Raw genomic sequence first — 1,112,251 nt, forward strand, 5'->3', positions numbered from 1 at the left:
GCAGCCAGTTTTTCTAGGGGGATGCCATGGGAGATGGTGTCAAAACTTCACTGAAAACTGGATAGACCACATCTGCAGACTTTCCCTCATCCTGTAATTGGGTTCCTTTATCATAGAAGGACATCAGATTAGTCAAGCAGGAACTACCTTTTGTAAATCCATGCTGGCTGGGTTTGATCCGCTAGTTGTCCTACATGTGCTGTTTATTGGCACTCAGAATTATTTCTTCCATAACCTTGTGTGCAGGTTTACAGGTAAACTGGCTGGAGAAACGAACCCAACACAAAACAAATTATATATCAGAGTTACAATTTAATAACATTATAATAAATGCAATGGCACAGAGGGAAATTGGTTTCAACCCACAAACCCCAGAAGTATAATCCAGCACCCTTGGTCACAATCACAATGGTGTTTGTTAGCCCCTGTGCTGAGATCCATGTGGTTCTCTTGAGTCCAAAGTAAAAGGAAGTGGAAAACCTGTTGGTGCAGATGACTGTCACAGTCTGGTCGAGAGTGGTGGCATCCTCCTGTTGAGGTTCTGGTCCTTCTCTGGATCTGACAAGTGGTACCCAAAGTCCCAAGCCCCCGAGACTACATACCCTCCGGTTCAGGTGGGAACACCCAGTACCTCCCCCAGTGTGGGGAGTTCCACAATGCGTGATCTGACTGTGAGTGATGGGGTATTTTTGGAATTGTTGATGGCCCATTAGGATACATGTCTCTTCAGGCTGGGTGTGAAGGTGCTAATAATTCCTGGAGGGGAGTTATCACAGCTCTTATTTCACAGGCTTCTTTAACATCCAGCTTACAGACTGAGGGGTTGGGTGTGCCCTGGACAGATGCTCCAAATGGTCCATTGTTAACAGTTCACAGGAAATGACATAGAGGGGTTTAGAATACACAGCTTTGGTCACACCCACACAGTGATAAACTGGTCCTGGCTTGCTGAACTAGGACTCCTTGCCTGCAACTGAGGTTAGGCTGGCCAGTCTATAGTTTTCTGAATCATCCTTGTCACCCTTCTTGTAGATGGGCATACAGTTGCTAGTTTCCAGTCATCTGGAACTTCTTCAGTTAACCAGGACTGCTGGTAGATGATTGAGAGTCGTTTGGCAAGTTCTTTCACCAGTTCCCTCATTACTCTGGGGTGGATCCCATCAGAGCCCATAGCAGGTCAGTAACTCTCTTGGATTATGGAAGCTTCACTCTTATCCCTATAACCAACATGCAGCTCAGGCAGCTGGGTATCCTAAGGATGACTGGTCTTGATATTGAGGACTGAGACAGAGTAGGCATTAAGTACCCCTGTCTTTTCCTCATTCTCTGTCACTACACTACCCTCTGCATTCAACCAATGATGACCCTCCTTTTGGTGCTAATGTATTTATAGAAACTTTTTTTGTTGTCTTTAACTTTAGGGGCAAAATCAAGTTCTAATTGGGCTTTGGTCCTTTTAATCTTCTCCCTGCATTACCTCGCTGCATCCTTGCAGTCCTCCAAAGTTACCTGACCCTCCCTCAGAGATGATAAATTCTCTTTTTCTCCCCCTAAGTTCCAGTTCTCTGTTTCACCAGGCTGGTCTTTGTCTCTGATGACTTGTCTTTCTACACATGGGAACAGCCTGCTCCTGGCTCCTAAATATTTAACAACTTGTTTTTAAAGAACATCCAGCCTTTCTGAACTCCTCTGCCCTTCAGGACTGACTCCCAAGGGACTCTGTCAATCAGTGTCCTAAAGTGGCTAAAATCTGCTGGAAGCCCAAGGTTGAAGTTCTGCTGGTGCCCTTCTTTACTTCACTCAGTATAGAAAAGGCTAATATTTCATGGTCATTATGCCCAAGAGGGCTACCGATCACCACATCAACTCACTAGTCCTTTGTTCCCAATCAACAGGTCTAGCAGTGCACCTGCTCTGGGAGGCTCATTTACTAGTTGTGTTAGAAAGTTGTCTTCCAGACACTCTAGGGACCTCCTGAACTGCTTTCTCTCTGCTGTGTTGCATTTCCAGCAGACAGGTGGCAGGTTGAAGGGCTGGTGATCGTGAGACTTCTGCCAGCCACTTGCAGAATGCCTCATCAGCCTGTTCGTCCTGTTTGGGTGGTATATGACAGATTCTTACCATAATGTCTGCCCTACTGACCTTTCCCCTGATCTTTACCCATAGGCATTCAACTTTGTAATCTTTGCCATCGTAAAATAACAGTTTAAAGTAATGTTATGTTTACTGCTGGAGATAACTATGACTTCTGTGTAGTCTTTGAATGAAGCCAGATAAAAGAGCAAATTAGACAAGTGTAAGTGTAACCTTTCACACTGGCAATGTTACAAATGCACATCGACATGGCTCATTTTACTGTTGCACAGTTTTTATTAATGGAAACTGTCTTTCAGAACTTTCTCTTTGCTTTTGACCCAGAAAGTATTCCTGACCCAGGAATGACCTGCTTCCCTTGAATTTACTTCATGTACTAGAAAACGTCTTCAAACTTGGAGAGTGATGCAGAGCTCCTGGGAACAATAGAAGGAGTTTGATTGTCCTCTACTTGTTCTGTGGCTTACTTCCAGCTCTCAGTAAAGCTAGGTATCATTCTCAGTGTGGTATAGCTGTTACGTACCAAATTGCACTCTCACACTCTTGAAGTAAGAATGTACATTCTGCATGTGTTATCCAAATCCTGTACCTCAAATCTCCAAGTAGATTACATATACTTGAATTCTTCACACAGCGTGATATTGAGCAGTTCATCATAAGGCAAAGGAAATTTGGGGAAAGATTCTGAAAGGAATATCATGTAGACCTCCTTCTATCTGTACAGCTGGACTTAGTCCCATCACTTTCCAGGGTGGTTGACTTCTCAGCAGCTGTTTCAGCTTGTTCCTTGCCCATCTGTAAGACTGTTGTTGAATTATGTGGAACCTCTTCCTTCCTGTGCCTTGAAAAGAGGGCAGAGGGCACAAATAGGATTGGATGGAGCATTAGTTCATCTTGCATAGGGATGGACTGGAGACCAGAACTATCCCTTGGCCATACATATATACTGTCTTGATTAGAGAACTCAAAGACTGGATGTTGCTGATCTGTCCTCATTGGAAATTAAGGCACTGGTGGCCCTGTGTGGAACAGTCAGGAAGGCCTGGTACTGTGGGAAACTGGGGATGTCAGCGTAGCCTCCCTGAAGTCCTTCAGAATGCTGGCCATGGGACCCCTGTTTGATCCCCAGGAAGATTGCCTTTTCCCTTTCCTTACCTAGGTTGCACTCTCTTCTGCCAGAAGAACAACTTATTCTGGCTACCCATGGTTTTTGTCCACATGCCCTGAAGAATTAGTTTAATAAAGGGGTGTATGTGTCTGCTTGCTGATATATGTGGCAAGCCCCTGCTTTCAAGGGTATAAAACCCTCAAATCCTTGATAATTCTGTGTATATTGTCATCTTATATGTTACATTTTACTGGATTCATAAATGGCATCACCCCACGCCAAAACCAAAAAGTTTCTGTACTCATATGACTATCCTTAAGGGCCTTCTGAATTTTTTCTTCTTCTCTCCATTAGCTTTGCAGCATTTTTTGCTAACATAATTCAGAATTATAAAGTATTGGGTTTTGCATGAATATATGTATCTTTCTTACATAGGTATTTCAATTTTTTTAATATACATACAATGTAAATAGAAAATAACAGCAGCTGATACTCAATATAAAATATGCTGTTCAGATTAGCCATGCAAAGTATGTAGAAATAGTTAACTTTATGGCCACTAGATGTGACTGTTGCTCTATGCATACATGGCTGAAGCATCATTCATTGCTCTAAGTTGTAGTCCCTTAAAAAAAAGCAGTATGATAACTCTATAGCTTTCTATTGGCATTGTCCTTGATGCTATACATTAAATATTCAGTATTTCTGTTAAAAAATATACCTTAGAATTTGTAAAGACATAAAAATATATTATTTAAATATTCTGTATATGTATATTATTACGTATACAATATAAGAATTAGATCATTATATTAGAAGAAAACATTATTTCTAGAAAAATAAATTAGCAATAGAAAAACAAATTAGTAGATCTTTGTGTGGAAGATCTGCTGCATGTTCTTTCATTCTTTGATTTGATTAGATGCTCAAAATATTTTACGGTTCAGATAGAATGAGGCATGAGCATTACATACCAATTTTTAAGTCAGTGCAGACAGTCCATAGATTTAAAAATATTTCTTGTTACCAGAAAAGGTGAAACTTCAGAGATTAAATTTATGCCTTTTGTCTCTTATCCTTACACTGTACACCACATTTGAGAGTCTGACTCCTATTTCCTCAACCTCCCCGTAGGCACTGGGGTAGCTCTGTGGTGTTCCCAAAGCCATCTCTGTCCCAGGCTGGACAAGCCCTCTGCCCCAGGCTCTCCTCAGGGGCACAGTTCCAACCTGGAGCATCGCTGAACTTGCTGCACTTTATTGATGTCTTTCCCGTATTGGGAAACAATAGATATGGTTTAGTGAGTGCTGAGCAGAAGGGGATAACCAATCAGGGATCAGGAATAACCTCCCTGATCTCCTGGCTCTGCTCCTGTGTTGCAGCCCCATATGCCTTTGGCAGGCTCTGCTGTCAGGGGTTGCTGGTGGTTTATGTTTAAGTAGTTGTTTGGAATGAGAAACACAGTATAGAACTAAGTTCTCAGCTTTTTAGATGGGAGAAATTCATAAGTGAGTTCTGCATGGGTGTGTCATAGGACATATACATGCTCTTGGAGAAGGAAAGCAGCAAAGTAATAGGTTTCAGTAATACTAAATCATTCAGCAAAATGAGTGCAAAGAAAGAGTGTATCACATATAAACCCCATAATTATACATATATGTATGTGTATCTACTCAGAAGCACCATTTCGAATTTTTCTGGATGCTTCGATGAAAACATCAAATTGGTGCCAGAGAGAGGTCAAAAAATCTTAAGTTTTTAGGGGAAGGTACAGAGAGTAAGATGGAATGTCATTATACCATAGCTGTATGGTTCATTATATACAGTTCTGTTTGCTTCTTCTCAAAAGGGGAAGAATAAAATGTCCAGGCAGGAGGAATAAGAAGACAGAACTGGAAAAAGCTTCGGAGCCACGAAGAGGAGCAAATTTATGGATTTCTTACTGAACTGGGATGCTGGAAATAGTCTGCAAGAGAGAAATAAGGGGCATACATCAGAAATCTGTATACAGATGAGTAGTGTGATGAAGGTGAACAGGAGTAAGTTCCTCTCTGCATCCTCCAGTTCAAAACCTGGCATGCACCAAATAAAACTGGACGTGTATCTTTGTGCACAGTACACATTGAGCTGCAGGATCCATTTTCATGGGATGCTGTGGCTACTAAAAATTTATGGGATCAGAGACCTCAAGGTTCGTAGTCAAGTAGCAGTTATTAAATGCTCATAAACCACTAAGTGTACAGGCCACATAAATTCAGAGGAGTATATTGTACAGGAGAAACATCCTACATGTTTGTCCTGTTCTTCCATACTCCCTTGAGCGTCATCCCCAAGGACAGGGTACTGGGCTAAAGTGACCTCCAGTCTAAGCCAGTGTGGCCATTCTTATTTCATCATTTTAACCAAAATTGGTAATATGAAGTAATGATGAGAGACCTTGGTAAAGACTACTTCAGGCAAATTCAGAATTTCATCTGTTTTTCAAAATTTGATATGGCAGGTCACCAGGTGTCTTGTTCAAGCCTGGTGCTATTTCAAAGGAGCCATGACTTTTGGAAAGACTGAGCATTAATAAAGCAGCAGACTGCTATAAGAAAGTGCTTTTTCCCTGGCCTCAAGTTCTGTTTCCTCAAACTTATGTAGCCCAGCTTAGCTTAACTGGGGAGAAAAAATATTGGGAATATATCTATCCAGAGGTCTTCCAGATTCTTTCCTTAAGTGAGATGCAGTGCATTCCTGAGTTTATTCATATAACTCAGGGTGATGGAAGTTATAAAAAAGACATCAAAAGAATCACAGAGTTCTCATCACTACCAGTCCTGTGTTCGTGGATAGGTGAGAAATAAGATCCAACTGGAAAGTTCAGCTCTGCAGGAGCCCCAGAAGAAGAGCTGTTTTCTTCAGGTTAGAAATATGTGAGCTGTTTTGTGTATAACATCAAAGAGTCAACATGAAAATAGGCATATACAGAAAGTCCAGAATTTGTGATTCTCTATATGAAAAGGAACAGTGAAGGAAAGAGGAAGCCGATGGTTGTTCCTTTCAAATAGGAACTGGTAACTACTAATGCTGTGCTTTAGAGATTTCTGTTTCAGAACCTTTAGTAAGGGAGAATTATATCTATGTTGATATAACATTATATCTGTGAACCATTTCAGTGACTTCTGGTTTAACATGGCTAGCATGGCCAGCTCCTCACTTTGCTATTCAATTATCTCAGGTGTTAGGAATACATCTCTGAAACCCTCTTCTCCACACCAGTTCCTCTTTTCTCTAAGCCAGCCTAGCACCACTGCTTGCTTGATGCTGTTGGAGTCTAAACTTCTTTGGGATCATGGTTAATAGTACTGGGGTACTCACACAGCACTTGAATATCCAAAGTGCTTTACAAATATTCTCCAATTAACTTTGAAGTGTTTCCTGGCAGCATCATAGAGAGTAGAGATGGAAAATTCTCAGAGATAGAAAAATGCTCCACTCATAACAATTTTCAAAACACTCAAAGACAGGGTCATCAATCACCTCCTTTGGAGACTATGGGACAAAGTTATTGCCAACACCTATTACCATTCTCCCTTCTTTTACTCCCTACCCCTACTCTGCAAAAATTTCACAGGATTTTGCAAGATGTCTAATTAGATATTGGAGGTGCCTGGACCAGCCTCTAATCCCTCTTCTTCCTTCTGGCTGATGGCATGACATCTGCGCTGTCATTTGACTAACTGATAGTATTCTGTCTGATTATAAGGCATTAGAAAAAAGGATTAGTGGGAAGAGGACGGTGAGCAAAGCAATGCTGAGACATCTCTTGAAATGTTTCTAGAGGAGTTGTGGGTACAGTGAAAATTCATCGAGTAAAATTATGTCTTCTAGCTGATAACCAGGACTGATAAAGCCATTTTTCAAAGGCAAAACTGAGAGTTAAAATCATCTATTTTGAAGAAATGCGGTTTAGGGTGTGTTCCTCATGTGGACAGGGTGAGGCTCCAACAAAGGAATGGTAAACACACTTCACCTTGAGCAATCTCAATAAGCATCTCTCTGCAATTAGTTTTTTAGATGGTTACAATGAGTTGTTGATTAAATTGTCTGGATTTCAACTGGATATTAAAGCCACGGGGCTAGAAGCTACTCACTATCTACTGTCATAACTTGGTTTTCACAGGATGGGGTGAACAGATTTAAAATCCACCACTGCTGACTGAGAGGACTTGCTTCCTTTTCAGTCTGTCTTGCTGCCTTCTCTAGAATGCATGGTAGTCCTGCTGAGCTTTTGGAAACAAATTCATTTTGCTACCACAGCACAAAACAAACAAGATTTTTTTTTGCTTGTTTGCTTATTTGTTAGTTTTTGGTGTGTTTGGTTTGTTTGGTTTGGTTTGTTATGGGAGGAGAGCTGGACAGAGCTGCAAGTCCTTTCCTTTTTGGTGGTGACAAGCCATTAATCAGGGCAGCTGTCTGTGAGGTCACAGCCCAACACAGGGGATGAACTCTCAAAATCCAGTAAGACATAGTTGTTGCTGAGATGTCCAGTGTGTTTAAATGACAGGTTCTGAGAGGCAGCACCAAGAGCTACAACTCCCAATACCTCACAAAGAGGAAAAAGAGAGTTTATGTCATGTTATGTGCCATACAATGATGGCATTTCCAGAGATTCCTCAGAAAAGTTTGCCTCTGTGATTGCCAAAGTTAATTAAAAACTTTGTTTAAACTTTTCAAATGGAATAAAATCCTTATGTCATACCAGTCAAAAAAATTAAGTTGACACTGGGGTTCAGCATGGGCTCATATTGTTTTGGACACAACCCTGTCTTGCACCTGCACCAACCCAACATGACTTGAAGGCTCAGGGTTTTGAGGAGCTTTGGGGGATAATACAGGGGAAAGCCCAGGCCTCTGCGGCATCTCAGCATGAGCTTTGCCTTTCTTGCAGCATAAAAGGAATGGGCTTGGTGGACAGTTGGATCTGCTGTTCACCCCACCTGCCTTGGAGGAAAGTTCACACTTGGGCACAGGACCCAGGTTATCCCTGGGCCTTCTTGGTGAATAGCTCAGGGGAACCTCTGTCTTGTGGCACCATGTATTTGTTTTGGCTGGGATAGAGATAATATTCTTCACAGTAGCTCCTCTTTCCTCTTGGGGAGAGTAAGCAGCAGTTATATGGGGCTGAGCTGCTGGATAGGGTTAAACCATGACAGACTGGAATGAAAAGTGAGCCAAGATGCACTGTGCTCAGACTAAACCAAAGAGGAGTCAACAGAGCAGCAATCTGGTCTGCCAGCATTGGAAGAGAGTGACTGCTTTTCAGACCTCTTCAGGTTCACAGGGAAATAGCAAAGACCCTTTTATTACCCTAACCCTTTTCCTGGACATTTACAGAGCATTAATTAAGTATGCCTTGTAGCACCAACAGTGCTTGCTGAACTTTTTCCTCATACACTCTCATCAGCCGCATCCTTGTGCCCCAGCAGGTCTCCATCATCTGGACCAGGCACCTACAGAGTAATAATGTCCCTGTGTTTCTGGACCTCAATAAGTTGCTACTATCTAACTCAAAGCTGACTTAGGCTCCAGGTCTGTGACAGGTGAGAAAAACCTAGAGTACTTTATAAGGGCTAAATACAGAACAACTTTAAATTATTAAACTCTTACATGCTATTAATGAGTCAATCTAAAAGACGTGGCAAGAACAGATGAATAAAACTAAAGTTTTAGCATCAGTTTTTAGTACCTGCTAACAGAGGGATGTTCTTGCTTAACCAAGCATGGCTGTATAGCCAAACTTACATTTATCCAATGCAGATGCTGAACTCATTTCAGATCCCTGCTCCTCAGAAGGAGTGAACCTGAGCTTCAGGGAATGTGGTGCATGCCATCTCTGAACTGCAGTTAAAGGAATTCTTGTTTTATAGTGTGCTTCTGCTGAAGCCAGGAGCAAAATAAATGACTGAATGAATAAAGTCTCTTTATGCCAGTGGAGACCAAATTATGTAACAAGTTAACAATAAATACCTTGCTAAATTAAATCTTGTTTTCTTCAAATAGCCACAAGGAGTGTGAACATTCAGCAGAAAGCTGATTGCATAAAAACAAAGACATCTTAGGCAAACGCCAAATATTACAAACAAGGTTTTGTTTAGCATCTTGATACTCAGATAAGAGCATATGAATGTTATTCAGACTTTACATAAGCATTCCCTTTTCTCTTTAAAGGAAATCAAAGGAAAGACTCAAAGCAAAACAACACTTCAAGTCAAAATTATTATACTATTAAAATGGGATTTTATAATAAAAGATGCTTGTGTCTTTCTATATAATACCTGCTTCTTTTCAGCGAGATATAACTTATTCCTTACAATATTACACTGTCCATAGATATTTTCTCTTCTCCCCTGTGTATACACCTACACACGTATGCATGCATTCCTGGTTTAACACAGAGACATTCTCACAAAGCACTTTCACACAACCTCAAGGGCTTTTTCAACTAATGGAGCACTCTAGCATCCTGAGGCTGAGATGAAATATTCAACACCTTACAGAGGTTATGCAATCTTTTTTATATGTAATTGAACTACTCTGGTTTACATGGATTAAAATATTAATAAACACTTCACTCAGTTAAAGCTTTTACTAGTACAATGGAGTTACTCCCTGCAAATATTCTGTACAATTTCCTTGTGGTGGCAAGGAGCAAGTTTTCTCCTTTTCTCCAGAAACATGAAGAGACTGATCCAAAAACTGTGATCTTTTATACTTTCCCCCCCTTATTTTGGAAGTAACAGTGTCTGAAGCAGGTTTTTGTTAAACAGAAATCCAACTGATTTACTGTATCCCTTATCCTCTCATCTGCTTTCCCCTCACATATGCCTTGGCTCTCACTCCCCAGCCCTCGATGCTCATTTGCCAGAGGCAGCACTACTGTAGCTCTTTATGTGCAGGCTGACTCCCAAACTATCACCAAACAGTGTGTTGCAGCTGACTTTTCCCAGATCTTTTCTGAGTGAGAACATTAATATAATCCCCCTTCCAGAACCACCACTTTCCACATGGTTTACCAGATTTCTCTTATTGTTTCAAGTTTTACTAAAATTGGCCCATGGGTTCAATGGTTTTTGGGAGGTGTGAGACACATCTGTGTGCATAAGCAGGTAGGCAGAGAACTTTTGAAATTTTTTCTGCCTTTAGAAAGCCAGCCTAGTAAAGAGAAGGGATATAAAATCATGTTCAGGCCAAATTACACCTGTTAACTCAGAGGTCATGGGAATAGGGGTCCCACTATGGACAGGCAATTTTGTACTCATACACATACTTCTCTTGTTTCAGTTACTACTGCAAACAGTATATAGGTTAAATGATTTTATGGCCTGATCAAAAAGAATATCCCTTATACAACACTAAGATTTGGAACAAAAAAAGAGGAAAGAGCAAATAGTACTCTGAGCAGCAGTACCGCTGGGTTCTGGTTTGCCTGGTGACTGATATATTTAAGATCTCAACTAGTGCATGATAATGGATTGAAATTGACTGGTATCTTCAAAAATTATTAGAGAATGAACAGAGAGGTGAGCACAGAGGTGGAAAGGCAAGACAAAAATACTTCTCCTCTCCAATCTACACCTAATCAAAGTTTAATTAAAGTTTCTCATGAAAGTCACCTGCAGGAGAATCCTGATTTATGCTCCCATGATTTAATCATATCATCATCTGACTTTCTGTCTGAGAAATCTGACTGTTACTCTAAGCATAGAGAGACCCTATTAAGTTTCTTGCCTAGGAATCGAAGTCCTCAGACACTGGTTTTCCAAGCTCAGAGTAATAATTTATCAGTAAATATGCCATGGATTTTATTTCCTCCCCAATGACAATTTGCCTCACATTACTAAGCTATGCGAATGAAAACAGCTTTTTACAGGGAGTGACCACAGAAAACAATACATAATTCAGAGACAGGTCCTGAATTAATTTAGCAGAAACTGCCTCACTTTTCTTTTTCTTTCAACTTTCCCTCTTTATTTATATTTTCAAATCAGAATAGTGCTTGTTAAAGATCGTTAGTGACTTTGCATAATGTGAGAGTGGTAAGAGTGATGGAGACGTTGTCCTGTGGGAGGGAGAGAGAGAGGATGTCTGTATAGGGCTCTTTCTGGAGCTCCATAAAAAAGGCCTGGCAACAAAAGCTGTAATATTATATAGTTGTTTTAATAAGACAGAATAGGACAAGAAATATAGATAGTGAGTGAATGTTATGTTCTTTCAGATGCAGGACACACATGTTTATGCAGCATAGGAGCTAGACCGAATGGACTTTCCCCATCGTGCTGTGCAGAGCAGATCATGTCTATGGAGGGAAGGTCTCCCTTTTGTCCATTTGAGCTATTGTATAGTATAATAATTGTACTGTATACGAGAAAACTGCTGTATTCCTACAGGGTGCTCACACATTAACTTCTTGCTACCCTGGCAGGTACCAAGGCCAGGCAGGTGCCATGATGATCAGTGTTGGGTGGGAGCTGCCTGCAGGCTCCCCAGGTACCATGAGCTGGGGGAGATCATCCTGTGGCAAAACGACACGGATAGCACAACAGGGCCTGAAGGCCACACTGGACATGAAGGCCAGTACAGGGCTGGCCTCTGCCTGCTCAGGTTACCTGTGGTGTGGTTCACTCTCTCCTCAATGGGCAGTGCTCTCCTAGTCAGGATAAATACATATCACCCCTTGATTCATGTAGGGTTTACCTTTCTCAGAGCCATATTATAAGTTTCATAATTATTAACATAGGAGCTTCTCAAGTCCTAAGTATGAGCCCTATCAGCGCAGATATGACCTGTCTAAGATCACACACTGTACAGATGTGTGTCTTTTAAGATTTTCCTCTGCATCCTCCATTTAAAAATAATTTGGTACATATGAAGTGTGTATGAATCATTTAAAATATCACCAGAGAGTTACATTAAAGGGTAATGCAATACTCTGTGGAAATGAGAAATAAATCCCTTAGTGCAAAAAACTGCTGTACTGCAGAACAGCAATTACAAGCAAACAAAAAGAAACAACAAGATTCCTGAATATTCTGGCTGTATCTCTGAACCTAATTAGTTCAGCCTCCAACAACATCAAAGAGTGCTTCATTAATGAACCTCTGAATCATCTGTACTCCTCTGTGACTGATAACCATGACTCAGTTTTACCAGTAACAAGGATGAGATGGTTTGGTAATAAAGACATTAAATTGCTGACTGTCTCCAAGTTCTGCCATGAACTTGCATGGGCAGACTGCCATTTCTGCTCCTCAGTTCTTCAGTGAAAGGCAATGCTCCTCAACACCCTGACATTTATATTACTTGTAGAATGGATCATGAATTGCCATGAGCCTTGAGCCCAGGAGAGTTTTCTATGTAGTCCTGAAGTGCTTGAGAATGAAGAGAAAGCATTCACAGATCGAGGCCCGCAAGTACAGAATGACCCAGTGTTCCAGATGTGTTATAAGGGAAATATTCTAGAAACATCTAGGTTGTAGTAGTTGGAAAAGCAGGAGCATGGTTTTAAGGAAGCAGTAATTAAGAGTTAATAGGAGAAAAGTGGATAAAGGAAAGGAGAAGAAATAGTGAGCAGAGCTAAGTTTAAATGAACAGAGAAATGACTGGGATAACTCAGGGAAAGAAAATGAAGTTTCTCTCAGATTATGTGGTGGGAGATTAGTGAGAAAAATGTAGAGAGTTATTTTGATAGAGAAACCAGAGAAACCTGTTTAATGAATAGAGGAAAGAACAATCTCAAGATGGCTAATTAAAACAGACCTGCTCTTGTAAGATACTAGGTAAAACTAGTAACCACAGATACCATTATATTCAGATTGATCCCGATGACAAAGGTACATTTTAGCTTCTTCCTTTCTTGCAGAGACACATCAATAATGCATATCTTAATTACATTCAACTACAGAACCTATGTATTAGAGTGGTGACACTTTGGTGATGAATAGAGATGTCTACCAATTTGTCATCTTGCAAAGTACAGTACTGGGACAAGTCAAGTTTGTCCATGTAAAGCTATAAGAGCCAGTCTGTAAGGGCACACTGGGATATATGTTTTAAAAAATACATTCTATTGAATAGTAGTAAGCTCAGATATATTGTTAAATGTAGCTGAAGTACAAAAAGTCCAAGAAGTGACAACAAAATAGAAAAAAAAAAGTTGAGGCTTCTATGACACAAAACACTGCAAAATCAAAAATCTGCTAACATAAAAATCAGCAAAAATAATGAAAATAAACCATTTCCAGAAAAAGTTATAGTTTCAGGAATTTAGGTACTCTAAGCAAGCAGGTTTATCTGATTTTTCTAATATTCTTTTAAGTCCATCAAGCGAAGCTGAAGCTATTTTTACATCACCTGTTTTCAAGTAGCATAAAAAATTCTGAACAGGTTTTGTTGCACATTGACTTATACCACTTACAGTGCTCTACTGCTAACATACTTTTCACAATACAAGAATGGTAAGATTGCCTCTCAGAGAAGCTGTCAGGCAAAATCCTGTTTACTCTAGCATGTCATAAAATCCAAGTCTAACAAACTTTTCTGTCAATTTTAGGTTTTGAATATAGCTTGATCTGACATCAGTTCCCTATATAACAAATTTTGACTGTCAGTTTAGATATTTTAAAACTTACTTGTTCTGAAATTAAATTTAGGTAGAAATCTTGGCTTTTAATTTCTTTTAATTGTAAAGTCTAAGGTTAAAACTTCTTTAACCACAAATACTCTAAGTGGAGAGCAGTACCTGATTGTTGGTTGACACCTATGTGGCAGGAACTGAAGTTTCTTATTGCTTTCCTTTCCCCCCCCCTTTTTTTTTATATTTGCTTGACTGAATGAAAAGACATGCTTTTTTTCAGAGAAAGTGTACTCTCTTCCTCAGAGAGCATCTTCTCCTAAAAATTGTTCTGTAATTATGGAAAAAGCATTCAGATCATTGGCAAGGCATCAAAATTCAAAATATTTAGTTCATACCAGATTTTAATTCTGGTGAGAAAGAAATTTATTTAAATATGAGATATTGGAGATAGACTGCATGGGCTATGTCTGTGATATCTTGTAGGAGAATTTCCAAGATCATCTTCAGAACATGATGACATGCAGCTTGTGTTGGCCTAGAGACGGTCTTGTGGGGAGGTGAGAGTGTTGACGAGTGAGTGACTGCTTTTGTGCAGTTGAGAGCCTGGTCTCTGGCCCTCCCTCAAGTCCTCTCAACAACCTCCTATCATGGAGCTACCCACACCCACTGGGTTTCCTCATGTCCCTTTGGGGTCTGATGAAACTCAGGGCCCACAACATCATGCACAACATCCTTTTAAAAGAGCCAAAGTCCAAGGTGCAGCTTTTCCATTTCTGGGTGCTAGGAATGCTAATCAGAAGGTAAACTGTCAGGAGGTATTCCTGTCCTTCCCTGCTGCACAGAAATTTTGATGCCAGACAACCCAGACCTCTACAGCAGTCAGAGCCTCACTCATGACAAACATTACCAAGTATGTCAGAAACACTGTTCAGAGAAGACTGCTTGACATAGAATGGCCCCATGAAAGACTGTCGGCATATGACACTTTCAGACCCCCTCTTTCGGCCATGCCCTACTTCTTGGCAGCCCCCATTACTCCCAGATTTCTGCCAGACCCTTCTAATCCCACAGCCCAACTTCCATATGTGCCTCAATCCCTGCAAGGCTTCTCTTCATGTGGAGACAACTCCTTGGGAGTTCTTAATATGGGATCAGAGAGATCCCATGACAGAATGGCAGTATAAAGCAGTGTCCTTAATTACTGATTACCAAAGGTTTTCCCACCCACCTTCCGGGATCTATTCCAAGCCTCTCTCACCTCCTAGCTCACAGCTGAGTGAAACCTTTCTAGGCTTGTGGAGTCATGCATGGTCCTGATGGAGCTTGTATTGCCATTTGTGCAAGGAAGGTTCTCCTATCAAAGGCGTGTTCAGATGCTTTTGTATCTATGTGTTTAGAGCCTGTGCCAAATTCTGGTTCCTTTGAGCCACATGCAAACTGCAACATCTGGGAAACTTCTGTTCAAAGAGATGCTTGGAGAAGGAACTATTTCTGAGTGTTAGCTCTCAGGCAGCTTTTGGGGGTACATAGTTTTCTGGCTTCTTTACCATACTCCCCACCTTCATTGTTGCATTTCTGAGAGCTACCTTTAGGCTATCACCAAAAGCCAGTATGGGAACACTGCAGAAAACAGCCAGATTTGCTGATTGTGCCCCTTCTACTATTGAGAGCTCCCAGACCAACTGGAGAAGTGGAAGGAGCCATGGTAGACATTATAACTCCTAGGCTCAGTTACTTGCCTGTAAGGTCAAGACCTTTGACACTAGCTTTAGACAGGGGTGCCATAAACCCAGTGGAGCAAACACAGAAAATCTCTAGTGATAGCTATCCATGTAAAGGAAACTTTCAGTGCTGAGTATATCTTAAGGAAGCTGGCTTGTTTCAGTCCTGTTAGACTCTTTTCCACAGAACTGGATATCTAGTATTTAGTTTTACTCTACCTCACTTCTCAGATAAAACTATTGTATAGTCAGGTTTCTTCCACTTTCATTCTCAGGCTGCAAGGACCACTGATCAGACACAAATTTGACTTTCTCCCATTTCAGAGCATTGTAGCATCTTATTTCCAATTTCCGCTCTCATCTTTCTTTGAAAGCCCATTCGTGCTGGCTCTTGTTTTTGTTGCACATCCTTAACCTCTCCTTTCTACAAGTCTGAGCTCAGAGCACTTGAAGCATTTATCTTCATGTGGGATTGCATTGGAGTGATGTGAGGTGTTACCACTGAATAATTTTTCACTCTAAGTAATCCATCATAGGAAGTCAGACAGAGCAAGCACTACAAGTTTTGTATGAAGGAAATAAAACTCTGCAGTGGCAGAGGAATAACCTAAAAAGATTGTATAGTAAGCCTTCACATTTTTATTCATCCTTAACCTTGAATATAAATTCTGGATGGACCAGTCTTTCCATGTTGAGCTTGTAGTAGTGTCAGTGAAGAGGTGACTTTTGTGAATAAAAAGGAAGATGCAGGTAACTAAAGTCTTTTATAGTTTTTTCCTGTCAGTAGTATTCCAGACAGAAAACAAGTTCAACAAGGCCAGAATTTTTAGTCAGTGAGATATGGAAGAAGCATGGAAGTGCAGTGAATTTTTTTGAGAAAATGACTGATCAGCTCAAGCTATTTCACGTAGAGTGGAAGTCCACAAGAACAAACACATGCTAGAATGTATGGGTCTCTTCTGTCCTGTGTGACCCTCTCCTGGGAAATAAAAGCATAATTAGGACAAAAAGTGCTGTTCATATGCAGATAGAATAATTATCCAGTGTTCAAGTGAGCAGGACAAAAATCTTGTTTTTAAAAGATTGTTTCATTCTCTGCAGCTCTTGTGCTGCAGAATCTCTCATTAACATTTGCTCTGTCATTCAAATCTAAGACAAATATTTTAACAGAAATATTATTCTCAGTGCAGGTTAAACACAGAACCAAAGAAAGTTAAAAACCATCTCATGACATGAATGCTTTGATATTAAAAATAAATCTCACTTCTAGAAGTAAAAGCCATGTGAAAAATACAATTTTAAGCAAACACCTGAGAACGTCTTGCACGAGTGATGGAATTACCTTAAATTGCTCTCCACAGCAATCTAACCTGATAATACTTTTGCCCCTATCCACTAGGCATTGACCCAGGGAATCATTGATGGATCGGAAAGCCGGAGTTATAGGAAAATATATTCCTTAAAGCACTGCAAGAATATCACTAAGCAAAGGGAAAAGTATAGAAGATAACACAGTTGGTGGCTGGCCCAGCAGAGGCTTGCTGCCTTTGCTGCTTCCATAGTCAATGGAGAGAGGAAGAGGGTCCTGTCAGGCCAGCTGAGAACATGAACTTGCCATCATGTATGCTGCATTCTCCACACCTCCACCACCTTGAGCTAGAGCTGCTTGAAAAATCTCCAAAAGGGGAAGAGAAGGCAAAGAAAGGAAAGTAGGAAAATGGATGGAGAACAACAGATAGGGAGTACAAGGCAGAAGGGGACTTCAATGAGAAGATCCAGAGTTACACAGTAACTTAGAGTGGCTTCTCTCAACAGGAGAGAGCAGAGTTAATGCTTTACCTTGGAAGACATAAGGACTCAATCGAGAATTTCGGAACTCATGCCAATTGTATTTTAGAGCAGAATTGAATTAAAGTATCAAGCTGAACAATTTTAAGAAGAAAACGTTCAGTGAGAGCGACTGGAGACTGTAACCTTGGAAAAAACTAAAAGAAGAAAAAATTATATGAAGTTTTGCTGGTGGAGATGTAAAGAAAAGGATGGATTTTGAAGAATGTTGGAAAAGTAGAGCTGCCCATGAGAAGCCTAAGACAGGTCAGAGAACTGCACAGCTGGAAATCTGAATTACTGAAAGTACATCTGAAATGTCAATGACAATTACATAAAAGAGGGATAGGAAGAAAGAAAATTCAATTTTAGTCATCTTAAGCTAAGGAAATACAAGCCTAAACAATATCCCATGTCTCCATCCAGAGAGTCACAGAACATGACACACATCCTCCCTAATGTAGACTTTTAACTTGCACTACAAATTTAGGCAGATAGGGTCTCCTCCTGAAGGCTTTCTAAAAGTACACTCTTCAGTCCATTAGATGTACAAGAGACATGCAATTTACGAGAACTGGTGAACTTGGAATAGCAAACTGAGGCACAAGTCTGGTTTCTGAGTTATTCAGTCTAGATCTGTGCTCTGCCCTCACCCCTTCCCACCCAATACTTGGTCAGAGGAGTAGAAATATATTTATGAAGCAGGATTCTATCAGCGGATTGTAAATAGCCCACCGATACGGTGGAGAGGTTTCCGCCTCCAGGAGCCAGGCTAGGAAAGCGACAAACAGGGCTCCCTAGGATCAGGCTCCTTAGAAGCGAGGGTCGGCTCCTCCCGCCCTCGGCCCGGCGACCGTCCCGAACGGAACAAGCCCGCACTAGCCAGGAGTCCACGAGGAAAAGCCAAGTTTATTGCCGCGCGCTGGCTTTTGAGGAGAGCATGGGAATTCCCCGGATGTAGGCAGGGAAGAGGGGCGGAGACGGGGCGGAGTAACACAGTTCATTGGGTACATGCAAACGAAGGGAAGGAGGGAGGGGAGGAGCGGCACAAGGACCAATGGGAGAATGAGATGGACGGGGAAAGTCTACCGTAGGGCTTCAGGCACTTCGAGGCAGGGATAGCTCCGGCCCGGGCTCCAGCAGCGCCTCGTGGGCGGCCCCGCCGGCAACCACCCCCATGGCCGGGTCGGGCCAGGACAGGGGGCTGCGACCCGGAGAGTTTTGTGGGAAGAGGGAACTTGGATAAGGAACGACTAAGGGAAAGTGACTAGGGTAGACATATTGGGGTGTATAACATTCAAACTGGGGAAACATCAATATAGGGTGTGAACATTAGAGTCCTTATAAATCTCTCGCAGAGCTTCCATATTCGGGGAGCCGGGTTCCTGGACTTCGGTGTCCTCGTCTATCCATCTCTTGTAGTATTTTTGCCACTGTATAAACCCTGGGTCTCCTCCGACAGGATTCCACAGAAGTAGGAAAAAATAAAAAATACATTCCAGCAATATGCTGAGTGAGGAATGGAAAGACTGCAGAGCAGACAGGATATGTATTGAGGAGTGGTGAACCAAGGAGGAGATTATGAAAAGAGTCAGTGACAGGAGCAGAAGAGATACAATTGTACCTCAGTGACTCAGAAACACAATTCCTTCAAAAACAAGTCAACACTGGACTACAGTAGAGTTTCGCAGAGGATCTCAAGTTGCTGTGCCCTGGCTATGTCAATTAAGCAAGAAATGCTTGTAAGTTCAATTTCAACTGTTAAAGACAGGTTTGAGTAACATAAACTCAGCCCTGGCTCTAAATTTCCCTTCCCAATTTGAAGGGTTTTTCCATTTGGATTTGATTCAGTACCATTATTACTTTCAGTAGAACTTCAGTGCATATTGAGATCTGGATATGTTTCTAATTTTCAATGGCATTTTGATTCAAATTTAACACTTATTAAAGAAGGAAATGTATAGACTTTATTTGAATTGGAACTTACTTTGTCAATGTAAGCTATGGCACAGTAAAATTAGATTACGTTGTACATACATTTGTCAATACTACAAAGACAAATGAAAGCTGATCAGATAGATCAGAGAGTAAAATTTGGCCAAAATTCTGTAGACAAAGCTATCCCTTTGCAAAGCATTAGAGACAACTTCTGTAAGAACTGTTTTCCAAAGAAATCAAAATTTTTTACTCCCACAACCACTCTGTTAGAAGTCGCATGCTCCAGAGGTGATTCCTGTGGAAATTCAGTTTGCCTAAAATCTGTTTAGAAACCCAGTCAACCATATTGTTGCAGCAGTCACTTACTATTCACTGCTGTTATGGTGAACTGCAAAGTAGCAGTGCATAAGCACATTCTGATCTGACGTAAAAATGCGATATTTTTTATTTTAAATAGCAGTTCTCACATTGCCTTCTCACCAACAGAATATTTTAGGCAGTACTGCATACCATGATGCTCCGTGCTGTGATCTGTAATACTAAAATTCAAAGGGAAAGAAAAGCCAATTGATTCACATGTCCCAACTATGAAGTACAGATTCTGTTACTGATTATCTTACTCTAAAATCTTGACCTCTGTAGGAATACTGTCATAGGAAATTACATGTCATAGAAATTGTATTTTACCCTTTTAGATTCAACCTGAAGAAAATACATGACGTGAACAGATCTTTGGAAAAAGCTCCGGTTTATCCCATTTGTGTTCACTTAAAATCAGTGGGAAGAAGCTAGATGACACATCAATTTTTAATCAAAAATATTTTAGCTAAATATATTTGTTTGGGAAGCTACAACAAAATGAATTATACAGTTCTTTCACAACACAACTCAAAAGAGAATACTTAATAACACCATAGAGCACAAATTGTGCTTGGATAGTGATTTTCACAGGGTGTCTTAAGGAAAATTACACATAAAGAGTACAAACCCACAAATTTAGTTCATTCAGTGAAAGCTAAGGAGAACAAATAAAATTTAGGGGTGGATTTGTAATCAGAAATTGAATCAATAATACAAACCTCAGGAGGCAATATGTTCCAGATGTGAGAAATAGTACCTCAGCAAATCTCTAGCTTCCAACAAATTTTAGCATACCATTAAAACAGCTGAAAAAAATAGCACAGTTATTACCATAGTGACATTCTCCGACATACGTGAACAAAAGGCAGTGGGTTGTGCAATGTTAAAATAGAACAAGAGATTAAAAGTAATATAGTGCTTTTCATAACTACTGGCTAAAAAATGGAATGATAAGCAAGAAGATACTAAACCATGGTATTTGCTGTTGATTAACATATGTGTTGAGACACTCAGACCAAAAATTGACTAATAATGGTAATCCAGAAATGAGTAGTTTCTGGATCTATTGGTGCTTATATATCAAATGGTTACGCAAAGCTGAGTTTTAATCTCAGCAAGCCTCTTAGATAGTGACCAAGTGGATCCATGATTTTCTAGCTAACTTATTGTAGTAGTTTTGGCTTTAGTCAGCATAGGTCCCCATTTAGGCCTCAGTTTTTAGCAGGCCTCAAAGGTTGTGACACAGATTAGAGGGGACAGGTATCATCTGATTTAAGCAGCCATAGAGGTATTTCATATCATCTGACATCATCAGGAAGTGTCAGGGAGTATAACAAGCAAGGTGGGAGGAGTCTCTGCTCTCTTCGGTCCATGCTTCTGACCAGGACGGTTCCCGCTCCCTGACTGCTGATATCAGGCCCTCCTGCCGGTCGGCACGTCTGCTTAGCTGGGGACGTGAGCACATTCCTGTTAATTCCTCTTTCCCTCTTGCTGGGAGGTTTCCTCTGGGGAGGGGGTTTGGTTGGTTTGGAGTTTCACCTGTTAGCTGGGGCGACCTCGGTGAGCCTGTTGTTGTTTCCTGTCACTATGTGCTATTTCATATTCTGTGTTAAGCTCTCCTCTTCTTTGTATAAATATAAAAACCTCACTGTGTTTAAAGCCTCGTTTCTGCTGTTTTCCCTCACTCTCCTGCTCTGGGAGTGGACTTTTTGACTGGGTACCAGGCAGTTGGCATTTTGCCAGCTCAAACTATAACACTTATATACTGGCATCATATAAATTTAATATTTTCACTAACTGATAACTGAGCAGTCTGCCATAAGTAATAGAATTGCCTCCCAGAAAATTCTGAATGCTCTCAGTGCTCATAAATTTACATAAAAGTACTTAATTAAAACTTTTAAGCCTGTAACACAGTTGGGAAGGTATGCCTCAGAAGCCAAATGTGGTATGACAAATGCCTGTAACAACATTCCAATCACATTGTGACTATGACAAAATATTCTCTCTTCCTTTGCCAGCAACCTGTAGCACTTTCTTCACTACTTTCTGCACTAGGCTCAGATACATGACCAGATTGCTGCAGGGTAAAATGTTAGTGCGGGTCTGCTGAGAAGCGAGAGCTACTGGTGAGCACATTCCTAGACCATGACAAATGTGCAGGAAGGAACTTGCCGCTATCCTTCTTCACAGTGGGCTAAGTTAAGTCATATTGCATCACATTTGTCTTGAGCTGGGGCACATTTGTCAACAGTGACCGTGGCTTAACTATCAGGCAGTTACAGTGGCTGTGTGAGCCTGAGCCTGGAGACGGAAGGAAGCTTCCTTGCCTGCTCCTAATCTGAGCTGATGTAGGATCAGCTTCCCAATTAATGTCACAAAGCAGTCAGAACTACAGTCATTGTATCTTATGCCTTCTCTTGCCTAGTCAAAAAAATCACAGATATTAAAGTTGAGGAAACTAATCAACAAACTAGTCCATTGCTCTCCAAATTCCAAGAGTTGCTACTAGGGGAAAAATAGCCCCACCAAACCCACAAAACTGTAGAAACATCTATAGAAGGAAAAAAAAAGGAGCATAAAACTTATTTTCCTTTGAGGCTGAATGAGACTGGAAAGCTGAAGGGACAGGAGTTATGTAGTATTCTATTATTAATTTGGCATGCCATGCTTTTGCTTTCTTACAGGCTGGTAGGTGATGTTATATGGTTAAGGTAGGATGGAATCACATGAAAAATAGGGAATTCTTTTTGCCACTCATTAACTCTGATATGTTTTCCTTTGGAAAAGTGGCTTGCACAAAATCATGGAATATCAGGAGAAACAATTTAAGATCTGTTGAGTTGAAGTTATTTTTTGTCATGGTTAAACAGAATATCAAAATATAATGGCACTTGGTTTATTAAAAGATGAAGGAACATGTAAAATAACATATTAAAAGTTACATTAAAGTGTCAATAAATCAGAGAAGGATGGTGAAAAACTTCATGTCTATCAGAAAAAAATCAAAAGTAATCACTTTTTTTTTTTTGCATGCTGTAATACTTACACAAGCCTACATTAATTCAAACACAAAATCCTACTGTCTGGGGAGATACAGCTTGTTTCAAATAATCCCAATCTGCCTTGCTGTCTACAATGTGTGATAATGCACAGGTAATATGTGGTTCCTTAGGAAATACAGGATATGAATTGATCCATCCCCCAGGGCTGACAATTTAGCAGATGATGAAATGTACATTAATTAATCACCATTAACTTTTGTGGTTTTTAAATGGGTGAACATTGGAAGGCTTACCATGGCTATGCCCACATCTTGTATAAGTACAAATGAATCAAGCAACTGTACGTTGATAGAATCAGTTGCAGATTTTGTTTATTTTTTTTCCTCTATTTCAAATGTGAATACTGGTTGTTTTTTTTTTCTTTTCAGAATTAGGAAGAAGAGCTGCAGGTTTCCTTACTGATTCACTGTATTACTTGGACAATTCACCTATAGCTGGATACACAAACATAGTATTATGAAATGTCGCTGACAAATAACAGCCAATTTACTGAAGAGTTAACCAGTCAAAGGCATTCTTACACTATGATAATTTATTAAATTACTAGAAGATTGATTGCAAAAAGAAGAGTAGTACAGCATACTGATAATTAGCGGTTTGGGACAAACCAAAGCATTAAGATGTTTGTGTCTTGTGAAATATCTTTCTTGATTTACTTGTGGAGTTATAAAGAGCACAGTAATGATGCTTAAGAAATCTGTTTCATTCTTTCATTGAAGGATGAATATTTAATTTTTAGAGAAGAGCACTGAGAGACGAAAGGCCTGGGTATTTGGGGAAATTTCTTCATATGTCAAAGTCCTGATGCCACCCATTTCCTCAGTAATCTTTGGAAAGTGCCAACTACATGAAATTAAACACTGACAAAAATACTGTTCTTAAAAAAAATTCCTTATGTCTGATACTGATATAGTCGGTTCACCATTAGCTGGGGATTAAAAAGCTGAATGGCTTTTTGCTGCATGAATTTTCTTCCAGACTTCCTCTTTTTCCTCAGACATTTAACAAATGTTACACTAGCAGGATTTATAAGTTCATTAACAGCGGGCTTAATTGTGCCTTTATTATAAATAGCAAGAGAAACTTGTGGAAAAGTTGGGCCCAACAGTAGCTTAGTATAACTTTGTAGTTACTGTATTAAGACCATAAGTAATGAGCTTTAACAATCAAATAAATATTATAAATATTACTAATATCAAAACTGAAACCTGAGTCAATATCCATTCCTTTCTAGATGGGGTCCTTAATCCTCAGATCCCTCCCAAAACAAGAATTTTAGGTCTTAATTATCTCACTGGAGTGTTACAAGTCTCCAGTATTTTGAAAAATGCTTTGGAAATATCCAAATTTTAATGCTAGATTAATGATAACAGTCCTTATTACAATAATTATTAACTGTTTACAGTTGTAATCAGGTTGCTAAATGCCCTGCTCATTGCAAAGAGGCCGGAAAAAGTTCAATTTGTTGCATAATCAGCTCTCTGCTCTTCAGTACACAAGTTAAATATAGTAGAAGATGTCAGCTACTAAATATGTAAGACTTGACGAAACAGCTCCTCTCTAACCTCAATTCTTCCAAACAAGTGCTATCAAATTCTGCAGAATTTTAACTTTATTTAAATATCAGTATGGAAATAAACAAGCTTGAGCCTCTGCGGTTTAGAAGAAAACCCTCTGAACATGAAGCAGAAATGACCACAGCAATGCTGTCTTCCTTAAGGTTGCAGGCACACAGCTGCCAGTGCTTCTGCTACTGCTTCCAGCTTTCCCAAGTGTTATGGTTGGATGAAGTCCTTGACACTTTAATCTGCCCTAGATGTCTATTTTAAAATAAGATGAATTGGTACTGCTGGTATTGCAGTGGACAGTGGTAATGCTGGGATCCCTGGGGGCGACTGAGCAACTGAGAAAACTGGGGGCAGACTCATCCCATGCAAGTTTGGAGAAGCTTTGAACAAGAGCCACACTGATAGTCTGAAACTATTTACAGCAGCAGGAAATACAAAATAGGATGAGAAGAGAAAGACAAGCTGTGGCTTCCTGCTGAACAATAAATAGTTTTACATTTCCAAAACCAAAGGCGGGAGAAGCAGAAAGAGAACACTCCATCTGGCTTGAAGCAGTTGGAAGAGCTGATGGGAAAGAAGGACTCTCTGTTATTTATCAGGCTCTTACTGAAGAATGCAAATGAAGGGCTCCTCCAGCAGTGGCAAAAGCCAACAATTAGTAGGAATCCATTTTAAGAAAGGGAGATTTGATATTCCCTCAGACTCATAACGGCTTTTGTTTTGAATCGGTTTTCTACAAAGTGATAAAAGTGAGAAAATCTTAGGCTGAACTAGAGGGAAATCATAACCTTAACTTTTGAAGAGGATTCTAAACAAAAAATTGGCTGTGTTATGATTAAAGATGGCTTATAGATCTTCCTTTTTATCGTTACCACCTTGGATGGCAGCATAGTTTTTAGTCTTGGTTAGTCCTCAGAGTTAGCAGATGTGACTGTACTATTGACCTTCTGTTCATTTGTTTACATAGATTTGGATGTGCCTACTTTGAATTCAGATTCAGGATAGTATCCTTGTTACTTTTGAAGAATGATGTTAAAATGTCAGGCGACATCTGCAAATGAAGGTGAAAATTTTTGGAATTCTCACGTTTCTTTACCCCTCATCTGATAGTGAGGAGGGTAATAGTGAATAACTCCAATTGGGATGGGATTAATTTTGTCTAACTTCAAACACTTAAAACCTAATTTGGTGCAGAAGGGTCACTCAGGTCATGATAAAAGGTCTCAATCACATTTCCTTCTGGATATAGTACAAGACATATATGTTATCTGCATGTCCCAAGATGACAGAAACAAAGACTTGGCTGTGCCTAGACCTTACAGGCAACACTAGAAAAAGATGTAACTTGAGGTAAAACTTAACTGTGAAGAAAGCTAATCTTGTGAGAAAAGATAGGTATGATTAACAGCAGTAACAGTGATCTAATGGACAATTATCAGGCTTAAATAAGGAAAACTATTAGGAAGGTGCAGTGCTCATACTAATTGTGTTTTAAGATTTTTATATAGGAATATCTCCGATGGGACATGACTATAAGAAATCGTAGGCATAGCTGACAGCCCCTCCTACAGTTCCATTTTACTGACACATTCCTTTAGAAGACTCTGTTTCCAGTTATTTAAAATATTGCTGAAGATTAAGCAAAATTTGTGACAAATTTTTTTCCAGGCTGGGAATTCATAGTTTCTTACAAGATTTTAGGTAAGAATGAGACTGGGGACAAGCTCTTTGTCTTTCTGCTATTAAAAGCATATTTGTGAAGAGCATTAATGCTCCCACACTATAAAGAAGAACCTTCAAGTTTGTTGGCAGAGTGTGTTTTCTCTCCCATAAGGATCTGCACATATTTAAACAATTTAGAAAATTACTAAGCATGCTCAGTTTGACAGTCAGGGAATAAATAGAGCTTAATCATTGCAGTGGCTGAAGATGTTATTCGTACAAAGCACTGGATAGATAGAACTTCAGGTTCTCTGCACCCCCCAAAATGAGTATGGTGGTTTCATTTAAGACACAGTTAGGTGCTGGATTGTGAACCTAAAACAAGTACTGTGATAATTTTATGAAAAGTACTCCCTGGCTAGCATTCCAAACTCATTCCAATAGCCTCTCACATCAACGTTTATGAAATTGGCCCCCATATCTGTGTGTCACATGCTGCAGAACTGCAACAACTTTAAAATACTAGAAACTGATTGTCTCAGACCGAGCAACAAAATCAGCAGGCACTTATACCACTTTACTCCTTGATATCTATGCTTAAACAATAAAGGTCAAAGTTATCTTTCAGCTTCAGGTGGCAGGTCCTTATCCAGCCATGTCTGGAGGTCACATTAAGATAAGAGCTCTGGCAGTGTTTTCTCCATTCCTTGCCCACAGGGTCATTTCCATTGGAAGAAAAGGCAGGGTTGGAAGCACAGGATGCCACAGTAGCTTGGTATGTTGACTGGGGAGAAAAACTGTAAGCTTCTCTGAATCATCATCTGCTTCTTGTCCCTGAATGCACAAATAGACTCTTCCACCTTCTCTTCTCACCTCCCTTGGGTTTGACTGCCAATGCTCAAGCCAGCTCTGGTATGGCCCAGCTCTGTCACAGGCTGAGAAGACGATAGGTCAAAGAGACTGGTCCTACTCATGCCTTAACTTGGTATCTGATTTTAAGCCCAGGTTTAAGCTGTAAGCCTCACCTCCTGTCCCTGCTTGAGCTACACAACAGAAAAGGCCGTGCTCAGTCTTGCTGTGCTGACTTGTCTTCCCAGCTTGACTTTGACCCTGCCTTGTTGCAGTGAACTGCTCTGGCCATCTGAACACTTTTCTGATCTGGGAGATGCCACTGGACCTGCTCTGCCTCTGCCCCTTTTTAAGTGCTGTGGGTCTGTGACAGGTAGGTCAGGGTCTTGCCCCATTGCCACCTTCTGCCCTGGCTTCTCTGCCTGAGAGGGCAGCACCTGTCCTGCTTGTTTCCTGGCACAGATCCTGCTCTGGTGTATGTAGTAGCACATACTATTAGTACCTAAACTCTTCCACCCACATTGAGAAGGTTGATTGGCAGCCATAATTATATTTAAACATAACCTTGCTTTTAGACATATAAAATTATATTAAAAACAAGAGAATTTGGTACTGAACATGTCCAAATATGCAGACAAGTATCCAGGGAAACTTATTACTACTAGATGGCCTTGCAGTTCATTGCTGTTCCTCCCAGCAGTGTGCAGTATAATAGAGTCAAGAAGGATGAGGTTTTTCCACTCAAGGTCTGAGTAATAAAAGTGCTGTGGTGAAACTGGTCACCTTGCATGGGATCTTCATAGGTCGGAAACTAAATCTAGAGATCACTTACACCTTATGCACACAGAACATGGGTTTTATGAGTGAAGCAAGATGAAAGAAAAATAAAGCAGAGGCAGTTTTGCCAACCAGCACTTACCTTTTAAAGTTAAATATGGAAACGCATTATTGTAAGGACTTAAATAGCACAGTTGCCTGTCTCAAATACTGCTAAGGCCACAGAAGGACTTTGCCGTGAGATAAGCACAGAAGGCAGCTGACAGGATGACTCTAACCCTCAGTCTGGCAGAGGAGAGATCTGGTTAGCTCATTCTGGTTAACACATCCAGACAAAAATTCCCACTGTGGCTAACAGTGTAAAGAAGCAACTGCTTACATGCATATTACCAGTGAAACAAAGATTACCCCAAGTTGTGGGGACAGATGGCATCTGCAATCACTGACAACCACCAAAGCCACCCAGAATATGCCTCTGTAGATACCTGGAACTTGAACAATAAGATAAAGCATCACAGCACCAACTTGAGATAAGATAAACGTGGCACTATTATTTGGGAGTTATGTCAAACCAACAGGCAGGTTAACAAAGCTTGAGGGGAAGAATGTATCATTGATAAACAATACAAAGAATGCAGAATTTACCGTCTGTAAGAAAAGCCAACTCAGCAACTGTGCTGAAATCAGCTCTGACCGGGTAAATGGTAATTTTGACAGGGGAATTGTGGTGACTGATTCATGGCCCACCAACCCCAGAAACCCACTGACTCAAGAGAAAGACTGGATGAGGGAAGCATTTGAAGTGAGGGAAAAATTTAACCAATAGAATTTAACTCAATAGAATAAGAGAACTGTGAAGCCAATGAGCATTAATTCCTTTGTTTGCTAAAATGTATAAATAGTGAAAAGTTTTCAGTTGCCCTGGGACTCACATCCTCGAGGGTCCCAGGGTGAAGAAGGACCAATGGGATGCTCCTGGGTCCATGGATGGTGACTATCTTCTGTTTGATTTCTCTCTCTTTCTGTCCTCCCTCTCTTTTCTATTTCTTCCTATCTCTCTACTTCACATTTATTGTTAAATATAATCCATATTATTGACTTTGGAATATGGTCTTGTTTGTACCTTAAGTCAGGCAAAGGCATCTCTCGCTAGCCATTTCTTAATAATTATGTCTACCTTGTTTGCAAATACACATTACCAGGGACACCACATGCAATCAGGACAAAGCAGTAGTGGGCAATGATAATCATTCTGTTATTGTGGTTACCCTCACATAGCTTTGCAAATATGACTTAGCATATCAGAACAAAGCTAGATGCTACAAATTTCCAAAATTCAGCTGACCAGGTGTGCAGATGTACTCACTACTCAATGGAGACACATCATCCATTTGCCAGGAGTTCCTGCTAGCAGGTTGTATTGTTAGAACCAGCCCAAGATCATTGCCTACTGAGTTGAAAAGTATAAATATAGAAGTACAGAAGAAGAAAAACAAAAAGGAGGATTTGACAAACAATTTGAATGTCTAAAAAAAATGGTTAGGAGATTGATATATTTTTTCCAGACACATGAATTTCACAAAACAAAAAGTGTTGACAAATACACCTGTTACATTTATCACAGGTTTCAGCTTTTAACCATGAGATGCTTTTTAGAAACTCCAAATTCTATGTGCTATCAGTGGAGGGGCCATTCTTGCACTGAAATCAGGCTGTGCCTCTGCAATAAATTGTTCTGACACCTGTATATTCCTGAGCTGTGAATTGCACTTGAGAGTGACTGAACTTTGTCTGCCTGATAACCTCTGCACAATGTGAAAAATGAGACAAGTGGAAATTTTATGGAGCTACTTATAAGCTTATCTCCTCCAAAAGGCTTCACTTTTGAAGTCAGTCAGTAGCAGAAGTCAATCCAAACCTGTGTATGACACTATTCTCACAGAAAAGTGCACACTAATGCATCTGGAAGCAAAGAGAAAGTAATGTCAAACTACGGTATGTGCTAGAAAAACGAAATCCAAACAAGAAAAGAAGATGCTGGTAGTTTTGTTTTTACTTTAAATTCTTCAATTTATTTTGCTAAAGCATGGAGCTACAACTGGAAAATCAGAGTAAGCTCTCATCCTCTCTCCTCCAAGACAAAGGGTAATCCTGACTATGTCGCACAACATGACAGTTTGAAGAAAAGCCAACCCACATTTCATTGAGCACAGTGTTTAAAACCCACAGATCTATCACCATCTCTTAGTGCTTTCTCCCTTTCCTCACCTTAGCTGATACCTGACCCTTGTTTTGAACTGTGGAACTCCACACTTGAGGCCAAACTAGAGCTGTATTTTACTCCTTCATGCCTGCTATTCCTTCCTCTCTCTCACTAGACTTCTCAAATAAGCTCTTTACTAACATTTCCTTCTTTATCTTTCTTAGACTTGGTACTTTGTATCTGTCTGCAGTTCCAATTTTTTTTCAGTCTTCTGACTTTCCTCTCTTGCTGCACTACCTCTGCCTTTTATGTTGTGAGTCTGTGTCCCATCCCTACTTCCACTCCATCTCTCATCTACCCATTGAGTTTGTTTCTGGACCTTATCTCTATTTGCCTGTATGGTATGGGTTTTTTTTAAATCAAAATCATATTTTCCTCTCTATCATAATATCTACCTAAGCCCTTCTTTTGCAGTCAGTCTTTTCAAATTTGGGATAGAAAATAATACCCCCAAATACTCTTTCTCCCATCTGTTACTTTCACCTAATTGAACCTGAGATAACAGTTCAAAATTTTAAGTACAGTAGGTTCCTACAAGTGTTACATGGAAGGTGGGCAAACAACAAATCTATGTGTAAAAAAGAGAGTTTGTTTCTTCAGGATCCAAGTGCTAAATTACATAAATTCTCACATAGGAGATCCACTGGCCATTTTTAAGGAAATTTTAACTCCTGCTGTTGGATTTGAAAGCTAAACAAGCCCGAGAAACTAAAAGAAGGCTTGAGTAGAAGTTTAGAATAAGGAAATGTAAATGTCTGTAGCACCCTTCTGTTGTTTCACTGTGCTGAAGTTTTAGGAAGAAGGAAGACATAAATTCTCATAAAAAAGATCACAAATTGATAAAAAATAAGTATAAATATATAATAAACAGCTTTACATTAATTACATAATTAAAGATACAAAAAATAAAGTATTTTAGTTGTAGTAATGCAGTACTATCCCTTAAATCTCCCAGTTCAAGAGAGAAGAATTGTCTTATTTTTTCTCATGGCAGTTTTACACTAAAATAACTTATCCCACTTTATACTTGCACAGTACCTCATGCAATAGAACTCTGTTCTGCCTTGACAGTAAAATAAGACATAAAATGATTATGCATCCATAATTCCACAAAGAATAAAAATTAAAATCACTAATTCACACTACTGCATTTATAATTTCTTCCTGCCTTAAATCCCTATTGGCAGTGAAAATAGTGAGAATGAAATGGGAACTCTGGTCCTCAAAGAACAGCACTGCCATTCTTCATTCGAAAGCTTTATGAGAGGTGGAAAGGGAGCAGGCTCAATTGAATAAGAGTTTTCATCACCATGCTGCTTCACCAAACAGGCTTTTGACATAGTCATATTTTGTGTTCCCTGAAATAGCACTTCGACATGCTTCAGTTTCTGAACTTGTTTTTTTTTTAACTCCTTTGAATTTAATTAGGCTATTCATCAGCTTGGTAAATGCAAAGAACCTTTTAAAAGGGGAACAGTGATTGATTTTTAAAGTGCTATAATCACTCCACCTAGCTGTAAAAAAAAATACTTTCCAGTATAGGTATTTCAAAGAATATTAATATTCTCTTTTTAAAATAAAAGGTTCTCTGGCCTTAGTTTAATATAGGCCAAGCAGCTGCCGTAATATCACCAGATGAGGATCTTTACCCATCAAAGCTCCTGAATAAAGATCCCATTAACATCCATCATTTGTATGAATCTTGCTGACACAGGAGGAAATTTTGGGAGTCAATTGAATTTGTCCTATAGAGAGTCTGTATCTGTATCTGCACAGACTCACATGCAAACTAAAGGTATATGACCATATTAGGACATCACCCACTAGCATAAACTACCATTTTCTGCTCTCAAATAACAGTCTGAGAGGAGTCTTAAGCATACGTGTGAGTCATTGCACTGGGCAACGTTGAAAAAGTGCAGAAAAGGGAAATGCAGATTTGACTCATTTGCCAGCAACTATAAGGAATCAGGTGCAATTCAAGTCCTTTATTTTGCATAGTCTTCCATGACATTACTTCAGAATAGTACTTCATCTTTTGTAACTTAAACAGTCAGTTCCAGGGAGGAAATTCATCTCAGAAATACCTGTATTCTAAGTGTCTTCAGTCACAGATGGTGTCACAGACACGTCCCTGCTGCAGAAACTGAGATTATTCCCTATATGACAGAGTTACTCCTCAGACAATCAATGTCATGGTTTGCAACTTCCACGTTCTTAGTAGGGACCAAAAGGAACAGCTCAACTTTCAGAAGCATCGCCTGTGTGACAGGGCTGACTGACCCCTGGGTCTGTTGTCACCACCACAAATTTGGCTGCTGAGAACTCTAACAAATACAATGAATAATGTTCTGCTGTTTGAAACGCCTGCAGCTCTGCCTGGGGCTGGCCAGCTCTGGAGTGAGGACTACTGCTTGCACTCTCTGTGAGCTGCTCCTCTGCGATCAGCAAGTGCTGTCATGCAATCAAAGGAAAGGCAGCAGGACACTTCCAGCCTCTCATTTCCATACAGCACATGCTTCACAACACTCCCTCAGCCCTTCTCTGCACCAACCCAAGTAGTTTACTTCACTGTCTCTCACTTCATCTGTCTGTCCTCCTCATTTATCCCTCTGCACAGGATCAGCTCTTTTCCATTTATCAAAAGAGTATCATCCTGCACATTTTCTAAGTATTTTTCTCTTGCTTTGTCATTAACAACATTTCTTTTTCAAATGTTGCTTCACATTTCTTACCTTACCTTACCTTACCTTACCTTACCTTACCTTACCTTACCTTACCTTACCTTACCTTACCTTACTGTAACAGTTCATTTTGGATACATGTCCAGAATAAAGCTAATCACAGGCATAAAATACCACAAACATCATTTATTGCAATAACAACTAGCAAAAAAGAATTAAAAAGATAAAATACTTAATACAAAAGAGAATAATGAGAATAAAATACTTAAAACAATTAAAGGATACAAAAGGATACAATATAGTTGAAATATAGTTGATGCTGCAGCCGTTGCTTCCTATCTCTGATGCTCACCTGAGCAGACAGGCCAGGACTACCAGGCTGGCAGCAGCTGGACGGCATCCATGCTTAGTGAGCATCCCCGTGGAGCTAACATGAGCTTGGTGGAAGGATGGGTGTTGCTCAGCTCCCCCCACTCCTGGTGTTCCTATTTATCAGCTATCCATTATACTACATGGGCCAGGACGTAGTATAAGTTGATGCCTGAGAGGCAGCCAATTACATAAAGTGGCAACAGTCTGCGCATGCTCACCTGTTGGGTAGTGGTTGTATGACCCCTGCCCACCTATTCTTCCTCTCATCATTCGCTTCTTCACCTCCCTGTACAATTTTCACCATTGTGTTCCCATGCGTGCAGCCAAGTCAGAGAGGAACATGGCCTTGATAATGGAGAACATTTAGTGTTATACAGTTACTTTGTATACTACTCTGCTTAGTTTCCCAGCACGTACTTTCTAGTTTTTCAGCACATACTTCTCACCCTTATTGCTCCATTGATAATCTAAATTAAAAGTACTCCCCTTACACGTACCTTACCTTACCTTACCTTACCTTACCTTACCTTACCTTACCTTACCTTACCTTATCTTACCTTACCTTACCTTACCTTTCTTCTGTGTTGGCTTGAGCAACACACAGGCAGACTTGATCCCATTCCAGCCACAGCCCACAGCCCACTGAAATCCTGCATAAGCCATGAGGAAAGTGCAGCGACATGGTGTACATGGGCAATCTGCCATACCTTTAGCAAACAAGAATATATTCTGCTCAGCCTGTGGATATTAAAAATTACAAAATGTGTGTGGGAGTGTAATTGCCATTCCTTTCATTTTATTGTTGGGTTTGAAGCATGTTAAATTGACCATTGGAAAAAATATTTCAATTATGCCATTAAGAGCACAGAGAAAACCAGCCATGAGTCACACCAGTAAATTTTGGGGAAGACATACTCATGCTGTGTGCACACAGACCTCTTCTATTGATATAATACTCGGTAATCCTGAAGTGCCTGACTCAGTGCTGCATATAGGGAGCTCAGCCTTCTGCTGCTCAGGGGTACTCTCACAGCTCCTCTGACCACAAGCTGGGCCCCAGCAAGGAGCCTGGAAAGAGCAGAGCACTAGGCAAATGCCCTTCTTGCATGCCAGGGAGGAGGAGAAGGTGGCACCAGCCTATGTACAGTGTTTTGGAAGAGGATCACTGGCTGCATGGATTTTGGCCTTGAGAAAAGAAGCAGACTTGTAAAGCAGGGAACTGTAGCCCAAACATTTTTGTTTTAGAAGAAAGCAGTGTGCAAATGGGGATGTAACTGCAGCTTTTACTGAGCTTTACACTCTTCTGTCATATAGCTGCAAAAGAACTGCACTTTCATTTTGGATGGGAGTTTCAACTCCCTTCAACGGAAAGCAGTGAACAGCTCTTCACTCTACTACTCCATTTTATCAAACAGATTTAAATAATTCATGTAATAGGTGCAAAAAAATCCCAGAAAGCAAAAGTGGTTTAGAATTTGCTTTCATTTGTGTACTTCAGGTTTCAGTGAAACAGCTTAAAAAACCATAGGCTCATTCAAGTTGAAACAGCAGAATTTAGGGGGTTATTGCACAAAATGCTTTAACAATCACAGCAGTCTGTTGTGAGTGATCCTTTTCTTCTATTTTGTCACTACAAATAGCAAACTCTCCTTCCTCCAAGCTGCATCACCTTGAGACAATGAATGCTGCTTACAGGATTCAGAACACTCTATGTGCCATCAAAATATTACAATGCATTTAAAGTCTGGACACACCACCATAGAAATATGCCCCAAGAATGCCAGAGGTAATGAAAGGCTGATGAATAGAACATGAGATGGAGAAGGCCTGCATTTTTTTTCTTCCCTGGCAAAGCTGATATATATATTGTTTTTCCCCAAAGAATAGGTTATTTTATTTTATTACAGTTCAGTCCCTCTGTTATGCATACCCTATCCATAATGGCTACAGGATCTATGAGTGCTTAAAATGATTTCTCATAGCAAAGTTAATTCCTGCTTTTATTCAGATTACAGGAAGTTTTTCATAAATAATTGATGCAGATGTCTTGATTAGTTTTTTAAAAATCATTGATTCTGTTCTTGCATAATAAAAACAAATTTTAGAATGTGTTTATTTTTTAAACTAGAAACAATTTTCATATATTTAATAAATTAGTCATTAATGAGCTCAATATACTTGTAACACAAGAAATAAAAGGGAGGATTGTATCAGGTCAGAGCAGTTTACTTGTGCATCCATTTTAGGTGTCTAACAAAGCAATCCTTCTCAAGTGAGGGCCAAATTTTCCTATATAGACAATTAAGGTGCATCACTGACTTAGATGATTTGCAGAGGAAGAGAGATGCTGTCTCTCAAAGCTGAATGGCTTGGACCCTGAGTGATAAGAAGCAAGAAGAGACTCCTATTGTATGAGATCCTATTAAACTGAAACATTTCTGTTTGCAATTTCAACTAGATAATCACCTCTCATTTAGAAGATTTTAAAAAGCAGTACGTTAGAAAGCTCTGGAGTTCTTTATGCTCTCACACACGCTCCCAGTTTGTTGCTTTTAGAAACTGGAGAGTTAAGGCCCTCTTTCATCATGCTACACTTTGCAGGGAAGTATTGACAGTCAAGGACTCATCCCTGACATCCTACGTTGTGCTTCATGACATCCATTTATACTAGGCTTGTTGTATTCCATCCCATGACCTGGGATAATGAAGTATATGGCTGGTGTGCCAGGATTTGATGTGTTGCAACATGGCATTATCTACCTTGGGAAATGTGAAAATGAAGGCATTGTCTGCAAAAATATAATTAAGGAAAAGGTTTCTTAGCCCTTAATAGCAGAGCCTGAACATTACCAAGGTTGCTGCTCTTCTTTGAAAAGAAATAGAATAACTAATGCCAAATGGAAAGGTTTTTATTCTTTCATTGAAGGAATCATTTTGGGAAATACAGAGCATCAAGGAATATGGAATGAGCTGAAGAAACTGAAATCAAGATTATATAGTGCTCTTGAAAATCTAACTGAGGCTTTGTGTTTGAATAATGTATTAGTATATTTTCCCATCACCTGCAACCCAGTAAAAGGAGTTATTCCTTGAAAATAAGTGTTCAGAGAATTCATATCCTCACAAAAGAATCATGTCATGAGAATCAAAATCAAAAGATTTGCTGGATGATCAGGACTCGGGGGTGAATCTGTATTGCACTACCTGCTCATGAAATCAGCCTACACGGGTGCTGAAATCACAGAGTTTTTTTCATAGAAAACCCACTATTGTATAGTTGATAGTTATACAAACAAAAATGCAATACTAATCATACGTTCTTATGACTATTGCTACTGTTGTTATTGTATGTAATGCAGTAGCACATATGAGTAGGGCTAGTATGGCTTTGACATCCATTGCTCTTGGCATCCTGGAATCAGGTATTAGACAAGTGAAAAAGACAGCAGAATGTGCTTGGAAGAGTTACATTCTAATTTTGTATAACTAATCTACAAATTTCATCAGTACCAAATGGGAAGGAACATGGAAAGAACAAAATATAGAGAATAAGACCATACACTTATAAAAGTGAGTAGGAACACTAGTTACTTTTCTCTCTCAAGGACTTTTGAGAAAGACAAAGCTAAATGCGTGTCAAGGCTCAGTGTATGTGAGGATGTGACAGCTGGGCAGCCCCAAAAACAGGTCCTGGTAGGGATGTTGCATTTCCCAAGAGAGATCAATATGTGCCAAAATTCTAAGAAGCTAGTTTGTAAAATGAGAAATACAAGTGGAAAAAATGAAGTAGAACATCCCAAACAAGAAAATATCTACAGGATCAGGACCTTAGTTTTCATCCTCTACAGAGTCCTTTATATTGAGTTCAATGATTTAAAACCCATCCTTTCCCTTTACTCATGGGGTGAAGCTGTGTAGAGATGATGAGGCTAGTCATGTAAGTGAGGCAAACATTATTTGGCCTCATTGGCCCATCAGGACAAGGATCTGAAAATTCCATTTTCATGGTATGACATAGTGAAAATAATACTAAGTGTGACTTTTCCTTCATCAAGCTCTAAAGTCTGTATTAACAGCTAGGTCAGTGTGAGTGAACTCAATTGTAAATGAGAATTAGACCGTAAGCATCTACATTCTTCTGCAGTATTTCTCTCAAAAGGATGAAGCAGACACATGCCTCTGCCAGAATGCCTTTAGGCCACACATTTCAAGAAGACTAGCTGGCCCACTGCTGCTTGATATGGTCAGAAACAGCTTCTTGAAGTAGCAGAAATAAATGGAGTTAACCTGCTCTAATTAGGGTAATGCCCTCTGCCAAGAGGGCATTGATAAAACCTTAGCAGGTTCCTCGTGTTGGCTCTGTATGTCTTTAGTCTTCTAGGTTTTAAATGTTCAGTTCTGGCTTTATGAAGGTATCAAAACACAAGAAGCAAGGAAATCCCAATGTCCCATACTTGAAGTGCTGAATATTGATGATAGTGCAATTGAAAGAAGCGCAGCAGTTCTAATTTTATCCTGTCTTTGTCCTGCATGTGTCATATAACCCATGATTGTCATAGCAGTCCAGTGACAGATTCTAGTAAAGCAGAATTGCTTTTTCAACTCCTACAAAATAACAATCACCAGGCTTTGGGTAAAATTGCTGAAAATGGTGACATAAATATTGCACACTCAGCACATGCTCCAAAACGGTCACTGATATGTTAAAAAAATGATTACTAAAGGTGCTAGTCTTTGTTACTTGCCAGCATGCACGGAAGATACCTGTGTCCAATACAGCAAATATTGAATAAATTTGCTTTTCTGCAGAATGTAATTATTTATGTTCATAATGTAATGTCATGAAAGACATTCCAGGCTCCTTCTGAGATATTTACATCTGTTGAATTTGCATTTTTTAATTTATATATGGAAATTTAATCAAAAACATTGAATTTATACAGAACTCCTTCCTCTCACAGATGGGGTCTTTTACATGAAGAAGAGATGCAAATTTAGAAGTAAGTTTTCAAGGCTTTCATGATATACGGTTGTATCACTGTATAATTATTTTGTTAGCAGAAATTGAGCAATAGCATTCAAACTCACACCTGCGATAGTGGAGTCTGTATTTAAGTGTTAAGCAAAGATTCAGTTCACACTTTGGTAGTGTAGAAGTCCTCAGAGCTGACCTTGCAAGAATGTGGGTGTGCCCAGAAGAGAGGATGCAAGTGTACCCCTTAGCTCAGGGGTCCTCCTGGCCTCCTCCCTGCCCTTGTGACATTCAATCATCTGCCCTCATGCCTCAGATGAGCTCTGCATGCCCATCCCAAGGACGCTCCCTCTCTTCATGCTGCACGAATCCTGTGACTTAAAGCTTTGAACTTTCTGTCATTTAGACTTATGTTCAAGTGGAATGGTCATTTAATTACCTCACTGGGAATTTCACTCATCCATTTTTGGTGTTAGACTATTGTTAGAAATGCCGTGTTGGTTCTGGTAGTTCCATATATATATATATATGTATATATATATATATATATTCACCTCAGCCTGCAGAGGTGAGCTGCAGGTATTTCCATTACAATGTACTGGATTTATCCAGAGGAAACAGCAAGAACAAAGAGCCACATTTATCTTTCAGCTTGGCATGTACACATATATTTCACGCTAGACCCTGCATAAAAAGCTCCAGAGGACAAGCAGGAACAGATAGAAGGAGACTGACTGAAAATATTCCCTCCACAATTTTCACAGGAAATCACAGAATATGTATAAGATATTTTTAAAAGTATTTTTACCACTTCCATTCTTTTTGGTGTGGTTCACTTTTCAGCTGACAAAGTGATTTATTAACTGTCTTTAAAAAGTTCCATTTTGCTGAACAAATGATAAATATCAAAACCCAAAGCCTGACCCAACATCAATATCAAACTGGCTCAAACATTTGCAGGCTTGGTTTATTTTTCAAAGAATAAACAAAAGGAGAATGAATGAATACTCACTATAAGAACATATTAGAAAAGGATTGTTGTTAGCCACAGTAGTTGGAAGACCCAACTCACTGTGTTAATTCCACTAGAGATAGAAGATAATCACATTCAAAAATTGCAAATTTCCCCTCCTCCCCTGGATAAAGGATGTCCATGAAGAAGAAAATAGTAAGTTTTAATAAGAAAACTGAAGCAAAACACTAAACCGTGTCCTTCTACTTTGCCTTCTCCTACCCACCATCCACCTTTCAAAGGTCATGTACCAATTGGCGTTCTCACTTCTGTTAAAGTCATGGCAAGGCATGATTTGGTACTCCTGCAAGTAACCACAACAGGTAAGATAGTCTCATTCCCATAACACACTCATACACACACATTGAGTGCAAAGGCAAAAAGTATGAAGAAGTCAAAATTCATTCATTCATAACAAGATGTGATTTGCATGAATGCCATTAGTTTCACAAAAGCATGGTTTCATTTAAGCCATTTATAACTCCTCCATTGTATTTTCTTTAAGCTGCAGGCTCCTTAAATTGATTTTTTTTCATTTCAGATACTCTTTAAATATAGAAAGACATGTAACTATGAAAATGTTCACCATTTCACATCTTGTCAATACATGTTGAACTGGCTGTCAGAGTAGTTAACAATGGAAAGGGTCAAATGATGCCCAGCTGTAGTGACACCTGGCCATTCCCTACACCTACCTGTCTCAGTCAACTCAAGCCAAGTAAAATGGAAAATCCACATGATCAAGAGAGACTTCTTACAACAGCACCATCACCTCATTATATCAACATCAATTTTCCCTCATTCCTTGGAAACTGGTGAAGGGGTGAAGAGGTTTAAAACCTCCCAGAATACACTCAAAAGTTCTGTAGCCTGTAGTTTTTAAAATTTTATTTCAGCAGCAGTAGCAGAGGGGCAAATTGTGCATGAGTTTCATCTTTTGGGGCTGTACATACTGTTTTCCCCAAGCAAATCCTAGACACCACCAGCAGATGATTTACTAGCATAAGCCAGAATACCTTTAGGCTCTTAGAAACAGAGCTACTCTGCATTTCCTGGTGTCCATATGGCACAGCAGCATGTATCAGAAACAAATTCAGTTTTCGGAAAGAATCTGGAAAACTGTTCGAGGAAAAAGATTTTTTGAGTAGAGGCAGAGTGTCAGGAGTGGATATCCTGCAGTGAAAGAAGCAAGAAGCTGAAGGCAGTCCGGGCAGATTCCTCGACTGAAATACACACTTTCTCAGTGGAAAGATAATCCTTTAAAAAGACCAGAGGGAAGGTAGGTTTGAACTAGAACTAAGTGCTGAGGGCTTTTTGGTTTTCTCTCTGAGCTCAACATTTTCTAAAGGAACATTGCACAGAAATATATATTTTAATTATTTAAAAATTAAAAGTTGATTCTAGTTCTTGTGATTTCCAGAAAGATGAACAAGAGAAAATTTTTGCAGCTCGGGGAATACTGAAGATACTTATTTTTAGTTGCTCTTGCACAGGTCCCCACTGTGCCAGAACCAGCTGAGATACAGAGAAGCCCCTGCACTAAAGCAAGGAGACGATAGAGAAGAATGGCATTCATCAGTGAGACAATAATAGAGCATAGACAGAAAACAGTGGAATTTGTGACCTGTCTTTTCTTCTGTAAGATGCCAGATTGGTAAACAGTAAGTGTAGCTTGTCTCCCTGGCACTAGCTGAAGGCCAAAGACAGCACACTCAACTTCTCCAGGGTCTGCTGGGACTGGAGTAACCTTCAGGGTCAGGCTTATCAGATTTGCTGATATCACTGGAGATTGTTTCCATGGCTAAAACACAGGCTGCTGTCATACATCTTTTTGCTGCCTATCCAAGTGACCATGAAGAAAAAAAAAATCAATTTAGTTTCTCTGAAGCAGAACTGCACAAAATTAATGTGGCTGGAAAAATGTGGGCCTAAATGGTGGTATGATTTGTCCTAAGAGTAAATATATTTAATTATACAGTACAGTTCTCCACCAGTTTTTAGATTCCTATATAAAAATGAGAAAATTTATGTGAATGGTTACAGTGTCAGGGGGTTGACAGAGTCTGTGACAGGTGTTTCTGGAGGGTGCAAATGAGAAAGAATCAAGAATAATAGTGCTAAACAGACTGGAAACTTTCTAAGGTAACTCTTTTACTTTAGAGGAGCATATTCAATAAGCTCAGAACACTGAAGTCACAGTGGGAAGAGCTGTGTTTCTGAACAATCCCATGTGTCTTCCAGGACTAGCTTAATCACAACCAACTCACATTAGTGTTTCAACTCTCAGCATCCACTTCTCGATACCTTCTCCACTTTATTAATTACATGGGTTAGTTTATTCCCTAGACTTTCCCAGAGAAGGTGTGAGTGTCCCATCCCTGAAAGTGTTTGAGGCTAGGCTGGACTGGGCTTTGAGCATTGGATCTAGTTGAAGGTGTCCCTGACCACGGCAGTAGAGTGACTTAATGGTCTTTAAGTGTGCTCTTTCCAACCCAAACCATTCTACTATTCTGTAATTCTGTGACTTCTGATTTTATGTCCTCAAACAAAGTCAGAATACACTTATAACACATCAACTTTGAATATAAATTGTAGAGGCAATTCTATCATTTTGGCTTGTCTTTCTTTTAGTTGGTTTCAGAGATCAGATCCTTTCAACATGCTAAGTTTGCATTGTGAGAGCTTCCTGGTAGGGATCCGTCCTTTAAGACTGAAAACATCATCAGGAATGCAAAAACCTGGAGAGCTACACTCCTCGCTGATAACTTAATAGAAAGAATACTTATTCTTCTAAAAGAAAAGAAAACAATGAAACAATGATGGGCGGTATTGGCAGATGATTGAATGAAAGATTTTTAAGTGTGCAAAACCCAGTTAAAGATCTAATTTCCATAGGTATATGGTAGAAATCTTGTCTCTAACTTGAATTTGTATATTATGAAACTTTCCTCTTCAGTGAATATTCAGTTATTCAATTTACCAGCATAAATGAACAATTTTCCTGATCTACTTAGGCCAACATATTATACTGCAGCCTGAAATGTTTGTAAACTATTTATAAGGCTGTTTTACTGTCCACATAATACACTTCTTTAAATCTGAAAATAGTCCTTTCACGTAGCTGTTGCTGATCATTAAAGGAGAGTAATGTATTCTTTACATTTCATATAGGTGTTCATTAAGTGATGATAAATATGTTATGAAACATGTATCATAAATGGTTGTCTTTGAATTCTTTTTTACCCTTTTTGGAGTAACAATGTCCATTTAGTGTTTTCCCTGAAGGTAAAATATATTCATTTTATCACATAGCTCCAAATAAGCTTACTTTGGTTACTACACGCATTTAAAAATATTTTATTCTGATAGAAGTGTTACTAATAAAACTGTGCTTTCAAAAATTATCTTGAGAAGTATCTCTAGCAACATAAATCTGTTTTTCTTCAAACCATATTGAAGTGCTATGTTTCAGACACATCAGAACTTTTTTGAACCCTGCATCTAAATTTGAAGTTACTTACTTCATCAGGGAGTTAAACATTTTTCTCTGCAAGTAGGTGCACTTTACAGGTTTCAAATGTGTTTTCAGAACTACCTCTGGTGAAATCTTTGCTACCAAATGTGGCATGTATTCAGCTTTTTTGTTCCTTTGGATCTGAGCCTCACTCTAAGAAGAGCAAGGCAGTCAGAATATTTCTTCTCTGTTTGATGTTCTCCTTGTCCTGTCCTTGAATCTTAAAATATTGTAATTTCTTTTGAGAGAAGTTGTAATAGGTCCACAATGACATGTAGCAGTCAAGTAGTTCAATCCTGTTTCTTTTTAAAATATAATATACAAACAACCTGGATCTACACTTTTATAATAATTGTAAGTGGAATTTCTCCCCTCCTGCCCCAAATATTTTCAAGAAATCCTTTTTCCAGAACTCAGAAACTATATTTTTTTCTTCCTTAATGGCCACCTTAATCACCTTCCTGTCAGCTTTTAGTGTTATACTGTCCTTAGAGATACCAGCATCACCTTTGATCAAGGCAATACTCCTGCTTGATCAAGGAAAAGAGAGGGAGTATCAAAGTGATGGGGAAAAATTCAATATTGCCTTTGCACATAGGAGCAACACAGCACTGCAATAGTTCTACTTCTGCAATAGCTGTACTTCTGTGCTGCAGTAATGTGCTCTGCTACTGTGATGTGCTGGACTACTATAGCAGCTTTGCTATCCTCACTTCCAGAGGAAGAGTCATAAAACGAAATTGTTAAAAATAACTCTTAAGATGAGAAGCTGGTCTTATCTAGCTTATAAAAAGGAGGCTGAGATAAGATCTACTCATATATGTAGAGGGAAAAAGGATCTTTACAAGTGTGTAGTTCTGGCTTTTAGGAAAGAAAGTAAAACTGGAAGCCTTTTCAGTCTTACATAACATGAGACAACCAGATCCAATGAGCAGAAGTCAGGCAAATTCACCTTGACATATGATGCAGTTTTCTAACAGGGAAGATGACAAATTAACACTGATTTTGGAGGGCAGTGCAGTCACTATAATTGGAAGGTGACGTTAGTTGCCATACTAAAGATAGGATTTGATCCAGCTTCTGAGAGCTTCAATACTGCACAGGCAGGTACCTAAGTAAGCCTAAGTAGTTGTGGTCCTTCTTGCCTTGGATCTTATGTCTCTAAATACCACTCTGCCATCCACTTTCAGGCACTCAACCCTAGGGTGAGTAAGATACAACAGTGTTGTCTGTGCAGAGCTGCCAAACTGCCAGCTCTGCAATAAACGACTGTAATCTGCTACCAAGGCTCCTGATTTCAGTAAGAACAATTGGCCAAATTATTTTTTCTCAATTTTTTTCCTTCATTGTAAGACATCAGACTTTGACAGTAGCTGGATGCAGGACAGCAGATGGACTTTTCCTCTGAAATGCACCTGTCAATATACTGATGATTGACATTTACTTAAAGTACAATTGAGCAACAAATTTAGAATGATAAATGTTTCTAGAAAAAAATGTATGCATACTGGAAGGACTTATGACACTTTTTGCAATTTAAGTAAAAGAAAAACAGGTCCTTTCTGTTGTAATAAATTCTAAATTCCCTTAACTGTAGACTGATGCCTCAGTCTTGTCTGTTCCCACTCTGCGGTATAACAGGGTTTACTTGCTTGAGGATTGAAACATTTAAGTCTAATTAAAGTAATTGTGTTCGGTACAGGAATGAGTGGGTGACATTTACAAGTCTTTATTACATGAGAAGTCAGTTTAAGTAATTTAGCAGTCATCTCTGGCCTCTGAATATGACATACTCCATGGAACAATGAAATCACTACTTCTCTTAATTGATCTCCCTCATGAATACAGCATCACATCCAGCCATCAAGTGTCGTTTTTTAACCCAAAGCTTTTTGCTTACTGAGGGTCTTTTGGACCCTTCTTACATCCATCTCCTTCCAGTTTCAGCGATTATGTGTGCACCATGCAGCATGGACAGGCAGCCCACCTCTGCCTACCCTGCTTCCTCTCTGCTTCCTCATGGGGGAATCTGTGGGTCTCACCCAGGAGCAAGAAACTGCTGCACCAAACCACAGACAACTTCCACATGAGCACAGGAGACCCTAGAGTCATCCTCCAGAACTGTGAGCTGGTGCCTGCACCAGGAGCCAAGGGGTTTAGAGTTGTAGCTATCACCAGCAGAAAGCTGTCACATCTTATGGGACTTACTAAGTTGCTTATCCTACTAAACAGGGAGAAGCTGTTGACTCTCTCTAAGGCAGAGAGGCCCTGCAGAAAGACCTAGACCTGCAGAGAGGGCTGGGCAATCATCTATCTTACAAAGTTCAAAAAATCAAGTGCCACCTGGGATGGGGCAACCCTGGATGTATGTACATATCAGACATTGTCCAAAGGAGGACTATGAAGGTTATGAAGAGCCTTGAGGGTAAGCTGTATGAGTAGAGGCTTAAGTCTCTTGTCTTGTTTAGTCTGGAGGAGACTGAGGGGAAATCTCACTGCAGTCTACGATGTCCTTGTGAGGGGAAGAGGAGGGGCAGGCACTGATCTCTTATCTGTGGTGACCAGTGACAGGACTCAAGGGATTGACATGGAGCTGTGTCAGGGGAAGTTTAGTTTGGATATTAGGAAAAGTTCTTCACCTAGAGGGTGGTTGGGCTCTGGAAGAGGCTGCCCGGGGAAGTGGTCACAGCACCAAGCCTGCCAGAGTTCAAGAAGCATTTGGATGATACTTACAGGCACAAGGAGTGACTCTTGGGGCTGTCCTGTGCAGGGCCAGAGTTGGACTTAAATAATCCTTGTGAGTCCCTTCCAACTCAGAATATTCTATGATTCTATGAAAAGGAGGAAGAGCCCAGTAGCTAAAGGATCTGAGTGCCTGTCCACATAGCTCCAAGGTGAGGAGCTTCCAGAAGCTACAAATACATCCAGAAGGCAAAGATAAATGGAGAAGATACAAGCAAACAAAGGAACAGTCACTCTCACACAGGGAACAGGTGTCCAGCACCTTTAGCATGTCTGCAACAGAAAATGAAACAATCTGTGATGAGGTCTGCTTTACCCCTTCTCCCCAGAACTACTACAGCTGCCCAATACCTCACATTCACTTCTCTCAGGACCTGTTCTACCTGGATGATCCACATCCTCACCTTGGGGCATTTCTTCTTCCAGGAGACCAAAATCTCACTGGCTTTTGGTCATGTCTTCAAAATCTCTTACTAAATTCCTCTTGAAATAGACTTTGCAGAAGGAAAAAAACCCATGACATCGTAAGATTGAAAAAAAACCAAAAACCAAACATCCCTCATACATAATCCCACTAGTCATAGCATCCCAAAACTCCACTCCCTGCCCAAGACTCCTTTGAGCCAGACCAGGTAAAACACAGAATATAATACTGCCATGTCACAGGCACTTAAAATTTTTTGAGTATTAGTTTAAAAAAGCCAGGAAGTCTGGTAGATAGTATTTTTTATCCACTTTGTGCTGTATAAACAAACCAAAGGAAGTACAAGTAATGGACAGTCAGGTTGGTTCCTTGATCCCTTGGAAGTGAACTGATCATTTCACTATATCCTCAAAGTACCAAACATACATACTGTGTGATGTGACAAGAAGTTGTTTTACAATGGGAGTTTTGAATTACTTTTTATAATAAGTGGTGTGGAAAGGGAATTTGTGCAAGCAAAACACAGCGTGTCTAACTAATGTGGAAAAAAATCTGCAGAAATCTGAGGTATTTGGCCCGGCAGGAGAAAACATAGTGCTTACATTTCCTTTAGAGCTAATGGAGTAGGGTAGCTGTCTCTGAAGACAGTGGAAGGGAGATGCAGCCTCACTAAGTCAGATCTTTATCTTTCTTCATTAATTGCATGGAGACGTTAAGTGTTAGATTACTCTGTCTATTCAGAATCCACTCCACATAGTCTTCTTTGAAGATGTCAACCTAATGAAGCATGACCAGCTCTTTTAAAAACATTAAATGATAATAGCCATGGTGTCCCACTTTCCCTTCATGTAGATACTAAAAGAGTAACTGCGTGCTCCAGAGTGGGACAGCTTTGCTTGCATGCCCTCATAGACCCATGGAAGTTTATCTCTATCTTCCACACAAAATCTCCTAGCAGGTTCTGCTGTACTGAGTAGGGGAGAAAATGTCCACACTTTTTTCTAAGGTGAAAAGGTTATAGGCTACTGTTATGATTGAATTATTAAAATTATTAGAAATGCCTCTGCCAAAACTAATGTGCAAATGAGACCAAATGCCAAAGTCAATAGTATGGAGTTTATTTAACGGTAAATATGAGGCAGAGAAAGAGAGATAGAAGAAATAGGAAAAGGAGCAGAAGAGGAAGAAAGAAAGTGACAGAGAGAGATTAAAATAGACAATGTATCATCATTCCATGTAACCCAGTGACATCCTGTCAGTCCAGTTCTTCTGGTCTTCTTGGTGGTGAGGGTCCCACAAAACATAGAGTCCAGTGGATTAATATACATTCAGGAGATGCCGGGCACCTCACCTGAGTTGGGGGGAGCTTTGCAGTCTCTTGTGACAGACTCTGGATTGTTACCTCACTCTGATCACATGCAGTCCTCTGGTAGGAGAAGGAATGAGTCTGCAGGGCACTTTGGGGGTCTTTAGTAGTTTATGACCCCTTCTCAGCTGCCTCTCATGTGAATGTCCTGTGTGTATGTGGCCTTCCTGGAGGAGGAACTGGTTTGGTGTGGAGACATTTTGGCATCACACACTCAAACCCCTTCTCCACCACCTGCTGAGCTCAGCTAGGGCAAATTCTTAACACAGATATATTCTTCTTTCCTGAGCCTTGTTTACTTCTCCGCAGACTTGAGATGATTAGACACAATAGTCTTATGTCAAGTACCCCTTCACAGTCCTAATTCCAGTCAAGCTTTGGTGCTTTAAGACAGTCAGTTGCTTCCTTGCACTTTGACAGAAAGTCTTTCTATGATTTTGACAATGTTTAAGACATTACTGACATTTCAGTCCATCACAACAACTTGGTGAAAAAGGACAGGCATGGAGTTTCTTACCTTGAACACTGTCATCCAGGGATTTCTGACTGTGAATTCTATCATTTTTGATACACTTTAACACCACTTTTCCTGGAAATAAAGCAGATACATCAGGTGATCTAGACTTATCCCTTTCCAAGTTGCAAGAAATAGCTTAACAGCTGTTTATGTGGTCAGCCACATCAAGAAGTTGACAATACCTATGAAGGGATTGTGACACTGGGGTGGAGGAGGCCATAATACATGTAATATATATAGTAAAAGCTTCAACACGACCCCTGAGTTTTGGCTACTAATAGAGGTAGATAACTTCCCCATAGGACTGCTGTTCTTCACTTTGTAGTGATGCACTATCATCAAGTTTATCAGCTGGCTTTCTACAAGTCTTTCTGACTATTAGGAATATAAGAACATATCTGTCATAATGATCTAAGGCTTTTATAAAAATATATTTTCCACAACAATTCAGTGATGAACAAGATCAAGCAAAAAACCAGAGCAAAAGTATGTTTGCAAGGGAGAAAAATACAACCATTACTTTAAGATTTTAGTTTAGGGGGGTCCTTCCTCCCTTCCTTCTCCTCCTGTTAAAAATAAAAGCCAGTTTTTCATTAAATCCTGCTGTGTGTGCATTTGCCTGAATGGGCTCTATAGGCACACATGGATGAGTTACTGAAAACAACCTTCCATAGATAGGTGATGGAGTTGAGAGAGAGCACGTGAGAGTCTCCCAAGAGTTGATATGCTGACCATCTCATCCAAGCCCACGAGAATGGATAAACAACCCAAGTCAGTCGAATTTGAGAATGGTTGTCCATGAACACTGGCCTCAGCAGTTGGTGAGGTGTGTCAAAGGAGGCAGCTGACACCCTGAAAAGGCTGTGATCAGGCATACACCTCCCCCATGCGGCTGGGACAGAGGGTGACAAACCAGGGCTGAACCTGCAGCCCGCAGCCCTCAGCCCTCAGAGGGAGCGTGTGGCTGAGGTGATTGATGGATAATTGTAACAGCATGCCTCTATTAAGCTAATGGTTTCAGTAATAAAAGGTCTCCTAGCAGATATTGGCTGTGGTGTGTGTCTTGCCTGATTTCACAGTAGAGGAAAGGGAATTTTCAAAATTTCACAGCCTAATTGTAGTAGAAATCATCTTTTTTTTCCCCCTGAAAATTGCAATATTTTTTTTCTTAGCCTTTAATTTTTAATACCGTCTTGACTACTGTTTGGGGTTTCCAGTTATCTGTGATTATTCTTATCTCTTTTTTGTTTACTTCACTGGTAAATCTGTAGATGCAGGGAAGAGAATGCTTCTTGCCAAAGCATTAAATGCTCATTTTTTTCAGGGATAAATTAAAAAAAATTACTTTAATTTAAACAGAGAGCATATCTGAAGAAGAACCAAAACTTGTCAGTTATCTCTGGTAGGAAATAACTGAGATACCTCCTTGAGCAGACAATGATATGAACAAATTGATACAGCTGTGGAACTACCCACACGTTATGGGTAGAAGAGTGCAGCAAATCTAAGAGCTAAAGTCTTCTTCACTCAAGATTCACAAGCACTTTCTGCCTGGAAATAATCTCAGGTTCGTTCCTCTATTAGGAAATGAATAAATAGTAAGATCACTTCAGAGGCTTTTTGTAAAATTGAGTCTTCAGCAATCCTAAATATAAATCCCCATTGCTTGGTACCAATCTTGTCCTGCTCTATCTATGGTTAGACTTTGTCTGTATATGGGAATTTAGCTTCAAGATAAAATAGTCCTTTATATAAATATCTTATGAGTCAGTCCCAGCTGTAGCTCCAAAGTGGTGAAGTCGTTAAGTAAATGCTGTTAAGAGAAATGTAAAATGAGCTATGATTTCTTCACAAGAAAATGCTTTTGTGGTATTTAATAAAAAAAAGGGTTTTAAAGAGGCAGCATTGAACCCCATGTCCTGCTGTACAAATGACTATTTAAAAAGTAATAGAGCTAAAATAAGATAGAGATCCGAATCAACATGTATGGTATAGCTACCTTGATAGGTTTGCATCAGCTACACTGGGGTATCCTATGATGCTTCAGTAGATCAAATCTTACAATCTTTTCATATAAGAGGAATGGATCATCTATGAATATGAGGAATAATGTACCCTGTGCATAATGTGTTTCTGTCTGTAGATAAATCTTTGTACTATTAGCTCATCAAACCTAGTCTGTTATTCTATTATTAAAATTGGTTAAATTATTAACATAACTTTTAATCATTTGAATTAATGTTTATAATGACAGCTTGTGATAACTTTTATTTCTACTTCTTCCCACTATGAATTTTTTAAAAAAATATGATTAAATGACACACCATATTTCTAAATTTCTTTTTTAATATGTGGCATTTTTTGGAAATATAAGCTATGGGGTTTTTTGTTTTGTTTTGTTTTGTTGGGTTTTTTGTTTTTGGTCACAAAATAGTTAATTCCCTTGTAGCGTCATCAAAACTGGATTGCCTGGGGAGCAAGCCAATTTCATCAGTAATTAAAAAGGTCATTTTTTTGACTTTAAAATACACGGAGTAACAATTTTTACAGGCCATATGTTAAAATAGAACCATGTTCTGATAATTGATTATCATGTACACTGGCTGAATGGGATTCTAATTTTTATTGTTCTTCAATGGTTTTATTCCACATGTTTTGCTTTATAACCAAGGGGTGTTTGCCAGACATACAAATGTAAGTGGGAGAGCATATGCTGTGTTTCTTAGGTATATGGAGCTGACTTGGAGAACAGGCACCATCACCAACAAATTTTGCTTCAGTTTCCATAACTTTTTTAGGCATTCCTGGCTGTTGTCATTGAATTGTCTTCTAAAGTACCTAAAACTGGTAACAGAGCCTTGTTCTTCTGTGGTCACATCTGGCCTGCATTGCTAACATCAGCAGAAAGCTTATAAGCATTCTCTTTCGATCTGATGGCTTTTCATAACTGTCTTGGTTTCAGTGGTTAAACCACAAGGATAACTAAATTGGCACTGAGAACAAATCTGTGGCCAGTGGAGCTCCTGCTGTTACTGTGCTGGAAGCAGATTAAGCTCACACTTTAAAGTCAGGAAGCATTGTACAAAGGAAAGATTTGTCCATGCAAACCATGCTTATCAGAGTCTCAGAATCTTCCTAAGCTGCCAGCACCACAGTGGTGTGGACTAGTGGACATTCAATCAGAAGGAGGTGGGGTGAAGGAAAGGGTGACATTAATAGAAAGGAAAGGAATTAAGAAGCTTAAATATTCATCCTTATTTTGGGGGAAAGGCAGAAAACCTGAAGTCCTACTATATTTTCCAGGATACAAAATGAGGACCAGACCAAATTTAACACAATGTTCCCTTGTTTAGAAATGGAAACTGGACAGAAAGTCAGGCAGAAAAGAGAAATGACTGCAAAACCCAAGACTCTAGACCAGATGTAAAGGCAACTGAAACAGCAAAGAGGTGTGAGCACAGGCAACACCCATGAAAACTGGCCTGTGTCCTAGGGTGGTGAGAAGATGAGTGTTCTGTGAGGGTCAGCACATGTCCTGCTCAGTGCACCTGAATGTGAAAATGGCATCAAATGTTTCAGGAGAGAGGTGAGGAGGAGTGGTGTAGCCTACTTAGGCTAGCTGACAACCCTCAGGCCTCAGGGAAGAGATAAGGACTGTGAAGCAGTAGGAAATAGGAAGTGTGGCTATCTGAGTCATGGTGTGGACCACTGTGGGCCACTTTCAAAAGTCTTTGCACTTTATAGCTATGACATAAAATCCTTGACATAGGAAATTATGTCAAAAGAGTAGTTAGCTTCTTTGATGAGTTTTAGACCTGGAGACAAGAACGGCTACCACAACAGGCACCGGCTTTCTGCAGAGTGCTGCCCATGCTCTTTGAAATGCTACTTTTGGAAAATGTGACTTGTGTTCCCAGAACTGTTCAGTTGGAGAGAAATAATTTCCAATTTCTTTCTTGCATATGAAATGACTGGCTCTTTGGTCAGAGTCATGACCTAGTCTAAGGGATGAGAAATGATAATTCAATAGTTATAGTTCTTCTAGGATGAAAACCTAGACCTTGTAAATATGGCTGCTTAAATGTAAAGCATCTGAGCTTTAAGTTGCAGAGCTCAGCTAGCTGATAGGAAAATGTTATTTACTAGGATTAGTTAATCTGTAAATGTTTTCTGAGTGTTCGGGAAATATGTAGGTCCATGCAGCAGCTGATGAGTAGTACTATATCTCTCATCTGAATCTCTGCAGATGCTAGGGAAAGGATTTTTTATCTAAGAAGTGCTCCCTGTCTCAGAAGCACATGGTCAGACTTTGTGATGCCCTAAGAAATAAGCAGAAACAGAAGATATCACACTAGAGAAGTCACTATTCCAAATGGATGTGAGGAAGGGCTTTCCCTTTCTACCTACTCAAAAGACATAAAGGGAACACAGAATAATGCCGAGCTGCCAGGGAAAATTAACTTTATTTGGTGTGCTAGGTTCTGAATGACATAGGTCTGGGAAGAAGGTATTTAGTGTTTTCTTGGGACAGCTCTGATTTAAAAAACTACAACTGCCACATAATACAAATAATGGATTCTTTATGGAGATCTGAGGGCCTTGAAAACTTAATGACATCAATGAGAATAAAAGCAATGAAGATCCCAAGGAAAATTAACTTAGATCTTGTAAAGAAGAAGGTAATTGAGGAGATCTCTGTATGGGATCCAAATAATTATCATGTTGAGCAGAAACATGCCTGAAGCTGAGCTACTCAGTGCAGGGTTGTGAGGCGAGAGTCAAGATGGGAATGTATGCCCAAGTGCATCTTTGGTCTCAGTCCTGACACAGATATTTTACCCTTTTGCCTTTTCTCCTCACAGGACGATGTCCTTCAGGACCTCTGCTTCAGGGGTTTCAAACTTCTGTTATACATCCTAACCCATGCAGAAACTAAGCAAAAAAATGTAAGAATTATAGTATCAGATATGTTTTCCCAGTTTTCCTCATTCGGCTTGAAGCTAAGGAAGAGGAGAAACAATGAACAGGTGAGTGCATAAAACTCTCACAGTGACATGCTTTATGCATATGAGATTTTTGGTCCTACTTTCAGGCATTCTGAGAGGAATCTTTGCAAACTGCTTGCATGTATGTAAAGGAAAGAAATGGTCCCACAGCAGCACACAATGGAAAAGTAATAAAAAAATTAAATTAGATAAAATTAGTTTAAATAATGAGAAAGAATACAGAGGAGATGATCACAGAGCAGGTGGCCTTTTGAGAAAGTAGCTTTATTAGATTTTGATTTAATTTATTAGTTAGGCTGACGGTGTCCTTTTTTAATGCTGTGTGGAACATTATCTCTTACTCCTGTTAGTGGACAATGACAAAAACCAGTGCATCTAGAACTTAGTGTGGCAGGAGGGAGAAACATAAAATTTTGTGCTGTTTTTCATCTCCTTTCCGTATTTTAGCCCTATTTGGCAGTTGCTGCTTGATAATTAGGCTTACTGGAGAAAAACACCAGTCTTCCAATTTTGTAATACATTGTGGCAGCTAACTTGGATGTAACCTCAATAACACAATGAGATGTAGGTTTGGTACTTAAATAGTTAAAAAAAATAATTTTAGTATCTATTTTAGTTAAAGATTTTCAGGTGTTTCCAGTTGGCTAACATATGTTTTAAATTCTTCTCTCTTTCAAATGAAATCCAAGGAGACATTATTGGTTCTTTCTATGCCAAGATCAAGGACAGTTTAAGCATTCTTATTATCAAACCATATTTCTTATGCTTGTTTAACTCAGCTTCCTTACAAAGCATGTCTTAAGAAGGAAGAAATAAGGCCCTTGTTCCTAAACCAAACCTCCCATGCTTACAAATAGCAATGTGCCTATACCAGCTTTGGGCTTACTTTTAGGAGGGGCTCTGCCAGTTTTTTCTCCTTGGTCTCTCATCAGTTCTAATGTAATTTTATTTCTTTTTAATAAAGAATTTATGAAGATACTTGTAAATGAAGCAAACTTCAATTTTCTCATATGTGTAGAGCTTTCTACATCTCTCTGATTCCATGAGAGTTTCTGAATGATGTAAGGAGAGATGAGCATACACCAGATTAGGAAACTATTGAATCACTCTGTGAAGACTATTTACTTTCCTCTGCATGATTCCAATGCATTCCAGGGATAGTTAGATCTTAGATGTCTAGATAACCAGACAAGCCTTTTTCTTCCTATGGTCTCCTTCTCAGAAGATGGTCCTCCACCCTCTACCTCTGCGGAATGCAAAGTACAGAAAATGTTCTTTCCTGCCCAGATCCAGCCAGTCCTGAGAGGGAATTCAGAATGTATGAAGAATATATTAAAAAAAGGGACCTTTGGTTATTTATTACAGAGCACAATAGTTTTCTGCCTTGTCTAGTTTTCCACAGCAGTATTTTCATCCTTGCCAGCTGTCACCTGAGTTGAATTCTTTCTAGAACTCCATTGAAACCTAATACATTTTGGAGGCAGGATTAATAAATATAATCAGTAACTTATTCACTCTTAAATGACTTCTGCAAGCCTTATCTTGCCATCATTCAATGCAAAAATGAGTCTTAGTTGAAGAACTAATGGCAGAATTTCTGCAGCTGCTGCAACATCTGAACGTATACTAATTTTGATTAGGCTGATTTCCGTGTTTCTTGATTTTTCTGCTCTAGAGCTGACTTCAGATGGGTAAATGGGGTTGAAGGAAATGGCTTTGATTCTGTTTTTTAATGCTTTGTTGCTTTATCTTTTAAATGAAACCAACACGCCAATGCCTCTGAGTAGTATATTTTTTATTTAAAAAATGGTAGCAAAATGGCTCAGATCTCTCCACAGAGGATGATTGGAACATTACTCTAAGCCATCTTCTGCCTTTAGCTTGTGTCCCTAGTAAAGAACAGCAACTCCAGTGATTTGACAGTGATTCCAGATTATCAGGAATGCATATGGGAAACAAACTTGGGTTTTGTTTTCCAATAGCACTCACATTTTAACATACCTCATTTTAATGTACCTTGTTCTACAGTTCTGTGACAGAAACCACAGAGCAGTAATTTAGTGTAATAAAAATGCAAGATCTAAGATGTGTGGTAGATACATTGTCAGTTTCTCTAGTAATTTATTATTTACAATATGTTCTCATTCGTTTGCAGTACAAAAGTATACCACTATGTGTTTTAATTTTTTAAAGAGTAGATTGTTACCTCTAAGGCCCATGCTCCAAGTACAAAGTAAAGCTTTTAACTGAAAAACTTTAGGTGATCTCTGTGCAAACTCTGTGCAGTACAACAAATGGCTACTCAAAAATTAGCATGTTAATATAGCTGAAAACCTGGTGAGTTCCCCAGATCAGACCTGAAACTAAGTAATTAGTCTGAGGAAAAAAATACAAGAAAGATGTGAACAACTCAGAGTAAATATTTTTCCTTTGGGGAGAAAAAAACACAAAAAAAAAGTTCTTTAGAAAGATGTTCTAGATTAACAGCTTGTTCAGCACTAACATCTAGAGAAAGACATGAAGAAAGAGGTTATATATGGGGTTTTTTGCATCTTCCATTCTAAGGCAAAATTTAGTTTATTTTGTCTTCATCAGCTTTTTTGGAGTTGCTAATTTTTATGTTGGAATAGCAAAACTAAAATCCATTACGGGCTCTCCCATCCCCCTACCCCTCTAAAAAATAAAAAGAACTTGAGACATAACTTTCAGTCATAGATAGGCCTTGCTGCATGATTCTAAAACATTAAATTCCTTCCAGATTAAAATCTTTCATACTCTAGAGTGGTAAGTGAGAGGGACTGAACATAAATGAGGGTAGATAGAAAATGCCTTTGGGAAAACCTCAATTCCCATTGCTCTGTGGTCACTTATTTACACCACTTGTAGAGTCACTTACACCTAAGTAGAATAAATGTAACATAATGATGAATCAGAGGTCTGGATTTTTCTGATCATTTAAAACTCTGTAAGTGATGGCACAAGGAAGAAAGAAAGGGAGGACATGAGTTCTGTGTGGTACAAATCTCTGCTTTCAATAATGACACTATTGAGAAAAGATCTGGAAATGCCAAAAGTGTCACAGAGGGACCATCATTGATATTATTCAGAAGAACACAATGACGAACCTGTAGGGGAAAAATCCCAACAAATTAAAAAAAATAGCAAAGAGGAAGAAGATGTTGACTGGAAGAACAAGGAATAATAATCATAGGATCTGCTTTCTTTCCTCATTGATGAAGCTGTGGCCAACATTTTCAAGCTGGATATTTAAATCAACATTGTCACATAGCAATCTAAATAAATGTCCCAATTTTCAGATTTGATGTGCTGTTGTAGCTTTTCTTGGCTCCAGAAAGCATGGATTCTCAGCACCTCAGAAGATCAAGCTGTTTATGTGGGTGGTGATCATAGTAGAAAGTGAAACCGATGTAGCTTAACTTGCACGTGCAGAAACCAGCAAGTCCACACAGAGCGTATTTTTCATGAGTGGATGTCTGACCTAAGTGCTCTTTTATTTACTTTATGCCCAGTATGCTAATTTTTGAAATTAACCCAGCTTGTTTTCACTTTCATTGGCATATCACCTGTATGTGAAAAAGAAATGGATTCAACTTGCAGATTAATCGCTATTATGGAAAACTAGTTAGTAGAGTCAGTGAAATCAACAGTGGTTTCCAGCTGATGCAGTGCAAAGCTGACCTGATGTCTATTTTCAGGGGAGCAGAAAAATGCTAGACTACAGTTATTCTAAATTCTTGAGAGTCCATTCACTGTGCTGAGGAAATCTCATTGACTACCTTAGGAAGAGATATAGCTATCTCAGCTATCTCACACATGGACATATGTAGACTACGTGTAAATACATTTAGGTATTTTAAACTGGGAGCTGAAATCCACTTGCTAGGATTACCATCAGGCATAAAAATTTTAATTCAGTCTTGAGTAGTCTCTGTATACATCCATTGCAGAATAATTGCATTCCTAGATGTAAAAAAATTGTCTGTCTTCAGCAGTGCTCACACGTTGATGAGCTCTCAGAACCAGAGCATACAGAAAACTTACACAGTGAAAAGTGTAGCTTTGGAGCCAAAGAATAGATAGTTTTCCTGTTGTAGGCTTTACCAAGAAAACACTTTTCTTTATTTAGGCAGGAAGAAAAAGCAAAATTGGATCACCTGGAGGGACAAATTTCCAAGTCTCTGGTGTGTCTCAATGGTACAGCAAAATTGCCTATCAAGCTACTCAAGGTAAATGTGAATTAGTTCTGTCTTGAGCAAGCCTTGGCTCCTTTTATGGTCAGGGATAAAAAAAAAAAAGGGGAAATAAGTATCTTTGTTCTTCTTGATCACTTCGGCTCTAGAAATGGTTAGTAATAATAAAATCTGTCATGTAGAGAGCTCTCACTTAAAAAGAACCAAACAACAACTCTTGACACTGTCTCTGTTTGTCTCTGGCTCCTTAATTCCTTTAACTGTTTTGGGTGGGTATTTTTTGTCTTATTTATCTGGGTTGTTCACAAATTGTTGTTTCCTAGCATCTGATATAATATAGAACAAAGAAAAAGCTCCAGTGAAGGACCTTGGATCAGGTCCTCAAAGTATTGCATATATATAATGGTAGAGCTGCAGCCCCTAACATTAGGCATGAAAAGAGCAGTGAAGAATAGTGTCAATAACTCCTTCCAGAGAGCAGTTTAGTGCATGGTTGTTTTACTTTTTGTCCTAAAATCCATGAAAACATATGCATAAAAATTTCTAGTCTTTCTTTATTCTGATTATGCCAGTAAGGTCAGTGTCAGAGACTGTGCTCAGAATGGGACAAAAAGAACTCCATTTTTTTTTTTTACAATAAAAAAATTTTTTGGAACATTCACAATTTCTGTGATTCCCTCTCCTAAACAAGAGAGCTGCAGCAGCTCTCCGGGACAGTTCTGCATTTGTAAATGGTGTTGGCTGAAGGCATTAGTCTTTGTCATGACCTGAGAAATGAAAGGGAAGGCTCCTTACCTCCTTCCTCAGTTATATTTAATCCCATTTTATCCTTTGTCTATTGATATTTTGCCCATCTACCCATGTTTCTCACAAGTTGCCCTTCCCTCAAATCTGTAGGCACAGTCCTGTTGTGACCGCCTCCCTTTAAGGTTCATACTGAGAAATTCAGGCGTATGATTCTCCATCAGACTACTGAAACATGCCTCTCATTTGTATTCAGCTTAGGACAACCTACATGTTCCTGCAGTGTGCCAGGAATTAAAAAAAACCCAACCCACAACCAAAACTAGAACTAGAAATCTGCCCCAGATCTCTCCTGAGCTTGACATGTTTGTGGATATGTCCAAGAAGAGAATGCCTGAATCTACTATAGGGTTCAAAAAACATGAGATAGATGAAGAAATGTAATGCCTGGCCCATGTATGCTTCGCTATATAAGACTGTTATAGATGTTGTTATAGCAATGATAGGATACAGTGTTTAGAGAATCACCCTCTTTATGCTGAAGAGAGTCCCTCAATTCCAGGTCTATAGCTTTGACTGATGATTAATTTTGTGGGTAGACTGGATTCAGTTCTCTGCATAGTCAATGGAAGATAAAGATACTCAGGCAGGGCAGACTGGATTTTCCCTGTTGTCTCTCATGGCTGTGTCAGCCAGCTATACAAGTGAGTCAACTTCTATCTCCTACTATTTCTTCCTTATGTATTTGAAGGGTACTGTTTGTCTTATGACAGTTTGATATCACTGGCTGAGTTCAATTCACTGCATAATCAAGTCATGTCTGGAAAATAATTTATTCTAAGGGAAAACACATGTACTCGATTTAGGATTTCAATAGTTGGGATTTTTTTCCTTTAGGTGACTCTGATTTCCTCCTGTGGATGATGATTATTGTTTCACTTTAGGAAAAAAGCCCTCCGTGTCCAGTAGGTACATGTTTGAAAATTCCCCTGCTCTGCTTTGATGGCAAACAGATTTATTCTGTTCTTTGGTGATCCATTTTCATATTCACATTGTCCACACATTTCACTGGGATTTGTTTAAATTGTTTGGCAGCCCACTGTACCACCTTTTATGCCCACCTCTTTAATTGGTTCAGCTGCTGCCTTAGGGTGCTCTGCTAAACGGTGCCAAGGCAGATATAAACAGTCCGCAAACGTGTTCAGCTTGTCACTCCTGTGCTCCTCTCTATCTCATCAGGAACTGAGTCTGCTTTCTGTAACAATTACACTCTCATTTAGATCAACATGTACTTTATGCTTCCTTGTTGGATCACAGCATGAAGATGAAGGTGTCATGCTTTCCTTACGCTTTCATCAGTGTTTGCTGTTTATCTGTTCTAAGAATCTTTCAGAGACTTTGTCAGTTCCATTGCTCAGGTAAATAAAAAACCCACTACAGTATCTCCTCCTTTCCCTAATAGTTTGATTTCTTCACATCTTTCAAATACAACAAACTGAGACAAAATAGCTCTGCTGAAGCAGAATTATTTTCTTCCACTTAACCACTTAAATCATTTTACTGCTCTTTGCTGACATAGTTTTTAATTTAGCCACAGAGCTGTAACACAAATGTTTTGCCCTTTAAGAACTAAAAAAGGTTCACTAGTCACTCTTCATAGTAATTACACGTATCTGAAATTATATCAAGCAACTGCAGACACAAACCATTTTATCACCTAAACAACCTAGACTAAGCTATTTTAACTCTTTCCTCTGTCCTAAAATGTACAATATTTGTTTTGTTTCACAGGTAATTGATTCTTCATTGCCATTGCCCTTAAATCCATTAGACATTTCTTACAGTGCATTTGCTTTATCTTAACTGTACCTGCTTCTACAATGTTTTTATATTTCTCAAATTAATACCCTCTGCCCCCTACTACATGCTCTTGCACTTTATGAAATTTCTGTTCTTGAAGGAAAAGAATCTCAATCTGCCCTTGAAAGCAGAGCCTGGACCAGGTTTGTTTAAAAATTAATTCCTTCTGCTCTACTACCCATAGCTATATTTCATTTGTATGACCACAACAATCTCAGATTTCCTACAGTTTGTGGTCTCTCAATGACACATTTGTGTTTCTGCAGCACAAACCACTGAAGTATTAGCCTCACCATTTAAACAGGCATGCTGCCCAGCCTTCAGCTGCCTAAACTGCTCATAGGTCACAGAGTCGCCAGGGTTCTGCTCTCCAAAATTTCAATCCATTAAGGAGGCTCTGTGCTGAAGTCAGTTGGAGTTTGTGCCAGGGCAACCTCCAGCAGAACAGCCAGGACACATCTGCAGGCTGAAAACCTCAATCTATAAATCCCTCACCTGTCCCTAACCTTAAAGGTAGCTACTGCCATCTGGATCCTGCAGGTTAGGCAGAGGTAAGTTTGGCCAGCACAACCTGCTCAGACATATCTGCTCCAAGTCTGATGGAAGGCATTTTACTAGGCTTCCTGAAGACAAATCCTACTTGCAAACCTACATGGGTCCCTCCTGCATCACATGTGGCTCCATTTGCTGACTCTGTGCTCTGCCAAATCATTGGATTTAGGCTCTCCCTTGGGGAAAGCGGGGATGATACACACCCAAATGGATCAACACATGTTTATGGCCACTGGACCTGACATTTACTAGGGAATATGTTCATACAGTTAAAGCATGCAGGAGCATTTCCATGTTTCTATGAACTGGTTTAAGTTTTTTACAGACTGATGGAAGGATTAAATTTTGGCTAGTGTGAGACAATATCTATGCTGTCTCAATCCAGCTGATACTTCCAAGTTAGGACTTTTATTCTTTCCTGCAAGGATAGATTTAGTCCAGACACAGTCTTTATGTGGTACTAGGCATAGCATGCCAAGGTTTTGACCCTTAACTAAAGCTCCTTTCCAGCACTGCTACCTTGAACACAACAATTTGCACCTCTTTGTAAAGGTTCTCATTGTACTTTCAGTCCAAAACAGGGTAACAGGCCAGGGTTTCTAATCTGAGTTACTGAATGTCAGACCTTTCTATGTATCACAAGACCTACATCACACTCATATCCCATCCAGTAATGCTCTCATATAAACTTACTATATCCTGTGGAGACAGTAGTATTTCTCCCAGAATTGCTCCTGCTGTACATCCTTAGACCTCAGACCTCTACTGAGCAGGCAGCTCAAGGTCCTCTTTCTCTTTTTTAGTTAGCTTTTTCTTTCCTACACAAGGAATGCTGTCATGAGATACCAGGCTGGTTGAACAGACAACAGAGGACAGCACTCATGCACATGAAAATATCCACTTGGCTTAGTAGCCTAAAACAATCCCAGGACCTCACTGTATGTTCACATTTACCCACAATACCCAACCAGGCATCACCTGTACAGGGCACCAGTGCATCGCCGTTTTAGGGCACTGTTCACCTGACTTGCCCTAGGAACACCCTGCAGCTCTTTCATCACCTTGAAACAACAGAGAAATTTGATATTTGGTAACTTCTTTTTGTACGTATGTAGGTATGGATTTGGCTAATATCTCCTTGTGAGAATACAGTCTATTCCCCATTGTCTCCCTTCCTTTTTCAGATAAGAAATGTCTTCCTTCTAGTCCTACAGAAATTGGCTCTGGGCTGGAACTGGTGCATCAGCATGTTCAAATCTGTAGGATCATCCTGTGTTCAAACTCACTCTCTTCATTCACTCAGAGTGAGTGCACCTGTGTGCTGAATCAAGGCAGAATGACAATCCATTCTTCTTCCATTTCCCACCAGGAGCAAGACGATACTTCCAAAAAGGCTCAATCCCCTTTTTCACCATTGTTCTTGGTACTTGGGAATTTCTTTCTGATGTTCTCTTTGTGAAATAGTTGAAAAAAATCTGCCATGAAGAATAATGAAAAGTTCAGCCTCATCTACGGCTCTGGACACTACCACCAGCATGCAAGAGGAAGAGGGTTTCAGAACTAGCCGTCTCCAGGAATAGCAAGGGTCTACAGGCATAAACTTTTAGGTTGTGATACAGCTTGTAGACAAGATGCCTAAATTGAACTGTCTGTATCTGTGTAAAGCCATGAGCTGAGTATCTAAGTTCCAGTGCCATCAATAGGGATTTAGAATTTTGGGATACTCTAGGATGCATCATATGGTCTCCACCTGCAGCTCCATAAAGGCCTGGGTCTCCCATGGATCCAGAATCGTAACTTCCACCCAGGACTATCTCAGATGGCTTTCGATGTCTAAATTTCAGCAGCTAAATCAAGTTCCAGACCTTGATGGACCATAATGGATATAACCATCTAGTTGGCAACTAGAAATCTAGAGTTCTTGTTCTGCAGGCTCAGTCACACTAAAGTCAGCTACTGTCTTTGTATTTTCAAGACTACATGGGAGCTATGTAGGCTCTTTGTTTTAGAAGACAGAGCATTTTATGGTTGATGTGTAAACAGCTAATCTTGTTTAATTTACTTCCGCAATCAATGTGAACCAAAAGTTTGGGCTGAGGGGCGTCTACTCAACTTTTATGTGTATATCCCTCTTCAAGTAAAGTTGTCTTTCTCCATGGTCATAAAACATATAAGAGCCCTTAAGGGAATGTTTTCACCTTTTTTTTATTTGATCGCTTTCACATTGTACACAGTAAAGCATGACATATATTTTTGTTCATGAATCTTCCCATTGTGATAAAATGCTTACACCCAATTTAGTGTTAGTTAATGATAGGCCATTTGTAAATTAATAAAGGTGTTGGAAATGTTAATTCATACTTTGGCTAAATAGGTCCAAATATATGTTTTAGACTGTTAAATGTTGTTATACATATTTCACCTGAGAAGAAAAGGCTTCTGCTGTTGTTTTTTGTTTTGTTGGTTGGTTGGTTGGGGGTTTTTTTGTTGTTGTTGTTGAGTTTCTTGTTTGTTTTTTCCACATTGCATCAACTCTTCTTTCAAAATGCTAACCTTTCCATGGCTTTGACTTTGCACAAAGACGAATTCTGAACAAATTCTTGTTCTTGCTCAGGTATTTCTTTTCAGGCCTGCCAGGTTTTGGGGACCTCTTCGAGGTCATTAGGTTACCAGACAGGCAAGGTGTATATTTGTTTTCTCTGTTGAGATACAAAGTTTCTGCTTCTGTTATAATTCTGGTAAACCTTAAATCATATTATTACCTTCAGAACCAGCCCCCTTGGGTTCTGCAGCCTCAAGTCCTGACAACTGAGTGATGGTGAGATGCTAAAGAGAAGTTTTACTTTCATTTAGAGAGTAGAGAGTTCTGTGCTAGCCTGAGGGAGGTACATAAACCAATTGCTTGGGTGGGAAGCTTGTAAATTACCTTTTGTTTTCTACAGATCACAGACTGCCAGCTATATATTGTTGGCTCTTGTGGTCAACATAAGATACACACAGACCACAGATATTTTGGGAATACTCTAGATCAATTTTATGTTTGTAGGGAGTCGTGACATATGAGCTACAATGAATAGTGCTAGAGCTGTTGTGAACTCCCAGCCAGCTGGCTGCAAGGTAGCTGAGCCAGCTCATCTTTCCGGAAGCCTGTGGAACATCTGCACGCCAGGAAAGACAGTGTGTTAGCTCAACAGGTAGCACAGCTAAGGGGATGGAAGAGAAGACCAGCCACTTCTTAGCATGAACAAGTATCACCTCTGCAACCTTTGCCCCACTCTTTCTAACTTTTCTTATATTCTATCTATGAAGTTTGGCTTCTTTCTATTTTTACACACTTGGGTGCTCAGAGGTAGGAACTCTCCAAAGTTCTGCAAACTCCATGGGCCACTTCTTAGAATACAGCACTTCATTCCTGTGTGTCATTCTGTAAAACAGGGTAATGATGTCTAGATATCATGCAGATGAGGATCTGGTAACCAAGCAGCTCATCTATATGTCTAAATCCAGAATCTTGCTGAAATTAAAACTATTGGAAAAGTTCTGTTTCCCAGTGGGGTTTTTTTTGCTGTGCTGATCACACATTTACTGTAAGAGTTTCCAAAAAATTGATAAGCAGAGATCCTGACAGAGAAGAAAAAGTACACACAACAAGCTTCTGGTTTTTTTTAATATTTTAGTCTTACACTTCCTTGAGCAACAGTAGCTTCCACAACTTCAGGAGAAAATACCAACAACTAACGATGCCTAAAAGAATGTGAATTTCAATAGAAATGCCATAAATAAAAACAGTGTTCTGGTACTTCCAGTTTGTACTCTGATAATGGAAAAAGTTAATGGTTAAAGAGTGAACTTTTATTCAAAGAGGTAAAGGTGATTGTGAAGGTGAATATAGCTTACTTTGGCCATGAGAGATGGAGGAGGAGAGGAGAGCAGAGCAGAGCGAAGCAAAGAAGAGAGGAGAGGAGAGCAAGCTGTTCACTGTCGCATTTTTATATCCTGTTTTCTTTCACCTTCTCGGAAGCTTCTATTACTACCTCATCATATTTTCCCTCATTTATTCTGCTCTTGTCCTATTTTCCAACATCTTCCAGTATCCAATCAGCCCACAGAGAATCTAGAGGGGAGAGGGAGAACATGGGCATAAGCTTCCAGCTCTTCCAGTGCTACCACTGCCGTGTGTGGGTGCATCTGCTCTGGGCAGCTCTCAGGCAGAGGCCAGGAGGACTGGTGAAAGGGGTCCCTGGGTGGGCCTATGGAGAGCAATGACTGGCACTGTTCAGGAGGTGGTCCATCTGCCTGTGGACCTGCCAGCTTGGCTGTGCAGCAGGTGCTTTGTGGGGCCATGTTAGCATTACTTTGGGTATTTGTGGTGCTTGGGAACCTCAGTCCCGGCCCAGGACTCCACCGTTCATGGCATTATCCCAGTATGACACAGACGGTGCTTGCCTCTGCTGGGACAACCTGCAAACCTCACCAGAACACTCTTTAGATCTGATGCCAGCAGGGACAGCATTCAGAAACAAACACCCCTCTCAGGCTGATTTATTCAGCTCGCAGCTGCGTTGGTCATTAGTGTCCATTGAGACCATGGCATGGTCAAGACCGACAAGAGCCAGACTTGGGGGAGGGACAGATTTCCTCGGCCAGGGCACCTCGGGGGCGGGCGACAGGGCTTCGGTGCACCGTGCCCGTCCTGCCCGCGGGCGGTGCCGGGCCGGGCCGCACGTGGGTACGTGACGGCGATCGGGGCCGGCGGGGCTCGGCGGCTCCTCCTCCCCCGGCGCCCGCCGGCGACTGGGCGCCGAGGCTGCGGCGGGCGGCGCGGGGCGGGGGTGCTGCCTCCTGCGCGGCGGTGCGGGGCGCAGCGGCAGCCGGGGCCGGGAGCCGAGCGGCCCGCGCGGGCGAGGGCGGGCGGCGTCGCGGGGCGGCGGCGGGGGCTGCGGGGCATCGGCGGGGGCTGCGGGCGGGGTCCGCGCCCGCGGCCGGCAGCGCTCTCTGCGCCTCAGCCGGGCTTCGCCGGGTGGCTGGCGGTGCGCTCTCCCGCCGCGGGGCTGCACAATGGCAGTCGTTCAGTAGGATGGATCCTGCCGTGGCTTTTGTTCTGCAGATCCACCCATCCTCCTAGCAGTCAAGTACCAGGCTATGGTTTTCTCTCTGGGGATCTTTCTTCCGCGTTTTGTCGGTGTCTCCGATGAGGTTTTGGCCTCGGCTGGGATTTCACTACATTACTTTTCGTTTGGCTTCATGCTGAAAAAAGGGATTTCTTATATTTGTTCTCCACGCTTTGGGTTATAATCCAGTGTCGGTCTAGGGGGAATAATCATTCAGCCTGGCTGAAAAAAAAGCATCCATTGAAAAGTCTCAAAGAAATAGACCACGTGAGGAAAAAAAACTGGGAGAAGAACGGAATATAATCGTTTTTTCTATGATAAAACTGGTACCCCTCTTCAGGAGAACTGGTCTCAATTTATTATTATGCAACCACAAGGATCTCTTCTTTCTCAAGGTGTATAAGCTGCTGGATTGCTTTTCGCCCAAATCAATGTGGTTTCTTTGGAACATTTTCAGCAAAGGATCGCATATGCTGCAGTGTCTTTGTGGCAAGAGTCTTAAGAAAAACAAGAACCCAACTGGTAAGCAATCCATTGCAATGCGTTGTTTTTATTCTATGCTACCCTGTCTGTTGCTCGCCGAGGTAGATCTGCAATCCCGATGAGGAGAGAAGGGGGGATATATAGAAGCCAGCATGGACATGCATGTGCGTACGTGTATGAATAAGCAAGGAGCAGTTTGGATTAGCTACAGCCACTGTCACCACCGAAAAGGGGAGAACAAAAAATAGTCAAAGGCGAGTCTTGCCTAGCCAGCATCTCCTAGTTCCTGTGTGCTATTTCCATGGAGGAAACTTTTATATCAGTACCCTTATTGAAGGAAAAGCGATAGAGCCCCCCATTCCCAAGGCCGGTGCAAGACCCCCAATCAGTTTTGGAAAGAGGCTTCCCTGTGCTGGTGTTAGCTGGCCCTGCCTGCGGTGGGTGAGTGTGCCGGGGCTCGGGTCCTGCACAGCACTTTCTGAATAGCTTGCAGTATGTCACCACACACGCACGCACACACACCCACCCACCGCCTCGCTCGGCTCTCTGAAGTCAAGCCTGACACCCCCCGCCCCCGGCTTGGGGGCTCCACCTTATCACTCGCTCCCCGGCACTCTAGGCCAGGAGGGTGGAGGGGGGTGAGAGAAGGGGGTGGACACCTTCTTGGGGCTTGTGCCATAGGTGGCAACTCAGCCAGCTATGCCGAGCGGGAGCAGCAAAACCGGCGGGTTGGCTCCTCCGCCTCTCCCTGCCGGGATGACCCCTCTGTGCACACGCTGGTGTCTCTGCGTCCGTCTCCATGTCTGCCTGGCAGTCGGAATCATGCGCTTCGGTTCAGCCCGGCTCCGAGGGGGAAACTTGCAGTACATTACATAAGAAATGCAAATGCAGGTGCTCTGGGCCGCCTGGTCCCCGAGGGTCACGCTGCTGCTGTTGCATCCCTCTTGCTCGGGGCGTCCGTGCGGCCAAGTCCGGGGCTTAGCGAGCAAGGTGGGCGAGGAGGGATGCTTGGCGGGCAGGGGAGTCGTGAGCTTTTCAGGGGAAATACAAGCCCTCCCCGCCGGCCTCTGGTCCTCCTCGCTACCGTGCCCGGTCCCCCAGGCCGGCAGGTTGTCTGCAAGCACTTGTGTGCCTGGGGAGGCGAGTGCCGCCGGAGCTCAGGCTGTGAGGGGAGGGATGCCGTGTGTGCGCGCTGCTGTGTGTGTGTGTGTGCCGGCTGCCCTGCAGTGGCAGCTCCCGAGCAGGAGGCTCCTGACGCTGGCACTGCAGTGTAGTAGATCATAGGCTCTCGTTGCCTCTCTGACACCCCAACATCAACAAGCAGCAGCCCTGGCAGCTCGCACCCCTTTCCTCCCCGGCAGCCGGGGTGCCGGCTCCTGCTTTGCACAGCCCAGGTCCGGTGCAGAGTCGAGGTGGGCACCCCGGCGGATTTACCCCTCCCCGCCCCCGGCTTTCGTTTGCCAGCTCGTCTCGCCCCTTTCCCCCCCCGCCGCTGCCGCAGCAGCGAAAAGCAGCCACTTCTTAGCATACCAAAGAGGCCGAAATGCCCCGCCGGAGGCTGCGCTCAGCCTCCCGCAAAGTGCCCTTTGCTTCACTCGTCCCTTGGCTCTGCGGCCAGCCGGGGGCCACTTCCCTGCCGTGTGTCCCCCCTGCAGGCGGGATGGGGCAGACGGGGGCAAGGCAGGGCAGCCGGCCGCTCTTTCTTACAGCTCATGGGATCGCCTCTCTCCCCCTGCCCGCGCCACACACGCAGGGCCGTGACCTCGGGGAAAGAGCAGAGCCACGGCATGGCCCTGCCTGCCCAGCCCACTGCCGCCGCCCCTCAGCCCTGAAGGGGCGGACACCAGCGCCGAGGTGTTCTGGGCAAGAGGCGATGCTCCGGAGGAAGAGATTGTGGAGTGTGTGTGTGGGCTAATGGTTTCTAGACCTTTCAATTTGCATACCGGTGGGAGAGGCGTATACCCCCCTGACCCTCCCGCACTTCTCCGAGGACCCGTGTCCTTTCCTTGCGGAGGGGATGCTGTCAAGGCATCGGCCCCTGAAGCCGAGTCGTGTACCTCGGAGTGCCAGGGCTCCGCAGCACAGCTTTCCACCTCCCCGGGGACTTCGCCGCACTTACTCCCTGTACACGGGATGAGTGGATTTGGGTGGCAGGAGTGTACTGCACCCCGCCGCCACCCTGATTGCGGAGGGCTGAACGGGCCTGAGGAGGGCTGACCCCCTTTTCTGATGGAGCAGGGGGAGCATGCCTAAGCAAGCAATGTAGACAGGGCGAGGAGGATGGGGACGCGGACTGGGGGTCTGGCGGGTGCTAACCCCGCTGGCCAGGTCCGCGGACTCACTCTTTGCCCGCACAGTCTGTGCTGCTCTGCTCCGGTCCGACATGATCCCGGCGGAGCAGCCGGGAAACCGACCCCAGAGGAGCCGTTCCGGGGGGCGCCGAACTGCGTCTGTCTGTCTGAGGAGGCTAATAATCCGCTTGGCCGGATTAGCTGGTAGCTCCGTCACAGACGCTGTTGCTCTGACGCCAGAGCATCTCTTCCCAGGCTGGGGCAGCCCGCGGCAGCGCGGAGAGCCGGTGCCGTGATGCCCGACCTCCCCGGTGTCCCCGCTCTCCGGGCGGTGGGGCTTCCCCTCTGCGGGCACCTCGGCCCGCGGGACCCAGAGATCCCCATCCCCCCTGCGGCACGAGGCTTCGCCGACCGGCTCCCTTTGCCGGCCAAACTTTTCAGGAGCCGCTGGGCTTTTTAGTCTGAAAAGGTATCACATGAGCGAGCAGCTGCCGCGGATCCAACCGTGCGGAAAATCCAGCAGGTTAAGCAGCTAACGCTGGCTGTAATTGCAGTTTATTTAGCTATTTTCGGACTGCTACACTTTTTTTAGCCCTTTCAAGGGCTGGTCTATTTCCAGAAACGGGACTGGATGGCTTCTTTCCAAATTTCTCTGCTTTGGGTTTCCTCCCCACCGCTGGCTGCAGCCCTCCCTACATGTGATGACCCTCTCCCGGGCTCCCCTGGCATCCCCGGAGACCTCACCTGGCCCTGCTGGGATTACCGGCACGGATTGGAACTCTGGAGTGGAGTGGCGAGTGGGGCAGGGAGGAATAAGGTGTCCAACGGGCTGTGTGCAGGGTTGCATCCGGAGGCTTTGTTTTATCCGTCATAGAAATGCAGCCGGTTGAAACCCCTTGATTTCAAATTTCATATCCTGGATAGAGGGGCTGCCTTTGATTGCTACAATGATTTACCCCGTTACATTTCTTCATAAGGGCAAAAACTTTGAGAATCAATTGCTGTAGCTGTGCTTTCAGCTACTGATTTTTTTGAGTGTTCCTGAGTTTAATAGTAACAAAATTAATGAAGCCCCACATATCTGCAGTGTCCTGTCCAGCATGAAAATATATGCAGTGTGTCAAGTTGCCTGGGCCTCAATTGCATTTGTAACTATTTCTAACTCTACCCTTCCTGCTTCTTATACACTCAGAAAGGACTTCACAAAGTGTGAGACAAAATAGACTTTTTCTCACAAAGATTTAAAAGTTGCCCCAAATCATAAGCCCTGAGTGAGGGCTTGTAATAACAAGATGCCATCCTGCTGGCTTTCCCACCACCACCTTCAGGCTCTAAACTGGGTATATTCAGTTAGGGAATGGCTAAGTCATGGGGAAGATTTGGGGCACGAGGGGAAATGGGGAAGGAGACAATCTCTGGGTGCTTTTTTGAAGCAAGTCCAAGTGAATAGATTTTTTTGCCCAGACGACAGCTATTTGGGTGCCTATAGGAGATTTGTTAGTTGGCTAGAGTGCTAGATGCCCCCATGGCAGGAATTGCTATCACATTTCACTCCTCGTGGCAACCCAAGAGACAGAGGATGGATCGGGTTTCCTCTCATTTACCTTCAAGGAGAGGCATCTCTCCAACCCAGTCAGGGTTATTGACAGGAGAGTAGATGGAAATTGGCATTACTATGAATATGTTGGTCATAGAGGAATTTAGTTTTGGAAATAAATATTAATCCCATATCAATCTCAAATACAAAACCTATGTAAAAAGGAATATATCTGAAATACAGGCTGTGGCTGAACTGGAATTTCTGTATAGTTCCTTGTTAATTTCCTTCTCCATAAAATAGACCATTACTTCAGGATTGCTAATAATTTTGAAAAAGTTTCTAAGCACAGCCATGCAAGGATCTGTTTGAAACAGAGGCTTAGGTCTGGTCCATAAAATGAATAGTTGTGTCTTTATCTGAATTTAAAAAAAAAAATTGGCCTGCCCACTGCTTTTCTTACTCATAGAAAACAAATGTCCCACCAAAAGACAACGGGTATTTTGCCTCAGTAAGACTTGTGGGATTGGGTCCTTGAATTTTCTTTCATATAGGTCCGAAAAGCAGCCCTGAATGCTTAAATACTGTAATTCCTATAATGGTAATTGAGCTGTGGTCTGTTTCTCTTGCTCAAATGTAAAATTGCCTATTTACATGTATTTCACCTTCTGAAGTTTTGTGCTCTATGGAATACATTTCCTGGATTTATACAAATTTAATTATTCTTGATCAAATTAAATTGCATATTCTTCTTATTAAGGGGTGAAATTTATGCCTGCTCATGCATCTCCCTACTGTGATAAAATGTTCGCACCTACTTCAATGTCTGCTAAGCATGCCATTTAAAAATTAATTACAATATAAAAATGATGATTGAGGCTTAAGGAAAATACAAAAAATGTATTTACAGATATCATTGGTTTAAATATTTATGTGTATGTATTTTTCACTCAAGTTTGATGTTTATTCTATGTAACCTTCTTGGATTATGTCAAATGCCTATTGACTTCAAGTCAAGATAAGGAGTGATTTAGATATTCAGAATTTGTCTCTTTGTAAAGGTTTTCTGTCCAGTAAATACCTGTAAAAATATGATATGGGGAAGAGAGAGTTGCTTGAAACTTGAAACCAGTTTTTCAAGAGGACTTCATAAATTTAATGAAATAGAAAACAGGGCATTACACTGACTCTGAGGTAGCATTTTGTAACTGGTGGGGTCACTACTGAAGTTTTCATAGAAAACATGTAGGATGAGACACTGTGAGTCTGGAATGTGGTTGGATAAATGAAGTGGCTGAGTGCAAATTAATTGCTGCTGAATATTTACAGATGTTTGCCAAATGTGCCTGTGAGCAGCGAGTCCCGCTGAAGCATGTTTCATTCAGTCAAGGATGATCTTGTTACTTTGGTAGTAGTGATTTGCTTCTGTACCTAATTCAGGTGGCTTTTGTGATTTTGAACACACTGTTACTTTCCTATGCCTTGCTTTCCTGCTTGTTAGAAATCGCAGGCAATGTCTGAACATTGCACAAGTGTGCTGTTGGACCTTTTCTTTGTTTTTCACATTTCAGTGAATGATAGCTTTTCAAAGATAAATTGCTAGTTCACTGAACAACTTGCTGAGTAACAAAACATTGAATGATCTTAAAGTTTTACAATCTCTGTGGTGAAAAAAAATTGGTGAGGCATAGCATGAGACTTGATGTGCAGTTAATGTACCTGAGAGCTATTTGCCACTGTACAGAAAGAGTGTATATGTGTAGAAAAACAGTGTACCTGGAAATAAACTTTCCAGGGCTGTAACCAAGTTTAGTTCAGAAAGAGCCTGGCTCTTGCACAGGGTGTGCTTCTACTCTCATAACAAATGAAACAACTGGAAAGAAAATGGGTTTTTTTTGAAGATCATATAATAAAGAGCTCAAAAGAGTATATTCATCTTTAACTATTAAAAAAGTGTTTATTGTGTTCTTGAAGTGGATCCTTAGAGGTTCTGAGCCACCTAGGGGTACTGAAAATAATAATTGCAAAGGGAACTGAATTTGTTTGGCACCATGATGGACTGAATGCACAGCAAGCAAAATTTGAGTAATGTATTCTTTTTAATATACTCTGCAGCAAAGGTAAATAGTCTGCGAATAGCTAACAAATTTGTTATTTGAAACAGGAACACACTAACTCTGAAGAAGAACTTTTTGAGGGCAAAACCTCAACAGTCGTTAAGTGAAAGGCTTTTAATGGATACGTGGAATGCAGGTTTGGTGTATCCGTAGCACACTGTGTTGGAAGCACTCACATTAAATAGTAGCAAGGAAAGTAAATAGTTGCTCATGAAACAGAATTGAGAAGTCAGAATAATAATATCTATAGTAATATTCAGTACACAATTCAGATTAATAACACCTTCTGCAGTAAAATTCAGTGCACTAGTTTAGGTAACATACTGTGGTGAACATAATATTTTAATAGTTTGTGAGTTAATATTGAATGGTTTTGTGGGTCAAATGACAGTAGATCACATGCAGTTGCTAGCAGAAATTGATAGTCTAATGTCTGTATTTTGTGTTTTTGCTCTGACACCTGCTTATTTTACTTTTATCTGGAAACAGCATGAGGAATTGCACTGAAGAAATTTAATGTTTGCATACAGAAGGCAGTATCTTTGAAATTACTTGTCTTAATCTTTTTATGGCACTAAAACGTACCTGGTCACATCAGAGAGTAAACTCAAACCAAGATTAACCATTTTAATGTAATTAGAATTATTTTGACTTTTGCTCACAGATAATGATACAAATAAACTGTAATCCTCTATGAAAAATATTATTCTAAGGAGGTTCCCAAAAAGCCTATATTTTACTGAACTGATAGAGAAATAGACTCTGCTGTTCACTGAAAATTCATCAAGTCATCAATTTTTTTGTGTATGCCTTTGTCATCTGGAAAGATAAGAATATAGTGGGGATACGGAGTGTGCAGGACTTGTGCCTTAGCCCTTGAACATATCCTGTTGCCATCTCTGGGCATTAAATGGTGTAAAAAAAAATACAAAATGTGGGCTAAATCTAGGTTTAATCCTTCCCCTAATCTGTCCCCTCAGTCTTCAATTGTTGCTTGACTGCCTGAAGTCAGAGTTTGTATTCAAACACTGCATGTTGCAGCCTCTGAAAGACCTACAGAATTTATCGAACAGCATTTCTATTTTGGGGCATCCAAAAAACTGTGTGGCAGTGAGGTCCACATAACCATGTGCTGTGTGGAAAGGATGTGGAGAGGTTTGCACTTTCTATGAGTACTCCTTGGTTCTTCTCCTGTTGAAAAACAGAGGCTAATACTGCTATTCCTGCCCTGTGTTTGTGATTACCAGTTACAGGGAGGTTTTCAGGTGAAAAGTACTTCTTTCATGGTCTCTTCTTCCTTGAACTTTAGTGTGACTGAAAACTAGAATTTTGTACCATTGATGAATGATTTGAACAAGAGAGAGCTTGCATATAAAAGCAAAGAGTTCTGTTTACATATGAATCTCTTGGTTCTCACCACTGCTAGCAAAGGAAATACACAGGAATTTCATTGACCTTTAATGAAGTTTGAACCAAAAATGTTAATTTAAAGAAGGCAAGTTTGACAGACTTCTTACTCTTTCAGTAAATGTATTTCTAAGCATGTCCTGCTACATTCAAACAAAATGTCCAGATTAAACAGTTCCCAGTTCATGCCTCTTATTAGGGAAATGCATTACTTAGCATTACCATTGCTCAGTAGTTTCTACACGTATCACTCACTGACTGTATAAGTACATTTACTGTCCTTAAATTGAGATGAAGAGGAAATACCAGTGCAAAGCATAGTGAAAAATATAGAAAAAGATGTAGAGAAATTATAGAACAGGGACACGCTTAAAAAAAAATCCGTTAAATCATCAGTACAGTAGTATCTTATAGAATATCCTATCAGGATTATCTTAGTAAGGTTTAAATGAATAGTAGTCCCTATTAATTCATAGTGCTCATGACACAAAAAGCCACTTTACTGTTCTGATTTTCTTCCAACTGAAAATTGCAAGTCAAACCCAGAATGCTAATAGTTCTGAGAAACTGAACCTAAATGTGATTTAGGCAGATTATCCCACTAGGAGATCAACCCAAGATCTCAGATGTGAACTAACTTCTGCATGTCTAAAATCCAGCTGCAATTTTGTGGCTTGGGTTCTTTCAACTTTCACTAAAATCCATGTTTCAAAGTAGCATTAACAAGTGGATTAAAGTTTGTAAAGCTTTGCACCCCTGAGAGATTTTTTCCTAGTCCCTTGCTGTTATAAATCTACGTTTGTCCCCATGTGAAGGACACTTTCTGCCTCAAAAATATGGTTATACCGAGTTTCAGTTTCAACATTTCCAAGTCTCCTGGCTTTACACAGATGTTTATTATCTTTATGAATATGTCCTTGATCCATCCCAAACACTGTCACCACCATTATAGCCTCACACATCTCTTTCAGTTCTCTGACCTTCTCCTTGTGCAAGCATCTCCCTTTGGATAGGGCCTCCGAGGGAAATTAGCCCTTAATTCTATTTCTTTCAGATATTTTTAAGTTCTCTCCACCACTTTGAATAATTAGGTAGTGACCATGAGCAGAACAACTGCACAAGTGTATTTTATTAGTGAATGTAATAGGCGTTTAGGGTGAAGGAAGGCTAGGCTGATGGACTAGCCTTTGTTTTCTTGGACACAGGCTGTACGAGTGACCGTTATCCCACTTTCTGATAAAGTAACAGAACAGTAGCCTAAGTACAGAAATGCAGAGGCAGCAAAGCAACTGTGATTGATTAGGAAAAGACAGTAAAATCAGCAAGAGGGTTTAGAAGACCTAAAAACAAATACTATGCTTTTCACTTGTTTTGAGGATCATTTGGGTATAATACTTGCTTGAGGATAAAATACTTTGTGTGAGATTCTGCTGTTAAAGCAGGACTCTTAAGCTTCTAGGGAAATTTTCTGGATATTGCTGAGCAATTTGTACTTACCTCTGTAGGGAATTGGTTCCAGGACCTGGCTTTGCGTGTTCATGTGTGTGCTACGGGTCCTATTGAAGCTTGTGGTTGTGATACCTTGCTGAAGAATTCCCAGAGAACTGCGAAATCCGTGTGGATGCAAGGGACGTCCCACATATCTATAATCTCAGCAGGGTACATACAGAGAAACTTGTGGTTTGGATCTTGCTCACCTTTGATTCACTTTGTTCACCTTTGAGTTCACTTTTGATAGGCTAGTTTTGAGACATTGTTGTATGAGAGGGTTTTAACATGCCACTTCAGTAACTGGGGTTTCTGCTGACCAGGGACAAGAGTAGCACAGCCAGGCACTCTATGTGTTATTAAACATTGTGTTCTGAAGTGTTGAGTTGTGATTACATGCACGAAGTTTTGAAATATGGGAGAAATTAATTCTCTTACTTTTGAAACTTGTAGCATGAACTCTTCTTCCATTTGTTTAACAACAAAGAAGTCATTATATTGTGCTTCTACTGAAGACCCACATTTTTGGATGGAAGCCTTATTTTGTTTTCATACTGGACTTTAAACTCTAATAATCTTTGTGGAGTTGTGAAAATGTAAGAGAAAGAAAGTTAAGCTGTTGTAGTTTCTTATGTAATACATATACGTGTCACTAAATCACTTTATTTATGGCAGGAGGAATTTTCATCAAAGTAGTAGGGATGGAGTGATGATTTTTTGTTCTAGTGTCTTTCCTCATTTCAATTTGTCTTTGCAGTTCATTAGAAATGTTGTATCTGAAGCATTCCTGACATGGAGATGAGTCCAGTAATTTGTGTTCCACAGAAGATATTTTCTCCTCACTGAAGGTTTTCAATGAAAGTATGTCTTAGAATACATAGGCTTTCTTGGTACTTCAACATCATGCATATTGATTTTGACAATTGCTGGGCACCATTAATGAAAACACAGTCTAGGGGACTCCTCAAGAAGCTTAAATCAATATGGTGGTCTCATTAAAAGGGAAGAAAAAAAAGAAAATAGAAAAAAGAGTCTTTAATTGAACCTAAGAATATGAAGATGAATTTTATGATATTTTGACTGTAGGGCTACTTAGTTTCATGTCAGGCCTACTAAGTTTCTCTTAGATGCTGGATGAAAATGTGCCAGTTGTGTCAGCTGTCATGTAAGTGAAAGTGGAGGTAGCAGTTTAGGACCTTATAATCCATGGATGTCTGGAGTAACTATGATCTCAGTTGTCTGCCAAAAAGAACAAACAGATTTAAGATAGAAGATGAAAAGGTAAATACTAAGCCCTTGGAGTCTCGTATGTAGGTTAAGAATTTGGAGGTGGAACTTGCTGAAGTTTGAACAAAAGTAAGTCAGAACGCGATGTTAGTACATTAGGTGAGATTTTTTCAGGGGCTATGTGGATGATACATGAATAGTGTGGGATGCTTTCTCTCCCACTTATTCTCAGAGGGAGATGAAAAACCAGAGTGACAATAGAAATTATAAAGTAAATAATAAAGGCTTTAAAGGAATCTGTAGTCATTTAGACAGGTTAGTGATAGAGAGTCCTACAGGCAAGCAGAATTTAGAAATTGTTTGCGCTACTTATCAATTGAAGAGCAAATACATCTGAAATTTAAGGACATTTTCATGGAAAACATCTATTTCTAGAAGTATTTCTTTTCCAAGGACATACCAGGCAGTTATGTTAGAGAGTCTGTCTTCTCTCAATTTATTCCATTTATAGCTATCTTGCTAAAGGTGAAATATCCTTGTAAACGTTGCTTTGCTATTATAAATGAAGGTGCTCCCACACTCTCATGAGTGTACCAGCTGTCACTGCACAGCTCTGAAGAAGTGACCCTCCAGGGTGACCCTAGGCTGTGTCCAGTGCTTCCTGCCTGCCTGCTGTCACATGAATGCCCTGCAGGCTGCCTGCCTGGCAGCCCTTGATGCTTTGGACCTACATGGGTGTGTGAAGTCCTATGTTTACTCCAGCTGCCTGGGCTAACACCTGCCAGCTCACCTGCAGGAGATATGGCATGTGAGTTGGCTCATGAGGGTGACCCTCAAGCTAAACTGAAGCAGCCAACATAGTTGCCTCACTAACTGCTGAGGAGAGGAAATGTATTATCCCACTCCAAACTGATTTACAGCACAGATTTTAAAACACAGAATATGTGCTTCTGTGGATCTTAAGCTTTGTAAATCTTTGTATCAGACACCATGCACTGGGTGGTACAAACTATAGAAAGAGGGTACTATAGGTTCAATATTAATTTGCCTTTTTCTTCCAATACCTTATTAAGTTCACAGTCAAACAGGCCAAGAATGTTAGGTGTCATTCAGACCTTGTAGATGACCATAAATTTGCATCAAGAAGCCTATACAGAAGATATTCAAGTAACTTCAAAGAGGGAGCCTTCTTTTCTTCTCATTGACAGATGGCAAGTCAGAATTATGAGCAAGAACTGTCCACTTTCAGTTTGGCATTGATATCCTTCTCCCACCTTAAACTCCTTCTAGTTGTTCAGGAACATAAGACTGAATTTATATTGCTTAATTATAAAGGGCAAGAGATTGATCCAAGTCCAAATGGCTCAGACTGTCTCATGTCCACACTACTTAGAGTTACCACCCTCCTTAGCAGATTTGTCTTGGAGAGAGCTTGCTGAAGTGCTGCAAAACCACTTGGGACTTAAGGAAGGATATGGGTGACCAGAGGTCTAGCATTTCTTTAATTTAGCAGTCTAAACATAGCCAAAGAGGACCAGAAAAACCCTTTCTGTCCCACTAAGGGAAGTTAAGGGACACTCTGCTTGTAGGGTGATTTACTTGTGCCACCAGCCAGAGAGTGGGACTGTACCTGGATTAATAACATCATAACACCATCCTGTCAGGGCTAATGGGATATTAGAACTTCAGAAAAGAGGATGAATCCCAGCCTCATCCTTTGAGGAAGGAGCACCTAGAAAGGGGCACTTCTTAGGGGCTCTGGTTAACCTTGTGAAAAACTGGTGGAGGAAGGAGACCAGAGTACACCCACTTCAGAGTGAGTCTGGCAGCTGAGCAGCAGAGACCAGAGTATACAGGGAATGAATCATAATGAATTTCTGAGGGGGGTGAACCAGACAGGAAGGAAGGCTCAGTCTTGCTGGTGAAAGGAACATATTTTCTCTTTTTCCTCTCTTCGACAAGAAGGGTAAGTAAGAGATGAAGAGATGAAGGAAGAGATGTCTCTTAATAAAACCTTTTTTCTTCTCCTTCACTGACTTGTTCTTGCTTTCCTTCTCACTGACCTTGGGGGGATCACCTCTTCATTTTTGTGAGAATGTACAACAAACTGTCAGTACTATTGGTCATCTGATTAACCTGTTGTTTTGCTGCACACCCACCTTATATTTGCTGAGCTGCTGGGACATTGACCTGCACTACTGCTGCACATGCTTTCTCATCTTCTTGTAATTCAAGGGTATATATTTCTTTCCACGTGACCATCAGTCCCTCTCTTCCCTTATATAGTTGTGAAGAGCATGAGTAAAGGAACATTTTTTTCTGATTATTGTTGCTTTAAATATGTAGGCAGGCTAAGTCTGGTCATAGTCTGTGAGTTTAAAGGGTCTGGTTTATAGTCTGACAGTATGGTCAAATATATTTGTATATTTTTTTATAAATTAATGAAAATTAGCATAAAGCAGTTTTCATTTGGGTTTTTTTTGTTTGTTTTTGGGTTTTTTTTTAATAGTTTTAGGAAAAATCAGTTTGTAGCACTTGGAATCCCTTGATTCTTTTCTCTGATGATACAAAGGGTATGTTTACTCTTATATTTCATGCTAAATATGAAAAGGTTGAATTTAAGCAGTGAATTCTCCTCTTTAGTTCCTTGAGAACTCCTTAAGGTGACTGTTCCTTTAAAAATTCAGTATCTGAAGAAACCCAAGTATCACTGCTTGATCTCGGGCTAAGAAGGATGTTGCATTTAACAGGAGCAGAGATTTTTATATTTCATTGCTTACAGTAAAAGAAATTTGGAAAAGGTCTGATGATGTGACACAGTTATGTTTTGCCTTAAAATAAAGCACAGTGGGGGGCTCTGTTCAGGCTGTGAGCTTCTTAGAAAAAGCCGGGATTTATGAAACTCCTGTAAACACCTGTAAATTTGGAAGTCAAGTCAAATCTGCAAGTCAAGTCAAATTTGGAAGTCAAGTCTTTTAGCAATAGAGAAATAAAAAACTTCAGTATAAATACATCTCGTATATTAGGTATTACACATTAGGTATCTTGGAAACGGTTTCTTCTGTTAGCAGCACATTAATGTAACATGTCTAGGGCTTTTCATATGGCTTGGCAATTAACATAACTTGAGCCAGGCTAACTCCATTGAGGTTCTTTCCAGGAGTGAAAATCTTTCCTCCTTCCAGCCCAAGGCAATGATATTTTTTGGTGTTTTGTCATTCAGAGTGTTTTTCATTTTGGCATGCAAACTGAAAGGACCATATTTAATCCTTCTTCTGGAATTTTCTTGCTATTTGCTTTCTGATGCAGTGTTCCATTGTCATATTCAGTCATAAAGACCTCCAAAGAAGTGTTTTCCAAGAGGATAAAGGGAGCATTCTCTCCATGGGACCATTCTTGTGATGGAAAGGGATCTTTGCTCTCAGAGGAAAAAAAAGGGAGAGGTTTTTAGCTCCTGGCACACTGCTTTGGGTTTTTAAAATACTCAAATCCTTTCTTGCTAATCCACCACTCCACGGTCTCTGTAAGCAAAGGTTCCCGTTTCTGTGGAAAACAATTATTTTCTTGTATAGATTTAACAGTTCTCTGCTTAATCTACTATTACTTGAATAATTCTTACAAAATCAACCTCAGTCTGCTTCATCTTCTATTTTAACTTACAGTGACTAATTTGCAGAACAAGCATGCATGCACCAGTTTGCATTCAAGGGCATTAACTAATCTAGTTACCAAACTAATCTAGGTTTACAGAAACCAAAGAGAACAAGCAGCAAAGGAGCAGTTGAGACTGAACAATTTCCCCCTATGTGGACACAGTTCTCTTGTGTTTTCCTTTACAGAGAATTGAGCTTTTTCTCAGACTCACAAAGTTCTTGGTTTTGTCACTGCTGGGTAACATACACGCAACAGTGAAAAACAGAACAAGCTGGAGCTTACGCAAAAGGATTTCAGAAGTCTCAACGGGTCTACAATGAAGGACCTCAAAACAAATTTATAAAATGAAAGGCTGACTTGGCAGGAAATTCTAATACTTTTGAAAAATATTTCTATAAAAAGGAATATCAGAGAATGAAAGTTCAAACTGCCTACATTGCAGTATGCAAATTAGTAAGCAGGTCACCTGGTAGTGTCCTTGTCCCTGGTACATGGCACTAATGTTTTCTCCCTCAGGGCTATGTTCAGTATCCTAAGTCCCTGGCAGGGTGATACCCTTTTTTTTTAAAGTTGTTCTTTTTTTTTTTTTTTTAATCTGGCTAGTATAGAAATATGTGGCATCAGTAGATCTTAGCAGTACTTTTTGAAGAACAGTGCTAAAAATATTTATTTTGTTAAGGTTGGATAAAATGGTGAGTTTATAAAGCTTCTGAATGAACACTGATGGAATGCCCAGTGTGTAAAATGCTTCCCACTGGACTGCAGTACTCAGTAATTATGAAATAAAGGTCCATCACTGAAACAAAATGTAAAAATGCTTCCTTTAAGTTCAGAGACATTTGACTTGGGAAGGCATTTAAGACAAAAAACTCCATGATACTGAAGCCATTGTTCATGGAATCTTCTGTGAGTGCCTCCTAAGCCTTTTGAACTGAGAATACGAGACAGGCAGCCAAGGTAGTGAAATGGTGTTTTCTGGAGTGCTTATAGGAACCGATCATATGCAATTTGTTTAAATTTGTGGTGAGCAGTTTAACAATTGTCTTAGCGCTAGTAAGTAGGAGTATCTAGTAAGTAGGAGTGTCTTTGTATACTCAACTCATATCTGTGCTTCAAGAGAAGCCAGATCTTTAAACACATCCAATGCTTTCATAGCAAAAAGATGGAGCTGAAGCTTTTCTGCTTAGATATTTTTACAAGTTTTTCTCTTTCCTTTGTTTGTTTTTTTCTGGTTGTGTTTTTTTCTGGTTGTGTTTTTTTTTGTTTGTTTGGTTTTGGTTTTGGTTTTTTTTAGAACTGGGCAAATTGTTACCACTCTTTGTTGAAGGTAATAAATTAGCTGTTGCTCCTACATTTTCTGTAATAACCCTGTTAAAAGGGACCATTCCATCAGAATATCCCACGTCTGATGACTGGGGGGATTGCTCTTGCCTCTACATGCAGTTACTTAAATAGAGATTCTTCTGTTACAGAACTCTTTAACCTGTATTTCGTCTTCTTAGCCCAAAGATGACATGGAATCATAATGGTTATGGTTGGAAGGGACCTCTGGAGATCATCTGTTCTAACTCCCCAACTATAGCAGGGTCACCTAGGGTGGATTGCACAGGATCACATACAATCAGGTTTGGAATACGTCCAGAGGTGGAGACATAAGCATGGGAAAATTACTTTTGCCAGTGCTATAACCTCTACTACAGTCCCTCTACTTACGCTCCTTCTTCCTCTTTCATCTCTTTCCCCATCTTCATCTCAGATAAATTTATTTGGGAAAGATTGAAAGTCCTGCTTTACAGCCCCCAGTGGGGAAATTTTTCCACATGGGCATGGGTTTTGGAACAAAGCTTCCTGACTACTCTCTCTGCTTCTGTGGGTAAAATACAAAGCTCTTGTCAGTTCACATCCTCTGCTGTAGTGTGGCGTGTCAGCAGCACTATGTTTTTCTGTGTATTTAAAATCCTGGTGGATTTTAAAAAACCTGATTGCTAGGACACCTCTGCTGTGCTCCATAAGAGATCTCATGGTCTTGCTTCTATACTTCTTTTCAGTGATGAGAAGAAGCAAATGTTGACAACACCATGGCTTTCAACACCATAGTGGTAAGACCATCATCTTTCAAGCACAGCGTGTGGTTCTGTCACCTGATGAGTTTCAGCATGGTGATGTTTCCTAACAGGAGAAACCTTTCCTTTAGGAGTGAAGAGATTTTGAACTTCGAGTTTATGGTACTGGGGGAAAATGCTGCCTTTCTGAGAACAAAATCCACTCTCAGCAAATTAGGGTGGATTTGAATAGCAGATGGGAAGGTACAAGGCTTTGGAAATTTCTCTACAGAGAGACCACAAGATCTGCTGACTATAGCATCCAACCTGTGTGCAGAGGAATTTGTGGGAGTGGAGTAGAGAGAGAAAGAACAAAGCTGGTAAATCTGCTTGGTGCCCAGATATCCAGAAAAGGAGCTTTGCATTTTGTGGGTGGTAATCAAAATGTTTGGGTCTTATTGATGAAAGTTCTTCTCTTCTACAAAGCAGAGTTAGTTTTAGTTTCCTTATGAAGAGCCTTTCTGCACTTCCATGTACTATACTGACAGTATTCACTGTGTACTCCTCTCCCTGCTCTTCTAGGCTCATGCATACTATGATTACTAATACTTAAAAAATGACCTGTGTTTTGATTCTTCTTCATCATGCAGCAGCCATTTCAGTTGTGTCCACTTGACTTCACTCCACTTTTGGCAATACTGTAATGATTTAAGAAGATAGTGTCTAAACAGAGGTCAAATAGTAATATTTATAATGGATGTACAAGGACCAGAAAGAACACTTACAGGACAGTTTTAGTATTACTGCCCTGATATTTCATAGTTTGGCATGTACAAAGAAACATGAAAGATTTTTCAGTGGGTGCTAGTTCAATCAGATTTTGGTTTTTTCAGGCAATTTTTACTTCAAAAATTCTAGTGATAATTTGAGAGAGAAATAGGTTAATACATTATACAAATTTCCATTCTACTTTAACAGATCTCAAAATGTTCTTAAAGTGTAATGCTAACACTGGGATCAGGCTTATGGCTTGGAATACCTGCTGTGTTACAAAAAAATTCCTTTTGTTTAGATCATACAACTCCAGACCAACGGTCTTTTCAATAAGTGGGAACATTGCCCTTGGGTTGGATGAGTGGTGGGGAAAAAAATTCCCTATGATTATTTCATAAATGGGATCTCTTCAGTTAGCAACAATATGAAATGGATGGTGCCACTTGCCTGTTTGGTTTTTACAGTTAATATTAACATTCAGTTTCTTAACCAGCCTTTCCCAGCTGTGTAGTTTACCATTGCATTTCGGGATGTTGATAGGTTTAATGAAGAGCTCAATCATTCAAAAATCATATTAATTCACTAATAGCAGGCTCAAGGCCCTGTCTGTGTCTCAGTCTTTACCCAATGAAGATACTAACTGCAAATTTGCTGTCTTTAAGATTTATTCACAGAAACACAGTATCACAGAATATGCTGAGTTGGAAGTGAGTCACAAGTATCATCGAATCCAACTCCTGGCTCTGCGCAGGGCCATCCCCAAGAGTCACACTATGTGCCCAAGAGTATCATCCAAATGCTTCTTGAACTCTGTCAGGCTTGGTGCTGTGACCTCTTCCCTGGGGAGCCTGTTCCAGTGCCGAACCACCCTCTGAGTGAAGAACCTTTTTCTAATAACCAACCTAAACCTCCGCTGACACAACTTGAGGCCATTCCCTCTCGTCCTGTCACTGGTCACCACAGAGAAGAGATCAGTTCCTGCCCCTCCTCTTCCTTGCATATAACTGCAATGAGTTCTCCCCTTAGTCTCATCTTCTCCAGGCTGAACAGACCAAGTGACCTCAGGCACTCCTCATACAGCTTCCCCTCAAGGCCCTTCCCTATCTTTGCTGTCTTCATTTGGATGCTCTCTAAGAGCTTGGTATCTTTCCTATATTGCAGCTTCGAAAACTGTGCACAATATCCAAGGTGAGGCTGCCCCAGTGCAGAGCAGAGCGGGACAATCCCCTCCCTTGACCGGCTGGAGATGCTGTGCCTGATGCCCCCCAAGACAGAGTTGGCCCTCCTGGCTGCCAGGGCACTGCTGACTCACATTCAGCTGGTCATCGAGCAGGACTCCCAGGTCCCTTCCCACAGCACTGCTTTCCAGCATCTCATTCCCCAGTCTGTACGTACATCCAGGATTGTCCCATCCCAGATGCAGAATCTGGCAATTCCCCTTGTAGAATTCCTTATGGTTGGTGATTGCCCAGGCCTGTAATTTGTCCAGGTCTCTTTGCAGGACCTCCCTGCCTTCATAGAAGTCAACAGCTCCTCCCTGTTTTCTATGATCTGCAAACTTGCTTAGTATCCCAGTCGTGTGTCCAGATGTTCCTGCACGTAATCCAGTTGTTTGATTTGTCCTTCAGAAAGTAAGAAATTATTATATTATTTCTATATTATTTTTGAGATTTTTTTTCCTCTGCTCTTGGATACTGGAACAAAAATCTTGCAAATTGCCTTTTCTCCCTCTCCACAGGTTTGGACTCTTTCTAGCTGTTACTATACCACAAGAGGCTTAAGTAAGGACTGATTTTACTGTATCAACTGACTCACAATAAAATATGTTCATATCAAGCTGCACACTGCGTGACCTGTGCCACCTTATCCAGTCTAAGGCTGCAGTTCTGTAGAACTGTAGATGCAAAGATGACAATTCCTACAATACACAAGCTCATGTCTGAACTGATATTTTTCATTCACATGCCATAGTATAAATACTGCCAAAAAATATTGCAAGTCTGAGGATACACAAGAACCACTGAGACTGCTGGGCCATAGTTGTCACTCATGTAAATAGATGAAGCAGCATTGACTTGTTAAGGATTTTCTCTTTATAAACTGGTATTAAATGCTGTATATTTTTTTCCTGGAATACTTGGTTAGGAAGTGGCCTAATGTAATACATAATTTAATAATGAAATGTGGCCATATAAAGGCAGCAAACATATATGTGTCAAGGAAAGGACAAGCCACTTAAGAAGTAAAATTAAATATTTTAGAGTATTTTTATTACCCAAGCTAAGAAAAATGTACACATCTAATAAGCAGCATGAAAGTACATAAAAAGTGAATTCTATTAAATTTCTTTCTTTTATTGCTATTTTAACCTAAGATTTTGCTTATATAAATGGAAGAATACTTCAGTAGCCATCGTACTGTAAGTAGGAAAAAAGCAATATATTCCATCTTAGCAATGTCTTTGAAATGCTAGAAATTACTCACTGTTTACTCTAGCTAAACTTGATCCTAAATAAATTTCTACGTTATTGTTTATTGGTCTTTGAATTTGTTCCAGAGGTAATAGGAAAGGAACACTTCATTTGTCTTATCAGTGGCTTCTTCTCTCTTATTAAATAAATAAATAGGTCACAGTACCTATAGGAGTGGAGACACTGAAGTCATGGTCATATCCATCTTCACATTTAGAACCAAGACTGGAAACCTGTCTTGCTTGAAATATTTTTTCAGGGACAAAAAGAATTAAGAAAAATGCCATCATACAGTTAAAACAGAGTTTCAGATGGTCATTGTTCTTTATTCCAAGACTCCACAGTACTGACTGCTTTCTGTCCAAATTCAACTTCTCGCTGGACAAAGGAGGTTTTACTATCTAGTGCCTCTGCTTTATGGCATAGTATTGCCATGGTCATGAAAAAAGCAGTAAAAATACGCGCCGACTCTATGAAATACATCTGAAGAAAATACCCATACAGTAATGTGCACTCATTTAAATGGTGCTAGTCATATGGTAAGGGTGAGATTATACCTTAGTTCTGCACTTGGCATACAAAGGACAAAGTAGTGCTTAGCTGATCCTGTCCATTGTCTTCCTATAGATTGGCTGGCACAAACTTATTTCTTCTATTCTGTGCACAGAGGAATGTCCAGGAGGTTGATTCTTGACAAGGTGGGACAAACCAACCTGCATCAGCCAAAAGGCTAAAGGCAGAGCTGTGGGCTGCAGGAAGTGGAACAATTCCCCATTTCTTCCAGTTACAACAAACCCATCTCTAGCGTCACATGGAGTGTTGAAATTCTGCTTATTAAAAAGGCACCTGATTCACAGATCCGTATGGAACGTGGGACACAACTGCAAAGCCAGTACTCTACTTTATACAGATAGCAATTAAAATTGACAACTCTACCTCATTTGTTTTGGTAATATTTTTTTGGATGTTACATTCTTACTGCTCCTCATTCATTGGTCACTATGATGTATCAGGAGTTCTTCCTAAAGATTCCTGCTTTCCTCATTTCGTCCACTCATTTGACAATGTACACTACTGTCCAGTGTTGCAGAAATTAAAATAACAAGTTACAGGATGTTATTTCAAATGTTTGACAAAGAGTGACTTTTGACTTCAAATGGCCACTACTTGTAGTTGTAAGCAGGTAGATGAACAGTGAAGGCTTTTAGCATTTGTTCTCACAATTTGATCTGTAACATGCATAAAGTTGCTAATATACAATATTAACACAAGTGGAAGTACTATTACCTGTTCTACTGCACTTTGAGCATCTGTTAAAACTGGATTTGGTTGATATCTGGATGACTTGAATACAGCACATGCAATGTATGCAGAAAGACTGGGATGTACTTTCAGCTGCTGTTGCTTGAATGAAGGCAACTTTGGCAATCAGCAAGGTAGGGGAACAAAGAACCACCTCACTCCTGTTGCAGAATTGAGATAACTCCTTTTTCCAGTATTTCTGTTTATTTATTTTAAGATCAGTTCCTTGACTATGCCTATGGCATGAAGCTAATGCATGGGCATGTGATGTAAATAAACATCTTCACTGCAGACATGCATTCCTTGTCTGGCTGTCTAGTTTCCTGATTCAGGTTAAAAATGTTGTTCAACATTGACCCCAGGGGGCTGAGATGACAGTGGGAGAACAAAGAAAAGAAGTCATGTCCCAGTACCTTTCGCTACAACCTTCCCTCTATGAGCACGTGAAAGAAAATTGCCCAGGAGTCATAAGAATCTTTCTATCTGATGTGGGGATAATGTTGACAATTCTCCCATGTTTAAACTATTGCATCTGCAGCAAGGTACCAACAGCCTCAGGAGAAAAATGAGCCAAATCCTCACCACAGAAAGTGTCTCAGCTGATGAAAACTGAAAAGGTTTCTTTCACATCAGTGATGCTGTGGAGATTTGCTTCTGTCACAACAACACTTACTTCCTAGAAGGACTGCCACATAATATAATATCTGAAAAAAGTGCATTACCTTTTTTTTTTCTGTATGAATAGAAGTAATCAAAAGTGCTCCACAATATAACTGTAGTGATTTTAAGGAGACAGAAGTAGAGGTTTTTGGCTGGTTTCATTGAGAATTCCAAACATTTGAATATTTTTGAGGGGGAAAAAGATTATAAAGATAATTAATGCTATGGAAACAATCAGATGTGCTGAAGTTTTAATTATTTTTTCCTTTAAAATTAGCTCCATTTAAATGCTTTCAGTCATATGCTGAAGGCTCTAAGAGAACAGGGCATAACCAGGAGCTTTGTATTCCTGTGCTTACCACACGGTATATAGAAATTCCAGTTTGCAAATGCAGGGTTTTTTTAGTTACATGATAGAAAATATAGCCAGTAAAAATAATAGTTTTAATTTATTGTATCTACCCCGATCATAAATTATTATGCCGGTGTTAGTTAGTATTTCCAAAATTTCTATGGGCTAAAGGAGTCTTACTAACCTCTGTTTGGAAATAAGAAAAGGAGGACTAGAAAAACAATGATTGAACATCTTTGCATAATGCTACTTCTAAGAACACAAATTTATTTTTCAATGCCATGACCTTAAAACCATTTATTGCTCACTAGTCTTCATACTCTGGCATCCAGATTTCTGAAAAAAATAAATAGCTCCCAGGGAAGTGAGGCGTGTTAAACCTGGTGCATGTAATCACAGTGCTTGTTTTCAGCTTGTTTTTGTTGCTGCTTCACAATATTTGTCAATACATCATTAAAAGAAACAAAAAATTAAAATTCATTAAAAGGAGCTGCAAAATCAAGCATACAAATATTAGGTCTAATTGACTTTAGAAAGCTGTAATGCTTTAACTACTGTAGCAGGATTAAATCCTGGTTTATAGGGTGTTGTACCAAGAAGGAATAAGCAGCCTGGGTATAAAGCAACCTCTGGTTGGTAGAGCAGTTACCTTTCTTTTTAACTGACCTTCATTATTTGTATTATTTTTTTTCAGCTAGGGCTTTAATTACTTGATTGCCTATTGGTTTTTATTCTTCGTCTTCACTGTCTGAGCACTGGAGCTGCACAATAGGGAGCACCTCACAGGCAGCTTGGGAAAGGGGTTAGGAGCAACCAGAGAGAAAATCCTCCTTGCTCACCAATCAAAATCCTGGACTGAAGCATGGACAGCACAACCAGAGATTTTAGCTGCTGAATTCTAGTAAGTCTATTATAAAAACACAGCCTGAGGTTTTCTGTGGTGCTTTTACAGATGTCTGCTCTACTTAACGGATGCACTAGACCTTTTCAGAGGAATGACTGAGAGTTTTTTTTAAATATGGGCAAGACATTTCCAGACAGCTCAAACTGACAGTAATAAGTCTCAGGAGGACTTATTAGCTCAGGTGTGATTAGAAATCAAGCTGTCTGTGTGTACTTGTGCTGCACCATGGCCAAGTGAATAATGTTTCCTATTACGTGGTGTACTGAAGAACGCAATATATAAACATCCAAGTAGCTCCAACCAAAACTGTCTAGACCCATCTGAAACTGGTGCTCGCCTGGAGCTAAAAAATCCCTGATGAATGCAAACTGATGCCAAGTACTTCATGCCATCTTTTTGCTGGTGTGAGTGTAACTTGGGACAGGACATGTCCCCTCCATGTGGAGAAAGTAGTTAACACATGTTCAAGTTAGCATGAGTTGAGTGTCCAAAGCTCTCTCAGGGTTGAGCACTGACACCTGGTGAACTCCAGAGGCTCCAAGAACTTTGACAAGAGACATGATTGAAGTTGCTGGTTGAGTTTACAGCTACTGTTTGTAAACTGAAAAAAGTATGCAGGATTCATAGTTCTTTGGTTTCCAGATTTTCTTTATTTTTCCAGTTTCCTGCTTTATCACTTATATGTTAACATGACCAGGCACTGACAAGAATTTTCTTTGTGGCAAAACTTTATGCTCTCTTTTTATGAACTACAAAGTAAGTGAACTATGGTGTGTTATTTAAAGCTGTAAGAGGGTAATAAAATATGAAAGGTGGTGTTTCACTGTAGAAGTAGATGGATTTTGTTTATGGCACTGGGAATAGCTTATTACTTTGGGCTTTCTACTCCCAAATAGAAAGTCTTTATGGAAGGCTTATTTTTGTCATAGAATCATAAAATCATAGAATACGTTGAGTTGGAGGTGACCCATCAGGATCCTAAAGTCCAGCTCCTGGCCCTGCACAGGACAGCCCCATGTGTCACATGATGTGCCTGTGAGCATTGTCCAAATGTTTTTTGAATGGTCTTGGTGCTGTGACCACTTCCCCGAGGAGCCTGTTCCAGTGCCCAACCTTCCTCTTGGTGAAGAACCTTTTTCTAATATCCCACCTAAACCTCCCCTGACATAACTTCATGCCATTCCTTTGGGTCCTGTCACTGGTCAGCACAGAGAAGAGATCAGTGCCTGCCCCTTCTCTTGGCCTCACAAGGAAGTTGCAGACTGCAATGAGGTCTTCCCTCAGTCTCCTCCAGGCAGAACAGACGAAGTGACCTCAGCTGCTCCTCATATGACTTCCCCTCCAGACCCTTCATCATCTTGTGGCCCTCCTTTGGACACTCTCTAAGAGCTTAATTACTAATTCCTTAATGTTTATCAAATGTATGTAAGCACATCTGTATTGAAGTACTGCAACAAAATCAGTGAAGCCACTACAAATTTTTCCCTTTTTGAACTTTCTGAAATGAAGCCTGAGTTTTCCACTGTTGTTCATTTCAGAAGGTATTATACAAACACACCAAGGGCATTGTATGGAAGTCCTGAAATAAGGTTTAATTTTTTAAAAAACTATTGTTTTTAAATAATAGCTTCAGTGGTCAGATATTCACACTAAGCAAAGTACAGCATTCAAAATTCTACCTGAATATTGTAAAGAAAATTTAACCAATTTAATGCAGCTTTTCTCATAGTAGCATTTGGCAGCTTACATTAATTAATATTTATGGCATAAAGAATATATATCTTTGGCACCATAAGAGAAGGGAAAGGAGAACTTTTACTTTTAGTTCATACACACAGATGTGCAGAGTTTCTTTTGTGTTGATTGCCTGTTGGTTTTTATTCTTTGTCTTCACTGTCTGAGAACTGAGCTTTGCCTGAGCTCTGGAGCTGTGCAGCATGGACATGTGCTGGAGAGTCTGCTCATTAAGCCATGGGTACTAGGGAGGCACTGAGGAAGGTGGACTGAAGGTGAGACAAAGGCAGGTTGTTGTGTCTTACTGGAAGTTTTTGATTGTTTTGAGGGCTCAGTGGTTGGGAAGATGGCTCCAGGGGTCTTATTCATGCTTGACTGAGAAGAAATTTCTGAGGCAGATTGATTGGGGGCTAGGTTTGAAAGGTATTGTCACGTGCAGTAACTTGGCATGTAAATATGCAGTCTGGGTCCTTCATCCTGAGATAATAGTGTTTGTTCTTCCTTCCTTTGACTTCACTGGGAAAATAGGATGGGTTGGGAAGTCCTACATGAGCACTGGATGCGAGGGCCCAACTTGTGAGATGAGACTGCCACATGAAATGGACGTTTGGCAGCCCTGGACACAGTCCGAAATACAGCATTTGTCATTCAAGCCTTGACAGGTAAAGGTGAAACCGCAAATTCTTCTTCAGAGTCAGAAAGGTGACCTCTAACTCTCCTACCTCAATCTTCGTGCAATGCCCTGATTTCTGGTCTCAGAAAGCATAGCCCAGTCACTCTGGCAAACATGAAAATCTTACATTCTAGCCTGGATGGCAATTATGTTTTTGGCCTTCTGACACCAGTTGTGTAGGTGAGCCAGAGCAGGTCTCGCATTTATGCCTAGATCTCTAACACCTTGGCTTGTTTCCTGTATTGTGATCCTAGTACTTTGAACTTAGGCTAAGGGCATGTAGAGGATATATAAAAATGCCCCTGAGGTTGATTACCATAAGCTTTGATTAACCAACGTGGAGCCTTCTCTTCTAGATATTTTCTGGGGAAGTAGGTGGAAGAAGAGGAATAACTGTAGGGAAGTGTTCTATTTCATTCTCTGGCTGTTTAAATAAAGATGAAACTGGCAAATTCCTTTTTCACTCCTGTTACTGTTTTTCTCTTTTTGCTCATAACTCCCAAGCAATGTGAAATAAAATGTTACAGTTTCAAAGGAAAATTGGATTATACTCACTTGGAGGGAGGGAAGGAAGAAGAAAACAGGCTTTATATTTTGACAGAATTCAATCCAGACTTTAAAAAAATTAAAATGAATAATTTTGCAATATTTTGTAAGACTGTGTTTTCTAAAGACACAGCTAATCAGATATGCATGCAAATTTAACATGAGTTGCCAACTCTCATGATTTTTTTTCTTTTTTTGCTACAATTATGCGGCGTAAAAATTGGCCTCTTGTGAGAAGTTGCTGACAGCTCAGCAGTTCTGCTTCAGTGCTGGCTGCAGAGGGTGGGATGGCTGCCAGTGCAGGAGAATGGAAGATGGCTTTGGACTGGCATGCAGAATGCTGCCAGCTGAGGCAGGTGTTGCACAGGCTGCACCAGTTTCTGCTGTCCCAGGAGTGACAACCTGTGTGGCAAACCAAGAAGCCTGCTGCATCTCCTCATCCGCCCTTTCCCTTTACATAGGGTGAAGTGGGAGAAAGAAAAGCAAAGAAGAATGTGTAGCAGATGCCCAGCATATCTGTATTTCCCTGGTTTGCTTCCTGTTTGCATGTAATCCAATCCCAAAGGAAAAAAGGTTAGGTGTGGAATGGGGTATGTACATTTTGGAAATAATATCCATGGAGCAAGAAAGCTGGTCATCTGGTCCTTGAATTGAGTACACTGTGTGGAGGAAAAGGAAGGCAGAATTTCTAGAGATGGGAAGCTGGGCAAAAGCAGTGCCCAGTGATAGAGTTCATCTCTATCATGGCCTTGGAGGGCAACAGGCAGCAGAACATGCAGAAGGGAGGCAGAGAAAGTTTCTCTGCCTTTTCACAGCAGAAATATGGAGACCTCAATGGAAGGCTTTCCCCAAACCCTTCAAAACAAAAAGAGATTTCCCTTCCAAAGAATGGCTAAAGCCAAGATAAGGCTACACTATTTATTGTTGTGACTGATTTTACTTGTGGGTTATAATCTTGTGAGATTGGCAATACTATGTGTGTATATATATATATATATATATATATATATATATATATATATACACACCCCTGTATAATTTGAGGAAAATTTGCTAATTGAAAGAAAATGGGAGGCAATAAAGCATTTTAGAGTATTTCTCCATTGCTGTGATATTTAAGTGCTGAAGGGGTAGTTGTATCTTTATTAATTTGATCCCTTATTTATTAGGATTTCTTACAAAATACCTAATTACCCCTTCTGGATATTAGTCTCTATTAACAATCCTATGCACAACTTTATTGCCTTTAGGAGACATATATGGTATAGCTCATTTTCCTGTTATATTCATTATTCTGTTACATATATATATATATATATTTCAAGACAAGAGCAAAGCCTAGTTAGCAAGTATTATTACCTTCAGTAAGTTCTGATGAATGACTATGCAAGCCTATATGGTCTGTACAGACACTTGGTTTTGTGCCAAAGAAGACAGACCTTCACAGCCTCTCTTGTCTCATTACAGGGTCCCACTTGGTTCAGTGGCCAGACTGGAAAATTCAAACCATGCTAGACAGCCAGTAGAACCAGCTGAAATGAAGAACACTTGTCATTTTTAGCAGACTGCAAATATGTGGGAGTGAGAGCTAGATGGTAAACAACTTGGAGTAATGCTAGGCTGACTTCTTTGCTGCTGTGCACCAGCATGAGATCTGCATTTGTGCAAAGCACAAACCCCAAATGTGGTCTGTCTGCTTATTGCACTTTCATTTTGTGTGTTTGTGAACTGTGCGATTTATGGGATGAGGACTGGCGACTGAAACAGTGTACAGGCTGGAGATGAGCTACAAAGACCCAAAGCAGACTCACTTCATTGCTGTGTGATACTGTCATCTTCAACCTGCCACTGATCCCCCAAGGCCATGGGATGGAGGCTGGATGTGTAGTATGGCATCTGAGGCACCATGCTCCTGCTTCAGGCTCAGAGCCCACGTTATGCCCCACCTGGACCTGTTATGCCCCCTGAGTCTCTACCTAATAGGGAACATCCCATTACGTTAGCTTTTTGGGTGTTGCAGAGGAGCATTGTCACATGTTGCAACTGAAATGGTGAGAATTGTTGCTTGAGCTATAATTCCCAAAGTGTGAATGTTTTCAAGTGCTAATTTTAAAGACCAAGGATTTGAAGACTATTTTTAACTAAAAGACTTGATTCTCTGTGCTAGGAAACTAAAGATGGATACAGTCAAAGGATGTTATAAATACAGTGTGCCTATTCTAACGCCTTACTTTCTATTCTGATCATGTAGTGAGTGTTCAACCTGAGTGATTGGTATTGTAAGGGAATGCTGACTTTTTTGCAAGTTATAATTTAAATAAAAAAGAGAGATGTAAAGCCTCAACTTTGTAGTAGGTGTGCGGTTATATTATGGCTTGAAAAAAGAAATGGTCCAGAAACTCTTGACTGGTACTGCAGCATTTGTACGTATTTTAAAAGGGTCTTTGAGGACAGATGGCATGTAAAAGCTGATAAATACAAAATGGATCACTTATGTATTTGCTATGAAATTATTAATGTTTGACACTAAATGTGTGTCATGGCAAAGACAGTAGCTCATAGTTTTTATTTACAAAAACAGAAGAGAAGCAGAATTATCTTAATTTCATATCAAATACACTGGATTTTTCTTTAGAACTTTATAGTCAGATTTCAAGTATATATAGCTACTTGAATTTGTGCTCAAAGACAGAACAGTGGTTGATGAAGCTGTTTCATTCTTATTTCCTGATGTAGGTAGCTTGAATCTGTTCAGGAGAACATGGTTGCTCATAGAAGTAGTTAGAAAAAAATTTTTAATATTTACTGTAGAATATTAATGAAAAGTAAATATGGAATTCAGACTCATGAATGGACATACTGCAGATCAGATGAGCTATGCTTGTGTAATCAGCAAAAGACACATTCAGCTTAAGATCTGTTGCATTTACTTTAATTTTGAGCAGCTTATTAAATGTCTGTAGGAGAGGACTCAGATGCATAAAACATGCTCAAAAGAATTTTGAACAATGAATGCATTTATGGAAAACATGTTCTGTTCCTAGGCAATTCTTGTTGAGTAATAAGTGCTAAATCTGACTTAATTGCTGGCTATTATTATTCCTTACTGTTTCAGTAAAACCATTGAAAATGACCCAATTCTGTGAATTGAGGATTAAATGAAAAGAAAGTGAAATAGCAAGGATGATTTGTTTCATTTTGTATTGAGAAAAGCTTTCTAATCCGCAGTGTAAAATTAAGGTGAGTTCAAAATATCTTGATAAACCTGCTCTGAAAAACAGAGACTTTAATATATTTTAGTGGCATGAGATCAGATGGAGCAGTGCAGTCAGTATGTGCAATAAGCAGTGAGAGTGTGATTCTTGCTCTGAGTTTGTACCCAAGATCCCTTATTTGGCCCAGTTCTAGCTGGGCAGTGGATCACTAGATCTTGGGAAACAGGAGATGCAGGTGCTATAGGATCTCTCTTGGCCACAGAAACCAGTATGTCTCAACTAAGATTAGCCATCTTTGACTGACATGGTAAAAAATTTAGGCTGTATTTAGGTAGTTTATACATCCCTAACTGATTTACTAGGTCTTTGGTCTGTGGACACAGGCACACATGGATGGGCACGTACAAGATACAGGAAAGCTGTAGTTGTATACAAAACCTGTAGCTAATTTACCATGTTCTTCCCATGGGAAAACAATATTTATCGCTTATTCTACCTGAGTATAGAAGAAGTTTCTTTTTTCATAGATTTTCTTTTCAGAAATACATTCGATAATGTTGATGTTTAGTATGAAAATAAATAACAATATAATTAATACAATATAATAATAAATACATTATGATATTAACCATTTTATCTTTTCTCTAAGTTAAGAATTGTATGTTGTCAAATTAACTGTTCTGACTTCTCAAAAAGAGGCATATGGGTTGTGAGGGAAGATTCAAAGAAATGCATTTTATTCAAAGACTTACATTTGAAGTAGAAGGGGAGCCCCATCTCTGCTGTTGATGCAATTTACTGAGAAAAACTTTACTCTAGAAAGTTCCATTCTACCACAAGGGTGAAATTATTTGCCACATCCTCACTGCTTTTGAACTACTAGGTATCTTGATGCTCAGCCATTGAGATCATTAAAAATAGGGATTAGGGCCTTGGACCTGATATTGCATGGAAGATACATGAAAAAAACTAAATCTGATAATCAAAATGGATATGGAGGTGTGCTCTGTTATGATGTGTCACTTGGTATCAACTCTTCTGTACAGATTAAGTTTCTGATCCGCAGCTGAGTGGTGATGAAAGTGCATACATCATAGGGAAGTGCAGGACTCACCAGCAAAGAGATAACTGAAACACAGTTTCAGTTTAGTAAGGAAAATCAAGTAAACTCTATTGCCATAATTTCTCTAGACAAACCAATATCCACCAGTCTTTTGTCCTGTTGGTCTCTGTATGTATACAGCCATGCACACATATGTGTATGTATACGCATCATCTCTTCAAATCCAGTTGGGAAGGCAATACAAAGAATTTAATGTGATTTTATATGCTGTCAGCTGTGTGTATGTAGAGCTATATGGCAGAAGGTAGTCTTTATGGTTCTATGCAGCCTAATTACACACTACTGCCTTTGAACACAATAACTGTACATGGTTTGACATGTCAAGATTGCAATTAAAAGTTGAGTTTTCAGATTAGTTATTCCTATCTTGTAAGAATTGAAAAAGGAGGATGAGCCTTATAGAATTTAAATTTATAAGTGTGTACGACTGCAGATTTGATAGAAATGAGTGTAGCCATAATTCATGCAGTCTTTCTATAACATTTTCTCTTAATGCAATTAGAAGAAGGGTAACCTCTGCACGAGTCCTTCAAGAATATCTTCCTTAGGGAGAAACTGAAATCCCTATTTTAATTCCCAGGCTTAATTACTGTTGCGTGTAGCCTACATGGCAAACCTCTCCTTTTTGTCTGCATATGCTTTTGCATTAATTGTTAGAAATGATATCTTCTTTATATAGCTAGGTGAAAAGTTGTAGAACAGAGCAGCATCCATCCATCACTGAGACAACTCTGGAAAACAAATGAATGGGCTTAAAATAAGCAGTCATCAAGAAGGCTGAAGCTCTAATTTTGAGTTGCAAAAGCCTGCATTTTTCTTAAGTGCAGGGATCTTGTTGGGCAGTGTGCCAAGATTTTGAGTTTCATTTAATATAATCTGGAATAACTAGTCTAAATCAGAGGGAAGTCATGACTGTTATAAATAACATGCAGCTGACATGAGCAAAAAGACCTTTCAGACTGTGCGTGGGAACCCTTAACCAAAGACAAAATGATTTCTCTGTTAGGGCCTTAACCTTATGTCCTTTATGTGACTGGTGTATAAAAACTAGTAGCATACTAATATTTTAGATGCGTTATGAAAATAATATTGTATTTTTCCTTTGCTGTATTCTTTAGAAGACACTGTTATGTAGGCAAGTTAAGTTCACTCGTCTTGTTTTCTTTTGTGTTAACTAAAGCCTTTATGGATTATTTAATAAACAAGGACCTGATTCTCTTTTTCATTTTCTACCTGAAGGGAAGTTATAGCCAGGTGGGGGCTGGTCTCTTCTCCCAGGCACTCAGCAATAGAACAAGGGGGCATGGGCTTAAGCTCTGCCAGGGGAAATTTAAGTTGGATATCAGAAAAAAATTTTTTACAGAGAGAGTAATCAGGCATTGGAATGGGCTGCCCAGAGAGGTGGTGTATTCACCATCCCTAGAGATCTTTAAATGCAGATTGGACGTGGCGCTGGGTGCCATGATCTAGTAAATGAGCTAGAGTTGGACCAAGGGTTGGACTCGATGATCTTGGAGGTCTTTTCCAACCCAATCGATTCTATGATTCTATGATTCTATGATTCTATGATTCTCTTGGTGATTTAATTCTCTAAGAGACAGTGCAAATAACAAGTTCCTGAGAGTGATACCAAAAGAGTCACACCTGGATACATGAAATCATCCATGGAAGCTGTTCCCTAGAGGACAGACTCCAAAGACATGATTAATATTGATTTTAAATTTTTTTCTTTTTTAGTATATGAACATATAACTCAGGTGAGTTCAAGATTTCCCTGTTTCCCGAAGTTACAGTTAATAAGGTACTTCTGTTAGAAGGCAGTTTTGGTGCTGCAGCAGAGCTGCATTTACTATATCTGAGGGGGAGTTGGGATTAATACACTGTGATTCATCCAGAACACAGTGTATACATCTCCATTACTGACTGCTGCAGCACAGAGGAGGAAGAACAAGGCCAATCCAATCTTTTGTTTTTTTGAGGGCTCAAAGTGCGTGTGATGTGTATGTAGGCAATGAAGTTCAGGCCAGTTGCCAACTGTAAGCACCCACGGTGTGCCTAAACTCACAGGCTACCTCAGGAGGTTATGCAGGCTCCATCCTTGAAGGTATTCCAGAGATAACTCAGCAACCTGGCATTATCTTGGAGCTGACCCTGGTTTGTGTGGGAGATTGGACTAGAAACCTTCTGAGGTCCCTTCCAGTCCAGATTACACTGTAATACTAATCAGTGAACAGCAGCTGATTGCTGTTCCCGTTGTCCGGTGGGTGGTAGCACAATCTCCTACCTGTAGGTGGCACCAGCTGTTGGAGGACCCTCTGTCCACCCACAGCAAGAGGAGTTCTCCAGTGGTACCCTGGCACACAACTTGGGTCATGGAACTACTGGGAGTGTGGAGCACACTAGCACTGTTATGCAAATTTCAACTTAAATACAGCCTCTTTTTTATAGTAAATGGGTGGTGGTGGCACTATGCTGCTGAGGGATGAACTGGATCTTTGCACGACTTGGAAAAATCTCAGGGTTTTTCAAAATGCCGTCAGACTGTCATAAATCTGACAGGTCGCTTCTGCCAACAGACTGTGGCAGAATATTATTTCTTACTTTTTATTTTTTGTCCCATTCTTAGTAATTGGAAGCAGTAGGACACAATTTGTTCTGTAGTTCAGCTAGAAAGCTCTCACACATTGGCAATAACTGCATCAGGTTAGCCAAAACTAACTAGTTGCACTTAGAACTAATTTTTAAAAAATTATTTTTAATTATCAGGCATAGATGTTATTCTCCATACAGTTCATTTAAATTGTATTTTATTTGAAATAAGTAGTCAAGAGTGGTTTTTCCATTTGGCTTGCAGATGTATATAAATGTGGTTCTGCTGAAAAGTGGTCTTTGCTTTAGCCCTTTTTTTTGTAATATTATGCTTCCAATATAAATAATTCACCAAGTAGGCATATCAGTAAATGATGACAGCTTTGGCCATCAGGCACAAAGAAAATAAAATCAATTCTTTTATAAACAATACATTTATAAACCTGAGGATTTTTTTGGTAATAAGTTTGTGTGTCAAGTGTCATTCTGGTGTTAGGATTCTATTCCTTATAAGCATCCAGTGAAATTTCCTTTTTCCACTTTACACAGAGTTCTTAAGTTCAGTTAAATTACAAAAGAAGTACTTTGCCTTAACTTGCTTAAAAACATAATACATAAGAGTCCATGAAATGCCTACATCTCCATTATAGCTGATTTATATATTTTTCTGAATAACATATGATGATGTGATTGATTGAAAGCATTACTTACATGCACCTGAATGCCAGAATTTTGTATAAAAGCCTTTCTTTTTTTTATTACACAATAGTATTCCTCCGTGTTTAAATTTTTATAAATATTATTTTCCTTTTTATTTCTCAGCAGAGTTGCTTATCTTGAATAAGTGAGGTATGCAGCATTATATAGGCTTGGTTCAAAACACAGCAGTAAGCAGAAATTTTCTAGGCTAGTGTTAATATTGATGCAGATAGCAACAGTTTAAGCGATGGTGTGCTCACTGGAAAATGAGATATATTTGAAAATACGACATTAAATTGTTTTTAAGTATTGGGAAGTATAAATAACTGTACATTTGCATCTAAAGGCTTTTCAGTATAGCTTAAGTATAAGAGCAGAGATCATACAGGATAAGCACTACTGCAAACTTGCAGATGTCTGCACATCAAACGAGGGTGATCTGAAAAAGGTTCATGCTGTGCAGCACCTCATACAAATTCTGCTAAAGTTCATAAGAGGTTCTTAAAGTTTCTGTGAATTTAACTTCAAGCTTGTGAACCATAAGAAAGAAATCTTGGGGTTTGCATGCTGAATTGCAGATCTGTAAAATACTAATAGCTTTCACTTTATGGTTGGCAGAAATATTTACAGAAATTGCCAATGTCTGATAGAAGACTTTGATACTTTGCCATGGAAATACATTTAATCATGTTAGACTTTTTTTTTTTGTTTTCATGGTTTATTTGTTCACAGAGGATAGGGAATATCATCCCAGTTTTGTAAGAAACTGAACTCTTACTGGCATTCATAGGAGTAAAAGTCACACAGTACTTTATAACACTCAGTATCTTGCAATATCGCAGTTTATGTGTTAGAATAAAATATGATAGGATAAATTGAAAGGGATTTAAACACTCAGTGCCATTACCAGTTCTTGTGTCGGAAAGAGGAGTGGTGAGCAAAGCTTAATGCAATGAAGCCAAAGCTTGGTTTCAAGAACAGCTATTTGTAGTTCTGATGATAAAGCTGATGATAAAGGCAATTCTCACTAGCAAATACATGTCTGCTTATCAGAGACTTACTGAGCAACTGAGTAAGTTATCTAGAAGTCTTCATGATCAGGCTGAAAACTTTTAGACTCTTGATTTCAGGATAATAGCTGCATATGAATCAAGTTTGTTTCCCTTACAGATTCAAGGATTGGAATTTAAAGTACTAGTATGATATTGTCATAGAAGTTAAGAAGAGAAAGTCAGGGCTGGGAATACAGTATGCAAGGAGAAGTCTATAGTTTTGATTATGTATAATTGCAATGTGATGTACTGTGTACTACAATTGTATTACTTAGTTTAGATGTAGGCAATATTTACAGTATCCTTTTGGGATGCTTATTTACTGTCTCTTTGAAGCTTGTGGGTACTTCCCAATGTAAGTATTCTGTAATGTTATAATAAAATACTTCTTTAACATGTTAACTAATAGGACTTTGATTTTATTTTTAAAAATAGCACTGTAGATATTTTATACCATAATTTTGTAAATGCCTTTATCTATCTGAATTGTGGGAGAAAATGTACCAGGTCAAACACTAGAATACATCACATTGCAGAGTGGGGTATTTTGGATTTTGGAACTTGTGAAGTTTTTTTATCATATTGGATTATAGGTTTGAATCACAATAACGTAAAAAAATAAATTCAAACCACAACCTGCCCCCAAAAAACTACTTTGATTACTCTGAGACCTAACCTGCATGTACAGGCATAAAATAATGCAGAGTTCTGGGGAGCACAGCCTCTTCTGTGTCTCAAGTATATAAATCCAGCTGTTCAGAAAATCGTTGGGAGAAAAGCACACAAAACGGTGAATTAACACAATCACAGAATATGCTGAGTTGGAAGGGACCCACAAGGATCATCGAGTCCAACTCTAAACCCTGCATAAGACCACCCCCAACAGTCACGCCATGTGCTTAGACACTCCTTGAACTCTGTCAGGCTTGGTGCTGTGACCACTTCCCTGAGGAGCCTCTCCCTGTGCCCAATCACCCTCTGGGTGAAGAATCTTTCTTTAATACTTAACCTAAACCTTCCCTGACACAACTTGAGGCCATTCCCTCTGGTCCTGTCACTGGTCACACAGAGAACAGATCAGTGTCTGCTCTTCCTCTTCCCCTCATGAGCTCAGTGGTATTGAAACAATACATATATGTTGGATGATGTGTTCAGAAGTGAGGCAATATTTTGCTGTATTTATGCAATGACTTTTGCAAAGCCATTTGTTTTTGATTTGAGTAGGATAATGCCATTCTAATACAGATGAATGCCAGTACTTTATTAAAGTACATGGCTTTGAATAGTTTTTTGAGGATTTAAGCTTCTTGCCTTCACACCACAGTGTGCATATTCTTTTTTTAAATTTATTTCATTTTGCTATAGCTATGAAATAACTTGTGGCTGGGAGCCACTTTCATTGCTTGAGAACGAGGAACAATGTCTCAGGGGTTTCTGTGCATCACTTGCATGTTTTGTGAAATCTGTTTGTGGAAAGGCTGCAATGCTGTATTTCTATGACTAAAGAAAAGTACAAAGAAAACATGAGCACTGCTATTGGAAACCCCTTGGAGTGTAAAGGATCAGTGTATTGTATGGATATTCATATACCAATATCATGTTATGAGTTATGGATCTCATTTTGGAGTAGAATGTGCCTATGCGGGTCATTTAGCAACCTTAATCTCATTTTATAAGAGAGTAATTTATAAATGTCATGATCTCTGAAGAAATGAAATTACTTTGTATACACTTTGTTTATCCAGACTACACTCAGAGCCAAAGCATTGCATGTATTGTAATTTATTAATATTATGCCCATCATTCTCTCTAATTTAAAGGGCATAAGTGAGCATTACCAACAGTCTTTACAGAGTTAAGAAGAAAAGTCTGAAAAATGGTACTTATATATATATATCTTTTTTTGAGTACTGTCTTTCCGTGATTTCAGACTCTGAATGTCTCTGTTTCTTTTCAAAGCTCATGCAATCTTACAATTTATGAACAGGTAAGCAGCTTTCAGGTGCATTGCAAGTCATTTGCCTGCATTGCCCTCAGCTCCTGCAACACTGGAAAAGTCAGATTTAATTTCATTACATACATACCCCTTATGTTTTAAATATCCATAGCAGTTTAGTATAAGGGCAATAGCCAAATGTTTATGATTCCAAGTGTGTAATTCGTCTTTAGCATTTTATGGCATACTCAAAACTCGTGGAGGGGATATAATACACCGTTATATGAAAGTGGCATAATTCTTATTACACCATTCTTATAAAACATTGTTTCCACACCTCTGCCTTCCCCCAATTATTTGAAGGCTTCCACCATTAAATGTATTTCCTCTTATTGTTTAGCAAACCTATGTGTTCAGTAACCAACACTTTGCAATTAGTATGAGTTTTTTTCTTTCTTACTGCCATATATATATATATATATATATATATATATATATCTAAACACTCATAAAATTTGAATTCTTAATGTTAGTTTATTCCTTTCAATTGCATTGTTAACATTTGAAATACTGCAAAGTATTATATTCTTACATAGAGTTGAACAATGTCAAAGCAACTCTCTAAGTCACCAATTTCATGTTGCTGAAGCACTGTCTTACACAGCAGGCCACTAAGCAAAGCATGTGTATTATTCTGCTTAATTTCCGTTCTGGAAAATGATGTATTTCTGATTTTTCATATCTCCTATTGCTGTAGATGCCGCTGTTTCTTTTTTAATATTACAATTTTTATTTTATGGTCTGGTTAAAATCAGGCTTTGTTGCTAGCAACTTTTTGCACCTGTATACTTACATAGTATCCCTCAGTCACTTGTTTTTTTATTATTCATGAAATACTGAAACCTCTTTTCTTTATCCACTTGCAAGCTGCTGTGTCTATCATTCATCCCTATTCTTTTGAAAAAGGCTGAAGACTAGATGTGTTTCCATCTTTTCCAGTGACTGGAGAGGAATATCAAACAAGTAGCTGCTATTGAGTGAATGCTGCTTGCTTTTGAGGAAATGACCAGCAATTAGCCAGGCACATGAGCAGTGATTTTGACAAGGAGTGTTTGAAAACATGCAGGTAGCGTAATACCTGGTTTATGAGACAGCCTTTAAGTCGCCTTCTCTGTTCCCATATAGTTTTCCACGCTCAGGCTTTTTTTTTATACTTCCCTTAGAGAGGAGGTAAATATATCCAGTAAACGAAAAAATGTGTTTGTGTCCATGTGGGTGTATATTAAATCTTTAATCTGTCATTGGTTTCCAAAGACAAGAATTTTCCATAGAAACCTTGATGGTAACAAGACTGAAGACTGTGATTTCTGCACAGAAATTTACAGAACTCTGAAGGCATAAATCTGTGTTAAAGTTTAAAAAGAATGTTTTTGTGTCAGCAACTGCAATAGCAGTGGTTGCTTTGGATCACAAAAATTCTGTATTAAGGGAGCTTTTGAGTGACTTTGAGGAAAATTTGCTTTTGTGTGTAACAGTTCCATTCCTATAGGTGTAATTTCTGAAAAAAAAAAGTAAAATTGTAACTGTTTGCCTAGTTCAGGCTCTGACAAGAAATATGATGACAGATATGTTTTGTACTTTTGCACAGAAGGGAAAAGAGAGACAAAGAAATCACAGAAGTGTCTTCAGCTAACTAACTGGCTTTGGCTTGGCTATGTCCATTGGTGAGGATCAATAATGCCAACAGAATTATTTTCTGTCTTCCTGCTTTCTGCCCATCTCAGCATTCATAACCATCACTTTATGTGTTTCCCTCTTCATTTGTAGGTAATCAGATCAAGTAACATAATAATGCTTTGATTTGTAGAGCTAAAGCTCTCCACAAAGAAGAGGGAAGGTGGATTTTTCTCTGCTTGTGACTTAATTTCCATATTACTCAGGTACATCACAAAACCTAAAAAGTGCATGCCAGTGACAGTTACTCTCTTGTTTCTACTTTCAAAATAGTAACAGATCTATATTATTCTTTTGATTTCCTCAAGGATGGTAGCTTTTACAATTTTCTGTGATGGTTGATAATTTTTCTCTTCTAAAAGTTAGTTCTAGCTCTGAATGTGATGTCAAGAAAAAGTTTTAGTGCTTTTATGGATGTCACTGTTGAAAATGGCAGTCCTATTGCTGTAGTGAGGTATAGGTGTCTGGAGGTTCACATGAAGCTGAGTATATGAGAATCAGCTTCTAAAGAGATCTTGGTACTATTGAATTTGACTCATCATTTAACAGGGCAGGCAAGTGGTGATGCGCTTAATCACATGCTATTGATTTCTCTGTTCTGACTGAATTAGTTCCTTTAAAGATTAGAAGTGTCATAAAGAGAAAGGTAGACTGTAAAAGCTACTCAAAGCTACAGCTATGTAAATAATAGGGAGGCTTTACGTTTGAGAGCAATAAAGTTCAGCTTTCATTTGACAAGATGAAGTCCAACTTTCTTTAAACCCAGGAAAGTGGAAGGTGTTTTTATTGCAGTGACTCCAGTTAGATATTCAGAAAGAGTCATAAATTCAGGTGAATAGCCTAGTGACTGAAGGTCTTCATGGCCTCAGGGCAGACATTCATCATGGAGAGTGCTATTGTGGAAGAATTTTTGTATTTCCATCTGCTTTTCTCCTTGCTGCCATGATTTTAGTCTTCCTAATATTCAGATCTTTGGGAGACTGGACCAGCAATGCAAAGTATATTGATGAGGAATTAGTTATTGTAGGTTTCTCTGGACCATGCTATGCTTTATTCATGTGTTTGTTGGACACTGACTGTTTCATATCTTCAAGAAAGCTGGTTGGCTCAGCCTGGCAAATGCAAGAGTTTCTGGTAGGCACGGGAACATCATAATCATGGACAATTCTGCAGTGCTGCATCCTCTTTCTAGTAGTTCATGTAGATGAGCTGAAAGAGGAAAATAATACTGCATTAGGAGGCTTATATTTATTGCATTATTCTTGACAGGAGAATGAATTTTAGTTTAGGGAGGGAGCTGAAGGGACTTTTGCCTCCCTCACTCAATGATAGCCCCTGAACTGTAAACAGTGTTTACTGTAGATCTTTTACTACTGCAAACTCCTGGCATGCCACTGAAGGGTCCACAAGCAGTGCAGAAGCTATTTGCACCAACTACGTGGTTACTGTTCAAATCCCCTGTTAAATGTTGCTCGATTCCTTCTGCCTACTGCCAAAGGGGCGTGAAAGTCTTGAACGCAAAGTGAAGAATTTAAGCAATGCTGTGGATAGGTTTCATATGCACTGAGGGCATACGTGAAATGATCATAAGTATGACAAGGTTGTCTGAATTAAGAATTCTGAATTAAATTATCATCTGTCTGATTCCTCTTACAGTCTTGAAATGTTTGTTTTATCACAGCAAATAACTGTAGCTGCTACAGCCTTACTGTTATATTTTCTATCTGTGGTGGTTAGTCAGAAAATAAAATCATTGCATTCTTCCCCTCTTCTTGATTATGTCTATGCTGTTGGCTCAGAGAGAATGTTTCAACAAAGACCTCTACTGAGTCACAGCAACACAATAGTTACTTGATGACAATGTGATGCAACATTTTGTAAACAGGGCAGGTGCTATGGCACTTTCCTATTTTGGAATGCAAGTTGGTTAAAAATTAATTCCTAATATTTTGCTTAATACAATCCAGTGTTTCACACTGGAATAAAAGCAAAGCGTGACCTAATAATATGGAAAATGTCCAAGCAGTCACCATCAACAAAGCAGGAGAAAAAACACAGGCTAATCTGGGAAAGCAATGAGTTAAACTCAAGGAGCCAGTCAAAAACATGCACACATTGCCTATGATTCAAAATTTGTCCTTATTCTATATCATAGTTTGTACAGGTTTTGTGTCTCCTTTTTATTTCCTAAGATTTAAAAAAAATGTGGTAGAGATTTGACAGGCTCTGGCTGGTTGTGAATCTATTGATATATGTCTCTGCTTCTCACAGTGCTCTGCTCTGCTTCCCTGTCCCTCTGCTCCCAAAATTCCTATTGGCATATGATGGAGATGTGGATGGCTTGAACAAATGTCAGAAACCCTGACTTCTGTCTTGGACACACAAAGCTTTGTGATTTTACTGTTCTAAAGGCACCCTCTGGCAATGGCTTTGCTCCTAGAAAAAATGTCTATTATCTACTCATTTAACCAGGAAGTGTACACGTGCATTTAAAAAAAAACCAAGAAAAAACCCTCCTGCTTGCCAAGGCACATTAAGTACTCCTGTAATAGGGGATTCAAATGGCACTCATAATAGGTTTAATGAAATTAACTCTTTTTCTGAGAACAAGTAATCTGTGCTAGGATTTTGACTTGCTATTATCGTTAAGAATGTGTCAGAATTTTCACTGCAGAGACATTTCTTGCTTTGATGGAAAATAATTTTCATCAATCTGAAATTTGGTGTGCTAGCTCAGCCCTTATTTAGGCATCTAAATAAATGGATGGGTTTTATCAAAGTATTAATCATACTAAATTCAACACACTAGGGAAGTAAAAAGCATTGCAACAGGACTTATTGGTGTTCAGCACTTTTGGAAATATGGTACTTACATTTGATTTAGGAAGCTGACTCTGGACAATCATACTTAAATACTGAGGTTTAGTGCATAATAATATGTAGTGCAGAGTTTCTGTATCAAAAAGACACCACCTTAAAATAATCTACCAGCCAACATATCTTTTTCTATGTCCTTTTCCTTATCATGATGCCCTGTGTTTTTGGTTTGTTTTGGGTTTTGTTTTTTTTTTTCAATGAAACTAAAAAACTGGTTGTTCTTGTATTGGAAGTAGATTTTTTTTTACTTCTTTCTAAGCTACGTCAAATGTTCTACATTACAGCCTGCAGTGTCAAAACATCATCAGTGTCTTGACACAGTTTTGAAGTGGGAAGTCTCAGCAGCTGAATGCAGATTGGCAATAGAAGTAATGCTATCTGGGGACAAAGAAGTTAGGGAGAGGTTGAGGAATTTAAGTAACATAATTCTGAGTTGGGTTCAAGGAAAAAGTGAGGAAGTTTATTCATTGATTTTCTAGGTGCTAATTGATATGTGCTGGTTGGCTTAGATACAGGAGTCTTGGAATTGTTGTCAGCAGATCTCAGGAAGTCTTTGAGGCTAGAGAAAGTAGTACAAAACTGTCCCATGGAAGCAAACATCTGGCAGTCTTTGCTGACACCTCCAGTGGTTCTAATATAGCACAATAGAGACATTAGGCCTTAAAGAGTATCTCAGAGCCTCAAATTTTGTCACACTAATGTGCCAAAATGGGTGTAACGATGAGTTTTGTAGACCTTTAATACTATGCTGTGAAAGTTACTGCCTTTTGTGTTTCACCTAGAACAGAACAAAAAGAGATATCAAGGGAAGAAAAGTCAAATGAATTAGTCACAGATAAGAAACTTCAAATGACTTTTTGCCTTCCCAAATCTCATGGACTACCAAACAAGACCATCGTTTAGGGAACCACAAGCTATGAAAATCAGGTTTAAGCTTAGACTGAATCTTGTTGAAACAGAGTGATATTCTAATTGTAACAACTTATCATGGTTATACTAAAACAGCTTAATTTCAGTGATTAGGTGATAGAAGATGGTCTTTGCCCTGGAGCAGTGTTCCTCTGACAGTGACTCATATTGATCATCAGTTTCCAGCTGCAAGCACAAAGGGACACCCTCTTCATCCTGGAAGTGGTATCTTTAGATAAGCTAAGGGAATATTTAGCAAAAAAGGGCTGACCACTTGCTAAAGTTTATTTCAGCTTGAATAAATCTTACCTTTTGCTATGTTAATAAATTTCCATATCTCATGCCTTTCTTTCCTCCAATGATTATATTACATGACTTTGGTTTATTTGCCCTGTTCTGCAATTAATATTTTCTGTCATGATCTTCTAGGATAACTCACATGGATTACTTTATTTCATTTCAGAACTCCTTTGGTGAATACTTTTGCTTCCCTTCTCATTCAGAACTCATCACTTCTGCCTTTTAACTCAATGTGTCCCCTGTGACACACTGTTTAGTGGCTCAGTATGTAGTGGTTCAGAAGAAATGTCAAGGTTTGACAGCAATCTTTTGGTCAAGATTGGTTGGGAATGCTTGTTAGACTTAAATGTTTTTTCATAGCCTTCTTAAACTACTTCTCACCAAGTGGTAGCTATGTAGGTTTCTAGTGCTGAAGCAGGTCAAAGTGCTGTGTCAAGTATATGTAGGAAGGTGTGGGAACATTGCTTTAGAAATATTGAGTCGGACAGAGTAGTGAAAGCTGACAGCTTATGCTAGAAGTAAAGGCAAGGTAACCCAACACAAACAATACATCTGCTTAACATGATTGCAGACTGTTGGCTTTGGTTTGATGTTGCTGAGGAAATTAGCCTAACAAGCACATCAGTGGTGACGTCAATGTGCTTAAGAGAAGGACATGATATGATTAATTTCTGTCAGAAATAGTCTGTAGCTTCAAAGTCTTTGATTATTACTACTTAAAGTAAAAATTAGAGTCATCCAGTACGATAATTTTGAAGAAGTAAAGGAAACAAGAGGGGTGTGCTTAGGTTTATTCAAATTTTAAAAAAGGGACACCGGCCCATATGTAAGGAGTTGTATGTGTAAGGGCTTGACCTGCCACGTAAGATGCCATGGAGAGTTCTTGTTCAACTTGCCTTTAATGCCTGTCAGCTTATCATTCCTTCTGTGAAAAAGTAATCTCCTTAAACTCTAAGAAAGATTTCTCATTAATCATCAAGACCACTACGTTGATCATGAAGCAGGGGACAAAATGTGTGTACGTGTAACAACTACAACCTGTTCTCCTCTCTGGGCTATGGTACAGCATGGAAGGAAACAATGGGGACCAGTGCTTTTCTGAAGAGGAACTGCTCCCCACTGAAATGGTTCCTAGCACACTGCTGCCCCATGAACAGCCATTGCTGTGTTATGTGTGCTGTGCTGGAGCTGGAGTAAAGGCTCTGGCACCTGTGGTATCACGACCCTTGAAAGTGTTTGCAGATGAGACCCCATTCACCATGTGCTTTCCACTGGGGAAAAAAAGAAAAGGCTGAGAGGCTAGAAACCTGCTGGAGGAATATGTGCCATTGCTCTTGAATGACGTGCCTGGATGGAGCAGGAACTCCTGCAGGGCTCTAGGCAGTCAGTTCTTGGAGAAAAAGCTAGCTGCTGTAGTTGCTATTAATGTTGCCTTTTGCTTTTCAAACAGATGACCAAAATCAAGTCAGTCAAATGGAATTATGTCGAATATGTTGGTTTTCCTACCCTTTTCATAAGGAAGAAAAGATAAATTCTTGGATATTTTCCTTGCTTTATCATTTTAGCAGCTGTGATTGCTTAATCACACACCCATACTTTACCCAAGTCTCCATATGGCATATGAATTTAGGAAAAGCAAACTATGCATCACATGCTTTCTCCTCTGTAATTTATAGAACAGAATATAACAAACAGGGTCAAAAGGATACAATAGAACAGATTATTTCAGTTGGAAGGGACCTACAACGATCATCTAGTCCCACTGGCTGACCAATTCAGGGCTGATCAAGAGCTAAAGCATGGTTGTCAAATGCATTGTCCAATGTGTCTTAAACACTGACAGTCTTGAGGCATCGACCACCTCTCTAGGAAGCCTGTTCTGGTATTTGAGCATCCTCTTGGTAAAGAAATGCTTCCCAGTGTGCAGTCTAAACTCCTCCACGTGCAACTCTGAACTATTCCCACACGCCCCACATCACTGGGTACCAGGAGGAAGAGATCAGCATCTCCCTCTCCACTTCCCTTCCTCAGAAAGCTGTAGAGAGGAACAAAGTCTTCTCTCAGCCTTCTTTTCTCCAAACTAGACCAGCCTATGAGGGCCTCAGCTGCCCCTCATAGGACATGCCTTCCAACCCTGTCATCAGCTTTGGTGTCCTCCTCTGGAAACATTCAATGGCCTTCACATCCTTCTTAAACTGTGGGGCCCAGAACTGCACAGAGCACTCCAGGTGAGGCCACCCCAGTGCTGAATACAGCAGGATAATAACCTCTTTTCACGGAATCACAGAATATTCTGAGTTGGAAGGGTCACACAAGGATCATCAAGTTCAACCCTTAGCCCTGCAAGGACTATGCCCCAAGAGTTACACCATGTGCCAGAGAGCACAGTCCAAACACTTTTTGAACTCTGTCAGGCTTGATGCTGTGACCTCTTCTCTGCGGAGCCTGTTCACCCTCTGGGTGAAGAACCTTTTGACTAATTGGTGATGCTCTGTTTGATGCACCAAGAGAGTCAACAGCACTGCCCAGTTTGGTATCATCAGCGAAGATGCTAATAGTGCATTCAACTCCTGGATCCAGATTGTTGATAAATATGCTGAACAGAACTGGCCCTAGGAATGTCTTTGGTGTATGTAGCCCCATTCACTACACCCCTTGGAGCTCTGCCCTTCAGCCAGTTCTTCATACATGTTTACGATATTGATAAATCGCTGCTTTTCTGTCCTGAGGCATACTAATAATTCTGTGCTTGGTGCATGAGGCAACAAAATCATCAGTTTGATGCATAAGACCACAGGTATCTGCTACCAGCTGACTACTGAGTGGAGATGGGGGAAGCAGAAGATCCAGGGCTTTTCATGCGCTCTGCTAAATCAGGCAGCGTTGAAAAACCCTGACTTTTGGCACACAGGTGTCTGCCAGGGAATGGTATACTTTAGTTGAAGGAAAAGTGACCTTCCACAGGGATGTATTTTTCTCCTGTGTAACTGCCAGTGGCTTGCAGCGTTGTTTGTCATCATACAGATTGCATATTAGCTGATGAAAATAAGGTTATGGAGTTTAAAGGAGTATTAATGGAAATACTGTTGACCTGAAGAGCTCACAGTGACCTTTGGTGGTCCCTAGAACATCCTTTCCCAGATGCATACAGTAGTAAAAATATTTGATCATAATTAATTTACTCTCTTCATGCCAAACAGCAATGTTTTTCTTAGATGTAATTGTGCAGATGCGCATATCAGATCAGCCATGTCTCTGTACACAGAGTGCCAGCACTGTGCACATAAGCAACTGGGCAGGACAGATGCATTCAAACAAATCATTGTTTCTGATCTATAGCCAGCACTGCTCTGGAGCTGTTGTCTTCATGATGCAGCATGGCTCACTCTGTCACCTCACAATAATTTTCTGCTGAATATTGAATAGAATTGTTAGGAAAATTTGTATGTGTAATGTGGAGGAAAAATCAGTCTAATGACTCAAAAAGGCAAAGGGACAAACATAAGAACTCTACAACTGCGGGAGGAAAGAAAGTATTAAAGAAAACCATTATTTTATTGTAATACCTCTTATTCTTATTCAGAAATACCTTTATGGTTGTGCATACTATATTTATCTTTATTAGGAGGATGCTGATGAGGATGTCCATGATAGCATGCTGAAAAGAAGAGGATTTGAAAAAGGATCCTAGGCTTGTCTTTTATTTCTTCTCTTTTTCCAAAGGTTACATCTTTCATCTCCTTTTTTCATCACTTTCTCTTCACTCTCTTGTTCTCTGCTTCTTCTAACCTTTTATTGTATAGACATGGCCACACTTACTTTTACACAGCAGCTGTTGATCTAATGGTGTTACTGGAAGTTGAGAAGGTGAAACAATGAGCAGTGCGTCACTGGTAGGCTTGACCTCATTTCTTTTTAATTCCTTTCTTATAGTGTGAGTAGAAATCACTCAGAAGAGTTTGAAGAGGGCACACCTGTGCACTTGCAGAACCTATTTGTGCATCTGAAGGCAGCTGAGGAGATCTCTGGACTTGGCTTTCTGTTCCCATCTTCCCACCTCAACTCTGCAACTTTGTGATTGTACTGGTACGAGTGGTCTGTGCATCCATTTTGCACACCAGGACTGGGAAATAATCTGAGTTAATGATAATTTTTCAGAAAAGGTGCACAACTGATGCATTGGAGAGGTGTGGCAGATGCATAGCGACCCAAAGCCAAAGGAGGAGTTTCTTAAAATAACTTTGCCTCTGAGAACGAGTATTTTTGGAGCTACATCCCAACACAGAAAAACATACACACACAAGCACATAGAGATATTCCTCATGCAGTTATGTGGGGACTGTGCAGGGACTGTCCTTCCACTACACTCCACAAAGCAGGTGTTTGGCAGGCAAGATGAGCCCTTCTGGTTTGCACTTCTGAACTGCAGTCAACTGAGCAGCATGGTCTGGCAGCAGGGAATGGCAGCTGGAAGGAGGGGCCATGATAGGGAGCTGCCCATGGGGCCCCCCAAGGCTTGGGATGCCTACCAGGGGGCTGTTGGCAGGGGACACTTCTTTTCCCACATATCCTGCTTTCAGGCTTTCTCTTTTCTAATTTGGAAAACAGCGTTTTTAAAGAGACTGTAGAGTGATAAGAAGTAGCAGGACTTAATGTGGCTACCAGAGGAAAAAAAATCTTTAGCAAAACATTCCTAGTATTTTTTTTCGTAAGACTGTAAAGAATTTGTTTTATAAGAACTATTTTGATATACGATAATTGTTTTTTTTTTTTCTGTGTGGACTTGCTTTTCAGTGGCAAGTGCTTTTCCTTGAGACCTTTTCATTCATTGTTTCCTTTAAACTAGTACTGTATGTTCTAAAACTACTAACGTCAAAATAGGTCAAAATAATGTTTATCATCTTGCTAGATACTGTTGCAGTGAGATATATACAGTTTTGTAAGAATAGTTCCCTGCATGGAGGTAGAAGAGCTGAGATGACCTTTTCTATTATTGCTGTTTGTTTGGTTGTTTTTTCCCTGGTAATTGTTGAATATTTGTACACTTAGCAGGGTTGTCTGGTTTTAAAAGTAGTTAATGTATAGCATTAAACCTGTTTTTCCTTTTATTTTTTTAAGGAGAATTAGTAGAACATCTCATAAATTAAGACCAAATTAAATTATATTTGTGGCAGAGTCACTAGTGATAGGAACACAGTGTCTGCCTTCCACCATGGAAAAGAGGAGAGCTGCAAAGACACTCAGCTTGCAGACGCTGTCATCTGCCCTGTATTGTCAGATCAGATTCAGGCTCATAGCAGTCTTCTGTGCACATTGATGGCAAGAGGTAACTAGGCAGAAGTAATAAATCACCTTCATATTTTGGTTTGGTCTCCTGAAGCATGTGTTGATAGAAGCAACTGTAAAACATATTCCCCTTTGTGGTTTTTCTCTCCTTCCATTCTCTTTTCATCAGCTTCAGTCATAGAAAATCATGTCTCATTTGAAATCATCACAGTTACTGAAAACTGCCTGCTGATTTTGTTAATATAAAAGAAATATCCATCTTAGCTATTGACAATGTGGATTTTAAAAGTATTTTTCACGGTGATATCTAGATGCTGAACCTTGATTAGTAAAATAACCAATATTCCTTGGCTTCTGGAAAGTGACAATGAAGGTTCTGAATACTGCGAGATAGAATGATTTCATGAGTTTTACAGAGAATCACAAATGTTAGTCACTTAAAAACAATTTAGAAAGGAGTTATTTCTAAGCATTTGATATCAAGTTATTCATGTTTGTACAAATTTTACTGATTAGCATATGAAATACTGAAGATGTGATATTTTTTGGTTATAACAGTAAACAAGGAAGTTATGAGAAAAATCCAAAGTGAAAGTAGTACTATGTAATTTTCACTGTTAGCTGCTTTCTCTACTCTGTACTAAGTCTGTGCAATTAAAGATTAGCTGTGGGTTTCAGAACAGCAGGACCTCCCTGGCACTTTAGAGGAAGTCCTTCAGTTATGTTGCAGAAACAGAGACTGAAATCTGTCCTGAGATGGACCTAGTCAGTTGATGGAACATGTTCACACATAGGATACACTGCAAAGCCCTTACCCTGCTGAAGTCACCATCAGAAAAATCCTGATGGATGTCAGGGGGCATTTGGGTTAAAAACTGACTGAAATAACTGGCAAAGGCATTGAATCCCAATGCTGGCTGGCCACAGTGGATATTATTGGTAACCTTGATTAATTACAAGTAATGCTTGTCTTTTTAGGAAGGAAAAAGAGATCTGATAAGTTTGAAGGGCTAACACAAACTTCTTTGCTCTTCAACAGAGAAAGAGGAAACACTACATAAAATATTTAATATTACTTTCTTCTGCTTAGCATTGAAAATTTAAGAAATTTCCTTGTAATGATTAATTAAGTTTAAATATGCTTTGGGTTTTGAGAGAATATTCTGTTTCCTGTATCTATCAATTTTCAGACCAGGTAAACATTTTTAAGATCAGATAGGATAGACATAAAGCTGTACTTTAAGTATGGAGTTTCATTAATACTCGCTCCAGAGCTTGAGTTTCCCTTTCTTATTTTCAATTTCAAAGACACATTTGAATATAGTTACTAGAGATAGAAATGACTGTGTATAGTGCACTCCCAAGCACATGTATTTAAACCTCTGTGCAAGTAGTTTAAGAGAACAGATCTCCTGTTATTTTCTCTTATGTGTGGCTCTGTCTTTACATCACTGATAGATAGTCTGATTTTGTTAGACATGAGTAAGTTTACAAGGAATGGTTAATTCCAGAAGAGAGTCTCAAAAGAAGTGTTTTTAGTAGATTTATTCCACTGTGTATTGTGTGCTTTTTAGGTTTCAAAGGGAGATTCATCATGTTAAAATGCAGTGATTGTGTTCATGTGTCTTTGGAAATGAGACACCTTAGGGGATAGGAGCTAAGCAGATGACAGAAAAGGGAGCTGTCAATAGGAAAAGATTTTCCAGAATAAAAAATTAAACTTTGTTCATCCTGAATTAGTACATTGTCTATTAGTACAAAAATTCATAAGGTACCTTGATTTGTTTGGTATAGTTGAGAATTGGGGTTTTTTTCCCCCTCAAAAAATGCCGTCAATCTGACTATGTGAGCAACTTCACAGTCAAGAAATGACTGGACTCAATGCCTTGTGACATGTTTGTTTTATCTAAATATGTTTTATAACTTCTGCACTTTTTGAAATAAAGCTCCAATTTTATTTTCAGTCCATTTATATATAGTTGGGTTTTTTTCCCCTTCCCAGGTTTTCTTTGGTCCTGCTGAGGGCTTGACATTTCATACCAAGATCCAGGAGAGGTCAATCTTGTTTTATTTGACTATTATATCTCTGAGTTCTCATGAGTTATGTCTATATTTTTGCTTCTCTTAGTTTAAATAGGAGTCAAAATGGGACTAATTTATTCAAGGTTTTAATCATTGGGAAATATGCATATTTGAGTATCATCTTGCTGCTTTTTTTTTTTTTTGTTTTGGTTTTTTTAGAGGTGTAGGCAATAACAATAAAATTTCAGTTATGGGCATTTTCTATAATTTCTATAATTATAATTTGTAATTTGTTTTGGTTTGAATATTTTGGCAAAATGCCAAGTATAAACCAAAGGACAAATCTCCCTCCTCCCTGCTGAGAAAAGGGGGAAAAACCCCCTGGACACTTGAACTTAACTAGTTATATATTTACACAAAAAAAGGAAAATTAAAAGTAGACTACAATATAGCACACTCCTAGACAAGTTAGATATAACAACAATCCTCTACCTCCCAGTGAAAACAGATCTCATTACTCAGGATCCGTAAAGCACCCCAAAAGACACCCAGCAAAGGAGGAGAAAAAACGAATACTAAGATGTTTACTTCCCTGAACTAAAACAAAATGCAAAGTAATGACAGGACAGCAACAAGGGCCACCTCAGCAGGACAGCAGCAGCATGTCCTGTCTCTACCTCAGCCATGATGGGAACTGAGAGAACTCCTCCTATTCTACTGTATTTACATCTCAGTTTGCATCATCTGGTATGAAATATTTCTTTGGTTGCTTAAGTCAGGTGACACCTGTCCCTTCTAATCTTTGTAACATTATCAGGGCCTACTAAAATTAAGGCCTAAACTACCACAGGTAGAGAAATTGATATGATGTTACATATCAATGCTGGAAGGAGCTTCATAAAGTTTACTGGAAGTAATTAAAAGTTAATTCTCTAAGCAATAAAATGTTTATCCTCAAACTGGTTTGCAATGAAGTCTAAATTTAATAGTAAGAAAATAAAATAATTTGCCACATTCTTGATTATTTTCCAATGCCCTTATCTGAAAATAATGGGGAGAGAGACTTTTTAGTTTTTTTCCAATAAGTTATGTGAAGAAATGTTCCTACACAATTACAGAATTCCATATAGAAATTCCATACCAGAATTTCTATTCCTTAAAACATAAATGAAAGAAACAGGACATTAGAGTTTGGCATGGTTATTCCAGGCATTTTCTTAAAGACTGTCTAATGCCTGTAATTCTTTCTCTCCAGGAATTAGCTCCCACATCCCACTTTCGACCCAGGTGGAATGAAGATTCTTCCTTCATTAGGAGACGATTGTTGACTGTCAGCACTGTCATTACCTGCAGATATTGAGGACCATTAAAAGCAAACAATGCCAAATCGTGGCTGCCATCCCTTGGTTAGACTAATACTGTTTTTCTGCAAGTAATAAAGCAAAGAAATTTTTCTTCGAAAATGAAAGAGGCAATGCATTTATAAATTAGTTTAGAGTTCAGTAGTGGTGCAAGAAAGTCTGTTCTTAATGTTCAAAATTTGAAAGTAGTTTAAAAATTAATCTAGTGTTAAAACGAAGCGGTTGAATAGATGATTTTTTGAGTGCCCACCTGTGAACAAAAGAAGCAGCCAGCCATTGTTCTTTTGGCAAAGACATTGGAGGTGTGCTGAAATGAAAATAAGAAAAGGATTTTTAATGGCATTTGCTAAGTTTTGCTTTCAAACAGCGAGGTGAAGGGAAAACAGCTGTTAACTGGTGAAAAGCAAAGGCCACTGGGGATAGGGCAGGCCATGCAGTACAGTAATATTTGGGAAGCGAGAACAGGAGTTTGAGGCATTGACGTGGTTGAGCATGGTAGATTTCCCAGTTCAGTTTTTCACCCCCCATATTTTTACCAGCAGCCATCTGTTGACTACCTGATGATGAGTGATCTCTAGGCCTGTAGGATAGGAGACCTAGAGCAAATTTGTGCTTTCTCAGTTTTGCTTGCAAAGAGTGGTGTGACACTGGGGCCAGAAAGCAGAATTTCCATAGCTATCTGGCCCATCTGCCAAAAACGTCACAGGCTTCCAGTAACTATCTGAAGGACTGTGAATTACTAATGAGGCCAAAAATGTCACAGGTTCCCAGTAACCATCAGAAGGGCTGTGAATTACTAATGAGGCTTATCCAGATCCTCTGCCCTCCTTTTTTGTATTGCTTCAGGAGATACATGACAAACATGGAGGAAAGAGAAGGGTTTTCCCTGTAGTAAGGGAGGATTTCCTGGTATAAGCTGTAAAACAATGAGTGAACAAAAAGGGAAGCTGGTCTTTCCTCAAAGGATTGAGGCTGAGCCACCAGCACAGCACTGCAGATTGGCCTTGTGGTCATTCAGCAAATTCTGCTTTCACTGTAGTTTTCTATAATCTGTTGCAATGCTGCAGCTTTTTTTCCATTTTTTCTTTTTTTTTTTTTTTTTAATGGAGACATGGGAAGGGCAGAATAAGTTGGATTGTATCTCTTCTGACTTCATGTCTGATAATAACATCATTCTATAGGAAGTCCTAAGAATAATCAGATTAAATGTTTTAGAAGTGTAAATGTAATTTATATCAGCCAAGCGAAGGGACATTTAGAATAGGATAGGATAGGATGGGATAGGATAGAATAGAATAGAATAGAATAGAAATTTCAGTTGTAAGGGACTGACAACAGTGTAGTCCAACTGCCTGACCGATTTGGAGATGACCAAAAATTAAAGTGCATTGTTAAGAGCATTGCCCAAAAGCCTCTAACACACTGACAGACTACAAGCATCAACCACCTCTCTAGGAACCTGTTCCAGTGTTTGACCACCCTCTCAGTAAAGCAATGCTTCTTAATATCAAGTCTAATTTTGACAATTGAACTGTGGTGCTGGGCTTTCATGAGCGATGGGCTGGTACACCAGCAACATATGTAGTTCTGAGGTAGATCCTCAGTTCAGAGTTGAGATGTCTTACCCTGCACCTATGAAAAAGTATTGGAGCTCAGGCCTTGATTCAAGAGGCTCTTGGCTCCATGAGCTGACTCATCTGAGGACACACACTGCTTGAATGCTAAGTGAAGTAACAGGAAGGAGTCCCCTTTCAAAAAGCTGTAGATTGTTAAAAAAATATTTTGTAGAAGCTGACTTCAAAGTAACTGAAATGAGACGTCTTTGTATATCATCAGATGACAGAGAAAGGACTAAATAAAAGCAGTGCGCATTTCCTTAGGAAAATTATGCATCAGGGTGTGGGCATAAGAAAGTACAATCCAATCTTGATATTTGTTTTGAAAAATTTCAGAGGTTTTAGATATAAGATTTTAATTCAACTCGGACATACTACAAAGGTCTGCAGGGAGGAAGCAGATGGATATCCAGTGTGTTCCTTTTCCCATTCCCTTGTTGAGCTTGAACCAATTTTATGACAATTAGCATGTACCCAGAATAACAAGCCCTAAAAAGTTGGAGGGAAAGAAGCGTAAGCCTATGTTAGAGTATTCTGCATAGGCATATAGAAATGAGAAGGAGAGGTTTGCTCTTATGTTGCTCTAGGCAGAATAAGATTTATTCTTTAAATCTGATCTGGTAATTCTAACTTAGTTTCATAGGTGATGAAGAAAAATGGGCAATTGCAGAGAGTGCTTCATTTGACCATTTTTAGACACATTGTTTGGGCTGAGCTGGATCACTCTACTACCATTGAACACAGTATGCTCAGGCTGATTTTCTCAGACCTGATGTCTGACGTTATATTCCCAGGTATGAATTTCATCTGGATTCTAGGAGGCAGGAAATGTTGATCCAGACTTGATCAAGAAGTATGTTTTATCATGATAATTTCATTCCAGTCTATCTCTTGTCAATATTTACCTGCCTCATTTTCAAAGTCAGACTGTTTCCTCACAGAAGAGGAAAAAAAAAAAGCAGCTTTGAAGAACAGAGTGAGGGTCAGTCACTAAGAAGGAAACATAATTTTTCCATTTAGTCCATCAGAAAATGTGTAGAGAAAATGTTCTGTAATGATCAAGTAGGCCGTTTTAGGCTGTTTCATGACACCTCATTATCTAAAGTGATTATTTCTCAAGAGATCCTCATTAATGAATCGAGGCAGAATAACACCAACTTACTGAGCTATTATAGTCCACATGCAGCACTGTGACAGGGTATTGGAGGCTGATCAGAATTTTGCAGTGCCACAATCCCCCTCTTACCTCTTTCCTCAAGGCTGCTTTATGCCACATTTTGTGGCACTATGGGTTATTTTTCTGAACAGTAATTAAATTCATAGCTGGAGTCTCAGCCCCTGGGAAGCAGATTTTCATGAGAAACTAAGGTATCTAACGCAGAGGGGCCTCCAAGGAATATTACACGGTGTTCAATGTTGCATCTGCACCAAAACTTAAATCCTTACGTTGTGGATGTAGCAGAAGTCTCCTTTGCCACATATATATAATGTAGTTCTCAAATTCTAGCATTTACTAGAAATGTTAAGATTTTTCTTCTGATATTTAAACATGTTTAATGAATTGTATATAGAGGTTATATTGCCCTACCCCACAAGATTATGTTTCCTGATTGTATATTGCAAATATTGGGGCACAATATAATCTTGATGATCCTGCCAGTTTGTCTCCTTCTCATTCACCTGTACTTGTAGTGCCCTCTGGGCAACATGGGGGAAGAGGAGAGGTAGGCCTTGCAGAGTACAATATTTCCATGTACACATTTCTCTGGCACAACGTTATTTTTCTAAACCCTTACTTTGACTGTATTCCTGGACTCTCCACCTCTCCCTGGCACTGCTTATCTTCCCTTTCAAGGCCCTCTATTACTTTTCCTAATGACATTATGTCATTTATCATTTAGTCCCAGTCGGCCCAGGATGCTCAAGTATATATTCAATTTTTTAATTATCAAACAAGCATTTTTGGCTTTGCCATTTAAGCTAGGAAGGCTACTACCCAAACTTTTAAAAAAACTTCTTGTGTACAATGAAAATATTAACTAAAAAGTGTTTTTTCTTTGTGAACTATAAATTTTTGCCTCTACAACAGAAAAGCAAACTTTAGGGGTTTGTTCAAAATTTAATTCAAAGCTTTCTCATGCATTTCTCCTTTTTTTTTTAATTTCTGTAGGGTTTTTTTTTGTATGGTCTTTTTATGGCTCTATAGGCTAGGGGTGGAAGAAGTTATCTGCAGTCTCTGTAGCTCTCCTTCACTTTCAGAGAACAAAACACAGCATTCCAATTAAGGCTATACTGATTCATGGACAAGCCTTATAATCAGTCCAAAATTACATTTTGTTCAGTATCTTATAAATCTCAGCTTTGTTTGTTTTATTGATTTGCAGGGTGAGCAGGTGTCTTCACTGAATGCTTCTGCAGGGTGCCATGATCATCTCTCATGAAACATTTTATTTGCAATAATTTCTTCCAACTTGAATACTTATTTCTAAAATTAATTACCTGTTTTCTGAAGCATAGAAGTACTCACCTCTTTCCCATTATTTTCTTCCTCCTTCTATACTATTTAAAGATATAAGCATTGTTTTTTTACCACTTAACCTGTTTTAAAATTTTGAGTTTTCTCTATACTGTGGTTAAAATGTTTAGTCAGCTCACTCTCTATTTCTGTGGGGTTTTGATTAATTTCTTCACTTTTGCTTTTGAAAAGTAGTCCACTCAGAAGACTGGTGTGACAGTGTCATGTCATGCTATGATTACTCCATAGAGGAAGTTGAACTTAATTGTTTTGTGTCACTGTTGATTAGTGGCTTGGCTGTAGTTACTCCTGATTCCAACCTGTTTTAGAAAAACCTGAGAATAGCTTTGAGTCCTGCATACTTTAAAAGAAATTGCACTAAGAAGCCATATTTTTAGGGATTATGCATCTGTAACTTATTTTGCATGAGTAGTTGAAATATAATCACTTAAACATTTGGAGCTCTTTATTTTATCTCCGTTTATGAAAAAAACTTCCTTTTCTTTGTCAACTGGCTTTTTAAATACCAGCACTATACTACATATTTATAACTCAAGATTTGTGTCCATTCGTAGTCTATTCAAGATATCTCTTCACTGATTTCTTATCTTGTTTTTCAGATATAATGCTACTTTCTTGCTCTACAAAAATTTTGTCTTTCCTGTGTGATTTAGGGTCAGGATTTATATTTATCTCCACATATAGTGTTTTTCTGTGCTTCTGTGGTGTCTTATATCATGACCAGGCAGAGTAAATCAGCCAGTTTCATTTCTCAGATTTCTCCCATTGTTTGCTGACATATATATATATATATATATATATATATATATATATATATATATATATAAATGAATGCTGCAACTTTTTGAATAAAATCCCTGCTGTTTCAAAGTGTGTTTTCAGGTTTTATGTCAGATGATCTGCTGCTATGTTTTCGATATGTTACAATTGCTTGCCTGTCCCATTCCAGATACAAAGTTGTGTGTAACATGAGGATAAAATACTGAATTTGAATGGTGTATGCTCAGTTTCACACAACAAATAATAAAACATTAATGTTCTTGAAACAAATAGAAAGTATTGTCTGAGCTGGAGAATATTGCCTCTGGAACAAGGTAAATCACAATAGAATCATAGAGTCATTTAGGTTGGAAAAGGCCTTTAAGATCATCAAGTCCAACCATAAACCTAACTCTGGCAAGTCCATTATTAAAAAAAGTCCCTCAGTAACCCAGCTTTTAAATACTTCCAGTGATGGTGACACAACCACTTCCCTGGGCAGCCTGTTCCAATGCTTGACAACCCATTCCATGAATAAATGTTTCCTATTATCCAATCTAAACCTCCCCGCTACAAATTCTGGCCATTTTCTCTCATCTTATTAATTGACACCAGGGAGAAAAGGCTGACCCCCACCTCAGTACAGCCTCCTTTCAGGTAGTTCTAGAGAGTTATAAGCCTCCTTTTCTCTAGGCTAAACAATCCCAGGTCCCTTGGCCACTCCTCATAAACAGAGCAGCTTCACATATAGATGCTTCACGAGCTCTGTTGCCCTTCTCTGGAGGTGCTCCAGCCTCTCAATGTCTTTCTTGTCATGAGGAACCAAAAACTGGATGCAGCACTTGCAGTGCAGCCTCAGTTCTGAGTACAGGGGGATGATCACTGCCACCATCCTGCTGGCCACACTATTTCCAGTATAGGCCAGGATGCCACTGGCGTTCTTGGTCACCTGGGCACACTGCTGGATTAGGTTGTTATGACCCAAGGGCAGGCCTGGGCACTTTTTTTTTTTTGAACCTCAGACCATTGACCTCAGCCCATTGATCCAGCCTGTCCAGGTCCCTCTGCAGGGCCTTCTTATTCATCATATCAACACTCCTGCCCAGTTTGGTGTTGTCTGCAAACTGACTCGGCAAACTCAATCCCCTCATCCAGATCATTGATAAAGATATTAAACAGGACTGGCCCCAATACTGAGCCCTGGAGCTCATCACTGGTGCCTGGCCACCAGCTGGAAGTAGCTCCATTCCCCACCATTCTCTGGGCCTGGCCATCCAGAGAGGAGAACACCTGTTCGCACAGTTTCTCCAGGAGAATGTGGCAAATGGTTTCAAAGGCTTTACTTAAGGCCAGGCAGACAATATGCACAACATTTCTGTCATCCGCTAAGTGGGTCACCTCATCTCAGAAGATCAGATTGTTCAGGCAGGACCCGCCTTTCCTAAACCCATCCTGACTGAGCCTGATCCCCTGGCTGTCCTACACATGCTGTAGGATGGCTTTGAAGATGACATGCTCCATGACTTTCCCCAGCACCAAGGTCAGGCTGACAGGCCTGTAGTTCCCTCGATTTTCCTACTGTCCCTTCCTGTAGATGGATGCCCCATTGACAGGGGGCACCTGGGCTCACCCCAGTGAGCCAGGGCCGCTGGTAAATGATGGAAATTTTGGCTCAGTGAGCCCTGCCACTGAACTCCCTCAGTACCCTGTGGGAGATCTCATCCGGCCCCATAAAGTTGTTTGTGTCTAAGTGGTGGGACATTTTTTTCAATTTAATAGATTAAGAGCAAAATAAATGTTGGCAAAGGTGTCAGTCCAATATAGAATGAAAAATATAAAACTGTTAACATGATTCAAGAATAAGAAGACTGTTCAAGAAATATTTCTTTCTGTATTTGGAAAAAAATTCGGATGCTGTATCCTTATTACATGAAAATAATTTAGACATTCTAGTTGATAAAAAATTAGGATGGTAAACAACATCTGACAGTGAAAAGCAGTTTTAAAACAGTAGAACTTGTAAGTAGTTGATTGGGAAGTTATCTGTCACCCTGGTGTTAACTTTTAATACTTATCAGAAAAATATCACAATTGAGAGAGCTATCACAGGGAAACATTCCTTCTGCATTAGTGAAAGGTAGTTTGTCTGACATGAGTAACCATGAATGGATGTCAGCTCTCAGGAAAATAATTAAGAAGTTCATACTGGATTAATACTGGGTTATTATTAATATCTTAAAAGATAGGAAGTAATACCAGTCAACATGGTTTTATGGAAAACAAGTCTCATCAAACAGTCTTTTTTTCATTTTGGACAGATTATAAATTGCATTGAAAAACTAAAAGAAGACTGTGTAGGTAAAATCCAATTTCATAATGCTGATGATTTAGTTCTGCATGTCTACTATAACAAAGTGTCAACAATAAAGTTGCTTTTCACTTTAGGTAGTGAATGATGAGAGTCTTACGTGGTTTAACTAGACCAAGTACAAGGTGCTGCACCTGGGTTGGGGCAGCCCTTGGTATCAATACAGGCTGGGGTATGAACAGATCAAGAGCAGCATTGTCAAGAAGGACTTGGGGGTGCTGGTGGACAAGAGGCTGGACCAGAGCCATGATGTGAGCTCATAGCCCAGAAAACCAATTGTATTTTGTGCTACACCAAAAGCAGAGTGTCCAGCAGCTCGAGGGAGGTGATTCTGCCCCTTTGCTCTAGTGAGACCCCACATGGAGTGCTGCATCCAGCTCACGCAGGAAGGACATGGACCTGTTGGACAGCGTCCAGGGGAGGGCCAACAAGTTAATTAGAGGGATGAAGCACCTCTCCTATGAGGAAAGACTGAGAGAATTGGGATTTTTCAGCCTGGAAAAGAGAAGGCTTCAGGGTGACCTAATTGTGGCCTTCCAGTACCTGAAAGGAGCCTACAAGAAAGATGGAGAGAGACTGTTTACAAGAGCACATAGTGACAGGAAAAGGGGAATGTCTTCAAACTGTAAGAGACTAGGTTTAGATTAGATATTAGGAAGAAAGTCTTTATTGTGAGGGTAGTAAGGCACTGAAACAGGTTACCCAGTGCATTTGTGGCTGCTCCATCCCTGGAAGTGTTTAAGGCCAGGTTGGGTGGGGTTTTTAGCGACCTGGTCTAGTGGAACGTGTCCCTGTCCATTCAGGGTGTTGAAACTCGATGATCTTCAAGGTCCTTTCCAACTTAAACCATTCTATGATTCTAAGGCATAGGAGAAACTAATGTCTGATAGCTGAAACTGGACAAAGTCAAATTAAAAAATAGGCATAATTTTTGTAATGATCAAAGCGACTGATAAATGGGACAAATTATCAAGAGCTATGTTTTCTGTCTCCTTATGTCTTCAGATCTAGACAGAGTACCTTTCTGGAAAACATGCCTAAGTTAAAACCAAATTATTTAATTTCCAAATTGGAATTCTTGAGTCACCAGACAGTGCTTAAGGCACAGGAAGGAATTGCTTTATCTTTGTCCAGACCAAGGGTCTGCATGCTGTCTTTACAGGTAATGCTGTGAATAACGTCTCTCTAAGTAAATTTTCCTTTTTTTTTTTTTTTAACTAGGCCAGTACCCTATCATAAAAATTGATGCACTGCCATAGTTTTAAAGTCCTTGAAAGTAAGGAATTGATACAAGTATCATAGCCATTTCCCTCTTATATGGCCTGGCTTCCTTTGTGTAATTCCCCTATTCCTTTTGGACATCACTAACATGAGACTTTACTGCACATTCTGCTTTGAGAATGCAGATTTTCCAGGAGATATTCAACACAACCCCCTTTTACTTTGTTTAAATCCAAGTCTTTGCTTCAAATTAGAGTTTTGAATTAGAAGCTAGGAGAGAATTTTTAAGAACATTCTAAGTGATTTATTTTTCTTCATTTTTTTCATTTTTTTTCCCAAAGCACTGATTTGGCTGATATGTCTGCCTGCACAGATAACAGAAAACCCAGCCAAGAAGTCAAAGTAGGCTTTTTGGCCTGAAAGAAACAAACTTTACTAGGTTAAGCACATTCATTGCCTTTCATCTTGTTTAATGTATCTTATGTGCTACAGGGTTTTTAGAGTGACATTTTCATATGAGCTCTTTGACAGTCTATCACATTTCTTCTGACCTTGCTTCCTAGAACATATCCTTATTTAATAAGGGATCTTTGAGATTTCCTCTCTTAGAAAACTGATAAAAGACTTATCAGTAAACAATTTTTTGCAGTAATTTCTAGGGAAAAGTATCCCATCTAGCCTCCTTTCATGTTTATCAGCTAGGTAAATGAACCTGTTCATCACTTTGGACTACAACACATATCCAGGAAGCTCTTTGTCTTAATCATTCAAATAGTTTTTGACTATGTTATCACATTTAATTAAAACCACAACATTTAATTTGTGCTAACAGAGGTGTGTGCACACATCCACTTTATTTTTACGGGTTTTAAAGCATTAGAGTGTTGGATAAAGGATATACCTGTACTTTAGTTTTTTTTTTGTTGGATTATCTGTTATATAAGTATTTTTCCTAGTTTTAACCAACTGCTAGAAGGAAACAAATGCCTTAGTAGGCAACTTCTATTTTCTTCTCCCCCAAATGCTTTCATTTTAGCAGGGAGGAACCATCTGCACAGTACTCTAATTTCTTCCCACTAACGTACACTCTGACGAGAAACTCTGAGGAGAAAATCAGTCCTTGTTATAGACAGATTTAGGGGGTGGTATTTGCTTGGCTAAAAGGCCTCCTGACTCCCCCTTTTTTAAGCTCTATAGTATTAGCATTTGCTATAGGTGTAATCTGTGTCTAAGTGGCCTTGCCACTTGCATGAAAAGTGATTAATGACAACTATTTTCATTTTGCGTTGCGCACAGGCTCATGTTGGAACTGCTTTAGTAGAAACATTCTGGCTGTAACCAATGAATGTTTAGACATGTCTGGTCACATTAAAGTCTAGACATGTTATTTGATGCCTTCATTTCTTGAAGTTTGAATCTTGGCATTGTATTTTAGATTTTTCTTTGAAGTTCGTGATTCTGAATTAGCCTTATTTAGACTTACATTTAAAATACAGCCTTGCTTTCTACTGTGAATGAATACCAGACCTTTCCTTCTTTCAAGTAATCTTTCAGCCATTAGAGATTTTTAATCTTTTTTGTCTCTATACTGAAAACATGACCCAGTTTAATAAATGCTTTTGTGAGCTCAGTCTCTGTTAAGTTGACATAACATGAAAGATGGTCAGATAGTTAGATAATTACAATGGGAAATTCAAAAGAAACTCCTATAGGTAATAAGAAGATGTTATTATGAAATTTAAGCAAGAATGTGATTGTCAAAATCTGAAAACAAGGAGTGATTTTTCAAGAGCATATGTCATTATGTTGTAGTAAATTTGTACATCTGCTGTTTTCCCGTGAGCAAGGGGTATATTCAGGAAACAAAACCCCCATGCACTTCAATATTTCCTTCTCACAGTAGCCTTGATTGGTCTATGGACCTTGTGTCTTTGATCTAAGGACATCTATCTCTTTTATAAGTACTCTGTGTAGATCATTCATACTTGCTTCCTTATAGGAAGAATGCCTGAGATTGGCTTGTTTAAAAACCAGCCTTGCCTTTCAATACATCCAAAATGACACATTCAAGATAAGTGTTACAGAATCCTGGTGTAATTCAGGTTGGAAGGGACCTCTGGACTTCATCTGATTCAATTCCTGCTCTGTGTGGGCTCAAACAAATAAGCTTGCTCAGGGTCAAGTATTAAATATTTCGAAGGATTCCAAAATACCTATCTGGGCAACCTGGTTTAACATTTCAACTCCTTATGTATATTAGCAGACAAATGCAGACATTTAATTATAAAGCTCTTCTTTTACATAGGCTGGCATTATAGAGCCTCTTTTTCTAAGGTACTATGTCTTCACCCTCAGTGAATGGTAGGAAATCAAGGAGTTTACCATCTTGCTTTTCCACTATCAAAGCAATGTGATCCTGTTTGCTCATGGATAAGAGTAACACAAGAGTGGCAGAGATATAGGTGATGCTTCACTTTACCTCCTTCCTGTCAGTTGAGTTATCTGCACACAGACAGACCAGACTCATATAGTTTTGTCTGTCATTTTGTAAGGCACAGTTTTGTATGTTGTCTCTGATCATCTGGAAAGATTTTTAGCTGTCCTATGTTTAGTTTGGAAGACATCTGATCGAAGGAGACAGGGTTAAGGTTGATGCAGGAGAAACACTATTTAAGTGAAATTCCATAATTACTCAGGAGATCATAATTTTAGAAAAATTTTAGACTAGAAAGAAAAATGAAGTGTACTTGACGAATCAAAGAGTTTTAAAATATTTGGTGCAACAGCAGCATGGCCACACATATTTTTAATCATGCCCTGGAAAAACTAAGGGGGAATTATACAGGTACAAGATTCAATTATAGAGATAGAAGTCACCTTCTTCAATAAAGTGAGGAAGGAAGGAGAGGAAGGAAAGGAAAAAAAGGAGGAAGGGAAGGTTTGGGAAGGGAAGGTTTGGGAAAGTTTGAGGAGGGGAGGGGAGGGGAGGAAGGAATTCGGAAGGAAGGAAGGAATTCGGAAGGAAGGAATTCGGAAGGAAGGAAGGAATTCAGAAGGAAGGAAGGAATTCGGAAGGAATTCGGAAGGAAGGAATTCGGAAGGAAGGAATTCGGAAGGAAGGAATTCGGAATTTGGAAGGAAGGAAGGAAGGAAGGAAGGAAGGAAGGAAGGAAGGAAGGAAGGAAGGAAGGAAGGAAGGAAGGAAGGAAGGAAGGAAGGAAGGAAGGAAGGAAGGAAGGAAGGAAGGGAGGGAGGGAGGGAGGGAGGGAGGAAGGAAGGAAGGAAGGAAGGAAGGAAGGAAGGAAGGAAGGAAGGAAGGAAGGAAGGAAGGAAGGAAGGAAGGAAGGAAGGAAGGAAGGAAGGAAGGAAGGAAGGAAGGAAGGAAGGAAGGAAGGAAGGAAGGAAGGAAGGAAGGAAGGAAGGAAGGAAGGGAGGGAGGGAGGGAGGGAGGGAGGGAGGGAGGGAGGGAGGGAGGGAGGGAGGGAGGGAGGAAGGGAGAATCTTTTCTTTCAGTGTGCTATGCTGAGGAAGTGACAGCATGTTGTTTTTTTATCAATAACAACAGAAAGGTCAAATATGTTCCTTCTGCTAACAGCATTATGTTCTGTCTGCTGCTGTCCTTAGAAACTTCCTAGGACCTACATTAAGGGAATGAAGGTCATTTTGTAGGTTCACATCAAAAAGATAATGCTGTCTGCTTCAAGGTGTTACCTAGGAAGTAGTAGGCAGAATTGAGTACATCTTATAATTTGATTACTGATGATGTGTTGTGGATCACAGCATCAAAGTCATTGGAGTGTATTTGTTCTAACTTTAACACACTTTGCTGGTATTTTTATTTTAGCATTTATGAGTAAAATGCAAACCCTGCAGTTTGTGTAGAGTGAGTACAACAAAGCTGGAACTTGCTTTTCAGACACCTGGTGCCACACAATGGACTACAAAGGTCCTGTACTTCCTCTGTGGCAGCACTCCTGTTTCAGTGCCAACTTCCTTATGTGGAGCCTGAAAGAGGAGGTACACGGAACCTTGTTGCATGTAAGGCAAATCTATCATGCCTTTTTTTTTGCTGGGAACAATCTAGGGGATTCTGTGCTCTGTGTTGATTAATGTTCTACTGATGGTGAGGTTTTGGTGTTTTGGTTTTTTTTTTAAACTGTTAAAATATGACTGCAGATCAGTGATGAGAGTGGCTTTTTAAACAGACTGGAAAAACAAAATGAGAAAAATTATTTGAAAGACTGTGACCACTCAGTTCAGGAAGGATATGTATAGTAAAGAGTGAGAATGGATGAAAAAGGTAAATTTAAACCTCTGAGTACTCAGAGATGCAGGAGCAAACAAAGCTAGAAGAAAGTGAAATTCAGTATTTGTACTGCAAGGAACTCCTGTAGATCGACAATGCAAATGGATATCAGTAAAGAAAAGAGTTAGAGTTAAAATGTTTATACAGAGTATAAAGCAATGAGACATAGAGCAGGGATTAGAAAGGAACACCAGTAACAGGACTGGTAACTCAACCCTGGCCTTCAGTGCTCTGAGAGTAGCCTACATGCTGAGGATCCACTTGTGTGACTCTGGAAAACTCAGTATCTCAACACTTTAAGGCATAACCCAAACTTTAATTATTACTAAGGAATGAGAAAGTTTTTTTTTCCCCCAAAAGAGCAATGTAACAATTGCTTACTTCCTGATTTCTTTTGTCTTCAACTGAAGAGCTCCAAGGGTGCTGCTGTAGGAGACATTGCTGAACTAGTCAAGCCACCAACCAAGCCTAGTTTGCTGTTTCTGGTCTATGCTGGAGCATGAGCTATGTGTGTTTAAAATGGAGCTCGAGCCTAGTAGTGCAGTGTGATAATTACAGTGTCACCACGATGCTCCTGAAATAGGATTTTAAATTCTGCAAACTCTCACAGCAGCTTTCATAGGACCAGATGCTTCAGCTCAGTCTGTGTTGACTCAGCTCAAGTGAAAACTGAAGTTTTTGCATTTGAGGGAGAAGTTGCTGTCTCGAGGAAAAGAAGGTTTATTTTTAACCTTCTTTTACAGATTTAAGAAATTGAAATTTTATTTTATGAAAAATCTTTTTTTTTAAAGATTACTCATTCTTTGCAGTTATGTAAATATTTATCAAAAACACTTTGACCAGATTTCAACTGCAGAATCATCAAAAACAGGTGAAAGACCTCTTTTCGTTTCCAGATCTGTCAGGAAGCTCAGTATGTGTCTTCCTCATCCATGGAGTTCCTTTGAGATAGAGTGTAGCTTATCAGAAAAAAGAAAAAATATTTTAATAATCATATATTACAGAATCACAGAATATGTATGCTGAATTGAAAGGGACCCACAAGGATCATTGAGTCCAACTCCTGGCCCTGCACAGGACCATCCCTAAGAGTTACACCATGTCCTTGAGAGTATCAAAACACTTCTTGAACCCTGGCAGGCTTGGTGCTGTGACCATTTCCCTGGGGTACCTCTTCTGGTGCTCAACCACCCTCTGGGTGAAAAACCTTTTTCCTAATACCCAATCTAAACCTCCCCTGACACAACTTGAAGCCATTCCCTCTGGTCCTGTCACTGGTCAGCACAGAGAAGAGAGATCAGTGCCTGTCCCTCCTCTTGCCCTTATGAGAAAGTTGTAAACTGTGGTAATGATTCAGGCTTTATATAATTTCATGGTGGATGACATTATTTGAGTGTAAAATGTAAAAAGATATTTATTACTGTATATTCATTTGTGTTAAAAAAAGTTATTAATACTTTGAGAATTTCATACAGTCCTTTTTGGGGGTGTGGGGAGACTTGCTTGAAAGAAGGAATCATGACTTCACTGTCAAGTATTGTTAAGAAGTAAATCATTGATTCCTTAGAAAGAACAAACAAGATTTAGTCAGAGATGATTCACTCTGAACTATATATGACCAATGTTCTTGAAAGGCTTATCTTTTTCCCTTTTTGCTACTGTTTTGAGTTGGTAAAAATGGGAATAATTTTTATACAATAAGTCATTGCAGCTTCCTGACAGTTCAGATAATTTTTGTAGTGTTCTGTCATCCGAATGGCTTGATGCATTTGGTATGAATAGAGATGGGAACATTTTGTAAGTTATAACTGCAAGATAATTTATTCATACAGAGAAAGCATTGTGTTTGATAACTGATAAATTTCATTCTGTTTTCATGATAAAAGCAAAATGGGTGTGTGGATTGCAGCTGCTTGCTTAATAGTGTTACTGATGACTAAGGAGTCAAGGAATGGATCTTTCTGTGGGTTATATAATCAGTTTAAAAGCACTCTACATTCTGCCTGTGACAGTTTATAAAAAAAATAAAACAAGAACCGATGACATAGAGATCTTTTTATTTTTGAAACACTTATCTGTTGTAGATGAATGTAACAGCCAGATAAAGATCAAGTATAAGTATTTGAACAGTAGCTCTTGGAATAATTTTTAAAGTAAGCACTGAATCTCATCTGTATTTAAATGAATCTAAATATTATGTTTATTTAGGCTAAGAGATTCTCATTTAGGAGTCTATGAAGGGGAGGGTTGAGCATGTAGCTCACACTAATTGGGAACTTGCTTGGAATTATAATAATTATTAAAAACTAAAGGAAGTAGCAAGTAAAACCTCTTTTCTCCATACATCAGGGAGCTCTGGCTGAAACAATGATAGCCTAAGTAAACACACAGTCCACAGGGCATTTAAGCTGCTTTTTAGCCTGAGACTGATCATTGGCTCAGCAAAATTCCAAGTGTATTCTTATCTTCTATCTCACTGACAGTCTCTTATATACATAACATTTACACCTACCTAGATTCTCTTTAAATGGAGCAGCAGAAAAAGTTCAAAAATAAGAAAAGAGTAGTCCCACTAAGATAACCTTCCCAAACCTCCCCAAACGCCACCCACCCCCCACCACCCAGAAAAAGGAGATATTTCAAAAAATATGGGCTTGAGTGATTTGGGGTTGTTCTTTTGGTGGTTTTGTTTTTGTTTTTTTTTTTGAGCAAATACAATCTTAGAGTAGAAGAAAAATCTTTTATCACCTCAGCTGAGAGATTCCTTATCATCTCCAGGAAGGATGAGGGTGTGTTTACATCACTGATTTTCTTCTCTAGACCCTAAAGAAGGTAAACATAAGGAGCAGACATTGGCATTAAGGTGGTAATGGCAAATTTCTGCTTTTATTCCCTTGCGTGGGAACAGAGTATCTCACAAGTTGACCCAAATCCAGAAAAAAAATTACAAAGAAAACAAAATAACTCATTGATTATGATGGAGAACAACTTGAGACAGGTGGAAGAATCCCATCACAACTGAAGTAGCCTCTGGCTTTTCTCTGACCTTGACCTTCATCCTGTGATCAGGCACTATAGTGCCACAGACAGCCTGTATTTCTTCTACTACCCACATTTTTCTTCACTCTTTGTTTTACCGTAAGTAAAGCACATGATATTTTGAGACCCTGGCTACCTTAGAGGTAGGATGGAGGAATTACTGCCAACATTTGGTAAAGCACATTGGCTGGTTAAGTAGAAAGTGTCAGAACTGTATTGTTGAACACCTCTGTTGGGCTATTTTCTACAAGGCATTTTATTTTTCTCTGCATTTTCTAAACTGAATTTTACCTTCCTTCTTCACAGGATATTTTAGACTCTTAAGATCCTTTTGAATTTTTCATAATACATGAACGACTTCACAATTTTACAAAAATAATATTTCTTTGATGTTAAAAATATATGTTGAACAAACCAAATGTTAAATACAATGGGAATTGCTAGCTTTTCAAAGATCAGGCTTGGAGGATAATCAGTGCAAGTTGGCTGAGCTGTACAGGTCTATATAGGTAAGATGGTGATGCGTATATGGCAGGGAGAAAGGAGAGAAACAAGGGATTTATAATCATAATTTTGTGACAGTTTGACAGGAGGTATTAAATAGAGTGGAAAACCCCATCAGTAATGTGAAAGCGGTTCTGTCCATTTCCAAATCCTTTGCTCTCATTTGTTTTCCTCATATTTGATACTGGAAGCATCCACTTATCCCTGTAAAAAATGGGCATGTATACCAAATCTGGAAGCGGTTCCAAGCAGTCTGAAAATAAATTGATTCTGAGAAAACACCTACCTGTATACTCAGTATTTCTCAATTTGTTTTTTCACATGATTTTCATCATCTCAAAAGATATTTTAAAGGATTCAAAATCTGGTGATGAAACAAGGGTGGTAGGAGTAGTGACAGCGATCAACAGGGTAATTCTGCGACAGTGGAGAGCCTCAAATACTCCTGGAGGGATATCTTAGGAAAACATTACTAGAAACCACAGAGCATGGTGAAAGTTCAGCACTACCATCAAGTTCAGCAAGCAAGTTGTTGCAGCAAAAACCCCCAGAAGTCCTAGAGCAGTGCACTTACAAGCTTAGTTTCTTCTAGGTTTTGTATCCTGAGCACAGGGAAAGTCCTGCTGGGTTGGTGACTTCAGTGCTTGGCACATCTGCTCCACCTGACCATGTGTGGTGAGTGCAACAACCAAGGTCTCACTTCTGTTTTGTTGGAGAGCAGCTCACACATTTGTTCATGCACTCCAAAGCACGATGACAGAACAGCACAATCCTTTTCAGCAACTGACTTCTACATAAATAAATGAGTATAGCAGGTAAAAGTGATGGCTACACAATTACCTAACACAAAGTTGAATGGGTTTCATTTTCTAATTAAGTACATTGAGCTGCATGGTCTTTACCAAAACACTTTGGACATACAGGAAAAGAAGAAACAGAGGAGATAACATTTCACTGGCCTTTACTCCTTCTGTGGTGTGCAGATAAGACTATGACTACAGTGGTGAACAGAACCGCTTTTCAGAAATACTAAAATTTGTCACATTAATCTCAACTGTTGAAACTGTTAAGAGCTTAGTGTTTTTGTCAAGTAAATTCTCAAATGGCTACCACATAATTTATCATCTTCTGAGATAGCTGGGACATACATAGAAAGTTTGAAGGAGTTGTTCAGGTATTGCAATTTTGGCTGACAGGAGATTAAAGAGAAATAACAGTCTTGATCACTCATTTGACTGCCTTCCATGCCTTACAGTTATGGAAGACTATCTAGGCCACCTGTGCAATGATAATTGCGTTGTTTAATAGAAAGATTGCAAAGAAGCATGTTTAGCTCATGATATGAGCATTAAGGAAGAGCATTACCTGCCATGATGTGAACCTTGTGCTGTGTTGATGTGCAAGCCAGAGCAAAGCTGCTCCTTACAAAAGCAGTGTGTTTAGATATCCCCAAGTGGGTCTGGTGTAGAAGGAAGCAGTAAACACTGTCATTTTGGGCATCAGTATTGCTAAAAGAAGTGTAAAGGTGAGAAAAGTATGATCCACACCAATCTCTGGTATTCTACCTTTTTCGAACCGCATTGGTAGAAGAAGATGGTCCCACCTCACAAAACAAAATTCTACTGTAACTGCAAGGATAGGAGGTTCTGTCATGTTTGTCTACTGGAAACACAAGGTCATTTCCTGTATTTCCATCAGAAATTACTGTATTATTACTAACTAATACTGACTTCTATTTTCAACCCCCCAGAAAATGCAATTTTTATCTTTTCTCTTGCCAGATTACTCTGCAGATGAATGCATTGTGCTTTTATTGGAAAGATGCATATATGCACTTCTTCCTGATTTAATCCTAACATTTAACTTATTTTTTTCTCATTGTGTGTTAAATTAACTCTTTTCCCAAAAATGGCTATAGTAGTCTCCAGATACTTGTAGGACACTGCATTACTCCCCAAAAGAAGCAGCTATTTTGTAGTAAATGTATCTAATTCTTTTTCATGCTAAACCACTTTGTGCTCCCTCTTACTCTCTTGATCTGATTTAGCATTGCCCTTTAGGTAACAGGGTGCCATTAATTGAATCTAATGATTCAAAGCTAGTTGCACTCAAGTGCTAAGGAAAGGCACTCACCACTTGCTAAAGAAGTTGTTGTGAAAAGGTAGGAAGGGATTCAGTCATTAAAAAACCTGAAAGAAATCATCTTTGACTTCAGTAACTTGGAGTTCAATATCAGCAAACACCTTTATTACATAGAAGAGTGCAAATCCACTGAAACAAATACATCCATCTTGTCTGCAGTCTCAATAGTAGCTCTCACTTGCAAATCTTTTCAGTTTTATTTTTGTAGCAGTTCACTGTCAAGTATATTTAAGCTGTCCAGGACCTATGTAGCTGATGTTCAAACATGGATTCTGTACTTCATGTTAATACTATCAAGATTTGAAGACTCTGATAATTGTTAATTTATTCAAGATGTATTTTTTGATTTTTTCAATTTTTTTATTTTCTTTGAAATTCAGGAGTGGCTGGGTTGAAAGTTAAGTACACCATCTTTTTCTTCAGTAAGAAGTTAGCTTACAACTCCTTTTAATATCCTTACTAAAAATTCAAACACTATGGAATAATTTTTTTTTCCTGTAGGTAATCTGTAGATTTGTTTTCATGGAGTGTTGCTCTTTGATGATGGACAACAACCCAAGAGATATGGCACTTTCCAAATTGTTTTTTATTTTTTTATTATTACCTTAACAGAATCTTTTTCTTTTGGAATAAATAGTTTCTTGCTTTTTTCTACTAATTCACAAGCTTCCTTGTACAGCACGTCTTATACAAATCTGCAATGTTTCTATTTTTTTCCTTTATCTGATACTTCATGTGGAATAATGTAGTTAAAATTACAAAATATGTATTTGGGAGCTGAATCTTTAAGGAGAGCTTTTTACCTTGTGCCTTCACCAGTTCCACTGCAGATTTTATCACTGGAACAAGATTGCAAAGGGGACGGGATGAAGATCCTAGAGAAAAAACACCATGATCCGTTAGTCTCCTTCCTGGATTGAAAGGATGAGATCCGTAGCATTTAAAAGCAGCATAAGTTATCCTGTAACTTAAAACAGCATAAAATTATGTTGAGGTGCATTTTAGCACTTCAGACAACTGAAAATATACAGGTGCCATGAATTCAAGAACATATGCTAGTCCTTTGCAGAATGAGTCTGTTTGATCTGGGATAACGGTGACTCTGTAAGTGCCATTTAGTTGATCTGGGCATGAGCAGAATGTCTGATACACAAAAAAATTCATCAATTTTACCACAGCCAAATGCACACAGCCTGTTCAGAGCATAGGCAATGCATCCCAGGAAGGGAAGAATATGCTTCTGTACTTTGGATTTGATACATATTTATGTAATGGACATTTGCCTGTGGTTTTCTGAACATGTGGCAATGTGGGCAGGGCTCCTGCTTCTGTACCAACCAACATGGTAAACACTCAGACTCCTCTCACAAACTCCTCTGGGTGTTACATTAGTATAATGTCCAGGTGGAAAGAGGTGTGTGCAAAGCAGATGTACTCTGTGACATGTGTCTTGTGTTTTGCAGGATAGTGCTTGACACGTTGAGCCAGACAGAAAATTGTCTGTTTTGCACAGGATCTGGATAGACAGCAACAGCACTGAAACAGTCATTCATATGGTGGGGCAGAAAGTGAATATTTTCTTGGAAATAAATGGAAGATTTTAGACTTGGATACAGATCTGTTTTGATGATAACAAACTTTGGACATTCACACTGAAAATATGTTTTCAAGAACTTCTTTGCAGCAGAGTTTCATTTCCCTTCATTAGTCATTCCAGAATTTTTAACTTCAGACTACAATTAGTATGCCTTCACTACAGATGTATAAAGCTATGTTTTTACTGTCAAATGCTCGGGTCAAGGATAATGCTGATGTGGTCAATGTGTTAATTTTTGTTCTGAGAAGTATTTTATCTGAGACATTGCTGAGATGGATTATCAGTGTTTGTGGGGAGGTTTTCGCGTGCCTCCCTCTAATGTATCACCTACACCGATGGTTCTTGCTGTAGTTGACAGAATCACCATCACTTTCTCAGACAAGAATTTGGTTTTGCTTAAGAATTTTTTCTCCCCTAAAATGACAAATAATCATTATTCTGGTCTAGCTCTAAGAAATATTTTCAGCTGTAGTTTTATTAGTTATCGAAAGCTTGATGTCTGTGTTCAGTTGCAAATAGGTATGCTGGGGCCAGTTCCTAATTTTTTCATGGCCTTGGTTCCCAGTTGAGCTAGGTACTTTAGATTCATATGTATTATAGAATTTGAGTAAACATATGTGTAACAGTTTTGCTATCATGGGATATAAAATATTTTTTTATTTGCTTTGTGTGATTTCAAAATCTGAAAACTTAGCAACAATATCAGAATATTTTCAAGAAATTACTTAAAACAAGCCAATGTGGATTGTCAAAATGAAACATATCAGATGTTTCATAAAAAACAAACTCCATGGAACTTGGGCTTTTCCTCTTATTTTATTAAAAAACTGAGAAAAATGAGTGTTTATTGGTTTCCTGAAGAAGCTAATCCCCAGATGGATATCATTCAAAATAGGTAAAAAAGAAATGCAAGCTGAGTGCTCATGTGTATAATATTATTAAAGGAGCCCCTTGAGACATTTATTTTGGTCTTGTGCGTTGTAATACCCTAAATTCCAATGTAGAAAAGCTGAAATCTTGATGAAACAAAGGAAATATTTTGCTGTGTGGGTTTGCTCTACAGCTTCAAGAAAACATAAAACCTATGAGTAGAACCAATTTTGTTGAACTTTCGGCATCTGGAAAACTACTGAATGTGAACTATTTCTCCTAAGCCCTTGTGCTGGTTTAAAGGTGAACCAGCAGGGAAAATGAACTCACCACAAGAGAGATTATAAGTCAGAGCTAAAATTTAATAATAATATTACAATAAATACACTGACACAAAAGGGAAATTGCTTTCAACTCACAAAAACCCAGCAGTATAACCCAGTATCCTGGGGCACAAACCCAAGGGGGTTTGTTAGCCCTTGTGCTGAGACCCCTGTGGCTCCCTCAAGTCCAGAGCAAAAGGAAGTGAAAAACCTGTTGGTGCAAGCGAGGGCTGTGGTCTGGGTGAGAGCAGTGATCTCCTCCTGTCAATGTCCTGCTGCTCCTCTGGATCCAATGAGAAGTTCCCGAGGTCTTCTTACCCACCACTTATGTACCCTCAGGGAGCACCCAGTCCCTCCCCCTGGGCGGGGACTCACACAATGGGTGATTAACTCTGGGAGCCAGGGGGTATTGTTGAACTGTTGATGGCCCATTAGCAGCTCCGCCCCCTCAGACTGGGTGTGAAGGTGATAATGGCTCCCTGGGCAAATTTCAGATCTTTTCTTAGAGTTGGATATACTTATTTAGCCAGAATTTTATGAAGTGTTAATGCCTGGCATGTGGATAAAGGAAATTATTTTTTAGTATTCTTTTAAAATTTCCATGAGAGTGTTTGGGCATTTGATTATCTCCTATTTTCTCGCAAAACTGAAGTCAAAATGTTAAAATATTTTTAACTCATGCCAATTATTAATATGAATGAAAAAACAGAGCTTATAAATAGACTTAGATGTTGATAAAAATAGAGAAAAATCTTATTTTCCAGGTTACGCAGTCCTCAGCAAGTTCAGGGTGCATACTGCAGCTCTTGGCGGTGCAGGTCTGACTTGCTTTGCAAAGCCAGAGAGAAAGAAGTGTACATCTAAGAAAGGAAATTGTGGTAGAGTAAAAAGAAATTAGAACAAATCTAAATAATCCATTTATTACTACTGGAATATAAGTCAGCATTTGATCTGAAGCTCTTTATTCATCACCAGTGTGTCTGTGTCCCTAGAGCAGGCTGTGCTTTGTCTGATCCTGTACTGTTACCGGCTCTTCTGCCTCTTAGTTGCGCAGGAGAACTGGAGAGGTCAGTGCAAAAGATTGCTGATTTGGGGAGACCTGAGCTGGGAACAAACCAGTCCTACTCAGAATTTAAAATAGTGCCAAGACAGGAGTAGGGAGTGGAAAAGAAAAAGACATATGGACAGCAAGAGGAGGAGAAGGCAGCAGCAGTACCTTCCCCATACAGTTCTGTAAGCAAGACTGTGTTTATCTGGTTGCACACCCTACAATATTTGCTGCCCGTTTTCTGTCCCTTTGGGCCAGCACATAATTGAGTCTACTGCAGGAAGGGTTCTGAAGTGGTCTGCCTGCCAGAGCCTAGGGGACATGGCTGGGAGCACCTTTTGAATCAGATAAGACAGCAAACAGAAGCAGCTGGGAAGTGTCTCTGCAGTTTAAGAGCTTCAGTATGTAATCACAGTACAAATGAATTACCTAGTCAGTACAATGAGATTACTGGTTTGCATTGTGCTACCTGATTTTTTTTTTTTAATACATTTACTTACCTGGACTGCAAGAGAACATTGCTTTTAAGAGAGCAGCTGACCACAGATTTTAAAGGACAGTGTGCCCTGTCTATTGCTTTTAAGATATATTTTATAAGAAAAGCCTTTTTAAAAATAAGTAATACAGTGAGAATTCTGTTAGTCTGTGTATTACGGTTTCTGAAGAGAGTGAATTCTGGTCATACTAATAGGGGTGATTTTAGCTGGCATCTGAACATGATAAGAATGAAGTTGCTCCAAAGGAAACCAGGAGGGATCAGTCAGTCTTTATGACAGGTTAACTTTTTCCTGCCTTATAGTCAGAATAACTCAACTGTCTTCCCGTTGCTTCAGCTGCTCTGTAGTGTTAAGTTGTCCCAAGGCTTGGTTTATTTAAGCGTATGCTGCATGACACTGGACATCTGATGTGACTCCTCAGCACTGTGGACTTTCACCCTGCAGGCAGGATTCAGAGAGGATTGCAAATAGAGTTGTATGCAATGTTATCTTCAAAAGAAAAATGCTCCAAACTTTCTGTCTTCTAATGAACAAGTGGTTTTGAAGAATATGTAGTTATTTGCTGATAATGTTTTTGTGCCAGTGAAAATATCTAAGTTTCCTTCCTGGTTTGTCTGCAGAAATGTTAACTCTATTTTATGAGATAATTTTGAGCTTTGAGTTGGGTTGGAATGGGCTGCTATCATGGGTAAAACTGTATTGCATTTCTTCATCCTTTCCAGGAGCCTGATATGTATGATTCCATACCATTGCATGGCTTTGAATGGTTTTAATCCCCTTCTCACATTTTCAGAAATCCAAACAAATTTTGCTCTGGCATTCAAACAAATTTTAGATTAAGGTAAGAGACTAAGGAGAAGAAATGTTTCATCAATCTATGCCATTTGGATATACATATATAGACAAGATAAATTCAAGTGAATAAGGTAGTAGGTGAGATAATCAAACATTTAATCAGTAGCCTTGAGGTGGTCATTTGTCTCTGAACTAATATCAGATGGTCATGACTCCCAAGAAAGCCAAAAGGTGGCATTTCTGACATTTATCCCTTTCTCTCTTATCTTTCTGTACTTCATGTGTTGAGTTTCTTCTCTTTTCCTACATTTTTTCTCTCTTCTCCCCACCCCCTCCCCATTATAGAGGAAAAATTTCCTTTTAATACAGTTCATTTTTCCTACTATAAAGTAAAAAGTTCTAAAACTTTAATCCAAACACAAGCAGCAGTCACAAGAACTATTTACGTAGAAGTTAGGAGAGTGGCATGCGAGCATCCAGCACATATGGAGCTGATAATCATAATGCAGCATTCAGAAGAAGTAGATAAATTATACTTAAACACCATTGAATGTTCACCAATATGTCCCTGTCAGGGACATCAATATTCTAAACCCCTCAGCGTCTTCAGGTGGCTGACTTTGAATAAATATGCACTGCTACAAATAATTTGATTGCTTCTGGCAATTTATTGTACTCTGTCCCCTTCAATACAAAATTTGCAGACACTCACTACATTTTCAAATGATGTGAAAATTAGGTGAGTGAGAGTAAAAAGTTTTGTGTCCCATGTTCCTGAAAGTTTTTCACTGCAGTAAAGGTTTTGCTTGCAATTCTGAAAGGTCTTAGACATATGCATATCAAACAGTATGTAATTAGATAATTAGATATCTACTATAAGAGAGATAGTACACTTAAAAGCTGTGATATTTTCATATGTGAATGAGTTCTTCCATGCATAAATATATAGATCACCAAAAAAAAAAAAAAAAAAGAAAAAAGGCTAAGTCTCAGTGTTAAGCATTTGAACTGATTTTGTCTGAATGATCTTCTTTTAAAAAAACAGGTCCTAAACATATTTTGTATATTTAGAAATGCTTACAAAATCATTTCTGGAATGAGTTAAATGTTTGCAGGATCAGAATTTGATCCCTATGCAAGCATGAGGCTCACAGATATAAACAGTGAATCCACCTGCTTTGACTGAATACATTGAGAACAGATAAGATACTTTAAGAAACAGATCTTCTCTAATCTAGTCTACTCTGTGTATAAATTGATTTTATTCAGACTGAGAGGAAAAGTGATTTCTTGTTTTGACATCTTTACAGAAGCCAGATCATCAGCCTTTCCATCTTTAATGCTATATATTTTAATTAGTTTAATAGCCTGAAGGCTGCGAATGTAAGTGCCTTGATGTGAAAGATGAGGAATCAGGCAAAGGAGATGTCACAAAAAATGTCCATACGTAGCCTACAGGGTAGTAGTCACCAACTTCTGAGGATCCCGTTGGGAATTAAGGGTTTTACAGATACTCAGGCTCATCAAGACTATTGTAGCATATTTAGGCCCTCGAGCGGCTGACTCAGCAGGACCCCAAAATAATTTCTGTCCTGGCCTGCTCAGCTTGGTTACAAAGTCCATCAAATAAGCAAAATGAGAACTAAGCAAAGAAAAACCTTTACAAGAAAATATCATCTTTTCCCCAGACAAATCTGTTTGCCTACAACTTTCTCAATCCTCCTACATAATTTGGCAGCAGAATTAGAATTTGGATTCATTTTTTGTGTTGCAGAGTTGTTCCGAATCTTATTACCAAGGTGGCCCCTTTATTATGGGATAAAACCTGTACTCCTTTTCTGGTTTTCCTTCTGCAGCAAAGGTCTGCATCCTGAAAGCACTGATTCCAAGGCTTTTATATGCTTTTTTAGTCATTAAGGCTCTATCTACTGCTAAATAAAAGGAAACCAAGGATCTTGTTAACCATTTTCCCATGATTATCTTCTCCAGAACTGTCTGGCCGTCTGGAAACAGCATGGTACCTGGGTTTGGTTCTTCTCTGGGCCCTGCATGGGGAATGCATGTCTACCTTTCAGAGCAGCACTTTGATGTGTGGTACTGAGACTGCTGCAATATCTGCCTAAGGGATACGTGCTTAATACTGCAGAATTGGGACATAGTTGGAGCACATCATGTGGATGTTGGTTGTACTGCCTTTTGGCACAGTCTGCCCTTTAGGAAGCGTCCACAGAAAAGTGACTAGGACCTTTTTAGAGAGGATAGTAAATGCAGGATTCAGCTGTGTGATGAAATATCAAATAAGCAGTGGGAAAGTTTTTGTGATTTAGCAGCGTAGGTGTACTTTAAGAATCTGGCAAGTTGTGGTGTAATATTCAAAGACTGCCTTTGAGCTGTGTGGTTGAAGTGACAATGTGGGCACTTGAGATTTTTAATTATTCTGCAAGAAAGATAACTGGGAGGAGTTAACATCATCATGACTGCACTGCTTCTGATATCAGAATGGTGCCACACAGACATGGCTGCTTTTTTACTATTTCTAGGCTAATCTTTGCCTTATAGTTCTTGTATGAGGTTAGTCAAGGCACCAAGGCCCCTTCCTGCTGCCTTAAACACCAGCATATTCTCCTATAGGTCACAACCTATAACATTTATGGCTGGATCTCACTTTGACTCTTTAAGACAGATTTTCCCCTCTAGGATTTTCATCTACCCTTTTAAACATTTTCTATATGTCTCCTGTGTATGTTGCATCTCCACTTGGGAAGACCCAATAAATGTGTAATATGTTCTTTCTACTGTTCACCCTATGTCTGTAACCTTTCTCATTGTTGATGCAAGCCTCCAAATTTTGTTGTGATGAGAAAAAAAGAGATAAATCAAGAAGTCCACACAATTTGAAAAAGTTTAATTTTGTCTTTCACTTATCTGTTTGGATTTTGAGTCCTTTGAAAACTTCCTCTTGATACTAATAAGTAGAAGATACATAGTTTTTACAGCCAAGAGCTTTCCAGCCATGTATACTGATTTCTGATGTCTAAAACTCCTACAGTAAGGTTTGAGCCTTGTTACACTACAATCTCTGACTCCCACTGACCTTTAAGAGATGCTTCTAAAACAGGCATTACGATTTTTCTGCTGGGACAGATTTTCTTTTCCTTTCTGCTATAATACAGAGATTTTTGAAATGGAAAAACAAAGCTGTGTTTATTGAAAAGCTGCTATCCCTCAGAAGGTATTTGATATATTATCTTATGACTGAGTAAAATTTCAAAGTTGTGTTATTCAGCTTCTCACTATTACCACTATTTCCCTGCTAGGATTTAGTGTGGACCATCACTGGGGTCTTTGTATGGCAAAATCTGCAAGTGGATGGATCTCTGTGTTCCTGTAGTGTACTGAGGGAATACAGAAGGTTATGTCTTCATGTGTATTATTTAACAGTGCTGATAACAGTTACAGTCCTGTTCAGAAATAGTCAATATGAATCTCTGATTTAACTATTTGATGTGATCAGGTCAACTGATTTATTTCTGAAAAATTCTGGACTTAATACCTTAAGAGGTATCATGTTCTTAACAGACATTCTTTCTTCTTTTCTTCTGAGGGTAGAAGATGATTTCTCAGGGTTCTTGATGTCTTTATCTTATTTCCCATTCTAAGCTGCTAGAATTGATAGTGGGCGAAATGCAGACATTTATTTTGGTTGTAGATTAAAAAAACACTAAGGCTGTAACCCTTTCAAAGGAACCTGAGTACCCAACAGTGAAGAGTGATTCTCTTGGTCCCAGTCACAAAGGCATCTGAAATGTATCTAAAAGGCATCTTAAAGAAGAGGTTCCAGTTGACATGTAACCACTTTGCCCAGTATTTCTTTGCTCCCTAAGATGCATCAAATCCTGTAGTATGAGCAATAATTTTTTAAAATTATAGTTGAGCAACTTCTTGTTTTGTCTGAAAGGAATGGTTCAGTGGAGGAATAAAGATTGGTTATTACATACCTTGTAATATAAAATATAAAGATTCAATAAATGCTTGTTTGCTTTTAACATTTTTCAAGCCCACAAATCACCCCTTTTTCTCCACCAGAATTTCTTTTCCTCTGATAACCTCAAACCTGCCAGACTGTTTGTGACTAAACTACCTCTCGCTATAATCTAAACTGAGAATACAGGATTTTCTAAGCTGCTTTCCCTCTAAAGGCAGTTTTTCTCATGCAATTTTGCCATCTCTGCCTTTCTTTCTTTATCTCCTAAAAATTAGCAGGTGGATTTTAGTAGCTAGATCTACTCCTTGACCTGGACAAGCTCAAGAATGGGCCCATTGGAATCTCATGATGTTTAAAAACTAAGTGCAAGATGCTGCACCTGTATCAGGGCAACCCCTGGTATCAATACAGGTTGGAGGATGAAAAGATTGAGAGCAGCTCTGCTGAGAAGGACTTGGGAGTGCTGGTGGTAAGAGGTTGGACATGAACCACCAAAGTTCACTCACAGCCCACATATCCAATTGTATCCTGCGCTGTGTCAAAAGAAGAGTGGCCAGAAGGTTGAGGGAGATGACTGACCCTCTATCTGCTCTCGTGAGGCCCCACCTGGAGTGCTGCATCCAGCTCTGTAGACCCCAGCACAGGAAGAACATACACCTGTTGAAGCAAGTCCAGAGGAGGTCACTAAGATGATTAGAGGAATTGAGCATCTCTCCTGTGAGGAAAAGCTAAGAGAACTGGGATTGTTCAGCCTGGAAAAGAGAAGGCTTCAGGGTGACCTAACTGTGGCCTTCCAGTACCTGATGGGAGCTTGCAATAAAGACGGAGAGAAACTGTTTACAAGAGCATGTAGTGACAGGAAAAGGGGAATAGCTTCAAACTGAGAGTAGGTTTAGATTAGATATTAGGAATAAATTCTTTGCTGAGGCACTGAAACAGGTTACCCAGTGCATTTGTGGCTGCTCCATCCCTGGAAATGTTTAAGGCCAGATTGAATGGGGCTTTGTGCAACTTGGTGTTGTGCCTCAGAGTCTATGATTTCAGAAACTCCCTCCATCCAGGGCTGATGCAGCTGAACAGCTACCGCTCCCTGCTTCTTCTGTCCACCAGCTCAATAGTCACCAGTGAGTCTTTACAGATGCCTCTGTTCCCTTACGTGACTCTGTCTGCTCTTCCAGCTTGGAAGTATGGCCCCTAGGTGGATAGTTTTGCTCAGAGGTTTGGATTTTAGGGCTCAAATATTTTTCAGGATTATCTTCCTTTCAGAGTCAATGGTCCAGCTGATATGAAAGGGTGCCCTTCAAATTCTCCTGGAAAATATCTCTGCCATCACTCAGTTAAATGACTGCTTTAAATACACATTTGAGTTCTTCAGCCAAGTCCTGTTAGATAATGAGGAAACTATGGTTCCCTCATTCATCCTAGGGTGATGAGGGAGCTGGCCAAAGAGCTTGCCAAGCTGCTCTCCATCATCTTCCAAAAGTCCTGGCCCTCTGGGGAGGTCCCATATGACTGTAAATGGGTGAATGTCACCCCAGTCCACAAAAAGGGCTTCAAGGCTGACCCTGCCAACTATAGGCCTGTCAGTCTGGCCTCAGTGCCTGTCAGGGTTATGGAGCAGATCATCCTGAGTGCAATCACACAGCACCTTCAGGATGGACAAGAGATTAGACCCAGCCAGCATGGGTTTAGGAGGGGCAGGTCCTGTCTGACCAACCTGATCTCTTTTTACGATCAGGTGACCCACCTGGTGGATGAGGGTAAGACTGTGGATGTGGTCTATCTGGACTTCAGCAAGGCCTTTGACACTGTCTCCCATAATATACTCCTGGAAAAGCTGGTAGCCCATGGCTTGGACAAGTGTACCCTCTCCTGGATTAAGAGCTGGCTGGAGGGTTGGGCCCAGAGAGTGCTGGTGAATGGAGCTGCATCCAGCTGGCGGCTGGTCACTAGTGGTGTTCCCCAGGGGTCTGTGTTGAGTCCAGTCCTTTTGAACATTTTATTGATGATTTAGATGTAGGGTTTGAGACCATCTCAGCAAATTTGCTGATGACACCAAGTTGGGAGGGAGTGTTGATCTGCTGGAAGACAGGAGGGCTCTGCAGAGGGATCTGGATAGACTTGAGAGATGGGCTGATTCCAATGGAATGAAGTTGAATAAGGCCAAGTACCGTTTCCTGCACTTTGGCCAAAAAAACCCCCTGCAGTGCTACAGGCTGGGGACAGAGTGACTGGAGAGCAGCCAGGCAGAAAGGGACCTGGGGGTATTAATTGACAGGAAGCTCAACATGAGCCAACAGTGTGCCCAGGTGGCCAAGAAGGCCAATGGGATCTTGTCCTGTATCAAAAATAGCGTGGCCATCAGGACCAGGGCAGTGATCCTTCCCCTGTACTCTGCGTTGGTGTGGCCACACCTTGAGTATTGTGTTCAGTTCTGGGCCTCTCAGTTCAGGAAAGATATTGAGGTGCTGGAGCGGGTCCAGAGAAGAGCAACAAGGCTGGTGAAGGGACTGGAGAGTAAATCCTATGGAGAGAGGTGAAGGGAGCAGGGGTTGTTTAGTCTGGAGAAGAGGAGGCTTAGAGGTGACTTCATCACTGTCTAGAACTACCTGAAGGGAAGTTCTAGCCAGATGGGGGTTGATCTCTTCTCCCAGGCACTCAGCAATAGGACAAGGGGGCACGGGCTTAAGCTCTGCCAGGGGAAATTTAAGTCAGATATCAGAAAAAAATTCTTTCCAGATAGAGTAATCAGGCATTGGAATGGGCTGCCCAGAGAGGTGGTGGATTCACCATTCCTGGAGGTTTTTGAACTGAGATTGGATGTGGCACTGAGTGCCATGATCTAGTAAATGGACTGGAGTTGGACCAAGGATTGGACTTGATGATCTCGGAGCTCTTTTCCAACCCAATCAATTCTATGATTCCATGATTCTATGAACAGTGAATTCACCTCTTAGCATACCCAGGTGTTTTTTGTGTTCCTTGTGGAAATTACAGAACAGGCACTAAATGACTATTACATCATCTAATATGCCCTTTTTCTTTTGACATAAATTATTCCATCCACATTGGCAAACTCGACATCCAAGGCAGGGTGAGGAAGAGGAGACGGCCACAATACAGATGTCAGTTATCAATTTATATACATTTAGTATTTCATTCACCAGAGCTCAAGCCTTTCTAATGTGTTGGTTCTCACTTTGATCGTGAATAAGATTGTGCTTGCCAGCTGCCTGCCCAGATGAGAACTGTGCATTCAATCAACAACAGAACCTTTACAAATAGTAGAATAGAACAAAAGGTAAATAGACAGAGATGAGATACTGACATATCTGGATGATCTGCATAGTTGTGTTCTCCTTTCCTGATATTATGCTGACACTGTATCAAGTATCTGCCCTAAATGCATAGAAGAATTGGGAGAAAATATTACATAAATGGAATATTAGAACTTGCTATTGCCTTTGAGAAAATAATGAGTTTGTCTTGGTCATTGCAAGCATAATTTATTGAGATTAGATGATTCATTGCTTAGTCTATGGTTTTTTGCTGGAATTTCTATTGGCCCTTTCACTGTGGATCTCTTTTTTTTGTTTGTTTAAATGCTTGATTCAGTGAAAAGACAAATTGGTTCTCTGCTGCAAGTTTCATAACTCAAATGATGCAGGATGTGCTAAGACATGTGGAATATATATACTTTTTGATGCTAGGAATATCAGAGTTTATACACATGATTTACAATAGGTACTTACAGCTGGAATTTCTAGACCTAAGAGAGGAGATAAGGATGACAGATATGCTGAATAATAAAATGTATTTCATTTCAAAAGAATACAAAAGTAACAATTACTCATGTATCTTATTTTCTTGTGTGTAGTTTGTGGCAATCTCTCAGTGAAGAGCTAGATAAAAATAAATAAATGAACAGGACATATTCTGCAGCTGATGTTGGGGCATTGTGTTACAAATCAACATCCATCAGTACCAAAAGAGAATACATATTACATTGCACCCCTTCACAGCACATCCTAGTTAACTTAGTGATCAGAAGGGGTATTCTGAAGGGATGTTTTCTTGTCATATGACACTGTGCAAAGGAAATCACACTTTCCTTAAGCTTTCTTTGGTTTGAGTACACTTCAGTCCTGGCCTCTTTCTTGCTTTCTCTTTGATCAAAAAAAGGGTTTGTGCTCTCTTAATTACTTCAGCGTGACACTGTAGTTTCAGCTGTGTGATGAGCAGGATGGGCTGAGGTCCTTTAAGTGCACTGTTGGAACAAAGTTGCACTCAGTTTTTCCTGTGGCTTCCACAGACACTGGAGACACCCAGCACCCACTTTGTAGGAAGTCCAAGTTTCCACTTACTACAAGAAACTATAGATGCAGGATCTGGTTTACAGCTGCCTATGCTGAAATCCCCTCCTTTCTCTCACCTAGAGATCAAGGATCACTTATCTTAAAAATAATCAACTTTATTTTCTAGTTTGGTTTGGTGGGTGACAGTGTGTGTGTATCTCCTAAACTCTGAGGTAATTGATGAATGTATCCTTAAGGACCAGAGAGCCATCTGTAGAATGTGTGATACCTTGTAACCAGGAGAATATTTCCATGTATGTTAGGTGAACTAACTAACCAATAGCGTGCTGCCATGTAATATACAAAAGTAGATAAAAGTGAAGCTGTAACTAAAAATATAGTCCTTTGTCTTCGGTGTAGCCTTCTGATCAGACTGCAGCCTGAGTTGTCTCTGCCTCCTTTGACTGCTGCAAATCTACTTTACTCCAACAGTTTGGTTCACTGGGGGATCCTGATAACTAGAATCATGTTCCTTGTCTAGTAATGGTATTGTTTTATTTTTAACCTGTCTAGCTTCACTTTCCTGACCATCTTCTTGGGTGATGTTCTCATTAAAGGGAAGATTTTCAAGATTCACGAATATCCATTAGTTAGTGATCCCAGCACTGCCTTAGATGTGATGTAGAACTGGAAGTAAAAATAATAGACATGTCAGGTTATTCTCAAAATTAAAATATAAGCTGTCATTTTACAAAGGTATACACAGGGAGTTCATAAAATCAGACTGGTTTCCCCACTTTCATAATATAATATTCATATGACCCCACAGTAATTATTTTTTATGAACTCCTCATATCAAACTGTGCACATGTCTTAAATTTCTGCATATTCTATTACCACCTGCAGTTTTTCAAACAGAGAAGCCTAATAAATTATCATCAGAGGGATTCAGGCAGTAATAGAAGGAGAGAAACTGTGGAATTCACATCTTTCATTACAACAGTACAAAAAAATCTAGTAAAATGATTTTACCAATAATGTATGGTGGAGCTGGGAATTTCTTGGTGTTCAGCCATTTCCCAGCAACTGGTTACTGGGGTCAATGACCAGTCCATTGACATGCCTGAACTGGGCAAAATTAATGTGCTTTCAATCCCTGGATACAGCTGAAATTCATATAGAAGCTTCCTGTGCCTCAGGCACTTTCATGTGTAGCAGTCTGGTTCTGTCTTCTTAAATGCTTTATGAGGATGATATGTAGGCTCCAAAATTACCTTGACTGTCACTGAAAGTATTGCTCTTTGCTTCCAGTGACCTTTTTCAGCTGTAAGTAATCATGAATTTTCGACTTCTATTGTTTATTTTTTTGCCAGTCTGAGCCCTTGTGTTGCCTGCACCAGAGTAACCATTGGACGGACAGACAGAGCAACTACATGCTTTGCTAGGACTGACTTTGCTTTCAGTAGAAATCACTTCTATTAATTCAAGTATTGTCTTTTCTTGTCAACACCAGAGGATGTGTTGTTGAAGCTGAAACAACAGCAGATTATAGTTAGCTGTACTGAGGCAAAATCCAGTGCCAGGCAGAGTGGCAGAGTGATGCCTGAATCACCTGTTTTAAGCCTCTTTCATTCTATATACATGTCTGCACAAGTACATACACAGATATGGAAAATTTCATCAAAAACACTCAAAAAATAGCCAGAATCAATTAAAGTTAAAATGTATTGTCAGTGGTGTATCATAATTTTAAGTTAAATTTTAGTTATTTGGAGCTACAATTTTCTGTAAAAGTACTTTTTAATAGAACATGATAATAAAGGTTCTTGTATAAAGATAAAATATAAACTAGCAAAACCAAGTTAATGTAGACAATATGTTTATTATTCCACTGTCTGCCTTCAAAAAAAAAATTAGGGAGGATGAGAAAGAACACTGAGAAATGAGAAAGAAGTTATAAATGCATTATGCCTACTGCAGGCTTCTTCTTGTCTTTCTGTCTTTCCTGTAGATGCTATAGACATAAATTAAAGTTTTTTTGGGGGGTTACAAATTATTTTATAGTCTTCTGAAAAAAAGTCCCAGACACTGCAGGAACACTATTCATTTATCAGTGTGGAGCAATAAACATTTTTCCTCACGATGTAACCCATGCATTCTGCTTTGAGCATCTGATTCAGGATCACAGAATGCTGATGTTAAGGAGGTCATTTAATCACAAACAAACTGGAAGGAAAATGAATCTTTATCCCTATATGCTGTTAATTACAAATATCTTGATTTCAATTTATGTTTGCATCACATTTTATTTGTTGGCAAACAATATTTAGAAATTCATGTTTAGGAGTCAATAGTTGGCCAGAAAAAGGTATTCAATTTGCTCATGTAAGAAGGGACAAATCTGGCCTCTCTCAGAGCCTTTCAAAGCCACTTATTCCATTGATCGTATCACCAGTGCTTTAAAATATGTATGTGAGTTTAGAGAGACTGGATTCCTGCCACCTGCTTGCTTTTCATAACATGCATATAGCTTTGGTTATTTTTCATTGCAGATGAAAGATATGATCAGAGCAGGTACAGATATCCCCAACCTAGCCTTCACCTAAATCTGACAAGGGGATGCAGAAGCACAGATACAGAGCTTCGATCTTGTTACCTACAGCAGTCTTGTTACTGTACTTCAGCATTAAGGGCATCTGAGCTGTGCTTCTGCCTGCAACGTACAGATTTGACCAGGGAAAGCACAGTATACAAATACTTAAACTGTCTCTGAAAACAGCCATTATTGGCTGAACAAATTAGCACCATTTGTGCTGTTGGTTCTCATTAGTCACAATGCGAAGATGCAGATCTCTCTATTCAGGCTTGGCAGTCCCTCTGTCTCCTGTGTGGGAATTTTCATGCTATTCTCAGCAAAAGCAGTGCATTGATTTCCCAGTCTCTTCAGAAGAAACTTCAACATATACATTAGAGACATGAGAAGATGATGGGACTACACCACTATTGGTATTTTTTTTAATTATTTCCCCCCCCTTTTCTTGTCTCCAGCCTTTTACATCTCCTCTATAAAATCCCTGCTTTAGGGAGTTCAAAAGTCATAAAACAATAATCATCCCATACCTACTCTTCACAACTACTCTGTCAGGAGTAGTGTTTTGTATCCATCCATTTGGAAATGTGTTTTGTACCCATCATTCCATCTCACTTTTAGGCAGAGCAGATGTCCTTTGCAATCACATATATGGAAAGCAAAATTGCTTTATGCAATTAAGTATAGTGATTACAAAAAATGTACTATTTTTACTGGTTGTGTAATTGTTATAGGCTGAATAATTCGATTTCTCCTACTGTGAAGTAAGTTGTATTAAAAGCAGGTGTTAAAGCTGTCATCTCTTGTGGCTTTTTGGCACAACCCCCCCCAGGATTAGTCCTCTAGGGAAGTTGTTGCTCAGTATTACTCTGTCCTTTGTTATCTATCTGTATAGCATGCAGATGTATCATTGTAAGATCTGATGTAGACATTTGTTCTGTATCTTACAAGTCTGAGTAAAGTCAGATGGCTACTGTGTAGAGGATATGATCTGATTATAGTTTCATCATTTGGTCTGTTGTGGTGTGCCCTGAGAGCTTAAGAACTTCATAATAGGAATATTTGAATCAAATGTGATAAGAGAGGGTCCTGGGCTCTTAATGTTGAATTTGATGCTGCTGCGGTAATAAAAAATAGTAATACATAGCAGAACATCAATATTAAATATTTTTACATATTAGCACATAGCATTATCTGCAGTGGAAAACCACCTTGCCCTTTGGCTTGTCATTTAACAAGGACCTGCTTCTTGCTGAGGACTTGGCTAGTTTAAAATTTATGTTTCTCCTGGTTCTCCTGTTTCTCTTGGCATCAGTCTTCAGGAGATGCTGAAAATAGGAGGTATAATACAGAACTATGGGTAATTCTCACAGCTGTCTGCAGCTTCAAAGTGAATCCACTCTCCAGCCCCTTTGAACAGAATTTTCTGAGGTAGAACACAGAGCTTGTCATACAAAACAGATATAGAAAGAGTATGACTACATATATAGGTAGAGGGGGTAATAATAACTATTTACCTTGTATTTTCTGTTTCATATTTAGGGCAATTTGCCATTCAAAAAACCTTTAGCTCAGATATTTCTGATTTCCTCCCATTCCTTTTGAATAGGTACAAAATTTCAGTGTTGTAACAAGCTTCTTATTTCTGCTGCACTCCCAAGACACTGATATTTTTAGCCCAAATTAGTAGTGTGATGCCTTAAACATTTGTGCTAAAACAGCACTAGGGTCTGAACTATGTATGGGAGATATGCACTGATGCTTGGTAATATGTATGTGGCATTGGCTTTTAGTCCTTTATGTATCTGCCTCAAAAGTGGCTGATTATAGTGGAATTGGGGGCTCTGTCATTTCAAGGAACAAAAATCCTGAAAACAAAAGAAAGTCTTGTGTTTGATTTGCCTTGGCACCTTAGAAGATTATGCCAGTAACCTTGATGGGACATTTCATGACACTATTTCACATTCAAAAATAGTCTGGTATGTTTTTTGACTCCTTGTCAGAGCACTTTGAGCAGGACACATTTGGGCAGACTTTGAGCTTCACAATCAAGTGTAAGTATCCCATTAGTGCTCATTGTTCTCTGAGAAGATTGATAGTGCTCGCTGACCTGACCACCCATTTTACAATTAGGAGAATGTTTTAATGACTGGCCTCCATGAGATGATGTGACAGGTTCCTTGTAGCCTGTCAGGGTTGCCTTGCTTTGGAAAAGGGTTGAGCATGAATTGTTTTCTCTGTGAGCCTATTGCTTCTGGCAGTGCATACTGCAACATAATTCTTTGAAAAGAATAAGCTATACAAGAGCCTGTAAGAATTTCTTTTTAGCCTCTATTTCCAAATAAAACTCCCCTTCTTTCAAGATTCTTTTTAATCCTGTGCACTGTTTTGGTCTTACCCTATTGCGCTATGCGTCACTGCGTCGTCATAGGTAGCAACCTCCTGTTACTGTCTCAGCCTCTGTAACCTGACAGTCTGCTGCATGTCTCTCCCATGTTATTGCAAACAAGAAAGCCAAGCTTGTTCTGGCATCTCGGCTAGAGTGAGGAGTGTATAACAGTATTATATCTGGCAAGTCATATGGATGCCTTGTTTGATCACATCAGTCATTGGCTTTGTGGCTGAGACTTTTTAATGATAGTACCAAACACATTCAGGAATATGACTGAAACAGAAAAGGCTGGACTCAAAAGGAAATCAAAATTTAAGTGTGTCTCAAGCAGAATTCAGAAGTCAGAGCACAAAGTTGTGATGTGGAAACTGCTGTTCATCTGCTCCCTACCCTTGGAAGGGCAATATGAGTGCTGCTCTCTTTGACTGCAAAATTTTATGGGCACCTGAAATCTGACTTCTGTGAATGTACAGACTTTATGGTTCTTGATGTAGTCAAATAGCTTGCACTTAAGCTCCCTTTGGATACAAAGGCATCTTCTTTACCCTCCGGAGCACTGCTGATACTAACTGAACACACTGTTCATGCCGACTGCTGCTGTTCAAAACAGCATTGGAGGTGTTCGAGACAAAATACTGGTTTTTTGATGCCTCCAGAACAAAAGCCCCAAACTCCTTATGGTTAGAGAATACTGGAACTAGATATGGGGAGGGTTAGGGTTAGGGTTCAAAAAGTGAATCCAAGATGCCAAACTCTTCCTAGTGCTAGCATAGCCCAGAAGTGATCACAAAGAAAGAGAAAGAGGAAACTAGCAATCTGGTATAGGACAGACAACATGAAAGTGTGTGGAGAAGGTTAAGGACCATGCCAAGAGGTCCAGGAAGAAAAAGGCAGCTGGTGGTAGTGGGAGGGTGTTGGAGACATAAGGAGAATACTTTGCAGTGAGTCTTGACAGGTGAAACATTCAGGTAGCAAGTAGCAAATGTTGGCTCAGTTTCCTAATGAGCCAAACCTTCCAGCTTCCAGGAAATCACCTAGTACCACTTGATAGGCATGGTTCAGTAAGCAGGAGGAAAACTTCTCTGCTTTTTTACTTTCTATATCCATGTAAAGCAAGCTCACTACCATATGAGAAGGAACTACTGTGGTCTCTGACTGAGCCAAGAAATGTCCATCTAATGTCATTAAAATGAATCTTTGGAGCAGGAACTGGCATTTGTACTCTCTCAGGTGTGTACTGCTGCTACAAAATACAGCATTTCTAGGGTTTAAGTGACATTTCCTGGTATGAGGTGAAGTAACTGCCACAGATGAAAAAATGGATTGAACTGTGAATCCCATGATGTGGCAGATAAGTGGATGCATGCTTTTGTGCAGGTGAGTGTCCCAAGTTGAGCTGCTGAACTCTTAAGCAGAAGCCTGCTACCTTCTAGCTGCAACCAGTGCAAGTTGCTTGTAAACTTTGATAATGTCTGGACTAAACAAAAATGAAATGTCCTCAGTTCTCCACCTAAGAGAGACATGAGGCAGAAACAGCAATTGGGTGTCTGATCACACACTGTGTTTCTGCATGTAGACAATTTAGATCAGGAAAGCTGAGTGCTTGGGGTGCTGGAAAGAAGAGCTGATGTCACTAAGAAGGGTTTCTGAAAAGAGGAAACAGTCTCTGAATTAAAAAGAAGGGAGCCTGGAAAGATGAAGGTGAAAAATTTGGTAGGAAGAAAGATCCTAGAATTGATCTGGAGACCAAAGATCTCACCAAGACACAAGTGGAGATGAATTCCAGGGGTCACCAAGGGACCTTGGCTTGTAACAACCAACATGGGTCATGGTGAGCGGTGACATGGTAGGAACTAAACTTGACTTTCTGATGAATTGTCCTGAGCAAGAAGTGACATTCCTGCTGGAAAGGGATGGCAAGATCTAGTAACTATCGCACTGGGGACAGTGGAAGTGTGTCTCATGATCAAGTAGAGTAAAACTCTTGGCTCACCGCTTGATAAGTACACCCCAGTACAAAAATCCTCTGGAGGACGTTGATCACTCTGTCTTTGCCTGTGGCACTTTGAATCATGGATGCTGTGGTTATTGGGGTCCCAGCAACTTGGTGCAGCCTTACAACTACAAATCTACCTTCCCTTAGGTAGCAGAAATTTCTGAAGCTGGAAGGATTTTCTACCACATCCATTTTGCCTCTGTCATGCATCAGCAAATCCTACAGCTTTTTCAGGCCAGAAACTCATATCAAGTTAGCATTTTCTACTAAAACTGGGTCTTTGGAAGGGCTTATAATTATCTAACTGAATGATGAGACCTGAACTTTTGTAAGACAGATGGTTTTAAATATAAAAATACCCTTCCTGTAGATACATAATATATTTTTGACTTATTTCTCCTCTCCTCTCTCAAGTGAGTGACAGTATTTAAGACTGATGGCTACCTCAGTACAATTACAGTATGGCATTCTCATTTTCTTCACATGTTTTTCCTTGCACCTTAGAGTTTATCTTACCTTTCTCTGGTTTATCATCTCCCCTACTCTTTTTCACAGTTGTACAGTCTGGTCAGGTCTTTCCTTTCCATAACCACACAGAAGCCTTTTATGAGTACAAGTTCATTGCCATGGAAGAGTCTGTGAAATAATTCCAGTGTCCATGTACACTCAAAGATTTATAAGCAGAAAAATTCAGTGTACCATCAAAGGAGGAAAGTCATAAAATTTCTTTAGTTATAGAAAATGTCTAGCAACAAATTTGGCTAAGATATTATAATGTCATTGCTGTTTTGTGGGTTATTCCATTTGATTTGACATTTAAATTTCTTGACAGAGATACATCTGGTAGAAGTCACAGAACCAGTAAAACCACTGGATTGATGATGGGGTATAGGTAATGAGCAGTGGTTTTGTATCAAATTGAAAACAGAAATAGGCCATATGGGACACTGCTAGTAACACCACTGGAGGTACTTCTAGCATGAGAAGTGTACATGTGCTAGAATTAGGTCATGCTCCTTGTCCAGTTTCTAGCACAAAATTGTCTGACTCTGGCACTTGCCCCAGTGCCCCTGAGGGAGAGCGATCTGGCCTGGCATCTGTCATCAGTTTTAAATCTTAAAATGGAGTTTTATGATAGTCTGTGGAAAAATCAGTGCCTCAAGCAGATCTGCTGTGGCCTGCATTACCTTCCCTGAGAGTGTCTGTGATTCTTGACAGAGTCTTAGTCATTAGTAAGAAAAAACAGGAAATGGGAGGGGTTTTATTTGAAAGAAAAATAAGTCTTCTTACAGGGTTACCCTAAGCCTAACATTATGAGAAAATATGTCTCTATAGAGACAGAGGGTGCACAAGTTTCATATCTCAGCTCTGAAAGGCACAGACCTTGGGATTTTTTTCACTTTTTTTCAGCAGCATAGGCTACAGATCAACAGCTGAAATCATCTTGGTTCTACTAACTGACTGGCTACTTGCCATTGCAAAAGTCTTAGATTTGGTCTACATGTCAAACTCTTCTGTTCTCTACATGTAACAAGTGACTTCTCAGTCTCTTTGTAGGCTGAATTGCTTATGTTTTTACTAGTAAATAAAATGAGCCAGAAGATGGCCTCTGGCCCTGAAGCCAGCTCATACAGCTTGCCTTGCATCCTTTGGGTGATGCTTTTCTGTTTTAAAACAAGACTACACAGACCTGACTAAAACCTTATAAGAAAGAGCTGTAACATTTTAATACTCTGAAGGAAAGTTTCACAATGCCATGTATATTTGTGCCCAACAGGAAGATGTTAATCTAAGCAAAGTCTCTGGGTCTTTTCTAGAGGTAATTTTTAGCCAGCTAATGCATCAAATCTGACTGATGAGCTGTGCTTGTCCTGTATTAAGGATATGGAGGATGCCAGTAAAATCTAAACATAAGGGTAAATGGGCAGATCCAATCTGTAATAACCCACAGGTGCAGTGTAGGGTGTATGTGTGGCATGGGGCCTGCTTGTTATCTTGCATCCTCTGCCACTTTGTTGGATTGGGATTTGAATATTAGATGCTAGGATTACCATGGTTGATAAAATTTGTGCTGGTGGAGCTGGTAAATATGGTGTGTTTTTTTTCTGAGAAGAGGCTTCTCTTTGAGTTCTGTTACTAGTACTCTCCTCTAGAATGAATCAGATTTTAATGTTTTAACTGCACAAAAGTTGATACATGCATTATAAATATTTCAACACTTTTTTCTTTTGTTTCTGCAGTATAACATGACATTTATACTATTTATTGCCCAACTGATCCTTATGCCTTGTAAAACTGCATGATCCTCTATAATAGAAAGTCCTTGTAGGCCTAATGTCAATGATGCAGATGAAGAAATACTGTCTTTTTGTGAAGAAAAGGAAGCTTCTGTGCAGTGGAAAACCACAATTATTTTTGGTCTTAGTTTTATGGATCACATAATGTTGGATATATAACAATGAATGGATAACACAGCAAAATATTTCACCCTTTTAAGATGATTAAATGGATGCCTTTTCTGACTGATGAACAGCTTAATGCTAGAAATAACTTAGGAGGCTTTTTTATGTCAGCCTGCTTGTAGAGAGAGTGTGGCGGTGTTTTAAGTAGTGCAGTATGTTCTGTGAGTTTGGTGCAGTGCAGCAAGCTTGTATAATATTAGCATCATCTTGATGTTACATTTGGATCTCAACTTAGAGAAATGGAAAGCATCCAGTGTTTTGCCTTTATTTTCTGTGTCTCTACTCCTTTTCTTCTTTTCTTAAAAATAAAATTGTAGCTCAACAAATGACTTCCAGTACAGCATTGCTACCAGCAAGCCCACCATTTGCCATGGCATGATTTTTGTCTAGATTGTTAGACTCTTGATCAAACTTTGTGCTAGCCCTGGAAAGTCATGAGTCTGAGGTATTTTTTAGCCCCATGTAAGTAGGGAATAGACAGTAGGATGCTTCTATGCTTTTCTCAGTTCTATGTACTTAAAAAACAGTTTTAGGGTTGGATACATTCATTGTTGAGTATTATCAAAAGCACCAGAGCTGGTAGTTCTTGCAGTACTAGTATTTTATGCTTTCCTTTCTCTGAAATCTTTGGGAACATGCAACATATTTTCCTTTTGGTAGCAGGTTTTCTATTTCCTCATGTGCATTTGTTTCAATGTACTAGGTCTCCACAACCAGATTCTTGAATTACAGAATGGAAAACTCTCTTAAAAGAACAGAAGTCTTTAACTGCTGTCTTTAAGATTTTTTTTCTGCAGTAAAGGTGTGTTTTTGCAGGCCTTTTTCTGTAGATCTGCTTAGTCTCATAGTAATCTTTTCTGCTTACTCATAAAGGGGCAATCTAATTTAGAAGGCTGCTTCTCCTGAAAGATAATATTTTATCTGCCAATTTTACCCTAATTTCTTTGGAATGAAGTCATCTTTTTCACAACTGAGGACTAAAAATGATAAATGATTTAATTTATTTGTCTAAGCAGAATAAAGCACTTTTCTGGTATCAGGCTTATTTCAGAATTAATGCACTTAAACCATAGTCAGCAGTCACCTTTCCTATTTTTCTCAGTTCCTCACCGTGATCATTAATTAAACTGTATCTTTTAAATGTAAATATATTGCAACAAAGTAAAAGTGTTTTATGGCCATAACTCTCATGGGTGTTGTTGCTGGGCTGTTTATGTACACTGTGGTTATTCTACAGCTCTTAGGAAGGGTAACAGTGATGTAGTAATTCACAATTTCATGACACATCATTTACCAATCATAAGATTCAAATACATTTCAATAATAAAATCTTAGGGATTTTTTGGCAATTTATCTCTCCCTTAATCTTTCCCAGTGCCAAAAGAACAGCAGAAAAAAGAGAAATGGGTCAGGTAGGATCTTTCTGGTATTTTGAATCCATTTCTCGATGGTACTTTTTATATGCCGTTACATATTTTCAATCACTCTGTCAGCGTCCTCTCTCCTTTTTCTTCTATTTTCTCTTTCTCTTTTTGAAAATTTATTTTATTATTTTAAATTCTAACCTCTTTCTTTCAATTTCCTGAATCTTACTACTACCTGCAAATTAACAATTTCTTATTCACTTCCTTGTTACATAGTTTCTGCTAATGGAACTTCGTTTCTAAATGATTCCTATAAATTAGCTTTCCAACAGAAAATGGTTCTTGGTGTTGGATGCTGCAGCAAAATTTGATGATGCAAAGACATCTGGGCTAAGGCAGAAAGGAGATTTAAATCTAACTTTTTTCTACTGAACTCATTCTGCTCTCCCACACACATACATGCACAATTTCTCTCCTCTGCCTCCTAGTACATTTGCAACACCCTTTCTTTCTTACTCCTTTTTTTTTTCCTTCTCCCTCAATAAATGTCTGAGAACTGGAATTAGAGGCCGGTTATATTCATGTTGCATTCATTGTAAAGGGAAGCTCAGACTGCCCAGAGAGCACAGATCAGCATTTCTCAAAGGACATGGCATGCAGTGCTAAGGAAGAAAAAATAGATTGAAATTCCACTCAAGTCTCTGCTCTCTATTTTTGATGCCTTTGTGTTCTCAAAGTTTTAATTTAAACTTTTTCTTTCTCTCTCTCTCTCTCTTTTTTTTTTTTTTTTTTTTTTTTTAATACAGAAATGCCTCATTCTCCTAGTATTTTTAACACTAAGTGTAAAGGAGGATGAATTTAAGGACAGCTGCTGCCCAGATGGTCTCTTAGCTTTGTTAACAAAGACACTTTTTTCTCAACTGTGCCTGGGCATGTTCACCACAGGATGAAAGTTGCACACTTTCTTTAACTGAGATAATGCAAGACCACAGTGAACATAAGGGAGTTTTATATCTCCCAGACAGAATAACATATCAAAGAATGGATTAGGGTGGAGTCTGGAAGTCCTAAAATATTTTTATAACTACCAGAGCCTAGTCTTCATGAGGGCCTCATCCTAAAGGTAGTTACTACAAAAATAGAATGTGTTTGTGCTGTGTGAAAGAAATGGGATCTGTCATATTCAGAAAACTAAAATATTAGCAGCCTTGAATACAAAGGCTTGGGTAGAGAAGGTCACCATTCTAATAGCTTCTTCCTCAGAATGCCACTTTTGAAGATATAATCCATGTTGGTTTCAAAGGCAGATAAGTACAACTTTCATCGCAGTGCTGTTCAGAAAGATGATGACACTAGAGTTTTAGAAAGAGAATTTTAAAAATGAAAGTAAGATCTCTTCCTTATTAATTGTAATTTTCAGAAGTTGAATTCTCCTGTTTCTCTACCTTCATATTTCCAGTAGCAGTATTATATTTTTTTCCCCTCAAGGTCTTAAGAAATTTCACCATCTGAAGGAATAGCATATTTTTTTCTCTGTTACTTAAAGGAATGAGCTTTAGGAAGACTTCTACATTACTAAATATCTTCTTTGTTCCCTTTTACCTTTGGTGTTTTCAAGGTTTAAATTGCTTTGCCTCTGTTGCCTGTTTTTTGTGGTTATCTCTCTGTCATACACAGAAAAAACCTAAATAGTCCATTATAGCTAGATCATGGCAGACAGAGCAAGATGATTGCTAAGGAAAAAAAAATCTTTACTATGACCTAACACATCAAGATGTGTGACAGAAAAACTAGATGACTGCTTGATGCTATTATCATTACTCTCCTCCACATTCTCCTCTGGATCAAACATATTAATAGTATTTTGTTGCAAATATGGCTTCAGGTCTCTGAAACACAGTTCATCTTTGCTCTTTTTCAGTGGTAAACTATACATGGCTAGAGGTTTGGGAACTTTGAGAGATTATACCTCCAATATTTTATGATATCCATTCTTCAATTTCTTTCTGAGAGAAAAGTGCTTCTCCAATTATAAGGGACACAGATTTTCTCATTCATTTATCCTATGACCAATTGGAAGGCTTAATCTATCAAACCTTTGCAGAACAAAATGAAGCAATTTAAGCACTGAATAAACCTCCTCCTTAGGATAAAATGCAGCCTGAGAAGAATGTTTTGGATAAAAATCAGCTACGAAGCTTTAGTGAAGAGGGGCTCTCTTCACTAATTTTGCTTTGAAATGTGACAGTACTGCACAACAAAGGGAAAGAACAACTCTATCTACTAAAATCTGGATTTTTCTTCCTTCATTAGCATCTAGTGCAGGCCATGTGCAGGAGTATGGGGAGATAATTTGTCCTCTGGTGCAGATTTGTTCTGAGTCACTAAGATGCTGGAATGAAAGTGCCAAATCAGGAAGCAAAACAGCCATCCTGAAGGGTATGGACTGAATGTAAGTTTTATAGGAGAACTGAGGTGAAAGACTACTAAAAATCTCACTCATTACCAAAACTGGGACTACAGTTTGGAGGCTGGATGACTTCAATGAAACAAAAAAGATCTAGTACATTCTGAAGAAATGACAAATGTTTGTGCCCCAAATTTGAATTCTGATTTATATTTCTAATTTGGCTGGCATTTCTTGCTCTTCCTTTGAAGTTGAACAGTTCCTATTTTATTTGGAGCAAATATGGTATTAGGTATTGTATAATTAGATCTATGCAGTAATTTAAGAATACTGTAAAACAGCCCAAATTTCTTCTTCAAATTTATGAAGATTATTTAAATTTGAAATGAAAAATAAATTTTTTTTAAAATCCTAGGTTAACTGTAACCAGATTATGTAGGTGAATACAACATTTATAGAGTGCAGAATACTAGGTCTGTTGTACATGAAGGATGAAAGAAAGAACATCTAAAATTATTGAAGTCTACATTTTGATATTTTAAAAATAGTCTTAGTCAATCTGTTCACATTTGTATTCAGTGCTACTGTGGTGGTAACATCACAGTGGTGAGTCAAAGTACAAAAAGGGAAGCTTTACTTTTTCAAAAGTGAGTAGGAGAGCAGTTTTCTTGCATCTGCAGAGATAGCAGCAAGACTTGCTGGAGTTTGTGCAGAAGAGATTTCTCAATTGCTTAGAAATGACTGTCAGATGTAGGCCAGCATGCAAATCGAGCAGCTCACAAATGCAACCCTAGCATAGCTCAAGAGCAGAATTCTCGAAACTTTTGCAGTACTAACATTATGAAATAAGAAAGTACATGATAAAGAAGATTTTGGAGAAAGTATGTTGCTTACTACACATTATGCATAGTTATTCATACTGATCACTTAACTATGGTGAAAAATTAAGTATGGCTGTTTGCCACACAGTAGGATAGAAACTTTATGCATACTCAATCATTTACCAGTTCTTAAATTTAACGACTCTTTTGAAAGGATGCATTTTTCTCTGTGGCCACTGATTCCTCAAACCAAGGAAACATCAAAATGCTTCTAAAGGAATCATTTGTTATCACAGAATGTCAGTAAAAATAGTCGGTTGTTTCTTTGATTATATTCTTAAAGAATTATGAATATTTTAAAATATAAAAATGCAAAAACCAAGTGCTTTTTGTTTTGACAGCATATCTTCATCTGCAGCTAAGAATGCTACTAGATGTAGGTACTATTTGCAGCCACCATCTTGTCTAGATATAAATGAAATTTAGGATGAGTGTTTATTTCCAGGTATTTACCACCTCTTGTGCTGCAGTGTTCAGCTAAGATAAACATCATCATTTAAAAGCTATGTAGTACAATTTTTTATTTCCTTCTTGTATCGACTCCAAAAGGTTTAGAACTGTTTGTATTCAATGAAATTTCCTCCGACCTCTGGCACTCTCTTAAGCCTACAGTCATAAGTGCATAAATATATTTTCCAAATGGTTTGAGTTACTTTCTACTTTGTATGAAGACAGCAATTTTAAAGTCCTTTTATGGAAGACAAAGATGAAGAGATGCTGTCAATGACATAATACTAATTTCTATTTCTGTTACAGATTTTATGAAGGAATTTGAAGGCTAGAAAAAATATTTTATACATGACAAAATTTATGACATAATATAGTCGCTTGAAAGCTTAATAATTGTAAGTCATTCCTGAAAAATAATTCTGATAAAGAATTATTTATTTGTAGAAACATATCATGAAGAAAGACACAGAGACTTTAATTCTGCACTGTATTAGCATGTAAATGTCTGCCCTCAAACTGTTCAACATGAAAATTTAGCCTAACTTGATTTAGCCATTTGCTTTTCTCTCTATTTCTTAATCATTCTGAAATCATGATGTTCATTTCTGCCTCAACCACAGAAGTGGAAAGACCATGTTGTCTAAAGAGATGTGGACAGATTGCAGAATATGCTGCGTATTGATTCTACTAAGCCTGAGCTCCCAGTTAAAGTTCAGTTTTTCATGTCCAGATTCTATGAATGAAGAAAGATGCGATCAAATCAATTAAAACTGATAAGTGCTAGTTTGAATAATAAATTTGTTTATTATTAATGATCAAACAATGCATTTGGAGGCTGTAGAAGTGTACATTTCAGAAAAAATATGTGTTATAGGGTATTTTTTTGAAAGATCCTCTTTTCTGTCATTGTCTTTTTTCCATCCAAGAAATATTTTGCCTCCAGTTTGACCTTGTTATTGAAATAAAAATTAGTGATAAATTATTATGCTGAGTAAAATCCTATAATCAATAGGTAAATCTTCCTCAGGCTTGAACAGCTCCAATAAACATCTACTGCAAATGACAGAAACTGATGTTTTAAAGCAAAACACATCAACTAATTTTTTTTCTCCAGTACAAATAAAACTAGACCCTGAACTAAGGGAACACATCAGATATATATAGCTTGTTGTTGATAGCAAAAGGAAACAAATAATCTGTTTTTATTGACAAATCCTAATTTGTTTCATAGCAATTTAAAATCAGAGAACATAAATGTTGATTTTGGAAGTAAAAGTCTTCTTTCAAAGGGTGTGTCTTTGGGATGACATCATGCTGAAATGCATCTCTTTTTTTCGTAAGCTGATTCATTAGACTTTTCTGATTTTATTAACTGATTAATTATTTCTCTATGCAATTTTCTTCTAAAGAGGTTTGGTGCTAATTTGTTTCTTGTAGCATTACTGTTTAATTAGGCAATCAACTTTGTGTCTACCTGCTGGTAGAAAAAAAAAGAAGCAACAGCCTTACACAATGTGTTCATTTAAAACTGCAAAATGTAAGCTTAAACTGAAAAAACAAAATGGACTTAAAATACATCTGAGGCTTGTTAACAGTGAGAATCTTGATATTAGCACAACCCCACTGTTGAGGTATAATCCACATTTTCCTGTGAAGAATATAACAGAAATTTTCCAAATAAAGCATTATTTGACTTGGTAATCCTTCTAAGGCCTATAAACTCCTTGAAAGCCTAATATTTAAGTTTGACAGGATTTTTCTTCCTTTACTCAAGTCGATTAATGTCTCCTATCCTTTAAAATTCTTACTGTAATCCCTGAGATCACTTGCAGGATAAAGCGGTGCTTATTCTCCCAAGAATGTGAGATTTCTCAACATAATGTCATTTAGAAGGTGTAGCATGTAAAATCAGCAAATTTCTTTGAAAGAAAAGAACTGTAAACTTGTCTGCAGCATACTTCAACAATTTAAGGATTTCTGGGACAACATATGGAGTCAATTCCAAAAACTCTTCTAAAAGAATAAGTCCTGGTAACATTTTTTCTGTGTTGAGAAATCTGCAGAAACATCAGTGAGAGAAATAACATTCAAAATTTCAATATACAGTCCAGAGTATCTCATTTTGGTTACCCAGTGTGGAAGAAATCAAAGCTATCGAACATTTCCAAGCCCTGCGTCTCAAGTAATTTTATGCCTGTTTCTCCATCTGCAAATTAAGGAGAATCATAACTATACAATGTTTAAAAACTTGAAACTTTATAAGCAATGAAAAAACACCCAAACCCTCTTTTATATACTTCATTAAAAATATAGACTATGTCTCAAGCATATGCAATTTTTTGCGGGGAAAATAATATGATTTTTTGTAACTTCTCTATGCCCCTCTTTTTCATGTGAGATTTTCAAGAGTTTCATCATGAAGAATGCACATTATTATTAATTTTTTAAATAAAACCTCTAATTTTAATGAACTATCCTGGTTTAAAAATGTAATGGAAAAAAGCTCCAAATTACTGAAAGACTTTGTATAAGGTAAGGAGCAATTGTGCTACTTTATTACCGATTTGCTGTGGTACTTCTGACTTCAGGAACTGACACTGTTTGTAGCAATAGAGGAGCAAAATGCTTCTCTGTTCTTGCATTTAACTTATTTTTTCAATTAAAGATTAAAAAAAATTCACAAGAGTTTAAAAATAAATTGTTCATACAATTAATCATCCCATTGAAATGTGTTCTTCCCTTCTTGTTTTGTTTGATACTTAAGTAATCTTTGTCAGCTTTGCAAAGCTTAAATCTCCTCACAATATGTTTCAGTTATTGGTCTAATTAACATGTACAGCTTTACGTGATTGAGTGATCAGTGCAAATTAGATACCAACAGGGGCCATTGACCTAATGTGCAGACAATACCCAAAACTAGATCTCCAAAGTTTTTTAATGAATTCAGAGTGTGGAATTAGCACCACATAACACTGTGTGGCTGAGCCCTGGGATTAAAAATAGTTCTGCAGTTAAGAAGTGTAGAAAGGACTTGAGCGTGCCAGAATACTTCATGGTGCCCCACTCCTATCCATGAATGGATCAGCAGAAGGAAGATGAAAAATGACCTCAATCACTGTTGTTACATCATTACAAAAGTCAAAATGACACTTTGAATTGAACCAACCCTTTCTTTGGGAAATTCAGTTTCTGTGTGATACTCATTTTACTGGAAAGGGGAAATAACATTGAGTTTGCATATTTGTAACAAATGAAAACATGTATATTTCTGATGGAAAAAAATCTGCATTTCTGTAATTATTTGGTGGAAAATTACCTTAAAAATGCAAGTGTTGATGGCTAGTACTCTTCAGGGGGCAGAACCAAGGGGCTTTGCAAAGCCAAAGCCCAGTGTATCCTCTGACTCTGCTTAGCTCCTTTCTATGACTTATTTTCAGAAATACAAGGCCTGATATCATTGGATTAAGGTCAGAAGCATGTCTGTTGCTAAAGTTTAGGGATAAGGGCTATGAAAACACTCTTCAAAATGCATGCAAGAATGCCAGTTTGGGTTTTCTCTGCTACATCTGCCTGTGATGATATATTTTTAGAATAGCTAGTCTGTGTGGCATTTAACACTGTGGTTTGCCGTGTTAGTAACTTTATAATTTAAGCACATGTTTGAGCTGCTTATTTTACAACCTTATGATAGTTTTGCAGAAACTCCTCCCTTGATTTCCTAGTTTATTCCATTATAACCCAGAGCTGACACCCACAGGTAAAACATGACACAAGTTAACAAGCCCACTCGTACTCAGTCAATACCTGGACCACCAAGTTTTTGCAGGTGTCTGAAAACACGAATGACACCAGTGTTTTTTTTCTCTGATATTAGATGACAGGTGTAATCAAGTTCCATTTGTTGGAAGGTCTTCTTGGCATCTGAAGTCAAAATATTCTTTTTACCACTTCAGAGTGAACAAGTGTGCATTTCAAAGCACAGACACAGGGTTGCTAGCTGTTTTTCATTTTTGCCCCTGTACACAGCTTCACAAAGTGGAACAAAGGGGGCTGTATTGGAAGAGGCTTCTCATGATTTCAATTTATTTATTTATTCATTTCTTTCTGCATTCATTCACATATTTTTAAAAGATGCTATTCATTTCATTTGTGCATATCAGATAAAATTAATTGCTCTACTGCAGATAATAGCACAAAAGGTCATCCTCTGAATTGTGTTTCACTTTGGTATCTTTTTCATGCTTTGAACATAATGGTTTGATGCTGTTTGTACACTGTGGAGTGCACTTTTATCCCTTGGGAAGCGTACTGAGAAAAAAAATAATAGTAACAAAATGGTACAGCATAGCTGTTCTGCAGTGTTTGCTGCTGCTTTAAACGTCTCGTGTGTTTAAAGCAGTGACTGACGACAGTGAAGAGGTTCCTCAGTCCATAACATGAGGGCATCTATCTGAAGACACTGAAGTAGATGCATCTGTGTGTGAGAAAAGGGATGTGTTGGGCTGTAGATTATTAAATTATTCCAAATGGTTTGTTGCTATGGTCCATTTCTGCAACATCCTTCCTGCACCTCCCCTCACACCCAGTGCTGGCTTAGGAAAGTAAGTTTAAAATAGGTCTAGGATCATAAAAAAGTTTACTGAATATCAAATATTTTTCTCCATAAGTAATAGTGCAGGAGTATACATGAGGCTGCTTGGGAGAAATGTGTTAGATTTCACCAGTACTCACGTAGAATTGTTTTCTGTGGACCTGTGCTATGGGTTTACTAATGGCCACAGAGCATATGGGTCAGCTTCTCTGCCTTGAACTGGGTGACAAACATGCTGCATCATCAATGAAGATGCAGACAGCAAGCAGGGCCTACTTTGGCAAAGATTTCATCATGTTGTTGTTGTTGTTGGGGGTTTTTTTGTTGTTGTTTTTGGGTTTTTTTAATATCTATGTGCAGGGACAGGTTTAATTGTCACGTGATGGGGTTAGCTGGAACACATCACCATGGTTGGTCACGCTGTGGGTTCATGTGGGTCATATGCTGGAGGCAGCCTGATATGACAAACCTTCTGGGCCAAGGAGGTGTGAACATGTGCCCATTTACACACTTGGCTGTGGTGTGGATCTGCTGCTTCTCCCTGTTGCCTGCAAAGCAGCTAGGAAGTGGTGAGTTGCCAGGACTGTGGCAGTGAAGGGAGGAGTGATATAGGGAAGTCAGGGGTTGGAGATTGATAATGGCTTATGCTCCCTTTCCTCCTCTTCTGGAAACTAGCTTCCTGAAATTTGTTAGAGGGAAGGGATGTTGCTGCTAAGAGATGATTGTATGAGTTAGACAAGCATTATTTGGGTTGATGCAAAGAGGTTGAAAGAGAGGAAGGTGGTCTCATTACAGCTTATTTTCTCACAGTAAGCAGTCTGTAGAGTTAAAGTAATTCCTGATCTGTGAAATAGCAAAAAATCTTAAAGATACTGTTTTTCAAATAAAATCAAGAGTATACATTTTAAGTTATCTGGGATACTTGGTAATTTAGTATGGTAATAGTGTTTGAAAATTTCTCCTTGTAGATAATGCTTAATTCAGTCTGTTTAATGCTGTCCAAAAATGTAAGGAATTTATCCAATATCTTATTGGTACTGCATTGGTTCACATACTGATTTCACTAGAAAGATGCCTACCTAATTTTTCATTAATTAACAATTAATGTTCTAAGTATAGCGTAGAGAAAGAACCAGAGTCCTAACAGTAGTCATGACTACCACATGTTGGTGGACTACTGTGAAAGGCATCTGTTTATTGCCATGCAGCTATGGAGAATATGACAATCTTTTTCTCAAGTGCACAGTCATCTCTCAGATAAACAGATAACTTTTATCAACCCAGCATTCAAATAATGTGGCTTGCAAACAAGTTTGCTGTATGGAAATGTAAAGAGAAGAAAACACCATTTACTGCTCTAACTGCTCTGTTGTTGGTAATGGGATAGGTTCTTTCTAGGAATAAATAAGCTGGTTTAAGCCCAGCTGGCAACTAAGCACCATGCAGTCATTCACTCAACCTACCTCTCTCCATCCCCTACCCCTGTGGAATGGGCATGAGAATCAAAAATAAAACTTGTTTGAGATAAGATATAACAGTTTAATAATTGAATACAAAGTAAAATACAATAATAATAGTAAATAATTATAATAATGATAATAAAAAGGGAAAGGAATAAAACCCAAACAAGTGCTGCACAATACAATTGCTCACCAACCACTGACTGTTGCCAGACCCTATTTCTGAACCCAGACTGGCTCCCTTTCTGGATAACTCCCCCAGTTTACATAGTGGGATTGATGTTCTGTGATGTGGAATATTCCTTTGACCAGTCCGGGTCCTGTCACAGCTATGTTCACTCCTAGTTGTTTTTTTTTTTCTTTTTTGTAGCTCCTCACTGGCAGAGCAGAAAACACACACCAGAAAGGAGTCCTTGACCTAGGATAAATATGACCTAGCAATAGCCAAACCATGAGTCTGTTATCAACATTATTCTCATTCTGAATCCAAAACATAGCACTGTACCAGCTACTGTGAATACATTAACTCCATACCAACTGAAACCAGGACAGTTATAAAAAAGGGATATCCTACTTTGCATTATGAACAAGTCTTGTGTAGGTCAGAGGTGTTAAATTTTAAGCAGTTTAGAGCACATCTGGGTCATCTGCAACCAGGAAAGGATGCAGCATATCAAAAGTACTTGTAATAAGCTACAAAATACTTTGAATTACCTCTGATGCCTTTGATAATTACAATGTGATCCTTGGCTATTGATAGAAGTGCTTCAAAGGAGACCTAGCGCTGAGTCTCGAGGACATTGTTAGTGCTGATGAGATCACTCGTAATCAGTAAGTGGCTCATCATGCTCTTAAAAGCCAGTTGAGAAAGCCAGTAATAGAGAAAAAAGCCTCAAAGGAATGATGCCACTGTGTCCAACTCATATTTTTAGATGGATACTCATAGTAGCTTTTTTGTCTGGAATTCATGACAAGCAATATTTGTGTCATTAAATGTGTGTGCTATGCAATAGCACCCAGGCCTGAAGAGTTTAAGTGAAAAATTGGTGAGATATTTTTAGCTCAGAGTCAGGATTCTACCTTTTTCAGTAAGAAGCCAATAAGTATAAAATAAGCATGCAATTAGAAAAAAAATAAGAAAAAAAATTCCAAGAGTAAACTGCTTTGTTTTTAAGTTGCTACAGTTATTTAAAATGGAGTCAGTGTATTTTGACAGTGGTTGCCCTGCCAGTAGATTACAGCTGTCAAAAAGGGAAAAGTATATATGTTCTAAGTGCTCCTTCAGTTTTGGGAAGTAGCTCTTTTCACACTAGTTACTAAACCGAAAGGTAATAAAAGCCACTGTGTTATTTTGACATTCTGCCAAAGATTTTTAGGAGATCCAAAACTAGCTGGGGTTATCTGAGATGACTGTTCTTCTGAAGTAATGAAAACAACTTAGCCCTTCAATTTTATTTGGGCTGTTGTTCTTTCTCCTGTAAACGGTTATACATCATGGTTCTGTTAGGGCATGTTTATACTCAGTAGCTGCTTGGTGACTGTAGGTTGCTTTCTTCTTCAAATGACTCCATGCATTTCTTAAAAGGAAATCATCTAATCAAAGACAGTGCTAAAAAGGCATTCTTTATAAATTCAGAATAACTTTAAAATAATCAGTGATCGGCCGATTTTTATTTTTGTTTCCCAGTCACAGGCTGCACCCCAAAAAAGGCTGGTTTTGAGTGGAGGCCCTCCATTGACACTTGCCTGAGAGGATATGAGCCTTGTTGTGGAGAGGCAGAAAAGGATAAAACCTTTAAAAGTAGTGTCTTTCAGTCACACTGTGCATCTCTTGAGGGTGTGCCAGAGTCTGTTAACTTATTTAGCTAAATTATTTAATCTGTTTTTTTCTTATGATAATGGATAAAGTGCACTTCCTCCTGCAGATCTGTGCAGCAGAGCTCATTTGGGCAAAATTTCATTCTTCCATACACAATAATTCTCAAGTCTAAAGAGAGACAGTAGGAACACAGTAGGTTCAGACCTATTCAACAACGCAGGAAGCTGAACTGCTTCCAGAGATCTTGCTTTTGTCTGCTGGCAGACTCCCCGAGACAGGATATTATAGGAAGACGCCTCTCTCCCTCCTCCACCGCTCATCTCCAACCCTTTTATGTAAGAGATTCTGCACTCTCTTGTTTTTGCAGCAAAGAGGTGGCTCTGCAGAGCCACTGGGTGGTGGGCCAGCAGGCCTACATTCATGGCTTTGTTCCCCAGAAGAGTGTGCAGGAGGTGTGAGTATTAAACACAAGATGACTCATAGGATTGCCCAGAGCAGGGGCTCCTGGGACTTTCATGGATGGCCTGTAACTCTTCATTTGGCTGAGAGCAAAACTCCCCTGCACAACACCACCACAGGGCTCAGCTAGCCCCTTATGGGTGGTCTCCGGAGGGGCAACGTGCAGCAATGTGCCCATCCTTCCAGCCCTTGTGACTGGCGTTAGGTCTCCTTGTGGCAAATCACAGAATGAAACACTGGACTGCTTTCTCCAGGGCAAGCACAGGCAACATAAGCTTTTTATGTGCTTGCTGCTGAACCAGGTGGCAGGCCTTCTCATCATCTTGCTTGATCCACGCATTGCAAAAAAAGCCTAAGGGTAATCATCTGGGTCAAGGCTGGGAGTATTTTCTTTGCATCAGCACAGAATGGGCAGCTGTGGTAGTAGGGGAAAATTGTGTGAAGCATACGTTATCTATCCTAGTCACACGTATCTGCTGATGCCTTAGAAAGGCATCTGGCTTTTAGATACCAAATCACTTTATCCAGCATCCTGGACAATATAAGTCTCACTGCTCTGAGCTCTGAACTGCCACCAGAGCACAAGAAGTGCTAAAATCCAGGTGCTGAAGCAGTCAGCCTGTTCCTGAGGTGACCACAAATAGAAGTGAGCCTCTTTATGTTATTTCCAGCCACCCACAATTTGAGTCAGAACTCTTTTCAGTCTGACCTGGAATAACAGTATCAGTTTGTATCCTCAGTACTGTCTTTCCTTGTTCCTGAAAGTGGCAGTCACTTCCACTCCTCATGAGGTGCAAGGGAGCACATCTACACCCCAACGTGCTATGGTAAGAGCAGAGGACTCGTAAATTCCTAATTTCCTATAGGGCTCATAAGGCTGATGATAAGCCTTTCTCCAAATTCATGAGACAATATCACCTAATCTAGCACAACATCTTTTTTCACTACCATAACATCAACTAACTCCAGACTTCATCTTCAGTTTTAATCTTGGAAGATTTACATCTCGGTGAAGCTTTGGATGTGCCAGTTTTCTTCCTAAAAGCTTTTGTCTCTGCTAGATGAAGCAGTGCTGAATATTTTAGATCCTGGGAGGCTTTTGTGGCTTCATAGCTAGGTTGGTCCTAAAAGCTGATGAATTTGGCCTGATAGTTGGGTTTAAGAATTTATTCTGCCTTCTCCAGTAAAATCATTACAGCTGTGCTACCACAGATCGGTTGCCACAAGCATGGGAGGCCTTGCCTTGAAGAATGCTCTAAAATGGCTACTATTGCTGTATCCGAAAATTTTTTGTGCTTAGATTTGGACTGCTTCTGATTTTTGAGATCTGCAGAGCCAGCATTTGGAGCCGAGCTCAGGGCTCACCCTTACGAGGCAAGTTCAGATCCTTTGTCCAGATTTGGTCAGTTAGTAGTCTCTTTTTAATTAGGCCTCTTCTTTTCAAAATCTTGGGAGATAGGGGGAGTTCTTTGGTAAGCACCCTAAAATAGGAACAGAAGTACTTTGAGAAAAAAAATTAGAGTTACTTAATGGTACCTAGATTGATGGAAACACTCACCCTTCATCCCTACTCTTATTCCTATTTTCATGCTAAAGTCTCCTTTTGCTTTGCAAATAGCACGATTATAGAAAATCTGCCTATTATGGACTTTTAGATTTATGACTGGGTGTGTTGCAGTGAGTTTTTAGAGGTTTCCATTAGCACAACTCTTCTGTTATACTGCAGGTGTTTGCTAGAAGGGATGCCAGTGGCCCTCCTGTTTGATACCGCAATCTGCAATTGCAGTGAATTGCTGGATGCCTGGCAATGCCACACAGCTGTTTCTGCCTGTTTACACTGTGGAACCAACACTGATTGCAACATTTCCTTCCAAATGCTGTCATGATCAATCCTTCTCTCTTTAACCTTGAAAAGTCAGGATCACACAGAGCAGTACATTGAACTGCATAACCCATAGAGAAATCTAAGAAAAACAGCAGCACTTTTTTCACTTTTTTCTCTCTCTTTTTTTTTTCCACTGGAGTATTTCACAAGAAGACTTGTTTCCTCATAAAACTCACGGTGAGCTTAACAGCAAAGTGATATCAAACTGGACATGTACTTCAGATAAGTTTGAAGGGAGCCATTTAAATTTAGTGATGGAAGAAATCTCAACTTAATAAATACCTGTAATGGACTTTACATTTTTTGCTGTTGGAGTGCTTAGTGATTATTAGATAGCTGTAAGGGAAAGAATTAAGGCTCAAGGTAGATTTGAATGTATTTAGATAGACAGAGGCCATGCAGTTTTTGTGCAACACAGTAACATTTATAAGCTGATTCAAGCGGTTCATGCTGGCATGCTCTCCAAATTTTATTACAATTATGCATAATAACAATATAGTTATATATGATAATGCTTAGGTAGTCACAGTACAAGGAGCATTTGCACTTTATTCTGAAGAGCAGAGAAGTGGAAAAGTGCTGGGCCTGGGGAAAGGAAGTTGATATATGCCCTTGCAGAACACTCGTCTTCCACAGGCTTTGCATATAGCTCCTTGTACCTCTTCTGCCTCTCAGTTATGTTTCTGTTCAATTCAGCAGAACTATCTTTGCGTGATATTGGGTAACAGGTCAGAACTTTGATTAATTAGTTTTGGTTGTTCTTGTGGGAGAATGTGCATAAGCATACAATAGTTTTCTCTGGTTGCCTCACTTTCTTCAAATTCAGGTAGTACTTAGCATTGGTCTGAGTGGTAGGAAGTTCCACAAGGTGCAAAGTGACAGACATGCCATCTGTAAACGTGCTGGTGTCCAGACAAATCATAGTTTCTGTAGTGGCTATGCTCATGCTGAAGATCTCTTCTGTGGCCCTGGGTATGAGGAAGTTTGCCCTCGACACAACTGCTTTTGTCTGTTCTCTGCAAAAGACACTAAGCAAAAGTTTCCCATTGAGTACCTGGTAGCTCTGCACTACAAAGCACACACAGCAGTAAGCATGCTCACTTAAGTTTCAAGACTGCCTTTTAATCTACATGACTTTTACAGGCTTCTCTTCTAACCTTTTACATTGCCCAAGTATGCTCTAGATGCTGAGTAAAGGGACATTACCCGGTGATCAAAAGTTCTGTCTAACCATTCAAATACTTCCTGAGAAGATAGTGAAACCCAAAATACATCTTGTTGACTCCTCAATGGCTACATCCTATCTGGACTTCCTTTTCTTCTATCTAGTGAAGTCCTCCTTCAGTGAAATCAGACTCGAAGCACATGTTCATTTAGGCACTAGCTCCTCTTCCTTGAGTAACTGTTGAGTGGTGGATGCAGAGGTAAGGATGCCTCATCTTCTCCTTACAAAGAAGCTGTTCAGATTTCCAAAAATATTTGAAAAATGTTGCTCCTATAGTATTTAACCTCTCAAAACATGTCATTTTTCACCTGGCTAATAGCGAACTCCTATGCTGTCCTGCTACTGCATTTAACATAAACTACAGCATCGTGCTGAACTGTATGTTTCATTATTGACTCTTGACTAGTTTACACTGTTTTTTGAGACTTTATGTACCTTAGCAGATGGTGCTAAAATTTCTGTGAATACTTTAATTTAATTTCTTCCCACTTTCTTAGCATTGCCCTTTGCTTTCATTATTTGCATGCAAACTAGCTGGTACAAACTAGCTGAACACACTTATGACAATGGATTGTAGTTAAAATATAAAATTTAAGATGCTAAAATTTAAGTAATTAACTGTTTTTAAAGGAAAACTTTTCAAGAATGTGTCAACCTCTTTATTGCAGGTTATTATATAAAATAATAATAATAAAAAATGTGTTCTACTTTCATGTGCTATTCCTAAAATTTAGATATCATCTTGGACAAATTTGGGCTCTAGTCATAGTCACACTGAAAAGGAGAAACACCAGGATAAACCTTATCATGCTCCAGTTCTGCAAAAACTGTCTTTTTGTGTAGGATTCACAGAGAGTTGGGGCCTTTGTCAACAAAAATGCTAGGAAAAGATTTTTATCCAGAGTTTTGTCATAACCTCATTTTAAGACATCAAAATATATAGTATTTTCACAGGTATACAGTATGTGCTATTAATATGGTTCAGAAATGTCTGTAGGCATTTCATTCTGAAAATTAAATATTTCAGGCAGGAAAAATATAGGTGTGAATTGCCATTTAGAATACTCCTAAAAGAAGACTTTTAGGAGAGTCTCTGGAGAGGTAGCTAAGGTTAGACAAAACACCTCATGGTGCTCAAAACACCTCATAGTGCTCAAAGTTATACCATGTGTCTCAGACAGTGAACTCAGAATTTAGCACCAACACGGAGCTTCTAAAGATCCACCACCTTTGAAGTCATGTACATATCAAAGGTTATACATTGCATCCAATAATATTCAGGTGTTTAATTTCAGGCAGTCAAAAATAACAATAGTTTTGCTACATGCGAAATTACTGGCGAAACAAATATTCCAAAATAGTGAAACTTTTCGTAGTTATGCATTCCAAAAACAGTATCCTTGCTGTCCTATCTGTTATTAATAGCCATCTCCACACCTTACAATCTTGTATTTTCTGCATCATTTGCTGCAGTATTTTGAATGTCATGCTATTAACTAACTGCATCTGTCAATGTATGGAATAGTTTTACAAGGTTTTGTTGATGACAGTGGTATGTGAGTTAAAAAAAATAAAAAAATAAGAAGCTTAAGAACATTAAGATTCAGGTGATTTTTTTGTTTAATTTATCTGGAATCCAAACCTAAATCAAACCGAATTTTAATAAAATAAATAAATGAAAAGAAATGCATGCATTCCAACTGATGACAAGAAGTTATTGCTTCTCTCATGACTGCAAAATATCCTATTTTTTTCTCTGTTTTTAGAATTTTCTGTGCCTTTGAGCTACTTTTCGCACTCTTGGAACCCTTGACTTTTCAATCTCCTTCTCCACAACCATTACATTATCCCACTCCTCAGCTCTGTTAAAAAGCATCTTTCTAACTCAGCAGTGAAGCATTAATTTCTTTCACCTGGTCACCAGCATCATTTGCCATCAAATAAAAAAACAGTCTGACTACTTTGGTAGAGTTGCATGCGTTTATGGTTTGATTTTATTATTAAAAAAAAAAAAGAAAAAGCTATATTTAGCTAGAAGTACATTTACTGAACTACAGCCTGAAGCTGAAACTAGTTTTCATTTTGAAGTTCTGCTTTTCCCCAGCTATAGTGCTGGCTTGAAATACTGTCTCTACATAAAAAAAATAAAAAAAAAGATAAAAAAAGACCACAATCATGCTGGAAGCAGAAATGAGTGTCTTCTGAAAATTTCAAAGTGAAAAGAAACATCTTTGCGTCAAGCTTCTCTAAAGTTCTGACTTTAACCTGTCCATCTCCACTGCTCAAAACAGCCCCTTATTGACATGCCAAAGTCAATCTCCTGCACACCTGCATGGTAACTACACCATAGGAACATAAGTTGTATTAGAGCCAAGCTGTAAGGGGTTCTGCAGTTTACAGTGTGGGTTTCAGTTCTAACCTCACTGGGCGGAGTTTTTTTTCCTGCTGCAGAAGCAAGAGAACATTATTCTAAGTGCATCCATGGAAATATGCAGGGAAAGATATAAATACAGGCATATTAATTGAATACTTATTTGCTGCTCCAGCTGCATCCCTACAACTTTATGTGGCCTGATGGGATTAATCTGAGAATTCTCAAAGAGCTAGCTGATGTAGTTGCAAAACCTCTCTCAATGATTTTTGAGGGATCTTGGGAATCCTCAGAGGTCCCAGTTGATTGGAAGCTGGCAAATGTTGTCCCAATTTTCAAGAAGGGCAAGAAGGAGGATCCCAGAAACTACAGGCCTGTCAGTCTCACTTGGGTGCCTGGTAAAGTTATGGAAACAGTTATTCTGGGAATTATTGAAAAACACCTGAAAGACAAGGTGGTGATTGGTCACAGCCAGCACAGCTTCATTAAAATCCTGCTTATCCAACCTATTTTCCCTCTATGACAATGTAACCCACAGCTGATCAAGGGAAGCCACTTGATGTAATCTTTCTGGATTTCAGCAAAGCTTTTAATACTGTCTCTCAGAGGTTCCTTCTGGACATGATATCCAGCACACAGCTGGATAAACACATCATGTAGTGACTGGTGGGTGACCTGTCACTATTGGAGTTCAACAGGGCTCCATCTTGGGCCCTGTGCTCTTCAACATCTTCATAAATGACTTAGGACTGGAAGGGATATTAAACTCCTTATGATGATACAAAACTCAGAGGAGCTATTGACTCCTGGAAAAGCAGGAAGACCCTGCAGAGAGACCTTCACAAATTGGAGGGCTGGACAATCAGCAGTCATACAAAGTTCAACAAGGGGAAGTGTTGGATTCTGTGCCTGGGATGGGGCAATCCTGGATGTATGTACAGACTGGGGAATGAAGTGCTGGAAATCAGTGCCACAGAAAGGGTCCTGGGGGTCCTGGTTGATGGCAAGTTGAATATGAGTCAGCAGTGCCCTGGCAGCCAGGAGGGCCAACTGTGTCCTGGGGGGCATCAGGCACAGCATCGCCAGCTGGTCAAGGGAGGGGATTGTCCTGCTCTGCTCTGCGCTGAAGCAGCCTCACCTTGTGCAGTTTTGGGAGCACAGTATAAGAAAGACATTAAGCATTTAGAGGATGTCCAAAGGAGGGCCATGAGGAGTGGCTGAGGGCACTTGGTCTGTGCTGCCTGGAGGAGACTGAAGGGAGACCTCATTGCAGTAACAACTTCTTTGTGAAGGAAAGAGGATGGGCAGGAACTGATCTCTTCTCTTTGGTGACCAGTGACGGGACCTCAGGAAATGGCATGAAGTTGTGTCAGGAGAAGTTTAGGTTGGATATTAGAAAACAGGTTCTTAACCCAGAGGGTGGTTGGGCACTGGAACAGGATCCCCAGGGAAGTGGTCACAGCACCAAGCCTGCCAGAGTTCAAGAAGTGTTTGGATGATACTCTTGGGCACATGGTGTGACTCTTGGGGATGGTCCTGTGCAGGGCCAGGAATTGGACTTGATGATCCTTGTGGGTCCCTTCCAACTCAGCATAATCTGTGGTTCTGTGATTCTGTGATTTAAAGATGTTCAGTAATATTCAAAGCTAATATGGCTGTGAACAACCGGGTCTAATGTTAATTCTTCCCTTCATTTTATAAGGTATGTTGCTAATCCCTTTTAAACATTGATTTTTCCTTACAGTTGCCCTGATAGGTAAATTAAAACCCTTTTTGATCTCTTTCTGTATAGTTTTATAGATGTAAGATGGTTTTTGTGATGGTGTTTGGACTGCTGCAGTATTCTTTTTCCAATGAATTTTGCCTGGAAAAGAAATAGGGCTTTTCTTATGTCATCGGGAACGTAAAATTTTAGTAGCATCTTCTCATTTAAAGAACTTCAGATGTCTTTTCCATGAACAGGGTCTATATAAAAAATCAAAATATAGTTAAATAGAAAAAAAGTTTTAAAAAAGAACAAATTACAAAGCTCAAATACATAATAACATCCTCTGTATTATCTAGGAAATGCATGCGGTGGAAACATTCAGTTGCAGAATCTCGTGGGCATTGGCGTTTTTAAAATTTTAATAAAATGTTTGTGGGACATTACCTGCATTTTTATACCCACATGTACATTTTACTGGTGCTGCTGTACCTGTTTTGCCCTTTTTACTTGGTCTAATAAAAGACCATGAGTAGTTACAATGAATAATTTATTTGAAAATGTTGTCTTTCTTTTCCCTTTCTGAGCCAGTACCATGTTGTTCTAGTTTTCAGCACTTAATGCTATGGCTTTTCCAATACATCAATATGATAGGCTTCACCCAAAATAGCGTGTATTCTTTCATCTTCATTTTTCCCTAGGTTATATTACAGTGTCTTCACTGCTTTCTCTTTATTCAGACTTTGTTTATCTTCCTAAAGTCACATTTGAAAAGGGATTTGAGTATAACAATCATTACTGAAATCACTAATTTAGTATCTCTTTTCATTTACTAATATGCTCTCTTTTTCTTGTAGTTCTTGGGTTTGATGTTTATAAAAGCTTCTACTCCTCTTAACCTCTGTGAAATAACAAGAAAATCTAAGAACATACACTATCAATCATGTCTTTTTTCTGTCTTTCTCTTTTAATCTGCTGACTTTCACTCAGATTTACTGATCCATTCCCATGAGACTCGTCACCAGGTTTCTCATGAATACCAGTATACCTCTTTCTAAATTTTCCTGCTCAACTGTACATCCATAACTTAATGCAATAAGATCACTTAAGGGAATACATATTAAATTAATAGTGATATATATCTGATTGAGGGATCAGAATCGGTTGCAAGTTAATTTTTTTGGCAAATAGAGCTTAATAATGAGGACCTTTACCAAACATGGGCTTCAATTTTAGTCTACTGTGTCACTTAAATTAATTTAGTCTTCTAAACTATTTTCATAGAAGTATAGGTGGAAAAAGTTAGATACCTCAGAGGTGTCCAAAGATAGAGCCAAACTGATTGAATATACATATTCAAGTTAGATGGACATGTAATTCCTCTACAGGAATTTCCCCTTCTCCATTTGCAATATGAGTAACTTAGTTATTTCCTTAGATTATGACCACCTAAAATTAGAGTGGAAATTAGCTGCTAGAGTTGTCAGAGTGTGCTGATAAGGCTCAGCACAGTCATAAAATCTTGCTTAAGAGAAGCATAATTTGCATCGCAAAATGAACACATAAGGTGTTCTGTAGATTCAGAGATTCGTGCTCAGCTCCTGGGCAACCCATCGTGTACTGGCTCATATGTGTTTTAGAAATTGTAAATGGCTCAAGCACTTCTGTTAAAACAGCTAAGCAGGCTACCCTTTTTATGAAGTCAGTGGGAAAGGATTTAAATTTCCTTGTCAAAGAGTGATTAGGACTTTCTATTTTCATTTGAGCTTCAGAGCCCCTTTCTTTATGGCTTGCCTAAGCATATTTAAAGAATGGTACAAGGGATAATATTTTAGTGTGGAAAACTGCAAAGAAAATTTGAACAAGTCTTTCAGTTAAGCTTGAAAATGGTTTTCTGGCATGTATCCAAACAAGAAAGGCACACAGAAGTGCCTACAATTTTGTATCCAATCCATTATTTTTGGAATAACAAACTGAAGGAATACAACTCTAACTGAAGATGCAAATGCATGTGCTTTCACATGTGCTCACAGTAGCAAGCACATCTTTTAATTCTTCGCAACAGTCTATCTCTAATATTTGTCAACTCTGTATTGACATGCTGGCCAGAAGTTTTGCTTAAATCAGAAATGTGAATTATTGTCGCAAATAGTTACCATCAGAAAATAGCACCACTGATTCTGAGCAGCTGTACCATGATCAACAAAAATTTGCTTTGCAGAGATTATTTTCATTGCAGATTAAGCTTAATGAAGTTTTTGTTTAATGATCTATTTGAGTAAATAGCAAATACAAAGACTGTAGATTCAGGATACACTGGAAAAGAACTTTTCTAGATAGATAGGAAAGGAATACATTGCTCACAGGCATTGAATGTAGCTGATTAGGAAAATTTGATAAGGTTCTAGTTCTTGAAGCAATATAAATATTAGAAATCTCAGTGTTTTTAATATGTTCTTAGCTCTAGGGCCTGCAAGAGAAAAGTCAGGAAATGATTCAAAAGCTCTGTTTAAATGTTCAAAAACCAGAAAGCACACAAATTGCCAAATTGTGTAGTCTTCTCTCACCTAAATTCTGCCTAAATATTAGTGGGGGCCTGGTTCAAGAATTGTGGAACCAGCAATAATGAAGGCTGTGACAAGTACTTGGGCTTTCACACACTCCTCCCCTGCCTGTGCCACCCCCTTCTCCCCTCTCCTCCCCAAAAAATGTATTGATAAATTTCCTGTTCAGAAATCCACAAAAGTGTATCGCAGGAGTGGGAAGCTGCTGATACTGAGTAGGCTGTAATGTTACAGAAACAATGAGAAAACTGTTCTGCTTGCTCAATGGCATAAAACAAAGAAGGGGAAAGAGAAACAATTATTTCTGAAGGAAATATCACTAGTCTTAGGACTTTCTGCAGAGTGGTCTCATATTGGAATTGAAGAGGTATGTGTGGGCCAGAAATCTTGGGTACCTGCCGCAATTCCCAACGCCATATGTAATCAATATGAAGAAATACAAATAATTATTAATTGTTGAATGTTTCTACTATGGTCTTGCTGGTTGTGATTTTATGCACTGAATTTTTCATGCCCTTAGTTTAGCATATAGTATATGGGGAGATGAAACACAGAAATAGTTATTTAAATTATTTGATTTTGTTGTTGCTTGAGCATGTATGCAAATAGACTTGAGGAACTCATGGAGAAATCAGAGTCAGGTTTTAATTCACAGCAATTTATACAGTAACAATGGTATGGTTTTAGTCCTGACATTTAAGAACAAAAAATATTAACCAAAAGCACTGGCTAAAGCAGCTAAACAAAGATATCTTGATTTCTTTTGCAAGATGCTGGTAGTACCAAGATAGTACTTAAAAAGACAATTGAAATAGACACAGAAAATCATTGTTGTTATTCCTTCTGGACAAATGTTATGCAACTAAGCTCCACACAGCTGCTCACTCACTGTCCCTGCATCAGGATGGGGGAGAGAATTGGAAGAATAAAAGTGAGAAAACCTCACAGGGTGAGATAAGGGCAGTTCAGCAGGGAAAACAAAAGCCAAGCAGAGAGGCAAAGCAAAGCAAAAAATTCATTCACTGCTTCCTGTGGACAGGCATCATGTTTGGAAAGCTGGGCTCCATCATGCATAATGGTGACTTGGAAAGACAAACACCATCATTCCAAACCTTTCCCCTTTCTCCTTCTTCCTCCAGCTTTATACACTGAACGTAATGTAGGTATGGGACAACTCTTTGGTCATTTGGGGTCAGCTGTCATGGCTCCCAAATCCTTGTGCACTCCCAGCCTGCTCCCTGGTCAGATAAGAGACAGAAAAGGCCTTGACTCTCTACAAGCTCTGCTCAACAATAAGGAAAACATTCTATGTCATCAGCACTGTTTCCAGAACAAATACAAAACACAGCCCCATATCAGCTACCGTGAAGAAAATTACCTGTCCCACAGTGAAAATAAGGACAGCACACAACTTTAACAGATAGCTCACTACTCCAGAAACAGGGTAACAGTATTGCCACATGGCCATTGGAGGGCACTTAACAGTATCAGTTTGCTGCAAGTCCAGTCAGATGTATGCTGATACACAGACACTGTTAGTTACATTTCCCAAGAATGCATTTGACCAACCTAAATCAACTGCAATCTAATCTGCTTTCTATGGTGGCTGCACAAGCCATAAATAAATTTTATTGTTGTAAATGTCAATCTCCCTAACAAATCTCATCTAAGCAATCTCTTGCAAAGTAATATCCTTCCAGTCCATTCTTTTGTTCAATTTCCCACTTAAGAAAACATGAAGTTGTCCTGGAAACTCAGAAATCTGGCAGAAATGAATTATCTCCTCAGAACTTTTGGACAAATTGAACCTTTTCTTTCCTCATGGCTTATTGAACTGATCTACAGACCAGTTCTATTCCACCACACTGCAAAAGAAGGTGCTGACTGTGACACATATTAATGGTATTTTGGCATGAACAATACTAGGTACTTCTCCTGATGAATAAACTTGGTTTATATAAGATGTCTGTTGTAATTTTTTTTTCAATATGAGTTAAGAGACCCTGAGGTACACTGGTTTAAAAATGTCCTAACAGTCAGGCTTTGTGGACTGGTATGAAGTTGAGTTTCACTTTATTTGTTCTAGAGGAAGTTGCTGTATGAAAGGTAAAACTAGTACCTAGTACCTACCCATTAAGTGCAGGAAGTTAAAAACAGACTTTATCTCTGTTTTGCTTACCTAAACAAGGGAAAATTACTTGAAGAGGAAAAGATGGTGTATGTGCTGTGTCCAAAGCAAGGACACAGTGTCTAATGTACTTGAATAAGCCATAACTTCAGTAACTGTTTCAACTGAACAAACTCCTTGCAGATGTCAGTTTTTGGAGAAGAATTGTGGAACAAATAGCATATGAGAATTGTGCACTCCCAGGCTACAACAGCTTGTATGGAATTAACATGGTAATTTTCATGCTCATTTTCTAAAATGTTTCTCTTTTGTGAAATGATAAAGTAGAATGTGATAGCCCTACTTGAAACCTACAGAAAAGTACCAGGCACACTGTACCAGCCTTTCCTGGTACTCGCATCCCTCCCTATGGCTTCAGAGACACCTGCACCATGATATCTTTGTATGTGGTGACTTGTGCAATACAAAAGCAGTTACAAAGGAGAATAGGCTGAAAAAGCCGTGTACAAATGCCTAAGGACATAGCAACACCAAGGGTTGCCTCCACAGGTATCACAGCAGGATTGAGACAGCAGATATACATCTGTGGACATCAGGAGTTTTGCTCACCTTCACTATGATTAGTTTTCAAGCATGTGTAACTGCACAACTTAAAGAAGAGAGTGTCATCTCGCACCTTCCTCCATGTTAGTACAGACCTTTAGCAAATGCCAGTAATGTTTTAATTACAAATATCCTGTCATGGAAAATAGGGGCAAACCACATGAAGTAATTTTTAAAAATTGAGGTATTTGTGTATGTGTCTTATTTTCAAGTGAATAACACAAGGCAAGTGAATAACAAAAATCTGCCCTTCCTCAAGCCTCACATCTAATAATAAATCTACCTTAAAACTTAGAATGACAGAAAACTTTCTACTATAAAGCGTAGAACAAAATTTACATATTTTTTTCTTAAGGGCAAATACTGAATGCACTGTAGTAAAGTGGAGCTTTTATTGCAGCAGCTCGGTTGTAGGGAACAGGCTGGTGCTTCTAGGGTCACTACCATTTCCCACAGCACATCTTCAGCATGTATGGGCATGACAGTTCCTGCATATTCACTGGAGCTCACCTTGCCAGGTCACAGCCCCAGTATGGCAATTACAGGCTTTTAACAGTCATATGTTTGTTTGGGGCACATTATTTTTTCAATTGATCATTCAAATGACTGGCAGCACTCATGCTCCTTGGCCATGACTAGTAAAACTATGTAGAGACGGTTAAATTAAAAAAAGTAGTTTCACCATGAAGCCATGCTCAAGCATAGTTACCCTATTGAAATTATTGTTCCACTCATGTATCTGAGACTTTCTTGTCCCTCTTCAAGAGGAGAAAAGAATGTTGAATCCAAGTGGTGATAACTTTTGGTACCCAATACTCATACTTGCATACTTACTTTGAACAGAACAAAACAAGAAAAAAATTATAGATGTGAAAAATTCATTGGAAGTTTTGAAGTATACTTAGTCATGAAATAAACTGTAATCCTACAAGGATGCACCTAGCTGAATGTAAATGAATAGTTCCATTTTGTTCAGTAATACTTTTCATACACATACAATAACATCTTTCATCGAATTATACAATCACAGAATGGTTTGGGTTGGAAGGGACCTTAAAGATCACCTCGTTCCAATCCCCTTTCCATGGGCAGGGATACCTTTCACTAGACCAGGTTTCCCAAAGCCCCATTCAATCTGTCATTTAATATTTACAGAGTGCTTCCACTTCTGCTGTTTAAATTTAACACTACACTATGCTCTTGTTTTCTTCACGTCTGGATGACTTGATGATATGAGATTGGAAAAAAATGGCTTAAAAACAAGAAAACCCCCATATATTACAGAGACAAAACTTATTCTGTTTATTATATGCTTTTTACTCTTTTATATGGTAGCTAACATTTAGAAACCAGGAAAACTTCACAGACACTGAGATTTCTTACAGCATTTTTAATATTTATAGTTTTATTTTTACCTTCATTTCTTGTTCTTTCAACTACACACAGTGATGCTTAAAAGGTCTATTTTCAGATCAAAAGGAAAGTTATTAGATACACTTCCTTTCCCCAAATTGCTTTGTTCTTCAGAACAGTTTATTCCTTAACAAATTGTAGGAGTGTATTCAACTCTTAATTAATTAAGAATTCATGAGACACTGTCTTTTTCTCCTTTTTTTGGAGTTGTCTGTGCTGCTGCTGCTGCTGTTTTGTATTGGTGCATGGTATCTAACTTGTGTGAGACACACACAGTTGACATTGTTTTCCCTGAATTTTATATAGTTCCCTTTAAAAGGAAAAAAAAATGCAGTTTTTTCATTCATGCAACTTGCTTCTGTATATTTGCATGTTTCCTTTTTATTATAGTACTATGCTTCTGCAATATTTCTGGTACTACAGCAGGGTTTTTGAATACTGCAGAATACTTTTTGAGTGAAGAAAACAATTTTTTTCTTATTTCAAAAGAACTAGAAGACATAAGTTTTTATGTTGTTTTATTACTTCTCCAGAGTGTTTCCTTCAAGTGCAATAAGCTAACATGCATACATGCTTTCCAGTGTGCACCATATGGATAAGTGCTAATAAAAGTATCTGAAGTTGTGTGCAGGGTAAAGTTTACAAGTTCTTTCAAGCAGAGAAATGGTTAATGCAGGCACTGGCAAGACAGCAGATGGGATGATGAAATGCAGCTGCAAGGGATAAATGCACTTTGGAGAAGGCTGCAGAGGAGGGGAAGTGCCTAAGGAAGTAGGGAAAGCACTTAGACTAGCGCTGGTAGAAGGACATGCTGTGAGGCTCAAGGTGACATGAGCCTCTGAAAGAAGGGAATAGGAAAACAGCTCCTATGTGAAAGGGAAAAGATAAAGATGCACTTTTGGGAATGGGTTTGAGGATGAGTAAAGAGTCTTTTTTCCTAGCAAGGCTGCTTCTAGCAAGGTTGAGCCAGGGTACTCAAGCCATTTGTAAGGGCATAGGTGGGGTTCAGCTCCCCAAACTTCAGAAGTCCTTCACGTGACAGAAGTTTGTATTTCAGCTTGTTGGTGTTGGCCCATTCACTGTCAATGGAAAGAAACAGATGCTTTTAGGGCATGATTCATCTGGCCTATTTTGAACACCTGCCTTAAGAAGAGTTGAATCATGGCCTAGAACTGTTTCTTTCCTTCTACTGACTATAAAGAGAGCCCAGGGCAACTAGCTCAGATTTAAATACCTATAAAATAGCTCTTTTGGCTTGGCCAGATATAAATGGTCCCCAAAAATACCATATAAGTGCTGAAGTTAATGTTTCAACATCATTGTGACAGCTCTAGAGCATGATCACTGCAGAAGTTTTTCTCTTTTTAACTTTTGCTTGACGGCTTTGTTTCCATACAGGATACAGTCAATGGGAAGTGGCGGTCTAAGTACACCCACCCCATGCCACTGATTGTCTTCTGAGGTCTGATGGCTGCCACAGAAACCTTTAGCTCTTCCAATCATCCCACAGCTCTGTTGGTTCTTAGGATTTTCTTCCCTTTGATCTTCAGGGGAAATATTCACAAAGGAAAAAGGGAAAAAAAGGGAAAAAAAGTAAAACACCTCAGGTCCTTCCTAAGAATGAAATTGGGCAAGCCTACTAAGTTTCTCTATGTGCTAAACTGTATCACAACCCCATTTTTAAAGGAGAACTTCAGCGATTAGGAGGAAGATGGAGAAATTTTGCTCTGTGAGGGATAAGGCTATCTTGATGTGAGATTTATCCATGGTAAAGATAAGGTTATCTTCACATCAGCCATTTTTCCCGTGGAAATATGCTCAGTTCTCTCTGAATTGTTAGCCTCAGTGTACTTCAGTACACTAAGTTTGACTTGGTATTTGTGGACACATCGCATATGACATCACTGTGTCACAACTTCCTAGTTGTGAAATCAGAATTGCTTATACAAGCCTCACCTGCAAAGGAGATGAATTGTCCTGAGGCTTTTGTCATGCATAAATGATGGCAGCCTTTAAAAAATCCATGAGGAAATTAATGATTGTTCTTTCAAACTAGGGTTTGAATCATTTGTAGTAAATAAGATATTGGGCTAAGCATCCAACAATAATGAAATGTTAAATAAATGTTCATCAAATAAGCACTGTGAAGCTGATGTAATTATAAAGGCATTGAGGAAAAACATCTTAAAGAATTGGGCCCTCCTAATTCTGGCATTTCCTAAAGGCTAAGTATGAGCAAATGACTTCTGCAACCATAATAACATTCTTTGATGAAACAGCTACCTGGATGGATCAGGGGAGAGCAATGGATATTGTCTACCTTGACTTCAGCAAGGCTTTTGACACTGTCTCTCACAACATCCTCATAAACTGACTCAGGAAGTGCAGGCTGGATGAGGACAGTGAGGTGGATTGAGAACTTGCTGAACAGCAGATCCCAGAGGGTCATGATCAGTGGCACAGGGTCTAGTTGGAGGCCTGTCACTAGTGGTGTCCCTCAAGGTTCAATACCAGGCCCGGTACTGTTTAACTTATTCCTCAATTACTTGGATGAAGGGGCAGAGAAGTTGTTGTCAGCAAGTTCACTGACAACACAAAGCTGGGAGGAGTGGTGGATACCCCAGAGGGCTGTGCAGCCCTTCAGAAGGACCTCAACAGGTTGGAGAGGTGCACAGAGAGGAGCCATATGAAATTCAACAAAGGCAAGTATAGGGTCCTGCACCTAGGCAAGAATAATTCCAGGAACCAGTGCAGGCTGAGGGTCGACCTGCTGGGAAGCAGCTCTGAGGAGAAGGATCTGTGGGTCCTGGTGAATAACAAACTGTCCATGAGCCAGCTGTGTGCCCTTCTGGCCAAGGGCGGTGGTATCCTGGATGCCTTAGGAACAACATTGCCAGGAGGTCAAGGGAGGTGATCCTGTCCCTCTGGTCAGCCTTGGTGAGGCAAATATGGAATGCTGTGTCCAGTTCTGGGTTCCTCAGTGCAAGAGAGACTTGGAGCCCCTGGAGGAGGTCCAGCAGAAGGCGACAAAGATGATTAAGGGATTGGAGCATTTCCCTTATGAGGAACAGCTAAAATAACTGGGCTTGTTCAGACTGGAGAAGAGATGACTGAGAGGGGACCTCATCAGTCTGTATAAGTACCTGAAAGAAGGGTGTCAAGAGGATAGCACCAGGCACTTCTTGGTGGTGCCAAGCAACAGGATAAGAGGCAATGAACAGAAACTGATGCACGTGAAATTCCATTGGAATATGAGGAAGAACTTCTTTACTGTGCAGGTGACGATGCACTGGAACAGATTGTCCAGACAAGTTGTGGAGTCTCCCTCACTAAAGACATCCAAGAACTGTCTGGATGCATTTCTGTGCCATGTGCTCTAGGATGACCCTGCTTGAGCAGAGAGCTTGGACCAGATGACCCACTGTGACCCCTTCCAACCTGACCCATTCTAGGATTCTTTAAATTAAAAATTTGTGTGCGATATCACAATATTTTTAAAATAAGGTTTTTAAGGTTCATTGGAATCATAAGTGTGTATAGTCCCTATTCCATTTATAATATTTGTACTAAGAAGTGAAATATCTTATTATTGAACACAAGCTTAAAATCATTGTAATATCTCTATAAGCTCATCATGTGCCAAGTTTAAGATATCTTCTTTTCTACATTAGGAACTTGGATATTTGTCAACACAACAGACTTGGCTAAAGGAATTAAATTTAGCTTAGAATACAGATCTATATTCTATATTTATTCTTTACATTTACAGTAAGATGATATCATCAATGACTTTTTAAAGATGGCAATATCTGAATTTAAAATTAATAGAATTATAATTCTTTTATAGTCTCAAAAATTTCTGCCTACTTTCATATTAATTATCTGGTAATTTCATAATCAAAATACAGAAAAGATAATTTTTTAATATCACCATTTTCTGTTAAATCTCCCCTTTAACAAACCAAAGCATAAAGTCCTTCACCATTAGGATATTTTTTTATTTTCAGTCTGTGTCTTTCATAGTTTCAGATACTGTGCTTTCCTTTCACAGGCAATTCAAATGACTTAAGGAGAATTAAGTCTTTGTCTAATGACTAGTAAAAAAATCATGTTTGCAGAATTTACCCTAAGAAGTGAATTCAAATCGAGAAATATTTTTATCAAAAAACTATGCATTCACCTGGAATTTAAAAGAAAATTGTACTTAATGGCAGATTGAAATTATTATCTTACTTACATCTTTTTGTATATATTTTTTATTTTGTCTCAGTGCTTGAAGTTTAATGGAATGATCTTTAATGATCCTTTTAATCCTGTGTTTTATGATACTCCCACATAAGGGGAGAAGAGATTGAAGTGGCACAGAGAAGCTCTGCTCTCTTACTGTGCTTGTATGGATACTGAGGCCTTCTTATAGCTAAAAGAGAACACATCCATCTTCCTATTCTAGTTACAGGATTAGGGGAAAACCTCATTAGGAGAAAACTTCAGGATGATCTGGAAGCGTATTTCTTGTGTCTTCTATTTGCCATGTATGCCAAGTTCTCTTTAGGTTCCAATCTTCAGTGAAGGAACCTGAGACTTGGATTTAAAGCTAATGACTATTTAACTGATATCATGTAATTATTAGAAATAAAATACAAAACCTGTCAAATTACAAGGCATGCCTCATTACAGAAATCTGATAAAACAGATGAGGTCATTTGATGAAAGGGTTAGTGAAAAGGGAAACTCTCCTATGCAGTTAACCAAGCAGTTTAACAAGGCTGCTGAGCTCCAGTTAAAAGTGTCTTAGAGTAGTTTAATTTACTTTCCTTTTGCATGAAAAAAGGCAAAGCCAGGAGTGCTGCCAAGAAAGCTAAAATGCCTTTTATCTGCTCTGGTCTGTTAATTGCATTTCATACTTTGGTTTAAAATTATTATTTGAAAGTAGGCTTAAAAGAAGAATATCAGAGATATGTGGATGAGCCTTTTTGAAGGAAAGACTATGAATTTCTTTGCTGATAGAAGTTTCTGAGTCTGTGTATCTGTGCACACTGTAATTGTGCATTTTTACTGTTACTGAATACTACTTGTCAATAAGACATAATACTGTTTCTGACCTCTGACTAAATTAAGGAAATTTCTGAGGTATACTAATTTATTACTTTTATCACTGTAAAATGTGATTTCAGTATATGAGATAAATAAGGAAAATTACAATTTCCCATGCATGTGTTTAAGCAAATAGTTGTAATTCAGTATCAGTGAACTCCTCTGCATTAAAAAAAACATGTGGATATAAATAAACCTTGTATTTGGGATCTTAAATATTTGTACATATTTACATACATACATATTTTTTTCACATGAAAGTTGTGGTCACTCTTAAAACTTCTTTCATTTTCAATATCAAATTTATCTTTCCTTTTGCTGGGATTTTTCAATATTGTATCTGAAAAGGATCTTCATCTTTGGTATGTAGTGGACTTAGTCCACACAGATTGACTTCTTGCAATTGCTAAATAACTTTTTTCCAGAATAAAGGAGTAGAATAAGTCTGCCCTGTGTTAGATAAACAAGTCTGACACACACTCTAAAGACTCACTCAAGAGATATATTCTGAGTGTTTTGTGATAACAACAACAGAAGTCACATAAGGCTTACTAGGCTGAGAGAGCAGAAAAACTCCAAGGAAAGAAGAAAAATTGAAGTAATAACTAAAACTTTGGAAGATTTGGAGCTAAGTCTCAATAATTTGTATTCTGGGAGGCACGTGGCCCGTCTGCCAAAACCTTTATAAACTCTCCTATGACTTTTTTAAAATGGCAATTTTTATATCACTAAGAACAGGCAAAAGAGGAAAAGTCAGTCTCTGTTCACCTGGGTGTTCACCTGAAGAAGTCCAATCACAACTGATTTTTTAGTGATTTCATGGTCAATTGAATATACGATATGGGAGCATTTTTGTATCTGTATATTGTAAACATTCACCCCCTCTCCACAATTCCAGCCAGATAAATACATAATTTTGATACTTAGCAGTACTTGAGGTGCTGAAGAACAAACATGCTTGCAAGCTCAGTATGGTGAGTAGGAAGACTATTCAGGGCTTAACTCTCTCTGGAAGCCAGCAGCTGTGTGCATCACTTGTCCTTGTGACCCAGGCACTCAGAAGGAGTGTCTGTGAAAATAAATACTAGTGATTATGCAGACTTAAGTCACTGCTCTGACTTGGCATTGATAGGTGGCCAGTCCTCTTTTTCCATTGTGGTGCAAGTGGTGAAATTGAGAGCTCATTTAATAAAACATCATTAACTTCAGCAAAAAGATGCCCAAGTTTTAAATGCCTTTTTTGTGATGTGTTAGGGGAGTTTCCTTTTTTTTTCCCCCATTGGTCATAAGTGTTTCCCTATTTGGTTATGACAGCAATCACTATGATCATGGTAGTGCAATGGGAGCATGATAATATTTTTATAGGTATACAAGTCAAAATACTATTAATGCTGAGAGATATTGTTTTGCTAACAGGATCTTGTGTGGAATAACCTAATTTTTAATAATATAATTTGCTTAATGTTATGCATTAAATTTCCCATGTGTTTTATTTTTTGAACAGAAGTGCTTTTGCCTGTCAGGTGCAAAAGAACATTAGTTAAATTAAAATTGCACCTAGCCTGAGATCGTTCACAACACTTAATGGAGTTTTTGCAGTTTGCTTCCAAGTACTTGCCTACTAACAAGATTACAGGCCTATTAAGACAAGTGTATTTATGGGGGGAAATGGTGTGCTTAAAAATAAAGCCACTTTCATCTTCATGTCTTGAGCTATAAATTTATCACAGAGAAAGTGTAGCAAGGGAAGCTTATGTCCTGCCATCGCTGCTGCAGGCTGGCAAGGCACAGCTATAGCAGAGAGGAAGTAAGATGGGTGACTGCCCCGGGCACCCTGAAAGAAAGAGCTTAATTAGCAGGGAAGTGTGAGCCCTGCTGACCAGCACTGTCTTGCAAGAAGGGTTGTGTGTCATTGGTGGCAAGCTTGTAATGGGCAGTAGCTGTAAACATCTGGGAGGGGAAACGTGGATCATCACTCTCAGGAGAAATCAGCTTCCCTCTTTCCCACCATGTCTTTATGCCACAATATTTTCTTACAGTTCTTCAATAACCTTCATTTAACTGAGAGCTTTGTTAGTCACTTATAGTCTTGTGCAATTCTGTAACTCCTCCAGACGGTAGAGTAACTTTCCACAAGACAAGTGTATTATTTCTGAAAATTGTCAGGGTCTCAGGAGACTTCATCAGTATTTATACAATTTCTTTAGATGTTTCCATGAGAGGTGTTTTATACTGTGATAGCTGTTGTGCAACAGGCCCTTCTCCATCCCTCCCGCCTTTCTTCCTTCCTCTCTCCATCCCTTCCTCTATCTCATACCCCAGACAAATTTCTCTATAGTGGTAATGAGAAAATTCTATAGCACTAAGACAATTTTTTCCTCAAAGGGTTGTGCCACATTTTGTGGGATTTTTCATGTCAGTATTCAAGGCTCACAGAGGTAGCATGGCAGAGCTAAACAGATCATTATTACTGAACTGTGCCTGAACCAAAAATACCAGATTGACTCTAAGTCACACAGGCTTTTCCCCCCGCTCTTTAGCCTCATCCCAAATAGAACTTCTCTCTGTTACTTCTGGTACACTGTACTAGCAGAGAGGACGTGAAAGGAGCAGTTTGAATCACTGCTTCACCCATGAGACTGTGTCAGTGATCCTCACCTGCAAATTTGGCTGAGCATCTGGCTGGTTTTGTGTGTTTTTTCTTATAATTTCTGTGACAGCCTTTGCTATGACACCCATTCCTTGTTTCAGCCAAGCAGCAACCAGATTCATTATCTTCTGTTTGTTCTAATTGTCTTGTTCTCAATGGGTCACTGAATCATTTTCCAAATTACATCTCATGTTGCCTGCATTGCATGAAAACAATGTTTGGGGCTGTGAAGAACAGGGAACTGGTAACTCTAGCTGGTTTTTAGGGTTTGCATCTTTCAAAGAGAAAGATTTAAGATTGCACTTTTAGCTTCAGCATGGAACTAAATAAGCACTTTCTAAAAATGCCATTTTAGGTTAAAATCAATGGAAGCAACACAGAGGCACATAATGAGAGTACAAATGACCCAAATCCAAATTAGAAATCCCACTCTGAACTTTCAAAATTCAAAGGTGAAAAGAAAGATTTTAGTTCTGCATCTTTGATCTCAAACTAGTATAACAATAATATTGTAAAAAAAAAAATTTCCACTCTTCCACTTATTGCCAAAACATTCTTAAATGGGGGAACTTCACTAGTTTGCATTTACTCCTACAAAATATGTCTCATTTTTTACTTTCTGTCATTCTTTGAAATATACAGGTTTAAGTATGCTACTAGCCAGATTTTTGAAGATGTCAGAACTTTTAATTATTAACATCAGAAAGCAGTCTTTTTTTTTATTAAGGAACAGAGGGAGTTATATTTCCATCTTTAATAATTGGAGGCCTAAACCTTGTCTTTTTAAAGCCTGCAGAGAATAATCCCACATACAGGAGCTAATTGATATATTTCAAAAGTGACCAACCTTGATTTGTTTGTTAGCTTTTAAAAAAATAACTGTGTGCATTATTGTGTCTGTAGCCTGTACCTGTAGGACAGTATTTGCACAGTTTGCAGCATTCAGTGAATAACAACCATAGAGAAAATAATAGCAAAGATATTGCCAGCTGCAAGAAATCTGAAAATCTTCCTGTTTGGGGCAGATTAGCCTTTACTTGTCCAATTAGGACAAGCTGTGGAACAGATTAACTGCTAGAGCTGCATGATTCAGATATGCCTGTGCAGCATCATCATCAAAGGTACCTTAGGCAGTGCAGGTCATCCCTGAATATTGGTTCCAGGAAATAGAAGCAGTACTGTTATTAACAGGTACTGTAAAGCAGTGCCAAAATGAAAGATCTTGAGCACTTAAAAAGTAATAATATTGTACTGTTGAAAAAAAAATGTCATTAAGACTCAGGAATAATGTTACTTCAGTGGAAGACCCATATGTCCTCCAATAAAATTAAAAGAGTCATAAGCATTCATTTTAGTAAAAGATTCATAACTCATTACTGTTGGAGTAAGACTGAACCATAAATTCCAGAGGAAACTGAGTTACTAGGTGGCAGGATTTTTTTTCCCTGTGCATACAGATTGAATTATAAATCTGGTCTCACAACATTAAACTTGATGGTCAGGTTTTTATTTTTAAATTTCTGCTTGTTTTGATGATTCAGGGTTTTTTCTTTCTAAGCTACATTTTAGAATATTTCTTCTGAATCAGCAAAAGTGATTTCTTGTCCTTGATGATGTATCATACCTGTGGCTTGCAGCATTCATTATGAGGGAAGTTCAGAACCATCTTTTCACATTTTATTTTTAGAACAGAATGGTATTCTTGGGGAAAGATCAATTTAGTAACAAAAGAAATCCATACAATGTGTCACCAAGCATTGTATCAAGTCTCTAATAGTCAGCTGTAGAAGTTGCTGAAGACATAATGTGAATCTTCTTTTCACTATTTATCCAAAATTTTGGAGGCTTTCCTTTCATGTTTCTAAGGGAACAAAACAATTGCTAAGGGTCAGAAGGGAATACATCCTGAAAATTTGAATTTAAATAGATTTTTTTCCCTGGGTAACATCAGCTGTTTCTGGACATTCCTAACTTTTTAACACCTAGGAATAAACAATCCTGGAAAGTAGTGTTATACCAGCATTTATGGGTTGTTATGATATTTAATGACTTAAAAAATAGAGCTTATTGTTTCTGGAATTCTTTTCCTAAAATGATAAATAGACCATTTTTCTTATGTCTCAGAAAAATTAGAACGAGGTATGATTTTCAATTTCACTGCTGTATTCTCAGGGCTGTTTGTCTGCATATGTTGTTTTCATTTGATAAATTATGTTTCCTCTGTCTTGTTATTTTAAGACCTATATGTAACACATAATGGCTTTTTTTGCCTCATATGTAATTAATTTCTTCCATACAAATGTAAATTTTAAGGTATTTTCCAAAATCAGTGAGAGCAAACATGCATGAACTAGGAAGTTAATGCACAAAGGCAGCAGGCTTTTTCTTTAATTTCCGGGTAGCTTCATATGTGGTCTTCAAAGCTCAAGGCAAGATGAAAACAGCCACTGAGGTCAATTAGTAGTACCTGAAGGTAAACTTGTCTATTTTGAAAGGGAATGTTTTCATATAAAGACATCAAGACAGCCTCTGGTTTGCTTGCAGAACAGGTTTTTACTTAATAGCAGATAAGTACTCTGAAAGAGCTACGTTTCACAGAGCTGTTTCACCTTTCTTCAATAGTGCCATCATGAGAGTAAGAAGGGGACAGTTTTGGGTGGATTTAAAAGGAAGGCTAAGTGGTTGTTCACCTCTGCTTGCCCTGTGCACATCCTGATCTCTGGATGCTTGGGAGGGAGACTGTCCTAATTTATCCCTTTTCCCTGAAGCAGTTGTTGCACTTTTCCTAACTTACTTTTCAGACCACATTCAGATATGACTCTGGTAAAGATAGGGCTCATTCCCAGGAGGGAGCATCCTATGGCTCTTTTCATGTTAAAGCCATCTTGCTCCTTATTTTTGATAAAAACAACAAAGATTTTTGCCTATCCCTTCAAGTATCAGCAATAGCTTATGTTTACATGAGTAATAGTGTGGCCAGCAGGATTGGGTCAGTGATCTACTGGCCCCCTCTACTCAGCACTAGTGAGCACACACTTTGAATCCTGTGTTCAGTTTTGGGTCCTTCGTGACAAGACACCGAGGTGCTGGAGTGTGTTCAGAGAAGAACAACAAAGTTGGTGAAGGGGCTGGAGCACAAAACTTATAAGAAGAGGCTGAGGAAGCTGAGGTTGTTTGGCCTGGAGAAAAGGAGGCTGATGGGGAAACCTTATCGCTCTCTACAACTACCTGAATGGTGGTTGTAGAGTGCAGGGATTGGGGGTGGTCTCTTCTTCTAAGCAACAAGAAATGGCCTCAAGTTGCACCAGGGCAAGTTTACATTGGGTGTAAGGAAGAAATTCTTCACAGTAAGGTCTGTCAAACATTGAAACAGGCTGCCCAGGGAAGTAGTGGAGTCACCATCACTGGCGGTATTGAAAAGAAATGTAGAAGTGGCACGTGGGGACATGGTTTAGTGGTGGACTTGGCAGTGTTGGATTAACAGTGGGACTTGATGACTGTAAAGGTCTTTTCCCACCTAAACAACTCTGTGGCTCTATCATTCTATTATACTATATAGTTTTTATTTGTACTTTTATTATGCACCACTGACCTATATAGTTACTCTTCACATTTTGCTAATGGAGTTAAAAGACACAGGAAAATTACAAAGGTTTTTCATCCTGACAGGAGTGCTTCAAGTGCAGGCTCATAGCCTTTACCTGAAGAACACATTTCTCCTTCAAATTTATTTGTAGAGAAGTCAGATCCAAGTTCCAAGTATTTTGGTGCACATGCATGTGATTTTTTACATGATTAATTTCCATATTTGTATATGACAAGTAAAGATACAGATTGTAATTGATAACATAAGTAATATCCTTTCTAAATTTAAACTGAATTTAAAAATGCCATTTAGTTTTGGAAAATCAGACATAATCGTGATCACTGTAGAAAGTTTAAGACACAAACATAATAATTAGCATAGTGTAAAAGCTGAGAAGAATATTTGCATAATACAAGATGGAAAAAACAGGGCTACTATAAACAAAACAAAACAAAAAAAACCCTGTGAGTAGAGCATTTGACAGCTTGTCCTTTTCAAATGTCATGCTTACCTGAACCTTTTCTTGTAAATTCTTAGAGGATAATTGGTATGAAAGCTGGTGTAGTTCTCACACAAATGTATGCTGCTGATTATTCCAATATATTTTAATTTATTGCAGTGCTAAAAAAAGTATAGCCTAAGATTGTGCTTTTGCTATAGTGCTGAAGTAAGAGCTGAAATAAGTACCAGAAAAATAAAATATATTAGTTATTAGATATATATCACTTTTATAACCTAATAATGCATGTAATAGTTTTTAATGTGTTGGAGTAGAAAGAAAGGTAATGAAAATTCTCAAGTTAATTTTAATTGAGTGGATCCTACTGAAAGAAAATTTAGAGACTGACTGCAAACTTTGCACTGAGGGGGGGGGGGAGGGGGGCAGGGGGGTTAGGGGGGAGGAAGTTTGGTGGGAAATGACATGATCAGCTGGCATTTCACCAACTAATGAGAACCCAGTCTGTCTTCAGAGGATAGGTGTTCCAGCCCTTCAGTCAACTTCATGGTCCTTTCTCCTCTGGAGTCACTCCAACAGGTTCATGGTCCTTCTTATGCTGGGGACGCCAGAGCTGGTTGCAATACTTCAGCAGGCGTGTCATGAGAGCAGAGAGGCAGAATCACCTCCCTCGACCTGCTGGCTACCCCTTGAATACAGTTCTCTTTCTGGGCTACAAGAGCACATTGCCAGCTTATGTTGAGCTCCTCATCATCCACGACCCCCAGGTCTTTCTCATCAGGGCTGCAGTCAAGTAGTATTAGCTGGAGTTGTAGGGGACCCAGCTTTCTGCTAACGTGTTTCTTTTCCAATGAGACTAGGCTTAGGGCTGAAGGAGAGGGGTGACAGCTCCACCATGAATTAGTTTAAACTGTCATCAAATCACACCTTGAGTCAATTAACTTATCCTTCCTGGTAACTCTCTCTGGTTTTGTCTGGACTTGAATTTGCTACCTCTCTTCTTGTCTTGAAAAGGTACCCATATAGAGACACCTATTCTCAGGTTTGGGCAAGCTGCACCAAGCATGTAACATGAAGAGGTTACCAGGAAGTATGTTAAAATACAGTCAGATGTAATTCCACATGTAGTTTGCATAAATGACACTGCTACTAAAGGAGGTGTGTTGACATGACTACCCAGCCTGCTGGCAACCCCTAACCCAGCCATGCAACCTGCACCTTCTTAGACAGAAAACGTTGTGGCCCAGTGAGGCGACCTCACTCATCCAGCTGAAAACACTTAGCAGAATGGGGATGGAGCCAAGGTTCTGGTGGCTGTGTTGCCTCTTGGATGCAGCTGCACCAGGCCTTCCTGGCAACTGATCCTAGTTAGATGTGTCTCGAGGTGGCTGCATTTACTGTGTCTTCAGGATGTGGGTGTTTTAGTTGCCTTGAAGTATCTGGGAAGCTGTAAATTCAGCCTCTTCAGCTGCCTTTTGTAGACAAGCCTTCAAGCTTGTTATAGCACCTTTTTTTTTTTGTGAGTGGGGAGAACAATGTGTGCTTTAAGGATGTTTTGTAAGTTTGCATCTGAAAAGACTTTTGAATCCTGGATGAAAAGTAAATATTAAATCCACAATAATCTTATTAATTATAAAAGTGAGGATTTGGGAAAGGTGGGAATTGGTGCGAGAAATGTTATTCTAATTGGAGTCATTACAACCTACAGATTTTTAATGGTTAGGAAGTAAAGTCCTTGTTAATATTTATGTTATTTGTAAAGAGTAATGCCATAATTCCCCTGGAGAACTGACTTCATTAGGTGTACATGATCTTTAAATTGACAGGCAGGTGAGGTGAATGTGAGCTGTAGCGATAAATTGCTTGTTTGGTGGGCCTACTCTAGTGCTCTTTCTTTCAAATCTCAGGCTTTGTCAATGTTTCTTCCACAGTGTTTAATATTTTAAAAAGGTGCAGTTGCAACAATATGTGAAGGGAGCTGACATTAATAAAATGAAAATGCTGTCCTTTTCTTTTTGTGAACCTGTGGGTGTTAACTGGATATGGAGAAGCACAATTCAAGGCTCTTTGTTAGGATGAGGCATAAAGCTGTATGGAATCATGCCACCTGGGAGTATCTGTTTTGCTTAGGATTGCTGCAGGCTGACGTTTTTCACATACTCTGCATCTAGTAATTCCATTAAACACATTACTCCTTGCCTTCTCCTTTAACTGTTTTCTTCTTTTCCGAGTCTGTATTTTTAATATTTTTTTCTGCTAATTTGATATTTGTATCAAAAGTTTCAGGTTTTTTGGTTGTAGATGAACACGGTACAAAGCAATAGATTTTTCCTGATTGATTTCATCTGACATAGTATATATACTTAAATTTTGTTCATATGGATAAGACGACAGCTTAGTAAGTTTTTTGTGTAATCAATCTTTTTTTTTACCCAGGTGAAAATCTGAAAAGGGAACTTTTCTGGATTCATAAGTACAGTGAGTGCTGATGAACACACGTAAAGACACAATAAATTTGAAAAAAACCCATGTGAAAAAGAATAGATGAAAGATGAAACCCTTCATGAAAAACCATTTCCTAAGATTTTTTTCCCCTTCCAGTGTTTTTTATAGTATCAAAATGGATAAACTTTTTGTTTTAGTATTCTGTGGGGTTGCCAAAATAGGAAATTAATATAAAATAAGGTGTTAAATATTTTGGGGGCAAAAAAATAATAATAAAGTTTAAAAAGAGAAACCCACTGATTTTTAATTCTACTTTATTTTCATTTTAGATAGAAATTTCAAGAAAGGGATTCCAAGTCTGCTATTCTCTTTTATTCTTTTTTCTTTTTTTTTACAGGATAAGCCATGTTGAGAAGGAGGGTTGATTGCTTTCAGTGTGGTGTTGCATGATGCTTTCTCAATAGATTTTCAAACAAAAAATCAGAAGATAATTCTTGTTATTATGAAATGTGTTTAGATGATGCTATGACTCTTAACTGGATATTTAAGACCAAAGGAAAAGGCTCCAGTTGGAAAAGCATGCCAAATGCATGGCTGGGGCTTTACTCAAGCTTGTCCATGTGGTGGCTAGGATGAGCACACTGGTGAGATTCAGACACAAAAATGAACCCCAAACACTCCATCTTTGCTAGCCAGGAATAGCTGGTGGGTCACCCACGACTGTACCTTGGCAGGGAGGATCAGACAGCAGCTGCATCCAGGAGTGGCAGGGAACAAGGGGTAGCTGCTGTGGTCATGAAGGGGTGACATCAATAACCTTAGGGGTAGGAAGATGCTGGATGTAGGTCAAGAGAACTGAGAGTCGACTGTCCATGAAACAGAGACAAGGCCAGGAGAAATGTGTTTTTATCCTGTTTGTCTGATAACTGGGCTGTCACTGCTGAGTTGTTTCCTGTGCCTGGTAGTGTGTTTTCCCTAAAAATACTGAGTCATGTACAGTAAGTTGCTAAGACATAAAGGATGCACCTCCAGAAGATCTGTGGGCTTTAACTAATGACACCTCTATTAGAAGGGCAAGTTGAAAGGAAGCCTTGAAGGTCTGAGGTATTACCTCTCAGTTCCTTTAGCAGGAGAGTGAATGCCCTAAGAAAGGAATGAATTTTAGTTGCTGTGGTGGGTTGACTTTGGCCGAATGCCCACCCAACCTCTTTATCACTCCCCTTCCTAGCTATAAAGGAGAGAGAGAATAAAGTGGGACAAGGCAGTTTATTAAGGCAAAAGCAAAGTAAAAGTTTGTGTGCACAAAAGCAAAGTGAAAAATAACTTTTATTCTGTTTGCCATCAGCAGTGATGTCCAGTCACTTCTTGTGATCAGTACACGTAATTGTTTCTTAGCAGGCAGCCATTGTAAACAACAAATGGCCCCCTTCCTGCTCCTTTCCTCCATTTTTATATGTGAGCTGACATCATGGGGCATGGAATATCCATTTATTAGTTTGGGTCAGCTGGCCTACTTGTGTCCCCTCCCAGGATCTTGCCCTTGAATGGGGAAGGAATGTTACAGTACTGATGCTGTGCTCAGCAGGAGCCAAAACACTGGTGTGTTATCAACACCCTTCTAGCTACCAATGCAAAGCAGAGCACTGTGAGGACTGCCATGAGGAAATTATCTCCATCTCAGTCAGACCCAATACAGCTGCCAAATAATATTTTCATATTAGGCCAAGCTGAGGAAATTATTCAATTGATATATTGAATAATAATGCTTCAGATCTTAGTTGTGAGTGAAACGTGAAATGAAGTTGTTATAGTATAGATTCCCTAGAGGGAAAAAAGGACAGAATTTTTATCCTGATATAAACTTTTTGACAGGTTGGTAGGATATTAATGTTTTAGTGAATTGAGTTTTAGGATGATGCTATACTTTCCAAATCTGCCCCAAATAACTGAGATGGTATAGCCTTGTAAAATATGCACTTCTTAATTTTGCTAGCACTGACTTCATTAGATATGTGTTGGTTTAATTATTTCTGGAATGAACATGAAGTGGATGAAGACATGTACCTTCCTTTTTCAGCCATTCTTCAATACCTGGAATTTAGATAAGAAAATCCTCATGATTTACCACATTCTATCATTCCTGAATGTGTCCATTTTTGAGAAAAGCTCCACAGTTAAATAATTTTAATTTGGTGAAAGAATAATTTCCTCAGCTTCAGGTAGAAAAAAAACTATTGCAGTGACTAACAGTGGAAGAATTTCAAGGCACTAAAAGTACCAGGGCACTGGAGTGATCCTGTTTTGAATTACTGGGCACTTGAATAGATATAAAAATTTGTATTTTTTAAACTGTGGCTTAAGGAAATGCTTCAGTCACAGCACTCTGTGAGAAGTTAAATTCACTGATGTCTTTTGAAATTTTTCAGGAAGAGGATTTTGAGGCTTAATCTCTCCTTAATGAATTTCTGTGCTTCTAGCTAGCACTGGTGAAATTGTAATTGTGAATAAATAAGTGAACCGAAAGAGTGTATTTTGTGCTGGTTTGATTTTCTATGAAAATTAATTTCACAACCAGGCCTAACACTGGCTTCTGCTTTATTTCTGCTTTATTTCCTTTACACAACTATAGTTACAAAGGTTTTAGCACTTTTAAGTCTGAGGTTTGTATTAATTTTGCTCTTCATGTTTCAGATTCCACGATGCATTCAGGTATTTGTAGGCTATTCGAGCTACCTCAAAGAATTAAAACCCTTTGTTGGAAACAAATTTTGTATTTAACATGGTGTAGGTTAATTGTGAAAATGCTTTGTTTTGTTTAAAATCAAGGGAATTGTTTGGTTGGTTGGTTGTTTTTTGGTTTTGGGGTTTTTTTCAAGTAGCATGAGTGGAATCCACTGCAGTTATCATACTGATGGTTGATGGAGGCTGAGATCTTGTTCAGATATATATGGTACGCTGCTGCAATACTTGGGGTCCTTTTATTTGGATGTTCAGCCAGAAAAAGATGAGGAAACCTGTAATGGAAAAATCACATACGTGGATGGAAATTTGTGAGATGCAAATAAGATGAATTGTTGAAATAAAGGTAGAGAAATGGTCCTAAGAAAGGAGTGAAGCAAAGGTCACTGTGAGACTGAAAGTAAGCAAACCATGGCCAGGAGCACAAGACTCTTAGATTTGCAGCACTGCGAAAAGCTGTGCCCAAGCAAGGGGAGGGTGCATACCTTTTTAAGATTCTGTGTTGATGTGGACTTTGATACTTAGAAACAGATTTTTTCCTTATGTTTTACTGAATTCCCAGAGCATCCAAATCATATAGGTGCAATTAACTTCTGTGATGGACAAGGAAGAAGGCTACTTGGGGTGCTGGCGTTTCTCATACTTACATTGAATCCCTGCCTCAGTGCTGAAGAGTGTAGAATTACTCAGAGGCAGCAACATGTGTTCTTCCACCAACACAACCCCACCTTCCCTTCTGCCATGGGCCAAAGTGCATTTGTGCTTGAAATCCATGCTGGAACAGCTGTTTTGCACTTTGTGTAAAACAGGTGTACTGATAATAATTATATGGAAAGCACTGTCTTCAGGAACAGGAGCAGAGGTGTCAGAGATCTGGTCTGTGACTCTTCTGTGCCTACCAAGTGTGAACAGATAAAGAGGTTGTTGAAAATTCAGTCTGAGTGACATTTTTGTAAAACTCTGTTTTGTATTTCCTTCCACAAGTTACTTAGGGGTTTTGCCTATTTTGGCCGTTTTTTTGTTTAGATACTTTCTTCTTGCTATTAGTCAATAAAATATTAAATTGGTTAGGTCAAGATTTCAACACATCTAAACCTGTAGTTTTTCTTATAGCACTTTATATATGAGTTGAGTTCACAACACAAAGTAGTAATAATAATAAAAGCCTAAGAGCCAAGAATTTCTTAATGTAATGGTGACCAGGAAAGCACAAATCCAGTTATTCTGACATCATGTCTCTGTGTGAACATGCACCCCTTAGGTTTCTTTCCTTACCCATCTAAATAAGAGAAGCCAACAGGTCTTCAGGGCATTAACTGGTATTAGGACTTGGATCAGGGCTACTCTGCTGGTGGAGGGAGGTCTCTTCGAGTGCTTCACTCACTGCTTTTCTAAGGTCTGCATACCTAAGTAAGGTTGACTCAAGACTGGTCCTTGTGTTAATGTGGTTATTAATTGTCCAAGCATTTCTATACTGACAGCTGTGCCAGTACTGTATTTGAATGGACTGGGTAGACATTTGCAAGGTGGAGTTCTGAGACTACTTCTTACCAAGCTACAAGTTGTCCTGGAATGAGTAAGTTTCACATGTCATAGAAATTCAGCTACAGCCATGTACGTGAGTCACCTCTGAGAAGGTTCCTCATTGTTTAGAAGAAGAAACTAGCTGTATTTGAAGATGAAACTCAGATGTGACTGATTCATCTGACCTGACATTCAGGCAGGTGTTTACAAAGCACATGATTGATCAGAGTATTACTCAGCTGTAAAAAAACATTATTCCATACTTGTCCCATTTTTTTTTGTAAATTCTGAGCCAAAGATTGATTTATTTTTTAATTAATGTGCACCAAGCTTTGTTTGTTTGAAATTATATTTTTTACTATTCACACTCTTTTACCAACTGTTTTGCTTGAATCAATATTTACCACATTTATTCTCCAAGGTGCAGTTACCCCGTGACATCCTCAAATCTTAAAAGTGCTTCTGACATTCATGTCTGTTTACAGTACTGAGTATTTTGCAGCATTGAACTCTGATTACCCTTTTACTATCTTCTTTGATCTCTGAATCGGAGTCTTTCTGCTTGAGGAATCTCTCATTTCTTAACATTATTCTTTTCAGCTTGTGTACTGTTGTTTAGTGAAAGTTTAAAGTGCATATACAAAGGATTATTCTGTTGATAGCATTATGTTCCTTTCACAGCCTTCAGCAGAGTTGCCTGCACTGTTCCTGTCTATGAACTCCTTTTCCCTGAGGGACAAATGAGAAAAAAGTTGTACCGTACTCCTCTTTTGCTATACACTTGTTTATTGATTGCACTGGAGATTGACATATGCAAAATAAACATTTGTTCTAACACAGCAGTTGGATTCAATTTATTCTAGTTACCTTTGCATTCACACACAGTATGGGCATATAAGAAAAGAAAGCATTAACTTGAAACTTAATTTCTTGACTTGACTTACACACTTCCCCAGTTCTTTGCTTATTGTTAAAGGCTACATATAGAAAATAAATAAATAAAAACTGACACATAGAGTCTCTCTTTTATTTTAAAATAAAACCTCAGAGCCCTTAGACTTTGAACAAAATTCCTCAGCTGCCAGTCATTTCCCAAATTGTAATACATCATTTGCAGATAGGAAAAACACTGCTTTAGGCATTTGGACCTTGGTTACCAAATTGGCCCAAAGGAAGCTAAAACTACACTTCATTTTTGCTGTGCAGTATTTCTGGCTTGAAATAGTTATACCATCCTGCTCCTCCATGCTCTTACGGACATCGAGAGAGGCATATAGGTTGAGCTTTATCACTCTGGGACTAGCAAGAAAACAAATAACTTAAATAATGAATATACTGAAGAAAAACTATTTCTAAGCACCATTTGGAAAGATTTGCATAAATTAAAGGAGAGCTCTCTTTGAGAAAGTAATGATGCTTCTATAGATTCAAGTACACATCTGTGTGGAATTTTTATTTTAGTGTGAAAATGGCCTAACAACATGTGATGTAGGATGAAAAACAGAGGTAAAAATTGCAAGATTGATGTATACTCAAAAGATACTGAACTGTCATCCTGAAATTAAAAAAAATAAAAAAAGTCAGAGAAATGTAAAAGAATTTACCTGATTTTCTTCAAAATTTTTCCAAGGAAAAATTGTTTCCATTATAAAATGCATTGCTGGAAAAACAATGTTAGGCTACAAGTAATGCAAGAGGCTTGGAACCATCACACAGATGCTGGATGTCTTGGGTTGAGCTGGCAAAATGCCAACTGCCCGATATCAACTCAAAGCCTCCCTCCCTCTCCCACCAAGAAAAGGGAGAAAGGAAAAAAAAACCAACTGGAAACAGGCTTAAACTTAAACTAACTATATATATTTATACAGAAAAGAGAAAATTAAAAGAGAACTACAGTATTATACACACACAAGTTAGATATAACAACAATTTTCTACTTCTCACCAAAACCAATTTTATTACTTTAGATACATAAAATACTCTAAAAGACACCCAGCAAGGCAAAAGAGAGAGCATAACAATAAAATGTTTCTACTTCCTTGAAACTAAAACAAAACACAATGTAGTGGTGACAGGAGCAAGGCCCAGCACAGCAGGACAGCTGTAGCATGTCCTGCCTCTTCTGCAGACATGATAGCAACTGAGAAACTCCCCCTACCTATCTCAGGTTTGTGTCATCTGGTATGAAATATTTCTTTGGTTGCTTAAGTCAGGTGACACCTGTCTCTCCTAATCTAGCTAAAACTACCACACTGGACTGGCCGACCAGATGTGATGTTGTCCTGGATCTGTTATGCAAAACAAGAAAGTATTTTGTTCAATTGGATGTGATAATTACTCTGTGACAGCCTTAACTGTAGGGACCACTAAATACTGCAGTTCAAAATCTGAGGGCAGTGAAGAAGGCAGGTAGCAGAGCACAGAACTGGGCTTTAGAAGAAAGAAAACTTTGGCTTCTGCAGGGAACTGGCCAGGGAGATGCCAAAGGAGGCATCCCTGAGGGGCAGAGGAGCTTTACAGAGGTAGGAAGGTCTTTAATGACAACACCTAAAGGTCACTAAGGAAAGCATTCTCCAAGAAAAAATAATTCTCCATCCTGACAATCAGGAAAGCTAGAAACTGTACCAGGAGACCACCTTGGCTAAAAAGGAAGGTTGTAAGTGAGCTGTGGCACACAAAGAATTTACAGAGCATATGGGAGAAAGGATGGGTTACAAATGAGAAATATAGAGATGCTGCCCAGCCTTGTATGCATCGTGTTGGAAAAGCCAAAGCTCAAACTGAGTTGAAAGTTTGGAAGAGACATACAGAGGAAGAAAAATTTCCAGTGCTACATTAATGGTAAAAGGCTAAACATGAAAAACTGTGAGCACTTTGGTGAGTAGGGACAGGTTGCCCATGGACATTGTGCAGTCATCATTCTTGCAGGGTTCCAAAATGCAACAGGGTAAAGCCCTGAGCAATCTGGTCTTATCTTGACACTCCTATGAGTAGGAGTCAGACTGCAAACCTTCTGATGTCCCTTCCGACCTGAGTGATTCTGGGATTGCCCAGAAATAAAACTACAATTAGTTTTCACAGAATGTCAGGTAATATATCATTTTTTGTGTGTTCAGAGAAGATTTTTAAATTGGAAAGTGAGGGGTTGAGCTGTCTTAATCTGTAATGTGTTCTTTCCAGAGTTTGAGCATCAGTATTGATAAGTACTGGGTATGCAGAGGTAGAATAGATGAAAAAAGGGAGATTTATCTTGTGAATTTGTGGTGTCTTCACTTGGTTTCAATCAAAAGAAAGTATTTCACATAACAGCTGGAGCCCATACACTTCAATTTCTTGGAGATAACCCGATTTCTGTGTGATTATTTACTGGATGTATTCCATCAAGTATAGTGTTTATTTATTCTCTGACTTATTGTTTTGACAGTAATTCCTTATGAACTCACATAAAAATAAAAAAGGAGGGACAGAGCTTGACTTAGCAGCCTTACAAACAACAAAATCATAAATCCACAACTCAGTTGCTTTTACTTCTCTTAAGCCTGACATTGTTTTCTTTTGAGTGAATTTGTATCTTCTGAGGGGTGAAGGAAAAAAAATTGCAACTGTGTTTTGCAAATACAAGAATCTGTGAAACAGAATAAGTTGCCAAGCATTGGCTTGATTCTGAAATGGTTGGTTAGTTGTACAAATATTCCTCAAGTAAGCCAGCATCTTATTCTCAGGAGACAGGTTTTTATAACTGGCTGTGATGTGATGAATGACTTAAGATATTTCAAGTTGCTGTGAATATTAGAGTTGCAATTATACCTAAGCTGGCTGTGTGGTTCCAATCTACATTTATTTGTTTTGAAAGCACAGATTGTTCTTCACGTAGGAAAGGTATATGCTACCAAAATGGAGCATATAAGGTATCATGATGAATGTTCCCCTTTTCCCTATTCCCCATTAAAATAGACAAAATCTAAAAAGGCCAAGGGCCTAATCTGGTGTGTTTATTACTGCCTTAGATCTGCCCACAGCTCTCGCTTGAGGCATGCAGAAAGATTTGATAAGCAAACCTGCCAGATGGTAAATGCTTGAAGGGAAAGTTTTTCTACAAACATTGCAAAGCACAAAAATGTTAAGGTGTAGCAGCATTCTACAGGCGTAGGACTGCACTGTACTTCGAAGAACATGCTGATGTAGTTCATCTTCTGGAGTGGGGTCAGGGGGCTGAATTGGCTTTTCAAATGCCCTCAGCACAGCTGACATGAGCATGCGCATTTTCGGTGTTGACTGAATTAAAAGGTGAGCACACTGTAGGGAATTAAGGTACCTCTAATCTGCAGGTTCCTCAACATACTACAATTCTATGAGGGTCTGGAAAGAGAGGAAGAAGGCATAAAGAGGGAAGGAAAAAAATCTGACAAAGCTGTTATATCCCTGAGTTGACACTGTGTTGCACACACTGTGAGTGAGGACAGGAGCTTGCTCAAGGCAAATGCCGGCTGGTGGCAGTATGCTCTGCCTTCTCTGTCCCTGCCCCTGCCCTTTTAGGTAAGCAAAGCCAGTACCACAGTAATTAAGCCAGCTGATACAGTCCTGTAAGAGTGTGATGATTACAAGAAATGGTATTTAATGCGTTAGTTATTGTGCATGTGTCATCAAAATAAACTTTTTGTCATACTAAGGCTGTCTCCAGGGAGGAGTGTCACACCCTGTGAAATAACTGTGCTTGGACAAGCACTTAATGTTTCACCTGTACAGATGAATGTGGAGAATAGATTCAGGACAGTATTGTGTATTTGTAATTTCTTCTTTTAGAAATGGTGTTTGGGAATGAACTGGAAAATGGAGTATATATATGTATATATATGTGTGTGTGTGTATATATATACGTGCATATATAAACAGCTATCTATTATTAATTTCTATACCCTATAATACAAATTCTCTTAGATTTTGGACATTTGTGGGGAAATGAGCCTGATTTAAAAATGTAAAGACCAAGTCCTTAGTTATAACTCCAGAATATGATCCAGAAGTGTAGAAGTTTAGAAGTGTATGCAACTGGTACATCCATCTATGTTTTACATCCCCAAGGTCCAGCATCACATTCAGCATGGATTTTGAGAAGGTGAAGGGAATAAAAGGATTCCTAGAAATACTCAGGCCCACGGTTCTTGGGGAACTCTACTCAACTGTAGTATAACATTGTGGTCTGAGGTGATGTTGGCATTCCTCCCAGATTTGCTCTTCTCTCCTTATATTTGCTTAAAATTAAAGTCTTAACTACAGAATTACTACAGACAACACCATACAAATCTTAGACAGCTGAATGGATTCAGTAATCTTGGAGGTCTTTTCCAACCTAATAATTCTATGATTCTATGATTGTAAGTTTTGCATCCTTTTCTGAGCATGAGAGGTAACAGTGAAAACTGAGCTGTTGTTTTATACAAGTTGTCAGCTAAAAGTTCTCTTTTCTTTGTGTAATAAATTGACTAACCTTGAGCTGTTGGAAATGAAGTAAAATACCAAGGTAAAGCAATAATTCTGGATGGCTGTGTTATTAGAAAGCATAACTGCTTCCTAAATAATTGTGAAAATTTTGCTTTTCAGACTTAATGTAAGATCATAGGTCTGCTGGAAAAAGAAACCTTAGTAAACTGTAGAGCAGTTCTACTATAGAAACCCATGGAATGTCTCTTCCCTTGTTCATAATTCTTGAGAAGTCTAAAACTTGTTTTCTTCAACCTATGAAAGTGATTAGATTAGCCATTTATAGAACACAAGTGTTTTTCATCACCTTTGAACAGCAGCACGTTTGGATCTGTAAATGGATGTTGTCAGAAGATACAAGGCAGTTTTACTTGTTGGTTGTGAATCACACTTGAAATGAGTGAGTAATCATTGCTAATTTGACAGGCAAGCACCATTCAGTTACAGAATAATGTGCCTGAAGTTATTGCAATATTAAAATGTTTGTAAAATGAAATTCCAAACATATTCCCCTAAATGCTTAAACAAATTTCCTGCTACACTTGAAAAAGCAATGAACATCTCTGTTCACATGAAAATATATATTTTTTAATAAGAAGTAAAATCTATGAGGATCACATGTGGCATGTTTCAAATTTTAGAAGTTATTCATGTAGTCTTTCCTTAAGCAATAAAAATAAGATAGAAATATCAACCTAGGTACATTATTTTTTGCTCTTTGACTTTTAAAGGCAAGGAAAAATATATTGTAAGAGTACATACAGAGCTACCAATTAGTGCCTGGTAAAGCACTGCAGAGTGGAAATTACTTGCAGGATGAGGGAGCCAAATACTGGTACAGATCATATTGATAAATAATGTGCCTCAGCAGCTTCCTGTGGTGTTTAATCTTAACTGTTTGAAAATGTTTTCCATAACTGTGTGAATAAACTACTTATTATACACAGTAAAGAGTATTTTATTATTTTCTCCCCTGCATTTATTATGACGATTCATGTAGCACACCTCACCTTTATAGAAATGGAAATCCAGCAATGCATGTCAATCATTTTTCTTTCAGAGGTGGAAGGCTAAGTTTAAGTAGTACAAGCTTAAACAACACTGTAAATTTCTTATGGAATCAGGAATGGACTGGACCAGTGAGATTTCTATACCTCCATGCAGAGAGTGCTTGTGTATTTCAAAGGGAGCCTCAGCTAAGGTCACAGGGAGACACCCAGAGCCCCACAGACATCATTTAAGACCTTGAAGTGTGTGCACTGGCATCAGAAGTGTTTCAGGTGGAATCTTTCTACACAAGGCAGTCAGGCACTTGCAAAAGGTTATTTAAATGGAAAGCACAGAACCATTGAATGGCTTGAAGGGACTTTAAAGATCATCTAGTTTCAACCCCCCTGCCATGGTCAGGAACACCTTCTGCTACACCTGATTGCTTAGAACTCCATCTAACCTGCCTTGAACAGTTCCAGGGATGGGACATTCGTAATTTCTCTGACAACCTATTTGAGTGCTTCACCACCCTTATAGTAAAAGAATTTCTTCATAATAGCCAATCTAAACCTACTCTCTTTCAGTTTAAAGCCATTCCCCCTTGTCCTGTCACTATATGTTTCTGTAAATAGTCTGTCTCCATCTTTCTTGTGGGTGGAGCATTACAAGACACACTTCATTTTATTTTTTTCTTGAATCAGTTAGGATGCCTTGTACCATCTAAATTATAATTTCTATTTTTTTAAAGAAATTAAGTAAGGACTGTTTTGTTTGCTTTGTTTTGCTTTATTTTTGTATTGGAAAGTGCTATTTTTACTGGTTTACAATTTTGCCAAGGTTAAACAAGAAGTGAAACTATTGATGCTGAGTGTTTGCCTCAGAATATCTTTGGTTTGTTTATTTTTTTTTAAAGCCTCAAAGGAAATACATTGAAGGGAAACAAAAGTCATGCAATTCTGAGGAATTTCAAATTTTATGTACTCTTTCAGGTCTTTGATGATCCATAGCTGAATGTGAGTCATCTTAGATCTGAAATGGTGTCATGTTTTAACCCATCAGGTCGCTAAACACCACACAGCTGCTCTCTCACTCATCACCCCCATGGGATGAGTGAATTGTGGAAAAAAAAATCAAGGTAAAAATTCTTGGGCTTATATAAAGACAGTTTAATGGGAGAGAAATGCCTGTTGTGCACCCCCAGCCTGCTCCCTGGTGAGGGGGGCTGAGAGGCAGAAAAGGCCTTGACTTTGTGTAAACACATCTTAGCAACAACAGTGTATCAGTGTGTTATCAACATTATTCTAAATCTAAAACACATCACTGTACCAGCTACTAGGAAAAAAATTATTTCAGCTGAAATGAGGACAATATTCACCCCTTATTCTATACCATTTCCATCAGGGCAAGGTCCCAGTTTTTCCATTATTTCCTCTCTTTTGATATATGCATACAGATGTAATTCCCTTAGTCTATGAGATGTTCCTCTAAAATGTCCATTGAGATAATTTAGTCCATGACTTTGGGCTCCATCCACCATAGTAGTCCTTCACGGCAGGAAATTATTTGTGGTGTTGGATTATTACATGCTGAAGCAGGTTCTTGTTCTGTTGTTGCTGTGCTTCTCCAGGTCTATCATTGCTGCACTTGATCCAGATTCATCAAAATTCATTCTTCATTAATATGGGCAATTTTTCCTATCATGTGACTGATAAGGCATATAGCAACTGTGCTAGTGATGACATACAGTATTATACAGCAATTAACATCATACATTTCAAATCGTTGGCTATTCTGACCTGAAATCAAATCCCTTTGAGACACACATCAGACTTCCCCATCCTTCCTCATTACCTACCAAGTGCACCCATATCCTTGAGCAAAAGCAGTCCCACAAATGTATTTGCCACTGCCTTAAGCAGAATAACCTAGACTGTCTTCCCCAGAATATTTTCAAATGCACAACAGTGACTTTATCCCATTCCATAGGACATAAAAGTTTTGACTGGGCAACTTAGTTGGCAGATCCGCTAGACTTGACTAAGGGGATCTAACCAGATGGCTTTTGCTAAATATGTTTCCCAGTGTTTGAAAGTCCTGCCACCCATTTCTCAATGTAGTCTTTAAAGTCCATTGCATCATCTGATTTTCCTGGAGGCTGGTGCACGATAGAGGATGTGATACACCCACCCACTCAATGCCATGCTCTTTGGACCAGGTGTCTATGAGATTGTTTTGGAAATGAGTCCCATTGTCTGAATCAATTCTTCCTGTCGTGCCCTGTCACTATGAAACTTGGTTTTCGAGGCCTGAGGTAGTATTCTTGGTGTGGAAGCATGGGATATGTGGTTGCTTCCATCATTATAAGCACATGGTGCTTGCCTTGGTGGGTTTGAGGAGGTGTGATATAGTCAATGTGCCAGACATCCCCATGTTTTTATTTCAGCCATCGTCCTCCATACCAGAGAGGTTTTACTGTTTGGCCTGCTTGATTGTAGCGCATGTTTCACATTGAGGAATAACCTATGCAACAGTGTCCATGGCTTAGTCCACCCCTTGATCATGATCCCATCTATATGTTGCAACTCTTCCTTGATGTCTGAGGTGTCATGAGTCCATTGGGCTCCAAATAATTCACTCCTGTTGCTAGTTCAGATTTACCTGGACCATTTCAATCTTAGCAACCTGATCCTCCTGCTGATTTGTTTTTGTGTTTTTCGGTGGGTACATGAGCATCTACATGGCAGTACTTTTACAACCGGCAGCAATATCTTGCCATAATTCAGCTGCCCAGATGGGTCTGCCTCTTCACTGTCAGTTGCTCTGCTTCCATTGCTGTAGCCACTCCACAGGGCATTTGCCATCATTCATGAGTCAGGATAAAGTATTGGCCATATTTCTCATTCAGCACTATCTAAAGCCATTTAGATAGCTTTCACCTCTACAAATTGACTCAATTCACCTTGTCCTTCAGCAGGTTCTATGACTTGTCGTATGGAACTCCACACAACAGCGCTCCATCTTTGATGTTTTCCTATAATGTGACAGGAGCCATCAGCGAATAGGGCATATTTCTTTTCATTTCGTGGTACTTCATTTTGCAGCGGTGCCCCTTCAGTGCATCCTCCAAAAACCCACAACACCTAACAAAGCTTGTGTTTCCTTTTTGTTTCTTGGTGGAGATGTTGCTGTTGTCTTGTTAATCACATTCATTGGGATCTGACTCTGCTGCCAAAGGGATGGAGAAAAACTCATTAAGTTTGGTTTCCTTAACTTTTAATTCCAGGATACTGACCCCATCGTCCCAACAGCAGAGTATCCAGGTGATAATGTGCTCACCTGGACAACATTGCAATCCTTTCACCTATCTCACAGCTCACACAGGAATAGGAACTGGGTAGTTACTACCTTATGAGTTCTACCCCTTGCTTCTTCCCAAGCAGTGTCTGCCTGTCTTCCTTATCCTGTTCTCATGATGGCCTTATGTGAGAACAGCAAAGGGTGGGGATTTTTCCCGCCTTTTTTTTTTTAATAATTTTGCTAATAGTAAGCAGCTATTCATATGTAGGGAAATTAAAGTGCAATTAGTGACTGATAGATTTTACCTGCATGGGAAAGACTGAATCACAATTTTATACGTTTCCTTACGTTTCCTTTTTGAATACTCTCAAACATTTTTTTGTGATTTTAGCATATTCTGATATGATTTGCAGTGCTAATTTTATGTAAAGGATTTAGGTTGATCTTTGGATTATCCCTGTAAGTTGGTCACAAGTGTATAGTGCAGATTGAAAGAGCATAAAACAAGATCTCCCTCTAGAGAGAGCTTTTTTTCTTATTCCCTTCTTCAATTTTAAGCAAAACAGCATGAAGACCTGGAGAAAAACCTAACTTCTTTCAGTAAGAACAATTTCATGCCAGTGATGGCAATCTTGGAGACAGGCAATTTGGAAGAGCTCCATCTATGTAAGGAATAGTCAAGAACATTTTGTTTAACCCAGCTGCCCCTTTCTTCCTTCTCCTAAATATTTTTTTGAAAGTAAAAATTTGTTTTAACTTTTGCCCTTTTCTCATGAATGTTAATGTTGACTTGGAAGCCTGAATCTTCAATACCACTTGAGTAAGAAGGTCCAAAACAAGCAAGGTATGGCTGTTTGGAAAGGCATGCTGGTCGAAATAACTGGCTTTGCCTGCTACAAAGTGCCTGTCAACACAGAAACCTTAGTTAGATTTCCTCTTCAGTGATTTCTGTATATATTAAAAAATGTGATTTTTTTGAAATGTGTGAATATTTTGGAAAGCACCTAAGGAGAACTGAAGGAAAAGTATGCATCCAGCAAACACAGAAGTGAAATATTGATCCAGAAAACCATTGTAGTCAAAGGTATCTCAAACAGGAAGCTGCAGTGAGATTCCAACCCCCACACCAACAAAACAGTCAAAGTGTGAGCTTTTGCTAAGCTGAAGTAGCTTAGTATCAGTGTCTTCTCTGAATTCACTGTAAGGGTGGGAAGGCTTATGTAGTGTCATAAATGTTAATTCACTACCTTGGCAATTTCACCTGCTAGAACAGGTAATTCTGAAATCCATATAATGTTTGTCTGGTGTTACTAACATCAGTGTAACAGTCTTCTACACAGAGGAAAAAGCAGAGTTACATTGTGGATCTATAAATAGACATAAGAGAATTAAAGGTGTTTAATGTGTCTTTTTAACTTTAGGTAATGAATTCAGAAATCTTTGCAGTCTTGAGTAACCAGGAGTGCACGTATATCAGATTTTAGTGGATGTCAGGTCCCTAGAACCAGCTTCTTTGTTCTATAGATCTGTTCCTATTACTACATGCTAATAGAGATGCCAGTAGGTACTGTGGGCTTGATTGTTCATGTTACACATCTTTATCTGTGCAGGATGGATAAGAGAGAGGAGAACAGGTAAATGCAAGCAATGGGAACATTAAACAGGAACTGAGACTTTCATTTTTGCCTTTTTGTTTTGCTTTTTAAGCTTCATTTTCTTTCTAGAAAGTATGTGTGTTTTGTTTTGTTTCATTCTGGTTTTGGTTTTTATTTGGGGTTTTTGTTTGTTTTTTTAATGTGGAAAAGTCCTGCTTGAGTACCTTTTACTATATTTAGAACTAATGACCATTCTCTTAGGTATTGGGAAAAGGATGGAGAAGAAGTTGTTTGAGATGGACTGCTGCTTTAAAGGGTTTTTTCTTAAGACAAAATGTACTAGAAAAAAGCAGTAAAAATAGAAAAAGCCATTCTTGTCTCAGGTGCTGGAAAGACGTAGGCAGAACACATGGTCTCATCAGCTGCTCTGTGATGTGGTGAACCTGTAGCAGGATGGGGCTGTTTAGGCTATTATTGAGTTACCTCACTTGTCACAAGTTCATAGAAATGTTGCCCTGTGAAAAAGATGGCGTTGCATGTCAAAATAAGACTCTCAGAGAGAAGAGAAATAGGGAGCAGTACAAAACAGGTATCTCCCAGGACTTGCTCCAGATTTGGCCAGAGGTCATGGGGAAGGTAGTAATCTGCATTCACCTCTCTGTCAGGTCTTACTGGGACAGCATTCAAAAAGTAGGAGATTCCTCACTGTCCAAATGTGTCTGTGACTCTGGGGAATGGTGAAAGAGGTAGCAGCAAAGTTTATTTATCCTCTGAGTCCATTTACTTCCATTGTTTTTCTTCCCATCTAAAGTTTTCTTCCACTTCTCCTCTCATCCCCAAAACAGAGCTAAATTAGTCTAAAATAAGATACAATTTATTTCTTATTCCTCTGGATTCTTTATTGTTGTTCCGTTGTTCACCTGTCATAATTTTTGTTCCTTCTGTAAAGATCCTAAATCTTTTTTTTTCAGACTAGATCTGCGATCTTACTCCTTTTTTTTTTTCCATAATCCAGTAACATCAGGATGTTGGGATGCATTGTGAATCTTGACACAGTTTTCAACAGTGCAATCTGAATAATACATACTCTTATATAATGTGGTGATGCTTACATTAACTAGGTGTGTCATGAAGTTCTAGTGGTCAGTCCTCTGAAATCGTGTTTTTAATTTTAAGATTGTGAATATCTCAGCTAGGGTAGCCAGGTCACCTAGTTACAGGTATTTGACAGGGGGATACAATCTGGCCTTCAAGAGAGATGATCAAGAGAGTTGAACTCTGAATTTGGAGGATTTCTGAATTATCCTAGAATCCATAAAAAGCCTAAGAGAATGGTATTCCCAAATGACATATTCATAAAGCACTTAAACCCACAAAGCTAGTTGGCATGAACATTTCTTTCCAAACTCTGGCCTGTGAACAACTCTCACACCTGCCTCTCACCTCAGGGAGAATTTATCCATTAGTATTGCCATGATTTTAACATGAAGCTTGCACTACCTTCATGAGCTACATTTTTTTCCCCCACTTGCTCTGTCCTCCTCCTCTTTTGTTCTTTTGTCCCACTGCGTTCTTTCTGTTACTTTATCTGACATGATATTATAATAAAGAATGGGCTCTGGAAAGAAAGTTCTGGGCAATAAAGCCTCTTTTCAAAAAACCATGTGCATAAAATAAAAATAATAAAAACTGTCAAAAGAAGTTGTTAGTGTGAATGTATTTATTTTATCTTTGGTGGGAAAGCTTGACTCAGCTCCAGGACTTCAGGACTACAATAGTCAGTAATTTCTATATGAGTAGAACATCTATTTATCTTTTAAAATATGGGACAATCTGAACCCCAGGTTGTCAGCTGCTTTTACATGAGTTTGGGGAGGGAAAAAAAAAGAAGAAAAGAAAAAGATAGAGCAGCTATTTTTGAACCATTTTTCAGTCAATAATCCAAGTCACTTGCAGGAATGGGCTTAAAGTATACTGCAGCTAAGTGAATACAGTGAAAACTGCTACTGCTTCTGGGTACCAGAACAGACTGAGTTAGAAACTTTGACTTAGAGCCATATTCCTGAAGGTAAGAGGAGTAGTGGGGTCATTTCACAAGTAAGGAGAGACAGTGTGGGAGGGAAAGGGACTTTTCAGCTGGTACTGTGGTAGATCTTGTCAGTTTATGACTTCCCACTGCCAGGAACTGGGCTCTCCTGGCATGCTGGATACCAAGCAGCCCTACTGCCTTGCTGTACCCACCCAGCCAGTGCTGAGCTGAGCAAACACCACAGTTGGACGCCCACATCTACTGGGGAGGGAGAATCACTCACATGACTGAAATCAGGAGCTGATCAGTACAGATCAGGAGCTGATCTGTGGGCTGGTTCTCCTGTTTGGAGACTGTGGCTGGGAGAGGAGATGCTACGGAGATGTGATTCATTCCTGATAATGAGTGGGTGAAAGTCAGGCAGGCAGAAAAGCTGTGGTTCAATGAACATCCTGAACAAAGAGAGGACAGGAAGAGAGCAACTCTCAAGGGCGCTTTGAGAATGAGTTTGTGTACCATTTTAAAACTATCCCAACATGTCCCCTTGAAATCTGTTTTTTGGAGGCACTCACAGTTCTTTATAACAAAACACCCAAATGTTTAATAAAAATCTGTTCCTTAGTGCACTAAGACATTTCTCTCTGTAATTTCCTTTATTTGCTAGGTAATGGATTGATTCAAACATCATAAGAAAAACTATAGACTAATAAAAAATAAATCACTTTATTGAAAAGTATATTGAAATATTTTTCAAAATTTGATCAGGAGGATATTTTCTGTGGTGCAATAAATTCACTATTTGCAAGCCTGCAGTACTACAGTAAGAAATTAACAGAGAGAAAGTATATAGCATGCTGCCAAATTCAGAGATGCTGGGTGGGATAAATTAGGTTAGGAAACAAAACCCAGAGCTGCTAAATGTGAATAATAAATAAATAATGAAAATCTAAACACAAATTTGTTTACTTGCATTCTTCCCACTCTACTACTTTTTATCTTTTTATCTGGACTTTTACTTTTTTATCTGTACCATTTCTTTTAAAAGAAGAGGCAGAGTCTTTCTCAATTTTATGAGCAGAGAGAATAGATTATGTGAAGTTTATGGTTATTTCAGGGTTTGGCATGGACTGAGGAGCTGCACTTACGAATGTCAGTGCAGCATCAAATTGCCAGAGGGTGTGCTCTCCAGGGCAGAAATTATTAGCCCTTCCTTTGTGCTTTGCTGAGCCTGTTTTAGATATCATCCCTCGACAGACAAGGGATGCATTCTGCAGTGGCAAGGCCCCGGTTGAGAGGGTGATGACACTGCAGCACCACTTCATCATTAGCCTTGTGGCACTGACAGATTCCAAGGAGTGCTGATAAGAGTCAAGCATGGACTTCATTTCCTCGACTTTGGAGAATGATGTGGGTCAAAAGAGGTTTGTCAGGCATTTTCACTAACTGTGTTTCTAGCCCTCACCTAATAGCACTATACATGTTCTCTTTCAGAAATGTGAATTCATTTGTTTCTAACTATGTTTTCATTTCAAGATAACAAATACATTTTAAGACAGTAATTTAAGAGGTATCTGTACAGATCTCATATGAGGAAATCAAGATTAATATTAACATGTTCATGCATAATATTGCTTTATATTTGAACAAAATAACTAGGCATTTTTTAAAGAACTAAATGCATAAAAAATATTTATTAATTTACTTGGTACTAGACAAAAGGTGTCCTGAATTTCCTCCAAGTTCTCTGAATGCAGTAATGATAGAAAGTACACATCATGAAAGAAACTTGAGAAGTCAGATGAAACAGTAAAATATTACCTTGTCAGCAGTATCCCACTATTCACAGGCACAGTTGTTAACTAGAGGAAGAAATTTCCCACATATACTTCAGTATAAACTAAGTAGATGAAGCAGGTTGTTTATTGTCATAGGTCAAGTTCTAGGATGTGCAAATACATTGGGAATTTGGAAGACTTCTGCTTTCTCATATTTATGAGAACAGGTTACTCTCATCTAGCAGTATTGTTCAGCAAAACTACTGTTTTCATGAATTTATTTAAAAGTTTCTTCCAGTTTTGTAGGAATCTTCTTAACTGATATAATATATATTATATCTTAATTGAGAAGTTTGTTTGGAGAGTTCATGCAAAACACTATAGAAATCACAATGGACTATAAAAATCTACAAAGTGGACAGGGTGAAAGTTTATAGGTGTTCTAAGTAAACTGAGAAAATGCCAAGTAAAAAGGTCAAGGTTTGTAATCATGAAAGATTTTATTTATGAAACAGTTGCTATTAAAATGCTTAATTTTCATTTGAAAATAAAGCATTTTAATAGCTAATTATAACATCTAGTTCCACTAGATCTGTCCTGCTTAGTATTAGTTTATAGGTTTAGAAATTCTTTGAATGAGGTTTCTGAGCATGTAAGCCCAAGATGAGAATTTAACTTCCTGTGAGGATTTTGGAAGAAAGCTTTCTTTAAAAAATGTTGAGAAGCACACTCATATGGCAACAAGAGTATTGGTTTTAGCATCTGTACTGTAAATGTAAATGATGAACTATAATGATGTAATGTACTGTAAATGATGACCCATTTGTAAAATCCTTCTGAGCCTAGCAATCTGTACTTCTTGACCTTTTTTGTCTGCATTCAGTAATGCTTTCTATTTTAAACAAAACAGTTATGGTGGCAGACTCCACACTTGGGCTTGGGATGTGGAGTTGTTTTGTCAAGGCATCCTGTTCTCACATCCAAAGTAGAAACTCAGTGCAAGCATTGCTAAAAACCCATGAGGAAGCTGATTTGGGTATTCTCTATTCAGGGCATGAAAGTGATGGAAAGAAGTTTCTTTAGAGCACAAAAAAATAAAGTCTGTGACAAAGGTTCAAAGGGAAAAATTATGAGGAGCAACCAGGAGTGAAGGTTGCTTGGTGTCTGTTTTCATGGCAAATTTCTGAGTACTCAGGCCAGGGTGTTGTGAGTCAGTGCTTCCCCAGGAACACACAGTTCATGTGGGAAGGACCCCAGGGGAGGGTGACAAAATCTCTGATTAGACTGGTAGTCGGATTGTGGGCAGCCATCATTCCTGGCACACAGGATGTCCCCAGATTGCTGTTCTAAGAAGGCTTGGATTTCTTCTTACTAAAGTTAGTAACTGTAGGTAGGGTTGAACATCAGTTTAGTTGACCACTGGTGCAGATACAGTAATCCCACTGCAGTGTTGGGTGGTGTACACTTCTGACAAGCCACATGCAAATTGTGGAGACCAACATGGAAGGTCACAGTAGAATTTAACTGAAGTAGTGTTTGAGGGAAAGTTGAAGGCAGAAATGTCTACGTTCCCACTGACTTTTCCTTTGCCAGCTGCATTCCAGTCTTTGATTATTCATCTAAGTACATCCACAGAGCTAGTAATGACACTGAGTTTTGAATATAAGCATTGCATGACTATAATAACTTTTTATTGTAAACTGTAAGAAAAAAAGAAGCGGCACACTTCAAAACAGTATGTAAGAGGAAAGACAAGGATTTTGCCTCATTTTTCTTTTTTCTTGAAATTAATTTTTAAGATGACTTCTTACATTTCTAAGAGGTGTATTTTGTTCCTATACCAATTGGTTGTTCTGCTTTTTCTTCATTTTATTGATTTGCTCACAATTCTCCTAAACCTAGACTCTGTTTTATTGGCTTAAGTGAGGGCTGGCTCTATTTTCAGACCTGGAAACCAAATTCAGGTTTCCTGGTCCTTGCAGTTCCTTTTGGGCTCCACTGTGTTACCTCTGACTGTGGGAGGCTAAATGTATGAGTTGCTTGCTCCCTCTGGACTGTCTTAAGGAACCCAATATTTGACATCTTGCCCAGGTCCAAGCTTTGTGGCTTGAGCAAATCTCCAGCTTCAGGAATGAGTCTGGCTTCCCCCAGTTGCTTATAAAAGAGCAGAACTCATTCTGCTTTAATGTCTTGGCTTTGTTAGCTTATTTTAGAACTTCCCATAAGTGTGCTGTTCTGCTGCTGTTTATAGAAATAAATCTACTTATGCTTTTGTATTTTCTCTGTGGTATCTGATTCCTGTTTTCAGGGAGAGTAGGGGTCTCACAGGGTAATCCAATCCTGAAGCAAAAACCAGCTACTGCTGCCAACATGAATTCATGCTACAGAAGGCAAGTAGAGCAGTGTTTGAGGGAAGTGCAGAGAAGGCATTTTTTCATTTGTAAAGCACAGAAACTAATGAGTCATTTCTTTGAAATAAGAGGCTTTCCCCAAAGGAAACTACTAGGACAACTAGCTGGTGTTTGTAATTTTGTACACCTCATTTAAAGTAATCTTTATCTCGATTTTGAAAAGACCAGAGGAAGAGAAGAAAATGGTGCTGGTTGAAAGCAAAGTTTGGGGTTTGACATTTTTTTTCCTTTTGCCTTGCCCATAGTGATCCTGTTCAAATTTCACAGGCAGTCTTTGTCTTTCTGCAAAGGGGTATTGCAAAACACCTGTCTTCAAATATATCAACAACATAAATGGAGAGATCCAGTAAAACACAATTCTAAGAACAAGAGTGAATTTTTCATCTTGTTGAGGAAGGGAATTGCCAATGAAGAATTGGAGAAAAAAAAAGGTATTGATAACTTTGAACATCATCCTTTAGTAGTCAATTCCTAGAAAATTAATTATGAAAAGATGAGTCACTTTAATAAGTATCTTGACATATTATTTTGGAAAAAAGTTTTTGATAAGTCACATAGAAACCAGTCAATTTAGAGAAAGTAAGAGTTAACAGGAAAATTCAAATAAAAAATGGATTAGAGATATGGAGGCCAGTTGGGAGTAAGTAGAATGCTACTAATAGTTGCTGAACTGCATGCATAAATATGCAGGTGAATACAAGCTTAGATTAAAAGACAGAAATATATTCATCGCCATAATAGTTTCAAATTGGAGGGAATCTAGAATAGGTAAGTCATGAAAACACTGAGATTTTTCCCCTCGCCTTTTGGCAAACTTCTCAGAAAATTCTTGTCCTTTATCATATTAATTAATTTTAAAATTTACTTTAAGTAAAAAAAAGGTGTCTAAAAGGTCATGAAAGTCTGAAACTTTCTTTGTTTCTGCAGACAGTATTACCTCATCTTGTTATCAGCTTGTTTGTCTTATTTTTTTCTCTTCTACAGTGCATATAACAGGCTGCATTGTCTTTCTCTTGTTTCCACCACAAATTAATCTTTACTTTTTAGTCAATTGATTTGTTACTGAGATTTGCTTTCAAATATAACACTATTTGTGTAATTTATCCCTTTCTACTGCAAAATCAAAAATAAAGAAGCAAATGGATTAGCAATTCTCTCTCCTTAAATGGAATAAGGAATATTATTAAAAAGGCATTATCATATCCATATGAGCCTTCTAGAGCTATCAAAACCCAGTATTTCATGCTAGATATTAGAACATGCATACTGCAGAGTACATGCATGCTTTCACAATTGAAGGGATGTTAAATGTATGAATGTCATTTTCACTCTTTAAGTAGATACCTCTGGATTTAACCCTAAAATTCATTCTTTTCCTCATGGGGATATCTGCATTCTGGTTTTTTTCTTTTCCAGTTCAGGGGTCAGAAGGGATGGTAAAACACATATTTGAGTGCATCACTAATCAGATGAACATTGTGTCTTTTGGTGAGACAGTAATATGCTCAATTTTATGTCATGTGTCTTTTATACAGCTGATGCTTGCTTCCAAGTAATTTTTTAAACACTTTTTCTGTCTTGACAGGGTTGGAGTTTTCTCATTTTTCAAGCTAAAATGAATTGATCAAGCTTTGATTTTATTTTGGAAAAAAATTATTCAAAATTCTGAAGAGATATTTGCTAACGTTTTTCAATAGTCATTTAGCTGAAGTCCAAAGGAAAGAATGAAATAAAAGTGATGGAAGGCTCATATTAAAAGAAAAAGAAACAAATGTCTTTGTAAGGGGTGTAAAAGAACAAAACATTACCTCAGTGTGTTCGGTTGAACATGGTTTGACTTGCTTTTACTTTGTCCTTTTCCTTCTCAACTAAGTATCTCTGTCTTACCTGATGCAATTAATTCTTCCATCTGCAACATTACTACTCAATGCTTAAGGATTACAGATCAACACAAACCCTAGTGGAATGAATGAACTGAAGAATAATCTCTTCAATATCATTTCTCTCACTGAAAATATCTGAGGGTGTTTTTAGCTGATGAATTGTAGGTTTGCTGAAAGTAGGCATTGATTCAATGTGGAGTAACTCTCTGATGTGAACATTTCTAAACTTTGCAGGATTCTGAAAATATTTCTAGTACATCTTGTCTAAGGCTGAATTATAGCGAGCTCCAGGCAAGGCATAGGTAATATTTTAATGGCCTCTGGAGCAGCCCAAAAATGAAATCAACTCTCAGGTCTAAAGACTTGTGCCAGGTTTCTGGCTATTATATTGTAATGGTGGAGGTATGCTCTCTCCAATCATCCATCTATTCCAGCGCTTGAACAATTTTTCTTAACTTACTGAAAGCCAATTCTGAAAGATAATCCCATAGCCTGTATAATTCACTATGAAAGACTTCCTGCCTAAACTGTATAACTTCATGTTTTTGCATAGCTCTTCTCCCTGCCAAAACCTCCTGAATATGCCCTTTTTGTGGATTTTTTTCTTTCCATTTGCATCACTGACTGCATCATTCACCTGTGTTATTTAGTGAAAGAAGTAAGTATTTAAATCTTTCTATTAGGTAATTTTCAAATCACATGCAGAAATCATGTATTATTGCAACATGTTAACTTTTGACACAGCTCCTCTAAAAATTAAAATTCAGAAGCAGGAAAGGATACTTTGTGACAGATTAATTTTTGAATTTTCTTCAAGTGTGAAGCATGGATTGCTCATCAATTTTATGGGGTAATGTATCATGCCACTTATAAATATCTCATTATCTTCTCTGTGCAAACACATGTATCAGAAATACAACAGTGAAATGCATGTGGGATTTATATTTCCCTAGAGAAAAGTAAAACTTCAGACTCATTATAGCATCTCTAGATCCGGTTGGTTGGCATTCCAAGCGTCACCTTGCTTGCTGAGAGGTTCTTCTAGGTTTAGGGTGGCTGTAAATGTACCCTAATCAGGGTCTTGGGCAAGTGTTAGCTTCGTCACAGGCAAATGAATGGTTTTTCCCATTCTTTGTGAGAATTTTTCCCTTTGCTCCATTTTACTGTGTGAGATAAAAGATTACTTAATACATGAGGAAAAAGTAATGCTTTCCTTGTAGGACCTGTTTACACAAGAACCATGTGAATTACTTCAACACTCGCTATTTTCATCTTTTTGCTACTACTGATTTTCGTCCCAAATAGTCAGCAAATATATGTTTAATCAAAACCAGAGGTATAGTAAATTAGAGAATGGGAGACTTCAACAAAGACTGGGAAAAAAGTATCTTTTTTTTTAAACATTGTTGATTATGAAAGTTACTTTTATGGAACTACCATCTCAGTAACGACCAGAGAGTATCAAGTAGTAGGAATTTATCAGAAAATAACAGAAAACTATAGAGAGTGTATATTTGTAAGTTTGTGGTTTACCCATATTTTGAACACCGTATCATTCACATTCCGTCTTATGAAAAAGATAATCCTGAGGAAATGGAAATATTCAGGAAAAAACAGTGAACAGTCAAAGGCAGGGAACAGCTTCCACACACGCTGTGGCTTGATGGCCTGGCCATATATATTTGGTTTACATGGCAAGGTTTTGGTAGCAGAGTGGACTGCAGAGATTGCTTCTGTGAGAGGATGCCAGAAGATTCCCCTGTGTCTGATAGAGCCAATGCCAGCTGGCTCCCAGATAGATCTGCCACTGGAGGCCGAGCCCATTTGTGACAGTAGTAGCAACTCTGGGATAAGGTATTTCAGAAAGGGTGAAAACTGCTGGGCAACAGCATCTGGGAGAGATGCTGTTTTGCAGACACCAAGGTCAGTGAAGAAGGAGGAATTGGAGGTGCTCTTGGTACCAGAGCAGAGATTCCACTGCAGCCTGTGGTGCAGACCATGGTGAGGCAGCTACTCCCCTGCAGCCCATGGAGTACCATGGTGGAGAAGAGATCCACCTGCAGTCCCTGGAGGACGCCATGGCAGAGCAGGTGGAATACCTAAAGTAGGCTGTGATTCCATCGGAAGACCATGCTGGAGCAGGGTCCTGGCAGGATCAGTGGACTCATGGAGAGAGGAGCCCATGGTCAAGGAGGTTTTCTGACAGGACTTGTAACCCTAACAGGGACCCTCACTGAAGCAGTCTGTTCTTGAAGGACTGCACCCCGTGGAAGGGACCTACGCTGGAGCAGTTCATTAAGAACTGCAGCCCATGGGAAGGAGTTCATGAGGGACTGGGTCCTGTGGGAGTTACTCCATGCTTGAAGAGTGAGGAGGAAGAAGCAGCAGAGACAATGCATAACAAACTGCCTTCAACGCCCATTCCCCATCCCCCTGCTCTGCACATGGGGGGAGGTCTTGGGTTGAGCTGGCAAAACACTAACTGTCCAAGACAGATTGAAAAGGGAAGAAGAGGGAGAGGAAAAAAACTTCAAACTAGGTTTATGCTGAAACTAACTATATGTATTTATACAGAAAAGAGAAAATTAAGAAAAAACTACAATATAACACACACACAAGTTATATATAACAAGAAATAACCTCCCACTCCCCAGTTAATACAAAGTTTATTACTCTAGATCTCTAAGTACTCTAAAAGACACCTAGCAAGAAACAGAAAGAGTAACAACAAAATGTTTCTACTTCCCTGAATTCAAACAAAAGACAAGTAGCAGTAACAGGAGCAGGGACCTAGCAACAGTAGAAGAGCTGTAGCACATTATTCTTCTACTTCAGCCATGAAGGAACTGACTAATCCACTCCCACACACTGGATTTTACACCTTTTGAGATGATGTAGTATGGTATGGAATACAATATTATTGGCTAGAAGAAGTCAGCTGTTAGCTAGTCCAGCCCAGCTCAAGTCAGCTGACAATTTCAGGCCTAGTCTGAACTTTAAAACCTAAATTTAGGCCCACCTGGCTAAACCAATAACAGGGGAGAAGGTAGAGAAGTCTGAGAGAAGTTGAGCCTAGGAAGAAAGGAAGACTGGGAGGAGGTTTTAGATTTTATCTTATTTCTCACTATCTTACTCTGTTCAATTGGCAATAAATTAAATAAATTTCTCTAAATCAAGTCAAGTTTTGCCCATGAAAATAATTGAAATGTGATCTCTCCCTTTCGTTATCTCTACCCAAAAACTTTTAAAAAATTTTCTCCCCTGTCCTTTTTAAGGGGAGGGGAATGATAAAACAGCTTGGCGAGCACCCAACAGTCAGCCAAGGTCAACCCAAAATGGAGGACACAAATAGTTGACAGGGAGATGGGGAACATGGAGGAGACAGTGGTGTAATAGTTCATCATGAATGCCATGGCAAAAGGAGACTGTTTTTACTGCCTCTTCAAATACAAGAACTAGGGACATGAAATTCATCTGTGACAAGCCCATTACAAAATAGACAAAAGAGAAAGTCCTTCATGTGATAAACAATGTTGTGAATGATTAAAGGTTACATCGTCTCAGGGAAAAAAATGGACAAGTACTTGGAAGAATCTGTTGGGGCATAGTAAACAGAGAAATCACATCAGTCCCTGGAAACTGGCTGAGTGGAAAACCTCTGCAAGCCAGGAAAGTACTCAGGGGAAGTACTGTGTTTAGGTGAGATTCTGAATACGGTCTGAGCAGCTTGATCTAGTGAAAGCTGTGCCTATCTATGGCAGGGTTGCATTAAATGGTCTTTAGAGGTCCCTTCCAACTCAAATCATTCTATGATTCTCTGTGGTTGTCCCTAGTTTTGCTGTCATCAAGCAGATGGCTACAGCCATCTGATTGATGTAAACAATACCAAATCAGATAAATCCTTGGACTTGCCCAATGCTGGTAGTTTTTAAGAGGAAGTATAGGAATGTAACCTGTAGATAACTAGAGTCAGACAAGATGGATCTCACTCAAATTTCTGAGAGGTAGGAAAAAAGTTCAACATGCATATTTCAGGGGAAAGAAAGGGCATGAATGTTCCTCTTGGAAGATGTATCAGCTCTAACACCCCCTTTGTCCATAGAAGCAGACATTTGGGTACAAATGGTGAGCAATATAATCACTTTGAAAGCACTCCTCTGAAAAGAGTGTATAAACATTGAGAAATACAACCTTCAGCATATTGGGAACAAAAGCAAAGAACAACACAAAGTAAAGTTATCTCTTTGGTAAGTCATTTATAGTAAATTTTCTTCAAATTTCAAGCCATTTAGGTAAACCTGCATGAATGAAAGGAACAAACAGCTTAGAGGCAGACACTTCGATACATAACAGTGTCCCTATCAGAGCCAGTTACCTCAAATCCTGTTTATCAGGCTGGTATTTGGGAGTTGTTTATCACAGTATTTAATTTTGTGTTTTTGAATGATAACATATTTTAGCTTGGAAAATAGTAATCCAAACCAAAATGAATCTTTCCTTTTTTTTTTCTTTTCTTTTCCTTTTTTTTTTTTAACCTTTTATATCCAATCTCCCATTGAATTAGTAACCCAAAATTAGTGTCTGAAGGAGGGTATGCTGTGAGGAAAGTAGGGACTGAAATTCTTACATCACAGCCTAAACTATTATTTCAGTTATTGACAAATAGATTAGTCCTCTTATTGTTGATGAAGATAAAACTATATCGAAATTTTTTAAAATATAAGGGTCCTTGCATCAACCTTTATGAATTTTTCTTATCTAGAATCATAGAATAATTTAGGTTGGAAAAGACTCTTAAGATCATCCAGTCCAATCATAAATCTAACCCATAAATCTAAGTTCACCATTAAACCATGTCCCCAACTTCAACATCTACATCTTCTAAATACCTCCAGGGATGATGACTCAGCCACTTCCTTGGGAAGCCTGTTCCAATGCTTGACAACCCTTTCAGTGAAGACATTTCTCCTAACATCCAATTTAAACTTTCTCTGGCCCAATCTGAGGCCATTTCCTCTTGTTCTGTCACTTGTTACAATGGAGAAGAGACTGACCTCCAGCTGTCTGCAATCTCCTTTCAGGTAGTTGTAGAGAATAAGGTCCCATCCTGAGCCTCCTTTTTTTTTTCCAGGCTAAACAACCCCTGCTCCTTCAGCTGCTTCTCATAAGACTTGTCCACTAGACCCTTATGCATCTCCGTTGTTTTTCTTGGACATGCATACTTATCATCTAATGTATATACTTATCTTCTAACCAGTTCTGGAAAACTCAACTTGCATTTACCACTTTCAAGTATTTTCACAGCTTTATGTGGAAAGGTTACTCACCACTGCTGGTAAATGCCAGTTTCATCCCTGAGTTGTCTTAGAACTGCTTACTGTGTCCTAAAGGGTTTTTGTAGTTTGTTACCAGCTGTTTTTAATTAACTGAAAAATATGACACAGAAGTCAGAGATCTCCTTTACTAAGTCCTCCCAAAATAAGAATTTCAGTATGGAAATCTGACCAGTCATTTTTTATAGTGAACCCTAACACAGAGAATTGGCTTTATTCTTTGCAATCCTGTCCTCTCTCAGGCTTCTCTTGAGTACTTTGATCAACTTTGGCCTTACAGACTGCTAAACTTCTTGCTACTGTACTGTATTTAGTTTAATTCCCCTTGACAGTTTGTCTTCAAACCCTCTTTTGGGCCCTACTGGTTATGTTTTTATATTTAATCTGCTAGAGTTCATGGTAATTTATTTTTCTTAGATTTGACAGAGTTTTAGCCTTCTGAGAGATGCCTTCTTGTTTCGAACAACCTCCCTTACCTGCTGTTCAGTTCTCCTGACTTTTCCACTCTTTCTAAAAATACTTTAAAAAAATCCTTGGTACGCATTCATCAGTGCTGCTCCTTAATAATCTCCACACTATCTGTCAGGTTTTAATTCTCTTAGCTGCTCATTTTAAACAAGTTTTTTCGTCGTATGGTTCTGCTTCTTGAAATGGAGCAAAACTGTAGTGTATCTTTGGATTTTGTTGCTCCTGTAGAGATAAAGAGTTTTTCTAGAGTCACATGGGCAGTTTTGAGCCACATGTGATAGTCAGGGCAAGGCTGAGGGAGGTGTCCCAGTTTTTGGGCAACCTCCATAGCTTCTTCAGGATGTACTTATCAATGGCCTCATAAAAATTAGATATTTTTGTTATGTACCAATGCATATCTTCCTAGTGGTAATTACTATTCTCGTTTTTCCTGCCCTTTCTGCCTTTAATCTGTCATGACATAGCAGTCAGTACTATCATCCTATTTGGGTGGTCAGTGGTGTCTTAAGTTCTTCTTATTTAGGCCTTGAATTTTGGTCCCTAAGGACATTAGGGCACTTGATCAGGTAGGTAGTTTGTCAGTTTTCATTCTTATCAAATTGGACTTCTCCAATCCAGTGACTGTTCAGAGGATGAGTATAGACATGAGAACATGAGATGGGAAGACAGCAGCAACAGAGTTCAGGAAAGGGCTCTTGCTCCAGGGATACACCCAGATTTTCTCCAAGGTCAGAGAACCAAGACAAGCTCTTCTAAAGAACATTTCATCTACCTTCTTTAGAATCAGACTAGCCATTTTATTCTTAAATGGAGATTGGCTGCTTCTTAGTTATTTTTCCAATTACAAAATATATATTTGAGATCTTCCTAATGAGGGATTTAAATGCCTAAAATATGTCTTCAGGGAAAAAGCAGTCTGTGATGTACACTGATTGGTTTGCCCTCCTTCCTCCTGCTGAAATTGGTCCAATTAAATCTTTAAAATGTTGAGGACAGAGGTCCGTGGCTGGTAGGGCTCACAAAGGGAGGGTAACAGAAATGGTTCTTGTGCTTGGCCCAAGGACCTATTTTTATATGAAATAGTTAATTAATAAGTGAAATCCTCAGAGACTGTCTGCCAGTAAAGTAACTTTACTCTTCAGCTCTCTCAGTCTTGGGCCAGTACTGCTTAACCATGGAAGCACAGTTTCAGGTGCCTGAAGAAGTCCAGATTTGGAGAGCTAAAACTTTTATTCTTTGAAGGGAGACCAGATGACTTCTCTACACAGAGATGGATACATGAAGATGGTGAAAAAGTATGAGTTGTATTTTTACGCCTAATGCTTATAAAATAAGTTAATCCTTGTTAAGTAGCTCAGAAGAGATATATTACTAATTTAAAAAATACATACCAGTTATATTGGTTCAGCAATAGAAATAACTGGTTTTGTGTAACATATAAAGCTTAATAGTAAGTGATTAATCTGAGACTATTTCTATGAGACAATAAGCTTCATATGGCATTTGGAAAGGTGCAGGCACTAAACCATCTCCGATTTGAGTGTGCGGAAGACTTTGGCAGCCCATGACAACTGGTGATCAGCCTATAGGTACATAAAAGACAGTTTCAGCATTTACTGTGACTTAGCAAATTTAAAATCAAATTTCTTATTCACTGAAAGATAAAAATAAGAATTTTTGGTTAATGTCCAAAATAATTAATGACTTTGCAAGTTTTGATCTACTTCAAATTTAGTAGGTATTTGACAGAGTAGTTTAGTTACTGCCTGAATTCTTTTATGCCAGGCTGGAAGCAGCTCCTTGAGGGCTTCCTAAGCACAGAGTGGGCTGTTTTGTTTTGGATCTTTTTTACGACCATACTCAGAGGTAGTATTTAATAAGTGGCAATTCACAAATTTGAAGTCACTTTTCCGTGTATATGACTCTCTGGACTATATTTCACAAGCAACATCATAGGGTTTTAAATTGTTACCTTGAAAATAAACCAAACAAATCAAACTAAGCAAAAATAGTAGAAACTTTCATAGTACTTTTACTTTGCAAAAATTTTAAGCTTCCACTGGTAGCTGTGTTCCTGTTCAACAACTCAGTGAAGCTGTTTAAGCTGACAACTCCCACTACAGCCAGAGTTATTCCTTATCTGCAGTCACACAGATCAAAGCATTTATATTCTTTTGTTCCGTTCCATATCATGTAAATTTTCATTCTGAAGTGCCTGAGCAGCTTTCTGGAGAGCAGAAAGTATTGTAACTAGCATCCATCATATCTATTGTTGCATTTATTCCTTATGGGAGAAATGGAAATTGTGAAGACGCTTTGAGTTTATAAATGAAGTCAAAGCTGAAAATAACTTTTGCACATAGATGCCCTTTGGTTATTCAGGAAATAAATTCCAAACACTTAGCCCTGGAGAAAATGATGTCTCTAGTGCAGATGAGCTTCACCCTCAATGGAGAAAATTTCAGCATGTCAGAGAAACACTGCTGTTGGCAGTATTGCTTGTGTTGACCTTTCAGTTATCCTTGCTTGAATCAATGAGGTACTAGAAGACAATAACTGAGTCCTTGGGCAAGAATAAATACTGTACAGAGAGCCAGTTCAGGAAACAAAGACAGTTGTGCTACCCAAACAGTAGAGAACATTGTTTGAAGGAGGTGCTACAGCATTTTGAACTTCTTAGTGTTTTCTGAGTGCTGAGGGCTACAAAAAAATATGCTGCATTACCTTGCTCAGCTCTGAATACCTCATGAGATAATATAACCACTGCCCATTGGCGTGAAATGGAAGACTTCATGTCAGTGAAGAAAAGCAATGTGACTGACAGGCTGATGTCACTAGTTGTGGGTGCCACTAGCAAAAAGATTATTTCAGGCTGACTTTTAGGCCTACCCTGATAGAAAAAGAGCTCTAATGACATGCTTTGATTAAATAGAAATACCAGCCAGATAAGAAACAAGAACTAGCTTTTTTCCAGCTAGAAGGATCATTTTTTCTCATATGGGTAACTCTCAGCAGCCTAGCCATTAAAGCTAGGCTAGAATTAGTCTGTCACCTTCCCATATCCTGCAGTTGACATAAATAAGCAAATAAATATCATCCCTCCAAATATCCAAGAAATGATCTCTCCATGCTAAATTTCGCTTCTAAACTGTGTATGTTAGTTTTAACCCCATGGGAGTTGCTTTCCTACAACCCCATCTGGAATTTGGCCCTTAATAGTGACTGAGTCTTCACTTTTTGTAATGTAGGTCAAGAGAAGATATTAAATGATGACACAGTACTTGCTTACTGTGTCATCCCCCAGGAGTTGGTGTGGTCCCTACTGATTGCCTTGATCATTAATAAGAGGGTAACTGCATTGCACAGCCCACAATATATTCTCAGCAGGCACATGCATTGATGATGCTGCACCATGAAAAAGACTTAATTGCATTGACAGTACATTTTTTTCGCAGCTTAGTGTGTTTATCAAAATTGTGCTTGTAGCATCTAAAAATACTGTAATTAATGCAGCTTTTGGCCTCTTCGCACACTGTTTTCTTTTTAGTTTCTTCTGTTAAAGAAGACAGCTGTTTGCTAGGAAAACAAATTCATCTCTTTTCCTTCTCTCTCTCGCCTCCTGTTTTGTATTTGAGTGCATCAGTAGGAGGCTCACAGTTTGTTGTAAATGTTCATTCACAGTTTCTGCAGATTCCTACATTCATATTCACAAAGGCAGAATATTTCAAGATGTCCTTCATATCATGTTACTGCTACTTCACATCAGACGTGAGGAATACAAAATAAAGTCTTTGCTTCAAAATGCAAGACTTTGTAAACAAACAAACAAAAAAAGTGTAAAATTCACTGTCCTTGAGGACAGTGTGACAATTTGGATCAGCCATTTCTTAATTTGTAAACTGTTCCCTTTTCTTGCTGATATAAGGGTGGCTTGTGGTTTTTAACATGAAGAGTATGAAGGAAAGCAGACCTTCTTTGATAAGACAAAGCATCTGCAAGAGAAGGTGAGGGAGATGCTGATGAGTCAGCTTGTGACACCACTAGGAAGCTGTTTCTTGGCTTCTGGGCAGGCCAGGACAGTGTTTTCCTTTTTCCACTTAAATATTCAGGCTGTGAGAAAATGAAAGGACACAAAAGTACAACACAGTTTAGTCCAACACCATAGCTGTTGCTCCTGTGGTAGGCAGCAGCTGTGCATGTGGGGACCTACAAACCCTTGAGAAACCCAACCTGCTTAGTGGTTGGCAGGCTGTGAGTAAGAAAGGGAGATCCATCCTCCTGTGCAGAGAGCAAACAGAGCAAAGGGAATTTATACTGGAAAGAGATTTGACTTGGATTAAAGACACTGGGAAAAAATATCTGTTTGAGCATTAAGAAAAAGGAGACATCCTTTTTCTCACATCTCTACATAAATATAGTGTATCTTGACTCATGTTTGTAATCCTTCCACTACCATTAAGTACTGTAAAGTACTCTATTACTTCAAACATCCTCATCAGGTTTTAAAATGTTCCAGTTCCTACATATTGCCTTGTAAATTTCATATTACAGTGAAGAAGACTGAGTATGTAGTGGAGATTTGCAAGGCTGCACTTTCACTGAAATGACTATTATTACTTTACAGACTGCAGTAGTAAAATGGTGCAGTATATGAAATACTAAGGTTAAATAATAGATTTTGCCATAGCATTCCACTGGACTTTTATACCTCTGCTGCTGCTGTAGGACTTGAAGCTCTATTAAAACAGGAGCCGATTGAAAATATTTATCATTTTCTGGCATAAAAACCTGCACTGTGTACATACACAATGTGAAGGCTCAAGATCAAAGTGGAAGTATCTGGAGTTCATCAAATCCGTTCTACTGTGAATAAAGACAACTCCACCTGAACTGCCCTTACATTGCTAGTTGGTGGTGCATATGAGAAGGGGATCCACCAGAGTTAAAAGTCTCAGATCTGGAATCAGGAAAGATACTGGTCCTACGGTGAAGCCTGCACCCACTTAAGCCTATAACCACCATAAGATGAATTAAATAAAGAGTAAAAAATCGTCATAGTTAATGGATAAAATTAATGAAAGTCAAATATATTCTAAATAATTGAGATTTTAATGAAGATGCATTTAAACCATTCTTTCTCTGTCATGATATTAAAGTGGTATTTTATGTGGGATGGAACATCTTGAAAAATTCTGTATGGTAGTCTTCAAGGAAATGTATTGAGAAGACAGATTATTTATGCTTTTGGTTGCTATAATCTTCCAGAATAATTTGAGCTTAGTGGATTTGGAGGTAAAGATGCCACTTTCTTTTCCAGTACAAACTTTGCTTTTGGAATTGCTGTTTTACAGACTAGATTAAATTTAATGTATTTAACATTTGGGTTTTATAACCACTGCAGTAAAATGATGTCTCTAGAATAGAAGGTGCAGGTAGTGGTGGCAGTTCTTTTCATTTCACTCATTACCAAGGCAGCATTAATTTGCAGTGGCTTTGTCATTGCTATTAAAATTACATCAGGACTATTTGAGAGGGGTAAAGAAACACAGACCCAACATTCTTCACCTGAGCCCTGATCAACTGTTGAAATCAACAGCGGCCTTTGCATTGGAAGATGTTTTTTCTTGTGTAATGTGGAGAACAGTGTGTATAGCTTATAAATTTTCTTTTGTCTGTGATGCAGAAAACTATTGAAAATAAAATATTTAATAACTGAAAACTATTTTCTGCTCTCACAAAGCATGATATTATAAGGAGTCGGATGAATAGGAAAGAACCCACACTTTGCAACAGCTGCTGAGGCTTTTCCAGCCTTTCAAAGAGGCTGTCATTATGGATGAGAATACTGACATTTGAAAGCCTTCTTACCTGCTGATGCTGGGAAGTACAGAGAATGGCTTCTCTCTTCCCAGACATGACCAGCTTCCTTCACTTCTTAGCAGAGGCACCCTTTGTCCTCCAGCTTAGCAGAGAAAGAAAAATGGCAGAAAGAAACATTGGTCATTAAAGTTTAACCTAAATATGTATGTGAATTTTTAAATAAGTGAAGTAGCAGCTTTTTAGCCAGTTGTCTGTTAGCCTTCGGTTTCACTGGCTTCCCTAGACAGGGGTCAGTGAGGCAAGCCCAATGAGACAAGTCATGGATGGCTTCAGAAAGCCGTCCACAGCCCATTAGGATGTACTTTGCTGAGCGCAAATGCTCTGCTTGTAGCCCAGCACCCAGCGGTCTGCAAATGCCCTGACCCACAGTGTGAACACTCCTCTCTCTCCTCCTTTCCTCAACCTATATGTGGTAAACTTCTTCCATGATGCAGCCTCAGGGATGCTGTAACGCCATGTCAGTGCAACAATGTATTCCTGACACTGTTCTTGCTCTCTTACAGAAGCAAGTGTCAAAGACATCAGAAAAGAAGCAGTGAGTGATGGGTTGGGATCAGCTTGAAAGAGAAACTGCAGATGGCAGTTTATTGGCTATTGTTTGCCCAACACAGGATCACCTTCACACAGGCAGACTTGGCTTTACACTGCTGTCCATGCCTCTTCTGTGATCCAGCAATTTACAGAGCCTTTGAGAAAGATTATCAACTTTAATAAAAACACAAAAGCAAACCAGCAATTTGAGTTCAACTGTCACTCTAATATTACTACTAGCCTGCTTCATTTATGCAGGCTTTTATTCTGTGCTATTTTAAAAACTCTTAGTAACGTCAAATGCTAAAATACAGGTGCTGTTACTGATTTTTAAGCAGTTCAGTTACACTAACATTACAATTCTTAAAATATTCATGTTTAATTTTACTGTTGAGAGGAATTTTGAGTTGTAGCTCCACAGGAATCACTTCTGAAAAAGCAAAAGCCAAAATAGGTTGCAAGGGGTTCCTATCAAGCAGCCATTTAGATAACTGCAACACCAATCTTGTTCCAAAAAGGCAAATTGTTATTTTCAAGAACTGACTCTTTCACAGTACATTTGATGGTATCAACATCTAGTGACAAAAAGTGATCTAAGGCTGATGTCTCTTATACTGAAAAAATATCTGGAAAAACTGATTTTTTTTTCATGGTGTGTATACTTTAGAAAAAGGAGTTTAAAACAATTTACTGTATAAATTCTTAGTCTATTTCTGCTCTTAAACACTGAAGAGTAATTTTGAGCAATACTTCAGTTGTTGGTAGATTTCAAATTTTGTTAAGATTTTTATTCCTTGTACAAATCATACACTAGACTCCTTTAGCAGTCACAGGAGTTATGAATGATCTATCTCTTGTTCCTTACTAGTCTAACACATAATTTTGTGTGTATGAATGCTATATGACCATCTTTAGTTATAAAACATGTAATTTTTTTCAACGAAACCAACAGACATTTACTGCAGCATTTATGATGTTTTATTTTTCCTTCACTCATGGATTAATTTATCACACATTCAGGTCATGTGTGCTTGGCAGACTGAAGGACAATTGTGAGACTTGAGGAATTCATGTGAAGTCATATCACTTCCCTTGAAATGTAGAAATAAACTTATACCATCAGTCCTTTCTAGGGGAAAGGAAAGAAACCAGACTCAACAAAAGACCAAGGGGGAAAAAAGATTAATTTCTATGTCCATGACTGAAAATTGCTTTTTTCCTTGTATTTCTGTGGCCATGAATTTTGGCAGTTTAATAGCACTAGGTGATGTTTGTGGAGTGACAGTGTTTACTGCCCTGCAATCCAAACTCCAGATCCTTTCATCACTCTTTGACACACTGGTTGATTATATAAACTAGATCATTGAACTAGTACTCCTATAATCACTGGGCTAAAAATAGTGAGTCACAATCCTTCCTCAGCCTCACTTGGACAGTCACATGGTTTCTGTGGTTTTGGATCCTAACATAAGTGTAATTAATCCTTCTACACTAACTTATCTTGAGCATACTTGTACAAACTTCTCTTGCTACTCATCACTGCAAGTGTTTCAAGTGTTTCTGGGGCTTCACTGCCACTTCCATTGTGTAACCATGATTACTACTGTTGCTGCATTACCCCCAAACAAACAGAATGAGACCATTTTCTAATCAGAGACTGTTGCCTAAAATGTCATTTTTCTCCTGTCCTGCTGAAGACAATGCTGTCACATCTCCCCACAGACTTGCCATGGTATGCTGTGTCTCTCAGGCACCCAGTGTGTTTCAAGACACCAAAAACAGCACCAAACTTTCTTAACAAGCTAGGGCCACTCTACGTCTGCAGTAGGATTTGTACTATGAGGCTGTCCTGGCCAATTATACCTTTATCTACTGTGTCCCAAAGGGTCGAGGAAGTGGTCCTGCCCAGTCTTAAAATCTGAATATTCCTCAGCTTGTGGAGCTGACAATGTTGCTTCCACATTGCTGGAAATCACCTGCTCTTGGTTTCAACCCTTGAGAACTTTTCTTTCATTTCTAGCATCCAATTTTGCCAACCTATGCATGAAGATGGTTAGTGGTTTCTTATTCTATTTGGCTATATTTTCTTCTGGACATCTCATTTTTAATTGAAAACTCAATTATTCTAATTCCAATGCCATCTTCAAGACTTACACAGCATTCTGAGAAAAATAAAAACAAAATTAACGAAACCTTCTGTGCCATTCTGCAGTCACACCACATCCACAGACCTACAGGGGTCCATCTTGTCCTCACTTTCCAGGGGCCTTGCTTGTTTGCCCTCAATGCTTGTACTATCAAGGACTATACCTACTTGTATCTTTTATTTTTGTATATAATGGTGTTCTTTTTTTGTTAGCTTCCTTGTTCTCTCCTCCTTCCTGGAGAGTCTTTGCAGCCATGCCAACCTGCCATTCTGTGTCCAGCCTGTTTATGGTAGCAGGATTTGGAGGACCCATCTTCATGTGCAGTGGATGAGTGAATCCCCCAGTACTGAAATTTTGAATGTTAGCCCACCAGAATTAAACTGCACCTCCTTCCAGCACCAGTCTAATAACTCCAGACAGTAGTTGGTTTTAACAATAGGGGACTCCTTACCAATTTGGCTTTTGTTCTTCCAAACAAAGATCTACACACACCACTTCCAGCTGCTTTAACATATCTCCACTCTGGCTGTGTCCAGAGTTCATTTCCCATGATAGGATGTTTCTTGTGCATTGCACATGACCCACTTGGTGGCTGCACAGGCTGTTTCAGCAGGTGATCAGCATTGGTCAACTGGGCATGATTTGCTTCACAAGAAGCAGTACCAGGTAGACTGGGATCATTCCAAACCCTTCTGTGCCTGTCATCAGGACACTGCTTTGATAGCTGTTTCCTGGTTTGTACTGCTCTACCCATTTTACCTGCCATTTCTGTTTAGGCTTCTCAGTTGTCTTCATGTAAGAGTTGTGATGCTCACATCTCTTGCCTTTTCTCCGGCACCAGTGTAACAGCTGCATTAGTGTGAGCCAACTCAGTTTTCTTTTTTTTCCCCTCACATTATGTGATATCTGAAACTTCTTTCTTTGGTCTTTCCTCCTACTCTTTCCATCCTCTCCTAGCAGAGGCTGTTTTTAGCCCTTCCACAGCAAAGGTACATTCTCTGGCCTTGTACTCCCCAGTGTGATCCCCAAAGCATTTGTTTTCCTCCCATAATGCCTTGCTCTTATCTTCACTGTGCTTTCACTAGCTGCCCAAAATTCCTCCAGCCCAGGCCACCCTCCCTTTTAACTCCTCCTTTCCCATAAACAATTCACTCTTCCCAAAGCCCTCAAAAACCTACATAACTTTACTTAAAAGAACTCTTAAAAGCCTCAGATATCCAGGGATGAGAATACAAATGTTTTGCCCATTCTTCTGCCATAGAAGCCATAGAAGTCTCTCTCCTTCAAAGGCCATGACTGGATTTGAAAACTCCTCCACCACCCTGCTTTGGCATACATGACATGGGTTATGACCTTTTTACCAGCTTGGTATTTGAGCGTTCTTGCTCCCTGTGTGTGACTATGATACAATTTCTATTTCTGCTCCACTCAGGCTCTCACATTCTTGCTCTTATAGCCTTGGTTGTTGAGTTCTTTGCATTCTCCATCAGCCTGTTACAAGAAAAAAAGGTGCCTTTTGCTGTTTGCAGGACTGACCTGGTGCAGAGGGCGTGAAAGACAACAGGACTGATTTTTTACTTCCTTTACTAAACAAAATTGAAAGATACAGATAATTGCTAGCATTTCTGTTGTGCTAGGCATTTTTTGGGATCACCTTCATGTGTTTCAATATATGCAATGTCTCAGGTAGGAGACGACCAAAGAGGAAACAATTGTCAACTGCAACCTCACATGGTAGGTGAACTCTTCTGTATGGTGTTCATTGCTGTGTCCGTGTACTATTTTACCTTCATGTTGTACTTCATATAGTGCTGTTTCACAGGAAAACACTTTTTATGCAGTTTGATCAGGTTGAGGTTTTTGTAGAATTCATTTTTCATGTAGTTTTGCGTATGCAGCTGCATTATGTATCAGTGAAATGTTGGTTTGTGAGGTGGTCTAAGTTTTGCAGCAACTTTCCAACCTACTCATAAAAGCATTTAGTTCCACTGGTTGGCTAAGATGCTGAGTTGATCCACATAAGTTACATTCTGCAGTGCAAAAAATCATGGTCAGCACAAGTGACCAGAATTTCCCATGCTGGCCATTGTCCACTTATGGCAAAAATGAAGCAGAACTAAAGTGGTTTGTGGGCTCTTTTAGCTGTATCACAAGAATTACAACTGTATATCTCATTTAAAGCTTTTGAATATCAACAAATCTGTCAAGACATTAAAATTATTAGGCAGTTTCATTCACTCTTTCTTTAGGAGGGAAAAGTTTGGGATGGAAACTTTAATAAAATGGCTATGAAGTAAGAAGAAAAGAGTTTGGCTTCAAGTTTGGCAGTGAGGTTTGCTTCAGGGAATCTGAAGCAGGCGGGGTGGAGGGTGTGTGTGGGTGTTTCTATTAGTTATTAGTTTTATAATCACCCCTACAGGGTGCCTGGATGTGAGTGTTGGCTACACAGAAGTAAATTTCATGTTTTTATCTTGTCCATGTACAGTTTCCCATTCAGTTTTATCAAGATTGAGCAAATCTATGGAATTAGTGAGTTGAAAATAATTTCCCATGTATGGAAGCAGTGACAGTTTTTTATTACTTGCCATGACAATCATCTTTGGCTTACTCGTAGCAAATATCTTCTTCAATGTGCTGGTTTTCAGCTGTTTCTAATAGAATTAAAATTGTTAAGGCAGTGTATTCTGTACTCTTGTCACAGTTGCCAGTTTTCACAAGGAATATATCCTGGATTTATTTTTGTATTTTACACATGCTTTGGTCAGCTAAACTGATTTTATCTCTCCTGTTTTTTTCTATTGTTGAAAAATGTGTAATCTGGAAGCCTGAATCTATTCCACACCCTCCACCCTTGCAACTGAAACACTGTGTATTACTCACCAGAGATTATTCATTCCAGGTGTCTTACTGGCATTTGTGGGAGGAAGAAACTGCAACACGTGCTCCAGTTTACCACAATCTTCTGATTTATGGTGGCTAAAGTTTAACAGTTAACCCAACTTGATTTAGGAATTCCAAAGAAATAGGGAAGTTGCTACAAATCAGATGCCTCGGTCATCTTAACCAGCTACAGATTTGTTAAAAATTATTAGAATAAAAAAGATCTTAATGACAATGGTAATTTAAAAATACCACATATTGAAATTATTATAGTTTACTCTTTTATTGTTTAGTACTGGCTAATCTTTGAGGCTGGACATTTACAATTCTGGGATCAGACATGATGTAGCACAAACGATCGAGAAGGCTGTTAACCTGAATGGTCAGCGGAAGGTCTCTGACCTCCCTTGCATTTTGGTGGATTCACCTGGAATCTCCTTCTTTGTATTGAGAGAAAAGAGAAAGACAAGAACTAGAAAATACTCACATAGCTCATTACTTGTGAATTCCCTATTCTCCTTTCCTTTCTATCCCTGCTCAAGACACAATGCCTCTTCCTACTGAGCCTTTCTTATGAAGGTTAATGTCACAAGGTTAAAAGGACCCTTGTGAGTGGGCACAAAGATGCCACAAGAACTGCGAAAATTTGTATTTTCATTCCGCCACTAAGGTGTTTTTTTTTTTCAGAAGAGATCCACATGTGGGTTGCATGGTTTAGCATTCACAAATTTTATTTGAAGGTGGCTTGGAATTCTTGGGGGGATTTATTATATGCATAATTACACAGGTATCTAACAATATGTCTGGAATCTGTTTCACTCTCCCTATGCATTTTAGACACGATACACAAATGAGTATTGACACTGAGAGCCAAGACTGAATTAGTTTGCACCTTGTAGTCCTGTTTAATTTTGAATAACATTCTGAGAACAAAATGTATCCTTTCATTATACATCTGCCTAAAACTGAAATTCCTCAACAGGTGCCAGCAGGGACTTTGTCCTGAAAACTAAAGCTTGGGTTTTTTCCAAACATGTTAAAAACGTTCCCACACATTAAAAAAAAAAAAAAAAAAAAAAAAAAAAAAAAAAAAAAAGGAACAAAGAAGGCAGAATACAGGCAATCATTACCAGAAGTGTCTGAATTTCAGATAGGATTTACACTACTATACATCCAATAGATGCACTGTGAACTTCTGCTCTTTGAGTATGCTGCCATCATTAGCTTAACTCATTTGATTTCAGGTTTTTTTAATAGCCTTAAACCCCACAATCTCTCTTTTGTATTTGTTTTGGTTCAGTTTTTTAGTTAGTTTGTTTCTTCTTTTGCATCTGCAAAGAGCCTCAGTGTTTCCTTGAACTGACTGTAAAGTTTTGTTATTGGTCAATCAGGGCTTTTACATGGTACCATAAAGGTGCCAGGGGCTAACCTTAAAAAAAAAGGACTTTCAAGAAACTACTTTAGTGTACTTCATTAGAGATGTAAGAATAAGTTCTGATTACAGATAGAAACTCTGCCAGAATATTTGTTTTCCATCCAAGCCCTTGATATTTTCTCATACCATGCAGACTGCTCTTCAACTCCAAGAACTATTTAATTTTATTTAATTCTATTTAAAGGAATTAGCTATTACCCTCATTCTACACATTTCATCTACATGTTGTCTAGATAATGTATAACATGTCTCACAAATGAAGAAACCAAGAAACTGAGGAAAAGAAAGGGCAGCTTAATATTTTTGGGGAAGGAATGTTTGATTCCACACCAGTTAAGTCTTAATACCAAAAATCCCCAAAACACTTAAAACCCAAAGGTTGTGTTTAGAACATGTATAGCTGTAACTGAACCTTTAGATGTAATTCTTTTTTAGGTTGGGCAGGTGGATGGTACCCCCACTAGACCCTCAAAAAGGTAGCCTGTTTCAAGTAGCCCACTTAATTCAATCAAATTTTAGAATTAATTTCTCTGGGCTCCCACTCAAAGTATTTTCTTTTTATTAAAATTTACCTTATTTAATTTACCTGTCTCTGTCCTTCCGTATGCCTTCTCCACTCTAGGGTCCCTCATTTCATATTCACACTTCTACCATTTTGTTAAACCTAATAAATTTATCTGTAGGGGTGATAATATTAAACCTCTTTTTTGAGTCTCACTTCTGTTCTCCATAATCAGAAGTCCTCTCCCTTTGGATGTGAGGTCATCACAGCTTTGTGTCTTTCAGCATAATTTTTCCTCTGGCTTTAATTTCAAGTCAGAAATTCCCCTACAAAGCTTCACGTATGATATTTTCTGCTTTTAAACTCTGATTGCCTTTACTGCATTCCAGTTGAACTTGTTCTTACCAGAATGGTTTAGAAATGAGATTTTGTACTTGCAGAGGAGTTGAAATAAACTATTATATATTATTCTCTCATACCTAGACAGGTACTTTAAATAGTAAACTAAATACACACACACACACACACACACTCTCAAATATATATATATATATATATATATATATATATATATATATATATATATGAATGAAAGCAAAAAAGAAAGAAAGAGTATGTGGGAACAAATTTTAGTCTTTCCAAGGTACCTTCTGAAAAACCTTTGGCAATAAGGCTAGCAGCCCCCTGGCTGGACAACAGTCTGATCCTGTGTCTGCACTTTAGTCTTCCCAGCCAGCCTCAGCCTGCAGCAGCTTACAACCTACATGGCATATTGGACTGAGGCGGGCTGGGGTTTTTTATAATTTTAATATATAGTGCAGCTCTTCCCCACAGAGACTGCAGCAGTGTCCATCTCTGCATCCGAGCACTCACGCTCTTGGAACATGTGTATATAGTTGCTTTGCAAGTCAATGCTGTATCTCCCCAAATCTCTACTGTCTCAAAATTCAACTTCAATACTGAAAGTAACCTTTTTTCCACTTTCTTTTGGCCTTGGGAAGAATTTTACTTCTCCTTGTTAATGTATGATCACTGTGAAGATATAATTTTGAGTTATTTTCCAAAGTATTTCCTATTTCCTCCTGGTTTCAGAGAGGGAGAAATCTGTAATGGGACTTGGTAGAAAATTTGATTCATTGCTGTGTTACTCTGCCTAAAAGCACTCTAACTCTATCCACCAAAACTGAATTGGACTGATTGCTGGGAAAATTGCTTGTATAAGAGTCTTGTGAAACTAGGGTAGTGCGGTGATACGTCAGAACTATTCCTTTTTTAGTTGTTTGCCTGCATTGCTGTTGATATTTGTACTGCTTCTAGAGGTGTGCTTAGTAACTACTGCCATTATGAATGCTATCTTTGTAGGTTTTCTGGATGCCTACATGAGCCTTTGAACAGTCATCTGGTAAAATGCCCTATGGTTTGTTATTTACATGGCATTTAACTACGCCTCCATCAGCTTCAGCAATATAGTGGGGACCAACATTTTCTATTGAGCAACACACTGAAACCAAGTTGTATCATATGCTGTATCCAACTGCTAAAGAAAAGGCATTGATATTTAACTGTAGGGGACTTCCACTAGAAAATAAGAAAGCTATTTTTTAACTTTTTGCTTTGCGTGTTTCTTGTTTGTTTGTTGGGGGTTTTTTTAAGAAGCACAGTCAATCTCAGTAGTTTCCATGGGCAGTACCATCAACTTGGAACTTTTTGCCTTAATTCTCTTCCTGTTTCTGGTTTGGATAATGTGTCTTTAGCAACATTCGATTTTGTGAGGTCTTTTTACGAACAAATTACAGAAATAGAAGTCCTGGGAATGGAGTCATATTGACATGTTCCCCAACATAACATACAAAGGATTAAGGCAAAGCTGTTAATTTTCTCTGCTTCCATTGATGTAATTTGGAATCATCATGACTCTGGCAAAGGAGACTATTTAATGACATTGTTCTGTTGCTATTTATAAATGGTATCTGATTTAAATTTAGAACACAAAACCTTCCTGGGTGGAAAACTGCCATCTTGTGCATCTGCACACAGTGCAGTGCAAGGGATCCAATCTGATCACTGTCAATATCACTGCTGCAGTATAGACAGCAATAATGACAACAGCAGTGGGTGCCAAACTGCACACAATATCCAAGGTGAAGCCACACCAATGCAGAGCAGAGCGGGGCAATCCCCTCCCTTGACCAGCTGGTGATGCTGTGCCTGATGCCCCCCAGGACAGGGTTGGACCTCCTGGCTGCCAGGGCACTGCTGACTCATATTCAACTTGCCATAGACCAGGACCCCCAGGTTCTGGCACTCCTTTACAGCATCTCATTTCCCAGTCTGTACATAGATCCAGGGCTGCACCATCCCAAGTATAGAATCTGGCACTTCCCCTTGTTGAACTTTATATGGTTGGTGATTACCCAACCCTCTAATTTGTCAAGATCTCTCTGCAGGACCTCCATGCTTTTGAGGCAGTCAACAGCTCCTCTGAGTTATATCATCTGCAAACTTGCTTGGTGTCCCTTCCACTCCTGGGTTCAACTCATAAAATAAAAGTGTTGAAGAGCACAGGGCTAAGATGGAACCCTGTAGAACTCCACTAGTGACAGGTTACCAGTCCGATGCCACCCTATTCACTACTAGTCTCTGTGTTTAACCCATGAGCCAATTGCTCACCCACCACATGATGTGTTTATCCAGCTGTGGGATGGACATTTTTCCCAGAAGGATCTTGTGTGAGACAATATCAAAAAGCTTTACTGAAATCCCAAAAGATTTATCAAATGGCTTCTCTTGATCAACTAGGTGGGTTGCCTTCTCAGAGAAGGACATCAGGTTGAATAAGCAGGACTTTCCTCTCATGAAACTGTGCTGGCTGTGACTGATGACTGCATTGCCTTTCAGGTGTTCAATACCTTTCAGAATGATCTTTTCCATAACTTTACCAGGTGCTGAAGTGAGACTGACAGGCCACTAGTTTCTGAGGTACTCCTTCTTGCCCTTCTTGAAAACAGGGACATTTGCCAGCTTCCAGTCAGCTCGGATCTCTCTTGGTTCCCAAGAGAATGCTCAAAAATCATTGAGGGAGATTTAGCGATGACATCAGGTAGCTCCTAGAGGATTTTTGAGTGAATCACATCAAGCCCCATAGATTTATAGGGATCCAGCTAGAGCAGCAGATCCTGCACAATTTCAGGGTCCATTGGGAGTTGATCACTCTTGCAGTCATGGTCCTCCTCACTGAGACCCCCTTGGTCCATCATCTCTATTGAAGACAGAGGCAGAGAAAGTGTTAAACACCTCTGCCTTGTCTCTGATTGGGAGCTGACCAGCAAGCTGATATTTCTATAATGCCTATTGCCATTAATATATTTGAAAACACTCTTTTTATTGTCCCTCACATACTACTTACTTTGAACTATTTTCTTTTTGAAGGGAGCTTGCTACAATTTAAATGATATACCATAAAAGTCTAAACTGGTTAAGCCGCAGGATCTGTCCACACCCATGCAGTTTGATGATGTGTGCCCTTCATTACAAGGTCCATCTTTTCAAGCACAGATGTGGAGATGAGAATAGATGAGATGTGATGTTCAGCACAGCTTTAGTCACACTTCAGCAGTGTCTCCTCATACTGCAGTCTGCTCAGATTTCAATAATTGGAAACAGGACTTTATTATTCCAAACTGTAGTGAACCTTGTTCCTGAAAATCCCTGACAAGGCACAGAAAAGTCTTCCTGGGCTTGCACAGCCTCCTCTGGGATCTTCTTCCACCCTGTCTATGGCTCATCACAGGGCCATCAATCTCTCCCCCAGCGATGCCTTAGAAGTCCTACAGGTCTCCATATAAGAGCCATAATTTTGGGTGTTTGGTCAAGTTTTGGTCAAGTTATTTAGCTTCAGTAACAGTATATTTGCTTTACACCATTACTGAAATACTTATGGCAGGGTGGCTTTGCCTAAGTTGCTAGGAATTTGTCTCTGAGCTGCTGTACCCTCAGTGCTCTCTATTGGAGGTGGCAGCATTTCCAAAGGAAATCAATATATGCAAGTATACATTTGTAAAAACATTTTTGTGGTACTTTCCATGCACCTTCTGGAGATTGACCACCTTCATGCTGCTGGGGAAGAAACAGCAGGTTCAGGAAAGAGGCCAGGGGCTAAAAATAGAATACACACATGCTGAGAGAGTGACATGACATTGGAAAAGCAGCATGCTTATCCTGGCTGGTCATGTTGAATGGGACATAGATCTCCTGATTGTTCAGAAATGCAACGGACACTGAGATAGCTGCCCTCCAGAAGAAACCCAATGAGATGCATCTCAGAGTCCTGAGTGAATTGGTTGAGGTAGTTGCCAAGCTCCATGGTACTTGAAAAGTCACAGCAATCAGGAAAAGACCAAGGTGACTGGAAAAAGGGAAATATTATACCTATCTTTAAAAAGGCTAGAAAGGAGGACCGTGGAAACAACCAATCTGTCAGCCTCATCTCTGTGCCTGTGTAGGTCACGGAACAGATCCCTCTGAGAAGCTATGCTAGGGCATATGGAGAATAGGGAGGTGATTTGGGACAGCCATCACAGCTTCACCAAGGGCAAGTGCTGCCTGATCAACCTACTGGCCTTCTGTGATGGAGGGACTACCTCAGTGGACAAGGAAGGGCTACTGAGGTCATTTATCTGGACTTCTGTGAAGCCTTTGACACAGTCCCCACGACATTCTTCTCTAAATTGGAGAGACATGGGTTCCATGGGTGGACTGTTAGGTGGATAAGGAGTTGGTTGGATGGTGGCATTCAGAGGGCATCCAGGAATTTCATCCTTTTTACAGTTAAGTTACTGAACTGTTATGTTGAGAGATGTGGTGTGGGCAAAAATGCTGGGTTTCCCAAGAACAAATGGGCTCTCAATGGGCACCAACATAAGCCAAGCTTGCATGTCCACTGCTCATCTTGCCATTCAGTCAGGCTCCCATGGACCTGCCTGAATTCTGGTTTAAGTGAAACAGAGGATGTCAGAAGAGCAAACTTTTGCAGAGGACCATTCTTTCCAGTGAGACCCAGTAGTGGGATTTATTTCACCGATCTGAAAATTAAACAGTAGCACCATATATTTCTAAAGTGTGATGAGTCTAGTCTCTCTCAGTACATCTGTTCCAAAGTGAACCAATAAACCTTGCCTTGTGGTGCTGAGAAGAAAGGCATGCACCCTTGGGAGACAGGTCATCCTATTTGTTCTATACCTGCTTTGAAAAGGATGAACTTTTTTTGAGAGGTGTTTATTTTTGTCTCTGACCTTAGAAAAGAAGCCTGAAATACAGACAATGATGAGGGATGTGGTTCAGGTCCAAAATGAGACATGACATCCAAGAAGATGCCAACTGGAACAAGTGCCCAGACACCTCTCAGAATCAATGGAGATGCAGTAAATATGCCCCGTGGGGCAGAGACCATGGTTCAGATGACTAGAACTGATGGTTGCTTAGGGTGAGACGACCTTCCTTCTGTCCTCATTGAAGACACTGACTAGATCTCTAATGATTACAAAGGGTCTACAGGAATGCAAACTTAGGTGTCTGAATAAAGAACTACAATCGAGCATAGATGCCTAACTCCTAAATTACTGAAGCCAATTTAAGCAAATTTAGCCATAGAACAATAAAAGCCTGTCTTTCTCTTTATTCCTGGCTTAGGATTGTGCTCCTCCAAGATTTAGCTCTTCTCATTTTTCTGCTTTTACCATAACATTTGTCTTTAACATTTCTCTGTATTTCCATTCAATTAAAAATGTGCCTATAACTACAAACAGAAAAAAATTGTAACAGAATGAAGTCTGTATTTTCAGATGTTGAGGTGAAAACATCAATTACCTTAAAATAGACAAGCATTATTTTCCATATTCATTTTTAATTCTTCCACAGACTCACAACTTATCAATCTTTACCCAGAATACATCTTCCCTTGAATGGTTTGCCTAGATGCTCTGCTAAAGTGGAGGGGTTTTCCTTCTTTTCTCCTTAGCCTGCATTCTGATAACTGAATGAGTGATATAGGCAATTGGCAGATTTTCCCCTCTACTTAAATATTGACTTATTACTTGAATTTGGAGCTTGATTTGAGAATTGGGCTTTATTCTTACAAAAGATGTATGTGTATTCTCTACATTTAATGACATGAATAGTTCCACTGAGATCTGGGAGAGTATTACAGCATAAAAATTAAAGAGCTATAAATCTTTGCAAGATGAGGCTTTTTCAAGAAAAAATTAACTAAACTATAATAGTAGATCAAATGTAGATGTAAGTTAGGTTGCTAAATCTGTAAGAACTGTCTGATATATTGATATTCTTATATTAAGGAATTTAATTTGCTTGAATTAATGAACCATCATGTTCTATCATTTGATTAATATAAACAATTTGGGGTTTTTTTCCTCCTTTCTTTTAAGAAATCCATTTGTCAGTAATCAAGCCTTTAAGAAAGTGAATGAACAGTGTTGATTTTAAAAAGTTATAATTTATTATGCATTCAGTTACTTTGCTTAAGTTCTCACATAGATGAAATGCATTTGTGTGTGTACAAAAATTATTTTTTAAAAAGTTTGAGAACTCTCCTTGCTTACCTATGCATCAGTGCTTCTATTCCCAATTTGGTTTTATTTCTGTTTGTGTCTTTGCAGGAAACATTGAAATTGCCAACCTTTTTACAAGGTTGCTGTCAGGTTAAATTTACATTTGAAAAGTTGCTGGGATTTTGTTGGCTTTTTTAATTATTATTTTTTAATGCTTGTTAGGGGTACCTGCTCTACTGGATGTCAAAAGTGTTACTTGAAAAAGCTGTTAAAATGTCCAGCCATGTGTAATATTTGAAGTGACTGGTGTGTCCCACAGTTTCACTTCTGATGATGCACAAAAACTAAAAAGCTTAATTTTTGATGGTGGTATACTAACTTTGGAGCTTTTCTTCAGTCTGTATACACTTAATTACAAGTGTTTTAGTTCATCTTTTTCTAACTTAACTCTCTGGGCTTTGAAGCATTCCCCTTGCCCACTTCTGTAAACAGTCATGGACAGGGAAAACCAAGAAAGAAATTCTGTAACTTGAAAATGCTTTGTGTACAGATATCTGTCAACATTTCATGCAAAGCAGAGTATTGATAGATGTAGGAAAAAGAAAAGAGAATCCATTCCAAAAAAATAATCTGAAAGAGCTTTACTACCTGTATACTCCTGTCAGGGGATGCTACTGTAGGGATAGACACCGATTGCTTTTGCAGTCACTGCTGCTCCCATCAGCTGTTGGTACAGACATTTGTTATACTTCTACCTTGTCTCTAAGTCAGCAGCATGCATTCTACTTAAATATATGATGTTTTTAACATCAGTTTGCTAGCAAACTCTTTGGCCTTCAGTTCTTTTGTTTTCTTTGACTTTTTTACTATAGGCTTTTATTAAGATAATAAGGCGAAAGAAAAATCAAATTTCGAGCTATTCAGAGTCAGGACACTGAAAGACCTGATTCTTCTAATGAATTGTTACCCCTAACACATAAAAACATGTTTTGTTGTTCAATCGCTGTCATGAAGATCTTATGGTTTGGAAATTATATCTCAGCAGAAATCAGAAGAGAAGTATGATATCATACAAGCTATAAAATGGGGGGGAGGAGGAGGGTGTTGTTTGAGTTTTTTTGTTTGGTTAGTTGTTCTTTTTCATTTGTATCCCCGGTTCAATGTTTTGCTATAACATAAAGTTTAATAGAAGGTGCACACTGTAAGACCCCAAATCTCAAGCTATGAGCTCACCAAGGGAGTTTGACTTTAAAAACGTACAAGGCTCCAACAATATCCACTCTCTAGACATATTAGAAGAGCCTTCAGTACCTTTAACACCGTAAGAGAAAATGCATAGAAGAAAAATTGCACATATTTTCTCAGAGGGTACCTTTATAGTAACTTTTAGAAAAAATGAGAGTACTTGGCAAAAGTTTAAAGTGTAACACACAACCAAACCAAGACATTCCTCAAAGCATTCACTTAGCACATGCTAACCCATACAATGTAACAAAATCCAACCCATTCAGTCTGAAGGCACACAAAATATTAGGAAAGGAAACTAAAATAAAAACAAAGAAAGAGAGAGAAAAAGAGAAAATTACACAGCTACCTTCAGAGTCCTGTGAGCGTCCAGCCTCCATGTGGCCAGGTAGTAGGTCTGGAGGAGCACTGGCAGCATATGTCGCTGCTTTTATAGCTCAGGCCCCATGGCCATGCCTCCTGGGTGGGGTAGGGGTGGGGCCTTGCCATGCTGGCCAATCAGAGGCCAGGCCAGGGGCTCAGGGGGCAGGACATGGTCCCAGACTACCTTTTACTGATGGCGGCTCTAGGAGCCTGGCAGGGACTGGCAGGTGGGAGAGGGCATCGCCTCACCTCACCTCACCTCCATGAGATCTGACCTGTCCCTTCCACACATACACACTTGAGTTGGCCTGACCAAATAATTAATGAAGTAATCCACTCTCTCACACATATCTTAAGGTGTAAAGAAACATACTCAAGTGTATCATATAATTGAAGGCTCATCTATCTTTTTTCACATGATCAGAACACACAAAGATAAATTAAATACATAACAAAACTGCATTTATGCATACTTGAAGATATGTTTTAACTTCAGTTTTAATTTAGAAAGTCTGTCATTGGTTAGCAAGTTATCACTTTAGATTAACATGAGAACAAACTATTTTCCCTGTGGAACCAGCATGTGCTAAGGAAGTAGTAATGTTGTTTTCTTCACAGGCATTTTAAAATTGTTTGATAGCCTTTTATTCAGTACAAGGACTCAGAGCCTTCCCTCAGGTTTTAACAGGAAGATCCCCCACCCAGGTCTAACTACCTCCCATTCAACCATCCAGCATCACATTTCAGCTTTTACTTCCACGATAAAGTTAGTCATCAATCCCTTGGATAATGTACTGGAATTTGAGATAAAATGGTAACTGTCCCTCAGTAATTTTCTTCAATTTAAGCCTCTCTTTTGTGATGTCTGGAGCCCTGGAGGAAGAGGCAAGCCCATGAGGATGGCACTCTACTGCAGCTGTAATTACTAATAAGGATGCCTGTGTTCCCCTTTGCAGTTAGTCATTCTTTGAGATGTGTCCTTTTTAGTGAAGAAGAGGGGATGTGCATGTAGACGGAGCCTATAAATATTCTTTAATAGATATAGTACTGAAGAATTGGAGTTCTTCAGTAATTTGTCAAAACACACCTAATGAGGCAATGGATGAGATCATACTTTTGCTGAAGCAGTGACTTATTTGCTCTGGGAATGAAGCTGGGTGGCTTTGGACAGAGTTGTATCTCCCTCTTTGCTGTATTATTCATATATATAAAACTAAGAAAAGCTGATTTTAATTAGTTGTATCTTGGCTATAGCAATTATGTTAGCTGTGCTAGTGAAATACAGCTTCCACAAGCCACTTGGTTTACCAGTACCTGTAAAAAGGATACTTTCATCCCCTTTATTTTTTCCCCTGTGTAACATTTTCAGCCTTTTTCAGTGCCACTTAATACATTAGCAACTTTTAGAAAGACATGTTAGCTTCTGATACTCTATTGCTTAGGTTCTCAGAAGACTGCCTTTTTCCTTGAGGTATTATGGATTATGCAGAAGTTCTTTATGAAGAATGGATGTTGCATCATTAAGTACAGATAATTCCTCCTTCTCTAGTGTCCTGTGAAATAGTTTGATTCCTTTTTCAGCCAAATCTGAGGGGAAAAAAGTCTTGTTCCTTTTTCATGTGCATATTGATTGTTTCTCAACACAATGCTCATCAAAATTCCCTCTGTCCAACCACTTTTCTAAACCAAACATGCCTTATGAAAGAACTGAAGAGGTCTCACTTCCAATATGGCAAAATATAGCCCCTGTTCCCAGATCCTGTTGCCTGTCTGATCATCTAGTATTCCAGCACTGCAGCTTCAGGTCCCTTAATGGTCTGTCCTCACACAGAGTTACTGGCAGACACTGAACAACTCCTGCTTTTGCAGTAGTTTGGCTATGGGAATACAGTCCCTCAATGATTTGTTATTGGAAACATAAGGTATACAGGAACACCACTGTTCTCTTGTAAAACCTAAGAACTGTTATCACACAAAATGTGTGCAACAAGCTATGGGCTTTTTATAGTTCTTCCAAACACTTGGTAAGGAGTTCTAAAAGAAAAAAAAAACAACAGAAGTGGATAGATATATTTGCAAACATATTTTTATAGATTGACTGTGAATATTGTTTGATCATTGCACTAATGAGATAATATAAGCAGTAAGGGAAATAATATGAATATTAAATAATATTCCTTAAACTACCAAATATGAAAGAGACCATTCTTTTTCTTGACAGAAATTTCACTAGATTTGGTACTTAATTTTTTTTCCCATGAGGCTGTTTTGTGGACTTTGTGTTTGAGATTGTTGGAACTGAGAAGTAAAGAAGGACCTGAGTTGAATGGATCTCTTGAAAGTTCTTGCTTCTTCTAATTCAGTCCTTATGCAGTGTATGGTGATTTTAAACTGCTTTTATTAACTTGATATTGGCTGAAATTCAGTTTTTGAAAAGAATCATTAAGTGAACAATGTTTAGATTTTTAATGAAAGCTAACTGGTCTTGGAAAGAACTGTGAGTTTTCCACCTTCCTCAGGTTCAGCAGCAACTCTGCTGAATGGACATACTCCTTTATGAAGTCTTAAAATATATGATGTGGAATTGTTTTAGATCTCTGTTTTCACTGAATGTCTCTACTCTGTGGGATTATTTTTGTAACAGATTTACTGAGTCATGTATTATTTTCTTTCTTTGTGAGAAGTGAGAATACTTGTATTATTGTCACAGATAAATTGCTATCAAAATAATCTTACACTTAGGCAGAATTGGCAAGGGGAGTTTTGGAAGGGTAAGCGTTTGGAATTGAAACTGTTATTTGCTGACAGGTTCATCATTACACCAGAATCACACTTTTAAGGGTTTTTTTGTGTGTGCATGTGTACATAGTTTCAAGTAACATGACGTGTTAAATCTGTAGTGTGTGTCTCCTGACAGCTACTGTAAAAATGTAGCCCAGAGGCACTGCCCTCATCTCAGCCAGTCTGTCAGTGGAGTTCAGCAATCTCATAGGATGAGCACTAGCAACCTGTTTGGAGGGTGTCTTGTAATTTGTTACAGCTCAATAAATCTCTGCATGAGCAGTAAAATCTGTGCTGTAAATTCATCCATGGAATCAACTAAGCCTTGTAGTTAGAGCAAAGGATAGTACAGGACTTTGCAGTGTGTCTGTGTATGCAGGGCTGGTTGGATCTTCCTGCTTTCTTTCCCAGTGGGTAGGTTTCGGTCTCTGCACCACAGCCTCTTAGGTCCTGTCATCTATCTGTTTACCTATAAAGAGCACAGATCCTGTAAGCAAGGGAATTAACTCAGCCTAATATTCTTGTACATGTTACTAATAAAGTTTTCAAGAATTCTAACTGATGAAAAAACATTGTCTAAAGTGAAGCTCTTTTAGGTGAAGACCTAGGTGAAATTGGTAGTGTGTATTGGGTTTCTGTGGCCAGGTTTTGGTAGCAGGGTGGACTACAGAGATGGCTTCTTTGAGAAGCTTCCAGAAGATCCCCCCATGTCTGGTAGAGCCAATGCCAGCCAGCTCCAGGATGGACCTGCCACTGGCCATGGCCAAGTCCATCAGGAATGATGGCAATGCCTCTGTGATAACACGTTTAAGAAGGCAAAAATAAGTTGTTGATCAGATTAAATTGTATCCAGAGAAGAGCACAGTGAGAACATATCAACAATGCAGACACCAAGGTCAGTCCAGAAGGAGTGGAAGGAAGTGTTCCAGGCACTGAAGCTGAGATTGCCCTGCAATACGCGGTGCAGACTATGTTGGAGCAGCTGTGCCCCTGCAGCCCACGAAGGATCACAGGGATGCAGAAATCAACCTGCATCCTCTGGAGAAGACTCACACCAGAGCAGATGGATGCCCAAAGAAGACTGTGACCCCACGGGAAGCCCATGCTGAAGCAGAGTCCTGGCAGGGACCTGCTGACCCATAGAGAGAGGCGCCCACACTGGAGCAGATTTTGCTGGTAGGACTTGTGGCCCTTTAGAGGACCCATGATTGAGCACCCTGTGCCTGAAGGACTGGACCCCATGGAAAGGGACTGACATTGGAGAAGTTAATGGAGAACTGTTGCCCATAGTATGGGCTCACATTGGAGAAGTTTGCAGAGGACTGTCTCCTGTGGGAGGAAGCCCACAGGGAGCAGGGAAAGGACTCCTCTTCCTGGGCAGCAGCACCAATGACTTGTGATGAACTGACCATAACCCCCATTCCCTATGTCCCTGCACTGCTGGAGGGAGGAGGTAGGTAAAAGGTGTTTTAAGATTTATTTCACTTCTTATTACCCTGCTCTGATTTTGTTAGTAATAAATTTAATTAATATCCCCCCTTTGAGTCTGTTTTGCCCATGTGTCAAAAAATCAGTGAGTGATTTTCCTGGTCCTGTCTGAACCCTTATCAGAACCCCAGGCCTCTGAACTCATGAACCCTTAGTTATGTTTTTCTCCTCTGTCCAGATGGAGAGGGGAGTGAGAGAGTGGCTGTGGGGGTATCTGGTGTCCAGCCAGTCAATACACTGGGAATTCTTCAGTTTTCTGCCTTTTGTAATGCTATTGAAAAATAATAAAGAAAATTAACGATTGCAAAGCCTAACAATGCTTGAATTTAAATACTTCTCATGAAAAAGTATTTCTTCCTGTGAGATCTGTGCCTGCTGTGAACACATCTAGAAGGACCATATGAAAAGGAGTGAACTCTAAAGATTGACCTTGTTCATATGATAGACTTTACCGTTTCAGTAGCAAATAATGAACACATCTGAAGGTAACGTAGAAGAATTTGTAAAATTGTCTTATCCACAGAAAAGCCTTATGCTTACAATACCCAACGGAAGTGTAATCTTCTTTCTAAGATCTCACTGTCATTGTGCCTGTAATATTCCTTTCTGTAGAGAGAGTGTTGAAATGATAAAGCTTTCACACTGTCAGGGGATAGTATCTCTCCCCAAAACCATCCCCCAAAACTGGACTTTCTGTTTCAAAGGGATGCTGTTAATGTTTTGAACTCCTAAATTTGCATCTCCTGTGAAAATAGATTTAAAAGACAATGAGAACCTGCTCTAGGATTAGAAAAGACATTTCTCTTTTTCTTGCTCTGCTGGATTCAGGAGTACAAGAAACTAGTTAGCTCTTGGGTAGAGTGAAAGCAAGCAAAGCTAAATGAATTTAGAAATTAGCTTTCCTAAGGAAAGGTGAGGAAGGTCAGTAGGGAATTTAAAAGAATAATTAATATCAGAGTATCACAAAGTGCAATGAAAGGTAAAGCCATGTATTTTCCTAAGATCTGATTTAAGAGTCAGCACCTTTTTTTTTTTTTGTCTAGGAGGGAAGAACCAACCAATTTGTGCTGAGAAAAAGAAAATAACAAGACCAGAATGTGAACTAATTTCCTAATTATTCTAACAAAACTGAAATTCTTCTGAGACCCATGTAAATTTTGAGCCTGGGGATTCAGCAGAGTAGTGTTCTTGCAAATATAAACACGTATTTGCAGATAGAATGGAGGATCTTTAAGAAAATTAGTGAAGATCCACATTTAAACTCAAAGTGGATGCCCAACTGAGTGCCATAGTATGCAATTTTTTTCCACTGCTAAACGGTATTTGATATTTAAATGAGTAACTGTTTCACACATGTAAGTTAGAGCCTTTTTTGTCAGAAGACTGTTGCAATACAAACAGCATATGGCTTGTGCCCTTTGTCGTCCTTATTCTGGAAGTGACTGTTTGACACCAACAGTTACAGTGACCAAGGGAAATAAAATCTCTCAAAGTCTGTCACCTTGCATTAAACTGAGGTTCCAGTCACTCTGGAGAGTTCTGCAAGCTCTCCTGCTTGGGCAAGTGTAAGGGAAAATAAGCTTTATTCTGAACTGACATTTCTGGAATCTTTAGTTCTCTGAAACAATAATTAAATGACGGTTTTAGGAAGAAATTTATATGTTGGCATTAATTAGTGAGGCAAAAAACATTCAAGCACTTTGGTTTCTAGGCTCATTCTTGTAGAACAGGTGGTCAGTGCACAATCTGAGCAGAGTTTTAGACCGCACTGGATTTTATCTATTTTTGCAGTACATCTTTAAACAATCTCAGAACATTGTTCATATGAATTTTACATTTACTAGAATTTAAAGCCAAAACTCCTCCTCAGTCATTTATTGTACTACGCTTGATGTTCTGACCTAGCTTCTTCACAACCTCCTCTCTGTTTAGCAATTTATGATGTGATTTCTCTAAACTTTTTACTTAGGAAGAGTCTTAGTTTGAGGGAAACCAAAATGTTTACCAATACCAGAGGAGAGGATTCCTCCTTAATAACCACATCACTCCTTATTACATTTAAAAAAAACCCTTTTAATTAGAAAATGTATATAAGAAGGATAACTGTTCTTAACTACTATATATATATGTGTCTGTATACGTGTGTGGCTCAGCTTCGCGAACGAAGATTTGGGCAGGGCTGTCCCCACGTGGGTGTGCCCTTCCAGCCTGCGCAGTGGATTTTAGGTGAGGCTCAGCGTGCGCAGAACTGGCCCCCACCGTTTAAGTCCTGAGGTTCATCTGCCACGGCCGAGCGAGCTTGGACAGTGCCAGTGAAGTCCTCAGAACTAGAACCTACAGCACTCAGCATTTCCCAGGAGGTCTCCCATCCAAGTACTAATCCAGGGCTGACCCTGCTTAGCTTCCGAGATCTGACGGGATGGGATATCAGGGAGGCATTTAACCGCCTTATGTGTGTATATATATATGTAACTATAAACAGACCAGAGCAAACTACTCCCCTAGCACCAAAAAACCCCAATCCTCAAAAACTGTCGGTTCCTCCTGGAGCAGTTATATTTATGGACAGTGTCAGTGTCACACTTCGGCTGGCTGTGAGGTGAATTCTCAGTCTTTTCCCAGTGAGTGAGAGACAAGGAGGGGTGTACGACTCACATGGAGCAGGATGGAGCCTTTCCCGTGGGGGAAGAGGAAACTCTCTCTCTCTTTGTCCTTTGTTCAAAAGAAGGAAATGCTGGGAGTTGAGGAGTGGTGGTAGTTCCAAGCAGTCTCCTTGCAGTCTAAGTTGTTCCCCAGGAAAAAGATCTGCAGTGTGTCCCAAAGCAGCTGTGACCCTCCTCTGTCTCTTCTCTCTTTCTCTGGAGCTCAGGGTGCCCAGAGATGGAAGAGGCGGGGGGGAGACAAAGAGCTGAGCTAGAAGGAGCTCTCACCAGCTTAGCAAACAGTGGCTCTCCCCCAGCAGCTGCCCCAAACAAAGTGAAGGCAGCACACAGCAAAAACCTCTCCCCCTCCCAGGTGCATTGAGTCTGTTTTCTCACCTCTACCCCACCATTCAGTTGGAATCTGGAGTCACCAACCATTCCTTTGTTCTCAGTCCCCGCACTTCAGCTAGTAGGGTGAGAAAAATTCCCTGAAGGAACCCTTTGACAGGAACACAATAGGAAAGTAACCCCTAGGACTTAACTCCAAACTTTGCACCTTTCAGTAGATAAAGCCAAACTTGAAAGACACAACATAACAGAAGTAGGAGAGTCACTTGCTGAGCAATACCTGTTTGTTTCCTGCTTTATCCTGTGGCCATTTTTCATCTGTTCTATCCCAATTTTAGCATAAACAAGGTAAGATGATGAGGAGGTTCATGGCATTCCCTGCTGTGGTATCTATCTAGCAGACATGCAGCAGACAAGGTTGCATTTGTCTTCCCCTGTTCTGCTTGGGGTTTTCTGTGACAACCTCACCACTGGATGTGCTCTGGCAAGTGAGGCAGTCAGGAGAAAGGAGTTTCTCCAACTGTTCTCCTTGAAGTTTGAGTGTCTTCTGTGTGACCTTGACTTCTGTCAGGAATTCCCAGATTTGGCTTTTATTGTAACTTTTATTGTGTGCGTCAAAAACAAAATTATGCCCTTCCTTGAAGTAAGGTGGGACTTAGGTGTAGGTTGTTTAAAATAAATGTTTCTTTTTAATTGTTAATTATTTTATGCTTTCTGGAGTCCTTTGAAAGGGATATTTTAATGTAGTTAATCTAAATTGAAACCATTGCTTCTTGGGTGAGACACAACACATATGAAAGTGTCATGGTTTTCTTAATTTTTTTTTCTTTTAGAAGTACACAAAAGGGTTTCTTCTCTGCCCCTCAGATGTTCATGTTTTCCATTTGGTTGTTTTTTCTTTACAAAAGGAGGAAGAGAAAAAAACCTGCTGAACATATGCTGTAAAACCTCTGCCAGATGCATGAAATAGTCAAGACTGGGAATAAGGGCAAAAGAAGGAATTTTTTTTAACTATTGAAACTGCTAAATCTATCCTTGAAGAGATTTCTCACAGTGTGACTACTGGCTTTTGCTTGAACACCTTAATCTCAAGGTAGTGCTGGCTGTAAATCAGTTTGGAAGGGGTCTAGTAAAGGTGTCAACATTTTGCACTTGTTTTAGGATCTGGAACATGTGTTGAGCTGGATGATATGAGAAAATCCATTCTTTAGGTTCTGATTTTTCATTTTACAAAATATTTTTCTTTCAATTATGCTTGTTTGTTTTTTACTGTAGCTCTACTGTCAGCACCAATAAAAATAAAATTTGCCCATTTTACATGATGGCTATTTCTTGGAAATTGTAGCAATAGTTTCAGGAAACGGGACCCAGAACTCAGTCTTTGGGATATCCAGCTGTTAGGCAGCTACATCAGGGTCTGGCTCTGGCAGTGCTGCCTGCAGGCCTTCAGGAGACACAGGTTGCATGGTGCAGCCCATTCCCAGCCTGTGACTCTGATCCTTGATCTATGGAGTGCACTGAGGCAAGCACCAGCCCTCCAGGGAAAGTACATGAATTCTGGAGTTGAAGGAAACAACATGCCTCCAGCTCGTTTCTTAGAAAGAGGAGTTGTGGGCACTGCTTGGCACACCAAAATTGGGGCTGCAGATTCCAAGCTGTCTCAAGACTCAGAAGCTCCAAGGAAGATGAGCTAACATCTCTTGTTAATGATATTTTCCACTGCTTAGTTTTTGATGATCTGCCGTTTGGAGCATGAATCTCTTGCTTTATGTCTAGTTCTCCTTGGGCATTTTATGTTTGCTCTGTGTCTAGCTCTGAATTTTTGATTCTGCTTTTTGAACAAGATTAAAAAAATTAGACATTATTTAGACATCACCATTTAGATATGCCTAATTTAAGACAGCTGTTTCCTTCACTGGATTATATTATAAGTCCTTTTACGGATTGAGGCTCAGACATTTTAAGTTTTGGTCTTCTGATGTTTGGTGCTAGACTACTCTCTGTCACTCTATAAATTTAGTAGCAATGTATTATCTTGATAGGTTTATGGGTGAGCAAAAAATTAAGCCTGCATCCAAGGCTAGGACTTTAATCAAGTCTTCTTTCTTGTGGCATATGTTTTATTGTGTTGCTCTGCTTGTTTGACTGATGGCTGTGAGTGCACTACTTTGCAATTAAGCATGATTCTTCTCATTTCATTTTTGAAACTAGAACTGGATATCTTTTCAGCCAAGCTGGCTCCATCAGTAGTCTGACTATTAGGACAAATTATAAATCACTACAGTTACATGACAAGATCACCCAAATTCTTTTCATTATTTTCATGACCAACCAGCACCCTGGTGAGTTGTTTTCAACTCTGCTGGGGTGTAGGTTTTTTTTTTACAGCTGACCAAAGCTAACTGGGCCGGGGGGGTATGTCTATCCCCACCTTGACCCTCAGGGACTTGCAGCTTCAGTCCTGTTTGCATCTGTGCAGCATGCAATTGAGTCACATTAATTTCTCTTGGATCCAGGGTTTCATTGGATCACCAAACTTATCCCATTTGCCTTTGATCCACGTGTTCATGAGATCTGGCAGCAGGCAGAATAGAAATGTGTTTTTGGCAGAAGCATGTGATTGGACATGTAGGTGTAACATATTACACCTTCTGCTAGAGAAGGCACTGATTTAATGTTTGTGTTGTGAGGTAGTATTAAGTGATGTTGTTATTTTTAGGGTAATATTGAGTAAAACTAGATAATATTGTTGGAATAGCATTTTAAGATCTCACTTATAAACTAATACTGCACCAGGCTGAGCATAGTACAAACTCATAAGGAAAGGATGATCTGTGCAGCAGAGCAGTGTTTTGATCCTAAGTATAGCTTATAATGCTTGCTAAAAATGTTTGGGAGGAAACCAGGAAGAAGATTCATCAGTAGTGAATATAAAAGTCTTTAATTCACTATTGATAACTGCATGAGCTCTCTCTTAAGGTCAGATTACTGAAAGAAAATAGAATAACACCTGAATAACTAGCTTAATTGAAGCTTTAGCCTGACTTGTCTAAGATTTTATAAACTTCAGGTAATTTTTGTAATTATTTTGGACTTTTTTTTTTTGGTGGCATTATTTTTCCATATATTCTTGGCATTTTTTTCATTTGAGTACTATTTGTGACCAATGGTGTCTGGTAGACTTTCCTGACTAGCCCAGTTCTTTGCAGACTTGTCTGTTGTAATATACTACCTTGTTTTGGAAGGAGGACATAGTAAGAAATTAGAGAAAGATCCTAAATAATTTTGAACTTATTTTTATGGTAGCTGTTGAAGGATGGCCACTTATTTCTAACTAAATAAGAAAACAAAATGCATTGGTTTATCCATTTAAACTTAGGGCAACTTTTGTGGACCAGTGGCATCTTTATTTGCTAATGATTGGCATTGAGAGATGCAAAGAACAGTGAAAATTATGAAGACTTTTATTGCTAAACTGATCTTTAACTCCTTGCTGAATGCCACTGTTATCAACAGTGGTCTGAGAGAGACCCAACTGCCTTATCTCCTGGTATTTGTAATTGTAACATTTCAAATTAGTTCTTGCTATGAAGTAGATAACCCTGAAAATTTGTTGGGACTTATACAAGACATTATTTTTAATCTCAAGATAGAGGCTGATATTTTCATTTATATTCTTACATAGGAGAGGTAAAAAAAACCCTCCTCTTGAATCAAAATAAATATTTTCTTTCAAATTCTTTGAAGCATTACTACTCTAAAAATTGGCTGCTGCAGCTCTAGAAAATAAGGCTTTTTATTTTTTTTTTTACTCCTTGATGACATTTTTAGCAAAAAGTCTGCTTAGAAACTGTGTCATCTTGAGTAATTTATGGCAAAGCCTGTACTTAATGAACCAAAACTACTGGGAAACAACATTTACTTGATCAAGTATCTAGCATACATTCTGTACATGTTTGAATATTTGGACATCAGTCAAAGCTGAAGGTAAGTCTCAGGGATAAAATCAGAGATCTGTAGCATCTGGTATAGTATGGAATGTAAGCTACGAAAGAAACTACAAAAGGAATCAAGTTGCAGTTACCTGGACTTTTCTCTTGGAAAAATAAACACATCCTCAAATAACCATTGTTTTCTACTAGAAGCTACTTTTCTTTTTTTGGGTTTTCCTAAAATGTCTGACATTAGTTTCTAAACATGCGCAATGGATATATGTATATTTTTATTTTTTTTACAAATAACAGTGGAGATTTTAAAAACCTGTCAGAGTTTTTGAAGTCTCCATAACCTTGAGTTGAGCTTCTTCATACCATCCTTTAAGCAAAACTTTTCCTTGAGCTCTTTGAGAAACACAGCATGCAACTTTCCTACCTTGTGTCCAAGTGTGGCTTTCTTATTTTATTTCCTCTTCTTGGCTTTTATTCATACCATGAGATAGTAATGTAAAATTGAGCTTCTCCTAATTTACACCAGCTATGTTGTCTTCAGTATTTGGTAAGTTTGCAATGGGATGTTTTGTTTCTCTTTTTGCTTCCAGTTAAGTAATTTGAAAACATGTAATTTGCTTAATTCTATCATTATTATTATTATTATACAATAAAAATTAAAATACATTTAAATGCAAGATGCAGTTACTTCAGCAAATGGGCCATACAGATAATTTTCTTGCATGTTGCAGTTACTTCCAGAAGTTACAACATGTCCTTTAGACTTAATGAGTATTTTAAGTGCATTCATTTTTATGAGAATTTAACTACAAAACACAGTGTTGCTGGATAGTACAGGTAAAACATTATGCTACAGGAAAAACCTTATGCAACAGGAAAACTAGAAACAACCAAAGAACTTTCACTGGCAGATTATTCAGGGTCTGTCAGGCTGGGTACCTCAGCTGAACAACTGCATGTCTGAATGATGTACAGAATTAGCATGAATTTATTTTTTTTAATTTCAGAAGAATGTTTTATGTAATTTGCAAAATGAATAATATTTAGTATTAATGTTGAGACCATAAGCCTAAATTCAAGTGTGTTGCTACTTCATATTCATAGTCTTAGCTTTCTAAGAAGGTTTGACCTCATGCTTCTGTGAATATTAACGAGTGTCCTATCACAAATGCATCTTTAATGTTAACACTTTGAAGCTGTTTAAGAACAGTGTATTTGTAGCAACTATTCGAACTTTCTAATCAATAGGCTTTTTACTTTAGGCTTTCCCTCTCCCAGACAGTATCTTTAAAATACTGGGAAGAATGTATATTAAATGGATTACAGTTTCGACCTGAGAAAATGTAATTGATTCTGATAAAGGTGTTTTAAGGCCAACTAAATGAACAAGGAAAAAGGTGTTAATGAATAATTAGGCATATTTTACTGTATCACAAAGTAGTTAAGTTCCTTCATAGCAGTGGGAAGGAAGCTGCTTCTTGTTAGGAGCATTGGAGATAAACTTTATTCCGGATGTGAACTAAAAGTTGAGCTGTAAGTCAGACAGTCAGACATCTTAACCATGTGGGTACTGAACTGAAACTGTTCTCTCTGAGGTGTGAAGACCAGAGGCTTTTTCTAATAATATCAGAAAGAAACCTGGCTATTCACAGCTTCCATTAAAAATGCCTTTATTTGTTTATTTGCTGTTTTTTTAAGCATTGTGAACTTTCTATTCCACTTTTGTTCAATCCATAAAGGGAATAGGTCCTTATTTTGCTTTCACTTGTGTTAATGCAAATGTTTTAATCTAAATAGTCTATCTACATGTAAGCAAATACTTCTTATTCTTAGTAAGTGTGTACATGTGATGTTGAAGGTATGTAGTAAAATATCTATTCTATCCATAATACAATGAGAAGATCTAGTTATTTATATGGTAGATGGACTGCCACTCTGAGAACAAAGCTAAAAATGCTTTGTCCCTGTATTTGTTTTTCCTTCTTTGTTACAGAGAAGGGAATATTAGTTAGCATTGTCATTATCTTATGTTTTATAACGGATTTGCTTTTAGCTTGTTTTTCTAAAATCTAATATTCAAGGGATAGTGACTGGAGAGTAGCATATTGTGAAATTAAAGAAATTAGTAGTATGATTAAAAGTTCAGTCTCTTATACAACTTTGGGACTTTTTTTTTTCCTGAGTCAGACTCAGCTGATAGTGAAAAATGTTTTTCTAAATGATTTCTTGCATTACTGATGGAATGAAATGTGCTTTGATTGCATGACTGTTGGGAAGTGACATGATCATAGATAAGTACCAAAATAAAGGAAAAACCAGGGGTCAGGCTGTGGAGAGGTAACGGAAGGGCTGCCTTTCAGATTCCAGTACTGCATGGTTCTTTGAACAGCAACTCTTTAGAGCTAATACTTAACACCCTTGGGTAACCTGCGTGTATTTGGAACTTTAAATCTTACAAAACACAGTGAATATGCATGATATTTGGAAGAAACAGTGATTTTATATCTTGGCCTAGGCTATATTGACTATATTGGAAGTGATGAAAAATATTTGAAATAATTTAATATGAGCTCTACTTCTAAAAGAAAAGTCCAGTGCATCATTCACCCCTTGCCCCGTGTTCCTACAACTGCCAGCCAGGACCTTGGACTGGCACAAACGCTTAAGGAGTGCACAGAGCTGGAGAGTTTTTTCAGGTTACAAACAGCGTAATGGGACTGTTTCTTTCAGTGACAGTTGCAGCTTAAACTGGTGTAAGGTGTTCTCTGCTACAACAAATTCATCAAAGTGCTAACAGTCAAGAAAAATATAAGCAAGAATGCCATTGATACACAAGTCCTACAATAAGTCCTAGTTTGCAAAAGTCTTTTTACAAAGATCCTGACGGGAATTTGTCTTCACTGATTTGCTACATGATCAGTGTGAAAATGAAGCCTTTCCCCAGCCACTGTAAAGTGTCAGGAATGCATTGGCAGGTACAGCAAACAGCTGAAGCACTCTTCTTTCTCTCAGCAGGTTGCCAGCATTGAGGACTGTTGGGGAGGTAGTTTCTCTAGGTAGTAATAAATATAATAATAAAGTTCCTGGTGGCTGCCCTCTCTGACACAGAACTATTGCTCTTTGCTCTGTTTTGGTGACTGAAATAAAAAGAAAGGGAAGCATTCTAGTAATCCTTTTCCTGAAAAAGTCACCTCCTAGTTCATAATGTGGGACCAGTTATCACTGTGTGTGGGTGAGGAAAGTTGTGTATTCTACCCCCTCTATTCATTTCCCAAAACCAATGGACCATTTGCAGCAGCTGCCTAGGGAGTCATTAGCACCTTCCCACCCAGCCTGGGGGGGTGTAGCTGCTAATGGGCCATCTACAGTTCAGGGATACCCCATGACTCCCAGAGTTAATTACCCATTGTGTGAGTCCCCGCCCTGGGGGAGGGACTGGGTGCTCCCTGAGGGTACATAAGTGGTGGGTAAGGAAGCAGGGATTTTACATAGCATCCAGCTGTTTTTCTTCTTGCTTGTTAAACTTTGGAGAAATATTCAAACTTTTTTTTTTTCCCCTGAGAGTTTTCTAGTTCTCTCCTTGGTTATGGATTCATTTGGGTCTGTGTAATGACATTTAACCTTCTTCCAGATGTCAGCAATAAAAGTAACTAGGTTCAGGCTTGCTAGGGCTCTTCTGAACTTAAATCCAGATGGATTTTCTCAAAATTGTCTGCTTGTTTTTGGTACTGAGGAACTAAAACACCACCTTTTTGAATGTATTTTTGGTCTCACTTTCATTTGAACTTAAAAAAGATATTCATGGTCAGAAAATGGAGAAACTTCATTTGAGAGGAGAATGTAAGAGAAAAAGAAATATGAGGGAACATCAACCAAATATATAATTAAAAAAGCCAAATTTCACTTACATTCAGGAGTCTAGCTTACTTCATAGATACAACAACTAAATTCTTTGTTTTCATTGAATCATAAAATAAATAAATCTCCTTGGCAAGTTCTTGGCAATTAAAGGCATCGTCCCACACTTTCCTTCCCACTCTTTGTGCTCTTGCACCACAAATCACCACTGAAGGTACAAAAGGCGTTTGTGAATTTTTGCAGCATTTGTGAATTTTTTCAGCATTCCTAATCAGGCTCCCACTCCCACAGGCTTATTGCAGAAATTATATTAAAATAACTAGGTAGAAACAAAAGAAATCTTTTATTTGTCCTCTGGACAAAATCTCTAGTCAGTGCCCTTTGATGCAGGGGCAGATCCCTCATGAGCTTGAATCGGACGCTATTTTGGCAGTCTAGCTTGTTCTGCAGAATGCCTCCCACCAGCTGATTGTTTTGTGCAGTAAATTCTCTTTTATGATGTTCTTACATGATCTTACTGCTTGAACTTGGTCAGCAACAGAGTAGACCCATCATCCTTTTATTTTTTTTCCTTTGATTACTGATAAACACAGAACAAATTGTGTCAGGTCAAGGTGACCCACTTGCCTATTCATGTCGTGTTGCAGCAGCTCTGCAATATTGCACATACAGAGTTTGAATTCCTAGTAGTACTACAGAATGTCATGTGTGAAGCTGTGGGTTAGCCTTAGTCACATCAGAATTAGTGCAGTGAGATGGGGTAAGCTAATTTCTTCTTCTTAGAGAGGGAGTTTCAGTCCCCCTAAACTTTGGACCACCAGACCCCACATAGATGAGGAATGATCCCTATGCTGATCTATAAACAGGACTGGATATCCAGGCATTTCTCTGAGGCTATTTTGAAGGATTCTTGAAGTTTCCCTAAAAATACCCTTGAGACTAAAGGGCAAAAGTTTTCCTTTAATGTTTTCCTTCCTGCTTCAAGGACCTGTGGTGAGTGTTCTGTGAAAGCAAATATTTTCTCCTAATCAAGTTCTAAAAGAAAATGGTGCAGAAAATAGTCTGTAAACTACAGTGTGTTTTTAGTCTATAACTAAGACTTCATGGGAGAAAGAGGAAAATACAGAGGAAAATAAGTTCAGGGTCTTGATTGCTGAATAAAAAAAAAATGGAAGTGGGTAGAAAACCTTCCCTGACTTAACTGGGGGTCAGATCTTTTTGTGAATTTGGAGGATTGCTTCCTGGCCTACTACTGCTTCTGTAATTCACATAATTTACTTCAACAAAGGTAACTTCTCCTCCTGGATGGAGTCTCATTTCTTGCACAGTTCCTTTTTCTTAACAGTTTAATCAAACTAATTGTGACAAGCAGTGTATTTGTATAAATATTTAAATGTGAAGCATGAGGACTGAATTATTTATTCTGCAAATCTAAGCTTAATGTAACTATCTTTGGAAACAATCTCATTCTCATATGGTTGTGCAATTTGGTCGTGCATGCTGTCTGCTCAATTCCATGTTTAATGTTGCAAGTGGCTCAAATAAATTATATTATTTGCATAAGAGCTAAACAAAACACAGGAGATAATCTTGTTTTAGCACATAGAAAAACTAGTTGTCTTTCTAAATTCAACCACCAAAAGACCTCAGATTCCTTAAAATGGGTTAACAAACATACAGATGATGTCATTCATTGTCCATCTTGTCTTGTGTATGAAGAGGGATATGTTCTGATCTAGAAAGAAAAATATTCTATTGATGGCAGATGCCAAGCTGCACAGGGAGATGCCAAATCTGAAACTCAGAACCAGATTTTCGTCTTGCATGATTTTGTGACTTGCAGTATTCCTCCACCTTCCCTCTTTGGATAGGATGCAGAGCTGTATGTAATAGTGCATCCCACTGTGTGGATCAGTTAGTTCACTTCAGGGGAAAAAAAACAACATTAAACATGAAAAAGATGACATGCCAAAAAACATACTGTATCCCAGTAAGTGGGTGACTGGTAGAGTCTCTAGCTTGACTGCATGCATTAAAGGGTGGCTTAACAGTGCAGAAAGACTTCTTCCTCGCTTTCCGTATCAAGGCTCAGATCAGCCAGCCCCATCTGCTGCTATCCCAGCAGCGGAGGTTACACTCCAGCTGCTACTGCTCCCCCGAGCTTCAGCCACTGAGCAGAGAGCTGTTTCAGCAGCCATGCTTCAGAGGTGAGGCAAGGAGGAGGAGACCAGAGAGGAAATGTGAGATGGGGAATAGGGTTGGAGACATCCATGTGAATCAGTATTTGGCATGCTTATTTTCATTTTCATTAGGCACTGCAGCAATAGAGTCAGTGTCACTAGACTGTACCTTGTGCCTCCTTACGCTGTACTTCTCATTTAATGCGATCAGGGCAGAAAACCTCAAGGATATTAGTCAGTGAGCTGAAATTAGTTAATGATAGTAAACTCCAACTCAGCAAGAGCAGTAGAGGCAGTTTCCCATCCCTGCCTCACCAACTCCTCATGTATTCTTCCTTTAAAAAAGTGTATGAGCATTTTCTGAGGGGAGAACTCAGTTATTCACCTCCCACTGACAGCCCCCAGGGCTGATATCACCTACAGCATGTTTGGAGAATGCTTTTATTTCATGACTTCATAGCTGTACAGCAGAGCTGCAGCAAAATAATTTTCTCCTGGTTTTGAAAACACCTTATCATGAAGAATTTCTTGTTTAAATAATTCAGTATGGCAGCACTACTTGAGACAGGATTACTGTTTGAATTGTTAACATTGGGAGCCTTCAGTCAGGTGGAGGTGAAGTATAATCTCAAGGGATATTGCTGGAGAAACCAGAGCGTAGACACCAACACCTTCTGAGTTGATTTTTTTTGCCTTTTTATACTTTCTGAATAAAATTTGCACTGATTCTCCTCTGTTTTGATCAGAGACCTAGAGAAGGCAGTTTGCCTGAGCAGTTTGTTGTGGGACTGCAATTTTGTTTACAAGCAGCCAAGTTTTGCCACATTCTTGCTGTTAAACCCCTGAAATTTGTCCTAGTGCTTGCATTCAGACCAAGTATTCAAAGTAGGGATTATTTCTAACTAGCTCTTGCTCCAGTATCTCACTTGCCTCTGACAAAAAACATCCAATTTTATCAAACTCAAGCATGTCTTCAAATGTTACTTTGACAGGGCCTTCTAGGATCTAATTTCTGTTTTCAAATGAGACAGATCTGTCTCTGCATAAGTGGTATTTCAGAGTTTAGGTTATTTGAAATGTGAGAAACATAGGCACATGTGTCTGTGTTAGGTATACACTGGTGTAGTGCCTTTCTGGCTCATGTGCTTTTGGTAGAGAGGACATTGAGGCAGTTGTTTCTTTTTCACAAGATGTTAAAACTCTAAAAAGTTGAAGGAAAAAACTTTCACAGCATTTTTGTGAATTTTGTTATTTTTCATCCAGCTCTGTCTGTGTCCTACAGATGATTTCATTCTCTGAAAAGAAATTGTGTGAGTATTTCTAGAGTTGCTTCTGGGCTTGATGACATCACTTACTAAGTTTAGCAGAACTGCAGAAGTCTAAATTAACAAACCACCGTGTTCTGGTGCTAGAGTTAAATCAATGAAAACTGTTTTCAGTAAAGCATTTTTTCCCCCCAAGCTTTCTTTCACTGCCATGGCCTCAGCAGGGGAAAGAAAGATAGATAAGGAACAATCAGAGCACAGCTAAAATTTTACCACATCACAGTTTTGGAGGGCCATTATTTCTGTCTGCCATGAATGCTGATCAGTTCAGTGAGAATAGCATCACTGAATTTCCTACAAAGATGCTAGTTTTGTGACTTTATCACATGTAGACAAATCCAACTTGGTCTTGGCAATTAACCTCTATCAGAGGAAATACCTGTTTCGGTCAAATTTGTTGTCAGAAGATGCTTTACTACACCTCACAGAGGCATTTTGGGGATGTTGAGAGCATGAGCATGTACTGAGCATCCCATGCAGAAGGTGCAGCAAGAAGAGTTGGTTCCACCTGGGCAAAGCTTTCTGCAGCCCTGTTGTTTTTTCTTTTCTCATTAGGGCCAAAATCAAACACCTCCTGACTTGTGAAGAACAGAAAAACTCTATGCTACCTCCCTTACTTTTTCCTGCTCTTTGGCAAGTGTAACCCAGCCAAACAGCCTCCTTGGGATCTTTTACTGAGCAATTAAAAATCTCTGCACTTGATTCTTATATCACTGGAAAGTATTTTCAGTGAGAATGTATAGAAATTGGAGATTTGTCTAGCATGATGGGACAAGGAAAGCACTGCCAAACTCTTCAACCCAAAGCTATGTAGTGAAGTGGAAAGTATTCTGCTGGATCCTGTGCCATTTCAAGTGACAGCAAAATTTTGTTGTAATAATTATCTCCGATAAGATTTTTTTGTGGGGGTCTTACTGAGGAATTGTATTTGAATATTCATTTTGCCTTACTGAAGACAGCAAAATCAATTTGTTAATCTTCTATGTTTTGGATTGGGTTTCTCTTTCCCTTTTTCCCTTTTCGTTTTTTTTAGAAGTATATTCTCTGCACATTAAAATTATAATGTGAAGTGCTGCAATAGTTTGGCCATAATGTTGAAGTAGTAGAACTAAGTTGAAGTTCTCAGTTACTTAAAAGGAAAAAAAAAAGGCTTATCTTTCTACTTAACTTATGCCAAAATTTTAGATACCCAATAAAGAAATAATTCCAAAGTAAGCCAGTATTACTCTTCTTTTAAAGACCTGTACCATTAAATAATAGATGTGAAGGTACAAAAAGGTCATTTTGATGGCTTTCAGAGGAAGACTTTGCCTAACCAAATTAACCTGTTTATGGAGCATCTTTCTCCTCTGGGCTGCAGCTTGTCTCAAACCACTTACAGATTATGGCTCCAGCAGCAGTCTGTGGGTTTTCTCACTTCTTTTATCTCACTTCTTGAAATCGGGGAACTGCTAACTTCAGCTGGGTCTGAATATGCATGAATGATGATTGGCACACATTTTTCAATGGGAAGGAGGAGGTTAGGAAAATATGACACAAGCTTTGGAGGGCGTAGCTCTTGTGGGCTGTGAGCTGCTACCATTCTTGGCTGCTTTTAGCTAAGTTCAGTGGCAATCCCTTGAGGGAAGTAAGCTTCTTATTTTTACCACTTTTAAGTTTGTTTTTATAATTTTTCAAACTTTCTTTATTCTTATATTTTCATATTTTCCTTTAATGTTGTATATTTATTTAATCTCTTGACCAAAAAAAAAGTAATCCTTCCCTGTTAAGAGCTCAACTGGTAGTTTAGCTACAGCATTTCAATATAGGTTCTACTTTAAAACAAATAATTCCATAATACAACAACATGCTCTATAATATCAAAGGAGAATTGGTGATTTATCAGGTTACCAGAAATTAAATCCAGTGTGAAGGTGCAAAGGAAAATGTGTTTGCTTTTGTAATGGCTACAGATTATATGCCATTATATGCCATGGCATTGTATGGCTGGTGAAAGTAAATGAAATTATAATAATGGAGCAATGTTGCAGGAAACCTTGAAAACGGGGAAGATTTTTGGAGGTGGATAAGTGAAACAGGAAAATAAACTAAGCCTGTGTCTGGGATTGTTGGCAAACAAAAGTTTTCTTACTCAAATATTAATATTTTATTATTTCTTCATGCCAAGAATACATCACCTTTATTTGAAGCAGTGTTGGGACCCTTCCCTGTCTTGCATGGCAGCTTGCAAAATTGTGAGATTGAGTTATTTATGGTATGTTGATATACTATGTGACTGTTTCTCAAATGATAAAATTGAGAGACAGAAATTAGTGTCTCATTCAGACTATTTATTTATCTTACATGTGTTAAACCAGCATATACCTGTCAAATCTTCCAGAGTATTTAAGGTTCAGATTTTTAAAAAATCATAACTGCACTGAAGTGCTGAAAGCCTGGGGTTTTTTTCCTACAAGTAGAGGGAAAATACCAAAGTTCTGAAATTTAAAGTGCTTATTTATATTCAATGTTTCTAGTATACATTCCATTAATTTAGTGGAATATATTCTATGTACAAGTGATAGCTGATGTGACTGACATTACCCAGACTCTTAAGGAATATTAAATCATGAGAGTATATTAATTTAGCATGGAAAGAGTCAGTGACTGAAGCAGTTAGACACTGTTAGACACTTCAGTAAAGATTATCTGCATAGCAAGTAGTTCAGTTAACATCTGAGCTCTGAAATATCAGAATTTCTGCACTAGAATCAATTTGAATTACAAAGTTATCAAGGATGATGAAGAAAAGACAGAATAATGAATTGTTTTTGTTAAAGGAAAGCTGGGGAAATGTCAGCGCTCTAGTGACACATTACCTATTTAAGAAGAAATCAGAAGGGAAATTAAATGTCAGCTAAAACCTAAAGAATATTTTTCTAACTGCAGATTTCGAAATTTATACTAAAGATGTTTGGAAGCATTGACCACAATTTTCTGAGTCAGTGACAACATCCAACAAATCTGATGCTAATGATGCATTTAAGAGGGCTGGAAAATGCAATGGGTCAGTATTTTTTGCTTACTTTAACTGCTAGTACAGATTGATAGAGAACACTGCAACCAGGTTAGCTTATTGTCAGAGCTTCAAGACACCACAGCAGATGCAGTGAGTAAGATAACAGAGAGTGAACATTTACTTGAGTCAGTGAGTATAATTTTATGAAGAATGGGACCTGTCACAAAAACATCAGTGATACCCTGTCATGCAGAAATGACAACTTTGCCTGCTGACTGCATTTCTGAATTTCTGTAAGGCCCTTAATTCAGTATCACCTGTGTTTGGATTTTAATGAGTCTCATGCTGCAACAGTTTTGTCCTCTAATTAAAAACTTGTAATTTAATGGACCTTCTTAAAAATACAATGGGTATTTTCTATATTGCTTAAACTCATTATTATAACTTCAGCTAGTTTTTTTTTAATAGCAGATTTTAATATCAAGATCCCTGAGGTAGAGACACAGAAGTTTCAAAAGCTTGTAGTCTTTGTGCATTTAATCAACATTTTTAAATGCCTGAAGCTGAATTATATTTGACATCAATTTGTAATTAAAAATTAAAGGAAAAAAAATTGATGTTTTGCAACATTTCAAGACTATGCTAGATAATATTGATATTTTCAAACTGGTAATAGCTATTAGAGATTTTATAGAAATCAGTTCTTAATTTCAGTTTTACATTCTAGTCAACATTTCCTATTAGGTATGAAATCAACCGGATATCTTAAGTGAAAACTTATTCAAGACTTTCTTCTTTTTACTAAAATATCTGTTATATTGACTTAGCTTTCATTGCAAACTGCAAGAATTGACACTTGGATGTGCTTTTTCAAATGAACACTCTTAACATTCTTGGTGTGTTGGCACAAATGGTTTGAGTGTGAATGGAGGAAAAGCAGTACAGAGAATGTCCTTCAGTTATTTAGAAGCAAATGCAGAGGCCAGTAAGTGCTTGGATCTTGGTGTTTTCCCACACACTGAACCACTGCATGGGAACCTGGATGGTGAACTGTTCACAAAAGCTTTACAAGTTTCCTGGTGTAAGATTGAAAGTGAGGCAGTAAAACTGAAACTTACTTTATATGACTTATTAACAAGTTGAGTCCCATTCATTTATAGGATACTGCTCTGTAAGTTTTACTGAAAAAAACTTAAATTAATGTAGAAAAACCAATTTTTTCTGAGCATTTTCTACTAAGTAGTAGCCTTTTGCATTCCTTTTCCCCATGCATCAAGCATGTTAGAATATTTTTATTTAATAACCATGCTATATATGTTTAGATACTTCATAACAAGTGATTAGTATAGACTCTTGTTTATAGTACACCAGCTGGGAGGATTCATAAAGGTCTGTCTGATCTGTGTTGATTTGTAAAACAGTGACTTTACTCTGTCATGCTGCTTAGGCTTCAAGGTGTTACTGTCATATGTTAAAGGAAAAAATAGATTTCAGGATAGTGACGTGCTCGTGTGTTATGTCTGTTATTTAAATGTTTGGTATTCTAAATAGCCTTTTTATTGACAATTTTCAAGGGTTAATTCAGAAACTCCCTGTGGACCACCACAAATTCTTAAAAGGCAAACATCTGAAATGATTTTGATAAAATCACAGATGAGTTGGGAAATGTCATCTTGGCCACTCTGAAGTGTGTGTCTTGCAACCTGGAGCTCCTTGAGTGAGTCTGTGCACTGAAAGAGGCAGGAAAATATCCCAAGCAGGCCCAGCCTGCCCCAGCTGCTCCCAGCGTGACAAAGTGTCTTTTGTTAGCTGCCTACCTATCTCTGTCATGCTTTTTTTCAAATGCTTGAGTCAAGCTGAGGGTGCAAGTAAGAAGTGACTCATGAACTTCACCCTCAAGCACAGCCCTTTTGAGAGGTTAGGGCATCCTGGTGTCATTCACAGCCCCTGAGGGGCTGTTTGTCTCTCTTCCCCAAACATTCATGTCCTCAGACTTGCAAAGATTTCTCAGGAGATGATACTAGAAGCTATACAGTCAGTAGGCTCAGATGCTGTATGAACATGCATATAATTATCAATTTAGAATGTAGTATAACAATTTAATTCCAGAATGCAGTTCTGTTTTGAAATACTAGAGTCAAATCCAGAATTTCTTTGGAATATATATATTATTCATATGGATTTTAAAACTTCTAGTTTGTAAGGATTTTTTTTGAATGCTATTAACACAGAAGACAAAAGAGCAATATATGTATAAATAAAACAACCCAAGTCTGTTAAAATGTGTGTCTTTAAAATATTTCTAGGAAGTCTTAGCAGTGAATGTACTCCTGGAATTTAGTAGTAGTCATTAAGTTAGGAAAAATTACATGTCAGAGACCTGTAACTAGAGATAGCTTCTTTGTAACACCTGTTTGGCAAAAGAGGCTAGCACAGTACAGTTCCCTCAGAGTATAATATGCATTTAGAAGCCTGAAGGGCTTTTTACTTTGGAATAAGACTGTGAGAAGGATGCTCTGTTTCAACAAGTCTACAACTTGTTTGTACTCACTTGATCAAAAAATCTAATCAATAGTTTGCCTCTGATTCCTACACTTAAAGGGATTGAAATGAGTTATAGTTTACCTTAAAAATCACCAGAATAACTCTCCAAATAATACCCATTATTTCTGAGTAAAAACAATGGGACCATGTACTTAGGGCTTGTGCTCCATCCAGTCCAAACTTCATTACTATCACAAGGCTCTCCACCTGTTTTCTTGGGTGATTGATTTACTATGTCTTTACCATAAAAGTTCATAGAATCTTATTTCCACTTCTGACATTTTTGGCAGAGAAAACTCACCTGCTTCAAAACTGTGAATTCATGCTTTGCACCTGTATTTAAGGGATTTAATGGCTGCAAGATGGAAAGCCAATATTAGCTTGGTTACTGTGGTAACAGACTCATTTTCAGCAGCCTGTAATGATTGTTGCAAGAAACAGGGCTGCTATTCTTGAATTTTATTTACGTAAATGTGTTTTAAACACCTTTCTCCCAGATCATATCGCCTGCTAATAATCTCCAGGTATGAAGATACTGGTATTTGAGGCTTTCTCGTGAAGTTCAACTTTCAGGTGATGGTCCATTTGGATAAAGTTAAAGTAAACTCAGATGCTTTTGCAGAACTCTGGCCTATCACCTCAGTTAGTACAGTACCAAATTGGCTGCCTCATTGAACCTCTGGTCTGCTTCTCTGTTTTACAATAACTTGTAGATTAAAAGACCTTATGGACTCTTTGTTTTAACACACTTTTTTTTGAGAGACAGAAGGGAAGGAGCCTGGTCATCGATGCCTATGAAACTGGGTATATATCTCAGTGTAATAATTATGTTGTTAGAAATGAGAGCATTGTTCCCTGGATTTCTGGTAAATGAATAAGAACTCTTTAAATCAAACCATAAAAAAAATTAAAATGATTGTTCATTGTTTATAAAGCTGCCAATACCTTTATGGGATGCTTTTGTTTTCACTCTCAGAGCTTGGCTCTATTTGGAATTAAGTTTTCACAAATATATGATTTCTGCACATTTTACCATTTTGCAAATGTAGTATACTAAGGCTTGGCCTAGTCTTCCTTATTCTGCCCCTCACCCTGTCTGCTTTTGTTCCATTACCCTGTCTGCTTCTGTTCCACTAAGGTGAAATGGTCTTACTATTTCCCTCTCCTTCCTGTATGAGGTCATTGGAATATTTTTAAATTTATTTATTCCAAAACCTAGAGACAAAATTCTCTAGGCACAATCATTTTGAAACCAAATATGTTAATAATGAAGGAAAAAAATAGTATAGAACTTAAAACACTGGTGAAAAAAAAATCATATTTGCTGACCACTCTTTCTTACTGAGACTAACTTATTTACACTACAGAACCGCTGAATAAGACAAATATAATCAGCATAATTTTCAGTGTCATAGTTACTTTCCAGTATAAAACCAATCCTTAAGGGAACTTATAGAAACATTACAGAAAGTTAATGAAAAGCACAAGATGGAGGAATGAAATACAGATATCTACATTAAAGTACATCTTTGCTCAGAAGAGCTTCTGAGGATGTTCCCTAACCCGTGACCAGTAGCTAACCCATGAACTCAGAATTACATGAGACTGCACCTCAGAGGAGGGAGGATGGGGCTAATACAGCAGTTCACTATAATTTCTCAAATAAATTAAATAACAAACCTACCAGCAGTGCTAGTCGCACCCCGATGTTTTTCCCTGCCTGTTGTGAAGAGTTGTTTCTTTAACTTGGAATGATGTCCCTATCATTCAAATATTTGTCCCTGGTATAATTGTAGTCTCTTCTGACTGCACCTGAAAACAAGCAATGAGAATGTATATAAAAATTATATGTATGACTTTGAGCACAGTGGTCTCCAGGGTCATCCCCAACTCACTTTCTTTCTTTCACAGTGCAGTACTTCTCCCAGAGTTTGTAAGTCCAGTAGGTGGGAGGGACCAAAGCAGCAATGGCTGTATCACAGCATTTTTTAGCACCACAGTATGACACTAACTAAATTCAGGTTTTCTATTCAGTACAGGGATGTTTTTGTTTCATTCTCTTGCTTCTCTCTTGGAAACCTCTTGAAATCTTTCTTCCCTCTTTCTACTTGACTTAAGAGTTAATAATATATTAGCTTTACCAGAAACATGCAGTTGATTTAAACAAAATTGAGTACCTGGTTTTTATTTTGCAATCATTGCCTATATTTTAAAATGCTGCTAAGTATTTGTTAGAAACAAGTATCAAAGATCTTATTCTCTAACAGCATCTCATTACCTGTCCTCTGAAATTCATGTTTTGAATTTTCTAGCTGAAAGGCAAATATACCTATCAAATAGTGCTTTTCTTAGATAGTAGGACTTTTAGCTAATTCTAGAGCAACCAATTGTCAACAGTTCCCCAGATAATTTTATGTTGAGCTGCAGCATGTGCAGATTACAAATGCTAAACTTCTGTGTTGTTCAGCTTTCTTCCAGAAGGTGATGCTTCCTAGGACAAGCACATAAGTTCAGTGATTTGGCACGACTGGCACTGCAGCATACAGAGTTTGTCATAAGGAGAATAATCTGCGGTAACTCCTGTGACCCTACAGTAGTGCTCATACACTTGCTCTGCAAAATGCCTTTGCCTGCTGGTTCAAACAACTTTTAAAATTCAGCATATAGTCTGTGGTGTTCTGTTCTTTTACTTACAGATGAGGAATGGTGGATATCAGCCTTAGAGGACCAGCAAAGCTATGTGATAAATCACTGGAGAGGGGAGAGGGCTAACAGGTGTTTCATGTACATATGGAGAGCAGCAGAAGAAAACGCATCAGCAGTACTTTCTCTTGGAGGGATCAATGAAATTACAGGGTGAACAGATGTCTCTGGCTTCTGTAGGATTTGCTAAGTTCTTTAATAGGACTGTTCAGGACTAAATCTGCTCACGGACGTTGGCACAAATCAGACTGTGCCATAGCAAGCCTTTGCTCTTCTGCTCGTGCTTCTTGACCAGGAGCTACAGCTTCTGTCTTTCTGCCATTCCATTTCATTTTTGTCCTGCTGATGATGCTGTTGTCCTACACAGATGACACAGACTGTGTAAAGCTGTGATTGAATTGTGGGAGTTTGTTTCTTATGCCCAGAACTAGAGGGGTTGGAGCAGGGCAGGCTTCAGGCCTGTATTGCTGCTTCTTTATTGCAGTTAGTTTTGGTTTACTTTCAGAATTTTAAATTTTACTAGGAGACAGAACACAGTCTAATCTTGTTCCATTGTTTCCATCACCTTGCCAGATTGCACCATATTACATATAAAAAACTAAAAACCTACATTTGACATGTGATTCCCCAGACAAGCTATCAGAAAACACACTCTTGCTACTATCAGAGTTGAATAGATGGTAAGGTTCATGCTGTAAATTATGCTGCTGTTTTATTCAAAACAGAGATTTCTATCAGGATATGAAGGAAACAGGGAGCAGTTTAAATATTCTGAAATATTTTAAATTCGTAACAATCTCTAAAATGCTGTGCTTTAATGAGTATAAATATCTGGAGGGGGTAATAAAATGTTGGTGGTAAACGTGTTTGAAATTTATAAATTTGAGTACAGTTTTGTGAGTAATCATTGGAGGTTACCATGTGATTAATGTGATCTTGAAATGAAATTGGGATGGGGAAAGAAAATGATGATGCTTCTCCTTACCTGTGTCCATTAATAGAATACTTATTTATTCTTAGGAGGTTATTTTTATTTCCCTCCTGCCATGCACAAGAAAGTGCTTCAGAGAACAATTAAAAGCATTTGACTTCTCTTCATGTATTGTTTTGCAATGAATTAACCAATTTTTTCAACACCTGTGTCAGCTAACTATTTTAAGTTCAAAGGTGAAGCACAGTCAAAGCATCTTTGAGAGGAGAATAAGAGAAGAGTCTGTTTCCTTGTTAATAAATTAAAACTATATTGTGCTTGGTTTTCCCTTTCAAATCCCTGAATCACTGCTGGGAATGAAATAATTTGATAGTACTTGTAGTGCTATGCTTTTATTGAGTAACAAAAAAAATGATAGTTTTGCAGTAGTTTCTCTGGGCCATTGATAACAAGGAGGTATGGTGTCTGATATTTTCATGCTTGTTTGTTTATTTGCTGTTTTGTTTCTTCTTGCTTGATTTTAACTAGTATTGGTAGAATCTTCTCGGCACTGAAATCCATTTTTGCTGCTGCTGGTAGTGTCAGGATGACCCCAATCAGGATTGGCCTGTAAAAATCTGTGTCTATTACAGTCATGTCTCAAATTGCATACTGCAAATCCACATCCATGTAGACCTCCTTCTGCTTTAGTATGTCTCATTGACACGATTTATTTCTAAGCACCCTTGCTTTAAGAAAGTTGTCTTGGGTGACCACTGATCACCACTCCTACCAAAAAGAAGCACCAACAGTAAATCCTGCTGGACTACCTAGTTGGTAGTAATTTGTGAGGCACTGTGTCACAAAAGCCAATTCTAGAGTTTCACTACAAGATTATGAGGCACCAGGGCATGCTCACAGCTTCTAGACAGAGAACAAGAAGTAGGAGTAGCCAGAGTTACTAATGACTTATTGCAAAACCAGCACAGTGTGAAAGCTTACAATTATTTCTGTGCACTGGTAAGAAACGTGAAGGAGCATATTCTCCCTGAAACATTCAAGACCCTCTGTCTCCAGTGGTGTATCTGTGTGCTCTGCTGTCCTGACTGCCACGGGTCACATGAAGCTTCCACTAAAGGACACCAAAGCATTTCACTGTCCCAACAGAATTAATTGTGCAAGCAGCAGTTTTCTCATGAAACCTTATTGTGTTACAGAAGGCAGTGAGCATAACTAATACCAGCCTACTGCAGGTTTGCAGTAGCACCTGAAATACTTAAATTTGAGTAGTACTTGATGTCAAATTTTCAAGGTAACAAAAAAAGTTGCCAGCTTTCAATATCACCAATTTACTATATTTTTCTCTTTTCCTCATGAACAGTTCCATCACAGTGACACAAAATAGTCATGCTTTTTTTTTGAAAAAAAATGAGAGGATATATTTGTAAGCAATGAGATAAATGTGTGTCAGTAGTAAGACCTCCATTGCAAAAACTGACCACTAAAAAAAAGGGAAATTGTATTTTTATATGGAAAAGCCTTTTTTTGCCCCAGTTCTAGGTTTTCTGGTGAAAAAAGCAGCATTTAGTAACCCCCTACTTAATGGCAGGATGTACTTGAAGGAAAGGATAATTTAATATTAATACATTTTCTAACAAGCTGTTTGCCACAGGGAAACTGAGCATAGAAATGGGATGGTTGATAAAAGACACAGAAAAAAAAGACACAAAAATGGGAGTGGTTTAAAAATAGAATGCATTTGCTTCCTCCCTCTGCTGTTTATTTTATTTTAGGATGTGTTCCACAGTTTGCACCCTCACCTTCTGGAATTTGTACATTTCCTTAAAGCAAATTATTGTAAAGCATATTTAGTGTTCGAGTATTAACACCAAACTACATTAATCATTGAAATTTCTACCAGCATGAAGTAAACTATACAAAGAAATGCTAAATTAAATAAAATGGCTCATTTAAAAATAGCATATTTCAAGGGCCTCATCTTGTAGCATTTTGACCAGGTTTTTTCATCTTAGTATGGTTTATTAGGGATATTTTGTTCATTGGCTTGTGTTTTGAGAGAAGGGAAACATCTGCGGCTGGTCAAACAGGGCGAACCGCAAAGCTCTCCATATGCAGACCTTGCTCTAAAGCCCATTTCACTCTGTTTGTATCCTTCCAGGACCGGTTTTGGTTCACTGTGTTGGCCAATGGGATGTACAAAGGGCAGTGGGCAACCCATGCTTTCATGGTGTTTCTTGTATTCTTTGTCACACATTATTTTGTATTTGATTATTTCTATTGAGCTGACTCAGTTTGATTGCTAAAAGCAGCACTGACTTTTGCTATTCTAAAGCAAATACCTCTTGTGAACATTTTCATGATGGACCTTAAAATATACAATATACTGGCAGGATGCTCATTGCTGGCATACTGTCGGGAGCATGATTGCCCTTCATGTGTGCTCTGCATACTTCCTGGTTCAGCCTTGTGCTGTGAGGAGGAGGGAGAGGCAGGCTGAGGTCCTCTCTGCTTCCCCAGTGCCGCATGTCACACCCAGTCTCAGGTCATGTAGCACAGAGATGGGTTCTTCTCAAACCAGAGCGGTGCTGGCTTTTTTTCCTAGATGGTATACTGGGCATTTGCTGTTTGGTATTGATTATGGTCATCTAAAGGCAAGTATGTAGGCAGTAGTATGTAGGATGTTAAAATTAATCTACGTGTTCAAACCAAAGGTCTGTCTAGCTCTGTTTGCCATCACTCAATAAGAGGTATTTGGGAAACAATAAGAACAGGGTGGGCAGGTGGTGATTCTTTTCCAGAAAGTAGTTTTCCAGTGACAGGCAGTCTAAGACCTTCCTGAGTCAGAGGGAGTATATTTTATTTAATTTGGTTTGACTCAGAAATGTTATTGAGAACTGGTCAAAACAATTTTCAAGGCTGTTTACACCTTGATTCATCTACAGTATTCAGTGACAAAGAGCTTGACCACTGAATTTTGTTTCTTTCATACCTGCCATCTCCCAGCTTCATCTGGTGTCATGGCTCTCATGCAATTGCTTTCTTTTATATGTTCTCTGTGGCACTACTCTTATGATCCCCAGCCATAGCAGTATTGATCTCAACACTGTTCCTACTTCACATAATACTTCTAAGTAAAACTTGATTAAATGCAGATTTTTTTCTAGAGTTTTCCAGTATTTTCCAACAGAATCTAATCTGAATTTTCTCTTAAAATCCAAAATGTTTTATAGGAATGAAAGCAATCCATGGCTGAGCTTGGGGTTTTTTTTCCCTTTTTCTGTATCAACTGTTTGCTGGACCTGAATAATGGTGTTCTGCATTTTCCTTAAAGAAAAATCACAAACACTATCCAATTCCACTAACCCCACACTCACCCTCCCCTCCCCCCACAAAAAAATCCCAGGGAAAACTAACTATCTGTCCTAAGAAAATCTTCTTACATTTAATTTTCCCTGCATATGGCCTAGACTTTTGGACTCATCATTAGGAAACATTGGAATACTACTTTTAAGAGTGTACATGTATGAATGAGTGTGCACGTACAATAATAATAATAATTAATAAATAATAATAATAATTTTAGCAGTTGCTATGGAAAGCAGTATTATGCTGTGAATCATACTTCAACTTTTTTGAGCAATGTCATTCTATTTTATAGTAATTTTAACTACAAGTATTTGTTGAAAATTAAAATGTTAAGTGGGATGTATGTTTAAGTGAGTATACTTTAAAGATGATGCTTTTTTGTAGTTTACTGGATGATGTGTGGCATTTTTAATGTCATTTTGTAAAAGAAAAGATGTCATAGCATCGTTGAACAGCAGGTTGAAAGGGACCTTATGGATCACTGCATCCAAATTTCTTGGTGAAAGCATGGTCTAGGCAAGGTGGCCCAGCGCCTTGTGCAGGCAAATCTTAAAAGTGTTCAAAGGTGGGGAATCCACCACTTCCATGGGGAGTTTGTTCCAATGTCTGATTTTTCTCACTGTGAAAAATTTTCCTCTTGTGTCTGGCTGGATTCTTCCCAGGGGTAACATGTATCCATTCCCTCATATCTTTTCCATTTGACTCCTTGTGAAAAGGGAGTCTCCATCTTCCTTCCAGTCACCCTTTTACTGGAACATGGTAATGAGGTCTCCCTTCATTACCAAACCCAGTTCTCAGCCTTTCCTGATATGGCAGGCTTCCCAGTGCTCTGATCATCTTTGGTACAAAATCCTTCGTAGTATAAGTGGTATCTAGGAAGAATTGGGAGTGGTGATTTCCCTGTCCATAGGACATGTCAAAATTTAAATGTATTCTGTTCTTCAGCAGGACTGAATAACTGGAAATGAGCTAATGGGCATGTGCATATGTCATAGAATAGCTAGTCATCAAATTAAGTTATAACAGCAATTTGTTTGCCATTTTACTGTGTTTAGTCATTGGACCAGGCAAAGTCTGATAATCAAAATTCACTGGGTATGGAGACCAAGATTAAAAATTAGTTCTTGTTAAGTTTTGCAAAAAGTGAATCTAAACCGACGTCTCCATATACCAAGTGCTGCACTTTCTGGAGATGTCATTTAAATATTACTTCTCTAGGCCACCTTTTTGTTCCATTTTTTCTTTCCTCTTCCTACTTAAAAAAAATAAAATTCATTCTTGTGAAAAGTAAAAAATGTGTTCCAGCCAAATGTTTGGATCTGGCAAATGATTATTTTGATGACTTTTCATGTCTGCTCCATCTCTCTCTCTCTCTCTTTCTTTTTTAATTTCTTTTAAAGAAAACAGTATCACCCTGCACTGCATGAAGAAATTGCTGATAAACTGCTTTTAGACCATTAAGTAAAATAAGCAGGTAGTGTGAGAAAGCTCCTGATTTCAATTAACATTTCTGTACAGGAGCTAAAATAGTTTGAATAAAACAATAATAAAGCATGGTCAAGGCAGACTAATATTTTGCAAGTCAGTTTATGATAATTAAACATCTAAGTCTTCATCAATTATCATTTTCATTCTCCATCAACTTCCTTTAATGATCTTCTCATGAAATCTGATACATATAGCCTTTATAAAAAAGGACAAACCAAAGCCAGAATCTGATATAGCCATTTTTTTAAATTTTCCTCAGTGTGCTTTTCCAAATTTCAATTACATGAAAAAAGAAGATAACAAAAAACTCCCAACAACAACAACGAGAAAGCTGCCTCCAGTATTTACCACTTGTCTGTGGTCTAAACATATTTGTCTTCACCTAGATTTTCTCTATAAAGCTGCAGGCTTCTTGTCTCACTCATCCCAAACCTATCAAGCCTTTCCTTTATGAGTCCTAAAAATGACACAAAATATATAAGGAATGGCAAACAGAGTCTGGAACTATGAGGCTTATGCCTTCTAATTTCATGTCCACTGTGTTTGTCATGTTTCTCTTCTTTTAGACACTTCTCCCCATCTGATTTATTTTTCTCTTGTTAGAAGGAGGAAATCTTTTTGCAACAATTAGTGATGCTTGTTTAAAGTCTTCAAATAGGATATATCTCAGTGGTCTAAAAGCAATTGGATTTCTTCTCTTAGTATATTGCACTATTATGCTAATTGCTTGTTTCAGCTAAAGCTGAAGTGAAAAAAAATTAAATTAAATTAAAAAAATGAAGTGTTATGGAAATAAACAACTGTGATGTCCTGAATATACCTTGAAAACTTGTGAAATTAAGCAGATACAATCCAAGTTACTCCAATGATGCATGAGCCATATTAAGAGAATTTGTATTAATTAATTTTAGATTAAAAAATTTGTATTAATTAATCTGCATATAGGAAGAAATCAGAAGTTTATAAAAAGTAAATTCCAATCTATTCCATTTTGCTTTTATATGTTTTAGTTTTTTCTTTTTTTTATAGGTTTTAAAGGCCTTTGTTTTATGTGCACTGTCTAACCAATAATGTTGTTTTATATTTCTAAATTATTCAACAGTAAGTATTATATAGTACTTAATAACCTGAAAATTGCTGATCTTACAATTTACTGAATTTTATGAATGTATGGTTAGGTTCTTGTTTTTATTTCCAAATTAAATTTCTTCAGCTGTCAGTAAAGAAAAAGAAGTACTTGTGAGATTTATTTCTTTTTTAACAGCCCTGGTATGTATTGATCAGTATTGTTTCAGCTTTATGGTACTATCAAGTCCCAGGTTATTGAATCTTCCTCAGAGCTGTCTTGTGTGTTATAAGATTTTGTAAATGTAATTACAAAGGTGCAGCCATTCTCTACCTTAGGGTATTTTGTGGGCTTGTTACTTTACTAGTGCATTTAGGAAAAAAACCAAAACAAACAACAAAACAAAACAGAATGGCTTGTTGGACAACTCCTTTAGTTTTACTTATGCTTCTTATTCAACATTATCTAGAATAATTTAAAACTTTGGTTGTAGAAATAAAACTATATACCACCATCGGAGCAAATTCAGAGGAATATAACAAAGCGTGGAAAATAACAAAAAGATGGTGAAGTAACATAGAGAAGATGGATTGTGGGTATTTTGCTTCACTGTTTTTGTGGGAGGCTTTCCCCAGCACACACCTCACCGGAATCATAGTGGTTTAGTGGAGATGAGGTATTGAAGAAAGCTGTAACCACGTTCAGTGGAATATGGTTCTAATTTTATCATTCACATTATTTCAGGATTTCTTCATGGGAAAAAGTGCCAAACCACTGGATATTGCAGATAATTGTTCTTATGAGCCAACAGCTGACAGAAAAGTTTGTAATTTCCAAAGGCACATCCGGAAACTAGCTAAAAAAATATTTTTTAAGTTTAAATTCTGAATGCCTCTATATTATGTATAAGCCATTTGACAAGCAAAACAGATTCAGGGTAGGGTTACTAGTTCACAGTGCTTTTGCACAAACAGAGCATCTGGAACTTGGCTGGTTGTTTTGTTCCTTTGTGCAAATGCTTGTCTTCAGTAGTGTTCTTTGCTTTGTCCATGTCATCTTAAAGAATTAATACCAAAGGGGTTGTTTTTCCAGAAATCTGATTCTTGTATGGGTATAAGCATGTGAGTTCATAGAATCTTTGGGTTTGAAGGGGCCTTAAAGATCTAGTTCCAAGCCATCTGTGACAGGCAGGGACACCTTTCACTAGACCAGGTTACTCAAACCTATATGAATTTAAAAAAACCCAAAACATTAGAGCCTAACATTCTCAAATACTTTAACTTTCTAATAATATGATAGATAGAAAACTACATATATATTTATATACCGCAAATAAAAAATTACTGGTTTCTAAGTAGCCAAGACACTTTCTCAGGGTCCACCTGGTAGTTGTGGCTACATTTTGCTAAACCTCAACAAGTCTCTATCTGTCGAACTTGTCAAAAGACAAGGGATTTAACCAGGATGTCTCTCCTTTGTAGTACCTTCTCCTGTGAGCCAATTGTCTACTGCATCCATCCAACCTTGTGTAAAGATTTTAAAAGTCTGAAAAAAATTTAGGATTAAATTAATGTTTATTTGAAGTCCTTTTTTCCTCTTACTTTGCCAAAAAGCCTTTGGGGCACAATAAAAGAAAAGTTAGGAGTTAGAGGCATTTTTAGTGCAAGCATCCATATACTTTTTTGAGAGCATGGGCTTCCAGAACAGCATGAATTTTTCAGAAGTTAAAAGGCCATTTTATTTTGGATAGATTAAGTGCATAAAGGACAATGTGCTTTCCCTTATATGCACACTCAGACCTGCCAGTAAAAATCTTCTTTTTTTTCAATTGTAAAATATTAATTGTAAAATATTAATTTGTAAGTACCATTTTTTTTAAGAGACAAAAAGCTATGAAACTTCAGAAAACATAGGAACAACCTGATTTTGAGGACTGCTCCCATGATGGTATTTATAAATATTAATATTTTAGGACACATAAAATATTTATAAATATTTATAGAAAAATATAAAAATAATATTACATTAACACAAGTTTTTTTAAAAAAAAAACCCAAGAATAAAATCAGGTGGTTGTGTTTTGTTTTGGTTTTTGTTTGTTTGTTTTTTTTTAATTCTAATTATGTGCTTTCTGGGATTTTTGGCCTTTACCATTCTTTCCTACCATTTGACCCCTTCCTTTCTCCATTTTTTTATTGCTAAAAATATATTTTTTTCCAGATAAAACTGAACAGAATTGTTTTATATTCAGCACTGTGTTTTTATTCAAGTAATCTGACTTTATTCCAAAGATCAATCAACAAAGCATTTTCTGCAGCTTCTCACAGTAGCTGCATGACCTATAGGAGACTGGCCTCTAATTTTTCATTTCCTTCTGCTTATGTCACATATTATTGTATATAGATGAGTACCTGCAATTTTGACTTACGATAAATTTTCTTCATTCATAAATGGGCAAAGATGCCAGGTGAGGGGACATACAAATCTGGGTAGATGCAGTCAACCAGGACATTGAAGAGAGCACGGAACCACCTCCACACTTTGCAAAGCCCATTGTCATTTCTATTCTCTTGAATTTATCACTGGCACTCCCCCATCCAGATAAGAGTAATTTATTTCAAAGTCTGTTATCAATGGAGTTTTTATTTTAGTGTTTCCAAGTTTATTTGATATCAGTAATAGTATCTCTACTTATCAAAGGGACAAAAACGTCAGTTAATGTGAAAATGTAAGCATCACGCTGGCAGTGCTGAATTTATGATATTGCTTGCAGTGTTCTTCTGAATGATGTTACAAACCCCCTCACAAATGGTATATAAACGACGCAGTTACTGTGGGAGACAAACAGTGATTTACTGCTGCGTGTGATGGTGCTTTCACTCATTGTGGGGGGTAGCTGGGTGGTGGTGGGGTTTTTTGAAGTGCTGAAATGCATTTGAAATGTTTTAGACTTTCATTCTAAAAGGAATAATAATATTGAGTCACAAAACTGAAGGTGGGGAAACTTAGAAATATAGCTAAAATTTCACACAGGAATTGCTAATATTATCTAGGCTTTGAGATTTTGTTTAAAATATGGTATGTATCGCTTTCTGCATAGACATTGCAGTTAATATCTATTTCTGGACAGATGGTTGCAATAAATAATGGTTGCAGTTCCAGAGAACCTGTTCTACTTACCAAAGGTGTTCACATGAGAACATTATTTACAGAGTATAATTAACCTCCTGCCTTTTCAGGTTCCTGCTGCATATGAGTAATTGGAACAAATAGATCTGCTATAATTCTCTTCCTGTACTTTCTTCTCTCTCATTCATCTTAAAAAAATTATCACATTCACTTTTTAATGTTTCCTATATTATTTGCAAAATTCTAATTTTATGTTGACTTTACTCAAATCAAGAAGAATCATTTTGTTTGGAAATAGTTGTCAGGAATTGGAGAATACAATGACTGAAAGACTTTTACAGTTTTACCCTCATATTATTGCAGGCAGCATAGCTATCCATTTTTAATTGTTCCATGTCAGAAATTGATATTTTGTTCTTCTTCCTCACTATTTTTTTGAGTAAGATGCTCTACAATATCACTAGCCTTATTATTAAAATGTTGGGTTTTTTCCTCCACAATTCATTTTCTCCTCCATATTTTACATTCATATATTTTTCAGCCAATTCTGTTATAATTTTATCCTGAAGGAAATTTTAAAACATCAAATACTTTTGAAATGTCAATTTCTTTCATAAAAATCAAATCCTTGTTTACTAAAAGAGTAACTAAACTCTTCACTGATTTGAATTTCAAAATAAAGCCTTGAATTATTTTTTTTATTTTGTTTTTAATTCAGGCTTCCCACCCAATGGGTCCAATTCATGATGCAACACAGAGTTACAGCCCAAAATAGGGAGCATGTTTGCTGTCTCTGCAATTATATATATCTTAAATATTTTCCTTGAACATGAGTGTCCTCTATGAAGTCTTTTGGTGGGCCTAAGTTGTCAAGTTGACAAATCTTCAGATTTCTCTTTCTGGCTCTGGTTTCCAGGAGAGATTTAAAGGCTGATAAAAATCACATCTGTGGGAGGGGAGAAAGGGGAATATGAAATAAGCTGATGAGCTTAAGCAAGAAGATGGAAAAGCTATGAAAGGATGTAAGGATTAAAACAAAGGGATTTATGAAGAAACCAAAAAGGGCAACAGTCATACCCTCTCCTCATCACAAAAAAAAAAAAAAAAAAAAAAAAAAAAATTCCAGTGAAAAGTGAATAAAAGGGCTTTAATATGTAATTTATCTTGTACCATGTGTCAACAATCAAGAAATACTTGTTAACTAAGATATTATTCCTGCATCTCTGTTAAGTCTCCGTCATTGCAGAGGGGGGAAATCCTGATAGTGATGTGCATAAAAGCTGTGGCAAGGACCTCAGATTGTGCTGATACTGATGGGTCTGATTTCTGTTGACCTAGTGCCTCTTGCTAGTTCTTTGCCTGACCATAAGTAGTAACATGGCAAATTGCAGGGTAAGCCAAACTGCTGGTCTGTCAGGAGTATGAGGAGACATGGGCAAAGAATCACCAAAGCTCTGGAGGGTGAAGGAGAACTCAGATGCCTTTTGCTGTGAAGGTTGTTCTTAGGCTGTGGTAACCCCAGCTGCAAGGCAGTGGGTTCATACTAGATTTTGGAGGCAAAGTTTTAAAGGAATTTAAAGGGATGAAAATTTACCCTGATCAGTAGTGATTAATGATTTTGTATCCCAGAAGATGATCAGGAGTGCTGCTTGTTGCTGCTGCTGCACAGAAATGTATCTGACTTACTGTTACCCTTGAACTCTTATCTCCTCATAATTTCAGACATGATAACTATGTCTTTTCCCCAAAATGACTTTGGATGGTGAACACTTAATGAATTTGATCAGTAGTATGTCTTTATAGCAGATAAAGTAAATGTTCTATGAGAGCTAAAGTTTTAATTTCTTCTATTTTCTCCTGGTTTTCATGAGTGGGGTTAGCATTATTGTTGACAAAACTTGTTTTTATCATATGTTTGGACCAAAATGAATAACTAAATACTTGTGTTCTCTTTCTTCTGATAATAGTTAATTATATCACCTGGGTAACTTTCACTCTGTAGTAAATTGATTCCCACTATATTTAAATTACATATCTTTTGAAGCTTCATTAAACACATTGTATTTTTGCTTTATATAGAAAGAAGTACTCTTTAGACCTCAATCAATGGGAATAATTTTTCAGATAATAAAGTCTCTTGGATTTTGTTTAGTTGGGATTTTTGGGAAGTGGGATTGAGACGTTCTTTACATGTAAATATAAACAGGTATCACTTCCAGTCTTCATTAGGGGTATATTTTGTTAAAAAAAAGTCCAATTAATGAAGAGAGCAGCTATGAATGCTGAAGGTGTATGTGCAGAAGAAAACCTTTTGTGAATAGTCTTTGCCATTGAACTGTAAACCATTCTTAGCATAGTGAGAAACACAACCAATAGTCAAATTCTTCAAATACAGCATGTTCTTCTGATTGATATTAATTTAAAAAAATTGACTGGCAAGCTGCTGAAGTCCTACTGGCTTCAGAAATCCCATATAAGAGGCTTTATGAGACTGAAGGAATTGTATTCACATGCTTCAAGTGACTTAATATGTGGTAGGTTCACAGTGGGCTGAATTTGTCCCATATGAGGACACTGTGTCCAGAAGGTTCAGTATTCTTGCACATACAGTCTCTTTGAAGTGTGGCATCATCATCCCTTTATGTCAATAACAGCTGATTTCCTCTTGTTCCTCGGGAACAGCTTATTTGTCACACCTCCTGCTGCCAGCTAAGAGGGACATTTTCTCTGTGAAGAGGAAGAACTTATCCCTTTTTTATTTTGTTCCTTTTTTTTTGTAAACCTCTTTAATATCATCAAAGAATTTCCTAGCAGTATGAGAAAATTTCAGTAAGATTTGGAAATCTTAATTTCATGTAGAACTTAGTGAAAAATTATTAACTGGGTAGAATTTGGAAGCTTTCTTTTAACCAGAGCCAAAGACAGTAGTTTACTAGAGAATAATTTAACTATATTTGACACTGCATTATTACAAGTGCTTAAATCAAGAGAACGTCCCGAAGCTGTGGCTTGTTGTGCAAGCTATTGATTAAGCTGAAATATTTGTTGGAAAAAAACCTAGTTCATTTATCATCTTAAATTTGCTGTTGAATATGATAATTAAATCAGTAAAATCTAGAGGCAATATTTTCAAAATTGCCTGGTCTGCTCTCTTTTGATTTTCTTTATAGTGATGTGTTAACTGTGATGACACATACTGAATATCCATCCAGGATTTGTAATGTGAAAATTCAGCAATCTATACCCTGCATCTGTATAAGTACAGAAGAGGTTTCTTTGAATCAGCAAGGGGTGGTAGTGGTGGTGAGATTTAGAAGTTAAGGTGGTAGCTAAAATTTTCAGCTGTACTTCAGTGACAATATTACTCTTCTCCTAAGCTGAAGTTGGATAGAGTGTGTTTTCATGTTACAAAAATAAGTTCCTCATTCTTATGGATATCTATGTAATTGATTGACTACAATCAGATTACTCAAAGAAGAGAAGTGTTCATCTGTATTTATTTGAACAATATTTCTTTTTTGTGGCTTTAATCACCTATCAAGTGGGAGATATTTTACTTATGATTTTTAGTTAGAATATTCCAGTTCATGTGACTGAGATGTTGATGTTATTAAATTAGGGATTTTCTTTTTTGGATGGTATAATTTTTTTTCCCAAGTTATCTTTTAAGATGCAAATGGGAAAACAGAACAAGTGTTATTTTCTAAACCATTTAAGACTCTCAGAGGCTTCTTTAAAGTGAATTCCAACAACTCATGTTATCTTGAGAAGTGATAAGAGCCCTACAGATATTGCAAAGAGCTCTTGAATTTGCAGGACCGACTTCTTCAGCTACAAAACACATGTCCTCTTTCAGGCAGTACCCATAGCTGCTTCATTTGAACTGCTTTGTTCAGGGATTAATTTTCCTCTCTGGAGATCACATAATGCTAGATTAAATCCAACTTTGAGTACTTGACAGGGTCAGAATATTCCATAATGTTCTTCAGAAATCTGCACATTTGAGCAGAATAATGGATTTTTTTCCCTGGCAATTGAATATCGGTCTCCTGCAGAAATTTGAAGGAGGCTGTGTACAGTGTAGCCTAGGATTTGCCTGGCTGTCAGCTGTTAGAGAGGTCTAGAATGGAGATTGCTGTCATCCTTAAAAATGTCTGTCCTCTGCTCCTCTGAGGAACCTTCACAAATAGATTGTGAGGAGACACTGTTGGCTTCAGAAACTCATGATGAGCAGTGACAGGTCCCATTTTCTGTACTGTTACACATCATCTGGCGGTTTGTTCATGTTCCCTGGTATATAAACAGTGTTCATACATGAGAAGTAAGAGGGAAAGCACACACTGCACACACATAGGGGCACTGAATTATGCAATTTCCAAGTGTTTACAGGTGTCATCCATCACCCAGTGATGGGCAGGAGCAGTATTACAGATCTGGGAGGATCACATGCATCTTGGGGCTCATCTAGGGGAATATCAATAGCTTCCCTTTGGGCAGCTTTGCTGCAGCAAGGTTATCACATTTATGATTACTATGCTGGCTGATGTGAAATCCAATTCTGTTGCGTTTGCTTTACTTGTTAAGAAATTTTGGGACTCCTTGAGGTGGAAACAAATTCATATTTTTTCTGTGAAATATTCGATAGTGGGATGTGAAGCCAGATTAAATAATACTCTTTTGAGGGACAGCTGGTTAGGAAATTAAAGTCTTAAATCAGACAATAGTAATGAAGTATTTAACCCAGATGACTTTTGTTTTACATATTAGGAACTATCAGGGTTTATACCCTTGGTAAAATACACTTTCTATTTCAGAAGCTCTAAGTACATTTAAACTACCAGATTCTTGCTTTGCATCTTAATTTTTATGTATGTCTTATACTGTCCTTTATTATTTCTGAAAAGTTAAGTGTATAGCAGACTATATCTCTTTTCCACTTGCTATGCTTGCAGAGCTGGACATAATACTGCAAATATATTTCAGGTTCAAGTAAACTCCAGTATCATAAAGGTAATTTCCACTTGGTGTCAATGTAAGAAGACTAGTTTAGGTTTCCTAAACTAGATTTTTCTTTTTCTAAAACATCGGCAAGGTACTCCAATCTTATCTAGTTATCAAAATAAGACATCAGCTTTTTTTTTTTTTTTAATGCTAAATATGTCAGTTGCTAAGCATTTTGGAAAATCTTTTTCTGGTACCTCAGTGGAAGCCGGGAAATTAGGAAAAATATCCACAAAGCATTTCTTAATGGCTTTTATTCCTCAGAATAGCATGTGGAGGAGATAGGTCAGTGTTCATTTATTCAGCCATTAGAGAACTATAGCAGGACCAAGTGAATGTGCACAAATACAGTCTGTAATAATTAGTCTTACATGGCAAGTTAAAACAACTTACAAATGGGGAGTCATATTTACTGTAAAAAGGGTTTAAAATGTACAAAAGGCAGGTAAGTGCTTAATTTTCTATGGAGTGTATAATTTTTTTTTTCCTTTTGATCTTATTCTTGTGACCTTTTTAGTAGAAGGTTGAACAATGAGGTTTTTTTTTTTAAATAAATTAGGAAATAAGTAATTTGTCATTCTGCATAATATGCTGGACCCCTAATAATTGCTGATGCAGGTTAGGTACCACTCAACAGCTGTCTGAGATGCAGACTGGACAAAATGCTAGCTCTGAATTCAAGCTGTTACAAACAATGCTTTCTTATTACTTCAGCACATAATACACTTTAACGAAAAAGAGAAAAATGCACTGAGGAGTTATAATCAACACTTCTAAAACTGATGTTAGTCAACTCAACTCCTATTCTAGTACTTGAGAGGACTTACTAGTTTAAAAACAACCTGGTTCTTATATGTTAGAATGAATTATCATAGCATACAGAAAGACCTCAGTATTCAAATGCAGTTCTGCAACCTTAGGCATTAAATTGGTGTGTCTAAACACATATATATATTGTATAATTTTTATAGGCTCTGAAAACTGTTTTAAGCAGTCAGAGTAGTGTGCTGTTGAGACCTACAGAAAACGGGGATTTTTAGAAAGATGTTGATGTACCATTTAGTTACCTGCATTTTAGTTATTGTGTGGAAGTTTCTTCCATGTATTTCTTCAAGTCTAATTATAGTATCTTAAAATCTGTTTTCAGCTCTTTTGAATGCCTGCTTCCCTCATGCATTGTCTTCTATTTTATTTTCTTTTTATGTTAGTCTCCCTTTCTCTCTCTCTCTCTCTCTCTCTCTCTCTCTCTCTCTCTCACACACACACACACACACACACACACACACACACACACACTTTCACACTTTCTCTTATTCTGTTGTCTCAAACGCTTTTCTCCCCTCCAAGTCTGCTTCCTTACTCCATTAATATGAGGGTTCAACTTGTACAGTTGGGAATAACATTTAGGTGTCTTTATGAGGGTTCAACTTGTACAGTTGGGAATAACATTTAGGTATCTTGTCATCAGTCTTCTTGACTTTCATGTAAAACCTGCATGTAACTCTTTCTTTTCTCATCACATGTTCCTGCTCTTCTCTTTTATAAAACCTTTCACATCTGTTGCTAGGGGATTTTTTCTTGTCTTTTGTGATGGCCATTGTGTGATGTTGACTGCAATTTGAGGATACTATTGTAATTATTTTATCAGATTCACACATAGATTACTGCTTTACATTAAAAAGGGTATAATTCATTATGTATTTTCAAACACACAAAACAAGTATGTTTATATGGCTGGAAAGTCAAAATATTACAAATAAATGTCTCTATCTTGTCCTGGAATTAAAGAATCAAATAGTCTTTTCAAATAAATGAATGACAGCCACTACTGAATAGCTTTGCACAAAGGTTGTATAGTTAGACATGTTACTTATAATGAAGTAGTGTTACAGATGCCTGGTTCTAGTCCATAAATCCACTGTGTACTGTAAAAGCTGAGAGTAAGCAAAGTGGATTGTCATGCTCCAGCTTTCATACAAGTGAGGATTGACATCCTGTCTTGAAGCAGCATCTCTTAAATGTGTGAGTGCAGGAACTATAATGGAAGGTAGATGTCACATGTAGTTATTCTAATATTTCTTGGATGAGCCTGGTAATTTTGTTTTCTTTTCTGAGTTTCTGGTTTTCCTTCAGTCCCCATAATCATATCCCATAAGACCGGCACTTAACTACAATTCTTATATCCTACAGAATTCATGCTATCTTCTTTTCTTCCTCAAGACAACTTGGATTCATTGTCTTCTTGTAAAAATGGCTTAAAACAATAAACATAGTATTATCAAACTGTAATTGTTTATGAAGCTAATTTGGCATTGCAAAAGTTGCTCATTTATAAATAAAATTAACTCAATTATATGGCTGCAGTTTTACAGCTGGTATTTTGTTGACACATCGCCTATCTGCAGTCCAGTGAGGGATTAACTGTTGTGACTCGATAATAATTATATTGCAATTTTTGAGCTGTTACATGTAGATATGATAACTTTGGTTGCGCTATGAAGGCTGTTGGGTCAGAGGAGGTTTGTTACTTTTCAAAACAATTACAAAATGCCCACAGTGCACTGTGTGCTCCAACCTGTGTGCATTTGTAGTAGCTATCTCGTACGTAAGCCTAACTGACCCAAATGATAAATCCCCAGTCTAGAATATATTCACCATTATTTTCTTTTTACGGATAACAATTAAAAAGTGAAAATACTCTAGAGAAAAAAAATTGTGCAGTCTTGTGAAGTTGTTTACATGCCCATCTGAAATGTGTGAAAAATGTCAGTCTCCTTCACTTAATAACTGCTACCATTATTGTAGATTTGTATTTTTTAACTTTTTTCTTTTTTTTTTTTTGAGCAGTATTGTTATAGGAGTAAGGCCTGAAAACTGAACTCTTATTTAGTAGGTAGTTTGTTATTTTCCATCCTTTCTTATACCTCCAACATCAAAGATGCTGCTGTTTTGTGGCAATTGCAATACTGCTCTTTATGCTCATCTTTCAGAGAAAGCTGAACATCGTCCAAAACAATTTTCTGTTTTTTTCACTCTTCATCTTAATTTTATTTTCATATGTTGCTTCTTATCTTAGCCCACAAAATAAATTTCCATACAGCAAGAAATATAGCTCCACCAATTTGAAATGAGGAAACAGAAAGAAAATCTAATAGTGGAAGCTATAAAGAATTCTGTTGTATGCTACCTTAGCTCACTAGCTTGTGCTTCTGAGTCCAAGGGTTTGCTTTCCAAGGGACAATTGAGTGCTCAAGAATGAGGCATATCTATTTTTGTACATGCCTTAAAGATATCCAAGGGAAAAAATAATATTTATACTTTTCTTAACTTTATTGGCCCATGTGTCACAGGTTGCCTGCCTCTTGGAGAAGTGTGAAAATTACATTGTACTACTCTCAGCACTGCATGTTGTCACAGTGATATCCAATATCACTGACTTCCTGGCAGAGCACAGTTGATTCATTTGTAACCTTCTATTTTCCTCATTCTACATCTCAGTGTTCCAGGGTCCATTGGTTGGGTTTTGGTAGTTTTTGCCTTTTTTTTTTTCTATTTTTAAAAATCTTTTCCCCTTCTTTGCCAAACAGACTTTCAAGGAAACAAGAAGTTCTAGTATTTGAATGTGTATCTTCTGTTTGAGCTCAAAATCCAGGCGGCAGATTCAGCTGGGCATAGTGTCTTTTCAGATTTTGGGGGAAATTTCCATTTCTTCCATTCTGGTTGGGTTTTTTGTTGTTTTTGTTTGTTTGTTTTGTGAAATCAGTAAATGGTCGCTCAGCATGGTGTTTTTGTCCTTGTATGATCCTTGGCTTTTTCCCTTTGTATTTCCCCTGTATTTCCTCCTCCCGCCTGCCCCCCTCCCCGCCCAAGTATTCTGTCAGCTGATGCGTTCTTCACAATCGATAAAACTGTCCTTCATCTCCAATGCCCAAAAGGTGGTCTTTTTGTAACTGTTCTTATTATTTAGTCATTCTCCTTTTTTAAATAGGCATTCAGTTCATACTCTTTATTCTGTGCACATTCAACACCTGCTAAACAGAGCATGTCCCAGCTAGAAAATGCTGTCCCTTCTGCAGAAATAGCTTCTTTACTCTTTGTTCTGTACTGCCTGCTTCTCATACTGCACTATGTCTGGCTGCTACTGGGACCAGCAGGACCTGTTGTTCAAATAATGATATTTATACACATACAAAACTTTACCAAAGGAACAATTACATTGCAGGCTGGTAGGACAACTTTCAAATGGGAGAGTTTTGTTCTGAGGAAAAAAAATCTTTCCAGAGATTTTTAGGTGAATTTTCAGAAACCTTTAGGGTATGATTTTATGACCACAAAAAAAAAAGGTCAAGTCAGATTTTGATTGACTACAGTGTTTCAACAGGTATTTCCAACGTTTTACATCTTTTGTACGAGGAAAGCACCTCAACCCATGAACGTTCTGCAACTTCAGTAGAGCTGGTTAAAATCAAACATTTTTTTTCTGAAGGAGAAAGAATGATAAAAAATTATGTATTTCATGTCAGTCAAATGTGTTTAATTAAAATCAATATTTTGATGATTTTTGCTAAAGAACAATTTGTGCACTGCAGGAATTGCTTATAATTTTTTTTAAAACTTTGCATTCCAAAAGATCTTCCAAAGGTGAATGATATCTCTTATTGTGGTCTCTGATTTTCATGGCCATCTACCTGTTTCTGGTGAGAAAATCATATGTATTACTTGGAATGCATATGACTAAGTGCAGAGTTTACAGGCCTAAGAGCATTATGCTCATATTACCGGAACTGTGCAATGAGATCTGGGCCTCCTTGAGTATTCTGTACTACGTACTATGTGCAGGCTTTTCTCCAGTTAATCTGGGCAAGCAGTGTGTATCTGACAGCAAACTGCATTTAACGATGATGTAATCTGACTGCTGGGTCTGTTGGGATATTGCTGCTGAAGAAAAAGTGTTTGAAGCAGAGTTTAAACTCCTATGGGAAATCCAAGCCTGCTGTCCCCTGTCTTTGGTGGCTGATGTGTATAAGCAGGACTTGACTGGAACTCAAGGAGCCTATAGGGTAAAACTGGCCTCCACAGCCAAAAAGTCAGAAGTGCATCCCCATGCTTGAGTTTCCTTCCAACTCCTCGTTGGGATTTCTGTCTTTCTTTCCTGGAAAACATTTTTGTAGGTATGACAGCAGAGGTGTTGTATCCTCTGGATCTATGTAGCAAGATTATAATAGAATCATAGAGCAGTTTGGATTGAAAAATAGATTAAAGATTCTCTAGTTCCAATCCCCCTGCCATAGGCAGGGACACCTTCCACTAGACCAGGTTGCTCAAAGCCTCATCCAACCTGGCCTTGAACAATTTCAGGAATGAGGCAAACAACTTCTTTGAGTAATCCATTCCATTGCCTCACGACACTCACAGCAAATAATTTCTTCCTAATACCCAATCTAAACCTTCTGTCCTTCAGTTTAAAGCCATTCTCCCTTGTCCTATCACTGAATGCCCTTGTAAAAAGATCCTTTGAGCCTGGTTGAAGGTTCTGGTTCAGGTAATGCAGATATGAATGGAATATTTGGGAAGCCAAAAGTTCCTGAGTATTAGAATAGCTGTATCACTTGCCTGTGTGCCATAGCTATGGGACTCAGTTTACCTTGTCTTCCCTAATCTGGTGGGTCATCTGGTGGTGCTACATTGTCTTGTTCTCTTGTGACCTGTGGCTTTGCAGTTTCATTGAGTGTCATTGACAGTTATCTTCTCTTTTCTGTCTGAAAATTGAAGTTTATAAATTATTTTGTAGCTACAACAAGGTAAATAGCTAATTTATTTTGCTTTTGATCTATTTTAATTATTCTGTTCCCCAGGACCAACGGTGCATTTCTGTTTTCTTGTAGTTTCTCTGAGTTTTTGTTTGTTTGTTTTAAATTGGTTTATTTAATCTTCAACCTGCCATCAAACTTTACTTCTGTTGGGTTTACTATTGAAGAAAAAAACCACAAAACCTATTTTGTCTTCTCTTGGATTTTACTTCTTTCATCATATTGCTGTTCCCTCTTGCTCTGTCTACACTCGATGACTTAATTACATTGTCCTAAAGGAAAGTTCAAAAAGGGATCACTCTCTAAAGTTTGCAAGCTTCCCAGTGGTATAATAATTATTTCAAAATGTACAGCTTAATTATATTCCAATTTCTATAGCTTAGTAAATAAACTGCAACTCCTGTGTGAAGTGATATAGAAGAATGGTTTATGATTTTCTCAAAGCCAGTTCATTTAGAACTAGCAGTTAAAAGACACATGTATTTAAGCTGTCAGGAAACTTAGTTTTTAAAGCTTGTCCTGGTGTAATATTTGACCCGTTGTTGCATGAGTATCTAACTCCCCTTTATTTCGCCTTTGGATTAGTTCCCCACTTAAATGTGTGTAAAAGCAGTGCAATAACGTGCTGGGGCAATGCATGTATTTTAACAAATATTCTTTCACTCTTCTTGAATTTGCCTACAATCTACCTCACTCTGGTAGTAATTGCATCATATTTGTCTTACAGTTACAACATCTGTTTCTCTTCATGTTTTTAAGCACTGGAGCTGTTTTACATCTGTGGAGGTCTCTTATTTTAGGATAGTTTTGTTGTCAAGTGATCTCTGAAGTTATTGGATATACATTTCTCTTTCCAGAAAGATCATCAAAAAACACTTCCTAGTCCTCAAGAAGTTTCTGTACCTAGCATATTCAAGATACAACCTGTCAGACAGTAAGGAAAAGATATTCCTTTTTCAAAACTTGGATAGTCCAAAATTTTCACTGTGGTTCTTTAAGCCCTGTAATTTACTTCTACACAACAGCCATTGGAGTCAGAATTAATTATTTTTCTGAACTGACTACTTCCAGATTAAGTTGTTTGTGCAGTATGTGTTTTTCTCCTTCAGCAATTCATGTATAATGCTGGTTTTCTTAAGAGCCATCAGATGAACTTGCATCTTCCCTGACCTAGACCACACTCATATCAAGAAGATGTCTGGTTTATTCTATGAGAGGGGAAGTTTTTAGTAATAGCGGAAATAAGCAGTGCTATGAAGATACTCAGTGGGGTACAGATAAACCTTACATGTGTATCTGTTCATGAGCAGCCCATTGGAAGCATTTTTATCTTCCAGACCAAAGGACTGAGGCAGCATTACCTGCTATATACAAAGCTGAGATTTGATCCTTGATACCATTCTTGCCACTACTGTTATCAAGACTTACTGCTTAAACTGGATGATTTGATTGAAGAGTCTTCACACTGGCAATTAAGAGGATCACTTCTCCCAATTTCATTTCTTACCACTTCTGCTTGTTGTATGGAATCTTGTTTTGTAGGATGGGAGGAGACAGGAATTACAAAGTTCTAAATTACATACTAGTGATTGTCTTTGTCATAGTCTTTTATCCTGCTATCCTATCTTCCTCCCTCTTTCACCTTTTTACATTATACAGACTTTCTCCATAATAGCATATTTCCTAATTCTACAAATTTTCTCTCTTTTTTTTTTTTGTTAACTGCAAGGGGGAGAAAGGGTGGAAGTTTACTGTATGTAATACCCCTGTGATTGACAGTCTTTTTGCCTCCTGCTTCCTAGTAGGTAGATAACGCTTGCTATATGGGATCTTGTTTTGTAGGGTGAAAGAAGAGGGAGGACTACAACAAACACAAATAGTGGTATGTAATTTTCCCTTTCTCCTTTGTCTCTCCCTACCTACCAATCTTAACACAGAATTTGCTCAATCATATGGTGATGCCTTGTACTGCTGTTTGCTGCCTTTTATAAAAACACATCTTCACAGGTTTTGTTAGTCAAATGCCTGACACATTTTAAGAAAGAATACAAATGAAGATTAGATACAACACATAGATACTGGATCAGGCTGTGCTGACTCTTGGGCACAACGTGACTGAACTTAAACTGACCAGGTTCTCTATCCCACTGTGACATCTGAAGTTCTCCAGTCATCCATTATCTTTAAAATTATTTAACAAGCTACTGCATGTGGGATTTTGGAGAAAACATCTGCAATGGGGAAAGAGTAATCATCCTACTTAAAGCAAAATCAATTACATGCACAGAGTGTGATATCTTTTTGAAAAGCTAATGCTTTAGAGCTGATAAAGAACTTCCTGGGTTTTTTGGGCCAAGTTTCATCAAAATATAGTAAACTTAAATTTTAGTTGCACAATCTTAATTAGTTTGAATGACATAGGGAGATGGTACCCAGCTGTGCATAACACAAATTACTCAGAGTTTAGAGGGATTTTTCTTATAAAGAGGAAGGCTGCCATTAGATATAAAAGTTGTATTATTTCTAAGGATAGGACAGCACTTTAAAAAGTACCATGTTTTGTACTGTTTGATTATTTTTCTAAAATTCACACAAGTTATTCAAAAGTCATTGTCACCCAGTTTGGGCTTTGGGGTTTTTTTGGTTGGTTGGTGGGTTGGATTTTTCTGTTATAAAACTCTTACTTCTGCCCTTTTGTTAAAATGACAATAAAATTGACAGTTTGTCAGAGAGATACAGTAAAACAGCTGTAGCACAAAAAATAATAGGAAAAATGCTTTATTGAATCAAGTTATTAAGAGGAATAGAGAAAAGCAAATAATGTGTCAAAAACTTGTTTCGAGAGAGATACCATCTTCACTAGACCAATTTACTTTGGGTTGTTGTGGGTTGTTGGTTCAGTATTGACTGAGAAGGAACAAGTCTTCCCAGTGAATCATTCCTAGTTTCTATGACACCCCTAAGATCTGCACAGTACAGCTAACAGCAAAAACAAGTCATATTTTCAAGGTCTGAATAGCTGTGATAATTAGGAAAAAAAAGCTGCATTTGTGTTTGCTATGATGATGGGAAAGCTTTCCCATTTCGTCTGAAAACAAGAACAAAACACAGTAAATTCTCAACAGAGTACTGAAGCTGCACTCCTCTTGGTAACAGCACTTGAGGGATCAGATCCTGTACATTAACTGATTTGCACAGATTGTGTGTCAAAAAAAGTAAATGAAAAAGGTAGAATAAATTTCATCTGTTTGATACTCAGTAAAATATAATGTTATTCTTTTTACTGTGAGAAAAACATGTTGTAATGGATTACTTTAATCCTCAGTATGGTGTTGTTTATGGGCTGACATGATGCCTATGAACAAGATAATTCTCTTTCTATTGTGAGACTAGAAACAAAGGAATTTTGTATGATCTGTCTGTGTTTGGTCCATTTAAAAGGAATGTAGTGGGTTGACCCTGGCTGGATGTCAGGCACCCACCAAAGCTGCTCTATCACTCTCCTCCACAACTGGACAGGGAGGAGAAAATACAACAAAAGGTTCATGGGTTGAGCAGGAGAGATCACTCACCGGATACTGTCACAGGCAAAACAGACTCAGTTTGGGGATATTAATTATATTTATTACTAACCAAATCAGAGCAGGAGAACGAGAGGAGAATGAGAAGTAAAATAAACCTTAAAAACAACTTTCTCTCCCCTTCCTCCTTCCCTCTCTCTACCTCCTCCCCCGCCAGTGGTGCATTGAGATGGAGAATATGTCAGTTCATCACAGGTTGTTCCTGCTGCCTGCCACTCAGGGAAAGGAGGACTTCCCCTGTTCTATCATGGGGTCCCTGCCATGAGAGACAATCTTCACCGCACTGCTCCAACGCAGGTCACTTTTCCATGGAGTGCAGTCCTTCAAGCACAGGCTGCACCACAGTGGGGCCCCCCAGATTCGTAACTCCTACCAGGAAAACGTGTTCTGGCTTGGGCTCCTCTTGTCATCAGTTTGCAGGGCTCTGACAGGACCCCGCTTCAGCATGGGCTTCCCACAGGTTCACAGCCTCCTTTCAGGGATCCACCTGCTCTGTTGTGGGTCTTCATGGGCTGCAAGTGGATCTCTGCTCTCCTATTAACGTCCATGGGCTTAAGGGTGACAGCCTGGTCTTCACCATGGGCTGCAGGGATGTTTCAGCTCCCACGCCTAGGGCACCTCCTCCCTCTCCTTCTCCACTGACTTTGGTGTCTACATAGTTGATCCTTTCACATGTTCTCCCTCCGCCCTTCTCTGGTCCCAATACATCTGTGCAATAACTTTTATGCCTTCTTAAATACATTATTGCAGAGGTGTTCCCACCATTTCTAATTAGTCTAACCTCAGCCTTGGCCAGCAGTGGGTCTATGCTGGAACTGGCTGGCATTGGTTCTGTTGGACATGGAGGAAGCTTCTAGTAGCTTCTCACAGAAGCTACCCCTGTAGCTTCCCTGCTACTAAAACACAGCCACGCAAGCCAAATACAAGGAAATACAGTCTTTTGGTGAGGAGATTCTTCCCAGACTATGGTAAAACCTAAATTCACTTTGTCAACATGGAGCAAAACTACTCCATCATGATGGAAAATGAGTCCCCAAAGTGTGTTTTATTTAATTAATAACTGCATGTTGTGTCAAAATATTAAGATGATAGAGAACTAATTAAGATGTAGAGGTTTTGTACTGTTGGCATTGGGGGGGAAAAAAGTTAATTGCTTTTATTCTGAGGTTCATAACATTACCATTAATTTTCATGATAACTTTATTGCATAGACATGACACATTGAATAGAGCTGTCTGACAGAAAGTGCATGGGCTACTAAGATGTCAAGAAAAATGGCACTTCAAAAGTTTCAAAAGGATGAATAATTTCTGTGGATTAAATTCTATCTGAGCTGGGAGCAGAGGGGTTTGGCTTTTTTCCTTTTGTTTTTTAAATACGATTGTGATTCATCTGCATAATCATCAAAAACCCTTCTCTCCATGCAGCCTAGCAGGCTGACCATTTTAGTTTCAAGAATTGTTCCAGTCCTATAGTGTGGGGGCCACCACCTCCAGGTTATGCAGATACATTATATCTTTATCTTGGTACTGTGGATGAAAGATCTTTTAATAGGAACGTGTGTGGAGTAGTGCTTCTTTTACCACTTGGAGTGGAGAGCAACAGTGGCACCTGGGGACTTCTAGAGGGTCCATAGTATCTCTGCAGCACCTAGAAATCCTCTTTACCAGTGTAGCCCCCAGTATCCATTTTGGCAGAATTGTGGATGAAAAATGTATATTGCAGCATGTTAGTCTTGTATTTGCTGTTTTCTGAAAAAAAAAAAGCTTGCAACAACCCTCCTAATGTGATGAAGTAGTTACATAACTTGCTAAGAATAGAAAACTTTTTAAAGCTTTCCTATGGGCATAAATAAATACTTATTAGCAGGTTTGTGGGTGTACTTTCTGGCATTTGCTAGATTTTCGTAATTTTTCTGTTATAAATAATGAAATAGAACATTAAGAATACTGAAGGATAGGTTTTGAAAATGGATATTAAGAGTATGCAGTTCCATATATTAAAAAAAATTCTTGTTCTTCATTCATATTGAATTTTGACAATGTTAATTAAAAGAATGTCAAGGTTTGAATTGTTTCCATACCTGAAAACTGCTATTCAGGGTTAACAAACCAGATTAATAGTAGTTCTGGGTTATGTCTGTTTCAATCTAAGAACTTAATGCCAATCTAATTCTGCTAAAAACATTTAAAACATTTTTCTTTAAAAAATGGTGTTCATGCCATTGCTTCCTTCACGTAACAGCACTGCTGCCTTTTGTGAAGCTGTGTCTGACTGGCCCAGCAGCCCTGGAGATGAGTGACAAGCTGGGTGATGATTCAGCCCACCTCCCTTCAGCCTCACTAAGATACAGGGCTACTTAATCATGCTCAATAGAGACACTGGCCCTACCAGAATCTGATCTTTTCTAACCATCTGAGCATAGTTAGATGTCTGTCTTAGCACCATGTTTGGTAAACTATCATTTTCACATGTCCAGTCAAGAAATTTGTAGCTCTGAGAATTCTGCTAGTTTTGTTCATGTGACTTTTAGATAATTTCTTCTGCATTTTGAACATGTGTATTAAATTCTCCTTGTAAAAGGGACTGGAGGAAGCAATGTTTCTCTTTTCAACAGATCACCCTTTCCCCAAAGAAAAGAACTATGCACTTTATAGTGGTATGTAACACAAAGAGGGATTAATGATGTTCAATAAAACTAGATTTCTTTCCTTTATAAAGAAGAAAATAGAAACAGTGGGCTTTATCCTTTTCCTTAAGAAACTCCATGCTATAATTTTGTTTTCTGGTCAGGCAATTGGTCTTCCTCAAAAACTATAACATTTGAAAAGTTATCTTATACTTGCTAACCTTTGAAAAGTGAAACTAGGTATTTGATAGTGACTTTTCTCCTCAGTCTTTTTTTGAAAAACAGTTTATCTTATGTTTAATAAATTCTCAACATGTTTCTTCAATAATATAAAATAAAACCCCCAAAGAACAGTCCATTGTGAAGGGGAGAAGCCTGCAGTAATGTAAAAAAAAACTGACCAAACCCCCAAGATTTTGTAAAATTGCTGTTTGGAAGTTGTATTGAGACCCCAATCTTGAGAGATGTTGAATCTTCAAAGATAAGCAGACATTTAGTCATTTCTCTAAGGTAACTTAGAGTTCTCACTGAGAAATATGAGTTATTTGATGGTGTGCAACATAAGACTCAATATTTTGAGGTTATTTTTCATATTCTTCCTCCAAACTTCACATTAAATATTATCAGTTTAAAACATATCTGTTCTACAAAGCATTCAAACCTTGCAAAACTGACCTAGAATTTAAAAGTCATTGCATCCTCTCAACTCTCCTGTTGTGACCATCAATGCATTTCTTCCATCAGTATGTTTCTTATCAAGCTACATGCTGCTTTCTCCACTGTTTTGAAGTGCCAGGCTGAGATGCTACTGTCAATTCCTTTTTTTTTTTTCCCTGATGACATTTACTGTCAGGGACAAAAACCCCATCATTGAGGCAGAGGTTTGTCTATGTATGAATATACCTGGCAAGCAGTTTTTCATACAAAGGAACCTGTTTTATATGCTCACTGCAGAAAGAACAGAACTCATGTTCTGTACTTGGAAGGGAGAAGTGAACAGTGTGACATGCTTGGATGAGTGATCTGAAAAAAAAAAAGTCCCATGTTACACTTTACATTCACACCAAAGACTTAAATATGTAACTCTAAAATGCTTCCAAAGCACTATCATCAGTTTGGTGCTTACAGGTATTCCCCCCAAACCCACAAAGATTATTTGGCTGGTTTCATGCAGTCTTGAAGAATACATCTAATAAATGAATTATTTATCAACCAACTGATTTATAATAACCAGATACATAAAATACAAGCATGGCCAACTGAAAAATAATGGTTACTTTATATTTGTGATGAAATTATACTTTTTTCTGCTTTAGAGTAGAAAGCAGAAGAGTTATTGAAATGTCAAAATGTAGACATGAGGGAGGCCTTTGACCGAAAGAACTCTTGCTTCTGTATCTGTCCAACCTGCCTCATTGCCAGTACATACCTGTTTCTTGCTATTCCTTTGCATTCTTTCCTTATTTATTTGGTCTAATAATTGTGATTATAAAATTTACACTTGACCCACAGAATATGGAGTGTTAAACGTGTTCATTAAGTGTATTAAGAGTCAAATGATTTACCATGGAAACCAAAGGTTTCCCAGTCTTCATATGCAATATTCTTGGAATGCATCTTACTAATAAGGGAGTTCATTTTGCCATCTGCTTAATACCAGTGCTTCTCAGTGAAGCAAAGGAGGTAGGATGGGGTATGTGGTTTTTGAAATATCATTTATTGAAGAAGTTTGAAAAAGTAATCTTCTTATGAAAGGCAAAAGGACAACTGGTTAGCTTTTTAACTCAATTATTTTTCACCCTGTTGCTTATCCCCTTATTAAGACATCAAAATCACATGACTGAATTTACAAAGGTTCTGACTGGGACTCTGCAAGTCAGTAGGAGGTGGGGCAGTCAGCTTTCTAAAAATAAGTGGCCTGATTTTTATACTCTAGGGGAATTTTCACTCAAGCAAAAAATTGTCACTGCCAGATGGAAGCATTACTACAGCAAGGGGATGTTAACAAAGATGCACTCAGCAAGGCAAATTGTTACCATAGTAACAAGATGCTAAGCATTTTCAAATAAATAAATAAAATTAGACAGTATTATTTAGAGGACTCAATTGCAAAAAGAAATAATTTTGGAAGATTTTTTTTTATTGGAAATGTATGTGATTTTTTCTACATTCTGCTTAAAACTTTCTTACAACTTTCTGTTGCTGACTAGGTGCATTGCTTTCAACTTAAATACCCTTATCAGCTCTATTCATTTTTATTTCAGAACAAATCCTCTCCATTATTCCAGCATATTTTTACAACTAAACACTCTTTAGTCTTTGATAGCAGCTTTGACTAACAGCAAACTTAATATTGGTATTGTAACAGCTTCTCAGAGTCCCCACCCAGAGACTGGCCTCCCACTGTGTTTGTTACCACCCAGGGGGTCTTTCATAGTAATGTAGCTACATTAAAGGGTGTAAAATTTGATGCCTGATTTAGCTGCCAAAATGAAGGGCCAAATTAAACCTTGTAGTGAAGAGTTTGCATTATGCAAGAATGTTAAAGCAAGCGTACTTTAAAAAAGGAAGAAATAGTAATGTCTTTGTTAGCCACATGGCCAAAGATAACACCTTTACTGTTGGAGAGGTGGACTGTGGAGGTTGTATTTTCTTCTCAACATCTTGTAAAAGTTGTTTGAGCCCCACTGAAATTTGCAGAACACTTACAAACCAATGTATTTACACCAAGCAGGCAAGGGGGGGGGGGGGGGGGGGGAAGAGAGCAAAGGGAGAGCATGCATCTCTTCTTCTCTTCTTAATCATCAGATACAACTTCTTCAAACAAAAATTTCAGCCTCCTAAATCAAGAACACAACAGACTAAGGCTAATTTGGCAGGATTTAAGAGGTGAGAGAATTCTCATCTTTAGAAATGAAAGAAAATGGAGACTTTATTGGCTTTTAGTGTATTTGAAAATACTGTCCTGACAAAAGCATGAACATGTAGAGATTTGGCACAGGGTGGTTTTTGAACTTTTTTCAGAACTTGTTGGCTTATGTAGGAATTGTGGCAATTCTGTTGCCATTGGGACCAAATAATTTTCTGTTTAATGTGTTCACCACCAACCTGAACATATGGAATATTGGTGTTGCTCCCATAGCTGGGCTCTCTTTCCTGCAGGATCACACCGCGTGTTGTGTTGGCACCATCTGTCGCTATTTTAAATATTTAGATTAATGGTCTAACACTAATCCAATGTCTTAAACTATTAATTGCTCTAGATCTGTTGAAAGAGAGACAAAGGGAAAATTATTTCCTGCAGGAAAAGTTGCTCTAATTTGATTTTTCACTTAAAATATTTCATAGATCAGGGCCAAATACTCTAATGCATTTCAAGCAAGTGAAGTGTTCAGTTGTGAATAATCCATGAATATACATAATAAATCATACTTAATTACATTTTGATGTCTGGATAGAATCCAGTATGTTTTGTCAAGTCTCATAGGGAAACCGCACAGGCTATTTATGCATCATTTCATAAATTGTTTCACCACCATGCTTCATTGTGCTCTTCAGGCATGTTTTGAAGTTGACATCACTTGTTAAGACCAGCATTATATTTAAGAGGCAGCAAACTTTCGGTATAAAAGTACCAACGAATATTCCAGTGAAACTTTTTCACTCGTTATATCTGAAAATTTTTCCCCTCTTCTTGGATATGTCTTTTCCTTCAATCCAATAAATTTCATCAATTAAGAGCCTGTTGATATTTAATTTGTTATATTTGGTAGTCTTAGATACCATTAGCCTTCTTTATGGAAGTCCAGGTATTAAATTTACTAATAATTTTGCATCTGTGGAATATCAGCATCATATCTTGAGTAAATGTGGTACCGGCCTGTTATAATTGTGTTAGCATTTAATAATCAGAATGCATAGTTGTCCTGATTTTGCTGCATAGTCATCCTGATTTGTCATCTGTCTGCAGTATGCACCAACGTACACATCTTTTAAAATGCGTCATGCATTTCCTAAATGATATACAAACCTATTCCTGCTTTTTTGCTTACTCCTCTCATTATTTGGTATGCAGTCTTCAAAAATTTTACATTTAATTACTTTGTTACTTGTCTTCATTACAATTGTAAGGACCTCCTTTTCTGTGCTTGCGTAATTAGACAAAGTCAGAGATTTCAAGTCAGAGATTTCTTGCTAGGGCAAGAGCAAAATCCAGAGGAACCAAAGAAATTAAATTATTTTAAAGGCATACAAATCATGATAGATTATCAGCCTTGCTACTTTAGCTATTTACTAAATGCATTTATGTGATGTAGAAATACATCAGCATGTATGTGTCTTAGCATAAAAATCATTCTTTTCAGATATTAATTTGCATGACTATTTGGTTTATTATGATACGCATACTTATTCTTGCTAAGATACTGCTTTGGTTCTGTAAAAAAACTATTCCTTTTTTACACATGTAGCTTACTTCACTTATACAAAAGACAACAAATTATTTCAGCTGTATTTTTCATGTAGGCCTGCAAACCCAAACAAATTAAATAAAGCAAATATGACTGAACCAGTATCAGGAGGGATTTGGACATGAATGTTAGATAGAACATGACTTTTTTTTTTCCTTTTGATCATTGGTCATGAATCTGTGTTAGGTAAATATTGCTGCTAAGTTAAAACTGTGTGAAATCTTGAAGTAAAGGGTATGTCTCCTCTGAAGTATTTGAACATCCATGTCTTAAGTAGTGGTATCTCTTGAGCCAATTACTTTCTTTCCATGGGTTCCTAATCTCCAGAAATATATGGTTTCTTGGCCGAGTTAAAGTGGCCCTTCTACCTTGAGGCTCCCCTCCTTTTGCTGTTTACATCAGCAGAGCATTGCTGCAAAACTCAACTATTTATGACACTTTCCCGCTGTCAGTGTTTTTGTGTTGATCATTAAATTAATTATTTCTCACATAGCTGGATATGAAATGTATGACTTCTTATTTTTAAACCTACTTGGAGGAAGTTTCTTTATTTGCGCTGTGATGGAAACTGACCTTGTTTTGGTGTTTTACACATGGTATAGATGACTTTCTATTTGGTCTCATGTACATGATTAAAATAGTTTGCAATGAAAATGAAGTCTCATCCATCACAAATTGTCCGTTGTATTGTGTTATCTAAAAGTATTACTTAAAATACCCACTTTTCCACTTTGGAGTATAGAAAATTTGAAACTGGAAGATTGATTGGTAATACACACCTATATCTGAGGGCCCTAAAAAGTATATGATCGGCAGAACATTTGTATCAATAACATCTTTGGGGTTCATGGTTCCTTTGGTGGCAGTAAGGACAATGGTGGAGGAAGAAGCAAGGTAAGAGAAGAGGCTTATCTTTCTTTTTTTTTTATCCTGGAACTTAGACTCTTAAATAATATGGGTACACACCATCAGAATAATTTTTATAGATATTTTTAGCTTTGGCTATAGATTTTAATTTGTGTTCTACCAGACAGTAGTCTCTTCGTTTGTTTGATAAATACCAACTGTTTAATCTTCATTTGCATGAAAGATTCAGTGAAACTTAATGGTTTATATAAAATCCACTACTTTTGTGGAAGGAATATAGATCAAATTCATACTGAGTTGTTTCTATTGCAAAACAACTATGAAAGAAAATATATTTTCGTTAAATTTTGAAATTTTTATGACTACTTGGGATTTTTTTAATTCCCCATTCTTTTGCTATTGTGAAAACAAGGCATTGCATTGTTATTTTTATAGTTCTTTTTTAACTGGAACTGCTCAAACTTAATATCATCAAAATCTTATCTTACTACGCGTTAGAGGTTTAGTGTGCACTTGCTCTCAAAACATGATAGCCTGGCTGCCTTGAGTTGAAAGAAAAATTATATTTGCCTCACTGTGACATTGTTGTCTTTATTTTGTATCATCGAGCTCATTATAGGTACTTATGCTTTCAAAATGTTGGAAAAGTGCATTCTCACTCACTGAGGAGCAATGCATAGAGAAGCACATCATAAGGAATGACACCTTGGAAACCAGGTCCAAATTGTAGTTCAAAGAAGCTCTTCTTAGGTTTCACCTAACATTGAGGAGACTTAAATTCTATGGGGACAAATTCTTACCCCAGATCTTATTTCAGTGCATATCATGAAGCACTTTCTTGTCAACAGTTTGAGGGAATCTGGTAACAAGTTCATGACTGGGGGTGAGTGGGATACGGCATGGCAGCACCTCCTGCACAAGAGCCTCAGAGTGCAGGACTCACAAAGAAAGAGATACTGTCCAAAATGCACCTAAAGCTTTCTCTTGAAAAAGGAGGAAGAGACAACAGCCAGACTGAGCTCTGTGAATTGCGTAATATGGTTCAAACCATTTTAATACACTTGTGAAGACCTGAGCTCCAAATCCACTGGGACTGATTCTGAGTCACTTGCAGCTGAGTTCTGCAACGTCAAAGTTCTGTTACCTGTGGAAGAGAAAAAGGGGTAGTTTAGAATAGTTAACTAAAAAGATGGGCTAGTTGTCTGCTTTGGGGACAGAGGCTTTGGAACTTTGAGGAGATTTTTGGTAATCATTGGATTCCCTGAAGTGTCTTGCAGTGTCCTGGAAGTAGGCAACTCCATCACCATCATCATGCTTCTGGTTCCTCATCTGTCTTGGGATCCTGGGGACCAGTTTGGGCTTAGACATCTCTACCAGTGTTGCTGTGAATAAAGAAGTTACTGAGCAAACCAATGCATTGCTTTGGCCCTACTAGTAGATGTCTTTGACCTAGAATTTGAGTTCACTAGCTTTTGTGTTTAGGCAGTGTAAAGATGGATGGAAAAGTCAGCCTGATATCCCAGGTTTCAAAAGTGAATCCCACTGTGAATCCCTCTGTTTGCCAAGCAGACTTTGTTTACATTTATATTTGATAGGTTTAAATGTGGGGTAAGATCCAAACATTTAAGCATGTTATAATTCCATGTCAGAGAGCCTGCAGAAAATGGATTAATTGAAATTTTAATAGCTTAAGTTTTGAACCTGTTGTCTAGTGCTTCATGAAGGATGACAAAGATCTTGTAACTGAGTCAAATATTTCCATTTGTCTTCTCTGTATGAAGTTCTTCAGTACAGTGTATTTCTGCTTACATAGTTTCATTAAAGTAAGGCAGTAATAACTCAAGATTTCAAACTGTTTCAAACTGTTGGGTGTCATGAGTTTTAAAATCCCAGAGACTGTAGCTATTTTGTTTTTATTTTCCTTTTTTTTTCTTACTCCATATTTTTGGAAAGTTTTTTTCTTTGTCATTAAGAACTTTACTCAGAGGAAGACAAATACAAGACTTCACTCTTCTGCATGCCTCATACCACCTTTCAGACAACAGTGTGCATTTTTTCTCATCAGTCTTTCTAGAAAAATGCCTTACATTTCCATTATTTCATATCTTAGACTGTAAAATATTTATATCAAGGCAAAGTCCAAACTCTGCTCAAAACTTTTAAATAAAGATCCTATTCATTTATTACTGAGTCAGCTAAATAAAAAAAGTACTTCACTATCAGACAAAGAGTTTGATGCTGAGTATTCTTTACAACCACCTCATTTACATCATTAACTAAATGTGGCCTTTTCCCTGCTTAATTCAATTGAGTATTTGGAGGTGAAATGATATATCTAATGGAAAAATCAAGGTAGCTGTCTTTCAAAATACCTTTCATACTAGTAAAGTAGAAGTAAGACCAAAAAAATCCTAAGCTTATTTCTAATTTTAAAGCTATATTTAGCAATTTAGAAAAGAAAAAAAAGACTATTTAAACTTCAAATAATACTAAGCATATAATGTACTTTACTATTTGAAAATAAGCACAGGAATGCTCTAAATTTATATTTACTTAATGCAATTAAAAAGCAGAGCTACCTGAGAATATCAGTTCTCCTGCAAAATTATCCAGTGAAGTTTGATAACCGTAGAGGAAAAAGTCTGAGCTAGTACTTTTGCTTCTCTTGCTGCACAGTTATACCTCAGATTGTTCCCTAATTCAATTACACTGGGCAGCAAATTTAACCTTTCATTGGTGATCTTATTTGGTTATATAAATTTTGATTTTAAGCAATTTGCTTTGCATGTCTATTTGCATGTGCATATAATACAAAATTTATAGGGAAAAAATATTTTTTCCCTAAATAAGGGTATTTATAAACAAAATATAAAACTCTTCAATTGGGAGTTACTGTCCTGTAATTTGAAACGTCAGTGATCACATTTTTGGTGTGTCTTTTGAAACTATTTCTCTTTAAAAGTATCTACATTTAGCCTGTCCAAGGTTTTATTTTTGCTTATAGTGCCCTCACCTGTAATTTAGGGCCAATTGCAGAACTTTAACAGTAAAAGTAGCAATTTTTTTCTTTGAATCTTAACTGGCAAAATACTTCTTTATATGTCTTGTTTTGTCAGCCAGAACGAGATAGCATGTCCAGCTGACTTGTATTAGTCTGCTAGGTTATACTTGAAACATGACTGTGTTTTTAGTCACTTTTATGTCAAACCTTAATTGTGTACTTTTACTCTAGAACAGAACCTGAAAACAGTAATGAAGCAATTCATTCACATTTCAATTTCGTGTGCTGTCCTTAATTTAACCATTTATCAAGTTGTAGAACAACAGATCAAAATAGAAAGCAATTGGGATGGGAATAAAAATAAAGTCAGTAAAGCTGCATTTTTTGCTGCTTCTTTATTTTTCCTTTTCTCACTTCTGTCACCTTTGCAAGTAAAATCTCCCTCTGAAATTCACAAGAATGATAAGCACATCTATCAGTAACAGACTTTGTAAGGAAACTTTTCAGAAAAAAGAAAGCTGGGAAAGGTAACCAATTTAATCTGAATGGTTTTATTTCTTTTCTGGGTTTTTTTAGGATCACAGAAAACAATTCTCCAAATAGTCATCATTTACATCTGAACCCAAACCTAAGTGGATAAACCTATAGGATGCAAAGCAGTCACTCTCAGGTTATCTTGTTTTGGTATACAGACATATACATTATGGGCCACTTCAGTTTACCCTTCAACTCCCAGTTTAGTACACAGATACAAGGTGACAGCTGATAGAGTACAAATATTTCTCTAATTCCACAGCTGGTGAATGGGTTGCCATAGCCTCTCTTTGACAGGAAAATTTGAATCTGGAAGGATCTTGCATCTGGGATTTCCTTTCTTTGGGAACCTTTGTGCCTACAGTGTTTTCCCAAGCTATGGTTCTCCAGCACCCATGTTGGCAAGCAGGCTTAGAGAAGCAATTGAGATCACAGTTGGAGAGCGTCATGAGAATAGAAAAATCTTGCTTCATTCTTTTTTAAATGGAGAGTTCATCCTATGAAAATTCAAGATTTTGGTCCAATGAGAAATGATGCAGGGTGAGAAGAGGTGTAGTGAAGATAGAGCCGACAGATCAATCACTAAAATGTTCAGATTTCTTTACAATTGGCCCACAGATTTGCTTGAGTAGGCTTTTTCTGCCGGGTGCTGACTAATTTAGGGATTCTCTTGACTAATTGTTTCTAAGAAGCTGAAACCTACATCCTGTATATCAAGACTTGCTCCCTTGCATACCTGGATGTTCTCTTTCCCTCACCCCTTTCTCTATAAAACCCCACTTCCTTTCATTTAATTCATAGTAACTTTCATATTTCTGTTACAAATTTCTACCCTGTCAACAGTGGAGTGTATAAGCTGTGCTTGTGTCCTGTTAGACTAGGCTGGGATTAAGGACAATTATCCGATCTGAGGCAAATGAAGATGAGGGAGAATGAATATTTGAAATTTTATACACATTGCTTCCTGTCTGCTTTATATATGTGTGGGAATACTTACGCATGGTTACTCTTCTCATCTAATTCCAAGGTGGCTTGGGCCAGGACCCCACTGTGCTGAGGCTGTTCCAGACTGTCTTTCTGTGTTTGAAAGCCAAAATTAATGGGATCACAGCCAATCTAAATTTAGTTTTCACCATATGTATTCCACTGCCACAAAAAATAATTTAATTTTCCACCTTTTCCCTTTTTTATTTATTTAATTTTATTTTTGTTCATTTCCCAGTTCTAAAATATTAGCATTATGGTACAACAACTGGACAATGAAAAAGTGAGGACATATTTCTTTAAAATAGCTTTTTTCTAGAAATATTTATTTCATGACATTTTTCTTGAACTTAGGTTATTCAAAAGACTTCTATACATCTTCCTTTTGAGCTCCTTGACATAGGCAACTGTTCTTTTCAATGTCAGCTGTTATGGTTATCTTCCTCAAAGCTCATTCCAATATACATGTTTGAGCTTTTTTTTTTTTTTCCCCAAAACATGAGGTTATTTTAGCAATTTTGTATAAGCTGCTGACTGCTAGCTTATGTATGAATTTTTGTAATAAACAATGGGAATTTATGTGGGTACAACAGATGGAAAAGGGTTGTCCTTTAGCATGTCTGACATTATAACCTTGGGCAAGGATTTTTGGTCGGCCTTCCAAAAATGGAGATTATCAGCCATTGCACGTGTTTGAGGTGGGTAGGTCATAATCCTAAAAGCATTGCTTCAGGAGTTAGGAGACTGCCTCTGAAAGTGTTGGCCCAGGTTGAGAGGCTGAAAATTGGGGTGATAAACACATAAATACTTGCTATCAAAGTGAACTTCTTTTTGATATGATGGAAGAGTGGAAGGGTTGCTTTGGAAATCTCCTTTAGAAACTGTTGACCAGAGCAAACTGAGTATGATTTCTGTTCAGAAGACTATTTTAGAAAGGAAGATAATTTGCAAGCATCCAGTTTAAGAACAAGGCATTTCTTATAGCAGAACAGGGAAAAAATCATATTGCTTTGGATTTAAATGTAAAATAACAGTGGGTTTTTATGCTCATGTGTGTCTGCCATGGTAGCTACAGCTTCCATGATGCATCATTGACTGGAGCCCTCAATTTTGATTGTGTCTGAGCTGCAGCAATTTTTTTTCTTTTAATAGGAATTGTTACAACTAGCCTAATGATAACCTCCTGTAGAATATTCCTTTAAGGGCATGGCTCCTGCTGTGGTGAGTCTCAAACAAATAGTAACTTTATTTGAAAAGTGTCAAAAAATTTAAAAGTCTGATACTGGAAACATGACAGAAACTTTTTCATTGTGATAAATCAAAATTAATAAGTTTTTAATTTTCAAACTTTCCATTAATTTAACCCTTAATTCAAACATTTTTAATGACTGAAACAAATTCATGCATTTAGAGAAGGTCTAGCAAAGGATTCTGACATTGAAAACACATCAGACATAATAACTGCTTTCATAGTTCTCTTGGTATATCAAAATAATGCATTTCAGCAAGACACAGGACTAGTTAATAACATTCTTTAAAATATAATGTAATCTGATTTTCACCTCTCTTCCTGAATAAAAAAAAATGGATTTCACCTACTTCTGTTTCTGATTTCTTTGACTGTTCATCCTTGAAAGTGGTGCTATGTGAGGACAAAATATATTAGCAGACTAACTTTTGCCAAGGACATGCATGGATTTTCTGCCTACTTTTTAGGACTTTAATTACATTTGCTTTTAAATTCCAGGAGAATTTAGTTTTCCAGCATACTTATTTACTGTATATTAAGTGAAGCTGACCTTCTGAAAATAACAACATATTCCTCCTTTTTGCCCTCTCTTAGAAGTGTTCAATGAGCAATTTCGTATGCAATACAGGACATTGTATTTTTGCTATGTATTGTTTGAAGTTAAATGTACCATGAACTGTTCTCAGCTATAGCTTCTTACAGAAGGGAATACTTTTTCCTGAGTATAATTTTCAACTTTTATTTGAATGGAGTATGCTTAATGCAATAAAGTCTCATATCTGACTTACATAAACACAGTTATTTTTAATGTAATCCTTGACAGAAACTATTCATTAATAATAAGCCCAAACTATCAGATACTAAAAAACATACCAAACCCATCTATTATAAAATTTTAAACCTGCATATTAAATGTCCAATGATTTGGGGAAAAAAAAACAACCAACAAAAACAAAACAAAACAAAAAACCCCAGAAAACAGCCAAATAGGTAAAATAAGAAACAGTTCTGGCTGATTGCTTATTCACTAATGCAAAACTTTTGAGCCAAATGTTTAGAACACCAACTTGTGTTTCGCACTATCTCAATTTCCCATGTAAAACTGTGAGTCTATTACTGTCTGCTTCACTGTGGAGATAAAAAGGGCTCACTTAATAGTTAACCCCTCTATCATCTGGATGTTTGAATCCATTATTTATTTTCAAGTTCTCTGCATACAGGTTTAAAGAAAATCTTTCTGATATACTTTGTTTCATGCTACATTCAATAACTTTAAAACCATGAGTTCTTGATCTGTGTGTATACTTATATTTTGTGCAATATCAGATCTCAGTGTAACTGTCTAATGAAAGTCTCTGGCATTTCTTTCAGTTCATAGTATAAGATACTGAGAGTGAGCTCAAAGACAAGATATTCTCACACAGTCACCAGTATGTGTGAAATCATCAATTAAGTGCAAATTATCTTAGTTCAGAAGCATGCATAATTCAGATTCATCTTTCTGAATTTCTACCATAATAAAACTTCTTCCTAGAGCTATTTTTGGTCTAATTTTGATTATTTTGAGGAAATATCCCTCAAATGAAATTTAGTTTGCTTCTCAAACTCTTAAAATAAGATGTAAGCAGAGCTTTTTAAACACTAGTTTTAATTCCCATGTGCTGACTCCTCTCATTCATTTTATGTAAATTGAACTTGAGCTGATTTTAGAAAGTCCAAACCCTTTAAACTATGCTTCAGCCTGAGTGGAAAGGTCTTACTCAATATTTGGACTCAAACTATTTAAAAAAACCATCAAATATCTTACAAAGGAAAATATGTTTTTATATATAAAGACTATAGCAATTAAGAATCTGTGGCATTATTTGAAAGTGATAACAGAATAAGCAACCTTCTTCTTGAGGATGATACCTTAAAAACAATTTTGCTAGCTTATATTTGCAAACCTCCTTTCTGAGTTATTCTATATACATACTTTACCTCACTGGAAAATCATTTTCTTCATGGTTTTGAGTAGCTGTTACTTACATCTTCTTTCTCTCTTAGGTTTTCCCCACTACCTTCCCCTTTTTCCTTCCTTGTAATTATATTACTTAAGACAAATTCAGCATTATTACTTCATACCAGGCTGGATTTGGAGGTCCAGGGATTTAAATACGCACTCGCTTGTGGAGGAAGATGGCACAATTTTTTACTTCATCATTGAAGCCATTTATTAACAGGGCAGTTGTTTCAGCATGGGTAACTTTTGGACACAAGTTTTGAATGGTTTGTGTTAAACTAACTACACAATGTGCTCTGACCCATCCCAACAGAAAAGTGGAAACTATGTATAATACAGTATTTATTTATGCTTTTCTCATATTTCTTGTTACACAAATAAATGTTCAAGCTGAAATAACAAGCATCTCTTTCTCCACTGCCTCAGTGGAGATAAATATTTTTAAACACATTGAAAACAAATTTGGAGTACAGTAATTGGCAGCTATTTTGGGTTTGATCTATCAAAATCATTGACTTTTTGCCATTGATTCCATGAAAAGTCACTTCACCAGTGCTATCGCTGTAATAAAAATAAGTGCTTGTTATAAAGTGGGCTGGCATGAAAGAGGTTTTAGCATCATAACAAATATAAATATGTGGTTTCTATGTGTCTCACACAACCCAATCATTGAATCTGGGTGTTTGAAATAATTGGGGAAACAGGTCAGTGAACAACTCAGTACAATCATAGAATCATAAAGGTTGGAAAAGACCTACAAGATCATTGAGTCCAATCTTTGACCTAACACCACATTGTCAACCAAACCACAGCACTAAGTGCCATGTCCAGTCATTTTTTGAACACTTCCAGGGATGGTGATTCCACCAGCTCCCAGGGAAGCCCATTCCAGTGTTAAGCCACCCTTTCAGTGAAGAAATTCTTCCTAATTACCAACCTGAAACTCCCTTGGTGCAGCTTCAGGATATGTCCTCTTGTCCTGTTACTGGTTGGCTGGGACTCCCCCCTTGCTACAACCTCCTTTCAGGTAGTTGTAGAAAGCGATAAGATTTCTCCCCACTGAGCCCCCTTTGAGGAGAGAAAGGCTGTGGATGCAGTCTACCTGGCCTTCACTAAAGCCTTTGATACTGTCTCCCACAGCACTCTCCTGGAGAAGCTGGCAGCCCATAGTTGGGTAGATGCACTCTTTGTTGGGTTAAAAGCTGACTCAGTGGCCAGGACCAGAAACTGGTGGCAAGTGGTGCTACATCCGGTTGGCAGTTGGTCACTGGTCCCCAAGGCTCAGTACTGAAGCCAGACATATTTAATATCTTTATCAATGATCTGGACGTGGGAATTGAATGCACCCTCAGTCAGTTTGCAGATGACACTAAGCTGGGGAGACATGTGCAAACATTCTTTTTCCTTTATAGCCAAGGCTTTCTTCTATAGGTTGTTTAGAGGGATTCACTGAACCTGTCATGCATACTTACTTGTCCAATAACATCTTGTTTGAAAACAGAGTGGACAGATAAGTAGATCTGATTATTGCTCCAGTTTGTAAGACTAATCAGCTCCCAATTACATTGTGGCTTTTTTCTAGATATTTTCCTTTAACAATGGGAGAGGGCCTTCATGCTAATGAGAACTAGAGGTCACCAGCCCCTACAGTTCTTCACTGCTCTTTTTTCCTTTGTGGGACTTCTGAGTAGGTCTTTGGGACTGTGAGTAGGTCTTCACAGGTGCCTCCTGCCAGAAGTCATGTATAATCTGAAAAGAAGTATTATAGAGGAAACTGTAAATTTTCTTAATGCATTTCTAGCTTATTAAAGTCAGTCAGTCTGTACACAGGAGAACCAAGATAGGACTACAGAATCACAGATGTTCACAGGACTTGTCATGTGGAATGATAACAGTTCTAACACCAAGTATCAGTGAACTCCAGTGCAGAGCTCATACTATTGCATGCCTTGTACTTCAGAAGTCATGACTGAAACTTGGGTCAGAATAGTCTATATCCTCTCAAAAAGCTGAGAGCACATACAAGGTAAATCAAGATCATTTGCTTTAACATTTATTTTTCAGGTTTCTTTCTAATGGAAGCTTAGTAGCTGATCTAGTTATGCACACAGTCTTGAACTACAGAACATCTGTGAACAGGTACAATAGTCTGAAAATTCTGTGAATCCATGGTATTCGACGCTGGGGGAAGAAATGGTTTCCGCCAGTCCTCTGGAGCCAGGGACCTCTGAGACAGAGATCTTTTCAGTCTGCAAGACGAGTGGCAAAAACCCATTTATTGCACAATCACGAGGCTTTTAAAGGGTTCTGAGGGGAAAGTGCTGGAACTGGGAAAGGATTGGGCAGGGGGTCTGGAAGGGGAAGTGACTTCCATGCTCAGCTAGCAAATGGGGAAAATGGAGGGACTAGACCCGATAGAAAACCAGGGACTGGGGATAGATGGGGGAGGTAACCAATAGGGTTAGGACAGAGCAGAGACCAACATGAGTGGCGGCCACACCACAGCAGGCTGCACCAGTGACAGAGGCAGAGCGGTCTCAAGGATGATACCACCTCAGTTCATCCCAGATTGGTAGGGACAAACTCAGGCAAGTTCTGGCTGCTGCCAGTGCTGCAGTGTAGGGGGGGGAACACCCCTGGGCAGGGCTATCCTGGCCCAGGGAGAGACAATGTCTAATCAGCATGGTGAGTCACCCACCTGTGAACAAAGACTCAGGGGAAGACAAGGGAGGGGTGGCGCCCTGCTGGGGGGACACAGAAACTTTCTGCACTGAACACTATACAGAGAAAATGCATAACTTTCGAACTCCCACAACAAGTCTCTTATGTATGCAGATGGTCAGGTTCAGGCTGCTTCCCAGCGCTGTCCTTCTCCAAGGCCCATTTCAACATTTTTCCACACCATAGCATGTGCTTTCTCTCAATACAAAAAGTTTAAATTATCCTCTCTCCCTGGAAGTGCCTTTGAAATAGCCGCATTATTTGCATATGATAGTGCCTTTTCACAAAGATGCTCTGAAAATTTCTTAAAGTAGGTTTCCATTGATTTTCAAAAATGTAGCTCAGTTATTTACAAAGTTTGTGAAGTTCTTGTGAGAAAACATTACAGTGATAGACTTCCAGTAGCAATAACATCTGTGCTAACACTTCCCAGACTGACATGCAAAGTTCAAGTATGTAAGGCAGCTACGTCTTACAGAGCACTAGACATTTTAATAAAATATACCAGCCTTTTATAAAGCCATCCATCTGGAAGGACTTATGTTTTTTGTGGCCTCACATTCCTCTTCACTGCTCTCCAGCACTGCTACTACAGGGCAAGCTGGACCAGCATGATGATCCAGCAGATTAACCTGCTAAAACTAACATTGTTTTTTCTATCAGCTCAGTGAGCTGCTCTTACTTCCACTAAAGCTGTTGGAAGTGGAAGAGGGAAGCAGTGCTCAGCTAAGGGAGATGGAAACTAGTGGTTAGATCAATGTAAAATGAAACTGCATCTTGGTAGGAACTGAATACCTATCTAAACAGACAGAGAGAAAAGGCAAAGAGAAATGAGCTCTTGGCTAAGATCTTTTGTCTCTACAGAATGATCATATCTACTGTGACTAGCAAATTGCATTTCTATACCTCTAATAACTTTCAAAACAAGAGATGGATTCCTAATCTTGGCTCTTTATTGCTGGGCTATATTTATTGCTCCTTCCAGAATTTTGAAAATTGAGAATAAGTTACATAAGATGGGAGAAATTGTCTGCCCATACAGAGTGTCTTGGTGGGACCATTCACTGACTAATCATTGGCATTTCTTTTGTGTGTCTTCCTGACTTTAACATGGCAATTAATTTTGCTTCTACTGCACCATTATATACAAGAATTAAGGGATAGCTAGGCATTCCCAAACTCCCTGTCAACTTTTAATTTGTAGCTCTAGGGTTTTTTTATGGTTAAGACACATGCTGTGAGTTTTTCTCATTAAAATGGCTTCTAACAAAGGCAGCTGACAGTATTACTTGAATTTCCACCTTTCATTTCAAGGCTTTGTCATAAAAAAAGAGAAAGATTTGCTTGTTTTCTGCTAACTAAAATATAAGCCTTTTGTATGCTAACATCTTAAGCTCTACATTCAGATAAAATTTTATGTGAACCCAAGAAACATCATCTTTCAGCAACAAAAGGAGAATAATGTTGAAAGTCAAATTCCTTCTGTGGCCAAAAATGTTGTTGATATTTATTTAATGATATTGAAAATAATGCCTGATATTATTAACTTTTTATGGGCAGCCTGGACTGTTGGGCTTTTCCTAAATGAACAGCAAAAGGGATACATTTAATTTTGTGTAGCTAATTTAAAATTAGTTTTAAAGGAGTGTTGACTCCACTTAAAATAGTTGCAGGCAGTGTTGTCACTCCTGAGTAGTAGTTTCTTTTAATAATTTTTTCTTTTAATATCTATTTAACTAAAATGAAAATATTCATTTTTTCACCTGACTTCAATACATGATATTTTACTGTTATTTCGATGCAAAGAGTTTCCCTGTCAAGCAAAATCATTATTTTGGGAATAAAACTGCTTTCAGCTGCAGTTCCTGGTCTGTACTAAAAAAAAAAAAAAAAAATAAAAAAAATAGTTCTTTTCAGCAATAGTGATATAAACTATTCTGAATTTTTTTGTAATTTTCCACCTGTTGTTTACAGCGAAAGCCTTGTCTGGAGGCTGCACTCAGTACCTTATTTGTTACTTTAAATATTACAGCTTTGTTAATTTTTCCTGTCATAATACACAGCTGGCACAGAATAAAATGATGCTCATTTCTAATATAGTCTCTGCAGTTGCAGACCTACTCGCTTTGAACTATAGACATAATGAGAGATTTTTAGCTATGTATTCTTTGCAGGCAGGAGGGCTTTGCAAATTGCAGCCTACAGACCAAACAATGACAAGGGACATTCTGTTTCTTTTGTTCAGTCTGTAGCCCTGTGCAGCAAATACCTTATAAGAGAGGAGAGTAATGGGTAAGTTGGTAGCCTTGTAACAAGAGAGGTTTCCTAGCTTTCCATTCCTATTGCTAGGGCAGTTCTTTACCCTGCCCAGTGAGTGGGTCATCCTCAGAGGATGACTGAATAATTTACAGGATTTAGAATGCTTAAGTGAAAGGCAAGGCTTGTAGGCAGAGGGAAAAAACAAGAGAGAGCAAAAATTTGGAGGCAGAAGGTAGTGAGGTAGAAAATACATAAATAATTTCTGCTACTGGAAGCATGTCTGATGGCAGGTGATTCACAAAGATTAATAACTCAGGAGATTAATAAAATATTTCCTAATTAAACAAGATCACAATAATCCTCAAAGACTGTATATTGTTCTTAATGCTCAGGATAGTAAAAATAAAATAAAAATAAATCATTAGTATTGTTCCTTAATCTCTAAAATCTCCTTACAATGAATCTAGCATCTCCAGATGTTCTATTGAAAATGACTCTTGCAAGATTTGAATGGAACTATTGCCACAGCAAATTATTTAGCTAAAATAGATGTAGCTAATGAATTTTAATTTCTCTCTGCACTTTTCGCTTGAGTATCTACAGAAAGTTAGGACATTTATGACCATTTAAACACAAAGAGAATTTGACTGTGCTAAACAAACCAAGGTTCCTTCTCTTGTTTCATACTAAATTGATGATCTTAAAGGTCTTTTCCAGCCTAAACAATTCTATGTTTCAACACAAAAATGGCACCATGCAAACTGCAGTTTAGCACATGAGCCCTCAGAGCTTGCTTCATGGCTTCTCTGACTGTTGTCTGAACTTGACCTTCAGCAGAGCAAGAACAGCTTCTGCAGTACCTCTCTCACACCCAGGGGGAAAAAGACAGAGATGCATAAAAGTGAAGGAATAGTTAGCGAAATACAGAATAGAAAGGATGAAGGTAACCTCTCTTCAGGTTGGAATATGAAAAAGACACTGCTATTAAACATAAACTGGGCAGAGATCAGAGAACTCCATGTTCATAGCTGCATGCAAAAAGTTCCTGTTGTACCAGAGCTATTGAATGCTTCCCTCATGTTTCAAATAATTCCTAGGAGCACTGATTTATTTATAATCTGTAGAGGGTGATAAGCATTTTCCAAAGGCTGAGTGGGTGTTTGTCTCCTTTGGACAGGAGCCTAAATTCCAAACTCCTAGTGATGAAATTTAGGCGAGTTCAATCTTGTTCTTTGCATCTTTTGTTGTTATAAATCTGTATCAACCACAAATCTGAGTCCTCAAAGAGCTCTTACTGCTTGTATATATTATATATACAATCTCCCACCCCATATTCACACAGTGAGTGTTTTGTTAGTAATGTTTCTTTTATTAGTTAAAGATTTCTTAATGGGTCATAATAAACAAGGGAAATTTTTCAAAAATTAGAGCAATATTAGCATTTGTGTAGACCTTGTGTCAAATCAGTAGTACACAAATCATAAAAGAATTATCTTTAATCCTGTTGTGAAGAATCTGTAGTATATAATAATGTATTTTGGATGAGGTTAAGCATTATTATTGCTATTTGTGTCACCTGCTGGTTAAAATGCAAGGACGGGGAATAGGGTAACATTTCACTCCCTCTAATGGTCAGCTTCTGAATGAGATTGTATTTCGTTGGCTTTTGTGTTTAAAGTTTGACATAAAATAACAAGTAGTTTCAATTGGAAAGTAATCAGTTAAGGCAACTTTACAAGAGAATTAGGCTGTTCTGAGCCTCTGTGATCTTGGCTTTTTAGGACTACATACTGATTTCTTGGTTTGTTGTTTGTTTGTTTTTTTTTTTACTCATAAAATTTTATTTTTCTAAATATCTGTGATATGGGGGGAGGGTAAGCAAAGAAGTTACAATAATATTGAGTGTGTCAGAGAGAAAACTGGTTTTGTCTCTTGAAATCTACCTACTGTTCTTCAGATTTAATTTCCTTTCCTCTACTAGTAATTGTAATTACCACAAAACTAAGACTAGATAGACACTAGTGAAAATATGGCCCTATTTAGACTAAATTTAGCTACTCTATACAGACTAACATGTTAAAGGAACCATAGCTTTGTGCAATACATCAACAATTTACAAATGCTCTGATGCTGGCAACTGCACTGGTTTCCTCCTAATGTTTTGTATTATGGGTGTCATGAAAAAGGGAGGAGAGACAGAAATGCAAAGATTTCTATTCTTACCTGCAGTAAGTAAAAGTTATTAGCTATAAGCGTCCTTGGGATAATCAAAGCTTTATGGACCCAGCACTGCCTGCCAAACTCTGGACAGAATACATGATGGAAAGATTTTTTACTCCCCTATGAGGACCACACTTAAGCCAAGGAGAAATTATTAGCATTAAGCGCCTCCAGAAAATTAGATCCATATGTTTCCCAACACTGCCTACCGAACTAGGATAGCACACAGTTGGAAGGTTTTCTAACCTCTGCTATGAGGACCACACTTAATCTAGGGAGAACTTATTAGCTATATAAGTGCCTCCAGAAAATTAGAGCCTTATGTTTCCCAATACTGCCTATCGACTATGGACAGCACACAGGTTGGAAGGATTTCTAGCCTCTGCTATGAGACCACACAATAGCAAGAAAAGAACTTTCCCCACAACAGCTCCCAAAATAACATTTATTAATACAAGTATGTGACAGTTATTGTGGGTTTTGCGTTGCCGGTGATAACATTTAGCTGCAAGACTGTATTTAATTGATAATATAAAACACCAAAAGAAACTAGCACAAAACACATTTTACAGAGACAAGCACACCAAACTTATCCCATTCTCATGACAGACAGAAACTAGCAACAAAAAGCTACTAACTAGAAACACAGCCACCTAAAACACTTATCTAGACACTCTTTCAATAACATAGGGCAATAAAATAGCTTGCACACCATTCTTTCTGTAACACAAAACAAAAGGAAAGAACAGAGCTGCTTCTTACCAACACATATATTGAAAAAGAAACTGCGCACAGAAGGAAGCAAAGTGTAAAGCAAGTTACTGTTATTAGTATTAGAGCAGCAAAACACAGTAAAGAAGGTGCTTACAGAGTAAGAATCAAAGTAGTTGTTAGCATAAGATGTAAGATAGAATGTATAAAGGAATAAGCTTTTGTAAGAAAGTAAAGTGTAAGATATAGAGTATAGAAAGCACATGGTTTCCTCACACTTACATTGTTCCAGGAGGTGGGAGGAGGCAGGAAAAGCTGCTAGAAGTTATCCCAGCAGAGTCTTTTTATACCTTTTTTTTCCTTCAGGTGGTTTCGTGTGACTATAGTCAATGTTCTGGGGGTGATACAGATGCTTGAAGGGGTGGGCTCCTTGAGTCTGCAGGGTGCCACAGGGTGCGGCAAAGAAAGGCTATGCTAATTTTATAACATTCCATTCTTTGGTAACACTCATCACTTATCCTCTGCTGGGAGCATCCCTCCAGGGGACTGAGGTGTTTCCCTCAACTCATCAAGTCTTATCAGGCAATCATGCCACAGTGGGAGAAAGCCATTAGCAGGATGGATAGGTGATGAAAATGGAAATGTTTATCAAATGGAGATCACCAGTGGGCTGGAGGTTTTGTCTTGTCATAGCTGTCACTGAGGTTCAGCCCTTGCACCAGACACCACATATACAGAGCAGTGCAAGAGCCTCCCCCAAAGTGACACGGATGACAGTCATCAGTTACAGCACTATGTGGGGAACTTCAGTGATGTCCAAAGGAAAGCTCTGCCAAAAAAGAGTGTAGGATTTGATTATAAGGGACCCAAAACAAATTCATTAATAATTCAAAAATAACACAGACTGAATCTTGACAGTGTACAAAGATTGGAGTTTTTTGGTAGCATGACAAAGTTAACAAAGCCAAAGGAATTGAACAGGGTAACAGGAGCATTAATGGTTCTGTGCACCAAATAGAGAAAAGGGACAGAGAAAATACATTTTAAAAGAAGTCATTTTGTTGTCATTAATTTGCATTTGAAAACTGAGTAGTCACAAGGAAATCTTGGAAAAACAGAGGGACTTCTTGTTTACACTTCTGTTTTCATCTGGAGCAGAGTAACCTGGACCAGGGCAGTATCTCTAGCTTGCCTTTAAAGTCAAATGCAGTTAAAATTCATTTTCCCAAGGCAATATCAACATGGTCTGATGGTTAGAAGGAATGAACAGAAAATCTCACTTCATGTGAATCACATAAGAAACATTCAAGGTTTAAGTTGTCAACAGCTCCAAATGTTTAAATGTGCTGACTTCTAATGATAAATAATTTCAGAAATAAATCATGCTCAGAGAGCTTATCAGATAAATATTTTTTAATTATTTTTGCATACATTTTTATTAAATTATCCTGTTGGAAAACAGAAGTGATTTTCTGTTTTGGGAAAAAGAAAACCATCAGATTTAAAAATATCTATATGCGATTCAGATCCAGGTCTGCTAGTTTGGGTAGGCTTGTTTCTTCTTTTTTTGTTTAGTTAGGAAATTAACAATGATAAAAAATGATTCAATACAAAGTTGATCTTCCTATATCCAAGGTTTTAGAAGTCAATTTAAAAAATATAAATAACAAAATACTACACAATTCCAACCAAAATCACCAAACACTTCCTCATATAAGTGATACTTACAGTACAGTTTACTACCCTATTCCACACATGTGTCTCAGTTTGAGACAACTTGGAGGTGCAGAGACCTCAGACAAAAGTCTCCTCCCTCACATTCAATACCTCTGGTTTCTCCAATAGAGGGAGACCAAATACACCCATATATAAGTGAAAAAAATAACTCTTTACCAAGAGGAATGCTGATAGCAGTGCTGATAAAACTGGATTAAGCCAAGCAGTGAGGAGAAACTTCCCAAGTCCCACCCCATCAAACCAGATTGTGGTGGTGGCCTGGCCTCCCCCAACCCAGAAAAAACACACATGGCCACAGGACAGAGATAAGATGACCACCCTTCCACATGGTTCACCTCCTCCATGCCTGGAAAAGCTGGCAGCAACAGTTAGAGAGTCAGCACTGGCAGAAAACAGTGGATAGCTGAAATTTGATACCAGATGGCTGGTGCTGGAGTGAGGCTGGGATGCTGGTACAGGGAGTTGGAGCAGAGCTCCAGATGCCCCTAGCAACTGGAGAGACCCATAGGACACCCATTAGATCCAGAGATGAGACTTGGTTGTTGCAATTTCAGTGTCTGTTGGTCAACGTGGTGATGAAAGCCCCAGCTGGTTTAGAAGCCCTAAAACTCAGGGTTATGTATGCTCAGATTCAGGTGGAAACACCTCCAGTACTTCCCCTGGGGTGGGGAGTTTTACCTTGGGTGATGTAAAACTGTGAGTCACAGGAATCTTTGACACCTTCTAAGATGTTACAGCTGTCTCTTAAATCAGTGCAGCTGAGTCCATTACAGCCCATTATGGCTCATCAACAAGACATGAATACCTTCAGGCAAGGTGTGAATGTTCCGAGACTTATCACAGCTGAGTCGCCTGTGTAAGGAAAAAGAAACACTACCCCATCTTGCTGGGTTTGTCTCTTTCCTCATCTTGTTAAACACCCAGCTTATAGCCTGAGGTGTTGGATGTGCAGGCCTTCAGCCTCTGGCCTGGATGACCATTCTGCACATTGTTAGTCATACTGTGAGAGACCCCAGCAAAGCAGGACTCTAAGCCAAGTTAGAATCATAGAATCATAGAATCATAGAATCATAGAATCGATTGGGTTGGAAAAGACCTCCAAGATCATCGAGTCCAACCCTTGGTCCTACTCTAGTTCATTTACTAGATCATGGCACCCAGCGCCACGTCCAATCTGTGTTTAAAAATCTCTAGGGATGGTGAATCCACCACCTCTCTGGGCAGCCCATTCCAATGCCTGATTACTCTCTCTGTAAAAAATTTTTTTCTGATATCCAACTTAAATTTCCCCTGGCAGAGCTTAAGCCCGTGCCCCCTTGTCCTATTGCTGAGTGCATGGGAGAAGAGACCAGCCCCCACCTGGCTAGAACTTCCCTTCAGGTAGTTCTAGACAGTGATGAGGTCACCTCTGAGCCTCCTCTTCTCCAGGCTAAACAACCCCAGCTCCCTCAGCCTCTCCCCATAGGACTTGCGCTCCAGTCCCTTCACCAGCCTTGTTGCTCTTCTCTGGACCCGCTCCAGCATCTCAATATCCTTTCTGAACTGAGGGGCCCAGAACTGAACACAGTACTCAAGGTGTGGCCTCACCAATGCAGAGTCCAGGGGAAGGATCACTTCCCTGGTCCTGCTGGTCACGCTATTTTTGATACAGGACAGGATCCCATTGGCCTTCTTGGCCACCTGGGCACACTGTTGGCTCATGTTGAGCTTCCTGTCAATTAGTACTCCAAGGTCCCTTTCTGCCTGGCTGCTCTCCAGCCACTCTGTGCCCAGCCTGTAGCGCTGCAGGGGGTTGTTGTGGCCAAAGTGCAGGACCCGGCACTTGACCTTATTGAACTTCATCCCATTGGAATCAGCCCATCTCTCAAGTCTATCCAGATCCCTCTGCAGAGCCCTCCTGCCTTCCAGCAGGTCAACACTCCCTCCCAACTTGGTGTCATCATCAAATTTGCTGATGATGGACTCAATCCCCTCATCTAAATCATCAATAAAGATGTTAAACAGGACTGGACCCAACACAGACCCCTGGGGAACACCACTGGTGACTGGCCGCCAGCTGGATGCAGCTCCGTTCACCAGCACTCTCTGGGCCCGACCCTCCAGCCAGCTCTTAATCCAGGAGAGGGTACACTTGTCCAGGCCATGGGCTACCAGCTTTTTCAGGAGTATATTATGGGAGACAGTATCAAAGGCCTTGCTGAAGTCCAGATAGACCACATCCACAGCCTTCCCTTGGTGTGGGATAAGATAAAAAGTGAAAGTCCTGAAATATCAGGCCTAGGACCCACAGGAATATATATTGACGCGTGCACTGAACACTGATTTCTACAGTTATATAATAATATGGTCAACCCAATCCCCAGTTCACACATCTCTCAGTCCAGCTCCAGCTACTGATGTGTGGCATAGGTTGGCATGTAAAACACATTGAACTTAAGCTGTTGGAAATATTAATACACTAAATTTACATTTGACTACAGTTACAAGTACTTCTAAAATCTATAAAAATGAAAAAATAAAAAAAATCAAAAACCCTTCCTGCATCATTAGCAAAGCACTCTGCTGATTGAGCCATGAGCACCAATAGTCCAGTCTCTTACAGCACCTGGGTGGTCACTGCAGGTGGTCAAATGTTTGAGTCATTAATCACTAGCAGTTTAGTCTCTTTAAAAAGGGCAAAACACCAAAAAGTCATAAAGGTATATTTGAAGAAAAGGAAAGTGAGTGCCAGAAATTTTGTGTAACCCAGGAGAATGTGTAAAACTGAAATGATAATATTAAACTCTTTTTTTAATTCATAATAAATTATGATATGTAGATTGTTTATCTTTGAGCTTTAAGGCCCAGAAAGGATTGCTTTGTCTTGAGAGAGAGAATATAAATCATGGAGCTAAGGTTCATAGCAATTTGGCTGCCAGATTGTTCCACTTCTAATGACTTCTGTTCTTCGTTATCAGTCTAACATAGCCAGAACCACTCACTTATTATTTACAGAGCACAGTTTGAATTGCATCAAAGAGAGCTTCCACTCATCAAGCTGTTTCCTGGTATTAATTTAGCTCTTCCTTCCTGCATCTGTAGCTAAAGCAAGTTTCCATAGTGCTTAAACTAAGGCTGGAAATAAATAAAAAACTCTGAGACTTGGTGATAAATTTCTATTTAATTTTATCTATATAAATGCAAAATGTACCTGACCATGGAAGGGCAATGCAAGGAACGCTTAGGGATTTCTGGTAATAAATGCATCCCAAAGGATGAGGAACCTTGTATACAGTAGAAAGATCAGTTTTAAGGTGGACAGTTTGAGAAAAGTGGTTTTGAGAAGGGACAGTGTTCTGACTACTGGCATTCAAGACTGAGCAGGTTTAAGAGCTGATATGACTGGAAGGAAATTTCAGCAGTCTCTCAGTCTAGTCCAAGTATTCAGTTTTGACTAGATTTGTGTGTTGACTGATTGCTTCTAAGTGACATTTATCTACATAATAAAAGGCTGTGAACAAGTGGACTGACCTAATGGATACTCCAGGTTCTCAAAGATTGAAATATAGCCAGCTGGAAGCTAGATCTCTGATCTTTCTCAACTTTCCAACTTTCTGGGAGGCAATTTCACAATATTCTTAGGCAGATCTGAGATGATCCTATCAATAATTACAAGTGACTTTTCATATGACAAAATGTATAGTACATGGTACACTTTCTGTGTGTCCTGTGTACACATACTGGCAGCCAAATATTGGGCCCTATTTTTTTTAAGTTTTCAGCTACATTAGGAAGACAGTAAGCATTATGCTATTAAGATAAAGGACATTTTAGGGGGAGCTTAATGTGTCATTTGAATATTAAAAATTAGCACGTGATTGCTGTAAGTCTTGTAACTATGCCTAGGATAATATTTATTATCTGTGATTAAACCTGTGTATTTTTTTAAAATGCTTAGATTTGCTAGTTATAAGATGAATGAAAACTCTCTTTCGACTAGCTAGACTGATTTCTAGCTTTAAAGTTACTTTAAAATAACAGGCTTTTGAAAGAAAGGTGTACAGTCTGCTATTAAACAGCCGTTGAAAATATTCCTAGCACTCAATTTTTACTCAGCTTTTGTCTGGTACAAATAAATCAAATTTCTTAGAGAAGTGCAAGTAATAAAAGAAAAAATTACCAGTAAGTGTTGCAATAAATTCCTCAGTCAATATATCCGTGAATAACTAGACAAACAGTGTCCACTGCTGGCAAATCAGATAATTGCACTGCACATTGGAGAGAGATGCTGTTCAAAGGTTTCAATGAGTTAAGTCTTAACTGACAGATATTTTGCAATTTCAGTTTGTGGCACTGTGTTGTAAAATCGGGTTGCTATGTTAGAAGTAGTCATCCTATAGCCACTAATAATAAATGCTATGGTGTTTGAACTAGTAACTGGGAATATCACCACAGTAATGTGAGCAAGTATTGCAATTTTTTTACAGGACTTAAAAATAATTGTAGTAGTCATTACATTATATCAGTAATGTCTTCAAAATAAAAAAGAAAGATATCAAAGTCTATTAACTTTGTCTTGATGTTCTAAATCATATAAGTAACAAGATAGGCAAGCAGAAGTTCTTAAATTTTTTTCTTTAAGTCTCAAGTCTCTTTTTTGTGCTAATAGAAACTATATTAGCGTGTCAGATACTTCTAAAAATCTAGATTAACTAAAAAAAAAGCTAGGCATAGTTATTTTCTGAGATTTATATTTGTCATTCATTTACTCCATTCAATAAAAATAGTAGACAATGCACAGAATTTTCTGTTGGGAAAGGAAAACAGAGTATATGATTTTTTTTTTCTCGAATATTGGTTGTGTCTGAACCCCAAAGGAAGGAATGTGTCTGTGTGAATAGATCTCAGGTGAGATCAAGACTTACCCTATGGATGAATGTGGCATTAGACAGAATTGTTCTATATCTACATTTTCTATCTTCAGAAACTTACTTTCTCTATTAGCAGTACTCAGAGAAATACTGTATTACCAGCCTTCTAGAACAAGAAAAGAACAAAATGTCTTAAAAATAGTATAAAAGTGATTGCAAAATAAAAGGCATTTGAAAATAAATGGTAGAAGAATTAAAAGTAAAGACAGATGACTATCAGAAAGTTCTTTTGCCAAATTACTTAACACTCAATTTTAGGTCACAGAGCAGAAAATAAGACTATTTTTTCCTAAATTGTTTGTCAGGGAGTCTCTTTTGTACTTTCTTCCAAGAAACAAAACGGTGTTGTGGGTGTGTTTGTATGTATGTGCATGTACATGTGTGCATGCAAGTGCATAGGCAGACATTCTCCAGTTCTTCCTGTCACTGGTAAAAATCACATTTTATATTTCCCAGATTATTGGATGTCATTGGAGGGGAATCATCCTTCTCCTACTCAAGATAGTTATTTATGTATGTCTGTGCTCATACTATCTTTTCTGTTCAGGATTTTATTGTAATGGATATTATGTGCTTTTTCTTCTGGGTCTTTGATATGGTCAAAATCCAACACCTTCCTTATTCTTAAGGTTCAGAAATATTGCATTTTTTTCTCATATTGTTGTGCATTCTTGTGTCTGTTCTAAGGAGAGCAAGAAACCCACTTGTAAAGATGTTCTAGGAGTAGGAAATGCTCACTGGAGAGTATTCTCAAACAGGTATAACAGCTTACATGCTCTGCCAGCTCTACTAACTCCAGAGGAAATTCACTGTAGAGACCAAATTTCTCAACAACAGTGTTCCTTTTGTTTCTGTAGAACAAAATTAAACACTTACCTTAGAGGGACTTTCAGTTACTCAAGAGAATAATAGCAAAGTCTGTTGCATGTTTCAGAAGTCGTGCAGAACAGACAAGTCCTGCTGTGCCTAGATAAGTAAATGCAACAGATGTTGGCTTAAGCTGTGCATATTAATGAAGAAGCTCTCCATGCTGTATTTAGGCCTCTAAATCTTAAACTGCTCCCTGCAGCTGTGTGGACTAGAGAAGGGGGTGGAGGGTGGGGGGGTGGGGTGTTTCTGTTTGCTTTTCTTTGGTGAAAGTCCTTGTTCTGGCTTGTGCCATGACAGCCTTGTCTGAAGCACTCTGGTGGCAGATCTGCTATTAACTGCATTGGGAACAAAATTAATGGCAATGTGTTTCTGTTGTTAGTTATTAATTACCTCTGTCTAAGGGGACTATTTATTTTTTAAAGGTAAAATCTTATACATGTCACAGCAGAAACCACAATTATTTCATTTTGAATTATTTTTATGGATTTTTTTCCTGAAAATGATCTTGATTTTTTAATTATTATTAATTTTTTTCTGTCCACTGTCATTGTTAACTGTTGTTTAAAAGAGATTTGTGGAAGTTAAGTTTTGGGCCTGGGTGTGCTGTCCTAGAGACTCTTATATGATCTGAGTGCTGATCAGAGTCTCCTGTCAATCCAGCTGATTCCTTTTGTCCATCTCATCTCTAAAGAAGTGCTATCAGAAATAGAGGACAAATAGAGAGAAAACCAGGAAGAGTCATGAGAGATGTCACAGGAGCTGTGCTAAAGGTTAGCAGCTGTAATGATGCATCTTATCTTGCAGAAAGATCAATTGTAAAAAATAAGAATCTCTATCCACCTCTTTTTCCCCTGTGGAAGAATGAAGAGTTATCCAATGGAATAAAAAAATGAAACTCTGAAGTAATTAAAGCAGGTATTTTACTTGACACATCACTATTTGTAAGACTCATTACCACAGGATAAAAGGTACAATTTAGCATAGGGAAGGGAGAAAGCAAACTAAAAAAAATAAAAAATAAAAAAATAGCAAAACCAAAGCAATCTGAGAATTATGTAATGTCTAAAGAGTAAGCCAATATCTAGTGTGGCGGTATTCAGCCCTTTGAGTTACAGATGTATCCCAAGTAAAATGTGAAGGAAATATCACTGGTCAATGCAGAACAAACATTGCACCAGCTAAGTCATTGGCTCTGAGCTGCTATAATAGGCAGCACCCTAGCTATTATGTGTATTGGTGGTTATATTTTGATAGTTCTCTACGTAACCAATCGTGTAATGTAGGAATTCCTTGCATGGTGTATAAATTTATTCTTGCATATGCACTAATTATGTTTTAACAGTTCTTCTTACAACTTTGATACATAAGGTCAGGTAAGTTCAAAACCTGTGAAGAAGCTGGCTAAAATATGTGCAGTTCTTTGAACAAGTTGGGAGCTTACTTTTTTCTTATTTAAAGGGATTCACCTGATATGTTTGAACAAATGATTCTGTAAGAACTTCTGTGTATTCAGTGACTTTTAATAGGTATGACTTTGTCTCCTTAACTCCATTGTGAATGTTGAGACTGAAGCTGAGTGCTTTTGATACAGAGAAGCATTAAAGCGTAAAATCCAAATTCTTTGAAGTATATCATCATGTTTAATAAACTTTGTTTTTAATGCTCTTCAAAGTCTAATCAATGAGCAACAAGCATTCAGGGTGTTAAAGATTTAAAATTCAGTGCTTCACAGCACATTGTCTTTTGCAAAGTTAACAATAACTTATAAGCAGAATTATATCCAGATTAATTACAAGAATAAGTAAAGTTGACCTAAATTAAACTGTTTTAAGCTTATTGCACAACCATGCTAGTCTTATTATAAGCATGGAATGCACATAAACTACCTGAAAAGAGATTTCTTATCTATGTATGTACTTTTTATCTGTGTATGACATATATGACCTTTCATGTTGACATGTTTTCTAATGCTTTAAGTTTTTAAAAATTAAACACTAACCTACAAAATAAGCCATAGATTATATGTTTCATCTTGTTCAAGTCATTAAATTATTTCTCTTGCTCTGTCTTTGTCCCCCAAAAAATTAAATGAAGAATTTAAAGTTACTATTGCTTACCAACACCCACTCTCCCTCACACATACACATTGTGTGCCTTGGGAAGATATGAGTTTGCAATTACATGAATAATCCTATTTGTAGGACTGTATCATATTTTCTTATGATATCATCTTGTGAGAGTTCAGGTGTCTAAGTATGTACATTGAATTCAGACACTTCAATTATGGTCTAGCAAAACTACCATCAACCTTCAAGACATTTTTTTATCAGAAAAAACATTCAGAATCCCAGTTTTAACTGGAAACAGCACCCTGATAATCAGTTTGCTGTCTTATCAAAAGCATCACAAGGCTGATTAAATGAATCCATCACAATGTAGAAACAAGTATTTTTTCCACTCCTGAGAGGTCACTTCCTGGAATGATATTAATTTTTTCCAGTGGTCTAGATATGCCTTTATGCAAGTGTTGCAATTGTTAGGCCTAAATTGGTATTTTTATCCCCACGGCATCCTTCCTGGTTTGAATGGAAGTGTAAGGAGTGAGGTTATTAATCTTTTTTGCAACTAGAGCACACATCTTTCAAAGAAAATAAAAACAAGCAACATTTTCAGAGACATGAAACAACCTTCTACACTGTAGAGTCTGGAAGAACATCTAGATTCACAATACTTTACTAATGTTTTCTAGAATACAAGATAAATTGACTTCCCTCATCATATTCCAGTGTATTTAACTACATAAGTGAGCTGTACAGGCCTTCTGTTGGCAAACAGGTGCTATAGAAACTTTGCTAGAGCTCATGAAACTTAAACATGTTTTGTAGCAATGTAAGAATCTAACATGTTACACTCCTATAAAATATGTATTTTAAGAACTTTGGGGTTTATTTGATTTATTTTGGTTTGGTTTTGATATCAAGAATAGTTTCAGAATATAGAAGGAGAAAATTTGGGTAGAGTGTGCGTATGTGGGAAAATACCTGTAGAAAAACAATTTTGTTTGTATTGAAATGGTTTATGAATGAAAGAACTCTGTGCAGTTTTCATGTCTGCATTGACCAAAAATTACTCTGCAGCTTGAAACTTCATCCAGTGTAGTAGAAAACATACTAGTGGGGGGCAGGGGAGGGGTGCAGAAAAGAAGAAGAAAAAACAGCATAGGTCCTAATGTGAAAGGATGACATTTTAAGTTCTGTAATTTTTGGAGCCTATGAATCTAGGTTGGACTAGACTATAAAGGATTAAATCCTATTTTTCCTAATGGAAATCCTTATAAAAGCATTTTATGTATCACTAATACATGCATACACACAAATATTAATTAATGGTGTATATTTAAATACTGAACTCTGATGCCTAAAAATACCACATTGTAATTTACATGTTAAATTAGCTGAAATGGAATATGATTTGTTCCCAGTAATATAGCAAAAATAAATGCAAGGAATGATAATATTTCTTATATAGGTATTATATATGCTAGTATCTAATAAAGCAAGTATTTTATAGACACTTTATATATGTTGAATTTTTTACTCTAAAATTCATCCAAGCAAGCAATTTTATAGATTCTAAAATGTTTTAGTTTTAGAAAACTCCTGAAATCCATAATAAATTACCAGTTAGAAATGAAGAGATGAAAATGAAATGAAGCCCTCTTTGGCTTTTAATTGTTTGTTTCATATCCAGAGTTTTGTTAATCAGAAATAAAACCTGGTTTTAATGTTAAAAATATCATAAGTAAGATATTTCCATTTGTCCTAAATGCATAATCTTACACAGTTACTAGTGTTTAAGGTACCCGATCGATTCCTACTTCTACAATCCATCTGCTAACAAAACCTTTGCTTTGAGTAGAATTGCAGACATTTTATCACAGGTTAAGACACCAGATGGCTCTCTTGAGTTTTCTTTGCAAAACCTCAAGCTGTAAACAAGTGCTCTGCATTTCTGAGATGCGAGTACAAAGCTATTGTTTTTGATCTCTGGAGTAAGAAACACATTTTCTCTTTGTCTATAGGCATACCACTCGTTTTCACCTTCTTTCTTTCTTTGCAATCACCCCAAGCATCATGTCGTTGAGAAATGTCAATGTGTTTTGGCAAAGGCCCAATATTTGAAGGAAACTATGCAAAAGGAGCAATAGTAGTAGCTACTATAATAGCATAGTGTCTTTGGATAATATTAAGAGGTCCCTCCAGCAAAAGGGAACGTGGAACTTCCGTATTTTTGGAGAGTTTCTCATTAGAATGTTAGGGCTGTATGTATGTATTTCACTCCTAAATTCCTGTGAAAATGAAAGATAGCGGTGGCTGGCTTTTGTTTGCCCTACTCCCTCTCATTCATTCCTTTGTTTGGAGCCAGCTGCCAAGTCGAGTTGACTTGCGGTGGCACGGGATAGCCTGTGCCACTCAGGACTGCTCTCTGCTCCGCTGTCCATGGTACTGAAGGCAGAAACGGACAGGAGCGGGGAATGCTGCCGTGGATGGGACCAGGGCCGGGGCTGGGGGAGGCCCACTGGGACGACTCTTGGAGGAGCGCTTGCCTCTTGAGGGATCTTACGGAAGGCAACACTGTGTCTTGTCCACTTCTGAGAAGGAAGGAAAAAGAAAGCAGTATGAAAAAATTCTACAGTGAAGTTTAAATTTAAAAAATAACCACCTCTCTGTCTAATTGCATTAGTTAAGGCAATTGTAACCGTTGTAAGGAAATTGCTGCTCTGTAAAAATTGCCAGATAGAAAATCCAATGAGTCTTAGCTGAATCTCTTTAGAGACACTTTTAAATAGAATTAAAATGTATTATCCAGATCCGATTGTGCATGTTCTGTTCCTAGTTGGTCTAGTATTAATACAAAATCCCTGTATACTGGAGTTCCCACCATACACTTTTGCCCTCTGTATAAAAATAGCGCTTTGTAGATTAAAGGATTTAGGGAAAAAAATGGTCAATATCAGAGATGCTGAAGCCTCTGCTGAAACAAGAACATACTCTTACATACTGGGTTCTGTATTGCAAACAATTATTCTGGATTGGCATGTACACCTTCAAGCCTGTTCAAAACAAACAAATAAACAAACCTGACAACAAAAAAACCCTTGCAAACCCATCTAATAAGAAATTAGAGTACTTTGAAAGTAGTATAAAAATAGATATTTATTACACAATAATCCCCCGTGCAAACTGTCCTTCTTTATAGGATAACTGTAATTTTTTTTCTGTATAGCTGCTTGCTTCCTTTCTTCTAGTTCCCTCTGGCTATTTACAACTTCAGGAAGTTTAACCATTAGGCTTGCAGAAAGTAAATCCGAAAAACTTTGAGCCTTTATCTGAAAAGGGAGAAGAGCCAAGAGAAAAAGATGAAAGGAAACAAGTGAGATGTCATATTTTACATGGTAGTTTCTTGTGAACTCTTCAGGGCAGATCCTCCTTAGGCGTTCTGTGTCTACTGAATTTGGCTGGTGCTTCTTCAAGTCCTCGAAGACAGCCTGGAATTTTACATGGTGCTGGTCATCAATAAATTTACCTGCTGTGTCTGTTTGTGGGTGACTTGTGTATTACCTTCGGTATTTGGGTGCAAGGTCCTCTCCCCCTCGTAGATGTGATTCTTCCTCATAGCTCTAAAACCTTTCCGTGCGGCGGAAACCCCACTCCCGCCAGACTACACCCCAAGCCCCGTCCATTCCCGGATTGTGGGGCGCGGAAGGGCGGACGGGCGTCGGCAGAGGGGCTGCCGCGGAGCGGGGTGCCCTTGGAGGAACGCGGTCCCACCTCACCCGCCTGCCGCGCCCCCACTGTTTGCCCGGCCTGGGGCCGGGGACAGGTGCCTCCGACACCGCTGGGGGCGGCAGGGACGGCCGGCAGGGAGTCGGTGCTGGGGAGCTGGGGAGAGGGTGTCTGCGAGGGTGCCTTGGTGTGCCGGGGCGGGCGGAGGAGAACGGCGAGGGCCATACGCCCCTCCGGCAGCGCGCAGCGCCCTCCTCCCCCCCCCGGGGAGGGAGCCCCTTACGAAGCCATCCGGAAACCTAACGGGGGGGAGGGGGGGCAGAGGCAGCTGGAGGCGGATGCACCGGGAACCCCTTGGTTCCCACCAGAAAACCGCATCAGCAACACCCCGTTTCTCCGCCTCTCTCCCCGCTTTGCTTTATTCTTCTGTCTTTCCCCCATTCCTTCTCCACCCTCCGTACCCTCGCCGCCCCTCGCCTTGGGGAGGACAAAAAAAAAGCTCCAGCGGTGCGTGCCTCTGTGTGTGTGTGTGTGTGTGTGTATGTGTGTGCGTGTGTGCGCGCGTATGTGTAGGGGAGGCTGGAGCGGGGTGGGACCGAGGAGCCGTGATTACAGCTCTCCCCGGAGAAGAAGATTGCTCTCTCCAGATGCTGATTTCTGAAGCACTTGGCAATCATCAGGCGGGAGCCGGGAAGAGGCGGCGGTAGCCGCCCCGGCCGCGGCGATGGCAGCGGCGGGCGAGCGGGCGGCGGCGGCACGGGGCTGAAGGGCAGACCCGGGAGGCAGAGCTGCCGGCCAGACCCGACCCGACCCGACCCGATCCGGCACGACCCGGCCGGGCGCGGCTCTGCCCCGAGTCCTGCTCGCTCCGCGCCGCTGCACCAGCCCGCCCGCCGACACCCGCCCGAACAGGTGCCCGTGCACCGGGACACGGCTAGGGTGACGGCGGGGCACCCATGCAGTGACCCCCGGCGGCGGCAGCTGTCGCCGGCTGCAGGGTGGAGGTGCCCCTCCGCAGCCGCCCCTCGGGCCGGAGGGAGCTCCCGCTCGCCCGCGCCTCCGGGGATGGGTCCCCGCCGGGGCTGAGCGCCCCGCCGCCTGCCTCCCCTCTGCCCGGCGTGGGCGATCCGGCCAGCAGCCATGGCAGCGGCCATCGCCAGTGGCTTGATCCGCCAGAAGCGGCAGGCGAGGGAGCAGCACTGGGACCGGCCGTCGGCCAGCAGGAGGCGGAACAGCCCCAGCAAGAACCGCGGGCTCTGCAACGGCAACCTAGTGGACATCTTCTCCAAGGTCCGCATCTTCGGACTCAAGAAGCGGCGGTTGCGGCGCCAAGGTGCGTCCTTGTGTCCGGGCCCGCCCGCGGGCTCCCGGGGGGACGGGCGGGAGGGGGCAACCTGTGGCGAGAAACTTCCCGGGCTGGGCGCCGCCCCCGCTCCTGCCAGCCGGTGGCTCCGGCTGCCCGAGGAGCCGCGGCCGGCGAGCCCAGCCGGTCTGGAACTCCAGTGCTGCTCACTACAGTGTGCCGCGGGCAGGAAGCCCCTTGGGGGAGGCAGCCGGCGCAGCGAGAGCCCTGCCCGCCCCTCCGCTTGTCCCCGTCTCGCCCGTGTTTCTCTTTGAAGGACAAAGAGCGCACAGCGCGGAAAGCTCTTGGGGTGTCCGGTGTTTGGGGGCCGTCGTTCACCAGTCCCTTCCTTGAGCCACCCACCTGGCTTTGGCGAGTGCAGCCTGGCCGTAGTGGAGGGTCCCTCTCTGCGCTGTCCGGTGACTTCCCAGTCAGTACAGAGGTGATGCACAGCCAACAGCTGTGAGAGAGCTTCTCTACATCCCTTCGGGTGCTCAGGTGCAGGTCCACTTGCCTGTTGCCCATCTCCAGCCAGGGCCTCTCCATGCAGACCAACAGGTTTTGCTGGCAGTTCTTCCAGGTAGATGACTAGTAGTCAGCGGAGACAAACTGGTACCATGGTGATTGCATTCTATTCAGTACTTTGTGTTAGAACCCTAGAAATAAAAGGACTCAAAAGATATTGCAATGACTTCTCTATTTTAAAAAATTCTGTGCTATTTAACAGCATTCAGAAATGGTGATGACTTACTTTGCAATTGTCCTTAGGAAACAAGTAGTTTTAGAAAAAAAGAATTATATCGTGAAGAGTGAAAATGTTAAGTATCACTTGAAATATGGCTAATACCTACTGTCATTTATAAAGTATCAACCACCCTCTATTACATTAGAGAATGCCACCATGTGTTGTGGTTTGGTATGTATACTACAGCTCCTCTTTAGGTTGGGTCAGAAGATAATTTTAAGAAGCATAATCAGGGAATTGTCCTGATTGATGCTTTCTGCCTCTTTTCCATGCCTCATACTTGAAAAAGCATAAATCAACAAAATCCATGCAACTTTATTTTCACATGGCTTTCTTACAGTGAAATTATTTATTGTAACTCCAAATGCAAGCAATGTCTTGCCATTTTTAGGTAGTACAATGATATAGGGAAGATGAGCAAGAGCGTGTCAGTGGGAAAATCTATGGTGGCTTTTTTTAAGCAGCCTGTGCGTGTGCTTAAACAAACTAGAGTATTTGCTTTATGATGGTGGACTTTTATAAGTGAGATTGATTCATGAAGACAAGTTCATGGGGATTTGCTAACTGAACAATTGTGCTAGACCACCTGTGCAGTCCTATTTTGGGGGAAACTCTGTATTTGACTTTATTACTGTTTGAGGACGAGATGACTATGTCACAACACTGAATTGCCAGACATTCCCTTAGGTAAGAAGGGGCTTTAAAGAGACTTGTGAATTCATCCTTTTTCTTTTATTCATTTTTTATGAGGCACTTTGTGATGTTCTGGATTAGAATATAACTGCTGTTAACCTGTACTACTGATACAGAAGACTTCAGTATGAATAAGCCGAACAAGGGCTATTCACCAGTGAAGTCTACAGTATCAAGAGTTTATTTTCTCTAAGAACCCTTCATACTGAGACATGGCAATATTTAGCTATTGATTTACGTTAAGTTCTCAATTACTGTTCATCCATAAGAATTGCTTCTGAAAAAACTAGTATCATGTCTTTTACTATGTGTGTTCTAGATGCACAAAGTGATACATGGAGTACCTGTGGATTCAAAGTTGCATGCTGTTTAAGAAGGAAACTGGAGAAATATTCAACCCAGAGTCATTACTTAAACATTTTATGCATAATAATTTCGAATGACTGATCATTTTGGGAAAAAAACCCAACCTAACAAACCACATTTTCTAGGGCTGATTGCTTCAAAATACATTATAAGAGTTAAAAAATGAATGTTTATCAGAGTGCCTTGTTTTATGAAAATTTTTCAATGTCTTTTAAATAACATTTAATAACAGTCATCTGATAAATGAACATTTATCAAAATGTCTTTTTAGTTTTCCTAAACTTAGTTAAATGGCCAGTGAATTCTTCACTGAAATCATACTGTCAAATCCATTAAAATAAATCTTTGCCGAGCAAAATAGGATGAATTTCAAAACATCTGTTGTCAGAAACATGCTATGGGATATTGACAAATAAACCTTGTGTAAATGATATAGTGTCACAAGAGCATTGTGAAAAATGAGCTAATTGAGATGTTGCAAGCCATCTGTAGCATTCTCATACAATTCAAAGGAAGAGTAGAAGTATATTTAAAGTATTTGCTATATAGAATGGTAAAAGCTAGACTGTGTTTTCCATGGAATATAAACAACTGTTTTGCTTTATACTTACATATGAAAAATAACTGTCTTCCCATTTTTTTAAATAGACAATGAAAACTAGTGATGCTGCTTTTTCAATTAAAAACACACATTTACTCTTGTACATACATGTGTATGTGACTTAAGTAAATAGATATACACAATAAATGCACACATACCAATATGGTAGCCAATTTAATAAAAAATATTCTTCATTTTTACACTCTTCCCTAAAAAATGTCTGTTAGTACTGTTCTTGTTCAGTGGGATTTATTTGAGAACAAATGAAGTTATTATGAATACATAAAATGTTACAATCATGTATGCCCTGAAGAGGATTTTTCTGTCATTGTGACAAATTTTCTGTTGATGGTCCTTCCTTTAGGGGCATACTAAAATATCAACAGAAGTGTGCTTTGGAGACTAACATTTAGGAAGGGTAGCATTAAAGATACCTCCAAGAGCTCATTTAGGGTAAAGAGTAATATTTGTATTTACTTATATATTTGCTCTAATGATAGATACCATGATAGTTTTAAACAGCTTTACTAAAATGTTGATTAATGAATTAAGCTAGAAAAATGTTTTCTCTGGGAGACTTGCCTGATAACCTACTGAGTGGACATCTTTTCTGGACATCTTTGATTCATATTGTTTAGTATTATGATATTTCAAATTTATCTCATTTTTATTTTATTCTGCCTGTCATCTGATGAAGAAATCACTGTCATTAAGGTCCAGATAGCCATAAAGCCAAGATCTTGCCTGATCAGATGCAGACATCAATCAATTATGAATCATCCTCTCCTGGATTAGAGGTTGTTTAGTTATAATGGTTTAATTTATGTTAATATAATCACAAATAGGAGAGTTCAGAGACAAGATTCTGGCTTCATGTGAAATAAACTTACCTAATCTGTGGTAATGCTACTTCTTCACCTCATGCATCTACGGAGAGCAGAGATTAAAACATATGCTTCTCACTAGTGCAAAATTCAGACATTTTAACCTATACTTTCTTCTACATATCTAGCTTCTTTGCTAATCTGAAAAATCTTCATTTGGTTAATTAGGTCCCTTGAGAGTATTCTACCAAAAAATACTCAACATTTAAATGTATTAATGTGTGGTGTTTACTGTTTCTATGTGCTAATATGACATTAAGCCTTCCAAATATGTATGTAGAGTGTATGAATTTTGGAATGACTTGGCCTCTGATTTTGTACATTAATATTTACAAGAAAGAGAGACCTAGGGAACATGCTCAGAAAATGCACTGATTAGATTTTACTGCATCTACAAAGGTAATTTAATTCTCCAAAGGAAGCATTTTCTGAAAATTCCACAGTAGATCGGCTAATGTTTTTCAGCAGACGTGGGAGTGGCCCACAATCTCAGACATAAGATAATTCCCAACATACATAGTGCCCTAGGTACTTTCTAGTTCTCCTACTTGTGGCATGAAGTGTAACTGAAATGGAGATCTGTGCATGTATGTGCAAATGACTGGTTTCCCAAAGCCTAAGAACCCACATCAAACCCCCACCATTTAGCTCCAGCACTGGATGATCTGGCTTGGTCAAAGTTTCAGCAGAACAAAACCTGTAGTTGTGCTTTCCTGTGTGACTGTCCTTAGCATTAATTCTGCTTGGCAGTTCACTAAAGCCCAGTGCTCCTGCATTGCCTGGATGCAAGACTGTCTATTTCTCTGGGTGTTGAACTGATGCTGCTTATTTTTCATTTCTTTTCTTCAAATGAGATTGATTAACCCACAATCCTTTTGGAACTATAAACACAGTCTTCACAGTCTATATAAGGAATTATTGGGTTTTTTTTCCTTCATTGCTGTTAGCCTGTTCAAAAACTGCATGATCATCACTAACTGGAACTGTGTAGCTCATGTGAAATATTCCAAGCATATTTAAAAAAATATTTTTGGAAACATGATTTGCTAGACCCAGTGTCAAGCTTGCTTTCCCATGCATTCAGTATTTCACATAAGTCCTGTGCTTACTAAGGGAAGTTTTTAAAAGAAATGCAGTAATGGCTGGAATGTAGTTTTTATTCTAAACTGGTCTTGGTGGCTCTAAAAGTGATGAATGAGTGGTTTTGAGAGAAAATGGGGAAAAATATTTTGAAAATGGTAACATAATTTTAGGGACTATTGATTTTAGAAATATCTCAAACAGGAATGATAGAATAGTGGGCATTTAATGCTCTATCACTATTATCTCAGAATACCTCTGATTTTAATGTAAGGAAAGTAGAAAAACTTAACTATTGTTTATCTTAAAATGGTCTGCTAAAAGTAGAAATCAGATAACTTCAGAGAGCAGTATTTTAACTTATTTCTAAATATTCTAAGTTTGGTGTTAGTTGCAAATTAAGATTTTAAAATTTCTCAAAGGCTTCACAGCTATTATTTGGTTTGTTTGGTGTTATTGGTTTTGGGGTTTGTTTTTTTTGTTTGGTTGGGGGTTTTTTATTTGGTGGGCGGGTGTTTTTTTGTTTTGTTTTCTTTTTTTTTTTTGGTCAGTTCTCTCTTCCTGATCAGTATTGCTTTGCATTTATTTACCTCAAGAAGTTTGTATATCTGAAGGTTGTGTGAAATCAGAGGAACACAAATTTCACTTTTGCTATATACAAACATTGCTTTTCAATATCTTTACTTAGTAATTGGAGATTTAACTCTTTAAAAAAGGAACTCTTCAATCTTGAATGATCTTCTGGATCTCTAAAGTTCAGGCAGTTTCTATCCACATATAGTCTTTTCTCATGTGAGGAATACCCATTATTGTGTTATTAAATATATTGTAAAACTAAATTATCTGATTAATGGAGATATTAAGGGATATTGCAGTACAGGTGGTTTCTGATTCATGGTAATCGAGTTACAGGTGAGGTCAGGCTTCTATACTGTATTTACAGACAATTCTGTCTTCTAACAATATATAATCTGTTAGCGGATGTGATTTTTTTGATGTTTCAAGGTCTAATTTGAACTAAAAAATTCAGGGCTTAAAACTTGTTTTGAATGATTAGTTTTCAAGTCAGTAGTTTATAAACAGAAGTAATTAATTTTAATATAGATCTAACAGTCAAAAAGTTTGCTACAGAAAATTTTCTGTTGAAGCTTTTTGATTTAGATTATAAGGATAGTTTTGAAGAAACACAACTGTGTATCCCCATTTTCATGAGTAAACAGAGGTCTCTCTTGTTTGGTCATATGTTAAGGTCCTTTCTACCTTAGGCAAATATTACAGTTAGTGATAGACAGGAAGATGTACTCCAGTGGCACGTACTCTTACTCTGCTTTTTCTGAAACCCTTGGAAACTGGTGCATTCTTGTTTTCAGGAGTTATTAACTTAGATCTTATGCTCTGCCATGCACTGAATGGTGTGAAAATAGAAAGAATATGTCATACTACATTCCCTGTTAGAAAAGGATTAGGAAATTAATAAAGCTCTGAGTTTCCTTTATTATGATTAAAAATCAGCAACCTACTTCCATTTTATTGTAGACGATAACATTTCTATGCATTAGGGTTTTAGTGTTTTATTGCAATTATAGAAATACAAAAAACCTGCTGAGATCAAGTGTAGATATTACAAATCATTTCCCTATGGGACTGAAAATGAGGAAACATATGCTTTCCTGGTGCCAAGGAAGAAACTAACTGCTTTTAATGCCAGGATTTAGGAGTATATATTTACATCAAGTTAAAGATTGGCAGGAGTAGAATCCAGAACTCTCAAGTTCTGATTCTATGTTATAAACTATAGGTGATTTCAGCAACAGGTGACATTACTTAAATTTGTATTTCTATAAATAAATATATAACCAAAACAGATGGAGAATTTTTGTATTTCAAAGGAAACCTAGTATAAGATTGGAAAAAGTAAATGATAAAAGCTCTGCATAAAATTTAAATACATGTTGAAAAAAATGCAGAAACCTTGTTCCCTCAAGGTTTTCAGGATCTCAGGGTGTTACGGTTGCCATTTTGTAGAAGCTAATAAACATGATATTGTTTTTTCTGTATTTCAGATTTTCATAAATGAACCTAGAGAAAGTTGACTGAAATAAGAATGTAAATATCCTTTTTCAAGGATATAAAATATAATCCCCAAGTTTTAACTAAATTAAACAATTTAATTACATCTTTGGTCTTGGTTGTAATCCCTTGCACAGGTGTAGAATTTTTGAAAGGCATTGGAGTTACTGTGCTATAGAACTGCTCCAAATTGTACCAAGATTGGACAGTTGATTGGCAGTATTCAGCAAAAAGGATGGAACTCAACATTTATTTAAAATACTATAACAAACATTTTGTTCCATGTAAGAATAATTCAGTTTTGTGAAACACAACCACACAGCCTGTTCTCTCTGAAGTTAATTTAAAAAACCTGTAAAAATAAAAAGTCACTCACAATTAACTATCATTTCCATTGTAAAGCCTGCCCTTTTGGCTTTATTTTGCAAACTCCAAGATGTAACTAAGACACAAAGTGTAGCTTCTGGTGCTTCACCTTTAGTACTGTGAAGGTTGGCTCCTGGAAGCATCTAGCTTTCGTTGTTAGTCTAATTCCAGTGTTATTTTAAGAAATGCAAATGGAAGGAAGGAAGAAAGGAGAGAAAGAAAGAGAGAGAAAGAAAGAGAGAGAGAAAGAAAGAAAGAAAGAAAGAAAGAAAGAAAGAAAGAAAGAAAGAAAGAAAGAAAGAGAGAAAGAGAGAAAGAGAGAAAGAGAAAGAAAGAAAGAAAGAAAGAAAGAAAGAAAGAAAGAAAGAAAGAAAGAAAGAAAGAAAGAAAGAAAGAAAGAAAGAAAGAAAGAAAGAAAGAAAGAAAGAAAGAAAAAGAAAGAAAGAAAAAGAAAGAACTGATTTTTTTAAAATTAGTCTGCATTTTCTAATGGTTCATTGTACAGGTAAACATGAGTAGAATTTCATGTCCTAATGAAATAGGACTTTTCAAGCCTCAAGGCATTTTTGCTACTGAATTTCAAAGTCACTCAGCACAGAGCAGATATGTCAGGCTTAAGAAAAGGTGAGCAGGTTTCTTTGCAGTGAAGATTCTTGTGGAACTATGAGCCTAGAAGTGGGAGCTGGTACCATGGTCTCCCTTAATGCAATAATGCATTAAAGGTATTTCTAGTTTGGTTTTGATAAGAATTTGCGCTTCCTGAGTGTTAGGCAGAGGCTCACTTCCCTATTTACCATTTAAAACTAGAGCAAGGGTGGGGTGCAGTGTAGTAAAGTTACTATGCTTCTATTGTAATATTTTTTGTAGTGTGAAGGAGGGATATCTTTGAAAAGTAACTGTTAACTTCAGTCTTCTGTGATCATATAAGTACTAAATTTATGGCTTATATATACCTACTTAAGTTAAAACATTGCATATCTATAATGCTAAGATTATGTTAGTGTTCTTCTTTTAAAAGTATGTTCTATAATGAGACAGTGAAGTCTATTTCAGTATGAGTCTTACATTGTCTTTCCAAATCTGAAACAGATTTCTTCATATAGCAGTGGACTTAATTTTTGTGATCAAAACAGTGTGTGTAAAGTTTATTGTTAATTCATAAAGAATAGTGTTTGCTAGAATACAAAGAATATAGATATTTGCATTTGTTTTTGTTTTAATCCATGATTGTTTTTTCTTCATTTGTTTTTAGGAACAATCTTATAACAAATTCATTTGTTCATACATGTGGTGGAGAACAAACGTGTTCCAATCATTCTTCCTTGCAGCCTAAACTCTCTAGTTCATGGATTATAGTTTGTTCCAAAATCTTTCAGCATTTACTGAGTGTTCAGTTTTTCACACACTGCTTTATGCACTGTGAGTATTCCAGAGTAAGATATTCCTCTTATTTTCATCTATGTAGTTTATGTATAGCAGACTTGAATTCCTCTACCTTAATTAGTGGTGTGTATCTCTACATATGAAATTCTGATGAGTTGAAAAAATTTGCCACTGTAATCTGTATACCAGCGACTATTGAATAAATGAGCTCTTAAACTTCATTCTGCTATATTCTCTTTTCACTTTTCTCGCTGTGCAATCAGTACAGTTCCATCTTTGTAATCAGAACAAAGACACACGAAATGTGTAATATTTTGTTCCAAACACCTTTTTAAACTGTGTTATTTAAACCAACAAAAATAAGATTCCATCAACTATTGACTCCTTCTGTGAACCTAGAAAGAAATTTGCGTGGTAGGAAGGTCTTTGCTGCAGCCTTTTGGAATGTAACAAATCTCCCCTTGTGTTCACTGCAAGTCTTGTCTTATCAGAGGTCTGGTCAGGCTTGTACCTGGAGGTGCAGTTGTGGCACCAGTCCTGAAGATTACCCATGCTTGCCCTTAAGCAAGCAGAGGTATGATTACAGGATGAAGACCTAAGTATGGTTATGTACCCCTTTTCTTGTGTAAGGACACACTATAAATTAATAAAGGATTCCTCCTGCTAGTAGTACCTTTTCATTATCTTATCAATTGTCTGGGATCATGACTGTGCCAAGAGGTGGGTATAATTATAAAATAGTACAGGATACTTTAGAATTTTTTAATAGAAAACTATGCCTGGGGCTAAAAAGTTGGGGGATTGATCTCAGCTGAGTGCTATTGAACTTAGCTTGTGTGTGTTTTAAGGACTTAAAAATTATATGTTTATCCTAAGGTACTCATTAGAAAATTGATATTGAAAAATATATATCATCAGTTTTCACTACTAAGCAAGTTATTTTTTTATCTAAGTTACCTTTATTTCGGTAATCAAATTTAGTATTTATCACAAACTCCAAACAGAGTCTGGTGCATGTATTACTTATATCTTTTTCACAAAAATGAGAAAATGAGGACAGTACTTTTAAATTCCTTATTAGAATAGTTTTCGCTTACTTAAAATAACAGTCTGGATTCTGAGAACCTATTATGTTTACATATCTTTTATTTTTCCCCCTGAAGATGGTTTTGTGCAGAGATTAGTGTATGGCTGAACTCTTCCAGGCATTAGATTGATAAACCCCACTTCATTATTGCTTGCATTTATATTTTAGTTTTCTGACAAAGTAGAAATAGCTGTCATTCTGTTTCTGTGTCCACAGGCTTTTGCTAAAACAAATTAAAGACCTGGTTCCATAGAGCCTCAGTAATGATTTTTTGAGGAAATATTTAAGGAAAAGGAGATAAATTTTTTTTAATTCCAACTCTTAAGGTCAGATGTCCCCAAATTGACAATTTGGATACAACTAAGAAATGTAGTATTTTAGCACTTCTGGAGGTTTAAATTCATTAATTAAATTCTGTTGTCTAAGTAGCATATATGTGCCAAATAACCACAACGTTCTAATGTTTCTACCCTAAAACCAGACCTTTTGATGTTATACACAATGATTTTGGGAATCTTTGTAAAATTTATGTATACTGCTCTGTACAAAAATATTCTATTCTAATTTCTATGTAAAGTCAGCAAAAGAAAATATGGTTGTAAATAAATCAAAATGAGTTGATGGCTCAGATTTATATAAATTATGACACTGATGGCTGCTAACTAGTAACATTCAGGTATGAATATTTATCTGTATCTAATGGTTATGATGACAGTGGCTCGATCAAGCCAATAGTCATCTCAGGGCCACTTATCATATTTGGTGTAATTCAATCAATCAGTCAGTCAATCCATCATCACCCTGTTTACCAGTGGTTTATGTTGCAAACATAATAACTGAAATTAACTGTTGTCATAAGTAAACATTTCTGTTGAGTTTTTGGGATAGGTTTCTAGGTCATTGGATATCAGTAAGCAAGTTGCATTCAAAGTTTGTCTTAGATACACAGTCAACTATTCAGGATCTGATGTACTAAAACTCTCAACTTTCAGAGTTCAAATAATAGTAGCCAAAAATGGTTTAAGCAGCCTGAGTGGCAAAAGTATGAGGAACATAGTGAACTTCATCTTAAAAAATGTTTATGCTTAGAGGTTCTTAAGGATAATTTTGTCAGTTTGTTACCAATGTTACACAATATTATTATTTTTATTTTCCCAGTTGAAATTTTTTTTAACTACAGGGAGAGATATAAGGAAAATTAGCCTGTTTTCTAGTCTTTGCTAACAAGTGTTCAGGTATAAGTAGTACAGGGTTGAGTATAAGTAGTTGTGGCGAATGCATTAGTAGTAAATTGATGATGATGTTTTCCCAAAAGCATTCACTGCAAATTTTGGCTAAACTTTCAGAAATTTCAGCCATGTTAAGGTATGGAAAGGATAAGCTGAATGCACCTGAGCAACCTGACTATACTTTTAGGTTAAACAGAATTGTAAAGACAATGTGATTTTAGGATTTTTAGTTATTAGCATCCATCCAGGACGTAACAGGAGTTGTTTGAAGTAGTATCTTTGGATTTTAAATATAAGTAGTATGATTAACTTCAGAACTGTAGTTCCTCATTAGAGTAGAGAAGCCATCTACATTTGGAGCCTGAAGCAGCAAAAAATTTTTGTTTCTTTTTAGATATTTAGATATTGTATCAAGGATGACCCAAACCACAACAAACAAGACCTGATGTAGAAACAGTCTTTAACTATTTACTACTTACTTTTATTCTACCTGTTTATATTTTGCTTGTGTATGAGTTTATATGGTATTTGTTCCAATTGATTTTCAGATTACATAGGAACAATTTGGGTGTTTGCAGTTTATTTTCCAGAGCTGTTCGGATGTGACACCAGAGGACTAATGGTGCAACTCACATCCTGAGTCCGATAGATTATGGCATACTGAGTTCTTTTTAGAGATATGTCATAGCTGTGTAGGAGGTGAAAAAAATGTTTCTTCACTTCTGCCATAGTATCAGCAATGTCTTGCACAGTGGCTTTAATATGTTGACAGCTCGGAGAGTCCTGAGTGCCTCCATTTGGTTATTAGGTTGAATTTTTATCCCTGTGAAGGCTTTTTTCCTTTCTTCCTTTTTTTTTTTTTTTGGTTGTTGTTTTGGTTTGGTTTGGGTTTTTTTTTTTTTTGTTTTTTTTTGTTTTTCCTTCCTAAGTAACATGATAATTATACAGTTTTGGATTTCTATAGCTCTGAAATCCCTTTCCCATCCCCTTTGCCTGTAAACTTCAGCAGAAATGCTTTTGAAAGGGAACAGGATTGTTTTCCAACCATCTCAACTTGCAGTTGCTCAGTCCTGCCATTTGGAATCACAGGGGTTTGTGCTGCCATCCTTCATCATTGTGAATATAAGGCTGAAATAAAACCTATGAGGCTGTAGCTCAGTCATTACAGTAAGATCAGCTGGCACTGGATCTCACCTCTTGCTTCACTGGGAGCATTGAAACATATCATAGTGCTTATATATCACTTGGGTTACTATGTGTCTGCAAATTAAATTAGAAAAAGGTGGTAGAAGGGAAGAAGAAATTCTTTTGACTATCCTAGCAACAAGATGAAGTTGTAGATGCATATCACATGTAAATCAGTTATGATATTAAATGTTAAGGTTGCTCCAAGTATTTGTATGCATGCTGAGCACTGGGACTCTTGAGAAGAATATGACTCTGTAATGTAGACAAGGCCATAGTTATCCTTATCTGTGCTGTGATGAAGCTCAGACTACTGGAAGGCATGATGTCTTAGGCCTGCACCTTGAGACTGCTCAAAACCCCAAAATAGAGAAAGCAGTAGTCGTTTGTTGTCTGCTCCCTAAGCAGCTCTTAACAGAAGGACAAAGCAGGGCATTGGAAACTGCTCTGGCTGCTTAAAAGCTTCAGCTTGAAAATCAGAGTAATAGTAATACCAACAACTTATTAAACAAATCTGTGCAGAAAATGACTGTACTGTCATCTGGGAAAACAAACCAACATTTAGGTTTGTGGAGTTTTTCACTGTGAAGCATGCCATATTTTCTATTTTGTGAGAACAGCATTTCCAGTCAAAGCCTATTTTGACAGACACATCCTGATTTACCATATTGGTAAAACACCTGATTACCCAAGGAGGGAGATGGAAGGGGGGGAAACTCAAACAAATGAGCTATACATATCTTGTTCCATCTAAAAATTTATAGTGGGTATACCAGACTTATTCAAAGAGTACTGTTATGTGAATTATTCAGACTTTAACTTTTATTTAGTTGTTCCTGTAATGCCTTATATCTGCCACAATCCCGCAGTTTCACACATTAAAACACAACTAAGGGGAGTAACAGTTGGTTTGTGACAACCAACTACCTGACAGCAATTATGTCATTTCAGTCAGTGGAGTGAAACTGTCAACAAAGTCACGCTGTACTGTGGGTGAACTTCAGGCCTATCCCTGAATCCCCAGTATATTTCACTGAACTTATTTTTCTTAAATCTTTCTACTACTAAAATAGTAGGCAGATAGTTGGAATTAGTTTCAATTCTGTAAAGAGAAAATAAAATATAGCCTGTTGGTTCTGGGCCTGCAAGTTTGAAACCTGTTAGTGATCATAACCAATTTATGTACAGATTTTGGTAAAGATAATCAGAGATTTTTGATTCCATTTTGCTAATTTTTGTATGTGCAGAAGTTACAAAAACCTCTCAAGACTGAGTTTTTCATTTTAGCAAATGAAGCTGCAGAACTTGGTCCTCATTCTGAGTCCTCCACTGGAACTAGCGAGACTGACCAGACAATAAGCCTAGGAGAAGTAGCCCCATAGAAGATATATGAATCAAAAATATATCTGCCTTAATTTCCTCTACACTTCGAGTATAAGAAATGATACCTGTGGATTTGTTAAAGTGCTGTGGCCTATTAGTAATAAATGCTGGAAGGTTTCATTTGAATGGGAACTTTAAAAAAAAACACTGAAAAACCCAGACACCCACCCCAACAAAACCCACAATAAGGATCAAACTATTATTTATCTCATAAAGAATCAGAATTTATTTAAAATATAACTAAAATCATTCTGTTGGTAAAAGTTTTACTGGGTACCTACAAAAATAAGTGATGTTTGGTATCCAGATAGGTTTCAGTACATGGCCTTGGTCTTTTAGCTTGCATTCTTTGAGGAGTTGCACTATTACATGTAAGCAAACCTGCCATGCTTCAGATATGGAAGCACAGCAAAGCATGAGGTTTAACAGCAAGAGCTGTGTAGGTTACAAAGTTTCAGTCATTGTTCTAAGCAAGCAGAGATAAGTGGGGTACCTGGTTTAGCAAAGTGAGTTGTTTTAAGAAATTAGCTTTATTTAAGGGTTTATTTTTTGCAGCTGAACATAAGCTTTGTAGGGGTTTGTTCTTTCACATAATGACAAAGGACTAATGACAGTGGTAAGTCACCTGTGCACACCTGTGTGTGTGCTAATATTGAGATTGTCTATTGCTGTTGTAGCAGTAATGAAACTCTTCCCTAATGAATAAGAGATCTGGATAATTATTTTGTGACCTGTTCAAGTGACCTTCTGTTGTGCTATGTTCAGTTGCATTTTTCTTTGTTTTCATGCTTGTAACTTTAATTGCATTGAAGCAGTTCTTTGGGACTCTATATCATCATCAGGGAAAGGAGAAAAGAATTAATCAAATATTCTGTGGTGAGCAAGAGTAAAGTGAAATATTCACATGTGATCCTTCTCCCCAGACAGATGAACTACATTTTTTTTCTGACCTTCTGGTAGAGGTGTTCGTCTGATATTTTGATTTTGCCTGAAACTGTTTCCTTGGTCTGTCAGGTTTGGCCAAATGCCAAGCTGCAATCAAAACATAATAGTTTTGTTAAAATTTCTGCTGGAAAAGTGTTCTAAGGCTGAAGAATTTTTTTTATTATTATTATTCTTAAAGCCCAGGGTATAAAAAGCAGTTCTGTGGCTTGAGTACTTTCCAACTGTGTGGACATTTCGAGTCTTGATTTCCTACTTGCTTTGATGCAGACAAAAAGCCTTTAACCTGAATCTGCATTTATTGCCAGGTTACTAGTTACTCCTGTGTGAGTGAGTAACCCTGGTAATATTTTTCCTTTCTTTTTAATTTTTCTTGAAGAAACCTTTGTTCTGGGTTTTATCCTGAAAAAAATATTTCACAATGGGAACATTATTTTCTGTGTAGTTCCATCTGGAAAGCTCTTTCAAAATACACTGTCGTTGTCAGATAGGAGGTGACAGTTGTTTATTACCAATGCCAGGACTTTATCAGGGAGGAGTTGGAGGTGTGGACTGATGGTCTTTGCAGGATAGTTGCAGAGCTGGAGGTTCATTCTTGGTGGATGAGGTGAAAAGATGTTTACTGCACAGCAGAGGAGAATCTGTTTCATCCTCTGGTTTTGAATATTTGCTAGACAGATCATCAAAGCAAAAAAGAATCTCTTCACTCTCTTAGAAGCATTTTTTGTTAAACAAAGACATAAACTCTATCCCATTGAGGTTGACTTTATCCATTTTGTCACATCCACATGCTGATTTTAGACACCAATTGACTAGTTTAATATCTGTGGCAGCTGTACACTATTGTTACCTGCACACATTGTTTGGGAGCTAGATCTTTGTGCAGTATGCTTTTTGCTGTTAAAGAATCTCATAAACTTGCTTCTTCAAGGGACTGCAGAAGACAGATATCAACAGGGAAGTAATTTATCTTCTGGAATGCTGTAGTTGAGTGTCACAAAGGCAGAGGGTTTGCTCCCCTTCAGATGTGTTCTGCAGGGAAGGTTTAAGTATTACCATGTGTTTCTGTAGACTTCTGATTTTAAGGTTGTCATTTTAAGTTCTTTGGAGAGAAAAAGAGTTACTGAGAACATTTTCTTGTTGTCCCTAGTAGGAAAAAATTTCTGTTAAGTCCAATTTTTAAAAAGTTCTGCCTTCAGGATGGTCTTTCAGAGGATTTCAATGTTGGCCATATCCAGGCTACTCACAACATTTCTCAGAGAAGTTTCATTGCAATCATCTGTTAAATCACTGATTGTTTGTTGTGGACATTTACCTTTGAATCAAAATGTTTTTCTGGGATATTTTGATTCCACTGAAGTTCCAGGAAAAACAAAATATGTTTTCCAACCAATGAATAGGTGCCATGAAGGTGCTCTAGACCCTTGGGATGAGATTCACCTGACTAAATGAAAATTCTTGCTATGCAAATACCAAAACTTGGACAACTTGTATGTTCATATTTTGATTGACATACGATTAATGAAAAATATTTATTTCTGGGGAATAATCCATGGCATCCTGAAATAGATGGGACCACTAGCTGTGAGGGGAACCAAGGAGGATTACTTCAGATGCATGCCCTAGAAGTCTTAATGACCCCAGTTATAGAGTCTGCTCTAGAAGTAAGTTGCTTCTAGGTCTTGAGATGCTGAATGGTGGCTCTGGGGATAGCTTAGACCCACAGTAGTACTGTGGACTCCAAAGCAAACCTCTCTGCCTCTTGAAAGCCTCTCGGTTTCCAGTGCCTGGACAGGCAGCAGGCTGCCTGATGGAGCTGTGGGCCTGAACCTTTGTGAGCCTCAGATCATAGTGTGACCTCATGGGGGAGATAAATCTCAACACCCTTGTACTGTAGTAGCAGCTCAGCTTCCCAGAGTCTCCTGCTCTAAGCAGAGTTGAGGAGAAAATTGGATTCTTCTCTTAGAGAGAAGTCAGATTTCTAAAGAACAAGAGGGCATGGGCTTAAGCTCGGCCAGGGGAAGTTTGGATTGAATATTAGAAAGAAATTCTTTACAGAGAGAGTAATTAGGCATTGGAATGGCCTGCCCAGAGAGGTGGTGGATTCTCCATCCCTGGAGGTTTTTAAGATGAGACTGGATGTGGCATTTAGTGCCATGACCTAGTAGTCACAGTGGTGTTGGATCAAGGGTTGGACTTGATGATCTTGGATGTCTCTTCCAACCCGGTTCATTCTATGATTTTAAGGTTCAATAAATATATTCTGAAGTCTAAAATTTCCTACCATTTACCTGCAGTTGACCCAAAACATTCTGATTTTCTTGATTTATAGCTCTCATCACTAACATTTACCATCTTTTATCATGCATGGAGTATAGACATTTCTGTGAAAGAAACCTGAAGCGTTTGGTAATGTTTGGTTATTTAGGAAGTTTTGAGAACTTCAGCATTTTAGATTTTTGCTGGCGTCTCAACAATATGTAAAGTAATTTCCATAGTAATTACTGGTTTAGTTGGCTTTAAATTTACATTGCCCAGAGAAGTTGTGGATGCCCCATCCGCAGAAGTGTTCAAGGCCACTTTGAACACTTTGAGCAACCTGGCTTTGAGCAACCTGGTCTAGTGGAAGGTGTCCCTGCCTGTGTCAGGGGGGATTGAAACTACATGATGTTTAAGGTCCATTCTAACCCAAGACATTCTATGATTCTATGAAATGTCTCAGGACTTTAAGAAAAGTCTTAGAGCTATTTACAGTTTACAAACACCGCCATTAAAATCCCTTGTGACTTTTCAAAGGAAGTGATTCCAGTGGGAAATTATTTATTCTGAACAATACATATCCAGTAATTAACATGGCTGGACCAAAATATGATTTTAAAAGCAGATTATTTTATTTGGAATTATTTGGAAACTGTCAGCAAGGGTTTCTTCCCCCCCCCCCCCGCCCCTTCCAGCTGCATTCATGAGTAGATGACATTCTGCAACACAGATAGGAGACTTCTAATAAGGGATGTCTATTTGCACTGACATCTTTTTATTTTATTAACAGTGGCAGGCCTTTTCCCCTTCACTTCCCCTACTTTAAATTCCGGTATTAAAATCCTTCCATTTGCCTTAGCAGTGGGATTAATACTCTCTTACAGAAACAAACATACTCAATTAATGTATAACTCAAGGCCTCTGACATGCTTGTAAATAGTGGTTTCTTCTATCCAGTTATTAACTGTGTCTTTTCCAGCCATATTAAGTCCTTTTGTATAGCCTGGCAGGGGCATCTACATCTGGGACTAGGATGCAGAAAATCAAATTTTTATTGCTGCTTTGGACAAACTGTCCATCCTTCTAGTGCTTCTAGTATGCTATCTAAAGTGAGGGTGATGCTGATCTCGTGTTTCAGTTCAGTCTGAAAATCTGATGGCAGCAGGGTCTTTTTACTGTGACTTTAAAATATGAGGCCAATGCTTATCCTCCTCCAGAAACATTCCCCAGTACTCTGGACCCACCCAGTAACCTCCAAAGTGGAGTCTGACCCACACTCCTCTCCTGCTGAGACCTTTGTGCTTTGCCCACAGGGCCATTCCTCCTTCTTCACACTGTATACTGTCCCAGTATAACATATTTACTGGAGTCTACAGAATGTTGTAATCAATAGGTCACATAAAAATTTTTGTATACATTACAGGTTTTTTAGCCTAAATATGATGGAAGCACCTTGTCCTTGCTTTGAACTAAAATTGTAATTTTAAGGAATGACTGGATAGATTTTAAAATATGTATTTCAAAATATTCAAAGCTAAACATCTTCTAAAATTAAAGAATACAAAGTAGAAATACAGAGTCAACTTGTGACACCATTTGTGGCAGAAATTAACAACTAGCTTTGGTTTTCTTTTCATTAGAGCTGGACATCTGAAGATTTCAGGAGGCAGCCAGGGAAATTCAATGGAAGACACTTGTCCTTTCTCAATGCATGACACTTTCCCAAAGAGAGGGTATAGATTCTGCTCTTCTGAGGTTTGAATCTGGTAGTGATTCCTTCATGTCTCTGTTTCCAAATAAGGCATATGTCTATGAGAAGTTCTCTAGATTTTGGGTCCTTTTATACATATCAGAACTCATCTGGAACCAGAAGCCTCAGAATCTGTCCCATTAGCTCAGGTGGAAAGGCTTTATGTACTTCTTCTTTAGATACTTACTTGGTAGACAGGACTATGTTTAAAAGTATTTTTCCTTCCAAATGTCTTGATTGTAAATGTAGAACTTAAAGCAACAGAAGAGCCTTCACAGACATGTTAGTTTAACCATGTTGCTCCTTGTAGGGGAGAGGTATGAACCTGGAAGCAGTCTGGAGTAAGCCTTTTATTTTCAGACAGGCATTTAAGAATTTTGAAAAATTTGTTTCCAGTTTTGAAGCAGGTCTTTATTTCAAGTTGTCATCAGTTTAATTTTAAAATTATAAAATTTCATTCATCTTTGAAATGAAATGTTTACTCTTTGACTGAATTAAGTATTTAATTTTTTAGGAAATGTAGGATTTAAACACTGAGTCATTGATGATTTTGTTAGTTTTGGTATGACCAGGTGTTTTTTCAACTTCCATCGCTCAATTTGGCCTATTAGAATAGAACAGAAAAGCTTTAAATCCACTCAGTTTTGCTTTTCATCTCAAGGTTTCCTTTTCTTTTGGTAAACTACAAAAGAATGATATTCATCCTTCTTCTAAGAGCAAAGATCAGCCATCCTACTTCCAGGCAATTGCTGATGCTACAGAGATCAGATCCAAGTCCTTTTTCATTTGCAAACATCCCGGGTGACACCATGGTTTCTTTGTTCACATCATTCAACTTCCAACTTTCGTCTTCAGGATTGGGTGCCCTGAGTAGTTTATGACCCTTCAGAGTGCAAGTCGGGGAGCTCATCTTAGAAACTTCAAGTTACATGGTGTAAATAATTTCTGAGCTGTTGTGTCAGTCCTTCTCAGTAAGGTCAAAAACTGAAAGGGGAAATTTAGGTTAGATGTATGGAAGTTTTTTACTGTAAGGTTGGTGAAGCACTGTGAGGTGGGAACAGGTTGTCCAGAGACTCTGTAAATGACCCATCCTTGGAAATGTTCAAGGCCAGATTGGATAGGGAATTGGATGGAGCAACCTAATCTAGTGGGAGGTGTCACTCAAGAAAGGGTTGGCCTATCATCTTCAGGCCTTGTACTGAAAACAAAGTTGTTGCTAACTATTGTTTAATGTAACGTCTTACACTTGCTTTGCTGTCTTGTTAGGTTCCCAAGAAACAGCTGACATGATACTTTGATTGCAAAGCGATAGATTCCTGTTTTTTCTGGACAATACACAGTAAAAAATATGGCCAGTGGGGTTTGTGGCAGCACACAGCTGTGACAGTGCATTAGTCAGGGGGATGGGAGCTTTTACCTTCTCTTTCGCCTTCTCCTCCTCTTCCTTCTCAGGTAAACCCATACTGCACAGAGCTAGAAATAATTTCTTAGAAACATCAAGTGTCACCCCCTTATAAGGCTGCTGCCACAGATTTTAGTGAAGAACCTAAAAAAGCAAAATCAAGGCAAACCCTCTGTGTTTAGAGAAGGAAATTTGGCTTGTGTGTCAAATCTGAACAAGATTCATGTAGGAGACTTCTGCTGTAGTTGGGTGTAGAAATAGAGAACTGTATCAAAGGCCTCTGAAAACAAACAGGACTTCTGCTACATTGTCAGCTTTGTTGAAAAGGAAGTCGATTAATTTAGGATAGCTTTGGAGCTAGAGAAGCTTGAATTTATGTCCTGATAAAAAGTACAAGTACTAGGTGTTTCAGCTATGCTATGATGTTTTTGAAGTGTATGCAAATCTGCACTGGGGATGTGTTATGATACTAAGGCACACAGCATTTCACCTGCAGTGTTACGAGTGCGACACCATCAACACCTCTGGGTACAGTACAGAGGAGTAACCCTCAAACTTCTCATCAGACAGCCTGAGTGATAGCACATGAGGGTTAGAAAATGGAAGCAGGACATGCAGCTCAGGCCCTGGGTTAGGAAGCTAAAGAAACACAAAACATTCAGTTGAAGGCTGTCATCAGGATATAATTACAGAGTGAAATTTGTGCCAGTTGTTGCAACTGCTCAGTGCTCTGGGCTGATGGCACTGCTGTCACTGCAGCGTCACCGCACAGAGTCAGAAGTTGCTGTGGAAATCACAGGGAAAAATTTCCTGCTTTTCAGTCTCTGTAATCTTTCAACTTCTAATAACGTTCAAGCTTTTGGTATAATAAATGTGTGGGAAATGTAAGAGATTTAGAGAGGGTTTAATATTAATACAGAGAAAATGCTGTAATTTTCTTTAGGAACATACCTGTTGGCTCTTCTGAATAATGGACCACATACTACCACCTCAGTCTTCACTGGGTCTCAGAAGTTACTGCTTCAATATAAGCCAATGGATTCTGGAGAATGAAATTGCTTTTGATTTCTGTTTAAAACATACTAGTTGAACTTGTATGTTCTGTAAAGCGGTTTTCAGGACAAGCTTCAAAGTGAAGAGTGGAGTGGAAAGCCTGGTGTGAGAAAAATCAGTTGAGGATGTTAAGCAAGCTAGTTTAAATTTAGTTGTGCCCATATGGTTGCATTTTTGTAGTATAGGTAGGTCTCCTAACACAGCATAAGAGAATAAGTGGCTGTCTGGGTAAGGCCATAATTCTAGTCCAGCCAGAATAGTCTGATGGGCTGGAGTTGGGTCCTGGCGGGAATGACTTGTCCAAAGGGTTAAGAGCATTAGTGTCTCCAGAGTGGGAACAGGTCTGAAGAGCACATAGATGTTTGGGTGGGATATTTCGGATGGATAAGTCAGCTATCTTAGTGCAGTTAATTCAGTGCATTTTTGGCATGATCTTCAGAATGAGCTACCTGTTTCTCCCCACTCCTTCTTGAATGAGTTAAAGATCATTAGCTTAGAGGAAAATGTACATACCTGGTCAGAGGAATGACACCTATTACATTATTGGCAAGTCTGGAATTTGCCTTGTTTAGTATCTTCACACATGTAATTAAGCATCTGTAATAAATTAAAAGTTCTCTGCTGAGAGGTGAAATATAGGAAGATTACTTGGAGACATAATGTGCCAGGACAAGAAAGAGTTTGTGTCTTTTGAAGGGACAGGGAAGGCACATCCTATTCATCTGATATTCCCCAGGCCTGCAGCTTTCTCTCTTGGGTGAAAGGAGGAACTATCACTGTGGAAGTGTTGTGGCTCAGCAGGCTTGGGGAGCATGTTTTGGTTTGGATTTGCTTTGTCAGTTTTATATTACACATCTTGAGAGAAAATACACATTTGGAACTGCCATGGTTCTTCAGTCTGACTCACTACTCTGCAAAATGCATGTGATGGCTGGATGGCTGATGAAGTTGCTGGTGGCTTTGGCTCTATGTGCTGATATACCTCTGTGTAAACAATCTGAAATTATAGACTACACTGTTTTTTTCTGGTAGCTACAAGGTGGTGTGTTTATCTTCTGTTAACTTCACAGTTAGCCTGAAGAGAATCTGAGTGTTTCTGTAAATTTGTAAAGAAGGACATATGGGACTGGTGGCATATTTGTTTAAATTTACAAGCCTGTACTAAAGTAAAAATGTGATTGGGCCAGGGAAGAGTGTTGTCTTCTTATGTCCTTGAATGCTCATCATTGTTGAAGGTGCACTGCTAGGAAACAATAGTAAAATGAGAGTACAGCTGGTAAGGAGTGAAAGATGTAAGAAACAGGGGAAGGAAGGCCTGTAATCTGAAAACATTAAAAAGTACAGGTAGTAGATATATAGTCTGTTCTCCATACTGAGAGATCTGGACTAGAGCAAAGGAGGATGAAAAACCAAATCATGAAATCACTGCATAAATGTACTAGATGGGATAGGAGATTCCTTATAAAGATCTTACATTATTATTGTTATTATTATTATCATAATCATCATCACCATCATCATCATCATCATTTATTATTATTATTACTTCGCTTTTAGGTTATATATTTAAAAGCTATTTTTTCTGGTCTGTGTTCTAATAAAATTTAAATTTAGAGATTGAAAGCTGCCTTAATGTTTTTGAGGTATTTTGGGGCAGGTCATTGTCAAAGGATGAAACATGTCCTCCGAAAGCTAGCAGACATATGCAATCTTGTAAGACTTTATGGAATACGTTCATTTTTCTGTAGGAGAAAAGTAGGTTTAGTTAATGGTTGCAGTGAGAGATTGGGTAGTTTCTGCTGATTATCTCTACTATATCATCAAAAGACTCAGAACTGGAAGATTTACTCTTCATTAGTGAATAACCAAGTTAACCTGAACTGATTCTGCTCATTTTTTCATAGATGCTATGAGTATAGTTCTGCTTATTTTCTGGTTAGTAGCTAAACATGTGTGCTAATAGACTTTCCAAGAGAGTCAGAATAATCTAAGTAGGATAAATGGTATGGGGGTTTTTTGTGATTTTTTTGTGTTTGGGGTTTTTTTCCCTCTCGGAACATTAGGTGACATAAAAGGAGTCTGCCACTTATAGCTATTTTTTTTTTCTTAGTAGAGTCAGTCTTGAAGCAAGAGCAGTTCCAGAGAAGCAAGGCTGTTCGTGCTGAAGTCCCTCAAAAAGGATTTAGTTCAGTGACTGCCTGTCTTAATTTTCTGTGAATGTCCTGTATTATTGGTGTCAAATTCTACTGGTTTCCTTAAAGCCAGGGGTTGTGTAACTTCATAAGAGTTTGTTTGCTTTCTGTGTATTCCAAGTTTTCTTGGATAGCAGTGATGGGGTGAAGATGAAAAACCCTTGAGGGTGTGGCCCAAAGTAACCTCAAACTCAAAAAAAAAAATGAGAGAGCAGTTTCTGTAGAGGCATGGCTTTCTTATACCAATGATAGAAGAAAATACTCTCTTAGTTGGAATTAGAAATGGTTCAGACTATGTTCTTCAAACTCAGGGGATTATTTTCTCATCTAACTGTTTGAAAATCAGTTTTCCAAGCTGCTACTCTTAAGATTTCGAAACTGTGTTTAATACCACAGATTATAAGGTCTTGCAATCTAAAGGCTGAACAGAAATCTTGTCTTTCTCACAGGGAGAATTTGGGGAAAGTGGGATCTCAGCAAACCAAAGTAGCCAAGCATTCCTTCTCTTTCTGTCTCTCCATCTCATTGTATTTATACAAAAAAAAAACAAACAAAAAATAAAAACAACCCACAAAAACCAAACAAAAAACCCCAAAACACAAGTGCTTGTGTATAGGAAAAAGCCTCCTATTTCTTCCCCGGTTAAAGGGCATCCCCACTTAACACTTAGTTACACTGCAAAAAGAAAATAACAACTTAGTATTTAGTATGACTTGCTATTTTCTGGTTCAAGTATTTCCTACTAAACTGCTTCCCATAATTCATGACATTTCCTGGGTACATAATTAAAAAAAAAGGCAGTAGATCCTTAATTATACTATTTTTGGTGATACTACCTTGCTTTCATTTTTTTTTACTATAAGTGATTGAGATTATCCATTCCCCAATTAATTTTCCTTTGGAGTCCTGTATCTCCAGTAATCTTGCTTGTTTGTGAAGAGAACTGAGACGTAATTTGCACTTTAGAGTTCTCATTTCTTGTGTTTGTAAACTAATGTGTTCAGACAGTGTTAGTGAATGACATAGTTTGGCAATGAGAATTTATGTTTAAACATAAGGATTAAATAAAACTATGTAAAGACACATAATGTAAGGAAAATGTTTACTTTTCTACTTTTTTAAAGGTTGGAAATCAGTTAATTGATCCAAATTTTGCATAGTAAATGTTTTCCTGTCAGATATAACCAAAAGAAGGAAACCTTTTGTTTCGTACATCATTGAACACTAAAATGAAATGCAATTATTTTATCAACATCTTTATTTCCTTTTGAGTGATTTTTTTAAAATATGAAACAGATTTATTTCTCTTTGCTTACTACTTAATCCTCTTATTATTAATCAGGAGTTTCCATTGCAGTAAGTGGTTAGTACTGACAAAAAAGATCAATTCCTGTTTCTCTTGGCTTTCTGATTTATATGTTTAAACCTCACCAAATCTCAGCTCAGTTTACTCAAGAAACTGTCATGTGAAAATTACAGTTTGTGATTTTTGTAATCTTATAAAATGTAGTAATGTATCATTTATGGTGGTGGCAGTGAAAAATGAGACTGCCACATTAGGAGATATTTGGAATTTGCTGCATCTGAAATGAGGAAAGCTTTATCTGTTGTTCAGCTATCAAAATAAAACTGAGTCTGGTCTGCACTGTGTCTCTGACACATCATATAAAAACAAATCTTATGGGGAGTGGCTGAGGGAGCTGGGAAAGTTTGGCCTGAAGAAGAGGAGGCTCAAGGGAGACCTTAATGTTCTCTATAACTGTGTGAAAGGAGGTGGTTGATAGGTGGGGATTAGTGTCTTCTCACAGGCAGTAAGAAATAGGACAAGAGGAAATGACCTCAGATTCTGACAGGGAAGGTTTAAATTGGATATTAGGAAAGCTTTATTTGTTGAAAGGATTCAAGAATTGTAATAGACTGCCCAGGGAAGTCATGGAGTCACCATCCCTGCAGGTATTTAAGACATATAGACATGGCACTAAAGCACGTGGTTTAGTGGTAGAACTCGCAGTGCTGGGTTAACAGTTGGACTTAATCAGCTCTTTCCAAACTATGTGGTTTTTCCAAACTATCAGGTCTTTCCAAACTATGTGATTCTATGATTCTATATACTGCATTTCCTAATCATCACTTCCTTACTAGGATAAATCTCCTTTGTCCCAGTTCATTGGAAGTGCAATTTCTGCTTGCCTCCATTTTTGAGACTAATCAGTAACTGAACATTTCTTGAAAGTAATGTGAACGGCTTCTTTCAGTATTTGATGCTGTTGGCAAGAAAGGAGAAGTAAATTTAATACACTATGTTCTTGAGGAGGATATTTCAGAAGTGATGGGTTTGGATATCTAAGCAGAGAGAATATACTCCTTCATTTGTGGACTTTTATGTATTCTGAAAAGAATTAAATAAAGTTAATAACAAATTAAGGATTCCTGCCACTTGGTGTTATGGAAGCTTCCTCAATGTAACAATAGGAAATGGAGTGTGGTTTAGGATTTGATACTTAGTGTTCCAGATTATCCTGCTATCCTTTCTCCATTGACCACTACCATAATGGTTTAGAGTACTTTTAAAACACATTGGTTAGGTGCTGTAGAATTTAGTTCTAAGTCAGTTAGTGAAAGAAATAGAAGCTAACATCAGGTACTTCATTGCTTTGTGATGCAGCATGCAAGGAGATAAATAGTAAAGTTTGTAAAAATAATTGTATTCTTTAAACACTGAGTTCTAAAAATAGAAATTATCTAGGAAAGGAAGTATTGAATTCATTCTTTGCTAAGTTAGGTGTTTGCTAAGTTAGGTGTTATGTGAAATATATTCAGTTACATTTGAAAAGGTCATCTATGTCCATCTTATTGTGCTTTCAGCATTCAGTGACATCTTCAGAGCAATCTCATTCTTAAAACCCATTTATTTACTGATTCAAAGGGCAATGCATTAGTCAAATTTATTCGTGAATTAAACAGTAATAGAATCTGTCGTGTTGTGGTGCCTTGGTATTTTTTGAGTGTGACTAAAATTAAGTTTGGTCTTTCAAAAGGCCTTTTTATGGATGTAAAAATGAAGATATAGAAGTTACTTAATTCTGGAATCTAGTGCTTGATGCTTTTTTCTTAAGGCAAACATTAAGCAATACTTTATATAATGCTAATGTTTTACTGTCAGAATTCAGGATCAAGAATATATCAGGTAGAACTAGGGTGTTAAGGTATAGGAAGGCGTCCTAAACATTATACCAGAAACTTATTTTGTCTAAGTCAATAAGGTTCAGTAAGATAGGGTGTATTTTAGGCTTATGTAAAATAAAAAGAACAAATAAAAATTGTAATAGCAAGACTTTTCTAATATGAAATTTAGATAGTAGACTTTTTAGTATTTTTGAGTAAACAAAGAAAGTGGATATAGTTGTAAAGTTTTTTTTTCATCAATGGATGATGCTTTTTCAGTGATAGTTTAATGTATTTAACTGTGACCCGTGCTATCTAAGTAAGCTTGGAAGTAGGGGCCAGCTTCTTCTCAATATTCCTGTGCACAACATAAGCTATTTTAGATATTGAGAAACTAGAGATCATTGAATTTTAATGTATTAGATTAAACACTGGTCAGCAGTGGAAAGCCATATTTAGGCAGAAATCTCCCAAGAAATCCATGTGTTGCAAGATCAGAACCATCAGAGTTGTACAATATAATCCAGTAGAAGAGAAGTCCAGATTATTAAATGAATTTATTACAGTTGAAATACAGTACCTGTGTAAAATTTTGTCTTTGGAACAATGTATATTCTGAAAAACCTAAACTTCTCCCCTTTTCAACAGATCCACTCCAAAAATAATATTTCTAGTAAAGAAGGCTGTTAATGATTGTGCTGTAGACAAGTCTATTAAATTCAATAATCTTGTAAATCCGAACAGATATAAATTTTCCCAGCTAGAAGACAAGTTGCTGTAAGTCTACTGATGATCAAATTTGTTCAGGGAAAACCATGCAGCAAGAAACAAACCTAATGTAGTTCAAAATGTACTGTGGGACCTAGAGACAAAATGTCAGTGCCCACAAATGGAAGGGAGTACACTTTGCAGTTAACATAAAAACATTTGCAATACAAAGGCAAGGACTCCAGCACAAAGGGTGTGATGCTGTGCTTTTGAGAAAAGCAACCATTTTGCAGTACTCCAGCCCACTTTCATAGTTTACCAGGAAATTTCATAAACGCTGTGGAAGTGCCAATGACAATGACAGCGCAGGAACGTAGGAGGACTCTCTGTCTTTTATATGTGCTCCCAGAGCGAGGTTCTGCGGGAGATGAGCCTGTGATGTGAGGGATAAATGGACAAAAAGTAGAGTTAAAAATAAACACCAAAGTTGAGTGCCCTGTAATCATCATGAGAACGGAAAAATAAGTGAGCAAAAAGAAAGCCACCACATTTCAGAACGAGTACTATTATTACTTATGGGAACAGGGAATAATGGAAGCTATTGCTTTTCTGAGTTCACATTATATCCTTTTTCCTTCTGTCCTGAATAAAGCGAAATCTTATTTTAAAAGTATTTTTCCTTAAAGTTTTTAATTAAATTTTAGTTTTCTAATGCTTGCTATGAGACATTGAAAACATTATTATTAAAACCAGAGAGCTGTAGCATATAAATGTTCATATTTTATCCTTTCCTATTAACAATGAGATAAAGTAAAAACAACATGATCAGAAACTTGGAGACATTGAGACACCAGGTGATAGGACAGTCTATTAAAGAAGTTAGGAGTTCGAGAATCTTTTGAATGCAAGTGCTGTGTCACAGGAACAGCAAAAGACTTTAATAAGGAAGGAACATTATGGCTTTAGATGCCTATTTAGGATTTTATCACCTTTAAATGAAGTACAAAGTTCTGCATTTTGAATTCCCCATTGGCAATGTACTTGCTTCAGCAAGCTTGCCTTTGTGGTTGTGTAACACACATATCAGAGGACCACTGGAGTGACAATGCAAGACTTGCCAAAAACAAGGCAAAAGAAGTGTAATGTGGCCATCTGAACTGACTGTACCTGTTTGATTGCTGTTGCAATTAAATAAAAACAGTACACTTGAGAAGAAGATGACTTTTGGAAACTGGGGAAAGCATTATAGCAGGAACTGAACTACTTGAAATGAGAATCCAAAAAAAAAAAAGTATCATTTTTTCATGGAATTTGGTCCCTGTTTCTGGAGCTGAATTGTTTAGTGGAAAATGTTTCTAAAATACTAAGTAGTACAGAAACATGTTTATAGTATTAAAAAGTATCCAGACATTAATCTGAAGCAACAATAGCTTTCTGTGCAGAAGTTGGTGACAGGCTGGAGATTGTCTTGAGCTGTGGTATAGTGGATTGGTCAAATCCTGCCTGCCCAGGGCTACTTAGTTTTTGTACAAAGCAGAGACACTTCAGCAAGAGAGATGACAAGGACCTCAGTTCAACACACCCCCACACACATTGCTTTGGGGTACTCTTGTGTGAGAAGTCAGGAAAAGGGGCTTTTTACATATCCCAGGCCTAACAAACTAATGGGGAGATGTCTGGAGTGGATGACCCTCTGGACTTTGGGTGGGTATTTTACTTCCCAACTTCAAAAGAAATCTGGGGATTGCAACATTTTGGAGGGTTGACTTTTTTGACTTAATAGAGACGATAAATGTTTCTTGTATTTCAAATAAAGTTTAATAGATGAAGAACATTCCTAAAAAATGCTGTCCATAACATCAATAAGCAAGAAATGACAGCTAAATCACAGTGACTATTGGAGTACCATAAGCCTTAAAATAGAAAGATGCCTTGTTGGTTTTTTTTGTTTTTGTTTTTTTACCAAACACAAGTGGTACTTTTAGTACTGAAGTATCCAGAACTTACAACTGCAGGAGGGAAATGCAAAGAATAAAGCACAAGTAAAACATGAAGGACCTGGAGTTACCAGCTGTTACCATGAGTACTACGCTATCTGAGCAGAATGGCACCTCTGAATACTGACTTTCACTTGGATCACTGAGCAACTCATTTTTTGACAGACTGGTAACTGACTGGACAGTTTATTCTCCATAAAAATGTAAATTGATATGAGACTAACCCACCATTAAGTATTTGCTTGTCAACTCAAACAGGCTTTTATTTAGTAACTTTACACAGAAGAAAGAGTAAATGAATAATGACAGGCAAAAAAAAGCCCTCCTCTGGTAAAAAATGAAAAAGTAAAACTCCAGTGGACACCAAGGGAATAATTTTTTATGGTGTTAATATACAATGGTCAATATGCCTATTATTATTCTAGTATTGTAAATTCATCAATGTCTTAATATCATATTTAATGAGTTTGTCTCCCAGTTTATTTTAAATCTACAAAATTTCTAAATAGATCTGTCCTGGCAATATGTCACATGGGGAAGGAGATGCTAAAACCAATTTTTTATGTGAACAGAAAATATTCACAGTTCAAAATATAGCATCATAATTTTTCTAGAGTGAGAGCTACACTCAGATTGTCTTAACACAAAGCCTTTTTGTAGCCACTCTGAGAGAGAAGACATCTTAATTAAACTCCGCCTTTGTTGAAGACATCAGACAAGCTACTGGCAGAGTGTGCATGGTAACTGCAATCATGCATCCTGCCATCACCACTGACAAGGAAAAACCACAATAAAAGTGGGCTACAAGTGGCTGCTGTCACACAGATTGCTTCGTCCAGTCAGTACATCTTTGAATTTTAAGCAACAGTGTCTAATAATCACAGGCCAGATTAATTTTTTTCCACAGTAGGGCATTGCTGACATGTCACACTAAACTGTTCAACTTCAGAAGTCAAGATACAAAATAAGATCAGTGAAAATCAAAAGATGTTGAACTGTTCTTTGATTTTTGATCCATGATGAAGTTTGTTTCCTTTGTTTCTTTTCCCCTGGAGTTGAGGTATTTATAATTATATAGAAATGGTATTCACAAAATCACCTCACTGTGACAGCTAGGACTTTAAGAGAACTAGTAGCAAAAGATCTATAATAAAATCATGAGAGTTGGGAACTCTTTGATGAGGTTGTCTACCCTCATCATGTTCGTTTGTGATTTATTATTTTGTTGTATTTTCTTGCCATTCTCTTTCTCTTACATGTGGGAAGATAAAGGCATGAGTGGGGTTTAAAGGGCAAGAATAAATGCTGGTCTGTCTGTCTGTGTCACTGCAGTTAGAGTTAAAAAAGGTAATATACCAAGTACACTTGTGGGCAGGCAGCATCAGTCTTCTGCCATTGTTTCTGGGCATTACAGCTTGTTCCTGCTGTCTAGCAGAGAGTTAAAAAAAAAAAAAAAAGAAAAGTAAAAGATATGTGGTCAAGAATAATCTGAGAAAGTCATTTGTAAAGCATCTGAAGCTGAGACTCTTCCTGTAGTATTATTAAGAGACAATGGGTGCCTAAAATGCTATAGAAATACAGGGACTAGCAGATTTCTCTTCTCTGCTTGTTGCTCAGTTGTTTCAAAAAGGACTTGAAAGAGTAATTTATTGTTCTGCAAGGAGAAGAGATAAATTCCTTGCCTGACACGATTATCGGCTTCATCTTGAAGGTATTTACTTTGAAGCTGTATGGAGCAGTCTTTGTGACTATTGCTTATTATGACTCACATCGAGATGGATGTGTCATTTCATACAACTCAATCACTAAATCTGGGTTACTTTTTGGATAAGATTAAAGACATATCATGTGTAATTTTCAGTTTCCCCAGTTTTCAGAGCAGTGCTCGGCTAAAACATTTAGATGTTATTTACCTTGATTCTGTGATCTGATGCACTGTGATATATGTTTACTAAATATCGCAATCAAGAACTAGTAAAAAATGCATGTTTAAATTACTTGTCAAGAATAAAAATTTTAATCTTGCTAAGAACAGGGTGGGCCTTAAGGTAGAAAATATAATGCCCAGGTGAAAAAAAAAACAAACAAAGTAAGAAGAAAGTTTTAGTTGATACATGACTATAGTTAATATTTTCCTATATTTGGATTTGAGTGAGCAAATAAATGGGGGATTTATACCCTGCGTCATCATACATAGCTGGAAAAACTAGCTGAAACCGATAGCCATCCACTGAGGTACTTTCATTCAGGTATAGTTTTGGATGGTTGGTAAAGCAGGGTTAACTTCAAATGATGCTTTTGATAAAAAGATATGTTATGGCTATTAGGAAGTAGATTAATTTGTCTACTTAGAAAAATGAATAGAGTAAGTATAAAGAACAACTTTGAAAGTCACTGCTAAGTTTGACATTTTTCCCTTCAAGCTGTTGATGTAATCAGCTGGTGACAGAGTTGACTGTGCATTGCCTTCCTATGAAACTTCTTACCACTAGAAAGTGTTGATAAAGAATCATTTATTCATGATTCTTTAGGTATAGAAAGTGTTTTTCAAAATGCTGATACTTTTCCTGTGAATAATTTTTAAAGATCTAGTTTTAATATTATTTTAAAAATAATTTCATTTAGTCTTTAAAGATGCCATTTTGATATGTCCTGAGTGAGTATGTCTAAGATTGTCAATTTGGAAGTACACATTTAAAGTATACATTGATAGGAATAGCGCTTGTTTCCTTTTTAAATTATGAAAATACTTTCGAGTTGCCTGATGAAGTTGATGGAGACAGTACATTCAAAGAAAATACACTTTAGCACATTTATAAATTTTTAAAATATTTGTTTCTGAATGTTCATATATAAAGACAGAAAAACTTTTGCTAATGTAAAAATTCACATAAAGTAAAATTTGCAGTTACAATAAATTTTTAAAAAATTGTAATGTGCTTACATGTTAATAATGAAATGCTTGTTATTTATTTCCATGCCTTAGAAGTCTTACAGTGTTACTATTTATAGTAACAGTTTTATTATACTTACAGTTTAACCTTGTATTTTTAATTTAGATGGGTGTCCTGTTTAATATGACTATGTAATTTGGATATTTAATAAAAAATTAATATTTTCAGAATAATTTCATAGAACTGAGCCTCTATAGAAAATTTCAGAACATACCACTTAGAGCCAGTTTTGTTTATTAATGTTTATTTTCATCTCCTTTTAGGATACTGTAAGTAACGAACATGATTAACTGTGAGAGCCATTATAGATAAATTCAAGGAGGATTTTATATTCTGGCCACAGTGTTGCATGGAAATACTTTCTGTCTTAGAGTTCACCTCTTTATTTTATTACATTTCTGTATCAAAGTCTTTATTAATTTAGTTCACTGTTGTGGAGCTAAGCATGATATGACAGAGATGCTTTTAATGCCAATGTTCTCACAAGTTTAAGCTGCCTGGAAGTGGGCCTAATAGTTAATGTTTAACAAGATTAATACCAATATCACACACCGGTAGTGCTGTTGATTTCTTTTTTTTTTTTAATATTTGATGTCTTCTTTCTCTGAACGAGTTTTGCAACAGCTCAGTTCTAGTTTGGTAAGGCAACATCCATGCTATGAATGAAAAAGTTTGCAACTTGGCAGTCCCTTCCCAATTCTTGGAAATTTTCATAAATGCAGAGCATTAAACAGAGTACCTTCATTGTTCAGCTACCTGAATTTGCCATAGCTTTAGCTTACTGAGGTTTTTCCCTCTGTTGAAGAAGGGTTATGTCTTGCCCTTATTGTGGGTGTTGCTCTCTGGGGTGTGTGAGAGGGCGGGTGAGTTGAATCCACTTCTAAATTGGTAAAGTATTTTGGGAACTCTTCAGATGGTACTGTTACAGATTATACCAGATAACTTTATCACTTTTGATACGAAAGGAAACAGACCTTTTCCTCACAGTTTCCTCAAAGTTTATGTGCAGTATATTAAGTTGTTAACATGTATGAAACAAGTAGTTTTCCAAATGTCTTGTTTTCTGTAAGGGGCTATACTTGTTGCTGAAGTCTAAAGCTTTTTGCAGGGCTTAATCCGTTTTAAACTTTTGACTGTGGGTATTTGGGATGTTCCTTTTTCTCTGTTTTACCTGTGTTAATGATAATGAAGGATGTTGGAGGCAGAGAACAGGACACACAACTGACCTAACACTCTGTGGCGAGATTTTTCTCCATCAGCACACATCCCGTTGTAGTACTTACTTTTAAGACAGCAATGCTGCTTCACCAAACTTCCTCCTACAGTGAGAGAAGCAGGGATAACTCTTGGAAAAAGTTTTGAGGCTAGTGACAAAATATGTTTGTCTTTCAGATCCCCAGCTCAAGGGTATAGTGACCAGGTTATATTGCAGGCAAGGCTACTACTTGCAAATGCACCCCGATGGAAGTCTCGATGGAACCAAGGATGACAGCAGTAATTCTAGTAAGTGACTGCCCCAGGGGAATGTCTTAATCACATACACAGATCACATCGCTCGAATGTGTATGCACAGACACAGTGTTAATGCCTTTGAAGGGTTTTTGAATGTGTTTTGTTCAAAGGAGAAGGTTCTGTCCATTCAAAGCCTGATGACCGCTAGCATGGCTCGTGCAGGACATTGGCCTATATGTGTTCCCTCTGAAGGGGAAGGCATAAGTGCCCATGGACCTTAGAAGTGAGATATTTAGGCCAATGATTGTCTTCTGGTAATTTTATAAGAATGACAACATTATATTAACATAATTTTTAATAAAAATTATACATTTCACATAAATTTGTTATCTTCCAAAAAATAACAAACTAAAAAAAGGTGGAAACTAAATTTCCAGAAAAATCTAACTATATAGGCCCTGATTCAGCAAAGCAAATAAAAGTACATTTAACAATCAAAATCCTGCTTGAATCACATGCTGAAGTACCTTGCTGAATTTGGACCAAAAAATCCAGTCCCTATAATAGAAACAGTTCCAATGACTTTAAGAGAATATCTGCCACTGTAGGGGATGCAACAGTGGCAGTTTTCAAAAATATTCCAAACAAAAGCGGTCTTGAAAGGCCATTTGGGTCACTGCTTTGATGCACTTTTCCTATGATACAGCCACATATTTTCATTCAATTATCATATACGTGTTTAAAAACTTCAGCTGCAAATGCTGATTGAAAAACCCTATTCTTAATCTAAAAACAGTTGATTGTATTTTGTTTATTTTAATCATAATGGCATATTTAAATAACATTTCTGTGTGATCACGAGTTCTATTTTAAGCACTTTTAATACAAAAGATTTATCTTTTTGTTATGCTAACATAAATAAGGCTTTAGTTTCCTCAAAAATCTTGGAATTATGCTATAGAAATTAAGAGTTTTGAAGTTTCTGCTTTACATTGATAAAGTCCCTATTTTATCTGTTAATGCACAGCTATCATTTATAACACTTTTCATCAACAGATAACATGATCACCTTTTATTATTCTATTTTTTTAAGTGTGAAAAGCTGATTAATCTATTTTGAGGTCTATTTCTTTCTTTGTTTTCCAAGTGTTTTTTTCCCCCCATACCTTCCCTCCCCACCCCATTCCTTGTTTATTCTCTTCTCTTAGTGTGTCCATGTCTACTTCTGTACTGGATTAGACCCTAAGACCTTAGACAGACAAGACTATTATTGCTTTTTATAGGGAGAAATGTGTTTTAGACCACAAGAGTGTATCTCTCTCTGCCCATCTCTCTTATTTTCAGCTTCAACAAGGAGGTGTGTATGACTAGAACAATTTTGTAAAGTCTTTTTTTTTCCTGAGGGTATTTTTAAATCTTAGAACTCTATGAATTGGCAGTCTTTTCAAATCTAGAACGTAGTGCCTTGTTTTTCTCTTTTTGCTGTTGTGAGCTTCACAAACATTCTATTTTTTTCACTTGCTGTCTAATTTACCTTTTTCTCTCTTCTTCCATGCCTTTGTTTTTCCATCTGTCTATCCATCTCTTTTATTCTTGTTTTTCCAAAACAGAGACTGAGTTATAATAGTATAAGTATTATATATTAAATATATTATTATATTTAATATTATAAATATTCTGAAATATGGAACTTCTCCAAACTCAACCAAATAACAGATAGAAGTATTGTATAAATATTGTTGGATAATATTGTGGTTTATTTCAAAATTATTTTAGGCTAATTTTTTTTCATAAGAGTATTTTAGTCTTTCTTTAACTGTTGTGATTCTCTATTTTTTTTATTCACTAGTCCAATTTTGTCATATTTTCCAGTAAAGACCGTTTAGAACAGAATGCAAAATAACATGTTTGCCAGGAAGACCTACAATCTCCAGCTGAAATTTTGCTGCTGTATATATATCAACACTATATTAAGAACCAAAAAGATTGATCCACTTGGTATATTCATTAATATATAAATATGTGTCTGTTTGGTTTGTGCTGTCAGTTCTTCTTCTCCTTTTTTTCCCTTTCCACTCTATTTCCTTCCATTTTCTGTTGAACTTTCTTCCTATTGCTTTTGTTTATTGCAGCATATTTTTTTTCCTTCTCTCTTTTATTTTAAAACAATTATTTTCTCATGGATAGAATTCTTAGTTGGTTGGTTGGGGTTTTTTTGAGCTTTTTAGTGTAATGGTTTCTTCAACTTTTGGCAGCAGCCCCAAGGAGAAAATCCTGCTTCTGCCCCTGGTGTTTGCAGGCTGCCTATTTAATGTGCCCAGCGGGACAAGGGATGGATGTATATTAGCTGTCAGTAGGACAGATAGTATGCTTGCCTTGGTAGTGAGGATGAATTCCATTCCAAGTGTGTTTCATAAAATAAGGAAATACAGACTGCCAAAGGGTGTGCATCTCTGCCAGCCTTCCACCTGTCCTCTGCACTATTCACTATCCCTCACCGCAGTGCACTGGCCATCTGAGTAAATGGGTATCAGAGAAGCGAGGAGCAAGGGACAGAAAAGAGGTACAGTTTCTTTTTTGTCTCCAGCAAGAAAAGTGAAGCTTAGTCATGCTGCTACTTTGTGTATTCTTGCAATGTATTCTGTGTCAAGGAATTAGAGGAGTGCTTGAAGTTAAAACTCCCTCAAGTGCCTGTATCATTTTGTACTAATTTTATATTTATGTCACTAAACACAAGTTACACAGTATTGGAGCCACAGCGTTACAGATAGGTAGTGCAAACTAAGATTAAGATGTCTTTGAAGCTTCTCTGTAGTCTCTTTTATGTGACATTTAACTTCTAACTGAAGTCAAAATGAGTTGTATCAGTGGTTTTAATCAGTTGCTCTACTGCTAGGCATTGTCCCAGCTTGCCTTGAGTAAAGGCTAGAGTCTGCAGAGAGATGACAAGATTTTTAGTGCATTGTTGCCCATGAACCCTTCCATGAAAAAGGAAGAAAGATGTGACTGCTTGTCATTGCATCTCTGAATATACATTTGTCTGCTCATGTTGATGGCCATGATATTAGAATTCAACCCAAATAGACTAAGGTTCAGTTCATTGTGTAATTTCTTATTATAACTTTTCCAAGTTAATAATGTTTTGTGAAAGAATGTGAATAATTTTACCTATTCAATGTTACTGAATTTCCTTAGATCACATCACCAGATCAAGGCTGTTATCTTAAACCATCTTGAGTGGTTTTTTGTATTTTTTGCCACACTCTCACTGATATGTGAAAAGAGGATTTAATACATTGCTTTTCTTGTTTTAGCTAATTTCCTCTTTTTTGTTTCTCTAATGCCTTACAGTTTCTGGTTTGCTTTTGCAGCTTGCTTGTAGCAAAGGCAGGAGTTACTGTGGTTAAAGCTGTAGAGTTGATTACTGAGGTCCTACTCAGTGTAGCTGTCCCTATCTAGTTCTAATTTTCCTGAATTTTACAAGTGCAAATGCAACTTGCTTCAGTGTTGTCCAAATGCCTCATCATTAATTAATGATTAAGGAAAAACAAGCTACTACACAGAAATAACAAAGGAATAGAAGAGATTTGAATATGTGCTTTTGGTAACAAGCATTACATTCTCCTCCTGTCCTCCCCACCTAAACCAGCTCATTTTTAGGTTTAGGTCCATCTACAAAGCTTTTTCCCATGAATGAAGGGTAGATTCCATAGGAAGACTAATTAATTTGAGAAACAGGCAATTCTGGTACTTTAATTTCTGAGACTGAAACCCTTAATCTTTTAGCTCTATGGCTTGTTTTGATTCACCTTAAGAGTGTATCTCAGCCAACAACCACTGAAAACATTCAACATACCTTATTGTAACACTCAGATGTTGCTATTTGTGTCCCTTATGAATTACAGTCATGTTTATAATGTGTTTATAATATGATGTAATTAAAAGAGCATTACTCATTAGTAGTTAACCTTATTTCATAAACCGATAAATGACAAAGTTAACATTATTCAAACAATTTTGATTTGGCTTTGCTGTGCACATCTCTTCCTTTATTACATTGCAACATCCTTTACCACCTTTGTGGTGCTTGGTGCCTGCTAGAATTGCTTTTCAAGAAATCCTGCAATAATTTAATATTCCTTTAATTTCATCTTTTAATGCATTCTCCTAATATTCTGTTTATATCTTCCAAATTGAATATGGAAGTATTAACTTTTTAATGTCTTTCTAAAGTACCTTACACTATTACATTTTGGTTTGAAGATACTAATAAAATAATCTTTACAGCACCCTTGTAAGTTAAAGGAGATAATTAGACAGACATAAAGCACATGAAGATTAAAAAACAACACCTGCAGTGCTGTTAAATTTGGACTAATGAATGTTAAATTTGGATTAATCCAGTGAAATATCTGCAGCCTGATTTTCAGGCTGTTTTTCACTGAAGTGTGTCTTCAAAGAAGTCTAGAGGCATTTACTCATCTATTTACACCCCTCTGGGAATTAGGTAAGCCTGTTTCTCCCACTGGGATAATCTCAGTCTAACAGTGTCAGTGGAGGCCATATTCAGTCATACTAAAAGGCATGTTTTAATTATGTCTTGTGTAATGTCAGGCAGGTCAAATGGGTTTGCTCTGTAAGAAATGTGTTGACAGACCTCTAAATACCAACCTCCCTGCGCTCATTGCCAGTCTAAGGGATGTTCTGATGGACTTGTCATTTTTGCCTATGGTCCCGCAGATGAAAATAAATTAAAGAAATAGTTGCCTTGGTCTGATTAGAGATTTGGTGTTAAGGATAGTTTTGTTAACTGACACAAGGGCCTTGTGCATGTAGAAGAGACAGCAAGCTTATAACCCTTAAGGAACTGGTTTTAACAAGCTTCTTGAGAAAAACAGCAATTTTTTAATAGCAATTTTCTTGGAGCTACAAGTTGGTTGTACCTAAATAGACTCTCACAAATATATGGAAATATCTGATTTGAGACATTTCAGATTTTTAATAGACTGTGATGGAATTGCATAAAAGAAGGAAAAAGTTACGTAGTAGTTTTGTGTTTTGCTCAAGAACGAAATAATTTCTTATTAAAAAAAAGTGGATTTAAACTTTGGCTAAAACTTTGTGAGGATTAGAATCCAACTCAAATTTGTTGTTCCTGCTAACTGTCCCCCACCTGCATTTTCTGATCTTGTATGTGGTGGGAGTAGGCTTGAAAGCTTAGGAAAAAGAGAAACTGTAGGCTTTAGGATCATGGTTTAGACGAAATATAAAGCAAAGCTAAGGGAATGTGCATAGACTCAGTGCTGACAAGCAGAAAAGGTTTTATTCACACCATTTTTGCTGATCAGTTCCTTTGTTTTCCTTGATGTTCCCACATCTTATTCACACTTGGATTTACCAGGCTTTCTACTTGAGCATGCAGCAAAGGAGCATTGAGCACCAGGCAGAGTTATATTTCCTTGTCTGAAAGAGGGTGCCCCCACTTTCAGGTCATCTGTGGACTCATTGAACTGGGTTTAGGTACATAAAGATGTTCAGAGGCCTCCTTCCCCACTTAGTTTTGGTTTTGGATCATTGTCTTAAAGATAGAAGGAAGCTGAGGAAATGGTTCTTTTTCACAATCCTCTCAGGTAAGACCATAGCTTTGGCTGTGCAGAACTGAAATGCCTGCAGACTCTGGAAGGCTTTCTACTTTCCTCAAAGCAGGTTCTTGTAAGAGTAGGGGATAGCGCAGGTGAATCCTAGGAAGGTTTGAAATGTGTAATTGGTCATGAAAGTCTTGTTCAGTGAAGAATACTGCACAGTCAGGTTCTGGAGGAAATTTAATTTCCTTTGGCCAGCTTCAAAGCACCTAAAAACCACAAGCTGTGCCAAAACGTGCTAAAACTGCATGTTTTGCTGACCCCAATAGGAAGCACATTGCTGAACATTTGTCAATCAATAACTGAAGGTAGACTGGCCTCCCTCGTTTCACCCAAGTCTGAAAGATTTTGTGAAAGTTACTGAATATTCTTCATTTGCAGAATTGCAGCATTTCAGATCACACTCTAAAATGTTATGGTCTTGGGCTAATTATAGGAGCTTTGAAAATCTCCAATTAAAATTTGGTGGCAGTAAAAGGTACATTATATGCCATCTTCAGTGCTTTCGAAATTCACCAGCAAATATAAGCCACTCTAGTAGTTTTATAGGTTGCATAAAACACTGCTGTGTTACAAGCCTGTAATTCTTCTTCAGTGGTGGTTGGTTTTTAGGTTGTTTTTGGTGGGTTTTTTTATTTTTTAGCTTTGCTGCTTTATTTTTATTGGTAATACAGGAAATAACATCTATGTTCCAGAAGTTTTTTGACTGAACCACTATGATTTAGAGTTATTTTTCATTAGCACTTTTCATGGCTAACTTGTCTTTTGTGTTCACCTCTTTTCTTTATACAAATATTGTTTGTTTTTTTCCTTCCTGGTGTCTCCTCAGTTGTTGCTGACCTCCCTCTAGCATGGTGTTCATGTGCAGGTTTCCTCCTCCCCCACATTTCTTTTTGTCTAGTTAAAAACCAAACTCAATTGCTATCTGAAACATAGTTTTACTGTGATAGACTCCCCCTCCACCATCCAGAACAGTGATTTTGCTGGTTTTGACATTGTTTCATTTGGGGGTAATGACTTTATAACTAATTTTTAATTTCCAAACTATATTGAACATTTGAAAGCCCTCAAGTCATGCAGTGTTTAGCCTATATACTCTTAGGATATCTTGTTTGTGAGTGCCATATTTCACTGTTTTATCTTACATAGATTAGAGGGAATCTTGTCTGTACCCAGCAGTTGTCTAGAGAACAGCCCTGTAAGATCCTAGCATAATGGAGACCTTTGGAAATGACAGAAATTAAAATGCTAATTACTTGTGTTATTTCTTGTCATCTCTCCTATTCTTCTTTGTAAGCCCCCCAGAAATTGTCCTCTGTTCTTCTAGAACTTGAATATATTTTCCTTTCTACAGCTTTAGGAAGTGCTCTGCTACAATTCATAACTTTCAACTGACTTTGTGTATTCCTAAAAAGGTTGAATGTTATATATTCTTTTTCTGCATGACAATGTTGAAGGCAAAGTATCTTTTTTTTTCCCATCCAGTTCTATCTTAAAATTCTAGTAGTCAACCTGTGCGGTTTTTTTTTCCAGTTCTAATGACTTGATCAGCTTCATCATAAACAAACTGTGGATTTGTGTCCTTTGACCAAACAGGAGTTTTCACATCTTGAGAAATGTACTTATCCACTGCAATTACATGACCCTTTTTCTCTTGATTTGGGCCTTAGCTCTGGCATTCTATTACAGATAGCTTCATAAAGTACACTTTCTATTCACACCTATGGATGTCCTTCCTAAATTATGAGGAACTCATTGTAGTTGTTACTGTGTTCCTGAGACCTGACTTGGTAGAACTATAGCCCTTGCTTCATATGTTGAACACACCGGTTGTACTTTTGGGTTTCATCTGAGGATTTGCGAGTCCTTGAATCACCCACACTGGAAAAACATTTATCATGAACTGTCTCATACAGGTCTTTTCTTCCAAGTCTGATGTGTGCTTTGCATCTGATTTTCTAGTCTGAGTCAGTAAATGTAGTATAGGTGTGTGCTGGCATAATTTTTAGAAGAATTGGTCCAAGTCTCCTACTCGTATAACTTTTCCTTGTGTTTTTCTGTGGTGAGGCTGGTAAACTCCCACTCTTCACACTGGTCTTTTTTGAACAGTAATCAAGGTTGTACCTGTTTTTGTTACTATAGAGATATGTACCATTCCTAAGCTATTTACTATTAGGTGGTTTTTCTAATTATTTCCTAATTATTCCCTTCTCTCACCAAGTTTTTGAGCATGTTCTATATTTAGCTTAATAACATTTATGCACATTTAAAGTCAAACATATATTTCAGGGCTTTTATGAACTATGATAAGCCTCTGCCATTACCTCACATGTGTGCATTGCTTGCCAGCACTAGAGAGATATGTTTTCTGCAGGGTATGTCACAAGTACTGTGCTTATGATCAGTCTACATTGGTGAAAGAACTTGGGCTCTTTGACTCTTTTCAGATTGCCTGAGATAGTCATGTTTGCAGTGCTGCATAAATTATTACAGTCCAGTTTGCTGTGATTTTTATTTACTAGTTAGCAGTTGGACTAGATACTGAACTGTTGCAGAATGTATTGCTAGATAGATACTTACGCTTTACAAGGAGTGAGATTTTCTGAATTAGTTTAATTTTATATCAGGAAAAGAATTACACAGTGACTAATTTTCTTTCTTTTTTAAGTATTATTTATTAGAATATTGTATTAGTCATAGTATGTTCATATCTGGTCATGTTTTTTCTTCACAGCTTTATTCAACCTCATACCAGTGGGACTTCGAGTTGTTGCTATCCAGGGTGTAAAGACTGGGTTGTATATAGCCCTAAATGGAGAAGGTTTCCTGTATACATCAGTAAGTACCTTACTGAACTCTGTTTAAGAGGTACAGCTGAAATTGAAATCTACACAAGGATGAGACGTGTTCACTTTTAACAAGTTCTGTAATGTCTGTATATGTAAATACATAGAGTAGACACACCCTGTATGTACACAGAATTATTTATAAATGGGATACAGTAGAAATTACTGTGTATGAAAATCTGCATGTTTACAGTCAAAAAAAGACATACTGTAGAGCTCTTTTTCTGGTAGGCTGTGTTGGTTGTGTGCCATATGCCACAAAGATAATAATTTTCAATTCAGTTCTACAAATTTTTTGAATAAAGACCTGCAATTATTTTCTTAGTGACTTGTTGATCAGAATCCAAGAGCTGCTCCAACAGTTACTTTTATCGATAAGATTTACAAGTGCAACTTCCATCTAAAAAGTCATCAACATCCTTACAGTTTATCACCATAATCTTGTAATTGCATGCATAGCATTATTTTAATATCAGATATAAGGAAAATAAAGAGTTCTGTGAGGCACTACATCTTTGCAGAATGATCAAAGTTTAAAAAAAAATCCTTTGAGTCGCGAAGAAGACTGCTGGATAAAGTGCCTGGAAAGACCTCGGATTGTTTATGATATCATTGTTTATTATACTTCAAATGATTTAATGCTAATTACTTAGTTTGTTGTTGTCAATATAAAATTCCTACTTTGTATAAATTTCGTATCTTAACCTCCTTTGAAAGGCAAACAGACTTTAATGTGAACAGGCAGTTCTGTCAGGTATTAACAAGGTGACTTAAAGGACTTTTCATTGCTATATTTTTATTCACATCTATGTTGAATATATTTAAATAGTGCTTTTTCCATTTTTTACATCACATTGTTCTTAATTCCCCTCTGAATTACAATACGCTGCTTTGTTTTCAATATCCGTTGAAAGGTAATTGGAAAGATTAAGTTCCTGATGCCCTGAAGGAAAGTATTCTGTTTGTTTCAAATATACAATTGTTTTGGAAAGCTAATTAGGAAGAAAAAATGGAACTAATCTTGAATGTCAGTGTCAAGACAAAGAGAAGATTCCTCCATATAAAATCTCTGCTGGAAACTCCAGCAGTATGATCTACAACAGTTTTTTGCTTCTCTTCAAAATACCAATTCTATCAAAGGAAAACATGCAATATTTCCTATCAGAAGGACTAAAACTAGAAGAAAAAAACTGGAATTATTAGATAAAATGAATTACTGACTTTCCAGTTCCATCACTTCATGTGGGGAGTTCATTTCTATACCATGCCATGAACAGGTTTTTTTAATGTGTCAGCACAGTAAAGAGTATATTCTTATCCAGCACTGTTTCTAAAGTGAGTTCTCAGTCATTCATAAATAAAAAGAAATTTCAGAAAATCTGCAGTTTAGTGATGGATAATACTACAGAGAGAGGGACCTTACATGAACAAATTCTCACAGCCACTTTGTTTATGCATACTGGAAATAGTTCAAGTTAAATGAAGTTAAGTGAGACAATGAAATGAGTGTTTTTATAATATAATGCTTACTCTTACTTCTGCAGAGTATGAAAGATGGGTGGCCCATTAAATTAAAAAGAGATTTGACACATTAAAAAACATGGTGAAAGACCTTTTGTTTTGGTGCGTCTACAAAATGATTTTCAGCTTAAACTTTCGTAAAATAGAAAAAGTAATAATTTGATCTAATGCAGATTTAAAGATGGTGGTTTCAAAAGATCAGTGCTGTAATACATGTTTGATTGTTTCTTATTAAGGTACTGAAAGTATTGATAATACATTTTTGTCTCAGCAATTGCCTGCTTTCAGCTTAATGATGAATGCATTTGAAAATAAGATGACAAAGCATCAGAGAGAAGTCTGTCTTCTCCTCAGGATCAAGATGAAGAAATATTGCATGCAGAATTAAATGCCATCATTTGTGGAAAAATATTTTTAAAAAAATCCATTTCTATTACTGTCTTGTGGATTTTTGACTTTTTTTCACATTTGTGTATCTGTTGCATCTAACTGCAGAAGTTCTGCATTAAATGCCACATGTTTTTCCCCTGGTTATTTAGGGGGGTATGGGATAAAAAAGGTTTCTAAGTTTTGTGTGCCAACCGTCATGATTGGAAAAAAGTGCTGCATAATTGGAATGATAGTTAAAATTTACATATATTTGTATTTATTACCAATTTCTTATAAGGAGTTAAAAAAAAGAAGCATGCATTGTAGACTAAGTAGCATTTATAGTCTATGTTGAGACAGAAGTTCTGTGTTGTCCTTCTCCTCAGAATACCTCAGTGTTCCTTTTTCCATTGACAGTGTGTGAAACCCATGTCTTGTAAGAATAGCCTATGTGTTGATGCCTTTCTTCAGAGACAGAAGGCCCGAACTCAATTATCTTTATTATAAGGTTCATATCCTGTTGGCTAATTCAGAAACAGCACTGGCAGGAAAGGTATTGTGTGTGAACCTGTTTTCTCTGATATGAAGTGTTCAGTAAAAAGGAAGTGAAGGTACCGTGACAGACCAGTTTACCAAAAGGAAACTTACATTGTTTCTTGCCTGTTTTAAAATAGTTTGGGTTTTTTTCTCAATGGTTGATTGTGTCAGTTTGAGGGTCTACTCCCCACCCCTCCCTTACTTTATTCTGCCATAATTAAGATTTTTTCCAACTGTTTCTCAGAATCAAAAATAGAAAAATTTGCAGAAATGTCATAGAAGAGTCTTATGGCAGCATTTCTTCAAACAGAAACAGGAGGACAGCAAATTGTGTAGGAAGGTCAGTCTCAAGAGCTTTTCATAACTATTTTGCCTTCTGTAGCTGTTGAGATTTCTATTCTGTCCTTTGGGGGTTGATCAAGCCAGGGTCTCTATCATACACCATTAAAGTCTTGCCAAATAAAGAACAAGCAAAATCTTTGGAGTCTGATAGAAGTTTGCAGAATTCCTGAAAGAAATTACTTTTCCAAAATCATAGCCCTCTTTTATGCATTTAAAGTAATTATTGTAATACCATAATTCACTATTTTCTGTCAGATGAAATATGAGAATAAGAGGCTTTTCATGTTCTTTCTTTCTTTGCACTTTTAAGGGTTAGCCCACCTAAAGACTATCCAGTAAGCTCACCTATTCTGAAGTTTTGCATTACTGCATTCAACTTTATTTCTCTGTGTGTGTATATATATATACATGTATATGTGTATTGATATATATCTACTCATAATTAGGATATATTTATCTAACAACCACTTTGAAATTCTACATGTATATTACTGAGAAATGAGAATTATAAAAGTGAGTTGAAATTTATTTTGACTGGTTTAATGAACTGTGAATAATTCCATATTTATGACTGATTTAATAACTGTGAAAGCTAGTTGAAGAATCTGGATTTTTCCAAAAAGAACCATCTGAGTTACTAGCAAGATTTTTGACACAATAGTATAGACTTCATGTGTTAAAGTAAAAAATTATGCTTCACTCCTGTCTTGCCTTTGTAAAGGGTGAGCAAGATGAGGTTTCATTTCCAAGTTTTACCTTGTCATAATCAAAAGGAGCAAAACTGGCTGCATACATTGAAAAAGGGAGCACAGCTGGAGGGGTTCTCCATAGGGAACAGGTATTGCCTGCAGCAGAAAGATGGCAGTGCAGTACATAGCAGAATCCTTTGTTGAGTTTGATGCTAATTTTGCTCAACTCCCTCTGCAAGCGGTTCATTAGTTCAATTTTCAGGGGGCTACATCTTCTTGTTTTGCTTCTAGGATTTTCCGCTATCTTAACAGGATGAACTCAGAGGTAAAATTTGTGTTAGTCCATTTTATGATCCTTTTTTTTTTTTCCTGTGATGAGGATATAAGAGTCTTCTGAGTTTATATAAATGAATTTTTCTCAATAATTATCTGATATATCTGAGAGGGTTTGGAATGGCTACTGGTTTTCTTTTTCATCGTAGGAGCAGGGTATTACCAACATCTTGGGGCTATCAGAGTAAAAGAAAAGAGAAAATCTAAAATGTAGAAAAGGAAAAATCCCAACTCTATAACACCTTCACTTGCTTGTGCTTTCTTCTTCATGTTTCCTTTTTTACCATTTCTTCTGCCAATTTTCTGAGAACAGAGATGTGGACAAAGCCAGAGAGGGAAGATTACACCTGTGATACTGTCATCAGGAGATATTAAAGATGTAGGAATCCATTGCATGGTTTCTTAGTAAGAGTGATGCTTTGAAAGATGACTGAGCCTGCAGGGCCCAATCTCACCTGCCTCGTCGCCTCATCCAGTATTGTGTGCCACGGCTCCAGAGGTCCTCTTCTGTGCACAGGGCAGTGGGAACCTCACTGTGAGGATGAAGAGACACAATTGCATTTCTGGGAGGTTTTACCAAATTTTTATAAAGTGTTTCTGATTTAGGAATGTAACACTACTCCCTTAACAGAAAAATCTTGTGGGATGGAGGTTTATATTTTTGATCTGACACAGTATGTAGTGTTGAAGGTGTTGGAAGGGCGTTGGTTGGGGTGATGTTTCTTCTGCAGTAAGGTGTCAGCCTGTGTCACAGCCTTCATGAAAAAGAGAAAACATCAATATCTGTTACTGGGAATTGCATTTGTTATATCGCTCTGGCAACTCTCACCTAAAAGGAAAGCCTGTGAGGATTTCTCCTGACATTTCAGCAGCTTTCCAATGCCTATATTTCCACCACTTCTTTAAGGCCGCATAATTGACCTCACTGAGGAGAACAAAATTCAGCCTCAAGGAAGAAGATAGGAGTACAGACAGTGAAACCTGCAAAAGATTAAGAACTGAAGTAGTCTGTATTTCTAATATCTAAATCAAAGTCAAATGAAAAATAAGTTTCTTGTAGCTTTTCACAGAGCCTCACTTTATGCTTTGAAATAGCAATGTTTAGTGTGTGCAGTACTTTGAAGGTTCAAATGTGCATAAAACCTTATAATAAGTAGAGCAGAAAGAAGCTGAAACTAGACAAAACCGAAGAGGAGATGTGATGTTTTAAAATTTGTAATTTTTTACAAGAGTAATCAGAAAGGGTTAATGCTGACATCAAGGCAGCATTTTCTGTTATAACAGTAGTTGACCTAGGTTTCGGCAAAGATCATTCCCCATCCTGCAAGACATTGTAGAAATAGTCAGGAATATATCTGTTTAGGGAGAAGTAGACAAATAGAGCTCACTCTATGATTTAAAAGATACGGGCTTCTATTTCTTGTGGTTAGAAGTGTACTGAATATTAGAAAAGAGTAAGTCTTGTTGCTCTTAAGATATCTGTGGTTTTGTAAATTCAAGTACATCAGAGTGGAGTGTCTCCTTTCATAATATTGTAACCAATAGAAAACATTAAATTCTTTCTGATGTCAGATTTATGCTTTAGGGTCTCAACCTGCTCCCATGCATTTATCTCCCAGCATAGACTTTATTAGGACAGGGGTAGGACCTTATGTCACTTGTCATTATCTGTGTCTTGGAAGTATTCTGGTTCTCTTTGGAGAGAGGCAAATGGGTGGATTTAATTATTTGAAAATCACACCTTCTGGTAAAGACTTTTGAAAACTAAATATGTGATATTTTTAAGGGGGTATATGGGACCTTATGCAAGCTCCCTAATTTTAAGGGCTTACCACTAAAGTGCTTCCTTATGTATGAGTACCATTTTTGTATTTTCTGTTATCTTTTATTCAATTTGGGATTGGTTACAATGTGACTTACATTTGCTTCATATGAAAAAAGTTTGTTTGAGAGAGGAGTATACAGCTAGTTTTGGGGCTTTGTTCATCTGTAGGTTGGGCTGCATTACTCAAAAGGTAAACAAGTTCAGCATGTTCCAGCAGTTGAAATATACTGACAGGGAGAAGGAAAACATCTGCATGGTTTATGCTTATTTATATCTGTGTTTGAAGGTAGATAATTTGTCTCTCAATTTGCCTACCAAAAATAAATACAGAAAATTGCTAATGTATTTATTTATTCCATGGTGACACTTAAGGAACAACTGACAACATAGCCCTGCTGCATTGTACAAAATAGTTCCAGATGTCCCTGATACAGACTATAGTAGAAAAGGGATATAAAATACATAGTAGGTTCCATGACCTTTTTCAGTGGTTTAGGCTTTTTCATTGAATGTGCGTAAACCAGTGCTTTCACACACAAGAAAAGGTAAAAAGTAGACATGCACAGACACATGAGAGTTTGATAAAGCAAGAGAGAAGTGAGAAATGAAGAGATAAAAGGAATGAGGCAGGCATGAGGAGGCTGTGATAAGAAAAGTTTTAAGAAAGTCGGGAAATATTACAGTTGAGCAGAACAGTATTGTAGAAAACCCTAGGATGGTATCATCATTGTAGAAATGTTTAGGATGATATCACCATTTTTTTGAGATTCATGCTTACAGTTGTTACTTCCTTTCTGAGTTTTTCACATGCAGAAGTGTCTACTATTTGAACTGCATCTCATAAACAATATCTCTTAAAGAAATATGCTTCTTTACATATATAAAAAGATAATTAGTACTATAAAGAGATAGTATTTTAGTGTGGTTTCTTACTCTGTGGAAGCTATTTCATTCTCCCAGAATTTAAATGCTGCACTGGAGGTAGTTACAGAATTTGCCTCAAAACTTACAGCAATGTTTCTTGCCACTTAAACCAAATATGTATGTCCTGTTTGATTCTTTAATGTCCACAGTATCCTCTACAGGATCTACCTGAAATTTTTAACTATAAGAAGTGGTTTCATATTTGCTTAAAATATTTATTTTCCTTTCTCATGTATACCTCTCGTACCCACCTGCAAAAAATCTCTTGCTATAAGTTTCTCTCTCCATGAGATTACAGAAAGGTACATAAATGCCTCAAGATTAAAAACTGCTCTTCCAAACTTACCAAAGCATGGATGATCTCAGAGTCAGCAGCTGCAGCTGGATATTTTTCAATAATTGTGTGATAAGGAATAGTAACTATAGGTAGGTATGCTAAAATGAGGTAATCTAATCTCATGCTTCAGGAAGTAGGATGGTTGCCACAGGGAATCATCAGAGGAAAGCTTTCCTCAATGCATGGCATCATTTACTGTAGTTACACTGAAGGTGGTTTGGCTCTGGACTATTGTGCAATGGTCACAGCCAAAGGCTGAGCACAGGCTTGATGGACCAGCAGCTTGATCAAGCCTGTCAAATTTCTGCTTCTGGCAATTCTGTCTCTCATGGTAACCTTCTTGTATTTTTGGCCAATGTTTGTTTTGTTGTATAAATGCAACTACACTTTTCTGGATGTTTCTTTATTCTCTGTGTTGTTTTTCTTAGACATTCAGGACTGTAATCCTAAATGCTGAATGCGTCTCACTTTTTATTGTATATCCCTCTTGCCTTCTGTTCCCTTACTTGTATTTGTCACTGCACAAGCAAAAAGAATCATGCAAGAATTTTCTAATTTCCTATTCATTACTGTTTAATGTTAATCATTCATTGCATCTAAGTAAGAAAAGTGGCTACCAAAGATTTAAAATCTCTCAAATTTTAGACAATTTTCAACATGTTTCAAAACAAACTCCTATTACTTTTTTTTCCATTATTGGTTAATGAATATTCAAAATAGTGAAGACAATTGTTGATGGATTTTATGGTAAGTTTAAATTCATTTCATAATAAATATGGTTCTGAAGTGTGAAGATGGCTTCTCATTGCATCATCTTGATGTTTGGTAAGAAAAAAAAGTTGACTTTGTGTGAAGAGGAACAACAATTAGACACGTGTGGTGCGGTCTATCATTACTGTAACTGCATAGTTAATGCACCTTCTGTTTTTTATGACTACTTCCAAAAGACATATGAGTGGATTATAAGATAGATAAACAGAAATGAACTATGAGCAGTAAATATAAAGTCTATTTTAAATATATATATATATATATTTCTGGTTGGCTGAAGAATGGCTTCAATGAGGCAAAAATGTGCTTTCATTATGCAAGGAAAGTTCTATATAACCTTTCAGAAATGAAACAATCATATGCATATTTTGTGATTTTTAAAAATTTCTCCAAAACTTTTAAGTATGTATATCAGAATATTCAATTTATATCTGATAATATTAAGATAAAAGAGGAAAATGCTGCATTTTGCTAGGTAATTAAAGAAAATTATGCAAGCTTCCTATAACTTTGGGGAACTTGGTAAGGCACACTACATATCCTGTTATGACATGGTATGAGCCCAAGATGTGAGTATTAAATTAAATTATGTTAGTGACACAATTCTGTATCATATATGGTCTTTAGGATTAGGCTTCAAAAAAAGTACGGTATTTTTAAAATATTATTGTACTGTGCAAACTTGTATGACAGGGCTTTGTATAAATATCAAATGTTGAAAAAAGCCATAGCTGTCTTCTGTATTAGTATTATATATGTAAATGACTGATTTATACACAATATCCATTATATTTTTGGAGCAGGTTTCCCACTATTTTTGATTTTTGGGGGATCTCATTTTAGATTGCTATTATACACATTTATTTTCTTGCTGTAGAATATTCATTTTTTCACTTGAATAGGCAAGTGTGTGTCTAAGCTTAGTAAATGATGGTCAGTATAAATTTATATCCCCTGTAATTTTCCCATATGCCGTGTCCCTGTGGAAAAATTCTATTTCTAAGGCAGCTTTAGCCGTGGGCTGGATCCTGTATGGAAACTTGACCATCTGGGTAGACCATAGAAATGCTGATTCTGCATGTTCTGACTAATGACCCCTTACCTCGGCCCCTCACGTGTTGGCAGAGCTTGTTGACTTGGGACCTGTCCCAGGGTGCTCATGGCCCCCTCTCACATCTGCATGCCGCAGGGAATGGGGGCTGCCTCCACCAGCTTTCCCTTGCTGGATTTTCTGAGGCCAGGGACTAGATCTGATGTGCATCTTGGCAGAGTAGTGGCAGCCTGTAGGCAAATATATCCACAAAAAGGACTGGGATCATATCTGAAGCCTTCTCATTCCCATGGGATTAAACCTCTTAAAGGATGAGTTAAGGCTATGTTTTTTAGCTAAATTTGTAGCTGTTTGCTAATTCAAGTTCACTTACAAGCTAAATAAGTGTGTTAACACTGGTTTTTATGTATCTATACAAAACTGATTAGGAAAGCAAGCATCCAGCAACTTGTATGTAGTTAGCTAACATCTAATCTTCATCTCGCTCTTGGTTTGTCAAATTCCTCAATCCTCCACTTTCTCTGGCTGGCAAATTCACTAACAGTGATCCTTGGTGCATTCCCATGAATAGTCTTGATTGTATATGCTCATTTAGACAAATATCATAGACTTTGGTCCTGTGCAGGGTCGAAGCTGGACTGCCTTGATCCTTGTAGGTCCCTTTCAAATCAGGATGTTCTGTGATTCAGTGATTCTTATATTGTATTTTAGACATTTTTCTTTGTAGAGTGTGACTCTGTCCTGCCTTCCCATCTTTCCCTCATTGGGACACCAGTCAGTCAGAGAAAGTTTTAAGTGGAAACAGACCTCTGGAAGGAATGTATGAGGTTCATCTGTTTTGTTGCCTGACCAAGCTTTAGCTGTGACACGGCATCAGAACACCTAGTAGTGGTGGGGCCTTTTCTGCCCACAGCTTAGTGTAATTAAAAGTTCCAATTTTAAATTTGTGAAATACTGTTTGGGTGTTGAAGGGCTCTGAATCTTTTAGAAGTGCCAAGCACTGGCTTAGTTTTGGTGCTAATTGCAATTGCTGATCTCATAATCATCAGGACTGGCATAACAGAGCATTTTCAAAAATCCTTCTTGGAAGGGTTAAACTGGTAAGGTTTATTTTCCAATGTTTACTCAACATACTCCATTCACTGTCAGATGAGAAACTCTTGACTAATTCCTGTTGATTTGACAAGGATTCTTGATTTTTAGCAAAGTACAAATACAGCCTTGGGGATATATTTTCTCTCCCCGAGGGTGTCTCATAAATCTGTAGAAAGTCAGCAGTTAAACCCGAGTCCTGCACTTAAAGCACTGGAGTAGGGGTGAGTAGATGACTCACCCCATTGTGTTTGAATTCAGATGTGACTGTTCTCTGCCTTCTGCTTTCCTGATATATTTGTCACCAAACATTTTGTAATAAAAAGTGACATGATGCCACTACCTGGAAAACCATGAACACCTGGACTTAACATGCAGGATTTTCAGGAAAACTTTTGTCTCGGTTTGAGGGGAAAAACCAAAATGTTTTACCCACAAGCAGGGGAGGGGCCTCCTCCACAATAATCACACCACTCTTTATCAAATTTAAGAAAAGGAATTTTAATACAAGAAGGATAACTGCTATATATATATATATATATATGTAAACAGACTAGTGCAACCCACTTCCCCAACACCATAAGAGAAAAAAAAAAAAACAACAACAAAACCCAGCAGGTTTTCCTCCGGGAGAAAAGGTTATACTTAAGTGTCCTTGTCACAGCCTGGCTGGCTGCAGAGTGAGTTTCAGTCCCTCTCCAGCGAAACAGACGAGCAGTGGGCTTTCAGATGGACTCAGTCTCTTCCCCCTGTGTTCCCCGTCCAAGAAGCAGAAAGGTACGAGCAACCAGCAGCAAATCCAAGGCAGGCAGCAGCACGGCAGGAAAAGGTGGTCCGAAGTAGGCAGCGGCAAGACAGCCAGGGAAAAACCCCAGCAGTAACCAGCAGGGCAGCCTGCCTCCTTGGAGTCCCCACTCCCCCCCTTCCGCCGAGCCAAGACTGAGGAGAATATCCAAAAAAAAAACCAAAAGAGACAAACCTGCCCCCACCCCAGCGATCACAGTTAACTGCTTCTTTTGTTAACCGCTGGCCTGGGCAGTTAAGTGGCAGGGGAGAGAATTTACATAATAATCCCAAACTACAACATTATCCACCCCTAAATTCTCTTCCATGCCGATACTCTACATTAAACTTAAATTTTCTTTCAAATAATTAAGTGTTTACAAATACAGTAATATGAGTCGTTTACCCAGAGATAAGTTCCCCTTGAGGTATACATCGTGTCTCTCCATCTTCCTGCATCACCCACCAGGTGGAACCAGATCCTTGAGCAAAGACAACCCCACGAATGGGTTTGCCTTTGCCTGAGGCAGGGTTGATCCAGACTGTTTTCCCTAGCATACCTCTCAGGTGTATTACAGGGACTTTGTCTCCATCTACAGTGTGAAGGGGTTCTGATTGGGCAGGGCCGGCTCGATTGACAGAGCCTCTAGTGTTGACTAGCCATGTAGCCTTTGCTAAGTGTTGATCCCAGTGTTTGAAAGTCCCTCCACCCAACGCCTTCAAAGTGGTTTTCAACAGTCCATTACACCGCTCAACTTTCCCGGCAGCTGGTGCATGGTAGGGGATATGATACACCCACTCAATGCCATGTTCTCTCGCCCAGGTAGCAACTAAGCTGTTTTTGAAATGAGTTCCATTATCTGACTCAATTCGTTCTGGGGTGCCATGTCGCCACAGCACTTGTTTTTCCAGGCCTAGGATGGTGTTCCGAGCAGTGGCGTGAGGCACTGGGTGTGTCTCCAGCCATCCTGTGGTTGCTTCCACCATGGTGAGCACATAGCGCTTGCCTTGGCGGGTCTGTGGCAGTGTGATGTAGTCAACCTGCCAGGCCTCCCCGTACTTATACTTATCCCAGAGCCCACCATACCACAGGGGCTTCACTCTCTTAGCCTGCTTAATGGCAGCACATGTCTCGCAGTCGTGGATAACCTGAGAGATAATGTCCATGGTTAAATCCACCCCTCGGTCTCGTGCCCATTTATAAGTGGCATCTCTGCCCTGATGGCCCGAGGCATCATGGGCCCATCGAGCCAAGAACAGCTCTCCCTTGTGCTGCCAGTCCAGATCTGTCTGTGATACTTTCACTTGCGCAGCTCGGTCTGCCTGTTGGTTGTTGAGATGTTCCTCATTGGCCCGATTTTTGGGCACATGTGCGTCTACGTGGCGGACTCTCACAATCAGCTTCTCTACTCGGGTGGCAATATCTTGCCATATATCGGCAGCCCAGATGGGTTTCCCTCTGCGTTTCCAATTGGTTTTCTTCCATCGGTCTAACCATCCCCAGAGAGCATTGGCCACCATCCATGAGCCGGTGTAGAGGTAAAGCTTTGGCCATTTCTCTCGTTCAGCAATGTCCAGGGCCAACTGCACGGCTTTAAGCTCTGCAAACTGACTCGACCCACCTTCTCCTTCAGTAGCTTCTGCAACTTGTCGTGTGGGACTCCATACAGCTGCTTTCCATTTGCGATTAGTCCCTACAATGCGACAGGAGCCATCGGTGAAGAGGGCGTAGCGTATTTCCTCTTTTGGCAATTGATTGTATGGTGGAGCTTCTTCCGCACGTGTCATCTGCTCTTCCTCTTCATCTGCTAGACCAAAATTTTCACCTTCAGGCCAGTTTGTGATGATTTCCAGGATCCCAGGGCGATTTGATTTTCCTATACGGGCGCGCTGCGTAATCAGGGCAATCCACTTGCTCCAGGTAGCATCAGTGGCGTGATGTGTAGAGGCAGCCTGTCCTGACAACATCCACTTCAGCACTGGTAGTCGAGGTGCCAGAAGCAGCTGTGCTTCTGTGCCAATCACCTCTGAGGCGGCTTGAACTCCTTCATAGGCGGCTAGGATCTCTTTCTCTGTGGGGGTATAGTTGGCTTCAGATCCTCTGTAGCCTCGGCTCCAGAATCCAAGTGGTCGGCCTCGAGTCTCACCAGGCACCTTCTGCCAAAGGCTCCAAGACAGGCCATTATTCCCGGCAGCGGAGTAGAGCATGTTCTGTATGTCTGGTCCTGTCCTGACTGGTCCAAGAGCTACAGCCTGAGCAATCTCATGCTTAATCTGGTCAAAGGCTTGCTGCTGCTCAGGGCCCCAGTGGAAATCATTCTTCTTACGGGTTACCAAGTAGAGAGGGCTTACGATCTGACTGTATGCTGGGATATGCATCCTCCAGAACCCTATGGCACCCAGGAAGGCTTGTGTTTCCTTTTTGCTGGTGGGTGGAGACATTGCTGTGATCTTATTGATGACTTCTGTTGGAATCTGACGGCGTCCATCCTGCCACTTCACTCCCAGGAACTGGATCTCTTGGGCTGGTCCCTTAACCTTACTCCGTTTGATGGCAAAGCCAGCTCCCAAAAGGATCTGGATGATTTTCTCTCCTTTCTGAAAAACCTCTTCTGCTGTGTCCCCCCACACAATGATGTCATCAATGTATTGCAGGTGTTCTGGAGCCTCACCCTTCTCCAGTGCAGTCTGGATCAGTCCATGACAGATGGTGGGACTGTGTTTCCACCCCTGGGGTAGTCGGTTCCAGGTGTACTGCACGCCCCTCCAGGTAAAAGCAAACTGTGGCCTGCACTCTGGTGCCAGAGGAATGGAGAAGAACGCATTAGCAATGTCAATAGTGGCATACCACTTTGCTGCCCTGGACTCCAGTTCATACTGGAGCTCCAGCATGTCCGGCACAGCGGCACTCAGCGGTGGGGTAACTTCATTCAAGCCACGATAGTCCACAGTCAATCTCCATTCTCCATCAGACTTATGCACAGGCCAGATGGGGCTGTTGAAGGGTGAGTGGGTTTTGCTGACCACCCCTTGGCTCTCCAGTTCACGGATCATCTTATGGATGGGGATCACAGCATCACGGTTCGTTCGGTATTGCCGACGGTGCACTGTCGTGGTGGCAATTGGCACTTGCTGTTCCTCAACTTTCAACAGTCCAACAGCAGAAGGACTTTCTGAGAGACCTGGCAATGAGTTCAATTGTTCAATCCCTTCTGTCTGTACAGTGGCTATTCCAAAAGCCCATCTATGCCCCTTTGGGTCCTTAAAATATCCATTCCTGAGGTAGTCAATGCCCAGGATACATGGGGCGGCTGGACCAGTCACAATGGGGTGTTTCTGCCAATCTCTCCCTGTCAAGCTCACTTCAGCTTCTAGCACAGTCAACTCTTGAGATCCCCCTGTCACCCCAGAAATAGAAATAGTTTCTGAGCCCACATGTCCTGATGGCATTAATGTGCATTGAGCGCCAGTATCAACCAAAGCCTTATACTTTTGTGGGTCTGATGTACCAGGCCATCGAATCCACACAGTCCAATAGACACGGTTGTCCCGTGCCTCTACCTGGCTAGAGGCAGGGCCCCTCTAACACTGATCCTGGTCATAGCGGTCAGAACCTTTTCTCGATGAGTACACCTGGGAGGTGCCCTCCTGTGGGTCAGATTCTTGCCCGTGGGAAACTGGGACTGCACTTACTCTCACTGACCTTCTTCCATTCTCCTTCAGTTCTTGTACTCGGGCTGCAAGGGCACGGGTGGGTTTCCCATCCCACCGTCCCATGTCTTCTCCATGTTTGGCCAGGAAGTACCACATCTCAGTTCGTGAGGTCTGTCCACTTCCTCTGGCTGGGGGGCGTCTGGCTCTGACTTCAGAGGTTCTCATTCGCACTGGTGCCACTTGGAGACTTTCCCTAATTTCCTCTCTGATCGCTTTTACCTCTGCAGGTAGCGTCTTGAGACTCTCAACCAATGTCTCTACAGCAGAAATACGGGCCTGCATTGGGCTGTGGGTCATGCTTTCATATATCCAGAGCTTATTTGCTACTGCGCCCACTGTTTCATGGTTCTCTTCCCTATACATGGATGCCAGGAAATCGGTGTATTCAGCTGGCCCCGAGCGTGAAAGGTCCCACCACATATGTGGTGTGCATCTGACCTTGTCAGGGTCATTATTGGCTTGCCCACCTCTTCCAAAAAGCACGTCCATCATTGCCATCTCCCTCAGACGTAAAATTCCTTCTTCCATCGTCTTCCAAGTCTTCCTAATATGATGTTCCTGCAGGATTTCTCTATAAACAAACTTCTCTCTTACACTCGTTAGAAGTCGTGCCCAGAGTGAAAGGGGCTTTGATTCCCTCACGAACACCTGTTCAATAGCCACATCCTGGGCCAGAGCCCCCAAAAACCTGGCTTCAGCACCATCCAGTTGTAAGGTTTCACCCATAAGGTCCCAAACTCGGATCAACCAAGTCAGGATGGGCTCACCCGGGTGTCGAGCAATGTCTTTCCGCAAACTACGGAGATTATCAAATGACAATGACTCAGTGATGATCTCAGGCTCTGGGTCTGCTTGCTGTGGAGGTGCAGCAGCCCCCTCATCGTCTGCTGGATGGTCTAATTTGGTCTTATATTTCCTTTTCTGAATAGGGGCAACTTCCATAGGCTTGGCCTGTCCTCCTGGTTTAGCCTCATCCTTTTCTCCCTTCACTGTGGCATCAGGGGTTTTATTCTCTCGCTTTTCCCCCTTCACTGGGCTAGGTTTCTGAATGCATTCTGGAAAAACCCTGGCCCTACCTTCAAACATTCTGTAAGCTGCAGGGATACAACCCTGCAGAAAAACCATAAAGAGCAAGATATCTCTGGCATCCAGGGAGAATTTAAACATCTCAAAAGCTGTTGTAGCAGACTTGAATGGGGAATGGACAAAGGGTTGGGAGAAGAGATTCCCCTTTGTTCCTTCCCAATGGTCCGTACTATTATCACTGAATCCCCAGAGGTAGCAGCTTAGGTTGCGGCAGGAAAACAGCCTGGAGAGCACCACCCACATGACATCCAAAGGCATCGAATTCATGGCACCATAAATCCAGAGTAAGAACTCAATAATAATTGCGGCTATTTGAGTTTTGCTCATTGATTTGTTGATAAGACTTAAACCTGCCGCTCCTTTTGGCATGAATTTGTACCAACAAAAAGCCAATATATTATACAGGATGGTCCTGATGAACCCTAAGCTCAAGACCCACATGGTGCCACAAAATAGCAGTTATCCTTCTTTGTTTACAAGCCCCACACGTTGGGCGCCAAGAAATGTCTCGGTTTGAGGGGAAAAACCAAAATGTTTTACCCACAAGCAGGGGAGGGGCCTCCTCCTCAATAATCACACCACTCTTTATCAAATTTAAGAAAAGGAATTTTAATACAAGAAGGATAACTGCTATATATATATATATATATGTAAACAGACTAGTGCAACCCACTTCCCCAACACCATAAGAGAAAAAAAAAAAAACAACAACAAAACCCAGCAGGTTTTCCTCCGGGAGAAAAGGTTATACTTAAGTGTCCTTGTCACAGCCTGGCTGGCTGCAGAGTGAGTTTCAGTCCCTCTCCAGCGAAACAGACGAGCAGTGGGCTTTCAGATGGACTCAGTCTCTTCCCCCTGTGTTCCCCGTCCAAGAAGCAGAAAGGTACGAGCAACCAGCAGCAAATCCAAGGCAGGCAGCAGCACGGCAGGAAAAGGTGGTCCGAAGTAGGCAGCGGCAAGACAGCCAGGGAAAAACCCCAGCAGTAACCAGCAGGGCAGCCTGCCTCCTTGGAGTCCCCACTCCCCCCCTTCCGCCGAGCCAAGACTGAGGAGAATATCCAAAAAAAAACCAAAAGAGACAAACCTGCCCCCACCCCAGCGATCACAGTTAACTGCTTCTTTTGTTAACCGCTGGCCTGGGCAGTTAAGTGGCAGGGGAGAGAATTTACATAATAATCCCAAACTACAACAACTTTGTACTTTGAGTACGTGAAACAAAAAAACTGAAGACTTAATTTCTTCTGCACACCTGTGGATTTCTTTTTCCAATAGCACATCACTTTATGGATGGCTTTGGCTTATTAACAGGCTGATAAGATTTTTTAGCATTACCAGACATTTACATTGTATTACTTAATCTTTAGTGTGACTGTGGCTGCAAAGCTAAAAACACAGTTTCAATGTGAAAATTAAATTCCAGCACTTTGTGACTCTGCAGATGTACACAGCTAATGACCTAAAGTTTTCCACAAAAGAGATGCGATTGCCTAATTCACCACGGAATTGTTTACTTATTACAGAATTGCCTTACAGTCAATTTTAAAAAGCTAGAGAAAGGGTTTTATACCACAGGCACAAAACAAAATATAACCAACATTTCAAAAGCATAATATGTTCTCTTTTTCATGTCCCTCTTGGTCAGCATGTGACTTCCATGTTGTGACTGATGTGCCCTAAGCAGTACACCCTGTCACACTGCTATTCAGGCTACAGGCCAAAACTAAGCACAGCCCTGATCAACAGGAAAGAGAATAATGTTATGAAAAGATTCACTCTTAGAAGTAGCTTAGAAGATAATAATTAGAAGTGTAATTTTTTTTAATCTATTTTCCAAGTATTGCTACTATTTCTCCCACATTATTTTGTGGTATTCTCTGAGTATGGCTTTATTTAAAATAAACCATAAAGTTTTATTTTTATAAAATTTTAATTAAAAGTAGACCTGCTTGAGATTAACCACATTCCACAATTCTTGTTGGCATTTTTTCTTTACTGTAGAATGGGTTTCGATGTTCCATGCAAAGAGAAGAGCAAAAGACATGTTACTGTGATAACATAAGAATTCAGTGGTTAAACAAAACAATAAAGTGTAATTAAAATAAAATAATCTGGAATCACTGTCTCTGTAAATGATTGATATTATCGCACTGAAAAATGTGTTCTCTCAGTTGCAGCTGTAATTTCATATTTTCACAAGAATTGCTTTTCTTTTTACAATGACATAGAATGATTTTTAGGTTTTATTAGAATTTTTCCATTTGTTCTACTGGGATCTGAAGCTGTTGGTCCATACTTCAGTAGGCAGTAGAAGGATTTGAATAAGTATAAGCACCATTCTCATTCAGCCTCTTCTTGAATGGAATATATCAGGGTGAATTCCTCTGCTCAGTTCAGCATCTAAGTGCTCTTAGTAAAAATGCATGTTTAATTTCTACTTGTGTACCTTGTGCTTTCCTGTTCCTCTTTCTCTTTTCTTCCCCCAACCCACTTTCTTTTACTGGAGAACTATTAAGGCTTAAGGTAAGATAGGAGGAGGCAGCATTTAATATTCTTTTTCAACATTTAGTTATTCATTAGGGGGACTGAGTTGACTATTTTCTTCTTGACATTTGAAGATGAGGAGTGTGCCCTTGTCTCTTCATTTTCAAGCATCTATTGGCACCGGCAGCAAAGGAGATGAAGGAACTGGCCTTTTAGGCATTGGAAGTGACAACTTCAGGAAGCATCAGCTGAGGCAATTCTGCCAACCATTTAGCATTCATTTGAGCATTGAAGGTGGCCGAAGAATAGCATTTCAAAACAGAAAAAGAGATAAAATTGGTATTTTCCCTTAATACTTACAGAAATTTCACTGCATCTTTGCCAAGTGTCGGCATCTGCCCCTGTGCTGTCCTACTAGGAATTATGAATGTCACTTTTTTTCAACTGGCACGATTAGAGTAGTAGGTAGGTCAATTAATTTTTGATTTTCAAGGATTACTCCTTGGAGGTTACTGCTCTATAGATGACATGTGACGAGTAGTGAGATAGTGTCTAAACTACTGCATCCAACTCTTGGCTTTGGATGTGCAAATATGGCACTGAGAAAGAAGGAGGGAGAGGCAAGGATTAGGATTAGATGACCGACAGGTAGTTCAAACTCTGCCGATTATATGAAAGTAGTCTTACTATATGAAAAGTCTCACTAGTAAATTTTGTCAGAAACTACCCAAGATCAAAATAGCCTCACTTGAAATTGTTGAAATTACTCTGATAGGGGCACTGGCTATGTCAGAGACAGACAAGATGCCAAATTGGCACTAAATGACATTTTATTCTTGCAGATCACAGGGGTTTTTAGCTGTGAAGGGGCATGTTAGGTTTCATTCATTTTTCCATACATCAAATTGAGAAATACATCATGGAGTTATGCAGTCTTGGCTTGAAAAATAAATACACTATAACCTTGTTATTCTCATGACTTCATTAGACATATTTTTGTATGAGTAGTATATCTACAATGGTAGAAGCTTCTTGTGCAGATTTGAGAAATAAAACCTTAGTCATGAAAATGTAAAGGAAATGTTGATGGGTTGTTTGACTGAAAAGTTACAAAATAATTCCAGTACTATATCACTTAACTTAGATATTACTGAACAAAGGAATGCTGAATAACTTGTTTGTTTGATAATAAAGTAAATAATTCAGAAATCCAAAAAGAATAGCTCAACCAAATTTTTAAGATCTTGAATTGTGTTCTTTTTAGGCATGGGGGCAACCTGAAATCTTCCCATAATTTTTAGTCAAAGTTCTAGATAATTGAAAGAAAATGACAACATAAATATTAATTCATTTAAAAAAATACTCCTATTATTTTTATGTGTAAAGGCGTATCTTAGTAAATATACTCCCATGCATGACTAATATTAGTGCAAATTATACATAAAGCTGTAATTTATTCACAGGCATTATAGTTATAAAAAAACCCTAACCCAAACAAAAAAGCAAACACAAATGCCACAAAACTATTTTGAGAATGAACCTATAATAATCCAGATTATTATCCATTTTTACAAGAACTGAACCTGTATTTTGCAGACTCAGAGATTTCTTTTGTATTTCCATCAATAAATGGAAAGTGTTGACAATAAAATCAGGGAGCATTGAAGTCAAGGGTATGTAAAAGCAACTTTGTAAGAAATCAGAGAAAACTAGACAATTGTTTTACCTTTTTAAATTATTATCATCTGTGGGTAATTTCTAATCAGACTAGGGGTATTTTTGTGACAAAGATGGGCTGCAAAATTCCTGTAATAGGGGGGTTTGCATATGATTTCTGTTTTCTTCAAAAAGTTGAAAAAGCATCTTTTTCTTCACATTCTTCCCTTTGTCAAAACAAGAAATATCGAAGAATGCATTTATTTTCTCTATTTTTTGTCAAATTCTATTTGTTAAGTAGTGCTGTACTCTGTTCCTCTATCTCTGGATGGAAAAGGGAATTTTATTTGGCATTTCATGGCCTGCTGCTTTTTCTAAATGTTTCCAACTCAGTTCCCCTCACTGGTAGACAGCAGGAGGTTCTCTAGCTATGCTTAAGATTGTTAGGAGTATCTTTCTTTTAATGTCAACTTGATATTGCTCTGTGATTGGAGTGACCTGGAAAGCAAGCTCTGCTGCATACGCCCTTATTAAGGTGATACAGTGTTTGTTTATTTGTATAAATATCTACTTCCAACTTTAAAATTACCATCAAACTGATAAATAGGCTCATTTATTTATTCTATAGTACAAATAGGTAAAATAAGTAAATATTTTTATTAACATATTTTTCTTTGCCATTTGTCTTCTAAACATCTGTATTGAAAGATTGATAGGAGGGCAGGCTTTTGTAGAACAGGTTGTTAAAATTATAATCTTTTATGATGCTGATAAAGGAATATGCCAAGGATTTCTCATACACATCAGCAGTTTCATACTTTTGAGTAGCCTCAGTGAGGGGAAAACTCTGCTGCTTCCATGAAAAGAGGCTTTGTGAAAGCAGAGCCTGAGGAGTGCCAGCAAATACCCTTAATATCCCAGTGACAGAAACTTATTTTGTTAACAGCTTCCACCTGGGGACCCAAATTTGACAGGTAGGAATGAAGGTAGCTTTGTTACTCCAGTGTTACTCCTGTGTAAGAATGAGAATAAGCTTTCTTGTCTCCTTTTTAAAAGATTTTTAAAAAAAATAAATAATTCAGAAACTGATTGAGAAGAGTTTAATTGACCATGGTAACAGAAGTATATGTTAAGTGTTAATTATAAAGCAGAGATTTGAGATACATGAATATGTAACAATAGAAGCTAGTCTGCAAAGAGCCCCTAGTTCTTTCTCTGAACTGTTTTAATTCAAGCTCTGACATGGTTAGGAAGCAGGTGTGTGAATTTCTCATTTCTTTTTTGAATTTAAGTCATAATAAATTTGTCATATTACCACAGCATGTGGTTTGAATGTAGTCCCAAAAATCTTTTCTCACCTGGAAAATATCTAATAAAATTATTGTCATAGATTCAAATGATTTGAGCTAACTTTCTGGTAGAATGAATTTAACAAAACTGTGAAGGTCTTTGTGCAGGAAGCATGTATTTAGATTGTGGTATGGAGTATCCTAATTTCTGCCACTGAACATGACAAAATTGAATTTTTCATTCTGTCTCCAGAAATGTGAAAGTCCTATCTTTTATCATTTTAACAAAATGTTGAACATGGTGGCAGAACAGTGAGAAAACATGTTTTTTTATACAGTTTGCTGTAAGCTAAACTCTCATGTTCAAAGTAGCTGTTTAAAATGGCTTTTTGTTTTTCTTTTTTTCCTTCCTATTTCTGATGACTGTTTCTTCCCTTAAGCCTGTTTTGTTAGCTAACTGGATTACCTGAACACTGGGACTAAGATGTAATTTCTCCCAGGAGAATTTTATGTAGAGCCACCGTATCGCTATGCATAGAAAACTTTACTTTCATAACCTGATCTGGCATGTTTGGTCCTGACCATGGAAATCTCCTTGCAATTCTATAGAGTAAGACAAAGCAGCAGTACCAGGAACCAGGTACAGCTTTTAGTATGTTTTACTGTTTCTTGGAAAATTTTGTGAAATAACAATCTGTTGTCTGCTATGTGTAACTTCTGCAGTAGAGAATAGTAAAAGAAATATTGAACAGATCAAACAAAACTAGTCATTTCAGATGTCAGTTTTAGCACAAAAATTGAACAATCCATAATAATTTCAAAATCACATCATTTAATATTATAAAATCCATATTTTGTGGGTAACAATTAAGTGAAATGCAGTGAAATGAAAAGCATTTCAGGCAACATTCTGTTAATGTTTCTATTAGACTGGGCCCTTAGTTCTGAATAGTATCATACGTGGTTTGAAATGTAATCAACACTTAGAACAATAGCTATACTTTTATACAGCTCTCTTAATTAAACGATATCATTTACAAAGTTTTTATGTTTGAATGATGTTATGTCAATAAAAGTGAATAAGGTTCTTTCTTTTCCATAAGATGTATTCAGTAGTTTTGCTTTTGTCTTAAAAGTAATGCAATTGTGAAAGATTTAAGGTTGAAACTGAAGGTACTCCTTTGTTTGCATTTCTTTGTGTTAAAATGGCTTTATATATTTTTTGTAAAGTAAAGCTAATATAATACAAAAATATTACCTTAGCCTTAAACCACTCTTTTTTGGTAAGATGCTGGAAAAAATAAGTAACATCTACGGCTAGTTGTTCATGTGGCATCTTGAGAGACCTGTCTTCTCTCTTGTCAGGACTTCTGGCCCTGGGGAGCTTAATACAACTCATTGACTTCTTTTCCTAAGTGTATCTCACTGTGTATAGAGGGTATTATATGAAAGCATTTGTTTTGGGCTTCAAGGATGCTTCTCAGCATTACTTATCTGAATCCCTGTATAATCTAGGTAATTTTTTCCACTTTCTCTATTTTCAAATGATGCATGTCAGGGAATAAAATACATGAAAATATTTTTGTATCTGTCAATCCCTTTACTTCAAAGAAGAGCCTCACATGTTTTGTGAAATTTATATTGAAAATTAGTAGTCTAGAAGGCACTAAAATGTCCTAAAAATTGCCTGGTAGTCATAGTAGTATTAAGAAGTGTTAAAAGGAAGACTTTTATACCAGTGATGAGGGAAAAGAAAAAGTCTTTCCAGAAAGAATGCATAAGAATATACTGTACAGCCTAGCCCATAGTGAGTGCACAGTATGAGTGCTGGCTAACTTCTTTAAAAAATTACTGTAATAAATATGTCCAGATAACTTGGAAATGTAAGATGGTAATATGAATGCGTTCATATGAATGCTTTTTTTTAACACACAACTCTGAGTGGATCAACAGGACAATTACCAGGAGGAGGTGGGAAGCAGACAAGTGGACCTGAAACCCCATATATACAAACCACAAATTTCTGCAGAGGTTTTTTTTAAATGAGATAGACCCATATGAGTAAAGAAAGCTTTAGCAAGTTTTAGAGACGAATGATGTGAAAACCTTTGAATATATACCATATTTTTTCCTGTTGCGATCTGAAAGGTAATTTGTGACTTTAAACCACAGAGTAGTTTGTTTTGTAGACTTAAATGCTATCTATAGCATAAATAGAAGTTTTATTAGTCTGCAATGAAGCTTTTTCTTTGTTTCTCCCTTTCTCTTTATGTCCTATTTCTATGACTTACTACATTCAGGACATCATGTTACTTCTCCATTAGCAAAAGGGGGAAAGATTTTTGGAGGACCTTTTGTTGATGTGAAGTTTTGAAATTAATGTTTTTGTGACTTTATTGTACTGTTTATTTTTTTTGTTTTGGCATTTTTTATATGGGAAAATGTGCTATTTGGTCTCCCATTAGTCCCTAGCTAAGAATTATGTGATGCATTGACACAACAGTTGCCATTTGTGTTGTTCTTGTCTGCTGTCAATTCTTCTAAAACATCTTTTCCATGGTATTGCTTACTTAGGTGTGCTTCCAGCATAACTTTTTTAAACGTACAAATGAATCAGTGAAAGAAAATGTTTTCTTAATGTAAACCCATAGAAAAAAGTTTTCTCATATATTCATGGTGTTTGAATGTCTGCTTACAAGAATTAAAGAAACTTAGTAGAATATTTTAAGAATTTCTGGTAGCGGAAAGTTTGGGTAGATTTCTTGTAGTACTTCAATTTTCATGTGACGTATGCTAATAAGTTAAGTAAGGAACTTCAGTAACTTTTAATTCTGTCACAGGGCAAGACTGTAAAATTCCAAATAATGGGATTTTTTTCTTTAATATTTTTTCATCACAAACGTTCCTTAACAAAGATAAAATTACTAACTACATTGTATCTCTCTCTTTTAAAATTATGGTCATTTACAAGATAGAAATTTTAAGTTAAATGGAAAGAAACAAGTGTTTTCAAACAATACAGTTGATTTTTTTTTCAGAGAGTAACATTTAAAATACAAATTAATCTTCTGCATGTTTTGTTAATTCAGTGACTGCTTATTGATCATATGCTACACATGGTAGAGCATATTATTCTCCCCTGAAGTGAAAATTGCACCGTGTGCCTGATATTGGAACACTCATTTTGCATTTCTTCCTTCCTTGCTTCCTTCCTTCCTAATTCCTTCCAAATTCCTTCCAAATTCCTTCCAAATTCCTTCCTTTCAAATTCCTTCCTTTCTCCAAAGCAGTCATCTTCCATCAAGTTTTTAGACAGACTAGTAAATGCTCGCCGACCAGAGGGGATGGCTCCCCAGCACACACTCCACAGTCAGAGAGGGTGAACAAAGATGCAATTTATTAAAGAAAGAGCTGACCTATAAAGGATCACTCAGGGAAGGTATTCGAAATTGGGTGTAATCTTAAAGGGGATTGGGTGAGAGTCAGTCAGCAACCACTAAACATCCAGTAAGAACAGAATCTTGGAAAGAGGAGGGAGGTCTGAGGGGAAGGATTTGGAACTTGGACATAATTGGGTGAGGGCAGGAGCAGAGTGGACAACTGACAACCAGATAGCCAATGGGGAAACACTCATCAAATGACAGGAGAACTAACCAATAGAAACCTAGGGATTGGGGCAGAGCAGCCAGAAAGGGCAGGTGCATTGCTGGTGCTTTACAAGCAGGTTAGTGGCTCATTTGGAGAACAAAAGCCCCGGGGAACACAGGGGAAGACAAGGTGGGAGGTGGCAACCCAGAAGGAAGGTGATAACGAGCAGGAAGAGGTGATACAGAAAACTTTCTTAACTAAAAACCATACAAATAAAATGCATCATTTTAAAACTTCAGCAACAAATCTGTCATGCATGCAGCTGGTCAGGTCTGCTTTGTTTCCCAGTGCTGTCCTCCTCAGGGGTGCATTTTAGCGTTTTCCCACAATGGATCTCTAGAGATGTTCTACCGTATCTCAGGCAGAACCACACTAATTTCAGTGGAGCTCTGTCTGGAACCACACATCAACACAAATTTGCAAAGTGGTAAGAATGTGCCCAACCATGTCATTTTTCCAGATAGATACCCTGAAGTTTTTCAGGTCTGTTCTTTGAATGCACAAATTGAAATTGTTTATTGACAGAATTAGGTAAAACCTCAGTTTGAAGGCTGCTTTCAGGGAATGCTGGTCACAAAAGATAGAGTGAAAACCAGTGGGCTGTCACATTCAGGAAAGCTGAGAGTATTAAAAGAGACAAGATTGAAAAACAAAGCAAAACAAAAAATATCATAAAACTAAAGATAGTAAAAAACTGCTTTGACTATTAGTCATGCAAATTGAGGAACAAATGGAAATAAGGATATGGGACTAAGGATGGGGGTGGAAGAATAACTGAAGCACATAATCTGGAAAAGATAAAGCTCTAAAAGTAGTAAGAAACATAAAAGGTAGCAAGGGAAGCTTAAATAAATATAACAGTAAGAGAAGGAAAAGTGAACTGTTAGGTCCATCTTTAACAGGATGAAAAGCAGTGTGTGCAATTGAGAAGGCCCAAGTGGTCCAGAACCGATCTGAACCTAACTGGACCCACTGGAGAGCGAGTCAAAACATAACTCACTCAGAACTAGAGGATTTGTAGAGTAAGTAGATGTAAGTGATTAGAAATTGTCCTGCTGTGCCTCATCTCTAATGTACCAAAGGAATTTGAAGCTGTAAGTGGTAGAGTAGGACCCAAAAAGCCAAAGCAAGGCAAACATTGTATCTGCCTTTGAAGCATGGGATGGAGTGCAAGAAGGAAGAGGTAGAATCTAGCAAAGAGTATATTTGAATATATAATACATAAATTTTGTAGACAAATATTAAGTTTATAAATACACTGATGCCAAAGGGGTTTTTGTTGTGATTTTCACATTTTGTAGATTTTAGGAACACAGTAGTTGTAGATTTTTAGAGGGTTAATATTTCTAACAGTTTAAGTTTAATGCCTTTCTATCACTACCCCTGTCCCAGAACAGGGAGCTCAAATTCCTTTAGTTAATTAATCTTGTTTAGACTCCTTTCCAAGGTAAAGAGCTGAAGGATATCAGAAGGCCTACAGAATGAAACATAAACATAGGTCAGAGTGACCCAAAAGCCAGAATTGGATGAACTCCAAGAGACCTTTGTGTGCCTGAGGAAGAAGAGTTGATGAAGACAGAGGGTCTTGACGACCCCAGACCCAATTCCAGGGGATTGGTCCAGGGGTGGGACTGGGGCTGAACTGAGAAATGTGTAAAGCAATGATTGGAGGAATCTTACTATAAAAGTCAGGGAAACAAGAACTGAGGCACATGCATGTCATCCTGTATTCCTGTGGGCTGTAGGCCCTGTGTTATTAAAGGACCTTTACTTTTTATCTTACCCTACACTAACGTGGCTCAAAGTCCTGTTTTTGGGGGAAAGGGTCATTCACGGCATCAATACAAATATTATTATAGCATGAAGAAGCCCATATTAATTGATCAGGAAGTGACAGTGTGAAATCGATTTCATTGCTTTCTTTGATAGTGATGCTCAACTAGTGTTATGAAGAAAGTTACATACACCTTCTCTTGAATTTAGTAAGGTTTTGCAGTTAATACACCTGTATTACATTAATCTGTACTGTAGAGGGGCAAAAAAAGAAATAATTTTTATTTTCGTCTAGGATAGGACAAGATATAATTAGTAATTTTTAGTGAAGACAATGACAGAAAAAATCTGTAACTACATGATGTTCTGGGAAAAGCTGAAAACCTGTGCGTGATCTCACTGGAGGTTTCTGTGAATGAGGCAGACTTGTCAGCATGATCTAGACTGACCTGCTTCTGATTCTGGCAAGCATCTTCATCAAGGTCTATAACCTCTGTAACCAAAAACCCTTTTCTAGTTCAGTGTTTGCATGATTATTCTGATTTACATAGTCTGTGACTCTTGGCCATTGAGCGATAATGCAATCAAATAATTGCTCACTGCGTTACTTTGGATTTGTTGAGATTTGGACTGGAACACTTTATCATGCTGTCAGCATTAAAAAAGAAGCATTTAGGGGTCTGTCCTCTTCAGTTAGTCTGGTAATAATTAAAGATTTAAAGTTGAGTTTTTCCTTCTAGTAAACATTGTTGCTTCTAAGTGTAAGAAATGTATTGCCTTCAGGAAAAGTAGCAGCCTTTACTGCTACTAAGAGGTATATGCTTCTGAATCTTAGGTCTAATTTCATCAGCTTGATGAATTTCAGTCAGTGTTTGGTATATTTTTCTGAGATTTCTGTAGGTGGTGTGCCTGCTCAGAGAAGTTCAATACGGTTGATATAGGTTCTGAATCTTTATTTTTGGATACTTCCCTCTTGGAAATATAAAGAAATAGCAATCTCCATATATCCTTTGATTTCTTACTTTACAATAAATTCAGCCCAATAAACTGAGGACTGTGACAGCCCCACTGAATTCAGACTGAGAAGAATGAAATTTAGAATTGCCCAGTTTTTCTAGTGAGGAGTACTTTTCCATGGTCAGTAACATGTTGCAGGGCTTTGTGAATTTCTTTTTGCTTAAGAATTTCCCATGTATGTCATATTTGTCCTAGGAGGCTTAAATACCAGTGAGCTTGGTAACTGGGGATGGTTCCGAAGCTGAGATGTTTTTTGAGGCTGCTTTGTTCCATTTTTGTGACTTTCTAGACAGCGTTTAAGGGAAAATTTATTTATATCTTCTTGTAAAGAAGTAACATTTCAATTGCATAGCATTGGCTTGTACAGGGTAATAGCAGATTGCTGTCAATTTTGTGTATAATTCAGTTTTCTCTCTTTTATATGCTAAGCTATGAGGAGCTGCTGAAGTCACTTGGGTTTTTCTGCATGAAGATGAAGAGACAAGGGAGACCGCAGAGCAGTCTACAGCTTCCTCATGAGATGAAGCAATAGAGCAGGCACCAATCTTTTCTCTCTAGTGACAAACGACAGCAACTGAGGGAACAGCATGAAACTGTGTCAGGACAGGTTTAGGTTGGATATTAGCAAAAGATTCTTCACCCAGAGGGTGGCTAGGCATTGGAACAGGGTCCCCAGGGAAGTGGTCACTGCACCAAGACTGATAGAGTTCAAGAAGTGTTTGGCCGATACTGCTGGGCCCATGGTGTGTTTCTTGTGGCTGTCCTGTGCAGAGCCAGGAGTTGGAGTAATGATCCTCGTGGGTCTCTTCCAACTCAGGATATTCTGCGATTCTATGCTTCTGTATGTTGGCTAATGGGTAAACTGATCGGTCAGAAAGGATAGGTAACTCATGCTCTAAAATGTAGTGCACATTTCCATTTTACTCCTTTTGGCCTCCTGATCTACAAGGCTCATCTCCCCTGTGCCTTTCCTCCTTTCCTCCTTCCCACTCTATCCCCCAATTTTATCATCATTAGATATGGTCATAACAATCTGGTTTTGTTTCATCTTGTGATTCCCTAAGGTTTTATAATTATATCCTACATACAAGCATCTTGCTTTATTCCATTTCAAAATCTTTATTCTGTACTGAGGGAATCAGCTAACTGGTAGATCAAGGACAGCAGTGCCCCTGGTCTCCCTTGTTAGGATATTCGTAATGTTCCAGCGTCAACTGGCAAAAAAAGGAGGTACATGGTGGTGTTGCCATTGTTTATCATGGAGGTAAGGCTGTCTTCCTGGAATTCATCTTCTGCTTGTGTTTGTCTTGTGTAACATGAAACAGTTTTATATTAAACATTATAAAATGAGAAGTAAAAGTGTTTTTCCTCAGTTCTGAGAGCTGTGTATTAAAATGTTCTCTCCTGCATTTGGGTTTTAGACCAACTTTAGGGATTACTGTTCATATCTGATTGTAAGGCTAAACTTACTCTAAGGTAGTAAGGTGTCATTACTTGTTTTGTGTGATATTATTTCAGGGCAAAAATCACTGTAATTGGTTGCCATCAGATTATACAAATGAATTTAACATATATAGCTTAAAGGTAATATTTATTCACTCTTTTTTAAAAGGAGTCATTTGCTACATGAAGGGGAAGCTGTTGAATTCATTTGATGAACAAAACCTACTGCTCTGGAGATCTGCAGAGAGGTAGTTACAGCACTAGTCTCAATTCCCAGATTTCTTACCCTGATCCTTACAAAACATAGCATAGACGTTTAATTTTGGATCATCACACAGTAAAAGAATATAGGATGAGAATTAGGAAAGATTCAAAATGAAAATTCAATCTAGTTAGCAGCACAGAGCATAGAAAAATCCTTCCAATATTTTGCTCACTTCCTTTCTCTTTTTTTTTCCTTTTCTCAGTGGTTTCTACCATATATTTTGTTAGTTTCTTGTCCAGTGTTAGAGTCATAGTAGATCTTAATTTTTATTCGAGTGTGCAAAGATGAAAATGAGCACAGAAAATCTTTACTCTCAAATGTTTCAAACAGTTTTTAAACAGTCTTCAATGCTGTCCTTTTGTACATGGGAGTCTAGATATTAACTTTTATCCTTGAGGGAACAAAATGAAACAAAAAAGATCTAGTCTAAATTGTTTGTCAGAAAACAATGCATTCAATGGTGTCCATTTGATATCCAACAGAGCTCAGAGAACAGGTGATGTGTGGCCTCTGGCCCTGGCTGAAATCTCATGGAACAGCAGCACAGTATTGTAGCTATAATGTAGGTAGCACCTAACCTCCTTGAGCAGCTTCAATGGCCCAAATATAAATATGTTCCTTTTAGCATAAAAGTCTTCCCACTAAATTCAACTAGAGCAAAAAACTGATAAGAGTGAATATTTTTGAAAACTCCACTTGCATTTTCATTAAACAGAATGCCTATTAAACAGCTGCCTATCTCTGGTATAATGAGGTTATCACAGAAAATGAGGTACCATGTAAAAGGACTAGCAAGTAGCTGACCTGCTAACACGTCACAAAAATGCATTTGTTGCTGTGATTTACAGCTCAGATTTCCTGGCATTAGTTTGATTGTGAGGTTTGAGCAGCTTTGATATATTCTTGAGAGGTAATGATTTTATGACGTGAGAGATAATAATAGCAACTTTTGATTACTGTAGCAAGTTGTTTAAGAATAATTTATATTTTAATCTACCCTCCTGTGTTTAGGGATAGTTAATATTTTGTTCAAGATTTCCAGTAGCTTTGCTCTATACTGGGCTGTGTGCATTTCAGTTTGAGTTGCTTTTCACTGTAAAGAGGAAATAATGTTTAGAAAGGGAATGGATGGTGACCAGATCACATTTCAGAAATGTCATAATAATACTACACTAGTATGATATTTCATGCTATGAAAGGGGAAAAAAAGTTAGGAAACCACAGCAAAACAATTTTGATGGGCTGTGTCAAGAGTAGAGCAATATTTCATTTAAGTCACGGATGAAGTTTAAATGCTGCATACCCTATCATTTTTTCACCTCTTCAAAAAAAGTAACCATTAATTGTCAATAAAAGAAATTTTATCACAAGTAAGAAGTAAACTAACTTCCAAGAGATTCCATTAGTATACTATGTAATAGTAATAACTGAAGTTTATATTCCTTGAGGAAATTATTCTGTAAACTTTCATGTGACTTGTTATTATGTTCTAAAATGTGCCTTCTTAAGAGGCCTTGGTTTAATCTTGTATTTTGCACCATTTTTCATTCCCCTCTTACTTATTTTCTAGCAAAAGCTGGAAATAGGTTTAATGCCTATAAATTCTCCTGAAGCAGTTTAATATGACATCAATGTGCAGTAGGGCATAACCTTTGAGCTTGCTGTGAAGGTAAAGTATACTTTAGAAATATTACAGAGATTTAGGAAGCAATCAGACAGATGGTTATGACTTCAAGACTTAAAAAAGCCTCCTCAATACAACAAATAAAAGCATGACAGTTCAACATTTTTTAAGTTGGCTAAAATGTTTCAGAACAAAATAGTCTTGTGTCAAGGAGCTGCTTGAATTTTGGATGTATGCAATAAAAGATAAATAGCAAAACTTCACATTCAGTCAAAAGTTTTGGAGCCACATAAACCTTCTCCACCAATTTTCTCCCATTACCATGAATGGGTTAGGAAATACTTGAGGTAATCCATTTTACTGCTATGAGTTCTCTTGATTTTTTAGATTCCTTAGGTAGCGTGTAAGTATAAAAGGTTCAAGAAGTTAAATTATGTAGGCATTGGTGTAGAATATAGCAATTACCATCGGAAGACAAGTCTGCATCCTCCTTTAACTAATAGAGATTGACAACGAAGACACTCATCTTTAACCTTACTTCCTTTGAAATACAAGAATGATTTTCAGCAGTTTTCATGGACCAGGTCTAAGAATTTATGACTGAAAGAGTATAAATGAGTGTGAAGGCTTCTCTGCAACTTAATTGTAGAGTTTAAGGTTACCTTGATTTGATTTGCCTTAAGGAAATGTCCTAAACCTCAGTATTTTGGGGGTGTAGAATTACTACTGACCTGGTCATTCTCTGATACAGGCATAGATTAGGAGATATGTTGCTGAAGATAACTAAGCTGAATTAGTGCTTAATTAGTCAGAGGCTATTGTCTACCTAATTAAACTCTCTTTGAAATACGCTAAATTTGAATGAAGTATCCTGGGGCAAATAGTTCTTTCTACACTGTGAGTCTTTTCTTGAGTGATAAATCTGGTGTCACTTTGTTTACATTTGGAATCCAAATTTCTTATATGCTAGAATGTGTTTCTTGTCACACAAAATTAGTCAGTGTAATAGTGGCATTGCTTTCTTGATAGGCTTGTAAAGTCAGTTCATAAAGACAGCATGTTCAGTGTGTTAAGTGATGAACATAAAGTTTTAAATAAGCCATAAAGTACTAAATGTTTTGAAGGTTTGGGTTTGGTTTTTTTTTTTTTGATGGAGCACTGTGTTGTAATAGAGTCATCATGAAAGAAAAATTGTATAGAGTTTGTAGCTGTGTATGTAGTTCAGCATGCTAAATACTCAAATCTCTTTTTCTATTGGTGTATGGCAAATTGACTTAAACATTTAATTGAAAACATGAAAAATCCATGATTAAAAGTCCAAAACTAAATTAGAATACCTCTGTATCCTCTGTCCAGAACTACTTTATGCCAGTCACAAATAAAGATGGGGCCCAATATCTTCTAAGACATTTGTGAAGAAATGTATTCATGTTCAAACATTATCCGTCTTCACTGAAAGAGGTCCTCCTCCATCCTACTTCAACTCCCTTGTACTACATGAACATGTTGTCATTGCTTTTATGTGACAGGAGGGGATGCAATGGGCACCAAGCAGCTTTCATTTTAAATAGGCCACCATGATGCTTAGTGACATACTTGAACATGACTTACAGGTTTGGGCTATTTTCCCCTCTCCTTTAAGGAAAGTAGTCATTCTGAATCTCTATGTACCATATGTTTTCTGTGTTGTCTTTGGGGTTTTTTATTCTTTCTATTCTTGACTGCTGCCCTGTGTTACATGGCTAGATGGACTTTGTTCTGATAAGACCCTTCTCTATGGAACCTTATATTCAATGGGATCATGAGGCAGGTTTCTACTGCTGCACTTCTGTTGTGTGCTTGGCTATTTGTAACTATACAGCATGGAGCAGGTACAGTAAAGACAATACTTAAGGATTTTTGGAGACTTTATCCACACCTGCTGTACCTCTCTTGTGTTCCCTGTGACTTGTGTCCAAGAGTATAATTTTTTGTTTCCTAGTTTTATGTTCCTCTAAATCATATACTTGTTAATCTCAGCAAAAGCAGTATTCTGGATATTTGGTAACAGCCAGAAGCTGGCATCATGCTACACATTACTTCTTGATGGTGCAAAGATATTTATCATACTTTATAGGTACAGAATTCAATATGAAGACAGAAATTGTAATTTCAAGAGGAGGGATTCTAGAAATTCAGTTTCTTAACTGAGCAACAGCTGCTTTTGGAAGGAAATATCAATCACTGCTGTTATTTATATATTTTATGGTAATTAGCTGAGAGCTGTAGTGGTGTATAATGTCAGATCTCCTGTGTCAAGATCATAGAATCATAGAATCGATTGTGTTGAAAAAGACCTCCGAGATCATCAAGTCCAACCCTTGGTCCCACTCCAGTCCATATACTAGATCATGGCACTCAGCGCCACGTCCAATCTGTGTGTAAAAATCTCCAGGAATGGTGAATCCACCACCTCTCTGGGCAGCCCATTCCAATGCCTGATTACTCTCTCTGGAAAGAATTTTTTTCTGATCTCCAACTTCAATTTCCCCTGGCAGAGCTTAAGTCTGTGCCCCCTTGTCCTATTGCTGAGTGCCTGGGAGAAGAGACCAACCCCCACCTGGCTAGAACTTCCCTTCAGGTAGTTCTAGACAGTGATGAGGTCACCTCTGAGCCTCCTCTTCTCCAGGCTAAACAATCCCAGCTCCCTCAGCCTCTCCCCATAGGACCTATGCTCCAGTCCCTTCACCAGCCTTGTTGCTCTTCTCTGGACCTGCTCCAGCACCTCAATATCCTTTCTGAACTGAGGGGCCCAGAACTGAACACAATACTCAAGGTGTGGCCTCACCAATGCAGAGTGCAGGGGAAGGATCACTTCCCTGGTCCTGATGGCCACGCTATTTTTGATACAGGACAGGATCCCATTGGCCTTCTTGGCCACCTGGGCACACTGTTGGCTCATGTTGAGCTTCCTGTCAATTAGTACCCCAAGGTCCCTTTCTGCCTGGCTGCTCTCCAGCCACTCTGTGCCCAGCCTGTAGCACTGCAGGGGGTTGTTGTGGCCAAAGTGCAGGACCTGGCACTTGGCCTTATTGAACTTCATCCCGTTGGAATCAGCCAATCTCTCAAGTCTATCCATATCCCTCTGCAGAGCCCTCCTGCCTTCCAGCAGATCGACACTCCCTCCCAGCTTGGTGTCATCAGCAAATTTGCTGATGATGGACTCAATCCCCTCATCTAAATCATCAATAAAGATGTTAAACAGGACTGGACCCAACACAGACCCCTGGGGAACACCACTGGTGACAGGCCACCAGCTGGATGCAGCTCCATTCCCCAGCACTCTCTGGGCCCGACCCTCCAGCCAGCTCCTAATCCAGGAGAGGCTACACTTGTCCAAGCCATGGGCTACCAGCTTTTCCAGGAGTATATTATGGGAGACAGTGTCAAAGGCCTTGCTGAAGTGCAGATAGACCACATCCACAGCCTTCCCCTCATCCACCAGGTGGGTCACCTGATCGTAAAAAGAGATCAGGTTGGTCAGACAGGACCTGCCCCTCCTAAACCCATGCTGGCTTGATCTAATCCCTTGTGCACCCTGAAGGTGCTGTGTGATTGCACTCAGGATGAACTGCTCCGTAACCCTGCCAGGCACGGAGGTCAGGCTGACAGGCCTGTAGTTGCCAGGGTCCTGCTTGCAGCCCTTTTTGTGGATTGGGGTGACTTTCTCCAACCTCCAATCATCTGGGACCTCCCCAGAGAGCCAAGACTGTTGGAAGATGATGGAGAGCGGTTTGGCAAGCTCTTCTGCCAGCTCCCTCATCACCCTGGGATGGATCCCATCTGGTCCCATAGACTTGTTAGGATCCAGCTGGCTCAGTAAGTCAGTAACTATAATCTCCTGAATACAGGAGGGCTATTCAGCTCCCTCTCTCTGTCTACCAGCTCCAGAGGGCCACCTGTCTTACTGCTAAAAACTGCGGCAAAGTAGATGTTAAGTACCTCAGCCTTCTCCTCATCTTTGTTAACTATATTTCCCTCCAAGTCCAACAGAGAATGGAGGTTTCTCTTGCCGTCTTGGTTTCCTGAGCTCTGATCATGGCGATGCTTCTAGTCAGACCAGATCCAGGAGACAGGGCTGAATGCCTTGAAGATTTCTGCCTCTTACTAGGGTGTGCCAGTATTAATTCTTATTGTAAAACAGAATCAATATGTGAGGCCCTAGCTGTGGACACAGGGGTAACATAATCAACCTATAAAGAAACTGTGATCACTTTTGCAGAGCACCTGTTTTGCTGAGACCTTCAGCCAGGAAGGTATTACAAGACAGGAGTAACAGGGGGATATGCAGAGAGGTTGCTGCAGCCTCTGTACTGTTTAGTGGGCTACTTGCTGTTAGTTCATTTGTAGGCCTTGAGGCCACAGGTCTGTGGATCCTTATTGCTAAACCTGTTTCTGAGAGGACAGGTGCACAATTACTGCTGTCCATAATGAGCAAAAGAGGGCTGCAAGCAGCTCATTTTGCTTGTTACTTTTCTTACTGAGGAGTCATTACACTGCTGCCAGGGTGACAGTGCTACATTAAGACAGGTGGCTCATGTCAGATACTTAGTTATAGTTCTCTGCACTAGTTCTAGGAAATTCTACTGGTAGTTTCAAATTTTGTGTGTATGATTTATTTAGCATCATTTTAAGAGTGACACACCTCATTGTTAAAGGTTCAAACAAGAAAAAAAAAAGGTGTGGGTGAGGGAGGGGTCTTTCAGGGAATTTTTTCTCTCTCTACCAACACAAAGATTTTGGGAGTTGAAGTGCCAGGACTGAGAACAAAGGTGTGGTTGATGACTCTAGAGTCCAATTTAATGGTGGGGTGGAGGTGAGAAACAGACCCCCAACACCTGAGAGAGGGAGAAGCTTTTTCTGTGTCCTGGCTTCACTTTGTTTTGGACAGCTGCTGTGACTAGAGGTCATTGTCTGCTGAGTGGTGAGAGCTCCTTCTTGCTCTGCTCCTTCCCCCTCCATCTCTGGGCACCCCAAGCTTCAGAGAAAGAGAGAGAGATTGTGATTGTAGTTTAATTTCTTTTTAAGTAAACCTACTTTTTAAAACTCTGACCATAAAGGAGATTAGACACATGGGAAATATGTATTGTTAAGCTTTGTTTGGTTCTTATTCGTATAATTCTTTCTGATGTAGGTTTTGGCGAAAAACATAAAACAGGGATAAAAGATTTGAGGTGGAACTATCGTTATATTTTTTTTTCAAATACAGAAATAGAAACAAAAGCTGTGCAGTAAAATATGCAATCCTAAAATGTATTCTCCTTATTGCTATGAAATATTCTCTCTTATACTGGCAAGAACAATTGGTGTTTATAACACAGAACAATTTGTGAAGATATGACTGAAGTGATAAAGAAAAAGGAAGTTATTAGCTCTCAGAACAGGCAAGAGCACAGTTATTATTATGGATCTAATAAAAATCATGTTTGCTTTTCATACATATGAAAAATTGATTTTTGCATTTAGTACACACAGAAATCAATGTAGTATCATGAGTCCTTTGCAAAAAAAAAAAGTGATTCTGCCTCTGAGTTTAACAACTAAGTTTAAAGGGACTCAGGATACTTCATTGGTGATAAAAAGACATTTATTTTATAGAATCTGGGACAGTTTTCTAATTTGCTTGTGGTTTAATGAGGGTGCTGTGTTGGTAAAGGAAACCATTGTTACTGGTAGCAGTCACATTTGTTTCAAAGCACTGAAGCAACACAATTCAGTGAGCAAAATTTGCAAATCAATGTTATAAAAATGATTTGTTTTGCTGGAGTTTAACAGCTGATGTGTCTGTTGCGTATAAAACAGAGATATAGCACACAGCGCAATGATGTGTAAGTGGATATATAGTAAGTATACTAGTAATTATATTTTTCCTTTGCCTATATTTCTTTTCAACACCTATCATGAATGCATCTGCATTTTATGAAATAAAGGCAATGCTTTTAAGAAATAGTTTTTATTAATGATTTAATATTTCAGACAGAACAGGGTTAACTCAAGCTAAAGCAACGGATTAATGTGACATTTCAATAACTATTAGTGTTAGATAGTAGTGACATAACTGATTTTACATGTTTTAGAAGTAAACTTAGGTGTAAAATTAATACCCTGATTTATTTTGTGTGGTTGAGGACACCGAACTCAATTGTTTTGTGTTATGTCCACACCTTGCCTTGACTTTTGATTTAAATCTCCTGTTTTCACATATGGTAGAGTTAGGTACCCTTTCTCTTTTCCTCTTTTTCTCTTGAGTTTTCACTGCAATGAATAACCAAGAGCCTTTTCAGAGGCAAGACTGGCTGGTCTGATAAAATTTTATCTTTCATTTAGAAGGCTCTGTGATGGTTCAGATTTGACTGGACTAAGCTGTCAGGGAGGATCTTTTTCACTTTTGCCTATACAGGAGAAAGTTTCAGTGTTTGCTTTTATTCTGAAAAAGCATCTGTCTGTCCCATAACTGACATTTAAATCAAACTCCATTTGGAATGGTTTGTTTATCTGTTTTATGAACTACTAAATTTAAAGGTATGAAGAAGCAAGAAGGAAAAAATGAAAAAAACCTGCAAAGCAACCCTGTTCAAAGCAGTTATTTTCTTTCTACTTATTTAGATCTCTAAAAATCTGTGGATTTGTGGGTTTTAAAAATGTCTGGTTTTGTCATCAACTATGGCTTTTAGTGAACTGGATATCCTTCAGAATTCAAAACAAAACTATGACTTTCCCTCACCTGTGTGCTTTGCAAACATGAACACTGGTAAAATGGTAGCCAGTTCTGCATTGGTATTGCCACCTTCATAGTTTATTAGTGCTGTAAATACTATCCATGTTGTTTGAGAATCCAGATCTGCTTAGATTTCAGGGTTTTCACAGTGGAGCTGCTGGAGAAGAGGTAGGTCTCCACAGAGCCCCAGGTCTTGTGATGTGGGTGCATTCAGGTCTTCTATATTGCACAGCTGTACAAGCTTCTTCCAAAAACTCAGTTTGAACAAAATATTCCATTAGTCCTTGTGAACAGACTACAAAATAAAATCTGGGATATGATACTAGTCTGAAGAAGAAAGGATGTTGGTTCTCATGATCAAAGTTGATCCAAATTTAAGTAATTTGCAATACTGTTGACATTGTGGCATTTGACCTCCATGTGTCTCTGCCTTTGTGGTGTTACATTTTTTGCCTCTGACTTCCTGTTTGATCGTAATGCCCTTCTTGGCAAAACAGAACAGATGCAATTTCTCTTATGGTTTTTACTTCCTTCTGTATTCCAGTTAAAATATAATTCAAGCCCAACCTTATTTCCCAGGTTTTATCTAGCACTAAAAATGGTTACTTGTTTTAATTAAGAACTGCAAATAGAGGAAAGAAAAAATGGTTCCACAAGTGTGTTTCTTAATAGTTGTTATAGTTTTGGTCATAGCTACACTGATGTACATACTTACATTGATATACTATGTATCCTTCTGCATGAGGCTTTTCTATAAAATAGGAATTGTATGGGTTTTGATTCCACATACAGCACCTTGGATGAGGAAACAAGACAGAACTTTATTGACTTAATGGTGTGCAAAACTCTATAGTATACTTAAGTTTATAATTTATGAGAAAATTTCAGTCTTTCTGTTCTCAAATGTTGAAATTAGTAAAAAGCCCCCCAGTTAGGTTCTTTCATGTAAAATTTCATATTCTAGCTTAAAAACACCTTGTAAAAAGTCCTTAAACCACTATTAATCTCTATATCAAGAAAAACATTATCGAGAACTCCTGTGTTTTGTAGGGGATCTAATATGCTGAGACTTCATAGTTGCATCCTAGAGATGTCTGTGGAAACATCCACGGAATTTCACATTCACATTTTTGTGCATGATAAGTATTTCAAATCTAAGTTAAACATTCTTCTTTGTAGCTCTTAGGGAGACATGCTGCCTCAGGTGCTTTAATTCAGCACCAAGATTTTTAGTCACCAAATCTGTAGTCTAGTGGTCACTTTTAGAACTGAACTAAGTGCTTAGGACTGTACCAAGCCTGGATATAGACAAATTTGAGTTTGTCTCTTTGTTAATGGAATTAATTTCGTTGCATATTTTTTTGAAAGATTGACTATGAATAGAGAAACGTGAATAGAAAAAAAAATTCCAAGTGATCAGTTAAATTACAATTTTGTGCCTTAAATTTCTGTTTGTTTAATAACATGCACTTAACAACACTGGAGCTGCAATGAGCAGATTTAACTTTTAAAGCCTAGGCCAGTAGGCTTCTCCAAGTCGTTGCTCAGTCAGAACAAATGGTACCAAACATCAACTTACAACAAGACCCTTGGCAATCTTCCCTCCCTGGGTCACACTTATCATTCTCTCATAGTACCCTTTTGTAAGAAAATGCTAAAATGAAACTCCAAGGAGAACAGAGCTGGGAAAGCACCCTGAACTCAAGAAGCTGCATACATATGAGAGACTTGTGAAGTTATAAAATTACGTGGTTATACCTGTACTGGGTTTTTAGTTATAAAGTTTCTGTATCCCCTCTCCCTGCTCGTTATCACTTTCCTGCTGGGTTGCCAGCCCCCACCCTATACTGTATCCACCCATCCCTGTTCTTCCCTGTGTTCTCCGGAGGCTTTTTGTTCTCCAAGTGAGTCATCGCCAGGAGCTCATTAAGTAAAGCATTGTTTCTTCCCAGGCTGTGACCCCTGTCCTAATCCTATTGGCTACCGCCCCCATCTGTCTCCAAACCACGGATTTCTATTGGGTGTTAGTTCCTCTGTTTTCCTATTCGCTAGCTAAGCACCTAAGCCACTTCCCCATCTGGAGTTCTTACCCAATCCAGCCCCAGCTCTAGCACCTTCCTCCCTGGGATCTCATAAAAGCCTCATGTGTTTGACAATAAAGGTTTGTTGCCTCTTGTCCTCTGGACTGCAGGCATGTCTTTCTCAGTGTTTTCTCGCCTCTGGAGGCAGGCAGGAACCATTTTCCCTTCCCCCCAGTGCTGTATATCCTTGCTTCTGTTTCATGTTCAGCTAAACTTACATTTTTTGTATTCCCTTCAGCTGTGTTCAAACCTGGTCCATAAGTCATGTCCTAGGACTTTCCCATAAAACAAAATGTTTAAAATTGTGACAATTTCAAACTGTGGAAATGAGGTGACACCAAATCATTTTCTGTCCAGAACCTGATGCATTTATATATTTTTGCCATGTGTTCAGAGTCTTCCGTGCCATACTGTATTGCACATGTCAAAACACAGCTTGCTTCAGAAGATGTAGCAAACTGCTAAAAATCAATAAATCTTTTTACAGTTTGCCACTAGGGAACATTATACTGTGTTTATTAGTTGTCTTTTTTACCCTTCAGATGTAAGAAATAACAAATCTGTTGAGTCTTAGTGTGTCAGACGACTCTGCTGCCTGACTGTGCAACACTGCTGGGAAATACCAGCATGGCTGGCATGAGAAGCAGCAGTCTAGCGGGGAGTTGTCTGCAGTCACATTGGTGTGGCATGGAGCCTCTTTTCACAGAACGTTTTTTGTAGCCCTTTTTTTTCAACTTTCCTACTTCCTCAACCAGACCCTCAGTGATTTGGTGCTAGGTAGTACACCACCTGCCATTGTAGAAGAATAGATATTTAGAGTTTGAGAGGTATCAACAGGCACATTTACTGCACATGGCTGCAAGGGTTGCGTGCCTCCTCCCCTTCCTCGTGGCTGGGACTTTGAGGAGCCCCCAGACATATTTTAATCTTGGCATTTCTCAGGTCCCCCATCTTTCTCAACACCCTTCCTGAGGTGCTCCTCCCTATAGCTATATCTGGTGGTCAGTGGACCCAGTTCCAACCCATATGTCTGATTATATTATTTTCTTATCATCAGACAGATTAATGAAAAACATCACCATAAGAAGTTCTGAGATACGAAAGCATAAGCTACTTTTCTAATAAATTTTTCTTCCCTTTTTTAATATTTCCCTAAGTTCTCTGTTTCGGCTTTCATGTTGTTTTTTTAATTCCAGTTTTACAGGTCATTGGTAACTGACACAGATTAAATAAATCATCTTTGGATCTTTTATGAATAGAGAAAACTGACAATTTCTTAGTTTAAAATAGTAGTCACTAAAAAGTGTTTTGCTTAGCAATTCATGCAAACAGCGTAAATGTGAAGGAGATAACATTTTATTCATGCTGGTGAAAAAGGAGGTAATTTATTCCCTGAGCCTGGAGGAGTCCAAAATACATTTTGTCCTAACAACAAAAAATGTATCATGAAAGAAAACTGGTTACATATCTGTACCTTTAAATGGCTTTTTAAAAGTTCTTTTACATTTGTGGTAATTTCCAGTATGATTATTTTTATAGGCTTGGGAAATGGTGGGCTGGAAGCTGTTATCAAACTCAGTAATGAAGAGTAGAGGCAAAATCTACAGCAAAGTAGGCAAGTGAGCAAAATCAAAACAGAAGTTAAAAATGGTCGTTGTTTCAGCTATTCCCTGTGCACTGAAAAGGCTTAAAATAGATTTTTTTCTTTTGAGATCTAGGCCAAAATAGACAATCTGAAGTTGAGTTTGTCACCACTAACCCACACTTTTCCTTCGTATTACAGGTGATATTTTACAGTCTTAAAGTTGTTTAAACATGTCTGTCTTCTGTATAGATTTTTAAATGTGAAGGAGAAATTGGTGCAGAAGACAAAGCTTCAATAGTGCCTTATTATCCACAAACAGAACTGTGCTTTCACATAAATATCTCTAAAATTATGTGATTTTTTTCTTTTTTTTTTTTTGTGACTGTGTGGTTTTAAGCATCAGAAACATTAGGTTGCCTGATATATTGTTGCTATTTTCTTTCTGACGTATTATCCCATAAGGCAAATGAACAATCTGTACTGGCATATTCCCTGGTGGGTTTGTACCAGCACAATTAATTCACAACTCAAATCCCTTCCCATGCTGTTCTGTAGAGAAGTGGTTAGATGGAGCAGGTGTGCCAAAGGGCTAAATGAAGTCCTGAGGGCAAAATAATAAGTGAAAAGGTTAAGGTACAAGAAGTAACTTTGTTTCCAATTGCTGCTAATTGCAGGCATAGCTATCAGGAACAGGCCGTGCCCTGAAGTAAGGGGCAGTCAAGCAGACCCAGCAAGTCCCTGAAAACTGCAGGAACAAACCTCTACAGTTAACTGGAAAAATCCTGAGGGCTCTTCTTTAACTGTTACCTTCACAGATGACTAGTATTTGTGGGACTGGATCCCAAGGGAGAGAAGGAATACTCCCTAGGATGTGCTGTGGCATCCTAGTCCAGATTAGAGACACCTTTAACACCTCTTATGCATCAAACTCCACTGCTTTCTCTGCTATTTTATAGATGTAATATAGAACAAAATCTAGGCTGTTCATGTGCCTGGCAATATAAAAGAAAGGAGGGGAAAACAAAAGGTTAATAGTTCAACACATTTACTTGAAATACTCCATACCACCTTCTGCTCTTTATTCCATGACCAGCCTGTGTGTGTTGCTTTTTCTATTTTGCACCAACAGCACTATTGCAGCACTGCCTGTCAGTGCTTTGGAATTTCCTTGCCTCCTGGTTCTACTCACCCTAAGCAGAGCTATATCTGTTCAGTGACAGTTTACATGCAGATACTGGCTATGGCAATGCTTTCTGCAAATGCACATTGGAATTCTCAACTGTGGAGCTCCATCCAAATAATTCTTTGGCAGTTCCCTGATGCCTGTCTTTTCATAATTAAGCCATCACACTCTGTTATGTATTGTCTCCAATACAGCAGTACAGAAATTCTATCTCTAGAAAGTCAGTTTGGGCTTGTAAAGGAGTTAGAATTTTTAGATTGCTTTGGAGAAGAATTAACACACATAAATCTATCTGGATTTGTGTGTGGTTGCCTAGTCTTGATGAATTTTTGTTACATAACTTTTCTGATATACAGATCTCTGGCATGAAAGCCCTCTGAAATGAGCTCTCTAAGAAGATAGCATAGGTACTAAAGCTATATAGAGGATGATGATTAATAAAGTCTCCTCCTCTCTTTCCTCCCTCCATCCATCTGGAACAAAACTGTGGCAGACTGGAGAGATACACATTACTTATTTTCTATCATTATGATCTGGTGGATTTAGTCAGAATCCATTGAGAGGATGCAGAACAAGGACACTTTGATTTTGCTTTTTGATTCTGCCAGAGAAACATTTTCTGCTCATATCCCAAAATATGGATTTAGGTTTGCCTGAACCCTAGGGCAATCAGTAATCACTTTAGGGTCAATAGCAGGTTTTCTGTGTGTTAAAATGTCATCACTTCTAAATATTGTATCTTACTACTTTTGCGAAGTGGGATTGGAGGGTTTCCAGATTCTCATGGGATCACAGCACTGAATTAAGCTCCTAAAGGCATTCAGTGTCATGATGTTTTGAAAAGCAAAGTGTTGGGGTTCCTCCTTAACTTTTTACTGCTGTTAATTTTGACATCTTTCAGAAGGAGGAGAAGACTTCTAATACTGTCATTTTACAGTCCCTAGTGCATTCATGACATATTCTTCCTCACAACAAAATTTATGTGTGCCAGCTCCCACAACCATAAGGTATAAATATTTTGATTAATACTTGTATAATGTAACATATATAGCCAGCATTTGTTCATCAGTTCTGAATTTGATATGAATATGTGACTAAACTCTAGTGATCATTGAATTTTAATTTTTTTTCCCCTCATGGTTTTCTATCCTTCCATTCTTAGAGGAGTAGCGTTGAATTCTGCCCAAGACAATAAGAAGGTTAATGAAACATAAAAGCAGCATATTCTCCATCAGTAAACTATCCATGAACCATGAAGCAATGAGCCAGATATTTGTATTACAGCTTAATATAGTGCTATTTGTTCTATATATGTTTATAAAAGGAGCCTTGTAACCCTGGGGAGCTCTTCATGCACAAAATAACTGTGTAAAAGCTGTGATCAGGAATTATTTTTCAATGACTTTAAATCTGGGGACTGAACAGTCTCTTGAGTGACAAGTGCAAGAATGTGCTTTGAAAGTGCCATTGCAGATGTAGGAATTACCTTCATATGTTACTTACACTGTGATATCCCAATACACTTAGTAGAGTATATCATAGTATTCCCTGGTAATTATGGTCTATTAAAGTCTTGATTCATATTCCTGAATAGTCAATAGGTCAATAGACTTTTAAATCAATAGGAGTGAAACATGCTAGTGTACCTTTTAACAGTATTTTATTTCATGATAAGCATCTTTGTGGTACTTTAAGTTATTTATTGCATCTTGTTACATAATAAGAGGATAGCTCACATTTATTCTTCTAGGATTTCAAAAGATTTGACTTGTATTATTTATTTTTTTAATTCGGTGTAGATGCAGAGTCCAAGTGCTGCCATCTGCAAGTATTCATCAGTGCACTACAACATTTCATTAGGGAAAAATCTGGTAGTGCACAACTTCTAATTTTGTTATGGTTATGCATTTCTTTCATATTTTAATCTTTTTCTAAAGCAACCCTTTCTCACACCAATGTTTTGCAGTGGCAGAAATTGTTGCATTATGTAGGAATCCTACTATCCCAATATTATTTTCAAGCATGCAGCATTGTGTGATGCTGTAAAGGAGTTGTTCTCAGGATATGGTGGGTGATGAGGATCAAATTCCCTAAAATTTCATTTTTTCACCTCCATTATGTGTGGGGGTTTTTAAGCAAACAGCCATTATCTACAACTTGTTTCCTGACCACTGTTTCTTGAACTGGTTTTTAGTCTCCTGACAACTTCCTTATTAGATGTTTCTGTTTCTGCGAAATGAGCTAGAATACTTTATTTAGAGTATCTGTAAACAATCCTTTAATTTTTTTCATTCAAAGCAACTACCAGAGCTGTCAATTTTGCTATGATAGAAATTAGATCATTTGAAAAATGCATGATTAAAATAATAAATGAAAGTCACCAGATGATACAGGCATTTACACATCAGATGCTTACAGTGAAGTAGCAGTTGTGAGCCCTTAAATATTGAGTGTCAAGTGTGGGACAGCACAGGTACTTGTTGGTTGTTGCAGAACTCTCATATGGGGAAATAGGACTCGATGATATCAGAGGTCTTTTCCAACCTAGCTGATTCTGTGTTTCTGGGAATATCACCCCTGAAATTCTGCATTGTGCTCTTCCTATCCACAAAATGCTGTCAGCTGTGAGACAAGGGAAAAAACCCTAATTCAGAGCATACCCTGGGAAACAACCCTTAAAGGCAAGGTGGTCAGAAGTATCATAGAACTAAGCCAGATCCTAACTGAACAAATATTGCTGCCATTGTTGCAAGCAATCTGAGAACTATCAATGTCCACATGTACTACTCACTTCTCAGTGTTGACCTGTTGGAGCACAGCAGCAAAGAAAGGCAGATAGATACTGACTGTAGCACCCATCTTTCCTCACTGGAGCACAAGCACATTGCATGGCACAAAATTTTGGGGCAGAACCTACTCCACCGCCATCTGAACAAGAGGAAAGTGTTTACTTTGCTTCCTTCCCATATTATGACAAAATTTATTTTCTTTTTTGAAAAATTTGAGGGAAAAAAAACCCCAGTCGTTATTCCAGGAAAATTTAAATAACTGAACTGATATAAAAAAGCTAAAATAAATCTCAGAGGAAATGCTGTTGCTGCTGTTTTGTTCTTAGAACATTCAATAATTTCTGTCTGATTATTGAACCAAGGTGCAACATGCAAGCAGTTTCCTTTGTACTTGAACTTTTGATTTGGAGTACAAAAAAAAATGGTTTTTTAGATAGAAACATCACTTTTAAAGGAGTCTTTATTAGTAATGTTCCATATACATTTTTGATTGTTTCCTTCATGATCATTTTTACTTTTGACTACATTAGAATCCTTTGGTAAATGTTTTCTTTGTGAATTCAGGCTTCTGTTAGTTGACTTTATCACTTCTTTAAAAAATAAAAATATGAAAAGAAAGCCATAGCCTACAACAATCATCACCACACAGTACATTTCAGGATCAAATTTGCTGAGGACACGGTATTTTTGGCATAGTCCTCTGATTGATTGAAAAATTGTCACCCTGTGTACCTTTTTTTACCACATACATGCCCTAGAAACAAACTGGCTGCTTTGAAATAGAGTCTTTGTTCCCTGACAATTGCAATGGGGAGAGAAGTGTTTGGAGATGGTAATGGGGCACTGGGAATCAAATGCTGAAGCAATAAAGAATTATGCTTTTTCTTATTTTATTTTTTAATGCTCTGTGGTACAGAGAGTTGTAAACCATGTTTACCTTCTGTTTAATGAGCAATCTCATTATGAAGGCTGAAGAAAATGCAGCTTTACACACTGCTTTTGTTACAGTTCATCAAAGAAAATGCCCTTGCAATGTCAGAGCTGCTCCTTTTCCAGCTTTCTCCATAGCTTTGTTGAGTCTGAAAGAACTTCTGAGCCTTTATGGGCTATGCATCTTCTGTATTTCCTTTCCCTATGAACTCTTTTTTGCCTTTTGGTACTGGGGAGCCTTCCTTTGGGCACTGCAAGAGTATTCTACATTCTTGAAATAATATTGATCCCTGTACAAAATGGTATTAAGCCCTACACAGTATTAACATGTGGCAGCACTGTCTTTTGCTTATGTCCTCTGTCTTCTCAATTCAGATCTCTGAATTCCTAATGTGGTGAAGAGCATCTTTCATTAATTTTGTGTCTTTTTTAAAATGTCCAAAGGAACATCTACCTCTGATTTATGGCAGCAGAATTTCTGTATCGTTTTATTATACTCTCAGACTGAAAAATATCCAGGATACCTTTGCTTATCTAGGGCAGTAGCAGCCACCTAAGCTGATAACCCAGGCAAAAACTGGGTATTTCCAAGCCAAGTGACATCTGAAAACTTATGAATGCATAGGCATGTAATCCTCAAGTAGCAGAGTTAGAAAATCTGGCCAGAAGAGCCTGTGTTGTGGAGACAATGGCACTGTCACATTTTATGCTGGCAGACACCTATACAGACTGTCACAATGGAGAAATGCCAATCAAAGGTTCACATAACTCCAAGGATTGCTATTACTTCACTTGCAGAAGGTCAGAGATCAGCTGTCAGGACTGAAAGTAGACTAGAGTGTGTGCAGGCCCTGGACCATATTGATAGAAGATACTTTATAGCATAAACCATATCTGATATATTTTCTGGAAGAAATGTCTCTCAAGATAATTCCTCAAATAGTTCTCAGCCTAGATTTCTCTTTAGATGCCCTTGGTTGCTTCATAATCTTTCTTTTTGGGGACCGTTTGATACCAGCCCCCAGGCTGCTTGTGTTCTTATTCCACTGGTGGCAGCTCTTCAAAGGACATTTGGAGCAGCTATTTAATTCTATGTGGGGAGCAGAAGCCTTTGAAATGAATGCAGTTGTGGTGAACTGTCAGAAAAGAGCATTAAATAAACACTTTTCCTGTATTTAGAATATTGTTAGCACTTTACATAATTTAAACATGTGGGTAGTCATGTTTTACTTACTTGAGTGCTGCTTACTGTGACATGTCTTGCAGTAGAGTTTTGAAGGGAGTGACAATATTTCAAAATAACCCAGTTTACTTGGGCAATATCAAATTCTGCAAAAAGGAGTTGGTCTGAGAGGATTCTTTTGTGCTCATACATCCCTAAATGTATTAGAGAAGAGCAGCAAGCAGAAATGCCAGTTTAAGAAGGGTGTCCTTTTCCCCTCCTCCTTCTTTCTCTGCTATTTCTGTTAGACAAGTCTGTCCTCACACCACTGAGAGGGAAGCAGAGGTGCTCATGGTTCAGAGGATATTCAGTATTTTTGAAAACTGTGGGTGAAATTAGGAAGAAGAAAGAAGTCCAAGGAATTTTGGATGATTTTGCTAGAATTAAGAGTAAACATAACTGATTGCAAAAGGGTTAGACAGTTTCATAAATGTAGCTGCATATTCTGCATGGTCTGTCTAGGAGTATTCAGAATCTGACATCCTGTGGTCTCAGCTACTTTTTGTGAATGAGCAAGCTGAAGGTATCTGTATATGGACTGATCACAAACTCTTACCCTTTTACTGCCTAATATAATTTTCTAATAATGAAAAAATGTCAAAAATCACAACTGTTACGGGTTCACCTAGGTGGGCCTAAGTTTGGGCTCTGAAGTCTGGACTAGGCCGAAGCTGTCAGCTGACTTGAGCTGGGCTGAGCTAACAGCTGACCTCTTCTAGCCAGTAGTTTTGTATTCCATACCACATTATGACATCATCTCCAGGGAAGTAGGAACCAGTGTGGGAGTGGTTAAGTCAGTCGCTTCTCAGCCCTCCTCTTGGGAGGATGCACGATGCTGTCCCAGGGGGGATGGAGAGGACCAGGCCCACCACTGGCTCACAGGGTATCTCAGGAAAGTAAAATGTGTTGTTCTGGGTCTCTCCTTTCTGCTTGGGTTTGTCTCCCTGGGAAATAAGCTTCTTCTTAAGTAATGTGTAGTTAGGACAGTAGAATTTGTGTGTTCGTTAAGAGGTTGAGGTGGGGAACTTGTTGTTGCAGACTTGTGTGAGTGTATATTTGTACTCTCTTCTAATTGTCTCTTTCTTTCTGTGAAATATATGTAGATTTAGTATAAATGCAGTTTGAAGTGTTTTTTTTCTTTCCCCTCTCTTTTCCTCCCTTTCCCTGGTGTTAGGAGGGAGGCTTTTCTCTCTGTGCTTGGGGGGGTTGGCAGTGCTTATCTCAAACCAAGACAACAACCCTCCCATTTTTTGATTCATTACCAATGCTGCAGATAAATTTAGGGAATCTATTCCTTGGTTTCTGGTTGTCCGTTTTTGTGCTTCTTGGAAAACTTTGACTCTCAGAAGAAACCAGTGACTGATTCTGTTGTTCTCTCAGAGAGAGCTTTGGTCCAGGCTTCTTGTTCAGAGGTTTTTGACGGATTACTTGGATGTGGAGTAATGGATGGACAATGGTTTTAAATAGAAAACCTGAAGCATTTCCACAAGCGTGTGAACTAAGGAAGGACCAGCAGCTGTGTTTAACTTCACTATAGTGTAAAAGCCATAGAGGGCGAATACCAATCATCTATGTCTCCTCATCCATTTATTTGCTAAGACATTAAAGCAGGGCACTGCCGGCACAAGAACAACACAGGAAAACCTTATGTATGGAAACTGGACAGGAGGGGTTAGTTATGTGACAGTACCCTGTAGATCATCATCTGAACTCAAATCTGCCATCCCACTTGTCTTGGTACCATCATGTCTGATTTTGGTGTTATTTTTTTCCCCTGTGCTTATGCAAAACATGGTGTCATGACGTATACACCAAGAAACAGCTGAGATAAATCCTTGGTTTACCCCAGACTTCAGATATCTAATTGGCATGCTTAACTCATGAGTTCAGTCCTCCTATCACCCCCATGTAGACAGTAAGAGGATAGAGGAGTCACCAGAAAGTCACTTGATTAGGCTGAATTTGTTTTCTGAAGACCCTTGTCTCTATTGACACAGCTTCAAACTACAAGTCCAACTTGGATGTCATTGGTAGGGTCAATTCTGGCATAATCAAGCTTTTTACTAGGGCAAGACATCAGTGCTGAGATGTTAAATATTTTCCCTTTTTCACTATTCATTTAAATAATAATACTTTTGAAATGGTTGTTGATTCTTTTATCAATTGTAAATTAAAACTGTTATTTATTTAACCCAAACTAAACATTTTATTTTTGAGAGAAATCCACTTCTTCTACCAAAGATTTAGCATTAATTATATTCAATTTCCAAGAATAATTTTAAGAAATCACCTTAAGTTTCAAAAAGGAATTTTCTTTTCTTCAGTTTCAGTAAGTTACATGTACAAAAGATATATACTCTTGGCTTCTAGTGCTTCACCTTTGACACTCTTGTTCCTCTTCGTGTACTGGAAAAAAAATGCATTGTGTGCCACTTGTTTTGACAGGGTCAAAAGCTTCTGAATAGCTGAAGCCATAGGTTGCCATCCCTCTATTACCTCCCTTCATAGTGGCACCAACCGGGTGACTATGCAGTCCCTCAGGAGTGAGTGCTGCTCAATCACTCAGATATTGATGCTCAGTCTTTCTCCACTTGTTCAGACTATCTCAATATTTATTTTTTAAAAAATGTGTTTGTCAAGAAATGAATTGTTTTAGCAAAGTAACACATCCCTACCTACAGAGAACTGAGTTCCAGGCAAGGATGTGTGCTTATTCCCTGTATTTTGTACTCGTTTTAGAATGGATCACATGACAACATGGCACAGTTTAGTATAGGAAGGCACTGAAGTCAACACTGTCCTTAGCACTGAGAAAGGTCTAGCTATGTCTGTCTCTGCCTGGCCAATGGTGGGTATACATGAGCCTGCTTTCTTTCCCACTCTCCTCAGGTGTTATTCCCCAAGTGATCATAGCAATAAATGCTACACATTCATATGTGATTTTTCTGGAACAGTCCCATTGACTCTAGAGGTACTTTATGTTGTTTTACTGTGATCAAGTGTTGTTCTTTGGTAAAATGAAGAGTGAGACTATTATATTGTTGGAGTTTTTTTGTTTAATTTTGAATACAGCTCAGTATCAGCACTGAAGTTTTAATGTAAGTGTGATACTGAAGTTATGATAAGATACTGGCAATGGCAAAACTGTCATTATGCAAGTCATCAGGCAGAATGCATGAAGTAATTAAAAAATATAACAAAATGTATTAACAACATAACAAGATTCAATAAGGAGAAGTGCACTTCATCACAGCAACCTCATACAGTGCTAAAGGCTTGGGGAGGAGTGGCTTGAGAGCAGTTTGACAGAAAGGGACTTTGGGGTGCTGGTTGACAACCAGCTCAATATGAGCCAGCAGTGTGACCAGGTGGCCAAGAATGCCAATGACATCTTGGCCTTTATCATAAATAGCATGGTCAGCACAACTAAGGAAGTAATTATGCCCCTGTACTCTGCATTGGTGAGGCTACACCTTGAGTACTGCCTTCACTTCTGGGACCTTCAATTTAAAAGGGACCCTGAGGTGGTGAAGCATGTCAATCAAAGGACAACAAGGCTTGTGAAAGGTCTAGAAAACATATCTTAAGAGAAACAGCCAAGGGAGCTGAGTTTGTTTAGTCTAGAGAAGAGGAGTCTCAGTGGGTACCTCATTTCTCTCTACAACTGCCTGAAGGGGTTGTAGTGAGGTGGAGGCTGATCCCTTCCACCATGCCTGCAGTGAGAGGACTAGAGGAAATGGCCCTAAGATGAGATGGGAGATTCAGATTACATTTTAGAAGAATTTTTTTCACTGTTAGGGTGGTCAGGCATTGGATTAGGCTGTGCAGAGAGGTGGTGAAGTCACCATTGCTGGAAGTGTTTAAGAGATGTCTGGATCTGGTGCTGGGTAATGTGGTTTAGGGGTTTAAGGGTTACAGTGATAGTGCTGTTGACAGTTGGACTTAAAGCTGTCTTCTAGCCTTGATTATTCTATGATTCTAATTCATGCTCATGATAAATAGGAACTTTATAAGAAAAATTATGCCAAAATAGCAAGACCTACATTGTCTTCTAGCTTATTGTCATAGTCCCATTTCAAAATACCTCCTTATAATAACAACTCAGTCTTGCCATAATTCCAATGCTTTCTTGATATAAACATTTAAGCATCTAGTGAAATATGGGACAAATTCAAAACTTAGTCCTTTAAAGCCCTTTAAAGGATAAATTCTTTTAAAATGGATTTAAGATAATCTCAGTGTGATAGATACTTGTGATATAAAATATCTATCCCACCTGCTTTTTCCTTTGGCAAAGTAGGATTCTTCTTTGTTATTTGATAATACTTTATTAAGTGTATTGTGTTTATTTATATACTTAAACTCAGTTTTCTTTCCCAGAGTCCTTTCCTTTATTTTTTTGTGTTTGGCAGAAATGAATGCAACAAATATATTTAGTATACAAATTTTAAATAAAATAGGGATGGCAGCTGTCCAATACAACTGTGTAGCTTAGCATAATGAACACTAATAAAGAAGATAACAAGTCTATTAGCTAATATTAATTCTTAGACAATGTGTGCAATTAAATGTAGCACAATAAAGAGGAATTTAATGGTTGGAAAAGCATTAGACTGGCTAGTTTATTAATATCTGATTTTACTTTTAGAACTGTGAAACTTGTTATTTTTAATCATGCCTGTTTCTGTCACCCTTGATCACCCTCTTTTCTATATGCACATTTGGATGTGGAATTTTTGATTTTGTCTTCTCATCAACTTTTTTTAAATTTTTTTTTAAAGTATGAATGAATGAACCATTTCAACTACTTCTGTGCATTTCTTCCAAAATTGCTCCCTTTTAGCAGCATGGAGTAACTTCAAGCTGCATATGATATGCCAAGTGTATAATCAGAAAAGTCATATGGATTAAGAAATCATTCTATGGGTGTCTTAGTTTAAGGGAAACCAAAATGTTTACCAAAACCAGAGGAGATGATTCCTCCTCAATAACCACATCACTCATTACATTTAAGAAAAAGGAACTTTAATTAGAAAATGGATATAAGGATAACTGTTCTTAACTAATCTATCTATCTATCTATCTATCTATCTATCTATCTAACTATAAACAGACCAGAACAAACTACTCCCCCAGCACCAAAAAAAAAAAAAAAGGGGAACAACCCCCAAAAAACACGGTAGGTTCCTCCTGGTGCAGTTATAATTATGGACAGTGTCAGTGTCACACCTCGGCTGGCTGCAAGGTGAATTCTGTCTTTTTTCAGCGAGGCAGAGACAAGGGGATGGACCACTCACGTGGTACAGGATGGAGTCTTTTTCATGGGAGAAAAGAAGACTCTCTCTCTCTCGCTCCTTGTCCTTTGTTCAAAAAGAAGGAAAAGCTAGGAGTGAAGGAGTAGTGATAATTCTTAGGAATCTCCTTGCAGTCCAAGTCAGTCCCCAGGAAGAAAAAGGTCTGCAGTGTGTCCTGAAGCAGCTGTGACTCTGTCTTCTCTCTCTCTCTGAAGCTCAGGGTGCCCAGAGATGGAGGGGGGAAGGCAAGGAACAGAGCCAGAAAAGAGCTCTCACCAGCTCAGCAAGCAATGGCTCCTTTTCCACAGCCGCCCAAAGCCAAAAGTCAAACCAGCACACAGGGAAAAACCTCTCCCACCCCAGGTGCTGGGGTTCTGTTTTCTCACCTCCACCCCACTATTCAGCTGGAATCTGAAAGTCATCAGCCATCCTTTGTCCTCAGTCCTGGCACTCCAGTGCCCAAACCTTTGTGTTGGTAAGGTGGGAAAAATTCTCTGAGGGACTCCTCCCAACACCACCTTCCTTTGTTTGAGCCTTTAGCAATGGGTATGGCAACATAAAAACCTCAATTTCTTAATAAAAAGTCTTACTACCCATGCTTCTCTAAGGCATACTTTCCAATATTCCAAGTCTCTTTGGTCAAGTCTCTTTGCTGTCAAAGTCTCCTACTCTGTGTGTTCCGAGATGCTTTCTTCAAAACTCATGGTTTTATTTCATATTTACTCTGTGTGTTATTACTAGTACTTTTTCTATGAGAGTGAGCATATTTTAGTAAAATATAATAGGTGATACTGAGAACTTAAAATCTTAACATTTGATTAGCTGTTAATAGAGGATACCAATATAGGACAATCCTCAGTTCTGGGGGGGAGTTCCTCTTAATACGTTATTGTTCCTTTGTATTATATCCCTTATCCCATGAATGCTTACAGAAACTTCCAATTTAGTATTAACTGTGAATTTAATTAGTGTTGTTATCCCATTAGATGACTTATGACATTGCTAATTAAAATTGGAATTAGCACTGTTGTCAATACTTCCCTACTGAAAAACTAATGCTAACTAGGAATGTAAAAGAGCACTAAAAATGAATACATAATTATTTTTTTATTGTGATATATGACCTGTTTGAATGACCTAAACTACTAATTTTTCTTTTAAAACTTTTTGAACAATGATATGTGAAGTATTTTTTTACATTTTTTCTTACTTTGTGGTGATACAAAAGAGACCTTGGGGGATATTTTCAGTGTAAAAGCAGACTTAAGGTGATAAAAATTCTGAAATACTACAAAATTCATGAAAAAGTTATAGAAAAATGTAAAGGAGATAAATCCAAATGATAAGGACATTGTAAGATTTGATGAGATTGAGGGTTACTTTAGGATGGAAGCAAACTGGGGAGCGTGAGTTATTACTTTGTGAGGTTTCGGCTGTGTTTTCCCCTGAATTCAGAATATTTCAGACATGATCTGCAGTTGGTTCCTTCTTTTCACTCTTCAGGCTTCTGTATCCTCTGGAGTATAAAGTCTATCTCAAAAAGCTTCTCTATGTTAGACAGAATGCAGCAGTTATATCCCAGTTGTGGTTTGCTCTTTCCTCTCATAAGATAACCAGAAATAATAGCCAATTTCTGGTGGTTTAGCAACCTTTCAGGGTTTAGTCAAATTGAAGCATTTTGTAGAATTTTTGCAGAGGTATATTTTTATAGGATGCTCTGTTGTATCAGGTTATTTCTTGCAGAGCTATGATATGGACTGTTTTCCTGGTTGAGCAGATACTGCATGCTTGCTTGAACAGTTTTGTTCAGAGAGTATTTCTCTGTGGGCATGCAGTAAATGTAGAAACCTTTTCTGATTTCATGGTGTGACTTATGATGATAAGTCATGTTAATATAACTCGCAAAAATATATTTTTCACGTCTAAATGATTTACACTCTTATCCTGGAAGCCAAAGGTTAGCATTCATGGTTTCATGACCATACATTAGTGATTTTACAACAATGGAATAAAAATTTATTTTTAATATTCAGATCTTGTATAAAATAACATAAATAAGGAAGAATTGATTTTAAAGTAATTCAGTGATTTTGCTAGGAGTACTTCTTTACCTAGCCACAACAGCAAATTACTTTCTGTATAGCTTTCTTTGAAAAATGAGATATGCTTACCAAAAGATGCAATAATTGAATTCGAAGCTCTTCTATTCAATGAGTATTAGTTCTATCTTGGTATGGAATACTAAATAAAGAACACCTCTCACTACCGCTGCTATGCTATGCATTTGTTATAAATTGGATTGTGAGTAGTCAAACTTAACCTGAAACATGACAAGTTAGATTATATGCTCTACCTATTTGAAAATTCATATATCTGCATTAGTACAATGATGCATGTAGTGAAAGGATAGGTGTTCTTTTATATCAAATTTCACTTTGAGGAGATTAGAACTTAATTAAATGCTCATTAAGGACACTTTTTGCCTAAGAAGAAACCTTTTTTCCAAAGATAGGGAAGATATTCTTTCCCTCTTACATTCAAGGGAAAAGCTGCCCCTTTGGGCAGGTCCCTGGAATGTGGTGAGAGAAACCCTCACAGTAGCCATGCTGGCAGTGAGCCTGTGGGAAGGGAGGCCGGAGAAGACAAAAAGGCCTGGAGGACATCAGGAGGCTGGAGGAGATCAGGAGGCTGCCTTTCTTGGGCCCCAGTGCTGTGAAGCACTGCCAGTTTTCTTTGTAAGCTTTAGTATTCTCAGCTTCAAAATAAACCTTTTTGGATTCTTTCCACTGCCTTGCCATTTTTGGGGGACACCTGCCTGTATCTTACTGTACTTTTTACAGTCAATATACTGTTTCTCAACAAAACATTGGGCCTGAGCTCAAAACCGTCATGTTACAGAGCATATAGACTGGAGCTGCCTTTTGATCTAGAGCACAAGGCAAAACTTGCTCAAAATTATTCAGACTGTCATGTAGGCATCCCCTCGCCATTCACCAGTTACCTTCTTTAATTCTGTGTTAGTTCGTCCTCTTTCTAATAGGGTGATAACACCATGGATATTAGGGGAGGGCAAAGTAACATTTCCTCTAAGTGTAGGGCACAGCCTGTGGATGCATAATACAAACCTATTCAGAGAGCTAAGCTTGTTGCAAAGGAGCTGGCCCTAGCACAGCTAGCAGCATTGTACCATTCTAATTAATTTCTCATGAGAGCAATTAATATGGGTGCAGAAGTATGACCAGGATGCTAGAAGTTACCTTGGCTATGTCTCTATGTTCCCAAGTGTCCCAAAGCAAGGCATTTTGGTATGGCTCATTTCAATATATATTGTGCTGGTGTATTATTCATGCAAACTACATTCTGATGCACCTAAGTTTTCATTCCAGTTTCCCTTGGAAACCCTCCTGTAAATTTACATGATTGACAGCATACACTGGGAGATTATTTCAGGAGTCTTTTTTTTTCTGAGGCAGCCCAGTAGCCACTAAAATATAAACGTTCTAAGACAGTTATGGTTGAAACAAATCTTAATTTTTCTCAGTCAAAATTCCGTTAAGTTTTAAGTAAGATGCATTTACCAGTTGAAATACAGTATGTATAAGCACAATTTCCTTAGTCTTTTCCTTTGTCAACTACCAAATTTAACGTAATGAATAAGCAGGTGTTTCTCTGAAAAATACCCACATTTTGCATAGTATCATGTTGAATTGCCAAATTAAATGCCTAAGTTTTAATGAACAACTAACTAAATCAAATTTTCTTTTTCTGATTAGTTATTTTGTTGTCTGTTGATTGGTGCACGTGTTGATTGAATCTGTGTTAACTGACATGCAGTCAGTCCATTTTCCCTTTTCAAATATTGGCACAGCATTAGAATGAGAATTTCCCCACTAATTCCTATTTGCATTAAAAATGAGCATGGTTGCTGGAGATTCTTCTTAAGCAGTTCTTTCACTTTGGAGAAAAATTATGTATGTTCAATTACTTTCTGCAATAGTAAAAAAATTGTCGGCTGTCTGTAGAGATTTTTGTGATGATTTGATACTGTAAAAGGGTGCAAAATGTGCTTCTTCCCTCAAAGATTTTACTATATACATTACTTGTCAGTCATGCATATTCACACATCTAGAAACTCATCCTTTCTTCTCCATGGCGAGTAATAGTGATGTTTCACTGTCTCACAAGAGATAAAAAAGGGGCTGATGACGGAAATCTCCTATCCATGAAGTAAACTGCATGGTAAGCACTATTTTAGCAAATCTAGAATGATCCCCATGTTCTAGTACCCTAAGAAAATTGTCTGTTTTTTCAGTGTTTTGTAGTTTACAGGCTATCTTAGTTTTCAGAGTTGTTAACTGGTTTCTGTATCACTGGAGTCAGGACTTCAATGGACCCACACTTGCTCCCTAGCTGCAAGTCAACAGAGACTCAGAAGCCCATTGGGAGCATGTATATTTTATGCCTAGATGAAAGCAGGCTTCTTATACATTTATTTTGTACTTCATTCGGTGTGACAGGTTGCATTCATTTTGCAATTGGTATTTTTGAGAGAAAGAGGACTTTCAGTAATTGCCAGAAAGCTTTACATTTCTGTGGTACCATGTGGAGTTTGGTACAGGTAGTCCATTCAAGAATTGGTCTGCCTTTACATACATTACAGAAATCAATGGAAAATTTGGATCCAAAGTGAATCCAATGTACCAATATATTGCGTCTAATGTAAGAGCAGAATTAAATATCCAAAAAGCAATAGGGAAGGATAATTAGCTTTCCAGGTGGAGAACTATTAAGAAATCCAATATTGCATACAATCTTCAAAGTAGTTCTAATTTAATTGATAAAATGAAAGTTTCTTAAAATAAATGGACACAAACCCGTTAACTAAATACAGTATGCATAATAATTTATATTGTAATTATTCATTCATTCATTTCATGGCTAGGCTTCGCAAACAAAGATTTGAGAAGGGCACTACCCACGCTTGCTGCAAGCGTGCTGGTGGCTAAAAAGGCCGATACGGGATAGGCAGGTCCGGTCACAAAAGGCACAGCGGAACATCTCCCTAGGTGACATTGGCAAGGAACGGTTCTTTCTGCGTTGTCTTTTCTCCTCAAGACTGACTCTCCGTGCATTCTCAAAGGGAGCAGCAGCGTCGTGAATGGTGTGTCTCCATGAATCCCGATTGGAGGCCAGAGTGGACCATTGGTGGCAGTCAATATGGCCAAGACTGAGGTGTTGTTTCAGGGAGTCCTTGTATCTCTTCTTTGGGGCTCCTCTCTTGCGGCAGCCAGTGGCGAGTTCACCACAGAGCACAATCTTCGGAAGGCGGTGATCCTCCATCCTGGTGACGTGCCCTGCCCATCGCAGCTGCGTTCTCATCAGCATGGCCTCAATAGTGCTGACCCCTGCCTGTTCAAGAACAGACACATTGGTCACGTAATCAGACCAGTGGATGTTTAGGATTGAACAGAGGCAGCGCTGATGGAAGCGTTCGAGAAGCCGCAGGTGGTGGTGGTAGATGACCCAGCATTCAGACCCATATAAAAGAGTAGACAGTACAATGGCTCTGTAGACACTGATCTTTGTACTTTTCTTCAGGTGTTTATTGGACCAGACTCTTTTATGGAGTTTTCCGAAGGCTTTGTATGCCTTTGCTAGCCTGTTGTCTATCTCTTTGTCAATCTTACCGTCTGAGGAAATGATACTTCCCAGATAGGTGAACTGCTGGACTGACTTAAGCTCTGAATTGCCTATGGTGATGTGAGGATGATGAAAGACTTCCTGAGGTGCAGGTTGGTAGAGAACTTCCGTTTTCTTCAGGCTGACTTCCAGCCCAAAAAGCTCAGCAGCCTCTGCAAAGCAGGATGTTAAGCGCTGCAGAGCTGCTTCTGTGTGAGCAACGAGGGTGGCATCATCAGCAAAAAGCAGCTCATGGACAACCTGATTCAGGGTCTTGGTGTGGGCCTTCAGTCGCCTTAGGTTGAATAGGCTTCCATCGGTACGATATCGGATGTAGATGCTGTTTTCTTCATCGAGGTCTGCTGTGGCTCTTTGGAGCATCATGCTGAAGAAGATTGTGAATAGAGCTGGTGCAAGAACGCAACCTTGTTTCACGCCTTTGGCTATTGGAAAGGGCTCAGAGAGTGCATCACCATATCTGACTTGTCCACGCTGATCCTCATGTAGCAGGATGATCTTTTTGAGGAACTTAGGAGGACATCCTAAATGTTCCAAGATCTGCCACAGGCCTTTTCTGCTCACAGTGTCGAAAGCTTTGGTGAGGTCAACGAAGGTTACATAGAGACCTTTGTTCTGTTCCCTACACTTCTCTTGCAGTTGTCTGAGAACAAACACCATGTCTGTGGTGCTCCTATTAGCTCTGAAACCACACTGGCTTTCAGGTAGAAGATCTTCTGCAATACTGGATACTAATCTGTTCAGAAGTATTCTTGCAAGGATTTTACCAGCAATGGAGAGCAAAGTAATACCTCGGTAATTTGAGCAGTCTGATTTTCCTCCTTTCTTCTTGTACAGGGTGATAATGACTGCATCACGGAGATCTGGTGGTAGTTCCCCTTGTTCCCAGCAATGCACAACAAGCTCGTGGAATTTGACATGGAGTGCTTGACCTCCATGCTTCCAGATTTCAGGTGGAATTCCATCAACCCCAGCTGCCTTGCCAGTTTTCACCTGTTGTAAGGCCTTGAGTATCTCTCCCATAGTAGGGGCTGCATCCAATTCATGTTTCACTGGTTGTTGTGTAATGTGCTGAATTGCTGAGCCTTGGACTACACGGTTGGCACTGAAGAGAGTCTGAAAGTGCTCAGACCATCGGTTCAGGATGGAGGTTTTATCTGTTAGAAGCAGTTGACCATCTGCACTGAGTAGGGGGCTTTGAACCTGGTGTGTGGGTCCGTACACTGCTTTCAGGGCCTCATAGAATCTTCTTTGGTCACCCAAATCTGCACATAGTTGTGTCTTTTCTGCTAGGTAGACCCACCATTTGTTCTGGATGTCTCGAAGTTTCTGTTGGAGCTTACTCCATGCAAGACGAAAGGTGGCTATTTTTATATGGCAAGATGGCTGAGCAAGGTGTGCTTGGTGAGCAGTTCTCTTCTTCTTCAGCAGTTCCTGGATCTCTTGATTGTTCTCATCAAACCAGTCTTTGTTTTTCTTGGAGGAGAACCCTAGGGACTCTTCAGAGACTGCAGGATGCAACTTTTAATATGTTGCCAAAGCGCTTCAGGAGAGGGATCTATGGGATTATCTTTAAGTCTCGTTTGAAGGTTTCCCTGGAAGCTGTCTCTCACTGTGGCTGTTTGAAGATTGCTGACTTGGAGCCTCCTCCTTGGAATGCCGCCTCTCTTAGGTTTGGGCTTGAAGTGGAGGTTAAGTTTGCAACTCACGAGGCGGTGGTCTGTTTGACATTCTGCACTCGGCATCACTCGAGTATGACGGACATCACTGACATTTCTCTGTTGTACTAAGATATAGTCAATGAGGTGCCAGTGCTTGGATCGAGGATGCATCCAGGTTGTCTTCAGGCTGTCTTTCTGTTGAAAGATAGTGTTGGTGATGGTGAGCTGCTGTTCTGCGCAAAACTCTAGCAGGAGGTGTCCGTTGTCGTTGCAGTTTCCAACGCCATGCTTGCCCAGGACTCCTTTCCAGGCTTCAGAATTCTTACCCACTCTGGCGTTGAAGTCACCAAGGATTATGATCTTATCACCTGCAGGAACATTTTGGGTGAGGCGGCGCAGGTCTGTGTAGAATTTGTCTTTTTCCGCTGGGTCAGCTTGGAGAGTTGGGGCATATACGCTCAAAAGAACAACATGTTGCTTGTTGTGTAGAGGGAGGCATAAGGACATAATGCGATCGGAACGACCTGTCGGCAGATTTTCAAGTTTGGAGGCAATGGAGCTTTTAATCATAAAGCCAACTCCTGAAAGGTGTCTTTCGTTTTTGGGTTTGCCTGACCAGTAGAGTGTGTAGCCAGCACCATGTTCTTTAAGGCTGCCTTCCTCATGAAGATGAACTTCACTGAGAGCAGCAATGTCAATGTTGAGCCGTGACAGTTCGTGGGCAATTAGAGCAGAACGACGCTCAGGACGTCCACTATCCCCAGTATCAAGCATGGTTCTGATGCTCCAACATGCGAGTGTTAGTTTGAGCACACCTTTGCAGGCAGGTGTATGCCTTTGAAATCTCTTTGGTTTTGTTTGACCGCATGGAAGATGCCAGTTGGCCGCGGTTATCCAACCGGGTGTGGAGATGAGCTTTGTTTAGGCCACCTTTGCTAGGCCCCTCTCCATGTGGAGCAAGCAGTGCTGTCCCTAGAAAAGGCTGCTTGGTCATTCAGGATGCTGCCGCAAGAGACTGTCATCTCCGGGGTCAAGTCTCTAATGACCCATATCCTGAACCGCCTGCATGCAGGGTTGGGTCTGCGGCTTCCAGCTGCTTCCTATCACCTGCCATTTTCGACCCTCACCTGTCACTACAGGGCTTTGCAATGTGGGTGAACCCTTCAAGCCTGCGCAATGGATTTTTTAGGTGAGGCACAGTGTGCGCAGAACTGGCCCCACCCTTTACTCCTAAGGTTCATCTGCCACGGCCTAGCGAGCTTGGATGGTGACAGCGAATACCTCAGGACGTAGGTTTGGTTAGAGTATCCTTCTCTTAGATGGATGGCCTTACAGGGCTAAGTGAGCTCCATCTGCCCAGGTTTGGGGTTGGAGTTGCCCATCTCCTAGGATGGTTGCCAGACGGCTAGCGAGCCCATCCTGCCCGTGGACACACTTTGTCTGACCCTTCAGCTGAGACCTGTCTGGCACAGGAGACCCTACCGGCGGCACAAACCACCTCCAGCATAGCTCTCAACCTCATGAGGGCACGCAAGCTTCTCCCCGGCGACAAGGGGGTGTCCCCGGAGAAGATTGCAATTAATCAGAACAATATCACATGGTGAATTTTAAGGGATGCTTTAGTAATGGAACTGGACTCAGAAAGTCTTTGAGGTCATCTTTATTTGCATTTTTTTCTAGGACCTATGAAAACAAATCGGATGTAACACCTTAACTATCTCTCTCAGCTTTGGTGTGCTTAGTTACTTTGAAAGTTCTGTAAGCTTTGCAGAAACCCTGGCACAGGGGGAAGGTGGTGCATGGGCAGGGTGTATGAAACAGTGTCATGTTGAGACAGTGATATGAATTTTGAGGTCTTTAGTCTTTGGATGCTTGGGTCTGTGTAAAATGGAAGTTGAGGGACATATATTGATGAGACCATCAACATATTTAAAGTCTGTGCAGATTGCAAATAAAAAAAAAAAAAAGAAGAACCTTTAAAAAAATAAATCTTGTTCGCAAATCGTAGTTTACTATTTTAGAACCATATAAAAGTAGAGTTTCCTGATGGTCCAAAAATAAAATTCTGGATGGTCTCTATATCCACATTTATGTCAATCTTTATTCTATTTTGGCACTTAGATTGTATCTTTACATAAGTTTCTCCTTGTCTGTCTGAAGAAGCAAATCATTTCTTGTTGAAGTTCAAAGAAAATGCCTGGTATGTTATGCCACAAACTGCACGTCTAATCCTTAAAAAAAGAACAGTGTGGGCAGATATTTCACCTAAATAAAAGGGTTTTTTGGGAAGTCAGGGGACTCCTGTGGGTGTAATGATCTACATTTATGCACCTGTGGACCTCAAGACTCAGGCAATTTAAGGCATTAGAAGCTTTATTTGCTTGAGTACTTCCATTAATTTTAGTAAGAATATTCATGGTAATAAGCACCAAGCTCAGAAGCAAATCAAGATCAGCCCCTACAGTATTTAAATGATTGTGTAGTTCTGGCACCTTCTCCACTGAACTTTCCCTTTTATTCTTCTGTGAACAAAGGATGCAGCTGCAAGTGAGTCTGAAAGCAGCAGTCATCTCTGCAGGATCAACATTTGTTGAATGTACAGTACCATAAATACTGTGCATGGTTCTGTCATTGGCCAGTTTTCTCCCCCAATGACAGTGACAGTGATACCTGTTGGTAAACAGATGATCTCCAAATGCTGACAGCTGTACTGTGAAGTCCCTATTATGGATAGCATTGCTGTGCTATTTGTCTTTGCAAGGAGTGACTGTCCTTTTCTAAATTGAATGATTGGGTGGAAATTTTCATTCCTAATATGTTTACCTTCCATTTAATGAGCAATTCCATTACGAAGGCTGAAGACAATGCAGCCCTGCACACAGGTTTTGTTACAGTTCATCAAAGAAAATACCCTTGCAATGTCAGAGCTGCTCTGCGGCAGACGGCACCAGGAGCTTCTAACTACCCACTGGGAAAGAGGGAATCATTTAAAGTCAGTGCAAAAAGATTAAAGAGAGAAAATTTCAAACTACAACTTATCTAAATCCAGGAATTGCCTCAAGGTACTTTCCATGTAGTTTCAGTATTTTGCACTGTCTGGTAATATAGTGTATGAGGTCTTCCAGTAATCAGGATTTCTCCTCCCTCACTACCTTCACACCCCTGTTCCTATTGCCTGGGCTTTGTCATCATAAAAAGTCTAAAGACAATAGAAAGACATTTTCACAGATTTTTTTTTTGCTTTCATGAATCTTCTTTAACTAATTTCTACCTTTCTATTGAAGTTAAAAGCTCAATTGGTGGCAGAATTTGTATTGCTGACTGTGGTTTTGAATGACCCACATATTCGGCTAGTCAGTAAGTGCAAAGACAAGCCAAACAAGTGTAAACTGTAGGCAAAAATCTATTTTGTATCCAGGATACGTATACTGTGCTATATCGTTGCCCACCTTTTATGATCCATTATTTCAGTGAATGATTTCCATCAATACAATTGCTTACACAAAATTCAATTTTCCTACTAAACTACAGTCAGTATCACGGTCACAAAAGTGGGTGGGCAGTGTCTGTGACCATCATATGTAGGGCTCCATGTATGTATTGTGAAATGCTGGGTACATGTGACCTGCCAGTTTCAAGGGCAAGCCAAGTTTGATGTGCCATTCAGCAAAGGTACTCTCTGTGATTATTTTTCATCTTCTCTCATCTGGAGTGAGCAAGATGGTTAAAAAGCTATATTTGATTGAAATGTCTTCACTGTGACTGTTTATTTCCTGCATCTTGGACTTTCAAAGAATTTCCATGACCGTTCAATGTTGTTTAAGTACTGATCTACACTTTTTTGTTTGTTTGTTTTTCTGTCATGTAAAAATATCTAATCAGTGTGGCACTTTATAGTGTAAAAGTTGTACAGATTCTGCTTTTCTAGTTATCTGTAAATCCTTGATTTCCATCATTAAGATGACATTTTCCACTGTATTTTAATAAATGGGCATATCATTTTTGGGGCTTTCAATATGGTTTTTCTGTCTTTGAGTCACAGATAGTCTCATCTTCCTGATTGTACAGATTATATGTTGCTATGCTTTTCTTTAGCCTTAAAGTTTAATTAGAAGCATAACAAATTATAGTACATGAGCAGTGTCCTAGTTCAGCAGGTGGGACCTGTTAACACTGTGTGGGGGTGATGAAAGCTGTGTATTCTGCCCCCTCTATTCATTTCCCAAGAACAATGGACCATTAGCAGCAGCTGCCCAGGGAGTCATTAGCATCTTCCCACCCAGCCTGGGGGGCGCATGGCTGCTAATGGGCCAGCAACAGTTCAGGGATACCCCATGACTCCCAGACTTAATCACCCATTGTGTAAGTCCCTGCCCTGGGGGAGGGACTGGGTGCTCCCTGGGGGTACATAAGTGGTGAGTAAGACCTCGGAACCTACTTGTCAGATCCAGAGGAGCAGCAGGACCTTGACAGGAGGAGATCACCACTCTTGAGCAGACTACAGCTGTCACCTGCACCAACAGGTTTTTTCACTTCCTTTTGCTTTGGACTTGGGGGAACCACACGGGTCTCAGCATAAGGGCAAACAAACCCCTTTGGGTTTGTGCCCCAAGACACTGGGTTATACTGCTGGGTTTTGTGAGTTGAAAGCAATTTCTCTCTGTGTCAGTGTATTTATAGTAATATCTTTCATTAAATTGTAACTCTGACTTATAATCTCTCTTGTGGTGGGTCCTTTTCTCCTGCTGGTTCACCTTTAAACCAGCACAAGCAGCAACACCATAAAATCATATGAGATCTGTCCATAACAACAGATTCAAATATTGACTAGAAATACAGGCAATGTGTTAAGTTTGAATTTGTATCTCAATGGAGTTATAGTTTCCCTGTAGTTAATCTTGATAACATAGGGATCTTATTTTTAACAAGGATAAACAAATTCGGTAATATTGTAGGCATTTAGCTGCAAAGGAAAATTGAAAAGTGTATAGATGACTTTTAAAAAAATTCTCTTTTTGCTGTGTTATCACATACACAAGGTGAAGTTAGACAGTATACCTAGGGACAGTCTTTCCTTATTTATGATTGTATATTTAAGACACCTTTTGAACTCTCATTATGAACTTCTTATTTTATTTTCATTCTTAACACTTTCTTTTGAGAGATGAAAATGTCTCAGAAATATCATCAGATGAAGTTTCTAATGGCAGTTGAAATTATTCTAAAAAAGTCATATGAACCTATTAAGAATAAATCATAACCCCTTACAAATGAGGACTAGTTTTGTTTTTAAAGGATAGACTTCACATTTACTAGGATCATACTCTTTGGTTAAGCCCAATTAGTTACACATGAAATCAAAATAATGTCATTTTAGATTCTAGGGACTCAGATTCATGTTGCTTCTTAGAGGTGATGGAAATTGCAAGCTGAGTTATTTCTGTATTTTCAAGGGCTACTAGAAATACTCGAGACAGCCAGGTGAAAAGGTTAAAATAAAGATAAAATAATTGCTTGGAGAAACATAATACACAAAAAAAAAATAGAAAGAGGTTTTTGCCTTAGCCAGTAGATTGAAGAAGTTTCATGTTCAAGGCTGGCACAAAGAAAATCACTTGGCATCAAGAAGGGATTTTTTGCATTCTAGGGAGAAGATTAGCATACCTTTTTTCTTTCTTTCTTATAAGAGTATTGGAATTTCCATTTAGAATGCAATGTGAAGCAGCTTACAACTTTTTACACCAGAAAAACAATTTGCTTATGGGAAAACTGAGCGAATGGAAAGCTATTCTCTGTTAGGACACCTAGCTAAGGACTGATAGGAATTTTTTGAGCATGTGTATGTATGTCTTGGTGGTTCTACCTAAATAAGTCATGTCTGTCAGTCATTTTCCAACACGAGAAGTACCTGCAGGAAAATGGCTATATGTAATAGGAAGCAACTGCAAACAGTCTGAAATTCCAGAGGCCAGAAATGCAAAGAGCTTGAAGAAGAAACTGTTCTTCCATTCTGAAGCAAAAGTAAACTTCTTCCTTAGTTTCTTTCAAAGCCAAAATTTGGCACAGTAACATAAGCCACTGTTGACCACCCTTTGCACTGCAGACTCCTGAAGACTTTGATTTCCAAACATGGTTTTCTCTTGAACTAGTAAACTCGAAATTCACTGTATATTTTCAAAAGGCTTTTGTGGTTTATTTGTTTGTTTGGGTTTGTTTGTTTTGGTTTTATTTTGTTTTGGGTTGTTTGGGGGGGGGGTTGGGGTTTTTTTTTTAAGCAGTTAACAGTAGACAGCTCTCTATGGTGGTGGTAATCTCATGGTGTATTGCTTACTTCATGTGGAGTAACAGTGACATCCAGTGGTTGGCTATTTCAGCCAGATGTATAAATCATTATTTCCAGGCAGTATTTCAGTTAGCATACTCCTGACAATGCTTCCCTTTCCAAGGTTCCCCTGGCTAGGAGGTGAGGGGAAACAGAAATAAGCTTTATAGTGAAAAAGATTTGCTCTGGGCGTTCCAGAAAGTATTGTGCTGAAGTGGGAGAAAAGTATTTATGACTTTAAATTCAAAAAGCTTTTTTTTAAAAAAATCATTTCTGTGGTTTCAAATCTGTTCACACAGCAGTAGAAGGTTGCTTCATGACTTTTTGAATTTTACTTTGTGTTTGAATTTCATAGAATCATAGAACAGCTCTAACACACAACTATGCAGCTGTGCACATAAAAGAAGACATTTTCCTTTGCCATCTGCAATTAATAATCTTCTAGTTGAATAGGGGAGAGAGAGAGAAAAGATAATGGGAAGAATTTTTCATGTCTTCTCGTTGTGGTATGGCATATGTTTATTTTAAGGACTTTTTAAACTAAAGGGTCTGTTATTATATATATTTTAAAAAGCATCTCAGTAACTGTCTTCATTCTATACAGTGCGACTTGTACAATTTTTTGGTTGTCAGAGCTTGAATGAAGCTCTTAAAAATGAAAAGAAACTTTTATTATTGTTCATCTGAGTCAATCATGTTGAAAGGCATCACAGACACAAATTCTTCCCAAGGTGTTACCATGCAATTTTTCTTGTAGGCTTTATTCACTTCCATTTTCAACAGATGATCTGTCAACTAACAGTGTAAACCTAAATATATTTTATCATATCTGTATACATATATATATATATCTATGTATCTATATATTTTCACTCTTCTCACATTCTATAATAGTCTCTCTATAAGGTCTCAGTAGTAATTATTTCCTTGGTCAGTAAGGAGAAAGAACAGTGGTGGTACCTCTACACCTCCCTTGCTGCATGATAAAGATTTTATGGTCCACCCAGTAAAGTAATCTTCATTCCAAACTGCAAAGGCATTTGAGATAGTGTCTAAGCTTTGAAAAGGTCAAAGTGCTGGTTCATGGCTTCTGAGTTATGGCAGTTATCATTCCTGAAATAGCATTCAAAGTGATAAAGATAAGATAGATGCAGTGCCTACAGAGTAATATAGAGAAGTGTTTCTTTATGGTCCCCCTTGGTGGTGTAACTGAAGAAGTCAACATGTTGCAAATCAAAACAGGCAATGTACCCATAATTTCAAGCCAAATGCTGTGAAGCCTATGAATTTTATTACCAGTTAAGTAAATAAGAAACATTGATTTAATTTGGAGAAAGTAGCAGTATGTTTCTGTTCTCTCATTTGTGAGTATTTTCCTGTTTCTTTATGTGCTCTGGTGCCAGTAGTTCTTAATGAAATTTCTCCTTAAAGGTTAGGAAAGAAAGCATTGAACATAGAATGTTTTTGTTGACCTTTCAAAATCTGGTGATTTGTCAACAATCTCTTTCAGGGTTCATATGAACAATGCCTTTCAGTTAAAGGCTTGAGAACTGTAAGATTTACTTTGAAGTCCCCCCAGGCTGGAAATACTGGTTTCAGCTGTGTATGCAGTGAAACATTTATTGTGGAAGTGTCTGAGAAGATATGTCACCTGTTGTTTTGGAGAAAATCTTATGTCTGTTCAAGCCTTTGTACATGTGCAAGCTGATTAAAATAAAACAATATTTTAGCCCTCAGATTTGTGCAGTTTGATAGTTTAATTTTATAGATACCTTTCAATTCAAAATTTAAGGGAAAAACTGATGGTTGCTGTTCTTGTCTTCAATTATTATTAGGATGTAAGTCCTTCAGTGCAGTCAGCTAAGTGAGTTTCTGGGCAGACGCACTTCAGGGCTGAATGCTGATGTGTGAAAAAGAAGAGAGGTGGTTGGCTTGCTCCAGACCTTTGGCTGTAGATGGTGACATCTGTCTAATGAAATTCTTTTAACATGAAGTGTATGTTTCTTTAAAAACTCCTTCACAGCATATCATGCATAGGAGGTATTTGCTGGAAAAAATCAGTTTTCTCAATTACAGTGAAATTAATACTTGGAATAAGAGGTTTTCCATTTGCATTTCATCTATTGCTGGTTAAAGTTGTTGTCTGCTCCAAATGCTATCTTATCTTCTGATTTGGAAACCAGTTGCAGCACTCCAATGCAAATATTTTCTTCAAATGAATTTAATTTAGATGATGTTGAATGAAGACCCTTCTTGATAGATAAAAACAAATTGTGCCATGTGTTTATTGACAAAATAAAACAGATGTACAAGATAAAACCTGACTGAAGGTAATGTAGTTTCTGATAGCATTACTCTAACAGTTACAATCGCACCATTCCTTCAAATCTGTAAAATAAATCTTTTGTATTTTGAAGCACAGGAGTCTTAGAGTTTTTATGTGAACAATTTGCTAACAAAAGACTAGAATGGTTCTAACCTCACAAAAGCTGAACTGTGATCTATGCATGGGGAACAGCGGCAAAAGTTACTGTACAGGCAAGTAATTTCATCCATTTCTTGCATGATATCATTTTAGGTGTGCTTGTACAAAATGGCTTATTGTATTGCTTGCTCTTGGAACCAACAAATCACACTGAGCAGCCCAATGTAACATTTCTGAAATGTACATCCTTAGCACCCCTAAAAGCTGTTCTTCTCCAGGAACTACAGGAGGCATTGGTTTCCCTGGTGGAGTCAGCAATAGACCTTAGAGGGGGTATTCTGGGCTACTGTGGGTAGAGGGAAAACTGCGGGGCTTTGGTTGACCTAACCTAGGGATTTTATGTATTTGGTTTTGTTTTGTTCTGTGTTTTTCTTAATGCAGTTGGACATTTCAACCAATTCTTTTCAATACTTGTTTAGTAAAAAGTGAAAGCAGTGAAATGCAAAAGGCTGTACCAAGAACACATCTGGTGAATTGTTATTACTTAAAAATTCCTCTAAAAAGTGTCACTAGATTTTATTGTATTTATACAATTTTGATTTTATAAGTGGGAGCTATTGCTAGGTTGATTCATAATAAACCTCTCTTGTCCAAATCTACAGCAGATTAAACCAGCATTCCTAGTAGAGGCTTAATAAACATGTTTGGTGGTAAGAGCATTTTTCTGAGGCTTTTTTGGGGATTTTTTCGGTCATCTGAAAAACTTCAGATATGTTTCTTTCTTATTTTAACCTTGAGCTTTAGTGACAGTTCAGATTTAAATTCACTTCCTACTGTATCACATCAGTAGGATGATTGAAGGAAACTGGAACCCAAGCTGTTTACTCCCTTGGCTGTCAGAAAGTTTCCCTTCAAGGGAAGCATTTCAATTAATGTTATACAAACCACAATGGCAGTGGAGACCAGCCTGAAGCCATATATATGGGTGTCAGTTAAATTCATAAGTCAAACATAGCTTTTAATTGCATACCTACAAGTGTAAATCGGTGGTGTTTGAAGCATGCTGGTGATTTCAGCTTCACCTTTTTAACCCATGATGTCTCAAGTGAAGTGAGAGCCTACAGGTCAAGGTGTGCTTGCAGGCTCCATGTGTGAATACAAAAGGTTTGCTTGCCATCAACCAGAAAGTCCAGTGAATAAGTAGAGTTCTGTTCCCTTCACTATATCTTCAAATGATGGAAATGGCATTATGAAGAGGGTAAACACAGGGTAAAGATGCCTTAGAGGTCTTCCAGCTCCTCCAGCTGTAAGCTCTGTGTATCCTGCTTGAGACCACAAGTTCACCCTTTAGGCAGCCCTTTTTGGAGTGCATGTTAATGTTTTGAGTGTATAGTTTCTTTTTTTCTTTTTTTTTTTTTCAGTGCCATCTATAAAGTCCCTCAATTTATCAAGATAAATGTTTCTCAGATTTCTTAGAATATTTTGAGGCACTTTTAAATCAGTGTTGAAAAAAAATGAGGACCATCATGATTTCCAGATGATGGGGAAAAATTTGTCAAGTTGGCTTTGATATGGTATTGCAGAATCCTTCAAATTTAATTATTTAGATAATTTGAATAAAAAAATATCATTTCACCATTTGATACAGTTGGAGATAACATTATTATTCTAGGTAGAAAAAAGTATCTTTGCTTTCTTGCTTATTGAGTGTTCTGTTCACTCTTCATGTTAGCAAGCATCAGAGTAGCACACCACTCTGTTAGCTTAGTGGTATATGCTTTCTGTAAGAATATTATCAGTACTTGAGAGTTTTTACTTTGAAAAAACAGAAGAAAAGTTTTTATTCATCAGCAGAAATTTATTGATGGAAATATGTAATTTCCAGTTGCAGGCAATTTTCAATTTTTTTTATGAGAGCCAAGAGGTAGTTATGTAGTTTACATGGTCCAGATTTGTCCCTTGCACTTGACCAAGACTGGGTTTTTTTAAATTGGAATTCTTGATGCAGTTCTAGGATCACAACAGCAATGCACCTGAAATACTTAAATCCACCATTGCTGAAGCAAAACTGGCTGAAAGCACAAGAATAAAATTAGCCTGACATGGTACCCTGAAATGTTTAAAAATATAGAATATTCTTTAATACAGAGTAGCCCCTATTTTTCTGTTTGTGTAGAGATGGGCATATGTACTTACATCAATGTTTCTTGTCAGTGTATGTAACTGCATGTATCTGAAGAGAAATAATCTTTCAAAACCGTCAGTCATTTCCCACTAATTATATAAAAATACTTTGGACTATTTGACTTTCTCATTACACACAGCTGAACATGTTTTTTCAGTTCCTTTTCAGAACTCATTACAAGAAGGTGCTGATAAGGGTTTGATAAAGTGTTAATTGGGTTATATTGTATTTGTGAGAGACTTGAAGAAGGAAGACAAAGTTCTTGTTCTGAAAAGAAAGTGGAACTGACTGCATGTCCCAGACTTCTCACTGCTATGATAATGTAATTTAGTGCAAATAATTACAGGCATTCCACTTATAGGAAATGTATTATTGGTTTCTACTCAAGCTCTTTTGCCCTGCTGTAATGACAGCGTCTGCAAATTAAGTTTTTCCATATTTAACTGGGAGTTTGTCCATTTAAGAGCAACCCTTACATCGTGCTGGGATTCAGCTGGGCCATAGTGACATCCTGTGAGCTCAAGAGCTGCTGCAATATTTAGGTTAGTTCAAGCTAAACTGTTCTTTAGAAAGTCTCCAAATAGACACCTAAAGTCCTCATTCATGTCTTCTGTTGAGTGCAGGGTTTGTAGTGGCAGGGAAGGTGTAAGATTTTTCTGCCCGTCTTCTGGATTGCTACTGAGCTATGGGGATTGATTGATTGGAGATGTTAACTTATCAAACTCTTTTAAATAAATAACTTACTTTGCCAGTGCTGTACTGAAGTGAAAATTAATGCAAGTAAACACTCTGAAGTAGCAAATCTTTCAGCTATAGAAAATCTCATATGCCAAATCTGTAAGTTATTTAAATAAAAATAAATAGCTTTATAATTTGGTGCTGCACTGCTGTAGGCATTATTATCCCCTGTTTGTCAGTATTCATGGACAGTATATGTGGGAGCATCCAGAGCAAATGTGATTTATCTGGTATCAATGCATATGCATTGATCCAGGTCACTGGGGCATTCTTTGCACCTGAGCACATGCTCTTTAAATTTTCAGGAGTGCAGTTTTCAACTAAACCCATGGTAAGATTAGTGTAGAATTTGTTGTGTGAGCTATGACAGTTTTGCACCATGACTAGGAAGGCTTTTATATTAGGCTGCCCTGATCTGGGCTACTCTGTGGTCTGAGTACCTGGTTCAAGAGTCAGACACTTTTCTATAGGTTTGGGTTAAAAATCTTTATCTAAACTCATCCCTCTTTAAGGAAAAGCTAAGGTGAGCAGGAATTTTTTTTCAAATATAAGTAATCAGTTGAAGTGGGCTTTTTGATTGCTGCTTCAGTCTACTCCCACCAGACTACTTCTTATGCTTGCTATGAACTTTATAATATTTTCACATTTATGCATAACACTTAGGAAAAGATTGGTCATAATGATAATTAGTGTGTGGTGATAACTGCCTGCCCAAAAAGATTAAAAGGGTAAATGAATACTGACTGAGTGACCAACATTAGCAAAATACCACAACAAATTTAGGACCAGTCTGAATAGGGGAAATAATGATAATCAGAAGTTCCTCAAGTGTTTGGCTTTGAAAACTACAAGACAGGAAAGGAAAAGGATTTGCTAGTAATGAAAGCAATGAAATAAGGCTACTGATGACAAGTGTCAGTAGAAATTCTGTTTGCAGGAAGACTGTGGTTGATGAGTTGCAGTTTGAGGAAAAATCAGCAGTTGTTTCTGCTTATGCCAGCTCAGATGTTACCAGCACCAGTCAGTGACACAACCTATAGGACCTGTCCTTCCCAAACATGTATGACTTGTCTTTGAGTATATTTCCCTTTCTCTCTGTATTTTACTGCAGGAAGTCTATGCTTAAGTGCAATATTCTGCCTAAAGTTTCATTGGTAGCACTGGTTTCCAAGTTAGGTGGCTCTGAGCCAGGAATAAGGTGGAGATGAAGAGCATGCATTTTTTGAGAAAATGCATAAGCCCCCAGGCAAGGCACAGAGAACTGTTAGTGAAGGGGGACCAATGAGGAGGAGGGAGTTCCTACAAACTTGGATTTTTTGAAATCTAGAAAACTACAAGTATTTTAAAAATAAATTTATGAGTATTATGTTATTCAACCCACTAGAAGATAAACTCTCTGTTCAGACAGAATCTCTATCTTCCAGTTAAATCACAGTATCTTATGGCTTTCTCGACACACTTGCCTGTTTGTGTTGGTTTCTGAAATACCAAGCTGTGTGCAGTGATGATTAACAGGATGTTTTGTTCCATTAGTATGATTTTTTGCAGGGCTAGTTCTAGTTGTGATTAAAGCCAGTGACACATTAGAGTAGTCTTCAGCTCCCAGAGCAGAAACATGGGTGTCAGCTCCTGTTTGACTGCCACACATGGGAAGAATTAGTGATGCTGTGCAGTTGTGAAGCAAGCTTTTGTTTACATAAATTAATAGTTTCTTTAAATAACCTGTGTTAGGACAGACCTCATCCAGTCTATGTGCTGCTGTGTGTCCTGCTGGGAGCAGATGCTGTCTGGTTCCCCCATCATCTGCAAGCAATGACCAGATTGCTGCCCAGGCCTTCTTATTTGCCCTGGACTAACTCACAGGTTTCCAGTCCCTCTGGACAGGGCATGTTCTTCTTCTCTACCTTCCTAAAACTGCATGCATGTGATGTGCTATTGAATAACAATCTTAACCATGTGTAAATGTACCCAGGAAATAAATTGTGATAACTATCATGTTTGGGCTGTTGGGGTACTTGGTGTGCTCCATCTAACTCCTTTATAAAAAACCCCAGGGATACAGTTTTATATCTTCTGGAAAATTAATTGTTCTTAAGAGTCTTGGAAACAACTCCCAGGCTGCAGTTGCTATGGTGATAGATATATTATGGAGCTGGAAAATATTGCCTAAGCAATACTAGCCAATCTTCTTTAAACTTCCCTTTTCACAACCCGAACAACTGTCATTTATTGGCAATTTTTTCCCTTTCCTTTCCTCTTTTACCAACTATATTATCCCTGATCCTATAATTGAAGCCTTTTGGGCTGTATTTGTGAGGCTTGAGTGCAAATCCTACAGCCATGGACCCTGTGGTCTCTCTATATGAATACTACTTGATCATGAGCTGATGATTGATAAATAGTTAAATATACTTTAAAACTGGTTACATATACTTTTTTGATAGTTTATTCTAACATGTAGGAATATTTCTGTGTTTTCTTCTGTTAAAGTGTGTACTTGGTGAAGCTGCATAGTAAATACCAGCACCACTTCAAAGCTTGAGATTCCTCCATGCCAATTGTTTCGACTGCTCACCCAGGATTTTTATTTATAGACAGGTATCTGTGCTAGGTACTGATAGGTTGCTGGCAGTATAGATCTCTCTGGTACTATACACAAAATAGGAGAAATCATACATTTATAAGTTATTGAAAGACATGCTGCTCACAGTTATAACACTTGGTTACATATTTACTATTCAGGGGTTTTTTCCACACCCAAAGGCTTTGGAGTTTTTTTTTTCTGAACTTCAGCATGCACCATGAGATGATTGCCCTACCTGTTCTTCATGACCAGTATAAGAGAATTAATCTTACTAAACCTTATTTGTTTTCAACATCACAGGTTGCCAGAGGTCTTTCTCTGAAGGTACATCTGTCTCTCAACTAGCTACATAAGATAGCTACAGTTATGCAAAAGAGATCCTTTATACTCTTTGCTATTGAATATATATACCCTTGTTTAGAGTTTATTTCCTATATTCCAGGAGGGTGTAGTCATACCCTAAACAGGCCAGGTCATGTCCTAGAATCATAGGATGGTTTGGGTTGGAAGGGACCTTAAAGATCACCTAGTTCCAACCCCTCTGCCATGGGCAAGGTACCTCCCACTAGCCCAGGTTGCTCACAGGCCCATCCAGACTGCCTTGAACACTTCCAATGTTCACAATGTCTCTGGGCAACCAGTTCTGGTGCTTCACCACCCGCACAGAAAAGAATTCTCCTAAATCTACCCCATTTCAGTTTAGGTTCACCTCCCCTTGCCCTATTTTTACATGCCCTTGTAAAAAGCTGCTCTCCAGCTATCTTGTAGCTCCATTTAGGTACTGGAAGGCTGCTAGGAGGTCTTCCTGGAGCCTTCACTTCTCCAGGCTGAACAGCCCCAACTTTCTTGGCCTGTCTTCACAGGGAAGGTGCTTCAAGCCTCTGTTCATCTTCATGGACATCCTCTGGACTTGCTTCCACAGGTCCATATCCTTCTTATGCTGAGGATGCCAAAGCAGAACACAGGACTCAGGTGGGGTCTCATGAGAGTGGAGTGGAAGAAAAGGATCACTTCTCTCGATGCAGTTATTGTATACACTCTTAGTCACTCGGTATTTTGTCTCTCTGGCATGAGCAGAGTTGTTTTCAGTGACAACCAGTATAAAGTAATTAAATCCTTTCTGAATAGTTCCTGTGGACTTTTTTTTTAAACATGGAAGGTTTGTGAGAGACTTTGCATGAGAAACAAGAGTCAGAGTAGTAGCACAGCAGTGGGGGTGACAGAGACAGCACTGACAGGTGCTTCTCATGGCTGCAGCAGCCAGCCTGAGCTAATGTTGGTCATTGCCTAGGATGAAACTCTTCCTCAGGGCATCTGTGGAAAAAAATGACAAGCAAGAAAATTTGGCTGATGCAGACGTAGTCTAAGGAAATAGGACATTTACAACCACTGTTTGGGAACAGCACCATCCAAAGCCACCCAACAGCTGTTTAATATTCAGGTATAAGCAGAATTCTCAGTGAATAAATATCCTGAAATGATTGTAGTTAGCGGAATATGAATAAATATCCTCCAAAGGATGTAGATAGCAGCACATAGAGGCAAAAAAAATTGTCTGGAGCAAGGACCTGTGGCGAAAGCTGTGTGGTCATAATATGTTTTTAATGTATTTGCTGCCAATATTTTCAGACAGCTGGATAATGACTCATCAGAAAGCCTCTTGGAGTGACTGCACATTCCTGTGACCCCCCCAGATTTGGGCTTTTTTTTTTCCCCCCTAAAAATGCCATCAGCTATTTAGCTTCACGCTGGTTGGCCAAGCAGCATGGATTAGCATGGAGAAAAGTCAAACAATGAGATAGTTTTGTTACTGCTCTTGAGATTATAGGGCAGCTTGCAAAATGTATCAGAGTGTGATGCTTTGCTGCAGGAGTTTCACAAAAGTATTGCTTAGCAAACAGCCACACAGGCACTCAGCGCAGCATCTCATCTGAGGGCTGGATTCTGTGATGGAGGTTTCAGGGAGAAGATGCTGATCTTTACCAAAGTTGGGATTTTGAATTTGTGTAATTGTTTAATTAAGACCAGCAGGAAACCTGCTGGGTAGTACAGCAGTTAGTTTGCCGCTCTTAAGGTGTGAGCAGTAATTTTCGTTTCACTTATTTACCCTGGTTTGCCAAGAGTGAGATTTAAATGATCTTTAGTGCAGTGAAGGAGGCACAGGATTGTTATTCTTGCAAAATGCACTTTGCCACTGTCCAATAGACCCAGAAAGTCCAATTTTTTTTACTTCTTTGAGTTAGCAGCATATTACCTGCTTACACTCATTATAGGTTAGGGCAGGAGAGCTCAGAAATTTGCAGCATGAAAACCTCACTGTGCTGCATATATCCTTTTTCTAAGAGTGGCTCAATTTTTGCAATAGCCCACTGTTCTTTTATTTCCTCAACTGTACATTGTATACACCTGCACCCAGATTTGCTTCTGATCTGAGAATTTGATCCTTATGTCCTCCACAAAAATATGTTTATTTGTCCCTCCCACATTTCCAGAATAATAACTCTGCCAATTTGTCCTGGTTTTTGTGGGTTTTTTGTTAGCTGTCAGGCATTATGCAGTGATTCTTTACAAAATAGTAAATTTTTTTCACTGAAAAATTATAATAAAGATTGGCAACACTTCTAGTCTCTTGACTGTAAGTCATTACAAAGCTTATTTCTTTATGTACTACTGCACATATGATGCAAAATCCTTGACAGGCTTCATATTCCAGGCACAAAAATTATCACTGTAAACATTTAGTTTTTCTTCTGTGAAAGAGATGTCAGGAAGTTTCCTCCACTTTTCTATCCTATTGTTTCCATGTCTTTGCTGCTTTCTGGAGAACGTGATGGATAGGCGAGAAGTCTCTGTTTTCATATCTGTTTCGTCATTGAGTATTGCTGTGGGTAAAAAGCTGGTATTTAATAATAAGACAATTTTTCTGAACACTTTGGTATCAGATTTTCACGTAACCAATGCATCCAGGGCCCAGGAGTCACAAATGCTTTCGGAGGCTTTGTGTCTCCCCTTAGCTCCAGGCCCCGCTAACGTCCTCAGCCAGACCTGGAGAAGTGCAGGTGACTGGAAGTGACATTAAGGCATTTGTTGAGCACGGGTGCCCAGGTGCAGCGGGCACTTAAAAGAAACAAGAGTAGTACAGAAAAAAAGAGTAAATAAAAGAAGGTAAGCAGAGAATGTTAGGCAGGCCTTTATCTGAGTGGGTATTTTGAAAGATGCAAATATACCTTTGCTTTTGCTTGTCACAGGGTTATTAATCTTGGGATCTGCCTTTGCTTGTGTTCCAGGAGGAAGATGGCAATAGCAGTGTTTGCTCAGTTCTGTGAAGTAGCTATTAGCATGTAACACAAAAACCTTCCTTGGTGTTACTAATTTTTAATTGAAATACATCAGAGTCCTATCAATATATTTAAGTGTAATCTTAATAGAATTTATGGAAAGATTAATTTGATATAAAATTTTGCTAAACAAACAGAATTCTCAAAGATGTATTCAACCTCAGGCACATGTTGCTTTAAAAGTGGTAAGCTATCAGAAGTGGAACAGTAGGTTACCTTTGTCTCTATCTTTTATAGTACTATAAAGGTTAGTAGCAGTATGGTGAATAGGTCTTAAGGCTGATAAAGGATCTCAGGTATTGTCCTAGTTCGGAAAGCTGGGACAAGTTTATCACTATGTGGTTGTGACCAAAACTGTGTATTCTAAACCCTCTATGCCATTTCTCAAGAACTGTTAACAGTGGACCATTTCCAGCAGCTGTCCAGGGCACACCTGACCCTCAGGGTGTGAGCTAGGTGTGAAAGACACTTGTGAGATAAGAGCTGTGATAACTCCTTTCCAGGAAGTTGTTAACACCTTCACACCCAGACGGATGTATCATGTCTGCTAATGGGCCATCAGTGTTTCCAAAATACCCTATGACTCACAGAGTGAGATCGCTCATTGTGTAATTCCCTGCCCTGGGGGAGGTACTGGCCAGTCCCACCTGGACCTGAGGGGATATAATCTTGGGGGGTTTGGGACTCGAGGAAGCACTTCATAGGAGGGCCAGAACCTTGAGGAGACCACCACCCTTGACCAGACTGGGACCATCATCTGCATCAACAGGTTTTTCACTTCCTTTCCTTTGGACTCAGAGGAACCACATGGGGCTCAGCACAGGGGCTAACAAACACCATTGTGTTTGTGCCCCAGTGTGCTGGGTTACACTTCTGGGTTTAGCACGTTAAAACCATTTTGTCTTTGTGCTATTGCATTTATTGTAATATTCTTTATTAAATTGTAACTCTGATTTATAATCTCTTTTTGTTGGGTTTATTTCTCCTGCCAGTTTACCTTTAAACCAGCACAAGTATTCTGATATCTTTAATGCTGTACGATGCTCATCTAGGGGCAGAGATCACTGGGGGCTCACATTTGGAAGAAAGGGCACCAAGTAACAACATGGTGCTTCTAGTTTGTTCAGTGAAAACCTGACTTAACTCTGACAGTTGAGTGTTATGTTCTGGTATAGAAGTAGTAGCCCCTCTTTCTCCCATTAGTCAGTTATCTCTGACTGATTTTTTTATATTGCTGATGTATTTAAGCCCTGAGGCATTCAAAATACAAACAGAGCATTGCTAAGAGGATCTAAAACACTTAGTGCTACAATAGAAAATAGTTCTGTGAATTGGGTGGGTTAGTTTACTGCCTGTTCCACTTCAGTAAGTTCTTGTAAATCAGTTTAATGAACTGAAACTTTAAATCAGTTATTTCTTAAGTTTACTGCCTCGTACGCTCTAGATTTGGTTTCATGAAGTATCTCATACATTTAGATTTGTATCATGATAAGCTGTGTCCTGATCCAAATACCTCTCAATGGGTTTGTACAGAGGTACACAAGAAGCAAGATACATACACAGAAGTTGTATATGTGCAAGATACATACACATCTTATTTAATTTAGTTTTCAGATGAGCTCAGAAAGATAGTTCAGTGATGTCTAACCTGGAATCAGCAATATTTAGAGAAGAGAGAGGCAGTGGAATGGAATGTTTATGCAAGGAATTGTATTTCAGGAGGTATGTAACTTTTAGAATGAAAAGAGGGCTCATTAGTTTGCTGGAACAGACATTTGAATGTATGGACTTACAGAATCAAATAATAACACTTTCTCTGCAATAAATCAAGTGTGATTTTTTTCTGACATTGAGAAAATGGCACGCTGGCCTTTTACAAGAAAAAAATTGGATCACCTTGTAGTATGGAGAAAGCAGAAACACAGGAAAAAAAGGACAAGTTTAATGGAACAAAAGAAAGGGAATTTGAAAATTCAGGACCTTTTTTAAATTTTATTGTTTGTATTCTAGTCTTAAATTAGCAGCTGTATTCTCCTTTTTTTTTCTTTTTGTTTTACCAGCACAGCTGACCTAGTTCCCTTCACTGTCTTTCACATCATGTACAGCTAACTTACTCATGCAGAATAGTATTTTATGAAAGCAGTTTTCAGTTTAGAATAAATATCTCTATTATGAAAGTATAGGATGGAAATTTATCCCAATTCTGGCATTTTGCCTTAGATTAGGTTCCAAATGTCACAGTTTCCAACTGTGACTTACTCAGTGGGAGACATAGGTGAGGCCATCTGCATATCTGCTTAGAGGAACCAGCATTGATAAATACCTGAAACACTTCACAGAGTACCTACCTTAAGAGAATGATGGGTCTTATGTATTTTATTTTATATATGTGTGTGTCCTCCTAACATCAGGTATATTAATGAAGGTTATTTATATTTATAAATGTCTGCAGATTGGGGCTTTGTTATGCAAGGCAATGGAGAGTTTATAAGGCTGCTGTTTTAATCCATGAAAACCAAACATAATAAACACTCTCTTGAGTGTTGTAGGGCCTCTCTATTCTTCATGAAGAGCAGTTGTTCTGTCAGTAATGTACCTGCAGCTTCTGAGCTTGAGAAAGAATCAGAGTACCCAACGACAGGGAATTCAATTCAGACAAGATTATCCATACCAGTAATTGAATGTTCCTGATTTTCATTTAAATAAAATAAATTATAGCTCATAACATTTTATGTTTCATTAAGTCATTTCATAAATAAGAGTCATAAATATTACATTTAGACAAATAAAACATTAATGATTATAAATTATGCAAAGATACTTTTACTCAGCTGTGTCTATTTGCCACTCTGCTTATTGGCCTGGAGGATTGACTCCCAGTAAAAGTTTCAGCAAATCAGAGAAGCATCCAGGTTATTAAAATAGATTCAGCTAATATTATAATTTTTGCACAGTGTTTAGCTTTGCTTTTAAAAAGATGTAAACCACGATATTATTAAAGAATTATTTCCCCTTTTTTTTCTTTTACTATTACTGTTTTCCTTTTGAAGCAGTGAATTACAAGGAAAGAAGAATATGTTTCATGAAATACAAGTGGTAATTTATTTACTTTTAAGTGTGGTGATATCTAAAGAAGACCTTTATCCTGAGAACTAAACAAGGAGTGACATAGAAGCAAAAATACTCACCATAATTTAAAAAGATGTAACACTTAACTTGCTTGAGGATATGATTTTAGAAGTGAAATCTAATAAAAGCATAATAGACAGGTAGCTAAGATAATGAAAGTCTGGTATCTGCTCAGTTTCAGTGAACGAAGAGAGCCTATTTAAATATTCATAGATTGAGTCATGGCCCAAAGAGGAACAGGTTCCTTCTCGTGCCCACTATGACTGGTGGGCTTTCCTGGAAGAATCCATAAAGAAATTATGTTGAACATCCATCATGGCTCAGTTCTTTCTCTGGGAGGCACAGGTCCCAGTTAACCACTGCCATCCCCTGTGGCCAATTACAAGCAGACCCCAAAATCTGTGGTCTGGCTATGCACCTGCTGGGCAGGTGCCAGGGAAAGAGTCTGCTCTCTGCCCCAGTACCAGCTCCCTGCTTCCTGCATGCCAGGCACATGTAACCCCAGCAGGAAGGAGCCAGTCTGGTCCTGAAGAAATTGCCTCTAATAAGATCCCAATAGTGTCCTCATGGTGTGATCTGTTTATCCTAAACTCAAGGCTTTAGTTAAGGGCCCTTGAAGCTCACTCTACATGTTGGCCATCTCTTTTAGGTGATGGTGGGCATGGAATGGAACTGATGTGAACACCCAGAGAGAAATGTTTTGTATTTACTGGTTGATACTTGGTGAAATCTCCGACCAGATGTAGCTGTGTAAATCTTCCTTTAATCTCAGTGTGAAATTTAGCATTTAACCAAAGAGGATAACTCACCTTTATTTCTAAAAGCAACTATACTTTTAAGAGACACTCAAGCAATTAAACTGCTAATTCTTATCTCCCAGTGAGGACCCCACCTATTTTTATATCAGTTTTCTACGAGTGTAGTATTTCAGAATTTCAGATGAGATTTGAGTCTGTTATGTCTAATAGATGCATAAGCTGAGGTACCAAATAACTTTTTGGTAAAAGGTATGCAAACTGCATATGTTATAAGAAGTCGTGAGCCTGAATAGTGTCAGCCAAGAAACGGATAGTGTGTGGGTAGAGAACGGAGAATTATTTTTTGAAAATATTGCAACACTGTTATTATTGATAAGGGCAAATAGTGAAATACCTACAATAGCATTCTGGAGACAGTGACAGGTTAGAAAATAAAGCCGAGAGGTTTTTTTCCCCCCTTTTCTTTGTAAGCATGACTCCATTTACTTCAGTTTCTAAGAAAGCTTTGCTAACACGAATTGATTGGCTGAGGCAGAGCATGGATGATATCCCCTGGATATCACCATGAGCAAACACCCTGCTCACTTCAGAGCTCTGATAAAGTGGTTTATACAGAATTCTACCTCCATTTACAGTGTCAGGCTGCAACCTGTGGCAACTTAGATGCCCAATAAGCCTACCCTTTCACTTCCCAGATCCAGATAAGTATCCTGCATAGATCTAAAGGTCTACAGCTTGGGAAGAGGGCTGGGAAAGCAGGGAGATTTATGTTATCTGCTTGTGAGCATGCAGGGTGAGTGATTTTTAAAATGGGAGGAGTGGCAGGAAGATTTGGCACCTAAAGTGTTCCACTCCTACTGAGGAAATGAGGTACAGCCTCAGCATATCTAGGCTTGAGTATCAGGGTGTTCTCACGCCCACCTGTCCTATATGTTTAGCTGATCCCAGGTACTTTTTTAATGATGAAAAATGCTTTTCTCCAGTGAAAAATTTTACAAGAAGCTTTGCAGACAAACCCTAGCACTTCACTGGAAATATGGGGGGAGAGGTTTCTACAAGCAATATTTTTGTGCCTGTGCATTTACCCATAGTGTCTCAGTCCATATGAACTTTGCTTCCAATTTATGTGACTGAACCCCTGAACTTCTGTACTGCTTTTTCTCTTATTATACAACTTTGTCCCATGTCCACTCCTTCTATTTGTCCAGGTCTTCCCAAACTAACTTCAGACAATTTCTATTTGTCTTTTCTAATTTTCTATATGTTCTCCTGGCTTCTTTTTTTTCCTTCAAACTCATTTAGTGGATTTTATTTTTCTTAAACACAGTGATGAAACACCAACAGAAAATCTATTCACTCCCACACTGAATAGATCTGAGGATTGATTTTGCAACCACAGCACTGTGTTGCATTTGATGTGCATATGTGTTTATATGTGGGTTAGAAAGATATCTAATTCTCTGTTGAGTGTGGGGCAGCAAGTATAGGCAGGACAGCATAGGGATAACAGTGACAACCTGTGGTGAAAAGACCCCTGCCTACTCCTGGACTTCCAGAAGAGGCCTAACATTGGCAAGCAGAGCATTTTAGCTGGATTGAAAAATGGGACTGATTTTGTGAATTTAAGGAAACTTGTTGATGAGTAGATCTCCACAGTTGTATATTTGGGGAACCAGAATTCCTGGCCTGATTTTCAGAAGGACCGGAGCTGCTGAGCATGGAGGAGAGGCTGCCCAGCACTGCACAGCTGAACATCTGACCTCCAGGAATTGCTGCTAAAACAATAACTCAAAATCAGAGACAACTTTTGAGACTGTTGGCTATAATCTTAATTTGCCAGGCTTTCTTAGATGTACTCCAAAGGCTTTTTTCCAACATATTTATTTGAACTGAAAGAGGGATATATTTAGATCAGATATTCAGATGAAATTCTTTATTGTGAAGGTGGTGAGGTGCTGAAAAATATTGCCTAGAGAAGTTGTGGATGCCCCATTCCTGGATGTGTTCAAGACCAGGTTGCATGGGGCTTTGAGAAAACTGGTCTAATGGAAGGTTCCTTGCCTGTGAGGGTGGGAATGGGAACTACATGTTCTGTAAGGTCCCTTCCAACCCAAACCATTCTATGGGTCTGTTTTCTGTTTGCTGGCAATGGTGGGTGGAATTACTAGTACAGACCTTTGAAGACATAAAACTTGACAGAAATGAAAAAGAAAAAAGTTTTGAAATACCGGTTTTGTTATTGATGTAAATCACACAGAATGTAAACAGCATGTTCTTGTTGCTGCGGGGGACTGAGTGCCTCAGCAGAAACTGTGAATGCTATTCATGGTGGCTCCCTCTTTCCTGATTACTGAACTAGTGCAAGTAGATGAGTTTATTCACTGAAATTAGTGTCAGGTGTAGGCAGGTATATTCAATGCCTCAGATTTTATGTTTAGTGGCAGCATTGTATTATTTGTTGCTTTTTTCCATGGAAGAGTTCAGTTCCCAGGCTGATGGCTTTCCAGAAGCAGCAGAGGTGACACATCTGTAAGCACGACTGCAGAGGCAGCTGCCAGCAGCAGCACTCATCTCTTAATCTCTGACAGAGCATCATATCAGTGCACATCCTCAAGCAGAGGGTTTCTTCTTTTTCTTAGCAGTCTCATTTGGAAGTCGCAGCCTGTTACTGGCAGCCTGTTTCACATCTGGAGATTTCCCAAATGCCTTGGTGCTTTCCACTGACACCCTGAATGACTGGTGAAATACTGAATATGCAAGGTGATGTATCACTAAAGATGACCAGGTCTTAAATGCTGAAGAGGTGTTTACATTGTCAGGGACCCAGACAAAGAGAACCACAAACCAATCTCTATTTAAATATGGATTTAAAAAAAAAACGTTTATTTTTTACTCAATATTAAGACTGTGTGATTGGAATAAAACCAACACAATTTCTGCTCTCATTTTGTTTTAAGCACTAGTAGGCCTCATGGATGATTGTTATTTGGTTAACATCTAAAAAATATCTTTTTTTACAGCTGGTTAACCCTGGATTATCAAAGTGATATATCTATACTAAAATGTTGTAAATTACACAATAGAAAGTCACTCACGTTTCCAAAATATCTATATGTTTGGGTTTGGTGTTTTGTTTGAGTTTTTCCTTCTTTGCTTTTAGTTAGATCAAAAGTAAAATTAAAAAAAAACTGGCAGGCACAGTAAGGAGTCATAAGAAGAGGAGGTGCCACCTGCTATAAATTTTAGACAATCAATTGCATGTTCTGTTGGCTGATTTCTCCTATGATGCCTCCGTAATCTCAGCTTTGATACATGAAATACAAGAGGTTCAACCCTCTATGAGCAGACTTGGTCTCCTTAGTGTTATTTTCCCACATTCTACACTCTATCCATAATAGAAAACAGGTATTTGAACAGAATAGTAGTAGGTAATTGTCCTTAAATTCAGTGGGGTTTTTTTCAGTAGCTGTCCAAAGCCTTTCCAAAGGAATGGAAGTGGTATGAACAAAGTCCTGAGGGATTGTCACTGGTGGTAGATTAAAGTCACAGCTAAAAACACCAAAAATGAAGAGAAAATAAGGCAGAATAGTACAGAATATAGTTGGGGAAGTCTTTCTCTTTTTTGCAGTCAAAGCTCCATTTCTATGTCCACTTTTTCATTTGTTCTTCCACAAGTCATTGTTTTTATGCATTTTAAAAAGTGTCTGTGTTCCATCCTCACCCTGACCCTTGTAGATCATGGACACAGAAAGTGTGTTGCTCATTTACACGTTATTGTTATAGTGGCTGAAGAAAGAGCCACTTCTCCAGGCTTGCCCCTTGTTGTAAGGGGTGTGCCGGTGCAGCAGAGGGCATGGTTAGAGATGGGGCAGCCCGGCAGTCCCTCTGGGCCCCTGCGAGTTAGCACTAGTGAGATCGGCCCTGACATGCGTCGAGTCAAACCAAATGCTCAAGTCCCAGTCAAAAGGTCATATTCTCTTGCCTCTTCAGTGAACCTCATATATCTAAAAAATCATTTTTGTAAGGAATTAGGAGCATCAAGAAAAAAAAAATCTGTTGGGAATTTTCAGGGGAAAAAGAACATACCCATCTCTCATTCTATATTTATACAAGCATGAGGACCAAATTCCATTGAGATGAGTCAAGTATTGAAAAACAGGCTCTTATACACAGGCTTACATGGGACTGCTTGTATCTATCTGGACCAATGTAAAAGATAGAAGTTAAGAGAAATGTAAACAAATAGAACAGGAGTTTAAATCTAAACACTGGCCCTTCACCTGCATTTTTGCTTAATTTTAAGAAGTTAGTGAAGTAACTCAATAGGAATGAGAATAGAACACGTATGTAATTTTGATAGATTTGTATGAATGAATGTCATGCAATGCCTTTGGGACACGATGGGAGAAACTGGAAATCCAGATAAAGCTGAGGATAAGCCAATTGTGTGTTTATTGCTCAAAAGATTAAAGTATACACAGGAAGTAAAAACTTTGCCCTATTTGATGTCAGTTTGAGGTCAAGGTAAACACTTAAATTTCTCAGCATATGTGAGTATGTGAGCATATGCGAGTATGGAAATGGGTGTGCAACCACTGTGACATTCTCAGGACAAAGGAGTTCATATGGCCTGTAGCAACATTTTAATATGCTGATAGTTTCATTATTGTGGGAGAAAGAAAGAAAGAAAGAAAGAAAAAAAGAATATAGTTCAAAAGGTTCTTGAAAGACTTGAGGAAAATGGGCAAGAAAATGGAATGTAGATCAACAAATGCTAAAAGGCAATCCCCCGCCACAATCTTGTATGAAAGGAGGCTCAATCTTACAAAAGTGTGGCCAGTTCTTGACTATGTGACAGCAGTCAATGAATTTGTTTGCATTTTTAGGAAAAGTGAATACAAGGAACTTTGCTATAGAGGAATTAAGGCGTGGTCTAGTGGTGGGACACATTTTTCTTTACCTTTGTTATATTTTTTCTGCTCCAAGCTTCTCTCAAAATAACAAACTTGCTATGTCTTTTATTATTATTCTCTTTTTCTGTTTTGTTTTGCTTTGTTTTGGTGAGTTTTCTTAATGTCTATGAGACCTGGACATGTACAGAAAAAAACCAGCCATGTAGAATGCATATTAACAAAAAACTCCCCAGAATACAAAAGAACCAGTGGGGAGAAATAATAGGATATCATCTGAAAAGCAAGTACAGAAATTTTGGTGAAATTCTTCCATGGGGCTATAATCTTGCGAGATATCTCCATTGCCTTTCACCACAAGACTGAAGTTTAGAATTAATTTTGTAGTGTGAGAGGATGTGAGTATAAGTGTGTGCATCCTCTTGCCTGAACTTCCCTGCTAGGGGAAATGCCTTTGGCCAAAGCTGGAGCCAGCAGGTGAGCATGAAGCATGAGGAGGACATTCGGGTCTCAAGAAGTAACACCTCAGCATAGGCACAGTCTTGAGCATAGGGTCACCACCATGGCTAAGGAGAAAGCAGGCATTTTAATGTAGTGACAACCCCAAAACTCTTCATGTTAATTACAAGCAATGAAAAAAAGGTGCAATAGAAAAGTTATGTGAGTTATCAAGGATCATCAGGGTCTACAGAGCCAGGTGATAAATTAGTGCTCGTAACTCAAAGTAAAGTAATTGCAAAGTAAAAGGCAACTGAGATCAGGGTAACTTCAGAGGCATCACCAGGCATCAGCTGAGAATAACCAACTCACTGGCTGAAGTTCATCCTGTTTCCAGCTGTTCCAGCCTTGAATTTCAGCATTTGTGTGCTTGATGCACACCTGTTGTGTGAAAGGACGATATAAAAAACTGTTCTGAGCTTTGGTGAACCCAATTAGCCACTCAAATCTATAGATAATGCATTTTTATTGCCATGTTGACAAAGAGGAAGATCCTTCATTTTTCAGGAACGTAGTTGTAAATTCCCTTCCAAACAGCCATAAAAGCAACCATAATCTTAAGTAAAACCTCAATGCCTTCTTGGAAACCTACTCACAACATCTGAGCCTCTGCAAAAAACACATTTTACAGTCTGCATTCCTCAGGTGAAGATTAGAAGGGTTAAAAGTTGGAAATTTTCATCTCATTATTCTTCAGGACTGTTCATGAATAGATTGAAGCTCAATATGTTGAGCCTAAAACAACAACGACACTAAGCTTTGACTTTCTCAGGATACTTATAGGAATAACCTATAATAGATGAGTTAAGTAGAGGCTTGCTGATTTTGTTGAAAATTTTCAGACTTCTAGCACCTTGTGCAAGTAGTAGCATTGATTGTAACTCAGTTTCCAGTAGTCTGGACAAAAATCTTACTTTTTAATTGTTGTTATAAACACTATTTGGTAAAACTACTTCCTACTACTTCTACAATGCTGATTGTAACACTGAGACAAATGAAAAGCCTTAATCCTTTGCTACCATTCTGATACCTTTAAGAGTTTTACAACGCATCTATATTTACCATGTTCATAATCAACTCTTATAAGTTTGATGCTAAAAGAGGACTTTTATCTGAGCATCAGGATGTAGCTATAACCATCTTGCTGTTACATGTCCATAACAAAAACAAGCATCACTGCTGAGTGGGTTAAGGGTTGCATGTAATCATCTCCTTTTTAGTGGGATATATTAAATTTCTAGGGGTTTAACACATAAAGATTTGCACAAAAGTGTCCGACTTTTTTCCTTTCACCATTTCTGACTGATTAATAGTGTGATGGCTTTACAAAAAAAATACCTTTTAGTGGCTGAGATTTTATTTCTCATTAATTGTTTAGTTAAAACAGGAGACAGTGGATTTTCTTTTTGTCTTTTACATTGATTGACTATACAGCTTTTTAATGTCTGGGTGTGAATCTCTGTACTTTAAATTTCTTCTGAGAATGGATGCTTGAAGTAATGGCTATGTAGATGTAAGAAAATTAAATAATAACAAAAACATATTTTTATATCTCTGCATGAACTGAAATATTTTAAGAGAAAATATGCCTTTTTGGGGGGGATTTTTGCCTACATTTATTAATTGCAGGACAGACAAATGTGCTCTTGTGTTATCTTTTCTGGACAGATATTATATGGCACACAGCACTCTGTTGGATGTCCTGTACTGTGTACACTGACTTTTTATGTTTAAGTGAAACAGTGCTGTAGGCATCCATTTCTATGAAAGAATGAAAATGCATAAACCAGGGAACAATACAGAATATTTAAGAGCCTGTCAGCTTGTCAGGTTTTGGCTGTCTTTCAGATTTGATATTCATCATTGTCAGCCTTCTCATTGAAAACAAGAGAAGGAAGCAAAACACAGAATAGATCTAGAGCCTTTTGTCCTCATATGTGAAAGCTGCTTTGGAAGGAAATGGGGAAAGCCTATGGAATATTTACAGCTGTGCTTCCACAGTGGAAGGACAAAGATGGAGAAGAAGATGCACAGTGAAAGAAGCAAGAAATTGCTGTTTCTCCTAAAATGCATACTTGCTGTATAAAAAGAGTGAAGTAACAAACATTTCAAAATGGTTTCTGTTCCCTTTGCTTCCCATCCTCCATTGGTCAGCTGCAGCTTATATTGAGTCATAAAACTAAGAGGACGCTTAGCTAATGCATTTTCTCAGAGAACTGGTTACATTCATCACAGAATAGATTTGTCTTACACAAGTCTCCTAAGAGTGAGGTTCCTCTGAACACAACTTTCATGTTCTTCTTATGAACACCCAGTGTAAAACAGCAAAAGGTTGAGAAAGATACATTAGCTAGAAGTTCATAAAATTGGCATACCCTTCTGACTTATATTTATTCCAGCACCTGTCTTTTATAATAGTTGATTTTTAGACAATATAATTCATGCACTGACAGGTCATAAAAGCAAGACCTCTTTTTAGCAGAAAAACAAACTCATAACTCTAAAGAATAAAGAAGTAGAAAAGAGTACACTAAAGTAGGCCACTTCTTATAACTTGGATGTTTTTGCAACTTTTTCTAGCTTCTCAGCTTGTAAGTAACACCCATTTAAAACCCATAAATTCACACATCTTTTAGAGGGAACATGTAGAACTGAAAGAGCCTGAAGTATACCTTACAAAAAACCTTTGAATTTGCATCTATTTATGTTTACTTTTGCATTTGTACATAGTTATGGATATGTCATACTATCATACTCAGGGATGTCTGCAAAAGCACCATATATATGAAAATATACCCTCCCATCTGACTTCAAACAGTAGTGGCAAAAAAAGTAATCAGTTTTCTTTATCCAATATTTCAAAGCATGGGAGAGGAACAGAAATTTCATTAGTGGTAAACAATTAGAAAAAGCCATCCTCCTTGGTTCTTTTTGGATACTTGGCCATTTAAATAACTACTTTGCTCTTTTTTTATAGTTTGCTTTATTTGAGGTATTTTGATTGCAGAAGGTTTTCTACAGTAATGACTGTAAGCATCTGGATAAACTTCTTTCAAAAAATTCTACGGTCATTTGGAAAGGTTTGGTCTATGACTGTGTACTCTGTATACCTCCTGCATTATTCATCCATAGACTGAGTGGTGGATTGATGGGCAACCACATGAGAATTTCTTCCCCAGCCCATAATGGTTTCTTTCAACAGCTATGTTGTTAAATCGTTCCTTTCAGTCTCTTAGTTTAGTGTGGTCCCATTTTTCCCTTGGCATTAACCTTTTCTAGCTGAGAACCTGGTGCTGTCTACAAGCTGATGAATTATGGCTGTTCTGAGTGGAAATGACCATCAGAGACAGGCTGGTTTACTCATTCTCTTCTCCAAAACCTCTCATAACAGTATGGAAGAAAATATTCCCTACAGAGCATGCAATTTCTCTTACTTATGCCTTGGGGCATCTTCCTTTCTTATTGATACTGGTTTTCTTTAATCAGATGCTGTATAGGAGATAAAAGATGCCTTTCTGTCTTGATACAGTAAGAGGTTATAGTTGGTGTTTAAGCTGAAGCCTTAAAGCAGATTTTTACTGCAAATTAGAATCTTAAGGAAGGCTAGATGCTGAGGATTAGGTGGGGAGGAGATCATGCTCTTGGAGAATGAATCTCTCATTTTAGTTATACAAGGATTCTGCCTATATTTCCTTTAAAGCCAAAGATGTACTCAAGCCAAAAATTACACATTTCTGTGAAAGTTCAGAGTTGAACTGAAGCAGAAATTTGCTTCACTACACTTTTATATGTCTGTGAGGATACCATACTTGACCATATGTTATAATGTGTGATGGCTGTTGGTGTGCTGAAGCCCATGGCTAAAAATCTGGCTTCTCAATAAAATTTCTAAAATTAATTTTCATTCTTTTATTTAAGCAAGACAACATTTTTTAGTGGTTCTTCTCCTGAGCACTGGGTGAAGTATTCTAGTTTTGACACACGTGCCATAAAGACAGTTTTGAAAATTAGTAAACTTTTCTAGGCTTCTGCCCTAAACCTTCCCTTAAATTTAAACAACCTCTACTCACTGACTCCTAATGTGAGGGTTACATTTCAGATATTCATGATGGGTTGCATTTCACAGACATTAGTTAATTGTTTTTTGAGTCAAATTGTACAACTTTAAATAACATAGATCATGAATACTTATATCAGGGAAAATTTGTTCTATTTCAGCCATATCCTACTGAGCTGATGACTCTGAATTGTAGGTAGTGAACAAAAGAAGATAAATACCTGGACACTGCTTGTAGCATAATATTAGCTTTTATGTAGTAGAAGGAGAGAGAATATGTAAGACTTTTCCTGGCTAGTGCATATAATTAGCAATTTGGGATCATTCTTTAAGTTGTTATTTAAAATATACTTTTATCTGATGTCATTGTTTAGTCTTGCAAATGGTAAGTTTATGCAAGTGATGAGCATGTGTTCTGCCTTCCACACATTGTGTTTCATACATTGTAGTACAATATGGCCATATCCTCTACTTGTAAGCAAATCAATGTTTCTGTTATGAAACAAGGAGATTTTTGTAATCCAAACTCCTTTATGTTCTGATTTGGCCTTATTACTCTCTACAACTACCTCTTCTCCCAGGCAACCAGGGACAGGACAAGGGGAAATGGCCTCAAGCTGTGCCAGGTGAGGTTCATATTGGACATCAGGATAAATTTCTTCATGGAAAGGTTAAGCACTGGAATGGGCTGCCCAGGGAAGTGGTGGAATTACCATTCCTGGAGTCACCACCCCTGTTCAGGAAACAACTTGATGTGGTACTCAGTGCTATGGTTTAGTTGGCAGATGGGACTTGAGGACCTTGGAGGCCTTTTCCAACTTTAATGATTCTATAATTCCAGTCTGGACATAAAATTAAGCCAAATTCGGGCTATATTTAGTACTGGGTGTTGGATTAGATGATCTCCAGAGATCCCCTCCAACAGTAATTATTCTGTCATTCTGTGATCCTCTTAAACACACAGGTATCTGTTCAAGCTAATTTTTGTTAGTTCATCTTTATATATGCTATGTGGCTTTTATTCATGACCTTATTTTAGGTGCTTATGAATGTAAATGATTAAAAGAAAGGATACATGATCAACATGACCATCCATATACTCTTTAATTAGAATCCCAGTAAAGTAAGTGGTAATATTTGCAATAATTTTCATAGAATTTTTCTTAAATTTAGTCTAAAGTTGTGTTTTGTTTCTTTACAAGCAGTGATATTCACATGTTCAAATCTTTTAAGAAGTTAAAAATGAGAGACAGGATATGTAGCTAAAAAGTTTTGCTTTTACATGCTGACATCTTTACTGCACTCTCAGTGATTCTGTAATCAGCAAGAATCATCACTGGTTTTTACCTACATGATATCAAGTCCTATTTTTTTTTAAGTCCACATGTTTAGCAAACTTCCAGTGGACAGAAATAACATTAGCTTAGAAGAGCCAATAATGGTATACTATCAATGTTGTAATCTTTAAGGAAATTTTCTGTCAGAAGATGGTGGAAAGTATGTGAAAGGAGTTCTGAGTGTTTGCTGCTTTGATGGGGCATTTGCAGGATTGCAGCTATTACTGCCATTTATTTTGAAGCTTTATTAGTAAAGTGACTGCAAAGCTTGTAGTCATAGCTAAAGTCTTGTGCTCCTCAGTATCTTAGGTGACCAGTTTCCATACAGAAAATTCTGCTAACTTTGCTTGTTCTTATATTTTAAAATTATGTTTTTATTATGAGGCTTTTAGGCACAGATCCAGTAAATGTCTTCTGAACATACAAGAAATATAAATTTCTTGTTAATCTGTAAGGTACATAACCATGTGTTGCTGTGTTTTCTGTCATTTGAAGAGAAACTCATGCACAAGATTATTTTGAACTGCAGACTTATGGCCAGCTTAAGTGTTGGAATAATTTGGTGCTATGGATGGGAAACCTTAAGTAAATTTTTTGGTTTCTTACATCAGTATTTTTCAGTTAGGTATACTGTAAGAAGGTAGTCTAGCTAACCTAATTCAATGTGCAGCGAGTCAGAGAGTGTATTGCAGGTCTCATGTGCAGGAGAAGCCTCAAGATCTTACAGATTTTGCTGCATAAATATGTCTTTGACAAAGCCTTTTGCCCTCCCATTGCACTATAGCTGTTTTCTGGGATCTCGTAATTTCACACCTCGGTTACTGCAGCATCCTCCCCTCCTGCACTGAGAAATACAGTGCTACGCCCACAGTTTCCATTCAGAAGTCTGCCAATAAATTCATTTCCCAACTTCATTATTTTAACTGTATTACTCTTCTCTTTTGAGTGCCTTTTCCTCATCAACAAACTATGTCTTTTCAATTTTAAGTCCCTTCTGCATGAGTAATTTCCAACTTCTCTATCCATTATTAAAATGTCACTTCATTCTTTTTATTCCTGTGTTGCTAGTCTCTAATCCTCAAAACACTGTTGTGCTGACTCTATGCTGCTTTTCTCCTTCTGCAGAAATTTCCCATAAGCCTCCACAAACCTAATGTTGCCCTTTCTCCAGTCTTTCCTTAAGAATCCTTTGTCATCATTTCTACAAAAAAAAGTTTGATAACCAGCTACTATCACTGATTGGATGTTTTGGATTTTTGAATTGTGAGGTGCTCATATCAGGCAGATTCCACTCTGTCAGTGCTTCAAAAGCATTGTGGTTCTGGTCCATAACCTGGACTTCTCAGTGCAAATAAATAGTATCAGGGTTTTTTTACAGTGCTTTATTAGCCTGGCTTTTCCTTGCCTGGCAATGTCTTTGAGTTTGTATTGTGATTTTGTTTTCCACATGGCACCAAGGAGAAACTGCAGCTAGTTCAGCCTGCAGCCAACCTTTTACTGCCTAATGTGATGAACAAGTCTTCTTGTGCCCATCTCCAGGGGCGTCTTCTGCCTCCTTGCTTGTTGCTGGCAACAATTCAAGAGGATGTCTGCTAGCTCTGTCATTTCTGTGTGCTGTATCTAGAATGACACCCTTCTTTCCTATATTTCAGAATAAACCAGAAATCTAAAGAGGCTTAAATGTTCAGGACTAGAAGGTAGGAAACTTTTGTGGAAGTTCTTGATGTTGGAACAACTGACCATTATAGGACATGGTCTTACATGTTCTCCCATGGCTAGTTGTGTTGTCATGCTAGCTTTTACTTCGTAACTCTGTGATTCACAGCATATTTCTTCTTTCTGAGAGCTGTAGTAGGTAAATGCTGTGCTTTGTGAGGCTTATTTTAATCGAAAGACCATGGATGCAAATGGATATGTGCACCTTCACTAAAGGTAGTTAAATGGAACAGACTCAATTATGAAGTTCCAGCAGTTAGAAGTTACACTGATAATGCATCCCTGTATTTTCAATTGCTCAATGAATTGTGGGACAATAAAGTTTGCTGCACTTTGATTTTGAACTATACTTTTTACTATTATTGATTGTCATTGAGGCCTCGCTTCATCATGTTAGGCTTCAACCTTTGGTTGACCGAAAGACATTGCTTGCTAGGGAATTTGTCTTAACTGGCATCTGAATTGCTTTCCAACAATCCTTATATCTCCATGTTGACACCACAAGTAACCTGAGCTTTGTTGTACCACATGATTCCTTGAGCTAAGCCCCCATCATTATGAAGTAATACTATAATGCTGAGATTTGGAGACAGTGGTGGAGGCCACAAAACTAAGACCTCCACAATTACACAACTTCTGATCCCACAAGTTTGAACTCACAATCTGTGTGTTGCGATAATATTAATGCTACTACAACCAGAAGAATTAAAATATCTCCCACTAGGACTCACATCAAGCAAAAATTTGATGAAAATATAGCAAAATTATCCAAGTGAAAATCCCTCTCAGCAAGATGCAGTTTCATATATGCATTCTTCACTTCTCCAGGACCCAGGAAGCTGTATCAGAGTGCAGTTCACTGCCAAAACCTGCTCCTGGTGTTTTGGAAATTGGCAGCTAGCATACACTTTATTTTTCTAATGTTGCTTTGACAGGATAAACCCACTTTTTATATAAAACTACAATTTAAATCTGAGCATTGACCTTGAAATATAAATCCTGAGCACAAGTTCTTGTTTGCAGATCATGTTACTTCCTAATACAGAATGTCCTGGGATCAAACCACAAAAAGTCATTCTTGTAGGGAAGATCTAAATTATTCATGTCAGCCAGATGCAGATTTGGATTCCTTCAGATTGGATACAGCTGGGCATATAGCCTAGGGGAGTGCCCTCACCATTAAATTTCTTGTTAAAAATGCCATTGTACTGCCTTTCTCTCCAGCAACATATTTGAATAAAGTCACCTGTGGATGTTTTTTAAGTTGGTGCTGTTAGCACATCAGTAATTTTCTGAGTGTTCTTACCAGGTTGAGTCTTAGGTATACAGATCTAGATTTTCTTAGGTATGTGTAAAACCAGCATCTTAGGTGTTATGGCTACTTTACTGAAGAAAGTGTAGATGCTTATAGCTTTTCAGCCAGCTGAGATGGTGTCGGAGGCAAGACTTTTAGGCATCAATCTTAACTTAGAAATATTTGATTTCTACCTGATCCCCAGGGAAAGTGGCCATTCCAGAAGTCTCCTTCTGACTCTTTCCTCAGAGAAACTGATGGCTGCAGTTCAGTATAATAATTGTCAAGTACCTAATTTTCATTCATGAATACTCCCCGCATCAGTGGAATTATTAGTCTACTTTAAAGTAACATATATTTAAGTGACTTTTTGACTGAGAGTTTACCCCAGGCAGAATTGCATCCTAATATACTGGATGAATGCAAACCCTGTCCAAAGCTGTTACATGACCCAGACATCTGGAGTTGGATAGCTGCATTATTTTTAGGCAGAGTACAATATTCAGGTTTGATCCTTCCTTGTAGGTTAAAAAAAAAAAAACCAACAAAAAAACCAACCAAAACAAACAAACAAAAAAAAAACCAAAAAAAAACCCCAACACCTTCCACCCCACCCCCCCCCCCAAAAAAAAACCCCCACAAAACCTACATACATTATCAGACTATGTTTTTTATAACTACATAATAGTAATGATGCCAGTTTGTCCAGGAGTAGCCAAGTATTTGTGTTGACATAATCCATGTTTTTTTCACTTGGCAAAGCAAATACCTACCACTTAATATGCTGTGCACTGTCAGAAACATACAGTACATGGCAAAGAAGTGAGAGAGGAAAGAGCAGGGTTTGATTCAGATAAAGGATATGATTTGAAGGAATGCCCTTTAAATGTGGTAATGGATATTGTTGGGGAAAACACACAAGTAACATTTAGAGGCAGCCAACTATCTCTACGGAGGAACATAGAATGACAAACAGCTTTTGTTTATAGCAAGAGAAAATGTGAGTATTGGCTAAGAAGTAGTGTTTATGGTAATTGAGCTTTACAAGGAAGTAAAACTTCGTGGGGAACACAGAGGGTAGAATTTTCAGTGAAGTAGGTAATGAGGAGAGCTGTGTAGGCATTTCCTGATTAGCATCTGCTGTTTCAACAGCTGAGAAACATGACTCGATTGTAAATGCTTGTGCTAGGTTTTACCAGGCATTCCCTCCAGCATGCCACCCTGCCTTCTGATTTTATTTTCAGTCTCCTTGAGCCCTACTGTGATTTGAAATCAGTGGAGGAGAAAGGAGACTAACACAAACAACAGATGTCTTAAAGTCTTGGAACAGAGACAGAAAAAGCCCTGTGGCAAAGAAGGTGCAGTTAAGGTGTTTCCTGTCATTTGTATTCAGTATTTCTTTTACAGACTGTATTTGCATTTGCGTTACGGTCAATAAGATACGGACTCCATCCCAAGGAAGAACGAAGACATTTATTGTAAAAAATTTAGGTCTAATATGGGGCTAGCAAGATTGAGTATGCTAAACATAGGAGGGTTTGTGTAAACTAAGGGCTATCCTATATTAATCATGGGGAGAGCAGGTAACTAGAGCTAATCCATTCATGAACACAACGAAAGGGGAACAATAGATGTTGCAAAACAGGTTTTAGAGAGAGCAGGGAAAACACAGAAACTGCAGATCTTGTCAAATGCAAAGTGTCTGCAGACTGGCTTAGGTCTCATCGGCCTGGGGAGGCTTTCTGCAGTTTTGTATTCCCATACATTTATGTGCGTGCGTGCTTGTGTGTGTGTGTATGCAGTTGTGCACATAGAGGGTAAAGAAGTGGTAGTGCACATATCAGAGAATATTTGTAAATGAGTGTGACCTATAGACACTAAGCATACTGGTTCACACAGCCAAAGCAACCTGTTTTAAGACAAGCTCACAAATTATTCTCCAGCTGCTCCAGCAACTGCTTTTAGACTGTTGCTGCATAAAATACATTAATTCTTTTTATCTGACGTTCAAAGATGCTCCATAATTGAGAATGTGAAGAGGATGCCTGGTGTTCATCAAGACAGCTTTGCTTACAGGTGGTAACTTAAGGCATGGCAATACAAATATTATGTACCCCAACACATTAGAAGAACTTGGTTGTGTACTGACATCTATTGCAGATTCAGAGGTCTTTCATCTTGCTTTTTGGTATGGGGAGCTGTGTCTTTAAGGACTTTGATTTCCAGAAAGTAAATCTGTGACAGAAATAGCTGTGAAATTCTTACAATATATAGGCAGGGGATGGCATAGAGACCTTGAAAACACATTGCGTGCTGGGTGTTAACTCAATACTGCATGGGGCCAGGAGCAAAAAGAAACGGATAAAAAATACTGTAAATGGAGAAGTGAAAAGATAGGATGTTTCCAGATTTTTTTACTGCTTGAGAAAGATAAAGAAATAAAAAAAGTGTATTCAGGGCTGAGAACTTTGAGCTCTGAAAGCTTAGTAAGCTTCCACATCTACCTCCTCCTTTTATGTCTCATTTCTTCTACAGGCTTCAGCAGATGGGTCCACAGACTGAAAACCACATCACGCAGAATCCTATTTTCTTGTGATATTTTAAATGGATTTTCTTTTCCTTACTAACTTGCTGATTTTTTTCAAAGAATTTTGGTAATCTTTATCTCAATGTATACTCATATTGTTTATTTTGTTAGTTATTTGTGTTATTAAAATATATATCTATACTTAAATTATTATTATTTGGCTGCTGGTCTGCAGAAATTTGTGCTTAGATTAACCTCTATAAAGAGTTTAGGACAACTGCTGTTACTGAATGTGATTTCTCAAAACCTGCCAGTTTTGGAATCAATGCTGAGGATGTCAGTAAGAATTATTTTTCTTTGTCCAGAAATTTGTCTTTTCCTGTGGTGTTTTGGGCCATGTGGATTCCAGGAAATGATATATATTTTGATACATTGGTAGCTGCATTTTGAGCATCAGATATTACTTTTTGTAAACCAGAGGGAGTTTGCTGCATTCAGTATGTTAGAACTATTATCTCATTAATGCTATTTTAGCATAGACATTCTTAATCTTTATAAGGGTATGCTATCAGAAAAAATAAGCACTATAATAATTATACCTGGTTTTTTTAAAAAAAGTGTTTTTATGCCTGTGTAGCTTCCTTTCTACTTTGACAATATACTGTCCCTGTTGCACAGATGGGAAAACTGAGGCATCCATGGGAAGTGAAATAAATTCACCTGGAGGTCTTCCAGAGGAAGACAAAACCCCTGTTCTTGAAGCAGAACCTTATTATAAGTCAAATAATAAACTTATCAAGAGGTATTTGTAAGTTAACAAAACAGAAACCGCATTTCAGAGATACCATTTAACATTTACTTTTCCCCCCACAGGAACTTTTTACACCAGAGTGCAAATTCAAGGAGTCTGTTTTTGAAAATTATTATGTAATCTACTCATCCATGCTCTACAGACAACAGGAGTCCGGAAGGGCCTGGTTCTTGGGGCTGAACAAAGAAGGGCAGGTCATGAAAGGAAACAGAGTGAAGAAAACAAAACCAGCAGCTCATTTTCTACCCAAGCCATTGGAAGGTGAGGCTCCATACAGTGCTGGCAGACCCACCTATAAATCTCACAAGAAGAGAGAATGGTTCTAAAACGCCCTTTCTGAATATGGGCCATTCCCAACAACAGTTCCAAAGATTCACAGAGTAGTTTTGTGCTTTAGCATAGTAATAATAGAAGGAGCATACGTGAAAACATTTTTCTAGGGATTAAGAGGTCATTCTACAAGAAAAGAAATCTTTTGTAGAAGTGCACTGTGCTGCTTCTAAAATATTCTGTTAGTAGAGCAAAAGCTGTTGTAAGCCTTGCACTAAGAAAATAGTCCTTTCATCAGGCAGAATGAAATAATGGATATTGTAGGATAATTGGGAGTTAAATAGGGAATAGATGAAATGTCACCATTTCAAAGTAAAAGCTTTCTAATACAAAACAGGAAGGTCTCTTTATAAAATAGATCATGCTGTATGACTTTGCCAGTTGGTGTAATGTACAAAATTTGTGTAAGTTGGCCTTTAAACCAAGATAGAAGCAAATAACAGAAATAGTAACCTTACAAATTAAAATGATGTCACACCTTCTCTGCAAAATGCATCCATTTATATCTTAGAGCTTTTGTCTTACTCTGTGTATTCTGCAGGTCTTCATAAACCTATGCTGCCTTTCACTTCTTGTCCTGATGGCACTCCAAATTATTGCTACACAAATCCTCAGTCATTCTGAAAGTTATCTGTTACTTAACATCTAAAAACACATATCTGAGTAATGCTTTAGTTAGCAGTCCAATTTCTTTTGATATTTTAACTAACATTTTTAGTTAAAGGATCAGTATGTTAAATATTTAATTTCATCATAAAAAAGAATCAGAATAAGCTAATATTTTAATTTCATATTTGAACTCAGGCTGATGCTTTCTTACCCTCCTTGTCTTGAGAAAGCTTACAGTAGTTCTATGAGCTCTCAACAGTATTAATACTTTACGTCTCAATCTCTTAATATTATATTGTAAGAACTGTAGGGAGGGAAAACCCCTGCACTTTTAAAAGCAATGCAAATTAATATGGATTAGGAAAGAAGTTACTATTTTTCAATAATGTTTGGATGATCAGACTATAAAAATAGCTTAGACAATGCTTAGCAGTAACTTGAATTATATTGCCTATGAGAATCATCAGATATGATATCTCTGCTACATAATTCCTTACTTTATAGTTCCATCTCCTGTTGTTCAAGTTACAATTTTGTAGGTCACAGTGTTATTTCATCAAGCTCTTTTAATTAATCAGCAAAGTGCCCTAAACACAGCTATGGGACACTCTGAAGACATAGATCATAACCAGCCTTATGTACTCTAAAGAAGACGTTTAATTTCAGTCTTTCAGAAGCCATAAAAGGATGTAGATTATGTCACTAGAAATGTTAGAACAAGTATTTGATTAGTTAATGATGCTGTGGGGCCCTTTATATTTATTATGAAACTTCACACCATTGAAGATCAAGGTCAGTACTTTGATGCTCCAACCTCCTACTCTCATTAGCCAAGGGATGAAGGGATTGTGCTCTCTATAGCAACACATAGCCAGGCCCAAAATCACAGTGTGATGATTAATTCCTTTGACTGCATTGACATCTCTTTTAACATTGCTCTGATATAAATAAATGCTACTGCAGTTAGGTATAAGTGGAAATATTACCTGATTCAGTGACATGGAAAATGAAATTGAATTATCCAAGAGCATTAATCATTAAGGCAGCTTAATGCTGGAACTGTGTAATTGAATACATGTATTTTCATGAAAGAATTTCAGGTGGTTAGATAGGAACTGAAGGCCAGGGGCAAACTTTTAATTCCTCTAAGAATTCAGTTAATAGTTTAATCTGGAGTTTTCTGCACTTCTACATTCAGTGGAGATCAGTGGCTACTGCATATGTTTTTGAAAAGGAGGAAAAAACCCCCCCAAACCTCTGGTGTATTCTCTACATCTCCTGGATATTTCTTCAGGGCGCACCTGAAGCGATCATGGCCAACTTCCTCAGATTTGAGAGACTGATGTACACATATCTTTGTAGAATTGGGCCCTAGCCTAGTCCTCCAAAATATGACTAAAAAGGAACAGAAATCTAGATGACTGTATTTTCTAAATAGTCTGTCTTATCATATTTTACTTCTAAAAGCTTGCATGGTAATTTAATATTTATTTAAGGAATACATATATACACACACACACACACACACACACATATATATATATATACACATGTGTATATACATTTACATTTTTATGTTTTTGCCTTATGCAAAGACCAAACATTAGTCTTTAATTTTCAAGAATCTAGTGTCCATCAAACAAGTAAGTATGTAATTTCCTGCTGTTTTTAAGTGAGATGTGGAAGAAGTGAGAATTTTGGAGGGTCAATCAAATCTATCAGTGATGCAAAACAAGTGTCTGTCAAAATAAATAGTTTGCCTGGTATGCAAAAGGAACATATTACAATATCAGTTATTGCAGATAATTAATCCTATTTGAGATGAACTCTTACATGTGATGCATTCTTAAAATGCTTCTCCCTTTCTCTTCTCTCCCCTCAGTTGCCATGTATCGAGAACCATCTTTGCATGATATTGGAGAAACAGTGCCAAAGGCTGGGGTAACTCCAAGTAAAAGCACAAGTGCATCTGCAATAATGAATGGTGGCAAACCAGTTAACAAGAGCAAGACGACATAGCCAGATCCTCACAGGTGTTGTGACTTACTGAGTCCTGAGTACAGTTGAGCGATTTATCCTTGCCAGACTTCCTCTCGGCAGTGTCTGTGGATCAGCTTGCGACAAGTCACTGACTTGCCCGTTGCTGTTTCTGAACTGAGTTGTTGCAAGTAGATAAATCTCAACATGTAGCTCCACCCACAACAAGAAGACACCTGGACGAACCAGCTAAACTCAGACCATGGAATGCCCTACCAGATATTGGAATGCCTTTTTAATATCTTTTCTGTGACTGTGACACTTCATGTGAATGACATACTTCACAAGTACACTTGATACCTTGCCTGCTGACAATTGCCCATAATCCCTTTTTGAGTCCACTTTCAGCAAAATCCATGTGTTTAAGTTCTATTTTGTAGCACACAAATAATCAAGTAATTTCTAGTTAGATGCTGTAAACCTGTGCTATTATGGATTTCTCTTCTTCCCTTTTTTATAAGGCTGCTCGCTCCACTGTTTGTGACCTTTTGCAGGGATTGTGTTTCTCTATAACTTAAGTGTTGCCGGTGGCTTGGTTTTGAAAGCAATCAGGGAATCAGGAAGCCTTCAAAAATCTATTATTACAAATTATATCTATAAAGAATAGGATCGTTGTCTCTGGCTTACAATATTGATTAAATGTGAATACTCTTTAGTAAAAGATACTGTGCTTCTGAGGTTGGTATTATAGTGGAGGGAAAAGTGTCAAACACAACCAACGGGGAGTTTTATGAAATGCGTGTTTGGCATCCCCCTATAGTTTCTTTTTGTGTGTGTGTTTTATACATATCACAGGCTTACTGGTAATGGTAACATTTGCCTTGCCCAGCGAGCAAGACCCACTAATTTTTGGGAAAGTGGGTCCAAAGAATTTTGTAGGCCTTGTAGGCCTGAATTAAGGCTCATTTTTCATCTACTAAATCTTCATTGTTTGAAAAACAACCACCACCAATTAAAAAAATAAGTAAGATTAATCAGAATTGCGCTACCTAAATCCATTTCAAATATAATCCTTTCCTGTTTTTAAGGAACTGAACTTAATGCCATTGTTATTTTTGGCTGAATTCCACATCTACTTAGCAAAGCATGGGCAAGGATGTTGTTGTGTTCTTTTTTGCAGCACCAATGCAAAGGGTAGTTACAAATTATAGTTTAATACTTCTGGTATTTAAAAAGAAAAGGTTTTAAAACTTGACATATTACAAAACCTTATTTTTACTTTTAGCTAAGCATGCGAAGTCCGGTCCTATGTATTTCACTGATATCCCAGTATGTACCTCCACCCAGCTTCCAAGAGTAACATGCCCACCAAATTGCTAGATTGAAGGTGCCTTGCCTTGATCTCTATATACTGTACTTTCTCCTACATAAATCTAGAAGAAATCAAAAATATTATAAAATTAAAGCCTTGGATCATATTACCAGAAATAACATCAACCCTTCTGAGTTTGTCACTTGTGAACAATTAAGCCAATGATGCGAAGGATGGAGCAGGGTGAGGTAGGCATGGGGGGAGAAGATTTAGAGAATGCCACAGAGGTGCCACTGAAGTTTTTGCACACTTTTTCACAGGCTTTCAGAAGGTTAAAAATATGGGCACCCTCTGTATGTTTAAGAGGAATTTATTTCTCAGAAATGGCAGCAAAGATCAAACTGTATCTCAGTCTGGAAAACTGTGTGGCAAGACTCTCTTGGCCTCTTGCTATTAACTTGATATTTAAAGACAAAGAGAGGAAACAATCCATTCCCTTTTTAGCACTGTATTTCTGGCAATTTGTTTGATCACATCTTTGTGCTGATGTCCCTAAGAGAGGCTACTGGTTATTTCAAACTTCATATCTGCTCAGCTGAACCACTGTTTCAGTCTGAATGAACTCTTCATATAGTTTTCAAATGTGTTCTGTTTTTTATAGGAAACATTTAGTGCACTCTTCAAGGAGGCTACTGTAAAGCTACTAAAGTCTAGATAAACTTTTTTTTCTATAGGTCAGACTTCCTTTTGGTATATGTGCTATGAGAACAGCAAGCTAATGCTTGATGTTGGGTCTTTCTAGGGAGGGAATGAGTTAAGCATAAAACCCTCTATCCAGGCAGAGGGAAAAAAAAACCAAAAAACCAAACCAAACCTAGTCTAAAACTGTGATAAAAATGCAAAGAAATTTTGACTTAGACTGTGCCCTTGTCTGCTAGCAATAAATATGTGTGCATGGAGAAAACAACACTATTAAAAACTTTGGTGTGCCCTTCCCATCCCATCGGGTCTAGTGGGATTTGTGCACCATCCCTGAGAAAACAAAACAAAACCAAAGCAATTCACATGGTTATCTGAGGGCAGCCCCAGGCCTTCCTACAATTATAAGAGGAGCATTTCACAGTATTTCAAGTGAGACAATAGAGCTGAAGGCTACATTTTCTCTCACCTTCTTCATGAGGACAGAATAGGTGAGTTCACGTCCCATCCAGCTGTCTTTTTACTCACCCAGTGTAAAGAGCCTGAGGAGAGACAGGGCTGGAGACCTGGATGAGCCATGTAAGGAGTTTCTGGTTCATGGTCTGATCCTATATTTTTTTCCACATTAACCTTTTTATCCTGAGTAGCTATGATCTGTGAACCAGTCTGGGAGACTAATTAAGGACAGATTTAGTTTCTGTAAGTAGTGAAAAACGGAAATACAGCATTTCTTTCAATTGTTGTTTTCTGGTTTTGTTGGTGTGGGCTAAATTCATATGTATGTTTAATCCAACAAATAGAGGTCCTAAATTTTTTTCTACATTCTGTTTAAACATAACAAAGGTGTCTTTGTGCTTTGTTTCTTCAATTTAGTTTTGTCTTGTCTCATCTGTTGCATGGGAAGAGGATGGCAAGGATGAACTGCATGTTGTAGGTTGTGTCTGTCAAAGAACTGTTGGTCAGTATTACTAAATTTACATACATATATGCAAAGAGTTTGTCTGCATTGTATAGTTTGTTTATTCTTATTTGTTGTATACACAGAGTCAACATGATGAATAAAACATTTATATGAAGGCATATCAGAAACCAACAAAAAGGTTTATGTAAGAAGTAGACTGTGCAAAACATCACTGCACTGGCCACAGGATGGTGAATCTTCATGTAAATAGGCTGGCAAACTCAGTTCTCCCCCTTTACCATGCCAAAGAAAAAAATAGCTCCTTAATATAATACCTCTCTTGCTGTTCTCTAGGATGAGACTTCACCATTTCTTTCCCTCTAAAATTAATTTTGCTTTTAAGTGAAAGCTGTTTTCAACTATCTGTTACTACTAAAGTACTGTATAGTAAACCTGATGGAATCAATTTGTATTTAGAGACTGGGGGTTTTGTACTTACATGTGCAGCTGTCTGTGAAACTGCAATGTTCCAGGTCTTTTGCATGCTTGCTTTGTTCTTCTGGGTTTTCTCTAATCTCTGAGAGACTGTTAGCACAGCAGTCTAACCTCATTTTACCATTTTATATGTTAACACTGCACATAGTTATTATCTCTTTCCTCTTCTTTTCTTTTAATCTGTATTTCAGCTACAATTCTATTTGGCAAAATCAGTCACACCTGCACAGTTTTAGAAATCCAGTTTTAAGTAGATATGAACTACTTCAAAAAAGCACCATTTTGTTGTACTTCAAAAATTTTATAAATACACAAGAATCCTTATGAGATTGCTCACATGATAGAACCTATAGGAAGGGCTCCAGCCCCATTAAATTGCTTTGTGGTTCACATAACACAGCATTTGCTTAATTTGCTGGGGGTATTTAGCCATTCTCAAGTGATTTTTTTAATCTACTGTCATTTTCATAAACTTTAACTTATGTAGTCAGGTTGGTTCTTAATAAACCTCTCCCCTTCCCTCCCTTTCTCCATAAAGCAAAGCTATTCACTTTGACTATGGCATGTACCTGAAAGAATACTAAGAACTCTGGCATTATATATATAGTTGTAGGGAAACTTTTTCTCTTGATTTAAAACTAGTTTAAGCAATGAGATATGAAATCAGGCAGTTTGGTCCATGCAGTTAAAGTGTGTCATGCTGATCCTTATGTTTATTGGCATAAAGAAGAAATTGTTCAGCTCTATTCAAATGGGAATGCAAGCAAAATTACACTAAATGAGAAGGTTCTCTTTCTTTTAAATGACCCTTTAGATAAATTCATATTCTGTGCAAGCATTTTAAAATGTTTAATAACAGGGTTGTTTTTGGTGATGACTAATGCAAATGCTATCACTTATTTTTAAAGATGTAATAAAATTTTTGTTCTATTAACTAGTCACAGGAATGTTCAACTTAGCTTTCTCCATTCCAGTGTCATGTAGCTGTGTCATTTAGCTACAAAGTGAGATGTCATTCTGCAAAGAAGCAAGGGCAAAGCATCAGAAAAATGAGAGCAGGTACATGAGTAAATGTTCATCTACATGTTTCTGAAAGAGAGTATGGCCAGTGGGAAAAAAAAGGATCACAAGCAGGTTAATAATTTGTAGAAGTAAATCAATCCACAGGTGTTTTGTAGCTGATATTACAGATATGTTATATACAACAGGCATAATCCTGCAAGTCTCTTATAGAAGCATTCAGCACACTTCTGGACTGTGTTTTTCTCTCCTAAGAAAGCAAGGCTGTAGTATCTTTTTGTTTATAAGGTTTATCTTTCTAATCAGTACAAAATCCTCATTTATCCAATTTGGGTTTGCCTTTTGCCATAGGCCTAGGAGCAAGTTTTTACAGTCAGCAGTTATAAAGAATCAAGCAGTAAGTTTCACTTCCTTACACCTCTTCCTGCTTTTCCAGTTTCTGTATCTGGAATTCCCATCATAGGGAATGAGGTACAAAATAACAATTTGTTACTACAGTATTATATTCACATATGTGTAATAATAATCTTATTCCTTCCAATCTCATTTTTCTAATGAGGAAATTAGCCACAAAACAGATCTTTTGGGTGTCACACCACCAGTTACCTCAGCATGAAGAGCAGGGGAAATGCTGGAGCAACATTATAAGAAACCGAATAAAAATTGGAAAAAAAATAATGTGTACATTACATTTTTAGTAGTCTTGGTTAATACTTTATGGTTTATAATAATAGCACCACTTTGTTTGATAATTGCATTTTAATGAAACACTGAGAGTAACTGTCATAGATATTCTATTTTTTTTCCATATGTAACTTAAAAAACAATTTGGATAACAGTTTTTGAAATGCTATGGCTGTGTATCCATCCAGTAGTCAAAATGTTGGAGTCGATTATTTTTCTTTAAAAAAAAAACCAACAAACTAGAAATAGGAAATACCTTACACTCTTTAAGTATATAAATTTAAAATTAAAGCAAATTACAAAGTGAAATGCATCAAATATGACACTGCAACCATCTAAAGAATTCTTCTTTTATATATGAATGAGTACCTGAAATGCCACAGCTGATCTACAGTATATATAAATCTGCTTATGTTGCCATAAAACAAATCAAGAGCATCTACTGACATCGTATAAGAGTTTTAATTATCTAGTATTTTCTTATTACAGCACTAAATACAAATGGAAGGAAATAAACGAAAACTTTGTATCCTTCACTGTTTACACTCTGATTCCACAGATGAATGTATATGCAAAAATCCCACTGATTATAAGATTATTCAGGTCAGGGGTATTCATAAATATAAATAAAAGCAACAATCTGTGCTCTCCAGACATTAGGGTTGGCAAAATGCATATATGCTAAAACTTAAGAAAATATTTCTTCTGAGTTCCATGGGGGTTAAGGGTTATAAGTATAAAATATAATCTAAAATTTCAAGATTAATTTTACTTTGAAGATGCTTTATACCATATCAATATGCTTTAGAACTCTGCCTGATATTTTGGGTATCTAATAAGGGAGCAGCTAACAGCTTTCAGATGTATGTCTCATTATTTATCTGCATAACTATATAAGTTGGATGTTTGGTGGTTATACTCCCTGAGAACATAAGTTTCACAGGCTTCATTTTTAGAAAGAAAGAATACAGACTAACTAAACAAAATGGTAAGTGAAAGAGAAAGCTACATGGGAATGGGGAATAATAACGCATTTAAATAAATTATTTTGAAATTTTGCATTCTATTACATGTTCTGTACCATTGTATTTTCCTATTTTGAAACTGTTATTTACAAAAGAAAACTAATTTCTAGACTAATAATTGATTGATACGTAGTTCCATTATTTCTGAATCCTGTACCTCTTCAAAAATCAGGACCTTGGCACCTAAACTCCAGTGTTGAAATTTGGTATCTAAAATAATTATTTTTCATCCATTTAATCAATCTTTCTCTCAATCATGGTTTCACAAAATGTAAACACTTTTGAAACTAAAATGTATATTTCTTTTTTTGCTCTAAAGAATTCAAGGGCTGCCAAATCTACATGTACAAAAAAAAAAAACAAACCAAGACTCATATGTAAATAAATTAGGGAAGTCCCAATAGATGTGCATCGTTCATAACTCAATGTGAATTTCACACTGAGCAGCATTTCACCATTGGAAAATAAAAATAAAATTTTTGTTCATACCACTGCTTTGTTTGTATTTACTGTATTAAAACTTTAATTACTTTGTTGACATTGTCTGAACATCTTTGGCTGAGACCAAGCTACTACATAGCATAGATGATTTTTCAAGTCAGTTGACCTTCAGGTTTCCCACTTCTATAAAAGCAGTTAAATTCAATTAATACCATGTGTGACAGTGCAAGCTGTTATAAACAGTGATTTCTAATATTCAACAGAAGTTTCATCCTAAAAGTTATTAATAAAAAAAAATTCTTTTACTTTACTTCTAAGAGGCAACTGTACCTACATAGAACAGTATGATAGAAGTACCTATGACTTGCAGAATACATATTCAGAATAGGTAATCATACATTTATACCTTTATTAGTTTCATTCCTTATGATTCTATAAATGTATTTGAAAGCATTGTAGTATGTAGATTAGATAACCAACTTACTGACACATCAATCACAGAAACTAAGAAGTTTTCTTGTGCAAAAGTGTCTCTTCAAAGATTTTGGAGTTTCAGTTTATGGTTGTCATGTAATTGGACCTCAGTTAGACAATTATTTGACCAAATAAAAAAAAAATCCATATTTTTATAGGTTTCTTTACAGATTCTCTCAATTTATGAGCTGGTGCACAATCAGGACTGTTAGAAAGAAGAAAAAGGGTTAAATAATGTATTTTCCAACACCATAAAATTAACCAAACTAGCCACTTGACAAATATTCAGCTAGTGCTACTCTTCTACAGGGGTATTGTTGTATACTGATAAGGAGAGGTGATGACCAAGCAAAGAATGTTAAAAAAAGGCTTTCTTAAACCTTTTCCAAACATCGCTTAAAGAAACAGGCATTATAGCTACAATCTCAGTTCCTCTGAATTTACAAAAAACTCTAGAGAAGTTCTACAGGGTCAATCTTTTATGACTTCACCTTCTAGAGCTGGGGTTGTCCTGCTCCCTTTTTTAGTTTTTTGATGCATTTCTTTAAGGAGCAGGTCCTCAAATGTGTTCTAAGGTACTTCAACCATGTATGTGTCCATACATGCACACCCACACACTGAGCACTTCTAAAATTAAATGTTCTAGCAGCCTAAAGAAAAACCAACAAAAACCTTCTCAGTCTTTGACATCCTTCATTAAGGGTATTCTCTCCCCAGCCAGATTTCACAAGCATTTCCATTCCATCCTTCCCAGCATTCACAGTTTCCACAGCTACAAACACCGTTGCCTAGAATAGAATGAATAAAGCGCAATTATCATAATTGAAATGTACTACATTAAAATGGGGTTTATGGGATGTAAAAAGCCATGGTAAAGTAGTTGCATTATTCCTTTATTGTTCCCCCACCCCTTTTTCTTTTTTTTTTCTTTTAACTTTGGAAGGAAGCAATTAGTGTACCATTGCATTAAGAAGCCACCACAAGCATACAGTTAGAAAGCATTAATAGGATTTTCTCAATAATTCCATCAGCCATATTGCAAATATTGTAACTGTGTATTCTGTGGTGCAATTGTGTGCATCAGTATTTGCAGCCAGGCAGTGAGGGTCAGTGTTCACACTGTGACTTCAGTACAAGGAAGAACAGTATTAATTTTAATTATGCAGCAGGAAAATCATTAAAAGTTACCAACACAATAGCAATAAAAACCATCGCTTTGAACATGTAAAACTTTACACCTAAATTCTCAGAAGAGGTATACAAATAAATCATATCTCAAACTCTCTGTTAAGTGAAAAATGGGTTGGCCCTATTCTTCCTCAGGGAAACATTAAGTACTGACACTCATATATTCTTTTTATTTAAATACTTCTTATGATTTGAATGCTCAACATGAGACATCTAAAGCCTGGGTTTCCAATGTGAGCTGCTTTTCTTACTCTCTTTATGAAGATCCATGAACAGCCATTACAGCTGAAGATAAAGCTCCTGTTGCCGCTGCACTCGCTGCTTGGCTCCAGAAAAGGATGCTTACTAATAGGGCTAGCTGGAAGACACTATTTAATAGTGTCAACCCTCCTGCTCTCACTCTAATCGACTTGCAGATTTCTTCCACATCTAATAATGGCTAGCAAAGCTTTTCTAAAATTAAGATTTCTAACAGGAAGCAGCAAATTAGTTAATTTAGCAATTCCTGGTTTGCTTCTTGTCACTCTGTTTATCATGAGGCTCTGTTGGCACCCTGACAATTTCTACCCAGTCTGACACCTGAACTCTCAAACAATGTTACAGTGAATCTGTTTTAATCATTAATTTAACCATTAGCCATCACGTCATAAGAAAAGCTATCACATATTTCAGGCTGCCACAGACAATTTTCTGATTGCCAGGAAGCTCTGTTAACGACACAGCTGGGCCTCTAACCCACCAAACATCATCAGACAAGTGAATTTTGTCTGTAACTTAAATGTATTGCAGACATAGACTGTCCAGTAAAAGAACAAAGGCTAAGGAAACCTCATGATCACAATGTTGACACTATGTTCTTTGCCAAAAAGCAGTAACTTCTAGTCTGTTACGGTGAGAATTGTTGATGATTTTTTTTCCTTATTTAAATTCATACTCAGGCTTTCCACTGTTGTTTTGAAACCTTAAGTTGATTATCACACTGCATGAAGAAACAATTATAGCATATTTGAATAACCAGCAAATGCACTTCCTCTGTCAGTGGGGAAAGAAGAAGCTAGGCTTTGTCTAACATAATTCCCATCAACACAGTTTGTTTCCTGAAGCTGTTAAGTGTTAGTCTGTACTGCACCTGTGCAAATGAGACCGTCATGTTTGTCACAGTCTCTGTCATCGCATTCACAGAAGTCGCCTGAAATGTACCATTCCTGGGGTGAACAGATGCACTTTCCACAGTGGCAGGAACCTGAAATCACAAAAATTATTACTTGCAGTCAAAGAGCACTGGCATTTTCAGACTAGAAAACAACAACCCAAGACACACACATGCACATGTGCATATGCACAAAATTGCTGCCTAAGAGGTTATTACATGAAAGAAAATAACCAAGCTAAAAACCTTTTGAAAAATAGGATTCTTTTGGCTTGAGCTACAGTATGGTGGGATGTTACTACTAATGCTTTGATCCTGCTATTTCACTCAATCAGGACTCACATTTTGTAACTTTCTTTTGGTTTCAGAGGCCTGCAATCAGGTCTTCTCTTCCCAGTAACTGTTCTTTTCTTTAACTAGAAAAACTCAAATTTTCCCCAACCCACTGTAACTGAAGGCAATGAAATCACACCCAGGAAGAAAATGGTCCTCCTCATCTAAATTTAGGGGTGAGTCCACCGAAGACCAGCAGTGCGTAAGATTAACATTTAGACCTCTAAAATCCTTATCACCATAAATTAAGCTTCTCCACCTCCCATGTAAATACTAGTTATTTGCTCTAGATCAGAAAGAGTTCGTGCACATAATGGTAGTTCAGCACTTGGCTCGTTCCTGCAGTGAACCCTAAGACCCCTTGCTGGCACAAGATGCTCTCCTTCTCCACCAGGATGTCAGGTCACACCCACAAAGGGAAAGGAGAGACTCTAAGGTGATGTTCAGGTGATGCCATAACCCATGGAGCACCAGACACCTCCCTTTAAGAGAGGACTCAGAGACATCCTTACCTTCAGGAGAAGGTTTGTGGCTCTGAATCATGGAATGTGACAAGTGCCCCCAAACAATCACGTGTCAGAAAGCCTGTAGGCTGAGAGGAGTGTAAGACAGGCTTTTCTGCAACTAGAAATGCCACTAGGAGATGGTAGTTCCTCCTGGATGATTCCAACACTTGGCTGAAAAGACTTCACTTTTATAGATCCCATCTTCAGCAGCCTGACCCTATACAGATTTTAGTATAACACTGCTGAGGTGGGGCTGAGGAGGGGTTCTTAGTAACTGCTGAGCAAAGCTCCTTTTGTGGACCTAACCCTAGCAGAGGTTGCATCAGAAATCAATATTAAAAAAAATAAATTAAAAAGTTATAGCAAAGAATACACACATAGTTTTCAATTATCAGAGGCAGAGTTTAAAAAAAGTCATCAAAGAAGGTGTTCACTTTTAACAGAACGCACTTATAAATTAGTTAAATGCAGTTGAAAATCCTAGCCTCCTGCAATATTTCCAGAATGATTCCAGTAAAAAAATCACCAATGTTTTAATGAAGTCGTAAGGGAAAAATATATAGAGGAAGCTCGGTTATGTCACAATATAACCTAAAGAGAATTCATGGGTTACTTAAGAAGGCCTGAGCCAAAGCCTATAAAATTATGCTTTTCCATCTTTCCATTTCTTTCATCGATCTCTGAAAAATGTCCGTAGTAATAATCCTAATACACTTTTTTTTAAAATGTTCATCTCTTGATATCAAACAATTTTCCACAGGTTTTTCCCATAAATACTGAACTGCCTCTTATCACTGAAACCTAATGTTTGAAAAATTCAGAAAAGCGTCAGGAGGGTATCTAATTTTGAATTAAATAGGTAAGTAATCTAATGTTTATTTTAAATTCACAAAAATTAACTCATTACCTAATTTTAGGGAAATGTTTTACTTGTAACATATGGAACATGCAAATATATCCAGGAAGAACTAGTGATTTGAACATTTGGGGATGGCAGTATTTGATTAAGCATCTGATTTTTCTATGAGTTCTGAGTATTGCTTACTGAGCCACCAGAGCAGAAAATGTTGACATTTCATATGAGGATAAAAAATGCCATTGTATAAGGAGTGGAGGATAGCATACATATTGCATGGTTGCTGCATAAGAGATACACTAAGACATACTTGAGGGTAATTTAAACCAAGTGTCTCTATTTATACAAACTACAAGGTACTGACAGCTGAAAATAATGAGAAATAGTATGATACTTCTAATGAGATTAAAGCAGTTAATAGGAGTATTACATTGTAAGAAACTTGAAGTTATTCTGCATAAGCAAGCCTTGATGCTGCTACTGAGGGATGCCCACGATATTTAAAACTATTTTGCAGAGGATACAGCAAATTTAACACCAATTCAACCAAGGAAGATCAGGCTCCGTAACACAAAATCTGTTAGGGAAATGAATCAAGTCTTTTCCCTGAACAGAGCATGCTGCTCTGGGAGGCTCCTCAGTTTAATTAAAATGAGTCTGATGAGTTGTAGGGTGTTTCCTGGGATCCCAGCCAGATCCTCTCAGATGGGATTTGGCTCATTACCTTGCCCACATCCTGCAGCTACAGTTGCCATATGCAGCCCTATATTTACTGGCGGGGAGGCAGCAGCCTAGTGGGTGTTGCTGTTTTCCTTGGGAAGAGCTTTTACTACAGGTGGCACGGTCAGCGAGCCAAGATTCTGCAAACAGCCTAGGAATGTGGATGTCCAACTTTGCTTATATTAACAGAGTGCAATTTTCTGTTAGTGTTCAGCAGTTATCTGCTGAAAAACCAGAACTCCTTACAGTCCTACACAAGAAACTCAAGCTCCCTTCAGTCCATTAAAGGACTTGCAGGTCCTGGTTAAGTTTCCATCAAAATTCCCTTTTATTTAACAAGTAATTTTTTTTTCTCACTGTAATGAATAAGAAAGAACAATTTGCCATTAGAATAATGCTTCACTAGCTATGAACAGTGTTTTAAAGTATGAGTATCCAGTAGGATGTGATTTACAGATACATGTCTTAGCATAAAAAATAGATATGCCTAAAGAAAAAAAAAAAAAGAAATACTGGTTAAAACCTAGAGCCACTTTCAGGCTGCCCCATATTACATCAATGACCAGATCCCAAATGATCCCCTGGGCAGCATAGACAGCAGAGGGAAAAAGCCCCTTGAGGTCTCTGCAAATTCCTGCCAGGTTTTCTGCTTCCAAAGCTTCAGAGTATATGGTAGCCTTGATAAATATGCTCAAAGTTAATTGTTCTCAGAGTAAGACCCATAGGTTGGAATAAATAGCTCTCAGCCATCCTAACAAAAAGGTAGCAGATAATACAAATATTTTAAAAATCAACATAATTTTGATGATTATGTTTATTTAGACTCTTTGATTGTGCATTTTACTGATATTAAGTAAATATCCTCACCTTCATGGTATGTATAAAAAAATCACACAAAGACCAAGAGAAGAAAAGTTAACTTCTACAATAAAACAGAGTAATTTCACTTCTCAGGTCACTCACCATCCTCATACACATACTCATTTAAAGAAAGACACATATGGAAAATAGAGAAACAGTTCAACTTGCTCATTTTCTATGACATTGCATCAACTGGGAGCAAAACAAACCCAAAATAAAATGAAACAGTGCAGTGGGCGAGAATTCTAATTGATAATACAGATGGATGAAGGCCAAGCCAGAAACCCCATTTAAATTTCCTTTGCACTGAAATAAAAGTTACCAAAGGGACCACTCGAAATCTGCCTCATGTAAAGGCTCCTAACTGTTTTTTTCCAGCTGTCAGGTTTCTTCCCTGCCTATGCAAGGGACATACAAATAGAGAAAATGGCACATAAAATCTGGAGTGAATGCATTCTAGCCTCCAGCCAGTCCCACCACTCAATTTTTGTCTATTCTCTTTCAGATATATTATATACAAAAATAGGCAATTTGCACTATGGGGGAGCTAAAAAGCCCTGTTTCCATTAATGCAATTTCCTAGCCTGAAAGACTGCAAGGTAAGAACCTCAGAGAACAATTTCAGATAATTATCAGGATTTTCTAACTTTTATTCTTCCCTGTGGAAATTTTTTATAGTTGAACTGAATCTGATGCAACTACCCGAATTAAAATCAGTAAGTGAGAAAGTTTTTGGGATTCATTTGCGGGGGCTACAGACATCTACTTCTCCTTTGCTGCTCTATTGGGGACCAGAGTGATTAAGTATACCAAATGTTGCTGTTAAACAGTCTCCTCCACTTACTGTTGCCCAATATATCACTTTGCCATCTTGCCCACTGCAGTGTTACTGCAGGTAGTGCCCTGTTCTCTCAAACTGAATGGAGCACTAGCAGTTAGTTTATAGTGTACTGCTCTTCCATGCGTGTGTGTGGCTCGGCTTCGAGAACGAAGATTTGGGCAGGGCTGTCCCCACGTGGGTGTGCCCTTCCAGCGTGCACAGTGGATTTTAGGTGAGGCTTAGCATGCGCAGAACTGGCCCCACCGTTTAAGTCCTGAGGTTCATCTGCCACGGCCGAGCGAGCTTGGACAGTGCCAGTGAAGTCCTCAGGACTAGAACCTACAGCACCCAGCATTTCCCAGGAGGTCTCCCATCCAAGTACTTATCCTGGGCTGACCCTGCTTAGCTTCCGAGATCTGATGGGATCAGATGTCAGGGAGGCATTTAACTGCCTTGCTCCATGCAGACCATCAGCAAAACACATACAGGAAATTATATGCTACTAACAAAACTGCATAGGAAAGTGACACTGCTGAGCATGTATGGCTGTGGTGGGTGTTTGACAAAATGGATGTAAGCATATTATGGAGCCAAATATAACACCTTTTTAATAATGGGTGCCTTTGAAAAGAAAGGGTAACTAAACAACCCACTGCCATGTACATTAGTCTTCCAGAACTTGACCGTTTTCTGGCACGGCACTGACATGAGGCAGCTCAGCTGCCTGTTCTTACCCTTCCCCGAGCATAATATGCCATCCGCTGACTCGCAGAGACTTCTGCTCTCCTCCTCCGTCATGCTGCAATTCCTTGAGTGCTGGCACCAGTTTCCAAACCACCCATCCTGGCAAATGCATCGGCCACAGGAGCAGATACCATGGCCTGTAACAACAACAAGGCTGGTTATAACCAAGAAAAGCAGAAACCAGTGACTGCGGCCACAGCTGAGATCATCTTGAGAGCTCTGCAGTGTGAAGTGTGCGTTAATAGGATAGACAGATGGATGGACAGCACAGCTTCTCAGCAGCATAGCCTTCTCTGGTTCTCACTCTTATGGTAAACAGGGTGCCCTAGTGATGTGCAGAAAACAAGTGAGAAAAAGGTCAAAGAAACCCTAGAACACAGCTCAAAGATAGACCCTAGGAGCTATATTTTATACTTTAAAGACAGGGGGAAAGATAATTTTTTTTTGAGAATTATTGAATTATTCGTACAAAAACTAATTAAAAAGGAAAAAATGTTTAAGAGTAAATTGAGCAGAAAATCTGGCCAGGAAAAAGGGAAAAGTAACAACAATTGCAGACAAGAGCACGGGAATGGGGAATGAAAAAAGGAGAGAGAAATATCTCTCAGCCAGAATTTCATTTTTCAGCTTTGAATAATATGTCTGCAGCAGAGACAAAATTATACATACCAGTGACTTTTTTCCTATTCTACCTGCTATGTAGGGCAAGGGAGTAGAATAGACTGAGATAATTTGTGAGCATGGGCTGGGAAGAAGGAACAAGCAGTAGGAGGATCTGGCAAAGCATGGAGCTGTAGGATACAGGGAAGCAAATCAGCAACTTTGTTTTTCTGATTTGTGGACTTCTCATGAGCCAACTGCAAAACCTGATATTGTAAACTGGGAGACAGCACTGGTAGAAGTCCAGAGGAGAGGCAAACCTTAGAGTTTGTTGTAAGTGGAATTCCTCCAACGTTTACTGATGGCCAAATACTTTACTAATTTAAACTAGAAAAATACTGGGAGCTCCAGTCTTGGAGCTGTCATTTACAGCATTTACAGGTTCAAAACAATTTTTGTATCCCAGACTCTGTATTGATCTTAGTTTATTTTTTTATCATACTGTCTAGACAACTTTAAATGATCACTAACAATGATGCCATCTTATTATGACAATATTACTACTCACTTATAAAAATTGATAACTAGCAACAATAGAAGCTTGATGCTCCTTGAATCTCTGTGTTAGACTGGGATAAAAGGACAAGTATATGACAAATCAAAATACAAGAGCTAGAAAACAAACATATATACTTTCCCATATGCCTCTTCCAGATAGATGTCATGCATTTCTATAGTAACTTCTTATAATTAATCTTCCGTCAGAGTATTTTTATCCACCTTATTTATTTTTAATTGTATGTATGGCCAAACTTCATGAACAAAGATTTGGGAAGGGCTCTCCCCAGGTGGGAGTGTGCCCTTCAGGCCAGCGCAGTGGATTTTTTAGGTGAGGCACAGTGTGCGCAGAACTGGCCCCACCGTTTAAGTCCCAAGGTCCATCTGCCACGGCCGAGCGAGCTTGGACAGTGACAGTGAAGTCCTCAGGACTGTCACAGCACCCGGTACTAACTGGGGCTGACCCTGCTGAGCATCCGAGATGTGATGGGATGGGACAGCAGGGAGGCATTGAACTGCACGGTACAGTCTCCACTGAGACTCGAACTCACGACCTTGTGATCAGAGTCCGGAGTGCTCACCATTACACCACGGGAATTAGTAACATATAGATTAGAATTGAGAGTAGCTCAACCTATTAAGAGCAAAATACACAACTGGATGTTGGAAAGTTACGTCTGAACATTCAAATACCTGTACAGATTTTAGCAGTGAATAGGACAAAATCCATGGTAATTTCACTGAGAAAATAATTTTGCTGCATTTTTCTTGTATAGTCATTATGTTACTGAATGCTGAGACTGATCATGTCTGTAAAGCGTTTACACAAGTCAAATAAAAAGGTTATGAATAATCTATAAATTTGCAGCAGAATGTAAAGTTTACCATACAAAATTTGGCTTGCATTTTTTTGCAATGACCATTCCTCTCCTCCTTTATGCCATCTAAATCCTCAAATCATAAAGGATTCTTTTGTCTCAAGTAATCCATTTTATAAAAATAATTTTTATTCCTAGCTGACACCAGCTTGGGCAGCTGCACCTCTTTGGATGCCTCATCCATTGGGGTGTCTAGTATAAAAGTGCTTAGCCCAGTGCTTGTTAACTCCTACTACCTTGTGTGTGTGTGTGGTAGCCCGAGAAGAAGTGCTTTACATGGTTTAGTTGTGTATATCCTCCTTGCAAATCAGAGAGCAAAGGTAATCTGAATATGTAAATCAGTATTTTATCATGTTAAGCAATTTGTTTGGGCTGGATTTCTTCAGTTAGAGGTTTTTCTTTCAGAAACCGTTCAGATTAAGATTTACTGGAAAGCATTGGTCTATCATCAGATTTAACATAAAATGGTTAAAAACACAAAAAATTGCATTGCACTACAATGGCTCTGAGACTACAGATCTTCATTCATAAAAATCTATATTAATGAACTACTAAATATTTAACAAAATTTTAAACAATAACCTCCAATCAAGAACAAAGATTTTTATGGCGAAGAGGCAAAGGAGATAAAAATATGATGTTGAAGATACTGTCATTTGGTTTAGGATTATAACTCAAATAACCACAAGACTTAAATGTAAAATACGAATGCAGCAACAAGGCAAGGTGTGACAGATTACTTTTAAGGGGTCCATTATAGCCCAAATCATCATGAACCAAACAAGGCACCAGGATTAATTATTTGTTACCATGCCTAGAAACAAAATTATGTGGTTGTGGCAAACATTAGAACTACTCATGAAGCTGTTGCCAGAGTTCCCCAAAAAACTGTGCAATCATTTTGTAATACAAGAAGCACAACTACATGGGAAAATCAGCATGATGAAATCAGTGAAGTAAGCTTTACAGAGGAAGGTGGTTCTTATTTCTAGACTGTTTATCAACAGACGATGTTCCTGAAGGGCAAACTAAGGCCAGACCCAAGCAAAATGTACCTCAGGAACATAAGTTTCTCAATCTAGTATAATATAATACAATGTATTATTACTGTATGAAAAATGAGAAGTTTTAAAAGTGTACTAAGAATATGAAAAATCACATCATAATGTAAAAAGCCTGATATAGAACACTCCAGTAAGTGAAACAAATATTTCTCTTCATATTTAAATAGAACCAGGATTTCCTTTTTTTTTTTTTTCATTTTTTAAAATTGCAGGACTTTCCATTATATTATTAACAGAAGGGAATATTAAACATTTATCTGGGAGAAATATTTCTAAGAAATCAGGCTGCATTACCCTGCCAAAATATGCTAAACCAGCTGGCAAAAACATCACTGGAGCACTAATTTTATTTTTTTAGTTTTTGCTGAATAAAAGAAGGTTGCCATAAAACTGGAACAGTTATGACAACTGCAGTTAGACAAGCCTAATAAAATGTGAAATAAAATACGGATTCTCTCTTATATTTTAAAGGAGTCCAGTTAGCATTGTCTAAGTCTCATAAAGGCAGACTGTGGCTCTCATTTCAGCAACACAACAGCTGGACAGTTCATTAACTTCAAGGAAACACTGCAGTCAAAAGGGCTAATGCCATCCTCATATGCATATCACAGGAGAAGAGTAAGTAGGAACAGAATTAGAGCATTGATGAGATGAATATTGTAGTCCTGCAACCCTGTGATATCCATGTTTGAAGAGGTTTTGCAAAACTTGGAAGAGTACTAAAAGGTTCCAAATAATTGAAAGGGTACCAGAATGGGGATTCTCAAACTACCGGAGAAAGACAAAGCAAGAGAGAAAAGCAGATACTGATAAAATCATTTAAGAAATGAATCCACATTTCAAACAAGGGTGATGACTATTGTAACAAACTTTCAAGCACTGTTGCAGTGGACTACACATCTTAAGAGTCTTCAGAGCTTGGCCTGCTCAGAGTCAGTTTTGTTGCACGAAAGGGCACACTTCAATACAGGGGAAGCCTGGGTATAGTGTAATGGCTATTTATAACCTAACATATGAGGTTCAAGAAAAAATGCCCCATTTGGATTTCAAAATTAATATCTACTAATCAATTTAAATGTTGGTGCATTAGCAATTTCTTTACTGCTCATTTGATCAGAAAGATTGAATTAAAATGCTTTTTACAAATCTAAATGTACACTATCTGAAAAGCTAAAGAAACTATATTCTCTTTGCAGCTAGGTAAAGTCTTGACTTTTCATACACCCATACAAATCTTAGGTGACCGGGGCAGAAACCTGTAGGACATTCAAAAGAAAAATTAGAAAATTAAAATTAGCTCAGTAAAACCACATTAATTTAATACAAACCATATGATGCCATTAATACCTATACCGGCTACAATAGTCACTCTCACATCTAATACGTACTGATCCTTTTGAATTTATCTGTTGTTGCCCCTGGATGTGCCTCAGAGCTAGGATGAAGCAGTTAAGCACAAGGACACAGGCACTGAATCATTAATTTTCTATGTAACGTTGTCAAAATAAAACCCTAAATCACACTAGTTTTATGCCAATTAGACATTGACTTCTCCATTACCTAGTACAGTCATTTTCACTTTTGTTAGCACCAGTTTTACTCAGTAAACATGTGTATGAACTGTTGGTTTCTTTTTTAGTTGTTGTTCTGTTTGTTTGTTTTTCCCAAGGAGAATAAACTACATCTTTCAATACCAAATACCATAATAGAATTTCTTTATTAAATAGTATACAAAATGTGTAGTGAATTCTGTAACTGTTATATGTTCTCCAGATTCCTCAGTCAAAAGATTATGGTTTCTGCACTAAAGACTTTTCAATAGAACAGATGAAAAACCTATTGGGTAGAAAATACACTCTTATTTTAACATAGCAGGAACCACAAAGAAATTACAGGTTCAATTCAGATGTCAAGTGCCACTGGACCTTCCCTAAGGCATCCAGGACATCCTCATGATGTCACCAGCTATGCAGGCACTCTGTGTCCTCATGGAGCCAAGCTGGGACAGGTAAGGGGAGCCTTGGCTATCAGAAATGATAAAGGTGCTTTACTTAAGGTGTCTGAAGACTCTGAATTTATGTCCCATGTAGTCTGAGAAGCCATGGTGGAGTCAGGAGTTGAATTCATATTTCTGAATTTTCAGACCAATCAGTGCCAGACCTGTCTTTGTCTGCGAGAGAGACAGGTATTTTTTTCACTCCTAATTTGGATTTTAGGTGTACTAGAGAGTTCCATAAATGTCCTATATACTTCGGTTTCTGTGGAGCAACGTCAGTGCAAGGAATGAGGTAATTGTCTGGCAGCAACTGTACCATAATATTAATACTTAGTTTTGCTTAATGAAGTATATAATTGATAATAACTCTCATTTTCATGGTTATGGTCTTACAGGTCCTCATAAGTACATGATAACTGAAAATATTAGGCTTCTGCTTCACTGAACAGATGACAAAGATAAATGTCATTCATGATTTCTGAAGTATAGACCTAGAACTTTAACCAAAAAAAAAAAAAAAAACAAAAAACCCTTACATTTTCTGTTGTACATCTCATATTAAAGAAAAAAGGCCAAACCAAAAACTCCAAACAAACACAAACTTAATCCAATTATTTAGCCTGGCTGAATAGTAAAGAAAATTTTATATTGAAAGGAACATGGCTGTTAGGGGCAACTTATGTCAGTCTTTTGAGAGGAAGACTTACAAGTGTACATTCTGGTGATGACTGTGCAATCCTAGAATCCATCACTAATTATAAGAATGTGACAAAGAAGCTTCTGTCCCTGTTTTAAAAGCTTAAATCATCAGAAATCTGGGAACTGGGGATTAAAGTATATGTATGCCTTATAAAACCCAGATTTTCCCTTGTTCTCTGATGATACAAAGAGACTTACACTGGAAATCTTAAGACTGATGTGAGTGATATGTGGATGGAAATCTGTAAGTAAGCATCAGAAGAAACACTGGAATGAGGTCAGAAACAGTACCTACATTGATAACCAACAACACATTCACAGAAGTAAACTAGGGAATGTACTAATTTGTCAAAATCAGAAGGTCTGCCCTCTCATAAAACAATTACATGATGACTTTCACAATGACCTGTCAGAACACTGTGTGCTCAACAACAAAAATATCAATGGAGACACAGCACATAATTTGTGCCATTCATTTCCTCATAACCCCAGCAAGAACAGCATTGTTCTAAGAATGTCAAAAATCAGGAAGCACAGAAAGCAGGCACCAGGCTTGCCTGAAGCTTACAGAGATGAAAGTAAGAAAAACTGTTAGTCAAAAGGATCATCCTAACTTTTGAGTTCTAAATGATGTAAAAGATATATTTAAAGAGTGGTTTGTTGTTGTCAGTCAGGACAAAACAAAAAGATGTATTGACAAAGCTGAGTAAGGAGAGAAATATAAACTACCTCAGCATTTGCTCCAAATATAAGTCATCTTCTTCACCTTTTATAAGCCTTTATATTAAAACGAGAATTTAAAACTAGTGAGAATCTTTTACCAAAAGGCATTAGTATAAACAAAAAAACTCTTTGATGTGACATTGCATTACACAACTGGATTTCCTACAGTGTTAGGATTATGTTTTGATGGATTGTATTTTGATGTGCTGTGGCCAAAATTAATAGTTAAAAAAGTCATCGAATTGGATTTGCTCACTTGAAAATAAAGAAATCAGACTTCTCTATGTACTCTATTGTCATCTGTCAAGGAACTGGTTTACTGGGATGATCAGAGTCTTAGTTATTTCTCAGTGTTAAGGATAGTGCAAATATCTAGAAATAAACATTAAAGGGTCGCACCAGAGCTGATTTTTTAATTAGTGGTGCACTATTTGAAGCATAGAATGTTATACTGATGAAATATAAAGCTGAAGCATCCCTAGAAATATGTAAGAGCCTTGTTATGAGTTACCTGTTATGAATTTAAACCTTTGCTAGTGATCCTAGTGATGCATTTGTGTGGAGCTTCAGCCAATTTTTTATTTTTTTTGTTGGCTTTGGTTTTATTGTAGAGTTTTTAATCAGCATAATCCTACAGGCGGTTTTAGCATCCAGAAAACCCAAAAGGGCTTTTGTTTTTCCCCTTCAATGTTTGCTACTTATCTGTGACAAGTACTCACAGTTAGGCCAATAATTGCCCAAAGAACAAATCAAAGTTAATGGAGTTAAGAGCATTATTAAATCAATTTCAAATTAATCTTTACTGTTGTTCTGAGTTCTTGTTGTCTGCCTGTCCTCAGTCCTGAAAGAGAGCAGAACATAATGGACAACAGTCAACACAGTGAGGCAAACCAGCCAATGATGATATCACTGGAAAGCATAACTGGACACAGTAGGGGAATAAGTAACATTTGAAATCTCAGGACACATCTGCAGTGAACAGCATAGCCATAACCTCAGAGGGCAAAGAGAAGCACTTCTCACCAGAATACAGGACAAGTAAATATCAAGCCTAGTGTCCATCAGGGAAATAGCCTTGCCAAGAAGGAACTTACATTGGAAAACCTGCCACTCTATGGTCATGCGTGTGCACCAAAACCATTTAACTTGCACATAAAAGATTCAAAGAACCAAGTAAAGCCAAAGAAAACATAATGTTAAGTATTTCTGTTGATCAGCACTGCAATATATCTGAGAAAATCTTACATAATTGAGAAAAAGTGAACTGTAGGGGTAATGGTTTTAAACTGAAAGATAGTAGATTTAGCTTGGACATAAAGATTTTTTTTTTATGATTAGGGTGTTGAGATACACTGGAATGGGTTGCTGAGAGATATGGATTTCCCATCCTGAAAAGTGTTCAAATCCAGGGTGGATGGAGCTCTGAGTAGCCTGGTCTAGTGAGAAGTTCTCTGACCATTTCAGCGAGGGTTGGACTAGGTGATATTTAAAGGTCCTTCCAACCCAAATCATTCTATAATTCCAGAACTCTATTAATGAATTTCTAATAGCAGAGTGCTAGAGTGAAATTTATGCCGAGTCCTCCTGTAACCTCTGTCTTTCTGGAGACACAGTGTCTCTATTCCTGGTACTGCACTGATGGAGAGCTGAATTTTTAAGCGAATGACTCACTACAATCATGCAGAAACATGGCAATGGGGTCTCACTTGGTTGTACCCTAATTTATCATATCTTTTGCCTCATGTCTTTCTATCGTTGCATGGACAGCTGGTCTGGAAAGTAAGCCATTAATCAATCTCTGCTGGTCAGAGGAGACCAGTAACAATTCGTATTAAAATAATTTAGATTGTCATTCACATTTCTCATTTCAGCATGCATTCAATCTGAAAACACTGATCCTCCTTCTTTGTGCTTTCTGGCACTCTGTGCTCACTGTCAGCCCCTGCACATTCACAGAGTCCAGTTTACAATTCTCCAAAGACAGATTTACTAGCAAGGGCTTATGTCCTGACAGTGATTGCCCAGGTAGTAACAGTGGCAAAAAAATAGTACTGAAAAGAAGACAAGGAGAGAAAGGAATAAACAGTTTAGCAAGAAGCGTCAAGAAGTTCAGGCTGAGATGGAAGCATGGACAAACCCAAAAGGAGGAGAGAGATGTGTGTGCTGTTAGTGCAAAATTACTGAGAGAAGTTCTGTGAATAGATAAGATGCAAAAGAGGGGAGGGGGGGGAGCGAGGGGAGAAGGTTTAAATTGGTAGACTATCCTAAAAGAAGAGATAAGGAAAATATTGTATATCAAAGGAAATGTTCAAAATGTTATCAGGAAAGAAAGTGATAGCCAAGCAAAACATCTGACTGTTACTAAAGAGTAGAGTAAAAGCTATCAGTAACATCAGAGGTTCTTGTGGATCTTAAAAGGAAACAGTGACTAAATACCTACATTTGCTCAGAAACTGTGTGTAGAGACATTTCAATGAAGCTGCAGGGAAAAAAGTCACAGAAAATACGTAACGATTAAATGGCTCACATTATGAGTTTGAAGATGAGGGAAGGTGAGGGGGCTTCACTTGTTAAATGGTGAGTGAACAGAAAGTTGCGGCTGATAGGGACCCTCTGAAGACCTTCTGTATTTCGTACTTACACCTAAATAGGTGCTCCCCCAAGTTATTGGGGTGCAGGGTGGCCTCCGAAGTCAGGTGGATCAGAAGAAAAGACAGACACTGGATGGTCAAAAAATAATGCTTCATAATCTGACAGTAGTAAAAAACCCAAATAAACAAGGAGGGAAAAAGTAGAAAGAATAAAAAAGAATTAAAAAAGGTAAGGAAAGACTGAGAGAAAGAGAGTGAGAGAGAGAGAAAGAGAAAGAGAGAGAGAGAGAGAGAGAGAGAGAGCAGAAATAAAGGAAGAAGCCATTTCAGAGCTCCAGCAGCCAAGAAAAGAAAAATGATGTATGGAAGAGAACCACATGATTAATAAGGCATTTGTTTGCCAATTTCAATCTCAGTGCACTTCACATGGAAGAACCAAAAAAGTGTGAACAAAGAAACATTTCAGTGGCATGAGAACAGAACCAGAGGAAGTGGAAACCAGTCCTTGTCTGCAAAAGAACAAAAGTGAATGGCATAATTCAATAATAATAACATTGGAATATACTTCAGGCAGTAAACTGCAACCAATTCTAAAATAAACTGAAAAGATCTCAAATCATATTTAGAAATATAATAGGCAGAACTAGACATTGAATACCAAGATTACAAAACAAATAATCTGCCAATTACGACTCACATCCCAACAGATCTACTGAATAAATCATAGAGTTTTTAAAGGATGGTATCAGCAGTAGCATGACTTCCAAGTGGGAAGATTGGGACACTAGATACCAGCTTCATCTCACCAAATTCAGACAGCCATGACTGAGCAAAGATGCTCTAGTCTCCCTTGAAGCACATCAGAGGTCAGCTCAGATCTCAGTGAGTTTAATCACCACCTTAAGCCATGCTTCCTCCTCTCCTGTTATTTACAAGAAAGTCCAGGACTACAGGATTCCTGATTTGGTGCTTTTTCTATGATTTTGGAGAAAGAATTAGGAATTAGCTCAGCTCCTTGAAACAGGAAAAAATCACAGTGTGGGCCTTGTGAAGTCCTGTCAGATGCTGTGCAGTGCAATTTCAAACAGGACGTAGTCACTTGAATAGCATTTTACCATATAATTCTTTCACCTGGAGATAATCGTTAGTAACTAAACTATCACCTTAAACTGAAGTGGAAAAATTGAACTTGAAACTACAAATGACTCATAAGTTAATGACCTGTCTCTCATTTGTGTTTGTTGCTTCAAAATTAGGAAAATAAGCTTAAAGTATATGGATTTTAAATTAACAAATGAATGAATTTCTGCCATTCTCTTTGAACAAAGCAATTTGTACTAAAGGGGAGACTATTCGGGTTAAAAATGAGATCTAGACTGTCTCCTACACAGTAGAAAATTGGACACTGGCTCAGGTGTTGAGGTAATGATTCATTTAAGTGTGAAGTGCTCTAGGCAGACTCGAAAATTAAAATTATCCCTGTATCCTTCCTTAAGGAATAATGGAATTCTTGTCTATATTTTCCAAATGTGCATCATTAGCAATACTAATATTGAAGCACTGTTGTTGAATAATGTGAAGTATGAATGATATAAACAGAAGAGATATTTCTAAGCATGGATGATCATGAATTTTGGTTCCCAACTACTTAATTTATAATAAATATGACACAGCTTTTCAGTGTTTTTATGTTCTGTACACAAAATTAATTTTCAAATTATTCTTTTTCTAGACATTCATATTATTGAATTACTCTGAATGTTATAAACTATTATTATGTCTGTTTAGATGTTCAAACCACATTTTCTGTATATGTCTACATTCTGCATGGCAGATACTTTGAAGAAATACTCCCTGTAGTCAGAATTTTTTACGTACATGAGGATTATGAAGCAATATATTTTTTTCTTATGTAGAAATAAGGAATGTAATGCAATGTGCCATTGTTCATACCAACTACTTTGTTAATATTTAGAATGAAAGAGTAATTTTAAAAATAAATCCAGGAAGATCTAGAAAGAGAGCATTTGGGATAAATACTAACCTCCTTTTGAAATACCATATGGTATGCATGCATTTACATATCCAAAACTACCATGATATACTGCTAAACACCACCATACATCACTCAAAAATTACAAAGTGAAGTTTTCACAGTCAACATTAAAATAAGCTACCTGCATCTACAATTACTATGACACTGTGTCTCAAGTACTGTAGACTCTTTCATTATATAATTTACTACTTTTTTAGAAAATAGGAATACCACTGTTAGTGAATACGAAATATTTAGAAGTTTGGTTGGTCATTAGTACCTTTAGGTATGTTACAACATCCTCAATGAAACATCAGTTGTACTAAACACTAACTAAAATTGCCTAATGTTTCAGGTTTTCATTTAAGTGTCTGTATTCTTCTCTAATGAACATTGATGGAATTTGGGATATACTACAGCACTCAAATTTATGCTACTAGATGTATTTGATTTCAGTGTCCGTGTTTCTGAAGCCTTAAAATAAATATTCAATAATGTACTCAATATTTCTAGAGACTACTTCTTTAAAAAATCTGCAATTTCTTATTATTAATCAATGATATCAGTAGTCTAGAGTGATATTATGATGTTATAAAATCAGGGGAATGGAAAATTAGAAACTGTCAAGATTTATTTGTGTTATGCTGTTATTTTATGTTCTGTTACGTTACGTTGTTCTATCAGTTGAGCACATACCCCCACAGACATCGCCTTCTGCATTTTCACACTGTCGATCATCACATTCACAGTTTTTACCGTGAACTCTGTTGTCTCCTGGAGGGAAACAAGTGCATTGGCCACATTCACATCTCCCTGTAAGAATAAACAATTGATAGAGTCATGATTTAAGTGAAGTAAAGTAAATTAAATAAAAACCTGAATTTATTCTATACCCTACCCTCCAAAGACATACTACAAGTCACTGTATTAATTAAAGTATGCACATAAACATGACAAAAAAAAAAACCAAAAAAAAACCAAAACAAAAAAAAACCACCAAAACCGTAGCAAACCCAAACTATTCCTCCTCCATGGCAACCAGAAGGACAGTATATCATGGTTATATCTTAGTGGAAACGGCAATAATAAGCAATCATTGGCATTGCATGTTTTTCATGTCTGAACTTAGCATAACTGAGCTATGACACATGCTTATCTGCATAATTAACCTCTATAATTGATCTCAAATATTTAGCACATACCTCAGAAACTTCAGAATTAATGTGATTAGAATTAAATAGTCTATGCATAGGGTTATCTAAGATACTCTCTATTCAAGTGAAAACATAATTCATCAAATCCTCTGTCAAGCTCTTTGAAAGCAAAAATCCCTATAATTGTTCTTTTCTAGATCTGAGGAAACAGAATTCACAAGTGCAAACTCTGTCAGAGTCCCCCCTTCCATAAATCTACTTACAGGAGAGCAGCTCATAGAGATCTTCCACTCCAAAACCCTTAGAGCATTGACTGCTAAATAGTCAGGTGTGAAAAAAAATAATACCAATGACAGTCTTACATTACATAAATCTGAGACAAGCTCATTTCAGGCAACATGGGCCCTAACTTCTAAGAGTTTGCCTTTATACACTTTTAAACTGTTTTAATGCAATGCAGATGTGAGTACATTCTAAATAAGACACAAATCATGGACCAAAGGAATGCATTTGATAGGACCACGAGAGACCACACATTAGGATGAAGAAAAGCCTACTCCTCTTGATTTAACTTAATCACAGCATCAGTGAGACTCAGTCTCAGCCTGGCCACTGCTCTACTGACTACAGAACCCAAATTTACAACAGGAGCAAATATTGCTAGAAACTAAAAAAAACTCCAAGTGCAGATTTTTATTATGTAACTAGACAGTTAACAACATACTGCACTTTTTCAGCATTTGCTAAAATATTTTACTGAATGGGAAAGAACTGTTAATTAAAACCTTAGTGGGGAGTCTTCTAAACTATAGGGTTTGGGACAAACCCTTTTAGCTTAATCTACTAGCAGATAACTATTAACATTTTTTTCCTCAACCTATATTTCTCATATTTGTTCAGGTTTTTTAGTTTGCTTTGCTTTTACTTGGGTGTTTGTTTGGTTTTAGTCTAATTAGGTTGGAGTAATGGGGGATCTTATTATTATGGAAAAAAAATCCAGAATGGCCTGAAAACCCAGTGCCTGGTCACTTACACTACAATGGGAACTGGTTCCTCCCAGTCCCTTTTGCAAGTAATATTCATTCATTTTATTTAATGTGCAACAGTTTCACCAGCAGAAAAATGGAAGGAAGCTCATCCCTAAGCAGATAGGGCACATTTTTGTCGTGTAAGAGATACAAACTGACAGGGAATTTAAGCCCTACTTTCTCAATCTTCTCATCTCAGCTAATGAATAAAGCACGAACATATACATTCCAAAAGTCCAAATTCTTTGTTGATATCTGTCAGGTCTTTTTAATTTTCCTAGCTCCCACTAAGTTCAGGGTATGGTTTAGATCATCTGACTGCAGGCCTCAGTAGAATGAAAGGGTCTTGAAAATAGACAGAAACCTCAGTCAGAAAGTGCTCTAGAAGAGGATTTCTCTGAGCTATTTCTTGACTTTAAAATATTCAAAATACAGTTATAGTAGCTGCTGAAATTGATACATAAGTTATTAGTTCATCATTCCTTTACTTTTACAAATGTTGCAAGATCAGCACTAGAATCATGAGAAATTAATTTAGGGGTGGCCCTATATATTTGAAACTTTGTACTGGCTTCAAAAGCATATTTTGCCTCCAAAAGAACTGAGAATTTGTTTAGATTATGTGGGCTCACTCTGAGGAGATAATTTAACTGAGAAATAAAGCCCTATTGCTTCTGAACCACCAGCTATATAGGATGTATCTGATATTGAAATATCAGAAGCCACACCTTATTCTGTGACCTTCTTCTCTTAGTTATGGTGATAAAATACTTACCAAACAAATTGAAACATTCAAAAGTAATTTGAAGTTCATATTATACTGAAAAAATCAGCACTTTACTAAACATACTCTTTCTTTGTGTAGAATAATAGGTTTACCATAGCAACCTGATTATTCAGGAAAAGCTACTGCCAAATACATCCTAAATTCTCTTTAAATTCCAGGGCATACAGAAACAATTAAACACAGGATTACTATAATAGTCTGCACCTTCTCAACCATTTGTGCAATTTTTACTTTATGAGTAAAAAGAAACCGGTTGACCTCAGACATTTTATAGCAAATGGCTTCCAGTCCTCGTAGTTAAACAGGAAGAGTAAATATCATAATCTGATGGCTTCAGTGAAGGAAGGTTTATGATGGAGGTTGTAGTAGCTATTAGCATTGAACAGCTTAACCTACTTATTGCAATGCAAGATTCTAGGAAAAGAATAATTATACAAGACATTTATTTGCCTACAGTCTTAGTAATTCCACACACTACCTCCCCCCATTGATGTCAATAGGAGTATTAACTTATTACTAATAATTGTTAGTACTTGGAGGCAGAAAAAGAGATCAGCTTAAGGTGGGGTTTTGTGTTTTTAAAGGGAATTAAGGTGCCACATCTTATCAAAACACATTAATTTGCTAGATAACTGACTTTAGAATTCTTTAAAAAATGCCTTAAGCATTTAGATTTTGATTTTATTCACCATTTACCATAGCATTTTTTCATTCCTCATGTCCAACATTTATAAAAGCATAATTAAACAGTGCCTAGATTTACATTAAACCTGCTCCCATGCAAATTGCTGTGACCATTAGCTTCATGCATTCAAACAAATTTTCAGTTGCCTACATAGAATGACTAAGAGTCTCCTTTGTACAGATAATTTTGATTTTAAAACACTGTACTTGAAGTAGATAATTTGTATAATAAAACATTTTTACCCTGTCGTTGCCAGCACAAATATCAGGGAGAAATAGCAATAACTTTCAGTGCAAAAATAAACACTGAATATAATAAGATGTACTTCAGTGCCTTTTCCTGTCTATAACTCTTCAACATAGAGGATTCTTCTGTGTAGAATGCTGAATTTTTTATCTTTTAAATGAAAAAAAAATAAATAAACTGCCTTTGGGGTTTTTTTTTCTTTTTTTAATTTTTTTTAATGCATAAGGAATACCGTGCCAAATTGCACCGAAGCTGTGGTAAAAGCAAACCACGTTCATTGGCATCTTGGAAAGATGGTGTTCCTGCCTAGTGATAAACAGAAGGGAATATGCCTTTAGGAAGGCCCTTTCTGCCCATGGCTGTCCCAGGCTTAACATTTGAAAGCATTGCCTATCAGAAATTGCAATTTTTCTGTTATCAAGTAATCGCAGGCAACCTGATTCCATTCAGTAAACCTGCTGTGTCTTTCTGCCAGCAGAACTCATTTCATGCTGGATGTGAACAAGATGATCTAAAATAATGTTCAGAAATGGCAAACCAGAGAAGGGGGATGGGAAGATTTGTACAGGAGATCACAAAGCTTCAGTGAACACACTGGGTGAGGGAAAGCAGATTTGGCTGAAGGAAGGAACACCATGTAGCAGCTTCTGGTAAGGTAAAAGAAAACACACTGATTTAATGTGGAGGGCAAAAAGACCAGTAAAGGGAATAAATAGTCGCACAGAGTGAGCAAACAAAATGCAACCCTTGCCAAAAATAGGGTGGACAATATCATTATGCCTTGCTCAGTTGGAGGTGTTAAGAGCAGTACACTCCAGCTGAGCTTGATCAATGTGGAGAAATTTAGAGACTCAAACAGAAAACAACTACAGACTTCTCAGTGGCTATGCATCTTGTATTTTGAATGTCCTATTCTCCAAATGTTCTGGAATTAATTCCCACACCTAGAATGGCTTTAAAAAATAATATAAAAATATTGTACTAACTAAACAAACATTTCTGCCTTTTGGTAGAGGAATCCCTGGCTTCTGAAATGGTGGAAGTTCTTAGATCTGTTTGGTTCAATGGTTTATGAGTTGCCAGATAAAGGGAAACTTTGGAAACATTTTAAGTATTTGCAAAAGTATCCTTAAAACCTCTTTAAACACATGAATATCTGAAGATCTCACACAAGTAATAAAAATCTGGTAATTAGTTTCTTTAAGGGATTTTAGGCAAGCAAGATATGAATAATGTTACCTGTAGCCTCTATTTATGCTGGGAAAAAGTTTCCTCTTCTAAAAAAGCTTTATAAACTTATATCAGTACAAGTCACAAAAACTAAAAAGGATTTCCTTTCTTAGTCTGCACAGGATTTCTCTTTTAGGTTGTTGCAGGGTTGGGGTAGATGGGTTAATTTTGCTGAGGTCTTTTGAAAACTGGGTGAAAAATGGATTTTCCACAAAATGTTCAAGCAACAAGGGTTTTTTTATTCCTGCAGTACATTATGAAAAATAAATTTGTGCATTTATCTCCTCATACATAAGAAAAAATACTCTGCAACTATTATAAGAACAACTACTTGTTTGGATTTGTATTGGGAACTAACTTGCTGTTTCTTGATCAGTATACAGAAAGCAAACAAGCCTTGAATCCACTCATAAAAAGAGATTATTTGCAGCATGACTGACCCAAGACCTAAGCTAAAGATATAAAAACTCCAGAGAAGAGCTTAGCTGAATTACACAGACATAAAATGAAATGAAAATTGCTTAAATAAATCTAAAGCGATTTCCAAACTTCAGATTTTCATATTACTTTTTTCAAGAATTTTATACACTGAAGCAACTCTTAGTAACAAGTTCTGAGATTTTTATTTAAGTAACATCAACAGTAGCGAAACCATCTAGTTGGGTTAAATATTTGTATTTTTCTTAGTCTTATTATTCACCTCTCAACTGCAATAGCAGCATCATTTACTACATTCAGCACCACCAACAGGGCTGAAATAACTGTAATCAGCTAACTATTATCATGTAACTATATCATACACTTCAAAGACTTGTAGCTATAAATAGTAACTTTTTGTTCCAGGTTGCATTATCTCACATTAGGCCCATTGAATTTGACTTCAATGGTGAGAATATTTTCACGAAATCCTTTTGCTGTCACACCTGTTTTTATTTTAATTTCCACATCACGATTGGAAAAGTTCCTCCAAATGTGTGTTAAGCTCCCAGTGACTTGGAGATGTCCAGTGTTACATGGAACATCATAGTCCCATGTGAAAGGGCTGGGAACAGTCTCAAAGGCTTCACAGGTGTCTGCAATGTGTGATGTCATGGTGGCTCTGGAGACTTCATGTAGACCTTATCTTATCCTTCTTTTTTAGAAGAGGGTACTTAAACTCCCATATCTGCTTATCACCTACACTCAGTGTCTTGTCAAGGCTCTTGGTATAAATATTTGGTCTAAGAAAAACAGCAGAAATTCACAAATTAGGAAATTCTTTTGTTAAAGCTGTCTGAGACTTTCCACTATGGTATGTATGTTTTATGAAGCTGTTCACTAGTACAAAATGCCAAGCTCCTCATGTCCCTCATATAATAAGGTGTATGGGTATTTTCTCCAATAGGAAAGGTGTCTTTCTTTTAATCTTTTATAGATTTATTGCTTTATGATGTGAAAGAGCACTAAAAAGGGTCTGACAATTTAGTCTTCTCTTAAGAGTGAAAAAAAATCCCAAACCACAAAAACCAAATAACCTTAAGACAAAAAAAACTCAGTAAATAAACGTATATTTTCCTAAACAACAAAACTCTCACAACAGTGCAAGCAACTGAATATCCAGTATTGTAAAGGCAAATGTTATGTAAGAGCAATTGCAAATGTCTGAGACTTGTCCCCCAGCTTCAGAACACACACCATGTAAGACTGGGAGCCTGATTGCACAGTTGGCATATGGCATCTGAAGTAAATGTTTTTTCTTTGTGACAGCCTAGTAGTGAAATACTTCTTTAGATAATTCCACTAAACAGCAGCACTTTACAGATTAACATCAGATAGTCATTTAAAGCTCTTACCGATCAGCACTACTGATCTGTATCTCCTTTTTCTTCTTTTCCATACTGCCTTTCTTTTTAGTTTTTCTTTATTTCTTTTTCTTCTCCCTCTCTTTGAACATTTGAGTAAGTAGCAGTGTTTCGCTCCTAGTATCCTTTTCAGATTGTTAACTTGATATCTGTGATCATCATCAAGCTGACATGTCTCCTCCATCTGCCTGGTCTCAGGTGCTTTGAGGATACACTCCTTGAAGGCTGCTATTGTGTTTCCGCACAGCCAACAGGGAATTTCTAGAGGAGTTCCAGCAGAGAAGTCATGGAGAATGCCCCTGCCCACTTTGCAGGAGCAGGATTTTAGAACTATGTTTCACTTTTCCTGGTGACATCTTCCTCAGGTTCTCCCATTGGGGGCGTGTCCCCGACAATTCACTCACTATATTAAGGAGACAAGTAGGACTATGAAGGCAATTACTTCTCTGTTCGAAAGAAAGGTGATAGTCAATGTCACCACACAGAGGAGAGATGTGTGAAGAAGATGAGAAAGAAGGTGGGAAAACACTTTCTAAAGAAATGTGTTATTAAGGCAGAGAACAGTGGAAGTTGAAGACGAGGAGAAGAACACATGGGGGGAAAAGAGAAAAACTAGACAGCATGGCAAATGTCACACTGAAGATGTACAGATCCTAGAATTCAGCAAGCCATCATCTGATTTTTTAAAATCTCCTTCCTCTTTTCATCTCATTTTCATTTTTTGCTCTCCAAAATGCTTTCAATAACTCAGACTATCAGAAAAAAATACTGTAAAGAGATGTCAATAAATCAAGCAAAGGATAAACAGCATTCTACTAAAACTAACATCTTCTCCATAGAATATGAAAAATGAAGTTATGTTTGATTTAAAGGATCTGTCCTGAGAATGCTTCCTTTCACCTTGACAACTATCATGAAAAATAAATCTCATTACCCTTTCAGCCTGTTCAACTCTCCAATGATTAGCATAACCTGCTAAAAAAAAGTATTTTCTAGTAAAGCCAAACCTAATAAAGACCCATAATCCAGCAGTGAAAGATATATGAAACACAAGGCCATTGTTCAAGAAGTCATGATGGTTTTTGAGACATTGTGAGCTTTATACATTTGATTGCCTTATCATCCGGAGGATTGACTGCATGCTCCTTTTCTTATTGCATGATCTGCCATGTAATGAGTCATAGCACCAATTCCACAGAGATATTTAATTTGCAGATTAATTTACTAGAAAATGTCAACTGCTTTGTGGAAATTTAATCATCAAAATGTTAACTTTGTTCACTTCCTGCTGATGCCTGTTGTTTATTACGTAGTAAAATTCATGATATTTTAGGGTTGTAATACAAGCCTACCTATTAAAACATTTAAACTCTTAAGTGCTCTGCTCTTTGAAGATTTAGCTAAGATTGAAGAACTTTATAATGGCAAACCAACAATATGAAAATATTCAACTGCATAGCAACCATCAATATTATTTGCAGATAACAGACTGCTAAATTCAGAAACCATGGCAACAAATGACATCATTCTGTATCTACCTTATTGATTAGCTTTCACCTCAAGACTTTTTCTAGAAACTAAAGACATTACCTAGCAACTGCATCATCTACTGAGTTGTTCCAAGTTCAAATGCCCTTGCCTTTCACTCTTAAGGAAAACTTTCCTTTTTTGTTGCCACCTGGCCAGATTGTGCACTAGTCTCTCATTACAAGGATCTCTATTTAATCTGTCATAAAGACACTGCCTTACAGCTCTTAAAATCTTTTCCCAAAATGTAATGGCAACTGAGAAATAATAATTCTTCCTGGCACCCTAAAAGGCAGGCTCTAAGGAAAAGTATGTATTACGGAATAAAGAAATAACACCTTTTGAAGTAGTTTGAATGAAAGAATAACAGACTATCTTTAGAAAAAAAAGACTTTATATTGAGGAAACGACACAGTCCTTGATTTCCCCATGCTATGATTTCAAGTATTAGTAGTAAATTCTTCATTGCAGGTAACCCCAAGGTTACAGATTTCAAGAAGAGTGAATAGTAATGGGAAACCAGTGACACAAAAATTATCAACAAACTAGTCAGGCTCATTATGTATCACTCTACAGGTGTGTACTTGTTTAAAGTTCTCAAATGCAACACCCTCCTTGTTCATCTGTCTTGATAGAACTCCATGAGCAGGCAAGGACACTGGTAAGATCGAATTAGAAAGAACAGGTATAATTAGGAGCTGCAGGTATTTATAGGCAGCCTTCTGTTTGGATGACCTGAATAAAACCTGGCAACTAGTGACAGTAGTTTTCAAGCTAGTTGAAAAATGTAAAACAAGTCATCAAAGCCTACCACTGAGGGCTCCCCTGTTTCTGTCACAGAAAAGATGGATTTGAGATCAGTCTTCAAACTTTCCTGAAAAACAGAACAGTGCTCTGAAGCACTAAAATAAGGCATTTTATTTTACTTCATTAACTCAAGCAAACACTATGAGGAATAATTGCTTATACCTTCATATTCTTGCTAATTCTGAGAGCAAGAAACCAGGTTTATAGTGTGAATTACCCCCAAAACTTCTGGAAGAATCATTGCAAAGTAAGACATGTGCTTCTTCCAAGATTTCTTCTTTGGCCAGAACTGACCTTCATTTAGCCAGTCAATCACAATCAACAGACCTACCTGTGTGCTTAAGTTGTAGATGCAAAATGCAGCAGTCTCGTGCAGCCACTCTCCTCTTTTCTACCTCCTGTTTTCAGTCCTGACTCAAGTTGCCACCAGCTACTCTGTGCCTGTTCTCAGTGGGGCAGTCCACTGAAAACGGTGATTTGTCTGGAAGAGCCTCAGCCCTTGGTCAGTGTCACTCACCGGACAAGATAGGAGGAAACATCACGAATGGACAAAAGGGGTGCTTGAAACTGAATGGAAACCAGGGATCAAGTATGTTTTACATTAGTGCAGGGACAGTTAAACTGCCACACAAGATGAACTTCTGTGAGTGCCAGGGACATTTTTTATTGATGCCTTAAATCTAGGTTATAGAGATTTTAAGTATAACTCTTTTAGGACTTTCTGTAGCACCTTAGCTAAGTACCTTTGTATTAGATTCCTGAAATGTTGTTTAATATTTCTTGTCAAGAATTCCAATGGACAAAGATTGTAGCAAGGTAAAGAATATTTTATCTGTATAAAATGTTCTTAGAATGAGACACAACCTTGACATAAGAGAGTCTAAACTGAAATAGTGTAATAGTTTGACCCATGGCTTCCTCAGTAACCATTGTATCTGAGGAAGTTACAAGTATTCCACACATGTCTTCCACGTAGCAGGGAGGGGAGTGGTATTGCTCTCTTCTCTCTTGGCCGGGGAGCTGGTGGGAGGTGGTTGCAGCCTGATCCCTCCGGTTGTTGTTGGTTCTCCTGTCCTGGGTGAGATTGTTTCATTCTTGTTCCCCTTCCTTGAGGTTTTTAATTGTGTTTGTTTTGATTCATTCGGTTTCTTTAGGTTGGGTTGGTGTCTTCCCTGTTTTCTGGCTAATCAGTCCCCATTTTTCCCTTCCCCTTCCCCTGGGGGTGGGATCCTATGTGTTGTGTATACAGTGTGGTTTGTGAATGTTAGAAAATATAATTTATTCTTTTTATTCAGTTCAGTTTCTCTAGAGTGCGTTTCTTTTCAGTGTTTTTTTTTTCCCCTTTCCTTTGCTGGGAAAGTTCTGGGAGGGGAAAGGGGGGCCAGTCCAGGGTTGGCAACAGCTAGGCCAAACCTGCGACAAATAGAAGGCCCTGAATCCTTGAAAATGATCCAAGCAGAACACAGAGAGTTGATGAAGACTTTCATGGGAGGAACATAACGAGGTCTTGGGACCATCAAGTCAAATCTGGGAGGTGTGCCTGTGGGAGGACCTGGGGGATGGACAATTTTTGGGCTGGGTGTATCCCCATGAGGTAATAGCTAGATAATATAATTAGCTGATACTGTAAGTTTGTAAAACCTGCGTGCATGGGTGTGCATATGCCATTTTCGTGCACCCAAGACACCTTATTAAAGCACTGGATTTCTTTACCTTTCAATACTAACATTGTCCAGAGAATTATTTGTTTGATTTTAGGCAACAATATAACTTGCAGTTCTTCCCATAATTCTTATAAGAGAGAAGGAGAGAGAAGAAAGAGTCCTTAGTGTTCCCCAGAAAATATTAAAAGCTCTCCAGCAGCTGGAGATTTCAAAACACATGACCAGTCATTAGTCCCATGAAAACTCCAGTCAATAAGACTTTGAGGAAAACTTCAGTAATATGCTTAATATTAAATACTGTATCTCTTTTGTTTCAAGGATATTTCTGATCTTTCCTGTCTTTAAAACTCACTGTTTAAAAAGTGATCATGTTATCAACATTGATCCATGGAAAAATTAAAGATGAAAATAAGATTAATAAAATGTCGAATTTTTTACAGCATTGGAAACATTTTGCAGTCAAATGAAACAAAAATAGAAAAGCTAAGGTCTATTATATAAATCAGAGAGTAAGAGGATCTTTTGCAACTGATTAAAAATGTTAAGACTGTAAAGCCTGATAAGTACTGTAGGAAATTCTACTCAAAATTGAAAACATCTATCCTCTTCTGTTTTGGAAATAAGTATAGATAATACAGGAAGTAGTGCTATGTCAATCTCCTCAGTCTTCACGTAAGAATACAAAGACAATGCAAATAGTGCTTTCTACAGAAAAATTGCTTTATTAAATATTTAAAACTTCATCAGAAATGAGGTTGCTAGCTAAAAAAAACAAAGTATTCTTTTCAAGGAAAAAGAAATATTCACTGCAACAGTTTCTAGCAAATAAAAATCTACTAAGCAAAAGAACAACTGATAGGTGAAATCTGGGCCTCTTGAGTGACCCCTGAGTGGTTTTCTCTTTCTGGGTAGAGAAAGAGAAAGGATGTATCAAAGTCACTTGCTGTAGCAATTTGTGCGCCTTTTCTCCTACAAAGTACTTTTTCAAAGCAGGTCCCCTAAATTGCAAACTAAAACTGCCTATTTCCCACTAAAGAATGCATGGAGAACATAGTGTTTCCAGAGACAGTAGTCACTATTACAGAAATCTAAACGTAGATGCAACTCCCTCCTCACTCCAGCTATTCAGGAACAGTTCTTTGCAACTTTAGAGCAAGGTTACTCCAGCAGAGAGGAAAGAAAGAACTCAAGCCTTCACATAAGCCAGGTTTGTTAAATAAACCCCATAAAAAGTTAATTTCAGTACTTCTTTAGCCTTATAAAAAAGCTCACTGGTAAAATAGGGAAAGTCAACAAATCAGAAACACAGTGGAAATTTCATGTGAATTTAAAGGTGTGAAAGGTTTCTGGGAGCTTTTTCTCTTCTTTTAGCATTTTTGCATTTAAAGGTAGGATCAGGAAAAATTATCAAATGGTTGCCAAGGCAGCAGAAGACGAGACATGATGAGAAGACCATTACAACAACTAATTACACTATGGTAAGCATTCTATGGACTATGTATGTGTAAGAAATGTAATCTTACAGGTTTCACCAAAGAAAATATCCTAAGACTAAAGGCACAGATGAGAATGAAGGTAAAATTTGTGTGGGTAATGAAATGATATGAGAGAAGAGCTAGGGCTGGATATACTGAAAACTTGTAAATGGAGGGGGGTGAGGGTGGTGGTGGTAGATTTTGACAGCACATTCCAAATGAGAAGAATGGAAAACCAGTCATGGACATGAATAAAGAATAAGTTTGAAGTGCTCCAAACACCTGGAATCCAAACACCTTGAGAAACAAAAATGTGAAATGGAAGAAAAGGCAAACATGCCTGCAAATCACTGAATCACAGAATCATTCAGGTTGGAAAAGACCCCTAAGAACATTGAGTCCAGCTGTTAAAGTTAGCACTTCCATGTCCACCACTAAAACATGTCCCAAAGTGCAACATTTATAGTCTTTTAAATACCTCCAGGGATGGTGACTCAACTACTACCTTGGGCAGCCTTTTCCACTGCCTGCCAACCCTTTTAGTGAAAAACTTTTCCTAATAACAAATCTAAACCATTCTCTATTACAAATTGAGGGCATTTCCTCTCATCCCATTGCTTGTTACTTGGGAGAAGAAAGCAACTCCCATCTCGCTACAACCTCCTTTCAGGTAGATGTAGAGAGCAATGAGGTCTGCTCTTATCACTGAGCAACACACAAAGAAGGCAGGTAAGTATCAGAGCTCACAGAATAATAAGTGGGTGATGGTGAGAAAACAGAATGTGAAATGATCGGCCAAATGACAGAACAAAGTAAGAAGGAGAACCTGTCACTTCCACTCAGCAAAATGAGGCAAATTAATCTCAAAAATACAAAGGTATGCTTAAGGGGTGAGGATGAGTAATCCTGAAGAATAAGATCCAGCTAAAGGAAATTCAGATGTTCTCAGGAAATTTTTTGCAATTTGAAGAAAAGTGTCATTAAAAGAAAATTAAATGTAACAGCTAGGTCAATTAATTGTCCTCTAAAAGCCAAAGAACTTCTGTCCCTGTCAAGATTACTATATCTATGGAAAGAGCCAATATATTTTCCAAAACAATAAATAATCAGACCCCTTGTCCATAGGAAGAGAGCTCAGACTAAACAAGGCCTTCACCTTGTTGAACTATGAAGCAATGTATCACTTAACAGACTATTTAGTCTACAGAATGAAACAACATTTCCTGCATTACCATAGTTTAAAATTTTGCCAGCAGTTTTTTCATGTCTAAGAACAATTTTTCTGTCACTGCTATGGCCATCTTGGCTTTCATATGCTGGCACCAAACCACCTCTGAACCACCATGGCTCATAAGGATTAAGAAGTGGCCATAACATATGGGTGGTAGAGTCAGAGAGCCACACCAACCTGGAGCAAAACAGCATTCCCACTTGGCTGTTTAATCAAGCTAGATCTTCCTTTCAGTAAAACCTACTGTTACTACTTTCTTACTGGTTATAGAGAGACATTCAGGATCACAGTGCAGGTTCACATCTGCTGAGTTTCACCCCAGACCTCAATTTAGGCAATCATTATCAATCTTCCTACTTGTCTACAAGAAAGAAGCAGGATTACAGCACCTGAGAAGAAGAGCACTAGCAAGCACTGTATTAAAAGCAGTCAGCATGCAACCTGGTGTTAAAAACTCCACAATCCTCCATGACTTACAAGAAGGAGAAGGTGATTGTCTCTGGAGACAAACTCAGCTGTTAAGCTTGGACCTGGCCCTGTATATCTGCAACAAGCACTGGAGATGAACCAGGAATCTTTGAACAAATCCCAGTGGTCAGAAACATTGTTGCAGTGCTAGGATGTCAACTCTGATTTTGGCATGTCATAAATTAATGCTAACATCAGGTTTGTTCTTATGGATTTTTACAGACTATCAAAAATTCATCCCAGCCCTTTTCCAGGAAATGTCAGAAATCTGTTCAGCAAATAAGAAAAACACCAAACATCCCCTCCCCATCCACCCACTCCCCCCAGAAAAGTACTGCTGACCAGATTGAACACAGTCAGACAATCTCTGTCATACCTGATTTCAGCAGGAAATGAGGCCTAGATGGAGCATTCCACTCTTCCCATAAACATTTTATCAGGAAAACAAACCAGGTCTATTTAAATTTGTCAAAATTCCTTTTAATACAGTATGAACATGGGATCTACTTTTATTTCTGTTATACAGAAAAGTACCCTAAATTACTCAGTAACATAAAAGAAACAGTTTAATGCTATGCTTAAAAGCAATTAATTCTACAAATCTATTGTTTAAGCTAATAAAAGTTTCTATTTTATTTTGCTTTGGTTTTTTATAGCAGCAAGCAATAACGATCTAAATAGCATTTATTTCATAAAAGAAGGTGGTTTGGCTCCTCTTTGCTAATATAGTCATAAGAAAATTTTATTTAAGCCTCCTCTCAGTAGCTCCATGCAACTGAAAAACTGGTGTGCTATTAAATTCTTGTGCAGGAAAATGTAAGGTTGTAGCAACTGCTTGGATTTTAACCCTTCTCCTCAGAAACTTGAGTTATGGCAGAACACTGACAGCAGCAAATAAGAGTCTGCCACAGAAGAATTACTAATTTTGTTGCTATTTTCATTTCCGCCTCCTGGAGTTGAGAGGCTAGTGAGGCTTGCAGCTGAGGGAGTGGGAAAAAGTAGGGAAAATAATCACTGGGGCTCATTATTTTCCTGGGAGAAATAGTGGGAGGCATAAGTTACAGGGGGTGGAAATTGTAGATCAGACAAGGGCAGAAAGTGATACTCAGTTGTGAGACAAAAAAGAGCAGTGGAGACATCAGCTGAAAACAAGCGGCAACCACATGTACTGTAACATCAGTAGCATGCAAAACACATCAAAACTCTTGCAGTGCACACACAAATACTTACAGAAATAAAGCATTTACATTAAAAAGTCAGTCACTCTACTTCCTTCGCAAGAGCAGCAGCCCTGTCTTCTCCCCAGCAGTGAGGCTGCATGCATTTCAATATCACTGCCAGAGACGTCACGACTGTCCACTTTGCACAGTAATGGTGTGGCTTTCAGAATTTTTGATGGTAAAAGGGGTCAACAGGCAAGGCAGCAGCAGGCAATTGCCAGAGTAGGATGTGTTGCAGTAGACCTGGACAGTCTGGGATTGTCGCTTTCAGAATCTGGTGTCTGAGCACAGGCAGATCACAGTGACAGAATTTAATATCTTCCTTGAAGCCTTCATTATCAGCACTACTACATAAATGAATGACTCATTCATCCATCCTGTCTCAAAGATCACAACAGGAAACATTACAGCCATCTCTGTCTGTTTCTCCACTACTTCATTTTATAGCTGCAATTAATGAAAAAAGAACTATATTTTCCCAAGAAATTTCATGACACAAGCGGAAAATATCCATAAATTAAATAGTTTATACAGTATAAGAAATACATATAAAACCACACACCCAACCCTGACTCACTTTTAGTATCTAATTAAAACACAACTCAGGCTTATCCTAAAAAAGCCACCACTGCTGAGCAGAAGTTCAATGTACAGTAGACCAGTAAAATCCTCATACAAAACTAAACAAGCCCCACCCCTAATGTCAAGAGACAAGCCAAATGCAATGTTTTGATAGGAGAGGGTGTAATGGTTTTAAACTAAAAGAGGGTAGATTAAGACCAGGTATAAGGAAGAGGGGGTTTATTATGAGAGTGGTGAAACATTGGAACAGGTTGAAGATGACCCTGCTCACTGGAAGGGGTTGGCCTTTAGAGGTCCCTTCCAACTCAAAGTAGTATATGATTTCATTCTTCTGATTCTATACTGCAAATGTAATTATTTTCATAAGCATTTTCCTCCCAAATACCTTGTTCTGAAAAGCTGTAGTACAGATGCATACAGGTATTTTCTATACATAAAACCCATGCAGGACCACACACATCAAGTGTTTCTTAAAGGCAAAAGTAACAGATGCTGCGGTTTCAGAGCAAGCTGTATCAAAATTAAATAATCACATGACTTATGGCACTGAAGATCAGAATAATTCTAGGGAGAATAAATAACCTCCTCAGCACCTAAAAGGGTCAAATTTAAATAATTTCCAAATGGAGGAAAATTTGGAATGGCAGATAGTGTATGCACAGAGATCTACAACATCATTAAATTCTCTCACAAGTCAAACTGTGCAATTCCATGTTTGATAGAATCACAATATGTTTTTGGCTGGAAAGGACCTTAAGGATCATCTAGTTCTAACTCTCTTGCCATAGGCAGGGACACCTTCCACTATACCAGGTTGCTCAAAGTCCCACCCAGCCTGGCCTTGAACACTTCCAAGGACGGGTCACCCACGTCTGATTTAAATCCACTATCTTTCAGTTTAAAGCCATTCCCCTCTGTCTCACTATCTGCCCTTTTTAAAAGTTCCACACAGAGCAAGCTCCTGGTTGTAGCTACATAAAAAGGGCACAAAATTACATTTCAGCCTTCACCCCATCCTTCTGCTTCTGCTAAGAAGGAGATAAAACCTTTAAGGATTGATCTGCGCAGTATTTCCAAACAAAGCTGGATCCAAAGCTGTTATCAGCAGGAATACAGATGCTTATCAGAGTTTAACTACTCAAGCATGCTGCTACACTAATGTGGTTTCAACTCTGCAGTTAGATCTTGCATGGCATGGCTAACACTGGGAAACACAAACTCAGGATTTTCTGTAGAAGACCCTATAGACAAACTCCTAGCAATGTTGAAGAGTTTTGTGCTCATTTATGACCTATATTCCTCATGAAATTATGTATTTGACTGAAGAATCATACTAACTCCTTGACAGCTGTACATGCAATATAAAGACCTTGACTTAATGCAACCCATGGTAACTGGAGAGGTGTCTGGAACTCAAGCTGTGTGGAAGCTCATATTTTTGTCTTGTGCATATAGATTGTTAATGAAAATAAACTCAAATTCAAGAATGCCTGTGGCTCCAAATATCTCAGCAAAGGAGAGCCCCACTAGGCAGCACAGTCTAAAGTGAACCGTAAACTAGCCAATGAGGGATGTATCCTTCCGAAACCTGAAAAACAGAAGAAGCAGCTCTCCAAACTCCTTGCTTTTGCTCTCCTCTTTCTGTCAGTGCTCTCTTCCCAGGTAAGGCCAGGCAGTCACAGTGAGTGCCTGCTGCAAGGAAACGAGTTCCTGACAAGTAAGGTGATGGGAGACCACCCAATTTTCATGTACTATTTTTTAATAATAGGTTGTGCTTTTTCCAAATACATAAGTTAGGACCAGACTCAATATAGCAACATATTTTAATTACTTCTAAATACCACTGAAATGAATTCTTAAAATGTTGGGTTTGCCAGCTACTTTTAAAGCAGTAATAGATTTCTGATTTCTATAAAGGATGCACTTCAAGTAACTCAATTTACTTGCCCCACTGGGTGCAGGATCCTCAGGAAAAAAGCCCAGAGGTAGAAATGAGGTGACCTCCACCAAATCAGAAAGAACTACTCTGCTTTTCAGTCTTAGACTATCAAAATTGGACTTCAAACATATTGCAAATGTATTTCCTAGGAAAGATGAGAGTTTGTAGGACATCCTATCAGAAATAAGCTAATTTTAAGAATGAAACTATGACATCACTTATCTTCTTAAATGTTCTATCAAGAAACTTCAACTTATTTTTTAGTTTTCTTTGATTAAAAAATCAAACCTCTTGTGGAAAAAAAACATTCAGGGTTCTTATCTTTCAATCAGTCAGAAGCACTGGCAATAACACTTGATGATTTGTCTTAAGCTCTAGCACAAGATCTACTGTAAAATCTCAAATCCAGATTAGGCACAAAGCTATTTTACATTCAAAATAAAACAAAAAAATAAATCTTATCTATGCGGTAGTGAAAGATTCTCAGGAGAAGGTCTGCAATTTTAAAACAATGAAGACTGCCACAAACATCACGATTCTCTGCCGGGAGGACAAGGTGTAGTTGTTTTGCAACATCTCTTAACATAAATCATCAATTCAACACCTCAAATCAAAACACTTCCTTCGGAAAAGGGTGAGAAAAAGAATGAGTCTCGAGAGGTAGCACTCTTCCTCTTAGCAGGCAACTGAAAGGCATTTGGATATTGTGAGGTTGTTGTATAAAAGCATACATAGGTTAGAACACACTCCAAACACCATAAAAGGCTGTTCAAAGAAATTGAGGAGGACAAACAGCCTTGTGGTGCTTAATAATGTCAGGCAGCAAGCAGATCAACAACTTGAATGCAAAGTTAAGCCTATACTTTAATAGCGGAATTCTAACCGAAATGGGCTTAAATAGGGAGAGCTGCAAGGAAAATGCATTTAACTGAATCAAGTGACATAGATTAGGCATTTGTGAAACAACTTCAAGCTGTTGAGATTTCTGGAGTTTGAAAAATAGATTGCTCTATACCTTTTAAACAATACATTTTTCTGTGCTTTGTAGAGAGTAACTCTGATGTATAAAAATTTTTTCAGAATGAGACTTCAAGTCTGCAACTGAGCAAATACAGAAAATCAGTATAAGTTTATGACGGATATCTGGTTTAGCAACAACACCAGTTCACGGAATCACAAAATCATCAAGGTTGGAAGAGACCTTCAAGATTATCTAATCCAACTGTCAATTTAGCACAATTATAATCACCACTAAACCATATCACCAAGTGCCACATACAGACCTCTTAAACTCATTCAGAGATGTTGAGTCCACCCTGGTCAAATTATTCTAATGCCTAACCACTTTCCAGTGAAAATTTTTCTTCTATTATCTGATCTGAACTTCTCCTGGTGCAACTTAAGGCCATTTTCTCTCATCCTTTCACTGTAGCAATGGCAGAAAAGACCAATCCTGACCCCCACCTCACTACAACTTTCTTTCAGGTAGTTGTACAGAGCAATGAGATATCCCTTAAGCCTGAATATTTACCTTCTCCAGACTAAACAAACCCAGTGCTCTCAGCCACTACTCATAGCACATGTTTTCTAGACCCTTCACCAGCTCTGTTCCCCTTCTCTGGTCACACTCCAGCACCTCAATGTCCTTTTTGAAATGAGGGGAGACAATCACTGCCCTGTCTGGCTGGCCACACTATTTTTGACACAGGCCAGGATGCCATTGGTCTTCCTGGCCACCTGAGCACACTGCTGGCTCATGTGCTTCCTGCTGAGCAGCTTTCAAGCCATTCTTCCCCCAGCCTGTAGCATTGCACAGGGTTCTGTGACCCAAATGCAGGACCCAGCATTTTGCGTTGTTGCTCCTCATACCTCTGGCCTCGGCCCATTGATCCAGCATGTCCAGATCCCTCTGCAGAGCCTTCCTACCCCCCAGCAGATCAACACTCCTGCCCAACTCAGTGTCATCTGCAAAGTGACTGAGGATGCATTCAATCCACTTATCCAGCTCATCAATAAAGATATTAAACAGGACTGGCCCCAGTACTGAACTCCAGGAACACCACTGGATGTAAATCCACCAACTGGATGTAAATCCACTCACTGCTTCTCTCTAGGCCTGATCATCTAGGCAGTTTTTCACCCCGTAAAGAGTATATGCTACCAAACCATGAACAGCCAGTTTCTTTAGAATGGTGTGGATTTCAAAGCACACCAATGCACATCTCAAAGAATTAAACAATAAAATAAAATGAATGAAAGAAAACCAGAAAAGGTAAAATAAAATAATAAAATACAATAAATATAAATGTATTCTAGGACATATCAATACAATTTCTGGCAAAAGAATCATGACAGTAGAATAAAGCCTCTGAAGTACAAAAGCTTGGCAATTCCAGATAACCAAATCCAAATCCCCTTATCAAGGGTTTGTATAGAAAGGTATATAGCTGAATCTACAGCAAATTATGCAAGGGTGCAAAATTGTCATTGCTACTGTGTTTGTTCACTTACATATATGTATGTAGATAACTGTAACTGTTTTGTTTTTATCATATGCAATACATAGAAAAAGCTAAAATTACTACAAACAGAATATTTATATTCTTGAAACAAAGAGCTCTAGTCTAGAGAGTTTGTAACGAGACTGCAGGTTAAAGACAACAGCCATCTCTCATTTTGCACTACATTCATTTCATATCCTGTCCAAGTTATTGGACTAAAAATTGCTGTGGGAAGTGTCAAATTCAAATATCACTTGAATAAAAAGGATTGCTTAGCGTGTCTCCATTTTTTAATCTGCAAAAGATTATTCAAGAGCATGGGTTAACTCCTGCCCAGAGTTGTTTCTGTGTTTTAGTGTGTAGGTAAAAGGGCAAAAGAAGTGATCTTTTTCTCTCTTTAACAAATTTTTTTCCAACAATTATTCCAGTATAATACCATGATGAATTATAGGTGCTAACAAAAAAAATACTAATAGTCTAAGAATGAGTGGAGGGGCTTCCACAGTAGAGCCAGTTTAATTACTTTGAATTAGTAGTATGAGTCATCAACAGCCATGAACTAATTAGGGTACTATCTTAGTGCTGTTTGATGTACTGAGATGGGGGTATTTATTCTCTAAGTCAAATAATAAGGCAATGAAGAGGGCAGAAGTATGTAGTAGAAGTCCACCGTTCATGCTGCATGGTCTGTGCAATGCAATTGACTGGTGGCAGTTGGATGGTTTCATCTTCTTTTACGGAAGAACAGAATTTATCAAAATGTAGAAAGTTGTAGTCGTAGGCCTGCTGACTCCTTGCTGCATACTAAGAAATACAACTGACAAAAGAATCTCATTACAGCGTCTGTAATAGGTGCTAGTCAGACATTGCCCAAGCCCATTAATGAGTCCAACGAACAGCTGCATTTCCTACTGCTTCCTTCTTTCTTGGTTAGGGATTTTTCGTACTGTAGATGTTCTAGCCCAGGACATAGATAAGGGACAGAGAAGGAAGGGCAGGAAATTATCTGTTGTTATTCAAACTTTGGGATCTTTGCCCTTGAACTTCATATTTTCTTCAAATCAAAGTATTTCTGTGTGTTGTCTTTCATGAAGTTATGGTCTTCCTGATATCTGACTCAATAATTAATGTGTAAAGTTATTGCTTGCATGCATAATCTTTCTCTCTCATGAATATGTGAAGGAGGAAAGATTATAAGTTGTCAACTGCTTCCAGAGCCTCTCTCCATGACAGAATGATAGATCCCAATGCTGTATTTAAAACACAGCTGAAGAGATAAAAATAGTGTTTAACTTTTATAGTCATTATGAACCACAGTAATTTATTGAACCCTTCAATCAGCTGAGGAAACAAAAGATTGGGAATGGGTGAATGACTCATTTCTTTTCATGCCGTGTGCACTGATGCTCCAGTAACTTGATGCTCTAAAGGCTAAATAAGACGCACAAATGTATCACTGAAATGAAACAAACAAAGCACATCATAAACAAAAACAAATCAGTGGAAACCACTGAGGGAAACTCCAGCTAGCGGTTGGCTCTTAATTAGCTGTATCTGCAGGATGTGTCTCAAATAGTTGGGAAGACAAATGTCGATTTCACAGTGATTCAGGAAAAAAAAAGTAATCACAATAGGAATAAAAAGTTTAAGTAGATAGGCTCAGATATTTCTGCACCCGACAACTTGACTAAGGCATGCATGTTTTGCACCGTTTTCTTTTCCTAGACGTTAGAATCTATCCATGGAAGGAATTTGGACACAACGTTAACATTAGTTAGTTTGATTGTAACCTCATAATGTACGTTGACAGAAGACATCATCTATTTATATTTATAGATGACAGTGAAAACAGTTTCTTACTACCCTGTTTATAAATTGGAAGCTAAGTCGCACCACCTGTCATGGAATATTTTTTAAGCTGGTTATATGAATAAATCAACAAAAACACACAGAGATCCTGATTCACTATAGACAAAAGACAACAATGCAGGAATTGCTGTACTGAAGGAAAGCATTAGTATACCTGATTCTGTAACCCTTTACTAACCATGAAAATCTTTGGAAGATTCAGAAGAACTCAGTTTGATGTGGTAAACTCTGTGTTACAAGCTCAGCTCCCTACTATGCATCTTTCACAGAAGAGCAGAGACTCCTTCAAGATTGCCTATGGATCCAGAAGTAGACATAATAATCTATAAAAAGTCAGATGAGAAAAGGCATATAAAATTCATGAATTAAAAGCAACTATTCTGGCTTGACTTGAGAGTACAATCTCTCTCTCTTTTTTTTTTTCCAGATATAAAGTGGAAAACTTTCAGGAAGGGAAAAGAAAAGGGGACAGGAAGGGTGAGGAGAGGAAATCACTCCTTGTCTTGATCTATTCGCAAAATATTTTCACTCTCTTCCACCCCCCAAAAGAATTTAAATAGCAATCAGAAAGGTTATTTCAGCACCTTCAGACACTGGTCAAAACTTTGAAAGTCTTATAGACAGTTCTTATTGACTACTAAGAAGGAAAACACACACATCAATATGGGCAGTGTTCTGAATGCAGCTATTAAAATTTAGTATTTTATGTGGCTTTGCATACACTGATGTTGTGGGTTAAATCATAAATGTCATTGCCACTGATGAATTTGCACTTTGCACTTACGAAATTAAGATAATCCTTTCAATCGCTACCAAGCAGCACTTAAAAAACTATTCTGCAAGACTTTTCATTTTATTTTGAAATTTTTTCTATTCATTATGGTATCCCAAAGTCCTCTTTGAATCAGCTGGCAAAAGCTTCTAAGGCATGAATTAAAAAATCAAGTAGATAATCATGTTGAAATTTCTCATCCAGGTAAAATATATGTGCTAGATACTAGAACTCCCAGTGTTTCTCTTTGTCAAAAAACTTCATAACACCAAATACAAACCCAAATTATACTAAATAAGAAGCAGGGCAAAGAAATCCTGACAGAGTAAATAGGAAGATAACAATAAATGTATGATGAAATCTAATTAATCTGTGTTCTTTTGAAATATTAATTACTGTAAATACCCCTCATGGATCCATTAAGGTTGTAGGCAATTAGGAAGGTTCTTGAACTCCATTATGGGGAGTGAAAGAAGCTGTTACTCAGTATTTCAAAATATTCCATCATGCTGTTTTTAAGTATCTAGTTACATATTTCTTACAAGGGAATATCAGACTTCAAAATAAAACATATAGTTCGTTGGACCTCAGAGCAGAGAAAGATACATTATAACTGATAACATGAAAGACAAGAGAACAATTAAAATCTCAGTTAACGCTAAGCCTGAGAAGGCAATGTTCCCTTCATCTCCCATGGACATTATTTATTGTCAGTGGAACAGAACAGTTCCTGCTTAAAGAGGAAATCTCTTCAGAGAAGTCATCACTTGTTGCCACATAGGCATACAGTGCTTAAAGAAATACTGCTTCCAACTCAAATGGAAAGGAGAGGCACTAAGAGAACACAAATTATAACAGAGTAATTGAAATGAAGCCTGAGATAGCTGGTGACTAAATGCAGAGCCCAAACATACACCTCAGTTTTGTTTATTGAACATATAGACACAGTAGAATCATTAGCTTTCCATTACACATCTACTCGAGCACAAATAGTGCCATTTAAAAGACTCACCATGCAGTATTTTATCCTTCCTTAATACTAATATGGTGTCTCTGAAAGCAAATATTGAGTGATCTGCGCTCTCTCAGACTGAAGCAAGAGGTTACCTTGAAGCTACCTGCAAAACTACAAACCCATCCTGTGATGTATTTCTCTGTGAAATTCACAGCACTCTACATAGCTGCAAGAAATGTAAAAATTGCACAACAAACTTTTCTACAGGCCTAGTTAGAAATACCATTATTTGGGACCTTTTGGAATGGAGAACAGGTTCCACTCACCATGTCACTATGTTGTAGTTTTGGGGATGTTAAAGGAAAAATTCTCTAACTCCCCATGCCGTTAGTTAACAAAAGAAGTAGTTAACTGCTACAATTCCTTCTTGATTGTTTGGGTGGGGGGCAGACTGAGGGAAGGTGTGGCAAAGAACGGGTTTGCTCTCTCTCTTTTGGTTTTGGGGACATTCCATTTCAGCTCAGGCTGAACGCGGCAGCTGTGTGCGTGCTGCTGTGGTAGAGAAGCCGTTTCTCCTGCTCCTCACTGCTGCTGCTTTTTAGTGAGCTGGTTCTTTTTTCTTGCCACGGCTGTTCTCCTGCTTCAGCACTGGGGCCCTGGTTGCCACTCCCGTTTCGCCATCGCCCACAGTGTTGTGGCCCACCTGTCCCTGCCGTGGCAGCGACCAGAGAGAGGAGTCACAGCTGTTTTCCTGGGAACTATCATCATCCTTCTACTTCCAGCTTTCCTTCTTTGTTTGGGACAAAAGACAGAGGGAGATAGAGAGAATTCATCTGAATGCTCACCACTTGTCTCTGCCTCTCTGGGAAAAGACTGAGAATTCATCTCTCACCCTTTTGAGGTGGGACACTGACACTGTCCATAAATATAACTGCTTCAGCAAGAATCTACCATTTTGGAGGCTGTTCTCTTTTGTTTTCAGTTGTGGTGTTGGGGTAGTAGTTTGCTCTGATCTGTTTACAGCTATATCTACATCTACATATATATATGTATATATATAGTGGTTAAGAACAGTTATCCTTCTTATATCCATTTTCTAATTAAAGTTCCTTTTCTTTAATAAAGAGTGACATGATTTTTGAGGAGGAATCCTCTCCTCTGCTTTTGGTAAACATTTTGGTTTGGGTTTTTTTGCCTCAAACCAAGACACACTACCATCCAGAATATCAGCCCTGCATTTTGGTGGTTTATTAATGAAATAGATGGACGAGGGGGGAGGAGGGGATGGGGGACAGGGTGGGGAAGGAAATAAAACCAGACAGGTTTTGAAGTCCCAATCATTCAACTTTTTCTCCATTAATAACTTAGTGCTTGACCTTAAGAGATCTGCTGTTACATCTATCCTTAGATGCTTTGTCTTAGGATACTGACCTGGTTTGAGCCAAGGACACGGCTAATTTTTCACAGTAGCTGTGTGGAGGTGGGGCTTGGCACTGTGTAGGAGTGGCTCTTACCATAACTGCTGGGGCGGGGGGGGAGAGGGGAAGGGGAAGAGGAAGGGGAAGGGGAAGGGGAAGGGGAAGGGGAAGGGGAAGGGGAAGGGGAAGGGGAAGACATTCCAAATGTGATACTATTTGACCTCATTTAAAACATACGACTATGCAAAAACAAGTACAGTGAAATAGCTACATTTCTTGAATGATGATTTTTGAATTGATTATTTGGACTACCCAGATACCTCTTTTAGTGTGACACCAAGTTAAGACCTAATAATACCATGTGTAACTTAGTTGTAATGAAATTCTGGGAAAGTAATACAGCTTCTGCTCGTACCCACTTGTATCATTCATATGAAGTATTAGCAGTCAATAGTCAGTCTTAGTCCACCACTGCCATCACCATCATTACCCAAAATTTCATGTAATGATTTTTAGTCTTGATTTCATCTTGACTAAGGATAACTATCATTTGACAAATGAATCATTAATGCAGCATTGATTTGTGGGAATGAGGAACCTCTTTTTCTCTTTCCTAGCAGGCCACCCCCAGAATTCTAGGGTTTTTTTTTAATTCTTGTAGGAATTAGAGAAGACCATATCAATGACTTGTTGGATATATATATATTGTAAATTGTTATATGAAGGAAATACGTTAATCATCAAAATGCAGTCAGAGAAAGTGCTGTGTTCACTGTCCAAATCAGAGTCATAGGTCTTTCTTGAAGGTATGGCTTCATTCATAAATAAACCAGAAACTTATGACCTCAGTGAGTGTCTATATGGAATCTAAACCTCTGAATTATGAGCTGCTTTTTTTCAATGTTAAATTAAGTGGGGAAAACAGACAAAACTTGGAGAGAATGAATTTTAATTATAATAACAATATAAATATTTAACTATTAGTAATGAATATTTAATAGCTGGTACTATTAAATAGATACTTAATTACTAATTTGGGTACTGGGACACAAAAAGAAAACCTTAAAACTAAACATCTCCTACCCTTTTCCCATGTTAATCCTCACTACTGCACTCCTGAATCCTGTCCTACCCTCCCACAAGAGGCACAGGGAGAGTGGGCAATGGAAGTTCTGGTCAGGCCATCACATCTCCTCTCTGCCACTCCTTCCTCCTCACACTTCTCTCCTGCTCCCATGTGGGTCCTCCACAGGCTGTAGTGGATGTCTGTGCTGTTGTGAGCACCTCCTTCTCCTCCTACTCTCTCTGTCCTCAGTGTTCATACTGCTGATTCTTACTTTGTTTCCCTCCTCCCTGTCTCTCATTTTCTGATCTTTCTTAAATACGCTTGTCCAGAGGCACCATGACCATTGTGGCTGAGGTGCTCAGCTGTGCGCTGTGGTGGGTTGGCTGGGGTTGTCTGGAACTGGCTATGCCTGGTGTGGGACAGCCCAGCAGCCCTTCACAGACACTATCCCTGCAACCCTCACCACCATCTTGACACCTGCACCCAGTGCAGGAGGAAAAGAGAATGGATTTTTTTCCCAGTATTTTTGCATTTCAATTTAAAGGTCCATTTTACATTATTCCAAGTTTATCCTATTTTTATCTTTCTTTACTGCTTTACTGCTGAGCTGACATAGATATTCAGATACAGCAGGAACACTTCACTTTGCCATAAATGTTTCTACATTCAGCCCCCTCTGTCTCCAAAGGAGTTTTAAAAAGATTTACATTTTACATTGATTATGTGATTTTTTGCTATTGATGATAGTGTCTTAAACTGAAACATTTTTGCCACTATTAGGCAAATCATATCCTATAAATATACCCTTAATAGGAAAATTCATCAAAACCATCTTGAAGAAATATAGAGTTAATTATTTCCTCGCAAGTATTTATTACATCAAATGAAGAAACCCCTAAAGGTCTCTTACATGTAAAATTCTATAGACAATATTCAGCAGAACTCAAGGACATTAACCACACTGAAATCTCAGTCTTGCAAGGGTTTCAGCACAAGGCACAAGGTATTTGGGATTCTGACAAAAGTGTTTAGAAACTGTAACATATTATCTGTAAAATAATGCAGAATGTAATTCATTTAGCACGGCACTGTCCTTACAGACATGAAGTAATTCCATGTAAAGATTATAATCAGGTCCATGACTGGGTTATTTACTTGACTCTGGAAGGAGACTGAAAAATTCTGTTGGTTTGCTGAGCTAAGATTTGCCCTAAGTTTTAAATAATAGAAGAGCAGCAATGAGTGCAAATCTTTAGGTTTCTGGACTTGAGATTCAATTTCTGTGAGTACTTGTGTAAGTAAATCCCACTCAACTGCTCACAGTTATGAAAGAGGCACAGCAAGATAAATGAAAATTAAGTTTCACATTTGAAAATACGGTGCCTATACTCATCCACCTTAACTATGACTAAATAGTCCACCCTTGGAAATCTAGGCATGTTAATCCCCCAAAAAAATCTGCTGCTATGAGAGGTGAAATAGCCTTTTTCTAGCTCACAAAAGATAGCTGTCAAGAAGTCACCGTCACCCCTCTGTGAGGACAGAAATTTCCCTTTTACAAGATTTTAAGCAGAATATATCATTATAACACTCCATTATCTAAATGATCTATTGCTCCACAATCCTTTTAAATTAATCTAGATGAGATTATGTCACCTTGCTGATTCAGTTCAGTCAATGTGTAACACTCTCGAGAGTATAAAACTAAGCTACGTGGACAAGATGGAATGAGACTTGAAAATGTCACAATATCAAATTTGTGATGGTGTGAGTCATTCCCATTGAGAAAGAAACACATTTAGCACCTCAGAAAGAGCACTTCAGAAATGCAGATACACTTGTCATATGACAAAACGATAGTTAATACATAACTCCGTAACAGTGAGCACTACTTATAAGGTCATGCATTTAGTGTAAGTTATCATTTACACCTAAAGGAGCCTCAGATTTTATTTGAGATATTATTTACTACTGGCTATGCATGTATGTCCTATTTTTGTTGCAGCTAAGTCTAGATGACCCAAACCCATCATGTAAAGTTTCATAACTGTTTGCTATAAAGAAAATAAACTCTAATCTTAACAATTTAAACTTAAACATAGGAGCAAGAAAAACTGCTGAACAGGAGGACAAACTCTTCTAGATTACTTTCTATGGAGTATCTGCTTATTAGATCATCCCTGAAAGTTTTTTATCTGATAAAATATGTACCTAATCTCAATAGAAACTGATAAAACTTGCAAATTTACAGATGAGAAAGCTTCCTACCCAAAAGAATTATGACCTCTTCAAGATGCTCATAAGCTTGACAATACTTAAGATCACAAGTGAGAGATTTTCTCTGAAATTCCTATGACCTACTGTTAATATATTCACTAAGATGATCCAAGAATGGAACTGTAATTAATGTCTGAAGTTTGGCATGTGAGATAATTTTATAGGTGACAGATTTTTGCACATCTTGCTTTGATTTAGGTATGGCTGCTTATCATAATGCATTTCATTTCAGACCTTTGGAAAACTTGTATTAGTGTTAATTAATACATTTGTATTTATATTTATAATGCCTTTCCTTTTGTCTCTTCAGAGCTTTTTTTTCCCCTGCTTTTTACTTGGTTACTGTTGCCACCAAAGAACTCTTACAGCATAGGAAATGACAGAGCCTTATTTACACATCTTAAAATTTACCTCTGTTCATCATTCTCCTTTCCTTTTTTGCTGTGTTAATTACTCAAAATGCTTATAAAGCTATCATTGAATGTTTATTATTCAATTACTATTCCTCTGTATCCCCAGAAAAACTGGACAAATACCTTCTTGACTGTAAGGTTACCATGACATCTTCAGTCAAAAATTGACCACCTATGATTAATCAATGTAAGACAGCAATAACAACATTCAATATATCATACATAGGAAACCAAGAGACCCCTGAGTGTATTATTTCTTGTAAATGTATGTATTATGTGATAATCAACGATGCATCATGTTCCAATTGCCAACAGATCAGTAGCAAACGTCACACAGAGGCTTCTAGACATATCTTTGAATCTGTGATATGGAAAAAAATGATAGCTAATGCAAAATAAAGTTCAGGCTATTCAGACTAACTACCCTCTTCTTTCTACATCCAGAAGTGGGAAAAAAGATCAGCATATTTCTTGGTTATAGTAACAGCTTTTAAGTACTAAAACATACTGAAACTAATGAAACAAAATTATTACTCATTTGGGTACAAGCCCAAAAAATGTTTCTAGAGGTAAAAACTTGAATTAAAAGATCCAGAATTCATAATATTTGGATGCCAGCTCAAATTAATCATCATTACAAAAATTATAAAGCAGATTAGTAGCCTGTGCTTCTTGGTAAAGGCATGGATTACAATACTGAATCAAATTTACTCAATAAATATTAATTTGGACCTCTAATTTAACAGATAAGCAGAAAACAGAATTCTAATATGATATTACATATATAAAACCATGTCTGCATATGTTTGTGATATTTCTTGTTAATAATAAATTCTTTTTAGCTTCAGAGTTCATTTAAAGCTTACATGAAACTTTAAAGGGTGGGAGACACTTTGAGCTTATCTTGAATTATGCTCCAGTGCATGTTCTGCATAAAAATCGGAACCTTTGTGCAGTAAGGAAAAAATATCTGACTTCTCAAGCTACCTGAAATTAATGTGACTCCTTATGTGTTGTGGTGGTATTTGGTACAAATTCATGTGGCAGCATTTTCCCTAAGTAAGCAGCATTTTTGAAGGACATTTCCAATGAAGACCAGGTAAATGGAATAACCTCTAGGTAGCAGAGCATTACTGATAACCTGAATATACTTTCCATCGGCATTTTGTCCATAATCATAAACAGAATTAAAATATCTTTGTTCTTTCCCAGCTCTTAGCTTGGTCCCCTAACTACAGTGTCATGACAAGACTCACCACTGCAACCAGGTCACAAACACAGGACATCTGATAGTCCTGGGAATAAAAGATTTTCTTACCATTAAGCACAAATGTGCAGTAAGATAAAAACCTACTTTTTTTCTTCAGTATTAGAGGATGTAAGCCTATCTAGGTCAATTGACCTACTGGGACTGAAGGTCTTTCAACTTAGTTCTTCAGTCTGACATAGCTGTACACTAAAACAGACTGAAAGTCACTGCCATTCAAAGGTTATGTTTAGAAACTAAGCCATTGCTGATATGAATTCATTATTTCATAGATACATACTCATCATCACCAATAGTTTCTAACTGGAAAGTGTTCCACTTTTGGCACTACCTCCTCCAACCAGAGAAGGCTCATTTGCCCAGAGTTTGAGAGGTTGCTGCCCACACTCACCTCAAGCTCACATCTGGATACCGTATAGGCATAAAATGATGAAATGAGTTTGCATGTGGTAGCAAACTGAACTAAGTGTACTGTATTCCAGTATCTCATCTGGGAAAATAAGACTTCTACTCAACACGTCCTCAGGAATGTCTGCCTCCTATCTACTTGTAGGTGCCTGTGAAATAAACATTCAGCACATGCAAAAGCCACAAGGATCAATAGCTGCATTATGCACTGGAGTATGCAAGACATGTTGAAATTTAATGCATCTTGAAATATCTTCTACACTTCACTTGCACATTTGTCATTGCAAAGGTCATGGGTTCCAGTATGATTAATGCAGGAAAAATCTTCTGGTTATCTCCCATTAACATACCTTGCTTTGAGAACAGCCCTCTTAAATTTGATATGCATTAAAAAAAGGTAAAAATTTCTGATGTCAATATACATCTCCTTGCTAACTTTAGTGGGCTTTGGATTAAGCATTCAAATAGAGAAAGAAAACCAACCACTAAACAGCTGGAGAGCTATAAACCACAGCTGGACTCATGTCCCTGGGTTATTCCCTCAATTCTGCCCCAGGTCATTACAGATATAGTACAGAAAAAAAATGTCTGTCTCTATAGTGTATAGGTATTGCAGACACTAAGCAATAGGGCCAAAAAAAAATTCTTTAAAGTTTTCTAGAAAGAAAACAACAATATTAAATTCCAACTCTCCATTAAATATTTTAGTTTATTTTCCAGAAGAAGAAAATAAACCACTTTTTCTCTTTCTCACCTGAAACAATACTAAAAATCAGTTGAATTGTAACATTACAAGATTCTGAAATCACTTTCATTTTGGAAGGAAAAAGAAAAAGTAGAGCACTTTGTTGAATTGAAGTGATTTTGTCAAACATTTCAAAATAGCAGTTGTGTATCATTTCCATGAACACCCTGGAAAGCAAATGTCTATCATCCACCCTGACAAAAACTTTCAAATTGGTATTTATTTAGTTAATATAAAGAATGCCATCTACTGGCAATAACAATAAGTAGCAGTGTTTGTAAGTTGCTTGGTGGGGTAAGGTTGTCACTTTCAGACACTACAAATAAGTTTAAATGTCATTTATTTAGAAAGAACTCTCTAAATTTGAAAGAAAGTGTTATGTTCCAGGTTTCTCTTCAGTGTCTATTCTTAATCCTTGCCTTATGTTTGGAAACAAGTCCCTAGTAGGAAATAACAAGCTGAGTTGACAACCCACACAGAAGGAGATTTTCTGTGTGTATGTTCCACAGCCTTATAAACATACAGAGTACTGGTATAGTTACTAAATGGACACTTCTCTCAGTGAGAAGAAAGGCATTTATAGCAAGCAAAGGATAGTACAAATGAACTCCAAACACAGAGTTCCAATGCCAGCCTCCATAAATGAGGAAGGTAATGTTCTTAAAAGATTCTTGAGTAAATTGATAAAAAGGACCTAACCAAACACACAGTCTCATATCCAACTTTCTGTAAGACAATTTTCCAAAAACATTAATTGTTAAAGTGCTGTCATTTTCATACAGGTATTTACACAATGACTGATTTATAATAAGTGAGTAAAGCAGACAGCAATTATTTGTTATAGAACATATGAGAAAGAGTGTACATATTGCACTGTATAAAAAATTAGGAACAGCAAGTCTTCAGATACTTTAGCTTTAAAACCATTGTTATGACCCATGAGAGGAAAAAAACCCACAAACAAATCAATCCAAAACAACTAAGAAATACAAAGGTTCAAATAACAAAACTAATGTTTGTTATCTGATCTGCAAGCCCTTCTCTTCCTCTGTGTCCCAGAGGGACCAGATTAAGAAAGTATTGATGTTTTTATGACAGCAGTTTCTTGAATCTGGTATTTATCTGTCTTTCTGAAAAGCTTTATAATGTAAGACAGTTGTTTTGCTTGGTTTTACCCACCATTATGCTTTCAATTTTAGAACTGGAGGGCTGAGGTAACTGTAAATTTCACAGAAAGTATGATTTAATCATAGGCACTTGTTTTTTTGGGTCATGTCTTCCTTTATTGGCTTTCTGAAGTGTGATTTAGACTAAAACTAAAGGGAACACAGACACAGACAAATATCTGACTTCAAGTGTGCCATAAAATAATTTTCCTAACAGAACTGACAAAGCTGTCTCCTAAAAGAATACTGAGCACTGGACAAATGAAGATGTCCATAGATAGGGCAGAACACTTGAACCCATGGGCCTATTACTTAGAAAAACTGCAGCAGTTCCAGTAAAAGAAGTGCATTAGTGGCATTCAGGAAAAAAAATGACATAATGTATTACTGCAATTTCTAGGTCCTCTTTGTGAAATGCTGTCTCAGAAAGAGAATCACAACTTCTGGGACAAAGATTTTGATTGGGAAGAAGACTTTTTTTAGGAATTTCTCAGTACTGAGACGGATTTCAGCCTGACTTTTCTTGACTTTGAACTCTCACTGAACTTTGAAAAGGTTTTCTCCAAACATAAATTGCAGAAAACACCTTTATATTAGAGTTATTGTCCAAGGTTTAATATCAATATTTAGCCTTCTATCTAGTAAATATTTTAGAAAGTGTTTAGGCTTGTAGTTTCTAACTATACTTCCCACTTTCCACTGATAACTGCAAAAACTCAAAATGAGAGATCAGAAGCCAAGATACTTCCCCTCTGTCTCACTTCTCTTAACCTTCCTTGCTTCCATTTAAAATATTTAGTCTGGTCTGTACTCAGGTCTCATAACACACCAATATCTCTAGAAGCATCTAAAAGTAGGGAAACAATTTCATTTCTCTTTCAGGGTGCTCATGCTGTCATTTCAGTTTTCCCATGCAAAGCAAGGACACAACTGTTTATTTTAAAACTCTAAAGAACTTGTTTTCTAAAGAACATTATTTTACAGCATCTTTTCTTACTTAACAGCAGCTCACAACATTTCCTTTTTAGTTTAATCAGAAAAAAAATTTCAGTGCTACATGTTTTTGCAAGATACTGTGGCTTTTTCCTTATAAATCATATATTGATCCCTATGCATGTTCACACCAAAGAAGCAACCTCAAAAGCAGTACAGTAAAACTTCAGTTAAAATGTCAAGGTCATGTTGATTTAAAATCAGCATTTTCTGAATGTATTAACTTCTTTAAGTTTGTTAAAAAATGATGGACATTTGTTCTGGACAGGAAAGCCTACACACTTTGGAAATGAGATTTGCTGACTTAATAAATTACCTGTATAGTGTTCTGACTCTTAGAAATACCTGCATCTCTAATACGCCAGTCAGTGTTTTTTGCAAAGCTGGCAAAAAACATTTTAGAATCTAATAAAAGCCTAACACAACTATTGATCTAAACATGCAAGATTATTTTTAGCTCCCAGAAAAATAAAGTTTGTTTCACTTTTAAATAGCTTTCTTCTTTTCAGAATTTAAAGAAATTTTTAATCCTTGTGCCTATATGCTTCAAATACATTACTGATACACAGCTACGATGGGAAAAGAATAACTGCTTTTGTACCATAAGCTTGACATAGAAAAATACTTGCAGAGAAATAAGGAACTCCTCAAACAAGAAACTAGGAGACAGATAAGTAAGTAAGCATTGATAAGGCTAGAACCCGGTCAGGTCTAAATCCAGTTAAGAAAAAGGGTGTGGTATAATTTTTACAATGGAAAGTTGGACTTCTAAAACCATTACATCAAGTCCAGGCTTTCTTTCCAGAAAACAGATCGTGGAAAAAAACATCTCATGATATTCACCAAAAACCTGAATACTTTTAATTCTTAACAGTTTTCAGCTTAAAAATTCACTTTACTTGAATTTTTCGGGTCTTTCAGATATTATTTTCATAAAAGAAGCACTAAAGAGGGAAGAAAAACTAATCAATCATCCTGGAAACCTCTTAATCATCTGTCACACTAGACAAAATCAATTTTGAGACAGCATTGATACATTTATTTTACACAAGTGACTGTCTTGACCAAGGCACAGAGCAGGTAACAGCTTCAAAGTAAGCAATGGGCCCTTGTCATGGTGTGCTGGAAACTCTTGTCTTTCATCTTTTCCTGGAGTCTACCTAGATACCATACCAACACAGTGCAGAAAGAAAGTCAGTCTTCATTACAATAACAACATTTGGTAGATGTCTCTTTACCAGTCCATTAAATGGGATTGGGACGGTTCCTTGGCACTGAGGCCAAATGGCATAGAAGAATTGGCATCCATACTATCAAGCTGCCTTCCATGAAGGTGGCTTCATCCAGACTGCCTAGTGGGACCAGTCACTAGCCCACACTAATTCTTGAACTATAAGCAGGAATTGTTTGGAAACAATACTAGCTGGCACAGCACAAAACTGGGCCAATGACTGTTCTAGCAATCTGACATTACAGGCAAGCAAGCTGCAGTGCCTGGGGCTGCTCATAGAAGTGTTTAATTTACTAGCCTACATGTCACTGCTAAGGCATCTGAAAACACTCCATAAACTACAAGATAGTCAGAAAAGGGACTCACATCTGCATATCAGCAGCAGAGGTTCTTTGCTCCAGACCATGTGGACTTCATTTTATTTGTACTGTAGTAAAACATTACAATTGGGGTAAATAATTTCATAAACTGGTGGGATTCATAGAACCTAGATGCAGACATCTAAAGGTTAGCCCAATAGTAATTCTTCTAAGGACAGTAGGGTAAAGTATGAATTATGAAAATTTATCTTATAGTAACACGGAAATATAGAAGAAATGGATAAATTGCCTCTGATTTAGAAGTACTATCATTCCACCAAAACCAAACGCTGAAGTATCTCATATTTTGATGTCTAGATAAATTTGAGATGAACTTCACCCAGAATATTCCTCTGTGTTTACAATAGATAGCATCTATTTAACACGATGACTTGACTTCATTGTACATACACAAATCACTTCTGCGTTTCCAAAAGATTCATGTACTAATCTTTAATATACATGCATTTATTATGGGGATGAGTAAAAATTTTGGACAATACAGGCTTTCATCTCAGTTTTTGCTGCAATGTACAGCTCCATGACTTTACAGCAGATCTTCGTTCTAGTCAACAAGCTGTGAAATCTAATCAGCTCTCCCACATAAACATGTACACACATCTCAGTTGCTTCTTTTTTTCCCAATAGAGATTCTTTTGGAATGTCTCCTGGTACTGTGATAGAACTAAAAATACTTGATTTACCAAACTTAAGAGAAAGAAAATACTTAAAGGTACTTTCATTTTAAATAGCTGTGTTGCTTCCACAAATGAAAAATGAACTTGCATCTATCTCTCATGTTGTATACATTAAATAAAAATTCCTTCTTCCATTATCCTTGCACATTTCAATTAATAATTTTTTCTGCACTGTAAATCAGTCCCATATCTCCCATGTATTCAAGACATCAGAAATCCTGAGTTCAGGTCAGACATAATTTTCTAAGTGAACCAAAATAGGAGCAGCAAAAATCTAATGTACTTCAAAAACTATTACTAATTTCAATTGGTTATATCTCTCTGACTGCAATGCATAGCTTACATTCTACCACCTTACGAATTAGTTTGTTATATCAAAAGCAAGTATATTTAATGTTTGTTAGCCATCCTTCAGCAGAAACTAAAGAAATTTCACTGCAAACGTCTGGCTATCAGAATTTATGGCTTGAGAGCATGCAGTTTCCCTGTCCAGCATTGACAACAATATATTTGCTTTCTAGGCTCCACAAGCATATGCCATCCATCAAAGGCCTCGATGTATTGCAGGTCTATCTGCAGCTCACTCTCTAATCAAATGAAAGCAAAAACCAGACAAAAGATTTAAAGGAAGTCTACCACAAATGAGTATCAGTCCATTCTTTGATTAGGTAATGGCAATTATTGTAATTACTGCAATCCACTACAGAAAAATGTTTCAAAATTGCCAGCCAGTTGCAAAGTGTAGCACTTGCAAGTATCCACTTATGCAAAGCTTTGCCTGAACTTTTTGAATATTAACCATGTTCTTTCAGTTGTAAACAGCATAATTTGGCCTGATAACTTGACTATGATCTATTACATGCTATTAGTATATAGAGTCATCATCTACAGATAGAAATCTCACTGAAATGGAAAGAGAACAGGCATTATTGAAAGTTTCACTCAAATTCACATAGAACATTAAGCAAAACTATTATTTCTCACATATGACTTCAATGCTGAGATTTTTGTATTTTATATAAGGTATTTTTTTGGTTTGCCTTCCATGTTATGTTCCCTGCTTTGCTGAAGAAGTCAAGCTCAAACAATTTGACAAAAACAGGGGTACCCTAAAAAAAGGCCAACTATGCAAAAAGATAGACTAAACATCTCCAAATACTGACATTCAGAGAAACAACAAAGAGAGTCAGACCAACTGAAAATGGGAAGATATAGGCTAAGAAAATTAAGCAAGACTGGGATACAGAAGAGACTATGTACTGATGATAACTAGCTTTCAGAAGGTCAAAATACTGGCCTTCAAAGTCTTTCACTGATGCCTCAGGAGTTTTTGATTTTTGATTTTTTTGGTTTTTATAGATTTTAGAAGTACTTGTAACTGCAGTAAAATGCAGATTTAGTGTGCTAATATTTCTAACAACTAAATTTCAATGTTATATATTCTAAGCCCTATCCCATATCAATGCCTAAAATTCCATTAGTTATTTAGACTTCAAGGTAGAAGGCAGAATATTATCTTAAGGCCTCTGCTATGACACAGAAGCATAGACCAAGAACCTCAAAGCCAGAACACTGGAAGACCTCCAAGTATTCCTGCATGCTACAAGGAAGAGAAAGATGATGAAGAAGGGATCCCAACGTCCCTCAGACTCAAATCCTGATGGGGTTTGGGGCCAGGATGGGGCTGGACAGGAGATATGCGTGAACTGGGGATTGGGTGGACAATCTTATAAAAACCATAGAAATCAGTTTAAAAAGGCATGTCATCATGTATTCCTGAAGACCCTAAGCCTGGACATTAAAGAATCTACTCTTTTATCTTAGCCCACACTAACTTGGCTCGTAATCCAGTTTTCTGCTGTCTTTCTTAAGGCATCTCACAGATACCTTTCACAGATGAAAGAGGTCTTTGTCTGCTACAGCAAGAATTACAATCAAGGGAACAAGAACAAGGAAGACCACATCTTACACAAAAGGAAATTTGTGAAGTGTTCAGAGATGGTAGCATTTCAGAAGCACTGACTGGGAAAATAAGAGGGATATTTCATGTGATCAGTGCTTACAGCCATCAGAAAAACCCATTCCTTCCTGAGCTGTGAAATTAGTAATGCCAATATTTTACTGATTTGTGCCTTTGGTACCCTAAACATTCTCATCCATCAGATTAAGTTTATCTAAACCAGTGCCTCCAAACACCTTCAATAGGCATATGAGTCATTAGAAACAAAACCATGTAAGCTGGCTGGCTAGTGGACTTGTACAAATTGGCCTACAGAGTGAAAAACAAAATGCATTAGTGCAGTTTATCTCCCCTTTAACCAGGGGAGGCTCAAACCTAGAATCTTATCTCTTGACAGCTGCCAGCAGCCAGTAAAGGCATTGCACACTGATTTCTTTTCTTCTGTAGAGCTCAGAGAGAAAAGCTAAAGCTGAGCTTTACATCAAGAAAATAAATAAATAAATGACAAGCAAGGAAACACACACCTTTATTTTTCTAACCAGAAAGAATGCAAAGCCGAACTAGATTTTAAAATTTTGAAACAAAATGGCTGGCACTAATCTGTGCATAGATCACTTATTTTGCTGTTATTTCTTGAAAAGCAAATCTACATGCTCTGATTAAGTAGACATTAATATTATGAAGGGGACTGACATATGACAAAGCCAGCTGGTTGCTTTTCAAATTTGGCAGCTGTAGGTGTTCCCTGGTCATAGTAGACGTTCCAGCTATTCTACGGAATTGTTTGTACTATCTGAATTAAAATCAGCAAATACGTATAATAAGAAATAATGCATTTTTTAGAATAAACTGTTGCACAGTTATAACCCAACGTCTGCCAATTTGCATAAGAAATAAAAGCCGATTGAATACAAGATATCTTGTACACACATTGTATCACAGACTTATGGAGTCAGGTATGCAGGAAGGGCCTCCAGAGGTCAACTAGCTCAAAGTCCACCCAGTGCAGTTGTTGAGGGCTGTGATCCCACAGAGTTTTGAAAATCGCTAAGGACAGAGATATACTTTTTTATTTTGTCCCCAAGTCCTTCTCCACAGGGTTGTTTTGAAACTATTCATCCTCTGTGCCTGTTGATGTTGGGTATTTCCCTAAGGCTGGTGCAGGACCTGCCTGTTCCCTCAGGACTCTGGAACGCACCTCATTAAGTCCCATGGACTTATGTATGTTCAGGTTCCTCAAATGATCTCAAACACAACCTTTTCCTACAATGTTCTTCCAGCAGATACCAAGGCGACTAAAGCTGACTGTGATTAGCAAAACCCCCAATTTCGAGGTTTCCTTCAGCTGTAAGAAGACTTTATTTACATCCTTTCTTGATCAGGCAGTCTTTAGCAGACACTCACCTCACTCATAATAAATAATTACCTATTAAGATAACTGTGGTAGTTTTGGCTTTAGTTTTAGCTAGGCCTCAATTTAGCAGGCTCAGGGAATCTACGTAGATTAGGAGAGACAAGTATCACCTGACTTAAGTAACCAAAGAAATATTTCATACCAGATAATGCAAACCTGAGATATAACTATAGTAGAGTAGGAGTGTTTTTCTCAATTGGCATCATGGTTGCAGTAGAGACAGGACATCCTGCAGCTGTCCTGCTGTCCCGGTTCTTGCTACTTCACGTTTTGTTTTAGTTCAGGGAAGTAGAAACATTTTATTGTTACTCTTTCTTTCTGTTCCTTCCTGGGTGTCTTTTAAAGTGCTTTATGAATCTCAAGTAATGAAATGTGGTTTTGGTGGGAAGTAGAAAATTGTTGTTACATCTAACTTGTGTAAGTGTGCGTTAAATTGGAATTTTGTTTTCATATTCTCTTTTATGCATAAATATATATAGTTAGTTTAAGTTTAAACCTCTTTTGAGATTTTTTTCTTTCCTCCCTTTTTCTCAGTGTGGGGGGGGGGAAAGGGAGGCTGACACTGTGTTGGGCAGCTGGCATTTTGCCAGCTCAACATAAGACAGTAACATATAAGAATAATCACTTAAATATATAATATGTAAATAATTATGTTGGCCTCTTCTGAATTCATTTAAACATCATAATTTGTTTTGTCCTATACTGCCTTTTTTACTGGTGAGAATAAAATTAAATATATTCGAACCAAAGCATGCTATATTGAAAAAGAGAACAAATTATTCTCATCGTAAGATGGCATCATAGAATCATAGAATCATAGAATTGATTGGGTTGGAAAAGACCTCCAAGATCATCAAGTCCAACCCTTTGTCCAACTCCAGTCCATTTACTAGATCATGGCACTCAGTGCCACATCCAATCTCAGTTTAAAAACCTCCAAGGATGGTGAATCCACCCCCTCTCTGGGCAGGCCATTCCAATGCCTGATTACTCTCTCTGGAAAGAATTTTTTTCTGATATCCAACTTACATTTCTCCTGGCAGAGCTTAAGCCCGTGCCCCCTTGTCCTATTGCTGAGTGCCTGGAAGAAGAGACCAACCCCCACCTGGCTAGAACTTCCCTTCAGGTAGTTCTAGACAGTGATGAGGTCACCTCTGAGCCTCCTCTTCTCCAGGCTAAACAACCCCAGCTCCCTCAGCCTCTCCCCATAGGACTTATGCTCCAGTCCCTTCACCAGCCTTGTTGCTCTTCTCTGGACCCACTCCAGCACCTCAATATCCTTTCTGAACTAAGGGGCCCAGAACTGAACACAATACTCAAGGTGTGGCCTCACCAACGCAGAGTACAGGGGAAGGATCACTTCCCTGGTCCTGATGGCCACGCTATTTTTGATACAGGACAGGATCCCATTAGCCTTCTTGGCCCCCTGGGCATACTGTCGGCTCATGTTGAGCTTCCTGTCAATTAGTACTCCAAGGTCCCTTTCTGCCTGGCTGCTCTCCAGCCACTCTGTGCCCAGCCTGTAGCGCTGCAGGGGGTTGTTGTGGCCAAAGTGCAGGACCCGGCACTTGGCCTTATTGAACTTCATCCCACTGGAATCAGCCCATCTCTCAAGTCTATCCAGATCCCTCTGCAGAGCCCTCCTGCCTTCCAGCAGGTCGACACTCCCTCCCAACTTGGTGTCATCAGCAAATTTGCTGATGGTGGACTCAATCCCCTCATCTAAATCATCAATAAAGATGTTAAACAGGACTGGACCCAACACAGACCCCTGGGGAACACCACTGGTGACTGGCCGCCAGCTGGATGCAGCTCCGTTCACCAGCACTCTCTGGGCCCGACCCTCCAGCCAGCCCCTAATCCAGGAGAGGGTACACTTGTCCAAGCCATGGGCTACCAGCTTTTCCAGTATATAATCCATGCCTGCTACTCCACCAACCATTGATACCATGGTTTAAAGATTCCTTTGTTATACAGGTCTTCTATCTGGCAGGCCTAATTCCTAAGTATCATCCTAAAACAAATATATTAATTTCCTCTATTCTTTACTACTCTTCAAATTTCTCAATGTGAAAACAAGTGAGAAACTTCAGAACATTAATAAATTCTATTCTAGAACTACCTCACTCTCAGAATATAATCAACGTCTCAGAAAGAGACAACTTCCAACACACCCTGCTTCTACCAGAAAACATAAAAAAGCAGTTATGCAAAAACAAAGTGCTTCATGAACCATTTTTGTATTATTTTGTATTACCATTTTGTAGTACCTTACTGCAAGCAAGAGTTCACTGCAGAAATGAAATGTTCTTTTGGTTTACAGTTTTTCCCTACTTGATGTATCCCAAAAACACAACTTGTAAAGGTAAAAACAATAGTCAGGAGTGCTGTAGTTGGGCCATGGGCATATAAGTAGCTTTCTCTATAGAGAAGTGTTGAGCTCCTGAACATTTTCTGATTAAAAACCAAAACAAACAAAAACAACAACAAAAAACAAATACATTTAAAAATTTGGAAGTCGGAAAAGGTGAAATATTCTCAACAGCTCCAAATTGGCTTTCCTAACAATGGGCAGCTTTCAGAGGATCCTGCTTCAATTAAGAGAGAGTGAAAGGCTCAAGTAGAGCTTGATTCAGAGAAGCATCTTAAAATCAATGACCCATACTATTGATAAAAAATCTAAGAGGAGTGTGATGCAACTATTTATCTCTGTTTTTTTCTTAGACGTCAACAGACTACAAGTGGAGGTCAGAGTGCCAGTCTGGCATATAAGGTTATACCAAATTGTGCACAAAATATTGTTGTGCCAGCTCATTCAGCATTAAAGTACTAGCATAGCAAGAGTGCATCTCTGCTTGAAGCACACAGATGTATAACAGAGCTCAATCTCAAAGCTGATGAGATGAAAGCTAGAGACGTGACACATGACTTGAATTTATGTTCTGTTCTTGTTACACCAGCTAATAATGCTACTTGCTGCCAGGCTGTCTATGATAGTGCTTTAATTAAGACCTCCTTCAGAATGCAGGGGTCATGGAAAATGAATGAAAACAGCATGCCAAATTCAGAGATGATGTACATTAGAGTAATTTACACTTCAATTAAACAGCACAATTTGCATAATAAGAGTCTGCAGTAAAGAGCTGGTAGGAGGGGTAGTAACCTAGATTTTACCTTAGGAGTGTTTGCACTTTTCTGCTCTGCCTCCATCCTGTCATGGTTGAAGTATAGTGAATTATTGAAATAGCAACTTCTATTATTATCTTCCTTTACTAAGTCAAGAAGCCTTAGGCCTTAGAAACAATGGTTTTATATATGTGTCTGAGAAAAACAGGATTTTTTTTTTGCCACTATCATACTGAGGGACCCCAAAGTCCTTAACTAATAATTGCACTTAAACAACCAAACCAGAACTGTGAGGACATAAAACTATAGTAAATGAGGCACCAATGGTAATAGCATGGAATTAGTACTCGTGACCTGGCACATGCCATCAGTTTCCCTTTTGCCCTTTGAAGATATTGTAGCTGTCCGTGGAGACATAAAGATGGAGAGATTAACAGATCGGCATTACTATATTACAGATTGTATAGATTCAAAAACCTTGAAGATATGCTTAATGATTTAATCCAAAGGTTTATGTGAAACTATAGTAGTTGATGATCCAACCCCCAAAATTATTTACAACCTGAATATTTTATGTCATATTTACCATTAGTCATGTAAGACTTCACAAAGGCCAAAAGAGAGTTGCAGGCAGCTATTTAGTGCATCATTTTTACCGATTTTCTATCCATTCTTATAACTACACAGATATGATTATCTCATGTGCCTTTCTCTTTCCTTCTGCATATCAGGGTGTGTTGTATCAGCCAGAATTGGCAGCATTTTCTGTAGCAGCCAAGGCTTTGAAGAGATGTTTCAGAGCAGTATAGAATGTATATCATACAAAAGTACAGTCAAGAAATCTCAAAAAAGTATTAAGAATTTACAGCACAGGTCAACAGCACTATTCTTTGGGGTTACCATTGACCTTTTACCTAAGCTTTGTTTTCAGACTTCAGGAGATGGTATCTTGCCAGACTGGCAATATGCGTTTCAGAACACAAGGGATTGATTCACTGTCTTAGTTCACCACAAGGAATATTAAATAATGCATTGACCACTCTTGCTATTCCACTAAGTCAATCAACATCTAATAATTTTAAAAAAAGAAGAAACAGCAAAGTTACTGCAAAGTAACTCTGTCAATAAACTTTCAAAATGCCATACGATTTTTCAACTATTTAATTTAATATTTTGAAAATGGGATTTAGGGCTTTTTCAGAAACAACAGAAATCTATTTTCAGCACAGAACAAAAAAATTCCTTCATATTTCAGATAGTCAATGCTAGAGCATGAGTGTAAGGAGGAACTTCACTAATAAAGAAACAGTTTAACTATCTCCATATGGCAAATAAATAAAAGTAACTATAGAAAAGATATTTAAATGGTAAAATACAGTACTAATAGGAAGATTTGTCATTCATCTGTCTTTGTAAATCTGCCATGGAATGGCTGCCTTCACTAAGGGTAAGTGATGAAAACAAGACTATTTTTAAAAAAAAGCTCTCATTTATTATTCTCAAACCCCACTTTTTTTAACAGTTCTCTTCCTGAAAGCTTTTTTAATTAAAACTATTTTGAAATCTTGTCAGAATAAAAGCATAGACGGATTTTTTTACTTTATATGAATAAAGCTGGCTAGAATCTCTCCTCATGCTCAACAGACTTTTGTAGGGGAAGTAACTTTTGGAAATTACTTAATGTATTTAATTCCCCAAATTTTCACGTGATCCTTCTCTCATGTTATATATAACATCAACCACTAATGGTATAGACAGATTGATTGATGCACCTGAGAGGATTTATGTGAGAAATAAAAAGAGAGGGTTCATTGTGGGAGGTGTAGAAGGAAGGGGTTTTGGTTGATTTGAACAGTTGAATTAAAAGGTTCTGTGTTAATTGCTTTTTGGAAAAGTGGAATGGCCCTTTAAGGGGGGGATTTCTCCGCATGCAGGTTAGACAGGTGAATTTGGGGGGCAGTCTGTGAGGCAGCAGCCTCAGCAAGGGGGGCTGTTGTCAGGGCCTGCAGACGGTGGTAGGGCCTGATAGGGCGACTGGATGGGCCAATCAGCAAGAAATTACCCAAAGAAGGCAGTGAAGAAGTGAAGTGATGGAGTAACCTCGAATCAGCGTGCACGGGACCACACATGGACTACGGAGGGATGGACTCCTGCAGGCGAGGGAAGAGGGCGTGGCGTGAAGGAAATAAATGGGGGTGACCTCCCCCTCCCCGTTGTGCTCCCCGGCGACTTCGCTGTGGCGAGGCACCCTGTGCGTGCAGTTTGGCCATTAAACCCTGTTTTGCTTTGCTCCTTCAACTCGTCTCTCTAAAAATTCTTCGAGACGAGATTTTTCTCACATTTATAATTCCTCTGCCTTTATAGGATGATTTTAGCATGTAGACATTGTCATTTGTAGCACGTCAATATAAAGCCTCTTCTCTCCTTCACCTATTGAAGAAGCCAAGAAATATAAGACCATGGTGTAATATATTTTTGGCAGCCTCTCTGCTCTCCCTGCATGCTGACCAGAACCCATGAAACAGCTCGTTGTTCCTGTGAGTGACTAGAGAAAATCAGGAAGGGAATTACAGCCTGAAATGAAAGTTCACTGTTTCATCTGCTTTTAGGAGAGCAAAATGCAGACTGAGAAGTTGTAATCTATTGCATTTTATAGATAGCAATTACCTAATTAAGGTCCGTTCCTCATAACATCCTTTTAGTTTTCTAATGATAGAACTTTTATATACCCCTGACACATTTATCATAAGAAAAGATTTCTTTCATTGTTTTCCCATACCTTTGTTATGTCACTGAAGTTACATGACTAACAGTTAAGAGAAGTTAGGATCCTCAAAATCTGGGTGGCATGTGACAGTTCTCTTAGTTTCCATTGTTGATACTTCCTCTATTTCTGTCTATGTAGTAGCATAATTTTTCTTAGAGGTAGGTAATAAAAATTTGTGCAAATTTATATAAAAACTTCAGAATGCAAGGGTCATGGAAAATTAATGAAAACAGCATGCCAAATTATTATTACAAATTGTCTAATTGGATCATAAAAAAAATTAAAAATTGAGTAAGATTAGGATAACATTCATTTTTCCATTTATTATCACCTCTAAAACAAAATATAGAGTATAAAATAAGAACCTTATCAAAATTAAGTTCAAAGATGGAAACATTGAATCCCTCAGACTGATGGAAAATTTTTGAAAGGTATCACTGTGCCATGATTTTTGTGCTAATTTTATACAATTCTTTGAAAAGATTTTTTTTCTTTTTTTAATAAGCCCACACGATTCCAAGTCTCTGACAGAAATCCATCCAAATCCCAAGCTATTTTTTGCTATGAGGAATTTAAATTATTTGGTGCTTGGTTTGGGGGTTTATATTACTCTTTTTATGGTTCACTTCCTGTAATTATTACTGGAATTTTAAAAGACTGAAGTTAAATTATTGAGAGTTTTACAGCCTTCCTTATCAGAAAGTTTTGGAAAATGCACAAAAAGCTAAAATTGGCCAACCACAGCTTTAAAGGACTATTTATTTGTTTATTCAATTTTTCCTAGGGCAGCATGGATTTTTCTTTAATACTGCTTAAGTGCAGGATTGTAATTTGGAAGTACCATAACTGAAGTTTGAAACTCCTCCACCTGGAAATCTGAGTATATGTCAGATTTTAGACAGAGCCTGTAGAATAGTACTATGAATTTTAACAGTTCCATCTTTTTCTGTCTGCACAGCTTGGCTATCTATATGGTATCAAAAAAGTTCTAAAAATGCTTTGCCCTTCAATGTCTTTATTCAAGACCATAAAAGTGATCGCAAAATAGTGCACTAGCTGTCACAACTGCTGTTGACTAATCTAGAAACAAAAGGCACAGATGAACAGAAAATATTCTTCAAGGAAACACAATACATGGCAAAAACATAAAGTCATGCACCTGCATCTCTGGGCATTATGTTCTGTATCATATTTGATACATGAACTGCCTTACTAAAAGATTCCATTAAACAGGACCATTAAGTACTCAACTCCTTTGGCAGTACAGTGGATTCCTGACCTGTACAAGAACTTACTGTTCTTGTCCCATAACAAGAGAAAAATATTACAAGGTGGTTGCCAGAACAATAATGTTCAACTACAAAAGGTAACATTTCCACTTCCTTTTGGAACCTTCCTTTCTTGTCGCACAATCCTCTCTATGGACAACAGAAAAATTGAAGCTGGTGTTACAAGTACGTGGCCTTTCCCACCCCTGAAGGCTTGAAAGAGGTTGTGTTTGATTGAAAATCTTTATTTTGTTTAATTTTCTTGTGTCACACTTCTGCCCATGACAAGCTATGATAAGTAGTAGGATTTTCAAATGGGACCAAGGAATTTAACTGTGCAAGTCCGTGACAGTTTTTATAGGACCTAAACATCTATATCCCTTCAGCAGTGTAGGAACTTTTTAACATTTTTTTATTATACCCAAAATATTATGGAGGAAAGGGAAATCCAGTCCGAAGTAAAAAAAAACATACACTGTCCAGTAAAACATCAGTGAGTAGACTAAAATATCTCTTCTCTTTTTCTTTCCTAAATTCCAAAACAAAATTGTTCATAAAACTAAAGCAAGATATTACCTTCCATTTTAAAATGACAGTTGTCATGGAAATCCCTTTTCAAGCATGGAATGCAGAATCTCTCATTCCTTCATTATAGCAGCTATGTCCTAGATCCACATCTGTGCCTTTTGCACTCCTTAAAAATCTTGGTGATCTCTTTGTGTTTGGAAGTCAAAGTTCAGTAAAAGTCACTGACAATTAAGCCTTTTGTTCCAAAAGATGCTGCTTGTACTTTATTTCAAAATTTTGACTGACAGATCACTCAGTCAAATGAACTCACCTGAAAGGGACTTATTTCACTGCTAGTATCTCAACAGAAGAACACTGCCAGCATTAATAAGTGTTTTCTTCAAAAAGCCAAGAGGATAGAACTATTGTCATTAATATAATAATCTGAATCTTACTCTTCTCATTATACTTAACAAAAAACCCTTAAAATTTAAAATATAAATATTTAAAATATAAAAATAGAACATATATGCTCCACAACCTAAGACTATATTTTTACTCAAATCAAACTTCTTTTTATGACTGTCATTTTTCCACTGTCATTTGACTCTTATAGTACACAATGTAATTAAATCTTAGAGCTGACTCCACGTTCTCAACACACACAATTCCTAGTGAAGCAGATGAAGGAAGAGATATTCAGCATCCAGTGAGAACAGGTAAAAAAGTGAGCCAATAAAAAAACCCGCCATAAAAATAAAGTAAATTAAAAGTCAAATCCCGTTTTTGTTAGTTTTCATTCCTGCAATTATGAACAATAAAATGCAGTTAATTCGCTACAGATGCTCATTTTTCACCTAACTCATAGCCAAAGATTCTGTTGAAAATTTTTAGCAAGCAAAAAAGAGATTTCACTGATAAACTGTAGCTTGAAATAAAACCAAGAAAAACCCAACAAAACAAAACTAAGCCAAACAAGCAACAGTCTGTTAATGCATAGTTCTTTTAAGGTAGTGGTAATGATGCATTTGCTAAGTTATGAGCTGCTACACATTTACTGGGGGAGAAAAGTACAATGATCACAGAGCTAACCTGGGTGGACAGCCTACAATTTTTGTGTATGTGTTAATGAAAGAAGCAATTGCAAATGAACTGACATTTAGGGTAAAATTCAATAAACCAATAGTAGCTTTAGACCTTTCCTTGCAAATACTTAAGTGCTTAGAATTCATAACAACTTCAATTACCAGTTCTACCAATATATTTACTTTTCTTTCTTCTGTCTACAGAAAACCACATTTCACATAGGGACAGATAAAAATGAGCAAGTTCTTTTCCTTCTGAGAAAAATTTCCTTTTGCTTGCAATGTGTATTTCAAGTGTAAGTATGAAATAGTATACTTTTTTAGTCAAAATTTTGGAAAAGGCTACAGTGTCACAAAGAAGTGTCACGTGTCACATTTCACAGCTGAAAAGCCAGTGGCCAACCAGCAAACTGCAATGAAGCACAGCTGTGTTTTATAGAGTCAGGCCTGTACTCAATTAGGCATTTTCTTTGGCAGACTAAATCCAGCCTTTATCACAATAGTGCCATGACATTTTACACAGGCTGAAAATCTCATACTGCTCTTGCCAAAGAATGCATAGAACAAATTCATATTTTTAATGCGTCTTTCGTTAAGACTTAACTGTAGCAATTTTCAAAGTATCCTTCAAAACCTCCAAAACAAATGTTAAGATATGTAAAATAAAACACAAAGCAGAAGATGACAGGAAAAATAGATGACCTTTGTAATTCTTCTCCTCCCTTCTCCTAACTTACAAGTTATGCTTGTGTGATTCATGCACAGTAAGCCAAGAAGGTACATATTTTTCAGTACTAGCAGTGCTGGACATCTGTAAAAATTCTTCTAATGGAAGTACATTTAAAGGGCATGAAAATTCTTTCAGAAATATGCTTACCTCTACCAGAACAAGGTAAATTGGAATTTCCTTGGCATTTCTTAGTGCTTTCCTCAACTGACAATGGACAAGAATGTGGATGCTCACACTTTTTCCCAGTCCATCCTTCTTTACAGTCACATCTTCCACAGTTACACTGTCCATGACCTTTACAATTAATAAAATCAAGATTATCCTCCTGTCTTATGAGGTAGTAATTATTACTTGCAATTAGATGAACTTTATCAAAGTTGTGGCTTCATTCAATAATTAGACTGGCAAAAATATACAATTATTTCACTATATCTACATTTTTTGCCCCCTGAAAATAGCACTGGTCTACCACTCCATTTGAGGCATATTTCCTTTTTTTTTTCTTAAAGGATTTTTTGCTACTTGATACATGATCTACATGCAAAATGGTGGAATAGAGATTACAAATACACATTTCACCACTGTTAGGAAAAGTAGGGAGTCAAAGAGCAATATTTCATTTACCTTTATGGTTTTTTTCTACCATAGTTGAGGCATATCCTCTAAGAAATATATCAATACCATCTTTTATCTACTTTCAATCAATGTGATCTCCTAGCAACAAACAATGTCACATCAATTCCAAGTCTCAAACCAGTGCCTCCTATTAAACAGTGATATATAAATAATAAAATACTGGACATAATTCTAACTTCAGTAGGGCAGTTGGATATGCTTTTTGATATCTCATTGGTTAACTTGACTCTTCCCGACCATGTCTATTTCCTCTATATGAATGCTAACATATCCAGACAAATAAAAAACAAGATAATTGCTCTTCTCCCTCTTTACTCTCTTTGCAGTGAGACTTTGGAAATACAAAATATTCCTTGAACACTGAGGAAATCTTGAGAATCAGCAAAAACATTCCTTGCCACTAAATCAAATATTTATTTTCATGAGCTCTGACAGCAGGTTAGATCCTTCACAATTTTCTCATAGCCATCATTCACTGGACATAAGGATCAAAGCATTGCTTCAATGTCCACTTCTCTATGCATGTTAATGAAAACCATAGCAACACAGCTTTTATACTCCTTTCTAACCATATTTGCATTTTAAGACCAGCCTATGTGAATTTATCAATTCAAAAGGGAAAAATGGAAGGAAGCAAGTCATCAGAGTAATTCTCAGACGTCTTAATGTCACATAATTTTCTTTACATTAGTTGTGTGTTTTCCTTGAAAAGCTTTAGAAGCTTCCTCTTTTTTAGTGGGTAGTTTATATTAGGAACAAATTCTTTGCTAGGGATGTGGTGAGGAACTGGAACAGGTTGACCAGAGAAGCTACGGATGACCTATTCCTGAAAATGTTAAGAGGAAGGCCTGACCATGATCCCTGACCATGGCCAGGGTTGGAACTAAATGATTTTTTAGGTTCCCTTCCAACCCAAACCATTCTGTGATTTCATGATTCTGCTGTCATGTGCACATCCTGACAGGTTGCAAATTGGACATATGTTCCCCAGTCCAGATAGATACTTATGAGAGGATTATGTTCTTTCTTTTCTAGAGTCACAGCAAAGGAGGTAAAGAGATGTGTGAATGTATGAATTTCCTTGTGGAAGCTTTTTTTCTTTCTGTGTCAAGTCACTAAATGCATTATCTCTTTAAATGAGGAGTATCAATTTAATGTTGAGAATGCTTCTGAAAGGAAATAATTCATTAACATACTGAATAGCACTTCAGGTGTTAAAAAACTGAATCTAGTTGCCAGTATGATGTACTGTGAATTGACAGTCACCTCAAGTCATATGAAGCTTCTGGAGGAAGCTGCTCTTGTGTAATGTTAAATCCTCACAGCAGGGCTGTCAATCCCTGTCATTTGTAGTTTATGAAATAAACATAGCATTTCATTCAGTTACAGTAAAACTCTTTACAGGAAAACCTGATTTTCTATCATTTCAATAAGCTACTCAGGACAATGTGATTTCCTGTCTCTCTTTATTAGACAGGCAGAACAAGACAAGAAAATTTTGTATCATGTCTGTTTGATGAAGGTTTTAAGAAAGATGGATTATTTTTTCCTAATCTCACTAATCCCTCTTGGATTCATCCCAAATCAATTTAACAAATAATTGTGAGAAAAAATGAGGATGTTTTGCAGGCACACTTAATGCATGCACACTATGTGCAGAAAGTAAATTTATTTCATATAAAGAAATAAAAAAGGCCAATTACAATTCCACTATTAAATCTTTGTTTTAATTGCAGATTCTGCCTGTCTACCACATTAAACTGAAACTAATACTTATGCGTCTCATTTCTTTCTGAAATAGGACTAAGCAGTTCACATTGCTACATGTGAAAATTGACTTTTTTCCACAATATATATTTGGATGGTCAGCTAACATTAAATTAGGCATTTCTGAAATATAATGGAAAGGGAATGGATAAAAATAATTAGCACTAAAATTTTTGAGGACTAGATGGAAAAATTAAGCTATACTTCAAGATGAGATTTAGTTATACCAAGCGAACCATATGAGTCCCTCCTTTTTCTATATATTCTGAGTTTTGTTCATTTACAGTTATGTCAGTGTAATAAAGAACACTGTACCACTAGTTAATCCAATGTCAAAAGACAGTATCTTCCCCCCAACTCCTTTGCAGCTGTCTGTACTTACCCAGTACTTTCTTACAACCATTACTGTTCTGGGCAGCAGAATAACACTGAGGAAAGGGGGAGTTCAACTATCAGCGTTTCAGTTATGCAGCATTGGCTGCAGATGCCACAGATTTGCTTCAATCTAATTAGATTTGAAACTCTTGTGTTCACCCTTAACTACAGGACACATTTGCCAGATTGATTTGTAGCTTTGTATTCCTTAGCAGATGCTGATGTTTTGATCAGTCCCCAACTACTAAAAACACTGACACCAACACAATGATACTTTCAAAAACTGACAGTATCCCACGGTCAATCTTCCTGCTGCTCTTATGACTGCAGTTCTACATCATTCCAGCTCATTCATTAAATAAATCTATATAACATTTGCAAGTGGCTGAAAGTGTAACTAGTAAATTAATTCCTGAAGGTTTTCAGAAAAGCTTATTTCTTTTTTCCCCTCATTAGCTAGCAATTCATCAATATTTATTTTAAAAATAAACAGTTGAGAAACCTGCACTTTTATAATAGGCAAAGAAAAAGCTGAAAATTTCATACATCATGTTGGTTTCAGCTTTCTCTATTACAGACAACTCCTGTGATCTTTCTATGAGGAATCCCTCATTCAAGCAATAAGTGAAGAATATACCACATCATTATTTTCCTTGATGTATCTGCATTCTTTCTATTTTTAGTTAGGCCAAATGAAATTTTTACAGAATGCATTTGCGCTGACAACCTCTAATCTCTCAAGCCCCTTTGAAACCACTGATTTGTTTTTGCAGAGTTCCTGTGTGTACAAATTGCATGCTGTGTGTTGATCAAAGTCCTTTTCCTGCCTACTATTAGCAACTTTATCAGTAACTATACAAAAATGTATGCAAGACCTTGCTCAGAATCTCAGCTTTCATTAGTTGGTACATGGAGCATCCATATAAATACACTGAAAACCTTGGATGGATGGATGGATGGATGGATGGATGGATGGATGGATGGATGGATGGATGGATGGATGGATGGATGTTAATGGATTTCAACATAATGCTCTGAAGTACATGTAGAAATAAAAGGAAGGTGGAAGTGTCTATGATGTACAGTCAGTGGTGGGCAGCTGGGCCACACATTCCTATTTTCCATTTATTGATGCTCCACTTGTTGTCATGCCAATTTGTATTCTTAGGGTCTTGTTTTTTGTTAACTCATTTACTTATTTTTCCTTGAATTTACTCCCTTTGATTATCCTCTCCCTGCTATACAACATGAAATAACAAATACAATTTGATCTAACAGACTTTCAAATTCAAATTTCCCTAAGAAAGGATATATGTATATTTAAAAGTTTCAACCATTACCCAATTTATATTCCATTATAGTGAATATAAGAGTATTAGAAGAAAGACAGGCACCTAAAATTATTTAATATTTACAGAATTTTGTTAAATGGCATAGAAAATAATTACAGAATTACATCTTTTAATTTAAAGACTCCACTGCAAACTCCTTCCTCCTCCACCTCCCTCCTCCCCCAAAAAAACCAAACCAAAACAAACAAACAAACAAAAAAAAACAAGAAAAAAGAGGTAAAGCTTGGTATTTTTTTTAAGACAAGAAAATGAGAACCAGAGCACTAGGGAAGAGGCAGATCAAACCAGCTGGATGCTTTTTTTTATAAAACAACATATAAGTCCCTTTTATATACAATCCTTACCTGAACAGAAGTCATCAGAATATCTATCATACACTGCTTTGCAGTTTCTTTCATCACACTCACAAGTATCTCCATGAATATCTCCCCAGTCACCAGTTGGGTCTACATCATGGCATGTGCATTCCCCACATACACATGTGCCTAAGTGGAAAAAAAAAAGACTGAGCAATTTAGAGTAAAAGTGGTTTGATTACAGTAATTTACACTTGTGAATTTTCAGCTCTCAGAGGAGAAGTTTCAAAGCTGCAAGTATGAACCATGAGTGTGTGCTCATCTTCTATGATTTGAAACCTTCTATGACCATTTAGTAGCAATACTTTAGACAAAAAATTGTTCAAGTTTCTTTTTGCTGTTTGAACCTTGTTAGCAATCAACAGAAAAATGTAGTGCACAGAGCAGTCATATACCTTTGACATCAACGATAATTTGCCCTGACAGTAACGACAATAAAAATCAATTCTGTTTAAATTACTTGGGCTTGGGCACAATGGATAATTAATGGTTGTAAAAACAAATATTTAGACTACTAGGGAATCCAAAATCTAATCCAACTGAACACATCTAGGAGGCCATTCTTTACCTAAGAACAGCAGCACAGATCTACCTGAAAAGGATATTTTTCAACTTTTCCCAAATCAATATTCAGGGCCACACCCTGTTGTTTAAATGAAGAAGAAACGTGAAATATGACAGATATATAAATTTGGCAAAATCTTACTAATATACTGAGAACACTTGCTTAGAAAAATCAGAATAAAAACAAAAACCAAAATAGTTTCCTTAGAAATATAAATATGCTTCAGGACCACAGACTCACTGTTTTTTCTGAGGTGCCAACAGGTCCATAAAAGCAGCCTGACCTTACTGATGTGTGCAGTTCTTTACTTGCAAAGGAGATTCACCTTCTGCTACTTCACCAATGCCTTTCTCACATTCAGATTACTCTAAACAATACAATGCAACTGAGGATAACAGGAGAAGGTGACGGAAATGAAGAGTGCTTTCTCCAAAAAGAAGTGTACCCAATTGTGCATGCGTGACAGTTACATGCAGCAGGAAGAGCTAAAGCCACCAAACTGCCCTCAGGAAATTTGCACTCCATTTTTTATAACTCCACAATTCAGTGACATTACTAACAAATTAAAAAAAAGCCAACAAAACAACCAAACAAACAAAAACAGAAACAAAAACAAACAACAACAACAACAAAACAAAACCCAAAAACAAAACAGAGGAAAAGAGAAAATGCCTCTGGAGAGTGATTAATGCCCCCAGAAACAACTTCAGAGTGAATTAGGATCAGCTGTCCTGGACATCAGAATACCACCTTTCCAAAGTTTAAAAGTCTAAAGGTTCACATACAGTCTTGGCTGATTGACTAGACAGTTGTGGGGAGAAGATACAGACAATTATCCAACTTAGCACTGAAAAAGCGTAGAGCACAAGGACAGGCCCAATATGTGGTTTCTAGAAGGCTCAAGATCTACAAAATGAACTGCACTTATAAGACAAGATGTATAAACACCGAAAACTGGGTAAGTAGGACTAAATGGAGCAGAAACACTGTGCTGGAAAGAAACTTCATCTCACAGAAAGCCTACAAAATTTTTATGAAAATAAAATCACAATTTCCCAAAAAGTTAAATATATGTGTCCTACAAATGTACCTTTGTATAAGAGGTTGTAACTATTCAGAATATCAGCTATACTACTCCATTCCTCCAATTGTTACATTAGTTGAAAAAAGTAAACACATATTACAATTTCAAATCTGAACAAAAACTTACTTTGACAAGAAGTATCTGATCTGAAGTCATTTGGATTATTATTTCCAGAGCTACACAAACATTTTATGCTAAAGTCCCAAGACTAAACGGGCCTACATAATCTCTGCATTTGAGCCAATCTTTCAATTTCCTCATAATTATAAAAAGAGAGTTTTCTAAATGCTCTTGGGACAAGTAATGTTCAAATACAACAGGTTTTGTCAGTAGAGATGTTTTTAAGAGAGGTATCTGTTTGATGTTAGTTCATGTTCTACTGTAATAATTCTGGACTGTTCCCAAAAAACCCTCATAATTTTAATTCTTTGTCCAATGAAGCCAAGCACAATAACTAGTAAAAACCAACCTTATTTTGTACCTTTTTTTTTTTCAAAATGGCAAAATTAGACAGAAGTATAAGGTAAAATTCAAGTTCCAGAACTTTGTGCAAATAAAACACCATGTAGTTAGAAACATTTTGTGAAGTCTACCTTGCACACCATCGTTACTGAATACTTTACAGGTGTTTTTTTCAGTTTGCAGTGGAAATTAAATGCTTCGTGTTTTAATTTTCCCCACTCGATTGTGGGTCTTAGGTTATCTTTAAGAGTGGATTGACATACAGTCCTGTGACCTTACAGCATCCATCCATTCAAAGCCAAAAATCTGCTAATATTTTATTTTGCAAGGTAAGTCTCTCACCAAAACATATGTACCAACAAATTATCCTGCTCAATCTTACTACAAAAATAAATGATGAGACCAACTTATGTTGGTCCAACCCAAGAAATGGGTGTGTATTTGTTTAAGTTTATACCTAAACACAGGTATCTACCCACTCACTTGGAAATGTACATCCAGACCTGAAACACTATGTCCTACTGTAGAAAATGCATAGAGTAAAATAAAAGCAAGGTATATAAATATACGTAGAAGGACCATGCAAATGACACACCTCTGTTGCTGCAGATTTTGCCATCTGGAGATGTGCATCTTTTCTTGATTTCCCAGGGGGTGATGTCACACTGGAATTCACATTTATCTCCATGCCAACCAGCCTCACAGTAACAGTTTCCACAGTAACACTTTCCATGGCCTTAAGCCAAAACAAATTTTATACAGTGAGAAAGAGGCAAGTTTATAAAAGACTTTAACAATTTAACTGTTTTGATCTTTTATTTTACAAACATCTAGTGATAGACTGAGAATAAAGATACTTTACAGACTATATATGACTACACAAAACAAGACAAAGGATATCTGAATTACACTTTTCCCACTATTTTAGGATAGGTTTTCATTTAATCACAGATTAAATCTAATCAATAGACACTAATTAAAATCAATATTTCTATATTTTTAAGCTCAGTTTTTGAAACTTTATAGGTAAATTTGGAAGATGGTAAGTGTAACAGTAAGCACAGCTTGACATATTGACGTAGGACACATGTGCCCACCATAGTCAGCATGACTAAGAAAGCATGGTATGTTCTTGACTTCTCAGATAATTCCAGCTAAGGGACTTTGACTTATTACACACTGCCTGCGTTCTATATGGCTTCTCTTCTTACCTACTAAGAAGATTTTAGAACACGGATAAACCAGTTCATTAAAGATATTTATTAGCAAAGCAAATCTTGCAGTTGTCCATTAATAAACCATACATATCCCAAAAAGGTACTTGTGTCAACTGAGGCTTGATGAAACCAGCTATTGAATATTTTGATCTGCTAAGGTACTTGTGCCATGGGCTTCAATGGCCCAAAGGATTCAAATTAAGTAGCTGCAACTCTTATTAATCTTAAAGCCATAAGTTAATTCTTTACTAGAAGGATCAAGTCAGCATCTTGTTCTTCCTTCCCTTAAGCTCAGTAAACCTTGTCATCTCTATCACAATCCAGTCAATATATATTATTAACTATCAAGACTGCAAATTGCTCAATACAATTTTCTCCTGTTTTTGCAACTACACGTAGAATTTTCATTGCAATTGTTTGGTTACATGTCAGAAACCAATTAATTTAATTAGATAATTAAACAACAAAGGCAATCTAAAATAATTCTTATTACTCAAAGGTTGTTCTTGAACAGTGGACAAGAAATAAAAGAGTAAATGGTGAAGGAGTGAATTCATTTAACCTGGCAGTTTTCACAGATTAAAACATCAGTACTTCATAGTTCACTCACACTTTTATACTCCTCAAATAAATATGAATTAAATGATACAATTTGGCACTGCTACTTGCTCTTCATGGAAGAAAAAAATCACTCAGAGCAAAACAACCTTGGGGGGAAAAAAAAAAAGATGGAGATCAGAATTCAAATTGCTAGAAACCATAATACTAGACTAAAAATAAGCTGCAACTTGATTCCAAAGTTTATGTAATCTCAAATAAAAAGTGATACAGACAACTGAATGATAAAAATCCAACTGATCCTGGAAACTCCTAACTCATCTTTAAAATTTTGCCCTACCTAAGAACTGATTTGCTTAAAAAATGCAGTGCCCTTGTGCAAAAATAAAAATGCATGTTATCTATATTTCAGCATGGCATTATATACTTTTCCAGGATAAAATCCTCAGTCATAGTTGATGAAATTATGTACCTTTGACCTTCACTTCACAGGCTGTTCGTTTTTTCTGCACAAAGCCTAGTTCAACATATGGTTTTGTATTTTAGAGTTTTGTTAGAAAGCAAAACAAAGTATAACACTCATAGCCTATGTGCATGAACTTTTCAGCTTGCAATAACCTAACCAAGTCAAGCAACCTGTATAGTTTATATCTTATACTTTACTTTAAAAGGCTCCAAACCTTAAATGAGGTGTCATGGCTTTTATACTGACCGATCACTTGCTTTAGAGACTTGAATCTATCAACAGTTTATGTCCTTTTATATCAGCATACTTTGATTTCTTCGTACACATAAAACTAGTTTTTCACAAAGATGCATCTGGTCTTTTCTGGAATATGGTATAATTGGAAACAAAAGCTAAGAAAAACCTGACTATACAAATCAGCAGCAAAACAGGTGGAGTTGAAAACAGACAGAAACACCAGAAGGAGAATTTACAGGAACTAAATAAGTGGTATTTTTTATCATATTCAGTACCATATGTAGTGGTTACAAGCAAATATAAGTGGAATCACTGGCTCATAAAAGTTGTTGCCCTCTACTCATTGTATTTTAGGCAATTACTGTAAATATTGTACTCTGCTATTTTACACGAGTACTCCCTGTCTTTATATGCATCATTAGACATGAATAGTCTAAGAGCAGATCAGAAGACTCTTGTATGCATAGAGACATAGTATGTGTATGTATAGCTTGAATAACATTTTTAGTACCTTCCAGCTCAAGTTCAAGCCTTCCTAGCAGTATAGGCAACAGCATTTATAATGCCAAAAATGGTGTGTATTGCACAATATTTAATTGCCTAGTTCCTACCTGAAATGAAATTAAATGAAAGTACAGTTTGAATTTTTGTTGCTTTTCTATCAGCAGAGTTTATTTCATCTTATTTTCTTGCTTTTCCTACTGCAGAGGAATTTTTTCATTCATTCATTCATTCATTCATTCATTCATTCATTCATTCATTCATTCATTCATTCATTCCTTTCTCTTCTTATCTCCTGAATTGCTTTTGAGTTCTCATCTTACATTTATTCTTGCTGGTTTTTAATTTTTGCTTCCTTGACAAAATTCTCAAAAAATCTGGTTTTTGTTTTGTTTTGTTTTTTCCTGTCTTCTGTCCTGCTCTCATCTGTACCATGAAGCATTCACATTTCTTATACTGAACTAAAGGCAGACACACTGAGCTATGAATTACCTTAGTGAATTATTTTATACAATCTTCTTTGCAGTTCCTCAAAAACGGGGAGGGTGTCACAGGATTTATTCATTCTTTAACCTTCTGCATAGCTCATTTTTGCATCTTAAATTTCCACTTACAATTTGCAAACTAAATTCTTGTACATACAGTTGCTTTTATTGTAATTCATACATTCAGTAAAGATATTGTGTAGGACCAGACAATTAAATGATAACAGCCTGTATTAATTTTAACTATTTTTTGCACTCATTAGAATACATACCTGTACAAATCTCTCCTGTTTCATCATCTATGCATTCTCTGTCATCACATTCACAGAATTTGCCATACACCAGTCCATTTCCTTCTGAGTTTGCACATTTACACCTGCCACACTGACATGTGCCTGTGAACATTTAAGACAGTACTCACTGCCTGCAGTATATAGGAAGAGTTTAATTAGTCTGTCAGAGATGGTACATATTGTATTTCTGAGAAGGCTGAAATCTGAAGATCATCCAATCAAATACAGACATAGAAACATTCCATATCAACAAAAAGCCTAATCTTATCCATAAAGAGATACAACATTCATGTCCTTTGTAAGTGTAGAGCTGGTTTTTCCCACAACATAAGCCACAAATAAAACCTTCAGACTAAATGAAAAGCCAGAGCACTCAGACAACCCAAAGGAGGCAAAAGTGTTTTTAAACAGATCTCTCTTATTTCACCTCTTATGATCACACAGTTGCTTCTTGGTCTTTTGAACAGGGTTGTTCCCTCACCTCAGTTGCTGCCTCTCTCCATGACCCACCCCCCCCAGACAGGAAAAGTTTGTTTGGTTGCTTCAAGGGAAAGTAGAACCCCTCTTTTTCCCTCAAAGGGTTTATCCAACCTGAGCTCATAAATAAATATTTTAATGAGTTATACATTTTTTAAAAAAGGCAAAAATAGACTAAAATTACATTAGAAACCAAAGGCTTACCATGCTGGTCATATAAGACATTCATTTTCTCTACATCTATCACCTTTATTAAAACTGCAGGGGTAGGAGTTTTGTGCAATACTTGTTGCTGGGGGCTCTGTGGTCAATGGGTTTGCATAAGTTGTTTTAGCAGTCAATGGCATCACAATGTCAGCAAGTATGAATTAAAAAAAAAAATCACAGGAATCCTACTTCTCATGTTACACCCAGACATATTATAGAAAACATGGTTATTGAAATGAAATGATTCCTCCAAAATAAAATTTTTATGCTGATCTTGAACATCTAGTTTGCAGAAATCTGTTTATGTTTTGCCCCTACAAGTGCAGCCCAACTTTTACTAAGCATCTTACTAAAGAACAGAAGTACTGGGCTCTGAGACACACATTCTAAAAAAGTAAACTTGAAAATCTTTGCAAGAGCTAATGTAATAAGATAACATTAATACAACTGATAATACAACATAAGTAACTTACAGAACTAGAATTATTTGCTATAATTACTTGGAAAACAAACACAAATGAAAATGTTGAAAAAAATGTCATAGTTACAGATAATTCCCAAACAGGAAAAGAGATAAAATGAAAAATTGATTCCTAAATTGGTTATCTAAACAGGTCAGAGAGACTGTATATAATAAAAGTGTCTATTCCATCCATTGACAAGAAGTAGAAATGGCTCACATAGAGAATTTCAGTTTAGGTAGGATGCTGTAGTCACTCTGAGAAATGATTAGGAACAGTTGAGTGAGGAAAGTGAAATTTTAGGTGAATAGTGATTGATTAATGAAAAGTATTACAATAAATAACTATTGTTGTGACAGCAGAAGACTGTTCTTGTGAAACCTCATGTCATCCCTTCCCATCTGTTATTGGCAATTAAAAAACAGCACTCAGACCCTAAAGACAATGTTAGTCATAGCTCAAAAGGCAATCCCGCCAAGACAAAATGCATATGGTTACAGCCAAAGTAACCCCAAACTTCTTTGCCAGTCTCATGAGCATTCCTGCCCTGCTTAATATCAGCAAAGAAAAAGCATTATTCTTCTCTGATGTCACAAACATGCCCCTACTTAAAGCAGTTGTTAAGCTACGTTGCTTTTTCTGTGAATACTGAGACCATGTCTAGCCAAGGAAAGAAAGAGGTTTTTTTCTAAGAACTTTGAATAATTACAATGAACTATACCTATTTTTGAGTGTCACTTTCTCATTTAGCTGCCTCTCATCTGGCTCTCAGTTGTGAGTTTCATATACTCATGATTATTGTCATAAAAGTAATGTATCATTTACTCACCATGCTGCATGCTAAAAGTTTTATCTCAAACTGGTTCCATATCCTGTTGTGAGCACTAACTTCTCTGTGACTAGTCCCACAAATCCTTTAGGTTCTTTGCTCATGTCAGCAGCTAACTTGTGAGAAGTTCAGTTGTATGAAAATGTATGGGTCCAAAGAGAAACTAAAAGCCAGGAACAGTGAGTTGCAGTGTGGTTCTTGAAACATTCTTTCACTCAGAGATCAATGTAACGGAAAAACCGAAAGGCAATTTCTGATCTCACATCTTGACTGGTAGCAAATGGTCTCCAAAATTCTACCATTCTGCATTTAAGTCCTCTAAAAAGCTATTTGCTTTATCTCTTTATCTCTCTCTCTCTCTCTCTTTTTTTTTTTTTTTTTAGGAAAGGACTTTATTTAAGTTAGGAGGGTTATAAAATTAAACTATTAGAGAAATGACTGTTACCAAATCATAAAAGTGAAGACAGAAATACCCCTTTAAAAAGATTAATCATGTCTTCTACAATCAATTTGTGCAACTTATAAATGCCCTGAGAAAATATTTGCAAATGCCATTTTTGCATCCTTCAAACACAAATGCAAACAAGAAATTACATCACTTCCTGTGGTAATGCCATTTCCACAATATTTTGATGAGCAAAATACATGACACAGCTGCAGTTTCATCAACATAAAACAGCTGTGGATTCACTAGAGTACCAAAGTAGGTATTCTGAGTCAGTCTGCTTTATTATACACAGAAATAGGCCTATAGGAAGATGAAACATTTTAGTATACATACAGTTATTTCTCAGTCTTTTGAAACACACTCTACAAAATTGCTAGTTAGAAATTACAGTGATTCTCAAGATAACACTGGGAGAGCATCAAGCCATCAAAATCAACAAAAGACATCTTACCTGCTCCAGAACAGATGATATCTTGAGAATTCTTGCACATTTCAATGCTTTTCCTCCGTGTAAGGTTGCAAGTAGTTGGAAACTGACAAGCTTCACCATTCCAGCCTTCATCACATTTGCACTTCCCACAGTCACACTTTCCATGGCCTAGCAAAGAAAGGAAAGACTGTGTCAAGTCCTTTTTTTTTTTCTTCATTCAGAAAGTGATATTTTCTTATGAAGCTTTTAAAATAGATTCAATCAATTACACTTTTAAATGATCATGACTAACAGATTAACATAGTTCATATGCAATTAAAACCAGAAGAGAGATGAAGCAAGACAGCCAGCACGGCTCCACCAAGAACAAGTGCTGCTTTACCAACCTACTAGCATTCTACAATGGAGCGACTACATCAGTGGACAAGTGAAGGGCTGAAGATGTCATTTATCTGGACTTCCGTAAAATGTTTGACATGGCCCATCCTAATATCCTTCTCCCTAAATCAAAGAGAGATTGAGTGGGTGGACTGTTAGGTGGATAAGTAATTGTCTGGACGATTGCATGCAGAGGTTACTGGTCAATGGCTCAGAGTCCTGATGGACATCAGTGACAAGTGGTGTCCTTCAGGGATCCCCACTGGGGCCAGTGTTACTTAACTGGGATCAAGTGTACCCTCAGCAAATTTGCAGATGACACCAAGCTGAGCAGTGTGATTGACAAACCTGAAGGATGGGATGCCATCCAAGGGGTCATGGGCAAGCTTGAGAAGGGGCACCATGAGAATCTCAGGATGTTTAACCAGACCAAGCAATATCTGCACCTGGGTTGGGACAATTCCCAGTGTCAACACAGGCCAGGGATGAACAGAACCTGTTGCAGCAAGACCAGAAACCCCAAAAAGTAGGATATAAAACACAGAATAAAAATCTACTCTTGTGATTACTCTGCTTCACTGACAGGAGACAGCACAAGCCATTCCAGAAAAAGGTGATAAATCCTAGGGTAGCTTACAAAAAACTAAAGAGAATATATAACCTTTTTCCTTCCTTTTAAGGATTACTTATCACAATGACTTTTCATTCTCTATGTTAGGCACTCTTGTGATTTAACAGTTTTATGTCTGCTGGTGAAGAAAAGATATTCTAATAAAAGGAGGACTCATTTTCCCATTTCCATGCCTAAATGACAGAGTAAGGCAGAAGCCACTGCTTATCAGTTAGCAGTGCTTGGCATAACCTCTCTCAGTTAAGAGATGCAGTAATATAATACATGATGCATAAAAGAAAAAAAAATCATTTCATTTCAAATGCACAGTCTGTTTAAAGAAAATGAATAAAAGACCTCCATAAACGTAGTTATACAGAACAGTTTCTTGGCTTTATTTAACAAGTAAATACAAAGAAATTAAATTAATTAAACTAAGAGATGTAGTGGAGAAATCCTTGCATGCAACTGAAAGAAACTATCAGGAATTTAACTAATATGAATTTGTAAGATCGCATGTGTGATTTTCACCACCTCTTAAAATATCCTAATTTTGCCTTTAGGATTTTTTTCTTTTTTAATTTTAAAGTAATGGCAATATTTTGACTGAAAATTTGGATGAGACAACTAAATTGAAGTGTAGAAGGCCATAAAATTGCCTGCAATAGTTTGAATAGCTCACTACATCTTCCCTGTCACATAGATTCTTTTCATATAGGTTTTGGTATATGTTTCTGCAGTATTTAGTAAGTAAATAATTATGAAATAGCAAAAAAGGAGTTAATATCATTATGAAAAATATAAGGTGAGATTGCAATCTCCCAGAAAATAAATTCCACCAATAAGGGGTAGATCCAGATATGTGAGGATATGAAACATAACATGAGAAAAGTGAGGTACAAGACCTTACTAAAGAGTTGGTCAAGAAAACTATATCTCAGTGTGAAGACACATTCATTCAATTTTTTAAAGGGCTGTAACACAAATAAATGCTAAACATAAATAAATCAGAACTACACTTTTTTTAAAAAATCAGAATATAAGGAAACAATGAAGACTGAAGAAAATGCAATAATTTCTTTAAGAAAAAGACTGCGGACTGTGAAAAACTTACAGCTTCAAACACGTGGAATAACCTTTTATAACAAAGTGCTCCATTTCTAACTACATGAGCAGTCACCTCAGAGAGTATATCTGGACTATGCAGAAAGCTTGTAGGGTGGAACATAAAACTAATATGCAAGGAAAACTGTGAGATCTCAGAAAATATATGAGGAAAGTGAGAACAGAAAATGCTAGGCAGGGTCAGATCTTGCAAAATTGCAAGTACTAAAATGTACTTTCATCATCCAAATAAAAAGAAAATGAGAAAATAGTTGCTTCACCAAGCAGCAAAAAACAAGTTAAGATTAAAGAAAATTTACAGGCAGTCCAAAACAAAATTAATATGAGGATGTTGACTACTAGTAGTAAATGCAGTGTGGCTAATGATATGTTCTGTGGAAATGAAAACTACTCATGAGATGAGAAGAAAACAAAGACATAAAACTGTTTGTAAGGAAGTGTCTAGACCAAGAGAGCAAGATCCCATAATCTCCATTCCAGAGTACTTAAAATACTTGTACATGAAAGGACAGTTTAACAACAAAGACTTAATGAATCTATCAGGCTGGCAATCAAATTATCTGAAAAATGAAACTTAGCTTTCTTTCCTTTTAAGAAAAAGGCACCACAAAAACAAGTGGTTGTTACATGAGCTGTGCAAGGATTTGAAACCAATTATGAAGCATGACATAGCTAGAGACACTGAGATAATGAGAAAGGAATATATTGAATAACAGCATTTTCCCAAAATTGATTATCATTATGCCAAATTAACCTGACATCTCTTTATAAGATAACCAATATTTTAAGAAAAGGAATGTGGGAAATCTCACTGATACAATATATATATTGGGTACAATATCACTCAAGGAAAAAAAAATATTGTGAATAAGGTGCTCTAGAAATGTAAAGAATCACAGCATAGTTTAAAGGAAGAAAACAATATTTAGGAACAAAACAGAAATCACTGAGATAGAAGAAGGTTACTGGAAATGTTTCAATTTATATTTTTGGAACTATATGTGTTTTACTGATACTGATACAAAAATTTAGAGTATGTCAAGATTTGCCAAAGACATGAACCTGTAAGCTCTCAGTAGAAAGATGAAGATGGAAGATCATACAAAATTAACTGGACTGACAATCCGAAGGACTGAAGTAGGAAAAGGACTGAAACTAGAAATACAAAGAACAGGATCACAGAGTAGGGGCAATGAAATTATGCCATAGGCTAATATGTCCCCAGTAGGAAATATCAAGAAGAGTCTGAGTGTATACTCACATCAGCTCTGGAAAGAGTCTGAGATGTACCCATTGGAAATATATCATTAGGGACAGGAAACAGTAACAAATCTGCATTTGAAATGATAAACGCAATCTCTGTAACACAGTAATGGGCCCAGTAATGCTGGAAAATTGCCATTAGGCCTCTAAAACTCAGGTAAGTTTTCCAGGGAAAACACTAGTAAAATTTTAGCCACTTGCAAAGTTGCAATAGGTTGGGAATTAAAGCATCTTAGCTGAAAGATGATAATTTAAACTACAACCATTTGGCTCTGATAACATACATTTCTCCTTAAACTCTCAACTTCACCCTAAGTGCATTCTAAAAGTATTTTTCTACTACATATTTGAATACCTATATGTCCAAGAGCAAAGACACAAAGATAAAACCTCTGACAAAAAGTTCTGAATCTATATCTGAATTATATATTCAGGGCATCAGTTTGAAAGCCTGCACTTGCTAGGATCTGTCTGTAATCTATCATGAGAGACAGGCACTTCTGCAGTGTGACTCAGGTCCTGTGTGGGCTGAACAGTCCTCAGAGGTTGGCTGTCTTTTTTCTTTAAATTACTGGGAAGATGGGACTCCGGAGTTTGTTGCACCACTAGACTTGTTTGCATGCAAATAGAGATTAATTAATTTCATTAATTCATTAATTTATTTTCTTTTGCTTCACTTATCGATATAATGATCTAAGTCAGGTTTTAAATACTCTGACACATTTTGAATAAAAAAGAAGGGTATCAGGTATAGGTTGAACTCCATCAGTTTATCAAAACAATTATATTACATAATTATTGGATAAACCAGAAGGTAAATTAGAACATTGCTTCCATTTCTATGTGTATAGACAAAGTAGAGCATTCAGCAATGCTATTGTTATTTCTGTGCTTCTCACTAGAAAGGATTCTCTCCAGCTTTGTACCAGCTTTGGTTAATTTTTTATTAATTACTAATGTTGACTATGACTGAAAGCTCTGCTACATCCTTGTGGTTAAACTTCCCACAGGCAATGAAAAGAGTCAAAACAAATTACTTGTTTCATTAGCTCCCATGGTCTTGCTAAGAGCATGTGTGAATGTATCCATGTCTACATGTCATGACTATCTTTCCTATCAAGCAATGGTGGGGCACAAAAATACTGACTCCTTAGGAACATTTCTGGATAACCTCTAGCACAGGACAACATAACAAGGAGTCCAAGAGATGAACTCATAATCTCTTCTTTTCTGTTCTTCATTAAGAAAGTATTGATAATTAACTTTGTCATAGAAATTTTGGTAAGGACAAATTTCTCAGTGTTTAAGAGATGTTACGTATGACTAGAGTTAGCTAGTATAAAAACAAACAAACAAATAAAAAGCCTAATGAGGCAACATATTATCTTCGAAATTACAGTTACCATTTTTCTCAGTAAGATGAAAAGAGCGCTCCCTTTATAGGGGGAACTAAAACTATGATCATATGCTTGTTAACTGCCAAAGCTCTTAAACAAATCCTTGGTTTATTAAGTCAAGACACTTGCAGATACTGCCTTTGGAATAATAGATATTTATGTAGTTGTGCCACATTAGTTATAGCACGGTAACTTTCACTGCAAAAGATGCGTCTTACTTGAGTGCACAGATCCAGGCTGCTTGACCAGATATTAAGGTATACTCAGATATCCTCACTGTCATTTATTTTTGGTAACTAAAGCCCAATTCTTCTATGTGAGAACACAACTGAGGGCAGATCTCATTTTAAAATTGTAATGGAATCAATAATCTACAGGCAAGTCAGATGCTTATGCTAATGTAGGGATTCCTCTCTATAGCATGAAGTCAGTCATCAGAAGGAAATCAACAGCTGGCATGATAAGCTGACTGGGCACATTACTACTCACTTTTAGCAACACCTTAGTGATTAATGAAGTGCTTTACAAATCTACAAATCCAATTCCTGAAATAGGTGAAGAAATATGAAGAACTTTTTGTTACAGATACATGCTTTAGATTGAAATGTTAGATAGGAACAATGATTGAGTTGTAAGAGTTGAAACTTCAACTTCAACTTAGACCAGCACAGCGAAAATGTTTTTAATAGCTGGGTGGCTCTCTCTCCTGTAGTTACTGAAGATTCTACTACTTTACATCAATGTAAATCTAGTGAAAATATTTCAGATTACATTAGCATAAGATTTACAAAATGGATTAGTCTGTTTAGCTGTATTTGAGATTGTCTGAATCTCCTTTCCAGAATTTTTAGAGTTGCAGTTTCTGAAGATTAAAAAAAAAAAAAAGAAAAAGAAAAAGAAAAAGAAAAGAAAAAAAAGGAGTTAGGTTTGGGGTTTTTTATCCATCTCAATATGTTTGAAATTAATCTCTCTTCAGGGGTTTGGGTCTTGGTTGTCTTTATTGTACTACCTCTGCTGAAACCAGGTGTCTTCTAGACCTTTGCAGTACGCTCTAGGGATTCTGCCTCTACTAAAAGTAGGTTTGGCAATGCTGGAGTTTCCACAAGAGTACTGGCTCCTCCTTCACAGTACAACCACTTGTTACTCATCCTGTGCTGATAGTATGAGGTTAAACTATAGCTTGGTCAAGAGCATTGGTTTGAATTTAGAAACAACACTCAACAAAGCCAGGGAGAAATTTTAATGAAAAAGCTGCCTAATGATTGTAGAACATTTCAAGACAATTTTGTCACTGAAGCTCCTTTATCAGCAAGCAACAGTCCTGTCAAGAATTGCATCAGAGATTTTAAAAGCAAAACAGTAAGCCCAGAGACCTTTAAGGATGAAAAGAAATTTAACCTTATTTATTTCTCAAAAGGCTATTAAAAATGAAAAGAAAAAAAGAACTTTGAACTTACATGTTCTTACATTAACCCAATTTATCTCTGTTTCTTTAGGGTGTTCAGACCTTGAAGTAGCCCAGAGTAAAAGACAAAAATATTCAGCACTGGCCTTTGGGCAGCCTAAGAGACTGAGTGAGTCACTGTGACAGGAGCACACAGGGTCTGTGACAGAGTTTGCCTCTCAGTGCTCTTTAGTTATTGAATTTGCCTCACACATTTAATTTTATCTGAAATGGATTTTCAGAGTTAAAACGAAAACTGGTGACAAAACAGCTCAATTTAGTTATTACTGGAAACACTTTAACAATAAATACTTCATAAATGTTGTTAAATCATAACTTCAACAGTGGTATGGATAAAACCAAACCAAACCACTGTATATACAATAACGAGCAAGAACAAAAAAATCCTATTGCACTTGTAGTGTTATGTGTTGCTGGGATTGCTTAGAAAAATGCTTTAGTAAGCAAATATTACATAGTATCTAAAATGAGAAAATCAAAGAGAACAGACGTTAACAAATAAAAATATTACCAGAGATAGATGTGAAGGCACGACTGCTGATCCTATTTAATTTTCAGGCTATAAATCAACTAAACATAATGGATATTTCTATTATACACACTCTGCAATATTATTCATAGCAATAACCTCTTTGTTTTCATGTTGGCTTGAGTCAATGTGACTACAGAAGTTTTTAAATCTTCTAATCATCTCCCAATACATGTTGTGCAAATAAGCTGACTTTAAAGTACTATTGCTAAATTTGGAGATGAAAAGTATTAGCATTTGTAGAAGAATATTTTAAGAAAACATTTAAAACTTGTGTCAGTAGCATACACATTATGTAAGAAATGTCCTCTCATTAGATAAAAACCTACTTATTACACAAATAGAAATAAACTATGGATCAGATAAAACAATATTTTAAAATCATTATCTTTAGAAATGGAAATAGACTAGAAAATGAAACTGAAATTTAAAAAAAATAATTAAAAAGTTGGCCCCTGGAAGGTATGAATATTTTTCATTACTGAGACTACAGCTGTCTTTCTCTCTCCAAAGAGGTCTTCATAAATGATTTTACTTAGTCTTGAGATTTAAAACTATACTTACTGGCAATTGCAATCCCACTGACAAGATTGAAGTTAAATTATAGTAATGTTTATAAAAGACTTCTATTGCACATGCTGGTTGTAAGGTTTTTTAATACATACTACTCTAATCCTCCATTTCAGAATTTTACAAGAACAATTTCTGAAAGATGTCAGAGATTTTCACCCTTGCTAGGTCTACTACTTGGTTTCTTTTTCTTTTTTTTTTTTTCCCCCCTCACAGATTGGTCTCAACAAGAAACAGATACAGGTGATATTGTCTCCTGCATTCTTAAAATTTCTCTGCACAGAACTCTGTGTGTCAGGTTATACACTCATGTAGCCCTTTCTGCATCTTTATCCTGCTTCTGTTTAAACCTTTGACAAGGCATTAAAAACCAAGGTTTTCAGCAAATAAATATATAAAAAAAGAATAATATGGAATATATATTTTTAATATGGAAGAGTTTTCAAATGACAAAAAAAAATTTTTGGAAGTTCATTTCATGGCAAATTCTAAAATAATGTTTGGTAACTGTGTAAAAAATAATGACCAAGACAGAAAAATTTCCAAAATGTTGCTACTTCAATTTCATTGTTCCCAATTGCCACACCTGGCAGGGGTGTTATATTTTAGCACTTTTAAGTACTGGACAGTGCTCTGAGATGAAATTATCTTTCATACCTTGACTCTTTTACTTGAAGAGTATACAAACTCCACAGCTACATATGTAAAAACCTGTTTTATTATTACACATGTATCAGTGGTATTAATAAGTTTGTGTCTATGTATACATGCACATATCTCAAAAATCAAAGACAATACACATTTTTCATCTACCTGTACTTACAGGGTCCAAAATACACGAAAAAAAATTATACTGCTGAGCAGTGACACCTCCTTTTGTCTCTTGGCTATGCATTTAAATTCCCCCTAAAGTGAACAGACTCAATTTTAATAAAAATCAACCGGATGTTGTGAATTATTAAAATGAAGGAAAGCAACATTCAGTTGAATCAGCTCCAGTTTGTTACCCTGGAGGTGGTACAAGTTGATATCATTTTAAATATGATTCACACTGTTTAGACAGATGATATAAATATCTCAGGAAGACAGAGACAAATTGGTTTTATCCATCACAACAGTCTAGAGTCAAGGTTTCCGTTAATAATTCAATTTTTCTGTGAAAAATTTCTTACTTATATTTAACCAAATCATTTCTCTTTTTTTTTTTTTTTTTTTAAGAACAAAAATAATCAACTTTTAAGTAAGATCTTTAAATAGGCAGAGCAAGTATTCTTTGGCTTCTCTAGAAGACTGCTTTTCCATTGTTACTTTCCCAGTGTAGACTTTTGTACAGATACTGCACATATCAAATAAAATTATATCTGAGAGATAAACAATTCCTTTCTATGAGAAAACTTGCAGAGAAGTTATCCTTGGTGGGATGGGGGAGAGAATCAGAATGCTAAAAGTGAGAAAAACTTATGGGTTGAGATAAAGACAGTTTAATAGATAAAGCAAAAGCTGTGCACACAAGCAAAGCAAAATAAGGAATTCCTTCACTTCATCCCATGGGCAGACAGGTGTTCAGCCATGCCCAGGAAGACAGGTGTCCATCACACATGATGGTGACTTGGGAAGAGAAACGCCATCACGACAAATATTCCCTCTTCCTCCCTCTTCCCCCAGCTTTATATGACAAGCATGATGCTATATGGAATATCCCTCTGATCAGTTGGGATCAGCTGTTCCAGCTGTGTCCCTTCCCAACTCCTTGAGCACCCCCAGTCTGCTCCCTGGTGGGGCAGTGTGAAAAGCAGAAAAGGCCTTGACTCTGTCCAATAACTGCTCAGCAACTGCTAAAACATCCCTGTGTTATCAACACTGTTTCCAACACAAATACAAAGCACAGCCCCATACCAACTACAGTGAAGGAAATCATCCCAAAACAAAGCCAGCACAACACCATTTCTTGAGTTTAGCCAGTTTGATGTGTGCTTTAAGTTGGTTAACAAATGTTGTCTCAGATAGCCTTCACTGGCTCCTTCTGTGATCTGTGGCTACACATGACCTTTTGGGCTCCATAATGTAAAAGCAATGAACCAAATCTGACAGAAGGAGAATTCTTGATTTGCTGTGAGATTAAACAGTTGGTGTTTGGCTTCATCACAACTACTCCTTTAAAAAAACCCCACAGATGCTGCAGGGTTTTTATTTTCAAAAAAAAAAAAAAAGAGGCACATAAATTTATTAACAACTGTGCTTTCAAATGCCTGTCCAGCAGCTACTTGATTCAAGCCAAACTACCAAAGGGCTTCCAGACTTCCATGATTATGAGAAAAGAACTGGTGGACACCTGAAGGTCTTCACAGTCACATCTTAGGCTATCTGGAAACCTTGGAAGCCATGTTTTTATAGAAGCTCTCAAGGCTTCCAGCTGTGGCTTTAGTCACAGAGATGGACAAAAGACTCAAAATGCTTAGATAACTGTAGTAGCAACCTGAAAAATCTAACAATCAGTGGATATCATTTCAGAAAAGCTCTTTTGAAAAGCTCTTTGAAAAGCAATTTGAGGAAAGTTATTTTCCTTATGGGTTCAACAAATGTGAAATTTCCAGAAAAATCCTGTTTAATTCAAAAATTCCCTGCTATTTCTGCTGCCAGACGCATCATGACTCTGGTCTACAGAGCTCCAGCAAGGTGGTGGTGTCACAAATGCTGCCTTTCTTCACGCAGCCAAACACTATGCCTCCCACTCTGATATCCACTGGAGCTTTGAGAGTCCACTGTGATCAAACACTAGTGACCATGCAGACAGTAAAAACCTCTGGGCTACCCTTCCCTGCAATGCTTTTCTGTTCTTCAGCACTTTTGTGAGTCTGTCAGGGCCCTGAGAGTACCACCAGCCCTCCCTATCCACAAGCAGACTCCCAGGGCTGCCTTCACCCTGCCCATGGCCCAGGTCCCCATGTCAGCCTCTGGGGCTGTTATCCCTTGCCCTCCCTATACCACTGGAGGTTTTCCAGCTGCCCATGGCCCAACTATGCTTCCACTGTGTTGGACCCACCTTGTAAGCTCACATCCCAGCACACCTTTGGGCTGGGGAGGTGCCCAAATGTTTGAACTTCCCCAGTGCTCCCATCTGCTCTGATCCTGGATGTTCTTAAAGACTGAGAAACAGAGTGTGTGAACTGCCTGCAGCAGAAATCAGGGAAGTAACATCAGCAAGCACTCAGTGTAGTGAAGTTCGGGTTTCTAAACCCTGTACGCTCAAAGAAATTTTGTTTTACTGGAAGAGCTTCTTTCAGTTTGTCACTGGGCTCCTGAAGGAAGGGCAGTATTAATGGGGCATTTGTACTGAAGAGGTAGCTAAAGATAGTAAGGCTAAAATATACCGAGCTAAGTACAATCCAAATGTTACCAGTGTATCAGATTACTGGGGTAAAAAGAAAAAAAAAATTGTATGATGCACATTGCACCTTCAAAATGAATGCAGCTGGCACTGCAGCTTATGTAGACCACAGGTGAACACCAGGAACTTTAAGGACTGTGTGAGTTCAGATTAGTTGAAATAACATTTTGATGCCATGAATGACCCTTCCCCCCAAAAACAGGACTTTGAGCCACGTTAGTGTAGGGTAAGATAAAAAGTAAAGGTCCTTTAATAACACAGGGCCTACAGCCCACAGGAATACAGGATGACATGCATGTGTCTCAGTTCTTGTTTCCATGGCTTTTATAATAAGATCTCTCCAATCATTGCTTTACACATTTCTCAGTCCAGCCCCAGTCCCACCTCTGGTCCAACCTTCTGGAATTGGGTCTGGGGTCGTCAGGACCCTCTGTCTTCATCAGCTCTTCTTCCTCAGGCACACAAAGGTCTCTTGGAGTTCATCCAATTCTGGCTTTTGGGTCACTCTGACCTATGTTTATGTTTCATTCTGTGGGCCTTCTGATATCCTTCAGCTCTTTACCTTGGAAAGGAGTCTAAACAAGATTAATTAACTAAAGGAATTTGAGCTCCCTGTTCTGGGACAGGGGTAGTGATAGAAAGGCATTAAACTTAAACTGTTAGAAATATTAACCCTCTAAAAATCTACAACTACTGTGTTCCTAAAATCTACAAAATGTAAAAATCAGAACAAAAACTCTTTCGGCATCATTTGATTTGCTATATATTAAATAAGTGGCTATCTGTGTGTTTTCTTCTCTGTCTTAAAGTTCTCATGTAAACATTCTTTTGCTTGACAGTCAAGATGAGCCATAATTGCTACTTCCAATAAAATCCTGTAAGAGGTTTGAAGGTCATCACAGTAGTGAACCTCAGCACAGACTGGATTCAGGCAGCCTGACATGCCTTGATTAGAAGTTCATCTGATGCTGCACAACATAAGGTTACCAGCAGCTGAGGAGATGGGAGACTATCTATGTTATCTCCAATAAAAGGTATTTTAAACAATACCTGAATGAGGTCCGAATGCCTTTCTCACTAGGATCCCCCAAAAACTCCAGCACAAATGTGTTACAATTCTCTTTAGCATTCTTCAAAGAAAACCCAGATCTTCCACAGTTGGCTAGTTACCACTTGGTCAAATAAGCCCATGTTAAACATGCCAGTTACAAAAATATTACATGGAACCAGTCAGGTGGGTAAGAACCATAGAGTACAAAATGAGTCTTAAATCTTATTCCCAGCATGCCAAAAGGCAAAAATTACAAGCCTTGTACAATATGTACATGAGCTGCACATGGGAGCATCTATGCCTAATTAAAGCCAACTCATTGCACAAGGCCAGTTTGATGACTGCATAGTCACCACTAAGTCAAAAGCTAATAACTTTATGCCACATCTCCTTTGTGTAGTGAGCTGGAGGGGAGAAAAGGGGACATAGCCTCATAAAACAACTAAAAGCCTCCCACAATGACTACCTTTAAGTGAAATTCATCTGTATCATGAGAAGTTATCATTTGGTAATTACACTTAGGGAAGGCTGACTGGTGATCCAGGGACTTTTTTTTTTACAAACCAAGGATCTCCTAGATGCTGTGCTTTCTCATCTGAAATAATTACATTTAATGCTATCTATTAATAATAGATTCATTTTTAATATTTTATCAAACTTATGTATATGCTTTGCAAATCTTAGTTTGTCCATAATTTCACTATAATTATAGCTAGTTAATTGGAAGCAATAACAATTCTATTTAACGTTTTCTTTACACATGTAGCAAATTAAGGGATGTGCTTGCACATTCTTCCTACAGCTTTTGTTGAAAAGCTTAGTTTAAAATAAATTCTTTGTGGGTGTGCTTTGCACAGCAGCATCTCAGCAAGAAAGCATAAGCAAAGTTAATGAGTTTCCTCAGATTTAAGTCAAAAGCATATTTTTCAGTCTTTTGGTTAAACAGAAAATTTCTCTGGTACAATAAGAACCCCTAAGTCAAGATCATAAATATAATTAACCACATCATTTAGATTTGTGTCTGGTAGGAAATCTGGTTCCTCTCTGTTCAAAACAGTGCAGATACACATTGGCATGGAAAACAGAAATGGGAAACAGCAGCTTGTCGTAGAGTTAAATTGTTAAATACCAGCTAGTATTCCCTGAAATTGAGTCACTAATGTCTCTAAAACTTTTGTTAGCATATGGAGAAAACTCATTACAAAAATAAGAGGTGTATAAAACTGGAGCATTCAAGTATGTGCTAGCTTGCAGTAATGTTTAAAAATAAACTGAGCATTGCATATAGTTTCAATAGACTATTATTAGTGGAAAAAACATGAGTGCATCAAAATCTAATTTTAGAAAGTTTTAAACATACCTGACCATGCAGGGCACATAAGAGGGGTATATCTCAACATTCCAATGAAGAGCATGAATCAAAAATGAAATAGAATTCTGAGCATATAAAGTTGTGCCTACATTTATCCACTGCCAAATGTTAAACAAATGCTTCTCAATATTTGTTTTGGCTATACTCTTCCCCCGCTGTACTGGTAGGTATTAGGTTTTTCTTCCCTTCCTTTTTGAATATTAATCATCTCTTAACACTGCTTCATTTTTTTCCCCTATGCTTTTAGAAAAGATAAACATTCATGAACTTTTAACCTGTTCAGAGATTTTGGTGGTTTTTTTATAAGCTTAAAGAAGAAGCTAAAGTTCAGCAAAATAGAGGTGGATCTTGTTTCCTAGAACATGCCTCAGGTTGACAGTTTCTTCTACAGTCCAGCCAAACCTCCTGCAGCAATTCCTGTTGTTATCACATTCTACAAAGTACAGACTTGCCATTTTATCAAGGTGTGCACTGGCTTCTCTGTGAAATTAAAAAAGACTTCACTTTCCAGGACATGCTATATGGTATTTGGGAAATTTTATCCCTAAGCTAACACAGGCTAAAAAACATTGCAATTGCAGTCAGCCCTCAATAAAAGGTCAGGTCTGAATTGGCAGCATCCTGACTTCTGAAAATGTTCTAAATCCAGAGACTTGATTTAATCAGAAGGAAGGCTCGGCAAATGGAATATGTGGAAGATTGGTGAAGAAATAAGGTATTCAAAATAGTATTCTTAAAGAAATCATTGCACCTTCTTTGCAAATAGGAAGACTGGCAGAGAGAAAGAGGTGAAAAAAAAATTTTGACTTTTTCCAGATATATCATAGAGTCATAGAATATTCTGAGTATAAAGGGACCTGCAAGAGTCATTGAAGTCCAGTTCCTGGCCCTACACAGGACACCACCAAGAATTGCACCATTTGCCTGAGAGTGTTGTCCAAACATTTCTTGAACTCTGTAAGGTTTGTTGTAGTGACCACTTCCCTGGGCAGCCTGTTCCAGTGCCCAACCACCCTCTGGGTGTACAACCTTTTTGTAATATCCAGCCTAAACCTCCCCTGACACAGCTTCATGCCATCCCTCAGGTCCTGTCACTGGTCAGCAGAAAAGAGATTAGTGCCTGCCATTCCTCTTCCCCTTGAGAGGAAGCTGTAGCCCACGAAGTCTCCCCTCAGTCTCCTCTTCTCTGGGCTAAACAAACAAAATTACCCCAGCTGATCCTCATAAAGCTTCCCCTCCAGGCCTTTCACCATCTTTGCGGCCCTCCTTTTCACACTTGCTAATAGCTTTATATAAATAAACTATATAAATTAATATATAAAGGAACATATATATATTTATTTTGAGGCAATTATGAAAGCACTCTAGATTAGACTGGTATCTGAGTATTATTAATTCTTACAAGACCCCTCATCATTCCCATGAAAAAGAATGCACTTGAGTTCCTTTTTTAAGTTAGAAGTTGGATCACTCTAAGCTTGTCTCTACTCTAAGGGAGAGAGTTAGGTAGCTCAGCAAGCAGCTTGGTTTCATTCAGAGCTTAAGCTTGGAGAGAAGTTTACCAGGATAAAATATTATTCTTGCTTTATAGACCTCTAGACATTTCCCAGATAATCTGTTATCCTTTCTAGAAAACTAATATATTTTGTCAAATACATATTAGAACCTGATTTCTTCAGTTGACTTTTGTGAAAAATTTATACATAGTTCATGGCACCTCACAGATCTGCACAGCACAGTCTGAAAGCCAAGGTAGACATTTTAACAAGGTTCCTAATTATGTGCCTCGGGTACATCACCAAAATTGGATGGGTGAAAATGCTCAGACCTTTCTATGAAAGGTCAGACAACTTAGGAAGAGACTTTTGCAGAGTAGGAACTATTGTACTACTTGTTCTTTGCATCAAATTACTTAAAGAGCAAAATAAAAAAACCTAGTTGCTTAGAGAAACAGTGAGAAAATAGCTGGCAGGTGGGAACAGAGCTCCAACTGTGATAACATGCACAGATTACCATTCATTTTAAACAAAGAGTAATCAGCACAGTATTATATGTTTTTAAAATACCAGAGACTGCAACTCATGGCAAAATGAAATTAAGTCTATTTTTATTTCTTGATTTGAAATAAAGCAGGAAAATCTTGTAAAAGAAAAGAACATAATGGATAGAAGGTGAACAGCTTGTTTTATTCGCCTTTAAAACACTGTTTCAGATTCTTAGTATAAAAAAGATTATTTCTATGTGTGGGTGTTATAATTGAACTTCTCAGTCTCTTCATGTTGCTATTCTCCTTGATGCGCATTTAAATGCAGAGCTAATAAGTAATAAATCTAGAAAAAAAATCCAAACAATTGAATGACATTTTCAATTCCTTACAAAGTTTGAAACACGTGGTAAAATATATCCCAAAGTTTTGAAGTAATTTCAGGTGAAGTCCTGAATACTGAAATTATCCATCCTTTACATGTTGCCGTAAAAGTCTGTAAAAAAGACTCTGAGCCAAGTTTTGTAGGAGATAAGATAAAAGGTAGTCACTTTAATGAGCAACCCCGCTCATCCAGGAATACATTGACGCGCGCGTGTGCAAGCTGTAATTTCTATAGCTTTTATAATATAATCTATCCAATCACTACTGTCCACATGTCCAGTTCCACTTCTGTCCCCTCCCAGTTCCCACCGCCTGTTGAATTGGGGCTGGGGTCGTTGGGACCCTTTTTCTTCATCCACCTCCTCTTCTTCAGCACATAAAGGTCCTTTGGGTGCTCTCCAGTGCTTCGGGTCACTCTGCTCTATGTTTATGTTTCCCTCTGATATCCTCCAATCTTTTACCTTGAGAAAGAGACTAAACAGCTGGCAGATGTTGGCTGCCTGTTCTGGAGCAGGGGTAGAGATAGAAGGACCTTATACTATAAGCTGCTAAATATTAACCCACTAAAATCTACAGTTACATTTACTGTGTTCCTAAAATCTACAAAATATGAAAATTGGAGAATCAAAAACCTCTCCGGCACCAACATATAGAGAATAAAACATACTGGATGACAAGTAAAACAGGTGAGTTTATCTAATATTTACAAAGTATTCATATAGCAGAGTCAGACAGGCTCTATCTTCATACTCAGATCACGTAAGCCAGTGGTCTCATCCCTACACTTTGCACTATGCCCTTCCTTCTTAGATTAGGTGACCAGGAAGGAATAGAACATACAGAGTACTGTAAGCAGAGAAGGAAACAGAGGAAACCGGTCTGCTGAAGTCAATTGCAAAACTCATATTGATTTTCTCATGTCTGGTTTCAATCTGAAGTTTAATCATTCTTGCTCATGATATGGATGTCCTCTCATCTAATGAAATCATGTGGGGATCCTTGAAAGATCAATCATGGCAGCATAAAAGGAAAGCTGCTCTAACAAAGGATGCTAGGTAGCTTAAGATAACAAACCTCTCACATACACAGACAAAAAGGAATACTCTGTCAGTTTCAAAAGAGAAAATTCCTAAGGTCTTTGGTGGCAATAAATAAAAATGGAAGAATAAAAAAAACCCCCTCTGTTAAATTACAGATTCAGTAAACAAGACTCTCATTGTTCTTCCAAGTTTGAGATGAAGAGTAGGAACCTTTTAAAGGACACAAAAGAAAAAGGAGTCAAACAGTTAAGGAACTTTCACTAAGATGGCTTGCTAATAGAAGAGTACTTTTTTTTCCCCTAGTACTTCTACACTTTTGCAATATTTTGAGGGGAAAGGTGGGAGTGGAAGTTCTAGAAGCCCCAAAAGGAGCCCATAACGACAGTTCAGAAATCAAGAAATAAAACATTTCTGCCTCTGACTGAGACACACTAATAGGAACATAACATGTATTGCACTCATAATTTTTCTATCCATGCTGGTTATTCATGCCTTTGCAAGTGTGACATAGTCACAAACCCATCAAGTTACAGCAAGACCTTGGCTAGTCAAAGTATTAAATGGAATAATACAACTAATAATTGCTAAAATAATGCCTTGAAAGACAAGAACAACTCTGAGTTCCCCTCTTCCCTTTTTGGGTAGCATTTCTTCGTTTGACAAAGCTTTCTCAATGTGCACCCTTGGCTAGCCTCCATACTCTGTGGAAAATCAATTATCCCAGAAATTAATAATGTCTGTTTATTATGGATATGTTAGTTGTTCTAAGAAGCAGATCAGTTTGAAAGATAGATTTGACAAGGATAACAGACTCATGCCAACACTTTGAAACTTATGAATATGGACAAGTTAAGACTGACTATGATGGCTTAGGCAAAAAAGTTTAAGTGATTGCAAGATCAACATAACTACTTTGCAAATGGTACTTAAAATATTAAGATCTAAGAGAATCATATTCCTCTTTAAGTAAATATTCTCAGTCAATGCTTCCTATAGGGGAAAAAAAAAGACAAAAGTGCAGGTCAAAAGGAAAACATACAGTATTGGAGAGGGGATGAAAGGAGAGGAACTGGGTGAAAATGTAATTTGTTTTAAGTCAATAGGGGTAGAGGACAATATTAAATAGACCACATGTAAGGAACCTAGAAGCAAATGCAGAAGAAATTGCAGGGTCTGAGGGAGCAGAGAAAGCAACTAAGGAAAGAAAAAGAGGAAGCAGCAATGAGTATAAAGAAAACTGGGATATAATGTGGACAACAAAGAACAAATCCCCAGGACTAAAGAGAGGATTCAGAAGAAACAAAAGACAGAAAATGAAAAGGGAAGGTGATAAAATACAGACAACTGTAAAAACATACACTCAAAATGGAGAAAGAATTGAAAGAAGGAAAAAAGCCATGACATGGAAAATGCAAAATACATTTTTAAAAAAGCATTAAAAAAAAGCTTGGTAGTAAGAGTCAGCCTTGTCAAGGATGAGATGTGATCACATCAAGAATCAAATCAGTCTATTTTATAGAAGATATTCCCAAATAGAATGCAATTTCCCTAAAGGAAATGTCTTTATAATAAGAAGAATTAACAAATCAATAGAAGAATTGTTTAATTTTCTTGCCATTAGTTCAAATTCATGTTCTCTGCAAAGATTGTCTGAATGACAATCATTGAGCAAAGCAGAATCTCATTCATATTACAGTTGCCAATCAAAGCTACAAAGCTAGAATATGTATTCAACTGGAGTGTTTGGTAGATACCTACAATATAGAGGTCCACAACAGAAAATCAAGTTAGATGATAGTGAAAAAAAGGAGGTTTTATTTTTTACTTAAATATAAATTAGTCAAATTTTCTGTGTAACAAGTATTTTAAAATAAATATATGTGTAATAAAGTGCAATGTTCTTGAAAAAGGTGTATCTTCATGAATTCATTGTGAACACTGTTTGGTTTAATCCAAGTTAGACAATGACATTTTTTAAATCTTAGAAAGACTTTAAGATCAGAAAAACAGATATAATCATCCTAATGTGTTTCTAATTTTTCTACATGGCCCACCAAAATGCACATATAATACTTAAACACTGTTTTCTCTCATCTAGAATGACTGGTTGTTCCCAATATGCTTGTATTGTATCAAGAATACCCTGAAGGATGTCTGTCTGTAACCTTTCCAGTTCTTGAAATGCATAATCCTTTCCCTTTAACTTCATTGTCCATGGCATGGAACAGAGATGAAGCAAACACTGAACCTACTGAAAGCACTAGCTAAATTGCATTCCTATTTTCACATCTCTAACAGTGGACATGGTTCTGATTTTCAAGAGCCTAATTACATGCATTACAAAGCAATTGTGAGTTTAGTTAATTCCCACTGAAATCAGTACTCTTGAGGGGTGCTTAGTACATCTCAGAAAAAAAGGCCCCCTCAAAATAATGGGGATTTTACCCACATGGGGCTCTCAGCCTACACAGGCAGTGGGGGTTACATTTTGTGGGCATAAATTATTGGTTAGGAAAAAAGTTTGCATTCACTTTAGAAAGACATCACAGGCAAACTACATTAGAAGCAATTTAGCACTGCTACTAGTTAAACTGCCAGATTACTTTTAAGTGCTACGTTGGTAAGTATACTGCCTAGCAACAAGTGCCAAATGTCATTTCATTTCCTGCACACACCAGAGAGGTCCATAAATTGCAGGCTTTAAGCATTCAGGAATTATAGCTGTTGCTCAGAATGTAGTCACAAAATATCTGGCACACAGATACCATATATAATCTCTTTACAGAGATGAACATGTCTAAAGATAAACATCTGAGGGGCTACTGGTTTGGCTTTTTCTCCAAATGCTTGCAGTTTTCCCAAGAAAATATTACATTACTTAGGGACTTTTTACAAGGGCATATAGTGATAGGACAAGGGGAAATGGCTTTAAACTAAAAGAGAATAGATTAAATATTAGGAAAAAATTCTTTACTGTGAGGGTGGTCAGGCACTGGAGCAGGTTGCCCAGAGAAGTCGTGGATGCTCCATCCCTGAAACTGTCCAAGGTCAAGCTGGATGGGACTTTAAGTAACCTCATCTAGTGGAACATGCCGTGGTCTAGTGGAAGGCATTCCTGTCCATGGCAGGGGAGTTGGAACTAGGGAATATTTTGGGTCCCTTCCAACACAGGCCATTCTGTGATATCAGCAAAAATACTTTTATAAACACATATTTAGAATGAGAAGCAAATATATTAATTTACCTAGATTCCAAGGAGACTGCAACAAGTAGAAAATTGATTAAAAAGTTAGAATGTAAAGTAAAAAATTAATAATAAATAAATATTACAGGGAGCTAACCAAGTACAAATATTTATTGGCAGACTAAAAGTTAGAAGATAAATCTAGGTGAAAAACAGTGCTGCTAGGTGAAACAAACAAAAAAATATGAAAACCGTTGAGATAGAAAGCACCAGCTGAAAGAGTATTCATAAATAAGACAGGTCTTTAATAAGAACATAAAAGCAGAATGTGAAAATATTTTAGGATGTCTATTCTGCATGAAAGTAGATATTTTTAAAGAATAGAGATCTGGAAAATACTTGTAATCAAATGAAACAATAGTTAGAAAATACCATCTAGGTGGATCATGTGGTCTGGATATTAACCTGTGCACTAGGTAGGTGGGTATTTAGCTGTTTGGTGATAGGAATGCAAGATCACAGTGGAAAGGATACCATGATATTTGTGTGAAGTGAAAAGGAAGTTGGAAGAGATAGTGCAGAATAAGGCTGCGATAAGACTTAGAAAAAGAAGTAAGTTCAAAACAGAAGACTTTTGCAGAAGTGAGCTCCTTCCTGTTACTAAGTTAGCAAAAAAATATTGTAATTTCACCTTCCAAACATAACTTTTTATCAGGAATATCATGTAAAGCAAAGATAGTAAAACATATGTCCTAAAAGGATTTAAATTCGTCTTACTACTTCAGATAATGCTGTAGAATTTCTCTTGCATTTAAGAGAGAATACCTCCAATGGACCTACAATAGAATAAGATCAATATTTTGAACAGAGTATTTCCAGGTCTATTAGGATGGAATTTCCTCTCACCAGACAAATTATTTTATTATTCTGAAGTTAAAAGTATTCCAAGGCAACAAATACACTACATTCCTCCAGTTCCCACCAATATTTAGCATTAACTTAAGTGTTTATTAATCTTAAGGTAATATCTGTTTAATGAGAATTTTTTTATAACAGAAATAAAAATAAGAGCTTGTAATATTACTAAAATAATGTAAATAAAGATAAGCCCTAGATGGCAGAATACACAATTTCCCACTTAGCACTTTGTCAGTGTATCTGCTGCTAAATTTCTCCATGAATGTCTAAAAGAAAGAATAGTATAGAAAAAATTTAAAGACAGAGATAAATATTATATACTGTTTTTCTGGCAGTAAACAATCCAGAAATGTTACCTGAAAGTTTTCCCAATATATTCACCCACATACAAATATAAGAATTAAAAAAAATAGGCGCATATATACCTATAAAAGTAAATATACTTTAATTAGCACAAAAAAGGTATACAACATATGGGGAGCACAATGCAAGAGGGATAAAAAATAACTAAAATGGAAGATAAAGAGGGACTTATTGTTGTACATGCTGCCATAAAATGTCAAAATAATATTTTTAAAGGTCACTAAAAATATATTAGGAAAATACACCTCAACCACACATGAATAATCAGTAAAGCAGGAAAATGTAGTAGGTATATTTAAAATTGTTCTGCAATAGAAAGGGAGCATTTTTTCAGTACAAAGCACCAAGAGATTTCCAGGAAAGCAATTACAACAAATTGAGTTTGGTTCTTTTGTTTGCACACTCTCTTTTTCCAATCTTTCACTTTTGCAATGATTTTTCTTAAACTAGGTTTTCTTCTGAAGGAAACTAAGAGATTAAATTCTAATGGCAACAGACTCTTATCATGCATAGTTTTTTATTTATTAATTGAATATAGAAAGTATCCTCTTACCCTTTTTCACACATATTGTTCTTTTAAAACAGCAATAAAATTCTTTAACTTGCACTTTATAGCAATTTTTGTGCTTCTATACCTTCAAAAGAGAGCTCCTTCAAAAGTTCCAGAATTTCTGATCCTCTAGTTACTCCTCAGAGTTAGCAGGACTCTATGCTTCAAGGAGAATTGCTTGACCTAGAAAGGATCCCTGTGTTTCGGGGACATACATACAACACAGATGTGAAAGGGGGAAAAATTTCCAGCTAGCCCTTGTGCCAGTTTTGGCTGAGGATCATACAACAATATTATTTGGTACAAGAGGGGAAAAGAAAGCTAAAGGAAAAGGCCAACTGGAAAGTGATGTGTGTTCCCAGGAATGTAACACTGCAGGTTGGAACAGAATTTACGCTATTGTTTTCCAAAAATTCTCTTTAGTCTTCTGTAAATCATATACATTTTTTCCAAGTGTAAGGACTTAGAGTTGCCTGTCTCAAACACTGTCAAGACCACAGAAGGAATTTGCCATAAGATAAGCCACCACAATGAGAACTTGAGATAAGCACTGAATCTGCGACAGGAAGGCGCAGATTCCAAGCTTGGCAGAGGTGAGTTCTGGTTAGCACATCCTGGCTAATGCATCTGGACAAAAATTCCCACCGTGTCAAACTGTAGAAAAGGAAACAGCTGTCCATACGTTTGGGAGAAGGCACATCGGATGACAAAGAGAGGACACAAAACAACCTGAGAGACTATCACAGAATCACAGACTATTCTGAGTTGGAAGCGACCCACAAGGATCGAATCCAACTCTTAAGTCAAAGGCCCACACAGGGGATTGAACCCATGACCTTGGCATTATTAAACCAAGTTCTAACCAACAGAGCTAATCTCAATTGAACTGTTAAGACTTTTACAACTGAAGTTTGGTTCAAGTTCATTGTGTTTATTATTGTATGGTTTTCAGTTTTTACAGTTTTGATGTTCTGTTAGCCCCCTCCATGATTTTCAAAATGGTTTCCCTGTTGTTTTTCCCTTAGTCATTCCCTCCATATTGTCTTCTTCCCCCTATACCCTTTTCCTGCCTTTGCCCTGATCCCTAGAATCCTACTGGTTAGCTTTCCCACCTTTGCCCAAGACTCTGTTTTCCCATTGGCCTTTGGCAACCATTGTCCCATTGGTTATCCGGTTTCCCTAGTTACACACTCTGCCCCTGCTTTTACCCAATGCCATCCACATTCCAGAACCTTCTCCTCAGAACCCTTTATAAACCCTCTGAGTTTCCCTTAATAAATTGCTTTTACTGCCTTTGCAGGCAGAGTGTGCTGAAGTCTTTTTGTTCTTGTTTCTCCCTCACTTAACAGCCATCACATACACATATCACTGGTCAAAGATCATCCCATGTTTAGGGACAGAAGACATCTGTGACCACCAATGATCACTGAAACACGCCCATACTCATTTGTGGGGCCTTCCACCAGAGGACTGCACATGCTCCACAGTGTTGCATCAGACACTGTAAAACTCCCTACCACTCGGGGAAGCTACTTGGGTGTTTCCACCTGAACTTGAGCATATATTAACCCATGGAACTTTTCGTTTCATGGGCTTCAAGCACTGCTGAATGATCAAGACTGTGACCATCACTTCAAACAATGGACATCTAAAATTGCAACAATCAAGTCTCATTGCTGAATCCATGGGTGGAGAGGTCTTTCCACTGTCTACTCTTGTCCTTTCTTTTTCTTTCATTTTTTTCCTTACATATTAAGTGACATCTTTATAACTTTATATTGCTACATTTCTATAGATAATAACCAAAGTGGCTACATAACTACTTTCCATTGCAACCGGACTGTTTTAAAATAAATCTGCCATATATATATAAATACCAGTCATTCAGTGTCATTTCACTCTAATCTGACCCAAGAGGTCTATTCACAGGAACCTCAGTTACCCCATCTCTGCAGGGGGTCATAACAACTAGTTCTTCCAGTTTCCATCTGTCCTTCTCAAACACAGTCTGCTCCCAACGGCATTTGTCAAATTTGCTACTTTTGAATAAGAGTACACAGGTAACTCAAGGGACAATTCAATACTTTTATTTTGAGTAAAGAAATGACACAAAATTCATAAAACTCTATACTACCTTTATTGCTCTATGAACCACATTGGGGCAGTTGCCCCTCAAAAGAAATGAAGTGTATGTCTATGAAGATGACATCTCTCTAATGCTCAACTGATAAACAAATGCAAATTATACGATAAATTTCATCTTCACATGCCTGGTGTTATTATATTCATGTTACAAAACATATGAATAGAACGAGTATTTAATTTCAGTGTCTACCAATATCTATTTACTTCAACAGGATTTGGACCAAGTCCTAAACAGCCGCTAAACTCACAGAATCATAGAATAATTTAGGTTGGTAAACACCCTTAAGGTCATTGAGTCCAACCATTAACCTAACACTGCCAAGTCCACCACTAAACCAAGTCCCCAAGCACCACAAATACATGTATTTTAAATACCTCCAGGGATGGTGATTCAACCATTTCCATGGTCAGTCTGTTCCAATGCTTGACAACCCTTTCAGTAAATAATTTCTTCCTGATGTCCAACCTGAACATCCCCTGGGAAACTTGTGTCCTGTTGCCAGTTGCTTGGGAGAAGAGCCTGACACTCATCTTGCTACAACATCCCTTCAGGTAGTTATAGAGAGTGATAATGTCTCCCCTGAGTCCCCTTCTCTTCTAGTTAAACACTCTCAGCTCTCTCAGCCACTCCTGGTAAAACTTGTGCTCCAGACCCTTCACCAACTTCTATGCCCTTCTCTGGACACAGTCCAGCATCTCAATGTCCTTCTTGTGAGGGGCCCAGAACTGGATAAAGCACTTGAGCTGTAGCCTCACCAGTGTCGCATACAGATGATCACTGCCCTGGTCTTGCTGGTCACACTGTTTCTGATACAAGCCGGGATGCCATTGGCTTTCTTGGCCACTTGGGCACACTGCTGGCTCATGGTAAGCAACTGTCAACCAGCACCCTCAGGTCCTTTTCTTCCAGGCAGCTTTCCAGTGAGTCTTCCCAAAGTCTGCAGTGCTGCATGGGGCTGTTCTAGCCCAAGTGCAGCACCCAGAACTGTCTTGTTCAACAATCCTTCCCAGCTTGGCAAGTTGTCTGTAAACTCACTGAGGGTGCATTTGATCGTCTTGTCCAGATCATTGGTAAAGATACGAAACAGGATAGACCCCAGTACTGAGCCTTGGGGAAAACAGCTATTGGTTGGCCATCAAGTGGGTGTAACTCCATCCACCACCACTCTCTGGGATTGACCATCCAGACATTTTTTTATGCAGTGAACAGTGCACCCACCCAAGCCAGGAGCAGCCAATTCCTACAGGAGAATGCTGTGAGAAACAGTGTCAAAGACTTTACTAAATTCCAGACAGACAACATTCACAGCCTTTCCCTCATCCACTCAGAGGGTTACCTTGCTATAGAAGCAAATTAGGCTGGTCAAGCAGGACCTGTCTTTCATAAACTGTCCTGCATATGCTCATGATGGCACTCAAGATGATCTGTTCCATAACCTGCCCCAGGGCCAGACTGACAGGCCTCTAGTTCCCTGGATCCTCTTTCCAGCCCTTCTTGTAGATAGGCATCACCTTTGCTGACTTTTAGTCAACTGGGACTTCTCCAGTTAGCCTCCACTGCTGGTAAATGATAGAAAGTGGCTTGGTAAGCAACTCTTACGTTCTTTGCCTCTGTGGAAGTGCTTTTCCTCTATGTTAGTATGAACAGTCCTGAAAAATACCTCCAGATCTTCCAGCAATAATATATAACAGATCAAGATATTTTAGGCTGGATTACACAAGGGAGTGCATATAGAAGTAATACATTACTTTTTTCTTTTTTTTTTTCCCCAGACTGTAAACTGCAGAGTGCTGAAAGCACAGATCTGGATACTCAGTTTGTTTTGAATTGGGTTCAAGGTGAAACTGAGATGCAATAACCAAATACTTCCCAGAAGAGCCACACACTACATTTGTGGCAGCTAATTGAGACTCAGTTCTTAATAAAGGATTTTTTTCATGCTTTAAGGTGCCTCAGTAAGCATTTTCACCTCCCATACTGCACAGGTAGAATCTCTCCCTTTCACTATTTCTGTTAAAAATACATCAATGAGAAAATTCTTCTAAACATATTACCCACTTTGTAGGAAGGGAACACCAAGACTTGAATAAAGCTGAAATGCTAGATTTCCGCATGATCTTGAGCTGACCTGAACACAGGAGTCCTCCCACAGGCTATTAAGCTACAAAGCCAAGGTGAAGTCATACTTCCAATACTGTGGCTTTCATTTGCAGTGAAAACTCTCAAAATAAAAAATAGTCTTGATGAAACCAGATTTCATTCCCAAGAACCTATGTCACCCACGTCCTAGCACATTCTGTCCTGGTACTCTATCTCAGTCTCTCTGAAGCAGACAGAAAGGAAAAAGCACCAGGGAACAAAAATCATGCTATTTTCAGTAGCAGTTTCCACCCTAATTTCACCAGTGAAGGTTAGCAACATCTCACACAATACTAGCTTCCCACTTCCGCTTCAAGAATTTACTTATCTGATGATCTGAGAAACTGCCATGAGTGTCAATTAATGCATAGTAACTTTACAGGCTTCTGTAAGAAAGAGAGGACAGGACATTCTGCAGAGCCTCTTCCTCTGCAGAAGCTAAGAAATTTTTGTTTCAAATGAAAACCTGAGGGATCATTGTGATCTTACATTGGTAAGAAAAACTAGAGGGGTTGCACATACTGCTTTAACCCATAATCTGCATTTGTGACATCCTACAAATTATTTGGTTTTTAAGTTAGGTATTTATTGTATGGATCAGTCATGGATTCTTGTACAAAAAGCTGTAGCCACATATCATTTTCAGGCCTTGCAAACTCTAGCAGCCACACATATGAATCTAGGGCTTGCTATGACATTTCAGTGGTTTTTCTCATCTTTCAAGAATAGATTTGCAATTTTAGAGAAGGTTTAATTTTCCATGTATCGATTAAGTAAAATAATTCCATTGTAACATGCCATGGAAACCAGGTAAATACATTATGTGTATGTTTTAGAGACAACGATTGCTCCAGTAAGGTGAGTTTCAATTTACATGTAGTTGTTTTCTATATGACTTTGTTAAATTTCCAGTTGTTTATGTTTGTTTTTATTGGTTTCATCATCTTTTGGACTTTGTTTTTCTCTACTATACTTTTCATGTAAAGGTTCCTTACAGTATTATTATTTTTAGATAACTGACTTAAAATATACATTATTTATTTACTCAGTTTTTGGAACCATCTGAATGTTCCTGTTGCCATACTGATATCCTTTGCAATTGGCTTTGTGGAAAACACCCAAGCAATTTTGGTGACATATTCACTGCTAGCCCCTGCTCAAACTCTCATTAACTCCAATTGGACTAGGGTTTCACACATAAATTACCAGTATTTCCTCTACGAGAGGTAGAAAACAAAGTATTTCACAGTTCTTAAACGTTATAGTCAGTTTTAAGTGAAAGTATTTGGATTCAACAAAGATACTCCTATCAAATATAAGTCAAGATGTAAACAAATGCTCACTGATGGAGCCCAACAACACTGCCAGTGAGTCCTGAGGAAGTAGCTGCTGGAAAATGGAAAAGTGTGTAACAACAAGCTCATTTAGACGGACATTTGCCAGCAGTTTATGACACAGGTGCATCTTTCTGAATGTATAAACTACACAGCTGAATTGCATTACTGCATTTGTTTTACTACTAGTAAACATGCTGATAAAATAGGAGTTTGAGAAGAGTGGCTTCAAACTCTATTGCCCAACTATGAGAGACTTGAGGGCTAATAGAACCCATAACATTCAGCTAATTCATCAAGCTATCCATGAATTATGATGCTAGATCTTATATGAATGTTATCAAAATGAATATGAGAAATTGCCTAAGGCAAAATAAACATCATAACCAACAGTGTCTGGCATTCAATGGATCTAGAAATTTTCTTCCTGTAGGTAACAGACTCTGCCAATTATCCTAAATAGTAGCACAGCAAAACAGAAAAACAAAGTCTCTCTCACACCTCCACATCTAAACAACTAACACTGGAATTTTCTAAAACTGAGTATATCACCATTAATAAAGATAGGAGGGGAGAGTCATTAAAAGAGAGTTTAGAAGGCACTAAAATCAAAATGCTATGAGAAGGAAGGCAGTGTTATGCCCCTGTTTTTCTGGAAGCAGAATGCCTGACTGAACATCACAGAGCAAGTCGCTGGCCAAAAGCTGGTCAAGTCCCAGCTGTCTGCCCCCTAAGCATTGTCTGCTGTCTGGGTCTCTGACTCTAGCTAAAAACAGCCCTCATTGTGAGTTTCTTATGTCCACAGAATTTCAGAGTCTCCTCTGCTGACTGGATTGAACAATAAGGAAATTAAACTGAAAATCCAGTCCTTGGCATTTCCCGTCAGAGGGAATGCCTGCTTACATATTTTTACTAGCCTTTGAGTGATGGAGTTGTCCAGGTGTTATAATTTTAAGATGATCCCAGTGATATTATAACAAGAAAAGGCTAAAAAGAGAAAAATTTCTAATGCTGGATACGCAAAAATGCACTAATACAAATGTCCTCCTTAAAAAACAATACAACTCCGACATTCATAAAAACTTTCCTTGTTTGCTTTACTTTTTAATTTTTGTCTCAGGTAAGGCTTTCTATATAACTGTGCTTTGCTGGTTTTCCTCGAGAGGCTAAAACAAATCTCCTAGATTTCTGTAGAACTGCACTGTATCATTTCTTGTTGACACTGAATTGAAACATACAGTATTCTTCTCTACATCTCCAAGCTATAATAATCTACCATGGCATGCCCTCATCTTAGCAGTCTAATATCAGCGGATATTTCTTTAATAGCCTAAAAATTAGCATTTTAAATGTTAATTGCTTCCTGACTAATGATGAAAATTATGAGGAAAACGTGCAAGAATTATTTATAAAGTGCATGGCACACTAACTTTCTCTTCATCTTATAAAAATACAGCAGCCGATGAGAAATTTCAGAGCAATTAGTAAAGTATACTACACAAGCCTGTGCAAATCTAGCTTTTGTAGTTTTTATTCCATGTTTTTTTGGTCCCTAAGGGTAAAGGGTGTCAAATTTCTTCACCTAAGATCTGTTCTTGTGCTTGACTCATCTTATCTGAAGTGCAAATATTTCTCAGACAGAACACCTTATACCTATCAGTTAAATTCTGCTGCCACAGTAGTCAGTGTGTAAGTTCTGCATTAAATGCAGCAGAGGGATCATTACAGCTTAAAGCAGTTATTCGCAGTAGGATAAAAATCTTCAAGCACATAGTTTCTCCCTAAAACAGGCTTGAGCACCTGACCAGAAAAAAAACCCTGCTAGATAAATTCACTTTTTTTTTTAAACTGCCAAACTGGATAATTTGCATCTGTAAGGACTCAGTGAGGAAAAACACAATAGTTACAGTGGCATACATTGACATTACCACAAACTTTGCACAATTTTGCAATACAGACTTTTTTTTTTTCCATTGGTTCTAATTTTTAGAATTTTCTTAGGTTCACACATTGTAAGAAGATGATTGAAGCCCTTAAATTTCAGGTTAGGCAAGACAGTTCCTACAGGTTAAAATATACACATACATACATACTATTACTGCATGGTACCTTTTCTACTCAACAAAGTGACAGACTGAATTTATAAGGAGTCCCTTAAAATGGATTCTTTGGATTTTCAAAATATTTCTACTGCAAGCTCCACAGCTGTGGTTCTGGCTCCCTTTAAATTGCTTTTAAAGCCATAATATTTGATTCTTTTCTCCAACTTCTAGTCTGAGACTCCATCCAAGAAATACCTGCAGAACTGCCCTACCAGAAATGAACTCTGAGTGCTCATACTTCAATATCTTTCAAAATCCAGAATGAATTCTTTCCAATTCCTCTATTTACAAAGCCACAAAGGAAAGCCATTGTCTGATTGTTAGGTTTCCCTGGATTTATGTGGTGGCCTGTTGAAAGAAAGAAATATGTCCAAAAACGTAACAATTCCTTCCAAACAGTAACAAAGACAACCTAAGCATGATAGTCTTCTCCCACATGTCTGCACTGGCTTAGCTTTGGGGGGAGGGAGGAGGAAAAAGAAATCCCACCCACAGTTATGGGCATCCCTCCAGCTACAGCACAAGAGGCCTCCACTGAAATTCTAATAAGGTAAGAAAAAAATCACAGCTGACCCAACATAGGAGACAGAAAAAACCCACAATTTATTTCAAAAGAAGAAAAGTAAATAAAAATCCACACTTTAAACAGTGATATTAAGGTTATAAAATAAGATAATTATGGAAAGCACATAAACAAGCTAGTGATACATAATTGGGAGATAAAAGTAGAATGTTACAGTGACATTTTGCAGGCAGTTTTAAAAAGCTAGATTCATTTCTAGTGTCATACTCCAGTTTTGTACCTCTGCTGGCCTCAAGTCATCACTTTGGCAAGAAACTGGAGCTTTGTACCTTAACCTACTTATAGCCTATGCAGACATAGCGTAGACTGAATTAATTCATCATCAGTATTCATTTATACTGAAGTGCCTTGTCTAGAAGTAGAACATCTATTTTTTTAAAAAAAAGAAAGGAAATAGTTGGGGGAGGGGACAAAAAAAGATAAATGTTTTTTGTGTATACTGTTTTAAAAGTAAATTGAATCTGCATTTGCTTGTTTGTCCATCACTTTTGCAGAGTTATGCTACAGGCAGAGCTATTTTCATAGCACCACAGGGAACATATTTTCACATGGGTGATGTATTTTAGAATAATTGCTCCAGTGTATTAGAAATTAAAGCATTCAAAAGTGGCTACAAGTGGCTACATAGAGTTCCTTTTGTCTTTTCTATACCTGAATATATCAGACCCTGCTTCAACACTGCTTTTCTATCCATTGATAATTCACTAAAGATCACAGCATAGCACATGTTTTTGTACAAACGAAATGGGAGGGCTGCCAAGTTATAGAATCACAGAATCTTAGCATCATTATGGTTGGAAAATGCCTCTAAGATCACTGAGCCCAAACATGATACCATTCACACAATTTGAATTATTAATCTGGATCCATTTTGAAGCCTGATCAACCTCAAAACTGAGTTTCATTTTAAAAAGCTGGAACAAGTCTGTAGGTCCTCACAAAATCTTTTCCAACTTTCCTGCTTTTTCACTATGTATCATTTACATAAATCTTCAGTTATCACAGTTTATAAATTGTCTTCTACTCAACAGTTTACTGCACAAGCTAACCATGATTTGGAGACCTTGGATGAAGCATGCAGGCAGCCTGTGCACCACTCGGCTCTAATACACACAGGGACTCTGCATGCACTACACTGCAAAATTAGAGAGAAATACCAGGTGGAGTCAGGAAGACTGATGATCAGCAGATGTAACCAGATGAATGGTCTGGCTCTAATAAAACAGGCTAAAGAACTACATGCTGAATAAACTGCCTAAACCCTTTATGATCCCATTCATACTGAGCCTTGCTACCTGGTCTTGACATTTGAAACAGAATTTGCATTAGAAGAGATTAACATTGCCTCTGGGACTAGTCAAATTTATTCTAGCAAACTAATGTGAAGCAAATAACCCTCCCTAATAGCATTTTTAGGAATGAGACAAAAGAGATCAAAATTTTAATATCCAACAGGATTATGTTACTCATCTATTGTAAAGGGAAAGAAGAACTCACTATAGAAAACATAATAATAAAAAATGAAAGTAAGCACAACCTAAAATGTCATAATCATCTCTCACTATAAACAGACCTTATTTGTAAAAGCAAATGTGGGTATAAAACATCCAACTCCCTATTCTTTTCCAAGAACAGCTCCCTATGTTTTTTCCAAGAACAGACATGTAACAGAACAGTGTAGGTGTACAGAACAAAATTATTCAGAGCATTCTGTGAATAGGTAAATGATCTATTGATAGGGCAGCTCGTTGGAAAATTTATTAAATTTTAACCATCTGTGATGCTGAAAATCTGTGAACATATCCATTATTCCTTGTCAGTGTGCACAGAGATGATGTTATTGAGAGTTTGGTATGTTTCATATTATCATGGTGCTTCTTCTTGATCAGCCTTATTCAAATAATTACTATCATAACTTACCCATATCCAGTCATTTATTTTTCCTGAAAAGCTATATTACTTTTCCAGCATTCAGGATACATTGAGAAATGCTGCCAGATATCCTGGGGCTTTCTCATGGATCTTGGTGACTGCAATTGCAAAAATTTACAAGACGAGATATATTTTGTGCAAATACTATCAGAACAGAATGTTATCCACGACAGTAGGTATAATGGCTGTTAGTGTTTGAACAGCACACGTCATTGTCCTGGTTGAGATTTTCAGCTATTTTATATGTTACATGAAAACACAAAGAAGTTATTTTATTTTTAATTTACATGATTAATTTATATTACCTCCAAACTTTTCTTTCTAGGCACCTACGCTCTATCAGTGAATACCAAGAAGAACTTCCAGTATAAACATTCACTAAAAATATTTGAAATATTGCCTTTATTAAAAAAAATCAGAAAAAAATGGCTATAAGGAATTTGAGTTAATCTGCCAAGAAAAGCCAAATCATAAGGCAAATGCAGAGAAAGCTCTGAAGCTGGCAACACATTTGTCTGCAGATTCTGCCAAATAATCAGATGTCTCTGCTACACAAGTGCGCCCAAAGCTCAGCATAGGAATACTACCAGAATTAACTACAGTACAAAATTAGTGACCAACACTTAATCTACAGAAAATGTTAATTTCAGACCATGCTTTCACCAATTTTTGTCTAGAAAGTTTAGAATAAGCACAAGAGAAAGTTACCAAAACACTAATTGAAAAATTGCATCTCTAATTCACTATAACTACTGTCACACTGTAACAAGTAATCGAAATAGAAATCCATTTCTTCAACATTTAAAAAAAATATATTTGAGATCAACCATAAAAATAACTAAACTAAGTTCACTTTTGTTTCTGTAGATCAACAAGATGTCTGAATAAACTCTAGATACCAATATTTGCAAATGAAAGTAGAAAAGCAATTAAGAGACTGATGACAGAGTATGATTTTACAGCCTTTACAAAACCACAGCATTTAGTGATATCAACAGCAATTCTTTTTCTGACAAAATTGTAACACATGCTCCTACAGCCACTCCAGTGGAGCAAAATTAGAAGCACTGCCCTGCTTCATTCTTCCTTTTCTCTGCAATGAAAGAGTACGGGCATTAAAAATAGAAACTTCTAGTGGTCATTGATGTGACCCTTTGCACTCTGCAGCAGTACACGCTGAATCTTTTGTTGACAAAATATAACAACACTAAGACAGCCTAGAGCCCAACTTAAGTTCCTATGCCTCTAATTATCAAACATCAGCTAAGTTCTTTTCTTTCTTTAATGTTTGCAGCAGTTACTGTTTTCCATGGGAAAAGAGACAAATCTTATAATAGTAGCAAGTACAACATAAGTGAGTTCAAATAAATATAAACTTTCATTTGGATTCCCAAGGACCATAACAAAATTCAAAATCAAACCCTTGGCATAAACTCTGAAGGCCTGTCTATGTGGATAATGTCCTGGTACTCGAAGGAAAAGAAGTATGGGTTTTCAAAATTCACAGACCAGGACATTAAGCTTTTTTAGGAGTGCAGTACTTTCGCAAGTGTGATGTACACATTAAATTTAACAGATATTTAAAACTTACTAGAGTTTATTCGGTTTACAAGGATTTTACCAGTTACAAAAATATTCCCCAAGATTGAAGGTTGTGATTCAAATGAAAACAAATAAAAGAATTACTGAAGGATGTTTCCCTATCTTCTTGAGAACTGAACTGGAATATTACTAAGGCTCATACTATTTCAAAATGTTAACTCTTCTAATGGAGTGTGTTTTGTTTTCAAATGCAGTTTTAGGCATTTTACTTCCTTCATTTCTAAAGAGGTTCAGGAAAACTAGAGGAATAACTGGATCTGTCTTTAAAATTAATATAGATGTTTGTTTAAATGTAAAAGCTATTCCTCCTGCATCAGTACGATCTGGACTGCCAAAGTCTTGTCCCTCACCCCAGAGCCAGGTAGTCACACTTCATGTGCTGTGTGTCTCTCCTGTCTGTATCACTTGGAAGAGCAGCAGAGTTAATAACCTGAGGACTGGACAAGCCCAACAGTCTCTCCTCTTCTCAGGTCCATAACTCTGACCAGCAACAAACAATCCTTGACAGCAGATTAGGACACCAGACTTTGATCTCCATTTTCCCACTGCAGCAATCTCTTGCTGCTTCCTCCTGGTGCTGCTGTGTGGCTCAGGATCAGCTAGCTCTGGCTCAGTTTGGCACTGAAGGTGTCTCCCAGCCTCTCATCTAGTATCAGGGCACTGATCCTCTTCTGTGAGTACCAGAAGTCATAAGCTTCTGGGCTTTGTTATTATTTTTCAGCCTGAAAGACACAGGCTCTGCCTGCCTCTCCTTTAGTACAGCTGTGCACTCCAGCTCCTGTAGCTGCATGGTGTGGGAGAATATCTAGTCAACCTCTCCTTAATCATGTCTGATGTTTTCCAGCTGCTGACTTCCTTCTGCAGCTCTTTTACCTGGCACTATCTCCCCAACCCCTGCCTTTAGTGAGAGGCTCTGGGCACCCAGTCTGTCCCCAGACCTGGAGATCTGCATCTCCTCTGGGGAGCATTGTCTGAGCTGAGGTTTCTGATGTTCCAGAAGTAGTTGCTCCAGTTGGTGCATTGCCACCAGGGCTCAGTACATGGTTTTATTGCCATTTGCTGATGGGTCATTATGATGAACAAGGTGTGCTCACCCCTCTCTGTAAGCTTGCTGCAAAAGTGATCCTATTACCATCATTCACCTGTGCATTGATAGCGAATCGATAAATTCATGATTTGCATTTTAAACACTGAGCATGTCCTGTATATTCATTAGTAGAAAGGCTGTGAGCACCTTGAAGAAAGTCACAATTCTTCGCTTGTTCTTTCAAATGGTGTCCCTAGTTCATTACACAGTCTCATAGCCATCAGCCTGCCATGACAGCACCTACCACTTCAGTGTCTTACCAGCTTACGTGAAGAGTTTATTTTCATATCCATTTTCATGTAAGTTCTAACTAAAAATAACATTGATCTACTGAAAGGCTGGTGGTGCAAAGAGTATCCCTGGTAAACATAAAAATATCCACAGCACCCAAAGTCAGAAGTTTTTTTGTGAAAACCTTCTTTCCTATTTGGCTTGTGACTTCCCCAAGTTTGCATCTACTGATGTTATCAATTTGTTCAAATTACAGAGATACTAAATTGTGCATTGAGAGACAGTATGAAGACACACATTCTTTCATTAAGTAACTTAAAAGCTTTTTCGTGTTCCAGCACTCACACTGACATGCTCTCAGGTAACAGTATTTCAACAATGCCCATTGGGAGAAATTTTAGGCAAATCCAAAAAGTCTGCAGAACTGTTAGTGGTGCAATCCCTTCAGAGGACTCAGGGGTGCTTCCTCCCCACCATCCTCCAGAACACATCCTTCCTTCTGCCTGCATGAGGTAGAGGACTATTGCCAAGCTTAGGCTCAAAAAGAGAAAAAAAACAACAAACATGATTAACATCTCTGAACTCTGGACAGGCCACTGAGCAAAATTCATTCTTCATCCAACTGCACTGGAAATACTCTTTCTCACAACAGGAAAAAAGATCCAGTTAAGTAGAAGCTGAATTTCTCTGCTTATCTGCATGCACTTGAGTATAATAATCATCTCTTCAGTCCCATGGATCAGACTTTGTTCAGATCTGAAGTCCAGCAGCCAGTTACCATCTGGCTAAATCATTATTCCCATGTATTGTTTAAATAGTTACTCCTTTGCAGTAGCAGCTTTTAGCTTCCCTTCTGTGGCTTCTCTCCTCACATTAGCATCAAAGATCTTCTGTTTGAACTGCCTCAAAAGGCAGTCTCAAGCTATTTTCCAGCTGGAACGATATATAGACAATCATACTAAAAGCCTCCCACAGCGACCACCTTGTTGCCTCTTGCCTTTTCATGCCTCCCAAAAGTTCAGAAGGGTCAGTTTCCTCTCGGTGCTTGGAATCAACAGCGCTTGCCCAGTACTGCTCAGGACTCTACCTCTCAATCCTCATTTGAAAAATGCTGACAAAAGGCCTGAGCATTGCCATGGAAACACTTTACCTAATGCTCTTGTAAATCTATTTGCCAAGGGAGGCATAGGTATGCAAAGCACTAAGAAATTCACCTCCTAAATAACCTGCACATACTTTCCTCACACAGAACACTTTTGCCACTGTTTTAAAGCCAATGCCACAAGCTTTTTCTTTTTTCCTTAGGAACTGCAAGTGCTGCTTGGACCCAGCAATTCTAATTTGCACAAATAGGATTTAATAACCTTCTCACCTTCTCAGTCAGAAAGTCCAAAATGGCCCTGACACAAGGCTAGAACACCACTTATTGGTGAAAAGGTCACTGGTTGAGACCTTTACTGTACACTTCCTTTTGTTACTGCAGAGGACAAACCTCTAGGATCATCTGAGCTGAAACATGGGAGAAATTGAGATGATGCTGATGATACAGTGAACTTTCTCAGCAGCCTAAAACACCTTGTCTGTGGTAGGCCTACCAGCCATCCTTGGTTGGAAAGGGAAGCAATGGCTTTCTACCACAGATTATCTTCCCAGGTTGTGTTTTCTACTACCTCTCTTTCCACTACTCCCATTAACTGCATTTACAACTTAGTGATTTGTTTCTGTAGTACATCACTTGCATTCTCCCTCCTGGCCTGTGCTCTGAAACAAGCTATGTACAAGCAGATACCACTGCATTTTACTCTGTACCCTTATAGGTTTTTTTCACATTTAATCAATTGAATAACATTTGCCATTTATTAATCCATCAATTGAATTTATCTGACTCCTTCTCTAATCTGTCAGATTGCTTGGTTTTTCACTGTATGCTACTTAATCTAATTGAACAGTATCTCAAAAATTTGGAATTTTACGCTTTAGCCTTGTTAAACTACCAAAAGTGCATAACAAAACCACAAAGGGATAAAAAATACTCTTGTTCATACATAATAAATCCTATTACCTCAGTATTGGTTTTTTTTCTCAATTCAGACATTGAATTTAAGGTCAATTTTTGTTAATTTTTATTTAGTGATATATTCATTTTCAATTTTCATATCCAGTAGTTCATTATATCCATAAATGATTTGCAGTATGCAACCTTTCTAGATATACACACAGAGTTCACTGTGAATGGTCAGTGCCTATGTCAAGCAGTATTTTCTTCTCTGTTCATACAACCAAGTAACTTACTCAAAGAATCCATACACATCACTTAGTGGGATGCAATCATCTCTTCCTGTAATTACTGTTGTAAATACTACTTTTTCAGGGATATTTTTATGAGTTAATCAAAGTAACATCCATACATTTGCCACTTTTCACAAGAGTCTTGCAAGATACAGTCTTTATGTATATCTCTGAAAAGAGAAGTCTCAATGTTAAAAACTGGACATTCGTCATTCCCTAGTCCAAATCAATATCAACTATGTAGTGATAAAAGGAAATTCTGGTCTTTTTGGGACTTCTTTTATTTTCCTTGAGCTTTCCTGGCCTTTGGACTTATTTCCCATAATAATCAAACACCAGATCACATTGGCATCCCTGGGATCTGTTAGACCTGTTACTGTTCTAGTGTTATATGCCCTGATCATCCTAATTTTGACTCACAAAACTTAGGCACACCTGGAGAGCAAATAAAGCATAAAGAACCTTGGCTATCTCCTGGCTAGTGCTGTAAAGGTTCTTTTTCCTAATGAAAGGAGTACATTTAATAGACTCACAGATTTACAGTGGAGATTTTTCAGCCTGAACAGCAGAGGTCAGATGTACTTGACCACGCACACAAGGACCTATCCTTGACTGAAGAGTCATTTCACCTGAGCCAGAATAATTTCTCAAGCTACAGTGTGTAAGGCACACCCACACTAATGGCTCAAACTCATGGTTCTGGGTTGGTAAAACTCTGTCCACTACTCCCCCAAAAATACCTCTGCTAAAGACAGAGAAAACCAAAAATCCCCGTAATTCCCACAGGTGGCTTCCTTCAGTTGCTATGCTGTGTGATGTGAGCCTTCGAGCCTGACTGCACGTAGAATGATGCTTCCCATAACACAAAGGTAAGGAAAGAGGAACTTCTTATGTCATATATTTCAGACGCAATACTGAAAAGGCAAAGACAGCAACTGCAAATAATTAATCTATCTACAGGTAAACAAACAGTGAAGGCACAATCTGGAATTGTGAACTTTTATCCCAGGTCGCTCCATACTCATTTCCAGATGCTGCTCTAAATGCCAAGTCAGTCCTGGTGTTTATGACTAAAGGCTATTTAACCCAGAAAAGTGGTGCTCTAAACAAGAAGAAAACCCACTCAGTTCTTCAAAGGGCAGGTAACTTTTGAGCAGTGAGAAACCATCACATGTATTTATTTTTCAGTATGCAACTGTGGTCATCTCTCCTCTGTATGGGAAACATGGTTTTAAAAAGGTATGAATACACTTTAACAAAACTAAGTCACATCTTGTTAATTTTACTGAATTCAGCTTTCTCCTGGGAATCAGTCTTTATCCCCCACCATGTTCACCTCTCTTGGTCCTTCTACACAGGCTCTCCTTTACTACACAAGAAAAGTTCTTTTCAACTTGTGAACTCCTATGGTTTTTGATTTTTTTTTGCTTTCCTGATGATATATTAATAGTAATGTTAAAAAGTATCTTTATCAACTATTCTGCCAGTCTCTCTGTCTTGTAAATTGTAATCAATGTCCAATGCCTCTTTAAATCAGCAGGTCTCTATGGGAAAATAAATTGAACAGTGACCGTTATTAGAAATTCACTAAGTGATAGAAGCTCATAAAAATATTTTCAAACCCATAAAAACATTTAAATACATTAATAAAATGTGAATCTATCAAAAAAAAAAAAAGTACCTGGTTCTGAGACTGGCTAACACACGCATTAATGATGGTAAAAATGTCTAAATTGGAAGACTTTCAGTAACAAAACAATACCACAAAAATGCAGTGTCCCAGCTAAGTAACTATTTTGAACAACCAAATTTGTAATCTCTATGAAGAACGAATTCAAAGTAATTTTAATAAAATTATTTAAAAAAAATAATTTCCATAAAACCAGGTGGACTATTATATTCTTATTCATTAATTTTTTATCTACCCAATCCTAAAACAGTCCTGCTATAATTCCCCCCTAAACTTAGAATACTTTATAGGTCACCTGAATCATTTAATTAGGACTTTTTTAACAGTACTCTTATATCATTCTTTAGCTCTTATAAAATAATATATAAACTAAGCATTACCTTATAATCCTGGTGTGCAAGCTTTACACATTTAAATTTTATATGTTTCAATTTTAATTACTAAACTATTTTCTCCTTTTAACAAGTGTTTAATTTGGCCCTTGATAATAAAGGGTTGAGCTGGTATTTTGTAATCATCACATGATATTGGTATGTCATTCTTTCCAAGTACAAAACATTAATACTCGTTGCACAAATTTGCTTTTTCTGCCAAAGTGCTCAGCAGTGCTAAGAACTGCTACTGTGCTCTTAATGAGAGAGTTTTTTAACCACCATAGTCCAAAATAACACATCTTTCAGTACTTGCAAGATCTGTTATTTTCAAATTGTTTCCCAAGGTTCTGGTCACAATTCTGTATAATTATATATTATCTGCATTAGTGGGACAGACACACTATTTCTAATAGATATAAAATAGTGTAGCAGTAGGTATTACTTGTCTTTCCTTTGGAAAATTCTTGGTATCAAAAAAAATTGTGGATTTTTTTTAAAATAACTTGCAAATTAAACTGCCTAAATTTGCAGTCTTGTATACTATTTGTCTGCATTGGGTTTTATTTCAAATATTTTGATTTAATGCTAGTAGACAATGCAACACATCAAAACTGTTTAATAGGTAGATAATAGGTCTTTAAGCATTTATGTTTCATCTTTGCCTCTCCTGGCTAAAATCCTTGAGAATTAATATCTAATAAATGGGGAAAGAAGTGGACGAGGCAAAGAGGAAACAGGTAACAGTGAGGAGTGTTAAAATTTCTTTCACTCCCAAAGTACTACGAGCTCATTTTTTTCGTATTTGCCAAATATTTTGTGCTTGAATTTTAATACTAATAAAATTTTATGCTACATATGTTTGCATTATACCGTTGCTCAATTTTACTTTTCATTTCAGTATCTAATACTGGTTAAAGAGTAATTAGAAGAGATACTTTTTTAGAGCAACATTTCTAAACAGGACTACCTTGAAATTCAGTTTACAGAAAGAGCCAAGGAGATAAATGGAAGAAAGCTTTAAGCAACAAAACCAACCTGGGGTTAATCTGCACTAAAGCCATTAATTTTGAATCAATAAGGTGAAAATATTAGCTTAAAAAAACCAAACAAACAACCCTTACAAAGTATCTAAGCTGGATACATTTTTGTTGGTCTTAATTTGAGTAATCCAGTGAAAAATGGCATAATATGCAATTCCTTGTGTTACCCTAGCCATAATAATACAAAGTATGTTCATGATAAAAGGGCAACTTTCAAACAAGTAAGGCAACAGCTCTCAAGCAAGATGGAAAATCTCTTTTTCCAAGAAAACGGTGTGATCTATAGCTGGCAGGGGTCAGAATTTTAGTTTAAGCATGCTTCATGAGAATAGATTGACAGCAGCAAGGACAATAAAATGCCCTGTAAGTGTCAGTGGTTAAACAAAAAAAGCACCATCCATGGAAAATATTTAAAGAAGAATAAAACTCAACTTTCTCATAAGTTTTAAATGCTGTGCTTTAAAAAGTTGTTAATGTTTATTCATACTTTTCAGTCTGACACATTTTCAAAAAGTGCTATACACAACTTACATCTGCATGTAAATTCATTACCCTTCACTCAAGGGTCTGTAGTGACAATTTTGTAAAGCATGTTGTTGTCTTTCTCAAAGTACTGTTTCTTCTAATGTTAATATCAGTAACTTTTCTTTATTTTTCCTTTTAGTTTTTAAAAGCAGTGTGGATTTCTGGGTATTAGAAGAGCTATAGAGTTTTCACTTTCCTCATTAAAGTTGGGGAAAAAATATCATTGTTTTATTCAACTGATTCATACAGTCAGTATTTTTTTAAATATATTTCTGAAATAACATTGGAGTAAGGATAAGAGATGGTCCTAAAAGTAATTACTTGGCTTGGCAAGGGTTTTGCTATACTTTTAGACAATAACCTTTCAGTATTCTATTTTACATCAAAAACCAGTACACAGAAATGCCTGAGAGTATCTTGTCACTTCCAATAGTAAATTACAGCATATATCGAATAAGGTTAGAGCAAAGTTAGCACAATATCCCAGAAACATCAGACAAAGAATTAAAAGGTAAAGGCAAGTAGGAAAAAAAACCACCAAACAACAGCAACAACAAAAAAAACACAAAAAATGAACAAAAAAAAAAGTAACTTTAAGCCATTAACTTCCTACCAGAAATATATGGTTCAGAACTACAAAATGAAACCAAAATCTTACACTGAGTTGTTCTTCCTTTTTGAATGTGATCATTCCTGCATGCATAGAAGGTCTAATACAAGTCCTTGCTTCTTAGCAGGGCAAAAAGCATGGGCTATCCCAAGACTAGCAAGTCTTTTAAAATGTTTACCAGGATAGTGTAAGTTCTAGTTCAGCAGGTGGGACCAGTTTATCACTGTGTGGCGGTGATCAAAATGATGTATTCCACACCCTCTATTCATTTCCCATGAACTGTTAACAATGGACCGTTTGCAGCAGCTGCCCAGGGCACACCTGACTCCTCAAGCTGTGAGCTGGGTGTGAAATACACCTGTGAGATAAGAGCTGTGATAACTCCCCTCCAGCAAGTCGTAAGTACCTTCACACCCAGCCTGAGGTGTCATGTCTGTTAATGGGTCATCAGCGATTCCAAAATACCCCCTGACTCACAGAGTCAGATCACCCATTGTGGAACTCCCCACCCTGGGGGAGGTACTGGGTGGTTCCACCTGAACCTGAGGGTACATAATCGTGGGGTTTGAAGACCTCAAGAGACCTCTCATCGGATCCAGAGGAGGACCAGAGCCTTAACCGGAGGAAACCACCACTCTTCAAAAGACTGCAACTGTCATCTGCACTAACAGGTTCTTCACTTCCTTTTGGTTTGGTCTCAGAGGAATCACGTGGGGTTCAGTACAGGGGCTAACAAACACCATTGTGTTTGTGCCCCATGGTGCTGGGTTATATTTCTGGGTTTTGTGGGTTAAAACAATTTCTCTTTGTGCCATTACATTTATTGTAATATTGTTATTAAATTGTAACTCTGATTTATAATCTCTTTTGTGTTGGGTTCATTTCTCCTGCCAGTTTACCCTTAAACCAGCACAGTGTACTAGGCCAAAAATATGGATGTGCTGTGCTCTTCTCTTGTGCAAAACCTAAATTCTGTCTCTCCAGCTCTTGGTATGGATACGGAAACCTCTATATTTCTTCTGGCAGCAGAGACTCCATGGTTCAGCTTGCTTAGGCTCAGGAATTAGCACTGTTGCCCTAAACCTTCTCATATATGCTACACACTTTCTGACATCCAGAGTGACATCCGTCCTGTGTGAGTCTCCTCACTTAATACTTGCCATTTGGGGAGTAAAACTGTGTGGTCACATGAACAGATGAAACACATACAGGAGCAATGTGCTTCTCTAGGGAGCAGATACAGCTGCTCCAGGCCCCAAGGTAACTACCTTCATGTTCTCACCACCTTCTCTTCAGCATGTGTGATGCAGCCAGGCAATCAGCACTCCTTTTGGGTCACTATTAACATGCTTTTAGGGGAAGTTCGATCATGGTCTTCACGTCTGCCCATTTGGGGAAGCCAGCTAGGTCTCCCTTCCTCACACTTAAGGCACAAGGTCATGGTGTATAATGATCAAAAATATATAAACAAACTATTAAAAAGGTTTAATTGCAGTTCCTTTTTAAAGTTAACAAGAACTCACAATAAAGAAACAATGTCATAAGAGGTGAGAGTATTCCACTGAAGAAGCACTTCCTTGACTTAGTTTCTTAATATAGGGGAGAGGCACGTTTGTGCCACCTACTGCTGCTGCCTTCAACTCCTGGCATTCAGTTTAGGCAGGAAGTCAGTTTTTAGTTGCTGCCAAACTGGAACCTCACTCAGCAATAAGTTCACAGTGCCATTCGGAACTTTGTAATAAAGCAAAACTTGGAGCACCTCTTCATATTTACTGAGCAATGAAATATCATGCCAGAATTAAAGGGTGTTTCTGAAAATAGTTTGAATGTGAATCAGAGGTTATTTCAGCAGATCCAATGGTGTAATTACAGGGTAGCAAGAACAAACAGACTGTAATAGATAAGTGAGACAGGCAATCATAGACAAACTATTTACTTCCCTGCCGATGGATGAATAGAGCAAAGGGTCACGTAGGTAGAGGGTTTTTTTAACATTTTTTCCTGGCAGATTTATTCTTGAAAACAGGCTTAACAGACAAGACCAGTCTATTTGGTAATAATACATTAGAAATTTTTAACACTAAATAGTTTCATGTAAGTTTTCAACCAGCATCTAAAATAGTTTTAATTATTGAAGGATGCTACTTATGTTCCATTTATACAAGGAAGGATGAGACACAGGGAGGTTAAGTTAACCCATCCCATAGTCAGATTGAGACAGGGCAACAAGACCTTTCAAATATTAATCACATGTTTAAGCAGTTTCAAAGCAGCTGGCTTTGCAAGTTTTGTAATCAAGTGCTAAGGAAAAAACCTTTGACTGAAGCTCCCAGAAATTGTTAGTCTTGAAGTCATTAAGCCTTTATTGACCAGTGACAACACAACTTGATAAAGGCATGTTCTTAATAGGCTTGAAGTTTGAGACAGAGATAGTAGTTTTACGACTGCATCTTATGTTAACAAAGAGATGTCTAGACCCAAGCAATAAATCCAAGGTTTGTTTTTTTTATTTGAATGATGATATTTTCATGTTCATTCCTTCAGTGTATCTTCCACTTATGAACTCTTAAGATAATGAAACTGCAAAAAATACTTACTTGCATTACTAAGCAAGTCTAGCCCTCTGCTTTCTATCATGTGCCTTGTACCATTTACCACTTTTCCAACTGGAAATGCCCAACAGTGCATCACACACTCCACAGAGAAACCCTGGAATAATCACTGCAACCACTTAACATATATTCAAAAGAAAAAGTCAAGTCTACTAGAAGCTTGAGAGGTCACAGAAATGTGAGAAACAGAAAGTAACCTGGGAGAGATGGACTAATTGTTTGTTAATGAGGCAGGCAGAACTACAATTTTTATCAGACTTTCATTAAAAGACAATCCACATCAAAAACCCTCCTAGAATAAAATAATTATATTCCTAATAAATAAAATGGCAAAATAAATCAGTTTAGTTTCATAACCCATCTCTTCTCATGTCAAGAATTATTTTTAAGTGTTTGTCACTTTTTTCAAATGAGTCAGGTGAATTTAAGCATAATTTCAGAAGTTCACCTTTAGTTCTCCTGTTTGTTTTTTTTTTTTATCTTGTCACATAGATGTACTTTGACTTCATGTCTGCAATGGCTCTGAGCAACTCTGAAGCCAGCAGGAGGCTGAAACAGCTGAACTCCACAAGCTCCTTCCGACCTAAAAAATTCTTTGATTCTATTCTGATAAACTGGACATGAACCAGCTAATTCTGTTTTCATGATTTAACTAATGCTCTTGAAAAAGATGGCAAAAAGAGAAAGAGCTCTGAGACTAGACAATCCTTACTTTGTGATGGCAAAATATATTACCATATATTTGTAATAAAAGGCATACAGAAAAAGGGATTTGCTTCAGAGAGGCCTCTGACTCATGTGTGCATTTTTCATTTTTCTCCTGCCAAAATTTATACTTGACCATGAGAACAAGCACTTTTCATAAAAGAACAAAAAACAGATTAATTCTGACATGTGATGGGTTCCTGGTGAGTACAACTGCATGTGTACATCTGAATTTCAGAAAAGAGCACTAAAATTCCTCTTTTGACCATGAAGTTTACTTTGCCTGTAGTGTTGAGTGTATGGCATGGTCAAAATTGTGACACAAAGACAGCTACTGTCAATGGCAGTGATAAGAACACAAAAATGCTATCTCAGCCCAGCTCATAGTAATATTCCTGAAGTTTAATTTTTCTACCCTGTCATTTCTGCTGTCTGAAACAAAATGCCAGTGTACTCTCTGCTACTTAAACCTAATTTCCTTTAGCATGTACTAAATTCTCTATGGCCACTTGTCGTAGTTACAGGGGCAGGTACTAATTTATCACTATGGATATAACCAAAACTGTGTATTCTACACCAAGTAATTTCTGATGAACTGTTAATAATGTATCATTTGCAGCAGCTGCCCAGGGCACACATGACCCCTCCAGGCTACAGCTTGGGTGTTAAATAACCCTGTGAGGCAGGGGTGTGTTTCTTTGTCTTCACACCAATGACTCAGCTGTGGTAACGCCCCTTTGGGGAGGCATTAGCACCTTAACACCCAGCCTGAGAGGTCATCTCTGATAATGGGCCATTAGGGACTGGCATGACAGGCATCTGCAATGACCTAGACCAGTCTAAAAATATCACATGACTTCAGAGAACTAAATAAGCAATTATGAAACTCCCCACACTGAAGCATTCCCACCTGAACCTGAGTATATATGATTTTCATGGTTTGGGACTTCTGGTACCACTCATTGGATCCAGAGTAGGACCAGAACCTCAACAGGACTGTGACTGCCACTGTCGGCAAGATTGCAATTATTACTTGGATAGAACTGTGACCATCATTCTCACCAAGAGGTTTCCTTTCCTTTTACTTTGCACCTAGGAGGACCATGTGGTGCTCAGCACAGGAGCTAATGAACACCCTTCTATTCTTGTCCTAGGGTGATGGGTTATACATCTATTTTTTGTGGGTTAAAACCAGTTTTCTCAGGTATTTATTGAAATCTTTTTAGTAAATTGTAACTCTGACTCCTAATTTCTCTTGAGCTGGGTTCATTTCTATTGCTGGTTTACTTTTAGATCAGCACACCATTACAAACACTGCAGGCAAGTAACTGAGATTCTGCAGGCAGGTAAACAATGAAGCAAAATTACTGTTGTTTTTAACAGTTATTAGCAGCTGTTATCTATACCCATCTACTTCTTCCTCATTTCACCTTCTGTGAAGAAATCCTCCTGCTCATATTGTAGGATAACTATTGTCTCTAGGCATCCTCTACACCATTTGTTTCAGTACCAGTGTTTCTTTTGATTCCCTGCTCATTTACCAACTGTGCAATGGTTTGAGATTCTAAGGACCATTTCCCATTACTCAGGAAACAAAAATTATGTCTTCAAAATTCATGGAAGTACTAGCTTAAAATATTTATAGACGGAAGCTCACAAGATATTCAGCAGACTGTACAGCTCTGCATCACTTTTCATTGCCCCAGATTCGTAAATCAGAGAGCACGCTTATGCTATTTGCAAAACAGCAAAAGTGATCAAATTTCTCAGTCATACTAAAATACAGGTGGAAATATACTTAAGAGAAAATAGAAAATTTTACAGTTGGACTGACATAAACAATATGTAATACACTATCTTCAGAAAGTACATCCTTGTATTTCATGTTTGGAAATAAGCAGAAAAGATTAACTGAAACCTTTATACATTACGAGGACAACATCTTGTAAAGTAAAAAAAAAAAGTGTGTTTCAAGATCCATTTATAGACCAAGTAACTCCTGACAGAACTAATCTCACTATATTACCTCTGGAACTGTTTGAAAGGCAGGTATATAAAAGTGCACCCTTGGCCAACATACATGCTATACCAACAGAAAAACTGCATGCAAGAACAGTAGAACAGATGGTCCTTGCAGGCAGTAAGGATGCCCCATATTCCATTTACAAAATAAGGAATCTTTGTTTTTAAGGGTTACATCTCAAAACAGAAAAAAATTCAGTCTGGCTTTGCATTGATCTGTCTCTATAGAAACCAGGAAAAAGACTTTTTACATGGTGATGCTCCACTCACAAAGTCATTCCACTGCACTTGGACTGTATCTGGTTTAGTTTTCAAACTTGTAAGTTTGAAAAGCTATGAAGCAAGTATTAATTTTGACTGCTTATTTTATACATTCTAGTATTTTTGGTGTGGAATGAAACAATATTTTTACTTAACTTTCATTTCTAGTACATAAGGAAAGTTAAAATGCTTTTATCATTAAAACACTAAATTGGAAGAAGCCAGCACTAGGGGGAAAGGAATGAAGATACTGAACTATGTTAATTTCCTTGCTTTGTTCATTTTAATGCCAAAACATATCTTGTAATGCCAATACAATATGTTTCAACACAGCAGACAAACAAATCATCTTTTTTAGCTCTCTCATGTTTTTTCTAGAAATATATCTTACCTATCCAAATGTCTAAAGGAGGATTTCCCTGCTTAGCTGTTTGCCTGGAAAGGTGTTAGTATTTCCCTATTGATTTTTGGCATCTGTCAGTTTAGTCTCTCCTTTCTATACTATATGCACAATGTCTTCAGGCACTTGTCTCCTTCATTTGCAGGCTGAATGAAACCATTGGGTTAGGAATTCTGTGAATGTTACCATCACAAAATCAAGTCACTGTTTAAAAACTGTGGCTGCCTTAACAGACCTACATTTTCCTGTTCCGAGGAACATTTTGTACTGCATGAGATCTCATACATTCCAGCTACCACTTGTATACAAAGTCTTTACATTTGATTCCAACCTTCATTCCTTTTCTTCTCACTTTCACCACATTAAATTTCCTATGTGCGCTTTGATTCTTTTTCAGCAAAGCAGTAAGACATGGTAGAGTGGAACTCTTGGCTTCTGATGTTTGCCAGAAGGTGTTAGGAGATATGTAGCCAACATAATGTTCAGTTTGATCCCTTTTTGAGAAAGGATTTAAAAATTCAAACTGACAGTTCAGAATAGAAACAAAAGCTTGAGGTTTTGACATTTCTATGAAAAAAAAAAAACAAAACCAAAATAGTGTACTTAAGGAAGCAAGTACTTATTATATATGTGTTAAGTAGATGACCAAATGAAATTTTAGCTTTTAGAAAGAGACTGTATATAGTGACATTAAGGTAGGGACAGAATTAGCAAAACTATATGACTCACTGAAAGACATTTAAAACCACTTCTGTGACTCACATGTAGAGAAAAGACAGATCAAGAGGGTAAGAGCAGTGTATGGTGGGAATGTCCATTATGTAAAGACTATTGGACTCTTCAACACTGGCTTCTGTCACTACCCTTGTGAGGCGACAGTTCTGTTGCGTAGTACAGACAGAGTAACATCGCCCTCTGAAAGTATTGCCTTTCCTTCTGAGGTAAACCTAACAAAACATTTTAAGCAGCACAAAGTTTGTTCATAGTTTTGTTTTGTTTTATAGAATACACAGTCCAGAAATGCAGATACTTCCCCTATAGCAGCTTCTGAAATCATTGCTTCTCAGCAGCTATATTTGACACAGTATCTCCGAGATCAAAACACAGCTCCACGAAGGGCTTCTCTGAAGGGTTCTGGGGGACACTGGGCTAAAGGAGAAGTAAAGCAGCAATGTTTTTACATTCATTGGATAAAGGAGAAAAGGTGAAAACTGGGGAAGCTTTCTGTGGGGGTGGAATTCCCCATTTCCTTCCTAAAAATGTGCACAGCAAGTGTGATGAATGCCATATGCCTGGAGAATGCAGGAAGATCAAGAGAAGGAAAGGAGGAAGAAGAAATATTCATACAGAACTATGCCATATGCTCTGTGTATAGAATTATCCGGCATATAGACAGGTGGTTTTAAGTTGAAGAAGGGAATAGTAGGGGCAATTCCCAGATTGCCATTGATATGAAAGAAATGAGGTTGATAGAAGTGTTGTCCCCCAGAAAGGGCAATATCTTTTGACTTGTCATCAATATAAGTAATGTTTTCAGCTGTCAACACAGGGTTTGGTTCATTGCCATCCAAGAATAATTAATTTTCTAGAGGGTAACACTGGAACAATACTGAGACAATATAGGGAATACCTAGTGTCATGGCAGAAGTTAAAGAAACGGTAATGTAATACTACTTGCCACCCTTGTTTCATTATCTGACAAAACATTTTTACCTTTTTACTTCCAGTGAAAAATGCAGAACAGATGTGGTTCCTGTTTAAGTAGGAATTATGTTATTTGCTGTTTAAGGGATCCAATAAGGATAAGCAGCTTCTAGAATATAATTTTTGACATGGTCTATATCACTCTACATCAAACTGCAGGGAAACCATTAACTTTCCCTAACTGTACATTTTGCCAGTTATCCATAAGGTCAGTAGTTGACTAAGAACGCATTTGCTAAAACAAAGCAAATTAAAAAATAGAAATGTCTGTGTTTTATGCTTCCACTCTTAACTTTCCATCAAATTTCAAGGGTTGAATAAAATTTATTTTCCCTGACACTGAAATTATTACAGAAGTCAATCCAGCACTTAATTCTAGAAACCATTAATTTATGCCTCTCTGTTGAAAAAGGGTCTAAACTTTAAGCAAGCAAGCTTGTTCTCAGAATGATTCCTTCTTAGTAACTTGGTAGTGGTCATTTGAAAACTTGAAAAACACACTCATATTTTCTGCAGTACTACAAACTGCAGAAAATGCAAGTTCTTAGTATTAACAGGTTAAAATCAATGGTTATGCATCAATTTCAATTAATTAATACATTTGGAAACATAATAGCATGACAAAACTACGTTTATACTACAACAAATACTTCTCACTAAGGCAGAACATCAAGCCAAGCATTGGTTCCATAGCAGCATCAAAGAAAATCAGCCTCAAAGACCTCTGGAAGAGCTCTTCTGGTCCACTTCTGTGCCTGGAGCCACAAGTAAGTGTGTGTTGTTCCTTCCTGACAGATACTTGTCCAGCCTGTTCTTGAAACTCCCAGCAACAGAGATTCCACAGTCTCCCTATGACAAGCTTTTTACTACAGTCAAAAACATTCCCTTTCTCAGGAATAAGAAGCACAATGCACAGGTTATTTGAAGTAACCAAAGCTATAAAATTTCAGTGTGCTGTGCCACCTACTGCAGGAAGGAGAAAGGGGTGAAACAGGTAGAAGTGGTGATACAGCAGTGTACACCTTATTTATGCCTATTTTAAAGTTTCTGTAGTTTAGATTCATATCCTGACCAAGACCTGCATGAATAAAGTGTGAGCTAAGCAAGAGTATTTAAGAGATTTCTGGAACACAAGAGCAGAGGTCATTGGTTTGAGAAAGAACCATCAGAGCTAAGGTGGGTCCAGCTTCCACCCAGGTTCTCATGGAAACAACTGTTCTTTGATGAGCTAGAGGAACGGATTAGGAAAACCGTGAGGAGCAGTGCCAAGGAACTGAGCCAGATAGAGACCACCCGAAAAGAAGAAAAGATTTTGTGAAGAGGGACTGGAATTAGGAAAAACAGTCTGGCAATTGAAGATAACCAAAATGGTCAGAATGTGGGTGGCAACTGCTGCTCATATAGAAAAAGTTGGAGGAAGAGCCAAAACAACGCCTGAAAAATGCAAACAACTGGAAGCCCATAGGAAGGGCCAGAGGAATTATGTATTTGTTTTGAAAGAGCTCAATAAATAACATTCTAGGCAGAGAAAGATTATTTTAAAAACCTCCAACGATGAGTTCTTTAATAGGTGCCCATGAAATAAAAGGAAGTCTGTGGTCACTGTACTATTTACGCATAGCATTCAAGATATTATCCTGCAAGAACTCAATATAGAAATTCTCATTAAGATATGACCTTTTGAAACAACCTATGGAGAAATAATTTCTGGACAATATCTGTAAATAAAATCTTTTATAGCCTGCATGTAAGTGTAGCAGACATACATTTAAAGAAACTGACAGTCACAGTTCAAATGGAACATTCTCATTTACAAAAACTCATATACAAAAGCCTTAAGGTTGTGAGAGGAGAGGGGATGACACCCTGCTGATTCAACTACAAAAATCCTAATTTTATTGTGACTTTCCATATCAGCAGACCGTTTAATAAAACTTGACATAATTCTGTCAAAGTAACCAATATAACCTCCATTGGTTTTCATTCATCAGAATGTTTCCACACACAGCTCTCATTTCTACTAAGTCCAACTCTGCCACTATGGAGAAAAATTATTTCAGTAAATGTGCTGTTAAACTATCACTGAGTAACATATAACTCTTTTAAAGTAGTACAATACACAAAAGAAAAACAAAACAGAAAATCATGTAAAATGTTGTCAAGTTTAAAATCATTCTAAATTTTGAAGATGTCATTATTATTGTTATTGTTTTACCATTACCACTTGCAGATAAATGAAAGAGTCTGTATTGTGCTGTTGTAATTTTGTCTGCTATTACCTAACTTTATTGATTTCATTAGACTGCTGCCAGCAGAAAACATAGGCTTCTGTTTAGATTGGGGGAAAACAAAACCAAAGAAACCAAACCAAACCAAAAAGACACACCATCTGCTTTTTTTAAAATATATTTTTAACCTGAAGAGTAGAGATGAGTGACAAGATCCACTCCTCAATCTAACAAAGTACATTACTGGGGCTTGGTGATTGTGCTGATCCCATCTCCAATCAACTCTTTGGTAAGCAGAGCCAGAAGGAAGTTAAGCATTATAAATCTTGAAGGGACTTTGAACAATTATTTTTTACTGTGATACACAAATTTGTGCCACAGTTAAGTCACATACAAAGGAAAGCAGTTTATGTCCCATGCCAATGATACACTGTAACATTCCTGTGCTATGCTTCAACTAATTAAGCAGCCTTGGGGAATGAAAAGGCAGTAGGAAATGTTCCAGTGCCTCTCAGTATAGGATGACGGTGTAAAGCACCGGTAATGAGAAACTAATATGTTCAAGAAAGAGAAGAAAACTTTGCTGCATCTGAGGTCAGTGAAGGAGCAGCTTAGGCAGAGTGGCTCATTCTGGGAAGTTCTCAGGTGGATTTCAGCGATGGAAGCAGGAAAGACATTGCTCTAAGAGCTTTCCAGGGCACACTAGTCTTAGGTTAAGCTGCAGTGGCTGAATCAGACAGGCTTAAGAGGCAGGCCAGCTAAAACTGATTATTTTTCCCCATAGAGGGCAATTTATAAAATAAAACAAGGATTTTGCCTTAAATAAAAGGATTTCCACACACACCAAGTGTAGGCAAACTCACATAAATGGAGAATAGTTCTACTCAACTGCAATTGCTCCTACATTCTCAATTTTCATCTCGAGAAACTGCTCTTTCTAGGCACTTTTTTTTTCAGTGACAGCTTCACCTGGATCTCTTCCTAAGCACAGCCTGGGAGTTGTGCTTCATTACATTTGCTGCGTCTGTGATGAGGATTATGTGTGGCTTGATACAGAAGAAAGAATGAAACAAAATTATTTCAAAAGACAGTCATTAGAAGTACCAGGGCTACAACAGTACTTCAATGAAGAGCTTCAAGACCACTTTCTGATTTTAACTACATTTCTTACTGGTTATCTACTTCCCACAGAATTTACCTGGCTGCAGAGGCACCAGACAAAAAGCTAAGTAAGTTTGTAATACTAGTTTCTATGATTCTGATAACAAAAGATCTCAGTTTTATCTTTGCAAGTTAGACTACAGATGTACATTGCCACTATTCTTTCCAGCTGAAAAACTAAGCCAGGGCAGATCACTGAGGGGAAAGTGTGGTATGTTCCGAGACACCATGTAAGTGTTTTTTCATGTAAAGCATAAAGTGATTAAAAGGCATAATTCTGCAGAAGGGTTCAGGAGAACAAAAGTGCAACATGTTCTTATATGATTTTATGTCATGGCATTGCCACAATTCAGCATGATTTGGATCTTCTGCAAGCATGCTCCGGAGACAAAATGGGTGCCCTACTCCATTTCTGTTCTTCCCTGTTTGTGAAGTGAGAGATTTGAACTTCTCAAGTAATCCTTCAAAGCATGACTTTGCAAACAACTATTTTGAGGCCTGTTTTCTGGAACACAGTCTACTAGGCATGTTGCTGCACCTTCAGTTCTCTGTGGGACTGACCTACTACAAATTCATCTCCTTATTTATACATGCAACACTTTTAAACTGGAAACACACTGGCTGTTTTCATAAATAAAAACTGCTCTCACTTGGATAATATACATAGAAAACAATTATTCAGTAGTATGTAACGCACAGATCATTCTTTGGAAAAAGAATACATGACTGTTTTTAGCATTGAAACATGAAAAAATAAGGTGTATTTTTGACACAACCTTAACTGACAGTTTTCATACTAACAGATTTTATTCTTAAACCTGATGGGGATTTGATGGTTTGAGAGTCCCTGAGCAGGACTCAGATACCTGGCCTCTCTTCTGAGTCTCATCATCAGCCTTAGATGATCAGGAGGTATATTTTTGATCTCTGACCCTCAGCTTCCCCTCTTTTCAATATCAGAAGAAAAATATATACCTTTTAGTAACTTGTTGCAAGAGTTGCCAAGAAAGTTTTATATGAGAGCTGGATACTCTGACCATGACCATCTACTGCCATATAGCAGACATGTTCACACCATCTGAAGTGGGGCTTGCATTTCCTCCCCTATTGTATGAGTACGGTGCTTCCAGCTGATTTTGCCATCAGCTTGTAGTCCCTCAAAATAAACACTGTTCAGAGGGAAAGAGAGATTACAGAAAGTGTCTCAAAGATTCCCTTAAGTAAACAAGATCATCATAATTTGGCTATATAAGAAAGAAAAGAGGTTATATTTCAGCTTCTGAACTACACCTTTGGAAAACAAGCTATTCACATCAGAAATCTATTTTATACATCCAGATTTGTTATTAGTTTAGAATTCTCCCAGAATAGGTGTGCTGGTTTAAAGATAAACTGGCAAGAGAAAATAAACCCAACACAAAAGAAATCACAAGTCAGAGCCACAATTTAATAACAATATCACAACAAATACAATGGCAAAAAGAGAAATTGGTCTCAACCCACAAAACTCAGAAGTACAACCCAACACCCTGGGCCATGAACACAATGGTGCTTGTTAGCCCCTGTGCTGAGACCCACGTGATTCCCCCAAGTCCAAAGCAAAAGGAAGAAAAAAAAAAAAAACCCTGCTGCTGCAGATGACAGTCACAGTCTGGTGAAGAGTGGTAGTCACAGCCTGGTCAAGAGTGGTGGCCTACTCCTGTCAAGGTTCTGATCCTTCTCTGGATCCGATGAGTAGTTCCCCAAGGTCTTCAAACCCCCAGATAATGCACCCTCAGGTCCAGGTGAGGAGCACCCAGTACCTCCCCCAGGGCAGGGAGTCACACAATGGGTGATTAACTCTGTGAGTCATGGGGGTATTTTGAACCGTTGATGGCCCATTAGCAGAGACGCCTCAGGCTGGGTGTGAAGGTGCTAACGACTCCCTGGAGGGGAGTTATCACAGCTCTTATCTCACAGGTGTATTTCACACCCAGCTCACATCCTAAGGAGTCAGGTGTGCCCTGGGCAGCTGCTGCAAATGGTCTATCGTTAACAGTTCATGGGAAATGAATAGGGGGTGTAGGATACACAGCTTTGGTCACCCTCACATAGTGATAAACTGGTCCCACCTGCTGAACCAGGGCAATGGGTCAAAAACTGCATAGGTGTACAACTGAAAAGACAAAAAAATACCTCAACTAATTTTGTTTTTTCAAGCATATACTCACCAGGACATAAAGACATAGAAATGGTTTGGATTACGTAAGTTTAGCTTTTGTTTACAATCAAATGCCATTCATTATTCACCTTGAAAAGAAACATCTGCTAATAAGCTATTCAAATGAGATATCAGCTCTACTTGTATCCAGTAATTTCCAAAATGATAAGAACAGTCCAGAAATGAGCCTGAAGTTTTCAGAAAGTAGAGAGGAAAAGGGTTTACTTAATAAGAAGAGGGGCTTATGGCTCCTGGGACTCAAGCAGCTTATACCATTGAGTTTTGCAAGTACCAGTTATGTTCTCCAAAATATTGTTTAAAACACAAGGTGGGTGCCAAGAAACCTGTGTTACCTGACAACAAACTGCTTTGCCATATGTGTTTCCCATATTTCAGACAAATGAATGGACTAAGGCAAATGGTTAACATTTTTATCTTGTTTTAAACATGTTATCAAGTTTGTAAACTAAACCATTTCAAGTATCAGGAAGCAACCATTTTCCTCCTGCCACTGAAGCATAAGTCCACTAGAAAAAAACATAATGAATGCAAAATTATGCTATGCATAACAGTACGAACGCACAAGACTCTCCAACAGAGGCAGACAGACAGATTTTAGCATTTCTTAGCTGTGAACAACAAAGCTTGAAGATTTAAATAACTTTTATGTATCATTTTAATTAAATAGGAAATTGTATGCAAAACAGAAAAAATACTTTAAATGAGCTATTTTTACACTAAGTAGCCTCTAACAGTGGATCATGCAAGCTAAAATCCCCACTATTTAATTTGACAGACACCACTTGGTTTAAAAGACTGAACCGGAACTGCTGGAGGCAGAGTTGGCACTCCCAGAGACTTTCCCCATAAAAATGTCCCAGATATGGCTCCATAGACTCTGACTGCCACTCTTTAGGTCACTGTCAAGAAAATGCCCCAGATTCTATCACTGATGCTACTCAGCTGGACAGACAGAAGGGCAAAGCAGTTTTTAGGAGTGTTAGGAATGTAACTGCTCTTGCAAGAAAGGGGACAGGTGCAATTAAGGTCAGACTCTCTTGAATCTTCATTCTTCTTCCTATGGTCCTGTAACTGCTTGTGTTCAGCTCACTCCCTATGTATCAAATGAACACAAACCCATATCTGCAAATACTCTCTCCATCGCTAAAAAATACAGATTTTAAATGGCCTTTTTTCACAGTGTTTAAAAGAGGAACTTTTTTCATTATATACTCAGACTCGGAACAGAGGACTAGAGGAAAACATGCCTCACTGCTATGAACATATACACTACATTTGGAACTGCAGTAATTATCAATGTATCAAAGGCTCCTCGATTTTACCTAGATCAGGTAGCAACAGCATTAATCTGAGAATAATAGCAGCTTTAGCTTGTGCTTTTTAAGTCTGCTGGAATCTCATGCACTTAGCAAGGCAGTGAACCTGCAATGAGGTCTATGTTATCACGATTTCACTTCTACTAGAACCTGAATGACCTGATTTGAGATGAATATGGATGTTATTATCACACCTACGCACCCCTGCTCCAGGAGGATATGTCACAAAGCCAAGTTCTGAAATCTGGACTAAAACAAAGTAGGTCAGAGCAGAATTGCAAACTCCATTTTCCTCAGCAGCCTCCTGCCCTATTTTTAACTTGGTCTTTTTAGGAGGCTCTGTCTCCAATGACCACATGTGCCACAGCTGAGCCTTTGCAAACATGGCCTCTAACAGAGAAGAGGCTTATACTTGTTCTCAAAATCCAGGGCTTTGAATTTCACCCTGGATCAAATGGCAATCAATGCAGATCACAGACTGGCTTTTCTTCACACTTTTAGCAAGAAATACTGCTCAGTGAAAAGTTCCAACTCAACTGCAATAGCTCTGCCTAAAGACATTCTTCAGTTTCTGTGCAAAGAACAGCTCTCAGCATAAAAAGTTCTCCAAGTTCCATTCCAAATTCCTAACTTTCACCAACTTGTACATAGGACCACACATCCAATAAACTTACAAGAATGCATATCTACGTATTAAATCAATAGATTAATTTGGATTTATCTTGTATTTCTAAATCTACTCCTTGTCAATTAAATTTTTCACCTGTGTTCTCTGCATAATTTAAAACCTTACAGAGCAGAAAATAATAGCAATGTTATCTTTCTGTTCTTCACATTATGTATGATAACACTTCTGGTTGTGAAAACCTACGACTAACGCTGCCATTACATTGCTGAACTAGTCTTAAAATAGGTACAGAACTCACAGCAACTACAGCTTTGAAGACAAAAAAAGAAAAATCACTCACTGGCCTGAACAGTGGCAATGAAAGTTTCCCAGTAACTGCCTATGGCAATGGTAAATCACACCCTGCCATTATTAGACAGTAGCTGTAAATGTATTTCATTTGGGAAGAAAAATGGTTTATAAAGTCACAATAACTATAGAAAAAACCCAAAGGTAATGAATATAGTTCTGAGTAAAGAGGAGCCTTCTTCATAAGTTGCTGTCTATGTTGTCACCAAATTGTATCTGTCTCTTATCTTACCAACTATAAACAGTGAAATCATACTGTCATATGCCAGCTGGCAGTTCCCATGGTCCATTCTTTAAGAACACCTAGAGTCACTCCATTTCAGCTGGCCAATGCTTACTTTAGTTCTTCTAACTTCATGAATCCCAGACATGGTAAAAAAGATTAACAACAACAAAAATGTCCACTAAAATTGATTTTCCTCTATGCTGCAAAACTACAGATAAACAGGGATCAATGGGATAGGAATTAGTCCTGTATTCCACTTTTCCTTACTCACAACTCAGGCTTCATTCATGCTGAGAAATCCTGAGACAATATTCAACTGTCTGAGGTCAGAACTACTACCTGCAAATAAACAGCAACAAATATATTGTCTGTTCTAAATGGAGCATAAATCCTTTGGGGTTTTGATTCAGAGTTTGATTCAGTCTTCCTCCTCTTAGCTCGTATCCTTGAAGATCAGCAGCAAATGATAAATAAAGATGTCATTGGCATTGCAAAGAGAACGACAGTAGTTACTCGCTCTCCTCTACACCCCATGACACATCAGACAGATAAAAAGACCACTGAGGAGAACAGGAGACTCAGTCACTGAGACCACAATACTTCATTTCTCTTGTCTATCTCTGACTCCACGAGAGATCACCTGTTGCTTTACCAGTCACAGTGGGATAAAAGGAAAAAATTATTGGAAAACCCTCTAAAGCACCTGGAAACATAATGGAAGGGAAATACAGGAAGGAAGTCTCAAGGGAGAGTAAAAGGACAGAGACATTTACACCTGCTCCTCTTCATTACTCGAGGCATAATCTCTTTCCCATTTCTTACACAAGGTTATTAGAAAAAGCAATTCAATCAGATGGACATCTTCTTTATCTTCAGGCCTTCCTTCTTCACAATACGGTTGTTCAATGACTGATCCAGAAAGTGTATCTTACACAGAAAGTGCCTTTAAGATAATGAGCTGCATATTGAGCAACTAAGAATTTTGTTTAGCTTGGGACAGGCAAGGGAAGTGGACGTATGTCTGAACTGACTGGCAGCGGAAACCAGCTATCTTTGGCACTCATAACTCAAACAACTCTGCCTGTCCACCTCTGAATATGAGCATCATCAGTGATTTAGACTTCAGTCAATTGAAAAAGGCATCACTGGCAGTTTGAAAATAGCCTGTTTGAAATAGCAGTAACTGAGGCTCTCTAGAGGAATATTGAAAGAATCTGTAAGTTCTCCATGTGGTTACTGTTGCTGCACTTATCAGGAGAGATCCACAGTGAAACAGGACATCAAATACCAAAATAAAAACATGAAAAACAAGGCAGGAAACAGAAATACAACTGCAGTAAGAGATTTTTGCTGTTCACCTAGAGGAAACACAATTTCATCACTGAGTCAAAAAATGTACTCAAAAATACAAAGAAAGGGAAGTATGTCCATTGGAAATCAGCGTGGTGATGTAATGTTAAGAAGCATCAGAGGATGCAGTTCACTGAATAGTTGAATGGGGTGAAATATTATTCCTTCAACGTAAGGTCCTGCCAGTTATGCCAGATCTGACCCTCTTTTCTATGAGCCCTTCCTCCCATATACATACAACTTCAGTGACTAAAAACATGGGTGAAAAATGAAGAGAGCAATAAGCACAGCCTGAAAGGAAGTGTCTCACCACCTGGATCCAGATTCTGTATCCCAGCCACTCCCTTGTAGTGCTGGGCAGGCCTGGACAGGAACAAAGTCAGGTGGACTTTCAGCACCATTGTCAAAAAACCCAAACCAAGCAAGCAAAACCCCTGTGCCTTTCAGTTACTTCCCTCCTCAGGACTTCATACTGAATTTTTCTCTACCTTTTTTTTTTTCCAGAAGAGAGAGTTTAAATTATTTGACACCTCGGTGGTAACGTGACTTCAATAATCCAGGTACAAAAGGTGACAACTACAGAAAACTGGTTTATAATAAATATTCAATCACTTATCATTCACATTTTTGAACTGCTACATGAAGTGATACAAAAAGTTACATATTGCTACAGATCTCTTGGCTCTGTTTATGCTGTCAGTTGCAGCCTCTGCTCATGACATTAACTGGAGCCTGATAGTGAAAATTATAGCAAAATATTAAAACTGAAGGAGCTTTCAATTTCACTTTGTGCAATTAACTCAGCAACAATAGCAAGCACATTGAAATTACATCACCAATCAGAAAATTCATGTTTTGAACAGCCAAGCACTGGAATGCTGTATTTCTTATGTACCTGGACTTGGCATTGCTAACTGCAGAATCTATAAATCAGTTTCTCCACAGAACCCTAAAGTCATAGGAGCCAAATATAAATATTTTTCTTGTAATCCTATCCTTGATCTTTTCATGTTATTACTGGACTTCCTGGCTAAATTGTTGCTACCACAAGTTGCTCTTTTTTCCTACAAAATTTGCCAAACTGACTGCTGGAATGCATTTGTATTGTCCTCTTACTAGAAGAATTCCTGTAACATTCCCATTGACCTGATTGCAGGTTTTGGCCTAAAAAGATGACACGTTTGTGTAAATCTGGTAAAGCTGTTGAAGCAGGGATACTAGAAATGAAGTAACCTTCTGGCCCCTTTCATCAAGCTCCAGGCTGAATCCCCTTAGGAATGTGATGGCATTTCTTCTCCCTGTTTTTTTTTTTCTAAAACTCTATTCTAAGCGGCTTAAAAAAAAAAAAAAAAAAAAAAAAATGAAAATCTGACCAGAATAACCCAGAAACTAAAGTAAAGACAGCTCAGCTGGAAAGATGAAAGAGTGATAATGCTTAGATGCAAACCAAGCGACATGTTCCAACAACTGGCAGGGGCTAAATTCTGTCCCAGAAATGTACATTATTAAAGAATAACGTGTCAGTGGGGAAATCTCTGAAACCACAATACAGTTACATTGCTTTAAGTCTCTACATGGAAAGCATATCATTACTTAGAGAAAAACAGAACTTTCATATTTATATGCACTCAGTGTGGTACCATTTACAGCAAACCTTCTTCCTCATAGCAGGAGAAGAAAAAAACAATAATCACAGGATAAAATTGATTGTTTGGAGATAGTTTAAAACCTGGATAGATACCATATGCCATCATTAGGCAAGCTGTTTAAATGAAGCAGTATCATACGAGCAATATTGCATCCTCTGTTAGATTTAAAAACACAGTTTGCAGAGCCTCCAACTCAAAGAAACTCCTGCTTTTATCCCTGCTGCAGATGAAGCTTACCTTGGGCAAAGTCTCAGTTTACAGCAGAGACAGTGCATTTGACTTGTATCCTTTAATCTGACAAAATCTTTGGATATGCCCACAGTTCCATTTAGAGTCATGGTTCAAGGACCCATACATAACCATGTCTCTACTATATCAGTGCTGTGTTCCAAACGTATTTCTGGTTTTAATACATACTCTTAATTTTCTAAGCTTCTGTCACCATAATGGTTCTCTTACCTGCACAGATCTTCCCATCATAGGTCTCGCACACCCAGTCATGGCACTCGCAGAGTGGACCATAGTATTTGCCAGACTCAGTCACTTGGCAGATGCAGACTCCACATTCACATCTGCCTCTGTCATTGCACAGTTTCCCTCCTGGGACACGGCACCTGAGCTCTGACTCAGTCCGGGACAGCCGGCACGAAGTAGAACTATCAAAACCAGTCCTGTGGGGACAGCAAACAGAATAAGCTGTGGTCAAAGTCAGGGGCTCCAGCTGAGGGCCAATGAGATCTTGGCTCTTGTGAAACCACCTGCCTGTCATTGGCTTCAGTCAATATACAGAATAGTGTTCTTAATGCCACAATTTGAATTATGGTTGCAAAAATTTACTTGCCTCATATCCCTCCAATTTTCTTCTTTTTCATCAGAAATCTCATTGTTACCTGCAGGAATGTTTATATTTTATTTTACTTACCTTGTTAACTGTGTTAGGCTCATCTACTTTCTCATCATGCATATCTGGTATATATGTACAGACACGTATAGTTTGACTATCTATCATAAAACATTTTGATCTTAATTATTCCAAAAGTTTAGAGACAACATATACATCCAGCTATGTAGGTAGTATAACAGGAATACGACAGCAAAAAGCAAACTTATGGTTGATTCTAATAACATATGTTTGGCAAAGTAATTCTTCTGCATGTCAGACATATATGATCCATGCTTTCAAAGGAAAAGGACACTCAAGCAATCACTGTTTTCCATCCAATAGTGTAGTTTGTGGCTATGGTTTTAGAAAAGCCAGCACAATCCAGATGCCAGATCTGTAGATCTGCAGCTCTGCCATGTAACTGTACCATGCACTGGAGCACACAGAGATCAGGACTTTCAAGGCATACACAGGAAAAATCACATTTGGCCTCATCAGGAACTGCATTATAGGAAAACAGAACAGAGGAATGTCCAAGGCAAAAACAGTTCTTCACAACACTGGGGAATACGGAGGATTCAGGTGAGCAGTACCTGCCCTTCTCAGATAGTAGATTTTGCAAGGCTCTGGAGCAAAGGAACTGCTGGCTCTAGGAGTCTGCAGGCACTGGCTGTGGTGGAGGGGAAGAGTGAAGGGTAGTGCAGAACACCAAAGTGCAGGCACGAGCAGGGTTATATGGGTAGGTGTCCACTTAGGCAGCAAGATTTAGAGGTCTGGGTATAAAGAGTCATCACTATCCAGATCTTCCCTCTTCACTGCTTTCAAAGTTTGCATCCTGGGCATCAAATACATAATTGCAAATAACTCCCGCAGTTTTCACAGCCACCCACTCATTGAGGTTCCCGGTGAGCCAGAGCACTACCCTTGATGTCACTTTTAAGTAGTCAGAGGAAGAGCTAACAAAGTGTTCCACTGCTCCCTCCGCAAGCCCAGCTGCCACACTCCTGACATCTCAAAATCAGTGCAACCCCCCATGAGGCTTCAAAGCCACACTTACCGCATGGCCAGGGGGCCAGCCGGCGGTACGAGGTGACCAGCTGGCAGCGAGGTGACCAGCAGCAGCCCCAGCCCCAGCAGCCCCTGAGCATACATGGTGCAGGCTGTGCTACGCCGCACCTGGAGCACTCCTGCAGACGGGCTGACAGACAGCCGGACAGATCGGCCAGGCATGCGGAGATCTGCGAGCTGGACAAGCTCAGCTCCAGCGCTGCTCCCCCCGTGCTGCAGTGGCTCTGATTAGCTGCCTGGGAGCGGGATTTGGGCAGCACTCTGGGAAGGAGGCCGGTGCCAAACCACGAAGTTTACAGTCTAGGCAGGGAAGTAATTAGAAACACTTGCGCAGCCAGACGGTTTATTTTGATGTTTTAAAAGTGGCCAGTTCACAGATGTGAACGAACTGTCTCATTCTCAAAGTGCAGGCACCGTAAATATTTGAGGTATGTGTATCCTTCTGTCCTTTGATGCATGGCTGCTTGGGATAAGCTGTGTAACGTGGTGGCTGAAACTTGCACCGCTGAGGAGACAGGACCAGTGCTCCCCAGCTGCAGCATCCCTGCCAGGCTGCAGGAGCACCTCCCTGCTGCCTGCCTGCCTACATCCCGCCTTTCCCTCCTTACCCTGAGGTTACCTGCTCGCGTCATTGCACGGTACGACACTGCAGGCTGCCAACCTACACCAGCTTCAGCATATTAAAAATATTCATTAGCCATTTTCTAATGCCTTACTAAAACACACAGTCCACTACTTCATCACAGAAGTGGGAGATTTTGGAGGTGCTTCAAAACTAAGCTAAAATGAGGGGTAATCTCTCTAAATGAATCGACTTTGGCCATGTGATTTCTTTATGCTTTGGAAAAGTTGCATCACTTAGGTTGTCCTGGGACAATGCTGATTGCCTTATGCCTCCCTGCAGTGGAAAGCTCTTAAAGGAGCAAACTTTGACCATAAAAGATGGTATGTTATGGGTGTCCTGCTTAACACACACATTTACATTTTTAGAGCAGGTAGCTGACAGAAGAAACTGGTTCTGGAGTCTATACTGGAGATTAAAGGCCTTCGCTAACTTTCTCAAAATGCACAACTCTTGGTTTATTTCATATTAAATATCTGGTATAACAGAGTGGTTTTTTGAAAAAAATAATTTGGTTAAAATTCTTTGACTCAGAGGCAGCCTTTCCTAAAAGTGTAAGTCTCTTACATTTTGCACAGTGACCTCAAGAGTTCAATTCCCAGTATTCCTGCTAACATAACTAGTTCTGCTAGTGATCTTTCTGAAAAAAAAAAATTGCATCAAGCATTTAACTTTGCTCTGCTGGTCTTAAAGATGATAAAAAATCCTCGAAGTCCAGTTTGGGGCTTATAAAAATCCAGTTTTCAGTCAAGTACCCATTCTGTTGAAGTATAAATTTTCATCAAAACACAAAAGAGACTGTACAAAATCTGTTCTAGCATATTTGTAAATATAGATTTTTGTTCCCTGAAGATATACGGGTTAAACTCAAACATTATTGCAAGACTTTTGTCATATTTTAATAGGTTATCTCAAAGTTGTGAAGAGCAAAACTTTGCTGTCTAGTGTACTACCCTCTATATGATACACAATTTTGCCCTAAAATATAAACAAGTAGAACTAGGATGTAAAGAATATTTAAAAGCCCCATATATAGTTATTGCATACCGTATAGTAGTTTTTACCAGTTTTGCTATTCTATAGTATATTTAATATTACAAATATATTACAGAATTTTCTCAAGTAAAGCAGATGGTAAAACCCTGTATTAAGAGTGACCTGTTGGCTTCAGTCTTGTGAATGTTTACAGTTCGGCTAATCCCATGCATTTCACTTACTTTGATGGATCTAGTCAAAAGGTAAGCAATACTGGCAGGCCTTTATTTCCAACGGTATTTGAAGTCCATGCTTAATGCAGCATTATGTGTTCTATCCAGGTGATAGTTTTTTGAATTTATTTATAATGCTACAATTAAAAAAAAATAAAACCCCATAGATAACTAAAGGGAGCACTTTTAAGAACAATGTGATTGTCAGAAGTTGTACTGCCAGAAGACTCAGGTTAGAGAAGAATAAATAGAAAGGTTTGCATTTTAAACAATAGCAATTCCCTTTGATACTAAATATATCTTTAATCCGCAAACTTAAATGTTGCCATCTGTTCATCTTCCTCCTTTTTCCCTGAGCAGACTGGTGCTGATAGGTATTCACAAGACCTTCAGGCAGCAGCAAACTTCAAATGTATGAGTAGAAGACATTCATCATGATATGTTGACCTTATTGCTGCCTTATTTTTTTAAATCTGTCAAGTTTTGAAATAATACACACCTTTTAGCTGTGGACCTTTTGAATCTGGAGAAGATGTACTTACACAGTCTCAGGGTCCAAGTGCACACAGAGTGAAAATTTAATAATGTCTTTCATGTGTATGTGCCTCTAATACAATATCTAAGCGATCTCTTATCAGATTTTAACCTTTGCTCAGATTTATTATTTCATCATTTAAGACTAGAAGGTTTGTATGCAGTCATGTGTATATATATATATATGCACACTCATGATGTGTAGGTATTCAGGAGCTAAGAAGCTTCCAAATAGACTGTAAATTCAATTTAAAAGAAGTTACTCTTTCTAAATGAGAACCTGGCATGCTGCCTTGAGGACTGCTCACTTCCTTTCATCCACTCCTGTATATAAAGTTTAAAGAACTTTGTTCTCTACTAGATAACATACACATACATGAAGCAGGGTGATCATGAATGCTACTTTTCCTACATATTGGAGTTTCAGACTAAGGGTCTAGACCTGTGGGTGTGGTAGATGTACATTTTAGAAGTGGTAATGTTACTACCTGCAGAGTAAAGGTAGAAAAAAGAGAAAGTCAGTACATTGCTGAGGAGGAGCTGGAGCATACTGCTAACACTAAACAGCCTTTTGAAAAGTAGGCAATAGATTTAAATAATACTTGTCAGACAAAAAATGTCTTCAAATAAAGATGTGGAATCAAGAACACAAGTGCTGTTAAACACACCTACACTTTAACTACAGTTTAAGTGTGTCCCTATTAGTGCTCTTATTAAAAGTTTGCAGGATTTGGTATGGTCAGAGATTGGGATAAGCCTTTTCCCTCCAATTTTATTTATCAGCAGTGGGACCAAACTGGTGAAGGTTTTTTTTGTTTTCACAGCCTTCTGAACTGTGTGAAAAACAAGTTGCAAGCCCTGGGGTAGACTAGGTAACACACAGGTAGTGGTTTTTTTTAAAGTCAAACAGTATCTTAACTTGAACTTTGCCATAATTGTCTTTTGTATTAAAGCAAATAAGAATGATATTAAAACATAAGGAAAAAAAACATAAGAAAAAGCTTTTTTACTGTAAGAGAAGTCTAATACTGGAACAAAATCCCCACAATGTTACATAATCTTCACCCTTGGAGATATTCAAAAGCCATCTGGACCGGGTTCTGGGCAACATGCTCTAGGCAATCCTACCCTGAGCATGCAAGTTGGACTAGACCATCTCCAGAGATCCTTTCCAACCTCAAATATTCCATAATTCTATGGCTCTGATGGCATACCGTGCTACCAAATAAGATTTGATTTGCTGTGGGGAGGCAGATGGACTCTGCCTATTCCTTTATTATAGCCTCTTACTGAACACTTTAATTTCGTCACTTTAATAATACCATTAGGTTTGCAAGCCTCATTCCATGCCATTCTTAAGGGTTTGTTTTGGGGTTTTTTAGTGAAACATAGCAAAATGCACATCCAGTGAACAGCCTAACCTTAAAAAAAATCTGGAGACCATCATAGTCTGTCAAATATTCTTTCTGGGTTTCCATTGAAGCCATTTAATAACAACACTGGTTAGTATCAGGGGAGACTGAGGCATTAGAATCCAGAGGCATTAGGTTACATCACAATTTTCTAAATTTAATAAGAAGTTGAAAATCCCATATATCTAACGTTATTGTTTCTCCATAAAATATGGAATGAAGAGATTTGGAAGTGTTCAGTGATTCCTCTGTCAAGGATATACAACCACTAAATGAGATGGATGTAAAGACCTATGACAAACCACTTTAAAACTCATGGAGCAAACTACTTCATGGAGTTGACTAAAATCTGTCTAACTTAAACAGTTCAGAAATCCATGCAACTGCTGAGAGTCATCATTGTGACAGTCAATGGCATCCCTGGAAAGGAGCAAGGGATAGATTATGCCAGAATTGCACAGAACTGAAAACCTTGTGTTAATTTTGCTGACATGACATGGAATCTGAGACAGCTGATGGTATCACATAGGCATAGAAACAGCTTTTGGAGTTAGAGTATCAAGGTTAGAAAAAGATTAAAGCTGAGCTGGTCTGAATGTAGCTGGCTTTAATAGTAGAGAATATAAGCAACACAACAGTTCATAGGTCAATATTAATCAAGATGTTATTGTGTTACACTCTAGTGTAAAATCTTAGTTTACTCTTTAATGTTTCAGTTGAAACTTTAAATAGTTGGTAGGTCTTTTTTTTTGTTCAATGTTTGCTAGTGAATTCCCCTAAACAGCAATAATATCCTGCTTTTACACAAGCCTTAAGAAAGCAGAAGATTTTTAAGCATGAGCTTGCAAGAAAGCTCAGAATGCCAGCAATAACAGTGCATTTTAAAGCACAGCCTGCTGTATTCTTAACTGTTTAGCACTTATTTCAGAAAGTGAGTCAAGGTCTGTGGTTAGCTGAGTTAACAGTATAGTTGAAGAGCCCAAGAAAGGAAATAAAAGGCATGTCATTTTTCAACATAAACTGTTACTCTGTGGTCAACTTGTGCCTTATTTTTCAAAGGGATAATGTTTCTTGATGCTGGAAATGTTGAAAAATCAAAAATAGTGGGAAAACAATAAAAATAGTTTGCGTTTGTGATTTTTGATTCATGTTCTTTTTAACAAGTTACCTGAATGAGTTCAGTGAAGGAATATTCTCATCATTTTGACTGAAGAGTTTTTTCTAAGGATAGCAAATTTAAAAAATAGATACTGCTGACTTCCTAAGGGCAAAACTGCAGTAACTTAGGTTGAGTGCCTGAGTCAAACACATGCACACCAGATTCTCCAGGCAACAGCAACCATCTTGTATGGTTTCAATGCTCTGTCTTGCACTGCTTGCTAACATACCGAGAAGGAAAAACAGAAATTAAGGAAAAGGAATTGTGGGAAAACATCATTACTGCCCCTCTTCAGAGTAGTCAGTACTTTTCGAAAGCAAACTAAATGTATACATGGTTAATTGCAGACCTAGGATTCTTGGGTTTGAAATTTTAAAAACCATGTCCATGTCCTTTATTCTGGTTCATCAATGTTGACACAGGTCATGGACACTCTAGAATGACAGTTTTGTAGCCCATCCCAACCAAAATTACTTAGGAACATTAACTGATCTCTCACCATCATTAGTCTCATGTTGCTCCATGACCATTACTGTTACAGTTACACACTCCTGAGCCAGACCACTTCTATTTTGAGCCATAAAGACCAGACAGGTGGAAACAAGTCGGGCTGCTTGGGTAATTTGAATCATGGGGAGTCCCAGCAATGCCAGGGTGCTGCTCCGCCTGCACAGAGCAGGACTTCAGACTATGGGAGAACATAGTGGTAATCACTATTAAGATGACTAAGGACTTTGGATGCCCTGGGGCTAGAGAACAAGAGGCAGGAATTAAGCAGTTTTTGACTTGTATCCTATGCCCAAATAATTAGATCTTCCTTTGGGTCTGAAGTTTAATTCTGAATTGCTAAATGATATTTTGTGACCTTTATTAAAAGCTCAAGCATCATTTCAAAATGAGTATTTCATGAATTCTTTTACTCATTATAGACTATCTGAAATCTGACCAAGCACTGCATTCTTTCCTAAATGGTAAATCAAATTCCAAAAATGGCAATACTAATAAACTCAGCTCCTTGGGATGTTTTTAAAATTTGTTTACATTACTCTTCAACTTCTTAACAGATATTTATGGAAAGTAAAGACAAGAGAGCAAATAAAGCTCAAATAAATTCAGAAATAAAGCCCCACAATTCCACTATTTCTAATGTGACTTTACTTTCTTCCAGTAACAGTGGGATAGTTAAAATACATTTCTGTCTATGAAAATGTGTATTTATACAGCTGTCAGCAAATGGGAGAGTAGAAATTGGATTTTGTAAGAACAAACAGTTGGCCCTCAACTTGCGTTGGGGACCTCCTAGTGCTTTTCTATTTTAACTCTTGCTCTTCCTCACTGATAATGGGGAAGATGAGGATGTCCATTACCCTTCTGCTTTGGTACACTCAACAAACACTTCACTCTAAGTTTTATCCCTTTAATTCCTTAACTGCATCCCAGAAAACAAAACAAAACAGGGCTTGAGGGAGCCCAGATTCTGCAAGGAAACGTAAAATAAATAGATGTTTTACAATCCCCATTTTTCTTCAGGACTTATTAAGTTAGTAGGTCCATGAAACTTTGGTTTGTTAATTATCTTTTATCTGGGAAGATCTTACTGTGTTTGCAGATCATGTTCTAGAAATTAAAGTGATACGTAAGACTGAGAATTCTTTCCTTAAATTCTCTGTATGACATCTTCTGGAATTTACCAAAATTTTCTTTTAAATGGACATTTTACTGTGGCCAGTTTCAAAGTTTAATGATTGCATAAGGAAGTTCCTTTATCTCTTCCTGATTTAAAGGGATGAGAGGCAAATTTTTACTGACAGATCATTCTTTTTGACCTATTTCAAGTTACCATAAACCAGCATCTGAACTATCAAATTCAGTCCTTATCTATATGTTTATGATTTGAACCTTAGACTGATGTGAATTTTCTAAATCAGAATAAAACCACACTTCAGCCCTAAATACTAAATATTGTTACAGACTTAAAATGACTGATAGGTTCTTGTAAAAATATATCAGAAATGTTATAGATTCCTAAGTGTTGGAGGACAGTTGATTGATGAGGACTTTATTAAGTGGCAGAAATATTATAAACGATGGGTTGATGAAGACGCGGAAGTGCAAGAACCGGAAAGAAGCTATTTAGACATTTCTCCTGTTTAATTGTTATCTATGTCAAAATGGCTACCCTTGTCTTTTTCCCTTAGTCATCCCTATCCAGGTTTCTTCTCCCCACAAACCCTTAGGGCACTTTCCCGCCAAGCCTTCCCTGATTGGTCCCCAGTTGGTGCAGTGCACCATTTTCCATATTTGGTTATGTTCAAACCTCCTTCTCTGATTGGTTCTACCCTCGTTCCTCCCCCTCATTTACATACCCACCAATCCAATGCTTTGCTCCTCCCTGTCTCCACCCCTAACTCTGCCCTAGTTCTAGAAAGCTCCATGCTCCCCTATATAAGCCGGTGCGTTCCAATAAACCGTGCTTCTCTGCGTTGACTCCTGACTCGTGTGGACCTCTTCCTTCAGGGGATCGTCACCGGGTTGGGAGCGGGAGGAGCCTTCCCCTAGCTTCTAAGGAGTGGGTTCCTCGAGAGCACCTGCCGTTGCTCTTCGAGCCCTTCTCCTAGGAGCTTCGCCTCTCTCCGCCGTATTGGTGGCAGACACTCATCCACCGATACCTAAGTTTTTCCACTTTGTCCTCACATTCATGTTGTATGCCACTGAAGTTGTAATGTGACACATCTGAAAATAAATTTGTGCTGAAATAGCAAAGAAAGGGCTTTTTCTTGCAAACAGTAGACCTTCTCTTTCCACACAATTCTATAAATGGAAGACTGCTATTTTGCCCTTGCACATAGGCAGGTACATCAAGGAATCAAGAGCTAAAACCTTCCAGCACAAGCACTATTTGATGCAAATAGGGCTCACAGACAAGCTGTCCAAGAGAATCCAGTCTTCTGCTGGAAGTGTGGGTCCCCATTAGCACTTGCAGTTCATAGAGGCTTAGTAGGGGTGATGCCCAAAAAGGCAGAATAAAACTGTTTAGAGACATAATTTTGGTCAGTAAACAGTTAAGGTATTTATCGGTGCAATGTTGGGGTACTCCCGACTAGTGTTGGACAATAGAGTTCCAAAATCATCAGTGCAAAGCTACAGTATTTATACATTGTTGGTAAGTGATTACAACATCTATGGATAAATATTCATATGATTGCAACACTTGATTATAATATTCATAGCAGGCGGAGTCTAGGCGGAGTCATGGGTGGAATTGTCTGTTTGAGGAATATTATGGTGGGAGATCCTGTTACTTCATCTGGTGGTGGTTGTATCCAGCTCTTCTTCCTCGGTGAACTTTTCAACTCCTGCCAGTTTTGGCTGGCTTTTAGGGTTGATTCTGCCAAAGGTTGGACTCGGAACTTCTTATCTCCCTCCTCCAGGTCAGTCTGTTTTGTTACATGTCTAGGTTGCCTAGGTGTGCACATTTTTACTTTGTTCTTGAGCAAGCCTCTCTATCCCTTTGGGCAACTCCTCATGCCTCTGGCCTGTCTAAATGTTAAATGCTTCCCTAACTTAATTATGCAAGCCATACTTCTTTGGGGGGGCTTTTGGGTCCTGCTCTGTTTCAGGGGCAGGTAGTGACGACATAATACCAAATGCAACACCAGGTAGAAGGGCAAGTTTGAAATGTATAATGAAATTTGCATTCTATAATACAAACCATGTGTAAGGATATTAATATCTTTTCTTTTGGCACTCATGAAACAGTACCTAAAAGAATGCATCAAATTTTGAGCTCACTTCAGTTCCTGAAAGATGGCAATATGTGAGCTCAGTGGCAGGGTACCAAGGTTGTTGAGGTTGGAGCACTTGCTCCATGAGGAGAGGCTGAAAGAGCTGGGCTTTTTCAGTGTGGAAAACAGACGGCTTTACAGTCCATCTAAGATTAGTCTACCATGGTCTATGAAGAAGCTATCAAGAGGACAAAGCCGGGATATTCTCCAGGGTGCATTGTAGGAGGAGGAGAGACAGAACAAGAGAGGACCCAACTGCGTGTCAGGAAAAAATCCTTCAGCATTAGAACAGTCCAATACTGGAACAGGCTTCCCAAGGAGGCTGTGCAGTCTCTGTCTTGGGAAGTTTTCAAGACCCAACCGGAAAAAACCCTGAGCAAGCCAGTGTGATCTCATCGCTGAGCCTGGTTTCAGCAGATCAGTCAGACCAGATGGCCGCCCAAGGTCCTTTCCAACTGGAAAATTGTTCCATCAAGAATTATTTTTCAGAAGCCAGTATATCCATAGGAAAGCTGTTACACAAAGTCACATCTGCTGGCAAATGCTGATTTCTTTTACTTAAATATAACTGCAACATTTCACTATTTGCAACTGTCCATTTTCATTTATGAGATGCTATCACAACAGCACAATGCTCCTAGCAACTTATCCTAACTAATAAAGCATAACTGGGGAGGAAAAAGACAACATGTGAAGAGTATTATTTGTAAACAAATTTATTCTTAAATTTTCTTTTTTTTTTTTAATTTTCTCCATGAGAAATCAACCAGCTGCTTTCAAAAATACTAGTCCTGCAAACACTAAAATTAGGCGCTTAAATTTACTGGAATTGTTAATGCTGGTAATACACATAAGTAGCACTGGCAGACCTGCATCGTAATCCTGAGACCAGCTCCCTAACTGTCTTATTATTTTGTTGCAAGCATCAGACATAATTTAAAGGAACCTAATACAATTTGTGCCATATACTTTCTTTCAGCTTTCTGATGTATTTTGCTATGGGTTATGTCCTTTGAATCCTACTCCATGTTTTTACAAACTCCAGAAGGTTATGGTCTCACATTATTCCATTACTCCCTATCACCAGGTTTCATTTAAACACAAATTATAATTTTCAGGATTTTTTTTTAATTTCTTTTAGTTCAGAAATAAAATTACAGATTGGAACATGCCAACTTCATTTACAGAAACAATTTCCAACTATTAACTATTTCTTAGCGCCCCTGAGATTAGCTCAGTTGGTCAAAACTTGGTTGTAATAATGCCAAGGTCATGGGGTTCAATCCCCTATGTGGGCCATTGCCTTAAGAGTTGGACTCGATGATCCTTGTGGGTCCCTTCCAACTCAGAACAGTCTATGATTCTATTTCTTTATTTTTGGTATCTCTTTCATAGATTCATTTAGGCTAGAAAAGACCTCTAAGATCATCTAGGCCAAAAAGTGAATTTAATTGACCACGTCTAGACTGAGCCTTTACTTGGCTGGTCAATAACTTGAAAATTAACCAGCCCATCCAGCTGATGCTACCAGTGAAGTAGGGGCAAAGAAGTTTGTGAGTACTAAGAAACCTTTAGGATGCACAAATAGGGTTTCTTACCAGTATAAATTTAATCCCAAGGTCGTGAGTTCAAGTCTCAGTGGGGACCATCCCCTGGCAGTTCAATGCCTCCCTGCCATCCCATCCCATCCCATCTCGGATGCTCAGCAGGGTCAGCCCCGGTTAGTACCGGGTGCTGTGACAGTCCCGAGGACTTCACTGTCACTGTCCAAGCTCGCTCGGCCGTGGCAGATGGAGCTTGGGACTTAAAATGGTGGCGCCAGTTCTGCACACGCTGTGCCCCACCTAAAAAATCCACTGCACAGGCTGGAAGGGCACACCCACGTGGGGAGAGCTCTTCCCAAATCTTTGTTCGCAAAGTTTGGCCATGCATACCAATATAAGTAAACTATATCAGCACTTATCATAAAAATCATGCTTATCCCAGCATCATCATTAAAAAAAACCCAACCCAAACAAAACTTCAAAACAGAAACAAGCAAAAACCCCACAAAATCCACAAACAAACAAAAAACCAAACGAAAAGCCTCAACCAAACAAAAAAAAAAAAACCACAAACCAACCAAGGAACAAAAAAGCTAGAGCTCCAGCCCAAGCCCTGCACATTGCTGCAGTGATCCTGAGCACACGCTGCTGCTCAGAGCAGGGCCGTGCGGGCTCGGCCAGGGGCACCCCCGGCGGGCTCCGTCCCATGCCGGGCACCTCCCGCGTGTTTCGGGGCGCAACGGCCACAGCTCAAGCAGCTGTGGGGGTATTTTGTGTGTCGGGACGGCGCTGGGGTCACCCCCTGCTCCGGGACCGTCAAGCCGCGTCTCTCCGCAGCCGGAGCTCCGGCAAGGCAGGGCTCTGTCCGCCCCAGCGCCCGTGCGCGCTCGGCACCTGCCTCGCCGCCCGCCCGCCCCCGCCGCCGTTGCCGAGAGACTGAGCGCGGACGGCGCCGGGCGGGCCCCGCCGCCCCGATCCAGCGCGGGAGGGCGGCGTGCGAGGCTGGCACGGCACCGCGACACCCCGCACACCCGCGGGGGCCGCTCCCGACCGCGCCATGAAGGGAGATGCTGGCGGTAGGTCGGAGGCGGCGGGCGCGGCTCGCTCTCGGTGCGCGATGGGGCCCCCGCGCCTTCCACCCCTCCCGCGGCCCCTCGGGCGCCGGCGCTACCAGGGAGGGGACGGGCGCGGCGAGAGGCCCGACCGGCACCGCGGAGGGGGATAAAGGGGCGGTGGCGCTGTCCGCATCGCCCGCCCCAGCTGTCCTTCCCCCGCGGTGCGAGGGGCACTCCGGCCCGGCCGCCCCCGCCGAGACCGCCCAGGACCCCTCGGCCAGGAGTGCCGCACTCGGCGCTGAGGCAGAGCAGGGCCGAGAGGCGAACAGGCCTCCTCGGGGTGCACGGATGTCATGGGACATCTGTGGATGGGGACGGGAATGGCCGTGGGGAGCTCTCTCCCCGAGCGCAGGGCTCGGCCGGTCCGCAGGGACTGCTGCGGGATTGGGTGGTTGGAGGAAACGACCCACTCAGGCCTGGAGTAAATCTCTTTCATGTGCAGTTTCAGGGGGTTGTTCATCGAATGAAGAGAGAGGTGCTTAATGTTTTCTCTTTGTTGACATCTTTTTATTTTAGTACTCCCACTAACATCAGAAACATATTTCTAGGAAGGATGAAGGTTTCTGATGGCCTTTACATGCAAACGTAGCTTTTAAGTCAGGTATGATTTGGTAGGTTAGCCATTGTTGCATTAAAGCAAATATTTGCAGTGAGCAAACAGTAACAAAATGCTATTTGAATCTTTTGTCATAAGCGTCATAAATTTGCTGTTTCATTTCATTGTCCCTCTTTCTGTTAATTTCCTTCCACAGCAGCCCCATCCCACCTGCCCTCTAAGTGACCAACAGAGAAATGATACTTACTAGCAATGAACTACACTCTGCTGCATCAATCACAAAGTTAGAGTTTCTTAACTTTCATGAGGGGCAGGAAATCACATTTCTTTGAGTTAATCTCACTGGCTACTAGAAAACTCCATCTCTCTTCAAGTTTATGCATATACCTTTGAGACTTTTAGGAACAACTGGGGAATTTTTAGTTTTACCCTTTGAGCTTGGTACTGTCATAATCAGCATGTCATTTGTGCTCTATGTAGACCCATGGTCTTGTTGTTTGGTGCATCTGTTTTATTATAATCTGAAATTAGGCCAGTCACAGTTCATTCTCACTTGAGCTATACCACTTGGAAATGTAACTTACTCTAACGACTTATTTGCAGCTCGTGGGCATCACTCCTACCATGAACACTGTAGATCTGTATGGCATTGTAGAAGTTTTAATGTGTTAAGCTCTCCTCTGTATAAATATAAAAACCTCACTGTGTTTAAAGCCTCGTTTCTGCTGTTTTCCCTCACTCTCCTGCTCTGGGAGTGGACTTTTTGACTGGGTACCAGGCAGTTGGCATTTTGCCAGCTCAAACTATAACAGGCATTCATCCAAACCTAAGTATTCAGTCAAAGAGGTTTTGAGTTTTAAACCTTCATGATAGGACATTAATAGTATCATGTTGTGTTGCTGGGACTAATGGGCTACTAGACCAAACTCTGGTAGAGGTAGGGAGTCAGACTTTCATGGATAAGAATGTCTTCTTGAGGCATGAGTATCTCCTGATGAGATAGAACATGTTGCTCAAAGAAATTGCACACTCTCTTTTAGTGGAGGTTTCCGAGACTGGTCTGGAGTAACCTGAGTAAACTGCAGTAGCCTGGTCTATCATGAGAGTTGATACTGCTTGAGCAAGAAATTGGAATGGAGACCTCCTGAAGCCTTAGAGTCATTGAATGGTTTGGATTGTAAGGTACCTTAAAGATCATCTAGTTGCACCCCTTGCCATGGCCAGGGAACCTTTCACTAGACCAAATTGTTCAGACCCCCAGCCAACCAGGCCTTGATCACTGCTAGAGATGGGGCACCTGCAGCTTCTTTGGGCAACCTGTTCCAGTGCCTCACTATCCTCAGTAAATAATTTCTTCCTAATATCTAATCTATACCTACCCTCCTTCATCTTAAAGACATTCCCCCTTGTTCTGTTACTACATCTGCTTCTGAAAATTCCCTCTCCAGCTCTCCTGTAGGCCCCCTCTTTAGGTACTGGAAGGCTTCTAGAAGGTCTCCATGGGGCCCTGTCTTTTCCAGACTGAACAACCCCAGCTCTCAGCCTGTCTTCATAGGAGAGGTGCTCCAGCCCTCTGATCATCTTTGTGGTCCTCCTCTGAACTTGTTTGAATAGGTTGATGTCTTTCTTGTTTTGGGGGCTCTGAAGCTGGATGCAATACTCCAGGTGGAGTCTTGGAACAGCAGATTTGAAGTCCTTCCAACATGATAAGGCTTATGATTCTGTGAACTCGGTTTTCCTTTTTTTCCCCTCCAAAATAAAGCCTTTGAATAGAGTACCTACAGTACCAGAGATTATGGCTGCAACTTCTAGAAACTGCCCTGCAGCAAGAAAAATGTGTATCACGTGACATTTTTTTTGTTTTAAAGGAGAGATAAGAGGATAAAACAAGTCCTAATTCTGTTTTCAGGAATTCAATTTTAAAATATGTAGGTGTTAACTGTTTTGCTGGCCATTCCTCAAAGGATTGAAAGGGAAGAATTTGGGAAGGGAAGGTTATCTAGAATATTTCAATTGCTGTAATAGTTATTTTAGCAAAATTTGTAGCATCCAAAAGAGTATAACGGCTGTTTATTTTAATTTTTAACATAGTTCAATAAAATTACGAAAACATGTGTCTACAAGGTTCTAGGCACACTAACATCTAATTAATAATACAAAAAATCTCAACAACATTAGAATAATCACTTAAATAGGCATGCTGCCAGGTGTCCGCCTACAGAGAGGCTCCTTTCCACCCCTGTATCATTCTGGGAAGGATGTCCTCACCTCTTTCTTTAAAAGTCTGAAAAATAGACCCACAGTATTCATAGCATGTTAATGAATGCGGGGTATTTTAGAGAGGATGGGTTGCTCCCTAAATCCACTCCAACAATGACCTGGTCCTGCCTGTCCCCTTACTTTCACAAAGGGCTGAACCCAATTTCCACTAGGAGATGAGTAGCCTGCAAAAGCAAATTCCAGAACACCGCCCTCCATTTTTCCCAGCATGATTCTTGCTAAGGGCATTGCTGCATATCTTTGTAAGCTATGTGCTCTTAAAGATATTTATAAAAACTCCATTGCAGTAGACCCATCCTAGGGCAGCAAGTGGTGGGTAGGTGGCCCACACTGAAGTGAACTTTTGAAGTAAGCTCTTACACTGTGCTATATATCCATAAAGGAAATACATTGCCATTATATTCTCTACATATAATTACTGTGCATTTACAGAATATACAGAGATGGAAGGGACCCACAAAGTTCATCAGCTGTGGAATCAGCTTCAACTCCTGGCCCTGCACAGGACCATCCTGAACTGTCACACCATATGCCCAACACTATCATCCAGATGCTTTCTTGACCTCTGTCAGGCTTGATGATGTGACCACTTCCCTGGGAAGCCTCTTCCAATGCCCAACCACCCTCTGGGTGAAGAACCTCTTTCTCATATCCAACCTAAACCTCCCCTGACACAACTTCAGGCCATTCCCTCAGGTCCCATCGCTGGTCACCACTGAGAAGAGATCAGTGCCTGCCCCTGCTCTTCCCCTCATGAGGAAGTTGTAACTGCAGTGAGTTCTCCACTCAGTCTCCTCCAGGCTGAACAGACCAAGTGACCTCAGCCGCTCCTCATATGATTCCCCTCAAGGCCCTTCACTATCTTCACTGCCCTTCTTTGGACACTCTCTAAGAGCCTAGTATCTTTCTTATATTGCAGTGCCCCAAACTGCACACAACAGTCAAGGTGAAGCCACCCCAGTGCAGAGCAGAGCAGGGCAATCCCCTCCCTCGACCGGCTGGCGATGCTGTGCCTGATGCCCCCTAGGACACAGTTGGCCCCCCTGGCTGCCACGGCACTGCTGACTCGTAATCAACTTGCCATCAACCAGACCCCCAGGTCCCTTTCCATAGTACTTCTTTCCAGCATCGCATTCCCCAGTCTGTAGTACCTGCATCCAGGATTGCCCCATCCCTGGTGCAGAATCCAGCACTTTCCTGGTTGAACTTCATATGGTTGGTGATTGCCCAGTCCTGTAATTTTTCCAGATTTCTCTGCAGAGTCTCCTTGCCTTCTGAGGGAGTCAACAGCTTCTCCCACTTCTGTGTTATCTGCAAACTTGCTTAGTATCCCTTCCAGTCCTGCGTCCAAGTCATTGATGAAGATGCTGAAGAGCACAGGGCTCAAGATGGAGCCCTGTGGAACCCCACCAGTGACAGGTCACCAGTCTGATGTTCCCCCATTCACTCTTACCCTCTGTGTTTGACCTGTGAGCCAACTGCTCACCCACCACGTGATGTGTTTATCCAGCTGTGGGATGTACATTTTGTCCAGAAGGATCCTGTGAGAGACAGTATCAAAAGCTTTACTGAAATCCAAAAAGATTACATCAACTGGCTTCCCTTTATCATCTAGATGGGTTACCTTGTCATAGAAGAAAATCAGTTTGGATAATCAGGACCTTCCTATCATGAAGCTGTGCTGGCTTTTAGCAATGCCTGCCTTGTCCTTCAGAAGGTTTTCATTACTTTCCGGTATAATCAATGGCCATCATTAAATTTTAGCATTTTATCAACTATTCTGACAGTCTAATTGTAGGGCTTGGAAAGATATTACATTGTACAGTCATGCCAACCAGCAGCCTGGTTGGTGCTCACACTCTTGGTTTCCATGGAACACAAAAACTAGTTGGTTAATTGTACAGGGAATTAGCTGCTTCATGCTCAGACATGTCCCTCCTTTGGGATACTTCGGGAGCCAGGACTCTGTAATGTGAGAGTGTACCTACTCTACTACAAATTTTGCTTTTGAGTACCTCAGTCTCTACTTTGTATGTCAAAAAAGTGTGGTGGAATGTACCATGATGAGGTCTAACAGGACCATTTGAAAAATCATCTTCAGTTGTTTTGCTTTTTTTTTGGTTTTTACACAACCAAATTTTTAAATTGAAAAATGTGAAAAAGGTAAGCAATTCCTTTTAAAATTAAGAAGTTCATTTTCTGGCTGCTTCACAGCATCATGTATATACATGTGTAGTTTCTTCTGTAATGTATATTCTGGATGTTACAAGGCCTATAGTCAAAAGGACTCCTGATACATTACATGACAGCAGAGGTAGACTGTATAGCTGACTCATGAGAGATCTGCCTCTGTATAGAGTGTGATATTTCATCTGTCTGCTCCATAGATCTGAATTATTTTGGCTATGTCTGAGTGGAAGAACTTATATGTAAGAAATAAATGTTGTGAGAGCATTGTCCTTAGTTGATATTAAGGCAAGATGCAGGACACGTGTTGGGAGCAAAGAGCTGAAGTCTGGACACCTGTGTTATTTTCAGACTAGATGTTCTTACCCTGACAGCCTTAGACACTTGTTAAACCCTCTTCAGTTTTGAACCCCAGTTCTGTTACTTTTGGTCTGGAATTTTGTTAATAAGTACAAGGTATAACCAGTTGTTCTTTCCTACATGTATCCAAATGATTTGAAAATGTGAATGTAACTAATTTTTAGGATATTACCTTCTTTGTGAAGAGCGGGGTTTGTTTCTAATAAATGCTAAAGTTTGGTCAGCTATTAGCAGTGTATCATGTTCAAAATAATGAAGAGATCTTTTCGAACATTTCATCAGATGCAGTAAGAATACCACACAGAGAGGAAAAGTACTGAAATAAGTTCTTTCTTGAAATTAGTTTTGAGTTAATAGCATCTACGGTGGCATATGCCATGTGATTAGATCCATTGGAATTCTGTCTTTTCTAAAATAAATATGACTATACTGTCACATATGTAATTTGCTCACTTCAAATATTTTTCAACATGGAAACAAATGCTAATATGCTATTTACCTATACCTACACCCAAAATCAGGGATGGAAGAACATGGGGATAGAGGGAGCAGGCAAGAGAGAAACACACAATTTTGAAAGAGGGAAAGGAAAAGGCTATTGAGATGAAAGAATAAGAACTTAGGTTTTTCCTATAACCATATAATGCATACTATGGTTAAGAGCAATCAATTTCTTTAAGGTAGCCTGTAGTTTGGGGCTTTTTAAATGTGTAACATGGGAATGGTTTTTTTTCATCATGCTATGTGTATAGGTGTTCCCATCTTCCTGTCACCCATTTTAGCTTTCTCATTTGTCATTATTGTCTTGAAGTGTATGTGCCACTTTCAGTGTCCCTGCTCTGGGATAAGTTAGAAAGGGAGTTGAGATTTTCAGAGAGAGAACTGGTGTTGAAGAGAGTGCTTGTATGTGGCCTGCCTTGGGAGGACCTTCAGACAGTGCTCACATGATAAAATGGGCAGTGAGAAACAAGAATGTTGGAAGCCACATATTGCTGATTTTGAGGATTTGTCTGACTTTTAAATTCTCTCCATAAACTGTAGTTAGGAATACCTGCTTTATTTTCCTATTTATATTTCTGTTATTTTTCAACTGCCTTCTTTGTCAGCCAGAGCATTTATAAGTATGTTTTCTTGACTTTGTGATAGAGATCTTTTGAGCAGATTATGCTGTGTAGAATGAACTTGCATTATAAATGATACTTGAATACCTCAGTACTCCAAAGCAGTGTGAAGTGGTTGTAGCCCCAAAGCTTCATGGTGTTTTCATGTCTCAAAACTTGTCTTTTCCCTTCATACAGCATGTCTTAAAAACACTGGCACTAGAAGTACTTGCTAGGGAATGTATTAAGCCTTTCACATTAATAACAGGTTATGATCAAAGAAAGACCTAACAATGCGTGCCAGAATACGGAAACTGCAGGGGTGGATTTGCAGTCAGGGTAGGGAGGACTGCGGCCTCCCCACTAGCACAGCTTGGTGTGGTGCTCACTGCGTGTCACATGCTGGAAGGAGATCGTGCACAGCTCCCCTTCTCTTCCTCTTTTGGCTCGTTCCTCTTGCAGAGATAATTGGAAAAGGGATTTTAGTCCAGGGTTAAAATTCGTCACATACATGGCAGAGTCTCAAAGCTGCATTAGGTTTTCTGTTGCCCAACAGCAACAGACATGTGAAAAACCTGTGTTCCCTGGTAAAATAAAAGTAGCAACAACAACAGGAAAAAAGGCATAAAAGCGTGAAAGCAACCACACTATACTTTGAATATTATTGCTAAAGACAATTTCCATGATATTATTGGCTTGTCTTCTTTATTCTGCATTTTTTGTGTGCATTTGTGGTCATTTCAAGTAAGTAAACAAGCTGATTTTTACATTCTGTGAACATTTCCTCCATTCCATTTGGTTTACATACGTGAAGATTCATTTATTCAAGGCTACCTCTTAAAAATAAGAATTCTAATCTCTTTAGCCACAACATTTAAATGTCTGAAATCCATTGTTATTATTTATGGCCATCCATTATGTGCATCTAAAGTTCATGTTATTTTCTGTGCCTGGACAAATGAAAAAAATTTGAACAAACAAAGCACTGGGTAAAAGATAAATGGGAATTTCATTAAAAGGACATGACTACTCATTCTATACATCAGATGTATAAATAAGCTGTATTGAGAAAAACATAAAAACAACAGAGCCTTTCTAATAGATAGTTGATAACTATCTACTTTCTTCCCCAAATGAACATAGCTTGTTATTTAGAGGGTCATTTATTTAAAAAAAATCAGTAGTGGCTAAACAAAAATCAGTGTTTCATATCCTGAGTATTTTTTTATAATTACTGATTGTGCTTATCATATTAATTCTCTATTTATTGCTACATATTTTCTTAAAAGCTTTCTAAGAGCTCAGTCATATCCATTACCAGAAATAGTAACCATACAATTATTATTTTCATAATTAACTGATTAGCTTTTGAGTAAAAATTTGAAAAAGAAAATATTTACAAGAAACATTTTATACAGTGCATTTGTTTTTTTCCTAAGGTTTTGGGAAATACATCTCCCAGGCATTGCAGTGACTTCTTATCACTGTGCTAAATGTATCCATTTTAAGGTTTCACGACCTCAAAAAGCACACCAGCAGCTCTGAGGCTTCAAGCATCTCTCGTTATGCTTTGGTACAAGTAGAGAAAAAAGGTCAATACATCAGGCTTAGAAATAAATACGAGAAACTGGAAAAAACTGCTAAATAGGAGGAAGTAGTGAATTCAGTTATGAGAAAGAAGTAGAAGCATGAAGTTTGAGCATGAAGATTAAGAGAATAAACAACCTCTTTGAATATTATTTTGGTCTGTGTGTTTTAGAGAAAGATTATTAATTTATGATGTTCATTTTACAATATTTGAATGTTTTTAGTGACAGCTTACCAGATTCACTTGTACTAAGGTTGCTGTGAATGACCACTTGAGTGTAGGTGTCAGAAGTGGTCACTTATTTTGTGCCTTTGTTATTTCTGCTTATTTTAAAAATCAGTTATTGCATAATGTCAGCATAATGTCTCAGTACAAGACCCCAGCCCTGCTGCTGTGTTGCTTGTACAAAGAGAAACCAGTGGTTGAGACTTGGTTTTACAGAACTGGAGCTGGCCTGTTGAATCTGAAAGAGAAAAAACAGAGCAGGGGGAGACTTAGAGAGACTTGGAATAAGATTAATGGTTTGCATTTGCCATAAAAGCTAAAATACAAGACAACCAAAGATGCATGTGTAGTGTTTGGACATGCCAGCTGAGACCAAGCACAGCGACTTCCACAGTCCTGAGCCCACTGTTGCCTCCAGCTAACCACGGACAGTGTCTCTTGCATTCATGTTGCAGTTGTCATTGTGATACTTAGGGCTGTAATTTCCAAGTACTGAGTGACAGGACAAGGGGGCAAGAGCTTTAAACTGAAAGAGGGAAGATTTAGGTTGGACATAAGGAAGAAATTCTTTACAGTGAAGGTGGTGATACGTAAGAACAGGCTGCTCAGAGAAGTTGTGGTTACGCCATCATTTAAAACTGGATGGGCTTTGAGCAACTTGATGTAGGGAAAGATGTTCCTGCCCATGGCAAAGGAATTGGATTAGATTATTTTTAAAGGTCTCTCACAACCCAAACCACTCGATGATTTTATCTTATACTAGTTTTGACAGACTTTTGTTTGCCACAGTGCAGTGTCACCAACGAATAACACTTGATCCCGCATAAAGATCCAGGACAAGGTCCAAGATCTTGTTTTCTTCCTTCCCCTCACTTTGATGAAAAAAACATTATCTCTAAGGGGTTGTATTTCATGAACAACAGAATGTATTTCATGGGCAGACTATTACTCCTTAGGTGACTGTATCTTCCTCATCTCTTTGGATTTATTTAGACTCTGTGATCCGAGAACTGTGTCTGTAGGAAAGTCAATAATAAGATCTAACTCACCTTTCTGCTCTCTTGTTGTGTCCCTTGGTTGTGGCTCACATCACTGAGCATACAGAAGTCTCAGTCAGTGCCACTCGTGCAGCAATGTCCAGTCTCAGCCTGACCTTGTGGAAATAAGACATTTTCCTCAGTGCTTCTGTGTGCCATCACGAGCCCCAGAGACAGCCATCTATCTGGCTGTTGGATAGATAATTGCTAACATTAAAGAAAACAGTATTAGAAAAGTACATGTTAATAGTAGTATAGCAAAAAGGCTCTTCTGATTTCGGTAAGAACATTAACATCTGTTGGCTACTTAACATCGCCTGTTTGCCTTTGGCATGTTGGGATTTATCTTAGCCTAGTGTAATAAATGGAAATGTCACCATTTAATTAAATGGCTCCAGGTCAAATCCATCCAGTGATTACTCTGTGTTGAAGTTCACAGCAATAGCATTCTTTGCATATTGGTACAAATTTTCTGTCAGCATTGCTAAGTTTCTGGTAATTGTTTGTGTTATGTACCTTTGTGTAAATAGTCATGTCAGTGATTTATATTTAATAAAATGAATATCCTGTTAATCAGTAAGTACAAAAGCAGTTTGCATGAAAGCAAAATGCTTTAGGTTATTTATAAAACCATTCAAAATGCATTATAAAATGGTTTTAAAGAATTAATGTTTTCTGTCTTTTTCTCCCCAAGGAGGTTTCATGATTGTAGATAACAAAAGTTAACTTCAGAATGCTAAAAAGGAAACAAAGTTCAAGGGTGGAAGCCCAGCCAGTTACAGATTTTGGTCCGGATGAATCTTTGTCAGACAACGCAGATATTCTATGGATTAACAAACCAGTGGGTATCTCTCTGTGATTACTAATTTTAAGTTAAATGTAACTTGTAGTGTTGAAATATGACTTCCACAAAAGATTCTGAATTAGATATTTGTCAGAAACAAGTATTGAGCTATAGTTGCTAATCTACCAGTTATTTTTTTAAAAAAGTCCAAAACTAAATAAAGCCATTTATTTTGGCTGTTGCAAAATGATAGGATAATCAGGCAGTATTTTCCAATCAGTTCATCTACTGATTGGTTCTTTGCATCCTTGCAATGTCTCTGGTCCCTAACATGGTTGTTGGAATTACAAGTTCATGAGATGGGCTTCTGAAAAGGATGTTAAAAGGAGCATTTCATTGCTCAAGTGGTAGCCAGCAGTCAGCACTTTTGACTTTAAAATCTCTCCTTTTACATCATATATGAATATAGAAGTATATTTTGGCTGTTTAATTTGAAGTACAGTTCTCATTTCCCTGGTATCATTTAACCTACCCTAAGAAAAAGATAAGTTGAAAAATGTCTGACAACTTGCAACTGGGGCAAGTTTTATTAGGAGTAGAGTTAATAATAGAATGTACAGTATTAAGAAAACGCCTTTACTGTGTAAATATGATTGTTTTGATCATATTATTTATTCAACAGTCAGCATGCATCAGGATTCCTATATTGCGAATTATTTATGTTTTTGTAGAGAAGAATTTTCATATTTTTCTTAAAGTGTATAAATTTCTATTTTTTAAAAGCAGAAAGTAAAATATTCTGAAATAAGACCCATAGTTGGCATTGCATTCATTGTATGGAACTATCATCTCATTTGCAGTATGGATGCCAGATCCTTTCAGGTTGAGTGCTGAGTTTTAACACCTAAATCATGGACAAAACAACACCCATATATTGATACAAGCTTCAAAACAAAGTAGATGTTAAAAGGATATTAGAGATCATTCATCAGGTGCCTTCCACTTCCAAATTATTAATCTGGGCTCAGAGTATGCAAATGATAGAGCTATTCAATTCAGATCAATATCATTACACTTAGATGAACAAACAGTGAGTATTAAATTAGGTGGCTATTCTTAAGTCTTCTGGATGTCAAAAGGTCTGAAGTACTGTAAATGAGTGTTGAATTTTTCCCCTGGTGAAAAAGCTTTATAAATACACTTTGGTGTTTCTTGCTTGGAGATATTTTTTTCTTCCTGAAATGTCCTTTCTTTTCCTTCTTGTTTTGATAGGTATGACCTTACCAACTCCAAATCATTACATTTGTCTGGCTTGAAGTTGTTCAAATCGTGTCTTGATTTAAAGGAAAAAAATCATACCTTAAAACTTTGTATTCTGCTTTTCTTTGTTACACCTTCCTCTGTGACTGGCACTGAATATGAGCTTTATTAATAAGAAGTAGGTCTGAGACCTAAGTAGTAATAGAGATGAACTGTTGTCTTATAGCAATAAAATTTGATTGGAACAAAAGTGAATCTTCATCTTAAGAAGTAGCTTTCTGTGACATAGACCCTTTTATATTAGTTCGTTTCATAAACGGAAGGATGCTTTTAACCTTGTGCCTCTCAGTTTTTGGATTTGTAAACTGATTTAAAAACAATTTCTTCTAAATGTTGAACTAAAATTTTCCATAGATAATTTCATTTAATGTATTCACCCAAGTTATAACTTCAACTAATTCTAATTATTGTCTGTCCATAACTGTGGCAAGATGTCATTTGAAAAGAAATTGAATTACAAATGCCACAAAGTAGGAATTATGGAATCCTAATTCTTAGTGTCCTGGTTCTTAATTCTTAGTTTCTGAATTATAAAACCTCACAAATTAACTAATAACATTATATATATATGTAAATATATGTATAAATTATTTAGGAGTGCTTATTTTTGCTTGAAGACCTTTACTATGTGGTTCCTGATGTACAAGAACACAGACGTGCATTGACAAAAAGTGCCAATATGAGTTATGGAGGCAAAATATTTGATCTTTTTTGAACATCAAAGCAATCTCACAATATCTTGAGTTTGGATTTGTTTTGTTGGTTTTTTTTATCCAGTGGGTGCACTCTTTACTACGAATCTGTGCCATCATCAGTGTTATTTCTGTTTGTATGAACACTCCAAAGACCTTCGAGCATTACCCACCTCTCCAGTATGTGACATTTGCTCTTGATACTCTGTTGATGTTTCTTTACACTGCAGAGATGATAGCAAAAATGCATATCCGTGGGATAGTTAAGGTAAGCATTTAAACAGTGTTCTGTGTGTGCTTCAAGTGATTTGAATGTGTGCTAATGACATTTGGTGTTTGTTTTTTAACTTACCAACTCTGCTTGCTATGTTTTTTTTTAACGGCAGGCAACATTCTGGTCTATAAACTGAAAAGACAGATTGACAAAGCTGCAGCTTTACTGCATATTTAATCACTCTAAAATATAATGCCAGCATTCCTAATAAAGGTTTACTAGTAGGAAATAGATTAATTGCATTAGTATAAAGAATGAAAGGAATAAAAAGTTACATATACATTAGCAAGAATATTTTGTAAATGTCTATTGGTTCATATATGGACTTAGAATTTCAATTTTTGTTTCAGAGGGCTCAATGTTTTGTTGTGTGGTTACTTAAATAAGAACATATGTCTTACTGTGAGCGAAATGAGAAAGTTATTTTGCTTTGATTTTTTTTCCTTAATATAATCCATGTTGTTAAACAAATGCTTCTTTTATATCTCTGCTGTTCTTGCTGGGCTAATTTGTGTAAGTAGGTACAATATTGTAAGCTACAAAACTGCAGAATTTTTCAATAATTCTTATTTTGTATCATTATTTTGCTAATTGTTTCCAGTCTTCTCCAAATACAAATTCAGCTTTCATATAGAAAATCCATCTGCGGACCGTATTGACAATGCAGTTATGTCACTATTGCACAGAATAGATAATCAGTGTGTGATCCTTGCTTTTCACTCCTGAAAGGTCTGGTGACTCCAGAGACATCTGATGTTGTACTTAAGCTCTTGAATTTTTACTGAGTTTGCAGATAGCATTTTTTGTTCACTTCCAAACTAAACTATGATATCATCACTCTAATGATAAAAGTTAAATTTTCATTAATATTTAGAAAATTACTGAAATAAGATGATCCTGAGAAAATCTTCTTGAGTTGTATAAAGCCAGAGGAGTCCTTAGTGAAGTGCTAATTCTGGCTGCTACCTGTGCTTTTTTCTGCAGAGGTGTCTGTTAAGTAGGTGAAGATAAGGACACAGGATTATGAATGGAGAATTAGTGACCGTTATGCAAATTTGAACAGTATGGGAATAAGAAGTTACTATTACAACCAGTGCAGCCTTTGCAGAGAAAAGGGCAAGAACACATAGGTATTATTGCAGAGAGAGAGATAGGTGGCCAACAGTGACTTTTGTACAAAGCTTGATTTCTGAGCTTGTGTGTATGCAATGCCAGCTTCACTCACAGTCAGACACGTAGGGACTATGAATGATATGCTGCTGCTGCATAGTCTAATGTCTTTCACTGGATTGTTTAAATTTGTGGGTTTGTGGGGGTGGAGGGGTGAGGCAGGGCAAGGCAAGGTGAGGAGGGTTGGAAGGGACCGTAGTAAAGCGCTTGCAACCATAATCTAGTCCAACTGACTGACCGGTTCAGGGCTGACCAAATCTTGAAACGCATCGTTCAAATGCCTCTTAAACACAGGCTTGGAGCATTGACTTCCTCTCTAGGAAGCCTGTTCCAGTGTTTAACCACCCTTTTTACAAAATGTTTTCTAGTCTGAACCTTCCCTGACACAGGGTACTAGGGAGATCAGCTCTCCACTCTCTAGTTGTCCCCTCCTCAGGAAGCTGTAGAGAGCAACAAAGTTACCTCTCAGCCTCATTGTCTCTGAACCAGACAAAACTGGAGTCCTTAGCTGTTCCACATAGGATGAACTTGTCTTTATCTGCCATATAATGAACCTGTCTTTGAAGCGTGTCTGATGAGTCTGGGCACACACAATGAATAGCTGACTGGAGTTGGTTCCATGGCCTGAATTTATGTTATACATGTATAGATAACAACACAGATTATTTTCTTCGCACTGACATTTTGCTCTTCATTTATTAGGTAAAAATACAGTAAAATAGATTAGACATAACCAATGTTATGCAAAGATAGTTTAATAGAAAATGGCTGCATTTATTGTTCAAGCTGGATGTTTTGTAGCATTTATCAGTGAATATAGTTACTCTGAAATGGAGCACCTTCTTTGGTGCTATTCATAGAGTCATAGAATAACTTAGGTGGTAAGGGACCTCTAGAGGTCATCCGATCTGACCTGCTGCCCAGAGAAGGTTCAGTTAGATGAAGTTGCCCATGGCTTGGGTTATCCAGGTTATACAAGTGACTCTCAGGCTCCACCAAGGATGAAGATTCCATAAACTTTCTAGACAACCTATTCCAGTGCTTGACCAAACTTATGCAAAAAATCTTTTTCCTAATATTTAATCAAAAATATCCGTGTTTCTTTGAATGCTAATCAATGAGTTAACAGGGTGGTCCCATGGTATAAAGGAGAGCACTCCGGACTCCGAATCCCAAGGACCTGAGTTTGAGTCTCAGTGGGACCGTTCCCTGGTAGTTCAATGCCTCCCTGCCATCCCATCCCATCCCATCTCGGATGCTCAGCAGGGTCAGCCCCGGTTAGTACCGGGTGCTGTGACAGTCCCGAGGACTTCACTGTCACTGTCCAAGCTCGCTCGGCTGTGGCAAAGGGAGCTTGGGACTTAAACGGTGGCGCCAGTTCTGCGCACGCTGTGCCTCACCTAAAAAATCCACTGCGCAGGCTGGAAGGGCACACCCACGTGGGGAGAGCCCTTCCCAAATCTTTGTTTGCAAAGTTTGGCCGTACAATCAGTGAGTTATCCTGTTTAGTGAACTATTTGACTTATTCTTTGAATTATTGATTTTAGGGAAAATACTTGTTAAATGTTATAATTTTGGCAAGAACATATTGATCCGTGGACTTCTAAAGACAGTTGCAATTGAAGTAAATAAGGAACTGTTTAGAAATCTATTAACATTTACTAAAGATGTATTTGTATTTGAAAAATCTTTACATAAGGAAATTTTTTATGAAACGTTGCCCTAATTTAAGTGCATTCAAGATTTTTCGAGAGTGTAGGATCAATGAATGCATTGCCATATGGTTCTGCTGAACTTTACCTTAAATCAGCATGTCTGTACATATTTTAGGAATTGAAGTTCTAATAAACATTTGAACCATGATTAATGCAAAATTATAGTCCAGTGAGAAACCTGATTTATGAATAAGGTAGGCACCATCCACTTAAGTCCCAATTAATAACAATGTAAGTATAGCTGAGCTAAGAAGATTTTGAAAATGCTGAGTCATGTCTAATTAACACCTTCTGCGGATGAGTGAGAAATATACTTCCTTTGGTTCCCAGGGGTATTTTGGGGGGGAAAAAATAGTTTCTGAAACTGCCAGCCTCTTCTCTCTAAAAGCTTTCCCTTTTCCCTGTGTAAACTAAGTGACAAAATAAAATGATGCCTTCATCCAAGAGTTTGTTACCCTAGAAGGAAAGTTAAACTCAAATGTTGTTGTGATATTGTGCCTTTTATTGGTCATGTTTCCTTCTGAGTTATTGTTGCCATGCTGGTAGAATCTATTAAAAATTTGGCCTGCCCATGCCTTGTGAATGTTGGTTGGTTCTCGTTCCATTTGCAAAGGCAATTGATACAGTGGACTCCTGGAATTGCACAGATGGATATCCACCTTTACAAAATAAATTGATGTTGATATGTTTAGAAAAGGAGCACAAAATACTGATATTAAAGAAACCAGAAGATGACACTATAGGATATATCTACTACAAAGTCTGAGCTCCTTTTGTTTTCAAAACTATATATTAATATTTCTTATTCTTGCTATCATACACTGTTTGCTCATAAATAGGTTTCATGATAGGTTAACTCCTCTGGAAGAAGTGAAATGTGTATAAGTGTGCAGTGTACCAGGTTATATTGAGTGTATAGGTACTACCTGGGAGGAAAGTACTGTTAACTGTTCAACATGTTGGTGGTGACATGAACAGTGGGATTGAGTGCCCCCTCGGCAAGTTTTCTGACAACACCGAGCACTGTGGTGTGGTGGATACACTGGAGGGAAGGGATGGCATCCAGAGGGACCTTGACAGGCTTAAGAGCTGGGCTGATGCAAACCTCATGAAGTTCAACAAAGAGAAATGCAAAGTCCTACACCTGAGTCACGGCAGTCTCAGACACACCTACAGGTTGTGGGGAATACTGATTAAGAGCAGCCCTGCAGAGAAAGATTTGGGGCTGATGGTTGATGAAAAACTCAAAGTGAGTTGGCAAAGCCAACCACATCCTGGGCTGCATCAAAAGGAGCATGGCCAGCAGGTCAAAAGAGGTGATTCTCCTCCTCTACTCTGCTCTTGTGAGACCCTACCTGGAGTTCTGCATACAGTTCTGGTGTTCCCAAGATAAGAATAACATAGACCTGTTGGAGCAAGTCCAGAGGGCCACTAAGTTGATAAGAGGACTGCAGCACCTCCCCAGCAAAGACAGGCTGTTCAACCTGGAGGAAAGGTTGTGTGGAGACCTCATGGCAACCTTCAAGTATCTGAAGGGGGCCTACAAGGAAGCCAGAGAGGAATTCTTCATCAGGAACTGTAGTGACATGACAAAGAGTAATGGGTACAAATTGAAAGAGGGGAAATTTAGGTTAGATGTTAGGAAGAATTATTTACTGGGAGGATGGTGAGACACTGTAACAGGTTGCCCTGAAAGGCTGTGGATGTCCCAACCCTGTCAGTGTTCAAGTCCAAGCTGGATAAGGCTTTGAGCAACCTGGTCTAGTGAAAGGTCTCCCTGCCTGTGGCAGGGGGATTTGGGACTAGATGATTTTTAAGGTCCATTCCAACCCCTTAGAATTCTATGATTCTTTGAGGCTTGTGATATGATAATCATACTATAGTTTTTGGTATTGCAGGCTATTGTCACTTGTCATGAGCAAGTAAACTAATGCTAGTAATACATTTGTCTTTACTTTGAAACCTATATCTGAAAAACAAAATTCAGGCTGTAATTTCTTACTGATTGAGATCTTTTAAAAAAGAATATTCTAGGACAGTCTGTCTCATGTTGTCCGGCTGCATTGTATAAATAATATGTACAAACCATAGAAGAACTTGCAATGGTTTGTGAAGTTTTATATGCAATGGAGGCAGAGAATTAGACCAAGTCAATTTGTTTCTTAAGACATATTTTTATGCTTGTATTTAAATTGTATTCTATATTGAAGACTGATAGCCTGTGATAGTAAGTACTATAAAAATGTAATAAGCTTAGTGCCTAGGTGAAGCTTACTGAATTCAACATCGGTATTTTTATGATCTCCTCAGTTCAAAATCCCACTTTCTTCTGTTGATCCTAGATTTGCTCTCATGCTCTTTATTTCCCAGACTGTAAATGAGTGACTCTTTGGTTCTGATTCTTTTCATGTCTCAGGCTGCTTGGTCAGAAAGAACTGTGTGAGAATCAGCTGCATCAATGAAGTGTTGTCTGTTTAATGAAAGGAGATCAATCTCCTTTATCTTCAACAAAAATTAAACTGGTCACCAAATTACATGCAGGTATCTCACAGTCAGCAATTACTCCAACTCATTGTTATATATTTATTGTCAGTGGATGATAGGGACTGCAAAAACTATATAGAAAATGGGATGGCAGCTGCTTCTTTAGCATTTAAGGCATTAAGTCAGTTATGTTTAAATGAGTTTCTTCCATAATCCTAATTCAGAAGTTTGTCTTGGATTTTAAGTTACAGAATTAACATCTACTGCATCTTATTTCAAGTACCTGTTTTGCCTTCTTTTCAGTAGTTTTAATATTAAATGTTCCATCTTGATCAAAGACGGAAGAAGAAATTACAAAATTAGAGTAATCCTTCTGATAAATGATGGAAATAATAATAGAATTGTGGTGAAACACTGTCAACTGGCTCACCAACTTTTGATGGCTTTGTCAAGGGAGTTTCTTGTTACGTTACAGACTGAAAATGGAAGACCGAAATTCTGAAAGTAATGTGCTCTCTGACTTTAGACATACTGTGTATCTATAATGTATAAATGATTTAAGGATCAGGAAGTTGTGTTCTTTTCAAAGGTTGGGTAATAGAATATGTGACTCCGATCATCAAGCAATAGCAGTCTCTGATGTGCTCGTGATGCCTCATGCTGAAAGCTCAGTCTCAGATTGTGCAAGTCACAAACAAGTGTGAGCACCTTGACCCTGAGGGCAGAGACATAACCAATGGAGTGAGTGGCATGAATGAGAAAATTCTGAGATGCTTTGACTAAACAGAATGAAGGGGAAAAAATAAAAGAGAAATATATTTACCTGTGGTAGTAAAAAGCTCACAGAACCAACACAAAAAAGACAATTTTTCATAAGATTTGAGTTTCTCTTCTACCCAATGTCTTGGAATTTTAAGGTGAAAATTACTTGTCCTTGTGACAAATTATTTAACATACATATACTAGGAAAATGATTTTTTTACTATGTATAATGGTCTTGGAAACATAGATATGTAGTTCAGGTCCCATGCTATTCTGTGTTGGCAAAGAGTGTGTTATTTCAAATTGTTCTAAAATTTAACTAATGTAACTTGAAAAAAATACTGGAGTATTTTGGTGTTGGTAGCTGTGATTCTTAGTCTTAAATATTGTTTCATAGAAACCAGTATTTATATCCATCATCTGAGTAAGACAGTCAAAATTTGATTCTTCTGCCTCATCTTTTTCCAGTGCTTGTTGTTTTGCTAAGCATATATGTCCATCCCAAGGACATCTGTTCCCAGCCTACTGGGGTTGTGCTGCTAGTGAAATGTTCCAATGCTGTTTCCAGTCACAGGAAATTAAAAAGAATTAAAACTGATTATCATGAGGGAAACAAATACAAAGTTGCCTGCAGCATCCTGATAGTTGCCTGTTACTGCCTGTGGGCCAGGGAAGGTTAGAGACCAAGGCACTGGAATATGCGCACCTGTTTCTATGGTTACTTGTGTCTGGTTTTATTGGAGTGTTTATTACAGGAAAGTAATGACTTATATTACACAGTGGGGCGTTGAACACCATTTTTACATTCAAGCATTAGAAAATTTAATTTGGTAAATGCACATAAGCAGTATTTCCAAAATAAAAACAGTATTTTTTCTAAGTGGTCCATGGATCATGAAAGTTTTTAGTGAGAAATTATTTTGGGGCATGGATTGAATTATGTGTCCATATAATGCTTAATGACTTATCATAATGATCAAAATTTAACCTAAAAGTTGCTAAGAAAAAATATGCTGCATACTTTCATAACATAGTTAGAAACTGCTCTTTCAATATTGTCTTGGTTTGAGCTAGCAAACTGCCAACCCTCCAAGTACAGGGTTAGAGCCTCCCTCTCAACACCAAGGAAAGGGAGGAAAAGAGAGGGGAAGGAAAAAAACTTCAAACTATGTTTATACTAAAACGACATATATTTTTACAGAAAGAAAGAGACAATTAGAAGAAAGTACAAATATACACTCACACAAGTCTGGAACAACAACAAACAATTCCCCACTTCCTAATGAACACACAAATTTTAATTACACATTACTTCAAAAAACTTATTCCCCAGGGAGACAAACTCAAACAGAAAGGAGAGAACCAGAACAACACATTTTACTTTCCTGAGATACCCTGTGAGCCAGTGGTGGGCCTGGCCCTCTCCATCCCCCCTGGGGCAGCATCGTGGGTCCTCCCAAGAGGAAGGCTAGAAAGCGACTGACTTAACCACTCCCACACTGGTTCCTACTTCCCTGGAGATGATGTCGTAATGTGGTATGGAATACAAAATTACTGGCTAGCAGAAGTCAACTGCTAGCTCAGCCCAGCTCAAGTCAACTGACAGCTTTGGCCTAGTCTGAACCCCAAACTTAGGCTCACCTCGGTGAACCCGTAACAAATATACACCCAATAGTTGAACAAAACTTTATTTTTTGGTAATGTTATTTTTTTCCTCTTCAAGGATTCCTTCCTTGTTCTTCATTACAGCAGCTATTACTGAGGGATATTTTTCACGTATCCCTTCATGTCAGGGTAAAATGACACACTGGGAATGCAGTGAGACCAACATATTGGATAGGATGTTATGTATTCAGGTAGCAAGGGAGAGAGCTTCATCCCTAATTTAGCTTTCTGTGTTGAAACTTGCATTTTCAAGGAAGTCTTATTTTATATCTGTCTTGTCTTCTCTCTTAGTTTGAGAGAATGAAACAAGACATGAGGATGAAAAAATGACATCCAAATCCTTGTTGAAAGGAATAAGAACATTTCTATGCAGCTGTATTTTCATAAAAATGATGAAATATGTGTGAGATTTTTAAGGGAGTAAGCAGAATATAAAATTTTATTTCAGAGTATTGTGTTCGCCACCACTGATATAAATATGGCTTTCTTACAGCTATACTAGGACTTTTGTTTCAATAAGCTTTTCCTGGTCTCTATGGTATGAAATGTATTCTTCAGCTTTGAATTAATACTAATTACCAAATAATACAATCTTCTTTCTGGAAAGTGCTTCTTTCTTATGCATTCCAACTCTCATTGTTGTGGCTTTTTTCTTTTGAATAAGAGCTTTGAATGTCAATCATAAATCTGAGTTTTGTCATCTTGAATGAGACCATTTGCCCATCAAACCAGCCTGTTCAATCTCCAGGCAATATTTGATGCTTCAAAGTGAAAGCTTTCACCTTGAAACATTTAGATCTCAATCCACCCATTGCATCCACCATAAACAGTGGAGCTGGGGAGGGCAGAATATTGCTGGATGAAGCACAGCAATGATTAACACACATCACCCCTACGAGGCTGCAGAGTACTTGCAAGCATGAGCAGATGTCCATGCATGTGGAACTAAATGTGGAGCTGGAGTCAGCTCCAAGGAACTGGCATTTTGAGGAGACTGGCTTAGATGCCCAGAATCGGAGAACAGTCTGGGTTGGAAGAGACCTGAGGAGATGGACTGAACCAAGCTCTTACTCAAAGCAGGGCTTTAAGCTGGTTAGTCAGAGTGCCATGAAGCTGAGTCTTAACTATTTCTGTCAAGGGAGATGCTAGCATTTCTATGGGAAATGTGTTTATTTGTTCTCACAGTGGAGATTTTTTCCTGTGCACTTCTGGAAACAGTGAGTGCTGTTCCAGGTAGGGGAATCCTGTTAATCCTCCTCCTGATCAGCCCTTTTTAAATTTGCTGAACCCTTAAGACAATCAGGAGAGCTGAGTCAGCTAGTAAGGCAATACTTGGGGCACTGATACAGATGGCTGATGAGCAGATGGAGAGGGAAGTGAAATCCAGACTTTGAGCGTAGTAACCCATAAAATCTCTCTGCAAAGCATGTTGGCACTCAAATGCAATGGTAAGGCAGTGTATCAAGAAAGCAGCAATGTGATACACCAGCAAAGTTGCCTTTCCCCCGTGCTCAGTAGCCATACCACATGTTGGATGTCAGCATCTGTCCCCTACTGACCATATATGATGTGCCTGGAGTCTCTGAATAGTGGGCAATCAATTATTCGTCACTCAGCTGAACTGAGATGCTCTACAATGTTTTAAGTGACTCAGGTGCTGTGCTATGGCATTCTTTTTCACTGTTTTGTGGAAATGGTTATTCCTATTAATATTTTTGTAGTTGATAAAGGGAGTTGTGTAACATTTTCATGTTTACTGCTGATTTTTTTGTGTGTGTGTGAGTGGGGTTTTTTGTTTTGTTTTTGTTTTGTTTTTTTAATTTAACAATTTTGATTTAAATCACTGGTTTTTAACTCCTACCAATTCCCTATCCCCCTTATTTTACAAGAAACATTGTTATAGGATTTTTAGAAAATAAAATAATCCTTGTTTTTCTGTCTGAAAGTCTTAATGCTTATTTTATGGTCAGAATAATTTCTTCCCTTACAGTATTTTTGGTGGTGTGGTTTTGGTTTGTTTTTTTTATTTCTGTTAGAAACAGCATATGAAATAGTGACTACTACAGCTTAATATCCTCCCATTATAGTGTGAGACATCAAATACTAAGTTGGGCAAAATTAATTATGTAAGTTAACAGAAATCTAGTGTGCCTTAAAATAGGTTTGAAACTGTTCTTTAATGAATAAAATAACCTTATATTTTCATTGGCAATTTTTAAAATAATCTGAAAATTTCAGCAGATTCAGTTAAAAACCTGGGTTTTTTTTTTATTATTGCAAAGGATGAAATAGTGGTTTGTGGTGATTATATTGATTATAGCTTTTTATTTTGTAATGATAGATTGGAACTGTGTGTGTTGTATGTCTGTAACAGGCATGACACCACCTTCTAACCCAGAGGTCCAGCAGGACCCATTTCATTTCATTATAAATGGCATAGTTCTGTGTTGTGTGCTGTAATATCAAATGATTTTTTCAATGTTTTTCTAACATAGAATACAAAATTACTCTCAATATTGCATTGTATGTGATATTAGAATAAGATAAATTATGCAGTGTGTGATGTGTTACTTGGAAACATCTGACAGTGGAGCACTTCAGTACAATGCATGAGTAGTTTCAAATTGAACTTGTTTAATTCAGTGATGATAATGTGATATTACAGCCACTGTAGCCACTTAGAGCTAAGTGTTGCACAACAATTCTAACTCCATTGGCTGTTTCAATTAAATTGCTGTTATATGAATATGTTTTAACATTCATTATGAATGAAAACCCTTTATGATAAAGAAGATACACAGAAAATGAGAAGCTCTTTCATTTTTCCCCTTAATACAGACTTTTTAAGAAAATATATGTTGGTTTATTTTAAAGTGATACTATCACTGTTATAGGGGGAGGGCTGACTTGGAGGAGACCACCCATTTTAAAATATGCCAGTTTTTCCTTGGTTTTTATCACGATCTTAGCTAAGCAATCCACAATTTCCTTTGTTTCCTGCTAAGGTTTGAATCGGGAACATTTGTGAAATAGTTTTATTTTGGGGGACTGGGCTGTATGTCTTCATTCTCTTTTCTGTGTGAGGAAAATATTGAAAGTGTTTGTCAGGCTGGGGTCTGGACTGGCTTGTCCTCAACCTCATGTGACTTCACATAGCTGTAAACTGCAGATTTTTAAGGAAATAGGGAAAGTTTGAACTTGAGCCAGAAACATAAGAGATGTATGCCTGAGATGTGACCAGGTAGAAGATGCATAACTTCTGTGTGTGTATGTGTATCTTTATCTGCATGTGCAAGGAGAGGGGATAGGCAGGGTGCTCCCTTGAGCTCTGATTTAAATTTGTGTCCCACTCACACCTCTGTGTCCAGCAGTATTTGTGTGGAGTAAGGGAGTGGGAAAGGGGTGGTGAATCTTGTTTCCCTAATTCCACTGTGCTCTCTCTTCCAGCTTGCTCTTTTTGTGTTATAATCAAGCACCACAACTGGAGGAAAAAAATATACTCCTCAAATTCTGATTCCCTCTATTCTTTCCATTTCCTCCTTTATATATTTGCTGCTCCTAAAATGTACATAAATGTCGACCTCTACCCCTTAATGCTTATTTGTAGTGTTACACAAAGTAGCCCACAGGTGATCTGAAGGATTTTCTAGAGTTAATGTGCTTCATTTACCACCACCATCACCACTTGAAGAATCCAGTGACCATGAAAGAACAGCAGAGAAGCTCATTATTACTGACCTTGCTGGACTCTTCACATTTGTGCCAGACCAGGACTGCAAGACTCCATTCCAGAGCAGATGGTGGTAAATCTGATTGTTCAGAGGAAATATTGTATTACTTCTTTTATTTAGCTTTCAGACAGAGTCAGCTGGAAAGTGCCAGGAGGGAAAAGTTCAGAGAACAGGTTGTAGTCAGGGATGAAAGAGGAACAGAAATTTCTGAAGGGAAGCAGGGGAGGTTGTTCACTTGCAGGGATTTGCTGTTCATCCCAAGGTGTTCCTGAGATGTTAGGAGATAAGCAGGGCAGAAATTATCTAGGAGATGACAATGCTAAGCTGTCCAGTTTACCACTGAGATACTGAAATTGCTTGAGAAAATTTGCAGCTTGCTTTATGCTCTTCAGATGTTGATTTCATGGAGTATTTTGTTTTCAGCAAGGTTGATAATCTAGTCTTCCTTTCTGCTATAAACTAAACTGTAAGGACTCTCATGAAGTGATTGCTTCAAATGTTATTACTTCTGTCTGTGATTCTCTCTGTATTTTGTACTGGCTCAGATTTTCAATGAGTTAGGTCTTGGGTTTTTTTGCTTCTCTGAACTTGTATAATGATTGTTTAGCATACCTACTACTGGAAATACTTTTCATATCTTTAATGTACTTGCTAAAATTGAGAAAATGTGTCTTCTGGCATCTTGGTGCTGTTATTGGAGTATTAGTTTGCATATAATGGTGCTAAAATTAGGCCAAAAAGTGGTATGAGATAAAGAGAATGTAGGGAGAAGAAGATAGAAGATTTAACTGTTGGTCCTATATTTGATTAGGTAAATACTAAGATCTTTTTCTGAACTTGTGGTATTCTGCCATGTTTATGGCAACATTGCCATAGAATTTTTTAATTACATCTCATTATGTCAAGTTTTAAGTCTGTCTGTTTTTTTGGGATGTCAAATTTTGGATTAATTCAGATTTGCATCTCTAGGGGAAAGACAGAATTTTAATCTAATCTACGTACTGTTTACCAAGAGAACCATTTCCATGGTTGTGTACTAGCCAAACAGTGATGCTGACCTGTTCTAAATAAATACTGAGGAAAAAGATGGGTTGATTACAAGAAACTGTTTGAGGATACTAGGAAGGGTGTTACAAAATAGTGAATAGCCCTCTAATTAACAAAAAAAGATTGATTTATATAACAGCTAAGGACTATTGCTGGTTTGGATTTCAGGGGGTTTTATGTCTCTTAAAATGCTTTGTTTTTAACAACTGCTGTTCAGTTAGCTCCACTGAGTTTGAGCAGTGCCCCTTAGTTTGTCTGGGAGAGGCATAAAGAAAGGGCGTGGTTTACTGTACAAAAGCCTTCCAAAAGCTGTCCCAAGCCCACATTCCTGACCACTGTCTAAGTGGACTGACATCCAGTGCTCTGTCAGAAGCAAATGATTTTGTTGTCTGGATAGGCTGTAAGTTATGTTGCTGAAGAAGGTTTCAGGACTTGCTGTGCACATTAAGAATCCACTGTCCACTGCAGGAAGTAGTAAGTCAGCAACTTTAATGACTTAACAAGGTTTTGATAGTCATTGCATGAGGCTTCTATTCTACACTACTAATCCTTCATTTTCTGGAATAGTGCATTCCCAAAAAAATCCTACATGAAAGTTCATCAATACTTCTCAGATTTCAGCAGGCATGATGATCATTGCAATATGTAAGCTATTTAGGTAAGATATCACCAGAGGTATTTAAATGTCATTTGTCTGTATTCCTTTCCAAGTCTAAGAACAAGCTGCCATTGACCATGTCTGTGGTATTTCAGCCCAAGGTTTTTTCAAATGTGAATTAAACTCACTGTTCGTTGCTGTTAATATATAGCCTGTATTTAGCCAGAATTAGATTTTTCATGGAAGTAGCATATATATTCTGATTTTTGCATTAAGCAGAATGTGCTCTTCTTTAAAAATGCTTCCAACATCAACTAATATCTAATATGCCAAAACACAGTAAAATACATTAAGGATTCCCCACTACATCCACTGCCAGACAAATGGCAAACATTAAAAGTATTTAGCCAAAGCCTCCCTACATGCAAAGTGGAAAGGGCCAGATCCTCCCACAAGATGCATAGTTTCTACAGATGTAATTCAAGTGCCCTAAGTTTCTGTGGGCAATCCACTGAAATCCTCCCTTACTGGGAGGATGTAGCAGTGGAGCTGGCCTTGTGTGACATTGAGAGAAGTGAGGTGGTGCAGCAGCTTAACAGGTGAGAAGACTAGAAAGGGCCATGACATCTTCCTTTGTAAGGAGAAAACAGCAAACTGTTTCAATCATACCACACTTACTGTAGAGAGAAAAAGAAATTTCTAAAAAAAGATTTGGCTTTCAGTGGGAACCTGGTGGGTTATTCAGAAGAGGTTGAATACAAGAACTCCTGCACAAGTTCATGTGCAGACCTGTATGTCACAATTCATGGAACACTTTTTGCTTTAGACAAAGAGTGCTTAAGAGAAGAAAAGTAAGTTTCAAATAGTTCCTCAGCAAGAGAAAGCCCAATCAGCATTTTTGTTCAGAGCCACAACTGGAGGACTCAAGTTGCATATTGGTACAAATGTCACTGGAGATTTGTTCACTCAGAGAGAATAGGAGGGAGGAGAGGAGTGAGAGGTGATTTCTGCAGAGAAATAACATGAATCTGCTTCACAGTTACTGAACATAACTAAACATCAGCCCTGAGTGAACAGTTACTGATTAGCTCAGAGTTTAGTTGGGGAACTGTCCACTTTCTTTAGGAAGGACCGGTTAAAATTATGATGCAAAAGTTCCTGTTCTCTTGCTTTCCTGATTTGCGTGCAGTCTTCCTCCTCTTAATTCTTGAATTGAGAACTTTAACCTCCTTATGTTTTACAAAACTTTTGTTTGAAAGTAGTATTGAAGTCTCTGTCCTTAATTCTAATTCAAAAATCACTTACTATATTTCCCTGATATAACTGTGTTCAATTCTGCCCCGAAGAATTTTTGCAACTGAAATAAATTTTTAAAAAAGCCCCAAACATAGTTTGTCTCTATTTACACAATGTATCATGTTGTCACCTACTGCAAGGAATGATAAATCATTTTTAGGATTGTGTATGTCACTGAAAATACTAGATTAAAACACAACATCTTGTCTGTGCTTATAGAATCAATCAAAATGCTGAGATATTTAAAAACAAATGCAGAAATAGCTATCACTGTGTCTTGGGTTGATAAGGAAAATGTGTATAGTCGGGAATCACATGAAAGACTAGAGTCCAGTAATGTCTTTAAAATTCTTGAGACATGACAATGTTTTCTTCTGCCAGTTATACCTGTGAAAAGTGGATGTCAAACATTTTACTTGTACCTGTAAGATCACTAAACAGAAAAGGAACCAGAAAGTGTATAAAGCAGGGAAGGCTATATTAAATCTGTTATGAGAAACCTCATTTGGAAGAGGTGATTTTGTGCCCTGAGATGCATTGTCATTGTCTCTGCATATGTTTTTGCATGAAACTGGGATATCCACTTTCCTTGGATCTCCTTTTATCTAGTCCCCCTTTTAACAAGGTGCATCTCTCTGTATGCATTTGGATCTCAACTTCCTCTGCACTCCATGTGGTACACAAAATTAATATTCAGCTGTACTCTAACCAATAAGTTTAGGTATTTTTCAGTTCAGTGTTAGAAGCATCAGGCACTAGCAGCCCAACAAAGAAGTGTTTTTATAGCTTGCATTGGAGGGCCTGTATTGCATGTGGGGAATGGTGCGAAACATGAGGATATTAAAGCATGCAAACTGGAACAGAGATTGACAGCAGTGTAATATAGAGGAAACTGAGCTTGGGTGCAGAATTCTTCATTCTGCCTTTCAGGAGTGATCTCTGGATTGGACTGTCACCAAAACTGTGCTCATGTATTGTTTCAGTGGTTGCTCCTAAGTGTTTTCAAAACAGTAAGACTTTTATAGAGCATGGAAAACAATTGAAAACTTAGGAAAAGATGAATGTAAAATGACACTGATTTGATTGAAACTGTTGAACAGTATTGAAGTAGTTGAATGGCACAATACTAGATTGCTACCATTTTACACTTACATTCCCATGCAAATATTTCGGAATAGGCAATACAATGGAAAAGTAAGTCCCATGTTCATTTTTTGTGTCTTTTTGATTTGCAGCCAAGTCTAAATAGTAGGTTTCTTTGTAAGTTCTTTTTGGCAGAAACTGAGGAGACGTACCACACAAGAATTAAGCTGTCATTTATTCACCCAGAAGTGTATATATATGTTTTGAGCATATTCTAATCCAGAGACTAGACTTTTGGAGTATTTCAAAAGTAGCATTTTAAAAGTGCACAAGGAAGACTTCTTCCCAAAACTCTTGTTTATGATATTTGTAAATCCTGACAATAAAACAACAATTAACCTTTTAGCTTTTCTTTCATGTAGGGTGATAGCTCCTATGTAAAGGATCGTTGGTGTGTGTTTGATGGATTCATGGTCTTTTGTCTTTGGGTGTCACTCGTTTTACAGGTAATCATTTCACTTCTTTTCTTCAAAGAATAGTTCCTTAATTGTGAAAAATACATGGCACAACCAAATAATTGAGAGTTGTGGAAGTAGAGTTGTACTTGGGTCAAACTGTTTTAAAAATGTGTGCTGAATTCAATAGCTCCATAATTGCACATTGCAGCATATCTGTATTAGTAGTAGAATTTATCTTGATTAATTTTTCTTATTTAATCTGAAGCTTGTTACCATAAACCCTCTGCATAGTCTAAAGGAGGAGGAAGAATCTTCAGAAAGCCATTTTTCTGTTACTCCATATGACAAGTTGCGCTCATTTCCTTTCACTGAGTGTAGTAGGATGCCGTGGTGAAAACTTGGGCACATGAGGGAGAATGATTCCAGTGGTAAATATTTGCCATGCTGTGGGTTTATTGATATGGTGAGTGGAGTGGTTTTGTGTAATATCTCTTAGACCTATCAAAACATTTTCCAAAATTCAAGTTAGAGCAAAGTGGAAAAAAATGTACATTTGGAAACAGTTTGATAAATTTTTATAGAGAAGGAAGCTCAGACGTGTTGCAAAAACGTACAGTGTTATATGGTATATAGTGTATACATATATATATAGTGTATAGTATAGTTACAATATAGGTCCAGTTGTGACCTGCAAATCAATCAGTCCTTTACCATAGCCATTTTTTTGGGTAAGAACAGTTTGAAGACTGACATTGGGCCTGCAATAGTGTAATGACTGTAAAAGTTTTATTGTGGTTGCTGTTAGGCACCTATAAGTTTCTGACAAATTTAAGACACATTGTTATTTTCTTTTTACATGGGGAGACTTTGGTACATCTTGTACACATGTAGAATAAAGGTTGATAATTACAGATAAGCCCTATAGATTACCCAGTTTATGCATTGCCATGTTCCCTCTCCATTTTCATAATACTTTGAATAAATATTAATTCAAGCAGTTATTCTTAGAGAGTGATTGACAAGGATTAAAACAAGACATTTTCACCCAGTCATTCAGCTAAATACTCTTTATGGAGTGCATAACCTGTCAATGTATTGAGGAAATGGTTTCCCCAATAAACCAAGAGAAGATTGAAAATGAAAATAAGAAACATGGGTAGTATTCATGCTTTATAATAAACACAGGTATAGGACAAAGTCATCAAGACTGATTCTTTTCTTTACAGGTGTTTGAAATTGCTGAAATAGTTGACCAAATGTCACCTTGGGGTATGTTACGGATTCCGCGACCACTCATTATGATTCGAGCATTCCGGATATATTTTCGTTTTGAGCTTCCAAGAACTAGGATAACAAATATCTTGAAGTAAGTAAGGCTGTTATCTGAAGAGTAACAGAGCATATTTCTGTTTTGACTTAGAAGACTGACTATGCAGTAAATCAGTGACCCTTCATGCTTAATGGGCATTTTCCTCCTGAGTTCTGTCCAAAAAGATCTTGCTGTTTAAGGAATCATCAAGTTTTATGGAAAATGATCAAAATTTTCAAATATTTCAATGAATTTTAAAGAGCTTTGCTACTAACTGTAGCCAGCAATTTTCAACCAATTGCAGTAAATTCTGTTCCATTAATATGGCCATTTAATAATCAAGGTGAATACCCTTAGTAGGGTAATATTTGTAAATAAAAGTACAAGAGCATGTGCCCTACCCATTACAGTTACAAGTGTACATGTATTGGTGTGTATATAGAGATGCCTGTTTGAAGCAAACACACATAATTATGCTTGATACAACATGTAATGGCAGAAACATGTAGGGGTAACATGTAATGGTCTTTATTTGGTATCAACTTTACTTCGTGACCATTCTTGTCTGTATACATCATTACATACTATTGGGGCAGTTTTGTTTCACCCTTTACAGATGGTTTAATTACCCTAAGTTAGGGGTTTAGAAAAAATCATGGTTCTCTTTTCTATTTGCGCACAGAGTGAAAGTACAGTTTTAAAGGCAAGTTTTCTGCAGGATGAAATACTATTTTCTTTGTATGAGCGTATTTTCTGTTCTAGAGATTTTCAGAGGAGGCTGCACATTGCCTGTGCATTCAGAGTCCTGTTTATCTTTCTGCCAGGCGTTCTGGAGAGCAAATCTGGAGCGTTTCAATTTTCCTTCTGTTCTTTCTTCTCCTGTATGGGATTCTGGGAGTGCAGATGTTTGGAACCTTTACCTACCATTGTGTGACTGACGACACACAGCCAGGGTGAGTTCGCCTGTGCAGGCATGATGTGGGCCTGTTCTTTCATTGCATATGTATAATTGTAGTAAGCATCAGTGTGTATAAAATGGACTTAATTGATTAAAAACAGTCCACCAAAGTGTGCAAAGGTAAATTGAGGAAACAAAAATATTAGTAATTATGAAAAATACAAATTTTAACTGCAACTGAGAGGTTAAAAATTTTGTCATTTGGCTGCAGTCTGAGTTAGGGAGTAACTGTGTATATGGGGTGGGGTGGGGAGATGAGAACAGGAGAGAGGGGGAGACTGTAAGAGGAGAATTGCCACTAGTGGCTGATTTGGGTCACTGATGATTCCTCAGCTTTTGCACTCTTCTGTCTTTTGTGTTGGTATGAGGCCAGACCTACAGTATGGGCAGAACCACCCCTGGAATCATGGAATCACAGAATAGTTTGGGTTGGAAGGGACTTTTAAGGGTTATCTAGTCTAGACCTTCTTCAACAAGGAGGGACAGCTTCAACAAGATCAGGTTGCTCAGAGCCCTGTCCAACCTGACCTTGAATGTTTCCAGGGATGGGGCATCTATCGCCCCTCTGGGCAACCTGTTCCAGTATCTCAGGCCCTTCTGGATTAAGAGTTTTCTGGGATCTGATGCTTAGATTTAAAGACCCTTTTTGCCCAGCCTCTGATGATGAATATTTTACACTGGCAATTGAGTATACATCACATTTCAATTCGACATATACTTAACCACAAGTTAAGTACCTTGAAGTTCAATATAGGCTCTTGTCACTGGGATGGCTCATAAAATCACAGATAATATGCTTACATGTCCTGTTGAGTTGAGAACTTGACTGTGTCCTTGAGCATCATTACATTGTGAGGGTCTGTTACATCTATTTCTTTGTTTTGTCCCTGTTTCTTTGGATAGGAAAATGTTAGCTCGGAGTTGAGATCTTTGTTTTATTCAATTTTGGATCCTTTTATTCCTGTATTGAATTTGTCAGAACATAAACTAAACAGAGTAAGCATTGTAAGTAATCGAAACACCACTTAATCTGCTACTGAGCTGAATAAAAAGTCTGATGATTCCAAAATTCTGTGTTAAATATTTTTTTTAAACTAGGGCCTAAAAATTATCAAATATGAAATGGGGGCATTAAAAGAAACAGATACATGAAAGGTTGCAAAATTGTTTTAGAATATGCTAGACTGTATATGATATTTTTTTAAATGAAAAAAAATATTGGGATATTTTCTTACTTGTTTAATCAGTAATACAGTAAAATATGGAGCTGATCTTCACCTAAGACCGCACATGAATCCTTTCATTCTTACTTTTCCTCTTTTTTTAAGGGAAAATCTTTATAGTACAGATTTCTTACAGTTTCCTATGGAAACAGGAAAAAAAAATCTTTGTGGAGAATTTGTTTGCAGTAATAAGAAAATCTGTAATTCTGCAATTTCAGAATGGTTTTTGGAAAAAAAGGAAGTGATTTAGACAACACAGGAAAGGTTGGGCATGATGTAATTGCTTGTGTCACTGAATACAGCTTTTCTTGAAATCAGGAATGAAATGTGACATGGGACATAATAATGTTTGCAATATGGAAATTCAAGTTTATACCTTTAAGGTTGCCCATACAATTTTGCCTATTTTTTTCTGCATGTGTTGAATTGCTCCCTGAATAGGCATTATTTAAAAAAAAGAAAAAAAGAAAAGGGTATACAGAACCCTGTAAATTTTAGGTTGTTGAAAGGATGAATTACAGGCCAAAGTTAAAAGCTATAAATATCTAGTGTATAAAATACAATTTAAAACCTGCCTAAATACTGTTAATTTGGAAAATTCAAGTATGCAGAACTAAGGGAATTTTAGACTTGTGTTTGAACATCTAGCCTTAACTCCTTTTCCTTTCAGTATCATCAAGTTTATATCTTTTTAGCTGTGTAAAAATTGGGAAATCTAATCAAAGTTACTTTTTAGGTACTTGGGATAGGCACCTTCAGCAAGTAGTTAATGAGTTTTGACATCTCCAAACAGATTTGTGACTTGAAATGGCTCCTATGATTGTGTATGAGGACTACAGTTACATCAGACTCCACTTTTTTCCCTTGGAAGTGCTCCCCTTTTATTCTGAAGAATGGTGCTCACACTAAGAACAACATACTTTTACTTTGTTGCTTGACATGTGGATTTATACCTTAGTTTTGGCATACTGCTCATTCCTACTCTGAAAACAGTACCTCTTCTTGACTGTAATATTCATCATTATACCTTGTGAACACTTAACCTATCTGTTCCATGTTTAATGTTTGAGGAATGTGGTGCCGAAGTTCAGTGTGGAGTTAGGGTGTGTCTTCTAAATGTAGGTCAGAGCTGACCTTCCAGAGCTAACTGCAGAATTTATAATTCCCACCATGGCTAGGAAAAGTATTATAGAGAAATAAATAATGGATTTGGTGCAAAAAGAGGACAATATGAGGCAGATATTGGTCCCAAACATAGTTAGAAAAAAGGGATATGTAATTTCTGAATCCAGAAGAGTTTATTAGCTGGAATGTAATAGAGCACAAAAGCATGTAAATTGCCTAGCCAGATTTTACTTTTGTCTTTGAGGATTTTTCTCAACTTTATAGTGAGGATTAAACATTCCTCTCAGAGGCTGAGTGAGTCAATCAGTTGGTCAGTCAGTTTGTCTGTCTGTCTCAGGTGGCTCTGTTCCAGGCAATGGAGAGTGGCCAATGTTGGCTGTACTTGTCCTTAAATAACTTTAGAGTCTTTAATAAGCCATAGCTGCAAATCTTCAGCAAACCAGATCCCAGGTTCCCAAGTCAAGATTAGAAAATGAAAAGCATCCAATTAGTGGCCACCTGTGAGAACTTTAATTTTAGGTGATTTGCTTCGTATTATGCAGAATTCTATGCCAAGCAGCAAGGGTAAAATCTTATTTTTCTTGTGAAGCCTTTGTCTATTTCTGACATTTTAGAAATTACTCTTATTAAATCTACTGCCTTATGAATTATTGTTATGAGGGACACAAGTGTCTTTTGGAAACGGCATCTTAAAATCTTGCTATTCTTTTTTAGTTGAAAGGACATGGCATCCTCGTCAGACACACATTCCCTCTTTGAGTCCTGCAAGTTCTTTTATCTTTCCATCCCTCTCAATGCCCACACTGCCTGACCTCCTGTCTCTCCACCTCCTCAGTCATTTTCTGATGTTAACTCTCACAAACAGAAATACTGAAGTGAGCTAACTGCAAGTCTGAGTTTTCATTCTGTGTGAGAAACCAGCAGAATCTGACTTCCTTCCAAAGGCTGAAAAGTTTATTGTTGTTGTTTGATGATAAGTCCTTTTTTCCTTCATTCTTACAATTGTCTTCCCTATAGGGAACATTATCTTCTTCCTAGACAGTTTTATCACTCATTATTCCCTCATGATTATTACTTTTTTTTCAGCTATGCAGTAACAGCTTTTCCCTGATTATTTCTCCAACCAATATATCTTTTTCTGTTAATAAATGGTGTATTACATGAATTTCCTTAGAATGGATCTTCTTTAGTTGCTTGAAAGACAGGCAGTATGGTTGGAATGTAATCTATATATAATCCAATTATCCTGATAAATTCATATATTATAAGAAGTTTGACAGGTTTTTTTGTTATATCTAAGATTAATTTCAAAATATTAGTTTAACAAAATAAAGTACAAATAGTTGTGTTCCCAAATGTACTGTAATTTACTCTTGGTTACCTCCAGTATATAAAAGGTATTTCCACAAGGACAGGAGAGAGAAAATCTTTCCAAACCATTGCTGTGGTTGTTAGAATATTTTATATATCTTCACACTCTACCGAGTGTTTTATTTTTTTATTCCCAAGACATTTTGAATACACAAGAATGTTTCCAAGCCACATGATTAGTTCATATTTTTTCCACGACTATAGAGTCTAGCTGCCATAAATTGTAGTATATAGCTATTTCTTTTTCCAAAGTAATTCTTTAGATTCATTTTTTTTGTTTAATTTTCAGTAGGGTATAGGCAGAATATTTCTGTAGACCTGTCTGCCTTGTCACTATGGCTGGCAAGTTAAAATCCTTCTTGGCAAGGTTTCTTTTTTTAAGTAGGAGATGCCTAGGAAAAGAGATAAGAAAAATAATTCCTGTGTAATAGAAAGATCTAAGAGGTTCTTGGTCATCTTTCCATCTGTCTATGGAAAGGCCTTAAAAATGTCAGAAAACAGCTTCAAAGACTGGAGCTGAAAGCTCACCAAAATATCTAACAGAGGAAATAAATACTGTTAGCATACTGTCTTACACCAGACATGGGAAAGTAAGAATGAGTAATCAGGTTTCTGAGAAAGGGAGAAAATCAAAGACCAAGCTTGAAAAATGAGTGTAACAGGACTTCTTTAACAAAGCACACTAATTTATTGATTTTAGTTCAACAACCGGCACCACTTTAATATTGTCTGCGGGATTTGTTCACAATATCTGTTACTGGCAATATGTCTCTAGTATAAACTCCTTGGAGAGAAGAGAAATTGAAAAAATCCTACTTTTCTGGGCATGATGTTGTTTAAACCCCCCCAAAAACCCCAATTAAAATACAGCATCAGTCAAAAAAAAAGTAATTTGTAGGGGGACAGTGGGTATGTGGATCTCCTAAGGTCTGAGGGCATTCATGAATGTGCCCTTAAGGACCAGAGAGCCACCTGTAGAATGTGTCATACCTTGTAACCAGTAGGGCGTTTCCATGTACGTTAGGTGAACTACTAACCAATAGTGTGCTAGCGTGTTATATACAAGAGTAGATAAAAGTAAAGCTGTAACTAAAACTAAAGTTCAAGGTCTTCGATGCAAGACTTTTGATCTAACTGCTGCCTGAGTTTGTCTCTGCCTCCTCCGACTACTGCAAATCTACTTTACCCCAACATAATTCAATTTAAATGGGTTCCCGTCAGAAGGGTGGAAAGGAGTGCTGAGATGGTGGCCCGTGTTGGTGGCCAAGGGAAGCAGTCTTCAGGAATGGGCTATCATTACTTTCAGAAGGCACCTGATTTCTGAGCAGAAATCCTGTTTTTGATTAGAACTTTTATCCAGATAGCTATCCAAAGTAATGACATTGTTGATTCATTTAGCACAAACTTTACAGTGGTTTTATTTATCCAATTATATTTTAAATAAAAGGAAGGCCTTTTAATGATGGTCTAGGATAGAGTGATGAGACTTTGTTACTTTGAAGGGTAATGACTGAGTGATTTGAACTTAATTTCCTTATTTGCCAGTAACTAGTGATTAAAACAATAGCTTGTTGAAACTATTAATTAGCTGCAACTATCCTATTTTCATTTGAGCAATGACATCATTAGCTTTGCATAACATAAGAGATCTGCCATGGGTAGAGTATGTTCTCATGTTGATATTAGCAAACCTATGTTTGAAATCTAAATGCCTTGAATTTCTTCTCTGGCTGTCAGAGAGAGAAAGGTCCTTCAGGAAGGAGGCTGAGCATGCCAACCTCTGAAGCTGCAGATTTTTTTCTTTTTCTCTCTTGTTTTCAATATCTAAAATGAGGTGGGATAAGTCAGGACAGCAGACCTGCAGCCTTTTATTGTGCAGTTCTTTCTAGGGATTCATCTAAGCGGTACTGGATCTTTGAATTTTTGCATCCCAAAGCCTGAGATAAGCTCAGTGATTTAATTTGAATTACTGTGTGGTGAGTAGCAATAGGTGGAACATCAAAGGCACATTTTGTAGACCCTAACAAGTCACATATGAAATGACAAAATGCTACAGTCAAAATCAACAAACTTTACTCAGTATTACTGCCTCATTGGTCCACTGGGTAAGCCAAAGAGAAGAAAGGCTGAAATAAGACATAGCTCCTACTGTGCTGAATGGGCATATAGCTAAGAAACCCTGTTTTCCTTCTTGCTTGTATTCTCTCATCCAGCAAATGAAATCCTCATTTTTGGTTCAGTCCTAGGGCAATTTCAAATCAGACTTCAAAAGCTAATCATGATTAGTTCTGGTCTGAGAAAAAAACCCCAGTCAATAGTGTTTTCCATTCATGTTCAGGTTGATTCTGATTTCCTGGTTACAGTGCAGACTTTTGATATAAAAACACTCAAAATGAATTGCTAAAAGTTACAAAGAAAATCTTGTACTATTCACCTCCTTATTCCAAGGTTTCAACCAATGTCTTAAAATTCATCATTTTAATTAATCTTTCTTGTCCACAGAAAAGGTGAAACTTTTCAGTCTGTACTGCAGTATAATTAGTATCTTATTTTTCTTCTTAAAGTCCTCTTCTTTTAGTCTAGCTCACAGATGCATTTGATGACCAAATTGGGTGAACAGAATCTTTAATTACATTATTGCTTTTATGCACTGCATGGCATGGCAATATATTAGTCGAAATCTGTCAGTGTGAAACCAAAGTTTCCTACAAAATTTTTCCTAGAAATAACTATAGTTGCGCCCATCATCTAGTAATTTCTTTATGGTAACAGAGAGACATACATATCTGCATGAATGCACATACAGACATGCACAATTGCAGATGAAGTTTTAAAGAACACCCTGAAATGTAGCTATATACGTAACTAAAACCCAGGCATATATGTACTCATTCCACTTTTTGTAAATATGCTCAACGCGTCACTCAAGGATGTAAAAATTAATCTGGGCACCCAAGGTCCTTTACAGTAGAATATGTTAATTCATACCCAGTTGTATGCTTTAAGTATGTTAGATTTATGATACAGCCATCTAAAAGTCATTACAATGTATTGGATTATCATAAGACAATATTTTAAAAATATTTTAGAAATCAAAATTAATTCATTGGCTCAAGCAGATTCAGATCCCCAGCTAGTGGTAGCTAATGAGTTTCACAATATGGTTTGCATTAGAAAAACCCTCAAATCCCAAGAGGCCAGCAGCATGAGGGCATATTTTTAAAAGTAATGATGGCTAAATCACCTCAGTGCCAGCATTCATTTTAAGGCTTCATTTAAACCTAAATTATTTTTTTATTTAACCTCCTCCTGAGTATGATTTAGGCTAAAAAGAAAGAATCTCTACCTACCGTACCTGTATAGGCATAGACCTTTTTCAGACTGCTGTCACTATAGGCAAATTGTGTGTGTATAGGCCTCAAGACAGTAAATAAGTATAAACTAGTACACATGGACTAGAAAATACTAGATACCTAGAAGTGGGTAGAATATCACCAGATGTTTTAAATATGAGATGATTTAAGTTGTTTTATTCCTTCATTAAACATCAATTAAGTACTGTTTCGGCACATAACTAATTTTAAGGATCTCAAAAGTTCGATTAGGCAATGTGCTTAACTATCTTTATCAATAGGGTGCTTTGATAAAATTACGAAGAAGAAATAATCCATCCCAATAGACCAACTGAATATCTCTTCTGTGCAGAGTATGCAATGTGTATGGAGTGCAGCATCAACCCAAGAGATGAGCAGAGAAATTAGTTCTTCATAGGAATCCAAAGGATGCAGAAGGAGATAACTGACTCCACATCACTTGATAGGCATCCTTCAATAACGAGCTTGTTGCACGAGACGTAGGACTGTTACTCTGACATGTTTTTAACTGCCCAAGGAGCATTCTCACTACATACATACTTATACATACTTACGTACACTACAAGAAGAACCTGAATTAATGTGTCTTGGCAGTGAAGTGGCTGTTTTCTATAACATCTGTTGCAAAACTGGTATTTCAACCACAATGTGCTCATGTGAGCACAATCTCTCTTTTAGTACCTTCTCCTTACTAGGGCAATTCATTAAAGAGAGGTTTTGAAAACTTGAGACAAATTACCCAATGCAGCTTCTAGCTTCCTCTTTTCTCTTAGCCTGATTTCTCTGCTGAAAACAAAAATGGAGAAAAAAATGGAATTTTTTATTCTTGTGTTCTATTAATTTTCTAAGGTATCATCAGAAATCAAAATTACCAAGCTACTCATGTAGTTTCCAGAAAATGAAAGAAAAAACTAAGAAGGATATTTATTGGTAAGGTAATAAAAATAATTCCAAATGATCGATTAGGTAAAGAAGTCAAGTGAAGATTGCTTAGCTGGAGCTGAAGGATTTTCTGTATTAGTTGATAGGAATCCTGTGTCTGTCTCTTCACCAAAACCAGGCATTGCATAGCTGCTGACTGAAGAGCTGCTCCATTGGTAAAAGTACTATAGCAGACATAAAAAATAGCTGGTAGGTCATGAGGCATGTAAGTAGCAACTGTACAGTTTTGAAACTGAGAGTGATACATTAACTGTGATCTCAGAGGAATTGGCACTGTGTTCTGTGCTATCCATTTTCATTAGTGACTTGGGGCACCTTGTGAACCCTGCTTCATCAAAATCACACCACGTATGATGAAGGATAACAAAAACCTTTGAGAAGACAGATTATGCAGTTCTGAAGATTTCATAGGTTACTCTAAATAACTGTGATTTAATGTCAAGTAAAGAATTCAGAAAGTGATTGAATCTAAACACAAAATGGACACTGCTGCATAGAAAGTACTAATACAGAAATAAGTTTGGATCAGATGACAGATAAGAGATAGATTTCTCTTGAAAATATCAAGAATTAATAGTTTCCTCTTCTGCTAGACATCTAACTTTAAGCATGCAATTTTTGATAAAAATTTCCACTCCTATACATATTTCAAAAAGATATTTTTGCTTTGCCATATTGCCAGAACACAAGGGAAAAGCACCAAGCTAGTGAGAATCTAGCAATAAACTTAAAATAAACCCAGAGAAATCCACAGTACAGAGAAGTTGTTCTTGAAGCTCAAATGGATTCTGAGCTAGGGTCTCTCAATAAATTTTTTCTGACAAATACTCTGATTCTACATTGCCTTTAGAGAAGCTGTGTCATGAGTATTAATATACTGCTCTCTTACATATATAGGTGAATGATATCTAATTAACTTATCATTATTCTGAAAACCAGGGTGATCTACTACTGTGAAGCAACTTCACTATTCTAGAAAATTACTATATCCCATTCATATTTTAATTTTAAGCTTTAAATTCCATATTGTATCAGTACTTTATGAAGTGGGAGGTAATTTAGAAACTGAATTCATAGTAGGAAAGTAAGGTCAGCTGTGCCATGAGCATCCTGATTTTAACAGTATTTTGGAGAATTATTTGAAGCAACAAAATCTAAATGCAGGATATGTATAGACTGACAGATAAATGGTTGTGGAACCTCCCAGGTCACAGACTTGATATAGGAAATGCTAACTGCTTGGGTAGCAAATGCTAACTTCTTTTCTGCAAATTACTTACTAATACATTTAATCATAGAAAATAACAGATTTTCACACCAAATGCAGAATAAACTGTTTAGTCATCAACACTTTGCTTTCTAGATTTAAAGCTCTCTCCCATAATTGAGTCCGTGCCATACCCAAGACTTGTAACTCAATTTTATTTTCCTCACACAGATTGGAAGTGCCTTTGGGCTGCCTCCTGGTATCCCTCTTAACACTGAGGTGCTCATCTAGGAGGTCTCAGGTCTATGAGAGCCCTGTGCCCTACTTGAGTGTCTTGAGTACATCAGTGACACCAAATGCCAACACATGGGTACCTGTATCAGGCCCTTCAAGTTAAAAAAAAATGAAGTACACTTCCTATGACCATTTAAGTCATCAGCCTTAGTTTGCTTTCTCCCTATACCACTAGGCAGTTTGAGAGCACAGAACCTGGTTTTCCAATCAAATGACTTTCCTTAAAAAAGATAATTTACAGAATTAAAAGGAAAAAAATAGTCATAGCATAATCATAATTAATGGCTGTAATGTAGCACTACTAAAAATTCAGAAAATTTGAGATTAAGGTTCTTGTTATATCAGTAACATTGTGCATAAGGAAAGTTTTAAATAACCATTCTATTTTGAATATATGCTCTTAAAAGTACAGATAGCTCATGACAATTACTATACAGCTGCTGGTATCATTAGGAAGTTAAAAATATTAAAATATTTCTTTTGTGTTCCAAGTTACACTTGTTTTCAGAGACTCTGGGAACTTAAAAGATAGGTAGCCTAGATGAAAAAGTGCTTGCTTTTTATCTGAGGTTTATTTATTACTTAGTGATCATGAAACCACTCTAAGCACCTAGACAAATACCCTTGGATTTATCCTTTTAAATGTGTCTCTTAGTCCCAAAGCCATATCTTAATACTTCCTGTGCTCATCCAGTCAAGTTCATTTTCTCCAGTGGGAAACTCTGAACGTACAATTGCTATTAGCAGATGGTTCCCAGACTAATTCCTTACATAGTGCTCTTGTTACAGACCTAACAATGGCAATAGCTGCTCCTGCACAATTGTTAGAATAACAATATTGTGCTATGACAACATCTTTGTTTCTGTCATGAAGTTTTTTATTTACCATTTTCTTAATTATTACCACAGTATGACCTCAGCTTAGCAAGGACAATATTAACATATAAATCAGTGATACTGATATTTCTAGAATTTGCAGTAGGAGTTTATCATTATTACTGGGCATAATTTTTTCAAAGTGTACTCAGTGTCATCAAACTCTCCTGTCACTGAAGTCAGACACATATATAATCATTAACTTCAGTGAAAGGGACTCACTGCAACTGAGTCCTACTGATAGATCTTCTAGTTTGTGCAGAAAGAAACTGCAGCTTAGGACAGTGCTGCTGTGCCAGAGCCATTACAGGTTGTAGAGACTCCAGTAACAGTGTCATCCAAATCACTGGTGACAGTTAAGGAAATGTCAGAGAGTACCTTTCTGGTTTAAGGATTACAGATTTGTTCAGGCACAATTCTTCCTCTGATATTTTATAATCTTAGCATTCCAAGGGTCATTTTTAAAGGTTATGTTTTACTTTTATTCAAATTAAATCTAAAGTCATCATATACTGTACTTACAGAACCAGTTTCCTGTTTTTAATCCAACAACAAAATCTGTTTTATCTTTTAAACTGTAAGTGTGAAAACTTCATCCATATTTAATGTTCTGTAATTATATCTGTAATTATAACTATAAAGCCTTCACCCCTTTCTGGAAACAGATTGTCTCTGATATCTATTAAATAATAAGATAGGGTATGCTTAAAGGACTCATGGCTTTACAAACAATATAAACATAAACCTTAAGCTTTGGCAACGTTCCATATTTTACATTTTAGCTTGGCAAACACAGATTTCACTAATCAAGAATTAGTAACTGAGGAGAATATCAGACAGCCTCTGCTAGGGATAATTATATTCAAATCGACAGGCCCAAATAACTGAGGGCATCTCTGCCATTAATTTTAATAAATCTTGAAATAGCAGGGAAATCCCAGAAGAATGCTAATGTGCCATTAATTTTTAAAGAACAAGCAGCACAACTGGTTAGCCTGACATCAACCAAAACAAAAGAAAGAGTGAGCTGATAAAAAGTCATAACTGATAAAGAGTAATGAACATTAATGTAATAAATGGAAGGAAGAAGTGTTTTAGAGAAAATAATTCTCATGATAATAACATGATTTTTATAAGCTTACAGCTTTGTCTAAAAAAATTGCCAAGTTTAGACTTTTTAAAGCAATTAATTCAATAGCATGACTGATTAAAAAGTTTGCATGTATAATATCCATAAAGCACAAGCTAAATGGGCTAAAAGGTGATTAACAGACAGTGTAATGGTCATCATCATCTACCAAAATCTACCAAATGAGGAAGAAATCTATAAAATCAAGAATAAGGATAGAAACATAAGTAACAATATGGACGAGGCATTCTGACGAGTTATCAGAATCACTTGGTTACCTTGATCCAACAAACCAAAATGTGCTTTAATACAGCCAAATGAAGAGTTATAGCAGTAGGATCACTGAAAGCAAATCGTACAGCCTGTGGCCTCTAGAATAAAAGGAGCAAAGAGCACGGAAGTATTATATTATAGAACATAGATGCTACATGAGAGTTTGAGATGACGGGATATAACAAGATATCCTGTCATATTTATCCTAGTAACATCATGGCAAGAAAAAGACAGTGCCTTCCTACACTGTACACAGAAAGAAATAATGAATTACTGTTCCTCTCTGTATGGCACTGATATAAATTATGATTAATATTACATACATGTTTTTGATCATATTTTAATATTTGAAAAATTGAGGGAATAATAGAAAAACATGAAAATGAGAACACTGGAGAATATGCTTTGCAATTAAAGACCTAAAGAGCTAAATAATGTTAGTTAATTAAAAAGCATATTGAAAGGTGTTTCATTTGTTTTAAGTGGATTCACACAGAATAAATGCCAGGAATTAAGGTTCTGTGTCATCTAGCATAAAAGAATACAACAAGAATAGGAAGCTACCTGTTGAAGCCAGACAAATTAAGATGAGGAATTAGGAACATGTTTTAACAGTGAAACAGTTTTTGTTGTGACCCAAAAGTTCCTTTGCTTATGATTGTTCTGCAAACTAGTCAAGACTAGATACACATCTAGGAGACACTGGCGTCAGACACAAGCTATAAAGTTTCGCAGAAGGGAAACAAAACGAAATCTGACTAGAGGATGTAATAGTTTCTTTTAACTCTAAATTCAATCTATAGATACTGCAATATTTTACTACTACTAATATATTGTCCTTCATTATATTTGCCCCAAGGTACATAGATTTCCCACTTACGCACTGTGTTGCTTTGCAGACAGTAACAGAGTTCTGCTCAGGATGGAGGGGGACAGTTTGCTAAGGTTACCTCTTAAATAAGCTACTATTTAGGAAATAGGGCAACCAGTGTTTGATTTTGGCAAAGTACTATGTATTGTGATTATTAACTGGGCACTGTATTAGTGGGAATCAACTGCCTGAGCTTCTCCTTCCTAAAGTGTGGGAGTACTTAGGTAAGCCATGTTTATGCGTACATGCCACAGGCACACATTTGACAGAACAGGGAGCAACAAATTTGTCCTCCGTCTCCTTTTAGTTTCTGTGTCGCTTAGTGTCAGACCTATCTGAATTCCCATTATGGCCCAGCATGACAGAGCTTCCAGCAGCTCAGTCACAGCTGCCAAAGGAGCTGGGAAGACAAGTGATGCTCAGCCTCTGACAAAGTAAAAAATGATCAACACACTGTGTTGGGGCACTGGCCCTTGTCTCATGATCTTTCTGTTTTTCAGTGCTACAGTTGCCAACATAAATCAATTGTGAACCAATTCAAAACAGGAAAGTCTTTTACCTCTTCTACCAAAACTTTACTGGACTGGTCTAAAAGTGAATCAGTTCTGTTTCAGTCACAGCAATGCCTAGATACCAATTGTACTGCACATGTGATGGTCTGACTTCTTTCTTGTGACCCTCCATCCATGGTGGAAACCTGGCCTGACCAAATTACAGGCTGAATACATACTCAGGTTGTGGACAAGTTGTCCACAATGATCCTTTTAAGGAGTGTCAAAAACAGCACTTCAGAAGTCAAAGTCATAGTTTTGACTGCAGTTGAGCACACTCTCAGGATCTGCAAAGGAGCCTGAGACATAAGTGTCCTAATTTCATTAAAGAGCACTTGAAGCAGCTGAATGTCAGCTCCTCCATTTCTTGGAGAGTCTCCATTTTTATGGGTTCCCTAGACATTAGTATGAAATTTCTGCTCTTAGTATTTGTATTATCATTACATAAGTCTGAAGTTTTAGGAGAGTGTTAGCTTGCCCTTTTCAATAACTGCTTAATGAAAACAGCATATAGTAGAGAACATCAGATAGTAAAAATAACAGCTGATGTACTTTTCACTGTAGTCTTCTCGCTTTCAAATATATAATTTTGCTATGGACTGAGTTTATGTAACACTTTAATTTTGTATTTTTCACAGAAATGTAACCTGGAATAATTTAGCCATTCCAGACACCCACTGTTCCAGAGAGCTAGAAGAAGGTTACCAGTGCCCACCAGGATTTAAATGCATGGACCTTGAAGATCTGGGACTAAGCAGGCAAGAGCTGGGCTACAGTGGCTTTAATGAGATAGGTCTGTCCTACTGGTAAAATCCATTTCAGTATCCATTTTAAAATGTTTTTTAAATGAATGGAACAGATAGTTCATGCCTGTGCTGAGAAGACATCAAGTGCAATCAATATTCTGCTCAAGTAGGGCACATGCCAGAAAGAGAAGCTTGCTATATGCTTTGCAGTTATATTTTAACATTGCCTGGGATCCCAGGATTTAAATAACTTAACAATGCCTTCATAAAGAGTCAACTGTTGATTATCACCAATATGCAAATGCAATGACTAAATGCTGTGTTTTATTTATGATTAATTTTAGACTCTGTAATTCATCCTGTTTGTCTAATTTTAGCAGTAATTCCCGTAAAAAAACCACACACCAGCCAGAATTACTTTGAAATTCATCTTGTTATTAAGAAGAGGAGAGAGAAAGTGATATCATGTGTATCTGTAGTAATTTTGATCCAAACTAAGTTAGTCAGATCATTACCCAGAAAAATGACTGAGAGTCAAGCAGATTTTGCAATACAGGTGCAATTTGTGTTCTGTGAAAAACACTGTGTAGTCACTAAGGGAGTATGATCTTTGGTAGCTGCAACGTGTCAAGATATCCCCATGGGGAAACATTTGTAAAACAAAAAATCAGGAAAGGTGGCAAGAGCATGGGCAGCTGTAGCAAGATTCACATCCAAATGGAAAATATGCAGTTACTCTGTCAGAACATTTATATCTCACATTTATTTAACAGACTATGGTCCAACAGGAGCTTGCAGCTGTAAATTTTCATTTCAGGGCAGGTAGGGAAGTCCCTTCAAATGACAGAGCATACCTGCAGACTGAATTCCTTTTGATGCATCTCTTTGATAAGCTTTTTTTTTATTTTTTCTGAGCTCCAGACTGTTACCCTTGCCCCAGCTAAATTTGAAGGTAATCAAAAGGTTTAATGGCTGAATGACTGCAATCCAAAACATTTTTTGAGCATTGAAAGCTGATGAAAGCTTTACAGCTGAAATTACTTCAGTTCCTTCCCAGCTTGCTGAATATACACAATGAGCCAGAGAGTTGCAAGAACTATTCTCAGAATTCTGCTGCAACAAGTACTCTGCAATACCAAATGATTTCTGAACAGAATCTGCCATTTGCATCCTTTCTTTTTTCTTGTGAGAAACAGAGAAAAACCTGATTTCAACCAAGTACTGTTCTGTTGCCCCTGGGAGTCAGAAGCGTACCAGTTGTATCAGTACTGCTAGCTGAATAGCACTAGTGATGGTACCAAATTTTACATAAATCTTTTCTTCAGTAGATACCAAAAAATAATCCTGTCTGATCTCTCAATCAACCTCCAGATTTATTGACATGGGCGAGTTCACACTAGAATGTAAAGCCATCCACACACAAGTTCTGTATTGGCAGAGGAGCATGAGACAGGTGCATTCCCAGAAGACTTAGACCTCAGATTGAGATTACCCTTCTTATCTTTACACATGAAATTATTTGTGGCATTCAAGGGTGTTATTCTAGCTGCCTCCCTGGTCACTCACAAAAAGCAGTTGCAATGCCTTAGACAAGCTGAAATGGGTAGATGATTTGAATGAGGCCCCAGAGTTCTTAATAAAGAAGGCCAGTGAGTTTTTAGTGATGCAGGGAGGTTGACAAAGACAGGTGAAATAGTTTGTTCATGCCTGCAAAGCTGCTTAAAAAAAACAGGACTGAAACTCTGGTCTCCTGAGTCACAGTCCTATACCTTATCAGTATGTCTTTCTATGTTGCATTTTAAAGGTCAGAGATTGCTAATTGATTTAGGAGACTTGTCATTGATAAATTGTTTTTGTCTAGAAATAGGTAATCAGGATATAACACCTCTCAGTACAGTAGCCAGAAGTTAAATTGAATATCAATTGAAAGCTGATTACTAAACCTTAAAATACTGGGTAAGACACAGAAGCTTTACTACAAAATGTTAAATAAGCTTCCTCAGATTGCGAGTGTTATAAACAGGATTATAGCTAGCAAGTTTATCAATATTTTATAAATGTCCATTTTGTGATGCACCTTTGTATATAGTTAACAGGTAAGTAATGAAGTAAATATTTTCTATGTGTTTATACTATTTTATTGTATACATTCATTGATATTTAACTTGCCGATATTATGATGCAGCCTGTCCTCCTGGATCCAGAAATCTATCATTACAAAAACCACAAGAGCATAACAGTTTAGCAGCTACTGTATAATTAGTAATACTTAGTTTGCAGCATATAAGTACAGACTGTGAATATTTGAATTTGATAATTTCTGATATTTTTCTTCTCTTTAATGAAAAAAGGAGGGATTTTTTACGATTTTATTACTGGGTGAACACCAGGGTGTCCTAATCAGGTAAAAGATAATAGAGTTTGTAATACTGTGAGAGCTATGCCAATTAGGTAGTTTCATATTCGGAAAATACCTTGATTTTGGTCATATCCTGTTCCCACTTTTATAAAGGTCTTTAGCTTTAAAGGAATGAAAATTGGAAAAATGATAGTGCAAGTTTTGGTACTTACTTAAAAAAATGAAATGTATTTCTTTCCTGGCTTTTCTATTTTTAGTTTTGAGGTGTTCTGTTTATCTGTTTTAGGTATGCTTTGATGCAAGTATACATATATTATATAAGGAAGAACACAGTTAGAGACTACTGATAAATGGGGCTTGAAGTCATCCTGACAAGATAATCTAGGCCATCACCTTCTGATAAGAGGCAGTCTTCATAATCTTTCCAGGCAACCAACCTATTGTGCTGATTCATTGTCTTTACTCTTATGAAGGTTTACCTAAAATATAACCTGAACCTTTCTTCTTTATGAAATTTAAGGTCCTAATTTCTCACCTTGCTCAATATTGGCATAGACAAAACCTTAAGAAAAAGCTTTTCTGCCTCTTTCCTTATGCCTCCATAGACCTCCAAATTCTTCACTCTTTTGCTATAGGACTTTACCTTAAATTGTTCTTACTGTCCTTCTCTAGACCTTCTCTGGCTGATTCACCACTTTGTTGAAGTGCAGTACTGTCAGAATATCCCGGTAGAGCCATTACTTTATATGTTTTTAAGCTCTGTTAGAGTTTCTACATTCCAGTGAGATGTTTTCCATTTTCTGAACAGCATGCTGTGGGTGATTCATGTTTTTCTGATTTATTACAGCCCTTATGTCCTATTGAAAGAGCTGCCATCACTGTTTCTCATCCTTTATTTGTTTGCTTATTTCTTTTTAAATGTAAACCCTTACACTTGTCTCTGTTGAATAGTACATTTTCTTTTGTTTTTCCAGACTATTTCTTCAATTTGCAGGATCTTCTGGTATTTTAATTCTTTCCTCTTGAATACTTTCAGTGCCTTTTCTCTTACTTTTCTGTCAACCTGCTCAAGACTGAAAAAATAAATAGAACCAGACCAAGATCACACTCTGGAAGGTTGTTTGATAAGTCTTCCTATCTGACAAAGTTTTATTAATAGCTGTTCAAAAGTACACCTAGCAAATGGTTTTGCACCCATCACAGAGCAGCATCACCTAGCCATATTCCTGTACGTTGCCATGGTGAGACAATGTTTAAAGCCTTTTAAAATCAAGATGTAGACCATCAAATGTTTCCTCTCGCTTTACAAACTCTGCCTCTATTTTGCATTTGCACAGCAATGATACAATAAGGTTTGTTCTCCATATGTTCTTCAGTGCCTTTACTCTTTAATATGTATTAATAATGAGACTTACACCTGATGTTTGTGAAGAAAATTTTTTAAACATGGGCCACATCAGCACATATGTAGCTAATGCCTCTGTTCTTCAATGTAAATATCTCTAGATTACATGTAGGATCAAATAAACACTGATTAGTATTGCCAACTTTATCAGTATAATCTCTAAAGACAGTGAAGTTACTAAAAGCAGGGACAGTTCTATCTGGCAGTACCTCTGCAAAAGTTATAAGCAAAAGTCACAAAGGTCTATTTCATAACTGTTTGTGAAACTGAAGAATTAATGAAACACGAACCAATTAATTAAGGTCCCAGTACCTCAAATCCCTTTTTCTGTGGAGTTCTGAAATGGGAGGAAGGAATAGTAAGCAAAGATTAAGAAGCCCCTGTAGATGAGCTGACCAGCTGTTTCAGGTACCCAGCTGATGAAAGGCTACAAGAAGTTACTGCTTTTTCCTAGGAAGTTGCTCATGAACTCGGTAGAAACCCAAGTACTCTTTCCAACAGTTTGACACAGAATTTGACTTCCTGAGTAGGTGTGGTTCTTACACAGTGTGAGCCTTAATATTAAATTAGTTCTTTTATCCATCAGGATGCCTGAAAGATTTTTCAAACACTACCTGTGAGGTTGAGTGGGAGTAAGAGAAAGCATACGAATGAAAGGCTTGGCTGGCTGTGTGGATGTGGGTGGCAAAGCTCCTTACTATTTACTGTACCTGTACAGTGTTGTCAAGCTCTTCTCTTTCTCAAGCTTCTTAGCTGGTCTCAATTCAGGCTTCTCTAAAAAGGTTTTCTTCTTATTAGAACAGCCTTCAGCCTTATCTCCCACTGAGAACATCAGGTACATTCACAGCTGGCCTGTTTCTTCTTTCTGATTTTATTTTCTTCTTCTCTGTATTTTTCCTAGCTGTGTTTATTTGAGTGGGGTCTGTTAGCATGGCTGTATTATGAAGTGTGTAAAAAAGTTCAGCTAAATATTGAGAAAAATGACCTTTGTTTTGTGAACAGACACCAGTAATTGTACAAATTATTAGTCATGTGATTGTATTTGTTTAAGTATTTGCATCTGATATACCTAAAAAGCATAAATATAATTGTTGATTTAAATAAGAGCATGCAAGGCTTGGCAATTGGAGAGCTATGACAAGTACTTCTGCCTTACATGTCACTGTTTATCTGCATGTGCATGTACCTTTAGTCACTATTTAACATGGCAGTAATTGGTATCAGGGGCACACTAAGGGGGTTGGCAGACCTGTCTGTGTGGGTGCTGTTGGAAGGGGTGCCTCACAGACGCTCATGTGCCAGAATCCCCAACTGTCATTGGATTCTGTACGGTTTTCATCCTTACCTGTCCTTCTCACACTGTACAGATCCTTATGCATTCAGGTTTTTGTAACATCAGCTAGTAATCATTCCACATACCTCATGGGTGTAATCATCTGTAATCATCTACAGATGTACACTTACAGCTGCATTACTGATTTTACTTATCGCATATTACTAGAGAAGGTTTTTTCATGATTTACAGTGCTACATATTGCTTTAAATATTGTCTAAAAGGGAGTTCTGAATAAAGAAACCTAAAAGTTAAGAAATATCTTACAGAGTTAGGAGGAGAGTTTTAGGCCATCTGTCAATTGCTAGGGCCAGTACCCTATTAAATGATGCAAATTATTTCTTGTTCCTGCAGAGTATTTGACAAAACCTAACATACTAATGGCCATTTTACATATAGGAGATAAAGACACACATACTGTATCTTGGAGACAAATCACAGAAGTTCAAAGGTAAATGGTAGCCTTAAAGATAAAGTAGAAGTGACTCATGGTTTTATATAGTAGTGCAGCAGTCAGAGACCTCCATTCTGGAAGGATGCCCTGTTAACCCCTGTGCAGGGACTGAGGCAAAGCATGGTTCCTTCCATCTCACTCCTCTTCAGTCTGCAGCAGCAGGAATTCCTGCTGCAGGCATCAGAGGAAAGCAAGCGACATGAAACTGGTTACTAGAGAGAGTTTTATAAAGACCTGCTCTTTGTCATTCTTCTGTGAAGTTATTTCCAGTTTTAATTCATGGACAACCTCATACCAAAAGGGATAAGATCACCTTTAACATTTAAGAGGCTGAATGTTAACAAGGCATACCAACATAAAATAAAACACTTGAAAATCCAACTTGCTATTCCTACTGCCACTGGATGAGTAAAGCGCCTCTCACTGGTGGCAGTGGCTGACCTTTTGCTGGCTTTGTCACTGCTCACCCACCTGGCCCAGGCTGCTTGGCCGCTGGTGGCAGTATGAGCAGACACTTGGTCTTTCCAGGTTCCTGGTGTAGGGAAGAGAGGCAGGTGGATTATGACTGATTATTGTCCTAAACTAATGCCTACTTTGCCAGCTCTGAGACTTCAAGGTCCATGAGGAACAGTGAATTGGAGTTGGTGAACAGAATAAAATTTATATTTGCAGATTATTTTTTGAAATTTGGAGAAACAACTCATAGTGAAAAGAATTAGAACAGTTTTTAATCAGCCTCCCAACATGCATCCTTCCTCCCTCCATTGCCCTTTCACACCATCATCTCTGCTTGAGTGAAGCTGGTTTCATTTTGCACAGACATAGATGCCAGAAATGCATGCAGATCAGCATCACTGCCACAGCCTGAATCCCTTGGCTCTCAGTCATTTGGTTTCTGGGATAATAGAAAGCAATAAGGGGATATAATTGTTTAGTCAGAGTCTCCTCCATTTAATTGTATCCATTAAAGGCTGAGAAGTTGAGCTTTTATGAAAGAAGCACTGATTCAATAACAATTGCATCAAAATTTTTGGTCAAACTTTTATTTTGCAGATAATATGTGCCTCATACATGTATTGAGTCTTCATGCTCTGTTTATCCTAGCAAGTACATCATAGGACAAATACTTTAATAAACAGGTCTAATCTTATTCCCCTTATATGGCTCTTCGATTCAGACACTTTCATATAAAGTGTCTAATAAGGAGGCCTTCATCCATGCCTGCAGCCTGTGGAGTTATCATGTGGTAACATGACAAGTGATAGTGATGTTAATCTGTGGAGTAAAAATGTGATTAGAGAAGCCATTCAGACTGTATACTAATAAAACACTTATTTTCTAAATGTGAGCTAAAATGATTTAAAGCATGCCCCATTAGTCCACTGATTGAGAAACCACACAAGGTCATAATTTCAAAAATGGTGATAGATTTTTTCCTCTCTGGAATTCCTTCCTAGGCCTAGCAGACAGAGAGCAATAGGGCCCTGACACCAGCTGAGGCACTGTTGACAGTAAAAGAGTCTCCACTCAGGGAGTTTCACTTATTTGTATTACTGCCAATTAACATAATATAATCACTCATTCAGGTATTAAGAACCAAGGAAGACAAATAGTTAGAAACTCTTAGGGAAAACACCTTTCTTCCCTTTGCCTGTCTCAGCTTCAGTCATCACAGCTCTCCTTCCCATGTCTTAGTCCCCACTCCTGTGCTCTTGCAGCATGTGAGGTAGGGAGTGGTGCAGGAATCTGGAGTAGATGCATAATGTTTTGGGGGTTTTTACTGCCCCTTTTTCTTACTCTTCTTGTGCTGCTCCTTCCTTATTAATCATCTCCTCTGCTTCAGAATGGACTTATCCATGGGCTTCAGTCCCTGAACAGGTGCCCCTACTCTGAAGTGCCCCCTACTACCAAAAGCTTGGCAGTTATACCCACTGAAGACACCTAAATTAACTTAGGCATGATAATCACCTTTACATAGGCATATTCAGAAGGTTATAGAGGGTTTTGGTGAGCACAAGGGAGTAAAGAAAATAGTCTGTATGCCCGGTGCAGGTGAGAACAGTTTGCAGTCCTCATTGTGTTACTTGTCTTAGGAAATAATTCTAGTTAAGAAGGGTATGAACACTGTGGGGAGTGAAGCATGGCTATGTGAATAAGATAAATAAGTTCAGTTTGTTCCTTACATATGGTGAACAAATTGAAAGGGACTCAACTAGCAAATCTCTGTACTTAAGGCACAATACTGTTTTCATTAGTTGCAGCTCCTTAAGGACCTGCGCACAAGGCTGCATTGAGTTTCTCATCAGAAAGGGTTTAATAACAGAAGGCTTTGTGAGGTTTATTTATGTTTGGGGATTTCATTTTATTTGACAAAAAATGTACTAATGAAATTCAGTGGCTGGAAGTCAAATGTGGACATATATATTTAGGACAACATGAACATCAAAGGCAGATTCTGCTTGACTAACCTGATACTCTTCTATGACAAGGTGACCCAGTGGAAAAGGACCAGGAGGTGTTGACTTTGCTCCTGGTTTTACATTTCCATGTTTCACAGACATGATTCTAAACCTGTTCTTCCTCCCTGTAGTGGAAAAATGCAGAACACAAAAGAGCATTTTTTGTCATAATATTCTTTTCTCTTGATATTCACCTTTGATTCCACTTCCTGTTTAGCCACTCTTTCCTTTGAGGTTCCAAATTTCAGTTCGCATAGAGGCTTCACTTCATAAAGGAATAACAACCATCTTTCTGTAAGGATTTTACCCACAAATATCCTTTTCCATTATGCTTTTCAGCAGAATGTGTAATTTTTTTCCATCAAGTGTGTCTGAAAGTATTAGAAACTCTGTTCATCTGACATTGTGCTTGCTTGAGGTTTTAGTACTAAATCCTGTATGGGATACAGGATAATAACTGTTAGATCAAATTTTTCTCTCACTGAAATATTATTGATACCTCAAGTAGAAGCAACATTTTGAGTACTCTTGTAATGATTCAATGCAATAAAGGTAGCTTATCCTTGATGACTTTTTTTTCTCAGAAATTCTGTATTTTTATTCTGTTTGCCAAGTCATGACTTTTTTGATGCTGTGTTCTTATGCTGGCTCTCATGATTTTGTGTCACCTAGGTGGCTGATTAACCACTTTTTCCTTTCCTCAAGAAGGCTTCTCCTTTGAATGCTTTATCCTTCATTTGCAATTAATGTCATTATTAACTTCTTAAGTGAATAATTGAAACAGTTTCAGGCATTGTGGTCCAGCCTTCCCGAATGCTGACATACTCGATAGTTTAGTTGGTATCTTAACCTTGACATAGAAAATACAACTGATATAATCTTGAACTGACAGAACAGGGAAATTTAGCAATGCATTGTGTAGACAATTTTTGTTTTGCTACTGTAGAATGATCAGGGTAGTCTAAGAAAAAAATATGATTTTATTCTCAAATTGGTGCACCAAGAAAGGACTGTTGCTCATGAGCAGTAACAAAAATGAAGACTAGCCTAAGTTAATTTATCAAATATTTCCAGTCTTGGCACTGTCCATGGCACATGCATGTCTTGCATTGCATGGGAAAGCACAGTCAGGTAAACCAACACCTTGCAGACAGCAGACAGCAATCAGTTTTCTCTGTTGACCTATCTCCATGTTTTGCAAGGTATACTTTCTGTATTGATCCTATTTCTGCACCTTTCAGATAAGAAAGATGAGCAGAAACTTTAAAATTAGACAATTTTCGAAGTGGGTCACCAGTTCAGCAGTTTCCACGGCTATGGTGTTGTGGGGTGGGGTGGTGTTGGTTCGCTGTTTCTACATCTTGGCAAGGATGTCCCACCTTCTGCTTGTCACTTGTCCCCCTTAAATGAATACTTACATTTTAATGCTGTGTGAACTTTAGCTTTGCTCCAAATAGAGGTGCCTCTGTTTTGCTGCATTAGAGGAACTCAAAGACATTCATAGTAGGTTGTTGCCTCTGCAAAACTGTTTCTTTATTTGGAGACAGCCCTGTCCTCATTATAGCTGTTTTCTCCATTTAGATTTAAGTTTATCTGAAGGTTAATAAACCTTATAATCACACTAACAAGTTTTAAGCCATTTCCCAGGATGCCTGGCTAGCAGCAGACAGCATTTAGAAGTTCTGATAACCTCAGTATGGAGTTTTCACCTGAGCAGACACTGAGGGATCGACCCTTATTTACTGACTTCCTTTGACCATAAATTTGTATACTGTTTGTCTTTTGCTATCACTTGCTCCTGCAGCCTGCAGGACAATCTTTGTAACTTTCCATATATGTAAGTGAATATCCCGGTTCATAATACTTCAAGGATATGGTTTTTCTTTCTCAAAATTTGTGTAGAAAGGTTTATAAAAAGCAGACAAATGTACGTCATTTGCTATTTCTTCCTGATAGAGATGAAATACAGTAGTTACCCAACAATTTGATGCTGATTGTGTTTTTAACGAGAGTGGCAATGAGCTCTGTTAAGCAAAAATTCTGTGGCACATGGTAAAATTATTATTGCTGGAGAAGGATTGAACATACCTTTCAAACCTGAAGTCTTGATGAGCCTTTCACTTGAAGAGGTGCAGTTTGCCACTTCTTTAGTTTTGTTCTTTAGTTTGACAATTCCATCTAAACAAGGAGAATCATTTAAAAATGGAGCTGCTGTGGCAAGGCTGTGTTAGTGAGTTTGCATGGATTATAGATGTGCTGTGGAAAGGAGAACACAGGCAATTTATTCATTTTCAGGGAACACAATGCCAAAAAGATCAGGCTCTAGCAGGGAGCATGTTTCTTTAAGTGTCTCTTAAACTCTTTGAATTCTTACCCTTGCTGAAGGGAGGAAAATCTGTCGTGTCTTTGTGAGGGTGATATAGATTTAGTTTTATTGGAAAATGTATTAGTAGAGAGTCTTTCATGAGAAATTTTGGGCAGATTAGAAAGAACTGTGTCTTAAAGCCATTTTTTAAGGCCCTGAATTTTCAGTGGAATGCCAATGGCTTTAACTAAAGGTTGTTTCAGGTGGTGGGCCTGCATGTCTGAGCTCTTGATTCTGTATACTGTGGCTGTGTCATAACCTTATACCAGAGACATATTTAATTGCTAGTTCTTTATTCCTGCTTTGTTTTTGTGGGAAAAAGAATCCTGATATGTGGACCACAACGCAGCTCCAGTCTCCCTTCTCCAGGGCTGAGGAATCAGTATCCTGCCACTCTACAGCATACACCGACTGCTTAAACTGCTTGTATTACATGGGTACAAGGGTGGGATGGGATTTAAATACTGGCTATTACTGATGGTCCCACTGAGCATTTTGTATTTCTGTGTTGGAAGGGTAGCACAGAGATAGCTACAACGACAGACTTTTCACAAAGGATAAGACGACAATGCTTGTGATTTTAGAAAACGGAATAAATGGCCTGAATTAAAAACAAACAAACAAACTTCATTAACTCTTCAATATTTCTGTAGGCCTCACTTTTCTCAGTGAGGCCATTCTAGTTGCCTAGTTAATTAAGACTTTTTACTTTTAAGCAGTGGTTTAGAGACGTAAAAATTGCACAAACGATGTCCATTGAATTATCTCTTTTACTGACAAATGATGTGTGGGAAGTTGCAGAGTTTTGGAAACTTAGGGTAATTTAAGCAGCCCTCAAGACTTTTAATTTATTGCAGTGTTAATCCCAAAGTAATTGAGTCTTGCATTAAACCAAGCAATCAGGTGAAACTAATGTGAATAGATTAGTACAGTTGTACTGACAGTCATGAAAAACTTTACTGCTGCTGAGAGGCTTCATTGGAACATACTTTCCCCTGCCATTTCAGGATGTTGTGTGTTAGTGTTGGCAGCTAAATATATAATGGAATGAATAAATATATAATGGAATGAAACAACTTTTCAGAAACTTCTACTTTTTCTTTTGTTCTCTGTTTTGTTTCTAATTGTGGGCCTTTCCTGTTGGGCATCTTTTGCTATTATCTATAGTTTGATATATCACTTCTGTTACCGCAGTGTGCTGCACAGATTTTAATCACCAGTCCAATGTCTGTGCTGTGCCCTTCTTTCTATCACTCTTTCATTCCCATCTGTGCCTGGGAATGTAGAAAGAGTTCTTTGCACAATGAACCAATAAATTTTGTTTAGATTTCATTTTGAGAGAAAGAATTTTGAAGCTTTCTTTCTAATATACCTTCTGATTAGTACTTGCATGATAGGGATGGTACTGTTAAAAAATACAAAGTCATACTTGCCAATAGTAGATAAAAGGCTGATAAACTGTCATTGATCATAAGCTGAAAAGATTAAAGAGCAAAATGTGACAGAAAGGCAATCTTATGAGAAGGGTATAAGAAAATGAAAGTTGAGGCACACCAAATGCAGGCTTTAATTGCATATCGTTATGGTTTTTGAACTGTAAACCATATCACCTCAGACATGTCGATTCCCTATTGACATAAAACTTCATGTACTGTTTCTAAATTTATCTGAAGTAGAATGGTCTTAAATTCTGTGTAAGTTTTCCCCTGAGATTAGCAGGGCATACCAAGTGTAATAACTGAAAAAACAAAACCAAACAAAAAACAACCAAAATACCCAAGCAAAACACAACAAACAACACACACACCCACACACACAAAAAAAAAAAACAACCAAAAAAAAACCCCAATGCACTAGAGCTCGCTGGCACCAGCTGTTGGCTTCATAGTGAGCTAGTTAAATATCCCCACCCTGTGCTCCCTACTACTCTCCGTCTCAAAAGGGCTTATTTTCTCCAGCATAAGAGTTTGAGGAAGCCTGGAATGGACCTTGCTGGGAAATGTGTTGCTGGAGACATTGTAGCTGGCTCTGCAGGACCCAAACTCCCAGAGGTCACCCCTAGCCAAGGGGAACCTTTGCACGGCATCCCCCGGAGGGTCTGCAGCCTGTCAGTGCCCACTACTGCTGTGTGCGTTGCATGCAGTGGAAGTACTATTTCCATAGGTGACCTTCTCATGCTTATTTTCTGCTTCCTCTTCTCCAGCATAGCAAGGCCTCCCAGCATGATTTTGAAATGATACATGCTCTGTGAAGACAAAGGAGGAGATTTGCTTTTGTACTGCTACTAGTTTACTTATAATTCCTATGGAAAGCATGAGTTGAAACATGCAAATCTGTTATCTACAGTGACATTTCTTACTCCTCTAATGGATAATGCTAACCAAAGGGTCAGATAACTTTGAGAGTATAAGTAAAGCAATCATGCATGCTAGGAATGCTGTGGTCAAAGGGAAATAGTGCACATTAAGACCATTTTCTTAATGAGGAAAAAAAAACAAAGAGAAAGAGTTGCTTCAAGCAAAACCAGCCTCCCAGCCTACCAGTTTTCACTCTGCAGGACAGTTGAAAAAGGGCTTATGTCAAAGGCAATAGCTGTTGTGTGGATAGCTACTCAACAACTCACAGTCTGACAAGGAATGGACAACCATTTGAAAAAATAGAAAGAGGAGCTAAAGGTGTGACAGGTGTGTGAACAGTCCAGAAACAAAAGGTGTGACTAAATTTCAGACATGCTATGGAGCAGGAAACTCTTAGCCAATAGACAGAGCATGAAGTTAGACAATTAAAAACCTGTCATTCCATACCAAGAAAATTAGATCCTTTCTGTTTAATTATCAGTCAGTGCCATTAAGACACTATAGCTCTGCATAATGAAAGCTGCAGTTACTGGGTAATAGAGGTAATTGTTTTCACAGTGGAAGATTTTCACTTTCAGACAAGAGCTTCAGGATGTGACTGGTTTACAGGATCTGACCTTCAACACTTGTGTGATGCATGGGACACAGGATTTTTACTTTGCCTCCTGAGATTTGATTATTTTATCCTAAACAGCATTTTCATAAAGTTGGTGGAAACAAGCTAAACCACCCACTAGAAACACAATGTGCAACACTCATGCAACATGCCCTCTGTTACTGTAATTAGAGCAGCTTACCAAATTATGTTTGATTTAAGACCTTTGATTTGATAACAAAAGGCCAGCTTGCAGCTTGGCTTTTCCACTTCTACTGGGGAATAAAGGGGAATAATGCTATTCCAGAAAATCTAGTTCACAGATGGCCACTCTAGAGGGGGGAGCACACACAGAGCAGTGGCTTAGGTGTGACTCTCCAGCGCATCAGCTCATCTGTGGTAACTGGATTCATACATGCTGCTACCCTTGCAATACCCTGCAGCAAATCTCTAATGCCATGCTCCCTATTCATTAGATTGTGCACTCAAATATTTAAATATTGAATGTTTCTTTTCCTAAGTGCCTTTTCCTTGTTCTTCTTCAGGACTTTGACCACTTGTTATATTCTACTCCATCATCAGTGTTGTGACATTGCCACGTGAAAAAATTCTTACACAGTATCTAGTATGCACTGAGTGGTAATGAAAAAGATCTAGGTTAAAAGCTAAAAGACTAGTATAATATTTTGAATCCCTTGTGAACTATTGAAGTACTTATTTAAGAAAATGTAAGACCATTCATTTCCAATTACTGCCGTTCTCATAGCAACTGAAAAAGACTAGGCATGACTTGAAAGACCAAAGTTGTACTTAAGAACGTTAAATACCTTATGTATACTTTATCTTATCATAAATTTTGGGATTAATCAAACTTGGAGCTCGATTTTGCAGTATCTAGCAGGTGATCTGAATAAATCTTTTCAATAAATCTTTAAGACATCTAACAAATAGTTACCACTTCTGTTTTTCTATACTTAGGGATCTATGTCAGGAAATGCATCTTGATCTCTTTGCCAAAAGGGCATTTTTGTTCTTTGAATCATTTCAATATGCAGATAATCACTATATTTCCTAAATATCTAGGGATATTTTCAGTGAACAGAATTTTTCAAGCTGCTTTGGAGGTTGGCTTTAATACTGTGCAGATTTTAAGACTCTTTGAAGACGTGCTATTCCATCTCCAGGGAAGGTGTTACTGATCATACATGTGTCAACATACATTTTTCCCACACTACAGTCAGAATTTCCTACTCTCATCCTAAAACTCTTTTAGAAGTTTATCCTTTACTTTTCCAACAAATCTGTGCTACTGTCACCTTGCAGTAGAGAGTACCATAATGATCATTACTTTGCTCATTTCGTCATTGTATCAACCTCAGGAATCTCAGTCCACATCTGAAAAGAAGTTAAACATACAAAGCTATCACCTTTTTCTTTCCACTATGAAGAAGACTGCAGTAACTAAGCTCCAAATTTTGTCACTTCATTTAAACACAATGAGATTGGAAGACCATGAGCTCCTGTTTTCAGCTAAGCTGTACACTTTTTGTATCAATAGCCCTGAAAGAATTAAAATTACTTCCTGCATAAAATTCAAAAGAAGTGAAAAGAATTAGCAAATCTACTGTCCAAAGACCATGTCAGTCACCAGTGGGACAGGGACATCTAACCACTCATAGAGCATAGATGACCTACATTATAAAAACTTCAGAAATCTGTTCTATTTCTCAAAGAGCTGACTCTACACCTAGCTGATTCATCTTGACAGAAGTTACCTAGGGGCTGACAATTCAAATAGGATTGATTAGTCACAACAGGACTTTTGTATGTCTCCTCTGATAAACTGTGGTATTATTTTCTTCTAATTACCTGCCTGTGGCAGGTTTTGCATGGTTTTAATAATGATATGTGTACTCCTTACATATACTTCTCTATTAGCCACTGCTATATTGTACATTCAAACATTTTTCTTATATTTGTTTTGCATCTGATGTTTTTAGCCATTTTATGTAGAATTCTGAGGTTAAGTGACAATTAATTAAATGTCTATCACCATCTCTCAAACAAAAAGCTTCAGCTGCGTTACTGTTTAATCCTCTTCTTTAAAACAAACTCCAAACATGGGGGGTTTTTTCCTCCATTTTCATTCTTTCATGTAGAATCATAATTCTATCATTACCTCTATGTTTTCTTTTTTGTCCTCATTATCTGATACAGAACTATGGAGCAATAATGATGATTCATGGAAGGGTAGTAGTATTGAATGAAAATCGCATACTTCAAAAAACATCTAAAATTCAGGATTCTACCATTATTATAACATATCCATGAATATTTATTTCAGTAACATTCACATAGCAAGATGTAATTGCTGTGGAAATAGCTAAAGATATTGACTGCAGTCCTTGGGTCACTAAGAAATTCTGAAGAGAGTTTGGAGTATTGGGAGAATACTGGTTTTGAGGAGTTTTTTGTGGGAAGCTTGTAGGATTCATTTAAGAGATATCTGTATGGTTATTTCATAATCAGATTACTCTTTGCTGCCCTTTAACTGGTCATTTTATCCAGTGGAGAATGCTGCTTCTACTGTGCACTTACTCAAGCTGAGCTTAACCTGTTTTCTACCATAGTTTCACAAGTGTCTAAAACCTAATTGAAAAGACAGTTAGTTACTTCACACCTATCTGCTTTTTATTCTCTTCTCAAATACTTTGCCAAATTTATCACATATGATGCCTTGTGTTATACCAGACAAGTTAGTCTCCAACAGCATGTCTTTCTCCACTTGGTTTCTGATTTCATTCATTCCTTAGAAATGCTATGAAATTCATAACACACATGCTTCCATGGATATGTGGACCCTTGATATCTCCAAGAGATATGACTTCTTTTGCTTTTGCTTTTTTTAATTTTTTTTCCTTCTAAATTCATGCTTAATTCCTTCAGGTCCTTAAGCAGTCTTTAATTTCAGTTAAATATTAGAATTATAAATATATTTGACCAACTATGCTGCCAGCAGTTTCTAGAGTGCTCAAACAGTTGGGGATGTTGTAGTGAACGTTTTTGGCCAAAGTATGGAGGTATTGTTAGTTTTATATGCAATTCGCTTACCACGAACAGATGTGTGATTGCAGCTGTGTCCACTGCGTCCTCGGGCAGAAGAGGAAAGGTGCAACCCAGGAAGAGTTTTTGCTGAAGAACTTTAATGCAGTTTAGAGTAAACAGATACTTTGTAACAGTATGTTACTAAATCAGCCTCATTGCTGACTTCTTCCTGATCAGACCACAGTGTTAATCCCTCCTGCATAACTTCATTAGAAGCATTCTTAGAAATCTTCCCTGTCAGGAAGACAATGAAAATGAAATTTTATTTTCTACTCTTTGCTACTTGAGGAGTCAGTCTGTGTTATTTAAAACAATTGGACTGTATTGGACTTAGAAAGGATTTGTTTGTGGCCTATATCATCACATTTACAGATGCAACCATGTTTTTCAGCTAGAAAGAACCTTGATGATGCTCTTGTCCACTTTTTGTAACCATGTGTCATACCCATTGCTCATAAAAGTATGAAATTCCAACTTAGAAGAAAGAGGAAAAACAAGATTAAAAACTCTTTCGGGACTTCGTTTTTCTGATGATTAGAAAATGCCTAAATTACGCCAACCTCATATTCATGTCTATTTGTTTTAACGCCAGTATTACCCTTTGTCTTTCTTTATGGTCAGAAACAAGTCCATAGTGATATTTTGCCCTCTGTGTTTTCTATTTTTTGGCAGCCTGAACCTAGGAAATTTCTACTGCGATTGATTGTATTCACACTTAGATATTTGGCTATGAATCTTCCAGAAGCATAATGCTGCTGATCAATATACTGTGGAAATGTGATCTTTGGAACTATGCCAGGGGCAGGATTTGCACTAATCAAATTACCTACTTGGTGTTAGTCTTTGGGTTACAAACAATATGATGTAGGATGACAAGTGTTTACACTGCTCCAGCCTGGTCCCTTTGAGAGCTGAATGGTTGTGTATCCACATGATAGTAGCTGGTTTTGATCTTCACTGGACTCCATGAGTAGCCCTAAAACATAACTAAAAAATATGAGATTTTTCACTACAAGGTTCCTGTGAGTGTTGTGCCACACATCCCTGCTGCTATCACATCCCATTAGGGATGTGGTTTTATAATTCAGTATCAGAGGTATGTATGCAATGAGGTAGTGTCAATCAGTGGAATATTTTTAGGATGTGAACCTATTTGGAATAGTACTGGCGGTGTGCATGGTTTGGAGGGAGCAACACTTGGTACAGGCACATCCATAGGAAGATAATGTCAGGGAACAGGAGCTGCATTATTTCACTACCACTCCTACAACATTTTTCCAGGCAAAACCCTAATGCAAGGTGCTTTTCGTACTTTGAACTCTTTTTCTTTGTAGTGTCCATGTGCAACATTTGGAAGAGGTAGTGTCTATGTGCAGCCTAAACAAACACAGATTACGTTATCCATGTTAATATATCTTTCTTAATAACTAGTAAAGATAAGATGCTGCACTGACTTTAGAGAATTCTTTCATGCTGTAATACTGGAGAAAATTAGTACAAACCTCAAAAGATATCTATTTGAAGGTCAAGCTCATTGCCAGGCCACTCCAACATTGAGTCAACTGTGCCTATGTCATTCCTCATAGATGTTTAGCTGATGTATTCTTAAAGAGTTCCAAGGTGACAAATTTTACAGTCCTCTCAGTTATTCCAGTGCTTCCTACTGTCTGCCAGTGGTTGTTTCTCCTCTGTGTTAGTTATTTCTGACCTGAGCGGATGAATTCTGCTAAAAGTATTTAGTTGATACTTTTGCAAGTTTCTTGGGAAAGTCACTGGAAAGAGTTGCAATGCCAGAGCACCACAGATCTGTGGTTCTGTGTTGCATTTGTCTTCATTTAGGAAGCCCATCTCCCAGATATTGTGGAATGAATGGGCCTGGAAACAGCTGTGCTTTCTTCATGCATGCTACATATTATCGTATCAATCTGTAGCTTTATTTGTAATGTGGCAGGCAATTTAATAAGTGTTTTGAAAACACCATCTTGATCAAATTTGCTGTTTTTCCAACATCTTTTATGTTTTGTGGGAATTTATTTGGTAGAGTCTCAGAACCATAAGTCTTAATTCTGTTTCTACTAAAGGAATGATAAATTCCTCTCTGGCTTCAAGCAGTACTATTTAGGCCAGGGTTAAAGATTTTGAACTTGTTTCCTTCAGCTCCTCAAAGAATCCAACTGTATCCAGCTATGTGAACAACAGCTAACATGCCTTACTTTGGCCAGTGCGATTTAAAAACTAATAATAATTTTCTCCTCTAAAATATGACAGAAATGTGCTGGCAGAGCTTCCAGGTTAGGATCAGGATTTGTTTCTTGTTCTGAAAAATATGGGAACATAATGTAACAACCACAAAATTTCTACCCAAGCCATGGTAGGACTTTCAGACATATTACTGAGGATAACAATATGGTTTTATAATGTCCAGCAGTAACTGTCCTTACGTATGCTTTTAGTGATGCCTTTGACTTCAGTGAAGAGAGTGGACAGACTTCCAAAACTGGTAGGTTTTTTTGTAATTGAAGAGTGGACAAAGAGGTAGTCACTGTGAAGTAAATGGCATGCAAAAAAAGCAGCCCTGAATTTATACATAGCACTTGTTTGCACCTCCACATCTAAAAGCTCTGATTTCATTTTACCCACTAAAAATTATTTTCCTGTGGAAAAATGAGGTCTGTTTAGCTCGTTTTTTGATAAAAAAATTACTGGGAATAGGTCTGATCTATATTTCTTGTGAAACTGCTTCACTGAGCAATGCTGAAACTTTTTTTTTTCATAGAGAGTGCTTTTTTTTCAAACCACATGTTCATGTCTCTCAGTACAAAATGCCACATGTTCCACATTAGCAAAAAGCTTTGAAGAAAAAAATATGTTAAATATCATAGGTCTATAAGAAATTAATGCAGCTTTGAGTCAAAGCACAGAGTGGACACACACCTACACAAGGAATAAACAACCTTGCAGGTAAACCTGATGTTGAGAAAAAAAAGAAAAAGGCCTATCTGAGGGAAAAAAGAAATCATAGATTTGACAGCAAGAAATCCAGGATATTTCTGTTATGAATGTGTGGAACTATTTTCAATAGTGCATACAGATCAGAAAGGATTTCTGCAGAAGGAGGTAATAAGAAAACAAAGTTTAAACAGAGTGTACTAAAACTCTGGACATTCTCTTTCCCAAGAAATACCTGGAAATTTATACAGTTTTTTTGGTCAAAGGTTTCAATTTTCTTTTCCTAATAAACCTGCCAGCTGCTTAGTCTATTAGTACTAGTCTTCCAAGAATTCTTTTGATAACCAGTAGGTCTCTGGTCATGCAAACACTTTCTTTAAGACAGTTAGAAATAAAAGAATTCAGATGTTACAAGAATTGGTCTTCATTTCAGTTCAGTATTTTGTTTTCTGAAGGAAAGAAAAAAAGTTATATATTTTTGCTGACATCAATGTGTGGCTTTTATTTAAAAAAAAAGGGTTCTTTCTCTTTTTATACCCAGATCTTGTAAAATAAGAATTCTTTAGGATAGTCTCATATTAGACATTGATTGTGTTGCTGTTTGAGGAGAGTCTCAGAGTCTCTAACTTAATACAGCCATCTCTGAAACAGAATTAATATGATTATCTAAGGTCCTGTGGGGTTCAGTGAGATATTGGCACACTAAACCACTTCTCTGTGTCTCTGTACTCTCTCTAACTGCATGTATGAGGCTAGTGGGTAAACCTCTCCTTCACATCAACAAAGTAGATAAATTATTTTACTTCTAGTGGCATATAAAAGACAGTAGGGAGTCCTCATTTCATTAATATCTAAACAACTCATTGAGTGAGTGTCATTTGGATTTTCTTGTAACAGGCAATCATAGAGCTACTTTCTCCCATTTAGGAATAGAAGATACTACTGTCTCTTCAGTTTGACTAGTCTCTTAAAATGCATTTCACACTATATTTACTTCTGTTACTCAGATTTGTGGAGGCTAATGACATTTCTAACATATATCTGTTTGTATGATGTCTGATTCAGCAGCTTTACTGTCTGGTCTTTTTCTGACAGAACTACATTGATCTAAGTGCTGTTGCTGTCTTATTTCTGTTCACTGAATGCCCAGCAAGCCTTGTTAGCTGGGATTTTCTACTGTTGTCCTTTAGTGAAACTTCTATACGTAAAAGAATATAATCTTGTTCAGATATGTACTATAGCTGAAGCAAATCAAATTAGGATTCTTTGGAGATGGAGTTTTAAAAGCATATTATTTAAGATAACAGCATTTTTCCCACTGGTTATAGTAAAATATCATGCAACTGCTTTTGAAAATTGTATCCATTCAAGAAATCAAGGGCTGATCTTTTCGTTTTAAGAGAGTACATCCTTGGAGAGGTGCCTGCAATTCACAAGTGATGCCCGGAGGAACCCAATAAAACTGAAATAGAGCTTTAGGGCCAAACAGAAGCTTTCATTGTCTAGGTTGACTTTAAAGCATTGTTTCTCCTACCCTACGGTAAAAAGAATAAATAAAGATAGCCTTTATAAGTGAAATGATATACTACGGAATTTCCTCCTTCAATACCCAGAGTCTACCAGAGTACCTAGCATGTTGTTCCTCGTTGTGAAACCAGCCAATCATTGCATACATGCAGTCACCAGCTGACTGATGCCCAGCCAATTCCCAAGCAGCAACCTCCAACCAGCTTTCCCCCTCATTTATATGCTGAGCATGATGCCATATGGTATGGGATATCCCTTTGGTCTGTTGTGATCAGGTGTCCTGGCTGTGTCCCCTCACAACTCCTTGTGTACCCCAAGCCTGTTTGCTCATGGGGTGGAGTGAGATGCAGGAAAGTCTTGACCTAGAGTAAGCACTGCACAGCAGCAACTGAAACATCAGTGTGTTATCAACATTACTCTCATCCTAAATCCAAACCACAGCACTGTACCTGCAAGAAATTTAACTCTATCTCAGCCAAAACCAGGTCAAGTATCATTATGGTCACTTAGATACAGACGTGTTACTATGTGAATATGTTCTATGATTTCATTCTTTCATACTTCTTTCTTTTTACAAAGCAGATACATTTTTATTAATTAAGTGATTAGTTAATGCTATGATGTGTGCTAGCTTTGCTGTATCATGACTGTACTTAAACAAATTAGTTTGCTCTATCTGTGACTTGGGAAAGCTCATACAACAATTGAATAGTTTTGATTAACAGCATATGAAGGTCAATGCTGAATTTACATGCCTTGTGTCAAGGAAGATTTGCATACTTTATTTTCTCTCTAACAGAGGGATCCATCACTATCTTGTTTTTAATAGTCATTCTCAGCATTTAATATATGGCTGAATGACAATCCAAATACATTGTATCTGTACTAAGAACCTGCCTTTAATTTGTCTTTTTAATATGATAACTCTTAAAATATTTGTTAAATTTTAAATGTAATAATTTTGGGGAATTTCTAGATTTTGTTTTCTAGACTCACTTCTACTCTATGGTTTTAAAGGCATCTACTTACATAATGTATTTTAAAAGAAGTAACAATCCTATAAAAGGATCGTTCATTTTCAAAGAAGTTAATAAATTATAGAGTTTCTTTCATTGAATGTTTTTTATGTTACACAGTTTTGTCATAACATTTACTGTAACAGTCATTTACTCTACTATGACTGTGCTTTAAATCAGAGGTATTTCATTGAAAAAGCTGAGGTGGTAGTAGGCCCATCTTCACAGCATTTGTTGCTCTCTAAACCAGAGCCTAGGGATTTCTGAATTGTTGGTTTCTAGATCTGAAAAAGGAGTATTATTACAGTTTGATATGGAAAAGCACAGCTATGGCAGTGTCCTACTTCCAGCCTTCAGCTTGAAGCTCTGCCCATTCTGTTGAGGGTGAGAGCCCAGAGATCTGAGAAAAGTTGTATCCTTAAAAATACTCTCTAGAATGAAGGAGAGGTAGGAATGTTAACTATGATGCAGAGCTTCCGGGTAGCCATGTGCAAGGTGTGAACAATTCACAGTTCAGAATTTCCTTTATTCTCATCAACTGCCAGTAAATTTTTTAAAGTTGCACACACAGAGAAGTGATTATGAGAGTATATTAGCCCTACTAGCTGTGTAATTGCCAAAAGGAAAAAGCAGGCTATTTCTGCACATAAGGCCAGCTTATGAGCTCTGCTGACATTTTGGATCTCTACTTGCTAATTTATTTGTGAACATGTAGCTAAGGACCACTTTAGTCAAAAAAGTATTAAAGACTAGCGAGTCTGGCTAATTATCCATAAAGAAGCACACGAAAAGTCACTCTGAATAATGTTCCTCTCTGTTTACACCTTGGACTTGTTCAAAAATGTAAAATAGATTTCGCTTTTTGAAGCATAAAATACTACATCAGGGAACTCAAGCACTATCACATATAGGACATTAATGGTACAATTAAGCATGGACTGCCATGCTCCTGTTCTCCCTGTGCAGTCAACACATTTGCCAACAGGGAAGTCCAGAAGGGTCCAGAGAGTTTTGTAGGGGTACAGCGGGGTCAGGGGGTGTCTAGGAAGGTCCAAGGGGCTTCACAAGGGTCCAGGGGGATCCGAGGGGACTCCATGAAGGTATAAGGGGGGTCCAGAGGGTTTAGGGAAGTACAGGGGGGCTAGAAGGGGAGTCCGACGGTGGTCCAAAGGGGTCAAAGGGGATTCAGGGAGGTATGATAGGGGTCCAAGGACGATTCAGGGGTTTCAGGGAGACAGCAGGGAGCTCAGGATGGTGCAGGGGGTTCCAAGGGGGTCCCACTGGGGTCCATGGAAGTCCGTGAGGGTTCAAGGTGGTCCAGGAAGCTTCAGGGGGGCACAGGAGAATTCTGGGATTTTTACAGGTGTCCAGGTGGATTTCACGGGGGTCCAAAAGAGTCAAAGAGAGTTTCAGGTGGTCCGGAAGGGTGCAGAGAAGTCCCAAAAAGGTCCCGGAGGGTTGGAAGGGGTCCACGGGTGTCTAAAGAGGGTCCAAGTGCGATGAGAAGAGTTCAAGAGGGGTCCAAGAATATCAAGCGGGGCCCCAGGAGGGATTCAGGGGGGTCCAGAGGAATCCAGGGGGGTCCTGCCGTATCCAAGATGGTCCAGAGAGGTCCAGTGGGGTCCAAGACAGTCCAGGGGGTTCCAAGGAGGTCCCTAACCCTAACCCTAACCCTGACCCTGACCATAACCCTAACCCTAACCCTAACCCTAAGTCTAAGCCTAAGCCTAAGCCTGAGCCTAAGCCTAAACCTAACCCTGACCCTGACCCTAACCCTAACCCTAACCCTAAACCTAACCCTAAACCTAGCCCTAATCCTAACCGTAACCCTAACCCTAATGGCGCCCTAACCCTAACCACCCCGACCTTCTCAGAGAGCCCCCTGAGACCCTCCTGGATCCTCCTGAACTCTTGTGAACCACCCTGGACTCCCCTGGACCACCTGGGACCCACATTGACACCTTGAAAACCCTTTGGACCCCCTGGACACTGCTGAATCCTCCTTGGACTGCTCTGGGCACTCTCTTGATTACCTTGGGTCCCCCTAGAACCCCTGAAACTTTCTGAAGCCCTCTAGACCCTCCTGGACCCTCCTGGACAACCTTGAACCTACCTGAATCCCCATGGACCTCTTTGGACCCATCTGGACCCTCCTTGGACCCTCATCAACCCCTCTGAAGCTCCCCTGAACCTCCCTGGACCCCCGTGAAGCTCCCTTGGACCCCCCAAAAACCGCTGGACCCCCGAAAATCCCCCTGGACCCCTTAAAAACTCCTGGACTTTCCTGGAACCCTGTGAAACCTCCTGGGCTCCCTCTGGATCCCCCTGGACCCCCCTGGATGCCCCTAAAACCTCTTGTACCCCTCTTGGACAGTCCTGGACCCTCTTGGACCCCCATGGACTGTCTTGGACCCTACTGCACCCACCTGGACCATCTTTGACACCGCTGGACCCCCCTGAACCCTCTGGACCCACTGGAAGCCCCCCTGGTCCCCCTTCGACCTTCTTGGACCTCCCTTGAACCCTCTTGGACCCCCTGGGACCCTCCTTAGACCCCCCGGGAAACCCCTGCATGCTTCTGGACCACCGGAAACCCTCCTGGACCCCCTTGGACCCCTATGAAATCCCCTTGGACTCCCTTAAAACCCTCAGAACCCACCTGTAGCCACCTGAGCCCTCCTGAACGACCTTGAACCCTCCTGGACCCCTATGGACCCTAGCGGGACTTCCTTGGAACCCCCTGGACCATCCTAGACCCCCCTGAATCCCCCCTGGACCCCCCTTGACCCTCCTTAGACCCCCCTCGGACCCCTCTGAAACCTCCCTGAACCTCCCTGGACCACGCTGAAGCCCCCTTGGACCTCCCTGAAAACCCCTGGACCTCCCCAAACCCCCTGCACCCCTCTGGACCCCCCTTATACCGTCCTGAACTTCCCCCAGAACCCGCTGGAATCTCGTGAAGCCCCTTGAACCCTCCTGGACACCTCCTGACCCCCCTGGACCCTCCTGAAACCTGTAAGCTGACTCTGCTAAATATTGACTACTTTTCTAAAATACTTGCAAACAGTGCAGCCAAGTCCAAATTATTTTTTTTCTGGAAGTTGACTGACTTTCTGTCTATCTATTACTAAGCATGTAGATCAGATTGCATTGATTCCAGCACTTATATTTGCAATGTTTCTTTATCTCCTTATTGGTGTTTTTATGAATACAATATCTGTTTATAGTCTTTTCTCATAGATAACAGCTTCATCTTCTCATAAGGAAACAGATTTTCAAAATGAAGATTCACTGACACATTGCTACTGTATGTTTGAAGTCACTACACTTGACAAAGGTTAAAAACTGTTCAGAATGGCAGTAGGTTTTTTCTGATGTTGTAAATCAGCCTTTTTCACAGCTCAGTCATGGAAAGATGGCACTGGGGTTTGACGTTTCAACAGAGGAGCCGAGAATTGGAATGTTTTGGCTTTCTTCTTTTCTTCCTCATTTCTACTGGCTGGCAAACTGGCTGGTGGGAATTGGTTTGGGAGAGTAAAATAGATCACTCACTTGGAGGCAAGCAAGAAACCTCATGAAGCCATTCTGGATTTGATCTTTTAGTTGATTTCAATCCTGTCTGCCAGCTGCTTCCCACGAGTGTCAACAATTTTGTCCTTTCATTTCTGGCAATTTTTATTCCCTTCTGGTTTTACCAAAGCAATACTGTAAGACAGCTGGAAAACCCTGACTGCATGCAGTGTTTTACAAGTGCCTTGATACTGAAAGATAAGATGTAAATTAAAAGCTGACTGGTGGTCACTTGAAAAATCCATGCACTGCAGAAACATTCAGCTTTGTGAATTTATGAGTGAAAGTGAGCAGGGATAGAAACAGACATAACATTTCTGCAGCTAAGCGAGAGGTCATTGCTTTATGGACAGATCACTCACAGAACCTCGTTAAGGAAGGCTGCCTTTCAGTATGCAGCACCACAGAGTGAAGTTACACAGCAGCACCTGCCAGAAGGCGGCTTAGTTGTGCCGGCAAATAGGAAATCAATCCTCCTGCCGGCGCACCGGGAGGTTGTCACAGCCTGTGCTCCTCGGGATGGTCGCTCCGCCGCTGCCTGATGTTCCAGATGTGCTCGAGGTGCACGAGCCCCATCTAGCGGCTGCTGTGAAGTAAGGGAAAGGAGCGTGTCACTGCCTGACATCTGAGGCATTTCATGGGTGACTGTGGGTACTGCTTTAAGCTCTTGAGAACAACACTTGCATTTTTACTCGCTTGAATAATTCCTGTTTAAAAAGAAGAAATTTTTTTTACATTAAGTGGCCCTCATGTAAATTTTCTTTCTTGTCAGCTTCACAGCAGTCACAAGAAAACAGAAAATTCTGACATCAGCGTAGTCAGTAAAAATAAATTACATATGCAGAAATTACTGAAGTTAATGCATATCTAAACTTAGTTTCAAGGTTTTGCTTCGGACTTGCAATAGCTACAAATCACATAGCACAAAGATATTAATTAACAAGAAACAACTCCTCAGCACCAAACATTTTCTTCCTCAAATAAGACGGGATTTTGAATCAAGAAGCAAGAACACAATATAGAGTTAGGAGGAAAGGGTTCTGTTTCCAGATTCAGTAAATTTCCATGTGACCTTTTAGATCTCCTCTATTAATTCTGCTGATATAAAACTATAGCTTTACTCAGTGCACTCCCTTTTTCATTATGTCCTTTTGCAGAATGAGTTGCTTATAGAAAGAGATGGTGTCACAGAGCATGATGGTATCACAGAGTCAGAGGATCAAGCAGAAAATCATTTGTGTTTACAAAATATGCATAAATATAAAATGCAGTATGTAAAATAGCATCTCTTCATAATAATACTATTGTTCTGTCAACTGTGAATCCTTTTTTAAAAAAAAAATACTTTCTATTCATTAGTTATTTAAAAGATAGGGCTATGTCAGGATAGGTTTCTTCACTCCCCTGTGGAAAATCATCACCTATGTCCACTGGCTCTTTTCATTCTCTTTTTTTTTCCCCTGATACTCTATTCATCTGTATAGCATGGAAGAGCCAGGTTACCTTGTTTCCTGATTGGGTGTGGAATCCGGTAGAATTTTCCTTTATTATAATGATTTAGGTGTTAAAGCAATTATTTTCTCCATGCTCCTTCAGGATAATGCTCCCATCTGCTTGATCTGAAAGAAATATGTACCAAAGCAGACATAAGCCACTTGCATTTTGGTGCTGAGTGCCTATATACCTAAACATGCAATAGTTACAGGGGTACACTTTGGTTCTAAATGCTGTCTTTTATACAGTATGAAGCAAGCAAAAATGTCACATAAATTGATCAAGATTCAAACTCTTTTCCCGTACTTCACTAAATCTTTCATTTTATGAGCTTGCTTTTCTTTTCTTTTTGATAATGACCATGTACAGCTGTAAAACATCTCCAAAGGCAGAAGCCTTTATTGCTTGGATAAAAGCAGTCTTTTGAGATTGATACAGATTATGATATCAATTTATTTCATTTTAATCTCTATTGAGAAATGTTTTTCTTTGTTTTTATGATTAACTGTCATTGTGGTTAAAAGAATTGTTTTATTGTAACATCAAAATGTGGAATTTATTAGACAAAGTTCAAACAAAAGCACTGAAACAAAAATTTCAAAGCGTGTTACTTTATTTTACCTCTTTTGTCATCAAAAAGATCCCCATAAAATAATCTTTCATTTCACAATGGTTTAGCCATCTACTGAAACAAATTGGAAACTTTTCATAAATATTGGCTAGATACTTTTCTTTAGTAAGATTTAACAATATTTTAGATGCAGATGTTGAAATCCTACTCTCAAATTTCGGCAAGTTGCCCATGCCAACATGCCTAAACTGATGAGCAGTGTCATAACCATGTGTTTAACCCTCTTCATGATTCAAAGCTTTTTCATGACTGAAATGGCTCACTGATGTCTGTAGTTATATTATATGAATCCTGATCTTATTGTTCAAGAGGTAACTGCTTTAAAGAAACAGTGTGTGTTCTGTATTGAATAGCCAGGCTCTGCAAGTTTTCAAGCCCTCATTCCCCTGACACCCATGTCCCTGCTGTTACAAAAACTACAGAGGGATCTGTGCTCTCATCTGCCCTAACCACGGTATACCTACTACTATCCTGTCATTACTTAAGCCCTTTGAACTAGTAGAGGAAGACACAATGTCACTGATAGAATACTGACATCTGTGGAAAAGGAGAAATTTACCATTGGATCTAAGGGGCATATATTAGGTTTCATACATGGCAGCATCCCCATGTTTGTTTTTTTGGGATGTATCCCACCATCACTTAAAATTTTGATCCTTTCCTTCCATATGTCTTTGAACATGGTAAGAAAAACAGCATGTTGCTGTGAGAGTCTTTAATAACTTACACTGGCTTTAGGAAGATGTAGTCAGATATTAAAGAAATAATCAGAAAAAACAGAATCAGTTGCTGATTGTCTTTAATTGTAAGTTTTAGTAGAGCAAAAACGTGCAGTAAGGCAGATGTTAACTGAGAATCACTCTTCTTTTTGAAAGCAAAACATTTCATGGTGTTGAATCCCTGACTGTCACGCCTTTATTCTGTATCCAGTTGAATTATTTATGGACATAATTAACAGCATGGTTCCTGGCATCAGTAATAAAAGCTTTATCACTTTCTAGTCACACATGTTAAGCAAGAATGTATATTCTTTAGTAATTGCTTTCTAATAGTCTTAAGAACACCTCTACCACTTACAAGATATGTTTTACTTAAGTGTCACAGGCAAACATGTATTATTTTAATTGGGCCAAGTGTGCATTTTTGTCCACTCACAGTATTGCTCTACTGTGGCAGATGGCCCAGTGATGTGTTATAATTACTTTGCATGACATCCCCTCTATTTTACTAATCTTCACTGTGACTGTCCCATTGGTAATGACTAATGACAGTTTCCTACCCAGCAACTTTTAATAGATTCCTTTTTTCCTCTTAATCTCTGCCTGTCCTCAACAGCACTATTTTGTTCAATAATTTAATCGGTTCAGCAACAGTATATTATTAGACAATTGAACCATTACCTTTTGAATTTTTGCAATGCAAAATACCCATGATGTAATCACTGATGAATATTTCAGTATTGATAGAGACCACTCTCTATTCTGAAGAAGTAGAAAGGAGTTTGCTATCTATGCTTGAAGGCTTTTCCTTTCCTTTTTATTTTGATTTCTTTTCCTGAGAACCATATGCAGTAAATAGGAAGGAATCAATAGCTAGAAAAAATAACAGAAAATATTAACAGTTTTGCCTACCCACCATGCCCTTCTTAACCATTCAACACCCACCTCTCAAAGGAATGAGTTATTACAGAAAAAAAATTCATTCATCCCTGTCTCCTCTTAATGAGTGAAGATTTATCTGCAAAAGGGACACCCTGAGACAAAGCCACATCCTGGTTCATCCCATTTGTATTTGCAGACTGGGATGTAGATGCTGCAAATTCAATGGGAGAATAACAGCACAGAGCTCCTCATAGGCTGGTGTGATTTTTTTGGGAGATTCCTGGACTCTGAAATTTCTGGCCAGAACCACTCCTTTCTCTGTGAAGAGAATCAGATAGTCAGCTTTCAGTCTTTATGTTGCTAACAGCTGCTATGTTTTGCTAAGGGCAGTGCTCCTCGTACTCCCTCTCTTTTATCCAAGACATTTCATGAAATGAAGCAGAGCGAGTGGGTGACTGTAGGACAATTTTCTGATTTCACAGCAGTTTGTGAGATTTCACAGTTTAATTTCACAGTTTAATTGTGTTTCTTCTCTGAACAAAGAATGCCTTACAAGCCCTAACCAGTCTGTGTCTTGAAGCTTTCATTGCAGAGATAAGGAGAAAGGGCAAGCTGGCTGAAGCCTATTATCACTCAGGCATTAGGTTGAGTTTGGACCTTAAGTTTAAAATTAGTAACTTTATATCTTTGTTCACACAGAAGCATCTCATAACTGTGCTTTCATCTTTTCTCCCCCTCTACAGTGTGATATAGGAAATTCAACTTAAAAACGCGTTTTTAAGGCAACACATGTATGTTAATGCAGCTACCTGCCTAAATTTCAAAACTGTTCAGTAGCTTGCTTAAGTCTGATCAGATGCTTAACTCTGCTTGCTAGCATCAGGCACCTTCTCAGTGTGTTGCTGCTTACTCAGTGTTGCTGATATTAATAGGGATTTCTTTCACCTATTGAATGTTGATCCTGAGAGTTTTAATGAAATCTGCCTTTTATCAGGGAAGCTACTGAAGTCACATGATAGGACAAATTCTACCTTTGGAGATATTTGCATACTGCCAGTGAACCCATCTAAGGGATTATGCATGCATGTCTAGGAAGAGAAGGGAGTCAGTCTGGTCTGTTACAAAACCAATTCATATTCAATGACAAAAGGAAGAAATGTGCATGTGAAAAACTCTTTGAAGGAGGAGAGCTGACACCCTTTAGAGAAAAAAAATTGAATAGTTAAAAGTTTATTGTTTGCCAATACTGAAAGCTTTCAGGGAGGCTTAATGGCAAACTTTTCATTTCTTTCTCTCAACAGGCACAAGTATATTTACTGTTTATGAGGCTGCTTCTCAGGAAGGCTGGGTGTTCCTCATGTACCGAGCAATCGACAGTTTTCCCCGATGGCGTTCATATTTCTATTTCATCACCTTAATTTTCTTTCTGGCCTGGCTTGTTAAGGTACTAAAAAATACGTCTTTTTAAAGTGGTCTGAAATGTATATCATATTAGAATTCATTTCATCTGTTTTCTGCTTGCTGAGCTTTGTGTCAGCCATTCTTTCTTGTTCTTTTTTTTCAGAATGTTTTTATTGCAGTCATCATTGAAACATTTGCAGAAATTAGAGTGCAGTTCCAGCAGATGTGGGGATCCAGGAGCAGCACTACTTCAACTGCTACCACCCAGGTGAAGCACTTGAGATGCTGAGATTCTCTGGGGATTTGATTTGATTTATTTTATGAATGAATAATAAGCAATAAGTTCTTGTTATGTGTGATATATTTGACTTTGGGTGTTATTACCTATATTCTCAAGTTGGTACATGAGTTTTCATATAAAATGAAATTCTAGGTTGCAATATCCAACCAGTCTAAAAAAAAGTAACAGAAAACTGTAATGTTATCCCTACGTGGCTATGTATGCTATTACTGTGTTTGTATTTTTTAAATGAAGTAGGATAATGCTTTTTTATCATGTCATTGGTGAGTTTGGAATTAGGGTTGCTGTTGAATATCACTTTCTGTGCTAAGAAATAAGAGCTGAAATTGCAAAGTTGAAGAAGAGAGGTCAGAGGGGTACCTGAAGTGTTTGGGGAAATTGGTCCTGGAACTAAGTGGGGTATGTTGAGACCAAGGAGGTGTTGGGGCAGTGAAAGAGCCATGCTAATAATTGGGGTAGTCACAGAGAGTGAGACCCTGAATAGAGATAACACGAAGAAGCCATGATAGTAAGAGTGTTACATGTGGGCTGCATAGTGGGAACAACGCAGTATGAAAAGTGAGAGCTAACAGACTGAGATTTTAATTCACTCATTATTTTAACAATCAGATTATGTGTCCTGAATGTACAAAAGATCAGGCTTTTCCAGGCTAGTGCAGTTTACCATCTCTGAGAGAAACCAGCACCAGTGCTGCAAAAAAATCTTAGGAAGACAGATATGAGAAATATACCCATGAGGGATTCTTTTTCTAACCATGTAGCCACAGATTATTTATTTTCTTAAACCAGAGGATTTAAGTTTTCAAAATTACTTATTAAATGTTTTCTGATACTCCTTTGGATATTCCTGTAATCCATATGTAAATCTAGTCCTTTTCTGCCTGCTGCTACATTTTTTGCCTCAAATACACTTCGTGGCAATAATTTTTACTCTTTGTATGTCTTTGTCAAAGCAGACTTTGTGATATCAATTTGAAATCTAAAAAATAGAACCTTTCTACAGGACACATCCTTAACCTGGGGTACTTAATGTTCATTTCATCTCTGATAGGACAGATACCTGAGCCATATAGGCGTATGAACTAGAAGCTGGAACAGAGACATCAATGTAGGGAAACGCAAGAAGCAGCCAACATTAAGGGATTTCAAATACTGTCTTGGTTTGAGATAAGCAACTGCCAACCCCCCCAAGCACAGAGAGAAAAGCCTCCCTCCTAACACCAGGGAAAGGGAGGAAAAGAGAGGGGAAAGAAAAAAAACACTTCAAACTGCATTTATACTAAATCTACATATATTTTCACAGAAAGACAGAGACAATTAGAAGAGAGTACAAATATACACTCACACAAGTCTACAACAACAAGTTCCCCACGTCCACTTCTTAATGAACACACAAATTCTACTGTCCTAACTACACATTACTTAAGAAGAAGCTTATTCCCTAGGGAGACAAACCCAAGCAGAAAGGAGAGACCCAGAACAACACATTTTACTTTCCTGAGGTACCCTGTGAGCCAGTGGTGGGCCTGGTCCTCTCCATCCCCCCTGGGACAGCATCGTGCGTCCTCCCAAGAGGAGGGCTGAGAAGCGACTGCCTTAACCACTCCCACACTGGTTCCTGCTTCCCTGGAGATGATGTCATAATGTGGTATGGAATACAAAGTTACTGGCTAGAAGAGGTCAGCTGTTAGCTCAGCCCAGCTCAAGTCAGCTGACAGCTTCGGCCTAGTCCAGACTTCAGAGCCCAAATCTAGGCCCAGCTAGGTGAACCCATAACAAATACCCAAAATAATGTCATCACGGCAAAGAATATGAACATGTTGCATATAAATGACATCATGCAAAATAAAGATAATGTTCTGGCTGCAGACAAGCAAATGGTTGTTTTGTTCCTTGAGTCACTGACATAATGGGACATAAAGTGAACCCAGCTCACCGAACTGCAAAAACAATTTATCTTTTTCTGTTTCAAGGAGGGCAGAAAATTTCTTGCAGGATCTCTTGTTCAAAGCACCAGACGAAAGTTAAAACCCTTGCTTGTTTTGTGCATGAAATAACCTTGAGAAAATGGAACAGTATCTTTCTTCATTTGCCCACTTCATAAATATTTGAGCCATTTCCCAAAGTTATTCCCATAACAAAAAAAAAGAGTGCCATAGAGTCAAAGCCTAGGAAGGAGTCCCTGGAAAAGGTTGAAAGGAGGTTCTTGTAAAGCACTTTAGCACTGCACATTAGAGCATGGTACGAAGAGGAATAACTGGGAGCTGATCTTAGCTGAAAACTCTTTCTGGTGGACAGATGCTAAATAAGGATTCAGAAGCATTGCAACCATATTTGTGTGACACTGTCCTGAGTCTAATGAGCACTCCTCTCAGGATAACTTTTGAGCTTCAACCACACTCCTGGGGCTGTGTTCTTGAGGTGACTTGTTTGAGTGCTGGGTGTCAAGGAAAAGGTGGGAATGAGGTCAGGACTTTGCCACACTTTATTATATAGTATATGCAGTGGCAATTCAAAATGCTAGAGCATTCATTTTCTTTCAAGGGCATTTTTAAGGACAGTGTTAATTACTTACATGGTTTCTCACTGTTCTTTATGCCCAGCATTCTGCATCTTTTTGAGTCCTAATTTCTGAGAAAAAGAAAAAGAGCCAGAATACCTACACCTGTGCTTCCAGAGGTTAATGGTAAAAAGTGAATACCACTGTGGTCAAGAGAGCTCTTTCCTTTCATTACAGCCTGAAAATATTCAGCTACTTACAAGAATTATAAGCTCTGGAAAACCATATAGAGGGACTGTACAACTATCCTTGATATGCACCAATGCAACAAAAGTAAAGTGGTCCTTGGAGAAAAATAATTTTGCCTGTGAAAAGGACGAGGTTGTCTGCTATTGCTAAATGCACCATAAAACTTACTTTTGTGGTCACAATGTATTTGTGTTTCTTCAAGATAAGCTTACCTTACTAAGGAATCTATTCTGAACATGTACCACCATTTAATACTAGATATATTTAATACTAACTAGAGATTAATTGGATCAGTTTCTACATTAGGACTAATAGAGACACATTGTGTTTGTTGTTATCTGAGTAAAATTCAAACTATATTATGTTGGAAAAAGCATGTTGCCTTTTTTTTTTAATGTAGCATTGAGAACCATTTCTCTCTTATTTTAAACTAGCTATCATCAAAACATATGCTGGTCCTTAAGGGGAATGTATTAGATTTCACTTGTATTTATTGACACATAAAACTTTTCTGACAACAATTTTCCCTTTCAAGATGTTTCATGAAGATGCTGCTGGAGGTTGGCAGCTTGTGGCTGTTGATGTGAATAAACCCCAGGGCAGAGCTCCTGCATGTCTACAGGTATGACATTTCTTTTTAATAAATCTATGCGTGTAACCAGCACCACTCAAGTGTTGCAATAAGGAGACTGTGGTGAGAAATATGCAATTGTTTTAGTAATATTTTTTTAAAATCCCTTGTTTTCTGCAGTGTAGACCTGTTCTTGAAAGTCACAGATCAACAAAAAAAGATCTTACCCACCCAAAGGGAGAAGATTAGAAAAATCCATGCCTTGCCAAGGCTTTGTTTTGTGTGCTCATGAGAGAAAGATTTAATATTTTGAAATATAAAATAATTTATTATCTTTTATCTCTCAGAATTAATATACAAATGGATTCTATTCCTAGGGTATTCACAACAAATATAGTTGTTTATTAAATGCAAAATACAATGACATGTGCTAAGAAGCATGACTAATCATAATAAACACAGAAGTACCCAATATTTCTGGTTCCATCAGGAAAATAGGCTCATGGAAGAAGGGGGAAGATGGATGTAGGTAGTAAGCCATACAGTGTTTGAAACTTCCAGATTTAGTATTCTTACTTGGATATAAGTGAGTTTGTAAACTCTATCCTCATTGTTTAAATAACTTGAGACTAAGATAAGTAATTTTTTTATAAATCCATTTTTAGTACAGAACACTGTACTACAGCTCAGATTTTTAACAGCAAGTTAAATAATGTCATTTCTGGATAAAACAAACTAGCTGCAGAGTAGAAAGCCAAATCTACTACAGCAATCTGATAGCATGATGTTTTCTGGCAGATTTGGTTATGTTTGGTTTAATGTGTAAACTAAAATATGCATACTTGTTGGCAGCATGTACATTGCTGAACTCTAAACTGGCAAGCCACTTCAATCCCCTACGCAAGCTGTTCATATTAAAAAACTCTACTTTGCCAAACCACTGCCATATATTTGATAATAGCATATGTCTTAACAGATAATTCCTCTTCCCAAATTTATTGATTTTGACAGCAACAGGAACATCATTTGTGGTGTTCTCAAGTAGCAGTCTTAGGTATGTGGGTAAAATGTAGCTGAACTCCACGTGAAAAAAAAACTGAGAAAAAATACCATCTGAGTTACCTGGTCTGCCTTTGTCCATAATACTGCATTTTTGCCCCTTTTAGAAGTCATGTGAACACACAGTAAATGGTGTTCCAGGGGACATAAACCTCACACATCAGTGGGTATTTCAATTTTTTAAAATGGTAACTCAACTAGCAGTTTTCTTCCCATTCTTCATTCCTTTAGGATGTAGGGGAAGGTCTGAAACAGTGCTTTTATGCCTGTTCGAGGACATTAAACTCTGTGAAGTCCATTAGGAGTCCATTAGTCAAATAGTCCATAAACTATATGAAGTCCACATCCTAATTTCCATTAGGAAATTTATCCATCATGGCATTAGTGTCGCTAATGACAAATAAGCTATATTGATGTTGGTGGTGTCATCATGGAGGCAGTAAAGGGGATTGCTGTTCCTGCTTCCACACTCTAACTTTCAGATATCAGAAATATGACTTGAGAATTAAGACTCGATTTGTGTAATTTGGAACTTCCATACATTAGATACTTCTGCATTCATAAATGTAAATATTCTGTGTCATAGATGACTTTCTGTGTTTTTTTTAACTGCTACTCTATGCATATTAGAGTGGTCTAATGATTTTTAAATGTTCTGAGAGATGAATGTTTTTATTCTTCATCAGATCATAATGAGAGAATTGCAGAAAGAAGATAGTCTTACCCTTCCTCATTGCAATGCATCCCCCTCACTACCTGCCTGAGCTGGCACAATATTTATGCAGTTGTTCAGAGAATAGAATCAAGGCTTGGAGGGAGAAAGGACTAGATTTGTTATTGATCAGACTCACTGCAGCTGCATAAATGTTTTTTCTGACACAAGATAGAGGCCAGAAACTTAGTGGGAGCAGTATGGGACTGTGAGAACTGCCTCCTTCAGCAGTGAGCTGTAAAGCATGACTGCAATAAATTTCAATCCAGTTTATTAAATAAGACATGTGGAAATTACTATAAAAATCAGATACGTACTTTCTTTGTTTCTTGTTTTGTATTGGGCCAATGTGAAAGCAGTGGCTTGTCTGCTAGCTTGTGCAGCCAGCTCCTAGGGATCCCTAAAATATCTAGCTCCAGTTGTTTCCAACCACCTAGGTTCTTCTGTGCAGCTCTCAGATTTATTCGTAGGTGAACTTTAGATCTGTATATTTATATATGTCTGCATATCACATATGTACACAGCCACACATGTTTAAAGATGCATAAATAAAAGGAAACTGTTTTGCCTGTGACGTTTTCCTGGTTTATACACTGAACTACAGAACTAAAAGGACTTTCAGCTGTATTTCCACTTCCTGCTCTTGTTCCTATTAGCATTTGATCTTGTCCTTTCTTCTGAACCGCAACTGTGGGTTTGTAATCAGAGAGTTGTGAGTTTGGAGCCTTTTACAATACTTCCTCGTATATTCAGATTTCCAGGTTTTAGCATTCCTGAAAAGATAGCGTGATGTTCCCGTCCCCTTTTCTCAGAGGGACATAGAAGGTCAGCAGTGCAGTCTGCATGTGGTTTTGGCAGTATAGTGTGGCTACAGTCATGCTGTTTGTGGTCTTGTACCCTACAGTGTGGATGGGCACTAGTCATGCCACATGGTGTTTGCCTGAGGTCTGTCTTGTACTGTAAGTTCAGCCTCCCTGTCTCAGGAGCTCATTGCTCTTGTTAGTTCAAAGTGATGGTGGGATACTGATTTTGGTAGCATGAAGACTTGAACCCTGTGCACATGGGTTGTATGATTCATAGGGGAGATACAGGGTTGTTTGGGACAGTATTGGAGGACTGGCTTTAGTGGATGGAATTACACACTTCACTTCAGACAGGCAGAATGGGTGTAGATTGTGTCTAATATATTCTTTCAACACAGCTTCCTCCATTCTTGTGGGCTCCCTAACAGAAGAAGCCAACACTTAGGGAGGTGGTATAGCTCGCTGAGGGATTAGGATTTGGGCAAACACAGAGCAAGACAAACTCACAATGTAAATATATCCCCAGTGGGTTGACAGAGACAATGGATGTTATGCAGTGAGCCTTTTACCTCTGAAGTACAGTACCTACAGCTATATGCAGAGGCTGTGGCTGACTCTCCCATCACCTTTCCCTCTTGCACTGCAGTAACTAGCCTGAGTAACTGCTTGCCTGCAGTTACACAGATGATTTTCACGTAAAAATGTTGATGTAATTACTGACTAGATAACAAGTATTTCTTGCTTAATGAGTGGAAATGAAAAGAGAAATTGTAAATGAAAACTTGAAAATGCCACTGCTGGTCTTAAGTTGTGTGTATAAGGTGATTAGCTATGCCATGGACAATGCTCCGTTTCTCTTTGTTAGGAGTTCCTGCAAATAGATACTTCAGTATGTTTAGATCTTAGGGACTAACTCTGATTTTATTTGAGAAAAAACCTTCCAATTAAAAAGTGAAATCTAAGCAAGTTTGAGACCTCTTCTTATCTTCTTCCAGGAGACATATGCAAAGAGTATCTGCAATACAAAAGAGATGGCTGTGAGAGTTGTAAACAGCCACTTATTTTGATAGGATATTAGCTTTGAAACCTAACTCTGGCAGTAAGTACACATTATGAATAGGTTTGGGTGAGTGAAAGAACTCAGATAATAACCTGTGTCCTTTAATTCTCCAGTTGTTTTAGAATATGTGTCATGATGAGCTACAAAAAAGGTGTAATACTGTCACAGTTGGCAGCTGTGCAGTACATGGACAACTGAGGATGAAGAAGAATAATGCTGAATTCAACAGAGAATGTATTTTGTTTAGTAAAATCTTTCTTAAACATTTTGATGTTGCAGAATCTCAATGGCTACATTGGACGACTGCAGGGTATGGTCCCAAGGTTCTGCCTTACTTCTGATTCTGACAGTAAATTTTTTTTTAGTTGTTTAAAGTGTATGTGGCATCCCCAGCAGTTTCATCCTCTTCCCTCTTAGAAACCATTATAACCAATTCAAAATATAGCTCCACAGGACCACTAATACAAGTTATGTGACATTGCTGGCTGAGAACTAAAATCACAGACAACACAACTAACTTGCAAAACACATTTTTACAGGATGCCCAGGGAGCTCTCCCTCTCTGGAAACATTCAAAACCCACCTGGATGTGTTACTGTGTCACCTGTTCTAGGTGACCTTGCCTTGGTGGGTTGGTTGGACTTGGAGCATCTCTAGAAGTCCCTTTCAACCCTAACATTTCTGTGATTCTTTCATTTTCTGAGGAAAAAGTATTACGTTTCTAGAGATGGCATGTATGTATATTAGTGCAATAATTTTACAGGAAAAAGTAATGCATAAGTTTTCTATTCCTAGTGCTCTTTCAAATGAAGAACTGTGTTCAATTTTTCTTGTTTCCATTTTTTGTGACAGTGAATCTGAAGTACTGAACGGCAGCCTCTGACAGTCTCGTTCTCTCTCCTCCCAGCTTGGTAGTAATGCGAACCTCTGCTCTTCAAAAGAATGAGAGGATTCCATGGATGTACTTGGTAGAGTCTACTTGAAATGGGACAGGAAAACATTGCCTGGCCTCTAATTGCTCTTTACTTTTCATGTATCAAATTACAAGCCCTGAATCTTATTTAAAATTTAAGAACGTTTCACAAATTTACATCTTAAAATGTTAGATTAATGTCTCTTGAGGGCACGTGCAGCATGTTTGTAGGTGCTGCCAGACTGGAAAGTAAATAGTTAAGGGCAGAGCTGCTCTTCAGAGGGAAGCAGACAGGCTGGAGGAAAGGACCAGCAGGGACATTAGGTTAAATTCGCTGAGGGCAGGCTGCACTTCAGGAGGAACCCACTATGGCAACACAAACTGGGGCTGGGATTTGCTGGAAAGGCCCTGGGAGTCTTTGTAGACAGCATGCTGAACAGGAGCAAACGGCCTTCCCTGGCTGTGGAGGAGGTCACCTTTGTGTGGAAGGAATTATCTCCTGTTGCTCAGCACTGGTAAGCCTGAATCCAGATACCATGTCTGGTTTTGGGCCCCCCCAGTACAATATAAATACTGACAAACTGGCATAAGTTTAACAGAGAGGCTCCAAGAAGGCTGGCAGGCTTACAGTTTCTCAGGTCCCTTTCAGTAAAAAATAATTAAAGTATGCAAAAATGTATATGGGCAAAATATACATGTATATGGACTTGGTTCTCCAGTTTTGTGAAATTGTCTTTTAAATTCATAACAAAAAGATAGTGGTTCTCACCACTCACATTTAGACTTTATTTGCCCTATTCTCTCTTTCCTCCAGTTAAATAAACTGCAATCATTTCTGCTGTCTGAATTCATAACTTCTTTTAATAACATAAACGAAGTGGATGCCAGTTTACATTATCAGATGAGACAGGGAACTAAGATGTCCTAGGAGGAAACTCACTGTCTCTTCATTTGCAACTGCTCCTGTGGTTAAAGCTGTCAGAGTTGGCCAGATGTTGGAGTTTCTACCCCTTTACTCCATTCACTTTTGCCATTTCTTCCCATAAACTATATACAAATAGAAATTATTGAGTCTCTTTCTTTTTGACTTTTGTAATGGCCAGCATTTACTATATTCCCATATACAACTGAGGATAGCAAAATTGGATGGGGCTGGACTATGTTGTGCATGTTCTTCTGTCGCCAACATGTTTTGTTTCTCTGTAGAGCCTTCCATTCCTCCTCATTTTTTTCACTGTTTTTACTTCACCAAAACTAACAGTTTGCTTTTACATTACACTTTGCACGCTCTGCTCCTGAGTCTCCTCAGTAAAACTAGTATGGTTGTTTTTCAGTACTGTTTAGGTGCCAATGCACCACTGAACTATCCAAGCTTCTGTTAAGTGATGCAATTTCTAGGCTTTCTCAATGAGAACAGACCACAAAAAAAAAGTGATTTTTTTTTATTTTAATTGCAGCCTCAGAAGTTTGGACTTGGAATCAATTAGTCTTCTTCTGAATAAACTTATGTAAATATGCTCAAATAATAAATTTATTCAAATCAAAACTTAATTTTAGCCAACTGAAAGAGATGGTTCTTCTTTCACTGTAAGAGGATATCTCAGTTAATTGGTAGAAATATATATGTATATAATTTAATGAAAGCCACTGTAGCTAAGAAGAGAAGAGGACTGAGTAAGCACACCTTCTGCTTTTGATTCCAAAGTTACGCTAAAGGGCAAATTATTATATAAATAGACTACCACACTTTTTTGTTCACCAATAATTACTTCCTATAAAAGAGCAGAAGAGAAAGCCCACTTGTGCTTTCTTCTGTTACTCCTGAAGTGAAAATCCCTAAGTAGTGTTTGGTCGCATTTTTCTCTTTTTCATTCAATGTATCTATTATGAAACTGTGAAAACACTCAGTTCCTACTTCTCTGGCCATGTCTCCTCCACCCTCCATGTATTTCATGTCTTTCAATATTGCTTTTCATCTTTTTACCTCACCTTCAATTTTCTCTACAGTTCTGTAATTATACAGATTTCTTTAACAAATTGAAATAATAATACATAAGATGAAGGACTAATTTTTGATGGAAAAAGATATGCTTACATTTCTGACATTAATCATATGTTCAAAAGTGCTGTAGTCATAATAATGTCACTTGCTTGCTCAGGTCATATATTTGTGACCTTCTATTTCCTCCCTAGGTAGAGTACATATGATTAAAAGTGAATATAATATTTTTCATCTGGTGAAGATTTTGCAATCAGAGTACAAGTGCTCATACAGTTTGTAAGTTACCACTTCCATTCATGCAGACACATCACACACAGAGTTCCCAGGCTTTCTCTAAGCATCATTCCATCTCAACCTGTGCATTTCATTTTGGCCCACATTATTGGCATGAACAGGGAGTTGCTGTCTGGTTCATTGTTTCCCACAGGACTCAGTTCCATATTTTCTCTGTTCATTACAAAACTATGCACTGAGAAAACTGAAGATGTCATTGCTTCATGTTAGTAATACCAACCACAATTTCGTGGAAGACACAGGTTGAATCTTTCCAGTTCAGCTTTAAATGTGTATGTGTACTTTATAAGTCTTTGCAGACAGAAAGATAAAGAGAAGAAAGGAGTGATAAAAACATTAGCAACCTCTAAACTTAATAGGAAAAGCAAAATAAGAAACACAATGTGCTTTTAAAAGGGTAAATACATACTCAAAGAGTTTTTTAAAGGTTTTTTCTGGATCCTGGTGCTCAGTTTTTCTTTATTTGTGAATTGAGAGCTTCCTACTGGGCTTGTGGGAGTAATTCACGGTAGGCAGGAAGTTCTAGCACACTACAGTGTGTTAAAGTAATATCAACAACAGCAAAATAATGTGGCAATGTGGGAGCCTCAGCATGCATTCATGCCAAATGCTTCATGTTGAAATGGAAAACACAAAGATTATTTTTCAGTAAGAAAAGAAAATCAATATTTTAAATCAATGCCAGTCATAGGGAACAGTGAGAACAAGTGACAAAAGACCACAGAATACCTTTGGGAACACTGAAAAGAAAAATGCAGCAAATATAAAACCATTTTACCAAAATAAAAGCTTAAGTTCCCTACAGTAGGATGGATTTGCAAGACATAATCAGAAACCATAATGTTACTAATTGTTCATGTTGCCACTTCCAACCACTTCTGAAAAATTACAGAACTCTTACTTAGGTGACTGAGTTAAAGTTCTTCTAAAATATCGTATCAATGTCCATCTTTCTTGCCCACTTGTCAATGTTTAGTGTTATTTTGCTTTTAACTACTATGCTGCTGTATGCAAGAGTCCCAGATCTGTATGTTCATGCTAGTTCTGGTCTGCCCATATGCCATGTGCCCAGTGGGTAGGCAGGTGGCTCATGGGAGAGACAAGAGAGGATACCTTGGCATGCCCAGTGTTACTCGCCTACCCAGCAGTTTAGGCATGCCAAGGCACACTACTCACTAGGTGCAATTCTGAAACTCCTTTGTAATCCTCTTTGCAGATAGCTGTGACAGAAATGTGAAAACATAGTTAACCTCTTTACATCTTTTATCTCATTGAGCAACTGGGGCCAAACCCCACACGTTTGTGTGAGACAGTGAGTTACAAAGGCTCTGCTCAGAGCCTATAGTATCTGTCTCAATTATTATTTGCTCAGGCATGACACCAGACCTGCATTGCTCCATGTGCCATTATAATGTTCTACCTAGGCTAGCAAGGCCTGCCAGTCTGAAACCCCAACCTGTTCTATGGCAGTAAGCATGGTTGTACAAAGGCCGAACTAGTAACACCCAACAGATCCAGCTAACCCATGTGAAATGGTTATAGCTGGAAGTAGCTGGACTCGTTGATCTTTGTGGGTCCCTTCAAACTTAAAATATTCTATGATGCTACCAAAACATGTATTAGGATTTTATATTACACACCACAGCTATCACATTATTCTTTCCTCCATCCCTGCCCACTTTAGACAGCTGTATGTATCTATTTGCCAACTTAGATAGCACAGGCCCTATCTTACTGGAGTCCCTCTCAAGCAGTTAGTTAGTGGGTTTAAACACGACAGTAGCCAGATCTCACAGGGATGCATTTTTATACAGTAAGGAATGTGAACTAGAGTAAGAAACCTATTAAGCAGTTTTCTCAAGGTCTACAGGAAATTTGTGCTTAGCCAATAAGTTGAACCCAGATCTCCAGAGTCCCTCTTCCTTCCCCAAAATAGTTTGTTGAGGAAGTAAATTCTAAGTAACTCAATAGACTAAATAAGGAGTTTCACCAAAGGACAGGCCCAGAGTCATGCAATTGTTGAAACGGAACTTTGAATAATGTTCTCTGTCATATTTGGAGCAGTAATATTTACAGAGCCCAGAGAGGAATCAACAAAACCAAACTTACTGCAAATTTTAGTTAAAACTATACAGGGCAAGGGAAAGTCTTGACTATCTTTTTCTAAGAACTCTATCCATCACAGGATATTGAATGACAATATACTTGGCAGAGGAAGGTCAGAAGAATGCATATTAATTGAATGTGTCCTAAAGGCAGGATATATATTCTTCAGTCTAATTAACTCTTTCCTAGATTCAGATTTATGGACCATATTCTTAAGAAACCAAACTCACTCAAACTCTTTGAAAAATAACTGCTATATCTCTCACTAGAGCTTTAATCCATAAAGAACACCTTTATTATATTTGCAAAAGCTTTAAATGTGTGATTTTTTTAGGAAGTCTACTTTCATTTTACTTTGGTTTGATAGAACTGAAACAATAATGCATGGTGAGATGAATAAAGATGTTTATCTGAACTTTGAGGTTTTGCTTTTTTGGGGCAGTATTTTGGTCAATATTTAATTTTTAATAAGATTACAGCCTATTTGGGATGCTGTCCCAATAAAATAACACCTTAATGCATTGCTTTCCTTTGGATTGCTTTCCATGGATTGATATCCATCAACATCATAGATTACTAGAAACCCTGAAGTGCTCATTGGCAAATAAGCAATGCATTTGCCATGTCTTAAAAATTGGCCAGTACCAGAAATAGGCATAGATAGCTCATTCTTCTCTGAGCTTCTAGATACCCATTTATGGCCTCATTCTCAGTTTTGCACTCCAGCAGTAATTCATTTGGGGACTTTCTGAAGTGGATGTTAAATTTAGTCTATTATATTTAGTATCCATTGATGGATTTATCACTTATCAACTTGACTAGTCTTCTTTTTGAATCCATTAATCATTTTGACCTCTGGAACATCTCTTAGGAACAAGTTACATAAAGTAACAATGCAGCATTTTAATTTATTACAATTGCTAATTTTCCTGTGATTACTCAGAAATAACACAAACCAGTGCAAAGATTGTTTGTTGTAATTTTGAGTTGGGTGCTCATTTTCTATAAAACAAAGAATTTGAGACAACAAAACTTGACAGTCAGGATCACAGGGTGTTGTAACAAGCAATCAGTAACCAAAGGAGGGCAGACAGGAGTGCTTGAGGACTATAAACATCAGCCATGGGAGATAGTTGCTTTTTGTTTGTGCTTGTGTATACAAATAGAACTACCAGCACTGACAAAACATCAGAAAATGAAATAGATGTTGACTATCAGTAAGGACTTATAAAAAGACATTAGTGTATTTGGTGACAAGGCTCTCATTTGTAAGACAACATACAAATCTTGTCATAGGTAACATTTTGGCATTAACAAATACTAATTAATGATTATTAGATTCCTATTGTGATTTTGTGTGTGTTTCTATTGCTCTGCTGTTGTATTCAGGCATCTAAAAAAAAGCAATTCCAAGGAGATACAGAACTGCATGCATATTGCCAGTCTGCAAGGCATACAGCCTGTATCCCTGTCTCCCCCACTTCTCCATTTCTTACCTGCCTGCCTTTTCCTTTATAACCGTTATACCAAACCACATATGTTAAAAATGAGTTAGAGACATAGTTCTTTTATGTTCATCATTTCTTTTCCATAGATTTCCATTAACTTGCTGAGCTATCTGTTCTTATTCCTTACAATCAAATTAAATTACTAACCAGAGTTTGTAGCAATGTAACTACAGAAACAAAGTAAAAAAAAGGAAAGAAAGCATGTTACTGTTCTCATGGTTTTTCATTTGAACAAGTAGAACACACGCTCCTCAGATGAAACATGCAGTTTTCCTCAAGACTTAAAATATTGGACTCACATCAAAAACACAAAACGGATAAGTGTTTAAGTATAATTAAGCTTATAAAAGGGTAGTGGCTTTCCTGGGCAATAGTCCTTATTAGAGGAGGGACTTCTGCAGCAGAAAACTGGGTCACATCAGGCCCTTCGCCTCTCCGTGGGAGATTTAGGATCAAGTATTTTGAATTTCTCTGAGGAAGTAAGTTTAAAAAAATCTTTGTATGTTGGAGTTAAATAATAGAATCATTGAATTGTTAAAGTTGGAAAAGACCTCTAAGATTGAGTCCAACCGTTAACCCAGCACTGCCATGTTCACCTGGAAACCATGTCCCTCAGTGCCACATCTGCAAGTTTTTTGAACACTTTTAGGGATGACTATTCTACCACTCCCTTAGACAGCCTGTTCTGATGTCTGACAACTCTTTATATGAAGATTTTTTCCTGTCATCCAATCTAAACCTCCACTGGCACAACTTGAGACCATTTCTTTTCATCCTGCCACTTGTCACTTGGGAGAAGAGGCCGACCCCCACCTCACTGCAACCACCTTTCAAGTAGTTGTAGGGAGTGATAAAGACCCTCTGAGCCTCCTTTTCTCCAGCGTAAACAATCCTGGTACCCTCAGCCACTCCTCATAAGATTTGTGGTCCAGGCCTTTCCCCCCCAGCTCTGCTGCTCTTCTCTAGACACAGTCCAACACCTCTAATGTCTTTCTCGCCATGGGGGGCCCAAAACTGAACAGAAGATTCAAGGTGTGGCCTCAACAGTGCCAAGTACAGAGGAATGGTCACTGCCCTGTCTTGCTGGTCACACTATTTTTGATACGAGCCAGAATACCATGGGTCTTCTTGGCCACCTGGGCACACTGCTGGTTCAAGGTTAGTGACTATCAACCAACACCACCAGGTGCTTTTCCACCGGGTAGCTTTTCAGTCTGTAGTGCTGCATGGGGTTGTTGTGACCCAAGGGCAGGATCCATCATTTCACCTTGTTGAACCTCGTACCATTGGCCTCGGCCCATCAATCCATCCTATCCAGACCCCTATGCATAGCCTTTCTACCCACCAGTAGATCAACACTCCCATACAGCTTGGTGTCCTCTGTGAACTAACTGAGAGCACGTTCAATCCCCTTGTCTAGATCATCGATAAAGATATTAAACAGAACTGGCCCCAGTACTGAGCCCTGTGGAACACTGCTTGTGACCAGACAACGGAGGGATGTAATTCCATTCACCACCATTCTTTGGGTATGGCCAGCCAACCAGAAGCATTGGCTGACACAGTTCATCAAAATCTCTGAACCTTTCCTTGGTTTTTGACAAGCTGGAAGTAAAACCTCTTGTGTAGCCCTTGATTTTCAAATGGGTCTACAGAAAGCCTGCTTCTCAAGTAATACATTTTGCATATTTTTATAAGTCTTGACCTTCTTTTGTGCAGCCCTGTATAGTTGTGTTGGGACTGGCTGAGATGGAGGTAATTTTCCCCACAGCAGCCCTTGTAGTGCTGCGATTTGTAAGAAAGGTGTGGGTAACACACCGGTGCTTTGGCTACTGCTGAGCAGTGCTCGCACAGTGTCAAGGCTGTCTCTCCAACATTCCCTCCTTGCCAGTAGTCTGAGGGTGGGCAAGATCTGGAGAGGGGACACAGCCAGGATAGCTGACCCCAGATGACCAAAGGCATATTTCATACCATATGATGTCTGCTCAGATATGAAACCTAAGAGAAAGGAGAGAACACACACACGTTACTACATTTCTCTTCTAGATCAACTACTACACGTGCTGAAGCCTTGCTTCCTAGGACATGTCTGGACTTCACCTGATGGGAAGTAGAGAATAAACCTTTTGTTTTCCTTGGCTTCCACATGCTGCCTTTGCTTGTGCTTTACTAAACTGCTTTTATCTTGACCAACATTTTTTTTCCATCTTATTTTCTCCCCTCAACCCTTCCAGCTGAGGAGGGGAATAATGAAGAGGCTCAGTGGGAAGCTGGCATCCATGGTGTCAGGGTCAACCCACCACAACATTTCACCTGTTAAGCACTGTCATTCAGTTCTTACAACATCACAGTCAAATTAATAAGCTAAAACTCTCCTACAATAAAAAAATCCAAGTTGTTTTAATATTTTTCAGGGAGTGTTTCAGTTTTGTGGTTTTTTTCCCCCCTCAGTCCTTTTGCATTGATCTAAACAGGTGGAGTGGACCTTTTTTCTAGCATTCCTTTTACCAATGGACTTCAGTACAGCCTGCACTCATAATTTTTACTTAGAAATTTTGGTCCATATGAGTGTCAGTGGATTATAAAAACTATTCAGTAATGCCACTAAGTTTCAGCTGAGTTTCTTTTAGAAAATTTATTTCTGGGGTTAAATATGTCCAGTGTTGCAAATCTTATCAAAGTGAAAACAGGTATTTAAATTGTCACGTAGGTTTTTTTGTGTTTAGTACAATTAAAGCAATCAAAGTGTTGAAAGCAGCAGTAAGAGCGGCATGACCTCCTTTGGAGCTGTAACTTGGACGACAAATCTGAGCAAAGTGGAAGACTACAGAGTCTCAGAATAAAACTAGCAGGTTTGTTTTTTTTTTTTTGCTTTGTGTCTCTTTTCACTAGGACTACAAAGAATACCATGTACTACAGCTCTGTACATTATTAGATTGTTCTTTTTAAATGCTATTTTTAGATTTTTGAAACTTTTTAAAACAACTCACTTTGCAATATCTTTTTACTATTCTTGGGGTCTAACCCTTTGTGTTCCTCAGTAGTGAGTGGAGACTGTTATTCCCGTAATGAATCTGAAGATAATTCACAAGTTGGGGATGATGAATTGCCTTTGTGTTGTCTGTACTTCTTCATTGTCATGGGGAGGCAAAATAGACTCTGTGGTCCTCACAGCACCTCAGTGAAATGCCTAAAAGCAAGCAGGATGAGTGTGAGCCAACAGGTATTCAAACAAACAGTTCTTACTAAATTCTGAAATATTTAAGTGGTTATTTCATATTAAAATTTTTGTTTTCAATTATTCATGAATAGATATCACTTAAAAATATCTGTAAGAATGTCTTTGCCTTTTCTTAAGCATATTCTTTGTGTTCTAAATGATAACTCTAACTCTTGAGTACCAGTGTGGTCCTGATTCATCTCGTATTTTTAAGCCCCAAGCAGATGCCAGTGGTAGGATCATAGTGGCACAGGGCTAATGAAAAACAATGGGCCCTGTCAGAGGGCAGCTGAGGATCTGAATCCAGAGATGCCCATCACTCTACAGATACCATCAGAGTGCAGGGTATTTACCTTCCTATTTTAGGTGTGCCAATGCTTTTGGGGTGAATCTCTGAAGCCAGAGTCTGAACCTCTTCTGTATCTGGTAGGCCATAATAATATATTTCTGATGTACATATTTAAAGCAAAATTAAGGCCTGCTTCAGCAGGCATACATACTGAATTTTCACAAGTATTTTCCATTTATTAAATCCTACTGAAATCAGTAGAAGGTACCTAGAGTTTTGAGAATTGTATTTTCATGAGTAATTCCATTGACATAAGTGCAGCTGTTACACAGAGAAGTATTTGCACAGTCATTTCAAAGTCTATACCCTTTATCCTTTGGTAATTTTTAAAGCGTTAGCTAAAGAGTAGCATCTTTGGCTGCCCTATGCATTTTAACAAGCTGAAGGCCACAGTGCAGTACAGTACATTCACATCTTCAATGTGATTCTCTCACAATTTTGCTTTCCCTTCCAGCAATTCCATTTCTTCCCTACCCTTACCTCAGACCTTTTAAAAGAGGATCTTTGAGGCCTGATAGGAACAGAGAGGAAAGCTAGCAACATGTCATCTGGACAAAGAAGACTGACTTTCACAAGTTTAATGGATGTGAACTGATAGCATATGTTTACAGCCCGTCATTGGCATAGATGTACTTTGATCTAGCCCTACATTTAGTTTTATATTCAAGGTATTTTGAAGTTTGAGCTCTTTTTTTTCCCTGTCTGTTATTTTAATTCTGCCTTGCAAAAAACCCCCAAATCTTCTAATGTTATTGTCTCACCACTTTTAGACAATGTACAAAACTGAACAGTCACAATAAGAGTGTGCATTCCCTTTTATAGACTCTCATTATCTTTTTCTAGCTAAAGAAGATGAAGATGGTTACCTGGCCTAAAGGCCATTGGACATAGCTGTGGCCTTCCATACTTCCTTCGCCAGAATAGATCAATCATTCCTGCTTTTCATAGGTGTCCTAGTTACAGCAGCCAGGACCAGCTTATCACTGTGTGAGTGTAACTAAAACTATGTATTCTACACCCTCTATTCATTTCTCACAAACTGTTAATAATGGACCCTTTGCAGCAGCTGCCCAGGGCACACCTGACACCTCAGGCTATAAGCTGAGTGTTAAAGAACTCTCTGTGAGATAGGGGAGCATCCCTGTCTTCACACCAATGACTCAGCCATGATAACTCCCCTCCAGCGAGGCATCAGCACCTTCACACCCAGCCTGAGGGGTCATTTCTGCTAATGGGCCATCAAAGATTTCAAAAATATGCTGTGACTCACACAACTAAATCACCCATCGTGAAACTCCCTGCCCTTGGGGGGAAGTACTGGGCATTCCCACTTGAACCTGAGCATATGTAATCCTTGGGGTTTGGGAATTGGGAACCACTTTTTGGATCCAGAGGAGGACCAGAACCTCAACAGAATTGTGACTGCCACTCTTGACAAGGCTGCGACCATCATCCTCACTAAAAGCTTTTTCCTCTTTTCCTTTTCCTTTTCCCTTGCCTTTGCCTTTGCCTTGCCTTGCCTTTTACTTGACAGTCAGGGGGACCACGGGACATTCAACACAGGGACTAACAAACCCCATTCTGTTTGTGCCCCGGGGTGCTGGTTTATACATCTGTTATTTTGTGGGTTATAACCAATTTTTTTCCCTGTACCACTGTATTTATTGTAATCTTTTTAGTAAATTGTAACTGTGGTTTATAATCTCTTTTGAGTTGGCTTCATTTCTCCTGCTGGTTTGCCTTTAAATCACCACAATAGGGCTTGTCCCTTTGTCTCTTCTGGGCCCCTGTGGCATCCTTGTGTGTTTCAGGCACAATTATTTTCCTGTGTTTTTTTCCATTCTGAGTATCGAGAATAAGGGTAGTGTTGGCAGCTCATCTGAACAATAATGGTGTGATGCTGAAGTCATGCTTTGCGTGCTATCAGGTTTTATAACAGAGTGAGTGAGGCTGTTCAAGGGTAAAAAGACTTCTGTGGTGTTAGGCAATTGTACAGAATGGAGGGAGCCATGCTTGACTGTTGTTTTAAGGAGAACTAACTGAAGAGGTCCTAATCAGAGCCATGCAGGCAGCTAGCAGTTAAGCAGCCTTGATATGGCCATCATGTTTTGTGGTTTCAAAATGCTTTGGCTTCTTGGCTTTCATTCCTTTAACAGAATAAAAGTACCAGATGGTAGCAGAGAATGAGTTTTCCTCAAGTAAAAAGTTTTTAACAAATTCTTTCATAACACAGACACAAGAAGGATACAGTACAATACTTAGACAAGGAAATCAAACATGCTTGGTTGTTAATGATAAGTATTGTAAAAGATCAAGTATACAGAACAGAAAATTAAGATAGGCTACAGGAGAGTGTACATTATATGGTACAAGCAACTATGACCATTACAAGAGTAATGGCTACAAATGGAAAAAGGGTAAATTTAGGTTGGATATTAGGAAGAAATGTTTCACTATGAGTGTGGTTAGACTCTGACACAGGTTGCCCAGGGAGGCTGTGGATACCCCAACCCTGATGGTGTTCAAAGCGAGGATGGATAAGGCCTTGAGCAATCTGTTGTAGTACGAGGTGTCCCTGCCCATGGTGGGGAGGTTGGGACTAAATGATTTTTCAGGTCTATTCCAGCCTCTTAATATTCTGTGATTCTGTGATTAAAATAAAGAGAGAATTTATGACTGATAGTGAATGTTACAGATTCTGTGGAAGAGTTTGTGTGGTAGCAAGAAAATATCCTTCAATGACTGCAGCCATTGTCAGGCCAAGCTGGGTAACAGGCTAGATAGTAACTCTGCATTTGTAGGGATAAGGGTATGATGCAGCAAATACATCTTTTACTCCGTTGTAAGATGAACCACTTTTCAGCAATTTCCAGCAACAGAACAGAGACTAAAACACAAAAATTTTCACCTCAAAGTGAGGAAGACCTTCTTTATGTTGACAGTGGCAGAGCACTGGAAGAGCAGCCCAGAGAGCTTTTGGAGCTTCCCTCTCTAGAGACATTCCAAACCCACCTGGACCCATTCCTGTGTTCCCTGCTCTAGGTGAGCCTGCCTTGAAGGGGAGGTTGAACTAAATGATCTTCAGAGATCCCTTCCAACCCTAACTATTCTGTGATTCTTTGATTCCTTGAGAGAGGCAAAAATAAATCACAAATGTAAAACCAGCACTCATCTATGTTGGGTTCTTTTCCCAGCTTTGCCTTTTGTCTACACAAAGAACTTTGATCTTTCCACCTCAACTTAGTGCAGAGCTGTTACCTGGGCTTCCTTTTCTCAGGACAGTTGGCAAAACACCAGCATATTCTTTCCTCACACACAGTAATCAGTTCCTATGGACAGGATTGGGCATTTAACTTACTTTAGATATTTAAAATTGTTTATTCACCTGAGGCACAGAAGGTTATACATAGTGGAGAGAAGCAGATACTTTCTTTCCTAGTTGTGACAGGTTTGTTTTTTTTTTAATAGGCTTAGGTCCATAACATGCTGATTCATATTTAAATTGCAGTGTTTCAGGGACTTTCATAATTCATTTCCATAATCAGTCATTTCCATTGAATCTTCACCTCCTCCTTTGAAAGTAGCTTGAAACATCATACTTTAAATACCATACATTATTTTGCCATTAATTCCACCTAGTCTATATATGTGGTGACATTTTATTAACTGCTCAGTACCTAGAGTGTATATAAATAATTTTCCCTTCTCTATCATAAACTTTCCAGAAGGTTTAGCTGAGAAAAGCAGATATATGCACTAGTGAGCTTGATTTCAGAAGGTATTTTACTACAGACAGTGCTAATATAGCAGAGTTGGCAGTACTTGTGCTGTGCTCCTTTCTTTATTTCTGGCCTTCACGCCTTCTGTAGGATCCTAGATAACTCAGAGGAGGAACTGGAACACTAATTAGTGAAAGCTGACTGTCTACTCAATTCCCTCCCTCATACATTATCTACATAAAGTTTTTCCATCCAGTCTGTTATTCTGTTGGTTCAGAACTACCTTACTCGGTATCTCAGTTTTCTTCAGCATCCTCTAAGCCATTTCTCTTTTACTGAGAAACTGCGTCCCACTGACTATTCATGATTGTTTGCAAGAGAAATCTTACTATTTTTATGGTCAGTAGCTCCATTTCATCTGCTGCCCAAAGTAAAATTTCCCAGTGCTGCATAGTATAGAAGCCACTACCAATAGATCCACTCACAGATCCTTAAATTCTTCTTTCTTTCTTTCTTCTTTAGTCAGGGTTCAGAAACAAAGCAAACAACTGTAAGAGCTCTCTGGGCAAGTTTCATATGGGTGACCAATCTCATGTTCTGTCTCTGGAAGATAATATGAACCATTTCTTCTGGTGGAGGTCTTGCTTTTCTGCTGAATCCATGCCTCTTGTATGCTTTGTGGAGCCACAGTAGGTCATGTACTGCTCCCAGTCAGAAGGATTCCTGTGAGAGAAGGTATTCCTTTTTCAAGGATGCTACTGAGCGTGCTTCACATGCAGATTATTGCAAAGGATGTGTATGAAGTCAGGCAAGGCATGGCAATGTTACAGCTTTGGGATCTTCCAGCTCATGTCAGATGACTTTGAGGTGGCAGTAGGTCTGCATCCTTTGAGAGGTGAGAAGTGTAACTTCCTAGGGGACAGAGCAAACCTAGCCAAGTTTATTGTAGCTTAGAATGCCATTGAGTAAACTAAAACTAAGCCTGGAGTAAAGATCTGCCTGCAAGGATATTTGGGAAAAGATCTGTGTATGATACAGAAATACCAACTTTGGCTTGTCAGTTTTACAGTTGAGTGTTGTGAGGCAGGTTGTTATTCACTGATTGAGCTTCTAAAGAGGATGATTCACTGCTCTCTTACTGGGTTTCTTAGAGAAGATTGATGGGGGATTCTCAGTGTTCTGCAGAGCTAAATAGAGCCAAATGCTAATGCTTAGAGACCTTCTTCTACCTGTACCTCAGAGAGGAGGTGAGGAGGAAAGGGTACAAGACTAGCACAGGTTTATTTCTGTTCTGTTCATCCAGGATATTCTCTCTTTCTGTTTAGAAATGCAGAAGAGAAACCATATAACCCAGGCACAATCAGAGTTTTGCCACTGACTGTACCACAGAAGAATTTAATTTCTGATGTTTTGCATACAGAACAGTGGGTTTGCAGTCATTAAAAATAGTGGGTTGAAACAAACATGCATATCAAACAGTTTTGAAACATAAAAAACACCATGAGACCATGAGGCAAAGGGTCATGCTCTGGCTAAGTGTTCCTCCTTACAAACCTGAAGATTTAGAGGTGTATGGGAGAAACCAACTGTTTACTTCTCCTAGCTATAAATATAATGGAAAAAGAGAGTTCCTTAAATTTACTCAAGGTGTAAGAAATTTATTTTACTGGCTATGCTTAACATTGAACACATTTCTAGAATACTGCCTAGTTCTCAGAATTAATGGTATTCTATGCTTCAACAATTCCAAGAACTTTCTATTTCATTACTCAAGTGGAACTTACATGTCTAAATCCACTTGACTGCTTTGCAACTCTTGATCTCTGAGAAAACTCTCCGACATGTAAGTGTGCTGTTTTCATAAACCAGGAAAGAGATTATATTGAGATAGATAAATGTATGTATAAGACTCATGCTGAACACCTCAAACTTACTCATTTTGAGGATTGTGATTATGCAAGAGTGTTCAACAAACAACATTATGAATTGGCATCATCGCTGAAATGAAAGGACAGTAATACCAGTTGGTATATATGAACCAGCGTAGTTACTTTTGCAGATCAGTTGAAAAATTGTCTGCAGTAGTACTGGAACTGAAGTTCCTTTTTCACATAAAAACTCCACACTGGAAATCCATGTACAGTTTAAGCTGTACACATTGTTTCAGTTCAGAATTAATCATTAACAGATAACCACTAAGGTTAATCCTGCTGTTAAAGAGAATAATAAGATATGATGTGCAAAGGATGAATAATGGAATAAAACTTAGAAAGGGATGTATGGCAGTGATAGATACAGTTTAAATTTTAATTATTTTATTCTTTGCACTACTGGAATAGCAATATTAACTAGAAATTAATTTTAAAAATACTTAAAAGCCTTAGGGGTGGGAATGAGGGCAAGAATAGATATTTATGCATAGGTGTGGTTCTACAGGCATAGACAGAAGGAATAGAACTTATTTGGCAGTCTTATGAGTCTGGCAATTAAATGTACTAATAGGAGTCGATCATTTATGCACTTTATAATCAGAAGAAAGAGGAATCAACAGGAGGTGATTCATGTAATTTGAAAATCGTAATTGATGATAATTCAAAATTTTGGTCATTTAAGTTTTCAAGACTCCAGCTGAATTCACAATGCAAATACTGAATAACATATTGTGGTAATGAATTTTCAGTAAGCCCTTCTCTTCATGTAGGTTTAAAACCCCATTCTGATCATAATGAGAAGTATTTGGGGGCCACTTTTGAGTTTATGGACACACAAAATTTCATCTACTGAAAATAAAACTCTAGTTAGTCAAAACTGAAAATTGGACATACATGTCTGAAGAGTTCCTACTTCATTGATATTTAGCATATTAATTCAGTATACTGTAGTATGTCAGTGACAGCAGTTCCCTTTAAAGAATTTGCATAGGATAAAAATACACTGAGAGTGTATATCTCATGATCTCTTCCAAACAGTTCTTCAGTTTTGGATGTATTTCAGTGGCCATAATTAAGGAGATGGTTTTTAGTAAAGACAAATCTCTTCATACATGATATAATCAAAAACATATAAATCTGTTGCCTGTAAAATAGCTGGAATTTCTGTATTTTTCCATTTTCAGGATTGACTGTAAGTGGGAATGTTACTTAATGATATATATTAATGTGACAATTTTTTAAAGTGCTATAAATCTTTTTTTGAAAACTAAAATAAGCTGAATGATTTGAAAATGAGAAAACATCTAAATTTGCAGAACTTGCACCAATATTGTCAGACATGTTATTAGTTTGTTTTATCATTTAATTACAGCATCCTTCTTCTTTTCTGAAGTCTTATGAGATACCTTATAATTCTATTGAGAATTATCAAATAAAAATTATATATTACAAATATAGGACAACAGCATTTTTCTATCAAAGGATATTCCTTTGTTGTTCAAAAAAATGTTTGATGCTCGTATTTTTAAAGAAATCCTTTGAAGTTCACTTCAATAGAAAATCTTGCCATACAGACCAGAAGAGATTTAGTTTACTAATTAGCTGCTTCATTTTGATTTAGCATATAACAAAATCAAATCACAATTATAGATTTTTATTAATTAAACTTTTAAAAACAGCTGTGTATGTGCTGATGGCAAACTTTTAACCTGCCTTCTTTTATTTAATTTTCTTTCTCCTTAATTCCCAGCTTGATTTAATGCTCTATGTTTTTAGGCAAACACTGCACTCACCAGTTGAAGAGCAGGAGCTAGAAGTGAGACTGTTACAAATCCTTGCCCTAGAATGAGTTTTACAGTCCATGAGCAGCAATCGCCCTATGATTGCCACCCACAGTTCTGTCAAATAATCTTACAAGTTCACCACAGTACTAAACCCTTTTTTCTCCTTTGCTCTTGTTCTGCTTTTCTGTCCTTCCCGTGCTGTGAACATAACATGTCTTAATTCTCTCCCAATTTACTTTCACACCAGGTAAGTATTTCTGAAGTGAAAATTGATGAAGGACATATGGGAATAATTTTTGAAAGGATGGATTATAGGGATGAGAGTATTTTAAGAGTTCAAGAATTCATAGGAAAGGAAAATTACGTATTTAGTCTCCCTTACTTTATTTCTCTCCATCCATGTCAGTTCTCAATATTGAGGACATGCCCCAAAATTTATAATTGTCATCCAAAACCACACATTACCTTATGTGTCTTTACTGCTTGATCAGTCCTGCTTATTTTGTGTAATTACATCCATCTCTAACAGCGTTCAGGGAAGCAACTCTTATTTAGGTGGTGTTAAAGCTGTCAGTGTTGCAAATCACCTCAAATGACAACTGAACTGCTCTTTTAATCTGCTGGGTATAGATGAACAGAAGCCAACACAGCTCTGTGAAGCTGTAATAGTGAAAGGAGTAGAAAAATTCATTTGGACCCTCCTGCACACAGTCTCCCAGCCTCTGAAGAAAGACTTAACTAGTACCTGCATTTGGTGAATCTGTTGGTCTGTGTTTTGTAGGACCTGCCTGGGTTTATGCCCAAAGGGTGACCATAGTTATGAACACTAACATTATGCTTATCTGTTTTTACATGGCATCTGCATTTTAAAATCTTCTCAATCCTATTTGAAAAACCAGTCAGAAATGGAAAACTATGTGGATGGTTTTAGTAGATTCTTTGTGGTTTGTTTTTTTGGTTGTTTTAAGAGAGTGAATGATTTCTAAGAAGACTAAAATTTGGATTAATTATGCTCAAGTTAGGCTTGAGACAATCTCTGTCTTAGGTCTCTTGCTTTAAATATATTTCTTTAAATAACACCTTGTAAAAGAAAGCTAGTAACATTGAGCTATGAACTTGCAGAAAATGACATTTGCAAGTCACTTCTTGTGTGTGGTTGTGAAACTGAAGGGTTATTCATTCAATACCCAACTAAAATTTAGTTGAATTTCAACGAAATTTGGAATGATACACTTCAGAATAACCAGAAGGTTGAAGTCTCCAGTGTCCTATGAGTCCAGCTTCTCCAAGAGATTTACAAAACAGGATTCCTGGGTGGTCCAGTTCAAATCCAACCTTAATATCATGATCTTTTTAGAAAGTAGGGAAATAATTTCTTTTTCTACTACCTGTGAGAGGAAAGGAATCAAAAATTCAATATTTTTTCATTCCAGAATGATATTGTGTTTTATACAAGTCACATTAGTTTGGTTGTCTTTTCATATCGTTTTTGTTTGACAGGTGTACACTATGGTTCTGACCTTAGTGAAGGGAAGAAGGCTATCACAGCTTGACTGCAATAAAGGTAGTCTGCCTAACGAAGTTGGAGAACAGATGATTTTAAGAAAAAGGGAAACATATAGGCAATCACTGCCCCTTGCCCTCTGAATTAATGACAATCAAGATCTCTGATTAGCTCTGCTATCCCTCTGCTTAAGGCAATAGAGCCTAAGTTGTCAGCCATTTCCATCACTATTTCAGTTAGGGAGAAATACCCCTATGATTCTCTTCTGTGTGTTTAAGTTTTTTTGATTGGAAGGCATTTTACTAGAAAGTAGGTTTTGAGTCTAAGTGCAAAAAAGTATTTTTTCCCTTCTAATTATTTGTCTGATCATTTCTTTAAATGGAGCATTTGATTTATTTCAAAGTAATCTCTGCTTTTTATATGTAAATTGTGAGTTAGAGTGTGCTAATTAAATTACACAAAGAGAAGTCAAGAAAAAACTGTTCTAATCAAAAGGTGGAAATTCCATTGAAATGTTTGATATTTATTTATATAACCAAGTAACTAATTTTAGAAAAACTTTTTTCTACAAGCAAGGTTTTCCAACTGTACCACTACCAGTATGTTCCTTATGTTTCCTATCCCACACCTGGCTATCTATTTCTGAATCCTTAAGCCTTTTAGTGTCAAGCAGATACACATACATGTTTTCAGTCATATCAACCATGTTCTGTATTTCATTAAATTACCAATTTCCTGACATAAAAACTTTTCCCACAAAGTGAAGTTTTTGTAGTCTCATGCCAGCACACCAAAGTGTAAATGTGATAAAGAGCAGAAGGAAAACCATTTCAAAGGAGGCAGCTATTGCCAGTCTGAACTTTATTGTACACCATATTCCCAAGACAAATGCAGTGCATACGATAACTAAGAATACTAATGTACTCTGTTAGGCAAGGTTTTGCAATCAGAAACCAATAATCGATGCAAATAACCAGTCTGACCCAGGAAAATATTTTCACTTATTCTGAGTAGACATGTCTTAAAACACATTGTCTTAAGCACACATTTGGCAGGGTTTTGTTTAGAAGGGAAGTTATCAAAGAACTAAGGTGCTCTACTTTTTCTAATGCTAATCAAGTACTTCTCTAAGTTCTAAACAGTTCAACCACACAAGAGCTGTGAAAAGCACTGAAATTTAGCTCAGCCACCTAAAGAATTTCAAAGAACATGTTATAATAATCATTCTGCTAAGATAAAAGGCTGAAATAACTACTAAGAGAAGGTAAGGAGCTCTAGTTGTGTATAAAATGTTTCCATGAAGGAGGGTTTTATCTTAATGAGTTTTCCAGGAAATACAGTGATGGTAAATAGAAAACCCAATAAAAATTTTTTCCTTCCATAAGGAATTACTTTTTTTGGATCTCATTTTGCAAAGTTTCATTGTGCTGGTTTAAAGGTAAACCGTCAGGAGAAATGAACCCAACACAAAAGAGACTGTAAGTTGGAGTTACAATTTAATAACAATATTACAACAAATGCAATGGCACAAAGAGAAATTGGTCTCAACCCCCAAATCTGAGAAGTACAACCCAGCACCCTGGGGCACAAGCACAAAGGGGTTTGTTAGCCCCTGTGCTGAACCCTATGTGGTTCCCCCAAGTTCAAAGTAAAAGTCCAAAGTGGAAAACCTGTTGGTGCAGCTGACAGTTCCAGTCTAGTGGAGAGTGGTGGTCGCAGGCTGGTTGAAAGTGGTGGTCTCCTCCTGTCAAGGTGTTGATCCTCCTCCCAATCCAACAAGTAGTTCCTATAGATCTTCAAACTCCACAGATTACGTACCCTCAGGTCCAAGTGGGGGGCACACAGTACCTCCCCCAGGGCAGAGAGTTAAACAATGGGTGATCTGACTCTGTGAGTCATGGGGTATTTGGGATCATTGATGGCCCACTAGCAGACACGCCCCCTCAGGCTGGGTGTGAAGGTGCTAACGACTCCCTGGAGGGAAGTTAATACAGCTCTTATCTCACAGGTGTCTTTCACACCCAGCTCACATCCTAAGGAGTTGGGTGTGCCCTGGGCAGCTGCTGCAAATGGTCCATTGTTAACAGTTCATGGGAGATGAATAGAGGGTGTAGGATACACATCTTTGGTTACCCACACACAGTGATAAACTGGTCCCACCTGCTGAACCAGGACACATGCTGTTTGGAAATACTGACATCAAGTTGTCCAAAGACAGCACTGAATATTTCCACATGTATATTTTGATGTTAGAAATTATTTAGACAGATATTTTTTGGTGTTTCCATGTCAGACAAGCACATACTTCCTTCATGTGTTTTAATTTTTTTTCACCATTGCTTCTTTAAACTGAAGAAAAGTATTCCCAATCTATTTTTTCTTCCTTTTCTCGTTCTTCTTTGCTGATAAAATATTGGCTTGTTAGTACTTTCTGACTTAGTTGGGAATTCAAAATGGTGCTTCATTGTTGTACAAGGGGATATGGGCAAATAGAGACTCGATTTTTGCTTATTCTGAACTGCTCTGTATGTTGTTTTCTCATGAGCTCAGAGGAGCTAGAAGATATGCCCTACAGTCTTTCTAACAGCAGGATTTAGGTTTTCAGTCCTCCAGCTCATTCTGAATAGTGTCAACTCTGTTCTGCCTTCTGTCACTTTATACTGTCCAAACCTACATAAGTCACTCGTGGTACATGAACACTTTCAAGGAGAGGTGAGATAAAGCACATGTGGCCAGCACTGAGCTTTGGTTCCCCATGAAGAGCCACGCCCATAGAGAGTATACGCAGAGTTAGTAGATATCTACTTTGATATAAGCAAGTGGCTCATTGGAGTTGACACAGCAATAAAGTCACAATGAAACTCAATCTGCACTAAATACTTGACAAGGTGGTTTAAATGGTGAGAGAGCAAAAAGGGCAGGAAGATTATTTAGTTCCTTTCTAGCTCAGTTGTGCCTGTCCTGGTATATGGGTAATGCCATAACCTAAGAACAATACGAAGAGTTCTGAAGGATTTCATTATGATCTTAAGTACCAATTGAAGAATGTGGTGCAATACTTGAGATACAGTTTATTGCTCTTTCAGCTCATTAGTTACTCATTATAATAAGAACAATGTTTTCCTTCATGTTTATAAAGCAGCTAGTAAATATACAATACTGCAATAACATAAAAACAAGAACTATTCTAATGGATCAAGAAACAAAAACAGGTAATGAAAATGGCTAATTCACATCAGGTGAATGAATGACATTTCAGAGACATGGTTCTTGAATTGAAATGTAAGTTAAAGAATAAGTAGTCTACTGAAGTAATTTCAGGAAAATCTCACTTCCAGGTGAAATCTTCAAAGGCATGTAATTCAAGGAATAAGTGTTAATTGAAACTTTTTGGAAGTGAGGTTCCTAGAGTTCTAAAAGTGTAAAAGTTATGGAAATTCTGAAGGTATGGAAAAAAATTACAGCATGGGTAGGGTCCAGATTCTTTCCATTCTCACTCACCTTCCTAGAAATATGGGGGGAAAGTTAAAGCACATGTAATAAACAATTACTTACTTAAATTATATTTAATGTGTTTCTGAAGGAGTGAGCAATATATTATGTACCACTGCTTATAAGTAGCACAGCTTTTAAATAAAAGCAAAATTTACTGTTAGGGATGGAACTGTCTTGCTGCACAGTAACTATAACGTTATTACATTTATTTTTTTGTGGTAAACCTATTTTAAAAATAAAAATATAAAAACATAGAAAATGTCAACATTGCTGACATATATAGCATTAAAGACTTCATCTATAGGGTTCAGCAACAATACATAAATGCAGGTAATGCTATAATGCAGATAGTGCACCAGCTGAAGTTTTCAGAGAAGAACTTAGAAAATGTAGATGAAGAATTTCAAGTGCATCCATTATAAGGTGTCTGACTGAGCACAGCATCAACAATTGGCTATAAATTTGGCCTACCCTGTAAGTGTATATTTATATAAATGTAGGTAAGGGCATGCATATATATTTTTATATAGTTATGTATTTATGTGATGTTCATCCATAATGTGACCAGATGGGAATGTTTGTGTCTATACCTCTTCCTGTACCCAAGGTTCACAGAATGGGTAAACTTGGAAGAGATCACAGTGAGACATCTGGTCCAGCTTCCCTTCTCAAGCAGTATCACCCTAGAGCATGTTGCACAGAATTGCATCCAGATGGTTCTTGAATATCTCCAGTGAGGGAGACTCCACACCCTCTCTGGGCAATCTGTTCCAGTGCTCAGTCACCCACATAGGTTAAATACATTAAGGTTAACATATATAAAATGCATTAAGGTTAAATGCATTTTAATAAACATAAAATGTAGTAAGGTTAAATGCATTTAGCATTGTGATTTTAAACTACTTCAGATTTCTAGGTTGCTGCTGAGACATCACTGACAATTTGCGATTTACAGTATTTTTATTGTGAGAGGAAATGAACTTGTATGCCTTCGTTTTGCAACTGCTGTGGGACTAGGGAGTATATTCATCCATATTGCACAGGTAGGTGATTGATCACATCTTACTATACTACTATAAAGTAGGGGTGGTCCCGTGGTGTAATGGTGAGCACTCTGGACTCTGATCACAAGGTCGTGAGTTCGAGTCTCAGTGGAGACCGTACCGGGCAGTTAAATGCCTCCCTGCCATCCCATCCCGTCAGATCTCAGATCTCGGATGCTCACCAGGGTCAGCCCCGGTTAGTACCAGGTGCTGTAGACAGTCCTGAGGATTTCACTGTCACTGTCCGAGCTCGCTCAGCCGTGGCCAATGGACCTCAGCACTTAAACGGTGGGGCCAGTTCTGCGCACGCTGAGCCTCACCTAAAAAAAAAAATCCACTGCGCAGGCTGGAAGGGCACACCCCCACCTGGGTGAGCCCTTCCCAAATCTTCGTTCGCGAAGTTTGGCCATACATACACATAAAGTACAGTCATGCAGCTTTGATGAAGTCACTAGATATAAACCAAAAATTAATTTGGGCAATTTAATTTCACTTTTTAATTCATTAATTATTTTGATTTGTTATTTTCTGAGTTGATCTGTGTTGCAGTGTTTAGGAAAAAGTGTTAAAACTTCATTCATGTTATCTGAGTTCTGTTTTGCATTTCACAGTATGTATCTTAAAGAAAATTACTGCTGAGGTGATGATATACTTACTAACAGTTCTAAAAATCTGATGGGTAGGTAATAATTTCTGGGCATTATTGTTATCATGAACAATTTAAGTAGTATTTTTAGGTTTCTTTTATGTTGCAGCAGCTGCTCTCCATTTCTCTAAGTCAGATTGCAGACACTGAAAGGCTGCTTACTTCCTCTCTATCTTCTTGCAAAGAAAATAACATATCTGTGCTAGCAGATCTATAAACTGGTGAGGAGGAGGGTCGTTTAGTTTCAAAGAAGCCATTATTTCATGAATTTTTAGGGCAGAAGAGTCACCATTTTCTTTTTGACTGTTCTATTAGAAGTTTGTGGGAGGAGAAAAGTGGCTGCTGTTAGTAACAGGCATACACAAGTGTATTCTATGCTGCTGCTTTATTCTCTTGTTGCGAAGTGAATTAACAGGATGCAGCTAGTCTGAAAGAGGCATATGCAACACATTCTTTAGCCCTGTGGCAGAAATAGGAGATTCGTTTTCAAATCCAGTGTATAAGGAAAAAATAAATCTATTTCTGTAAAAACTTTTGCCTTAAAGGTTTTGTTACCCAAAAAACCTTAAGGTATGAGTTGTCCACTTCTCTTCAGTAGGCTTTCTATCATTATTTCCAATCATTTACTTCCTAAGCATGTATTTTCTCAATCTTCCTATGTTATTGTATTTACTTTGTTCCTTTGATAGAATTCTCTTCGCCTTTTTTAAAGCAGCTTTTGATTTTAAAATCAAAATTAGCTATGCTAAAAGGCAGGAGAGTCTGTGTAAATACAACAGCTTCGTAAATTTCCTTTATTTTCAAATGTTACAGGGACATTTAGGCTATCAGAAGATAGTGCTTGGCAGTTACTGATTTCTGTATGAATTTAGCTATACCATGTCATCTGAAGATGACATTTGCTGCTTTAAAAACATATTGTGATAGCAGAAAATCTTATGCTTTCCTACCAGAGCACATATTTGCATGTCCTGAAATGTTGCTATTATTCAGTAAAAGGCCCATTTCCAGTTTATTTTGAGGCTGCATGGAAGGAGACCCTGTAAAAACACAGCCAGATACTGTGCTGACCTTGAGTTTTGGATACTAATCAGATGAGGTAGAAGGTGGAAAGAGAAGCACAGTAAAGTGAAATGTGTAGAATATTTTATGAGCCAGGACAGTTTGCTATCTATACTGCTCTTTCTGCCAGACCAGTGTCACCTCTGCTGCAACCAGTTAACATTTATAGAAAAGTTTCCAAATGCATATTCTAAAACTTGCAAGAGTTATGATGTTTGGTTTTTTGGGGAGCATTTTCCTTCCTTGAATATCACCATACCATCTATATTATTTCCTGCAGCAGATAACAAAGGTGCTCTGTGGTAAGGTGATCTGAAAGTAGAGTTTCTAAGGAGATTTTTAAATTGGACTGTGGATCTTAAAGAGTCTTTACATTCATCTCTACTCCATCACTACCCTAAGAACTTACTCTGCTATCATAAAAAATGTTAAAGTCTCTAAAGCCAAAACTGGTGAAGAATCGCCATGCTCTCATTGCACTGAAGCAGGCAGCCTGTACTGGAAATCTAAGACTGCCTCCCTGTCATCACCAATGTTACTAACATCTGAGCTGAGTTACTGACTTATTTTCTTTGCAAGTATCTAAAAGCCACTCCTTCCAAAACTTACCCTTCACCTTGTTTCCTCAGTGAAGTTGCATTATTTGAGTTCATTTAGCATCTGGAAGTTCCTTTCAAATACAGTAGGTGGTATCTCAGATTTACAATAGTTTTAGTACCCCACACTGATATATAACTGCATCAATATAAGATATTAAAAGCTTGTAACCATAAAATTTCTGGCTAATGCTTAATAGTCTTCAGAAATGTTCAGATTGCAGAGCATGGGAATAATTGCTAAATTCTCCTTACAAGCATATCTTGGTCAGGCAGTCATAAAGTAAGTTGAAAGCAAAATCGTTTATAGAAAATTAGTTACATGGCTTTTTAAATGCTCTACAATGTACTGCAAACAAAAGGGAAAATTTCCTGCAGTTTCACAATTTTGTACTTGCTCAGATGGCCATTAACCAACAAAATGAAAATCAAATTTATCCTATTCATGCTATGAATTATCTATGATTAACAGTGTATAGAATGTGATTTTCTAAAGCTTCTTTCATATTCAAGGTATCTTCAAGCACTTCGTAAAGAAAAGGGACAAAATAAACACCACAAGTATACTACACATATATAGGAAAAAAAAACTTTCCCTTTTCTCTAGACCACAATTGAATCTTTGCTCAATGACTCTTTGAAACCTTGTGTTATAGAATCCTAAAGTCAGGCAGTTTTGCTGTTTCCAGTCTTGTACATTATAATTATTTCTGAGGCATTTGACATATCCTGCTTTCGACATCAAATCAAATGACTGACCCTCATGTTACTCTCTTAGTGGTGTAAATTTTATGCATACACCCTAAACTTGCCCTGCTCCACAAAACCCATGATCCCTTTATATGTGTTTAGCAGTCATAGGCTGAGCTCTGAAGAAATGTCCAGGAATGAGAATTTACTTAACATACTTTTTTTTTTCATTTGACCTAGTGTTTTCCCTGCTGCTATGATGAACCTGAGTTATGCTTTGTTAGCTCTTCTCAACAAGGTTTTTCTATTCTGTGATGCTCACTTAACTTTGGGTAATGGGGCTTTAAGAAGTCAACGGGTACCATAAATACCCAAGTTACAGAATGTAGCACCATACATCATGGTGGTTCTGTGCATGGAAATTAGCTGGGAGGTGTATTCGCCCTCATGTTGCTACAGTGGTTGAATCTATGCTGCAATAGGCCCATAAGTGAAAAAGAATGGAGTAGCACAAATGTAAGCTTTTCAGTTGCAATAACTGTTCTGTAATATCACCCAACTCTTTTGTGGACATCTAAATAACTTTAAGAAACCAACATCTCTTGTAGCTACCATAGAGGATGGTCTTGCAGTACATATGTGTAGAGAGGAGTACAAATAACCTACAACATCATTGCAATGATAGGTATAAACTTAACCACAATGATCATGTAGCCAGTATAAGGTCTTTAAAGTAGAAGCTTGGCTGGAATCTTTTAGCAGGACCTAGCTTCCCTGGGCAAATAGTAAAGCTAGTGAAGATGAAAATGGAGTAAGCAGCTTGCCAGGGTCATTCCATTAAAACATGGAGGAGGAGATACTACTGTTTTATGAAGTGTTAAAGAAAATATAAAATATAAAGAAATAGAGATACAACTATATTTTTCCTGTTGATGAATGCACAATTCAAGAGTATCAAAATCTGCAAAAAAAGGTGCTTATCCATACAGTGATTATCAGTCTTTTAGTTAAATGATGTTTACACTGTTCATTAATTGATTTGGTACTTTCAAGAGCTACCCTGCCAGTCTGACAATTACGCACTCTAAGCTTTTCACACATTAAATGGACAAAATAAGGAGAGCTTTTCTGCATATCAAATCTTCACCATGTCTTGTTCAGTACTAATAAGCTTGAGGGCTTTGTAAGTATTTTTTTATCAAGCCAATTGCCCTCATTTTTGTTTTCTTGGTTCGCCACCAAGAGTTTTACTTTTGTCAATTGCAGTCTGATTTCTGTAGGTCTAAACAGCGACAATGAGCCCTTTGAGGGCACTTCTTTCAAGGTTTCATGTGATAATTTTGAACATTACCAGCCAGTTTGAGCTATTGGGGAACATGGCCCATGGGTTCTTTCATTATTAAGTTCATCAGACCATAGAAGTTTGCAATACTTAGTAAGCAAGATCTATTATGGACTTGAAACAAAAATCCTCTATAAAGAATAGTGATACAAAATACCTGGTTTAGATATCAAGCCCCCAAGAAGAGTTTAGCACTAGGAAAAGGTAGTTTCATATTCAGTTTTTCTAGTTTGCTTATTGACGGCATTTTGCATGTCCCACTGCTTTCCTGAGCCAGCGTCTGTGTGGCTCTGGCTGTGTAAGGTGGCAGCTGCTGTGGATTTTCTCCAGGGCAGTGAGCTGGCAAAAGCAATTTACGTCACTCACTCTTCCTCTGCCGTCCAGGAATGTGGGAGAAGTATTAAAGCAATGTACCCCATTCTGATATTCCTGGAGTGAGTAAAGACTGCTTTAGGCCCTGCATGGTAATGCCGTGAAAGACTAAGTTAGTCAGGTAGTCTTCATCTGTCAGTAATTGCAGTGTCATTGCAAACTTGAGCTTTTGGGTCAATGCAGGGTATTAAATACAGTTTTTCATGTAGAGTCTCTCAGCTGCACCAAGCACATCCCCGGTGTCGAATAAATGAGTAGTATTTTAGAAATCTTCTCTGCTGTCATGAAATTCTCATCTGGGCAAAAAATAGATCCTCGTCTCCTTTGTGCATTTCCAAACACTGAAAGAATGTGGATTATTAACAGTTTTTTGGGTATTGGTTTTTGTGACCACTGCATCTTTAATGCACTGTGTCATCCACGTTCTTCACAATGTCCTGCATGCTGAGAATCAGGATCCTGCATGAAGTCAGTTGCCAGTATTACTAGTGATTCATAGCAAATGTAAGAACTTCATCACTGTTGCAGTTGATTGATGGCAGCAACAAGGCATTTCATTTGAGACTTCTTCAACACAGCTAATCTTAAGTCCAATTTAATATTAGATACAATTTTCCCACCATGCAACTGGCTGACAGCAGCATCAGAACATTTCTTTAATCTCATTCCTGCACAGTTTAAGAAACACACATCCAAGGGCTGAAAAAAGGTCAGTAAATTAAGCAAGTACAAAAATTGGCATTATGTCTCTTCTTTCAAGTTTGCATGGAGAATTTTCCACGGCTGTGTGCTCTGAAAAGGGCTGTAATCCGAACGACACCCTGCTGATGTTGTGATCCAAAATGATTTTTAAAGCTTGGGCAAGTGCTGTAGGCTAAATTCAATTTTCACTGAGACTTCATTCCAAATACAGAAATACGTAATGAGGCAGTGAATTCTTGTGGTCAATCATTGCAGCAGAGGTGTATTTGAACCATTTGAAGGGTACAAGTCCAAACTAAAATTCTGTGATGCAGAAAGAACAAACTAAGACAGATTAAAGTAGGGGTAAAGCTGAGCACAGTAGGTGTGCGGGCTAGAGTGCTATGATTGATCTCTTAAGGATATTGCAGTTCTGTCTCAGAGGACAAGAGGAAAGCTGCTTATCATGAGCAGCATTCATGCCAAGTGAGAAGCTAGATTCTGACATGTTGCAGAAAAAAATAAGGTTCAAATCTAGCTCCCATGAAATGGCCAGTCCTGGGATTTAAAAGTAAACATTTTTTTTTTAGCTCTTCTCAGTGTAGTGTTTTTGCTGTGCATGTGGTGGAGGTATTTGCGCAGATACCTTCACCTTGCTACCCCCATGTGCTCTCCATCTTTCTGCCAGCAACTGGGTGCTTTTCACATTCCTAGCCACAGCTATCTCCTCATTTGATGCCTCAGCCAGCTGTTTCTGCCTTTACATAGCCTGTGCCTAGCTTGTGTTCTGTCTGAGCCTCCTTCCTTATTATCTTAATATTGAATTATGTTATCCAGTGTAATACTCTGTTAGCTAAGTAGTCTCCTTTTAGTTAAATTGGGAAAACAACCTTGACAAAAAGCTTTATTGAATTTTACTGAAAAATAAAAGGTGCTGCCATGAGTCCAGAGAAGGCCAGGGAAGCTGGTGAAGGGGTTGGAGCTCAAGTCTTTTGAGGACTGATGGAGGAAGTTGAGGATATTTATCCTAGAGAAAAAGGGGTGTCAGAGGGAGCCTCATCACTCTCTAAAACTACCTGAAAGGAGTTTGTAGTGAGGTGGAAATTGGTCTCTTCTCCCAAGTGACAGCATGAGAAAAAATGACCTCAAGCTGCACCAGCGTGGGAGGGAGAGCAAATGAACAGCAGCTGGTTTGGAGAGTCTCAGTGGGAGCACTAAATTGGGGAGTACCATTCCTAAATCATGACAGTGTCTGAAGGTACTTTATGAGAAAGTGTGCGAGTATGTACATGTATGCTAAGACAGTTAATACAGTTTTATTCTTCCTGTATTACCATTTTGCTTCCGTGTTGTTTTTTGTGAAAGGAGAGAAAAGTGCATTTTGCAGCCTCACTTACTAGTTTCTCTTAGCAAGTTCTCTCCCAATAGAGACAGAATACTTTATTATTATGAAGGAAGTTTTGACACTGTTAAAAATACAGTGTAAAATATGCAGAGACAATCTGGTTAAAATTCATGTTAAATGGAAATGTAACAGATAGGATGCTATCTGTTTTGAATCACACTACTGAAAGAATGCATGATGGATGTCAGTAGCCCTATCTTTCATTGTTGTATTCTTATAAGCCTTGTGGATTAAGCATAAAACAATACCTTGTTTAGCCACTAATTTAGTTACTTACCTGTGCTTTAGGCATTGTTATTAACCCAGGCTTGTTCTGTAAATTTCTGAATAGAAGGCTTTAGCTCCTGACCCTCCCTTTCTAGGCTGGAATATACAGTCATTTTGTCATTAGGAAGCCAGCTTGCATGAGAAGTTTGAGTTGTATTCTGTCCATGATGTTACCCATAACTCACACAAGAAGTCGAGATATTAAGAGACAGGAGACAAACCTATTAGTTCAAAGCCTGTAAATGTGTGCTTAGTCTCCGTTAAGCTTCAATTTAAGCAAGATACCTTAAAATTGCAGTGGAATTCAAGGCCAGATGAATTCTTTAGTAGGCAAGTACAAGGCTTGCTAAAAGCCTGAACAAGTACTAGTCCTTGCAGCCTTCCATACATCCCATATAATGTTCTGATTTGATCACAAAAGAAGCACAACAACCTAGTAGCATGAAGAGTAGTTTGCTTAAGACACTGAGCTCCAGGCAGGGTTAAACATAAAATGCAAATGCTGACAATTCTTTATGAATATAACAATCTCGTGTCATGAAAGACTGAGTATTTTACAATTATATATATGAATTTCCCAACATGTTAATATACCTTACAAATCTGAAAATGTGTTATTACTTAAATTTTGCATTCTTCTAAAGCAGATAATCTTTGAGGTCCTTTCAACCTGAACAATTCTATGATCTTCACATTTCCAAGCCCCGGTTCTCCTGGGGCAGTGTAATCACTCTGGTATCTGCTAGAAGGACAACACAGCAGAATACAGTCCAGATTTCTGCATTGCAGTGGTGATAACTTCCTGAAACATGAGCTGAGGAGGGCAGGTCTTCTGGCTGGACCTCATACTTACCAGGAAGGAGAAATTGCAAAAGGAAGACTAGGAAAGATGTGGGCCTGCTGCTGAAAGGATCATGAGACCTGGTGGCATGGAAATGGTTGCAGCTTTCTTCACCCTTGTCTTGATAGATAAGACTGACCTTTAGAAATATCAAGCCCCTGCAACTTGTGAGAAAGTCTGGAGCCGTGATGTCTTAATCTTGATGGAAGAGGATCTCATTAAGAAACATTTAAACAAACTGGATGTCTATGGAACTGATGTCTGTGGAATCTGATGGGATGAATCCATGATTGCTAAGGAAACTGTCAACTGTTATTGCAAGGCCATTTTTGATTCATCAACACCCTCTAATGAACTGGATGGTGGCAGAGAGTGTGCCTTCAGCAAATTTGCAAATTGTAGAAAACTAGGAGGAATGGCTGATATGCCAGATGGTTGTACTGCTAATCAGAGAAATCTTGATAGACTAGAGAACTGACTACACAGGAACTTCATGATGTTAAACAAAGAGAGAAACAGAGTCCTGCACAGAGGAAGGACTAACTATGTGCATAGTTACTATGTTTTAATTTTTTGTTATGCCAACCATCAGGCTTGGCACCAGCCAGCTGCAATATAACACAAAAGGCCTTGGGGGTCCTTGTGAACAACAAGTTGAACATGGGCCAGCCGTTTGCTTCTGCAGCAAAGAAGGGCGACAAGTCTGTGGGCAGAATTAGGAAGAGAATTTCTGACATATTAAGAGGAGGTGAATCCCCATCTAGCTGGGGCTGGTGAGGCCATCGGGGCTGGTGAGGCCATCAGGGCTGTTGTGTCCAGATTTGGACTCGTTAATAGAAGGTACGGACATACTAGACTGAGTGTAACAGAGGGCCACAAAGATGATAAAGGGGCTGGAGCATCTTTCATATGAGGAAATACTGAGAGAGCTGCAACTGTTTAGCCTAGAGAAAATAAACTCAGGAATAGAACTTCACAGTATGGAAATATACTTAATGTGAGGAAGTAAAGAACATAAAAGCAGGATTTTCTCAGCAGTGTCCAGTGGTAGAATAAGAAGCAATGAACACTAACTGAAACAACAAGAAATACTGTTTGAACAGGAGAAAAAACTCTTTCACTGTGAAAATGCAGGACAAGCATGCCCAGGCAGGTTGTAGAGTTTCCATCATTTGAGATAGTTAAAACCTCACTGCATGTTGTCCTGGGCGACCTTCTCTAGGTGATGATGCATTGAGCAGAAGGATTGGATTAGATCATCTCAAGAGGCCCTTTGAGATTCTAATCTTGGAGATTCTGTGATCTGATTTGTCTTCCAGTGGGACAGTTGTCTAATTTTGAACACCTGAACAAAAAAAAAGACTTTCACTATGAAAGTGGTCAGAGTGGAATAGGTTTAACAGAGAGGTTGCGGAACCTTCATCAAGATACTCAAACTCTGACTGGATGCAGTTCTGGAATACCTGCTCTAGCACACTCTGCTAAAGCAGGCAGCAGCAGACTAGATTATCTCAAGAGATCCCTTCCAATTTAATTAATTATGTGATTATGTGAATATAAATCATAGAGGCACACAAAGTCTTTAGGAAGAAGTTGAGAGGAGGCAGAGTTCTTCTATGTTTTGAGTTTTATTTTTGCTGAAATTTTATCAGGCACTTGTACATATAAAGTTGGGAGGAAATAAAAATGGTCTTTTCCCTTATAAGAACAGCTTAAATTTACATGCAAAACACAAGGAAGTGTAATGACTCATAACTTACTTATGTAGTGTTCGCAAATAAGCATTAAAGACCTGAACTATATTACTTGTGGAAGGTTGTAAAAAATATATCACTATTAGTGACCATTATTTCAAAGATGGTTTAATGTAAAATAACAGTATGTTCTCTGTGTTTGATTTTACCTTCTACTAACCCAGTGAGGGTAGTGGTTAAGTTTTCAGGTCATAAATTCATGATCTTTATGGTGAGAGCTTAGAAGTTAATACATCTTATCACTACTTTTTGGCAACTCATCAGTGTAAACTCCTGGTCAGTTCTCCGTGCCTCCATTTCTGTTTCCTCCTGTAGGGCTGCAGTGGCAGTGAGAAAAAGCATTAAATACATAGATGTGTGAATTATCTGTGAGTCCTTAAGAGCTTATAGGCTGAGATGTGTATGTGTACTATATGTAGATGTGTTTTATTCATTTGGGCAATAGTTTGACATCAGATGAATCCCATGTGTTTTTTGAGCAAAAAGTAATGCACGAGATAGAATTGATGTTACTTTTTCCTGAACAATATGTCATTAAGATTTGCATGAATAAATCCTAACGGAGGAGTATTAACCAGGGCCAACTGAGTAGATAGAAGTACAGTTTTTGCTTTAAAACATACTCAAGTAATGGATATGATATTAAATTATAAACCTTCAGTGAGAAGTCAATTGGCAAATAAAAACTGAAAAGTACAAAAAAAACCACACCAAAAAAACCTTGCACATGTAAACCAATTAAAGCAATATATTAGAATGTATTTTAAAGAGTAATAAATTACAATCATCTAAAGAAGCTTTAGAATAGCATATTATTATAGCTGATTATGTTTTGACAATGTTAACTTTAAAATGCATGTTGTTTGACTCATTTTGATGATAAAATGTACTTTTTCTTTTGCAGAAAATGATGAGGTCATCCGTGTTTCACATGTTCATACTAAGCATGGTTGCCGTTGATGTGATTGTTGCCGCTAGTAACTACTACAAAGGAGAAAATTTCAAGAGACAATATGATGAATTTTACCTAGCTGAGGTGAGTATACTGAAATGAGTATCTGGATAATTTTCAAGATAAGCTAAAGTAAAAAATTTGAATGTCAAGAACATTTTAGTAGCTAGTCTTTTATTCCCTTAAGTGTTCCAAGAATACTTTGCTAACCTGTTCAACTTCCTCTGTCTGACAATAGCTGACAGCCCTATCTTACAACCTTTTTAAAGGTAATTTCCTCAAACCAAATGTCAGTGGTAATGAGCTGAGGCTTAAGCACAACATCTGAGGGTTGCTGAGTTGCTATCTTTCTCTAGCAGGAGTGTAACATTTATAAGAATTTAACGTTAAAAAGATAACAAGACACAGTCTTTAAAAAATATAGATAGGACTTCTTCCTAAATCATCTTTATTTGACATATACTTAGCTGCCAGAAGATCCTTAATCATATCCAAAGTAGTATTACAAATAGTTTGCCTTCAGCAATCTCAAGAGCACACCACAGAAAACCACATTTACCCAATCATGAATTTGGTGAAGGAGTAGTCTGTGCTTCTGAACCAGTGAAGTCAAGATACAAGTGGCATTCTGACAGGGAGCCTGCTTGAGTCATTAGCTGGCCAAGGATTTTACTGCAGAACATGCACTACAGGTCCTAGAACATTGCATACATGTCTTTTTAGTACTATTCAATTCAATTAAAAAAAATCAGATCTTTGGTACTAAAGGACTGGCATAGCTTCAAGTAGATGCTTATTTTTTTCTGTGAAATCAGTATTGTATCATTATTAAAAATACTTATTTCCATGGGCACTGTGAACTGTCACTTTATCTGAGTAAAAAGCCAGTAAAAACATCAGTTCTTTCACCAGTGCACCAAGATCAGTTCTCTGAAAGTGTTGATCACAGTTACCTGGATTGGGTATATGTTCAGCTTTATGGTTATTGCAGTTTCCCTGGCTTCCACAGTTAAACACTCCTCCTTTGGAGCCAGAGGAGACATTCTTAGGCTGGAGTGCATGGTGGCAGAATGTTCCTTGTGGTTTCTTGTCTGTTGGCAATACTTGTTTGGTTTTATGACCAACTTTAAACCCTTTAGTCCGTAACAGCACAAAGCTGTATGAATCTCCTTTTTTAAAGAAGATTGAGTTAACACACATTTTTATCTTAGTTTTAGACTTTGTATCTGATCTCCTACAATTGTATGAAGCTGAGAGTTCACCAGTTCTAGGAGAAAAATGAAAGCAAAAAAAAGACTGCACCAGAGTCAAAACCTTAAAAAAAAAAGTGGAGATTATAGAGACAGCACTGCTGCATCATGTTCTGTTGTCTCTCATGCTGCTGGGGATAGCTGTAGTTTGAGTCAATGTTGGACTAGCCAACAATTACAAGAATAATTGTGAAATATGTTGTCTTTATTTTATCTCATGTGTGTTCAATTGAGCTGGCAAAATGCCAACTACCTAAACACAGAGTAAGAGTTGATGACTTGGGAAGATGAACACCACCACTTTAAACATCCCCTCTTCCTTTCGCTTCCTGCAGCTTTATATGCTGAGCATGACACCATATGTTAAGGGATATCCCTTTGGTCAATTGGGTCAGCTGTCGTGGCTGTGTCCCCTCCCAACTCCCTGTGCAGCCCCAGCCTGTTTGCTGGTGGGGTGGGCATAGAGGCAGAAAAAGTCTTGACTCTGTGCAAGCCCTGCTCAGCAACAGCTAAAACATCCCTTTGTTACTAACACTATTTTCAGCACAAATCCAAAATAGCATTATGCAAACTATGATGAGGAAAACTAACTCTGTCACGGGCATGTCCAGTACAATATTCTTGGCCGGAAACAAATAATTAAGTCAGCATTAAAGCCTGAGACCATGAACTCTTCACAGCAGGAATTTTTGCTTTATGCCCAGCATGCAGCAAGTGGAGCCTGGGTTCTTAACAAAATAACATTAATTCTATTTTTATTCCAAATAGAGAACACTGCATGTCCTATTTCTATTTTGGCTCTCAATATATAGTATAATTATCCTTTTATTAATCAGTGCTAGAAACAATCTCTTCAACATCTATTTCAAGTACAGGATTTGCTGGGGTTTTTTCCAACAGAGCTACTTGCCAGGGTTTATTCCAGGTGAGTATATCATGGAGACTAGTGCATTATAATTCTATCTTATAGCCGATGTCCGTTTTTCTTTAACAATACATTTTTCTGTTTCTGCATAGCTTAGGTAATGGATTAATTAGTGGAGAGGTTGTCAGAAAACTCATTTGCTTACATTCTACATTTTACATTTCTGAGTATATAACATCAAGTGTTCTGGGATAGAGAAACGTGTCTTCTTTATTTATAAAGCAAATCTTTTGTTTTCTTTTTTTTCTTTTTAAGCCTTTGATGCTTTTACTAGAGGCAGTATAAAAATCAAACAAGAACAACGCTCTAGTGTCTTATAGAAGGAGATACAAAGGAAAGTATCACAAGAGCAGAAGAGTTAAAAAATTATGAGAGAGAGGAGTAATTGATAAATTGGTGTCGTGGTTATTGTGACACTTGTTCTTAGCAGCACAGAGTGAACAAAGAGAATGCTTTTAAGAGCCTTGAAGAGGCTGAATACTCAAACAATGTGGATCATTCCACTAAAGATGGTCTGTTTCCTTGGTGATGAAGACTAGATGCACTGCTGTTGCTCTGTCTTCCATTAGACAAGGCTTCAGAAAGCTTTCCCTTCAATGGAAGCTGACTTGAGAAGCCAGCAGCAGTGAGGATTCCCTTTGCTAAAGAAAGTGGCCAGACAGGTTATAGCAAGCGTATCTGGCTTCCTGATACATTTTCCTGAAGTCGTCTTGGGAGCTGCTGGCTTTAGGAGCAGATTTGTCTAATAAAATAGCTCACTCAGTCCATTCTATGGACCACGCATTATAGTGGCCTCGAACTGTAGAAATACATCTGCTTAAACTCAGTAGATAAATCTAAGGGAAGTTATTGAGATGCCCAGTATGAAGAAAAGAAACCTCTTGGAAAGAGAAGCAGTCTCTAGAAGGCAAAAGCTAGATAAGACAAAGCAAAATTACTTTTAAACCTAGATCCATTGTTTGCATACGTTTTTATACCAAATAGTAAATAAAAGTTTCTGACAGGCTTTTCAACTTTTATACATCAGCCCTGCGGATTAAGCATAACCAGAATTTTAACAGGATGACTCAAAACCCCAGTGCAATGTCTGAGACCCTAGAAAGAGTAAAGCTTCAAATTTATGTTGGTAATTTGTAATGAGGATGCTGGCTTTAACTGCTCAATACCCAGCCAGAATAGTGATGGATGCTTGCTTTTATATGCATCTCCCGCACTGTCTTCCATTAAAAGATGTTACAGACTAGCAGTCTTGTTAGAGATGTGTAAGATTTCTATAAATATTGCTTTCAAGTGTGTGAATACCAGAGTTCAAAACTAGGTGCTCCTATACAGTTCCTCCTAGGCTCCTTTTGTACCCTGTCCTTTGGCACTGCTGTGTTTGCCTTTTCCTGGGCAAAGGAAGGATTGAGTGCTGTGTCAAGTCTGGTAGGGAGAGAAGCACTAGAGGTCTGTGCCCTTAATCCCACTGATCCTGCTTGGGAGAATTCATGTCTTTCATGACAACTTGATAACCTTTCAAATAAGCCACGGTTATAAAGAAAATAAACTGAGTCTTTCACTGTTCATTGATACTGAGCTCTGCCTCTGAAAATAAAAACATTAAGTGGCCACTAGCAAAACATAATGTTGCTGAAGGTGGCATTAATACTATAAATCTTCTGGGTGACCAAATGTGAGGCAGCCCTGAGAGAAAAAGCCCATTCCGGTTTGTTTGTCTTTGCAAAATTGGCAGCCCAGTGGAGAGTGGCTTCTCAGTGGCTACTCATGTGTTACACCTGCTTTTTCTGTGTGGATCTGCTCTGGATTCTTGTGTGAGTTTGCCTTTCCCTTATCTTTACAGCAATGAAAGGAATGATTTCAGCTTTGCAAAGAAACCCACAAAACTATTAAGTTGTTTCACAGTTCACATCTAACAAAAAGGTCTAGTCAGATATTCTGAATCTTTTCCTGCAATTAATTACAAGGAAGGAAAAAAATACAATCTCTGTCAGCAGGAAGACAGGTGTATAAATGTAATCAGATGTTATGCAAACCATTTGATACATTTTTAAGTGCCAGTGGTTTGAATTCATTTGACAAGCATGTGAAATGCAAATTATCCTGCCCACACATTTTTAGAATAAATTAAAATACACTTAACATCATATTTGTTAGTCTTATTCTAATAGGAAGCCTATGTGCTCTGAAGTGTATATGTGTGTATTTAAATGGCATTGTTATTCCACCTGCTCTGAGATGAATCCCAGCTGCTTTCTAAGCACTGTTCCATTTTTCCTAATTTGATCCCCTTCTTCTTTCAGGACTCAGTTAGATGTGTTATCTTTAAAAGTGAGCTTTACTTTTAAGATTTTTTGATAAAACATTTTCCTTGTGTCTTAGATAGAGATTTTCATGTGAAGAAGTAGTCTTTTCAAATGTGGCTCCTTGTTCTCCTAGAGCTCTTTGATATCCCACAACATGGGCTGAAAAACTGGACAGATCCATTTGAAAATAACAGCACGAAACTGTCCCTACACTGTCCGTGACTGAAAGCACACAAATATTTCTTAGTAGTCTTTCTTTCCTAGTGTGAAGAGACTTTTGCGGTGCTGTCAAACATTTTGCCTTGATTTAATCATTCAGAGAGCGTTTGAAGCCTGATAACTGTTTTGCATACCTTGAGAAAGCCGTATGATATAGATGGTAGCACTTCTTTTAAATAGGTGTGTGGACTAGGGCAATAAACATAAGACATAAACTTCAGCATTTAATTTCCATCTTCACTCCTTCTTGTGGCAGTCCTGTACACATAAAGTATGTAAAATTTTATTTAGCTATCTCACAACCCCCCCTCTTTCATGTTAATAAATATATTTTGATTGACTGTAGAGTTTAAATTTTAAATAACATAACTACTTAAGGCAGCATTCCAGAGATTGTCACTATTGATTCAGGACTAAAATGTTAGTCTCGAACTTTTTCATCCCTTGCCAAATCCCATAAACCTTATGACCCACAGTCAATTAGTCTCTCCATCCTAAAAGACTAATAATGCTTTTTCTCAAAGGAGATTTGAGCTGTGTTTTCTTTATGTTTGTACTGCACTTTGTAAGTATTAGTTGTATTTAGATGTTATCTAATGTTAATTTAGTGTCTCTCTTAAGCCTCATGTGTTAGGGTCAGAGAGGAACATTTCTGAGTCAAGAAAAAGCATCTTTTCCACTGGGTTTCCTGGTTGTTGAAAAGTGAGGGTGAGAGCATCTCAAGGTATATACAATGGTAAAATAAAAAGGCATGTGAGGAAGAAGTGTGTCTAGGCAGAATTATTTGGTAGTGAGAGAAGTAAGAGAAATAAATCTCAAAGATGTAAACACATTCAAAATTGTCTCCTTTTTTTCAAGCTGACTATTATGCATTTTACTGTGCAAATATTTCAAGAAAGGCCTGTTGAAGAATCCCAGAGTTATTCAATCCCTACAAGTGGATTTCATCCTTTGTAATTTCCTATCAGGCCCAACTTCGTTAATACCATTGTGAAAATTAACCAGTTCTGGACTGATTTGGAATTTCCTCTATTTTTAAAATTTGTTTTAGGTGTTTAAGTCCCATTACTTCTCTGCTACCTGTTTTGTCTGTCATATTACTGTGGATATTTTAGAAAATTGAAATAATTTTCAAACTAGAGGCTTTAAACTTTAGACTGTTCCTTAGATCTCTTAAAATTCATCAGACGGGTCATGTGTATTGTTTCATATGTTTAAAGAAAAATGCTTGTCATGTTTTCTTTTCTATATATGTACATAAACTGAAATAATAGCTGGATGGATTTATTATTTCATGCTTTTCAAATCATGAAATCTACCTGTCTGTGGTAGAGTCTTTGGAAAATTTCATAAAGCGAAAGCTGTTATTGTTTATTCTGTTTAAAATACAGTTGGTTTTGTTAAAACGATGATGATCTTTATTTTTGCCATACAAAGCCTTGACAGACATCATGACATAAAAGCTTCTAATTTAACTCAATGTTTTTGAATGCACCTTTCTTGTTTTATATATTTGTCTAGGTTGCTTTCACAGTTCTGTTTGATTTAGAAGCTCTCCTGAAGATCTGGTGTTTGGGTTTCACAGGATACATCAGCTCATCTCTTCACAAGTTTGAGTTGCTACTTGTAATTGGAACCACTCTCCATATTTATCCAGACCTCTATCACTCTCAATTTACATATTTTCAGGTATGATCAGCTACTTTGACTTTTTACCCTATATACCATTTTAAAAAATTACCCATCAACACTTCACATGAATTTCAATTTTCTCACTATATTGATTCATTTTGAGAATAACTTTAAAATAACAAATCTCTCTGTTCCTAACTGTGTTCATTGAGTGGATTTACAGAAATGGGATTTTTTCTAATTTTGCTGAGAAATCCTTTCTGTTTTCAGTAACTCCCATTTCTTATCTAAGCTACACTGTTCAGTAAGTTCTTGATTATTTTCTTCACTCTCCTTCACTGAACCTTGACCCTGTATACAGCTATTTACAACTCTGCCTTCCTGTAGTGTCCATCTCTGCTTACCTGGATGCTGTACCAGCGGCCCCAGTCATTTCTCCAGAATCGTCTTAGAGCTGGATTTTATAGCTCCCCAGTCACTCTTTATCAGAGGGAAAGTGTGTTTATTGAGGCTCTTCCTACATTTTCACTTTGAGTGAGAGCAGGAAAGAGACAAAAAAAGACTGATTAATTCAGACTTCTGATGCTGCCTGTCAGCCAGCCCAACCAATTCTCCATTCATCCCCCTTGAAGTGCTTAGGGTTGCTCCAGTTTTGGGAGAAAGCACTGTGATTTATTACAATGTGTTATATTCTACAGTGCTAAAAAAAGGGAATTTTAAAAATATATTTGTTAAAGGATTCATATCTGTCTGTTATTCAGCAATGGATCGGCATGATGAATAAATAATAATCAGTAAAGGAAAATAATAAATTATCAGGCAGAGTCATGTCAATAAATGTAATTAGTATACAGTGACACATATTGTGAGTACCACTCAAGTTCAGGTTGAAGTATAATGGCCTTTTCAGATTTCTGCAAATGTCATCCTGTATTTTTTCTAAGTGGTTCTAAAAACCTGCTCAAGCAATCTTTCAAGATATTTTTTTTACATGATATTATTTTAATACTTTTAGCATTGATATCATTATAGCATTGATTTTGATGTCCGAATATGTAAGAAGTTGTTACTCAGTGCAGCATAATACATCTAACCTGCAAGAAAGGATGATCTGTCAGGAGCATCCCATTGCACTCTTGTGTCATAAGCACACAGGAATGTAGCTGGGAGCTCTCAATTAAAGCAGTTAACAGTTAATAGTTGGCCCATATTTATTAAGGAAGAGTCCACTTACGACTGCTGGTTTCTTTCTAAGAATTTTAAGTATAAATTATGAACAGTTTGGACTAAATGGGTAACCTTATCCCTAACTCATAAGATTGAAAGCATAATTAAAATGCAGCTAGGTGTTGATAATAAAATAAGTATTTTCTTTTTAATGGATTTAATTAGTTTTCTGGAGCGGGGGTGGTGGAGGTGGTTTTTTAATTACAAAGTGCTAGCTTTTATGACAGAAGATTCCAAGATGTGATTTTTTTTCCCCACAATATATGAAAGACATATATTTTACAAGCAGAAACACCTGCTACACTGAAAGATTTGGGTTGTATTTTGCAGTCCAAATCCGCTAAGAGGCAAATGATAGAAAGGTTGGAGAATACCTTTGATGTCAGTATGTACACATCATATTTCTCCGCAATTAAGTTCTGGGCAAGCTAGATAACACATTTCCAAATCGACCAAGGTCAAAAAGTCTTTTTCACATGAATACATCTTGATGTTAGTCAGATTTCCAGGCCTGTAGGTATTCATGATGACAGGTTAAATGTGTTCCTTGTCAAAACAGATTACTGCAAACAGAAGTCTGACTTGACACATTCCAGGATATCAAGCAGATTTATTGTTTGGCTTTTCTAGTCTTCCTTGTATATATTTCAGTTTGCATTATTCATTGGTCTTTACCATTACCTTTTGCCAACACATCATTCACTCTTTACTACATTGGCTGCTGTCCACACTCACACCTTTCTTGCATTCACTGTGCATTCATTCCAAACACTTTGCAAAGCCCTCTGTGAAAGACTACAGCAAAAAACTGGCTATAATCTACAGGACACAAAATTAGTAAAATGACAGATTTTGCATGTTATTGCAGAGACCTGTAATGAACCAGCATAAAAGGGAGAGATTTAAACAGAATTTGACCTATACTGGACCGAAGAGATGGTGTACTTGTGTTTGGGGAAAATATTGCTGAGTCATTTTCTGAATAATTATTATTTCTTGTAGGAGATGTGGCCATTCTGTGTAACAAAGCTCTGGTTCCTTTTTTGTATTATTCATTTTGATTTGTCCTTTAACATATCTTTATATTTAATACAAATAGTGCATCTTCCACAGCTCCCAAATTTAATACAATTTGCAATCCAATTATACAAAATGCATAAATGTTCTTTAGAGTGTACTTTTGCTAGATTCAATTTGTCAACTAATGAAAATAAATGACTAAACCAAATACTATCAATAAGATTAGTGTGTTGCTTAAAGGTCAATTAAAGTTCCCCAAAGAAAGGGGGAAAAAGGAAGGCAGATAATTGAGCTTATCTAAAACCCAGCTCAGAAATCTGATTAGCTGAATCTTCACTTCACTGGGATCTGTGGGAACAGAGCTAACACAAATAAATCTAAGTAAGAAGGCACCATGTTTACATGTTCATAGTACTTGGATATCTCCCTCCTTTCATTGTTTGCCTTGGTAACCACCTTCATGTACTCAGATTATATGTAATGTAACCATGGTACCAATATGAAAGAAAGGACTTTATCTCACCTTGTGCTAATGTTGTGAAAGTTGAGCTGTCCAGCCTAACCACTGATCTGAGACCCTTGTTTACTACTGAAGGCAGTGGAGGTTCATCCCATCTCAAACAAGGGGTCTGATTTGTTTGGAATAAGTTGGTCTCTTGAGTTGACTTTCTCTTTCCCCTTTGGCAGTAAAGTCTAGATGGCAAGTGTGTTCTGCATACCTTACCTTGCACATAAGGTCAGCCAATAATTGGACTGTAATTCCTACCTTTCAGTTTCAGTATGATTCTCGTGGAAATCCATGTGATACCTCAGGCTAGAGAGTGTTTTTCTTCCTAAGAGCTGCAGAATCTTAGTTGCCTCATATGCTTCTGTCTGTTGTCTTCAGCAGCTACTTTTGCTACCACTGCCTCTTGTTGAGACTGATGTTCATGTCACTGTGCCACCATCAGTGGCAGAAAAAGGAGAATCAGAACTCTTTCAGAACTCTGTCAGCAGCTCTTTCAAGGCAGGCTCAGCAGTGAATGGGTCAGGAGTTCCACACAATATCAAAGATTTGCTGCCAACACTAATACTTGAGAGGTATCAAATATGTCAGTAGCACACAGTGCTGTTTCCTCTGATACTGAGAAATGCAACCCAAAGTTTCCCATGTTATATATAATGTGAAAAAACAAAGTATGTTCATTGCCAAATTTGCTAGGTTACATGGTACACAGTGCCAAATGGTTTTGCCTTGCATCACTGAAATGGGAAGATGACTTGTGGAAGAAGACTTAGCAGTTCTTTATGTGAATATGTAACCTGGTATAACAAATATCATAGAATCATAGAAAAACCTAGGTTGGAAGTGGCCTTTCAAAGTCATATCCTCTAGCCTGCTGCTCAAAGCAAAGCTTTCTGTGAAGAATGTTCAGGACCCTGTCCATTTAGAATAAGGATGAATTTTTACAAGGGATGATGATCAAGCAGGAGCAATGTACCTTGCACTGCAGTAGATTCTCATTTGCTAAATCTAGACTGGTGTGCTTTGACTCTTGTCTGTAGCCGTTCTTATGTTTGGTAACACACCGTAAGCCTGCATTGGTCTCTCATTCCACATTACATTCAGATTTACCATCTGTGGTTTGTTTTGTCTATGTCTTTGTACCCCTTCTTACCCCAAAGCCAACTTTATCCAATTGCATTTCCACAATGCCTCTTCATGATCGGTGAGCTGATTACAGCCCTGGAGGCCTTGAGTCCTCCCATGTCTGTACTATCAAGACTTCTGCTGTCATCCCATGCCTGAATACCTCAATGCTGCTTATGTTTCAGGTCTAATATTTTTAACCTAACACAACTTTTATTTGTTACAAGTGGTGGCAATCCAGTATTTATTGGACTACAAGGCTTCAAGTCCCTTTTTGGCCATGACTGTCTGATGTTTTGAAAATTTCTAATTAAAGTGCTAATCAAATAATTGATACAATTGCATTTTCCTTTTGTTTGCAGGTTCTTAGAGTAGTTCGTCTTATAAAGATTTCTCCTGCTCTGGAGGATTTTGTGTATAAGATATTTGGACCAGGAAAAAAACTTGGGAGTTTGGTAGTATTTACTGCCAGCCTTTTAATCGTAATGTCTGCAATCAGTTTACAGATGTTTTGCTTTGTGGAAGAACTGGATAGATTTACAACCTTTCCACGGGCAAGTATAAAAAGCATTGATTACTCATTGCTTGTTGCTGTTTTCTTATCATTGATATTTTCTTACCATTGATAAACATGGCAATGTTGGGTTAATGATTGGACTCGATGATTTTAGAGGTTCTTTCTATCCTAAATGATTCTGTGATTCTGTTATGGTTTAACCCAGCCAGCAGCTAAACATCACACAGCCACTTGTTTAATCCTCCCCCTGCAGTGGGATGGGTGAGAGAACTGAGGGAACAAAAAAGTAAAATTCATGGGCTGAGATAAATTTTAGCAGAACAGAAGTGGAAGGGAAAACAATAATAATAAAAGAATTAGAATATACAAAATAAGTGGCATACATTGCCATTGCTTACTCTCTGTTGGCCGATGCCCAGCCAGTTCCCAATCTGCAGCCACCAGCCAGCTTTCCCCCTAGTTAATATGCTGATCACGTAGCCATATGGTATGGGATATCCCTGCAGTCAGTTGGGATCAGCTGTCCAGCTGTGGACCCTCCCAGCCTCTTGTGCACCCACAGCTTGCTCACTAGTGGGGTGGGGTGAGAAGCAGAAAAGCCCTTGACTCAGTGCAAGCACTGCTCAGCAGCAACTAAAATGTAGGGGTGTTATCAACATTATTCTCATCCTAAACCCAAAATACAGCATTGTACCAGTTACTAGGAAGAAAATGAACCTCTACTCCAGCCAGAACCAAGACAGAATCTATTATATTTGCTATTACACTAGCAGTCTTCCTTTCCTTTTGAGAATCATGAAGCAGTTGATCTCCATATGTATAGACAAAAGAATTATCTTTTCTGGGTGGAATAGTCTTCCTGTAGTCTTTCTGTAGATAAGGCTATCTTTCTTTCCATGAGGTATTCTATTTCTGCTGTCACAAGAATATAGAGAAATTTTACCTATGCACTATGATGATAACACAACACAGCATATGGCTTAATAGTACTCTAGCGTGTTGCAGAAAGATGATTCATGCCCACAAGTGTGAATATTAGTCACAAAATTTATATAAAACATGCCTACACGTGATTTGTACCTTCATGTTGTTCTTGATTTGTACAGGAATGCTTGTTTTACACAGGGTTATAAAATCTGCTTGCATTGACAAAACAAGTGTGTGCCTTTTGGGTATAAATAATGGATATTTATGAGCATTACGTTAATTCAGAACAGAACATTGAAAATCAGTGGAAATTGGAGCTAACGTATTTATTGAAGCACACTGTTCTGAATGAAAATACTGCCATTTCTTTAATAGTGGATTAGACTGAGTGTACATGGATTGGTTCCAGTGACAATTTATTTGTTTCTGTCATTCCAGCTTGGTTATCCAATGTATCTATTTTAGTGAAAGTGCACTGGTTGGAACAATTAAATAACAATGAATAAGGCAGCCTCAAGGGTCACGCATTTAGCAAACAAAATGGCTAAGCAGCAATTTGTAATTATAAACCTGAGCTTGATGTATGGGAAGCTGGCCATCAAATCTGAGACAAAAAATGCCTACCCACAGGGAATAATGCAGAACCATGCTTTCTATTTTGGAAAATGTGCTTATGAAAGCAGCCAGTACAATTAAATATTCAGTACAATTAATTGTTTAAATATTGAAGAAAGGAAAATAAAACCAGAAAAAAACCAACCAAACAATCTTTTCTAATGGATGCCCAACTCCCATGGGTAATTTCTGAAAAAAACTTCCAACTTCAGGTTTCAAATCACCATGGAATTTTGTTTTAAAATTATTTATACAGAGTGACAGTAAAAGTCCTGAAAGAATTACTGTAGTATTTCAATAAGACAGATTCACAATCACCTGCACATTTTAACTGGATAAATTGATATCTGAGTAAAGATCCAGTTACAGTGAAAAATTGCTGATATATATCAGTACATTAGTAAAGTTTTGCATTATTTTAAGCATTTCAATCTGCTGCAATTTAAACTACATTAAAATCTTCTAGCTTATTGAATTTTAACAGATATATGTATATCCTAAGTGCACATTTCAAGAGTGAGAAAATATTCTGTCCAGCAAATTATGCAGTTTTTACAGACAGAATATATCTTTACTTGTTTTCTATTTTCTGACTTAAATTTTGGATCCAGAAAGGGGTGTTCCAGCAATACTGATATGAAATATTTTTAATATTTTTCATATGATGGCCAGAAGCAAGGGTCTCTTTTTCTTTTTATTTTGTATACATATTTGATGCCTTAAGGCAACATATTCACCTTGTTATGCTTTTCAGAAGTGTGTAATTTACAGTATATGGTTTATTTTTGCAGTTTTATAGTGAAACATCTCTTAATAGGTTAAAAGTTAATGGAAATCTTCTACTCAAAATTTTTGATTGATTGTGTGAATAGTGGTGTCCCTCCAAAAGTATGTGAGGATTTCACACGTTTTCTGCCCTGAATAAAGACCACAGACTCAGTTTGCAATAAAACAATTATAATTATTTTCAAAACATGACTGAAGATGCACTGTATAATGTAGGCAATGATACAAGGTCTGCAATACCAGAATTTGCTAAGATAAATTTTTAGGAGCTTACCCTCAGAGAAAAGCAAACCTAAAATGCCCAGGACTGTTGCTGAGGGTTTTTTTTTGTTACAAATACAGAGAGGACAAGCATGATAACAAAAATGGTGACACTAGAGGCTAAATTTTGAGTCTGTACAGTCAAGTGCTTTCTACACTGAAACAGACAAAACCTAAAATCATTTTGAAACTCTAAGTGCTTTATAAAAAGGCACAGTATGGGTTCTGGAACAAGTAGACCTCCTCCTTTTGCTAATGCCTCTAAATTGCATGTTTTCACATGGTTTCCTGATGACAGTCAATAGGCACAAGCTCTGTGTTGCCATGGCTACTAATTTCACCCTTCTTTTGGCCATTACGACTTCCCCAGTGGACTGGCTTTCTCTCTAATACTAAGTATAAAAATACGTTTCCTATAATGTTTTTAATTGATCTGCCATCTCATATTTTTACATGTCTTCTTGGGCTGCACATATTGAGCCATGAGAAAGAACAGGGGTGGCTGGGCCCCTGAAGAAGGAATGGGAAGGGAAGATGTTCAAAGGCACATGTGTAAGCAGGCCATTTAGAAAATTCACTGTACGGAGAACAAAACACAGTGTATCTGACTTCCATGTCCTGGTATCTCATGGAGTTTGGGGCCATACACTGACTGCTCTGTTTCTCAGGTTACAAAGCTGTGAATGCTGCCTTTCTTTTAAATGGGTCAGCACAAGATGACAGCCAGGCCCAACTGATCTCAGCAGCAAAATTCCTCCAGTCTACACAAAACCAGGTCTCTGCTTCTAGCCTTGAGCTTGGAGAAAGTTCCAAATGTGAAATGTTAGCTCAACCTAAGCAACATCCATTAAAAAAGTCTTAATTCTCTGGTGCAGCTAAAGTCTCTGCGTCACTGCTACATTTTTATAGGACAGCTGCACTTCTCTCGGGTCATTACTGAGTGTCCATGACTGTGTTAGGAGGAAAATGTAAGTTTATGGTGGTAGAGCTGATTGCAAGGATATTATAGCAATGTCCTAAATCCTTTTAACTTAACTTGCAGAAGTAATCCCACTGACTGTAGAACTACTTCCATGAATATGACCATTGGGATTTGGCCTCTAAAATTTTGTGGACAAGCACCAGTTACAAGTACATGATAACTGTTGAATAATAATTTGTGTGGTACCACCCCTGTAACAGTTGGACAAGACATCAGAACTGGCAGTTGGGCTCATATATTTCTACCAAACCTTTGCCAATCTTCTACTATAAATAAAACAGGTAGTTTGACTTCCATCATCAAAACAGCTCGTTAAGTAATAGGGCATGAATACTCAAAGAAATTGGCAGTCTTTTCTATAACACAAATTAATTCAGAAAATCACCATTTGCATAAATCTCTAAGTCTTGTCTTCACAGATGTTGATTCTGTCAGCCAGTTGCATTTCAAATTCATTTAAAAATAAACAGTGGGAAATATACCTTTCAGCTAAAAATAACTTGCTCCAAACAAGATTGCTAGGTCCAAAGCACATACTCATTGTGCACTGCCTTATTTACTTAAAACTAATGTTTTGTCATGTACTAGATTTTAATGGTATAATAAAATGCTTAAATTATATTGAAAGGTCATTTTATATAAGTATATGCTTTATTGACAACTGGTTTAGATGGAAGATTAGATTTCTATGATGCTAAAAGAATGTCTTCTCCACATTAATCTAGTGCTTGTATTAATGAGGGGTCAAATCCTGGTATTGGAAGTATCTTTACACCTTGAAGAATTAAGTAAAATACATATTTTTTAAAACCAGGAAACCACAGGAATTTAGTGTTATTCATAAAGAAAGAACACTGAGTGGTTCAGTTATCCAGTCCCTTAGTTGTTTTTAAAGCCAGCAGTGGGGTATATTACTTAATGTAGTGCCCACCCTGTATTTCAGCAAGGAGTGCCACATCAGTCAGGTATGACTGCCACTGGCTCCAGAGATGCTCTGAGTGCAGGGAAACAACTGACCTCATTTAGCTTCACTTGCCTGTTATGAAGGGAACCTGAGACCTGAGAAGCAGTGCTGAACACTGATAGGATTGTTGTCTTCTTCACCCTCAAGCACCACTGACTGAATTTTCTGCTTATTTCATGCATGCTGAGTTGTCTACAGAAGGCCTCTCTTAGATAAAGATCCCAAATGCTTCCTTCTCTGCATGTTTTGCATGGGGGAGCAAATGATTTTTTGTAAGGAAGGGAATCAGTTATAAGAGTTTGTAATTTTGCATGATATGGAGTCCACGTGCCTGTATGTAAGGGGACACGGGTTGGCAGGTTCCTAGTTAAGGCCATACTTAAGGAATGTAAAGTAGAGGGCACTGTGCAAATTCCAGCACTCGTGTTTAGCCTCTCCTAATACATGACATACCGAAGACTTTATCCACCATAAAGAATTTATAGAAAAGTACTTGTGAGCAGTTTTCTCTGCTGCTTCTAGTTCATGCTGGCCTCTGTTCTCTCTGGGATCTGTGTGTTGAAAAGAAAGGTTCAGTCTTTATATTTGGTCACGGTGTTGCTGATGTAGAAATTAAAGTCTGATGTTTAACTTTCTCTCCCATTGTGTGTGATTGCTCACTTGGATGTCTTGTACGTCTCCATGTACATCTTAGCTTCATTTCTTGAGAGTGATTTGGACTTGTAGGCTTAAGCATCTCTGAAAAAAAATGATTAGTGTGAGTTAATTATGAAAAGCAACTGTAAAAATAGCTCTCAAACTCCTTGGTCTTAACCTAGCAGTATGTTTATGCTTTTGTCTGTTTCAGAGTGCCATAGGAATAGCAGCAATAAGAAACCAAGTTGGACTCTGATAAGGGGCTTTTTTTGTGAGAGTCAGCAGGCAAATATATTACAAAACCTTCAGCATTTAAATGTTTGGAACTCCTCTAACAGATTAAAATTCACAGTTCTTCCTCTGAACATGATCTAGAGGCAACATGATCCAATTTTTGCACTTTAAAATATGTATTAATTAAATAGAGGAGAAAAAGCTTTGGTCCTAGGATCCTTAGCTTTTGTCTTAGGTCAATGAAAGAATGGAGAGACAGTGAGTATCAGTGGCCTTCTGATACTGATACCTGATACTGCTTAGTTCTTAACTTTCTTTCTGACTCAGCAGTCTCTCTCTGAGGCAATCACCACAGTCCACCTAAGAGATGGATTCAATGATCCTTGTGAATCCCTTCCAACTGAGGACATTCTGTGATTCTGTAAAATTGTTCTCTCCAATGGGACACTCCAAAACTCCTTTTATGCAGTGCCTGCATAACAAGATGCACCAGATTAGATTGTCTCTGCCTTACCCAGTCCTGTTACACCACTGCAGCATGCTTTGTACTTGCAGTCCATCATTTCAGATGTTAAGCAAATAACCCTTGATTTCATTATACAGAAACAGAATATAGCAAGTCATGCCACATCCTTCTTATTATTTCAGATAGCTGGAACCAGCTCCTTGTCACCAAATATTAGTGGTGTGTTGCACCCATAGGGACATCCCATAGTCCAGAACCAAGTGCTTTATGTATGCACAACGATAGTCTTCTCTAGAGTAAAATGGCCTTCACTGCAGGTGAGAAATCACAGTCTGGAGTGGACTCCATTAAGGGTGTGGGTGTAACCTGTTTGCATTGAAAGAAACTACTTAAAGAAGTAATTGTTTGTTTGAAAAACTGCAAAGTTGATAAGAAGCCCAAGTGAAGTGTTTGCCGGTGGTTTGTAATAGGAATATAAACCTAAAGTCTCCCACACAGTTATCTTTGCCTGCATTTTATTGTTTGCTAAGCACACAGGTTTATATATCTACATGTTTTCAGCTTTTCCAGCATGCATTTTGGCTTAGGGTAAATTGATGTGAAGGACTGTCTGGGTACTGTTTTCCCACGGGTTTGACAAGAAGAATCTTTTGTGCCATTGCATTAATGTGTTAATCCGCTGTTGTTGGGAGTGTCAGGCACACTGAGCACAGACCTAATATATCTTTATAACTGTGTTAACATCTTGAATTCTACAAATCCTATTAACTGTAAGCTTCATTGCTAATGTCTTCAGTTTCTAACTCTTTTTTGTTATGCATAAACTTCATAAGATATCAGCTTTGATCCTCGATGTCTGGAAAGAGAGTACTTTCGATATCAGGTAAAAGCAAAAGAAACTTACACAATAGATTGGCCTCATTGAGACAGTTAAGACTATCAAGATCCACACTTCATTTTGATACCATAGTCCATCTTCCGTTTCCTAGGCAGTCTGCAGTCTTTAGTACCTGTGTAAGATGTACATGTTGCAACTACGCTTTGCTCACATTGAGTTTGATTTTGGTTGGTGCTGGAGGCTCCAGTTGGGGTTTCAAAGGCGTAAGGCATCTGGGTTCTAGACTTACCTACTTTCATAAGTTCTTATCACCAAACAAATTGTTTGAAACATTTCCATTATTTCCTCTATTTCTGGCATGCATGCCTGGTCTGAAGGGATTTGAAAATGTTACAGGAACAGTTCCACAAAGAGTGCTATTTACAAAGTATGGAGGAACAATCTGACTGACTGAATCAATTCCAAGTACTGAAACCTTGCCTTTTGTTGGTTGATCTCATCTGTGGGATGCCTAAATTGCTTCTGCTATTAAGATTACATAAATGTATGGTCACATTTAAGTATAACACTTTATTATGGGCATATTTATAGAGAGACAACACGGAAGAAAAACAATCACAATGCAGTATAACATTCAAAACAATAATCTCTGATGCTCAGAATATTTGTCCTCTTCTTGCTGCCCTGAAGGAAACCATAAAGCTCTTCGTATGGGCTCATAGAGCTAGGACTATGTTACAAATTGCAGATTATAGTTCGAAGGTTAAGCTATTGATTTGTCCTATAGCTCATGAATAGCTTTTCACTTGGCTTTAAAAGTTGAAATACATTTGTTAAGATTTAAAAAGGAACCCAAAACACTTCTGCTCGATTGAATCAACTTCAGGAATGTGTCAATAATACAATATTAATTTAATTTGTTAATATGTTGGTAATTCTCTTTTTTGCAGGCATTCATGTCAATGTTTCAGATTCTCACACAGGAAGGATGGGTGGATGTCATGGATCAAACACTGAATGCCGTAGGACATATGTGGGCACCAGTCGTTGCTATTTATTTTATACTGTATCATCTTTTTGCTACTCTGGTAAGTTTTCCCTCATAAATTTACTCTGCTTTTGAATTATTCTCATAGCTCTTGTATTACTTAATAATCTCAGCTCGTTAAAACTAACTGTGATGCTCATTTTTAGCATAGGGCTTTAGGATTAATTCTGTGATGTGGTAGAATTAATTTACCCTTCAGCCATGTGGTATAAGGTAGTGGCCTTTGTTGTGGTGTGATGTGTTTTTATAAGTCACACTGGTGGATTATCAATATAATTGTTATCTGTCGTGTACCTTCACAGCTCTAATGATCGCAGAGTTAAGTAAGTGATTTGTTTTTATCATGTAGAAATGGTCTCCTCAGCTTCCATTGCATTCTCTTTGCAACAGTAATTAAAGTAAGAAATATAAAAGCTTAGGATATAAACTATTAAATAGTAATCACTAGATTCCTGTTGTTGGATACAAAATCAATGCATATGTATCATACATACAATATAGAATATCAAGCAGTAATTTGGCAAGAACTAACACAGCATTTCCTGCATGTATACGGAAATGGAGATTATATCTAAAAGCCACATTTTTGTCTATGCATTTCAAATGAGATTATTACATTATTTTATAGAGAAAATGGGAAGGAAAACATCTCTTTGGTTATCCTATATCAGTAAAGGCTCAGTATTGTATTTTGAATACCAACATAGAGAAAATACCACAATCGGGGAAATAACCATTTTATGCAACCTTAATTCACTCCTACTATTGCTCATTTTGTATTTTTCTTTCATTGCAGGTATTGATGCACTTACTCTTATTTTTACTTTCTTCATTCTATTTTTATTCTTTGCTCAGTTATTTACTTATATAAGGTACTAACTGTTTTTATACAATCTCCATCAGTTTCTGTTTACTTCTTTTACTTTACAGTATGTTTTGTTTCACTTCTAAGGATTGAATAATCAGACTGTCATTGTAGGTGCTGCGGATTCCTTCACATGGATTGAACACTTGACCAGTTTATAGATGGCAATAAAATGCATTTCATGCTTATAGCTGCTTAGCCAAATTAAAGTAAAAGCCAAACTAACGTAGGTATCAGCAGATATATAGGACACATAATTCGCTCACAAGGGTCAGGAAAAACAACTTTTGATACTGCAGTGGTCTTTAAAATTCTCCAGGAACTAGAGATAGAAAGCAAAAGAGAAGTGAGTTTTGGTCATTGATTTTAAAGCTGCTGTTGGTAAGAGAATCTTGTTGATGTTTTTCAATTCTTCGCCAAAAACATTTTCTGATCTGGAATCTATTTTTACCTCTTACATGAGCATTAAGCAAGTCCATAAAGTGTCAAGTGGTCTCTGTGCTAAAAAAATCACTTCTTAATTGAGAAGTAACTTAGCTACAGGAGCAATTTCAGTACTCTGCTTTATGTTTCATGTTTTGAAAGAGTCATCTGGGACTTCTTTATTTGTTTACTCAAAGCACTTATTTTGCTAGAAGCAAAGTCTCTTTTCAGTACACCATCCTCAGCCCTTTTGCAGGGAGTTTGTATTTAAGTACACAGTCCTTGCTTTGCTTTTTTCTCATTCACCTATGCAAATATTACATGAATGAAGAAATTCTGCAAAGACAACTGTACAGAATTACCTGGGTTTACAAAGTTTTTAGTTTCAGTTCTAACATCTTCCGCAGATCCTGGAAGAGAAAAACTATGGAGGACAGAGTTGTGTGTAGGGAAAAGTAGTTTAAAGAAAGAAAATAACATGGATCTGGTAAGAGAGCATGAAAATGGTTGGGCTGCTACTAAAAACAAAAAGTAGCATTCTAAGAATAAACAGCCATCAGTGAATAATGAGTGAAGTCAAATGAAGAAATTACTTTCACCAGCTAGCAGAGGGAGGAGGGTTAGAATTGAGAGAGATAATTGCAGGCATTTGGCAAAGCACACTGTAGAGCCTTGGAAATAAATTAATAGGTTTCACATTAGAAGGCAAAGAAAAGTTAAAGCTCAAAAAAGGTCCCACTGTTGGAAACAAGGACTGTTATTAGTTGAGATGGCAGCAAAAGAAGTTAAACAAATAACAAGTTTCCATTTAACTTTTATGGTACATCAACTTTGGTTCTTGTTGAAAAAAAGAAAAAAGGGAGGAAGAAAGTCTTGCCTTGATACCAGTGCATGAATCAGCAAGGCTGTAAAGGGTGGTATCTTAAATGGATGCTCTAATTCTTTTCAGTGTGGAACTGTACTTTCTTAACTGGTATGCTTTGAGCTGCAGGTACTGGTGTATCATAGAATGTATAACATATCTGAAGAAGGAAAACACCGTACTGTAAAATCCTGACAGAATTGTAGCACAACTGTTCATCACCAACTAGGCATCAAAGTAGTTTGCATGTGAAAACCCTCCCTTGTTGGGAGGGGAAGGAAGCACCTAAGATTCATAACTTCTTGATCGTTGAGAGGAACAACAAAAGTCAGAGGGTCCACAAACAATCAGAAGGTTCCAGTTAGCATGGGAATTGGTGTCTTAGTCCCTGACCTACTATATAAGCACGTGGCAGTGGGTATTGGATAAAGGGGTAGGGTGAAAGGGAAGAGAGAAACTAAAAAGGTAGAGATGAATTAAAGACAGAAAGAGGAAAAGAGAAAGAGAGAAAAAGAGATTACCAGTCCTGTTTACAGTGTCCATCCAGCTGGAGGATGCCAGTCCTCATTTCAGCATCAATCCAGCTGGTGTCAATCCAGCTGTGCCAGTCTGGCCACCGAAGTACTGGAGGGCACCCCCCATGCCTGAGTGAGTATCTTTTTGTGGACAGGTTTTTTCTCCACCCGGAAGACCGATTTCTCACTTCCTGTGCTAATTAGTTATCATGCATAGTCTGTTCTTTCAGGCTTTTTTGGAAATATGGTAGGGGCCTTTGGTGGTTTCCCACCCTCCAGTCCATGACAGCTTCCTGCCACTCTTACACCTGCACTGTACTGTATTGTGATTATTTCTCACAGAAAAGGGCTGCCCTATCTCTGCCTGGCCCTTCTCCAGCCAAATCTTGTTCTTTCTCATGGTAGGTTAACACCAACAGTTCTGGTCTGTTGTTATTAATAGTCCTTGGCTGGCTCCACAGCCATCCAGTCATCAGAGTTTTAGATATGCATACTAGCTCCTTCTTGGAACTGAGAGCTCAAAAAGGATCTCAGTTTGGACCACTGTTTATAGGGTCATTAGACAGTGGGCTTTAAGTCATAGTAATTTTCCATCCTGGATGTGATTTGAGTCAGTAACTTTCTTTGAAGTTTCAACAACAACAACATTATTCCACTTGGGCTGTTGCTCAGGCAAGAAAATTAAATTTCCAAGGCTGTTCATTAAAAACCAGGTGCTCATTAGATACCTGATAGTTCCTGGAAATAGACAATGTTTCTGATAAGCTCAAGAGGAGCTTAGTCCAACATCAAGGTCAAAGCCTAACGAGCATTTCTCAGATCATAGTGTGGCCTGGGGAAGGCAGAGGAGAGTGCATCACCACAGTCGATCCTATGACTAAAATCAGCTTCTCTGGGTGTCTACATTGTGCCAGGGATTATGTATTATCTCAGAATTCTGTCTTGCTTTGCCATTCTGAATGCCATTTTTATTGCATTGTTCATAGTAGTTGGATTGTTAAAAAGTGTATGTGGCACATACATCTTTGTTAACAGTTGTAGGAAATTCTACATATTGCTAATGCCAGTCTCCTGTTAAAAGAACATTGTTTTTTCTGAACACTGGCAGTTTTTAAATTCATAGACCGGAGTCCTTCCTGTGTCTTCTGTGCCTTTATAAATCACACAATGAAAGAAAATCTTGTCTTGGAATAAGGTCCAGACACTCAACTCAGATGTACTTTCTGGTGTACTAAGACACTTAAATTTCATATTCTATATAGGTGGGAAATAAGTTCCCAGTGCGAAAGGTAAACTTATCCTTCTTTTACAACAGTGGTCGAAGGATATGTCTGCTCTGGTTGTCACTCGGTGGTCCAAGACCACAGAAATATTCTAGGACTGTAACTCTTTTTTAAAAAGAGCCAAGAGTCCTTCTGGTATCTAGGAAATTGGTGGCTGCCTGTAGGAAGCTCAGGATGTTAGAGGATGTTTGCACTGAACCTGAGATACTAAAATCTTTGCAGTTGCTGACAGCTGTTAAGCTATGTATGAATGTATTTACTGCCTTAAGATGTGAATTGTCTGAGGATATATGCTGAGCGATGGAATCCTCCCTCACCTACCGCACTCTCCTAATTCCATCTCCTTCTGTCCCATTTTAAGCTTCTTTGCCCTCTGCTCAATATTTGTACACAAAGAAAATATAATAATCTGATGCACACATTTTTTTCCCCCAGATTCTTCCTCCTAGAAACATATCTGCACAATATTTAATGTATAGTAAATGGAGGTATATAAGTTTTCTATGCTGGGGCTCCTAAGCATGCAAATAAGGAGGCAGCTTACTTTTCTTTTGAAGTAAAGTTAGACAATTTTCACAGAGCCAATCTGAGCATAAAGGAAGTCTATAAAGTAAATTACTGTGTTAAGTGGCTGAAAACTCACACCTTAATTGAAAACTACCTTAACTTTACAAGCTGTTTTAGGATTTTGCTTTGTGGGGTTTCTTAATTGTTATTTCTAATTAATTTAATTTTCATGTGAAATATATTTTCATGAGTATGGTCATCAAACCTAGAATTCAACATTTTTAAACTCATAATAATTGTATGGTAAGATAAAAAAATTACTAATTGCAAAATGACTAGCAGATATTGTAGTAACAGGTGATATTAGTTCAAAAGATGTCGTAGGCAAGAATCTTTAGTTCAGTAGGGCCATCTTTTCATTTTTCCATGTTGTCTAATAATACTTCTTAAGAAAAATAAGATAAACTTTAACAAATTCTTTACAATTGTTTTGTAGATTCTACTCAGCTTGTTTGTTGCTGTTATTTTGGACAACTTAGAACTCGATGAAGATCTAAAGAAACTTAAACAAGTAAGAACATATTTTTATTGTACTTGGAAGTAATTTCAATAAAGCATTATTTTACTGGTATTTTATGTGGTAAAAGATGGGAAACATCTTCATCACAATGAGTAAAACAGTGGTTGTGGAAGAGAATAGCAGTATTTTGTTAGATAGTTTTACCATCACACAGTGTGAGGGAAAAAATTAAAATATTGTAAAAGAGGTTTAGAAATTGGTTAAAGTACTCAATGAAAGTCAATTTAGATCCTCATGTAATTGAAATAATTTAAAATCACAGCTATGTCATCTTTTTGCTTATAAACTAATGAAAGGGGTCTGTGCCCATGCTTTATGAGCACAGCACAGCTTCATTGTAGGGGAGAGTACTGCCAGGGGTCTGGAGACAGGAAGGGGTAGAGTGTACTCAGGTCAATATGTCAGGGGAGGGCTAAAGATGCTTGGCAAAGTTAACTTGCTTGATTGGGAACCAAGAAGTCATTCTCTCATGCTTGAAACCCCAAACATCAATCACATAAAACGAATGTAACTAGAGAGTTCACATGGGCCTCTCTGATTTTGTGGACAAATCACCACAGAGGAAGGTATCTGTAGCTTTCACATAAATCTATAGCTGTGCTTTAATCTGCGCAAGGAGCAGCAAAGTCATCAATGTTTCGTGCACAAAATAGCATGAGCTAACACATGGGAAACTCTTTTGTAAAATTTGCCTTACAACCTTCTTTCACCCACCATTTGCTGGTTTTGTTTGTTTTTAATATGCATTGGCAATTGTCATCAATTCTTGAAGAATAATCACCCAGACAATTGAGATATTTTACATTGAACTCTTACATGAGAATATTTTATACTTACTTTAAATTTTTCTTTATATAAATCAATACAGAAATCAATATGGCTTTTGCTGCTGCAGTATTAAAAATCAGTATGTATTGCAAACTTGAAATAAGTTAAAAGGCTAAGTATTTTCTGCCACAAAGAGATACAAATACTCAATTTCAGTTAATCAGCTCCTATAAGTGAGACATCTTACAGTTGATTTTGGGATGGCCTGACAGTCTTGAGTTTGCAAACTGAGCAGGCCAAATCAAATGCATTCATTTTTCTCTTTACCAGTCTCAAGAGGTAAAATGATCTGAAATGAAAATGGCTCAGTTGTATGACAAGCAATGTCATATCATCCTGATCCTCTTACAAGAAATTTTTCATAATGTCTGCATGAGTTAGAAGCACAACTCAACTTTCTGAGGTGAAGGTGTTATTATGTGAAATCCAGTGGCTTTTCCATGAAACGTAGCAGCTTTAATGCATAAACCACTTTAATAATCTACATCTTTGCTTCTTAAATGGCAGGAGCATGGCTTTGTGCTTTAGCAGCTAGCTCTGGAACTGGTGAACAAAAAGCAGGGATAAGAGGCCACTGTGTCAGTCTGAAATCTTCTTAACCTGGTAGGAGTTCTGTCTCTGTGATGGCAGTAGGGTACGCTCCAGTAAAAGACATAATTTTTTAATAAGTCCCTCAACTTCATAGAATGCAGCAGAATAACTACATGAGTGTGATGCTAGGCTAGAATTAAACTGCTTTGTCAGTCACCAGGCCGTCTAGTTACCATGCCACTGACAGACTGTTTCTGTGACCTTAGTAGTTATTTAATCATAGCATAGCACTTTACCATTGGATATACCAGTTTTGTTGACTGGCATAATGTTATATGCATTATATGCCATTTTGATGTATAAAAATATCCAGGATGGCTGGCACTTCTTCACTTCTACTTACTCTTTTGAAATGTTCTTTTAAACAGTAGCCTCTCTTCAAAGACTATTACTCCATACTGCATTCCCTTCTGGTATTTTATGCAAATTAATGGTATATGAAGTGTTGTATATTTTAAAAATGCTAAGGTAAAAGGGAGTAAGGGGTCGGTTCTTGAAGCTGAATGATGTAGAATTACTGAAATAAATGTACAACTGCTTAAGTATCTAGAACATAAATTATTTCCTGTGGGGTAAATGCGATGGTATTGCAGGCTCAGTGCTGACAGTGACTGTGGTCTATTATACTGAAATATTGATTGCCTTATCTCAGAAGATGCAGTGAAGAGTTTTTTATTCAATGATATTTTGAACTCTCCACTAAAAAGTCGACCGTAAGAAGGAGGATTGTAAAATAATTCTTATTTTAATAAAGAATATTTCTGTAAAGAAATAGATCTGTATTGCTGCACAAGAAAATTTTTGACATCTATAGTTAAAAGATGAATGGTGTTCAAAAGGATGAGTAAAATAATTCAAATTGTTAATGTAAAAGGCATTGCTGGATAATGGTGAAACTATAATGCTCTACAAAGTCTTTCGATCCCCATGGCAGTACTTTTTGCCCTGCCTTTACAGGCTGTAAAGCTCAAGACCAAAAGCTCAAGGCCCTGGACATTTGAGGTGATGAAATACTGAATGTTTTTCAAGGAAGGAAGGAGAGTATATTTAGGCTAGAAATCACACCTAGCTAATAATTCCTTTTGGGCTGTGTTCCTCTTAATTATGACTTAATTTCTTTTCTGGAACTTGATAAGAAATATTTTATTACTTATATTTCAGATTATTGGGAAAGGACTAATTAGTTAATATTTGTAAAATGTAAAATGATATGTAAACACCAGTTTCAGTAAACGTGTTTAAATATGAATAAATCAAAGCAAAAACGCATTAAATGACTTGGAGATTCTAAATAAGATTGTAAAATAATGTATTTAAAAGCAAGTAAACTTTTAGAATTAAATTTACCAGAGCAAATTTAGTTAAGGATATACATCATGATTCAGTTTTTAATTACATCATTACATAATACTCTTTCCAAAAGTCTGGCCTCATTTACTGCAAGGAGTAGATAGAGCTCATTTTTATAAACCATCAGTCAATATTGTTCCTCTTTATTGTACAGTGTGTGATCTTGTGCATTATTTATTGCACAGTATTCAAGCTTTGCTACAAAGACAAAACTATTAATCTCCTTTCAGACTTTTTTATGGTACCCCTCATAAGTATGTAGAACAAACATAAACCTTGTAAAATGTTTATTTTTGAGTGATTTACTTAGCAGCACAGGTACACATAGAAGTAGAATCTGTCTTTCCAAGACACCATTCAGCTGGTTTAGGAACAGAATAATTCTTTTTATTCTTACAGCTTATTTCATTTGCAATGCATCTCCCATCCTCTGCCATGTGTCGTCCTCTCATCTGTCTGCCATGAGAGCTCGAGTGAAAAGGGTTTGTACTATAGCTCACAGTCAGCACCTATCTGTGTAACAAACTTGAACCTCTGCAGTAATCCAGACTAACCCTAACATGCTACTTAATGTCCACGTATGACATTGATCCTGCTCATCTTCCTGGGAGGTCCTTTTCTCTGGAGTTCGGTACATCAGTTATGCGGACAGTATCAATCTTAGGCACAAGAAATCTGTCAGCTACAATACTGACTTCTTTCTCTTTTATACCTGTCTTCTCCACCTTCTCCATGAACTCTTGCTCCAAAGTTAAAAAAGAGAGGATTTCTTTGATTTTTTTGCCTTTTGTGATAAAGTTATAACTTTATTTTTAAATTCAATATTCTTAGCAGCATTTGAAGCATGAATTTCCTTTGTAGCAGCTGTGTTAGCTTGTCACATCATATTTTTCACATATTTACTAGTTCTATTATTAATGTGTTTCTATCAAATTGTCTTGATATGAAGGCAGACTGATTAGTTTCTCATTTCCCATGCTTTATCCTCAATCCCTTTTTTAAGAAGTTAGTCATATTTACCACTTTTCTTTCTCTCTCTCCAGAGTTTATTTAGATGACAAATTATTTACCACTACTGTATGTCAGCCTTTTTATATCTGAGATCCTTTAGAAGTCTTGAGTGAGTGTTATCAGGTGTTGGAGTGTGACAAATTGACTTTGTGTCAGTTATCTTCCAAACATTTTTTGAAGGATCAGTTTTTGGCGTGGTTTAGGGTCTCTTTTTACTTCATCTGTGGTCAACACTATTCATTTTTCTTTCTTGTTTGGGTTTTATTTTTCAGAACACACTTGATTAATAGTATGTTGCTCTTTTACACTTGCTGCTTTCTTCATATTCTTGAAAACTTTCTTATTAGATTTTATTTCTTTCTTTGGAAAGTAGTTTCTTGAAATCTTTCATGATCTGCCGTTATTTTTATACAAAAAAAAGATTACTAATATTTATGCTCTTTATTATCTTGCTTAGCATATGGCTTCTCTTTCTGAAACATATCCATTTACTTTTAAAAGTCTTTTTTGCCCTCCAGTTGACACTGCTGGCCTTTTTGAACTTTTTGGAGTTTTCCTGTAGGTGGTAGATGTATTCTGTGCTTCTAAAAAAGGATATCCAAGGTTATTCCATACACCCCCTTTCCCTGTTTCTGTCACTTGGCCACTCCTTTAAATTTTTTTTCAAAAGATTTATGATTTTAAGTCATCAAATTTTTAAATTTCAACTCAATGTAGTGGATGAATTAGACTTGCTACTTGTAAAATAAAATCTGAGTTTAAGAGCATGTTTATCACTGTTACAGAATAGCTCTTTCATATTTATGTCATAAACTAGATCTTGTTCAGTAATAAACCATAATGTGCTTCTTCACTTAGGTGCTCTCTGGCTGTATAATTCAGCAAGTAGTCACTGATGAGTAAAAGGTTAATTTCTTTCTTCTACCTAAACATAAATAAGGATAAACAAAGGCTTCCCTCTATTATTACTGCTTATCTTTAGGCCTTGAATACTACTTTGCATATTGAAGTTACTTTCCAATCCTCATTTACATGTGCAGAATATTTCTTCCAGTTTGGCACACAATTTCAAGGCAAAGGGATCCTGTGCTGTTTATATATGCATTTACCTTATTCACTTTATTGACTGCAGAATTTCTGTATCAAATAGCACCACTCTTTCACTAGTGCCTTGTACTGTCAATCTGGATAACATGTTGTGTGTTCTGCATATTCTGATTCTGTAGGATCCTATTGCTTGTTCCTTCTACTGAGTTTATGAGGTGTATTTTGTGTTAACATCGTGGAGGTTTTAGTAACAGGAAGTCTAATTCAACCATGATATTTTTAGAGGTTTTTCTCCTAATATAAAAGACTGTATATATGTTACTCGTGTCTAGTTTTATGTCCTCTCCTTAATATGGCTTTATTTCTTATGTTTTCTGTTTCCTATTAGAATTTTGTAAACTTTTAGGATTCCCATAGCCTCATTGTGTACAGAGAAACTCATGTTTATCTTGTTGATTATTCCATTCTGGGCTTACTCTGCTTTTTCAGTACCTGCTCCCTTAAGCAGCTTTCACAGCCAGTGATGTTCCTTTAAAGTGTTATGGAGGTTTAAGCACTTAGGTAGAATTCATCTTGCTTCACCAATTCATTATAAAGTTTTATATGCAATTTGAAATATTCATGTAGATTTCCTTCACTAGTCACTGAACAGTAGTAAGTAGATTCTTTTGGAGGGCAATTTGGAGAGACATGCATTTTGTTTGTAGGGCAGCTACAAGAAAATTTAGAGCTAACCATAAGGTTATCTTCAAGCACCCCTGGCTATATGAATCATCTTTCCTTCATCTGCGGCATAGTTTGAAGCTTACAGCAATGACACCTGTGTGACACTGCTACTCAAGTGTTTATCCCAGCTTCCTTTGCACCATACAAAGTGAATCCCTCCCAAGCTTACATAAGTTAAATGAAATAGCTGTGGAATAATGGAAAAAAAAAGTTAAAACCAAAGGCAGGGATAAATTACTGTCTTTCATAACAGAGGAAAGGTACTACTAGAGGTCCATGATTATCTTGGCTGGGGTCTGTGCTGCTCAATATTCATGAGTTATCTAAAAATGGGGTGAATAGTGAGGTGAGAGCATTTGCAGATGGTGCAAAGTTAGTAAAGGCATGCAAAATTAAAGCTTACAGTGAAGTATTTATGTTTGTGGTTGAGAAATAAATTTTCAGATGAAGCATAATGCAAATAAATACACATAGAGAAGCAGCCCCTTAGATATATAAATGTAGGCTTGAATTAAGCTGTCACCAGTCCAGAAAGATTTTTAAATCATTGTAGGTATTCACTATCATGTCAGTTCAGTGTTTATCAAAAGAAAAGGCAAACACATTTTTTTAGATTGTTAGAGAAAATTGTTAAAAAGAAGTGAAAATATTGCTGTTCTGCCATCTGCATCCAAGATGTTTCCTTGTCTTGAATACTGCATGCAGGTCAGATCAAAGCATCCTTTTAAAAATAAGATATAATAAACCAAGAAAAGGTATCAGCAAGGATAATGAGGGTGATCTTCAGCTCGTAAATGAGATGACGGCTGAGCAAGCTAAGAAAGCGTTAAATCACAACAGGTATGAGAAGTTGCATAGGAAAAGACAATTTTATTTCTTCTACAGTAAGAAAAAGAGTGAGCACTTAAGCAAATCAAATGGGTTTAGTTTTAAGGCAAATTAATGGAATGAAAATCCTGTATGGGCTGATAGTTTAGATGTAGCTTTCAGCCCCAGAGGTTGTCAAAACTGGGAAAGCACACAGGGAGTAAAACTACTCTGTCTTTGATCTGTTCTTAGACTCCTTTAGCTGGTCATTATCAGAGACAGGGTAATGGAGAGATGAACCTTTGATCTCACTAGTGCACTCACTCTTACACCCCTGGTGTTTCATCATTTGAATAGTATTTCAGAAGCAATTTTCAAATAGCATAAAGAAGAACTCACTGGTGGCTAAAACCATGTGTGTCACCACTTTACTGCTTTGTAACTCCACAAGGGAAAGAGCAAGCATCTCAAGCATCTCTGAGCATGAATCATGGTCCAACTTCCTTGGTGTGTAATCTTACTTCTGTAATCCTATTGCCTGGAATTCCACTCTTAAAATATATAAGATTATATATATTTATAATTTTAATAGTATTAAAATATAAAATTTTCTTTGTTTACCTATGCCTGTGATTACAACCCCAGCTTACCTCACTGACATTGGAGAGTTTATCTGACGGTTTGTATCAGCCAAGATTTTTGTGTCCCTACTTCACTACTGGAGAATCAAAGCTGAAGTGACATCTCTGGGTTCATACACAAATTCCCAGTAGGATGAGGAAACAAATAAAGTCTCTTCTATTCTCTGGGCCCCTCAAGTTAATCAGGAACATACGTGCACTTTTATATTGTTGAAATCTCATATAAGTGTAGTTCTGCTGCTTCAAAGAAGTATTCCCTTAAGGAAGATCAGATTTCTGTCATACCACACGTGTGCTGTCTGTGCTTGCTAGTGCACACTCACGAGTGCAGATGGTATTCATTACTAAAAGTATTTTCCCCATGCCTTACTACCTGGCAACAGAAATTCTTGGAGGAGTAAACAACAATATGCAGTAGGGACATTTTTTTTCTAATTTGATTAAATTCACACTCTCACCAGTGAAGGTACTTGACAGAAGTACATACTCCTTTCCCTCCACTTCTGCTGCACATCATGAAATATATACAAGATTTTTTTTTCTTCCTAAATCCGTATGACAGCAGGAAATCCTGGATATGTATATCTCTACTATATCATGGTGTGTATATATATATATATGTATGTGTGTGTATATATATATACACACATACTTATCCGTATCTTTTTAAAATTATATTATCTTGCCTTTGTGCTGTTAAAAATAATAGATTTTTGCCATATTCATTTTCTCTCTTTTAAATCTGACTTTTAACTATTTGATGTTGAAACAAACTTTCATAAACAAAGCTTGGAGATAATGATAGATTCTTTGCTGGTTTTGTCTGTTGAGATAGATTCTTGCTTTCAACAGTGTTTAATATCTGAACAGCTCAATTGATGTCAGTGGTTCAGGGTCACATTTTGAAACACTCGGAAGCTTTGCAAAAAAGAGGCAATTAAACAAACATTAGTGGCCTTGACAAAGCTTTCACAACAAAAGTGTAAAAGTAATAAAAGGCAATCTGTCTCATAAGTAGGCTCAATTGCAGCAGAAAAAAGTTAATCAGGACTTGAGTGCCATCAATAATGGCAGAACTATCCTGGGATCTAGTTCCATGATGCTTGGGGTTTTTGGTAGTGGTAGCAGTGGTGGGATGGGAGAATGGTGAGGTCTATACTGAAATCTACTACCAGTACTATAGTCCAGAACTACAGCAGCAGGGTACAGAAGTCTTTGAAAAGAAGTCAAAGAAAATAACAATTTTTAGGTGTTAATCCCTCTGATCTTGAACTCATTTTTTCTGGTCTTATTGTCAGGGAAACAGAGCAATTAATAATTTTTTCTCACTAAGTAGTTACTTTCCCTTCTTCACTACTCACATTAGAAAACCTGATTTCTAATGAGACTTTTGATTTCCTACTATCTAAAGGGAGAGTATCTGATTTCTGAACATTGTTCAAGATAATTCTGGCACATGTATTTTAAATATGTATTTGACACTGCTTACCTTTCATGCAAGAATACATAAAAAGAATTTTGGTTGATCTCAGTCAAGACAAAGCAAATTAGTCTCTAAAGAGATTATGCCGAGACCTACATTTTTCTCTACAGTGAATTTGAATGAATAAAAGTTTCAAATCAAACACTCATAGTAAGTGGAATAAAATATTTTTCAGTGTTGCAGGACTCTGATCACTACAGCATCCTGTTGATTTTGAGAAAGTCACAGTTACTCAGTTGCTTATGGAGTTGGAATCCTTATTAAACAAAAACAGTATTCACATGCCCAACAGTTCAAACTTACATCCTCAAAACAAACATAAAATTTTCTTTTTGTGATTGTTATAGTATTCAGCTTTGCTTATCTCTAAGCTGGAGAGAAGCAGCACAATTTCTACCTTTGATCCTAAATTTGTGTGCAATCAGTTGTTGATTTTGGAATTTTTACTTTGATTCCAGTGCCTGCTTTTCATATCTCACTCAGTAATTGGATTCACATTTTTAATCCGTGTAAAAGAAACCTCCCAAGAATAAAAAACTTCATGCAGTTATTTTTAAGAAAGAAGTAAAAGTATCTTCTGACTCAGACTGGAAAAAAAGTCATGAGAATACTGTGTACTTGTGCATTAAGCAGCCTAACAAAATTTCTAATGCTTTTAATCTGACACTCAGAAGTTTAGAAGCCACTATTCTCAAGGTTTTGAACAATTATATACCATGAATAAAATTCTCATTCATTTAGATAAAGGTTGGAATTTTCTGAAGTGTCAAGGGATAGGATTCAGGTCACCTTGTTATCCATGCCAAAAGTTTGTCATGTAGTCTAAGCTAGTCATTTGGGCTCGCCTGTAGTCATAGTTACCCTCCAGGGTAACATTCATCCCATCCAAGCGGGGTGCGCCCTTTTTTCTGTTACAGAGGAAGTCTAGACTGCTAATTAGGCAAAATGCCTGATTTTCTGTATATTTAATTTAAAATAAAATTACATGAATATCCAAGTGTAATGAATTAGAAACCCACATTTCATTGACATTTAATCATGTGGGTTCTTTTACATTATTGAAGCCAAAAAATCAGTGTATAACAGTGGCACCTCACTGAAGTTTCTAGGTTGATACTAATTAGGTTAAGAACTTAGATGATAATAGCAACAAAGAGGGATAAAAGTCAACATTTGAAGATTGTCATCTCTCTTCACTCACAGCAGAAAATGAAGTTTTTGTTTATGAACTCAGGTACATAAAATAGCAGGTCTTTTGCATTGGCACTTGAGTTAGTTTTCTAATGGTGCGTGGCAAAAATATAGCAGGATCACTGGAGAGGTTCCTGATTTCCACCTGAGTTGACTCAGAAGATAATACAGGCCCTGGCTCACTTATGAAGCAAAAGGCAAAAGCAGTGCGGTCAGTGTGAAACTAGATATTCACCATTTACTATGGGAATATATCAGAAATGTGGCTCACACATTTTAATGTATCCTAAGACTTTGTAGTTATGTTTGGTCTTAAAAGACTAAGATGCAAATAATTGCTTCCCCAGAGGGTAAAGGCTCTCACTGCACTTCCAATGCTGTTGAGGATATCTGTCTCATGTTCTCTGCCATGATACCATAACAAGATACTGGGGTTTATTTCTTTTATTCACTGTGTCACTCCAGTATTATTCTTGTTTGACATCTTTCTCTCCTCAGCCATCATCATTATGGTTTCCTTTTCCTCAGCTATTGGTTCTTTTTCTCTTGCATCCAGACACAGTTAGTGCAGTCTTTTGGTCACATTAGATCATATATTTCTTTCTGCCTGTGATCACTTCCCCATGATTATTGTCAAAGGAGTTTACTCATCCATCCGTTGTTGGAAACTTGCAAAACAACCATCTGTTTATTAGGAGAGTTTCCATGATTTCACGGATGCAGTTTCCCTGAAACTTTTCAAGGTGCCTCTCATTTTTAAAGTTGACTTGCTCCAGGATTGATCACTGCTATCTTTTTGAGACTAAAAAATAATTCTAAAAATTGATTCTCGGTATTTCTGTGTACCAGGCATATACCTATTGCTGAAATTCATGATGCGAGAGAAAGCTTTCAAACAAACTAGGCTTCCAATATGAAAGTCACACTGACAAAGAGATTTTTTCCAGAACAAAATACAAAAGTCAGGTCTGCAACCTAATCTTCCATTAGCTTCTTTGTCTCTCGCACACATAGCATGTTTCTACTTTCACTGCTGGGCATGGTTGATAATTTTAAGTCATTTTCAGGTTGGTTGTTGTCATTCTGTTGCAATCAGATGGCCAGGGAGAAAGGGCCAAGGTTTTGCTACTGACCTCTTGAGTGATGATGATTGTTGAAGCAGTCGATCTGTATATTTATACCTTTCCAGTTTTTGCTTTTTTAACTGTTTCTAGATACTAAGCTGTGAAATTTGGTTTCCATACACTCTTGCCTTCCAGATATTCTTCCTGTCTTCATGTAAAGCAGTTCTAACAACTGAAACAGCTCACTCCTCTTCTAGCTAGTGAAAATACATGCTATGTTTATAGCTTCTGTTAGACGCTCCTGCTGCTGTCTTCTTGTATTATTGTCTGTTGAACAAATGAAAGAAGCAACCTGAGTTAAGTGTACTGCTTATGTTTCTTTAACATTTTACTGTGAGCTTCTAAGAATAAATATTTCTGTGTTGATCCATGGGTTTTTGTCAAGAAATCTTCATAATTAAACCCCTGTGAGAGCTTTGCAGAGGTGAGCGGCAACAAAGATGAGCAGAACTGGTCATAGAAAGACAATAAGTCAAAATGTGATTGTCAGCCAAACTGAAGTCCATGTTTTCTTGTACCATGAATGAGGCCATGTTCTACCTAATCTTGGTTCTGATAGAGGAAGGAAGTCTAGATTGTATAGTGTGAAGGATAATTGACATGGGATGCTGGCAAGAGTACAAGAGCAAAAGCTTTTCCTTAGTGTGAATTTGGGAATTGAGAAAATAGAGTTACACACTGTAGGAGAGCTCTGAAAAAACCAATTATCTTCATCTCTGTTAAAATGAAAGCACACAAGCCAGCTAAGGCTCAGCTTGGCTTTTTTTCCCCATGCAGGCCCTTGGTTTCTCGCAGAACATATTCACATGGCAGGTAGCCAGTGGTCTCAACACACTGTCATGCATTACTTAATTAAAAGCAAGTACTTTCCTCCATGGAAATCAAGCCATTTTAAAGAGGACTGTGCTTTCTTCCTATTATGAAGACAAAACCAAACCCATTCATGTTTGAGAGTAAAGCACAGTTAAAAAGCTATTTGCCGGCCAAACCATCTGTGATTTGATATTCAAAGTGCACAAACTTCCATTATGCTGAAACCAGAACATCTGCAATATTGAAGATTTAAGCAGTTGATCCTTTTACCAACATTACAAAAAAGAATTGTATTGAACAAGGTAAACTGTTCAATTCAGGGGCCTGTTTTTTCAGAATGTTTCTTATGTTAAGTAAAAGCCTTATGCATTGGTGTCTGGATAGCCATATAGATAACAGAAGAGGAAAATATAATGCTTTCATAGAATATGCCGAGTGGGAAGGGACCTATCAGAATCATCAAGTCCAACTCCTGGCCCTGTGCAGGATGCCCCAGGAATCACCATGTGCCTGAGTCCGTTGTCCATTTTTGCTCATTGGTTCACTCTCTCTCTTCAGTAAGTTCCTGATGTACATGATGTAACTATAGATTCATGAAAAGACGGATATGAGCTAAGAGAAAACAAACAATAGCTGCAAGTAATTTTCAGATTTGGCAGAACTACTCTGGGAATTACAACTTTTAATGCTGTCTGTCTTTTTTAATCTTTAAATTGTGATATCAACAGATCTGCATAAAGCTTTAAAAACACTTTCTGATGTCAGGTCTTATCCATTTGCCACATCCTGTAAAGATAACACAGGCTTAAATTAAAGACATACAAGAAGGAAAGGGTACCCAATTTGCATGGGATATATAGGATGCAGTCCTTGACATTATAAAACTGTACTTCAGCTCTGTGGTTCTGGACTGTTCTTAATCCTCTTCTTCTTCATATGAAACTTAATCTCTCAAAATTCTTAGAATATGTTTCTATTTAAAGTGATGGGAAGAAAATTATTTTCTGGTTCAGTTCTCAGAGATCAAACTTTCCCAGTTCATTTGCTGAAGCTGTAGCTTGTATAGGAGTTCAGGAGTTGTAACAGATTTTCTCCATGAGAGCCTGCATTTATATCTGGCACCACTTATATTTTCTTTTCCTTTCAAATGTGTCTGGCTTGAAAAACTGACTTGAAAACCTATAATACATTTAAGTATTAGTGAAATTAAGTAGAAGAATACTTATGGAAACTTGTTGAAAGTTATCATTTGTAAGAGATGGTAAGAATTTCAACAGATACATTTTTTAACTTAAAGTGTTACTGAGAATGCATATGTATGGGAATTTCTCTGGTTCTGCCTAAACTCACAGTAATATGGCATTTTGAACTAAGCAGGAGCAGGGGCAGGAGAAAGTCGTAAAATTTGCAAGTGAGATCACAAAATCAAAGAATTATTAGGGTTGGAAGGAACCTTTGAAGATCACCTAGTCCAAGGCAGAGTCGCCTAGAGGAGGAGACATAGCAATGCATCCAGGTGGATTCTGGATCTTTACAGAGAGGAAGACTTTGTGACCCCACTGGGCAGCCTGTTCCAGTGCTCTGCCACTCTCAATTAAAGGAAATTCTTCACCATATTGCGATGGAAATTCTTGTGTTTTAGTTTATGGCCATTATTCCTCATCCTCTTGCTGGGCACCACTGAAATGGTAAAGGTGGTGGTTCTTTTGTTTTCCAATATACAGCAATTAAATTTTCTTTATCTTGTTAGTGTTTCCTTGAAAATTAATAGTGTGTTAATCTTAGTTTGTAAAACACTGTTCTGTTAAACTTCCTCTGTGTAGATGCATATCTGCTCACACACACACAGATACACACATACATCTGCTATAAAGTTTTATATTAAGTCTTTCAGGACTGTCTTCACTATGCCATGCCCATCCCAGCAAAAGTGACCCCTTCCATGGTTTCAAATAACAAGGGTGACGCATAGGCCTGACTTGATCTGTTCAGACACCCATTTATTTCATGCCTTACCCACTACCCCTTTTGATTCTGGAGCTCCAGAACAGCTTGCATTATCCTTGCATAGTCTGGAGGAAAGAGTGAGACCCAACTGTTTGTTGGGGTTTTTTTAATTTATTACCTCTAACTTCTGGCCTTGGCAATACAGTTATATGAGTTCTCTGAGGAATGTCTTGTTCAGAGACAGTGATACTTAGGTATATTAAATTGTCTTTCCATCACATTCTTTTCGGTATCTGGAGTGCAGGATACTTGTTTCACAAAGCGGGGTGCCTTTACTTTTTTGCTTATAGGTCAGAGGATTCCAGGTTAAAAGATCAGATGGGAGTGCTCAGACTTATGCAAGGAGCTTGTAGAAAAGGTATAATTCAGCATCTAGCAAAGAATGCATTCATTTGCATTGACCACACCCTGCTGAAAAGAAACATTTATTTCAGTCGTATTTAAAGTATTTCACTAAGGTTTTAAAAAAATAGAGGGGAAAGAACCAAATAAAGAATCTCAATGTTTATCTTCTAAAACATACAAAAAGAACTCTGAATCAGATACATTTTGGTTATAAAGTCAGAGCCTTTGGGTAGTTAAAAAGCTTGCAATGTACTACATTCCATTCTGCACTAAAAATAACATGAATTCTGGGAGGAAGAGATGCCCTCTAGGCAGTAGTATAAGCAATTATGTTTAGGGCAAAAAAACACTGATCAAAATGTCAAGACAAGCTCTTCTTTTTGCAGTTTGTTTCCATGTTCTTTGAAAAAAGCAAAGAAAATTAAGACTTCCTGAGTGTACTTGCTGATGCATATTTTTCTGTTCTTAGCTTCTTATTATCATATCCTAAATGTATGTTCTGGGTCTGTTTACCATGAAAACAATATCTATTTTTGCTGTCTAATACAAGCAGCCTGTGGGATTTTGAAACTATACAGACACATGCATACGTGCCAACCATTTCAGAATCATAAAAGTTTTCCTCTATTTTGGGTCCTGCAAATACCTTTGCTACATATGCATATGTGAATGCATATGTGAGTGCAGATGTGCGCGCGCACACACACACACACACACACACACACACACACACACACACTAAACTTGTCCAACATACAAATATACAGAGTTTTTCAAAGTGACCTGATTTTTACAGGTTGCAGAATGACAACAGATCCCTTTTAAAATGAGGCCAATGTTATATAAGTGCTGAATATATTCCCAAAGCTTGAAAATGTATCTGCATGCCTTATATTGTTCTTTAAAACATCAGAGGAAAGCCTTCTACATCCTGGTAATCCATAGCTTCATGTCTGTCTTATATCTCTAATTATATCACTATCATTGTCACCTGAAAGTAGAACCAAGGCATTCACAGTCACTTGGCAGGTCTTTGTGACCAGTGATTGGTAGGATTTCACTATATATGTTTCTAGTAAAAAATTAATGCCAAGATCATCCTTAGAAATTATTAAGAGGCTTACTAAGGAAGAAGCTTACTGAGGAAGAACCTCAGAATATACCAGGAAAGGCTTGGAATATACCAACAGGTCTACTGGGTCAAAGCAAAGGTCCTCCTAGTCCTTGATGGTGGCCAGAAAAACATGTTTAGGAACTAACACTAAAACAGAGAAGGCACACAGTGGTATTTCGTTCTCCAGTGATATTTCATTCTTGAGTGACAGTCACTCTTCAGGGACTGAGGAACTTTCAGTGTCCAACATGGCCTATCTTTGTCTGGTAGGTCTTAATGGATTTTTTTCTTGCAGGTCTGTTATATCTATTTGCAAATCTTTGTATATTCTAGCATTTACTGCTTGCAGTAGCAAAGATAAATTTAACAATGCACTGTGTAAAAATATACTTCTTTTGCAACTTATGAATCTGCCACTTGATTATTTCATTTGATGCCCTCTGACCTATGATGTACAGTCATTCCAGTCAAATGCTTCCTCAGTGCTCTCTCCTCCCTACCATGTCTGTTATTACTTCCTGGTTTTTGTCTTTGTGCACCTGTTCATGCAGCTTTAGAATCAAACCTAAGTTTGTTTTCACTAGCTATGTCTATTTGAAGTGATCTGCATTTGCAAGAAAATTTGACAGTTTAATTAACACAGGTTGAAAAAAGTAATGTTTAATATTTCTTACAAGCCCCCTCATTTTTTTCTCAAAGTAAATAAATCACTATGTGGAATTACTAGGATAGAATTTCTGTAACATTATTACTTGGAAGTTGGTTGGTTTTTAACAAGAATTCAAAATACTTAGTCCATAACAGAAAAAGTATTAGGAAGTCAGTCTAAAATAATAAAAAGTCCTGTCTCTGCATGCAGCTAGCTTGCTGATGCTTTGCTGGTACTGTTTTTCATTAATTTCATCTTTTGCATTCCCTTTGTATCCATTTGGTCTCCTCAGATCTCTTTTCTGGTAAGGCAGCTTCATATTTGAAAGCAAGGTCTTTCTAGGGATACTCCAGGACATTCAGATACAGTCATTATTCATTCAGTAGACAGTTTTGACCTTACTCCTGATAATACCAAGGAGTCTTACTGTCCTGACAATGCAAATATCATTTTGACAGACCTATTAACAACTCCTTTATTCAGTGAGGAGCAAAACTCTGCTCACACTTTATGACCCAGCATTACTTTTCAGTGTGAAGGAGCTTTTCTTCTCCCCTACCTCTTTCTCCCCTGGTTCTTGTTAAGTAGAACCAAAGCACATAGTTCAGTACTGCCTTTACTATGAACAATGAACTACTGAGACTATGAACGATGACAGGTCAAACACTGGTACTCATTCTTTTGAGTACATGGCTCCAAAAGCCACGCTGAGTGTTATCTCAGAAGTGGCATTTTTTCTATCAATAGAGGAGGAGATGGAAAATATAGGATTTGGAATGCTGAACACATTTGGTCGGGACACATTGCTGGAGCCCTCTGCCTTTCACCCAGCACCTCCAGGCATTCAGCAGATCGAGGAAGATGTCAATGACAATTTCAGCAGTTGCATCACTTCCACATTTTGTGTGCTGAGATTTCAGCATTAAAGTGGGAGTTTCAGCATGGGGATTTTTCATGAACATATTGTGTGAACAGGGTTTTATAATTGGTATCTCTAATTTAAACATACTCAGCATAAAATTTTATATATGTGAATGTGTGTGTGAAAATCAAGGAGCTTTTTTAAGCCTAGTTAGATTTACTTGCCTCCAGAGTATTTTTATTCTTAGGACAGTCCTTGAGGTAATTCTAAATGGAAAGTAACTATAAAATAGAATAAAAATGAGAAATTACCTTTTCATAGTATCTGATCCCATGTAAATGGATTTTTAACAAGTGGCAGGAAAGATAAGTGTCAAACACATTTTATTAACAAATGAAAAGTGCAGTAATGGTTCCAAACTGAATTTTAAGTATTACATAAAATGCATAAAATCCTTCTTTTCATCATAGAGGGAAGATAGTAGAAATTTCACAAAATTCAAGTTGTTCCCCCATTCCTGGGCCATATGCAGAGCATTAAAGTAGCCCTATTTCAAAAGTAGTACAGTTTACAGAGACTGTGTCCATTTCTAGAAACAAGCTGACCTTTCAAGACTGGAAAATATAGTCATCTGGAAAACTGCTCATGCTAGACTATTTCTTTTTTAATAACTAAGAAAGTTTTGAGGGTCTCCTGAAGGCTCAAAACACCTTTGTTGTTTGAATTTTTTCTCTACCTCTTGTCTATCACCTTTTCTTAAAAACAGTATCAATGGATCACAAATTATGGCTGATATGTTTTATTCCCAATGGTGAAATGAACACATAAGTATTAATTCAGAAGTTGCATACAGTATTGCATACAGTATTATCGGTCAAGACAACTCAGTAAATTCAAGACTTTTTCTCTTGGAAGAAGGTTTTATGGTATGAAATAGAGACCTTTGAAAATACTTGCCAAGTATCATATTCAAAGCACACACTTTTCAAGGAGAGATGGGAGTCATATTTGCTATGAATGTATGAATAAGAGTAACAAAAATATAAATGTAAGTGTCTGCTGCTTCATTTATATTGCCAGGAAATAAAATGCTTACCTAGCTTTTATATCACCAGAAGCTCATCTAATCTTTATTTTTGTTTTATTTGGTTGATAGCAAAGGAAAATATGAGTGCTTGTCAGGGCACATATGTGGTTCTAGATGCTCCATCCTCTGAAATAAGGGAAAGTCCTGCAGCAGTTTGGAAGGAAGGACAGGGCTTTTTTTTTTTTTTTTGTCTGCATCTCCTTTTCTGAACTGAACTGTATTTTAGGCTATAGGAGCATGTGAACCTAGGCACTTGTGCACACATTGTAATTAACTTCTGCATACTCAAAAAAAAAATTAGAGGCCTGGCCCTTGCATGTGATTTAATTCCTTATTCAGTCATTAAAAATTACTAGCTGCTTAGAAAAACTATTTATTTTTACTGCCATTTTTAGGTAGTCAGTCACTTCTTTTCTACATAGAATTCAGAAGACTTCTCCTTTTATGGTTCCTCAAGAATGGATCAGACACTCTTTTAAAAACAAGACAGGAGATGACGAAGCCTGCATGGTTTTCCTGCGTAATATCCAATGAGTGGGAGCATTATTTCAAAATTAAGGGCGAAATCTTACCCAGATCTTTAAAGAGGCAGTCCATCACCACAAGGACACTAAACTATGTTCATCTTTTGTGAAAGGGAATAACAGAATGCAGCAATCTAGGTCTGGCTAAAGTTTCATCAGCAAACTTGTGTGGAAGAAAGGGCAGCCAGTAAGACCAAGTTATCTTTGTTTTCATCTGGTCCAGCCAAGAAGGTTTCTGAAGTAGTTTGGATCAACCTCTGTGACCTCTCAGTTACCACTCATGTAGGTTTGCCTCTTCATGTCCTTTGGTAAAATTAATTTTCTGTCTGAATTCCTGTGCTGCAGAAATCCTATGAAACTGCAATGAATCTAAAACTCTGACCGCTTATATCAAATTAAATGTTCTGCCTCTAGTTCAAAATGAACAAACCAACCAGCCAACCACAAAAAGAAAAGAGGCAGCTAATTGGTGCAAAGACAAAGTCCCCCCTGTTTAAAGAAATATACTGGATTCTGGCTGAGAGATGATGTATGCATATACACAACAGTGAAACTGAAGAGCATAATTATCTGTTGTCTTGCAGTTCCTAGCTATCACCAACTCACAGAATCATAAAAAAGTCTAGGATGGAAGGGACTTTTGAAGAACATCAGGTCCAGCCTGCTGTTTAAAGGCTATTAGAAAAGGTTAGCCAGAGTCCTATCAGGTCAGTTCCTGAATATCTCCAGGGATTAATTTCCATGGCTTCTCTGGGGAACTTATTCCCATGATTGCCTTCATAGTGAAGAATTACTTTATTCTATATAAAGAGATTGGGGTTTTTTTCATGAAACAAATGATGCTCTTTGCCTCCTGTGCTGTGACCAAGTCTCCTTGTGAAGAATATTCCTCTAGAACTACATTATAGATAAAATTTCTGTGGCCCCTCCACAAACCCTCTCCAATTTTCCAGTTCCAACCAAATCGATTATCTGGAGATCAGATCAAGTGTATGGCTGCATGCATATTAAACTGAATACATTTTCAGGAAACAAAGGCACATGATAATGGTGTTTATACTAAAAGCACTTGGGAAAAAATACAGGAAAAAAAGTACTGTGCACTGTGGTTGATGTTTGCTTACTCTTATGAGTAAAGACCAAGAATAATGCATTCATTATCACATTTGGTACTTATGTTGAGGGATTTTTAGGAATATTTATCTGGTGTCTCATCTAAATTGTGTTCCATGTTCCTGATGAAATATTTTTCTCTAACCTACAGTAGGTCATCTATTTTGTCTTTGCAGGGATCCTTTATGTTTTAGAAGATATTTTGATATTGGTCTGTGCCAACAAAGTATCCATTTACAAGACTGTCCAAACACACTGTAGTATACCTAAAAAGGAGGAAAATTGCCACAGCCAACAGAAACAAAATGCAACCTGCTGCACATGTGCCTGCATCACCATCTGTGACAAATATTTTTCAGCATATAACTGCTTCCACCTGAAGCAACACTCACAAATTCATAGGGATCACATAGGTTGGCTTAGAAATCTGGAAATAAGTCAACATAGCACAGGGTAGGTGTTGAGGTTTAATCCCAGCCACACAGCTGCACATTCACTCTCCCTTCCCCAGCCACGGTGGGATGGGGAAGAATCAGAAAAGTGAGAAAAAGTATGGATCTGGATAAAGATGGCTTAATAGGTAAAGCAAAAGCCATACATGCATTCAAAGCAAAACAAGAGATTCATTCACCACTTCCCACAAGCAGGCAGGTGTTCAGCCATACCCAGTGATTTAGGCTCCATCATGCATAACAGTGATTTGGGAAGAGAAATGCCACCTCTCCAAACATCCTTTATTCCTTCTTCTTTTACCAGCTTTATATATTGAGGATGATGCCATATGGTATGGGATATCCCTCTGGCGAATTGCAGTCAGCTCCCAAACTCTTGTGCACCCCCAGCCTGCTCACTGGTGGGGTGGGTTTAGCAGCAGAAGAGATCTTGACTGCATGCAAGCACTGCACAGCAATAAGGAAAACATCCCTGTGTTGTCAGCACTGTTTTCAGCAAGAGTACAAGACACAGCCTCATGTCAGATACTATGAAAGCAATTAACTCTACTCCAGCCAAAACTAGCAATGTTTTTGCTACCATGCAGGTGAAACTAAGTAGTAAATCCAGTTGGATATGCCTTACATCCATAAGAGTTTAGTGGAGATCCATCTCATGTAATACTCCTGACAAGGCACAGAGCATCCTATACAAATCATATGTAATAAAGGTTTTGTATGTATACGTCAAATTCCAGGCTTTGCTATACTTAGATATTAAGAGGGTCTAGCTAAAAGTTACCATGTTTGTTAAACTATGAGCAGGGACACACAGATTTTCTGCATATTGAGTCATTTATCCCTATGAACTCTTTCCTCTTCACCATTTTATATACCTCTCACTGTCTGTATCCTGATAGGAAGTCAAGATGATAACTTCCTCATTCAATCACATCCTGGTTCACTGAGTGTCTTCAGCTCTTTTTTGCATAAATGGTAGCTGCCTGCATTAAGAACCTTTGAAAGTCTGTCCACAATGATAATTTCCCAGATTGACTCTGGGTTTTTTGCGAACCCAGCAGGCCAGATGAAGTTGTATGTCTCAGCTACATTTAGGTAAACACCATTTACAAAGCTACCTCCAAAAATCTTCCTTTGTGTAGAGTCTAGGATAGGAAAGCGAACATTAAGAGTGTCCAAATTGACTTGCCATGGTACATTTTTGCTTCCTGTGCAGAAGCACCTTTTCAGGTTGCACTGAATTTTACCCTAAATCTTGAGCATATTTGTAATTAGTCCATATTGAACAAGTCCATATTGTACAAGAGCAGAATTCATAAGTATAGTGGTTTTGTTCACTTGAAAATATTTTAGTTGCTTATTGTTCATCAAATATACAATTCATAATAAATAATGATGCCTAGTTTAAATGAAGTCTCAAGCAGTTTCCACTGATGAAATGAAGCATGTAATGCCTTTTTTATTATAATGGGTGTTCTTTTGGAACTCACTAACCTTTGTATGGAAACAAAAATATTTCTGCTACTTATTCCAAGAGAAAAATAATGAATATGAAAATGGTAAAGCTGCATTTATGTGTAAAATGGCTATTAAAAGAAGCATCATGCATGTTAGCATTAGATTTATGTTTCATTGTCATTATCTAAATTAAAATTTACCTAGCCCTGAACTGTTTTAAAATAAAGGTGGGGTTTATCTTATCTAAGATAAAATAAATCTTTACAGTGTTAGATAAATGGTTTGACTCAATGGTCTTAGGAGTTTTTGCCAACTGAAATTATTCTCTGAGTCTATAAACCATTTACCTAAACCATCTTAGCTAAACTAGAGCATCTTCTCAAAGCTAGTAATTTAGCTGATGTGTGTCAAGAGAGATGACCAGGACCTGCTCTCTGTCCCTGAAGCTGGCCAGCTGGCACAGCCTGGCTTGTACATACAGCTGAGTTATTTTCCATTCCCCAAACTACCTACCATTTAAATAGGAAGTGTCCATACTGCCTACAAGAAACATTCCTAGCTGGCATAAGCCCCAGGCTGTTCTCAGGCATGATCAGTGATAGTGCTAGTTGGCCAAGGCCAAGACTGTGCAGTCAGTCTTGCTGACAGTACAGGCAATCTTATTCCAGGTCTTAGGCCCATACCCCCCTACATTACTGGTATAGATGTATCCTTGTACTGTTTCTACATTCATTGAGGAATTACCATGAGATGATAGTCCATCTGAATTGTCTTACTTATGTGTTAGTATGTGGTGAGTCAGTATCTGGAGATACCTTTTTCAGTTAAATATAAAAGTGCCTAATGACTGTACAATTTACTTCACATTTGGGCAACTATAATTAACTGAGATGAATATCATCATAGATGCTATAGCCTAGATCCATCCTGCCTAACATTGGGAATCAGTCATCTGATGTAAAGAATATACTGGATTCAAGTTGCCTAGTTATTCAATGGGATAAGATAAGTATGTGTGAAATATATAGCCAACCCAAGATCTGACCTGACCTCTAGAAGTGTCTCTTCATCACTATTGGCTACAAGAGAGACCATAACTGAGATGGGAACCTCAGCCTAAGAGCAAGAGGGTTGAATTTGGTCTGGTAAGCACATTCCTGGGGCTCTGATTACAAACACTGACTGCACAGAATCTTGTATCACCTATTTTTTTAAATTATATAGTGCTTGCCACTGCAGGGGGAAGATTTGTAAATGTGGCTAAAATGTAATCCATGTATCAATGTTTGCCAGTCTGTAGACAGTATGAAGCAATAGCTCTGAAAAATTCATCTAATTTATCTCAGTTGATCCAAGGGAAACTGTATGAAAATTTGGATTCCTGTCCTCTTTTAGATTACATTGTAGCAAAATTTTGCTAGACAGATTTTGCACTATTTGAATTGGAATCATATCTTGTCAGCAGGATTTGGTCCTGAAGGGCTGATAGGAGCTACAATTACTGGAAGGAAGTTATTTAAAACTTCACATTTGAAAAGTTGAAGAAAAAATTATCTAAATGAACAATTAGGAAGTAGCAGTCCCAGCACCAAATTGTATTACACACAGCATATAAACCCTGTGACAGAAAAAAAGTTGTTTATAAGGAAAACAGATCTTGTGTATATGAGAAATATATGTAATCTTGTTCCTCCATCTGCCAGGAAGTTTTGCAGTTTATTTTACCTTATCATTATCAACAATGCAGTCTCTGCTCTTAATACCAGCACATCTGTAATCATAGCTTTTGGTATATTTCTTGGGAAATTCCCCCTGGCAGTGCAGAATGTGATTAAAATCAATTGAGGTTCTGTTTTACAGTATCTACATGATAGAATTTTGTATTGCTTGCAATATTCCCATTTGTTTATGTGAGCCCAAAGGAAAAAAATCCCTACTGGTACATCTAACCAGTTAACTAAAAGAGGGCAAGAGAGCAAGCTCAAGCATTGACCGCTTGTCTGTGCATGCTGCTTGATTCTTCCCTCACTGCTGGCTCTCACCTGTAGCTCCTGGAGCTTTCTTACAGACAATATTTTGATGTAGTTCAGGGAATATTTTAATTGAGGGGCTACTTTCAAAGAAAGCAGACACAAGGCTTCACCAGGTTGGACTCCAAGACACACAGAGTCCTGTAATGCTCTTCCACCTCCTGCCAAACTGCCTCTCAAAGTAGGCAATACACAACCCAAGTGTTATTCTATGGAAATGCTGCACAAGAATTGCTCATAAAAGCTCTTTAAAGCTCACATGTTGTATGACGCCCTGAAGAACTGGAAAACCTGTAGAAAAATAATTGGTGTAATTATGTGTCAGGGCCATCACACAGGGCCTAGAAGAACCAAGAGCCAAATATTACAGCATGAAGTTATACCCTGTACTGTCTGACTTTAGGCAAGGGGTTAGGCATTTGTCAGTCTTTTGTATAACACTACGCACGTACTAATAAGATCTACAGTTCATAAATACTTCAACACTGTTGAGTTAGTTTTATGCAAATTCTACTTATCAAATTTTTTTACCTTAATTTCCAGATTGATTTTCCCTTTCTCTCTTCAGGATGCTCAAACAAAATCAAGCATTTTCTTCACCCTAAATGAAATTTCATGTGTAAATAATAGTAACTGAACATCTTATTTGTGTTGAATTTTAAATCAAATGCAGGTACAAAAATGTTGTTACAATTTGATGTTGAAGCTGAGTGGCTGTCAAAGCTTATCCATATGCATATTTTTTAAGTATAGCTCATTCATGTTCAAAAATTTACCAGATCCATAGAATTTCAGAATAACAACAGAAAAGAAAGGTGTGGCTTCTTTAATCTGCCTTTCTTATTTTTAGTTGTTTAATTTATATGTCATTTAATGCTAATTACTTGGATTTCATTCAAAGCTCATTTGGACAAGCCAAAGGTGACGGTAAATCTGAGAATTTGGATAAGTAAAAATGTGGCAAAACTGTTATTTGGGACCTGGTATCCATTTGTAATGTCTTTCATCCATGTGCACTTTTGTGCTCAAGGTGTTTGGCTCAAAGGTTGGAGCACGTAGCATACCTTGCTAAGCATGAAGCGCAGATGCTGTACAGTCATGTTATTCTTCCAATGCAACCCCTAAAGGAGATTTGCAGTGCAAAATGTTGATATTTAGCAGCACACTGTAATGTATCAAACCCTATTAATTTAAAACCATTCACTAGTGAGACCCCCTGAACTTCCACAAAAGGTTTGAACTTTTCAGTCACCATGAAATTACTCTGGGCAGCTGGCCAGTTCCTAAATAGGCTGGGTGTCCATCAGTAGCAAAGCTTTTAGTTTGGAACATGATTGATCTCAGGCTGTTTTGAAAACTGTCAACTAAAATGAACGAGTTAGAGCGTTGCTGCAAATTTTTATAATCTTTGATTTTAGTGAAATATTTACAGAGTGTTTAAGTGAATTTCACATACATTTGCCTTATAGACCACATGAATATTTCATTTTTCACTCTTTATGTTTTGCACATTACTGACTCTTCTACTGTACACATTGTGCTGCTAAATCTGCTTCTGCAAATGCAAGCATCGTGGAAGTGGTGAAAATAGGCACAAATTCCTTCAATGGCTTTACAGATGTAAATGGTTTTTACAATCCACAAGAGAATTTAGCAAGGCCAGTCTGGCAAAATATCGTACAACTGTTCCCAGGAGGCTATTGGGGCTGGAGATTGAGGGCCATGCAGAGCAAATCAGGACAGTGAGCATTTCCTTGCCAATAGTAAGAGCAATAAATCAAACCTAAAATCATTGAGAAAAATGTCCTAATATTTTATTTGAATTTGTTTAATTATTTGGGTCTAGCTGTTACTAGAAACTCTCTGCACCATCATAATCCCATTTCAAAAAAATCCTGTACCTTTAAAAATACATGTGTTTATTATGTGTTAAAGAAAGTTGAAATATAAAGGTTTTAAGCAGCAATACAAAACAGGATGTATGTCATGTGGAGCAACAATTACACCCTAAGTGCATGGACAAGAACTCAGTAAAGCTGAATGCCTCATGCTCCCCAATATGTAATATTATCACAGCATGAGTAATTGGAGATATTCTATAGAACTGCTTTGACTTTAGGTTATTTTAAAGCCTATCTTTAATTATTCTCCTGTCCTCTTGTTTACCTTTTGAACTATACAGTTTCCTGCTTTCAAGCTCTCCTTGATCTGTTCTGCACTAAGACTTCAGAAAACATTGCAGAGTTCTCTATTCTGTATACACTGACTTCTGAAAACAGGAGTTCATAGCTGTAAGTGGCATGGTCCATGCCAAAATGTGCATATATGTGCAATGTTTTTGTACGGAAAAAGAAGTATGAGAAACTGGAAACCATTTTTTCCTCTAAAAATAATCCTTTCCTAAAGTTTTTCAACTGTACAATGTTGCAGAAAAGTCTGGTTTCCTTGTCAGTGAGCAATTTCCTTCAGCAATACTCTGGCATTTCAGGGGTTCTGAATAGTCTGAATTTGAAATGATGAGGTACTCCCTTCCAGAGATCTCTGAACACTCAGAGATTTCCCCATAAGGCTGGTAATCTTTATTCTCATCCTAGAAATTCTTTCTAGATTTCATCCTCTCATTCCTTTGTATGGTGTACACTATTCTTGAAATAATTTGTTTTCAAATATTTCTCATATAAATTTGCATCATCTCTCCCGCCCTTACTTTATTATCAGATATCATAGCTGTGGAATAAATGTTATAAATATTCTTTCTTTCCTTTTGGCTCCCTTGCCCCAGTTGGTTTACATAGTGCTTCCCTGGTTTTCATGGCTCTCTTCAGCACCATTTGGGCTTGTCAGTATGAAAATGGTAAAACGGCATTTAGAAATTTGTGCATACCCAGATATGGTCTCTCTAAAGCAGCACAGAGAGGAGCTGTGGGCTTCTGTACTCTTTTCCATACCTCTGTAATATCTAACCAATAGAGCTTGGTTGTGAACATAGCCTTTGGCTGGTAATGTAATTGATGCCCAAATTGGCCTTTTGATGCTATATTGAAGTCCAAGTTGTTGTTGTTTAGTTTCTGCTCTTATTCTTTATCTAGATTTTTTTCAGTTATTTCCTGCCTCTGTTTCTAAATGTGTCCTTTTCCTTGTCCAATATAGTATTTGCAACTCTTCACATTTTAATATCAAGTGTGTACTAATGTCATCAGTTTTAAGGATCATTAATAAAAAGCATGAAACAGGACTGGACATAATACAGAGGCATGCAATATTGCCCTTTTATTTTGACTCAGTGCTTTACCATTAATCATTAGTCTTTTTTTGTGGCTTTTCAGTTTTCAGTCCACATGACAACTTACATCCAACTAAATATGAATTGATTTTCAGTTTAAGCTGTCCTGTGGCTGGAAGTGATGGTATTGCTGATAGCATGACAGTGCAGCAGAGCTGTTGTTCTTCTATGGCATGCTGTGGGAACATGCATTTCACTTGGCAAGGCGAATGGGAGTTAAAACTCTGTTCAACTTTCCGTGTGATTGCCACTGGTAAAAATCTATAGCTGATGTCTATCTGCAGTGTTCCCTGCAGGTGCTGATGGTGAAAATCTCTTCTAAAATATAAGCTTCTAATCCTTTCCTCACAAGCAGGGGTGAGAAAGAGAAATGAAATTTCAGTTAGAGGAATGCTTCTTGAAATAGTATGCAATGCACATACAGTTTAAAATAAATATGAAAATTAATCTCACTGCTTCTTTTTGACATGGTATTTTTTTGCAATGGCACAATTGAATTGCTACATAAGGTAATCAGAATTCAGGAATTATATATCTCTATCATATCTTTTTTATCTTACATCATTTGATTTAGCCATAATCTGTCTACAAAATACATACATCTGCTTTTTCTGTACTTGGATATGTGTTATTCCATGGAATAACTGGGGATAATTATAAATCCAAAATTTGTTTTGTGATATGCAACAGCTCAGTATCGCTGATGTAGATGGATTCTTTTGAGTTCTTTGTTATTGCTTATAATACTCATCTGAATGTAATTTTCCTGTTATTTTTGTGTTCTGAGAGCTGGATTTCTTCAAAATTTCTGCCTTTTAGAGTGCTGTGGTGTCTTTAAATATCAAAAAGCTGTCAGCATATACAGAAAAATGTGCCTAATGAAAGATCATGGATGTTTATTTGCTTGATAAAGTGTTAGGGATCTGTGAAGAAAACATAGAAATAAGCATATTGAATACGCCACTAATATGCTTTGTGTTTTAAAATTAAAATTATTAGCAATCCTCCCATTTTATGTTTTTCAGTTAAAGGCATGGTATTCTTAGGTATTTGTCATCTTCTAGCACAAGCAGACCACTCATGAGTATCAAGTTTACCCTCTGTAGGTCTTTGCTGCCATCTTCTGTTTCTTTAAATGATTGCCGTTATTATTTGGATTCTGAAAAATAAGAGTGGGATATTATGGAGTAAAATCTCCCTTTCTGGAATTATTTTTATTCCCTTGTTTTCAGCTAAAGCAAAGTGAAGCTAATGCAGATACAAAGGAGAAGCTTCCGTTGCGTCTACGCATATTTGAAAAATTTCCGAACAGGCCGCAAATGGTGAAAATCTCCAAGCTTCCTTCAGATTTCACAGTTCCTAAAATAAGGTATTGAAATATTTCCTTTGCTAGCATGCTGTAAATTTTTCTGTGGCCACGTAGCACCCAAAATATTTAACTTTTTTTTTCTTGTGGATTAGGCAGATAGTTCAAAAAGTCAGAAATTAATCAGAATTAACATGGGCATTCAAAAGATGTGACATTTTGGGTTTACCTTGTTTTCACTTTTGGGGGAAAAAAATTGTAGCACTCCTCACAACTTACTGATAAAAGTAGCTAGACTGACCAAAACTGACACAAGCACAGTATAATTGAAAGGTTGGTTGTTTCTCCAGTTCCATTTGAATTTTACATTCTTGGCTCACATGGACAACTAGCAATTTCATCAATTCACATGTGGGTTTTTAGAGATAGGGTGAACTGGCAGCAAATATTAGAGGGAATAACACAGACCATCCAATACCAGTTACTCTGATGACCTTGTCTCTTCTTTCTATTTGCATAGTTGTCACTTTCCTGTAAAACTCACCTTAACAAAGGATCAGCCTCTCAGTTATTTACTAGATCATTCTTTACTGTGACAGTGGTGAGGCACTGAAACAGGTTGCCCAGAGAAGTTGTGGATGTCCCATTCTTGAAAGTGTTTAAGGCCAGGTTGAATGGGGCTCTGAGCAACCTGATCTAGTGGAAGGTGTCCCTCGCTGCCCATGGCAAGGGGACTGGAACAAGATGATCTTTACAGTACCTTCCAACCCAAACCATTCTATCATTCTGTGATTATCAGTTACAGTACAATTATTTTTGATTGATGTCAAAAAAAGCTTACGTAAATCTGAGGGCTGTTCTAACTTACGCAGTCTGCAAAGTTTGCTGAAACAGCACAGTCTAGCTAAACAAGTCCTCTGGCCATGCCCATTCCAATATCCTCTGCAATCACATGATGGGAGGAAGGATGATTTGAAAGATTGCTGCCATTGTTCTGAGTCTCCTGAGATTACATTTATTTTGATTAAATTCACAAGAAAGCTGAGGCAACTAGTTTGTAATGTTTATAGCATCTTAGCTGAATGAAAGGAGAGTCAGGAATAACAACCTTCCAAACCTCAAGGAAGCAATCATAGAGGTTTTGCTTTTAGTATCAAAGTACTGTTTGGTTATATATGAAGGGCATTCTTGTCCTAGTCTTAGTCTTCCTTTGGTATTTCTTTCTAGCTGTATTTTTCCCAGCATACTCTGTACTAATTCATAATCATACTAACTACTGAAACAGACTTCAAAGTAGCAGTAGCAAATCATATCTTTAAATCTGAAGCTATTGTAACATGTAAAAGTATCTCTCCAGAGAAAATTTAGTTTTGACATAGTCAGTTTGCACTGAAAAGCAGCAACTCTACTGAAATACAGCAAGATAAATATACATTTGTTGTAAATAGAAATGTTTCTATGTTTTAAACATGACATATGTGAGGCACAGAATTGCTGAAGCGCCTTAATACTGGCATTCAGACTAGTCATATGAACAGGTGTTGTTTGAAATCTTCAAGAAACAATTTCATGCAGAGAGACAGTTTCCTTTGGATTGTATGAAAATTTGATTTACATTCAAGGAACAACTTGCTATTTAATGAGCTCAAAAGAACGAAAAACTGCAAAAGACACTTGAAATATTTAGGACAGTAACTGGTAAATAAATAAATAAATAAATCAATAGAATTATTTTCCTTGAATCTACAGGCAAGCGACCCACCTCTCAAATCAGTTTTATGGATTTCTTTAATAAACCAATTCAAGTGTTATCTGTTGTTCTGGCACTCTTTAGTTTTATAGCATCTATAGCCCAGTACAACTTTTTCTCGGCAGTTTGTCCATCTTAGCAGTAATGGGTTGTGATATGTCATAAGGAAAACCAAATATTAACTCTTCCTGGGGTGTTAACGCATCCATGTCTTCTGTTTGTTCACAAGGGAAAGTTTTATGAAGCAGTTTATCGATCGCCAGCAACAAGATACCAGCTGTTTGCTGCGAAGACTTCCTTCAGCATCTTCTTCCTCATGTGACCACTCTAAAAGATCAGCAATTGAAGAAAATAAATATATTGATCAAAAGGTAAATCAAGAGTATAGGGCACTGTATGTCTTTCCTTGAGTATTGTGAGGAAAGACTTCAGATTATTCATTTTGTCAAACTACATAAAAAGTGAATACAAGCTAGGGTGATTGAACACAGGCTAAAAGGTTATAATTAATTTAGCCTAAAACAGATATCATAGCAGATCCTTGTTTGGTTTAAATTTTCCCATCTCCTTTGAATTCAAAATTCAGGATTTGATACAATATTTTGCTTAATGCATGCATCTTCCAAAGTTCTTTTATTGATGCAATTTTGCTGTTTATCACCGAGAAGCTAGTGGAAAGTTACAGTTTCTGAATATCACACTGGATTTCTGAGTGCCTGGGTACTAATACAACAGTGAAAACACACTTCACTGAAGCAAGGTCTCTCTGTAAACACTGAAGATGACTAAAAATTTAATAATTATTCTAATTATTTAGAGGACATTTATCTGTAATCCTGAGAATCACTAGAAAACTGGTGCTGAACACATAAAATTTATACCCATCTTCCTAAATGCTGCTGATCTCCCAGTCAGACTGCTGGATAGTTGGGTTTGAAAAACACCAAGACTGCTTGGAATGATGACAGTGATGATGGTGGAGCAGCGCAAGTGACTTCTGACACCTCACAAAACTACAGAGGCAAAAAGCATTTTCACATGCATCCTGGAATATACTGGTTTCCCAGATTTCTAGTGGTATCTACACTGATACAGTCTTTGATCATTTCTAATATTGTTCAACTTAGTGACATTTTAAAAGACAAAAGAAAAACACTATCTGTATTGTTACAGGGTGCTTGAATCCTCTGAATATTAACATCTGGGGCTTTTAGATATGTTTTAAGTATCTAAATCACAGACAAGAAGGAGTCTTTGTGTTGTAGTTACACAGTATAACTGGCTTTTCTAGTGTGTGGTTTGCAACCATGAGTCAGGACAACATTTGTACAGGCAGGAAGCAGTGTTGGGGAAAACATTACTCTTCTGATAATGAATGAAAGTAGACAATTTGCAAACTACTGTTAATTGCCTTCTCTATTTTGGTGCGAGAACCCATTGCTGTGGCTGATGGCTTTTATGGCATTAGTAAGCCAAAGCTGAACAGCATGGCCCAGAGGGAAGTCTGTGGCAAAATCAGACCAGGAAGGCCATAGGAAGGAATCAAGTCTAAATAAAAATTACCTGCTTTAACAAGCACAGCAGAACAATTGCATAAGTTATTAAATGACAAGCCTAGGGGTTAGCAGAACTATGCCAAATATGGCTAATAGTGGATCTCAAACACTATGCCTGGGAAATCAGAGTACATTTCTACCAGATAATGAATAGATGAACAAAGTCCTTAAAGTTCTCTCAGCCACACAGGTAAGTCCACAATATGCAATGCAGAGCTGTGCAATGATGCAGTAGATCTGTTTACATGAATATAGCTTAGGTATTTTAAATTGCATCTGAATTCCTTCTGCCTGCTGTTCATGAAAGTGAGTTGTTATTGTGTTTGAAAACAGATGAACACATGGCAGTTTATTAAATGTGATCTTGCAATATGAAAACAGAATGCTTCATTCTTTTCAAATTTTCACTTCTGTTTAAGAGCATATGCATGATCTGATTTTCATTTTTTACTTGAAATAAGCATCTGCAAATTGGTTTTGCACTATTCAACCAGCTTTTAACACGTACTTTAGGATTCTGATGCCTTAAGGGTAGAAACAGCAATGAGTAATGTTTCTGATAAACGTAGTTTAAAATAAAGTATTTACACATCCCTATTAAGAGAAGAAAGTACTAGAAAGGATTTGTGAAAGTAATTACTCTGGTTTTCTATAGTTACAGTTTCCAAGGCAACATCACTTTTGCATGAACAAATCTTGTTAAAAATATCCTTAAAACAAGCTTGGAATGACTGGTTGCGCTGAAGTATAAACCTTACATACATACTTTACTTTTCTTTGTAAAAAAAGAAACCCAACAAAACATTCTACTAGTCTCAGTGCCTAGTAGGATGCATTGTCACTGTTCCTGACACCAGGGGATGGCTTCAGAAACTTTTCACATATTTTTGCATTGTAGTTGATGAAAAATAATGTGGAATGAAAAGGTAGAACAAAAAGATGACATCCCACTGGCAGATTTGACTCTGTTCTTTCTTTGTGATGCCTGAACTGTGGCTAATTCCTCCAGTTACTCCTGGACTTTAGTCAGTATTTCTGTGTTCCACACCTGCTCAAGTGATAGAAAATACTTAATCCATACATTCCATTATTTTTCCCTTATTTCCACTTCAGCAACATTCTTTTTTCCTTTCTTTAAAAATCTGCCACTATATATATATATATATATATATATATGTATAGTGTTGTTTTTGTGTTCGGAATCAATCTGACCCATAATTTGTGATGATTAATAGAGCAGATCCTACATATATTCTCTTATGTAGTGTATTCATTGAGTGTTTTCAGTATTACAATTATCCACTTCCTTTAAAAGTTGTTTTAAATTATAAAAAGGGAGTAGATTTTCGTTGAATTGAAAAAATTATTTATTTGTGTATATTCCTGTAACCATGTCTAAATTCCGTTTCAAATCTTTTTCATCTATGTCAGATCGAACATTTAAAAAACAGATTTCTCTGCTATACTCCTTTTTTTTTCTAGGCAAGTCTGTGAATTCCAACAGTTTTTCTAACTCTTCCAAATTTTTAAATTGTTATGAAACTAATAAACTAACCAAACACTAATATAAAAATTCACTTTTAGATGCCTAAATGGTGTGGGAGTGTGTCTAGAGACTGTACCATGTTCATCCTTCTACATCCTGTGCCATCAGCACCCGAGCTGCTTGATAGGCAGTTTAGCTCAATGCTTTGTTTGAGTCGTTTATTATCTGTGATATTTTATGTCTAAAACTGGGATTCTCTGAACTTAACACTACTGGAAATTCAGAATGTTTATTTTCTGCTTTCTGTTTGAGGTCTTGCCGAGCAAATTTTCTTAAACTCGTTGATCTTGCCACAGACCTCCTCCACTGCATGCTGATCTAGTTTGTCCTGATGTAGTCTGCAGGCCGCAAGTTGAAGAGCTTTGGGTCAGATTAGAGAAACTGGGACTGTTCAGTCTACTACTGTTGTAGTAGAAATTACTGTGAAGGTCTTTTCTGGTAGAAGAAGAAAGACTTCTTGGAAAAAGTGCAACAAGACAGTGCCCTCAAAATTTAATTGAAAAGATACCAGAGGAAAGAGTTAAAAAAAGTAAAAGAGGGAGTTGTTGTCTTAAATGTACATTGTAGATGGTGGAGAGAAGTTTTAGGGACAGAGAGGGAAGTGTTCTTTTATACTTCTGTTTCGTATGAAAAATATTCACAATATCCTGTGAATTTCCTTAGATAACCAATATTTCAGTTAAGTCTTGAACAGAAGAACTGGATGAAGTATGGAAACATACAATTTTAGTGGGGGTGGGTGGACAAGAAGAAAGGAAGTTGGCATAAAATAAGGATGTCTCACTGTGATGGCTTTCACAAGAGACTGAGGGATAGGTGCATCAAGTTTTAGGGGACAAAGAACTAAATGAACCCTGAGATTTACAACAAATAAGGTGTCCAGTAAAATGCATCTGAGTTGTCTCTTGAGCACCAGCCTTGCCTTCTTAATTTCAAGACAAGAATCATAGGGATAGAGAGTCACTTTGCTTTCCTAAGAGACATATAACTTTTAGGAAGCCTTGCACAAAAGTATTGAGAGGGACACTTCTGAACAGGTTACTTATCTTTGGCCAAAAAATACAGCACAGGGCTGTTAAATTGAAGCTTACAGCTGACAGGCTCATGAGATGAACTTTGAAAATGCCTGTGGCTCAATATGTACAGATAACCCATATGGATGTTTACAGCAGTGGCACAGCAGGAGTGAATTACAAAAGAAAGCACAAGAGCATTTGATATACCCATGTATTTTATGGTTCAGACTTTGAGCCTTTCCCATATAATTGAAGGACTATAAGCAAGCCAGCTCCCTTTTTAGTTGGATAGTAGCAAACATAATTTCTCCTTTCTCTCTTCTTTATCATTCTATTTCCATTCTCATTCATTTCACAGGTATGAGTTTTGGTTTTAGTTCTGCAAGCAGTGCAGTTAATAGCCATTCCTTTTCTCCTGTGGGAGTCAGATTCATAGTTAAGGTCTAGTTGCTGGGAAGGCTTGACCCCCCACACCATATACTTCTCCCACTGATTTCCTGCTTAGAGCACAATGTAGCTATGTGATGGGAGGTCATGGTTAGGAAGTGAGAGATGATCTCAGAGGTAGCCAGAGCCATTACCTTGAAGGATTATGGATATTAAGCGGCAGACCTCATGCTGGATTCTGTGTTTAATGTGTGTTTGGTTAACGTCATGCATGAGCTGCTGAGATATGAGTATGCTTTATCTTGATAAGACATTGTTCTTTAATCTGGTTAATTTGTTGCATCATGTTTTTTTCTCCTGTTCTGTGCTCATTTTCTACTTTTCCTTGCAGAATTGTAAAAGCTGAAAAGCCTTTTGGCTTTTCTAAGGCATAGCTTTTAGTATGAAAGACAGGGTGTCCCAAGATATCTTTCAGAAATCATCAGGTGTGAAGACTTACTCATATAACTTATTTGTATTTTTTCCTTCTTAGAAAAGAACCAAGGGTAGAATATTTAGTCATAAATTCTAATTTCCAGAATTTCTATTTCTTGTTGTGATAAACTTATGTCCCAAGTTAATCAACCTCTCTGAACTTTATTTTGTGCATTCCATTGTGCAAAGCAGAGTTTTGGCACAAAAAGTACAGTACCACTCTATTATGATCCTGATTCTTTTCTTTAAATAATTTGAAAGAATAATGTATCACATTAATTTTGAATATTGCAGAAACTAATAAAATGTAATTGCACATGAATTCCAAGTAGAAGAGAATATTTATTTTTAAATATTAATAAATACTAAATTTTTCCAGAAGTAACTCTCGGAGAACTGTGTGCGTAAGTATCAACAAAAATCATTCAAGCTTTTTCTTAATTTACTGAGCATCAAGTCTTCTCTATGCATGTCATTCACAGGATAATGTCAAAATCTATCTTGTTATAACATTCAGAAAAGTCATTAAAACAATCTACCTGCTGGAATCCTAATAGCCTATGGATCCATCATTTTCTTCCTCATTATAGTGATGAATTTCAAAGATTTTTGTCCCACATCTGTTCTCATCAGGTCTTTCAAATGAAGTTAATATACGTAAATGCAGTGATGTATTTCAGGTTTACTGAAAATCAAATGACCTCTTTGTCTGTTTTGCATTTTTAAAGATTTTGTTTATTTTCAGATAAAATGGGTGTGGAACAAAGTCCCTATGTCTAAATAACCAATTTATAGATTTCTTTCTCATTAAGCGTTTTATCAAATATACATTTCAGCTGGTAACATTTTACTTCTATGACCATGTTTGCAATAATAGCAAGGCTCTCTTCTTGTTATATGATCTGTCTTTGACTTCTGATGATTTTAAATTGCTTTGTCACTCTTGTCCTTACTTAGTATGTTAAAAATTCTGCCTGGAAAAATGCCAATTTTCAACTACATTTGAAGGAAAAGAAGGTGGGGGACTGGATACTTAGCCATTTTCCAAAAGAGCCATAACTCAGCACTTGATTCTGGCATGTACTTTCTACTTCATCTGTTTAACAGTAAAATATTTAAAGTGTTTGATACAAAGGCTGTGAAGATATATTAAAATACAAGGAGATGATTGCACTGCTCCATTTTCTTCAATCAAACAAAATACAGACATGGCAAAATTTTTAGTGCTGTTGTATTTTAACAGAGAAGAGCCCGCATTTATTTGGAGTGAAGGGAAAGGCAGTGAGGGACTGAGTTACAGGAAAGCCATTCTCTTTGAGCCTTGTACTCTCCCTTTCCCCACTTCTGACAAGGAATCCAGATCTCAGTCTTCAGGCCCTTCAGACTCCAGCACCCATTCACAGGACTCATTGACAAGAACTAATTAACAGCAACAGTCATAATCGCTTCTTTGTAGTGAACAAAATTATATGCATGTGCTTGTACAACAAGGAGTAATGTTCTTCCTTGCGTCCCTCTTGAAACTCCATGTCCGTTATCTTCCATTGCCAGTCCAACCCAGTCTGCCAGTCCCTTTTTCCCCAGAGCCTCAAGTTCCCCACTTCTAGGTGTGGAGTGGGGCCTTCTCCTCCACCACTGTGCACCCAGTAGAAGGTATGAAAACCCCACATCAGCTTGGCCAGGAGTCCTCAGTTCCACCCTGCTGTTGGCTGCCATAAGTAATCTACCCAGCCTTCTTTACTAGCTTTTCACAGGATCTCCCTGTCTCCTGCATTGAGTAAAGGGAGAAAATAAAAGAAACTTGTCCAAGGCTGCACTTTCCAAAACGAGCAGAGGGATTGATCACCTCTCCTATGAGAACAAGCTGAAAGAGTTAGGAATTTTCAACCTGGAAAAAAGATTCTGGGATAACCACAGAGCAGTGTTTCAATAATGTCTTGGGTTGAGCTGGCAAATTGCCAACTGTCCAAGACAGAGTGAAAAGGGTTCCTCCTCCCCCCAACCAGCTAAGGGAAAAGAAGAGGGAGAGGAAGAAAAAAACCCTCAAACTAGGTTTATGCTGAAACTAACCACATGTATTTATACAGAAAGGAGAAAATTAAAACCACAATATAACACACATTTACACAAGTTATGTATAACAAGAAATAATTTCTCACTTCTCAGTAAACACAAATTCTACCATTTTAACTACAAATCACTCTAGAGAAGTCAATTCTTTAGAGACAGACTTAAGCAGAGAGAAGAGCTAAGAACAAACATTTTACTTCCCCAAGAAAACATGATGGTAAGCTGGTGCTCCGGGCTTGGGCCTCCCCATCCCTCCTGAGACAGCAGAGTGTCTTGCTGGGACCACAGCTGTGTAGCATCTACTCAAGCCACACCCACACACCAGCCTTTACCCCTTTTGAGGTGATGCAATATGGTACGGAATACAATATTATTGGCTAGAAGTCAGCTGTTAGCTAGCTCAGCCCAGCTCAAGTCAGCTGACAATTTTCAGGCCTAATCTGAACTTTAAAACCTATGTTTAGGCCCACCTGGCTCAACCCATAACAAATAGTTAAATGGGGCTTATAAAATCGGGGCTGACTTTTTTTTACAAGGGCCTGTAGCAACAGAACAGGGGGTAATGGCTTTAAACTAAACAAGGGTAGATTTAGACCAGATATAAGGAAGAAATTTTTTATTGTGACAGTAGTAAAACACTGAAACAGGTTGCCTGGAGAAGTGGTGAGTTTCCCGTCCCTGAAAAACAGTCATTGTCAGTTGGATGAGGCTCTGAGGAACCTGGTCTAGTTGAAGATTTTGTTGCTTGTGGCAAAGGGATTGGACTAGATGACATTTAAAGGTCCCTTTCAGCCCAAAACATTCCATGTTTTTATGAAAAATCTACACATTAAACTTCTCAAAGTTAAAAACTCAAGTAAGCCAAAAGGAAAAAAAACTCAAGCACATTATTACAAGACATAAAAGAAAGGGATTCTTCTCCCTCCCCTGTGTGTCTGAGATGGACTATTATCATCCCCTTTAAGTCTTGGGAGGTTTTATGAGTATGCTAATATTATTCTTGTCCACATTCTCAGACTTAATTGAAAAACATTCTTGGTTATGAAAGTACATGTAGATTTTCCAGACCAGTAGTCAGCTAATTAGAAGAACATTGCTTTCCTTAAGAGAGAGGCAGCAATCAAGGGCTACAAAATGAATTAAGGCTATTTCAGGTCAATGACTACCAAGACTTAAGGAGATTATGCCCACTTCTCATTCGAGACATCTGATCCAAGGGGACAGCCTTTGAGTGTTTGTGGCACTTACCTAAAGCTAGTCCACTTTCTTGACTGTTTAGCGGGCCTGTTTCTTATACAGGACAACCTCACAAAGGGCCAAATGAAAATAGTTCTACTTTGAGAAAGGGAAATGGATTAGGTCATCTCTAGAAGCCCCTTGTAATTTCATCCTTTATGAATCTGTAGGCATTAACCAAAGTTTTCAAAAGAGCTTAAGAAATTCCATACTACCTATAGGATTTAGTCACTTAACCTGCTTAAATTCTTGTGAACATTTTGTTAGGTGTCTACCCTAAACTTGCAGTCTGGCCTTCCATCACTCTTCTTGTGACTTTTGTCACATTCATTTTGAAAGAGTCCAGTCTGTTCAAAGATGCATAGGCAGAATGTTGTTGAACAAATACTATTTGCATTTGAGAGGCTACACTGCAAACTCCTGTGGGCCAGGAATATCCTAAAGTGCTAAAACTTTGATTGGATTCTTCCCAAATATTTCCCTGCTCTTTCTTAAAAATGATTCTGGTATATTGTTTGTTGTACTGACTCTTCATATTTTCCCTAGAAGCTATACCTGTTTAAATAACAATATAATGTCTTACAATCTGTTCAGTCTGAAAGTCTACATAAACCATCTATTGGCATACAACAAATTGCAAATTGAAACAGAAGCTTTGGATGATTTTTTTTTCTTCCTTGGAATTTCTGGCATGGCACAGTAGACAGTCCTGCAGTTGTCTATAAAAGATTACTATCATCAGCACTAAGCTAAAATTCCTAATTTTTATGTAACACTTAAGAAATTGACTTAGAAAAATATATTACATGCACTTATTTTTTTCCATTGTCAAACAAACATTTCAGATATTTGCATCTCGTTATTTACTTATGAGCTTGTCTCACTGGGTGTTGCAGAACACCCACCAACACTTGTCTCTTCTGTCAACTCTCAAGTAGTCTGATACAAAATAATAAATTCAATTTGAAAATAATTGCTTTATGTAGTGTTCACAGGGGTTTTTGCAGTGCAAACACCTGGCTAGAAAAATACATCAAAGGCTTGACAATGAATAGCATTTCTCAAAACAAAAAATTTAAAACTTAGCTGGCAATCAGCAGTACTGTGCCAGTACTCCTAGGCTGTAGGACTGGTCCACAGTCATTACCTGACACCTCCCAAGGTATCATCCTCTGTTGCTGTGCGTTTAATCTTACTTTTTTCATATGATATTACATAAAAATTATCATTGAAAATGTTGCAGTACCGTTTCAAAGCAGTGGGTGGCACTTGCAGAGCAACAATGTTCTGTGATTTAGCTGCTTTTACAACAGTTACTGTGGTTTATTGCTTTGTCCTTGTCAACAAATGGGATTTCATAGGATGTAGTGTTCAGACCAAGTTCACACGGACTGCACTGAGTCTTTTTATCTGCCCAAAGTCTGCAGAGAAGGGTGCCAACACTTGTGGAACAGAAGCACTACCTGCAGATTTCCTAGATCTATGGCTGCGGACATATATGTGGAAATAAACTTAAAGGACTGTGGGAACCAAGACATGAACTTTATTCATGGTTCCATAGAAGCATATACTTTCCATCTAAACCTTTCATCCAGGAAATGCTATTGGTAATTTGCTAACTTGCCACAGTGGTTCCTTACAGTTTTAAGTAACCTGCAAGAGTTTTTTAAAATGTGTTGCTGAAAGCATATCTAAAAGTAATCAGATGCTGCTAGGTGATTTCAGGACAGTGTAATAAGCTAAAAAATAATGTTCTATAGCAGAAAACTATATGGCATTGTTATTTCTGCGCTGAGTGTACTTATAGGTTGCATAAAAAGTACATAAATAAATAAAGAAATAAAGGCTAATAAAGATACACTGAGGGTGTCCTCACAGTACAGCACAATCTGTAATAAAAAAACCCAGCAGGCTAAACAGATATGCCTAAAATAACCTCAGCAGAGTATACTGTACTTATTTAATTCCACATCATCTGGTTGAGTAATGTCTTTTATACATTAGCACTGCTCATAATTTCCTCTGCAACATTCAGGAACTCGGCAGGTATCACAAGTTTTAATTGCCAGTCTCATTCTACACCAGCATGTGGCATCTAGACATTATTAAACAAAATACTGATCATTGCCTCCATTTTCTGTTTGTACAGTTCCATTGCATTTGCCTGGTGTGCTATGCAGATTTGGAAAATTAAATGGGAAGCAGTTTGGTTTATTTATCTAATATAGAAGTATGGATACATATTTGAAAAATCTATAGTATTGCTTGATTTTTTCAACATGAATATTGACATACTTGTGTTGCTATTTGACTGACTGCTGACTCCTTTAAATATGAGAAATGGATCAATTGTCCTTATCTAAAAATATTATCTTGTATTACTTCTTCTGGATATTTTAAACTCAAGATAAATTCACCAGAGTTCTGCTGAAGGAATGGCTTTTGAATCCTGAAGAGAAATGAGGACCATTAGCTTCAAAAGTGCCAACATTGTTTTTTTCTTTTCCTTTTTGGACCACTAAGACCCCTAGGCACCAAACTATAGGATCTCACACATACCTACGTATTCCAGGATTAAAGAACTGGATAACTGGCTCGAACCTAAATTCTGACACAATGCAGAGGCAAACAGGACAGTAACAAACCTTAAAAACTTCACCTAAGCCACATTCCATTAGATATGCTTAGACCAAGGTCAGTGATCAAGGACGTCTTGCCTTGGGTGCAAGTTTCACAGCTAGTCATTAAAAAAAGTGAAGGAAAAGTAAATACACTCTGTCCGAATAACATGGTCCAACATCCTGTGCTCTGACCCACTTATCCATTCCTATGACTTCCTAGGCATAGAGAGGAGGCCTTTGTAAGTCTTGCTACCTAAAGGGAGGATTTGGCAGCCTCTGAGAGTATGTGAGTAGCATTAGCTGGTTTAGTGCTTGGCTTGGGGAAACTTAAGTGAGTCAGTTCAAGCGCTCAACATCCTTGTGGAGTCTGAAAATACAGACTCCTCATTCCTGCTTTTCCAGTGCATGTTCCCATGCTTATAACCTGGATGAATTCCCTTGCTTGGGCTACAAGCTTTAATGCCAAGGGGTTTTGTCACCTACTTTAAACACTGAAAAGTCATCTGTGCCAGATAGGGAGCTGTAGAAAATGTCAGGAAAATTTATTTGCCTCAGCTTTTTTTATTGAAATCAGATGAGCAAAAACTGGAAATTGGGAAGGAAATTAATGCTTCCTGTCTTTGAAATCTTTTCAATTTCTAAGATGTTAGCAAGAATTTTTATTACAAATAAATGGACATAACACATTAGTAGGCACCACACTTTTTTTTCCTGATGTTTGATGTAATTGCAAATACTCTAAAGCACGTATTTATAACAGGAAAAAAACAACTGCAGCAAAATTGCTGATTTTCCACCTTTATTATTCCCAAAGTCTGACGTTCCCAGTTGAGCTCTAAAAAATTATTACCCAACACCTTGCAAAACAGATACTCCTGTTGTTTAGAGGCTTCTTTCTTCAGTCCTGATGAGAGCAAAAAACAGTTATATGGGATTCCACTGACACTAATTTCACTGACTCTGAGAGACCGGGTTTTTATCTCACTGGGTTGTTAGATTGTTGGGTCAAATCAACCATCTTGTCTCTGTGTATCCGGGAGGGGAGGCAGGAGAGAGGCTTGACCTCCAGTAGTGGTGTCCACATGGTAAGGTCTGAAGCCAACGTGGCCGAGTTCATGGAGGGCATGTGGCTCGGGAGCCACATGGCTGAGCTCTCAATCAAATATAGCCCACCTGGTAGCCAGACCACACCACATCCCCTGGTGCTAGGAGGGCACTGAGTGGTCAGGGTACCGTATGTCTCACCTGGGAGGGGTGGCCATGGTAGCTGGATGATGTAAATAGAGGCACACAGGGCCTCCATCATGTCCTGCCTTCTCTTCTGGAACCTGCCATCATGTGATCTTGGTGGTAGCTGTACAAGTCTTGTTCTAACCTCTTTTGGTCTTTCTTTCCTTCCTTCCTTAATCTCTTATGGGTAACTTAAAACCGATGGGTTGTATTTCACTAAGTTTGTATGGGTTGGTGTTTGCTGGGTGCTTTGTGGAAAGTTTGTCCTTGATTGGTTGTTACTCCTGTAAAACCCTCTTGCCAACATGCTTATTTTCTCAGTAAATTAAAAGAAGTCCTCTTGGGGAAAAGTGCATAGCTTTTTATGCAATTCAAAGTATCAAAGAACTTAAAGGCTTTGCTAGAGTTCATGTGGATGAAACTCTTGGAGTATAAGTATACCACCCGGTAAAAGTAAACCACCCAGGCAAGTGTATGGCTTAGACCCAGAGCTTTACAAGGACATTAGAAGAAAAAAATATGTGAAAAAGTTGCAATTGCATTCAGCATTGTCTTTTATATCTAAATCCATAGTAAAGTACCATGCTGTTATAACCACTAAACCTGTGTTGAGATACTGCAAATGAGTTAAAACCTGCACAAGTATTTTTCAGTATATGAAATATTTATATCTACATAAGATTTATTATAAAGGTATGTTAAGGGAACTTTTCTCTCTGACCATCCAGGAGCCACTCTGGCAGTCATGCTTGCACCACCTGAGCTGCGACTGATTCCCTTCACAGCTACACACCCCACACTCACAGTCAGACCAGGTTTCTTTACCATCTCAACTCCAGATTTCCCATAACAGAGTCTCAGACATCCAGATCCTTAAAGTAATTTAATCTTGGTGCAATAACTAAATAACAAAATAACAGCTTGAGCTGGTGCCTCTGAGGAGGGACCCTGAACAAAGGCACCTCTGGGCTTTGATACCCTGAAGGTCTAAGCAAGCAAAAGTCTGGGAGTCATCAGTTCCTATCGTTTCTCAGTCCCTTGGCTGGGACATAGGTCCCTGTGCCCTTTGTTAGCCAAGGGGTTAGCAGTTCACAGCTCTTGCCTCAGGCTCTCACCACCCAGACAGAGCTCAATCTGCAGCTTCACACCAAACTACCTGCACTAAATATATTCCTCAACACGTATATCTCATACTATGATTTTTAGTTTATATTTATGTTAACCGTATCCAGGGAATGGAATAAACTTTTTGTTTATATTTAACAAGCCTATTAATAATTTTTGATCTTACCTGAAAATCCAATATGTTATTTTCCAAACTACCTTCTGAAGTGTTGCATACTTTATTTCAGTTTTCAAGTTGCAGGTTTTTTGAGAAACCCACAGATTCTCAACATAGGGGTGTTTTCAAATCATCTGTGTTCTTATTTCCACGGTCTCCACAGAGATGGGTTAGAACATGAGAAATCTTAAAGTGGCCACACTTAAAAAGCCAAGAGATAGAAAGGAAATTGTGTCTTGCAGGTGTGGGTTAAAAGCAATAGGCATTTTATTAAGGAGAGCCAGTATAATTAACAAGTTTTAAGGTGTTTTCTAGGCTTCTGTTTCTCTCAAAAGATACCTTACTGTGACTCAGAGTCAATCCGACTCTTGAGAGAAGTTCTAGCAAAATTATTTGTCAAATGACTGGAGGTAGTGTTTTAGAAACATGTAAAGATAATTTAAAGCAATGTGCTCAAAGATTCCATTTCAGATTGATCAAAAACAGGGTCCACATTGCTAGGAGTTTCCAGATCCCTCTCAACCATTTTCTTCAAGATAGCAATCTCCAAACAGTTGACAGATTTAAGTCTTACAAGGTGCCAGAGGCTTTCTGTTCATCACAGGTGAAACTCCTGAGCTAAATTCTTCAGCTGTGATTTTTATCTTGATTTGCTGTAGTTGTTAATCACTTTCTTAGGAATTAAGTGCTTGTTTTTTCATGTATGTCAGTCCTTTAATTTCACATTCAGGAAGTCCTGTTCAAAAGAATATGCCTGAGATACTGTTCATGACCAGAAGCAAGCACAAGCACATTTTGCTTACCACATTTTTTTGTTCTACATCTGGGGGGGAAAAAAGGGACCTACTTTCATCTCGTCTAACTCCATGCACTTAAATGATACATCTGAGCTTTTTTAGCTGGCTCTTTTGTGTAGTCAAGGCATCTCCAGAGTATGATCCAGCCCAGTCAAAATTCAAAGCAGAGAATGAGTGGTAAAAAGATTTGACTTGGCCAATTGGAGAAGAAAAAAATATGTAATAAAGGAAATAATATTTGTGCTAGTCAACAAAACTATTTGCTTCATCTACACAGAACTACCTAAGAGTTGAGATAGGGAGGCCAAAGCTGCAAGATAAGGATAGGACCTTCTGTGAGGAATTTGCTCTGTATATAAACATTTAGATTCTTTCGACCATCCTTTTCCTGGGAAAGAACACCCATGCCACAGACTGTGAAAAATAGCTTTATCATCAAGACCTTTGTGTTTAGTATTACATGCTCTCAGGTCATATTGGTTCATTGGTCTGTCATGTACATGTGCTATATATTACGACAATTAAAAAGTACACTCTCTTTGTCTTCATTTTATAGCTCCGTAAATCTGTTTTCAGCATCAGAGCAAGAAACCTTCTGGAAAAAGAGACAGCAATCAATAAAATTCTAAGGTAAGAGTCAGACGTGATTTGATATTGTTTTCACTGTTGTCTGATTTCTCATAACCCTGTTTTTCACAAATGTTACTGGATATAAAATATTTATAATAATGTGTCCCTTTATAGTACATCTATTGCCTTCATTATCAAAGAGAAATTGCTCTTTTCTCTGGCTATATTATATGCTTGAACAGCAGCAAGAGAGAGATTGTTCTTCTTTGGTATGTATTTGAATTCTGTGTCATGCAGAAAGATCACATTTAAGCTCTTTTTGCTTCTTCCTTCTAAATTAACCCAAACACATCTCTTCGTTAGTGATGTTATTTTACCTAAAGAATTCTAGCCTGGTTTTTGCAAATATATGCACATAAATGTTCAGAGGGATTGTACACTAGAAAACCTAGACTACAATTAATCTTATTCTAAGTACCAAATAGACAATGATGATTTCAGAACTGTGACTTCTGTAGAGGATTTCTTGAATGTTTTTATAATAATCACTCCTTTCTGTATTCCATATCAAGTAAGTACTCGGTACCATAAGTGAATAATGGAAGTCTAAAGCGCTAAGTTAGAATGTCTGAAGTTATCTTATACATAACACCATGCTGCAGTTTTTCCTGCCACTGTTGGGTTTATGTTAGAATACTGTTTGATATAAGGTGCATTAGCAATGCCTCCAATTTGTAGATCATTGTATTTATATTTCCATGCTTAGCAAAGCAGTTGCATCTCCAGAGGGTTGTCAGTGAGAGGTCCCACGTAAATACACAGGGGCATAAAGGAATAACTTTTCTGAAAAATACAAATTAAATAAGGAGCAATGAACTCGGAGTTCGGTGTGATTTCTGAATTATGAAGTTTATTGAATACATGGCATTTGAGAAGTATTACCACTCTAGTTCTTTTTAATGCTCTATCAGCATACAGGAAGAACTGTAGAAATTAACATGACACTTTTTCTGTCTTTAAATCCATGTAACGAAAACATGAACAGTTACTAACTCAAATGAATGCTCATTTTAAAAATATTATTGATAAATGTAAATGCAATACCATAAGTATATAATTTTAACAAATTTAGGGCTCTATTTGTAAGCATTTCTTTCAGTTATGTGATTATACCTTGATTTTACAGACATTACTGTTACAGATAGATTAATCAAAACCATCTAAAAATATGGGTTTAGATACAGGTGTCCTGGCATCATTCTAATAAGACATTTTTAATTAAATTCTGTGTTATATGAGAACTGTGCAATCTTATTGACATCTACAGGTTTTACACAAATGTCAGTTTGTTTGGTGTGATTCCTATAACAAGATAAAAAGTGTAGACAAAGAAAATACCCTACTTTTATATACTTAAATTTATTTTTTAAGTGAAATCTGTAGTGGCTCCATTCTTTCTTAGATAGAAGAAAAAAATTAAGTCCTGCAAATTGAAATTCAGAGTTCTGATGAATGCTCCCATCAGCACAGATTCTTCCCCTTTTCAGGAGAAGTCTGAAACAGAATGGGAGGAGAATCCAAGCAAACCATTGTTTGGACTTCACAAAGTTCTCAGAAATACCAAGACAGGATCAGATATCAGTCCTGCCAGTTTCAGTCCTACTGAATTCTACTTGGTCCTTCAGATCATGGCTTTCTGCCAAAGTCTTGTATCTAGAAGGACTTCTTATCCATTCAACCAAATTCCTCTGAAGAAAAGTTTCTGAGGCAGAGGAAGAAAGTTTTCATTTACTAATCTATTATTTTATTTTTAATTAATCTATTTAATCTATTCATTTAATCTGCATTTACTACTTTTTGCCATTTATTTTCTGGTTCATCAGCAATGAACTTTGAGAGGCACAGGAAAAGGAGGGAACTTCTGTCAAGTAAGAAAAACATGGGATCAGATGTCCTCTAATGCTTTCTTGGGATGCTTGTAAGTCATTTACAGAGGCAGTCTTACTCTCCTTCTGAGAAAAAGGAACAAATTCTGTATATTGTTTCTTGGTTTTGCCTGAAAATTGTTAAATAAGCTCTGATCTATGACGTTTCCAGTGCATCTGTTCCTGCACAAAAATACTGCGTTCATGGCCTCTCTGGTGGGTGTTCTGGTAGCATTGCCAGTGATGGGCTGACTGGTCCTGAAGACTGCCAGTGTTTCCATGTTGATGACAGTGTTGCCACTGTTGATGCAAGCAAGTTTTGCAAACAAAGAAGTGATAAAATTTACAACTGAAACAGAATCAGTTTACATAACACAGAAAATTCAAACTCTCAAGACATGAGAGATTCTTTTTCTTATTTTTGCTTTAGTTGTAAATTATGTAAACTCCTTCATAAAATTAGGTGAGTCTCAACTATTCAGAGTATCTGAGAAGCGAAGAAATGGCATGTATGCCAAGAACAATAAGAAATAACTCAGAATGTCCCTTCAGAAAAGATTATTTCTAGCTTCATTTTAATTTTTGTCTACCTGAATTAAGGAGCATTTATGTAAAGCAATGACTTTACATAGTAAAGTTACCCATAGGCAACTTCAGCTTGATAAAATTGCTGCACTGAAAGAGAATTTTAAGTCTGTTCTAGCTTAAATCCACCTCTGACCTTTTGCCCCCTCCTTTTTAAACCTTGTCAAATTATAGTTTAATCAAATTGTGATTGTTTTAATATAACCAACTGTACTATACATTATACAAAGGTACTTCAAAGTCTTTCTTGTGCATCTTTCTCTATCCAAACTTTGTTTTTCACTTTGTATTCTGAACTGCAGCGTAACATTTACTTCCCCAAGAAAAGGGAGAAGGACATGAATAGCTCTTGACCGTCCAGAGACAGTTCATACATTCTGTCCTAGTTGTCTCACTTGTCATCTGGTGTTACATTATACAGTAAAATGGGACTCTTGGCTCTCGTCATTTTCCTGAAGCTTTCTTGCTGCACTGCGGGGGAACTATCTGGTTTCCGAACATCCTTCTTTAGAAACCAGCCCTAACCTTGCCTCCTTGAGGTCTTTGGGCAATTAGGCATGAGAACCAAGTCAAGGATGTAGCAACTACTGTCCTGGATACTTTGACCAGTGGTTTTCATCTTTGCTCTGCCAGTGTCAGAGCACAGAGGGGTTTAACTTTTCATATAAATCCATTCTGAGGTGGGGACTTTGCTGTTGGAAAATGAAACAAGGCAAAAGTGAATATAGACAGTTGGAACAACTTTTTCAACACGAAATCTCATTTAGCAGTGCCTCTGAATTGCAGACAGCTCCATTCCTTTCTGAAAATTATGATACATTCCCTCAGCAGCAATAACCACTTCTAGCAAATGTAACTCCTTGCATATCTTCAGTACTTCACACAAACTCACTTTAACTTGCTGTGAGCAGTACTGTTCCTATTAAAAGCATGTTTTGTGCCTGTGTTCTTGTGACCCTCATTCCTTGCAGGATCATTGTCTAAGAATGAGATCTAGTCCTTTAGTCCTCTAGTTCCCCTGGCCTTCTGAAGTAGAGGCAGTGGAGTAGGTCCAGTCAAAACTTGGTTTACAAATCAATCCACTCTCTCCAGTGTTGAGGATAAGTTGTAAACAGCACAAAATGGTGGGGAAACTGAGCAAATTAGAATTAGTCTCACACAGTCCAAAATATAATCAAAGTGCCAGTAATACAAAACCTTTTTCTGGTGTCTGTTAAACTGTGCTTCACAGAATCAGAGAGTGGTTGAGATTGGAAGGCACCTCTGCAGGTCATGCGGTAACCTCCCTGCTCAAGCAGGGCTACCTAGAGCCAGTTGCGCAGGACCATGTCCAGAATACCTTTTGAATATCTCCAGGGAATAAGACTCCACAACACATCTATATAAAACTATGTATTGTGACAGTCTGGGACACTAACTTTTTTTTTTTTAAATGGGCAGCTTTTTATTTGCTTTTAATTACAGCTGATGCTATAGTCAGACTGTATGCTGGGGGTGTGCAATAGGATTATCACTGTTCTAGACAAGGTTTGTCTGATGTGTTTCCATGGGCCTGAGGAAATAACATAACTCATGTGTAAGTGGAATGTTCAGTATCATAAACACCTAACTGAGTGAAGTGCATTTATCTTACGTTTCAAACCTAAATGAGTCTATGATTCTGTGATCCTAGAAGACATACCTTTGCTATCCTTTATTAGAGTTTTGCTTGCATTAAATAAATGACTTGTATTGGTCAGTTCTGAATCACTTGCAACAAATTTCTAGGCATATGTTTTGTGTTTTCTCTCTCAAGAGTATGATTTCTTTCTTCATAACTTTGAGTGTTTGGTACCATGCATTTCTCAGAACGAGTGGTCCAGGTAAGTTGGTAATTGTTGTCATCAGGTGCAAAATCCAGACTCAGTAACCACCTTCTTCAAGATCTACAAGCATCATTGGATTTCACCTGCCTAATGCAAAGACAAACAAAAGGAAATACTGGAATGTACATATCCATTGGTAAGAAGTTACTCTGTTTTATGGGGTTTATGCCAAATGATCACCATGTTACGGATCACTGCAGAACACAATTGGGAAGTAGAGTTATTGGGCTATGGAGTCTTCAACACTGCAGGTGTGGAAAGAGAAGTTAGACAAACATCAGCCCCAAATAGTGTAGCTATCTTTGATCACATTTTGAGAGACATGATAGGCTGGATGGCCATACCTCTTCTTCTACATTCCTTTTATCATTTTTTCTGCAATCTAATAAAATTACCTGTAGGTGAAGAAGCCAAAATAGCAAGGCAAGAATGACAATCACAATAAAAAATTGCTAAAGAAAGAAATTTTGCTACCACAGTTCAGCTGGCTGAGCAGACACTAAAGAAAATAAGTGACTATTTAGGGTTTTTTTTCTTTAGAGACGTATATAAGGAAACAAGAAAAAACATGGAAAAGAAAAATCATGAATTGTCCAAGTTGCATTAATAATCCATTTTATTTCACCAGCCAAATTCAGATTTCTTTAAAAATTGTACATTTGTTACCAAAGAACAGTAGTGTAGCTGTGGTGAAAATGTGCATTTTGCTTGCCATTCAAAAAGTGTCTTATTGAATTCAATTTATAAGTGAAAGAAACGCCTCAAGACTTATCAGGTAGATTCCCCATGAATTTCAGATTGTCACACTGCACCATGTAGTCTGAGCTAGGTGGAATTATAATGAGAACTTAGAAAGATTTAGTAAGGATAGAGTCATAGAGAGTGGAAACAACTGAATGAGGCTGATAACTCAGTGTCATACTGAAGGATACCACGCTGCTAAGACTTCAGTGTGAGCACATTTCAGGGACAACAAGAACAAAAGTACATAGTAATATATGCAGTTGCTACAGTTACTACATAAGTACTCACTCATTAAAATAACACAGAAGAAAAAACAAATCTGTGTTATACTGGAATGCAAGATGAGTTAACACTTGTTTGTGGAAAGGATGCCTGCCTAAAAAGTCCAAGTGTGAGCCACATGCATACCCTCTGCAAGAGACTTCAGAATACTCATTAAAGGTATAGTATTTTGAAGTATTGATAAAAACATTTAACATTTTACATTAGGTCAAAGAATGTTGCTTGAACACTGTCTTCACTACTTATTTTTCAGGAATTCCAAAGCATGAAATAGTTTGAAGGACTTCAAAAGTTTGGACCTCCTAATTGGTTGCAGGTAATACAAACTATGTGGTCCAAACTGTGTGGTATTGCAATAAGATATTGTTCTGTGTGATCTTCCTCTGGCTTTCTGATAACCTATCAAATTGCATTTTCTTTTTCAGGATATTTTATTACAATTGTGCTTTTCAAGGCAAGTTTGGACCCTGTACTTTGCAGCTGCTGGACTGTGTTCAGAGTTCTGAAAAGTGAGTCCAGAAGCTTGACATATTTCTTGTATCTTCTCCTTTGTTTCATGACTTCCTTATTCCTCCACAAGTGAATGTGAACCTCACTAATATTTCATAGAGGTGGAATAGGAAGATGAAAAGGACAGTTTTAGCTAAAAAAAGGAATTTTGCCTCTGTTGTTCAAAGAAAGGTCAAAAGATTCTGACCAGCTGTATTTAGGTAAAGAAGTATCAAGGCAAAAAAAGCATTTTTTTTTAAACTCCAATTTTCAAACCACATAGGACTGAATTTTTAACACTGTGGCACAGTGATTGTCCCTAGTGGGGGATTCAGCTCCAGGCATTTAGTTGACAGAGGTCTAGTAAATGAAGGTAGTGGAGCCCAGTGAGATCTTTAGCCGACTACTTTGTCTTTCAGTGTCCATTTTGTGGTTATTTTAATACCTTCCAAATGTCATTAATTAAATTAATTGGTTAGGCAATCAATGAAGCTGTTCACATATGGACATATAGTAATGTATGAGATGCCAGAGGATGTCCAAGACATCCTCTTGAACTTGGCAGGTAATACAGAAATTTGTAGGTATATTGTACCCCGCTTGGAGCAGCAGCTGGAAGCAAGGCAAAATACTCCAAGGCATGGCAGCTGCTGCTGGCCACCTCTGTACAACCCATTTAATTGAGTCGTACGTCTCTGTAGGCTGTGAGGGAAGCCTGGAAATACGGATCACATGGAGGCACTGAGAGTAAGTATGTAAGCGTACATATTTACAATCAGAACACAAACCCTCTTGTAGACTTTAAAAATGTCAACTATGCAATTCTGGAAATTTCATGGTACCTACCTTCTTTTTCAAAAGTCTCCAAAGATCTGCAACTCTAAGCAGCTGAAAAATATCCAGATTCTGAGTCAAAAGGATAAAAAAGTGTGGTTTTTACTAATAATTCATACAAGGAAGATGGAGACACTAAATCCCGTGAAGTGGAGAATGCCAGGAGAGAGGCTGTCAGAAGTAGCCATGGCTTTTTCAACACAGCATCTTTTTCTCTGGAAATACAAAAAAGTTTCTTTGCAATTACTTGATAAATATTCTGATCTCTGTGCTATACCACTGACATTTCATTATTTCTCTCTTCACTTCAGTAGGAGCTGCAGGGCTTCCAGATGTATTGAAAATAAGGCAATGGATGTAAATTCTAAATATGGATTTAGTAGTCTAACATAAAGATCAGAAACAATACTAACTCTTTCTACAGTTGCTAGTTACTCTTTATGCATGTCTGTTCTGCCATGGTATGCCCATACTATATAGCTAAGTCTATTTTATCATACAACTAATAAGGAAATAAGTCATCGTGTTCATTAGTCAGATAAAGAACATATTGCTTGAACATTTAAAATTCTCTTATATTATGAACACTAAGAGTTTATGTAACTTGGTATTCATGAAGTTGTGTGCGGGTCACTTTTTGATCTCAAGAAAATAATTTCTAGCTGTTAAAAGCAGAGCACAATAATTTATATATAGAGAGGGGAAAAAAAGATGTTATCCTGTTTGTCACAGCAAGAAGCCTTTATACAGAACTTTCCATTGTCTCTGCTAGGAAAAACTGGATTGTCATTTTGATGGAGTTAGATAGAATCTATTTTTAGGAAATGATTTTGCTTTTCTCTTTTTTTAATCAAAAATTGCAGAGGTATTCAAATATCTCTTTTGTTTTCTGACAATGTTATATGGTATCCCCTCCTAAACATAATGCTTAAAATCCATTTTTATTAAAATGTTCATGATTTGCCTAAGATGAGCTGTGTTTTATAAGACATGTAGTAATTTTCTTAAATGTCATGATGCTTTCAGTTCAATGTAGTATAACTGAAACCTTTCTATAACAAGGGTAGCACAATGTATTTTTTCCCTAGCATGCTAATCTTTTTGGCAGTGATGACACTGAAAGGCATTCTAAGATTCTCATTTTTGTTCCAGATCTCCCTTTGGATTCCTACTTGTATCAGTTATGTATTTAAATCCAGAAGAAGGAACAAAAGCAGAGAAGAGTGAAAAACAAAGTCACAGTGGGGAAAGAACATGCCATGGACACCTTTTGCCATCAAGCATGATCATTCCATGCAGTCAAGGATAGCATTTATCTAAACCTTACAGCAGACTGGCAAACAGAGTAGTTACTCAAACAGTGTATAGTTTTTTTCATCTTTTCAGAAAAAAATGGAGCTTCAGTTCAATAAAATGTATGGACAAATATCAGTTGGGTCTTGTGTTTCTCTGAATGGTTGCACAACACGAAGTGAGCAATAAGGATTGTACTGTGTAAACTTAAAATTGAAGCATTCCTGGAATGTTAAAATATGTTTCCAGTGTTGAAATTCCATTTCTCAGGTATCAGAAGATTTATGTGAGCTCTTTCCGTGGAAACCTCTCTTTTCCTTAAGCAAATCAATTTTGTTGTAGCCACTGAGATAAAGGTATGCATGCTCTTACTAGCCAACAAATACTCATTTCTGCCAAAATATGTTATATGTAAAATGTGTTTGCCAAAAGAAAATGAAACATGAGCAAACAAGTGAGAAAACCCACAGAAAAAAATGCTGCAAGTTGAATGCATTCTCAGAGAACAGACATTTGATATTGCAGGATATCAGAGCTTGTTCTTTCCATACCTCATAGCCTGGTCTGTTTCCCACAGATATCAGCCATGTGCAACTTTTCATTTCATACTATATATGGTTCTAGTTATTTAAAACACTCAGCATTATGCTGTAAGTCTTAAGTGTGTAGGTACAGCCCTGAAAGGGACTAAAATTGCTCTTGTACTTATCCTATTCCCTTCTTTATTGCTGAGAAGCTGTTTCTACTGATGGTTAGTGCGTTGCTTGACGCCTTTCAAACTTTATGAAGTTTTGAGGGACCATAAATTCTACAGCAAACTGAAGAAAAAGGCCCTTGCTAAGGCATGGAGAAAGTTTATCAGATGACTGGTTGTATTGCAGAGTGGGTACCATTGCTTTGGAAATGTTTTCCTGGAAAGTACATTGCTCTTTTATTGGTTTGGTCTGTTGCTGTTGAAGCACTTGCTTCCTACAAAGCCAAGCTGACTTGTCTGAATGTGCTACCTCTGAAATTACCATTTATACTGAAAACTCTGTGCCTTCATTTTTGTATTTCTTCCCAGGGCCTGCACTAGGCAACGCATGCTGAGTGGATCATTTGAGGGGCAGCCAGCAAAGGAAAGGTCAATACTTAGTGTCCAGCATCATATAAGACAAGAACGCAGGTAAACATGGACAGAAAAGATGGTTTTAAAATATTCTTTTAAAAAAGGTTACAAAAAGAATTTGAGCAATACCTAAGATGTGAAAAACCGAAACTACCTACTTGTACAAAGAACTGAATTCTACATTCTTCATTGTAACCATAATGAAATTCATTGTACTATATGAATGGGAAAAATGCCTTTTATTTCAAATGTCATTTCTTTTGTCGACTACAAAGTATCAATTTAAAGATCAGAAGGAAAGAAATTGGCTAATGTTAGACCAGACTGAAAACAATTGAAGACCATAGAAGCTTCTGATGTTAGCGAAAGAAAAATGATAAGAATTTCAGATATTGGATGACTAGAGAGCAGTGCTTTGTAATGATCATCTTACAAAGGTCAAAATTTCATCTTGAGATGTATTTTTAAATTGATTATTATTGTTTCAGGTCACTGAGACATGGTTCCAATAGCCAGCGAATCAGCAGAGGAAAATCTCTTGAAACATTGACTCAAGATGTAAGTCCTCTTAGAAACAGTGGTTTCAATTTGAGAATCTAAGAAATTAGAATACATAATATCAAATAAATGCTTCTGTTAGACTAATTTCTATTTATGAACTACCTTATTATTTGGCTTTTGAAATCTTGAAAGGAAGTCATGTAACAAATACTGTAACTGCATTAGAATTATCCTCAAAATAATTGCAATGGTTATTTCACTGATAGACTTACTGGTTTTGAAACACTTGCTGAGATAGATTCACTGAAGCTGTAGACACTACATTAGGAACACAATAATTGCTACCCAGGACACCTTAAAAAGCCTTACTCTAGAATTGCACAAATCACTCAGGCTGGCAAAGCAGCACTTCAAAATTTCTGATAGTCTAGCAATATTTTTCAAGCAGGAGAACTGTCAGATGAAAGGACAAAGACTAAAAGGGAGAACAGTAATAACACTGGTGTAGTTTCATGCAGTTAAGAGCATTTTCATTTCTGCAAGTTCACACAGTATATTTTGGATCTCTGTGACAATGAAAATTCAAGGGGCAATATTAGTTCACCCATTTCCAAACTATCACAGACTTCAAAGAAACAGAATCACAGAATCAACTGGGTTAGAAATGACCTCTGAGATCATTGAGTCCAACCTGTTACCTAACACCACCTTTTCAACTAGACGATGGCATTAAGTGCCATACCCAGTCTTTTCTTAAAGACCTCTAGGAATGGTGACTTACCATCTCCCTGGGCAGCCCATTCCAATGCCCAGTCACTCTTTCTGAGAAGGGCTTCTTCCAAATGTTCAATCTAAATGTCCCTTGGTGCAGCTTAAGACTATGTCCTCTTGTCCTGTTGCTACTTGTCTGGGAGAAGAGACCAACCCCCACCTGGCCACAACTTCCTTTCAGGTGGTTGTAGAGAGTGATGAGGCCTCCTCTTCCCCAGGCTAAACACCCCCAGCTCCCTCAGCCACTCCTCATAGGACTTGTGCTCCAGACCTTTCACCAGCCTCATTGCCCTTCTCTGGACCCACTTCCAGCACCTCAATATCCTTTCTGAACTGAGGGGCCCAGAACTGAACACAGTACTCAAGGTGTGGCATCACCAGTGCCAAGTACAGAGGAAGAATCACTTCCCTGGTCCTGATGGCCATGTTATTTCTGATATAGGCCAGGATGCCATTGGCCTTCTTGGCCACATGGTCACACTTCTGGCTGATGTTCAGCCTGCTGCCAACAAGCATCCCCAGGTGCCTTTCTGCCTGGCTGCATTCCCACCACTCTGTCCGCAGCCTGTAGCGCTGCATGGTGTTGTTGTGGCCAAAGTGCAGGACTCGGCACTTAACCTTGTTGAACCTAAACTGTAGGTAATTAAAGCAGATGTAGCTTTGCTAGTGTCCAGTAGCAAGGATAACACCCAGCATTACCCCAGCAGGAGCAAGAATAATAATACTGATTGTAGCCTCCATTGAATGAGCTCTTACAGCATCCTCGCTCCCTCTCCCCCGTCCCTGCACTCAGCAGTTACTGCCTGTATGTTCTGCATGCCTTGCAAGCTGGCAGCCATGCAGCAGGCTTGAGAAAGGGTATCTACAGCCTTTTCTTTCCCAGTCTTTGCCCTTAGTAACTTCAATGGTATTCATTCCAGTTCAGAGAGATTGGCTGAGCTTACAGAACATCTGTTTTAAAAGTTAAAAGTTAGATTGGATGGAACCTCAAGAAAATTAGAACGGAAATTAACCTTGATGAAAATAAATAGCTTCATGTTGTAGATAGAAAATACTATGCAATAGCCTTGACTGAGTTGATGTGCAGTACATTTAGAAATAAACACCTTTCATTTGAATATTTCTATGTAAAATACCATATTTGCTTTCATCTGAAACATTAAAAAGCAACCCTCAGAACTTCATTTAAAAGGAATCGTTTTGCTTCTAGCACTCTAACACAGTGAGATACAGAAATGCACAGAGAGAAGACAGTGAGATAAAGATGATCCAAGAAAAAAAGGAACAAGCTGAAATGAAAAGGTATTTAAAAATCAAAGTCTGAGTTCACATTTTCTATATAACTATTCTCTGCATGAAATAAAATGTATTGAGAGTTAACATGAAAAAAAGAACAAAGTGTAAAGGATATTTTTGCTGGGTATAATGCGTAATACTTAATAATTTGTGGTTTTTCAAAAGGAAAGTCCAGGAGGAGGAGCTGCGAGAGAATCATCCGTATTTTGATAAACCCCTTTTCATAGTTGGTCGTGAGCACAGATTCAGGAATTTCTGCCGAGTGGTGGTACGAGCTCGCTTTAATGCGTAAGTTCATTTCATATCAACATTGATTCCAACAGGTGTTTACCTCCATGTCCTCGGAAATGAAGTTCTAACTTTTCTTTTGCAAGGAAAACTACATATAGTGTGGTCACCAAACAAGCTGGCAGTCAGTTGTCTGTGACGTAGTCTTGCCGTTGGAAGAAAGGAAGTAGTAAAATGCTTTGTAAGGGCAGATATGTTTGGGCAGTCTGTGATGCTGAGGTGGGACAAGACTGTGGAATCTGTGGGCATGAACTGAATAGCTAATGTTTCCCATTTTTAGACCTTGGGGATTTAGCTTGCTATTCCCTTCCTATTCCTCATCATAAGGCGAGAAGTTTTTCTTCACCAGCAGTTACTCATAGAACAAAAAAAGATGAAGAGATATGAATTGCACTTATGCTCACCTAAAGACTCCATAGCCCATAATTAGGGACCCAGGATGGGATGGGGAGGTGCTCAGCTCTGAGATGTAAAAGGAGAATCGCTGAAACCAGGTGAAAACCAGGAAGACTCAGCAACTAAACTGTAGGTGTGTCTGAGCATGGCAGATAGAGATCTATGTACAAGCAGCTTGATATAAAATCATCTTACAGGTCTTCTTTTAAACCTCTGTCTGTGACTGACGCCCTAATTTTGGAGGGTTGATGCATGACACCTTGCAAACAGACAGTGTAAGACACAAGATAGCTCAAGGCTATAAGCTTGGTACTTGGAAGAACTGGATCAGCACCCACTTTACCACTGATTTTCTCTGTGCCCTTCAAGAAATTAGTTAACATGACAGGAAGGTTAGTTACTCAGTTTTAACAATGCCTATATGTAAGTGTTCTGCCATGTGTATAGAGGCATGTCCTTGAGTTACGTCCCCTCTTTTCTATGCAACTGTTAACTTGATTGTGGTGCACTGGTGCCTTAAGCATTGTAGATTAAAACAGAAAAAATCCCTCACAAACAATCATTCCAATCCACTTGTCAAAAACTTGTCAGTGCCTCTTAGCATTGTGGAGTGCCCCATGGTTATAGGATATCTATATTAAAACAGTTTAAAGAAAATACTTGCAATTATAATAAACCGATTTTTAGTCTTATTTTTTTCATTTATTTAAATCCTATCTGCTTTATTCATTGTCCTGTCTATCTTGCCAAGTAAGAAATTTTGATATCTTTTTCAAACTAGTAGGATATATATTTTCTTCTAGTAAAAAAGGCTGAGGAATGCTACTACATACAATATGGAGAAAAGGTGTGAGCTTGAGAAGAAGCAAAAGTCAGTGAGTTCAGTAGGAAGGCACCTAGTCCAGTATGTTTTCAGTACTGACTGGTGTAAGTGGGTGAATCTGGCCTGTGGAAGATGCTTCTTGTTCTTCTTGTATGCCTTGTGCATTCCTGTAATTCATAACCATGAAATCTTTCTGGTAGTAATTCCTCAAGTTTGTTCAGTCCATTTTTCACTTTAAGCTCATCAAGGAAATTATGGCAATTTCATATCCCAATGGCTAGATCCCTCCAATGGAATATAGGATGTATCAATGCAGATTCTGTCTTGGCATGATTTGCTACAGGATTTGAAAGATAAGTAAAAGTGCCCATAACCACTTGGTCAGAGGAGGGTTCTTGGATAGTATTCTTGTAGCTTCTCCTGCTGCAGTCATTCTGTTCCTCAAGTAAAAACTTCAAGTCAAATCCATAAAAAATTGCTGCAGCAAGAACTTAACTCGTGTTGCCTAGATATGAGCAAACTACTTAGAGACTGGTTCTCACTCTTTCTGATTGCTTAGTGAGTGTTTGGATATGGTAGGTCGAGCACAGCAATTACATAGGAAAATTCAGATATGGAAAATCTAAAAATATTAATCAGAAAAAGACTGAGGAAGTAATAAAAGTAGGGCTTGTGGAAGTGTGTGTGTGTGGGGGGGGGGGCGGGGTTTATTTAACTGAGGGTATCATAGAACCACAGGATCATATAAAGTGATTTGAGTTGCAAAGGCCCTTCAAGATCACCTAGTTCCAACCCATCTGCCATGGACAGGGACACCTTTCCTATGCCAGGTTGTTCACAGTCCCATCCAGCCATGGTCCAAGAAATTTTGAAGTAAAAGAAAAGACCTCCTGAGGAAGTATTTTGGTACATAAAATTCAGTAGCAGGTTATCCCCCTCATTCCCAAGAAAAATATAAATTAAGTCCTTGTTAGGCCCAAGAAACTAGTAGTTCAAGGAATCATTAAGAGGAATTACAGCTAGACAATGAGTTAAAGTGATAAGGGCTGTGTTGATAATGTGACTGAAATTGCATAGCATTAAATGAAACTTATACGGACATTTAAAATTAAGACAAGATAAAATGGATCCTTAATTTTGGACAGAAAATACTTTGAGATGATGAATGCATGGTATAATTATAATTCTAACTAAAATAAAATGTAAATTACTCTATTTTTTCTTCTTTTTATAGTTCTAAAACAGATCCTGTTACTGGAGCTGTGAAAAATACCAAATACCATCAGCTTTAGTAAGCATTGCAAAAGTAACTTTGCTTGGTCACATAAGGCTGCAGTATAAGTGTGTGAACACACACATGCATGTACGTGTGTGTGTATGTGCATGCACATGTGTATTTCTTTTCGTTTTCCACAAGAAGTTTTTTCTTTCCTTGGTGCTGTTTGGGGAGGAGGATGAATAGGAAGAGGATTTTTTTAATCAGACTTTTCTTCTTTGCTTGCATGGAACTTCCCTGGTTTTACTGTGCATTTCTGAAAGACTTAAATCTTTCACGCTCCTCAGTTTAATTTATTTTTCATAGGAAAGCACTTAACTGTGGTGTAGGCAGAAAACAAGGACACAGCACTCTAGGCATTTCTGTAATGAAATTTCCTTATGTATTGTTTGCAGTGACTTGCTTGGTTTGGTTACTTACCTGGACTGGGTCATGATCATTGTTACTATATGCTCCTGCATTTCCATGATGTTTGAATCCCCTTTTAGAAGAGTTATGCATGCTCCAACACTCCAGGTACTGCCACTGAATCCTTTTACAATTAACAAAGCACAGTCACCTTGGTTTTCTCCTCTGCCTATTCCTAAATTATGACTGTTCTCTGCTTTGATTTTCAGATTGCCGAATATGTTTTTGTGATATTCATGAGCATTGAGCTTAATCTGAAAATTATGGCAGATGGCTTGTTTTTTACACCAACAGCTGTCATTAGGGACTTTGGAGGCGTTATGGACATCTTTATATATCTTGTAAGTTTTTATCTTTATGGGAGGTTTTTGTAGCATTCTTAATTTTGATTCCTGCCTTATAGAAGGTGTTTCAAAAGCCTTTACCCTTTGATAAAGGGCACATCCTTGTTGCTAGTGTTGCTATAGCCAAAAATGCAACAACATCCCATACCTATCAGTAGTGGTTCTCAGGGGTAAAAAAATAGCTCTACTATTTCCTTTCTCCCTGGGAAATTTCTTGCATTCCATTCAAATACAGGAGAAGGGCATCTGTTTCCTCTTCACCTATGACAATAAATGCCACAGAATGTGTCAAAACCCGTGCACAGTATAAAACAGTGTGAAATACTTTCATTTGTAGTTGGGCACTGGAAGAGGCTCCCCAGGGAACTGGTCACAGCACCAAGCCTGACAGAGTGCAAGAAGTGTTTGGACAATACTCTCAGGCACATGATGTGACTCTTGGGGATGGTCCTGTGCAGGGCTAAGGGCTGAATTTGATGATATGTGTGGGTCCCTTCCAACTCAGCATATTCTGTTACTCTGTTATTTCATAAATGAAGAAATTAGTGAGGAAAAATGGCTTTGATGGATTTAGATTAAAGCTTTCAGAGATTAATCCACCAGGCAGATGTGCTTCTTAAAATTTGTCATGATCAGTTTGTATTAAAGATTCAATTGTTAGCATAAATAAAAATATGCATACTTGTAGAAAACTCCTGCTGTAGTATGTGTAATTCCCATATGCATTAGTTCCTTCAAATCTCTTAGAATCCTTCTGCTTGTCTGAAGGAAAATTTAGGTCATGTAGCTTGGATATTCCATATGTGCCTGTGGTGGTCATAAAAGCATATGAAAGAAAGTCAGAAGCACTGGCAAATCTTCATGTTTTGATGGGGCAGCTCTCTTTTTTCACTGTTGTTTTAACAATTTCTATGTTTGAAATCACTTTGGTGATATCAGCTTGATCCTCCATTTTATATGCACTTACCTCTTTGTAACACTGTCACCTCTTTCCCCCTGTAATAACACTTGCTTTTAAAAGTAAGAAATAATTAACAGACTTTAAATCAATAACCATTTGTCAGAGATTGTTGACGTTACAAGGCACAACTATGCTGTTTGAAAAAGTTTTCAAATACACAGCATCTGTGTGATGAAACCACATAGTGACAAAACTATTTATGCCTGTAACAAAGTGGTAGGAAAAACTGTCAAGAAAACTGTTGCCAGACTTTCCAGGTGAGGATTTCTCAGTTTCAGGATAGAATCTCTGAAATGAGAAGAGTGGAAAGAAATAATGCTGCCTGCTCCAAGAATATAGTTTGTGTCCCTATTCTGAATCAGCCAAATTGAGTTCTTTTGAAACTGTTCCATCTGCAGAAAAGTATAAAGTAGATTATGAGTCAAAGGGGAAGACAGAGACTGAAGCTGATGCCCATTAGTTAGGACAATAAGCCAGGACACAGGAGGTATGAGTCATTTTTCTAAATTAGGCTTTTTTTTTTGCTTTATTCTTTAATTTTACGGAAAAGAGTTCATTGTTCTTCTGTGCTGTGTATATGTCAAGTAAGACACTGTAAGCCTAATCTTTCTTTCCTTTTCCTGCCCTATCACCTCTAGGTGAGTCTGATATTTCTGTGCTGGATGCCTCAGAACGTCCCTGCCAAATCTGGAGCTCAGCTCTTAATGGTTCTTCGCTGCCTCCGACCTCTTCGAATTTTCAAACTGGTACCACAGATGAGGAAAGTGGTGCGAGAGCTCTTTAGTGGCTTTAAGGAAATTTTTTTGGTATGTGCCAGTTTTTTTGTTCTAATGAAAATACCAGGGTAATAAGATAATGTTTTGCTATAACGCTCATGTTTACTATTCTTTTCACCACTATTGTCTATTTGCTTTATATTGTGGCTATCACTGCAGGTGAGCACAGAACAGGTTAAAAATCACGAATATTAGTAACTCATACTGAATAAAGGTTCTGTAATAATTCTTTTATAAATTGTATTATGTGTTCAGCATACATTTTGCCTTAATTACAGGACAAAAATACTGAAAAAAAAATCTATCCCTTATTCACAGTTCTAGATGGTCAAGTGGGCAGTTAAATGCCTCCCTGACATCCGATCCCGTCAGATCTCGGAAGCTGAGCAGGGTCAGCCCTGGATTAGTATTTGGATGGGAAACCTCGTGGGAAATGCCAGGTGCTGTAGGTTCTAGTCCTGAGGACTTCACTGTCACTGTCCAAGCTCGCTCGGCCGTGGCAGATGAACCTCAGGACTTAAACGGTGGGGCCAGTTCTGCGCACGCTGAGCCTCACCTAAAATGCACTGCGCAGGCTGGAAGGGCACACCCACGTGGGGAGAGCCCTTCCCAAATCTTCGTTCACGAAGTTTGGCCATACATACAGATGGTCAAGGAAGATGAGAATTAGCATATTGCAGCTCTGCAAGAACAAAAGTAAACCCTGGTTTCTGAGCTGAAGGTCTCTACCTCCAAGTATTTTGAGGGGCCACCAGAGACAATTCAGTTGTTCATCAAAGATCTGGATCTCATTGTTATGTCATTGTTATTATTATGATCATGATTGTGTTCTTATAGTAATAATAACAGTAATGGAGTCTGTGATTGCTTGATCAGAGTCTAATCTATTGCCTTGGAACCCTATGTGATATCTGTCAGCCTAGACAACAGATATTTTATTCCTTAACATGATGCTGTATTAGGTCAGATTGATATAAAAGGCTAAACTGCAAAATATTTGCAGACATTAATAAAGCAAGGACAAAAAGTGCAAAGCTAGTTAGCAATTCATAGATACAGTATTCTGTTAAAGATATTTACATCACAATTTGCTTGTGCATATCTTGATTGTAGCTATCCTGGAATTAAATGGCTTACTCAGTTTAATTAGTAAAGCCTGATGCAGCGAAACGAAAGCAGCACATACTTAAGTACTTGAAGAGTTCTCTTTAAAGTGAGTGGCACTTCTCATGCATACAGAATTTAGCAGGTGGTAACTGAGTGCAAAAAAGCTTTGATCCTTATCTACTGTTTTTAGATATTTTTATTTTGTTAGTAATAAGACTAATAATAACACAGCACCTGATTACTGGATCAGACCCTAAGGTAACATACCTGTCACGAAAGTCATATCTCCAGGTTTATGCCACAAGACTATGTTCACTATGCTTCACCAAAGGAGATGACCCCCTTTTTCAAGTCTGCAGGAATAGAGTTTAACGCGTCTAACTTAATCTTTACAGGTTTCTATTCTTTTGCTGACGTTAATGCTTGTTTTTGCAAGCTTTGGAGTGCAGCTGTTTGCAGGAAAACTGGCTAAATGCAATGATCCTCACATCATCTCTAGGGTAAGAACTGCTTTTCTGCTTCAAAATATTGGTATGTTGTGCAATTTCTGCCTGCTAGGGAAAGCAAGTGGAGCAATCAGAGCTGTCATATGAGAAAGGGAGATTTTGGGCATGTTCTTGTTAAGAAGCAGGTTAATAGAGGGAAAGATGGAAAAGGATTCAGAAAATGTGGGTAAGGGTGGGTTTTCATGTAGAAAAGGAAAGCAGGTTGAAATATTGGGGATTATCTTAAAGAAAGTTTTCAAATGAATGCCATATTATCTGCAAAGGACCGGATGGCACATGGAATTAACCATGAAAAATGGCACCTATGTATTCCTAGGTTAACAACTGAAGAACAGGTTAGACAGCTAGAAGTCCAAAGCATTGGTAATACTGTATGGATTACATGGAGAAAGCTTCCTGTGTTTCTTACTCTGTTTGGAGAAATATCACCTAAAGAGAGCAATGGTCTTCAGCAAAGAGTCTACATTGTTTTGGAAATTGAAAAGCACTGTCAGTTCTGGAAGGAAAAGAGTATTTTGAATCCTTTCTAAGATGCATTTTTCCTCTGGGTAAAGGTCCATGACTATTAATTACAGACCTGTAAATAACTCTTAAATTCTGTTTACATTGCTTTCCCATCATGGCAAATATTCTGTTTATGCTGGTATGTTGGCATCTCTCACAGGCCTTTGTTTAATCTCAGGCTGTTTTTTACTTCACTACAGGAAGATTGTCATGGCATCTTCAGAATAAATGTAAGTGTTTCCAAAAATCTCAATTTAAAGTTAAGACCTGGAGAGAAAAAGCCTGGATTTTGGGTGCCACGCGTCTGGTGAGTTGCTACATATTGGCGTTTCTTCAAAAACTAAGCTGTTAGTGTAGAAAAACAGCTCAAATCTCATGGCATTAAACTACTGATGGAATAGTTTTATTGTAATTCAGACTATATTAAGGGTAAAAATTCTGGCATATTTAGTAAAAAGCCATATAATACAAAACCTTTCTGGACTTAACTTCATAAACCAGAAATGAAAAAAAAAAACCCCAAACCTGTAGGTACTAAAGCGTTACTGTGGGAGTTAGATTTTATTTGGTTATTTTTACAGTGGGAGTTCTTTAGTACTATTATGAAGACATTGTGAGAGCCACCCAGCAACAACAGAACCTAAGAATAAATAGGAAAAGATGGAAGAAAAAGAAATGGAAATCAACCTGCCTACAGCTACACATAAAAACAAATTAACGAGTCATGTCTAAAACCAGACTTTCTTTTCTATGGCCATCACCCATGGTAGCTAGCAGCTTCTTTCTTTTTCCAGTGCAGGGTGTCCTTATGGTCTATCTGTTGCAGAAGTGCAGTAAAAATTATTTAAAAGCTAATGTATATTTTTGATTAGTATTTTGATAAAGTAAATTTCATATTCCTTCTCTTTCAATTTTTTATATTTTTCACTTGGTTGGCAGTTTGCAAAATCAGCTTAACAGCCACAATTATTTTAATTGGCCATGTGTGTGGATAAAGAATGTACCGACAGTGGTAGATTCAGAGCCACCCTGCACTAATGAAATAATATGCCGTGATTTGAACAGTCAGTGAAACTCTGACATCTGCAGAAGTCTTTGTTTCTGTATGCTTCAGACAAATTCTTCCTTGAGTAAGCAAATTCAATCCTGTTCAGCTTGATCCAGAAATAAGCAAAAACTGCCTTAATCAGCGTAACTGTAAACTTTGGGGAAAGTTTTGTTATTGCAGAAAAGTATTTTATCACAAGGACATTTATACCACCTGTTGGATGTGTTAGGCCAGGTTTTCAAGAGCCAGATGTCAAAATAAGGACTGCATTGAAAAGAAATATCTACATCTAAGAACTCTCTTTTCACTGAATGATTGGATTTAAGAAGCACCAAACAGTTAATAACTCTTCTGTAATACAATTATTTGCTTTATAAACTGTTGAAAAGTCACTGGACTCCTTGGCTTATCAGTCTTGGATTGCAGAGACAGAGCACTGTGCTGACGTAGCCCAAAGAGGGTGCTTTTAGTGTTCAGCTGGAAACAGTCCCTTGAATCTCAATTGATAAAAAAAGATCAGAGCATACAGTATTGGTAAACCAAGAAGATATGATGTCTTTTAGGTAAGTTTTGCTTTAGCCTATCAGTTCCTGATGATAGTGAAATAGGGAACTGCATTTTCTAAATGATCTTGCTGACTTTGGAGAATGATCTCTTACAGGTACATTTATTTTAGAATCTGGCCAATGCCATCAGATCTATTTTTTTCATGAATACTGTATTTTTCTAATTTCATTGGCAAAAACATTACAATGCAGCAACATAGTCATAGAATGGTTTGGGTTGGAAGGGACCTAAAGATCCCCTGGTGCCAACTCCTCTGCCATGGGCAGAAACACCTTCCAGTAGATCAGGTTGCTCAAAGCCCCATTCAACCTGCCCTTGAACATGTTATAAGCTTTAACACTGTGAATCAGATTCTGACTAAGAAAATGAACCATAGATAGGAATCTAAAAAGTTATGCTTGAAGTAGTTATTGCTGTTGCTACTTTTGTTTTATTCTTGATACAGAACTTTGATCTATTTCAGAGGCTTTCACATCAACTTCGCAAGATATTTAAATGTTAACTATCAAGAATGAAGGTAGCAAATAGAACAACTTTATTGCTGAAGTTACAGCTATTTGTGTACTGCATTTCAGGGCCAATCCTCGAAATTTTAATTTTGACAATGTGGGCAATGCAATGCTGGCACTATTCGAAGTTCTTTCATTAAAAGGCTGGGTGGAAGTCAGAGATGTGATCATTCATCGTGTTGGGCCGGTAAGGAAACACAGTCTTTGAATTCTGCAACACCTAACTTTGATTTGTCGTAACTATTAATCTTATTTTTGTCTATTTAGATCCATGGAATCTACATTCATGTTTTTGTATTCCTTGGCTGCATGATTGGACTGACCCTTTTTGTTGGAGTTGTCATCGCTAATTTTAATGAAAACAAGGTACTAAGTGAAGTCGTTTATTCTGAGTGAGGTATTTTATTAAGTAGAACTGGCTCTGTAAGAAACCTGAAACTGATACTAGACTGTCTACATTACCTGGTAAGGCTGCCTGGAAGACTGGCTTCCCGATCTTGCATTTCTGTGAGACTGCAAGTCTTCAGCTACACCTGATCCATAGTTGATACAAAACTGAAACCTGTGATGATAGGGAATCCATCACACGCTCTGTCAAAGGTGTCAGAGTTTATTTATAGTGCAGCCATGCTGCTGGATGGAGATTGAAGCTAAAGCATAGGGTATTCACAGATGCTGCTGGTTCAGTTAGATGTGGGCATACATGCGGTGGCAGATAACACGACATGCTTGTATGTGTTGCAACTAAAAGGTCTCGTTAGAGCCCTCCCATTGCAGTGTTTCAGATCCAGAGTAAAGCTATGTGCCTTTTTTCTGGCAAACAGCGGATCACATTGTAAAAACAGTTGTCCATCACTCAAACAAAAAGGTTTCTAGTTTTCTAGAAAAGTTCACATGGGGTTCTTGGATTACCCCGAAAAGTAGAAAAACCTGTCCTCAGGGGAATTTTTGCAGAGCAGGTCGTGTCTACATTTACTAAGGTTAGAAATCTCCAGGTGGGAGTGCTGCATACACACTGTGCAATTCTTAATCTGAGGGGTTTGTCTGAGCCTCTTGTGATGCCTCTGAGGCATAGAGACATAATTATTAATTTTTTTTGTCTTTTGGTTCAAAGTCACAAAAATAATGAGGTACGATATTTTTATCGCTCGTGGCACTGGAGGAAAAGGATGATTGCACGCTCTGGTGTGTGAGGATGTGTGACAACCTAGTGTGTTAGTGCTGGAGACTGGTTGCTGGCTATGGCCCTGACCCAAACTCTGTAACAAACACAACTGTTGAGTTTGTCCTTCAGGGAAACCACTTGACTCCTAGAAGGGAGCTGAGCAGCACACTGCATCTGATGTGGGCAAACAGGGCATTATGAAACTGAGTCAAGCACGTTGTGAGCCAAATAAAAAGCCTAAAACCTCTGTTCTTGTGAAGGTATTTTTATAATTGCATAGCTCCAGTGTAATTCTGGTGAGACATAGTGTGGTCATTCCTGTTAAAATATATCTGTTCTAGAGAACAAGGAACAATGTGCAATTCATTTATTTTCTTATTCACTAAATTTTGACTGGTGAGTTAACAAAGGTGAAATTTCTACAGTGTGAGAATTCCACTGAACTTTTATAGTTAGTAGTCTCCCTTCTTGTTCCTTCAAATATGTCAATACTCAGATATTAGCTGCCACTTTGAGCTGAAGTCCAAGTGCAAGCACAGCTCCTCCAGATCACAGGGCTTTGCTCTGTGGTCCCCTTACTATGATCCCACTTCTGGCACTGGCAGTTTCTGAGCAGCAAAGCAACTTGGCACCATTGTTTCTAAAATCTAATTTTACTGAAGTCCACTCTTTTTTGCCACCTTTTGTCTTGTTTGCAGTGAAGGCTCCCCATGAATATAAACCAGACACACTCATTGGGGTGAATAAGTTGCCTTTTAATTTAAGCATTTCTAAATGATACAATTTGGGTCTGACATAAGTAGTCCTTATATCTGTCACTTTGTCCACATTGTGTTGGAAGGCACTTCTTCCCAGGGTGACATCTGGGGACACAGGTCCATAAAGAGATTATGTCCACTAAGAGGGAGGAATCTTGACCTTATCAGTTACACAGCCAGCCACAGTGCAAGCATCTACACAAGTCATTGCCCAGGTGAGACCCAAAGATCATGCCAGCCCTCACCCAGCTCGGTGTGGTTTCATTCCAATGGAGAGAGCAGCAAAGCATCTGGGAGACAGACTTTTGACATTTATCTTGAAAAGGTCTCCCTTGTTTTTGTAACTCTAGACTTTTTCCATGAGATTTTACAGTTCTCTGAAGTGATAAGGAACTCATTTTGCTTTGAAGGTCATTTTAGGTAACATTGAATTCTGTTTGGAGTTTGCTTGTTTCTTCCTATGTTATGAGAACACTTACACGGATTACCAGCACTCCACCACCCCAAGGGAGTGTCTCCACCTCTCTTTGTGCTTACTCTGTGGAGAGCTCTTGTAGATTCATAGCATACTATTATTTTATTTCAATTACACCCCAAGCAGAATTGCTGTGGAGAGCAGCAGTGATCTCCTGGAGGGCTCATTCCGTGAGAAACTGTAGCGGCACTGGGGAGCCACAGGATTTTCTGCTGCAAAGTCCAGACAAAATCAACCACTCTTTAAAACGGTGCTTCCTAGCAAATGATGTTCAGTCAAATGGAAGACCTCCTGCAGTGTTTCATTGCCCACACTGGGCTGCTGCTACAAAGAACAACAACTGTGCCTGCTGAGTTGAGTCCCAGAAACTCACAGTTAATGCATCCAGAAATCCTCTTGAGTAAGAGCCGATACTTAAGACTCCTTTACCCAAACAGTGTATTATTTAAGGAAAGTTGCATATGTAACTTTTTTCAGGCTCCAAAGAGAATGTTGTTTTCGTGTTATAGCATTGAATGTTCTAGCTGTTAAATGACAAAAGCTTTCTACGCTTCTCTTTGTTTATTAAGGGGACAGCTTTACTGACTGTAGATCAGAGACGATGGGAAGATCTGAAAAGCAGACTGAAGATAGCACAACCTCTTCATCTCCCACCTCGTCCGGGTATCAAAGATATTTTGATTTTATTCATGTTAGGCGTTAGTGTTCATAATTCCCCAGGAGTCTGCAATTCAAATTAAAACTGTAATCGTGAGGCCACTAGGAGGTTGTGCATAAGTTAATGTGGAAACAGGCTCCAACTACAGATCTCTCCATAAGGCTATTAAAATCAACCCAAAAAAAACGTTGTGCTTCGATGGGTTTAGGATAAGCCTTAATGATAAAATGAATTTCTAAATGAAAAATATTTGCAGTAGGCTGTAATGATATGAATGGACTGTATTAACCTGAGAGCAGTTGAATGATGCACTTGCGCTAAAAGTACCAAAGCCTTCATGCAACACTGATGTTCAGTATTTGAAATTATATGTTCAGAAGCCCTATTTGATATGGAAAATTGTAGCAGAAAATTAGAAATGTGTTTTGAAAGTAGTAAAGGATTATTTTGCTAGTAATGGACATGGAAAATCTGTTAAGAAATAGGGGGGAAATATCATTGTGTATTTTAACACTCCTCCTCTAAATCTTTCTTTTTCAGATAATGATGGCTTTAGAGCTAAGATGTATGATATAACTCAGCATCCATTTTTTAAGAGAACTATTGCTGTACTTGTTCTGGCCCAGTCTGTGTTGTTATCAGTTAAGGTAATTGTGGGGTTTTTAAGTGTTTCGTTATAGTAGTACAAGCATGTGTTGCACATTTCCTAATACCAATTAACAGTCAATTGAGCCATTACTGTGATGAATACTAGTAAACATTATTTCTAGATACAACAATCTCAGTTGGCACAGATCACTGCAGATCAGTGGTAACTTGTAGAGCTGAGTCAATTTCAGCCTTTTTGTAGTCTGGTCCACTATTTTTAATTTCTAGTTAAACTGTAAATCTGTGAGAGAAGAGTACACCAAGATTCCATTCCTGTCAGAGTATATTTTAGAGTGAAATCTATTTATTAACAAAGCCTTCAAGAACAGTTAAGGCAATGGAGAGGCATTTATTCTGTTTAACAGCTACTCTTCTATGAATGGATTTTGTTTGCATTTCAGTGGGATGCCGCAGATCCAGTGACTGTACCTTTAGCAACAATGTCTGTTGTTTTCACCTTCATTTTTGTCCTTGAGGTAAAGTAATATATTTTGAAACTTCTTGAGATTAAGACTCGGCTGTACATATTTCATTTTGTCTTTAGGGATGCTGTCTCATTCTTCACTAGGGTGTTTATTTCTGAAAATGTACATTCGGGGGTTTCCATGTCACTTGTCTTTAAACATGTACTGTAAGAAGAAACTTTTAATGTATTAGAGTAATACTTTTCTACAACCTTGAGCTTTGTGTTCTTTTATATATATTCAAGTCTGAGCATTTAAAAGTGTGTTTTGGTAAACCCAGTGAACCCTTTTCTTGCAGAACATCTCAAATTAAATTTCCTCCATATAACACAAGGTCTGTGTTGTCTCATGGAAGTTCTGCTTGATCCATTTATATTTTGCTTGGTGTGTTGATCCCTACTATTCTGTAGCTATGAATCATTTAACCGCTCTCAATTTTGTTTTGGTTTGTTTTAAGTGTGATACTTCATTTTAATACCTTTTCATAAGCTATAGTCAGTTCCAGTATTGTCTTATCTTTTGTGGCACAGATCTGGCTCCTGTGTGGTAGATATTCTCTTTCTATGACAATACTGTTATTACAAACAACTGTGCAAGGTGTCTTTAGCCTATTTTGATAAGATTGGAATCTAATGATTTAACCACATTTTGAAGTGCATGCATTTTTTAATGTATAAGGATATCCATAGTGTAACAAAGCACACATTTATGATGTTAAAGAAGATGTTTCCTCTATGGTTAGGTTAGTACATAATTCTTTAGAAGTTTATGGTTGACTGCTTTTCTTTCCAGTCCCCTCTGAACAGCTGATACTGACCACTATCAGAAACAGGATAGTAGACTGCGTTTCCCACTGCGCTAATCCAATATGACAGTTCCTATGTTCTTCTGATAGGTTTTGCCAGCACTGATGAATAAACAATGAAGTGAATACCTTGTAGCAGCTGTATCTAGAGTATGTCCCTGTTGTTGCTTTTTTCTTCCCTACCCTGGAGAAATCAGTATCTCAAGAGAGACTGAGCAAACACAGAAAAGTTTTGTGTCATACGCAGACAGGTTTTAATTTACTTAGTAATGGTGTCTTTGGAAATACTATTTTCTCTTATACTGCCAGGGGAAACAAATACACTTCTAAAATTTCAAAGGAACTTTGTCAGAGCCAAGAAAAGATTGTTGATTGTCTCAACAGGCAAGATATCACACTGTGAGTGCACATAATTTATGGAGAGGAAGCAGCTCCCTGCCCAGGATCTTCCCTAAGGCAGCATAGTCTGGTTACAGTCTGCTATGTACACGATCTGCTACCACTACCAGGCATGATCCATGAGAAAGTCCAAAGCTTTAAGTGTAGCTAATGGCCCTGTGTCCAATTTAACAACTCCTGATTCAGTCTTAAACCTCTACTGCTCACATTAGTATATGTGGTATAGAAGAACAAGAAGAATTTGAAGATCTCACTTTTTTTACCACAGTGATGATGACAGAATAAAAGGAAATATGATTTTTTATTTGCATAGATTGGTATTCAGTTCAAGATTATAGACAGCTGAATTTAGGTGCTTAAATTCTACATGTGCTCTAGGTGTTTAAGCTGTAACTGTGATCAAGGAGGATGAACAGTGAATGTCAGTTACCTCCACCAGCCACTAGAGAAGGGTAGGGATGTTTACAGGTCTTATGTCATCCCTGCCAGCTGCATTCATCTATTTCCAATTCTATGGGGCACCTTATCTGATTGGGTAAAAGGAGGCAAGATATTTTCAGGTGCCTCAAATTATAATTAGAAATTCCGAGTCCCTATTTTTCATTTTCTAGTCATACTCCAGAAAACATTATAAGGCAAAAAACTAACCGGAAAGTCAGCTTTTTACCTCAGGCTAGTGCCATCTTATATATGGCTTAGGTTTTAAAAGTGTTAAATGGGGGTTGCAAGGTGGAATGGAAAAAATAATGCAATGAATGCCTAATATTTATAGACTTTATTTAGTAAGTCTTAACTTGCTTTTCTCATACTTGTATATGAGAAACTCTGTGGTGTTCCCTCTACATGCCTCACCCTATGTCAGTATCTATTAGCTACTGTAGCTACTTCTTACTAGTATCTATTCTTGAACTTCTGTCTGGATTCCTATTACCTGTATTGGCACTTTGGCAGCTGCCTTTTAGCAGGTACATTATAAAATGTACTGCCTTTGCTGTTCTTAGCTTTCTCCTCTTACATGCTGCTGAGTACAGATGGTGCTGAGTACAGAATATTCCTTAAAGCAAGAACTATTTGTAATATGGGAAAACTTTTTAATTAATCTGAACAATCAATTAATTGTGCTACAGAACACAAGTATATTCCTGAGTTCAAATGTGCTTGTGTGATTTTAGCCTGCTTACAGACAGCTAGCTACCTAGGATACTACTGCCTCTTTTAGCTATATATTATTGATACAAGAATTTTATAACTTCATGAATTGATTAACTTTAAAAAATCTTAAGCCCATATTCACCTCAGCAATCTATACATTAAGCAGTCTGAAGGGGTCAGCTGCATTCCTGTCTTCAATACTTGATGCAGACAGAGAGATATTGTTTATCCACTTGTCTTGGTCATCTCTGGTCTTCCACCAGCTTTTCTCCACCTAAGAGAAGCTTGTATTATCCAGTTAGTCCACATGGGAACATTGAGCTGACATGAAACCTGCACTTGGTTGTTTGAAACTATTTCATAAGATGAACTCAATCAAACATTTTAGAGAATGGAGGAGGAATCTCATTGCAAAAAAAAAACCCCATTTCTTGTTTAAAAGTGAGCTTTTTTTTATTATTCTTAGGTCACGATGAAGATTATTGCCATGTCACCTTCTGGCTTCTGGCAAAGCAGAAGAAATCGGTATGATCTCTTGGTGACATCTCTTGGAGTTATATGGGTGATACTTCACTTTGCCTTACTGGTAAGATTTACGATATGCAATTCCAGTGATTAAAGCGATTTTGTTTGTTAAGCACCATCAGTAGAATTGCTGCTATACATCCAGAGAAACTCGTGGTAGTTTAGTAAGGCTGAAATATGGCTGGAAAAAATTAAACTTGGTGCTACAAGGTAGGAATCACTGTTTGGACAATGATGTAGTGCAAAAGTTGTCTTACTGATATGAGTTAGAGTCTGTAAATGTGGTAAAAAGCAAGTCTTTATAGGGGATGTGAAGTGAGAAAAGAAAGGAGACTGAAGAAACTGAGAGCTCCTGCCAACAACAGTCTCATGAGCATGGTGGAAGAAAGAGGCAATTCACAGAATGCAAACAGGACTGGTCAAAATTCCTGAACAATACAAACTGTCCTAAACCCAGCAGCAATTCTTTACCACTGGTTTTGATTAAGGGGTGGTGTTTAATCCAAGAAGACATAGAGGAGAGGAGAGAAAATGTTGTTGGAAGTCACAAGCCTATAATGGTTGTGGGATTCTCTCTTGTCTGCTCTGACATTTGCAGTTTGTCCCCTGCTGCTCAGTAGCTTGGAAGGCCTGAGGAGTTCCTGTAATCTAGCAGCTTCCTAGACAAGCAGACTGGGCCTGATGGACATAATTAATAGAGGATTGAAGGTTTTTGGTTTAATATGTGGGGAGGGTGGGTTTTGTTTTTTTTATATTGTTGCTACTAGTTTATGATTTCTCTTATTTCATATGGGGATTGCCCTATATTATTAAAAGATCAACAATCATTATCTTTCCAAGAGATCCCTGAGGCGCAATGTATTAAGTCTCCTGTGTTTGTGTTCCAGAATGCATACACATACATGATGGGGGCATGCGTAATTGTCTTCAGGTTTTTTTCAATTTGTGGGAAGCACGTAAGTACGAACTAGGAACTACAACTATTGAAGTGTTCGTCTGTAGGTTAAAGGACTAGATGCTATGCATCTCTAGTGAAAATTCCATAAGGCTCCATTTTGTAGGGGGGAAAAAAAGGAGACTTCAAGCAGCAGTCTCCAATTTTACATGCTGTCTTTAGAATGTCAGGATTTTAGGTATATTGTAAGAGAGTGCATTTTTTCAGAAAACAAAGTGCAACTGCAATACCATGTATTTTAAAAATGTGCTTACAACTCTGAACATACTTTGTGCTACTTTCCGCCCTTGCCATTTCAGTGTGGTGTGATGTGCATGCTAGTTATTTATTTTCAGTGCAAGACTAGGGTAGTGGTCGTTGATGCATTTGTCTTGTTATGACAGTGCTCTCTTACAGAGCTGTCTTCCTCCAGAGTGCAGATCTGTGTCTTGTCTCTACAATGTATGTCTTATCATAGTAGAGGATTTATGTTCAATTTTAAAACAATATTGGGCCAAGATGTTCTTCGGGAAACACTTGAGTAGTGACAAAGCAAGTCACTTCTCAAGTTTACATTTCTTTTGTGTTTGCATTTGCTCTGGTGTAATTGAGAGTAGACTGGCAGAATAAGTATAGACAGAGAGCAAACACATTTATTTAACGAGTAGTGACTCTGCGTTCCGTTGCTGTGGAACTTCTTAGACTATCCAAATATTTTCTGTCAATATGATGAAAAGACTAGCTTGCCAGGGTTAAGAACAGCAAGTCAAAGGGTTTGTTCAGTAAAGATAAAAGGTTTTTTTATCAAACTACACAGACCCTGAAGAGCCTTGGAAATCAAATGAAAAATCCTTGTTTCTTCTATGCAGCCAAACCAAGCGATTGTCTTCAAAGCTTTCAGTTTGATCCTAAAGTTTTTTCAATGTTTTAACCTAGTAGTTTGTGCTTTCATGTTGGGAGCTATATCAATTTCATTACTTTACCTGTTCTGATGCAACGTGATGGCTAAAGGTTAACATGAATTTGGTGTGATTATAAAGAAAACTGACACCTTCCATCCCATTAAAGGGAATTTTCCATTGCATCCAAAGTAGTTAAGGGTGTTAGAACAGCCTAGGGCAATAACTTTATCAGGAGTAAAACGTACAATATGCATACACGAGAGAGTAATACCTCTTATCTAGGCCCATGGCCTATATAATTTCCCTAGTTATGCTCTCATCTTAAGCTCTTTGGCACACTTCACAGAATCATAGACTCACAGAATAGTTTGGTTTGTAAGGGGCCTTAAAGATCATTTAGTTCCAAGCCTCCTGCCATGGGCAGGGATACCTTTCACTAGGCTAGGTTACTCAAAGTCCCATCCAGCCTGGTACTGAACACTTGCAGGGATGGGGCATCTGCAGATTATCTGGGTCACTTGTTCCAGTGCCTCAGCACTCTCACTGTAAAGAATTTCTTCCTAATATCTGATCTAAACATGCCTTCTTTCAGTTTAAAGCTATTTGCCCTAGTCCTGTCACTAGATGCCCTTGTAAAAGGTCCCTCTCCAGCTCTCTTGTTGGCCACCTAAAGATACTGGAAGGCTGCTAGAAGGTCTGCCTCCCTGGTCTCTCATAGACTTGCATGAGAAATTACAAGTTTAAATAAGCTGTACTGATCTTAAGGAAATCCCCTTCTCTATACATCAACCCATTCCTTTAAGTAGGCTGCAGTATCTGTAGTTTCTATCTAACAGGTAAGATCCCTTTCAGATAAGCTCAGAGTAGTTTACTGCACCTCAGTTCATGCGATGCTAATTCTGATACTTCAGGAGTATACTGATCCTAGAGTATTATAGTTAAGTTTGTGCTGTTATCACTGTATTATCCTAAACTGTATTGCCCTATATATACTTTTTGAGAAGCAACATCTTGACCTTGTAAATGAGAAAGACATGCTCATGTCTGTAACAATTAGAAATTGCACACAATTCAAATAGATTTATAATGTACCTTTTTACTGGGCTCATCCATTAATGTATGTGTAAAAAATTTGTTGTCAAAATGGCAAGTGCAAGAAATGTCTTTTATCTTTGCTTTCCTGAATCATGGGTTGCTTTTTCCCTGTCCTTCCAGGTGACACTAAAAATGCTGCTCCTGACTGTTGTTGTCAGCATGTACAAGAGTTTCTTCATCATAGTGGGAATGTTCTTACTGCTCCTTTGCTATGCCTTTGCTGGAGTGGTTTTATTTGGTACAGTGAAATACGGAGAGAACATTAATAGGTACAGTATGTACTTCCTACCTTGTGGGGATGTTCTTTTAACAGCCTGAAGAAATCACATTCTGCTAGAGAGAAGTTTATCCATGGTAAAACCCAGACAAATTTCCAGCTGTAGCTGAAGAGCTCTAAACAGAATTTCTGATAGGAGACACTGAATCATCTTTTCAGTCCTTGTGCATTGGACCAAATGACTCCTGATCCAAGCAGAGCAGACTGAGAGCTGTTCTTCATTATGCCAGCTGGAATATGCTTTAAAGCAGCACTGCACTAGCCCACAAGCTGCTGAAACAGAGTGTACCTACTATGTCTTATTGGCATCACCCAGGAACAGGATCCATTTACCAGGCTGATACAGAGAGGAGGGAGTTGTCTGAAAAGGCTGTTAACTGAAGCTTACAGAAGGAAATGGTAAAGGAAATAGGATCTGGCCTTGAGTTTGCTTTAGCTCTCTAATAAAATGCACTAAAATACTTAGACCTGTGTCTGAGTTATTATATCTTAAGTCATGAAATAAATAATTCACTGATCTCATTCAAATAATACTGTAACTATTTTTAGTTTAAAGTAGTAGAACTGAAGAAACTGGAAACATTTTTTCTTGCCACTGTTTTATTTCTGGGAAGTGAAATGATATCTCTTTTTTTTTTTTAAACAGGCATGCAAATTTTTCATCAGCTGGAAAAGCTATTACTGTACTCTTCAGAATAGTTACTGGAGAAGACTGGAACAAAATTATGCATGACTGCATGGTAATTACAATACTGCCAGAGATAAAGTAGACAAAAAATGAGAGACGCCCTTTCATCTCAAATAGTTTGCTGTATCTTAGCTTTGAACAAGGAATGTTGTGCTTGCCTTTGTCTTGTCAAGAGATAAAATGTTCACTAAACCTCAAAATATGACATGCAAATTGCAGCTCCAATCCCATGGCAGCAGTGTAGTATTTCATGGAGCTAGGTTATTAGGTGATTTAAAAACAAAAATAGAATGATTGTTGCAAAATCGGATGTGCAGTAACTTACTTTTTCACTCATATCTTTTTTGATTGGGGCAAAGTGTCTTTTCAAATTAACTTTGTCTTCGTTGCCTGCTTATTCCTTGTGACTGATAGTCTTGACCTGAAAATTAATCCTCAAATTATTATATTTTGCCCAAGTAAATGTTTGTCTGTGCTTTCCAGTGAAACGAAAATCACAAGCCTTTCCTTTTAAAATTAATGAGCAGGGAAAAAGATTTTTTAAAACCACCATATTTCAGAGCACCAGGTTGTTTCTGTACAGTGGCATAACGTAAAATGTGTTCTCTGTGTGGTACTGAGATCCATGCCTAAGCCTTTTTTGTCATGCCTCTCAGTTTTCAGGGTTTTGACTACTAAAGGAAAGAAAAAAAATATGCCCACAGTAATGCCCACAGTATTATTCCTAATTGGGAAGCTTAAAATAAATAATAGTCTTAATTATTGTATTGATTGCAAAGAAATTAAGAATATCTCTTTATTATTATTTTATTTTATTTTATTTTGTTTTGAAGGTTCAGCCTCCATTTTGTACACCAGATAACAGCACCTACTGGAAAACAGACTGTGGAAATTATGCTGGTGCTCTTATGTATTTCTGTTCTTTTTACGTCATCATTGCATACATCATGCTAAATTTGCTTGTTGGTAAGTGAAAATATACATTAATAACAAAAAGGTCCATCTTGGCATATAGTGTGTTAGATGTGAGTCTATTGTGCTATTCAGGTATGAGGCTACCTTGTACCTTCAATATTACCTTATATAGATGTAATGTTTTTGATACTACTTTGGCATGGTGTATGCTAAAACTCAGGAAGTTTGGGAATGAAAGTTTTTTGAACAAAGAGTACAGTTTTCCTACAAAATACTGTTTTCTGAGCTTTTCTTTCTTCAGTTGGCATTTTTTGAACATCATTGGAATTCTCTTAATTGATCGTAGATATTAGATTAGGCATCTCACCAGCGTTTAAGATGCTGCTTTTAATAAGTGAGCACAGTGAATATTGATGTGGCACAACAGTGTATTATGCATTCAAAATCCTTATCTGAACATACAGGCATTTATTAATGTGAAGTTGGCACAACAGAATTAGACTTCAACCAGTCAGAAACAGGCTTTCTTTATGCTTCATTTTGTTCTTGTGGTTTTCAGCTATCATTGTGGAGAATTTCTCATTGTTTTACTCAACTGAAGAAGACCAGCTTCTAAGTTATAATGATCTTAGGCATTTTCAAATTATATGGAACATGGTTGATGACAAAAGAGAGGTAAGAAACTTGATAATAAGCACAGCAATCCAGTAAATTTCCATTTTTCCTTGAAAAAAACTGTGGGTAAAACAAAACTCACTGATCAGTTACTGTTCAAATTTTAGAAGTTCAGTGAGCATGATCTAATGTTGTTCATGGCCCTTTGAACACTAACCTGTATTCTGTGAAGTATGTATAGTAGCAGATTTACAAACATATGTACCTATTTATAGGATCAATATAATAGCATCTTTCCACCCAGCTCCCTGAGAGTTGTTTCCTTGGAAGTGTACAGACTCATATCCATTTTTGTGTCTGATCTTCAGGAGAGCTTTGCTGAATTTTCAGCACTGTCTCCTGTAAGATTCTTATGCAAAAGGCTGATGAAGAGTGGGCTGAGTGATAAGACAATGAAGTGTACTTGAAACTGTCTGCATAACCAGGCTCAGAGGGTGATGATCAGCAGCACAGATTCTAGTTGGAGGCCCGAACTAGTTGTGTACCCTAGGGTTCGGTGCTTGGTCCAATCCTGCTCAGCATCTTCATTAATGACCTGGATGATGGAGCAGAGGACACCCTCAGCATGTTTGATGATGACACCAAACTGGGAGGAGTAGCCAATACACCAGAGGGTTGTACTGCCTTCCAGAGGACCTTGACAGGCTGCAGAAATGGGCTCGCAGGAGCCTCATGAAGTTCATCAAGGAGAACTGCAAAGTCTTGCAGGTGGAGAATAAACCAAGGCACAGTACCTTCTGGGAGCCCCCCAGCTAGAAAACAGATAGTCAGTAAAGGACCTGGGGGTCCTGGTGGACACCAAGTTGAACATGGGCCACCAAAGTGCCCTTGGGCCAACGAAGACCTATAGTACCCTGCGGTGCATTTGTCAAAGTACTGCTATCAGGTTCCTGGAGAGGCCCCACTTGGAATCCTCAGATCAGTTTTGGGCTCCGATGTACACAGAGACATATTTACTGGATAAAGTCCAGCAAAGGGGCACAAAGATGATGAAGGAACTGGAGCATGTTGGGACTGTTCAGCCTGGAAAAGGCTCAGGGACAGCTCGTCAATGTATATTAATCCTGAAGGGAGGGTGCAAAGAAGACAGAGCAAGGCTCTGCTTGGTGCTGCCCAGTGACAGAACTGGAGGCAATAGGCACAACTTGAAACACAGGAGGTTCCCTCTGAGCATCCTGTTCAGAGGGAACACTTTTTCGCTGTGAGGGTGACTGAGCACTGGCACAGGTTTCCCAGGGAGCTTGTGGAGTCTCCATCTTTGGAGATATTCAAAAGTCATCTGGATATGGTCCTTGGAAACTGGTTTGAGGAAGCCTTGTTTAAGTAGAGAGGGTCAGACAAGGTGAGCTCTAGAGGGCCCTTCCAAACTCAACCATTCTGTGATTCTGGAATGAGAATAGCATCTGGGAGACTGAGCTGTTCAGATGCCCACCCAAATTAAATCATCATCTGAATGATTCATGACATCACTGAGATTTGAATATGAACAACATGGATGTGCTGGAGATGGAAGCCATGGTCTGTACTGATGGAGGTAGGCAGTTCTGGATCCATCATGGCCAGCAGACTGGCAATATCTCTCTGATGTGGGACAACACATTACAGCAAAAATAGTTCTGGTCAGGCTCATTTAGCAGAACAAAACATTTGAATATTATGGATACCATGATTTCAGAGGGAAGGAATTTCAGTCCTAATTACAAAACAAAATAAAAATTGTCACAGGAAGTACAACATGTGCTAAGTTGCCTCTTAGAGCAGATAACCTTTGAAAGCCAGCAAACTCTCAACACTCTCCTGTTCAAAGATGCACAGAGAAGGGGAGAAGTTTACAGTGAGATATAGGCTTGGCTATAAGTGTTTAAGTTGTAGTTTAATTTCCTTTTTTCAAAGGCATCTTTTTGGGCATAAGATTACTCATTACAAATGAATTCAAATGGGGAAACTCAATCCCCAAGCATTTTTGAAAAATTCTGGCAAAATTAATGGCATAGATTCTCATTGTGTTTTGAGTCAAATAACAGCAAAGTCTTCTGTGAATGTGCTGAAGAGCTGGCTTCATATGCATATTTTTCAGTAATGTGTTCACAGTGACTTAAATAGGCTAGGATTTGGCATGGAGTCTTTGGAGAATTTGTGTTTCATTGATCAAGTTGAGTGTCTGAGTTGATTGTTAGGTCACAGTATTTACCATCTATTATGCAATTTTACACAGGGAGTAATCCCTACATTTCGAGTGAAATTTCTGCTAAGGCTTCTGCGAGGGAGGCTGGAGGTGGATCTTGACAAGGACAAGCTGCTGTTCAAGCATATGTGCTACGAGATGGAGCGGCTCCATAATGGTGGTGATGTCACTTTTCATGATGTGCTCAGGTACTCCGAGATTTTCCCACATTTTTAAGAGAGATGTAGTGGCCCATGTTTCTTTGCAAGCTAACAGGAAGTCATTAGACTTGGGAAAAGGCAAAACTGGTAGCCACAAAGGCACTGCAAATTTAAATGCAGTACAAAAATTAGATTTCCCTTTCTTTCCTGTAAAAACATTAGTGATGGAAAACACGGGTCCTAAGGAATCAGCTCTAAGTATTTTAAAACTTTTGTTGGAGACAGTTTGTCACAAACAGCAGTCACATGTTATTCTTGTATCTCTAATAAAGATATGTTGCATCTTCAAGTGTAGCAACATGACAGTGAGCCTGACTAGAAATGAAATAGAAATAGGAACATTATCCAAGTGTAAACACTTGGAGGAAAAAAAAAAGAAAACCAGCACCACTACAAATGCCCCTAAATTACAGTTCAGCAGCTCACCTGTACACAATAGCTAGATGTACATGATAAGGTCTTTGTTTTGAGCACCACAAGATTGTCCTGGAATCATCACAGCAATTTTTTAGCTTCAAATTTGAATTTAGTGCACACACCTGAATTACTTATTTTTGCACCAAGGTCTTAAGTATGAGCTTTGATTTTCTAAATTAAAATGTATGGACACCAGCATTTAAAAATAAATAATTTTTTTCTTCCAGCATGCTTTCATATAGGTCGGTTGATATCAGAAAAAGTCTTCAACTGGAAGAGCTGCTTGCTAGGGAACAACTGGAATATACCATAGAAGAGGAGGTGGCCAAACAGACCATACGCATGTGGCTGAAGAAGTGCTTAAAGCGAATCAGAGCAGTAAGTCAAGCAAACCCAGGATCTATATGGTTGCATAAATTCTACAGTTTAACAATGCTGGAATTTGCTGCCACTATGCTTCATTAACTCTGGAGTCATGATAATACTTACTTGAAGATGTAGCAATTGCTAACTCTGCAAAAAAATCTATGTTAGAGCTTAACTGAAAGCACAACAAAATCTTTTGAAGGTAAAAGCTGTCTTTCTCCCAAAAATTTATCTGCTTTTCCAATAGAGCAGGAAGATGCATGTTCAAAGTCAAAGGAAAAAATGAAAAAACAATGTAATTTGATGAAACTTCCTAGGCCTAATCCTTCCTCACAGAATATAATAGTATAATTTCCTTGCCTCTGCTTGCAGATCAGTCACCTGTAGATGACTTTCCTAATGAAACCTGTATTAAGATAAATCATTTGAGTGAACCATGACAGTTACTGTGTGTGCAAATGAGCAGTGTGTGTTCATGCAAAGCAGGTATAGGAACCATGGCACACCATAGCCAGTAAACTAAGCAGGGCCAAGGCATTGGCTCAAGACTGGGGTGGGGTCACCATTAGCATGTTCCTCTGCATAATTTTGGCCAGTTTTGGCCTGTGCCTACTTATATTCCCCCAGACCATTGCCATAGGAGCATCACTGTCCTCCAGGCATGGGTCAGGATGGAGACCACTCCCAGTAGGCAGTGGCTGAAGCTAGAGCTAGAGGGAAGGTTAGTCAGATCACATCAGTCCTGGCCTGTCACTTGGCTTCAGCATGGCAGGAAATCCCAATCTCTTTAACTTACTAGTATAGACCTAGCCAGTGCTTCTGTGTTCTGTTTACACAGTACTTCAGAATGTCAGAGACATTTTTACCTTTGGTCAGGATAGCTGCAATATATCCTGGTGGAAGTTTGGCTTGGTTTAAATTTATATTTTTACAAATCAAGAAATTTTATTTAGGTTTTGCAGTTATTCTGTTCTTTTCTTCTAAAACCCAACTCTTCCTTTACATAAAAAGTCACAACCTGGTTCCACTGATGATTGATTTTTCAGTTACTGTAAGTCTGAGTCCAGGTTTTGACACATATATAGTTTATTTTTATAAAAAATTGCTCCTTGTGATTGAAGGTTTTCCATAGAAATCTGTGATCATGACATCTGTCTTCTTCGTTTGTAAATTTATAAAAATCGTAACAGGATATTTTGAATGTAATGTACATTCCAGCTGAAATGTCAGTGTTCAGTGATCATTTTGATCTCATCTCTGTAATAATAATGGCAGTAAATTTAATCTCAGCTCTCAATTCTGTGTTTGTCCAACTCTGTTGTTCATTTCATTATGATACTGAACTGCACTATGTTAAAGTAAATATGCTATTCATTTCACTCTAATAATATGGTTCAGATCATTTCACATTATATGAACCTTTTATAAACTGAATGTAATTATGGAAGTTAATATGTATTTTCAAATTCTCTTGTTATTCTCTAAGTCTCTCTAGAGGGAGCATCTGAAAACTACCCAGGAAAGTGAAACCCTTCCTGAGGGTTGTTTATTTTAATTTAAAAGCAAATTAGATTTTAAAATCATAATGGTAGTATGTTTGCTTTTCTATTTGTACTATAAATCTATACTCAGTCCCAACGTTTTCCCTACTGTTTTGTTCAGTCTTATTGACAGCCGGTTTCAAAGCCCATGAAAGAAAATGGAATTTTTGCATTTCCTTCATGTAATTCCCTGTGAATCTTTATCGATTTCCTTGTTTCTTTTTGTTTGCAAGAAATTTTAACTCCTAAACTGAAAACTTCTTATGTGTTTAAACTGTAAATTCAACAACTGAGAAACATGCCTTCCACTTAATATAATTCATGACTTTCATTCTCTGTTCCATACATAAAGGTTAGAAATATGCTGGAAGTCACTTTATTTAAATAGCAGCATCTGATACATGGATCCTTATTGATGCACCTGGTATCCACATCTTGTGCTCACTGTTCAGTTAAATATTTAGAATGCTTTAAAAAAAATCACTGTGACACACCAGTGAGAACATTTTTTTCGTCACATATTGTACCTTGATAGAAACAGCAGCAGTCATGCAGCATTATCCATAGTCTCCGAGAGAGTCAACAGCAGGAGTTGAGCCGATTTCTCAATCCTCCCAGCATTGAGACAACACAGCCAAGTGAAGATATGAATGCAATTAATCAAGATAACACTGCACAGCCAGAGGTATGTTAACCAGAAGACTATCAGCTACTTATAACAAATTCAGAAAACTTCCATGTTTCTTATTTGTTCTTAAGACATCATTTTAACTGAAAAGGTTGAAAGCAATCCCTTGTTTTGCTTCAGTCTTTGCCATCAGATGTAAAGGCAAGATGGTCTAAGGGAGCAATTCCCCAACATACTTAGCTGTTTTGTTATCACCATAAAGGGCAGTTGTACAACTCTGGCAGCACCAGCTTTCAGCTCTAGCATGAGCTTTGTACAGGCTTGGGGGTGTGAAGCTTTCCAGTTCAGGCATCCTGAACTAGAGTGAGGTAATACTGGGCATGCTGGGACCTCCGAGTAGGAGCCCTTGGCTCTTCTGGTGATGGGGAATGTAGAAAGTACAACATAAGGTTAACTTTCTATGGTGAATGTAGAACGCTGAGAAGGATTTTGTACCCTTCAGTGGGACTGTAGAGTGGCATTGAGTGCACATGGTCTTTTTACATTTGTCTGTTAGTGGTAATTTTCTGGGGGGTTAAAGAGTAGCAACCATGCTGCCTTAACAAATGGCAATATGTTTTGTTTGTATTCATGGCAAAACTTGAAATAGAATAGAAAGATAACCCTTCTTGGGATTATACCCATGCAGTGGGGAACTATGACTGGATTCTTTTATCTCTGTTCAGACGAGTAGCCAGCAGCAACTCCTTAGCCCCACACTTTCGGACAGAGGTGGCTATCGCCAAGACTCTGGAGATGCTGGGAAACCTCAGCGGAAGTTTGGACAATGGCGCTTGCCGTCAGGTAAGGGAAAAAGGTTTATCAGTAAAGTCTCCAATGCAAAATCACTGCCTGTGCAATAATGAGGCCATAACAGGCTTCATGATTCACAGTTCTGCCCCCTGCACCCACATCAGGGCTTTCCTACCCTAATGTCTGTTGAAATAAAGCAGTTTCTCCCCTTCTTCACAATTCTGGAAGTTTGAAGATGCGCTTTAACACTGTTCTCTGCAGGTGCTTGTGATTTTCACTTTTTCATACATTTACTCAGGACCTTTGAATTGGGGGCTGTACTATCCCATTTGTTCGGATGGCATCTTGTGCATTTAGAGTTCTCTTTTATCATGTAAATTATAGTGAAAATTAATTAAGTTTTTCCTAACAATAGTAATAATTTCTGACTGCATAGTCTTGTATAAGCATGCCAGATGTAAGTTTTATAATTTACACTATAATAACACAATTTTAGATCTTTACTTCAGACAGGAATTGGCCAGGGGTACAATAAGTTTCCCAATTATTTTCTCAGAAACAGGAAACATTCTCAAGGTACTCTAGTAACTGCAGTCCCATAGGAATTAAAAGGCTAGGCTATGCCACATAGGAGGATGGGAGAGGTACATAGCTACAGTCTAATGCCTTATTAAGTAGCTCAAGAGCACTCTCCACCACCTCAAATATTCTCTCTTAAAGTGCATATTGATCTCTACAACCAGCCACATCCATGACCAGCAGGTTAGATGTGTGCACATGAACCTGCTTTCAGCTGTCATCAGCTGTTCTGAGTCAAAGCGCTGCCTTCAAAGGCTGCCACTGCTCAGATCCTGATCCTACTTAAGTGGAAGTAGAAGAGATAGTCATGCTATTATATTGACTACCATTGACCCTACTTTTGTGACCAGTGTATTTATCCAAGAAACAGGACAGTTTAATAGAGAACTTTTAAGCCATGTCTTCCATTTAAACATCACCGAGCAGCACAGATCAACATCTTGTTGGAAAAGAAAGAGTGAAAGAGGAAGCATGTTAAGGAGAGACCATACTACTTTAGGCAACTGGACAGGTTTTTCAAGTGATAGCACTGATGTGGTCCATGTCAATCTTAAATGTTCATCAGTGAATCATCCTAAAAAGGAGGGTCATCTCTATGCACAGTGCAACCCAACAGATAAGTAGTCTGCCTCCAGTCCAACAAGGACACGTATTTAGGATCACAAATAGCATAATTAAAAACAATTGTGAGGTTTATATACTTAGACATGTTTTTGTGCCATACCAGCACCTTGTACTGACTTCAACCCCTAGGCCATAATAAAGTATCACTTTCTAGGTGTAGCTGCAACCCCTAAAAGCAGTTTTCTCCCCCTCTTCCTCTTTACCACTTCCACCATTTTGCCAGCAGGTCAGTTCATGTAAGTACTGCCTGAATCATTTAGGTTGCAATTAGCTGGATAAGAAGATATCTCATGTGTCAGTTATCCCAACAGAAGGAAATGAGGCACTGCTCATTTAAACTCCTGTATCAGCAGATTAGTGGGAGCAGTGTGAACAGCTGGAGCTGGGAAAAAACAAACAAACAAAAGAAACTCACAAAAGAAATAAACAAGCAACCCCCCCTCAAAAAAAACCAAAAGACCACAACATTGGAACAGAGACCTACTACATTAAATCAGTTTAAAGGTGTCCCAGTCCAGCTAGTTCTGTATACCTTAATTTTAAGCAAAAATGCTCAAGAAGGACATCTACTCTAATACAGATCTTTTTGTTTAATTCATAGCCCCCAAACCAATAAGCCATTCAGTGTCTTCAGTCAATCTCCGTTTTGGTGGACGTTCAACTATGAAATCTGTTGCATGCAAAATGAATCCCATGTCTGATGCTGCTTCTTGTGGATCAGAAGTCAAGAAATGGTGGACAAGACAATTAACTGTGGAGAGTGATGAGAGTGGAGAGGACCTTCTTGACATCTGAGAAACATCATAAAAATGTAATATGAAAAGTCATATTACAACAACAACCACTTCAAGTACAGTCTCATTTTCTATGTTTAGAAATAAAGACACTGTGTAATGTATGATTCCTTTAAAATCAATGTCATAAATTTTTTCCTATGCTTATCCTTCTGCCATGTGAAGCATAGCACACACTTACATGTTAGAATTGACCTCTGTAGGTATTAACTGTACATTAAGAAAGCTGTATACTATAGCAGCACTAACAAAGCCAGAAAGATTATATTGCCTTTCACAGAGTATTGAAAGATTTCATGTGGTCTGTAAAATCATAGTGAAAATATATTTTGATATACACACCATTGTGTTTTTCTTCAACCTATACTGTACTTTAAAGTGGCTACACTTTCTAATACAGGGGTAATGTATTCTGGTGTTTTCCCTCAGTTCTTATTTAGTAACATTACTTTAGAAAGATTTTTATTCACAAATGACCTGAAGAGGTCAGCACTGACTTCATGTTCAAGGGAAGTATTTTTACAAAGTACAGATTCTGAATTACAATTCTAAGCTTTTTCTGGACTTTTTTTTTAAATATGCAAGATACAAAATACTCATTTTAAAATCAGAAGGTGAAGGATTGGCTTTTAAAATGTAAATATCTTTGAGGTTTAGTTAATTATGCAAAGAGCTTGATTTTCATAGAGAAAACAGAAAAAGAAAAAAAAACAAGAAAAAAACTCCATGATAACTGTGCATTTAAGCATCCAGCAAGACCTCCACATGAAAGACATGGATTTATGCTTCATTTTCACAATATACTGGTTACATATATGTGTGATGTCATTATTCTCCTGTTAATTGGGTCCCATTTCCTTGTGTAGTCATAAAATAATTTTCTTCTTGTGATAAAAATTAGCATGTTATGGATTCGAATTACAGAATAGTATTGAATGTCTTTAAAAATACATTCAATTTTACCTGTGTAGGTAGAAGTTAGTTTTACTTACCCATGTTACTACTCATGCTACAGCCCTGTTAAGGTAAGGCATGACACTGTACTGTGGTTAAGTATCTTTGTCCCTTTTATCTCAATGCATCATATTTTGACATATTAACCTTCATTTATTTTATGAACCACTCATAATGCTTCATTATCACCAGTGAAAAAGCAGCTATTGCTTTCATCAAAATTGTTCTAGTGAAAGGCCTATGCTATACGAATATGGAGGTGGAGAACAAAAGACACAAAATGCAACAGCATTTGTTAGTTTCAGAATTTAAGGCTGTCAAAACATGTGGGGTAAAGATGTGCCCTTCCCTCAGGGAAGAACTAAGAGTTTGCAGATTTTGTTGCTTGGCCCCTGACAGGGTTCTTTAGCATAGCTGGGACCTTTCTGCCACCATTGTTTCCTATGGAAATGATAGTTTGCTCTAACATGGCCTAATGTGAAATCTTGTAAGAGGCTCACTGTTTATTTACATCACCACTTCAAAAACATATCCTTTCAAAAGCAGATAAAAGCCAGTGTTTTGCAATTTTTTCTGGATAAGACATTAATGTAGAACAGTCAGAATACAACAGTGAAAACACACTGATGCCTTCACCAAAAATGCAAAATTAGTTTTGGCCATAAAATACAGTTTTCTTGGCATCTATCAATGTTTTGTTCCCAGTATATGGTTGAACATTGTTCAGATTTTTTTTTCTAAAGCAGTCATATGGGACACATCTCTATTTTCTGAGGATTTAATGTGTTTTAGGGTATATTTAATTTTAAATCTAGTCAAATGTAACTCTATAGTAACAGAAGGTGTGCATTCCATTGTTTACTAGATTATGAACATCAACAAAACTTCATATGCAAATCCATTTTTTGTGTTCTGTTTTGTGCTTGTTTGAGCTTTTGTATATATGTCAAAAAGATAAATATTGGATTTATAAAAGATAGTATCTTTGAAAGTTCAATAATATATTGAAGTGCAGATCATTCTTGCTGCAAACCTTCTTTTTAAAAAATCTGGCAAACATTTTTTCCTTGCCTTACAGTACACTGTCAATAAAAGTGAGTTGCTTTAACCAATATTCCTCCCTTTAGTTTTCATTCTAAGTACATTTACTATACCTGGCTCCTCTGTGTTAATGCTACATAGTAACTGTCTCTGTGATTTGTACATGATTATTTCGAGGTGCTTTTAAACTCTAGTAATTGGAGAGCTTTTTTCTTTTTACTCCAGCAAATGACCTCATCAGTACTGCCACAAGGGGTCTCAGTCAAAAGATAGGACTAAGACTGTTCATTATTTATTTTTATTTAAGCCACTTTTTCTTTTTTTTGCTTTAGAGCCTGGGTGTGAGTGTGTGTATGTCTGTCCTGTTTTACTTTTGCAGCTTTAGGAAACAGAATGAAGTAATAAAGATATGAAAATAATATATACTAGAGCACCCAGGTGACTAGGTTAAGGTGAAAACTTCCTTAGTATGGCACCCCTGTCATAACTAAAGGCGGTGATAACCTCCTACTCTGCAGCAGAGCGACCAATGCACATTTGAGCATGAAGGTAAAGAAGCAGAGAAGAGAGTTGAAGAATGCCTGAAGTTTTGCACAAACAATAGAGACATAAAGCAGAAATAGTGCATCAGGAAATCAGTCAGTGCACACAACCTGAATGAAAAGCTCAAACAAGAATAGATCCTAAGCAAAGGTAAACAAAAGAATCGCCAGGGGACTATTACTGCCCACAAAGTTATCCTATACAAATAAAAACAGGAAGGTGTTTAAACTTCTTTTCATCCACTAAGAGAGCTCTGCTCCATAGGAAGCAAGCTGTAAGTCTTCATGGCTTGGGTGGAAAAAGTGTAATGCATATCATCAGTGCTGAAATAAAAAACAGTTTGTGGGAAGTCTGAGGAAATGCAGCAAAGTTCTATCCCAATATCATTCCAAAGTCAGGTCAGATTTCAGACAACCACTTTTGTAATGAAGAAACTAATAACCTGAAACCGTTTGCTATTGGAAGGTAGCCAGCTGAATTGAGAGCTGAAAACATACAGTATGCTTTTATCTGGCAAGCTGAAAATACCATCTTTGCTTTAACTAATGTGGAGCAATCAGGCTTAAACATGTGCAAAACAACATTACATTCAGTATTGTCTGGATTCGAAGACCAGTATCACAACTTAAAAGCCAAAGAAGATTTAGATGCCAAAGGCAAGAGAATGACTTTGTGTGAGTAATCTATTTTGTTCTCTTCTTTCACAACATGCCCACAGCTCTTGTTAGTGCTCAGATTAGAGTGTCTGTGAATAACCGAAGTAGAAGAGTTCACACTGTTGTAACAGTACCTTTCGAGCAGTAGCAAACAACCTCCCATCCAAGAATGCCCATTCCTTCTCCTACAATATTTGCACAAGTGAAAAGAAATGCTGGCCTGAGTTGTCAATCAAAATTTCCAGTAGGATTATCTCAATCTCTCCGAATGTAGCTTTTGGAGGCTAAATTCATTCCTTTGTTTAATCACACCACAGATGAACTTGCCACAATGCATAGGCTTGTGCTGGGAGGTTGACTGCTCCAGTTTGTTCTATTGCTCTGCAACACAAAAGGAGCTTCACTAGAATTCAGTTAACCTTCCTCTTCATCCCAAGGGCGCTGATGTCGGACCCCATTAGCAGCTATTGCCCATTGTTCTCAAGGAAGAACCTCTAAGCACCAAGTTATTAACCCATCAGTGAGCTAAGTGTACTAGCAGTGGCATGTTATCCCCCTTCTACAGGTTCCTGTCTCAGATGCTTATTCCAATACCCTCACTGTTTTCATACTGCTACTTGACTTGCATATCTGCCCTGGGGAATTTGGGTGAATTACCTTAGCACCTACAACAGTGTGTTTCATAGAAGAGTCGCTTACTGGAAAGGCAAGAAAAGTCCTAAGTACAGGTAGAAAAGGGAAAAAAAAACACCAAACACCACTCATTATCAGCCTGAAGAGCTGTTGACATTAGACTTTTCTTCTTTCTGAATTCAAGCAGCAGCCACCAGTGGCCAAGCCTTCAGTGTTTCAGTGGGCATTTGTTTCATGAAAACTTTTACCGAGATTGAAAACAAACTGATTTACACCAGATGGACATCAGTAAGTCCTAGAGACCTGGGCAGTCGGGTTCTGACTGGGTCCTCCCTGTGTTGGAAGTCACTGTTGTGGAACTGCTGTTTGTAAGTCCATCTTCCTCCAAAGGTAAAGGAAGAGAGCTGGTCCTTGAGTTCATTGGTAGAGAAACTGAATGTCACATCCTCTCTCATGCCCTGTTTTTTTTTTGTTTTCTTTTAGGTTTTGATCTCCAATTTCATGTAAGATAGACAGTGTCTAAGCATATTCTCTGTTCTCAGTATGTGCTCCCAAGAAATGAGGGCTTTGGTACAGTTATGATTTCACTTTAATGCATCTAATGCCAGTTTATAAGTGTAAAGAGTCTTGGTTTTTTGTCTCAGCACCTGTTTCACCGAACTGCATGTTTTACAGATCAGGTATTTTCACCTCTCAGATTTTCTAAATCCATACAGTCTGTTCACTCCACATTTCAAAACAAGGGGGGAAAAGTGAAAAAGAAAAGGAAGGGGAGGGGGAGGGGAGAAGAAAAAAAGAAAAAGTAATTACCTGGATATTGGGTTTTATTTTCTTTTTTTCCTTTTTAATTTTAGCAGCAATTTTAAAATACATAAATCTCTGTTTCTTCATAAAGACAAGTTTCTTGGTTGTTCTGACCAATCTAACAAAACAAAAAAAGTTTTGCTTTTTTCTTAATGTGTCCATTTCTCCAAGGAAGAGTTTTCATATCTTGACTCTTCTTTTTTAGTTTTAAATGTCATCAAAACCTATTTGTTCTATTTGACTAAAAATTGTCAATATTTTGGTTACAAAAAACTGATTTCCCCCATAAATTTTTGTCATGCACAAAAATTCACCCAGATTAATTATCTTTTTAAGTCCACAAGGAAAAAGTTCATCTGGCTGAAAAACTAGACATGACCCAGAAATGTGAGCTTCCATCCCAGAAAGCCAACCATATCCTGGGCTGCATCAGAAGCAGGTCAAGGGAGGTGATTCTGCCCCTCTGTTCTGCTCTGTGTGACCTTACCTGGAGTACTGCATCCAGCTCAGGGCCCAACACAAGAAAGACATAGATCTGTTGAAGCAAGTCCAGAGGAGGGTCACCAAGATGATCAGAGAGTTGAAGCACCTCTCCTATGAAGACAGGCTGATCATCAGCAATAGGGGTTGTTCAGCCTGGAAAAGAGAAGGCTCAGGGGAATCTTTAAAGCAGCCTTACAGTACCTAAAGGGGGATGATAAGTAAGGCACAGAGAGACATTTTACCAAAGTAGTGACAAGTAGTGACATTTTACCTGTAGTGACAAGACATGGGTGAATGGCTTTAAACTGAAAGAGGGTAGGTTTAATTGATATGTTAGCAAGAAATTCTTTACTGTGAGGGTGGTGAGGCACTGGAACAGGTTGCCATGGGAATTTGTGGATGTCCCATCCCTGGAAGTGTTTGAGGCCATGTTGGATGAAGCTTTCAGCAATTTGTTTTAGTGGAAGATATTTCTGCCTATTACAGGGGGCTTGAACTAGATGACTTTTGAAGATTCTTCTAAACCAAACCATTCCATGTCTCCTGATTTTTTTTTCATCTGGCATAAGAATAATGTCATACAGAAAAATGACACCCAGGAGAAAGAGGAACACTGCCTTTGTTATCACTATGTTGAAAACTGTAAAACAATTAACATTTTACTCTATTTACTGAAATTGATCCAGAGAAAATGTTGGTTTGCTGACATCACCAAGTCTTCTTCCCAAGTACTTCAAGTATTTCAAAAACTAAACATCACCAAAGAAAGAAAAATCACTTTTACAGTTCCTCCTCAACTGCCTGTCAAGTCCTCCAGTACAACCACTTAGTGGTGAGTTTTGCAGTGCCTGTAGGCACTACTGGCCTTGGCCACCCAGGTGTTAGAGACAACAACCTCCTTATCAGAGCTGGTAGATGCAAATAGATGCCTGTGCTTCTGTCCTCCATGACAAAACTTAACTTTTCCTCTGCACCCACAGTGGTTTGGCTGCTGTGATTGAGGAGGTGTCAACTTTGCTCTTCCACCTGAAAGTACAGTGTCCTGAACTTGGCTGGTAGAACTCTTCACCCAGGTGCCTCTTCTGCTGAGCTCTGTAAAATACTCCAGATGTAAAAATCCAAGTGTTCAAACCTTCATCTTAATTGGATCAGCAACTGTAAGAATATTTATCTGATATTTGCCTATTGATGTATTTCAACTTTATATGCATTCATCAGTTCAGCACGTATCTGTAAGGGATTATTTATGTGAGGAAGCTGCACCAGCTTACATTTAACCTGTTATTGTAAATTGATTTCTCTAAATCAGTTTGAATACCTGTGGGAATGCTTTTTTCAGTTTAAAGATTTTTTTCTATTGATCTGTGTTTAAACCCAAATAACCTTGCTTTTATTCTAATGGCAAGAGTGCTCCCACAGGTCTACACATCAGCCATCCTAATACCTGCACCTTTAATTACATAGTTCTAAGTCCTTTGTGTAGAGGAGGCCCTTCTGGAAGCAGCTATGATGATAGCTGAAAGTAGTCTCAGGAGCAGCTTAAACCCTGCTCCCTGAGCATCCTTGGAACCCGGTGCCAGGACAGCCCTGGCTCTGCCATGTGCTGCTCCAACGGCTTTGCCCAATGATATCGTTGAGCAGCTGGGGGTAATTTACACCAGGAAACAAACCCCAGGATTCATTTGAGACAAAACTGTAGTGGATATGGTTTCCTCCACCTTGTACAGCCCTTGGATATGATGTGAGCAGCTCTGTAGTGCCAGGTATCCCTACAAGCCCCCTGACACACCACAGAGCATTCAGGACATCCTTTCATGCTATGGCTGGTACAATAATTCCTCACCTTGTTCCAGATCAATGAGCTGAACAATGCACACAAAGAATATGTCAATTATTTGCTAGACCCACATAAACACCAAATGGGGCCCAGGGTATGGGCTGTGGATGTGATGGGACTTCTGCAGAGGGTCTCACCCCATGCAGTGTGGACACACAGCTCCTCCACATGCACTCGAGAGCCAGGGTCACCTGTCTCTGTCTTCACCTGTAGACAAAACTGGTCAGCTTGAGCTCAGATTGCTTTCACAAAAGCCTTTCTTTTTTCAAGTAAATCAGTGCTTTTAATGAGGAAAAGGCTTTGGTACAACCTGTAAGACCAGTTTTCTGAGCCAGTCTGACTACAGAGCTTTAATATATGTTCAGCCATCCACAATTGTAATCAAACATTGTATTACCTCTGAGCTGGATAGTCAGAAATGCTAAAGACAGACCATTTCAGCAATTTCTGATAGCTGAGCCTTCTACTAAGATATCACAGAACTACAACAAATGTAAACTCTTTTTTTAACACTAGAGGGCTGGAGTTACTTTACGTTGGCCTCTGCACACACACAGAATATAAATAGCTTGAACCTCTTTGTGGTAGTGGTTTTATATTGGTTTAATTAGTTTGGTTTGTAGAATGTTTAGATACTGAAGTGACAAGATATATCTACCATCATTATATAAAAAAGGATCTTCCATTAACCTTACAGGAATTCTAGGAAAACCACTTTATTTTGTTTGTGGAAGCATGACTTTTTGGGAAACTAATGACATTTGAATTCCCTCTTGTTATGATGTGCACAGAAGTTGGTAATAGAAGATTGAATGAGCAACAACATTCCGTTTTCTCTCTCTCCAATGATTGTGGTATTTGCATGTCAGCTGGAATGCAGCTCATATTTGCATTTCAACTCCCAGGAAAATTCAGAATTGAGACCATTTTCATAATCCAGGCACTAAAGTCAAACAATTAGTTTAGGATGCCAGAAACCTTATGCCACAAAATAAGTGTGTATTTCTTGGACACAGAAATTATGCTGAATAATTAGAACTGTGACACCTGCTTTTCATGATGCCTGCTTTTCATTTCTGTATTTTCTTTACCTGACTGTAATCATCTCCATATGCTCACTTACAAGCTATGATTAGATAAGAAATACCATTACAGATTGTGTTTGTTGATGGATAGTTAATCATTTTGAGAAATATTTGAGAGTTCATCTTGCTTTCTGTTGCTTTAGCATGAAAAGCAGGGAGTGCTTGAGTTCATTTTTTCATAACAATTTTTACAATAAGAGTAAAAGGGGGAAAAAAAGACACAGGATGGTGCACAGGGTCCACTAAAAGCAACATTATGTTTCTGTTTGGCTGCAGTGAGCCCATGGAGTCCCTCCTTAGTGGACATTTTGGACTAATGTGGTTCATTTCCATTTCAGATGCCCACATGTGTGCAGTATCCAGCTGTGTGCAGTGACTTGTCCCTTTGTGGTTCACCCACATTTCTGTTACATGCCCAAATCTTCGCTTCACATTACTGTTGCATTAATTATTCTGAACTTCCTCTTCAAGTGTTCGTCTAACACAAACCACAAGACTTTATGCCATATCAAAATATTTGCTGGGTAAACTGTCTCATCAAGGGATTAGTTGACTTGAACTGTGCATGAATTTCATTTAAAAACTTCAGTGCACATCTGTATCTGAAAATTGCTGCGAGTGCACTGCAAAGTGATGTCCAGGAATTGGCCCACCTGTGAGCGTTGCTACCTTACAGTGAGGGCATGTTTGCTGTTGTGATCATCTATTGCATTTGGCGTTACAGTTGAACACTGCCTGCATTGCTTGGCTTCTGTGTGCTGAGAGGAGCAGCAAGAGAGAGATTTTTCTTCCTGTGTGCAGTGGGATACCTACCAGCAGGAAATGTAATCTGGAACCCAAATCAGTGTAAAAAACTTCCATTGTTTCTTTCCATTTCCAGCATTTAGCTGGGAGGAAGGAGCTGGGGGTTAGGCCACATGGAGAAACTGCTGGAAACTTCTGTGATCATCCTGGTGATAAATGCAAGCAGGCTGCAGCAAAGTTAAAGTTGTGCAGTGGTCAGAGGATTGATGCAGCAAAGGCACAGAGAAAAGATGAAGGAGATAAATATATAGAATCATAGAATCATGGAATTAGGAAATCATAGAATGGTTCAGATTGAAAGGAACCTTAAAGATCATCTAGTTCCAATGCCTGGCCATGAGCAGGGACACCTTCCACTATACCAGGTTTCTCAGAGCTCCATTCCTCCGGGCCTTGAACACTTCCAGGGATGAGTTCTCCACAACTTCTCTGGGCAACTTGTTCCAGTTCCTCACTTCCCTCAACCCACAAAGAAGAGGCTGAGGATGTTTTTTACCTGAGTATGTCTCCTAGGGAAAGCCCTGTAATGGCTGTGAGTCCTGGTAAAGCTGTGCAATGGCCAGCAGCAAAGGCAGAATGTAAGATGCATAGAATAATTTTTCAGGAAATCTTTACAGAACGTCCCTGCAGCCATTAATTTTCTTTAGAAGTGAGTAGGCAAGGTCTGGCAGGAGTCTGCTGTTCCACTGTCACCAGTGACTGGTAGTTAACTGGCATGGGGCTGGTCCTTAAGGTGCCAGGAGTGTCATGGCAGTGATGGGTACAGCCATGAAGAGGGTATCCAACTCAAGGGTCATTATGGTAGCCAGTGGGCTTTAGGGGTTATTTCCAAGGGACAAGGGACCACACTGGAACTACTGTCACACACGGTAGTAAGGGTGAATTCACCACATCAGCAGTGCAAGGCTGGGTGATCAGAGGCAACTGTTGTCTCAGATATGTCTCCAGTAGCTTCTGTTTGAAATTCTAGGGAGCAGCTCAGGAAAACAGGTCTTGCCACTGTTTATCATGGCACTGTCCACAAGGCTGAGATGCAGAAATAGGAGGGAAACATGTTCTCCAGGCAGGAGAAAAGCAACTTGCAAAGCTGTAAGATCTCTGTGCCAAGTTAGAGCTTTAATTGACACAAAAATTATCTTTACTAATACTTGCAAGCAAGTGCATAGTACCCTGCAAAATTAATAGTCAGAAGGAAAATGAATTCCTTAGAGCACAAAAGAAAAACATTTCCTCTTGGAGATGATGGTGTATCAGGTATCTCAGGCTGCTTCAAAGCCAAGGGCATTAGTGAAACCAAGAACCAGAACTGTGACCTCCTGCTTTATTTCAGGTGTGAACCTCTTCAGTAAAAGTGCTCTCCCTCAAGCACAGAAATCTGACTGAAGATGTATGAGCTTGTCAGCATAGAGGTTAGTCAGGTGAGAAGGAGCGATATACAAGCACAGCTGAAAAGAAGTCTGGGATATGTTGAGCTATTGGGAAAGAGTGCAGTGTTGGTCTCTGTTGAGGCTTTTCTGTTAACAGAGCAATATATGAAAGAGATATCAAAAGCTTAAGTAGCAATTCTGTAACATGGCAGCCTTCTAATTGAAGGTGCTTGCTGCCATCTTTAATGGGTGTCATACATGTTTCCTCCCTTGCCTTTCACAATGGGGTTGAGCAGGATCTTCCAAATCCTTTACTTTCACTAATCTGCCTTTTTGCAAGTGTTCATGGATCATGAACATGCACATGCCAGCAGGTAGAGCATGTTTCTGAATTTCTCTTCAGGAGCTGGAAAACCAGGGATGCTTCACATCATGGCAAAACAGCATGCAGCAGAGAGGAACTCACCTGGGGTGGCTGAAATGTCTTATTGTCTTGGATTGAGCTGGCAAAATGCCAACTGCCCAACACGGAGAGAAAGGGTCCCCCCCGGCCCCCCAACCAAGGGGAAAAGAGGGAGGAAAAAACCCCCAGAACCTGAAGTAGGAAGCTTCTTATATTATACAAAAGAAAGACAATTAAAAACAGAATATGATATAATACATCATCTTGGTTTTGTTTTGGCTTCCCAGCCCCCAAGCTGCCCCTCCTTCTCCCTCCACTCCTCAAAGTGGGGGGAAAGAAAAGGAAAAAAAAGGAAAAAAAACACTTGAAAGAAACTGAATTAAGTCAGAGTATATATGTATATTTCTAAACATTTACAATTATATATATACAATCTGCACCCACGGTGGGAAAAGGGAAAGGGAAGGGAAAAGGAAAGGGGGGAACAGGGACAACAAAGGGACAAAACAGAACAAACAGATACAATTAGACACACCCACCCACCCCCCAAGCAAACCAGTACAATACAATCCTACCAATGACTCTCAGAAGAAGGCCAGCTCTTTCTCACACTCTCTGTCTCTCGCATTCTCTCTCTGATCTCCTGCGTGGCTCTGACAAGGGACCGTAAGCTGCAAACTCCCTGCTTCCAACCCTCGCTGGAAGAAGAAGATGTGGCCACTTCCTATCTCCCTCTCTCATGTCCTCCCTTGTCACGTGGGAGGGAAAAAAACAGGTGGGGAATACCTAGGAGATGAGCCTTTCCCTAGTTACACCTGGTTACTAGGGAAGGCCTGGATCAAAACTATCACATACATAAACATACAAATGTAAGAAAAAACAAACTAACAGCAATAACTACTGAGTCACCCAACCAAATAATACAGATTCCAACCACCCAAACCCCACAAAACCTCCCAAAAACTCTTCCAGAGAAACCTCCCGGCAAGAGAGGAGAAAATTAACATGAAAATGTTCACCTCCCTAGATAACACAGTGGGGATGGCGCCAAGGCCTTATCTTGGAAGAGCAGGGCAGTGCGTCCTCATGAGTCTGAGGCAAAGACCAAAAGAGGCAAAATCTCCACCTCCCTCTCTTTTTATACTCCTTGACACTTCTTGATGATGTCAGATGATATGAAATACCTTTTTGGTTGCTTAAGCCAGGTGATGCTTGTCCCTTCTGATCTATGTCACATCCTTTGGGCTTGCTAAGGCCTAGCTGAAACTAAAGCCAAAATTACCACACTTCCATGACCCAGTCCTTTTTGAAAGCTACAGGTTTCTCCTGCCAGTTGACCCAGCCAGTTACTCAAAGCCTGGAGAGGCCAGCAGAGTTTCAACAGCTGTGTCTGCCTTGAAGCAAACAGGTTGTTTCATTCTTGAATTTGAATCAATGAGACGTTCCCAAAAATGTGTGTGTAAGGGCTGAGCCCATCAGCAGGTATATGGATGTGGGTTTTTTAACTGCAATGTTTTTTAACTCTAACTCTCCAAGTCTTAAGCTTTAGTTTGCTGATTGAGTGCTGCACAGGCCATTGCTTCAATTTTATCCCTTGTGCTGATATGGTCAAGTTCACAAATCCTGCACCACACAAAGTAGAATTACAGAACTCCATTTTCCCAGATGGAAAAAATAAAAAAACACCCCCACATCTCAATAATGCGCAGCCTTGAGGGAGCCCTGATGAGGGACCTGGGAGGAAGCTGAGCCCAGCAGGGCTTCCTTAGGGTATGACCTCAGGCCATTTAAGTGACATACAGCTTGTCCATGGCTCCAAAAGAAAAAGATTTATACATTTTTATTATTAGGGGGTTTTTGGTGGTGGTGGTTGTGGGTTTTTTTATCATCACCATCATCATCATCATCACCATCACCATTATTATTATTATTATTATTATTATTATTATTATTATTATTATTCCTCTGTTCTTTTACCTCCTGGGGTCCTGGGCAGGTGCACAATCCAAGGACACTGAGCCAGAAGTCCTACCCCTTTGGATCAGGGCTGTCCCTCACCCCATGTGGATACATGTTACATACAACCATAACACCCTCAGACACTTAGCAAGGCCTCTCATGACCCTGCAGTTGTGAGGGTCAAAAAAAAAACCTACACAATCCCAGATATGGGGGTAGAAACTGGAATGATTTATTGAACATGCAACATGCAATTTAAACGTATCGGGGCCAGGACATGTTAATAAGTAGGATGGATTATGGTAACATATGGTAACTAGAGGATAATACAAGTTTTGGCTACGCTGCACAATTAGTTAATATTTTCTATAACAGGGATTTACATGGGAGGAAGAAAACAAACAATTTCAACATGAATTGATATTCATCTCAAAATCCATCTCTACTGTGGAGCTGGAGACAGCTAATCAGTGTGGTTGAACATCAACAGGCCTTGTTGTCTTTAGTGATGGGATTTTGTCTCAGCCTCTGTTGACCATGGCTTGCTGCTTAAGCTTGTCAGGCTCTTGCTGCTGGAAGCTGAATTTCAGATCCCAACAGAGTGTGTTAGCAGGTCTGAACTCAAAGAGAAAAATAATGAAAGTGAAGAAAAACATGAAATTATCGAAATTGGACTTACATATTCTAGAAAATGAGGTCTTAGACTTAAGTGCAGAATCTTAGAATGGTTTGTGTTGGAAGGCACATGGGCAGGGACATCTTTCATTAAGACCAGGTTGCTCAAAGCCCCACCAAGCTGCACTGGAACACTTCCAGAGATGGGACATCCACAGCCTCTCTGGGCAACCTGTTCCAGTGCCACATCACCCTCCGAGTAAGAATTCCTTTCAAATATATAATCTAAGCCTACTCTCTTTCAGTTTAAGGCCATCACATTAATTCCGTCACTTAACACATTCATAAGGAAGGGTGTTCGGTTCCTAGAAAACTGTATGAGTAAACCATAGGCAAGCCTGCATAAGCTTTTTCCTGACACATGCAAAATTACAGCTTTCCAGTGATAAAAGCTTTCAGGAAAGCTCCTGGAAAGACTTGGGTTTCATATTTCTTCCTTTATTTCTTTTTTTTCTGTAATTGTCCCCAAGGAACAACATTGCCTAGCAGAGCACCTGTGCCAGGGTGGGTTTGAGGGTGGCCTGGGACTCAGCGCACGTAGTCGCTCGCTGCCTGGGGACCAAGTGAGTGGCAGGTTTGCCTTTTGCAGGAGGATGCCAGGCAGAAGGTCTGCCCCAAGGACTGCACCTCAGAGCCCTTTTCAGGAGCCGTCTGGACTCTGCGCAGCTCCAGCTGGCACAGAATTACTTGGGACCTAATTACAGCAACCTGGTGACAACCCAGTGAGAGGAGTTCCTCATTAAATGTGGCGGTCTGGATGCTGGCGCGGAAAACTCTTACATGGTTATTGCTGGAAACAGTGAGTGCATACCAGGGGAAAGATCACTCTATAAATGTGCTATTTCTTAACATTATTTCTCCAAGCATCTGTTATTGCTCTCTGACAAAGACAGGATATTGGATCTTTAGAGTGGCTCAGTGCAGCCAATCTTCTGGTTTTATGGTAGGTCTGCAACAGCATCTACAAGAAAAACTCTAAAATACTTGAGTGGAAAAAAAATCCTTTAATAGTATTTGTGCCTTTTTGTCTTCTGAAGTATTAAACAATACAAGGGAGATGCATCAGAGTTGACCACAACCATCCCACTAGCAGTATTTGCTTTCTATTTCCATTATGTTATAATAATATTTCGCAGGAGTAAACTTAATGTATATTGAAATATTACATAAAGTAGAAGACGAGCTTTTTCTGGTACAGTTGCACCATGGTAAACAACAGCTCTCACATTGTGTGGTGCAGAGTGGAAAAACTTTTTACCTTTTTACTCTGATAAGCTGGAATAAAGAATAGGTCTAGACAGCAGAAATCTGTCTGATCTAAAAATATAAATAGGGCCTAAAAAAATGCACAGCACCCACAGACCATTGACAAGGTCTACTCAAGGACTGAACATGTGGCTTCCTGATTTCAGAAATGTGCTTTCCAATTCCTTTTTTTACCTAGCTAGTTTTGGAAGCCATTTGCCATGAAGCCAGTTGAGTGATTTGGGGCACCAATGGCTCGTTTGCCAAACACAGAAGTAAGAAGTTTCTACTTGCATTTGATTATGCTACAAAGGTCTCAAATGTTTCTTGCCTGTTAGATAAAACGTCTCTGTCCAGGCTACCACCAACACAACTAGATCCTTGTTTATCCTTCCCAAACATCTTCATACCTGATGTGTCCTATGACTTCTCCAAGCACATGCAGTTGGTTCCCTCCAAGTTGGATTATTCCTCTAGCTTTAATGTGCTCTCCCGAGGCACCCTTTCATTGATTGCATCCTCTTGGGTAGGATGCCTCGCTGAAGCAGCAAAGTATGAGATCTCAGTGAAAATATGGCTGTGGGTTCTCCGGCAGGGAAGGGAAGCCTTTGCAACACTGACCTGTAATTAGCATTTTATTCCTAGTATCACAAATAATTAAAATTGACCTGAAATGACTCCAGCAGTTTTTTTAATTACTACTCTTCTCCTGTGAATCTCTGTTACTAACAACAGGCAAAACAACAGTGCAACATAGAAGCAGATTTTAATTTCTTTTTTATTATTTTACACTGCTGTTTCCTGCTGATGTGGGGCACTGCAGGACATGTAAGCATAAATGCAATATGCACCACCAAACATGAAAGCCCTGACCACCTATTCTCTTACTAAGTGATGAAAAAAATACAGTTAAAACAAATTTTAAAGTCAGGGGTTTTTTAAATTACTCTGAGGTTGCAATGTCAAGCTTTTGAGATGACAATAATTATTTTAGCATCTCCTTATTTTCAGAGAAAGCTCTTCTTGCCAAGAGTGTTCCTTTTTATATATTTATCTGGGAGCCACACATAAGCAATTCTTTCTATTTGACAGTTCCTGCTAGGCTTGAGTCTAAAATACATAGAAAGATGCAATCTTTACCCAGAGGACTTTAAGACTCAGAATCCTTAAGGTCCTGTTGAGAAAAGCCTGGGGCCATACCACTATGGTCATGGAGATCCTTGACACCAACAGGAACTGAGAGTTTTTAAAAATGCTGTTGCAGGGATGTGTCCAGCCCATGGCAGACAGCCATCAGGCACCCAGGCATTGGGGAAAACACTTGCTAAAGCCACCTGCTCAAGGCAGCATTGCAGAACTCAGGTACCCATAACTGAGATCCCCAGCACCATCCACACTCAGCCCACAGCCTGATGCCTCTCCACAAATTAAGTTTTAAGACACTGCCTGTTTAGGAGAACTTGTTTGTTTTCCCCAAATCCCTGAGCAGAAGCATTCCTGCCATGTCATAAATGTTAGGTGATGCTCCCATCCCTGCAAGTGTCTTGCTCCTATTCACTTCAACAGGAGGCTTACTGTGCCTACTTCCAACTAAAAGTGTATTTCTTCAAAATGAGGATCCATTGAAGCACTGGAAGATGTCTCAGCACTTGCTCCTGAGCTATAATATGGAAAGCTATGGAAAAGTTTTCAGTTACAAAAATCAGGAGGTATCTGACTGTGGCTATATAGTGTCCCTCTGCAGACTGCAGTTTATAGAGCTAAACATGACACAGCTCAGTTGGATGGGGGTCTCTACTTACCAGACGATGCCACTGTCAAATGAGAGATTTACCCAGGTGCTTCCTATTCCACTCACCTCTGCCACTAAGGCTCTGCCTCCTCCTGTGCAGTCCCACACACAGAAATATTTGGGGTCTTTGGCACAGCCCCATGTTCAGAAACACAACCACTTAATCAGCTCCTGAACTCCAGAAATAAAACTGCCTTGCATCTATGCATAAATTGTGTCCTGTGCAAAAAGCCAGACTTCCAGCTCAAGTGGTTCATTTCTCAAAAATTCCTGGCACTACATGCTGTGCTGTATGAACCTGAAATCAGAGGAGTCAGACTTCAGCAGGAACATCTCCTTATTTTGCCATATGCATTTAAATAAAACTACTTATCATCCAGCTGACTGACTTACCTTGCCCAAGATGATAAACAACCCACACATATAAATCTATTTCCATGGTTTGGTTCATTCTTTTTGATCTGGTTTCACATCCACACACAAGTATTTTCATCTATATTCTAAAAACAGAACTTAGAATATAAAAGTTATTAATTTCTAGAACCTCCTGTCCTAGGGCAGTCTTATAAGGTCCTTGACTACCAACAGCAGCTTGCTGCTTGTTCTTGTTATGCTGACATGTAAGTTTATTCAAAGACCCCTGGAGGCTTGTTGCACTCATAAATTTCCCAGGGTGTCTCCCAGAGGCATAACGTGTTCCCAACTATCTGAAAGTCATTAGTGAAGTCTGAGAAGGCAATATTTAAAACCAAAGTGAATATTTGCACTTTATATAAATATAAATAAATATATATATATAAATACTCAACTTAGTTTCTTGATGTGGTTTGGAAAGTTGATTATATGAAAACTAGCCTAAGGTAAAGAAACTGTTGAAGAGTGCCTGCTTATTAGGCAAACACAGTCAAAACTGGATTTTATAAACAGAAATCCAGGACAATTGAAAATTGGAAGCAAATCCAGTATGGATAGGGCATACCTATAAAGGCACATCCAGGCTTATGTCAGTTTGGAAGGAGCAGCAGAAGCTCTAGAATTTCTCTAGGAATGTCAATGAGAATTTGTGACTTTACTTTGACATCTTATACTGTTTTGGAGATACATAGGCGTGGTAGTATCCCTAGCCTGGGGCAATCAAATCAGAGCTTGTTGCTGCTATTAGCATTAATAGTTTGTGTCAGGGAAGCATCTGATTGTTTGTTATAGCCGTACATTATGAAAGGAAATAAAATATCCAAACAGAAGCTGAAAATCTTATTCTGGCCATGCATGAAAAAGATACTGTTTGCTCAGCTGAGAACTGATGAGCATAGGGAGAAGAGAAAGTTGCTAACCTGCCTCCACAGAAGTTTAGTTGATCATGTTGAGACTCGAAGCTGAAACTTCTCAATGGCCCTTGATCAGAAGGAGGGGGCACAACAGTGAGGTGCAGGCTGTGTTCTGATGTAGAGGCTGTTTGGTAACAGAGTTGCCAACCTCTGCTGCCTCCCAACAGCACTGTAAATGAACACAAGCAGCTCACAGATAAAAAGCCACAAAGCACTTCTGCACTTCTCGCAGAAGAGGTTCTCCTGGGACAAGACATTGACACTGGCAGTGTTCCATGCTGAGTTAAGCATTCTTGCATGAAAATTAAAGCAATAGTCTGATTTACCTTTTGTTTAATAAAATCTAAGTTAGTGTAGCTAAATCTCCAGATGCAGATTCAACTTTTTTCTGGAGAGTTTCTTTCTTCCCTTGGAATCCATCTTGCATCAGGTGTGGGAGATAGGATAATGGCCAAGGAAAATCTGGCTTCCAATCTCAAGTGAAGCTAACTGTGTCCCATTGCATGTAAAATCCTGTATAATAGTGCATTTATTGGTTTTCATCCAAAAATCTTTCCTACTGTTGCTAGCATTTCCCCCCCAGCTGAGAGTCTGGCTTCCATGCAGCTCTCACACCAAGCTGTTCCCCCAGCCTTGAAGAATTCCTTGAAAAATGGATTTAGGATGCCCACAAGTCTGCCTGGTTGTTGGAGCTTCCTACCAGGCCTCCAGTGCTGCAGCCTGTGAAATAGCTGTTATTCAGACTAATGAACATTGCTTGTGCAAGCACTGGTGGGTAGAAAGTGGCCATGAATAAATTTAGAATGGAAATTAAACAAATATTTCTAAGCCTCAGAAAAGGATGGTTCTGGAAAAGCCTTTTATTGTTGCAGTGGTGACTAAATCCTGAAATACTTCAATTAAAAATAAAAAGTTCAAGCATTTTATACTCTGCCTGCAAAAATGGGAGACCAAAACAGGCTTTTCACTCAGTGTGTTGCCAAGCGCAAGTTTTGACAGAAGCACATCAACACCTCTGTATTGCTCAGTGGGGCTACAAAGCACACCATGAGTAACACACAAGTTAAACCTCATTAATGCAGGGTGTGGGGACACATGCATGAAAGCCACGACCTGATGTTATAAGTAAAGAACATGGTTAAAGTTAGACAGCAGAGATGGCTTCCAGGAAATGCCAGGGACCCTGAGGGCTCCTGCAGTGGTTCAGCAGGCTGGAGGGAGCAACAGGGGCCAGGAGGCTGAGGCATCCACATGTTGCACTGCAGGATACCCACCGCTGAGGGGACTGCAAGATGGCATGGGATTAAAACATCCTGGGTTTTGTTATAGAATGAGCTTCAGAAACTCCCGGGCATTCATTAAGGTTTCTCAACACCTGTGCTGCAGTTTACCTGTTGCATTTGTCTTGAATGTATGCTTCAGTGGTTTCTTGCTACTTACAAGCCAATAATAAGTAAATAGGCCTCTTTTACCTAAAACATTTTCCAAATGATGAGTAAATCAGATGGAGAAGCACAAGAGACCAGCAAACTGAAATTATGCTACCAGCCATAGCATTAGACAGAGGTGTCTGTTCAGCTGCAGCCTGACCACCGTCAAGTTTTGCTGCTGGCATCACAATAGATGACAGATTTTAGATGTGATTAACCACCAGATCATCTTTATTCTGCATCCGTCTGTGCTTTTGTGTTTTCTCTGCTGTCTCAAAAGCAGCAGGTAAGTAGCCCATATTATTGTCAGAGTTTTTCTTGCTGTTACTGATGATCTGCAGGAGAACAATGAGAGCAAGCGGAGCCTTGGAGAGTAGGGCTCCAAAGAAACAAAACTAAGAAAATCAATGTTTGCTGAGGAAAGAAAATCATCTGCACTGAAAGGAACTGACTGATGGAATGGAATCTGTGAGTTCCTGTCTCAGCTTCTGTAGGCAATCACCTATGCTTAAAAAGAGACAAAAGGAAAGAGAAAGACTGTTGGGGTGACTGTGTGTGTGTGTATCTCTTAAGGTCTGAGGTCATTAATGAATGCATCCATTTATTGAGGCATGTCGGGCATCACCATTTATTGGGGTCACCCTTTATTGGGGTAACATAGATTAGCTTAGCGGCGGTCCGAGGAGGCAGAGACAACTCAGGCTGCAGTCTGATCAGGAGGCTCACCGAAGACAAAGGACTTTATTTTTAGTAACAGCTTCACTTTTAAGTAGTCCAGCATATAACATGCCAGTACACTATTCGTCAGTAGTTCACCTAACATACATGGAAAGATTCTGCTGGCTACAAGGCATCCACATTCTATAGGTGGTTCTCTGGTCCTTAAGGATGCATTCATCAATCACCTCAGACCTTAAGAGATACACACACACACTGTCACCTCCCCAAAAGGCAGATGGGCAAATACTGCTCCATCAATTGGAGTAAATACACCACCCATTCTCAGACGATTCAGCTTCCTCTGCAGTCTGTTGAGTCAAAGCAGTTTGTGAGATGTGTTTTCATTTTATACCCAAATAGCTGCACTTTACCTTTTGTATCCCTCTCAGGTGTGCAGTGGCCATGAGCTAACCTGTATCTATAGCAGCACCGAGGGGAAGAGGTAAAATACTGTTCTTAATTCGTGGCAATGGAAAAAACCTTCTTTTCTTTTTTCTTACTAGCAATGCGTGGAGCCCATGTGAATGGGCTTCTCAGAATGGGGTGGCTAGTTCTTACTCAGAAGTGTGCACTATATGGGAATATTGATTTCTTCTCTGCTTGGAGATAAAAAACTGAATAAGCAGGAAATGGTTTTCACACTTGACCTCATGCATGTTCAGCCCTGAATTGTTTCCTAGCAGGTTCTCATGCATCTGTTTTTAACCTTTAGGTACCACTGTCTTTATAAACTCAGCAAGGGTGCTCCACACAGTTCTCTCCTCCTAAACATCAGCTAATTGGGCTTTCTAAAAAGCACCTCATTCAGTCCCAAATTATTGAATCAATGGTGTTTTTTTAAGAAATCATTAATCATTTTATTTCTGCTTGTCTGCTTGATTTTTTCTTGTTTTCAACACACCCAGAAATATTATACTAAGCAGTAGTTTTAAATTATGCCTATTTTTTCATATTCTGTTACTAAAATAGGAGTAATGGCTGTGTAGACACAGATCTGGAAAAGGAGGAAATTGATTAATTAGTGCACACATGAATAATCACTTGGCTCTCTCTTACTACAATGTAGCAGCAAAGGATTTAGCAACTCGAGAAATAAAAGCTTATTGAATAACAGTCCCTTTTTATTGAGAAGAACATTTCCATTACAAATTTATTTTAAAACATACAGTACTCTTGCTTTTCAATTTCAAAATAAATTATTTTATATAAAAGTAATTTTTCTTGCTCACATAGTTGATATACAAATGTGTGTTAGAGAGTGTAGGAAAGGATACAGAATTATTCTTGTAAATTGAGAGTTTGTTTCAAATACCTCTTTCTGCTTTGTTTTGAGGGGAGTTGTAGAGTCCCATCATTACTTGTTCACAGTATCAAATGAACACAGTACACAATCTCTCAGGATATCAAACATATTTCTTGAATTATATACAAAAGTGGGTTTAACCTTGTATGTGCACATGCATATATTTTATCACTCACTATTGCTCACCTTCATGTCTAAAAGCTCTGGCTGATGTGCCGCAGTAGACAGCCTTACACTGCCAGAAAAGGATATACAGTTCAAGGTCAATATATTTGGAAGCAGCTCTGAAGAGTTTTGCCATCATCCTTTGCAGCTGCAGCAAACATATTTGAAATGCTGAGATGGAAATGTAAAAGTCTTAAATTATGAAAAAGAGCAAAATATATCATCGATATACTTTAAAACCATAAGTACACAAGATGGTGGGATTAGTGTCATTTAATGTCAAGCCTCATTTTATGTTCTAAGATACAATAAAAAGTATAGGAGAAATGACAACATTTTTGGATGGCTTCTTTTGGCCTTGCAGTGCTCGTAATGAATATTTTTCTTGGTATGTGATACTGTAAATCCCCAATTGTTTTAATCCAGCTGGCTCCATCACTTGCCAATATTTGCAAAGGAAGCATGGATTTGCTGCAGATAAAGAAGCTGGTGTTTAAGGCAAGTAAATAATTCCATCTAGTTCCTGTTGGGTTTCTGTTGGTGTCATATTTCCATGAACAACAGGACATTTTTAAAATATAAAACAACAATTGAATTGTCACAGTATGGGTGGCATTTCAGTTCTGCACCACTTCCTCACTGGACCAGAAGATAAAAGGTTGAAATATTAAGGGACATGGAGCCAGACATGCTTCATCTGTTAGCAACCCAGCATGGCACCAGAAATGGGCTTCTGAGAAATATTAAAATTAAGTTCCCAGGGATGTTAACTCTTGTGTCACTGTTCTTTACCATTATCCCACACATTCCTCTCCTCAGAAAATGGGAGTAATACCATTGTGGAAGCAAACAACAGGCCTGTTTTGAATTATGTTGGTGAAGTTGCCTGGAAAAGTGTGAGCTGTCTGCTGAGGACCTCCACCTCTCACCCACAGCTAATTTAGTGGGACTTTCCCTGGAACCTCAATATTGCAACTAAATTCTTGCAAATTTTTTTACTTTATCTTTTCTTTTCTTTCCTTTTTTTTCTTTTCTTTTTTTTTCTTTTTTTACCGTTTTTCCCCTGTGGCTTCTTCAGCTGTTGCAGCTGAAACCCCAGGTCCTGTCTTCAGCCCTTCTCCAGCTCTCTCCCCACGGGCTTTCCAGTGGCTGCTGCAGGACATCGCCTCACTTGTATCGCTGACTTCACCTTACCATGGCAAACCCAAAACTATTTTCAGCTTTACATCTGTTACTTCCCACACACTTTTTCTTTTCTAAACAGCTTTCTTGGCTGAGGTGTCTGAACTGTGACTTCATCCCAAGAGGTATTTGAAATGTACTTAAAACACATAATTGAGATGAACATAAATATTTGCCAGTTTGCTTAGGAGAACATAAAGCCTGAATCCAGCTCACACAGTTGAAACTGGTACCCTCTATGTGGTCTGGCATAGTCCAAAGGCTTGCCCAGCGCTGTTGTAACAGCTCCCCAGACTGACAGATGCATCCCCGTGCCTAGATTCATGCTCCAACACTTATAATTTTCTTAGTACAGAGGCAGCCCAGATTTAGTATTTAGCCACTGATCACCTGTATCTCCATCTGTCTAGGGATATAATGTTACTGAGAAGGTTCTGTTTGCATTTCATTGAGAATTAGTCTCTCTTTCAAAGTTAAGAGGGAAGCTTGTCTGTTTTCTAATTGTCTCAAGCCAGAAGAGGAGTGAGGAAATTAAATGGAACAAAAATGTAATGTGAATAGTAGCCTTTAAGCTGCTTGGGAATCTGAAGTATTATGTACAATCCTTTTTGAAAAGGTTTCAACAAGACATTCCTCTCCTCTGTTGAACCAAAACTGCCAATATGCAACAACCTCTTACCAGAAGCACACAAAGCAAAAACCCGTGTTGTGTTTAAACACCACTGGAAATCATGAGAAAATACACTTTTACAGAGTAGGCAATTTATCATTTAAATAAAATCATATAAATGGAAGGTCACATTCAGTCTCAGTAAGGCTGAATGACAAGAATGAAGAAGATGAGTTCTGTGGACTGAATATTCAGAGCATTGCCTGGGCAACTGTTTTGTAGGACTCCATCTTTTGCATGCAGAGAGAAAATACATCTGAGCAGCACATAGTGAAGTACCTGCAATCTGAATTTGTGGGCTTCTATTAGCAATGGGGATCAGGTACCTGCACAAAACTCATCATCAATTCAATGGTCCCTGGAGAGTCATGTTAATTAGAAAAGCCTGGACTCAGTCAGTAACAGGATAGGTCACAGCTCCCATTCAGATTGCACCACCAGACTCTCCAAGATTTAACTGATGAGTTTACACAGGCTCAATGGGTTCTTGCCCATAACATTTAAGGTGTTTGCCCTTCTCCCAGTCCATTTATTAGCAGGCCTTTATGCAACAAACTTTTTTTTTTTAAGCTTGGCTTTCCTTACTACACATATTTGCAAAAAAACTCTAATTATTGCAAGTATGAATTAAAGCCATAACTGAGATTTTTGTGACTCACTCCTGTTGATTTGTAAAGATACTTTATATGAATAAAATTATGCCACTTCAACTTAATGAATGACTGAATTACTCAATGCGTTTCTATTATTTATTGACAAATCTGAAAAAGTAATCTCAATATGAAAAAGAAAGTTAGTGTGTGGATTGATCAAGTTATTTGTCCCTGCCTGCAAACATGGTCATTTACCTCCATCATACTTCAAATTATACCTAAACCCTCAGTACACAGTTCATAGTGCCAATAATAGAGCTAATAATATCTGTTGCCAAAGTTATTGTGCTCCTTGAGAACTTGCTTACACCTACTGCCAGTGCCATCAGTGAAGAAGGTGGAAGAATGAGAATGCATTTCCTCAGCAACACAGTAAAGAAGAAGGAAGGGTTATTTGATAAAAAAATTAGCTTGGAAATATAAAAAAGCATGGCTTTTTGTTTGGGCTGCTGAGGTGAACCACTTATGACTTCTTGCCAGCAGACAAGACAAGACTTCTGTTGATTTCAGTGGGTTCAGAGTTTTGTTTCAAAAATCGAAACACAATAAAAAGAAAAAAGAGCATCTCAAGAGGATCTTAAGAAGTAGATAGCATATGGAATGCAGTTAATAACAGCAGAAACCAAAATGCAAAAGCTTCTCTGTATTATTTAAAGAGACATACAACTTCTCTTATAGTTTTATTCATGGACTCCTCAGTTGAAATAATTTTTGAAAGGAGCTCATGCCACTGGGTCCTTGTCACTTACAGACCAAAGCCATGTTGCAGAGCCATTGTTCGTGTATTTAAGCAATTGTTTCATCACCTACAAAAGGAAATATTATTTTAGGCTATTTTAGTCTTTCTGCGCTATTTTTAAAGATTTTGTTTTACCCAACCTGAGTGTGAGACCCCTGCAGGTTTAATGAACAAAATTCCTTCTCAAGATTATGTATTATTGCCATATTATTGTCATCATATAGCTGTCATCTCACTGTCTATTTTGTATGTTCAGTCATTATTTTCTTTCTCTAATTTCTTGGATAGGGCATTATAAAGTATACCAGACAAACAAAAACATCAGCCTTGCCACCAACTAATGGGTAACAAAACTAGCAGATCACAGCAAGCCTCTGATTTTAAGGAGCCGAAAACATGAAAAATGCTTACATCAACAGTCTTCTTCCAAAAACTTCACATATAATAAAGGGAGTCATAAAGACAGTGGTGGCTCCTTCTTTCATTGTTTGACTATTCTCACTTCCAGCTTTTGCTGTGTTTGTGTTGGTTGCACCACAAGAGCTTTCTGCAGCCATGGTGCCATCCCTGGACACAAAAGGCTTGCTTTCAAAAGCTGCATAGCATGGGGAGGACTCAGACTCACCCAGGTTGCTGCAAGACATCAGCTGTCTTGAAAAGTTAATCTCTGATAGAAAAAGAAAAAAAATCTGCAGTGGAAATCTATTTTCTCCTCTCTGTCACTGTTGAAGTGACAATTTAAAAAAACTAATTCTCCTGTTATGAGATTTCTCTTTCCCTGTGATTATTTCTGTGAGTCTATGTAACAGTACAACTAATCCAATTAACTAATCTTTTTCACAATAGCCTTATCGCATGGCTCTGTGTTTGTAGGTGGGCAGCTGTAACCACAGCCTGCTGGGGCAAGTCTCAGAATTACAGCAGAGAGAAAGAATTACATTTATGCGCCATTCACTTCTTACCTGGGGTATAATAAATAGGAGTTCTTGTGATAGCTGTTTGTCTGGCTCAACCAGAAGAAAAGAACATGTAAAACCTTTACAAATCCGATGTTCACCAAAGAGAGGGTAGAAATTATTGCTAACGCCTCAATTAACAAGGATCTATAACAACTCCATCCTTGGCATTAATTTTTCCCTATCCTTTGCAGTATTTTTTTCATTGCTGACTCACTTCATGCTGAGAAAATACCTTCTCTTTTGCTTTTTTCACAGGTATTCTTAACTTCAGGGATTCCAGTTTTCTCAGGGCAAATTTCTGGTTTTTTCTTTACAAGGCAGAGTAAAACTTCCCTGTGTGTGTGCTGGGAAGACTAGACTAAGACATTTCTTTCATGTAATACAGTGATTTTCAGAGCTACACTTAGGATGACATAATGTCTCTGCTTTCAATGGTACTAGGAAGGCTCAAACTTACATAAATGCAGTATCCCAGGACTCCCCAGAGCAGAGGAATCCTTCAAATATCAGGAGGGAAGGTTCAGACAGCATGGAGAGGACACTAGACATCTGCCAGGCTAAATATGTGCTAATGAACTCAGCAAACAGCAAAACACCAAGGCTTCACTTGTTTGGCTCAATTGTCCACACCAAAGCACCTACCACATTTCAAACACCATCAGGTACTGGACATGATCCCAAGGGATGGCAAAAGCACAGGACCTACAGAAATGTGAGTCCTTGGGAAGAATAGGGAAGATGTGGAAAGGCACACACATCTATAAAAAGAAATCTGATTGTACTGTTTTAAAACATATTCTTTCATCCCTGAGTTTTCCATTTTCCCTTTAATCCATGATCTTTGTGCTTAGGGGTCTATTGATCTCTTGCTTACCTGAGACTAATCCACAGATTCTTATGCTGGAGTCTGACATCACTATTTGGTACTTTAGAAAATGACATTAGCATTTATTAGCATGCATTAGCCTTGATAAAAAGAAACTATGTATTTGCTATTTTATTCTTTCAGACATGATCCACTGGTCTGAAACAATTTTTGAAACTCTGGTAGCAAAACGATAATACAAAGGTCACACAATAGCGAGCAAATTAGAAGCATGCTCATATTTTTACATAAAAAGCATATGCAAAGAAGCAGATATCCATCTTACCATTGGAAACCCACAATTTGGCATGCTTCTCTAATGATTCATTTGGGAATACAGAAAGTGTGCAATACAGATTTCAAAAGACATCACTGAACTAAAAGAAAACTGGCATACAAAGCCGAAAAGCAGTAATCTGAAAAGTGAGCCAAAAAAACCCCAACACTGTATATGCAGTCATTGCCTTTGATTTTTTCTTACACAAAGGAGAATTTCTTATTTTTTTTTGTACAGATGGGTAACATCTGAAAGTACAAATAACACTGGATGGAACATGTGAGTTTCAAATTGTGCAGGTTTGAAGTTTGTAACAATGAAAGGTGGATTCTGTTCACAGATTAAGACAGTTCAAGGTGTGAGCTGCATGTCTTCATTCCAAATCACTCCGTGGAAATATAGACAATCTATTCATTTGTCCTCATTTGTCCATGCTCTATTCTCTGGTTTCACATGAGATGACCTAGGGCATCCCAACCTGTTTCCACACCATGCCCTCAAGGCATGAGCACCACGCCAGCTCTCTCAGTCCAGTTCAAGCGCCTCACATGCTTTAGAACATCAGAGATAGATGATGTATCTATATTTAGAATAACTTAACAAATCGCTGCTTATGTGGTGTGCGGAGAGAAATTCATCAGCTGACCCATTTCAGATATCCAGGTAGGGCATTCCATAAGGACTGGTGTGCTGAAATGCTCAGAAACATCCCAGATACATGCACAGGGTGGGCAGGCACAACACAAGCTTATGGAAGACTGCTCTTTCTGAAACAGCCTCTGGAGACTGACTGGCCTAAAGTGACTCTATAGCTCTATGTTTGGCCCAGTCTGTTCCTCCATGATTCTCCATCACCTGCAGCAGAGGCTTGACATTCAGGCTTAGGTCCATTAAAACAAACAAACAAACAAAACCACAGATTTAATCATATTTTTCAAACCATGACTCACAGGAAGCCAGAAAACTTCCTTGCAGGCTTGCCATGCCTTACATCCAAAAATATCCTCCCTCTTTTAAAGATCTCAAGCCAGACATGAGGAAAGCTCAAAGTCTTTCTCCTCAGTGGACAGAAAGCCAAGAGACATAAACTGGAGTAAGATGTCTTCTTACCCAAGGGCTTCTCTTAACCAGAAAGAGGGGAAAAAATCATTCTTTGAAAAAAACATGTTCAGAAAAGCAACTGAAGAGCAATCTGAGAGCCCTGTCCACAAGTGTAAAGGGGAAAGGGAAGGCAAGGCGAGGCAAAGCAGGGCAAAAGGCAAAGAGAAGTATCAAGACTTAACTTTCACAAAAGAATCCTTATGATAATGACTCATCCAGAATAAGAGCTCATAAAAAAGAAGGAAATAAAAAACCTTTTTATTATTTATGGGTTCTTTTCCTTGAAATTTTCTGGCTTCTAACTCAGTATCACTTACAGGAGTGTGATTTGTAAATTTTGGACATTTGGAGTCAGCTGCATTAAAACGTATATGTAACAACAGTAATAAAGAATGATCAGAAGAGTATAATGTGTCTTCAGGTTTTACATCTGATGAATTTCCCTCAAAGAGAAAAGCATTAGAGGGAACATCAATGGTAGTAAAAAGCTTAGCACTTGGATGCCTGCCATGCCCAATTCCCCACTGATGCTGAAGTTCCTGAGATAATGCAGAACAGTACCTTGCAAGACTTTCTTTAGTTCTCCTTCACTGCATGTAAGTGTTTCTCCTTCCTCCTATGTCAACCACTTAAAAAGCTGAGTGGTTATCTTACCCTAGTGTTTCAAATATAAAAACTTCCCATAAGGTTGGGAACTTATTATAAATATCTCCTGTTTCATAGAATCACGGAATCACAATGATTTGCATTGGATGAAAAATCATCTAGTTCCAACCTGCCCTGCCATGGCCAGGGACACCTTCCACTAGACCAAGTTGCTCAAAACCCCATCCACCCACTTCCAGGGGTGGGAGTGTATACAGTTGCTCTAGGCAGATTTTCCCTATTTAATGCTGAAATGGATGTACAATTTCCATTCACTCATGTGTAAAGTGACTTCCTCCTCTCTTAAAAATGAATAAATGGAAATACAGTCTGAACTAATGACTCCTTTCTGACCAAAGGGACATGGAGGCAGATTTTGCAGTCTCTAGGTTCAGAACATCAGAAGGTGATTCTCCCACCCTGGACATCACTGATTTTCCTGCGAGGGCTTAACACAGTCTCTGTGATATGAGCAATTAGGTGGGGTCAGCTCATCCAGCAGAGAGCAAAAGAGGGAGTAACAGTTGGTCAGGAGGCTCCAAGCTGTAATGTCAGAGGTCCATAGAACAAGAAGCTATCATGCTCACTCATTTCATCCTTCCTTAGCAGCAGAATTGTCAGGCAGAATCAGACCAATTTTCTGTGAAGTCCAAGCTATATTGTTTCCAAGCAAATCATTCCAGAGTCTCAAGCTCATCTCCAAGTCACACCTGGCAGTGCTGCACTTTCACACAGGAGGCAGGAGAAGGGCATGCCTTGAAGCTGCTAGTCCAGGAGGAACAGAAAGTTCCTGAAACCATGTGTTTCCCCTAAGGTGTATACAGATCAAATGGACTGCTTCCCTCACAAAACAAGGAATTCTGAATTGATGTATTACCTCTCTTCCCACTCTGGGGGACTGATCATCTGCTTCTGATAACTTCAGAGGTTATGTAAGTTACTTGGATAAATAACTTGTTCAGGTAATTGAATAGTCCATGTCATCAAAATTTAAGCACCATTGCTTAAAGGCATTCCATAATTTTAAATGACTTTACCATGGTTTCTCAAAAAAGACATCTACACATTTGACAGTAAATAGCTGCTGTTCAGAGCAGAGAGTTTTTTCTCCTAGGAAAGAGTAAGTGCCTGTTTCCTGGGGATGAAGTATTCTACAAGCCAGTTTCTGGAACAATATGACCTAAAAATTAACTGTTGCCTAGGTAACAATGACCATGATCTGATTACATGTGTTTTGTACAAACAGACAGGGAACCCATAGATACTGTATAAAGCTATGTCTTTAAAAACACCAGTTTTCTAAAAAGAAGTTCTTGTCTTAGTTGACTAATTTTAAATGCGGTTCAAAAATGTTCTAGAATCAAAGTTTGCAGAAATCGTATGGGCAAAACCCCATTGCTTTGAAAAAGTGTTTCAACATGAGTATTTAAAAAAATTTGAAACAAATCAGTTCATAAAGATTGGATGCCTAAAGTGTGGATTAACGGAAATGCCAAAAAATACGGATATGGATACAGAAAGCAGTCAATACTGATAAAAGCAATAAAAGCCACTCAAAATATTCTCAGAAGAAAACAAGCTTCCCTTCAAATAACATATATTGAAATAGCAAAAATAGAAAGCAATGGTATAAAAATATTCAGTATGTATATGCATCTACTCTGTATCTTAAATCAGACAAGAAGAGGTATCCAACCTGTTTGATACTCAGGGAGAATGCTGCTATTGACATCAAAAAGTGTGGTGGGGAAGTATGTTTTAAAGTTCACATTTTCTGTTGCATACACAGAGGTGATATATATCTGAAAAGGAAGCAGGTGTGGATCTTTCTGAAACTATCAGTTTAATTTGAAACAGATATTGGAAAGTAGTGACATTTGCAGTTCAGAATATCAAAATGCAAGTCAAAAAGATATACAGCTATTCTTAAAAGTATTGATAGTACTTCAAGGTTCTGGTACAAACTAGTGAAACCCCTGAACACAACCAGTGTTATTAAAACTGTTAAGTGAGCACAGGGGTTTACAAGCGGGTTTGACTCATATGAAAAAACAAGAAAATAAACTAAAAACCCAAGCTAAACCATGGCTATCAGTAGAATTTGACAATAAGTAGTTAAAAGCTGAGGGTGAAATGAAAAATTGTTCAAAACATGAGTAAAAATTGAGAAAAAATTTAGATAGCTACCTATCACACATATCTAAGACACGAGGAGTTTTTGATCTACTGGTGCTTTCCAAGTTGCCTAAATGTGCTGCAGTTTTGGTTAAATTAATCCTTAGTTTAGAATAAAAATGTGGTTTGATAAGCTACAAACTCTGCTCCATCAATGGAGATAGACTGTGGAAAACTATATCAAGACCAGGCATCTTCATACTTGTCAAGGAGCTGTCTAACATGGGAGTTCTGGTGCCTCATGATTTTGCAAGTTACTCATCTAGGCCACCCACTTGGCTTCCAGACTTTCAGGAACAGCAACTCCTTAGAGGCTGAGCTTCTTGTGCATTTTACCAGATGACCAGGAATGCAAAACAAACTCCAGGTGGAAGTACATATGACTGGGTACAGCACCTGTATGAGGTGGCTCTGCAATTCCACATCAAATCTGGCTCTTGTGCTTCTCAACAGTTTTCCCTAAAATCTTCATACCCCTATTTACTGAGACAGGTCAGGAAGATCCAAGAAAGAAATGTTTAAGATATTGAATGATGCAAGGGTTTGGAAGACAACACAAAGAACTTTGGTGAGAAAATGCTGCAGTGCTGAAGTGGGGCCCTAAATTTTTGACCGTGAGGTCCTGGTTTAAATTACACTGCAGTATGTCTTGACTGTAATACATTACTTCTGATGGACTTCTCACTCAAGTGATCCAAAGCATGAGGTTTGCCTCAACTCAGCTCTCAGTGAGAGTGCAATCGGTCTCCGAACTCCACTGCTCCAACCACCATAAATTGCAGACTCTATCAGGAGATCAACAATTTATCTGTCACAAAAAACTGGCATTTTACTGCTAAGGGCAGGCTTGTCAGATCAGTACTGAAAACCCAATCCTGCTGCCCCCCTTGCTGCACCTGTTCTGTGGATAATGAGAGCACTTCAGGCTCCAAGACTGTCAGACCAACATCTTTGACAAGGTCTGAATGCTACAGCAGTGGAGGAATTGCCTGGTTTGGGTCTTTTTTTTTTTTCTTTGAGAAAATACTATTGACTGCCCAGCCCCAGCAACAGTATGTTGTTGTTACCTATAACCTGGCTTTCTGCTCCTCAGAGATGATGTAGACTGCCTAGGATGCACCTGTATATATGCTGGCTCTTTTGCCAGCTTCCTCACAGCATTACAATCCTACATCTCAGCCAGTGAGATAGATTTTGCTACAGCAATGACAAATGCCATCTTGTGCCATTGACCTGCAGCCAGAACAACACCACTTCAGTTTTCTCCCTAAAACCATGACTTTGCCATCTCTTCCTGACTGCATATCCCTTCAGCAGCTCTGCTGTGTCAGACAAAGGCCATGTGTGCCCTCCTCCTCTATAGCCCTGTCCTAGTTCAGCAGGTGGGACCAGTTTATCACTGTGTGGGCGTGACCAAAGCTGTGTATTCTACCCCCTCTATTCATTTCCCCAAAACAATGGACCATTTGCAGCAGCTGCCCAGGGCACACGTGACTCCTCAGTCTGTGAGCTGGGTGTGAAAGACACCTGTGAGATAAGAGCTGTGATAACTCCCCTCTAGGAAGTCATTAGCACCTTTACACCCAGTCTGAGGGGGTGTGTCTGCTAATGGGCCATTAACAATTCCAAAATACCCCATGACTCACAGAGTCAGATCACCCATTGTGTAACTCCCTGCCCTGAGGGAGCTACTGTGTGCTCCCACTTGGACCTGAGGGTACATAATCTTGGGGTTTGAAGACCACAGGGATTTGTTGGACCCAGAGGAGGACCAGAACCTCAACAGGAGAAGACCACCACTCTTGATCAGACTGAGAACACCACTCTTCACCTGACTGCAACCATCATCTGCACCAACAGGTTTGGTTTTTTGCCTCCTTTTGCTTTGGACTTGGGGGAACAATGTGGGGCTCAGCACAGGGGCTAACAAACCCTTTTGTCTTTGTGCCCCAGGGCACTGGGTTATACTAATGGATTTTGTGGGTTAAAAGCAATTTCTCTTTGTGTCATTGTATTTATTGCAATATTTTTTATTAAATTGTAACTCTGACTTATAATCTCTCCTGAGCTGAGTTCATTTCTCCTGCCGGTTTACCTTTAAACCAGTACAAGACCCCTCTTCCTTCTCCTTCCCTCTGCACAAGCAGGTCTTGGACAGATGGTTGGCCTGCTACCGCTCCTGCATCTCAACATTTTTGCTGTTTTTTTAAGGTCTTTTGTCTGTGGACATTAAAATTGCAGGTTTTGAGGGCAGGGACCATCTCTCTGTTCTGCATTTGTGTAACACACAGTGACAGAGAAATGCCTCCTAGGCCTGGCTGCTTTGGTAATACGAATTAAACAAGAGCAATGAGATGGCTGCTTAATTACCTTATTTTGTTCTCTGCATCAGCAACAATTTCAATCAGTTAAATTTTGTGATGAGAGAATTAAGAGTGGGCATCATACCATGTTTCTTTTTTGCCCTCTGATGACTGAGAGCTTCTGGGCACAGGTCCTTAAAGAACTAATGGCACAGTGATAAGTCAAAAGCCAGAGTCATCTACTCCCTTTCCAGATACTTAGAGTGATCTGTGATGTTTCTTTTCCCCTTCTTTGACTTAATTCTTCCTTGATCAGTGCCAACTTCATTTTCCTGCTCCAGCCCTCTGAAAAAGGAGGCTCTGGGATTCTCCCCCTCACACTCTCCCATTGGAGTAGGCAGCTCCTGCTGGTGCCACCAGCCATGTCCTAGGCAAAGACCATTCATGTGTTGCACTCCGAGCACTGTCTGTGCTGCCACACTACAGCTATTAGATGTTCTGCCACATTACACTTTTAAAAATGTGCAACTTCTGCTTTGATCTTGGCAGCTTGAGACAGTGATTTAAATGCCTCCTACCTCCTTTCCTGAGTGCGTGCTTCGGCATCACTGCTAAGAGGCACAGCTGGCTGACAGCTCTTTGGGAGTCAGCCTCCTGAAACAAGTCCCAGGGAGAGGGAAATATGGCATGATGCCCTGCTTGCTTTCAAGATCTGAAACATGCAGGGCCTCAAATGACTAATTCTTCAAAGCTGTTTTTTCATAAATGACCAGCTTTCTAAATACAGTAGGAGTCCTTGATGCTGATTCTCACCCAAACATTTACCTTCCAAGGAGGACCAGCTGTCCTGTGCTGTTTGTCGGATTTTTTAGTGTGGCAGGCATTTGGATTCAGGCATTACCCTTTTGCAATGCCATGGGTGCAGGGTGCCTGTGGGTCTTCCTGGGGCACCCCTCTTTGATGGACTTCTCTCTGTAAGAAACTCAACAACTTGCCAGAGGAGAAGCCTGTACCAGTACTGAACCAAACATCAGTCACCATCTATAATTCAGTTCAAAGTTTTCATGTAAACCATGTAAACTTTTCAAAGGGATGTTTAAGCTTATTTTTTTATTGCTCCTGGCTGAAACTTCAGGAAGACTCCATGAATCAACAAACTAATTGTCTTTTGTGTTAGCTGGAGATGTTTACTGTGAGTGCATAACTAAGCAAATATTGAGATTAGTGCTTTCGGGAGTATGAATTTTCTGCAGATGTTTTGGGTAGAACTTGAATGGGATCTGGTGGCAAGCAAGGGATATTTAAGAGGAGGCATATGTAATACAAAGGAGACTGCACTTAAGGAGTTATTTCAAGTAAGAATCAAGAGCAAAAGAAGATGAGTGGTCATAAAAATAATTAATACAAAGGTTTTTCTTTTTTTCCCCCAAATGAAATTAATAGGAATTTGTGATACGAAGATATAACTTCAATTGGATCTGGCCTCTCAAATACCTTTGATGACAAGACCCCTGTTTCTACAGATAACTCCTACAGAGTTTTGTTTCTTTCATTCGGTGTTATCTGCTACCCTTTAAAAAAAAAGTTTTTTGTACCTTATGAATATAGCCTAGTCTGTTGTTTCTGATGAGATTTGAGGAATGATAATCACTACAAAATGACATGGAAACTGATGCACAGTGCTAGGCTGCAACAGTGCTGGGTAACTGCATGGACAGCTTCTCCAATAGACTCAGAATACAAATGCACAAAAGGCCATCCTTGAACATTCAGCTGGGAAATCTGCCTGCAGAGGAAAATGTTCCTTTGTATTGACTGATATGAAAATTAACAGTGGTCAGACCCAGTGGCTTCCTTGTGGCATGGCACAATACTTACAGTGTAATCTAATGAAACCAGACACACCAAGTCTAATTTCCATTTTCTGATGCACTGAGCTTTGCCTCAAGGACCCCAGGTTGCGATACAAACTTTTCAGTTTCAGGTAAAATTTGCATTTGCAGAAATATAGGAATTGCCACACAGAACTGGACCAAAATCCTGTTTCGTCCTTTGGCTTGTCTCTGACAATGGCCAGCAAGCAATGCATCCCTAGGAGTTATAAATGCAGCATAATGTCTCTTCCTAAGTCAGCAGGAACCCTTTTTTGCACAAGCAGCCATTTAGCACCTGACAAGGCTTGCTAGATACTGTTTTCAAGGAGCCTTCTCTGAATTGCAGCAATTTACCTGGCTAGATTTTTCATTATGTAGTAACTTTGCCATGCATTTGTGTGCTGCGTACATTTTAAAAGCTGCATATTTTACAGCTACAGCTCATAATTTGACAAGGCTTATAGCTTGGTCAAATGAAACCAATTCCCCACACAACAAGCATAGATGCTTCTTTTCAGCAAATGCTGTTTTCCTGCCAAATTCCACTTACAGCCTCAAGCCTTTTCACTCATCTCATGTAATTTCATTTCCAGCCACTTAAAATTTGGGCCCTTTTTAAATCGTTATGAACTTGAAAATGCCTCATCTACTTTTCCTCTCTTTTGCTCAAACCCTTTAGGCAGAAAAGAAATATTGGACTAATTTTTACTTTTTACCTATCTGATGCTGTAGAACACTTGCATAAGCCCTTAGCAATGCTTCACTGTGTTCTTAAAGGGCAGTTCTAGAAAGGAAAGCATTTGAAAATTATCAGTTAACTAAAAATGAAGACTTCAGGAACTTAACAGAAGGGCTTAACACCTATCTTTTAATTGAAGAAAGGACCCAGAGATGTCAATTGGAGGCCAGAAAAGTAAATAGTCAAGTATATATGTTGTGATTGGTTTCTATGTCTTAATAAAGATAAATCAATGCACCCTTTGTGAAAGATGACTACTTAGTCTAGAAGATTCAGCTATTATTTTGCACTGCTAGTCTGTGACTCTAATTCTTATTACAAGCTTGATTTGCTGAAAATAAAGATGTGTGGAAAGCAAAGAAAATTACACTTACTTTTGTTATTATGTAGAATTAAATTGACTGGCAAAACTATGAAAGCTTTGAAATGAAGACTGTAGGGGAGTATTAATCTAACATGCATTCATCTGATTGTAAATCTTCATTGCATTTGACTATTTTTTGAAGGTCAAAAAGATAAATTATCTGTGTCCCATTACATACAAAATTGATTCTACCTAGTTCCTTGTCAAGGAGCTGTACTATAGGCAGATCAAGACAGCAGTGTCTGTGCCACAGCCTTCTAGACCTTATCAAGGCCACAATCAAACATGGTGGCTATTCATCATTTTTAAGGTAGAACAGTAAGCCAGACAGTGTAGTCTTCATTTGAGTGAAACTTCCAGTCACTTCAATCTGACATTGCTTAAATGAAATTTGCCAAATACAGCACTTGGGCAAATCAATCTAATAACCACAGAAAAGTTACAGACCATATGTGAGTCATATAGCATAAGAACTACTATTTTTAACTGCTTAATAGCTTTTTACCACCAAGTAGATATTTTGCAATACAAACAGGTGGAGAAAAACACTCTGATCATGCTGATTAGAATGCAAAGTGCTTGTATAAAGGCTGATTTTAGTTAAGTCAAGTCTCGGGGGCATGTAGCATCTGAGTAATCATGTTTTGCAACAGCTGCAGATCTGAACCATTGTCTCTATATATTTCTTCCTGCATAATTTAAATGAATTTAACTTGTGAACTTCTATTCACCCTAGGAATAAAAAAGCTAAACCAGGACACCACTGTCCTAGAGAACAAAATGGTTCTTCCCTGTACACAAGATTTTCTGATCAAATACTTCATCTAAAAGAAATATGTGCTGACATTTTGTTTGTAGCAGAAGCTTACTGAAAAGTTGGCTCAAGAATGGCAAAGACATGGATTGTCCAATTGGTAGACAAAGCTGTACAGGAAAGCAATTGCATGTGTCCTGCTTTCCAGTCTGATCTCAAAGGACTGTTCCACCCACCACAGCATCCTTGCCAAGACAGAAGCTGGATGAAAAGCAAGAAGTTTGCTTCTGCTGAAGTTGCTGTGAAGGTGTTGCAGAATCTTGAAGGTGAAAATTATGCAGTGCAAAGTACAAAGTGTGTTCTTTATAGCAGACTTTGTGGTCAAGCATAGCTGTCTAGTCAGAGAAAGAAACTAGTGGGAACCTTGATCAGAGAAGATGGATGTGTATTGAGAAAAGCTTTGTAATTGAATGCCAGCAAGTTGTACACGAAGACATGTGAGTTTTTATTGGGGTAGAGTTCATTTGCTGCATACCAACTGGCATTTGTGCTGAAAATAGTGTTGACAACTCAGGGATGTTTTAGCTTTTGCTGAGCAGGGCTTACACAGAGTCAAGGCCTTTTCTGCTTCTCACCCCGTCCTGTCAGCAAGGAGACTGGGGTGTGTAAGGATTTGGGAGGGGACACTGCCAGGACAGCTGCCCCCAATGACCAGAGGGATATCCCATACCATGTGATGCCATATTCAGCATATAAAGATGGGGGAAGGAAAAGGAAGGGGGGATGTTCATAGTGATGGCATTTGTCTTCCCAAGTCACCATTACAGGTGATGAAGCCTGGCTTTCCTGGGGATGGCTGAACATCTGTCTGCCCATGGGAAGTGGTGAATGAATCCCTTGTTTTGCTTGGCTTGTGTGCGTTGCTTTTGCTTTAGCTATTAACTTGTCTTTATCTCAATCTATGAGTGGCCTCACTTTTACTCTTCTGATTCACTCCCCCATTCGACCAGGGCAGCAGATGAGTAGCTGTGTGGGCTGAGAGGCCACCTGGGGTTAAACTGCATCAGACCGTCCCCACTGTGTTGCACACCCAGCAGCGCAAAGGCAACTGCTTCCAGAACACCACACACTTTTGTTCTTCCATTAATTAATGAAAGTGCCTGATCTATGTTGCATTGCTAATGCCAGCAAATTCTCTGCAAACAGCTGTCAAAAAATCATCTGAATCTCAGCATCAAGCAGGAAAATACTGAGGCATTGAAGAGATGTACTCACAACATCTTCCACATCTGTAATGAGTAAATGGAAAAATTAAAGCTTTTTATGCTAGCAAAATCACTGATGCTGTCTTAAAATTGAATGAACGGAAGTCAGGGCTGGCCTTGTTAATAAAAGGCAAAAATATATCAAACTTCTGTAGGTTTGCCTTTTATCCTGTTCTTCATTTCATTGAATGTGTATAAGTTTAATTGCCTTGTATTTATCTGAATATACCTGTTTCTTATTTGACTGTAAATACAGAGCTAGTGAAGATTAAAAAAAAACATGAAAAAAAACCACCAAAACCAAACCAAAAAGACCCCATTTTTCAACAGTCTGCCACAATCTGGATCATTTTCTTGATCCAATTTAGATCATAGACATTCATCTGTCTGAGATACCTGAGCAAAATTCAGAAGGGGAGACTGACTGGCCTCCAGAGGACAGGCATGTGTTGCTGGGGTTGAGAAGAGTTAGGAACTTCTTTAGTCAGCTTTAGCCCAAGAAAAATCATTGCATCCAACCACTCCTCAGTGTCAAAGCTTATAGTTAATGCAATTAAACTTCCTTAACCTTCAGGTGAACTTGTCACCAGAACAGAATAAAGACAAAGAGAAGCAGTGCAGAAAAATAATGGAGCTACTTTTGTTTAAATGCTGCTCTATTCCCAGGAAGGAATTGAGAAATGCATGTGTATTAATAACTATGCTGGAAGAATGGGACAAAAGAGAACGTACCTTTTTAATTATAAAGTGGGTTTGCATAGCATGAGGTTTTTTTAGTCATGGGTACATTTGTTCATACCTTTTCAGGAACAGGACAAATGCAGCCTGTTCTCTTTCTGTGCAAAGAGGTGACCTGACATTCTTGGTTAGACATCACTCAAACTAGCAAAATGAGAGCTAAGTTTAGTTTTGATCCTGAGTTTGCTGAGCCATGAAAAAGTGTCACAGAGGTATTTTTACCTCAGCTTCAATGTTCTTTTGGAGAAACTGAATAGTCTTTCTTGAAGACGAGTATGTACTGTAAATGCACTGCTAACGGATCTGTTACAATTAGGATAACGCTGCAGGTAATGAAGTCAGAGTCACTTATTGTACAATCTAATTGATAACATCCTTTTTACGGTGACTTACTTCTGTGCAAGGGAAGTTAAGAGGAAAGTCCAGCTGCAATATTTAGCTTTCTATTCATATTAAATCCTTGGAACCTCTCTATGAAATCTAATTGAAATTTTCAAATGTGTGTTCCCCTCACCCAGTAAATGTGGTTTGTGTTGCTGTAGAGTTAACTCCAGCATTGTTTTCAAATGCTTATAAGGACTAACGTAGGAAGAGCAATTGCTTTAAATTCCTGACCCATTTCACCCTGTTTTTCTATAGAAGCTCTCTTGCATACCTAACTTCAGACATCTATAATGCAGGTGTTGATATCTAGGTAACCTTACATATGTATCTATCTTGGAATTGATTATAATTCTGTGAAATCAGCCTGCTTAGAAAAGAAAACAAATCCCCTAACTATAGAAACCAAGTGTGCTGGTTTAAAGGTGAACCAGCAAGGGAAATGAACTCACCATGAGAGAGATTATAAGTCAGACCTAAAATTTAATAATAATATTACAATAACAACACTGACACACAAGGGAAATTGTTTTCAACTCACAAAACCCCAGCAGTATAACCCAGTGTCCTGGGGCACAAACCCAAGGGGGTTTGTTTGCCCTTGTGCTGAGACCCCTGTGGTTCCCCCAAGTCCAGAGCAAAAGGAAAAGAAAAACCTGTTGGTGCAGGCGAGGGCTGTGGTCTGGGCGAGAGCGGGGATCTCCTCCTGTCAAGGTCCTGCTGCTGCTCTGGATCCAACGAGAGGTTCCCGAGGTCTTCTTACCCACCACTTATGTACCCTCAGGGAGCACTCAGTCCCTCCCCCTGGGCGGGGACTCACACAATGGGTGATTAACTCTGGGAGCCAGGGGGTGTTGAGCTGTTGATGGCCCATTAGCAGCTCCGCCCCCCTCAGGCTGGGTGTGAAGGTGATAATGGCTCCCTGGGCAGCTGCTGCTAATGGCCCATTGACCTTGGGGAATGAATAGAGGGGGTAGAATACACAGCTTTGATCACCCCCACACAGGGTTAGCTGGTCCCTCCTGCTGAACTAGGACACCAAGAGAAAGGCTACAGCTGAAGTTCCTCCATTTCCAGCCCTCAGAGAAGCCACATAGATGTGATTTAGCAAAAGTCCCAGGTGGACAGGGGCAGCTAGTCCCTTAAACTGAGCATCTGTCATGGATATAAATCTTCAATAATAAGGTGAGAGTAATCTTAGGCTTGGAAGTTATAGCTTTAAAATACAGATGTCAGCACATGAACTAATCACCTGAGACTTCTTTTTCTATGAAAAAAAAGTTCAGGATGCTGCTCATTTGACCCATTTTAGATGTCTAAATGAAACTCAGAATAGTACTCCCTATAAATTCCTGTTCATGGATTATAAAGGATGTTGGGATGATTAGCTCAGCTATTCATTCGATATGATTAATTCCTTCTTAGTATCTTAAAACTAATGTTTACCTCCCCAGTATAAGTAGTGGAGAGTGGGAAATGCCACTAAATAACTAGAGAGGAGAATACCATCCATCTAAATAAGTTGTCTTTTGATTAGGTGGCAACCTGAAATGCACCCACTACTTTCCTATAATTTTAAGAACTACCTCAATCTCTAAGTTAGGCAGACTAGATCTTGCCAATAAATTCATCAATTGTCCTTAGAAAAGAGAAAAATAAAAGGATGATTCAGTTTCTGGGCTCTCAGGTTACCTAAATAGTCTTATCTGAAGACAAGATTGTCATTCACTTAATGCCATGATCTAGTAATCAAAGTGGAGTTGGATTAAGGGTTGGACTTACTTGATGATCTCAGAGGTCTCTTCCAACCCAACTGATTCTATGATTCCCAGAAAATGCAGAGCAGCTAATCATAGGTTCCTGGAAAAACCTCTATTATTTCTGGCAGACTGTAGTTTGCATGCTTTTCTGTACCTAAATTATGCCAAATACTGCAATATGTCCATAGCAAGTTTTCTTACTTTCCCAGGCAAAGGGATAGATTCATCTCCAGCTTAAATCCTCTAAGAATTAGCTATCTGCATTTCCTATAATTACCGGAGATAGCAAAACACAAACTGATATTCATCCCGGCTGTGGAATGTTGAAGTGTCACAATTGTCCTTTATCAGTCCATGACTGTTGTACATGCAGTGATACTCATCTCTTCAGGTGAGCTGCAAATTGCCCATCACTATCTAACCTTATACTCACAGATTGCACACACACTAAAATCTTGCAAGCAAAATATGCCCATTCATTTCTTTTTTGCTGATTATGTCCTATTTATATCCAAAATTTCCTTCAGCTATCACTAGTTACAATTACCGAGGAACTTTGTAGTGTTCAACTTTGGATGCAGACTGCAGAAATAATGTATTTCCATAAGCTTTAGCTTCTGGAAGCAAATCAGATCTGTATTTAGGTTCATCATAAAAATCTGAACACAATGACATAGTAATATATGCACATAAAAATTCTGAAGCACCTTTATCAAGCCTTTCAGATGGATTCTCACCTCACTTGTGCCCCTTTCTCAATTCCACCAACATGAATTGTTGATACCTTGTTTACACTAGGGTAAGGAAAATCTAAAATAAAACATGAAACATTAGTCTATTTGGAGGAGGCTAAGACTTGTGATTCTACCATTCATAGACTAAATCACAATATCACAAACAACATAGTCACTGACTGATAAATAACATAATCTTATACTGAGAAAAAGGAAATTGAGGAAGCGAACAAACTTAGAATACAAAGCAGTTTGATTGTATTAGAGACACAAATGTTGTGTGCACACAAAGCTGCTGAAATTTTGACAAATCAGAGTTGCAGTATCTGCTGCAAGTCACAACCAGAACCTGAAGAGGGAAGAAAGGAAAGTAAGGGTAAAAAAGCTCCATTTGTGTTTGATTTGAGTTCTGAAAAAAAAAATGTTTATAGACAAATTTGACAAGTACTTGCATAGATGCTGGCACCAGATCAAGTAGTATACTCCTCAAAAATAGTGACTAAAATAATGAAACTCTAAACCAGGAGAGAGAAGAGTAAACACTTTCCTGTAAGGCTGCATAAATGGCCTTGTGAAATGCCTGTTACAACTTTAATGTTACTGGCTCTCTCCCACCATGTCTGAAAGCTGAGACATTAGTCATCAGCCAAACAATTGCCACTAATAATTCATTTGACTGCATTCCAAGTAATAGTGAGCAGTGAGGCAGTCATGGAGTTCTATATATGAGAAGACATGGGAATATTTTCCTAGTTACTGACCAGTTCAGAAAATCCCTAAGGGCACATATTAATAGCAAACCAAACCAGAGAAGAGAAGGAACGTATGTAATGAAAATTTGCTGAAGAAACGACTTTTCAGTACACCAGTCAATACCACTGTTTGCAATAAAGCACGATTATGTTTCAGTGAGTTGTTAAATGAGAAATCTTCTGAAGTACACGGTATCTCAGTTTGATATTTTCAAATTTGACTAACTATGCTAAGACTTCTGAAATCAATGTCAGTCTTTCAGTTTTGAAACCTTCCTTTTTAGTCTACATGTGGATTCAAAGATTAACATTTGGACTAAAATCAATGAGGAAAACAAAAAACAGATCACAAAATTTAATTATTTTAATTTATGGTGTAAATTAGGATGCAACATAATTTTTTTCATTTGAAGATTCAAGTCAAATATGATCTGAGTCTATTGTGGTTTTACAATCAGGCACTTCCTAACATAGAAAACACAATGTATGGGGGAAATGGTAAAAGTCCCTAATAGTCAAATAGTATTCACAAAAGGTGCAAACCTAAGCATTCTCATATCAATGAGAGAACTGCTTCTCTAACCAGTAGTTGCTATTTGTCTCAGCTAAGCTATTTCTAACTCCTGTGAGATGTACACCTAAGGAGTTTTTTCAGTAGTTGCCCAGGCTTAGGCAGCTCACTACCAAATCTTTTTAAAATGTAGGTGAGTAAAATGAATTTGACTCGAGACAAGTAATGGTCTTACCAACAGTTCAAGTGACAAAATCAATGTGTTTTATAAATTCATATATAAAGCTTACATTCTGCCTTTGGCTGAAGTAATAAGCCACAGAACTCACACAAGTTTTGGTTCTTTTGACAGTTAATTTATAAGTGACAGCTCAGAACAGGCAACTAAGACTTCAGGTCTCTCAGTGACAAAAAGTAATTAGTTTGAACCTACACGAGTCTGCTTGCAGTAAAAGACAAGCTGAACTGCTTTATATACCCTGTAGAACATCATCCTTTCAACACTGTGCAAATAAGCTCCCTTTGCAGGCTTGTCTAAGTCTATTGTAAATTAAGGAGGAATTAAGTGAAATCTAGGGGCAGAATTTGAGTTATCCTTTTTCATCACCTGCTGTCTTAGTTTGAGGGAAACCAAAATGTTTACCAAAACCAGAGGAGAGGATTCCTCCTCAATAACCATTCACTCCTTATTAAATTTAAGAAAAAGGAACTTTAATTAGAACATGGATATAAGAAGGATAACTGTTCTTAACTAATATATGTATATGTAGATAGATAGATAGATAGATAGATAGATAGATAGATAGATGTAGATATAGATATAACTTCAAACAGACCAGATCAGACTACTGCCCCACGCAAAAAAAAAAAAAAAAAAAAAAAAAAAAGAACAACCCCCCTCAAAAAAACCCGGTAGATTCCTCCTGGTGCATATTTATGGACTGTGTCAGTGTCACACCTTGGCTGGCTGCAAGGTCAATTCTCAGTCTTTTCCCAGGGAGGAAGAGACAAGAGTGTGGACAAATCACGTGGTACAGAGTAGTGCCTTTTTCATGTGGGGAAAAAGCATGCGCGCTCTCTCTCTCCTTGTCCTCCATTCAAAAAGAGGGAAAAGCTGGGAGTGGAGGAGTGGTGATTATATAATTCCCAGGAATCTCCTTGCAGTCCAAGTCGGTCCCCAGGAAGAAAAAGGTCTGCAGTGTGTCCTGAAGCAGCTGTGACTCTTCTCTCTCTCTCTCAAGCTCAGGGTGCCCAGAAATGGAGGGGGGAAGACAAGGAGCAGAGCCAGAAAAGAGCTCTCACCAGCAAGCAGTGTCTCCTTTTCTGCAGCTGCCCAAAACCGAAAGTCAAACACAGGGTAAAACCTCTCCCACCCCAGGTGCTGGGGTTCTGTTTTCTCACCTCCACCCCACCATTAAGTTGGAATCTGAAAGTCATCAGCCATCCTTTGTCCTCAGTCCTGGCACTCCAACACCCAAACCTTTGTGTTGGTAGGGTGAGAAAAATTCTCTGAGGGACTCCTCCCAACACCACCTTGCTTTGTTTGAACCTTTAACACCTGCAAAATTAAAAAATGCCATCTCTTCCGAATTTGTAAACTCCTTTCAAATGAGGCATATACAAAAATCCAGAATGACACTGGAAATTAAAATGAATAACACTAAAACCAATCATTAAATAAACTGATATGTGAATACATTTATAAAAGTACAGAGAGATTCAGATCTGTGTAGCCGCAAAATGTATTAATTTATTCAATCTCTACCACCCCAGTAGCCTTTTAACAATGTGTGGGTGGTTTGATAAAATGACAGGCCAACAAACTATTACATTTTATTTCACAGATGAATCGGTGCTTTAGGAAGTCTTATAGCCTGCAATGTTCCTATGCACATAATAAAAAAAAATGAGTGAGGTGATGATGCAAGCTTTACTTCAGCCTTTGACCTTTAAGAATGAACACTTTTGTTGCTCATACACACTGTCACTGAATCTGTGGACTGCATCTAGGTCACTCTTGCCAATTAGAACATTGTGAACCATAAGGCGCTTCACTGAGAAATGAAGGAAGAGTGATTTCTTTTTGAAGATGCATAAAGAGCACAGGTGACTTGAACAAGGTCTTCCAGTGTTTGAGTCACAAAGATTGGACTAGGAAATAGTTTTCTTCTAAGTCTTCGTTCTTTCTTTATTCCCTGGGTCTCACTGCTTTGGTATAATGGAAAACCTGTGGGACAATCCTCTGAACTGCAACTCTTAGCAGAGAGTGACTATTTTCATTGAGCATAACACTTTCATATGGAAGTGAAAAAGCATGTGCAATGTCTACAGCAACATAGTTAGCAACGATAATCTTCAATCAGCATGAAATGGCAGTCACTTGATGTTGTGCCAATACAATACAGAAATAATTGGGTCATTGTATTTTCCAATTTCTGACACAAAAGCATTGAATAAAGGAAGAAAGTACATTCCTAACACACTGCTGCTAATTTCACTCTGAAGACACTCTTAAGTGTTTCAGGCTCAGTGTCAATCCATTTGCTCTCCTAGTCCCACACCAGTGACAAATTGCCAGTCCTACTAAACTGCAGCCCCATTTCAGCTTTTCATTTTCTCTAATTTCTCTCTCAGTGGAATAAAAAGTTGCCCAGCAATGTTTTCTGAGAAATTTCATTCATAGGTTATAGACATGAAAATACGGATTGTGGTCAATGTTTAACAATCTCTCTTTTGTAACTTTCTCCAACTCCATAAGAGAAAAAGGTACATTTGCTTAAAAGCCATAGACTTCAAACCTGTGCATATAGAACTTACCTTTGAAAAGCAGATCCAAACATCAATGCCTATATTTGGTTACAAGCCTACCTTTAGGCTGACTCTCAAACTTCAAGGCTTGGTGGAAACACATAGATATAGAATATATTTTTTCTCTTTTTTTAACAGAGATTTCTTCTCATCATAGTTTTATAAATTCTTACAGTTTGTAACATCAAGCATTTTTAAGCACACCCAGGTAAAGTGGGATCTAGGTGATTTCCCATCAAGTCTTCCATCTATCAGAGGCAACATACCTTTCTGTTCTTTTGGGGGTTTTCTCCTATGTAATAAATGGCTTTGGGATTACAGAGGCCATCTACAGTAATCTATGACCTGCTGATATTCCAGCTGGCAAAGAGAGAAAATGATCATTAGTATATCTCTGGGAGGGAAAAATGCACTTGTTAGTTTTTGGTTTATACATAATTTACAGAAAGAGACCAGGATGAAATTTCTGCACTCCTAGATGAACATGATGCAATTCTCCAGCAGAGATGAGAGATGAATGCCTTAGGATATTGCCTCTCTTGCTGCACATTCCAATCTCTCTTACTGTTAATGGAATTACACACATTTACTGCAGAAATGCAGTACCACATCTCTCTGCTGGTGTCTAAACACGGAGAGAAAAAGGGTGTTTATTACAGAAAGAGAGCTTGTACAGATAAAGTATGGGACTGACATTCCTAAGGGTGTTCTTACGACAGTTGCCTTGTATCACCGTGAGGGACAATCAGTGTTGCCAGGACTATGAAGAAGATACTGCATTCCTTATTAGCACTAACAGTCTAAAAGATACCTACACTGTAATGGACAGCTGGATGAGGACTTTATTTTACAAATAGGAGGTATTTGTACATAACTGTGTTGTCAGCACAAATTCATTAAAAAATTGAATATATTTAGCATTTTTCTGAAGTGTCTAGACACATGCAAGTATAATGGAATCTAAAACCAATTAGAATATCACCTTTCATTTAAAAAACACAAGATATTTCAACTTTTTGCAGTGGAAGATTTGCTGGTTTAGAGTGTTTCAGATTCAATGGTAGCTTGTGTGCTTATTTGTTTTTAAAACTCCAGTAAGGATTTATAGTCTGGCACTGTTATCTCCTAAAGAGATGGAGAGTGAGATTTAACTCACAGATTAAATGTAGATGTCTCTCTATAGGCATCCAAGCAGATGCATCTGAGCTCCTGCTCCAGTCAATGGAGGTCTTGTTAATATTGTCACAGAAGCAAAGAAATATATTGGGCTGATGAAAAGAAAACTGTATCACTCCCTAGACTCCAGTCATGGTGCTGACTAGGGAGTAAATTTTGCATAAGTGAAGGCACTCAGTGTGTTTGAGATGCTATATGGGATCCTGCCTGGCCTTCAAGCATGTGGGTTACTCCCAAAGTACTGCATTGTGTCCGTTAACCCCATAGAATCATAGAACCATAGAATAATTTGGTTTGGGAGGGGACTTCAAATATCATCTAGTCCCTGCCATGGGTAGGGACATATTTCTCTAGATCAGGTTGCTCAAAGCCTGTCAATCTGATCTTGAGCATTTCCAATAATGAGGCATCCACTGCTTCCCTGAGGAACGCATTTCATTGACTCACCATTATCATCATAATTTATTCCTTAAATCCAACCTGAATCTATTATCTTTCAGTTTAAAATTATTGCCCTTTGTCCTGTTACTAAGGGCCTTCTTAGTCACAGTTTATCTTCATCTTTCTTAAAGTCCCCTTTTTAAATTGACCACTATATATTGTCCTGGAAACACTGTCCTCTCCAGGTTAAACCACCCAAACTCTCTCAATCTATCTCCATAGGAGAAGTGCTCCAGCCCTCTGATCATCTTCATGACCCTCCTCTGGACTGCTTCAACAGGTATGTATTCTTCTTCTACTAGGGGCCCCAGAGCTGGATACAGTCCTCCAGGTGGGCTTTCACCAGAGCAGAGTAGAAAGGAAGAATCACCTCCCCTGACCTGCTGGTCACATGTCTTTCAGTGGAACCCAGGGTACAATTGGCTTCCAACCTGCAACATCTCCAAAACTGCTCCTCTGAAGGCTACTGAATCCAGTTCCCTGCCTACAACTGAGCTTCAGAAAGTAGTTATTTAAAGTCAGTTTCTAAATTTTTGTGACTCAGGAGAAGCTGATGTTTCAGTGGAGAGCAATATTGACCAATACAATTGTTAGAGAGACAACTCCTTCCTAGATCCTGAGTGAAATCCTAAATTTAGATGTGCCATATCCTGTGTGCCACTCTTTCCCCGAAGCAGTCTGCTACATTTCATGCTCAGCATCTCCCGCAACCCTCCCTGGGAGATAAGTTGAGTCCTCTGCAACTCCTTCTCCCATCAGAAGAGTGCAGCTGTGCTATGACCAAGAGATGTGACAGAGGATATCAGAGGTTATCACTGAAGGAAAGAGCGCTCCCATTTAAAGACCTAAAAGTGTGAGACATACCCAGGAAGGCAGACCAAGTGCAGTGGCAGTGCAGGGGTCAGTATAAGAAGCGCACAGCACACGCACAGTTGGCTTAGAAAAAATCCTTCACATCTACTAGGTGGAGTTTTCATATAGGGTTATTTTATATAAGAAATATAAATTCAAAAATCAGCACTGACAAGTTGCTCCCTTGGGACTGGGGAGCACAGTGGTGTGGAGATCTCAGGAATGAGAGCTGTGGGCAAAGTTGGGATCAGTAGCAGGGATACCAACAGCCTCTGATAATTTTGGGGAGCAACAAGCTGAGGCCTCAGCCCAGACTGAGTCAGCAGAGAGGCAAGGCTGAGCATAGACACTCCTGCAGAATTGCTAAACCTGGGATGAGGAATGGCTGAGCCGTAATGGAGCTCAGGGTTCTAGGTGGCTGATCTCAGGTTGAGCCCATGGAGGACGGTAAGGCCTGGAGGTGCCTTCAGGGCCATGCACTGTATCTCAGAAGAAATTTTTAATGCGAAGAGCTTCCTTTGTGAAACCCTTTAGTGTCCTAGATCTGTGACAGAGCTGCCTGCAAGCAAGACAAGACACACTCTAATATCAATGTATGAAATCTGTACATAGACACATACATTTTCCAACCAGCATGTTTAACATCAACTTCCCTCTCTTGCTATGGCCAAACACTCAGGTACAAGTGAGGTTCTGATGGTCCACCTGGTGAGACACTACCTCCCAAAGGCTGAATCAGACAAGAATTTTTAGACCACAGGAATGCTTTTCTTTTCCCTATTGAGCTCCAGAGGTGCTGACTACCCATTGTCAGAAACCATTGCCCAATCTGACAATGGAACAGCAACCTAATTCTTCTCAGGCAAACTCAGACAGATTGCCTTAGGCAGTTTAAATCTTTGGTTGAAGATTACCTGGCTGATTTTGCCTGTAGCAAATTAGAAAATACATGCGTGTGTCACTTTGCAGATCTGTATCACAGAATCACTGAATATTCTGAGTTGGAAGGGATCCACAAGTATCACCAAGTCCAACTCTTAACCCTGCATGGGATCATCCCCAAGAGTCACACCATGTGCCTGAGAGTATCATCCAAACACTTCTTGAACTATGTCAGACTTGTTGCTGTGACCACTGCCCTGGGGAGCCTGTTCAGTGCCCAACCACCCTCTAAGTCAGAAAACGCGTTCTCATATCCACTCTAAACCTCCCTTGACACAACTTCAGGCCATTGCCTCAGGTCCTGTCACTGATCACCACAGAGAAGAGATCAGTGCCTGCCCCTGCTCTTCCCCTCACAAGGAAGTTGTAACTGCAATGAGTTCTCCCCTCAGTCTCCTCCAGGCTGAACAGACTAAGTGACCTCAGCCACTCCTCATATGACTTCCCCTCAAGGCCCTTCACCATCTTCCTTGCCCTCCTTTGGACACTCTCTAAGAGCTCAATATCTTTCTTATATTGCAGCTCTGAAAACTGCACACAATATCCAAGGAGAGGCCACATCACTGCAGAGCAGAGATGAAAAACCACTTCCCTCAACTGTCTGATGATGCCTGATGCCCCCCCAGGACATGGTTGGCCCTCCTGGCTGCCAGGGCACTGCTGACTCATATTTATCTTGCCATCTACAAAGACCCCCAAGTCCCTTTCCACAGCACTGCCTTCCAGATCTCATTCCCCAGTCTGTTCATACATCCGCGGTTGCCTGATTCCAGATGAAGAATCTGGCAATTTCCCTTGGTGAACTCCAGGTTGGTGATTGCCCAGCCCTCTGATTTGGAGAGGTCTCTCTGCAGGACCTCCCTGCCTTCAAGGGAGTCAACAGCTCCTCCCAGTTTTATGCTTGCTTAGTATCCCTTCCAGTCCTGCATCCAAGTCATTTATGAACATGCTGAGGATCACAAGGCCTAAGATGGAACCCTACTAGTTCCATCTTAGAACCCTACTTGCTCTTACTAATATAATTGCCTGCCTTGGCTGTTTGCATATATATAAAATGGAAGTGTCTGCTTTTGTCTGTTAAACTGTGTTGCTTTGATAGCAGCACTTACCTTGTTATCTCTCTGACTTGCAGCTATAGTGAGCAACAGAGAACACATAAATAACTCACCTCTGTCCTTCTCTCCTGATAATGGTGGGAACTGAGGCAACTTTATCCAGGGGGAATTGAAGAGAACTGGGATATTGCATCACCTGTTCTAGCATTTATTGACTCTAATTTGGTGGAAGAAGTGGTTTCATGTGACACGACGTCCATTGGTATTGTCAGATCCACCACTCTCCAGGGACAATCATAACCAATACATGTGTCTCCATCTGGACTCAAAATTCTGACTGACCTTCTCATTCCTGAGAAAGAGCTCTTGGTACCCGGAGTTGCAGTAGCCCTCAAAAGTTTTCTGGAGATTCTAGGACTCCACCACATATGTCACACACTGGTTGATTTCCATTATCTCTCTGAGATGTCAACAAAGATCTGTAAACTGCCCTCATTTCTGAGGGAGGCAACAGCCCAACCTTGAAATGGCCAGAGTTTGTAGTGGCTGGGAACTGGAGGGACAGTGAAGAGTGCAGATAGATCTAAAGGCCTTCTCAAAGCTACCAAATCAAGACAGGCATAGTTTGAAGAGGAAAGATCCTTCCTTACAAAAATGGGGGTTTGGCATGAAATGCCAAAGTCAAAGAATGCCACAGTAAAAGAACAACCAACTTTGAAATTATAGCTTTTCTTTTCCTCCTTGGAGGTTAAAAAGCCATGCAGAGCAGACACATAGACTTGTCCTTTTTGAAATGTGCAAGATTACTCAGACTTCACTTATATAAAAGGTAGTTCCTCTCCAGGGCCCCAGGAAGAATATTCAAAGAAATAAGTCAAACATAAAAATAGGCTATGTCCTGGCTTGGCTTATTAGAAAATTCATCATTCTGGTGTGAGTGGGATCTCTTAGACTTAGTTGAAGCACATAGAAGGGAATATAAGCTCTCCTCCAACCTTGGCAGCCATTTTCTTCATTTATCTCTTAATTAAGTTTTCAGTGCACATCAAGAATGGAAAACAGCTCATCTTTCCCTCACGTTTCAGAAACAATTCTTTAATATTGCCTGTCAGAGGCCTGAAGTTTGTTTAGCACTCTGCAGTTAAGTGAGGAAGAATAGGAAAATTATTAGAATGTATTAAAGGTATTTGATCTATATAATAATCCTACAAAGAATGCAACTTTAAATATATTGTCATATAAGTAAGGAAAAAGTGAGGGAAGCTCTTGGACTTCATAATGCTGCTCAGTGCACAAGATATCTTTTTAATGGCTCTGAGCCCTGCAGTCACAACTCCACAGCCTGCCTTTCACTGCCTGTTCTGTTCCCTCTCATCCAGGCTACCAAGGCAGCATTTTCCAGATTCTCCAGGGCTGGATTTTTCCTTTTTTTGCTCTAATACTATTGCTGTCATGTTTTTATTCTCGTGGCCTTGCACCTAAAAAACCTGTTAAGTGTCATTGCAGAAGATTCTTCTTTTTGCCATTGGCATGAGATTCCCCCACTCCTTCCCCTCTTTCTCCTACCTTTGTTTGCAGTGTTTGATTTACATTACAGGAGCCAATAATAGCATTCAGAGGGACCTTGATGGGCTTAAGAGCTGGGCCAATGCAAACTTCTTGAAGTTCATCGAAGTGGAAGGTCCTACACCTGGATAGTGGTAATCCCAGACACACCCACAGGTTGGACAGAGAAGTGATTGAGAGTAGCCCTGCAGAGAAGGACTTGGGGGTGATGGTTGATGAAAAACTTAAAATGAGCTGCCAGTGTGTGCTTGCAGTCCAGAAAGCCAATCATGTCCTGGGCTGCATCAAAAGAAGGGTGGCCAGCAGGTCAGAGGAGGTGAACTTCACCCTCTACTCAGCTCTTGTGAGATCCCACCTGGAGTACTGCATCCAGCTCTGGTGCCCCCATCATAAGAAGCACATGGAACTGTGACAGGCCCTGTGAAGACAGGCTGAGAAAGTTGGGACTGTTCAGCCTGAAGAAGAGCAACCTTCCAGTTTCTGAAGGAGGCCTAAAGGGAAGCCTGAGAGGAACTCTTCATAGGAAAAGGAGTAATGGGTACAAATTGAAAGAGAGGAAATTTAGGTTAGATATTAGGAAGAAATTCTTTACTGTGAGGGTGGTGAAACATAGGAATAGATTGCCTAGGGATGATGTAGATGCCCCAAACCTGGCAGTGTTCAAAGCCAGGTTTGGATAAGGCTTGAGCAACCTGGTCTAGTGGGAGGTATCCCTGTCCATGGCAGAGGGGTTTGGAACCAGATGATGTTGGAGATGGCGATTACATGGACATGCAGGAATGGAGGAGGGCAAGGGATCGCCGGACCGAATTCGACGTGTGGAAGGTCCAGGAGGACCACTCCTGACCCGGACTATGTCTCTATACCAAGGACTTTGCCTGTTATTGCCTCTCTCTGTTTCTAGCAGTTTCCCCCGGCAGGCAGGAGCTGTCACAAAAGGTACAGCTACCATTGGCCGGCTCCCTCCAAGGGGCAGTCCCGATCCTGCCTGTCCCCAGTTCACACCCCTTCAGTTCTTTCACCCAGTAGTATGCAGCGGATTAGCATGCTCCGCCTTAACTCCACCTCCTTTCCAGAACATTCCCTACCCAAGGTTATATAAATCCCTTGTTCTGTTAATAAAGAGAGATCGGCGGATCAGCTCTGATCACCACAGACCATCCCTGGCCTCCTGGGTGTTTGTTTCTCCCTCGTGGCGGGCAAACCTTACCTGGGGCCTGGGAACCTGCGAATGACAGCTCAGCAGACGGTCTGCGAACCCCTGTCGCTGGTCTGGTCCCTTCCTTGCGACCAAGACTGCGACAAGATGATCTTTAAGGTCCATTTCAACCCCTTAACATTCTATGATTCTATGATAACATTGTATTGAGCTTAAGAATGAAGAGCAGCACCTCCCCCTCATGCTCCTATCATTGCTAATAGCACCATAACCAAGAACAACAAGAGAGGGTTTGAGCAGATTTTGAGAAGGGAAAATGTATTTAGCCCAGGAAACTTTTTTTTTCTGACAGGGTGACTGCACTGGAGAGGCCATCAGAGAAGAGTATTTGCCAGGGAACCTTCAACAGTTCTTCTGGATGGACCTGGGGAAAGCCTTTCACCTTTTTCTTTCACTCACTCTGTCTTTTCTTTCTATCATTTTCCCCCAAAGTAACTTTCACGACTACAGTTGATGTATGTTAGTAGCTACAGACGCTGACAGGAAGTCTTTGAGCATGTGAACCTGGCTCAACATTCTCCTGTGAAGCAATAACAAGGCTATGTCTGCAGTGTTAGAGATACCGTCTTGGTTCGCTTCTGGAGTTCCCAAGTGGAGTACAATGGGGATTACAGATAAAGGCAATTAGAAGAGTCAGAGCAAAGAAGACAGCCTCAGATCAGGATTCAAGGCTTGGAAGTCAATTCAAAACAACACAGAAGTTCACTGAACTATGGGATCATAAACCATTAAGATGATGCAGAGCTAGGACAAAACCTCCAGCCAGAAGCCTAAAACATGCAGTCAGAGAGAGTTTGTGAAAAACAGCATGAGAACTGTTCAAAGGATAGAAGCACAGACATTAGAATTGTTCAGCCTTCAGACAGATTTTGTGTTTTTAAGAAATCATTTTATGAAAGTCTGGCGAAATGGACTGACAGTACTGAAAAAAAGGCAGAGTGAAAGTGCTATAATAATCTATATTGCTGTTAGCAAGTCTTCACCAAAAGTGAAGACTTTTGCAAGCAGGGAATCAAGATTATTTGTTCAACTCTCTACGATGCAGATACATCCAGGGAATACAATAACATATAATTATTAGGTTTATTAGCATGTTGTAATAAAAATTAAATTATTAATTGTAAAGGTTTGGTAGGATTCAGTGTTTATTTATGTTGCAAATTAACACATAATCAGTGTTTCAATGTTTTCATTATATTTGGTGTACCAGATAACACTATATCTTTTGGAGGTTGAACACTCTGAAAAACTGAATGATTTTGAACATATTTGTTCACATTCTATATAGCAATAATCTTGCCTGACTGGAGAATTGGTGTGAGAATAAGTTCAAAGTTATTTGAAGAGGCCAGGGAATCAAATGCAAACTGTTTTGAATTTGGCACCAGTCAGTTATAGCACAGTCCCTGCTTCCGGGGGACTTTAATATAAAGCTTGGAATTTCTACTGAAGTTAAATGCAGATAAAACGGGAATTCCTGTAGCAGTCACATAAAAGCAGAGTGGGTTATGATCCAGAATCACACCACTTAATGGTCTGGCAGGTCCTGTGAGGTGATCAGGAAGGAATGGAGACAAGGAGCTGACACAAGTGGCCCTTTGGCTCTTCCACAAGAGGCGATGGGAGCCTGAGTTCACACAGTCCTTTGACAGGTTGGCTCATTTTTAAATAAAACAGTAGTATTTTAGAGTGAGACACCACTATGAGGACAATAGGGAGAAGATCTCTCACATAGACTTTTCCACAAATAGATTAGTTGGTAGTCAGAGAGAGTAATCAGTCTAACAAAGACATTAACAAAATGCAAACCCATGACATTTTAACATCTGTGTCACTGTAACACATTCTGAGTAAATGATGGAACACAGTAAGGGTTGTCTGGGTCTGGCTACGAAGAAGTAACACATGCTTCACCCTGTACCAAATACAACATAAGAAATACACTTCCACGTTCTGCTCTTTTCACCAATACCACGGCAAAGAGCAAAGACAGTGACAAAGATAGGTACCAGACCTGTGCTGTCAGTCCTGAACAGTCCAAACCTGGGCATTACATTGGCTAGTGATCTAAATATTGTGCTACATCCAGACCAAGTGCTAATTGTAGCATCCTACATCTCTCATATATGTTAGATAATTAGCAAGCAGCATTCCCCAATGAAATGTGTAATTCCCTCTTGCTTTTCTCTTTTAATTAAAATAACACCTAATCATACTTTCTTGATTTGTCTGAGGTGATAGCCACATTTCTGCCTGTCAGCAAACAGCTGTAATTCCACAGCTATCTCCAGGAATGAAATGACACAAGCAAAGGAATAAATCTCCAATGTCAGTGGCTGTTCAACTCATTCTACAGACACTGACAGGCAGTCTGATACAGTTTCTGAGGTCAGCATACATAAACAGCAGATTATGTTGTTTTCACCCTCCTAAGTCCATATCTCGTAATGACTCATTTCCTGCAAATGAGTTTATAAAGCACCTTCAGAGAATGTTTAGAGATGAACATGATAATGGAGATTACTGCGTTTTTGTTTCTGAGTTTTTCTCCAACCATAACACCTGGTCTATTCAGCGGTGTGGGAACATGCCGTTAAAAAAACTACTGCCCTTAGAAGTCTTTTGCATTTCTGACTGGCTGTTGCTTACAGTCTTCAATATAAATAAAAGGGACAAAACATTTGTAGGAGTATTTAAGTACAGAAATGTATTTTTCACAATTCCTGTGCTCACTCTTCATGAAGATTTTGCTGCAAAGTGAACTGGCGATCCTGGCTGCAGTCACATTTCTTTCCACATGTTCCAGGTCAGGCAGCTGAAGGCAAAAGTTGGTCACCAACAAACTATCCAGTGGGGTTTCTGCCTTTGTTCAACACTTCTGGGACCTGGAGAAGTCCTCACTTTCCTGTTACTTTATCCAAAGGTGGCCAAAACTATGGGCAAGCATGGAGCAAGATTTTGGATTTTGATTCCTGTAAGGAAGACTGGATTTCAGTTTACAATACTGAGTTGGAAGAACTGATCAATAGGAAGTACAAAGTTGCTCCATTAATTTTTCAGCACAGAACTTACTTGGCTGCAAGATACTATGTGTTATTTTTCTTCCTAGATCAAAAATGTATGAGAATTGTAAGACGTACTGTAAGAGGAATTATGTATGCAACATCATGGAGAAAATAATATGTCTTGATCAAAACATATTTTAAAGAAAAACAAAAGTCTTTTAAAGGTGACAGAACTTACTGACACTTGCATAACTAATCAAAGAGAAAGCAAAAACTTTATTATAGTTTTCTAGATTGACAGATTGTTTTTTATTTAATACTTTTGCCTGAAAGTTTGCATTTTAGTCATATTTTCTTTAGAATGCAGTCACAGCAAAATGGAAGAAAGGTGTGAGATAGTTGTTTCTACAGCGTAAAGGTTGGTGCAGAGGGTCTCCTGTTCATTAGATATCCTATTTATTAAAGGTGTGAGTGGAGTACTGAAGTTTCATACAAGCTTGGTTCAGGGGCCAAGGTCCAAAACCCTGATAGTGTTGCATTGCATTCCTTGAGAGAAATAATGTTCACATTTGCCTTGAAAATAGTAATGTCTGGTGGAATTACACAGCTGGTGTGCTGGCTTAGTTCAGCTGTAAAAACAATAATCTGCCCAGTCTGTCCTCAGGTCTGTTCTTGCCATTTGGTGTCAATTGGCCATAAAAGAAAACTTTCACTGTGAATCATCAGATGACATTAGGGGATCTAATCATCTGAGTTATTATTTTAGAAGAAAACCCCTTACTAGGATTTTTCTCCTCAGATAAAATAACTTGCAATAAAGCAAAGGCCATAATTAACATTTATGATACTATTTTCTCTCTCATGTAACCTCATGTGCAATTAAAGGTTTGCACTTCATAGACCTGTAATGGTAATCAAATCTCCTGATAGATGCTACCCTATTGCAGGATAAAGTAGAAAGAAAATTTTGGACCCACTGAAAACATTTGCTGCTGTTTTCAGTAAGGTAGGATTAAATTTCAAGATGAAAAGCTCTTAATTTATGAAAATTGCAACAGAAAAAGTGAACATTTTATGTGCAAAAATAACACATCTACTTCAGAACTATTTCCAGGAGAAGGCATAGCAGTTCTTTGCCTTCAGAAAGTTGCAAGTGTTTAGTGTACAAGACCAAGATATAAAAATACGGTTGGTTTAGAGTTAAGATGGATGCTGGTACTGTGCTACCCAAGCAAGTGGAAAGAGTTCACTGTCTCTATGTGATGTAAAAAAAAAAAATAAAAAGAAAAAAATAGATTTTAAAACCTCCTTTTCTGTACAGCTCTTCGCCTTTTCGTTACATCACCTTAAATATCAGTTCTTCTCTATGCTAAGGATATATATTTTGAAATTGTCTTGATGTAAGCTGAACTTTTGTCTCAAGCTTATTGTTCATAGTATTGGAGTAAACAATGTCTTTTTCATGAGTGTGGACATTGCCTGATGACAGCCTACCTGTGCTGTTCTGCAATTACATTTATAAAGCATTCAATGAACAAATCACAGAACATGCTCTGTCTACAAATACAAAAGTAAATATTCAGTATTTTAGAACACATGATTGCTAATTGCTACTCCTCACATTTCAGAAGATGTTTCAGTGAAATTAATGAACAAGTCTCTCTAGTAACTGAGATAGGAATTCATGTTCTTCCTGTCTCAGATGACAACAATGAAGACTGAGCCCTGAATTCCTTTAAAACTAGCTATTCTCTGTAAAATACAACCTATATAAACAGGAGAAAAGATCAATTCTTTTATTATTAATATTTTGACATTTTTACTGCATGATCGTGTCACTCCTCCTAAATCTCCAGGAAGTTTTCTGCCTCCATACCAGAGCCTTAAAAGTGAACTAAAACCTTTATAAAAATCGACTAAAACTGGTATCATGATCAATAGGTTGGTGTCTATTATGAAATATAATCTTGAAGACTGCATTGATTTCACTGAAATGACCACATATCTTCTTGGTGCCTGAGAGTACAGAATAATCACCTGGGCATACACCACAATTGCAGCCATCAGAAGAGGTCTGGAATTAGTGGCATTGGTTTGAACAGCAGTCTGGGGTGTAGCCACAGATCTCTTTGAGTTTCAAAAAAATGATGGATATGTGTCAGAGCTTTGCTAACTATTTTAGTCCATTTCTCCCTTACATTATTTTTGACTTCTGGATCTCTACCTTGAAGAAAACATCAAAACGACACTGAAAAAAAATTATGCAAATATTTGCAGTGTATTTACAGTGTTTCTGCCTAACTTTCTTTTTTCTTTTTTCCCCCCTTTTTCTTGCTCTGTACCTGGCTATTAACACAACAGGTTTACAAAAGCATTTTGACAGGTTTCAAAAGATGGTACTTTTTGCCATTGTTGAGATAATCTGACAAAAACAAAGACCCCAGGGAGATAACCTATGCTGAAATCTGTGTCTGCCTTTTCTTTTTCCTGGAAAGGTTCATCTAAGATGGTATAAGTGCTTCCTCACAAACATATCTAACAAAGCACAGAAGAAGGTTCCTTTCCAGGGCATCTCATCCTACCTACCTGACACTTACTTGAGAACAAGAAAAATCACCTGCTGCAGCTGCCTCTTTCTTTTTACAGACTTGGTGAGCAGGTAGAACACTTATTTTAAATGTATATGTAATTTTTTGAAGGAAGACAAACAGAGACAAGAAGAATCACTTCTAGAGTCCCTCAGCCCACCTTCTCAGATGAAGGGAAAGTGGGAAAATAAGTATTAAGATTTTGTGTCTATATGTTAGAAACCTATATCCTCAGTGTTTCTAATGTTATCAAGAAGTTTACAAGATCAGTTCTAGGGAGTTTGTTGGTTGCATTGATTCAATCAAGAAATGCTGTGACAACCAACAGACAAAAAAACATTGGCAATATATTGATTTACTGTGTTTTAAATGGAACTATAGTGGGTTTTCTTCTAAAATAATCTGTACAAAGCTATTCCAAGTAGGCCATTGTAAACATTCCTTCTGGAATGCAAAATGAAGAAGCCATTTGCTCCAAAATGCCTAGAAATGAACTTCAAAGACAAGATCATGGAGTTTGTTTTCTGTGTACCAAAAATTCAAATGTCAAAGCATCCTTTTGATGTATCAGTTGTTTCTTCCTTCCTTTTATAAAGGATGAAATGCAAAAAACCCCCCAAAATTAATTTAGAATATTTTCTGCCTTTTCCCTGGAAGATAGGCTATGCTGGGTCAATTAAATAAAAAGTGAAATACAGGAGCCCCATGTAACTCTGTTGACTTTCATTGGAAGGTCACTTAAAGTGCTAGCTCTGTCACACAGGAAAAATACAATGATGCTGTGTGTCATTATTTTATCATGTTATATTTTGATTTTTTTTTTCTTTTTGAGCAGCAATGTCTAGAATGGAAAAGCCATGATTTTTACTCTATGAAAAGGTAATTTTCACAATGCTATGAATGCAATGGTCTCTTTATTAAGGAAATGAAAATATGTAAGACACTAACTTTGAAAATCAGGGAAAATTGACATTTTGCTCATTCTTAATAAGAAAACACTCTGCAAACATCAGGTAAAGTACAAATTAAAGAAACCTTAACTATGATAAGAAAGGCTGTTGACAAAGATAATATAAAATACAACTAAATAAGATAACAGAAAAAAAGTTTGAACTTCTACACTGGGAGATGGGACAGGACAAGAAAGACAAATTTCATTTTGGGATAAATTTATGTTCTACCCAAGCTTTCAGCAGGCAGTGTTTATAGAAGTCTGGTCTCTGGGTATGGTTGTTGTACCTTTTTCACTATTAGCAATACTCAGTCATGACAGATGTCTACTGCCAAAGCACAGAAGATGTTTGTTAAGATTTTTTTTTTCCCTTTCCTATTACTTAAGTCTTGTGGGTTTGAATGTAGAATTAGATGGAGGCAGATGCAATTATTGCAAAAAATGCAGGCAGGAGCAATTTATTCCTTTAGAAAAATAAGGTGATTTCCTGTCGCAGGTTTGGCCTAGCTGTTGCCAACCCTGGACTGGCCCCCCTTCTCCCCCCAGAACCTTCCCAGCAAAGGAAAGAAAAAAAAACTGAAAAGAAACGCACTCTAAAGAAACTGAACTGAATAAAAAGAATAAATTATATTTACCAACATTTACAAACCACACTGTATACACAATACACAGGATCCCACCTCCCAGGGGAGAGGGGAAGGGAGAAAAGGGGATTGATTAGCTGGGAAATAGGGAAGACACCAACCCAACCTAAAGAAACCGAATGAATCAAAACAAACACAATTAAAAAACCTCAAGGAAGGGGAACAAGAATGAAACAATCTCACCCAGGACAGGAGAACCACCAGGGACCGAAGGGACCAGACCTCCACCACCTCCCTCCAGCTCCTCAGCCAAGGCCCGGAACCAAGGAACAACCACTCCCCCACTGCTACGTGGAAGACACGTGTGGAATACTTGTAACTTCCTTAGATACAATGGTTACTGAGGAAGCCATGGGTCAAACCATTACATTCTCCACCCCTTATTCCACACTGGTCTTTCCACGCAATCTTTGTATTATTGCATTTGCTTATATCCCACAGATATATATATATAGTCCATATGCGGTCCTTCAAGGCAGATGTCTTGTCATCAAGGATTAACACCAGCATCAGTTCAGCTTTAGTCCATTGCCTTTTGGTTAGAGTCACAGTTCCAAGTTGAGGCCTAGTCCACAGTTTAGGGCTGTCTTATCGTTGGACATCACAGGATACCAGTACCAGCTTTGTTTGGGTTTTTCTCATCTCGTGTCTGGTTTCCTGCAAAACACAACTCAAAGCACATCATTAGTTCTTCCCCAACGCTAGATTGCCTTGGGGCACACACTGGATCTCCCCATCTTTCCTCATTACCCACCAGGTGTTTCCGGACCCTTGGGCAAAAACAATCCCACGAATGGGTTTGTCTTGGCCCGAGGGAGGGGTAATCCAGACAGATTTCCCTAACATGCCTCTCAAGTGAATCGCTGGAACTTTGTCTCCATCTACCGTGTGGAGGGATTCTGCTTGGGCAGGACCAGCTCGATTGACAGAGCCTCTGGTGTTAACCAACCAGGTGGCCTTGGGTAAATGCTTATCCCAGTTCTTGAAGGTTCCTCCACCCAGTGCCTTCAGAGTTGTTTTTAATAGTCCATTGCACCTTTCAACCTTTCCAGCAGCAGGTGCATGATATGGAATGTGATATACCCATTCAATACCATGCTCCCGTGCCCAAGTGGCCACTAGATTGTTCTTGAAATGAGTCCCATTATCTGACTCAATGCGATCTGGAGTGCCATGCCTCCACAGGACCTGTTTCTCAAGGCCCAAGATAGTATTCCGGGCTGTTGCATGTGGTACTGAATATGTCTCTAACCATCCGGTGGTCGCTTCCACCATGGTAAGCACATAGTGCTTACCTTGGCTAGTCTGTGGCAATGTGATGTAGTCAACCTGCCAGGCCTCTCCGTATTTATACTTGTCCCAGCGTCCACCATACCAAAGGGGCTTCAATCTTTTTGCCTGCTTAATGGCAGCACAGGTTTCACAATCGCGGATAACCTGGGAAATAGTGTCCATAGTTAAATCCACCCCTCGGTCTCGTGCCCATTTATAGGTTGCGTCCCGGCCTTGATGGCCTGAAGCATCATGGGCCCATTGAGCTAGGAACAATTCTCCCTTTTGCTGCCAATCGAGGTCTACTTGTGACACCTCGATCTGTGCAGCTCGGTCTGCCTGTCTGTTATTATCTTGTTCCTCGTTAGCTCGACCTTTGGGCACATGGGCATCTACATGGCGGACTCTCACGTTCAATTTCTTTACTCTGGCAGCAATGTCTTGCCACAGATCTGCAGCCCAGATGGGCTTCCCTCTACGTCTCCAATTCATCTTCTCCCACCGGTCTAGCCATCCCCAGAGAGCATTTGTTATCATCCATGAGTCGGTGTACAAGTAGAGCCTTGGCCATCCTTCTCTTTCTGCAATGTCTAGGGCCAATTGGACAGCTTTGAGTTCTGCGAACTGACTCGATTCACCTTTCCCCTCAGTGGCTTCTGCCACCTGCTGGGTGGGATTCCACACAGCTGCTCTCCACTTCCGGCTCCTTCCTACGATACGGCAAGAACCATCAGTGAAAAGTGCGTAGCGCGTCTCTTCATCTGGCAGCTGATTATATGGTGGAGCTTCTTCAGCTCGACTCACTGACTCTTCCTCTTCTTCATCTGCCAGGCTGAAGTCCCCACCTTCAGGCCAATTGGTTATAATTTCTAGAATTCCAGGGCGATTCGAGCTCCCAATTCGAACACGTTGTGTAATCAAAGCAATCCACTTGCTCCACGTGGCATTGGTGGCATGGTGTGTAGGGGGCACTTTTCCTTTGAACATCCAGCTTAACACTGGTAGTCGAGGTGCCAGGAAAAGCTGTGCTTCGGTACCGATGACTTCTGAGGCTGCTCGTATGCCCTCATACGCCGCTAAGATTTCCTTCTCCATAGGGGTGTAATTGGCCTCAGAGCCTCTGTAGCTTCGGCTCCAGAAACCAAGTGGTCGCCCTCGTGTCTCACCAGGCACCTTTTGCCAGAGGCTCCAGGAGGGACCTTTATCTCCAGCTGTGGAATAAAGTACATTCTTCACATCTGGTCCCGTCCTGACTGGTCCAAGAGCCACGGCATGTGCGATTTCTTGTTTGATCTGCTTGAAAGCCTGTTGTTGTTCAGGACCCCATTGGAAAATGTTCTTTTTACGGGTCACAAAATAGAGAGGGCTCACGATCTGGCTGTACTCTGGGATGTGCATTCGCCAGAAGCCTATGGCTCCCAGAAACGCTTGGGTCTCTTTCTTGTTAGTCGGTGGAGCCATTGCTACAATCTTATTGATGACATCGGTTGGAATCTGGCGACGTCCATCTTGCCACTTCACCCCAAGGAACTGAATCTCTCTGGCAGGTCCCTTGACCTTGCTCTTTTTGATGGCAAAACCAGCTTTGAGGAGAATCTGAATAATCTTTCGTCCTTTTTCAAAGACTTCTTCTGCTGTGTCTCCCCATACAATGACATCATCAATATACTGGATGTGTTCTGGGGCCTCACCCTTCTCCAATGTGGCCTGGATCAGCCCATGACAAATGGTTGGACTGTGTTTCCACCCCTGGGGCAATCGGTTCCAGGTGTACTGCACGCCCCTCCAGGTGAAAGCAAACTGTGGCCTGCACTCTGGAGCCAGAGGAATGGAGAAGAATGCATTAGCAATGTCAATAGTGGCATACCACTTTGCTGCTTTGGACTCCAGCTCATACTGGAGCTCCAACATATCTGGCACAGCAGCACTCAGCGGTGGCGTCACTTCATTCAGGCCACGATAGTCCACGGTCAGTCTCCATTCTCCATCTGATTTACGTACAGGCCAGATAGGGCTGTTGAAGGGTGAGTGTGTTCTGCTGACCACCCCTTGGCTCTCCAGCTTCCTGATCATTTTATGGATGGGAATCACAGCCTCTCGGTTTGTACGATACTGTCGCCTATGTACAGTTGCAGTGGCCATCGGTACTTCTTGATCTTTGACTCGGAGTAATCCCACAACAGAAGGGTCTTCTGAGAGACCAGGGAGAGTAGACAACTGTTTGGACTCTCCTTCAATCACTGTAGCTACACCAAAAGCCCACCGGTACCCCTTCGGGTCCTTAAAGTGTCCTCTTTTTAAATAGTCCATACCAAGAATGCTAGGGGCTTCTGGTCCTGTCACAATGGAATGCTTTTCCCATTGGTCTCCTGTTAGGCTCATGTCAGCCTTTACCACCGACAGGTCCTGAGACCCTCCGGTTACTCCAGAAATAGACACAGTCTCTGTACTCTCATGTTCTGATGGCATTAATGTACATTGGGCACCAGTATCTACCAAAGCTCGATATTTCTGAGGATCCGATGTGCCAGGCCATCGAACCCACACAGCCCAGTAAACCCGATTATCATCCTCGTCCCTCTCCTCCTCCTGGCAGGAGGCAGGGCCCCTCTATTGTTGTTCCTGGTCGGAGCATTCTCCATCTGACGTGTGCGATGCTCTGTCAGAGGCTCCTTCATCAGCATGGGGGGAGTTGTTTCTTTTGCGTCTCGGAGATCGATGTTTCTTTTCTGGGCTCTTTGCTTCAACTATGTGGACAGCTTTTTTGCCAGCTACTTTCCGTTTTAATTCCTGCACTCGGGCTTTAAGCTTAGAGGTGGGTTCACCGTGCCATTTTTTCATGTTTTCCCCTAGTTCGCGCAGAAAGGCCCACAAGAAACCACGCTCACTTTGTGTCTTACTCCTGGGGCTTCCAGTTTTCTCTCGTGCTGCATGAGATGACCGAGAACGGGAGCGGGAATGAGAACAAGAACTGGAACGAGAATAAGAACGAGACCTTTCTTTGCGACCTCTAGAACATCTGTGTCTAGGTTCTTCTTCATATACAGAGCGTCTAGTATTCCTCTGGTGGCCTCTAGTTCTCCCTCGTGCTGCATGAGGTGACCAAGAACGGGAACGGGACCGAGAACGGGAACAGGAACTTGAACGAGAATGAGAACGAGACCTTTCTTTGTGACCTCTGGAACCTTTGCCTCTAGGTTCTTCTTCATACACAGAGCGTCTAGGATTCCTCCCTACCCTTTCCCCACTGTAGAGGGACGAATGCTGGTAGTTAGAGGGGACTCTCATGGTTTCTGATATTCTCCGTATCCAGTGACACATTCTGTCAACGTGTATCTCATTCTCGTCCATACTTAGAGGGTATGCAGATATCAGACATGGCATATAAGACTTAGGGGCCCCATTCATCACCTTATCCCACATCGGCTGTGTGCATGGCATCTTCTCTGGGACCAAGATGTCATAGTAATTTGGATCGGAGTATATAATCTCCAACATGGCCAGTTCCCGCAGATACTGAATGCCTTCTTCTGCAGTATTCCACTCTCTTGGAGCACTCACCAAATACTCTTTAAATGGGTATCTTGCCCTCACGGCACGGAGGATTCGGGTCCAGAGACTGGATGCCATCTCCCCCTGTCCCATTTCCTGTTCTATTTCACGGTCTCGGGCAAGAGATCCCAATTGTTGTGCTTCATGACCTTCCAGCACATGACTACTGGCCCCCTGGTCCCAACATCGCACCAGCCAGGTGAGGATGCGTTCATCGGGCCACCGACTGTAATCCCTTCGTATATCTCGAATCTCCTTTGGGGTCAATGATCGTATAATTTCACTTTCCCTCATTATTTCCTGTCCATCTCTTCCACGTACTATTCTCTCTACCTGTGTTTTTACTCTTCCACTCCTTCGTGGAACCTCTCTCACTTCCTTTCTGACCCTCTCACGCGAAGATGGGAATTGTTCAGGCCGTGAAGATGAGCTTCTATGGTGTTCACTCCGGGAGGATGGGCTCCTACGTCGCCCACGCTGTGGAGAGAGACTTCTACTTCGTTCGAGCCGTGGAGAAAGACTCCTAGCTCGTGCACCCCGTGAAAGGGAGCTCCTGTGTTGTTCATCAGGTCTGATGAATGGAGGTAGCACATAGTCCTTGGAAGGCCGGGGTAGGGGCCTTCCCCGGTCATCTATTCCCTCAAATGTAAGTCTAGTATGGGGAGGTGGAATCATACTTCCAAGAGAGGGTTGCCTTAGGAGAGGCTGAAACGGTCCTTCCTCAGGCTGACGGAAGCGCGTTGACCTCCTCTCTTCCTCCACTGGGTACTTGCGTATGTAGTCAGAGCACCAATCGTCGAATGTTCTTCTATCCCAGGATGCTCGCACCGTCCCTTTCCTTTCTCCAGGCATGCCTCTGGTCTCTTTTGGGCGTGCCCCCAGTCCCATTAGGTGTGCCCCATCCCTTGTGACCACTCCTCCCTCTCTGGCGGCTGCTCCCTCTTCTACTGTGACTATTCTTTCCTCTTGTGCCGTCGCTCCTTCCATCGTCACAGTAGTTTCTTCCTCTCTCGCAGCTGCTTCTTCATCTACTTCTTCTTCTTCTTCTTTTTCTTCTTCTTCTTGTTCCTCTTCTTCTTCTTCTTGTTCCAATTGCGGAGGTGGCTCTATGGGTTTTGTAGTCTCCTTTGTCCTCGTTGTTTTCTTCTTTATGGGGGCAATGATAATCTTCCGGTCCATAACTTCAGTTTGAGTTCCCACAGAGCGAATAGGAACTGTATCCGCGTCGGCTTGAGTTTGAGCTTCAACTGTGGTCTTGGTGGGTTTAGTAGGAATGGCCGCTTCCAGATCTGCAGCTTGAGTCTGAGTTTCCACAGAGCGAATAGAAACTGTATTGACGTCGGCCTGAGTCTGAGCTTCAACTGTGGTCTTAGCAGGCTTAATAGAGATGGCAACCTCCAGATCTACGGCTTGAGTCTGAATTTCTACGGAACAACTAGAAGCTGTATTAGCTTCAGCTTGCGTCTGGGTTTCAGCCGTGGTTGTAGCGGGGACAGCAGAAATAGCCTTGTCCAGATTTGCAGCCTGAGTTTGGGTTTCTGTCGAGCAAACAGAGACTGTATTTGCTTCAGCCTGCGTCTGAGTTTCAGCTGTGGTTGTAGAAGGGACAGCAGAAATGGCCTTGTCCAGATTTGAAACCTGAGTTTGGGTTTCTACTGAGCAAACAGAGGCTGAAACTTGAGTTTGGGTCCCTACAGAGTGAATGGGGGCTTTGTTGGCCTCTGTTTGAGTCTGAGTTTCAACTGTAGTTTTAGCAGGGACAGCGGAGGTAGCCATGTCCGGGTCTGCAGCTTGAGTTTGGGTTTCTACAGAGCGGACGGAGACTGTATTAGTTTCAGCTGCTTGAGCTTGGGTCTCTACAGAAACAGCCTTCACCTCATGCTGTGTTTGGACTCCGCTTTCGGTAGTCTGAACAGGGACTGCACGGGTCTCGGATGGCATATCTCCATATTCTATCCTGTCCTCAAGCCATTGACAGTAGTCTATGGCACATCGATAAGCACTAGCCAGGCCCCAACACAAAGCAGAGACTCGCGTATACGGGTCCTCATAGGAAAAACACTCTTCTGATAAACAGCGGGCCACCTGAGCAGAGTCACACACTTGTTCTGACGTGAACTTCCAAAAAACGGAGGGTGAGATACGCCCTAGCACTTTACCGAGATCCGACCAAGGCCCATCCCACCCAGGGACTGGCCTGTCCAAAGCCCCTTCCAAAGTTCCAGCGAGTCCCCCAGAGGCATAGCCTTTCTTAGGTCTAAAACAAGGGAAGCAACAAAGTGCCAGCATTCTTCCAATCTTATACAACAGTTCCATTACCCTCATAAACACTAGTGCTGTCACAATACAATTTAGGTAATAACTGGGACCAATTGTAACAGTAGGGATCTCCCTCAATAGTCCATTAATGTCATAATTTAACAGACCTTTAATGTCAAGATTCAGGAGGGCCTTACATGGATGACAATTATCAGGCAGACCTAGATATGTCCCTAGGAGACCTCTCAGAGTGGGAGTAAGCATTAGCACCATCAGAATGTAAAGGAATAGAAAGACACTTAACAGGAGGCCTTTCACTACAAGAGACTGCCAGGCCATGCCAGCATGGTTGGACTGACCTCCTCTGGTACCTCTCAGGTATTTGCTAAAAAGGGTGAAAACCATTCTTTCTATTGTTTACCTTATGCCTGAGTCCTCTGTTCCCAAACAAAAACCTTGTTTATAACAAAAAGATACTCTTTTGATAATACCACTTCAGTTGGCAGTTCTCCCGGCCACTGTTCTCTAAACAGAGAATTGTTTACCAAACAACTCAAGGTCAGTATCTCGGTAGAACCTCCAATAATGTCGCAGGTTTGGCCTAGCTGTTGCCAACCCTGGACTGGCCCCCCTTCTCCCCCCAGAACCTTCCCAGCAAAGGAAAGAAAAAAAAACTGAAAAGAAACGCACTCTAAAGAAACTGAACTGAATAAAAAGAATAAATTATATTTACCAACATTTACAAACCACACTGTATACACAATACACAGGATCCCACCTCCCAGGGGAGAGGGGAAGGGAGAAAAGGGGATTGATTAGCTGGGAAATAGGGAAGACACCAACCCAACCTAAAGAAACCGAATGAATCAAAACAAACACAATTAAAAAACCTCAAGGAAGGGGAACAAGAATGAAACAATCTCACCCAGGACAGGAGAACCACCAGGGACCGAAGGGACCAGACCTCCACCACCTCCCTCCAGCTCCTCAGCCAAGGCCCGGAACCAAGGAACAACCACTCCCCCACTGCTACGTGGAAGACACGTGTGGAATACTTGTAACTTCCTTAGATACAATGGTTACTGAGGAAGCCATGGGTCAAACCATTACATTTCCTAATAATTCAAACTGGTTTTTTTCAACATGGTAACACTGTAAATATTCAAATTTTATTGTTGATCTAGATTCATTACAATATTCATTACTTACTAGTTTAATCTGCTTATTTTAACAACTTTGGAACATGTTCAGAGTCTTTATTACAGGTTTAGGATATTTTTAGTGTGAGCATGAAAGCTTTGCATCACATATGAAAAATTAGTCATTTTCTTCATCATTAGAAAAAGGAAAAATCACAATTTGTTTATGTCTGCTACCATTACTGCAACTGTATATTTGATAAATATCAGCTCCAAGCTGCAAATACCTACTCAGCCTTAATATCTACAAGTTATCTCAGTGGAATTGACAAATAGTATTTAAAGGATACTCCGTGCCATCACAGCAATCTTCCCATTGACTTAAAAGAAATTCAGGTCAGACATCATAAGAAAAACTGGGGACAATATGGAGTTCCTCAATCATTTCTGAATCATTTATGCATTTCTTAGAAATTCCATGTCAAGTATTACTTAGAATGGCAAAACATACCTGTAAATGCATCTTTCTTTGAAAAGTAGCCCAGGACCACTAATTGGTCATTTGAAATTCTGTTTTCCAGCATGGCATTGCATTGTACACAGTCTATCAGTATTTAGAATACAGTTAAAAAAGCCATTTTTACTGTTATAATCAAGGATGACTGTCCCTTCCTACTTTTGTGCACCGCCTGCCTTTTACTCGGTGGTAACCACATAAGAGCCCCAATTTAACTACAGTAAATTCTTACATAGAAATGTCACGTGAAAACAAAATTTGGTGGGTCATTTTTTTTTTATTAAGAATTCATCATTCACAGCAGGACAGCTACCATCCTGCTTGCATTGCCAGTGCTCAGAGTATTCATTCCTAAAACAACCCTAGGCTGAGACAGAAGCTTCAATGAGCACCCATGAGCTGTCTCTTGGCTGCTGGAAGAGAGTTACAACCAGCCTATGCTGTCTCAGACCCAAAATAAAACACTCATTCTGTAGAGGAACCTTATCTTTGTCACATCCAATTGCCTGCTGATCCTTGAAGAGGTTGGTATTGATTCAACCTGCTGTCAGCCCAACATCCAGCTTCTCAGGACTAAGCAAGCACAAACAGAAACAAGGCAAAGGCTAACTACACACTCAGCATAAGTTATAACCTGAAAAAATTCAGTTGTGGATGTAGGCTACAAGGTGAGATTGATCAGCTGCTTCCAATGCTATTCCCATCTGCTGGGATCTCTCTGCAGCATTTGGCAGTCTCGAGCAGGAGCTGTAGTGATGCCATCTGAAAGCAGGACTTAAGAGGTTCACTAAAATGGTTTGAAGCTGTTCTGAAGCATAGCAAAAAGAGATTCCACCTCTCTTTTCAATGTCTCTCAGTGTTTACTTCTACTCTTTTCATATGCATCATTTACTTAGAACTACTAACTGAACAATCAATTTGGCAGAAAAGCAAAGGAGAACATTCTGAAAGGTTTGCAGAGAGGGAGATTCACATCCACTGAGGTAAATTCAAGTCCCCACACAGTTTTCTTTACTGTCATTAAACTCTCTTTTAGTACAATTCCTAAGCAGTCAAGTTAGTTGCTAGTTCTGCGTGGTTAGGAGACTGCATTCTATCATCTGTCTATTGATTTTTCCTTTTCTATAAATGCCTTTATCACTTCCATATGGACAAGAGCAACATAATAACCTAGACTTTAATTAGTACAGAATATTCAGCAGGAATCTTCAGCAATACAGCATCCTAGGAGTGTATAAAATCATTTTTCTACTTTCTGGTTGGCTTTCAAGAACACATCAAATGAGGCTCAAATTCTTGCACTTTGTCTTTAAGGCTTCCCCTCTTAAGCCTGCTGCAGGCTGACTACATAGTGGACAATTCCATTCTGCTGGCACAGTACACTTTTCCATGGTAAGTGTGTATCTTTCTCAAGGGTTTGGATGATGCAGGACTACATAGACTGAACTTGCATGGAAACTAAGGACTGTCACAAAACTCAGCACCTGCTGCTTGGCTGCCTCTTTAGTGCAAATAAAGGCTGACTTGAACAGCAGAAAGTGTTCAAGTATGTCCCACCAAACATAAACATAGCACTGTACATGTTACTCTTTTCCCAGAGAGAAAGTGCAAGAAAAATTAATCTCAGTATGAGAGATATTATGTATGCTTCTTAATACATATCTGAAAAAATGCTGTACTTTTTTGCAAAGTGAGACTAGTATAAAGACCAACACAAACAGAGGAACAGAACAGAACAGAACAGAATAGAATAGCATAGACCACCCTTTAACCAAGAAACTTCATATCTAATGTAGTTCAAGATGTCACTTCAATGACTTTGCTTTTATATCAATGCAAACATTGATCTTTATCACCTTAGCCTTCAGTGTGGAAACAGGAGCACCTGGACTCATCAGAAGAATCCTAATTCTGTACTACCTTATAGTCATGAATGCAAAGTGAGTACAGATGTCACGGTAATGCTGTTTTTAAAATAACCTTGGAAATCTTTTTGCTAAAGTGGAACTGAATGCTCAAAGGAAAAGGAAATAAAGATCCAAATTCAGTAGTGCTGGCAAAAATGGTCTTGTCATCTTGGTTACGTACAGCAGCCATAAGTTTGCCTTTTTCTGTCAGTTGAGGTAGATTTTGTCACTCAGTTGTTTTACTAGAATAAGAAAAAAAAAAGAGGGCTGATGTTTAAACATTTTCACATGTAAAGAAAATTCCCATGAAAGAAGTGTAACTGAATACTTGTACCACAAACCTAGTTTTAAACTATATCCTTGTAACTATTGTGAAAACTACATAAAACAGATTTGGTATTGGTGTTCAAACACCCAAAGATTGAAAATCTGTGACAGGTTAGGATTATCCATTTTTTTTGTTAGTTTTGCTGCATTTCATCTTAAAACAGTAATGAGTTTTATTCAGTGAATAAAGAAAACTTTCGAACTGTTGTATTACTTTGATTTTTTTTGTCTTTTATTCTTTAGAAAATTAGAGGGTGTGCCTTTCATATAACTAAAATTTAACCTGAGTGCTAAAAAAGTGGTAAATGTTGCAGCTAAGAATTGTTAAAAACCTGTAGCAATATGTTCTAAATTCAGCCAGTTGCTTCTGTTCATTTAATTAGCTGATCACGACTTCCCTTAATTTTGGAAGGCCAATGCACAGTTTGACAGACTGTGTCACATTATCAGCATTAATAGCAGGCATCACAATGAAGAAACATTGCACATTATTGTATCATGAATTAAAATACAGTTCCTACACAAATGTATAATCAACAAGCACGTAGCTGCTACAGTAAGCATCACAAGACTCCAGCCAGAGGGTGGGATGTGGGGACACTTCCAAGTCTGATGAAACTCCAGGTGACACCCAGCCATGAAACTAGATCTAACTTGGATCTGTATCACGTGTTTCCACACTTCACTCTATTTTCATTGGGAAGGCATTTTAATGGTCAAGCATGGATGGAACTATTTTCTACCCTGATAGTTCTTCCAGTCTGATATCTGGAGCCCCTGGATGCCAGGGAACACTATGTAGGACAGCAATCTGTATCTCACATAGATATAATGACTGATGAGTATTAGAAAAAATTTAGTTTATCTTTATGGGCCATTATCATTAACATTCACTGACATTTTTAAACAATATAAGAAAATTCAGCTGTGTTGCCTGTTGAGAGCCTACCCTCTTGCAGAGCCAAATTGTCTATGCATGCTATAAAGATACACATTCTGTAATTTCTAAGCACTATGTATGCATTATGCTAGATAAATTGTAACTAGTTAATGTTAAACTTGTCATTAGAGAAATTGAGTAACAGAGTTTTGAAATATGAAAACTCTTCTAAAAGTGCAGTTTTGGAGAAAAAATTGCCTCGTAGCAAAATGTATTGAAATACTAATCAACATACCACAATTAAAGGCTGGCATTGCTGATAGGATTTGGAGAGCTATAAAAACGAGAGTTAAACTCTTCTTTATTTAATGGCTTACTTAATCATTTGGCAGTCTGCTATGTGCTAAAATTCATGAGCTCATTAAAAACAATAGTAATTTTATGAATTCTGTGCAACCCAGCAGAATTCAACTACTTTTTATCCCATGTCATAGGTTAAAAAATATCAGAGGAGTTATTGTAAGGAAAATATCAGTTATATTTAGTTGTCAGGTACATTGATTCTCCATTGAGCACAGGACTTACTGGACAGCATGGTTTACAGTTCAGACATTCACACTATGAAATGTTTCCAAATCCAACCTTAGCCCCAGCTGAATGTTCCTTTTTTATAATTTCCTTTTTATTTATGATTCACCACATTTATTAAGATAAAAGCTTGCATTGCAGAAACAGTCTAAAGGATACCCCCTACATACAAACTGATCTCCAGATTACTAGCAAAATTGCTGCCTTTGTATACTTATGGGCTGACGTGATAACTGAAAATAACTTCCATTAACACTATAAAAACTCCAGCTGATAACAAATGAATTTCATTTGATACCAGCAGAGAAAAATATTGGCTACTGAGATACTCTTTTTTCATGGTTATTTACAGGTAGCTATAATATGTGTGCTGTTCAGGAATCAGAAATCTCCAGTTAGTTTTTTTTACATCATGTTGTTAAACACAAGTTTTTCCCTCCCTGACTACCTAATATCTATATATTTATAGGAAAGTTTTCCCTCTTAGTCAGTATGGTTTCTGTATCTTTGATTCATTGCAAAAAACCAGTATTTGTAAAGGTAAAGGGCCTATAGGAGCTTGGCCACCACTTATTTTGATTTTATCTTACTTCTGCAGAATTTGCTGAAAAGATTGCTCTTTAGATTCCAGGAAGGCTGAAGTAGATGGTGAAATTATCTTTTCCTTAGTGTCCTACTAAAATATATTTCACATGAAGAACCACAGTACTTTTGTATCAAGACAAGGCCAAGATACCATGCAAATATTAATGTCACTGCATCCCTAAGTGAGTGGTCACCTGCTGAAGGGCAAGTCACAGAGATTACGTTAGTGCATTTCAATGAATCAGGAAGAAAAGCGTATCTCAGTGAGTAATTTGAATGCTCAGGTGTTGTTGGATAGTTCCAATTGGTTTCTCCCAAAGCACAGGGAGGCTTTTGGGTTGTTATGAAAATTCCACTGTGAAACAGTGCTGTTAGATCCAGATGAAGATTATTTTCAGTTCATCTTTGCTGTGCAATTAGTGACTCAGCATCAAAAAACCCCAAACCCAAGAATCAAAAATCAAAACATAATCCAAAACATAGTGAAAATTTGTTGGCTATCTTTTTCTTTATGCAAGAAGTAGGTCATTAAAGGAAAGGTCAGTGGATGTAAGGTTCTTCTTTGCTGAATAGATAATTTAAAAATAGGGTTTTTTAGTAGTTAATTTTTGTTTTGTCAGTTTCATTCTTAAATTGAAGTATATTTAAGAACTGTATTTCCACAAAGACCCTTTACACAGGGTTCATTTTATCTAACTGTCTTGTGTTTCTGTATTTTTCCCCTATGTATTTACATATTTTCCAAGTTTTTTGTTTTTCTGTTTTGTTTTGTCCCTCTAGAACTGATATACAGCTGGCTTCAAATGAAACCAAATTAGTAAAATCTTTCTTATAGTCAGAAAAGAAATACTGACATGGCTCCTGGAGGGTAAATTCCACATGACACAGTTTGTTTCATGTTTTCACCAACAGCCCCAGTGATATTTAAAATTATATCATTTAAAGGTAGTTGCCTAAATGTAAATGTGTTGGTTAAAACATTGTAATAATTGTAATAATGCCAAGGTCATGGGTTCAATTCCCTATGGGGGCCATTGACTTAAGAGTTGAATTCGATGATCCTTGTGGGTCCCTTCCAACTCAGAATAGTCTGTGATTCTGTGTGTCATAAACTAGTATTTATGGAAGTCTGTTACGGGTTTAGCCAGGTGAGCCTAAATTAGGCTTTAAAGTTCAGATTAGGCCTGAAATTGTCAGCTGACTTGAGCTGGGCTGAGCTAGCTAACAGCTGACTTCTTCTAGCCAATAATATTGTATTCCATACCATGCTACATCATCTCAAAGGGTGTAAAATCCAGTGTGTGGGAGTGGCTTAGTTCAGTAGCTTCACAGCTGTGGTGCCAGCAAGACACTCTGCTGTCCCAGGAGGGATGGGGAGGCCCAAGCCCAGAGCACCGGCTTAACATCATGTTATCTGAGGGAAGTAAAATGTTTGTTCTTAGCTTTTCTCTCTGCTTAAGTCTGTCTCTGAAGAACCAACTTCTCTAGAATGATTTGTAGTTAAAATGGTAGAATTTGTGTTTACTGGGAAGTGGGAAATTATTTCTTGTTATACATAACTTGTGTAAGTGTGTGTTATATTGTAGTTTCCTCTTAATTTTCTCTTTTCTGTATAAATACATGTAGTTAGTTTCAGCATAGACCTGGCTTTGGAAGTTTTTCTTTTCTCTCTCTCTTCTTTTTCCCTTGGCTGGTTGTGGGAGGAGGAACCCTTTCAGCTGTCCTGGACAGCTGGCGTTTTGCCAGCTCAACCCAGGACAAAGTCTCTGCTGGTCCCTTATGGGCTAACTTTGATTTGTATTTCTTCCTGTTTTCTCTATATTTTCCTTGAAAAGAATGCTAGATGCAAACCCATATTTAGATCACACCCTATTTCTAGAGTGTGTTCTCAATTGTTGCTTCCCCTGAAATCAGCATAGTTTAAAAGTATTCTAACTTTCTGAAAACTAAGACAGAAAATGTCTAGAGACTTTTGTGCATTTATTATTGCTATTATTGTTGTTGTTTTTCTTTCATACTCACATTTGGATATTTAGATCTGAATAAGCTTAGTCCAGCACCTGGAGGTTGCCAAGGACACAACAGAAATTTTGTAACATGGCTGTTTTCATCACAAATGCTTTCCTACTGTGGAGGGCAGGGGTCTGGCTCTACTACGGGATGGAATACAGAAATCTTCAGTCAAGCTCTGGGCAAATTATTCCACCCATATGGTAATGCAGCACCAACATCACTTAAGTCCCACAAAGGATTCTAAGCCAGGCCCAGCTGTCACTGTGCCCCCAGGCCATTGCAGTGATGGAGGATGGAGTTAAAGTCAGCTGAAGGGTTTATCTCTGCACCACAGTGAGCTGTGCAAATACGCTCTTAAGATGCTCATATTCATTTCAGGTTCTAAGCCAATTTCTGCAGTTTCCAGCTTAGATGTACTGGGTGCTACTAAAAACTACTCAGCACAAGTAAGGACAGTACAATTATGTTCCCTGGTAGGTTTCACTAACAAGTATGGAGGGGGAAATCTCAATCTTTAGAAGAGGGCACTCTGCTGGAAATTTATAATGAAACATCAGCTAATTTCATATGTGCATGTCCAGCACTCCTTACTATTTAAGGGGAAAACATGTTGAAATAAAATTGTAAACTTGTGTAACTACAATCAACATTTTTAACATTTACAAATGTTGCCTTAGATGGTAGACAATTCCCATTGCCTTTGTTAAAACTCTTTCTGATGTAATTTTCAAAAATTTTTCATCTGTCTCCTTCATGGAGACACTTTTCCAAAGAGAGATCTTTCAGTGGCTATTACTAGAAAATCTTCTCAGCTGTTTAAATATTTGTGGTTTCACTTTGTTTTGGCGTTACATAATAATCTTTCCAGTACAAACTTCATGACCACCCAGAAAGAACAGATGAGTGGCTGTGCTGGTTTGAAGGTGAACCAGCAGGGGAAATGAACTCACCACGAGAGAGATTATAAGTCAGACCTAAAATTTAATAATAATATTACAATAACAACACTGATACACAAGGGAAATTGCTTTCAACTCACAATACCCCAGCAGTATAACCCAGTGTCCTGGGGCACAAACCCAAGGGGGTTTGTTTGCCCTTGTGCTGAGACCCCTGTGGCTCCCCCAAGTCCAGAGCAAAAGGAAAAGAAAAACCTGTTGGTGCAGGCGAGGGCTGTGGTCTGGGCGAGAGCGGTGATCTCCTGCTGTCGAGGTCCTGCTGCTGCTCTGGATCCGACGAGAAGCGCTGAGGTCTTCTTACCCACCACTTATGTACCCTCAGGGAGCACTCAGTCCCTCCCCCTGGGCGGGGACTCACACAATGGGTGATTGACTCTGGGAGCCAGGGGTTGTTGAGCTGTTGATGGCCCATTAGCAGCTCCGCCCCCCTCAGGCTGGGTGTGAAGTGATAATGGCTCCCTGGGCAGCTGCTGCTAATGGCCCATTGTCCTTGGGGAATGAATAGAGGGGGTGGAATACACAGGTTTGATCACCACCACACAGGGTTAGCTGGTCCCTCCAGCTGAACTAGGACATTATCCACCCCTTATTCCACTCCATCTAGTCATTCCCAAATTAACCCCCTTTTTACCTATACATATATATACACATGTATACAATGAAACATTACAAACTCTTCTCGCTCAAAATTAGGTCCCCTTGTGGTACACAACGTGTTTCTCCATCTTTTTGCATTACCCACCAAGTGCAACCAGGTCCTTGAGCAAAGACAATCCCTCGGATGGGTTTGCCTTTGTTTGAGGTGGGACTAACCCAAACAGTCTTTCCTAACATACCTCTCATATGGACCACAGGGACTTTATCTCCATCTACAGTATTCAAGAGTTCTGATTGGGCAGGGCCAGCTCGATTGATGGAGCCCCGGGTGTTGACCAACCAGGTGGCCTTTGCCAAATGCAGCTCCCAGTGTTTGAAAGTTCCCCCACCCAACGCCTTCAAGGTTGTCTTCAGCAGTCCATTACATCGCTCAACTTTCCCGGCAGCTGGAGCATGGTAGGGGATATGATACACCCACTCAATGCCGTGCTCTCTGGCCCAGGTGTCTATGAGGCTGTTCTTGAAGTGGGTGCCGTTGTCAGACTCTATTCTTTCTGGTGTGCCATGTCTCCACAGGACTTGTTTCTCAAGGCCCAGGATGGTATTCCGGGCAGTGGCGTGAGATACGGGGTATGTCTCCAGCCATCCAGTGGTTGCCTCTACCATGGTCAGCACGTAGCGCTTGCCTTGGCGTGTTTGGGGAAGTGTGATGTAGTCAACTTGCCAGGCTTCCCCGTACCTGTATTTCGACCACCGTCCACCATACCATAGAGGCTTCACCCGCTTGGCCTGCTTGATGGCAGCACATGTGTCACAGTCATGGATAACCTGTGAGACACTGTCCATAGTTAGATCCACCCCTCGGTCACGAGCCCATCTGTATGTTGCATCTCTGCCTTGATGACCAGAAGCATCATGGGCCCATCGGGCTAGAAACAATTCACCTTTATGCTGCCAATCCAGATCTACCTGAGAGACTTCAATCCTGGCAGCTCGATCCACCTGCTCGTTGTTACGATGCTCCTCATTAGCCCGGCTCTTGGGTACATGAGCATCTACGTGACGGACCTTCACACTCAGCTTCTCTACCCGGGCAGCGATGTCCTGCCACATCTCAGCCGCCCAGATGGGTTTCCCTTTGCGCTGCCAGCCGGCCTTTCTCCAGCGCTCCAGCCATCCCCACAGAGCATTGGCCACCATCCACGAGTCAGTGTAAAGGTAGAGTCTTGGCCACTTCTCTCGTTCAGCGATATCCAAAGCCAGCTGAACAGCTTTCAGCTCTGCGACCTGACTTGATCCACCTTGTCCTTCAGTCGCTTCTGCAACTCGACGTGTAGGACTCCATACAGCTGCTTTCCATTTCCGGCTTGTCCCTACAATGCGGCAGGAGCCATCTGTGAAGAGAGCATATCGCTTCTCCTCTTCTGGTAGCTGGTTATATGGTGGGGCCTCCTCAGCTCGTGTCACCTGCTCCTCTTCTTCTTCAGAGGACAATCCGAAACTCTCACCTTCCGGCCAGTTGGTGATGATTTCCAAAATCCCAGGGCGATTAGGATTCCCTATCCGGGTTCGCTGCGTGATCAGAGCGATCCACTTACTCCATGTGGCATCAGTGGCGTGATGGGTAGAAGGAGCTTTTCCTTTGAACATCCAGCCCAACACTGGTAGTCGGGGTGCCAGGATGAGCTGTGCCTCAGTGCCAATCACTTCTGAGGCAGCTCGAACTCCTTCATACGCTGCCAGGATCTCTTTCTCAGTTGGGGTGTAACTGGCCTCAGATCCTTTGTATCCCCGGCTCCAGAATCCCAGCGGTCGTCCTCGAGTCTCCCCAGGTACTTTCTGCCAGAGGCTCCAGGATGGGCCATTCTCCCCGGCTGCAGTATAGAGCACATTCTTCACATCCTGTCCTGTCCTGACTGGCCCAAGGGCTACTGCATGGGTAATCTCCTGTTTAATCTGCTCAAAGGCTTGTTGTTGTTCAGGGCCCCACTGGAAATCATTTTTCTTCCGTGTCACAAGGTAGAGAGGGCTTACAATCTGACTGTACTCAGGGATATGCATCCTCCAAAAGCCCACGGCGCCTAGGAAAGCCTGAGTTTCCTTCTTGCTGGTCGGTGGGGACATAGCTGCTATTTTGTTGATCACCTCTGTTGGAATCTGACGACGCCCGTCTTGCCACTTCACTCCTAGGAACTGAATTTCCTGAGCAGGTCCCTTGACCTTACTTCGTTTAATGGCAAAACCAGCTCTTAGGAGAATCTGGATTATCTTCTTTCCTTTCTCATAAACCTCCCCTGCTGTGTTCCCCCATACAATGATGTCATCGATGTACTGTAGATGTTCTGGAGCCTCACCCTTTTCCAATGCAGTCTGGATCAGTCCATGGCAAATGGTGGGACTGTGTTTCCACCCCTGGGGCAGTCGATTCCAGGTGTACTGCACCCCCTTCCAGGTGAAAGCGAACTGCGGCCTGCACTCTGCTGCCAACGGAATGGAGAAAAAGGCATTGGCAATGTCGATGGTGGCATACCACTTGGCTGCCTTGGACTCCAGCTCATACTGAAGCTCCAGCATGTCCGGCACAGCGGCACTCAGGGGGGGTGTGACCTCATTGAGACCACGGTAATCCACCGTCAGCCTCCACTCTCCACTGGACTTTCGTACTGGCCATATGGGGCTATTAAAGGGTGAGTGAGTCTTGCTGACCACCCCTTGGCTCTCCAGCTCACGAATCATCTTGTGTATGGGGGTCACAGAGTCTCGGTCAGTGCGGTATTGCCGACGGTGCACTGTGGCTGTGGCCAGCGGTACCAATTGTTCTTCAACTTTCAGCAGTCCTACAGCAGAAGGGTCCTCTGAGAGGCCAGGCAAGGTGCTCAGCTGTCTGATTTCCTCTGTCTCCACAGCAGCTATGCCAAAGGCCCAACGCAGTCCCTTTGGGTCTTTGAAATATCCATTCCTTAGGTAGTCTATGCCAAGGATACATGGGGCTTCTGGACCAGTCACAATGGGGTGTCTATGCCATTCCTTGCCAGTCAAGCTGACTTCAGCTTCCAGTACAGTCAGCTGTTGGGATCCCCCTGTTACCCCAGAAATAGAGATGGATTCTGCCCCGACGTATCCTGATGGCATCAACGTGCATTGTGCGCCAGTGTCCACTAAAGCTTTGTATTTCTGTGGGTCTGATGAGCCAGGCCACCGAATCCACACAGTCCAATAAACCCGATTGTCCCTCTCCTCTACCTGGCTAGAGGCAGGGCCCCCCTAGTTCTGGTCATGGTATTCACTGCGCTCTCCCTGTGAATATGACCGGGAGGTTCCTTCAAGAGGATCGGGCATAACATCATCATTCCTATACTGTCTGGAGCCTTGCCCACGAGAGACCGGAGCAGCCTTCAACCTTGAAGAATTCCCTGTGTTCGTTGTGCCTCTTTGCAATTCACGTACCCGAGCTGCTAAGGAAGAGGTGGGTTTCCCATCCCACTTCCTCATATCTTCTCCATGCTCATGGAGGTAAAACCACAGATTGCCGCGTGGAGTGTACCCTTTCTCCTTAGCTGGGAGACGCCTGCTTCTGATGGCAGAGACTCTTGTTTGTTCTGGAGAGATATGGAAGAGTCCTTCCTTAATCTTCTCTTCCAGTTCAGCCAGTTTTGTTTCCACAGCTGAGACATGGGCTCGTAATGGAGCAGTGACAGTGTCTTCATAAATCCTGAGTTTACTGACCAGTGCACCCACCTTGTCTTCTCCCTCTCTCCACTGCAATGTTGCAAGGTAGCGAGAATACATTTCTGGCCCAAGTCGTGCAAATTTTAACCACATCTGGGATGTGCACTGGACACCATCTGGACTTTTAGGGAATCTCTCATCCTCTGAAAAGATTATCTCCAGTACGGCTAATTCCCTTAAGCACCGGATACCTTGTTCCATCGTGTTCCACTGTCCTTGCTGTACGTGGAGGTCCTCCTTACAAAGATATCTCTCCCTCACGCTTGACAACAGTCGCCGCCAGAGGCTGAGAGTTTCCTGTCTCTTTCCAATGCCCTGATCAATGACAACATCTCGAGACAGGGATCCCAGCTGCCTTGCCTCACTCCCATCTAGAATTGTATCATTGGCTGCAGCATCCCAGATTCGAAGTAGCCAGGTCAAGATGGACTCATTTGCCTGTCGTGTGAACTCTCTCCGGAGCTCACGCAGCTCTCCCAGGGATAGGGACCGGGTGATTATTTCTGGCTCCATTTCTTCTGCTTGAGATGAAGGTCCTGACTCTTCCTCGTCATGCACTATACGAACTGATTTGGTCTTTGATTTTCTTTTCTGGACAGGGGCAACTGCTATCGGTTTCTGTTGTCCTTCTGGCTCCTCCATGGTCTGGGTGGACATGGTGCTGGTTGATGTATCTCTCTTCCTCTCTGGCTCAGTCATGGTCTGGGTGGACATGGCGCTGGTTGATGTATCTCTCTTCCTCTCTGGCTCAGTCATGGTCTGGGTGGACATGGCGCTAGTTGATGTATCTCTCTTCCTCTCTGGCTCAGTCATGGTCTGGGTGGACATGGCGCTAGTTGATGTATCTCTCTTCCTCTCTGGCTCAGTCATGGTCTGGGTGGACATGGCGCTAGTTGATGTATCTCTCTTCCTCTCTGGCTCAGTCATGGTCTGGGTGGACATGGTGCCTGTGGATTTGCTCCTTTTCTCCTCCTCCTGATGATGCTGTACCACACCAAGCAGTGTGCGGTAGGCAGTGGCCAGGGCCCAGCAGGTTGCTGTGAGCTGCATATCTCTGGGACTACCAGAGCATCTTCCTTTGACATAGCTTAGCATTTTGTTAGGGTCCTGCAGTTGTTCCGGGGTGAATTTCCAGATCATTTGAGGAGAGAAGGTCTCCAAATACTGGCCCATATCTTCCCACTTCCCGTGCCACTCAACATCATCCGCTCCCAGGGCAGGCCTCCAGCAAGTCTCCTTAGAGAGCCCAGTTCTGACCCTAAACATGGTGTATACAGTACAGAGGAGACAAAGCAACACTAACAGCAGGATTATGCTGTCCCTAACATCAAAAGGAAGCTCAATATTTTCAATGATTGTTGTAGCAGAGGTGAAAAGGTGGAAGTAACCATCTCCGCCTGTTTTCCCCACAGTCTGGGTGCTATTTTTAATGAGACCCCAGAGGTAACAACCCAAACCAGGACAGGCAGACCAGACTGAATATACATTCACAATGAAATTCATTGCTTCTGATGTTATGACAACATAAACATAGTATATTAATAAAGCAATTTTGATTCTTCTCCCTGGTACTAAAGAGAGCATCAAAACAGGCACATGGTTCCCCATGTGTCGAAATATGAACAGGCCCAGATACACGATCCACATGAATACATCAAGCAACATGGTAGTCAGGGAGTTTCTGTACCCAAATACACAAAATGAAATTGTAGTTCTGACTTCTCTCTCGTGCCCCACGTTGGGCGCCAAAAGATGTGCTGGTTTGAAGGTGAACCAGCAGGGGAAATGAACTCACCACGAGAGAGATTATAAGTCAGACCTAAAATTTAATAATAATATTACAATAACAACACTGATACACAAGGGAAATTGCTTTCAACTCACAATACCCCAGCAGTATAACCCAGTGTCCTGGGGCACAAACCCAAGGGGGTTTGTTTGCCCTTGTGCTGAGACCCCTGTGGCTCCCCCAAGTCCAGAGCAAAAGGAAAAGAAAAACCTGTTGGTGCAGGCGAGGGCTGTGGTCTGGGCGAGAGCGGTGATCTCCTGCTGTCGAGGTCCTGCTGCTGCTCTGGATCCGACGAGAAGCGCTGAGGTCTTCTTACCCACCACTTATGTACCCTCAGGGAGCACTCAGTCCCTCCCCCTGGGCGGGGACTCACACAATGGGTGATTGACTCTGGGAGCCAGGGGTTGTTGAGCTGTTGATGGCCCATTAGCAGCTCCGCCCCCCTCAGGCTGGGTGTGAAGTGATAATGGCTCCCTGGGCAGCTGCTGCTAATGGCCCATTGTCCTTGGGGAATGAATAGAGGGGGTGGAATACACAGGTTTGATCACCACCACACAGGGTTAGCTGGTCCCTCCAGCTGAACTAGGACAGTGGCTTATATCAAACTCAGAAAATAAACAAAATCTACCATTTCTTTACCCTTAGGAATATTGCTAGAATATCTATTTCCCCAGGCTTCTTAGATATACCAGGACAAATAATGCCACTGATCCTTTCTGCTGAAATATCTTTTGCATGCAGTTTTAACTTTCAAAAGGAGTTGAAGTTTTTCTGTTTTCTGAACAAAACAAAACCAAAGAAGACTAAAACAGTGGAACAAATGAAAACAGGTAGCTTGAATATTTTCACATTTTTAGTTTTGTTTCAGCTGGAGTGATTTAAGAAATGATATTTTCTTTTGGTCAGTAAGCAGCTCAGTAGAGTCTGATGCCTCACAGAGCTCTACCTACTACAGATCATCAGTGCATTTCTAATAATGACAACTTAAGACCTTGAAACCTGTATTGTTGTCATTAATTTTGCTTCCACAGTGTTCAGGGAACTGAAGCCAGCAAGATTTTTCTGCTTGGAGGCTTCTTATGGAAGACTGTGATAACAAAAAAAGAGTGCATATAATACCAATGTAGCCAGCATAGGAGAAAGAACACGCTTTGAGAGTGTGATGAAGTCCAAAAAGTAGAACAGGGCAGAGCTTCATTAGCCTTAAAGTGAGGAAGTTTAAATTTATTGCTCTACTCAGCATTGAAAAGGGATTTTGTATAGTAGAGGTGAGGCCTAAGTCATAATTAAGGATATACACTCTTTAGTTTACACATAAACGTAAATGTGGGGTGATTTTCATGATCACAAATGTGGAATGAGGTTCATCCCTGACATGTATTTTCTGTAGAATCTGTCAACATTTTTGCTGCCAAATCCTCTGTACTGAGCCACTCAATGACCTTTGAAGTGCTGAGTATCAAGGTCCATTCAGCTGATAACTGACCAATTTTCCAAGGTAATGACAATGGAGAAGTAGAGAAGCATATTGTCTGAAAGGCAGCTTAAGCTATATTTACTGTTGAGTAAGTGTTTTGTTTCTATGGGAAAAGCAGAATGGGATTCCTTTAAGCTCTGATCAGATTGACAGATTGGAAACATAATACTGAAAGATTGCTTACCCTGGAGCTAAGCCTATATTTTAAAAATGAGGTTACACACTAAAAAGTCACTGAATAAATGGCCCAATTTTTATTTTATTATTTATTTGGATTTATGAGTATATAAAAAGTGGGTAAACTGTGTTTTGACGTTTTAAAACCCCTACAAATCAGACTACAAGGGGAAAATGAGCAGCAAGTACCACTATGTACTAGAGAGTGGTAAGGAGGCAATCCTAATAAAAGATTACAGAGTATCGTATTTTCTGGCTTTTCCAGCCTGAATTACTCTTGAAGCTAAGGGAAAATCATCAGTTCTGTGGCGCACTATGAAGGCAACACCAGTTTCTGATGGATCTAGAATACATTCACAGTTGCTCCCCTTTCCTGCCTTTGTTAGCATCTTTGCTGGTAGCAGCTCTAGCATTGTTTTTCACATTTCTCTGTCAATATAGAAACAGGTAATGTCGATTTTGCTCACTGTTAGAATTCTGTTCAGATCCTGCTGGATAAGCCAGCCTCCTCATTTGTACAGCTGCAGCAAGACAAACATTACCAAGTGCAGCAAGTGATGTTAGATTAGTTAATCATTCTGTCAAGGATGGACATGCTCCAGGGGACATGAGTGCCCCCTCTTATGTTTTCTTTGGTTCCACAATGCTAACAGTATAACACACTTTTGGATAACATGAAAAAGGAAGTAGGAAACCTCACTTCTTACCACCATCACCCTCCAGAGAATGATCTTCTCTACCTCAACACCTAATCAACACTCAAAGATACGCAAGTCTCTAAGAGAGAATTCAAATTCATCAGAGCTTTATGGACTCCCAACTTGAGTTCTGGGCATTCCTCATTTATGAGCAAAACAAAGTTCTCAGCCTTGTATAGGGCAACATCTCCTTTCTAGGTCCTTCCTCAGTCCATATTTCTCTGTACAAACACAGAGCGCCACTATGATGTGCAGGAGAGATGTCATTCACTGAAACAATCATTTGGCATCCAAGCCCAATTGTTTTATGAATATCTAAGGGCCAATTTCATACTGCCCATAGTAATCATCCTGGTAAGTGGCAATGCTGTCTAAGCTCAAGACACAGATAAGTGATTCAACTCAGTAGGCATTCAGGGCTTTCAGTGTCAGTTCCTCAGGAGGCCAGTGAAGACTACTAGCTCTGATGCCTGTTGGACATTTGAAGTTGTCATTTCATGTAAGTTCATCCTGGTTTTTCTCTGATGCCCATTTAAGCAGGAGCTAAGGTCTCCCAGTCATGGATGATTTGCATCTCCACTCCACCTCTTGAACTTCATGTAATAGCAATTATGCAAGTGGTGAAGATCATTTTTAAATTCTGATTGCCTACTGATTAGTTATCTGGACTAGGATAACTATCCAACAGTGAAAGGAACAGGCACTTCCAATGGCCAGGTCTTTTCAATTACCTTGGGCATATTCAGTATCTGTCTTACTTGAGATGAGTACAACTCTGGAACTGACCACCTCACAGTTTCTCTCTCAGCTATTAAGTGAGACAAGTGGCTTAGTCTGCACATTATCCTTGGACAGATAAGGTGATTTTAGCATGACACCACCTCTGTTAAATTAATGACAATTCTAACAAACAAATTTATTTACTCAGACAGTTGGCGGATATATTTATTCTCATGCCAAGATTGAATTGCTGTATTATCAATACACTGGAAGAGGTTTCTCTAATATTTGCTTTCTAGAGATCTCTTGTTTTAATCTATTCAATTATTGATTGGTTGATGTTCCCAAGTGGCCACTGAAGTAAATGAAAAGTCAAATCAGCCTGAAGTCTTGCACAATTGTGCCTTACACTGTCCACATATAGTAAAACTTCAGTCATGCATGTAGTCTTACTTCTACCATATCCAAATTCCAGAGCTAATGAATGCAGAATATATTATTCAGCTGATCAAAAAGTTGTTTTTGTTTATTTTTGTTTCTGGGAGCCTTGCATTTAGGGTGAGTTCTATAAAATGGCAGCTTCTGTAATATATGTATTGCTTTAATCTCATTCATTTTGCAATGGAAGAGAGAAATAACATGAAGAATTATCCACATAATAAGTAATACCACAAGTCTATAGGATACATGTCTCCAGGTACTGTATTTGGGCATGAAAACTCCTGAACTATTTACTGGACTTCAAAGATAGTTAAAAAAATAAAAGCAGAATTTATTTAATTTAGCTTTCCTGATTGGGGAAATATTCTTTATTTTTGCATATGCCATGAAATCAACAGCATTTCTTCAGGATGCTAGTCCCATGGAAATTAGCAAACCCCACTATATTTGCTGAAGTTTTTAGGACAACTTGAAGGGTCATTTTTCAAAAATTTTTATGATTGTTGTTTTGAATTTCATACAACATAAGTATCCATTTTGCTCTCTTATGTTGCTGCATTCACTTTTCTGGTTGTCTAGAATTATCTTTTGAAGAAATCTCTTAATCTCTTCTCTTTTTCACATCTACCACTTTGTGCTATAGGGTTTCTATTCTCCAGCATTCCTTGGAGTACAGCCAGCCTCTGCCATTTCCCACATCCTAGTTGCTCATTCCAATCCCATCACCTGGTTTGGCCCTTTCCAAGCCACCAGCTCTGTTCTCTTTGCTCACAGCAGTGTCCTCCTGAAACAGGAAGGCAGTCTGATAATGACTGTAAAATCTAAACATAAGTGTCTGGTTTAAATTGTAGTCTCTCCCCATGACTTTCTTTGTATATAGACTACTTTCACCTGAATAGAGAAAACCTAGATCCTTATGGAATAGTATGGTTTCTGCATCTTACTCAGAAAGTCTTTGACTTCAGTACCATCACAACAGTTGCTGCACTCACACAGACAAATAACGCAACTCCTGTGCTCCTTGTTGATGCAATAGAGAAAAAGAACTTGGCTTTCCACAGTCTGTTCAGCTTTGGTGCCTGACTTAGGCATGTCTCAGAAGTAGCTGAGGTTCCTAGTGCTCCACAAGAGGGGATGGCCTTTCTACCTAACACAGCTGCCAAAACACTTAGAAAGTGCCTATCATACATTGCTCGTGTAAGGCAAAAAAGCACTCAAAATCCATTTCTGGTAAATATTTAATGCTTACACTGAGAGTACAAGAAAACAACAAGAATATCAAGCTTCTCTGTCAGGTCAGATAACACCTGCCTGTACCCCTGCCGACAATAAACATCCACCAGTGCCACCCTGGGATGGTCTGAGCCATAGATGGCCATTTTCCAGGAGGCACAGAGTTATATAAAAAGCAAGGGTGATGTCAGCATGAAGTCATTACCTCACCAGACTTTTCTGTCTGCCTCAGTGATGACTGGAGAGGGGCATGCCCTCAGCTGACCTTGCCTTCGGCTTTTTGATCATTCTTTTTCAGTTTCTTCCACTTTGGATAAGGGTTCGAGCTGGTAGACGTCTGTATACAGGGTGAGAAACATTATTAACACAGGTCAAGCTAAACTTGAATGCATCTAGCTTTTTGTCATTCTCCAGGAATTTAAGCAATACCTGCCACATAGGTTTAGGAAAAGAAGTAGGTACATCTCCCAGGAAATAGTTGTTTCAGGGGGACTGTTCACAGGCAATTAATAAGCATCAGAGGAGCTTTCGAATTAAGCAGGGAGGTATCTAGAAAGCTGAGGTACATAAAAAGTATCAAGCAATACTGCAAAAAGAAGAGACCAGGTTGATGTCTCACCCCAGGATAGGTTTTAAACACTTTTAGTGAGTATTGTTTCCTCCAAGGTCAAAAATGCAAGGTTAGTTTTATTCATGCCTGCCTCTCACATCAAAAAGAACATGTCTACATATCATTTCCAAATGCAGGGCAGGTCCTGATCTTTTCACTACTTGCTGATTGCTGTGACTTTTGTGATTGCTGCATGGACTTGGCTACTGACAGAGAAACAAGCTATTTGGAGGAAGAGGGTTATGTTGCTAATGGGCAAAATCCATTATTTTCTAAAAAATATTTCATCTCTCCTGAAGGTCAATGTACAAATTTGCAGCCATCACAAATGTTTCCTTAACCCTAGTGTATTTATCTGAAAAAACTCTCTTGAATAGCTGGGGAGAAAAAGTATTTACTTTGCAGTGTCAAGACATTAAGCTATAAAATCTCAGCTTATTTAAATCTGTATATGCCAACATGAAGTGTACTTAACCCAGATAGTTGAGAAATATGATCTGCAAGTTAGTAATGGCATATTCAGGGCCTGGATATCATAACAAACTTACACCTTTACACAAAGTTCTCTTTTTTGTTTGTATGTTAGTGGCTTTTGTTTCTAGGTTGTTAAAAGGCTAATCAGAGAACATCTGATTAGAGAAAATAAACCCCCATTAGCACTGTGGGATATACAACAGTGCAACACCCTGGCTCTGCTACAGCACAGCATCAAATGAAACCATGATGGAATTAAGTTTTCCATATAGAGAGAAACATACATGCTTTGTTCACTGTCCTATGCCCCAAATTCATATGGGGACATCATGCACTTCTCACCATGCAGAAACTTAAGAGGATGTGAAAACAAATGTTTTTAATTGAAATTGTCATTGCTGAGCCAGACTGCTGCCTGGGGTGTCTTGCTGAAAAGTGACAGCAAGAGCAGGGAAACAATGTAAGAGATTGTAAAACGGGTTTTCATTCTGCACCAATTCAGGGACCACATATGGGATGCTATCACATTGTTTATTTTAAGACCTAACATTAAGGATGGAAAGCCTCTTGTTGGTGCAAGGCTGAGAGTTGAGGAGCAAGAACCATCTAGGTCAGAGATTGGAGATCAGTGCCCCTCTGTTGCTGACCTGTTGTATAGTCTTTTGCCATTCGTATCATTCTCCCCACCTGTGTCTCCTCTCAAGCTCTGTGATTATTCTGTCTCTTGACATCACCATTCCCCTGGGGATGGAGGCAATCTTTTGTAGTGCATGCTTAAGTACCAATGCAGCAACATTGTGAATAATAACAAGTAATAGTTTGCACCAGCAAATTGCCTGTGGAAGAATAGCCTTCCCTTTAGTCCAGCTCTCCAAATCCATAGCAAGAATCTGACAGAGACTTTTCCACCTTGGAACAATTCTTTCTGATATTATTTCTTTCTAATATTGCTTTAATTTGTATTCAGAAAACTCTTTTTTATATTTTTTTCTTTTTTACTTGGTGAAATCTTGGAAGTTTGACTATGTGAGTTTTGTTCATACAGGCCTGGGTGCTGTAGACTTGTTACCACTGAGCACACCTCAGCAAAGTGCCCAGGCAGAGTCAAGCTGCCACCTTCAACTCACCCAGAGAAGATCAAAGCTGTGACAAATCAGCCCTACCTCTGTTTCTCATGGGAATATTTACAGACGAACTGTGTTCTGTAAGGATAGGTATTTAAAGGTGATCCTGGTTTCTGGATGTCAAGCACACATCTGAGCACTGATGTGTGCGTGGGCAAATCTCCAGCACTTCCCCTTCAGTTCCTTCTTGAGTCTTTAAAGCACTCTTCAAACTCAATGTCATCTAGTTTTCTTCATTTTTTGCATAAATGTACCCAGCAAGGGTGAAGTGTGTTGAATCTCAGGACAAGAAACATTTTGATTTTCCACTTCTACAAATGAGACAGAACAGCTTTACCTCTTTCATAAAGTCAGGAAAAGCCAAACCGATCTTTCTGAACTCAGAAAACAGGTGTTGCCAATTCTGTCAAAATGGTCTCAGTGAAATGAATAAACCTGATAATTAATCCAGGTAGCTAGAACTGTCTCTTTCTACATCAGTTCACAGCATGAACAAACTAAAAGCAAACCTTTTCTGTTTCAGACAAAACAGAACTCAAATCAATGAATGAGTGCAATTTTATATTCCCGTTCAGAGAATTACATGCCACCACTGAATCCATAAATAGCCTTACTTCTCCTGCATGCTCTTGTCCTCCTACTTCTTGAAATATTAAAACCTTTTTGATAGCTTATTTTGGATTCTCGGTTTAAACGTTGCATGAGCAAATTAAGTTTGTATATATATGCAATGTAATGTTCATGTGAAGTGCCTCTTAAGTTTGCATATTTGCAGCTTTGATATGGAAATGGAAATACTTTGGGAATGTAGCATTTTGCAGACCATTGTGGACCAATGCACTTGCTTCATCTTCCTTGTGGGATGGGAAAGCACATTTCAATGCCCTGCTCAAGGTGTGCACTCGGGGCATGCACCACGCTGAGAGCAGCAACCAAAGCGTTCAGTTCTGGACCCCTCAGTTCAGGAAAGATATTGAGGTGCTGGAGCAGGTCCAGAAAAGAGCAACAAGGCTGGTGAAGGGACTGGAGCATAAGTCCTATAGGGAGAGGCTGAGAGAGCTGGGGTTGTTTAGCCTGGAGAAGAGGAGGCTCAGAGGTGACCTCATCACTGTCTAGAACTACCTGAAGGGAAGTTCTAGCCGGGTGGGGGTTGGTCTCTTCTCCCAGGCACTCAGCAATAGGACAAGGGGGCACGGGCTCAAGCTCTGCCAGGGGAAATTTAAGTTGGACATCAGAAAAAAATTCTTTCCAGAGGGAGTAATCAGGCATTGGAATGAGCTGCCCAGAGAGGGGGTGGATTCACCATCCCTGGAGGTTTTTAAACTGAGATTGGATGTGGCACTGAGTGCCATGATCTGGTAAATGGACTGGAGTTGGACCAAGGGTTGGACTTGATGATCTCAGAGGTCTTTTCCAACCCAATCGATTCTATGAGTCTATGATTCAAAACCTGAGCACATACCATCTCTCCTGTCCCTGTGCCTGCTTTCGCTTTGAAAATAGAGAGGGTTGCATGCAGCTTTCGCAATGTGAGTGACTGGGGAAGCAGGACATGATGCAGCCCACTCTTGCACTTCTGTTTAAACATATCACTCCCCTTTCAAGGGACTAGACTTGGTCCTCCAAGAAGTCTCATCTATCTTTGTCCCTCAAGTCACATTTTAAGCACATATCCCCTCAGCTCCTGAGGATGCTTCTAATTCTAATTCAAAAGCCATCTGCCTTTGACACAGATTTGTGTCTCCATACTTTTATAATGGAAAATTATGAGCTGAAATAAATAATCATGAGCCTGTGGTACCAGAAAGAATTCGTCCCCTAAAGGAAGGAATCCTCAGCAATTTCAATTGTCTGCATAATTAATTTTTTTGTGTCCCTCATTTGGAGTTCTCTGTCACACTTTGCAAATCCACACCAGGGCACTGCAGCTATTGCTTTAGGGCACAAGCCATTTATATTCTTCAAGTCCAGTTTTGGAAGCCTCAGTCCCACTGAGTAGATATTATACATTCAAGGAATCTCACTGCTACCAAAATGACTAACTGTGAGTGTAACTCACAGCATCAATAAGCTACGTGACCTACTAGGTAAATTAGTACTGCTTTGCAAATGTGTTGCAAAGTAATGCAAAGGGCTGTGCGTTACTTTGCAGAGGGAATGGGCTGAATCACCAGATACTCTTACCTTACACCTAGTTGAGTGGCAGTCTGGGTTTTGTTTTTCCTTAAAGAGTTGTATGGTTCAAACAGAAAAGCAACTACCTTTTGGGGAATAGTAAAAAAGGGTCTGTGTTCAGGAAGATGGACTGAGTGATCATGAGACAAGTGAGTGCTGAGTAGGTACAATTTTGACACAGTTTCTTTCATTCCTCCAGTTCATATGTGTATTATTGTTAATATTAATCGCAGTGCAAAACTCAGCACCAGACATGAAATGTTAAGCATGCCATGAAAAAGGGAGGCTTTGTGTATGCTGTTAAAAAGTCAGTCAGATTCAGGCTTGTATCTAAAAATACTTTTCATCTTTTCCCTCTGCTTCTGCAAGTGTCTGCAGCATCTTATTATTCACATATTCACATTGTGCCATTGCCTACTCTTTAACTGCAAATGTAGAATTCGTAGACTGACATTTTTGTCATTACTTATATTCACTTCAGAAATAGTTCACACTGTTTTGAAATATATTTTCTATGACATAAATTACTTTGTTTGTGAGTTCATAACTATAACTAAAGTATGTTATTTTTGCCATGACTGTCACATGATATCTCTCATCTTTTCCCATAGCCTCTGTTCTACATAAAGCATGAATAAATTGTTTTTGTTCTGTTTTGACTTGACTTGGTTTGTATTTTTGCTTGGTGTTGTTGTTGTTGTTGTTGTTAGAACATGCAATGTGCATTTTAGCCAGGGCAGTAAGTGCTTTTGCTGTCCTCCCATCAAAGCAAGCTTTACTAACCTAGAGTCTTTTCTGAATTTAATTTTCATTTCCCTAAAGCTGCTGCTATACTATTTCTCTTTTTAGACTGACCTCACTGAACACGGCTGCTATTTCTTATGCATTCTCCTCTACTAGAGCTTTGACTTATTTAAACAATGGAAAGAAAGCACTGCCTCTACCTTTTTTCCCTTGAGATGGACCTCTGCTCCGTAATTATGAATAATTCTCCTAAGATGGCATATGTGATTGGGTTAGCAAGTAAAATATTTGATGAAAGATAACCTGAGCTGATTTAAAAAATAATAGTTTAATAGATTTTTTGGTCGTAGCAGCTACTGTGATTATATGGGTCAAATTCCTACAAAATAGTAGGCTGATTCCTGAGTTAAACAGTATATTTTTGAAGGCCAAATAATTTTTTAATTAAAGATAAATCCCTTGATAAATGACTCCAAGGATTAATTACCTTTGCTACTTAAACTGTGAATCTCCCTTGAAATGTCAGGCGTCAGTTGGTAGTCCAAACACATACATGAGCTCTTGCTTCTTCCATGGGGTTGCAATTCATTAGGGTCAGATACTCCCACCCTCTCTAGGGGTGTTCAAAGGCTGCTCTCAGTTCAGCTTATGGCAGAGTATGTTTGCCATGCTTGCAGTCACAGTTGTTTCTTTCTAAAATGCCTTTAGATTCCTAAAATGATCCTTTCTAAAATCTCTCGAGTTTTCATAGTTTCCCCCCCCCCCCCTTTTTTAAGCCTGGCACTAGCATGGGGCACAGTATTCTTCAAACATTCCTGCTGGTACTATATGGATGAGGGCAATCCTCACCCCCACTTCTGCCTGACATCCTGCTGTTTACACCTCCTTGGCTCTCATCCACGTTCTCAGGCAGCACATCACAGTGGGAGCTCATGTTCAGATTGTTAACCAATGAGACTGGCCATAAAAACTTAAAATGTAATTGCTTATTGCTAGAAGACATTAAGACTACTTTTCCTGCTTTCCACCATGCTCCAGCACTCACACACATATGGAAGAGTCTCAGAAAATAAAATGCTTCAACTGACACTTGCTGCTGTAATACCCCTTGGGTACAACAGCTTGTATTCTCCCTCTTGTCCTCAATGGTTGAGGCTTTCTGGTCCAGCTAATAGCTGAGGAGAGGAGATGGAAGTGGTGACAAGAACCAGAACAAGAGGAACACAGCCCTCTGCAGAGTAAGGTTCCAATGCCATGTCTCTGCCATGTGCACATCCTCCTGTGAAGAGGAATAGCAGTCGCATGGCATGGTGCTGTCAGACCTTAAGTACAGAATGACTCAGCAGCATAAAGTCATCAAAAATTCAAATGTCATAGTGTTCTACAGGCAGGTGTGCAAACTGGGCTTTGTCCTTGTTAAATCACAACAGTTTGTGTTGTTCGGAGACAGAGATTCCCACCAAAAATGTCCCCAATTCACAAACAAGTTTACCCACTGAACCTTTGGTCCTCCTCAAAGTCTCCTTTGGCAGAAGTGCAAACTTCTCCTTCCCCACCCATCAGGTGCACACAACCCTTCTGTAATGTGGTTACAGGTTTGGAAATAGGTGTTTGAGTTGCACACACAAAGTGCTGTGCAGCAGAGTCCTTCAGACTGACCAAGCACACCCAACCTCTCCAGGTGACTGCACTGGGAAGGAGCACCCAACCCTCCCTCCACAGTTGTCCCTTCAGGCTTCATCCTGAAACCTTCTTATAGAGGATTATTGCACCCTGGACATACTTGAGAGCTATACAGCCAATTAATACCCTCTCTTGTCACAATTTCATGTCCATACTTCAAGGACTCTTTACTTTGCTCTCCCGTAGCAGTCTCTCCTCTGACAGAAATGCTGCTCCCAGTCTCAGCCCTCTACTCTGCTATTAGTTTCTCCCACTGCTGTTTTCTTTATTTCAGCTGAGCTAACAATTTTAATCCAATATGTTCACTTCAAAATTGACCGGTTGTTTATTCTTTGCTTCTCTCACTTTTTTTCCTTCACTTCTTCACGTCTCTGTATGTCTTTGAGATTAAGTACTTGTGCCTACATGTCCAGTATGAGTTATGAAAACAACAAGCAAATGGTTGTTGATCTATGTCATTCGCCACACTGCACTGATTCAGTTTGCACACATTGTGCAAACTTTAAGAAAACTCTTTTTACATATATTATAAAACATCAACTTTTTGATTGTCACACTCTGTAAGGCATGATATGGAAAGTTACATTTCAGAGGAAGCTGAGAACAAATGGCAGTTCAGTAGAGTTTCAGATAAAATTTCCTTGGTTTTATTCCTCTCTTGGTATAACGTGACAGGATTTGATCTCTCTTTTATGTGTGTGTGTGTATGTGTATTCACATTTATAGTTTTGCATATTACCAATAAAAGAGATGTATTAAATGAAAACAAAATGAGAAAATCAGGAAAAAACAGGTAATTATTTTTGCCTCTACTAAATATCAATCTATGTGTGAGTTTGCCTCATAAGTCAATACAGCCCTGACTCAGCAAAGTTCCCAACCACACATTTAACTGTATGTTTGCAAGTAGTCTCATTGACTTTACTTTGCCATATGTTCAAATTTGACTAAGTCAAGACCTCTAACAGATAAACATGGGTTTATTAAACACAATAGTGAGGAAGACAAGGTGCCTGGCTTCCTGAACAGTCTGAAAATCAGGCAGGAGCATTAGAAATGTTACTCACATTTTTGAGGTTTAGAGTGGAGATAACCAAAAAACCATAAACTTTTTCTTTACAAGCATTCCTCTTCCTTCCTGACCCAGCCATTGATGTCTTGAACAAATACAAACCCAGGTTCACACTATTCTGTCTTGGTTTTGCAAAAGCTGCGTCAAAAGGTTTAGCAAAACCAAAAGTACAGTCAGCATAGCAGTGTGTCTAAGACCGAAAAAGGCTGGTAGAAATAAGCCTGGACTCTGTGACTTAGATGCCTTTGATTCCCGTTCCCTGCTGTTAGCTTTCACTCTTAGCCTGTCTCAGGTCACTCCACACTTTTCACAATTATATCTCCAAAGGTTTGATTCCAGTAGAGGGCTTGAGGCATTCACTTGTTGTTGGTCCTTTAGTCACCCCTTGAATCAAACCAGAAGTGTCATCTTCAGCTGAAGCTACATCCAGCTCCACTTCCTAAAAGGAAAGCAAAACGTGAGTGGATGGACACTGAACATGGAAAAGGACAGAACAATGAGGGTCTTCAGTAAACGTAAGATAGTTTTTAAAAAGGCAACTGAATTTTCTTGTTTTGTGGCTCTGGTCCCTAATACCTTAGACCCTAAAATAATAAAACAGAAGTGGTGAAATGAGAGCACCAAGTTTTGCACTGCTTTATATCCCTGTTCATCTGCTCTGACCTAGCACTCAGTGGAAAGCTAGCTCTGAAAGTTAAGGGCAAGGAACATTTCACTACTTAAACCTGGAACAATGGACTGTCTGACTGTGGCATTTTGAACAATCTCTGGTTTCATAATTAAAGTTCAAGGGTGGTCAAAATAAAGAGAATTACATCAATCAGCAGCTGCTAGTGGACACCTGTGAGTCTTCCAACTACAACTACATAAAGATTAATTGTGTTGTGTGGCAGAGGGTTACAACTATGTAACTTTTGCAAATATTGCCTGAAAATTGTGAAAGCAGCAGGACTCAGAAATTGTCTGTGGCCAGAACTTGGAGAGTAACCAGCAGGAAGAGGCGTGAGTCCAGGTTAACCACTGGTCAAATGCTCTTATACTAAATGAGGTGTCATAAAAGAAAAAAGAATCGAAGTCAAGATTTTGAATCCCTTAACATGTCCTGTCAGCTAACTCTAGGCACTTCATGGTCTCTGTGCCAGCAGGTTTTGATGTCATTTAGAGACACTGAACTTGGATATGCTCAGTTGTCATGATATCATGTTGTGAAGGCATTTGAGTAATCTCTGAGCCAGGCAGTTAAAGTGTGCATCACTGTAATTCTCTTCTGGGGTAACTAGACCTGCTGAGAAAAATAAATCACAGGAGCACCAAAATATGTTTCAGAAGTCATATGCGAGTGCTGAATAACTGATTCAGTTCTCCCAGGTATTTCTGCCTTCACTGGATATAAAGCTGTTCAAGACTATTTGTAGGCTAAGAGTCTGGAGCGTTTCCTGGTACGTAGGTAAATGTCTCAGCAGTGTCCCAACTCCAGAAAAGTCAAGAGCCCTTGATGTGTCTCCGTTTCCACAGAAAGGAAATTAATCATTATGCATTGAAAAGGAAATACATGGTCCAGACAGCAATGGGCCAGGATGATGGGTGCAGTAATCCAGATTCAGACGGTGTCTCCTAACCCTTTGGATTGTGTCTGATTTTTAATCCCTGAGATAAAAAGCTCCCATAGGCAAGAGAGCACACTGCTTTGTGTGCACAGTGCAGAGCAAGCTGTCAGTGCTGAGTAAATAATACATAACAAGTTTTATAACCAGGATTTAAAGTGTCTAACAGTTCTCTCATGGCAGCTGCTTATTTGCTTACTGTGGGAGTGAGTGACATTTGAATGCATGAATTCAGGCAGCTAGGTGGTCTGGGGAGCTATGCCATCCTTCCTGCCAGATCCTGGCTCTAACATCTGATCCACAACAGAGGGGTGACATTTGGTTCCAGCCCTAAGCAAATTGCTGCAGAGGCATAGATTTGACTCTTCCGAGAGGTTTCTAGCAATGCAGGAGAAGTTGTTTCCCTAAAGCTTCAACAAATCTGAATATACTGAGTATGGTTGCACCATCATCCATTGGACAGCAGGGTCCCCTTGCCACATTTGTCTGGCATGGGGAACGAAGTTTTCCTGCCCCTGAACCCAAATCTACCTCTCTGGAACTAGAAAGAGTTATAAAAATAAAATAATATCTTCAGTTATGGGCAAAATGTGCATTTTGAACCATTTCTCATTTTTTATTTTCACTGATATTACACATTATATTTTCATTCAAAATGGAGAAAGTAGACAAGATCAAATAGTTCACTCGGGTTTTTGGGGTTTGAAGTAGAAAAAAAAAACATTTTTCATAGGCATACATACCTGGAAGGAATTTCCTATGGCATCAACTCCTGTTTCTTGCTGTATCTTTCAATGATGTCACTTTATCCCTTTCTTCACCTGATCATGCTCTATCTTAAATCCACTCAGGCCTCTTGCAGCCCTTGATCCTACCATGAAGCAGCTCCAGACTCTCGCTCTTCCTCTGCTTATAAACTTATTAATTTGAAGATGATCTATAGTACTAGCTGCTTAAATCACTTAGTTTTGCTCTCTGCCTCATCTTCTGCCTTACAGAATCATGTGTCCCTAAGATGCTTGAAGGGAGCAGTCAGTCCCTGTTTCACTTGGCTCAACAAGCTGAGCTCAAGTTTTTTTTATCTCATCTTCAGCAAAATCAATTCCAAACAAAAAATGTCCAAGCAACTTTGCTCCATAATCCTTGGAAATTTGTACTTGGGAAGGAAAGCCATCTTTCTAGAAAAAAAACCCGTGCCACAGGGTGACATTTCCACTTGCCTCTCCTTAACACGGGTGTCAATTACCTGAAAATGTAATGAAAATGAGTGCTTGCAAGAATGCAGAAGAGCCAGGGTGTAGGTCCATACAGTGTATTCCTCACTATTCTTCGGATACTTTTCCTCCGTGGCTCTAGTCTCACTTCCACTCTTTCAGCTCACTACCTATCTAGAAGTGCCCCCTGAACTGGGGTAACTGCGAAGATGGTTCCATGATGGCCAGGCTTCACAAATGAAGATTTGGGAAGGACTCTTACCACGTGGGTGTGCCCTTCCAGCCTGCGCAGTGGATTTTTTAGGTGAGGCACAGCATGCGCAGAACTGGCCCCACCCTTTAACTCCTAAGGTTCATCTCCCATGGCCAAGCGAGCTTGGATGGTGACAGAGAAGTGCTCAGGACTAGAACCCACAGTCCCCGATATTCCCAGGAGGTCTCCCATCCAAGTACTAACCAGGCCTGACCCTGCTCAGTTTCCGAGATCTGATGGGATTTGGTGTCAGGGTGGCATTTAACTGCCTAGATAGCTCCATGCATCAGTCATTATTCTCACAGAGAATCTCATTTACACCAAGCCAGCTTTCTCTGTCTAAGCCCCAAGAGAAAAAACCCTCCCAATTTAAAGGTTTATGAGATGCCTTTCTTTTGCACGGGGTGGTGAAATAGGCAAGATTTTAATTTCCTGATCTCCATCTGCCCAAAAATCATTGGAAGGCTTTTCAGACTTCAGCAGGTTATCAGGTTAGCACAACTAGCTCAGAGCACTAGAGCTGTAAGATGAACTCTTCTGATGCAGGTTTTAACCTTGTATTTTTCAACACATAGAGAGAATATATCTCTGGATTTAATGTTCAACATAAGAACATGACAGCCAAAGCTTCCTTCTCTAAGAAAAATAGAATTACGACTTAAATAAGAATGCCTTTTTTAATGGGGTGTCAAAGATAAGATCAGATCATAGGAGATTGCTAAAAATACATGTCACTCCAGACACTTCAACTTACACCATGTTTTCAGCAATTCTTGTTTTAATTGGAGTTACCTTTACCAATATTATCTGCCATATCTGAATAGGTTTATTTTATATCCTTAGCTTGTGATCTTTCGGTTTGTGTTTTACTTCTTTTGCAATTAAATCTTTCTTTTTCTTGGGTTGGCTTTTGATTAGTCTTTTTTCTTCCCCAAGCAGGTACTGATAGTGAAAATTTCAAAAAAAAACCCAAACACTTACTCATAGGTGATAAAAATTCACAGTAAAGCCACAGATGTAGCAGAGTGAGAATTACTGTAGCAGCAGGAACAGAAGATAAAAGAGGATTACATATGATGAAATGTAGTAATTGACTAGAAGTCACTGAAAAATACCAGATGGATGTCACTATTCCACACAGCTCTAATTTGCCTGTAGGCTTTATTGAACTTCACTTGAGTTTTGCTTTTAGTATTTTCCTGAGTGTAATTGGGGTTTATTGATACACTATTATGGGCCAGTTTATATGTGATCATAAAAAAATACAGTTTGAGGCCTCAGTATAACCAGGAACATGGTCCTACTTTTCCTAGCTGAAGACAGTCACATTGATGACGGTAGTAAGATGAATTCCTGTTTTCTCTCTCAAACCTTTGCATAGAGTATGAACAGTAAATGCTTCACACTGCATTTAAATTGAAGGAGCATTTTCAGTGAGGAATTGCTGCATAAAAAGATCAGGCATGTAATTTCAGGTACTGCCAAAAGAAGCTTATATAGGATTTTGATTCTGGTTTTGTGTATTAAGAAAACAAATCTACATACTATAATGACTTGCCAGAACAAGTTTGGAGCTCTGCTTAGTTATCAAGAATTTATTTCCCTATTTGTTTTAGCATTAAGGGCGGGGAAGAAAGGAAATACTTGAATTTTGCTTTTTTTATCTCCTTCCACCTAGCAGAGGATAAAATAAAAGGAAGTGAGGGTCAGCTAGCTCTCTCTCTTCTGACTGAGTGGAAGAGTCCTACTACTTTTTCATGGTTTAACTAGAGAAATTGTGCCTCAGTGGCCGGGAATTTGCTATTTGTTGGTACATAAATCTTTCTGTCTCCCTGGAAAAGGTTTAGAACATGACATATGAGAAGAAAAGACTCTATCTGGATTTTCACCAAGAACAGGATCATTGAGTTTTGAGTAGAAGAAACCAACTCTCAAATCTGCACCTGCCTGTCTGTAATCCTCCACCACACAGTGGGCTGCACTATTTTGCCTCATCTCTCCCAAAAAGCATTTGAACAAACACCTCAGCAAGGGATTTTCACAGGTATATTGCAAGGAGGCAGCTTAACCAGTGGGGAAGCAGAATACAGCCCAACTTGGCACCTCTGAAATACAAAAATGTGGGGAGATCCCAGGCTCTAGTCACTGGTTGATCCAGGAGCGAAGTCCTAAAACAAGTCAGAGGAAACACAATTCCTGCAAACACACAGGTATGTTGCTTTGAGGGCAGGCATAAGGCAATGAGAGGAAATCAACCCTGGGAGCCCAAGTACCAGGATGACAGATTGGGTGGGCCTGACTTATTGGCCAGAGATGAGCCCCTTCCTTCCTTTGGAAGGGCCAGCTGTAAGCCCTCTCTGAGGGTCAGCTTCTCTGGGAACATTCTTTCCTCCTCTTCATCCTCCTCTTCCTCCTCATCCTCGTTGTTCATTTGTCTATCCCAGTCATGCTTCCAGATTCTACATCTGTGGTCTTTTGTACAAGTGTTGCAATGCCAGCTCAGAGACACACAAGTTTAAAAAGTAAAATCTCGAAGTGTCAATGCTCCAGAGTGTGCCTCATTGCCCTGCAGCAGAGCAGTCAGCCCAAAGCCAGCTGGGCACAGGCAGGAGGTGGCACCAGCAGGTTCCCATAGGAATTAGCAGGCAGGGTGCCAGACAGGACACTTCAGATATCTGCTGGCCGTGGCCTGGAGAGCAGCACTGCAACATCAGCCCTGCAGGACATGCCAGCACACCCAGCCACAGCTACAGATGCCTATCTCCTTCTGTTCATAATTAATTCCTCTAAGTCACCAAATCCCAAAGCAGCATCACTTGTTAGCTCTCCCTTCCTGACACAGAGACTTGCACATGTGCTCTTGTTCCACACAGCTTTCCTAGAAAGGAGCAAAAGGGAGGCACTTCCTACCCTCTCGTAACCTCCTTCGAATCCTCCTTCTTGTTAGCTATTTTACTCACACAGGAAAGAAAACAATTTAATTCTCACATATTGATTAACTTTTATCTTTGTAAAGTCTCTTCTCCCATTGGAACTCTGGAAGACAAATCAGAAGCACCAAGTAGCATAGCCCTGCTCTACTGTGTATGCTATGTGTTCAAATTCCCACATACCCTTCTTGTCCTTCTCCCCTACCAGAACACCTGCACTTCTGACAACTGCCACTCTGTTTTCAGTTTATTTTCTCCTTTTCTACACCCAGGCGTGCCACAAGGTGAATTTGAAATACATCCAAACCTGTGATGGCTGATTCAACTACTCAGATGAGCTCCCAATGCCAACTATATCACTAACCAAATCAGGGTGCACCGTAGCTGTGGCCACTGAGTCACTAATTAAAATTTTGCACTTATTGTATAGTAGATAATATGCCCTGTGTGATGTGTATTTTAATAATCCTTCAGAAAAAAAATAAACAAACAAGCAAAAAAGAGTCTTTTTGTTACTGTGGGTTTTTTTCCTTTTAAAACCTCCATAATGAGTGTTAGATTACAGCCAGGAAGAGTATGGTAATTCAGTACTTAGTGGTTTTTACAAACTAAATAGTGGGTGGTTGTCACACATGCTTGCCTTTAAACCTATTTAAATCAATATTTATTTATATAATATAAAATAATTATACTGTACCAGGACACATGTAATTTTCATTTATGCAATTAAGTTCTTTACAGGAAAAAATGTGTTATTCTTGCTCTCCAGACTGTGCATGTTGCCACTGGATGCTCTTCATGGTACAAATGCATCATTGTTCAAGGACTTTCATTTCCTCAACAGATATTTTGCTAGAGATGCCATAATGGCACAATGCCATTTTGTAGAAATGCCATTATATGAAATGGTGCCTTATACAATGGGGTTTGCAAGTCCATATTTTCAAGTAACCATTTTCTAAATAGTTTTAGCAAATCAAAAACAAATTTTGATGAAAAACCCATATTTTAAAAGTTTCATTTACTGAAATGAAAAATACTGTTTCTACTTGAAGGTCTTAACCCATTTCTAGAACTAGAAATCAGGAAAATTTCCTAAGCAAAATCATTTAGAACACATAAAGCCAAATATTTGCCTTAGCAAATAAAAAACCCAAACACTTATATTATTCAGATTTTATGAAGAAAATTATTTATTTATATCTTGTATATTACATACTAAGAATAGTATTTTTTAATTAAGAAAATTTCTTGGTGATAGTGAAGCAACCTTGTAACATAATTTGATGGTGTAGATACACACCCTAGCTTTAGAAGGGATACTCCTACTTACAGGAAAACTGTGGAACAAATCACCTTTGCTCTCTACAGTTTTCACATTTAACAGAGTGAATGTCGCTTCTTACACACAAACAACTATTTTCTTATTGTTTCTCTGGCTTCAGTTTGTTGTTCAAGAAGACATATATTGTCAACATATTTGAGAAAGCACCAATTGCACTGCTGGTATTAAATTAAAAACTGTGACAGGAACACATAATAAACAGGTGCAATGCATAGTTCAACATTTGAAGTTGAAACTTTAAACACCATCAAGTTGTCACCTTGATATTCTCTTGCATTCATCTGAAAGTCAATTTAAATGTCTTTGACTGTTCTCTTCAGTACGTCGCCACTGCCTTTCTCTAGAAGGATACATTAAAAAAAATCTAGGAAGAGAGAAGAAAAAAAGTGTTCAACTAATTTGCAGCCCCACTGCAAATATGAAATTCTGGTCTGTAGAAACCCATGTGAAGATGCAGTTATAAGGACCCTAACTTAATAGTAACCTGTTGGAGGGGATAAAGGGCTGGACTGGAGCAACATGAGTATGTCAGATGTTTACTGTTTCATTACAGACCAGGGGAAACAAAAGTATCTTTAGACACTTCTCTTGATCCTCACATAAAGACAAGCTCCTGTGTACCCACACATAACACCACACTGTCTGATAAACTGCAGAATGGGAGTTTGGCATCAGCATTAATTATTCCCCAATGACAGCCCCAGCACACCAGGAATTTGCTCATTACCATGCCTCCCTACTGCCAAGGGATGGATTAAATAAAAACAGACACAAGAGAAAAGATAAAAGTAGGTGGATGGGGGGAAAGCCTTTTAACTGTCTGTCTCCCTTTCCTCTGAGGATCTCCCTCCCAAACTACCTTAAGTCAAGTGGCTTACACACAGGTTGCAGTGCTGCTAGAGATGCAGTACATCTGTCTCAAGTGCAGCTATTTGGTATTTTTCACTTTCTCTTTGCCTTCCACAATGGTGATGAGAAGACAAATTATTTCAAGTATCCTCACAATTATGGAAGAGTGAATATGCCTTGTTGCTAATAATAGAAATAATTGCTTTTCCATATTCTGTGTTTTATTTGGAGCCAATTCTCTCAATTTTAATAATATCACATTTTCAGAAAGGAATACAATTAGTTTTTTCTTGGCTCAAGTAAAATAAGCAAAATTGTTCTCTCATCGATCAAAAAGAAGTCAGTGAAAAGAAGGCTGATTACAACATGCACGTGGTAATGTCTAATCTCATATTCCACTTTATGAGGGAGAGAAGAATCAGACATGAAGTTTATATCATAATCATATCAAATAAATACATTCCTTCTGTCTTGTCTGCAGTGCTGCAGTGGAATTGGGATGACAGATCCAGTATTTATGAAGTCTGACAGAGGAGCGCAGCTCAAGGGGGTTTGATATATGCTGGCACAAATGCGTCCTTTTTATTTTATTTTGCTGCTTGGATCAGACAGAAATTTATCACCCTGATTAGTAAGTATTTATGTCAGCAAATTCATAATGCTATAAAGCATTTCTCTTCCAACATTTCTGGTTTCACAGTTCTGGAGATTTGTAGAGAAAGAGGGAAAGCCAGAAGGTTACTTGTTTTTCACAGCAGACACGATTTTCAACAAGAACTGTAGACAAAAAAACCAATTGCAAGGTCATAACCACCATTTAAACAGGTTTGCATCTCATTTAGGAAGGCTAAGAGAACTTTCTTTTAATCTGTAATAATAAATAGCTCACTACATAGTAACACGATTTTGCCTCTATACCTCATTGTGGAGATGCTTCTTTATGTAACTCTCTCTAAGCAATTTTGGGTCTTCATGTAATAAAAATATAGCTTCAGTGCACTCATTGCTCATGGAAATGTCAGGTCCCCATCCTGGACACAATCAAATCTTCTAGTAAGTATCAGCAGAATGGTGCTGTTTGGGAGACATTTACAGTGAGATTGTCTAAAGGGTTTCCTTCTTCTGGTGTACAGTGTCATAAACAACCTATCTGAAAAATACATTATTAGAGCATCTACCCTTATAATTATATGCAACAGATGTAGGAGTAATGGAATAGTGACACTTCCAGTTCAGGACATACAGTTCTCCCTTTTTTTAAATCCACCATCATTCATGCAGATGCCCTTTATTTGACACCTCAATGAATTTTGGCCTGCCTAGCATTTCAGCTCTGATCAGATCATGTTACTTTTATAGCATTTCTGCTATGAAACCTTTCATTTGGCCTGCAATTTGATTAACAGTTTCAAAGGCCAGAGATGAACTGATGAAAAGATACACGATACACATTTTCTAATGTTGGCTGCAAAGTGGTCTTTCACTCATGCAGAATAAGTAATTCTATGAGCATCCAATGTGACAAAGCCTCACTTTCTTGCCATTTGTGTCCTCTGGTATTATTTGTGTTTGCCAAATTACACAATAACTTTCCGTTAACACCACAAATACATGCAATGTCTTCCCACAGAATACATTGGCAGTGATCCTTGGGCTGGCACATTCAGTGATGCCAAGAAGCCAGAGGGATCAGACATAAGCCAGGGGTGAATTTGCAAGTGTTCCTACTCCCATTTCTTATCTTCCCAAATGCCTGTTTTTATAAAACTGGTCAAAACATAATTACTTTTGAGACCTGCCTCTCTGTCAAAACTGGCTGAAAAGGGCTACTGAGTTCAAGAGTTATTAAGAGTGAAGAGAGAGACCCATGGACATAAGAAGGGATGATTCCAGGCTTGTTTCCATGGGAAATCAAGATACAAATGTTCAGGAAAAAAAGTGCAGTTTAGTACAGTCCACAGCCTGCATGAGATGAGCTGGGAGTGAGCCAGCCTCACTCCAATGGGGAAAGCTGTCAAGGCTGCTAAGGAAAGGAATGACATAGGGGAGAAGCCTAGGGTCAGCCAGAAGAAGGAGAACTGCTGGAGATCCCAAAACAGGAGCAGCTATTTGCAGATGAACTCTGCTACACTGCCTAGACTAACAAAACCCTTCACAGCAGTTGTTGGCGAAGCAGAGAGTGACACCAAAACCTTCTGGCTCAGCTCAGATGACAGTAGCAGAAGCCCTGGAAACCAGCCATTCTCACTAACATGCTCACCATCCCAAAAGATGGAAAGGGCTCCTGTGCCATCCTCCTCTTGTTCAGCCATCCCCCAGCACTCAGTAGCCTTACTGTTGATCTTCAAAATTACATTTCCCTGTGTAACTTTGCAGATACTCTCCACAGGGCACAGACAGATGCTTCATCATGGGCAGGATTTCTCTTCATATACAGTTTTAGCTTCCAAGAAACTCTAAATGCTAAACTAAGTTTTCACTCTCTTAGGGGTCTTAACAGACATTTCTCCCCGGAGGTGCCTCAGCTACCCAGTGAGATAAGAAATTATGTTAAAGCTTTATTTTAGAGAAAACTCATGAATTTTACTACTTTTGAGACTTCCAAGCTTCACACTGGGTTGAGTTCAGTCACAGACTGTTCATATAGACCTTGCTTTTTCAGAAAGTAATGATAAAAATGTAGAATCCAACTCTGATTTAGACAGTTTTATGAGGATTCACCCAATGCTTTCTACTAAAAGAATAAAGTTTCTGTTTGATTTCAGACTAAGACAGTAGAGCTCAGAATACATAATCTGCTTGAGTTTTTGTTTATAATGATTTGATTTTTAATTTGTTATTTTAAAGAAAGATTTTGCAAGGGGAAAAAAAAACTACAACAAACCCACCAAATTCTATGCCTGATTTCTTTTTAAAGTTAGTAACAGCTGCATTGACAAGAGAGTAGGATATCTTTGCAGACTGATTCAAGTTTGAATCTGCTATTTTTCTGCTAATTAAAACCATTAATCCAAAAAGATTATTGTGGACAGTAAATCTTTTCAACATGAAATATGTTTCTTTGATAATGAATTGCCTGTTACCTGAAAATCTATCTTGTGCTGTTTTGTTTTTCAGCTCAGCACAGCAGCCTAAAGGTGACATCCAATTTTTCTAATTAATTGTCTGTACAGAATGCATTTTCCCCCAGTCTTTTAGAATTGTCTTTGTCAACTTTGGCCCTTCTGTCTGGATTGAGCCTTTGATGGAGATGTGTATTGCCCTCTGTACTCATTACCGAGTGAGGGGAATTACAGGCAAGATAATTCCATATTGAAAATACTGTATTTTTGAATCATGTGTCACAGCACCAGTTAGAAGTAGAGCAGGGGAAATGTAGTGCAGCCTGCCTGCAGGTTTGTCAGTGGTTATGCATTCCTTCTATTGATGGTACCACTTCGTGTCTGCCTTCTGTTGAATATCCTTTCATCTTCGTCTCTCCTGCCTAGTGACGTGTGCTGAGACTTAATCAGTTCTGTCCAGATGGATGCTAATGAAGGAGACATTATACAGAACACTATTATAAACTCTTCTTCACCTCTCATTTTCTTTTGTCTCACTCTATTTTTAGAGCTGATTTCTGGAGGTGCAATTACAATCCCAATATTTATCAAGCAAGAAAGCTTTATTTCATGTCCACCCACTCTGAATTTATTTGCCAACAGCTAATGAACAGGTCCTGCACATATTAGTCATCTGCCTCATAATAATATTGATCTTGTGTGACATTTATATAACAAACAATACCAAAAACATGTTATGGTTTTAGATATGCAATAAAGATGTCTTTTTATCTACCTGCTAGGGCAGACGTTTTTTGCAGAGATTATTTGCACTTGTACATGGGCAGGAGCAGCACATAAATATTCAGGACAGCAACTGGAAAATATTTCAGGTTCCGATTTCAGGAGATGTTAAGAAGGAACAAGTGGTTCTGTGAGATGCTAATAAAGTCTGATTACTGTCAGACTTGAATATTGTAGCTGACTGACTTTGGTCCCTAAGAAGCTGCAAACACCAGCAAAGCTATTGTCAGAATTGGGACATTTATAGTTCATCTCTTCAATTTAATTTTTATGATGTCACTAAAGGACAATATCACACTGTTCGGGCCTCAAGAGGCCTTGTCTAGTGTAACACTCCTGCCCTGGAGCTGCGGCCTCTGCTAAGACCATTGCTTTAATATTTATTTTTATAGATATATATGTATATATATATGGGGTTCTTTAATACCTTATGAAAACACCCAGAAAATAAGCCACAAGCTTGTTTCTAAAGAGGTTTTTTATTAATTTAGGAGAGAAAATAAGGTGACTTGGGAAAGGTTCAAGAAGGGCAGTACTCAGGCTAGACAAAATGTTCCACCACAACATCAACTCAGCACATACTAATCCACAACCCCCAAGGCAATATTCAAACAATTCACCTCACTTAAATCAAACCCAATCCCTCCAGCTCCAAGCCATCTGAAATGTCAAGAAAAGGAGCAAAATAAAAAAAATAGAGGGAGCAAAAAAAGAGAGAAGGAGAAAGAGGGAGAGAGAGCTACCACTGAGAGTTTGTGGCAGAGCAGCTCTCACATGTCCAGGTGTCAGGGCCATGATATGTGGCACCCCAAAGCCTCTGGCTTTGTCTGCTCTGGTCTCCGTAGTCAAACACCCTATGTGGGGCCTCTGACTCCCTGGTCACTCTGGGGTCCCAGGCTAGGGTGAGGTCAGAGTGTTCCCACTATCTCTGCCAATCCAAGATCAATCAGGGGCTCTGGGAGCTGTGGGGTGTTATAGTTTTCCTGGGACGTTTGTAACTGGCAGCTGCTCCAGGTCTTCCCCATGTGGGCTCCAGGGGCTGCCATGAGAGATACGACACCACCCCAGCTCCCTGAGGTTTTACCCATCCCTGCCCCCTCTACATACACACACACCCACATCCACAAGGTGGTTCTGATCCAATAAAAACTGATCTGATGTCTTGGGCAGATGTTACATCTAGACAGCACAAGCCCTTACAAAGTTCAAAGAAACACAACATTTAGAAATGCAATGTTTATTCTTTTGCGAAACAACCGAGTCTGTCAATGATGTCCAGAAATGACTTACAGGGAAAACAGGTCATCGGATGGTCAAAGATTTGACAGCCTTGCACAAAACTGTGATCATGAGGTGAAGTGTAACAAGTGAAGTCAGACCACACTGAGCATAGTCCCTAATAGCATGCTTGTGATTCTGTACTAAACACAACTGTTCAAACTTTGGGTTTACTTTTGATTCAAAAGATGACATTTTATACAAAAGAACAGTTCCTCTTCACATGCTGGGATTTCTTTTCACTGCTGACTTAGAAGTAGTCATACCTTCTGAGAAAGGCAAAAACTTGTATTTTTTTGATGCTCTAACTGCTGAGATCAGGGGGAAAGGAAGGAAGAGACCTGGGTCTGATGACTGCTGTGATCCTGTAACTGTAAGGAAAAAGTGACCTCTGATGTTCTGAGGAAAGAGAAACAGTACTACAGTCAATGCTGGTAGCAAAGACTTAAGATTTCCTGACTTTTCTCTCCATTTTTGGTTGCTTAAAACTTTGACAGGTTCGGGCTTCTTGGACTGCCCTTTTTCTGTCCAGTACCTACTTCTCTTGACACACCATCATGCCACAGGCAGTGCCCATTGTACCTGTCTGTCTCAAGAGCCATGTGGGCAAAACGGATGACACCACCCAAACTTCTTCAGGAATCCATGTGGTTGTGGCACTGATGGTGTATAGTGCCCCATACTTTGGAAAAGGGCTTGATAGTATCAGGGAGGTAATCTCATTAGGATCAAAGTGACATTTTAGCTTTCTGAAATTTGCCCCATATTTGCCATGTAATGAGTGGAGAAATTTCGTCTTGCCCTGATTGCTCCTTCCAAAAACATTTATGCTGCCCTGAATCAGCAAGAAGTGCCTCCCTTTCTGTTTTGGGGGTTTCTATTTGTCAGTGGCTGACCCTACTGATTTATCATTTTTATTTTTTACCCAATACTTGTGTTCCACTGGGTGCTGAAAAAGCACAGACAGCAGTCAACCCCCCTCCAGGGAAGAGCTGCCATCCTGAGGAGCACAAGAAGGCAACCAGATTAACTGATTTCAGGCCAAGGAATGGCTCTCTTGCAAAGTTTAAATTATTCACAAGCACTCTTCATAAATTATTAAGTTCCTAGTTCTTAGATTTAGTTCTTTGAGTTTACATGATTCATTTTCAGATGTTCGCATCTGTGGCTGGCTGCCATTCATCTCACTGAGAGGATGGCAGCTCAGCCCTTCAGAGTTAAGCATCCTGGTTTTGCATTCTTATAATTTTCTTTTGGCTTCTCTGCCCTTTAAAGAGACAGCTACCAAAGGCAGTCAAAGGAAAGGGAGGGCAAAATACTTACAATAACATTTAACCATGCCTCAGATTCCTCTACTCATTCCAGGGGCCTGTTCAATCCTTTACTGTTAAATACCAATACTTTCAGTATCTCCAATGCAAATAAAAAGAAAAGCAAATTTGGCTCTTATCCAGGACTCAGATCTGTGCTGTGTTACTTGGATTACACCATCCAAAGCTTGGTGTTACAGGCTGTTACAATCTGCTTAAATATTGGAGAAAGAATTCGGGTTCGAAATATTTTCCCCAGCAAAATTAAAACTCAGACAAGTTATCTGTTCATTCCAAAAACTGATTTATTATTTATAAATCAAGTAATTGCTAAGAAATGCAGAGAGAGAGAAAGGAAATAAGAAGTTAGAAAAATGCTAAGATTTCTTTTCAGAAGCAAAGAAAAAGTATACCATCAAACTACTTTTCTGCCAAGTTTGTGTGTGTGTGTGTGTGTGTGTGTGTGTGTGTGTGAGAGAGAGAGAGAGAGAGAGAGAGAGAGAGAGAGAGAGAGAGAGAGAGAAAGCAGTTTTTACCCTTTTCTCTTTGTTCTTTCAATATTATCTTTGCCACTCTAGGAAGAGGTTGGGAATGCAGCATTTGAAATGTAGGTGTGATGTTCGGTTTCTGCTGCTGGTCTTGGCATCTGATCTCTTCTGCTTAGGCAGTCATGAAGTTGCAGGGAAGATGCAAGGACTGGCACAACCCACATGTGGAACACAGCTAGTCCCTGTTGCATATAGCATGGCAGATCCCAGTTTTCTTCAGGCTGGCAGATCTCAGCCTTCAGTGGCTGGCAGGCAGGCAAGCAGCTTGGTTGGCAACAAAAGAAGAAGATGAGGTGAGATGAAGGCGGGAGGGGGGGGTGGGAGGTTGAGGGGAGATAGGAGAGTGATTCTCTCTCTCTTTTCTCCACACACACCTTATCTAATTTCCAAGGAGTCGTTTTGGAGTTTTTATAGAGTCCAAGAAAGCTGAGACTTTGCTTTTCACACATAGCTTGCAAATTTCATAAAAACAGGATATGGCTTTAGCTAAGTTGCTACAATAGCAGGATGCTCTGGTGCTGACAAACAGTGTATTTGTGCTGGTAGCAGGAGAGGTGTTTGTTTATAAGAATTTGCTGATATGGCACCTAGGATCTCGCAGGATGTGTCTGGCTGGACGTTTCGGGAAGTTTTCTGGCAAAACTACTGATAGAAAGTTTTTAGTAGAATGTTTTTGACAGAGGAACCATGGAGGAATATTATTGATTACATTTCTATGTTATCTGATCGTCACAGAGGCTCAGGCTCTATATTCCCTATATTCCTGCAATTAAGAACAGTACCTATGACATGTTCATGTACCTTTGTCCTGGGTTGAGCTGGCAAAACGCCAGCTGTCCAGGACAGAGTGAAAGGGTTCCTCCTCCTCCCAACCAGCTAAGGGAAAAAGAAGAGGGAGAGGACAAAAACCCCTTCAAAGCAGGTTTATGCTGAAACTAACTACATGTATTTATACAGAGAAGAGAAAACTAAGAGAGAACTACAATATAACACACACTTACACAAGTTATGCATATATAACAAGGAATAATTTCCCACTTCCCAATTAATACAAAGCCCATTACTCTAAATTCATAAGCACTCCAAAAGACACTCAGCAAGAAAGAGAAAGTATAACAACAAAATATTTCTACTTCCCTGAATGCAAACAAAATGCAAGCAGAGGCAACAGGAGCAGGGCCCAGCATAGTAGAGGAGGTGCTAGATGTCCTCCTCTTAGTGCAGCCATGATGGAACTAACCAAGCCACTCCCACACACTGGAGTTTACACCCTTTGAGATGATGTAGTATGGTATGGAATACAATATTATTGGCTGGAAGAAGTCAGCTGTTAGCTAACTCAGCCCAGCTTAAATCAGATGACAATCCTAGGCCTAGCTGAACTTTAAAACCTAAGTTTAGGCCCACCTGGCTAAACCCATAATAACCTTATTCTCTCTCTCTAAACATAAATGTTAATCAATAAACAGCAAAAATTTATTATGCTCTGCATTGCTTAGTCATTATTGTAATTCATCTGAAAGGTCACTGAGGATTATTGTCCCATTGGAAGACACCAAGAGATTCATGCCAGCATTACAAATGTGGATGCCACAAGCCACATTATATTTCATTGAAAAGACATTTAGAATCTCTTACTGCTGGTAAGGGAAGGGCACCAATGTCATCCTTCACAGTAGTACTGTGAAGGAGAGATACCCACTATCTGTCAGCTGCCCATATCTCAAGTCTCGTTTTGAAGCATCCAGTGCTGACAATAGAGGAAGGTACCACAGTGAGTTAGGTAGATGGCAAGTCTGACCTGACTTTGCATTTCCTGTCCTACTGCTTTTACAGAGTGCTAAGTATCCACAGCATCTATGCAGGTATCCAGAATTTTCTCATGCTTGCCTTGCGGCACATAGAATGCAACACAGTTAAGCAGGGGAAGACTCTCGTTTAGAAGTATCATGAATGAGACCCTGAAACCCAAAAAAGTGTTGTCTAAAGCTTAGTAATGTTGCCTTTGTTTTCAGAATAAGCTAGCATTTTTTTCTGTCACACTTGTTTGATGGACTCTTTGCTTCTCCCATTCTAACTCTCTGTTGCATAATGGCTTTTCTTGGCATATTTATGTTCTCGACCTTCTCTCAGTATGTTGAGAATTTACTCCCAGCATACCTGAAACTTGTTCCTTGACATAGGCTTACCTATCTCTGCCTCTTGATGTGTATCCTTTCCTCAAGGGTCTGGCTTTGCCTCCTTTTAGCTCTTCCAAATGTTTGCTACATGTTCTTTGCACTCTTTTTGCACATGACATATGGTTCAACTTACTTTATAAACCATGATTAGGGTTTGGAAAGATTGGAAATCTGATGTGACAGGTTATTAACCCAGGCCACAGAGCTTCCAAAGTGAAACTTTGGTTATACTGTTTTACCTTCCTTATGTCTTCCATACATTAATGTCACAAGCAAGATTTTTCCTATTTGCTTCAGACCCCTCTACCCACAGTTATAAGCTGGATCCCTGTAGCTGGCCTAAGAGAGACAGCAAGAGTTCATACCCAATGCTGACTTTGATCCTGAAGGAGCTGAAAAGCAATATGAAGAACACAGTAAAATTTTGGAGCAGTCAGAATTCCTTATTTCTGAGAATTCCTTCTCCACCATTTCTAAATATTTTTGGTGAGGTGTTTTGGGGTTTTTTTTCCACAGGGAGAGAAATCTCCATTCTGGAACACTAGAAACATTTTCCCTGTGCCACCTGAGGAGTCTGTGTTTCCCTGTGACACACACTCAGCTGGTTCCAGCTGTGCTGAGGGAAGAGCTCACCCTCCCTTGCTCACACTCAGTTGCTTGTTCTTATTCTTTGATGGAGGACTTCATGCTGGTCAGGTAACCAGCTGAGCCAATTTGCTCCCTGTGAAAATAGGAAATGAGCTAGCAAGACCTAGCAGTTAATTTGTCTGGCTTATACTATCTAGGATAAATTAAGGGTCAGCTATGTGAGGAGTGCAAGAAGCAGGTCCAAAGAGGATCCAAGGACCCTCCACTCAGCAGGAGGGTGGTTACAAGTAGCTCTCCACCTTCTGGAAATGACAAACTCTCAAGTAATTTTGCTGCAACAAGATGTGTGTCCCTAGTCTCGGCAGTGCCACATCAGGCAGAGGCAAACGTTTCGAGTAAATCCACTGTTTCTCTTTATTTTCAGTCTTAAAAAACAAGCTACACCCTGCTAAAGAGAGCCAGACAGTGGCACATGCTTGCAAGGAGGTTGCAGTTCTCCCACACATCCAGTAAATGAAGTCAATTAGCAGTTCTTCCCCAGGGCTGCTAGAAGGATTTCTGAATTGTTTGTAAAGGAGTAAGCAGCCTGAAAACCAGAAAACAACATTGTCATGTCAGTCAAAAGCTGGCATCAACAAACCGGTTGGCCACATGTAAACAGAGCATTTTAACAGTCTATTTATATTTTATTTATCTTCTGTTGGTTTTCATTTATTTCCCACAGTCTTCCAGTGTTTGATGGACAACATTCATGACATTTTCATTTTTTCAGTGTCAGAAAGTAGCAGAAAACAGGGGGGAGGTGCTTCTGAAAATTCTTCATTTAGGGTTTTCCCATACAGGCATTTCAGAGATGAATTAGTGCCACTGTTGGACTTTAATCTGAAAAAGACACCTCATATATAGTCAGAAGAGATCAGGCATAGTAAGAAGTCCAATGTTTAGAGCAGAAAAATACCTGGATTACTAAGCCATCTCGTGTCCACTTGTTCATGTTTGTGTCATGATCTCATTTTGCAAAATCCTTCTCCCTATCATGTTCTGTTGAAGTAGTTAATCAATGCAGTGGACGCCTGTGCCTCTTTGGAGAGTGAAGCCGTTAGTTTTTCCCACTTCCAAAGATGTGCTGTTTGTTATATGGCACAGGAGTCTTTCACAGAGCTGCAAATCGATATCACTCAGATGCTGACCTTCACTTTGTTCAGGCATAGACCAGAAAGAGGAATGAAGTCACAGGAGAAACATAAACTAAATTAGTTTTATTTTCATCCGCATGACATAGTTTATAGATATTGTTTATTTCTACCTTCAGGCTATACAGGAAGTCCTTGCCAGGCAGGCATCTACAGAAGCTGTGTGTTTACTAACTGAATAACATCCAAGGAAGATGCTCTCAGCCTTTCTGAGACATCCCTTCCCCTATGACAGGTAAGAAGTTGTATTGCCAAAATAAGAGTATAAATTAATTTGCTGGTCTTAAGCCAGGCTCTGCACCTCCAGACTGACCAGACAGGAGAACTGTGAGTTGTCACGCAATGGAGAGTATGCCAGAGATGGGTTTATGTGCAAGATATTGTGCTAAAGTAAGAACAGAGTAAAAGAGAGCAAGTATGCTCAGGAGCTCAAGGTAATCCTGCTAACTTTGCAGGAGTTCTTGCTTAAACTTCATTTTGTGGGGCAAAAATGGTAGAAAATAGATAGCTGAAAGTCCAGTCCCTTCACTGTGTCACATAACTGCTCCTGGCCTCATTTCCACAGCAGAAATGACAAGGAAGAGGTTTAGTAACATCTGGCACCATCAGTATGTTTTCTTCATTTTACAGCCATTTGACTCAACTGGGAGAGCCAAAAGAAATGTCAATGTCCAAGTTCTTGCAGAGCTCCTTAAAGTGACAAAAAAAAAAAAACCCAAACCTTACTCCAGGCTTGAAAGCTGTGAATTAATTCACAGCTTTGGGGATTGTGCCTCTCTGCTGCCTGTTCTGTAAGAACATGCATAAAGGCTTAGGACACAGTTTTGCCTTATCTCATAACCAAAGGCTTTTGGTACATGACTGAGGGGTCATCTGTGGATTATGTATGGTCACTGTACATTAGAATAAGAGGGAATACCATTTCAGAGCTATGAGGACAGGGAGAGAGTATGAGAGAGCTTGTGTGGATCTCTCAAGAGTGTTTGGGATGGAGAGTTCAACCATTGCCACAGTAAGCTGGAAATGTGAAATTTCTGCAAGAAAGCTTTTCGGGTTTTGTTTGGTTATTTGGGCGGAGGGTGTTGGTTTGGGTTTTGTTTCATCATTGGGGTTTTTGTTGTTGTTTTGGCTTCTACTAACAGAAAAAGTTTAAGACAATGTGACCCTTAAACAGAGAAACCTTGAAAAATATTTGCTTGCACTTAAACAGCAAGTAACAGAGGTTGAGTAAAATCCCCTCATCCTTTGTCTCCTGGCAGATGAAAACTGGGAATTCATTAGAAATACCATCAGAAAACCTGAGTTCAGGGTGGTTGCAGACTATGTACTGACTGATACTTATTTGGACTTCTTCTTTTTCATTATTACTGAATTTAGACATGATTTTAAAAGGAAAAAAATCAAAGAGGAACAATCCTTTTGTTTGACCTTTTCTTTCAAGGTATGATAATTTTTCTGTTTCAGGCTTCTATTTACCTTAAAGAGGGTATTTAGGACAGATAGCTCAAAAAAATCAATGAGGAAGGGATCATGCTGCTATGGCAAACACAGCTCAGTGTGCCTGAGCTTGTAGAGATAAATGATTCAGTGTGGTCCTTTATTTTCTTGCCAGATCTACCACAGCTTTTTCATCTTTTGCTGCTTGGCCTCTCTCTTTGTTTAGGTCACTAATTCTACAGATTTTTTTTTAATAAATTCCTTTTGGCCTTTTGGCATTGTCTTTTCAGGAAAAAAAATCTTTCTAATGGGTATATTACTGCCTTCCTATAGCCAAAAATCCCTCATTGTTATCTTAAATCCTGAACTTTGAACAAGAATACCTCAAGCCATCCATCCTCACACAGTTACAGCAGTGGAGGGTTAATGACTGTACCATTGCTACCTGGCCAGTGGCAATTATTATTACTGGTGACATCATCCCTCTGCTGTCAGCTTGACTGACAGTAACATATCATTTGCTGTAGATTGGGACAATTGCAAAGTGTATTTATTGCAAAGACAGCAAGATTGCAGACTATTTTCAAGTTAAATTTTTTACTTTTTTTTCTCCAGGCCACAGCAGTCCTGTCTATAATATTTCATAATAAGGAAAGCAAAGTGCCTTTGGGTGCATTTTATGCTTCCGTATTAATCTTCCTGGTCTTTCAGACTCATTGTTTAGTGAATTGTTATGATTGACCCAGAGGACAGATTCAAAGCATCCAGTTTTGTGAGGTAATTACATGTTAATGTAATGGATAATCCTACTTTTGCAAACTACAGAGAAAGACTGTTATTGATGATAAGTTGAGATTGACTTCAAAACTAAGTTGAGTGAGGAAGTTCACAAGGTAGGGTTTTAAGGCAGCTGGTTTACAGAATTTTCAGACAGAAGAATCCTCTCAGAGTTTTTGGGGGGTTTTTTGGAAGGGGAGAGGAGTCATCTCCAATATCAATGCCCCAGGCTGAGTAAAAATATATGCTCTAAATAACACTGATGAATGCAAAAGAAAACCTTTTGGAAGAAAATTGCTTGCAAATAGGATGAGAAATGGCTAATTTCCTGTTTTGTGCCCAAATGCAAACAAAACCCCAACATATCTGTATACTTGGAAACATCTGTTGCCTGTCTTCCATTTACTCTATTTTCAGACTTTGTATTTTACTGTCTTATCTGCCTGTCTTTCTTGCAGATGACTGTGTACTGAAATTCAATATTTTATAAGCAAAAATATATAAAAAGCACAAGATGCTGCACTAATGGCAATGAAGTGAAAAGACAACTGTTATTAGCATGGTAGATCAGGCTTGGGCTAATCCAAGCAGATAGGCTTGCTTCGCTGAGACTTGTAATGAACATTGTTTTCAATTGTGCTAACCAGAAGACAAGAACAAAAACCCCGGAGATGCTCAGCTGGCATCTGGGTGTCTTGCTTGCCTGCCTGCTTGATTTTTGTTCTGGGAGAAGAAGAGACATTTAAAGTGAATAAAACACAAGGAGAGTAACTCCAAAAGTGACACTTATCCTTTTGCTATACTTAAATAAGGAGCAGCTAATCATCAGCATGTCAGTTTGAAGCAGAAAATAAATGGGGAAAATGAATGACTTTCCTAGCCATAGCATGGTGGTGCAAGGAAGGTTCAGATCTGAAGTAAACTGACATTTCAGTGAAGCCACAAAGGGATTCCAGTCCCATTCTATACTGGGATATTGAAAAGCACTTTATTTAATACCATTTGGTATTAGTTGATAACCCAACTGAACATTTTGGATATCACCATAAAAAATATTGAATGTCCCAACATGAAAATAGAATGGCAACTTTGCTGATTCTATTAGTCACATGTAGGCAGGGTACAGCACCAGGACTCATAAATCCAAAATCACCTAGCCCTCTTGTCTCAGTTGCTGTGAACATTTGGATGTATATAATGTTCTGTTTCAAAGTCAGACAACTTTTCATCATGGACTGGTAAACTTTTGGATAGATCTAATCAACACAAACCCCGCAATTCCATTCTGCCTACTACATTAGCAAACATTGACAGAAAAAACTAGAATCCAGTCCTAAAGTTAGTGAGGACAGAGTTCTCAGTTTTAAAGTACAGTGGAACTTCAATTATTTTACTGTATGCCTTGGGCTACCTGTGGAGGCCTGCCAGCTGATTACTGATCACTCTACCTTTTGTCCTGAATGTAGCTGTGCACCTGATACTCTGAAAGTTACCATTACGAAGGACACATCCTCCTTGATTATCAACCATGTTGAAAGGTTTATCAATGCCAGAGACCCAGGAGGGTAAGGGAGAAACACTCTGAATTCATCTGGTTGGACTATGCAATTTACTAGCTCTATAATGCCCCCTCCCTTGGATTATTCCTTCTTCCCTAACAATAAGTGCAACCATGTTTATCCTACGGATCACTGTCAAGCACTACCACTGACTCAATTTTGACAGTTTCATCGAGGTGATTCCCTTCTTGCAGCAGTAGGTGCTGAGGCTGACTGTAATGAGCTCAGTCACTGGGCTGAGCTTCCTTCCTTTTTGAAAGGTTGATGGTAACTGAGTCAATGCTTTCAGACTTTCTCAACAAATTAATAATACCAATAGCTAAAATATCCTGGTCTTGAATCCTGCCTTAGCATATATTGGCATAGTATCACAAAACAAAATATCAAGATAGATTTATATGCACAAGATTTTACTTGTGGGATCCTGGGCTAGTTGCATACACTGACTTCCAGGTTGACATGACAACTTAGAAAAGTTCATGATGGTCTTTCACCGGGCTTTTCCCATAGCCCTGGATACGTAATGTAAGGACCCCTCCTCACTGTTCCCATTGAAAGCACTGACTGTAGGACATTCTGATCAGCTGCAGTGCTGCCCAAACATCTCTTATCCATCTTTGTACCATCTTTGTACATGCACATCATTGACTAATACATATTGATTATTTGCATTTTTGTTACCTACACTGTTATTCAGCAAGACCTATTTTTCCTCTGATGTAAATAAGGACCATGAAAATGTGGCTATAAAGGAGCCAATTCCATGCAGGTGGTAATTACTATACATGAGAAGCCTGTCATAAAAATCCTAGAATCATAGACTCATAGAACACCTTGGGTTGGAACAGATCTTAAAGATCACCTCGTTCCAACCTCCCCATCATGGGCAGGGACACCTTTCTTTAGACCACGTTTCTCAGAGCCTTGTCCAACCCAGCCTCAAACACTTGTGGGATTTGCAGGTGTAGGATAGTGAGAATAACAGCACAACAACAGAAAAGGTCACACCACAGTGCTGCAATTAGAAGAACATTAGTATTTCAAAGGCTAAGGCACTGAGCAAGGATGATGTTCATGATTTTCTTTGTTATGAGACAACTGAGAAGCTCAAGAATGGCAAATGTTTGAATACTTCTCTCACCAGTTTGGAAGTCAATAGTTTTTGTTTTAAGTATTCAGCACTGAATCCACTTACACAGTATTAAAGGATGAGTACATCCTGGGTCACTTGAAACATCTAGTTGATCTAAATCCAACTATTGACTAAGCTGGTCTTCTCAAAGTTGGAAGTGCTGCTCTGTACCTCAGAAGGTAAATGGAAGTTGTTCATTCATGGCTTTGACTCCTCGAAGACCATCAATGAAATGAGGGAATATACCAGAAAGTTGTTTCTCATAACACAAAAATCCCGTATTTTGCTCAGAAAAGGCACAATAAGAAAGGATAGAGCAGGATCTGACCATTGTGCACTGGCACTACGACAAGTCAAAAATCTGAAGAAAAGTGGAAAATATCCTTCTTTTCTTGCCTGCAAAGCTCACTGTCCCTGTAGCAGATGGCTGAGTCCATGCATCATCAGACTGACGCTTTCTAATCATTTTCTTCTCCATCCAATTTATAGCAAACAGCAGCTATTTCACCCATTTTAACATGTCTGGTTTTGCAGAAGAAAGAGCTCCAAGCTATATTTACAGGGATCTTTGATAGTTTTAATAATCCAAGTGAAAAAGTGATTTTGATAGCTTTTGGGGGCATTGCCAGAATTGTCATGGACTGCAAGAGCAAGGACAGACCTGGTGTGGAATTTGTGAAGACTGCCAGGGTTTCAACACTTCTCAGCTGATGTAAAGCACAAAGCAGACTGATGGGTTTAGTGACTGTTGTTAAAGTTTTAAGGGACTAGTCAAAGTGTGTGTATGTCTGTGCCAGCAGGATAAAAATAGAAGCAAAATCTGATTCTATGGAAAACTGAAAGCATGCTTCAAAAGAACAACTAATTCAGTTATTTCAACCTTGCAGAGCTTGACTTTTCCATTTGCATTTCTGACAGATACCCCAGCAACAAACAATAATAATAGCAATAGCCATCTACCATAGTAACAGTAACAGCCAAAACCACTTATGCATAGTAACCCTGAACAGAAAAAAGTGAAAACAGAAAAGACTTACTCCCATAAAAACACAACATGAATCCTAAAAGGCTGAATGCAAGCCGTATACAGAGGCTGTACAGCCTCTACACTTTTTGCTATAGAAGAGATGTTGCTGGAATTGATGGAATTACAGCAACATGAAATCAGCACAAAAATAGCATCAAGTGTATAATCTATAATTTACCTAGGATGGCATTACTATATAGGATCACAGGCTACATAACTAAATGGCATCATATGCAGACTGGTACCTCCCACAAATAAGCCTAGTGCAATAACACATATTGATATGCAAGTCAGAAGTAGAGCTGCTTGTGCCAGAGATATCACCCATGCCTTAATTAGGTAACATTGAGCAGTTGAAGATCAAACCAATCTGTGATTCCTTAAGCTTACAGCATTTTCAAAATGTTTTGGAAATGTTATCTAATTAAGTCTTACTGAATCCCAGTGCAGTAGGTAAATGTTATTATCTTCATTTGTAGCAATGGGAAAACTAAGACACAGATGTTTAATGAGTTGCCCAACCAAGGTCACCCTGGGAGCTGCAAATACCCCATAGTATAAACAGTCAAACCTCAGAAGAATGCAAGTGAAAAGCCCTTTAGATAAGACGTTAATACTATTTTTATTTGATTGGATTTAGATTTGAAGTTGTTTGCATTCTACACATGACTGAAATAGAATCTAGTTCCTCACTCTGGCTGCAGTGCTCACAAGACCATGCCTTTTCAAAGCCTCTTCATCAGTGGAAATACTTATTAAAGTCTACATTTTGGCAAATTGAAAACCGTTCTCCTTCTGTCAGTGATTTGTCTGTGCTGTGATTACTCTGTAAAATTGATGAAGCCCTTCCCTAGAGTGTATTTCACAGGAGTGGCACAAAATATGCTGCACTGCATTAAAAATATTTAGATATTTGCTCAGAGCTGTCAGTGGGAAAGATAAATTCCTAATAGAAGAGGAAACCCACACTAGCATGGTCTCACTGCTGCTAAATCTGCAGGAACAGAGTCCTGATGTGATCAAAATAAGTGACTTGGCCGTTTGTGCCCTGGCACTGAAGAACATGAATGCTTGCTAGCTAGCTTTCCTAGGACTGCAGAGTGTCACATATCTCCCATATCAATGGATGCAGAAACAAAGATATTACTCAGATATTCCCTTCTGATTTCCCAGGTGCTCAGCTCATTGAGAGTGACTCCCTTAAAAAGAACCAGATGTGAATGGTTCAGCAGACCATCTGGGGCCAGCAGGCTGCCACCCTGGAACTGATGTGAAAGAAGAATTATAAAGAGGAGGTATGCATTGCCCACTGAGGTCTTTTAATGTTCATTCTTCTAAGTTTCAACTCTCAACTGGCAGTAAACAATACAAAAACATTGTAATTGTCCATCACTATTCATCCTGGAATACTTGCTTGTGCCCTCTTGTTGTGTAGGCTCTTGTTTAGAGTCTTTTTGGAAAGGACTTGAAATGACAGCCAAGAATTCAGGGAAAACATCCGCAAGCAACTTGCAAGAAAACCTTATGCAAGCATCTTGGTTTTAATTGTCTGTAAATAAGGGCAACATCTTTCACTGTGTTCACCTCAGGTTTTGAGGATCCAGCAGTCCCAGGACCACACTGAAAAGGATGGAAGAGGCTTCACTTTTCCACAAAGTGCTCCAAGAGTTTCCAAATAGCTCTACTGTGCCGTGTCTTGAAAAGATGCTCAAGTGGAGGACTCCCTCAAAACTGGAAGGGAGAAAGCACAGCAAATAACCTTCATTTTACTACTGTGAAGGACTAGCACGTCACAATATCTTAATTTGAATGTGGTTTGGATTTTTGGGGCTGTTTTTGTTTGTTTTTTGTGTTTTTTCTTCTTTGCTTGATTTTGTTTTTACAAGAAATAGCCTCAAATTTATAGGACATACACACAAATTTATAGGACATACACAGGAGTTTTGTTCTTCAGCAGTCTGCAAATTTTCAGTGGTTTTCCATGTTGAGCAAGGCCTGGGAAGATTATTTGACTTTTTAGACCAGATGAATGGATAGCTCAGAAATGCACAAGTTTCCTTAAGTAGAGTTGCCAGGAAATATACAGGCAACTAAAAAATAATTTTCTCTCCTTTCAGAAGCTATCCTCTACTATGTTGAGAAATCAGTCTCATTGTCTGGCAGAAATAATCATGCTTATTCAAAACTACTTGATTTCCTTCACCTTGGGAGCTTAACACCAAGAACATAAACAAGAACAGAGGAAACAAATGGTTATGCTACTTCACATTTTCTACCAAAACAGTCCTTCTAAATAGTTTTCACATTCCCTGTAAAGCCATCTTGTGTGTTACTACGGGAATAATCACTTACCTAAAAAAAAATCTTCTTCCTTAAACTGAAAACTGGTGGCAGAATGAAATATCACACCATAGCACTTGAGAACATAAAAAAATTACATGAAGTTTTAATTCTTCCTATTACAAATTGAGAACGATCCTTCCAGTTTATGGAAAACAATATGGAACAAAAGGAAAAAGTGGACTTGTCTCAGCCTGGTATGGAATGCTGGAAAACAAACATAGTTCCTTCTCTTTCACATATAAATATTATTGATACCTGTCTAACAGTAGAAAAAATGATCAAAACATATTTGTTTCAATTGTGGTGTCTGCTTCTATGGTTGTATGAAATACAGAGTCACACTGTGTATGAATAATACACAACCAATTACTTATACTCTCCTGTTCCTCTGCTGCAGTCCAGTTCAGAGCTAGAGCATGAGAGGGTTTTTTTTCTCTTCAAACAATTTGGCCAAAAAGCATATTTTTTGTAGAGCAATTAATCCTTGAATTTTGCTGGAATTTGCAGATAGTTTTGATTTCAAATGTCAAGAGATATGCAAATCTGGAGTGAGAGAAAGAGAACAAGAATAAAAAGGCAGGAGTGAATAAGCTTCTCCAGCTCCCTAATCAGTACTCCTTGATAGTGAATGAGTAGTTTGAAAAAGCCTCATCACTTTCTTTCTTACCACCATCCTGTTTCTGCCCTGTTCTTGCATTTCACACCTCCATTTCTATTGCTCTTCTTTTGTTTAGAGATTCCCAAAATAAGCACAAAATATAAATCTGTTGAGCAGGTATCAGAAAAATGAGGATGGAATGCAGATACAGACTGTTGCCACTACCCCTTCTGCTCTTACCACGTTTTTTTTTTCATAATGGTTTACCATTCTATTAAGTTCCTGTAAACATTTTTTTTCTTCTTATATTTATCATTAGAAACAGGTTAGAGGCTGCATGCATCATATGTTCTATAGACTGTATCTTAACCCTCCTTTAATAAAAGACAAAATGAAATGTCTTGAATGAAAAGTCTTCCATTCTGAGAGTCTAACAGTCACAATATCTCATTTCAGGTATTTAACCTTCATTTCAGACAAGTATGTAACCTCTTCCCTCTGTCATACATTAGTCATGTAGAGTCAAGGAATATCTCAATCGTAAACAGTCCATGTAATGTGCAAAGAGTAAGAGTAAGATCCTCCAAGAACAAAAAAAAGCCTAGACCTCAGTAGAGCAGAAATGGTAGGACACAGAAAGGCTTCTGGGATACAGCCATAATAATGCAAAACATCTGGCAGCAGCAAGAAGTGTGGAGTCATTCTGGGGACAGAAGTCTGGTATTCAACAAGTGGGTTTGACCTGCCATTTCTTCTTTGGATCAGATCCTTTCCCTGTACTCTGCGTTGGTGAGGCCACACCTTGAGTATTGTGTTCAGTTCTGGGCCCCTCAGTTCAGAAAGGATATTGAGGTGCTGGAGCAGGTCCAGAGAAGAGCAACAAGGCTGCTGAAGGGACTGGAGCACAAGCCCTATGGGGAGAGGCTGAGGGAGCTGGGGTTGTTTAGCCTGGAGAAGAGGAGGCTCAGAGGTGACCTCATCACTGTCTAGAACTACCTGAAGGGAAGTTCTAGCCAGGTGGGGGCTGGTCTCTTCTCCCAGGCACTCAGCAATAGGACAAAGGGCCATGGGCTCAAGCTCTGCCAGGGGAAATTTAAGTTGGGCATCAGAAAAAAATTCTTTCCAGAGAGAGTAATCAGGCATTGGAATGGGCTGCCCAGAGAGGGGGTGGATTCACCATCCCTGGAGGTTTTTAAACTGAGATTGGACGTGGCACTGAGTGCCACAATCTAGTAAAGGGACTGGAGTTGGACCAAGGCTTGGACTTGATGATTTCAAAGGTCTTTTCCAACCCAATCAATTCTATGATTCTATAATTCTATGATTCAGCTCTTTACCCTCAGAAACAGAATTCTCCACTCACACTGTTCCTAGTGCAACCACTGAGGAGAAGGCAGCTTCCTCTGGCATGTTTGATTTTGATTTGGAGAAATACAGGAAAAACCACAATATCATCAATTACTGTCTTTTAGTCTGCTAGTTTAACACATCCACAGTCAAAAAAGACTTCTTGTTCACAGACTGAAGCATATTCAGGTCTGGCATTTTAATTCCAATTCCACACTACTGGAATGTCTGTATACTGGGATTATGATAATCACCATAATTAAAAATACAGGCAGAAAATTCAGGGACAAAATTTCCCTATCCCAATCCCACGCTAGCAGGCTTTCAGCCTCGTTGCACAATTTTGAGATTATCAGATAGTTAGAAAATATCTGAAAATACAAAAGGCTTGAAATGCACTTCAGAAAAGAAGGTTCATATCTTAAAACTTCTCAAATCACACAAATTTGAATTAGTAGAACTGTAAAGAAAATTACAAAGTCTACAGAGACAGCTGTTTGATGCATACAGGCTGAGCTAACACTACTAAATAGTTTGCAATACTCTGGGGACTGAGCAATGCAGTTTGAGGATGATCCTTACAAAGCCTTTCTCAGATGTCAGAAGATTTTCTCTTCTGAGATTTAGACAAACCATCAGTGTTTGCTCCAAATGCTCCTGGAAAACCATCAGAAGGGCTTAGGAAGGGTCATTTGGACACGTAATGAGTGCACGGTAGAGAGTAACTGCAAAACTGAAGGTAAGTACACAGTTAATTAAGAGGTCATAGTGACTTAAACCAAAAAAAATCCAACTTTCATAGTAGGCTTTTGAAAGCTTTGTTGTGGAAGCCTTCTCTTTTTTGCTTTAACAGCCCTTGGAACGACTGTCTGTAATTTTAGCTCTGTCACAAAGCAGATGAAACTTACACATCAATGTACATGATGCTCAGTAAAAATTATCTTCTCCTGCTTCTTAGCAATTTTTATATTGGTAGATTCAAATCATTAATAACATCACCCAGTGTTCCTAACTCTTTGAGTTTTCCCACCAGATATTTGACTTACTTGTTTCTTTTTTTCTTCTGGATAGATAGAAATTGTATGGTATATGTACTGACCAGCCTTTGGGAAGGGAAAGAGCACCTCTACCCTCTTCCTGCTTTGTATCTAAAATGTTCTTTGGGGCAGGGCTGCCATCACTCCCAACCTCATGACGCAAGTTATTTTTTCTCTCCATTACACTTAAAACTCTCTAGCTTACAAATTCATGCAGGGGTTTTGCAGCATTTACTGAATTGTGAGTATGAGGGTTAAATGCTGTATACCAGTCTTATTTTTAATTACAATTGTAATGGTAGTCTGGATTTCATGATAAAGAATTATTTCTCCTCCATGGAGGATTTTAGTTGCCTTCCAGCCAGTCTCTCTCAGACAGGTCCTAAGTCTGAGCCTACTCAAACTCAGACCTTGGAAATAAGACACAAACAGTAATAAAAAATTTTAAATCTGCAAACAGTAGCCAGATCTGGGTATGAAGTGCTTTGGTACATAAGGGTATAGACAAATATCCCCTTTCAGTCCATGAAATAAAGTTTGGCATACATGAGGCACAGCAAATACACCTTTAAAAGGTCTGTATTTTTAGAATAGAAGATTGCCTCAAAAGTAATTAACTGTTTATCACGTAGCAACAGGGGTTATTATAGAGCACCAATTCTACTATAAGCATTCATACAGGCTGTCCAAAATCTCAGCTTGTAGCACACACAAAAAGAAAGTGACCTTAAGGTCAGAAGCAAATTGCTATTATACATCACCAAGGACAGCATGTCAAGTACCATATTTATGTGTGAAATGGAAAGGAATTAATGAACACAGTTCAGACAGTGAATGTTCTCTGGAGCAATACAAATGAATGATGTCTTGCAACAATTATTGAGCCAGATCTATTCAGACAGGAATTACTAACATATTAACATGTTAATTGATTTGTTAACCATCATGACTATAAAGTGCATAACAAAAAGTTTGCATTATTTTTTTCTGAGGTTTTTAACAAGCTTTTCACTTTCCAAATAAACACTCAGTTGTGAAGAGGTTGTTCAGCTATCACACCCGTTGTAGACAGTGCTTAAACTTTGGACTGCTAATACAATATCTAATTTTATACAAGTACTTCAGTATTGTGCATGAGGCTGAGATAAATAATTCATGCCAGAATGTTCAATTGCCAGTGCTCATGACACTCAGTCATTAATGTCTGCCTAGTTTAACCCCCTGAATTTCTCTTTTCCTTCTGAATAACCTGTTCCTTTCTGCAGATCCTATTTTGTCCCTCTTGCCCATACTGAGCATTCTACACAGATAAGGCTAATCAGTATCAGTGGTGAACCAGTTTGGCAGAAGACAAGAAAAAGAAGAGACAACCTTAAGAAGAGTAAACACTGTAAGAAATGAGAGCTACTGATGTCATTGCAAAACTTCTCTCAGTGATTTTTGAGTGGTCTTGGGAATTCAGAGAGGTCCCAGCTGACTGGAAGCAGACAAATGGTGTCCTGATTCTCAATAAAGGAAAGAAACTGCAGGCCTATCAGTCTGACTTCAGGGCCTGGTAAAGTTAAGGAGATTATTCCAGGAAGAATTGAAAAACACTGAAAGACAACACAGTCATTGGTCACAGCCAGCATGGTTTCATGAGAGGGAAGTCCTGCTTATCAAACCTGATTTCCTTTTGTGACAAGGTAACCCATCTAGATGATCAAGGGAAAGATGTGCTGGTTTAAAGGTGAACCAGCAGGGGAAATGAACTCACCACGAGAGAGATTGTAAGTCAGACCTAAAGTTTAATAATAATATTACAATAACAACACTGACACACAAGGGAAATTGCTTTCAACTCCCAAAACCCCAGCAGTATAACCCAGTGTCCTGGGGCACAAACCCAAGGGGGTTTGTTTGCCCTTGTGCTGAGACCCCTGTGGTTCCCCCAAGTCCAGAGCAAAAGGAAAAGAAAAACCTGTTGGTGCAGGCGAGGGCTGTGGTCTGGGCGAGAGCGGGGATCTCCTCCTGTCAAGGTCCTGCTGCTGCTCTGGATCCGACGAGAGGTTCCCGAGGTCTTCTTACCCACCCCTTATGTACCCTCAGGGAGCTCTCAGTCCCTCCCCCTGGGCGGGGACTCACACAATGGGTGATTAACTCTGGGAGCCAGGGGGTGTTGAGCTGTTGATGGCCCATTAGCAGCTCCGCCCCCCTCAGGCTGGGTGTGAAGTGATAATGGCTCCCTGGGCAGCTGCTGCTAATGGCCCATTGACCTTGGGGAATGAATAGAGGGGGTAGAATACAGAGCTTTGATCACCCCCACACAGGGTTAGCTGGTCCCTCCTTCTGAACTAGGACAAAGCCAGATGTAATCTTTTTGGATTTCAGTAAAGCTTTTGATCCATCTGGACAAAATGTCCATCCCACAGCTGGATAAACACATGATGTGGTGGGTGAGCAACTGGCTCACCAGTCGAGCACAGAGGGTAATAGTGAATGGGGTGACATCAGACTGGTGACCTGTCACTAGTGGGGTTCCACAGGGCTCTATCTCAGGCCCTGTGCTCTTCAACATCTTCATAAATGACTTGGATGCAGGACTGGAAGGGATAATAAGCAAATTTGCAGATGACACAAAACTGGGAGGAGCTGTTGACTCCTGTGAAGGCAGAGAGGCCCTGCAGAGAGACCTTGACAAATTAGAGGGCTGGGCAGTCACCAACAGTATGAAGTTCAACAAGAGAAGTGGTGGATTCTGCACCTGGGATGGGGCAATCCTGGATTTTGCAGACTGTACAGAGTGGGGAATGAGATGCTTGAAAGCAGTGCTACAGGAAGGGACCTGGGGATCTTGGTCCACAGCAAGCTGAATATGAGTCAGCAGTGTCCTGGCAGCCAGGAGGGCCAACTGTATCCAGGGGGGGCATCAGGCACAGCATCGCCAGCCAGTTGAGGGAGGAGATTGTCCTGCTCTGCTCTGCACTGGGGCAGCCTCATCTTGGATATTGTGTGCAGTTTTGGGCACTGCAATGTAAGAAAGGTCTTAAGTTACTGAAGAGTGTCCAAAGGAGGGCAATGGAAATGGTGAAGGGCCTTGAGGGGAAGCTGTATGAGGAGTGGCTGAAATCACTCGGTCTGTTCAGCCTGGAGAAGAGGAGACTGAGGAGAGACCTCATTGCAGTTGCAACTTCTTTGTGAGGGGAAGAGGAGGGGCAGGCACTGATCTCTTCTCTGTGGTGACCAGTGACAGGACCTGAGGGAGTGGCATGAAATTGTGTCAGGGGAAGTTTAGGTTGGATATTTGGAAGAGGTTCTTCATCCAGAGGGTGGTTGGGCTATGGAAGAGGCTCCCCAGGGCAGTGGTCACAGCACCAAGCCTGCCAGAGCTCAAGATGTGTTTGAATGATACTCTCAGGCACATGGTGTGACTCTTGGGGATGGTCCTGTACAGGGCCAGGAGTTGGACTCAATGATCCTTGTGCATCCTTTCCAGCTTGGCATGTTCTGTGATCCTGTGAAATGTCCTAGAAGACTGGAACTGAACTATCTCAGAATTTGGAAAGGAACAATTTACAGTTTTAGGAACTTACTTTCACAACAACAAGTAGAGAATCTTCTCTCTAATGCTCTCAAGAAGAAGAGAATACATTTCATTACATTTTAACAGGAAGAAAAGTGCCACTCAGACTTCTGGTGGCGTAGACAGAGTATCAAATTAATTTTGTAATTTTTTTTTCACTGAGAAGGGAAAACTTTTAGCCAAAGCTAAATTGTCAGTCATTTCCAGAGTAGGTAAGCAGTAGAGGACAAAGCTGTGTGTTACAAGTGTGGTGGTGGGTACCACAGAGTATTGAGCCATCTGTGCAGTTGTTATTATAATGTCCCTCTCTCTCTATTTTCTCAACTGCAACTGCTCATTTTAGTAAGATAAACATGTAGCATTGACGTTTATGCTAAGTAAAAATCTATGCTGTGCTTTAGTGAAATGATGTGAGAAAAAGCAAAAGACCAAGTTTGTAAAGTAATTTCATATGAAGCAAACATGAGATTGCTATATAATGTCATCAGGAAACCAGGTACGAAAACCACCACAGACCCGTAAAAGGAAATTCCTCAAAAACAATGGACCAGTAGATATTTTGGAAGTAAAGAATATGGTATTTTTTTTGAGATTCTGGTAAACATCAGATGAGACTGAGGCCATCCAACTATGAGGAAACATAATCAAATATCATGGCAACAGCTCCCATCTCTCAAAACAGTGTCTGAAACAAACAATTCCAGCTGACCTGAATCATTTGTGCATTTCTGGGAATATCTGTGCATTGTGTGAGAAGTTTATGAGAAAGAAAGTTTCTGGAATAACCTAGTGCCTGCCTAAACTTCCAGGAATTTGCCTTCATGCACCCCCAAGGTAATGAAGTGTGAGTTCAAAAGGTTAGATTTCATAGAAGTGAGCATGGAAGCCAAAAGGGAAGCTTCACATTTGAAGCTCTGTCTTTTAGTTGTATATATATAAATGATTCCAAAGAAAATAAACAAAATAAACCTCAGCTTAATGTTGTAGTGATGGTTGTCAACAGTTGGTGCAGATGAAGAGGTTTCAAACACAGTTTACCTGCATTCATTATCTAGTATAAACTGTGCTTGTTTGTTTGCCTTGTCCCCTGGATATGTACAAATATTACTTTTCGGTGAAGCATTCTTCCTGACACAGAGAAAAGTGAGAATAAATCCTTCAAAGGACTGTAAAAAATAAATAATTTTCAACAAATTGGACATGAGCTGTAAAAAGATTAAATAAATTGTAACATTTTTCTTGACTGATACTGACTTCCATGAGTCCTAAAGCATAGGGCTGCAATGTGCACAGTTCCAAGTATTTTACCAACAGAAATTCCCCTAATAATGAAGAACCTTTTCAAAGATTCAAATGCTTTCTGTCCTCTCAGGAATGATTTCATTTGTTAGGCAAAATGCCCTCCCTGCCTTCATAAAGTGTTCACTCCTTCTGTAATATTAATAGGATTCTTCTCTGTCTTCTTTGCAAAAACTGTAAAGAAAGAACATTTCTGCTCTAACATTTTGACACCTGAGCATTTAATTAAAAGGCTGTCATATCTATCAAAAAATATTAACGTTGGCAAGTATCCCAGCACACTCAGGAAATCTTAAAGAAAATATCCTACTGCAGACCTCTGTTTACTAAAACTACAAGGGCAAACCTCACAAGCTTGCTTATTCTTGGTTTTCACTAGTTTTTACTCTTTCCTCTGCTGCTGAGCCCTGGTATGTGGCTAGGTTATACATTTTTGCAGATGCCATAAACAGAGCACACATAGGTGATAATTTGATTGAAGTGGAGTCATCCTCTAAGCTAGTCCCCTCAGACATCATTATCATCAATGAACCTGAATAAAGGTCTGGAGTCGGAGTGCTTATTACTTTATGTGATTATTAATGCATTGCTGAACAGTCTTGGGAGGCAGGTTATGCTGTGAGTTGTAACTTCGTGCTTACTGTTTCTTCATTCTAAGGAAGAATGGGTGAAAACTACCATGGAAGACAGTGGACTGATCATTACTATTGTGATTGTGAGTTTGTGTGTTTGGTTGAGCTGGCAAAATGCCAATGATTCAGTTCCCTCTCCCTTGCCCTCCCCAAAGGAAAAGGAAAAGAAATAAAAAACCCTAAAACATAAAACTTGAAACAGAAAACTGGGTTATTGTCCTAGTTCAGCAGGTAGGTCCAGTTTAGCTACAGGGGCCTAACTAGCAGAGCAGCAGCAGCATCCTGTCTCCACTCCAGCCATGATCAGAAGAGAGAGAAGCTCCTCCTCCCCATCCTTTTTATATTTGAGATGATGTCAAAATATGGTATGGAATACCATTGGCCAGTAGAAGTCAGCTGTCAGCTGGCCTGACCCTGCTCGAGTCAGCTGATAATCCAAGGCCCACTCTAAAAACTAAAGCCTAAATTTAGGCCTAACTAACCCAGGACACTCCACCCCTTATTCCATACCCTATTACATCACTCATATCTTAAATCTATTTATTCCCTGCACATGGACAGTCCTTGTTCTTTTCAGAGCCATCTTCTATCCCTCTAAATTGTAGGCTTTTAAAAGTCCATAAGGATGGATACTTCGGGCAGGAAAAGCAGTCAATCACTGAGCACCAACACCAGTACAGCTCAGGTCTTCTTCACCCAATGGTTCATTTCCTGCAACACACAACTCAGAATGCAAGTTATTTTTGACCCGAGGTTAAATCTCCTTGGGTCGCACACTGAGATTGCCCTATCTCCTTCTCAGGGTTCTCCATCCCCTCACTGGTGTCTCTATCATAGTCAGCACGTGTTTCACAATCGTGGATAACCTGGGAAATAATGTCCATGGTTAAATCCACCCCTCGGCCTCATGACCACCCATAGGTGGCATCTGTGCCTTGATGGCCTGAGGTATCATGGCCCATTCATTTAGGAACAACTCTGCCTTATATTGCTAGTCCAGGTGTGATGTTCCTCATTAGCTCAGCCTTTGGGCACATGAGAATCCACATAGCGAATTTCCACAGATTCTACTAAAGTAGCAGTGTCCTGCCACATATCAGCAGCCCATATGGGCCTATTTTCACGCTTCCAATTAGTCTTCTTCCATTGGTCTAACCACCCCCACAGGGCATTGGCTATCATCTACAAGTCAGTGTAGAGGTAAAGCCTTGGCCACCTCTCGTTCAGCAATGCCCAGTCCCAGTAGACTCAGTTGTCTTTCTCCTCCTCTTGGCTGGAGGCAGGTCAGCCTTATTGCTATTCATGGCTCTTTTCCACAGTCTCTGCTTCAACTGTGTGGACAGCTTTTTTACCAATTTTCTACTGGTTTAATACTCGTACCCAGGCTTCAAGCTTAGAATTAGGTTCACCATTCCACCTCCTCATGTCTTCCCCTGGTCACACAGGAAGGACCACAGTTCATCATGTGACCCACGCTTGGGATTTACTCTCCATTGGGGTGGGGCAGGAGAGAAAGAATGGTCTCTTGGGCTGTACTCATATTCTTGGGGTCTTGACACAGGAAAGGTGTCTGAATTCAGAAAGACAGTCAAAAGAAGGGTTAACACAAGCATAAAAATGTTTTCATTTTTATGTTATGATCTCTCCATGTACTCAAAACATACAGATAAACTCACGATAGTTTATAAAACAACTGCTGGGAAACCTGCCAAGCTCCCAGGACACTTGCCAAGGTATCATATCTTGTATCAATGAGGGCCACAACCTATCCCATTGTAATAAGAAGCATGTCTAAACTCAGCAGAGAAACTACTCTGAAGAGTTCTGCCTTCCCTCTGTGCCTTTCCACTGATACCAGATGGGAAGGAATATGGTTTTTCTATAAATGCCCGTGAGAATGTCCCATCTTGAGATGGAGAAACTTGAGTGGCAGGTTGGTAGCAAGGCGCTTAAGACTGGATAGGCACATTCATAGACACATTGCATTCTTAGCAGAAGTCAGTAGGTGTTTCATTAGAACAATTTTTCCTTTGTTGCACTTTCTGGCACAAGGAAGTGTGGTATGTAAGGAGTTAAATTATTTTGCCATCCCTCCCACCCTGCTTGTCACCTAACTTTTAAAAAAGTTTTTAACTGCAAGTGCAGATTTTCATTATGCTGAGTCTTCCCTACAGTAAAGACTTACGCTAATTCCAAAAAAAGACTCAAGGGAAGGTGGTTCCTATAGACTAATCACAACCTCAGGGAATTGGCACATCTATCTTGCATGTTGCTATGCCCCACAGATGCAATTATCTCACTCCAGCCGCACAATTTATTGTGACTGTTAATGAAGGAGTAAAACATGTGCAGAATTACACAGTTAAATCCAAAAGTAGAGTCACACATAAAAGAGCATCAATATTTACAGATAATTATTGAACTAATCAAAGTATATTATTCTGCAGACCTGTAGACCTCACATATGCCATGAATGATGATACCTTGGTAATAATACTTCTTTAAGCAAGTTTGCAGGATCAGGTCCTGACCAACCAGCTTGAAGCACCAACTCTAGCAGCACACAGAAATTGCAATTTAATGAAGTGTCAATTATAAACTCCCAATTTAAAATGGATTAGGCAGTCAGATTCACAATAAAAATTCCCTCTGGGGAGAATCTTGGCCTATTTAATTTGCAGGCATGGAGACAATTAAACTGTAAAATAACTGTACATTGGAAAAATTGTTTCTGAGACATTTTCTTAAAAATATTAAAAGTTTGATTTTTAAAAACATTTAGACAAATAAAAGAACTGGAAAAGTCACAAAGTATGATTGTAGTATAAAATAAAAAGTTTAACATTGCTATATTCAGCTTTCTGAGCATAACCAAAGTATATAAAGTAACCATGTACAACTTTGCCAATTTCTCCTTTTCCTCCAACCTTTCAATGGCTTTCAAATCTCCTCTGTCCAATTCATCTACCACCTCCATTTTCCTCCTCTCTTCCACCCATCCAGTGATGACCTGCGTGCATTCCTATGGCATCCACACCTTTGTTACAATAATGGAGTAAGTTAATACAAGTTACAATAATGGAGTAAGTAATACAAGTTTTTTCCAACTGTTGGTGAGAGGAGGACAAATAATCTCAATTAATGAAATGTACTGATTCTAGTCTGCATGAACAAACACACACATATACATGCACAATTATATATATAAGAAGTTAGAACTTCAAAGCCGAGAAATTGATTCAAAAACTTTGTGGGACCTGAAGTGTTGGTTATTTTGCTTTGGCACTTGAGTGTTTCAAATACCTTTAATGGAAAGAAAAAGAGGGGGAAAAAGAGGAACAGGAAAAAAAAGAGAAAAGGAAAAAGAGAAAAGGAAAAAGAATAATGGAAAAAGAAAAAGAAGAAAAGGAAAAAAGCCTAAAATGCTTCTGATGTAAATGAATATTTAGAAAAGTCAAAACCTGCTTTTGTTAATACTAAAAATAAATTTCCTTTGACCATGTAATTTACCTAAAAAATTAACACAGTCCAATTTACTCAAATTAATTTTCCTACTGTGTAAAAACACAAGGACATTGTTTTAGATTAAGTAAGGATTTGGTACTCTCACGACTCCACATAGGGGTTTTTTATGGATCATTTATCATGGACTTCTGGGCTGTAGTCCATTTCATAGATTTCACTTGTAGACTGCACAGACTTTAAGGTTACCATGACTATATGTAACTATATGTAACAGGAATAAGCTCTGTAAAATCTATGGCACTTGTTTTTTACTTCAGACCATCCTTCCTCCTGAAAACAAATGCAGACAGATGTCAAGACACCTTTACAACATGATAGTGAAACAAAATCCTAAAAACATACACCTTTTGAGTGGATCCTCTATAGGTAGCAATTTCCATATATAATCTTTCAATGAGTTACCTGTTTCAATGTGTCAGCACAAGTGCCCTGTCTCCACTTGTGCAAAAAAATCTGCAGACGCTTGTAGAATTATCTAAGATACAAGACTTTTAAGAGATGGGGTCATGCAGAATACAGAAGCATCCTGTACACAGCTGGTGTCCAGGAAAGCCAGTCTTAGCGTGCTATACACAAACAGGTACATCTGTGAATTTAATTATTCTGCTTGAAAAGACACCAAGGGCAGTACCAAAAGACAGCAGATTGAGTGAAGGGTATCTTTTTAGTCCAATAGAACAGTAGAAAAAAATAAGATAAAAAACAAGAGAAAGTTAGTCTATGGCATCAGTTTTCAATCTGCTTTTTCTGGGTACAGTTTTAGCATATGAAATAACAGAATCACATCTATCCGCTTCAATAGAGAACCTCCATATGTCTTGAATAGAGGAACTTTATATATCTTGTCCCTCAGACTTCACCAAAGTACTACAGATTACTTTGAGTTGAGGGAATATACAGTAAAATTTTCTCATTTCTACCACTGAAGGAGTTCCACTGTGTAGAAAAAACCCTCAAATTTAGTTGGACAAGGAGAGTGAAAAAGGAACCATGATTCTCAGCCCCAGTGGAAGAATCCTGATCTCCAGTTACTGTTTCACATACTGTTTCATTTGTCTGATTCATTGGTTTCTTCACATGAACTACAAAACTAGTGCACAGGTTTGGCTTTGTTTGGACAGCATTGTTAAGATTCCATTGTTTTATTGTAGGCAGATCTGACCTCATTAACACCCTCATTGTTCATGTTGGCAAGTGGCTAAAGTTCACCTTTTGTTAAATGCCTGGATCTACTTACTCAAAAAAAAAAAAAAAAAAAAAAAAAAAAAAAACCAAAAACAAAAAAAAACCAAAAAAAACACCACAAAGGAAAAAATTAAAAAGGAAAAAAAAAAAAAGAAAATCCAAAGCTGTATCCAAAGATATTTTTGAAATTAATAAAAAGAAAATCAATACAATGAACTATCATTTTAGATCATCTTCAACTAAACATAATGAAAATTACATTTGAATCTACATTTACAGTGTCAATGCTTTATCTGAAAAACCTTTATAATTTACCAGAGTTAAAAACTCTATGAACATTGACAGCTTCTGACACTAATGGTTTCAGATCTGATTGCAACAAACAATGAAAAACACCTCTGAAAGCCAGGACAAGGCATTACAAGCAGTCGTACTGTTTCAAAAGCCAGAAAGGATGTCAAAAAGAATTTCATAAGTCAGAAAGAAGCTATATCTTCCAAATGGAAGGTAATGCTGATGGAAGCTGATGGTTTGCCACTTAGAACAAGCACTGTGCATGTAAATTCCTAACATCTACAAAATTTTCAACCTGTACCCCTTAGCCAGTGCTTTCTACAATAGTGTTCATGACCAGTGTTCTCTGGTTTATGATGTGCTGAAGGGCAAGAGGGAAAAAACAACCTTGTGGTTGCTAATACCTTGCCTAAACCTCTCTAGAACAATGCATTCCTAGAAGAAAATCCTGTAGCTTTAGTATTCTAGTCTTTCCCATTGTTGAAAAACAGGTATCTTCAAAGAAGTCTATCTTTTCAGTCCCTAGTGTTTGAACATTATCATCACAGAAATCCACAAACATGTAGACACAAGCACCGTGGCCACTGTCAGACTGACAAATAACTTGTCAATCAAAACTGGCCAAACATGAGCTGGCACTAGGTTGTCAGAGCTGGTTTCAGTCAACATGAGAAGTCTGCATCTTGTGCGGTGGGACCTGATACATTACTAAAATAAATGAGTTCAAAAGTGGGGCAGGACTTATGACATAGGATAGCACAGGCAAAATAACAAGCAATGTGTCTACACAGTGAAATAGAACATAGTGAAGAGACACCTGAACTAGCAAAGACCTGCAACAGCAAGTGGCAACGTTGCAACTCAACTTCTTGCCTACTTCAATAGAGCAGATCTGGACACACACTCACTAGCACTCAGTAGTGGAATGTATTCAGTTGCCTGTTGTGCTGTGGTAGATGGATTCACTATCTCCGGTCTCTGTTAGCTCAAGCATCTCCATTTCATGTATAGACACAGGTGGAGAGATTAAATAACTATCAATTTAGACTTGCCTTCAGACATGCAACTCTTGTTTCTTTTATTAAACTGTGAGAAGAATAGTAAAACAAACTAATTCAGAGGAAATAAAATTGCTCAGAGGAATAATTATAACAATGTTCACCTCAACAACTGGGTCACAGGTTCAAAATCATTCAAATCACTTGTGACTGAAAGTCATTACCAGTTGACTCCACTCAATGAGCTTGTGCTTCAGGTCAGAGTAATAATTTCTGCAGGACTAAAACTGCCATTAGTGGCTCCATTAGTAAGTAAAGAGAGAAAAAGAATGAGGGAAAAGAAGTAGGAGTCTCAATCTCATTAGTGCTGCTTCCCAGTCAAGAATGAGAGGAGAAAATACTTTGAGGAATACTATATTGTTGAGGCCTGATTTAGCTGCCAAAAAAAAGCACCATTTGTGATACTGCAGGATTTGCCATCTGCACTGCATCTGCATCTCCAAAAGGACATGGGTCTCCCTGGAATTTTGCCTGTCACATCTACCAGTGCTGAGCAGATATGATGAATATCCTATATTGTCTTGGCTCTAGCACTACATGTCCATCGGGGGACAGCTGAGTCTTGTCCTGTCCATTCCAACCTCCCTCCAATGCTTCTGAATAAAAGCTCCAGCTTCAAACACTACTGAGTTAGTAGTAAATTGAAGTTTTCCTTTTCCCCTGCTTTTGTCTTTGTCAACCAACATACAAATATTGGGAAATATTGTCACAAAATATGTGTGTATAAATGATAACTAGGTATCCAGCAGACAGCCACCTGGAGACTTACTTCTCTAAAGATTTGTTACAGCCTGGTATCCGCCACACTGTTTAACACCAGCAATTTACCTATTCTTGCGATGGTTATTTTCCTTACAGAAAAGAGATGTCTGAGCATTTGAATATCATAGAAATAAAATTAACAAGATGGACTGAGGATCTGCACTAGGAAGGGTAGCCAGGCTAGCTAGGAGTAAGATTTATGACAGCTCAGTGTGGATGGACATGCTGATGGCTCCCTGGTACATGAACTACAGTGTAATACAGCTGAGCTAGGATATTAAACCCACGGTTCTGTCAAGTGAATGATAGATACAGATGAGGCCAGGTGAAAAAAAAGAGTACAGATTTACTTGCATAAGGAGAAAGGAAATTCATAGTGGAAAACTAACCCTTTAGGAAGTGTGTTTCATATGTGAAAATGCCAAATTTTAATGATCATGAATACAGAGGGCTGTGAACAGAGAACAGTATTTTAAAAATGGTGACAAATGCGTGTGTTGAAGAATTATTATAGAACATGTTTCTTTGTTTCTTTGTAGTAATTTCTGGTCATTCTTACAAATACATTTGCTTATTTGACTGGATTCTTTATACCCAGATACCACCGTAATAACATGTACTCACAATAATAGTATGGTCTTATTAACATTCCATATTTAAAAGATCAGCTGACATGTTCAATTGGCTCTTTTAATATTGTAATAATTTTTCTCATGGTTGCTGTTTTAATTTGTCTGTCTCTTTTAAAATATCACTCTCTTAAAATTTATGTCTCTCTTTAAGTACAGTGTTTTAATCCAGTATCAATTCCTTAGATTTTAAGAGAAGGTTATTACAACACATAAAACATATGGTCTCACTTCAGCTCCCAGTATACACAAAATTATTCAAAACAAAACATTACCTAATCACTATTGAAACATGTGGTTCAGTCAGTAATTTTTACTTAGAAGCATCTTGGGGCTAATTCAGCAAGAACAATGAAACTTTTTTTTCTCACCTCACTCATCTCTGTAGGTCACATGGCAGCAGAAGGCAAGATTGCAAGACTAGTTCACCCTCTCTCTCTCACTTTGTCCCTCACTTATATTTCATTCAAGGCTGTCTCCACTTCCAAGACAACAATTCCTTTCAGAGATTGGGAAATCTATTTTCAGACTTTATATTGTCTTTTAGAATTACAGGAACATATAAATCTCACAACACTGATGGCAGAAAAAATTTCAAACAATATAGACATAGCATTGGAAACCTGAGATAATTCCAGAGTCTTCCTCACAATAAAGACTTTTTTTTTTCTGTTTCTATATGAGAAGGGGAAAAAAAGCCTGTGGGAGAAGGCAAGCTTATTGCCTGGCCTTCTGTTAGAATAGGGAGCACATCTGCCTTTCCAGGGTGTAAATTCAAGCAGTGAGCTTGGGACCATCAGTGAGTGGGTTGCACACCCCTGGCTCTGTTTTGGGATACTGGGCAACACTGACCTCACGACAATGCCCAGGGACATTTCACGGTGTAATTTTCTCCCAGGATCCCACAATACAGATATAAAGATGACACACATTGGTTTTGCCACCTACTTTCCATACAGCCTTCTAACACTACCCCAGCAGCTGCTGCGCTCTCAGGATCCTCACTCCACATCCTAGGGCAGACAAAATACACCCTTAGATTCATGGCACTTCAGTTTCTTTGAACTGGAAAACGCAGAGACCCAGTAATTGCTTCATTTAAAGGTAACAGGAGGGTCATGCTAAATGAAAAGAACTACTGCGCCCAAGCCCAGCACAGGGAGGAAGCAGCTGCCCACACCAGAAGAAAGCTTTTTGAGCAGGAGGATGCAGCATGGCGTGGGAATGATCCTCACCCTGTCACTTTCAGCAGCATGGGTAAAGCCAAGGAAAGAAGGCAGAGCTCTTCTATAGGGCTTTCACTCCACCCTCCCTTCTCTGAAGAAGCAGAAGCCACCAGCAGCTCCCCAAATGATTGTTGTTCTTTGGGCTGCCATTCCCCCACTCACACTGGCAGATATTAAAGGCCACAGGCTGAAGTGTTATTTATGATCTAGCTAGTTTGGTGTACGCTGGGATAACTGTAAAACAGAATTGTCCTGTTCACAGCACTTGGGCCTGACTTTGAGAAGGACACAAGATCCACAGGTCCATTGCAGTGCCTGCCACGGTGCAAGGACACACAGGACAAATGGATGCAAAACCAAACTGTGATTCGCCATTAATATCTGATGGCACCTAGTAGCTGTCAGAGGTTTCATCCAGGAGGCAGAGCTAAACACAGCTTTTAAATACAAAAACCCTACTTACAGCTTTATTTGTTTAGCAGTAGAATTCCCATTTAGCATAACTCCACAACAGTCTATGAACAGTGTAAAACCATAAAGGAAGATTGTAAATTACCTTTGACATTCCTGACGTATATCGGGAATTAAAGTGTAAATCTGATATGAGAAAATAAAAGCAAAAACGAGTCCTAACATAACCAGTTTTAAAAGAAAAACACTTTTTCATGCACATGTGTATGTTCTCTTTACTCATATTTTTTCACAAGACTTTCTGAGTAAAAAGAATCCAAGGATAGTGTTGCTGGGGAAACTAAAATAATGGGGCAATCGTCTGAGAAGGTATGAAACGTAAAATTAACGCCACTGAATAGAATTTAATAACACTGTGCAACATCAGATCTAGCCTTAAATCAATATTTAATTTTCTCAGTCATCTTACAGATTAGTTGTAGCCATTATATCTCCAGGGAACACCACCCACCCCACAGATGGTCAGTCTACTCAAGTAATATTTTGCAGGATATTCCAGTGGATAGATGTCAAAATATTCTTTCAGAGTATGTAACCTCAGCTTGCATAAATACTTGGGGGTTTATATTTTGGATGCATCCCTCATGTACTGCAGTAAATACTACAGTTGGTTTTACCCACTTAAGCTCAGTGACACTTATAACGCATTACACTTATTATTTCTAAACCTAAACTAAACATAACCCACTTTTGGAAAGCAACAAAAAGAATAATCACTAATGTGACTGCATAAAAATAGACTTTTATAACCACTGCTTTCCCAGAAAGCCAATTTCAAACAGAAGTCAGATCTGTGCTTTAGATTACTTATAGCAAAAATATGCTGTTTGAAGTTCTTCCATATTCTAGTCAATCCAGTTTTTACTTGGAAGCATCTCACAGTCACAAGCAAAAAGAAATTGCATGGACCATAAAATGTGCCTTGATCCTCATCTTGAAAAAAAGATTGTGAAAAGACTGTGGCAGCAGCAGAGATGCTGCTCCTTCAACTATGTTCTCCTACTGCAGCATGCAGACAGGGCAGAGAGCACCATTGCACACCAGGGCATTAGCAGATCACAGCAGGTCTGGTATCATCATCAGATGCTTATGCAAGGTTGCTGCCAGGTCTGAGATCCTCCAATTAACTGCATTATATTTAGGGTCCCTGAGCTAAGATATGTGGTAGCTTGATGCTCAGTTCTCTGCTACCACTCAAGGAGAGGTTCATCTGTCATGTCACTTGGTGCACAGGTATATATCAAAAAGTCTGTCCAGGCTGTGGCCCAGCACACAAGCCTTACCTCACAGGTTCCCACACATGTAACAGAATTGTGCCAGTACAAAATGAGCCAGTGCTGAGTGCACTCAAATGGATGTAAGCTGGACCAAGGTGAGCCCTGCAGCATCCACAGTTAAGCAGCTTGATGGTGGGAGTAGAATTTACACTGTCTTTAGGTCTTTCTGAATCTGAACAAAGTTGGTTCTTCCTCGGGCCTTCAAGATTTGCATAGGCAAACAGAAACCCATGTGCAGAATAAAAGTTTGGTGCTGAAAGAAGCAATGATTTCGCTCAGTAAAAAACATCGCAAACATACAGAATCACGTTATGTCGTGGCAGAAGAAAAATTTTGCAGTTTTCCCTTTGCCAGTGGTGTATTCTGTAAAGGAAGGTCTGCTACCTGCCATACAGGTTTGAACAACAGCAACCAGCCAGCAGTAGTCTTAGCAATCCTCCTTCTCATGTCAGAGAAGAAGTTTCCCTTTTTAGATTACATCTGATTTTTAGCAATCAGTGATTTCTAAACTATCTCATAGAGACATTTTAAGTCTAGACTTAACACTTATTTATAAATATATACATTTTATGAACCAAAAAGTCAGGGATATAATAGAATGCTACAGAGATCATTGATGGACTTGTATACAGATTGCACTGTACATTCTAGTCTACCTGTAACTGTTGGACAAGCAGATTAGCCTCTTATTTGCATAAGCTATAAAACTACCCTACAAAAAAAGTATTCCAAATTGTCAACTTCATCAGTTTGGCAAGAAACGAAGAGAGGAATTATAAAAGAACAGATGGAAGAAGAGATACACCAACATGTATTATGCAGTAGAGAAGGAAGATGAGAATCTTGTAACAAGAAAATATGCTTTATTTGCTTAAAAATTATAAGCAAGGGAGTTCAACACATGAGACAATGAGAAATAAATGGATATTTTTCTGGGTTTCTTTCTACTATTGAAAAAAGTGAAAAACAATCTATAGAGTTTACTGCCTTGGAATGCAAGAAGGGATTTAAATTACTCATGCCACATTTACTTTTTATATTCAATATTTAGCAAGTGATCTTTGAGTAACTCTGAGAGTAGCTGGTGATATGGCCACAGACTGCAAAATTTGGGAGAGTTCCTACAGCCACAGGAGCCAGATAACAGACTTAGAAATAAGTATGAACACTGAACATAAGTGTGCATGGAAAAATTTTGAAGATTAAAACAAAGGATATAGTGTGTAATTGTTCACATTTTGGTAAGTCTGGGTGGAGGGATGATCCTATTTCACATGCCTGAAAAGTTATACCCACAGGCACTTAAATGTTGGTAACACTGTAGCCCCAGTGGAATGCAGTCTTCATTTACTGTATATAAATATTGCAGCTAAGGGATTTTTTCTTAAATATTAATTGTTCAACTAAATTATTATTCATGGAATTTATTGAGGGTTTTGTGCCTTTAAAAATTTGCTTTTTTCCCAGCTATACTGTAATGTGTCACGTAAAGTAAATGAATAATCTATAGTTTCAATCTCAAATATTTGACGATTTGAAAGGATCTTAAAATCACACATCCCCACTATAATAATTTGAAAAGGAATCAACATACATCCTGCAGTGCCTGGAACTACTGGTTAACAGTAGTAATGTTGGGTCAGAAAGCACTGAGATTATATCCTGTTATACAATCAAAGAAAAAATTCCTTTTTAATATAGTTAAATTAAGTTCGACTTTTTAGGTAATTCCTCTTCTCTTTTTCACATTTTTAAATGCAGAAACAAATAGCACCACAGAGGAGAAGCAACTTCACAGCACTTAGACACTAAATTGTTGCAAGTTAATATTCTTCCTAAATAATGGTCATTAAATGTAGATTTATTATTTTAAAACATCTTGCAAACTGCTTATGTAAAGAATAACCAAAATTCACCTGTTCCACAGCAGATATGACTAGAAAAATTCCAGACGTTACCAAGATAGTGAGGAGGAATGATCATTGTAGTTCATACCTGACATCAGCAATATTGAGAGAGATAGATACAAGAAATACATTACTATAAGAAAAGGGATTTTATCATGCTTCAACACCCGTATTAAATAATGAGATAGGCAAACTAAACAGATAAACTAGAAGAAAAGATATTTTAAGGGCCCATTCTGTTTCATTCAAGCAGTACACTAAGCCCCAAACCCTGACTATGCCAATCCAAACACACAGAAGTAGTTGGATGTTTTTCAGAGAAACACTGCCAGAATAAACCACAACTTATTAGTTCAACATTTTGACTGGAATAAATGTCCTTCAGTATCTTTGAAAACAGACACTTGACTCTCTTCTTTAAAATTCTGAAAGCATTATACACAGACACATCATCCACCTGGACATTTTCATATTGAAAAGTCCTAATCATATTCTTCATTCTGGCTGTGCTGCTTTTGATTTTCACTGAACACACTACTGTTAGTTTTTCCATAGTGAAAATTAACAACTCAAGAACTCAATTATAATAATAACTTGAGGGTACCTTTTATTTATAAGGTAATATGCATAATCTGGACTAATAGATTCCATGGCTGAAGGCCAAGGACTTTATTAGCCCAGGATACGGTTATTACAAGCTATTATACTCAATGTTTAATTAAATTTTGAAATCTTAAAAGATAGAAGTGGGAGGAAATTTGCTTTCTTCCTGTACCCTCCTTCAGCCATGCCCTTTAGTCTCCTGGTGTACTTTCTTCTTACTATATCATGCCCATTTTACATTATCTTCTGATCTTTTGTGTGCAGTTTCCTTTTGTTTCCACAGATGTTGGTGACAATGGAATAGGGCATTTAGAGTGCATCTTTCAAAGTGAAAAACACTTTGAAAACCCAGAGAACAATATTTTTTGACCGAAACTTGCAGATACTAACAGACATTTGAGGTGTTTGCATATTCCCCGTGAAAGCACCATAGAAAAATCATCATGGGATTAGAAAAACTTGAGTATGGAGGGAGGTAGGTTTGCCACTGAAGGCAGATAACATAAATGACCTAGTTCCAGTCCTTGTCAGTGGAGGTACAGGGCACTTCATATAACTTGGTCTGACTGCAGGCCTGGTTTTAGAAGAAAGACCATCATCAGATGAGATGAATCTCAGCTTTGCTAAGAGTTTATTCCTGGACTCCATTTTCTTGAGCTGTAACTAATATAGTCTCTAATTATCCCACAATATACAGCAGATAAAATGCAAGTGACTCAACCAAGTGTGCTTAGCAGAACCATCAAGGGGGTAGCTGTATTGGAAATTGCTTAGGGAAGTGTCATCAAGCATGAGAGTAATGGGCAACTTCAAGTAGGTATTTATGAAGCAACATCAAATGAACATTGATGATGACAGCTGATGAAGGAGTTGAAAGTCAGCTGGTGACGAAGGTAGCAGAATTGTCCTCTTATTTGCTATAAGGTCACAAGGATGAAGACAAAGAGTCCAGCGACACAGTGGGAGGAAATATTAACCAATGGCACCGAGGTGCCATTCATAGATGGCTATATCACCATTATGCTGAACAGCAGTATTTGAGAATAAAAATCTGGCACCAAAACTAATTTAGATCTGTAGTCCCTGTTTTTCCTTCATAGGCTGGAATAGTGGTATTTCCACAGGCATCAGCAAGTGAGTTCCTGTCCTCCCCTGCAGTGATTCAGTAGGCTTTCCAAACCAAAAAATATTTTTTTTTATCCATAATACCTTTTGAGAACATGTTAGTATCCAGCTCAAGTCTCTGGCAGCGGCAGCGGTTAAATATCTGGCAAGATAACAGAGTTTTGTCAACCGAATCTGTATTTTATAAAAGGAAGAGGTGTTTCAAAAATGCCATGGAAAACTGAGTATTAATAGGAGTCACATTCAGAAAAAAAAAATCCAAGCTTTAGTTTGTTTACTCTCTAAAATGTCACATGAGAAGCAATTGAGAAGAAGAAAGTGGATTTCAGCTTATCTTCAGGGACCCACACTTTGAACTCACTCACTCCCTGATCTAAGAGAAACTGTTCAAACACAGCTGTGGTATTTGGATAACATCTCATGAACAGCAATCTGAGTTAATATGAATAATGGCAACAGAACCTCAAAACCAAAATGAATTTCATGCATTTGTGGAGCTGTACTCTGGAATATATATGGAAAGCATGCAGGAACTAGCACCAAACATGATGCAAGTTCTTATTAATGCCACAACCAGGAAAGATTTGAAAATTATGTTTTAGATCGATTCTAAAGAAGAACCTAAGTGGATATACAAGACAGATGGTGATGGACTTTGCAAGTGAGGCTGCTGTCACAAAAACCTTGACTAAGCAACAGCTCTGAGAGCAGGTAAAATGAAACTCTAAGTTTAGAAGTGTTCATGAGTTGAAGTAAAAGAAAATTCTCACATTCAAATTGATCCTTAAAAGGAAACATTTTACCAGATAGAAATGTCTCTAATTCATCTAAGGTGGAGGTGGATTTTAACAGCCTCCTCTGCTTCTCAACATTATTATATTTCCACTAAAGACTTGGCTCTAGACAACCTAGACTGTAGGCAGGATACATTTTCCTTTACTCTTCTTTGCTTTCCCTGTGTCACTTGCAGTACATCTGTATCCACATTTATTCTACATCTCTCCCTACACTTTTAGAGCACTGAAAACTCTGTAACTGACACTATTTACTCTACACATCCACCTCAACTAGTGAGCTGTAAAATAAAACTATCTTATCAGAAATCTTCCCAGCTACCCACAGCTGTCACACATGTGAGTGAGCTGTGCTTTTAATACTGTTCCCTTTCTGTCTGAGGAGCCTTATTCTGAGCAGAGCACTTTCCTTTCTGCCTGACCCAGATTCACCCACACTGAAAGCTGAAATGCACAAAACATCCTACTGAAATACAGGAGCAACATGAGAGGAGTCACTGCATTTTTGTCCACCTGCCACTCTAACCCTAATAGTTTCCTGCTTCTCATTTTTCCTCTGGGTTTTCCACTTCTCCAAAGCACTGCTACTCAACCTGCGACACTAACAGTGAAGAGCAGGCTCTGCTCAGTGATCTGCACACTCCCCAGGAAACTTGAAGGGAGGCAGCCAAGCCTCCAACAGGGAGCAGGGGTTGTAAGGGAAAAGGCAGTTGCCACTGCATTTGAATGATTTATAATTTTTTAGTTTCAAATCACACATGTATTTCAAAGTTTACTCTCTGGGTATTTGACCCACACAGGCAAGTACTCGTGCAAAAAGATGCTATCAATTGTATTGTGCATAAATTCTACTTGAGTGAATCTCAGAGCTCAAGCTGAGGGCCAGCTCATACGCCCGGAAGAAAAAGACATTTAACGTATGGCAATGCAACAGTTATTTGCCGACTAAATCAATAATTTACAAGTAAAAGAGAGGCTGCATAAAACTAAAACAGTAAAAACTCTAATGTAAATGAAGGACATAAATCTTTCTTATTCTATGCTAGAAATTTAATTGAAAGATTCTTACAACAGTAGTCATCTCAATGGAAATAAACCACCAAGATTATAATTCCCTGTGGCATGCAAGTACTAAGGTCTTATCCAATTGCCTCAGTAAGCAGTTGTTCTGCAGGGGGAAAGAATTAGGTGAACAAGAAGTTTTGAGACTGAAGCTTACTTTTAGACTAGGGGATCTGATCTAATCTGTATTTTCCTTGCCTTTAGATAACCTTATCAGTATCTCCATAGGAGAATTCTGATTATTCACTGTGATCTCATTTGATTGGGTCAAACAATCAAACTTTCACACTCAGAGATCAAGAGATAGCAGCAGTGACTTTGTTTCAGGAAAGAAAAGCAAGATGTCAGGAAATTAATGCCGATGCCTGAGTTTCAGCATGGAAAGCTTCAGTCCATGGTGATCTCAAGGTCAGCTGGATTCATGGGGTCCAGATCTCACAAAGGCACCACAAAGATTCTACCCACCCTACATTTCAGTAGAACAATGTAGCAGAAGCTCCATGTGCAAAAACTCTCCTTGCTTCTTCCTCCTTTGAAAACATTTTTCTTCATACAAGCAACAATCCAGCTCAGAGCTATTAATGCTAGCAATTTGAATTTCAGAGTCATGTGTATTATTTGAAATTGCTTTGTCCAACATAATATGAAATTAAATAACTAAAAAAAACTATTTAGCAAAACTGCAGGCATAGAAAATACCAACACATTCTAAACTAACGGCTCAGATTTCACATGGCAAAAATATGAACAATTGCCAGGAGGATCCATAGGGAAAAGAGAAGATAGATAGTCAATGGCAGATACTTGACCTATGCTTTATGCCCTCCTAGCATAAAACAAAAAAAGAAGATGTGAATATTAGGAAAAGCTAGAGTATCCCACACTATGTTTGCTCTAGGTGGAATTTCTTGACCCTTAATATGTCCTCAAGATGCCTTAAGATCACGGAATCAACCCAGCTGAAAAAGATCTCTGAGATCATTGACTCCAACCTTTGACCGAACACCACAATGTCAACTACACCATGGCTCTAAGTGCCACATCCAGTCTTTCCCTAAACACCTCCAGGGATAGTGACTATCACCTTCTTGGGAAGCCCATTCCAGTAACTAATCACCCTTTCTGTGAAGAATTTCTTCCTAATGTTCAACCTAAACCTGCCCTGGCACAGCTTAAGACCATGTCATCTCCTCCTGTCACTGGCTGCCTTGGTGAAGAGACTGACCCCCACTTGGCTACACCCTCCTTTCAGGTAGTTGTGGAGAGCTGCAAGTCACCCTTGAGCCTCCTCTTCTCCAGGCTAAATAGTCGCTCCCTCAGCTGCTCCTCACAGGACTTGTGTTTCAGACCCTTCGCCATCTCTGTTGCCCTTCTCTGGACCTGCTCCAACACCTCAATGTCCTTCCTAAATCTAGGGGCACAGAACTGAACACAGTACTCGAGATGCAGCCTCAACAGTGTCAAGTACAGGGGGATGATCACTGCCCTGGTCCTGCTGGCCACACTATTCCTGATACAGGCCAGGATGCCATTGGCCTTCTTGGCCACCTGGGCACACTGCTGGCTCCTTTTCAGTCTGCTGCCAACCAGTACCCCCAGGTCCTTTTCTGCTAGGTCACTTTCCAGCCACTCTGCCCCCAGCCTGTCACACTGCATTGGGTTTCTGTGGTCAAAGTGCAGGACCCAGCAGGTAGTATTGTTGAACCTCATGCTGCTGGTCTTGGCCCATCTATACATCCTGTCCAGGGCCCTCCACAGAACCTTCCTACCCTCAACACTCCCACCCAACCTGGTGTCCTCTGTGAATTTGCTACTGGTAGACTCAATCCCCTCATCCAAATCATCAGTAAAGTTATTAAACAGACCTGAGCCCAACTGTGAACCCTGGGGGACACCACTGGTGACCGGCCACCAACTGGATGCAACAACATTCATTACCATTCTCCAGGTCTGGCCATCCAGACAGTTCTTAATTTGTCCAAGCCATGGGCTGCCAGCTTTTCCAGCAGTATGCTGTGGGAGAAGGTGTCAAAGGCTCTTAGGACAACCAATGGCCAAAATACTGCATAAAGGTGAAGATAGTGCACATCACATCTTGAGCTGATGCACTGCTCCAACTTGTTAAGTATGAAATAGATACAGCCACACAGTGAGTCAAAACCTACTCTCAGCTCATGCAAGCAATCCCAAATAGCACTGAGAGATGCTGCCAGATGGCAGCGTTTCACAGAAACACAACGTCAGCTTTCACAGCATCCTGAGCAGGTAAAGCATTGCCTCCAAATGGTCAGACTCACACCAAAATATTTGTAGGCACTTAGGCATATTTATACAAGCTTCAGGCTGTGCATTAAGACCAAAATAAAAAGAGATCCATGCATTTCAGAGGAACTGCTGTTGTGAGTATAGTAAGCTGACTTCTTTTTGTCTGAAGTAAGTGTCTTCAGCTTGCAGGAAGATACAGTGGCACCAATGAGCTAGGCACTATGCAACATAAAAAGAGAGGCACATAAAAGCTCACAGTTCACAGAGGAAAACTGAAGGATGAAAGATAATTATGCACAGAGATTCATGGCTTTGATAATGTGAATGTAGAAGAGGTCTAGAAAACATCAGCCTCTGTTTCTGTAAGTGGAAAGTATTTCCTGGTGATGCAGCTTTTGTCCACAAGTTCTGTCCAGACCTCATTCATGCACTCTAACAAAGGGTAATCTGGCAGTGAGGCATATACTGGTAAGGAAAGGATAATGGCCAAAGCAATCTACTATAACCTGGACTGCAAAAATGACTTGGTGGTTACTTGTAATACCTAACGTGTTTCCAGCATGTGCAAATACTCCACTAGCTCCTCTGAACACCAAGATCTTACAGGTGCAAAAATAGTACAAGATCATCCTCAACCTCTTTTGGTAATACTTGGAACAGAGAGGGACACACTATCTATGTGTGATAACTGGCCCTGTTTCGATACTGCAGTGTTCAAATAGCCTTTTATTTTTAATGAAATAGGTAAAGCTTATCCCAATTATTCATTAGACAGGCAACTAATTCTGTTCTTCTGTTCCTCTTAGAGAAAGTCATCTGATGCCAGCTATTAAATTTCATATAGTAGAAGGAGAGTTCTTAAGTTACCCAGGAAATGTCAGTGCATGGGGTAGACTTTCAGCAGTATACAAAGCATCATTACCTTACAATTAACACAGTTTCATAGGAGTATGTTTTATTTATCTTATCTGAAAAAAAAAGAAACACACAGCTGCATGAGCTGACATAAATATTCAAATTGTTAATGCATTAACACAAGTGACAGTACCAGATTGCATAGCTTAGCATAAAATCACAAATAACTAAATATGGTGTAGAGTGTTGATTCTCCAAGCAATCAAAAACCTTGCATAATATTATAATGCAGCTGTTTAGTAGCTCATGCCATGTAATTTAAGTCTCCTTCATAGATGAGAACTTTTAAGCAGTCTCTAATGAAATATCTCTTTGGTCCCAACAGTATCATGAATAAACTCTCTCTTAGGTTTTCCCTGTTTTCAGGAATATTCATAGCAATCAAAGTAATGGTTTCTGATTATTACTATATGAATTTTTAAATTTATCACACCTATCAATATATACATATCGCATACATATCAATGTGAAAAATAGGTGTTATTCCATGCCCATGAGAAGCTGTGCAATGTGTAGTTTAGAAGGTCAAAACTTCAATGATATGTGAATATTTGCAACAACAAATCAATAGTTTACACATTCAGAGCAGTGAAAACAAAAGAGACAATAAAAGTTCCTCCATTGCAGCAATTAGACAAAACCAGCACACTTGGCTTTTTGTGAGAGGTGATACTGTCCCAGAAACAACTTTATTACCTGCCACCTTCAGATCCCAGACCATAAAACTCTCATCTCCCCTTGTAATTTCTGACATGCTCAATAGCCCTGGCAATTGAACTACACTCCTAGGACTATTTTAGCATGCTGAGATACCCTACCAGCTAACTACTGACAATTAAAATAAGTACTGTGAATAGAAAAAAATTAATTAATCAGAAGTATATTAAATAAGTAGCAAATAACAAAAAATAGTGCTTTGCTGCAGAAGCAAAAATTTCAACAGAAAATGTGTCATTTTATCGATGTTAAAATAACAAGGTGCAAAAACTGGACTCTTGTATGTGTTCCCATACGTAAAACAAATCATATCCATCTTCTTATCATTCAGATGGGAAAAAGATGCCTGAAGCTATGATAACAGCTGAATGTTTCGTTCTGCAAAGAATTGATATTTTCAGCAACAGTAAGCACCACTTTATGGAGATCAGATAAATCATTGCAATAAATATGAGCTACAGAACAGACAGTATGTTTTCTTAATTTATTTATTCATGTGTTCAAAATATACATTGATGCATTGATGTTAACACATAAAATATTAAAAAAACCCAGGTGTCTGGAGTTGTGGATTTTTCACTTTTATTTTGATGAATAAATTCTAACAATAAATCTATGATTAGATTATGCACTCCCATTTACAAAAAATACAATATGAAAACATTCTGTTCTGTTATGAAACATAAATGGTAAATTAATTGCTTCACCAAGCCATTGTGCAGTCTCTTTGAAAAACATGCTGAAGACATACACTATTCATATAATACCCTGGAGATCAATGTGTTATGCCTTAACAGTAATGAATTTTATGCTGGTCACTGCATTACCAGTCAGTTAAGTACTTTCTTATTTAGACCCCTTGAGAATTTAGCAAGTAATTAACAATCATGAAAGATGAGAAAATTCATTATGGGCAATATGCATTTTTCCAAGATATGTCATTATTCCCGTTTGTCATAAAGCAGCACCTGTTATATTAAAAAGTTATGCACTAAGGGCTATAGGCCTAGGGAATAAACTTACAGAGGAACTAGAACACTGAAATATGACGTGCTGTAATATCCACATTTCACAAGACCATGACAGTCTTGAAGTAGTCTGTCTATGCCCAGGTGGAGCTCCTCTGCCTTCAGAGGAGCTCTACTAGGAGGCCAAGCTGCCTCAAAACAAGAAACAAACAGGATTAGACAAGTAAATCCAAGTGAGGTGCTGAAGAGGATACTGAACCTAAGCATCCTCAGCAATACTCTAAACATAAACGGGAGCAAGGGCTTGACTTTAGGTCTGAGTGCATTTTATAAACTGGAGCAACTGCAACAGAAGAAATCAAATATTGTCTCTAAAATGCTGCACAGGATGTGACCTTGAGGACAAACCCAGTCTATCTATATTTACCAAATGCTAATCTGCACCCACTGCACCTTGTAAAAACATTACTTGGTCATATTAGGCAGACAAGATAGCTGGCACTGTTTCAAGTGCTCCAAAGTTACATCCCCAAGTTCAGACTGTTTAAATGGGAAATGGGAACACAAGGTAGCAGGGAGATGAGGATACATCACAACCTTCTCCTTATCTCCCTCCATTGAAATAAATTCAGAAACTGAAGATGCGTGCTTATTGATTATATGGTATTGTCATTACATTTTTTACTGTCTTGGTACACTTATCACCAGAAAACAAAACAACAACAAAAACAAACAAAAAAACCTCCCACCAGAACTTAAACATTACATTAAAAAAAAAAAAGCTAGCCATCTTCTTGCACTACAAGTTATTCAGCAAACAAACAAACAAACAACAAAAAAAAAAGAAAATCCAAGAGGAGAAAGTAAAACTATAGGCAGCTGTTGTTTTCTTAAAATCAGCCTAAATCTTCAGGGGGTTGAAGTGATAAGAACTCACAAAATACTATTCGGTTAGAAGGTAATTCCTCCCATACATACAAAGCTACACAAAATTAAATTTGGTAGTGCAAGTAAAAGACTATTTTCAACCAGAGAAATTACCCTTGGAGAATTACATTTATTGCTTCCTCTGTTGCTGTGATGCTGACTCTTGAAAATCTGGACCATCACTCAACCTATGGGTTTTGCTCTGCTGTTTCATAAAGAACTGCCTGGGTTTGATGGGACCTGAGCTGGTTTTAGCCAACTGCACAGAGCGTTTCACAAAGAGCAATTAATCTCTGAGCTGCCTGTCTCCGGTTTCATCCTTTTGATTAAAGTTGTATGATAAAGGTGATGTCTAGGAAAAGCAGTTCCTAAGAAATCAGTTCAGTCTAGAAAACTCATTAATGTTACACTTCAGTTACATCAGAGAAAAACTGGCATGGAGCTAATAACAGTCACCTTCACAGAAACACTCTGATAGCCTGATTTGAGATGGAGAACATCGACAGCCCATTTCCCTAGAGAGATGAGAAATATTCTCTTGAAAATCAAGGTGCTGATTTGAGAACATCTCTGTAACCAGTCTAGACACTCTGGTTCAGTTGATGACCCAGACACAAATTTACAGAGATCAATACCAATGACCAGATATCTAGGATACATGTGGCAGGCACTTCACTTCACTGCTTATAATTCTCAGAATATATTCACAAGCTGTTACATACTGACCAGCAGTATGTTATCTTCCCTGGAAGTGCTCACTGAGATAATAGTTTTGTTCCTTTAGACAGCACCACTGATGGAAAAAGGATCTAAACAAACCACACGTGTCATAAATGAGAGGATAAGCCCCAAGGTCACTCTTCTGAGAAGAGCAATCAGGGAGCAGAAGTGCAGGTGTGGGCTGAGACAGCAACGGAGCAGCCCCCACAGATTAAACCTTCTGCAATGAGCACCATTCTACAGGGCCCCAGTACAGAGGGCAGAGTCAGGGACCAGTAACAGGGTCCAAGGACAAACAAGGTAAACAATAAGCTGGTACTGGGATCCAGCTAGACTGTCAAATCAGGAATGGCAGGAGACAAGCCTGGGTATAGACATGCTCAGAGTGTAGCTCAGGCCATGGCTGTGTCCATAGGGCTGAGACAAAATGAGGCTCCTGGACTATGGGGAGGAGGATGCTTAGGTGGGGGTCTCAGGTGTGGCTGCTCAGGGCAGTTAGGACCCACAGGTGCACTCTTACACCTGACCAGAACTATCCTTGGTGTCACTTGGAGGCTGTGCCTTCAAAACCAGTAAATTTCCTCAGTTTCCTTCCAGTTTTCTGCTGTTTCTTGCTAAAAGGCCAATGGAGTTATAGGAAAATTAAAAACAGACTCTAGTTCATGGGTTGCTGTAAAGTCTGATAAACAAGGGAAAAGAGCAAGTGAAAGCTGCTTCTTAGCTTTCTTTAACCTCCTTAATACCATATCTATAATGAAAATTTACATACAGAAAATTTGGGAGATCCTACCACTAATTGTCATCAACTAGCTTACATGCACTTAGGTTTTTACAGTTAAAGGTACCCTTGGTATAGGCCAAGGTGACCAAGCTTTTAGGAGGAACCAGGGTCTAGGCAAAAACTTGAGTAATGGCTGGCCCAGAGAAAGACATGGACTTTAGAAGGAAGGTTTTAGTTTTGACAGAGAGCCAAGGTGACCTGTTTGATATTTCCTTTATCTATCTCCTATGTTCCTTTTTATCTGTAAGGGTGTGGAATGATATTTTAACATGTCATGTTTATCGCCTTCCTAAGAAAAATTGGTCTGCATAATATGTGTGTTTGACTTGTCTACTTGTCTGGAAAAGAGGCAGCAGATTGCCCTGATGTTTTTCTTACCTTTTACTGCCTGAATTAATTGCAGCCTTTCCATATGAGAAAAAATGTATAGATTAACAAAGATCCTGTGTATCTTGTCAAAACCAGGACCACGAGATCCATGTTACAGCCTTATTTTTGACTTAAACCTCCGTCAGGGCACCTATACAGAAGAGAGGTAACACAGACTTGAGAATCTTCACCACTATCTACTTTGTCAAATGTACTTCATTATTTCCATTCTGACAAGACAAATTAATATAAACCCATTAGTTAGATTTGTTTACCATCTTTTTGATCAATAACTACGTTCAATGTGGACATTCATTGCCAGCCAGAGATGGGATAATTAGAATAGGAATGTAAGTGTCTTTAATAAATTGTCTTGCAAACAGAAGTAATCTTGAGAACAGAATTAGGAAACCATTTTCTTCTGTTTCCAGAGAATGCCCTTGTGTTTTATGTCAAAAATGGGAAAAAATGTGAAACAGTGCAAAGCCAGACATTTAAACTATAATTTTATTTAAAAAATTACAAGAATGCATAAGATGTAGGCCACAAAAGGAGACTGGAAAAAAATGATTTGTGAAAAATTAATTCTTTTCATCATCCTGTAGCTACATGAAGCAATATATTTTAACTGGCTGGATGTGAGAACCTATATTTCTCCTCTTTTCCTACTCCCCTTTTAACTGCACTGTTAGTCTTCTTTTATGAGACCAAAGATGGCAGGGTACCAGCACAGCTATGATGGAATACCTCACCATACATGGAGGGTGGGTAGGCTTCAGCCACTGCCAGGGGGCTGAGTCTTACCAGCATAAAAGGGAGAGGGCAGAAAAATTCTCCTGCAGTGCAAGTTGTACAGGAGGAATTCTCACCCACTAGGTTTGTGAATTAGCACCACAGGGGCCATTGTGAGGGCACAGGAAACTTGAAATAACCCAAAATTAAAGCATAAGAAGTTACCAGTTCCCTAAGGAAAGAAAAATCCAAGAAATAAGAAAAGCATGCTATCTTTTTTTGTGAGAGACCATTCCACAACTAAAAGTAAATGCAACCCCCTTTTTTTTCAGAATCAAGAGGTAGAGAGACAAGTAATCAAATGTGTTTCAAACCAGTTGAGCAAGCTTTTATTGGCAAGAGGTCTGTATTATGAGGAAGCCTGAACCCCTGATTCACAGCAAGGGTCATGATTTCTCTGTGGAAAATGGAGAGAGAAAATGTTCCAAGTCCTGAAAACTGCAATTTGATTGAATAAAACATTGCAATAAATAATATTATATCCAGTTGTTCCTTAGCTTTTTATTTTAGGAATTACAGAAGAAGTCTGCTTCCTCGTTAATATAATGTAAAAAGCCAGTAATTAAATATTTGAGTAGATATATGTTTGAAGTTGTCACTTTCAGGTCTCAACATCAGCCAGCCACAAGCAGCATTCACCTTTCTGAGCCACAATTTCAAGCCCTTTCTGGCATCAGATAACAAACAGCTCATATTTTTAAGACCTTCTTTATCATAATAAATTAACATTTTGTTGCAATTCTCATAAATACTTCATTAGTGACAGCACAGTACTGTAGGGAACATTAAAGGAGATGTCAAGGATATTTACAGTACCGTGAATGGGAGAATCAGAAAGGAGAGGGGAAGACCCTACAGGAGCAGGCCCAGGAACTTGCAGAGATGTGTATGCTCCCTGTCAAAGGGACAAATGAAGCAAATCTGAACCAAATACTTGATTTTTTTGTCATCCAACTACTTATTGAAAAATTTAATCTGTAACCATCAAAGACAGATTTTAAAGTTCTCTCAGAAGTTGTCTGCTATCCATTAGCTGGTGAAATTTGATATTGTTTTATTTATATCTGTTTAAATACGCTATCTTTTGATATCAATTTTTGAATAGAAAGGATGGATTTGCCACTAAAGAACTATACTAACTCCATGTTAAATTCCCAGATGCAGCACTGATTTCCTGTATCCTGGAAAGACGTAGTCCAAGCTTCACTAGTTAGGACTTGGTTTAAATTTCACCTTTTTCCCCATACAGATGGAGAAAAACATGTTAGCCTAAAATTAAATATAATCACTAAGATCCAACAGGATCAAGTGCTGTAACTAACCCTGTGCAAAAATCATAATATAGTTAAAGTTGAGGCTACAATACATTAGGCCCTTATTAGCAATGCCTGATCCAGGTCAAGCTCACTCAAAATTAAGTCCTATGCAGATACTCTAAAAAGCCCAAAACTAATGCTTGGCAAATTTTTGAAAAATTAAAAAAGAAAAAAAAAGGTAAATTCCAAGCATGTTTTGGGGTTGTTTTTTTTTTAAAGTACCTAAGGTAACAAAAAAATTTCTATCAAACCCAAATGTTTTATCTCCCTTTGTTCTTTAGCATATTTCTAATATTATTACTACTACTAGCCAAAATAGATTAAAAAAATTTTGTTAAATGCAGTAGTGAAGCATGGGTTTGGAATATATAATTGAAAGAGCTCTCTGAAAACACCAGAACACAGCATTTTCACTTTTCAGAAAGAAAGAATCTCCATTTCACAAACATTTTCAATCAAATCAAAACTGCAGTCTTCCTGTAAAAGTGCTGCTCACCCAAGAAGTGGCCCCTATCTGCACTCAAGCACTTTTATGTCAGGCAGGAGAAAGGGAGCTTGCTGAGCTTTCCATAGGGTGAAGAGGGACATCATGGTCCCTGTGAACTTCTCCCATTATGAAGTGTAGATGGCAAAGTGATTCAGTTCTAGACCAAGCCTGTACCTGAGGATCAAGCTAACACAACCTGCCTCTGACTACATATGTCTACATACACATGTATATGTGCACGTGTATGAGCATGTGCATGCTTGCACTTATACCCACATGTAGATATCATATACACACACACATGCACTTTTACACATATGAGTGCTATTGCTTTAGCCTTTTTTGCATCTAAGAACACGACAGAAGGACAAGGTGCCAGGAGACAGAGCGATATCTCAGAAAAAACTCCTCTCTACTACCAATAGATGCAGCAGAAGATTATCTTGCATGAGTTTCCATGGTAAACTACATTAATGAAAAACGTCTCATTTCTGAGTTGCATCACAAGAGACCAATTTTAATGGAAGCAACAATGAGATATGTAGGTGATAATATTCTTTCTCCTCAATGTAGCAGAATGGGAGGAATGTATCCCTGTTGTGCAGTAAATGCCAATAGGCGTAGCCAAAGTGTTTATTATTCTGAAGCCCTCAGGAAATTTGGGTGAAAACTAAAGCCAATTTTTCTATTGGATCATTCAGTGAAATGAATGTTCATTGTAAGACAGAGAAATTAAACAATGTAAGGCCATTTTAAATTTAAATATACTTTAGCAAGTAGAGCAAGGACTGCCACATTATTCTCTCGGTAGGGTGTGAACTGCTGTATCAGTTAACATCTGTTCTTTGTAATTCCTCCAGTCACAATGTGATGATTTAGCAAATAAACAAAAAGCTATACTTCTGAAAATTAACATTGTTACTGAGGTGTTTGTTTCTAGTTTGTATACAGTAGATGGCACTAGTGGAATAAGAAGTTATGAAATGGGGCAACTTGTAGAAGCCCTTCAGCCTTCATCAGGTCCAGTCAGGTTTTGAATGTCTGCAAGGATGGAGACCCAATCTACTTGGGCAACCTGTCCCTGTGTTTTACCAGCCTTACAGAAAACTAGTGTTTTCTTATGCTTAAATGGAATTTGCCCTATTTCATCTTGTGTCCATTGCCTTTTGTCACAGGGCACCAAATTAAAGAGAGTGGTTCCCTCCTCTTTGCACCTTTCAAGTATTTATACATGTTGATAAGGTCTCCACCTGAATCTTCTCTTCTCCAGGCTGAAGAGTCACAGTTCTCTCAGCTTCTTCTCACATGTCAGATGCTCCAAATCCATAATTATCTTCAAGATCTTTTACTGGACTAACTGCAGTGCATCCATATGTCTTTGTACTGAGGAGCCTAGAGTTGGACCCAGTGCTCCAGGTGCTGACTGGAGGGGAGAGATTATCTACTTTGATATTCTGGCAACATTTTTCCTAATGTAGCCCAAAGGCTTTTGACTTTCCTTGCTGCAAGAACACATTGTCTCTGAAGATCTGCAGGCGTTTTTCTGCAAAGAGCTTTGCATTTGCCTTTGTTGCACTTCATGAGAATGCTGTTTCTCCAGTCCATTGAAGTCCATATGAATTGGTAGCACAACTATTTCCACCATAATAACTGATCCTCCACACTTTTTATCATCTACAAATCTGCTGAAGCTGCACACAGTCCTTTAATTCCCCATTTGCTCCCCATGCCACTTACATTTAGCGTACAAGCACCTGTTCATGCTTGTACTGATCAATGCTGATTTCCCCAGGCAGTGTGAGAGGCTGTCCCCTCCCTTCTGGTGATGTTTGGGAGAGGCTGCCAGACATCCCTCCAGGGAGGTCCCACCCAGGGCTGACCCTTTTGCTCTGGCAGCTACCTTGAAGCTGAGGCTGGACCCTGCCCAAGCTACATCTCCTGCTGCATCACAGTCATGTCCTTGCCTGGCCCCAGGCACCATCACCCTACCCAGTCCTGGCCCCAGGCCTGGCCCCTGACCTCTGGATTGACATCCTGGCTTGACCTTGCACCTGCCTCATCCTGGCAGCCCCCCAGGCTGCTCCCCATCCTGTCTGGCATGGTGGAATAGGTCTCAGCTGGAGAGACCCTGACCTGCCATTCCCATGGGAAGCCCCCTCAGCTTACAAGTCCTCAGCACCCATGGAATCACAGGCCCACAAGACACCTTGACTGACTGAAGTAATTATATTTATATGGCCTACACTAGGCAAAATAAATGACACCTTTCTTCTGAATTAATACAGAAACCCCCTCCCTCCCTGCTTAGATGCAACATCTCAAAATGAAAACAAAGCATGTTTCTTTGTTTTGAACATATTTTCCTCATTTCACCATGTATGAAGCCCAAAATAGTTATTAAAGGAGCATTCAGATGTTTCACACTACTAAGAGATTGTTGGGGCTGTGGTACAAGTCCAAATGACCACAGCTGAAAGAAATGTGATGTGTATTTTAGAAGAAATCTCCTATGGTGACTTCAGAAGAGGCTGTGGTTTGTCAGGTAGACACATGGGCTTCCCAAGGATGACACTTATTTTAGCACCATTCTCCTCATAGTGGCTACCATCGGACAAATGCTACAAAAATCAAGGAATTTTTTTTTATTGAAGTCTAAACTGACTGCTGAGTAAAAAAGTATATCCAATGCCCTGTATTAAGGAGGGATATGAAGTCATTTAAGGTACATGGACAGAAGAAAGAACAAGGATGGTGAATTTCCTTTATGTCACTCTCAAAGTATGCTTTCTTTGATATTAACAAAATATGCTGAAGATCCAATATTTTATTTATTTTTATTTATTCAGCTTTTAATTAAAAGGGGTTTTTTCCATTAGAAGACAAAGTAAATTGCCAGTTGTTACATAAGATTAGCTGGTGCTTGAAAACTTCTGGAATATTCACCCTAGGCATTAAATCCTAGTTCTGAATTTTCCAGCTTTTATTAGCCCTATAAATATTACAGCTCAACCGATTTGTTTTTATACTAGTTTTAGGTTTAATAGTGGTGTTAAAAAAGTGAAACCAAATGGAATCTTTTACTTCCAAGTATACTTTAAAAGCATTTTGATAGAAGATCTTAAACAAGTAACAACTTTCTCTTCTGTCATGCCACATGGGAATAAAAGAACAGAGCCAGAGTAATTTCCTCACTACCTGGATAAAATGTGTTTGGGATTGCCAAGTGTTCTTAAGAGTAAGAAATTATGTAGTCAGCCTAGGGAAGGAGAAAAAGGGCACTTTTCTTTGCCAGAGGACAAATAGTAATTCCTACATATACACTACTACTTTAAGGTTTTTCCCATGCATTACATATGCACTGCACTAGCCTGGAAAAATTTCCATTCAGCTTTTGCACAGGATGCACAATTGACAGGTCTGGGAAATAATTCCTAGGTCTTTATTCTCTGCTGGACTTTGGAACTGAACAGTCTCATCTTCCACTTCACTGTATGTCACTATGTTGAGTGAAAAGTGAGCAACCTATTGGCTTCACTAATACTCTGGTGCCAAGTAACACATGTATTGTTTCCCCAAACACTGTTTTGGCAGTTACTTCATGAACATCTGCTGCCCACAGCCAGGAACATTACCTCCCCCTGCAGCTGAGGATAGCAGCAGGCAGCTTGTGTCTTCACCTTCTTCTGCAAGTTCAGTTCCCTCTATCAGCTTGAGCTCTATGGCTCAGGGCAGTGAAGAGCAGCTGCCACAGAAAAGGTGAGAGCAGAGCAGTTGTGGTCAGCGTAGCTGTGTAAAATGAAAAATGATGTTTCAGTGACTTTCTCCAATGCTTCAATCCATTCTCCTGGAGACATTCCAAATTCTCAGAACTCATGAGAATAGTTGGGGTTGCAAAAGGCCTGATAGAAGCAACAAAATATGTTAAAATTTTTACCTAAGCCTTGCTGAAAAACTGATGAGTTGTGAGAAAGAAAGCAAATTGCAAGTTACAGTGGAGGAAAAAAAAATTTAACTGGACTTTCATTGTAACATCATATAAAAGGTTTCTCTGAACTCTGGTGCAACAATGTCAGGAGTGATGTGGAGTTTAAGAAAATGACATTAAATATAACCTATTCCTGTTCCTGCAGCTGAACTGCAGCCAAGGCATTCACATAGAGCTACATAATCCCCTTCTCCTCAGAACCAAAACACACAGTAGGGATGTTTGGTGATACAGATGAGAAGTTAGCAAAAGAAGGAAAATAGCTTGAGGTATTCTAAACTCTTCTCCAAAATATATACCTAGCAGGGATGAGTATGAATCACCAGTCAGAAAGGCACATAAATTATCATCCACCCTGTGCTGGCTTTGTTGCACTTGCTATTAAATTTGCTGAATAATTGTTTTATTTTGTTTCATTTTAAACACGACAGCCATTGTTTTCTGTGTGCTCACCTGAGTTACTTTCAGCCTTCAGAATTTTCTGAAATACAAACCACAAAACAAGTTTTTTGTTCACCCTCATAAATCATCATATAACAAAATCATTGCCCTGCTGCCTGCAGGTGAATGATTGAAAAAATGAATTCTGATGCTGAAGAGATTATGGCAAAGAATAGAGCTTAAGAAAACAGAACCTGATGTGGAAAAAGAAAAGGTTAGCTTACTCCCAATTAACTTTTGGGGCACAAAAGTTTAGCTTATCAATTTGATGCTGATGCTTCATGTCAAAAATCTGTACATTAAAGTAGGATTCAACAGGAGAAGCAGGAATGAGAGTTTTGTAAAGGAACTGAGATTCAGATGTCTGCACTTTTCCCTTTAAGCCATGTACAAAACAGGATGCCATGTTGGATGGGTATGGAATCTTCACCATCTGCCATTGGCTGAACTGTCACCAAGACTGAGTTTCTCGTTACTAGATCCCTGCATTTCAAAAGTGCTGGGACATCCTGATAGCTCATTTTTACTAAGCAATGTGATATTCAGCACTCCATCAGATAGAAATCATCCACAAAATTTAAGACTGAGCTCCAAAAGGCCAAGTCAGGTGCCTGCAGTCTGCAGAAAAGGTATACGGGCTATATGAGCTTTGCAATAGCCCATTCACTGAATGGAGCAATATCTGAATTGCACCATAAGCAATGCCATGTAAAAGGAATAGGGAATTTTGCAGAACTTAGGTTTTGAATGGAGGCATATGATCAGATGTGAAAGAGACCCAGAGGTGAAAACTATCTTTTGAACCAGAGACCTGTATGTCTTACCTATAAAATCTACATGTCGATGGGCTAGAGAGGCTACATTTATCTCAAAGGAGAGATGTGAGCACTCCCAAAATGATTAATTTGTCTACTTTTAGGTATTGATCATGAGATAAACTAAGTCACAAATCACATTATTGGCTTTCCGATATTTAGTTTCTAGACAACTATTCAGATGAAGACTTCTGTATTCACAGAATCATAGAATGGTTTGGGATAGAAGAGACCTTCATGTTATCTAGTTTCAACACCCTGCAATAAGCAGTGACATCTTCAAGTAGACCAGGCTGCTCAGATCCCCATCCAACCTGATCTTGAATGGGGCATCTACAGCCTCTGGGCAACATTTTAACAGATGACTCTAATAGTCTTGTCAGATTGAAAAGAGTCATGAAACAATCTGCCTGAGATCAGGAACAGATTCATTTACCAGATCAATAGGACACTTGAGTTTCATTTTTCCTGTAGTGACTAGGGTTCAGGTCTACAGGCAGAAAGGAGCTTTAATCTCTCATCTCTTAGTACAGTACTTGAGCAACCAAGTAGCATTACCCCTGAAGTGGAATCACAGTCATCTGGGTTTCTGTCAGCACTTCCCTGAGTGAAGTGACCATGATTAACATAGAGCAACAAAACTTAAAGCCAGATCTGGGTCCCCCTATTTCCTTGGCAAAAAACATGACTGAAAAACAAAACATTCCTAGCACACCCTTTTAGTCTCTCTGACTTGAATCCTTTGCTGCCCCTGAAGAATGAAGAGTGCCTCTCTCATAACCAGATGCTTAAGCTCTGCATTGGTTGCATTACACACCTCTCAGGCATGTGAGCAGCTATGCCATTGTCCAGAAAATAGGCTTGTCTCTTCTGCTTCTATCTGATTACTTTGAAATGTTGCAATTCTGACTGTTAATTTTTTAGGTATAATTAGAAAATGCTTAGAAACAATGCAGTCTTCAGGGACCTTGGACTCCCAAAGAAGCCCACGCAGGGAATAAGTTCCCAAATGTTCAGTTCAGCCAGAGTAGCATTTATTCTTAACTATGAAGAATTAAAAAAACTTTAGGCACATAATTAATTTTCAGTAGAAATCTGGAGGTTCTTGCTTTTTAGTCAGAGATGATTGAACAGATTAATTTTTTTGTAATTTTCCTGTCAAAGTCAGACATTTATGATCTGTCAAAATAAACTTTAGGCACCTAGGCAATATTTTCATATTTTTCCATAATATTTGTACTTTTTTCTATTAAATTTCATCTCATTCCCACTGTTCTGTTCTCAAGCCTATCTAATTTTTCCTGTATCCTAGTTCTCTTCTGTATCAACAGTGTGACCTAGTTCCATATTAGATATCATTAGTTCAAACCTACTTCTTATGCCAAAATCATTAAAGAAAATACTATGATCCACTCCAAGGCTGATTAATGAAAAATGGTTCTAGTAGTTCCTTTCAACCCATTACATATTTTTTAGAACATTGCCCAGTTTCATCTTCACTTCAAACAACTCCCTAACTATCTCAAAGTTTGCACCTCCGTCTTATTAACGAGCACTTTCCTACAGGCATAATTTCAGATGCTTTACTCATAATTAGTCTATCTCAGTGGGATTACTTCCATTTAACTTCAGATGTCCTTAGGGTGGTCATCTACATCTAAGCTAATGACCCCTGGCTGACTTTACAGTCCATGGAGGGAAATAAGCACTTGTAGGTGATTCATCTCACTGATTTTAGATACTTATGTTGGGATGGAATGAATCATACCCCAAAAGTAACTAATTTTTGGCATTGCTAAAAAAGGGAGCATGAGGTGACTAGTTCAGAAATAAAGGTCTCCAGAGCAGACACATGCATTTAGTCAGATGAATGCCATCATTCATTATCAAAGAAATTTGATCTTTCATATCTTTCAGCTTTATAAAATCTGTTATCCAAAAAATGAGTTTGGTTTTTCAGGCATAAACCTCACTTGGCAAAACTTATTTCAGTTTATACTATTTTCTTTTACCTTTATGTCATAGACTATTCTTTTTATCACAATTTTATCTTGCATACTCTTGATGTTACACTAATAGGTGTGCTGCTCCTCAGTATTTTCACCCTGAATAGATTAACCTCATGTGGTTTTGCTCCAACCTGCAAAGCCAATTTTCTGTGCATTCATTCTGATCTGTATTTTATTAATTTTTATTCAATATTATATATTTATATGTAATTATGTACTAGATAATGTTGGTCTTCTTTTCTTTATATTTATGTTTTACATTTTCTAGTAAAGTGCTGGATATTCTCAAAGTTAAGTCCAACCAATGCCAGAAGCTTGGAACACAGGAGATTGATCCATTACTAAATATGTTTTGAAAGGATATGCTGTTCATATATAATTCTTCAGATGTGTGTCTTTAGAATCAAAATTCAAACAACTAGTAAAGGTAATAAATCCAGTCAAGCATGTGTTTTTGTATCCGCTGAATAACAACTGTTATTGAAACCTGTAAATATGAGAGGAGGAGAATGTAAAATTACTCAGAAACACATGACCCTAGAGAGGTAAACAACATCTACTCCCCGACTCCTCTATATTGTGAAGCCTCATTGCAAAGAGATGCACTCCAAACTGATCTCTCTGATGCTTAGTAAATTAACATTAATTTGACTTTATTAATACCAAATAGCTATCCTTATTAACAAAACATATTCATTGCTAGATTGCCGTATTTATCAGTAATAATAAACTGCAAACATTTAACATAACATTAAAATCATTAAAAGACGATAGTAGGGTGGGATTTTTTCATACTCTGAACAGTCAAGAATCATGCATAATGTAATAGCATATTTTTCCGCTGGTAACAGCAGGCCAGATTTCAAGAGATATTTTAAATGTGTTTTTATTAACAAGAGAAAAAGGTCTTTCACACAATCTGAAGCAATTTCTGCATGAAAAGCAGAAGATGCAATCATTATAAAACGTAATGGTAAACAGAGAATCCTGGCAGAGAACATCCTAGGAAACTGTTTTACCCTGCATTTGATCCACATTTAGTGAGGACCTGATCCAAAGCTCATTTGAAAGTCAGCTGAAAAACTCCTGCTGAAGCCAATGGATTTTAGACCAGTGCTGGATTACAGGACTAAGGTAGCTGAAATTATCCACTGGATTTGGACAGGGATTTGAGATGAAAAGTAAGTGGTGTTCAAGAACATATATATAATTGTTCTTAAAATGAGAGATGAGACTTGACTTCAAATTTGGAAATAATGTCGAGTTCTTTTGGATTTTTTTTCCCCCTTTAACCAACCCCAATGACCCTCAAGGCGTTGGATCTGTGGTTTTGTTCAGAAGCACTACAGAAAGAGATGGCAGGTATGAAATGTAGCATCTAGAGGCTCCTGTAGACCCACCAATAAATCCTTATTCATGTATGAGACCTTAGTTTATTAAATACTATGGGTCGATAATATAAGGAGCTCTTTAAAAGATACATGGATAAAAGTTTTATATGGGAAATCAGATGACCAGAAAACACTGGTAGTGAAAATCTTCACATTCAATAAATGTGTCAGAGCTTCCAATGACTGAAAATAGAGAAGCGAGCTCATTCACAAATGGGCTTTTTAACATTTACCTCATGTAAAAGTGAGACAGCTTTGTATTATCAGTATTTCACTCATCTACATTTTATAGACTAATATAATTTAGCATTTGTAATATATTATTACATATGTTAAGCTGATTTTATATCAGAGTTAAAGTAATAAAAGAAGAATTAGGCTTTGCAGCAGTACTTTGCTATTGAGTCAGTGTTCGTGGTGTGGTTCCATCTGCAGACTCTCTCAAGCCCTTCTTTAACTTTAAATTAGGTAAGATTCATCCAAAATAGCTTAACCACCTAATAACACTATGTTGGGTAAAATGTATATTTTTAATTCATATTCTATTCTCTCCTTTCCATTGTTTTTTCTCCATTGGTTATTATTGTAATAATAATTGTTAATGTATTTCATATTATAGAAGACATGAATTCTTAATGTACTATCTGTATTGCATTATTCTTTATTATTGTATTGTATCATGTGTTTAAGGCTTTAAGCTAAAATTTAAAAAATTTGTTACATGAGAGTCTTTCACCAGGGCCTGGCTCTTGGAATTCTCTTTGGGAGGATCTCAAGACCAAGAAATGGCACATAGTTTCTAGTGTTAAAGGAAACAGACTTTGTTCTATTTGGATTTAGCTTTCATTTATGCAAATCTCTGAAGTAAGTCTGGGGATCTAGGGGCACCCATTTTTCTTTCTGTTGGCTATAAAGAAGCCCAGAACAAGAAGCTCAGATGTAGATCCAAAGCTACAAGTGATAAGTTACGTTAACCCCATTTCAAGTGATGTAAATTTACTACTGTCTTTTGTCTGATTGCTTTCTTGGAAGAGGTGATACAAATCCCATTCAAAACTCTACTCCACATCTTCAGGAGCAGTTCCACCAGAGAAGAAAAGGAATTAACAGGACACTTTGTGCACTGTAAGAGTTTGCAATCCTACCAATCCGAAAAGGTACTATCATGTTCAGAGTGATACTGCTTGCCTCAATAAATTACAAATTTTGAGACGTTCAGAATAATATTTTAAAGCAGAACTTTGTAAGGGGTGCAATCTGCCAAAGATAAGGCATACTAAAAGAGGAACTCGCTCTAGATGGCCTGTTGATAACCAGGAGACTCTTTGGAGCTTGAGAACAGGTTTGAAAGGAATATCCAGCAGCTGTCAAACAAGGAGTTTGTGTGATGGCTAAACAAAAAAAGAGAGTTTTGTCTATAATGCTGTGTGAGAACAATACTTATGAGCACTGTCTGTTCTGCCTTCCATTATATACACAACAGCTTTCGGATGTTCTTGGCCATGTGTCCCCAGGTATGCTGATCAACAAATGTATGCTTTTGAATAATCTGCAGGGCATGTTGCACTGAGTTCACTCTGACAAACTGGTGTGCCTGACTCATTAACTTAGTATTGGTAATCATTGATTTGCTTTTCACACATCACATAGACACACTTGTCCAGGATCTGGAAATGAATGGTTGTTTAAAACGTTCTGCCTTGGCAGTGCTCCCACTGCAGAAAAAAACTATAGCCTTTTTAGGAATTGTGTAGGAACAAATGATTGTGACTCAAAGCTTTAGATCTAAATCAGACCTCACCTTAAAGAACAGCAAACTTACAGCTTAGTTTCTTCTGTAACCTTAAGAATATTTAGCAGTGTGATTTGCTTAACGTGATGCTCTATACTTGAGAGTCAGCAACATAAATTTATCTGAAGGCTCATTCAGAAAGACGCAGTCTCATTGAAAGTCCAACATGGTCCTTGTTCACTCAGTGCAATGGGCAGCACTGTCAAAATCACATTTCTGTTGGTGGTAAGAACAAACAAGCACTTGTTCTTTTCTGTTTCCCTTTTTGAAGAGGTGGCATGCCTTACTCTTAAATTTAGGAGTAAAGGGCCAGGACAGCATTTTCTAGATTGCTGCTAATGCACAGGGAAAATGAGGGCTACTTATAGCCTTGCGAGACTTTAACCAGCCATTGTGATGGAAGCGGAGGCTTTCCTAATTCATTCTTCATCATCCTATAGTTGTTTTTGTTTGATCTAATTATCTGTAACTGCAGGTGTCAGCCTTTCTTAATGTGTTTGAATTGTGTGCTAGGAAAAAACAACACAAGAGCTTTTTGAACGTACAGTATCCCAGACAGACAATCTATGAAGCCTTTTATTTGCTTGCCCTGTGTATCACTGGTGGTTTGAAAACTTCTCAAAATAAAATGGGGTTTTTTTGAATCAAGCTTGGAGATTTCTGGGTAAGCTCAGTGCTATAGGGCCTGTAAGAGAAGATAGGGGAGGTTTGTTAGCATCTGTTGTGTAGCAGGGTATTTAAAGGGAATAAATCATTAAACAGACAGACTACAGCAGACTAAATTTACATGGCAGCTATTATGCAATGCTGGAAGGTGATTTTAGGAAAAAAAATATTTTAAAAGGCCTATTCTGTAAATATGGGGTAAATATGGAATTTTCTACATTAGCAAGAAGGTCAGGATGTGCAATGTTACCTGGCTATCGTCCAGATTAAAGACGTGGCTTGCAACAAGGGATTGAATAAGGACGTTACCTAACCCAACATCCTATAACGGGATAAGTGGTGAAATCACACTCGGCTCCACTCCTGCCAAAATATGCTCTGTGTATTGAAGGAGGATAGTACCCAGCTTTTCTATTACTCATTCTCTGGGGAGATGAGGACTCAGGCTGCACTGTAGATATCTAAAGTGAAATCAGAAGAATCTTCCCCTCTTTGTGAAATGGTCTCCTGTTGCTTTTTCTGTCTCCAATGTGCTCGCCCTTCTTTCATGATTAAACTCACTTATTCAATTAATCACTTGGCAGTGAGAAAGTACCATTCTCAGATAGCTTGCTTTTCCACATTTCTAAAAGTGATGAGGAAGTTTTGCGTGTCTACAAAGACAGCTAAAATTTTACTGTGGTCATTTCTATTGAATCAAAATCTGGGAACCTTGGGCAAACATTTTGTTTAGGGTTAAGGTAAAGTACTTTCATGCATAATATATTTCCTTGTATTTGTTTACTATGTATTTTATTCTTCCTGTAGACTATAGCAAAAAAACCTTCCAGCAATGCACGTCCTGTCCCTTAAACAATATGAGACTGACTTGGCTTATATTCAGCCTCAGCCAGTTGTTGCAGCAGCCAGTCCTCACGGAATGCAATAGCATATACTCTGACTCTTGGACAGCTTTTTTTTGCTGTTTTTTTATTTATGATTCACCTACCATGCTGGGAGGATGGGGGGAAGAGTATCCCCATTCTATTTATAAGTGCTAGCAAAATTATGGAGTTAAATTCTGTTTGATCCCTTAGCACAACCAGACAATCAAATCCATCAGTGATGTATAGATGTATAGAAACCTTTGCAGCAGACACAGAATACAAGAATCTCTCTGTGGTAGCCATTCTTATTTTTATAACAGGGCATATAGATGGTAAAAGTGCCTTCGTGTTCAGCACTACCTTTTCAGAGTCAGGTACAGATTGTTTCCTACTTACTGCTTCCCTAAATATCACCACCCCTCAGGCAACAAATGAGAAACATGGTGTTCTAGAAAGGCTATGCACAATGCCTTCTAGTAATGAGTTAGTTTGGATTCACTAATGATGGATCTGATTGTGTATCTATAAGGGCCCTCACCTGCCACTGCTGAAGGGAACTAATGAAATGCAGCAGGGGTCAGCAAGAGGGAAGGCACAGGCAGGCACTTCAGCTGTCACACAGGCTTTGTTTTGATATTCTAACTCACCAGGATCACTCTACTTTTTTGGAAAAAGAAACATCTGCTGTCACATTTGTTTTGTTTTTCTGAAGATACAAGTGCACTTTTGGAGCTGTACAACACAGCTACCACAGGGAAAGAATTTTGTTGCTTGGAGTTATCTCAACTGTGGAACTGTTTGTACCATTTAGCAACCCCGTGCGCACCCCAACTATTGCTTTTTGTCCTTCTCTATAGCATGGATAGCTGGGTAAATCTACTATCCAACAGCACCATTACAAAGACTTTACTCCTATTCAACAGGATTGGCTCTAACATCTACCTTTGGGGGGAGCACCTGGTGACAGATTAGTATGATTGTGCTGCTAAGAAGATAATACATACACTGCTGTAAATACTATTTTACCTAACTATGCGTCTTGACACCATCTAGTGGGTGGCTGGACATTTTATTTATTCCTTAAAATTATTGGGTTATCTTTTGGGAGAAGGCACAGAAATACTTTGCGTATGTGCCATACTCCAATGTGTTTGTCAAAAATAGCTTCTTTGCTAGCTGGTTCCATAATGACTATATCTGCTACATGTTTTCATCATAAGTATACTGCTAAAACTCAAATATAGTAAGTCTTTGCTTTGTATTTAGTTTATCAAAGCTGTCTTTGAAAATCTTAGTGCACTGAAAGCCCATAGGAATGTGTGATTGTTTTCAGGTGGAGCAGTATTTGGTTCAATTTTGCTTTCTACTTTTACAACAAAATAAATTGTATATGGACCAAACACATGGATACACAAAGAGAAACCCAGTCATGATGCCTTACTTAAATTTACTTCTGACTTTAGCCAGTTAAAACTACTTTCTGGCTTTTCATACATTTTTGCATAAGTTCCGCTTCAGCCCTTCTAGAGTTCTACTAAACTGAAAGCTTAGGAAGACATAATTAAAAATTGATGCAGCCTTAAGAATACACTTACTGTGTAAGAAAATGTTTTGCTCTGCTGTTCAGCCATATTGCTGACCTCTTGTTACACTGACAAGCACCATCTCCACTGCAGAAGATTTTCAGCTGGTTCTATCAATAGAAATTCAGTCCTCTGAAATCACAGTCATCTGTGTAACAGACGTTGAGTTCTTAAAACCACAAAACTTCCACTCTCGTCATGAAGAAGCTTAAAATCTCTACTGCCAGAGTCATAAAAACTGCAGTGGACTTTATCAATATAAGAGAAAAGAACAGCAGTATGGCCAATACTCAAAAATAACAATGAAGTTATCAGGACATGGTTTAAAAGCTGATCTTATTCCACTCCAAGCATGTTTCCAGAGCTATTTTCAGCAGTCACTACAGTCATTCACTCATATATACATATTTCATACACTTCATTTCATATACTTCACCTGTTTTCATACACTTCATCTGTTCTGACCTACTGAAGATTCCTTATCCAACCTTATTCATAATGACAAGGATTTCCTCAGGTCTTCCAGATCTTGATAGTCTTTCCCCATCACCAACATACGTGACTCTTGAGGACCTCCTATGAGAACTATTTTCTTGCTAAGATATGACTTAATTATTACTAGTAACACATACTGTCAAACAATACTGAATGAATTCACAATAATTAGGTTTTCTGACATTTAAAAACAAATAATAAATAATTTGTTACAGTTTTAGCAGGCAAAACAAGAACTTCTTTCAAAACCTGAGATTCATCCACAACAGAAATGAAGTTGATGTACATATCTAAAGCAGGCAATTTTCATAGAATCACAGAATCACAAAATGGTTTGAGTTGGAATGGACCTTAAAGATCATCTAGTTTCCACCCCCTGCCATAGGCAGTGACACCTTCCATTAGAGCAGGTTGCTCAAAGCCCCATCCAACATAACCTTGAACACTGTCAGGGACGGGGCAAACACAGCTTTCCCAGGAAATCTGTTCCAGTGTCTCAGCACTCTCATAGTGAAAAATTTCTTCTAACCTAAACTCACCCTCTTTCAGTTTAGTCATTCCCTCTTGTCCTTTCACTACATGCCCTTGTAAAACGTCCGTCTCAGCTTTCTTGTAAGCATTTAGGCACTGCAAGGCTGCTCTAAAGCCTTACTGGAGCCTTCTTTTCTCCAGCTGAACAATCTCAACTCCTTCAACCTGCCTTCATAGGAGAAATTCTCCAACCCTCTGATTGTCTTTGTGGTTCTGTCTTGGACTCACTCCAACAGGTCTACATCCTCCTTGTCTTGGGAACCTCAGAGCTTGACAGTACTCCAGGCAGTGTCTCATGAGAGTGGAATAGAGGGAGTTACCTCCATCAAAGTGATGGTCAAATATTTTTTGATGCAGCCCAGCATACGGTTGGTGGTTTTTATGCTCTAGATTTCCCCTGAACCAAAGCTTGCATGAAGTGACAGCAGTGCCCCCTTGGGAAGAGCCTAGAATGCCTAAATCAATCATATGTCTGCCCACAAGATCTAGATTTACCTGCAGAAAGCAGTTCCCCAACTAGCTGGTTTTGTAAAAAACTGTTACTGTTGCTTCTGTGTTTAAAGATTTATTCATATGTGTTCTTCTTTGCTGTTTATTATAGAATAGGTATAAGATGTATTCAAGTACAGTTTATATGACTCTTTATTCAAGTAGTTAAATCACTTATGACAAAAGTGAAAAAAAATAGTTAGATGTGACACCATGCAGAACATATCTTTTCTTATGAGAAACATCTTTTAAATTTGACAGACGGCTTAATGTGAGATCTCAACATACCTACAATTGCAAAATAAACCGAATAAAGGTGGTAGGAAAAGGTATGTTATTTGCATGGGATTCTGAAAATTCGTTTTCAATTTGCGTGGGAATTCACAGTAGCCTAATAAGATTAGTCTCATTAGTCTCTACTTCTAGGCACACATGGGAATTTGGAGCAAGAGGAAAGTTAGCCATTGGAAAAAACCTCCTCTCTTCATCCACATCTTCTTTTTACTTTCCTCAGTGGACAATCAAGACCATAAGCAGGAAAAGCTAGTCTTGTACTAATAAAAATCAAGCTGAAACTAGGGTTTATTGCTCATCTCTCAGTGTTAAGGATGATGCAATGATGTGTGAAGGTCGTGCTCCTGAAAGGTGCCAGAAGCTTCACTGCTCAAGAAGCTGAAATCCCTTTTCCAAAACTATTGAGGGTACAACAGCACGAGCAGCCACTGATACAACCACATCAGTATGTTTTGATCCTATACAATCTTAACAAATAATTTTCTATCTACCATTCAGAAGCCTGCAGCCTTTTAAAAAATATTTTAGAAATTCTTTCTCAAAGTTGATTTTTTTCTTATTTCCAAGATGGATAAACACTTAAAATAAATCTTACCATGTATGAACCACCTTTAACGTACAACTTAAGGAATTTGATATAGATCATGATGCACCATTCCAGAATGAGGCTAAACCTAAACATAAAATAATGGTTCCTGAAGGAATTATAAAATCAATGACATGAGCACAAGTGATTTGCACAAATTTTTTTTGTTATTATGGCAGTCCACAGATATTAATTTTTGCCACATATTTATGGGAACAGAACTGCATGAAAGCAAATGTTTAAAAATTCATGTTATAAAACTTTCTGAGACAACACAATTGGAATTATTGTCTGCTAAAATTATTGTCTTGGATCCTAACTTTTTTCTCTCCCGCTTTTCACTTCTTTCTCAATCCACTAAATAGAGATACAACTTTTATTCATTTTTCAGTATTATCACTTGTTGACTACTGCTCAGTTTTTCAGACAATATGATACATTAATAAAACACACAAATAAAATATTTTCAAGTGCACTTTCAGATTATGGAGTTCCAGTATCAGCTCTCACAAAATCCAGAAGTGCAGTAATACAGCTAAATCCATGTCTTACTATTTTACACCAAACAGGTTTAGTGGTCTTGTATTAGACTCTTTGCATTTAGTTTTGCTGTTAGTGAACACCTTAATCATCTCGAAGGAACAGAAAATTTCTCCCTTTAGATTAATTTGCTTCTTCATAAATGTTTGTTAAAGCTACACAAGCATATTTTCTGACATCCCTCTGTAGAGTTGTATCAAGGGATAATTTAGCCAAGACAGTACAGGACAGCACCTTTGTAACACACCAGACTGTTGGCATTTGAGGTCAGAGATGTGGCATCACTAGGGCTTGATACTGTGAAACACAGCAAGCTTGCTCAGAAACAGCTGATATCTTGCAAAATGGTTTTCAAACTAATTGCATTTGGGAAAAGGAAGCTTTGGAAGATGATTTGAATGTCTGTAAATACCAGCTATGGCTACAGTTTCTACCTGACTCCAATCTTCCCCAGTGAAGTGTTGATCTATTTTCATGTAACTACTGCCACTGAAGTCAACACATACAATTTAAAAGCACTCAGTACTTTTCAGAACCAGGTCCTCAAGCAGATCCTGAAAAACCATGAGTGCTGCAAATGCATGTGGGTTGTCAAGTGTTCTTTAAAGCCACAGATACATTTAATAAAAATAACTAATGCCTGTGCTATGTTTGATCATTTCCTAACATGAAGGCTACTGCATCTGTGGAACAATTTCTTGATGTTTCTGAGTCACTTGGAAGGGAAAAAATACAGAAGTAAGAAATGAGAGTAGAAATGTCCTTTCACTACGATGTGGTCAAGAAATCTCTTATGTCTTTGGATTCTGCCTGAAGGTTTATACAGAAAGTTCAAAAAGACAAACTTGCTGAAATCTCTCCATGTATTTGCCTCAGGAACTGGGACTGGAGTGTATTGGTATTTTTACTTCCAATTTGCAGACTGCAGCCATTTCTTCTTCTTTTTGTCATTTTTTGTTTTAACATTTATTAGCTTCATTTTTAATGTGTTAAAAAAAAGAGTGAGAAAACAGTCAGCAAGGTCTTTCTTTCTTTCTTTCTTTCTTTTTCTTTCTTTCTTTCTTTCTTTCTTTCTTTCTTTCTTTCTTTCTTTCTTTCTTTCTTTCTTTCTTTCTTTCTTTCTTTCTTTCTTTCTTTCTTTCTTTCTTTCTTTCTTTCTTTCTTTCTTTCTTTCTTTCTTTCTTTCTTTCTTTCTTTCTTTCCTTTTCTTTCCCAGTAAATCAAATTGATAACTGCAAGAGATGCTTATTATTAGGCAGGCTTTGACTTGTGATGCACTGAGCCATCTATCTTTTGCTGTGGTTACAGGAACAACCTGCTATGGGTACGCCAAGATATATGATCCTGTGGGGCATCAACACTCTTGCAGTCACTGCCTGCATACATGTTGCTACTCTGACCTACCCTGGGGTAGGTGCAAGCAAGTTTACCCTTCAGTGAAGTTATTTTTCCTTTATTATCCTATTGCAGAATCTATCACAGCCCAACAATTCCACAATTGATTTGCTGGCAGCTGAGCCCTGGGGCTTGGAATGTAAATAAGACTCAGAATGAAAGTGATGTGCACTGCAGCAGCCAACACTGAGTGCAGGTACTTCATCAATTGACCTGATTTCTGAAAAATCTGCTTGCAGCCTTAAAACTTGCTTGCAATTATAATTTTTGCAATAAAATATTAGTCTCCATGGTAATGAGAAGTGCTCTACTAACTTATTTAGGAAAAAAAACCATCAGGAGATGACAGTATCACTGAGAAATGAAATTTTCAGTATTATTTCACAGTTGGACAGCTTCGTGCAGACTTGTCAACAGATTAGTGGCATTCTACCCATTTTATATATGGAAAAACAGAGTAATTAATAGCCCTCAGGCCTTCCTTGCAAAAAGGAGACTTAATGAGCTCTGTACCAGTTTCAGAACAGAAGAGCACACAAATAGTTTGCCTGTGTCCATACAAAAAACATTACCAGTGGAAGGATGGCCCCACTTCACTCCCTACAAGATCTACTAAATTTTATTAGACAACTGTTGCTCTACACATTTAAGTGTTGCAAAATTGTGGGGACCAAGTGATCTCTTTGGGGCAGGAATTCTGGTTTTGTGCAGTATCTATCACAATGGGGGTCTGACTCACAGGCCCTAGCTTACAGGATGTGGGGAAAATAATTATGGCCTAGTAGGCAGCAGAAGAATAAAAGAACAATGTCAGTACAAAGCTAGGTGCTCAACAGACAACATATTATTCAGATCAGCTTACGGAGAAGGGGCTCTTTCAGGAGCCACATAAACAGGTTTCCTTTGTTTGTTGTGAAATTTTTCTGAATAACAACCTCACAGGAAACAGTAAAAATGATTGGCAAAAATCTTCAAGGCTGGGAACCACAGAACTGAAGTCACAGCTGGGCCTGTCCTATCAATTCTACTTTCCAGTGGACAAGAAGTCTTCTAGAAGATCAATGGTTAGTTGAAAAACTCAGTCCTGTTTCTCCTAAGATGGAGTTCTCTTGGACGAACAGGAGAGGAAGAGTCCAGTTTGTGTTCTATGAAGCTGTTGGGGTTTTACCTTTCTTCTGTCAGCTCAGATAAAGTTTTTCTGAAACCTCAGAATTCCTCACAGGAAGAAAAACACTATGTTATAACAAGCTCTGTTGGCTTCTGTTTCTTGTTCCTGCCACTGAATTACTGTGCAATCATGGATAGAGGACTTTATTTCATAATTCCTCATGTTTTCCACCTCTAAAGTGAGATGCTTTCCTTTGCCAAGCACTCTAGATGCAAACAAGATAAACTACTCTTTCTTAAATTTCTTATACAGCCATAATTACCCCTGAGCAAGAAGGAAAAGAAAGAAAAATGTTGTTTACAAATCACAGCTGGAAATTATCTAAAAGTAACCACTCCAACAACATTCCACAGTAACTCATATGGCTTAAATATCTCAGTGCTTTCTTGGGTATACACTAAAAATGCAAGCATTACTGTATGATCTCATGCTTCTAGCCATAACAAGATTATTTTAGTAAGAATACAAATTTTATTTCACAAATAAAAGTAACAAGAAAAGCTTAAAATCATTTCTGCATTTTCTGGCAGTGTTACTGTCTGATGTCCTGGCCTGTAGTCTGCTGTTGTCTAATGGCTGCCTGTTGGATCATGCTGGTTGCCAGATATACCTCAAACACTGCTGCAGTTTTAAGATCTTTCAACAAAGATTTTGATTTTAGGAGTTATAAACTGGGTTAATATGATTCATATACTATTAACGTCTCTATTTTTTTCTTTATATTATAGAGTGTTTCACGGTATGTATTTCCCTGGAGTTCTCTTATCTTTTAGGGTTAGCTTCAAAGATCTCTTTTTCCTTCCTACATTTTAAATATAGGCCTTGGTCATGGAGTTCTTTAAATGTGGATGAACTTTCATGATTTGATGGAATCCATTGTTAGGTAAGCTGGCCTGTGAAAATGAAATAAAAGGTTAGACACATAGTTGAAAAGTTAAAAATAGCAGGAAAACGTACAGACCCCAATTAATTCTTTCTTGTATTTCACATCATATTTTCATACTACTCAGTACAAAATTACATCATCTGACTGATTTACCACATTCAGCACTGTATTTCACTTAGGCAAATGACTACGTGAGTGCAAAACAAAAGTCCAATTTGATAAATTAAGTAATTCAGGAAAAGGTAAATAATTTTTCAGGTGCTCTTATCATGGTTTCAAATACTTTTCAAGAGAAGCTACTTTAGATGCTGTTGGGGTTTTGCAGCAGATTATAATTTTCCTAATCTGTTAATATATTGCCCAATACAATTTCATATAGCGTGCAATACAGTTCCAATCAATTTAACCTTAAGAGGGATACAGTGGTCTTTAAAAGTGCTATTTTTATTTATATTTGTATGTGTGTGTGTGTGTAGTTAAAAGACTATTTACAAATTGATTCTGACAGCAGAGATGCTTGTACAGGCTTTTGATTAGGATAATACACTTTTAAAATTTAAAACTTGACATTTCTTTTGAATCATAATGTGAGCACATGCAATCATTCTGACTATGTCTCCAGTCTTTTCCTTGTACAGCTTGAAATAATTTTAGGAATGGAATTTGAGTACCTTTGAAAATTATTTAAGAGTTCCACTTTCCATTTAAATTTTCTTTTTTTATCTTCTGCTTCTTTGTGCCAAGCATAGATAGTTATTTTAGTTTCAATGTCTGCCAAGGAGAGGGTGTATTTTCTCCAATGGAACAAAAGCCAGGCAGATGCATAGAGTGAAGTAGTTCAATATTAACGCTGAACTTGTAACAAGTTGGCATAACTGCATTGGTACTTGCCTTGAAAGGCTTAGGTTGATTATCGATAAATGGCTCTATATTTTTCCTATAAAAGCTAAAGTATAGCTTGTACTATGTCTAAAATACTGCAGTGAGAAGTAGTGATGGGGATTCTTATGATTCAGAGAACAACAGAATAGCAGAATCTTTGTTATTCAGAAGTGTTTGACCTGTTACATTTTCATTTTATATTGACAAGAACACATTCCACAACCACCTGTATAGCTAAGTGTAATTCTCACTTTCAGAAATCACTGTTTTTAAAATATATTTCTTATCTACCTATTTAGGGGAGAGAAAGTGTGTGAATAAATATATACTTTAACATAAGTTAAGACTGCGAGCCATAATCCTTCAAATCTACCCAAACTTTTTAGTAGCAACAAAATGTTGGTTGTTGTTGGTCAATGGACCTGCTCATTCTCAACCAGTGAACAAGGATATGTCGACAGTAGCAGGGCTGATGGATTCAATTCTTCATTGAAAACCTCAATTCTAAGGAAAATAAAGTTGTGGGGTCTGTCAATCCTCTTCTAATAACTTCTGTACCATTTATTCCAGAGTTATCAAAGTAAAGAATCCTCAAGCATGTTCAGTTCCTGCATGTTTCAATAAAAAGCCCATAATGGCTGTGTAAATGACAGCAAATGACAGTGTAGACACTCTCACTGAGCCACTCAGCTGACACTAATTCTATGAGGCTGGCCAGGAAGTCTGGACAGGTTGCTCACCAGAAAACACACTCATAGCTCTGGTCAGTCATAGAATAAAGTGAACCTGAAACAAGTGGCAAGCCAAAAAGCAAAGTGAAGAATATCAAGGGATCTTAGTTAAAATTACTCATATGGGTCATGAGGGGAACCGCAGTTAGCAAAGCAAGGAGGTGTAGGAATATGAGAGACACAGAAAAAACAGGAAACAAGTTCCATTCATTACACTCCAGTTGCAACAATCTTGTTTAACTTCTGTTTCACTTGTATTTTGGTTTTATGACTTATGATTCATCAACACTGCAACAGGCATATGAGTTTGCCTGTCTCTACATACATATATGGGAGCATATAAACACACACACATGTACAATACAAGACACACAAAACAAGCTACCTAAGACATTCTGATACTTAAAACACCTCATAGCAGAGTAATTAGTTGGGACACCAGTTGCCTAGAGGAGGAGGCCACTGAAACACTATTGACAATAATAGTGCAAATATGATTATTTATGAAAATATTTGCATGTATAATGCATGTGCATGCCCTGACCATGTTAACAGGTAGTGACCTACCTACAGCCACAAACAGTTGCACTCAGTAGCCACTGCCATATTTATCATGGCAAAATCCAGGCCATGGAGAAGATGCAGCTGTTCCAAAAACAACTGTGGTAGGAACTGACAGCCTTTTTAAGCTTCTGAAACATTTTACTTGAATCTTGCATTACCACAGTCCCTGACATTTTATTCTCTTGTCTGCAAAGTCACTGCAATACCGGCAAATGCTGATCCCTTGAAATATGACATTTTTTGCACACTTCTCTCTTACAAGGGAAAGGCTGGCCTTTGTGCAGATCTGCAATGGCAGGCTGTTAAAAATAAGGATGCAATAGCCACTTAGGCAGATTTAGCACGCTGAGAAAACGACAGAGTGAGGAGATACTCTGTTCATACACATAACCCTCCTAGAAATTGCAGATTGAAAAAAAAAGCAGCATTGTATTTAGGAACTGTTTCAAATTGAAGTGCTATAATAACCTTCTGAAGAAGCAGACTGGAGATAAATTATGCAACTGTAGCTGATTTGAATCAGATTTGGAGGAAACCAGGGAACTCTCCAGAACAGGTATTTGCTCTGCAGTTCTTCATGTTAATTAAAACAGACCAGAAGGGCATCTATAAAAGCTGCTATATTATTAAAAGCAAAATAATACAACCCTAAGAAAAAGGCTTACTTCAAAATAGAAAATAATGGGAAGGAGGTTCTTCTGCATATGTTGAGTAGTTCATAAGGAAATGTTAATCACTATTGTTATACTGACGTAAGTGGTGATGAGGTGATTTATACCATCTGAGCATCTGGCTGTGTGGAAATATACATGTATATATTTGACCAGAACTGATGATATCAGCAGACTTACACTGAACAAATGAAATTCTAGCTATAAAACACAGATCAAGGATGCACAGATGTATAAGAAATGTGAGCAAAGGAGCTACTAAGATGAGTATGTGATGTATTTATTTCTACTAATGGTCCATTCACATCAACAAATGTGATAAAGTCAAATGCATTACAGAACAAAATGTAACACAGAAATGTCCAAGTGACTCAACTAGTACAAATCTAGCAATTGTCACAGTGAGTCTGGTGAGGCAAATCTCAACCTTGATTCACAGAACTTTACATATGCTTAAATTAAAAAAAAAATTCCATATGTGCAAATTTAAGTATGAACTGAAATTTCATTTACTTCATTAGAAGTTACAGAAGATATCATTAAATACATGATAGACTGTCTTTCCCAACTAAGGAATTCCTTTCTAAATTGAGCCTCTCTCTTCTGATTTGAGGCCCTTCCATTAGCAAACACAAAAAGTTTAAAAATATTGTGATCTCAGGAAGACTGTTGAATTTGAGAACTCTTGTTGACAAGAATTTGACTTTATAATACATATTTGTGGTAGTTTGGGGAGTGGAAGTTGAAACAGTAAAGAAACGTCAGGAAACAGACATCAAGCATCATGAACTAGTATGGCAAACCAGCTATTTTTAGGAAGCGATACAAATCTCAGTGCTTGGAATTGTAGGAGCAGAAACCTACAAACCATGCTTTTGCTGATTATCTCACATTTTATCTCACATTTATAAGGCAAAATGACCCAAAAGTCATAAAGATGTATTTTACCTCTATCATTTTATGATGGCAAATTATAAAACACAGAGCTTCCTGATTGTGCCCACTTAGATCACCAAGCTGGGGACAAGGTCAGAACAGACAATACTAGTACAAGGCTCAGCTTACTGGTTTGCAGGTCTTTGCGTATTTAGCGCTCATAACATAGGGACCAGAAGTTTGCAGTCTGGGAACAGAGCTTTGGGTGCTTGATGACAGCAGGTCACCAGCTTTCCCCCACTTATCAATCAAGAAGTACCTCAGATGCTTTGTGGCAGCTGTCAAACAAGCACAAGTTACAGAGTACCACCTTAAAAGCAGGAGCTTCACATACACAGTTGAATAATATACAAGCCTGGCAATTGCAATTGTGCTGGCTCAGCTACTCCCTCGCACGCAGCTGAGCTGCCCATGCTGCAGCAGATGTTCCTGAGCAGGTGTCAGTAGCCAGGTGAGGGGTGGCAGCCACCGGACCCCTCCCAAAGCAGCGTTTCCACTGGAGAATTGAAGTCTCTAAGAAGCCATGAAATAACGCTGCTAATTTGACACTTGATAATGCAAACATGTTAAAAATCCCACTCCAAATTGTATGTCACTGCCTGGCACAGCTCCAAGATTTCTCATCCAATTTCAGCATATAACATTTTAATGGGTTTTTTCAAGAAAAGCTTCTGCCGAACATTTTGTGTTAACAGTTTAGTGTTTAACCACACTTCCTTATACAAGGAAATCGCGATGATGAAACGTACGGATTAAGTACACCTGATACAGCCTTTTTGTTGCCTCTTTGCAGTACCTGTCCTGCGGGGAGCATCTGTACCAACTCCGTCAGGATCAGGCCCTCTCACAGAGCGGCTGGAACGCTTTCCCAGCGCACCCAGCTCATCCCAGTATCCCCCCGGGCGGCGCGACTCCGACACGTGTCCCCCCCGCGCTGCTTCACCAGCTCTGCAGCCGCTTTCCAGGGGGGATCTCGCTGCGCGCACTCCCGCCCCGCAGGAGCCTCGCCCGTGAGGCACCAGTGGGGCCTCGGGGCACAGACACACGCGGTTCCCCCGCACACACCAGCCGGGCAGCCCCGCACACTCCGGCTCGTCCGAGCCGACCCTCCGCCAGCCCGGTGCGCGGGACAGCAACCACCGCAAGGGCAGGGGCGCGGCGGGACTGTGGCGCAGGCGGCGTCGGGAGCCCGCACGGCCCCCGTCTTTGTGCGGGGCGCGGAGTTGTGGAGCGGCTGGGGACTAACCCGCACCGGCGCCGCCGCCGCCGCCACTGCGAGTGACGCCCTGCGCCCGCCCCTTGGCCCCGCCCCCCGCGCGTCACCACCGCTGCAGCCAATGGGCGTTCGGGACCGACAGCGGGCGGGCCCAGGGCGGGGCGGGGCGGCCAATGGGCGCCGGGGATGTTTCCCGGAGGCGAAGGCGCCGCGGCCCCGCCCCCGGCGGCCGCTCCGGGTCGCGCGCGCGGGGAGGGAGAGTTTCGGTGTCGGGCGGGAGATGCCGCGCGGGAGCCGCGTCCTCGCAGGTAACGAGGAAGGGGAAGGGGAACGGGGGTCGCCTGTTCCCCGCTCGTTGCCGGAACCGGCCTGGGGTGGCGGGCTGAGCACCGGCCGGGACGGGCCACCCCCTACGGCAGAGCTGCCGCCGCCAGGACAAAAGGGGAGCTGCGAGCGGGGCAGGGCCGGCGCTGAACTCCCGGCGCAGCCTCGTCCCTTGCCCCGCACCCGACGCTGCCTTCCCGAGCCGGCTCCTTCCCCAGCACCTCCCACCGGGCGCCCGGGACGCCCCCAAGTTTGCGGGGCTGTGCACGGCCAGGGCACCCTCGATGCGGGCGGGACGTACCTGTTCGCCCCGCTCGGGGCTGCCTGCGCCGGGGCCGGTGCTTTGCGGGGCGGCTCGGGCACGCCTTGCCCTGGAGAGGGCGGCGGGAGGGCGCCCTCCTGCCCTCCCTCCCTCCGTCCTTGCCGCCGCCGGGCCAGTGATGTGTGCGCGGCCGGAGGGAGCTGACGGCCCCTCGGGCACTCGGCGGGGCTCGGACCGCCCGTGCGGTCACTGCGGTGCCCGGAGAGGGAGCCCCCGCCACGGCCCGGCCTCCCGGACCGCGGGGAAGAGGGCTGGCAAGCAGCTGTGCCGCGGGTAAATAGAGCAAGCGTAATTGCAGAAACTTTCAGGGCGAAATGAATTTTGATTAGATTAAGTCTTTTATTGCGGGGTGGGCACTGATGCTGTATCCGTGCTGCGGGGAGCAACGCGGTGCGCTTCTCTCAGTTAGCAGCCACGCTTTCGTCTTTGTTTCCGTCAAACTAAGAGCACAAGCGTGAACTACTTCGAGAAAAGGTTTTGCTCTTAAAGCAGCTGCTTTGCTCAGCCAGGGAGCTCCAGCCTCTCAGGTTGTACCGCTCCGGGTTACTGACTTTATCCGGATTTGGAAGCACCGCTGTATAGTCCCCAAAGCGAGGAAGGGCACCGGTGTGACAAGGAGTATCGCCTGTCCCTGTGCATGTGTGTGTGCAGCAATTGGGAATACACGGAGACTGGAATTTAGTGTTGCAAAAAGAGAAAGCTACAGAGCAATTGCCATAGCAGCTCTAATGGCCAAGTCTGTTTCAGAAGGCAAAAGACTGGAGCTTTTTTCCAAGTTCGTATAAAGACATTAAATGCAATGCTTTCAGGGGTGCACTGGAGATTTTTTCTAGATTGTGTAAAGATATTAAATTTAATGTTTTCAGGAGTGCAACGGTTGATTTGAAAAAACAAATAAACAAAAAGAAACTAGTATATGTGCCTGTCATTCTTGAGCTTACAAGTAAAAATTTCATATTCTGCCCTGCTTTTACTACAGTTTTCCATTCGTAACCTCTTCCCCTTACCGTTTATACCAGCACTTGAAAATAAGACCACTCACAGTAGTGTCAGAGCACCGGAGAAGCAGAGGCAGAATAGCAGTCCAGGTGGAAGGCTGGCTTTGGAGCATGGAAAGAGACCCTTCCAAGAAAAAGTGGCTCATGGGTGTGAACCTCCAGCCTTAGTACCTCCACACTGATGGATTGCTGAGTATGTTTGGATTGCAGGGTCTTTGTCATTTACCCCAACAACCTAATGAGCCCATGAATACAGCTGTGGAATTTAGCTTGTACTTAAGATGTGCAGAGTGATCCAGGAACACTAGCCCAGGCTTAAATGGGTCTTGTCTCATTGTTTGAATTGTTGAGATTTAGGGCCTAGTCCATTAAGTGCTATTTCCGTATGTCTGTCTGTGATGTTTGTATGAATTCTTTGCATGGGGGAGTATGTGAAACTAAGTCCCTTAATTTGATTAACAGAAGAGAGTTGAGCTCTTTTGGCAATTGATGATGTTTGCTTTTCGCATGTGGAAAGAAATTATAATGCTTATCCTTCTCTACAAAACTTCATAAATGCTCCACAGTCCCTGTGATACCTCTGTTGTATTACTTGAACAGTAAGAAGCAGAAAAAACAGTGATTTGCTCTAGGTTTTAGAATTCACCTGTGCCAAAGCTTTTGTTATAGAATTTCTTATATTGATCTCTGTGCTCCCACAGTGAGAAACTCTGCCTTTACTTCTGCATTGGAAGTAAAAAATTATGTTTAGCCTGAAATGCTACTATACTTATATATTTGTATGTACTTCTTTCAGATTTTCAACCAACATAATGCTGAAGCTCCCAGCTTGGAACAAGCATTTCACAGAATGGCACAAACAGAACCTAATCTGGACCATGATGTATCATGGCTCCTCCTTCCATCATACTGGGCTAAAGCAGTTGTGGCTTTAATTTCCTTCCTCTGTTTTGCTAACAGTTATGATGGAGATTTTGTCTTCGATGATTCTGAAGCCATCATCAATAATAAGGTTTGTCTCTCTTCTTTCCCTCACGTCCTTTGGCATAAATGGCCATAGGAAAAAAAATAAGGAAACAGTTGATCTAAGTATGCCCGAAGTGTCCATCTAGTAAAGAGTTTCCTTCTGGTATTTTTTTAATTTCATTTTTCCATTTTGTGTTATTATTTTTTTCAAGTAAGACTTACTTAACACTGACAAACAAGCTGTGCAGCAGTGCCCTACCAAAAACCTGGAAGCCTAAGTATGCTTAACAAAATCGTATTCCTGAAGCTATTTCAATAACATGACTTGAGTTCCAATACAGAAACAAAGGAGTGAACAAATTAAACAGCTTCTTTCCCCATACTACCCCTCCCACCTCAGAATGCATGCCCTTTCATTCTTTTGCAAGTAAGATGCTCTTGTTAATGAGTGTTGATATCTGGTCATCTAATAAAGCATTACCTAGAGTTGCAGCAACTTTGGAGGTGAAGTTTAGTAAGGCTTATTCACTGGGTACATCAAGACTGCCTATGGGTCTAATTTTATGCTCATTTCTAAGTCAGAGTGGGCAATAGACTTTTCTGATACCCATTGATGTTAAGAGGAGATTTTTTTTCAGTATCTCCTCAGGGTCACAGATAAATAAGCGCTGTGAAACAAACTTACTCTGGCTGCAAGTTACATAATGCATCACTAAGCTATTGTAGGGTGCAGCGAGTCGCCACCTGTGGTTTATACCATGAAAATGGTACAGGAGCAAGCAAAGCTTCCTTTTCCTATGCTCCTTCCCCACTTAAGGTTCCTTCAAAACAGTATTTTTTTTAAAAATAGAGGCAGAGTATTCTGTTCTGTTTTAAAACTGATCATGCATGCAATGAACAGTCCTTGAAATGCTTAGAAATTAATATGTGACTCAAACCTGTAGCTGAGATTCTTTTGATTTTGAGGAGCTGAGTGTCTTCAATTGCTGAGACACTTCATAGGATCACATGTAGCAGTGAGTGAGCCTGTATCCATGGATGGGTCTTGGTGTTCCAGCTTTTATGCCCTTCTGGAAAGTGCTTGTTAAATGTTTAGAGAGAAGCACAAGGTAAAAGTGATCACATTTATCTATTTGTTCTGTTTTCCTGAAGCCATGGGGTTACAAGGAGAATAATCTGGAGACTCATACTGCTGGAGGAACACAATTCACTTTTTTTTTTTTTTTTTGCCTGTAAAAGATTTAGAGGCAACTTACCGCAATGTGCCTTTTAGAATCGTGCAGAATTATTGTTTCCTTAGACAAATTTCTATTATGCCTGTGTAAGTCATCACACCTTCAGCTATAAATGTATGGGGGAAAAATATATCTGCCAACTTGGAAATAAATCTCAAAGCATTCAGGAGAATACTGTATACAAATTAGGAACCTGTAGTGTTGTTGTTTTGGTTTTTTTTAAAGAAGTATTATGTTTTACATTACACAGCTTCTGCAGTACTTCATTCTGCAAAGTTTTATTTGGGACCTGTGTATAATATTTCCTGAAAGAATGAACAAAATACTGATATTGACACAAGGCAGGTTGTTTTGTTAATGTGCGATTTCCACACTTGTGATCTATTTCCATTTCTTTCAGTCTTTACTTTCAAAACCTTTCAATTTCTCCATGCAACACAACAACCTGCAGCAGGATTCTAGCTGTTGGCAATGCTGCGAAATTCAACAAACTGCTTAAATAAATGAATTTATACCTAGTGTGTATGTTTGAAAAACTGTGAGGCTGATTCTGTTTTTCACATCAAAATCCTCTATTATTCCTTAGATATTAAATGAGGAGTTTGTGACAGTACCATTTTAGCATAGGGGTCATATGATTATATGGAAATACAAAGTCCACAAGAAAAATGCAGAGACAATGAGTTTACCAGTTTAATGGGGAGGGAGAATATCTAGCAGTGGCACAGTTTATTAAACAAAGCATAGTGTATTTTAGTGCTGTTCAATAGGAGAAACAGCAGTTGAAATAATTTTGTGGATTTACTGAGAATTACTACACTAGTCTTTTCCTGAGTACCGCACAGTGCCCTTGTTGCCATCACCCCAATCTTTCAATTTACTTTTTTTTTTAGCAAAAGATACACTGTTAGTTGACTCCATGACTGGCATATCATGGAACATTCTGTTACTAGATTTTATTGGAGTTGAAGGCTGTTTTCCAGATGCTTTATCATTTAAAGAAGCATTTTAACTGGTACATGACAGTGGCTTTTGTCTGTATTTATTTACTAGCTTGGCAAGACAAACAGTTGGGTTAGGCAGAGCGTCAGGCACAATAAGTCATTTCCATAAGCCTCTGTATAGAAAAGCTGACCTTTCTTCAAGTCTTGAACTCTGCTGTCTGTAAGCTGTTGCTAATCAAATATTCAGAGATTCTTTGATATCTACTCTTGGTTCTTAAAGAGGAAGTCATATGTAGCTTTTAAACAACTGTTTCTCTTACAGCAGATTGTTCCTATTTTTGAGTAAGTCCACTGAGTAGGAAAATTAACATGAGAAACTTTCTCACAGACCTTGGATACAAGAGCGAGATACATGATTGAAGATTTTGGGTCATATGGAAGTGCAATCTAATCACTAAGTAATTCCATGCATTCAGCTTTTTCTCCATTCTTCCGATGGAAGACAAAAGATGACTGATTATAGCGGAAAGGGAAATCAAGCCTTGTACAGCTCAAATATATTTCCCATCTCAAGTTATTGAAGACCATCTGCGACATACTTTTAATTTTTTTTTACTGAAGAAGAAAAGTCTCTCTTTCAAAGTCCTTTTCTTTGGCAAATGTATATAAGGAGCAGTGCTGCTGGTTTGAAAAACAGTCTGAGGGCCACACTGCCCTCTGTCAACTGTCCCCTGCAGAGAACAAAGACTTCAGTAGATGTTGGTGTACATCCCTGTCCCAACTCGCCCCTGGAAAGGCAGGGTTGATTTAGTGAGCTGCTGGTTGAGTGCACTCCTGCTCTGAGAGTCAAATTATGACCTTTAGGGTTTGTGCATACCAATAAGAAATATAACAGGAATTTAGGTGCCTAAGGCTAAAATTGCAGTCCTAGGAGAAGAAAGAAATTTTTAGCTATTACTTGGCATTAGAAACCTCTGTGAGACAGTGAAGAAACTTTTCACCTTGATAATTCTTAAGCCCAAATAGGATCCCCCATGAGTCTTGGTTTCTTAAAGAATTTCCCTTAAAGTGCCTTAATTGACAGCTGCAGTATGACTTTCCAGAGTGCAGTTTTATCCCTGCTCTCAGAATTTTCTGAGTATTGATTAGTAACCTGTTAGAGAACACTTCAGTTCACTGGACAGTGTGCTAGGATTTTTACCTTACTTCCCCTTCCCTACTGCTTTTTTAATCAGTTGTCTAATACTGGCCAAATTTGATCAAGTGATAGAAATAAATCTCTTCTTGGCCTTTTTTTGTATTATTTTTTGGATGGATGGAAGTTAAAATATGTTAAGAGAGAAGCAAAAAAAAATCAAGTTCTTTTAGGTTCAGTTTATCAGCAGTCAGTCACCAGGGTTTGAAAATTTGGCTGTAATTTGGGCAGAAGGTGGGGGTAGAGTAACTTGTTGATAACAAGTGTAATATTAGCTAGTATAGTTATCTTCTTAGGTTCTGTCTCAAGTGTCTAAGCTGCATGTTTGCTGTAGCATAAATTGGTATTTAATTGTGCCAGGGAAGTGGAGAAAAGGGGCAAGTGTGTGTTATTTTGAGCTTCCAAGCTTGTCCTCAGAAAACCGAGGCAGGTGTTACAAAGATCCTTATTTTCCCTCTTCAAAGCATATGCTTTCCATTCAGTAGCCTATTTTGTTTGTATTTTTTTATTATCAGCATGGCATTGAGATAAAAGGAAAGAGCAAACTTTTCTTTTGCAGTGTTTGGGGTTTTTTTTAATAGACCCTTATTGTACTCCAAATTAGTATAATTCATTACTTTTCTGTCTTTTAATCTTTTAAAGCAGTATATAGAGATATTGATTCTTGATTTCATGTATTAAGAAATAATAATTATAAAAGCTATTTGAATAGTGTCCTGTGCAAAGGAAGGCTTCAAAAATTCTTGTTTTCTGTCTTTAGTCTTCTCACTTTCATGCTTTCTTTGGTAGCTGTGCTACTGACACTGGTAAAAATATAGCTATTTGCTGCTGTTTGTAGTTGGCTTGCTTTGCAAGATAACCTAGACCTAAAATGAAAGACATTTTACAAAATTGTAAGGTAAGGAGGTTTATGTGTTTCATATCTCAGCTATTGACCAGATTATAAAGTGATGTGAATATGCATAGTTCTAAATTTCATGTAGTTATGCCTGCTTACAGAATCCAACATCAGGGCCTTTATAATGACTGGCATTCAAGATGTGACCTTTACTGCAAACTTGAGTATCTTAGCAAATGTCGCCAGTGAGCCAACAAAACGTTTGTTATGTACATGTTAGTGTGAGCTTTTATTAGCTGGAACTTCTTTGTGTTTTACCTGCTTTGAACAAAGGAGAAATATTAAGAATCTAGTAATTTATGTTTCCTTTCAGGACCTCAGGGCAGAAACCCCACTTGGTGACCTGTGGTATCATGACTTTTGGGGTAGCAAACTCAGCAGCAATACCAGTCATAAGTCATATCGACCACTAACTGTCCTAACTTTCAGGTGAGACTTGTAATTTTGCTGGAGGTCTCAATGTTTTGTTAACATCTTTTGACTCAATTGATTTTAGGGAGGAGGCAACGGGAAGGTAGAGAAACAAAGTATCTGGAGGGTATTTGGATACCTTCCCTAGGTAGGATTTTCCTGTTTGGTACATTAATCTCAAATTGAGTTTTAATTTTCCATTTGTTCCTCTAATAATATATACATTATTTTGACAATCTTTGTTTCTGTGTACCTTTCGGAGATTTTGTCTTATGCTCTTATATACCTGGTACTAGGGGCAGTATGGTTTAGTATGTAGGTCACATCATCAAAGAACTAGGAACTGTATGCTCCTTTCTGTATGCTATGCTGCCACTTATACTTCTATTGTAGTTTCTGTTCTCTGCTTTCCTGCTACCTGTCAAATTGTTTATTTTATAAATAGCATCAATGTACTGTGGCCTTTTGCCACCACGTCACTGAACAGTCTTCCCACCTCTTCTCTGCAATATTCTAACTTAAGTGAGTGTTAGTGTCTGAGAATCTTAGCCAGGGAGATGTCTGCCTGTATATATGTCTTGCTGGTTCTCTCAAATAACTAAAGGTTTAAGAGGATTACTTCTGTAGTTGCTTAGCTCATGTTTTTTGCACAAAGATTTGAGTGAGCAGTAGATGTTGGTCACAGTAATGCAGAGAATCTTTGAAGACTCAGTCTTAAGCTTCTTTATTTTCCCCACGTGACTCGTTGTTGTCAGTGGGGACCCAGTGCTTGTTCTGCAGTTGAGTCCATCCTAAGCCAAGGACTAAGTAAGTGTGGAAGTACTCCTACTCTTAGTCCTCATACTCAAGCAAAAACTTCCATTCTTGAGTGCAGTGTCAGTATTTTAAGTACCTAGCACTGTGGATTTCACTGTGTGTTGGGTTTTCTTCATGTTTTCATCACTAAAAATGCAACTGAATAAAATGTGTCAGCTCCTAAACCTATTAAAGCTTTCAGTGCATTACACAGTGCATGCTTTCCTTTTTTTTCAAGGTCTCTGTGGTATATCCCATCTCTAGTAACATCTTGGTTAGTTTAAAGAGCAAACTGGGATACAATCATTACTATATCTGAAAATATAGATGAGCCTGTGGAGATGGTCCATAAAATACTATTTTCACAAGTAAGAAATTGGTTTCCTTAATTTCCCTAAGCTCCAACTTTTATGTGTATCATATTTATAATAGATTAGGGTTTTTAAATAGATTTCACTTATGCCAGATGCAGATTGACCAAATACACTATCTAAAATTCCCTATTCAAACTCAGTTTCTGTATATCTCACCTACTGATAAAAATATATGGATAATAACAAGATGTTTCCGCCTTTTCTTCTCACTCCCCATTTTACTGCAGAGTTCCTATCTTGAATAAGGTTTTAGACTGAATTTTCACTTACACTTGCTTCTGATTCTAATACTTGTATGAAATGTCTCTCTAACTAGTCTCAACAAATTAGTTACTAAGATGTGCTAACTGACTGCTTTATGGGTGGATACTGACTGTACCCAGATAGTTGCCACATTGTCAGTCCAAATATTGGGACCTTTCCAGCTAAAATGTCAGTAGAAATCACAGTCTATGTGCATATTAGTTTCCTCACTGTGTGGATTTAATTAAAATAATTTCATCCAGTTGTTTTTGAACATGGCTGCTCTTAAGCCCAGGAGTATCCTCCCAGCAGGCTGAGTTGTTGATCCACAGGACACTCCTGCGTTGCAACTCTGAATTCATGTTGTTGACCAAAAGCCAGTTCTAAGTAACTTTAGGAATGATTTAACATAATAGCATTAACATATGTCTTTGGAGAGGATGGATGCTGTGCTGAATATGGTGTTCTATATGAATACCATGGATTAAAGATGAGGACATTGTTTCTGGATGATTGTGGTGGCTAAATGGTAGCACTATGTGTACTGAGATGTGTCAGCTTTTTTTGTGTGCGTATGGAGTTTTTTATGGGGTGGTTTAGTTTTTCTATTTGCATATTTCTAACCACTGTTGTAATTCCTAACCTTAATATTTTTGTTTCTATATAGAATTAATTACCTTTTTGCTGGAGGCTTTTACCCAGTTGGTTTCCATGTCATCAATATAATACTGCATTGTACTATCTCAGTGTTGATGGTTGACGTGTTCTCCATATTATTGGGTGGACTACAATTCAGTAATAAAGGAAGACGGCTCAACCTGGCTCCAAAGTCCTCTCTTCTGGCTGCTTTGCTCTTTGCTGTACATCCAGTGCACACTGAATGTGTAAGTACTGAAGAATTATCTCCAACGATTTTTATCTTTAAAGTTCTTGACCATCTTGACTAATTAATTCTGTCATAGCCTTATACTCTACACATTACTTTTATATATTCTTAACGCTTCTCTTGGCAAATGTCTTAATAGAACAATCAAATATTATGATTAGTACTTCCAAAGGCTTGTAATTCCACTGGGCTAGGCCTTATTAAGGAAGATAAATTAAATCATTTAAGTACAATATCTAAAGAATGATAGCACTAAACTACAGTTTCCCTAACTGCTGGATTTCCCTAATTACCTTTCATTTCCATTTGCTTTGATAAAAAAACAAGGACATAGAAAATTGGAGTAGGAGCATTAGATGAACTTTGTCTGTCACTATTAGAATACTGCATCCAGTTTTGCATCCATGCTACAAGGTCAACACTGGGAAAAATGGAGAGGTCTTAGAAGAGCCATGAAAATGATTAGAGGACTAGAAATCACCCTGTATCATGAGAGATCAAACTCCATGGGTTTATATTTTTAATATGAAGGAGAAGATTAAAGGATTGTTTTTTAATCACAATCTGTAATGATGTACATGGAGAACACAAATTTGATAGGAGTGGGCCCTCTAATAGTGCAGGCAAAAGCATAGCATTGCCTGGAAGTTGAAGAATAGAAACATGGCACATGTATAACAATCAATCAAAATACCTGACCAAAGTTCAAAGTCCTTGCATGGAAATTCTAGTGAAGAGAAGATTGTGTTCTTAAAAAGCTCTTTTGCACTTATAGCTAAGAAAATCTTACTCTTATGCCACTGGATTTGCTGGATGTGGTCACTGATTTGTTTAATCTTACAATAATGAATAAATGAAATACAAAATTGTCCCAATGTGGGATTGTTTGGGTTTTTTTTTTTTTGTTAGAGTTTGGAAGGTCTGAGCTACAGAGAAAGTGTACTAGCTTTTAATTAAAGCTTACTAGCTTTAATTTTGATTTTGTCCTAGCAATGAACACTGAATCCTCAGTGCACCTTATTCTACATATGTGGCACTGATTTTTCATTTATTCACAATATGCCATGGTTTTAGCTTCTTGTTTTTTCTTTGCACATGATTGACTGGGAAAAGGTTATTGAAAGCTAATTCCTCTCAGCTAACTGGAGAACTTGCATGTATTGGAAACCCAGAAATGGTGCAAAGTTATGTATTAGTAATTTGGCACCATTTTTGGCAGTATAGCTAAAACATCCTGCCAGTCATTCTCTGGTGTTTACTTGCCTGCACAATAACTTCTTTGTGAGAGGGCATTGTGCTAGTGACAGAAGGGCCCCTTGTGTTCATTCTCCAAAACCAGTTTTAGATGTCAAAGTAAAACAAGCCTTCAGTGCTTCTGATGTTCTGACATGCAAAGAGAAATCTGGCTTGAGTCTTAACTTTGTAATAGGCCTACTATGAACTCTTTTATCAATATCCATAGTTTTATTCTTCATTCCATCTGACTTTTAAAATGTATTTAAATCCGCACGCAAATACTAATAAGCCTTTTGTCATGACAGAAAAATTACAAGTGATATAGTCTGCTTGCATATTTGAAGACTTGCATATGCTTTGGGACAGCATTATAAGAGGGGGAAGAAAAGGTAGCATGCTTATATATCATGTCTCTTCTAAGGTCCAGGAGTGAACAAAAGTCTCTAGGCATATACACGGTGAATAATAAATCTTGCTGCACTGAAGCAGTCATTATACTGCTACAGTTCTAGCATGAGTGTGTGTCTGGCAGCATCTCTTAGAAAGCATTTCTCATGATTTTAAATCTGTGAGTTTTAAGTATTGCGAATCCTGGTTTTGAGATGAGATGACATATTTTGACATAAAATTGTGAAGAATCTGTCTGTTTGCTGCTGTGGATTTTGGTATATACAGCAAAACAAACTGTCATGTAAAACAGATCTTGAAAGGTGTAATGCTTTCAATATCTATGTAAGGAAAACATGATCATTTTTCTACCTACAAGTAAAAACTCTTGTGGGGTAGTTCTCTGTAACACTTCAGTAATGAAACACTAAATGAATCACAGACATAAGAATATATCTGATACTAATTTAAAATTTGCCTTGTTACCAGAATCTATGTGCCTGCTCTTGCATTTTAGGTAACGTTGTACTGTTGGAGTCATCTGAGGCCATGTGTGTTATTAGCCCCTTAATCTTTTTGTTGTAACAAGTGGGCATTTATTTTTGAAAATGTGTCAGTTCACCTTTACTTTTATCTCATTAGTGAGAGTGGCTCCTTAAAAGGAATGACACTTCATTATTTTCATCTTTCAAATTACTCCACAGTTATTGAGTTAATTCTAATCATTCCTCTATACAACAAAAAAAGAAGCAGAGAAGTTTGATAAATCAAGTTTTCCTGAACTACATTTAGGAGTCCAACAGTTTGTTCGTTTCTTCTTTTATGGTGCTCAGGTGGAGCTGAGGGTAAAGTGGGAGAGAGTCTCTTCAATGGAATCAGTCATGCTCTCATGCCTCTACACTTTTTCTCTCTGATGTTATTTAACAATAGTTGCTCCATCATGTTAGACTGACAGAAAAAAGTGCCCTTTTCCTAAAAGCGGATTAGCAAGTGCCTTTAAACAAAACGAAGATATAATTCATCTTGTTACTTTCCTGTTGTTGCTGGTAGCCCTGGGATTGCTCTAGATTTACAGGTTGGCACGGATCCAGAGTACAAAGATCCTAGGATGCGATTCTCATTTTCTTTTGCATTAGTACAGCTTCTGTTACAAGATACATTTGGAAGTAGCTCTAATGCAATTAATCCATAGAAGACAAAAAGCTGCTGGAGGGGTAATTTTTTTTTACTCTGAATCTGCAGGCTGGAAGCTAATTGTCCATTCTGAGTGTTCAGAATGTAATTTGAAGGCTGGCTTGTCTTCTGAAACTTAACAGTCTTGATTTGTGTTTCAGCAGAGCTGCCAACTTTGGTGGGGTTCAGGATGTTTGACTTCAAAGCCATATAATGGCTTGAAACCAAAAGAGAGTGGGTTTAGATTAGATATTAAAAAGAAATTCTTTACTGTGAGAGTGGTGAGGCACTGGAACACTTTGCCTACAGAAGCTGTGTATGCCCCATCCCTGGAACTGTTTGAGGCCAGGCTGGATGGAGCTCTGAGCAACCTGGTCTAGCAAAAGATGTCCCTGCCTATGGCAGTGGGGTTGGAATTTGATGGTCTTTAAAGTTACTTCCAACCCAAACCATTTTATATTTCCATGTTTGCTAAGAGTTCTGCTGAAAGACAGTCTGATCCAAAAACCACACAGAACTGTGTACAGTTTAAATTTTATTCAGTGAAGTCCTTCTTTCTCAAAACAGCAGTTTTTCATACACTAAAGCCAAATCATTTATGTAGTTGATATTAAGAAATACCCAATCAAAATTAGGATGTGTCTTGAAAAAACTGGTTTCCATTAATCCAGTAAACCAAGTTTAAAAAAAAAGTGATACAGTGATACTCTCTTGTACATTTTACTTTGTATGTGTGACTGTGCTCTTACCTCAGGTTTTTTAAGAATAAAAATGTGGTAATTTGAAACTTCTTTTTTTTTAAGGTTGCTGGGATTGTTGGCAGAGCAGACCTGTTGTGTGCCCTGTTCTTTTTGTTGTCATTCCTCGGCTACTGTAAAGCATTTAGAGAAAGTAAGCATTCTATTTGCCCCTTTAATTTTGTGGTGTGTCCATTTTCAGCATTTGTACATTTTAGTGAAGAGCTGCAAAACTAAAAATGTCAGACTGATTTGTTTCAATTTATTAATGTTTATCCCCTCATAAAATACATTTTAAACCCCCCTGCTTTAGCAAGTATTTATTGATAGAAGTGCTGGAAAGGTTGCTGTCCCTAATTCCTGTTAAACATGAATTTATTTTAACAAAAGTCCATTTCATAATAGGCTTATTTGCTAAATGTCTTATTGCTTAGAAATATAATGAAGTATATTAGAAAGAAATCAAGCCTACAAGTGTATATTGTTAAATATTTTACTACACTTTATGCTATTATGTTGGGATGTTTTAAAGTGGAACAAACTTTAGGAACCTTACTGATATTTTTAATGAATGGTAAAGAATTATCATATGAGTAAGCCTTCTAAATTCCTGCAATAACCAAGTGCTGGCTTATACTGCTGAATATAGTGTTACTCACAGAGTTTTTGTAAGACAGCTGTATTTAACATGAACAACTCCTTTGCAGATTTTTTTTCAAGTCAGCTTTTAGATCTGTCTTGTATTATTTGATCTGAATGCAGGTTGGCAGTTCAAATACAGTCGTGGAAAAATTATCTTGGGACTCTGTTCAACAAACACACAAGAATGCATTAATTCATGATTATGAAAAACTATGCAGGACACACAGTCTGGTACCTGAATGGGCTCTACCAAAGGCAATACAGGAATCATTTGGTGAACCTATAAGGAGCTGTGGTGTCAAGAGCTCAATAGGCAGGGCCTGAAATGATGAACCAGAGTTGTCAGTGCATTTCAGAGGTACCTGAGCTGACTTCATGTGATCTGGCTTAGCAACATAGTTGTGGCATCATAGAGACCTTAGTGTAGACTGAGGGAGTAAGTTAGTCCACAGTGAGCTCTAAGATGCTGTGAATAGCTCCTACTAATTCAGTTTAGACTGCTTGGACCTATTTTGCATATTTCTACTGCTGATATAATATGTTTAACTTTATCTTTGCCACTTCAAAGTGACCTCATCACTGTCTATAGCTACCTGAAGGGAAGTTCTAGTCAAGTGGGGGTTGGGCTCTTCTCCCAGGCACTCAGCAATAGGACAAGGGGGCACAGGCTCAAGCTCTGCCAGGGGAAATTTAAGTTGGAGATCAGAAAAAAATTCCTTACAGAGAGAGTAATCAGGCATTGGAATGGCCTGCCCAGAGAGGGGGTGGATTCACCATCCCTGGAGGTTTTTAAACTGAGATTGGACGTGGCACTGAGTGCCATGATCTGGTAAACAGATTGGAGTTGGACCAAGGGTTGTACTTGATGATCTCAGGGGTCTCTTCCAACCCAATCGATTCTGTGATTGTGTGATTCTAGGATTCAAATGATACTTGCAGTGATTCCTGTTCACTTCTGATATATTTTTCTTCTCTTTGAGTAGGTTTCCTTTCTTTCAACTAAACTAATAATTTCTTGATGAAAGTTGGCCTTGGCTTCTTGCTTGTTCCATTTTTCCTTTATCACCTGTTTTACTGCATATGGACTGTACTTACGATGTTGCTTCTGTTAATGGTGGAGTAAATTAGACAAGTGAAAATAATGGCTGTCTGCTTTCCAGTGTGTTGGTGTACATGTTAGGGAGAGGTAATAATCTTGACTTGAAGAGTCGAAGAGCCAAATTTTTAGGATAACTGCTGGAGACTACTATATAGGACTCTAATTATTTTCTTATGGAAGACATGTCAGGAATGATTAAGAATGCAATGTGTACTGTGATTAAGGTTACTCTAAGTGCTTGTACCAGTTGCAAAGGCTGGTTTGATAGCTTTTAGAAGTCAGTGTCATTTTAATGATATTCTTGGACTGAAATTCATTTCAATGATACAGAGTAAGGAAAATCTTGTGAAGACAAGATACTAAGCAGCACTTACTCTTTTTAATTGGACATTATATCATAACAGGGGAGGAGCTGTGTCTCTTAAGCAAACTTGCCAAGGAAAGCTACAGTCTGTCAGCATTGTCTTTCAGATCAGTTTCAATGTTTACTGTCAGCTTCACTGCCTGCTTTTCCGTGGAGGTTTTCAAGATGCATTTGGACAAGGTGCTAGGTGATCTCATCTAGGCTGCCTTCCCACAAAAGATTGAACCAGATGATCTTTAAACAAAGGCTGCTTCCAACCTGAGCTCCTTCTGTAATTCTTTATGAAAGGCTTCAGGAAAAAATTACCTAATGTGAGAAAGTGACTGTGGAAGAGTATGACTCTTTAGTGGTTTTGTAAAGTAAATACAAAGTTTTACCCTCGAATGCCTCCATTTTGGTGGTGTGACTTTCCTTCTTTTGTGAACAGTTCTATATATTCTCAAATAATAGGATAAATAAGGAGTAAAGAAATTTTCATCTGAGTTTAGCTGAGTTTGATTCTGCATAGATTCTGAGAGTCAATGACAGCAAAGTTCTTAATCCCAAGTGTAAGCTGGTCTCATTCTGAATATAGGTAAAGAACATGCATTTTAAAAATATGTACATATTAAGACCAGAGTTAGGCTGTGTCTCTTAAGCTGCAAGATAAAAATACCTTTTCTGCTTTCAAATGTTTTCCTTCTGATATCAAATCCGCAAGATCCAGAATGTCTGGGATACTGCATGTGCATATTGGTAGTTGAAGTGCAGGTTAAAGTTGGTATTGCTTCACTTTCTAGGTCAGACCAAAATGGTATCTTATCTTTGGTGAATAGACTTTGTTAGTGAGAAGGAGTGGGAGAAAACAACCAAAAACCTCTCTGTGCATTACATTGCATCAGGCTTATGTTTCTAATCAAATAGAGCTGCTTTATGATAATCCTACACAAAAGTGGATTATACCAGTTTGTTCTAACATCCTATTTCCTTTTGTCCAGCTTTTTTACTATACTAAGGGCAAACATGGCCTTAAACTGTAGGTGAATTGTGCCTGAATTTAGCTGTCACATGTATGTAGTGCTTAGCTCACCAAACTTTTACAAGGAGTAGGAGAACTATCAAATGCTGATTTAGTTATTTATTTATTTAAATGGTTCCTAATTGATGCATGGTAGCCTGACTCTTGTGGAGCACTTAAAAGAGGGTACAGCTCTTAACACCTTTAGGATTTGTGGACTGCATTTATATTGTCTTTTGAATACAGTTACCCAAACATGTTTTGATGCCAGTTTGTTTATATTGCTAAACTTTAAGTGAGCATTGGAGTAAAACAAACACTGAAAAGCCTGAGGTGATGCTACTGATAGGGTTGGGTCCTCAGTAACCATATAGTGTTTAGTTACCAGCAGCATCCCAACGCTACTATCAGACAGATAAAGAGCCTGACTATTCTTGCAGCAAGGCAATGTGAAAATTGTGTATGGCTGAGTTTGAGAAATCTGTTTATGTTTCACTAGAACAGGTGTAGTTGATGAATTCTCACTCTTTAAAGAAAAGGAGTCAAAAGTCATGTGTGAGAAACTGGTTAGTCCTTGTTTTCACCTGAGAAAATGAATGTAAGGATTCTTTTTTTTCTTTCTTTTTTTTGCGTGGGAGTTAAAACTCATAAAATGTCTGAGTAGGATTTGGGAGTACTATGGAGAAAGAAGTATATATAATAGTGAAAACAGTCAGGGTATCAGAAAAATATCAGTGTCAGGCTGGAAGATTTCCAAAGGAAAATAATGGTTTTTTTGTAAAGGTGAAGATATACTGCAGCTTGTTTGCCTGATTTATTTGTGGTTTTGGTGGATTTTTGGATAGACAGTTTCTTTTAGCCAGAATCTACAGCTTTTTTTTTTTAAAGGCTTTAACTCATTATGTGGGCTATAATTATGTCTTACTGAAGTTCTACAATTCTGTTACTTTTTCACAATATTCAGTTTTTGAAGTTACCGTCTTTGATAGGATAATATTTATAATTGCAAGGAACTAATCTGTTGTTCTCATTCTGTCCTGCTGTTTTAAACACAACTGTGGGGACAAATCCACTGCATAGGCTTTGGAGATAGCAAGAGCTGACAACTGTTTAGGTATGTTCTGAAGGGAATTGTGGGTTATTAACTTTGCTGAATTTTAATGCAGCTTCTCTGGGAATTCATAAGGCGATTTAAAACTGCTGCAGTGTTCATTTTGCTTTCCTTTGTCTTCAATTTTGACAGTGATCCAGTTACATGTATTTGCCATCTGCATTGGCGATCTCTAAGTAATGTAAAACGAGGAGTTTGTGATTGGGTCCATGTGAATAATATTGGCCTGGATATTAAATAGGGGGTCAACTCTTTGCTCATACTCTATGACATCTGAAAATTACTTTGTTCTGGTTGTCTGTTTCTGGTTTGTTCTGTTTTATGTATTTGGCCATTAATCATCTACTAGTTCATTGCTAATTTAATAAAGCATGCAAAGTAGACTGGAGCGATGAGTTTTATGAATATTGGAGGTTTGTATTATGAAGGTTTTCCTACAGATTGGAAGTATTTAGGTCTCCTGTGAGAAAGAGATCATTGTTAAGATATGGGGAATTTGTTAGCTATTTTACACTTTAAAATTTACTATTGTTAAACATGTAGGCTCTGATTTTTCAACTGTGTGCCCTACTGTTCATATTTGAACACATTGGGAGGGAGTCGTTGTAAGTGGAAAACCTAACAGTTTTATAATTTAAGCAAGCCAAGGAAAAACAATAACCTTTCTTTTCCTTTCTTTCTTTCTTTTCCTTTCTTTCTTTTCCTTTCTTTCTTTTCCTTTCTTTCTTTTCCTTTCTTTCTTTTGTTTTTTTACAATTAATGCTAACTTTTGACTCTCTGGGATGGTGTAATTAAGAGGATAAATGCTTTCTTTAGTGTAGCTTGTATGTAATGAGTTTGAGATAGTTGGATATGTTTAGGAATGACATTTGCTATTTTAATTTCATTATTAAGTGAAACACTGAGCTGAGCTGGAGTAGTATGTACGTTTGGAGACACACAAGAAGATTTCAGGCTTAATTTAATTCTAACAGTGAGTTCTTATGTGATCTTTTAAGACTTCGTGATTCTTCCCCCTTTGCTTAGCAATTCGTGAGCAGGGAAATCTTAGAGCTTGGTTAGATGAGCATTTGTAGTAGTTTAGTTGGAAGACACCATCCCCAAAGGCAAGGCACAATAATGGAATATATGAGTGTTTATGATCTGTTTCAGTAAAAAATTAAAACTTCCTGCAGGAGCTCAACATAGCTTTCTTTTCTACCACTTTCAATGGAGTAGATGTTTTCACAGAATCCATTACTGCGTTGTAACTGAAGATGGTGACTTCTTAAACTGCTACACACTGTCACCTGGCTGAGCCCTAGATTGCTCAATTAGCTTTAAAGAAGGAGATGCTGAATGCCCAAGTGTCTGAATTGGTAAGAATTGTTTGGGTTACTGTTAGTTTGACTTTACACTAAATGTAGCATTTTCTTCATATCGTTCACTTCTAAGGACTTTGTTTTCATTGACTTGTGGATTTAGGACACCAGAAAATAAGGTCTCTTGAAGCAGGATTAGTGTTTAGGAAGACAGATTTGAGAGGCAGTATCAATGTGTTCCTCATAAATTTAGAATCAGTCAATTCTACATGATAAAACACTTTGTGTATGCATCCTTGCCTTAGAAATGCTTATACTAAAGTCTAGCAGTCTAAGTGGAGGAGCCCTCATGGCTTGTGTGTGGTTTACATAGGTATTTTATTGAATCTCCTCACTTTTAGACTTAACATACTCCTAAAGAGGGACCATCTGAGCAACGCTTTCTGGTTTTGTGTAGAAACACTTTTTTTAGCTTAAAAAAAAAAGCAAGTACTCTATTTCTTTGGCATGCTTGCAATTATGTCCATCTGTTAGAGTGGCACAGTGCCCACTCACAATATGGTGTACTAGTTTCAACCAGGCACAGGTGCCAATGAAAGATCAGTTTCGTTTTCTGACACAAGATTTTTCTAGAGGGAAGCAGCACCCTATTAGGGGAATATGCTTTGTTAGACTGATTACTTCTGTTGCCATGTGTGTATCTCATAGCAATAATTAGCACTTAAACAGTGCTTTACATTTGCAAATCACTGTTAAAAAATACAGAAGATGAAAGGCATTGCTGAATGACAGTCTTTTGTATCTATTTTACCCGTCTAGTTTACTGAGATTTCTGCAGTTAGGGGGACAGCAGGGGTGTGTGTGTTGTGTGTATTGACCCAAGAACAAGCACAAGATAAAATGTTTCTTAATTGAAATTCTTTCTCTTTGAAGTTTAATCACTGATAAATTTTAATAATATTGCAATTCTCTGTATACTATATTGATTTTTTGAGGATGCCAGAGAAAACAAAGCAATAGAGTTTATGGTTTCCAGGAGATCTCACTTACGGAATCACAGAATGGTTGAGATTGGAGGGGTCTTGAGGTCACCTGAGCTGACTTTCTCACACAGGGTCACCTAGAGGCAAATGTCCAGGACTGTCCAAAAGATGACTTTTGAGCATCTCCAACGATGGAGGCTTCACTGCAGGATTTTGCAGTTCTCCTCATTGAACCTGCCAGCCCATTTCTCCAGCCTGCCGAGGTCCCTCTGGATGGCAGCATGACCCTCTGGCATATCGTCCACTCCTCCCAGCTTGGTGCCATCATCAACTGGGCTGAGGGTGTCCTCTGCCCTATCATACAGGTCATTCATGAAGATATTGAACAGGACTGGACCCAATATGGACCCCTGAGTTCACTGGCCTCCAGTGTGACTTTGTGCCACTGATCACCACCCTCTGGACCCAGCCATTCAGAGGGTTTTCATTCCACCTTGCTGTCTGCATGTACAACCTGTACTTCCAATAGCTTCTCTATGAAGATGATAGGGAGAGGGAGACTGTGCCAAAGGCCTTACTGAAGTCCAGGTCTTTGGTGCTTATTATTTGGAACCTTCATTATTTCGCTATTGATGAGTGTTTTTATTATCTTTGAGAGTCCATACTTAAGCTTGACTTCACTTGTCATGCTGAGACATTTCTGGTATCTGAGACTTGGGATGTTCACAAGAAGACGAACCCGTTTCTGCACAACTTGGAATGTGTACCTATTGAATGGCTTTGATTTTCTTTTATTTGGCTATACCATTTCTCCAGGCGAGGTTGGATGGGGCATTGAGCAGGATGGGGCATTGAGCAACCTGGTCTCGTGGAAGGCATCCCTGCTTATGGCAGAAGGGTGGAGCTAGATGATCTTTAAAGTTCTTTCCAACCCAAGCCATTCTATGATTCGGTGATGATTCCAATTTGTCAGTGGAATTCTGATTTCTTGTTTGTATGTGTCCTGGCCATTGCAGCCTAACAGCACTTCTGTTCTTTTTATGCATATTTCTTAGTCCATCATCCAAATGTTAAAATTTTCTATTAGAGCCAGACAAAGGAAGGACCCAATACACAATGTTATCTTTACTTTTTTTTTTTCCCAGTGAGCTGGTGTCTAACTGTAGTTTTCCAGCTGTTATTTGTATTCATTCTATAGTAACTTTGGGCAGCCCATATTTTTTTCTGGCATATTTCACACTGTTTCCAGTGGTATTCTTGTGTGAAGTCAAGGCAGAGGTTGTTTACCAGTTTGCTTTCAAGGGGAGACTATATTTTTTTCTGTCCAAGTTAAAAATTATACGTAATGCTATATAAATGACTAAAATATTTATTTGGCAAATCATATTCTTTTATGCTTTAGAGTGTCACTTAGAAAATATTTTGTCAATGTGGTGGTTTTTTTCTGGGCAATTCTGACCAGTCAGCTTAGCTTTGTTTCTTTAGCCTATCCTTTCATATTTTTTTCCTCTTGAAAAGTAGGCATGTAGGCATTGTTTTATTTTATCTGAAGCTTCTGGATTCTTGTGTATTTTTCATGATTTCTCATAGCTAACAGTAGAAATTACTCCGTGTTGTATAGGACCTTATTGGAGTGAATTTAACCAATGATAATTTAAAACAGATTAAAACAGATTAACTTCTCTATGAATTCTGTGTCTTATAGTTCACTAGTTTTGCTTTTGTTCTTGCTTCCTTTCTGCTGGTGTTGTACTTGCTGTCTGATTGCAGCCGACGTTTTTGTGTAAAAATGAAAGAAAAAGGCACAGAACACTTCTGTTTTTCTTGGCATTGTCCATTTTATTTCCCAATGAGTATTAAAATAACTTGTTGCTACTCTTCTTACTGATATATCTATGGAATTGTGGGGGTTGTTCTTTACATACATTGCTTTTTCTCATTTTGTGATATGACCTTTCTGAGTTTGTTTTTCTGTTTGAATGTGCTGCTGTTCCACTAGTTCTTGATGATTTGACCTAGTTCCGTTTTTCCCATTACTCTTATATTTTGAATCATCAAAGCATTTGTGAATTGCCAGCTGGTCTCTTACTATGTATACTTCTCACTGTCTTCTGTGTTAAGGTAGATTGTGTACCAAGTAGTGCTTCTCTGAGAAGTGCTTAGTTGTTCAGACTCCTTTCCACCAGAATTTGATTCTAAGGAAAAGTCTCTCAGTAGAAGAAAATCTACTTCTGTGAACACAGTGAAGTCCATTGGCTGTCTTCACTGTTTTCTCTTTTTACACTTACTAAGGATGACTGATCATCATTTTGTGAACACAGTCAATTACTTTCCTTTCCATCCTTGCATTCTCTTTGCTAGTTCATTTCTACATTAAAAAAAAATAAAACCAGAACTGGTTTTCAAGAACTGACTGAACAGTCTGTTGTATTGCAGAGTCTGAGGAGTTGAAAGCTCCTTCCAGGGATGTATTTAGGACAGATTTCTTTCTGTCTTAGCAATACTCATTGTTGAAGCTCTTTCCTTCATGACTTACAACACTCAGTTCTTCTGTGTAATTTGTGTGGGCTGAAGCTTCCCCATTGCATTTTATTTTTTCTAGTTCCAGTATTTTTTTTTAGTTTAGTCATTATGTAGTTTATATTTCCATGTTTTGTTATGGTATTATTCAGATGTGTATGACCTCTTTCCAAAAAGAAAGGCTTCTTTTAACTTTATAGTATCTCCACCTCTGATGTTAAGTCTTACTTCACCTCTGGGGTGTTAAAAATAATTTGGAGTGGAGGGAGAAGGATCAAATGTCCTCTATGTATTGCAAGGATGAATCTCACACATCTTAATCACCCTGTTGAAACTTTAGGTCTTAAGTAAGAAAGTTGTGTTAGAAGTAACCTCAAAATCTGTTCTTCCACATATTTTTATGAAAATTTCTGCTCTCTGCCACAAAAGAAGTACCCTGCTTCAAAAGGAGAGGAGGCCAATGTCCACAGATCCTTTTCACGCTTGTGGTTGTGGTTTGTATCTGACATAACAACATTTGAGCTAGTATGCTATAATCAGTGAAGAGAGAGAGTTCTGCATTTAATTAGGTAATTTAAATCCCTAAAGGTGTCCTCTGCTCTTGACCAGTTACAAAGGAAGCCTAGTGTACTACTTTACATGTAGGTGCCTGCTTCTGGTGAAATTAATATTGCCATTTATCCTTTCCATAGACCATTATTTCAGTTCTCTTTAAGCCCTTAGGGTCAAACCTGCATTACCAGTAGAGAAGAACTGCTCTAGAGATCAAGGAAAGTAGGAAAGGGCTTCAGTCAATGAATGTAGAGTTCAACTTTGTTTTTTCACATGCCAAGTCAAAGATTGAAAAATTGATTCTTGTGATGCCTGTAGAGCCCATGTTACTAGAATCAAGAAACTGCCTCTGAATGAGCAGAGTGCTTCCCTCTGTTGCATGCACCTTTGGAGTAGTACTCTGTGTACGTTGTCTGCAGTAGGGTTTATTGTTATATTCATCTCAGATATGCCTGCTTGTAGTACCCAAAACCAGCTACGTGGTACAGTCTTTAAAGACTTTTTCCTTTAGTAGAAGCTGTAGTTATTCTTGATCTTTTAACCCCAGAGTTCCTTACCCTGCTGTAAAACTGCTTCCTGAGAGTAAGCACTACCTGCTTCTGCTCAGATGCTGAAATTTTTGAGCTCCGTGGCGTTCTATTGCAGTGATAATGAAAGGACACGAGGTCCTTGCTACATGCAGCAGCCTTGGAGAAGCAGCTCGTTGTGCCTTTGTAGATTAGACTGCAGTTAAAACAGTTTGTGTGTGTGATACTTCATGAGCAACCATTAAAAAAGATAGAATTTCTTGTTCGTATGGTAGCTTGGCAGAGAGTGGCCAGTAATGACAGAGCTCTAGCTAAGGATGATAAATGTCTCTAAATATTGGGAATTAACCTTTGCAGATGATGAATTGTGGAAACTTTGTGAAGCTTCTGCCATTTTAATTATCTGGCTAAACCATTATCTGGCTAAACCATGTAGCAAATAGGGAGATTTCTAATGTCTCTGAGAACAGAAAATGACTGCAATAAAGGGACAAATGCCAGCATATTGCAGGAAGTGCTCTATGCCCTATCTGTGTATCCAGATTTGAATGGTAGAAAAGATTGTGAGATTAAATGCTGTTTATTTATAAAATTCTTACTTTAATTCAGTTGTCTAATTTAACCTTTAAATGTATAACCCTAAGGTTGTGGCATGCTTTATTTTGACAGATAAAGAAGGACATACATTTTCTGTATTCTGGGTGCTGGTGAGTGTTATCCTTGGTGCAATAGCCATGCTGTGCAAAGAACAAGGAATTACAATACTGGTAAGAATTGTCTTATTGTCTGCATTTTGACCTCAACATCTGTCAGGTGCAGTTGTAAAGTCTACAAAGAGTAATCTTCTCCACAGCTAGTGACATGCACACCGTTTTGTTCTGTTCAGAAAACGAGATAAGGTTGACAAAAATCAGGATTCTAGTAGATCTGTCTGGATTGTATCCCTGCCAATCTGTTAGAATTTTTCATTTAATCTTTTGTAAGCAGTTTGCATATATCTGTCGATTTTTTGCAAAGTTTAAAACTTTTACAGTATTAATTTCAGTGCATATCACTTTTGTTGGCCTTGTTTTTGAGTACAACTGCTGAGATAACAGACCTAGAAACTTCTCATTGAAGGCTTTTTGGACAAAGATAGATGTAAATGGAGGAAAGTGTTTCTGAAAACTCCACCCTCTTGCTTTTGCAAACAGTGTAATTAGAATTAGGGCCATTGTTCATGCACTTTTGATACCAAATCTCTTTTTTCTGTCCCTTGTTTAAGGATCTGTCTGTGCAAACAGATACAGGTACTGTTCATGTTCATTGTGCTCTGGCTTTTTATAACTTCAATGAAGGCATTCTGTTTTGGGTGACCAAACCAGCCACATGAAGTGCTGTATCTTTGATTTTTATCTTTTTATAGCCATATATATTTATAAATAAGTCCAGTTTTTAGCTTTAGCTGACATAGATAAGCAACAGAAACAGAAAATTCTTTTCAACAACGATCTTCTTGTCCTTGTTAGAAAAAAGGGAGAAGAAATTACAGAAAACTTCTTGCATTGAGACATTATTTTTGGATAGATGTTTGTAGGCTGATGTGTTCTTCAAAGGTGTCTGTAAGGAAAACATAAGGAATTTTCTTAAAATATGGTGTAATTATTTTCTTTAGTGGTGTGAAGTAATTATTTGAGCTACTGGACTTGGGTTTTCTATTTGTTTGCTGTTGCATTGCTAGGATGCTAATATTTATTGTTGTGCTAAGGGGCACAGGTCAGAGGAATGAAAGGGTAAACCACATTACAAAGATTACTTGGAGATTTTTCAGCAGAATTCTTGCCTCCCTATCTCCATATGAGTGAGCCAAAAGCCTTTTGACTGCCAGGTGGCCTTTCTTCTGTCCCCTCTCTGTGACTCTTAAAGAGAGACTTGTGGCCTCCCACTGTACTAACTCTTTGATTCATCTGGAACTGTTTTTTATGCCTTTTTTCCATTTAGTCTTTTTTAGAACAGTAAAGTAATTTCTGAAATTGTTAGAATATAGGCTGAGTATTCAAAAATAATCATGGTTGGTGCTTGCTAAAACTTTAAAGGGAAAATGCTAAGTTTGATTTTGCTGATAACTTTGACAGAATTACCCCAGGATTTTGTGGGGGTAGTTATGTGCAAGTGTAGTTCTGCAAAGCACTGAATATGCTCCAGTGTTCTGTGCATTGGCTGATGCCACATAAAGCTTCATGCTTTCTTTTCCTAGCAACTTGCACTGTGTATATTGGTGTAATTGCAAGAAAAGCAAGCCTGATACCTCTGTTAAATCTTTCCAAGCCTTTGTCTGTACCCTTTGAAAATAGTACTTCTGAAACCCAACAGTCAAAACATTCCATGCTGCACAACAAAAAATAAGTTGAAGGCTTAAAGAAACTCTTCCTTACTAACAGAAGCCTTACCTTTTGACTGCAGCACTTATGCTGCAGAACATTGGGAAAGATGGAGAGCCAAATATTGTGGTGACCATGCATATGTTATCTAGCTGGTGCATGAATTCCCTGAAGGGTTATTCCATGTATGAAGAGAATTCTCACTACAGTAAAATGTTATTTTACTCATCTGAGTAGAGGTTCCCAGATTACCATTCTGCCTTCATTACTACCAATGTATCTCTACTTGTTTGGAATTAAGATAAACAGTTAGTCATGATAGAAGTGCAATTTAAGATGTATTTTAGAAAGAAAATATTTGTCGTTAGTAGCCTCATCTTATGTTCTTATTTTTCTCTTGGTTGCTTAGGGTTTGAATGCAGTGTTTGATGCACTGGTGATTAACAAGATAAATCTTTTGGAGCTTATTCAAAAGTTACTACATAAAGACAAGTCATTAGAGGTGAGTCCTTCAAGGTTTTGTTCATTTTTAGAAGTTGTGTTCATTCTGACCACCTTCAGACAGTTGCATCCTAAAAGTCAAAGAGCCAATCTCTGACAGTTTGTTGTTGTTGAGAATTTAAAAAAATTAAAAAAAAGATATTTTCAGCCAGCCTAGTAAGGCATTGTGCTATGACATCTTTGCAGCAGCATGAGTACAAATGGGGTGTCATTAGAATTGTATTAGACATTGAAATCCCTTCCACAATTTTCTGAACAATATGTTGAAAATGTGGTATGGTAGAGTTGACTGCTTGATGCAAAAAGTTTTTCAGGGTAAGTAGCTGTGTACCTGAAATGGTACTAACATAGTTTGGTCAGCGTAAAGAGAGGGAGAGACTTACTCAGATTCTCAGTGAGACAGTCACACATTTGAAAAAGTACATTAAAAACAAATTAGGTTTAACTTTGCTAATTTCACCAAAGTATTACACTGTTTTTTTTCGGGGTACAGGGATCAGCTCCGAGTAGCTTTGGATTTGAAAAAGAAAAAATATGTAAGAACTGATAGTTGCTAATGACTGATTTTCTGACTTTTGTTGATACCACTTTATCTAGTATTGTCTCAAGTGGAATCTGGCACCTGGTATTTGCACTGGCAAGCAAATAACAGAAACAATCAGCCTCAGATGAATGATTGGTAACAGCCAAATAGACCAACAGCCTTCTAGAACATCACTGCTGTTGCACAGCTGAGTCATTTGCCTCTCCCATCCAAGATTCAACAAGGCAAAGGAATGTGCTTTAATATACTTTGCTTCCATCAGTGGTTTCACTGAAGAGGAGTCTCACTCATGTTTCTGAGTGGCACAAGTCCTATGAGACTTTTAAATTCCTTTGCAAGGAGTAAAGTGAGGAGTTTCAGGGGGAAATCAGGGAAAGCAGAATCTCTAAGACTGAAACAGTAGATTTGACCAAGAAGGGCTAAGTGAGGGATAAAGGAGTATTTCGGGCAGCAAGTAGGAATGATGGAGAGTTTTACTGTATAATGAGAGTAATGTCAACTAGCATATGACAAGGGAGGAGCCTAGAGCTGCAGGGGACTAAAGCAGAGCCCATTCAGAATTAAAGTGATGGAAATAGAAAGTAATAAGGAGGGCCCTCAGAATAATTGGCCAGTCAGCCTCTCATCAGTGCCTGGTAAGATCATGGAACAAATCCTCCTGGAAGTTATGTCAAATCGTATGAACAACAGGGAGGTGATTAGAGACAGCTGACAGCTTCACCAAGGACAGATTGTGCTTGATCAATCCAGTGGTCTTCTGCAAAGGAGTGACTGCATCAGTGTACAAGGGAAGAGCTACTGATGTCATCTACCTGGATTTCTGCAAGGCCTTGGATATTTTTCCTCATAACATTTTTGTTGCTAAAATAAAAAAACCCCATAGATTTGACTGATGGATTGTTAGATTGATAAAGAACAGGGTGAATGGCCACATCCAAAGAATTACAGTCAATGGCTTAATGTCCAGTGAAAACCATAATGAGTGGTGTCCTCAAGGGTCCATACTCAGGCCAATTCTATTTAATATCTTCATCAATGACATAGATAGTGGAATTGACTGCAGCCTCAGCAAGTTTGCAGATCACACCAAGCACAAAGGTGCAGTTGAAGGAAGAGATGCCATCCAGAGGGACCTTGGCAAGCTTGAGAGGGGTGGACTCCTGTGAACCTCATGAAGTTCAAGGGCAAGTGCAAGGTCCTTCATGTGGGTCAGGGCAATCCCAAATATCTCTACAGACTAGGGGATGAGTGGATTGAGAGCAGCCCTGCAGAAAAGAACTTGGGAGTACTGATGGATGAAGAATTTGTTATGACCCAGCAATGTGCACTAGCAGCCCAGAAAGCCAGCCATGTCCTGGGCTGCACCAGAGACATGACCAGCAGGTCAAGGAAGGTGATTCTGACCCTCTGCTCTGCTCTGGTGAGACCCCACCTGGAGTACTGCATCCAGCTCGGAGGACCCCAGCATAATAAGGATGAGGACTGGTTGGAGTGAGTCCAGAGGAGGGCCATGAAGATGAGGAGAGGGCTGGAGCACCTCTCCTATGAAGACAGGCTGAGAAATCAGGGATTGTTCAGCCAGGAGAAGAGAGGGCACCAGGGAGACCATCTCTCTAGGAAGCCTGTTGCAGTGTTTGACCAGTAATAAATTCTTTACAATGAGGGTAGAGAGGCATTGAAACACACTACCAAGGGAAGTCGTGGATGTCCCATGCCTGGAAGTGTTCAAGGGCAGACTGGACAGGGCTTTGAGCAACCTGATCTCGCAAAAGACAGCCCAAGCCATGACAGAGCGGTTGGATGATGTTAAGAGGGCCCTTCCAGGCCTAACCATTCCATAATTCTAGGAAATATATCAGAGTCAAACCTTCTTGCAGTATTATTCTTTAAGGAATAAAGAGTTCAAAGTGTTATGCTTCTGTTTTTTGACTTTTCAACAGCTCTGTCTTGGTGAAGAAAACATCAAATATGCCTTTTCCTTCTTCTTTTGATAGAAGTAATTAATTTTAGCTCCTGTTACCTACAAAAATCTGTTCTGCTCTTATCATGAAAGTGTATCTAAGATTCTTTTGTTTTCTTTTGTTGAAGGCAGATCTCTAATGCTCCTACTTACATATTTTTTTTCTTTTCAGTTGAGGCAGGTTTCAGTTTCATGCCAAATTTCAGTTAGCTCTAAATGCAAGGGGCTACAAACAGTTCTTCCAGTTTCAAAATTCTGCCTACTAAGAGATTTTTGTGGCAATTGTGAAATCTGGCCTTTAAGAAGCAGCGTGTACTGTTAAATGAAATGAAGCCTGGGATAAGAGGTTTTGTGTAGTTAATCTGTTATAAGGCAGTTATAAATTATCTCTATATGGGTTTTTTCATAGCACAATTTTCTTTCAAAGGTTATTTTAGAGGAAAAACCTTCCTAAATCCTCATTGCTGTGACTTTGGTTACTGAGATGTCCAAGTTGAAAGCAATCATTTGAGCACAAAGGATAACTTATGTAAAATCAGTTACAGACTACTTCATCCTTGTGCTTTCAGCTAAATATTTTTTGATGATACTGTTGTCAACTAGAATAGTAAAAAGCCATCCGAATATTATTTTTAAATTTAACTTTTCCATTGTTTTAAAGAACAAGTATCTTCAGTCAGGTTACTGTTGAATGTCTGGCTTTGTGCAGTAAGCCTACTTTTTTTTTTTTTACTTTAGACGTAGCTAATATCGCTCTCCTAAATAACTATGGTGGTTCTTGTTAAAGAGCATATTCCAATAAGAGTTAATAATAATTTGTGTGCCAGCTCCTATCAAGGACATAAAACTGATCATGTGTAACTATCGGGGGGAGTTTAAAAGGGCATGGAAGCATATCAGAGTAAGGGAGGAAGGTAGGAATAAAGGAAAGCGAATACTTGAAATCACATGACCATATTTTTTAGGATCCAGTCAACTGTTCCATGTTAAAATCCACAGTTTACTTACACTTTTATACGTAGAATAGAAAGAGAAGTGGACCAAATGATCTTTCATTTCAGAGAAGCACTCCATCTTCCATCTTCTGCTCTGCTGATAACTTGTTGATGCTGCATAAAATAACTTCAGCCATCAGGTTTCAGAGAGTTCTGAGGCAGCCCTACAGCACTGTAGTACAGGGGGTCAGAGAGGAGCTGTCCTAAGTGAGTTCACTTGCTAGCAAGGTGGGGTGTTGGAAGCTTGGATTTGCATCTTTAAGCTGTGACTGGGATATCATTGTACTTTGTGGTGATTCTGTTTCCAGTCTCTGCTGATGAAGCTTGAAGAGCCACCTCTACAGTGTACACTGTTATTCAACTCTTTTATGAAAATGATGTGTGCTTGGAGAAAGTATATTATACTTCACAGGGGAAAAAATGTAAAAGTCTGTTAAATTTAGCTTCTATGCCATCACTTCTCTATGTTTTATGTGAACTGCCTTTAGAGCCTAAAGTGTATATAATAAAATATGTGCTATAAATCAACTGAATTAGTGTAGATCAAATAAGATTTTGGTTTTTTATCTTGGGTAATTTTACCCTGAACTAAGTGATTTGGGTGCCTGCCTGTCTGTCATGAGCTTTTTAATAATGTTTTTGGTTTTGAAAATTTTAATTCGGTTTCTAATTCTTCCCAGTTTCTAACTGTGAGTTTTCTTGGAATATGCATTTTGCCTCCAGAGAGACCTAAGTGGACAAAGACTTTCCATGACAAGCTATATCAACTGGATATAGCTATTTAAAATAAAGTTCACAAAATAACCACTCTCCATTTGAAAAAGAAAATATAGATTAATTTAATAGGCTGGATTTGCTCAAATTCCCTCTCTGAAATTGCCATGTAAAATTAGATCAGGTATAGACTTTCTGAGGATTTGTAGAAAAGAGACTTCTTGAATAAAAAAGTTTTCTTTCCTGATTGAGAAGGAAATTAAAATGTTTGCAAAAAATACTCTGCAATAAAAATGTCAATTCTAATAGCAAAAATGCACGGGAATAGCATCTTCATTCTGAGAGAGGGGTGAAAATGATGTGAATGTAGTGGGTAAGAGAACGAATAGTGTTTCTATATGAGGTGTTCTTTTCTTTCTTTCCTGTAGAATGCTGGGCTGTTAAGGAAGGGGCTGCTTTTCAGGATAACTCTCCTGATGTCTGGAGGGGCCAGTATACTTTATATACGCTGGAGGATTATGGGCACAGGGCCACCAGCTTTCACGGAAGTAGACAACCCAGCTTCATTTGCAGACAGTCTGTTTGTGAGAGTAAGTTATGAAGTTCCTTTTTTTAATGGCCAGCTCAGAACATTTGTCTTTGTCATAAAATTGAGTTTTCTGTTCCTCAAAGAAACAATAAAGTGGGCAATCTTTAAGTTTCAAGATGTGTGATAAGTTACCTTCACTTGTGCTGCTGTGATGATTTTCTGCAATTTTTTTCAATAGTATACCGTGCATATGCTTTGCATTCAATTTAGCATGCACTGTGCACATTGATGTACTTTTCTATTTACTCATTATTTTTCCCATGCATGCAAGAAATTAGCTTTTGCTGATTTTCATCCCTTTTTCACATAATGTGCTTGACTTTTTCATCTGTTCTTTCACAATCAGAGAAAATAGCATAAAGTTCTAGTCTGTTGTGTTTAAATATGTCCTGGCTGTATATTTCTGATGGCATTAAGGCTCTTTCTGGAGTTGGAGAATGAAGGATGAAGACAGTAGATGATGTCTTTTTTGACATTTTCTCCTGTAGGAGAGTGTTCTCTTTACACATGGATACTAGTCGGGCAGCATAGAATTGCATTTCCCTGCTCAGAACAAGAGAGCCACCTAGCTATGTTTAAAAAAAAATTTAAAAATAATTTCACAACTGTAAAAGAAATGAACAGGTACATAGCTGTAGTTTAACAGTTATTTATGGCCTCTTTATTGTATATTTTGTAATAAGGGAAAAGAGAGAAGGACCAAAGTTGCCCCTTCCCCCCCCCAAGTTTAGTATCAAATAAATGTTTGTTTTCCTTTTGACTGACAGGCTATAAACTATAATTACTACTATTCGCTGAATGCATGGTTGCTGTTGTGTCCCTGGTGGCTTTGTTTTGATTGGTCAATGGGCTGCATACCCCTCATTAAATCCGTCAGCGACTGGAGGATAATTGCACTAGCAGCACTTTGGTTCTGCCTAATTGGTCTGATATGCCAAGCTCTGTGCTCAGAAGACAGCCATAAGAGAAGGTAAGAGACAGTGATGAATTTTGAATGCCTGGCCAACTTGAGTGCAGTATTATTTTGTTAAATCCACTACTGATAATTTTAACAATTCAGTGGAACCAGTGTCTAGCAAATGCAGTTCAAATAAATATTTATAGCTCTCATTACAGTTTTATTCCAATTTGGGCCCATCACTGTAGACCAGCTAGTGGGAAACAGAGTTAGAGGAGGAGGTATGGATGGCTGCTTTATTTTTTTTCTCCTGAAATGGTATTTTGAGATCCATAACACCATAGGTGGTAAAACATAATAGGTAAAACACAGTAGGAAATTATGTATGTTGTTGCCCTTACTTCTTACAAGACATCATTTCCTTTATCTTCTAATAATGAGAGAGGAGATGTGCGTTGAAAGCAGGTAGAAGTACTGTCATGGTCATACAGTTAAAAAGTAAAATGCTTGACCCATAGTATCTACTCAAAAAACAACTTGTACTTTACCCAAAAGAACTGAAAAATTTATTCTAAACTATTCTGTCTCACTAAGGGCATCTGTTTAACTTTACACATTCTGTTCCCATGGATTTTACTTAGTATGTCAGTTCTTTAAAATTTTTCAGTTGCTTAATCATAGAATTACAGAATGGTTTGAGTTGGAAGGGACCTTAAAAATGAGCTAGTTCCAGGCCTCCTGCCGTAGGCAGGACACCTTCCATGAGATAAAGCTTCTCAAAGCCCCATCCATCCTGGTGTTGAACACTTCCAGGGATGGGGCATCCACAACCTCTCTGGGCAGCCTGTTGCAGTGCTCCATCACCAACACTGGGAAAAATGTCTTCATTAGATCTAATCTAAACTTATAAAGTCCTCAGCCCTTGTCCTATCACTGCACGTCCTTTTGAAGAGTCCCTCTCCAGCTCACTTGTAGCCCCCTTTAGGTACTAGAAGACTGCTAGAAGGTCTGCCTGAAACCTCCAACTCTCTCTGCCTGTCCTCATAGGAGAGGTGCTCCAGCCCTCTGCTTATCTTTGTGGCTGTCTTCTGTATTCACTGCAACAGGTCCACGTCCTCCTTATCTTGGAGACCCCAGAACTGGATGCAGCATTCCAGGTGAGGTCTCACAAGAGCAAGTAGAGGGGCAAAATCACCTCCCTCAACCTGCTGATCACGCCGCTTTTGATACAGCCCAGGATGTGGTTTGCTTTGTAGGCTGCAAGTGCGCGTTGCTGGGTCATGTTCAGCCTCTCATCAACGAACATCCCCCAGTCCTTCTCAGGACTACTCTCAATCCATTTTCTATCCAGCCTGTCTTTGTACTTGGGATTGCCCTGACCCAGCTGCAGGACCTTGCATGTGGACTTCCTGAGGTTTGGACTAGCCTGCCTCCCAAGGTCCGTCTGGATGGCATCTCTTCCCTCCAGCACGTCAGCTGCGCCACACAGGTTGGTGTCGTCGGCAGACTTGCTGAGGGTGCCCTCTATCCCAGTGTCCATGTCAACAAGATGTTAAACAGCACTGGTCTCAACAACCCCTGAGGAACACTACTTGTCACTGGTCACCACTTGGACATTGACTATTGACTGCAACTCTTTGAGTGAGACCATCTGGCCAATTCCTTATATTCACTAAGTGGTCAATCCATCAAATCCATGTCTCTCCAATTTAGAAAGAAGGATTTTGTGTGGAACAGTGTCAAATACTTTGCACAAGTCCAGGTAGATGACACTAGTTGCTCTTCCCTTATCCACCAGTTCTGTAACCCCATTGTAGAAGGCCATAAAATTTGTCAGGCACAATTTGTCCTTAGGGAAACCAAATTGGCTTTCACCATTCACCTCCTTATTTTCCATGTGCCTTAGCATAGTTTCCAGGAGGATCTGCTCCATGATCTTGCCAGGCACAGAGGTGATCTACTAACCTGTAGTTTCTCATGTCTGCCTTTTTCCTTTTTGAAAAAGTAGGTGTTACAATTCCTCTTTTCTAGTCAGTGAGAAATTCACCCAACTGTCATGACTTCTCAAATATGATGGCTCAGGGCTTAGCACCATTTTAGCAACTTCATCTCCCAGTTCCCTCAGGATCTGCAAATGAATCTTAACAAATCCCATGGGCTTGTGCACCTTCAGGTTCCTTAGAAGTTTTTGAACCTGAACTTTTCCTATAGTGGGCAGTGCTTTGTTCTCCCAGTCCCTGCCTTTGCCTTCTGCAATTCAAGCAGTGTGGCTGGAGCACTTGCTGGTGAAAACTGAGGAAGAAAAGTTGAGTACCACAGCCTTCTCCATATCCTGCGTAACCAGATTTCACATTTTCTTCCAGAGAGGGCCCACATTTTTCCACAGTCTTCCATTTACCACCAACATAGGTCATTCTGTTGTTCAGAGTACAAAACCTTTGTATTTTTGTTTTCTCTGGTATTCTGTAATTGCATCTATTTCCTTCCATTCCTATAAATGTTAACAGCCCACCTTGCCTGTCTTTTTGCTGTTCCCATAGTTATTTGCACAAATAAATAATTTTGGAGAAGGGTTGGAATTCTTGCTACAAGTGGTGTCATAATTTGTAGTAAAACCCCACTCACTAAGCCTGTATTGCTAAACAGTTTTCTAATAAACAGTAAAGACAGAAATTATAGTGAAGGCCTAGGACTCTTGGGGATGAGAAAAGAGCAAGAGGTCACATCTACATCACAGTGTATATATTTGTTTGTAATAAATTAGAATAGTCTGTGGCCTTTGTAAGAAACACCTGACCCAGATGAGGTTCTTATTCCCTTATGTTAGCTCTAAAAGTGAGGTACTTGATCTCATTTATCTGAGCTCTGTATAGTCCATAAAGAGTTACCTGCTGAAGATGCTAATATCAATAGCTAAAACAAGGAAGACAAACTGCTCTCGGAAAGTGTGTGTCTTTGCTGACTTTAGAAAGACCATAGATTGCTACCTTTCAAGTGGTTAACCACAATAAATTCTACTATTGATGTGTTTGTTAGGAAAGAAAATGCTCTTTCAGTTGGATGTGCACCTAGGTTTCTTCTTTAACAGTGATGTATGTTTTTTATCCTGTTACTGTCTTACTAGTTCCAAAAATAGACAGGTAGCTTTTGCCATTACTTTTCCTGCCTGTGTATTTTAAATAGTACTTATATAATTAATGTGTAATGGGGCTATTTTCTGGCCTGGAAGCATGAATATTGCTTTTCTGGAAATTATAGTAATGATTTTAAAAGTGCCTGATGGAATGCAATGTCAAAACCTCACTGAAATTTGATCTGATCCTTTTAGTAGCTATCAAAAGCTGTGTTTGAATGTCCTGCTCCATATACACATCCTTCTGCAATGCTTAAATAAAGTTAGTATCTTAAGTAGAAAAGGTACTTTTGTTACAGTTTGCAGTTAATTTGAGAATCTGTTTCTTTTTTGCAGAATCCTTACACTGGGACTTGGATTTCTTATTATTCCTTTTCTTCCTGCAAGTAATCTGTTCTTCCGAGTAGGATTTGTTATTGCAGAGAGAGTCATCTACCTCCCCAGTATTGGATATTGTATTCTCTTTACATATGGATTTAGTCTCTTGAGTAAGCAAGCCAAGAAAAAGGTACCGTCAAAACAATCAGTAAAGCTGATGATGAAGTTCTTCAGCTGAAGTATTTGTTTCTTAACTTGGCTCTCTTTCCTTAAGAAAATCCTTGCTGTAGCAGTACTTGGAATCTTGTTGATAAACGTAATGCGCTGTGCGCTCCGCAGCAGTCAGTGGAGGTCAGAAGAACAGCTTTTTAGGAGTGCACTGTCTGTGTGCCCTCTGAATGCAAAAGTAAGTCAGTCCTGGACTTCTAATCTTTTTTTTCTTTTTTTCCAAGTGTCTGAAATTTGGGGTCAAGGAGGTGTTATGCACAGTTAATGTATTGTGCTACAGTGTTATTCATGGTCTTCCTTAGTGCAAGAGTGACATTGACATGTCAGACACCTAAATTACAGTGGTGGCATAGTCAAAATACCAGACAGTGCAAATTACAATATTGTAATTCAGAACCTGGGGGTGGGAGTGGGGAGGTGAGGGAGGAGGGAGAATGCACTTCAAGGAAAGCCTCCAGTCAAACTGCATGTACTGCTCATAAAATTTACTTAAAAGAACTGTGCGCAAAATTGCAAGTTATTGCAACAAAAATGGCAAAAAGAAGCTAAGTTGTAGCAATATATTCAACTGAATAGTGTCTATGCTGTTTTTAGAATCTTTTTTGTGTACCTTCCAGTGGTATACAAAGCCAGCACAGCTAAAAGGCAAAGGAGCATATCATCAGTGTAATCACAGGATTTGGGGGTAACATCTTTGCTCCCACTTCTCTTTTACAGTGGCTGAATGGGATAGAGTCTTCAGGCATGGGCACTAAGGAAAACTGCAGTTTTGCCTGCAAGGCTTAGTGAGGGAACAAGTAAGATGGTGGGACTGGATAGGACGTTTCAGTGAGCCCAACAGCTGTGTTTGGCACTGGAGAGGGAATCTAGCCTGCCAACAGAGGTGACCTCCACAGCAGTCCTTTGACAGCCAAGAATGTGATCTATGGGAGTATACCACAGAGCCCTGATGTTGTCTGAATTTTAGCTGAGACTCTGTTTGAAGAGCCTGGGAATGGGAATGTGCAGCTTATCAATAAAAATACATTATTGTTTTAAAATATTAGATTTCTGTTATCTAGACTGTTATCTAGACAATACAGATCAAGACACAGGCTTTAAAAAGGAACCTGTGAATGCTCAACTTTGCAAAGAGAATGATAAATTTAGCATTTATTGGAATACAAATATGCAACAGCGAGCTCTAAAAAACATTTATGGCCAGTATTTACAACATGGTGGTGTTTTTTCAGTAATCTCAGATTTTACTACATAGGAAAAGAGCTGTTGTATTTTATTGTGTAGCAGTGGTAGGTGACCATCTTCTTTTTAATGATGACCTCATTATATCTTGTCTTCTGGATGACAAGAGCATACTATAAATGGAGCAAATGCAATCTGTTTTCTTTGTGTGCAACTCCATCCATCTGCCATGGTAAGAGTGCTTTAGACAGATCCTCACTCTTTGCCTGTGCTCCAAGCTCCTTGGACTCAAGCCATGTCTGGCTGGGAAGCTGTGTAGCTGTGCTCCCACAGTACTGTGCTTGAGCTGATAAGCTGTGTGCAAGCTACCGAACTAATGCAGCTGGTTTAAAGCCAATGAATGTACAGGGAAAATGAGCTTGTGTTTGTCAACATTGGGCTCTGTAGACATGCCTGAGCCGTATTTCTGCTGGTGACAGCTTGTGCAAATGGAAAGCGTGGGGATGTGAACAGGGAGGGATTTGTAGGCTAACATTCCAATTTTGCTGAGGGAGTAACTTTGAAATCACAGTACTAGGGAACTTTCCTAGGCAAAAATATTAGAGAGTCCATGTGTGGCAGCCAATCTCTTGTTTTCTTTATGGACTCAGCCATATTTATTACATTTTGTTAAAGGTAAATGTAAAAATTGGAACTATGTTCTGTTCTGATGTTCTGTTGTTGTCTTTGAAATTGCAGGCTTCCTTTAAAATTACTCCACAGGACTTTCTTTCAGTGACCCATTTATTTCAGTGGGAGGTTGGTGCAGACCAAAGAACAGAACATAGATAATAGCTTTTTCTTGTTGTTCTTGGAATATGTTTAATATGTGTTAGTGGCTATGCTTTACTTCCATTATGTAGCAGGGTTTCAAAATCTCAACTTCTAACTAGCGACAAAAGCTGTCCATGTTTTGTGGTTCAGCTCTTTTCAATGCCAAATTGCCTGTGTGAGAATTATGGAGTAAACTTACCCTAATTCTAAATAGCAAGTAGTAACAGCACTGCCTTCTCTAATTTCAAGACTCATCTTCTTTCAACATATCTTTAGAGAGAGCTGAGGATACTGCATTAAACGGGATTGTCTGGCATAGTAGTGAGTGAATCTGCCACCTTTAGTGAAGATGTATCTGGCTTAAGAGATAGAATCTAGGATCAACTTTAGTAAATGTTGCCCAGTGACTTTAAAATTTATTTGAAATAATCAGATACCATAATGAAATTACAAAGTTTTTGACACAATATAGATTTTTAAATGTTTTAAATATTTGAAAATTTATTTTAAATGTTATTTATTTAAGATATTTAAATACAGGTATTTTATATGGATTGGTTGGTTACTTGGGTTTTTTTAAGAGAAAGAAGTATGTTACAGATCTTGGTTAAACATGTCCAGGAGCATGTAACACATTTGAACTTGCATGGCCCTGCACTTAGGTTGCTTTCAAAGGTCATTGGACTGAAACAGTATATGTTTTGAATACATTTGGCACTATTTTTCCTTAGCTGAACAGAAGGTGCCTGTATATTGATTCCATTTCCTCCTACCACCATTTTTCATATTGTATAGATTGACCTAATTCCTGGCGCTCAGTGGTGATAGATAGTGGTGTGAGTTAGAATCAGGCCTGTATTGTTTTTGCTAAAGCAAATTTTATGACCAGTTACAGAGGCTGTTTTCTCCCAATATTTGATTACATATTACAGGCAGTTTTAAATTTAGAGTATTTCAGCACTACTGACATAAAGGCTCACTGGATCCAATGTGGCATCTTTTCATTTGGTGTCCTTATGTTACGAGTTCATTCTGCTTCATTGAAGTACTGGAATATCTAGTTACAAACTATGATAAAAGCATAAACATTGGCTCACCATATCAGACTGCTGGCTTGGATTTATCTCCTTAGCTTTAGACATCTACATCCCAGTAAGTCAGCCAGGCTCCCTTTATAACTGGGGAGAACAAACTGTTCCTTTTACCATGTGGTTCATCATCACCTTGGACTAAATGACTGACAAAGCCTGGACTGCACCCTAGATCTGTGTGTTTTCCCCACTGATGATAAAAGAAGTCCTGACAACTACAGCATATATGTATACATAGCCACCATTTTTCTTTTCCTAGATTTGAGCTATCCGAATGTAAGTTACTGTAAATTGTTGTTATTCTGTATGTAACCTCTACATTCTCCTTGCATCTGGCTTTTCTTTAAAGGATAGAAAGTAATAAACATAATTTTTGAAAGCCATTTCAGTGGCAACTTTTCTGCAATAATAAGCAAAGAAGTTACAATACTCCCAACAGAATGTTACTATCTATCTGCCTTGACATACCAGGGTAAGTAACTTTGTACTTTATGCTTTATGCAAACTGCAATTATTGTCAGTACAAGTTTGTCACAGACAAACTATACTAATGCTGAAATGGTACCGTAAGAATTTGTGAGATTGCTTTATATACTTTCTTCAAGTTCTTGTAAAACCTCTTTTTTTTACAGAACAAGATTTAGTGCTGTCTAAGCATCTGATCTTTGATCCTTAAGGAAGCTGATCTAGAGAGCATTTCCTTTAGATATTGAGGTGTTTTTCAATGCTATATAACAAAAGGGAATTATCTTCTGATGAGTTTAACTGAAATACTGTGGGCTATGTTTATAAGGGCTATTTCCAACGTTTTGCCACCATTTTAGATGAAAGTTTTTTGTATATACTAGCACAGTCATGCAGAAGCAACTTTAGATGGCATTAGCTGCACAAACAAGATGTCAATATCAAAAAAGCTTTATTGTGTTATTATTTAGAAAATATAGCTTCAATAGTAGAAGAAATAGAAGAGTGATGACAGAAGCTGGCATTGAATGGGAGCATCTGCATGTTTCTTGAGAAATTTTGTCATCTGTGCTTTGTTTCCATCCTTCTCGGCAAATGTTCCTATTTGCTGAAAAGGTGATTACAAGCAACTAGGAAGAGAGAATGAAATTGATAATAATAGCAGTGCTCCAGCTGAGAGGGTGTACCTCCTAGAAGATGATGCTACATTTTAATTTCTTCCTATGCTGCTTTGAGTAAAAACAAAACCAAAAAATCAGTTTGATAGTAATTTTATTTTTTAACAGGGAAGTATAATTTTTTCTCTCCTCCTCGTTTAAATGTGTGTGCACATTTAAGCATTTAAATAAGAGTTTGAGCACTATGTATGTGTAACACAGAATAATATACAGTGCTTTTTCTTTTTTGTAGTGTGTTCTTAGGCTCACTGAGGTATTGCAAGCAGACAAATACCTAGAGCCAATTCTTTGCCTAGGCTATGGTGCCTTGTTTATATTAACTTAACACATGACTGTTGAGATCAAGTAGGTTCTACCCCTAGGGTATTTTTACCTGATTGCCCTGATTTCAGAGAATACTTACTATGCATCCGTGAGAAATGCTCCTTTTAGAGCTATTACTGTAAAGTAATTGCCTGTTTAAGACTGATAAAGGAGCATCTGGGTATAATGTAATACGTCATTTCCAGTTAATATTTAATCATTTAATAATGAAGTGCGGTGTCTGCTCTTAAATGTTTAACCAGGAAAGGAAAATTCTCCCTTCCAGGCTGGCATGCACAATATCTGTCAATGCCAGAAGAACCACACCTCTAGAGATGAAATTTAAGAAAAACTCATTGAACCCTCATTTTTAAAGACCTGATTGTTGCCACCCATTGGTACGTACAAAGCACTTGTGTCCCCATGTTGTGCAGTGAGGGGTCATAGGAGAAATCAAGGAGAGCTACAGCCTTGTGCTTAGCAGATGGCAGGGAGTTGTTGCAAGCTTGGTTTGAGTGAGCTAAAGGCTGATCTTGGCATCTCTCTGTCATGGCCAGTGAAGTGAGAGACATGGCTGTGTGGCAGAAGTCACCTGCACCTCTCAAATTACTCTGTGTGCCTGGAAACCCTGGGCTGGCTCTGTTCATAGGAGGAGCATGTCACTGCATATTATAATTCATGGTAGAATTGGGGTTGTTATTGGATATTTATGGTAGGCTGGGGAGGGGGTTTTGTGTTTAGTTTAGTTTTTCTTCCCTTCTTTGTCACCACCCTATTAAGAGGAAATAAAGCTACAATTTAACTTGAAGGAAAATGAGAAAACCTACATACAACAAGGAGCTCTTAATTTTTGGGGTTATTGTATAGAATCATCATTTCCTTCCACAGAGAAGCTATAGCTGGGGGCAAAAGAAACACACCATTGAAATTGCTAGTAGTTTATTTAAATTGTTGTGCTATCAGTTTTAATAGTCTATAGTATGTCTTTTAGTTCAGTTCACAAAACATACATGTGCGCTTAACATTTCATTTGATGTTTTGACTTGAGAGAATTGATATCTCTCATGTTTCTGTAGACTGCACAATTCTTTTCAGAAAAATATTCTTGCTGCTGCTACTTTTGAGATAAAGACGGATATGAAGACATTACTTGTTTAAAAAAAAATTGAGAAAAATAGGATCAGAAAGTGAAATGCTGTTTCCTAACATAAGATAGCTGACGTGAAAGACTCTGAGGGATTGGTGTGTACAAAGATTTTTCTTATCTGCTCTGTCCCTGGTCTTTAGTCAATTTTTTTCTTCAGTAATGCTTATGACTTTTGCAAAATGTCTTTAAAAAAACCCCAACCTTTCATAATGCTTCTTACAGAAAGAAATTTAATCATCAAGATAAAAGTCATTTTGTTTGCTGATATTGAACTGTAAAGTCAGGTACTTAAAGGGCTAGTATACATTATTCAGTGAAATCCTTAATTATTTCTTCTGTTTTGCCCCAGTTTATCTTTTATCTGGATAAATTTTGAATACATCAACTTCGGCACACATAATCAGGGCAATCCAGTTTGATAAGAATGCTATAGTGTTCTGGAAGAGATATACAAATGGAATTCAGTCTTGAGAATGTCTTTCAGGATACTTCATTTTACTTTAATGACTCCTGGGAAAATGCTGTTCTGTGTTTTTGTGTTTTTTGACACTGTCCCCTGATCTGTATGTTTGGTTATGGCTTGATATAAATGTACTATTCCATCGCTTCTTTGCCATGGGCCTTGTCATATTTTTATGAATGTACAGTGGAAGTGCTGGGATTTTTTTCTCTTGGATGCTGTGCTAGAACTGCTTTTATGGGATGCTGAATTTGTGTGCTGTTTTATATCTTACAGTGTGAGGAGCTGCCTCTGTGTATGCTTAGTAAGCTTTATAGCATCTTTGCTGTCCATAAAACCAGTGAAAATACTTTTTCACCCATTCAAAAAAGCATAGGAAATGTTTTTAACTTTATTTGTTGATTGTATGTTACTGCACAGTCACAATCATAGAGATGAAATTCCACAATTAAATACTGTAAAAACTAGGTTAAAACACAACCATGTATGCTGGATCAATAGGTCCCAGATACCATGCCAACTGCAATTAGGATTTTTCACTTGATGGACACATCAGAAAAAATCCTCTTTTGAATGTGGAAGGTGAATTAGAATTATTTAAATGCATTACAAACCTATCTTTTTGAACTTCAGTCTGAAGTTATTCCTGCATATTGAAGAGATTTAAATTATATTTTTGAAGTATAGAAGAAATTACAAATGTGTGTTTGTTTTAAATAAGGTATATAAAGTTTGATTTCAAATAGTAAGATAATCTAAATAATGAGTCCTGATCTAGTAGCTGAGAAATCTCTTTTCAGGAATGAGTACTTACAGTACTTTTCAGCCTAATAATGAAGTCTTTTGAGATTTGTCTTAAAATAGGATTTGAGATGTCTTCCAACTCAGGTTTGTCTTGAAATATATTTATTCCTATCTAGACCTTGCCATAGGTTCAGATGATGCATCTTCTTCCCTGTAGTCTCAAAGCTCTAGATCCTTCATTCTTTTAACAGGCAAGGTTTTCAACATATTGCTATATGCATTATTTCAAAAATGGTCTTCGATATGTTTTTATCCTAAGACAATAATTGTGTCTTATTTTTTGTTTGTTTTTGAAATATGGAACTTCGATTTTCTGTGAATATTGAGTTTCTTCTAGTTTATGCTATAACAAAAGCAAAGTGTAGTTGCTGTAGTGCTTTTTGTGCTATGACAGATTTGATTTGAGTCAGACCTCTCACCTGACAAATAAATGAAATTAAGAGCAGCAGGTCTCTGTACAAGGTATCTTGTGGAAAGTTTGGCAACCTCATTTATAAAACCAGGAAGTGAATAATCTTTCTTAAATAGCTGGAACAGGCAAGCTGATTCATTAATTTATTCCTCAGGTTTTGTTATACTGTCTTCACTGTATGCATTGCCCAATCTTACGTATCAACCAACACCAAAAGCAAGCAGCAAATGACACAAGTGCTGACTGTTTGTCTTTGGAGAAAGAATTCTTAGCTACTTGGCTCCACAAAATATCTGACTGTATGACATCTGGTAGAATGTCCATCTGTGTTTTCAGGTGCACTACAATGTTGGCAAAAACCTGGCTGACAAAGGAAATCAAAGTGCTGCAATCAAATACTACAGAGAAGCTGTAAGGTATTAGAAATTTTACTGCTTTAATGATCCGTCCTAAAATTGCTTTCATGTTTAACATGAAGAAAATGCTTAGGTATTCATTTTCATGTTCTGCAGCATTGCAGAGCTAGCAATTTGCATATATTAATACATGTCCCATACATAATAATCATCTCTTAAATTTTAAATTTTAGGTTGAATCCAAAATACGTGCATGCCATGAACAACCTTGGAAATATTCTGAAAGAAAGAAATGAGCTCCACGAAGCGGAGGAGTTGCTGTCCTTAGCTGTACAAATACAGTATGTTTAGAACAATGCTAAGCAGTGTTTTGCACCAGCTGAGCCAAAATGATTTTGTGTTTCAAATGCTTACTTGTCCTCTCTCTTAGTATGTTTTCCCTATTTACCCAGACCCGATTTTGCTGCTGCATGGATGAATCTAGGAATAGTACAGAACAGTTTAAGAAGATTTGAAGAGGCAGAGCAAAGCTACTGGACAGCAATTAAACACAGGAAAAAATACCCAGATTGTTACTACAATTTAGGGCGGTTGGTAAGTGCTTTTGAATAAATGATAGCTAAGACTGGTATCTGTGCATCTCTCTGTGTGTATTCATGTATTTATTATAATTCTACTTTACTGTTAAAAGGTGATATTCCAGCTTGCTTGTATTGTATTTCAGAATGATTCATACTTTTCATAGCTTTTCCTATTTCTTTTCTGGTATATTTCCTACCTTACAACCCTTGGTAGTCCTACTATTTCATATGAAGAGGTGTAAACAAAAATGCAGATTTTGACAGTTTTTTCCCCCAGAGTATATTATTAATTATTTCCCACTATTAGACTGTTTTAAATTCATTAGTATATTATTAGGTAGAAGAACTATGCTGAAAAATTCGAATCAGATTCTTGGAAATATTTATATTAAATATTTACTAATTCTCTTGTGTAGATTTATAAACTTTATGCTGATTTTTCTCCCCATCCTATTGGTACATGCATATTTGAAGACAAGCCTTGCTCCCAGAGGAAAGCCGAGGAAAATTACTATATATAGCACTCTTCTATACTAGCATAGTATTCTTTTCACATTTCCTATTTTTATCTATAAAAATAAGTGCTACTAGAATGGAATGAGACATCAACAACTCTTTAGTGTCTCTAGTGCACAATGGGAAAGTAAAGCACATCACAGAAAAATTAACTGGGGTTTTGTTTTGGTTTAGTATGCAGATTTGAACCGCCATATAGATGCATTGAATGCGTGGAGGAATGCTACAGTCCTGAAACCAGAGCACAGTTTGGCTTGGAACAATATGATAATATTGCTCGATAACACAGGTAAAAGCCTATTTGAATGCTTTAATGAATACTTCAGTGTCTAGCAAAACTTAAGGCTTTATCTGTATTTACCTTAAAGAAGCTCTACTTCCTCTTTGGCTACCCAGACACAATCTAATAATAAAAAAATGCCTTCTGTCTCAGTGGTTTTAAAGCATCACTTGAAATCCGGCACATAAATTGAATTTCTGATCCTTATTTGAAATACCATCATTGTGCATGCATGTTTGTATTATAGACTAAATTTTGGCACTTTTTAATCTGTGCTTTGTTTTTTTTTTCTGAAGATGTTGTCTGTTGAAAACAAAATGAGGACTTTCCGTTGTCTTATCTGAAGGATTTTACTTGGGTGGGTGGGTGGGTGGGTGGGTGGGTGTGTGTGTGTGTGTGTGTGTGTGTGTGTGTGAGAGATACCTGGCTTTCTTTAAAAATTCATGCATCAGCTATTCATGAAATATGTGTGCTTGCAGCATAAAAAGTAACTAATAAGGCTGTGTTAAAACATGCCTTCTCTTTTTCCACTACCTGGGCTCCCAGGCAATCTAGCTCAAGCAGAAGCAGTTGGAAGAGAGGCCCTGGAGTTAATACCTAATGATCATTCCCTTATGTTTTCATTGGCAAATGTACTGGGGAAATCACAAAAATATAAGGTAGGCAAAGAGAGCTTTTTGACTGTAGGGTCTGGGGTTGGTTTGGTTGGGATTTTTTTCATTTAAACTCCATGGAAGTTTTTTGTAGAAACTGTTTGAGGAGACCATTGTGGACTATGACTTAGATAACCACCATTTCTGTCACAGTATTGGTATGTGATTCTGGCCTAAGCTTATCCAACCTTATTTCAGATGCCTGGGTTATGAATGTTGCTGCCCTACACTATGTCAGTGGTCAGTGGAGAAAAATAGGCTCTTAAGCACACTAGAGGGCAGTTAGGGTCTTGTGTTGCTTCACTGCCGAGGGAGAGAGCCTGCTCTGAATTAGAGACCTGGTTTCAGGAATTCAAATTAGATGGGATAGATGCTTTTGGTATGTAAAGGAAACAAGCTTCACCATTACCTGATATGAATTCTAGCCTCTTTGCCTCAGATACTGTCTAAAATAGAGTTACATGGGTCTGTTATTCCCAAATTGAGGGTGGGATGCCTGGGTAATCCCAGAATACTGTGAGAGAAAGTCTGTACATTGAACAATGTATTGAACTTTCTTTTGGATGCAGTGGATCAGCTCAGCATTAGGTACTTGTGTTTGCAAGTAGGAAATGTAATGAAATTGATGAGAATGACTTATTTTCCAAAAGGAATTGTATGAGTTGACAAAGAATAAATCATACACAGTTAATATATTTAGTTGGTTTAATTGACTCCACAGTCAGTGTATAATATGATACTATGTATGTCATAAGGACAAATTAATAACTTTTGTTGTTTCTCAGAAAATCATCATTGACTTTGGAGGGGTTTGACGTCTTTTTGATAGAGATAATGTGAGCAGCACTGAAGGAACATCCTCAGTTATATACAAAGTAGTAAGATTTTGTCATGTGAAACTTGACAGGGCAAGAGGTTTATGGATATTAGGGATTTTTTTTTCCCACAAAAAGGGTTGTAAAACATTGGAACAGACTGCCCAGGGAAGTGGTGGAGTCACTATCCCTGGGAGTGTTCAAAAAATGTGTGAATATGGCACTTGAAGGGCGGTCCCATGGTGTAATGGAGAGCACTCTGGACTCTCAATATCAAGGTCATGAGTTCGAGTCTCAGTGGGACCGTCCTCTGGCAGTTCAGTGCCTCCCTGCCATCCCATCCCGTCACATCTTGGATGCTCAGCAGGGTCAGCCCCGGTTAGTACCGGGTGCTGTGACAGTCCCGAGGACTTCACTGTCACTGTCCAAGCTCGCTCGGCCGTGGCAGATGGACCTTGGGACTTAAACGGTGGGGCCAGTTCTGCGCACGCTGTGCCTCACCTAAAAAATCCACTGCACAGGCTGGAAGGGCACACCCACGTGGGGAGAGCCCTTCCCAAATCTTTGTGAAGTTTGGCTATACATACATACATATATATGGCACTTGAGGACATGGTTTAATGGTGAACATTGTGATGGTGCTGGGTTGACAATGTGACTTGATGATCTTAAAGGTCTTTTCCGACTTTAATGATTCTGTGATTCTTAAAAATAGATACATTTTTCTACCAGTTATTGTTACCACTTAAATTTCTACAGTATTGTTCAGCTATGGAGTCCTGAGCTGTCCACATGTGAAGCCAGAGCCTATGACAACCCAGCACTTCCCTTTCTTTGCATTAGTGATGCTGTTAAACACCCTGTCACTGTTCTTCTAGACTGGCTGGGTTTTTTACCTGTAGACTCTATTTCTTTTGTCTTTCTACCTGAGACTGTTATCAAATATAATTTAGGTTAATTTAGCAAAGTTGCAGAAGGATACAAATTAACATCTAGAATATATAAGGGATGAGATTATGGAGGAGGTAATTGGTAGGATGTTGATTTTGGTGAATCATGGCTTTGAAAGAATAGAGGATTGTATAGTCATTCTTCAAGAAGAGTATGTAGCATAATAAAATAAAGAGCATTTATAATGAAATGAGTTGAAAACAAGCTAGAAAACTTCTCTAGATATAGGAGAAATAAGTCTGTCTTAGTGGATTTAAAAAATAAAAAACGAGGTAGTGGGTTTGATTGGCAGCTCTGAAAGGTCATTATGCTACAGGAGAATGTGTTGGAGACAAGGTAGAAATAATAGTAGGAGAAAATGAAGCTTTCAAGTTGGCATTCTGAATAAAGCAAAAGGAATAGTGGAGCCCAGGGAAGAAAGCAGGGAGCCAGTGAGTATTTAAATAGTTCAATGTAGAGTAGTATGTTTGTGCAGAGCAAAAAATTTAACTAGTCATTTAAAACTGACGGGTTGCAACAAGGAGAGCAAATTAAAGGAATTGGAAATTGGACTCACTTACAAAGGTTATGATCTCAGCAGCTGTATTTTGCATTACCGAGAAAGAGGAGATACAGAGTTTTTTCTTAAGTAGGAGAATGCTAAGTGATAGTAAAAAGCATGGAAAATTCAGATTTCTTGTCCACCTCCTCACAATGTAAAAACAGAGAAGTGGATGGCTCTTCAAGGATTTTCACTGAATGGGATTGGCGGGGTGGATGAAGATTGTCAAGGTGATGGAGGTAATTTTCAGAGTGCTGCCTGGCTGTGTCTGATGTGTTGTATAACCTCAGGCATTTCATTTATTACATTACTTGTTATGTGTCTGTATAGAAGTTGTTACACTGCCTCTGTAGCAGTAAAAGAAGATTTGTTCTGGGTTCGTTTTTTTTTTTTTTTGTTATCTCTTTATTTAAAAGACATTAAGTAAAAAAGGTTTTATTATGTTATGGGAGATTTCCTTCCAATAAGCACACAGCATTCTCCATCAGTTTCAAATGCACTCTGAAGATAGTTCTCCTTTGTCACCAAACAAAAAAACAACCCTTTGCATTTGTATCTACTGATGAATGATTTATTGTTTCAGAAAGAAAAGCACATAAAGGATGAGCTGTTTCTATAGTTTTGTTTGGGGTTTTTAATTAACATCTGTTATTCCAAGTTAGAGTTACCATTTGAATGCTTGTACTTAGCCCAATGGATGAAGAATCAAGCTATCTTTAGTTCTTTGAAAATATGTATGCTGTATTTTTGTTATGTATACATCTATGCTTTTTCTGTAAAAAGTGCAATAAATTGAAACCATTCAGCATTTTGAAGTAAAGCCAGACTACAATTTTGTGGCCTTGGCAGCAGATGGAATGCAGTGTGCTTACCCCCAGGCCTTTGCTATATGGAGCCTGCAAGTTTCTTGCCAACGCTTAAAGATTTGGCAAGATGCAGCAATTTGAAATATCACTGATGTACTGGAATGTATATTTACTCCATATATCTACAGTAATATGAATATGATGCACCTTAAATAGCCTTTAATCAACCAATATGCTTCTACTCACTGCTGAGCAAAGTAGTGGTGATAAAAATGTTGTCAGCATGTAGTTGGAGATGTATGGTAATGGCAGCCAGCTCCTGAATATTTATTTCATTAAATTTTCTGGAAGTGCTTTGCACATGTTGCCCCATTGTGCTTCAGCAGTGAAAGGATGTGAGTCCATCCATTGGGTGCTTCTCTTTTGTGTAAGTGGCAACTTTTAGGCATAGGACTGAATTAACTGAACATAATATCTTTCACTTTGATTGCTGTTAACCTGCCCAGTGAAGAAAGCAGAGCTTTACTTATTAGACCAAAATACTAAAATTTGCAGTGGGAAAAAATATAACATCATGGGAGTTATGATTACTGCATTGATACAGGGACCCCTCAAAAAATGGATTTTATAAAATCATAATGATCTTTACCAATTTTTAATCAGACCTGTACTAATCTATACTATCAGCCCTTGATTTTAGCTTGTAGCTTAATTTGTCAGTTATCTTAGCCATGCATAGCTTTAGACAAAGAGGAATTTAACCCTGTAACTGTAAGAAATAAACAAAAACCTTGTTTAGATTAGAGGCTAAGCTGTAAGAAATAAACCAGAAAACCTGACCAGGCTGAGTCTTGAAGCTGTACCATTGTTTAGTTAAAAGGAAATATAGGGCTGCAGTGGTAAGAGCAGTCCATTAGATATGTTAGAAGTCACCCTAAATATACTGCTTAACTTTGGGGAGGGGTTATCAGTTGCAACCAAGTATATAAACGTGGAAACACAGAAGTCTCATTGAACATGTCTTTGGTGGAATTATCCCCCGTGTTCCAAGCGCTGAATAAAAGGAAGGAAGGATCTCACTGACATGTGAGAAGAGTCAGTTTTTATCTACTCTGGATTATCTGATCAAGTAGTTGTAGCACTAAGGTCTCCTCTCCACCTTCTCTACTGAAGGCTGAAGAGATCCAGTTCTGTCAGCTGTTCCCTGTATGTCTTGTGCTCCAGCCCTTAACCACCTTGGTGGCTTTCTGCCAGACTCACTAAAGTATGTCTGTGGGTTTTTTTGTAACGGAGACCCCCAACCTGAACACATAGTCCAGATGTGGTCTCAGAAAGAGGAGAAGGAATACTTCCCTGGGGCAGCTGGCTGTCAGCCCAGGGTGTGGTTGGTCATCTTTGCTGTGAGGGTACGCTGATGGCTTTTACTGAATTTGCTGTCTAGCAGGCCCACCAGATCCATTTTTGTAGAGCTGTTTCCTAGACAGTTGCTTCCCAGGCTGTACTTTTGCATGGGATTATCCCATCTGAGATGCAGGACTTAGCATTTACTCTTGTTGAACTTCATGATATTCCAGCGGTCCGATCCTGTTCAACATCTTCATTAATGACCAGGGTGATGGGGCAGAGGGCACCATCAGCACATGTGCTGATGACACCAAACTGGGAGGAGTGGCTGGCTTGGCAGGAAAGCATCTGAAGGTCCTGGTGGACACAAGATTGGACATAAGCCAGTAGTGTGTCTTTGGGGTAAAGAAGGCTAATGATATCCTGGGTTGTGTTAGGAGTGCTGCCTGTTGCAAACAGGTTGAAGAAGGTGATCCTTCCTCTCTACTAGTGAGGTTACACCTAAACTCCCATGTCCAGTCCCCAGAGACTCCAGGGAGGGGCCACAAAAGATGATGAAAAGACTGGAGCATCTTTCCTGTGGGGGAAGGTTGAGCCTGGAGAAGTTTCAGGGGAAGGATCTCAATGTACATACCTGGAGCGTGGATGAAAGTAGATGGAGCCAGGCTATTTTCAGTGGTGCTCTGTGTCAGGACAAAAAGCAATGGGCTCAAACCAAAACAAGGGATATTCCCTCTTGACATCAGGAGATGCTATTTTACTGTGACCAAAGATAGGCACAGGTTACCCACAGAGGTTGGGGAGTCTCTGTCCTTGGAGATGCTGCCTGGACATGATCCTGGGCAGCTGGCCTTGCTTGAGCAGAGAGGTTGGATCAGATGACCACAAAAGGTCCATTCCAGCCTCAGCCATTCCTTGATTCCTGCTGTCTGTTTCTCTGTACTGCCCAGGTCCATTGAAATAGCAGCTCCTCCCTCCAGTGTATTTATCACTCCCTCCTCTTAGGTGCTATCTGTAAAGTTTTGAAACTGCATTCAGTCCCATCATCCAAAACATTAACAAAGTCACTGAATAGTATGGGTTTCAAAGTAGCTTTAACAGTCTGGGCATGACAATGCTGGAGCAATTGCTGATGCCATAGAAAAACAATGCTAAATGCACTGTGGATTCACATGCTCTCTAAATATACAGACATCTGGTTCCCTTGTTAACTCCTAAGTATTCCTTCTCCTGAAACAGAATCAATCACAGACTGGTTGGGATTGGAAGAGACCTCTGGAGATCATCTTATCCAACCCCACTGCTAGAGCAGGTTAACCTGGAGAAGGTTGCACAGGATCACATCCAGGCAGGTTTTGAATATCACCAGGGAAGAAGACTCCCCAGCCTCTCTGGGCATCCTGTTCCAGTGCTCAGTCAACCTCACAGTAAAGAAGTTTTCTTCACGTTCAGGTGGAACTTGCTGTGCATGGGTTTCTGCCCATTGCCCCTTGTCCTCGTTTGGCACCACCGAGCATGATTCTGTCCTCTCAGCACCCTCCCTTCAGATGCTTATAGTCATTGATGGGGTTCCCTCTCAGTCATCTCTTCTCAGGGTGAACAAACCCAGCTCCCTCACCTTGTAGCCCTCCACTGGACTAGCTCTGAGATCCCTGTGGATTGTAATTTCCTTGACCTGAGAAGATGAAGGTACTTTCTTCATGAGTCTATCATGGCTTGAGAGTGGCAGCCTCAGCTGTGCTTAGCAATGCTTTAAAGGAGCATGTTGTTTGGGTTTGAATTTGGACATATGGAAAAGTTCTTAAGTCACTCCAAGTTGAGTGACTCAATCTTGACATCAGAAATATCTTTTTCCCTGAAGGAACCCTTACAGAAACTTATTTCATGCTTCACATGAGAAGATGGTGGAACTAAAAATCTGATTGACAGGCTTTCTTTCTTAGTAGAGTCTGTGTCATGTTTTAAGCTGTAAAAGCCTAGCACAAAAAAATGGACTTTTCTCCAGGTTATTGTTCTCACATACCTCAGACAGCAAGTATGTGCATCCAGACAGAAGCCTATGGCATTGAGGTAATTTTATCTTCAGATCATTTGCATTGAAACTGAATGAACAACTTTCCCTAAAGCACAGCACAACATAGAAATCTATGTCAAATTTGCTCTCAAATGTCTAAACTTGCATGTAAGTGAGTAAATATGCTCCATTTGGATTGAGGAGGTGTAACTTTTTAAACCTCAGCAGGAAATATGCTCTAGGAGAAGAGTATCTGTATTAGCAGCTAGTTTGGAAAAATAAGATTGTTTTAATTAGAGAATAAATTTAGCAGTAAATTGTTCTCTGAATACTTGTTGAGGGAGCTCAGGTTTTCTAAGAAGTACTCAGATATCAAGAGACTTAAGAGTACACAGTGCAAGTGGGAATGTGGAAAAGTAACTGGTGAGGAAATGCAAAGGATATTCAGTTGACATGATTTTTTACGTAACAAGCATTTATCTACTCTTCATTGGGAACCACGCTGAAACATGTTTGAACAGGATTTACTGGAATGCTGCTATTTTTAGTGCTAAAACTATTTTAAAAGGAAAGGTGTCTAAAAGCAGTTTGCTCAGATCCCCAACTCTATTATCCTTACCCTGATTGCATACATAGGGAAAACTTTGGCAGGTAATGTTCAAAAATATTGTAACTGTAAAAAAAAGAATTTAAATAAACAAGTTTGCAAACTTCACTAGTGCCTCATAATTTTTCCCTAAAATAACAGCAGCCTATGAAAGCATGGCACTTATTTATAGCATTATTGCTGTTTTCAGGCGGCTGCAGTCAGCTAAGCTATAGGATCACAAAGGCTCACAATATTCATATGGTAGTGTCACATAGATATGACACAGTTTTTGAGGGAGTTTAATTACAATCATGGGTAAATTTGGCATTTTATATATGATGAAAGTAGACTGTCCTGTTGACTTATTATTTTGAATTATTCAGGAATCTGAAGCTTTGTTCCTCAAGGCAATTAAAGCCAATCCAAATGCTGCCAGTTATCACGGTAATTTGGGTAAGAGCCTTTCTAACTCTTATCAGCTGCATTGTTTATTTGCTTCATATTCATTATGTTTAAAAAGAAAAAGCGATCTTTTGAGCCTTCTTCCTGCAGGGCAGATTTCTATTTTACTTTCTAGAAGAACTGCCAGCCAGAAGAACAGGGCACTAAACCAGAAAAGCTGTCACATGACACATCAAGAGGGCTACACAATCCAGCCCAGAGGTAGCTGCATTTCAGTGTCTGCAAATTGGTTCATTTATGCTATGCTTGTAACTCGCAATGAGCTCACCAGATAAGAGCTGCCATTTATGGCTGCATTGTAATTCATTCCTTCATCATTCCCATGCCAGTTCTGCTCCCAGGCTTTGCTCCTGCATTTGGCAACAGAACAAACAGCTACTGTGCCACCAGTCAGTGACAGACCCTCACTGGAAACAAATACTTCAATGTTGTTTTCCAAGTGATTGGCAAGATTGCACATTATTCAACAATATTGCTAATGAAATTCCTCATTGATGTTCCAGCTGTGCTTTATCATCGCTGGGGAAATCTTGACTTAGCAAAGAAGCACTATGAAGTCTCTCTGAAGCTTGATCCTATGGCACCTGGAACCAAGGAAAACTACAACCTCTTAAGAAGAAAACTGGAGCAGTTGCAAAAGAAAGGCGGTGCCTGACGTTCCTTTTCAGGTTGTCCGTGCATGCTGTTTACGAGTAATGTTACATGGGTACTTTTGACCATGTACAGGATTCAAGTTATTATTTCTCAAAAATGATAACACCACCAGCACCACACACTTGAATGTCCAGTTTTGCCCTCCTACAGATCCTAACATTTCAGCTTGCAGGATCATTTTATTTTTACTCTTGAACTGCTTTTAAAGTCCATTAGAACATTTTTATAGGTATATGAAAGCAACGCAGATGGAATTTCACAGCATACATCTGTAATTTGATATCTTCATCTGACTTTTTAGTAGCAGGATGAATAGCAGAAGGCAGTTTTATATCTGAAAGTGATACTTAAAAGTGCAATTTCCTGTTTAAATCTTGATCTTTTCAAGTGTGAAGAATATCTGACCACTTCAGTTTTATTGCTGCCTTCTACTGCCAGTCCTGCAGAGCCAGTGGAAGAATGGATTCCCTCCAGCACATCAGTCTACTCATATAATTTGAGTTGTGCCCTTATGCTTGTTTCTGTCCCCAGCCTGTGAGGTGTCAGGTTTGTACAGGAGTAAAAAAACAGAAGGATTTGACCATAAATGTTTGACAGCCACTGTACTGCTGAGGTATGCTTGAGTGTAGGAAATACTCTTATGACAGAGATTTTGGCAAGCAGCAAAGGGGAATGAAGTATGAGGCAACAAAGGAGTCAGCTGGAATTTCTTTCTTGCAGGCAGCCTCATCTAGTGTAGACATCAGGGGCAACAAGTCAGAATTGCTTTAGCTCCTGTGGCAGGTCAGCGGTCTAAATACAGTATAGTGTCTACAGGAGCTAATTGCTATGTTCTCGGGCATTTCAGTGCTTTCTGGTTAAGGTCATTTCACCTCTCAGCTCCTGTGCTGCTGGCAAATAAAGAGATAATGTCTGTGAAGAAACAACTGTGCAGAAGACCTGACCTTGGCTGTTGATCTGTTACCTGGAAGGAACTTGGCCTCATCTTTGTCTCCCTGTGGCTCATGTGTTTGCTGAAGGGACAGATAAATAAGCATAGCTGTTAATGCATAAACTGAGCACATCGATTTGGGATGATTCAGAGATGGTATATGTTGATACCATGTTAACCTCTTAAAAGTGGCTAAGCTTTAATACACTTTTGAACTCTGGCTGTCCAGAGTTGTTTGTGGTGTGCTAATATTTACATTCCTTTCTTCAGGAACTAGTCACGTCTGTGTATTTGTGGTGGGGTTTTTTGATTGGTTGGTTGTGTTTGGGGGGTGTTGAGATGTTTTTGTTTGTTTCTTTGTTTAAGATGGGAAGTTTGCTATTGGATGTGAAAACTGAGGAGCTTTACCTCTCTTTTCATATTCCTTTATTCTTTCCAACCATGTCCCCTGCAAGAAATTGAGCAGTGCAGTATTTGCAGCTTTCCTACTTTGTCCAACAATTATTGTATAGGAGATTGTGTAATGTTCTCCATACAGAACTCCTTGTTTTTGTGTGGAACCATTTAAAGTGTCAGGGAAATTATAAATTGCCTTGGAAATGCCAGTTGTTTCAATAACTAAATGTGTCTACAGAGCACACTGCAATACTGCAGAGCTAGCAAAGCATCCTCTGACTAAGCTAGTTCAGCTACTTTAATGTAATATTTTTGCCAGACTAGCTGTAAAGCTAGGCAGCAAACTGGCAGTATGGTGCTGTCCACAAATTTGGCTTTGAACAAACTAATACAGATACATTATGTAGTATGTTGCAATACTGGGTTTGGTCGAGGTACCAGAGGCATATATGTTTGCTCCTCTCCTGCAAATACAGCCTGTTTCTCAGCCGGACTAATTAGTAGGGGTACTAAGTTGATGCAGTTGTTTCCATTTAGAATCATAGAATCATAGAATCGATTAGGTTGGAAAAGACCTCCGAGATCATCGAGTCCAACCCTTGGTCCAACTCCAGTCCCTTTACTAGATCATGGCACTCAGCGCCACATCCAATCTCAGTTTAAAAATCTCTAGGGATGGTGAATCCACCACCTCTCCAGGCAGCCCATTCCAATGCCTGATTACTCTCTCTGGAAAGAATTTTTTTCTGATCTCCTACTTAAATTTCCCCTGGCAGAGCTTAAGCCCATGCCCCCTTGTCCTATTGCTGAGTGCCTGGGAGAAGAGACCAGCCCCCACCTGGCTAGAACTTCCCTTCAGGTAGTTCTAGACAGTGATGAGGTCACCTCTGAGCCTCCTCTTCTCCAGGCTAAACAACCCCAGCTCCCTCAGCCTTCTTCTGGTTTCTGGACAGAAGTTTCAGAAACTAACTTCTGGATATATTTGCAGGATGTAAAGATGCTCTTTGGTAAGCAGAATGCTGTACCAGTATTGCTGGTCATCTTCCAATGACCAGCGTAGTTTAGTCAATACCAACTTTTGTATCTGAAAGGTGCTGAAATAGATTCACTCTTCAGTACAAACAGCAGGCTTTTAAGGCTTTCCTTACATAGCCTACTATTCATCAGATATAGAGAACACATAGCTTCTTCAGTCATGAGGAATTGAAGAGTTGGGGTCTGGCTGGATGAGCTAATTTATAGCAGAAGATAAATGTGTTTAATATAATCAAGTCTTTTCTGTATATTTGGAATATGACATCCTGAGTTTAAATTATTATTCTCATCATAAAGTCCACATGCATAGCTTTCCCTGTTGCTTTCCATATTGGCTTTACAGAAATCCAGTAGATCAATATTACATATGGGGTATGAATTCTTTCTAGGTTATTATAAACCAAAGTTGTTGTAGAAATTCCTTTTAGGAAGTCAGTTCTACTCAAGAGTCCTAGATGGAAAAGACAGACAAACAAATTGGATGTTTGTTAATATTTGAAAATGTTGTTTACTTTCCAGTACAGTCAACGTGATTTCTTCTTGATTAGCTTTCTGGCTACCTGTATATATTTTTGTGAGGATTTATTTGTTTTATATTATTTTCAATGCTATAGAAATTTCATGTGATTACTTGTATGATGGTAATAAGAAGGATACACTTACATCTGAGTGTAATGCAAAGGCAGAATTGTGTTCAAAAGAAACCACAAAGATGACTGCTTTTCTAATAAAAATTTCCTTAAGACTTTCAGGAATCCTAAATAATTTTTTACTTTATTTTCAGAAATATTTTGAAAGTGCAAATAATACAGTGTGTTTTATTAAAATGGTTATAATGTTAACCTTTTGCTTGGTTTTTCATACCTCATAACTGACTCATGGAATAATGCAGAACACTCAATCTGAAACAGAAAAAGGTGAAGAAAAAGTGGGTTTGTGCATAACTCTTGTTGCAAACATCGTCTGACTTTTCAGCATGCTGGATTTTTTCCCCATTGCCAATAACAGAAGATTAAAGTTTCCTTATCAGCTGGCCTGCTTGATTCTCTAGGGAAATTAAGAAGCTTGGTTACTTTTTCTTTTTTTAAATATTGCCTGTTCAAAAATACAGAATGATTCAATACACAGAATAGAGTCTGAAAAACAGTCACAATGGCTGCTATGGATGGGAGTCTCTTTTCACCAAAAACTTCCAACACAGTTCTCATAATTTATGTTTCTCTCATGTTGAGACCAATGCCATGTACATGAAGTTTCTTGTTATTTAATTTCATATTTAGTATTTAAACTTTATAGACGTGGGTTGTGTGTGTGTTTGTGAGCACTGAGAAATAAAAATCTGCAATATTTTTGAATGGTTTGTTAAAAATACTGCCTTGTTCGCTGGAAACTTGTTTCTTTCATATCTGAGATACCTGCATCTGAGCTATTTGTCCTAGTTTCTCTGTATAGTCCTGGGGTACTGGGGGGAAACAAGTAACATCAAATATGATTCATGTCCTAAAGGAAGTATCTTTAGGATGTGAGGAGTGATGTACTTGAAGCAGGTATTTGTCTTCACTAATTTCAAAGGGTTACCAAGGTGATCAGCTCATATACATGAAAAAAATCTCACTGCTGCTTTCAGTTAAAGTAATGTGGTCCCATACACTTCTAGCATTCCCATACGTTATTGGCCCCCAAAATGTTAAAAGACTGGCATTGAAGCAAGTTGCCAGGTCCTTGCCTTTAGAGTTGGGATGAGGGAATGGGATAAGCAAATTAAGGTAATTTTGTTAAATTTACATCACTGATAAAGCATTGAATATCAAGTCTCTCTGTATGAAAACAGAACATTCAGGTCCAGTTCAATTGCTACCCTGTCTGTGTTTCTGTAATAAATGGTAAGAACTTCTTACTGAATTGACTTTTGGTGTCCTTCACTCTTACTTCAAAAAGCAATCTAAACCAACTGTAAATTTGCAAAGGTGAGATTTTTTTTTCTTGAGCTGAAGTTGCTGTTTCAAGCTACAGCTGTTAGAATGTTAAATGTGATAACAGCCTGTTTCAGTGTGGTGAGGTTTTTTAGTTTCAATATCTTGATATTTATTTGCTGGTTCATTCCTGTGTTCCCTATTTCATGTGAGCATTGGTGCATTTACATACCTGTCATTACATGCACATTCCCAAGTGCTTCTTGGCTTAGCCCTTTCACTGAATAATGCTTCCACAGCCCTCAGTGTGTCTCTACCAAATGCTAAGAACACATTTAACTCACAAACATTAAAATTTGCTAGAAACAAGAGTGAGATCACATGGCTGGGTTTCTGCAATGTAAACAAGCCGAGGGAGCCAAACTTCTGTCATGCACCACCATGTACATGCAGCAGGTGCCACTAGTAATGGCACTTACCAGCCAGACTTGGTGCTGGGCTGCATGGTAACGTGAAGTGGTTGTACATAGGTGTAATGTCATAAACTGACACAGCAACCTGGACCCTGTGCTTTAAGGAAAAAGGACCATATAGTCACTACAAAGAAGAGGATGTGCACAGCTGCATGGGCTATCAAGCACTAGAGGACTGATGACATTTGTGTTAGAGACCTGCACTGCAGTGTTGTGGCATGGGTGTTCAGTGTGTGTCAGTAATGATACATGTCAAATGGTTCAGGGCTTTTTAAAATAAATATTTTTGTAGGAAAAAAACCCTACAGGTACTGTGTAGCTTGTGATTTCTGAGCTGACCTTTTTTTATGTAGCGCTAATCATTTAGATTGCCAGTGATGTTCCCGTTTATTCTCAGCTGAGCAAGAAGTAAATACATTTGTAATTAAGTCATGAAATAAATCTGCATTTTGCTATCTCTTTTTTTGCATAGATTTTAATTGTGACAATGGTGTTTATTTTTGTAGTAAGTTTTTGATTCAGGGTTCTGCTAAAGGCTGGGAAGAAAATCTTAATGGGCCTAGTAGATTGGCACTGGGACATACAGGAAGACGTTCTCTTAGAGTAGCAGTTCAAAATCTTCATTCAGCATCACTGTATTGATGTCAAGTGTGTGTGCCTAAACAACAAAGAGAAGCACTTAAAGAAAGTGATAGAAAACGTAACTTAATTAATTCAACCTCTAAAACAATAAAATACAGAAAGCAAAGCAGGAGCTACTGCCTCAAATGCTGAGCAATCTTCTTGTCTGCCACAATCTGATCTGTTACCAGGTGTGCAACAAGCCAATAATTACACACCTAAGAGAGACACTGATTATTTATTTCAGAGTTGCACAAGCCTAGGTGCTTGGTGGTATCCCACTAATCAAGCACACCATCTATCAAAACCTTTTACTACCTATGTATTTTAGCAAACAAAGGAATTAGTGTTCCATAGTTCTCTTGTTAATTAGTACTCTGTCTTCTGTTGGTTAATGATTCTCTTGCTTCTCATGCTTATTAGTCCACATGCTGAGTCTTTATCTTCTTTTGGGTTGGTGGGTTCCTTAGATTGGTTGTCACAATCTCCCCTTGCCAGAATTATCTTTTACCCAGGTGGAGCTGATCAGCACAGCTGGTGACTTGGGTTTATTAGTTTCTTCCTTATCTTGGAAGTTCTGCCAGATGTCTTTGTGGCCCATAAATTCTGCATTCTTTGAGTCTGCTATCACTGGTGCATCCTTCTTTCCAAGCTTTGTTAAGCTCCCCCTAGGTGTGAGATCACTGAAATATGTCAAGCCCTAAGCTTTAACAAGGCAATTCTACCAACAAATAATTTGTTTTTCTAACACATGGACCTCACTTAGAGCTTGCTTGTTAGCCATCTGTTTCACAGTCTAAATCTTCCTTCTTGTTGACCAGGCTTGAAAGTATACAAAGATCAAACATCAAAGAACATCCTTTCTTAAGAAAATTTGTACATATTCCATATTTTGCAACAATCTTACCCAATGTTAGAGGTGCAATAGAATCATTCAATGCTAATTGTGTAAGAAAGTGAATAATCTGTAATTGATGCAATGTGGCTTCCAATTCATGACTAGTCAAGGATGAGAGACCAACACCATAATATTACTTGCTGCCCTGATAACCAGGCTACAGAATGGTGCTTTTATGTGCCAGAGAAAATCATAGAATATCCTGAGTTGGAAGGGACCCACTGGGATCATCGAAGTTCAACTCCTGGCCCTGCACAGAAGAATCACATGATGTACATGAGAGTGTTGTCCAAATGCTTCTTGAATTCTGACAGGCTTGGTGCTGGGGAGCCTGTTTCAATGCCTGACCATCCTATGGGTGAAAAACATTAATACACAGCTTAAACCTTGCCTGACACAACTTATTCCCTTGGGTCCTGTCACTGGTCACCAGAGAGAAGGTAGCAGTGCCTGCCCCTCCATTTCCCCTCTGTGAGGAAGCCATAGACTGCTTTGAGGTCTCCCCTATCTCCTGCACACTGAACAAACCAAGTGCTTTCAGCTTCTCCTGGTATGGCTTTCCCTCTAGATGCTTCACCATCTCTGTAGCCCTCCTTTGGATGCTCTCTAATAGTGTAATATCTTTCTTATATTGTGCTCCCAAAACTGCACACAACATCCAAGGTGAGGCTGCCCCAGTGCAGAGCAGAGTGGGACAATCCCCTCCCTTACCTGGCTGGTGATGCTGTGCCTGATGCTCCCCAGGATACTGTTGGCCCTCCTGGCTGCCAGGGCACTGCTGACTCATATCCAGCTTGCTGTGGACCAGGGCCCCCAGGTCCATTTCCACAGCACTGGTAAATAAGTACTAAATTGTTCTGTATCGGTGCATAAGGGTACCTCACTCTTACTCCTCCTGCCAGCACATTAATTTTCTTACAGTGATTTTACTGTGTGGAGCCTTCACATGCTTTGCTGAAGAGCAGGCCAATCCCTACGGAGCCAGCCTGAGCAAGTCCTCAGCCGGGACCTGGAAGCTGCCAGCAAGAGGCGGTGAACAGAAAGGCACTTGGCACCCTCCAAGTGTAAAACTCCTGCCTCAGCAGGCTCAAGACCAGTCTCTGCCTGAGCCAAAATCCCTTCTTACTGAGAAGTTAACAGTGTCTATAAAATAATAAGGCGGGTTTTTAAGCTAAGAGCCAGGCTGACTGCCTAAGGTACACTGCTCGTGGCACGTTTGTTCCGGCCTCCAGTAGGCGAGGCCCCGGCCCAGCGTTTGAGGCAGCTCTTTCCGGGAGTGCCGGGCGCTGCTGCTGCTGCTCTGGCAGCCGGCCCGGCTGCCCCGCTCTGCCCCAGCTCCGGACCCGGCTGTCCACTCTGCCCCGGCTCCGGGCCCGGCTGCCCCGCTCTCCCGGCTCCGGGCCCGGCTGCCC

At 38.5% G+C, this 1,112,251-nt stretch overlaps 4 protein-coding genes and 1 long non-coding RNA gene across 12 annotated transcripts; 4 read left to right on the top strand and 1 right to left on the bottom strand.

Annotated features, from left to right (window-relative positions):
* The first annotated feature begins 64,782 nt into the window (after positions 1-64,782).
* FGF14 (fibroblast growth factor 14) lies at positions 64,783-488,523 on the top strand. 5 transcript variants are annotated; one of them, XM_071548833.1, is made up of 6 exons: positions 65,262-65,459; positions 299,122-299,161; positions 372,038-372,148; positions 380,474-380,577; positions 479,046-479,244; positions 481,805-488,523. In XM_071548833.1, exons 3-6 carry the CDS (start codon positions 372,097-372,099, stop codon positions 481,939-481,941), a joined length of 492 nt encoding a protein of 163 aa, XP_071404934.1. In that variant the 5' UTR covers positions 65,262-65,459; positions 299,122-299,161; positions 372,038-372,096; the 3' UTR covers positions 481,942-488,523. The 5 variants fall into 5 exon arrangements, with proteins under 5 accessions (XP_071404898.1, XP_071404914.1, XP_071404934.1 ...); XM_071548797.1 differs by lacking the exon at positions 299,122-299,161 and having other exon boundaries at positions 64,783-65,459; XM_071548823.1 differs by lacking the exons at positions 65,262-65,459; positions 299,122-299,161 and adding an exon at positions 338,252-338,316.
* ITGBL1 (integrin subunit beta like 1) lies at positions 484,916-631,598 on the bottom strand. Of its 2 annotated transcripts, XM_071548775.1 has the most exons (11): positions 631,384-631,598; positions 629,903-630,114; positions 569,379-569,525; positions 566,485-566,607; positions 563,344-563,484; positions 560,626-560,766; positions 556,299-556,445; positions 507,969-508,085; positions 496,119-496,265; positions 491,268-491,381; positions 484,916-489,738 (listed from the first exon to the last, which is right to left on the bottom strand). In XM_071548775.1, exons 1-11 carry the CDS (start codon positions 631,554-631,556, stop codon positions 489,647-489,649), a joined length of 1,554 nt encoding a protein of 517 aa, XP_071404876.1. In that variant the 5' UTR covers positions 631,557-631,598; the 3' UTR covers positions 484,916-489,646. The 2 variants fall into 2 exon arrangements, with proteins under 2 accessions (XP_071404876.1, XP_071404886.1); XM_071548785.1 differs by lacking the exon at positions 507,969-508,085.
* Positions 631,599-642,532: 10,934 nt separating this feature from the next.
* On the top strand, positions 642,533-871,605 carry NALCN (sodium leak channel, non-selective). 2 transcript variants are annotated; one of them, XM_071548846.1, is made up of 44 exons: positions 642,533-642,734; positions 652,801-652,947; positions 654,988-655,170; positions 671,150-671,233; positions 672,412-672,551; positions 673,319-673,447; positions 687,327-687,481; positions 717,956-718,098; positions 718,219-718,323; positions 721,641-721,727; positions 759,739-759,870; positions 766,005-766,172; positions 770,355-770,546; positions 778,169-778,306; positions 783,218-783,292; positions 811,070-811,206; positions 813,123-813,264; positions 827,665-827,738; positions 836,759-836,860; positions 837,292-837,361; positions 839,286-839,377; positions 839,537-839,659; positions 842,113-842,169; positions 842,550-842,670; positions 842,772-842,903; positions 844,506-844,673; positions 846,146-846,250; positions 846,961-847,067; positions 848,951-849,071; positions 849,152-849,250; positions 851,852-851,945; positions 852,481-852,587; positions 852,990-853,064; positions 855,875-855,994; positions 856,821-856,889; positions 858,985-859,133; positions 859,788-859,881; positions 860,663-860,795; positions 861,304-861,419; positions 863,635-863,792; positions 864,449-864,599; positions 866,664-866,813; positions 867,482-867,599; positions 869,353-871,605. In XM_071548846.1, the coding sequence occupies exons 2-44, from the start codon at positions 652,840-652,842 to the stop codon at positions 869,544-869,546; spliced, it is 5,217 nt and encodes a 1,738-aa protein (XP_071404947.1). In that variant the 5' UTR covers positions 642,533-642,734; positions 652,801-652,839; the 3' UTR covers positions 869,547-871,605. The 2 variants fall into 2 exon arrangements, with proteins under 2 accessions (XP_071404947.1, XP_071404956.1); XM_071548855.1 differs by lacking the exon at positions 842,113-842,169.
* LOC139668826 (uncharacterized) lies at positions 833,331-835,642 on the top strand. Its single transcript, XR_011697128.1, has 3 exons — positions 833,331-833,395; positions 833,505-833,588; positions 835,555-835,642. It is a non-coding gene; the product is annotated as an uncharacterized lncRNA (long non-coding RNA).
* Positions 871,606-1,051,407: 179,802 nt separating the features above from the next.
* Positions 1,051,408-1,109,787, top strand: TMTC4 (transmembrane O-mannosyltransferase targeting cadherins 4). Of its 2 annotated transcripts, XM_071548877.1 has the most exons (18): positions 1,051,408-1,051,504; positions 1,053,637-1,053,852; positions 1,058,392-1,058,507; positions 1,060,569-1,060,785; positions 1,064,387-1,064,474; positions 1,075,086-1,075,183; positions 1,077,186-1,077,278; positions 1,081,919-1,082,080; positions 1,082,847-1,083,049; positions 1,086,447-1,086,618; positions 1,086,703-1,086,834; positions 1,094,347-1,094,426; positions 1,094,600-1,094,707; positions 1,094,819-1,094,960; positions 1,095,638-1,095,752; positions 1,096,290-1,096,402; positions 1,103,840-1,103,909; positions 1,104,422-1,109,787. In XM_071548877.1, exons 2-18 carry the CDS (start codon positions 1,053,691-1,053,693, stop codon positions 1,104,571-1,104,573), a joined length of 2,223 nt encoding a protein of 740 aa, XP_071404978.1. In that variant the 5' UTR covers positions 1,051,408-1,051,504; positions 1,053,637-1,053,690; the 3' UTR covers positions 1,104,574-1,109,787. The 2 variants fall into 2 exon arrangements, with proteins under 2 accessions (XP_071404978.1, XP_071404988.1); XM_071548887.1 differs by lacking the exon at positions 1,051,408-1,051,504 and having other exon boundaries at positions 1,053,622-1,053,852.
* Positions 1,109,788-1,112,251: the final 2,464 nt, after the last annotated feature.

Source organism: Pithys albifrons, chromosome 1, assembly GCF_047495875.1.
Source record: "Pithys albifrons albifrons isolate INPA30051 chromosome 1, PitAlb_v1, whole genome shotgun sequence".
NCBI classification, from domain to species: domain Eukaryota; kingdom Metazoa; phylum Chordata; class Aves; order Passeriformes; family Thamnophilidae; genus Pithys; species Pithys albifrons.

What these genes read in the sequence shown, in the direction of transcription:
- FGF14 (XM_071548797.1), top strand. Translation starts at nt 65,252, where the DNA reads ATGATAAAACTGGTACCCCTCTTCAGGAGAACTGGTCTCAATTTATTA. An exon ending in GAAAAACAAGAACCCAACTG is followed by an intron (nt 65,460 to 372,037) that starts GTAAGCAATCCA and finishes TTTGTCTTTCAG; the next exon opens with ATCCCCAGCTCAAGGGTATA. An exon ending in TCTACCCAAGCCATTGGAAG is followed by an intron (nt 479,245 to 481,804) that starts GTGAGGCTCCAT and finishes CTCTCCCCTCAG; the next exon opens with TTGCCATGTATCGAGAACCA.
- ITGBL1 (XM_071548775.1), bottom strand. Translation starts at nt 631,556, where the DNA reads ATGCCTGGCCGATCTGTCCGGCTGTCTGTCAGCCCGTCTGCAGGAGTG. An exon ending in GCTGGCCCCCTGGCCATGCG is followed by an intron (nt 630,115 to 631,383) that starts GTAAGTGTGGCT and finishes CTGTCCCCACAG; the next exon opens with GACTGGTTTTGATAGTTCTA. An exon ending in TGACGGTCTCATTTGCACAG is followed by an intron (nt 489,739 to 491,267) that starts GTGCAGTACAGA and finishes ATTCTATTCTAG; the next exon opens with GCAACGGTGTTTGTAGCTGT.
- NALCN (XM_071548846.1), top strand. Translation starts at nt 652,840, where the DNA reads ATGCTAAAAAGGAAACAAAGTTCAAGGGTGGAAGCCCAGCCAGTTACA. An exon ending in ATAAATATATTGATCAAAAG is followed by an intron (nt 813,265 to 827,664) that starts GTAAATCAAGAG and finishes TTCATTTTATAG; the next exon opens with CTCCGTAAATCTGTTTTCAG. An exon ending in TTTCAATTTGTGGGAAGCAC is followed by an intron (nt 856,890 to 858,984) that starts GTAAGTACGAAC and finishes CTGTCCTTCCAG; the next exon opens with GTGACACTAAAAATGCTGCT.
- TMTC4 (XM_071548887.1), top strand. Translation starts at nt 1,053,622, where the DNA reads ATGTACTTCTTTCAGATTTTCAACCAACATAATGCTGAAGCTCCCAGC. An exon ending in CTAACTGTCCTAACTTTCAG is followed by an intron (nt 1,058,508 to 1,060,568) that starts GTGAGACTTGTA and finishes GTTTCTATATAG; the next exon opens with AATTAATTACCTTTTTGCTG. An exon ending in CTGTAAAGCATTTAGAGAAA is followed by an intron (nt 1,064,475 to 1,075,085) that starts GTAAGCATTCTA and finishes TTATTTTGACAG; the next exon opens with ATAAAGAAGGACATACATTT.